The sequence below is a fragment of the Cotesia typhae genome, unplaced genomic scaffold (assembly GCF_013202065.1).
Source record: "Cotesia typhae breed Kobodo isofemale line unplaced genomic scaffold, CoteBio_Ctyphae contig_22, whole genome shotgun sequence".
NCBI lineage: Eukaryota > Metazoa > Arthropoda > Insecta > Hymenoptera > Braconidae > Cotesia > Cotesia typhae.
The window spans coordinates 4,502,952-5,374,420 of NW_027423728.1; the positions used below are offsets into that span (position 1 = coordinate 4,502,952).

The 871,469-nt window shown below is 28.9% G+C and overlaps 96 protein-coding genes, 7 long non-coding RNA genes, 2 other non-coding genes and 1 pseudogene across 185 annotated transcripts; 60 read left to right on the plus strand and 46 right to left on the minus strand.

Annotated features, from left to right (window-relative positions):
- Positions 1-4,309: 4,309 nt before the first annotated feature.
- On the minus strand, positions 4,310-5,949 carry LOC141538464 (uncharacterized). The gene is made up of 3 exons (XR_012481056.1): positions 5,868-5,949; positions 4,851-5,088; positions 4,310-4,447 (listed from the first exon to the last, which is right to left on the minus strand). It is a non-coding gene; the product is annotated as an uncharacterized LOC141538464 (long non-coding RNA).
- Positions 5,950-7,918: 1,969 nt separating this feature from the next.
- Rols (zinc-RING finger and ankyrin repeat domain-containing protein rolling pebbles) lies at positions 7,919-46,356 on the plus strand. Of its 4 annotated transcripts, none has more exons than XM_074237553.1 (10): positions 7,919-8,030; positions 38,396-38,763; positions 39,915-40,002; positions 40,308-40,436; positions 40,567-40,791; positions 41,031-42,271; positions 42,383-42,823; positions 42,899-43,105; positions 43,267-45,006; positions 45,099-46,356. In XM_074237553.1, the coding sequence occupies exons 1-10, from the start codon at positions 7,934-7,936 to the stop codon at positions 45,402-45,404; spliced, it is 4,842 nt and encodes a 1,613-aa protein (XP_074093654.1). In that variant the 5' UTR covers positions 7,919-7,933; the 3' UTR covers positions 45,405-46,356. The 4 variants fall into 4 exon arrangements, with proteins under 4 accessions (XP_074093654.1, XP_074093656.1, XP_074093655.1 ...); XM_074237554.1 differs by lacking the exon at positions 7,919-8,030 and adding an exon at positions 22,570-23,107; XM_074237555.1 differs by lacking the exon at positions 40,567-40,791.
- A 57-nt stretch (positions 46,357-46,413) lies between these two features.
- Ringer (tubulin polymerization-promoting protein ringmaker) lies at positions 46,414-50,059 on the minus strand. Of its 2 annotated transcripts, none has more exons than XM_074260203.1 (4): positions 49,102-49,272; positions 47,591-47,896; positions 46,740-46,878; positions 46,414-46,660 (listed from the first exon to the last, which is right to left on the minus strand). In XM_074260203.1, the coding sequence occupies exons 2-4, from the start codon at positions 47,890-47,892 to the stop codon at positions 46,484-46,486; spliced, it is 618 nt and encodes a 205-aa protein (XP_074116304.1). In that variant the 5' UTR covers positions 47,893-47,896; positions 49,102-49,272; the 3' UTR covers positions 46,414-46,483. The 2 variants fall into 2 exon arrangements, with proteins under 2 accessions (XP_074116304.1, XP_074116303.1); XM_074260202.1 differs by lacking the exon at positions 49,102-49,272 and adding an exon at positions 49,775-50,059 and having other exon boundaries at positions 46,415-46,660.
- Positions 50,060-52,787: 2,728 nt separating this feature from the next.
- LOC141524185 (uncharacterized) lies at positions 52,788-60,999 on the minus strand. The gene is made up of 3 exons (XM_074237885.1): positions 60,721-60,999; positions 56,675-57,029; positions 52,788-55,422 (listed from the first exon to the last, which is right to left on the minus strand). Exons 2-3 carry the CDS (start codon positions 56,819-56,821, stop codon positions 54,559-54,561), a joined length of 1,011 nt encoding a protein of 336 aa, XP_074093986.1. The 5' UTR covers positions 56,822-57,029; positions 60,721-60,999; the 3' UTR covers positions 52,788-54,558.
- A 10,185-nt stretch (positions 61,000-71,184) lies between these two features.
- LOC141524390 (SRR1-like protein) lies at positions 71,185-73,349 on the plus strand. Its single transcript, XM_074238240.1, has 3 exons — positions 71,185-71,457; positions 71,609-72,335; positions 73,211-73,349. Exons 1-2 carry the CDS (start codon positions 71,333-71,335, stop codon positions 72,315-72,317), a joined length of 834 nt encoding a protein of 277 aa, XP_074094341.1. The 5' UTR covers positions 71,185-71,332; the 3' UTR covers positions 72,318-72,335; positions 73,211-73,349.
- On the plus strand, positions 73,219-73,527 carry LOC141524086 (protein FMC1 homolog). Its single transcript, XM_074237738.1, has one exon. The coding sequence runs from the start codon at positions 73,219-73,221 to the stop codon at positions 73,525-73,527; it is 309 nt and encodes a 102-aa protein (XP_074093839.1).
- Positions 73,528-73,538: 11 nt separating this feature from the next.
- LOC141524389 (short/branched chain specific acyl-CoA dehydrogenase, mitochondrial) lies at positions 73,539-76,998 on the minus strand. Of its 2 annotated transcripts, none has more exons than XM_074238238.1 (8): positions 76,978-76,998; positions 75,991-76,105; positions 75,695-75,795; positions 75,073-75,279; positions 74,818-74,988; positions 74,333-74,641; positions 73,948-74,083; positions 73,539-73,884 (listed from the first exon to the last, which is right to left on the minus strand). In XM_074238238.1, exons 1-8 carry the CDS (start codon positions 76,981-76,983, stop codon positions 73,709-73,711), a joined length of 1,221 nt encoding a protein of 406 aa, XP_074094339.1. In that variant the 5' UTR covers positions 76,984-76,998; the 3' UTR covers positions 73,539-73,708. The 2 variants fall into 2 exon arrangements, with proteins under 2 accessions (XP_074094339.1, XP_074094338.1); XM_074238237.1 differs by lacking the exon at positions 76,978-76,998 and adding an exon at positions 76,323-76,464.
- A 1,271-nt stretch (positions 76,999-78,269) lies between these two features.
- On the plus strand, positions 78,270-108,896 carry Hts (adducin 1-like protein hts). Of its 10 annotated transcripts, none has more exons than XM_074238231.1 (17): positions 78,270-78,640; positions 95,176-95,310; positions 95,429-95,615; positions 95,857-96,686; positions 96,848-96,984; positions 97,136-97,253; positions 98,593-98,616; positions 99,357-99,473; positions 99,567-99,659; positions 99,842-100,037; positions 100,130-100,267; positions 100,349-100,420; positions 100,556-100,684; positions 100,996-101,070; positions 107,262-107,329; positions 107,872-108,015; positions 108,366-108,896. In XM_074238231.1, exons 2-16 carry the CDS (start codon positions 95,203-95,205, stop codon positions 107,998-108,000), a joined length of 2,421 nt encoding a protein of 806 aa, XP_074094332.1. In that variant the 5' UTR covers positions 78,270-78,640; positions 95,176-95,202; the 3' UTR covers positions 108,001-108,015; positions 108,366-108,896. The 10 variants fall into 10 exon arrangements, with proteins under 10 accessions (XP_074094332.1, XP_074094329.1, XP_074094328.1 ...); XM_074238228.1 differs by lacking the exon at positions 78,270-78,640 and adding an exon at positions 78,807-78,957 and having other exon boundaries at positions 107,887-108,015; XM_074238227.1 differs by lacking the exon at positions 78,270-78,640 and adding an exon at positions 78,809-78,957.
- LOC141524038 (uncharacterized) lies at positions 101,424-107,298 on the plus strand. The gene is made up of 2 exons (XM_074237683.1): positions 101,424-101,463; positions 101,540-107,298. The coding sequence occupies exons 1-2, from the start codon at positions 101,424-101,426 to the stop codon at positions 106,180-106,182; spliced, it is 4,683 nt and encodes a 1,560-aa protein (XP_074093784.1). The 3' UTR covers positions 106,183-107,298.
- Positions 108,897-111,585: 2,689 nt separating the features above from the next.
- LOC141524087 (protein tolkin-like) lies at positions 111,586-114,328 on the plus strand. The gene is made up of 6 exons (XM_074237739.1): positions 111,586-111,881; positions 111,958-112,139; positions 112,224-112,454; positions 112,632-112,856; positions 113,258-114,148; positions 114,309-114,328. The coding sequence occupies exons 1-5, from the start codon at positions 111,586-111,588 to the stop codon at positions 113,752-113,754; spliced, it is 1,431 nt and encodes a 476-aa protein (XP_074093840.1). The 3' UTR covers positions 113,755-114,148; positions 114,309-114,328.
- A 522-nt stretch (positions 114,329-114,850) lies between these two features.
- Positions 114,851-118,629, plus strand: LOC141523881 (protein tolkin-like). The gene is made up of 4 exons (XM_074237449.1): positions 114,851-115,641; positions 115,910-116,097; positions 116,166-116,618; positions 116,690-118,629. The coding sequence occupies exons 1-4, from the start codon at positions 115,292-115,294 to the stop codon at positions 117,181-117,183; spliced, it is 1,485 nt and encodes a 494-aa protein (XP_074093550.1). The 5' UTR covers positions 114,851-115,291; the 3' UTR covers positions 117,184-118,629.
- Positions 118,630-119,181: 552 nt separating this feature from the next.
- Drpr (multiple EGF like domains draper) lies at positions 119,182-136,046 on the plus strand. Its single transcript, XM_074237448.1, has 14 exons — positions 119,182-119,277; positions 128,778-129,153; positions 129,309-129,435; positions 129,539-129,707; positions 129,904-130,150; positions 130,235-130,355; positions 130,466-130,603; positions 130,798-130,977; positions 131,235-131,562; positions 131,813-131,920; positions 132,079-132,243; positions 132,711-132,917; positions 133,396-133,728; positions 134,056-136,046. The coding sequence occupies exons 2-14, from the start codon at positions 129,053-129,055 to the stop codon at positions 134,886-134,888; spliced, it is 3,057 nt and encodes a 1,018-aa protein (XP_074093549.1). The 5' UTR covers positions 119,182-119,277; positions 128,778-129,052; the 3' UTR covers positions 134,889-136,046.
- Positions 136,047-139,839: 3,793 nt separating this feature from the next.
- On the minus strand, positions 139,840-145,449 carry LOC141524088 (protein tolkin-like). Its single transcript, XM_074237740.1, has 8 exons — positions 145,067-145,449; positions 144,570-144,800; positions 143,809-144,017; positions 142,338-142,606; positions 142,089-142,267; positions 141,776-142,006; positions 140,565-140,774; positions 139,840-140,508 (listed from the first exon to the last, which is right to left on the minus strand). The coding sequence occupies exons 1-8, from the start codon at positions 145,236-145,238 to the stop codon at positions 140,030-140,032; spliced, it is 1,980 nt and encodes a 659-aa protein (XP_074093841.1). The 5' UTR covers positions 145,239-145,449; the 3' UTR covers positions 139,840-140,029.
- Positions 145,450-146,036: 587 nt separating this feature from the next.
- Positions 146,037-180,300, minus strand: Tok (tolloid-like protein 1 tolkin). Its single transcript, XM_074237602.1, has 15 exons — positions 178,964-180,300; positions 159,059-159,211; positions 158,754-158,928; positions 158,140-158,319; positions 154,292-154,822; positions 153,324-153,502; positions 151,785-152,015; positions 151,404-151,628; positions 149,142-149,609; positions 148,920-149,042; positions 148,543-148,861; positions 148,173-148,464; positions 147,462-147,675; positions 147,128-147,375; positions 146,037-147,047 (listed from the first exon to the last, which is right to left on the minus strand). The coding sequence occupies exons 1-15, from the start codon at positions 179,253-179,255 to the stop codon at positions 146,889-146,891; spliced, it is 3,789 nt and encodes a 1,262-aa protein (XP_074093703.1). The 5' UTR covers positions 179,256-180,300; the 3' UTR covers positions 146,037-146,888.
- A 2,030-nt stretch (positions 180,301-182,330) lies between these two features.
- Positions 182,331-184,595, minus strand: LOC141538569 (phospholipase A2-like). Its single transcript, XM_074260125.1, has 3 exons — positions 184,151-184,595; positions 183,434-183,593; positions 182,331-183,161 (listed from the first exon to the last, which is right to left on the minus strand). The coding sequence occupies exons 1-3, from the start codon at positions 184,335-184,337 to the stop codon at positions 182,960-182,962; spliced, it is 549 nt and encodes a 182-aa protein (XP_074116226.1). The 5' UTR covers positions 184,338-184,595; the 3' UTR covers positions 182,331-182,959.
- Positions 184,596-184,725: 130 nt separating this feature from the next.
- On the minus strand, positions 184,726-188,374 carry LOC141524089 (uncharacterized). Its single transcript, XM_074237742.1, has 7 exons — positions 188,199-188,374; positions 187,866-188,025; positions 187,534-187,754; positions 187,238-187,318; positions 186,730-186,873; positions 186,432-186,591; positions 184,726-185,124 (listed from the first exon to the last, which is right to left on the minus strand). The coding sequence occupies exons 1-7, from the start codon at positions 188,362-188,364 to the stop codon at positions 184,914-184,916; spliced, it is 1,143 nt and encodes a 380-aa protein (XP_074093843.1). The 5' UTR covers positions 188,365-188,374; the 3' UTR covers positions 184,726-184,913.
- Positions 188,375-189,123: 749 nt separating this feature from the next.
- Positions 189,124-190,791, minus strand: LOC141524123 (phospholipase A2 large subunit-like). The gene is made up of 4 exons (XM_074237786.1): positions 190,658-190,791; positions 190,052-190,191; positions 189,463-189,622; positions 189,124-189,358 (listed from the first exon to the last, which is right to left on the minus strand). Exons 2-4 carry the CDS (start codon positions 190,173-190,175, stop codon positions 189,226-189,228), a joined length of 417 nt encoding a protein of 138 aa, XP_074093887.1. The 5' UTR covers positions 190,176-190,191; positions 190,658-190,791; the 3' UTR covers positions 189,124-189,225.
- Positions 190,792-190,826: 35 nt separating this feature from the next.
- On the plus strand, positions 190,827-193,862 carry LOC141524122 (methionine aminopeptidase 1). The gene is made up of 5 exons (XM_074237785.1): positions 190,827-191,034; positions 191,214-191,265; positions 191,938-192,405; positions 192,542-192,817; positions 193,451-193,862. The coding sequence occupies exons 1-5, from the start codon at positions 190,924-190,926 to the stop codon at positions 193,687-193,689; spliced, it is 1,146 nt and encodes a 381-aa protein (XP_074093886.1). The 5' UTR covers positions 190,827-190,923; the 3' UTR covers positions 193,690-193,862.
- Positions 193,737-200,112, minus strand: LOC141524121 (uncharacterized). Its single transcript, XM_074237783.1, has 4 exons — positions 200,085-200,112; positions 196,063-196,624; positions 194,484-195,880; positions 193,737-194,366 (listed from the first exon to the last, which is right to left on the minus strand). The coding sequence occupies exons 1-4, from the start codon at positions 200,088-200,090 to the stop codon at positions 194,055-194,057; spliced, it is 2,277 nt and encodes a 758-aa protein (XP_074093884.1). The 5' UTR covers positions 200,091-200,112; the 3' UTR covers positions 193,737-194,054.
- A 6,807-nt stretch (positions 200,113-206,919) lies between these two features.
- On the minus strand, positions 206,920-220,497 carry LOC141524186 (uncharacterized). Of its 2 annotated transcripts, XM_074237888.1 has the most exons (6): positions 220,438-220,497; positions 215,772-216,236; positions 212,972-213,251; positions 212,806-212,889; positions 210,599-211,400; positions 206,920-208,004 (listed from the first exon to the last, which is right to left on the minus strand). In XM_074237888.1, the coding sequence occupies exons 1-5, from the start codon at positions 220,441-220,443 to the stop codon at positions 210,604-210,606; spliced, it is 1,632 nt and encodes a 543-aa protein (XP_074093989.1). In that variant the 5' UTR covers positions 220,444-220,497; the 3' UTR covers positions 206,920-208,004; positions 210,599-210,603. The 2 variants fall into 2 exon arrangements, with proteins under 2 accessions (XP_074093989.1, XP_074093988.1); XM_074237887.1 differs by lacking the exon at positions 206,920-208,004 and having other exon boundaries at positions 209,355-211,400.
- Positions 220,498-224,740: 4,243 nt separating this feature from the next.
- On the plus strand, positions 224,741-229,295 carry LOC141523956 (uncharacterized). The gene is made up of 6 exons (XM_074237548.1): positions 224,741-224,970; positions 227,031-227,409; positions 227,694-227,923; positions 228,027-228,098; positions 228,182-228,285; positions 228,498-229,295. Exons 1-6 carry the CDS (start codon positions 224,926-224,928, stop codon positions 228,685-228,687), a joined length of 1,020 nt encoding a protein of 339 aa, XP_074093649.1. The 5' UTR covers positions 224,741-224,925; the 3' UTR covers positions 228,688-229,295.
- Positions 229,296-230,258: 963 nt separating this feature from the next.
- Spz (Spaetzle domain-containing protein) lies at positions 230,259-233,323 on the plus strand. Its single transcript, XM_074237976.1, has 6 exons — positions 230,259-230,439; positions 231,538-231,916; positions 232,200-232,408; positions 232,482-232,550; positions 232,656-232,759; positions 233,015-233,323. Exons 1-6 carry the CDS (start codon positions 230,398-230,400, stop codon positions 233,199-233,201), a joined length of 990 nt encoding a protein of 329 aa, XP_074094077.1. The 5' UTR covers positions 230,259-230,397; the 3' UTR covers positions 233,202-233,323.
- A 6,735-nt stretch (positions 233,324-240,058) lies between these two features.
- On the plus strand, positions 240,059-273,050 carry LOC141538556 (RYamide receptor). Of its 3 annotated transcripts, none has more exons than XM_074260106.1 (7): positions 240,059-240,416; positions 248,370-248,910; positions 250,303-250,553; positions 251,086-251,245; positions 266,145-266,213; positions 269,085-269,328; positions 271,980-273,050. In XM_074260106.1, exons 2-7 carry the CDS (start codon positions 248,467-248,469, stop codon positions 272,177-272,179), a joined length of 1,368 nt encoding a protein of 455 aa, XP_074116207.1. In that variant the 5' UTR covers positions 240,059-240,416; positions 248,370-248,466; the 3' UTR covers positions 272,180-273,050. The 3 variants fall into 3 exon arrangements, with proteins under 3 accessions (XP_074116207.1, XP_074116209.1, XP_074116208.1); XM_074260108.1 differs by having other exon boundaries at positions 269,085-269,263; positions 271,980-272,136; XM_074260107.1 differs by having other exon boundaries at positions 271,941-272,120.
- On the minus strand, positions 252,249-257,689 carry LOC141538559 (pancreatic triacylglycerol lipase-like). The gene is made up of 7 exons (XM_074260112.1): positions 257,165-257,689; positions 257,046-257,100; positions 253,669-253,814; positions 253,288-253,533; positions 253,020-253,220; positions 252,475-252,625; positions 252,249-252,401 (listed from the first exon to the last, which is right to left on the minus strand). Exons 1-7 carry the CDS (start codon positions 257,283-257,285, stop codon positions 252,326-252,328), a joined length of 996 nt encoding a protein of 331 aa, XP_074116213.1. The 5' UTR covers positions 257,286-257,689; the 3' UTR covers positions 252,249-252,325.
- On the plus strand, positions 258,622-261,996 carry LOC141538560 (uncharacterized). The gene is made up of 3 exons (XR_012481070.1): positions 258,622-258,695; positions 258,776-258,802; positions 261,642-261,996. It is a non-coding gene; the product is annotated as an uncharacterized LOC141538560 (long non-coding RNA).
- On the minus strand, positions 269,669-271,782 carry LOC141538557 (uncharacterized). The gene is made up of 2 exons (XM_074260110.1): positions 271,250-271,782; positions 269,669-271,082 (listed from the first exon to the last, which is right to left on the minus strand). The coding sequence occupies exon 2, from the start codon at positions 271,068-271,070 to the stop codon at positions 269,709-269,711; it is 1,362 nt and encodes a 453-aa protein (XP_074116211.1). The 5' UTR covers positions 271,071-271,082; positions 271,250-271,782; the 3' UTR covers positions 269,669-269,708.
- A 137-nt stretch (positions 273,051-273,187) lies between the features above and the next one.
- Ipp (inositol polyphosphate 1-phosphatase) lies at positions 273,188-276,159 on the minus strand. The gene is made up of 5 exons (XM_074260111.1): positions 276,035-276,159; positions 275,499-275,737; positions 274,881-275,163; positions 274,552-274,720; positions 273,188-273,748 (listed from the first exon to the last, which is right to left on the minus strand). Exons 2-5 carry the CDS (start codon positions 275,709-275,711, stop codon positions 273,283-273,285), a joined length of 1,131 nt encoding a protein of 376 aa, XP_074116212.1. The 5' UTR covers positions 275,712-275,737; positions 276,035-276,159; the 3' UTR covers positions 273,188-273,282.
- A 938-nt stretch (positions 276,160-277,097) lies between these two features.
- Rab7 (RAS oncogene family member Rab7) lies at positions 277,098-280,497 on the plus strand. Its single transcript, XM_074237812.1, has 5 exons — positions 277,098-277,246; positions 278,811-279,010; positions 279,089-279,307; positions 279,466-279,603; positions 279,914-280,497. Exons 2-5 carry the CDS (start codon positions 278,831-278,833, stop codon positions 279,998-280,000), a joined length of 624 nt encoding a protein of 207 aa, XP_074093913.1. The 5' UTR covers positions 277,098-277,246; positions 278,811-278,830; the 3' UTR covers positions 280,001-280,497.
- Positions 280,498-286,730: 6,233 nt separating this feature from the next.
- LOC141524129 (uncharacterized) lies at positions 286,731-292,034 on the plus strand. The gene is made up of 12 exons (XM_074237796.1): positions 286,731-287,679; positions 288,133-288,259; positions 288,684-288,814; positions 288,921-289,055; positions 289,194-289,358; positions 289,625-289,713; positions 289,782-289,962; positions 290,050-290,272; positions 290,354-290,512; positions 290,697-290,848; positions 291,197-291,634; positions 291,718-292,034. The coding sequence occupies exons 1-12, from the start codon at positions 287,616-287,618 to the stop codon at positions 291,966-291,968; spliced, it is 2,115 nt and encodes a 704-aa protein (XP_074093897.1). The 5' UTR covers positions 286,731-287,615; the 3' UTR covers positions 291,969-292,034.
- Positions 292,035-293,394: 1,360 nt separating this feature from the next.
- LOC141524090 (uncharacterized) lies at positions 293,395-294,613 on the plus strand. Its single transcript, XM_074237743.1, has 2 exons — positions 293,395-293,578; positions 293,755-294,613. The coding sequence occupies exons 1-2, from the start codon at positions 293,395-293,397 to the stop codon at positions 294,225-294,227; spliced, it is 657 nt and encodes a 218-aa protein (XP_074093844.1). The 3' UTR covers positions 294,228-294,613.
- A 1,009-nt stretch (positions 294,614-295,622) lies between these two features.
- Positions 295,623-298,509, minus strand: LOC141523904 (uncharacterized). Its single transcript, XM_074237475.1, has 5 exons — positions 298,287-298,509; positions 297,732-297,781; positions 297,342-297,524; positions 297,015-297,105; positions 295,623-296,906 (listed from the first exon to the last, which is right to left on the minus strand). The coding sequence occupies exons 1-5, from the start codon at positions 298,315-298,317 to the stop codon at positions 296,854-296,856; spliced, it is 408 nt and encodes a 135-aa protein (XP_074093576.1). The 5' UTR covers positions 298,318-298,509; the 3' UTR covers positions 295,623-296,853.
- A 1,445-nt stretch (positions 298,510-299,954) lies between these two features.
- On the minus strand, positions 299,955-337,616 carry Tk (tachykinin). Of its 4 annotated transcripts, XM_074260199.1 has the most exons (9): positions 337,405-337,616; positions 319,901-319,925; positions 304,632-304,698; positions 304,224-304,461; positions 303,568-303,858; positions 302,778-303,032; positions 302,243-302,459; positions 301,507-301,633; positions 299,955-301,316 (listed from the first exon to the last, which is right to left on the minus strand). In XM_074260199.1, exons 4-9 carry the CDS (start codon positions 304,458-304,460, stop codon positions 301,313-301,315), a joined length of 1,131 nt encoding a protein of 376 aa, XP_074116300.1. In that variant the 5' UTR covers position 304,461; positions 304,632-304,698; positions 319,901-319,925; positions 337,405-337,616; the 3' UTR covers positions 299,955-301,312. The 4 variants fall into 4 exon arrangements, with proteins under 4 accessions (XP_074116300.1, XP_074116299.1, XP_074116298.1 ...); XM_074260198.1 differs by lacking the exon at positions 304,632-304,698; XM_074260197.1 differs by lacking the exons at positions 304,632-304,698; positions 337,405-337,616 and adding an exon at positions 329,269-329,354.
- Positions 312,452-314,419, plus strand: LOC141524039 (uncharacterized). The gene is made up of 4 exons (XM_074237685.1): positions 312,452-312,537; positions 313,603-313,741; positions 313,946-314,166; positions 314,227-314,419. Exons 1-4 carry the CDS (start codon positions 312,452-312,454, stop codon positions 314,345-314,347), a joined length of 567 nt encoding a protein of 188 aa, XP_074093786.1. The 3' UTR covers positions 314,348-314,419.
- Positions 337,617-341,103: 3,487 nt separating the features above from the next.
- On the plus strand, positions 341,104-346,653 carry Fanci (Fanconi anemia complementation group I). Its single transcript, XM_074238008.1, has 7 exons — positions 341,104-341,237; positions 341,688-342,039; positions 342,132-344,474; positions 344,885-345,072; positions 345,183-345,959; positions 346,113-346,211; positions 346,316-346,653. The coding sequence occupies exons 1-7, from the start codon at positions 341,154-341,156 to the stop codon at positions 346,457-346,459; spliced, it is 3,987 nt and encodes a 1,328-aa protein (XP_074094109.1). The 5' UTR covers positions 341,104-341,153; the 3' UTR covers positions 346,460-346,653.
- Ytr (U4/U6.U5 small nuclear ribonucleoprotein 27 kDa protein yantar) lies at positions 346,623-347,751 on the minus strand. The gene is made up of 3 exons (XM_074238011.1): positions 347,547-347,751; positions 347,312-347,460; positions 346,623-346,819 (listed from the first exon to the last, which is right to left on the minus strand). Exons 1-3 carry the CDS (start codon positions 347,642-347,644, stop codon positions 346,623-346,625), a joined length of 444 nt encoding a protein of 147 aa, XP_074094112.1. The 5' UTR covers positions 347,645-347,751.
- A 20-nt stretch (positions 347,752-347,771) lies between these two features.
- On the plus strand, positions 347,772-348,694 carry Amrt (TM2 domain-containing protein 2 amaretto). The gene is made up of 3 exons (XM_074238010.1): positions 347,772-348,011; positions 348,088-348,175; positions 348,275-348,694. Exons 1-3 carry the CDS (start codon positions 347,875-347,877, stop codon positions 348,602-348,604), a joined length of 555 nt encoding a protein of 184 aa, XP_074094111.1. The 5' UTR covers positions 347,772-347,874; the 3' UTR covers positions 348,605-348,694.
- Positions 348,667-351,148, minus strand: Eif2bbeta (eukaryotic translation initiation factor 2B subunit beta). Its single transcript, XM_074238009.1, has 5 exons — positions 350,909-351,148; positions 349,676-350,041; positions 349,364-349,520; positions 348,879-349,273; positions 348,667-348,814 (listed from the first exon to the last, which is right to left on the minus strand). Exons 1-5 carry the CDS (start codon positions 350,971-350,973, stop codon positions 348,742-348,744), a joined length of 1,056 nt encoding a protein of 351 aa, XP_074094110.1. The 5' UTR covers positions 350,974-351,148; the 3' UTR covers positions 348,667-348,741.
- Positions 351,149-351,207: 59 nt separating this feature from the next.
- Positions 351,208-356,122, plus strand: LOC141524263 (protein PBDC1). The gene is made up of 4 exons (XM_074238016.1): positions 351,208-351,348; positions 351,681-351,746; positions 352,155-352,214; positions 355,663-356,122. The coding sequence occupies exons 1-4, from the start codon at positions 351,328-351,330 to the stop codon at positions 356,020-356,022; spliced, it is 507 nt and encodes a 168-aa protein (XP_074094117.1). The 5' UTR covers positions 351,208-351,327; the 3' UTR covers positions 356,023-356,122.
- LOC141524262 (DGAT1/2-independent enzyme synthesizing storage lipids) lies at positions 353,055-355,085 on the minus strand. The gene has a single exon (XM_074238015.1). The coding sequence runs from the start codon at positions 354,395-354,397 to the stop codon at positions 353,468-353,470; it is 930 nt and encodes a 309-aa protein (XP_074094116.1). The 5' UTR covers positions 354,398-355,085; the 3' UTR covers positions 353,055-353,467.
- On the minus strand, positions 356,035-358,389 carry Hlc (putative ATP-dependent RNA helicase DDX56). Its single transcript, XM_074238013.1, has 2 exons — positions 358,153-358,389; positions 356,035-357,718 (listed from the first exon to the last, which is right to left on the minus strand). Exons 1-2 carry the CDS (start codon positions 358,249-358,251, stop codon positions 356,135-356,137), a joined length of 1,683 nt encoding a protein of 560 aa, XP_074094114.1. The 5' UTR covers positions 358,252-358,389; the 3' UTR covers positions 356,035-356,134.
- A 2,258-nt stretch (positions 358,390-360,647) lies between these two features.
- LOC141524261 (tubulin alpha-1 chain) lies at positions 360,648-364,571 on the plus strand. Its single transcript, XM_074238014.1, has 3 exons — positions 360,648-360,807; positions 361,113-361,335; positions 363,174-364,571. The coding sequence occupies exons 1-3, from the start codon at positions 360,805-360,807 to the stop codon at positions 364,298-364,300; spliced, it is 1,353 nt and encodes a 450-aa protein (XP_074094115.1). The 5' UTR covers positions 360,648-360,804; the 3' UTR covers positions 364,301-364,571.
- A 1,298-nt stretch (positions 364,572-365,869) lies between these two features.
- On the plus strand, positions 365,870-368,478 carry LOC141524128 (neurotrophin 1-like). 2 transcript variants are annotated; one of them, XM_074237795.1, is made up of 6 exons: positions 365,870-366,389; positions 366,763-366,874; positions 366,967-367,178; positions 367,869-367,928; positions 368,004-368,107; positions 368,182-368,478. In XM_074237795.1, exons 1-6 carry the CDS (start codon positions 366,348-366,350, stop codon positions 368,387-368,389), a joined length of 738 nt encoding a protein of 245 aa, XP_074093896.1. In that variant the 5' UTR covers positions 365,870-366,347; the 3' UTR covers positions 368,390-368,478. The 2 variants fall into 2 exon arrangements, with proteins under 2 accessions (XP_074093896.1, XP_074093895.1); XM_074237794.1 differs by having other exon boundaries at positions 365,874-366,434.
- A 7,819-nt stretch (positions 368,479-376,297) lies between these two features.
- On the minus strand, positions 376,298-466,941 carry Tsp26a (Tetraspanin 26A). 2 transcript variants are annotated; one of them, XM_074260151.1, is made up of 9 exons: positions 466,020-466,941; positions 394,222-394,342; positions 388,770-388,843; positions 388,606-388,680; positions 387,979-388,077; positions 386,353-386,481; positions 385,958-386,008; positions 382,461-382,571; positions 376,298-381,161 (listed from the first exon to the last, which is right to left on the minus strand). In XM_074260151.1, exons 1-9 carry the CDS (start codon positions 466,104-466,106, stop codon positions 381,093-381,095), a joined length of 816 nt encoding a protein of 271 aa, XP_074116252.1. In that variant the 5' UTR covers positions 466,107-466,941; the 3' UTR covers positions 376,298-381,092. The 2 variants fall into 2 exon arrangements, with proteins under 2 accessions (XP_074116252.1, XP_074116251.1); XM_074260150.1 differs by having other exon boundaries at positions 386,344-386,481.
- A 1,608-nt stretch (positions 466,942-468,549) lies between these two features.
- Positions 468,550-470,405, minus strand: LOC141524119 (astakine). 3 transcript variants are annotated; one of them, XM_074237780.1, is made up of 3 exons: positions 470,252-470,312; positions 469,950-469,964; positions 468,550-469,802 (listed from the first exon to the last, which is right to left on the minus strand). In XM_074237780.1, exon 3 carries the CDS (start codon positions 469,786-469,788, stop codon positions 469,342-469,344), a length of 447 nt encoding a protein of 148 aa, XP_074093881.1. In that variant the 5' UTR covers positions 469,789-469,802; positions 469,950-469,964; positions 470,252-470,312; the 3' UTR covers positions 468,550-469,341. The 3 variants fall into 3 exon arrangements, with proteins under 3 accessions (XP_074093881.1, XP_074093880.1, XP_074093882.1); XM_074237779.1 differs by lacking the exon at positions 469,950-469,964 and having other exon boundaries at positions 470,252-470,405; XM_074237781.1 differs by lacking the exon at positions 469,950-469,964 and having other exon boundaries at positions 468,550-469,828; positions 470,252-470,375.
- A 185-nt stretch (positions 470,406-470,590) lies between these two features.
- On the minus strand, positions 470,591-473,471 carry Orc2 (origin recognition complex subunit 2). Its single transcript, XM_074237778.1, has 4 exons — positions 473,275-473,471; positions 472,211-472,794; positions 471,883-472,097; positions 470,591-471,590 (listed from the first exon to the last, which is right to left on the minus strand). The coding sequence occupies exons 1-4, from the start codon at positions 473,360-473,362 to the stop codon at positions 470,780-470,782; spliced, it is 1,698 nt and encodes a 565-aa protein (XP_074093879.1). The 5' UTR covers positions 473,363-473,471; the 3' UTR covers positions 470,591-470,779.
- A 625-nt stretch (positions 473,472-474,096) lies between these two features.
- On the plus strand, positions 474,097-477,134 carry Vps26 (vacuolar protein sorting 26). 2 transcript variants are annotated; one of them, XM_074238470.1, is made up of 7 exons: positions 474,097-474,473; positions 474,532-475,022; positions 475,105-475,248; positions 475,313-475,707; positions 475,805-475,911; positions 476,076-476,287; positions 476,646-477,134. In XM_074238470.1, exons 2-7 carry the CDS (start codon positions 475,020-475,022, stop codon positions 476,937-476,939), a joined length of 1,155 nt encoding a protein of 384 aa, XP_074094571.1. In that variant the 5' UTR covers positions 474,097-474,473; positions 474,532-475,019; the 3' UTR covers positions 476,940-477,134. The 2 variants fall into 2 exon arrangements, with proteins under 2 accessions (XP_074094571.1, XP_074094572.1); XM_074238471.1 differs by having other exon boundaries at positions 474,097-474,289.
- A 2,100-nt stretch (positions 477,135-479,234) lies between these two features.
- On the plus strand, positions 479,235-481,718 carry Tfiifalpha (transcription factor IIFalpha). The gene is made up of 5 exons (XM_074238469.1): positions 479,235-479,477; positions 479,558-479,604; positions 479,905-480,602; positions 480,704-481,313; positions 481,423-481,718. Exons 1-5 carry the CDS (start codon positions 479,445-479,447, stop codon positions 481,631-481,633), a joined length of 1,599 nt encoding a protein of 532 aa, XP_074094570.1. The 5' UTR covers positions 479,235-479,444; the 3' UTR covers positions 481,634-481,718.
- A 110-nt stretch (positions 481,719-481,828) lies between these two features.
- Lkrsdh (lysine ketoglutarate reductase/saccharopine dehydrogenase) lies at positions 481,829-486,117 on the plus strand. The gene is made up of 5 exons (XM_074238468.1): positions 481,829-482,202; positions 482,281-482,989; positions 483,641-484,661; positions 484,951-485,464; positions 485,550-486,117. Exons 1-5 carry the CDS (start codon positions 482,134-482,136, stop codon positions 486,045-486,047), a joined length of 2,811 nt encoding a protein of 936 aa, XP_074094569.1. The 5' UTR covers positions 481,829-482,133; the 3' UTR covers positions 486,048-486,117.
- Taf8 (TBP-associated factor 8) lies at positions 486,035-487,718 on the minus strand. The gene is made up of 4 exons (XM_074238474.1): positions 487,322-487,718; positions 486,939-487,225; positions 486,706-486,856; positions 486,035-486,480 (listed from the first exon to the last, which is right to left on the minus strand). Exons 1-4 carry the CDS (start codon positions 487,452-487,454, stop codon positions 486,200-486,202), a joined length of 852 nt encoding a protein of 283 aa, XP_074094575.1. The 5' UTR covers positions 487,455-487,718; the 3' UTR covers positions 486,035-486,199.
- Positions 487,719-488,167: 449 nt separating this feature from the next.
- Cdc50 (cell cycle control protein 50A) lies at positions 488,168-490,159 on the plus strand. Its single transcript, XM_074238473.1, has 4 exons — positions 488,168-488,360; positions 488,456-489,277; positions 489,505-489,670; positions 489,764-490,159. The coding sequence occupies exons 1-4, from the start codon at positions 488,306-488,308 to the stop codon at positions 489,807-489,809; spliced, it is 1,089 nt and encodes a 362-aa protein (XP_074094574.1). The 5' UTR covers positions 488,168-488,305; the 3' UTR covers positions 489,810-490,159.
- Positions 490,160-490,305: 146 nt separating this feature from the next.
- Asf1 (histone chaperone asf1) lies at positions 490,306-492,009 on the minus strand. Its single transcript, XM_074238475.1, has 3 exons — positions 491,618-492,009; positions 491,392-491,507; positions 490,306-491,033 (listed from the first exon to the last, which is right to left on the minus strand). The coding sequence occupies exons 1-3, from the start codon at positions 491,724-491,726 to the stop codon at positions 490,590-490,592; spliced, it is 669 nt and encodes a 222-aa protein (XP_074094576.1). The 5' UTR covers positions 491,727-492,009; the 3' UTR covers positions 490,306-490,589.
- Positions 492,010-492,399: 390 nt separating this feature from the next.
- Positions 492,400-495,197, plus strand: LOC141524180 (uncharacterized). Of its 4 annotated transcripts, none has more exons than XM_074237880.1 (3): positions 492,400-492,640; positions 492,725-492,838; positions 492,928-495,197. In XM_074237880.1, the coding sequence occupies exons 2-3, from the start codon at positions 492,739-492,741 to the stop codon at positions 494,871-494,873; spliced, it is 2,046 nt and encodes a 681-aa protein (XP_074093981.1). In that variant the 5' UTR covers positions 492,400-492,640; positions 492,725-492,738; the 3' UTR covers positions 494,874-495,197. The 4 variants fall into 4 exon arrangements, with proteins under 4 accessions (XP_074093981.1, XP_074093979.1, XP_074093978.1 ...); XM_074237878.1 differs by having other exon boundaries at positions 492,401-492,616; positions 492,711-492,838; XM_074237877.1 differs by having other exon boundaries at positions 492,401-492,616; positions 492,719-492,838.
- A 466-nt stretch (positions 495,198-495,663) lies between these two features.
- Positions 495,664-503,503, plus strand: Cnot4 (CCR4-NOT transcription complex subunit 4). Of its 3 annotated transcripts, XM_074238544.1 has the most exons (12): positions 495,665-495,737; positions 497,304-497,384; positions 497,489-497,746; positions 497,854-497,995; positions 498,474-498,593; positions 498,678-498,946; positions 499,069-500,051; positions 500,352-501,193; positions 501,287-501,617; positions 501,680-501,999; positions 502,133-502,283; positions 502,366-503,503. In XM_074238544.1, exons 3-12 carry the CDS (start codon positions 497,517-497,519, stop codon positions 502,371-502,373), a joined length of 3,396 nt encoding a protein of 1,131 aa, XP_074094645.1. In that variant the 5' UTR covers positions 495,665-495,737; positions 497,304-497,384; positions 497,489-497,516; the 3' UTR covers positions 502,374-503,503. The 3 variants fall into 3 exon arrangements, with proteins under 3 accessions (XP_074094642.1, XP_074094645.1, XP_074094643.1); XM_074238541.1 differs by having other exon boundaries at positions 495,664-495,737; positions 499,069-501,193; XM_074238542.1 differs by lacking the exon at positions 495,665-495,737 and adding an exon at positions 496,272-496,400 and having other exon boundaries at positions 499,069-501,193.
- Ohgt (E3 ubiquitin ligase component cereblon) lies at positions 503,373-507,108 on the minus strand. Of its 2 annotated transcripts, XM_074238551.1 has the most exons (7): positions 506,977-507,108; positions 505,862-505,945; positions 505,727-505,782; positions 504,716-505,063; positions 504,376-504,631; positions 503,951-504,299; positions 503,373-503,871 (listed from the first exon to the last, which is right to left on the minus strand). In XM_074238551.1, the coding sequence occupies exons 2-7, from the start codon at positions 505,926-505,928 to the stop codon at positions 503,637-503,639; spliced, it is 1,311 nt and encodes a 436-aa protein (XP_074094652.1). In that variant the 5' UTR covers positions 505,929-505,945; positions 506,977-507,108; the 3' UTR covers positions 503,373-503,636. The 2 variants fall into 2 exon arrangements, with proteins under 2 accessions (XP_074094652.1, XP_074094651.1); XM_074238550.1 differs by lacking the exon at positions 506,977-507,108 and having other exon boundaries at positions 505,862-506,101.
- Med26 (mediator complex subunit 26) lies at positions 506,972-509,970 on the plus strand. 5 transcript variants are annotated; one of them, XM_074238545.1, is made up of 3 exons: positions 506,972-507,103; positions 507,995-508,069; positions 508,188-509,970. In XM_074238545.1, the coding sequence occupies exons 1-3, from the start codon at positions 507,041-507,043 to the stop codon at positions 509,847-509,849; spliced, it is 1,800 nt and encodes a 599-aa protein (XP_074094646.1). In that variant the 5' UTR covers positions 506,972-507,040; the 3' UTR covers positions 509,850-509,970. The 5 variants fall into 5 exon arrangements, with proteins under 5 accessions (XP_074094646.1, XP_074094649.1, XP_074094647.1 ...); XM_074238548.1 differs by lacking the exon at positions 506,972-507,103 and adding an exon at positions 507,471-507,607; XM_074238546.1 differs by lacking the exon at positions 506,972-507,103 and adding an exon at positions 507,647-507,939.
- A 1,275-nt stretch (positions 509,971-511,245) lies between these two features.
- Positions 511,246-513,033, plus strand: LOC141524561 (THUMP domain-containing protein 1 homolog). Its single transcript, XM_074238552.1, has 3 exons — positions 511,246-511,623; positions 511,968-512,212; positions 512,290-513,033. Exons 1-3 carry the CDS (start codon positions 511,300-511,302, stop codon positions 512,549-512,551), a joined length of 831 nt encoding a protein of 276 aa, XP_074094653.1. The 5' UTR covers positions 511,246-511,299; the 3' UTR covers positions 512,552-513,033.
- Positions 513,034-513,796: 763 nt separating this feature from the next.
- Trnaq-uug (transfer RNA glutamine (anticodon UUG)) lies at positions 513,797-513,867 on the plus strand. The gene has a single exon. It is a non-coding gene; the product is annotated as a tRNA-Gln (tRNA).
- Positions 513,868-514,269: 402 nt separating this feature from the next.
- On the plus strand, positions 514,270-517,663 carry Neos (nuclear receptor coactivator protein neosin). Of its 2 annotated transcripts, XM_074237644.1 has the most exons (6): positions 514,270-514,428; positions 514,566-515,283; positions 515,349-515,366; positions 515,439-516,134; positions 516,201-516,602; positions 517,105-517,663. In XM_074237644.1, the coding sequence occupies exons 2-6, from the start codon at positions 514,578-514,580 to the stop codon at positions 517,320-517,322; spliced, it is 2,040 nt and encodes a 679-aa protein (XP_074093745.1). In that variant the 5' UTR covers positions 514,270-514,428; positions 514,566-514,577; the 3' UTR covers positions 517,323-517,663. The 2 variants fall into 2 exon arrangements, with proteins under 2 accessions (XP_074093745.1, XP_074093744.1); XM_074237643.1 differs by having other exon boundaries at positions 515,349-516,134.
- A 40-nt stretch (positions 517,664-517,703) lies between these two features.
- On the minus strand, positions 517,704-520,432 carry LOC141524011 (SET and MYND domain-containing protein 4). Of its 2 annotated transcripts, XM_074237650.1 has the most exons (5): positions 519,941-520,432; positions 518,937-519,839; positions 518,572-518,855; positions 518,012-518,495; positions 517,704-517,834 (listed from the first exon to the last, which is right to left on the minus strand). In XM_074237650.1, exons 1-5 carry the CDS (start codon positions 520,125-520,127, stop codon positions 517,827-517,829), a joined length of 1,866 nt encoding a protein of 621 aa, XP_074093751.1. In that variant the 5' UTR covers positions 520,128-520,432; the 3' UTR covers positions 517,704-517,826. The 2 variants fall into 2 exon arrangements, with proteins under 2 accessions (XP_074093751.1, XP_074093750.1); XM_074237649.1 differs by lacking the exon at positions 517,704-517,834 and having other exon boundaries at positions 517,989-518,495.
- Positions 520,433-520,588: 156 nt separating this feature from the next.
- On the minus strand, positions 520,589-521,861 carry Pfdn4 (prefoldin subunit 4). The gene is made up of 4 exons (XM_074237657.1): positions 521,702-521,861; positions 521,505-521,609; positions 520,893-521,018; positions 520,589-520,822 (listed from the first exon to the last, which is right to left on the minus strand). The coding sequence occupies exons 1-4, from the start codon at positions 521,738-521,740 to the stop codon at positions 520,670-520,672; spliced, it is 423 nt and encodes a 140-aa protein (XP_074093758.1). The 5' UTR covers positions 521,741-521,861; the 3' UTR covers positions 520,589-520,669.
- An 84-nt stretch (positions 521,862-521,945) lies between these two features.
- Positions 521,946-525,947, plus strand: Nhe1 (Na[+]/H[+] hydrogen exchanger 1). Its single transcript, XM_074237642.1, has 4 exons — positions 521,946-522,341; positions 522,727-524,304; positions 524,521-524,894; positions 525,435-525,947. The coding sequence occupies exons 1-4, from the start codon at positions 522,081-522,083 to the stop codon at positions 525,457-525,459; spliced, it is 2,238 nt and encodes a 745-aa protein (XP_074093743.1). The 5' UTR covers positions 521,946-522,080; the 3' UTR covers positions 525,460-525,947.
- Positions 525,948-528,309: 2,362 nt separating this feature from the next.
- On the minus strand, positions 528,310-531,755 carry Srpk (SR splicing factor protein kinase). Of its 3 annotated transcripts, none has more exons than XM_074237647.1 (7): positions 531,690-531,755; positions 530,760-531,049; positions 530,468-530,681; positions 530,053-530,368; positions 529,162-529,875; positions 528,750-528,993; positions 528,310-528,656 (listed from the first exon to the last, which is right to left on the minus strand). In XM_074237647.1, the coding sequence occupies exons 2-7, from the start codon at positions 530,990-530,992 to the stop codon at positions 528,368-528,370; spliced, it is 2,010 nt and encodes a 669-aa protein (XP_074093748.1). In that variant the 5' UTR covers positions 530,993-531,049; positions 531,690-531,755; the 3' UTR covers positions 528,310-528,367. The 3 variants fall into 3 exon arrangements, with proteins under 3 accessions (XP_074093748.1, XP_074093747.1, XP_074093749.1); XM_074237646.1 differs by lacking the exon at positions 531,690-531,755 and adding an exon at positions 531,255-531,683; XM_074237648.1 differs by lacking the exon at positions 531,690-531,755 and having other exon boundaries at positions 529,162-529,386; positions 529,480-529,875; positions 530,760-531,683.
- A 281-nt stretch (positions 531,756-532,036) lies between these two features.
- Rpl38 (ribosomal protein L38) lies at positions 532,037-533,130 on the plus strand. The gene is made up of 4 exons (XM_074237658.1): positions 532,037-532,135; positions 532,575-532,635; positions 532,748-532,870; positions 532,969-533,130. The coding sequence occupies exons 1-4, from the start codon at positions 532,133-532,135 to the stop codon at positions 533,007-533,009; spliced, it is 228 nt and encodes a 75-aa protein (XP_074093759.1). The 5' UTR covers positions 532,037-532,132; the 3' UTR covers positions 533,010-533,130.
- A 144-nt stretch (positions 533,131-533,274) lies between these two features.
- LOC141524007 (ecto-NOX disulfide-thiol exchanger 2) lies at positions 533,275-540,799 on the minus strand. 4 transcript variants are annotated; one of them, XM_074237641.1, is made up of 8 exons: positions 540,632-540,799; positions 539,038-540,461; positions 538,615-538,798; positions 537,752-537,858; positions 536,763-536,966; positions 536,339-536,663; positions 536,139-536,269; positions 533,275-533,672 (listed from the first exon to the last, which is right to left on the minus strand). In XM_074237641.1, the coding sequence occupies exons 1-8, from the start codon at positions 540,678-540,680 to the stop codon at positions 533,562-533,564; spliced, it is 2,535 nt and encodes an 844-aa protein (XP_074093742.1). In that variant the 5' UTR covers positions 540,681-540,799; the 3' UTR covers positions 533,275-533,561. The 4 variants fall into 4 exon arrangements, with proteins under 4 accessions (XP_074093742.1, XP_074093739.1, XP_074093741.1 ...); XM_074237638.1 differs by having other exon boundaries at positions 536,339-536,966; XM_074237640.1 differs by having other exon boundaries at positions 533,275-534,066; positions 536,339-536,966.
- LOC141524018 (uncharacterized) lies at positions 536,242-537,149 on the plus strand. Its single transcript, XR_012478660.1, has 2 exons — positions 536,242-536,380; positions 537,027-537,149. It is a non-coding gene; the product is annotated as an uncharacterized LOC141524018 (long non-coding RNA).
- Positions 540,800-540,858: 59 nt separating the features above from the next.
- On the plus strand, positions 540,859-542,517 carry LOC141524015 (uncharacterized). Of its 2 annotated transcripts, XM_074237656.1 has the most exons (7): positions 540,859-540,950; positions 541,090-541,216; positions 541,292-541,396; positions 541,454-541,663; positions 541,758-541,849; positions 541,921-542,054; positions 542,118-542,517. In XM_074237656.1, exons 4-7 carry the CDS (start codon positions 541,661-541,663, stop codon positions 542,369-542,371), a joined length of 483 nt encoding a protein of 160 aa, XP_074093757.1. In that variant the 5' UTR covers positions 540,859-540,950; positions 541,090-541,216; positions 541,292-541,396; positions 541,454-541,660; the 3' UTR covers positions 542,372-542,517. The 2 variants fall into 2 exon arrangements, with proteins under 2 accessions (XP_074093757.1, XP_074093755.1); XM_074237654.1 differs by lacking the exon at positions 540,859-540,950 and having other exon boundaries at positions 540,977-541,216.
- Positions 542,518-543,831: 1,314 nt separating this feature from the next.
- LOC141524013 (PXMP2/4 family protein 4) lies at positions 543,832-549,036 on the plus strand. Of its 10 annotated transcripts, XR_012478653.1 has the most exons (10): positions 543,832-544,018; positions 544,079-544,255; positions 544,373-544,561; positions 545,089-545,198; positions 545,282-545,476; positions 545,545-545,639; positions 545,712-545,832; positions 545,903-546,343; positions 546,519-546,622; positions 546,815-546,846. XR_012478653.1 is itself a non-coding variant. In XM_074237652.1 (7 exons), the coding sequence occupies exons 3-7, from the start codon at positions 546,858-546,860 to the stop codon at positions 548,916-548,918; spliced, it is 630 nt and encodes a 209-aa protein (XP_074093753.1). In that variant the 5' UTR covers positions 545,910-546,343; positions 546,519-546,622; positions 546,815-546,857; the 3' UTR covers positions 548,919-549,036. The 10 variants fall into 10 exon arrangements, 2 of the variants coding, with proteins under 2 accessions (XP_074093753.1, XP_074093754.1); XR_012478654.1 differs by having other exon boundaries at positions 543,832-544,355; positions 544,420-544,561; XR_012478652.1 differs by having other exon boundaries at positions 543,832-544,255.
- LOC141524012 (arf-GAP with dual PH domain-containing protein 1) lies at positions 547,298-552,708 on the minus strand. The gene is made up of 6 exons (XM_074237651.1): positions 552,618-552,708; positions 552,042-552,267; positions 550,941-551,499; positions 550,643-550,865; positions 550,487-550,553; positions 547,298-547,438 (listed from the first exon to the last, which is right to left on the minus strand). The coding sequence occupies exons 1-6, from the start codon at positions 552,697-552,699 to the stop codon at positions 547,435-547,437; spliced, it is 1,161 nt and encodes a 386-aa protein (XP_074093752.1). The 5' UTR covers positions 552,700-552,708; the 3' UTR covers positions 547,298-547,434.
- Positions 552,709-553,034: 326 nt separating this feature from the next.
- Positions 553,035-557,986, plus strand: LOC141524162 (uncharacterized). Of its 5 annotated transcripts, none has more exons than XM_074237854.1 (8): positions 553,035-553,136; positions 553,464-553,649; positions 554,443-555,035; positions 555,142-555,462; positions 555,551-555,637; positions 555,700-556,129; positions 556,247-556,649; positions 556,724-557,986. In XM_074237854.1, the coding sequence occupies exons 2-8, from the start codon at positions 553,493-553,495 to the stop codon at positions 557,907-557,909; spliced, it is 3,177 nt and encodes a 1,058-aa protein (XP_074093955.1). In that variant the 5' UTR covers positions 553,035-553,136; positions 553,464-553,492; the 3' UTR covers positions 557,910-557,986. The 5 variants fall into 5 exon arrangements, with proteins under 5 accessions (XP_074093955.1, XP_074093951.1, XP_074093952.1 ...); XM_074237850.1 differs by having other exon boundaries at positions 553,036-553,339; XM_074237851.1 differs by having other exon boundaries at positions 553,036-553,283.
- Positions 557,987-561,038: 3,052 nt separating this feature from the next.
- Mctp (multiple C2 domain and transmembrane region protein) lies at positions 561,039-576,974 on the plus strand. Of its 2 annotated transcripts, XM_074238365.1 has the most exons (13): positions 561,039-561,341; positions 564,390-564,676; positions 564,763-565,152; positions 565,788-566,060; positions 566,247-566,389; positions 566,957-567,148; positions 570,350-570,498; positions 570,647-571,052; positions 571,216-571,358; positions 571,613-571,972; positions 572,151-572,418; positions 573,543-573,868; positions 574,363-576,974. In XM_074238365.1, exons 2-13 carry the CDS (start codon positions 564,628-564,630, stop codon positions 574,472-574,474), a joined length of 2,811 nt encoding a protein of 936 aa, XP_074094466.1. In that variant the 5' UTR covers positions 561,039-561,341; positions 564,390-564,627; the 3' UTR covers positions 574,475-576,974. The 2 variants fall into 2 exon arrangements, with proteins under 2 accessions (XP_074094466.1, XP_074094467.1); XM_074238366.1 differs by lacking the exons at positions 561,039-561,341; positions 564,390-564,676; positions 564,763-565,152; ... (1 more) ...; positions 566,247-566,389; positions 566,957-567,148 and adding an exon at positions 568,808-570,024.
- LOC141524466 (uncharacterized) lies at positions 567,167-572,219 on the minus strand. Its single transcript, XR_012478709.1, has 4 exons — positions 572,083-572,219; positions 571,154-571,333; positions 570,908-571,080; positions 567,167-568,791 (listed from the first exon to the last, which is right to left on the minus strand). It is a non-coding gene; the product is annotated as an uncharacterized LOC141524466 (long non-coding RNA).
- On the minus strand, positions 573,753-631,468 carry LOC141524467 (uncharacterized). The gene is made up of 3 exons (XR_012478710.1): positions 631,362-631,468; positions 606,609-606,704; positions 573,753-573,894 (listed from the first exon to the last, which is right to left on the minus strand). It is a non-coding gene; the product is annotated as an uncharacterized LOC141524467 (long non-coding RNA).
- LOC141524460 (uncharacterized) lies at positions 587,584-604,035 on the plus strand. Its single transcript, XM_074238360.1, has 10 exons — positions 587,584-587,733; positions 594,427-594,783; positions 595,307-595,546; positions 596,181-598,075; positions 598,154-598,415; positions 598,955-599,554; positions 600,287-600,733; positions 600,811-601,275; positions 601,363-601,809; positions 601,929-604,035. The coding sequence occupies exons 1-10, from the start codon at positions 587,731-587,733 to the stop codon at positions 603,213-603,215; spliced, it is 6,003 nt and encodes a 2,000-aa protein (XP_074094461.1). The 5' UTR covers positions 587,584-587,730; the 3' UTR covers positions 603,216-604,035.
- Wwk (anoctamin 8 white walker) lies at positions 604,831-624,226 on the plus strand. 3 transcript variants are annotated; one of them, XM_074238361.1, is made up of 16 exons: positions 604,831-605,166; positions 606,611-606,696; positions 614,235-614,395; positions 614,927-615,203; positions 615,896-616,084; positions 616,358-616,543; positions 616,697-616,849; positions 617,412-617,547; positions 617,924-617,979; positions 618,316-618,390; positions 618,460-618,804; positions 619,307-619,504; positions 619,879-620,170; positions 620,356-620,715; positions 620,937-621,204; positions 622,059-624,226. In XM_074238361.1, the coding sequence occupies exons 1-16, from the start codon at positions 604,917-604,919 to the stop codon at positions 622,609-622,611; spliced, it is 3,585 nt and encodes a 1,194-aa protein (XP_074094462.1). In that variant the 5' UTR covers positions 604,831-604,916; the 3' UTR covers positions 622,612-624,226. The 3 variants fall into 3 exon arrangements, with proteins under 3 accessions (XP_074094462.1, XP_074094463.1, XP_074094464.1); XM_074238362.1 differs by having other exon boundaries at positions 620,377-620,715; XM_074238363.1 differs by having other exon boundaries at positions 618,460-618,759.
- LOC141524040 (uncharacterized) lies at positions 624,673-627,148 on the plus strand (annotated as a pseudogene).
- LOC141524464 (uncharacterized) lies at positions 627,263-629,339 on the plus strand. The gene is made up of 3 exons (XM_074238367.1): positions 627,263-627,893; positions 628,218-628,541; positions 628,608-629,339. Exons 1-3 carry the CDS (start codon positions 627,588-627,590, stop codon positions 629,238-629,240), a joined length of 1,263 nt encoding a protein of 420 aa, XP_074094468.1. The 5' UTR covers positions 627,263-627,587; the 3' UTR covers positions 629,241-629,339.
- Positions 629,276-631,242, minus strand: LOC141524465 (uncharacterized). Its single transcript, XM_074238368.1, has 3 exons — positions 630,666-631,242; positions 630,443-630,555; positions 629,276-629,685 (listed from the first exon to the last, which is right to left on the minus strand). Exons 1-3 carry the CDS (start codon positions 631,023-631,025, stop codon positions 629,526-629,528), a joined length of 633 nt encoding a protein of 210 aa, XP_074094469.1. The 5' UTR covers positions 631,026-631,242; the 3' UTR covers positions 629,276-629,525.
- Positions 631,469-631,893: 425 nt separating the features above from the next.
- LOC141524507 (uncharacterized) lies at positions 631,894-650,949 on the plus strand. The gene is made up of 3 exons (XR_012478714.1): positions 631,894-632,404; positions 632,468-632,516; positions 650,888-650,949. It is a non-coding gene; the product is annotated as an uncharacterized LOC141524507 (long non-coding RNA).
- LOC141524333 (odorant receptor Or2-like) lies at positions 632,752-634,810 on the minus strand. Its single transcript, XM_074238146.1, has 6 exons — positions 634,517-634,810; positions 634,018-634,424; positions 633,656-633,755; positions 633,368-633,469; positions 633,153-633,311; positions 632,752-632,895 (listed from the first exon to the last, which is right to left on the minus strand). Exons 1-6 carry the CDS (start codon positions 634,808-634,810, stop codon positions 632,794-632,796), a joined length of 1,164 nt encoding a protein of 387 aa, XP_074094247.1. The 3' UTR covers positions 632,752-632,793.
- LOC141524370 (uncharacterized) lies at positions 636,156-638,025 on the minus strand. Its single transcript, XM_074238208.1, is given in 7 exon segments — positions 636,156-636,327; positions 636,398-636,556; positions 636,639-636,740; positions 637,096-637,195; positions 637,265-637,348; positions 637,350-637,669; positions 637,732-638,025. Coding segments are annotated over 7 exon segments (1,128 nt in total). The 3' UTR covers positions 636,156-636,258.
- On the minus strand, positions 639,174-641,196 carry LOC141524353 (odorant receptor 10-like). The gene is made up of 6 exons (XM_074238179.1): positions 640,903-641,196; positions 640,377-640,783; positions 640,219-640,318; positions 639,945-640,046; positions 639,351-639,509; positions 639,174-639,273 (listed from the first exon to the last, which is right to left on the minus strand). The coding sequence occupies exons 1-6, from the start codon at positions 641,194-641,196 to the stop codon at positions 639,208-639,210; spliced, it is 1,128 nt and encodes a 375-aa protein (XP_074094280.1). The 3' UTR covers positions 639,174-639,207.
- Positions 643,969-646,862, plus strand: Qm (geranylgeranyl pyrophosphate synthase quemao). The gene is made up of 7 exons (XM_074238440.1): positions 643,969-644,223; positions 645,020-645,174; positions 645,361-645,505; positions 645,651-645,771; positions 645,925-646,064; positions 646,133-646,235; positions 646,320-646,862. Exons 1-7 carry the CDS (start codon positions 644,164-644,166, stop codon positions 646,562-646,564), a joined length of 969 nt encoding a protein of 322 aa, XP_074094541.1. The 5' UTR covers positions 643,969-644,163; the 3' UTR covers positions 646,565-646,862.
- Positions 647,010-683,123, minus strand: LOC141524503 (uncharacterized). Its single transcript, XM_074238444.1, has 6 exons — positions 682,711-683,123; positions 651,999-652,059; positions 651,341-651,412; positions 650,905-651,044; positions 650,317-650,462; positions 647,010-648,680 (listed from the first exon to the last, which is right to left on the minus strand). The coding sequence occupies exons 1-6, from the start codon at positions 682,862-682,864 to the stop codon at positions 648,609-648,611; spliced, it is 645 nt and encodes a 214-aa protein (XP_074094545.1). The 5' UTR covers positions 682,865-683,123; the 3' UTR covers positions 647,010-648,608.
- Trnag-gcc (transfer RNA glycine (anticodon GCC)) lies at positions 649,686-649,756 on the plus strand. The gene has a single exon. It is a non-coding gene; the product is annotated as a tRNA-Gly (tRNA).
- LOC141524504 (uncharacterized) lies at positions 652,836-654,473 on the minus strand. 2 transcript variants are annotated; one of them, XM_074238445.1, is made up of 4 exons: positions 654,105-654,473; positions 653,305-653,508; positions 653,098-653,222; positions 652,836-653,026 (listed from the first exon to the last, which is right to left on the minus strand). In XM_074238445.1, the coding sequence occupies exons 2-4, from the start codon at positions 653,501-653,503 to the stop codon at positions 652,961-652,963; spliced, it is 390 nt and encodes a 129-aa protein (XP_074094546.1). In that variant the 5' UTR covers positions 653,504-653,508; positions 654,105-654,473; the 3' UTR covers positions 652,836-652,960. The 2 variants fall into 2 exon arrangements, with proteins under 2 accessions (XP_074094546.1, XP_074094547.1); XM_074238446.1 differs by having other exon boundaries at positions 653,305-653,564.
- On the plus strand, positions 655,440-685,431 carry LOC141524506 (uncharacterized). Its single transcript, XR_012478713.1, has 2 exons — positions 655,440-655,631; positions 685,180-685,431. It is a non-coding gene; the product is annotated as an uncharacterized LOC141524506 (long non-coding RNA).
- On the minus strand, positions 683,418-689,299 carry LOC141524497 (uncharacterized). 3 transcript variants are annotated; one of them, XM_074238434.1, is made up of 6 exons: positions 689,056-689,299; positions 687,553-687,740; positions 687,088-687,463; positions 685,572-686,160; positions 685,164-685,335; positions 683,418-684,064 (listed from the first exon to the last, which is right to left on the minus strand). In XM_074238434.1, exons 2-6 carry the CDS (start codon positions 687,570-687,572, stop codon positions 683,842-683,844), a joined length of 1,380 nt encoding a protein of 459 aa, XP_074094535.1. In that variant the 5' UTR covers positions 687,573-687,740; positions 689,056-689,299; the 3' UTR covers positions 683,418-683,841. The 3 variants fall into 3 exon arrangements, with proteins under 3 accessions (XP_074094535.1, XP_074094536.1, XP_074094537.1); XM_074238435.1 differs by lacking the exon at positions 689,056-689,299 and having other exon boundaries at positions 687,553-687,578; positions 687,655-687,990; XM_074238436.1 differs by lacking the exon at positions 689,056-689,299 and having other exon boundaries at positions 687,091-687,463; positions 687,553-687,988.
- A 28-nt stretch (positions 689,300-689,327) lies between these two features.
- Taf13 (TATA-box binding protein associated factor 13) lies at positions 689,328-691,327 on the plus strand. Of its 2 annotated transcripts, none has more exons than XM_074238448.1 (4): positions 689,328-689,505; positions 690,210-690,444; positions 690,574-690,675; positions 691,189-691,327. In XM_074238448.1, exons 1-4 carry the CDS (start codon positions 689,479-689,481, stop codon positions 691,191-691,193), a joined length of 369 nt encoding a protein of 122 aa, XP_074094549.1. In that variant the 5' UTR covers positions 689,328-689,478; the 3' UTR covers positions 691,194-691,327. The 2 variants fall into 2 exon arrangements, with proteins under 2 accessions (XP_074094549.1, XP_074094548.1); XM_074238447.1 differs by lacking the exon at positions 691,189-691,327 and adding an exon at positions 690,997-691,042.
- Ppox (protoporphyrinogen oxidase) lies at positions 690,869-694,624 on the minus strand. 4 transcript variants are annotated; one of them, XM_074238430.1, is made up of 7 exons: positions 694,397-694,622; positions 694,034-694,313; positions 693,897-693,958; positions 693,513-693,818; positions 692,008-693,127; positions 691,154-691,473; positions 690,869-691,056 (listed from the first exon to the last, which is right to left on the minus strand). In XM_074238430.1, the coding sequence occupies exons 5-7, from the start codon at positions 693,118-693,120 to the stop codon at positions 691,038-691,040; spliced, it is 1,452 nt and encodes a 483-aa protein (XP_074094531.1). In that variant the 5' UTR covers positions 693,121-693,127; positions 693,513-693,818; positions 693,897-693,958; positions 694,034-694,313; positions 694,397-694,622; the 3' UTR covers positions 690,869-691,037. The 4 variants fall into 4 exon arrangements, with proteins under 4 accessions (XP_074094531.1, XP_074094533.1, XP_074094534.1 ...); XM_074238432.1 differs by lacking the exon at positions 693,513-693,818 and having other exon boundaries at positions 694,397-694,624; XM_074238433.1 differs by lacking the exons at positions 693,513-693,818; positions 693,897-693,958; positions 694,034-694,313 and having other exon boundaries at positions 694,397-694,624.
- Positions 694,625-694,961: 337 nt separating this feature from the next.
- On the plus strand, positions 694,962-697,920 carry LOC141524495 (uncharacterized). The gene is made up of 2 exons (XM_074238429.1): positions 694,962-695,964; positions 696,647-697,920. Exons 1-2 carry the CDS (start codon positions 695,089-695,091, stop codon positions 697,565-697,567), a joined length of 1,797 nt encoding a protein of 598 aa, XP_074094530.1. The 5' UTR covers positions 694,962-695,088; the 3' UTR covers positions 697,568-697,920.
- A 131-nt stretch (positions 697,921-698,051) lies between these two features.
- Tsf1 (transferrin 1) lies at positions 698,052-702,077 on the minus strand. Its single transcript, XM_074238427.1, has 9 exons — positions 701,915-702,077; positions 701,404-701,630; positions 700,403-700,706; positions 700,002-700,342; positions 699,467-699,717; positions 699,163-699,398; positions 698,800-699,079; positions 698,663-698,724; positions 698,052-698,552 (listed from the first exon to the last, which is right to left on the minus strand). Exons 1-9 carry the CDS (start codon positions 701,991-701,993, stop codon positions 698,200-698,202), a joined length of 2,133 nt encoding a protein of 710 aa, XP_074094528.1. The 5' UTR covers positions 701,994-702,077; the 3' UTR covers positions 698,052-698,199.
- Positions 702,078-702,211: 134 nt separating this feature from the next.
- Positions 702,212-738,063, minus strand: LOC141524493 (cilia- and flagella-associated protein 43). Of its 3 annotated transcripts, XM_074238425.1 has the most exons (17): positions 737,164-738,063; positions 736,899-737,070; positions 711,267-711,532; positions 710,827-711,163; positions 710,216-710,558; positions 709,864-710,132; positions 709,549-709,809; positions 709,206-709,477; positions 708,556-708,775; positions 708,047-708,393; positions 707,736-707,943; positions 707,306-707,649; positions 706,096-706,274; positions 704,844-705,439; positions 704,329-704,745; positions 703,948-704,049; positions 702,212-703,689 (listed from the first exon to the last, which is right to left on the minus strand). In XM_074238425.1, the coding sequence occupies exons 1-17, from the start codon at positions 737,181-737,183 to the stop codon at positions 703,366-703,368; spliced, it is 4,677 nt and encodes a 1,558-aa protein (XP_074094526.1). In that variant the 5' UTR covers positions 737,184-738,063; the 3' UTR covers positions 702,212-703,365. The 3 variants fall into 3 exon arrangements, with proteins under 3 accessions (XP_074094526.1, XP_074094525.1, XP_074094527.1); XM_074238424.1 differs by having other exon boundaries at positions 736,899-738,063; XM_074238426.1 differs by lacking the exons at positions 711,267-711,532; positions 736,899-737,070; positions 737,164-738,063 and having other exon boundaries at positions 710,216-710,550; positions 710,827-710,926.
- On the plus strand, positions 711,813-718,279 carry LOC141524492 (uncharacterized). 4 transcript variants are annotated; one of them, XM_074238421.1, is made up of 5 exons: positions 711,814-711,830; positions 711,905-712,064; positions 712,148-712,251; positions 712,315-712,395; positions 712,556-718,279. In XM_074238421.1, the coding sequence occupies exon 5, from the start codon at positions 712,639-712,641 to the stop codon at positions 718,096-718,098; it is 5,460 nt and encodes a 1,819-aa protein (XP_074094522.1). In that variant the 5' UTR covers positions 711,814-711,830; positions 711,905-712,064; positions 712,148-712,251; positions 712,315-712,395; positions 712,556-712,638; the 3' UTR covers positions 718,099-718,279. The 4 variants fall into 4 exon arrangements, with proteins under 4 accessions (XP_074094524.1, XP_074094522.1, XP_074094523.1 ...); XM_074238423.1 differs by lacking the exon at positions 711,905-712,064 and having other exon boundaries at positions 711,813-711,830; XM_074238422.1 differs by lacking the exon at positions 711,814-711,830 and having other exon boundaries at positions 711,886-712,064; positions 712,134-712,251.
- LOC141524041 (uncharacterized) lies at positions 720,043-732,709 on the plus strand. The gene is given in 4 exon segments (XM_074237686.1): positions 720,043-723,111; positions 723,114-723,550; positions 723,553-724,136; positions 726,934-732,709. Coding segments are annotated over 4 exon segments (9,471 nt in total). The 5' UTR covers positions 720,043-720,095; the 3' UTR covers positions 732,368-732,709.
- Positions 724,148-725,303, plus strand: LOC141524501 (ankyrin repeat domain-containing protein 61-like). Its single transcript, XM_074238441.1, has one exon. The coding sequence runs from the start codon at positions 724,289-724,291 to the stop codon at positions 725,201-725,203; it is 915 nt and encodes a 304-aa protein (XP_074094542.1). The 5' UTR covers positions 724,148-724,288; the 3' UTR covers positions 725,204-725,303.
- LOC141524502 (A disintegrin and metalloproteinase with thrombospondin motifs like) lies at positions 734,455-737,096 on the plus strand. Its single transcript, XM_074238443.1, has 8 exons — positions 734,455-734,596; positions 734,666-734,755; positions 734,860-735,040; positions 735,109-735,332; positions 735,527-735,672; positions 735,759-735,941; positions 736,029-736,175; positions 736,362-737,096. Exons 1-6 carry the CDS (start codon positions 734,549-734,551, stop codon positions 735,868-735,870), a joined length of 801 nt encoding a protein of 266 aa, XP_074094544.1. The 5' UTR covers positions 734,455-734,548; the 3' UTR covers positions 735,871-735,941; positions 736,029-736,175; positions 736,362-737,096.
- Positions 738,064-739,184: 1,121 nt separating the features above from the next.
- LOC141524498 (uncharacterized) lies at positions 739,185-743,090 on the plus strand. 3 transcript variants are annotated; one of them, XM_074238437.1, is made up of 4 exons: positions 739,185-739,323; positions 740,050-740,910; positions 741,724-741,963; positions 742,789-743,090. In XM_074238437.1, exons 2-4 carry the CDS (start codon positions 740,055-740,057, stop codon positions 743,019-743,021), a joined length of 1,329 nt encoding a protein of 442 aa, XP_074094538.1. In that variant the 5' UTR covers positions 739,185-739,323; positions 740,050-740,054; the 3' UTR covers positions 743,022-743,090. The 3 variants fall into 3 exon arrangements, with proteins under 3 accessions (XP_074094538.1, XP_074094539.1, XP_074094540.1); XM_074238438.1 differs by having other exon boundaries at positions 740,050-740,898; XM_074238439.1 differs by having other exon boundaries at positions 740,065-740,910.
- Positions 743,091-744,487: 1,397 nt separating this feature from the next.
- On the plus strand, positions 744,488-746,274 carry LOC141524149 (uncharacterized). Its single transcript, XM_074237821.1, has 3 exons — positions 744,488-744,648; positions 745,704-745,985; positions 746,077-746,274. Exons 1-3 carry the CDS (start codon positions 744,627-744,629, stop codon positions 746,133-746,135), a joined length of 363 nt encoding a protein of 120 aa, XP_074093922.1. The 5' UTR covers positions 744,488-744,626; the 3' UTR covers positions 746,136-746,274.
- An 87-nt stretch (positions 746,275-746,361) lies between these two features.
- On the plus strand, positions 746,362-749,156 carry LOC141524148 (uncharacterized). The gene is made up of 7 exons (XM_074237820.1): positions 746,362-746,733; positions 746,845-746,995; positions 747,072-747,143; positions 747,215-747,358; positions 747,435-747,822; positions 747,903-748,162; positions 748,463-749,156. Exons 1-7 carry the CDS (start codon positions 746,502-746,504, stop codon positions 748,917-748,919), a joined length of 1,704 nt encoding a protein of 567 aa, XP_074093921.1. The 5' UTR covers positions 746,362-746,501; the 3' UTR covers positions 748,920-749,156.
- Positions 749,157-750,596: 1,440 nt separating this feature from the next.
- Positions 750,597-756,179, plus strand: LOC141524532 (cysteine sulfinic acid decarboxylase). The gene is made up of 8 exons (XM_074238491.1): positions 750,597-750,819; positions 754,001-754,185; positions 754,268-754,562; positions 754,677-754,865; positions 754,929-754,993; positions 755,086-755,275; positions 755,370-755,539; positions 755,616-756,179. The coding sequence occupies exons 1-8, from the start codon at positions 750,655-750,657 to the stop codon at positions 755,860-755,862; spliced, it is 1,506 nt and encodes a 501-aa protein (XP_074094592.1). The 5' UTR covers positions 750,597-750,654; the 3' UTR covers positions 755,863-756,179.
- Positions 751,179-753,506, minus strand: LOC141524533 (uncharacterized). Its single transcript, XM_074238492.1, has 7 exons — positions 753,002-753,506; positions 752,488-752,613; positions 752,313-752,418; positions 752,077-752,245; positions 751,789-751,966; positions 751,581-751,721; positions 751,179-751,499 (listed from the first exon to the last, which is right to left on the minus strand). The coding sequence occupies exons 1-7, from the start codon at positions 753,369-753,371 to the stop codon at positions 751,315-751,317; spliced, it is 1,275 nt and encodes a 424-aa protein (XP_074094593.1). The 5' UTR covers positions 753,372-753,506; the 3' UTR covers positions 751,179-751,314.
- Positions 755,954-830,947, minus strand: Sema5c (Semaphorin 5c). 4 transcript variants are annotated; one of them, XM_074238487.1, is made up of 9 exons: positions 830,386-830,947; positions 797,689-797,796; positions 775,619-775,718; positions 762,622-762,829; positions 761,800-762,002; positions 761,416-761,515; positions 760,306-760,505; positions 757,795-760,069; positions 755,954-757,531 (listed from the first exon to the last, which is right to left on the minus strand). In XM_074238487.1, exons 2-9 carry the CDS (start codon positions 797,777-797,779, stop codon positions 757,328-757,330), a joined length of 3,381 nt encoding a protein of 1,126 aa, XP_074094588.1. In that variant the 5' UTR covers positions 797,780-797,796; positions 830,386-830,947; the 3' UTR covers positions 755,954-757,327. The 4 variants fall into 4 exon arrangements, with proteins under 4 accessions (XP_074094588.1, XP_074094589.1, XP_074094590.1 ...); XM_074238488.1 differs by lacking the exon at positions 830,386-830,947 and adding an exon at positions 816,508-816,645; XM_074238489.1 differs by lacking the exons at positions 797,689-797,796; positions 830,386-830,947 and adding an exon at positions 775,404-775,497 and having other exon boundaries at positions 775,619-775,691.
- On the minus strand, positions 799,503-816,648 carry LOC141524534 (coiled-coil domain-containing protein 43-like). The gene is made up of 2 exons (XM_074238493.1): positions 816,508-816,648; positions 799,503-802,378 (listed from the first exon to the last, which is right to left on the minus strand). The coding sequence occupies exon 2, from the start codon at positions 801,669-801,671 to the stop codon at positions 801,048-801,050; it is 624 nt and encodes a 207-aa protein (XP_074094594.1). The 5' UTR covers positions 801,672-802,378; positions 816,508-816,648; the 3' UTR covers positions 799,503-801,047.
- Positions 824,655-826,444, plus strand: LOC141524127 (uncharacterized). Of its 3 annotated transcripts, none has more exons than XM_074237792.1 (4): positions 824,655-825,444; positions 825,537-825,738; positions 825,887-826,223; positions 826,317-826,444. In XM_074237792.1, exons 3-4 carry the CDS (start codon positions 825,900-825,902, stop codon positions 826,317-826,319), a joined length of 327 nt encoding a protein of 108 aa, XP_074093893.1. In that variant the 5' UTR covers positions 824,655-825,444; positions 825,537-825,738; positions 825,887-825,899; the 3' UTR covers positions 826,320-826,444. The 3 variants fall into 3 exon arrangements, with proteins under 3 accessions (XP_074093893.1, XP_074093892.1, XP_074093891.1); XM_074237791.1 differs by having other exon boundaries at positions 824,655-825,441; positions 825,523-825,738; XM_074237790.1 differs by having other exon boundaries at positions 824,655-825,738.
- Positions 830,948-839,028: 8,081 nt separating the features above from the next.
- Positions 839,029-841,434, plus strand: LOC141524178 (uncharacterized). Its single transcript, XM_074237871.1, has 4 exons — positions 839,029-839,213; positions 839,747-839,907; positions 840,736-841,014; positions 841,152-841,434. Exons 1-4 carry the CDS (start codon positions 839,167-839,169, stop codon positions 841,166-841,168), a joined length of 504 nt encoding a protein of 167 aa, XP_074093972.1. The 5' UTR covers positions 839,029-839,166; the 3' UTR covers positions 841,169-841,434.
- A 14,615-nt stretch (positions 841,435-856,049) lies between these two features.
- On the plus strand, positions 856,050-870,341 carry LOC141538494 (venom protease). 3 transcript variants are annotated; one of them, XM_074260004.1, is made up of 6 exons: positions 856,050-856,187; positions 864,904-865,302; positions 865,433-865,673; positions 867,681-867,925; positions 868,808-868,968; positions 869,662-870,341. In XM_074260004.1, the coding sequence occupies exons 2-6, from the start codon at positions 865,179-865,181 to the stop codon at positions 869,821-869,823; spliced, it is 933 nt and encodes a 310-aa protein (XP_074116105.1). In that variant the 5' UTR covers positions 856,050-856,187; positions 864,904-865,178; the 3' UTR covers positions 869,824-870,341. The 3 variants fall into 3 exon arrangements, with proteins under 3 accessions (XP_074116105.1, XP_074116103.1, XP_074116106.1); XM_074260002.1 differs by lacking the exon at positions 856,050-856,187 and adding an exon at positions 862,717-863,089; XM_074260005.1 differs by lacking the exon at positions 856,050-856,187 and adding an exon at positions 869,512-869,584 and having other exon boundaries at positions 864,415-865,302; positions 869,662-869,766.
- Positions 870,342-871,469: the final 1,128 nt, after the last annotated feature.

Genomic DNA, 871,469 nt, shown 5'->3' on the forward strand with positions numbered 1-871,469 from the left:
CGGCTTATTATTGTAACTGTTATTTTATTGATAATATAATTCGCTTTTAAATTTTTATTTAAATAATTTATAAATTGAAATGTTAAATAAATTTAATTGGTTTTAAAAATTTATTTTACTATCATTTTTTTTGTTGAATTAATTATTTTTATTTTTAGTTTTGCAAGGAACAATAAGACCCGCGAGAACAGTGGCTTGATTACGCAATTTATAAAATTATTTAAAATATGAATACTAATCCGGTCACTGCTCTACTAAATATCAATCGGTACTTTCGTGTATTTTTAAAATAATTATTAACTAACATGTTATATTTTTATTATCTATGTTTTTTGTTGTTTGATCATGAAAATTTTTAACTAACCGGTGGTTGAATAAATTGGTGGCGATAAAAAATATATGGAAAATTTATTTATTATAAATTTAAAGACTGAAATTATAGATTATTAGTTTCTGCTTACTTTCATATAAATATATTTTTATTATAAAATATATAAATCGATAATATTTCATTGAAAAAAAAAAAAAAGTTTATATGTAAATTTATTGTGAATAAATTATTACATAAAAACTTCGGAATATTTTTAAATAATAAGCGTGTTTCAGAGAAAGTTTACGAGTTTAAAAGCTTTATTTAATAATAAAAATTTTTATTTTGTTATAATAAGAATTAATAATTGGGTCTTAATCAAAATTTGAAAAAAAAAAAAAAAATAAAAAAAAATAATACAAAATTTGTTAACTTAATAAAAGACTTAAAATAATTTTTGTCATATAATCTTTTTGAGAAATAGAAAAAATTTTTTTTTGGATCTTTTTGCAGCTGTAAAAATTTTTTACAGATTTTATTAATTGAATAAAAATAGTTTAAAAAATTAAAAACCTGTTTTTATAGAAAACTAAATGAAATGGGTCAAAATGAAATCTAAAGGAGTCGGTTACAAACGTACAGGTGAAGCTAATAATAAAATAAAAAAAAATAGCTTCTTTTTCATAGCGGGAAGTTATAATAAAAGTTTAAGAATTATTCGTATTTATAGAAACTTTTTCAGATAAATATTTCCAAAATAAAAAAACAATTTCTATAAATTATTAAGAACTTTAAATACTTGTTAATAGTTTTGATATTAACATAAAAGTTTTATTAGTAAAACTATTACGCCCATTTATGAAAAGTTAAAGTTCCTATGTAAAATTGACTAGTAAAAAAGTATCTTATAGTAAACTAGAGTGTATTACTCCATAAACAGCTGTCAATGCTCTCGAAAATGAGCCGTAGTTGAATTTTCTTGTCGGAACCTGCACATGCTATTTCCTTTTCTAGGTAATTCTCCTCAGAGAATAGTAATGAGAAACTCAGTCATTAAAGTGACATCCATCACTTGATTTTTACCGCCTCACAGATAAAATCAAGCACGTGCGGAAAAATCACTTTACTCCTCTTTCCCTTTTATATTTTTAAATATCCGTACTTCCTACGTACCGCATTCCACTTAACATATAACACTTATATGTTACATGTGTCCTCAGTCGAGATCTCTAGTATCTTCGGCTCATTCATATTTACTTACACTATTTACTACTGAATACTATGTTTTAATTTTTCATTTCTATTCATCTTAGGTACTCTATTTATAATTCTTATTTTTTTGGATTAAAAAAATTCAGATCTTATTAATAACGCTTTAAAATTTAAAAAAAACTTCCGGACTCTGGACTCGGACGGATATCAGGTCTTAGGTTTTTATTTTTTTTTTTTTATTCATTTGCTAATTTATTACTTAAAACTTATGAGAAAGTAGAAAAAAAATTATTAAAGCAGTTTTGAAGTAAATAGTTATCGCCAAAAAATTTTGTTAATTTTTTGGGGGCAAAGTGGGGCACCCCCTGAAGAAAAAATTTGGAATTTTTTTGCACTGTATTTTTTGGTTCAGGAAATCATTGATATACTTTGAATGCTTTGCATTTATAGCAGGATATTATAAATCTTCATTCTTACATCTATTTATTGTTATTCTTACATTTATATAATTCAATAATTTTATTTCGGAAAAATTAAATTAAAAAAAAAAAATTATCATTTTTTGATTATAAATAAATTATATTCAAATCTAATGAACCGCTCATTAATTTATTTAGTAAATTTATTTTATACGAAATTTTACAAAATTTCATTTAGTTATTTTTTATAAATTTTTTTAATGATTTTTGTGAGGTTTTTAAAATAAAAATTGAAAAAAAATTTTTTTTATTTATTTATAATAAAAACTGACAATTTTTAGAATTTTTATAACAAATTATTGAAAAAAAAAAATATTTTTAAAGATTTTCTAATATTCTTTTAAATAAATAAATTTCTACACTAGGAATTAAAAAAAAATTTTTGTTCACATTGATTTAATAATTATAAAAATTCTAAAAATTGTCAGATTTATTTATTAAATGAAATAATTAAAAAAATTAATTAAATTTCAAAAATTTCTCCATTCTAATTACGAACAACTTTTATAATCTCAAAAAATTAATTAACAAACCATCATAATCCAGATGAAGCCTCAAGCCAAAATTAAAAGTAAAGTACCTCGCCTTTTCAGATTTCTTCCAAAAAAACTCGACTATAAATACTTATTACTTGACTTTTAAAATTAGTAACAAAAAAAGTGTCCTTACTGCCGAAGCAGTTCCCTATTTCTTCAGTATTCGGCAGAGAAAAAGCTAAAAATTCAGGGGAATCCCCGAGTTAAAGTCCAATAAAATATAAATAATAAAAAAATACAAGCAAAAGCAAGAGGGAGTGTAAGACGCAACACGCGCGAGCTTAATGTCTCGCACGCGCGCTTATGCGTTTCCTCTTTACTTACACTTACTATCACTGTTACTATAACTAAGCTTTGAGATCATGATAGACGAGACGGCAACCCAAGTATACATATACATATACAACTAAAGCTTTAGTTTCTCCCCACATGTAATAAGAATTGAGAATATTTCAATTTTTTAGTTTTACTTTTCTTCTCTACGCGTGTATAGAGTGCAGTCGTCAGAAAGCTCGTCGCCGAGTCGGATCGTCACCGGCTCACGAGTTTATTTATTTATTATTTATTAATTATTCATTACTAATTCCATTATTAATTATTAAAATTATTTACAATTGTTTAAGATACTTTTTTATTCCAAGCAATTATTTATTTATTTATTTATTTATTTATTTATAGCCAGTGAAGTGTAACAGAGTCGAGTGTTGAAAGAGTTTCTCAGAAATAATAATAATAATAATAATAATAATAATAATAATAATAATAATAATAATAATAGTAAAAATAAAAATTTTTTGTTGTAAAAATAATTCTAAAAAGCAGAGAGATATTTAGGGATCAAGAGATGGAATTGTCATTTGGAATGTGAAAAAAGACTTGTCATTACTATTTTAAGGATTAACTTGCTGGTAAGTTATTTTATTTTTTTATTTTATTCTGCGGACATTTTTACGAATAAAATCGAGGGTTGTATCGATGTCTGAAATAGACAAAAGCTGTTAAATAAAATTAAAAGAAGAAGAGTAATTAGAAAAATTTTAATTACCGTTCGAAGAAGTCGGAGCGATGCGGAGTTATACAGAGCTTTTTATATGCATTATGTGATATATATATATATAATATAAGGAAGAAGAAAAGGGTGAAGGGGCTGAAATGGATTTTGTCTGGAGGAAGAGTGTCTTCACATTGGTTCTTGCTCTTCGCTGGGGGTCCAAGGCGCCTTGGCCCTCGGCTTAGTGATTCTATCTTTAGTATAGGCGTCTTAGTCTGCAAATATTCCACGGAAGCGATCTCTATCGTCTGCTTCAGGCCTTTAATTATTTTTCTACGACAGACAATCGCTATTTTTGGCTTAAACCTCATTTTTATAATTTTGTTTTTCATTGTCAAATTTAAGCTTTTTTTTAAATTATTGCCTGCAATTTTCACGGAAAAAATATAATTTGTGTTTAAGATATAAAAAATTTTCGATGGAAACTGATATGAATTTTTTATATACTTCATATGTGGCAAACATTTATTTTCATGATATCTGTTTACATATGAAAAAATATTATTTATGTTTTTGTTGATATATTTAAAAATTCATATTTTAAAAAATTTACATATACATTTTTTCATGAAAGAATATTTATTATTAAATAATTATGATAATAAATATTTATTATTAGTTAATTGTCAAGGTCTGATGAAAGTCAGTGACCTGAGGAAATGCATGACACATCTTGTAAATTCGGAACAGTCGCGTAGTTTAGCTGCTTTGAATTCATTACCGGAAATAGAGCTTCCTCAGCTAAAACTCAGCTTCTTTTAATCTTTTTGGTACAGCTCGAGAGTTTTGGGTTAATCCTTTGGAATTTTTAGGGTCCAAACGATTTTTTATCATTTTTTTGAGTGAATGTGCTGTCCACCTGAATTTGAAATTAATTTTATAGAGTTCAAATTCAGGGTAGATTCCAATTGTTTAGAATGCATCAGCTTCGTTTGTTTTTCATTTAAAAAATTTTTTTAAGTAATTTTATGGACTTTTTTTGATTGAAATTTTTGAAAAATAGAGAAATTACAAAAAAAAATTTTTTTTTAAATCTTCTATGATTTTTAATTATATAAAATTAGTTAAAAATAAGTTTAATTTTTATTAATAAAAATTCTAGTTAAAGTAAAAATTTAAAAAGAATTATTTTTTATAAAAAGAAAAAAATTAAGAAATTGGTAATAAAAATTTTATTAATAACAATATTATAATTTATGAAGTATATTTTTAAATATAATAAAATGAAAATAATTATATAGAGTACGCAGAAAAATAATTACCTGTAACTTCCGGCCGTGGGGGGTAGCCTTAAAAAAATGGGGCTTTGAAGTCGGTTTCGCTTTGATATGAAGCGAGCTGAACAGAACCCACGGGAGATTTAACTTGACATTATTATTCATCTGCATGTAGGGCAGCCTAACATGAAATGGTGCCTTATTCCTGGTTTTGATATACCCAGCACGCGTGCACCGCAACACAAGAGAGATGACAGACACTTCTATTTTTTGACAGCTGAAACTGAAAAATAGAATCTTTTTAATTATAAATTCACTTTATTTTTGTTATGTAATTATTCGGGAAGTCTATCTATTAAAGAGAGAGTAGAATTTTCCTTTTCCTGTTTGAAAAAATATATGTTGAGAGAAGGACTTGACTTTTTTTTTTTTTTTAATGTCACTAAAATTCAAAATTAGAACATCCGTTTTGATAAATGTTCGATGATTCGATTGAAATTGCTATCAATTTATTTAAATTAATAGAAATACTTTATTGAAGACATATTGCCTTAAAATGTTGAAATAAATTTGAAGTTTTGAGCAGTAATCAAACTAAAATTTTGTCCTTTTTGAACTTTTGGAAATAACAATACAATATTTACATTTTTTAATGACATTTAATGTTTACAAATATGAAAATTTGTAATTATAATAAAAAATTTATTTTTATGATCGTAAAGAAACAGAAAACACTTAAAATAAATTAGTGCATGACTCGAAAAATAACAAATAGATAATCTTGTATTTTTGTAAACATTTTAGGTATTTTTAAATAGAACAATTATTTTTGTTTGTACTTTATGATCGTGCTATTTAAAATAAAAATTAATTTCATAAAACGTGGAACTCAAATTCTAGCCAAAATATCAATATACAGAAAAATAATAAGAATACTTTTTTATTATAATTTTAATTAAAAGTAAAAAGGACTTTTCAATACTTTGAACTTTAAAATTTATTAATAAAATTCTTTAAAGTAGTTTAAAAATTAAATATTCAAATTTTTAATTCTCAACTTACCTTAAAAAATCTTGTTAAAAAAAATATTTTAGAATTTTAAATGAATAGTTTGAAATTTGTAAATTTATCAATCAAAATTAAAAAATTTCTGGCACCGTCATATTTTTGTTAAATTCTTTTAATATCTATGAACTAAAATCTATTCCTTTATATTGATTTACTTGACTTGAAATATCCCGAATATGACTAACAATAAAAAAATATTTTTCTTAGTCTATTGTAGCAACCTATATTAGTCTATCGAGAAAAAAAGTATAGCAAAGATCGTGCGAACACATAAACTTCCTTTTATCCCATCGGCAAATGCGGATGTTTTATTTAATACTGACCTTAGTCCCACGTTTATATTCAATGACCTTACATTTCACACAGGAATGAAAAAATGTCTATTTGTATAGCATTGTTATGATTATTATTACTAAACAAATATGATGTGAGAATAATGATGGATGTAAAGAGGGTGTAATTCTATTGAATAAAATAAAAATTACAATAATTCAAATCAAATGTGTAACTACAGCTGTTGGCTTTCCGTCAACTTTGATTATTTTTTCTTAAAAGTTTATACGTATCTCCTGCTTCCGTTTACCAATTTTTATTCTTATATCCGTAGTTTTTGGGATTATACGCTCCAATTTACCGTCTTGCCCCTAACAGATAAGAATATACTCAAGTAATAGCGAGTGCACAGTAAAATTAAAATATTGAAGAGGTTTAAAAGGAAGAAGAAGAAATAGAATAGATAGATAGATCCATATAGAAATCAAAAAGTTGTGACGAGAAAAATAAAGGGAACGGAATACAGAAATAGATATTTTGATACATTTCCGTGATAACTTTTACCGAAAGTTAATTTATAAAAATAAAAATAAATTTTACTTGCTGATATAATGGAATGATAAAATAAATGGGAAGAAATAGATATTAGATTTAACTTTAATTTATATTTCTAGTTCTTCTTCAGAATTCCTTCTGATGATACGGCCTCGGTTTTGTTCCTCGTGGTCGTCTTGCTCTTGTCCGTCGACGGATTCGAAGAATAACGGCGTCTAGTAACGCTCAGGACAAGTCCAGACGTCGACGACAAAAATAGACTATTTCGCACCAATTTACTTGAGACACTTCTTGTAACTGAGTTTTTTTTTTTTTTGCAATGTTTATATTTATGTCAAGTACGTTATTGTGATAATTGCAATATGGATTCATTTTACTCACCTGGTTTAGGTGATTTGAGCTTAAAAATTATTTTTTCAATTAATTTTGAAGATTTTAATGTTCATAAAAATTTTATGTCGACTGCAAATTGTTAATAAAATTTTAACACACAGAAAAAAAAATCAAGTTGGGATATAAATTAACGAAAAAAAAATTAACTTGATTAATGAAAATTTTTTTAAAGAGCTTCATTTTGATTTAAGTAAAAAATTCTTGAATTGAAAAATTTTTTTTCGGTTTAATAAAGTAAATTTTATTTGATTCAAGAATTTTTCTACTTCAATCAAGACAGCCAAGCCCGTAAAAATGATTTTATTGACTCAAGATTTTTTCTCACTTATCAATTTTTTTTAATGAAGGGATTTTAATTTTTTTTTTTCATATTTTAAGGGTAAAAATAAGCAATACAAAATTAATTTCGAGAATATAAATTTTTTATGTTTATAAAAAATTTTATTTAATATTTTTCTCTATTTTTAATGAATTTACAAAAAATTCTAATTATAATTTATGTAGGTTGAAATTTTGAATGACTTTGAAGGTCTTACATGAAAAAAAACTCATCAAAATTCGTTTAAAATTTATTTATTTCATCAAAATTCTTATATGTGGCATCTTTTGTCAATAATAAATAACCGATCTATAAAATCCTATTTAAACATTGCCTGATACTTTTATCATCAACCGATCTGTATCGTTCGTTGGTAAAGTCACCACTGAAAAAATTCGCCCTATTTTCAATTTATAAAATTGATTAAAAAATATTTCTTATAAATTGCACCATCAATAATCTTTCTTCTATTTTCCAGGCTTGATAACCAGGAAGAAATAGTGCGTAATAAAAACCAAAAATGAGAGCCAGAGATTCACTAGTCTACACCCCGGTGTCTTTGGGACCGGACACTGACGACGAAGACACATTAGTTAATGAAGAAATTTACAACAATGGTAAGTGCAATAATATCCACCTTAAAAACAAAATTATTTTGTTTAAGTAATTAAGTAAAAATGAAAAAAAAAATATTTGAGTTTAATTAATCGTTCCGTATACTAGTGAGTAGTCGGGTTTAACAGACTAGTCGGGTTCAAAACTGCTAATTACTAGTATATAGTCTTCTCTCGGTGAAGTATATTGAATGAAAATATACGGCTTATATACAACTCGATTAATTACGGCGGTAAGCGGTAAGGTGAGTGTCCTCTGGGTGATTTCTTCCTGAGATCTCACGAGTCTCGACTCAAGTTAAGACTCAAGACGATGACAAGATACCAGTAGACAAGTACGACAAGTGAACAAGAAACTTTCCTCCTCGATGACTCACAACTTGTCTTTCCAAATATCACTAGTCTTCTTTATTTTTAATCGCCTTTTGTTATTGTTGTCTTCTTTTTAATTCATTAATAAATAAATTATTATTTTATTTAATCAATTAATGGATTAATAATTGCTCTACTTCAGTACATCAATTAAATCCATTGTCATAAAAAATGGGGTCAGATTAAATTATCAAAAAGTACAATTGTGAAAAAATGAATGAGAAGGAAAAATTTCAAGTTTGACATAAAATTATTTATATAAGTTTTCTCGGAGATAATTTCAGGCATTAAGTTACTGTGTAGTCAAGGTTAAATAGAAAAAAATTAAAATAATAATGTCGATATTTAATTGTGCTGTTAAATCCGAGGTGTATGTCTCTTAAACCCGTGATAACAGTTATCACGTTGGCGCCGTCTAGCTGGTTTATAGTTTATATTTCAATGTGGATAGATACTTATAATGTTATATTATATATATTTATTAATTTCTCAATCACTTCCTTGCGGACGTTGTTCCGTTTTGTTGCCGCAGTGACCGTCGATTGATTATTTTTTATCTGCTCTTTTAATAATAGTTATTCTTTCCGTGTCGTGTGTCGGTAATTATTTCTTCATGGTTGGGAAGATATCTCGGTGTTATGGCATATATACTTAATAAAAATTAGTTTTTATGCTATATAATATTTTGTACAGAAAATAAGTGATTGCTATAAAATTACCGTCGGCACAATAACGGTGGTAAATTATTTAGTGATAAATTTTTGATATTTTATTATGAGAAGATGATATTAATATAAAATATGTGAAATTATGGATTTAGGGGATAAAAAAAATATTGTAAATATTTTTTTACTGGTTATATGTTTTACAAAAGAATTACTGTCATTTTATTAATTCTATTTTTATTTATTTTTCAATAATTTTTTTATGTGGTAATTTTACTGGTCATTGTAATTTTCAATACTCTTCATAACAATTGTAATAAAAATTAATCATCAAATTTGAATAAAAAAAACTAATTATAATTTCTTCATCAAAATTGAAACTATTAAACTATATTATTGTATGATAAATTTCTTCCCAATTAATATTATCAATGATTATCAAAAATTTTTCACTTTTAATAACTCCAATTTCTATCTATGATTTTTTGTTTAAAAAAAAAAATGTTTTTTATTCATAATAATAATAATTTAAATTTCACACCTAAAAAACTTTTATTTCTTCCAATTTTACGACCCCCCAACTTCGTCTAAATTAAAAATTCAACCTGTACCATGTCATAATGTTTTCGTAATAGCTTAAGCGACTTCCTAATAGATAAAACATATTCATCATAAAAATTCTCCCCGGAAATTTTTATTGTATACATATTGTATACAACACACATACATAAATATATTTTTTAAATAATAAAAAAAAAAAAAACCTCAAGAATTTAAGGATAAAATTAGAAGCTTAAATTTTTCAGAAAGATTTAATCTGAAAATAAAAAAAATGAAAATGTCGAGATGAATAATTGAGTCGGTTTTTAAGTTTCATTATACATATAACAGAACATAGTGTTAAAGTTATCTCTTATTCGAGTTGAAGAATCGTACTCACGTTCAAAGTTAATCGTACATGCCGACGATGTAAATTAAAGGAAAGTTTATTAAATAAAAATGTATATATATATAATATAATATAATCCAACTATCATTATAATTTTTTAATGTTTGTAAAAATAATTTACTCATTATTTTATAATAATAATTTGATGGAACTAGGAAGTATAAATGGTTAAAAAAAAAAAGTAAAATAAAAATAAAAGTGTTTCCATCTCCTTGCGGCGTGTACGATTCTTATTATAAATATAAAAAACAGGTAACCTGGGAATAATATTTAATGCAAGACACGTACACACATATGATAAAAGAGCCAGCAAAACCGTTTTAGCTCGCTGCTGATGAATCGGAGACCTGGAGATCTTAAATCTCGGACACGTAATCTAAGCAGGACAAAAAGGTAACTACAGATCACAATAATAAAACTTTTTATTATTTCGAAGTTATCGTAAAAAATCTTAAGAAGATAATCGATCTGGAACTTAAAGACCGCGGACGCCTAGCTTGAGTACGGAGGTTAACCTCGCGGTTTTTATCAACAGGATGAGGAGACAGGTTACCTGTCCCACGGGCAAATTAAAACGGATCGTTGGGAATGAATTATACAAGATACAAGGGATATATACGAGATCTGGAGCCATGAAAAATAATAAAATTATATATAAATATATTGCTATACACTCTATACTTTTATTATTATGCTGTTTGTTACAACTCAGTCCTCGGGATCTGGCCGCAAGTGACTCGTTAGTTTTAAGAGCCTTTTTTTATTAGCCTAATTTTTAAATTACCTGGTTAATGTATTAATTTCACTTTTTTTCAATTACATCAATTTTTTTTTACTGATTTAGGAGAATTTAAATTAAACTGTATGAAATTTTCAGGCACTTCAGAGAACTTGAAAATTTTAAATTAAGAATTCAGATTTTTTGGAAACTTTACTTTGAGACGACAAGTGAAAAAAAGAGTCGTAAAATTTATTGCACTGGGAAAAAAAAATTACAACGAAAATCTTAAGCAAGGTCGAAGTTGATTTGGAGCAAGAGGAAATTTTCTTGAGACGAGATTTAAGAAACTTTCAATTTATCAAAGATACAATTTTTTTCTGTATATTTTTTTGAGATAGAAAAATTTATTTTAAAGCTAAGAATTTTTTTATTTTTGTTTACTTAATTCAAGAGAATTCTTCACAAGTTTACACTTGTTTAGAACTATATTTAGTTTGAATTTATCAAAAAAATGTTAAGAGCAGAACGATGAAATACTTTTAATCAATGATGTGGAATTTTTTCAAGCTAAATAAATCTCAAGACAAAAAATTCTTGAATCAAAACTTTTGATTTTCTTCAAAATAATTTTTATGTTGGATCACGAATATTTATTTTAAATAAAGTATTTTTGTATTCAGTGTACCTAAAAATTTACATAATTTTTTTTTTTATTTGAAGTTATAAAAATAAAAATCAGATTAATTAACAAATTAAAAAATTTTCTTAATAATTGAAAAACAAATATTAAATCACAGTCAGGGAATTCAGGAAACAGCGGTGAGATTAAAATTAAAATTTTTAGGTTTTCAAGTGACGGAAGTATATAAATAAATATAATATTATCAGAGTTACTAATAATAACCAATTATAGACAAATATCGAAATGCAAATGTCAGTAAAGTTTAAAAGTATAAGAGGGAAAATGTGGTAAGTCATTAAAAAGTTATAAGATCAAAGCAAAGCATTTAAATAAAAAAAAACATATAAAGACTTTTAGACGCTAATAATAATAAAACAAGCAACAAGATAATAAACGAATAATTTAATGTGTTCATTTGAATTAATGACTGGTACAGCAATTTAAGCCTTCGAGAAATTATAAACGTGACATCAGCGTTATAAATAATAGGTGGGCTATTTATCGTGTATCGAGAGTACGTACACATATGCATGCATTATAATAACAATAATAATGATGATAATAAAGTAATGGTAATGGTGATATATATATATGTATCGAGCATATTAAGTGTAAAGTGAATGAAAGAACCGATAGGATGAATGAACCAACTCTCTACTCGTATTATGTATCACGGTAAGTTGTTGAGTTTGCTGTTTGCAGGCTGTAGTACTATAGCGGTTACGGAAATAATAATAATAACAACAATAATCATAATTATAACAACAAGTAGTTTTTGTAAATATCTAGTTATATGTGTAAATTTTCTACATGTGAATTTTGAAAATTTATCAACATAAGTACGTAGAAAGAAAGAAAGTCTTGAGTTAAGCGTAAATTTTTTTAAATCAAGAAAATCTTAAAGAAGATTGAAAATTTCTTGAATGAAGTTAAAATTTCTTCGGTCTTCCTTATAATTTTCAATGGTTCAAGAAAATTTTTTTTTCTGTGTATATTATATATATTTACATTCATTTTAAAAAGAATTAAATTTTCTCGTGAGAAAAAATAATAATAATTTTTTTTCAAACGACTACCCACAAATAGTTCTTGTCAATATGTGTGAATTTCGAAAATTTATAAAAATTAATCCATCATGTCTATATTAATTAATATTAATAAAAATTAAAGTTTCTGTTGAATAAAAATAAGAAAAAAAAAATAAAATAATTATAATAATAATGGATGTATGGAACTGCAGGAGAAAGCGGGAGAGCCGAGATATTACGAGATAGTGGTAGCTAGAATGAGATAAAGTGAAGAAAAGAGCAAGATCGAGTATTGGAAAATTTTAAATAAAAGAAAGAGAGAAAATTTAAATCGCGTGGGAGCCGTGTGGGCGAACATGCTATCACCTTGTTCTGGTGCAGAACCAATACAAGTGTGTCTTGTCTCGTCTGTATATGGCATAGGTAAGGAACTACCAGACAAAACGACGGGATCTGTCTCTGTACTCTTTGCTAAACTCTATTGAATGAATTCTGTAACTTTGAATTTTGCTCGCACCGGTTAAATTATTTATTATATTCAGAAATATTATTTACTACAAGATTGCCTACTTATCGAGATTATCAATTACATCTGATTGTAAGAACAATTAAATTTTTTTATTCTTTTTAATCAATTATTATATTATTGTACGCAATTGATCAATTGATAGATGTGGAATATTCATGAGCATGATGTAGTATTATATACAAGTATTGTAGGCAATCGAGGAGGCATCTGTTACGTATTCGTATTGTAGAGATCTGTAGACATTTGACATAATTATCAAACATCATGTAGGCAAGTGATATCTTCCCACATATTACGTTTGTTACTCAAAAATTTTCAATTTAAAAGTCGTATCGAATTTCGTTACAGATTAATTTTTTAAATATTTTGCGTCATTGCGTCAAAAAATTTTTGTGTTAAATATTTAACATTTTTTTGTGTTTGAAAACTATCTAAGTATGGATTTTTTATTTTAAAATAAATTTTAATTAGTTTAAACAAGTTTCTCTAAATTTTTTACTGTGTACTTAGAATGAAAAAAATTAATTTAAATTTACTTAAATCAAGAAAAAGTTAATTTTAGAATTTTTTTATTCAAATCAAAACAATGAAGCTTTTTCAAATGATTTTCTTGATTGAAGAATTTTACGGTTAAATCGTAAATTTTTTCTTACTTTCTCTAAAAAAAAAATATCACTAATCATTTAAGTCGAAATCTCAAAAATTCAATAACCAAAAACTCAAAGCATGATGAATGATGGCAAAATATAAATATCATTAAGCTTCATCCGATAAATCATCAATAGCAACAGTATCGATGATGAAAATCTGCAAGGAACTGTCAGAAGTAATATACATTTATAAATATCCATCTTGAATGATGTCTTACTAGTCGTTTTTTTAAGTGTAACACGATCCGCGATGAAGCTTCGCGCCCATACTGAGTTAGTCATATGTAGAATGTCTACATGTACTAACAAGTACCAGTCGATACTAAAATACCAATATTATATGTATACGCCATGTATGTATATATATACTGTTGAGATGAGTGAAGGTGAATGCTTCTCATACCGGTAGGACCAGAAACTAAAACAGGACTCAGCTCCAGTTCTATAAAATAAGTTCTCTTCTTGATTTTTTATTTTTCCTGCCTTCCCTTTGTTTCAACTAGAGTTGTGTTTTTTCGGATTAGATTCGCAACATAACACTGTCGAGATTTTGGTCTCCATACCAGTTCTATCCGGTGCTTAGAGCAGGTAGATCAAGGATACCTGTTCTAAATTATCTCAGTGTAAGGTTTTGTTTTAAATTTAATACTTTTATCTGCTGGTCGGCCCTTTCATCCTCCTCTTCTTCTTCTTCTTCTTCTTCTGCTTGGCAGTAAAAAATATTTAAAAATTCAACGTTAAAATTCTTATTTTCTTAAATTTGATTTCAATTTTGTCTATGTCTTAGCAATAATTTAAAAATTAATGACCGGTCCACGGACAGGAAGTTAATCGTCCGTAGGCGTGTTAGTAATGTGCGAGTACGGGGGCTCATCGCGTCGCGAATCATTGAGATGATTTAACGCTCAACTTGTTTCTCTGCCCACACTGATAATTCCCGGTTTTAATTTGCGTTTCTGTCGTGTCCACGGGTTTTGTGGGTACACACTGATTATATTACTAGAGACACTTTCATTCATGTTTACCACGCAAAGAAATAGTAATCGTTCTTTTTTATTTCACTGAGAGGTGGATGTCCATTTGGTAGGTTAATAGAACATGTATACATACGTGTTCATTGATAATAATAACTGTTGACTGTTAACTCCCGATTTTTAATGATAATAACTTGCATGATTTATCGGTATTTGAGATGTATTTATTCAAGGTATCAAAACACTAATTGCTTTTTACGATCGAAGGATGATTATTGATGGAGGATTATATCTAGACGGGGAGTCGGAAAGTCTATTGTATTTTTTTGCAAGCTATCAACCCACGAGAGTGTTAACTCGTTTGGGTTTTAATTATTTTGTTCACACATTAATTATTTGCTTGTTAACAAAAATTTTTTAATTTTTAACTTGGAGGAGAAATTTTGAGTAAAGAATTTTTTGATATTTTACTCAAAATTTGAATTTTAAACATCAATATTTTGTTTTTTAACTTAAAGTTAAAATTCTGATTAAAAAATAGGAATTTTGACTAAAATTTTGGCTAAAATTTGAGTATAAAATTTTTAAAAATAATTTTAAAAATGAAAAAAAGTAAGAGAAATTATATCAAGACATATTTAAGTGATAAAATGAATTTTCATTGTTAAATTCTGTGTCATTGTAAGAATCAAGCCTTTAATTTTTATACCTTAACATATTTTTATATATTTTTCGGCGATAATTTATATATTATCTAAATTTATTCAGTAAAAATAAAATCTACGATCCATTGTCAAAAAAACGATCAAAAATAGCCGTAACCCTTAAAAATAGGAACGTTTTGATCGAAAGTGAGGAGCACGATGGACAACATGAAAACTATCCGCATATAGAAGCAAAATGAAAGAACCTGGCTTCCTCTTTTTGTTGAGACCGGGACGATCACGTGTCGCGTCTGTGGCCCCTATAAGGCTACATATGTGTACATATAAGTGTATGGTAGCGGTGCGTCCTTTCTTGATATTCGCATGTGCTCATGTCCATGCTAACACAACTTTGCACACCATGCACACCATGCACACCGAACACAAACATCTGATGCCCAGAAGTTTTACAACGGACCAAACTGTACTCAACTACACACACATACATATTATAAGAGAACAGGGTTCAAAAAAGATCGCCGGCTTCTCTTTTATGCACACACTTGTTCCCAGTTTCCGATACATTGCTTCTAGTTCTCTCGCAATCTTACTACGCGATCGTACAGTTAATTTGTCCTTTGCCTAGTATAAGGCATGCGAACAACTTTAATCTCCCTTTGTAAAGTCCCCTTACTTTTAAATGTTGTAAGTAGAATAAATTTATAACATATACCTTTTATATATTTATATTGTATATATTAACCAACAATATTATGTACCAATATCATGCACCACGAATCGCAAGTAACAGATACTATTTTAATCGCGAGATTTACACGCGATAACCGATTAAATTTTCACTTCATACTTAATATTTATTACAATTTTTATTTACAAGTATTTCAATTTCGCGGTTTCGTAATTTGTAATATAATAATAATAAAAGTTTAAATAATTTGAAAAAAAGTTGTTTGTGACCTCGATGAACGTTGACATAAAATTCCCGAATAAAAATAATGAAAATTAATGAAAGATAAGGTTATTTTATTTCTTCTTAAACTGCATTAAATATATTTATATATATGTATACAATTATGCTCATTTACACATATGCGTAATATATATAATTTTATTTTTTATTCTTTATTATTTATTTTTTGTCCAAGGCGACGGTGCTCGTGAAAGTTGTTCGGACGTAATGATTTACGAGCGTAACGCACTCAGTAGCATTTGTCTCAAATATTATTTCGGTGCTTATAATAATAATTATTGTTATTATCATTATCATCAATTTTATTATGTATTGTAAGGAGGGGACAACGGTACACTGCTTGGATCAAATCTTTTCAGATTATTTACGGATAAATAAACGGTGATTTTTTAGCATTTTATGAAAAGGATTCTTAATAATTTTATGATTATATCAGGTTGTAAGTAGCGCGAAGTAATTTATGATATATGTATTTATTTTTTTATCGGAAATCATGTAACTAAATATATCAATTTAAATATTTTTCATGCTGATTTTCTTTTTGAACTTCAAAACTATCAAGCGTAAAAATAAAAATGATAGATACTTTAAAAGAAAATTTAACACTCAATATTTAATTTAAAAATTAAATATTCATCTGTTTTGACAATTTTAATATTTTTAATTTTTAATTTTAAAACTTTGTTACTGACAAACGATTGAGTTATATGGAAATATAGACATATATGTTTTTCAAGAAAACTGAATGCTCTATAGAAAAAGATATCTTTACATTTTCCGATAAATTAATTTTTTTTTTTAATTTAAGAAAGATTTTTTATCAGACAAAATATTTTAAATTGTAATTTAATTTTTTGCAATTTTTTTCGGTTTTTCGCAATTTTTTCAAATTTTGACGGCTCAATGATCTAATTAAAGTTCAATGGATTGAAATACATGAAAATCATATTTGATCCGGGTCCAAAAAAATTTTATTACCGCTGTGATTGCAGTTTTTCGCATTTTTTTTTGTTTTTTTGCAATTTACTCAAGATTTTCAGGTTGTACGGCCTAAACTGACTCCAAATTCGGATTCAGCGGGTCAAATATACATCTAACTTTTTTTTTGTGTGCCGGTGTTATTTCTCTAATAAAATTTATCTTGACTTTTCTAAAAATCTTTTAAATTAATGTACTAATAATTTAAAAAAAAAAAAAAAAAAAAAAAAAAAAGACGTAAAGTAAAACTTTCTAAAATTTCTCAAATGAGCAATTAAGATCGTTAGCCCTGAAAAGATAATAATAATAATTGGATTTCGTAATAATTTAATGAGTAAAAGAAAAACTGATAACTGTAGTTGGATCTTTGAAATTTAAAAACAGAAGCCAACACATTTATTGAATGTTCTTTTATACTTTATCCTTTACATAAGCAAAGTGGCATAACTAACTCATACACATACATATAATATATAATACTAGTAATCAACATGAACGTCAATATCAGCCAGTAAACTGCAGACTGCATATGAGTCCAGACTGTCGAGTAACAGCACAGCAGTGTGAGTTTACCTGTCGCATGTGCGTGCCAACGTGAATATCTTTTCCTTCATACAAAGTTTTATTTTGTGTGTCGTATTTACGTGGTACGGACATCGCACACAGAAAACACGTCACACACGAGTAGGACAGAGAACCGCGTAGTCTACTACGGCAAACATGACCGGGAAAGATATCCAGCAGCCACGCAGTCCTTAGTGTAGCGGATGCGGGTGGGCGGACCGGGATCTTATACGAGGGCTCGCTTAGGTTCACATATAATATCGTAATATAGAGAAAGAATAAAAAAAACCAAAAAAACAATAATGATAAATAAAAGTAGTAGTGTCGACTGAGCCACTATGCAACTCCTCGTATGTACTGGAGGTAAACCTGCAGACATCTCACAAGTGCCCACATTCACATTCACATTACACATTGTACATTGAACATTGCACTCGAGTACGAGAACGAGGTAAGCCTCCGACTCAAGACAGGGGTAATTAAACGTCCGACGGGTAAGCGATTGACGGTTGAGTAAAAATTACCCTGCAAAAACTCTATTAAAAATAAATATGTTAATGTCGGGATGGTGGTTGCTCGGTCGGATACAATATGCACAAAAAACCCGAATTAAAGTCCATACTTGCTACGTTTCAGGGATGTGACGGCTAATTTGTATTTGTTCAACCTTTTTTTTCATCAAGTTTGAGTCTTGAGAAGTAAAGTACTTGACAGACTTGTGTATAGTATATGAACATTTTGAAGTTTAATGTCCGAGGGATGGAAACAATTTTGTGAAAATAAATCATATATCTTCATGTATGAGCATATTCAAATACATGTGTGTCCATGATTCGTGTCTGGAAATATATGATTCATATATGGATCAATTATGTTCATATGTTGGCCATGTGTGATAACTAATATGCATGTGGCCATATATGAAATCATCCCAGATTATACTGAGTGAAAAATTTTTTTAGATAGTAGCTAGTATAATCCAGATTGCAATGAGTATAATCTAGATTACAATGAGTATAATCTAGATTATAATTAGTATAATCTAGATATCACGCAGTATAATCTGGATTATACTAGTTACTATCTGAATTTTTTTTTTACCAGAGATATCACTGAATATAATCTGGGATGATATCCAGTGTCATCTTGTTCTTTCATACGTGATTTTTTTTTTATCACATATGGAGCATACATGACAACGTACGAAGTGCATAATATTAAAATTGCTCCTGTTTATGTAAGTGTTGCACCTCTAAAGATTAAAGTCAATAGAAAATTCAGAAAATGAGGTTAGTAATAGGATAAGCAAAAGTAATTAATTGATCTGGTCACTGAAATAATAAACGGTCAGGTATAGGTGGCTTAAAGGCCGAAAAGGGCGAAATTTTATTAGGGATTATGGGCAGTAAAAACGTCTTGAAGGCTCTTGGAACCTCACAGCGACTACAAGCTACAAGACTGAGGCTTAAGCTATAAGAGTTTTAAAAGAAGGCTGTATATGTTTATACTCGTGAGAAATAATGAGAGAGGAAGTGAGAGAAAATAATAATAAGACCTGATTCAACCGGAACGTGACGATTCGTATTATTGCCTGGAATATTTTTTTTCAAAAGTTAACTCACTTACTGTTCACTGTACCCTTTTTTTCACTATACTATACCTATACTTCAGAGTACGTAGAAATATATTTAAAGATAAAAAATAAATAAAGATGGAGGTTTAGGAGCTGGCTTTTTATTACTTGATTTATTTTGAGTTTTATATTTTTTAAATACAATTTATAAGGCTTTAGAAAATTTAACTGGCAAATAAAAAATAATTGATTATAAACTTTTTATTTTTATTATTATTTAATGATTAATAACTTTTAAGCTATCTAATTTATTCATTTACCTCAAGAAGACTTCTTTTTCAAATCCTACCTTCTACTAATACTGAAATATTCATAATAATATCTACTAATTATTTTTTAAGAGATAAAATGGGAAAAGTTAAAATTTTTTTAATATCTAGAGAAAATTTTTAATAATCAATTTACTTTATCATTTTAATAGTTTAATCATTGATAATTAACTTTTATAATCTATGTAATTAAGATAATTGATATGATAAAATAGGTATTTTTAGTTAAATTCATGTTATTGGAAATGTCTTGACTTAATTTTGTGTTTTTTCATGATATTATACTTTTTAGTATTAAAAAATGGTGAAGATCAAAATATATTTTTCTACTTCGAAAGTAAAAAAAAATATATTTTTCTGTGTTTTTCTATAGAATGAACGTGTGAGGCGTGCACTTTTGGATTTTCCAAACTTTTTTATATTTTACTGAAAATTTAAATATAAAAACATCAATATTTTGATTTTTAACTTGAAATTTTGACTAAAAAATGGGAGATACGATTAAACTGATAGGAACTTTTTTTATAGAAAATTTAATTTCTTCTAAAAAATTATTCCGATTATTTTTCCGTATCTATGATATTTTGGCTAGAATTTAAGTTTTCGGAAATGATCTACACAGAAAAAAAATTTACTTTAATCAAGTAAATAATTTTGAAAAATTTCATCTTCTTAATTTGAGGAAAAAAATTCTTAAACTAAGTAAACTTTACTTAATTCAAGAATTTTTGGTCTTGATTTAAGTTAATTTTTTATTGAGTGTATAAAATGGAACGGGAAATTTTATCGAGTCATATTATTGTTAAATTTGGTATCATTGCAAAGATCAAAGCTCTATTTTGTGTCTAAACGTGATTTTATATACTCTTTTGTTGTTATTATTTTTAAAGTTCCAAAGTATTAAGATACAAGAATGGAAAGTATTAAAATAAAAAAATGATTAAAAATAAATTAGTATTCAACTGAAAGCGATATATGCAGAAGTGTATGGACTGTACGGTTAACGGAAGTTGTTCTACTTTGGGTGTAGTGGATCGATGCACAACTAAGAGCCAGAGCCGACCAAGAGGCACCTGTGAGACCAAGAGATCCCATGCGAAGGCGTCGCGTCACGCGAGCCTACACACCGTAACACACATCCTACAACACCATCATTTTCTCATGGATCGAGATCTTGCTTTTTTGGAGCAGGATACTGCCTATTAACTTCTTCCTTTGTTTTTTATTTTTTTGCTATAAATAAAGTGAAACAATTTTAAGTAATAGTTTCTGCAAAAACTTTAACAACTTTCGTTGATATCCGCGGTTTTTTTAGAGATTTTTTATCTAAACGGCACGAGTGCGCGAGCTTAAATTACCGATTATTATTTCGATGAATACGAGCTTTCATTGATCATTTTTATTCAATAAAGTAGTCAATTATGCGAAATATTTTAAAAGTTTTAAGTATAGACAAAAATTTTCTATATTACAAGGAAATTTTATATTAAAACAGTTTTAAAGAAGTTTAGAAAGATAATAATAAATAAAATAGTAAATTTATAAATCTAAAAAATGAAGGGAATTAGAAAAAAAAATCATTTTCTTTAAAACAATGCTTGGAATTCTTGATAAAATTGTTGTAAATATTTTTTAAAAGTAAAGTTATTGCAAAAATATCTCGAAAAGCAACTCAGGTATTTTTTACATTAAAATACACTTTTTAAATCACATTATTGTTATTCTAAATTTATAAAAATCATTCAAAAGTAATTTCGTTTACTTTTTTAAACTGTAATTTACTCTCACATTTTTTAATATAATTAAAAAGAAGCGTTAGATTGTAATATTTTATGAGATTGGAATAATTAAGTTTACTTAAATTAATTAAAAGAAGCACAATATTAACATTGTATGCGTTTATTCTATTAAATTAGTATAATTAATATATAGGACAAAGTGATTAAATTATTTTATTGTAATTGTTCTCACATGTGCAAATTTTTACATTAATCACACGTTTTAAAATCAACAAAAATGACAAGATAAAAAAATCTTGAACCAAGATAATATTTTTGAAGAATTTCACTGACTTAAAAATCAGGACGCCAATTTTTCAATTAAGTGAAATTCACTTAAATCAAAACAAATGTCTTAAAAATTTTTTCAAATTTAAATAATTCTTTGCAATGGACAAAAAAGTTCGTACTTTTTTTCCAAAAATTTTTTTCAAAGCTCAAAATTAAAAAAAAAAAAAACCCATCCCATAAAAAAAGACAACAAAATAATTTTTAAAAAACTTCTTTTGTTGTTTTTTCCTTATCGTTACATCCACAAACGACAAATAAAAACGTTCTAATGTCACTCTACTGATAAGGAAACGTCGAGCGGAGCAAGTACTTGCTCGTCAGACTGACATTAACCCATGAAACATATCGTATTTTTTCCCGTGAGTACCCATGGGGGTACATCAATCCACTTATAAATAAATAAAACAACCTCATCCTCATTTAATTCTCGAACTTTTGGCCCACTTGCTCCATAACAAGACTAAAAGCAACCACCAATACACCTAAAATCTTAAAAGTATAATTTTCGAAGCATAAAACCCGTAAAATCTCCCCGAAAAGCCAATTAAGCACTAAAACAATTCCTTATCATTGTCATATCAGCGACAATAAACAACAAGCAAAATAAAGCAACATTTAGCTTAAATGTTAAGTATATTTATATATGTGAGTGTAATACTGAACACTGTAATATCGTACTCTCAGCGTGAAACGCTGAAGTATATATAATACAACCGGGCCCCATTCTACCGCCAGTTGGTTCTTCACTTACTCGACTCTGTCCGTACCCTCCTATCCCTCGTACTCGCACTCACAGCAGCAACCAGCAATCAGTTTGCCGCGGGCTTTCTTACCGTACACTTCTCATTTTTTATCTCTTCTTCTTTTCCGCTGAAACTTTGCCAAAATAAAAATTTTTTTTGCCAGCTTTAAATATTGTAAACACGCCCATGGCTCCCAAGGATTTATTTAAGTGGTTCAAGTGCGAGTGTTAAATATTAAATATTAAATATTAAATATTAATTAAAAATATAAAAATAAACAACTTGTAAAGATGAAATATATTTATATTTGTTCCTAAATCCATAAATATCTTTCGTGGGAAGTTAAAACGTGACTGGATGCCCGGAGTGATCTGGAGGTGAACGATGAGACGGGAGGAGTGCTGACAACTCTGCTACTGGATTTAAGTTGAGTCTTAGCTTCCAAGTGTTCTTCTTCTGCTCATCTCTTCTCATATAAATATATAAAGAAGAAGAAGAGAAAAGAAGAGAAGCATATATAATACTCGCTAAAAAAATAAGGAAGGTATGGCGCCTCCAGACAGGATGAGAAGGTGTTCGCCTCCGCGGCCTGGATCCGGTCTTAGTCATTCGGTTCTTGGTGAGTGTGTGATTTTCTTTCTTCTTCATCGCGGTTAGCTCCTCTCATTCCGAGGAAAAAATCCCAGATTCAATTCCAGGCGCTCTTCTCACTCTTGGCATTAAAACTACCATTCGGAGGATAAAAATAAAAATATAAATACAAGAGTACTCTCTGGTCTTATACCGGTAATGCTCGTGGGCTAGCATCAGTCCCGACAATCAGGCGCCTGAGGTTCCAATTCCAACGATACCTAGGTGTGCTTATCAGGATTATATTACCCCTAACAATACTCATTACCGTTTTATTTTATTCTATTCAATTACTCGGTGCTGGGACGCTATATTTATTACTGGCGGAAGACCAAGGAATCCCAAATGTCAATTTTAAATAAGTCGGTTGTGGTACATCAAGAATTTTATTTTTTTTTTTTGTTATTATACCTGCAAAGATAAAAATATAATTGATTTTTTTAACAACAAAATCATTCTGAGGAATTTTATTCTCTTTAATCAAGGAATATTTACTTAAAGTTAAATAGCAGAATTTTCTTAGTTCAAGAATTTTTTTCAATTTATTCAAGATGATTAAACTCTTTAAAATAATTTTTTTCGTTAATGAATTTTTGTCAAAATCAAATTTACTTTTTTTTCACTATGAGATACGTTTGAAATTTTTTAGTGTCGAAAATTGGAGCGATAATTGTTAGATTTTGATTAAAAGTTTGAGTCAATGCGAAAAAAAAAAAACTGAAATTGAAAAAATTTCAAGCCTAACTAGTGTGAAAAATATTTTATTAAATTTATTATAACAAAAATCATATGACATAAATTATTTATTAATCTCTTAAAAATTTTAAATAGAATCTAATTAGTCAAATTTCACTCTTATCTCAACGTGATAAAATCTTTTCAAATATATTGATCAATTAATTTAAAATTTCATTTTGATATCTAAATTATAAATCTACCTCACTAAAAATAAATGGCCTCTTGGTGTACTAATTTTCAACACCAACAGTGTGAAAGTAGAAATAATCCTGAAAAATGATCTTAAACTTTAAAAAGTGTTAAAAAAAATTTAGTATTATATACCTGTCTGTTAAAAAACATAAAAAATGGTTGTCAAGTTTGCAAATATTTTTCTAAAAATGTCTTATGTGTATTGTAAATTAAAACTAAAATAAAACTAAAATAAAAAAAAGATTTGCAAAAAATTATTACACAATTAAAAAAAAAAAAAAAGCAGCAAATAAAATCGCACATTTAAGTCTTTAAACTTCCAATACATAATACATATTACATCAAGGAGTAACCAGCATAAACATACACGTAGATTATTTAAAAACATGACAAAGACTCATCGGCTCGCTATTAGATATAATATTATCATACTAAGACTGACTGTGGCTGTTTTTAAATTCCAATAGACTTTTTAAAGTGACGTGTTCACCGTGATGAAATACCTGTTTTCTTAGACATTATTCACAGGTGTATTTGTAACATTGAGCGTAAAAAGTTTTACATATTCTCACATATTCAATATTTATATATCATTATGATCATAACTCATAACCAATAGAGTAATATTTATATAAATTTTTAAAACTTTTAAATAATGATTAATTGAAATCAAATTTCCGGGCCGAATGATTTAAATAAGAGAAAGTGTAAAAATTCATAGATAATTTACTCATTTATTACCCATTAATGATTCACATTCTTTAAACTTTTGACAGATAAAAATCCAATATTCGTCATACTTCATATCTTATTATTATTATTATTATTTTTTCGGTTACCGAAAAAAAGTTTTACTCAGTAAACAATAACATCTTTATATAAATCTAATTAAAATTGTGTTAAAAATCAAAATTTTTTAATTATTATATTCCTTGATTAAAAAAAAGAATTTGATAGAATTAAAAAAAATTTATATCCTCATGAATGCTGTTCAATCCTGAAAATATGATTCAAATTCTGTTAAATACTGTTAAATGCTTGTAAATCTTAAAAATAAAAATATTATTAATTAGGATTTAAGATGATTGAAAATTTTGAATACTACCGATTATTTTTAAATTCTCAAAATATGATTCATAATGATATAAAGCGACTCAAAATTTTAATTACTATTCAGTAATTTTTCATTCTGAAAATAAGATGCACGAAAATTATATTTTTGAGCTCGAAAAGTTCAAAAACGTAATAAGTACAATTTTAAGCACTTCAGTTTAAAATTAGCAGGAAGTTGCAGGGAAAGCCAAAGCCTTTAGGGTCAACCGTGTCCCTAATTTTTAATCCTGAAATAATGTCTTAATTTGATTTTTAATTAAAGTCGCAAATCATTTTGGTCACACTTAAAAAATGGCTATAACTTCTGAAATATTAATTTTATAAAAAAATTATAAGAAACCAAAAATGTAGCTTACAAAATTTCCTACTAACAATGTTTGGGTACTATAAAGCTATCTTTAATATTTAAAGAGATAAAGTAATTTAAGTAATGCTCACATTGCTCATATAGTGATAAATGAAAAATTATTATCTAGTTAGTTTAAAAAAGACCATAACTCCTGAAATATTGATTTTTGGAAAAAATCAAAAGAATCAAAACTTGTAATTTAATAAATTCACTACAAAAGAGTGTAATACTATAGGGCTATCTCCAGTTTTTTTGGAGATACACCGTCTTTAGTAGTTCTCATTATCTAGTTACTACAAAAACGACCTTAAATATTTATTTAAAAGAACAATGTTATTATTATCAATCGGTTAAAAAATTTTAATATTTCCTTTATTATTATTATTATAAGAAAAAAATATATATTTTTTTAAAAATAACATTTAAGAGTAATAACACTCCTGCGTCCTAAAGGACTTAGGCCGTCACGCTCCAGAAATTAGCGCCTCAATTGCAGCACTTAATTGCTTGCCAACAGGTGGTCTACCATTATAATTATTTAAAAACAAACATAAATATTATATTTTTTTTGTTTCTCGATTTAAAAAACGTCGGTTAAGTATTCGAGATATTTTTTATAAACTTCATAAAATAATTTAAAAGTAAAAAAAAATATTGTGGAAAATTTCAAGGTAATTATTTAAAATTTTTTCTATTAAATGGTTAATTATAAAAATTTTTAAATAACTCGTAACTTAATCATCGTAAAGAAGTTTAAAGAAATTGCAGAGATATTTAAAAATTTTCTAAGATTACTTTTTTAATAAATAATTCATGAGTAACTTAAATATTTTCGGTAAATTTAACAACGATAATATTTACCTTAACCTTTATTTATCATGTTTAGGGATGTATAATGATAATTTATAATGAGTAAAAAACTGAAAGATAACTTATATAAAATAGTTTTGTTAAAACCTAAAAACTAAAAGATAGTAAAACTCAACTAATTTAGATAATGACCCTTAACATTGTGCACGAGACGGCATTAAATCACAGCGAGTGATTAAAGACCGGTTTTGTTATTTATAAAAAATAAAAGCCCCTCAAGTATAAGATTGTACACAAGCATAATATGTATTATGTATAAATACAAATAAAAGGATAAAGGGACTCAACAAACCATTATACAACAGATATGACGTTAATTTGGTGTTATGTCACCTCGGTAACCTGGATTTAATTTTATAAAATAAAATAATTTTGAGAAAAATAAAAAATAAAATTCAAAAATAATTTGTATTTGTTGTAATGGAGATTATTATTGAGAAGTAGAGGAAATCGATATATCGGCACTGGCACGTGACGAATCGATTCGAGAGCCGTGCGAACATCTCCAATGAAATCATTCATCCAGTGAAAGCTCAAGATCGAAAGTCACGATTCGTTATATTACTCCTTACTCTGCTCTATCTTTTTATTCTTTTGATATTCACTCAGACTCTGACTAACATTTTTTTTTATCCGCTAATGTCTTAAGTAGACACTAAATTATTTTATTTTTATATATGAAACTTCATACTACTTTATATACTATATATTATATATTATATACTTCAATTCATACTTTTTTATCTCCTCGACACACTTTTTATCGCCTAAACTTTTTCTGGATTAAAGTAATTAATTTATAGCACAGATTTTATATTTTATATATTCAGTATACTTTTTCACGATTGCCATTTCGTCATTTTTTTTTTATTTACATTCATAACATTATTTTATTGCTTCCGGTACAATTATGTCGAGTTAGAAATTTATGTAAAAAATTTTTCTACTAGGATTGGTAGTTTTCCTTTCTGTTTAAATTTTAATTGCTCTTTCTTACGCTGATCGGAAAAAGAAACTTGATTTAAGAAAAAAAAAAATCCTGAAAAATTTTTTAGTTAAAGAATTTTTTTTTAACAGTGCAAAATTTATAAATTTAATCTAAACATTACTGCACAAAAGTTCATAATTAAAAAAAAAAATTTTTAATATTTCACTCCATAAAAATAATTTTGTTAAGTTAATAGAAAATAGAATTACAGAAAAATTTGTTGTAGTAACAAATTTACAACTAAATTAATTTGTTATCATTACTTAGCTAATTTTGGGAAAATAACAGAATTTATTTGTTGCCTTAAAAAAATAAATTTGTTAGCATAAAAAAATAATTTTATTACCGTTACAATTAATTATTTTGAGAAAATTTTTTAGCTAGTTCAACAAGAAAATTTGTTAAACCAACTAACTAGTTAATATAACTGCAACAAATTTAATATTAATTAAATTAGGAATTTTTAATACTAACAGAAAAAATTTTCAGTGTATAATTCTATGATTATTATTTTTTAGCAGAAAAATTTAATAAAAAATTTACTTTGTTATGGTCTTGTCTACTGGAAGTTTTTATTAATTTTGCGAAATAATATCGTTAAATTTTTTTTTTTTTTAATAAATTGAAAACAATTAATTCTACCTAAAAAGTAATAAATTTTGTTGAAACATTTTTTCTTAATATTTTACGAGCAGTTTTAAAATAACAAAAATTATTTTTATTTAATTTTAAATAAGATGAATTTTTGAATATTTTTGCGAGGAATAAATTATTATAAAAAATAAATTTAAAGCTAATTTAAAAGTTAAAGAAAAAAAACGTAAATTACCATTAATATTTTTATCTTAATAAGTAATTTAAATTTAAAAACGTGTATAATTATCTCGATTAGTTTCTGCGAAAAATGGTGATTCAAAAACAACGAAGCGTAAAAAAGTGAGATAACAAAATGCATATAATTAAAAGGATTATAATTTCACAGACACAGTCAACCTTTGAACAGAGTACTGAATAATAAGAATAAGAGTAAGAGTAATTAAATATTTATATTAAATTAACAGAGTCGAAAAATGAGTTGAAAAAATAAAAGGGTAGAGGAACTGTTAAATGAATTCAGAAATAAAAGATTCGCATCTTTAAATCAAGCTGTCTCGCTTGCTCTCTCTTTAATCGGGATCTCCATAACTGAGACATCACCGATATTTATTTTTATCCGTCTCAAGTGTAAACCCACACATCGATTATCTCCAACTGGACACGTTACAAATCGATTCGTGACTCAGAGACCAAAAAAACATATTTACTCTTTTAAAAAAGCTGACGTTTTAAATACACTTACAAATATAATACACAAATATAACACTCGGCATTGTAATATGGGCATAATACATCTGTAAAGTAATATAACGGTGAAAGCTGATCGAAAGCCTCGATTCTTCATCACAATCATCATCATCTTCATCATCTTCTTCTGCGATGAGTGACCTATACCATTCCAAATAATTCAAAATAATTGTAAAGACGTAATGTTATACTACAATACTTGAACCCAGATAGACCCTCGGCTGTGATTTCTAAAAAAATTATAAATTGCCGTTATTAGACGTGACAAATTCGGTTATTTTTTTAATTTATTCTTCTACTCATCACTGAAAATAATCAACTTTGGTGAATAGAAATCAATTTTTTCAATTATAGAAGCCATTATTTATGGAAATATATTTATTAAGTTGAAAAAAAGTTCTAAGTTTTAGAAGAAATTAATTTTTGAGGACATTTAAATTTAATGAATTTTTAATAAAAGGTAATTTTGAAATTACACAAAAATATTTTGGGTAATGATCAAAATTTCAACTTTGAAAAAAAAAACCTTTTTTTTTTCAATTAATTATTAAAATGAATTAAATTAAAGTTTTTTTTAAATGATCTAATTTCAAAAAATATAAATTAGAAAATAAAAGAAATTTTATAAAAAAATTTTTGGTTTTATATATTTAAAAAAAAAAAATTAAAAATTATTTGCAATAAACATTATGCTTAAAATAATTTAATATAATAGCTTCCTAAACCCAGACTCACAGGTCCGATTTCTAAAATCTAACTTATAAATTACCGTCATTAGTCGTGACAAATTCGTTCATAAAAAAAACTACTTTCAAACTAAAAATAATTAATTTAAAAAAAAAAAAATAATAAAAATTCCTTAACTAATGATCTGGTGATGCGTTCAAGTGTCGGCGTACAATTAGTCTTCTAGGAAGTGCTCAAGCTTTCATATACTACATTATAATAATATAATATAATTTTTTTGGTCCGCTGAGTACGAGACTGGGAAAAAATTTCTATCCATTGAAAACAGAATAATAGATTTGCATAGATTTAACTTGGATCGGAATATTATTTATTATTTACTTTAAAGCATGAGAAACGGCATAGGCAGGTCAGCATGAAATGTAAATGGCAGTGTATACCTACAGAGGTACAGGGACTCTCCAGAAGTGCTGAGATTCGTGGATACTGAACAGAGGACAAGACGCCACGACGCAGGTTCTATTCTTTATTTTTTTTTTTTTCGGTTTTTTTATTATTATTTTTGTTCCTTTTCACATCCAGTCGGGTGCATCGTCTCGAAACGTCTCTGGTCATGGAACCAAACCTGTTTAGGTTGTACTCATTTTATGAGCTTGTAGTTGTAGTTGTCGGTATTAGCTGTGTGATACAAGCAGTTGGTGTGAAACCTTGGGGATAATACGAAGGGCAAATTTGTGATGACTTGACACCTGACAGTCTTCGTGCATTAGAATTAGACACTTTCGTTTATTTAGTAGTAGCTAAATTGCTGTCGGTACTTTTTAGATTTTTTCTTTTTGGAATTTATTTATGAGACTTGTTTGTAAATTATTACAGGTTGTTTTTTTTTATTTTTTGAATTTTTCATTTTACAGCGCAGTAGTACGAGCATGAGAAATTTAATTTAAACATATCCTTTTTGCCAAGGTTCAAAACTTTTCAATTTTGAAAGTTCTTTTTTACGAAACACAAATGATTGAGTAATTTTCAGTTGAAATGGGTCAGAATTCACGGAAGTAATTTGCTTCTTAAATAAACTGGGATTTTTTAACACGCTTTTATTAGTTTGGTATATTTTTTTAGGACACGGAAACGCAAAACGCAATGTTTGTTATTACGGATTTTAAACTTCGAAAGGGATCAAGACTCAAAATTAGTGATTATAGGGATTATAGTAGACTCGAAATTTGCGGTTGAGTAATTTCAGTTCCAAAAATAACGATTTAGAGCTTGAAAGAGACTAATATAAGTTTAAATTGCGGAAAAAGTAATTTTGAGTTCCACAAATAAAATCAGAGTTTATGGTAAAATCAAAAACTGATCGTTAGTCTGAAATTGTCTCAAAATTGAACTTGAAATTCAAAATTGAGTCAATTGTAAGTTTTAAAAGACTCAAATTTTTTAAATAAGACAATTTGAAGTAAAAATACTCAAAAACTCAAAAGAAAAGTGATTTTAGGTCTAAAAATTGATTAAGAGGCTGTAAAAGAATGAAATAAAATAAAATAATTTTGATTACCAAAAATAAACTCAGAATTTATGATAACAAAATTATAAAAAAGATTGAAGATTCAAAACCTTCTCTTAAGTTTTAAATTGTCTGAAAAGTAAACTTAAAATTCAAAATAAAATTTATTGTGAATTAAAAGACTTAAATTTCTGAGGTAAGATAATTTGAGTAAAAATGAACTCAAAAACTCAAATAAAAAATTAATTAGAGTTTCAAAAATTACTTAAAAATTTATAAAAGGCCTGAGCTTAAAACTCGTGATCACACTCAAGTATTTAAGTTAAAAAATAATTTAAAAATTACTCAAGTTGAAATAAATTCACAATTTTTAATTTCCAAATAATCATCTACAAATCTTCAAGTATACTTTTCAGTATAAAAAACGTATGCTGTAGTACAGTAACTGTACTGGATATAATCCATCAAATCTGACAATTCATTATAATTATTATTAAAAAAACTAATTAACAATTACCAAGTGAACAAAATCAACAGCAATTTAACGTCTTAATTTAGAAGGTAATTACAACCTAAAAAATATTATCTTACAGGATAAGGACTTTTAGTGGACACTTAGCACACTTGTAATAATCATTCACAAAGGCGTTCAACTGCGAAAGATTTAACTGCCTCAAAATTATATACCTCCAACTGGTTAATTATCAACCGCGAAACGAGAAATCTTATTTCGTTCTCATTCCCATTTCTTTTATATAACCACTGCAGCACCAATATACAATATATATCTACTTATATTTAAATACAAGTTAATACTCGATTCATTAAATTAAAACCTCCGGTGGACCTACGATGAATCGATTTTCTTATCAAGATGTAGAACAAGTTTTTGACATAATATACAACACATTAATTTATACTGAACCAAATGCGAGCTGTACCATATACATTAGACTCTTAAAATAATGAAATGTGAGAAATTAGACGAAGAATCAAAGCAAGTAATATCAATTACACGGTTTTAATAGTTAATGTTAAGCTTAGTTAATATAGAAGGAAAAGGGAATTTAAATTAGTAGCTATGAATCTATTTAATTCAAATTAAATGCATTATAGATCCAGAGGCCCTTGTCTGAGTGCCGGTAAAAAGTACCGCGTTTACAATATTTATATACATATACATATATATATGGTGTATGGGTACACGCACTATTATATTAATCCAAGTTAATAAGCCAGATCAATTCCTCTTGTATCTTTTTACTCAAGTAAATTCCATGAGAATTATTATTAACAGTTATTAGTCACGCAATTCTATATTCTTCTTTTTCTTCCCCTTTTTACACAATATATAATAAACTACTCTTCTTCTTCTTCTTCTTGCTTTATCTCCTTTTTAAATATTTTCTTCTGCTGCATCTTCTTTTCTCCGATAAATTTATTTATTTTAAATTTGCTAAATTTATCGCTATAAAAAAATCCAATCCATAAATTTTTTATAAATTTACCATTCACAATATATATAATATATATCAATGCTCGTAAAACTCCGTATTTTGATTTTTCATTTTTTCATAAATTATCTACAGACGGGAATCGAACCCGGGACCCTCGGAATCAACCACTTGGCTTTGTACTAACCAGTTAAGTATTTCGGGCTTTGGTAAAAAAAAAATCGTAAATTATCAGCCAAGAGTTCTAAAAATTTTTTCTCGTTTTTTTTTTTGCAAAATTAAAAATTAAATTGGCAAAAAAAGATTTTTTTTATTTCTCGGTAAGAGGACTATTTATTAAGTCGATTTTTATTTGCTTATTAAGAATTTTTCGACAGAAACAAATTAATTCTCAAAATAAACTCTAAAACTTTAATCTAATTATCAGAAAAATAATAATAATTCTTATAAACTCTTTAATTTGCATTTTTTATCTAATTTTTGCCTTTTATCCGTCAAAAATAATAAATAATACGGAAGCAATTGAACTTTCTTCAATAAAAGCAATTAAAATAATAATAATAAGAAATTTCAAAAAATTCCGACACTCGATTGAAATCAATAAAACAATAAATTAAAAGTAATGATTAATAGTCTCAAAAAAAAATGTTTGCACTTGACTGGAGGCAGCTTCGGGTCCCGTATATTTGTTTTATTATTTATGACATAGGTCAGGGTCAATATTAGCCTCTAACTATGTCAATATGCCTTCCAATAAATAATAACAATAATAATAATTTGCGTTGGATCGGTGTACGTCGATTGGAGATTTATCTTCGGACATTTTCATCTACTCAGCAAATCCATTAATAACTTCGGCCTCACTTAATATATAAATACAAATACACATTAGCTATTAGCTGTTGATCTATGGAATCCTTTCAGCACTGTACATTATACAGGATGTAGGTACACAAATATTAAGTATAAATATACACGAGTATTATTTTCCAATTGATCATTACATAGCAAAAAAATAAAAAAAAAATGCGAGTTTAAACTCTGTTAATATAACTTTGAGAATAAACAATCTTTCCTGTTCCACTTGTCTTGGATATAATACAAAATAGTTAAATGTATGTTATGGTGATGGTTAACGAGGAATAAATATACACATTTATATGTTGTAATGTGTGGAAGTAATGGTACTATATGTACCGTGTAATATAACACAACACACATAAAGACAAGCAGAAGTTAAGAGTAAGAGCCCGACCTAAACCGTGAGCACACAAATAGTCACACTTATCTCGCTTTCTTATGAGCGTCAATTCCAATCGGGTATTTTACGAGCCACGATAACAAGACCTTGCTCTCAGCGTAAGCGCACATATATTATAAATTATATATGTATATTTATTGTAAATTATTTTTTGCTTCTTCTTCTTCCCCTTGCCGATCGGAGTGTAGCTTTAATGGCGTCGTAGCTTACTATCGATGCTATCCAGGAGCCATAGGACTTGGGACATAAAATTAAAATCCGATTTCTTCTTCAGGTCAAAGATTACACCGCTCAAATGTTATTTATATAGGTATATATTTATATAAGAGGATACGTCGGTATCAATTTCGATTAATCTGGGCTTCCTATCTCTTCACTGTGCAGTCTTACTCACTAGTCCCCTATACCAGTTAATACGCTACACATAACACGGATTCTCTTTGCTTAATCTCCTACTCCGGAATACCAGGGCGCCGGTTCGTTATCATTATCAGCCTTATCGAGAGACGTTTTACGTACAAACTATTCAAAGCTATTCTTCTTCACTTATATTATTTTATTCGATATTTTTTACTTGTTGGTTGTAATAAATTTTTATCCTCTTGTGGTGAATTCGAGTTTAGATACGGGTCTTGTAAATTGCGGGAGGATTTATAATAAGATACTAATGGATCGAATTAACGACTTCTATGTCGAAAATCTGAGTCTTGCTTTTAAGAATTTATTAGTAGCTTTGATGATAAAAGTGAGAATCTAAAAAAAAAAATATTTCAGAAATGCTAATGAAAAATTTTCGTGGTCATTTTTTTATTTCACAGTTATAGAAATTTTTTTTTTAATAAAATAATTCATACTGTAACTTTTTAATTCTATCTAGCACCAAATTTATAACAATTATTTAATTAGTTAATTTTACAATTTAAAAATGTTAATTGTATTAAAAACAATTTTATTCTGTTTAAATTTCTTTTAGCTGTAAACTGTAAAAATTACTACTTGACAGAAATATACAAATTAAAATATGTTGCATAATATAATTTGTTCAATAAAATTACAGTTTTAGTCGTCAATTATAAATAAGAAATTATTAGTCAGTATTTAAAATTTCACTCTGTTATATTTAACGGCTTTAAAACAGATTAAAAAATTTATTTTACAAATTTTCATGATCAATATCGTAAACTCGCCGTGAAATAAAATAATTTGCAATAAAAATCCTCCAGAATTTCAATTTTATTTAATCACTAAATCTAAAATACCAATAAAAAAAATTAAGACTTGATCATCTCTCCTTTGAATCCCTACGAAAAAAAAAAAAAAAAAAAAGATTGAAAAGGGTAATAAATAAAAAGACTTACGGGATTTTTAATTCGGTTGAATGCACGTGAATGTCCGTCAGAGAACTTTAAATAAAAGATTAATCTTTAACGATCTGCGAATAAATAGAGCGCGTTAGACAGCTGCTTTTGATCAGACGTACGTGTCCATTATCTCCGACTGTATATATACCCACCAGAAAGGAATTTTTGGGTGCGAGAAGCTGTAGCCGCCTAACGGGCTCGTTTTGAATTAAATGGCGCGAAGATTTAAATAGTGTTTATACAGTTTTGAGTTAATGGAGTGCAGAAAGTCATTTAGAATGTTATATCAACAATGTTATATCCAGTTGTTTTCTTGCGGGTTACCGTAAGACCTGGCATGGGTCAACGCACTCGTCTCGACCTCCTCCTTCTTGTTCTTGGTACTTACTACTGACGAAGTAATATCACTGTAACCAAGTTGCGTTTTGCCTTTTTCGAAATCAGCCTGTTTTAAAACATGTGCACGAATATCAACTGACAAAACGGATCATTTGAGTTAAATTCCATTACTAATAATAATATAGTCATTATATTTTCAATTAATTTATTATTTTTGTTAATTAGACAAAAATTGAGCTAAATTTCACGAAAAAAATGTCAAGATTTCGCCGGAATTGAGACGCTTACCGAAGAATTAAAGATAATATAGACTTTTCGGCAAAAAAACAGCTGATTCGAATCTTTCTGGTGCAGCGGTTTTTGTGATAACGATCGCGAAATATTGACAGTTGGCACAACAAAAAGAACTGCTCTTTGATTTCAAGCGCAACGAGTTAATAAATCGACGTGACAAAGTTTGAATAAAAAATTTGTGAACATAAAATAAAAATACAAAACACCTTACATAAAATCGAAACAAAAGGAGAGGGAATAAATAAATTTTCTCCTATCCATTTAATGAAACCGAACTAATAGCAGAACCAGTTGAATAAAAATTACGCAACCCATAAATATAACACAAGGTTACTAGAAAGGTTTGTAATTACCTCCGGCGCCTGTCAGTCTATCTAAACGATCATACAAATTCCTAAGACATTATGTTACATACACTAAAATATATTTGATACATTAAGATTTATATCTACATCTACGCATTGAATCTTTTAAAGCAAACGTGGGAATGCCTAAGCATAAGTATACAAGTATAAGCGTACATATAAATTTTTAACCCACAACCTACAACAAAAGATCGGTAAAGCCTGACATAGACAGTACGGGTTTGAAGAAGGGAATAAATACAAAAGGAGAGTTAAGTTTGAGTTTTATTTAAAAGTAGAGAGTTAAGTTTGAGTTGGAAAATAGAAACGAGCGAACAGGTGGTAGGTAACTCCAACTCAAATGTATTGCTTTGGCTTTAGGTCGAACATTCGCTTGTATATATATTTAATATATTTAATCGTGTTGTTCGAATGCTAAGTTTTGTGTATGTAGTTGCACTACAATACTTCTTAGTCTTAGTCTGTAGTTGGGCGGGTACCAGACAATATATTTTACTCTTAGTAGTCTACAACTGCAGACACATTGCAAGAGGATTTTAACGAGCTATTTTTCTTCTTTCTCTCTCTTTAATCTCCGCTCAGTACTCGTTCGACTCAAAGCTAAAGATCTGCCAGTCTAAAGGGAGAATACCATCTACCAGTCTACGGTCTGCAGGGAGAAAACATTATTCTATAATAGAGCCTGCTAAAGTTCGAGATCAAAAAACTTAACGGTGCACACTAACGATCTCCTATTTATTATTTTATTTTTTTATTTTATATTAAGAAATTCTAACAATTGTTTTCATTTAATATAAAGGTTAAATCTACCTGATGTAGTTCCTCTGTTACAAGGATATACTACTAGAATATAATACTTAAAAGTTAAGAAAATTTGTCCCTAATAAATCAATTTATGTTACATAAATCGAATTTAAATCGAATATTTTTTATTACTCACTGCTATTTCACAAATTCTCTTCTTACCTGGAACATACACAAAGGTCAATAAAAATTTAACAACATCAATATACTTTTACTCCATATAAATCTTACATCGATAAAAATACTCTGAATTTTTTCAATCTAGAGGCAAGAAATTACAAAAATTTATTGTGAAATTTATTTGATATAAAATTTTGAAATCTACCGCTGAATTTCAAAAATCAAAGTTGAATTTGAAAAATGATCCTGTCATTAATCATCAAAATTAATCTACTTGACTTTTGAGGTCAATATTTTAATTTTATATTTAATATCTTGGTTTGGATCATTCAAATAATTTACAATTGAACTATTGCTACATCAAAATGTTAAAAAATCACCCTCTGCAAAATAAGGAGTTATTTTATACAATATTGGATAAAGTTATAAAATTGTAAAAACAATTTCATGATAAAAAATTAAATAATACAGTAAAAAATTTCTAAATTTGTCACAAAATTTAAATGTTCTTGATTTATAACTCCAATTAGAATTTGAAAAATGATCCAGTAGTTAATCAGTAAAATTAAAATTAAAGTACTCCACTTTAATAGTATAACTTAAAAAATGTGTTAATTTGGTAATACTTTAGATATTATAAAAAAAAACTCTTCAATGATAAAAATACTTATTTACTGCCATAAAATATGAACAATTAGGTTGTTAAAAATTTATTATAAATAATAAGTTTGTTTTGGTGAGGTAGAACTATGAAAAAGATAACCGCGTATTTTTAGCAAAATGATGCAATATTTTCTTAGGATTAGGCGCGATAAAACGAGCGATAGCTCAGCAAATAAACTAAAAAAATAGTAAATAATCCTCGATATTATTTATTAAGGATCGAGTGGTGGTACTAGTACTGCTTGTCGAATTTGCCGATCGACATTACCAGCAAAATAACTCTAAGAACAGTTTTCTTCCGGGATTTTATGGATCACGTGTATAAATATATATATATATATATATATATATATATATATATATATATATATATATATATATATATATATATATATATATAGAATAAAAGTAAAGGGTTATAGTTATACAAGTTGGAATACAGTGTTTCTAGCTGGTCGTTTGGTATGAAAGTACTGGCTCCTCTCGATCGTAAATCATAAATTACACGAGGCTCTGATACTATCGTGAGAAGTCTTTCGAGGATTATAAACCTCTGTGTACTGTATAGTAGACTCAGACTTAGACTTAAGTAAATGACCCCGTCATTTTTTAACAGGTCACTAGTACTGTACACTGTAACATAATTCCTACCATCCACAAATAATATTTATAATTTATAATTTACAATAAACCGTCTATACCAACAATCAAGACAATTATTCAAAGCTAACAACACACTAGGTACCACAATAATGATCTTTTATCCCATTGACCAGTCTCAGCCTTAGTCTCAGTCTCCGATATAATAGATTTATTGTTTACTTACAGATCTGGCCCAGATCCGCGCCCTGGTGGAGTCAACAGGAATGCTAGCCGGCTCGACATGTCCCTCCTGCGAGATGCCATTTGATAAAGGCAAGAAACGCCGGCTGATTGATTCCTGTGGGCATGAAAGGTGCTACTCCTGTCTTTTCCGGAGCGAGGCCTGTCCCATTTGCCGGCACGATGCTCCAGATCGTCAAATCCGAGAAGATGTCACTCATTACGACACCGGGTTCAGCTCCTCCGAGCCGGTATCCATGATCGCGATCGACGACTGGAATGACAACGAGGATCTCTCCGCGGTTAATTCCCTTTGCAGCAGTCCACTCCCAAAGTCCAAATTTTCAAGATCAAACATCGTGTACCGTTCACACGTAAGTAGACTTGGTTATTTATTTTAATTATAATAATAGTTAAGCTTTCAACTTCAATATTGGCCATTTTTTTATGTTGCTTGAATGAGCAGATAATTTTTCATTAATTAATTTAAATAAAAACAAAAAAAATAATTTTAATAAATTGCACTTGTAGTTTTAAAAATTTACTACATGTGAAATTTTTATCTTAATTTTTATATAATAAATAATAATTTTTTCAATAGAAAAATTCTAAAAAATTTTTTCGCGCAAATTTTCTGCGAAAATGAAAAATGTTTAGAATTTAAATGAAAAATGAAACAATTTTTTTTTTTCTAACATCTAATTTAAAATTTCAGAGTTTATTTTCAAAATAAAAAATTTTTTCCGTTTTTTCATAAAAAAAAAACTATTCAAAAATTGGATTTTTACTTGCTAATTAAGAATTTTTCAATAAAAAAAAAAACTTGATTTTCGAAGTAAAGTCTGAAATTCTAATCTAATTTTCACTAAAAAAAAAAAAAAAAAGAAAAATTCTTCACACCTTGTAAATAAATATTGAATATTTCATCTTTAAAAATATTGCGTTGAAAATTTATGAAGAAAAAAATAATTTTCCCCAAAGAAATTTTCGCTTTTTTGGTAATCAAATAAGAGCAAAAAGCTTATCCAGACTCATTCTGACTCTGAATATCCATCTGAAGGCGTTGAATGACGCATCAACATTTAAAAAGTGAATACTTATACGCCTACACGTTCCCGTCTACCATCCAGCCGTTATTCGTATGTGTGTACATGAAAGCTTTATATAATCCAATGAGGACATTAAATCCTCAACAGCTCAACCTACGATTGTAAATCCCCTTACAAAGTTTGCAAACGAGATCGGTTGGTGTTGGCGGGTCCATTCATTCAATTCAGACGACGATGACGCCTCTTGACTTGAACTTATTGACTAGTCCAGGGACTGAGGTTTTATCCCAGCAGCATCTTCAACCTCAATCCTCACATCTGCTTACATTACCCTGCACAAAAACACTTGATGAGCAAAAAGCTGGCATGACCAAGCACTAGACATCAAACTTTAAATATAAATCCACTTATTTTTACCCCTTATGAAAAGAGAGTGCTGATAGATTTTATTAATTCAAGCTTAACATTTACAACAGGGCCAAGACGTCGGGAAAGGTCCTAAGGGCAAGCCACCAGTTCTGCCGGAGTCGGTCACGTCGAGGCACAAATCACATATGGCAGCAAGTAAATATCAATATAATAATTTATTTATTATTTATTTTAAATTACCGATGATTAGATATTGCTTTTCCTTCTCCCCCCGGTTTCAGCCGTCATGTCAATTTATCATGAGCCTCTTCTTCCTCTTGCTCTTTACTTGAGCGTAGAAAGCATCTATCATAAATCCCGTACCGTTGAGAGCGTTAATTTATCATCCAACACCTGGTACCTGATGCCTGGTGCCTGGTTTGATCATTCGGTATCTAATTTACTCAATTCAAAATTTATAGTTGTAATTTAATTTTATTTTGTTTGATTTGATCCGTCAGGCTGTCCAACGCCACCGAACCAGCGGCGGAGATTCTTTCTCAATCCTAAAGGTCTTCGCAGCCCGTTTGCGTCACAGAGAGTCAAAAAATGTAGCCCCGTTGATGTTGAAAATCCATCAGCGCTGTCAGGTAATTTTTAATCATTCATTAATTTTTATTTTAGTAATTTATTTGTCTACTTTTCATTGATTTTCACTCGGTTTGAGTCATAATCCTCAATGATAATGATGTAATAATTGATAATGAAACAATAACTTAGCTTGGATGACAAATTCATGGGAAGAAACATCAAAATGGCCGGGAGTCGTGCTCGGAAAGATAAAATCACTTTGGAGCACGAGCCAGGGGACTGCCAATGATGGATTGAACCAGCTTATTGATCCACCAACCAAAGATGACAGGCTTACAAGACTCGTGACCCCAACTAGAAATGTCACCGACATTACAGGCAGCCAGCAATTTGCATCCAATCGTGGAACAACAGGCAGGAGATTTTATTCTCGTCGTGTGGATTGATTTATTTTTTGTTTTATAAATTATAAATTCGCATGAAAATTATCCCACTTGTTTGTTTCAATTTCACAGAGTATAACATTTGCGGAGTTTTATTTGTTTTTATGCATCGTGGAGTTTGCTGAATGCCATAATTTGTAACAATAATTAATTTGAATTATAAATATTTGTCTTGATTTAAAAAATAACAGCCATTTGTTGTGATTCCAGATGATGAAGGAGGAAATGTAAAGCCACTGTCAACAAAAACCCGTAAATCCTCGCAGTCGGATCTCTACATGCGACTGGGTTTACTTCTGGGCTCGAACAATTTGCGAACAAACTCTTCTGTCGATACGACAGATTTTCCTGGAACAAATCGTCCTCCTTCAGCATCAGTATGCGTGAGACCGGCGACCCGTTTGGAGCCGCGGGGTCACGACACCTCTTATAGCAGCTTAACTAGCTTCGACCAGCAGACGATGGCGTCGACGAACACCAGCCCGGTGTCAACTCTGACCGGAACCTCCAGCGAGGCGGAAGTGGCCGCCGCGTTGAGGACTTCGAGCTCTAAAACCAAAGGAAAGTCCAAAATAAAAGGAAAACGTGACTGTGATTCAGCAGGAAGCTTAGCCTCGATATCGACCTCCATTTCAGCATCAACCTCCATGTCAATGTCGATGTCAGTTTCAGTGTCTGGACTTTCTAATGGCAGTAGTTCGAGTCCCCTGACGTCGCGCCGTCACTCAAATGTTGCCCATCAAGAGCTAGATGACAACACGGCTCTGAATAAGCGTCGTTCTTGCGCAAGACGAAGCGCCCGTAATGGAAATGTTAAACCAATTGATTCAAAATTACGATTTGTAACTCCTCACTTGACAGCTCAACTTACCCTCAAGCCTTTGTTCTTTGAAGTACCGTTGATCGAAAGGGATCCTTTGTTCACTGGAAGAAATTGGCTGCTCAAAGAATTGGAGACCGTTGTTAAAGGCTCTAGTCCCGGAGTTTTGGTGACCGGTTCGCCGGGAACCGGTAAGACGGCTTTGATTCTTCAGCTCGTTGAGTACAGCTGCTTTGGTCGACGAAGAGAGCAATCTCTAAGCCCAGAAATAGCTGAATGTGACGAAGATCTGCCGGATAAGCAGATGCCAATCGCCGGGTTTGAGCAGAGTATCAAGAATACAAACGATAAGATCCGACAATTAGCTGCCCACGTGGTTGCTTATCACTTTTGCCAGGCGGACAATAATAGTACGTGCCTTGTACCAGATCTCATTCACTCCCTAGCTGCACAATTGTGCCAAGCACCCCAATTGATTGCATACCGCGAGTATTTGCTTTCCGAGCCCCATCTTCAAGGGTCTCTTTCGCAACGAGAATGCACCGTTGATCCGGATTTAGCCTTGTCGCGTGGCATCATTGAACCAATGTTGAGTCTCCGAAAGTCTGGAAGACTGCCAGAAGTTAATATGGTGCGTTAACAAACAAAAAACCATTGAACTTATTTTATTTTAGCTTCGTTAACGATTATTGTGTCTAATGACCTCCTTTTATTAACAATTGTGTCGCTTTTGTAATTGCAGGTCATCCTGATTGACGCTATCTGTGAGGCCGAGTACCATCGCCCTGATCGGGGTGACACGATAGCTTCATTCCTGACAAGACATGCTCCAAACTTTCCCAGCTGGCTAAAAATCGTCTGCACTGTAAGGACTCAACTGCGTGAATGCGCGAAACAGTTCCCTTACACGAGGCTCACCTTGGATAAGAACGTAAATGACCCGGCCGGCAGCAATGTATCGCGAGATTTGGCGGATTACATAAACTACAGATGCATACAGAGTCCTGCGATACAGGCGAACGTCACTGCTTCCATTAATGGAAAGGAGTCCTCCTGCGGCGCCAATCAGACGCGATTCGCTTCACATTTACTGTCGTTAGCCGGCGGAAGCTTTCTCTTTGCCAAACTCACGCTTGATCTCATTGAAAGTGGCCATCTCGTCGCTAAATCCGCTAGCTACAAGGTATCCTTTCAGCTTCAATGATTCAATATATTTTCAACGTTGAGGATCCAACCCTAAGTTTATTTTTATTTTAAGGTTCTTCCAGTATCGCTGGCCCAAATCTTCCAGCTACATTTCAATCTTCGTTTTCCTACTGCTACATCCTTCGAGAAGATTCAACCACTTTTGGGCGTTTGTTTGGCTGTACTCTATCCGCTAACCTTACCAGAGATTTTCTACTCTGTTAATTCGCTGTACACTGACCAGTTTGTTTCATGGGAGGATTTTCTGCAGAGGTTCAAAGTAAGTTTCACTAAAAATCATTCAGTAGTCCAATATTTTAATCTACAATCATGATAATAAATAAATTAATGTTCTAAGTTGCTTTGGAAGCTGCTAAGTAAGTTCCGTAAGCTGTAATTTGTCTACTATCCAGTAAATTAATATTGAATCTTAATTTACAGATGCTTTCTGGATTCCTTGTAAAACGGTTGGATGACACGTACATGTTCTTCCACCCAAGTTTCAGGGAATGGTTGATCAGACGTGATGATGGCGAGTCAACAAAATTTCTCTGTGACCTCCGACTGGGTCACAGCGCAATAGCATTCCGTCTGTCTCGTCTGGAGGCTCCGTTGGACGGAGACCGGGTCCTGGAACTGGGCCATCATGTTCTTAAAGCTCATGTTTACCGAGGTGTAACATCAAGCTGGCCATCGCGTGATCTCCAAGCCTGGTGGATCACGTCTTCAACAACCTGCGTTTCATCAGCATTGTGTACTCTTCGAAATATTTATAGTCCCAACGTAAAAGTATCAAGACTGCTCCTGCTGGCAGGAGCATCACCGAATCACATAACCGAGTACTTGGGGAACGCTCCAGTGCTTTGCATGTACGCCCACGAGGGTTCCGTGGAAATGGTTTCGCTTTTGCTGGAGTTTGGCGCGGATGTTGAGCTGACAAACAGTCAAGGTTGCACGGCCTTGTCTTTGGCAGCATCAAGAGGTCACTGTGATGTTGTCAGGCGATTAGCAGCAGCTGGGGCTTCACTGGGACACGCTGATATGGCGGGACAGTGTCCGTTGGTTCACGCAGCTCGCCAAGGAAGGCTTTCAGTGGTTGGTTATCTTCTGGCTTGTGACTGGGTGGTTCATCAAGATCCTGAGGACACGTCCTCTGACACTTCTCGTGAAGAAGCTGCTCAGCAGGCGGTAGTCGCTGCAGCTTCTCAAGGCCATGAAGCGATAGTGGAATACCTTCTGGACATGGCAGAGGTTACTGTTGATCGTCCAGACACCTTGATCGGCGAGACTGCTCTGACCATAGCCGCAGCTCATGGATCCACTGCTACAGTGTCAGCTTTGCTAGCTCGTGGCGCCAGTCCCCTAGCGACCAACGCAAAAGGACTGTCTCCACTGATGCTAGCAGCTCGAGAAGGACACTGGGGAACTGCTGAAAGACTTCTCCAATCCTCAGTCTCCACTTCAACGGAGACGAATCTTGACGAGGCGGCAGCTCTGCTGGAACAGAGAGACTCAATGGGCCGCACTCCGCTGATGATGGCCGCTTGCGAAGGACACACCAACCTCATCGACATGTTCCTCGAAAAAGGCTCCATTTTGGAAGCCACAGACAAGGAAGGCTTGACTGCTCTAGGATGGGCCTGTGTTAGAGGTCGGGTTGCTGCTGCTCAAAATCTTATTGACCATGGAGCTGACATCAGTGCGAATGACAAAACTGGTAGAACTCCTTTAGATTTAGCGGCTTTTCAAGGAAATCCAAAGTTGGTCCAATTGCTCTTAGAGCGAGGAGCGGCCATTGAGCATGTTGATCTCCATGGAATGAGGCCACTGGATCGTGCAATTGGTTGCAGGAATATTCCAGTTGTTCAGTGTTTCTTGAGGAGAGGAGCCAAACTTGGTCCCGCTACCTGGGCCATGGCTCAGGGCAAACCTGATGTTCTTCTTATTCTTCTGAACAAACTTTTGGAAGACGGCAATGTCCTCTACCGTAAAGGAAGGCTTAAAGAAGCTTCCCACAGGTACGCCTATGCACTAAGGAAATTCCCTGGATCTCCAGAGCTGCTACACGAATCAGGAGCTCAAAATCAGGAGCATGGAAATGTTATACTTCATCGACAGTCTTTTAACCAACTCAAGCTCAACTTTTTGCTTAACCTAAGCAGATGCAAGCGCAAAATGAATGTGAGTTTTGCTTTTTTGATTAATTACTGATGATCTATTTTATTAGATTAATAATAATAATAATGATTAATAATTTTTTTTTTGTGATTTAGGAATGCGAAGAAGCAATCGAGCTAGCAGATGAAGCTCTAAACACTAGGCCTTCTTCCTATGAAGCGTTCTACGCTAGAGCAAAGGCTAAGGTCGATGTAGGTCAGCTAGAGAACGCTCTTACTGACGTCCAGGAAGCCCTGCAAATCGCGCCGGTCAATAACCGACAAGATCGTCGCGTTCTCTGTGCTCTCAAAGATGAAATTGTATCCCGCATAGAGGGCACTGGGATCGGGTGCAGTAAAACTGTCGCGGATATCACGAGGTCGCGATTTCGCGCGTCCGTTGACACTTTGACGGAATTATAAGTAATTATAATAATAATAATGATAATAATATTGGTATAAATATAAACAAATAAACTTGAGCTCTGACCGTGGCCAAGTTTTTAGTGATCGATAAACGCAGGATTTATAAATGCATGCGTTTTGTTATTTAAAAAAAATTTATTCGTTATTGCTTCAAATAAATTCCAAAGCCTTTTTAATTTTTATTAAATTAAATTATTTAAAAATTTTTTTTTTTTATAAGCTGTTATAGCTTGTTGCGGTGCAATTGTATCTGATTCACTAGATTTAAAAATCGAATTTTTTTATTTTTTATTTATACATAGTTTTATTTTATTTATATGTAAACAATTTTGTGTATTATATTGAATAATTATATAAAACAAATTTTTAATTATGATATAATAGTAATAATTATAAATTGTTGATTTTATACGACAAAATTTAGCAGATTGAGAAGTTTATTACAGTATTTTTAAAAATTATTTAGATCTTGCCAGATTTAATTATTGATTAATAAATTATTAATATTATATAAATTATGAATTATTATAAATAAAATAAAATAAAATATCTTTATTTAATTAATCGATTGTCAAGAAAACTTTGTTTTCTTTTTGTACTGCTGTATTTTAAATGATAATTAAAATAAGTTAAAGGAAAATGTTGTAATCGATTTTAAAAAATTGTAAAATAAATGTTTTTATTGAAATGTATTATTTTAAATATGTTATTTGTGCAATATCATATTTTTTATTTTTATTTAATAATGTATAATTAATTTATTTAATTTATATTTAAACAGTATGATTCATACCTAAAACATTAAAAATTTTTATTGTAAAAAAAGCAACTATCCATGATAGAATTTTTTAAATGAATATTAATTTTTTGTCAAAAGGACATTTGATTTTTTCAACATATATGAATATGTATATGTATAATATATATATATATATATATATATATATATATATATATATATATATATATATATATATATATATATATATATATATATATATATATATTTATTTTTATATTTTGAAATATTTCTTTGATGGGAAGTGTGAGTGATGATAAGGAAAATATTAACGGGATTACTGTTTGCTATAAGAGTCTTTATGCCCATATCCTTGGACATACCCAGAAGAATCAGGGACATCTTTTCGTCCTGAAATGCCCTTGCCCTTTCCAGACTCGTCGAAACGCTGCTTGTGAGAGCCTGTGTACTTTGAGACGTCTGTCAGTCTATCGACGGTTGACGAAGCTCTTCCCTTTTTCAAAAATTTTATTTATTTTTTTTTAATTAATATATTTTAATATGAATCAATAAATTAAGACTTATCAGCTTACGGCGCCAGATATGGAGGAAGAAACACCAGGATCACCGCAGTTAGCCATTTTATTCATTATTTCGGATAATTCGACTTTTTTTGTTTTTGCCAAGTCTTCTAAGAATGTTTTGTATTGCTCCATATTTAATTTCATTAATCTGCAAATTAATTTAAAAGTAAAATTAATTAAAACATCTGATAATTTTTTTTGATTACAAATACGGTAAAAGACCCAGTTATTCACACTGGCCTAGTTGTGTGACACTTGCAATTTTATTTTAATTAAAAAAATTAAATATTCTCAAAAAATCAATTTTCTTAAAATTTATAATTAAAAAATTATATTTATTAATTTATTAGAGTTGATTTATTTTTTTTTTTAATTAAAATAAAATTACAAGTGTTATTAATTAGGCCAGTGTCAAAAACTGGGTCTTTTACCCTATAATATAAATAAAAAAATTTGCAGTAAAATTTGTTGATTGAAATTTTTTCATTATAATTTAATTATTACAGGAATCCAAAAAATTGAGATATGTCTCATAATTTCAGTACCATTACCGGAAATGATTTTTCAAATTAAAAAAAAATTTTTTTTTTAGTAAATAAATTTTATAAAAAAAATAAAAAATATACACAAAAGAAAAGAGCAAGATGACACTGGATACCATCCGGGATTATACTCAGTGATATCTGTAGTAAAAAAAAATTTCAGATATTAGCTAGTATAATCCAGATTATATTGGATGATATCTAGATTATACTCATTGTAATCTGGATTATACTGGCTACTATCTGAAATTTTTAAAAATATTTTTTTGTAATTAGTTGTTAATTGAAAAAAAACTTCCAATTAAAAAAATCACTTACTTTTGCTTCTTAAAGTGAATCCCCGTGTCAGTGGTAGTGATTTTCTTATCAAAAATCTTCGCCTGCTTCATCCACTTATCACTCTGGCTCAAGGTAATCGTCTTGCCATCGCTTTTGGTGTCACCGAACTTGGAAAACTTTTTAAAATTCGCGCCAAACGAGGCTCCGCTCGCCGCTGGTTTTTCTGCAGGCTTTTCCGCGGGTTTTTCGCATTTTTCGCTCTTTTCCATTTTCGGAGGTTCTTCACCGTTTGCTTCGCTTGGTTGCGAAACTGGTACTTCTGGTTGCGTTTCTTCAGACATTTAACTGCAATAATATTACATATTTAACAAAATATTGTTAATTTATTTTATATCGCCTTTTTAGTAGTAAATAATAATAACTATTAAATTCCTCGCGATATCTAGGCTATCATTTACTATCGCGAGAGATAAAACACGTTTAATTAATAATCTCAACATACTTCTCCCATTTTTAATTCGACTTCCATTTTGTTGTTATTTTTTTTCTTAATTTTAATCACAATTTAATGTTTATTCTTATCAATAGATAGATTAGGGGACTTATTATTTTATAAATGACCTCACTGTAATTTTTAGAATAATAATTTTGTCGAAATTTTATTAATTTTTAATTTTTAATTTTTAATTAAAAATTATTTTTATCCTGACATGTTCACTTAATAATTTTGTTTTAATAAATGACTAGCAATTTTTAGATTTATTCTTTTATTTATTTGAAACAAAATACGTATGATTTTAAGTAAACAATCTTTTAGTTTAAATTTTCATAAATGTTCGATTAAAAAATTTATTTATTCATTTTATATTGAATATTTTTCATACAAAATTTTATTGAATTTAAGTTATCAATTTTCTAATGAATTTTTTTTGTAAATTAAAATAATTTTATTCATTAGATAAATTTGTTTCTAAATAATTTACAAAAATCATTTTTTTTTTTAATTTAATGATGTACTACTTAAAAAAAAAAAAAAAAATGAACTAACTGAAGAAAAAATATGCTGATAAATATTTTTGTGATTCTTATTCATTTTACTTAAATAATTTTTCTCGTACTAAAAAAAAAAATTAACTCATTTCAAGAGAAAAAAATCTTGAACTAAAAAAAATCATTTCCCGCTAAAAAATGTTTAAATTAATATTTTTTTCTATTCTTAACTAAATTTAAATATTTTTTTATTTTGTATCAAACTAATAAAATTTTCTAAAAAATTTTCTTCAGCAAAAAATGTTAGAATCAAAAATTTTTTTCATATTAAAATAAATTTTAAAATTTTATTTTCCCGAACCGAAACCAAAAATTTAAATAAATAATTTTTTTGGGTCCTAAATTTTTTTAAAAAATTACCGCAACATTTCCACGACTAATTCCTCCGAACAATCAAGTAGAAAAGCCCTCAACAAGTCAGCCTTAGCAAGGCCATCAAAACAAATTTAAAACTTTATCCATTAACCTAGTGCTATAGATCATACATAAATATAACATACCTACGCTGTACATCTAATCCGAGGCATTAAAAAATAGCAATTTTGTATAAGCGCTAAGTAAACGCCCCGCACGTGCTCATCCGTTATTTCATACCTATAAATAGCAGTTACGTGAATTGGATGTTAAACTTTATTAACACGATCAATATTTTTCTATTATTCTCTTCTCTTCTGCCAGAAAATTGCTTTTTTTTTCTATTCAATTACTTATGACTTCATCAAATGTCTTGCTTCCACTATTTCTGAAGAAAATCACATAATTATCCGTAATTAACTTATTAACTATGTAATTGTTTATTTCTCGGTTGTTTATTTATATAAAATAAATAATATTATATATATACCGAGTAATCATCAGCTGTACGCGTCATTCTGAGACGAGATAATACACGAAAAAAAGAAATCTGGGCTTGTGCAGAGCGCATGTGTTTTATCGATCGCATAAAAGAGTAAAATCAAGATAAAATGCCTTTTAATTATTCAATTTTTAATTATTCTTTTGTTGAATTTTTGATTGTTGCTTCAAAACTACATTTAGAATGTAATTAATTGTTTTTATTATTATCACTTGTTTAACGCGTCCTTGATGTCTAGTTTATTATTACAAAACACGTTTACGTACTCAAATAATAAGTATTAAATGTTAAATAAAATAATAAAAAAAAACAATTACCTGTTTTTTTAAATCACAAATTTTTTAACGTTCAATAATTTTTACACTGAATTTTTTTGAGATAAATTTTCGTCAGCTTCCGAAGAAATGACACTTTTATATAAGTAATCACTTATCAATCCAGTTATATGGAGGAAAATTATGTCAATACTCAGTAATAAAACAGTGAGAAAATTTGATGTTTAAAGAAGGTAAAAAATTAAGTAAATTACGGATTAATGTTATTTTTAATTGATGATTTAGATAAAATAAAGGTATTGCACGGATACTGAAAGTCGACTAAGTTATCATAGAGTGGCCCCACGATATTCTCCCCTCCTTGTTAAATATACCTTCATATATTTATATAGATTTGAATGTGTGTAGATGGACATGTATGTAGAGGTATTCCACCCGCGTAGTGTAAGTTAGACTTGATCGTTCTTTTAAATTAATTTTTTTTTTCGGTTTTTATGAGGGAAGTATAGATTTTTTTTTATTTATGATGATAATGATGAAATACGTAATTATTAATTATAATTTTGAGTTTTTATATCGAAGAATTGATGGGTTGAAAAATGTTATTAAAAGCCTTGAAACTATGAACTCTAATTACTCAATTGACCGCAAGGTTTTATGTGAATAATTAATTTAGTGTATAGAGTGTTTAGAGTTGGTGAAAATCAATGCCATGATAAATTGACGAGCTGTCGAAGGTTACCTAGACTTTGTTTGAAGTGTTACTAAGAAATTTTAGTAATTTTTAAATAAATTAATTTAATTAAAGACTAAAAATCTTGTTTTTTTTTGTTTGGTTTAAGATGAGACTCTTTGAAAAAAAATGTCCTTGGTTGAATATTTTTATCAGTGTATCGTTATGTAAGATCATCAATTTATGACACATGATTTTAAATAGAAGATACGGCCATCAGAAAATTTTAAATAATAAATTTTTTTTTTTTTATTTAGACTTTTGTTTTAAAAATATGTTCTATTTTTTTTTTTTTTTTATTAAAAAAATAGATTACAGTTTAAACTTGATAATTTTTTAAGATTAGAAAATAAAAGGATTGAATTAAAAAAAATAATTGCTGTCAATATTAATTTCATAAAAAATTTTAGTAAGAAAAAGATTTTGAAGTTTTATAAAGTTGGCTTAGAAAGTTTGAGGTGTAGTGATATTAAGTTACTCCTCAGGTGACTAACTTATTTACATATATACGACTAAGTATTATTGCGATGGATGAAATGATATTTATTTAGATAATACACAAAATCTATAATATAACTTGTTGCGCTTGTATGACATGCAACCTCTTTAGTCTTTCGTTAGGACAGGCGGATAATAATGCCTATCACCGCTATTGATTATCACTTTAAATTCAATTTATTATTTTGTTTAGTAATAATATGGGTTGAAAATTTTTCAAAGATATTATCAAGGGCAATTTGATATTTGTTAAAATTTCAAGAAGAAATAAAATTTTGTTTTAAAAATTGAAAGGTACTTTTTTATCTTTTTATTACGATCTTTGATAAGCAAAATATATTATGAAAATTCTTATGTACGATTATTAATTTGAGATTAACAGGAGTTTACTAACAGCAACAAATTCTCTTCTATAATTTAAGTACTATACAGAAAAAAACGCGGGAAAAAAAATTATCTTGAATGAAGTAAAATTGTTTGTAAAACGGGAAAAATATTTCTATTGGATTATAGTTTTTATAGGATGATAGCTAGCTGTTTAATCATCTTGGAGCTAAAATTTCCGTTGTCATGTTTATTTATTTATCGAGTTTTCAAAATTTCAAAATTGTATCTTACATGTTTCCTTTATTCATCAACATTAAATTCTCGGTAATTTGAACATTGTTAGATTGATATTAAAAATGATATTTTATATTTACTCTACCGAAAAAAAAAAAAAAATAAAAATGAAACGATTTAAAATTTTGCGATGTAATTTGCCATCTAGTAAGGATTTTTTATAACTGATAGAATCTTTCTATCGGTAAATTATCTTAAATTTATTACCAATACCGCCTGCTTAAACTATATATTATGGCCCTGATAATTACTTACGGTCAATGCACTATGATTATTAATTGGTAATTATGCAGAAACCTGCAAAGTACCCTTGGTAGTGACAGTGGTAAGTTTTCTTAGCATACCAGATGATAAAGTAGATTTTTACAGTAATGAACAATTTGAATTTTTCATTTAAATTGTATAAATTAAAATAATATAATTGAGGAGCTGATTTTCAAAAAGGTACCTTTTCATATTTTAAAATAACAGTTTTTTGATCTTTTAAATATTAAGTACTTCGAGAATTATAAAGATTTCTAATTGAAAATCGATTTGTAGCTTCATAATCGATAGCACTTTATAGCTAAATTAAAAAAGTTCAATAAAAATATTTATAATTGAAGATAACCAGTTTTTTGTCTCGATTAATTAAAAATGAAAAGATACCCTTTTGAAACTCAACTCCTCAATTTATTAAAGGAGTAATCTAATTTGTAGGCTAAAAAAATAGGCTATTTATGGAAATTTTTCGTGAGCTTGCTTCCAAAGATATGTTTATAAAAATTATTAGGGATGATAAATGAAGTTTTAAATTAAAAAAATAAAAGAATTTTTTTCAGTTTCTTTACAAAAAATTTGTGGCTTAAAACTACCCAGTTAGCACAAGCTATTTCTAAAACAAAAATAGTAAAAATTAATATTTTAACATGATGGTAGTATATTTTGTGATTATTTATGTGGTCAAAATTTTAGAAGGACGAATTTTTTGGGACTTTGTCAATTTGTGAACGTTTGCAAAATTATCATTGATACAATATTGTAATATAGATATCTAGCATTATTAATAATTGCTTGGAATCTAATGAAGTAACAAAATTCTCCTTAGAACAACTAATTAACAATAAATTTAATGCTGACGAGTTAATACCAACTCTACAAACGTTTTCTTCATATCAATACTCAGCATAAAAATATAATAAAATTCCGATAAAAAAAAACTCATAAAATATTTTTAAAATTTATTATCTACTTTTTTATAAATACGTATAAAGTATTTTTAAATTATTCACAGTCATCATACAATTAATAATTATTTACAATAATCACGCTCAAAAATGCTCACACTCAGTCTTCTCACTATTAAATAATCTTCATAAAGTAATAATAATAGTAATAACTAAAAATTAACAACAAAATCTGTACATTATTCAATGTCTAATTGTAAATAAAAAATATAATTAATAAATTAACAGTCGTTGACGATGTGCCAAGTTAATTTTATAAATTAACCCGCTAAAAATTACTATCAGCTTTTTATTAATTTATCCAAGTTTTTAATTCATTTATTCAATATAAAATAAAGTATTTAATATTTTTTAGTGTATGTGTCTCTTAGCGTCACAAATATATGTAAAGATAAATCGCATTGAATGTAATGCTCTAATTGATGTAGAGCAAGACCAAGTAAGACCAAGTGTTACATGTTGATACCGTGAGTTCACGGGTCAATTCCCGGTCAATTGGAGATAATTGCTCTCGGTGTTTTGTGCTCATAGCTTGACATCTTCACAAAGGTCAATAAAGTAACTCATTCATTGTCAGGCCGGCTGTTTTTCACAAGTATAATTACAATTTTTATTGTTATTATTATCGTCATATTTCAACCGGTCATTTGTTGTTCTGTTATTTGTTATTCTTGGATTGTTTCATCAAAATTAGGCTAACGGACGGAAATCAGAACACTTGTATTTAAACAAATTGTTAAGAATGAAAAATTTTTCTTTAATAAACTGTTTTTACTTTTTTCATTCACACAATCACATTCTTGATACAGCGCTTATGTTTTTTTTTTTGTTATTAGATATTTTGTCTATTCATTTCATTAATTTTTTTTTTATTATTGAATTAATAATCATTTTAATTTAATTATCTAGTCATTGATTGTAAATAATTTCAAAGTTTTACTTAAATATTGAGAGTTTTTTTGTAAAACTTTGATTTAAGAAAAATTTATCATTTTTTATTGAAAATTTCCATTCACTTAAAAAATTCAAAAAATTACTTAAACATTTTTTTCTAATTTGATATGACAAATTTTTAATATTTTTAAAAAATTGCAAAAGTATTCTTTTTTATTTCTACAAGAATTAATAAATTCTCTTCATAATCATTTATTTGTTTCAAGATCCTAAAAATTGCCGAATAAAAGTTAATTTAATTAACATTAAAGTAATTAATTTTATTTAATTAAAAGTAGTAATGTTAATCATTTATTATTTTTTCATTTTAACGTCAAAATTTATCAGCAAGATTTAAAAACAAAATAATCTTCATCAAAATTAGGTTTACTGTTGTCAAATTTTTTGAAAAATATAATTAAAATTTACAAACTTAGAGATAATTTTTTTTTTAAATATTTGTTAGTAATTTTACATTTGAAACTTGTTTTAGCAAATAAAAATTTTATTTTATTCTCAAAACTCCGGATATTAACTCCGTTTAAAAAAAACTCCAAATTTACTCGATTTAAACCAGCGATTTTTTTTACAGTCGAAAATTGAATTTTCCAAGTAAAAAATCCAAACCGATTTTTTTTAAGCCTGATAAAAATAAAAAATTTGAAAAACTAAATAATCTTAAAAACAGACTATTAATCAGTGTCTCAATAAATCTTGATAAAAAATGAACTTGAACCAAAATAACCGGATTTAAAAATTTCAGACAAAATCCATGCACACTTTGGTAGAACCATATGTATTCCGTTATCCAGCATTCAGACAAGCTGAACTCGTGCGGGAGTTGGGGACGGCGGTGGAGGCGGTCCAAGAATAGTATTCAAACTTAAGCTCGAGTATCTCGGCGCCTCGTCCATTAAAGTGGCTTGCTCGTAAGTGGGTGGTAGATCATCTCGGGCAGAAAGCTTCAGAAATCTCCGCTCCTGTCGCCGTTCGTCCAAAGCCCTGAGAACAATAACCGCGGGTCCAAGAACGAGCATGACAGCACCTACTGCGACCATCGCGACTGCAGCAGCAGCTCCACCGCCGCTGAGATGTGACAACCTTAATCTTCTTCTTGTCTCCCAAATACTCGGCTTCGCGGTTGAAGTTTGCACAGGCGCCAGCCAAGTTTTGTTATTTTTCTCAGTGTCTTCCGGCAAAGAAAAATTAAGAGGCCGTTGATATGTGTCTTCATAAGCTCTCTCGGATTCCAGCATCCCGGACTGTCTTTGAAGACTGGAATTCGTCTCGGGTAATATTAATTTCATGGAAGCGTCTTTGATGTCAGTCAGAGGCTTTAGCTCATCTAATTCCGCTAATTTTGTCTTCCCGGATTTCTTGCTAATAAATATATCTTTTTTATCTTCTGATAATTTTTCTTCTTTTGATGAGTCCAAACTTTCTAAAACACGTGGCCCGTCTATATTTTCGTCGAACTCGTCGGGTGAGTTCAGTTCGTTTGCTTTTTTCTGGTGTAACTTTTCCAACTTGTGAGCCCTTGATTTAACATCCCAGAGTCTCGAGTTGCCAGACCGGGAAATCGGAAGCTCTTCAGATTCGCGGGGCTTTGAATCTTCGACTATTGATATCACTGATATATCTTTTTCGATTGAGTTGTAACCGGCTGTGTTCGGCATCGTCTGAAATTATTCATTTTATCAATATTATTAAAATACGGTAAATAGAAAAATTTCATAATATTGTGTGCCAAAATGTAACTTCCGTGATGGACCTCTTAAAATTGGAATTTTTAGTTTCGCTTTTAATAGGAGTTGTGTTTTTGGGCTTTTTCTGACATATTTTCAGCGTGAGGGATTTATTTGATTCTCATAGAATTTTTTACAGGAGCTTTGTTTGGGTACTTTCGGCAAAATTTTGAAATTTCAGCGAAAATGTCCAAACAAAGCTCTTGTTGAAAAATTCTTTGAAAATTCCAATTTTAAGAGGTCCATCACAGAAGTTACATTTTGGTCCATTCTATTTCATATTAATTTAAATAGTATATTTAAAGCTATAAAAGTTAACATTAAAAGTTTGAATTTTAAAAATGTTATTTCGAATTGCAATTTTTCTAGTTTAAAATTTGAACCGACACTTATTATTTATTACTATTCATAACAGTAAAATTCACGATAGAAAAAATTACTTTTGAGAACAAAGAGCATTATTGAATCTATTTTAAGTAGAAAAACTTTAAAATTAAAAGAACGACTTGAAATTAAAAAATGATTGTTCTGAAAATTTTTAATTTTTCAAATTTTATTGTTAAAACAATAAATATTAAAAACTAATAAATTGACGAAAAATTAAAATTTTTATGATTTTATAATTTTCAATAAAAAATCTTATCAAGCAATATTTAAAAAAAAATTTTTGTTAATATAAACTAAAAATTTTTTATTCTTAGATCTGATCACTGTCAATGAGTCACTGAAAGTACAACTTTAATTTGCAAACAATTAAAACTAGCCAAGAATCAGCGTAATAATTTGCTGTTAATTCATATATTACATTATTATTTATAGTAGAATGTTAGCGCTGTACGTCATCATTTAACGGCATACTTATATATAACTTACATTATTCAAGATGAGATTTGAATTTAATTATATCTTTAAAATTTTTTTCATAAAAGTTAAAATTTTTTATGTGAAAATAAAAGGGTAAACACCTTTAAGAATTTAAGCTCTAATTAAAAAACTGCATACTTTCTTAAGATTAAAAAAATTAGTGTTTTTTATTGTTTAGTTCTTAGAATTACCCAGAGTATTAAAAATTTTTTAATTTTACCTTTTCTACTAAAAAAATTTACTTTTAAAAACTGGAATTTTAATTTATTAATTTCAGATAAAATTTGGAAAAAAATTTTTTTAAATGTAATAAAAAACTTACTTGTGTAATATTTCGTATCTCGGAGCCTTTTTGCAAAGACGATACGCCTTTTTGCAGTAGTACAATACCAACGGCGCTCCAGGCTGCCAATTGTAGGATCACCACAGCCCTCGAGGCCCATTTGTTTGTTCCTGAGGTCATGGTCATTCTCAATATAATAATACTATTTAACTCCACTCGCAATGACTATTCAATAAACCACTTAGTCATTATTACACACATCTCAAATTCACTACCATCCTCCTTTTTTTTTCTTGAGCTCCTTCACTGCTAGTTTTTATTCTTCGGTATCTATCTACGTTTATTTTACTGAACTTATTCTTCGAGCGGTTCCACTGCATTCAAATATTTCAGTCTGTAAAAAAAAATTTGCAAGTATTATCTATTGACCTCTTTCATAGCCATAACAAAAGAAATTTATTCTTTTATTATTAGTATGTTCTCGAGTTAAATTCAAAACATTATCTGTTTTATCAATATGAGAGATAATATTTTTAGAAACAAGTCCAGACATTATTTCATTTTTATGTTAGTTTATTTTATTGTATATGTTTATGTACATTTAAAAAACCAGTTATTACTTTAAATAAATCAATTCGACAGATTAAGTGACTTAATCTTTTATTTTTATTAAGGTTTATAAAGATCTAGCTACACCTATGGAGAATTCTAAATAAATTTATTTATTTTTTTTTTCTAAAAACTGCACAAATTCTAAGTAAATTTGGTAATTATTTACAAGTAGGGTCTATCCTATTTTTGGCCATATCGAAGAAAAATTAACTTTAAAAATTTTTGTTCATTCTGCTTGTTTTTATGGTGCATTTATAATAAAAAAATATCGTGAAAAAAATAAATAAAGATTTCGATAGCTTCTTTCGCCTTCAAAAATTGAAAAAAATTTAGATTTTATATTTTTTTTATAAAAAAATTTATAAATTTTGTTGTGTGGGGGTCATATCTTCCACCACTCTTTTGTGATTTAACTTAATTATTATTATTCATAATTATTAATATTAATTCATTATCATTTATGATTATTAATATTATTTAATTATTATTTATATTTAGTAACATTATTTGATTATTATTATTAACGTATAATTATTTAGTTAATAATTATTATTTATTAGAAAAAGTTAATTAATATAGTAATTATTTAAGTTGTAGATTTTCCTACAACGGTATCAAAATTTCGTTAGAAAAGTTTCAGTTGTGTCTCATCACCATAAATTATACTAGATTATAATTTACTTGGTGACGCCAAGCAACTGATAGAGTCTCGTCCGCTACAAGGACATTTTGGGAAATTTTATTTTATTGTAATTGCATTGCAAGTAATAAAATTCACATTCGCAGCTGGGGTGAGACCCTAACAAAAGTATTGTATTAGGATTAAAAATATGTATAAGTTTGGTTGTAAGAAGTTTAAGGGTTTTTCCCAAACCTTCCCATAAAAATCCCAATAACCTTTCGTTTTCTAAAAAGCAATTGAAGGATTAGAAACTTATGTCGCATGGCCAGCGACCGGGTCCTTGAGTCCACTGATTGCTTTTACATATACTTCTACCGATATTCCTCAACTATACTTCTACTTCTGTAATTTTCCATACCTTCAGAATATACATCTATACTTACACCTACTTGTATCTAGACCCATACTTTCCTACAAGTAAGTACTCCTACCCTTAATATACTTCCTCTATACTTCCATCGAGTACCCCCTACCTCTGGAAAGGTCAGAGGCCTAAATGGACACTTGGAGAAAATCAGTTAGTCCTGGAAACCCATTAGCTTCACCTCGTATCTTAAGTTACACGCGTGTATTAAGTTAGATTTATTTAAATAAAACTTATTAAATATTTCTATTCGCTCACTCGCTAGCCCGTACTTCCCAAAGTTGAAAATTTATAAAATTTGTTAAAATTGTGATAATCAACTATTTTTTTTAATTGTTTATTTTTTATGTATTTTTCAAAAAAAAATGTATCAATATTAAAAAAAAAAAATATTTCGTTTAAGAAATGAAAATTAAAATGGTGGACCTCACTTGTAAATAATCATTCTAAATTTTATCAATTATTGTGTAATAATAATAATTCATTAAATAAATTATCAATTTCATAGAATCCACATTACAATTAGCAAGTTGCGGAAGACTTCATGGTTAGACTGGTAGCGCTTCAGGAAATAACAGAGATAACAAAGCGCAAATGAGACATTATTGCTGTTCACATTTTATCAATTATTAACAATTTATTTATAAATTTTATATTTTTTACACAAATCAGCTACTCTGCTTCAAATCTACCATTTAAACTACTGGATCTCTTTTTAAGAGTATATATTGTCTATCGTACCAAAATCATTAACTTAAAAATATAATTAATGCATTTAGCATAATTTGAGCTAAAATATCAAATTAATTTCGGAATAATACTGTCAATATTGAACTTTGAAATATTTGATTATGTTAAAGTAGACGTTAATATGATAATGTTTTGATTAAGTTAAATATTTTTCAATTTATCACAAATATCCTTTACAAGAAAATTTTACGGAAGACAAAAATTATTTTAGAGCCAAAAGAAATTTTCTTGGCTCAAGAAACTTTGACCTTATTCAAGAAATTTTCAATCTTCCTTAATATTTTCTTGAGCCAATAAAATTTACCCTCCAGTCAAGAATATTTTTTTTTTTAATTTTTTTATTATAGTAAATTTTTATATAAAAAAAATTTTTTTAAATTTAAGTTACTGGATTTTTAAGTAAAGCAAACAAAATTTTTTCGATAAATTTCAACAAAAACTTAAATATGTTAAGTATTAAACGCAACTGTTAAAAGTTTTGAATTGTGAAAAAATTATTCAATGTTTAATTAAGCAACGACCCCTCAATATTTAATCAAAATTGAAAGTTTGATCTTCCATCAATAAATCAACGTATTAAAATAAATATATAAAATTGTGATTTAATATTTATGAAGTATGACTGCCCTTGAGTGTTAGTATAAGTGGTGCAGACAATTTTTGTGATAAAATGAATGATAAAACAAAAAAAAATCCTTTTAATTCTTAATTATTTCGGGCTATTTCAATGACTAATTCCATAAATAAAGTAATTATTTCCTTCTACATAAAAGAACAATAAAAATCTTGTCATGCTTTTTAATGACATTTATTAATTTACCCGATATAATAGCCTCGCGAAATGCTAACTTGAGTATATAGTCTTCCAGAGTAGCTGTTTATCTGTCCACTGTCTAGTCCAGTATTAGTTAACGTTCGCTCATTAGAAATAGTAACAATAATAACAATAATAACAACAACGGCACTGATATCAAGCAAGCATATGTACCGCAAAATGGAAACGTATGTAATCGTGTCCTCGCGTGTCTAACCGATGCGATCGGCTGGAGACAAGTTTCGCTCTATTTAGCCTCCTTATTTTTTTCTCAATCTTAAAGTTATATTTCTTCGCAACATATGTTGTCCAACGCGCGCTTCTATATTTAATAAATTTAAAAATTTTAATTATGATTATTTTACCCGATTTGTATTAATAAAAATTAAAGTCATAAATTAAATGGAAACGATTAAAAATATTGAAAATAACCAATATATATTCAAGGCCTAATAATATTAATAAATAGTATTTGTTTAAGAAAAAGAAAACACAATTTAATTGATAATAATTATATTTATATTTACATTAATAATCTTTATCAGCACCTTGCACACGTGCATCTAACCACGTTATGCGATTTATATCCAATACTTGACTTAGTGCATTTAAAATTGACCTTCAGCATTTATTAACCGTCATTGATCTTGATTAATTAACATCTTTTACAATTTTATCAATTTCCTTATTACTTAACAATATTATAACTATTATTAAAGTATTAAGCTGTCAAAATTTTATTTAAAAAAAAATAATAGTATTTATAATACTAATAGCGATTTTTAAAAAATTATTATTTTTTTTTTTTTTTTATTCAGAGACAATTAATTAATTCATTTAAATTTGAAAATAATTTTTTTTACCTCAAAATTACTCAATATTTACATATGCGGTATCACTGACAATAAAATCGCACTGAAATATTGCACTGTAAATTAACAATTAAAATGATATTCCAACGTCACTCACTAGATAACGTAATTTTATTTTTCAAATAAATTTACTCGTGACATTTTTTTACTACAAAAAATTCACAGCTCATTTATATATTTATTTATTTATTTATGTATTGATTTATACATTTATTTCACCTCTGAACATTACACGTCAATAGTACAGGGAAGTTGCGCTCATACTGAAGAATATTGCAAGCCAAGAGTGAGCAGCGCCCCATGTACTGTACATGCTCATATCCCCAATACAGATCGCGTGGTGACTCATATCATGTGTCCCCTCTTATAAAAAATTTCCTCTCTCACTCTGCCCTCATGTCTTACTGTAACTCACTTTATCACTTGCATTTTATGTGGTTTCACCCTTATTCTTCATTTCTCACTACATCCCCAAAAAAAAAAAAAAAAAAACAACAACAACAACAACCGGAAAAATCGATTCCTGACTTTTAGTTTTACTTTAATTAAAGCTAAATAAATTCTTGTTTTCATTTATTTGTTATCAGTTTTAAAGATTTTCAGTGAAGTTAAATTCAAAAAATTTTTGCCGCAAAATTCAAATATTATTTTTTAAAATTGTTATTATTATTTATTCGATTTTAGAGTTTAAAAAAAGTTGTAATTTTAATAAATAATAAAAAAAAATTTGTCTATTTTTGGAGTGGAATTTTAAGCGTAAAACAGGATTTTTGCAGATAAGTTTTAAAGATATAAATCGAAAAAAAATTAATGGGCTATAAAAAGAGTTTTAGACTTATGAATGTCTTACTGATAATTCAAAACTTATAAAAAAAATAAGTCAAGGATTTTTTTTTAATTAATGATGTAATTTTATTAATTATGTACTTAAGTGAGACAATTTATTTTTCAGTTGTAAAATTTATAAATGTTGAGTTTTTTACTAAAAGTATCCATATTTTTATCAAGCCACTGAAATACAAGAAAATAATTTACGTGATGGCTGAACGATGAAATAATCGATTTTTTATGATTAATTGTTCGGAAAATTTCGAGGGCGTTCCTTTAAAATTTTACATATAAATAAAATGAAAGGCTGAGTTTGATCAAAGAAATTTATTAAGAAACTTTATATTTGTAGGTTTAATTTCATATTATGACATTTAACAAAATGGAAAAATTTTTAGAGAAAAAATTGATTTCTCCCCTGAATCAAAATTCAATAAAGTTAATTTTTTGTAAATTATTTTGATAATAAATACTCAAAAAAATTTCAAGATAGTAATGTTAGGCTTTAAATTTAAACGAAAAATCAACTAAAAAAAGATTAATTTCCTGAAAATAAAAAATTGCGGGGTGTAATTTTACTTAAAATTTTAAAAGTTCCCCTTCGTACAATAAAAGTTCCGAAAGTTCAAACAAACATCTAACTCAAAACCTAACACGTGATTGATTACATCAAGATGCGTGGTATTGATAATAAATTATCTAAAATACCTGAAATTATAAATCGTCCTTATCAGCAGCGACGACACTAAAAAAGCCATCAAAGTAAACCGTTTCATTAGAATTCTGGTTAATTAGGGCACTTTTCAAGGTCCCTAGCATCAAACTCAGTTATAATAACAACAAAGTAACTAAATAAAATACATTTAATTGTGCACTAGTGATAAATATATATTTAGGTCATAAAAAGAGGATAATTTACAAGTTGGTTGTATTAATGACAATGAGAAATAAAGAATGAATTATTTGTGTGATCTATACCACAAAAGTACATCAACATCTCTTTGCTTGTCGTTCGAACAACCTCGTTATCAGTTAATACTTATTGTGCATATTATTATGTGTAGTATATATATATACGTACTATAAATCTATATAACATGTATCATATGAGTATTGGCGGTGATGATCAAATAATAAACACAAGGTTTTTTTTATTACCTTTTTTTTCTTTACGATTGTATGAATAATAAGAATAAGAAAAGTATAATAAGTAAGTATAATAATAAGAAAGTGATACCGATTCGATATCCAATAGTTTATTTTATGTTTATGCACACACATTTGTTGGCACATGTGTGTACGTGTGTGTAAATGTTTAAGTTTAAGTTGGAGCGGAGAAGAAAATGAGTGATACACTCACTTAAGAGGCTACGGCCTTGAGTAAACTGTTAGAATTACTATACGATCGTTATTTTTGAGGGGAATCTATGCTTGTTAAGTAATATAAGTGCATCATCGATCAACTTACGACTGACAAAACCAGTAAACCTAGTCACTGGTTACCAATACAACTGTATCATATTTTTTTTTTTTTTTTTTTTTTTAATTTTATTTATTTCAAATTACGTAATTTTAATACGCATTAGGTTTTGCGCATGAGGAAAACGAGTTTTTTTAATTTTCATTTCGAGTCTAGTTTTTTTGATCGTTTGTTAAGAAGTATAGTTGTATTGTAATTGAGGAAAAGATTTTATTGGGATTTAAAATTTTTAGATGCAATATCTACGACGTAGTTTAATGCTGAAAATAGGCTCCTTTATGTTTTTTTACGTGTTGGACAAAGATCAGTTTTTAGTTTCTTTTATTCTTATTTTTGATAAATGTTTTGAGTTAAAAATATTTAGTTACAGTGTTATAAATCGTTTACTTAAGTTCAAAGGATAATTATAAATATTTTTTAAAAATGTAAATTAAATTTTTTTAAATTATAAATTAAATTTTTAAAAAATATCAACAATTAATAATTTTTTTTTAATTACAGAATTAATTATTGAATCATTAGTACAATAGTATTCAAATTATTTAAGTTTCATGAACTAACAACAAGATTTTAATAATAAAAATAGTTTTAAAGTTTCGCATTATGAGTCGTACGAAACTCATTAACAATAAAATCTGTCATGAAATACTTGGAAAATAAAATTACTCTAGTTCAGATAAATTAAATAACTTTACGCATCTACGATTTTTTCATGGAAATAAAAATCTTTTGAATAAAAAAAGCATGAATATGTCCTTATAAAGAATTTAAGCTCTAATTAAAAAACTCCACAGACTCTATTCATTTTAAAAAATAAAGTATTTAATGTCTAGAGTTGCATAATTAGACCGACTTTTCGCAGCATAAATTAACAATAAAAAAAGGCTTTTATAAAAAATGACTTACTTTTAAAAAAAAATTAATTTTTGGATGCATTAAAAAAAAACTTGTAATCTTGTAAATTTCTAAAAAATAAAATTATAAGATCTAATTAAAACCCTAAAAAGTTAAATTAATTTTTTACACTCCAGAAGTAGCATTTCAATTTCCTTAAGAAGTCATAAAAGTTAAAAGCTACATAATAGTACTGCTGACCATTCAATCAAGAAATAGCTTCGTACAACTAAATCCAGAAGAGGAAAAATCCTCGAGTTTAATTTTGATCTTGGGAGTATTCATTTCATTCCAACTTGAAAAAGTAGTTGGAAAAAGTATCAGATAGCCTTCGGCTAAAAATCCTTTTGTAATTTCTCCAATATTAGTATGAAGAATAAAGAGAAATATAGAATATATAGTACTTTTATTATCATCATCATTATCTATTTTCCAAGTCTCCTTTATTCTCAGTACGCTGTCTGCAACCCTGAGGGTTATCGTTCAAGACTACCGAAGTTTATACTGCAGAGCAATAGAGCACGCGTTCAATTAAAGTTCCGTTAATTTTTCACTTGTTAGCTGCCCAAAAGTTCGAGGTCCCAGAATAACCATCAGCCGTTCTCAACCTTTTTATACCCATATCTGTATATAGTTTATATATAAATGTATTCCGCAAACTCTGACCCTCAACGTTGATCACACCAAGAATAGGAAGAGAGATAGAGATAGTGATAGTGTGTAAACCCCTGCCTTTTATTTCTGGTCGCGTGCCAATAAATATACGACCCCTCCCGTAAGTCACTTACCGAATGTGTTCTCATGCTTCAAATTAGCATCTATCAACCCACACTTTTTTATGCTTCTGAAAACCTTCAAAATAATTTCCCATAATAGAATTCGGTGCATATATTGTTATATACATTTGTGATATCTGAGGAAATCTCTGTAGGATAATCAAGGTAGAGCTCAAATTTACCGCCAATAAATTTACTGGCTTTTAAATAAATGGAAAATACACCCAAGGTGGGACTCGAACCCTGAACGGAGCAACCTGTTTAAAATGAGTGATACCGTTTGGCCATCAAAGTGATGTGCAAAAAATTTCTGTATTAAAATCTAGAAAAAGAAAAATTTATGTAATAAATATATGAATTTTTTTTGATACTTGGAAAAGAATTGAGTAATTTAAAACAATATTAGTTTTTAAATTTTAGTCTTGCTTTGAGATATTCAGTTCGAGTTAATTGAAAATTTAAATAAAATAAAATAAATAAGTAGAATAAAAATTTTTCATTTAAGAATTTCCCACACAAAAAATTTTGTCTCGAGAATAAATTTTTTCGGTTCAAAAAAATATAAAGAAAGACTGAAAATTTTTTTAATCAAATCAAATTTTTTTAAGCTAAAAAATTTTTTTCTTTCTCCAAAATAACTTTGATCTTCTTCAAAAATTGACCTACATTTTTTATATGGAATTAAAGTATGCTTTATTATCAAAAATAAGTCTCAAATATTTTTAACAATATGAATAAGTCAAATATTTTTTTTTTCAAGTTTTTTTGGTATTTTAAATGAAAAAAACTTTCTTTTGAAACAAAAATATTAGTTTTGAAAAATAAAAATTAACTTGACCAAAATTGAAATTAAAAAAATTTATTACTTAAATCAAGAGGATTTATTTCTTCACTTAAAAATTCGTCTCTTGAATCAAGTAATTTTTTTTCCGTATATTTATTTTAAAATCTGAAGTAAAAGAAAATTTCAAGACCAAAAAGTTTTAATAAACATAAAAATTTGTTTACTAGTTCAAAAGTTAAAGTTAAGTTACTAAGATAATTTCTTACTACAAACTGATAACGTGATAGATAAAAATGAATTTCGGATTAGAACAATGAAATAAATAAATATATGAAATATACTAGCTGCATTATAATCGATTGATAGGAGAAGTTAATAAAAAGAAAAATAATGAAAACAAACATTAAAAGTTTTCCGGTACGGTAGTTTCACTTCCGATAACAGATTAAAGATTAATTATCTAATAACTGTAAGTCGAGCTTGACAATGAATTTGTCCTTTAACGCTTCAGTAACTAAACGATTAAATGATCTGACAATCTCACAATATAATAATAAAAAATATATCGCAACATAGATTTGAGATACAGATGGATCGTTAATACATGGGTAGCTCGGTATAAACCGCTAACCTTTTTCAAGACCGCCGTAGTCGTGAAACAATGCTATCAACTCAGCGCTAATTGAATGCAAGACGAGTCTGAATAATTTAAGAACAAATAATAACACTGTAATTAAATAAGTGATTAGAAATTTAACATGTTTCATTAAATTCGACCTTTAAATCCGTCCTGTGTTTTCTTATCACTTGTAATTTTATAATTTATTCTAAGATTTAATACTTTAAATGTAATATGTATAAGTCGATACCGGGTTTAGATCCATGGATATAAATACCGAGATTAAGAGTATTTTTTCGAAATTTAAAATCCTCGATCTGATCTTATATTTAATGGTTGTGGTATCTTAACGAGAGTGCTAATAAAAATAAGTAAGTCGTGAAACTAAACTGATCTTGGGAAAGCAAAGACTGAGAAATCACGCGAGGTGTTATTTTTTTTTTTTGTTTTGTTGGATAACAAACGTTTTATCAGAAGTTTCAGAGCAGATTTTTATCGATTATTTTTAGATGAAATTGTCAATTTTTATGTAAATGGTTTCACGTATATTCAAAATTTACTAACTGAATTTAAATCGATGCAGAATTTTAAATTAAATTCAATAAATATTTAATAAATGCAAATGGAGTTTCTGGCTAGAGTTCAAAAGTAATAATTATCAAATTTTGAAAAAATTAAAACAAAAAAAAACGTTGAATGTTAATTTTTGCAATTTTGATTTTTAAGTTACTAGTTTATTTTTCTACAAAACTTTTTAAGTCATTCTAAATTTGTTACACTTAGATTTTTATACTTCCACAAATAGTTTCAATAACTCCAACGCAACTCATAAATTTATCCAGTAAAAAAATTGGTCACGTATAAAAGAGAAAGAGAAAGAGCATACAAAAAGGAAATGCGAATATTGATGTATCGTGACCACAACTGTAAAATATATAATTTGATATGTTTCTTTTGTAATACCACTAAATTCTTTCTTCCTCTAAATAATTACTGTGACATCACAGGATGTTCAACGATGCCTGAAAAAATTTACGTAAAATAATAATAATAATATTTTTGATGCAATCCTTTTGTTTCATTTTATTTCACTACACTTCCACTTAAGAATAGCTTCCTTATCATTCGTATTCTCGTCAGACGGACATAATTATCTGCCGACTTGACACGATGAATAAAAGAAATTTATTATACACTTGCATACTATTATTATTATTGTTATTTTCATTGTTATTATTGATTATTTATTCTTAATTTCTATTACTAAATCAAAATTAGTATACCTATTATTTTTCATCTTCACGAGTTGATTTTATCACATCAAAATTCATCATTATTATCATTGTTATTAATGACATTAAAGTTAGCTGTCACTTGACAATTTTTTAATTTTTTTCATAAATAAATTTCTTCCAAAAATTGCATTTGTAATTTTTAAAAATTTTTTTTGCCGTAATTTATTTTTTACAAAAATTCTTAAAATTATCAATTACCTGCTAAGTTAATTTTCATTTTTTATTATTATTATTACATAATAAATTAAACTTTTTTAGGTGGACACTTTTAATTATAAAAATTTACCTGATTTAAATATTAACGTCTCCTTAATTAAAATTTACATCATCTAAAGCTGCGTTTTTACGCGTCAAAAAAACGAGATGAAGTGATTTGTAATTATTATTGGCAAACAGCGGTTTCATTAGTTACGAATGGGCTTCAAGTATGAATGAAGAAAGAGAAAAAAAAATTGTATTTATTATATTATATTATATTATAACATCCGTTCACACCTGCATTGCACCTGGTACGAAACAATCAAGCGCGAGACCTGAATCAATTATTGTATGTCGCTGTAAACATTCGCGAATGGAAAAATGTCGAGACTGAACAGAATGGAAATTGGTGAGATGTAAGTAGGCCGGAAGTTTACTAATGATTTATTTATTATTTTTATAATAAATTTATATTTATACAGTAAAATTATTTATCACTTTATTTTCTTCAATGAGGACTTTTGTAATTAGAGCCGATTATTGAAATTATTTATTTATTAATTATTAATTAAATTATTTATTATATTTTTTAGTGAGTCATAGATTGAATTCTAATAACATTACGCTTCCTGAGTAATATAATAAGAGAGGCCTCGAATTAACGGCATCGAATATTATTAATGATTCAGAGGCTCAAACTACCGGATTAGTATTGTGGCTTAGAAGAATTATATTACTGACAGTGAGTTTATAAAATGATGATAATGAATAATGATCATAATCATATAAATGTGAAACTGAAATTTAATTATAAATACTTAATCCTAGTCGGAAAATTTGTTATTTCTTTTCAGTTGACCCCTGATGAAGAAATCTAATTTGAAATAATTCAATCCATGCAAAATATAGATCAGCTTGAATCATTTTGAATTAGATTTTTTCATCAGGAATTTAAAATATTTTATAAAATTTAATTGTGCAAAAAACTTAAAGAAAAATTCATTTTCAATCTTATAAAAAAAAAAAAAAATTGAACATGTTCAATTTATTTAATTAATTAAAATACAACAAATTAATTTTATTGGTAAAAAAAATGTTAACTGTTTTAATAAATTTATCAACTTTGAATAACATCAGAAAATTTAATCTTGATACAAACAAATAACATATCTTGACTGAAGAAAATCTTAGCTGAACTCAGAAATAAATAATCTTTGAATAATAAATAAAAGTTTCCATTTAAATATAATTTTAAACACAATTTTATTTCTTCTCAATTAAATTAAAAATGATTTCCCTGATTAAGAAATTTAATTTGAAATTATTTAAAAGCATCTGATTTGAATACTATATAGATATACAATTAACATGAAGGTAATAATTTGAAATGATCTTTTTGAATCAGGGGTTTGTTCTAGTTCTTCTCTTTAAAAGAAATTTAAATATAAAAAATTTTAAATTAGTATAGAACACTTATTTATACTGCTTATTTATGTTTACTCTATAATATTTATCAAAACTTATCAAAAACTTATTTTTACACACAAAGAGAACAATCAAACATGATTATACACGAGAAAAATATTTGCTTCACAACTCACATAATTAAATTGACAAAACAACTGATAAGACTTAATCGCTAGACAAAATTTGTATATTACAGAAGAATATGTGCGATGTATTAAATAAATATTTACTCGGAATTTTTGTTGCTCTAAATTGTTTGCTAATTAACAAATACTTGATTAATTATTTACATAAATAAATTTTATCTTACGTTAAATAAAAATTAATTATTTAAGTAAAAGAGGTGTGTTAGAATAATTAATAAGATATTAATCAAAACCTTGACAAAAAAATTTGATTAAAATTCATTACTTTGGATTTTTCAACAATTTATGAAAAAATTTAATAAACATATATCATGGAAAAAATTTGAGAGTAATTGATTTTAAATATCTCTGCTCTAAAGTAACTTATTTAAATAATTAATCTATAAATAAAATAATTAATAACATATTTTCTGTAGTCACATTATGTAATTAAGATAATTTAATATCAGTGAGTGCAGAGCTCATAAATATAAAAAAAAAAAAATTGAAGATGATTGAACATTCGAGATTTAATAATAATACATTTGATGCTTACAACTACTGATCATAACAGGTCTATTTGCCTTGAAGCAATTTGCAATCAAGATCCTCCGTCCGTCTTCTCGGTACTCCACAGAATATGACATTTATTTTTAAACTTATAATTTTCCGGTTATCAATTTATGTTGAGGATAAAATTATTTGGCAGACGAGTTTTTTTTTTTCTATACTTAGACATAAATATGCTTGAATTCAGGAAGAAAAAAATGTGCAATGAATTGATGTAAAAGACGGATATTCGCAAGCGATAAAAGTAAAAATTTATCATATGCTATGAAAGTATACAAGTCTGGTCTGATAAAATACGACAAAGATCCCCTTGGTCGAGCATGACCGATAAGATTTTTTTACATTATCAAGGCATGATAAATATAATTCAATTACAATTTAATACTTTTGTTTTTTCTCTTAATTCAGAGATTTTTGTTTGCTTAGTGATTGATAATTATAATTGTATTAAATTCATTTTTTTTTTTTTTTTTTTTTTTTTTTTTTTTCGTTATATTAGTACACAAACGGCTTGATGTTGTTTGCTGATCATTACAATGACGTCGTCACGGCACGGTGATTTTTAATTGCTGATGAATTTATTAAGAGGATGTCATTTGATGTGCACCCGTCTACCTGGAGCCGGCTTAGTCATCCAGTAATTTGCTTTTTTTTTTTTTTCAATTTTCAGTGAGAAAATTGCTAATTTTTAATCATTGTTTCAATCCAATTTTCAATCTCAAAATATGTCCTTTGATAACTTCTAAGTGAATTGGATTTGTGGCATTTGAAAGTTGATCGTTTGAATTCCATTTAAAAACTTGAAAAATAAAAATTTTTTAATAATAATCTACAATTGCATTAAAGTTAGCTGTCACTTGACAATTGTTTAATTTTTTTAACAAATAAACTGGCTAGAAAAAATTATTTTTAAAAAATTGCATTTGTAGTTCTTTTAAATTTCTAGATTTCAATTTTTTTATAATTTTTTTTTGTCATAATTTATTTGTTACAAAAATTCTTAAAATTATCAAATATCTGCTAAATTAATTTTTATATAAATTTTAGAAAACTGAGTGCAATTTTTCTTAATTCTAAAATCTTATATGTCATTAAAGTTAGCAGTCACTTATTATTTTTAATTTCATTTAACAAAAAAATTTATTTAGAAAAAAAATTTATAAAAAATTGGATTTTTAATTTTGTTTAAATTTCTACATATCAATTTTTTTTTCTATTTTTGTTTTTTTTGACATTATGTATTTGTTAAAAAAATTCTTAAAATTATTAAATTATTAAACTTGCAACCATGGTTAGGTATTATTCTGACTTACGGTTGTATTATATTATTTTGTCAACAATCAGAAAGTGGCGTTGATGTTCGTAACAATCTTTTCTATCTACTGCGCACAAAAGAACATCATTTTACCATCAGCTGTGACAACTTGATCGATTTGACGGAACATGGGAGAAAACCGAAGATTATCAAGCAGACGTCTACTCTACTGTCTCTACTCCGTGCTCCGAACCAACTGTGCTTATTATACATGTACAATATATACAATACGTAACATATGTACATAAAAATATGCCTGGACTAGACGAGTTCCAAGTTGTCAGAAGAAGAAGACCTGCACGTCGTCGTCGGGTAATTCCATTGCTCCCGGGTGAAGTCTTGGACGCTCCTGAAATAAACACGGAGCTGTTAATACGGTACGTACCCATCAATAAATTAATATTTTACGACATAAATAAAGTAGAATTAATGAAATGATACTTTACCAAGTAAAAAGCAAAATAACATGACGAGCTCACGCCTAACCTCTAAATCCGAGATTCAGCCTCTAAATTATTTTTTTTTCAGCTCGATTCTCGATGCCGTGATAGTCCTGCGTAAATCGCCTTACCGGCAAACACTCTACGATGGTTTATCGGAAACACTATCGATATTAGATCGTGACGCAATACCAGAAATAGTTTGCTACGGTTTGGGAAATTTTTCACAATGCCGTTCCTCGAAGCACCAGCTTGCGGCATTACTCACCATTAAATCCCGCTATAAGAGCCAAGTCTTCATTTATGATCCGATATTTTATCCCCAAGAATTGGAAGTGCTTAAAATACTGGGGCTATCGATTATTCCCACCAATGAGCAGGCCTTGAGACCGATCAACGACGACACACTGACTTTATTTTATATGCCGCACTTGTTTAAGGGATTGATCGCCAATTGCATCTACGCAAACTGGGGCGCTGATTTGAATAATTGTATACTGGTGACAAATAGCTTTAAAACTATGGTCGACGATTTCAACAGTGGGATCGGTTTAGACGCAATTGACGAGCCTGGATACCCTGAGGCTCTTCAACTGATTAAGAAAGCTGCTACTCTCGCTCATGAGATTGTTCTTGATGAGTCTTTTGAAGACGATCAACATTATATGGCTAACGCATTTAATAGTACTTCCATTCATCTTTTTACTAAGTCACGGCTCGATGCGGTCTCCGGAGACTTCTGGGCCGCTTTGCCCGGGTTACCTTATCGACCTGATGATGCCGGGCGTGAGCTTTGATTTGTTGGATTTTGTTTGGTAAATTTACCTTTTTTACTCTGTGAAATTTTATCATTTTCATATTTTTTTGGTTTTAATAATTTTTATTCTTTTAATTAATTAGTTTGGGATTTAAAATTTAATATTTTATCGAATTTCTGTTATTTTTAATATTGTTTTTTTATTTTTTAAAAGAAATAATTGAAACTCATGTTTCAATTTCAGAAGTTTCGATTATGAAAATTTTTAAATTGAGGTATTAAGAAGTAACTTGCATTTTGAAACGATTTTTTATTTTGAAAAATTTTAACTAAAAATTTTATTAAACTTTTTAAAAATTTTTTATTGATGAATAGGTAATGGATTTTTAAATTCTATTTCTGTTATTGACACTAGTCTAGTTGTTTGACACTTGCAATTTTCTTCCAATTAAACAAAAAAATGTTCTCAAAAAACCAATTATCTAAAAATTTATAGTCCACGAATTGTATTTATTAATTTATTGGAGTTTTTTTTTTTTTTTTTTTTTTTTTTTTTAAATAAAATTGCAAGTCTCAATAATTTTTTTTTTAAATTTAGTTTCATTTGTTTATCTAGAAATTCGAACAATTTTTTTTATTCAAAAACATCAACATAATTGTTTTTTTTTTTTTTTTTTTTTTTTTTTAATTTTCTACTGCCATATTCAGGTATAATTAAAACTAAGACTTCTTTCAATGCATCTTTTAAAAAACTTCATACTCATACTCCATAAAAGTCCAAGAAAACTTCCCATCAAACTTGAATTTTGATAAATGAAACTAAAGTAATTCATCACATCAAAAAATAGTATTAAAAAACAAAAATTTTTTGTAATTGTATCATTAAATTTTAATTAAATCACATAAATAACAAAATAAAATGATTTATTTCAGATTTAAAAATGAATTCAAATTTGCAACTAATCCGTTCGCTGTTACGTGAAATCCGTCTTACATCCAGTGAAAGTAAAATAAAGGACAACATTGTCGTGCGTTACATCATGGAGCAGGCTAGAGCACATAAGGAAACTTCCGAGACGCTTTGCAAAGCTCGTGAGGAATTGCTTCACTTGGCGACAACTTACAATTGCTATTTAAGTTCTCTGAGAACTTATAATGAAATTAACACTCAGTACGCTGGAGCTGGAGAGCGCACTGTTCGCGAGACTGCTGATCTGGTCGGCTTCAAACTTCCCCACGATCCAAAGTAAATAACAAATACTTTATTATTCATATGCAGTTTTATTATGATGTGTATAAAAAAATAGTATGTAGATTGCAATAAATTTTTACGTATTATACTATAATATGAGATACAAAATGCACTTTATATTATAAAATTATAATTAATAATTATTTAAATCATTCATTTTTTTTTTAGCATTGACCTTTTTATGAGTATGCTTTGCGGATCTGTTTAGCAATTGTTGATAATTGCATATTGCTTGTTCCTTCATAAATTGTCCCGATTTTACAGTCACGGAAGTATTTTTCTTGCGGAAAATCTGTTGTGAAACCTACACCCCCCATGAAGTCTATACACTTGGCTGTTACTTTTAATGCAGTTTCTACAAAAAATAATTAATTATTAATAATTATTACACATATTGATTAATTTAAATCAACAATACCTGAAGCAACAAGTTTAGCCATCGCAGCTTCTTTCACGAAATCTTGTTTAGCTTCAACCATTCTTGCTGCATTATAAACTAATAATCTTGCAGCTTCTAAATCTGTTACTACTTGGGCTATTTGATGTTGCATTGACTGAAATTAATAATTAATTGTTTTAATTTTTTAAATACATGTAAATATTATAAAATTAGAAAGTTTTCAAGTAATAAGTGAAAAAATTAAATATTTATACAAATAAACTCAAAAGTTTTAAAAATCTTTGAATTTTAATTTTTTGGAATATTTAATTACTTCATTTCTTCATTTGCAATTTGGAAATTTTCTAAAATTTTTAAATTTGCACTTATTTAAAAAATTGTATTAAATATTTATTGAACTTACTTGAAATGAGAAAATATCACTTCCAAACTGTTTACGTTCAAGAGTGTACGGAATAGTTGCATCAAGACATCCTTGAGCAATACCAATCATCTGAGCGCCAATACCGATACGTCCTTCGTTTAAAAAACCCGCTGCGTATTTATAACCATGCCCAAATTGTCCTAAAATATTCTTCACAGGTACTCGAACGTTTTCAAAGTGCACCATACACGTTCCTGAGGCTTTTATTCCTAATTTGTCTTCTGGTTTACCTACAGATACGCCTGGCATACTGCGATCCACGAAAAATGTCGTAATTCCACGATATCCCTGCATTAAAAAAATAATTTTTAAATGTTTAATGTTATTAAATGATAAAAATGCTAATTTTTTTATCTCTAGCTTTTAATTTTTTAATGATAAGATATCATGTTTTATATACTTTGCGCGCTAATTTATTTTATGTTTTTTTATAATAATCAGTGTGACTAATTTTTCCAACTCACATCCGATGGATTCGCGTTTGCGAAAACTAAGAATACTCCAGCAAGATCAGAGTTTGAAATCCACATCTTCGTGCCGTTAATTATGTAATGATCACCGTCTTTTTTTGCTTCTGTTTTCAGTGAAAACGCGTCTGAACCAGCTCCTGGTTCGGTCAGACAAAAACTTCCCGGCTGTAAAAAAAAAAATATAAAAAATAATCAGTGGTTAATATTTTATTTCAACAATTTAAAAAGGAATATTTTTATCAGACTTACAAATTCCTGGGCTAATTTAGGCAAGTATTTAGCTTTCTGTTCTTCATTTCCTACTTTTATTATCAGTGAATTAACTAGGGTGTTGTGGATGTCAACCAATGCAGCTACTGATCCATCAACTTTGGCCAGTTCTTCAATTGCTAGAATTGTTGTCATGAAGTTGCAACTACTACCGCCGTAATCCGATGGTATTTCTAGTCCCATTAGCTAAAAAAATTTTTTTTTAATAATTTTTAAAATTTATTTAACAAGATCAAATTTTGAAAATAGAAATTCGTTTGAAAAATTTTTATCTTAACAATTTTCTTAATTTATTATATTGTAAAAAATAATTTTTAGTAATGATATTAGAAAAAATTATCAAGCAAAACGTTAAGTTAATAAAAAATTTTTATTTTGCGTAATATATTTTACTAAAATAAAAATTTAACTTTCGCGCAACTCGAGCATAGAATCAAGTCAATATCAATACGTGGCAATATTTAAATTTATCTCAACGAAACTAATAAATCCAATTAAATTCATATTAACCAAATATTTGCTTTCATCAGCGTGGGTCCTATAAATTAATGCTGAAAATTCCAATTTAACAGTAAAAAAAAAATTGTAAAATTTTTCTTACTCCATTATCAAATAATTGCTTCAAAACTCTTTCATCAATCTTTCCTTCTTTTTCCATTTTCTTAACCAGCGGTCCTATTTGCTCCTTAGCCAATTTAGCGACTAGAAAAAAAAATGAATAAGTAATAATGGAAATGTTTATTCATGAACATAAACACAAACATCGTATTGAGTCCTTGGACTCAATCAAACATATCTATTAGAATTAACAACAAGTTACTTCAATATTTATAACACATTGCAGATAAGAATAACTTAATTTATTGAAAAATAGTAATTAATAATTTAATATCATACCAGTCTCTTTCATCATTACTTCGTCTTCAGTAAATTGGGTCAAAGGTCCTCGGGTATGGTCTAATACAGATGTGGTCATATGGAATTTTCTTTTTTTTATCCATTTTTGTGGTTGCTGATAAAAAATTTTTTTAAATAATTAAATTAACAATTTTTAACACAAATTATAGTAATTATTTTCTACAAATTTATTATTAATAACAATAAAATTAGCAAACATCTGTCTTTTTCTTCGAATGAGAATATTTTGAGATCACGCATAAATTTTTCAAATTTGAAAATTTTTTTTCAATAATTTAGTAATTTAAAAAAAATAAAATAAAAACACTTACTTTTTTTAAAAGTGTTTTAAGAGCGTTCATGATTAATAAAAAATAAAATTCAAATTAAGAAACCGCGAGATCTATGGGTGAGTACGAAACGAATCAGTTGGTGAGACTAAGTAGACTAATAAATAATATAATATTAAATATTCAGAAGCGATTTACATTGCTGGAGTGGGACTGATCGGCGAGGGCAACCAAACTGGTTGTTATATAATAAAAAAAATACAAAAGCAAGTCAACTCTTGAGATACTGGTTGGTTGGGCGAATAATGAATTCACCAAGACGATCCATCAATTATAGATTATATTATATTATATTGTATTAAATTCTAATATATTAGCTACAAAAACACAACGCGTTATCGCAACTCGCAATTGCTTATCAACCATGCTGATGTGTTTGATACCAACCATTTGAAAATTTACTCCAATGTTTATCTTAATATTTGCACTTCGGTTAACAAATTTATTAGACACTTGTTCTATTTATTAGTCTTTTAAAGATTAATTGTTTTTAGTATTCTCTAGTTACTGGACGTTATTTTAATTTGAATTCATTTATTTTAATAATGACCCAATCATAAGAGTCGGGGTTTATTGGCTTTGTTTTATTTTTCTGTTGGAATTAATTTTTCTTTTTGTTTGATTAATGATAACTTACAAGCATGAAGACGTCGTGGAATAAAACAAAGCATTTTTTTCTTTAAATATTTCCGTTGAGTAAAAAATTTATTTTTGATTGTATTGAAAAAATCTAATTGTATACAATATTGAAATCAATAATTTTCTCAAATTTTTAATGAAAGATCTGAAATGAAAAATTTTAATATTAGAAAAAATTGTAAACATTGAAAAAATATAAAAAAAAATTTACCTAACTATTAATTCTTAAATTTGATAGATAATTTTCTCCAAAAAAAAATTCACAGTCTTAAGAATTTTTAGTTCAAGCTCAAAGTAGTAATAATAAATGATGACACTGAAGTTGAAAGACATAACAATTTTTTTAGATATTTATAGCAATTAGATTATTATAAAAAAATTTCACATGTAAAAATTAATAAAAATTACAAGTGAAAATTTTTAGAAGCATTTTTTTATTGTAATTAATTTGTTAAAAAATTTTTTAAAATTGACAGCTAACCGCTAACTTCAGTATTATTAAATGATACTCCCAGATAAGCTCATTGATTAATAACCAACTTCTTCGAATAAAATTATATAAACAAAAAAAAATAACCATTTTTATCTCTAATAAAAAGAAAAAAAAAACATTTGTACATCTTCTTTGTTGAGATAACTCTTTCGGGTGGTCAGTTATCTCACTTTTCACAACAGCGATGGGGAGTATATCTTGAGTAATAATTATCAGTTAATTATATACAATCAAATCTGTAAATTTAATTTATATAAATAAAAAAAATAGACCAAATGTCTCCATCTTCAGTTCTTCTAACTAACTTCGAATAAAAATTCAAATTTCCCGCCGCGCGCCATTTTTGCGCTCCTCTAATCCGGTATGAAAAAAATCGACGAATCAGCTACCGGCTTTTGTCGGCGCGCGCACGCGCTCTTGTAACTAAGTCGGCCATCTTTATTTCTCCATACCTAATTACAAACAAACAAACGGCAGATTAGTTCACAAGACACAAGGTAATGGCTAATTATTATCAATAAAAACTAAATATTTATAGTAATTATTTTTAACTGCATGGATTTAGATAAATAACAATACTTACTTAAAAAAAAAAATAAAAAAAAATGAGGTAAAAAATTGCGCATAAATTCTGCGCAGAAAGTAAACGCACGCCGCAAGTCGATCGATTGTTTTTGTCGTCCATAAAAATAAATCACGTTGCCAATCGTAGTGATAAATTTTAGACATTTTTATTTTATTGAATGAATGAATTAATTAGTTAAATAAATAAATTCAGAGTTGATGAATCTGAAAATTAATAAATAATAATGAATAATTGAATTTTTCAGTTTTAAGTTTTAAGATTGAAGAAAGACAGTGGTAGTAAAAGCTAGTGTATGGTGGGAAGGTGTTCGCCGGAAGGAACGACAACAGCTCCACTACACCGATATTCATTTAATTTCATTCGTCGTTACATTACTCCACTTCACTTACTATATTGTACTATACGTGCGTACGGATAGTGAAATAATATTAAACGTACAGGGAGTGAAGCAAAGAGTGAACGAGTAACGAGTGGAGTGAACATCAGCAGTAAGCATACCTAACCAGTCAAACGGTGTTTCGTGTACGAGGAAGTTGCGTTAGTGAGTTTTTTTAAAACAAACTTAACCGGTGTCTCTGACAGGTGAGTGACTTTTTATTCCTCTATATTACTCAATAATTATTACCACGATAACAATAATAATTATTATTATTAATACAACGGCTAATTATCATGTAATCATAGGTTTGCTTGATTATTCTCAGTTAAGATGATTGATCAGTGTTGAAACTCGCTAATTGACAGACAAAAGAGAGAGCAGAGAGAGTGAGGGGTGTGTCACTTGATAGCGTTTTTTAGTTTTATTATTCACCATCATGTTTGCTGGAACAACTGATCATTTTTTTTTTTTTCAACTATTCCTTCAAAATTTATTCCACGTAATTATTTGCTATTTTAAGGTACGAAAAATTGATTTGTTGATTGGTTATTTTTTGGCCGCCATTTGCCGCCCTCGGATTCAGATTACGGCCCTGGACTTTTGATAAATAAGATTATTGTGGACAAAATATTATTAAACACTTTCGAAAATTTTTTTGGTGGCGAAAGTGTTTTATTTTATTGAATTTTTTTTTGCTTTTCCGAATTTTTTCTCATATTTATTTATGAAGAGTCTTGCTTCAGAGATGTCGGTTTATTTCGGTAAATAGCTGGAGATTAATGTTTTAGTTATTTATAAATGGTCTTTCACGGAAATGATTATACATTCTTGTGTTAGTCGGTCAGTGATGGTTATACCAAAATTCAAGTCATACTTTTTGGGTGCTGATGAATTCTCTTAATAGGAATCGGTCCGTGAAGTTTTAGTAAGGGAGATTATATTTATATTTATATATTATGTAGGATGAGAATCAAACGAGCAGAGGGAATTCTATTGTAAATTTTAGTTCTTCGGATATAATAAATATAATGATAATAATAATAATATAGGTATATGTCTACGGGATAGGTGAATAGAGAATGTGTGGCCTGTGGAGATCTTGGCTTTGGTGTTTGGATTAGATACAAGTGCCAAGTGCACAATAACACGTGTTTTAATGTTACAGGTTGTAGATTTATTTATTTTTCATTAACTTAAATTTGTTCATTCAAATTGACATCACAAGGACTTAAAATTTTATATTATAATTTTTTAGTTTTATTAATCCGTTGATATCGATCATGAATTTTTTCTTTTTCAATATTAATATTTGGATCCATTTTTATAAAATATTTTTAATATAGAAAAATTAATTTATCAATTATTTTAAAAAAAGTTTAATTAATTGAAGAGATATTATTTTTTTTCTGTTGGTATTTTATTTACAAAAATTGTTTTACGTTAGTTACATCCATACTTATATTATGAATCATATTTGGATTAATTGATTGAAATTATAAAATTTCAAAGAAGTAATTAAAATATTTTACGAGAGTAATAATAATAATTGAAATTTTTTCTTTTATTTTTCATTCAAAATTTTTTGTAAACTTCAAAATATACAATATGACTTTTTATACTAATTAAATTTAATTGGAGTAAAATGATAACTATTTTCATCGATTAATTTACTACAAAAAATAATATCAAAAATTTATCCATAAATAAAAAAAAAAAAAAATTTATTTTTTTATCTCCCTAATCAAAAATAATTTTTCTATGTATTTAACGCATGAAAAGTGAACTAAATTGATTGATATTTCGTGCGATATAAATATTGAACAAAAAAAATTTTATATTTTATTCACATAAATACAAGAATCATTTATTTACTGATGATAATCTCGCAATGGTATTATATATGGAATAAGTTTTCGAGGGATGACTTTAACGCTCGCTATTGGTCAATTGTCTCATTTAGTATCAGCGTACCATCAACCAATACATATATCTATATTTATATCTACATGTATACGTATATATGTATATTACAAGCGAAGAACATAGAAATAAGTGTGTATGTAGTGTACCCTGAACTTTTATTACACTACCACCAGAAATCCTTATAAAAAAAGAATACAACCAAGAGGGCTTCCCCTTCTACTGACAAACTTGAAGAGACGATCAAGAACGACAAAAGACCAGACGACTGACGGGCGTGTTCAAAGGCGTCTAAGTTTAATTTTACTAAAATACATTTTATTTATTTATATATATATATATATATATATATATATATATATATATATATATATATATATATATATATATATATTATTATTAAAATTAAAAATTACTTTAATTAAATTTTTTATTGGAAAATGTGATTAATTTTTTAAGTGCTTGTGAATTGTGATTTTTTGTTTTACAGTTTGAAAATTTTGAAATTAGTGTGTCCAGGAATTATTTTTAAATTGTTAAATGGTGAGGTTAAAAAAAATGTGATTATTTAACTATATAAAAAATTGTTTTTATTGAGGAAGAAAATATTTGACAATTTTTTGATTTTTTGATAAAAAAAAAAATATAAATTGTTAAAAATTAAAGAAGGGAATAATTTTTTTATAAAAGTTAGTAAATTGTAATTTAGAAAAATTCAGTTTTTACTTATGCACATATTTTATGTTTTTTGGACAACAATTTGTGAAAATTGAATATTCAAAATATTGTCAAATTTTATCAAAAAAGTAAAAAAAATAATGCCGATATTTTTTATTTAAAAAATATGTGATAATAACTCATGTATGCAATATATAATTAGGATGTAATAACCATAACATTAAGATTGATAACTATTATAAAATTTTTATTTTTATTTATCAAGACAATTTACTGTCGATTTTTTTATGTAATACGAGTGTATTAGAGACTGAATTATTGTTAAGTTATATATTGATATAGCATATAGCACTTATTGTGATAGTAATTATGTACAGTCGGATCAGTCTAGTGTATTTTATATTATACTTGATGTTGTATTGTGTGATGGTTGATGATGATAGTATGTAATATGAATATGTGTAAGAAAATTTAGACGACGCCTCGTTATATCGAAGTGTAGGATAATCTCTATGTTTAAACGTGACATCATCAGGACCCGAGCCAGCGGGCAACGTTGACTTAACAATTTACACATAGTGACGAATGTCATTAAAATTTTATCAATAATTGTTTTTTTTTATTTTATTTTATTTTCGAATAAATTTTTATTATTGAAAACAAGTTATCGTTTATGTAAGAATTCTAAAAATATTATTTGAAGTTTTTTTTTTTTATTTTGAACTGTCAAAAATCATTTTTAAATAACTAAAAAATAATTTTAACTAATTTTCTTAATAACAAGTATTTGGAAAATTATTCAATGAATTTTATTCCCCCTTAATTGAATTTATTTAACGATCAAAAAATTGTTATTGCAATTTTTTAAATTAAAAATTTTTTAAACTCCAAAAAATTTTCGTTTATTCAAACTAATTAATTAATTATCAATAACTGAATTTATTTTTCACTGGAAATGTTTACAATTCTGGTAACTTATCTTCAATAAAAACTTACTATCTGGTATAGTAATTAGTGACAACATTAAATTAATAACTTCAAACAATTTTTATAATTGAAATTATCTGAATCTTAATAACAAGTTTTAATTACGCTGATAATAATTTTAAAAAACATTGAGAACTAATTAAAAATTAGTTGAATATTTGAAAACATCACACGGAATTAATACTCTCTATTTACTTGTAATTACAATTTAATGAATATTTAAACTCATTTTCTTTACAATTAATTAATAACTTAATTTCTTTACATAAAGAGCTTTCATTAACATTAATTAAGCAATGAACGCGGCCTTTGTTTAAACAATTAACAATGAACTAGATAATCGTCTAACTAAAAATTATAAACTATTAAGTTGCTAAAACTGTCAATCGATTGCGTAAGAAATGAAACAGGTAGTTTCACAGAAATACTTGGGACAATTTATTGCATACATACATACATACATACATACATTCATATATATATTTATTTCTGTACATATGTATTGTGTGCGTGACCTCGTCCATGCACACACCAAGTGCATCCGTTATTATTACTCCCTTCTAATTTGTCGACAAAAATATACTTTCATAGCTCCCCTAGTATTGAAGTTAATATTATTATTATTTGTATAATTAACAAAATAGACTTTGTTTAAATTAAATTTGTTAGTTGATCATTTTTTTGATATCGTATCGGTCAAAATTATGATTATTATTATTATTATTGTTGTATTGTTAAAAAAAAATTTTTTTAATACTCACACGTAGATTTTTAAATTATTATTCATAAAAAAAAATGAATTCATATAAAAATCTTAATATGTCTAGTACTTTCATTGTCATGAATAACAACTGCCTAATTTAATTCAACCTTCAATTAAAAACAAAGCTAAAAATAAAAAAAAGCGGAAGTCTAAAGTCACAATGAAAGAATATTAAAATATGCCCATATTATAAAGGATGGGATTTTATAAAAGGAAAAAAATTTATATTTTCTGTATGCGCATAGTGGTTTCCTGATTGTGAATAATTATGTAAAAGTAGCGGTTAAATGTGTAAAAGTAATATTGAAGAAATGTATAATTTTAAATACGTAACCGAAGTTCATTGAAAATTCGTGTTACTCACAAACTTTGACGTTGATTTTTTACTGTCAAGGTGCATTCACCTTCCTACGGTACTCGATTGTATTTCCGGGTATTTTATCGTCCAACTGCCGCTGGTTGTAACAAAAACTGTTAGTGTACGGTAACTAAAATTAATTATACATCTAGCTGGTTATTTTTTTTACTAATATAATATTATATTATACTATACTAGTTGATGAAAGATTTTTTGAATAGATTACCGAGTTGTCATGCTATTTTAATATCTGTTACTTCTATTTTGTTTCCTACTTGATAATTATTGTTCTTAATATCAGGTACTTTTATTTCATTTTATTATATATTATGTCCTCTTTGTTGTTTGTTTCTTTGTCCAGGTGTCTTTGTTTTTTTCCCGGGTTTTTACCTCACTCACAAACCGATGATGCGAACGGTTTTGAAAGACACCGTTATATCCAGGTCGGAGTGAGCCAATTAGCGAATCTCGTCGGGAAGAGAGTCTTAAATGAAACTTTTGTAGTTTTTTTTTTTTTTTTTTTTTTTTCTTAATAATTAAATTAAATTAAGAACTTTGTTGTCATTATAAAGTATAAAATTTCATAAATTTGGGCACATATTATTTAAATTAATGTCTTATATTATTTTTACTTGCGAAATTTTCTCAAAATCTTTACAACTGATTAGTTTTTAATATTAATTATTCGAAAAATTAATAAATTTATATTTTTATTTTTATTTACTTTTACTACCCTGTAAATAATTAAAAATTAAAAAGTAAAATCAAAGATCTTTTTGGGTGCGTCAGCAAGAATTTATAATTAATTTAAAAATATTTTTCATGGGGGTTCACAAAAGAAATTAAAATTTAATGGATGAATGCTCATTAATTAAAAAATTAAAATATCAATAAAAGAAATATTTATAAATTTAACTTGAAAGATTAAATTATTAACTTACGTCATACACTTAAAGAAAATTGTCAGGCAAGGTTAAAAATAATTTATTACTTCATACTTTTAAATATTTTTTATCACTTACAGATATATTTAATAGCCGGTATTCAATATTCATTTTTTTTTCATCATTATCAAAAGTATTATTATTATTATTATATTTAGTTTCTGATAATTTTAAATCCCAAAAATAATCAAAAATCAACGTAAAAAAATTTTTGTAATAGTTATAAATAAATAAAATAGTAAATAGATGGATTGTATTTCAAGTGGCCTATAAATACTTTGCTCTGAACGTGACCTACTCTCTTCATATCACTATCGAGAGATATTTGTTGATCAAGAGTTTATGAGCTGTAACATTCTAAGTTAATTTTAATTTTTTCATTTCAAAATTATATTAGCAATTTTTTAATTGTTTTATTTAATCTGTTAAAATTTTTTGAAGCTTAACTTGAAGTTCGTTGTAAAAAAAAATGTATTTCTAGACGAGAAATATTTAAAAAATTTTAAAAGTCTAGCCTATTACTAAATAACATACACCATGTGGAGTTGAGTTTAAAAGTTAGATTGTGTTATAATCTCAGTAAGATAAATTACAATAAAATAAAAAATAGATATATTAAATAGACGATCAAGCGGGTGTTCAACAGACGGTTTTGAATTTACGCCAACAGATTTCATAGCCCAGATAAACTTGAAAGCGATTGCATTTGCTTTTATTATTGACTGTGGAATATGTTCTTTAATTAATGGCACATAGACCAACGTAATTGCTAATATATATTTTGAATGTTATTAGATATTTTTATTTATACTTGAAACATAATCCTGAGGTTCTTTGCTTCAATACATCTTATATTATATGTAATGGCGATGGTAAACGACAACCCGGACAATATGAAATAAAATCGCGATATCAATAGCTTTATACTTCGTACTTTTATATATAGAATCGCGAGCATCCGCAGTCTTTTAATGTATTTATTTTTCTTACCTTTTAATTTTTTTATCGGTTGTAATGTAATCATCGAGTTGCCGAGTCAAATTGCATGGTACGGTAATGTAAGACTTGAGTGATAAATCTAATAAATTTACATTATTGTATTATCTGTCATTAAGTATGTTGATTAATCGTGTAATTGAGATTATAAATGATATCATTAAAGATTTTTTACTTTTGAAGTTATTTTTATAGTTTACAAAATTTTCAGAAAAATTTTTTGGTTGTGACTTTTTTTTTTTTAAGCTTATTTAATAATTGTGTTGTGATTTTATGATTTTTAAAGATTTATACATTTTTTAAGTGAATAATTTATTAAAAAAATTTTTTTAAATTATTTTTTGCTTAAAATTCTCAGTATTGTAATAAAATAATTTCTTCTATCTGTAAATATTTTATAGTTTCGTCGTTAACAGCAATCAAAAAAATTTACTATCGAAAAACCAATTAAAATAAATACATGAGTATTATTAATGGCAAAAAATCTTCGCTTACAATAATAAATTTTTTAAATATAGTAAAACTTGAATGAATCCATTGATACATGAATTCTTATATTATATTATATTAATATGATAAGTATACCACATATAACAGAAAATAAAATAAATACATCCCCTTACTTGGTTATTATACTTCAAGATAAACTCGTTCAAAGACCCCACTTAAATAATCCTACACATAAATCAATAGCTAAATTTATTAACTTTAATTATTTATAATAAATTAATTGAATCTTGGTATTTATGTCCGGCAATAAATAATTCGCAGATCAATTATTTAAATAGAATAATAATTATAACTATGGAGTCAATGTCCGCGTTTTAATTTTATTTTACACATCAATTTTTTTATAATTATAATTATAATCATAATTATTGTTATTGTTATTTTTCAAAAAAAATGTACTATTATTATTATTGATATTACTAATTAATAACCGATTTTATAAATGGTATTCACTAATTAAAAGGGTTCTTGTTGATAAAAAAAAGGTATTTCTTTTATAAGAGAGAAAATCAATGAGAAACACGAAATAACGGATTTCTAACCGCGGCCAGTCGGAAGGTATCGATCGGAGTACATACTTTGTTATATCTTTTATATATATATATATATATATATATATATATATATATATATATATATATATATATATATATATATATATATATATATATATATATATATATATATATATATATATATATAATACCGATATAAAACTGATGGACATGGCAACTCTTTAGTCTTATAACTTATATACAGATATTTATATAGCTCTCTTTATATGTGAGTTTTTTTCATTTCTTTCAAGAGATATGGGTTCACGTTCCAATTAACTACCAAGACTTTGTCCTGTTAATAATAAAAGTAAACGATCCACTATTTATTTTTATTATATATATATCTTTTTTATTATATATATATATATATATATATATATATAGACTGATATTTCAGAGAAAAAAGTTGAAAATATTCACCAGTAAAATTTCAAATTTTTGCACAATGAAAAATTTAAATCGATTAATTAATTTTAATTACAATGTGACATTAACGCTTTTGATGTAATGATGCACGATAACAAGTGTTGTGACTTGTAAGTGCACTGAATAAGTCGATCGATTAAACTGTAGACGTATTCAATGAGTATTTATTTCTGCTGATACGTTTACAGAACTCAGTAACACAATGACAAACTTTGGGCATGGGTTTACCGTCTATCTTACACACTTCGATATTAAAAAAAATGAATTATTGTTTTAATGATAATAGAGATAACAAAAATACACACACGCAATCTCTGGAAGATTGGCATAGTTTTTTAAAAAAATTCTTCACTTGTATTCTTGTACTTGTGCTTATTCATTGCGTGAGTCATGCACGTGCTCGCGGTGAAAATTTATTCATGGTAAATGATCTCGAGATTGTTGAATATTTTTAAACATCAGTGTTTATAATACACTTTTTATTTTATTTTATAAATTATTACTTATATTTATCATTGAGGGCAAAAAATTTCTTATCAATATTTATATTTGTAATTATATTAATTCTTATGATTTTGCCTAATTATTTGTTCGAGGACAATTGAACGAAATATCAATTTTCATGTTGAACTCGTTTTCTTCATTAAAAATTTATTAAAAAAATATAAAATTATTGAAGAAAGTTTGTAACTTAAGAAGCAATATAATACCCAGTAAAACATGATTAGAAAGAATAATCTCATGCAGCTGTTGCAATCCAATCTTCCGCATCATCTTTTATTCGTTTCCGCAAGTATACAAAAGGTCAAGTTTCTTCTCATCCTAAAAAATCCACCACGTCTGTCGTCAACCACTTTTTGTTCCATTCCACTAAATTTTAACAACAAAACAATAATTTCTTCATTAGATTCAATCTCAAAAAATTCAAACATTCCATTTTCATATTTTTTAATTTTCGTTGGCTACTGTTAGCATTGCTTAATGCTATGGTCATATATAATTTAGTCGTTGAGGAAGACATGGCTCACGTCGAGAATGTCGAGCAATTTAGATTTTTGTTTTATTTTAAAGCCCACTATTTATATTTTATTTGTTTCTCTTGCATTACAATCTTCTATTTCCATCGTTCCCCAAATAAATCCCACAGGGATGAGAAAATTTAAATGCCAGAGGGCTATTTCGCTAGGTCACTGAACTTGATCTCTGTCGATATTAATTTTTTTTTAATTAGAATTAATGACCTTTAATGACAATTACAAAAAACCTTTTTTACTTCACTTCAAGTTCACTGTGAAAATTGTTACCATGAATTTCACACGATTTAATTGATGTTTATTGATGGTGTGAAATAATCTTGTGAAAAACTTCAAATTAAATGTTCAAATTTCTAAAAATGTTCTAAGTTCAAATTCGAATTAAAATTCTGGCTAAAAAATCAACGATACGTTAAAATTGACAAAGGCATTTTTGGTAAAATATTACATTTTCTACAAAAGAGGTCTTCTATAATTTTTTCGTATCTTCAATATTTAACTCACAATTAAAATTCCAAACTTTCATGGTTTATCTTTCTTGTACAAAAATTTATTCCTGTCACTTTGAAATATTTTTTTTTGTTTTTGCATTAAATTCCATTGAAATTAATTAAGAAACTCAAAAAACATCGTGCTTGTACTAAACATTGATATGAATGAATTTAAATTAAACAGGCATAAAAGTAGCTCTAATAGGTCACTCGATCAAGGCGAACATTCTGATTAACATAATAGACAATAATGTCGGAAACCCATTGAGCACTTGACGGCTCTGCAGACATAATGTGTGGTATTATACATATCTGTTAATTAAAAATAACGGATTATTTATCTCACAGACAAAAATTTTCTCCGTACAATACAATTTACCAAACTTTCTAATTGAATTCAAAATTACTCACACAATATAAATTATTAAAAAATTTCCACCAGGTTATTCCGCTCCAGATTTTAAATTCCATTAACGATGCAAATGAATTAACGTTTTGTTTCGTTTTTATTTTATCAGATGAAAGTTTTTGAAATTATTAATTTTCCCCTAGTTTTTTAGTTTTTTATCGCTGAGTAGACACGACGCGGTAACTTCTTGTCGATCAATAAGTCCATGTCCCGGCAGAACGACGCCACAATGCTCATGGATACCCCTGGGCAAATTTTGTTATGGTCTAGGTGGTTTTCAGTTCCAACTCCTGTATAGTATGGGCGCTAGATTCATTTAATCTTGTGAATAGAATGGATACCATATTCATCTCTATAATTATCATGTTGATCTAGTTAACATTCGGGTTTAATAAGTGGAAGATATCTCAGCCTCAAGATTTATTTTGCATCTTAACTGCATCTTTATTTTTTATTGCAAGTAACAATTTAAACAATTTTATCATTATTCTTGGATTATTTGTAATTTTTATTCATAAAAATGATTTATTTTCAACTATTTTGAAACATTTAATAATAATCTTCAATTTTAATTATTATTATTCTCAAAATTAGTAATTTTTTAATTTAAAAATACAAATTATTTAACAAATCAACTTCTAATAAATTTTAGTGAAAAACTATTTTTTTTTTTTTTTCTTAACAGTGTAAAATATGATGATGTGAAGCTAAATCTCGCTTTGTATACTTCAAATATATTCCTCAGTTTTATTAGACTACTTACATATAAAATATTATATTTATGAATAGATAATGCTAGTTCAAAGTCTGCAGATTCTCAACGAGACTAGCTCGATTCAGGAAGTTACAAATTCGGGTTAATTGCTTACTTCCTATATGTTACTCTCATGTTCTTCCTTCGATTTAGATTCTTTTTAATGAATAAATGATTATTTACCAATTTTTATACAATATTTATTACGATTCAAAATTTTTCTACTTTCAACTCTAACATCTCTAAAATTTTTTTCCAATTAGTGAATTTTTCTATCTTTTTAGTAAAAGTAAAACTTTCATCAGATTAAAAATTTTTTTAACAATCAAAAAATTTTTCCAGAGTTTACAAAATTTTCCAAGTAATAAAAATTTCCTAAAATATATTTTTTGTCCTGAAAACATTTCTAATCACACGTAAAAAAATTTTTTTATAGTCCATTATTAGCTAAATCATATTCAAAACACGTATAGATAAAGAAGTAGTTAAAATTTAGAAAAAAAAATTACAAAAATATGATATGCGGTGTATTATTCTTTTATGCTCTTAGCTCGTCACGTGGTGACTGCACTCATTGCGAATAGGCGCCTCGTAATTTTCTCAGCCGACTAACCCTTCAACTTTAGTACACTCTTCAGTAGTATAGAGTAATAGTACTCTATATACATAGATGCATGCATAAAGTCTTGATGCAGTCTTGTCTTGTTTGCTCGTTAAGGCACGTGGGTACTTACTTTAAAAACTCTATCGCAAATCTTAAATTTTTTTCCACTCAAACTAAAATTTTATTTATTTCCACCACATTGTCTAAAAAAAAAATCTTACTATTTATAAATTTACAAACTTTAAAAAGTACTTAAAGTTCATGTGCTTTCACCGGTCACGTAAAAGTTACACGTACGGAAAAATCGTAGGCGTAACCACTAAGGCTATGCCAGACGCTGCTGAGGGTACGGCTGACTCATCTTTGCGGGGCTGAGAAGCCACAAGAAAAACGAGTCCAAGAAAAAAAAAAATATAAGATAAATCTCACGATTATGGGATTTTTCCTCCTCTTCAATCTTTATTTTTTCTTATTTCCTTTACTTAGATTGTTTATTCTAGCAAATGTAATTCTATCCTTAGCTTTGGTCAATATTGAATAGATAAACCGTAAACGTTCCACATGTAGGTTGTAGGCAATCAGTCTTTCTAAATATAACTATTGGACAGTATAACAATTATCTTCTTCACAAATTGTTCTTAGCAAATTTGATAAATGGATTAAAATTTACAGATTTACCTGTCAAATTTTGTTTGAATTTTTATTGTACATTGAGTAGACAATTGAACAAATTCAAAATTTTATTATTAGAAAATTATTAAAAATTTATAAAAATTTTAAACTTCAAAGTTCTTCCATTGATAACTTGAAAAAAATGATTAAAGAATGAAATTATATTATTTTTAGATTAAAATTGAAGGTAATAGAAATTTTGTAGTCTTAAAAATTAATTTTTAAGCAAATTAGTGCGCTATAAATTATAGAAATAATATAAACGAAAGATTAATTCAAAATTAACAATATTAAATCCATAAACCAATTAAAGTAGTCATTTATATGTACATATCTTTTTCACGGTTACCCAAGCGCAATATCCTATTTTTTATATTTCTATTTATTCACATTAACAATAAAAGAATCTCCTTTAATTGCTCAAAGTGAAAAGTACTTAATTATTTATTTAAAAAAACAAACAATAAAAGTAAAAAGTAAAAGTTTTTAAAATAAAGAAAGTGAAAGAAAATAGAGTTGATTTAATAAAAAAAAAAATGACGCTGAGAATGCAGAAACGGAATAGAATAAAATTAATTAACAAACTGTGGCTTCAGTTGTTCCAACAAACTTGCACCCTTTTTAATCCTCGCCCTTTACTTTACCCTCTCATATTCTTCACTGCAATTCAACTCCTGTGCTGCATTTTTTTGGATTCATATACACGCCGTATATATTTTATCATCAATTCAAATATTTTTATTTATTCTTCTGTTCTCCATTAAACGTATTCAGATTTCTTCTGCTGTGAATATCATTGTAATTAATTTTTTTTTTCTATGAAAATTTATATTCAGTTAAATTTAAATCAAATTCAAGAGAAAGTATTTTCTTAATAAACATTTGGTGTTTACATTTTCTGGACACATGTTGCACGTGCATTAAGAAGTAAATTGATTCATTGTTTATGTGTAATATTAACACGTCTTAGACAAACTGACCTAGATAAATTGTATTATTACACTACGGAAAAGTAGATTGAATCTAATGGAATCCATATAAACGTTTATTGTCTCTTAATTCAATTCATTTTATAATTTATAACATTTGATTCCAAAAATACTTGCTCAGAATATTGTATGAAGAAAGATATTTTGCATAACATGCATTAGAAAAATTGACTTAATTGAATATTTTTTAATTAATAATTTAAAAAATTCAATTATCATACTCTTTAAAAATTACTAATTCAAAGAAATTTACTTGATCCATTTTTCAGAAAAATTAAGTTGAAAATGTCAATTAATTTTTTTAAAAATTCAACAATAAAAATTTAATAAAAGCTTTTAAAAATTGATAATATAAATAAAATAGTTTGCAACTCTCATCATTACATTAAAGTATTTATATTTTTATTGAAAGTTTATTTTACGTGGCTTAGAAAAAATTGTAAGAGACGATAAGCCTACGCTGTCTGGAAAGATCATCGACCCCGTGTTATTTTATTTTTATCGTCACCGTCGATATCGAAGACGAAGCAATTAACTGGTCATTATGTCACTGTGCCTTGTAATTATTTATTTAAATTACTTGTAAATGCATGTGACATGTGTCTTATTATTTAAATGACATCTGACATAACGATTATTCTTTTCAATTTCTTGATAAGTTTTTTTTTATTCTGTACAACAAAAAAATTAAATTAATTTGATGAAAGTACATTGTAATTTAGTTTTTTTGAAGATTGTTTTAAAAAAACCAGACTGGCGCCGCAAGGTCGACAAGCGAAAGTAAAAAGCTTTCGCAACGGGGAAACAGAGTCGAGTACTTGGGGTAAAAAATATTTGAGGGTAGAAGTTCTAGGAAACAAGGGTTGCTTTTCGTGGAAGCGATGCCATACACTTAGTATAAATAAAGTACATATATTTACGTCTATATCTATGGATGTATGTGATAGTACTGCAATATACTATTTTACAGTTTACACAGCCAAACCGTGTTTTGTGTTTGTTAGTAAAAAATGAATTGACAAAGCTGGTGAATTGATGTATACATTTGTAGTGACGACACGTGCTAGGATGGTCTTCTCTCTATTGATCCATTCAGTTGCCAAGCTTAATTTTTTATAAAGAGAATTCAATGTTATCCCGGATATGCCAGACCCATCGACATACTGACCTATGCAAAAAAATATAAACTACTATTTTATTTTATTTTATTTTGAAGTTTATTTGTTTGTTGATTTCATTAGACAGTTGTTTATCTGGCTTTTAAATAATAATAATAATAATAATAAATTAATTATTGTTGAAAACCATATGGAACCTTGAGAAGTAACAAATTCAGGTCAAGAGCTTTCCAATGACACTAAATTAAATTTTAAAAAACCTATTTTATCATATATATACGTTGAGACAAATTTTTTTTTAATTATATAGATAATAAAATTTTTAAGATAATTATTAGTATTATTAAAAAAATTTTTTTAAATGCACATTTAGAAATTTAAACAATTAAAGCGTGTAATTTTCTCACTGTGATTAATTTTCTGATAAGAGAGAGAGAGTAAAAAAAATAATTTGACAAAAATAATACAGAATAGGCGTGGCACGTTTGGTACATGTATATCTGTATAGATGTATGTATGTATGTATTATTAGTCTGACACCGTAATAATGAACTGCCCTATTTACGTACGAACCCGTAAGAGATTAAACGCGTAGGTACGAGAACATTGCCTTGAGTATAAAAACCATCTGATCTAAATCCACCATCATCCACTTGCCTTCGTAATTCTCTAGGGTTGTCAACACCCTGTGTAATTGATCTTCACTCAAATCGATCACTCAATTGTCCATATAATACCTAAGAGTTCATCTACTAATATTACAATTATGACCATTAATTTCCATTAATTAATCAACTTGATAACATCAGCATCGGAAATCTTGAAATACTATTTACAATTTAATAACTACTAATTATCTAATGGATTAATTGAACTCGATATCAATTTAGAGTAATAAAAAAATCTTTGTATTTTCATCTTTATTTTTATTTTATTGCATGATCGATGAGTAAAGTGACGTCATTTTTAAACGGTCAATTATGATAAAGGTCATTCACTATACTACACACTTCTCAACAGTTACTGTCTGTATAAAATATTCTTGAAAATACTAAATTTAGATTTTAGAGTGTTATAAAAAATTTTTAAATAATTTTTTTTTTTTTTTTTTTTTTTTTTTTCACTATTTAATTTAAAATAGAAAATTTTGATTAATTCACAAATATTTTAACGCGTTAAAGTAATTTTTTTGAAAAAAATTAAACAGTCCCTAAAAATAAAAAAAAATTTAATTTTGAATTATAATATCTATTTATTCATTCTAACTTGTTCAAGATAAGGTTCGGATTATCATTTACAAATGTTAAGATAGAAAAGAATTTTTTTTTATTCTCATTAAAATGACAGGTGTCAAATTAATTTATTATTGAAAAAGATTGAAAGATTTTTTTGTATTAATAATTTTATTTACTAAAAAAGAAAAATTGAAAAATAAAATTCAAAGCTGCAGGAAAAAAAATCTTGATGCATTCACGCTAGATGCGTACAAAAATTTCAACAAGTTTTTCATGATTAAAATACAATAATTGACAATTTTTTTGAATTTTAATGTAAATAATAAAGAATTTTAATCAGAGAGGTATTAACAATGAAAATAATAATTAATGCAATCTAAAATAAACAGTAAGCACAAATCCTTTATACTACTATTGAACAATGTCATATTTACTCAACTGATAAGAAGCTAGTAATTAAGATAAACATTTTTGCTATAAAAAAAATCTAGAACTTTTAATCTATTCTATTAATAAAAAAATGATCAGAAAATAAACTACATTAATTAACATTTAATTGTTAATTTTTAGTTAGTAATCATCAGCAACACGTGTTATGTATGCTATGTATCTAATAATTTAATGACCCGCCATTATGAGTATATTTAATTATAAAACGATAATCATTATTATTATTCGAGTCAAGTTGAACGTTATTGAAGCGATCGGGATCAGTATGAGTCAAGTAAGGCTACGACAAATTTAATGCGCAAACTAAAGTTGTGAGTTGTGAGTTGTAAGCTAGTATATAGCCGCGTTCTGTGATGTAACTGAAGTATTAGATGCCAGAGACCTCCTTATCGGTTAAAACTAGTGTGTTAGTCTCCTAAAGGCTCTTGTAATGTAAGAAACTCGTACTAAACTATTTTATCGCTATTTATTAGCGTAAAGTAATTAAATGTGTTAAAAAATTATGTAATTAAAACAAAATTTCAAAATTTCTCTTGCTGTTGATTTTTTTAAAAATATTATTTTATTTTTTACTTCTAAAATTTTTTATTTAATAAATTTTCGCATTTTTTCATTTGAAATTTTAATTTTAAAAATGTTGCATACAGCATTTATTATTAACAACATTAACCAAGCATTTATAAAAGCAGTTGTTAAAAAATCAAATTGCATTTTAGATTATGAGTTAAATGAGGTTAGCAAAAGTAAAATGAAATTTATAGAATAAAACATTAATATTTGTTGCATTAATTTTTTTTTTTTTTTTTTTTTAATAATAATTATTAATTTTCAATAAATTTTCAGGCGCTGCTAACTGAAAGAGCCCCGAGGATGGCGGACACAAGTCAGCATGAGCTCTCCGAGCCTCACACAAATGGAGTGATAGACGGTCTTACAGAAGAAGAAAAAAGCAAAATGAGACCAGCGGATATTGATGCCGTAAGTATTGAACTGTTACATGTGGTTGTATTAATATTGAAAGAAAACAGTTTAAAGATTATTTTATTTTTTCGTATGTTAGAAAAATTATTGTATTAAGTTCATTTTTATTTTGCAGGATATGCGAGAAATGGAGCGAAGGAAGCGTGTAGAAATAATAATGAACTCGAAGATGTTCAAAGAAGAGTTAGAGCGCATTATTGAGACACAATTGAAGGATGGATCTGGACCTTGTGGATTGTTGCAACAGATTACGGAGATGATGGGTGCACAGGGTGCTCGTTTTAATGCTAATGTGTTCAAAAGTAATTTTTTAGATTTGTTATTTTATTATTGATATGATAAATTTTTATTTTTATTTTTATTGTGTGTATGTACAAATATTATAGTTGAAAATGATTGATAAGAATTACTAAATGTTCAAGTTAAAATTCTAGCGACTGAAAAATTTTTTTGATGATTAATTATTTATATTTTTTAATTTATTTATATTTTTTAAAATAATAAAAAACTTTCATTAATAAAATAATTGAAAAAATTTCACAGATTCAAATTGTGTGGTGCCTATAAACGACATCCGTGGTGTTGAAGCGAAGGGTTATGAACGCGGAGAAAAATTACTACGTTGCAAATTAGCGGCTGTATTTAGACTACTAGATTTGTACGGATGGACCCAGGGTCTGGCTGGACAGATAACAGCTCGATTAAACGCTGACGAGGAGCATTTTTTAGTAAACCCATTCGGGCTACTCTACCACGAGATAACGGCATCGTCATTAGTTAAAGTCGACATGCAAGGGCAGGTAGTCGAACAGGGAACGACTAATTTTGGAGTGCATGTAGCTGAATTTCAATTGCACTCGACGATCCATGCTGCTCGTCCAGACATAAAATGTATTATACATATAACAACGCCAACAGTAACAGCAGTGTCTTCCTTAAAATGCGGCCTCTTACCAATCGGCCCCGAGAGCATCGTGATCGGCGATGTCTCGATTCACCAGTACATCGGCGAGACTCTTGAACCAGAAGAACGCGAGAAGATAACCCGCAATCTGGGACCTATTAATAAAGTAATGCTTTTGACCAACCGCGGTGCTTTGTGTTGCGGTGAGACTATTGAAGAAGCCTTTTACAATGTCTACAATACTGTTCTTGCTTGCGAGACCCAGTTGAAGTTGATGCCCATGGGAGTCGAAAACTTAAACTTACTGTCGGAGGAATCCAAAAAATCTATTTACGAAGCCTCGAGAAAACCACCGATCCCACATACTTCCAGTATCATTGAACCTTCGCCATTGGCTGAAAAATTGGAAAAACGCTGGAGAATCGGTAGCTCTGAGTTTGAAGCACTTATGAGGATGCTTGACAATGCCGTGAGTATTTTTTTGAACAAATATTGTTAGATTTTGATTATGTAAGTAATTAACAAAACGAAAAGAAAATTTTGTGACGAGCATATTTTTATTTTAAAAGGGATTTTTATTGTTTAATTTTTTTGAGAATTTATTTAAATTATTTTTATTTTTTGTTGTAGGGTTTTCGTACTGGTTATATTTACCGACATCCATTAATTAAAAGTGAGCCACCTAGACCACGTAACGATGTTGAAGTACCACCAGCTGTTTCTTCACTCGGTTACCTATTGGAAGAAGAAGAACTTTATAAACAAGGGTATACATTTTTCATTAATTAAAGTTTATCTTATTTACCATTCATTTATTTTACTATAATTGTTAAGTCGTTTGGAATTTTTTTTTTTAATTCATACAATCATTAATTTTATTATTATTATTTATTTTTGGTTATTTGTTTGTAATTACAGTTTATGGAAAGGAGGACGTAAAGGTGCCGATAGGTCACGTTGGTTAAATTCACCGAATGTTTATCAAAAAGTGGAAATACTCGAGACCGGAACGCCAGATCCTAAGAAAATAACAAAGGTAGAAGTCATTACTTTTGAAAATAAAACTGAGTAGTTATTTGATGATTTATTTAAAAAAAAAAAAAAAAAAAAAAACATTCCCTATTGATTAATAATCATTAAATAATACGATACAATTATAAATATTTTACACTTTACGTATTTACAAACATAAGAAAAGTGAAAAATTTATTTTCGTTTAGGTCATCTTTTTTTTTATTAGAATTTTTTCTTACCGAATCAATCAATTCTTTGTGAAAATAATAATTCATAACTATAAAAAAAAAAAAAAAAACTAGTCAACTTGAATTAAATGATTAAAAAGTACCGAGTTATCTCGTCTGTACCTCAATAATGAAATTAACAATTTTACAAGCATGGTTAAAATTCGTAGTTAAAAATAGAGTCATTAATCATCGTAAATAATATTTAATGAGATTTGTCTCAATGTTATAAAAATTAAAAATATATCATCTAAAAAGCATTTCTCTTCAGTAATAATAAATTTATATAATAAAAAAAAATAGTAATTATCTAAATTCAGATTGTTCATATAAAAAATCTAAGAAAAAAATTTTATAAAACGAATAACAAAACTTTTCAATTAAAAATATATATTGAAATATTATTCTATGTGTTACGCTTTGATATAATAATCTATTGAAATATCTACATGTTTTTACTAATGAGATTATTATAACTAAACGCAGTAATCGTATGTATTTGATGCTTGAAGAAAGCGATGCTTAATAATTATAAATATATATAAATATAATTGCACTTTTTATCAAATCATGAAAAGTAAATTTAAAAAATTAATTTTTACATTCCATTTTTTTTTTTTTTTTTTTAATGGAAATATATATTTGTATTATTATCATCTATCTACATTCCAAATTATTTTATTATATTTATATAGATAGATATTTAAAAATTATGTGCAATGCCATTTATTTAGTGCCAGAATATAAAAATCAAAAATAAATTTTATTTAATTTATTATGAATAAATAATAAAAAAAAAGCTTTTGCTTTTCATGAATTTAATATTATTTAAAAAAAAGCGATATTTATAAGATGGATTGTCATTTTTCTTTTTGTAGCTGCGATGTTTAAATAAAGTTACACAGCTTTGAAAAAAAATATTTTTTTAATAATTTTCAAAGTTAAGTCCAGTAGAATTTACTATAAATAAATAGATAAATAAAATTATTGAAATCAGGACATGCGTGTGAGTGTGAAGTATAAAAGATTAGGACGGGATTCTTTTTATTTATATTTTATAATTAGTTAATTAATTAATTAAAATCAATCGTGTTAACTAATATTACTATTTTCTTGACTTTGTTTTTTATTTAGTGGGTGGATCAAAATGCAGAGGAGGTAAATCCCAATGAAAAATATTCTCGGAATTTGGATTAAGTCGTTTCTTATTTTTATTATTTATTATTTACGTTTACTTTTCTCAAATAAATCTGCAACTTTTTTTCTATCGCTAGGGTCCACTTTCACAGTTTTAATTAATTAGTTAAAACATTTCGGAGCATGAGGATCAGCCACCAATTATTTATTCTCAATGAAATTTATTTTCAGCATTTTTATTTCATTGGGAAACATTGGGTTCATTAAAAAAGAAAAAAAAAATATTAACAATTAATTCTATCACGATTGATAATTAATTGATTTATCAATTATCAAAAATGAATCATCATAAAAACATTGTAGTATTTAAATAATTAATCATATGACAATGACTCTGAATGAATGTGTGCCTGTTGGTCATCGTAATTTGAAAAGTAATTATACAGACAGTGGCCAGGGTATACATCAGCTGATTGACAAAACCAGATTTGTCGACCCTTTGTCTTTTCTAACATTTTTTTTTTAAAACAAGAAAAAAAAATAATATTCGAGTATTTTTGTTTTTATTTTTGTGAGTGTATATATATATCAATAGCCATTGACGAGACAGGCACACATTTAATCGAGTCATTTTTTTAACCGGCTTATAAATGCTTATTTAATTTACTTTTAATTTTTAATTATTATTATTACTACTATTATTACTATTACTGGTGGTTAAAATCGACTGGGTCGTTTAACAATTCTGGTTTTGTCTTCAGTGGGTGTCTGATGGATCACCAACACACAGTAGCAGTACGCCAGTAAGGATTGATAGTGCGTTACAGTTTGTACCCAAGAATACTAATCCAAAGGAATTTAAACAACTTCAACAGCAGGTTGGTTCATCATTCATTTATTTATTTATTTATTGTATATTATTTTTCTTAATTATTTCAAATTAATAATTAATAATTGATTTTTTAAAATAGATTAAAGACTACCGTAGAGCGGATAAAATATCAGCTGGACCCCAGTCACATATTTTAGAAGGCGTTTCGTGGGAAGAAGCTAAAAAAATGCAGGTAAATATCACTTCATTTTTTTTATGTTTTAAGGAAGTCCTTTCGCTCCAGTTGAGTCACAACAACTGTAGTAGTTAATATTCGATAAATTAAAATAAAAAATCCATAAAAATTATTAAAATTATAAAATTAATAATATTTGAGGCATTTTCTAAAAACAAAAAAATTTTTTTATTCAACAGGACGCAACTATCAGTGGCACTGGTGAACAAGTAGTATTGGTAGGTGCAGCAAGTAAAGGTATTATCCAACGTAATTTCCAACACAATGCAATGGTGTACAAAACTCCGTATGCCAAAAACCCATTCGACGCCGTCACTGATCAAGAACTTGATCAGTACAAAAAAGAAGTTGAACGTAAAACTAAAGGAGATATATGTAAGTTTTTTTTTTTTTTTTTTTTTAGCGATTTTTAAGTTTATTTATGAAATACATATTTTTTTATTTTCTAAACTCATTAAATTAATTAGATGATGAATCGCAGTCGGAATCAGAAGCATTATCGTCATTTAATATTAGTAGAGCGACCCATGAATCAAGCACTGCCAAATCTCCAATTCAATCACCCATTTCTGTGACATCTGAAACTGAAGAAGAAAGTCGAGATGGTAAATTATTTGTTAATAATAAATAACTTGATTTATAAGCTAATATTAGAATTATTGATTAATTTATTTGTTTATTTTTAGAACCTCGTGTACTGCGGATAGAAACAAAACGCGTACCTAAACCAAGCCAGGCAGAAGTTGTATTAAGTGATGGTAAGTTTTCACTTTCAATTGGTTGATATTTTATTATTATTATTATCATTATTTAAGCATGAAATTTATTCTTAAATATTTTATCAATTTAAATATCATAAAAACTTAATGCATGATAACAAATGCACGAATCAGGAAAAATGCATGAGCATGAAAATGATGCGGATAAATCCACTTCTAATTCGGTGACGGTATCGAATCTTCCGACTCAAACTGTTACTACACAATCTCAAATTGTTCCTTCAAATCGGCAAAAGATTGGAGGTAAGCCACAATCTTGCCTAAAATCTACAAATAATTTATTATATGAGATGCAGAATTAAAAAAAAAGTTATTCGTAATTTTTCAATATAAAGAAAATTTAAATGTAAAAAAAAAAAAACATTTAGTTTTATAAATATTGCAAATTATTTTTCAAAAAAATCATAAATCAATTTCGAAAAATTTGACCTGCTTTAAATAATTACACTAATTTATTCATTATCGAATCAATTAAAATTTATTAACACCAAAAATCCATTTTTTAAATTTCAAAATTTATCGCACGTTCTTTTTGTTATCTTTTTTTTAAATAGTCGATCCAACGACTGAATTTTTAAACGAGATGCGACGTTCAGCTATTGAACCCATGAATAATCGCAGTAAACGAGGTGAGTTGAAAAAGCATGTACCAAAAAATAAAAGAAATAATCACTCTCACGCTCATATGAATTGCTCGCTTATGCATGTGCAAATCTCGCTTTATGTGCTCATATAAATTTATCATACAATAAAAATATTTTTTTTTTAATTTGTTCAATACTTATATTAATCATCCGCTTATTTAAAGATCCATTGCTTATCACCAAACGCTCGCACCCAGGTGCACGCTTGCTACCTTTAGATTTTTTAATGACCATAACTAAATTCCTCAACTAAATAAAATCAATTGACTAATAATCTAATGAATGTTATTGATAAATAAATGAATGAATAACGTGTTTTTAAGAAGTAATAAAAACTAATGGTGCGAGCGGTTTGTGATCATTACGACGACGGCAACAGTAAAATCGTTATAAAAATCAGTAAATGTTAAAGAATCGGTCGCTTTAGGAGTTTTTTGGACAATATAATTTACAGATTATGAAGCATCGAGCAATGATGAGGGTAGCGAGGAGATTCCAGTCGGCGAATACGGTCGGTGGCGTCTTGATGTACACGAAGAGATACACCTTGAGAGGACTAAATTAATAACATTAACACCACTAAAATCATTAAACCCACAGTCTAAGTCACTGGACAATTTAAACATTTTTGGAGTTTCATCTCCAAAGTATAAATCCACTTACCCGAATTTAAACTCCCGAATAAAATCTTATCGCCGTCGTATATTTTTTGATCAATACGACAAAGTTTACGCGCAATATAAAAATTCTAATTTAACAATTCAAGCTAGTCAAAGCACTTCTGATGTCAATCTGAATTTTAATAATACCAACCAAGGCCACCAAAGTTCAGTTAAGCAACTTATTTCAAAATATTCATCTCTAGCTTTAAATGGCCGTAATATTAATGACAATACTGAAAACAATATCAACATCAACACTGGATTGATAAAATCACGCAAGCGAGCGTACGTATCAATAGCCTCTTCAAGCTGTTCAATATGTAAACTTCCTCGCTTGTCGTTATCAGTCCTGAAACTGCAAGACCTGCAGAGCCCACGTCTCGTTGAAGAAGCGATGAACCGGCAAGTATTGAGTGAAACTTGTATGGAAACTGAGAGTCACTTGAAGGAATGCGAACTGCGACCTGTTCCTGTTGATCTGCCGGTCAGTCCGATAAGCATGTCGGCACTTTATAAGTTCGGCGAAGTGCAGTACGAAAGCACGCCTGTCAAAGATGTACAGGTCAGTAAAGATTGCTTGCCTACCGCTGGTAACTTCGAGTTTGTTAATACGGACGCTAATGTCAGTGAAGCTGATGTCAATGGGAACATCGCTAATCCGCTGAGTATAACATCTTCAGGGGAAAAATTGACCTCTGATCAAGAACCAAGTTCCGAAGATGTCGCTAGTATTCAGACAGTAGTTGAGAAGAACTTGGATTGTGCTGTAACTGAAGAGAAGAATTTGATAACTGAAACAGACTCGATTTCCCCCGAGTTGATTGACAATCTTGAATGGTTCAATGAGCCGCTGGATACTTTAGAATCTTCATTCGCAAAAGAGTTGAATGACAGTCAACCCTGGAGGTTTTCTTCACCACTTGTCAGCGGGAAGAAATATCAACGTGAAGACAGCATAACTGAAGTTATTGACAGTATTAATGTCAATTTGACTCCTTCTAAATCCATGCGATCGTTGAACTTCCATCTTCCAAGTTCAGATGCATCAATGAAATACAACCTAAATTCGTCGCATATGAGTGTCATTTACAGTTTGACTCCTACAGTTGAAATTCAAGATGGCGAAGAAAGTAACGAGCACATTTATTGCGGTAAAAAATGCCCGCAGTGCTTAATACTTGCTCCTGTAGGAAATTTGTCACCCACTGATCATGATTCTTTCTATATTTGGGACGACCCTATTGCTGAAGATGAAGAAAAAGAAGACAATGTCGTTGATTTAAATAAGACAATTGATTTGTTTGATAATTCTATTGAGTTGGAAGCTAACATTACTCATGAATCAGCTGATTTTGAACTGCCAGAAATAAAAGTTGAAGACGAAGGAGAGTTTCACAAAGATATTGAGACTACCGTTAATGAAATTATTGAGGGATTGGAGGAAAGAGCTACTTTGATTGAAGCTAATATATTAGTTGATAATGTTATAGATTCAGCTTGTATTAAAGTCAGTGCTGTTAAGAGTTTGGAGGATCTAGATCGATTTGATGGAAGTGAAAATGCTGAGCATGATGCTAAAAATGAAATAGTGGCTCCACTTGATAATGAAGAAGCTTATCTTGCTGACAACGGAGAAGGAACGCGAGTTAGTAAAGAAGAAATCGACTTTGCTGGTGAAGTAGCTTGTAAAGTAGAAGATGATCGCAATGCTGAAGATATTGAGATTAAGAAAGATATTAGTTCTGTAGAAGAAGATGGAATTGGAACAGAAAGATTAGTGACAAAAGAAGAAGCTGATTCTAAAATTGAAGATGAAGATGATTTTGCGAGCTTAGAAAAGTTTTTTGAGGAAGAAATTAAGCCTGAAGTTCATACTGAAAGTCATTCAGAAAAAGCTAAAACTGAAGAACAGATGGATCCTGAAGAGGTAAAAGAAGAAATAAGTGAAATTATTCATAAAATTTCTTTCAATGAAGACTCTGAAGAGAATATTGCTGATAAATATACCGTTATTGATGAAATAATTCATCACATTATCGATAAAGACTCCTCAAATTCTTCGGAGCAGGCGCTGGAACGTCAAGATTCCCATGAATCTCAAGAAAAATCTCCACGTGATACATCAGAGTCTTCAGAGAGTTTTAACCTAAAAAAAGTTAAAGAAAATACTAATACCGAAATAAAAGAAATGCAAATTCAACAGGATTCTAGTTTAAAAATTGTTGATGAGAATGTGGAGTGTAAAGAAAGTAAAGAGGACTTTATTAGCAAGCTGAAGGCGATCACTGAGGACGTTAATTTTCTGGATGAAGATAGAATAAAGGAAATATTCTTCTCAGGAGTTATCAATGACTTGCATTTGAATCCTGATGGGGAATTGACAGCAGCGGAGTCGACTGAAATTCTACAAAAACTCAAGTGCATCGCCGAGCAGGTTAATGTTGATGAGTCTACCAAAGCTTTGAATGGTTTAGAGACCGGTAATGGTGATTCGATTTACTCTGATGCGATGAAGCAGTTCAAAAACCAGGTGGAGAAGATTTTCAAGAACAGTCAAGCTTCTTTGGCTGAGTTAAATGATGATAATGTTAATATTGTTAACACTGCTGGTAAAGAGATTGATTCAATGGAAGTTGATGGTCATAATGAAGAAGATATTGTTGTTAACAGTTCTGAGCAGAATGAAGAGTCTGAACGCGAAGAAATGTCAGTTGATAATACCAAGTCCGATGACAGCAAGGAAAAGAGTGAAGTTACCGGCAAAACTGTTAAATTTTGTATCATCGAGTACCAAGGTGAAGTTAGTAGTTGTAAAGAAGTTCAGAACGAGGTTGATGAAGCTGAAGAAATTCAGGAAGCAGGAGCTCAGTCTTCTGATGGAAGAGAATCATCAGAGAGTGATGAGAGTGATAGCTTGGTGAAGAATCTGAGCGATGGTGAAAAAGAAGCTTTGAAGCTCTGGAAAATGGCCGAGTCTGAAATAGAGCGCAGTTACAATGGAAATATTTCAACGACTTTTGTAGAATACGATCATGTCGATGACGTACTGGATACTGTTGATGCTAATCCACTTGTTCACTATCCAACGCATCACGACCTGCGTCTCGATAGTCTTGATGAAGCTCTTAACGTTTCTATTACCCGGTGTAAAGATAAGATTTCTCTTTCCACTATTTCTGAAGACGATGAATCAGAATCTGAAGATGAGGTTAGCTTCATTAGTTCTCCGATTAAGAGTATCAACTCTCCAATGAAGATCACCAAAGTTGATAGCGTTTGCAGTCTAGAATCGATACAAGAAATAGATGAAGATGACATTGACATTGACATTGAGATTGGCAATGTTAGGCATGATGTCAATGCAAAGCCAGTAGATGTATCTGATGATGATTCTGATTCAGTTGTGATAATGAGTATTAAAAATATTTTCAGAGAAGATGATGATTTGAAAATTATCTATGAAAATTTTAATAATGATATTTATCATGATGATGATATTAATATTATTAGAGAAATAGTCATCGACAAACCTGTGATTAATTTGGATGAAAATCATTGTTCAATTGAGAATGTCAATGAGTTGAAACAAACCTCATCATCATTAACAGAATTTCATTCTTGTCAAGAAGAACTATCGAATCAGGAGAGTTTTGAAACATGTATATCTCATCAATCTGCTCAAACAATTACTCCGCGAAGTGATAACAATGAAGTTAACAGCGAAACTTACACGATAAGTGATAACGATGCTGATGATGATTGCACTTCAGAAATGGTTGGAATTCCTCGTGATACGATGTATAATGCAGATGTGTCGAGTAATTTAAGAAAATCTGATTCATTTTCAGAGAATAATTTCAACGCTTACGACACCACTGCCAACATGGCAGACCTTTCTTCTTTGTGCGACTCTGATAAGTCTGGCGATGCTAATAATGAAAAAGAACCTAATAATTATAATAATTTTGATAATTATAATGGTAACATAGATAAAAACAGTGATGTTAATGTTATTAATAACAATAACAATTATATTTATAATAATAATAATGATAATGATGGTACTGAAAAAAAATGCAGCGTGTGCTCGAAATATTTCTGCACTGATGATCTAAAAAATTTATCAATAGACGACTTTTGTGATAGTTTGATAATGAATGATAGCGCGAAAGAATTTATGTTACAAAAAAATGATACATGTCGCAATTGTTTGATGACGATGTCCATGGATACGCGCGATTTTATACGACTGGAGCGACAAGTCGTGCAAGAAGAAAATATTAACTGCAATATAACTTTGAATGTTTCACCTATTAAGGCACCGCCGATGTACGAAAACACAACTCTGTGTAAAGTTGTCAGTAAAATGAATTTAACCGATTCAAATTATTCTATTGACAGCAATATCACCCAAGATTCACTGGTTGATTCTTAACGTCTACTTACTTTTATCTTCTTATTAATTAGCGCTATTAATATTATATTTTATTGGCCCTTACGTTATTAATTTTAACGTTAATCTATCGTATTAATAATCTGGATTATTAATAACAAAATTAATTGGTATTATTGTTGTTGATTAAATATTCGCACGTGATATTTAATATTTATTATCTTATGTTATCGTACTTAATCTTTATCATTTATTAACAATTTTATTTTTTTATTAATTTAATTAAAAAAAAAATATTGCTTGTATTACATTATTATGTTAATATTTTTCTTTATGTAAAAAATATAATGGTAACTTATTATTATTATTATTATTATTATTATTATTATTATTTTTTACTTTGTTCAATTAATATTGAAAGAAAGAAGAAAACTTTCTTTGCTTAATTATTTGTCTTTTCATTTTATTTTTTTAATCAAAAAAGAAATGTTTATTACAATTAAAATTACCATTATATTTTAAGTGTAATAAATGTTAGCTTAAATGTAAATACCTAGCTTAAATATTCATAAATAAGCGGCTTTGTTTACTTTATTTAAAAAAAAAAAACAATATTATCATTAAAATAGAAAAATTAAAAAATAATTTTTATAATTTAATTTTGGTGTTTGGGAACATTATGTAAAATTTATTACTTTTTTTTTTTAAACATGGTGTCAATGGTTGCTTTAAAACAAAACATTTTATACATCTACATTTATATAAATAAACGGAAGAAAAAAAAAACAACAATAAACACATTTAAAAAATGAAAGAATTCATTTATTACAAGCTCTTTCATTTTTAAAATTTAATGCACTTTGCCTGCACTTGCATTGTTGCAACTTTTATTTAATTTTACCAAAAAACTAGCACGCACTTATGACATAATTTTAATTACTCATCAACATCAAGTTAACAAGTAACAAATATTATTTCCGAGGTAAGGGTTTGCCAATTATTTCTTCTCCCTCCAAGTAACTTTTTTTTTTTTCTTTTAACTTGTATTTTAATTGTATTTATGTTAATTAAGTTAGGTTTAATTGAGAGTAATTGGACTACATATTTGATATTTGTTATAGGTGAGAACACGGTCAATGGCGACCATTCAGATGCGCATCATAGTACATTTTCTCATAGCAGCAAAGAGGTAATTTTTTTAATAATTTAAATTATTAAATCATGTCATTCTAATTCATCTCATTTTTGTAATCATTGACATTTTTTATTAATTATTTAAAGTAATCGCAAATATTTTTTCAATCAAAATTTGAGACAGTTTTTACATGAAATTTTTTTTAATAAATTAATTTGTATTTCATGATTAATTAAATGATTAAAAAACTAGCGATTTCTTTAAATAACACCAGAAATCATTAAAAAAAAAAACTCATCAAGCTCTCATCAAATTCTAAAAGGACATCTTCAATATCTCACGTACTTCATTTCATAAATCATTTTTAAGTCCATACTTACTCACTTAAGTATCAACCTATTTAAATATTCTAGAGCTTATTTTTGAAAAATTTTTTATTAAAATTAAAATAGAACTTGCTGGCATGATAAAATTTTATTTCTTCTGAAGAAATAGTTGATACCAAGAAATAGATTTATATATAATTATAAGAAGTAGAATTACTGCATGTGCATGAGGGTTTTGTATGTTCATTGGTTGGGACCTTCCATGTTAAGGGTTCCATGTCGCAGGACGTGAGCGTTAGCGAGGAGTCGCCCAAAAAGGAGAAGAAGAAGAAGAAGGGACTCAGGACACCATCTTTCCTTAAAAAGAAGAAGGAGAAGAAGAAGTCCGTCGAGGCGTAGGTAGTTTTTATTCGGGTATGTATTTTTTAAAATTTATTTTATATATTCAAATTTTCGAAAAAAATTTTCTTATTAAGCTCCTGCAAAATTGCTTAGCTCGTGTCTAATTAATGTCGCATTCGCTGAAATTAATAGACTAGATAATTTTTTGGAAGGATTGATTAAAATTACTCTGATAATATTGTTATTAATAGAAGATCATGTGCTGATAGAAGCTATAGAATTTTATTAATAATTGAATAAAATTTTTTTAAATGTGAAAATTTTTTTATTTAAAATTGAACGAAATTTTGAATTAATTTTTTTTTTATTTATTATTAATTCTATTAATAATGTATGTATTTTTTTTTTTTTTTTGTTTACAGACACTGCCAATAAAAAAAAGCTTACCATAAGTAAATTAGATTCAAGATTTAAGTACGAACAAGCAAGACGATAAATAATAAATAATAAATAATAAATAATAATAATAATAATAATAATAATAATAAATGAAACTACTATACGGAAGATAAAATTTTGACAAAAATTGATAATAATATAATATAGAAAAGCCGAGCAACAATTATCGCATCTTTCCAAGACTCAAGACTGCCATCACATTAACGTCGACGGATAAATGGGGAATAACTAACTATATAAAGTATTGTTGAATGTTTTTACGTTTTTAATTTGTTAACTGTCTTATGATGTATTCAATTAATCGAAACAAATATTAACTCATTCTCTATTTTAATAATCAATTTTCAAACTCAATACAGTTAGTTTATTATAAATATATTTTATTAATTAATTAATTAATTTTTTTTCTTTTTGTTATAAATTACAAGGAGTGAGTTTGTTAACTTAATTAAATTTATAAATAAAAATATGATTTATTTGCTAGAATACTAAAATTTATATGAATGCATTTTAATTATATATATATATATATATATATATATATATATATATATATATATATATATATATATATATATATATATATATATATATATATATATATACAACACAAAATAATTAGATTTTTGAAATATATTCCCGATTTTTATTAATCCCAATAATATTTATTTATTTTTTTATTTGCTGGAAATCGATTAAATTGATATCGAGCATAAATGAGATTTTTTTAGATGATTTTATTTGTGCAATTTTGTAAATTTGGGAATTTAAATTCATAATTGGCAATGATTAAAATAAATAAATGTATTTTTGGTTTTAAAAAGCTCAGATAAACTGTAGCTGGTACAAATGTGAAATTAATATGTTTTTAAAATAAAAAAAGTGAGATTCGATAACAAAATTTAATTATTAATTAGAGTATATTAGATAATTATTAAATTAATCGATTATTTAACTTGACTGGCTTTTGTGAAAAACTAAAATGCTAGTTAAGATTATTTTAAATTAATTGATTAATTAATTAATTAATTAACGGAAGAAATGAAGTAATTGAACTTCATTTCCACAAAATGGCCTAGCTTTGCACTTGCGCTTTGCATCGAAAGTGAAAAAAAAATATTTAACAAGAAAAGCAAAGATTTCTTCTAAGATAAACTTATATTATTAAATAAAAAAATTATTATAAGAAAAATAAATAATAAAACATAAATGATTAAATGAAGAAAAATTTTATTATAAATATCGCCATAGTGTGTTGCTTTTTTTGAACTGTTATTTTCATTTAAGTTATTTAGCCAATGAAGATAAAAAAAAATTTTTTTCAATGCACAGAAAATTATATTATTAACAATTGTTAAATTTCTGATGCTAATAAGTTTTAAATTTTCTCGTGTAATTAAATAAAAAAAATTGAAATAAAATTACATAAACCACGTGATGTGCAGTCTCCGATATTAATATTCCTGATAACAAAAATATCAAAAACAAAACTCGGTCGATAAAATTAATGTTAAATAAAAACCGGAAAAAAAAATTATCATTGTCTTCTTAACAAAAAATAATTTTTAATTGTTTTATTTTTTAATTAATTTCCATATATTTTATTATATTTTTTTAGTTATATATAAATATTAATTAATTATAATCTGGCACCAATTATTGTGGATAATATTAATATAAATTAATATTAAAGTTATTATATTAATTAAGTAATAATAAAATGATCAATGATTATTAATATTTAAAAGCGAAAAATTTGTTTTTCTTTGTACAGAGTATAAAAAAAAACAATATTATATAAATACATAACTTCTCTTTATTATTATTTGTATTGTTAGAGTTTCATGAAACAAAATAAAGATAAAGAAGAAGAAATAATAATATTAATTAATAAATAAATAAATATGAAGAAATAAACGTGAATTGAGTCGAGGCTTTTTCTCTACTCTATTTGTTGCACGCTTGTACGCGATAATCTATTATTAAAAAACATATATTAATTAAGGTGATGATAATGATGATGATGATGAGTGGACAGAATGATAATTAATATAATTATAATTTATCTAAATGATTTTTAAACTAAATCACTCGCGATATACTCTGAATAAGGCACACAAACATGGAAACATTGAATAAAATAATTATTGAATGGTGACCATTGCTATTAATATAAATATATGTATTAATATGCAATAGTTTATTAAATATATGCTACATAAATATGATATTCATATACCGAAAATAACTTTACTGATGGCCATTATATGATTTCATCCATTTAAATAATCATCGAAATTAAACCTTTTCGTAATAAAGTTTTGTATAATTACTAGAGGCATATTAATATTATTAATATACTTATAATTACAATATTTTGTTTTTATTATCTTTAATAAATTGTATATATTATACATTAATGTATTGTTTATTAATAATTAATTTTAATTATAATAAGAACAGTCATTTTTATTCAATCCATTTTTCTACTTATTAATCATTAATTATAATATACTTCATTATTCCGAATCCATTTTTATTAAATACAATATTGAAGTTTATGTACCTATCTAGTATTATAAACTTGTACAAGAATAAAAAAATTTTATTATTACAATTTGATGTTCAAAAATAATTAGCAATTAAAATCTCCTCTAAGTACAACTAAAATATCCATAAAAAAGTTATTTCCGAGATATTGCTATAATTAGAAATATTATTTTATTATCAGTAATAAAATTTAGTTTAAATGTATAATCAATCATTTTTCTTATCTGTTTATACTATAAGTATTTTCTGACAAGTATCATTGAAAAATAATGATTTATTTTTTACAGGACACATTAAAGTTAAATTTAAAAATCAGTTATTTATTTTTGTAGTATAAATTTGGGTGTGATGCAGTGTTTCAATAATATTTCACACATAATTTTTTTTCTTCTTTAAAGTTCAATAAAATAATTTTTCTAAAAATTTTCACTTGTAATTTTTAATAATTTTCACAATTTTTTTTTTAATAATTTAATTGTTATAAAATTCTAAAAAAATTTTTAATGTCTGTTAATTTTAGTGTTATAAAATATTGACTATTTTAAATTAATATTGAGTATTGAATCTATATTGACAATTGCAATGAAATTAATATCAATATATGTTATCAAAACAATATTGTTAATGACAGAGATGATAAATTCATACGTAATACATAAGACTTCTGATAAACCAATTGCTAGTGAAGTGACAAGACAAAAAAATTTGTTTCTGAAGAAAGTCAAAAAATCGGTAACTGATAAGAAGAAAAGTAACCTTTGGGACTTAGGGATCATTCATTACGAAATAGAAGATGTTTTTACTGACTATCAACGTAGAATAATAAAACAAGGTATGCGCATGTGGGAAGAATCAAGCTGCGTTCAATTTATCCAAAGAAATCCGGATGTCCATCAAGATTATGTCGCCTTTACTAAATTGGATTGCGGGTAATTATTTTATTAAATTAATTATTAAAGATAAGTGCAATCAAAAAAATTGTGTAATTTTATTTAAAAATACCAGATGTTGTTACATCGAAAACGACCAAAGAAACAAAGGTCGCAGTGAATTGAGTTTAGCTAATGGATGTGAAGAAATATATATTGTACTTCATGAAGTGGGACACGTTTTGGGTTTTTACCATGAACACCAACATCCAGACCGCGACCAGTACGTTGAAATCCTACATATGAACATTGAACCAGGTTAGATAACATTGTTCGCGGCTACAGGGTTGTTGATTCATCCATTGCTATAAGAAGAAATGAGTTTGATAAATTTTTTTCCAGGCTATCGACAAGAATTTGAAAGGTACTCACCAGCGGAGGTTGATACTTTAGGATTGCCTTACGATTACGATTCTACGATGCATTATGCAAAGAATGCCTTTGCATACTTCAATTTTTTGAAGACAATAGTTTCGAAACAAACTGTCAATGGCAAAATACCAATTATTGGCAATAAAAAAGTTCTCAGTGGCGGAGACGTTGAAGCTGTTAATATTCTATATAACTGTCCAAGTAATTTTATTCAAATCTTAACTAATTATTTTTGTAGACTAATAATACTGAAGCATCATTTTTTTTTTTATTTTTACCATAAAAAAAATACTTTAAAAAAATTCTATTAATAATTTACTTTAAATTTCACATGTGGAATTTTTTGATTGAATTTTTTTTTTATAATAATTATTACAGTATGTGGAGGTATTGTGTACGATAAATACGGGATTATCGAAGCGCCGACTTACTCAGACACTACTTTTTCAACAGGCATAATACATTGCGAATGGAAAGTAGTTGCAGCGAAAGGAGAAAAAATACTTTTGGGGCTTTCAACATCAAATATTTTTAAATCTTTTAATTGTATTTCAGATTATGTCGAAATCCGTAAGGGTTACCATGGTAATAGTACTTTATTAGGTAAGTGTAGTCATTTTGTTGTGATGTAAACTTAATGAAAATTAATTTAGTAGATATTTTATAATTTTAAGAATTTTTTCAACCAAATGAGAAAAAAAATTGACACTTGAAGAAAATAAAACAAATAAAAAAATCTGGAAATTGGTTGACCGTAGAACTTCTCGCTAAGTTTGAATTTGAAGCGCCTTAAAATGTGTTTTTCACATTTTGAGCTCTTCGAACTCAAAATGTATTTATTGAACAGGTGTAACTTTTGAATTCGTCGTTCGGTTTTCTTTTTTAAAAAAGAAACTTAATCAAGAAAATCTCAAAAATTTATTTCTTCCCTAAAGAATTATTTATTTCTTCAGCAAGTTTGTCTGATTTTTTAATTCCATTTAATAAACTACATAAATTTTCAGGTCGGTACTGCGGAACACATGAAACTCCAATTACACACCTAGTTGACCATTACGTAGTAGTAACATACGTAAGGTTGAATAATTTAAACGAACCTAATGTAGGTTTTAATATTCATTACGCAGTAATATGTGGAACAGGTACTGTAATACCCATAAATGAATTCAAAAGCTATGTTTTGAAGTCACCAAACTTCCCAGATGCTTATGATTCATTCAGCAATTGTCTGTGGGAATTCAGAGCGCCTGATAATTACAAGATAAAAGTTAAATTCGATTTCTTTGCTATAGAAAGCAGTCCTGACTGTAAAAGCGATTTCCTTCAGATAGAAGATGCGACTAAATATGAAATGCCGGTCATCGAACGTTACTGTGGCAAACAAAATCCTGGAGAAGTTGATACTTATGTTAATAATATTTTTATTATATTTTCTACCAACAATAACAACGTCGGTGTCGGCTTTCAAGTTGAAATTTCTGCTGAACCAATTATTTTTTGAGCAAACGAAATTAATATTCATTCGCAATTATTTATTACAATCAATAGTATTGTTCAAATTTTTGTATTCACTTAATTTTATCATTTTACTTAGAAATATTTTTTTAAATCAATTCATTTTTTTACTTTTGTTTACTACACATTCATATAAATATATTTATATCGGTTATGTGTGACGCGTATGCGCTAATGAATGGGTATTATCATAAGTATTGTGTGCGGCCACTATTATTTAGTTATAAAACGTAGTACAATCGTGGCCATTAATTGAAGTATATTTTTAATATTACTGGAAAATAGCCGTTTGTAAACTAGAACGTTTATTATTTTATAAAAAAAAAATTAACTTGATTTAGGAGATAAATTCTTGAACCAAGAATATAATTTTGAAGAGGGTAATTGTCTTGAATCAAGACGAAAAATTCTTGAATTAAGTAAAATTTCCTCAAATCAAAAAAAAATTTTCTTAAATCAAAAATTTTTCTATTAAAATCAAAAATATTGAGCTCTTCAAAAATATATACTTGATTCAAGAACATTTTTTGTTCTGTGTAGCGGCCTAAAATTTAAGCTATTTTAAATAATTTTATTTCTATATCAAGGTAACGACTAATACTTAAAATTTTTTTGTACACTTATTTTATTACTTATTAATTACACAAAAATGAAAATTAAGGCAAAAAAAAATTTTTTTTTTTAAATTAGAAAAACGACAGATTTTTCTAAGAATTACGAGAGATTTAGAAACGGCTAATTTTCTTCTAAGTTACTGCAGTAAGAATTAGCTAAATTCACGTTTTTTTTTTTCGCTATTTTATAAATGACTGAATTTATATATTTAGTGAAATTTCCATTTCGCTAATTTCATTTAATATTATTTTTTATTAACGACTAATTTTACAAATTACATTATGAACTAATTTTCAAATTTATAGTTTATAAACGTTCGAATTTACAAATAGTTATTTTTCAGTATAACGATATTGTTTTGTAGAAAAAAAAATAAATACATTTTTAGAAACACATGATGTTATTATCAATAGATAACGATAAGTATATTGGTTTAAAAAGTTAATGCAATTAATAATGACAAAAAATAATATAAAAAAATATTGAGACAATAATACTCTATAATTGAAATATTACTGCGTAGAAAAAAAACCAATTAGTAAGCTGTCGACATATTTCAGTTATTGAATGTATCTTTAAATACCGAAGCTATTAATTCGATAAAAACCTAATTAAAACTTACTGAAAAAAAAATCTATATCTTTTAGACGATTCTAATATTTAGTAATTTTTATCTATGAATAAGATTAGAACATTAAGATTTAACGAAAATGAAATTTCCGAATTGTTCCATCAATAACGTTATCGAAGATATTACAGTTTAAACTAATATACTGATAGGAATTTTCGGGTAATTAAAAATATAATTACAAATCAAAGTCTTCATAGTCTTCATTAATAACTTTACTTTTGGAGTTTAAACTTGTATCAGTAATTTTGGCATATCGAATTTGTATTAATTAATTACAATGAAATTAAAATTAATACTTTTTATTCAGATAGTGTCGTTAATGACACCAATGATAAGTTCTTACGTAATACTACCACAAGAGATTTCCCTCGATCAAAAAGCTAATGAAATAACAAGCCTAGAAAATTTTTCAATTAAAGTAAAAAAGTCGGTAACTTTGAAGGAAAAAAGGGATCTTTGGAACGAAGGGATTGTTTATTACCAAATAGATGATATTTTTAATGGAACGCAACGTAGATTAATAAAACAAGGTATGCGCATGTGGGAAAAGTCAAGCTGCATTCAATTTGTCCAAAGAAATTCAAGTATCCATCCAAATTATGTCGCTATCACTAAATTGAAATGCGGGTAATTATTTTATTTATATCACTTAATATTTTTATTATTTATCAGATTGAAAAAAAGTGCAATCAATAAAATTATGACACTGAAGTTGCGAGACATCTGATAATTTTTAGAATTTTTTTAACAAGCAAATTATAGCAAGAAAATTTTATTAAAAAATTTCATCTTTAGAAGCTCTGAAAAATTTTAAATGACACTTTTATAAATAATTTTCTATGCCTAATTCATTTTTCAGCTTCATATAAAATTGTATAATTTGATTTAAAAATAGGTGTTGTTACCAGGAGAGTTACGAAGGTCGCAGAAATAAAGGACGCAGTGAATTGAGCTTAGCCGATGGATGTGAAGAAATAGAGATTATTCTTCATGAATTGGGGCACGTTTTGGGCTTTTACCATGAGCACCAACATCCAGACCGCGACCAGTGGGTTAAAATCAACGAGAATAATATTGATCAAGGTAAATTTTTATGGTGAAGATTACAATTTTATTATAAAAATAAAAAATCTTATTTATTTATTTTCCAGGATATGAATCAGAATTTTGGCAATTTTCACGAACGCATTGTGATACTTTAGGACTGCCTTACGATTTCCAATCTGTGATGCATTATCCAAGCGATGCTTATGCATATTACAATTTTTTGAGTACAATAGTCCCGAAGCAAGTTATTAACGGCACATTACCAAACATTGGCAACCAAAAAAATTTAAGCCAGGGTGACATTAAGGCTACTAATCTTCTATATAAATGTCAAACTTGCGGAGATGTTTTTTATGATGTAGTGGGATTCATAGAAACTCCTGTCCGCTTCAATTATTCTGACTCAGATTTCGAATACTGTCAGTGGCGAATTGTTGCTTCTAAAGGGGAACGAATAGTACTCCAAGTTTCGACATCGAACATTTTCGAGAGTTATAATTGTGTGAGCGATTTTTTGGAAATACGAAATGATCATTCGAATAAAAGTCCACTGTTAGGTGAATATTTGTACTTTAAAGTCTTCATACATTAATTATTATTTTTATTATACATCGGAACTTTTTTTCAGGTCGATACTGTGGAACAATTATAGGACAAACATTCACTGGTGGTAATAACATACTAGTAACTTATGTGAGAACGACAAAAAGTAAATTTGGGAATAGTAGATTCAGTGTGTTTTTTGGAAAAAAATGCGGAAGTACAAGTCCAATATTGGTGAATGTCAAAAATCCCGTCGCCTTGGAGTCACCAAATTATCCATTTAATTACAGGGCTTACGATAACTGCGAGTGGACATTCGAAGCACCTGAAAATCATACGATTAAAGTTAAATTTGAGTTTTTCAGATTGAAAGATAGCAGAAACTGTGAAAATGACTACGTTGAGGTGAAAGAAATAGATATTGATGGAAGGTCGAAAGTTATTGGTCGATTTTGTGGAAACAGAAGTCCGTGGGAGATGAACCTACGTGTTAACAAAGCTTCAATACATTTTATAAGCGATGCCCTTAATGAAGAGGCTGGATTTTCTGCTATGATTACAGCGGAACCAATAGTATAAATTTCGTGGATAATTTATGAAGAAACTTGATTAAATTTATTAAGATTAAAATAGAAGTGATGTTATTGAAATTATTTTAATAAATTTAAGAATAGATAATTAAGGAGCAATAAAATAATTGAAAATAACAAAGCCTGAATGATGATTTATGATTTAAAATAAGCTAATAGGATTAAAATTTTTAAAGAATTGAAAATATAATTATTTCATGAAGAATTTGAAGAAATATATTCTGTCACACAAAGGACTCTTTTACTTTTCGGAGTTGTACATATATTTTAGTAAAACATCTGTAATTTTACAATTCTTAAGGAGAGGCTTAGACAAAAAATTAAAAAAAAACACTAAAAAAGATTTAAATTTTACCGCCATCGCGGTAATTTTTTGAAATTAAATTTTCCCGCAAGTATTTAAACTTTAGCGCCATCTCTCGATTTCAAATCCAACCAAGTCTCTGAGTTGCGCACAACAATACAACTAGTACGAATTATATACCTGTGTATGTAAATGTATGTTATGTCACAATAACTATAATGCTTTGGGTTGCATCTGGCAGGTGGCACTACTTGTCAGATAAAACAGAATTTGAATATGTTAATTAGTTACATTTATAATTTAAATTTATATTTATATTTTATATAGATTTAGAATTTCTATTTGATTTAATTGCTGAGTTTGGTCGTTGAGTGCACACGTGTCTTCGAAAGAGAAACTTTAATCTCAAGAAAATAATACAAAGAAATATAGTATTAGGTTCTGAAATACCATAAAATCTTCGAGTAAACACAGAACATGTCCTTGCCACATTGACAACTTCAAGTCCTTAAAAGAAAAGCCATAAAAGACACGTGTGGAAAGTCAACGGTCTCTTGCTCTCTAAAAAACAAGGCACTTGAACTGAATTTAACAACAAATAAATAAATAATAACTTATTTATCCACTTTATTTTAAGTAACTAAATAACATAAATAATGAGTATTTAGACGCTACAACATGTGTATATATGTATGGATTTAATGTCACAATGGTTTTAGACAAATTTAATTACATATTAGAATAATTGAATAGTAAATGGTATTAAATTGAATTTAGAAATGATTAGCAAATATTTAAGTAAAATCCGCATCTGATATAATTTATTGAGCAGATAATACTTTAAAAGCCTTTTAAAATTATAACACGTTAATTGATTCTAATGAATATATGTTAATTAAATTATAAATAATAGATAAGGATAATCATTGTTAACAACGATCTGATATTATGTTATCATTACTGTCTGTACCTCGACCAGGTTTTCTGCGGTTTCCCTAGGTCGCTGTGCTGAATTTAAAGCCAGGTAAATACAGGTACATGAATATGTAAGCCGGCCGCAGCCGCAAATAATAAATGTTATATAAAAGTAAGTTTATATAAGTACATGTAAGATAGTATATTACGCACTATGTATAAGGGTAGTTCTAGCAATAGTATAAGTGTATACGTGTAACCATAGTGGGGAAAGTGAAGCTGAGGAGTCAGAGTTGAGACTTTGTGACTTCACTTCTCCCCGAGAGCTGTAACTCTATTCACTCCATCTCTCCGATTTCTAAATAAATATCAACATAAAGTTCAATTGAACTCTTATCATTTAAAAATCATACCTTGCCACACAATCTCAATCAGTAAATTTTTTAGTATATTTCAAATTAAATTATAAAATCAAATCCCGCGTGACAATAAACAACCCACTTGTCCACGAGGTGTCATCATCAGCGAATCTAGTAACCTCGCAGGACATAACATGTAAATACATAGATTTATTTTTATTTTGTCTGCACACTACACTTTGTTGCGCTTCTCCCACACTGTCGACACGACACATGTATAAAATATATATATGTATAATGTACACTCAAGCAAACTTCGACATTGTACATTGTGTGTATTGTATATTGTATATACACTACAAGTCATCTGTAATTCAGACGCAGAGCCAGCCAACAGTTTTAAATTTAGTACAATGTGAGACGCCGTTAAGTGTCATTGTGTTTGAATTACTCGAGATTTAAAAATACTCAGCTATCAACAGAACCATTGTTTACTTTTTAATTAGTACGTACATTTCGATTTAATTCATTCACGTTTAATTACATAAATTTTTAATTAATTGCATGTAGTAATATTTAATCATCTTCATCAAATTATTTCTATTATGCACTCAGTGAGATAGTGACTGTGGAGTATAGTATAAGTGATTGAATCTGTGCTATGTGGTTTTACTTTTATTTAGATTGGATTACCTGTAAATTCCAGATGTAAGTTACTTTAATTATTAATTAATAATATTTACATGTCATTTACGATTAAATATATGTTGGTAGAAAATTTCTTAGTAGTAAGAACAATTATTAGTAAATCGGAGCAAAAAGTCTGGATGAGATGGGATGGAAGCTTTTAACGGGTTCTTTACAACCGAGTGAACGCAATACAAGATTTAATACAGTAAAACTCAAACTATTGGTATGCTACATAGACACAACATGTGTGGTACGGATACTGACACACACAGGCGGCTATTAACTCTGACCACTTGTCAAACAGGTTTTATTCTCTCTTCACTCATTATATGCATGTACATGTTTTACGTGTATTTTGAGAACTCCTTTTTCCAACGTGCTCTTGTTTTATTTTTCACCAAAATTTTCATTTCAATATCACACATCATATACTGTACATCTGATATGAGATATGACCAATCTTTTCAAAGATTTTTTTATCTCTGATTCATATCTTGGTTCCCGATTCCAGGTTTATCTGGAGAATTTCCTTATCAAAGAAATATTTTTGAGAAAAATCTGTTGGATGTTTGCGGAGAAGATTTAAAATTGATGAGTAGTCAAGAAAAAATTTTCTTGCTCATAGATATATTTTTGAACAGTTGTTTAGTTCAAAAAGTGTAGGTTGATCGTGCGCATGAATAAGTACCAAATTTTATTTAATACTGGTGCTTATATTATGTAATAATTTTTCGTGACCTTATACGAAGTGGCTCCAAAATTCTGGGTTTTTCTTCAAGCTTTACATGATAATATATGAAATTTAAAAGTATTACTAAACAGTGTGTTGAAATTTTGTTTAAAATATTTAATTCGTGGAAACATTGATTCTTTTAATGACACGCTTGGCTGGAAAGAAATGTTTGAGCTGTAATTGAATTTTAAAAGCGACAATTATTTATTTATTTCAAAGAATATATTCATTCTTAATGGATTGGTATTGTAACTTCATTTAGGTTTTTTGATAACTAAAAAATATTTTTAATTCAATATTAATTTATTGTAATAATAATAACAACATTAATAACAATTGTTATAACATGTTCAATGTAGTAAGAGAATCAGTAGAGTATGAAAGTATGAGGGTTACAAGTGTGTCATGTGAAGACTAAAACTGTCCACTTTAGGGCTTCCTGTTGACTTAAATTAATGATACTGTTTTTAAAAATATTTTTTATTTTTAATTACTGTAAGTTAATTTTTTTTTTCGTAATAAATTTTTGAATGACATTTATAATTACATTCGCGTTTAGTAAAACTCTATTGTCTTGAATGCAATTATCTTATTGTTATTTACATAACACCAAGGTAATTCTTTTTTCAATTAATTAGTCTAGTTTTTCACAATTAGGGCAAGCTGAAAAAAGTTACTTTAATAAGTAAGAGGTCCAAAGATACTTTATATATATATGTTACGTAGCCGTTTCTTAAAAAAATATTAAAACCTATCGTTAGTTTTTTTTTTTTTTTTTTTTTTAGCTAAGGAAATTAAATTTCCGTTCATACCATTAACAGCTCTCTCCAAACACAAGATCATTAATTAAAAATCAGAAAAAATCGTTTAATATTTCATTTATTCAATGATTGAATTTGATCAGTTTTGTGAGTCTAAGAATTTAAATCAATATAATTTTATTAACGCAATATTAATTTTAATTAAAAAAATAACGCTGACAGCAATCCAGAAAGTGCAAGGACGAAAAAGACAGAGAGGGTAACATTTACAATAATAATCCATACTGCTAAGTAACTCTTAGCTTCATCTAACGTACGGTGTTACGTCATTAATACTGTTTTATGTCAATTATAATCGGTAGTAATGCTGATATGAGTTTGCGGATGTATACATATATGTATTAATGCAGTACTTGTACACGTACTCTCTTTACTTATGTTATTCTTCGGCTAACTGGTAACGCACACTCATTCTATCACTAATTTTAGTTGTTATAACCTTTGTACCACTTTGTGTACTTGTTACCAACTATGTTATTTTATTCTAATTATTTTATTTTCTTCGTAATAATTATGAGGAATTATTATTTTTCATGTAATTATAATCACATTACTTTTAATTCATGAGATTTAACAATCATTGTATAATATTTCACTTTCAATTTTGAGCTCTAAAAATTTCTTCAAGTCTATTAGACTGATTTGTTGTAGATTTTTTAAAAATATTACACTGAATTTTTTTGCTAATTTTCAATTTTTAATAAAAATTTGATAGACAAAAATATTCAAAATAAAGAAAGTAAAATGTATTTTTACTTTAAAAATTTTTTTAATTTCTATTTTTCCAATCATTGACCACAAAAAATTCCCCTGAGGTATTATTTAAATTTTTATTTTCGCATAAAATAATTTTCTCCATAAAATAGAAACCACTTGAAGCTTTAAAATAAAAATTTATTCAATGATCTAAGCGCAGAATTTTGAACCCGAGTAAAATTTTCTGTAGCTCAAAAACCAATAAAATTTTTTAGCAGTGACTCCCAGTTGGTTTTTATTATTCATTAAATAAAATAGCCAGTTGTAAAAAGTACAAAGAACAATAAAATACATATAATAAATATTCCTTATTATGTCGATAAATTAAAGAGAATATTTACCGATCAACACAAAGAATTCGCGGTTTGAAACGGTAAATGTTAATTTTCTTTCATTTCATTTTATTCTTTTATTCAATGATAAAATAAAATTACAGGTACAAGGTATAACAAGTGTATGTATATGTATATTTATATTTATCGCTAACCGTTCACAACGTGAAAATATTCATTGAGACATCGCATACGTATACGTAAACGGCCTTGTCGTATTGCATTTAAATAGCCTTTTTATTTTTATTTACTGAAAAATCTCTCATGTTAACGCACTCATATCTGGCCTCATTTTTCATCTTTCAGAAAAATAAATTATTTAAATAAAAACTTACAATTATGTGATTTAATCAGAGTTGCAAAAACTGTAAAATTTGTAACAAAAAAACGTCACCAAATGTTAATAATTTTTTCTTGGTCCACATGCACCGGAAGTGATTCACTCGTTCATTTACTCACTCACCAGTTTTTTGCTTAAGCACGCGAGTTAATTCAGCTGTTCAAAACATTCAAATTAGTCATTTTAATAAATAAATTGTTAATTACTTGAAAAGTTTTTAAACTCTACTTTTATGAGTTTTCTGAATTCAGACAAAATTATAAAGGCTGTTTAGAGTATCGTAGTATCGGAAGTACCTGTGGAAAATTTTTTCGATACCGCTAATTTTTATATCAAGGTATATATTAGAATAATAAAGAAATTCTAATAATTTTTAATTTTTATTTATTTTATAGAGAATATGTACGTCAATTATCATGTTTTATCAGACAAAAGTTAATTTAGTAGTTGATTGAATTCAAAAGAATGTCTAAAAAGCTTCTTAGGAGAGTAGAAAAAAAAATTATATAAATTTTAGAATTAAACTGTCTAATAGGAAGAAGATTTAGCGACCATGCGCCATCTATCGAAAATTTTTAGTAATTTTTGGATTTAAAAAATTATATGTAGACATATGAAGCCAAATATTTTAGATTAGATTAGATTTATTAATTTATGCCAAGGCACAACAGCCAAATGGCAAATTTTTGTCAGCTCTATGCCTTTTATTTACTATTTACCACATAATATTTTACTTATTGTTGTATTTTTAAGAGTTTGAAATTCGGATGATGACAAAATGTCAAAACTCATCAATTGACTAATTAATTTGACTAAAATACTCCAAATAGACATCCGTAATAATGTTACTTATATCAATTGAATTTATTTATAAGTGATCCGAAGCTAAAAAATTAAAGCAACAAAGAATATCTCGTTCTTTAAGATATTTTCTAATAAAATAATAACTCAGCCTTGAAGTAAAACCAGAGGATAATAAAAGTACAACAAAATCTTGGCTTTAAAATGTATATCGATCGTAAAAACTATTTCTGTGCATTCCAGTGTATGCACAAGACCTCAGTAGAGTACAAAGCAAATCTGATTTGCACTTAGCTCTTACTGCTACTGTATTTGTGTTGGAACAGAAAACACAGTATTGCATTTAACGTTTAGCATTCGTATTATTCCATGCTCTGCACTAAAATAAATACTGATATATGCTTATTCATGTGTTACTTTACACTCCCTATGTTATGCGATCCTTCATATACATAATATATATAAATACATAAATATAAATATACGTAACACAGTAGAAAACGATACGCAAAGAAATATTGCAAGTATGAAATTACGTTGGCAAAAGTATTCGAACTCAAATCGTTTGGAGCGAAAAAAAATGAGGTTACTTTAATTTAAAAAATATTATCATAATTTTCTTTTGAGTAGAATAAATTAATTTAATAATTACAAGTAAGGCATTGAGTAGTGATATCAATTATTATTTAAGCGCGTAGCAAAGTATCGACTTGGTGAAGAAAAATAAAGAACTCAATGACAAATTTAAGCTTCGTAGAATTTATCTGAGGAATCTACCGGATAACAAAAGTCGCAACATATGTAATACGTGTCATGTGACGTATGAAGTTGGATCGTGTAATATTTGTATTGTATGGTTTGTATTAGAATTGGTTAGTGATTGCCGTGGAAGTGTAATTCCTCGAGGTCGCAACAAAGTTCTTTGTTTTTGTTCCGTACAATATTAACATTAATATACAGGCTTGAGTTATTTATTGCTATTTTTCAATACTCATGTGGGATGAGTATCTATGTTAATAATATGCGGATTAAAGGGTTGACTTAGTAGGAATTTTTTTAATTTTTACCTAGAAATCTAGTCATCGTAACGTTAAACTAGTTATTAATGAAATATGAATCATACAGTTATGAATAGATTTTTAAGGTTGCTCGGACCCTAATGCACTTTTAAAGATCAGAAGCTAATTTTTTGGAATAAATTTCACATACAGAGAAAAAAAAATTTACTTGAATAAAGTAATTAATTTTGAAGAATTTAATTTTCTTGATTTGAGTAAAAAAATTCTTAAAGTAAGAAATTTTTAAAGTAAGACAATAAGACTCTTCAAAATTATTTTCTTCGTTTAAAAATTTTTCTCTTGATTCAAATTAATTTTTATTTCTATGTAGGGTTATCGTTTAATAAATTATTAAAAAATTAAAATTTATTGTGTAGCCTATAGAGACTATTGGCGAATTGCATATATATGTATCGATTTATGTGACTACCTTATAGGATGATTAAAAAATAAAAAAACTTCTATTTCAATCAATCAAATCTTGTAGAATACGTTAAAATAAAAATAAAAATTTTCTGACGAAGGCTTTTAAAGATATTTTAATGCAAAAGATAAAAAATTCACGAAAATATCAGTCTGACATACTTAAAAATAAATAAACCTTCAATTTTTTGTGAAAAAATACTTGAGTCAAATGTTGCATATTTATTGTTGTTGTTTATTAAATTATTTATTACTAAACTAATTTTTGTTTGATTAAGTACATTAATTGAAGTATACATTTATAGAAAAAATAAATAATCTGAAAACTGGTTTTAATAAGTTCTTTAAAGTTCAATTAATAACTTTTTCACTTACAATTTGTCGAAGCAGTTTATAGGAATATTAAAGAAAGATACAACCATTAAAAGTCAATATTTAGCTGAATATTAATATAATTTTCTCTCATTTTTTTCGACACTATAAAAAACAACAAAATATAATGATTATTTCTTACATTTCCCTTGTAATAAGAACGTCATCATATTATCTATCGTCGACAGTCAACTGGATAATTTTTCATTACATTTTACTCTCACAGGCATCCCAGTATTCACACTGACTACTAATACACATGTAATACATACATACGTATCATGTTTGATGTACAGTATATTATATTATAGAGATTAATAAGCATGAGACTACGCTTTAATGTTATCTGGCCTCAATCAACTCTCTCAATCGCGAACTTTAGTGTCACGTTTTAACTGGCGACATTTTTTTTATCAAAGCCTTAGCCTGTTTCAAAAGTAATTTACTTTATTAGTACATAGTAAATTTATTAACTTACTATAAATATTTATTTTTCCAAGTCGTCAGTACTTAAGTATTCAAAAAATGATTACACTTTTTAATTTAAAAATTTTATTGCAATATTGGAATTTATCAAATTTTTTATTGATATTTATTAAAAATTAAAATTTTTGATACGGAGATATTTTTATACTTCTAAAAGTCATTTGAAAAAAAAAAATTGCTTTTTTAACTTGCAAAAATTTCACTAAAAAACTGACAAATTTAATTATAAATCCAGCGAAAAGTTTTTATTTTACGTAAAAACAAAATTCCAATATTGTTATTTTTTATCAACAAAGCTATGAATATTATTTACAAAAGTAATCAGTAATCATTTTTACGACTTGTTTTTATATTTTTAAATTGGGAAAACACGAAATAAAATCTCTGATAACAAAAAAAGTAGTAATGAATGAAAAAATAATCAAGAAAAATTAAAAAAAATAAACAAGTAAAGATAATCCAAATAATCATTTTTTTATTGCGTTATCAAAGTTAATGATACTCATAAAAATTTTATATTTTTAAAACCTATTAACTTTCTCTTTTTTTTTGTTCTACTTAGTCGACGGGTTATTTTTACTACCATACTGTTAGAATAAATATTGCAAAATTTGCTCGTATCAATCATTAATTATTATATTACATCAGCGAAAACATTTAAGTTGCTTGCAAAAAGTAGCTGATAAATATTGTTGATCATGAGGGTAAAAAAAAAAATAACATCAATAATAGAAGACGAACAGAACTTCCGGTCAGTATATTATCATGAGATACGAGAGCGATAAATTTAAATCATGTGCGTTGAAAAGAGAAATATAATACGAAACTACAATAAAATATATTGATATTGATCATTTTAATGTTTATATAAATATTTTTAAGTGTACACATTCAAATCATAATCGTTGATAATAAATAATCAAATAAAATTATTTAGCGGTGAAGATAAGATTAAAAAAAGCTTATGTGGAAATTGACTCGGGTTTCAATTTAAAATATTTTTTTTTATGTTTCGGAAACTAATAACTTAATCCACGTGACAAAATATCTACATACAAAATATCACTGCGACAAAATAAATAAATTCCATTTTACAAGCACAAAGATCTTATGAGAAAAAAAAGCGTAATAAATAAGAGAATCCTAATTTTAAAATGAAACGATTTTTTTTTATTTTGTACTTCAAATTTCATTTGATTCACAAATTTTCCGCTTTGATCACAATGCAACACAATGAAACTCTTTAAAATAATTTCTTGGTTTAAGAATTTCTCTCTTGATTCAAGTTAATTTTTTTTTCTGTGTATAATACCTGATTTAAATTTTGGCCAAATGTTTTGCCTATCAGTTTCCAAAGGTTTTTTTTTTAAATTACTATGAAAATTCAAAAAAATGGAACATTTAAAATTGTATGGGTTAGTGAACGACATAAATGAATTAACACAAAAGTCTTTTGAATATAAACGAATCAAATAGATTGAATACCGTGAATTCATTTAATGACGTTTACCCTCATATTATATCGTGCGGTACCAATTGTTGAATTAAAAAAGCACGAAGGCATGTTCCATTATCGTTCCCGCATATATTTCATTATTGCTTATGGCATGAAAGCTTTCAGGGAGCTGAATCTAACCGTTAATATTCTGTGGGTAAATTTGTGATGGAGAATAAGGTAAAATAAAAGTAAAAAGAGAATTAAACCCGACGCAGACGGATCGCAGAAATAGTAACAGAGAAAGATAAAGAGGGCAGGAGCGTAAAGAGCGTCACATTATCGAGTCAATACACTGAGTCTGGTGATCATCTCCATCTGGTATATTATATCTTCAAACGTTGATCGGTTTTAGCTTCCTAACTTTTTTTTTTTTTGTTTTTTTTTTTAAGATTAACTCACATTAGGGATTGAAAATTTTATTTGAAGCTTGCAAATGTTTTTTCTTTAATTCATTAAATTTTATTGAGTTTTAATTATTGGATTTGTTCTAATGACGCAATTTTTGAAAAAACTTTTTTGTAACAACATAGTTATTTTTTTTCCACATCTATTTTTTTTCTAGATGAAAAATTTACTAATTTTCCGATTACTTGATAAAATTTTGCTATCGCATTAATTTTAATAATTTTGTAAATTTATATTAGGTCTGAAAAATCGATTCTCATTTCAGTTGCCGAATGGCCTATTTTAATATTAAATTTAGTTTTGATCGTCAAATAAATATTTGCATAAAACTATCATATGATAACACTTAAGTATGAATCACTTGACACGCATAAAAAATGAAAACACTTGATTAAACGGGCGCTGTTAATATCTAATAGTGTATCACATAGATGATTCATATTTTATGGAATTAATATACAAAAAAGCTAAACTCGATAACTTGAAATCTCAGAGAATAAAATTGCCAATTAATCTATAAATTAAATTAAACAATTGTTCATAATATGTCTTAATTTATACAAAAAAATTAAAGGTCAGAGTTTCACAATAAATGAATATATTTTATCGATAATATAAACAATTAATTTTAAGGCGTTTATTTTTAATCAGAACAATAATTATTTTTAAGAATTGGGGGATGAGTTTTTTACGCTCATTACACTCTCGTAGTCTACGAGGGTGGAAATAAAATATTTTTAAAAAGCGCTGGAAATAAGACACTGCAAATGGAAGGAAAAAATGAGAAGGTTAACAGAAAAAAATATAATAATAATAATAATTTTAAATACACAGCTATGACTGGTGGTGCATTTTTAATCCTGCTCTTTTTCACTTCACTTTTTTCTCATTTTCTTTTAATTATGGGGCTTAAAGAGGGTAGTGAACTTTTGTTTAAATTACTGTGATATTTTTTTTCTTCAATTCTAAATAAAAGTGTCAGTTCATTGTTTATAGAAAAAAAATGTTAATAAATATTTCAAAAATTTTATTATGAAGTTGAAGAGACAAAATATTTTTTTAATGAGAAAAATAATGACAATGAAGCAAAAAAATGTATTACTATTAAAATAATAGTATTGAGAAGAAATGAATTGAAAATTGCAAAAATTTTTTATTGAAATGTTTGTATTTTTTTAATATTCAATTAAAAAAATTTTTTTTGATTTTCTTAAAAATTTTTAAGTGTCGAAAAATTGATAAATTTTATTTTTTTTTAAATATTAATAAAAAAAAATGTCTTTGTTTCAGATTGCAGATTGTAAGTATCAGTATTAGTTTTTATAATCATTTACCAGTAAATCCACTTGACAATTGAATAAATGGACCAGTATAATAAAACAAATTAGAGCGATGGATGAAATACTAATGGTGGGACATGAGAGCGGAGTTCTGTATATAGAAGTGTGAGAGAAAAAACAAAAGTTCTTCAAATAGAAGGGTGTCTGCAGTCACTGTAACTAGTGTCTGGAGTTTGGGAAAAAAAAAAAATAAATAAATAACGTGAACAAATATAAAGATCAAAGATGAGCTCCAGAGTATTGTTGTTTGCATTGACTCTAGCCGCTATTGTTTTTGCTACTCTAGCGGCTCTTGAAGGTCCAAATGTCTGCGTTCGACAAGAAGTGTAAGTTAACTAGTTATTAAAAATTAATTTTAATTTCCATTTTCTATCGCATCCAAAATCATAAAATAATATGAAAAAATTACTTACGATTTTTTCATATTATTAATTTTAATATTAAGATCTATATTAATAATAATGATAAAAATTTTCAACAGGTATACAATAACAGTAAATGTATCAGAACAAAAACCATATCAAGTTCGTGAATACAAATGGTGTTTCGCCGTACCACCAAGATGTTCGGGTTACCGTATGGAATTCACAACTGTTTACAAAACAGAGGTTTGTTATTTTATTTATTTATTAATTTATTTACTCTTATGAATAGGAAGATTTATTTTTAAAATTAATATTATGATTATGTCATGTTTAATTATACGCACAGCTAATCAATAGAACACGACCAGTGGATGAGTGCTGCAAAGGTTACGGACAAACTAAGAGTGGTGATCGATGTGTTCCTATTTGCAGTCAAGAGTGCGTCCATGGTACTTGTATCATGCCTGATGTGTGTAATTGTGAAAAAGGATACGGTGGACCTTTTTGTGATATTCGTAAGTTTTTTTTTTTTTTAAGTTTGTCAAATTAAAAAAAAAAACATTGCTTAATTTACAATTTTATCCCTGTCAAGATAAAACTGTCAAATTTGTAGTTTTAGTAATCTAATTTTTATATTTAACAAGTTGTAAAAATTATTACGAAGAATTTATAGAATTGAATAAGTAAAAATTTCCTCAAATTTATTTTCAGAATGTCCAGTTGGTAAATGGGGCAAACATTGTAGCAAAGACTGTAAGTGCATGAACGGCGCAACGTGTGATCCATTTAACGGCGAATGCAAATGTACAAAAGGGTGGAGGGGTGACAAATGTAACCAAAAGTGTCCTCCAGATCATTACGGCCAGGATTGTGGTGAAGAATGTCGGTGTCGAAATGGCGGTAGTTGTCATCATATTTCTGGAGAGTGTCATTGCGCTCCTGGCTACACTGGACCACTGTAAAACAAGTTATTTAGTATACAATACAAAATTATAAGCTCTCAGCAATAATCCAGTTAACAAATTTTATTTTTCAATTACAGTTGCGATGATCTGTGCCCCGAAGGACGACATGGCGACGATTGTAAGACTGAGTGCAAGTGCCAAAATGGTGGACACTGTTCGCCGACAGACGGTAACTGTTACTGCACTTCTGGATGGATAGTAAGTATTTCTTCTCAACAAATAAAAAATTTTCAAAGCAAGAAATTTGAATTTTAATTTTACTTATAAATTATAACAGTTTATTTATTAATTTTTTTTTTTATTTCAAGGGCGAAGTTTGTGGAAATAGATGCCCAGATGGTTTTTGGGGTCAAAATTGTACTCAAGAGTGTATTTGCTACAATGGCGCGGCGTGTAGTCACGTAACGGGTGAATGTATATGTAAACCAGGTTACCGTGGACATGAGGTGATTAATCAATTTATGATACTTGTGTATAATAATAGTAATAGTAATTTAACTCCTTTTGTTTTTAATGAAAAGATTAACTGTATCATTCATTATTAATTATATATATATATATATATATATATATATATATATATATATATATATATATATATATATATATATATATATATATATATATATATTCATTACAGTGCTTTGAAGTTTGTCCTCATGACAAATGGGGCTTGGACTGTAAAAATAATTGTACTTGCCTAAATGGGGCCGCGTGTTTACCGAACAATGGCACGTGTGTCTGTAAACCGGGGTGGATTGGCGAACAATGTGAAAAGCGAGCTTGTCCTGACGGAAGATACGGACCCAATTGTCAAAAAGTAACAGTATTGAATTAATCACTAATTTAAAAAATTTAATTGCCAGAAAATATAATAATTTTTTTTATTGAAAAAATTATTATAAAAAATTGAAAAAAAAAAAAAAAAAAGTCACATTTAGAAAATTAAAAAAATGATCCATGCAATTTTTATACTTGTAATTTAAGTGTCAGCAAAAAATTACAAATTATTTAATATCGGCTAATTTTATTGTCATGAAAATTATTTATTTTTAATAACTTTAAAATTAAAAATAGGTATGCGAGTGCGATGAGTCAAACACGGAACTCTGTCATCCATGGACCGGCAGTTGCGTTTGTAAAAACGGGTGGGATGGACCTAAATGTTTGAGATCATGCCCGTTTTTGTACTACGGCAAAGGATGCGAAGAACGGTGCAATTGTAAAAATAACGCTCAGTGCTCGCCGATAGACGGAACTTGCATTTGTGCTGCTGGTTTTCATGGAACTGATTGCAGTGAAGTTTGTCCCGATAATATGTATGGGGAAGATTGCACTCAAAAGTGTGCATGTAAACATGGAGCTTCTTGCGCACAGGACACCGGTCGTTGCAATTGTACAGCAGGTAAAAATAAGTTATAAATTTTAATGCCTAAATTAAAAACAGTCAGAGGGAGAGAGTTATAAATTTAATGTAATTTTTTTCAAGTAGTTTGATTATTGGATGATAAGTTTTATAAAAATTTTTTACACATCTGATTTCTTCTATTTAGTACGATAAAATTCAACAGGCGTGAAGTTGGCGCTAGTATCGCAATTGTTTGTTTATTGATGGATTTTTCTTGTATTATATGTAAAAAATAATTTTATGTCAGGATGGGATGGTGTTCTCTGTGATCGGCCTTGTCCAGACGGTTCATTCGGTAAAGATTGTGAAGATAAATGTCAATGTTTCAATAATGCAGCATGTGATCCGCAGAATGGTAATTTTAGTAAATTTGTTTTTATTTTTATTTTTGGTGTTGGTCTGCATTTTCCACTTTATTCATGAAAAAAAAAATTTTTTTCACAAATCACATTGCTCGCATAAATACACAATCTGTTGAAAATAAATGTATGTAAATAAAAATCTGAAAAATAGGAACTTGCACATGCGGAGCTGGGTATATTGGCCACCACTGTGAGCAAAAATGTTCTCCAGGTCTTTTCGGTCAGGACTGTTTCCATCAATGTGATTGTGAGGAAGACAATACTCAAGAATGTAATCCTACCACTGGCGAATGTAGTTGTAAGCCGTTGTGGCGAGGTTAGTTTATAAAAAATTTTCGAAATTAAATATTCATACGGAAAATATATACTTCCCATGGTACTTACTGAACATGGCAAATAATTTGTTTGTTGATTATTGGTTTGTTCTATAAATAACTAATTTATTTATTAAAAATTCAAAGGAAGAACTAAATGTCAATCAACTAAATTTTTTTTCTAATTCACGCATGATTTTTTCTGTTAAGGGGCACAACTAGTGTGACTGCCTAAAAAAAAAGGCAATTTTTGGGAATTAAAGAAGAAAACTGTTGTATCTATTATTTTGAAATTTTAAGGGTATATTTATACATATTTTAAAAGTACACAGTAGAATTTTTGAAGAAAAAAATTAAATATTTTAAATAAGTTGTGCTCCTTAAAAACTTTTGGATGTTTGATATTTTCTAAATAAACTAAATTTTAAAACACACTAATAATTAAACACTAAAACTAAAATATACTTAGGAGTGAGATGTGAAACACGATGTCCAATTGGTTTTTACGGTGAAGACTGTCAAACACCGTGTAAATGTAAGAACAATGGTTCTTGCGACCCGAAAACTGGGGTCTGTGCCTGTGCTCGTGGATGGGAAGGTTCCGATTGTTCCCAGCCTTGCAAACACGGATGGTACGGCGTTCGTTGCAAAGAAAAATGTCCGGAAAAAATTCACGGTAAGGCATAAATTAACTTACTTTAACTCTAGCATAGAAACAAATTCTAACAACAATTACTAATAATAAATACAATTAACACTAATAAATTGTTCTTAATAATGCATGACTTTTTAGCATCTTCGTAATTTAAAATGTAAAAAATAATCAAACTATTGCATCATTAATCTTTAATATTAATCAATTAATTTTGAATAATGCTTTGCGTGGGTTGCTTTTAATTACTGTCTCAAGAAATTAACAAAACTTATTAATAATAAATAATTTATCTTAAAGCAATATTTATGGATTAGTGAATGGAATGAGGTAAGAGATAGTTTAATAAAAAATTTTGAAAATATATTAAATATTTGTAAGAATAAAAACTCTCTCCCTCTGCTGCTTTGCATTGAAAAGCATTTTGTTCAATTAATTATGGATATATCCAGTTATTTATAAATTTTATCGGAAAAACTAATTTTTGCCTGATTGTTAATAGGAAACATGACCTGCGACCACGTGACTGGGCAGTATGTATGCAGACCCGGTTATTTGGGATTGACCTGCGAGCATTCTTGTCCACCTGATCGGTGGGGTCTCAACTGTATGAACCACTGCGACTGCAAAAATGACGGCGAGTGCAATCACGTCACCGGAGCGTGTCAGTGTCGTCCAGGGTGGCAAGGAGAACGCTGTCAAACTCCCTGCGCTCAAGGAACTTTTGGAGTTAACTGTACTCAGCATTGCAGATGTCAAAATGGTGGCAAGTGCCGCGCAAATGATGGAGTCTGTAGATGTACTCCTGGATGGACTGGGGCTCGGTGCACTGACAGTGAGTCTTCATATTGTTTACATTTATCAAGAAAAATATTGTCCTGAGAAGGATTTTTTTTTGACTTGACAATTTATTAAAATTAATTTTTTTAATTTAATTTATTGATTTCGACATATAAAAATATCAATATCAATTTTTGCCTTCATTATAAAATGCAGACTTGAAAATAATTTTACTATAATTAACTTTCAAAAACTGACAATTGTTTAATGTATTTGTTATGAGTTTAAAAAAAAAAATAAAAAATTTTTGACCGTCAAATTAAACCTATTTAAAAATTAATTCAACATGATAAAGTCTAATTTATTTATTTTTTTTTAACAGTCTGTCCAGAAGGTTACTACGGTGACCACTGCATGGAGCCATGTGAATGCAAAAACGACAATTTCCAATGTCACCCGGCAAGTGGCTGCATTTGTCGTCATGGCTACACCGGGGCCAACTGTGAAGAAGAGCGAATCTCTCGCAACGTCCAAGAAAAGACTGAATCCAGTGTAGGAAGTGTCGTAGCAGGAATATTCGCAGCAGTGATTGTAATAGCAGCGACTTTGGCCGCTTGGATGTACCACCGACGTCGTGTGGCTAATCTCAAAATGGAAATGGTCCAGGTGCAGTACATCGCTGAACCAGTAACTCCTCCAGACCGCAATCATTTTGACAATCCTGTATACTCGTGTCAACCAAATTCCACTCGCACTGACGACGCGACAATGTTGCTGAACAACGGGGTGATACGGAACAACTTGGGCTCCAAGAGTACAAACAGCGAGAAGGCGAAAATGGGCTTAGGGCTACCTGGGAATGGTGCTTGCTATGCAGATGATGATGACAGTGACAGCTGCAGAGGCGCTTACGGACAGTATGACCATCAAGCTTCGTTGAAAAACAAAGACGCTGACTTGGGCAATCCTAATGTCAATGTCTATCACAGTATTGATGAAATGGACAACAAAAAAGGTGCTGAGCATCTTTACGACGAAATAAAACAGAACAACGCTGAGTTGGAGTACGATCACTTGGACTATACAAGGCCATTAGGTGCGTGGAAGCCTCACTACCAGCGTATGGCCAATGGATTCGGTCCCAGCAGGGATGGAAGTGGTTCCAGCAAAAGCGGCTCCACGAATCCTCAAGATCCAGAGTTTGAAGGAAAATGAATCTTTTTTTACAAAATTAACCCTTCATAGCATAGGTTATACGGCGGAATTAGCCGAAGTATGTCGGAGTCGCTCGAATGAAAGATTTTTCGGTACCAATTTTATTTGGGTGAGAAGAAATTTCTCACAGTGATATAGAAACATCTTTTTTCTTTAATCGCTAAAGAATTGAAAATTTTTATTCTCGAATATCTTGATAACTAAAAAATTATGTACAGGTAAAAAATTTTAAAGGAGTCATTTAATTTGAAAATTCAGCGAAAAAGAAATTCTTCAATGAGAGTGAGAGAATTTTTTATACAAATGTTGTTAAGGGTTAACTTGGTTGAACAGTGCTGAAATGAACAATTGCTTCTATTTGCGCAGTTGGTTGTACAATTAAGACTTGTAAATATTTTATAAGATTTATTGATGCATGATAAATAGCAATTAATATATAAATTTAATTATAATTATAAATAATATTTAATTATATATGTTTATTAATATTCGTGTATTTAATCACTGCCGAGGTTAGTTTAAGTTATGTTGGTCTGCACATATATGGTTTACTACGTGAAGAAAAAAAAATCGATTTTTTTTTCACATTTAATTCTATTGTATGATTATATATTTTAATCAATTCGACAGCACATTTTTGAATTTAGACTTTTCAGAGACAATTTTTCGAAAAGAAGAAATTCAATTTTGATCAATTTTTTAGCAGTTTTTATATTTTATTTACAAAAATTAATGATGATATATGTCAATGGTTTCTTTTTCTTTTTTTGATTAGAACTAAATAATTATGTCAAGATATTCAAAGGTTAAAAATTAATTTTTTTTTTTTTTTTTTTTAAACAAATAATCTGGTATAAAAAATGATAATTTATATTTTCACGGGTTTGATACGTTCATGAATTTAATCATATCTTTTATTGTGTAATTATAACTGTAAATTTATTGAAAGCGACTTTTTTTTTTTTTTTTATATTATTAATGAATTTTTTTTACTGATTGTGAATTATATAGATATATTATTTTTATTATGTGATAAGTCGATAAGGATCGAAGTTAGTGCGAATCATATTAGACATTTACTGACCACAAACAAAAGCAATCGATAAATTTAAAGAGAAATATATTAAAGAATAAATAAAGTTAATAATAATCAAATAATATATATTTACGTATACTTATATAAAGTTATATGATAATTTTTTAGTTTTTGAATATTTAATGAAAGTCGAAAATATAATTAATTTAAGAAGAAATAATATTGTACACTTTATTCATTGTAAATCAATAGCTCACTCCCAAAATAGATCTAAAATTTTGGTGGTGAATTATTAATATATTTATCTTTCGATAAACAATTTTAATAATTTTGGTAAAATATGAATTACGATTCAACTACTTTAATCTGGTAATGCAGTAATAGCAGCTGAAAATCCGATCGCTTCGTTACGGTTATGTTCTTTGCTTACAAACTTCAAAGAAATTTTATTTTTTGCAGAAAAAATAAAAAAATTGTTATGTTCACCACAATAAATTTCAGTATAATAATCGTTAGGAAGATTGCCATGTCGAATTTCAAGAAAATCATCAACACAATTTTTACTGTCTTTAAGAAAAAAATCATAAAATTTAATCGATACTCTATGGTTATCGGGAGCTCGTATATTCCAAAGGCACTCTTTGTTTGCTGCATATGCTTCTGGATAATTAGGAGATTCAAGATAATAAGTATCGTTACTCTCGATAAAAATATTATTCTGGCAGTCTCGTATTCTATTAAAAAACTATTCTTTAAATTACGATGAAAAACTTTGGAGTATCTCAGTGTCAAAAAATTTTCTCCAGTCAATAAGGCTCTCAAATCACTTAGATAAAAGGCTAAATAAGAAGTCATAAATAAGAACAATTAATAAAATAGTTATCAATCAAATTAGCCAATTCTGTAAGACTAATAAAATCACGAACCGAAAATAGGGTCAGTTGGCAGATAGCCATTGGTTATTTCCAAATAATTAACTATCTTTTCAGAAGATTTAGTATTATTCTGAGGTAAAGGTATGATTTCAAGATTTATTCGTTCACCTTCAGCGGCTCTAATTGTCCATTCACAATTATTGTAAGGTGTATTTGAATTTGATGGTAGACCAAAAGCACCTTTTGATTTAAAAAATCTTTTACCACATTCTGTATGAAATAATCATAGAAAATTACTAATTGTTGTCATCAGATTTTGATGATGGAAGAACTGAGTTTATTGAAATCGATGAGTAACTTTTAGCACACAGAAAAAAATAAATTATAAATCGTTAATTAAAAAATTACATGAATAAATAATTTTAAAATAATATTAATTATTTTTTATTGAATGGATAATTTAACATATTTAATTAATGAATTCTTTAAATAATTAACAATCAACCAAAATTAAAGTAATGGATTCTTAAAAGATTAATAATGAGGGTAAAATAAATTCTAAATAAAGAAAAATGTATTTTTTAAATAATAACGATTATTAATTTTGAACCAAGAAAAAAATCTAAAATTTTCAAATTGAATTACTTGCAATTCTGATGAAAAACAAAAATTTATTTTGACCATATTGTCGATAGATAACTGCACACACGAAAAAAAAAATTTACTTGAATCAAGTAAATAATTTTGAAGAATATCATCTTCTTGATTTTAGATAAAAGATTCTTAAATTAAGAATTTTTACTTGATTTAAGTACATTTTATTTGATTTGGGAATTTTTTGTCTTGATTCAAGACACTGAGCTTCTTCAAAATTATTTTCTTGGTTCAAGAATTTTACTCTTGATTCTTCATTTTTTTTTCTGTGCACTATTTTTTCACGTGTTAAAATTTAGAAATGTACTCACTGGAACAATTATATAACAAATTAGCAGCCAAAATGTCACCCTTGCTGAGTTCAATTCTTTGACCTATTTTTGGTATTTTTCCATTAATTTTTTGCAGTGGAACAATAGTCTGTTTGCCTGAAAACTTTGAACTGGAAAATGTAGAATAGTGCATAATTGAATCGTAATTATAAGGTTGATTTAAAATATCAACTCCTGCTGAATTTAATTTTTCAAATAAAGTCTTATCGCCTGTAATAATTAACATTAAAATAATAAAAATTTCGGGCGTGCAACAAATAGAAGATGATCTACCAAGTACTCGTATCTCACCGTCTTCTATGTTGTCAAAGTTGACTTTAATATAGTTATCGCGATCTGGATGCAGATGTTCATGAAAAAATCCTATTGCATGTCCCAATTCGTGGAGTATTGTTCCAAATTTACCGCATTTTTCGGATATAGAAATAATGCTTCTTCCTCTTTTCACCTTACCGATCGAAGAACAGCACCTTGTGAAAAGAGAATCAATCGCAATCAATTAATAATTATTATCTACATATATATAGGAGACTTTCTATAGATATAATCACTCATCACAATATCTCTGGAATTATAAGACCTAGAGACTTGAAATTTGGCTGGAATATTCCTTTCGCCGAGTAGAGGTCAGCTAAGAACGGATTTTACGAAATTCCACCCACAAGGGGGGTTGCGGGGGCGTTAACAATGAAAAATTCCCGTTTTTAAACTATAACTTCTATCGACTTCAAATTTGGTAGGAATCTTCTGTAAGAGATGTAGAAATAATCTATCAATGAATTTTACGATATCTCGCCCCACAGAGGGTTGCGGGGGTAGGTATTAACAATGAAAATTTTTAATTTTCAAGCTACAGCTCCTATAGACTTCAAATTTAATAGGAGTCGTCTACATGTGATAAAAAAATGATCTAAGAACGGATTTTACACCGAATCATCTCCAATAAAGATCGCGGGGGTGGGTGTTAACAATAAAAAATCTTAATTTTTAAAATATAGCTTCAAAAAGTTGCAAATTTGGTAAGGATCTTTTGTTTGTCATGTAAAGATCTTCTCAATACGGATTTCAATAAATTCTACTTCCGATTCGATGAAATGTGGAACCTGTGCAAGTCAAAATAATACTCCAATTGAATTTCAAGTCTAGATCTAAAACTACAATTCTATAACGTGCCCAGCGGAGCGGTAGTACTTACTAAAATTACAAAATTTGTGACTTATCCACAGTTTATTTTAGTGAAAAACAAATAACTATCGTGAACTTTTTTTTTTCTTTTGATAAATTTGATACAAGTATATTCTTCCCAACGTCTCATTGCTTGTAAAATTAATCTGCGCTGAGGTCCGGTGTATACATCTTTAAATTCGTAAGGAATGATTCCATTGTTCCACAAAAATTTAGGATCTTTTAGAACTACCGCTTTTTTGGATCTGTTAAATTCCTCATTCAGTTCACAATTTTCCTCTAGTTGAGTCTCATTATCAGACGGCAAAACATAAGAATTTGTCAATAATGCAGTAAATAGTATTTGAATGACACAGAAAATAATCTATGGTATCAATTTCATAATTTATTTATTTTTTTTTTTTTTATTAAAAATTGTTTGCGACTGTTTTAAACAGGTGATTTAAAACTTTATTTTAAACTATCAATGAAAAAATTTTTTTTTGTCGCTACTGTGACCACTGAAAAAGAGTAGAACTGAGAATGTCGTAAATTATTCTAATAAGATATCATTATAACTCAGAAACATAAAAATTTATCATTAAATAGCTTGACGACAGGTATTAATAACTTTTGGGAGATGAAAATAGGATATCAATGTTGTTTTTAAAATTGTTTTATTCGTTATAAAGTTTTTTTTGTAAAGTGTTTAAATTTTTTTTTACTGAAAGCTTATTTATAATTTTTATTTATGACTTTTTAAAAGCTAAATGAAGAAAATTCGTCAAAAAACTATTATCAAATAATTGATAGTTATAATTTTTTAAGCAAGAAGTTCTTGTCGTAAAAAAAAGTAATGATCAATTAAGGAAAACAAAAGTTATTTTGGAGCAAGAAGAAATTTTCTTGGCTCAAGAAACTTTGACTTAATTCAAGAAATTTTCAATCTTCTTTGATATTTTCTTGATCCAAGAAAATTTACACTTCAGTCAAGAATTTTTTTTTTCAGTGTATTTATAATTAAATTGAAGTGGTTTTATTTTTCAAGTTCTTACAAAATTGATTAATTGATAAAATAGTTTATATAGGTACTGCAGAAATAGCAGCAGAAAAGCCTCCCGCTTGTTTTGACTCATTACTAAAAAACATGAGATAAACTTTTCTCATCAGAGAAGCTATTTTAAAATTTTCTTTTCTGCCGCAATAAGTCCCAATAAGAGGCGCATTTTCGTTTCTGCCCTCTCGTGCTTCCAGAAAATCATTTTTACACATTTTGGAATCTTCGAGCTCAAAATAATCAAATTTAATCAACAAATAATGCTTGTAAGGAGCAGTAATATACCATTCGCACTGTTTATAGGGTTTATAATTATCTGGATAGTTTGGAGATTCTAAATAATAAGTTTCATTACTCTTTAATTGAATATAACCACCGCATAAGCTCTGATATTGAATTGAAAAACCCAGACTACTCTCTTTAGATTTAATTCCAGCGAATGTTACCGTTAACCAATTACTGCCAATTATACGAACAGCATCCAACCTTCCACAATGGAGACCTAAATTTATTACAAATAGTTAATACTGTTTTTAGTCGCAAAAATTTTTTTCGTACCTATAACAATCCCATTTTCCTGGTAGTCACTTTTAATTTCTAAAAATTCATTGATGCAGTCAGTGCTGTTATAAATATCTAATGACTTAATATCAAGTTTGATTTGTTCGCCTGCAGCAGCTCTGATTGTCCATCGACAGTTATTGTAAGTTGTCATTGAATTATTTTGAATTAAAATTCCGCTTGGACTTGAGAATGTTTTACTACATTCTGTAAGAAGTAACTCGATTATTATTATTCTATGTTATAAGATTTTTACGATAAAAGTACTGAGCCCCAGATAAAAAATAGAAAGTTTGGAAAATTCAAAATTATAACTCAAAATTAAAACTATAACTCTAAAGTGAAGAAAAAAAAATACTATAATAAAATGTATAAGGTACCCGCGTGATAAATTTTATCTATAAATTATTCTTAAGTCTTTATTAAAATTCTAAAGTAGGATCGAAATTTCTACAGGCGTGCTAATTTCTATTAACAAATCAATTTCAAATTTGGATTGATCTCAAAACTAATTCATATTTGTGTCAAAATATGAATTTCAATCTTAAATTCAATTTGAATTAGAATTTTTTTTGTACGGGTCAGGGTAATAAGGCCTAAGTTATAGAAATGCTATTTAAAATAACCACTTCCGCGAAAGACTTCTCTAGTAGAAGCGTCTAGCATAGAAATGTCGCTACAAGTTTATAGAGTCCCGATACAACGTTCCTTATCTTCTATATTTCATCATCTGTCATATGCTAAAGTAGCGCAGAAAAAATCCTAAAAGACGACTTAAGTAAATGGTAAACATTTTTTATAATTTTATATTTAGTAATTTAAAATCATTGTTCTAATTTTTATCAACATCTTAAAAAGTATTGTTGCTCAATTTAAGTGATGATTGATCTCTAATACCAATTTTATCAAGTATAGTATAACTATTTCCAGTATGTATAACCCGCAGGCCTTATTATCCTATCGCTGTAAAATGAGGCCTATTCGCAAGGTTTTTGAAAAAATTTAATTTTGTGTTTGTTTATGGTTAAATGCAATATTTTTGATTTTTTTCAATATCTCCCTTAGTTAGACCTTATTACCCACCGGTACCTTACTCGAAATGAACAGGAGAGAAATGATCCAAGTTTTCATCAAAATAAAAAGTTTGTCTAACACTAAAATCGATAAAAAATCTATTTTTTCTATCAAAATTTTATAAAAATGCTTACTGGAACATTTGTACAACAAATTAGCAGCCGAAATGTCGCCTTCACTGAGTTTGATTCTCTGGCCGATGTCTGGATTTGTTCCATTAATTTTTCGCAGTGGAACAATCGTCTTCTTGCCTGACCCCTTTGAACTCGAAAATGAAGAATAGTGCATAATTGAATCGTAATTATAAGGTTGATCTAAAGTGCTAACACTTTCTAAGTCTAATTTAGTAAATAAGTAGTTATCGTCTATAATGAGTAATAATAAATTCATAAATGCTTCGTTTGTACGAGAAGTAAAAAAATGATTTAAAAAGTACTCTTATCTTACCATCTTTTATATTTTCAAAGTTGATTTTAACATATAAATCGCGATCTGGATGTTCATGTTCATGAAAGAATCCTATTGCATGTCCCAATTCGTGAAGTATTGTTCCAAATTGACCGCAATCATCATCTATAGAAATAATGCCCTTCCCGTTATTTACTCTACCGATAACCGAACAGCATCTAATAATTTGAGTATCGCAATTAATTAATAATTGTTATACTTAATAAACTTACAAAGTTTGGGACTCACCTACAGTTTATTTTAGTGAAGAATAGGTAACTACGGTGTAATTTCTCATTCCTTTTGACAAATGTGATACAACTAGCCTCTTCCCAATGTCTCATTGCTTGTAAAATTAATCTGCGCTGAGGTCCGGTGTATACATCTTCAAATTCGTAAGGAATGATTCCATCGTCCCATAGAAATTCAGTATCTTTTAGAACAACAGATTTCTTGGATCTGTTGAATTTATCATTCAATTCTAAACTTTCCGTCTGGTGAGTCTCATTGTCTCTCGACTGAAACAGTGATAAAACAAACGAGTTTGTCATTAATACAGTAAATAATATTTTAATGACACAGAAAATAATCCATAGTGTCAATTTCATGTTTTGAGTTTTTATTTAGATTTTTTTTCCAAATTTTTATTAAAAATATTATCATTTGTCGCTGTTACAACTACCAAAAATGAATAAACGGAAGTTTTATTAATAAATGAGTATAAATGACTTCGCGGTTATATAGTAAAAATGTTTATAGCTGAAAAACATAAAAATTTATAGGTGAGCTCAAAAATAGACATTAATAATTTTCAATGATGGAAGCAGGATATTGAAATTATTTTTAACTTTATTTAATTTTTATAACGTATTTTTTGTAAGGTTTTCCATTTATTTTTAATTATGATTTATGATTTTTTAAAAGCTAGATGATGAAAATCCGTCAAACAGCTGTCATAGTTTCGGCGACAGAATTAGTTTCCATACAATGATATTTTGTACTACAATTTTTGTCTTCTGTGTTTTCGCTATTTCTGCAGATATTTAAAAAATGGGGAGTTACAGATGCCCGTAAATATGCCGAACGAAATATATGATTGTTTGTCTAAGCATGGATTATTTGATAATATAAAAGTGGTTTAATTTTTGAGTTTTTATAAAATTAATAAACCTCAAAAACATGAGGTAAACTCCAATAAGTTCCAATAAGAGGCGCATTTCCGTTTTTGCCCTCTCGCGCTTTCAGAAAATAAACAAATAAACAATAACTTTTTGAATTTTTTAAAATCATGTATTTTCATAGCAAGAAGTTAAAAATTGAATTTGTCCAAAATTTTTTAATCTGCTTACATAAAAGAAATTTTTTTAAATCAAGAAATTTCTAAAGAATGTTATCGTCTTCATTAGAGTAGAAAAATTCGTAAATTAAGAAATTTTTCTTTGTTCAAATAAATTTTGCTTAATTCAAAAATTTTTCTCTTGATTCAAGTTAATTTTACTTAATTCAAAAATTTTTCTCTCGATTCAAGTTAATTTTTTTTTTACGGTGTATGAACACGTTAGCAAGTAATTGATAAAATTTTTACATAACTGTATAATTTTTTATTCAACCATATGTATACATGCGAAAAAGTTTAAAAATTTTCGATGACGACTATGTCAAAAATTAATTAAATTCACTGGAGTATCGTTCGTTTATTATTTCAATTTTCTATCGATACCGTAGTAATTGTTGCTGAAAAGCCGACACTTTCATAAGCGTTGTCGCTTATGAATAAAAGAAAAAAATGATAATTGCTTGGAAAATTCGGTGACTGGAGGGTAATAGGATCGTTGCTTATAATGGTATTTGGTATTTGTGTTCTGACGTATTTCACTGTCATGTCTTCATTAATCAGTAGAAGATTAGTGTAATTTCCGCAGTAACGACCTGGAGAAGGAATCAATATTAGCGGAAAGAAATTGATGCTAATCTGTTAAAAGAAAATAAAAACTTGCCTAAAATATCGCCTCTGTCCGAGAAACCTTTTCGAATTTCAAGATAATCTGTCATGCAACCAGGGCTTTCCGGAATGTTTAACGATAGAATTTTTAAGCTACTTTGCCTCCACTCGATACCGGAATTCTCCACTCACAATTTAGGATACTTTGATTATCATTCATAACTTTCGGAAAAACTATACCAAACGAAACGGCAGAAAAATTTTTTTTTAAAGCAGTTTAAAAAAATCATTTTATTATCTTATACAGGGCTTGAGAAAAAAATTATTGAACATCTACTTGAACGTTTTTTTATAGGAATTAGGAGAAGAAAAATTTTTTTTTTATTTTCAAGAAATTAAAAAGAATTTTTAAAATTTTCTAAAATGCAAATTTTACATCACAATTGATGTAATAATTTTTACAGGTAATTTCTTTCTGTTTCTAAACATGAAAGAAAATCTTTTTACATCCCTTAAAAAAATTTTATCAATAAACTTACCAGAACATTTATAGAGTTTATTCACAGCCGATATATCACCGTCGCTAAGTCTTACTTGGTTACCGATTCTTGGTTTTGTTCCATTAATGTATTGTATTGGAACTATTGTTTTTACATATTTACTACGCGCGAATACGTCTTCCGGATAATGCATGATGGACCAGTAATCATAGGGCCTGTTTAGAGTATCTACTTCACTGTACGAAAACTTGCCAAATTCTTGCCGATATCCTGCGTTAAAAAATGACACAGAAGTTAGCAAACGTCTAAAAATTTTTGATTTTTTTTATTAATCAAATTACAACTAAAAAGATATTTTTAAAAAATTGCACTTACAGTTTTTCAAGTTTTTTACATGTGACATTTTTTTTTAAATTGTTTAATTAAAATTTTTTCAATAAAAAATTTCTAAAAATTTTGAAGTGTCGGCTAACTTCATTTTCATGTTGAAAATGAACCTAATTTTTTATAACTCCATAATTCATTTACCAACATACCTCGCTCGACGTTATACTCTTTGATGAAGACATACTGATCGCGATCTGGGTGCTCATGCTCGTGGTGAAGCCCCAAAACGTGTCCCAGTTCGTGAAGAAATATCGAAATTTCATCGCAGCCATCATTTAAGCTTATTTTGGAGCGGCCCTTGTTTCTAGGATCGTTTGCCATGTAACAGCAACTGGTATTTTATTATTAATAATTAATTAAATCGAGTATTGTCCGGATTAGAAGAAATTTTTCTATAGAGTACAGTAAGAATGATTGACTGATTACCCGCAGTCCAATTTAGTTATGGCGACATAATCATGATGAACTTGAGGATTTTTTTCGACGAATTCGATGCAAGTTGACTCTTCCCAAATTTTCATCCCAAGCTTAATTGTTTTACGCTGTGATTCATTGAAAATATTTTCAATTTTATAAGGAATAATTCCAAATTCCCAAAGTTGATTTTTGTCCTTAATGGCTACCGATTTTTTTACTTTATTCCCCACAATTTTCATTGGGTGATAAATTTCTTCTATCTCAGTATACTTTAAGCATTTTGAAAATTTGAATTTTTTTTATTAATCTTTTTATTTTTAATAAACAAAAATTATTTTTTTTTTAATTTTTAAATGGGTTCATGCACTTTTATTTAACTTCTCTACATTTAAAAATCGAAAATAATAGAGCACTACTTCGAACGTCAAAACACGGATATTGATTAATTGTTTTGAAGAATTTATTAAATGAAAAAAAAAATTAATTTCTTAAATTCAATTATATTTAATTGAGAACAATTAAATCTATTAAATATAAGATTAGAAAATAGAATTAGCTTTTAATGACACTCAAAAATAATTATTTTATTTGTTCAAAATAGAATTTATAAAGCATAAAAATTTAATTTCCATTATATCTAAAAGAAAATCTATTTTTTTTTTTTCAGAATAACAAAAAAGCCAACAATTTTCATTAAAATTATTTTTTTATTCATTAATTCAATATATATTTAATTTTACATATGATATATAATTCTTTTGAATTAAATTCAAGTAAGTATTTAATATCGTCATTAATGTACGTTTTTTTTTTATTATAAAATAGTACGGCGTGAATCGAACTACGTATTAACTCATTACTATCTATTTACAGAAAAAATCTACAATAAACATTTTTATTTGTGTACTTTATTATTATTTTAATAATAATTATTATTAAAGAATTTTAACTTTTACAATTTACTTTATACGAAAAAGTAATCATTTAAAAAAATGACCGCGAATGAGGCAGTGATTATTAACGTATTTCAATAATTTTACTTCTAATAAAAATTTCTGCCACTTGTGCTTCTTAATTTTTTCTCAAAAATCCTCTAACAAAACATTACAATTACGTAATATGGCACACTTACGGCCTATGAATGAAATGAAAAACATTGAATTTTATAACAAATAAATCTTAATGATTAGTTCGGTTTTTTTTCCGTCTGTTGCGCGGTCGATAATTGTCTCTCACCATCGAAGTAAAGCCGTTTAATTTTCCACGTCGAGATCTATTGCCATTAACTCTATACTTATTATTATTATTATTATTATTATTATTATTATTATTATTATTATTATTATTATTATTATTATTATTATTATTATTATTATTATTGTTATTATCTTGATTTGAATTTTGTAAATTCAAAAAATCTTGAAATGCACGCCGCTGATAAGTTACTGACGGCGAAATTTGATTGGTTTTAGTGCGTCGACTTGCCGCTTGTAAACGGCTAGCGCTATTGTCACGTTCTCGAGGCTCAAGGGAATTCCCGAGCCCCATTGAAGATCAGAAATTGTCTTCCTCGTCGATTCCACCGAGGTTTTCATCGCTGTCTTGGCGATCTACTGCCACGTAGGCCGCTGTAAATCCTTTGTTTGACACAGTATCGTCAGAACGGAATCTTATCAACAGAGCTTCGTTCATCGATACTATGTCCGTAATATTCTGCAAAAAATGAACAAAGAAAAATCAATTAACAACATCTCTTTGATTCAAAGAAAATAAAAAGTCTGAAAAACACTTACTGAGTCACAAAATTTTCCATAACTCGGACTGGAAGCGTCTAATCCAGAGTAAATTTCGACGAAATCATAAGCGCAATCTTCTTCATACTCTAATTGAAATGACAAAAATGATAAGTGTACATTTTTTCCAATCGGCGCTTCAATAGTCCAATCACAGTCTGTACGATGATCGTAGTTGTGAGTTCCGTATCTCACGTGAGAGTAAATATATTTAACTTCACTCGTCGCCATCAGGTGGCCTCCGCATGCTGTTTTTGAGTAAGTACAATCTCATAATTAGTAATTGTGTATGTAAATTAGGTGATTTTAGATTATAAATTATGAGAGTAAATACCTGTTGTATGAGAAGCTAAAAATCCTTTTCTTTGTACTGACATATCACTTTTGAATACCATAAACATTTGATTACTCGTTGCAATTATTGGATGAGGTATTTTAGTTCCACAAAATCTCCCAAGGGTATGGCTGTCTGGTGAGTCACCGTCGTAGATGGCGATGTAATCGTAAGCACACTCTTGATGGGATTCCATTTCGAAGACCTTGAAGATCTATTAGAGATGTTATATTTTATAATTATGGAAATAATTGTAAAAAAATATTCCAGTTACAATATGACCATTCATTTTTTATAGCGATTTTGTAAAATATTATAGTCATTACGTTTATTTATGTATGAACTTAGTAGATAAGACTTTTGACACTCGTGTGTTAGCACACACTCTCTGCTCGTTGCGTTAACACACTCCTAGTTGAAAGTACTACAGATTTTTTTTTTTTTCAATTTTTGCATATTTTTTGTCAAATGCGGCGAGCTTAAGCTTTAATACCGTATTTGAGTTTTTAATTTTAGTCAAGAATTAAAAGAGATCTAGATGTAATACAAAAAAACACCTTTGAGATTTGTTGACTATTAATAAATATTTATTAAATCACTGATACTAAAAATTTAGCTTTTGAAGTTTAGGTTGAGAAAGCTCTTTAAATATTAAAAAAAAAAAATCCTGTCAGTGAATATAGAATTATTCAAAATATCGTGACCAATTACCAATTTAATTCGATGACCAGGAGTCGTCGTGAAATGCCAAACGCAGTCTCTTCTCGAGGGATAATAATCGGGATAATTCGGGGAAGTTATTGTCCCAACAGGACTCAAGATCTCGTACTTGCACCCTCCTTCTTTGCAATCATGCCCGTTCTCCTGGAGCTTGAACCCATTGTGACAAGAGCACTCATATGAGCCAATAGTATTGTGACACTCGTGCTGACACCCGCCATTATTGTTAACACACTCGTCCATATCGGTAAAAAAGACAGCCGCAAATCCAGATTTTTGAATGCTAAAATTCAGAAAATCCACATAATTCAAAATCAAATCATTACTTTTTAAAAAAAATAACTAATCTGTAAAAACTAACTTTTTGTCAGATGTAAAGGCGATTCTCATGGCATTGCCTTCGGAAATAATCGGCGTAGGGATCTTAGAGCCACAGAAAATTCCGTGCTTCTTTAGAATATCATCCCCCAATTTGCTGGAGACTTCTACAAAATCGTAGTCGCACTCCTGCTGGTACATTCTGTTCCCCTCTAAGTCAAAGTGGGTGAAGTTTAGAGTTATTCTGTAGTGTAAGGGTGCTATTATTTCCCAAATACAATTTTTGTTGCCCGGGTAGGTCTCAGGAAATGAAGGGCTGGTTATTGTTCCATTGCTAGCGTCAAAAACTCCCCCGCAAGCGTCTGAAATTGATAATTCGATTAATAGATTATTTAAAAATTGGTTAAATAAATTCAATACCTTCACAATGTTTTCCGTCTGAGTGTAACTCGTATCCAATTTTACAGGAACATTCGTATCCACCTAAAGTATTGAGGCATTCGTGCTCGCATCCGTGATCGGTCATCGCGCATTCATCAAATTCTAAAAAATTCCCAATAAATATTGAAGATGACACGAAAAAAAAAACATTACAAATTAACAATAATAATAATATTGATAATTGTAAAATAAATGAAGCACCTTTCATGACAGTTGCAGAAAATCCAGCCTTTTGTACAGAGCCATCGCTAACGAACTTAACAAAAAGTTTGTTACCGGTGGAACGAAGATCCGGTGGGGCTTTGTATCCACAATAAAGTCCGATGAGCGGGGAATCGGAAGTGTGCCCGTCTCTAACTTCAACGTAGTCATAAACGCAATTGTCGTGATTCTCTATTTCGAATGATTGAAACTTTAGGGCAACTTGATAGTCCTGGGGTACTGTCAGTCGCCACACGCATTCCTTGCTCGATTGATATTCCTCTGGGTAGTTTGGTGACTCCAAGTGTCCAACAGTCTCCAAAGTAACGTTACCGCCGCAAACTGCTTCATAATTTGCTCCGAAACCGCGGTAACCGTTCTCGAGACTTGTTCGCACGTAAGTTACTAACATGCGGCTCCCGCTTGAAATTATCGGCTCGTGGATTTTACCGCTTCCGCAAAAACGACCTGGAAATTTTTATTTGTGATTTTTTAAGTTTTTGGTGTAGGTAGAAATGTATTTTTATAGTTTTTTTTTTTTTTTTACTATGATTTTATTGGAATCTGTTGCATAATACAATAAAAGTCTTGCATACTAATTAACCTGAGTTTTAATTATGTGAGTTTAGTTAGAAAATCCTAATTTTCTAAATTCTAAAGTTAATGTGGTCAGTTGCCATTGACGTGAGTATTGAAAGCGAAAATTTTTTCATAATTAAAACAGAATAAAGATACCTGAAAATGATTTTACTTACCCTTTTAATTTCGAATAAAACTTTACAAAAAAATAGAACTTTTAAAATTTGCTTGTTTATAAATGTTCTCAATTTTAACTTTAAATCAAACTCCGTTAAAATTACGAGCGATATAGTAAAATTTTTTATCTATATATATATAAGAGATTCCTATCTATATAGTCACTCATCACGATATCTCGGGAACCATCAAACCTAGAAACTTGAAATTTGGTAGGAATATTCCTTTCGCCGAGTAGAGATCAGCTAAGAACGGATTTTACGGAATTCCACCCACAAGGGGGGTTGCGGGGGCGTTAACAATGAAAAATTCCCGTTTTTAAACTATAGCTCCTATCGACACCAAATTTGGTAGGAATCTTCTGTAGGAGATGTAGAAATAATCTATGAATGAATTTCACGATATTCCCCCATGGGGGCTGCGGGGGTGACTTTGAACAATGAAAATTTTTAATTTCCAAGCTAAAGGTCCTATCGCCTCTAAATTTGGTAGAAATCTTCTGTAAATGATGTAAAAATAATTTATGAACGAATTTTACGATATCTCACCCCACAGGGGTTGCGGGGGTGGCTTTTAACAATGAAAATTTTTAATTTTCAAGCTATAGCTCCTATCGACTCTAAATTTGGTAGGAATCTTCTGTAAGAGATGTAGAAATAATCTATAACCGAATTTTACGATATCTCACCTCACAGAGGGTTGCGGGGGTGGATATTAACAATCAAAATTTTTAATTTTCAAGCTATAACCCCTACAGACTCCAAATTTTGTAGGAATTTTCTGTAAATGATGAAAAATAATTTATGAATGAATTTTACGATATTCTACCCCAAAGAGGATTGCGGGGGCGTTAATAATGAAAAATTCCCGTTTTTAAAACTATAGCTCCTGTCGACTCCAAATTTGGTAGGAATCTTCTGTAAGAGATGTAGAAAAAGTCGATGGGCAAATTTTATGATAGCTCACCTCACAGGGGTTTGCGAAGGCGGGTGTTAACATTTAAATTTTTTAATTTCCAAGCTATAGCTCCTATAGGCTCCAAATTCTCATTTCAAATTTTTTTCTTCGTGTCAATTATTATTCATCTTTGAAAAAAAGCCACGCAAACATTATAATGATTGCACATTGAAAGTTACAATGAATATTAGCTGGAATAATTACATGGATAAAAGGTATATGCTAATTCGATGAAATTTGGAATTTGTGAAAGTCAAAACAATACTCTAATTAAATTTCAAGTTTAAATCTAAAAATACAATTCTATAAAATGCCCAGCGAAGCGGGCGAATAACAACTAGTTAAGTATACAATTTTCTGCATAAATTTATTATATAGTTTTTCTTTTGTATTTTAAATATTCAAATCAAAATTTTGATTTCTCCATAAAAGAATTTTTTTATATAGTCTGATATGATGATAAAAGCGATTGAAAAGCTTATTAGTGAACAATAGGTGCATTAATATTATATCTAGCATAATATGAATGTATAATAAAATGTATTTTACCCAAAACAGGGCTTTTGTGCCAGTAACCATCACGTATTTCCAAATAATCAGCTTTACAGTAATCGCTCTTGTAAATATCCAGTGATGTTATATTCAGTACTATTCGTTCTCCATGTGTCGCAGTAATGCGCCATTCACAACGCTCGCCCTCCACCGAGGGCGAGCTATTAGGGTGAGTTGATGATCCAAATGTACCGCTATTATCTTGAAAAGTTCTCCCACATTCTGCAACAGACGACAATAACTTTAGCAAGAAAAATTATTTTACTGCAAGAATCTTTTTTTCAATTGTTACAAAAATAATTGTGGGAAGTTAAAAAAAAAAAAAATGTTTTTTTATTTTTTTTAATTATTTGTATATTGATATAGATCGATAAATACTTGGGCATTTGTACAGAAGATTCGTTTGTGCAATATCTCCCTCGCTAAGTCGTATCCTTTGACCAATTTCCGGTCGTTTTTTTCCGGTGTTCTCGATTGGTAATATTGTATCAAGATACGTTCCCTTTGAAAATGTATTTTTTGCGTAGTGCATTATTGAGTCATAGTCGTATGGTAAACCAAGAGAGTCCACTTCTTCGTTTGTCAATTTGTTGAAATTATACTCTTGACCTGTTCAAAATTATTTTTATTAATAAAATCTTGTAATCTATGTACTGATATCATAAAGAGGAAAGATTTGATTGTTCGTTTGTTTACATTGAATAGGCTCCGAAATTACTGAACCAATTTGAAAAATTCTTTCACTGTTGGGAAGCTACTCTATCCCCGGGTGACATAAGCTATATCATATTATAATTAATTTTGAAATTTTTGTTAAATATCCGTGCGGAGCCGGAGCGGACTACTAGCTAACTACTAGTTTTGACGTCCAAATAATGTTTGATATTTTGTGCTTGAAAAAAATTATTTACGATGGGGTTTAATATTTTATTAACTTAACAAAACTTTTACTGAGAGGAAATTCATTAAAAAATAAAAATGTTATTTATTCATCAAGCATCAAACTCTCAGTAGTCAGCTAATTAAACTTTTTAGAACTTACCCACCGCGGTTGTTTTTAAACTGAGAAAGTTATTTAAATAGTTTTCTGTGTTATTATACATTTATTCATTTAAAGTTCCAAATATTCAATGAACTAAAAATATTTTGGCTTATTTATTTATCATTTTTATAAATAATATAATTTGGATTTAAATCAATAAGTTATTTTTTTTAATTCACCCGAAACCAGAGAAAGTACATTGATATTAGAAAGATTCGTTGATTATTAATAATTTAATTTATTAAATTTTAATAAATATTTTTAAACATTTAATAAACATTTATTTGGGATGAATATAGTTAATAAATATTTTTTTTCGCTTGGCATTTAAAAAACAATCATTACTCATCTTCATAAAAAATGTTATGTTAATTGGTATTATTTATTATTAATTACTATGAGCAACAATAATAAATTTACAGTGGCAATACTCAAAAAAATTGTACGTATAAAAATATACATGAAAGTTTGATTACATAAACGCTCAAATTTGAACACAATTGCGTTGAGAATTTTATTCTATATGCAATAAAATTATATTGATATCAATATTATTATTATAATGATGACAAACGATTGATAATTAATTAACAATAACATAAATAGAATATATAGGATTGTTCGGAGCCAGAATACGGACTGCTCACTGATATTACTAATAATAGTAATTGTAATAATAATAATACTACAGATTAACTGTGGAGTATTGGCAGGTAATTGATGATTGAATGTTATTGAGAGACAATGTGCTTATATGTGCTGGATATAGAGTAGAGTATATGATTATGTTTATGAGGTACGACAGGCTCGGCAGGCGTATTGTATATGGAGAGAGAAGCAGAGGATGAAAATAGGAAATGGATTATTATACTCACCGGCCATGATGTTATCCCTAATGATCTGTACGTGACGATCGCGGTCTGGTCGCGTGTGCTCGTGCCAGAACCCAACTACATGACCTAATTCATGAACTACGATACCGAATTTATCGCAATTCTTTCCGATACTAATGGCTTGCGGTCCATTACCTCGTTTACCCACGAAGGAGCAGCATCTAAATCAATTTCACTTTTTTGTTACTTTTTCCTTTATTTTTACTCTTTGCCTTACTTTACTACTTGTCAACTATTATTAATATCATTATTGTTACAGTTCAAAAAAATGATTTTTAATAAAAATAATCTGCAGTCATTACGTGTCTGTCTGTCGAGAGTTATATTATTAATAAAAAGACTTTGGCTTGATGATTTTTTTGTATTTTTAATTAAAATATATAATTTCGGTATTTTTTAAATAATTTTGCTATCATAAGATCAATTACCAATTATTTAATAGACAAATGTCAGGGAAAAAATTTATAGAACCAATTAACTATTCAAAACTCCTCCAAAAACTTGACATTCAAAATTGATTGTTGCCGAAAAATATTTAAAAATATATAAATGTATACTTTTGGATTTTTTTTTTAATTTTATTAATTGCAAATAAATGACTCTGAGTTACCTTACCTTTTGCATTCGGTGACTTACAATTCTTTCAAAGAATTTAAAAAAAAAAAAATTTTGACATGACAGACAGGAAAATTTTTCGAACTATTTTGACATTTTTTTTCGTACTTCAATAAATTTTTGAAAAATATGAAATTAATCTCTATTAAATTATCTTGACAATGGTATGCAAAATATTTTAATTCTATGAACTAACAAGGCTATAATAATAAAAAATAGTTGCCAAAATGAGGCGAAAAAAATATTTCGATCATAAAGCATCGATCCTCTGATGCTTTGCATCATGAGTCGTGCAATAATGTATCAAAATAACCAAATTATTGAAGGGAATTTACCCGCAAGGCCGCTCAGTGAAGACAATGTAGTTAGGATGTTCCCGACTGACCCTCTCAACAAACTTAACGCATGTGAAGTTCTCCCAGTGTCTCATGGCTTGCTTGAAAAGGGCTTTGTGAGCACCAGAGAAATTCCCGTCTATTTCGTAGGGAATAACTCCATGATCCCAGACTCGTTCTTTACGGGCAGTAGCTGCCCGTCGTCTTCTGACCTGCCTAGAGCTTTTGACTTCCGCATCCCCTGACGTCTCTCGTCGCTCACGAGCTTCAAATTTCGTTTTGTGCTCGTTGTAGAACTCGATATCACGTAAACGCCTGTTGTGAACTGACACGTCCTCATCTTCGACATTTTCGTTACTATCATTATCATTATTATTATTATTGCTATTCTGATTATTACTATTATTACTATCATTATTATTATTCTTATTCTTATTATTATTATCACTATCTTCGGCTTTATCTCGGTCAGTTAAATCTCGTGGGACTAGATTTTTCACTCGTCGATAGTGGTGACGTCTTCTGCTTGGTCTGAAAATGTAAATTCAAAGAGATGTACAGTGAAATTGACAATTTTTTCTATAAAAAAAAAAAAAATTGTCAATTTCATGAGCCGAAAGAATCATAAAATTAAATAAAACTCATAAAAAAGAATACAATAAATAAATAATGATATGCCAGCTATAAAGATATTTTTATGATCCAAGGGGAAAATAAGTTACACCTGCCACAACAGTGAAATGAAAAAAAAAAAAAAAAAAAAAAAAGAAATGAAAAAATTAAATATAAATATAAAAAATCTGTTTTATGGTGATAAATAACAATAATAATATTCATAGCAAAATTTTCTACCTAAAGTAATAAAAATAATCAAATTGTATCACGGCCTCCGGAGTTTTAATAGAAATAATTTTTGTATCTTAATTTTAATTAATTAATAATATTCAATTGAAATTAATTGTCTGTTTTACAAAACAATATAATTTTTAGAATAAAAATCTTCGAAATAATTAATTTTATTAAAACAAAAAACAGGAGTTAATTACCACCGTCTGCTCGTGTGCATATTAAATTATAGCTTCGATGGGTTAGATGATTAATTAATACATCAATGAATAAATTAATTTCATGTCCAAGCATTTTAATACATTAATTAATGAATGGTAATACTGATGCTTAAATTCGAGCCGGTTTATGCTTACAGTACACCTCATTAACTTTTAATAGTTACATAGAACGTGAGGAGTTTTTAAAAATGGGTTATCATGAGATTTTTTTTTAATTATCATCATTACTTTAATTTTTTTTAATATTTTCTAATTACTGATTTTTTTAAATAAATTTACAGTCTGAAAAATCTTTAATTAAGGGCAAAATTGGTTGCGTAAATAGTAATTATTTAGAAGTTTAAAAATTTTCAATAGGGGTAATTTGAACCCAACCGGTAAAATTATCCACCCCAAAATTAAATAAGTATCCTGTATTTAAGTAATTAAGCGTTTGGAAAGAAATCGAATATTGAAGTAAAAAGTTTCATGGGGTTGAAATTGCCGAGGCAAGTAAAGGCTGAAGTTACTGAAATTACACAGGTGTAATTAATATAATACGGTAGAAGAATATAACGGTAGGTAATAAATAATACACAAAAAAGGGAGGAGCACAAGTAATTAGGTTTATTATTGTTAGTATGAATAAGTGGAAACTGAGGTATAAATTGAAATTGCTAAATTTGTATTGTCAATTCATAGCACGTATACAAACGGGAAACTGCAGCACGTGACGATGGGTTTTTCGGCTGGTACTTAACTATATATGTATATACATAAGGTCTGCTTGACATACATTTTAATTTGTATCTGTTTTTGATAACCGCTTGATAGTAATCGTAATTTTCTGCTTTAATTAAAACACTGAGGGTACTTATTTGTGTCATTTGAATAAATTTATGTCAACGTTAAAGGGTAATATACATGTGTTAGCTGCATCAAAAAGCTTGTTCGCAATGTTGCGTATTAATAACACGGGGGATAATTGGATTTTTATTAAAAAAAAAAAAAAAATTAACTTATCTGATTCAATTGACCTTTTATTTCACGAAAGACATTTATTGTTCTCAAAAATACTGAGCAAATTTTTTTGATGAAAAAATCCTGTGGATTATTAATTTTTTTAAAATAAATGAACTGATTTTAAAAATTTTGTAAATTAGTATGATCAAATATTTAAATGCACCTTTTTTTGTTGAAAGTGACCAAAAAAGTGAAAAACCTCAATCAAATTACTGGCTTCAGCAAAATCTCTCACTTATTACAATAATTCGCCTGATTAAACTGAAGTTATGTTAATGTCGACAGCGCGCTATGTAAAAATTTCTTCTCTATCATACTTATTACCCTCATCCGCCAAGGGTTGAATGCGCTCTATCCTTTAACTTCTCTTCCATATAGATGAAAGCGAAAAATATATGAGAAATGGGACATGGTGTGGATAAAAGATGCTGAATATGCAATTCAGCGCTAGTAGTTTTATGATCGATCGTGATAAATCACCTCTCTATACACAACTGGCATTTCCACAGAATCTCTCTTTGCCGACATTATTGAGATAAATCGAGAATATCGCATTAACCATACACTCATGATACTCATCTTATAATTTAACACGTTAAATTAAACCTTTCAAGTTTTCTCACTCAAAAATTTTAAAGTCCCATTTTATTTTTGTATTTTTAAACTTATTAAACTATTAGATCATTTAAGGTCGTATATCCTCATATATAATATTTTGATGAAAAATAATATTAAAAATTTTCGAGAGATGGCGTATGATCGCTAAATCTTTTCTTTACTAGAGACTTAAATTCTGAGTATTTAGATTTATAATAGAAATTTTTGTTTTCATATATCTTAAGACCTTATCTGACATTAATCCTCAGTTTAATCAACCAGTAAATTAATTTTTGTTTGTATAACGTATTAATTGACGTACCTATTTCTAGGAACAATAAAAACTTGTATAGCTTAGTTAGGCAATACATGGAAATTGGCCATATTGGAAAATTTTTTTTACGGGCAATTTTTGTTTAATAAATTAGTAATGAAAATATCGAAGTCAGTATTCATATAAAAAATGTAAATGCCAAAACTAGAACTTATCAAATAGAACGTGACTTTATATCATTGAAACTATCCCGGTGTAGCATATAGAATAGCTTGACAGGTTATTGGCAGTTGTGTATAGAGAGGTCGAGCTGAAAATGTCCCGAGCCGGGAACTAGTATATCGAAGAGCTCATTTTCTTAGGTTTACGATGACGGGCATTGTTATTGGCACCGGTTGTACCCAACCTTGCAGCCTCTTGGTCGATATAGAGTTGGAGTATGCACACTCTATTCTCGTGTTAGATATAAAACTCAGTGCGTCAACACCACTATTGGCAATCACCTTCGTCTATCAGGGTGAATTCACTCCTTAGATGTTATCGACTCTTACATAAATATTTTTAATTCCCATTTCCGGAACACACTCCGCTTAACGTTCATTATTATTGTTACTGTTATCACGGCTTTTACTCCAGTTTCTCTTAGGAAGAGAACCTTGAAACTAGGTCAAGCGACAAGCTAAAAAGTTTTAGAATCGGCAACTTTGAATAATCGGGTAATATCGTATACGTAAAAATAATTAACTTCCAGAATTAAACGTCAAAGACTGTGATATCGAAAAGTAAAAGCAGAAGGGAGCGAGTATTTGGTATCGAATGTTCTTTAATTAACGATATCGTTTGATCACAAAGTGAGCAATGGGCTAGTAATTTAGGAGTTAAACCAACTGGGTAAATTAAAAGCTTACCTGCGACGATGGTGCCGACGTAAACGTTTTCTCGATTCTACGTCACTCTCTTCGAGGGTTATCACTGAAAATGGATCTTTGGTAGTCGATTCATGGGAGCCTTGGTGCGAGTGACGTACTCGAGGGCTCTTTGATCCTAATTTTGGTGACCAGTCTTTGGATTTTTCTTCGAGATCTAGTCTACAATTTTTTTTTTTAACAAAAAAAAAATGATATAAATTTTTAAGTTGTGAAGACTGTGAAAAGATGATATGGAAGAGATAAAAATGATCGAAAGTATTTTTTTTTCCGTTTAAATTGAGCTTCTGAATGAAGTAAGAGAAAAATAGGTAGTTAAAGTCACTGAGAGAGTACTAGTGTCCCCACTTTGCGGCTCGACGGCCGCTGAGATTGGCCCGAGTGGTCCCGAGTGAGATCTAGTGGGGATACAGAGCGTGTTTGAGGAGTGGGGATCGATATAAGTAGCTTGCGTGCGACTAAAAGGGTTTATTAGTCATTTTGCTGCACAACGGAGAAGGCTAAATAGTATGAAATAATTTCCTTTTAATTAATTAATTTAGGTTGACTCCATTTATCTCGTTAAAATATATTATTGTTATTATTAATTTATATACCTAAAATCAAGATTAGAATTTTGACCCTTGTCATGTCTTTTGAATTCGAAATCAGGCGGTTCTGGATTGGTATCATATTGATTCCGGTCCGCAACAACAGGTTCTGTTTTTTCAAAAGACAAAACAGTTTCTGGTTGTTGACTTTTGTCTTTTCCGCTTTGAAACTGTAGAATTTCTGTAAGAAATGTAAGTAATTAGTATAACTAGTTTTATGGCTCTATAAACCAGGAAAAGAAGTTGAGCTGCTTAATTCAACTTAGTGAGCTTAATAAAAAGTACGTAATTAATAAATTAAAAATAATTACCAGTAAGACCTTCCTCTTCAACTTGTAATCCCTCTTTAAGTACTTCGTCCTCATACTTTTCCAATTCTTCGAGGTAACTTTTATTCAATTTCTGTTTTTCCCATTCCTCTTGATACTCCACGTTTGGCAGGGCGATATCTTTTACGAAACCGCCTGGAAAAATATTTCACAAATTACGTCTATTTCAATATATATATATATATATATATATATATATATATATATATATATATATATATATATATATATATATATATATAATACTAAATCTAGTGCACAGAAATAAATAAAATTGTAAAATCGAAAAAGATTTAAAGTAGAAACAACATTTCCTGTTATTGTTTTATTTCCCTTTGTTAGTTATTTGGGTGTTTTTGTTTTCCGCTTAACCAAAGCATAACCCGTTTCAAAGTGGGAGGGTCCATTATAAAAAACTAAAAGAAGGCAGATTGTAAAACTAAAACGAATTGTACGTCGATTTATCGGTATCCATAAATCACATGTTGGTTATCGACGTAAGAGTTTATATTCCGGTGGTTGTTATACGAGAATGAAGTAAACAGCTCCGATTCGTAATTTTTTTTCTTGTCTTTTCGTATTTACTATCGGTACTCGGAGAATTTCTCAGTGTTCGTATCCGAGCAGAAATGAAAATAAAGTGAAGACAGTTAGACTCACTTGGAAGTTTCTTCGGAAACTGTAATTGCCTTGTGGTGGTTTGCGACGAAAACAAAAAAGTTATGTTGAGGTACACATTAAATAAAGTATATATTTATATTTAAAGGTTCAGATAGTGACATCCAATGTCGTATTTTTTTATCTCCTAATGGCTTAAGTTTCTTCGGGTATAAGTTAAATTTTACTTAGGAATTCTTCTCTCTTTCACACTCGAATGTTTATCGAGTGAGTCTTACAACTTTTAACTTCAAAATGGAATTATTCAATAACAAACACAAGTTTTTGGTTATTTGAACTTTGAGTGCTTATTTACTCTTATTTTTCATGATATTCAATTTGAACTTTTGGGGTTGGAAGTACGTTTTTTGGGTTGTTCTATTTCAAACCGGTAATACTAGGAAATATAGACTTTTTATTGAATTTCATCTATATTCATTTAATAATATGTTTTTCGTAATTTGACAAGAAATAAAAAAGTTTCATTTTCACTCTTTACATAAAATTCAAAGTGAAAATAATTAGATTTTTGTAAATCAAAAATTTTTAAATTTATACAGATGCCGAAATGTAAAAAAAGTTTTTAATAATTTTGACTCGAATAATTTATTTTTTCATTTTTCTGTGAATGTTTTTTTTTTGTATTAGTTCAATGAGTCTGTCATGAATTGTCATGAATTTTTTTTTCTATTCTGTTCTGATAAAAAATTTAATTGTCCATTAAAGCCCTTCGTAAAACCCAAACAAAAAATTATAGAGCTTTATAAGGTAAAATTTTTTTAATTTTTTTTTAAATTCACTTTTTTCACATTTATTAAATTTTAGGAATTTAATTAAATCTTTTTTTTTCACTCGATCCAGTTAATTTCACCCGGAAAGCTGTACATCCATTTTTTGCAGTTATCAGCGGCAACATAAAACATGATCACTTTTTACTTCAGCAATCAATAACTCATGAATTTCCACAGTGATTTTTTAAATCTATTGCTTTGGGCTCAAAGTTATTTTTTTGTTTCGATAAAAATAGCATTCTGAATGCTGTTGATACTAAATTGAAATTAAAAATAAATAACCAAATCCATTTATTCAATCAGTGATTATTGGCCCGTACTCTCGGTTATTTCATCGGTACACTAATTGGTATTAATACTAATTAATTTAATTTTAAAATACATGCTGGACGGTAACCAGATAAAGACTGAACGGAAAACCGTTTAGTCAGACTCGTTCTATCATAATAATTAATTATCTATTTATGTATCTTTCCCAATCCTCTCTTTATATGAATTGCACGTGTATTCACCGCATTAATAATGAATCACCTCAATTATATTAATTGTCAATTAATTTAATTATTGAATGTTTCTACTCTAACTGCTCTCACAAATACTCACAACAATTTTATTTTTTATTTCAACAGTAATATTATTTTAATTGAATAATAGCTTTGGGTTTAGAAAATAAAAATAATTGCACTCATATAAAAATACATTTTTTCTTTATAGTACAAGAAATTGACAGAATGATTACACTAATTTAAAAAATTAACTGAATTAATGATTTTCTTTTTTTAAATTAGTAAAATTTTTGGGTTTACAATTAACAAAAAAATATGTAGTATGAAAAAAACCCGTACTACTTCAAACTTAAAAATTAACTCTCTTGTAAAGAGACAATTAGGCTATCATACGCCACCTTTCGGAAATTTTTAACACTAAGTTTGATCGAAAAATTATATATGGGCATATATGACAGATAAACGGTTACAATCACAAAATTTAATATGTTTATATGTGAAAATTGGCCATATCGTGTCTGATATGTGCATATCAAGTTATTTCAAGTTAAGTTTGCCTTGGTGTGGTCTTATATGTTACTATATGGCCTAATATGACCTTTCATGCCAGTAAATGGCTAATTTTCTGATATGGACTTATACTCAGGTCATATCAGAAAATTTTTCAAGGGACATTTAATATTAATTCCTAGATTTACAACGATAACTTATCAATCAAATAATCATTCAGTCAAATTGCCGGGATAATTTTCCATGAAAGGAAAAAAAAAAAATAATTAATTATACGAAAATAATCGCAAGTTTTTCAAAATGACAACCATAGACGAGAAGTGTTGAAATAAACAAGTTGAGTAATAATTTTTGGCAAAGTGCTGAGTGTTACTGAGTGAAATGTGACCGGTAAACCACAAAAGAGTACGTACTAAAGAAGTTTATTCGAACCGGAGTCGAGTAATGCAGTAATATAATGTGTAATAGGTATAGACCAAGTTGTATGAGTGTTCAGCGTCACCTATAATAAAAGTACACGTAAAAATAAAAAAAGTATATCACAATATAAAATATAACAAAGAAATAGAGTTTGAAATTAGTGTTTTAATTTATTAAAGCGCGAATTAAGAATGGCAAGATGACGGAAGTGGTTTTCGGTAGAACACTCTTTCGGAAGTCTTTTCATCCTTTGTCAACCGTACCCCCCTCCCCTTCTGCTTACCCACGGTATTTTTTTTCTACGGTTTAGTTTAGTTTTCTTTCTACTATTTTTCTCCAAGACTTTTCACAGAGTACTTTTTTTTTTTTTTTTTTTTTTTTTTTTTTACCCACAGTCTTTTTGGACCTTTTATCACTGTCCTTCCATTTGGTGCTTTACACCCTCGACCATTTGCAAGAACACTCTTGACAACTGGTAACTCGTCAATCTTCTGTTACTCACAGGTTCACTTAACTTAACTTCATTTCATTGGGTTTTTTAACGCTTTTCTCCTCTTTTTTATCTCTCACTTACACTTGATTTACATTGTTAAATCATTTTTCACTGGATTTTTTAAAATTACATTCATTTATTTTATTTTATCCTCATCTACCCGTTATTTTACTTTTTTACTCTTATCCGCTTTGTACCTTTTTTGTAAAGATAAATTTAATTATGTGATCAAGTATTATAGTTAATTTATTTAAAAGCTTTTTCTTTCACTTTTTTACCAGTGACAGTGATAAGAGGACTCTGCCCCGCTGAATATAACTTTTATTATTATTTTTATCTAACGGGATAAAGTCGAATATTTTTGGATTAAGTGAACTTGCTTTCATTTTTGTAAATTAGCCTACATTACTCCCTGGGGAGATTTTATAACATAGTTAATATAAATTTTTTTAAGTAGCGAATTGCATGTGTTTTATATTCTTTTTTTTTTTCACACTTTTAAAAATCCATTTTCAAATAGTTTTTATATGCTTATATATGAAAAAATAATTTTATATGACCAGATTAGGATATATTTAGCTCTACATATCCTGATATGGTCATATATGCCAACAGATAACTTTTTGACAAAAGTTAGTATCAGATACAGTACAAATAATTTTTTTGACTTTGTATAATCAATCATTGTTGTGAAAAATTTTTCTTTACTAAAAAAAACGATTAAAATATTTATTATTTTTTGAAACTGTCTGACCTATTTTTATTGCAAGTAAAAAAAGTTAAGAAATAATAAATAGTTTGACACTTTTTAAAATGATTATTTTTAAAGCCGCTTAAGTGAAGCGTAAATAATTACCTACATATTACATAAGTACGTGAGTAAGTACAGCAGATATTCAAATGAAACCGATTATTTTAATGGTCGTTTTACGACTCGTAATAGTTATTTACTTGAATCCGATTATCATGACTTACGAAATAATTTTCTAATATTAAAAATTCTTGCAAGTCTACACTGATAAAAAAATTGACTTGACTCAAGAGCCAAACTCTTGAACCAAGAATTCAATTTTGAAGAAAATCATTTTCTTGAGTCAAGAGAAGAAATTCTTGAAACAAGAAAATTTTCTTAGACCAAGAATAATTTCTTAGCTCAAGAATGTATTCTTTTGACTCAAGAAAATTGTTTTCTTCAAACTGGAATTCTTGATTTAAGAGTTTGGCTCTTGAGTCAAATCAATTTTTTTATCAGTGTAGATAAATATTTTTTACTAATTAATAATTTGGAAAATTTTTTAAAACGAAATCAAATTTAATTCGATAGCAATTAAAATTAACGCTTAATACTCGAAGTAGATGAACAAATCCTCTCGCAATCAATCTTTATTTTTTTTATCTACAAGCTTAATTCGTAGATCCGTAGCTGCTTTATTGAATAAATTAATTTGCATTCTAGTTTATTTTAAGGACTCAAGATTCGAGTTCTATTGTCTTAAATTATGAAAAAAATTTATCGAGCTTTATAAATTTAAAATTTTTTTTTGTGAGAAAAAATATAAATCGGAAGTTGGTGTCATAAATTTGCGGAGGTATGTGGCCAATTTTAAATTTTAATAGCCGAATCTTTTGTGTGCGTATACATGGACAAAAGCCGCACAATTGTGGCCAGCAGCCAATCAGGAAAATACACGAACCGACGGCAATCTCCGGATTGATTCATCCACACCTTTATTTTTTATTCGTCCTTTTTCACCTTCACTGGTATTATATAAAAAATTTATATATATAGTGCATAGTATAGCATTGGCTGGATCCGACTACCCGTTATACGACACTTCATTTCATTTCATTTAAAAAAGCAACTTCTTCATCCGAAAGATCCGTCAAAAAATCAAAAAAAATAATATTTGGATTTCAAGTCTCGATTAAATTTACGGTTCGATTGACGGTTTTAATATTTTTTTTTATACCCTACGATCTCTATATCTGTATTTGCACTGGCCATTAAAAGTATTGCCGCGGCTGATGAAAATGGGAAAAATAAATTAAAAAAAAAAAAAAACGGGTTTAATATAACTGACACCAGCACTCACGGTTAATAAGGTGAGACTTAACTCTGTCAACGTGCGTGTCGTGTATTGATTTAAATAGAGAGAAACAGATGAGACTAGTATAACTATATTTATTGTGAAAAGTGAATAAATTTGATGAAATGGGAAGCATTATATTTATTCTTTAAATTCTAATTCAAAATTTAATATTTACTTTAACGTATATATAAATTCATTTTAAATTTTCATTCGATATTCTCCAAGAATCATTCGTGGTAATGATAAAAGAATTATATGATTTAAATAAAAAAAAAAATTAGGAAAACGATTGACTCTGAAGACCATCCCTGCAACTTCCCGCTCATTCCATGCCTATAGGTGGATAAAATTGCACTTATGACGTTTTTGAGCTTTTTAAGCTCAACGAGATAACTTTTCTATGCTTTTGAACATAGGCTATATTATTTGATAATTTATTTTGAAATTTTTTAAATATCCGTGCAAAGCTGGGGCGGACTGCTAGTTAGAAATAAAATTATAAAATAACTTGATGACACTTGTCATTTTTTATGACGAGCATAGAGTACTTTTCCTGTTAAAAACAATGAAAAAACAAGTGAGTGACTCTTCTGAAAAATTATTTCGATCGGCTATTTTCAGCGAATTCATTTTTCACGTCCTCGAAACAAAAATCCCTCAGCCAGTGGCCTCTCGGGACTCGAAACTCCGGATATGATGGGACAGAGCGATGAGTATCCCAGTATAACTTGTTGAGAGCTTTAAAAATATACGATTAACACGATATATACCTATAGATAAAAAAATAATCGAGAATGCGGGAATTGAAAAATCTGTAGCCGCGTATTTCGTTTGGTTGACGCCTTCGCTCGAAATATTCATTGTCAATTTCATTTTGTTTTTGATTTTTTCGTCCTCACATTCTCTGTCGTAAATTCTCCTTGACACATTTCCGCTGTGAAACAATTAATTCTCCCCCGCTTTTTTTTTTTTTAATTTTATTCATCAGTATTCATTAATACAGTTTCTGTATACGTATACTTACTTATAGTTAATAGTGTATACCTATATTACACTATTAACTCAAGAATAAAGATGTTAATATATTAATAGAGTGTACATTAAAGATCCCAAGCAAAGTGAGTACACGCATCAGCAAATGATAACCTTTCACCCCTGATCCACCTCTTTCAAGTCTTTCTCACAGGTTCGGAAACCCTCTTACTGATCAATTAAACTCAATGAAATTATATGAAATAACGTTATTACTAAAATTACTAAAACCCAATACGTCGTTCTGCCTAATTGTAAGACTTGTCATAAATTTATACTTCCAGCAAAAAGCTACTATATATATAACATATAATAACTTAAAAATACAAGCCTAACCTAAAACCAAGAGCTCCAGAATCCAGAACATAGAAGTAAAAAAAATGTTTAGCATAATAAATGACACACGTGTGTTAGTTCACTTTTGTAAAAAGAGACTGCCCTAGAATAATATTATAATGTGGGTCAGATACGCCTGGAGAGGACAATGAAATCGTGAGGCGAGCAGCACACGTGAGATTCCACTGGCCATAAGGATTAACTAAGCGGACAGAACTTAAACGCTAGCGTACCCTGCCGGAAATTGACTTACTGATCGCTTCTGACATTTTCATCTCACAAAATACTTTCCCATACTCATATAAATATGTTTATATTTTAGTTATGTTCGATCACATTTATGATATTACTGTCGTATCATAAAGTGAATAAAATTTTCCTTTTAGTGGTTTTTCTTTATTTTATCGTTTTACTTTTTGATAACCTTACAATTGTTTACTATTTACATTTGTTTAATTGTATTTGTGATTGTGGTAATATGTGAAGCTACTTCAGCATAATGTAATAAAAATATAAGGAAAATTATTTTGAAAACTTTTTTTAAAATTAAATAATAGTATTATGATTTAATTTTTTTTTTACTAATTTCTGACGCTAACTTAATTTTTAAACTTAAAATTTCTTTATGCATTTTCAAAAATCTTATGATTGAATTGAAGAAAATTTTTTTTGATTAAATTTAAAAAAATTAAAAAAAAATTTACATTGAAGTAACTCGAATTTGTTCATAATAAATATTATTTTCCGCTGATCCAAAATTCACAGAAGAATAAAGCAATAATAAAAACGAAAAATTTGTTGTGCACTATGATTAATATCGTGAGAGTTCGAGCATTATATTTAGAGCGTAGACTAGGGATATAGGGAGTATCTCACCCTCTATATGTACCCTTAAAAGCTCTCGTCAACACGATTAATGACGGGTCGAGCGCACCGGACGTTGGAAAGTCGTGAATTTGATGCTGCGAATCGTAAATACATATATATCGGAAATAACTGACTGCAAATCTCCACGCATACATTTCCGTTGATATACATACGTGTGCGTTTGTGTATGAACATGTATAACAGTATGTACAACAATAATGGCAATACCCAGCTTTAACATCCGTTTTATTAATGCAGCGTACGGGGTGGACGGAGACAGAACCAAAAAGGGGTTAAATGGGAGCGAGAGGCTCTCTAAATGATAAATAAATAAAATAACCGATCGTGAATGTAGTTGAGGTATAAATGTGCGTGAGAATGTAATCAAGGACCGAAACCCTTTCAGCTCTTACTCTTTCTCCTCCCCGGGCCGTATATTTATACATGAGCCTCATGGCTTAATTAATAGCACCTGACCATGGTTAGTTGGGGTGCGTGGACACAGATACACAGGGGTATTGCTGGTACCATAAACTAACCACACTCGGACCCTTTAGCATCCCCCGGTAGCTCTAAACCACGTATACTTTAGCCCAACGTCAACTAAACCGTTTCAACCCTTGGGCGTAAACAGAATTTCATCAACACTGCGTGTGTCTGCACCTGATGCGCTCTATATATCTTAACTTTACAATTACTCTGTTTAATTGTGAGATCCGACTCATTACGCTCGGAAACTAGTTACTTATTATTTTTAGTTTTAGTTGCAAATTATGGTATTGCTTTACAAAGTTTGCATTGATTTGTAAATAAATTTTTATTTTAGGAATCTTAATTAGTTTAAAAATTTTTTTTTAATTAAGCAAGAATAAAAGATTGAATTTTAGATTACGAGTTTTTATCAAATTTTTTTGCAAACATGTGTATGTGGAGATGTATGCCAACATATATGTATAAGTGATCATATGAGTTTTTAGTTTTTATAATTGCTAATCTTTTTGTAAATATTTTTATTTTTTTTTTTAATTTTTCATCACAAACTACCATTTATTTAAATTAATAACTTTTAAGCTCACCATAATCATCATCTTAATTCAACAACTTGATTGGTCCAAATCCATTCATAATTTTACGATCAAAAGACACACAAAGATCATTAAAAGTTTCCCCAAAAAATCGAAACCCAAGAAATTCTGACTTACATTCTAAATAATAAAAACAATGAAAGTTTCTAAATTAATAATAACGATTAAACTTAACAGTGAGCAAGAGTTTCAATAGCCGCACGCGAATCATCGAAGCGATGCACACTATTTATGTCTATCTCTTCACCCGTTCATATGTCTACTTATCAGTGCTCAATACCCACTGTCTCTCTCAGCTGATTTTGATTCGCTGATACGTTCTCTCTCTTTCAATAGAAGTCTCTTTTCAGAAAGCTTAATTGGTTCGCGTCAATTAGCGAACGAGCTCGTTAGCGGTAAGCGCCAGACGACGTGAATTGCTTGTCTTTTTCTCTGCTAATACTACTGCTACTGCTGTACTCAAGAAGATACGATGGACAAATCGGCTATTATGAACTACTTTTAACCGTACCATTTCAGCTATTACCCATTAGCTACAAATTTTTATTTTTTTTTTTGCACAATTCAAAGCCGGTACTTTACTCTTATTTCACAAAATCAGTTTTGCTACGGATGCTCGTGTAAAAATGTCAAATTTTGAAAAAAATACACTTTAAGTTCTTACCGAAGATAATAAAAATAAAAAATTTTATTAGATGACAATAATTATCCCCGTTCCAAAAATTTTGTTATTGATCATTTTTAATAAGATAAATATCTTTTTTTTTTTTTCAAAAATATGATCATAAGATATAGAAAAAAATTTTGAAGATAAAAAAACAAACTGATACAAACTAATAATTTAAAAAAATAGTGATAAACATCTTCATACTTAATTCTTAACGAAAATTACAAAAGTAATTTCCTTCGTGTTAATTACTTTATGTTGGAGTAGCTTCACATATTATCACATTTACAGACACAATTTAACAAATGTAATTAGCAAACCCAGTCAGATGAGATTTTTCTAACACTGAAAGAATTATCTTTATTTTATAACTTAATTTCTGAAACTTAACTCTCTTGGAGCGAGACGATTCAGTGGTCATGCGCCACCTGTCGGAGTTTTGTAATACTACTTTTGATTAAAAGTCAATTGTAAATATATATGACCATATTAGACGAGATATGGACGTATAAAAAATTATATATGAAAATTTCCTCCCACATATAAACATATTAAGTCATATGGAAAAATTTTTCACGGGTAAATTCAAATTTTTGACTTCTTTTTACTGCATAATCTTCAAGAATTTAAAAAAAAAGATAACTGAGTTTATGATTTCGCAAACTAAATTAAATACTTGTATGTAAGAATCTCTGAGGAATTCATCATGAATTTTTTCGCAGGGCTAGTGTAGAACGATGTACTTTTACAAGCCTCGTACTCGTGTCTCGTACAAGCTTGATAAAATACCATTATAGCTCTTGAAGATTTATAAGATTCTTCATAAAATACCTTGTTTTAATAAATTTAAATATTAGACTTGAACTGCCGTAGACATATAAAACTAGAAATATAAAATTGGTGGCTTAATGGACCCAATTTCATTACCAAGAATTTTTAATTTAATTTGACTAAATTGTGTGTGGAAAAAAAGCTCATTTTTCAAGGGAGGAATAAATAAATGAATAATTAAATGAAGAGGAGACATAATAAGAAAAAAAAATTTGTGTCAAGTAAGCAAAAGATACATGTGTGAAACGATATTAGTGACGGATACATGAGAGCTGAGAAATGATGTACTTTCAACATCTCGTCATATCATATCACTCTATTATCTGCAGACACATGTACGTATATTATGTGCCCAGAATAGAGTTGAGTTACGTACGTCACGTAAGGAATTCCGTTGTTGTAATTTCTCTCCTCCCGGACCTGCCGCAATCCTGTCTGCCTTCCATTCTGTATTATGCCCACATACTCCCTGCCCTCAGTTAAATTTTTACTGAATTTCACGGCTATCTCTCTTGTCCGTCAATATAATTAAATCGTTCAATGTATATGCTTCGAATTTTTACGAGTATCGATGTTATCTTTGAGTAATGTCTGATATTTTGTATTTGACAAGAATGATTCTTGATAACAATTTATATTTTATTGGCTTAAAAGGTTTTACTGAGAGGAAATTTATAATAAAATAAAAATGTTATTTATTTATCAGGCATCAAGCTCTTAGTAGCCAGCTAATTAAACTTTTTAAAACTTGCCTACCGTGGTTGTTTTTAAACTGAGAAAGTTATTTAAATAGTTTTCTGTGTTATTATACATTTATTTATTTAAAGTTCCAAATATTCAATGAACTAAAAATTATTTAGACAAAAAAAAAAACATCTGAAAAAAGTTCAAAAATGAGAGTATTTTAATTATAAAGATTTTACGTTTAATTAAATTGTGATTGAACAAAAAATATATACATCGTGAAAATCATATATTTTGTGGGAAAAACTCTGATCTTTCAGAAAAAAAAGTGAAATTAGAAGTACCTTGCGTCGCACATCGAGAAAAATCAATTTTTCCACTTCAATTGGATTTTAAAAGGTTTTCTGATATGTTTATGATAAAATAGATATTTTCATTCAAAAGCTGAGAATTTTTCCCACAAGATACGATTTTTCGTGGATTTTAATAAAAAAGTTTTCCTCATCAGAAAAATTAATAAAAATTTTATTTCAAAATTTCAAAAATCATAACTCCAGAGCCACTGCATATTAAGGGCTGAAACTTACAGGAAATTTTTTTCTTATTATAGTGAACACTTCCACAAATTTGAAACATAATCCGCAAAATTTTAATTTTCTTTAAATGTTCCAATTCGAACTATATTATTTTTTTTTTTTTTTTATTAAAACGGTTAATTGACTACAAGACATAAAAACAGCAACATAGCCAACAATAATGATAGTTGAGATAACAATGATACCAATACTGTTAGTAGTAATAAGAAAAAGTTATATAACAAGGAGTTATACTTGTTGCGGATACCATCGGGAATACCTGGATAACAAGAATGATATAATAGAGTAAAGACCGACGTACTAGGAATCTTGAAATCCTCTGGATACCGAAGAAACGCGATGAGAGGATTCAGAGGTGTGCTCACTACAGAATACACACAACTATATTACTTATTCCCCTTATATATTTATATCCATATACATTCACATATATACCTGAGTTGCAAAAAGAGATTAAGGTTAGAGGGTCGTCGTGTCATGACCTCTTTTTGCCCTTCTGTATGTCTATACATACATTAATTCAACTCATATAATCCAAACATTGTGCACACACTTCTTCCACTGAATATTCACTCGAGTTCAGTTATAAAAAATATCTCCCTTAATTTTATTTATAGTCGCGCTTTTCGATAAAAAAATCTTTTAAATTTTAAGAAACAATTTAATCTTTATCCATAGCACTAATAATAATTATTATTATTATTACTATTACTATTATTATTGTATCCTTGCAAATGCAAGGTAAACAGAGACTTAAATCTCAGGGCAATAAAAAGGTGCTCTCAAACTGAATATATATCATACCGCAAGCGTAATTCCGGTTTTTAAGTACCCACTACTTTTTTCAACTCTTTACCATTCGCCACTACGCAATATATCTATATATATATGCCGGGTTAGTACTCACGAAAAAAAGTGAAGGAACATAATAAAAAATAAAATAAATAAAAAACAAGTAAGTAAATAAAAAAGAAATGCCATTGAGATCAAAACGAAAAAAATAAAAACAAGATTCTGAAAACGACTTAAAAAAAAAAAAAAAATGAAGAAGAGGAAAAAAAAATTAAACAAACAAATAGCACATAATATAACACCTAGGAAAGTATTATGCGAATGGGGTACGGGAGATTAAGGAAGAAATAGGATCTTTTGATTAGAAGCTTGTTGAAAAAGGACAAAGTTCAACTAGCATGAAAACAAAACAAAACAAATTAAAATAAAATATATATGTAATGGAAAGAGAAGGAATAAAACGGAGATTTGCATTTTGTGAAATTAGCATTTAAATTTGGCTGGTTCTCACTCTCTGAAATTCACCAGGATAGCTTTAGGATTCCTGCGTGCATGTAAAAGCGAATAAATTAATGGAAAGAGAAATAGATAAAGAGTGCGACGATTAAAGATAATACTTGGTGGATTTATTTTTTTATATATATATATATTTGTTTGTACGGATTGGGCGAAATTTACAATCGCGGCCTTTTAATGCAAGAGTAATGTTTAATTGTTATCGTTATCGCTTAATTCAAAGGGAATTATTAATAGTGAATATTTTGGGTATTATGGTGATATTTCAGTTGTTATAAGGCGTAAATTGGTGTATTGTTTGAGCGGGTAGATTAATTACTCGATGGTAATTGTTCTTAAGCTGGTGAATTATGACGAATTTGTAATTCAAATTGGTAGTAAAATAGGAAGCTTAATACTTTCGATTTGTTTTGTTGTAATTTGTTGTCATTGTTGATTGTAATTAAGGCTTTTACTATGGATTAATTTTCCGGTATTTTGTGCAACTGTAGAATTAGTCTTCAATGACAGGGATTTGTGTTAGTTGATAATGGCATTTTTTGAAAGAGTTATTGACATTAGTATTTTTTTTAATAATAATAAAATTACTTATTGATTTAAATTCAAATTATATTATTCATAAAAATGATAAATAATATCAAAGATAAAATTGACTGCTGATGGTGATGAAGGAAACCAAAGTTCTCGACGAATAAATATTTAAATAAGTAAGCCAAAGTATTTTTAGTTCATTGAATAGTTGGAACTTTAAATAAATAAATGTTTAATAACAAAGAAAACTATTTAAATTACTTTTTCAGTTAAAAAACAACCACGGTAGATAAGTTTTAAAAAGTTTAATTAGCTGATTACTCAGAGTTTGATGCCTGATAAATAAATAACATTTTTATTTTTAATGAATTTTCTTTCAATAAAATTTTTTTAAGTTAACAAAATAGTAAAAGCCATGAGTTACGATGCATTGTCAATCATTTTTGTCAAGTACAAAAAATGAAATATTACTCAAAGAAAATGTCGACACTCTTGATAGTCATAAAAATTCGACTTGCCAATTAAATCAGAACTAAAACAAAGTCGATCTTTTTATAATAATCAACATAACTTTTTATTGTAATCTGTTTAGTGTACCTACAGAATATCGTATCAATGATATTTTCACTATTACAAAAATTTTTAATTTAAAACGATTAAACCAACACGGGGAAAAAATATCGTTAGAATATTTTTTTTCCGTGAAGCAAATTTTTATTTATAGCCAAAATTTAAGACTCAATATTTTTTTTTATGTCGAGTTTTATATTTTACCTCCAGGTCTTTCATAGCCAAAAAATGTTTTTGACACCCTAATTTTCATATTTATGATGAATTGTTAATTTCTAGTGAACCTAAAAATATCCTACCACAGTATACAATTTTAATAAAATTATATGTTCCAAGACAATTAGGGTATCTCATTCTCGTATGGTAATATATACATACAAATGTATAATATTATATTGTGTTGTCTTGTGGTGCACAATACAAATTATACATTATCTTTCTATATAATTTAATATGACGTTCACTTTATTCATTCGACACGCGAGCCTAATCTTCTTGATCCCCATATTTAGTAGCATTATTCACACATTCGTTGATAATTCATACACACAACAAGCCAGAGATGAAATAATGATAATATATGTATGAAGACTAAAGAAATATAAAAAGTCTTTAGCTACTTAAGTTAAGCGCATCAGTGCGCGAACTCACCACAACTTTTTCTGTTCCACTTCCATTCGATTATACTTTTCCCGTTTAGCTGTTCTAGTATGTATACGGCCGTTTAGCTCTTTCTTGTGAAAATTTAAATCCCCTTCTTTGCTTTTCTGTTCAACTCCTGTAGCCGTGCCACCATAATATACTTCTGATAGGATGCATAGCCAGCCGAAAAAACCTCGATTCACTTTTCCTTACGACTTAAAGTTTTCTTTTTGTCTCACTTTATTTTTAATTTCCATTCTTCCTCATTATTTATTACTAAACCCTCAATCTTCTATGAGGACTAATTAAAAAAATTTCTTTGGTCGGTGAAAACTTTCCAACAACTTTTTTGTAATTATTTTTTTAACTTAAACCTCTTATCGAATCCTTTAATTAATTATTGATTCACTTTTGTTCATGAAGTTTTTAATAATTGGTAATTTTAAAGATCAAATGTATTTTATGAATGGATTTAGTTGGAAATTTAAAAAAATATATCTAAGTTGAAAACTTTTGTCAAGAAATAATGATTGACACAATATTGTTGAGGTATAATAAGCAATGTATTGAATTAAAAAATTACGTTTGATTATTATAAAAAAATCGACATTGAATTTAACCAAAATTAGGGACAGTCTGTCTCAAAAAAGTGATTAATCTCTCAATTATTCGACAAATTAATTAATCAATATTTTTACAAATTTTACTCATTAATATTTAACTCTAATTTAAATCTATAATTAAATATTTCGAAAATTTATCATAATAAATTAAATATTGCTGAAAAGCACAAAAAAAAATGAAAAGGAACAAATTCAGATAAAGACCTTTATTCTAATGACATTGAATTTAATTTGAAAAATTCATATTATAAAAACTTAATTATATAGATTATTGTTATTTATGATAGTTATTATGAACAATAATAATAAATTAAAAATTAAAATACTCAGAAAAGTTGTGCTTATAAATGTTTATACGAAAATTAAATTGTATGATCGCTCCAATTTAAACTCTCTGCCAGTCGCTTTGAAAATTGTATTCTGATGTGTGCAGTAAAATTATATTATCCTTCATAGCAATCAAGTAGTAAATACAAACAAATTGAAGATAATAAAAAAAAAATTGGTAATGGTAAAGAAAAGAAAATAGTTATAATGATACGAAGATCACTCTATATTTTCAACCATTAAGAATCTTAGTATATTTATAGATCCTAACTTCAAAAAACCAAATAAATAACGATAACAAAAAAGATAAAATAACAGGGATAATGGAAAAAAAAAAGCAAAGGGCTTTCACTTTTTGCTCGTTAAAGCATCGTTCAGTCTACCCGTAGGAATTTGACGTGAAAACAAGAATAAAAAATGAAAAGAAATATCTCGGTGAAGATATTTACAAGATAAACGAACCGAACAAACTTGTTTTCGGTTTCTGAGATTGCGGAGAATTGAGTGAGAATTATTATTACATTCACCTCATCTTTTATACTTCTTATCCTTATTCTTATATTTTATTTAGTACCTATAACTTCTTCGTAGATCTCCTTCACGACGATTCTTCTCTCATATCATTGACGTCCATTCCCCGTAAATTTATATTTTATTTATTGCTCGTAAATGCATCGTTGCTCCCGCTTAGTTAATTTTTTCTTTTGCGCTGCTTAATAATAATTACGATAGTAAATTTAAAACGTCTAGTTTTGTCGGAGTCGAGTGTAAAGTTTCAATTAAATAAAAATATCAAAAGAAGAAGAAGTTATAGTCGACTTAATAGTTATTAAAGTATTGTGTGAGCGAGTAATGTGAGATGAAGAAATTTTATGAATGCAGAAACAGTCGCAATGAGCTAAGAAATTGTCAAGGGAATCAGTGACGCAAAATATGCAGTCAACGTTATTCGATGGCTTTTGATCTCCATCTCCATCTAAATTACTAAAATCCTCATACATATTCTACTGAAACTAAAATCTAACTGTCTTATCTCGTATTGTTATCCACCCTTATTACATACTTCTTCGCACACTGCATACAGACTAATTTCTTATGTAATGTATCCCTTCATACTAATCATGATATCAATTAAATCTAAAATTGCTAGTTATTTAATTTAACAAATTTGTTGAAATTTCTGTTTAATTAAAATATCCAGAAAAATTATTTGATTAAAAAAATATATTTTTTTATTTTTTTTGACAAATTTTCTTTCTATTTAAGGACATATCGGAAGTATTTTTTCACAGATTAGGATAAAAAAAAAGTCTAATTGAATTTATCTCCGAAATGAAAATTAAAAAAAGTGAAATGCAAGTTGCTAGAGCTCTAGAGAAAGTTAGCTTCTATAATAACTTAAATCGTTAAGTTTTCAAAGTTTCGTAGATCAAAAGTATATACATTTTTAAAAGTTATCAAATCGAAGAAATCGCGCTGTGACTTTATTGATAAGCCGGGCTGCTATTAGTTATTCATGGACAAAATATGCAAGAAATAAATAATTCCTTTTATAGTTCATACAAGTGTAAGCGGTTTTAAATATTACACAGAAAAAATCAATTTTTCAAGAAAAAAAAATTTTTTTACTCAAGAGAATATTTATGAAGATAAAAATTATTCTTCCTTGACTTTCTTGTATTAAATAAAACTTTTTTTTGTAATCTCAACTTTTTATAAAATAATTAATAAAAGTCAATTTTTTCATTTTTATAAAAAAAGTATTTAATGTAAAAAAAATTATTTTTATCTAGAATAAAGCAAAAAAATTTTGGACCAATAAAATTTTTTTTTATTAAAAAATTTTTTTTGTATTTTTAAATTTATTCTTATTAAAGTTTATTTTTTGATACCAACTTAATTTTTTTTTCCATTTTTTTTTAACTTTTCAAGTATCAAATTACCGAATAAAATTTTTACAACCAATTTTCATGAGCTTTTTTTACTGTAGACTTCATTTTTCTCGACAAAAAAGAAAAAAAAACCCACTTATATAAAGATATATCTATATATGTATAAATTCCCCTATCAGTTCTTGAGTCAATTGACAGTGAAGAATTGCTGTAAGGTACGGAGAGAAGGGTACACCTATAAACCTACAACTATAACACCGTATAAGTACGTATGTATAAACATGAAATATATGTGGGAGCGAGTACAACGGACTAGAGTGGTATAATATAACACGTAGGTATTGTATGCACGATAGTCGACTATCGCAAGAAGAATACAGAGATGCGGATAAGAGGATGAGAAAAGTGACAAGGGTCCTTAGACACGGATGATAAATAAAGAACCTGACGATTTTTTTAGCCCCTTTGGTGTATTATGTCTCCTTGTGTTTTGTCGGAGGTAGAGGTGAAAAACCGAGAACGTGTGATATTTCAAGTGCCGGGATCCAGATAAAGGAGGAAAATGTTTTTAAAAATTACAATAAAAGTTTAAAGATATAATAAAGAAGAAAGGAACAAAGAAGAAGGGGAATCTGATCAAATGGGACCTAAGGGATCATACTCATATGTAGAGAAGACTTTGCTTGTCCTTGCCCTTTTCGCTCTTCATTTTTCTTCTTCTTCTTCTTCTTATTCTTTTTCTTCTTGTAGTTCTATTACACTGTTGAGTATAGGAGGCACTACTATATTTCTTATACTTCTACTATTCAATCTCACTTCCGGTCAGCTTCAAGAGTTTAGATAAGAGTCGACTCTTTCGTGTCCAAGGGCCATGTAATATCTGTTGTACATGACCCTTTTCATACATCTTTTTTATTTATTTCGGATTTTATGAGATATCTATTAATTTTTTTTTTTATTTTATTATCAATTTTATAAATTGTCAAGTCTTTGATTAATTTTTAAAAAACATTTGTTTATAATTTTTTATGAATGATAAAAACCTATGTACAAATCTTACTAAATAATCTAGATGTAAAATTTTAAATTTAACCGTTGAAAAAAATTTTCTTACGCAAAATTTTAAACATTTAGAATTTTAGACTTGATTTAAAATTTTTACTGAATAAAAATAGATTAAAAAATAAAAAACATGCTTTGATAGTTTACGGTTACAAATATACAAATTACAGGTGAAATATACAGGTGAAGTTAATAAAAAGCGTGTAAAAATGAAATAAGAAAATTTATAAAGCCATTGTTTGTGCAAAATATTCCATAAAAAATTTTTTGATTTCTTGTAAAAAAAAAAAAAAAAAAAAATTATTGGTATCAAAAAATCAATAGTTGAACTTTTTTAATGGACATACAATAATTAGTAATTGCGATTCCTCTCGAATTTTAATTACACGTTAATTATTTGTATTACCAATAAAAAGTAATTTATTGATAATTGGATTATAAATATTGAGTGCATTAAATGATAATAGTTTAATTAAAAAGTGAATTCGATTTAAATAATTTAAAACTATTTCCGTGGAGTAATTTAATAAAACATTAATGAAGCAATACGAGAAGAAGTGAAGACAGTAGATTGAAGCTAATATTAGCAATTGGCGCGTTATGAATGCAACAAATGTTTAAAAGAGTTCACTTTAATAAAACAATTATCGGTTAACAGTAATTTTACTTAGAGTGTTTATTAGACTGAAAGATCACTAATTGGCTTTAATGAGAAATCGATTAAAGTAACTGCATAAATATTTTAGTTCACTAAATTGTTATAGTATTTTATTAGTCGAAATAAATTTTAACGATAAATTTTAAAAGTAAGTCTAGTAAAATATTCAGTAAAAGTTTTGAAGAAAATCAAGATGATAATTTTGATGGTCCCGGCTGGGAATCAAACCCAGATCTTACGGCAATGCTTCAATAGCTTTTTCTATTGCAGACACACTGTAAAAATTTCATGTTTGTCACATTTGGTAATTAAAATTAGAGTCTGATAATATTTTTGCCCAATTAACGGGATAATTCTCAAATTATTTTTCAACAATTATAGTAAAAAGTTGACAATAGCTACATAAGTCGGAAAATCAACTGAAAAAATAAAATATTGATTTAAATAAACAACAAACTGTAAATAAGTATATGATTGAACGTAATATATAAATACAGTATTTTAAATGACAAAAAAACGTCCTTTCAAAAACAGAAAAAAACCGCGAAATTTAAAAATTTCCTCAGATTTTTCAAAACAGCTCAAATTATATATTAACATCATAGAAAATCGAATTGACCAAAAATTATAAATCATGAAAATTGTTACAAATATTGTTTGATAAATCAATTTGTTTAGGTGAAAATATAAAAAAATAAAGTAACCTTACCTGCTTTGCAAATATCCAAATCGAAATCCCCTGAGATGAGGTTCGGGAATTTGGCATTCAACAGTTCGTCAATCGTGAATCGGTGTCTTTGTCTGAAGCTTATTTGTCTCCCATCTTGATCGTCAATAAATGTTTGGTTGTAACTTTCGCTGTCCTTATCATCGTTATTATTATCATTGTTATGATTATTTTTACTACTATCTACATAAACACGGCAATAAATCTCATTCACATGAAATGCAATAATAAATACCGAGAAGACAACTGAAATCGAGTGCATTCTCATCCTCATCTCAGTTGTTTTTTACTATTACTATCGGTAATATTTTTATAATGATATTTATAACAATTAGACCCTACACTTGTTTCACACTGACAATAGATCATAACAAACTCTGCTTTCGTCACTATCACTCGTGATTTATTAATATTAATATTAATCTATGATTTATTAATAAATAAATATTTATTTCAAAGTCTATACTATTATCATCACTCTTTATTAGTGCTCCTATCTTTATATTAATTACAATAGTTCATTTCAATCGTCATTATTATTATTATTATAAAAAACAAGCTTTAAAAAATTTCACTTTTGATTCAAGTCGGAAAAAAATAAATAATTTTTATAAAAACTTTACATTGTTAATTTATATTCAAGTTTACGAGCGCATTTAAACTGAAACTTCTCAGAGTTTCATGGCTATGTTTATTGTGTGTGTTAATACAAAAAGTGATATTGTATCTCTCACGGGTCAGAGTTCGAGGCAGTGGATATTATAATTTTTTTTTTCTCGTATTTATATTTTTGATTTAAGAATTTTAATTTTAATTAGACACTGATTTGAATTTCGATTCGAATATGGTGATCTAATAATCCTGCCGGACAGAGAAGAGAGAGAAAGAGAGAGAGAGAGAGCGCGTCCGTCGGTTCGGATCGGCTCAACACAACTAGATGTTCCGCGCTCTAAAACGCGACTCGCGAGCTACTACGTGCGGAGGAGTATCGGGTACCGATAGAGTCAAGTAGTAGAGTAAGCTGAAGAGGAAGAGAGGAAGATGCTTTTGAGGAGTGGGGGCGACAACGTGGTGGTGCGGGTGCGCAGGATCTTATTTATATTATCCTTTTTGAGATGTTAATTGTGGGAATTCAGGTCGCGGATTTTAGAAAATTTTAGGCAATATTTAAGGTATATATATAAAATTAAAAAAAAAGTTTAATTGATTAGTTTCGACTTTATTTATTGAGTCTTTTTCAAATCCCGAAATTTTTTAATTTAAGTAGAAAAAACAAAATTTGGTCAGGTGAAAAAATAGTCGGGTGTTGATTGGTTAATTAATTTTTCCCATAAAAATTTTATTGTAAATTTCAATCATAATTTAATGCACTGAAAAAAAAAAAAAAAAAAAAAAAAACATTGCCTTGAATTGAGATTGAATCAAATAAAATTTACTCAAACAGAGAAAAATTTTAGTTTAAGAATTTTCCAACTTAAATCAAAACGATGAGTCTCTTCAAAATGATTTTCTTGATTTAAATTAATCATTTTTTCTGTATACAAAATTATTACAGTTTAATATATCATGAGTCATTTAATTTAAGGAACTTTTCCGAAAATTTCATACTCAATACCATAAATAACTTAGAGATTTAAGTATTAACTTTGAGAAAAATTACATTCACATTGTAGAACAATATCGGAATAGTTATTTACGTCGTTAGGCTGGAAAGGGGCAATTTTCTGACAATGTCGATGTTGCGTAATAAGCTTAAGGTTTGTGAAGTGAATTTACACTCGTTTTCCGTCATTATTGTCCAGAAAGTCCCGAGCATTTGAAAGGAATACAAATTTAACACTTTTATAGATCTAAAAATACAATTCTACAAAATGCTCAGCGAAGCGGACGGGTAACAGCTAGTAATATATAAAGTAAAAAATAAATTTTAAAAAGATGAAATGTTGGACTTATGAATATTTAAATAATCGAGATTCAAGAAAAGTTAATTGGAAATATTCAAAATATCCAGTGACATGTAGATCGAGGCAATTTACCTTTTTCCATACGATATTAATCTCGGTTTAATTTTATTTTTTAATGAAGCCACACCCAATTAAAAAAAGATAAACTTGAGCATGATCTCGGCATTTCCATGTCGATGGTAATTTTTTCTCCGCAAATGAATCTAATGAATATTCCATTTGAGGCACGTATACTTGAAAAATTTATACTAAAATATGTACACCATGCGTACAAACTATATTAATGATGATGCCATTTTGCGATATATCCATTTAAACACCTGTTTACCCTTGTTCGGTATTAGTATGCGTATTTGCGGTTTAAATATTTGAATTCGGTAATACAAGAAAGGAAATTACTGACAATTAAAACATACCCTGGATAGTAAATAAATAAATACTGACTGAGTTGTACTGATTCTCATTCTTGGTAAATTGGATATCGTATGTCATGGTGATCACCCTTATGTACAGTATTCCCTCGATTTCAACATTGAAGGGTTGATACGAATGTTTAACTACACCGGAAACTTTGTTCGTATTGTTCCATTTTGTATTAATTACACAAGGATAAGGTTAAGCTTAAACAAAAGATAAATTAAAAAAGTAAATTTATTTGTTTCAACTTTATTTAATTGGAAAAATTCATTTTTCCAAAAAAAAATCTCAAATGCGCTCTTTTTAATAAATCGTAATATTTTTAATAGTATTAATGGCTTTAATTGCACCGAGACATTTTTGATCAAAGGAAATTTCTACGAGAAATTTCTTAAATTACCCATGATTGATCTAAGAAAAATTCCATTGTTTAATTTAGTTTTTTTTTAATCATTTTTTTAAACTATAATTCATTTTTTTGAACTTTTTAAAAGGTCAAGCGACGAATCACTCGGCACAACATCGGTATTACTTTTCTTTTTACTTCTATCAACTGTAAATACAAGCTTCAAATATTTACCGAAACTTTTCATGCAAAACTCTATGATATGTAAATACATAAAATTGAATGTTGACTAACTGTCAACATTCCAGCTTACTCTATTCTAACATTCACGTCTTTCTTCAGTCAAAAAAATTGTGTGTGTGTTGTAAAGTATTTTGAACGATACTTACCACAAAATTTTATTAGAAATCGTTTTTTTACCGCATTCGAACACGAAAAAAAATTTAAAAGTATTTCTCTTTGTTCCTATAAAAAAATCACAAATACGCGTATTTTACATACGAAAAAAAAAAAAAAACAATTTCTTTTTGTGAAAAAAATCTAGTCGATAAAAAAAAATTTTATTTGTCTATACAAAACTAGATAAATCCAACATTCAGTCAGAAATTAAAACAAATAAACTTATATTTTTAATTGTATTTTTAGTTTATTAAGAATTATTTATAATGTTTTCAATATATTTAAAAATATTTATTACCGTAATCAATTACTCGCATTTTTTTTCAACTCTATCCATAAAAACGTAATAAATTAAAAATAAAAACAAAAACAATTGTCTCAGTTGCATTTAAATGCAAAAATGAATCCATTGAGAATAAACATTGCAAATGTATAATTCAGGCTTTAAATTAATTCCTTGGATTTTAAAATTTGCGTTTTATACAAACGGTTACCGATGGTGTAATTGCAGGAGGTAAAACATACAGCAATAATATATGGAGGTGGATAAAGTAAAAAAATCGAGCGGGAGCGAGAGTTAAATAAATGAAATGAATTATTAAACAAACGGGATAATAAGAGAAAAGATGAACTAAAAGAATAAAGAGGGACGGGAGATAAACTCGATAAAGAACACACGTGTTTTCTCATACTGCACTGTTTCATCGTCTGTATCGGCAAGGGTAATTAAGTCGTCACACATCGTGCTCTTGGTTCAACTAGCGCTCTCCTCGCTTTAATTGGATGTTAAGGCTTAATTTTATTTATTTACTTTTTTTTTCAGAACTAATTTGGAAGTCTATAGCCTTCTATTCAGTTCAGCAAATTTCGGATAAACAGAATGAACTTGGCTTCGGAATAAGCCTCGTTTTCCGCCCATTTGTAATCTCCGGCAATGCAGTCAAGACACTTTTTCTTCAGCAAGTCGAAGTAGATTGTCCCGATTGTTTTGCTTACGATGTTGCGGTTGTTTTTCAGGCATTTGTAGAAATCTCTGTCGCAATCGCAACTTAATCTAGAAGTTATTAATTTCATTGTTTATTTTTAATAAAATAATTTATGAGAGAAGGTTTTAATTACACGTTAAAAGGAGAAGGCATGGAATTAATTCATTTTAACTTAACTAGAATTTTTTGATATTGATTGACTGTCATTATTACCCACTAGAGCAAAAATTTTTAAGAATTTCGAATGCAAATTATTCACGTCCGAGAAAACTTTATATTATTCAAAAGAAGATTATTTAAACACTCGGTTATGATTTATGATTAATAAGTAATGAGTAACCTTGAAGAAGCATCTGGATTAGTTAATCCATGGCATGTTTCACCGACTTTTATAATCACTGGACAATTATCGTGCGCACGACAACATATGTCCGTATCATTGAACTTTCCTAAATCATCGTAATTTTCAGCCTTGTCACCTTGACCACACCATTTGGTTCCTACGCAGAAAAAAAAATTTATTTGGATTAAGGTTACATGGGTTTCCTCCGAAAAAATGGCCTATTTTCAACAAGTTTTTTTTTTTTTTTTAATGTAAAAAATGAAATATTTTATTCAAACTTTGTACTGTCATAAAGATACATGTTTAATAAGGGATTACTAAAATTAAAAACTTCAAACTAGGACTTGGACGAAGGAAAAAAAAATGAAAATTGGATTTTTGGTAGAAGTTTTTACAAAAATATGAAAAATTTGCCTAAAATTTCGCGGCATTTTTTTTTTAATAGAAATTTTTCATCTTCATTCAAAACAATGAAACTCTTAAAAATTATTTTCTCTGGGTTCAAGAATTTTTCTCTAGATTCAAGTTAATTTTTTTTCAATGTATGAATTAACTGTAGTGAAATAATTTAATAAATGATTGCTCAATTCGAAAAATTAATTATTTTTGTTTATTGTCGTTTTAACTTGACTCTAACATGGTAAAAAAAAATATTGCATGAAAAAATTGTAAAATCATTATTTTTTTTAATTTTGTTTAAAAAAAAAAAAGTACCTGGTGCAATAAATCCATAGTTCTTCGTTTGGGTCAAATTCTTAAAGTAAGGATCATTGTATAAATCTTCCGTGAACCAGGCTTCGTCCAAATCCACTTGATAATCTTCAAACTGTCCGTAAGCAAATTTGCTAATTACAAAGACTATAATTACCACAAATATTGTGAATATGACTGATTTAATCATATTTAAATCACATAAAAAACCAAATCACACTTATGTCTATTTAATGCTATGTTAAAATAAATTAAAAGGACTGAGTTTGAGTATTTAGTTGCGTGTTTACCTTTCGTCAATGACTACCTGCGTAGAACTAACTACCGTTGTTATTTCGGTTGCAATTAAGAACCAGCAGCTCACGTGAGTCTGTTAATAGGTCCGAAGGTCTAAATTACAAATTCAATTAATGGATTTAATCATTTTTATACATTGGCCGCTCGGCTGCTACTGTACGTCAGTATATAATGATAAATCATTAGTACATACAACTGCTATTGTGCGGAAGAGAATGTTAACATTTATAGTGTGGCATTAATTGAAAGCAGATAAAAAAAAATAATAAATGTTATCAAAATAATTGTTACATAAACGTTTATTTAGTATGGAGTCTATAATGATCGGGTGTAATTACAACAAATAAGGGTAGTCTAAAAATATATTTATCGTAATTAAAGTTGTTATTAACTTTGTTGAGATTAGTTGAGAATTGATAATGATAACAATGGTTAATTACATTAATTATTGGATAATGGGTGGGGATAATTAAATGATTCCTGATACGAATTTTATAAACCCGTTATCGGAAAATTTTCGGTTAGTTCGCCACTTGTAGAGCCCGTTGTCTTGCTCGGTATCGTACGCAAAACACTGGCGTTTCAGAATGTCGAAATATAAAATACCGACGGTTTGGCTGGTTATTGATTGCACTTCTTTCAGGCAGTCGTAAAACATTTCGTCACACTTACAGCTCAATCTGAAAATAAGTAACTAATTATTCAGTTGATAAATGATAAATTAAGTAAGATCTGGCAGATCAATTGTTTTTCCCGTGATCGTACATAAAACATAGCTAGGCGTTAAATTTAAATTAGGCGGAAAATAAAAGAGTATGGGTTAACTTGTGATCAATTGTTGTCCAAAATTTCGTCTAGTTTTTAGTCTAGCCAATTAGCGGTGAATTACTAACTATTTATTAATTTTTTTAAATAAATTGTTGATCGATGGTCGGGTACTACTTAAATAGCTACAAAGTAATCGGAAACTTGAGGAATTATTGAGTTTAAAAACTGTTAGAGGGTAAAATAAACCTCTAACCATTTATTAATTTGGATTTTCTGGATTTCAATAAAAATACATAAACCGGTGATAATTGTTCGGTAGCGAGATTTAAATAAAAGTTTACAAGATTCTTGGCGGGATTTTAATCTCAGTAGACTCTCGTCGAGAACAAACTCTAAGGATTATTATTCTAAATCAAACAAACAAACAAAATAAATAAATACATGAGTGTGCCCGACCGGAGCGAGTTTCATCCATCGGATAGATGATAACCGATTTAAAGAGAAAACCTTTTTGGATGTCGTTGCAACAAATTTTTCACGTTTATGTGTTTGTAAAAAGCCAGTGATTCGGGGGTGGTGATTGCGCTTGAGCCGGAGTAAACGCTAACGAGTGCAATGCCGGAATTATTATTTTAATCGGTATGATTGATCTTTGACCGTAACGATGCAAAAAAATCTTTCTAAAAAATAATCACTTTCATTGCAATGAAAATTATCTAATTTTTTTATAAATTAAATTTCATCTCAATCAAATATTTTTGTTTTTTTTGATAATCAAAATAAAGTTCAAGTACAATTTTACTACTATAAAAACTTTATAGTAGTAAAAAATTATTTAAAGAAGAAAAAAAATTACCATAAAACTCAATTTTAAAAAACAGTACTTTTTAGTTCCAGTTTTAATTTTTTTAACTAACGAAGTAATTATACCAGTATTTTGTAAAAATACCGTTTTTACCGCTACTGTATTTAGAATGCAATTAATTTTAACAAAATTAATTTGTTTAATTTTGTAGATAACTCACTTGAATCCCGTGTAATTTTATCATATTGCATAACGAGTAATGACAAAATAACATAACGGAAAAATTAATAACTATCCACATAATAAGGAAGCAAATAATGACTAATAATTAACAATAAACAAAAATACCTTGAACTAATTAATAAACAAAGCCAGAGTTAATTTATAAAAAAAGTGAATTAAAATTTTAATTACAAAGTTGTGGATCCAGAATTTTGAAGCCCATATTTATACATCCCAGCTTTAATCTTTTTCGGACAGCGGTCGTGATTTCTGCAGCACATATCAGTTCGCCGATATTTACCAAAGTCGTCTTCATGCATCGCTTTATTCCCCTGACCACACCATTTTGTTCCTAAAAAAACAAACTCAATAAATATTTCTTCTCTTAATTATTTAAAAATAAATTAACCGAGCTATTATTTTATAAACTAAAAAATTTCTTTCAATTACAATAACAACGACTACAATAATAATTAAAAAAACAACTTACCTGGAAAAATAGTTCCCCATGTTTTAGTTCCATTCTTTTGTGGAACATCATCAAGTTCAAGGTCGGAAGTTGGAAAATAAGTTTCCGATTGAACGGATGCCAGATAAATAATTAAGAAGATAAAAGGCAATTTCCTCATGGTTTCTGTTAAAAATCAACGTAAAGATTTTTCTTTTTTATTTCACTAGAAAATTATTTCCTTTCTTTCAAATTCATGATAATTGAGATTTATTTTAAAATTTAAACATCAATTACAACTAAAATATAATTTTAACAATTATTCGATGTATTGAAATAAATAAAATTGTTCGAACACTCCGAGATTTTTATCTCTATGCAGCAATTGCATACTGCAGCGAATTTATTGATTGCTGTGTGACATTACAGAGAACTTTCGTGTTTTCATGAAGAAGTTAAGCGATATAATTTTATAGAACTCGATTAGGATAAAAAAATTTAATCTTACTTATTGATAATTTTTTCCGTGACAAGTAATTTCAGTACTTACTAGATATTAATTCGGTTAAATAAATAATTATACATTCTCGAATAAAATTGAACTGTAAATAAGTAACAATAATCGCGCTCTCTTATATTGAAAAGAAAGTCTACATTTAGCTCTATCTATTGGTGTAGTTTTTAACTATAATTTATGGTAAGGTAGATCTGAAAAATTTTTTTCTTCCTCAATTAGGCTCTTAGATTTAAATTTATTTTTAATAAATTAATAAATTATATTTAAAAATTCAATTTATTTTTATTCTTAATTATCGACATTAAAAAAAATAATTTACAAGTTTTAATCTTTCTTGAAAGGGTTCCTAGTGAATTTAGAGACGAATTTGATGATCGAGCTGTCTGAAAAATCGGGGACTTTCATCCATTCGAAAGTTTCTTTTTTTGCGTCAAAGTAGAAACACTTGCGGTGCAGTAAATTAAAGTAACTGTTTCCGATAATGCGACTCACTGTTGAGTTTACTGCTTTGAGACACTTGTAAAAGGCCGAGTCACAAGAACAACTCAGCCTAATGTGACAAAAAAATAGTAATTACTAATTAATCACCAATTACCTTTAATAATTGTTCAGTTAAAAGTTCCAAGTATTGAAAATTTATCTAAGAAAAATTTTGCCTTACATAGCAATGCGTCCTTTGTTTTCTATTCCGTATCTTGTTTGTTTTGACAGGATAATAGGCTGGCACAAATCGTGATTTCGGCAGCATTTATCTGTGTCGTTGAATTGTCCCAGATCATAAGTATGCGACGCGATGTCACCTGGACCACACCATTTTGTTCCTGAGAGATATCAAAAATGAAAAACAAGTTCTTCATCATTTTTTTTTATTGGCAGTTCTTATTAATAGTTAGTACAGTAGTTCAATTTTAATTGAAAGTGAAATATTAACAGTTAGTGTCGACTTTTATACAAATTAGAAATTGAAATTTTTATTTGATTAGTTGATATTTACCTGGAAATATTTTTAGTCTTTTAAAAATTGATCGTTGAAGTCTTATTGTTGCTTTTTTTTCAATTTTATTAGAAACAAAAGAATTTTTTTTATGAAAATTGCTTTTGCTTGAAATCGAAACAAAGAATAGGCAAAAGCATACGAAGATTGGAACAAATATCTGCATTTTTTTGTTTCTGGAAGATAAATAATTCAGGTTTTATAAATTTTTAATACAAAACTAGAAAGAATAGTTGAATAGTAAAAAAAATGAAAATTTCAGATTTTAAATAAAATTTTTGTAAAAAGTAAATTTTGAAATTATAAAAATTGATACAAGAAATTTTGTTTTGTAAAAATTTTATTTAAAACTATAATTTTCAATTTTAAAATTTAATTTTTACAGACGTTCTGGAAAATTGAATTTTTAAAATATTTTATTTCAAGTTGCTCGATATTCTGCTTTGAAATTTTTTTAAGTTTTTCTTTTGGGCGTTTAACTATTAAATTTTAATCTGTAAATTATAATTATTGAGCTGTAATTTTTTCCATTAGTTAATAATATGTTTTATATATCAATTTAAATCTATATTCAATTGTTGAGTAATTAAAAATGATCACGCTAATGATTTGCGCTACTTACTTCTTTGAAATCAGCAAAATTTCACTGATGCAAAGCGAAGGATTTTAAATTTGTTCTGGATGGAAATTCACGAGGTAAAATTATTAAATAGTTGAGAAAATTGATACAGCACCATCTATTTATTTTATATTTTAACTCGTTTTAAAATAATAAATTCTGGTCTTATCTCTCTCTTTTCCGGGATTGACAAGATAGTTTTTATAACATTATGTAGTTAAAAAAAAAAAAAAAAAAAAAAAAAAGATTTTTTAATTTTTATAAAACGTAAGAATATATCTAGTAGATAAAATTACAATCATGGGATTAGTGAATACAATTTTATTTATTTCTTCCAACAAATCGACTGGACATTTTTTTGTTTACCAAAATAAAGAAAAATTTTTAAATTGGAACAAGGAATTTCCATTATTTTTTAGGATTATAATAGAAGCATTTACGACCCAACAATTTGAAGTATATATTTTCAATGATTTGACTAGTCCAAGAATTAACAGCCTTCAGACAATTAGAGAAGACCTCATCACACGTGCAACTTAATCTACACAATATAAACAATAATTTTTATTTTTATTTTTATCAATAAAGGAAAACAAGTTTTTAAATAAATTGTAAAAAATAATAATAATTAGCATTTAAAGTTACAGTGGTGTTTTTCCGTCATTTTTAATTCCATATTTCGTTTCCCCACTTCGAATTTTTGGCTCACATAAATCATGATCCCTGCAGCACATGTCCACCTTTCTATCAGACCCTAAATCATAATTGTCTTGTGCTACATTACCAGGACCGCACCATTTTGTTCCTAAAAATAAAAAAAAAATATCTATTTTAAAGAACATGAAAAACTGCATCGATTGCCGCCAACCGCGTAAAAATCGGTTGATTCATTTCAAATTTATATTATGACAGTTTGAAATTTCAAAAAATAGTGTTTTATTAAGTTTTCATCGCACTTTTGATCTAGAATAGCTCAAAATCGCATATAAATTATATTTTTGAGCTTGCATACAATCTTATTATTTTTTTGTTATTCATTATGAAATCTACTTCCATTTCGGCTGCCAAATAGCCTTTTTTTCATTGAATGAGTTAACTTAAAAAAATTTTTATTTGAATAGGAAGTTATAAAAGAAAATTCTTTATCAATACACGTGTCAGAAACTCACAAATTTTGTGATAAAAATTTCGAGTATTCTAACGCTTATTAACTAAAAATGATAAAGTTATTTACCTGGAAAAATTAACAATCCACCAGTGACGCTGTGTGTATTGTTTGTTACTCTTTTTTCGCTATCCACAGTTGAAATAATAGTAAGATAAAAAATCAGCAATGTTAGAAGATAAAATAACTGCATGATTAGTTAATTTTTTCTGGAAAAAATTATTATTTATATTAAATTATAATAATAATAACAAAATTGTATTTTTAAAAAATTGCATTTTTAATTTACTAAAATTTCTACAATTCTATTTTTTAAATAATTTTTTTTTACTCTAATTTATTTGTTAAAAAAAATTAAAACAATTGTGAAGTGACAGCTAAATTAAATGTCATTTTTGCTATAATTTATTTGTTGCAGAAAATTAAAAAAATTGTGAAATGACAGCTAAATTTAATAAAATATAAATTTCTAAAAAAATTTCTAATGTTAGTCAAAACTTCTGTGTTATTTTTAAGTTTACAATGTAAATAAATTAAAACATAATTATCAAACTAATTAATTATAATTTTCTATTTTTTTTATAAACATAAAGATATAATTTAAAAATAAATTTAATAAATTAATTCAATTAACTTCTTTAAATTGCAAAAATTATCAATAAAAAAAAAACTTACTGAGAACACTGTCAGGAAGTGCATCAAATATTAAAAAAAATCTCTTTAAGTACGGAAGAAATCAAGTTTTACGTCATCTATGAGCAGAATCTACTACTGAATGATAGGAATGATGATGTCTCGTTTAATTTTGGAATGGTAAAATAGCCATGCGCACGGAAAACACGCAGGATAAGCAGTAAGTGTGCGTTCACCATGACTATTACGAGCCCTTTATTTATAAAGTCTAGTATTTATTTATAAATAATAAATACTAACAACTAACAATGTCTTTCGCGCTGGGAATGTGTGAAACTCCAGGATGTAAGTCGGTAGCTAGTCTTCAGTGTCCAACTTGCCTCAAAATTGGCATCCAGGGATCGTACTTTTGTAGTCAGGTAAATTCGAAAAATAAATAACTCTTTTAGGTTAATTATATCACATCTATTTATAAATTTTATAAGCTGGTCTGATATTTTAACTTGCAAGAGTTTTTAATTAATAATCAAATCAATTTTAATACTACTGGATTTTAGCGATTATGAAGATAATTATTTTTTATTTTTTATTTTAACAGGATTGCTTCAAAGGAAGTTGGAAAATTCATAAAGTCATTCATGAAATTGCCAGTAAGTTCTATTTAATGAATATTCGTTGTTATAAAAAGTTATTTTTTTTTTTACAAGTTTAGAAAAATAAAAATAATAATTTGTGAATTCAGATAATTTTTATTTTATAATTGTGATTTTTTTGTGACAAATGAATAACACTGAAGTTGACAGACATTAAAAATTTTTTTAGAATTTTGTAGCAATTAAATTATTATAAAAAAATTTAATTAAAAAGTTTCACGCGTGAAAATTAATAAAAATTACTAGTGAAAATTTTTAGAAGCATTTTTTTATTGTAATTGATTTATTAAAAAAATTTTTTTAAATTAAAAGCTGACTGCTAACTTCAGTATTATACAAATTATCGTATTGACTTCTTTAGACAAAGTAATATTTATTTAAATGAATTTCATTATAATTTAATATTATCTGCGAAAGTTACACTTAAAATACGCAAGGACTATTAAAAAAAATTTATTCGTATAGAGGACACTTAAAAGTACTCGTATTCAAAAATTGAAGAATATTGTAAGAAAAATTATTTTTCACTGTACTTCCTTAAACGAAGAAAATCATTTTTAAGAGTTTCATTATTTTGAAACAAGTAAAATTTATTTAAACCAAGAAAAATTTCAAGAATTTTTTAACTTAAATTAACGCGAATAATAACGACAAAAAATAAATTTTTAGAAGGTGACACTAAAAAATCATCATCTGATGAGTACAATCCATGGCCATCATACCATTTCACGGGTAAATTGCGTCCGTACCCGACACATCCAAAGCGACAAGTGTCAGAAACTCCCAAAATAACGCGACCAGATTATGCAGACCACCCAAAGGGTATTCCGATAAGTGAGCAAGCTGTCAGGGGATCATCTCAAATAAAAATACTAGATGATGAGGAAATCGAAGGGATGCGAGTCGCTTGTAAACTGGGCCGCGAAGTCCTCGACGAAGCTGCCAAAGTCTGCGATGTCGGAATTACAACCGCGGAAATAGACCGGGTTGTCTATGAAGCTTGTATCGAGAGAGACTGCTACCCTTCACCGCTCAACTATCATCAATTTCCAGCAAGTTGTTGTACATCTGTTAACGAGGTGATTTGTCACGGAATTCCCGACACTAGGCCGCTACAAGATGGCGACATTTGTAATGGTAATCGCATATCAATTCAAGTTATTAACCTATTCTATTGTCCCGCTGATTGTTCATTCGATCAAGATTGATTGATTGATTGATCGGTTAAGTTATAATTTATGTTCTGTTATTGATATGATAATTGTTTACACAGTCGATGTTACGGTTTATCACAATGGCTTTCACGGAGATCTCAACGAGACCTTTTTAGTCGGCAATGTTAAACCTGAAATTAAAAAACTGGTTGAAGTAACTTACGAGTGCTTGGCAAAAGCTATTGAGATTGTTAAGCCGGGAGAGAAATACAAAGAAATTGGTAACATTATTCAAAAACACGCACAGGCTCATGGTTTTAGTGTCGTGCGTAGTTATTGCGGTCATGGAATACATCGATTGTTTCACACTGCTCCCAGTGTTCCTCATTATGCTAGTGAGTATGCATTTTTTAAGGGCTTATACGCACTTGGAAGTTTTCAAGAATTCATTTTTTTAGAAATTTTATTTTTTTTTTTATGGATACATAGTTCATTATAGGTATAAAAAAATTATTTATTCATAAGCATACACAGTAAAAAAAAAAAACTTGTTTCAAGAGAAAAATTTTTTAAATAAAAAAATGAACTTAAAAAAAAAAAAAATTTTTTTTAAATTTCACAGTGGCTTTCCCAAATTGATTAAATTCTTCAAAATAATATTCTTGGTTCAAGATTTGTTCGATTGAAAAAAATTAATTTTTTCTGATCAGTTTATTATTAGTAAGCTGCACGATTAAGCTAAAAATTTTTATTTTATCAGAAATATTACATTAACAAAAAAAAATTTTTTTTACATAACTTAAGCGATAACAGTGACGCGTTTGTTTTTCAATAATTTATTAAAAATGAAAAATTTATTTAAAAAAAAATATTCCAAAAAAAATTCTGGGACCTTCTAAATGCGTTTAAACTCTTCATAAAAAAAAGGCGTTGTTTCTTTGTTACTTTAACAAAATTTTTCAATGTCAAAAAAGTAACACAAATTATTTTGTTCTAATAAAAATATTGACGATTGATTATTAAAACAGAAAATAAAGCAGTGGGTGTCATGAAAGCGGGTCATTGTTTCACGATCGAGCCGATGATATCCCAGGGCACTTGGCGTGATGAAATGTGGCCGGACCATTGGACCGCCGTGACGGCCGATGGACAGTGGTCAGCACAATTTGAGCAGACTCTTCTTGTCACCGAGTCTGGCTGTGACATTTTGACGAAGCGTCGCACAAACGATGGCCGTCCGTGGTTCATGGATCAATTGAAAAAATAGGCAAGGCAGTTTCGAAGTTAATCACCCCGACCATATGTTGTTTGATTAAAAAAAAAAATATTTAAAATTGCTTTCTGCCTGGCATTTTTCATAAAAATTATAATCATTTCCCACAATAACGATTTGTGCCTTCCCAAATGATTTTTTTTACCATATTAAAGATTTTTTTCAACGTTTATAATCGATTATAAATGCAATTATAAATAAATATTAACAATTTAATTAATAAATAAATAAACTCTTTATTAATTAATTAATCATATAAATATAAAGCATATTTACAAAGCATCCCTCCAGCGAATTCATTTAATAAACATTACAATTTTTTATTAATAATAAATATGTAAATTAGCCATTTCTTCTCTTCATGATTTATTTCTAATGCGCGAGCCAAATTCACTACTTGGATTTTCAAAATTGATGTCATCTTCTGGCGCTGGAGTTGTTTTATCTGAATTTATTGGCTCATTTATTTCATATTCGTACTCATCAGTATCATCTTCATCATCATTATGGTTTTTGTTATTATTACTATCATCATTATTGTTATTATTTTCTTTCTGAGCATCGGGAATCATGATTCTTAAAGGTCTTGATTTGTTTTCTTGATTATCGTCTTCTTTTTTCTTCTGCTGTTCCAGAAGGGCTTGCCTTTCAAAATGTTTATCTGCTTCTTTCTATAAAACCAAAACAAAATTAAGATAAATAAAATATCAATATCCTATTAAGATAACTTAATTTTTCATAGTTTAAAAATAAAAAAATAAAAAAAAAAAGATTCAATTTCAACAAACCTGCTCACGTAGAATTTGTTGTTGCCGATAATGTTGCCGGTACCTTTTCTGCGCCCCAGCTCTCTGCCTTACCATCTGCCTCTGCTGTTCATCAGTTTCAAAAGGTACGTCATCTATTTGTTCGCTCACTTGGTAATTTCCTCTGTGATTGTTTGACATTGGTTGATCACTTTGTTCATCACCAAACTGCACCATAGATTTCTGACCTTCCTGTTCCTTTTGTTGCTGTTTTTGCTGTAACCGCGAAATTAACCGACTATTTACACTTCCCGCAGCTGCCAAAGCCGCCAATTTTTCCGCGGTTTCTCTATTTGGCAGCGTTGTATAGTATTGCGCGATTTCTTCGTTGGTGAAATAATGCGGGTTCATTTGATTAACAGTAGCACTTGCCGCTTCTTCAAAATCGATGTTGTTCTCTGGTTCTATTGGTTCTTGGAACCGTACGTTGTTCATTTGTTCCTGTTGCTTTTGAATTTCTTGTTCATGTTGTTGTTGTTGTTGATGTTGGTATTGAATTTTTTGTTGTTTCTGATATTGTTCTTGCTGTTGCAAATTATAATCTGCAAGACTTGATTCGTAATTCTGTTCGAACTGATGTTGTTGTTGTTGTTGTTGTAATTGTTGTTGTTGCAACTGTTGCTGTTGTTGTAATTGTTGCTGTTGTGTATCTTGTTCATTATAATTGAAAGATTGCATTTTTGGTGGTGAAAATGTTGATTGATTTATTTCTGCATAAACATTTCTTTGCGAATTTTGTTGTTGTTGTTGTTGTTGTTGTTGTTGTTGTTGTTGTTGCTGTTGTTGTTGTATAGCCAAATACTGTTGATCTTGTTGTTGTTGGGGAAAACTGTTGAACAATTCATAAAGCTTATCAGCAGAAATCGGCGGACCAGCGACTCCCGGATGCCCAATATGCAAATCAGACTGTTCCTGTTCCTGCAACTGTTGTTGTTGTTGCTGAACATCTTGTGAAACAATATCAGGATTGTTCAGATAGTACTCAGCGGGCAAAGTCGCTTGAGCGGTAGCAGGGAAGCCAACGTGCAAGGAACTGTGCAAGTTTGTTTGCATTGGAAGGTTAGTTTGCACAACGGGAATATTTGTTTGAATGGGAATGTTAGACTGGCTGTAAGACTGCGGAACATTGTTCAGCCCGGAACGTGAGATCGGGTGGTTTAAGTAGATGTCGTTTGCAGCCGGTTCTACGTTTGGTCCAGTAGGAAGTCGCGAAGATTCAAAATCCGCTGTGTAGAACTGCGTTGCAGGAGTAGCGTATTCTGGTGGATGATTTTGAATCTCGTTGGCTTCCGTAACTTCGTAAGTGTGTTGTGGACTGGCACTAGTTACCAGTTGTTGTTTTACCGTCTGGCTCCTGACGTCGTAGGATTCTTGATCACCTACAATTTTTTATCATGACTTTTAGAGTTAGACAAATAGTTGTAACTGTTGACAATTTTAGGATTTTTTCCCAAAACATATTTATTAAAAGCTAAAAATTTATTTCTAAATAAATAAATTAACTTATCAACCGTTGATAAAGTATATAAATTTTGTTATCAATGTAAAATTTGACAAATACCTGAAGGATGATGATACTCTGAGTCAGACTGGAATCGTTGATAATCTTCATGATGATCAGGTCTGTTCTCCTCAGGATTGTAAGGTTTGTCAGCGATACTCAAGTTTGGCGCAGGGATCGTGTGGATTGGTCCGCGATCATCGTCAAATCCTCCGCGATGAATCGGTGGAATAACTACCGCTTCTGGTCGATATTCCGGGCTGTATTCTGGCTTGGTAACCACAGGAAATTCCTTGACCGGCATTCGCTGTGGTATTGGAATGTTTGGTACCGCATTCAAAACTGGAACCGGATTTTTCCACACAGCTGGAGGTGCCAGGACTATGGGTCTCCTTAGCCTGAAGTTATTGGGCTTGCCGTTGAAGTGAGGTCTCTTCAAAGGTCCGTAGTTGTTGTTTTTGTTTATCTGAATAGTGTTTCCCATTGATACGCGATGACCAATCGGCCACGACTTTTTGTAGATCTGAGGCGTTGGTGGCGGTGGTAAAGGTCTGCGAACTTTGTATCGCGCTTCTGTCACACAAAATATAATCGCCAAGAGCCATGGTAGCCAATTCAAAATCTAAAACACAAAAATTAATTCAACATTAATAAGTCTCATAAGTCATAAGTATAATTAAAAATGGTCAACTTTCTATTCGAACGAAGTCAACAAAGTGGGTATACTAAATTTTCATACTTAATGTGTTTATACATTAGACAGCAGCGCAAAAAAAACCACTGGATCAAGAAAGATTGGCCTTTGATAAGATTTTTCATGAAAGACAATGATTTCATACATTTAATGAATAATTTAGAAGCAGCGGTTTGGAAATCTTTTATTACTTTTGTAAAAATTTTTTAGAAAAATCAGAAGGCCGAAAATTACAAAAATTTAGTTCAAAACATCTTAATTAGCTTTTTAATCAAAATTGACTTATCACAAAATGCACTTTTGAACTTTCGAAATGTTTGAGTACTCGCGATTAGATTGAAAAATAGGATTTGATTGATGTAAAGTTCTTTTAGATATAACAGGTGAAAAAATTTAAACACGTACAGATAATGTGATTACAAGAGTTGTACGATCGGATTAAAGTAGAACACCGTGCTACATCGACGCGATGAGAAAAGCGTACTACCGTATTACATACCTCAGTTTTACTTTATTTTCCTCTATATTTTTATCCTACACATCAACATAATCTCAGTAAATACCAAATGAGAAATTCTGTCACTCGTTTAGCACGACAAACACACAAACATTCTGATGATAAATAAAGATAGAACATAGTATAGCCATAATACAGAGATGAGCGAGAGTTTACCGGCAATTTAGCTCCGCTCGATACCGAGTAATTGAAAACAAAATAAAATACTCGGAAAATTATTTAAAGAATCGAGAAAGATATTTTTATCTCTCGATCATTTAAAGCTACTGCCGATAAATTGCTTGCAATAAAAAATTTATTTTACTTCTCGGGTAATTATTTTTAATGACAAACAAAAATTTTTTTTATTGCGGGAGAAAATAATATTCGTATTTTATTGAGCACAATTTTAGAAATCTAATTATCGTAATTTTTTTTTTATTGTGTACTAGTAATGATTTACATTACATATATTTTTAATTTGTTAGTCTAATTGCAGCTTTCTTAGTGACTTGCGTGTTTTGCTTTATTTTCAGTATTAAGTACGAGTGAGAAAGTTTTTAGGTCTTATTACAATTTTTACAGGCATTAATTTGTTATTAATCGTAAAAGAACGCTTTATAGAGTAAAAAAATATTAAACTTAAGAATATTATGGAATTATAAATAAAAACTAGAAAAATGTGTGAGAAAAAATTTAAAAAAAGCTCAAGAAGGAAATTGGAAAAATTGAGTAAAATTTTATTAACATTTAGTTTTAATAAAAATTCTTGGTTAAAAATTTATCACTTTAGAATTCAAAATAAATTACGGGATTTTTTATATTTGCTGAAGCACAAAATGTAAATATTTATAAAATAAAACAACCATATTCAACTAAACATATCAATTGAAAATTAAACGAGGCAATTTGTGGAGAAACAATTGAATCAATGAGGGGTAACAGTTATTTATTGAGGGTTCAAATCGATGAAATATAACAAGCTCGGGTAAAAACCTTTTTATAAGTTTTTATGGTAGTGATGAAAATGTAATCAAAAACCGATTTCAATCAATTTCGTATTTTTTACAGCAATAGAGAAATTAAATGTTCTAATAAAAAAGAAAAAAAATAGAAATTGTGGATGGTTGTTAAAATTAAGAAATTAATTGCATTCTAAATACAGTAGCGGTAAAAACGGTATTTTTACAAAATACTGGTATAATTACTTCGTTAGTTAAAAAAATTAAAACTGGAACTAAAAAGTACTGTTTTTTAAAATTGAGTTTTACGGTAATTTTTTTTCTTCTTTAAATAATTTTTTACAAGTTTTTATAGTAGTAAAATTGTACTTGAACTTTATTTTGATTATTAAAAAAAACAAAAATATTTGATTGAGATGAAATTTAATTTATAAAAAAATTAGATAATTTTCATTGCAATGAAAGTGATTATTTTTTAGAAAGATTTTTTTGCATCGTTACGGTCAAAGATCAATCATACCGATTAAAATAATAATTCCGGCATTGCACTCGTTAGCGTTCACTCCGGCTCAAGCGCAATCACCACCCCCGAATCACTGGCTTTTTACAAACACATAAACGTGAAAAATTTTTTGCAACGACATCCAAAAAGGTTTGCTCTTTAAATCGGTAATCATCTATCCGTTGGATGAAACACGCTCCGGTCGGGCACACTCGTGTATTTATTTATTTTGTTTGTTTGTTTGATTTAGAATAATAATCCTTAGAGTTTGTTCTCGACGAGAGTCTACTGAGATTAAAATCCCGCCAAGAATCTTATAAACTTTTATTTAAATCTCGCTACCGAACAATTATCACCGGTTCATGTATTTTTATTGAAATCCAGAAAATCCAAATTAACAAATGGCTAGAGGTTTATTTTACCCTCTAACAGTTTTTAAACTCAATAATTTCTCAAGTTTCCGATTACTTTGTAACTATTTAAGCAGTACCCGACCATCGATCAACATTTTATTTAAAAAAATTAATAAATAGTTAATAATTAACCGCTAATTGGCTGTAAATTAGACAAAATTTTAGGCAACTCTCGAGTCTGATCAATCATAAGCCAACCCATACTTTTTTATATTTCGATTTATTCCAATTTAACGCCTATATATGGTTTGTGTACGGTCACAGAATAAATCTTTTACCATATTAGACAGTCGTTGATTAAAACTTTGTTATTAATAAATTTATAAAGTTGGCTTTGGAAATTTATTTATCATTTAAGTACCTCAAATGTTCATTCAATATTTAATTATCTGTTTAAAATGTAATCCCTACTATTAAATAATAATCGATTATTCACCCTCTTCATGTTTTTGATTTTTTTTTTCAATTATTTAATGATGTAATCCGACGAACATTCCAACAATTTTTCGAATTCATCTCTTATTATGATCACCTATTATAAACGATGATGAATAATTTTCCCGATGGAATGAACATTGAAAATATCTCTCGTCAAAATCAATGGAAATATTCTATTTATATAAAATATCTCGAATCCAGTAACACAAATTGAAATTTATTGGAATTAAAAAATAACTGGAGCTCTTCGTTGCAACATTGCAATCAGTCATTAGATTACAGCGTTTCATGAATAGCAAATTAATTCAAACAATTATCCTATCATCGAATTCGCGCCTCCAAGGTAATGTTACGCTTAGCTTCTATTCGAATAAATTATTCTAAAATAATAATAATAATTATTATTATTATTTCAAAGTCCACACAATTGAGCTGAAATTGTTTCAGTGCGTACATTTAATTACTCCCTTAATTTAACAAGAACAGCTATGTTAACCAGCATAAGTATTGATTATTTTTGAAATTATTGACTTTTTAGTATCACTCAGAAAGTATATGTATATTTTATAAAACTTACCCTCATTTTATAATTAATTTAATCCTTGATAATAGAATCCTTTGAGAGGACAACGAAAGTCAAAGTATTTATTTATTTACTGTTTATTTACTATTTGATTTAAATTGCCGGTGATCGTACAGTTAGGAAGCACTGGTCGTTCTGCAGACAATTAGGTCATTGTCCTTCATTTATACGTGAGTCGAACGTGTATCTTATTGTATGTATCATTCTTTTCCCTTCCATTTTATTTTCTATATTATAAATATATATTCCCTTTAATAATAAATTATTAATAAAATTTTATCAATAAAATAATAATAGAAAACAAAAAAATTAACAATATTGATAATAAAATTTTTTGTCTAAAAAAAAATTGTTTTTTACCGAAATAATTAATTCTTTCAAAAATACTTTTTTTTATCTCTTATTTATATTCATATTTTTTATGAACTTCAGGAAAAGAAAAATATCATTTAGTTATTCAAATTATTTTTAATTTATATATATGAATAATTTGCAAAAAATTCCGAAAAAAAAATCAATCTATAAAATGTTAGGAATTATTTTGTAATTATTATTTTTATGTATTCATAAAGTTCTGTCGCAGAGATAACAGATGTATGGATAAATTTAATAATGTAGTATTGAAGTAGATTTATAGGTCATGTATATTAATTATCACACATATTTTCGCTTTCACATACGTGTATATTAATTAGAAGTTCTGGATTTATAATATTTTTTTTACTCGCTTTGGTTATTGAAGAATTTTTTGTTTACATTCCTGAAATAAATTGATATGATTCTTAAAAATAAAAAAAAAAATTCTTCAAATTAAATATTTCTCTTCTAAACCAAATAAAATTTAAGATTTTATTTTAAAAAATTTATTCGTAACATATTAGATATTACAAAAGTATTACATCAAAAAATAGAGAGTTCCCTGATAAAACGAAATGATTTGAAATGATTCAAAATGATTAATTTTTTAATCATTTTTAATCGTACCAAATCATTTAAATCATACCTGATATTTCACAGTTAATCATTATGAATCATTTTAAATACAAATCTATTGACAGGATAAAAAATGATTTGGTATGATTAAAAATTTTTAATAATATTAAATCATTTCTAATCATAAAATACTCTGTGAATTTCTGTCCCCTGGTATGATTAAAAATGATTCAAGTATGATTCAAAATTTTTAATCATACCAAATTATTTCTAATCATAAAATACTCTGTGAATTTCTGTCCCATGGTATGATTAAAAATGATTCAAGTATGATTTAAAAATTTTAATCATACCAAATCATTTCTAATCATAATATACTCTGTGAATTTCTGTCCCCTGGTATGATTAAAAATGATTCAAGTATGATTTAAAATTTTTAACCATAACAAATCATTTCTAGTCATAAAATACTCTGTGAATTTCTGTCCCCTGGTATGATTAAAAATGATTCAAGTATGATTTAAAATTTTTAACCATAACAAATCATTTCTAGTCATAAAATACTCTGTGAATTTCTGTCCCCTGGTATGATTAAAAATGATTCAAGTATGATTTAAAATTTTTAACCATAACAAATCATTTCTAGTCATAAAATACTCTGTGAATTTCTGTCCCCTGGTATGATTAATAATGATTCAAGTATGATTTAAAATTTTTAACCATAACAAATCATTTCTAATCATAAAATACTCTGTGGATTTCTGTCCCCTGGTATGATTAAAAATGATTCAAGTATGATTTAAAATTTTTAACCATAACAAATCATTTCTAATCATAAAATACTCTGTGGATTTCTGTCCCCTGGTATGATTAAAAATGATTCAAGTATGATTTGAAATTTTTAATCTTAACAAATCATTTCTAATCATAAAATACTCTGTGGATTTCTGTCCCCTGGTATGATTAAAAATGATTCAAGTATGATTTGAAATTTTTAACCATAACAAATCATTTCTTATCATAAAATACTCTGTGAATTCCTGTCCCCTGGTATGATTAATAATACACCGGCACACAAAAATAAAAGTTGTCTGTGCATTGGACGCGACACATATATTCTCATGTATTTTGACCCGCTCAATCCGAATCCGAGGTCCGTTTGACCCGTATACCTTCAAATTTTCGAGAAAACCTTAAAAAACCGTGAAAAATGACTTAAATTCGGGGTTCTAGTAGTATAAAAATTTTTTTGATCCAAATAAAGCCTGATGAAACAGAATGATTTGATATGATTAAAAATGATTAAAAAATAAATCATTTACAATCATTTTATATAATCTAAATCATTTTCTAAATTTCACCAATAATCATCATTATAATCATTCTTAATAATAGAATAAGAGCATGATATAAAATGATTAAAAATGATTAGAGATTTTTAATCTTTATAAATCATTTCAAATCATCAAAAAATACTCAAATTTTTGTCGCAAGTTATGATTAAAATTGATTCGGTTAGTATTAAAACTTTTTAATCATTTCAAATTCTTCTTAATTGTTAAATTATGTTAGAATTTTTTTACTCGTTATTATTGAAAATGATTTCATTAGTATTAAAAACTTTTAATCATTTCAAATCGTTTTTAATCGTCAAATAACGTTCGAATTTTCGTTATTTATTATGATTTGAAAGGATTCTGTTGTTATTAATAATTTGAAATCATGATAAATCATTATTAACCATAAAATATTTTCTGAATTTGTGAGACCACTTATGATTGAAAATAATTCGGTTAGTATTAAAACTTTTTAATCGTTTTAAATTATTATTAATTGTTAAATACTGTTAGAATTTTTTTAATCGTTATTATTGAAAATTTCATTATTCGTATTAAGAATTTCGATGGTAAATTGTTTGTATTGCAGAAATTCCGATTAAATTAAATAAATTGATAAAATCATCCATGGTCAATATTAAAATTATTTTAACTGCTTTAGAATTGTGTACAATACTATGAAAATTTATTTATTTTTATTTGAAATCTTAGGAAATTACTTTCCTCGGCTAGAAATATATCTGAGTGAAGACTGAATTTAAAATATTTCGACTTGTAATCGTTGTTCATAATCTACATAGAATTTTTTTCACTGTTAATTTTACTCTAAACAGAATTAATGGCCGAAAAATTATTATTTTTCTATTCCTGCCTTGTATTTTTACAATGTATCTTTGCCTTCAAGGTTTTGCCATCAGTCATTGAAAAAAAAAATTTCGCTCACGCAAGTAAAAAAAATTATATATATTTCTGTAATAATCACGAAAAAATTTTTACTGATTATAAAAAAAATGGAAAACGGTCGACCCTAGAGGCCATCCCTGCAACTGCAACTTTTCGCTCATCCTATATATATATATATATATATATATATATATATATATATATATATATATATATATATATATATATATATATTATTACGTTTTTTAGCTGTTCAAACTCAAAAAATCCGACAGCCCACGGAAAAAAATGATATGTTAAAATTACAGTAATATAGCTGCAAAATTTACATTATTAATAAAATGTTAATTTTACAAGAAAAAACTCTAAAATTTTTAAAAATAAAAGTGTAAAAATTACAAAAATTCGATTTATAACTTTAACAAGAATAAGCTGTCAAATTTACTAAATAAGTAGATTAAAATAATACTAGTTACTTACTTAATATCCACAAAATAATAAATGTTATTCTTACAATAATCAATCGATAGTAAAGATTGTTCTACACGGAAAGAAAAATATGGGAACTGTTTCCATAATTATAAGAACTGTTACCATAATTATGGGACAATTCCAATACCTATAGGAATGGTTCCCATAATGATAATGGAATGGTTCCGATAATTATAGGAATGATTCTTATACTGTCATGGGAACCATCCTATATAATTTTGGTAACTATTCGAAAGGGCTTTACTAAATTCAAATTTACTGTAAGCTTGAACCAATTCAGACCGATAGATTTTGAAAAATACTCGTTTAGAAAATTGAAAAATCTACACGAATATTTTTTTTTTTTTACTAAGAAATTCAAAATTGAGTTTTTTTATATTTCAAAGTAAAAGAAATTAACAATAAAAGATTTGTAACATTTTAAATTGTTAAAATTTTTACAAATATATAAAATATGTAAAAGATTGATGTGGATACTCGAATGAAAGGTATCGATGCCTGTAACATCGGGATGCCCTGATTAAAAAAAAGTATTTAGACGAAGGAAAAAGTATTAAAAAGAATTAGATTGATGATAAAAAACTAATTCTTTTTAATACTTTTTCCTGTGTTTGGAATACTTTTGTTTAATCAGGGTGAGCTTATATCTCCAAAAATATCAATATTCGATAAAATACAATACCATTTCTTAACTATTGACATTTTTACATTTATACACTAATAAAAGAAATTAGTTGAACTAGGAAACAAATCTTGACTTAAGATAATAAATTTGAAGAAATTGATTGCCATGAGCTAAAAAGAAAAATTCTGAAACTAAGAAAAATTTACTTAAACTGAGAAAATGTTCTTGGTTCAAGAATTTTTTCGTCGTGGCTCAAGATGATTAATTCTTTCAAAATTATTTTGTTGAGTCAGATTAATTATTTTTTCAGTGTACAGAGAAAATACTGAACTTTCAATAAGTATCATTTTTTAGGTGTAAAATTAACATCTTTTCGAAGCAAAGTTTGCTTTTTTTTCATGTAGATATTATATTTTGCCAGCTGTAATATTTGCATTTAAAAAAATGTAAAGTTAACATCTTTTCAAATGTATGTTTAACATTATTGATTTCACAGTGCAATTTAATAAAACACTATTTGATAAATTTTCAAATTGCGATAACTTTTGAATGGATGAACCGATTTTCACGTTCCTGGCGGCAATTGACGCGGTTTTTCGAGTTCTAAAAATCTTTCCATTGCATCAAAGACGATCCTATCAGAAATGTCGGAGTTACGTTAAAAAAACACTTTTTTTTATTTTCTTGGGTTCACGATATCTTCCGAACGAATCGATTGATTTTGACCAGATTGGTCCCAATCGACGTGGTCTTGTAAGCTTTAAAGTTGATTAGTTTTTGAACTTGATCAATTGAGCCGTTTAAAAATAATTACAAAAAAATCACATTTCAAAAAATTTTTTTTCTTCGTTTTTTTGAGATTTTTCAAAAACTATCGGTCCGAATCGGTTCAAATTCTCAGGAAATCTAAGTTCAGCAAAGACTTTTCGAATGCTGCCAACTATTATTGGATCGCTCAAGCCGTTCAAATGTTATAAGCGGGTTACACACATCTACACACAAACACACACACACATACACACACACACACACACGCGCGCGCACATTCATACAGACATACGGATATTATAGCTAAAATTTTTGAAGAAGCTTCCTTGGACCTCAAAACGTCAACATCCGTTGAAAACTAGATTTTCGAAAAAAAAAAAAGAGAATGGAACCAATAACTACCTGAATTTAAAAATTTTCAATTTTTTTAACGGAAAGTGAAAAATAAATAAAAATTATTTGTTAAAGTATTTGAAAGTATTATGAATATGCTTAATAATTACTGATAATTTTCATTAATACTTTTTGTGATTTGAAATAATTATATATTTTTTAACTAAATCGAACATTAAAAATTTCTAATCATTTCAAATCATATTCTTATGATTAAAAATGATCTAAAATGATTCAAAATTTTTAATCATTTCTAATCATTTCGTTTTATCAGGGTTATAAAGTAAACAAATCCACTTCATTGATATTAAGTTCCATAATTAGAAAAGAAAATTTATCTTCCGGATCAGAATTTTCTTGCTGAAAAAGAACCTTTCTTTATCTTATCAAACTTTCCAGAATTAACAAATCCGAAAATGATAGTTTTGCTTGCGAAACAATTTATCTTCTTAATACCGAATTCCCAAGTAGAGACTGAACTTGATAATGAACTTGCGATGGCCTTGATTTTACTTCTGCTTACGTTGACAAATTCATCGACCCGGATAATCCAAGGTGAATTTTATTACAACTTACCTGGGATCAACGTACGCTATTACTTCCGATTAATGTCTACATATATATCGGCGATCTTCCAACAACTAGTCTATCCTCCTTTCTCTCCTTATACATATATATTTATTTATTTAACTCGTTACCACGTGTCTTGTAAATGACTAAGATGAATCCGCTACTGTATATATTATACATATAAATATTATGTGCAATGATCCAGTGACCTAATAAGTTCACTCGAGCATCTTGCAAACTTTTCTAGTTATCGTGAGAAAAGATCGCTGATCTTCAACAAAAAAAAATTACGCAACTCTCTCGTTATTATTTTAATTATTATTGATTTTAAATATTTTATAATTAAATACTAATAACAATTTTGAATATTATTATTTTATAATACAATTCTTATCTCTGTGATTGAATCTTATAAAAATAATAATAATAATTTTTTTATTATTTTCAAATCCGATTTATTTAATTGACAAGCACACTAATGTAATAGATTAAGTTTACACTTTTCGAAATAGAACTATTCTAATTTTTTGCAAATTATTCAAATAAATGAGTTAAAAATATTTTTACTCATTGAAATTATAGATCATTAAAAAAAATTAAATGGTACCTAGTTTGAATACTTTATTATTAGACATAGAAAATTGTTGTAAAAAGTAAAAAAAAATTTTTTAATTTTATTATTATTATTATTATTATTAAAAATTTTTAATATATAGGTGCGTTAAATTTTTTTTATTTTACGGTATTTTCTTTTTACAAAAGAATAATTATAAGCCCGTTAATAACTGTACATTTATTGAAGATGGTCATGTTTTTATGAACATATATATATATATGTATATTGAACATATCTACATAATTTTTTTCCTATGAAAAATAATTCTTTCTAAAGTAATATTATGAAAGAGAGAAAAAAATTCTACTATTTTATAAGACGAATAAAATCTTAAACTAATATTAAAGAGAAAAAAAGATTATTGAGCGAGTAATAATAATAGTAATGATACAGAGGATAAAAAGTTCCTCGATGTAACACAAGAGAGCAGTACAATACAGTAACGCTATTCAAACTTCACGATATAAAAGAAGAAAAAAATCTTTCTACAACAATTCTTCAGTATTGCTCCGCTTCAAAAGATTCATTAAAAAGAGATTCGATTTTCATGATCAAGAAATTTTGATTAAAACTCAATCCTGAATTGAAAAATAAACTCACTTGAAATTGATTTTCTACTATTGTTTTGTTGTCAATGCTTTTAATTTATTAAATAAATTTAAAGTACATTTAAGATAAATATTTATCACTATTACAATCAGAAACTACGTCAATTCTAATATTGTTTACACTCAACAATTTTATTAATAAATTCCTCAATTAAACTGTTGCTTTATTTTCGGTATCATGTTTATCTTCCATAAATCATAAACTTATATTCAATATAAAAAGTACAACAACAGCAATGCGCATACAGATATACACTAATAGAACAGGATAAATATAGCATAAATAAAATGTGTATGAATACAAGATAATAATGTAACTGGCATCGGTAAATTTAAACTTTAAAAAGTTATATAAAACTAGATACTTAAATATTAAATATAAATATACATCTTTATTCTATAATGGTCTATATTCTATTCAGTTGATTTGTTTACTGTCGGGCGTATCGGTTTCTATGCGGAGTGGCGTTATATTGAAATTTGTATGTGTTTTTTGCGTCACACTTATCGTGATTCGGATCTTTTATCAGTTTTTTATTTTCTCAGCCCTTTGTTCCACTTCTACTGGCATGCTTGTTTACTTTGTAGCTTTATTCTATCCTACGTACTTGTAATACGAATACGTTCGATAGTATCGATTTCTTGGGTAATATGCGTATGAGTATACAACTGTAACAGATCAAATCAAAATATGAATCATTTCAAATAAAACAATCGTAAAAGGAATTTTTAAATATATGAATATCATTTAAAAAAAATTTTTTTTTTCTTTTCACAATTAAACATCTGTTGGTTTTAATTTTGATTTTTTTATCTTACTCATAAGTGATAAATTTTTTGTTCGAAAAAATGATTTTTTTTATGGAAAATTTTGTAGTACAAAATTTTAATTTTTTAATTCAAATTTCAGCTAATTTTTTTAATTGAATAAAACTTCTAAAATCCTTTTTCGAAAAAAATTTCAAATTTTTTAGATAAAAATTTCAATTACTTAAATTATAGTTAAAGAAATATTAAAAATTGAAAGTTTGAAAAAAAAGTGCTTTTTTCTACAGAAAGATAAATATTTCCATGTAACAGTTAATTATCGGATGAAACGTCGTGATCAAGCATAAATTTTAAATTAATATTGTTAGTACAAATTATACGTCACGATCTAGTTTCTCGGATACAAAAAATGAATTAATGAATTTCAATATAAGCTTACATTAAAAAAAAAAATCCTCAAAGAAAAAGTAATTAATGATGAATTAAAATTACAAAAAAAAAAAATATAAGAATGATAGATGATAACAAACCTTTGTAGTGAATAATCCAATTACGAACAACAATGAAAGTTTGATAAGATAATAATTATCATTTAGATTAAAAATGAAAAAAGTATAATCCCTACAAAAAAAATATGATTTGCTTCTTTAACTAGTTAATAGACTGTCCAAGACACATTTCCTTCTAGTTAACTATACCAGTTTATTACTATTAATTTTCTGTCCTATATTTTATGTTTATACATACATAAGCACGTATAATTTATTTGCAAAAAAAAATGAAGAACGGAAGTTCTTATAATTTTCAGTGGCAAACAGGACGAAATGATTATAATACTTTCGCTTGACAATACGGTCCGCTCATCACCGGTAATGTATTGTCAAGGAAAAAAATGAAAGTTTAAAAAGCATTTTATTATTTTTCTTCTTCTCTTTTTCTTTTTCTAGTCTACTCAAGAATAGAGTTGCGAGGCATCGTGTTAGCTCATGAGTAACGATCCGATACCTTTCCGCACTTTCATTGAATTCTGCCATTGCATACGATGCGGAAAAACTTTTTGTATTTTTTCCGTCATACTTTAGTTCAAGGGTATAGAATAATGTTATCTGTCACGCACAGCACAAAAGATTTATGCTTTATATCTCGAACTGCTAAGCTTTTGATGAGAATGCAAAGCCGTGATTCAAAAAAAGGAATATTTTTTAAAAGCATCTAAAGTTGATTTTGAGGTTGAATTTCCTTAGGAGTAAATGAGTACAGACTTTTTATATTTTATTAATTAAAATTAAATCGGTTAGAATATGAATATACATATATTTACAGTGCCGAGTTTGTCTCGATCTTCTTACTCTGATAATATTATTATTTATATTTATAATTATTATTATTATTTTAGGAGGATAAAACACCAATTGTTGACTAGGGTCCAATTATTAACTCATTTATTTTATTTAGTTTTAATTTAATTAATTATAATAATTATAACTCACAATATTAATACTTTTTTTTTAAATAATGAATTTTATAGCCTTTATTGAATTTCAGGAAAAATTTGACTTTGTTTTTTGTAAGTACAAAACTAATACAAATTTAAACAATTTGTAACAAAAATTAAAACTTATGGGTCTTTTTAACTTCCCACTAAGAAAATTGAAAATTTTTCACGAAAAGGAAGTTATTGATTTCGGTCCGATTTTAGAAAGTAGAGTTTTATCGGATCTTCACGTTTTGAACTCAAATTCACATTACAAATTCAAACTTAGCGGGAAGTTCTACGTTCCTCTTTTTTTTTTTTGATTTTTTTACATGCAAAAATTATAAAAATTTCTATATAATATTTACATATGTTCTGAATTTGTCACGTCATTGACTTTATTAGATGAATAGCACGTGCGCATCAAGAGTGTCGATAATTGAAACAAATGTGAGTCAAAAATTGGTGCTTTTTCTTACATAAAGTTAAAAAAGGCAAAATGGACTTCAAATATTCGTTTTTATAAATATTTAGTATGATGATTGATAATTTTAGCCAAAAACAATTTTTCATCTGAAAGTTATTCATAACTTTTTTTTCTCAATAATAACATTCCCTAAAATTTTAGAAATTCTTCATTTATTTAAAGTATTTTAGTATCTTAGATAAACTTAATATTTTATGCACGTGTGAGTAAAATTCCTCCGCCTTTTTAGAAACAATAAATAATTGTAGCGAGGAAAAAAAATGATCCCACTCGTCCTTATTTAGCTTCGGGGTTTCTTGATTACAAAAAAAACCCAGTGCATTTTACCTTTGTCTAATTCGACGATATAAAAATAAATTTTCAATTAAAAAAAAAAAAAAAAGTTCATGAATTAAATTCCACAAAAGTGCACACCCCTTAAAAAAAATTAAAATCTATTTTATTCAATAAATAATTAATTAAAAATAGAACGACGGGCGTGTAAAGATGTTTCTTCCGAATTAAAAATAATATACACAGGCTAAAAAAAACCACCTGAATCAAAACATGAAATAAATTTTCGAGCGCTTATTGCTCAGCTTGTTTATGTTTGAATATCTGTTATCATTATTCCCATAAACATGGCGACGAGTATTATACTTCTTGTGCCCTCTGGCGCTGGAACCAGGAAGCAGAAGTGATCTCGACCAATCCGCAATCTGCACACTAGGAACAATTTCGAAATTAGGGTTCGCGTACCCTGTTACGCCTACAGACATGCTCACTGCATCAATATTGATGTCATTATTATTGTTATAATTATTATTGTTATTATTCTGTCCAAAAATGGGAATCTTATAGACGTTGGAGTCCGAAGGCATCGCATAATTATAACTTAGCTCCTTGAAAGTTGCCGGTGCATTAATTGGTACGTTCAAGTACGGATTGAGTAGAGATTGAATTTGCTGCGTTGCCAGCTCTGCCGAATACCCGGGATTCCCATAAGTCTGCGATGGCCCAGAATTTTGATCATTTTGATAATTTGGTGGGTGATTTACAACATTAGTATTTACAGTTGGTTGATCTTGATCTTTATGTTCCGGTCCGTAATTATTGTTATTGTTACTATTATCATTGTGGTTATTGTTGTGATAGATTATTGGGCCAGATGTTCCAGCAACTAGTCCAATAAGTTTCGTCAGCTGGGCAGTTTTTGAAGGTTCCTCAAGTGGAAGCGGTTCCATGTTTTCGGGGTGGTAATTATTCAAGTTATTCCGAGGATCTTCTTGATGAAGTTGCGGTTGAGTGGCTGTCGTCGGTTTGATTACCAGCAATCCCGGTTCATCGGCTGGACCGTCTGTAAATCGTCAGTCAGTCAGTCAGTCTTCATTATATTTCATTTATTATATTAATTATTCACAATAATTAGTAATTAGTCTTGTTAATTGTTTTGTTATTGGTGAAATTTATCAATAAAATTCTTTTGTATGAGACGTCAATGTGCAAGTTCACAAAATCACAAAAAAGACTGATTTTTTTTTATTAAAATTATAAAATGTCTTAGGCATTAATTTTATTATGAAAATTTTAATTATATTGTGTTACTAATGCCAAAAAAGAATCTAAAAAAATTTTTTTTCAAACAACTTAAGAATGCGAGAAATGTAAAATTTTATTTAAAAAATTGAAAATGGAATTTTTTTCAAGGCACGCTCTTTTAGATTTAACATCCGATCTCTACGATTGCAGCTTTATATTTTTCTTCTAGGCAAAGAAGAATTTTGAAAAAACGCTCTGCTACGTAATAGATTTTTTAGTTATCTAGAGCGTTTTTTTTTAATTCTCATTTGTTTAAAAAAAAAAAACATACAACTGCAATAGCTTTATAATCATGAGTGCAACAAGAATAGTACCGTTCCTTGCAGTGAGTGGTACAAGGATAGTACAGTATAAGGATGGTACCGTTCCTTCTAAATTCCAAAAGGGCGTATTACAGCAACTAGATAGAATTTTAAGCTAAAAGGGCGTGGAATAAAATTTTTTTTTCCCATTAATTTTGTTCAAAGCGCAAATATCTATAGAAAAAAATTTATTGATTCCTATAACCAAAAAGGCACAGATTCTCAAGGCATATATCCTTTTGGCTTTAAGAAAAATTCGTATATAAAAAAGTTCGTGTGATTAAAAGCCCTAAAAATAAAGCTGGATCAAAATAATACTAGAGAATATTAACATCAAAGATCCACAACGGATTAAAATAAAATAAAATGGCACAAACAATTCATGCGTCCTTTTGGCTTTGTATCACAAAATTCAAAAATTTCCAAAGCCAAAAGTTCTCACACGTATGTATCTTAGATTATTAACAATAATTAATAAAATGAATGCAACCATTAATGCATTAGTAATTACTCATGTGTACATTTATCAGTAATAATTAACAATTATAAATACAAATACTCATTAATTTTTCATTAGTTCAACAAAATTTAAATTGTAATTATATAGAGCAGAAGATCGTAATAATACATTATTAATAAATTAGTAAATTGGGAATAAAAGTTATTTGATATGGTATGAGTATATTAATCAAACAATACCCGTCAAGAAAACAAAACATCATTAATTATTTGTGAGTGCGCGCTTTTGATAAATTAAAAGTCGTTAGTTATTTTAGTTATGCTATTAAATAAACAGTCCATTAGAATGTTGGACAATGTCACTTCGATCCTCAAAGTAAGAATTGAGACAATAGAACATACCATTCGCAGCATTATATTGACCATTGTTGTAACCATCAGGTTGATAAGAGTCGTGGCTCGGTGGTGGTCCGTCATACGAATAATCTACGACACAAAAACGATAAAATTAGTAAGTTTTATTAATTAAAAGCGAATTTTTCTTTGATAATTTGCAATTAACGATTACCGTGGTTTTGAGGTGGGTCGTAAGAATATCCTGCGGGAGGACTGTAGGCTGCTGGCTGAGATTGGGCGATTAATGCGCTGCTGGCTAACTGAGATCCCAAAGAAGCAGCGGCTTCTCCAGCTGAAGAAATAACTCTGCCACCGGTTTGAACAATGAACCCACCGCCTTTGATCAGATGACCTTTGAACGCAATCGCGCCACCCGCTATTGCCTTCACTGCTTGGATTACCGTGTTCAATATCGCTTTTTTGAAGTCCCAGATGGTGAAAGGTCTTTCGTACTGTAATTAGCAAATTCAAAGGATGAAGTTTTGTAAACGAATTAAAAGTTTGTTATATTCAACAGAAAAAGATAAATGGAAAATAATTAAGTATTTTACAAACTTGTTTCATGAAAAGAGACTGTGAAGTGAAACAGTTGTTTTACATGGTAAAATCTTGAGGTTGAGAGCCAACAAAGTGGTTTTCTGTTAATTAATTTTTATTGGGTGGAAAATTTCGAAAAATTGTATTTTATATGAAGATAAGTTGTTAATTTATTTGAGGAGCAATAATTTTTTCATAAAATTATTATTATTATTGTTATTATATTAATTAAAGTCATATTATTCCATAAGATTGTTTAGGGCTGTTTGACTCCAAAAAAATAAGAAAAAAAAACGAAAAAAATTTTAATCTGTCGCCATTTTTTTAAAAATCCAAATTCTCAAAATCCCCTACATGAAACGATAACCGCATGCATGCAGATCACAACGCAGTTTGGTTTTTTTGTTTTAAATAATCCGTTTTATTCCGAGATAGAGATCCCACCGTAGTGGGGAAAATTTTTCAGGTGCTCTACAAAAATGCTTATCACTTTGTAACAACATGATATTTTTCAATCAAAATTTAGGAGAATGATCTTCAATGTACACTTTATAAAACAAAAAAACCCAATCCTCAAATTCTTTTATTATCCCAATCAAAAAAATTCTTGGACATCACTTATTTTTTCGATCCTCAAAGTTGCTATTCCTCTTAATTAATTGAAAACAATTATTGAGAAAGCTCAGTAATGAATTGTACTTGCAGCACAATTATATTAAATTGAACAGCTAAGACAGATTAGATCTCTTATGGAAAATACAAAATGAAGCAATTCCTATAACGAGAAGCAAACGTCCTTCAAATAATTTGCTATTTCTGATTAATAATAAAATCATAGCCAATCTGGATTACAAAATAATAATAATAATAATAATAATAATAATAATAATAATAACTATCAGTCTGCATTCACTATGTAAATTAAGCAAAGTAAATGTAAATAAACAGCAAATTAATAAATAAATAAATACATTTATATGTATATATGTTTAAAATTAAAATGTATAATAAGTGTATTGAATTGCGAATAAAAGTAAACGAAATTTATTTAAAATACGTAGCCAAAGAGGGGTAAACATTTACTCAGTATAAGGAGTAAGAGTCTATGTCTAAGGTAAACAGGATAGATTGAAATAGTGAGATGCTGGTTGAGTATTACCTTTTATATATAATACGCCTAGCCGAGTAAAGAACTGGCTTACAAACTCATACCACCACCTTTATTTACTCGTCAATGCAGTGGGCAAAAAGAAAAAAAGAAAAGGATAAAAGTTAAGAGTTCCAGAAGAGAGAGAGAAAGAAAAAGAAATTCACTAATAAAAACTAAAAATTATTCTTGGATAAATTTCCCTCCATAATGGTAATCTAACTTTAACATTGTTTGTGTATGTATTCTGCGTTCGAGTATTGTCTATGACCCAGTTAAATTGCAACGTTGCTACAAGGAAGATATTCAATTGTTTTAGCTGTCTAGTTCGTTTAGAGAGAATTTTCATTAATTCGAAAATAATTTATATTAGTAACCCGCAGTAATTACGAGACTGTCGAGAATTACTAATTGGGAATAATGGAACTTTGGCTTGATGATTTTTCGATATTTTTAATTACAATATACTGAGCATCTACGTGGTCCTAAACTGACCGTACAACAGTCGCTAAGGCGTGGGTTCGAGCCCTGGCAGTTTTTTCAGCAATTTTCAGGGCTTGCCAGGTTTTCTGTGGTTTCCCTGTGGTCACTGTGCTCACGGGCGGGGCACAGGCAAATGCGGGTACAGGTTGTAAGTCGGCCACAGCCGCCGAAGTAGGTAACGGGAATGTAAATAGTAGGAGGGATTCAAATCCCACGTGGCTAGGCCGAAAGGCTGACGCGTAAGTTCCAGAAAAAAAAAAAAAAAGTACAATACACAGTTGGAATATTTATGTAATAAATTTTAAAAATAATATTGCTGTCACGAGATCAATTATCAATAATTTAATGGACAAATGTCATGGAAAAAACTTATAGAACTACTGAACTATTAATAACTCCTCCAAAAACGTGCGATCATAAATTGACTGTCACCAAAAAATATATAAAATCATAAAAAAGCATAAATTCATGTCATGACTTTTTTGATGATAAAAAATTTAACTACAAAAATTTTTTTCAAAATATAAATACTCCAGTTACCAAATTTTGCTTATTCTCTTAATTATTTAGATGATAAATTAATTATCGATAATAAATAAATTAATTCCTTATGTTCTTTATTATACACTTAAAAAAAAAAAAAATTAACTGGATTTGAGTAAATTTAACTTGATCCAATAATTTTTTATCTGATTTTATTTTCAATTAATAAGCAATAAGAAAAGAGAAGAAAACTTTCAATTACAAGCATTAAATTATTAATTACTTCAATAATAATTGCAATTACAATTTAACAAGTACTTACAGGCTGAACTGGTGCACCGTAGGAATCGTAAGCTTGACCACCGCCGCTAGATCCTCCCGATAATCCGGTAACTCCACTTAATACTTTCCCAGCAATTCCAGATATGAAATCGCCACTACCAGATCTCTTTATCCTCTCCCGCATGATTGTTTCGTAATTAGGATCATTGTAGAGCTTGTAGACATTAGTTGCAAGCTCGTTGATCCTCCTCATGGCGTCCTCGTTTAGCAAGATCTCCGAGGCTTGATTTCTCCGCAAGGTATCTCCTTTATTCTCCTCATTTCTGCTCCTGGTTCGCGACCTCTCGTGCTTTGGAATCGGCTCCAGAAGATCATTTGTTTCGAGCTTTACGTTCTTGTACTGAGATAAACGGTCCAATTGTGCTGCTGCTCGCTTCAAGAATTCGTCGTTGGGTACTTCCGAGGATGCCGATATTGTTGCGAAAGTCAGTAATAATACTGACAGCTAAACAATTTTATATTTTGCTTTAATAAAAATAATTAGTGCTTAAATAAATTATAAACAACATACATTATGTAAATTATTATTTTTATTTTTTGTATTCAAAAAATTTATAAAAAAATAAAATAAATTTCATAACCAGTGATAACTTTTGAGAGATTTTTTGCATGGTCGTGGTTAAAGATCAAACATACCAATTAAAATGATTATTCCAACACTAAACTCGTTAGCGCTCGTTTCGGTTTAAGCGCAATCATCACCCCCGAATCACTGGCTTTTTACAAGCAAATGAATGAGAAGAAAAAACGAAAATTTGTTGTAAAAAGATCTAAAAAGGTTTTCGATTTAAATGAGTAATTATTTATCCGCTGGATGAAACTCACTCCGGTGGGGCACACTCGTGTATTTATTTATTTTGTTTGTTTGTTTGATTTAGAATAATAATCCTTAGAGTTTGTTCTCGACGAGAGTCTACTGAGATTAAAATCCCGCCAAGAATCTTATAAACTTTTATTTAAATCTCGCTACCGAACAATTATCACCGGTTCATGTATTTTTATTGAAATCCAGAAAATCCAAATTAACAAACGGCTAGAGGTTTATTTTACCCTCTAACAGTTTTTAAACTCAATAATTTCTCAAGTTTCCGATTACTTTGTAACTATTTAAGCAGTACTCGACCATCGATCAACATTTTATTTAAAAAAATTAATAAATAGTTAATAATTAACCGCTAATTGGCTGTAAATTAGACAAAATTTTAGGCAACTCTCGAGTCTGATCAATCATAAGCCAACTCAGACTTTTTTATATTTCGATTTATTTCAATTTAACGCCTATATATGATTTGTGTACAGTCACAGAATAAATCTTTTACCATATTAGACAGTCGGTAATTAAAATTTTGTTATTAATAAATTTATAAAGTTGGCTTTGGAAATTTATTTATCATTCAAGTACCTCAAATGTCCATTCAATATTTAATTATCCAGTTAAAATGTAATCCCTACTATTAAATAATAATCAATTATTTACCCTCTCCATGTTTTTGATTTTTTACTATAAATTGTATTATAAATTTATTATTAATAATTAATTTATGAAATTTGCCTCTATAATTAGTATGCAACATCTTCAAGCATTACTTGCATTCTAATGAATGCTCGTTGAGCAAATTATTCAATTTTGAAATTCTCCTCACCTCTACCGAATTTATTTAGGATACATTCTAAAAAATTACTGAATGTGTAATCTAGGCTCATTTGGAATGTCAGTGAAGTAAATCCCTTCAACGTACCGCATATATACATACGTTTCGATGTAAATTCATAAAACCTCCATTATGATTATGAAAAAATTTACTATGAAAGTTCAAGAGTTTCTTTTAGGAATATTTTATGGTTAAATGTTAGAAAATAAAAAAAAAAAAAAACATGTTTTAAGTCTCCCGCTATTTAATTAAAATAGTAATAGTCGGGTTATTGATATTTTAATTTATATTCTCACCCAACATATTTTTCAACATTTAAATAAATTTATTGACTCTGTCACTTAAAAAAAGAAATTTAATATAATCATGAACCCAAATTAACCTTACATTTATTTATTTATTAAAAAAGAAAAAACATAAATTTTCTTGTTTCATAGTTTTTGAATCACTCGTCAATGACTAAAAAACTTTCTCTTATTAAAAATAACTCAGTTAATAAATAATTAAATTGTAAATTTAAGAAAGCATATTAACATACTAAAAATTTTTATTAAAATAAAAAAATTCACAATCTGAGATTTAATTACCAAGGAAATACGGAATTCGTAATTGCACTGTCTCCAATGGAAAAATTTCAATTATATAAATAAATGATTTCTCAGAACACGAAACATATATTTTTCAATATTTCCGGCTTTTATGTAATGAGTAATGAGAAATTCACTTGATTTGATTATTAAATCTTTTCATTAACTTTTGTTAAAGCTGGCGCGAAATTAAATTAAATTAAATAACTGGGGTATTTATTTAATATTATTATTCTCATAATGGGCACACACTCTAATTACCATGGTAGTGTATGAAATTTAAATAAAATATGGAATGTGCGAATGAATCTGAATGTTTAATTTAATTTATTTTAATTATATAGAAATTTAATAAAGGAATGAAAGACATGCTAACGTTCGCGGAAGCCATCTCGGTAGTCAGCTACTGAGTTCGATAGACATTTATGAGATTATAAGAGATATTATTTTGATAAGCATTGTTGTGAATTAAGAAGCGTTGTGACGTTATGCTGTCAGACGTGCAGCAAGTGGAGCAACAAATTTTGTTGTTTTGTTGGAGAAAGTCTGTAAGATGATAGGTTTTGTCGTATTTTATGTTTACTTGTCTTATTAGACGCCCACAATGTAAGAATTAAGTGTGTGTGTGTGTGTGTGTGACGATAGTTTATTCATTTATTTTTGTGGCTTCAATTATTTTATTAGGTTTTATTTGAGACGGAAATTTTTTAAATCAAATGAAAAAGAGAAAAACTAATCTCTGTAATTAACAAAAAAAAGAGACAAGTTTTTTTTTTTGGTTTAATAAATTTATCAACTTGAATTAGTAAATTAATAAATTAATATGGAAGTGCATTACTCGAGAAGAACAATTTAAAATTTCTTGATTTAATGTTCTTAAATTTGAAAATTTTAGAATTTTTTTTCTTTTATCTCAAAAAATTTTGTTCGTCAATTTTTGTCTGTGGAAAAATTTTCTATACATGAAAATCAAGAAATACTATAGTTTTATTTAAAAATTTTTTTCTTTGGAAATTTGTACATCAATTAACGCCTCATATCAAATAAAAATTGGTTGAATAGTTTGTCAAGTTAGGAAACAATGTCAGATGAGCTTCTAAAGAAAGTCAAAAAGATAATTATTTATACCTTACAAGTTTCATCTCTTGTAAAGAAAATATCTAGAGGTCATACGCCATCTATCGGGATTTTAAACACTAATTTGAGTTGAAAAATTATTTATGACAATATGAAAAATTTTTAAAAATGTTTTTTGATGTGAACGTCTTTTAAAAATTGAATTAAACAATCATTAAAAAAAAATGAACATTCCTTTTTTAGGTAATTTAACTTTTAAAAATATTAAAAAAAAACTTTTTAAAATTGAAATAATTAATAGCGGTACGAAAAAAATTCCTCCAATACAATCGAAACTTAATCAGACAAAACCTCCGAACCTAACTCTAAAATTCAGCCTCTAATCACGTTATCAATGAATTAACATCACCCACTGTACCGTAAACCGTAATAATTGAGTAACAAAATAAATCGAAAATTAATCTAGCCATTGAATAACAAACTATCAGAAAAAAGTAACGGTCCGGAGTAAAAGTGATCTTGAGCGTCGGCCTTGATCTTGGTGACCTCAATAGCGAAAATAATAACTTGCTGATGGTTCTGTTAAAACTCACTATGGACTATTTTATATCTCTGCCCACATCTCGACTACTTCTTCTTCTTCCGCTAATTCTCTTATTAGCTTTTGTAAATTAAAAAATGCAATCTTGATTTCTACGAGCACTGCTTTCTAATTGTTGATGCAATATCACATGTTAATGCTTTTTGCGAACTCTAGATTCGAGCCTACCACTTGGTAAAAATGAAATTTTAAACCATTTTATCGGTCAGTTATATTTTTTTTTATTCAACATATTTAAACACATACGTATGTGTTAAATACATCCATGTATATAAATGAGTATACATAGAATGTAAACTCTCTCAAAGGTTACGAGCACAAGTGAAAACTTTCACGAACAAATAATTGGTAAGATTTAAATTGATACACCGATTTTAAAAATTTTCTTTCTAGTTTCGAATTATTTTAATTTTTTTAAATATTTTTTGACTGGTATAAAATATCCACCAAACATAAAATAACAATGATAATTATATAAAAAATCACTAACTACAATTAGCGAATCCACTATTATATTCGTTATATTTATTATGCTCAGAAATTAGTTAGATAATTTAAACTAGCAATTACTCTTCAATTTAATACTTATTAATTAGCACAACACATGATTATGATGATGAGATAATTGTGAGTATAATATAACATGATGTATGTAATTGTATGAGATATAACATGCGGTGCGTAATATATAATAAATCCAGATCACAAAACATAGGCAATGGTAAGTACCTTCATGATAGACCAACTCGCAATGATACACCAGATTCAGAATAACTCACGGGCACTCTCACTTTACTCACTGAGCTGTACTATCGTCATTCCACATTACTTATATTGATCCCCACTCGTTTGTTTACCATGTGCATCCCTTTCAAAATATCCATTGGTGACACCCGAATTTTTTTTTATCTTTTTATTATTACTCATTTGTTAATTTGTTTTTGGATTACTTTCACAGATCTGCTTTATCTCTATAATAAAAGTGTGTGGAAACTTTTTGTAGAGCATTGAATCCTCTACAAGAATATGCTAAGAACTTATTTGTATGAGGTGCGAATGCCGAGCTAGAAAAATAAAAAAATTTTTTTCCAATGATATTTAAATGGGAAATGGAAAATTAGAAACAGGCACCTTTAAATCTTAAGAACTCCGCTTCGAACGAGCTTCTTCTCTTACCTTCTTGCAAGTTTTCAGCCTGTTTTATCATTCAAAAAAAATTCGAAAATTGGCCATATTAATAGTTTTTTTCCGGAAAGAAATTCTTCAAAATGATTTTCTTGGTTTAAAATTTTTTTCTCTTAAATCAAATTAATTATTTTACGAAAGTACTTATTCAAATATAATAAAAATCTTTTTTTTTTAATAAATTTTATAGTAAATCGATAAGAATTACTTTTTCCGTAATGTATTTTAAGATACTTCTGTTTTATGACTAATTCAATGAATGACACAAAATTAGCTATTATAATTTATAACCAATAAATCTTGTACTTAAAAAATGAATAGAAAGTTCATTAAATGATCGTTAAAGCTTGAAGTTCATTTGACGATTGTTACCATCCCACAAACAGTGAGTGAGTACATGAAGTACTGAAATTTGAACACATTTTATGCATAAAAAACTAGTGCATTCAACTAGTCCGTTAATTATGCCCCTTACGAGGAATAACGCTAAAATTTTCATTATTCATGGCGTAAATTTTAGTTTAATTTAATTTTCTGCGAAAGCTGAATTGTTCTGTTGCGTTATTTTTTTTTTTTTTTTTTTTATATTAAACCATTTAGAAAAGACGATGCGGCTGCTAATAAAATTTTATGCCCTGTAAGTTGCTGACAAATGGTAATTTTTAAGCGTGGAAATAAAATTTGGTCATTACATGTTTGTAATGATGAGCAGTAGTAACGGTTCTTTCAAACAATCTTTTCTCTTTCAGTCATCACACCGAATTATGATGTGTCGGCTAGCCGTTTGTCTTTTCCATTCTAAGTGGGAACTGTTCCAGCGAGAGTGAAATTCGGTTAGAATAAAAGAACTTTCTCTGTAATTAAATAATACAGTCAAATTAAATATTTATATTGTTAATAAAAGAGTATTGTATTATCTTCCGTGACTCAGCCAAAATTTTTGCTGCTATAATTTGTAACTTTGCCATATTTTTTTTATCTTTTCTTTTCATAATTTCTTAGGTTGAGTATTAAATTGTCACGAGTGACACTTTCATAGGTATAAAATTTTTTTTACCAAAAAATATAAGTAACAATAAAAATTATGTGCAAAAACGATTTCAAGCAACAAATGGCTGCCTGATATCAAAAATTTCCATTGTGAGTTTTAAGTAATAATTATCATATCTAGAAAAATTTTAATAGATCAATTGACAGAATTGATTCTGATGCGGTTTATGGGAATTGCCGCACAAAAAGATTATCTTTTACTCGCGAAGCAAGTGACACTCGATTTTCGAAAACCGGTGAACTCTTTATAGCTCACGCTAAAGGCGTGCAAATAATGATCACAAAAAAAACTCCAAAATCATAGAAACTTTGAAGACTTACAAAAAAAAATATAGGCCAAATTGACTAACGATTATAAATTTGTAATACTTTGAAAAATATTTAATGAAAAAGATCAATTGGAAGGCTAACAATCCAAACTTTCAGCTCACGACTGTTCGCACTATGATATCATGTAACGCAGACATTGATAAGACAAGCAAAGCTTCATACTTCGTAGACTGTAAAATCAGTCAAATGTGAAGTCTGATCGCGTGAAAGAACTTTTTGTTATCGATTTCCTGACAAGTTTGACAGATGTTAGCATTTTATTTTGTCTATAACAGTTCTGTTACTGCGGTAACTGTCAGTTAATTCAAAAATTTCAATTGATTTTATCGAGTTATTTATTCAGTATCAACTCCAACAAAGTTTACTTTGTCCTCTACAATTTTAAGGGTATAAGTTTTAACTCAGGCGATGAAAATATTTTCGCGGTGAATTGCATTCCTTTTTCATTCCCAGTGATTTTTTTTATTTTATGGTCGTTTGAAAAATGCGGGAACAATGTCGCGGAATTTAACCTTCTTTTTTTTTTATAGTTTGTGTTTCTAATAAAATATAACTTTAACACTTTTTTTTATCTAAAGCGCTACAATGAAAGATTTTTTAAATTCAATTTTTCAGTAATAAATTAGCTTAGTATTTTTTTGCATTTTTATAAATAAAACTAGTTAATTAATTGAATAATTAATTATTCAGTCGACAATTCTCAGAAAAAGAAGATACGACTTGAAAAAGAACAAAGTAATTAATGATGTAAGAAATAATAATAATTTATTGTGAAAGCATTGCGTCGTGGATGAACGAATGCGTCTTTGATTTTAATTTCCAATTTCTTCAAATGAAATCATGTCTACAACGATGTTCGACAAAAATACATCGATTAATAAATAGCGCATGCTAATGTCTAATAAGCATAAAAAAGTAAAACGTAACAATATGATTATATATTAATTTAAAATAAAAATAAAAATAGAATACATATAATTTGAGCATACAAAGTAGCAAATATGATTAATTTTGAAAGTAATACTTTGATATAAATTATACATTTTCATATTTTTACAACTTGAAATAACCGGTATTTAAATGAAAATTAATTGAAATTCCGGGCAAGAGAGCTAAATGAAGGAATTGAATTATCTTGGCTGTTTTGAAGTTATTGAATTATAAAGTTACCGTTTTTGTCCTTGGGACATAAATTCACGTCTAGTCACTTATATTAGATAAATAAAACGTTGGATGTTAGATCCTGAATTTATTTAATCAGATTTATTCTTCCGAGAACTTTTGTATTCGAAATATAAGAATAGTAAAGGATACATAACAATAAACAGGACGAATTGGTTCACTGAAAATGTCTTTTTATTTGTAATAAAAATAAATTTGAATAGAACTTGAATAAATTCAACGGAAATCGATATCGAATCACGCCTTGTTGAGCTCGAAATAATAATAATAATAATAAATCTTAAAATTTACTCGACGCACTTAAAATTTAATTATCTGGATATTTTTTTTTTTAATATTTTCAATAAGAAATTAAGAGTTTCAAGTGCATAAAGTTTTTTAATATCACTTTTAATGCTCCAAATAATCTAACAAAAATGCATATTTTTAATTGCAACAGTTTCAATCTATGCATTCATATCAAATCTCTTAACAAGTTTTTTCATATCGTTTCATGTGTGTAGCACTATTTATTTAAATGAAACTATCTCAAGCTTAATTTAAAAAAAAAAAAACGAAAAAGACATTATTATTTTTTAAAAATTCATCAAATATTACAAATATAAATAATAATTCAAAATATATATAAGATCAAATAATTTTCAATCTAGACGAATTATTTATGTGACTACTACAATAGTTAACATAAATAATCGTCTTCAAATCACCAAAAAAAAAAAACTTTTCACTTCCAAAAATTTAGATATTAAAAATTATATATATTTGCGTTATCGCGTAACTTGTCAATTTACATTGGTCAGTCCTTACCGTACAGTCTACATATTTTTACGACTCGTAAACAAAATTGGATATTTTTGTAATCGCGTGATTAACAAATTAAATATATATATATATTACTAATTATAATAATTGATCAACGCTAAGTACAATGTACGTATATTTGCCTCATATTTCACGTACGAAAATTGACGTACATATCTAATTATATATTTACAAATATGTACATTTAATTTACGTAAGTAATAAAACTATAAAATATACTTTCCGCCCGATATTAATAGTCTGTTTATTATTAAAGAGTAAAGTTTGCAGAGCTAATACTGCGCAAATGTAATACAGACATAATTTAAACTTTGTTATTTTATATATTTTATAAGCTTAGATAGATAATATGTATAATTTCTAGTATCATATCATATAATATAATATATAAAAAAGAGCCCGTATATAACAGACGAAATCGGTATATTATATATACGTAGATCTTATGAGCATGTGAGCAGTAACCAAGTAAGCGTGAACGCGTGCGTATCACCTGTCTCATGATTACCATTCATTATTACTTAAATTAATTAACCAATTGACGTGATTAATTTATTATTATTTGATATTTATTTAAAGTGAGATGTTCATATAAATACTCCATTTTTTATAATTATTAATTTATATATTCGATATTTGTTTATTTAAATGATGCTGTCACGGACTTTGTTATTTATTTTTTGTGTTCTTGAGGTAATTATTTTTTAATAACTAATTAGCTGGACCCACCCGCTTCACTTCGAAAAGACGAAATTAATTGCGGAGACTAGTCGTGACATGAATAAAATTGTTAATTTCGAATAGACAACAAATGTGTTCAAAATAAAAAATTTAAAATTTACCTGAAATTCTAAATTTTAGAAAATTGGAAATAAATGACAAAATTCAATTGATTTCATTGTTATCTATTTGAAATTAATTTCAATCATCTTTCACGTGCTAGTAAGGTGAAGGGTTCGGTCTTGCTGAACGCCAGGAGTTCTTATTTTTTAATAAAAATTCAAAATACACTTTTAAATTTCGATTTCAATTCTCAGTTAGTTACTAATTAAAAAAAATTTTTTTTTTGGAAAAATTTTCAAATTTAAATATATTTATAAATGCAAAAATAGCTATGTACATTTTTTTCCGAGTCAACTAAGCAGGCGGGCGTCGAAAAGTTTTTACAAATTAGTATATTACTTCACTCAGTGTGTATTACTCTATTAAATTGTTTTTACATTAATTTCGTAAAACGCTTGAGATTTTTTCTATTAACATGCAACAATGTGTAAGAAATTGAAGCCAATTCATCGATCCCTTTTCGGGATTCGTGGACGTAAAGATAAGAAAGCTAAATTTTTATATACGAAAATCTTGCTTCAATTTGAGTTGAAATAACAGTTGAAAAAAGTTTAAAGCGTGATAACATAGAAAATTGGATGCTTAGTTATTCTTAATGACTACGACACTAAAGCATGATTGAGTAGCGCTTTACTAACTTATTATAAAGGTAGCTTTCAGCTATGATAAAATTAATAGAAAGCTGCCATTCATAAAAGTATAAATAAATAAATGAATTTATACTCCAATTTGGTAGAAGAGATACTATTCGTTCGGCTTTTAAATTACTTGAAACAAAATACAGCAAACAGTATAAAATTCGAACCAATTTGAATCAAAACGCTCATCACTATATCTGCTTCTCACAAGAAGATTAATTTTAATTCATGAATAGAAAACGTATTCAGTGTAATTCTGTGATAAAATACATGAGATGTTTTTGAACAGTAAGAGGTATAAAATAGGAAACTTTTTTATAAAATTGTGTACCACCTCCAAGATTTTTTAAATTTAATATAATCTAAATTTAGATCGTGGTTCGATGCGCTGAACCCTACACGAAAGAAATGATCCAAAATTAGAGATATTTTTAATTGAAGAAAAGAAATACTACTAAGACGTCATTGAAAAAATAAATTTGATGAATTATTATTAGATTAATTGTGTTTAATTTCAATTGACAAGATCTAATTGATATCGGTAATAAATAATTAGATTTGACTGATAAGAGGCAGGTGCGTTGTATGTATTTAAATGAGTAAACATTACTGACTATTTCACACTTTTTCGGTCATTAAATATAGGTCTATTGTGCGTGTAAAAAAAGATTCCATTTCACCTAGATGCTATGAGTCGATAAACTTGGAAACAATTGCAAAATTTATTTTATCGATCTAGCCAAATATTTAAGTTGATAAAAATATAATTAATTCACGTTAATTTATAATTTCTCTTCAATATATTGATTTATCGATTGTTAGGAGTTTGAATTTATATTACGTAAGAGATACAATAGATAATATATTGCGGAAATTATTGGTCAATTTATTTGGCTCAGGAGATTTTTTAATTGAATTATTTTTTCGACGATGCGTCTCTTTAATTCGAAAGGAATTGATGAGAATGTATGCCGCTAGATTGTACCGTTATAAGGTCATAAATGTCAGTACCGATGAGAAAAAAAAATATACACGATCGGGTATTGGATTTGATAAATATTTTCAATTCTGTTGTTTTGATTTATTAAAAGCGATATGATAAGAGAAATAGCGATTTTGCAAATGATACAACTATTTTTGGGATGAAAAATAATTTGAATTATTTATAAATTAACAATAGAAGCATTCATGAAATTCCGATGGTGATAATAATAATAATAGTTGTGATAAGGGGTGCTGCTAAATGTAAATAATAATAATAAATTTTTTCAGGTAAACAGAATGATCAGGGGCTATCCAAATCAGTCGCAAACTATTGGGCGTACTATCACGTTTCAGAGTCTTGAGAAAAGTGGTCTTGTTAGAGACATAACGTCTGTCGATCAAGAGAATAAAAATTCGAGTGAGGAAGTGGGTGATCGCGTTGCTGATAAGCTCGTAGAGACAGAAAATAACCAGCCAAGTGAACAACCCATTGGGAATTCAAGGCAGATTGCACGCAATCGACTTAATCAATTTCATTACAGTGTAAACAATAACAACAACAATAATAGCAGCGATAATATTAAAAATAAATCGCATAATTATCCAAATGAGTTGATAAGTTTCTTTAATAAGGAGAATTTTAAACATTGGAATGATCGCGATAACAGTGAGTAAACCTTATTATTATTATCATTGTTATATAGTTAAGTGGCCATTCAGATTATTTTGATTATTCAATTATGATAAATTTAAATTACTTTTGAATTGGGTTATATTTATTCTATCTAGGAATTTGCAATTGTGATAAATATTTATCTTAAATGTACTTTGAATTTATAAATAAATTCTTCCACTCCACGAATTACTATTGCTTGAATAAAACTACTTTTGTAATGTTTATGTTCATTGACTAGAAAATAAATTCTGATCTTTGGTTTCTTATTTTTCTAGAACGAAAGGGTCTCGATAGTCAGAAAGTTTTCTACCCAGAAGAATTAATATTTAGTATATTTGATGAAACCAAAATAAAAAATAAAATTCATGATAAGAAATTCGTACCGGTGATGCCTCCTGAGTGTCATGGGCGGACGTTCTGTGATTATGCACCGGATTACCCAGAAGATGTTATCGAAAACTTGAAGGACGATATTTTCTTACAACAATTTGCAACTGAAGGAGAAGTAAGTGTCATTTTAATTCCATATTTTCAACATCTCATCATGAGCTGTCGTAATTTTCAAACTTCTAAAGAACATCCAATAAAAATATTTTTTTTGTCCACAGCCTACGACAGTAGCTCAACGTATGTTCGACAGTGATAATTTTGACAGAAAAACAAATCTTTGCAATTCAACGGTTTGTAATAAAATTTTTTCATAGAATTTTTCTTTCTTGAACTTGTTGATTTTTTAATTAGTATAAATATTTTTACTTATCAGGTTGAACCGAACATTCCAAAAATAGGAATGACCTGCAACGGTCAGTACAAGTATATTTTACAAATCGGACATTTGAAGCAATGGTTCGATTCCGAAGTCTGCCTGTAATTATTTTTTTTTATTATGATTTACAACAAACACAAAAATTTTTTACGATATGTTAATAGAATTTATCAAAAAAAAGAAAAACGAAATGATTATAAGTCAATAATAAATCTCTTTTGCTTCTATCGACAGTTAAAACAATCAAAATTTTTTCCAAACTTGTTTTGAGAAACAGAAAAATGAATAATGTTTTTTTTTTAATATTTTACAGGCAGGAAAATGGATCATGCAGTGACTTTCTTCCCTGGCTACCAGAAGGCTACTCTACAACTTGTGTGCAGAAATATGTCAAGCGTAAATTTGTCAATTTATCACATAAGGGTGAAGTAGAAGCAAGTTGGTTCAATGTAAAGTCAAGTTGTAGCTGTCATTACTTTCACGACTTGAATCGCACTAATTAATTTATTATTTTATAATAAATAGGTTTTTATAACGAATGATAGATACTTTTATAAAAACTGTTATTATAGTTTAAAGCTTGTGATCGTTTCAATTTTTTAATCAATCGATAAAAAGCTCTTCGGTTGTTCCAAAATTTTAACAAGTAGTTTTGAAAAATTAAACTAAAACGTCATACGTGGGTGTAAGACATGTCAGAAATTATGTGTAAACATAACAGCAAACTTTTTCAAGGTTCATTATCATTAGAAGGAGCAATCCTAGTAAAGTGAAATTCAAAAACACATGGTGTTTTTAAAGCGGATGGTAATACTATGCAGAGAAAAATCAAACAACGATGCTAAGTGATTTTTTTCTGTTATACTAAACTTTTATTACTTACTACCACGGTATGATTTTAAGCGATTAAAATAGTCGAATGATGGTAGACAAATTAGTTGATATAATAAAACGTATTTGATTGAAGGAAAGCGTTTGGTATTTTGATATTAGAAAAATTTATATAATATTGTGATATGTTAATTTGTATGAAATTGTATTTATTAATGTTGTCAAAATTTAATTTATGATTTTAAACCAATAAATGATTATTGTAAAACAAAATGAAAAACTCAATTTTTTTTTAATTTTTAGGATTGTTTCAAGAAATTAAAAATCCCACACTACCGATCATCATCTTTCAATGACAGCGGTGTCTTCAGAAGATTTTTTTCGCTTCTCTATGAAAAAAAAAAAAAAAAAAAAAAAAATCTGGAAAACGGTTGACCTTAAAGGTCATCCCTGCAACTTCCTGCTAATTCCATATCTCATCAATAATCATAGAGCTTTTCGAGCTTAAAAGTCTGATGGAAATTTAATAAAACAGTATTTTTTAGTTTTTTAAACTGCAATAATTTCTGAATGGTTGAATCGATTTTCACGCGGTTGGCAATACTCCGCAGTTATTCAAATTCTATGACATACTTTTGAACTCAAACTGATCAAACCGAAAATCTTAGAAAAATTAAAAAAATTTACTTTTTCCGAATTTTTCGACAACGATAACTCACGAACCAATCAATCGAATTTCACGTTCTTGGTGGCGATCAACGTGGTTTTTTGAGCTCTAATGATTTTTTATTTCATCAAAAACGATCCAAAAGGAAATGTCGAAGTTAAGTGAAACTGGTGGTAATCGACGTGGTTTTTTTAAACGTGAGAGCGGAATATTTTTGGAATTGATCGGTGGAGCCGTTTAGAAGTTATTCCAAAAAAAACGATTTTTTGAAAATTTTATTTTTGAGATTTCTCAAAATCTAGCGAGCCGAATCAATTTAAATTTTCACGAAATTTAATAGCAATACTCCTCTTCGGACTGCCACCTATGTTGATCCGATCGGATTAAAACTGTCAAATTATAAGCGTCATAAAAAAACCAACGTATGGATAGTATAAGATTAATGACGCGATAGTACGTAAAAAGTCAGTACACAATGTAACAGCAATACAAACAAAAAATTTATTATATATATCTTGATCTTCTGAACATGTGAGCAGTAACCGAGTAAGCTTCAACGCGTGCGTATCACCTGTTTTATGATTATCATTTATTATGTTAAACTAATTATAAAACTCAACGTAATTAATTATATCTTATATAATATTTACTGATCGTGGGAAATTGATGTGGATGAAATAATTTTACTGTTAACAATTTATTGTTTGTTAAAATTATGGTGTCACGAATTTTGTTGCTTATTCTTTGTATTCTTGAGGTAATAATTTTTTGTTAACAAATTTTTTTTTTATTTTAATTAGAACAAATAGGTGAAAAAAGTTACAATTTTTAACAATGTGTATATATATTTTCGATATTGCGAATTTGAATGTTCTATCCTTTATCAGTAATGAAAATATGGTAAGTAAGTCGAATAGTTTAAGAATGAACATTCAACAAAAATTGCGGCCGTGTTAAAAGATTCAAAAATGAATAACTGAGCGATTATATTTATCTACATAATTTTTTATAACTAAAAAAAAAAAAAGAGAAACGTGACAAAAACGTCATTAAAAAGACAAAAATGATGAATTATCATTAGATTAATTGTGTTTAATTTCAATTGACAATGTCTAATTGATATCGGTAATAAATAATTAGATTTGACTGGTTAGAGACAGGTGTGTTGTATGTATTTAGATGAGTAAACATTACTGACTATTTCACACTTTTTCGGTCATTAAATATAGGTCTATTGTGCGTGTAAAAAAAGATTCCATTTCACCTAGATGCTATGAGTCGATAAATTTGGAAACAATTGCAAAATTTATTTTATCGATCTAGCCAAATATTTAAGTTGATAAAAATATAATTAATTCACGTTAATTTATAATTTCTCTTCAATATATTGATTTATCGATTGTTAGGAGTTTGAATTTATATTACGTAAGAGATACAATAGATAATATATTGCGGAAATTATTGGTCAATTTATTTGGCTCAGGAGATTTTTTAATTGAATTATTTTTTCGACGATGCGTCTCTTTAATTCGAAAGGAATTGATGAGAATGTATGCCGCTAGATTGTACCGTTATAAGGTCATAAATGTCAGTACCGATGAGAAAAAAAAATATACACGATCGGGTATTGGATTTGATAAATATTTTCAATTCTGTTGTTTTGATTTATTAAAAGCGATATGATAAGAGAAATAGCGATTTTGCAAATGATACAACTATTTTTGGGATGAAAAAATAATTTGAATTATTTATAAATTAACAATAGAAGCATTCATGAAATTCCGATGGTGATAATAATAATAATAGTTGTGATAAGGGGGTGCTGCTAAATGTAAATAATAATAAATTTTTTCAGGTAAACAGAATGATCAGGGGCTATCCAAATCAGTCGCAAACTATTGGGCGTACTATCACGTTTCAGAGTCTTGAGAAAAGTGGTCTTGTTAGAGACATAACGTCTGTCGATCAAGAGAATAAAAATTCGAGTGAGGAAGTGGGTGATCGCGTTGCTGATAAGCTCGTAGAGACAGAAAATAACCAGCCAAGTGAACAACCCATTGGGAATTCAAGGCAGATTACACGCAATCGACTTAATCAATTTCATTACAGTGTAAACAATAGCAACAACAATAATAGCAGCGATAATATTAAAAATAAATCGCATAATTATCCAAATGAGTTGATAAGTTTCTTTAATAAGGAGAATTTTAAACATTGGAATGATCGCGATAACAGTGAGTAAACCTTATTATTATTATCATTGTTATATAGTTAAGTGGCCATTCAGATTATTTTGATTATTCAATTATGATAAATTTAAATTACTTTTGAATTGGGTTATATTTATTCTATCTAGGAATTTGCAATTGTGATAAATATTTATCTCAAATGTACTTTGAATTTATTAATAAATTCTTCCATCCCACGAATTACTATTGTTTAGATAAAACTACCTTTTTAATGTGTATGATTTTTGACTAGAAGATTATTTATGATCTTCGTTTTATTACTTTATAGGACGAGAAGATCTCGGTATCCAGAAAGTTTTCTACCCAGATGAATTAACATTTAGTTTATTCAACCAAAATAACAGATTCGTGCCCGTGATGCCTCCTGAATGTCATGGAGATACGTTATGTAATTTTGCTCCAAATTATCCAATAGACGTTGTTAGAGAAGAAATAAAGAAGAAGAGTTACTTGAAACAATTCGCAAGTGACGGAAAAGTTAGTTATTTATTTTTTCCGGCTGATATTTCGGTGATCAGATAATTAATGGAGTGTTTTTTTTTGTCCACAGCCCACGATGTTAGCTCAGCGTGTAATATCTGCAAGGCCTAAAGTACCGAAAAATCTCTGCAATTCGTCGGTTTGTATACTAAAAATTACTCTTAAAAATTATTAAAACACCGAGAAATTTCCGGGAGTAGGTATTATTAAATATTAATATTAAAAATTTATTTTCCATCAACAGAAAGCATGGTATATTCCAGAAATCGGGCAGACTATTAATGGAGAAAATAAATATATTCTGCAATCCCCAGATTTGTATCAATGGTTCGAAACTGAAGTTTGCAAGTAAATTTTTTTTCAATTACTTTTTGTTTTTTTTTTTTACAATTGTTTATGTTTGAAGTACTTGTATCGCAACATTTGGAGCAAAAAGTTTATGATTATACACAGAAGTCGAGGTGGCTATTTGACTTAGTAATGGCTGAATAGTTACATTATGTTTAAACTACCCTGGCTCGAAATTTTTGGCATTTAATTCAAAATTATATACAACTACCTTAAACAAGAATTGATTCAAACTTTTATTTTACTATTTTACAGCGAAGAAGGACTTCCGTGTAAAATACTCCCAACGGAAACAAAAAACACCAATACAATTTGCGTTCAGAAGTGGATGCGCCATCCGTTTGCGTGTTTATCACACAGAGGTGAGGGAGAAAGAGACTGGTTCAACATAAAAACAAATTGTTGCTGTTATCGTGATCAAAAAACATTCTTTAAGTATTAATGTACTTCAAAGTTCAATAAAAAAATTTTTTTTCGTAAAAAGTCCCATTTTAAAAAAAAAATGTCAATTTTTTGCCGGACTTTTACTTCGAGATTTTTTAAAAATAGTGAAAACAACTTATGTTTGAGTGTGTAAACTTTTAAAATAAATGTAAAAAATTTTTGAATTTTTATATTAATGAATCTCTTTAAAAAATTATATCAATTTTTCAAAAAATCCCTTAAACTAGCAATGGAACAATTGCTATCTAATAAAATTACTTATTTAAAGATTAAAATAATCAATAGCTTTTTTTCATCTTTCTAAATAATAATTAAAAGTTAATAGCGGAAAAAATTTTAAAATTAAGCATTAAAATATTTATCTCTATTTCGGAATAAGCAAAATGACTTTTTTTTTTTTTTTTCTAATCAATTACTAAGAACAGTAAATTTTTCAAAGAAACTCCAGGGATTTTTATAGTTCAATCTGTGTGTTTGCTGAAAATGACAATTCCACAATGTCTCTTTCTATTCCTATGAGAAAGATAATTTATTACTGTCTCGAGTAATCCTCATGCGAATTTCGAAAATGTTTATTATTAAAACGGATGGTTATGTGAAGGAAAATTGAAGCTAAAATAGATATTAATTTTTTCACTTTTTAAATATTCTCGTGAATTATTGATATACGGTTAAACCATATACTTTTACTGCTTCAGACCATGATAAGCTCTTAAATTATTCAAATAATTTGGTAATTGACAATATTGTTATCTCTATTATACATATAAACGTATAAACGTGTTTCGTAAAACCGGAAAAATATTTTCTTTTATCAATATTTTTTTTTTAATGACACGCTGAATTTCTATCGCTCTGAAAATAAATGTTTTCATCAGAATCACAATAATTTTGAAATAAATCAATGTTATGATAATCAATAAATTTTTTTATAAATATTTATAATTGGATCAAAAACAGAAATTTATTCATCCCTTTCCAGAAAACTTTAGCTTAAAAGTAGCTTAGTACCTCAAAAAAATCTGACAACATAAATCGATAGAATAGAGAATTTAGCATACGACATATATTTTCGATATATATTTTCGAATAATTTATCGAATATTTCAATAGCAGCGATCCCAGTTCATATTTTTTTCAGAGGAATAATTTTTCTATATATTATACCTGAAAATATGTAATATAATAAATATTGGTTCTATTTCACTCAAAGATGCTTCTACTCTTTATTTAGAGCCCTTCGGATCAATCTCAAAATAATCCTTACACGGAAAACAAAGTATATCTGAAAATTACAGAAATGGTTAAATAAAATTAATAAAGTCATTTTATTAGAATAAAACTGTAAATTTAAAGTATTTTTCTGTAATTTGCAGAAGCATTTAGTCCGAGTAATTATTTATTTTTATAATCTATTTTTTTATCAGTATTCATAACGATTATATTTGCTTCTATTCTCTAATGCAAATACAACAATAATTGGGCGAATAAATTCCAAACAATTTATTTTTCATTTCTTGTTGAGCGATTGGATTTTTTTCATCTGAAATATCAATATTCATCCACAATCAAATATTCGAAATTTTTTTTTTGTTGTTTACCGATAAAAATCCCTATAAATAATATTTTTTTTTGTACAGACTGACAGATAAATTCAAACTGTAAAGTCTTTCCGGTTAACATCAATTAAATATTAAATTTTTTTTCAGTCAATTTGTTTCAGCAAAGTAATACTTATCCATAAATATTTCACTGACATGATATTCGAGACAAAGTTACATTTCATCATAACTCACAGTATGTTTGAGGATTTATTTTCGATTTACTTTCTCACTTTCAGCATCAGTTTCGTTCCACGGTGTCTACTATTATTAAAATATGTCACAAGAATCCAGCTGACGCAGTGTGTATTATATCGAGAATAAAGCATCTGGAATTAATAGTTATGCATTTGAAAAAAAAAATATATATATTTATAAACAGTTTTTTTTGGTTTTTGAAATCGAGATATATAAAAAACAGCAGGTCTATTTCACTTGACAGAAACTCACTGTGATTTACGATCAAGATTCAAAAGAAAAATGACTCATATAGTTTTATTTATTTTACAATTTTTCTTCGAGTTTAATTATGAAAAATTTTTTTCTTGTCACATTTATTTACAGAGAAGCACAAATAGAGATAGAAATAGAACAAAAAAAATAAACGGATGAAAATAATGAGATACGAAACAAATGATAATTTTTTTGCTAATATTTATTGCAGGCTAGTTATATTTAAACGATATGAAAAATTACGCGATTAATCAATTAATTATATTCTTTTATTTTTTTTATTCTTTTATTTTGGAAAATTATATTAACTCCACAAACAAAAGCGGAAACATAACACTAATAACTGAAAAAGAAGTCACATAAGAAATAAAAAAGCTAAAGCTAGATAAAAGCCCAGGACTAGACGACATTATAAATGAAGCTATAAAGGCTGCTTGCCCGCTACTGACTCTTCTATTAACTCTTTAACACACTTATTTAACCTTATATTAAAAACTGCTGAAATACATGCTGATGGCCTTCAGGGTCAACCGTTTTTCTAATTTTTTTTTTTTTATAGTATAAACAAGTTTTTACGATAGCGATCCTTCGAGTAAAAACTTTCAACGGTATTTCAATTAGACGAAGAACTTATTAATTGATCAATCCAAGTAATTATTCCCAGCAGACTGTTATACACAGCTCAGTGATTGATTGGTTCCATAAAATTTACATTCTTAATGAAAAGTATATTTTAAACATTTCAAATTCTTATTAACTAGTTCTAAAATATTTAGCTTTAAGAAATTTATTTTCCGATGTAATTTCACTAACTGAAAAAAAATAATAAATTAATATATAAATTTTGTTACAATCGATAATTTTTAAAAGTAATAATTTTAGAATTTTTCAATTTGTTTTTTTTTTTTTTTTTTTTTTTTTTTTTTTTTTGAGGAAATTAATTTTTGTCAAGTCTAATAAATCAATATTTTATAATAATGTAGTAATAATTCCTAAAAAATTTATGTAAAATACTACAGTGTCATGTGTGCTGTATAATTAAATGATGACGCAAATAATAAAATTTATCACACTAAAATCCATTACTCTTTTTGTATGATAATAGCTTGAGGTTATTAATATATATTTTTTGCACTGACTTAACAGTGTTTCAAATGAAATAAATATACTATTCATCTCGTTAGTGTAATTACTCAGTCTATTCGTACAATTTTCATTCGTATAATATGCAAATGCTGAATAATGTGCACACCAACAACAAAAGGGATGCATATGTGAATGAATCTTTTGTTTATATAATTCAATGCATATAATATTCTACAGAAATAACATTATGTATAGAAGTACCATTAATCAAAACTTTTCTTAAGATGATCAATATTTATATGCATCATAAAATTTAAAACAATCTGATTATTGTACGGCAAAAATATTTTTCTTTCCCACTTGTAGTATAAGAAAAATAAAAAGATTTGGACAGTAGGGATTATTGGCCTCGAGCGTCGAGTTTTCGAATTAAATGGGCTTGTAGATGTCAGGGGTAGAAACACAAGAGACTTAGTTAGTAGGCCACTGGGTGTAGTTTAGAGAGGGAAAGGGGGACGCAGATTATGAGATATTAGACGCGGATTATGTTCTTGCTGCTTTTACAACGTTTTCAGACATTTATTAATTACAGCTGGATGTTAAAATGTTAACATCTCTAATGGGCGATGAAAATACTATATTAGATCGGGTTATTACATTATGTTTTATGCTCTCATATTCGGTGGCTCGGTAAATGCTCCATATGTGGTTTGATATTGTAGTAACCTAAGAGTTATATTTACAACTATTAATATTACTATTGCTATAAATTATATTTTATGTTTGGATAATGTATGTCAGGTGCACGTAAATGTACTTTTAAACTTTGCTTTCCGGATAAAATCCAAAGTTCATAACAACTTCGTCAAGGTTTTAGTTTCATCAAATTTACTGAGTGTTTTGGAATATTAAAATACTTGTTGAGTACATAGAGAAAATTAATAGTAATACTATTTTACAAGTATTAGATGAAATTATTATTGCTATTTTAGTTGAGAAATTTTTTGAAATTTTTTTATTATTTCAAGTTTTTTATAATCCGATTAAACTAAAAAACAATGTCAGATAAATTCCTTAGTAGAGTAAAAGAATAATTTTCATTTTATTACTTACTACTTCTAATTTAACTCGCTTTTAAGGAAACGATTCAGCTATCATGCGTCACCTGTTGGAGATTTTTAACACTGGTCGTTTAAAAAATTACATTAAGCAATATTATGGACGCATTAAATGTTCTGATATGGCCCAATCAAATTTCTTTTCACGGATTATTAATTATAGATAAATTAAAAAAAATTTTTTTTTCATGAATTTTTATTTAGAATCGGTTTTAACTGCTGTGGTCATATCGCCGACTTCAACTGTTGAGAGTTAAATAAAAAAAACTGAAAATTATTCATATAAATTCAAAAAAATTTTTTTAAGCTTAGCCAATTTTTTTGCTTATAGAAGACTTTAAAAGCTTCAATTAAAAAAAAAAAAAAAAAAAGTAAATCGATTGATTTTTTGTGGAGTTACAGCTATTTGTTTATAAGCGCTCGAGCGGAACCGCGTTTTTAATATTCAAATTTTTTCAAAAACTACCGCATTTCATAGAAATTAATTTATTAATACACAGTAAAAAATTTTGCATCATTATGTCAAAAAACAATGTGTTAAAAAATTTTTTTTTTAATATTTAACACAATTTTTTCTTGATACAACAACACAAAACTTTTTATTGTGTAAAAAAAGCTTTAAAAAAACAAAGAATGTCTGATCTTAGCATTATTTTTTATAAGCATAAAAATAATTACCTTAAAAAAAGAAAAAATACATTTCTACTCATTTTTTCCCGTCAAATTTAAAAGAGACGCTAATATGACATCTTATAAAAAAAAATATTTTTCACGCAAATTACGTATCAGTGCGCGATAATAAAACATTTGCATTATTACTATCTGACATGGCATAAAATGTCGATAATTCATATCTCTGAAAGCCCAAAACAGATAATAGATAGTTAAAAATGATAGTGCCCATCATGACACAAAAATTTAAATAATACCCCTATCCATAAAACGTTTACTTAATAACAAAATACATAACCGAAAAATATAGATAACTAAACCGATACTGATACATAATCTTTAAATGTTGGAGCTTTAAATCAAACATCATGTTTTTTTTTTTTTTTTTTTTTTTGGTAAACATAATTTTAAAACCGATGATATATAAATATTTGTACGTTCAATCAATCCAGTATTATTATGAATTAAAACAAATACAAAATTTTTATCTCTCACCTCGAAATAAAATAATTTCCATCAAACGTTTTTTACCGTATATCATCAAATTTATTTGTTTAACATAAACACGAAAAAAAAATTTTTTTTCCAATTCGCCTGTGTTTGAAAGTGTTCGACGAAATTTCATAACAAAGGATACAATTTTTTATTTATATTAGTATTTATAAATTTATGTATCATCAGAAAAAAATATTTTTATTTGATATAACTCACGTTGGATTTGCATCGATAGCGACCGGAAAATTGATATAAATTGACGTGTAATAAATGTCAAGTAAAACACAATTTTTTCTGGTTTTTTCAAAAAGTCACTTTACTTTATTCGAAAAATGTAAAACTAAAAAATATGCAAGCATAGTTGTGAATCAATTTAAATAATAACCTGATTGAAAAAATGTGGGATTCTTAAAAAAAAAAAGTCGGTCAAATACCTATGTACCTAGTTTGAAAAAAAAAAAAAATACTAGATCGAAGAAATAAATTCTTAAATGGAAATTTTTTCGATTTCCGTCCAAGAGCTATAATTGATTCATTCTATCATTATATTTTCTTTAAAACATGTAAATATTTGGAAACGAGATTGAATTTTTGAAAGAAAATATTTGCTGTAACTAAGTTATTTTTTTTCTACGGGTATATCTCAGTCAAATAAATATTAAATTACCTCAAATTAATGTTATATTTAGAATATAAAAAATTAACTTTTAATATAAATTTTTTATGCGATCTTTTATTTAAAAAAAATCCAGCTGGCAGATGTCGTCTTTTCCAAAGTGTCTTGACTGATTTGAACATATTATGATGAAGTAGGTATTCTTAGTTGTGTCATCTGACCCTCTGTATTCTAGAATTTCATGGAATTTCCAGTAAAAAATAGTCTATGTGTATAAAAATATATATATATACATTGATACACACTAACACGTCCCATTAATATTATGATAAACATTCTGAACTGCACCCAACTTTTTTTAGCCAAAGAAAAAAAGTACTGCCATTAAAAAAATTCATCTTAGAAATAAATCCCTTAAGCGTCTTGTGACACGCGAAGAAGTGGAGAAACGATGATGAATCGTAGTATTATTATTATGGTTATTGTATCAGACGTTAGTATCAGTAGGAGAATTAGTAGCTCAAGCAGCGTATCATTTATATTCAATGATACTGATATCAGTGCGTTGAATGGGAAAAATGAAGAGAAAAAACCTAAATTGACGGGCTCTATTGTATATTTATATATATAGATTTATCGAGAGGCGATGCACCTAGTGCGTCTGTGCAGAGTGGAAATACCCCTAACAGCCCTCCACTTATTCAATGAATAACAGACGATACGAGTACCAACTCCGGCGTTCCGGAGTATTTCAAAGCGCTTCCAAGAAACAGTTTGATTCGCGCTTCTTCCGGCGTAACATCTTCCACTTTACATTATTTATTTTTTTTGGATAATAATAACAGTAAAAATCACTGACATGATTTATTTCATCATTTTTGAGTTATTAATTTTATGTGAGAAATTTTTTTATTTAAATGTCAAAGTTTAAGTGAGAAGAAATTTTTTAAGTTTGAGTTTTTTTGTAAATAAAAAAAAAAAAAATTGGAGAAAGAAAAATAATTTTGAATGGATAAATTAATTATAAAATAGAAATTGTATTTACTGGAAAAGAACAATACAAATAGTGTAATAAAGCGTTGATTATTCTCAATAAATTACAAGATACAGTTGAAGTGCGGGTAAAGCTCTCCAGAATACGGTCGACTGTTCATCGGCTGTAACTACTTGATGTAAGCTGATAAATTTGATGTTCATTTTCTTTAGTGTTTGCCGATGCAATGTGTCGCTGAAATCTATTTTATATAGCAAAGGACTTTGTGATTGTTATTAAATTGGTATTTTAATTTATTTTTGGTGAAATGTTAATTTCTTGATGGTTTATTTGGTTAATAAAGTTCAGCGATTTTTAGTTGGAATTGTTTTAGTAAAAGAGACTCGTAATTATATTTTGATTTTTTGAAAAATTTCTAAATTATAATTTAAAAAAATTTTGAGTTTTTTACAAAAAAAAAAAATTTGCTAAGTTTTTTTTATTCTGACTTTAAAAAATAAAATTAAGATTTTATACAATTAAAAAATGATTTTTTTTTCGATTTTAAAATTGAGAAAATTTTTGTCTCTAAAATGGATAATTATTAAAATATTAAAATAAATTTTGATTAGCTTTATTTTATTACGAATTATTTTATGTCTGTAGTCATTAAAACTTTATTTAAAAAAAAAATAAAATAAAAAAGACGCTTTTGTTATAAAATCGGTAACAAAGTTATAACTTTAAATAAAAAATTTTTTTTGTTTCTAAAACAAGAATATAATTTATCCATCGGGGTGAATTTTTATCTACAATGAAGCATTTTTCGTTAGGGCGTATAAATTTTAAATGAACAGAAAGCACAACAAAGAATAATGTAGTACAGTCGGAAATAATAAAAATGATCTAGAAATGTTTTATTCAAAAGAATGAACGAGACTTGACTGCAAATGCAAGTAGTCATTTAAACTCTTTTGACGCTACTGCTACGCTACAGGGAAACATTTATTAACACAAATAATAATAAAAGGACAAAAAATAAAAATGAGGGTGTTTATAAGATCGTAAGGAATGATAAAACAGGAGAGGAATATAGTAAAAGGCGTTTAATTTTAAGAAAGAAATAAATAGTAGAAGAACAGAAACTTTTAGAGTTACTTTCGTGTCGGACATCACTTTAAGCGCTCACTCTTAATGAACTAAAGGAGTGACAAAGAATTCTACAAATAAAAGTTAAGAACTGATTAAAATGTTTGCTAAGAGCTTTACAACTTTTAGATTACGTCTTCTAAAAAATTTTAGTTAATTCTTACTTCTTTTCTCAAAATTTCATTATTATTATTATTATTATTATTATCTCATTTTTATAAACTTAATTTCTTGAATATCGATAAATCATTTGTACGATTTTTGGTTTGAATACAAATGTTAAAAAAAAAAAAATAAATAAATAAAAGTCATTCTGGTGAGAATTTTGTTCACTTGAAAAGGGTCACCACACACTATTAAATTCGTGTCAACTTTGACAGACATTTAGACTTTTTCATTGTGTTCAATAGTGAGGTTATCGTAAGAAAAAAAAAAAAAAAAGTAACTTTCAGGATATTGGAGGGATTTCATCGCTTTTCCTTAGTCATTTTTCAAGTTTCAAGCTTTGAAAATGAATATTTATTACTGGGATAAAAAAGTTAACTTGATTCAAGAGCAAAATTTCTTAACTATAAACACCATTTTCAAGAGTTTAAAGATCTTGATTCAAGTAAAATTGATTTGAATTGAGAACAATTTCTGAATTAAAAATTTTTTTCTACTGATGGCATGTTTGATATAAGAATTTTTCTATTAAATCAAGCTATTTTTTTTATCACTTTATTAATTTTTGTGTTTTTATGTACTTTATGCTAAAAATCATTGCACAAAAAAAATTCTTCAATTCACTCATTTTTACCCCTCATTCTTGGAACAATTGGATTATTTGATGCAATTATTGTGCTGCATTGTTAGAGAAGTCGGGCGCATTAATTAAAAGTAAATTTAGTCGCATTCACAACATATAATAGGGCTTCTAGGCATCAAGAGCAGTATCAATAGAAATTAAGGAAAATAATTGTTTTCATTGATCGAAAATATTATAAATTATAACAATTGAATAATTTGTTAAAATTATCACCCAAATTAGGTAATTTGTTCGAAAAGAGCTGGTGTGATTTTAATTAAAATTTAACGAAGTATTATACTACACATAACGTTGATATAATTATAGATAAATTATTTTTGGCCGCGTCGTGATGCGATAGTGAGTTAATAGAAAAGTTTTTCGTGGGTAAACTTTTTCACTGGACAATAGAAGAGGTCAATATGTTGTTATCACTTTTCCGATAATCTCGATTCTAATTACAGATTAGAGATTGTTGGTAGTTAGTGAATAGTATGTGTAATTTTATACTAACCAAATTATTAGCTTTTTTTATCTTCGTAAAAAAATTGGCGTTAAATATTTTAGTCATTAAAATTTTATTTAAAAAAATAAAATAAATTTCTTTCGAGAAAAATTTGTCAGTCCAATAATTTTTCTACTTAAATCAAGACGTTAAAACTCATCAAAATGATTTTTTTTTAGTTCAATAATTTTTCTCTAGAATCAAGTTAATTTTTTTTTTCTTTCAGTGCATTACTGCTACTAACCAAACCGCTTTTACTTGAAAGATATATAAACTCAATAACCAAAATTATTCCAATTATTTTTATTTTTGCGGTTTTATGCTACATGCGATGTCTATTAATATAAATATCACATGCATTTAATTCAATATTTGCTAATTCATATTAAAGCTTACTGTATCTTCAGCGCGGATAATTATTCATAAACTGGAAACGTCAATCCGGTAAATGACTAGCTCGAGTTCTTGGAAACGCAACAGCATCCACCTTGTGAGTCTTATATCTACATCATATAATCATCTCAAAGAGATATAATATGGACTCTATTTTATACCCGATTGTAATTAGTAAGTACTCATAATAAATTAACAGCAATAATTGCAACCGGTATGAGTAACTATCTAATCCTTAATAATTATTTTATTTGTTTGCTCGATTTAAAATAATAATTTTTAGAGTTTATTCTCGGCGATAGTCTACTCAGATTAAAAACCCGCCAAAAATCTTTTAACCTTTTATTCAAATTTCGCTACCGAACAATTATTACCGGTTTATTTATTTTTATTGAGGTTATTACTAATAAATAGTAAATAATTAACCGCTGGTTGGCTGCAAATTAGACGAAATTTAGGACAACTCTCTTTTATTTTTCAATTCATTTAAATTTAACACCTATACGTTTTATGTATGACCGCGAGCGAAATATTTTACCATATTACGCACTCAATGATTATAAATTTGTTATCAATAAATTTATGAAATTTGCACCTAGAATTATTGCACATTTAAAAATATTTACTTACTATTTGAATTCTGACTTTTTTTTTAAAGTCCTGGCATTTTTTATTTCAAAACTGGTATAAATAATTTCACATGCAAGTTTAATAACCTTTTAACTAATTTAAGGATGCAATGTAATCTTGAGATTATAATGATAATCTCAATAGATTTAACAGTGAAATAGCAACCTACGCAAAATTACTAATTCATTATTGTTTTTAAAAAAGCGGTGACAAGATAATTATTATTATTATTATTTTGTATGCAAAGCTTGAGGGATGATCACGAATATTAATGACGCATGAGATTGTATCAGTATGTGTTATACTGTAACAAAGTATCTAGTGACATTATATACATTATCTATACGTATATATGTCTTGTCCTTTGAATAAGGACAAGCTCAACAGCATTAAAACTTTATTTATCCGATGTGATATAAATTGAATGTCCTACAACCCTTTAATAGACAAACGGAATTGAGTTTGGTTGAAATTACATTATCTATGTTCTGTTCTTAAGTAATAGAGTCTTATCAGCCAGTGTTTCAAGGAAGATGTATGCTAACTGACATATTCTAGAGGGATTTACAATTATAACACTATAAGTATCTAAACTTATCAGCTGGCTCTTTAGTTTGTAATTAATGTTTCCGAGAGGTTAACTAATCTCGTCGGGAAAAACTATAGTAGAATGAGAGGATGGATTTTTAAATTTCTTCTTGATTGATTTATTTTTAAAGTTTTTAAAAAGTTTCTTCAGCAGGAATTTATATCATTGACATTATCGAAAATTTAACAAAATTAAGACACGTTGACATTAATATCCCATGTAGACATTCGACGAATTTTTAATACACTGATAAAAAAATTTACTTGATTCAAAAGAATAACTCTTGAGCCGAAAAAAAAGTATTGAAGAATTTTGTTGTTTTAAATTATGCAGAAAATTTATTGTACTAGAACAATTTTGTTTGAGTGAATTTTGCTTAGTTCAAAAATATTCTGCTCGATTTAATACAATAAAATTAAAAATTTTTTCCCTTTCATCTAGTTAACTTCGATAATTTATTAGTGTATAATTATGAGATTTTAATGAGAATAAATGCAAAAAATTTTGAAAAATTACAAACTTTGTTTAAACGAAGCGATATACCTTACTCATTAAATTTTATTCGAAAAAGAGTGGACTGTTATCAAAATATTACCAATAAACATTGAGTATAAGAAGGATCGGATGAGCCAAAAATTGATGATAGGTATTGAATTGACATTACTGATCAAAAGATACATATATATCAAATAAGCTTTGTTGTGTGCTACTGATAAATGTGTTTTTCCACGGAGATAATTTCCCGTAAGAATTTACAAGTTAACTGCTGACGAGAGCAGTATTAAAATTGCAGTCCTGCTCGAGGAAGCTGGAGCATACTGAGTTACCAGGAGTACTTACAGCGTCGGACTAATAGTTTCGGTCCTTCGGATAATTGATATCGAGTGTCTTGTTACGAATGTCAATTAGGCTGTTATTGATTTTACGGGGTTATTATTTTTGTTACGATGATCACAATTACGATAGTTCTGAGATGTACAAAATTATTTTATTGAGATTTCTATAACGAGCTTAGTAGAGATCAGTGTCGTGACAAGTATTTCCGTAGATTACTGTAAAATTACAATAAAAGTCTTGTGAAAATTATTTTAAAAAACCTGATGCTCTTCTTTGAGACTCGCTTATATTATACATTCTTGAACTTTGTCGATGGCAATAAAAAGTTTCCTTAATTAGGAAAATAAATTTAAATTGCTGAGTTATTGGTTGATAAATCGACTATTTTTAAAATATAAGTAAATTGATTCGTAAGGCAAAAAATTTTAATTCATTGCTTGAATCTTTTCATACAATATGAAGAGACCATTATCAGTATTAATTGACTTGAGAATTAATAGAACAGATGAAATTAATAAAACTTCTACTAGTATAGATGAAACTAAATTAGCAAGACTCTGTTCATTTTAATTAGTTTTGTTTGCATAGTTAAAATATTTTTAAATTCTTTTCAATTTTATTGGTCAACATTAAATTACAAGTTTAAATAAATAGTTGAAAAAACTATGTTTCGTAAATTTTATTTTAAACGTACGGAATAAAAAGTAAAAAAAAATTATTTGACCTCTTTGATCAAGTATTGAATGAAAAATATTTTTATATTGTTCTATCTCTCTCTTTTATTGATTATAAATTATTGTTTTAAAATTTAATCATGCATAAATAAATAGATTCTATACGTGTAATCAAAATTATATTTCAAAGCACAGCGTTGATTAAAACCTAGTCATGTTACATCGAAAAACGCATGATTGATTAATGATATTTTCAGTATGGAATATGATGAAGTGATCATCAAGTTTTATTTGCACATAAATAGAAAAAATTGATTGCAGTTTCAATTTTGAGGAAATAATTTTCTATTTAAATCTAAATAAGCGAAAAATTGTATATTTACTTCCATAATTTTTTTTATTGAAATTTAAATTTTGTATAAACTAAAGTTAATTGCGTTTTTCGGCAAATTAAATTAAAAGTTTGACGATAGAGATTGCAGAGTTATTAGAATACAGTTATGGCATTAAAAACTTTCGAAATAAAATAGATTGATCTGCATAATCAATTTATATTTGTGTAGTGGGAATTATACCACCAAACTTTAATTACTTTCGCTTATTGTGACTGAATAATTATAATCTCAATTTAAACATTTCATTATCATTATTATTTTTATTATTATTAAATAAAAATTAACAAATTTTTCTATCAACAGGTATGTTTAATCTACAATTTTAATCAAACGTCAAAGTTAACATTTTGTGGGTACAAAAGAACTTATTATTAACTGTGATCCTTAGAAAATTTAATTCAATTTCATACTTCATAAATACAGCACTACTGACATGCACAAAGTGTGTTTGTTTTTAGTGGCTTGACGTTTTACATGAGGGCGTTTGATAATGAATCTAAGTGACAAGAAAATTTCTCTGTTTTTATTTTAAACTTTCCATTAAGAAAATCGAAGATATTCAAAAATCGAGAAATTGGTTTTACTTCGTTTTGCAAAAATCGAGTTTTTATCGAAGAGCTCAAAAACATAACAAGTGCAATTTTGAGCGCTTAATTACGCAAGTAGCGGGAAGTTACAGGAATAGCTTTCAGGGTCAACCGTTTTCCTAATTTTTTTTTTTATTTACTAAACAATTTATAAGCTCTTTCTAAGTATATAAATTCTAATCTAAATTTTATGAAATTGATATTCCAAAGAGCCTTCAGTTTATCTTAATTGAAGTTTAAGCAAACAGATTTAATTATGAGGTCATTGAATTTTAGTATGCTACCTATATTGACATAAAGATTGGTGGAGTTCAAGTTTACCTAGTTCTTAGCAAATATTGTACCAAAAACTGAAGCTTACTGTATTCTCTTTGCAGAATATCTATAAGAAAATAATGCAAGGTCTACTAATCTTAGTTCAGTCCTGTTTGGTAGTTAGTTAGCTTGAATGGGGCCATTGAGTCGTGATGGAGACGCTGAACAGACGGGTTTCAAAGCAGAGATTATAGGGAAATTCATTTGAAGTTTAAATTGTAAAGGATAAAAGATTCAAACGAAAGATACGTGGTAAGAAAAAATTATAAAAGTTTTATTATCTTTATGATTAAGATAATACTTAATTAATATTAATCATTAGAGTCATTGATGTTCCTAAGAGTCTATTTTTACTATATAAATAAAATCCATTATTTTCCATATCCCTATCCCTAGCACATGAGTACATGTTGCTTCGCTAGCAAATATTTGCGCTGCCGATTTAAAAGTCAAAATATAGATTTCTAGTTGGGAAAAAAACGAAATGACCTTTTGCTTAAATAAATATTTGATGAATTACTTCGATAAAACGGAATATAACAAATAGAATAAAGTCATTTTCTGAAGGCATTGAAACTTGTAGTAAACAAATACTGTAAAAGTTGATGAGAGCTACCCTTGAGCAAACTTTTGTGGAGTTATATAAATCCTTTGTGCAACTACTCGCGATGGATCTATTGTGACTTCTCATGAGCTTTCCAATACGTAAACGTGCGATAAAGTCGAGTTTCAAGTACATCCAAGTTTCCTTTCAACGACAAAATTAGTCCATTTGCAAGAAGTTTGTGAGGAGCTTTTACAGGTATTGCGGGTTGCAACTTGTAAATAGCAACCACCAATTCACTAGTAGAGAGGATTAAGTGACCTTTAATTGTAAAGAGAAGACAGTAAAGAAAGTTTTAATTGAGTTAAGAAGAGTACAGAAAATCATTCAGAAAATTTTGTCTTTATTATTTTATTTATCGTCGTCTGAAACAAATTTAAAAAAATTTTATTCCTTGTCAATTTTATTCAGAAAATCTGTAGTCAATTCAGAGATTTTTAACACTATCTTTGATAAAAAAAATTATCTATACGCTAAAAAAAAATTGAATTGAATTAAGAGAAAAATTCTTAAACCAAAAAAATTATTTAGTGAGTTAGAATATTTACACATCGACTTTACTAAGTAAAATTACTGTAAAACTTGCTATTATATCCAACTGTAATTATTATTAACTGATGTATTCAATTTTCCAACTGATATTTCCATGCCTATAAAAATAAACAAAAAAAATTTTTTCGTTTGCAGTAAAAACATGGAGGAAATCCGATCTGCAAGCAAAACCTAGCAAGTAACATCATCATCAACAACAATATCCAAAATATAAAGAAATACGAGACTCAATATGGCCTTCGAATTCAATGCAGCCATGAGTAACTTGAGTTTTCCTTTGATCAATTACGGACTCAATGAATTCTCAGATGCTGTCTCCAACGATTCAATATTCAAAGACTTTTACCGTGAAAAAAACGGATCTGGGTACGACAGTTTCACTTGCGAGCCGTTTTTGACGTCAGGCAGCGTTCTCCAGGCAGAATGGTTCAAAAATACCGCGTACTTCCTTTACGGAATTGTATTCGTAGTCGCTTTGGTGGGAAATGCCTTGGTGTGCTACGTCGTCTGGAGCATTCCTCAAATGAGAACGGTCACCAATTACTTCATTGTCAATTTGGCGGTCAGCGATATCCTGATGACGTTGTTTTGCGTACCAACTAGCTTCTTGAGCACCCTAATTCTCCAATATTGGCCATTTGGCGCGGAACTGTGTCCAAGTGTCAATTACGCTCAGGTAAGAATCCTTTTTTTTATTTCAGTTTTTTATTATGAATTCAATCATTTTTGTGTAAATGATAAGTTAGATTCAATAAATAGAAAAACACGTTTTTTTTTTTTTTTTTTTTTTTTTTTATATTGTGAATTTATACGAACCAATGATGCGACAATTCCGTGTCAATAAAGTGTCAGATTTATAGTGACATAAATGTTTTTATGACAATGCTAGTAAACATTCAATGAAGATTTCACTTTACACGGTTGATATTCACATAAAGTTCGAGTGGGAAAAAAAGTGCAGAACCTTCAATAAAAATTTTTTTGCACACTGAATTGAAAACTGTGGTACAATTATTTACATTACGCAAACTGTTAAAAACGGGAATAAAATAAAATTTAAAAGTTTAAATCCAAGTTCAGAAGAATAGGATAAATGAACCGTTTTTGTGTACTTTGGAATTTATTTTTAATGTATGAAATATCAGAAAGAATTTTGATGTAATAAATGTACAGCCAGCAGCCTTGAGTACTTTAAAAGCATATAAAGTGCGTAGGAATAATTTTAATTTCTGTGTCACAGAAAAATTATGATAAAAATCCAATAATTGGTTGTGTATTTTTGAAAAAGTACAAGATCTAGTTGAAGGATATTTGAAATGAAATTAAACAAAATTAACTTAAATCAAGATGAAAAATTCATTAATCATTCTCTCAAAAATTATGTCCTTTTCAAGTTAATTTTTTTTTCAGTATATTTTAAACTCTAAGACCTTATTAAACTTTAAAAGTTTAATTTTGTTTTTGTTTATCGTAAAAATTACCATCATGTGTTTGTTTTTTATAGAAAATTTTTTTCTAATAATGATTAACGTAAAAATAAATCAGTATTTTTTTTTTTCATTAGAAATATCTCTGAACTAAACTTTTTTACCCGCGACTATCTCATACAAAATTAGTGTTTTTATTCTATTAAATATCCGAAGAAATTAGAGAAATCCTCAGTAAAAAGTTTTTTCTTCTACTAAAAAGTTTTTATCGCTTCTATTCAATAGAAATAATTTTAATTAAAATTTGAGATTTAAACTCGAGTCGAAATAATTAATTTAAATTAAACTTACTTGAATTTAATGAACACAAATGAAATTTGTATTTAAAAAAAAATTTTACAAACTAAAATATTATCCATGAAACTTTTCACAAAAATTTCATAAAAATATAAATTATCATCATCATATTATAACTTACAAACTATTTAATTGATTGTAAACAAACAATGTTAACAAAACTTTAGATGAGCTGATCACAGCAGAAAATTAATAACTCTGTTTACGTAAGCTTTAAATTCAAAATTGTTGAAAATTACCATAATTACAAGCCAAAAGTAATGAGAGTAAAATTTGATCACCAGGCAGCATCAGTACTGGTAAGCGCTTATACTCTTATCGCTATCAGCATAGACCGTTACATGGCGATAATGTGGCCCCTTAAGGTCCGGATGAGTAAAGGCCAGGCGAAACTATCGATTCTTGCGGTCTGGGTAGCGGCATTGACGATTTCATCACCGATCGCGATGGTATCCTGCCTGTTTCAACCCAATCCAAGGTACACCATGTGCAATCGATACGTTTGTCAGGAAATATGGCCGTCGGATCACCAGCAGTAAGTTCTTATTACAATCTTGACACCTTGACATTTCCCGTTAAAAAAATTTTATACATGTACTTTGGTCAATTCGAATTTATTAAAGTTATTTCTTAAAAAAGGCGTAAATAAAAAAAAATTATTTTTTGTTATAATTATTAGACAAAGAAAGAAAGTCTTGAGTCAAGCGTAAATTTTCTTAAATCAAGAAAATCTTAAGGAAGATTGAAAATTTTTTGAACCAAGTTAAATTTTTTTAAGCCAAGAAAATTTTTTCTTGCTCCAAAATAACTTCGGTCTTGCTTACAATTTTCTTGATTCAAGAAATTTTTTTTTTTCTGTGTACAGTTAATTTTTATTAACGTCAAAAAATTTTCTCGCAAGTTACTATTTTAATTTGTTCTACTTATTTGTTCCTCAATATAAGCAATGTAAGCAATCGGTTGCAACTTGAACTGAAATCGCAATCAAACTTGTCCTTCCAAATAAAAAGCAACTCATGCATGAAAAGCGAACGGAGACTCAATCGTAATCTGACATAATTCTACAGGTATTACTACTCAATCGCACTGCTGATTTTGCAATATCTTGTCCCGTTGGTCGTTTTGATGTTCACTTACACGAGCATCGGAATCAGAGTCTGGGGCAAAAGGCCGCCAGGTGAGGCCGAAAACGCCCGAGATCAAAGGATGGCCTGGTCCAAGCGCAAGGTCAGTTTTATGCTTTATTTGTTTATTATTCGTTTGTAGTTTATGGCTCGTTTAGAGTCAATATCATCATGAGGGTTGATTATGGGTCGAAGCGAGGAGCTTCGAGATAAATAATGACTTTTTGTGCGTGGGTTAGATGAATCATGGGGTTTATTTTTATGTAGACAGTTGGGTTGTGAATTGGGGCAGAATTTCCGTTTTTGACAAATTGAGTGTCGAAGTTGTTTATTGACGTCATTTATTTTTAATTGGTCATAGATATAATTGTTCATGTAATATATAATGTTAAGATCAGAGAAAAATTATCTTGATATTTTTCAAAATTCCTAAATAAAATATTTGAAAAATAATCAAGTTTTTTTTTTTTTTATTTTAGATACATTTTATTTAAGTAATTTTTCATTGTATGTTATGAATAGGTTCATTTCATAAAATTGATGAGGAAGTTTCAAGTTGCAAAAAGTTTTTTCCTAGAATAAATATTTAATAATTTTATTTCACCTGAGTTATTCTATAGAAAGATAAATTTACCTTTAAACTTAAATCATCTTTGAAAGAATTCATTGAAACACAATAATTAATTTTGTCTGCTGAAACTATTATTATTACTCTGTTGCAGTTGATGCATGATCTAATTTAGAGTTTAAAACGCTTGATTTTTAGTAAAATTCATACACACTATCGAGAAAAATTTGTTTCGATAAGAAAAAGAAAAATCTTTAACCAAAAAACCAAGTTTTGAAAAATATCATTATTTTAAATGAAGAAAAATTTTTGAATTAAAAAATTATTTTTCAAAATTTTCCGCTCACTTTAAGCAAATTTTCTTTTTGGTATAGAAAATAGTAACCTTACAGTATCTAAAAATTTTTAAATTCGTATGACATCTTCCAGAATGACGTAACTATTATTAGACATTTCAAATGAAAGTGACAGTTGAATGTGTCATTTTAGAAAAAACGTCACTCAATAAATTTAGAATATAAAAAAAAATATATGAAGGTATTTTTAGTTTATTTTTATTTGAATAACTTTAAAAATAAAATAAAACTCGTTAGTACATAACGTGGTTAGCATTAGTCACTGTTCTTTAGCGCCATCCATTTGTAATCCATATGGTTTCTGTGCCGAGGTTATCAAACAGTAGTTGCCACGCCTGGAATGAAAAATCCGGTTATTAATAAAATATATAAATTTAAATATATAAAAGAGTAATTTATATTATTCACGCTTCGCGTGGTGTTGCATAACCCATCGGAATGATTTGCAAGTCTGTGGATGAGGGCTTGCCATTGGATGAACACCTAACAGCGAGAAAAGCTTTCTCCGATAGAAGGGACTCTGCGTAAAAAATCCATGAGCGATGATGACTGCAGAAATCTAAAACATAGAAATATATATATATATATATATATATATATATAATAGTATATATATATATATATATATATATATATATATATATATATATATATATATATATATATATATATATATATATATATACAGATATAAATCTAGAGCAATTATTATAAAGCTTGAATCAGTAGAAATTCACAAATAAGAGAGGATAGAAAGAATAAAATTAATGAACAAAAAAAAGTGCTTAAAAAGGATCGCTTGAAAGAAGCCAGAAGCGGAATAAAAAGCTAGCTCGCGTTTCATAGCAACTTCAAAGTGCTCAATTCAAGAAATATCGGATGTTAGATCGTAATGTAAAGTTGCGGCAAAATTAATTTGCAAATAGAAAAAAAAATTTCTGGTTGCTTATTACCGTCTTCGCTATAAATTGCTGCAGATTTAGGGCATCCTGGTTGGGTTCTGATTCCGCGGTTTGGCCAAAAATCAACGTGACCAGAGCCAAGGGTTTTTCCGTAGAGACCTGCGTCTGTGTGGATTATATCAACGAATTCTGCGTCTGAACTTGATAGAGGATTTCGGAGGAGATTAAATAGAGGACCAGCTGGATCTAAACCTTTATTAAAATTTTATTATTATTATTATGATTACTATTATTTATTCGCTACAAAAAAAAAACTAACCAGTAATTCTTGGCAATAAAGGATTGATTTTTCTTCCGGCGGCGCCAGCAACATGAGAACCCATCGAATGCGCAACAATGTGAATTCTTCGAGTTATAGAATGATCCGCACAAGACATGTTACTAATTGCACGGGCAAAATATGTACCTACAGCTTCAACACTCGCAACAACTCCCAAGTAACTTTCCTTAGCAATCAGACTCCAGTCGAGTGCCATGACAATGTGATCCCCTCGGGTCATGTATGCTTTGGGCAAACAATATTTTTTTTAATTCAAGTTGAAATCAAAGTTTCAAATCGAGTAAACACATGTACAAATGAAAACAATACGACTATTATTGAAAATAAAATAAATATTTGATCGAACTTCAATCACTTTACCATCAACTATTGTTTTTACACTGGTACTGTTGATACTTTCGGTGTACCCGTGGATGTATATAGTTATATTTCTATGGTCATCGATTTGAGAAAGTAAGTTTTTCAAATTGTTCAGATTTTCATCGATGTACTCGCTTGCATCGTTTCTGAAAAATTTTTTCCTTGATTTAAATTTAACAATTAATAATAAAATTAAATATAGTCCAACAGATTAGAATAATTATTTGAATTTGAAAATAAATTGAGTGACATTTATCGTCCAGGTTTTTTTTTTATGACGAAGAAAATGATCTAAAAGCTATTAATTTTAAAGCCGAAGATTTTTTAAAACTTCAAAGACATCCTCTTTAAAAATTAATCGAGATAATCTCGTTTTTATTTTTGTTCTTTACTGCTGCCGGAAATATTATCAATGGCGAATGTAAATTTATTTTTAATTTTCTAAGCTGAAGATTAAATAAAGTTTCACAACATTTTATATTTTTAAATTCGAGCATATATTAATTGATATTTGGTTGAGTTGAAACATTAAATTTAATGCACCTACTAACCGAGTCTGTAAAGGTAATTACTATTTTACACGCTTTTTTTTATGTAATTCCGAGTAAAATAGAGTTATAATAATGAATATTTAAAAATTTCAATGTTTGAGTGAATTTTTTTTTTTTTTTTATTATTTTAATATGAAAATTAAAATTTTTTGTTAAAAAAAATGCGATGTAAGTATTTTTAATACTTTTTCAAACAAAAAAAAAAATATGTTTTTTAATAAGCGCGTATACGAAATTAGTTGAATTTTTTTGCACGAAAAATTTTAGCAATCATTTTAAAAAATTAATAAAAATAATTTAAGTGCTCAATAAAAAAGTGAATTCAATATTTTTTAGTTTTACAGTAGAAAAAAAAATTCAATAACTGAAACAATTTCTACTGAAATGAACACACAATATTTAAAAAAAATGCACCTATAGTAGGGTGGGTCAAAAAAATCGAATAATTTATTTTTGATTTTATACTCTGAAAAATAGGTTCGTAGACACCTAAAAAGAATTCTCTCCAAGTATAAGCTCTTAATTATAACGGGAAGGTCCTCCGCTTTGCGGGTTTCTATTTTTTTCGAATAATCAGATAAAAAAATTTATATCTCGCTTCCAACTGCTTGGAAAAATATTCCGTGGCATAGATTTTGTGAGAAATTGAATGCTTTACAAAAAAGGTCTCTTATGACTTTTTCAAAAACTCAACCGATTAAAAGATATTCATAGTTGAAGTTTGGCTATTTTAAGGAAAATATTCGTTTTTATTATGAATTTTATAAGTCGATGAAAAAAATTATTTCGGATTGCGGAACTCATGATTTTGTAGGAAATTTACTGCTCTACAAAAATGGTCTCTTATGATTTTTTGATTAAGTGAAGCCGTTACGAGATATTCATCGTCAAACATTAACGAATATCAATATTTCCAGTTTTTGATCAATAATTCGATAAATTTTAATTTAAACTATGAGTTTCAGGAAAATTTACATAAATTTGAGTTTCGATCGATAAAGAAATGTTATAATAAGTTAGATAAAGAATTATTGGAATTATCATTGATTTTCCTTGGAGAAATGCCTCAAGAAAAGATTTCTTTCAAACGTCCTGGTGCTGTTCATCATGCTAGATGGATGGCTAAGGCCATTTATAGTTTGAAAATGTATCTATTCAGAGATGAATTCAAACTCTCTCAGAAAGAATTGCATGGTCTTCGTCATTTCTGTATTTTTATAGTCACATTGTATTTAAAAGCTTGGTTTTCATCAACTCTTCTGCAACAACTGCTGCTTATCATGACTTGCAGTTTATGAAAAATTTATTGGAGTACAAACATATCAATCCTTTGATTTCTTCAGCTACGTGTGAAAAAATGATTTCGCACTTATGGTATTTGAGCGATGAACTTGCCATTTTATCACTGTTTGACGATGGCGTTCCATTAGAAGTAAAAAAAAGTATTGTTGAAGCTGTTAATACTCGTGAAGGTACAGATTCTAAAGCTAAAAGATTTGTAATTGCTAAAAAGATTTGAATTCATTGGCGCAGAGAACTCTGAGTGACTTTGTGTCTAAAAAGTCATTAAATCTTTTCAAAATCTTCGATCTACCGTATGACTTTCTTGATGTCGATGTTGAATTATGGCTTACTAATGAGAGTTATCTCGAAAATAAAGAATACTTTCAACAACTAAAAGTTGTCAATGATTCAGCAGAGCGAGCTGTTGCATTAGTCAGTGAATATAATCAATGCTTGACAAAAAATGAAGAACAATTCCAGTACTTATTGCAAGTTGTCAAAGAACATCAAAAAACATTCCCAAATTGTAATAAAAGAAATTATTTATAGTAATAGCGTACTGTTATGTTAAAAATATAGACAATTATATTGCAATTGATAATTCAATAAAAAATTTATCTATAAAAAAGTTAAATACTGGTTGTTTCTTACTTGATTCAATACTTTTCATATTAAATTTGACAAAGAAATATGTCATTCACTTCAAATTAAACTAATCATTGGCTATATGTCGAAAAAAATGCTCTAATTTCTTGTTTTAATGCAATCAAACAAGCTCAAGACTGAAAACAATATTAAAAAAATTGTTTATAACATTTCTTTATCGATCGAAACTCAAATTTATGTAAATTTTCCTGAAACTCATAGTTTAAATTAAAATTTATCGAATTATTGATCAAAAACTGGAAATATTGGTATTCGTTAATGTTTGACGATGAATATCTCGTAACGGTTTCACTTAATCAAAAAATCATAAGAGACCATTTTTGTAGAGCAGTAAATTTCCTACAAAATCATGAGTTCCGCAATCCGAAATAATTTTTTTTCATCGACTTATAAAATTCATAATAAAAACGAATATTTTCCTTAAAATAGCCAAACTTCAACTATGAATATCTTTTAATCGGTTGAGTTTTTGAAAAAGTCATAAGAGACCTTTTTTGTAAAGCATTCAATTTCTCACAAAATCTATGCCACGGAATATTTTTCCAAGCAGTTGGAAGCGAGATATAAATTTTTTTATCTGATTATTCGAAAAAATTAGAAACCCGCAAAGCGGAGGACCTTCCCGTTATAATTAAGAGCTTATACTTGGAGAGAATTCTTTTTAGGTGTCTACGAACCTATTTTTCAGAGTATAAAGTCAAAAATAAATTATTCGATTTTTTTGACCCACCCTAACCTATAGTCGTTATTTACAATTTCACTCGCGGAATTCTTTTAATAACATTTTCTAGACATAATTTAATTTATAAATCATGTATTTCAATTTAATTATCTCGAATAAATTCAATAAAATTGATGAAATTAATTAATGTTTACCCCGTGTATAAGCGTAAAAAAATAGAGTCCAACGTTTCCTGCGTCACAGCATCGGCTAAAAAATAAAAAAAATTCCACAAATTAAAAAAAAAATCAAACCTCACCGCTAAAAAACTTACCGCCGTTAAAAATAAAAACAAATAATACTAAAAAGTAAAAGTACGAAAAACTATGACAATTAGCCATGTTGATGCACTGTAAGTAAAATCTCAGCGTTCTAAACATAAATAGTGTCCGCATGGTACATATAATTGCTCTACTAGCTTAATGGTCAGCCACCGGTGTAAGTCTTATCAGAACATTTAAATTATTCAGATCAGCGGACAATTATTTACGGTGGTGTTATTTAACTAACCGGCTTATCTAACTGACTACCCATAAAACAATTTTATATCGCGAAAAAACAAAGTGACAATGCGCAAAAAAGAATCCTACTAGAATATAAGAATTTACTTGTTGGATATTATTTTTTATATTCTTCACGAGGTAATCACTTTTTATTTATTGCTGGTAGTTAATTATTTATAGCTTGTACAGTTTTTATCGTCTGTTATAATTTGTGTAATTAATGTGTATCTAACTCGGTCTACCGTAGCAATCATACACTTTAATTTATTTCGTTTCCTCCCTTCCCCTTGTACTTGTACTTACACTAATCCTAATTCTTATATTAGAGCTGACTGGCTCTTTATAATATTACTATGAGTATTAGTACTTGATATTCCGACGGCGTACGCACAACTTGTTAGGGTAAGTCAGCCCTATTTATTATTTATCCAGGAAGACAAAATTTACTACTTAGCTTCAGTCCCAAATTTCATTTCTCTGCTTTGTATTTTACGATATTTTTCATATACTTTAAATAATATCGCTATTTACTTCATTTTTTTTCTTGAGTTAAAGTTCTAAGAGCCCCCTTGACTTAATTTAAGGGCTCAGAGGGTTAAAAAAAAATTTTAATGGTAATATAATGTGTTGAGATTTTTATAATTCAGAGGTTAAATCTCCGAATTTAGCATAAAGATATTTTTTTTATGCCTACTAAGTATTCTCGTAATTTTTTCTTCGAGTTTTTGTGGATTAAGGTTTTATAAATCAATTTCACTTTTTTTAAATCGCAGGGTTTAGAATATTTATTGAAATAATCGTAGGGTGCAAGCGGTAAGATTTGAGGAAACGATAATTTTTTGTAAAAAAAAAAAAAAAAAAAAATGATTTATTCAATTAAATTCATTGAAATTTATAGAATAAAAGTTTGGTAAATTCAAATGTGCATGTCTGAAGCACTCGTGTCATATGTAAATTGACCAAAGTAAAGTTTGAGTATAGAACAAGTTTTCACTAGTAACTTTGATACTGTTTTAAATTTTCTAATATTTTTATTACTTTCCCGATGTGTTTAATTTTGATTTATAGTCAATCATAAATCATACTTGGTGCTCGTATTTAAGGTATGCAATTTATTAAAATATTTATTCGAATATATTGGACCGTATTTTTACAAAAGAATATTAAGAAATTTTTTGTTCTTTACCAGTTTTCAATGTACTCGTGTCGTAAAAAGCTTTTTATTTACAGAACGTGAGTTTGATACTGCCAGTAAATAATGTATAATATTTTTTTTAGATAAAAAATATTTAATCTCGGAACGTACGTTTTATTACATTATGTTACGGCTGAGAATCTAGTGCTCGACAAGGTGCAAAAGAATCATTTTTATTATTTTTCAGTGCATTAAATTCTGTAAAATTTTCAGGGTACGATTATATACTGAATTTTTTTCGATGCATAAAATAAATTTAAGTAGAATAAAAAATTTTTTAAATTGCTGAATTAATTATAAAATTTTTGTTGATTTCAGTTGGATAAAAAAAATAGAAAAATTTTAGTTGATCTTTTGAATGGTTAAATTTGTAATTTGATGAATTATTTCACTAAATTTTCGACAGGGAATTTGCCCTGAAAATTGAATCAAATTTAACTGATGTCAATAAATTAAATTTCCACTCATTTCAAATCATCAAAAATAATACCGCAGACTGTAAAGCAATGAAAACCTCTCTATTTTATTTCTGAAGCGTAAAATCATACTCATCCACTTGCAAATTTTTTAAGTACAGCGACTATTATATTAATCCATTACATGATACAAAAAAGATTATTTGGCAGCCGAAATGGAAGTAGATTTCATAATGATTAAAAAAGATTGCAATTTAGAGATTATGAAATTTACAAAATTTTAAAATTTCATAATTTCAAAACTATTTAACCGATTGAGCTCATCTTTGAACTTGACCTTTGTAGTAGTCAGTAGAATAAGTATGTTGAGTTTGATGGAGATCCGTTGCTAATTGTAGACACTATCGTCCTGACAAGTCGCGTTATATCCCATATATATTTATATATGTATTTTTTTAATCAGTTTGATGAATTGAATCGAAATATATCAAAATTTTTTAAAAGTTCCATCATGAGTTCCATCAATAGTTAGATTTTTATCAAATCTACTGAAAATGTTATCAAAATGAATATATATGAAAGCTCTAAAGGGAATGACTGTTGAAAAGAATTCCGGAATTAAAAATATTAGTATTTAATAGAGCGTGTAGCTCGACATGAGTAAATTAAATTGCGTACTCTATAGAGCTTAGGGTAAAGCCGCCGTGTAATCGTGTGGGTCTGGGTTCGATTCCCAGCCGAGTACTCGGTGCTATTCAGCGGGATTACTTACCCCAATTTATTAATGAATTATCCCTAAATAATCCATCAAGGCAAGTAAATGGAGTAAAAAAATACAAACTTACTTCTTTTGTTCTTTTTAAGTCATTTTAATAAATTAAAACATAAAATTGTGTTTACATGCATTTGCAAATTATTAAATAAAAAAACTTTCGTCCATCACTCAAAAAGTATCATAAGAAGATAAATTAGCTTCTACAAGTTTTTAATATTCTATACTTATATTGGAAAATTTTTAAGAAGATCAAATGTTACTTATAAGCAAGTATTCTTAAGATACGTGAAAAAATTTTACAAAGTTTTCTCATTAGAAACTTCTGAGTTATGACTAATTAGTAATTAGTGAGGTACCGGTACATGAATTATTTTTAATTATTTTTTAGTTATTTTCTTTTAAATTGAGGCAAGAAATTTTTTATTTTGAATATTTTTTATTCACCTTAAAAAATTATAAAAGTGGAAAAAATTTTTATTAAAATAGTTTTATAAAATTTAGCAAAATTATAATATAATTTAATGGATGTAACTTATAAATTCTATCTTAATTATTAAAAAAGCAACGGAATTTATGCAGCTATTTTCCTTCTATTGTCCTGTTGACTTTATTTTTTTGACCTTTTATTTTATTTTATTTTATATGCCGGAGAGTATCAAAAAAATTCCATAAAAGGTAACAAAAAGATTCGGATTTTTTTTTTTTTGCTATAAAAACAAATACTTTACTTGAATGGAGCGCGTCTTTTTAAGAAAAGAAAATTATCGTAGATCGTTATTCTTCATGTAAAGAATTTTCTTTCAGTATCAAAGTTTCAAAAATCTATTTTTCCGTCTAAACTAGTCTCTTAAATAAAAATTATAAAAATTCATCTTCATTTTTTACTGAAGAAATTTCTTCAGCTAAACCGGTTACGTTTCCGTATCTAGAGATGATATTTATCGCGCGATAACTTTTACTTAGGATATGAATTTATACTTATTGTTTTTTAATTTTAGCTATGACGGCAATTTTTTGTCCATTCGTTTGATATTTTGTTAAAGATATCAGAATTAATCACAGCAGCAGTAAAAGTCACTTTTAAAGTGTTGATAAATTTTTTTCATGTAACAATTATGATAATTTTTGTGAATAATCAAATTTTTTAGGCATTAAACTGATAAAGTAAATAAAATTTTATTTATTACGGGAATTTTTAGCAGCGTAAGGAGTGTCGCTTTAGGGACTATCCAAAATTCTAGCCAAAATTTAAAAATAATAAGACTATAAATTGTTATCTTAATCTTATTAATCTTGTTTACAACTTTCGATATGTTGAAGAGTTATTTAGAACTATTAATGATTTATTTTAATAATTTGTAGCTAGCAAACACTTACTTTTAATCACCAATTGTTAGTGATCAATATTCTGTTTTTATGTGGAAATTCACAATAAAATTTTTCAATTACAGTAACTACAAAGTATTTGACGGTAAATTCATTGAAAATAGATCGAAGCGGTCTGTATCTGGTGCTCTATAGCCGCAGGAAGCAATAAATCTCTTAGAGTGATCATTTTACGTCGATGATACTGATGTGGTCGTTTAATACAAAATGTTTCATGTAAAATAAAAATTTATAATCCGTAAAAAAAATTTTTATGGATTTCTATAGCAAATTAAATCTAAATTATATTTCGAAAATTGTACCCCATGACAGTTTTACCCTTCTGAAAGATGTCTCATGATTATAAAAGAGGAAAATTTTATGTACTTAATAAATCTACTGTCAGAAAAACCTTTAAAAGCCCGACGACAAATATTTGAATCGAATTTTAGCTGATACAAATAACAAATAACAAGTTAAATGTTTAAATTTCTTAGCAATAAAGTTTGAGTGGATAGCAATAAACCATCTGGAATCTAAACATCAGTCAACACAGATTTAAGCCACGTCTCGTGATTTATTTTTCCTAGCACGTTCTATTGAGAAAATAACCACGTACTCTGAAATGATAAATTTACAGATAGAAGAAACTTAAACGCAGTAGAAATACACAGTCGAAATTCATTTACGCCGAAATTGAAAAAGTAAAAACAAGTGAATAAACAAAATAAAACAGTGACTGATAAAAATAGGCATGAGAAGCTTACGAAATAGTGCTCTTCTCCAGTTATACTACTCCATATTGTACTATATTATGCAATTAAATAATGTATATGTATACAAATATTGTGAAGCAAAAGAATCAAGTGAGCGTGTCCAATAAATTTAAATAGAAAAAAAAAAAAAAATTGCCTTGACAGAAACAAAAAAAAAAACAGTGAAAACTTTTAATTCCTTCCACCAGATTAAAAAATGCATTATATTTCAATTCTGATTTCTTTTCTCGCGAAAAAAAAAAAAATAAATATTTGAACAAATTATTTCCAGTGGATATTTCCTAACAAATGGTGAATCAGAGGAATAAATGCCGATGAAAAAAACCTTGTAAATTGCCAGCGTGAGAACTAATAGAGGTAGTTGTCTGATAAAGTTCGATCGAGTTTATAATTTTGAGCACCTAGGAGTCACCCCTATAGATTAATTGATGAGAGATTGAATAGAAAGGCAATTAGTATGCGGAAATGTCCAAGTGCCGTTTTGGTGAGTCCTTTTAATTAGTGCCAATCGACGTGTAATGTTTGTCTTGAGAATAACTTTACAATCAGGTATCAAGTTCTTGACATTTAAACTTAGTCAGCGAAATTTATAGTCGATCATAGTTCAGTAGTTTGAATAATTGATATCGAGTGTCCCATTGAGAATTTCGAGTGAATTATTGGATTAACAAGAGTGTTTGGTAAAGCAAGAAATTTGAAAAAACAGACGCTTTGTTTGAACAAAGCGATATACCTTACTCATTAAATTTTATTCGAAAAAGAGTGGACTGTTGTCAAAATATCACCAATAAACATTGAGTATAAGAAGGATCGGATGAGCCAAAAATTGATGATAGGTATTGAATTGACATTACTGATCAAAAGATACATATATATCAAATAAGCTTTGTTGTGTGCTACTGATAAATGTGTTTTTCCACGGAGATAATTTCCCGTAAGAATTTACAAGTTAACTGCTGACGAGAGCAGTATTAAAATTGCAGTCCTGCTCGAGGAAGCTGGAGCATACTGAGTTACCAGGAGTACTTACTGCGCTGGACTAATAGTTTCGGTCCTTCGGGTAATTGATATCGAGTGTCTTGTTACGAATGTCAATTAGGCTGTTATTGATTTTACGGGGTTATTATTTTTGATACGATGATCACAATTACGATAGTTTTGAGATGTACAAAATTATTTTATTGAAATTTCTATAACGAGCTTAGTAGAGATCAATGTCGTGACAAGTATTTCCGTAGATTACTGTAAAATTACAATAAAAGTCTTGTGAAAATTATTTTAAAAAAACTGATGCTCTTCTTTGAGACTCGCTTATATTATACGTTCTTGAATTTTGTCGATGGCAATAAAAAGTTTTCTTAAGTAAGAAAATAAATTTAAATTGCTGAGTTATTGGTTTATAAATTGACTATTTCTAAAATATAGATAAAAAAAAACAATTAATTGATTCGCAAACCCAAGCATTTTAATTTATTTTTTCAATATTTTCGTACCATATAAAGAGACCATCAGTATTAATTGACTTGAGAATTCATAGTACAGAAATTAATTAAGCTTCTACTCGTATAAATGAAACTAATTTAGCTGCACTCAGTCCGTTTTAATTAGTTTTGTTGGTATTAAGCTCTTTTTTAAAATTTTTTTACATTATAAACTTGATAATTTTATCAAATCAAATAAATACATTTATCTGCCAATGAATTGACTTTTTTTAATTTTCTTTAATCATGTCAAAAATGATCTGACTCATTTATTAAAGTGCGCTTTTAGTATTAAAATCCTACATCCAGCTTCGTTAAATATAATTAAAGTTATAGTATAATTTTCATTTACTTATAACAAGTAATTCCTTGCCCTCTTCGCTGGGCATTTTATAAAATTTTTATTCTAAATCAAATAGAAGAGAGTGGGGCACCACGACCTCTCTCAAAAATTAGGTCAAATTTTTTTTTTCTACTCGAAAAAAAAAATTGTAACGAAAAATTATTTGTCCGAATTGTAATAAATTTAAGGAATTAATTCTTTTAGGTCTTTTCAGTCAAATTGCATTTATCTTGGGTAAAATAAATAAAGAAAAAATTTAATCGAACTGTCAATAATTTAAAAATTACATTTTATCTTGTCAGCTAATGATATTTATCAAGATATGAACTCATCTCAATATTACACTCATTGCGACCTTTTATTTGAGTACTTCCATTAATTTTTTTATGTATTCTATAGATTTTACAAATATTATATTTATATAATATTAAAAACAACGAAAAACTTTCTCAAATTAATGGCCACGATTGTATATTTATATATATATATATATATATATATATATATATATATATATATATATATATATATATATATATATATCCATAAATAATGTATTTATATATAATATTTCATTCAAATAAATGACAATATCAAATGAAATGAATTTGTGATAAAAATGTATTATTATTCAAACTAAATAAATATACTGAGTAATCAATGACGTATTATACTCTAATACCTTCACCAAAACACGCTGCATCTTACTAAAGAAGATTGATGCCAAACTGTTCAGTAGTTTTTGTGGTTAAAGCGAACAAAAAAAGCGTCTTTATTAGCGTCATTCACTAGTATAAAAAAGTAGAGCAAAAAGCGAATCTTCAAACGCCTTTGCGTGACGAGGTGTGCAAAACTTTTTAAGTTGATCTCTTTAAAAAAAAAAACTCTACTGAAAATACAACTTGCTCTTCAATCGCGAGCTTAGTAAAAGAAACAGCAAAATGTGAATAAGAGATTCACATCAAATAAAATTTACTTCTACCCGATGAATTTAATTTCAGTCACTATAAGTAATTCGAATCATCTGCAGATTACATCACTATATGGCTGTTTGCTTAAAAGTGTTTTTTATACACGGGAAATTTTTATAAAAGAGAAGTTAAATTTATATCTAGGTTTCCAGTTTATAATAGTTGAGGGTTTCAACCTTTAAATTTCGTTTTCACATTTAATATCTCACACCGTAATTTTTCGTATAAATTCTTTACATTTTGTTAACTGAGCTTGAGAATTTGAGAATTACAGGTTGAGCTTTTATAATTCACAGTATATTTATTACTCTCGATAGTCAGTAGCTCATACTTTCAATATTATTTTATTCTTACAATGAAGAATACATTTGTTCTCATAAAACTAAAAAATGCATCACCGTTTAATGGGAATTTTGAACGTTTGTTATTAACTATTAATTTCTCAATAAAAAAACGGTTGAAAATACATTCGAAATTGTAAAATTTGGTATTTCCAATTATCATTGTGTTATAAATTATATTCTTCGTAAAGTTTCAAACTTATTGATTGAGACAACTTTAGAATGCGAATTTTGAGAGGCAGAATCTGATTAGTTTAGTCTCTAGAGAGGAAGTTTGTTATAATAATTAATGTATTATTGTATTAGTTTTCGGCTTTATTCTAATCTTGTGATATTTTCAAGTCGCATTTATTTTTGGGAAAGTTAAATTGTTATATTATAACTTACTATATCATCGGTTCGATATTGTCTTGCATGAAATAGTCAAGCGATGACTATTGACTGCGTTGAACTTTACTTAGTAGAATAAGCAGCAGATCTTGAGCATAAATAAAGATTGTATTCACTCTTCAGAATATTCATGTCACTTAAATCAGGAACTTCTACACAGAGATAGAACAGAAATTAACATAATTAATTTTTTATACACGAGTGTAACAAGCTTTTAAACTTAATGCGATTGATGTCCGTTGACCTTGCACTGTAAAAACAGTTTCATTAAATCTGGAGGGAATTCAGATAAATTTTCAGAGTTACGTAAATGAGTTTGTATTAAATTAACGTCAATGTTCACCGCGTACTTGTTCTCAAAATGTTCCAAAGGTTTAATAAATGTTTTTATAAAAATCAGCGTGGGAATAATTTTAGTCTTTACGTTAAACATGTAAAACATGATAAACTATCAAGGTACACGCTTTAAATTTTAATTCGCTTACAAAAAATAAGAAATAATCTTTTTATTTTTATTTGTGAAAAAATCTGAAAAAAAAAACGGAACTTGTAATGGCCTTTATATACTTACGCACCGCAAAAAAGACAAAAAATATATTACACCAAAAAGCTTTAATTTATTAAGTGTATAAATGTGTTGCATTTAATGTAAATAAAAATTTTTAATTTTTAATTTTGTAAAATTAATTTTATTGCAGGTGATCAAAATGATGATGACAGTAGTCCTGGTCTTCACAATCTGCTGGTTACCTTTCAATGTTCTTATGGTAATGTTTAATTTTTTTAAGAATATAATTAAATTTATTGTAAGTTTATAAAAGTAATACGCTTATAGCTTGGTAATAACTTATTTTATTAATGCTACAATTAGAAGATGAAAAAAAATTTCTTTACTATTGGAAAGGCTTTACCAATACTAAATTTTTTATTGAAATGCTGAAAGGAAGTTCTGTAAATGGAAATTAAATATTGAAGTATTGTGTAAAAGTACTCTATTCTTCGGTTTTCACAAGACATTGAAAGAAAATTATTTTCTAAAAAGTTGAAAATATGATGAAGTTAATAAAAAAAAGGTAGTTCGATCGAAATATTAAAGCATACCCTAAAAAATTTTTTTGATGTAGTCTCATCTGATCAATTTTTTTATTGAGCCTTTTATGTTCATTTATGTAAGTACGGTCAACCGTCTTCCTAATTTTTTAACTTTACAATATCGTGAAAATACTTTTGAGTTATTGATTAAATATTTAATAAGTTTGACTTTATGACACGAAGGATTTTTGTTCGAATTTTACACTAGCCATTTAAATAATTAATTTTTTAATCAAAGCATAGTTTTGTGGATTTAAATTACTCACATTAATAAAATAAATTGATTTCCCTTTTTGCTAGCTTCAGCGCGTGGGTGTGCTTTATGATTACAAAATAAAGAAGGTCCTTCCATTGTATACTAATGTAAATAAGCATTTATAGAATGTGATCCAAAAAGCGTACAAATAATATTTTTAAAAAAATTAAATTGATAAACCCGGGCCTCAATGAGGTTCTCAAAATACAACCCGAGATCGACAATGACTGACGGAGAAAAATTGTATTAAGTACTTATTAGGGTGTGCAAAAATTCAATTTTCATGAAGAACCTTTTAAAATTAGAATTTTGAGTTCCGCTTTTGGCAGGAGCTGTGTTTGGGCATTTCCTAAGATATTTTGGAGTGAAACGATTTATTTGATTTTCATTGAACTTTTTAACAGGAGTTTATTTTGGGTATTTCCGCTGAAATTTCAAATTTCAAATTTCAAATCTCAAACGACGTCTGCTGTGATTGAGCTCTTAGAGGCCAACAATCAGCAAGAAATCATATTAATAATAAATTAAAAATTATAAACTACAGTAGGAGGCAATTTGTGACGGCGCACATGGGGTCTGTCGACTTCCTAACGACGCCAACTTGGTTTTAAAATTAAAACAGCAAGAGAAAAAAATATTTATGGACGTTATTGTCACGAATAACTATTGTAAATTGTTACAAAACCGCTACATTGTTCAGTGATCGATATGACCGGTAAATGTTTCGACATCGCAAAATTGATTGAACATTAAATCACAAAATTATCATTAAATACACTTTCACTTTCACCACAGCAGGTAGTCCATATTTCGCTAAAATATTGAATCACTCGATTGAAATAATAATTACAAGGCATAATTAGTCAATTTTCACATTGTCAAATTTCGTGTTTATAGAGTTGAAGTTTAAATTTACTTTGCTGGTTAAATAATTACCAATTTGTAGTGGTCAGTTTTACAAAATAATAATTAACACCGAAAATTACATTTAAAATTTATCAACATCGCTAAACAGATTTTCGCAGGAGTTTATCCGATAACTGAAAAAAATTTCGGTAACTAAAGTCAATAAATGAATGACTAATCCAATGAACCGCGAGGTATCGATATAAATTCAATCAATTCCGTTTCAATGAAACAATTCAATTAAAGAGGTCATGTGGAAATTTTTCTATGGATGATACGATTATTAGTATTATTATTTACATACGATATTGAAACACTGCAAATTGGAAATAAAATTTTCGCAATTTAATTTATCGAGATATCGCCTCTGACTGACTACATTGACAATGACATTTTTGAGGTGATTCAATTGAACTATTTTATAAACTAGAAAAATGATAAATTTTTTATAAATTGGAATGATGTGAAAATTTGAATTTCTTTCATTCTTATAAAATTGAATATAGATTTTTTTTTGTTTATTATTGAAAACGGATTTTTTGATTTAAAATTGAGTTATTTTGTACTGATTTATCCTTAAAAATATTTTTTTAGTTCAAATGATGGTAAATTCACTCGTGAAGGAATTATTCACATCATAATTCAATATCAAAACAAGCTGACTCATTATAAATTGGGTATAATTGAAAATACGTCGCATAAATTAAAGCTAGAGTACGAAGAAGCAATATCTATTTACGTTCGAGTTGATTATGAAAACAAAAACACTTGATTTGCATAACAATAACAAAATTACAAATTTTAAATAATAAGAATACAAACTGTTGCATATAATTTCAATTATATGATAAAAAAAATGATTCAATATTATTTGATCTTCTTATTTGACATATTGATCAATAAAAAAATTAATCAAAATTTAATTCTATCGAGATATTCAATTTTTTGGAGCAAGAGGCTGAATTTTCTCTAAACAAAAAGATTTTCTTGGCTTAAATACATTTTTTAAAGCAAGAGAATTAATTTTGTTGGAGTAAGTGAAATTTCACGTGTCAAAAAAATTTCTTTTTTCGCTCAAAAAAATAATTAGGAAGAAAAATATTTTCTTGGCTCAAGTGAAACTTTTTTTCTGTACAGCTATATCTCAGTAAAAGTAAAATAAAATTAACTTTAAAAAATTTTTCTGTAAGCAATTTTGGCATGATTTTTTTTTGTGTTAGTGCACAATAATTAAGTCTTTTAAAAATTTTAATTATCAATTTTTAATGTACTCTTGTAATGATTATTTTTTAGTTAAAAAAAACTCTGCGTAAAAAGCGATTCAAAATATATCACGGACAAATTTATCAAAATAAATTTAAATAAAGAAAATATTTTGTTGCAGTTATTCATGGACCCTAACTCTGAATTCGTGGCCTGGAAAGGATTACCATACGCCTGGGCGACCCTTCACTGGCTAGCAATGTCACATTCTTGTTACAACCCTGTGATATATTGTTGGATGAATGCCAGGTTTAGATCAGGCTTCATAACAGCACTTAGTAGAATACCAGGATTACGAAGGTATTTTAATGATTCACGTATTAATACCCATCATCATAGTGATATTCCTGGTATGGCAATGACAGGTAATACTTTACTATTGGGTTTTATATTTACTAGCATCTCTGAACGTTTTTTCTATAAAATATATTTAGTAGAGTGCCGTAAGGCATAAAAATGGTCAAACCTCGGAACCCAGGGCCAGTCAATGAATCTGTATATCAAGTATGAGACTGCATTATTAAAACCTCAAATAAAAAAGTTAAAAAAAAAAATTGACCGATCTCGATTTACAACAATTTACTGAAAAATGAGAGGCGGAAGGGGAAAAAAGTGTTTATAGTGAAAAATTTAATTTTATTTGTAATAAATTATATGTGCAGAGTAACTTCAATGTTAATTTATTAGATTATCGTAAAAAATAAGTTACAAAAAAAATTTATCATTAACTATACACATTGTTACATCATTGTACATTATTGTCGTCGTCGTCGATCTCGTTGATATAGATTGTAGGTGAAGGATTAGTGCAGCTGTCACCATTGCATTCTAAGCAAGCTGCAGTGCAGTTTAATCCACTTTTCCTGCACCCACAAGATGCTCTACATCCTGTTTTGCATGAGCAAAAAATAATTTTTAATAAAGATTCTGGAGCTGGTCGTTGCGTCAGTGGTGATATGAATGAACGAGGCCTTACTGCAGATATTATCGCATGAGCTATTGAGGTACATTTCGTTTCATAATGATTTATATACTCTGGTTTACCTCTTTTATCATTTAGAATAATTTCTGACAAAAAAAATGATAGAGATTTCGGTATTGTCTCATGAACGTTGTTAAACATTTGATCACTAGCTGGATAAATTTTATTATCATAAGCCTGCGTTCGGATGTGTCGTCGTAAAATTTCACCAGCAGCCTTTAAAATACGACGTTCTTCTTCTTCGTTATCTTTTGACCTCTCACTGTACCAGTTGTCGGACAATATGTCGTATTGTTGATTCTTAAAACATATAATTGTATTGGATCCAAATTTACTGGAGAATACAATATTATCCTCGTAATGGTTCATTAACCTCATTTTTATTGTTTTATCGTCAGGAATATGGTCAATTGTAACAATACTTTTTAATTCTGCGAGTGAAAATTGACAGTCATCATTTTCTTCAATATATTTGAAAATCTGCTCCATTGCTGCATCTACTTGCATTGTTACTGGATGAATTTTTTTCTCCCTCTGAGTCTGTTTTAGCGTTGTTTTTAAACGCATGTAACAATCCGCGTGATATTTAGCTCCCTGAGCTACTAAATCTAACACGCCTACAATTCTTTTATGAATATTGCGACAATATTCACTTTTGTCTTCACATATCAAACTTACAATACTTTTCTTGAAATCAGTACTAGTGACGTAGCTGATTTGTTGTCTTGACGACTTGGACTTCCTTCTTTCCTTCATTTCATCCGCTTCTTTTTCACAAAAGAAGCACCTAGTTTTCCAATCAAAATCAATTGAAGTAGCTGTTCGAAGCTTTTTTTTAGGTGGAGAGCATGCAGATGTGGTGTTATTTTTTTTTAAATAAGAATTAATGCATCCTTTATTAATATATTTTTGTCTGCATACCGAATGCACGTAGACAAAGTCGCGAGTATTTATATACTGAGAAAGTCCATCCCCTCTTTTCGCAGATGCAGCTTTTAATGATGATATGCCTCTAGTGACTTTTATAATATCTCCTAGTTCAGAGCGTAATTCAGAACTAGATCCAATTTTATCACAAATGAGGTAATCATTGCTTGTACTATCAATACTGGATGGTTCACCCATTGCGACACGTGGCTGCAACAACAAATATTAGTAATATTAATAACTAACTTTTATATCATAATTAATTATTTATATTATTAAATTCTACTATTATATTCTAACTTTTAACATCGATTTATTACAAAATATTCATAACTGTTTTCAAAAGCATGTAATATAAATGAAAAACAAATACTTACAATTTATGCCACTATTTTCAAAGTTTTTAAAACTCAGTAATGTTCAGTAATTAACTTTTATCACACTCACTGCACAATAATATAAACATTAATTTTTAATAAACAAAAATCTGAAATAATTATTTTTCGGAACGAAAACAACAGCTACGTATTAAGTCTAGCAAGTTATAACGTGTACTATCCTGTGAGGGCCCGCCATGAACAATACCGAACAGCTGCTGTTATCCCCTCTATTCTCCAACCCGACCTTCATCGGTATATCTGCAGTCCCTAAAGATCCAAGATCAAGTTTTCAAGTTTGTAATAGTTGTTCTTTTTAAAATATGACTTTTGACTAATATAAATCAATGAAAACTCCAAAAAATTAATAATTGTTTATAATAATTTTAAAAAAATTGAGAGCGCGAAAAAAATTTTTTTTAACATTTTTCTATATACTATTAAAAACATATTTTCAAGGTTTATATTAAGATTCATTGACTGGCCCTGGATTCCGAGGTATAAACCTTACGGTGCTCCACTAATTGGTAGTAATTTAAAAAAAAAATTATCACAGCTATTGGGTTTGTTGATAATAATTTTTAATTTCATGTTGTTTTTTTTTTAAATATTTTGTCATTTGTCATTTTTGCTGGTTGGCCGAAATTTTGCTTATGAAAATTAAAACTCCCATATTTTTTTAAACTTTCAGATACAACCAATTTGAAATGACAAGAAAATTATTTTTCAGGAGTCGACAGTGCAAATAATTCAGGATTGAAGCGCATAAATACATGCACGACTTACGTAAGTGTGCGAAGAAAAGGCGGATCTACTTACGGAATGCCTGCAAGAAGCGCGAGCTTTCGACATGGTGATTTAAAGCCTGTGAATAATCAATCACAACGTCATTTTATCAAGCTCGAGTGCCAACAAGAAGAGTCTATTTAATTTAATTGAATTTAAAACAGCTATTAAGTTTTATAAAAATTTTCTTCTTTAAGAAAAATTATAACTGTTAATTAATTACAAAGTTTATTTAAAGAAATTGATTGCTTTTATTCATAATAAGTAAATTAATTAATTGTTTGTTTATAATTGTGGTGTGAAATAACAAAAATTTATTAAGAAACTTTACTAATATTTTAGAAAATTTTGATGGATATTCAATTTGGATCTTGAGTGTAGAGAACAATTGCATATATAATTTTGAAGTAATTAAAATATTTTTTACATTACAGAACGTTGAATATTACACTAAAATCTCAAAATGTTGACGATGTTATGTAATGAATGCACAAAAAAGTGTCTGATCATAAGATGCGCGAAAAATTCTAGTCACTAAGCGAACTCTTTTTGTATTTATTACATTTAATTAATAGAGATTGCTCAGTGAATAATAATAAATAATATTATTTGTCAACTATATATTTTTTTACCCTGTCAGTTCAAATATTTTACAATAGTTTTTGTAATTTATTCATGATACAATATTTAAATAATATTTTCTTCCAATTACTGATACATTTGTAAAATTAAAGATTTTAATTTTTATTTGAAAGGACAAAACTGTAAATGAAAACGAATTTATCGCATAAATCATCCGTCAATTGAATAATTACAAAAATTTATACGTCTCATATATTGTTACTACATATATTACACAGAAATCGCGCATAAAAATAAAAATTTGGCTCCAAAAATTTGTAAATAATTGTTGTAAGTAAGAATAATAATTGTTACAGGAAAAAAAATCCGAAGTACATGTTGAAATTATAATAATTATTAATAATCAATGAACTATATATATTTATATGATAAGTGCTATGTATTGATGTATATATAACATATTAAATATTATTGAAAGACATTTCGTTATTATCATTTGTTATTTTAATAAAATACTCATCACTCATTTGATTTATAATTTTATGGAAAAATTAATAATAATAATAATAATAATAATAAATTATTTTTATTTTTAATATTTAAATAATATATCTATGAATTTAAATGTATCACATTTGCACTTAAAGTAATTTCATGACTTTTATTTACAATTTTGTTGATAAAACCAAGGACTTTTGCAAAAGTTGTAAAGTTTCCGAGTTTCGGTACGCAATCAACCCTCCAGCGTTTGAATGTTTAGCTTCATTACCGTCGTTGTACTTAATCGCCAACTCCGAGGGATCTTCATCGTGATTTGTTGAAAACTTTTTGAAATCGATAATATTTCCACCCAGAGAACGTAAAATAGCGTGAGGTCCACACGTGTCCCACTTATAAGTCGAGCTTTTCGAAAGAACGTACGCATCGGCTTGACTTGTCGCAACTGTCAATATTTTGTAACCAGCACCCGCAACTTCAATCAATCTAAATCCGCAATTGTTCAATTTAGATTTTATAGTTGGGTCTTCGAAGCGGCTCAATACTACTATGTTGTTTTGATTTAACGAGCTTGTCAAGGAAGATTGACTCTTGCCACCGGAATAGAGTCCCCAGTAACAGTTTCCTTGCCACCTAAAATTTAATAACGGTTATTATAGATGTAAAAGTGTATTATATGATTTAATGGATGGTTTTTAACGTCCCGCTTAGGAAATTGAAAATTTAATTTTCAAAATTAAGGAGAATGGCCGCTGTAAAATTAAAAAAAAAAAAAAATTTTTTTTCTGTAATAAACTTATCGGTAGCTTGTTAATTTCTTTACGGCTTTATTATTAAATTGACGCATATGAAATTATGGTAATTTTTTCCATCTTCAGTAATTGGATAAAAATTTCAATGTTCAGTGACGTTGATCCGTTAAAGGTAATTTAAATGATAAATTAGAAAACTGATCATGTTTGAAATATTGAATTTAAATGTAAATGAGCAGAGATTTTGTTTGTAGAAAATTGAATTGTTGCGTGGTTATCAATCTATCATCTTTTGCGTAACGATAAGTGTGCAAATGGAATTTTAATTGGACATGTCTATTCATACGCAAAAAATTCCTGATAAATCCATGCCGCGTGAATATATAAGAGCCTTAAATCCACTCTGCGTAAATTTAAAGGTATAGCTGAATAAAAAGACATTTTTTAAAAAGATTTGATGGGTATTTTTATAAAATATCATGTTGAATTTGAATTTTAATTTTTTTAAATGAAATTTCTATTTGATTTTATTGATGTATTTTTTTTTTAATACATAAAAAAGTGAACAATTAAAAAAAAATTAATTATCACAATTTTAACAAATTTTCAAAAAAATTTATAAATTTTTTAGAAACTTGTGATATTTAATTTTTTTCTTTTTTAATTTATAAATTTATTACTTACCGAGAATTATCATAAGTATAAAAAGGTTGATTGATAACACCTAAAATAGGAAGACCAGTGCTCCTGACATAGGCACCAATAAGTACAGTAACACACTTTAACCCGCTCAAATGCAGATCCGTTGCCTCATCAATAATCGTATTGGCATTAATGTAATCAGCCGTTGAATCTATTAATAAAATTATCGACCAGGTTATTCATAGACGAAGTAAATAAATTTCTCTCATATTATAATGTACACATAATTTATAAGTTAAAAATATTGTGATCCACATAAAAAATATTTGAATAAAAAATCGACCTCTAAAAAATTAATAATTGGGATTCACCGATAGGATCGATCCAAATCCCTAAATCTGTTAAATCAAAATCAACGTCGTTATTTTCAAGATAATTATAATCAACAGCGGGATTTATTTCAGACAATTCGATATCCCGATGTATTTCCATGGCAAGTACTCCAGCTGTCTCAACATCGTCATCCAATACTTGCGATAGAAGTTTTGTTGTTTCATCATACGTAGAACAGACTTTTACAATAACAGTTTTATCGAGCGTGTTACTGAATACATTTGTTTCCTCGCCTCTAACCATTTCCGTCAGCTCTGGGAACTGAAATATTAAACTATCATTTGTATTTCTTTATTATTTATTCTTTACCACTTTTAAAAATATCCATGAGAATTAATTTAGCAAATATTTATTAATTTTTAGAATTTTTTAACAAATAAATTACGGCAAAAATAATTAAGAAAAAAAATTGACAGTTAAAAATTTTTAAAAATTATAAATGCAATTTTTTAAAAATAGTTTTTTAGAAAATATTTATTTGTTAAATAAAATTAAAAAATTATCAAGTGGCTTTTAACTTTAATGTCATAAAATAACCTCCTTTTTTTTTTTTTTTTAATAAAATAAAATAAAATAAAATAAATTAAAAAATTCACCTCAATACCGATGTCATGACGAATAGTCTCCTGAATTAAAACATCGGCCAAAGTTTTAAAATCCCGAAAGAATCTCGGATTTTTTTCATCGTCATTTTTCTCTTGAATTAACAATCGAAACAATGAGTCATTTTGCCTGCAAACTCGTGCGATATTCGCGGCTTTTTCCGATGACTTCAACAGTAGGCATAATAATTTCATTCCATCTTTCATTTTGTTTTTATCAGCTTTTCTTTGAACTGGAAAAATAAATTTAATGAAGCCTCAAAAGTGACCTTGCGCAAATGTATTGATTAATTTAAGTATTTAATTTTATTGTTAAGCTTTAAATTAATAAATAAAACAAAATATTTTTTTTTACTTTATATTTCATGGAACGTTGTCAAAATATTTTGTTTTATTGTTATTGTTATTATTAATTTTTGTTCTGTTTTAAAGTGATTAATATAATTGATGTGTCAATGTCACTAGTGATAATCTTATTGATGTGAATTGAAAGTATTTATAAGATATATTGGAGTTAATTAATAACTTACCTTCTGTTTACGAAAATATCCGAGAGTCTGAGAGATCGTTAAAAGATTTTTATGGCTCCGATTGCCGCCTAATCACTAAAATCGTGACGTTTGTTTGAAGTTTGTCGCGAAGCATTGCCAATGTTAAGAAATAAGAAATGATACAAAATGGAGATTTTGTGATTCTGTTCACCGCCAGGGTGAGCTTAATTACAAGCTTCAAGTAAACAATGCAGAAATTTTGTGTTAAAAAAATTCCAGTTTTAATTTATTAATTTTGCGAAACAGTTCATAAAAATTTTTCTCCATAAAAAACTTTAAAAAATTACTTGTGAGTTTTCTAAATTTCTAATGTTTCACTTGCGATTTTTTTTATAATAATTTAATGATTAAAAATATATTTTTTATTGTTCTTTCAGAAATATAAAATCAAAATTTTTCCAAAATTTAAAATGAAAAAATAGCGTGAAATTTGAAATAGTGTTGAAAAATAATTTTACAATTTTTTATTAAAATTAACTTAGCAAATAGTTGATAATTTAAAAAATTTTTGTAACAAGTAAATTATGACAATTATAATAAAAATTTCTTAAAAAATTACACCAATAGTTTTTATAAATTTCTTAATGTAAAATTGAAAAAAAAAATTTTATTACAAAAATTGTCGGCTAATTTCACTATCATAAAAAAATTGATAAAAAAAATTGACATTTAGAAATTTAAAAAAACTACAAATGCAATGTTTTTAAAATAATTTTTTGGAAGAAAATTATTTGTTAAAAAATTGCATTTGTAGTTTTTTAAAATTTTTAAATTTCAATTTTTTTTTCTCATATATTATTGCCATAATTTAGTTATTAAAAAATTCTAAAAATTAATCAATAGCTACTAAATTAATTCACATTGTCATTTTTCTTCACAACATTTGTTCAAAATATAAATAAATTCAAATTTCGCGCGAATTCTAGTGACATTTTGCGTAAGTTTTGTCACTCTGAAATTCGATAGAAATATATCGATATCATCAGTCGATACTAGTGCTATCGAAACAATTATCTAGTCGATATACTTAGTATATATCTCACACTCGCACACACATATACAAAACAGGTGACGACTAGTGTCATTCTCTGGTAGTAATTTCATAATACGCCATTTTCTTTGTGTGCACTCAGTGATCTTTCCACGAAATAAAAAGGTGCATTACAATCGTACTATCAACAAACAATTAAGGTAACCAGTAATTACAATAATCAATAAATATAATAAGTAATTATTTTATAAAATAATAAATAATTATATTTCAATGACTCCATTAATTGTCAACGCTGTTTGAAGTTTAAGTCAACCACTTGTGTTGACAGATTTTAGAGTTTTATTGTAATATTGTTATTTTAATTTCACGAACAATGAAATATCAATATCGTGTTACTAATGTGTCACCATCCGTGTTTTTTTTTAATTAGTTTTAATTTGCTCGTTGAAATTTTAGAGTTTTTATAAATTAAATAGTTGCTTTGAATTTTTTAATAGACGGAAGTATTTTTCTCGTTTCTTTCTTTTTTTCTTTTTTTTTTTTAGTTGAGTGCTACGTCGTTTGTGAGGGGAGTACGACTGATGTACTTTATTGCTAGATGATTCATTAATAAATTTTATTTTATTTTTATTTATTATTTTATTATTAATTATTAATTATTAATTAAGAGTGCGTATTAAATAAATTAACAAAGGAAACTTTCTCTCGTGTCACTTTCTAAACAATAATCATTATTATTATTATTATTGTGATCAAATCATTGATAAGAATTTACTTTTTACAAGTGAATATATCTAAGTTTAATTAAAAATTGATAAAACTTTTTTTTTTAAAGGGAAAGTGTGACAAAGAAGACGAATTTGGCATTTAAAAATTTTTGTTTTTAAATGATTGACAAAAAAAAATAAAACTGAAAAATTATGGACGGAAATTTTTATGATTTGTCCAATAATATCAAAAATTGTGACATGTCTAATAATGACAGTGAAATTTAAGATAGCTGAAATTTTTTTAATTATTTATTTAGAGTAAAAAATCAAAATATATCCATGACACTGGAGTTGACAGATATTAAAATTTTTTTTAGAATTTTATATCAATTAAATTATTATGAAAAAATTAAATTAAAAAGTTTCACATGAGAAAATTAATAAAAATTACAAGTGAAAATTTTTAGAAGCATTTTTTTATTGTAATTGACTTAATAAAAAAATTTTTTAAATTAACAGCTGACGGCTAACTTCAATTTTAAAAAACTAAATATTTAAAAACTGTATTACTTTTTTCAATTACGGATGAGCATCAATATTTATGAACAATAAAAAAAATTAGCTATTTAAATTGAAAAATTTTTTAGATAATAATTTACAGTTTGTGTGCATTTTTTAAAATATTTTTATTATATATTTTTTCTTGTAATTTTTATTTATAAATTTACAGAAAAATTTTAAATTTTGAATTCAAAACATTATTTTCTAAATAATAATAATTTTTAATTATATCGTTGTATAAGTAATTATTGAAATTAATCTTATATTGACAATGAGTCACAATCCTATTTAGGATTATTACAAAAATAAACATGTGTTGACAAAGAATTTTATTTCAATTGAATTTCTTTGTCAACCTAGTTAATTAATTATAACTTTAGTCAGCAAAAGACATTCAATAATCAAAACTCGAGTTTGTTTAAGCAAAATACAGTTAACTGTATAATTTATAATTATTGCTTATTAATAAAAAATAAATTTTAATTTACAGAAAAACGAAAAAACCTGATAATGGCATCCCGCAAGAAAGTACTACTGAAAGTAATTATCCTCGGGGATTCCGGAGTCGGAAAAACTTCCCTGATGAATCAGTACGTCAACAAAAAATTTAGCAACCAGTACAAAGCAACTATTGGAGCTGATTTTTTGACTAAAGAAGTAATGGTCGATGATAGGATAGTTACTATGCAGGTAATGATTTAAATTTAAAACTTAGATAATAAATTAATTGATCAAAAAATTAATAAAATATATTTTGTTTCTAAAAAGATTTGGGATACAGCAGGACAAGAAAGATTCCAATCACTGGGAGTTGCATTTTATCGAGGCGCTGATTGTTGCGTACTAGTATTTGACGTCGCAGCTCCAACCTCCTTCAAATCATTAGATTCATGGCGAGACGAATTTTTAATCCAAGCTTCACCCCGAGACCCCGATAATTTTCCATTTGTCGTGCTCGGCAACAAAGTCGATCTTGAGAACAGAGCTGTAAGCTTTATTTACTGTTGTGACTTTACTACTTTATATTACCGCTTAACTCAATGAGACCATGAATCTTTTTTTTTTTTTTAAATTTTATTTTTATTTCTACTGCGATGTACCAGTTGATGTTCGAGTTGTTGGTAATTGAGCCATGATTCTTTTAGGTCTCCAGTAAGAGAGCACACCAGTGGTGTCAATCAAAAAATAATATCCCGTACTTTGAAACGAGCGCTAAAGAAGCTATTAATGTCGAACAAGCTTTCCAGACGATAGCTAAAAATGCTTTGGCCCAAGAAAGCGAGGTAATTTTTATTTATTATTTATACGGATATTTTTTTTTTCTTATAATTATGATAGGAAATTAAATATTCTTCAAGAAGATTGACAATGAAGAATTAGTATAAATACAGCTACAATTTATTTTTATAAACTTCCATAAAATTGAAAAAATTTTTAATTCTTGAATTGATGTAAAAAAATTTTATTTATTTTTTAAATGCCTTACACATTTATTTATTTATTATTTTTTTCTTTCATAATTTAAAATATTGAATTCTTTAAAATTATTACTCATTTTTAGATTAAAAAATTGATAACAACAATTTATTACAGGTGGAACTGTATAACGAATTTCCAGATCAAATAAAACTCACTAACGATCAAAGAAGTAATGGCAAGGGTGATTCATGTGCCTGCTAGAATATCAGGAGATAAGAATAACGAAAAAAAAATTATTTGGTCAATCGTAAACACAAGAAAAAAATAAAATAAACACAAAAAAAAATGAATGAATAAATAAATAAAAATTAATATAATGCAGGTCAGATTGTACGTGCATGCTCTCTGTGTGTTTAAGTGTGAGAACCATCGCAGCGAGACGTCGGTGAAATTAATAAATAGAATAATCGGTAATTGAAAAAAAAATTAAAATAAAATGAAAATCTCGGTGCTTTGTTGACTCACTTAAATTACAATGTTAAACACAAGAACAAATAAAAAATTAAAAGACCAGTTTTTTCAAATGTACGATAAAGTGAATTGAAAAATATTCGATGAATTTTTATCTAGATGCAATTGATTAATCGTTAATAATTAAAATAAATAATAATAATAACAATAATATTTAAATAAATTACACTTTAAATATATATTATTTAGTTGGTTATATAATAATAATAATTATTATTATTAATTAATACAGTTTTATTTTTATCACCAAAAAAATAAATCGATATATATTCCGAAATTACTCATTTTTTAATTAAATACGTGATATTTATTTTAAATTAATTTCGTCATTTTTTATTTTTAATATGAATATTTTTTTTAAACGAGTAGCTTATTGAAATTTAAATTGTTCACTTTGATTAGAGGTTTATAGGTACAATAAATAGATATTTCGAGATAGATCAAATCTAGCTTATGAAATTGTTTAATTTTTATTTCAAATCTGCTCAGTCTTTTATAAGTTATAATTTATAATTAATTTCTGGACTCGTAAAATTGTATTTTAAAAAATAAAAATAATAGATTTTCATTTACATAATTTTCTTTTATTTTTTTTTTTTTCATGTTAAAAATGTTTTAAAATTGTAAGTTAAGATGAAAAATAATTTTAAAAAAATTAAAACAGTGACAGTAAATTAAAAAGAAATTTTTGTATGGTCACGTAAATATTTAATTTTAAAAAAACTCGTTTTACTTTTCTCTTACAAATTCATCGCTGATTTAATTAATTTAATTGTCTTAGAAAAAAAAATTTATTTTAAAATATTCAAAAACAATAAATCAAATTTGTATTTACGGGTTACCTATTACTTTGAATTTATAACATGTTACGAGTCTTGTTAAAAAAGTAAAGATAATAATCGACATATCTGTGAAAATTTTACATTTGTTTTTTTGAACAATGAAATGGTTTATTTTAAAAAAGTAAAATATTAAAAGTGTGGAAATATAAATTTAACATATATAAATAATGGTTATTAGTGTTGATAAAAATATTGAAAGTGATGATTTATAATTCGATAAAATATTTCGTATGAAAAGTTATAAATGATAAAATTAATAATGAGAACGTGAAATATATGAACGTACACTGATCGAGAATACTTTTTTGACGGCTGAATTAAATTTAATTGTCTGGACGTTCATATTGATACTCATGTATATAATGATGATCTTTATTATTATTATTGTAATTTTAATTATTCTTATATTCTTAATTTTAATTATTTGAACACTACCTTTAATAGATATATTATAATTATTTATACGTAACTGCTATAAATTTACTCTTGCTACTCTTAGTTTTAAGTCAAAAATAAAAAAAAATATTAAAAAATCAAGTGTAATTTCATCATTATTGCACCTTTAATTTTAATTTTTTATATTTTATTAAGGAAAACTGCATCTTATCAGATACATAATAAAATTTTTTTTCAATAGATAGAAATGCATTTTCTTATTAATTTTTTAACTGAAAAAAATTTTTTGTAATTTTTCGTTAGAAGCAAAAACCATAAACTTAGCATCTGAATTTTTTTTATTTCACCGTAACATTAAAACAATATTTATAATTCAATATTAGAAGAAAATATTAAGTAATTTAATGATTGATAGTTGTTATTTAATATTTGACGGTAAATATATTTGAATGCGATAGCGATCTAATCGAATACATCCTAACAATAAAGAATGGAAGGTGTACATATCATGTATATATATGTACTGAGGCATCGACCCATGTAAAATGCTCATTTGTGACACAAATAAATATAAAGGAGAAATAGATCCATGGAAAATTTGAATTAACGATATACTTATACTGTAATATATAACATAAATAGAGAATGTGTAAATAGAATAGGCCTGACAGGAAATTACTCCTAAAACGATTCGATAAACCGTGAAAATTATACCATACATTTATTTACAACAGTACCCGAGCTGGTTTACTTTTTAAGTAATATTTTTTTAAAAAAAAAATAATTTACAAAAATTTTTTAGGCTTATAGGGCCTTGGCATAAACGTTGATAAATAAATAAATAAATAAATAAATAAATAAAATTTAGGCAATCGAGTCGCCTGGTTCTAAATTGAAAATTTTTATTGAAATAAATTTATTTTATTTTATTGCAAAGATTTGAATAGAAAACAAAAATTCTATTGTTATTTTTTACAACAGAACAAAAAAAATTATTTTTATTTTTGACTTCATCTATTATTGAATATTTGTAAGCAATAAATAAAAATGACCGTGAAGAAAACAATTATTAATAAATAGTTATAAATTTGTCATTTTTATTGTTTATTTCAGTTAATAAAAAATGACAATTTAGCTATTAGTCAGATAAGTATTTGTTTATAAGATAATAAAATACAGAAGCTTATTAAAAATTTTTTGATATCACAATACCGTCAACAGTGATGAATAAAAAATACATAAGATAGATTACGTAATGACAAGGACAATTGAGCTGGTTAGTTATTTATTTACATAGTTATTTCTTACCGTCCAATATATAAAAAATAAAGGAATAAATAAAATTGTATAGAACAAAATTATGAGATGTATCATTAATTTACATAGACAATTTAAATATCAATAAACGTATGAAAGTTTGAGATATTACTCATACGAGTGCTTGTCATCGTTTATTGTGTGATAATTTTTTTTTTATACAAGCACTTATTTTTATCACTAGAAGAATATCTCCAATTTATCACTAGAAGAATAATTTTTAAATCATTTAAAATTCACTTGAATCAAAAACAATTTTCCTTAAATTTTTTTTAAATTTATAAATTCTGTAAAAATTACATAAACTCTAAAAGTTAAATTTGAAACTGTAAGAATCAATATTTTAAATTGAATTTATAAAAAAAATATTTCAAGCTGTAATTTAAAAAAAAAAACTTTATTTTTTTTTTAAGCGCCAATAAAAAATTTTCAACATTACAAAGTGATATAATAAAAAATAAAACGTGAGTAGCTGAATAATTATCTTATTGATTTTTCATGAGATATATATGTAATATTTATTTAAAAAAAAAAAAAAAAAAAACATATTTTCCACTTTCAGAATCAAAAAATTTTTTTTTTAGTTAAAATTTAAATTTCAAGTTATTTTAATTTAAATATTTTATTTATCACTTCCAAAAAATAAATTAAAATAAAAGAAAAAAAAACTGATTTTCAAAAATCGATCAAATTTTCTAAATTGCAATATTTAAATATTTTTTTTTTTTTTAATTTTTCTGTCTCAGAAAAAAAAATACAAATTTTTTACGACAGAAAATTTTAATTATTAAATTAAAAGTATTTTAATACAACATCTTCAGCATAGCTTGAAAGAAAATTGAAAAATAAGTGAAACTAGATTTAAATAACTCCTACTGATATTGCACAATAAATCCACATATTTAAAACCCGACAACAATACCCGCACAATAATGTTTTCGTCTAGTTTCCAGTATAATAGTATAATAATATATGCTAATTATTTTAAAAGATTTCCAATCTCCTAATCCGCTGCGCAGAGCACTCTCACATACTCATCAACAAATGGTAGTAGTTGCGAAAAGTTTTATTTAAACATGAATTAGATGTAGTAAGTAACAAATGGTTATTCGTTTCCATGCTCGGCGATGCTCGAAATAAAAATTTATGCTGTAATCTGTAGCACAATAGCTTTAATTTACAACTTCATTTTTGTTTACATTTTGCATTTTCATATCCTTTATTCTTATTCTGATCTTTATACTTTATATACTTTTATTTTGAACTTTACCTCTTACATTGACTTAATTTATTTCAGTCCAGCTCTTGTGAACATTTATTTCAACTATTTAATTAAGATCAACGATTATTACAACCCATAAGATTTTTTTTTGTTAAAAATAAATTATCCTTTTTTTTCTAAATAAATTTTAATAATAATTATATTGAATTGCAATCAATGGCTTTATTTTATTTCATAAAAAAATGATGCAATCGTTTTTGGAGTTTCTACGAAGCAGAAAAAAAATGACAGGTTTTGTAAGCTTCGAAATTTTATAAAAATATTTGCTGCAAAAAAATAATAGTATATAATTCGAATAATATGTATTATTATATAGAATAAAAGTAAAAGCGAACTGCAAAATTATTCATTAAAAAATCATTAAGAGCATTAAAGTATCAAACGATTAAAATTTTTTAAGAAATCGTGTTAGAAAGTTTTTACTCTAAAAAATAATTAACAAAATTTTAGCATACTTAAAATTCAGAAAATAAATATTTATTGAAGTTATTAATTAATTAAAATGAAATTTTTATTTTTCTTATATTTAAAATTTTTTCTGATGAATATAGACAAAATTTTTTGTATTAAAAATACATAATTAATAATTAATGTAGAAATTTATGCTATTAAAAAATAATGTCAAGAAATTATTTAAAATTTTTTATTGGATACGGGTATCAATGCCCGCATAAATTTCAAGCCGAGAGAAAGTTAAAACAATAAGAAGTAATAATTAAAAAATGGTTAAATTATACTAAACAATCGGTATTTAAAACAAAGATTCAAATGAATCATCCTTGATGGATGGCATACTTTTAAAATACGCGTCGATAATCACAGTTCGGCGTATAAAGTAAGAAATGTTTAGTAGATTCACCTCGATAAGAGCGAATGTTCAAATGAATTAAGTAATTCTGAAAAAAGTTTAAAAAGTCCATGAAAAAAAATGGTAATTGGGGAGCAAACTAGTCGCATCAAGGGCTCGTGACATCCGTTTCCTTTATTTATTAATCTGCCTTGGGATTCCGGTGCATAATAATTCTATCTCGGCTAAAAATCAACTTGCCCATAAGTACGTAGTAACATTTAAAATATAACATTGTTAATGCTTTAAATACATATCTGGATGCACAGACCGTGAAGTACGATTTGCCAACAACTGCATTTAGCTATACGCATTTTAAAAACCATACAAACATTCAAATTTTTTTTTTTTTCACTTAAAATAGTCTTTGCCAAAAGATTTATTAGTTAATAATTGCTTGCAATCAGTAAAATTATTTTTTATGACGAAATTTTAGACTGAGATTGGATCTTTGGATGTGACTCATCTATTTTTAGTACGGTAATTATTTATTATTATCTATTTTTTTTAATTGTATTCTTACATAGTGGAAAATTGAAGAAAAAAAAATTCTATACTATCGGCAATTTATCTTAATTCTAAATTGTGTATTTTTTTTTATTACCATAGTGCCACTAAAAGGTAAAAAAATAAATAATCTCTTTAAAAATCTAATATTACAGAGATATACTTAAAAATTCGAAGATTTATTACTTTATTTGTATATTCTGTATTACATTAATTACGTGTAATGACGTCAGCTGTAGATTGTGAAAAAAATTAGCTTGAATAAAAAAAAAATTTTTTGAATCATTCAATTTAAAAATTTTAAAAGTTAGAAAATAATCAAATAAATTTACTCTTTTTGTAATTTATTTTTCTTAAAAAAAAAAAATTAGGAACACCTAGGCTTGAAACTACAAATTAGCAATTTCAAAAGCGAGGTTTAAAGTCTCCAACAGAGAGCGCATGCTCGCTAAATTGATTCTTCACTAGAGAGTTGAATTCCAAAATATAAATAATTTCTTTTACTATTGAACTCAATGAATAATTATCTAACATCTAATTAGGTTTTCGATAAAAATTTTTCATATTAAAAAAAAAAAAAACGAAGTTTAAAATAATTAAGAAAAATTATAATAAATCACTGTATTTAATTACTCTTCATTAAATTGAATAATTTATAAATAATATAAAAAAAACTATCATCAAGATTTTTAAAAACTGAAATCTAAAGAACTTATCTGGGATCGGTCTTAAATTTAACCAACTACTAAAACAATTATTATTCAATAAAACTCATTAATTGCCACACAAATTTCGATAAAAATTGAAAAATTATTTTTTTTTCTTATACACAGCCTAATAAATCAAATCCACTCATGAAAAAAATTTCTCTACTTGATTCAAGACAAACTCTTCAAAATAATTTTTTTCCCTAAACCAAATGAATTTTTTTTTCTCTATCGTAAAGAACTTTCAGTACAAAATTCACCAAGATAAAATATTTACCAAAAAACAGACGAAAACACTTAAAAATTATACTTAAAGTACTTAAAAAGCCATTAAATTCAAACTAGTATAATCTGTAATCATTGATGCTTGAACAGGTGGTCCTACATAACAAAAGTACGCGCTCAAATGTACTGTTCCGTATTATGTAGATACAGTAGTGTTGTATACATCATATATCATACATCGTACATTGTATAAAGTAACCATCACCCACGGTACCGGGTTAATACAATTGCGATTGCATTTTATTTAACGTTCAGTACAGAACAGTACACAGACGTTAACAATCCGCTGGCGGTGTCGCATCACTTTTCATTTGTATAATATATTTCATTGAATCCCGGGCATTACTCACAAGTGTACCCATATCTGCCTACATGTTTACTCTTCTTTTCACCCAGCGCTATGCATTGTCATGCTAAATAACTAGTGATAAATAATATTAATACAATAAAAAAAATATATTTATATTTGATGAAAGTTGCAAAAGTGTTTAGGTTTGTTTCTAGGACAACGATAAAAATTTATTTTATTTTAACATTGCTTTTATCTACGATTATTTGAATATATCGATACTCACCAATCATGCCTATGCATACACCTACATACACCTTTTTACATATGTGTATCACTATTAACGTTAACATGTGTAATAATGAAAACCGAGTGACCCAATTGTCAGACAAACAAAGCTGCTTTACGTAAACACGTTTTTAGTTTACTTATTTTTTTAGTTTTTTTTGTTATTTGTGTGTCAGTGGGTGGGTGAAGATGGAGAGGTGGAACTTTTGAGATTTTCCACTACTAAAAAGTCTCTACTTTTTTTAGTTAGACCACTTTTGATCAACACCCGCGAGACTGCCTTGGAAAAAATATAATTAATAAAATTGGTTTTAGTGGAAATATTAATTAAGTTTTACTAAACAATAGTGATTACACGTGTCATAAGTTATGTAATAGTAATATACAATAATATATGATGATGATGATATGAAAAATAGAGTTTAGTTAGTAGGAAGACGATAGGCTGAGATATGTTGTTGTTATTGCTACTGTGATTGCTGTGCGGATAGTTTTGATTGGCTTAATTGATCATTTTTTTTGGAAATTTTAATTTAGTAATTTTATTTTAAATATTTACTTCAAGTTTATTTGAGTCAAGAAGTAATGATGCGAAGGACACGGATACAAGTTGTTGTTATCATTCACCTGGTCTTCGGCGGCATTACGGGTTAGTGCTATTCATAATATTTATTGTCTACTTTTATTACGTGATGAGAATATTTTTTTCTGTATTTCATTCACTCGTTTTGTGTAATTTGTTCGGTATATATGTATTTTTTTTTTTTTTTTATTTACTTTTGGTGAAATATATTACTTTGGCTGATAAAAATATTCACAAGTTATTTTGATTTTTTGTGTAAATAATATTTGTAATTTATTTCGTTATTCATTATTGTGAATCATTTTATTTATTCTTCCAAATTTAAAGATATTTTAATAAAAAATTAGTTGCAATTTTTTTAAATTAATTATCTTTTAGTTAATGTAATATAAAATTGAAGATAATTGAAAAAAGTAAATTTCTTAGAAAAAAATTGAATTTTAAGTTTAATTAGTTATTTTAAATTAATACTAAAAAATTTTTTCCATTATTTAAATTAAAGTAATTTTCGTTTTTTAGTTGGAGAAAAATGTGGAAATTGGAGTTGGGAAAAAGTGGACGGCATGATGCCGGAAAATTATGTTGCGAGTGATATTCTTTATAGTGCAGCAGATAACGATGGAATTGTAACAACTTGTTTTGATAGGTAATTTTTTTGGCCAATAAATTTTTTATATAAAGTGTTTTTTTTTTTTTACTATTTTCTATTATGAATAAATTTTTCAATGTAAATGGAATAATTTATAATTATAAGATAATCTTATGAGCACTGAACATCGTTAATACAACATTAAATACAAATCTTTGAATAAATTAATGTAATGTTTAAAATTTAAATTATAATTGATTAAATTATCAATGTTGTGAAGGTAATAATTAGAATGATTGATTGGTTTGATAACATATATTTAAGAATTTTAAAATTAAAATTGAAATTTTAAATAATAATTTAATTAGTGGCCCTGTCAATGGCATTTGCTGTTGGGCCTTTGTTTAAATAAATAAATAAATAAATAATTGTTTGTTATGATTAATACTAGCAATAAAAATAATAATAATCATAATTTTAGATGTTTAAATGCAAATTGTACAGCATTTTTCATTGATATTGAACAAAGCACGTGTTCAAAAGTGACAACAAATAGTGAAAAATTTGAAACAGCACCAACATTTACTTATTACCACAAAATATGTTTACCAGGTATTTTTTTATAGTAATAATATATAGAATAGCTATTAATGAAAAATAATAAGTAATAATATTGTAACATTGATAATGAATGATAATTATTATAATTATAAATTAGTGCCAATAGAGTGTAGTAAAGATAGAATATGGCAAGTCCAAAGGACCTTGGGAGAAATCCTAATAGATACGACGGTTAATTGGCTACCTGAAGTCATGACGAGGAGTAAATGCTATCAGAAATGCATTGCAGCAGGTAAATTATAGTTATATTTTAAATTATTTAATTGCTTATAATTTATCTATCCATTTAAATTATACAGTACCATTCGTCTCATAATTTAGATAATAATTTTACAATGCAAACTAATCAGGTCATTTATTATTTTTCAAGGTAATAGATGTAAATCTGCACAATTTCGAGCAAGCATTGATCTTGCTATCAGTGATGTTCAAGGTATTTGCGCTCTTTTGTCTATAGAAAGAGGTATCAGGCCGCAATCTTACCGGGCAGCACCGTATCGTGATGAATATTTAGAAATTGAGTGCCATAAATTATGTAAGTTTTTTTTTTGTTAAAAATTTACACAATATTTAAAAAAAATATCAAGTTGAGAAATGAAAAAATTTTTGAATTTTTTCTTATTGGTAATTATTTAAAAATAAAAAAAAATATCATAATTTAACAATAGAAAAAAATATATTTTTTTTTTATTATAAAATAATTTTAAAAATTTCTTCTCTGTAAAATAATTTACCTGTAATTTAAATTTTTAATAAAATTTTTAGCAAAAAAAAAAATTATTACAAATTTTTTATTCACAGCAAATACTGATTATTGTTCATACGCAGAGTTTAAAAATGAGACGTTGCCATACTCAGATTTAAAATTAATCAATTATGATGCAAAACAGGTAATTTAATAGAAAACTTTATTCACATAATTAAATAAATAATTGAATAATCATATAAATAATTAAAGTGCGAAGAGAGATGCAATGAATCAAACGACGGATTTATTTGCCGTGGTTATACGATTGATTATGCATCAAAGTACTCACCAGTCTGCTTGTTGCATTCTTATGACACAATAACTGCAGGAGTTAGTTCATTAGTCAAAGCTACGAACGCAATTTACAAAGAACGTGAACCTTGTTTAAATCGTAAAAATTTTTTATTCATAATTTGGCTTTTTCAAAAATCATTTCATTATAATCGATGATTTCAATTGGCAATTAAATTTGTTTCAGTAAAAGTATCATGCGGAAACTCGAGTGTAATTATCGAACTAGATACTCCAGAACCATTCAACGGCAGATTATACGCGAGTGGTTACAGCGAAACTTGCAACGTCCAAGGGACCGGTTTGAATAAAACGATACTTGAGTTGCGGATTCCTGATAAAAAGGAAATGGGCAATGGCAATATTGACTGCGGAATTCTACCGGCGTATGCTATAGAAGACAACAACCAGTAAGTTACCAGCTGTCGCAATTTAAATATTTGGATTGTAAAATTTATTGGTGTTTTTTTTTTTTTTTTATTTTTTTTAAGAACGCGCGTTGCCGTTTGGGTAACTGTCGTAGTACAATTCAATGCAATAATTCAGAGATTGGGCGATCAGTCTGTAAGAGTGGGATGTACTTTGGATGATGAAGTTCCGGGGCCGAGAAATATAACTATTGGATCAGGATTTGATTTTTTGAATCCTAAGTAAGTTAATTCTTGGTATCAGACTGAAAAAAAAATTTATTTGATACCAGGGATAAAATTTTGAACCTAGAAAATTAGTATGAAGAGTTTAATTATCTTGAAATAAGAAAAATTCTTGAATCAAGTGAATTTTACTCAAAGCAAAAACAATTTCTAAGTCCAAAAAAATTTTTTTTATGTATAGCGCGGGACTACCACCAATTGTTGGAACAATTTTTAATACTACAGCATCGCCAATGGTGTCGATGAGGATCTTGGATGAAAATATGCGAGAAATCACATCTGCAGAATTGGGACAAAGGCTTGTGTTGGCAATTGAGATGAATCCACCTGATGGTAATTAATCCTTACAATTCTTAAAAATTTATTTTTACTTAAAAGTCAAAGTAGCAATATGTAGATAAATTTTCTGATAAGACTATCTATAAACGATGAAGTAAAATGTTATTTTCAAGATTTTTTTACTTTAAATTATAAAAAGTTTGAAATAAATTTTAATAAATCTAAAACAAAACTAGAGTGAACAAAAAAATTCATTTTATTATTTTTTTTAGTTTGACTTTCTAGTAAAGCGTCTTTAAATTTTCAGCCATCGAAAATTTTCCACGGGCTTATAAACCCATTTTACTATTTATTATCTAAATTATATTGACAAAAAAAATAACTAGAAAATTTTATTTTAAGGCCCTTATGACATGGCAGCAGGACACTTGGTAGCAAGTAGTACCTCCGGCGATGCATCGATACTCTTACTAGACGAAATGGGATGTCCTACCGACGCAAAAATATTCCCCGGGATGTTTAAAGACCCCGCTAACAATAAATCACTGATATCAACTTTCACGGCTTTCAAATTCCCGGACAGTTATCGAGTGAAATTCAACGTGATAGTGCGTTTTTGCCTGTCTGAATGTCCTTCTACGAAGTGCAAGGGCGACATTGTGTCCTACGGACGGCGTAAAAGATCAATGGTAACAGTCGCCGAATGGAATGAAGTCAATTCCGAGATAGATACTATTGAAGAATTGCCGTTGGAGTCTTCAATTATTGTCCGCGACGCGGTAATTGCTGCTGATCCATTACGCTCAGGAAAAAGCGATACAATTTTTTTAGCTGGCGAACGTGAGTGTCTTCTTTATTATAATTTGAATAAAATATTTACTTTATAGTTATTATTATTATTATTATTATTATTAATATTTTAGAATCAATGGAAGGATTACTGTGCGTTGACGCAGCACTGGCATTAGGTCTCCTTATTTTCTGGCTAATTGTACAAATTTTGTTAACAATGACTTGTATCTACGTGATTAGAAAATACCGGAGGGTTGCGCGCAAAGCCGAAGAAGACCGTGCAGACATTTTGACGAGACATTTGTACGGTATCCACGGCGGTAATTTTGAAATTTCACGGCGGGTTCGGTGGGCGGATCACAACGGCTCTACTATCAGTTAATAGTTAATTAAATTATTAGCTTTATTAATTGATAATGCCAAATAAATTATATTAATATTAATATTACATTTTTTTATACTTAGTTTTAAGAAGTGAAACAATATTTTGTAGAAATTTTCTCATTGATACTGTTTTTTTTTTAAATATATATGTATTAGGGTGATTCAAAAAAAAAGAATATTTTTTTTTTCGTTTGGTACTCTGAAAAATAGGTTCCTAGACACCTCTAAGAAAGCCTCTCCAAGCATGAGTTCTTAATTGTAACGGGAAGGTCCTCCTTCTTACAGTTTTCTATTTTTTCTTATTATCAGATAGAAAAATTTATATCTCGCTTCCAACTACTTGAAAAAATATCTTGTTCCTTAGATTTTGTAGGAAATTGAATGCTCTACAAAAAAGGTCTCTTACGATTTTTTCATAAACCCAACCGTTTAAAAGATATTAACGGTTAAAGTTTGATTATTTTTCGGAAAATTTTTTATTTCTTATGAATTTTATAACTCAATGAAAAAAAATCATTATGAATGATGAAACTCAAAGTTTTGTAGGAAATTTACTGCTCTATAAAAATGGTCTCTTATGATTTTTCGATCAAGTTGAGCGTTTACGAGATATTCATCGTCAAACATCAATGCATATCAATTTTTATAGTTTTTGATCAATAATTCGAAAAATTTCAATTTATTCTGTGAGTTTCAAGGAAATTTAGACAAATTTGAGTTTTTATTATAAAAGCAACTCCTATAGATGTTTTCTGTTCAAAAATTCATTTGAAAGTTTTTATTCTAATAATATTTTTTTAATTTTATCTTTAATAATTTAAAATCTTAATCGCGTTGTCATTTATTATTATGAAATTTGTTCAGTGCGTATTTTTAAATTGTTTTTCACAAAATATACATAAAATTTTCGTTCGAGGGGATTTTTGTTTTGAATTCCATTTCTTCTTCTGTTTGTCTTCTGAAACTAACGCCATCTATGTTTTCTACTCTCAACTATCTTCAGTATCTACCCATTTAATACCGTATTTTCAGTGTTCCTAAAACTGATCATCTTGAATACGTAATAAAATAATTCATTTTAAATAAGTCTTATAATCATCACATAAATTTATTTATCATCAATTAACCTACAATGAATAAAGAAATACGTTTTATCGGAATACCTCTACAAAGAATTTCGGAACGTAAGTTACCAAAAGTGAAAGAGGTTATGCGTGTGTTTTTCTACCAACTTAAAATTTTAAAGTATTCAATCAAACAAAGTGCTAAAAATTCAGTTGACCAAGTTATTGAACTGTGGAGAAAAAATCAGATTCCAACTAGTGGAGCTCCTAATGCAGTCAAAAATTTCTTCGCTATCACAGTCAATGGTTAAAATTACAAAAAATTTCGATAAAAAGAATTCAGCGCAAAACCAAAAGGAAATGAAATTTCAGACTGATCTTGAACAATTATTCGACATTGTGAGCGAAAAATCCTTAAAAGTGCTTGATGATAATATTAGAAAGTTGTATTTGGATCAAAAATTCGGTACCCATAAAGAGATTCTTTCTAATAATGTACCTGTATCAAACTTAACCACAACTATGATGGGAATAGATGAGAGTAGTAAGTATCTGAGATATTTAATTATTATAAAGTCAGGTAGTAGTGTAACTTTTCATAGATGACTAGATGACATTTGACTAGACAATTTTTGGAGTCCTTTCTTAATTATTTGTCATCAAAATGAATAAATTCTATACATTTTCTTCGTTTAATTTATAAAACAGATCTTATTCCAGACTTAGATCAACCGTCTACCAGTCATGCGATTGTTCCAAGTGAAAAATCAGAGTCGTTCTCTACGTATACATTAAGTGGAGTTACAAATTTTGGATCTGATTCAGAGTATGAACCTCCAATTCCGACAAAACGAGCAAAACTTGATGTCTTAACTCCTGAAGTCATTTTTGGACTCGACCGAGCTAATGTCAGCAGTAGAAATGCGATGTTTATTATTGCTCCGGTTTTACTAGCAGTAGATATTAAAATTGAAGATACAATGCTCAGTTATAGTTCAATTCAACGAGCTCGTATGCTTCAAAGAGAAGACATTGCTAAAGGACTTAATGACAACTTTAAGACACACGATAAATACGTTGTGCATTGGGACGGAAAAATGCTGAATGACCTTGTTGGATCAAAATCTGTGGAACGGCTACCAGTTATTTTAACTGCATTTGGTACCGAACAATTACTTGGGGTTCCAAAATGAATTCTGGGACGGCAGACAATCAAACATCAGCCATTTTATCGACATTGAGTGAATGGGGTATTACTAATTATGTTAAGGCGATGTGTTTTGACACGACGGCAGTTAATACAGGTAACTTATCAATGATAATTTAATCTAAAAAATATTTAATTATTAACGTTCTAGTTTAATTTTTATTGCTTACTGAATTTCACTTTTGAAATTATTGAGAATTATTTACTCATTTGGATTTTAAATATAATCTACAATTTGTTGAAAATATTAAATTTAACGATAGTTATCTATTTTCTTTATACAGGAATTCATAACGGTACATGTAAGGCAATTGAAAAGACTTTGGGAAGAGAGTTAATCTGGTTACCATGTCGTCACCACATTTTTGAGATCATATTGAGAAGTGCATTTGAAGTATATTGGCCTGTGTCATCTGGGCCAAACGTACCAATGTTCGGAAGATTTAAAAATCATGGGATGAAATAAATAAAACTAATTATAAATCTGGAATTGAAGATACTGTTGTTGCTGATATCATTTTGGATAAAAAAATGAAATATCTAGTTTAATTGCACAATCCTTACAGGTATGATTTAACTGCGATTTTAAGAAAAAAATTTTCTTGTTTCTGACAAATTTTTAATTGTTTTTGATAGTTACTACAACCCCGAGATGACTATAAAGAATTGTTGGAATTGTCGTTGATTTTCCTTGGAGAAATGCCTCAAGAAGAAATTTTTTCAAACGTCCTGGTGCAATTCATCATGCTAGGTGGATGGCGAAGGCAATTTACAGTTTAAAAATGTTTCTATTCAGAAATGAATTTAAACTTTCTAATAAAGAATTGGACAGTCTTCGGCAAATTTGTATATTTATAGTTACACTGTATTTAAAAGCTTGGTTTTCATCAACTTCTGCAACAACTGCTGCTAATCATGACTTGCAGTTTTTGAAAAATTTATTCGAGTACAAAAATATCAATTCATTGATTTCTTCAGCAACTTGTGAAAAAATGATTTTGCATTTATGGTATTTAAGTGATGAACTTGCCATTTTATCATTATTTGACGATACCGTTTCATTGGAAGTAAAAAAATATTGTTGGAGCTGTTAATACTCGTAACGGTACAGATTCTAAAGCTAAAAAATTTATAATTGATAAAAACGATTTGAATTCATTAACGCAAAAAGTCTGAGTGACTTTGTTTCTAAAAAGTCTTTAAATCTCTTTAAAATCTTTGATTTACCATATGACTTCCTTGATAAAGATATTGAATCGTGGCCTACTAATGACAGTTACATTGAAAATAAAGAATACTTTAACCAATTGAAAGTTGTTAATGATTCAGCAGAACGAGCTGTTGCATTAGTTAGTGAGTATAATCAATGCTTGACAAAAATGAAGAGCAATACCAATACTTATTGCAAATTATCAAAGAACATCGAAAAAACTACCCAAACTGCAATAGAGGAAATTATTTACAGTAAAAGTGTACCGTTATGTTGAAAATATTGAAAATTATATGACAGTTGATAATTAAATAAATAAATTCTTCGATAAAAAAGTGAAACACACTAAATTGAATTATATATTTAAAAAAATGCACTAATTTTTTGTTTTAATGTAATCAAACATGTCCAAGACTAAAAAAACTAATTAAAAAAATAATTCATAACATATTTCTATTCATAGAAACTCAAATTTGTCTAAATTTCCTTGAAACTCACAGAATAAATTGAAATTTTTCGAATTATTGATCAAAAACTATAAAAATTGATATGCATTGATGTTTGACGATGAATATCTCGTAAACGCTCAACTTGATCGAAAAATCATAAGAGACCATTTTTATAGAGCAGTAAATTTCCTACAAAACTATGAGTTTCATCATTCATAATGATTTTTTTTCATTGAGTTATAAAATTCATAAGAAATAAAAAATTTTCCGAAAAATAATCAAACTTTAACCGTTAATATCTTTTAAACGGTTGGGTTTATGAAAAAATCGTAAGAGACCTTTTTTGTAGAGCATTCAATTTCCTACAAAATCTAAGGAACAAGATATTTTTTCAAGTAGTTGGAAGCGAGATATAAATTTTTCTATCTGATAATAAGAAAAAATAGAAAACTGTAAGAAGGAGGACCTTCCCGTTACAATTAAGAACTCATGCTTGGAGAGGCTTTCTTAGAGGTGTCTAGGAACCTATTTTTCAGAGTACCAAACGAAAAAAAAAATATTCTTTTTTTTTGAATCACCCTAATATGTATGTTAGAATTATGATAAATTATAATTTTAAGTCCAAAGATTTGTGTATTGAAAGTTATTATTAATAAAAATAATTGTTTTTACATCGTATTTTCAAATTTAGATAGAATAAATTCTATGTGCCAAATTATGAACAAAACAAATAATTTATCTCAAAACTGAGTTTGTAAATATTAATTATGTTTTTACAAAAAATTTGGGTATTAACGTCCACATAAAATTTTTCAATTTAATTTTTTTTGTAAAAATTCAATTATTTTTATAAAAATACTTTTTCTAATATTTATTTACATTTAATATAAAATATTTAGAAAACAAAATAATATAAAGTAAACTTATTACATTAATGATTTAATTTTTGAAATTTAACCTCGGGCAGAACTTGTAGAACAAGTTCCGTAGTAAGAAAGTCTTACATCTGCAAAAAAAAAAAAAAGATAAATAAATTATATTCATTAAAAAAATATAAATAAGAGAAGGTTAAGGTTACTAAAATGAATGGCTTTATTAAAATTTAAATAATTACCTTTACCACATGCCCTCGCGCAGCCGAGGCGTCCAGGATTACTGTAAACAAGACCGTCAGAGCCGCAAACTGGATTAAACTCCGACGTCGCCTATTATTTAAAAATAATGAATAAATAAATGGTATTTAAACTACGGTAGATAAATAAAAATGTTGAGAACCGGTTGTTAATTGCCCGGAGACTATTTGTCATTGGAATAAAACTAAAATAAGGCATTAACAGCTGGTGAAAGATGAGAATCATTAATCATGCGTATTAAACTATATTTTTTGTGAATAAAATTTTTTTCTTTTTCTGTTTTTATTATAAAACGGCTGAATACTAACGAGACAATTCTGGAGGCAAGTAGTCGTAGCAGAAGACATTGTTGTTGTTGTTGGTGTTGATGGGCCTGTTGACGTCATTGGAGGACGCATGTTGTTTATTCCGTCGGTTACATTCGGATTGTTGCGATCTGCGGGTCCGTCGAATATGAATCCGTCTACTGGATATGAGTCCTCGTAATCAATCTGTTGATTAAATTATTTTTAGTTTATAAGATCTTTTATTGTTTAAATAATTTTTAATTATAATAAAAGATTGACTATTTTTTTAATAAAGCAAATTCAAAAAAATTCTTTTCTCATTACAAATTATTTGTTGAGAAAATATTAATAATTATCAATTTCCATTAGCTTTATTTGTTAAGATAAGTTGTGTATTTATTGAGTACTTACTTGTGGGCGGGCTTGGGTCATTAATATACCGGCGTAGATTATCGCACAAACTAGTGAAAGAATAAAAAATTATAGTTTACAAAAAATTATTTTGTTGGGATTTTTTTTGTTGAAAAAATTGAATGAAAAATTTTTTATTTAATACTTTATTGAAATGTTGTACTGAAAATTTTGAAAATCAAAAAAAATTTCAAAAGTAATTGGAAGTTAAAAGTAATTTTTTTGAAAAATCGAAAAAATAAACAAAAAAGAATTTAAAATTAAATTTTTCACTCAGAAAAAATTGATTCTTAAAGAGAAAAAAAAATTTGACTCAATAAAAATTCAACTAGGACCAAGACAATTATGATCTTGCTTAATTTTCTTAGTTCAAGTAAAATTTCTTTTTTCTGTGCCAAATTTAAATTCTCAAAAATTTATGATCTTATATTTTTACAAAATTAATTTTTTTTATAAGTTTAATGTCAAAATAAATAGAAAAAATTTCAAAACATCAAAATTTGAAAAAAAAAATTTATTTTCATCTCATTAAAAAATAAATAAAAATTCACTTACCGAAAAAACAATTTACTTTACACGACACCATTTTTCTCCAGCCAACTTAATTACGCACTCGTAGAAAATAATAAAAATTGATCTCAATACTAAATCCACGACCTACTCAAGTTGAACGATCAACCGACATTGATTCTGTATCACCTTAGCTCTATATTTATATAAATGGGATTTACCGAGGACTCGCACGAAGACATTCGAGATAAGTGAAAAAAAAATCCTGATTCTAGCTATTCGCCTCGGGCATTCCGCTAATGTATCTTGTGCTCGTGTCTGACATTATTTCGTCATCCATGTGATCAAGCGACATCATATTTTTCACATTAATTATTAATACCAACTATTTTCCGCTTGAATACGTCATACATTCTCAACACGCGATACTTAATTAATCTTCGGTACTCGAAACTCCATATTATTTTTTTTTTTATTTACTCATTCTGTTCCACGTAATGAAGAGAAATAAATAAAATAAAGTTTTGAGAAGCAAATAATGAAAATTTACTGATGAAAGTAACTTTATTAGTTTAATGTTCTGCAATAAAAGGTACTTATTGTTTTCTCTGTTTCAGATTGATAAATGTAACAAAATCCCGTAAAATTTAATGCCTAAGACAACAAATAGGTTGAAATGGATTTGGAAGTACTTATAAAACGGAAAATCCCCCTTTTACCGGAGTGATTACTGGGTAATTACTTTATATTAAAGACGGGTTTTTTAGCCGAGTAAGGAGGGAAAATTTTCAGTAGCTCGTTCAGTAAATAAAGTGAGGTGCGATTTCATATTAATGATAGTGTAATTTATTAACAGGGGAATCCTTACTTTTTGTTGTGGGAAAATACGTACAACTTTTGAATATTTCATTGCTGATATCATTAATTGTCGTTTCGTTTTGCCATTTTATATTTTTTATATTTCTATACTCATTTTCTGATGAATAATAAATTATGCAATTATAATTTTAGCTAGGAATTAGGAAGTTGAAAAATTAATTGAAGAACATAATTAGAATAAAAACCCGTGAAAATTTTTTAGAAATATCTACTTCAATGAACAAGGTTCTTTAAAAAAAAAATTAGCGTAAAAGCGGGTTAAATTAATAATCAATTTAAAGAAAGCTCTTTAAGAAATAAAAAAAATTCTTTACATTTTTGAACTCAATCATCTTAAAAAAGTAGTTTGTTCAAGATCTTAAACTGACACAAACCGAGACTATTTTAAAACTCTTTTAAGACGCCAAAAAATTTCGAGAGCAAAATTTTTGAAATTTGGTTTTTAGATTTGTTATGAAATTTAATTTTTAGACGATTTTGCAAGTTTTTTAACGCAACATTTTTGAGTACGTTCTTTTTAAATTGAATTTGTTGAAAAATTATTATCCGACAATTTTAAGACGCTCCGTTTTAATGTCGCTATAGCTCAGAACGACCGAGCTCTGGAACATTATAACGAAGCGTTTTGAAAAAATCTTAAAATAGTCTTATAAAAATTTTTAGGGACTATTTTAAGATGAGCTCACAACGACAGAGCCCCGGAACATTAAAACGGAGCGTCTTAAAAAAGTCAAGAAATTTTTTTTCGATAAGAGTTAAAAATCGAAACTTTTAAAATAATTTAAAAACATGAAAAATAAAAATTTATTAAATAAACAAATAACAATAGTAAAATTAACATAATGAATTGCTTTTATTAATTAATATATAATATGCATTATAATTTTTATTTATGAAGACAGAATATATTGCATCTATATGTTACGTTACATCAAATATAATAATCTTTTACAATTTCAATAAAATTACAATCCATAAACAAATTTTGATATAATATTCATATATTTATTTAACATTTACTTCATTCAGTTTATTTCACCGGGGTTATAACTACGTTGTTGTCATTCGTTTATTATTATTAATATTATTACAATTATTTAATATATTTATTAAATATACCTGCCATATATATATCCATTAATAACTCCAGTTTACAATATACATTTTTAGTAATACATATAGATTTCTTCATAAATAATTTTAAAATTACTGTTATTCGATATACACGAATCTGTAACTTTCAGCGCATTATACTTTCTTCTTTCGTTTTATCACATACAATCAGACGATAGTCAACTAAATCTCAATAAAGTTCATAAAGTACATCAATTTACGACAAGTAAATAATTAACTAATTTATTACAGACATAAGTTTTTTTTTTTTTTTAAGAATTTTCTCTTTAGTCAACCATACTTTAGTCAACAATTTTTTTTTTTACACGTAAACACATTAAATTGAATACATAAATTTTATTAATAATTTTGACTCTCAAAATATTATTTTTAATTCACAACTAAATTATTAAAGTAACACTTTTCATACTATAAATATGCAAATTTTTTAATTATTTCTCTTCCAGCCCAGAGAACATTATTAATTAAGAATATTTTTATATTCGTATACAAGTAATTATCAAACGATCAATGAACACAATAGTTAATAATTAATAATAATAATAAATAAAGATTTAACTAATTTCTTAATAATAAAACAAGCGGGCATAATTTAAAAAAAAAAAAAAAAAACAGCTTGTGTGACTAAAGTATGGCACTCGTCAACGAAATTTTAGTAATTAGTAATTACCAGACGTGATAAATTTAAATAAAACATCTTGGTTACAATCACGGATTCCTATCGTCCAATGACACATAGGTATTAATTCCTTTTATATACTTTATATTCAATATATATTTATAATAACTATTAATAACATTCAGAGAAAAATATAGTGCCTATTTGTTTTTGACTAAGTCCATAAAGTTTACAATTATGTTACTCTGTTTTTTTTAACAATGAAATAAGTTGCGGACATTGATGACATAAATTATAAATAGTGTTCACAATTAATACTGACATAGGTTTAAAAAAAAAAGTCTAATATATATTTATAAATTTGTAGTTTGGTTGTTAGGGAATTAAAAGTTTACTTTCCGGATTGCGGATAAATAAATTGTATTTGCCACAATACTGGTTATCTGTGGAAAATATTCAGTAGTTATTATTATTATTAATATAAATAGTTATTTTATGTCAATAAGAGATCAATCAGTTAAAAAAAGTAAATTTTTTAAACAATTGACTTACTGAATCCTTTTATTAGTATCATTAATATCAAAGCTGTTAATTAATAATTTATTAGAATTATTTAAGTTTTTTGATACCCACTTTTTACCGCGCACACCGATAAATTTACCACGCATTTCCCATCGTGGAATTTTTTTACCCCTCATACCGAAGAATCCATAGGATGATCTTTTGTCAAAGTGGATCGGGCTGATTAAGAAATTTGTATCTGCAAAAAATTTTTTCTTGGTAATGTTGATTGTTTACAGGTTGCGGTAAAATTACCTTGAAAATAATTAGGGGTGAATTTTATAGATACAATTACTGTCAGTTAATACAGAAAATATAGTACATGATTTTAAAAAAAAATTTACAACATAAAATTAGCGAAAACTTGATTTTTTATGATTATATGTAAAATTAAAAGTTTTCATTATTTAAAATTTTCATGTAGAGTTTGCGGTAAAAATCATCACGAAAATAATTGACAGCAACTGTTCTGAGCAAAATTACCGTAATATTATGTAATTAAGGCATCATGTAATTGAATAAAAAAATTTAAAGATAATTATTGTGTAAAATTACCAATAACAAAATTTTTTTTTATAGTGAAATCTCAAACTAAAATTTTTATTCACAATTTATTGCGAAAATAATCAACGGTAAATTTTATGGGTGAAATTACGGTAAATTTGTATATGAAATACATAAAATAATTTTATAAAAAAAATTTGACGATCCATAAAACATAAAATTAGCAAAAATAAGATTTTTATAGAATGAAACGTAAAAAAAAATTTCTGATTTATAATAAATAAAATAATTCTTGTATAAGTACCTAATGATTTAGGACTGTCGTGATAATCAGCCATCTCGTAAAAACCGTTGACATTTCTCTTGCCCCTCATCCCAACAAAACCCATGTTTGTGCGTTTGTATCCTTCCTTTTTGCCCCGCATCCCTTGAAATCCCATGGGAGCCCTTTTGTCAAACTCACTTGGCTCCATGAGATACTCGTAATAATTGTCCACCTCATTCTTCTTCCCTCTGACTCCCTGAAAGGTTCAAAGTCTAGTTGACAACTACAACGACAACTAAAAGAAACATTATAACTTTGAGTTTGAAATTTGTCAGACAAGGGAATTCTGATGAATAACTCGGTAAATCATGGAGCATTAGCGAATCTGTGAGTACAAAAGCTCAAGAGGAATTCATGAATGAGATATCAGATGATGAGTCAAGGAATGTTTTATACAACAGGTAGATAAAAGTAACAATTTTAAAGTTCTACATCGCGAGAACCATGAATAAACATGTTTACAAAGAAACAGTTTGTAATTCTGGAGATAAGAAGATTTTAGGGGAGAGAGTACCTGAAAGCCCATTGAGGCCCGTTTCTCGAGCTCTTGGAGTTCGTGAAGGAGAGCTTTCTTTCCGCGCATTCCTTGGAAACCCTTTGGGGCTCTTTTATCCCAGTCAACACTTTCGTAATCGCTTTTTTTGCCTCTCATCCCACCGAAACCTGTCGCAGCAGCTCTTTTCTCGTAATCGTCCAAATATTCGTAGAGTAATTGTCTGTCAACGGGAATCCCGTAGTAGTCTGCACCTTCTTCGATTTCGTTTACGACCTATTGAGTAAAAATTTGTGGGTTTTTTTATCATTATGCTTTTATATCTGTTTATCTGTATCATTAAATATTTTAACTTCAGTTTTACCAACTTTACGAACGATTGAAGAAAAAAATCTATCTAATTTTATTAACTAATTTTTTTGTTAATTTTTAATTAGTCGACAAAAATTACTAATTACTAAAAGAATTGAAAATAAATTACAAAAAATTAATTTTATCAAAATTTTTTACTACTTCTTAATTTATTTTCGTACTAAAAAATGATTTTTTTCAACATTTTTACACCGTAATTAGCTGTCTAAAATTCTGTAAGCCTGAAATATATTTAGTTTTTATTTAAAAAATAATTTATTACCACAAAAATATTTACTGAAAACTGCATTATGGATTATTTTTCAATTTTTACGGTTTTGTTAAATAATTTTTTTATTATAAGTTAACTGCTCAAAAAAAATTCCCAACAATTGTCAGATGTCTGTTAGACACAATAAAAATTTTACATTATCAATAATTAAAAAAAAAAATTCCCAACCTCCTCCAGTGATTTTTTCCCGCGCATTCCCTGGAATCCCATCATGGCTCTTTTAAAATACTCTTCTTCGAACGGCATCTCTTTTTTACCCCGCATCCCTTGAAAACCCATCGGAGCCCGCTTGTCATAATATTCCTGGTAAAAACCTCCAATGTCATCATCAGGCGAATAATTTTCGTCTTTTTTACCACGCATCCCTTGGAATCCCATAGGTGCTCGCTTTTCGTAATCATATTCCACTAGATTGTCTACGGGATCCGGACCAGTCGGATCTTTCTTTCCTCTCATTCCCTGAAAAACAAAATTTTTGAATATGTATCTATCAATTTTATTGTAACCTTGATAAAAAAAATTAATTAGAGTCAAGAGAAAAAAATCTTGAACCAAAAATATTAATTTAAAAATTTGATAATTTTGCGTAGCGCTGAAAAATTTTTGAGCCTAGAAATTTTATTAAATTTTATTTGGCTTAACAACAAACTACCATTTGATCTTAAAAATTTGGACAAGGAAAGTAAATGTTAAGAAATTTTATAGTACTTCAATATTACGACATTTAAAAAGTTTAAAATAATTTTATGCTTAACTATAAATTATGTTCAATTTACTAAATTTATAATTTAAAAAATTTAGATTAATTTAAATTTATTAATTACTTGAAAACCCATGGCTGTGCGTTTTGAAAGATCGTCAGCGTCCAAACTACTATCGTCCTTTTTTCCTCTCATCCCTTGGAACCCCATCGCACCGCCTCGCTTCGTTAAATCGTTATTATTTTCTTCATTTAGATTGTTATTGTTGTTGTTGTTGTTGTTGTTGTTATTGAATGACAGATCCTCGGCTATAATTTTGGTCACTAACAACACGCCGACGATTATTGAGCTGACGTACATTCTAAAAAAAATAACTGTTTTTAATATTTCTAGTTAAGGCACTTCTATCATTTATTAATCATTAATAATTTATTAATTATTCTATTAAAAACTTATTATCAAATAAAATTAATAATTAATTTAAATTAATAGAAAATAAAAAAATTCGAAATATAAATTATAAATACTTACAACTCATAAAATCATAAAAACTCATAATATTTTTGAAGCAAAAGTTCAATAACTTAAAAACAAATATCTGAAATCAGTAAGTGGAAGTCATTTAGATTTATTCACTAATAAAAAAAAATTTATTTAAAAAATAAAAACACTAACAAAAAAAAATATTTTGAAAAATTTCGATTTAAATAAAACAGAAAAAATTTTTCATCAAAATTTTTTTTCTAAATGTTTTGTATAAAAGCAATTTCATTTTTTTTTATTAAAAAAAACATATGATCCTTCTTCTTTCTTTTGTGACAATATTTTGTATTGTATTATTGCAATTAGTACAATACAATTACTAAAATAAATTTTTTTTATTTACGTCTCTCGAGTAATCTTCCAATTTTAGTGGTAATTTCGTCCGAAATTGGTCCCATGATATCGCGTTTTGAAATTTGCTGTATGTTTCGCTATTGTTTCGTGACTATTATATTTATACGAAGCTAGTGTAAAGACAAGAGATAACAGCGGTCGGTGACATTGGAATGGAAGAAAATTATGCGTGTGTGTTTAGTACTAAGTTCCAAAGTTTAGTAAATATTAATTTCAACAGTTTTCAAGGTGTGAATTTTCCAACGAGCTAAAAATTGAGTGAAAATTAGTCGCTTCACGTAATGTGTGGATGATTAAAGTTTTTAATTTTTTCTGGAGGTAAGACGGTTAACGAACTGAAAAGAAAATTCAATTTTCACATTGTTATCTATACTTTTTTGTTCTCAGTTGATAAACTCCTCGTCTTCTCTATGTATTTTATTAAGTTTTTATTTATCTGGACTTGAGTTGAATATTTTTTGCTAATTAATTTGAACCGTGAGTAAATTAACGCGAACTTACTCTATAATTGACGCGAAACCAAGTTGAAGGCTTGGAATATTAAATAAAGGATAAAAAGTTGGATGAATATTTTTTTGTAAAGAGTAAATAACAATGTGAAACAGTGACGATGTACAGGGCAATTTGTTTACAGCATATTTATGTACTGAAAATAAATAGAGGCATTCTTTAATTTCAAGGAACGTACCATTTGAAATATTTATGTGGGTGGTGTAATGACAAATAAATAAAATGTAAAAAAATTTACACGTAAGATAGTTTTTTTTTTTTTTTATTTTGTTTCTAAAGAAATCGGAAGTTATATTAGGGAGTTTAATTAAATTCTGTGGTTGTCGACAGTACTTTGACAGAAAATTCTGCGTTTGTAAAATGAGAATTTCATTGATCGAAGAGCTTTTTGAAGTCTTTGACAAAATATATTGAAGCTTAAGAATGTAATAAGTTTAAGAGAATTTTAAGAGCATTTGAGTGTAATTTACATTGTTACTTGTAGAGTTTTCATTATAAATTTGATTTAAAAATTTATTATTGTTATTATTATTATTTTGTACACTGATAAAAAATTTAACTTGACTCAAGAGCAAGAATCTTCAACCAAGAACACCATTTTGAAGAAAATGAATTTCTTGAAGCAAGAAAAAAAATTCTTAAACCAAGAAAATTTTCTCGACTCAAGAATTTTTCCTCTTGACTCAAGAACTTTTTTTTAGCTCAATAAATTCATTTTCTTCAAAGTGGTGTTTTTGGTTCAAGATTCTTGTTCTTGAGTCAAGTTAAATTTTTTATCCGTGTAAGAAAAAAAAACCCTTTATCATATTACTATTACTTTAGTAGAAAAATTTTGTCGACAAAATATAGGGTCGTTCCCTGGAGTGTTTTCTGTAGCTATTTGATCGTAAGATCAGTTACATCCAATAAAATATCCAAACAATCACGTTCCAATCGGAACCTTTTTTCCGCGCTCCATTCCCGTTTTACATAATCTACATGTGTCACCCAATAATATATATACATATATATAGATTCATACATAGTATATCACGTGTAAAAAGTTAACTCATGCTCCTCTATCAGGCCTCAATAAATTCCCTAACTTCCAGAGAATAATAAATAATGATTATCCCCTTTTTTTTTCTCTTTATATTTTTTATCCGTATTCATTAGACCATTTTTTAAAAATCATATGTGATATAATTTTCAGTAGTGAAAATGGTCCGTCACGCGATATTTCCGTGTCGGTCGATACGGCTGTGATAAAAGAGGGTGGGAAAAAAATCCACAGAAATAAAACCACATGTGAATCAGTGTAGAGAGAAATAATAAAAAAAGTAAATCAACATGAGTTGAATTATTGTATGCACATATGTACCTTTATATTTTACAATCTATGCGTGTATACATATTCAGGTCAAATACCTAATGCAGAATGAATGAAAAAAAAAAAAAAAAAAAAATATTACAATGAAAAAATTGTTCAATATCAGTACAATAATATTTTTTTTTTGATAATGAGTTATGAATAAATGATCAAATTTCAGGAAATTGATTAATTATAAATATTTGTGCTAAAACCAATTAAAGGGGCTAAAATTCATCGAATCTACTTTGTGATTTTAAGCCTGTTTGATATTTGAAGAATATATTTCTAGATAATTTAATAATTTAATAAGGTCAATCTTTTAAAAAAATTTTTTTTAACATTTTGCGATATTTATTTAAATGTTGATTCAATTTTTTTTTATAATTATTTCAATATAACATTTGATGACCCACGCACGAAATTTTTTCTAACAGATCAGAAAATATTTATGTAAGCTTCTAGATTTTAACGATAACTAAAATTTTACAAAAATTCAATAACAGAATCGTTTTATGTTTAGAAGCAGTACTTTTTATAATAAACCCACTCAATCTATTGTATGCAAAGTTTTTATTTAACCCAATTACTCCATGAATGGAAAAAAAAAAAAAAAAAAAAAAACCCGACTCATAATAAATAAAGAACGAAATTTAAAAGTAAATAACGCCAAATCCGTAAAGTGAATAAATCACCGTAGTTCAAATATTTACTCAGGAATGTGATGCGCGTATCAATACACGTGTTTGTAAATATCAATCCAATCAACATGTCAATTGAAACAATGCTCGCCAAATATAACTATTATCTCGGCTTACAATGACATTTAATTTATGAATACATATGTTATTTATATGTGTATCAAAAACAACTATATAACACATCATGGTTAGTCAATGTAAATTTATTACAATCTATAATACCCGACGGAAAATTCAATTACCCGCATGCAATTACGTATTAAGCTTTTTCATTAAAATTACACATTCCTTGATAATTTGCAATTTGTTATAATATTAATCAGTCGCTCATAGTTAATCAATTGCTTCATTATCATTTTAGCAAACTGAGAGTAATTAGTTTTAATTGATCGTTAAGCATTCACAAGTCTATTTACGCGTATGAAATTCATGAAATGTAACTTGAGAAATTCAAATTTTAAATTTAAATAATCCAAAAATCTAAGCCATAAAATTTTTGGTAATTGATTAAAAAAAATTAAAATCAAAAATTTTTTCGACCAAAATTTATAAGAATATTTTTATATGCAATTAATTGTAAAATATAAAGAACATGAAAGTAATTACCTAAAAATTCTTAGTTATAAAGCTTAAATGTTATGATGAAAATGAATTGATAAGGATAATTAAATTGACGAAGAAGAAAGATTTGTAGCGTTATCATGAAACTTTTGTGTGAAGTTCAATAAATTCAACGACCTGAGGGTATGGAGGTTAAAGGTGACAGGATAACTCTCACCTTAACTACCCCATCGTCAGCGTCATTAGTACCTTATACCTTAAATATAGCATATACCTTATACCTTATAGCTTCTACCCAAGCTTGATGATTCGCATAATCGTTCTTAAGCTTACGTACTTTACCTCAAGCTTCAAAGTCAACATTACCAAGTTATACTCTTATATATTACATAAATATATAGATATACGTATGAGTACTTGATGGGACTTTGTAAAATCATTATTTCTTTGTGTGGATGTTTAATTATTTTATCAATGAATAATTGATACTAAGTTAGACATCCAAGCTTATGAAAATAATTTATTCCGATAATTTCAAAATATTGAAAGTAAAAATTTGAATTTTTGTATTATTGAAAAATTAAAAATAGCAAAAAAAAATTTAAGTTTTAATTTTAGAATTAAGGGAATTTTTTTTTATTTTTTAAAAGTACATTAAAGTTTATTACTTTAAATGTTTGTTACAATAATTGATTTGTTCAGTGAAAAAATTTTTAATTATTGGCAGATGCTTGATGCTATAAATTTGGTAAATATAAATTGTATGAATATAAAATAAATAAAGAGCACTTGAACAGAAATAAAGTGAAGTGATTTTAAATTTAGTGATAGTTTTTTGAAGCACCCTTGAAAATTGTGGATAATCTTGATTATTTCGTAAACGTCGAGCGTATTTATCACTCGTGTTATGTGGGCAGTGCAAATGTATGCTATACAGATATATACATCATAAATACATGTATTTTGATGTTTGTGTGAGTATAACAATACTCCATTGAAAGAGGATACAAGTGAACACAAGAGACATCAGAGACTGTCGTACGGAAGTGTATCAATAAACGTTACTTTCAATGGTTATTATTTTAAAGATAAAACTTTGAGTATTTTTATTACACGTTTTTTTTTTATTTTCGATAGCTAAAATCACACGTTTATTTTTGTACTTTATCAGAGTAAATTATTTTATTAAATATTTAATTAATTTTTAGATTTATGGAGGGGGTTTATGTGAAATTGGAAAATTATGAGTAGAGGCATAAGTTATTGAAGGGCTGAGATCAATATGGCAAAGTGGTAAGCACGTATTTTATGATACAGATTTTTCATGAGATAGAAAATCGGAAATTAATTGTTATTTGTGATCATAAACAATTGATGCTTCAAAGGACAAGACAAGGGATGATGCGCGTCGATTTGATAAAAATTGAATCTTCTTAAATAATAAAGCCATTGATTACCAAGTAGATAGAAAATTTCTTAATTATTTTCTTCAAAAAGTTTTATGCTGTAATAAAAGCTCTTTTGATTCAATTTAATTTCTATCGAATATTTTAATATAATTATGCAAGTAGCCATTGAACTTTCTTTTAATTAGAAATTAAAAGTTCTTAGCAGCAATTTTAAAAACTCAAGAATTATTATCGTTTTTATAAGAATAAAAAAAAATTCTCTAATTAACTCGACAAAGGACGCTGAAAATGTAACTTTTTAGTTTCTGACGTTTCAAGTGAATCAACATCATTTCCATTCTTTTTATATCACTCATAAACTTTTATTCAAGTAGTTCTCTGTTAATACAAAAAATCGAGTACCAGAACGCGAGTATGACTATATGGGATACGGATACCGAGACTCTAGGCTTGAATTTTTTAAAGAGAGACTATTTTTTATAGGTGGTCAGTTTAAAACCCCATTAAAATGTCAAATGCCAGAGTAGGAAGGTAAAAAAAAGGTTATTCCAGTCACTGTCGTTTTTTTTTTTTTTTTTTATATTTCATTTATGAGAAAATTTTATTCCGTTCCCATTAAATAAATTTCGATACATGCAAAGTAACGATGCGTGCAGTAAAATCGAATCTGTTACTTTTGCTTACCGCTTAACTAATAGCAATAAAAAAATATATATGCAATGTTATTATTTGGTACAAGTTATAAAACATACATTTTTATATGACAAATTAAAAGTAAATATTTATTTAAATTTAAATTACTGAAAATTATCATAAAATTTTTTAATTTGCTTGATTATCTTTTGCTAATAAAAATACTCGTAGTCTTTTTTATTTACGATAAATTATTATGATTATTTTTTTTTTATTTTTTATTGTTATTGTTAAATTATTATAAAAATTTTAAGTACTATTATTTTAGATAATAAGTAATATCTTAAGAAGTATAAAAAAACAAATATAATTATTTTTGAAAGAAAATTCAATTTCCGCAAAATTTTATCCCGCTATAAAACAAGAAAACTAATTCTATCAATTTAAGATTTACTTATTTATAATTTTTAATAATTTATAATCTCTGTAGTGGAAAAAAATGAAAAAAGATTTTTAAAAATTTATTCAGCACTTCATAAATTTTTTTATTTCCGTCAATATATTTTATAAAATTTTTGCTTTTTTATTATTCAATATTACGTATTAAATTTTCTTTTAATAAAAAAAGTGTTTTGTTCAATTCGTAATAAAAATCAATAAATCCGATTAAACACAAACGAATTTTCCATTCAGTGTAAATAAGTTTTTTTACGAGTTTGAACTGCTATTAAACCCTCTTAAATGTCAATTTATCTTAATTAGCTCCCAAAAGATCCATTAAGTCTTAAAATAAAAATTCTCCAATAGCTTAAATTTTCTATAAGAGAAGATTACACTAAATAAAAGATAAAAAAAAATCAACGAACAACAAACAAACAAAAATAAAACGAACTGAGACAGAAAAGATTCGATCGATCGCGAGATAATTTTTTTATTCTATTTTTGTTCCAATATTATTCAAGACTTTATTTTTGTTTCCGTCATTGAAAGATGCAATTATCGCGTTATCAAAGAAAGAGTAGGGATGAAGAGTGAGAAGTAATGAATAATAAAAATAAAAAAGTAGCTGTAAGAAACGATCACGATCGAGATTGTAAAAATCGTGGATGCTTTTTTTTAAATAAAATTGTAGAATTGTAGACTATTTGTAACTCACAATCAATCTGATGAAAAACATACCTTTGGGAAAAATCTGCTGACCTAACACTCACATGAACGTGAGGGTCTTAATGCTACCTGACCTTTTTAATGCTTTCATGCACGTGATGCACATGCTCTATTATTCTTTAAATAATTTTGAATTTTCACTTCAATCTGCGTCATATTTATTATTATTATTTTTCATTGTAATATGATTAATTTTGAGTGAATATATCTGACTTAAAATTTAGGTCATTAGTTTTAATACTTCATTGTTTATTATTCTTTTGTGTAAAATAAAATTAAGATACTTAATTATTGAAAAAAAAAAAAAAAAAAATGTTTTATTTATGTAATTTTTAAATCATATACCGAAAAAAAATTAACTTGATTTTAAAAAAATTTTTGAGCCGAGAAATTAATTGTAAAGAGTTAAATAATTCAACCAATAAGAAAATTTTCTTGTTTTAAATTAAATTTTACTTGATTAACAATTTTTTTTTCTTGATTCAAAATTATATGACTCTTTAAAATATGAAAATTTCTTAGTTCAAAAATTTTTTTTTTATTCAAGCTAATCCATTATCGATTTGAATGCATGAATTATCCAAACTACACCGGAAATATAAAATTTATTATTTGTATTTTTATTTATTTAATAAAATTTCAGTGAACCCCAAATTCCCTGAGGGCTATCAATTATAATATATTTGAAACAATACAAGAAATAAAATATAACAAAATATTGAAGCACTAGAAGTAAACAATGTTATTTAATAAAGATAAAAAACTAATATGATAATCTAATAATATTGAAAATAATAAAATTTTGACTCGAAGTAACAAAGTCAATATTAAGTCGGCAAGAACTTTTATCGTATTTTATGTTCCCAAAAAAAAAAAAAAAAGAATTGAATATACATTTTTTTTCTGCTTCAATTACGGAAGTAATTATTACGAGTACTGAATGAAGCCAAACATTAAATATTTTAATCTTCATTTGTTTTAAAAAAACGAGAGAAAATAATTTTGTAAAAATAAAAGATAACCTAGATGTAAATTCACGAGTTGACGTAATAAAATTTTTTTTTCAATAAAAGTCGTTAAATTTTCCGTATACTTATATAAATTGAAGTCGGGTAAATAATGAAAATGGTTAAATTAATGAGTAGTCCATTAAAAGGTATTTTAAACGCTCGCCGTGGGCATTCCGCAGAATCTATAATTTCCGATTGGAGGTAAGCTGATTTTTATCATTAAGATAACTCTCTTCCAAAAGATCTATATATATATTTAAAGGTGACTGCGTATATATAATAGATCTTGGTGTTACTCCAAGTGAGTTTGATTAGCATTCAGATAAATCCCTAGTGTTTACACAGCCAATTTACTAAACTACGTTGTTACTTTCGTTAAGAAATTTCCCAAGTTATTTTAGAGTATACCAAGGTTACACTAAGAAGTAACTTTCATCAAAATTGATGATATTTCTTTTCGACATACTTATTATTCTATCCAGTAATTTATAATAATTATTTCTTTTTCATTGATGACTAATTTTTCCGGATTATTAATTCGTTTGATTGGTTCTATGAATACGATATTGTTCATTTTATTTTATCATAAGTAGAAAGAAAATTTGACAAAAATTACTGATTCGAAATTAAACTAGTATTCATTTTTAAAAAACTAGTTTTTTAAATAAATACTTTACTCTCATGAAAGTAATAATTTTTCTGTATTTATGGGATATTTTTTATAATGTTAGATCAATAATTACGTTTGAAATTTCTGAAACTGAGCTCATATCTTTTAAAAAAATTTTAAAAGCAATAATGAGTCTAATAAATACTTTTTAAGTAATTGAGAATAAAAAAAATCACTAAAATTTGAATCTGAGTCGAAATTCGTGTTCTTGAAAATATTATTAAATTGAAATAATTAATTTATTTACCGCAATTGCCTTTTCATACGATTTCATTAATTTAAAAATTTTAAACTACACTTTTGACTCTTACAAAATTAATTTGAATTTCTATCAATTTTTACTCTCAGTAGCATTAAAACTGGGCCTATAACCTGTTAAAAAACTTCTAAAAGTTATCAAGTAACTATTTTTAATTCATTAAAAATGAAAAAAAAAAATTAACTCAAAATTGAACAAAAGTTTTTTTTTTTAAAGAAACTTACTTTTGTTTACATCAACGATTTTTATAAACTTATAATATAAAAATTGGGCTCATATTTTGATAGAAAAATTCGAAAAATCAAAACGAATCAAGTAAATTATATTTACTCAACAGATTTAAATCCCAACTGGCACCATTAGAAATGTCAATAGTCCGTCGCGACTTGAACAAGAATACCAAACCAGAAGAAGCTATGGATATCATTCTCAAGATGAAAACCCTGAAGTTAAACTCAAGTTTCGATACTATGAAGGTAAGAATAGCATCTCCTGGAGTTGTTAGTTAGTAGACGACAGTGTAGCCCTATGATACGGTCAAGTCCTATTAGAGTGAGAGTGACTCTATCAAGCTGACGGCACGATTTAGTTGCCCATCAACACTGACAGCTTAATCGTCTCTGATATAATATCTATATATAACTATCTAACACACACCTGTTCCGGTTGAATGTACACAGATCGATCGAGGCATAAGTAAACACTGGAGCAACGTGTTGCGCTACCGCTGGCCTATAGTCTTCCATAGCATCGTCTTGATTATAATCATCGCGATTCTCGGTCTCCGGATTGGACTGAGGGACAATCAAGACCCAGGAATTCATTCCAATTACAACAAATTCTCCCTCTGGCCTCCCTTCAATTCAATCTTGCCCTCAACTTTTAAGGCTTCGGGCTACAGGTGAGTTATTTTTTATTTCTTTTTTGTTATCGATGTAAAAAATGCTGGATATTTTTGCAGCTATGGTGGTTGTAATTATGGATTTTATTGCGGTGGCATGAAAACCACGGATGGAGAACTAGTGCGGAGGAAAGCAAGTTTTTTGAAGCGGAAGAGAAACCTCAAAGAGTTGATCGACTAATTAGACTTTATTACATTACATATATTATTAAATTGTATGTTAATTTTATATATCGAGATTAAATATTCAAAAGTTTTTAATGTGTACTTAAATTAATCAATAATTGATTATTTTTTTTTATTAAAGAAAATTTTATTGAAGTGATATTAAAAATATTTATACGTTTTTTTTTTGGAAAAATTTAATAAATAATTGAGGATATTGATTTGGAAAAAAAAATGTTTTGTTGTAAATTTTTTATCAAAAAATTGAAGTTTCTAAAATTTATAGTTTGACTGAAGGAAAAAAATTCGAACTGACAAAGACAGATTGAGAGAAAAAAAATATTGAAGAAATTTACGAGACGAGTTCGGGGAAAGAATTATTTAAAAATAACTGACTGACATTGACATTTAGAAAATAAATAATTGTAGTTGTTTAATAATAATTAAAAATGTATACTTCCAATTAAACATACTTTTTCTTTAGTAAATACAAACATCTTTTTTTTTAAGCTAAGATTTTCTTTAAAACATTTTTGAAAAAAATATAACAAACAAAGTTAAAAACTCTTTTCATTTTCACAGAATTGAGTTAATGTTGTCGTTTTTACTTAGATTGAATTTCGTAACAGAGTTTACATTGAATGAACACTCTAGAAAGCAAAAAAATGAATAGTAATAAAGTTTTATATTTTTTAAACACTTGTAAATTATAAAAAGGAGAAAAAAGTGCACTAGAGCCAAGTTAATGGTTAAAAAATTTATTCAACTGTTTTTGAATTAAATGATTTTTTATAAAAAAAAAAAAAATACACCCAATAAATTTAAAAAGAAAAAAATTTTTTTTTAAATATGATCAAAGTTGAAAAATCAAGAATAAAAAAAAATTATTATTATTTCTATTTACATAATAAAAAAAATCTCAATAAGAATGATTAACTTGAAGTTGGATAAATAATAAAGTGCTTTGAAAAACAATCTAAATGAGGTTATACAAAAATACAATTTCAACAACTTTTCTTTCTGTTAAATTCTTTTCTCACTTTTTTATTCCATAAAATTCAATTGAAGAAAAAATTACAAATATCAGTGTGAAGGTTAACTGAGCAGATTAGTTTGAATAAAATGTCAAACATAAAGCGGAACACGATGAATAAATAAACAATAATACTAGTCATAAAATAATAATAATAATAATAATAATAATAATAATAATCATAATAATAATGAGGTAATGGCAGAGTTGAAACATATTCATGGAAAAACAACGACCTGGGATCAACGTCCATGGGGAAATCTTGAGGATTTGATAAAAAGTAAGTTTAGCAGTGGCGATGATACGAAAGAAAAATTAAAATGTACATGTGGTCCCGTTTTATCGAGCACGCGTCAACTTTTAATCTCACACAAGCCCTCAAAAAGTGTCAGGAAAAAAAGGCACGAACCTTTGAGATCTAAAGTACCCACAAAAAATGATAAAAGTTTTGACAAATTAACCTTAGAGAATTCTCCAGGATCTTCAGCAGCCTCAATTCACTCGACTCTCTGCAACAGGCCTCGAATCGTCGACAGAAGCTTGAAAAAAGTGACCAAAGTTAAGTATCCGAAGCTCACGAGGGTCAAAAGCGTCGAAATCACGGAACGCGTTGAGAAAAACTGCTGCTCGGGGATTAAAAGAAAAAGCGTGCTGAAGAGTAAAATTAGCAGAACTAATTTGTTGAGATCGCCCTCCAGCGCCGGTTATTGCGAATCAAACTCTTCTATCGAGGCTGAGGATAAGTTTAAAGTTAAAAGTAAATTTAAAACTAAAACGAAATTCAAAGTCGATCGCAAGAGAAAGGAAACGGAAAAGGATGATTCTGTTCAACATTTACACAGAAACAAAAATAAATTTCAAGTTAAAAAGAGTATTGAGGAAATAAGTGATTGTCAAGATGAAGACAGAGATTTCTTTATGGAAAAAAGTCGTTCCAGGAAAAGTAAATCTCGGGAAAGTTTTTGCCGAAGATTGTTAACAGGGAAAAGTGTAAATAAGAGAAAAGTTTTTAGAGATGGTGATTTTAAATTCAAAAATTGTGAAAGACAAGCTAGTGGTTGTTGTTGCTTGTATAATTGCTCTAATAAATGTGCCTTTGAATGTTGTCAGGATAAAAATCCATGTAATAATAAAAAATTTGGACATATTGATAAAAAATTTGATCATATTGATAAAAACTCGAAAAATAATAATCAAAATTTGATTAATAAAAAATTATCTAGTAGTTCCTGTGATTGTATAAGTGAAACTGATGTAAAAAAATCAAATTGGAATAAATGTGAAAAATATTTAAAAAATATTAGTGAAGAATACCGAAGTTTATCGTCGCACTTACAAGCTATGCAAGAAGAAATAGAAAAATCCTCAGACATTGAATTGTCTTACAAATTAAAAAGTGCAAAAAGGTACTTAAACACTGACTACCCTTGTGAAGACGATATTGAAGATAACAGAAGCGAAAACGAAATATCCGATGACGAAGATACAATAAAAGCTTTGACGTCTCTTTGTGAAACTTTTAAGACAATGAGCAGAGAAATAGATCCTGTGCAGAACAACGAGCAACAATCGTGTAAGACAGAGATTTGTAATTGTCACACTGAGGCTGAAGATGGTATCAAAGGGAAGTTTGGTCAAGCTACTCGTCTGAAGAAAAGAAGAAAAACAAAAGAAGTTAAACTTCACGAATTCGCTTTTCCAAAGATAGTAAAGTCGGAAAAAAGTAACGGGCGAGGAGACGTAAGGAAAATGTTTGTGTACGCGCCTGAGGGGGATGATCAAAGCAACAGTGCGCCTTTGACTCTCTACAGAACTTGTTCGTTTGTAAACTGTAACATTAAGAATAACAATGATCAAGGGTATAAATATCATCTTACTTATGTACAGAAGTACGTCAGCCCTACTTGGAAACCGAATCAATCTGGTGATCAAAATTATTTCGACTCTAGCAGTGACTACGGTTGAATTTTTTTTTTTTTAAGAGGTCAAGCAATTGGATAACATTTAAATTGGTAGAAAAGTAATCTTTTTTTTTTTTTTTAAGTATTCTAAGTATTTTTATTGCTTTACAATAAATATATTTTTATTAATTATCAAGTTTTTATTTTTTTGACTGTTGAATTGCATTTTTTCAAAAACAAATTACAGACATTTAATTATTTTACACGAATTGAATCATAATCAAATTTCTTTTTCATTCTAGTTCGATTTTTAAAAAATTTTTTAGTATGAATTTATTTTAAAAGTAAAATAAAATTATTAGTTGTCGGCGAATTAAGTACCATACATTACAAATCTTTCTTTGATAAAACGATGTTCAGATACTTGCTAAAGAAATATATATTCAACATATGTTACTCGAAAAATCCGACAAGTGCTAAGTTTGTTCACAAAGAAAAGGGTCTCTTGCTATATAACTTATGACAACTTCAATAAACCTTCAAACTTTCTTCTCACATAAAATAGTAATAATACGAAGAAGTATTTTTACATATATCTAATAAAAAGTGTAAGTAAAAGTAATTTATCAATAAAATAAAATCAATATGATTTAGTTTTAATTTGCTTTCATCAATTTTATGTCTATAAGTTTTTATAAATTCTTATGTTATGCATAGACTCGAGTTTCACAAATATTAATTAAGTACGTCCGAAGATATTTGCGTTTTGATACATAATCCACGGAAAAACATGCTTACTGTCTTATAAAGTTTCCGCAACGATATCGCACTCACGAATTTCACATGAAAAAGGCAAATCCAGGCGTATTTTATTAACGAATTTATATATCTATATAATACTGTTTTATACACGATGATATATCAAATTATATATTTAAATTTTCTTTTGTCACGGTACAAACGTATCCAAATAAATTATTCAGATTTTAATTTTATAAAAATAATTCACTAGACATATTTTTTTTTTTTTTCCATTTCTCATATATGTACCATTTCATCGATTTTCAAAGTCCAGAAAACACCCAAAAATCAATTTATTAATTTTAAACTAGCAAAAGAATTTTAATTACTAAAAATTTCATTAATTTGAATTTGGTCGGTTCAGTTATTAAAAAATTACGAGCATAAAAAAATTAACGACTAGAATTCAATTCCCAGACGGGGACAAATGAAAAAAATTTTTTTTTTTAATTATTTCAATGATAAGAAGTGTCACACATTAAAGTACAGTAATAAATTTCCACTATCGACGATAAATTTAAAAAAAAATAAAAATTCTCTTTGTAACTTGCAAGCTACTTCTCGGTTCAACGGATAATAAATTCATTGAAATATTAACCCAAACGAACAAAGCAATTAAAAAAAAATTTTAACAATTAATGATTTATATTCTGTTGATTTTAATAATTCATTAGATGAAAAAACGCGACTAATCTGGCTTAATAATAAATAACTCCGTGTTGTATGAAAGTTATGCTCAACATCAGTTTATAAAACCCTCCTGCTATGCATAAAAAACCGACAAAAATCGACAAACAAAACTAACGTAGCGTGTGTGGCAACATTGTTTCATTCGACTCTTGAGCTTTTACATTTTTAATTTTTTAATCTCGTGAAATATTTCCGCGAGTCTGTACATATAATATGCCTGACTAATTTTTTGCACATAATAATATTTTTCAGTGAATTTATGCTAAGTATTTAGCCCGAAGTAGTGTCGCTTTTTTACAATAGAGCTACTGATAAAGCGTGGAATCGATTGCGGCTGGATTGAGGTAAAGATAAAGTTAATTTTAATGGTATCGACGGTCCTGTTCTGGTTCTGGTACTTGAATGTTATTCCCAGTAGAAACCGGAGAGGCAACCGAATGGGTCTTCACTGTTTCTATTGTCTATATTTACTTAACGACTTTGAGCTTTGAACTCGAGATTTAAATTGTAGTTTCAATGCTACCCTTTGATTGTGATTGTCCATAGAAAAACTTTATTTTTATTTTATTTATTTATTTATTTTTTTATTTAATTACTTGTATTTTTAATTAGTCACGATTATTTATTGCATTGACATTGACATTATTAAAAATACAAAAAAAATACCAAAAGCTTTGAAATTAATTTCAAAGTTTAATACTAAAATTCTAAAAAATTTTTTCAAAAATTTTCCCGTTTTTATGTTTTGAAAAAAATATTTTACTTTTATTTTTCACGTCAAATCTCGCGTTTTATTGAGCGAGAAAGTTTCAGACAATAAATTACTACTAAAAAAAAAATTACCGGAATTAATTAAAGATTTTTTTCAAACCTGAAACGCATCTTTTGATCGGTTTTTTATTGATTGAACTTCATAAAAAATTTTTTCTATTGCTTAAACGTTAAACCACGCGTAAAATCAAATAAAAAATACACTATAGTGTCAATAATAAAAACAAAAAAAAAAATATGCAGGTAATTAAACGAAAATTGCAAGAGAAAAATCTCACGCAATGAAAAAAGAAATCAATAACATGTGAGTTTAAAATCTCACGCGATCAAAAATAAAATATTCAACAATAAAAAATAAAACATGGGTACTCACTCAATGCTGTTGAATAAAAAGTTCTCTGTAACAGAAAAAAACACGGATATAAAATTAAAATTTAATAGAATTAATAATTTAATAAATGAATAGTGATTAATGACCAAATAACAACCCGTATCAAATAAAATAGGTGACATTTATTGTTTACTGAGTAACATATGATAAATAGGATGAATATTTGTGTCGAAAGTTCTAGGAATATTAATGTTACATAATTATTGCATCTATAGTTTGTATAGAGCTGCATAATTATCAGAAACATGGAAATGAACTCAAGCACATGCGTAGATTACACTAATGTTGTAATCAACGCTTTTATCTTCTTTCTCTTTACATATATATGCTGTGTAATATTTGAACCCTTGTGAATTGGTTGTCAAAAGTGTCTAACTAAATTTAAAATACGTTATTTATTTCTTTATTTATTTTTTTTTTTTTTTATTTTCAAGACTGCAGTTTGAATGTTTGATTTTTTCTATTATCATTGATACGAAATTAAATAAAAAAAAAAAAAAAAATTAATAATGGAGAATTTGACTCGTCCTTGAATTTGAAGAGTAAAAGTTATCTCAATTAGATTTTTTCAGGAGATAATTTTATAAAAGACTTTCCTCTTTTGTGATAAAGATGAATGACAATAGTATTTTTTTTATTACTTGATGTTTTATGGCATATCAGAGTACTATAAAAATGAATTAAGATAAGCCCCATGTTCTTTATTTCTCGAGGGTGAATCATAGCCTTATAGAAGAATGTGAAACAATACGGAACCGCGAGATTTATAAGAGAATAACTACTTCAAACTTTGACAAGTTTTATAATAAAACATAACTTTGATAGTATTTTGTAAAATATAATTATAAGAGATGAACAATGGTGATAAATATAAGCGTGATTATAGAAAGGAATTCATTGTATCACAACAATTTTAGTCTTAAAATTAATTACAAAGTTGAGGACATAGTTCGGAATTTAATTTATAACAGTTGCGGGGGTGTCAAATATTCACATGTATTTTAACTGTAAGAGTTAAGGGATTTAAATTCAATAATAATAATAATAATAAATAAAAATATTTATACTCTTGAAAAATTTACTAGTAAAAAAAATCATCACCAACGATGTATAGATATACTTGTAAAAAAAAAAAATATACAAACAACAAAAAGGTATTTTGTCTATCTTTTATCCAGCCAAGAACAATAGACCTTGTAATTTTTTTTTCTCAACATGACCCGAGAAATTTTTAAAAACAAAACAGAAACTGATGTTAAAAAAAAACATCCAGAAAATCGACCTTTTACTTTTACATCCCACATATATTTTTCTAAGCTAAAACAGCCATTGTATCATTGTATATTATCATGAAAAGCAACGATGTATAGAGAATGACTATCCACTATCCATTACAGTAATTAAAAAAATAAACAAACAATTAATCGATGATTTTACTCGTCGAATCAGTTGATTGGATTTGTTTGTGTTTAATATCCGCGCATAAATTTAATGTGCGTGGGGTATCTATTTTATTGTCGAGTTAAAAGCTCGATAATAACTGTACTCAAGAAGATTTACGTCTTGTAAAAGATACCATTTGGCAATAAATAAATGTCAAATGAAAATTACGCAGCGATAAAGCTCGTCAATAAACGGGACAACTTTCACGCGGACATGATACGATAAAAGGATTAAACACTTAAAATAAAAACACGTGACCCGTTTGACAGTAATTATAATTATTATTATAATTAAAATCAAAATTAAAATTCAGTGAAACATTTTATTTTTCGATTAAAAAAAAAAAAAAATCATTAATTTTTTTTTTTTTATTCTTGAAGCGAGTTTTAAAAATATCGAGAGTTTAATCGATGAAACACGACCTTGGAATTGAATAACCGAGAGCTTCTATTCAATTAATCCGTTGATTTGTTGAGTTTTTTTATCACAATCAACGGTAATTATTAATTGGTATCTGATAACGCCACAAAAAATTTATAAAAATGTAGAATTTAACCATTGGCATTTGTGAAATAAATATAATCTCGGGTTTTTTAATCAAACCCGAATAAATTTGACATGGATCACTTTCATTTTGATTTGTTTTATAAAATAGTTTCGCAGGAGAATGACACCAACGTTTATTTATGAGATTAATCACAGTACGTGATTCAATAAGAGATTTAGTCTGAAGGTGATTTAAATCGATTTACGTGATTAAAGAATTCATTTATATTTTCAACCGACTGAATATAGATCTTGATAGTTTCATACGAATCACTTGGAGATAATTTATTTATTCAACTAATTAGGATATATTTTTTTAGGACTACTGAAGCTCTGTAAGGCCTAGAATAAATATTTCGATCCGTGACAGCAGTTAAATCATGCAGGTGTGGTATTTTGAATAATTAAAAGCGTAGGCGTAAATTTAAAAGACAAATAAGCTTATTTTAGGTTCGTTAGTTGGCATAATAATCATGTTTACGACCAAGGTGTGTGGATAGATAATAAAATAATGTAATATGACGTAAGCGCGATAGTTGACTTGAGATTGCGTGAATTAGTTGTTTTGAAAACGACACAGTAATTATTAATAAAATCAATATGCAAAATTAAAAAATACGCTCTTTCGAAACAAAAAGCATTACACGAGTATCTATATCATGAGTAACTTGGAAATCACTCTGGTAAAAGCTTTCGGATAAAAAATAAATATTCCATTAAAAGCTCAGTATTACGAAAAAATTATCAGTATTATTTGTTGACTTAATAATGCCTGAAAAAAATTCATAAAAGAAAATTAAGAGCAAATACATTTTTTTTATCATTCGAACTGTTTAAAATGAAAATTTTCTGTTTAATCATGTCATATTTGTCGAAAGTGCTTAAAAATGATAATGTCGCAATCAATTCTCTGTACACCGAAATAGAAAATAAATTACGCAATTACTTTTCTTTTTACAGTACGCAGACTGAAAAAAAAAAATTAAAGATTTCAGAGAAGAATTTTTCAAGCAAGAAAATCATTTTAAAGAATTTTTTGAATCAAGACAAAAAATTAATTAAGCAAGTAAAATTTATTTAAACCTCGGAAGCTAAAGAGATGAAAATTATACATATATTTTAATAAAGAAAAAAAAAAAATTGAGTATTAAAAGAATAGTACAATTTTTGTCCCACGTAATTCACAATATTTTTTTCTTTCATCGATAAACAAAACGATGTAATGGTAAATTACCGGACGAATCAATTTGTCAAGTGAATCCCGACGTTAATACCTCTCTTTATATTCAACAAATTATCATATGAAATAGGAATTAAAAATACCTCTAATATGAGCATGAATTATCTGAAATGTCCAATTGTCTGCATTTGCAAGCAACCATATAATCGTTTCAAAGAGTATTATGGTTATTATCATCATTTTAACATCATATTTAATTACGTCGATATATGCAAAGGTTCAAAATGATATCACGTTGCGTAATTGTAACAATCTACAAAGCTATGTAATTTTAATAATTATTCTGCTTATCAAGAGTTAATTACAACCTAAAGACCAATTTTATTTTGCAATTTTTTAATTAAAAATTTAATTTTTTTTTTTAATGTTTATCATCAAATATGTAAATCATGGAGCTCTCAATAAAATACGCAAGCTTTATAAAGCGAAGAAAAAATAAACAAAACTCTTTATTTCTTACTTCAACGGCTTGAAGCTTATCCGCTTGAGGTCTTTTCTTTAAAATTTCCCTAGTGTTTCCAGAAATAAAATAAACGGAAGTATAAAATGTGAATTTATGATGATGGTTTTTTTTTTTTTTTCTATTATTATTAAGAAAAATGTAATTCGAGTGCATAGAACTTGAGTAAAATGAAAAAATTTTAGCAAAAGAAATTACAAAGAAATAAAGTAAAAAATAATTAAAAAAATTTTTCAGCTGGTTAAATTTGATGAATGGAACAAGTTTGAGGGTATAAAAATAAAATAGCTCGAGAGTTGACCCTCTTCACTGTTTTCTGCTCATTCTTGCACCTCTACCCCTTATACGTCTACTTTTATTACTAATGACCCTTGTATCGCTGTGTCGTTTCTTAAAAGCCCATTTTATTTACCTTTTCATGTTTTTTGCTTCACTTTTTCCACTCTGTATTTCTCTTCACCCGTTTTTTCTTTTTTGCAGTTCCATTATTTTCTACATCTTGATTTACTAAATATCTCGCGTATCATTTGCAAACAGTTAATTTTTTTTTTTTTTTTTTTTTTTTTTTGTTAAATGAAAGCTTCATAAGTTTTATTTTTTTCGAAATTAATGTTTAAATGACAATTTATATCTACGGAACAAACTTGGCTTTTTGAATAAGATCACGCTTAAACCATTGATTATCAAGGTGCAAAAGTTGAACCATTTATCGAGGGTGGTTTTAGCTTAATAATTTTATCGATATTTAACAATAAATGAGTCAATTACCATTTCGAAAAAATTCGAAAAACTTTAATGGAGAAAAAATTTTAATTGTTTTTAGTTTAATAATTTTTCTACACATTTCTATTAAAAATGTAAAAATTTTAAATTATAATCAATTGTTTTCCCAAATTATAACATTTTTTAGTGGTATTAAAAATTTATTGAAGTTGAGTGAATTTTTTTTTTTTTATTAAAAATTAAAAATTGAAAAACAAAAATTATGGATGGAATTAAATTATTTAAAAATGACTCAAACAATCCATAGTTGATATTTTAAGCGAGAAAATATATATGCATGAATTTATACAATATAGTTCAACTAATATAACAGAAACACCCCCGGGAACATCAACTCGACAACGAGAAAATTTACTTTTCATTTCAAACTTCCATTTCAATATACAATTTAATGAAAACCTTCAAATTAAATCTATTACACTATAATCCAACAGCCCTTTACTGATGCTGAGATGTTTTCATATTTCTATCCAGGCGAGCAATTTAGTAACGAAATGGCAATATATACTAATTTAGGAATCAAAATATTTATTCTCATTTTAATTGCTTGATTTTAAATGTTTCTAAAGTAGTTTTACTATTAAGCTAAAAAATAAGAAATATAAAGTATACTTGACAAAAAAAAATTCCAATTCAGTCAATAAATAAAATCATACTATAATCGCAAAAAGACACAAATGCTTAAAAAAATAGTTAATTTAGAATTTTCTCATTTTCCTCAATATTTTTTGTTTTTAAAGCAAACTTTAGAAAATGAAATTGAGGAAAATGTCACATCACTTTTCTTTGTACTAGTATATCTGTTAAAGTTTTATTTCAATTTAAAGTTTACATTACTCGGTACAGTAAACTAAGAACAACAATGTCTACTACAACTGTATGTTATTTATGTACAAGTAAAAGATAAATAATACGGGATTTTATGTATTTAGTAGTTCAATATAATCCTATATACTCACAATGTAACACCCTCTTTGTATTACATATAACCAGATATACTTTCTCAATTATAATACAAGTCGACATTTAATATTATAATGTGCACTGAAAAAAAAAATTAAACTTGATACACGAAAATAACTTTCAAACTAAGACAGTTATTTCGAAGAATTTTGATATTTAGATAATTTACATACAAAAAAAAAAAAAATATTGAATTGCTGCAGCAGCAAACGTAATAAATTTTATCCTATTACAATAATTTAATAATGAATACTAGCTAGTAATTATTGAATAAATTACTGATAATTTGACAGTTTCATAATTGCTGGTTAAAAGTTTTTTGAAAAATGAATATTCAAATTTTTTTTCCGACTATTATTTCTACTCCCAGAAGAAAAATATCCATAATTATTCATTACTAAACATTAATTAGTCACGCGAAGATACCATACATGTTTAAGCAGAAGCGTGCGTCTCTTTACTCATCGACTTAAACTTTGGAAACTTAATAAGTCACATGTCCTGTGGGATTCTAACAAACGTGATGAAATATTTAGCCCTCTGTGTAATTTGCTTGTTCTAATTAATTTAAACTTAGTTTAAAAATCAGATAATTTTTTTAAAAGATTGAAAATTTTCTATAAAATAAAAGGTGTATAATTAATATAAAATATAATATAATATAATATTTTTTTTATAAAATATAGATCAAAATTAAAAGCATTGATGATACTGACGTCCAAATTTTGAAAATTTTGAAAACTAAAAAAATTTCCACGGAAATTAAATCGGAAATATTAAAGAGCATAAATTGCTGCCTAAGCTTCTTATATCTTTCTTCAAAGTCACAAATTAACTATGTATATTAATCTTGAAGCGACTAGCTCGTAATTTCTCGTTACCACATGAGTGTGCGTAGGAAATGTATCGATAATTATTTCCTGTCCTAATTTGATCGTTTACATATTTTAAGTAATTACCTCGTTCAATAATTAATTATTTATTTAAATTCTGAAAATAGAGCACAATTTAGTCACCAAAAAACTAAATAAAAAATCGAAATTTGAAACTATAAAAATTAACCAGAATCCGAGTGAATTTTACAGCTTACTTTTTTCCGTGCAGACTAAAATTTTCATCAATATAAACGAAGAATAAATTCTCATATTTGATGTTTTTATTAAAAGTCTCAATGTAAAGAGATTAATAAATGAAAAGCTATCAGTTGGTCATCTATTTTATTAGTACTCAGAAATATGGTAATAGTCCACGTACGTATCACGCCTCCACAGAATAAAACACGAAATAAAATTAGTGACTGAAGAAATTCAAAGTATTGCTTTTTAATTTTTATAGTCTTTTGTTTGAAAACATTAACGACATAAGTATTAAATGGATCGCTAGAACATGTAAATGTCATGCAAAAGTGCACTCAAACTTTATGGCCTTTAGGGTTGAATAATGTTTTATTTATTTATCTGACACATTGCAATTTTTTAGGTGTAGATGTTTTCATACATTTTTACGCTACCGGATTTTCAGCGAATTTTTATCCTTTTTTTTTTTTTTTTTTTTTTAATTAATAATCCTACATATTTGTAATACTCGCATCCGAAAAAATTTTTTATTCACGATTTAGAGTACTGAATAAAAGGACTTGCAAACTTCATCGGATTTTTTTTAATATTAGTGAAAAAATAACATCACATAATAAGTGAAATAAAATATTTAAAATAATTCATTAACTGTTAATAAATTAATGTATTTAAAAATAATTTATTTAATTTAATTAACTTTAAAAATTTGACAAATAATTTATAAAATGATCATAAATTGGTTTTAAATTATTTGCTGTTAAAAAAAAATTTGTTAACTGTTAATGAGCTTCATTAAATATTATCAAATTTTTTTATCAGTATAATATATAAATTGAAATAAAAATTTATAAAAAAATAGAAGAAAATTAATTTTTTGTCAGTATTGCAGCGCTTTCTTCTTAAAAATGCGAATGATTAATAAATCAAAATTATCAGTTTTTTTTTTTTTTTGATAAACTTAATTAAAACTGCTACTTAGAAATCGAACTAAAAGTTGAAAATTAATTAAATGAAACGAATAATTTATTCCAATCAAATAATATTAGCAATTTCACCTGCTATATTTAATAATACCAAATTGTGTATAATTAATTTATTTTTTTTTTCTTTTAATAATATTACACATTTCTTTACCTTCAAAAACGTAATTAGATTGATGTAAACGTGAAAGCTGATTTTAATGTGCTTATTAATATCTTGAGATCAAATAAGTGAATATTCTTTGAGTCAAAACTCACAGGATTCTTAATTAAAATTCACAGACTACCGACGTTATGTAAAAAGCAATTAAGTTTGTCAAAAAAAAAATCATTTGTTTGAAGTCCAAAATTTGAAAAAGGTAAATACTGTATTTTGAGAAGCAAATTATTTTTTTTTCATTATTTTCACATTTTGTTGTATTAAATATTAAAAATATTATTTCCCGATAACCATTGAAAATAATGATCACGTACAATAAATCTCGAATGTGCAGGAATAAATTTTTATTTGCATTTTAAATTCGTGTAATAATAAAACCAATATCAGAATTTTCATCTCTCCAATAAATATTAAACATCAATAACGAGTTCCTTTAATTAAATCGATTTATAATAGTATGATGCAATAATTAGTCATTAGGAGCATCAAGTGAATCTCTATATATTTCAATGTTGAAATAATCACTGTGATTAATTATAAAGAGAATTTATCCGCTCTAATTTTACTTAGTTTTTTTATAAAAATTCTTAAAAGAAAAAGTATTTTTTTTTGTTTAAATTTATGTTTTTATTGATAATTCGCTTAGCTCATCCGAAAAACGACGCACTCGATCCTATTGCAAATTCAAGTTTACCAAAATCCTCTACTTTACGCCATGTATCGAAAATAATTATTATAATTTATAATAATTTATAATACATAATTTTTTTTAAATTAAAATAAGAATTTTAATTAATTTAAAAACATTTTCTTCACCTGTAAATTAAAAAAAAATTCATTATTAAAATCAGAATTACCAAAACACTTAACTCTCAGTAAATATTTTTCCTAAATCGAAACGATTTTTTTTTTTTACTGAAGCTCACTGACTAGAAGAACGATTTAAAAACTAAATTATTCTCAAGCCAGAGTCTGAATAGAAATGTTGATGCAACAATCTTCAAACTTCTATTGATACAGCAGTAATGGTATTTTAATTTTATACTATATAAATATAAATAAATGAATAAATTTAAACAACTATTTTTAGAAATAACACTGCAAGCACTAAATTATGAAATTTAGAGATTACTCAAGATTGAAATTATCTTTCGTTCAAAAAGTCCAGTAATAGACGTTCAAATAACCAGAGAAAAATACGAATAAAAAATATTGTATTGCCGTAAAATAAAATTCATTGTCGTGAAAAATAGTTTAGATGTTTGAAAAAACAATAAAATTACTGTAAGTAGTTCGAGGTAAAGGCAAACAAAGTGCTTGCACTTTTATTTTAACTGTAGAACGATTGCTGGTAAGTATCTTTTGCAAAGCAACTCATGTTTATCTATGTCCTTTATCTTTTATTTTATACTCTGGTACTATTTTTCTACCAGCTTCTCCAGTCTTTATAAAAAAAAAAAAAAAAAAAAAAAAAAAAATGTAAGCAAAGATAATTGAAAAAAAAAAAAGGAAATTTAACAGAGTGTTTATTTATATTTTTATCCACTTCCCAGGACAGAGTCCCGAGGCGCTAAAAGGTTGGATTAAGTCCAGGCGTTAAATGAGTACCGTCCAATTACCATTGGATTAGCGAGCCCGTTAGTGGAAAACTTGCCTGCTTAGTAAGACTACAGGTTAAGAGCCCTGGAATTATATTTACCTTTTTTTTGCTTCATCACTTTCCATCGCAATTTCTCTCACCACTAGCTTTAACCCTACCGTAATAGTGTTAAAAAATTATTTACATATTTTTTTTAAGAAACAAGATCAAATCTTCAATATTTTTATCATCACGAAAATAGTTTTCTGTTGTCTATTTATGTTTATATTCAAGGCTACAATTTTTGTAAATTATTACTTCACTTTTTATTTCTAAGGACATAATTGTACATAAAATGATACGGCCTAAAACCATTGAATGAATTTTAAATAGGGTCGCTCCTTATAAAAAAGGTCTATCGTTCGATCCTAGCGCCAATCTAATAATATTTTTTTTGATAACATATTTTTGACTAAAAATAAAACTTTTGAAGCGATGATAAAATTTTTGAAAAATTTAATTATGAAGATTTAATTCAATGGATCCTCGGCTTATCTCCGTAACTTTAAAACTATCAGTGAAATGTTAATTATAAATTTTTATCGTTACTTTGATCCTACATCTTACCCACAATTTACATTTTTTTGCAATTATTTTCAAAGATAAATTTAAAACAATTTCTTAATTAAATTATAACTAAAAAATCATGAATTTTTATTGCCATGTAGACAAAAAAATTTATTTATTTCAAGTGTTAAAATTTTTCTTTGTTAAAATTGTAGGAATTTTTTCTCCTTATTTAATTTTTTTTAAGGAACTAATACACAGAAAAAAAAATTAACTTGAATAAAGTGAAAAACTCTTAAACCAAGAAAATAATTTTGAAGAATTTCATTGTCTTGGATCAAGATGAAAAATTCTTGAATCAAGTAAAATTTATTTAAACCAATAAAAATTTCTTAGTTTAAGAATTTTTTTACTCAAATCAAGAAAATGAAATTCTTCAAAATTATTTACTTGATTCAAGTAAATTTTTTTTTCTGTGTAGAAGTGAGTTTATTTTTATCTTTTATTTTTTGTCGATAATATTCAAAAAAATAAGAGACAAACGATCGTCAAAACAAGAGGGGGCGGAAATTGTTGTTCTATACTACGCACAATTTGTCAAGGAATTTCGAAAGACAATTCATGTAATAACTGTATTAACAATGGAATCTTGAATACCAAGAATAAATTCCACAGATATTTCGGATGCTAGATATGTTATAAATTACATATCAGAGTAAATCGAGACATTCTCCTAAACACCGGGAATAGTTTTTGATTTTCGAGAGTATTACGTCTATTGTCTCATGTCCCATGATTCAATAAACGAAAACATTTATGTTAAATGAATATTTATGGTTCTATAAATATTTATGCGAATATTCAACAGGCAGTACTTTGTTTTATTGTTGAAATATGGAATTTAAGATAAGCCGCCAATTAAATTTTCAAGTTATAAATATACCTCCAAACAATGAAGATAAATACGTCGACGAAATAATAAACAATGGGATATTTTAAAGGAGATCCTTTTCAAATTGTGACGAATAACTTTTGAGCTTTTGCTTGCGTGTGGAATTTAATATTCGATTTGAGGCGAGCTAATAAATTCGTAATTTTTTATGAAAAAATAACCATCAAATTAATTAATAAATATTATTATTGTAATAAAAAAATAAATAACAATATTCCCCAAAATATTAAAAAAAATAGATCAAATTTTTATTAATCACGTTTAAATAAAAATGTCTGATTATAATTGTCGATAGTATTCAAAAATTTTAATGTCACAATAAATTTTATTTATTGTGACATTAAAATAAATCTCGTATAATTTAAAATAAAATTTTTAATTGAAATATTTTTCATTCTCTGCACACAACTGATACGAAAATTTAATAAATAAATTTATATTCAAGTTAAATAAATATAAATGAAACATAAAATTTAAACTTGACATAAAAAAGAAAATCAACATTTATATTTTTGTAACAGGGAAAACTGAACTTCCCATGGTCATTATTGACCACTTTATTGACGCCACGATAAATGAGGGTTTTCCCTCACCGTTCGATTTTTGACAAGTAGTTCAGACTTGTCACCGGGCGTGTAAATCGAAAGTCCCCACTGCTGTCCCCAAAAACGAAGCGGGGTTGACAATAGGAAAGTTCGAGAACTCGGAGTCGAGGGTTATAAAAGAGCTGACAAAAGAAACGTCGAGACTTTTTTGAGCCAGCTCTTGGAACAAGTAACACCTTTTGAGCCAGGCTTTTAAGCCAGTGACGCTTTGAGACAGTGAGGCTTTTAGCAAAACAGTGAGTCAGTGTAGTGCTATGTAGTAAATTCTGTCATCAAGATTTAGAACCATCAAGAAGGAAGTCAATGTACGATCCGGAATTGGGAACCCTTTACTTGGAGTCAGATAGTTCATTGAAGACGAGAGAGAGACCAACCAGCCGCTGATTTTGCCAGTTTCCACCAGGACATCACTCAACGTTTGGAGAGTTGTAAAAGTTAAGTTAGGTATTATTATTATAATTATTTCAGGCCAAGCTTGAATTTGAAAATTGAAAGGCCGAGTTAACTGTAATAAAATTTGTCAATTAATGATCGCTATTGTCTCAGATGTCACTTTTAATTTAGTAGATTCTTTTATAAGTCAATTATTCATCAACGTCATTTATTAGTTATTACAAGTCCTTTAGTTATGGGAAATTATTTAAGTAAAATTATCTTGGTAAAAATTGAAATAGTAGAAGCATTTGTGTAATTTAGATAGTCAAGGTCATTTTGGAATATATTTAGTTTGAATATTTAATGAGGCTTGTTAAATTTGTAGAATTTGAAATTTGAAATTTTGTAAAATTAATTCTAGGCCGTTGGGCTAAATTTAATTAATTTAGTAAATCTAGTAAATTAGTTTATTGAGAAAATAGTTTATGAATTTAATTGAATAATTTTGATTGATAAAATTTGGTAATGAATTAAATTAGTGAATTTGGTATTTTGTATTAAAGAAATGTTAAGCGTAAAATTTCAGGAATTTAAAGAATTAGTAATTCGGATAAAGTGGATATTAAGTTAGCGTCCGGTGGACGATTTTTGTATGGAATTTAGTGAGTATTTAGAAACGTTGTATAGACGCCCGAGTCGGGGGTACAACGGATTAAGCTAGGAAACCACTGCGTAGACGCCCGAGTCGGGGGCGCAGTCGGGAATAGGTTTTAATTGGTATTCCGTCAGGTTGACGAGGTAATTAATTGGTATTTTATGGTATTCCGTCAGGTTGACGAGGAAATTTAGATAGTAAGGTATTCCGTCGGAGTGATGAGGTTAAGAAAATTAGTTATTTAGTAATAAGAATAATTGGCAAGGGCCAGCGTAGGTGATAGGTTCTCACAATTAAGTTAGTTTATAAGAAAATTGTTAAGTTTGTAATTTGATTGAATAAATCAATTTAATTTGTTATAAAATTTTCTCAGTTTTATTTACAGCCTTTCTCGGACTTCTCACGACCCTGTCTTTTCTCTCTCATGCTTCCCCGGTTTCTGGGACACCGTGTCTAAAATCCTAGTGGCGCCCTTTCTAAAGAGGAAAGGGGTGGCTAACTGGTCTTGGGCAAAACCCCCTGGTTACATTTTTTATACTTAAACGAAAAACGCATAAAAAAACTCAGTGGTTGTAAAGTCACCCTCAATCTAGCCCCGTGATTGAAATAAAGCCCTTTGCCCTCGCTGTACAAGACATTTCTGATGTCTCAGTTTACACTGTAATTTCCACAAAATTACTCGTCTGGCTCATATAAAAATGTACCACACCCACACATATATTAATCCAATGCTCAACTAATTTTTTCATCACACCTTTACGTTTTGAGAATCTAGGATTGCGTACGAAACGTTGAAAAGTTGTAGCCATTTAAAAATTTCTAAATAATCATTTTTTTGTCATAACTTTTGAATTTTTGAGCTCGAAGATCAACCGACGGGAAAATTTTCAGAGATGGCCTGTCGGTGAACCATTTTTCAGATTTTTATTTTTTAATTATTTTTTGACAAATTCATTTATTTTTAAATAACAATAGATTTATTTTTATTATTTTATTTATTCAAAGCTTATTAAAAGGGATTATACCCTTACAGCCATCAATAAAAATATTTTTAGAATTTACACTATACATAGTTAAATAAAAACAATATGTTAATTTTGTCTAATAAATATTTGAATTAATCAGAAAATATACAATTTATAACATTTTATTTATTGCAAGTGTTTCTGTGCTTTTTTTTTTTAATTAACCAGCTCATAATTTTTTTATTTATTGTTTTAATTATTATTATTATTATTTTTATTATTATTGTTATTATAGTCTAGGCAAGTCAAAATTTAAATTAAAAATTCTATCCTTAGTCGATCATGATAGTAATGTATTATTTAATTATATAATTTTTTCAATAGCCGGCAAGCTATAAGCTAAATAAATATTTCATGCGTGTATTCAGATAAGCTCAAATATAATACACTACATTACAAAAAATCCATATGGGTAAATATATGATGTGACGCTCCGAGATTTAAAGATTCGCGAATACCTTTTCATTCGAAGAAATTGCTTGAGAACTTCTTTATCTTCTATTTTATTCCACTAACCTTTTTTTTTCTTTTACTTTACTTCATTCACAGCTATATCTATACATTTTCGTTCTGTATTCTGTTGGAAGCCTACACATCCAGGATAGAGTTTGAATAACCATCTTTTTAAAAAACTAAATCCGTTTACGTGCTATTCCAAAAACAGTCTACTCAAAAAGCGAAGAAATATTTGATTCTTTGCTGAAATTTTTTCACGGAATTTTATTTACTGAGACATTTATTTTTTTTTCCTTTTTAATTAAACTAGATATCGGTTCAAGTTTTAGCAAAATATTTAAATGAAAAATTTTAATATAAAAATTATAGAAGCTTTTATAAATCGATATAAATTAATTAGCAGCAAAAAAATGAAAAGTTTTTAAAAAATTCATAACTTTCACGCATTAAGAAAATGAAATTGAAAAATTAACAGAAGAATTTAATGAAAACATTGAATAATTAGTTATTCATAAAATAACAAGTGGAAGTAAAGGACATTAATGAAAGAATGGCAAGTGTCAGCCAGTCAAAGGAGTGCCAGAAGGTAAACACACAGACAGAGGATAATATAAGATGGAAAGGATATATAGAAGATTCTTAAGAGCTTCACAAAAGTGCTCTTGAAAGTAACGACTTAACACAACGTCGTATAACGCGGGTGCGGTGATAGAGAGCGTTAAAATAAGAGGCCGACTAATGACATTTATGTTCTTTTTTATAACTTATAACATAGTAATTAATATCGATCGCAGTTGAGTTATATAAAGAAAAAAAAAAAAAAACATGTTAGAAATTAATAAATACACAAGTTGAGAAAATGATTCAATAAATTGATTGAATTTTTTAGGTAACGGTTTTATTTTACGGGAAAGTAATATACCTGCCGTCGGGATGATAAGTTGCACTATCTTTGTTATAACTTCACTGTGAGATTGGCTCGCGATTGTTGGGTTAAGCCTTGTCAAACTGAGAAAAATTCTTAGATATTTATTGGACTATCAAAAATATTGACAGGTTCATATAACAAAGATGTTTTAATCTTTAAAATTTATTTTTAAAAATTAATAATTTATAATGCTCGATAGAAAATTTTTTCAGTTTATTTTAAAAAAAATTATTTATAAGTAAAAAAATTGTAGATTTTTTTAAAATGATTTTCAATAAAAAAAAAAAAAAAAAAAAAAGTCGCCTTCTTGAGATAAAATTTTCGTAGAAAAAATGTTTTGACCCTGTTTTTGAAATTAACAATTTTTTTATAAATATCTCTGTTCATTTTTGTATATAATTGACAAAGCTTTTGTTTTAAAATCATCGCGAGCGTCGGCCGCGAGCGTAGTACCAATGAATGATCCACATCAGCAAGTATCGGAGACCAGTAGATGTATTTGTTGTATATAAATTTTATATAATAATACTAACAGAGCACCGAAGTAGTGAGGCTTGTACGAGCCATTCTATTCTCTTTGATCGCTCAAGAGTGAGCTTTTTCTCCTACACCCTTACGGCTTAAACAAAAGAACTTGTCTATATTCTATAGCAATATATATGCATATATATAAAATAATAACAACAATAATAAACCATGATAAAAAAATAAACTAGTACACTAACGTCACGTGTCAGAGGCCTAATGACGTCACACTCCTTTACATATCACTTGAACTCGGTTCAGCAAAAGTTGATTAAAATAAATTAGCATCTTCAATTTTAACCACTTTTTACCTCAAGCCTCAATAAAATTTTCCTCTTGTTAAATAAATTTATTTTAGCTTTCCTTGTAACTTTTCGTCCGGAAAAGACTGACCGAACGTTCTTTATATTTAAATCGGTCAGTTTTAAAAAAATTTACATTGAGAACGGACATTTTCCTATAAAACTCTCCAGTGCGTTTTATAGCTTACAAAGTGGCTCTGTTAAAAGAAATTAAACTTACAAAGACCTTACTGGGTGATGAATAATATAAAAAAGTTTTGCAATCAAATTGGCTTGAATTACTTGGATTACTTTTTTATTTCAAATGCTTCTACAGAGATTATTTTTTTTCTTTTGCACCTGAGTATGAATTTAAATAAATAAATTTAATATTTTATATTTTATGATTATAAATTTATTTTCATTTAATCAGCTATTAAAATTACACTTTAAAGTATAATTTTTTTTTTTTTCAATTTACATTTAATGAACAATAATTTTTTAAATTTTTAGTCAGAAAATTTTTCAATAAAAAAATTTGAGATTTAATTTTGAAAATATATTAACTTTTGATAGTCAATTTACGGTTGATTTTTTTACGTGATAAATGTTAGAATAGATTGAAGAATAATTTAAATTATTCAAGACCTTTATGAAATTTTCTGCGATTAATTTTTCACAGAATCTCCCTGCTGCCTCAAGAATAATGTCAAAATATATTGAACATTACTTAACTTTATTTGAATTATAAAACAATTTAATTTAGAATTCCGAAAATAAATAAATAAATTTGATAGTTAATTATTTTCAGTCATCGATATGAAATATTTCATAACAATCGTTGGTTCAATAAAAAAAATTTTTTTATTTCTGTGTCAACAGTTTTCTCTGTCAGTTAAATGATATCAAATAATTGGATAAAAAATCCCTCGTAGTTTTAACATTTTACTCACAATTCCGATGATTTATTGGCTTCGATGATTAATTTTAAAAACTTTTAAACGCTTAACTGCTTGTGCTGTTGCGAGAACTACCCCGCGGATTAAAAGTTACATTTTGCTCTGTCATAATGGAACAATTTTTGACAAAGTGAAAATCATGTATGAAACTATTAAAAATAATTGTTTAAAAATAAAATCTAGAACGAATTTAACATTTGGATTGATATATTAATATATATTAATGAAATAATTGTGCAGTCACTGGAAATATTCTACACTAACTTGAAATTGAAATTTTTAGCCCCAATTTCTTGTAACAAAAAAAAATCACTATCAATTTTTCGAAAGAAATTTTAAGATTTTAATTTTTCAACAAAAAATTAAAATCGCTAATTTTACCAGAATAAAAATTACCGTTTCTGACTTTTTTCCTGAAAAATTTAAAAATATTAAATAGTGAACTTACTAGTTAATTTTGAGTTTACGAAAAAATTTTTTCAGATATAAAAAATGTAAAATAAATTTTACATTTCATGAACATACGAATAAATATCGTGAAAACATATTATTATATCATCTGTCAAATGTACTATATTTTTTCGCCTGTTGCTTCCTACGAAATAGTGCAAGTGCAATAAACTTTACAGCCGCGAATCAAATAATTCCACTTTTATCTCTTATTTATTTCAATAATTGAACAAACTTCTTCATTCAACTTATACTTTTTCTCATAATGAAATCCATTAATTTTTATTACCGAATAAAATTTATATTTAAAACCAAAAATATCTCCAAATTTTCCTAAATTATTAATTTATCCCCTAAATTAATTTTCATAAAAAGAAAAATAATTTAACTTTCGTTTTACATTTCCTACCAAAAATAATTTGCACAAAATTTCAGATAAAAAATTTATAAAAATTCAAACAATAAATTAAAAAATTACCTTATAAATTTTAGCAAATCGCAGGAATAGAATAAAAGTATGAGTCTTGAGTAGCCAAAGTCGTCGTTACATCAGACACGTCTTAAAAATTTTTAAAATAAACAAAAAAAATTTTTGTTCGACTTTAAATATTTTCTTGTTCTTCGTGTTCGTGGTCTTGGTATTGGCCTTCTGTTTCTTCTAATAAACAAACTTTCTATTGAAGAACTCAGTCCGACAGGCAGGATCAGACTGAAGCTCCGCGTGCCACGATCTCCACATAGGACCGGCAACGTTACGTCATGAAAGCGCCTAACCAATAGACAGTGGCTGAGTATAACGGGGGTATAGTAAAACGGGGTAAGTATTTAGTCCTATAGTTAATCCACCCCCGGGAAACTTTACACTTAATTCATACTAAAATCAAGCACCTCGACTTTTTTTTCAATGCCACCATTTTTTTCTGCTTTCACTGATAGGTTGTTTCATTCATTTACTTTTGATACACCACGTGGACATCTCAGAAACAGAAAAATATATAAAATCATAAGTTAATTGATAAATTCAAAAATTACTTCAATTAAAATTAATTTTTTCATTAAAAATTTTTTAGACAGAATTAACATTTTTTTTTTTACTAAAATTTTAAAGTTTTTTTTCAACATCGAAATCAATTTATTTTAACGATATTTTCCTGTGTTTTTTTTATTTTTTCATTTATGAGAAAAAAAAAATGGAAACACTCAATATGTTACTTTACGCTCCTTCAATCGTTACGCCATCAACACCCTATAACGCTGTTGAGTGTGTCACAAGTGGTAAACATTCCAAAAATGACAAGCGATTTTTGTTTAAAAGAAAAATAGTTAGTGTACACTATTAAAAAACGAAAGTGTACACTAGCGAAACTAAATAAAGAAAGACGTATTGACATTTGAGTACTATGTACATATTGGTATGAAAAAAGAATTTTATTTATTGTTTTCTCTTTGTATTATATCATTTTACTTTCTAACGTATGCCTTTTTTTGAAAAAATTTATTTTATTAAAAAAATTGGAAAATAAAAACTATCTAATACTGTAAATTTTATTTTTTAAATTAATTTGCAGTTAAAAACATCAAACTCACGATAAAAAAATTTTCAATAATAAATAACAATAAACTATAAACTTTAGGAAGAAAATTTTTTTAGTTACCCGACTTTTATTTAAACAGTAACTTTTCTAAAGTAAAAAAGTTACTAGCCAAGTTAATTAATGGGTGATTCTATTCACGATCATAGAAAATAGAATAAAAAAAAAATAAATGAGAAGACTATAAAGTATAACTAAAGAAGAAAAATAAGGTTAGTTTAATAGTCAATTCGCGACGGACGCTGCTCGTTACCACAATCTAGTAGAATGTCTCCCCGTGGATTTACTTGTATCCCTTTCGGTCGTTTCTCTTCAACTGGCTACTAAATTTATATCATTTTTACAATTACAACTTTTTCAATTATTTTTTTACAATACGATCTTTAAATCTAACTAGAAAATTATCAATTACAAGATTTAACACTTTTAAATAGTTTTTTAACTAAAATCTTTTGTTAAAAAAAAAAAAATAAATAAATTAAGACAAAAATAAACAAAGTTATAAACTTACATAAATTATCAATTATTTAACTTCATAACTTTTGAGCAAAGTATTGAGGTATAATATTGATTTCAAGACTTATTTGTCTTGACATCTTTCTAAAGAAGAGTTCAAGCATCGCTTCTGTTGCTTTAATATCCGCCGGAAATGACGCCGCTGGTAAGCCTATTATATCATTTCATTGGTTCACTTAAAAAAAATAGTCTGTGTAATTAAATGTTTACTTTCATTAATTTATATTTTGAAAAAATTTATTTAAAAATCTATCTAGGAATTTTAAGAAAGTATGAAAATTTTTTTATTTTTAACACTAATTTTCTTATTATTAAATATATTAAATTAATCTTAAAAAAAAAAGACTTTTTTTTCTATACTTTTGATTTGTAAATTAAATTGTTGAAGTGAATAATAAATAGAATTATTATAACTTCTTCTTTCATCTAAGCTCTTACAATCAATAATTCATCAACTCATGACATAATAACAGTAACAATAAATAACAGAACAGAGCAAGTTAAATCACGTCTTATAATCATTGAAGCACCAGTTGGCTCCAAAGAACAAAAATACCCTTTGTCTAAACTTGAATTAAAATCACATGGAAATCAACGTGATCAACGAACAACGCTTTATATAAATTCTTCCGCTGAATAGCTTTGTATGAATATTAATATCAAATAAGTTATTATTATGAATTGTGAAAATAAACATTACTGATGAGTCTGCGGGTTTTTAATGAGTCGATAAATAAATTAATAATGTTAAGTTCGGATATATTTACCAAGTATTTGATATTTTACCTTCATTTTACCCTCAAACCTCAAAAGTTTCTGGATGTTTCAATCACGATTTAAAGCATGGATTTAATTATATCTCATACCTAACAAAAATAAAGCAAACAATTGACTAGTTATTGAAAATTATTAAAGCTTGAGAGTAACTTTAAATCACAGTAATTTTTAAATTATCAATTAATTTTTTTTTGTCGAAAAAACATTTGTGGCTTTGTTTAATAAAAATTTTTTTTCATAAAAAATTATGATTGATAATTTTTAACTTATATAATTATTAAATAAACTTGAGCATTATACTTTTAAATAAGTATATATTTATTTTTATCGCAAAAATAACTAACAATATCAAATTGACAGTTTATTTTCTTATTTTCATTTAAATTGTAATTATTCTTAAAATAGCAAACTGTAATAAATATTCCTTCAGAATTGAGAATATAAAGACAAATAATTAATTTTAAATTTACTCATGCTTCCTACCCGTCATACTTTAATCATCACGAATAAATTTTAACGAACATCTTTGTGTATTTAACACACGTCATTTAAAAATGACAGTAAAAGTAACAAACATTGAACGATTTAACGAATTTTAAATAAATACATCAATTGTCAATCAGAAGAAATTGAAAAATACATAATACTGAAATCAGCTGACTTCTGACAATTTTTGATTTTTATAATAAATTAATTATGGTAGAAAAAATATTTTTGAAAATTCACACTCATATTATACAACAGCTAGCACGTGATTTTTTTCATATATTTTATGTTTTTGAAATTGATCGGTAAAGCCGTTTAAAAGTTATTCCAAAAAAACCACATTTGGAAAAATTTTTTGTCAGAATTAATTTAGCAGATATTTAATAATTTTTTTAATATATAAATTATGGTAAAAAAAAAAGAAAAGAAGAAAATTGACATGTAGAAATTAAAAAAAAAATTAAAAATCATTTTTTGTCAAAAATTTTTCTTTCAAATAAAATTAAAAAATTATCAAGTGAAGTCTACAGTTAGGCGCGCGCTTGCGCGCGCAAATTAAATTTAAGTAGAATAAAATACCAGCAAGATCCAAGTGAGAGTACATCGTTGACGGTCGGCAATTATCTCCTCGTTTTTATCTTTCATCGAAACTTACGCGTGCGCATAAATAATAAGAAGCTATAAGGAACGCGGGAAAAGCGTAAACAAAATATATGACAGTGAACATATATATATATATACATACTAATATGAAAACAAGTTCAAACATGTTTGACAATGAAAGCTAGAGCGTTGAAGACGTAAGAATCATTATATATATAAAAAAAAAAAAAAAAAAAAAAAAAATAAAATAAAAATGTTTTCTCAGTATCGTGAAATGTTAAATAACAAAAATGTAGAAGGGCTCAAAGGATTGATTGAAAAATCAAATGCTTCTGAGGTAATTTTTTAAGGTTATTTTTTTTGTCAGAATATCTAGATTATTTATACTGAAAACAGACGTCCAAAATTTTTTTCAAATTTTTAGTTTTATTTAAAAAATGAATTAGAACTAAGAAAAGTTTTCTTTTTAATTTTATTTATAGTTTTTTTTCCAACTTCTACATATGGAATTTTTTTTAGTAATTTATTTTTATTGTGAAAAAAATGAATGTCTGTTAAATTTAGTAAAATTAATGATACTAAAGTTATTAAAAATTGCACAGACAGTTTTTGAAGTTTTTTACAAATGAAAATTTTTTTCAATTTTTTTGTAAACAATTTTTTCATAAAAAAAAATTCTAAAAATTTTTAAATGCCGGCTAATTTAATTTTTATTAAAATAAAAATTTAATTAATTTAAAATTTCGCAAAGTAATTCGACAATTATTATCCAAATGATTATTTGTAGCTAGCTGACTTGATTATACCGAGGATCAGTCACGATGAGTCGCCGAAAATATTGGACGAAATCCTGAACTACATACCACCAGCGTCAGAAGGTGGACAAACAACGCGTCGTAAATTTGTAGAATCCGTTCTCAAGACGATCAGAAAATCCCAGATAACTGGATCACACGCAAACTCGCTAGTTAATCGGATTATCCAAGACTTTCCCAAGTTCAGTAAATTGCAGCTGGTAAAATTAGTTGAATACTGTCTGAGCAGTATCCGGAATAATGATGATGATTTTTATTCCTGGAAAGATATACTGCCGATATTGCTGCAGGTTTTGGAAGAAGAAAAATATATCAATTACAAAGGTTAATTTATTAAAATTACTTAACAATTATTTAATATTCCTTAACGTTGTATAAAAATTTAAATAAACATCAAATATATTTTAAAATCACAGGTTCTGAAGTGTCAGGAACCCAGTACAAATCGCTGATAGTAAAATCAATTTGCAACCAGGACTGGGAGCCAACGATTCTCACACCGCTGACAAAAATGTTCAGCGAGATCCCGATGGAGCCAGTGGACCACACGTTAGTGATCCGCGCGATTTGTGACCAAGTTCCGCAGCTAAACCATAACGAACTTCCACCTCTGATCCACCAGCTCCTGAAGCTCAGCAGGAACCAAGATTGTAAACTAGTAATAAATACCCTGCAACAGTATTTTTCATCTCTATACTCTCAGGCCCTCGAGGACAGTCCCAACGCTTTTGACTGCGAGAGTATCGGACAAGTAAGCAAAAAAGAAGTTCAGGACACCGAAAGTACCATCCTCTACCACATCCGTCAGTCTGTCTCTCTGAACCATTCCAGTCTGAAGGACTTCCTACGTAACTTAAAGAACGTAACAAACGCACCTGAGTTCATCCTCGACCCCTTTCCCATGTCAGTCCTCCTCCTCGTCACCGACATCTACGAAGACCAGGTATTTGACGTAATAAAACTCGCCCTTACTCGCAAGCTCCAGGACGACGAGAAGCGTAAATCTGTCCACTGGCTCCGCGAAATCCTGCCTTCGGATCTCCAGCCCATGGACGTTATCAACCAAATAATCGACAACAGCACCAAAGACCGGCACTTAGTGCTTAAAGGGCTGGTAGACCTCGCCTTCGTTCTTCTAGAAACAAAATCCAAGGTCCAGGATCCCGAGGAATACTCTCTCCATGACATCGGGAACAAAATCTTACAGAAATTGTTGAAAAAACGACACGAAATCGGGACTACTGTCCTTCAAATTCTTACTAAAAAAATAATCGCCGGCGGTAATGTCATCACTCAATTCACCGAGTGCCTTTCGTACATGTGTCGCAGAACGACTTTAATTGTTCTGGAGTCCCAGGTTTGGATCACGACGCTTCTGGAGCAGCTTCTTTTAATTCCTGGAGAATCAGCGACTCAAATTCTGCTGGCGACTCTTCCTTTGATCCGAACCTCCACGAGTATTCGCGATACACTTGTTCTTATTTTACGCAAAGCACTTTATCGCAAGGGAGTTCAAACCAGGCAGATGGCGATCACCGGGTTCCTGCAGTTTCTAATCAATCTGAAAATCACGCCGTTCAGTCTCAGTCAGAGTTCATCCAGCACGGCCAATTCTAGCAGCTCTAGTTCTATTTATACGCAGGCAACTATTGAGAGACCGAGTCAACGACCGAATGTGAGACACAATGCTACGTTTTGCCACGAAATTTTGAGCATCTTGACCAGGTGTCTCTGTCATCAAGTGGAAGTCCGACAGCACTTGTACAAGGGACTCTGCACAGTTGTATCGCAGAATCCTGAGCTAGCTGAAAATGTCATCGACATGCTGATGACTCATTTTATGGAGTACTATGAGTCAGATGAAGCTGTGAACCCAGCGATTAAGTTTGATCTCTGCTGCAACGTAAACGGTCCAGAAGCGGTTTTGGTTGAACCAATTGGTGATTTGCTGTACGCGCTGCAGAAAATTTACTGTGAAGTCGCAATGAAGGAGCTGACTTCTATCGACAAGCTCAGCATGATTTTGGAGTCCTTGTGTCGCAGAATGCCAAATACTGAATTGGAACAACTGGGCTTGGATAACAACACTGATCTTTTGGACAATATTCCTAAGGCACAGCAGAAAGTGTTCTCGTTGAAGTTGGCTATTCTTGTTCTTGAATCGCTGATTGCTTTTAGGATTAATTCCTGGTCCCCTCAAGGGCAACAAGTCGCGCAAAATGTTACGAGTTTGTTTAAATCTATGATGGAGATGGTGAACTTCAGCAAGAAGGTTGCTAAGCCAAAAAAGGCTGAGGGTAAGAGTAAAAAGGACAAGAATCCTAATGACACTACTTTTAAAAAACCAAGGGGGCGACAGGCCACTATTAAATTGTTTCCTACGATAATGAACATTCAGACGATCAGGAAGATGATTTGTTTGCTCTATGATGACAATGTTGCTTGGGCGACAAGGGAGCAAGCGAGTGTGCTGAAGAAACGGATCGAGTTTCATAATTACACGCTCAGAACTTCAGTCCAGATATTTCATGCTACCAAAGCTCTACCGGTTTACGAGCTCAAGAAACATGAAGAGAAGTTTATTAAGGATTATTTTGACGTGGGGGAGATTATTTATAAGAAGATTGTTTGCAACTTTGATACTGTCAGAGAGATTAGAGAAGAAACGGCTATTTTGGGGCTAGAGTGCTTCAGAGAGCTCTGTGATTTGATGGTCACTACTTTTAACAGCGAGCTGGAGGCTTTCTTGACTAAGTTATGTAGGTATTTTTTTTTTATTTATTGATTGCTTTTTTTTTACAGCACTTCAAAAAATTACCCGAAGTTCTTGCTTCTAGACCAGAATACCCCCTTAAGGGAGTTAAGAAAATTTTATCCTTGTCTGATGAAATAAATTTATCTTTGTTAAATTTAGTATGATTTGAAAAGTCGATTTGAATTTAAATCTTTTTATCGTTTGACATTTTTTTTTGTAATAGTGTAATTGATTCTCTGATAGTAATATTATTTTTTAAATTTATTTCAAAAGTACCCAAACTATATATTGTAATTATAAATATCGAAAAACTATCAAGGCAAATTTTTTTTTATTTATAATTCGTAATTTCTGGGAATCACATAGTCACTGGAGATTATCAGTTAATTATTAAATTTGATAAATGATTTTTAGGTGATGAAGAAGGAAATCTGATTGCGAAAGTCAGTAAAATAATTTCAACGCTGCAAATTTTGATACAGACCCACTATGATGAAGAATTGGAAGAACAAGAAGCGACGAAAAAAATTCCGCTGACTTTGTTTGAGATTATTTCGGTGCTGCTTAATAAAATATCTTTTAACAACACCAAGTTGGATAAGGTAATTTTATTTATTTTTAAGATTCTGATTAATAATTTTCAAATTCAGTATCTCAATAAATTTTTTTATTTAAAAAAAAATGTTAAGTAATGATAAATTTTTGCCTACAGATATTCGATTGGTTAAAACAGATGTCCAAGTCAAATAAAATGCTAGATCCCGCAATATCTCTAATAATACTGCAATTAATGACCATGATCGAAGAGCGTGACATGGACTACGGCAAAACATTAGACGAAATGAGTCTAGAGTTGTGCAAAAAACAAGGAACCGTTGACAACACCCCGCCAACTACAGCCGAAGTTTACACAATAATAAACGAAAACACGATCAGTCAAACACACACTGTATTCAGTAACGCGATAAAAAATAAATTAAACAACGCATCTTGGGCTCTGGGAAGACTGAAAGCCGAGCAGACGATCATCAACACGAGTGCCGTCGTCGATGATTCTCACCGCGATAGAATAAAAAACAAGGAACGTTGTCTTTGTAAGCAATTGTCCTACACGATAGGAGCGCTGGAGTACATCGCGAATGTTGCAATCAGTCCAGGGCCCAACACCGATATTACCTTCAAAAATCTCCATCAGCTCTACAGTATTATAAATGCACTGACCAAGTATTTCATCAGCAAATCTACGAGTCAAAATCCTGCGTTTCAAGCTGTCAGGTTCAGCCAGATTGTCGAACTAGCGGGTAAAGGGCTGAAAACAACTTTTTATAATTTGATAACTTACATGGAAGAGAATCAGAACGCTGGTCGCAAAGCTGATGGACAAGCGCTCAGAAATAAAGTTCTAAAGGAGACTAAATTTATTCCTAAAGTTGTTTATGAAGTTGAACAGTTTCAGAAAGAAATTTTGGCACTTAGTAAAAAAACTGGGGTAAATTTTTATTATTTATTAATTTTTTTTAGTTTTTAAATAACAAAATTTTTAAATTGATGTTAAATGAATCGGTACAAAAAAATTAATTATTCTTAATCTATATATTGTTATATAACTAAAAAAATAAATTAATTTTTGTTTTAATTTTAGATACACTTGGAGTCACACATCAAACTAAGTATTACCAGAGACTTTAGAATAAAACAACCAGAACTTGTCGAAGGGCTTGAAAGATTAGACATTATTCAAGTACGTATTTAATTCTTAATTATTATTATTATTATTATTACTAATTTGTAGATGATTATAAAATATTATAAATTTACAATGGAATAATCATTTTAATTTTCTAGATGATGACGCAAAATACACAACGAGATCAGGCGTCACAGAGGCATTTATCACTCGATGACTCGTCAGACCCCACCGATAACGAGGACAGCGAAGTTACGGATTACGATCAACCAGCTAAACGACCGAGACGTGAATCTTCGTAGACACGTTTTAATAAATTATGAAAGTATTGAAAAAAATATTTAATTTAATGGTTTTTTTTAGGTGTTCATGTTCTAATTTTTCACAATATTTTTGTACTGTTACTATAGTGAATTTATTAATTAATTATGATGATGTTGAAGATTAAGATAAAAAGTTTAATTTTTAAGCAACGAAATCAAGTGGTCTGTTGAATCCTCCTTTCCGGTTCATGTATTGACGGTATTTTCTTTTTAAGATGACGTGGACTGCACCGGCATCGTTACCTTCCACTTTTTTACCTTTTGTCGAATCGAAGCCGCAGAAACCCATTATTTTCATCATATCTTGCTCTTCTGGAGTTTTTCCTTGTAAGTCAGCCTCTGTAATTAAAAAAATTTTATATAGTTCAATTTTTATAAAAAATAAAAATTTTGTGACACTGAAATTAGCGGACACTTGAAAATTTTTTAAGTTTTTATAAAAAAAGAAATTAGGTATAGAAAAATATTTTTAGAAAATCGGATTTATAATTTTATAGATTTTCTGAATATATAATTTTATTAAAAAATTATGAAAATTAACTTAGCCGACATTTCAAAATTTTTAGAAATTTTTTATTGAAAAAATTTCAATTAAATGATTAAAAAAAAATGTCACATGTAAAAAACTTGAAAAACTATAAGTGCAATTTTTTAGAAATATTTTTTTAGTTGTAATTTGATTAATAAAAAAAAATCAAAAATTTTTAGACGTCTGCTAACTTCAGTGTCATAATAAATTTTACTTGCTGTAATTTTTTTATTAAAAAAATTTATTTAATTACTAGATGTCCTTCATTTTTAGTGTCATAATAATTTCAATTAATTACTTACCAGATATATTTGGTCGTTCAGCAGCTACAGCTTTATGCTTGGGCTTAGGACGGTCACGATCACGAGACCTGGACCTACTGTAAGATCTTCTGTGTCTTTCACGTTCACGATCACGATCTCTTGATTTAACTATATCTCTTTCAACGGACCTGTTATTAATTAATTAAATTATAAAAAAAAAAAAATACTTTAATGATAATAAAGTTTCAAAGCACGAAAAAATTAAAAAAATTACCTGCGACGACGTTCTCTAGAACGTCTTCTCCGTCTGTCTCTGTCTCGTTCACGTGAACGATCTCTTCTTCTCGGGGATGGTGTCCGACTTCTACCCATTTTTTTTTTTTTTAAATTAAAATTTACTTACTTTAAAATAAATTAACAAACCTGAGACGATTCTCAGTAAACGTGAGCAAACGTAAACAATAATAAAAAATTTTAGGTTAGAAACTAAAATTTCCAGATGTCAGCACATCAGTATCAGTGAATCCAATGTTTGGTTTTGTGTCAGAGCTTTATTGTTACGAAAAAAAAAAAATTAATAAATATTTGACATGTTATAAGCAATGAAGTTGATTTTTAATAATTCAATTATCAAATTGTTTTTATTTATTTTTTTAAGTATAATAAACGTTGAAGGTAACAAAAGTTATGATCAATTAGAATACTATCCAAAAGGTCCTTTGGTTAAATGTCATTTCTTGTAAGTTATATTTTTATTTTTATTAATTATTAATTTTATGACGAACTAACATTGATTAAAATAATTTTATTTGTAGGCCTATTGAATTCATTGAATGTGAAGAGCCTTTTGATCACAAAGGAAATAAAACAGCTAAATTAGAGGCTGGTTTTGGTTGTGTCAAAGTAAGAATCAGATTTTTTTTTCTTTTAAAAAAATTATAAAAAAGCGACTATTGGTAAAAAAATCCTAGATTTAAAATTTTAACAAATAAAAAATTTCAGTTTGGAGGAACCCGTTACGAAGAAGTTGAAAAAACAAATGTCTCATGTACAGTTTTGCCTGATATTGAATGTTACGGTCCAAAAAAATTCCTGCGTGACGGAGTACCCTGTGTAAAATACAGCGGTCATTACTTCACCCTGACTCTGCTTTACAGCATCCTCTTGGGGTTCTTAGGCATGGACCGGTTTTGTCTCGGACAAACGGGCACCGCAGTGGGAAAACTGCTGACCCTCGGAGGTCTCGGTGTCTGGTGGGTCATAGATATAATTTTACTCGTCACCAATTCGTTGTTACCCGAGGACGGCAGCAACTGGAACCCTTACGTATAAATCTAAATAATTCACCAAGTATTTATAAATTAATGAAGATAAAACTATAAATTGTAAATAAAATAAAGTAATTTTTTAATTCAATAAAAATTTATTAAATTTTTTATAAATAGTTCGAATAAAATTCATTTAGTCAATTATAATTCATAGTCATCTGGGTGATAGAGTTCTGTTAATAGACGATAGACATACGATGGTGCATTGCCGCCCCTAAAAAAAATAATTTATTTAAAAAAAAAAATTTGATAATTGTGATTGTATAAAAATTACTTACGTATTCGTAATAAATAAATTAACAAGTTCTGGAGGTACATAATCGTAAACAGGATTATGTGCTTGAATTATTTCCATTAGCGGTGCGTTATTGCCGTTAATTACACCTTGAATAGGTGCGATGTGTTTATTAAAACCATCTTGCTCGTAAGAACAGAGATAACGCGGGGATAATTTATAAAGCGGTAACAATACCATTACCGGTACTGAGTAATGTTTAGCTGCTTGAGCTACTGTACGTGATCCAGTAATTGCCTTCAATCCACCATTAGCCATTACGGTGTTTGTGCCAATGATAACTTTGTTTACGCGCGACATCATCGCAAAAATTGAGACGTCAGAGATCAATGTTGTTTTTATCTTGTGCTTTGATAAATTTGCTGCCATTTCGTGGCCCTAAACAAAATTAAAATTATTAATTAATCAATCAATTTATTTATTTATTTATTTTTTTTTATTAGATAAAAATTGATAAGTGATAGTTACTCCTAAAAATGGACCGCCTTCAGCAACAATAACTTCAAATACACGCGTTTCAGCAGCCTTTTTGAAAAATTCTTCCACTATTTTGGATTTACCCAAGGTCATTATTATTTCATTTGAATGAATATGTTCCGATGCTTGTTCTGTTATATTCTCACAGCTGAAATAAAAAAACATATAATGTAAACTCTTAACTATAAATTTATGTCATTGCTCCATAAGGTGACCCTGTTATTGGCCAATAGGTTGTTGGGACTGTAATAAATAAATAAATAAATAAATAAATAAATAAATAAATAAATGATAATAAATTACCAAGTCTCTAGTTCGACTTCAAACTCATTGATATGCTCAATCAACGCGGACTTGAGCGTAGGTACCGGAGTGTTAAAATCAATATCCCGGTCTCCGGATGTCAAAATTTTATGGAGCGACTCCTGGCCGTCAGATTCCTCAGGTTTATTTTTTATTTCAGAAGTGTACTCCTCTCGGATTATTTGAAGAATTCTCCGGATCATATTTCCTATAGATGCTTCCAGCGGCACTGCGTTGATTATGTACTTGCCATTCAACACGATCAAGTCCATCAACTCCTTCGCTGTCCTCCATTCTTTATTACTTATTATTTCTTTCAGTGTTTTTATTGTTTCAACTACTATGTTGTATGTACCCGTAAGTTTTCTGTAAAAAAAAAAATTAATTATTTTTTGAATAATTTAAATATCAAAAGTAAATGACATTAAAGTTAGCTGTCACTTGACATTTTTATTTTTTTTAACAAATAAATTTGCTCCAAAAAAATTATTTTTAAAAAATTGCATTTGTAGTTTTTTAAAATTTCTAGATGTCAATTTTTTTTGTCATAATTTATTTGTTACAAAAATTCTTAAAATTATCAACTATCTGCTAAGTTTATTTTCATCAAAAGTAAATAAAAATTTTCAATTAGTTTTAAAGTTGAAAAATTTTTTCAAATTATGAAAGTTTAAATGACACTGAAGTTAGCGGTCAGCTGTCAATTTTAAAAATTTTTTTAACAAATTAATTACAATAAAAAAATGCTTCTAAAAATTTTCACTTGTAATTTTTATTAATTTTTACATGTGAAACTTTTTAATAAAATTTTTTTTTAATAATTTAATAGCTATAAAATTTTAAAAACGTTTTTAATATCTATTTCAGTTGTTTTTTCTTTAAATAATTTTAAGATAAATAAATAGAATATTTATTATTATTTAGTGTACGTATAACCTAACTTTGTCACTTTAAAAAATAAAATTCTACAAAACTTCTATTTATTTGTTTATAATTATTTCAAGCTGTTTAAACTTTAATATTTTTATTTTACATAGTTAATAAATTAATAAAAATTTCACTAGGTTCTTCTGAAATAATAAAACCATATTGCTTAAAATTGTAACCTCACTTAATTAAAAAAAAAAAAAAAAAAAAAAACAACAACTTATAATTAATAATTTTAAAAATAATTATTATCATCAAACATAGATTCGAATAATTACAAAATAATAAATTTTTTTAAATACTTACTCATATTTAATATTTTTAATTAATAATAAAGCACTTTCGTGAATATTTTCCTTTTCTTTCACCATCTTTCAAAACAAATTAAAAAAATTATTTTTCTATTTGTGTAAATTCTATATTTTTAAACGAATAATTAAACCGTATTAATTTTTTAACTTTACAAAAATATTACACAAATTTATATTACTCTTATTTGTTTTTTAATTTTTTTTATAACAAAAATTATCAATATTTCATCATTCTCTAAAGTTTTCACTGCGCCATCTTTTTTATTTGTTTGTATTTAAAAAAACTAATTTCTCTATATAAATAAATAGGTTATGTACCGTATTTACTTGCTTCGTACACAAACCATGTGCTTATATTTATAAATAATATTTTGATTGTTTATTAAAATTAATAATTGAGAGCAAATTTAAACGATGGCTCGAATTGGAAATGTGGTAAGATAATTTTATAAAAATTTTAATTTTTATTAATAAACTGTACATTTATATTTTTTACATGACATTAAAGTTAGCAGTCACTTGATAATTTTTTAATTTTATTTAACAAATAAATCTTTTCTAAAAAATTATTTTTAAAAAATTGTATTTGCAATTTTTTAAAATTTCTAAAAGTCCATTTTTTTTTCTCATTTACTTTTACCATAATTTATTTGTTAAAAATTTATAAAAATTAATCAATAACTGCTAAATTAATTCTTGTAAATGTATACTGTAATTAATAAAAAATATTTACAATTATTGGAATCTAATGAATAATTATTTTTCAGTCGGCAGATCAATTGATGGCGGGATCAGGCGTATTGTCAAGACCAGCTGAAGAATTTGAAAACGATGTAATTTATTAAATATTTAACTATTTATTATCATGAAAATTAAGTTAGCTGACATCTAAACTTTTTCAAAATTTTTTTTTGTTAATAAAATTATTACAAAAAAATTTTTTTTATTGCTAATTCAATTAATAAAAAAAAAAATAAAAATTTTTTGCTGTCGGCTAATTTTAGTTTCATTTTATTATCAATCGTTAACTTCAATGTTGACAAAAAGTCATTTATCATGAGTGATTAATTATGACATTAAAGTCAGCAGTCACTTGACTATTTTTTTATTTTTTTTAACAAATGGACTTTTTCTAAAAAATTATTTTTAAAAAATTGCATTTTTTATTTTATAAAATTTCTACATGTCAATTTTAAAAAAAATTTTTTAAATAATTCAAATATCTGTTAAATTAATTTTAGGCCACCGTTGAGGCAATGTGGGCAATGAAAGCATTCGAACACGCTGAAATTTATTTCAATGTAAGTACATAAAGTTTATTATTAAAAAAAAAAAAAAAAAAACAAATAATTACATCAATATACATTATTGGACAATATTTTACTTTTTCTAGTTTAAATTAATATTAGTAATTACTATAAAATAATTTAGTTTTTTACACTATGTGTGCGTTAATTAAACGACACTTGGATTCATATTTTTTTTAATTACTAGTAACTAGAGAGCTCGATACAAAGGGTGGAGTGATAATTAACTGCTTAAATCTAAATTTAACCAGTTGTCTTTTTTCAGCTTTTTTTTACGGAAAATTATAAAAATTATAAAAATAAATTTTCTTTTTTATTAGTGTTTACTATCCTAGTGCAAACAACTGACGTAGTAAAAATAAACTATAAGATTTTTTTTAATATTAAAATTAAGATCTAGATGTGTTTTAATACTTATTGCGCTCCAGCTTGTCTACACCAGACTTATAGTTTAGAAATTTAATTACTACACATTTTAAAAGTATTTTTAATTTAAATAAAATACTTCAAAACTAAGTATAAAAATTCTTTTATCAGATCATTCAAAATTTAGAAAGAAACATTTCATTAAACTAATTTATATATTACAGTAAAAAACTACCAAAGTTTTTAAATTAATAATGTTTTATAATGATACTTAAATTAGTTTATAACTGACAAATTTTTGGATTTTCTTCAGCTAAATTTATTTAAAAAATTTTTAAATATCTGCTGAATTTTAATCATAATGTTGAAGTAAAATTTTAATCCTTTCATCACTTTTCAATTTATTCTTATAAAAATCATATCAAAAGATAAGCCAAAAATTAACCTCTACTAGCTATTTTTTTATAAAATTCTTTGTTATTAAAAATTAAATCAAATACTCCGAAATGAAAAAAAAAAAAATTAAAATAAAAAAAAAAATTTTTTAAATTAACAAATTTTAATTGTTTCAAAAAATAATAGAGCATTTTAATTCACTAAATGTATCAATATTATTAAAAAATAAAATTTTTTTATTTGAAAAAAAAATTGATTGATTTTTTAATTTTTTTCCAATAAAAAAATTCTATTAAATTAAATCCATTATTTTTTACCACAAACAAAAAATTCTGAATGACTGCTAACGTCTAGTTATCAATTGCACTCCACCCTAATTCTTCCACCTTAACCCGATTAAATAAAACTTAACTAAATTAAATCCCTAACACCTTCCCCGTCTGAATAACAAAAATCCAACATAAATAACTACAGCCAAAAAATATCTAATCTTTTTTGTGTCTCGTGGGATTATAAACGCGCTCAAGCAGCGCTCTTGTGATACTCCCCGGAACACTCTGATGCTGGTTGATTAACTCTTCCAAAGCCTCGGCGACCTTGATCTTGATTTGATCCGGACTCAAGCCTTCTTGATAGTCAATGGGCGTTCCGATATAGGTGACAAGTTTAACCGGGAATCCGCCGTAGATCGGAGCGAAAGGAAACCTGGTGAGCGCGTAGATCCTCAGCCAGAGTCTCCTGCCCCAGCTGACAGTCCGGAAGGCCTCTCTGAGATTCCTCGTGAAGAAAGGAATGACTTTAACTTTAGACTCGACGGCAACTTTTGCGAAGCCCATCCGGTTCTTCCACATCAGCTTGTAATAAGAGTCTCCAAATTGGGCTTCATAGACGCCGCCTGGTGCGATTGCCAGCATGTTTCCCTCCTGGAGGATCTGTGAGCAGGTCTGGACTGTTCCTGATATCAGCTTCATCACGTCGCAGATTATAGCGAAGCCTGGAACTTTGAATAGAAAATTGTCAGCTACCGTGTGGATTATTTTAGACCTCAGCAGGACCATTTTTGCTATCAGGTAGTACAAGTCGATTGGAACTGCTCCGTGATAATAAACGAACAACACTGGCTCGTCTTTTGGAATATTTTCCATCCCGACTACTTCGTACCCGTAGTAGATGTACCCATGGACATCCCATATTGCTGCGACGACACTGCGGGCCGCGGATTTCCAGTCTCGCCCGTATGCCTCCTGCAGTCTTCCGCGGTGCAGCTTGTAAATGTAAAAAATAGCCGCAGTCATGTACAACAGCAGTAAAATAATTATTGGCAGTAAAAATGTTATCAGTAGCGGCATCAGCACCCATGATAGCCATAACGTGAAGTCTACGTCAATAAAGTTAACTAGAATATTTTTAATCATTTTTTAATATTATATTGATTAATTGTTTTTTATTATTATACTTAACTATTATAATTTATTTATTATTTTTTCTCAATTTTATATTGGTGTAAAAAATTATATTTATTATTTATTTTCAAGTGTTATTGTTGTGCTATGTACAGTGATTAGTGACTAGTGAATTTTTTTAGGTTAACTAATTAAACATTTCACTTCAGTTTGACGGAATTTTATGATACTAATATTTTAAATTATTTATTGAGCTGTTACGGTTTTTTGTTAATAACTTTTATTTTATTTATCGTTATTTTATTATGGTTTTTTATGACAAGTTTATTTATTTTTTTTTTACAGAAATGCGCGCGCAGATTTAATTTTTAAGCTAACTGGTTTTTTTTTATTGCTCAGAACAGTCAATTCAAAGGAGTTTTTTTCGGATTTGGAGTTGTTAATTTAGTGGAAGTTTTATGGCGAGAAAGTTGATGAGAATGAAAGTATAAAACTGAAAGTAACAGGATTCAAGAATTTTAATGATTATTAAATTAGCTAACAGCTGATGATCTAAATGCAATTTTTTTTTTAATTCTAATTAAATTAATCAACAATAAAAAATTGTTAATTTTTTGTTGATTTAAGTATTTTTTTTAATTATTTGAATATTTTTGTAAATTCATGTGACATTTAAACTTCAAATTAATCTTCAGTTTAATTATGAAGCTGAAATTAGCAGACATGTCATTTTTTTGGATTTTTATATCAAATAAATTATTATTAAAAAAATGTTAAAAAAAAATTGTATCAGTAATTTTTTTTAAACATTTACAAGTGGAATTTTCAGAATTTTTTCTTTTTTAATAATTTATTTGCTTAAGAAAATTATTTAATGTCTGCTAATTTTAATACCATTAATTATTAAATTTTCAAAAAGATAATTAGTAACATAATATAAAATTTTGCTTAAAAAATTACAAGTAGACTTAATTTGTTTTTTTATTTCGTAATTATTAGCAGAAAAAAAAATTACAAAAAATTTAGTAAGGCGATTTTAGAATTTTTGATTTATTTAAAAAATAAAACAAACATTTTAAATCAATCCATAAAATTCATCAAAATAAAAAATATTTACCTTGTCTATTTTTTACAATATAAAAAAAATATTTAGGACATATTACATTAAATAAAATTAAACTAACGATACAGAAAAATCTCAATGATAAAATCCATCTCAAAATATTAATTAATAAATTTTTATTTTCCTCAACTAACAATCAATTATTTAATTCTAGATCCTGTGCTCCGTGGACCCAAAGCACTTAAAGTTGACGCCGCACGACGACCTGATTTATAAGTCTTTCCGCGAAGTTTTCCCCAACTTATCGATCGCAAAATTAAACGAAGATGAAATGAAATCGCCTGAGGGAAAAAACAAATGGCGACCGTTCTGCGAGCAGTTCAAAGACATAATCGAGGACTACAGCATGGGGACTCTCCTCCGAGCTGATTGCACCGACGAGTACAGCGAACAGAACAGTATTCTTGCAACGCGGATCCAGTTCTACGCCATCGAACTTGCGCGCAACCGCGAGGGCCTTAACGACTTGATTCGCCAGAAGTTCAAGCCTAAAAAGCTCACCAAGAACTCATAACAAATCAAACAGTTAATTCATCAACATTTATTTTTACAGTACCACAAAAAATAATTGACTTTTACAAATTAAAAATAAAAAAAAAATCATTAAATAAAAATCTACAATTGATTTATTTTTTTTTAGGAATACTTAAACTAATCAAAGGATTTGACGCCCTAGCTTGGTACTTAGACTTAGCAGGAGTCGCAGAATCACTGGCAACATTCCTGTCAAATTTTCTCTTCCTCTTTCCACCACCGATAAGCCTCTTCAGAGACTTGGGGATGATGTACTCCGGCACGTCCTTCAAATGCGCTTGTAACTTAACTGTATGTAGTGCTTTATCCTGCCTGAGGGTCTGCAAATCCCTAGGATTGTCCTCAAAGAAGCTCTTGAGCTTATCGCAACTCAAAACCTCCTGCTTTATTTCTTTAAGTCTGGCTTCCCTGACCGCGATCCGGGTGACCGCTTTCCAGGCGTCTCTAGCCCGGTACCTGAAACCTTCAACCTCCTCAAGCTTAAACTGGTAAGTCTTGAACAAATTTTCCCTGCCGTAAGTGTCTTTCAGCTGGTTCTCGACCTCTTGCATCAGTTCTCTTTCTCTGATCGCCACGAAGCTCAGCGCAGTTCCCTGGTTTTTTCCTCGTGCAGTTCTTCCAGCGCGATGTACGTACGAGTTTACGTCCTGGGGAAAGTCAAAGTTTATCACATTGGCAACAAACTGGAAATCTATACCACGAGCGACTCCAGATTCTTTGTCTTTACGTCTTTTACTCTTCTGCTGCTTGCTGTTATTTTTACTTTTTACTACATGAGGCTCCTCAAGAGCTTTCTCATCAGAAGCGATTATAATGTCATAGGTCCCGGCGTTGAATTGCATTACTGCACGACAACGCGACGTCGCGGGTAATTCCGAGTTCAAAACACATGTCGGGATACCGAATTGTTCTAAAAATAATTTTAATTTGTAGCAGCGGTCGACTGTGTTGACAAAAATGATACTTTTACCGCGAATTAAACGTAGCTTTAATAGTGAGTACAAAATGGCTGCCTTGTCGTTTTCTTCCGCGGAAAGCGTATAGTGCGCAAGTTGCGAAGGTGGCGCTAATGGAGGCTCCTCGAGTTTGAGAATCGCTGGATTGTGAAGAACTAATTTTTTAAGAGAGACTACTTCCTCGGAAAGCGTCGCTGAAGCCAGGGCTGCTTGGTAGACAGTTGGTAAATATTTTAAGATGCTTTTTATTTCTTCCTCGTAGCCGAAGGAGAATATCAGATCGGCCTCGTCGATTATCACTGTGTCGAGGCAAGTTTTGAGATTGAGGTTCCCGGCTTTTAGGTGCTGGCAAACGCGCCCTGGAGTTCCTATTACGATGTCCGGGTTCTCGGCTAACAAGGGCTTTTGGGTGGAGAGTTCTTGTTGGGGAGAAATGTCGATGCAACGGATTTCTCGGGAACATTTTATTGTGAGGGAGATTAAAACCTGGTGGATTTGCTTACAGAGTTCTTTGGACGGTGCCAGGATTAAGCCTTTTGTTTGCTGGTGAGTTTGATGAGGCTTGCTGGTCAGGATTTTTTGTACCAAAGGTATGATGAAGGCGGCAGTTTTTCCGGAACCAGTACGTGCCCGGATCAAGACGTCCTTGCCTTCCAGCATAAGAGGAATTGTTGATTCTTGAATTGCTGTAGGTTCAAGCCAACCTAATTTTGCGATTGCCTGGAAAATCATTTGTTGGATTATTTATGGGGGATAATTTTTTTGAGAGAAGTAATAGAAAATTTGATTGAGTTGTTGGTAATAATTTAAGAAATTAAAAAAAAGAATGACATTTAAGTTAGCTGTCACTTGACAATTTTTTAATTTTTTTTTAACGAATAAATTTGCTCTAAAAAATTATTTTTAAAAAATCGCATTTGTAGTTTTTTAAAATTTCTAGATGTCAATTTTTTGTGCCATAATTCATTTGTTACAAAAATTGTTAAAATTATCAACTATCTGCTAAGTTAATTTTCATAAAAAACAAAGTTAATGAAGAAATAAAGGAATCAAGACGAAAAATTCTTAAAGTAAATTCTTTGAACTTGACCAGAAGGAAAATAAATGTTTAATTGCATAAATAATAAAGGTTAAAGTAAAAAAAAAAGTCATACCTTCAATATTCTATCATCAAGACCAAATTCATGAAAACTTTTTATCTTATCCTCGTTTGATTCTTCTGTATTAACTTCATTGTCATTATCTATATCCATTTTGCAAATTATTGATTACTTATTTTTTTTATTAAATAGAAATTGTATTGAGTGCAAATTATATCACAAACACACGTGGTAATATTTTTTTATTTATAACCTGTAAAATTTTGTGCTGTTAGATTCAGATATTTCTTTTACACTGACGGAAATAAACGAAAATTCACGAAGCATATTTAATTGAATAAACGTTCGCCAGGGGTCGTTTGTTTATGTCTGTTCTTGAGAAAAAAGTAAAAACAAGACGAATAATAATAACAAGTCATGAATCATACATTTCAAAATCGATTCGAGTAATACTTGTAAGAAACAAGTAAAATCTCTCTTTCTTGAATTAAAAATGGTATCAAGATTCTCACATAAGGACACTTTATATGACACTGAAGTTGTCAGACATTAAAAATTTTTTTGGAATTTTATAGCAATTAAATTATTAAAAAATTTCACATGTGAAAATTAATAAAAATTATTTGTGCTAATTTTTAGAAGCATTTTTTTATTATAATTAATTTGTTAAAAAAATTTTTAAAATTGACTTTATTTGAAAAATTAATAAAATTAAATTTCATAATTAAAAAATGATTTTATTGATGAATAAAAAATTACTCAATATATATAAATATATGACTTAATTACTAAGATTATTATTTTTGTAGGTATTTGAATGGATAAATCATTCAATTGATAAAAATTTACATACACAAAATTAAAATGATAATGAAAATATCAAACATTCACTTTATTTTAAATAGACAAAATAATTAATTAATTTCTTTATTCATTTATAAATAAATTTTATGAAATTTTTTAGTTAAAAAAAAAAAAAATAACTTTATCTTTTTTAAATATTAATTACTTTTAATTAATAAAACTACTTTACAATAATTAAAAAATTATAATTAATATTGGCCTGAAACTAGAAATAAATTAATCAATAAATGCAACTTGAAGGATTTGGTTAAAAAAATGATAATTTAAATAAATTCATGAAAAAAAAAATAATTGTATATATTACAGGCTGATTTATAATTTATTCTTTAATTATAATGTATAAGCAATTAAATTTCATAAATGATTAAGAAGACAACAATTTAATAACTAAAAGATTTAAAAAATTGGGAAGACAAAATTAAAATTATTAATAAAAAGGAAAAAAAATAAAAGTATTTAAAAATTTCAAAAGATCACAATTTTTAAAAAAGTTAACTCAAATTAGAAAAAAAAAATTCAAATTCAAAATTAAAAAAAGAAAAAATTAAACTAAAAAATGAAGAAGGAAATAATTTAAAAAGTAGAAAAATAAAAAATTAAGAAGACTCAAAATCAAAAAAAAAAAAATTGAAATTTAATATGAAAACAAAAAAAAATTAATTTAAAAACTGTAGACGAAAAAAATTGTAAAATATTGATTCGCCTAGCCCTACAAATGTCAATGGCACATCCTTAGTGTCATTACATTTGGGCTTATATCCCCACACAAAAATAGTTACTTCACATACATCGAAACCCACACCCTGCGCACCGATATACAAATATATAGCATATACCTACACCTATCTACACCGGTATCCAACATAGTAACCAGCAGACCAGTAACTAGTACCAGTAACCAGCTGTTCCATCTCCGCTATCAAAATGCCTAATTTCTCCACCTGTAAAGAGTAAAGCCATTAACTAATGTCATGAGTAATGAGTAATATTAACCCAGCGTTTAAATTATCTTTTCTTGACTGATATCACCTACAAAAATAAATAAATAGATAAATAAATAAATTTTACCAAAACAGCAAAAATTGGTGAATCTAAAAATACCCAGACAATATTTATTATTATTTTGTTTTGGGTATGACACATCGTAATCGATTTCGTCATAGCTTAATTTCATTGCCATCTATAGCTACAAAATAATATAATTACCTCGAATAAAATAATAAATATGCAAAACAAATACTCTTGAAGTAAACAAGTAGATCATAACAAAAAAAATTGAGTCATCAATTGCCCATAAATCAAACGAGATATTAAAGTCATTGATACAGAGAATATAAGGACCTTTTTTGGCTCTGGGAAATGGATTTTAGAATGTCTGGAGAAAACAGTGTCCCAAATAGGAAATGATTTTTTTTTTTAATTTAAATAATTATTAATAAATAATCTAAATAAATTATTAATCAGTGTTTAAAAGCGCAGTTGGTGAAATAAAAAAAACTAAATAGCTGAATTTTAAAATAAATAAAAAATAAAATATTTAAGGTTCGATCAATTTATAGACTGGACTATTTTTTCTCAGCGTAGTAATATTTAATTGAGCGGTTACAAGGTACTGCGGCTGAAATCGACCAATTGCAGATGGAGCACTGGGCGCGGTTGGCCAATCAGTAGTGAGAATCGGGTCCTCGTACCGAGGCTATAAAAGCCCCGGCTAGCAACGCCGTGGCGTAGTCGTACGACTGAACTCAACGAAAAAGGTCGCTCTGAGTCTCTCACAGTCCGACAAGCTATACAAGCTATCGTTCATATTTTTTTTCTACGATAATCAACTAATTTGACAAAATGGTAAGCTAAAGATACTTATTAATATTTAATAATATTATTATTTATTAAAAACCCACTTTTATTTATCTAAATTAATAACTTATAGATTTTATTTAATTTAAGTCAGTTAGTGATTGTGAATTAATAGTTTTATTTTACGGACAAAGGATGATCGCGTCGCTTGACGCCATTTTGTAACGGTCGCCGGTTGAGTCACGTTATTGATTTTGAACTTTTTATAATGCGTACATTTTGCGGTATTGATTTTTTTAATTATTCATTTTATCGCGAGTATTATTTTTATTAATAATTGTTTTTTTGTGCAGCGTGAGTGTATCTCAATCCACGTTGGACAAGCCGGAGTACAGATTGGTAATGCCTGCTGGGAATTGTACTGCCTTGAACATGGAATCCAACCGGACGGTCAAATGCCCTCCGATAAAACAATTGGAGGAGGTGATGACAGTTTCAACACTTTCTTCAGTGAAACTGGTGCGGGTAAACACGTACCCAGAGCTGTTTTCATCGACTTGGAGCCTACTGTAGTCGGTGAGGATTATTTTTATTTTATTTTATATATTTTACATTTTTAGGGTTTCTAAAAATTTTTTGATTTTTTTTTTTTTTTTTTTTTTTGAAAAAAATTATTACAAAAAAATAAAAAAATAATTCGCACGTGTAAAAAACTTTAAAAACTGCAAGTGCAATTTAAAAAAAATTTTTTTTTGTTTTAATTTAATTATTAAAAAAAAAATTAAAAAATGTAGATTATCTTGAATTGATGTAATAATTAGGTGATCAAATTGGGGAACTATCGAGATTCTTTTAACGCTTGGAGTTGTAACGGAAATTAATGAGTGGGGGGAAGCCATGGTTTGAGCGGTTATTTTTGGTACTAGTCTTTCTTATGGGATAATGAGAAGCTTCTAGAAAAAGTCTAACGGTTGTTTTTTTGTTGTTTCTCGCTGGTATTCTTTTGATTGATTAATGGAGATGTACGCTCGGTAAAATTAGATAAAGAGTGATAATAAGAATTTGAGTAATTAGTAGTTGATAAAAATTTTTCAGGTCATGGCTTTAAATTTTATTCGTTGATACTGAGTCAAATTTACAATATTTGTTTTTTTTTTTCTCTTTAAAAATTGATTTTTGTAAAAGAATTTATTTTTGTAAAATTTTATTAAAAAATTCAATTTTTGCTAATTTTAGTATTATTTTTAATGATAAAAAATTTTTAGTATGCTTCTTTAATGGAATAAATTTTATTGATCGTTAATTTTTCAGAAGTAGGTAATCAAAAAAATTTGATTGAAAAATAAGTTTGTATTGATAGTTTAATATTCTTAATCATTAAATTCGAATTTAGAGCTCTAGGTTTTGTAATAATTTTAAAAAAATTTTCATTGATAAAAATGAATCATTAATTATGGAGACAAGATGATTATTATAAATATTATACTATATTTTCAATAATTTATAGTACACTGGTTTGAAGAATTATAATTATATTCAGGGATTAGAAAGGTCTTTTTATATAATCATTAAAATAATTTTAATCTTCAAAATAAAGTTCTTCAATAAAACTTTAGGAAATTATTAAATAATTAGATTTAAATGTCACAAAATTTTCATTAAAAAAAAATTTTCACTTAAACTTTAAAAATATGTATAGCTTTAAGTAGCTAAAATATTTTGTTGACAAAAATTACTCGATAATTAATTCAACTAAAATTCTTTCTGTCAGTACAAACATTAATTAATGATACTTAATATAATATGATGTGATAATTATTTAGAAATTCTTTTGTGTTGATAAAATTAGATTCATTAATTCACCTTAATTTAAATGATTAAATATTTAGATTAACAAGTTTTCAATATCGATAAAAATAATTATAAATTTAATTCATAAACACTATTAATAAAATGAATAAATAATTGAAATTATAATGAAATCTGACAATCGTTTAAATTTTTCTAACACTAGTAAATTATTTTTTAATTCTACATGTTAAATTTTTTTCATAATAATTTGTTAAAAAAATTTTCTTAAGGTAAAAGACCCAGTTCTTGATACTGGCCTAGTTATTGACACTTGCAATTTTATTTTAATTAAAAAAAAAAAAAAAAAAAAAAAAATTAACTCTGATAAATTAATAAATATCATTTTTGAGTTATAAATTTTAAGATAATTGAATTTTAAAGGACATTTTATTTTTTTAATTCGAATAAAATTACAAGTGTCAAACAACTAGGCCCGTGTCAATAACTGGGTCTTTTACCTTATGTCTACAAATTTCAATGTAATTATAATTATTTGATCCTTGAAAATAATTAAATTGAAAAAATTTCATTGAAATAAAATACTAACATTAAAAATCTTCCAGATGAGGTTCGAAGCGGAACATACCGTCAATTGTTCCACCCAGAACAGTTGATCACCGGAAAAGAGGACGCAGCGAATAACTACGCCCGCGGTCACTACACGATCGGAAAAGAAATCGTAGATCTAGTCCTCGACCGAATTCGCAAGCTCGCTGACCAATGTACCGGACTTCAAGGATTCTTAATATTCCACTCGTTTGGCGGTGGTACCGGATCCGGATTCACGTCCCTCCTGATGGAGCGTCTTTCAGTCGACTACGGTAAGAAATCAAAGCTGGAGTTCGCAATCTACCCGGCCCCCCAGGTATCAACAGCCGTTGTCGAGCCTTACAACTCGATCCTGACCACCCACACGACCCTCGAGCACTCCGACTGCGCCTTCATGGTTGACAATGAAGCTATCTACGACATTTGCCGCCGCAACTTGGACATCGAGAGACCCACCTACACGAATTTGAACAGACTGATCGGACAGATCGTATCCTCGATCACGGCCTCCTTGAGATTCGACGGAGCTCTCAACGTCGATTTGACTGAGTTCCAGACAAACTTGGTACCTTACCCACGTATTCACTTCCCTCTGGTCACCTACGCCCCAGTTATTTCCGCGGAGAAGGCCTACCACGAGCAGCTCTCTGTCGCTGAAATCACGAACGCCTGTTTCGAGCCCGCCAACCAGATGGTAAAATGCGACCCGCGTCACGGAAAATACATGGCTTGCTGCATGTTGTACCGAGGTGACGTTGTCCCCAAGGACGTGAACGCTGCCATCGCTACCATCAAGACGAAACGTACCATTCAGTTCGTCGACTGGTGTCCAACTGGTTTCAAAGTTGGTATCAACTACCAGCCACCAACTGTCGTACCTGGTGGAGATCTCGCCAAAGTACAACGTGCTGTCTGCATGTTGTCCAACACGACAGCCATCGCCGAGGCCTGGGCACGTCTTGACCACAAGTTCGACCTTATGTACGCGAAACGTGCCTTCGTACACTGGTACGTTGGTGAAGGTATGGAGGAAGGTGAGTTCTCTGAGGCTCGTGAAGATTTGGCTGCTCTTGAGAAAGACTACGAAGAGGTTGGCATGGACTCTGCTGAAGGTGAAGGCGAGGGAGCTGAAGAATACTAGACGTCCTTATGGGATAAATAAAATAAAATACTGATTGATGTTCTTCAGCTGAAGTAATATATTTAAGACCATCGAGACCTTGTTTATATTTAATATCGTTTTTCATCTGTCGTATTATTATTATTATTATTATTATTATTTTTCATTTTGTATTGTTGTAATTACGCTGTGAAACATTCCTTTGCTTTATCAACAACTGATGATATATTACTTGGCATTATAAAATCTCTTTTTTAAATCCTCGATGGAAATACATGACATTTATCATTAATTTTTTGTCTAACGTTTTTCTCCTTGTCTTTCTCCTGTTGATGGTTTTAGTTTACTTTTTAAGTCGATAGAGTTGGTTGGAAATTTAATTTCTTGTAGATTAGGTCAATTTATGTTTTTTAATTTGTTTTAATTATTATTTATATTTAAGACTTTGGAAAGTTTAATAAAGATAAGAGCTGAGTTTAATCTTTGGTTTAATTTTTATTAATATAGCTAAAAAATTTTATTGATAATTTATTTTATGGAAAATTTATTTTTAAATTAGCAATTTTGAATTTTACAACTCGAATCATTTTCGAAGAAATCAAATATTTAAAAATTTATAATCAACTTTATAAATTAATAATTTAATTATTTCAAATGACTTTAAAATTATTAAAATTAAAATTTACAATTTAAAGTTGATTTGTTTTTTTTTTTTTTTTTTTTTTTTTTTTTTTTTTTTTTTTTTTTTTTTTTAATTAAAATAAAATTATAAGTATATAACAATTCATTTTCTTCAGACTACTTTTGAGTTTTAGCGCCTCCAATGCCTAAAAAAGAAACAAAAATTTTGCCGCTGGAAATTGTTATAACGCAAAATAGAATTTTAAAATTATCCTTTACTTTTTTTTAACTGTAAGAAGCACTAAAATTTGAGCCAGGTATTAATTCTATGGAAGAAAAAAATTTTGAAATAGCAATAAAGTTTAAAAATCAAATTTTTAAAAAATTCAAAATATCTACTTTTTTTTTAAACAGTAATTAATAAAAATCATTAAATCAGAAATTAAACTTAAGGATTTTATAACATTTTATTTTAGTTAATTAAAAGAATGATTGCAAATTAATAAGTTATTAAAAGTATAAATTTATTTAAAAAATTATTTTCCAATTTGTCATTTCAAGAAAATTTATTAAAAATTTTTATTACTGTTGTTACAATGGCAGCGTAAAAAATTTAATTGCATAGAAAATTTTAAATTAGTTTTAAAAATTTTTTTAAATTATCTACAAAAAATTGCCAAGTGTAGAAAAAAAAAATTTTTTTTCTTTTTACATAAGCGCGGGCATTTTGTCAGTTTAAAATTTCAAGAAGCAAAAAAATATATTTCTAACATAATTATAAATAAACTCATACTGAACTTTCATAAATTTCCAAAAAAAAAAAAAAAAACTTCAAAAACAAAAAATATTTATAAGTTTATAAGTTTTTATTATTTATAAGTTTGTACTCAATGTAAAAAGTGCATTAAAAATGTATATTACGGTTCAATGAGTGTGAGTAGAGAAAGTGACGAGGGCAGGATCTAAAATTTAAAAATCCTAAATATATGTTCAATAAACAGTAAGGTGTAATGGAAACTGTACTTGCAGCAGATAAAAATAAAGTATCGGCTTAACTTTTGTCCATTCCGGAAGCAAGGGACAAAAACACTTAAAAAGAGGAAAGAGAGAAACGGAGATAGTTTTCTTCCGTGACGCACTTAAGTAAACAGCAACTGTAATTACCTTGAAGCTTAGATACTATTGTTAATTTTAAAATAAGTATATTCTACTGAGGGATAAGGTGTACTACCTGATGCAAATATATTTAGCATCAGTTTTCGTTAATTTTTCGTCTCCATTCGGATTGTAACTCGTGTACCGTTAACGTGAATTGAAGGATGAGATATCAATGCGTCCATTAAATATTGTTTGGATATTTAATATATTCAAAAAGTCAACTTAATTTTAGTGTTATTTATATAATTTATTTTATTTTATTTATAAAAATAATTATAAATTCATAATTATGGTGCTACGGTTGTTGTTAGTTGTTTGTTGTGTACTTGAGGTAATTTTGTATGATCATTTTTCAGTTAATACTTCAAAAATTAACGTAAGTTAAAATTTCACATGCGCACGCATATTCAGTTATTTATTTTTTACTAAATTTCGATTTTTTGGATTAATTAAATGTTTTTACTGAGCAAAATAAATGATTGTCAAAAAATAATTAAATGTTATTTTATAAACTTAGTTTTTACAGAAAAGTCAATTTGAAAAAAAAAAAAAAAAAAAAAATGATAATACTAATTAAGTAAAAGTTTTCTTATTAATTTAAATAAGAAGACATTTGGTCATTTTTTTGGATCTTTCAAAAAAAAAATTACGACTGAGAAAATAATCATAAATACTTTTTTTATAAATAATTAAAAATTTTTTAGGTGACAAAATTAATAACTAGTTTTCCAACTCAATTAAAACTTGATGGAAATGTCACTTTTGTTGAAAATTTTGTTAATCAAACGGAACTTAATGAAAAAATTTCAATTCAAGGTAAACTAATAATTTTTTAACTATCATGAAATATTAAAAAATACCGTTTATTTTTGTAAGCTACTGTTATAAACTAATATTTGCATTTTAAGGATCAAAAAATAAACCAGTAGAATTGGAACTTGATAGATCGAAGAAAATATTTCACTACGCCAACGGAAAAAATAACAATTCTAGTGTGACGCTGCTACCGAAATGCGATGGACGGGAATTTTGCGAAGAAGTGCCTGATTATCCGATTGAGATTGTTGAAAAAGCGCTACGATCAAAGAAGAGTTTAGAATTATTAAATACTAAAGACAGGGTATGAAAATTTATTTTTTCTTCTTGAGTAATTTTTTTTTTTTTTTTTTTATTAAACGAATATACATAACTTTTAGTGAAATTTAGTGTCATTGCAAGGTCTTGATTTGAATTTATGGCTTTTTAAAATTTCATATAATTCTCACCGATTGTCAATTTGTATGATAAATTTGAATTTTTGAAATGCGTTAAAAATGAAGTTCGCAGTTAAAATTTTGCTCAATTTTTTTTTGTTAAATACTTTGTACTGATCTTCAAAGATCTTGAAATTTTTAGAAGGGTGTTTTTCTTTTTTTCAAAAATATGAATTTTTGAATTTCTAAAAAAATTTTTTTTTCGTTTTTTGTAACTTTTAAAATTTTACAATTTTATTATTTTAAATCATGCATAATTACAATTTTTTTTAGAGATTGCTGTGAATTGTTTTTTTCTTAAATTCAAATAAATTTTTCTATTAAATTTTCACATTTCTTCCTTTTCTGAGTTTATTTGCGCAAAAATAAAATTTTTATACGCTTTTTTAACACTGCGAAATTCATCTCTTATTTATTATGTTTTTTAACTATCAAGGATTTTACTCCTGACTCGTATTTTATCCCTTCAAACACAATCTTAGTTTTTTAACTTTTAAAATTTTTTAATTAACTTACAATATAAAATTTTTCTTAAATTTTAATTGTATATTTTTCAGCCTCTAGATCCAAAACCAAAATTTGGTAATGATAAAAGTGATGGTCTCTGCAAAGGACTTGTAAGTTTTTACCACTGATAAATCTAACTATTCTACGAGAATAGTAATAATAATATTTGTAAATTTTTTTTTTAGTCAAAATACATAATTCCACGAGCAGCACATAATAAAGATGGAGAAACAAAATATATTATCAACACCAAAGAATATGTTCAAGGCATGAATGTAGAAACATGCGAGTAAGTTAAATTTTATATTTAATAATCAACAATAATAGATAAATTATTTTATAAACCAATTATTATTTTTATAGAAATGTTGATAGTCCTTGCCGATTAATTGACGGTTTTGCTGTGGGTTATAAGACTATGTGTGTACAAAAATTTATGTACAAAAAATTAGTCTCACTTTCGGATACCGGTGAAGCCGAAACAGATTGGTTCTCAATGCCTGCAAGTTGCTGCTGTAAAATTGAATTTACGGGCATTGATCATGACTTATATCGACATAAATTAAATTAATTATCGTATAATTATTTTGTAATTAATTTTATTCAACTGTAATTATATGACTAAACTATTAGTTAATTAAAAAAATAAGTTTTTTTCAAGTTTCCGTCGAAAAAAATTTTTATTTAACTATAATTTTACTGAGACGGGCGTTTAATGTCATGACAAGTTTTGATTGTTGAATTATTTTGTTAAATTTTTTTTTTTTTAATAATGGTTTGTTATACTTATAAAAATTAAACATTAATTATAAACCTTACGACAAATTTAAATGATATAAAAAAAGATATATTGATTCATTGTTAAAAAAAATTGACTTAATTAAAGAAAAAATTGAATTTTTTTTTAATAATTGTTTGTTATACTTATAAAAATTAAACATTAATCATAAACCTTACGACAAATTTGAATGATATAGATAAAGCATTGATTCATTGTAAAAAAAAATTGTCTTGATTAAAAGATAAAAAAAATCTTGAACCAAGAAATTTATTTCGAAAAGCTTTGTTGTTTTAATTTTAGAAAAATTCTTGAACAGAGAAATTTTTTAGATGATTTTTAGTTTTGATTCTCAGTGAAATACTTCAAAAAAATTTTCGGGGTTCAAAAATTTTTCTTTTTTATCAAATAAATTTTTTTTTGTGTGTGTATAGTCATCGAGTTGATAATTACAGAGTAGTTGTTACATTTTTAAATAAGTCAATGTCAAATTATTCAGGCTGTATTATGAAATATTGTTCATAATAATTTGTGAGTATTTAAATTTTTATTATTTGATCAATATAAAAAAATACTGTTTCCCAAAAATTGAAAAATGACAATAATTTAAAAAAAAAAATTAATCAGAAAATAATTAATTTATTATTTTATTTAAAAAAATGTGTCAATATCAATTAAAAATGAAAAATGAAAAATATCAATGAAATTTAGCAATTCTAAAATAATACAGAAATATAATAATAATTTTCATAGCAAAAATCGTTCCAATTCTTCGTAATTGGAATCTAACATTGGGTCATCCAACTGATTGTTACCATCGGATTACAAAAGTTTTCCAAACAAATCACTGTCGCTGTCGCATAGTTTTGATTTGTGATCGCTGTTATTGGTCTATTCATTTGACCAATCATCACTCAAAACATCATCAAGATCAATCGGCTCAATTTTTTTCTCCAGCCAAGAACTGACAAAATTTTTAACGTCTAATGTATCTAAAACTTCATCATCAATTTCTAAATCACTTTCATGAATTTCTTGATTATTTACAGAACTGTGTGCCAAATTATCACCCAGCTGCAATTGACTATCGCTAAAACTCAAAGATCCACTTAAATGTTGACTACTGTAAGGTAGATCAAGTATTTCATCAATACTTAAATCTACTACACAGCGTAATAAATCGTCAATTTCATTGGAATTATTATCAATTAACTGCAATTGGACATTAATATTACCGCCAGTACTATTTCTAATAAAAATATTACGGTGTTCAATCATCGCGACTTTTTTAAAAATTTTTAACTGATTCCACAATTTCCTGCTTGTACAATTGCATTTTTTTAATCCAATGCAGCATGACTCTATTAGCGCTCTCAGCACATTCATTATTTTTGGAATTCGAATAGTTGTGATGCCCGCATTGTTCCGCAGTTGATTCTTTCTGTTCGTTTTGATAATTGTAACCATAATCGGATAAGCAAATAATATCATCACTATCATCTTCAATTATTTTAACTAATTAACGTTTCATGGCGAAATTTTCAACGAAAATATACTTCATTGTGTACAAATTTTTAATTTAGATTTAATTGTTTTTTCAGAACAATCACCAGTGCTCCACATTCTATCATTATTGTATTTATTAACGACTGTGTGTAAATTTTTGGGCGAATTATCCGGCTGACTAACAAGAAACTGACCATCAACTACTATTCCTTCACTATTCAACACATAAATACTCATTTCTTTAACGATAAATTTTTTTTTAGAATTACAATTGCCGTTAAAATTTACCACCAAGTGATTTATGCCACCAAAAACCATTTCAGTTGTCAGTGATCGGTTGAAAATAAATCCCGATTGTTTTTTACTAACTTTTGGTTCGGAAATATCATCATTATTTCTTCGCATAAACAGCCAATTTCCCATGCACTAAACAGTAACACTAGCGCAATAATTGTTAATCTTATCATCTTGGTATTTGCAAGCAATATTTTTTATTTCACGACTTTCGTCGAATCCCAATTTATCCAAAAATTTTATATTAGTGTAATTTTTCCTCAGAAATTGCGTCAATAGCTTGTACTGTTCTTGATTTTTCACATAAACTGTATCAAAAGCTTCAAATGTTTTTTTTATTTTACTCCGCAATAGATAAATTTTATGAGTACCAATTTCTGGATTTATTCCACAAACTCTGTAATATTTTGAAATAATAACGATTAGGAAATGAATCATTGGAGATCGGTGGTTCAGTGACAATTGTCTTACTGAGTGATACAGTATATGGAAAAAGGCGGCATTTACAGTATTCTTTAATTATAAATTGATTTTTATAATAATAACCACTGAAATCTATCACAATTTCCATTTTCTCTTAGTCTTATCTAATAGATATTAAAAAAAAAAAAAAAATGTTTCTATGTCAATTAAAAATAAAAAATATCAGTAAAATTTAGCTATTTCAAAACAATACGGAATAAGGTGGAAAAATTGGAATTAACACTTTTAAAATTTGAATTTTGAGTTCCGCTTTTGACAGGAGTTGGGTTGGTCATTTCCTGACATATTTTCAGCGTAAAAGGATTTATTTGATTTTCAGAAAATTTTTTAACAGGAGCTTTGTTTGGGCGCTTCCGCTGAAATTTCAAAATTTGGCTGGAAATATTTAAACAAAGCTCCTGTAAAAAATTCTCTGAAAATCAAATAAATCCTTTTACGCTAAAAATATGTCAGGAAATAACCAACCTAACTCCTGTCAAAAGCGGAACTTAAAATTCCAATTTTAAGAGATCCATCACGGAAGTTACATTTTAACACACTCTAATAAAGAAATATAATAATAATTATTTTCTCAATATAAAAAAAATCTGTTTTTCAAAAATTGAAAAATGGCAATAATTTGGATAAAAATTTAATTAGAAAATAATTAATTTATTATTTTATTAAAAAATGTATCTATGTCAATTAAAATTGAAAAATATCAATAAAATTTAGCAATTCCAAAACTATACAGAAATTTAATAATAATTCTCATAGCAAAAATTGTTCCAATTCTTGGTAATGTGAATCTAACATTAAGTCATCCAACTGACTGTTATCATCAGATTGCAAAAGTTTTTCAAACAAATCATTATCGTTGTCGCTTAATTCTGATTTGACCTTGCTGCTGTTACTGGTCTGTTCACTTGATGACCTATCATCACTCAAAATATCATCAAGATCAATCGGCTCGGATTCGTACTCCGACCAAGAACTGACAAAATTTTTAACGTCAAATGTATCTAAAACTTTATCATCAATTTCGAGATCACTCTCATGAATTTCTTGATTATTTATAGAACTGTGTGCCGGAGGATCAATTAAATCAAAAATTGTATTAATAAAATTATGATTGCTATCAGAAAGATCAAAATCAATGGGCACCATGTTATTGTCATTGACCGTTGAATCCGATGGTACATCAAAATTAATATTGACTAATTCTTTTAAATTTCTACTACGTTGAACACTCACTTGCTCACTTTGATTGCTCCACGATGTACTTGGTTGATCGCTCACCGAAGTGTTTTCGGAAAAACTTGCCGGCTGATAAATAATATTTGTGGGCGTAGGTTTCGGCTGGATCGCAATTTCTTTAGGAGGAATTTTTGATTGAACACTACGTGCCTTGGTAGCAGCAGGTTTATTTATACTTTTGGAGCTAAGTTGAGTTTGTGATAAATTTTTGAAATTTCTGACTGAATTCAAGACTTCGTCTTTGTACAACTTGGACGTTAGTATCCACTGCAGCATAATTTTGTTAGAATAATCAGCACAAACGTTCCTATGGGGGTGGGGATGTGAATGATATTTGCACTTAGATTTAGGCGATGCACTGAATTCCTGTGCAGGATCGTAACCGTACTCAGATAGGCAAATGATATTGTTGTAATTGAAGAATAATTTATGCAGCACATGCTGTTTCTTGTCAACTCCATTTACGAAAATGTACTTTATGTTATATTTTTTTACAAGAGATGTTAATGCAATTTGTACATCGTTTGGTATACAATTACCGGCTGTCCACTCTATTCCGTAAGTATTATAGAAGTGATAATTGTAAACATCTTTCATTGCGTTTGTTTTTACCCGATGGTAAGGCGGTTTAACGACTAGTAATTTATGATATATTTCTACTCCTTGGTCATTGAACACATAAACACTAAATTCTTTAATAATAATATTTGTACGTCTCAAATTATAATAACCATTGAAATTTATCACCGCGTGATTTCGATTTTTATCAACAGTTTTAGTAACTGGCTCGGTTTTCTCAGATTTTGATTCTTTGCTTGTCGATGGTGTTGGGTAAGATATAGTTGAATATCGCTTGCTATTACCACGAAATTTTTTCAGCAGCAAACTACTCATGTATTGAACATTAAGACGAGCGCAATAAAAGCCTTGCTTTTTAATGTGATATGAACAACATGGACCCATTATTTCTAAACTGACGTCGAAGTTGAATTGTTCCAATAATTTAACATGATCAGGCTGAATTTTTATAAAATTGAACAAATCTCGGCGTTGTTTTTTATTTCTAACGAAAACTACTTCACTGTTCGACAACACCCTGAATATTCTTTCTTTTAGTTCCTTAATTTCATGTGTACTGCGTTGTAATGGTATCCCATATTTTTTTAAGTAGATGCTATAAATATTATTAATAAAGTTTATATCCTTTAGGTGCTCGATTGGTGTCGCTGTTACTATCGCAACACCCACTTTTTTAGAATTGTCTTGAAGATAAGATTCGCAGTATTCTTTTATGATGAAATCATCTTTATAATAGTATCCGCTGAAATCAATAATGGTCGCCATTTTTTTGGATCTGACTGGTGTCTAATATATAGGAAGAAAATATTTTTTATTTTTATTATGTTTTATGATTAATTATTTTCATTTGATTATGATGCAAAATTTTTTCCTGTGTAATAACAAGAAAAAATTTTTCTATTAAATCAAGTTAATTTTTTTTGTATAAAATTTTATAATTTGAGCAAATTGTAATTATTTCGCGAAAGATGTTTATAAAAAATTTTTGAAGACAGAGACTCGATTGACTTCTTTGGAAAGTCGTAGTACGATAAGAAATTATCTTATAATAATACTAGTTCATATCACAAAAGCTTTTGTTCTTTCTAGTATAGAAGCCGTTGTGTATTTAAATAGATTGTTAATCTGATCAAAAAAAATATATATAATAAAAATAATTCATCGTAAAATATAATAATAAAAAAAATATTTTCGTTCTATATATTAGACACCAGTCAGATTCAAACAAATGGCGACCATTATTGATTTCAGTGGATACTATTACAAAGATGATTTCATCATTAAAGAATACTGCGAATCTTATCTTCAAGACAATTCTAAAAAAGTGGGTGTTGCGATAGTAACAGCGACACCAATCGAACACTTAAAGGATATAAACTTTATTAATAATATTTATACCATCTACTTAAAAAAATATGGGATACCATTAGAACGCAGTACACATGAAATTAAGGAACTAAAAGAAAGAATATTCAGGGTGTTGTTGAACAATGAAGTAGTTTTCGTTAGAAATAAAAAACAACGCCAAGATTTGTTCAATTTTATAAAAATTCAGCCTGATCATGTTAAATTATTGGAACAATTCAACTTCGACGTCAGTTTAGAAATAATGGGTCCATGTTGTTCATATCACATTAAAAAGCAAGGCTTTTATTGCGCTCGTCTTAATGTTCAATACATGAGTAGTTTGCTGCTGAAAAAACTTTATGGTGATAGCAAGCAATATCCAACTACATCTTACCCAACACCATCGACAAGCAAAGAATCAAAATCTGAGAAAACCGAGCCAGTTACTAAAACTGTTGATAAAAATCGAAATCACGCGGTGATAAATTTCAATGGTTATTATAATTTGAGACGTACAAATATTATTATTAAAGAATTTAGTGTTTATGTGTTCAATGACCAAGGAGTAGAAATATATCATAAATTACTAGTCGTTAAACCGCCTTACTATCGAGTAAAAACAAACGCAATGAAAGATTTTTACAATTATCACTTCTATAATACTTACGGAATAGAGTGGACAGCCGGTAATTGTATACCAAACGATGTACAAATTGCATTAACATCTCTTGTAAAAAAATATAACATAAAGTACATTTTCGTAAATGGAGTTGATAAGAAACAGCAGTTGCTCGATAAATTCGTCTTCAATCCCAATAACATCATTTGTCTATCTGAATACGGTTACAATCCTGCACAAAAAATCAATACGTCGCCTGAATCTAATTGCAAAGATCATTCACATCCCAACCCTTATAAGAACATTTGTGCTGATTATTCTAACAAAATTATGCTGCAGTGGATACTAGCGACCGAGTTGTACAAAGACGAAGTCTTGGATTCAGTCAGAAATTTCAAAAATTTATCACAAACTCAACTTAGCTCCAAAAGTATAAATCAACCTGCTGCTAAAAAGGCCAGGAATGATCAATCAGAGATTGCTCCTACTATAGAAATTTCGATCCTACCAAACACTGAATCTGGAAATGTTACTACTACTCCGGCAAGTTCTTCAAGAGACACTTGGGCGTACGATCAACTAAGTACATCGCGGGGCAATCAAAGTGAGCAACTGAATGTTCAACGTAGTAGAGATTCAAACCTATCAAGTTATTTGGAAATAAATGACGAGTCAACAGACAGTAGTGACGATGATAGATTGGTAATTTGCTTCTCTGATTCTGATAGCAATCTATGAATTTGATTGATTCAATCTCCGATTGTTATTGATATAAAACACCAATAAATAATAGTTTGAAAAAAAAAAATTAAAAACACGCTTTTTATAGAAAACCAAATTAAATAAATAGAAAATAAATCTGATTACGAATAGTGTAAAAAATTTTGATAAATATAAATTAATAATAATGTAAATAATAATAAAAAAAAAAAAAAAAGGATTTATTAAAAAGCACCCTACGCTTTTAAAAAAAAAATACATTTTTTTCTTATTTACACTATTATTAATTTACACGGAAAGAACAAGATGACACTGGATATCATTCTAGATTATACTGACTAAAAAAATTTCAGATAGTAGCTAGTATAATCCAGATTACAATAGGTATAATCCAGATATCACGCAGTATAATCTGGGATGATACCCAATGTCATCTTATTCTTTCCCTGTATGTTTATTAAAATTATTTACACTATTCTTAAATCAGAATTATTTTTTAATTTTTAGTTTGGTTCTCTGCAAAAAGCGTATTTTTTAGTTTTATTAGAGATTTTTAGCTAGTATTAGATAAATCGGCTAAAGATTATTGTTGGAATTTAAAATTAACATCAACTCTAGTCTTATCGATTATAGATGAAAATTATATAAATTAAAAAAAATCTTATTTTGGAAATTGAAAAATGGAATAATTTTATTTAATTTGTGTATTGTCATCAGTGCTCGATAAATCAAAATAAAAAGATAAAAATAAAATTTTATTTATAAAATAAACAATAAAAAGATTTGAAAGATATAACACATAATAAGAAATTGTTATTATATAGTTTTATTTAAGCGAAGAAATTAAATTTTAGGATTAAAAATTGAAGAAATATTTAATGAAGAGCATAAAAATTTACCATTCTAATATTGTTATTATTTATTTCAGTATAAATACACAATAATTCATTTAGTTGATAAAAACAGTACATTTGAAACTTATGAGCTAAAGTTAAAACAATTATTTTTATGTACAATTTATCCTTAAAGATTCATTCAATTTACAACAGACCAGATCAGTATGTATTTCGCTCAATTATTTTAAAGTCATCCATAGTATTTATAAATAAAATATATTTTTCGTAGATTAATTTACTAAATTGTCACTTTAAATCCTCGATTCATCGACTTATTTTATTTAAAAATAAATACACGCTCGTATATATATATTTATATATATACCACAAAATACAATGTGCGTATTAACGAATATTGATGGTAAGAGTAAAATCGTTTGTATATAAAATCAATATTTATAAACATTTAAATAAATCCAAAATTAACATAACTCATAATAATAATTAATAAATAATTATAATTGTTTCCATTTCCTCAAATTCGAAATTCTATTCCACTGTTATTGTTATTATTACCATTATCATTATCATTATCAATATTATATTTATATATAAATATATGATTGATCAATACGCGAAAGATAATTGCAGCTCAAATTTTTCAAAAGCAATATCATACAATACCCAACAATTATTTATGTTACAATTTAGTTGGTCAAGCAATACATTGTTAATTATTATCTTTACAAATAAATATACAGTATTTACAATTTTTTTAAACATTATTACTCCTTCTTACACTTTTTATAATTTTATTCAATCATCAAAAATACAAAATGCCATAATTGTTTCCTTTTTTAGTGACTATAGTTCGTAATTTCAAAGAACCATTCAAATTTACCGCCTTTTTTAATTTTAGCGCCGCTGCAATCACTAGCTGATCTAAAAAATAGGGGCTTAGATTTGATTTAAAAGTAATTTATTAATTTATAATTAAGAAAAAAATTTTTGTTATTGATTCTGGAAGTTTTTTTTTTTTAAATCAGACTAATTAATTAAATCAACATTGTTTTTCCCGCTCTTTTGTTTCAAGTTTTCTTCAGTAACATTAAAAGTACTTTCAAAATGAAGAAGAAACACAAAGGATAGAAAAAAAAGTGTTTTATGATGTACTTTTTTTTTAATAAAAATAAAAATAATTTTTCTCACAAGCACACAATGACAATTTAAATATCAAAGTTAAATTATTTATACATAAGCACCCATTTAATCACTCACACGTTATTAATTAAATCATGGCATTTACATTTCAATGTACATAATTATTAATTTTCTTTTATATATATATTTATTTATTTTTTTTTTTTATTATATATGTATATGTATATCGGTGGCAGTAATTTAGCATTATATTATTGTATACGAAGACTGATTTATATTTAAAATAATTATGAGGCAGCAAAATGGGCAAACTTTAAAAAAGTTGATTATTAATTCATTGCTTTTTTTTTTAAAGTAAACTCATTTTAATAAACATGACCCGTATATTCATTAAATAATTATAATAATACATATATTAATAAAATACATCAAGGAATATCGGATCAGGCATATTAAATATACTAAATAACTAAATAATATCAAACAAACTCAATGGCTAATTTGATGCTTTGCTTATCTAGTAATTAATGGTAATTAATTTAATTTTTTTATTTATTGTTATTTATTAATTATTATATTCAATTCAAGTTAGAAAACACAGCCTTCACAACTGATTCTCTGGAATGTAGACTTTATTAAATTTTTAATTAAAAATTTAATCAAGTTTCTTAATGTAATACAATATAAAATCACGTTTTTTAGACGGAAAATTGAAATGAAGATGAAAAATTTTTATAATTATTTTATTAACCTTCATGTGGATTTTGTTAAAAATTTATTACTGAGAATTTAAGGATAAATTTTTAAATATTATAATTTATTGAAGGTTTTTCCACACGGAAAGAAGAAAAATTAAAAAATTATAAATTTATTACAATTTTAAATATCAGCCAAGTTTCTCTTTTAATATTCCAAAGAATATGTCTATTAGGGTGTGTCAAAATTCAATTTTGATGAAGAACCTTTTAAAATTAGAATTTTGAGTTCCGTTTTTGGCAGGAGCTGTGTTTGGGCATTTCCTAAGATATTTTGGGGTGAAACGATTTATTTGATTTTCATAGAATTTTTAAACAGGAGTTTAGTTTGGGTATTTCCGTTGAAATTTCAAATTTTGGCAGGAAGTGCCCAACTAAATCTCCTGTTAAAAATTCTATGACAATCAAGTAAATCGTTTCACCCCAAAATATCTTGGGAAATGCCTAAACACAGCTCCTGCTAAAAGCGGAACTCAAAATTCCAATTTTAAAAGGTTCTTCACGGAAATTGAATTTTGACACACCCTAATGTCTATTTTCATAAAATGAAAAAATGCATCTAGAACTAATAGAAATTAGAAACTATTAATTTTTCAATAAAAAAAATAAGTAACTTCTAATTTCAAGTTTCTCGCTACTAAAAATACATTTGAAATTGTAAAATTTGGTATTTTCAATTGTCATTGTTTTATTACAATCCATAGTTTCAATTATTGCAATGTAAAATGTAATGATTGCAATTTTTTCTACAAGGAACCTATTTTTTTACACTAAAAACTAATTTTTCCCCTTTTTACCGTGCGTAATTTGAAATTTACAACAAAATAAAAAAATTTTACTTCAAAAACGTCATTTTTAAGTATAGTTTTAAGTTATAAAGTCGGCGTACTACTGCCATCTCTATAAATTATCCTAAAACAAAATCAGTAAAGTAAACTTTTAAATAAATAGAATTTAAAGATAATTTTTTAGAACAATTTTCCACGGAAAAATCAATGTAATTTCTTATCTTTACTTCACTTTTATTCGCAGTAATTAGATCACGGTAGAGTTTTCTATATCTTATGTGTATAATGACTTTGATTAAGACATTAAAGTAATGTATTATCTACAACTAGTATTGAGTTTTCACTCATTGTCAATTTAATAAATAACAAAACTACTTTAAGCATTTACCTACACACTTACTCCTCAAATTGATAATTTATTTTATCAACCCATATTAATATAATATATTTTTTATTAATGTAATTATTAATAATTCATATAGTCGATAACAATTAACGTTTTATTATTACACAATTAACTCTATACGTACGCATTTACACATTAATTAAAATAGCTTTATCTCAAAATCGCGTGCTTAAATAAATAAAGCCAGAGTTTTTATTTTGCGATGAGATAATTCGAGGGCAGCATACGTTTATTTTGATTAAACGACACAAAAATTAATAAATAATTGTTAAAGTTTGTCATAAATTCGAACCAACGATAAATTATTCAAAAAATTTAAATATATTGCCATAAATCATTGAATAAATAAAAATATTTTAAATAAGAGTTTTTTTATAAATTGATTCGAATTTATGATAAATTTTAATCATGCATAATAATAATAATTAAAATGGACCCTTTGTTATAAATATAATCGCAGTCAACAATCTCTTGGTATATTTATTTATAAAATAATGTCGACTGTAGATATTTCGATAATTAGTCTATTGTTTTTCGTTAATTTCAGAATATTTAATTTAATTTAAAAACACAGTTATTATAATTTTTAATTTTTTATAAAATCGATAATGCTACTTAGCACCGATTGAAAATCACGCTTTCAATTAAATATATTTTTAATATATAAATCGATAAATCGGTAGTCTTTTAAAGTTATTAGCGAGATGCTCTAACTTATCAAATAAATTAATATCTTATTATTTTTAATTGTTAAATTATTTCATTATTTATTTATTTATTTATCAACTAACTCATTAATTATATCGTAATTATTAATGGCCTATTCGCATAGCGAAATAATAGGACAAAAATGCAACGAGATCGGCCGGAAAAAAACTCGTTGCGCCCCCACGACATCGCGTTGATCAAAAGTTCATTGAAACATCTCTGTTTGTCGGTACACTTGTTTTTATTTTACACTTAAATTCAATTTTTTAAATCTTGAATGTGATGCAAAAAATATTTTTAAGTTCTCAAAATTTAATTAAAATTTTAATAATTTTCTTAAATTATTGAGATTAAAAAAATCTGTAAAATTATTGAATTTTTCTACTTTTTAGATTCAAAAATTCTTTTATATAAATTTTTTCTCGTTTTATCAAAAAATTCAGAAAAAAAATTTACCGGTAAAAAATTAAAAAATAAAATAAAAAATTTTGAAACTTAAAAAAAATTTTTTTTATTTAATTATTGATCAAATAATTTTTGAATTTTACATACTTAGTCCCGTAAAATTCATTCAAAAAATGACCGTGTAATTTATTAAGTAAGAAAGTAATTACTTTATTGACAATAACACCAATAATATTTTTTGTTAATTACAAATCTGAATTGTTGGACGGAAAAAGTCAGTTAATTATTTGATCAATAAAGTAAAATGAAAAAGTTTGGGAGTTTTATTTGAAGGAAAAAGAGGTTGGCTTTTAGCTGAAAGTTGATTTGGTGACAAGTGCAGTTGACAAATAAAGATGTTTACTTGTGGTAGATTTTTCAAGTAGCTATGATGTATATTGTATATATATATATATGAATGTATTTTATATATTTGAAGTAATAGCAGCAATAGTAGTAGCAATAGCGACTTTATACCACGCACCACATATATGTATATATTTATATATATTTATGTTTGTGAATATATAGTTATACATGACGAAGTTTATTCAACGCGATCGATCAACACCCAGGAGTATGAGATGCTAGACTGCCGTGGGGGCTCTTGATTGTCAGTGCCACTTTGCTTTTTGTGCAAATATGTCAGCGCGTAGATTTTGCGCAAAACATATTCCCAATATCTGGAAAAAATAATTAAAAATATTATTATTATTTTTTTCTTATTTATGTGTAATATTAAATCAATCAATTTTTGATTTTTTAGAAGGGAAATTTTCAGAAAATTTTTAAGTAAATAAATAAAAATAAAAAATTATACCCACAAAATAGGGGAGTAAAAAAAATTTATTTGATTTAAAAAAAAAATTTTGAACTAAGTAAAATTTATTTAGACCAAAAAAAATTTTTTTCAGTATCTGTAAATATTGAAAAAAATATAATTCAAGAGAAAAAAAATTATTTTGATCTTTTTAAAGGAAATTTATGTTGATTAAAATTTTTTTTTTCACTTAAGCTAATTTTTTTTTTTTTTTTTTCAGTGTAGTAATTTTAATAAACGTAATTGTTATCAGTATTAAAGTTTAATAAGTTTTTTGAATTTAATATTCGTAATTACTCACTATGAAACTTGTGTTGTTATCTCGGAAAATAATTGGCCAATTTAAATAACATTGAATAACGCAATCGATAAAGTTTGTAATGACTTTAATTCAATGTAAATTAAAAATTAATTCAATAGGAAGTTGACGAGAAATTAATCAAAAATAAAAATTTTTTTATTCATGTTTTGTTAAAAATAAAAAAAAAATAATTTTTTTTTAATTTTTTTATTTTATAAAAAAAACCAAATGAATGTATATCTATAAATTTATCCCACTAATAGGGGCGCGTGCGCATTAAATAATCATTATGAGTCGTGCACTTTTGGATTTTTTCATTCAAAAATTTCAAAATACGTATTTGGAGTTTTCAAAATTAATATAATCTTTTTTATTAGTTTGATGTAACACATAAATTTTAATATTAAAAAAAAATGTATCACTATTTTTTTTATTTTACAAGTAGCACTTTTTGATAAATTTCGTTAAAAAATTAGTTTGTTAAATTGTTCAGTTTAACAAATTTTTTAATCAAGGAATTTTTTTGATTATAATTTTTTTATTCTCAGTATATAAAAAAAATTTTAACCTAAGCCGCTGATTTAAATAAAAAACCCTTTGCATTCAATAATTCACCCTCTAAAAAATCAGAAAAACACTTTCATTTATTTCTTACGCTCCAACAATCAGTTCAACAAACTACCCTATAAATCACAACCTCCATAACTATAACATGCACCAAGTAGCATAAAGCTTCCGTAATAATGGTTACGAAGCAACAAAATCAAGCTTGCTTTTGCACAAATAAAGCCCTCTTAATCTTACCTTGAGCCGGAAAAAGTGCCCATCAATAACAGAACTAAAAAAATGAGTAAAAAATACCTGAGCAAAAGCAGTAATAATTGCGGTGGTAGCAATAACGAGTAAATTTTTCTCCATCCACTCCTCGCCGGCTTGTATGCATCCCTTTTCGTAAATAGAAACGTCAGAAGTCTGTAAAATAAACAGTGGTCTAGTCGTAGACAATAATGCTTATGCTTACCATACAACATTACTTATTTTTTATTTTTATTTTTATTTTATTAGCAATTAACCATTTATCTTTATTTTTGTTTGCTGATGACACAGTCGTGGCTCGGTGTATGACTACTGTGAATTCTAAAGCATTAACATTGAGGGTGGGATGCTAAACTGGCTGTAAGGATTTTTTATCTCGGGTTTTTAAACATTTTTTATTACATCCCCGAACATAAGAATACAAAGCCGCGCACAGAGTACAGAGTACAGAGTACAGAGTTAAAGTAAAGAGCAAAATGCTGAATAAAATAGATGAGAGGAGTGGAGTTAAAAAAAAAAAATGAAATAAAAAAAAATTATTATGTATATTATTATTCAGCAAACAATGTATTTACAAAAGTTGTATTAGCTCAGTCCTCAGTCGCGCTATTCAACGAGACGCTACCGTGCATCCTCTAGTGTACTGACTTTTAATTTATGTCGCGATTGCATAGTTATAATAATAATAATAATAATAATAATAATGCATGAAAAACAAGTGGAGGAAAAAAATATTGGATTGCATATTAAGCTGAAATAAACGCGATATTTTCTGTCGTTGCTTCTATCGTTTGCCTATTTCTGTGTTTACTAATGTATATATATGTTGTGTGTATGTATATTTATGGCATATGTTTATAGTTTTACTTACAACGAGGAGTAGCCTGGTATTTCAATCGTAACACCGGAAACATTATCGGCTTTCATGGTTTTGCTTTTATACCTAATATAAAACCGGTGGCGCGGGTGAATGCCGGGTTGGGAAACCGATAGATAGATATAATGCTACTTTCGCGACAATATTTATTGTCACTGGAGTTATTGTTGTTATATAGTTCCACGTTTCTTCAGACCACATCGGATATACTGGGATCATCGGTTATTGATTATTGATGACTCTTTTTTTTTTTTTTTTTTCAAAGGATGTTTTTATGGCTGTCACTTACGAGTGGCTGCTCCAGTGGTCATTAATTAACGATTTGTTTCATTTTACGGGGCTCTCGATTGGAAAAATTTTGTTTTTTATGGCCCGCGATTTTTCCTGTCGATAAATTTTGGGACTAAGGGGATAAGTTGTGGGCGCTTGGAGGAGGTGATGCGGGAAATTTGATTGTGATGAGTTTTGTGAGGGATGGCTTTAACGGAAAACGAGTTTTATTTATTTTTCTAATATGAGAATTTTTTTTTTTTTATAAGAGAAAAAATATTACTGTTGAGAAAAAATTGATTGATTTTTTTTATATTATTGATTAATATTAAAAATATATTTTCTGATTCGGAAGGCAGAAATTGATTCATATTTTTTGGAAAAAAAATTAAATTTAAATAGTTTATTTTGATAAATTTTTGAACCAAAAAATTCTTTTCTGGATAACAATTTTTTTTTTTTGAGTTGAAGGAAGGAAGTTTAAAAGGCGGAAGAACTAAGTACGGTGTCATTTTTTTTTTGAAAATCTGAGTTTTTTCAAAATTTGAGATTTATTTGAAAATTTGATTTTTTTTTTGAAGTGGGATTTTTATAATTATATATATATATATTTTTCATTAATATTCATTTGAAAATCCGAACTTTTTTTGACAGAAACGATTTTTTTTTCAGTTTAATACAATACGCAAAGTAGAGTTTTTTTTAATAACTATTTTTGATAAAAATTGCTGTTATTAGTTAATTTTATTACCTGGTACTTTTATTGGTAATTATTTATATTTAAAATTATAATTATAATTATTTTCCCTTTTTTTAACTTTAAAAATTTTTTAATAAAAAATTAATACTTTTACCAAATTTTCTGCGACTGTTGTGTAATTTCTTTGAGTAAAAAATTAAAATTACATTCAAATGAAAGATATCTTTTAATAAAAATTTAATAATAATAATAATTAGAACTATGATAAGAACTTTACTGCTTTCATTATAAAAATATCTACAAAATAAAAAAAAATTATAAAAACACCTACGCAACAAAGAAAGTTCATGCCAGCTTAAAAAAAAATGAATGTAATAAAAAAATTTCCACTACAAAACAATGCAACGGCAAACAAGTTACACATGAATACAATAAAAAATTTTGCGTAGTTTTAAAATAAAAGTAATTAGGTGTATAAAATACCTGAAGCACCATCGTGCTCACAATAGTGCCAGCTACAGGGACGAGATTTAATTCTAGCCATTCTTCGCCTGCCCTCAAGCATCCACGCTCAAATATACTCCTCTCTCCGGGCTGCATTTCCAACCAAGTGAAATAATCAAATATTACTTAATATTTAAGTTAAACGCTTAGCGTTTAAAGCTCATTAATTTAAATATTCATAAGATGTTAATTATTTGTTTAACAAATAAAATTTTCTCTGGCTAGTTATCCGAGTATCGCAACTTCGTCTTTTATGCGCGGTTACCTACATAAAATAAAAATAAATCTCGACGGGCTACTAACGAGCAAGTTAAGGAAGTAAAGGGCAATTTTATTATTTAATTAAGTATATTATTAATTAATCGCAATCGTTTATACTCCACGGTAGACGTTTTAATCACCCAGGTCGTAGAACTCGGCATTTAACTTGTCTTATCGCGCTTTACATCACGTACCAAACAATTATAAAACCCGAAATCTTTACAGACAAACAGCCACCATCGAGTTCTAGTTTCCGAGGACTGAGACAGGGACGGAATGAGAATTAAAATTAGAGTAAGAATTTTGTTCGTATCAAGATAAATTGCTTTTTTTTTGTACTTTTATTTTGTATGCAAGTTCATTAATTTTAATTTTTTTTTATTGGTCATTGTAATGGTTTCAATTTTATAGGAAATTTCAAATGAATATTCGCTTTAAAGACAATTAATAACTTATTTTTATGGGAAAAAAAAAACAATAAAAAAATGTCTTTTTTTCTCATTTAATTAAAAATGAAAAATTGAAATTCGCAAAAATTTTTCATTTAACTTTAAAAAAAAAAATTTGATTAAAAAAATTAATTTTATTATTATCTTAAATATTTTTTTCGGTAATTATTTACAAGTGGGGTCTTCTATTTTAATTTTCATTTTTTTGAATAAAATTTCTATTTCATTATATTTTTTTTTTGAAAAATACATAAAAAAATGAACAGTTAAAAAAAAAAATTGATTATCACAATTTTAGCAAATTTTAAAAATATTCAATTTTTTTATGACATTTTTAATTATAAATGCGCCGTAAAAACAAGCAGAATAAAAAAAAATGTTAATTTTTAACCCCACTTGTAAATAATTAACTTTCTTTCAAATTCAGTATTAAAAAAAAAGAAATCCTTATTGAATAAACTAAATAATAAAAAAAGCTTACATTTCCAGGCTTTCTGACGTTGTATCCACACTGTTTATTTTTGGTGATCTCCTGTAAAAATAAATAAATGCATAAATCAATGAGACTGATGAATAATTAAAGGCTGTCAATGGGTTTGTGTTATTGCAGTGGGTAAATTCAAATGTTGAGTATAATTATATTGTCGGATGATTTAACGTAAATTGAATGGTACTAAATCATGTAAAATCGATATGAATTGATGAATGCTTGGCAAATGAAACATGTACAACAAATATCAGAAGTTGTCATGCGTGAGTGAGAATGCCGAGTAGTGAGTATATAGTGTATATAGTGAGAATGATGATTGAAAACGAGGACATGAATGAGCATTTGACGAGTGGTATAGTAATCAAATTATGATTTACACTTCTCACGTTGGGCTCCCGCTTGCAACAACTGAAAGGCACGCCGCAGGCTTCACTCGATCCAATCTCACTCGAGGAGCAGTTGAAATAGTTGTTGCGATCCCAGTCCTTCGGTCCTTCGATACCGCAGCATTGAAGCTAAAATATTTTTTATTATTATTATTTGTTTGTTATTCTTCCCGTTCACAATTATCAAATTTCTTCATGCAGTTGTTTCTTATTTTTTATTTTATATAAATTATTTTTTTTACAATTGGATAAAAAATTGTCCATCATTATGATGATAACATATTAAATATCTTTGTAAACAATAGTCATTAAAACAAGTGATTTAACGGTGAAAAAAAAAATTAATTTGATGCAAGAGAAAAATTCTCAAGTAAAGTAAAATTTATTTAAACCAAAAAAAATTTTTCAGGTCAAGAACATTGTTCTTGAGCCAAGTTTATTTTTTTTTTCTTTAGTGAACACAGAAAGAACAAGATGACACTGGATATCATCCCAGATTATAATCAGTATAATCCAGATTATAATGAGTATAATCTAGATATTACTCAGTATAATCTAGATATCACTCAGTATAATCTGGATTATACTAGTTACTATCTAATTTTTTTTTCACCACAGATATCACTGAGTATAATCTGGGATGATATTCAGTGTCATCTTGTTCTTTCCGTGTAGAAGTGAATCATTAACAATAGTATAATTTTTTGCCAATTAAAAATTGAATAATTTTTCCTCGAATGCACAATTTTGATATAAATAAGATAAGATGTAATAGTTGGATATGAATAATTTATTAAACATACAATTTAGTGGGTACAAAGATAGATAATAACTATAGACACATATATATGTTAATGAAGGAATTTATTTCAATTAAATGTACATAATCTCTCTCGGAATAGCTGTTACGGAAGCATTCCATTAATGGGGTTCAAACGTGCTTGCATGCTACTGAGATCTAGCAAAGGGAGACAATGACCTAGAGAGAGTGCACAAGAGAACCAATAGTATACTGTCGAGAAAGATGATATACATGGTACCATACTGATAGCACAACATCAATGGCTTTCTCTTGGTTGCTATTCAAATTTCCTGGACCGAGATTCTGCGGACAGCTATTGATTGCTCGAATCGAATCCTGCGTCTACCAGCTGCGTTTATGCTTTTTACGTTTTTTCATTGTTATTTTATTCTATTCTGTTCTCTTCTTTGCATATTTTACATTTTTATTCAACTATTTGCATACTAAATTTTTTTTGTATCCACGTTTTTTTTAATTATATATTTTAATTCTTTTTTTGACTGTCCTAGAATTTGATTCTTTCGTCGGAATTCCGTTGCTTTATTCAAGTTTCAAACGAGCAAATGGTGAATTTCAAAACTTTTGATTTATTTTTTATTAGAAAAAGAAAAAATAACAAAACAAAAAGTACTTGTAAAATTTTTGTTTAAAGTTTTAAAATGATAATTTATTCATTTTAATACGACTGTTTTTAAAGCGATCAAAGATTGAATTTGAATGTCTGAACGCGCGCACAGAATTTAGGACCTTAAATTAAACATTATATTCTTGAAAAATGATGAATTTTAGATGAATATTAAAAGATAAAATGTGAATTTACATACCCAGTCTTCTTGAATCCAATCGATAAGATTCTGTTGATCAGGATCATCTCTGTAGTGAATTATAAACGCTTGAAAGCCTCCTGTTGCTTGGGATTTTATCTGAAAAATTTTAAGTTTACATTTTTTATTAAGAATCGGTTATAATAATCAATATTATTATTATTATTATTATTATTATTATTAATATTTCATTAAAAATTTTTAATACTAACAATAATAAAATAATAATGACAACAATAATAGTAATAATAATAATAATAATAATAATAATAATAATATAATATAGAATTTTGTTTTATATGCTAATCAAATAATTTTATTTTCATATTATATTTTGTCATCGTCGTACGTTGAGTGCTCTTGTATTCACAGAGTGAATACGAAAATTTTCCACCGATGAAATTTTTGCTTACGTATATGTCAACATTAAATTAAACTTGATTGTGCTTTTTATATATTTTATTTTAACCGAATCGTCCTTTAATCAACATACGTTCCATACTTTATTTTATTTATTTTTTCCTTTAAAATAACCAGTGAAGAAGATTCAATTAATTATTTTTCTAACGATGTCACTAACTCAAACAACCACCTTTTTCATTATGTTTATTAATATTTAATAATTACCCAGTCTTTGAAGATGAATCCCAGCACTCCAATCGTCATTTCTAGTAGTAATAACGTTCCCAAAAATATGGCGTACTGAAATAATTATTAAATCCAATTATCTTTTCAATTAAATATTCATATGGAAATATGATACATATATTAATGAGTGAATAAATGCTTACCGTTGCAAGAAGACATGTATTTTCCCTGAGCGCACCTACACATCCTGTAAACCCAATTACCGAAGTAACTGTACCTGAAATTCAAAATATAAATTTTAGTAAATCAATCTTCATTTATTAAATGTTATTATTATTACAATATTCGAGATCTAATTTTTATAATCAAAATATTATTAATCATCACAGATTTAGAATTTAATTTTTTCTAATTTGATATTTAGTTCACTTTTTCTTTTGGCGATTAACTTGAATGACGTTGAAGAAAAATTTTTAAATTTGTAATGACGTCTCCTTAATGTAAAATGTTAAATGGACTTATTAGATAATACTCGAAAGTATCGCTTGCAGGCATTGAATTATCTATTGTTGAGGTAAACGCTTTGATATCAAAGTTATAAATGAGTCACCTGTATGTATTTAAATACGTCATTAAACAACGTAAAATAAATAAGTGACAATTGTGACATTACTGTGAACTTTCATATATAATATATACATACATAAAGAGATTTTTGTTGTAGCTATCAGTTTACTTTTACAAAGTTTTAAAAACTGCTTCATGTTATTATTCATAACAAACAATTACACAAATTATATCATTTTAAAGTCAAAATATTTTACAACAAGTTTGAATAATTTGTGAAAAGTTTTTAGCATTTTAATACAGTACATGTTTTTTGTCAATTCTGTGGTTGATATTTGCACTATGTTATTTAATATAAATTTAATGAAATAATATTATATAAATTAGATTTTAGAATCTAATAAAAGCATTGAAAATATTCCTTGTTTTTAACAAAGAGTTGCATAGGAAAATTAATACAACAATGTTCAAGCAATCAGTATTCGGATGGTTACTTCTATTGATTTTAGGTATAATGGCAATTTCTACTTCAGTAACTTCGATGTCTGTTACGCTGTAAGTTTTCTAATAGTTTAATTACAATACAATGATTTTTTCTAACTCTAATTTTTTTCTTCCTAATTTTTTCTAGCTCTAATTTTTATTACAATAAAATTCTGTCAATTTTTTTTTTCTTTTCAGTAAACATCCAAATATTCTTCATTCAAGATTAAATAGTGATGATTTTAATAGTACACCTGCAGAAATACAAGTGGCTAGAAATAGAAACATTCATGCTGTATCAAAACGAAGGTATTTTGAATAACATATTCTTATTAATATTAATAAACGAAAATTCAAAAATTTATTGTAAAAGAATATTGTTTGTTCACATTGAAATTTTTCTTAATGTTAATTTTAAAATTCCAAACATTCATACTTTACACTGTTCCATTGATTTTTAATAAAAAAAAAAATTGTTCCTGACTTTACAGTAAAATATGGAAAAAATCATTTGTTATCTTCTGTAATATCAAAATTAATTAATGAGAAATAAATTTTGAAGTTAAAGAAAAATTTTTAAAAGTGTAAAATGAATAAATATAAATTTTTTTTTTTTTTTTTCGCACCGAAAATTCATATTGGTACGATGTTGGATTAAGTCGAGGTTCATCAGGTACGCGGTACGGTAAATATTTATTAGCAAAATGTCTATCAAACAATATTTATGGTTCAGGTTAAAAACGGTGAAAATTATTAGAGAAAAAAATATTATTGAGCTAGATATTCTCGTGAATTTTAATTTTAATTTTATAACTCGAATGTTAAATGTAGAAATTGATAACAGTAAATGGAAATATATTTTTGTAAAAATTATTTTATTATTTATTTATATAAATATCAATTACTAAATATAAACTCCTGTATGTTTTCTGGCTACAATTGTTCAAGTTAATTTTAATTATTGTAATTTTTAAAATAATGAAAAAGTTTGGAACATCGACAAGTGCACGTCTTACACGCTTATTTTACTATAAATAAAATAACAAAGAATTTGTTCAAAAAAATTATTTTAAAAAAATTGCATTTTTTTTAAATGCAATTTTTAATTTATTAAAATTTCTACAAGTCAATATTTTTAATAATTTTTTTTGCTATGATTTATTTGTTAAAAAAAATTAAAACGATTGTGAAGTGACAGCTTGATTTAATGTCATGGTGGTCACCTATCTTAAGTTAATCAGAACAGCTACTTTTAGTTTTTTCAAAAAATTTATTCTAGTTAACTGTAAAATAAAAATGCAAAAAAAAAATCCGAAATTATTTTTAAAGATAAAAGAAAAACATCAAAAAGCGTAATAATTATATAGTACAAGTACCACCAGAGAATCAATACAGTCAAATTTAAGAAGAACAATGAGACGTCCGTTAAATAGAAATTAAATGAGATTCATGTGTTTGACGTTGTAGAGTACGTCCAAGAACGAGATTTACCCTGAAACGCGGGCGTGCATTGATGCAAGCATTAAGAGGGTGTATAGTGCGGGGATAAAGCTAGTACGTTATGCTCACATCGTGTAAGTGTATGATCAATTTATTGAAAATCACGGTCCGCTAATTAACTTTAATTGCTTCCAGATGTCGATAACGATGTCCTGTAACTATAGACCCAAATAATTATCCAACTTTAAATTAAATATTTTTTTATCGCCATCACCGGAAGTTAATTATAAATAATTCGGGTCAGTGATTAAATGAAATGCCATTTAATTAACATTATTTATACAGAAGCTATCAAAACTTGTGTGATTAGATAGGAGATTACAAAGTTCTGCTGACGAGAAGCATTTACATCACCAAATTAATATCTAAGTACTTTCAGAATTCTCAAGTTTAGATAATTAATTTTACTTTAATATTCTATTTAATTAATACCTTTATTATTTTGATTTATTGATCGATCTTTTTTTTAATTAAAAATTTTTTTTAATTAACAGTGTTATGAATTTTTATTTTATTTACGCGCTAATTAGATTTTTTCATTTTTATATTATTGATTACCATGAGTTCAAAATACTATCGAATAATTAACTCGAAAAATATTCGGAATTTTTATAGAAAACTCTAGAAACATATTTATGTATAAACTTTGATTTAATAAGAAAAAAAAAATTTTTTTTTTAATTTTTCCTTAAAAAGAAAATTTAAAAAAAATCCCCTAAAATTTTTACACTAGTTTCAGTAGAATTTAATATTTCTGCTAGATAAAATTTATTTTATAATTTTTGAAAATTTTTTTGATTAAATTTATTGATTTTTTATAAATAACAATTGTAAGCTCAAGAATTGGCGTCTAAAGTAAGCGAAAGAATAAGTTGGACCGTTAATCCCTGTATTTTTTTTTAAAGAAACAATTATCAGGTCATTTAAATAATAATTATTCCAAGAGGTAATTGAATGATCAGACAATTAAAATTACTAACACATAATATTTCAAGTATAATAGAAAAATTAAAAGACAAAAAAGTTAACCCGATTATAAAGAACAATTATACAGTTAATCCTCTTTTCTTAAAGTTTCGTTGGTTTTATTTGTAAAATATACCAATATATATATATATATATATATATATATATATATATATATATATATATATATATATATATATATAGAAAGACGCAATTCTAAAGCTCGTTAGTTAATCTCTAAAGTCGTTAAGCTCGTTTTACTTTTTGATATTCGTAACTTCATTTTTGTTCAGCTACTTTAGCTTTTCTATCTGGCGACTGTCTCTCTCTTCTGCCCGAGTATCACTCGGTGCTCTCTGTCCTCTAAGTCCGCGACCCCGGCACGTAATCCGTTAACGTTGCAAACGGGTGTTAATTTATTACTATCCAGTTTTTCACAAGTTTCACCTCGAAAATTACATCTTACTCGCCCGAGCAGAATATACTACGCCATTACTGAGAGCATAAGTTCTGCAAGAGACTCGCCAGTTCAGAATAATCTTTTACTCGATCGCCAGATAATTTAATTAATTATTACCCATCAACATTTTTAATTTAGTCGATGTCCAACCGAAAAATTATCATTTTCCTAAATTGAAAATTATTTTAAGAGTTCGAATATTTTATACTTTTAACCAACCTGTTTAAATGTCAATCTGCGACGTATTGATAAAAAAATTAATTAAAGAATTTAATCATCGTGAATCAAATAGAAAAAATTTAAAATAAAGTGGGGAAAATTTTTGAACGTAATCTAAGATAATTGATTTATTTTTGCTATTAATTTACTTACATAATATACATTGGCTTTTGCTTTTTGATCCAAGAATTAATACAATTTTAAGATAGTGACATTCTGACTCTTCCTGACTGAAAATTTAACCGTGTATGTATGCATGTTTTGTGAATAAAGTTTTGTCGTCCGATATTTTTTTAGAAAAAGTCAAGCGATCTAGCTTTTGAAAGGGTTGATAAAGAATTATGTCCGATTAAAAATTTTTAATTTTTTGCATAACTATTTATGTAATTTTTATATATATCTTCTCATTGAAAAATATTAAAAGTTTTTTCAATAAAACTAGACAATCTAAAGACTTTAAAAGCGACTTTTTAAAGAGTGCCTTGTTTGAAAAATTCAGAACTAATAAAGAAAGAATGAAGTAGATCAATCGTGATTTTCAAGACCTGTTAACAAAGTTCTCAACAAGACAATTAACAGTCAATTGACAGTTTCTTGGATGAGTATTGATTTTTCTTTTCTCTATAATGACATCAACGAATCTAATTTAAAGCACTTGAGGATCTTCATTAATAAAACTTCATCTGCTCAAATCATAACAATTCTTTCCGTTCCTTTTTCACCGTGCATATAAAAAACTAGTAGAAACAAATTAACTCCGTAATGAGGACTGTAATTCACTATAAAATATGGGTGCTTCAGTAAAGAGCTCCTCGAATGTATTTTTGTCTTCTAGATTTTATTTTCAAGTTGAGAGAAAAGTGGTCAGAAAATTTGCCCTTTCTGGTATCTGGAGGCTACGAGGTTTCCCAATGAAATGGTTAATCAAAGTAAGTAAATTAAAAACTAAAGGGAAAATCGAATGGTTGATTAAATAGCCCGAGGGTGAAGGAATCAACTTCTCTTAATATATTAATGGCAAGGGTGGGACTTGTGGGTGCAGAAGAAGCCGAGAACAAGAATCTGTACTTCAGGAACTTGACAAGTTTCTCAGTTTGGCTTGGGGGTGAAAACAGTTGCCGTTTATTTTCTCGCACTTTTCCTTCGCCCTCGAGGCGTTAGTTATACACAGGATCTTTATCTATCCGTGGTGGGGCGCTTGTGGTGGCTAAGGAGGAGGAGAAGAAGGGTGGTTTATTTCTCGAGACTCGAGGGTAGTTGATGCGAGTAAGTATTGAAAGACAGTCTGGTTCCGGGGAACTCCGTCTTTCCGTTTAGTCCCTCGCGGTCCGCTATCGATCCTAGCATGTCCGACTTTTTCGAAACTCCGAGTTGCTATTATTGTATTGGGAAAAAATACCTAGGGGGTGGATTCGGTAAATCTATATAGACGTACAGTTTCAGGGTATATAAGTACTTACCGACTAGAATGAGGATAAATGCCGGGTCGAGTGCCACGTTGGTAAGTTGGGAAAGATTGCTGAATGTTTCCTTTTCCTTCCATGCCCAAACTCCAACTGCCATTATACCCAGGCCCAGCCACTGTAATAACAAAAGTTTTCGATTATTTTTATTTATTTCTTCTGTTGGTACAGAGTGATTATTTTTTTTTTATTACAACTTTGGTATTTTCTTAATTTATTAATTATTAAGAAAGTAAATTATCATTCACTGGTTGGAATCTGTGAAATTCGACTGATTCATTTTAAGAGAGTCAAAGGATTTAAATCCGGAGTTTTTTTTTTCAGCGGTGTGAATATTAATTTAAATCTTAAAAACATCAGAGTATGTTTTTATAACTGAATTTTGATGAAGATTATTTTGTTCTTGAGTTTTTTTTAATAAATCTTAACATCACTACATTGTATTAAATAAATAGATTGTTATTTTTTAGAAAATATATCAAAAAATGTTACTTGTAGAATTAAAAAAAAATATTAAGGCAATTTTTTTTAAGTATTAAAATTTATTTGTTACATAAAACTAAGAAAAAAATTAGATAAATTTTTTAATCTCTAATTAATACGCACTTTAGAATTTTTAAATAAATAACAATTTTATTGTTTTTATTAAATAAAAAAAAAATTTCTACTAAAACCGTCCGTTAAAGGATTAAGGTTGTCAGAGGTTGTAAATAAAGGAGCTACGTTTTCATAAAAATATTTATGAAATAAAACAAATACTTATGAGTTCGTGCATGTATGAAATAAATTGATCAATTTCTAAAATTTTCTTGAAATATATTTTCAATTTTTAGAAAAGCTAAAAAATTATTTTATGTGTTATTTTATTTAATATAAATCATCAGCGAAAATTTTTCAATCTTATGAAAGATAAATTTATCATCTAAGTGTCTATCAATAAATTAAATTTCCTTCGATCAGCACTCAAAGTTTTAAAGTTGAAGTTCTTAATATTTCAGTAACAAGCGATAATCTTAAAATAACTTTGTTGTTTTATTAATTGAGTAATTTCAAATTGATAATTGCACTTCAGTAAATTTATTTCTAAATTAAATTATAGACCGAAAATAAGCAATGAGGATAACTTAAAAAGTAATGATAAAAATTTCTCCAGCATCTTAATTATAATTTCCAATTTAAATGAAATTAAACTATGAGCCTTAATCAGTATAACGAACATTGAGGGAGGTAATATGAGTAATAAACAGTCGTTATCAGGTTCCCGGCAATCCACTTATACTAATGAAAATACAAAATTTATAAATTATATCTACATACCTACAGAGGCCGTAAGAGAGAGAGAGAGAGAGAGCTTTTCTCCGTGCGCCATCTAATTACGCCCTGTGACACATTTTAAATCGATGTCTCGTGAAATTTATGATTTATCACCCGAGTGTTGTACACTTTATTTTTTACCCCATAAATTTTATTGGCAAGGTGTAATGTGTAATGAGATGTGAGTATGGTTTCATGCGATAAACTTCAAGCAACTTTACTCCTGATTTATCGAAATTTATTCTTTTCTTTTCAATTATTACCTTCCAGAGTTTATATGATTTTTTGTTGCAAAGTTTAAAATTATTATTGTAATTTAAAAAATTGACTCTATCGAAGAAAAAACTTTCTGATATGGCCTGATATAAAAGTTGGCTGAATGTGGACAAATTAAGCTTTCAAACCCATGATTTACTAAACCAATTTTTATCTTTAATAAAAAATTAAAAAATCATAATAAATTATTTTTTTAATCTCATACGTACGAAAATTTTTTATTAACACAGTAAAAAAATTAGCGTCAATGCGTCAAAAATTTTTATGTTAAAAATTTAACACTTTTTTGTGTTAATTTAACACAATAAAATTATTTCAGAATACCAAAATTTAAAAACTTTTTTAAAACAAAATCACGAAAATCTATTTTTTTCGTTTTGTTAAAACTTAATTCAACTGGTAAAAAATTAAATCCTCTGAGCTCAAGAATAATGTTAATAAATCCTCAAAGCTCAAATAAAAATAAAATTATCTATGCACAATACTTCTAACTACCTTTAGCATTTAAACGCTAATAAATTGAATTGCACGCCTCAAGCTTCGTCTTGAATGTTATCAATTATCGCAAAGTGGATTAAGTATTAGGGTGGGTCAAAAAAATCGAATAATTTATTTTTGACTTTATACTCTGAAAAATAGGTTCGTAGACACCTAAAAAGAATTCTCTCCAAGTATAAGCTCTTAATTATAACGGGAAGGTCCTCCGCTTTGCGGGTTTCTAATTTTTTCGAATAATCAGATAAAAAAATTTATATCTCGCTTCCAACTGCTTGGAAAAATATTCCGTGGCATAGATTTTGTGAGAAATTGAATGCTTTACAAAAAAGGTCTCTTATGACTTTTTCAAAAACTCAACCGATTAAAAGATATTCATAGTTGAAGTTTGGCTATTTTAAGGAAAATATTCGTTTTTATTATGAATTTTATAAGTCGATGAAAAAAATTATTTCGGATTGCGGAACTCATGATTTTGTAGGAAATTTACTGCTCTACAAAAATGGTCTCTTATGATTTTTTGATTAAGTGAAACCGTTACGAGATATTCATCGTCAAACATTAACGAATACCAATATTTCCAGTTTTTGATCAATAATTCGATAAATTTTAATTTAAACTATGAGTTTCAGGAAAATTTACATAAATTTGAGTTTCGATCGATAAAGAAATGTTATAAACAATTTTTTTAATATTGTTTTCAGTCTTGAGCTTGTTTGATTGCATTAAAACAAGAAATTAGAGCATTTTTTCGACATATAGCCAATGATTAGTTTAATTTGAAGTGAATGACATATTTCTTTGTCAAATTTAATATGAAAAGTATTGAATCAAGTAAGAAACAACCAGTATTTAACTTTTTTATAGATAAATTTTTTATTGAATTATCAATTGCAATATAATTGTCTATATTTTTAACATAACAGTACGCTATTACTATAAATAATTTCTTTTATTACAATTTGGGAATGTTTTTGATGTTCTTTGACAACTTGCAATAAGTACTGGAATTGTTCTTCATTTTTGTCAAGCATTGATTATATTCACTGACTAATGCAACAGCTCGCTCTGCTGAATCATTGACAACTTTTAGTTGTTGAAAGTATTCTTTATTTTCGAGATAACTCTCATTAGTAAGCCATAATTCAACATCGACATCAAGAAAGTCATACGGTAGATCGAAGATTTTGAAAAGATTTAATGACTTTTTAGACACAAAGTCACTCAGAGTTCTCTGCGCCAATGAATTCAAATCTTTTTAGCAATTACAAATCTTTTAGCTTTAGAATCTGTACCTTCACGAGTATTAACAGCTTCAACAATACTTTTTTACTTCTAATGGAACGCCATCGTCAAACAGTGATAAAATGGCAAGTTCATCGCTCAAATACCATAAGTGCGAAATCATTTTTTCACACGTAGCTGAAGAAATCAAAGGATTGATATGTTTGTACTCCAATAAATTTTTCATAAACTGCAAGTCATGATAAGCAGCAGTTGTTGCAGAAGTTGATGAAAACCAAGCTTTTAAATACAATGTGACTATAAAAATACAGAAATGACGAAGACCATGCAATTCTTTCTGAGAGAGTTTGAATTCATCTCTGAATAGATACATTTTCAAACTATAAATGGCCTTAGCCATCCATCTAGCATGATGAACAGCACCAGGACGTTTGAAAGAAATCTTTTCTTGAGGCATTTCTCCAAGGAAAATCAATGATAATTCCAATAATTCTTTATCTAACTTATTATAACATTTCTTTATCGATCGAAACTCAAATTTATGTAAATTTTCCTGAAACTCATAGTTTAAATTAAAATTTATCGAATTATTGATCAAAAACTGGAAATATTGATATTCGTTAATGTTTGACGATGAATATCTCGTAACGGCTTCACTTAATCAAAAATCATAAGAGACCATTTTTGTAGAGCAGTAAATTTCCTACAAAATCATGAGTTCCGCAATCCGAAATAATTTTTTTCATCGACTTATAAAATTCATAATAAAAACGAATATTTTCCTTAAAATAGCCAAACTTCAACTATGAATATCTTTTAATCGGTTGAGTTTTTGAAAAAGTCATAAGAGACCTTTTTGTAAAGCATTCAATTTCTCACAAAATCTATGCCACGGAATATTTTTCCAAGCAGTTGGAAGCGAGATATAAATTTTTTTATCTGATTATTCGAAAAAAATAGAAACCCGCAAAGCGGAGGACCTTCCCGTTATAATTAAGAGCTTATACTTGGAGAGAATTCTTTTTAGGTGTCTACGAACCTATTTTTCAGAGTATAAAATCAAAAATAAATTATTCGATTTTTTTGACCCACCCTATTAAGTATACACTCATCTTAAATAATCTCCAAGAAGACTTTAATGGACAAACCTGCTGTTTCATTTTTCCGGTTTTAAACCAACTATTATTAAAAGATTCAAAGTAAGAAAAGCTTGTCGAGGAAAATTTATCAAATAAATTCATTTATATTTTATCTTTAAATTTCAGTTAATTAAAATTAAAAGCACACGCTTGAGAAATTGTATGCTTTAAATTATTAAACTGGTAAAATATTTTGAGCATCCTAAAACATCGAGGTGACAGATGTTCTGGAATAATTCATGTTGTATATATGACGGCAGTAAAGTAGTAACAGTAGTAGTAGCAGTAGCAGTAGTAAGGATCCTCTTAGACTGTTCAATAACCAACAGAAGCGAAGATAGTGCATCTACTGGTGGCGCTAGGGAACAATCGCGTGGAGTTACTATCAGCGTAAATAAAGTATCTCACCCCAAGGATGTAAAGAGTCTACTTTTCTTGGATCAGACTTTACGAGTGCAGTACCAGTGTTAGTTTCAGCATCCCTTCTATTTTCGAAAAGAGAGTAAGTAGAGAAAGAAAGCAGAAAGTTCTCCTTCACAAGAGGATGAAAAGTGTATCGGCTGGCATGTGTGGCCCACACATATTTCAAAAACACGTGCATTTATGTTCGTTGACTGAGATACAAATACAGATGTAGACAAGCTGTGTCGGAGTTAGACGTATGTGGGTGGCTGGCAGAGATATCGAAGGTGGGAAAGTGAGATTTATGGGGAGAAAACTCTTGAAATTTAAAGAAATTCTATCCACGAATGGCGATCGTCTATCGAAGAAACACCCTCACTACTGGAGCTGTCTCTGTCTGAAGAAAGAAAATATAAAAAGTTGTCGAGCGAGGTGAAAGAGAGAGAGGGAGAGAGAGAGAGCTTTCATGTTCCACTTTATTCCATTCATTTTTATTTTTTTTCAGTTCGACTCCGCGGATAGTTCTTACCCTCTTCCATACTTATACTTTTATACTCGTTTTCTTTATTCCGAGTCCAATCGCAACGCGGTTTTTTAAAAGTATATATTATATAGACGTCGAATAAGACTTAACTCGTCGGTTCATTGGTTTTATCTTTTTTGGTTACTCTCTTATTGGCTCTCTATATATTCTCACGACAATCGATTTCTTTATTTGGTAGTTCCTACGACAGAGAAAACGAACCTGAGGAAACTTTCTGACTCGGATACGATGGATTTGTATTGTGTTTTTCATTCCCCATTAAAAAAATAATCCTCGTAAAAGTTTGTTTCTAGTCGGGACTTCCCTTTTTATCGATAGATTCATCCAATATTCGGCAAATCGCTCCAGTTTTATTTGTCGACTTACATTTAGTGGACTTAGAAAATCCATTTACAAAAAAAAAAAAAAAAACTAATTTATTTTTTTTTGTCTGCTCGAAATTATTCAATTCAGCTTGGTGATTATTTAAAATTAAATTGTAATAAGCCGATTATTTTTTAATGTATTTTATTCATGGGTTGATGTAACTGAAAATTTAATTATTTAAAGGATTGAATTATGACGCGTATGTTTAATATAGTTTATTATTAGTTTTAAGCAAAAAAAATTTTTTTTTTTATTTAATTTTATTTTAATTTAATCTGAAAGTATCTGAGACTTGTTTTTGATCAGATATAAAATAAAAAGAAAACTCGAGCATTTTTGGTACTCTTAAAAAGAGTCAGTAAATATTATGGAAAAATTATTGGTTGAAATGTACACAGAAAAAAAAATTTTTTCTTAAAAAAAAAATTAATTTTCTTGACTCGAAAAATATTTTGGAAATTCTTTTGGCTAAAATGAAGTTTTATTGAGCCAAAAAAATTTCTTGGTCTAAGTAAAACTTTTCTCTGTGTTAGTTATTTACAAAATATTAAATTCCTTGAATTGATTAAATTTTGTAGAACTTTTTCCTTATCATTGATTTTTATTTTCTTGATTCGCGAGCAAATTTGTCGAATTAATTCAAACTAAATATCTCAAAAGAAGAGTGAAATTTTAAAGAAAATTTTTTTTTAAATTATGTAATTTTTTTTTCAGCGAATGATAATTTTTAACAATAACTATTCAAAATGAAATTGTTTTTTTAACTTCAGAAGAGTTCAGTGATCTATCTTTGAAATAATTATGATTAGTAACTCTCTAAAAAATAAATTAAGCTAATCGATAGTGTAAAACTTGTATTAGAAATGTATGAAAACAAAATGATTTTTTCTAACAAATTGTAAAGACCTTTAGGATCGGGAATAGTTTCTATATTGAATTGCACGGTTTCCAGTTGAATAGGTATCCCTAAATCGACTTAGCTTGGCAAGTTACCAACTACGGATACTAACTTCTGGCAACTTGGAAGGGTTACTAATTCAAATAGCCACCTGATATGGGAAAGTAATAAAAAGAAAAGTACAGTACAGTAAAGTAGAGGAAGGAGTAGGAGGAGAAGGTAGGAAAATAGTGAGCGTTAGTTGGATTGAGATTCAAGTGGCAATACCAGTATTATATCTAAGTAGCGTTATAAGTAGGCATATTTAAGCAGGGCGCTTGGGAATGAGAAAGAGGTCTGGCTGGAGCGAGGGTTGTTCTACTGGGCAACAGGGCAAGGACAATAAAGGAAATTCACTTGAGACCATTTCGTTTTTGCTGTCGGTCTGTTTCTTTTTGCTAGTTATCGATTCGCCAGACCGTTTTCCGGCTTTTTTAATCTCCACTTCATGCTCAAATGCCTTTGCTGATTAAAAGCTGTTCTGTATGCAATTTCGATAATTATTCACGAGTTATGAATCGAGCTTTACAATTAACGAGGTTTGACTGAAGAGAAAATTCTCTATCAACAGTAGTTCACTTTTTTCCTGTTTTGTTGCCGACAACTGAGCAAATGACTATGATTTCTTTTTTTGTGACTCCGATTAATGGGATTTGCTCTTATTATAGGAATATTTAAATAGATAAAAATGTTATCGAAAGAAATATACTAAAATATTTTACTCAATGAACGTGATTTTCTACATTTAAATTCATTCATTCAAACAATTAAAATTATCTAGATTTTTTTTAACTAAAATTTTTTATTACTTTAATTGAAAAATATCTTTAATAATTAAAAAATTAAAAATTACTTTTTTAAAAAAATAAAATTAATGATTTAATATGAAACGTAGAATAGAGGTAAAAAAATATCCGAAAAGATATAAAAAAAAATTACCCATACCAAAAAGATAATTTCAAACCTTATACTGATAATACAAGACATTTTTATACTGCAGCAACAATCGCAGCATTTTAAGTTGTATTAAAACTCTGGACAGCGGACTGCACTATAAAGTTTCTGTACACGCGAACTAACAGCAACTAAAAGCTCTTGTTGGGGAGAAAAGTTAGCAAGTTATCTGTCTTGTGGTATCCTGTAGATTTGTCTTTGGCCACAAATATTGGCATCCGGAACACGCTACTCAGACTCAACTGGTGATTTGTTCGAGTTGGTATGCATTTTGAACTGACGAGGGGAGGTTCTGGTCACGATTCAAGATAAGAATGTTTAAGGATAAGAATAAGAATAAGAATGGATAAAGATAAGAGTGAGGATATGTAGAGTAGAACAGTTTATACGAAGAGCGAAAAGTAAAGATAGTCTCTGTTTGAGTGAAGGCTGCCGAAGGATCAAGTGGAAAATACTAAAAATGTTTGCGTTCAGTTTCAATTTTTTTATTGTACGTTGAAAGTTGTTTGAATGAGTTGAATGAGTAAGACTAATGTTTTTCTATCGGTTTTATTTTATTTGCTTAAAGTTTATTTAACTTTTTATTTTAGTGCTTTATCGGGACGAATTGAGTCTCGACTTACGTGCTCTAGTTCCACGTTACGAGTTCACGTGGCTAATTCAGTTCGTGGGGATTTCGGCAAATGGATTAGACAATTTTTTTTTTTCTCTAGTACTTTCAAAGAGATTTCATTTAAATAATCCTGTGTTTCGGTTATTTGAGTTTGCTTTTAAATACTAATTCAATTTATATGCAGTTTTATTGTTGAATAACTTTTTGTTCGCGCTAGTTATTGCCATTTATTCTATTTAAAAATAAACTAAAACTCGGCGATTATTTTTTAACGGGAACGTGGGAAGTTGTTACTTATAGAATTTATTTGATGAAAAAATATAATACCTATCGATTATTTATGATCGTTTGGATTTATATTTTGTTTTTATTTTATATCTTTACGATTTATTATTATTAAAATTGATGTTATTGCTTCGGTAAAGTCGTTAATAAGTAATGACTTTTTAATGGAATGATTTTATATACTGCACTATTTTTATAAATCGAAGTATTATTTTTTTTTCGTTATCGGCTATAAAATGAAACTATATTTCATCATCATAAATATTGCTTTTTTTTTAATAGACCACTTAAAGCTTTCATAGTTTTACAAAAATAATTCATTATTAGTCATCAAAACATTTATGGTCACCACAGAAAAATTAAATTTTGTAACTTTTGCCCATACATAATGTTTTGATCAACGTTAGTTTTCAAAAGCTCCGACAGGTAGCACATAATTACTAAATCTTCTCGCTACAAAAGAATTAATTAGATTAACATATATTTCTCTAGATGTTTCACAATTAATAAATATTAAAATTTCAAGAAGGTTAACTTATAAAATTTTTTACCACAAAATAAATTATTAAAAAAAAATTTTTTTTTAAATAACTAAAAAAAATAATCCGTTAAAAGTTCATTTTACAAAAAAAAAAAAAAAAAAAAATTAATTATAAAATACAACAGTCGGAAATATTTAACTTCGTATAAAAGATCTAGAATTGGACTGGCAATGCGAGAAAAAATGTAAAAAAAAAAAAAAATGAACGCTTCCAGCAGTGCAGTCCTATTGCCTGGTAGAGAACAAAATGAAAAATTACAAAAATTCTCGGAGTTGAGTTGATCTCTGGTGCCTCTAGATAAGAGTAAAAATGGAATAGCAAAGTTTTATTTTATTTAATTTTTTTTGGTCTTTACTGAAGGTTCGAGCTACGAGAAGAGTATTCGTTGATTACAATGTCCACGAACCCGTAGTATCGCAAGCTCTTCAGGGATTTCAAGAGTTTTCTATCTGAAATTCCGAAGCTCGACGTAACATCACAGGCTTCACTCGCCCCGATACAACATCCTGCTATTTCTATTTACTCCATCGACACTTTAAGTTGTATATCTATAACTATATAAAATATAAATCTTCGTCCGTCGATACACAATATTAAATATTTGCTAACATTTTATTTTTCATCTTCACTCTGCAAGCTAGAGAACACACTCGAAGCTCGGAGCTTTGAACTTAACATGCCAATACTCTTCATTTTAATTTCCGATTGCCCTCTTACTCTATGGATGCTGGATTAAGTGAAACAAAAGCTTATTCTAATGCAAACAGCTATAGAAACTGCATGCGAGTTCACGCAATTGATTTTTGACTCACAGGATTATTCAATTGAGAGTACTTTACTTTTTTCATGCTCTAGACAGATTATCATCCTCTGCTTCATCACTCGGTACTCTCATTTTCTTTTCAATTGAATTTGTTCTATTTTGGATTGATATATTGAGTATCTCATCGAGAAATTTGAATAAAATCTATTTTGAATTTACGTCTACGTGAACAATTTATAGAATAATTATAATTGAACAAACATATCTTTTTTCAATTTAACAATATTTTTGATATTAATATAATTACTCTTTTTATTTGACTCTTCTGTTATACTTGAAACAACTAATGTTTTCAATTCTAATATAATAAAAAAATAAAACATCTTTGATCTAAGTATTAAAGATTTTATGTTAGAATTAAAATCAATAGCTATTAAGGATATTTAATTGCATCAAAAACTAACAGTTAAAGAATTAATCATAATATTATATATCTAAAGTATTGAATCATTGATTCTTAAAATTAAGAAAAATACTTTTTCTTCGAAGTGTAAATTAAAAATTGAATATTTAACTAAAACAGCTTTTTTATTGGTTTCAAAGTATCCATTTTTTAAGGACAATTTAAAATGAACCTGTCATGAAAAAAGTGTTAATATCTCAGCACGAAATTATAGCAGAAACTACTGCCAAAGCTCATTAATTTGTGATCAAATCCTAATCAATTTATCTTGATAACTTCTTGATAGTTTTCTAGATATTATATTAAACAATTAATTTTTTTTTTATTTTAAATGTTTTTTCATTCTTTATAAAAATTTTCTTTATTTCGCAATAGCGTAATTGAGATTTAATTAATGAGCAACCCTTAGTATGTCAAGATGAAAAAATTCGAGTTTATTTGAGCATATAACTGGCGTCCATGATACCTCATAAAAAGTCCCATAATAAAATTGAGATGAAATGTATGTGGCATCAAACTATTCGTAACGTGATTGGTTGAATATATCATGAGCATGAAAATATATGCAAACGCTATAGTAAGGCGCGCGAAAATTTGAATTCTAGTATATAAAAACAGGTAACGTTTTTTCTTGATATTCCCATTATTTAATTCCACTAAAAGCTTTCAGAGTCGTTGCATCTGAGTTCTCAGTACGTAAGCTTGCCCACCAATTTTTATCTTTACTTTTAACTTCATACAAACACATTTTCATTCATTTTCTCCGATGGGATGGTTATATTTATTTTAGTTTTCCCCGTCGATATCCCTTTATCTCCGATTCAAAGCCTCCTTGCTCTCGTTTGCTTCGCGCTCAAAAACTAAAGCCTGTTTTTACTCACTAAAATGTAAATCTAATCCTCAAGGCGTCAATCAAATCCTTAATCCACCCACGTACCCAAATTTATTTATCTTAAATTTTTTTTTTATTATAATTCACTCGCCTCCTCAATCTAAATATTTTTATACCCTACCTTCGTTCTTTCTCTTCTAACACTATTGAGTCAGACATTCGCACCCTGCCTGAAAAAAATATCACCGCTCAGTTAATTTATACGGAAAATTTTCCACGCGACAGAAGACAAAAAAATATCCAAAATAAATTAAAAAAAAAAAAAAAGAAATTTTTTATCTTCTTATAAAGAATTAGCATTTATATTCTCTCACCTGGTAGTTAAATTAATGCCCACCCTCGTATTTATGAAGGAATAAAAAATTATTATACTTTAAGGAAAGAAAAACATGGAAAGTCGGAAAGTCGGCGGATTAAAAGGTTTGAGCTCAGCAATTTTCCTGTTTTATTTATGCATTAAAAGTTGTAAGATGCTGCACTAATACTTATAAAAAATTGTGCTAGTTTATTATTATATATTACATATTATACATTATATATATTTACATTATGTGTATATATACATGAGAGTAAGTACATGAGCTTGTTTTCCAGTGCAAGCTCACTTATCTATCTTGCTGTACGTCAAGAACACATGAATTATTATTAATCGGTAAACCATGGTTGGTTGTCAGGCGTTTGCAAATTAGCGCGCCTACGATTCAGACTTATTATATATGTATGTATAAATATGTATCCATGTACTACATTATAACCTTTCATGAATATTCATTACTGTTTACATGTACATAATTCTCTACTGCCATGTAATTATCAGTCTGACATCTACATTTTTTTTTTAAATCGGATTTACATTTGTAAAAGATTTTTTTATTAGATATTTAATTTCAGGGGATTTATGAGTATTATAAAGTATATAATTGCTTTAAGTACTCAGGAATTTTTAATTAATAACGGAGAAAAATTTTTGGAGCCTACAATATTTTTTATTAACTTCCCGCTAAGAAAATCACCGATTTTTTTTTTTTTTTTTGTAAATTCAACCAATTTTTCTCTAATCTTAATAATAGTTTTTTTTTTTTTGCTGTGTACGATTTAATATCCGCAGATTCGGCCTAATGTGGTCTAATATAATAGTTTATCGACCAAAAATAGTATTAAAAATATTTTCTCACCGAGCCAAATATTATTTGAAGCAGGTATACAGAAATTATTATAAATTCTTCATAAATTAAATATTCTGGTTAATACTCGGGAGAAATGATGAACTCAATCATATATTTTAGCTTGGTTACATTAATGAACCATTGAAAACATCATTTTACCATTAAATACTCAGAAGTTATTTAAAAATCCATTCTATACCAGAAATAATTATTATTTCAAGATTTTTAACTTTAGATTCACCTCGAGTTTTAAATATTATTTCAGTAATAATTAAAATAGAGGTAATTTAAATAGCATAAAATTAATATGTTTCTTTAGATAATTGACGCTCGAAAAATTATTTTTGTTCTATTTGTGAAATGCATACCTAGAAAAGCTGTCGGATGAAAGCTCCCATCTACAGCTAAATATTCATAAGAGATTTTTCGCGGCTGCATAATTCCGTATAAAATTATCATTCGTAAACGACTCAATATTGTTATAAGAAAAAAAAAATTTTTATATTACAAAGGTAACAAACGTTTTTGAAAACAATAATAAGTTTTTATTTGAATAGCATTATTCTCAATTGCAATTATTTTTCTCCGAGTTTTTATAAGTGTAAACGCGTTCATTTAAATTATCTTTTACTTATAAAATTTTAATAATGCAAATATAATCTAAATAAATAAAGAAATTTATCGCCAACAAAGAAAAGTTAATTTGTGTAAAGCAAAATTGAACCGACAGAGTATACTAAATTAAACGAATGATATTTCCTCTGCAGTAATACAACCAGAAATCGACGTTGAAAACTTTAGTTTGTCTGAGTTTAATTGAGCTAAGAACTTTCCGTCTTCCATTTGTCCATCTCCTATTCTGTTGACTTTGTTTATTTTCTTGCGTTTTGTTTACAACTTTATAAACCAATTTTATAATTATTCACTCCACCATTTCACATCTCATCTACTTACATTAATGGAAAAAATTCAAGATGAAAAATAAATTTTAAAGTTAAGTAATAAAACCTCTCAGCAAAATAATGAAAAGCTGGAAGAAAAAATTTTAAGTTTTTATTATTACTATTATTATTATATAAATATAAAAATGGATTTGAACAGGTAGTAGTGTAAAATGGTTGTTGAAAGTGCAATATTAATCTTGTCTATTCTTTAGTTTCTTACATTGAAATTGGTGTTATTAAAGGTAATAGCTAAAGTTGCGGACTTTATTACACTAGATTCTCTTACAAGTTACGACTTATTGCAGCAATTCGTTGGCAACTAATATCCACGTGCGTCTTTTTATGGTTCATGAAACACATTTCCGAGAAAAAAAAATTTTAAATAATAATAATAATAACAATAGTCATAATAAACTTGAGCTTAATTGATCCTAGAAAGAACGTATGCAAAGAAATTAAAATAAAAATAATTTCAAAAGCTTTAAAAATGGTTACTTTTTCTTCGTACACTCAAGTTTACGATCATGCAGGTCGCGACTACACTGAAAAATCAAGTTTTAACATTATTCATCCAACCACGTCAGCGGCAGCTTTGGTTACAAACGAACTGAAAACTAACCGACAGAACTGAGCTCTTTTGGGGTTTACTTTAATAAATCATACAATGTTTTATGGTGACGGCTTGCTAATACTTTTTTGTTTTTAAGAATGAAAGTTTTTTGCTTTAAGGTACCAAAAAAAAAAAAAAAAAATTATACGAGAGAAATTTATCGAAAAATTTGTTGCTAACAAAAAGTTAACTTATGATATAATTATCGTGATTGATTCAGAATATCTTGAAATAAAAACTGATCAAATTTTTTTACTAACAGTTTTTTAAATTTGCTTTTGAATCAAATTATTTTTTTTTCATCATTGCAAGTATAAAAAAAAAGTATAAAATTTTTCAAAGAATTTACGAAAATGTTACTAAAAATTTTCCAAAAGAAATTAATAATTATTATTGTGAAAACCACACTTTTTTAAAAATTTTATTTATAATATCTCAAAAGACAATTTTTAAAAATTCCTACTCGAGTTTAACAAAAAAAAAACGTTGACTTTTTGGATGATTTTGTTCAGCAAGAAGTCAAAAAATTAATAATTGTCAATTTAAATTCAACAAAACATTACCAAAAATATTTTTGTTTATAAATTCAACTCATCCTAACCGTTTATAATCAATGATTATCCAAACAATAAAGCGTAATAATAATAATAATATGTTTGTTTTGTTAAAATCGAGAATTTTATCATATTTTAGCAGCGATAAATGAACAAGAGCATAAATCTATACTATTATAGCGCAATCGATATCAAAGGGCCACAGATAAAAATAATAATATAAAATAGGAATGTGATTGTGAAACAAAATGGCATGGGCATATAAATCAGTTGGCATGTCATGAACAACTGCCCGAGTACAGAGCATGTATGAAGTGCTGAGTAATTAATTTAAAATCAATTGACTTGATCGTTTTGTCACGATCTCGGGTTTCTGGTCTCTGCTCTCCGTAGGGGAAAAATAATATTCTGTCCGGCGTATCGACAAGTTTGAATCGAATGTAAAATGACGTACGCTCGAATTGACTTCGCCAGCCGGAAATATAAACATTATACAGAATAATACAATAGATTTTGTCATGACAAATAGAATGGATTTTATTTTATTTATCGTATCTAGTAGTGTCGCGTATTAACAATTGAAATTATTATTATTATTATTATTATTATTTTATATAGAGGTCTATAAATGGAAATAATAAGGCCAATGAGACGCCGAGGGTAGTTCTATTCTACGTCGTCACGTAGTTGTCGTAGTTGTTCAGTACACCCGAAGATAATTGAGTTACACTATCGACCACTCCTATATAGAGCTGCTGAGTTTAGTAAGCCTATAGTCATTTTTAATTAATGCAATTTGCAATGTCGTTAGTTCGGTGTAACACGTGCAGATTATCTGCTAAATCTTTCTCAATCCTATACTATCTGCAAATTAGAATACAAAAGTCAATTCTATACCTCTCTCTCTCTCTCTCTCTCTCTCTCTCTCTCTCTCTCTCTCTCTCTCTCTCTCTCTCTCTCTCTCTCTCTCTCTCTCTCTCTCTCTCTCTCTCTCTCTCTCTCTCTCTCTCTCTCTCTCTCTCTCTCTCTCTCTCTCTCTCTCTCTCTCTCTCTCTCTCTCTCTCTCTCTCTCTCTCTCTCTCTCTCTCTCTCTCTCTCTCTCTCTCTCTCTCTCTCTCTCTCTCTCTCTCTCTCTCTCTCACACACACACACACACACACACACACACACACACACACACACACACACACACACACACACACACACACACACACACACACACACACACACACACACACACACACACAGTAGTTTTCTGTCTCTGTCTTTCTCACAGTAAAGACCTGGTCATCAAGTAAGCTACCAGACAAATTGGCATCAACGTTCAGCGGCCGTTAATTTCCCCAGGGCCAAACGCAGTCCAAGTAACATAAAGTCCATACACTATTTACATTTTAGACTAGTCGTGTGTGACCACAAAATCGTGGCCGGTGGCTGGAGCTCAAGTCCTCTGTTTGCCGGATGGAAATATTTCACTTGACCAGAATCTATGGGCCGCAGCAGACATGTAGAGACTGCAGAGGTAGAGACAGAGGAAAACCAACTGCAGAACATCAGCCATTTTAAATTGACAAAAGACTAGTAAATAAAGAGACATTGACTGCGTAGAAGAAATTCATCAATGTTACAGAGAAATACAATGTGGGAAGATAGTGTGAAAAGTGGCTCCAACTAAAGTCGATTGATTGTTGTTATCCTTTTTTCCCTCTTTTATTTTTATTTTTCATTTTATCCTCCTTTTATTCAAACTCATGGAAAATTTTATCGTGTCTCTTGTGTTGTATGTGACTTGAACAACGACGTTAATTACGGTCTAGTGCTCTGTCACAATTGATTAGGCTTTTAGTGGATAAGAGTTTTTTTTACGCTCTTTAGATGACGTTCAACGACTCAAATTCAATAAAAATTAAATTCTAGTGGAAGGATAAAGATAAATTTACTTTTACGGGCTAAATTAGTGAAATAATTTTAAAAAGACAATTCACGGGCAATTAGTTTTGTTAGTGTTTCCAGTTTTCAATTGTTGTGTTTGGCATCCTTCAATATAATGCCGCTTCACTCTTATAATTTTTTGGCGATTCAAGCAGAATGTTGTTCCTTTGCTTGTGAAAAGAAAAGAATAAATTTTAATTTAACTTTTTTAAGAATTAATTTAAACAATGTTAAAAAAATTTATTGATTTTTTTTTAATGAGTTAATTTATTGAAGAATAAAAAATTTGTGATTTATAAATTAAAAAAAAATTTTAATTTGCAAGAAAAATTTTTTTTAATTAATATTTGAGCCAGATAAACTCATTTTTGATAAAGCTAAAGTATAAAAATATCTTGGAATATTAAAATTCATGATATCAATGAAAAAAAAAAAGGCACGATAGTTAATTAAATACTCAATTATGATAAAATGACTGATTCCATTTGAAATAAATGAGTTATATTAATATCTAGCAAGAATTAATATTCAGTAATTAAACAAAAACAACATTGAATTAAATTTATTATTATAATAATAATTTATAAAAAGGAAAACTCATCCATTAATTGAATTTCCGATAAAAAATACAAAATACGAATATCATAACAGTTTATTTAATGAATGATAATAACATTAGCTAAACAAAAATGAAAAATCAATAGTAAGAGGTATTACATATTAATAAAACAAATTCGAGCAAATACAATTAAATAATAATTAGTGAATATCGGAAATGAAATATAAATAGACAAAGCCCAGTGTCCAATCGAGAGAGCGCGAGCGAGAATTCGAGGAAGAGGGCAATTAAAATCGATCAATATATATTCACCGTAATAACGATTTGGGTGGTCCACCGGTGCATGAAGAAACCGAATCGAGGTCGGATTCACAGACACTGCTTGCTCATGCGGGAATTACAAATAAAGTCCTTTTCCAACTATACAAATATATTTATCAATGCATATAGACGTATAAATACAAACAAATTAAACTTCAGGTAAACAGATTATGTGATAAGTTACTCGAATCAATGTACACTTCAAACAAACTAATGAACATTATAATTACAGAATGAAAATTAATTATGGAGGAATATTTTATTAACAAAGTACTTTAATAGCGAAGAAAATTCACAGTTCAACAAGAATATTTCTAGACCAAGAAAATCACTCCGAAAAATTTTGTTATTTTGTATTGGGTGAAAAAATTCTTGGTACAAGTAAAATTTAACAATTTCTTCGTTTGAAAATTTTTCTCCTTCATTCAAGATTAAAAAATTTTTCAAAGTGATTTTTCTTAGCTTAAAAAAATTTTTTTTTATAATTAGAGTTAATTTTTTTTTTTTAGTGTACTGATTTTTTATTAAAATTCTAAGATTTTGCTTCTATTCCGGTAAATTCAGAATTTTCTAATATAACAACGAAAAATAATCTCTAAAAGTATTTTTTTTTAGAAAATTCAATTTTCTACCATTTATATCTTTTAATTTTTCTCGCTTCCATAGAATTCTCGAAAATGACCACTAGTATGCCTCTTAGCTATCGGGAATTGAATTTCCTACAATATTTGATCAAATTGATATGATTGAAACCTCATAATTAATCGGACGAAGTGGGTTCGATTAATATTGCAGTTGCACGAAAGTTTATTTATAATTGAATGAACTGGGTAATGAATGTTAATAATTGTAATTGTTGCTATATGACAATTATGAATTAAATCGAGGAAGTTACGAACAAAATTAATTAAGATTGTTGAAAACTCGTTTATACTTGTACAAGCGCTCGTATAAGTTATCACGTCAATAATAATAATTATAGGCGAAAGGGAGTGTGAGAGCTAGTCAAAAGCATTTCGTAGTTATAATATTAAACTGTCCTGTATAATTACAACTACGGATAATTGATTTTGCTAATCAAGAAACTTACGCCATCGTCAAATTTACTCTCACCCTTAACTTCCCTCTTTCGAGTTACTTTTTTTTTTTTTTAAGTTGTATTCAAGTCTGTATCTTGTTTTTACTTTTTAACGTTATTATTGCCATTTAATTTTTCTGACTTGTTTATAACTATATATTAAATTTTTTTCTCGGGCATGATAAATTTTAAAACTTTTAAGTCGATAAAAAAAAAAAATTTATTCAAAAATGAATGTTCTTTTTTCTCTAAAAAAAATCTGCCGAAACTTTATAGATCATTTACAAACATTCTCAAAAATCCTTTTAAGTCAAAGTAACTTTTTTCCTTGAACTACAACCACTATAAATTTATTGCAAAAATAAAAAAATAAATGCTTAGATTTTCAAACAGAAGTAGAGGTTTTACACTCAAACGATCCAGAAAAAACAACTTTTTAAAGCGACTGTTTAAAATAGAATCACGCGTGTTTAATATACTTTTTTCCTTAAAACGGTCTGTTTTTTGTATCGTTTCAGTGTAATGTAGCATGTAGATGTAAATTCGTCTGGTTTAGTGAAATAAAATCTTGTGATAATAGACCCCAACGGCGAGATTCGCGTTCGCGCTGTGCAATATTAGGATCCTTCCAGGCAATTTAAAAAAAAAAGGTCGTAAAAAAAATTATTTATAGAAAAAAACTATCAGAGGACGTAAAAACTATCAATAAAAAAGTTTTAATTGAAAAAGTTGAGTTTATTAAACATAAACTATAAAATTAGAAATCTTTCATGCAAAAAATAATTTAAAACGTATTTAAATGTTTATTAAAAAGTAATTTGCCCGTATAATAAACTGACCATGTGTAAAAAAGAAAATCCTTATAAAACGTAAATTGACGTTATATATATTTTTTTCTACTCTCAATTTCTCATCATTTATTCTCCACTTTATTCTCTTCTTTGTGTAATTCACTTTACGGTATAAAAAAGCCTTACATTTTTTTACATTCATATATTATAATATACCTCCATACATATCTAAATTTTTTCTATATCTATATACATAGGATAGTAATTTTGCGTAAGCCCCCGCATACTTTTAAAAGTTGTTCGCGTGTAATTATTCACCCTACGCATCCGGCTTGACGGTAAGCGACCACGACCCTCCTTTTCCCGTTTATACTGCACAGCATAGTATAAAATATTAAAAAAAAAAAAATATAAAAAGTTATTAAAGCGCTCAAGTTTTAAATCCTCTCTTCCATTCTTTAAAGCGATCAAAAAAATTTTAATAACAATAACAATAAGTAAATATTTTTATTGAACATGAGTTTGAATAAATAACCTTTTATAAATCCGTTAGTAATTCGCCACTCGACTCGATGAATAACTTATAACAATAAATTTATTTATTATTTCACTAATACGATATGAACAAGTTTTTAAGAAAAATAAAATCAGTGCTTTATTTAAATAAAAAATACTTGTTTTTATCCCCGAGAAATCGTTTTGCTTTTTAATCCCATTGTTTTCCTTTTTCCTTTTGCTTTTCACTTTCCAGTAATTTTTTTACAGCTTCAGTTTTGGTTTTTGTTTATTTTTACAAAAGCGAACTCAATACGAAGGATAACGAGAGAAAATTATTTGTATAAATACAATCTATTGCTTGCTATAGATAAACGTCTATAGACTTTGTTTTGTTTGTTTTTATAATAATTTTAAATGCGATTATTTACTTATTTTTATAAAATTTGATGGAATAGTCGAGGGGAAACGAACCATATTCTCTGTTCGTTATATTGCTTTACAAATATTTATTATTATATTGTAAATAATTGCTTGTTGCCATTAAAATGTATAAATAATATTTTTTTTTTTTTTTTTTTTTTTTATGAATGTTTGTTGTGTTTACTTTATTATCGTCATTATTTAAAATAGCGATATTTTCCTGCAGGCAATAGATTATTACGAGTTCATGATTCTAATAATGCTGCTATATTTTGCATTGTAAGCTTCGCTTATACAACATTACTTGAAAATTTTTTAATATACAACTATAATTTTTTTGTGAGCATAAAAAAACAACAAGCGTAAAACTCGCTTGACTTCTTCCTAGAATAAGCTTTATTCATTATTAAATATAATCTTTTGGAGTAAATAATTAAAAATACTTTCTCGAATCTGCAACTTGAGATGATCTAATTCACCGTTTAAAAAATTTAAGAGTAATTTTATGATGAAAAAAATTTTTAATAATCCATTTCAAGTCAAATTATGACGATTTAGATAAAAGATTTTTAATAAAATTTTTAAATGTACAAATTTTATATGTATGAATTGGTGAATTATCGATAATTTGTCGTATCGGCTGTCTATAAATTAATTTACTAAAAATTGATTAAAAAACAATTTTATCGGCGATTAAAAAATTTTATAATTTTTTTTTTGGTCACAAAATCCAATTTCTACGGCAACTTTAGAAGAATTTAATCGTGTCGCCTTGAGTTGTACCAAAAGGTCAAACATTGTTCACTAAAAGAGTTTCCCTTAAAAGACATCTTCGAAAAAGATCTTTTATCGTAACATATTAACCAAAGAAGAAAAAATTTTTCAGCTGCGCAGAGGTAAAGCTATAAACGATAAGCCATTATACTTAGAGGTGCGATAAACAAACTAAAAGCAATTTGATCAATACTTAGCAGAAATAGCCTCTAATACATTGGAAAAAACATTGTCCCAAGACTATAATCGATATCGCCTCAAGGAAATGTTATCTCATTCTATTACTAGCCCATCGGTATCATTCCACCCGGACTGTACTATAAGAAATTGGAAAATAACGGCCAAACAAAAGAAAATATCCATTGAACGACACACAACAGTGGGTAAGTTGCATCAGAGCTTTAACAGCTAACCCGGGTATAAAATTTCAAACTAAAAACTCCGACTTTTGTTGCACCAACAACTTTTAAGATTGGATGCCGTTTTACGCTCACCAGCTTTTCTTTGGGAAAATACCTCGGCAGCTTGCTTCCGTCCGAGCAAAAAACCTGAGTAAATAAATAAATGCTTAAAAAAAGGTAAACAGTCTAGCTCAAGGCTACTGCTTTCATCGGCTCCCTATCAAAATTGCATCTGTTATAAATATTGTAAAAGTAAGTTTTTCAATTCAAAGGTCTACTACCTTTCTTCACACTTATTTTTAAATTTTATTAAAAAAAAAAAAATATTGTATACTTGTAAAAAAATTCTGATAAGGGCTCATGTAGACGTATATAATTTTTGATAAGTCTTAATACGCCCAATCTTGATCTATCAAAAAAAAATTGAAAGTAAAGCAAAACATAATAGAAAATTTTTAGCAAGAATTGGTAAGCAGTAAACTCTCAAAAAAGAGCTTTCTAAACAGCTTTCAGTAAGAAATACTTCTTCAGCATCGGAGTCATCAGTATTTCATAGACATTAACTATCCCCGTGGGAAGGTTCGAAAATACTTAGACAGAAGCTCCAGAACCAAAGAAGGAGGTATTGTCTTATAGTTATAATGTAGCTTGTACCAACAAAGCCGAGTAAGAGATCGTCGAAGAGATTTCTCCCCTAGGAGAGTGTCTAAGGTATAGCTCGGCGTTTGAAGCCATCCGAAAAGACTTTCGGGGATTAGCGCGACACCGGGAGAGCTTTTAAAAGGTGCAACGCTCATAAGAACAATGGAAGACAGATTAAACTGGCTTCGCTAACGTACACCGGGTATTACGTTTCTCGATGACACCCTGCTAGTGTATCCAGAGCACAGAAACACTGTTCCGTTCCCGCTTAAAGAGATGGGGTATAAATACAGGTTTAATGTGATAGTAACTTGGCGTGTACCCGATGGTGTCTACCACTGGCTTTAACTCTGTTTGAAGGCGACGACGCAATGTCAGGTAATTAACGCTAGAACACCTACACCTCTCCTCTACCTTCTCTATCTCTACTTCTGTTTCCTACCTTCTACCTTCTACCTTTACTTGCACACTGACTATAGACTCCAGATAGTTTCCTGGGTATAGCAAACGCTCTTCTATCTATATTCCTCTATAGTTTCTCACAGTTTCAGTTAGTCGTTAGTCTTTTATACTTTGATACATTATCTTTCGCTCGAGTATATTACTGTAGTACAGTGATATATTTCAAAGTAAACAGAATGCTGGATTACTTTGATAATAACAAAATCCGCCGATCCGAGAATTATAATACTGAATTATTCACGGCCGGGAATTGTTGATAAGCTTCACAAGGGTTTTTAGTTGAAGTGCCGGCTGCATAATTAAGATGTGTTTCAAAGTTTGTTAAATTACGACTTTTTAATCATTATAAACTTGTGTGAAGAAGATTTCCGAAAGTAAGTTATGAAAAGCTTCTGACAGATTTGTACTGGAATATTTAACGAAGATTAAAATTAAGTTTGTTTTTGCTACCTGTCAAAGAATTTATGATATAGCTTCAAATTTACATATCAAAAAATTTTAAGTGTCCTCAGATAGCCTGATATGGATTGATTTGTTTCATGTACAATTTTTTATGTCCTTACGATTAAAAAAAATTTTGAAAATTTTTATTTTTTTTTGTTCTGTTAAAAAGTTGACAGAAAAAAAATGAAATTCAGAATTTTTTGTTCTGAAGTCTGTAAAAATCCAATTTTCAAAATTTTTTTTTTTTTTTTTGATAGTCCACTCGGTGTATTTGAGTATACAGATTAAAACCTCGCCGGGTTTTATTGTTTCAAACGAGCCAATCAGCTGATATCATGGAGGAAGTGACGATCAATTTTTTTCGAGGCGGGTGTCTTCAGATCACTATAACTTTAATTCTACTGAAAATTTTTAGCTAAAAATTTAACTGTATGCTCTTGAAATATGGAAAAATAAATGGTAAAAAGTTCAAAGTTCTATCTCTTCATTGGCCTTTACAAAAAAATGCACAAAAATCCGGGCGTAAAAACCAGAAAACCTTCTTAAGATTATAATTCAATTTTTTAAAATATATTTTTCAGTTTCAAAAGTTATGAAAATAAACTTGAGTTATGCGTAGGCCAGCTTCAGAAGTACAGGCTCTAAATTAAATTTGGAGTTGAAATTAATTGAAGTTAGAATTAGCGTATCCTTGGAATAGAAATAGAAAAAATTAATGAAAATGAAATCTCGAAACGTATGCTAATAAATACTTTATAGTTTTGTGGAGATAAAGCGAAGGGAGGTCGGTTGCACTGAATTCGAGTGTCTTTAATGTTGATGAGTCAGCAAACGTATAACTAAAACTTGATGTGGAAACTGTACTCCGAAATTCAAGATACATAACGGATTCAGACTGTGATACATATTTTTGTTGTTTAAACAAATATTTGACTTCTGATATTATGTGCTATCCACACATTTGATGATGAGATAATACCAAAACTTGGGGATTAAGTTCTGCTGGAGGATGGATACGTCAAAGTTTTACTGTACGTGCTTTTCATAATTTACTTGACAATAAACCAGTGAGAAAGAAAATTAACCCCTCGAGTCGTGACACGGAGATTGTGATTTTATCGAAGTATGCATGAGTAATATGTAAATAACCATTAATTTCACTAAAATTTATCGAACCGTTACGGTAACCTCAGTAACGGGGAATAAACAAATACTTTTATGATTATTCATGACACGTTACCGTCAATAAAAATTATTTTATGTGACTCATTTTCTGAGGTTCATTAATTTAAGTAAAATGGATAAGATTCAATACCAACAAGATAACGAATATTTATTATACACGGAAATTTATTCATTCAATAAAAAAATCATTTGAAAGAATATTCCTGTCTAGATAAATAATTCATTTATGTTGAATATTTATTTCTGGAATTTTAAACTATAATTAAAAAGATAAAACTTTTCATAATTAAAATAATTGTTCCGAGATAGTTCAGAAAAAATGTTAATTATGTTTATATAATGTTATTAAAACCACTTTACTGCGCAAGTCCGAAAACTGTTCCCATTATGTTTCAAGAATGAGATGGCCATTTTCGTTTTTTTTCTTTTTTTTTTTTTTCTATTTTAAAGCCATTTTCGTTTTTATTCTAGTTTACAATAAGTTATCCAAAAAAGTATTTGATCTAATGTTAATAAACTTCACTAAAATTTGCCAAGCGAATAAGCCCTCAAATTAAAATCTTGTTTCAGAATTTTAAGCTCAATATTTAAAGTCAACCTTCAATTTTCTTTATCATTGCCATGAATAACGAAGAAGTCATTAAAATTTAATCTAATTGAACTAAAAATGGTAATTAATAAGATTTACTTAAGATCTAATTATCTAAGCTTTCAAATAATGATCCTCTGTTTTCCGTAGAATAATTCAAAACATTAATTAATCACGAAATAATTATCCAGTACCAGCGAATACGTTTCCATGTTTCTGGTTAGCTCGAAGGAAATCAATTCCAATGATTGTAATTATTGATGAGACAGATGATGGTATAACTACGGAGTCCACTGGGATGTCTATCAGTTGACCCTTAGACCTTTGATGTGTGATCCAAACAAGGTATTGCTTTCATCGAACCCAATCCAACAACCTTTGATCAGGCTCAAAATAATTCATCCCCTTCAAAAGGCACGTCGTTTTTTGTTCGACTGTTTGTTCAGTCCTTACAGTTAAAACTTATTCGAATTATCGAAATGACAGTAAGTTGTTCAGGCGTCCATAATGATTAGAACTAGCAATGAATAGCTCTTTGCGGTAATAGGTTAGTTTTGCAATTCAGATCCGAGACACTTCAGCTAGGATGCGCACGCGTCAAATCTGCTTCTCGGAGTTTTGTGATAGTGCATACTCACAGATATGTTGGGGTGTATAGAGTGTATGTTGCATACACAGTTAAATAAAGTACGAGAGTAGGAGGTTAGACAAATAACCAAGAGGAAGGGAGGGAGGGAAGAGTAGCCAAGTAGTTCTGAAATTTCTCAAGGGCTCTACAGGGTGAAAGTGCAGTGGATGCAAACCTTTGAGGGGTTTCTATGTACCTCGAAAGCCTTATCGCCGAATACTTGAATATGCACTTACTCAACGATCTCTAATTTCGGGCAACTTTAACCTCTCAACATTTATGTTTTCTTAATCGTCAACGTAAACCCGAGCTTCGAATTATTTCGGTATATTTATATCGAGGGGCTGTCTAAAGTAGTTTCCGTGAGGATGTAAGTTGATATGGTTTGAAAAGATCAAATTGTTCAACTCTTGTAATAACTTTGCTGGTATTTTAAGGGCTGTATTCGAAGAAGATTAATTACTTGTGAAAAACTTTTCTGATATGACTATATATAATTTTTATACATTTTGAGACGTTCATGGATGACCTTATATGAAAATTGGCAATATTAGCCCATAAATATGTCTGTAAATGGTCGGATCTGAAAATTTTCCCTAGATAATTTTTTGAACATAAGTAGTGTTGAATATTTCCGACAGACGGCGTATGATCACTGAATAGTCTCCTTACAAGAGAGTTGATTCTGAGGTATATAGTTCTAAAATAAAAATCTTTTTCTTAAGTCTTTTAAAAATCTCATCTGATATTGGTTTTTACTTTAATTATTATTAAACCAAATTTTTGGTAAATACGACATGTTAATTAACATACATGTAAAAAAAATTAATAAATAATTATTTAATTCACATGTACTGCTGAATAAAGCCATATGTGGCCATTTCAAAAATTATTCACGGTTATCTTGGGTAACACAAAATGTTTTTTTTTTTTTTTTTTTTTTTTTTTTAAATAAACGAAATGAAATATGTTTTATTCCATCAGATGTGTTTATTTTTCACGTTTTTTTGATATCAATATTAACATATTAAAATACTTAAACTATTTTGCAAGGGTAAAATGAATAATAGAAGCGATTGTCAACCTCAACCGGTCCTTTGTAACTATTTTTGTTGTGTTTATATATGATGAAGAGTTGCCTGAAATGGTTTTCATGGAGCAGATAAGAGATAAAATGGTCGAACTCGGGTGGTAGCTTGGCTGGTGTTTTAAAGGTTACATTTAAGTCCAGGTGGTTTTAGCACTTGGATCATTCTCAGAGCGTCTATAGATCCGGGATGAGGGTTAAAACCTACACCAGAAAAGTAACCTCGTCGGAAACCGCATCCACTTTCGTTGAAGCGTGTTTTATCTTCAACAACTCAGTTTCTGTCTCCCGAGTTAACTTGTTTCTCAGTTATTTTCCGAGTATATTTATATACAGCTGTTGTAATGAAGAAGAAAGAGAGCCAGCCAGTAAGCTACAGTACGACGGCTAAAAAGTAATACCTGTTTCTTTATGGTTGCTTCCAAGACTTAATTTAGCTCCATTTTCTACCTTCCCCATCTATAACTAAAGCCTTTATCATTATAAATTCTGGAAAGTCCGAGCGCCATTAACAATTCATAAGAGTTTAATGTACGTTTTTGAGGATTACACCCCATCGGCATACTATTTATTATTATTTTATTTTCATACTTTATTCAGTTTTTTTTTTTTTTTTTTTTAAATTTAAGTACGTCTTTGTATTCAGAGTTTTTGGTCTCAAGAAACTCCCAAAAGCCCTGAGCAGTCTCCTTAGTGGGCACGTACACTTGATTTAAGAAAATGTCGCTAAAAAGTAATGCTGAAAGAAAAACACCTAGACGCTACCAACAAAACGGCCATGCCAGTCCCTCAAGACAAGTGCATTTTTCAGAGCTAGAAGGTTCTTCTCTCACCAGTTTTGTCACTCGACTATTTTATTACTTAAATCCACTAAATTTTTAATACGTGTGATAAAACTTTCAACTTAACTGTTTTAAGTTATAAACTATTCACTTTATTTATCAATTTATGCATTTCTAAGAAGAAAAACTAGGTTAAATTTTTATTTTTTTCATAGTTTGGCTGAAAATTAAAAATTTTTCAGATTTTTACATTTTTAAAACATCAAACTAAAATTACAATGAATTGACTCAAAAATTTACTGAAAAATGCTCTAACAAAACTTAAAAAAATAAGCAGAACAAAACGTCAACAGTTCAACAAAATGGCGGCATGTAGCAATGCGTGTAAATTTAAATTAAGCCCTTACGATTTTTTTTTTTTTTTTGGTTTAAAAACCACCAGAAAAAATTTGTAAATAATAAATAAATTAAAAAATTTTTACATATTGCTCTATTTTAAGCGAAACGTTTTTGAATAAATTACTCTCTGTGACTTTTTTAACATTGCCAATTATTTGCAATGATAATTGTCAATAGAAATGAACCATCGGCTGGTAATTAATGAGTTGAATATTTTTGTCATTATTAATGTAACGATAATCGTGTTTCGAGCAATGTAATTTCAATATAAATGGGAGATATGTGTTGGATTTTTCAGCCCTCAATATTAATAATTACCAATTATTCGTAATAATAAACTCGGAACGACGTAATTCACGAAAATGGATTTAATAAATCTGTTAATGAAATAATAATATTAATAATATTATATGCAAGTATGGGATGTGTATTGAGATATAATCCAAATTATTGGGAGTAATTTTAATTTTAATTCGGTTGAACAGTTGCCGACGTTTGGATTTCATATAATAATGGTATAAATCCAGCAAGCGGATATATATTTATTTTATATATATAGATAGATATATGTCTATATTTACACGTCAGATAGGTAGTGCAGAATACAGAGTATACGGAGTGACGGAAGTAGTAGCAGCGTACAGCACATTGAACGTTTTAATTCAATATACCAGTGCCCGGACATAGCAGTACGTGATTTCGTTGCTTTTCATATATCTACCTACGGTCTACAGCCCCCCCCCTCCCTCTACCTTCCAGTCCAAGCTCACCAGCTTAATGTGAAAATCGAGTAAAAAGGGCTGAATAAAATCAAATATAAAAAAATCGAAAAATAACAAAAATAGTCGGTAGTTTCTCCAGCTCGAGTTTTTGTCTGCTATAACACGGCGACCATCATTTTTATTTAATTTCCTGCCGGTGCAGTTCCTGTACTGTTAAACCAGCACATATTCTTCTCTTCCAGCATAAAACAGTCCCACGTTCGGAGTAATCCATTAAGCGTCGGACAAACTGGGATCCGTTTAAAAATTTATTGACTGTTTAATATTTTTTTAAATCCTATGAAATTTATTTACATTCCAAGATACTTAAATGTCGATATAGTAAAAATTAATTTGGTTAAATTGACACGAAAATTTGGAGTATTTTTTTTTTTTTTGACAGAATTATAATTTAAGTCTTCTTTTATCGTAAAACACGTAAACTAGAAATTTCATATATTTCTGCTTTGTTTTGTTCAATTGGTTTTTTCTTTTAATTTCACTCACTGCTGATTACGATCTAACGTACATTGACATGACATTGATGTGCCAATTGCACAAAAGAAAAAGAAGTGGCTTCTACGGATTAGATTCTAAACATGGAATCACAGCACGTTGACAGTTCCATGTTATTTTAATGAAAAATGTCCCGTTTTTTTGTTAATACATTGAAAAAAAAAAATGATTAAAGCATTTGATTGTATTGTCTAAAAAATTTAACAACTCAATCATTCAATTCAGAAATTAAAAAACCTGATTTTCTTCAAAATAATTTTTTTGAATCCAAATTTTATCTTCTTAACTTAAGTTAATTTTTTTTTTCCACTTAAAGAGTTTTAATATTACGATTGAAGAGTTTTTTAAAATTTAATATTCTTCAAGATAAAAAATTTCATAAACCAGCATTAACTTTTTCACAAAACTACACCACCTATTTCGTATATTTTAAATTTCCAATATACAAAATCACTTTTACCCAATACCATGATTGTATAGGGCGTGGACTCTAGGATTTTCCAATTCTTCGTGTTTACTTGTATCAGCAATCTCTTTAAAGCGTTTTTTCATCCGTCTAGAACGAAAAAAAGCTCCGGTGTTATTTCTATGATAACTTTTATTTTTATTCCGCGATTCAAGTGATGTTGAAGTGGTTGCATTTGGAATAGTTCCAGAGAGAAATAGAATAATAGAAAGAGAGAGACGAGAAACGACGACGGTGTTCCGTTTGCATCATCATCTCACGGCACTTGGAAACGACCTCGTGGACTGTTAATGAGATGAGGTTGGGACCCGGCAATCTCTTCTACGTCTACATTCCCAGCCACCGAATTTACTCCTTCCTCGGGCTTCCGCCCCCAGCTCTACAATAGCTATCCTTCGTCTGCATCTAAACCAACCTCTTAACCCAAATCCTCCGAGTGAACTGTAACATTCACACCTGGACGGGCACAAATCCCTCTACAGTTGTAATCTCTTTGAGGTGTGATGTGTACACTATTTCTACAGCTTCCTCTGCATTGGAGGTCGTTACGGCTCTAGCCCCGACACCAGTCACCCTTCGACTTAAATCCTATCGGCCATTAGCACAGTAATTCCTGCTTTGGAAACACTGTAACCTAATTACCTACTAAATAAATCACTTTACCGAAAGTCCTTTTGCAGTAAAACCGATTTCCAATTAAACTTTAACGGGTCTAAGCTTCACTTCTTTTCTTCTATTTCTACCTCTTTACTTGGGAACAATTTTTTTTTTTTTTTTTTTGTAAGACTTCTACTAACAGCAATGTCCTTTAAAATATTTGTTCGAGAAGCCTCCTAAGTCCATAAGGCAGCTTACTTTTTGGAGAAGACAAAAAAAAACCTTTTTTGCCATTAAAAATATTTATCAAGCAATTTTTTCCACAGAATTAGATCGAAACCTTCACTTTTTGATTTTCCAAACTTTTCCGCCTGTTATTTGAACATGGTGTACGCTTTAGACGTAAAACTGACACCCGAAACATATTTAACAGACATAAAGCTGATGGGCTGATAATCTTCGTAAATTTAGCTTGTAAAAGCTGAATCATCAACTTTAAAACATAAAAGCCATTGGGGAGTCCTATTTCGGAGTTTATCCAGATGATGATAGTTGGATGTGTTGATGCAAAATTATCCGAGCAAATGGCTAAACTCTGGTAGCAGGTACACAACCTAATTCGGTGATACATCAGAGAGTTAATCCCAGAAGATCCGCACCAGCACACAAATTCATCTCCGTATGTTGGTACTCGTCGGTGTCAGAGTTATGTTAGTCCGTCGATGAAGCATCAAATATAACTAGCATCCTGTATGTATGACAGAGGTACCTCTGTACACATGAGTACACAGTTTCTGATGACAAATAGCTAGTCCTGGTTCCTGTACTCATACTCTCACCTTCAGCTTGCTCCCTTCTTCCTGTGTCGTTCCCTGAATAGACATGTCCGCTGAATGATATTGCCGCATAATCGAGTCAACTAATTAATGGACGTTAAGTGACTGTCTGGTGTTCTGCTACCAGAATGGTTCAATTAAAATCACAGATTAATCAAACTCTATGTTCGCTCGTAACATATCCATTTTCAGGTCTTCCATGCAAAATCAATCAATGCTCGTTTAATTAAATTTATAGTTCACTATTTACCGGCGAATCTGGTGAGAACTAGTCTCTAGTTTTAGTTAATTGCAAATTTCAGCGACCTTGTAAGCAAAGTTTTAATCCAAATAGTCTAGTAATTTTTTTTATCATCGAATTATTGATCAATCATATCAAAAGCATTTTTTCATTGAAAAAATCGTAAATCATTGATGATCAGCTTCAAACTTTCAAAAGTAAAGCCTATTTTGTTCAACTGAATCATCAAAAAATGAAACTCTTCCAAAAATGCATCCCTCTAATAATCATCAAGTTAAAATCCACTTTAGCGTGTTTTAATACCGAAGAGCTTTATGACATAAATATAATTTAATACTCGTGTTGTCCATTTTACGACCCGAGCTCCCAAACATGGTCCAGGTGTGCAATTAGTTTAACGATCACTCGGCTATTTCCACAACCTACAATCATGCAATCCTCACTGTCTCTGATAATAATCATCAATACGTCATCCAAAAAGTATTCGCACGCGAATATCGTGGGTGGATTTTCATCCATACATCCAAGAGAGTTCCAGGTGTGGCTGTTTATTCACGCAAATCTAATTTCATTAATGTCTCCTGTCCCAACTCTATACTATGCACAATGGCTTTAACGCAAGAGATCAGACTGATAAGAGCCGTCATGTGCATGAAAGATTGGATGGCTCATTAAAAATTTTTGCAACCTTAGTTTTACCAGTTATATTCAGAACAAACACCTTCTTTGTTCATCAGCTTTTTGTTCTATGTAGAACATAGTGCATGATATAACATATAGCTCATGAGCAAGAGGTTATTAGTATACGGCGTATATTTATGCACAAATAAACCTCGGTTGATAGTTTTACCCGGGTGGGCATGAGCATATGTGGGCAGTAACTTGAATAGCCCCGCAAAAGCGGTGTACTTTCCACATAATATGTATACACAGAGAACATCACTTATACATGTGTAAACGTATGCGTACGCGCATTAGCATGTATATACACTTGAAAGAGTACCAACAGGATAGAACAGCACTGAAGAAAATAAATACCCCGTTCAACTAGTGGTTTTATTGTAGCTGTTAAAATATTTGATGCCAAAGTGGCAAAGCGGCTCGGCAATACAAGGGAAGTGGGCTTTAATGGAAAATATTTTCGCGTATCCTCGGTATAACTGATGTCTGAACAGTTTACAGTCCACATTATGAATATAGCGCATTTCCCTGCCTACATATCCCCATTGTGGACGGAAAATCGCTAAATACGTGCTATGCGGTGGATCGACGTAACATAAAAGCGTCTAGCAACCCAGAGATGTCCTTTAGATCCACGGGTATATTAATACATATGTAGATGATATGATGCACAAATTTCAATGTATGCAGATGTATGAATAAAGTAAAGTACTAAAGCGGTAAGCTGAGCATGTTTCATCGCGTTGAGGATTTTAATAACGTCTGTACTTTACTGGAGACTCAGTATTGCTTCCTCGTATCCTGAAAACCTCATTTTTCGCTTTATAAAAAGGGTCCTTTTTTTTTGTAAAGCTAATGCTGATGCTATTTATTTTTAAGTTTTAGTTTTTTTTATATCTCACGCGTTCTTTTCGCTCGGCTCAAGCTCTATGAATTTTTTTTTGTTTTTTTTTTTTTTTTTTTTTTTTGTTGTTAATTATGCAGAGCTTTGTGGTTCTTTGAAACTTTTTCTATGGTTGTTTGTTAATTACACGAAAGCCTTTGTTATAACGAGCGCGAGATGTATAGAGAGCGATTAGAGCGACGGCTTGATTCAGATTTGGGGTGCTGCCAACTGTCCGAGTTTTTCATATTTTGATTGAAGTTTGATAAAAATGTTGGATTTGATAGATCACTGATTGTTAAGAACTGAGCTTTTTTTTTTTGCTCACCGACACTTAGTCATATTTATAAAAAATTCGAGTGATAGTTCAATTAGCTTGTAAATAAATTAAAAAGAAGATTAAATGTTTGAGAGTCAGCGTTTATCAAAATGACGTCAAGTGTCATGAAATGGCGAAATACCCGCGCATACAGTTGAGGTATGTATCAATATTTAATATTGTTAACTGCAACAGACTTTTTAATTAATTTTTGTAATGAAATAACATTCCAAAAGTATAAAATAAAGTTTACACATGCTATAATTTGAATTATTTCGCACATAGTTTGTATGAACATCCTAAAATACTTGAAAGTCTCCCGTCCAGTATCGTTGAATATTTCCGTTTGAAATGTTGGATTTTTTTTTTTTTTTTTTTTTTTGTCGAAAAGTTAAAAGTTCTGGCCAGTTTTTAAAATAACTCAAAGGTAATGTATGTGAGAAGTTCATGTTGTGAACTGTTAGAAATTTGGGATGCAAGTCACGACGCCGATCGCAGTTCAGTGAGCATTAGGAAACTTGGCTGAATCCTTTATTTTCGTTTTTCTGTTATTCCTTAACTCTTTTTCTATTGATTTATTATTTTGTGAAAATACAACGATGTGAGTTAATAAGATTATACTCGAAGTGTATTGTAAGAGATGCGACGGGTTTACATAATAAACTATTGAAATGGTATTGGGTGCATTAACAATGGGAATGTACGGCTTGAGGGCGCGGAATATGTTGCATGTGGTTGAAGTATTGACCGAGCAAAATCAGGTTACTGTATACTTAAATACATATACATGTATATATTGTACATATACATAGATATATGTTATATCGTACAATACCGCAACAGCTGCATGGATCCTCTTTTTCCAATAAGCCATAATACATTTGTCATGAATGCTTTATTGCAAAAAAATATATCCCATTAAATATATTTCCAATCCCGGGTGCTGTACTCGGTCATAGCGTTCATTACTTAATCCAAGTGTTTCGCTTCTCTAATACTACAAAGGCAAATAAATATTGTAGAGATTCTTTTAGTAGTCGAATAAAAAGCATTATCGTTATTTTCGAATTCGCTGTTCATTATTTTGAGAATAAAAGATAATAATAGAAAAAATAATAAAAATCTGTAGCAGAAAATAATGAATTATCAAAAACTCTAAGCTGTTTACATTTATCGAGATAAAAATATTTTTTTTAATTATCTGATATTAAAGGTTTAAATGCAAATATACATATTGAATAGGTTGGGAAAGTATTAACTCATTATCTACTGTAACGATGATAATTAATATTTGAAGTAAAATATTGGTTAAATTTTAAAATTACACACAATACGTATTTTCATCACCGCGACGTATCTTGCGGATGGACAGAAACAAATAATCTCGAAAAAATCGATTTTACGGCCAAAACTACTGAACAAAATTGCTTTGTGACAGAAATCGAAATAATGCACGGAGAGAAAAGAATGTAATTTATTCGTATGTATTTTTTTATTTTCTCGATGAAAATTTCGATTTGTTATTGATCGCCGATGCTAACATACGACAGCAATTGTTTAACAGAATGATTTCTTAATGGATTTTATATTTTTTATACATCAAGTCAGATGATTAATAAATTAACCGGGTACTTTATTGGTTTATAAATTGTAAAATATTGATTGTTTAGATAAATTCAACCTTAAGAAAGTGAATTATTAATTTACTTGGAATAAAAAATAAAAATAATGATAGTTTAAAACTCTAAAGCTCATGAAAGTGACGTTAAAGTGTAATATTTCCGTTATATTTATACACATTGTAAAATACCCCGTCCCGTAATGTCCTAATGGTCCCATTTCATTTAATTTGATTTCTTTCCGTAAAAGTTTGTTCATTTGAAATGAATATGAACAGAAAACGTCACATTTCATTCGGACGTTAAAAGACAAAATGTCTTTTACGTTAAAAGCATCACCTTTTCAAGCACTGACCCGAGCTTTCATGTGAGCGGGAGCGAGAGGTTCTTCTTCGGGAACAAAGGATATTTCAACGGATGACATCACGAGCCAACGGAACTGTAACAATCAACAAAGAAAAAAAAAAAAGGTGTTCTAAACGTATCGCCGGCACTCAACGTCATTACTTCCACCCTTTATTACTCTCCCTTTCATATTATATACCTATTTATAAAATAATTCCATCCATAAAACACTGGCATTAAAATAAGTAACCACCCTCTAGAATTCTTGAAATTAAGACTTAAATGCTAAGAGTTTAAGTCTTTTATAAGATTTTACAAAGCTAAAACCCAATTAACCGGTATTAAATCATTTCTGTTTCAAAATTCAATTCGCAGAGTTTTTTCTTTAACTTTGAGGATTGTTTCACTGAACCCGGAGTTTTTATATCAGAAGTGCTCTCGAGTAAGATCGGTCAACTGTATCGAGTTCTTTCGTGAAATGCGCACTCTGGTACTTTAGTGTGGGTTTGCTATCGCGAGTACTTTTCATCTGCTTCTTTTTGCTAGCCACTAGCTTCACAACTTAGCTAATTATAGTAACTTTCAGATGCTGGTCAGCCTTTGAGCTAGTTCGCTTCTCAATCACTCGACTTCTCGTTTAATTTCACTGACAGCCTGCTTCTGTAAACTAATTTCAGCCCTTCTTTTTCCAAATATCAAACTATTACTTTCTATAAATCGTACTTTTAATGATTAACTGTTGTAGGTTATAGGTGATACATGATGTGTAAATTAACTTTAAGCTCAAAATTTGGAAACCTCTTATATAATTAATAATATCGGCCATTGCTAACTTGACAGACATAAAAAAATAATGTTTTGTGAAAAAGATTTTAACAATCATAAATATGATTATAATCAGTGATCCTGATCATAGCATAGAATTTTTTTGTTACAGACATATATACCCTCGATGTCGATCAGTATCACGTGCGATACTGTTAAATGGGATGTTAAAACTAGTTAATTAACCACGTGGGTCAATTAATCTGACGTTGATCATAATGGAGCAGGCATCGTACCCCGATAATGTCTCAAGCAAACCGTATTGGACATAGCTACCAATACGTATTACGTGCTCATGACTCGCAATGAAAGTGCCAGGAGGAGCATGTTCAGCGACGATAGCGATCGAACCGTGGGTTGGAATGGCCGTAGAAACGGCATCCAGCCACCATACCAACCAGCAATCCAGCTATCCAGCCACCCAGCGCTCTATATATTCTCTCGACTTCGTCTGGTTGCTCTGGTGTGGAGTCCTATCTGTCTATCTACACCAACTCGGAAGCAGTCGCGATGCCAGAGCAAGAGGAGGACTACTATCCCCATCACTAGTAGCACTACCTGTACCAGTACCAGGAACACGCTGGAGTAGAAGTAGGAGGTATGAAATAATTTCCGGAACGTCGGTATGCCCAGACGAGAATTCCAATTGATAATGAGAGTGCATTGATCGCAGTTTCAGCCAATTGCGTTGACGTAAAACGTCATAGTGTCAATGTTTGTCATTCTTTTAAATTGTATTCCGGGAGCTAGCTAGCTTTCAGTGACTTTTGTCTTTAGTTGTGATCCAAGTTTGCTGCTAAAATAAGAGATTTGAGAAAACAAAGTCTGAAACGGGAAGAAAGATTCTTTTAAAGAAGCTATCATAGTGAAAGAACTTCCTCGGGGCAAAAAGTTTTCGTCCGGCGGGACATTGTTCTTCGCGAGCCGGCTGTTGCGAAATTAATCAGAGGTTGTCCTCTTCCCGGATCTACGTGGGAGGCAATCAAGGTATTCGCAAGCTCACACTAAAAAAAAATAAGAATAAGAACGAGGGTACGCGGAAGAAGAGAATCTAAAACTTGAAGAAACCAACCGAGACTTTTCTTTTCACCAAAGCAGTTTTAAAACGCGTTCGGTGTTATTTATTATCGCGCAAGGTTAAATTCCGGTGATATATTAGCGGTACGGTAGGATTTTACGAGAACATTACGCCAAATTAAAGTTCTTTGGTTTTTTAAAAATAAAAATAATAATAATAATGAAAAAAGGAAATTTTAACAAAGAGAGATACCCTAACAAAAGTAACCGGTGGAAGAATGCATCGAGTAAGAGAAAGTTATCTCCGGTTTCTGGTAGCAATGCCGTGAGCTTGGAAGCTTTAAATAATAGAGCAGCGTACCAGAGGTTAACCCTCCAATAGAATGAGATTCTGGGTCAAAGATGCCTACGTGCATTCCCTAACTAAGCTGCTGCATAAGTTTTTGAATTCTCAAGGGAAAATAAGAAGGGAACGTGCTGAAAAAGCAGGATTTTTCTGAGCTAGCAAGTAACAATATAAGCGGTATCTGTCGGAGTTTAGTTCTTTAAAATACTTGGCTGGTGAACAACTTATTTATTAACAAGTTTAATCGGTTGGAATTCGCGAAAACAAACTAGCAATAAACAAAGTTACTGTGAAATAGGGAGGAAATTCAGCGAACAGTAACCCCCTGACACCCTCCGGGTGCATCCAAGTCGTTACCGCGAATTCAAAAGTTCACGGGGGTAATCTGTTGTAAACTATTCCTTGGCAGTCGAGTGGGTATGTAAAAGAACCCTCGTGGTTTGTGAACCGAGAACATACTGTGTTTTTCTAAAGTTACGCGAATAAGACTCCAGAGCTGTTCTGCGCTCTATGTGGTAACATACAGTCATTTTATATGCTTCGTATAAACTCGGTACGTGAGTTGAACTTGGATGTCATTGGAATCCTATTTCTATCTTTGGCTGATCCCGTCGAATAGACCGACTCACGTCGCTGTTTTGTGGAAACGCACTCTAACCTCTTCTGACGGTTCGAATCGATCAATGTTCCGTTTTATGGTATTAAATTCTACTGGTGCTTTAAATAAATCGTTTATTTGGAAAACTCTTCAAAGCTTGGTTGCTATTCTGTTTTTTAAGTCTTCATCTAGTTACCTGTGATAAAATTTTTTAATCTAGTTGTATGAAAGTGTTAGTATTCAGTAAGCGATCGATTACTATAATTGCTATAATCAAAAAGATTAAGACAACTCGAAAAAGAATGAGTAGACTAACTGACCCTTGGATTGATTTAATTTCCCTTGGGTACAAGTTTTGATGCTTCAGAAAGTTAAATTCTTAAGCTTTTTACAGTAAACTCGTATAACTTGATAGTATAGATGAAAATTTAAACGGCCCAATAAAAAACGATATAAATAAAAATAAATGTCTATTTGATAACTTTTTCATGACCCTAGTAGAAATAATCTAGTGTTGTCTCGATTTAAAACATTGCACTGGCTAGCAATATCGAGGCAAAACTATCATTACTTACATCGATCACCCTGACGTTTTATGTACATAAATGTATGTATGAATTTTTTTTTATGCGATAAATAATCTTGGATATCAGAAATTTCAACAAATAATATAAAAAAACATTTAAAGAATCCACAAAATGTGGTAAGTCAAGCCTGATAAGCTGCAATTAAATACCCATCAGAAAATCAATATCTCAAAAAATTTTGTGAATGCCAGTCAGCGTCTAAAGAGAGCAACAGCTGCCAATAGCCTAATTGTTATTCTACTTGAGAGAAGATAAATTACATCGGAAGATGTTTTTGGTATGAAGAAAGGTTTATGATCAGTGGTGAATAAAAATGATGACACTGTCGAGTGTTTAGCTGTTTTTATTGGCAGAGTTACGATTCATTGGATAGAGAGTTGGAAGTTGGAAAGAAGAGTCGGAGAAGCAGGACCCATAACTCCTTTCATCCGGTAGCTAGTCACAGTACACGTGCTTCAAAATTACGTGACACGATTTTAATGATTCAGCTCTTGGACGATTTGCATCGTTGCATTTTCGACGTGACGCCTCGCACATACTGTTCAGTAGCAGGGACCACCTATATAAATGCTAATAGTTGAGCCCGAGGATGCTACTCGACCCAGTTGCATGTTATTTGGACAATACCCCCCACATTGAACCACTGGATAATGCGATTCTCATTTTGACCCTACTTATTTGTCAAATGTATATGCATACACTTTAAAGACGCATTACTAATTTATTTCGGAAAGTTCTCAGCTCCTCCTTCTCTTAGTTTCGGTTCTCTTCCTGTTTCTTGTTTCCCTTCACTTGTTCTCTTTCGGTCCCGAGCTTCTGCATTCCTAATTTTGGTTCTGATCACGTAAGATTGAATCCCTGAATTTTTTAAGCGGTTATGGCTTTAGTACGAAAGAAAGTTTATGACTCCACTAAATCTATTCAATATAACAGACGTGTGTCATAAAAATTTATCAGACTAGAAGCTGTTTACGCGGAAGACAAATTGGAGATTTGGTTGAAAGTTGTGTGTGGAGCAGGTGATATATATAATATGAAGGACTGAGAAGAGAATACTGAGGTAAAGTTCAAGCTGGGATTCTTTATGTGTAAGAGATTACACTCGTTCTGGTGCAGGATGACTGAGTGAGGGCGAGCAGAATGAAAAATACTCGAGGTTATTCATGCCCCAGAACTAGAGACCAGACTGGAGAAAAAAACACACATACTGGAGAGCAATAAAGGCCGGTACAGAGATTATTTTATCAAGGTATTCCGAACCGGCGGCCATGTGCCGAACGCTAGAAAATTAAAATTTACTGTACGATACTATGCAAACAGCCTGAGTGTGCACAAATTGAACAACCCACCGACGGATATTTGAAATCGGTATTTTGTTTGTTTATTGGAATTTAAATTTATTATTTCGTAAATATTGAAAGTTTACTGGATTATATGAAACCTCATGCATCAAACCATTTCAACAGACCAAGGCTCCAATCATTGATGTTCAATATTAACTCAACTGGCTTTTTCATTTACTGAAGTTTCTAAAGTTGGAAAATACACGCCTCGCATCCACTGTTGAGATAAAAAGTTCGATAAATCCGACCATGTAAACTGCAATCAATTAGTAAGTAGTTACAATATTATATTTCATAGAATTTGTTAATTGTTGAAAAAATGATTGATTCGAAAACTATTTAATTTTTTGTCAAGTATTAACTTTTAATAAATTTAATAAACATTTATTAACAGCTAATGAATTTTTTTGTATATAATTTGCCTTTTCTATGGTGCGATATGATTTTTCATTAATAAATAATACCATGACCTTTTGTTATAAACATACTCTGAAAGAAAAATTAACTTTTTATTCAAAAATCTAAACAAAAGATTAACTACAAATAAATAATTATTAATAAATATTAACAAATACTTTCATTAGTGAATAAAAAACTTGATGAAATTCTTTTTTAGTGTTAACTAAAAACTTTCAATGACAAAAGTTCCAACATTTAAATGCCTTTCTAGTATTGAAGACGTAATTTAGTATCACTCCATTTTCTACCAAATAAAACAACGATACCACTTAAAAGTTATTCATGCCGATTCAGCAAAAATGGCTCTTCCTCTCTCTAGAGTCGACTCAATGTCATCCGGGTTGACAATGGCCCTCTATAAAATGACAAGTACCGCCGAGTTCATATAAATTATCATCCATCCAGCGAACTAATTTCAATTTACACAGTTATATACCCCGACAAAATAATATCCCAAGCAACGGAAATTGAGCTTTTGTGCATTTGGAATACTAAATACTTCATTTTACGATTCCTATCACTTATTCACTCAGACTGATTGTGAATAAAATAGATATCACGAAATTTGAAATGATTTAAATGGAATTCGAATTCCCGACACGGCTATCATTATATTGAATGCCTCTGGAAAATATTGGAGGTAAAATAATCCATCAATTTTCAGTTGCAATAAATCATAATTTTGTTGAGAAATCGATAACTGCACTTCAATTTCATCTCGTGGTCTGAAAGCCTTGATCGAGCTTATCCGGACTAGCTTGATAGACCGAAGAAGAGCCAAGGAAGCGCACTGAGACTGTAAGTCATGGGTTAATGCCCCTGGGAAATTACCAGACGCATTGATGGCCATCTCTAATGCACGCAGTCGAGTCGACAAGTAATTAAGTGAGTGAGTAACTGAGGGCAAGACGTTACAGGCCTTAAAGGGGTTACAATCTAGATTAAGGATGCCATCCGGACTAGACAAGACAGCCCTGGGCTGGTAGACACTCACCGAACTGAACTGGAGGACCAAGCCTTACAGCTTGGACTGTCTCGCTGGAAGTTTGTTGCCGTAAATCAAATGTATGTCACAACAAAGTTAAACGCAAACAGAGGTAATAACTTTGTTTTAATGGTAATGCTGGATAATTTATAAGACGAGGTAATAACTCATAAATTCCGTATAAATTATTTATATATTTAAGTTTACTTTAATCGAGATATTGAGAAATTTCAACGGACCTCGTAAATCTAGCTGTAAATTATGTAAAATTTATCGAAGGTCATGTACTGGTGGGGAATATATATGTATATATACTTTGCAAGTAGCTAGATACTCATGGGTACTGTAGACTAGTTTCGCTGGAAGATATACTAAAGTGAGGAAACGTATAAAATCGATTTTCAGTAACAGTGCAGAAATTCTGTGTGACGGAAGACAAAACGAGCCCATTGGGAATCGGATAGAACCTCTAGGGAAACTGTATAATGTATCTGGTGTCCAATTCAAGAGTTCCGGTATTTCGAAAAAGGTATAGGTTCTTTATAAAGTTGTAAGATGATGTACTAAATTACATTACACAAGCACGAGTCGAACCCGATTGGATTAACTTGGAAGCTATAACTGTCACCTTTATTCATTTATTTGGTAAAAGACACTTTCGCGATAGACATGCCAATAAAAATTTATCGAAAATGGCGAAATTCTTGATCATGAAGAATGTATTAACCTGGAGTGCAATTCACGAGTGCGGATTTGAAAGGAAATAGAATCAGTCATAACAAATTCCCGTCAAAGGTTAATAATCCGTAATAAGTAAAAGCGAAAAGCAATAAGAAGATGAGAAGTGATGCAAAAGTTTTGAAAACCGCCCGACTACGGATTGGTGATAAAAGGAGACCTGATAAAGGGAATAAAAATTTCTAAAAGAAATAATCACTGGGAGGAAGAGAGAAATAAGATCGATTTAAATTGTGAAAAAGAGAGACGGAAGAATAATAGCACAACGCTCGATTATCTCGGTGGAATTGTACGACTGTGGATCCCTTTGTGGAGTCTCCTACGGGGTTTATACGACTGCCTTAGAATCTTGGTAGCTAAGAATTTTCGCTCTTCGCTCTTTGCTCTGGCTTTAGGATATATATATATATATATATATATATATATATATATATATATATTCTGAACGGACGTTTATACTGACGTAAAACTTTTATAACAAGACGAAAATAGGGAATCCATTATGTCTAGTGCCGGGAAATCAAAATATTCATACATCCAGTATAAAGCGTCTTTTGTGAATGTAAATGTGTGTGCGGAGACCCGGGTAGGAATGAGGGTAATGTCGTTCATACTCTACCTCAGTTGACTTCCTTTCCGGTGAGGGATGAGAGGGCCTCTTCAGTCTGCATAGTAATCTCTCATCCTCATCCTCCTTCTCGTTCTCCCCGTTCTCATCTTCAACCTCAACTCGTCCTCTATAAAGTTCGACATAATTACGCCTGGAGAACGATTCCAGAAACGTTCTATTATCATAAAGACATCCACAAGGAGCCACCGGATTGGAAAAGCGATTATGAAGGCTTCCATAGAACCAGAGCACCGTGGTTTGCTCATCAAGCTTTCATAATGTACATATTTAACTGTGATGTATATCATTAATGGATCCAGCAGTTATGTACATTCGTTGTACAGATATTTAAAGGAGTAAAATAAGGAGATGCATTTATTAACATTTTCCACGTCTAGGAGATCCAGTTAGCTAGAAAAGAGCACTGATGACGTTGATATCTGATTTAGTTAGCTGCATGTTGTTATTATTATTATTATTATTATTATTATTATTATTATTATCACTACTCTAAAGATATATAAGCGACAGAGTAGAATAAGCAGTACAAGGAGCTAGCAGCCACCAGCCAGTTGATCCAAGCTAATTGACTAGATTCACGAAATCGAGAAATCTCTGCGGAAATTGCTTGGGTAGTTGCAGATGTGTCTTGAAATTACATTGAGCTGGTTCTCTCACTTCCCCGTTACTCTCACTCCCGTTCTCTCAGTCTAAACTGGAGCTGGCTGCTATAGAAGCTGGTAGAATTCACCCCTAAGACACCACATGGCGTGAACCGAAACTTGGGTACAACGTGCTGAGGATCGTTGTAAATTGCATCAAGCTCGTCTAGTTGTCTCTTGAGGAACCTGACACGACGACACCCAGGGAATAATTTTTCATTGTCGGCTGGTTTGTTTATTTTTTAGTTCCAAAGGCATGGAGAGAAATCCGGGCGTTGGAGGCCGAGCTTTTGCAACTGACAATGAATTTATCTCTCTCGCGAATCCACTTGCCTGTTAAATGCTTCTTTTCTGTCACAGTGATCGAGTAATCTTGATGACTCGGCTGTCAGAGTTTGTTAGCTCTTTGCCAGTCTTTCATTTCATTCGCTCTACAATTATCGGGATATTGGCGTTAAGCTTTGACGTTAGAAAGAGATACTTAGAGATGAGAATGAAGAGCAGAGATGGTAACAAAAATAAAATAGGGAGGAAGATGAAACGGGGATGGGACTATTACTTTGTGGATGGGTATAAAAAGTAGGAACTTTAAAAGACAAAGAGCAATTGCTCTGTCATGCTCGTCTGGAAAAGAACGAGCACAAAGCTTCCAGGCAATTGATTATTATGAGAATATAGGCAATCTATCTATATATATATATATATATGAAGAGTAAGATTGAGATAGATAGATAGATAGATAGATAGATAGATAGAGAGACGGGGAGTGTCTATAGAGTAAACTCTTACGTGCTTGTGTAACTTTACTCGCTGAAATATCCCATGCGAGTTGGCCTTTATCTTTTGCTCATTCGCTTGTTTGCTTCTCCTCAATTATTCTCGCTGATAGAGCTAACGCATGAGCTAAAGCCTGAATTAGCCAAATGGATCATTCACCCAATTACGCTCCCTATCTCTAAGCGAAACGATCCCCTTATTTGAATCTAGTTTTATGAATTTAGCGAGTATGATGTCTTTGAATAGCTTTTGACTCAACGGCTTGGGAAAACTATTGATATTTATCGGGTGAAAAATGAATACCGTTAGTTATAAAATTTTCTGGCAACGAGGCTTAAGTTATTAACTACACTATATTACAAAGCATATGCTTCGAGTAGTTGAGTGAATATCAGCATCAGGTTCTACAATTGTTAGCGTTTATCAAGATCATTCATTCGAATAAAAAAGGAAATAAGTTAAATAAAAAAATAAACAAAAGTATCGTGCGATTAGTTCACGTCATTGAGCGGCAGAGTGAGTCGAAGAATGAGGTTATGTCAAGGGAGTAGAACAGATAATTCTTACTAGTTGTTGAGTAACAGTCTTGTGCTGCAAGAGCGAGAGTACTTTCTCCATCGAGATCACGACAGCATCGCTAATGTTATCGGTTGAACGCCGTTAAATTTTTTGCTACACAGCACAAAACCACTACATGGTAAGATTCTTTTAAACTCACCAACCAGAGTTTGTTTGTGTTGAGTGAGTCTTTTATTTGATAGGCTAGATGCACTCTTCATTTTCCGTAAATTAAAAATAATAAATAACATGGAACATCACTTGAGTTTTCATCATATTCAAACAAAGATTCTTTTGTTTACGCTCAAGGCATTGTTGTATGAGCACAAAAATTGTATAGCGATGATTCATCAGGTGAGAATGACAGTGCTGATGTTTAAAACGTTGAAAAATATCAATGCCCATTTTTATTTTCGGACCATTCACCGACGAGGTCATTTACCAACAAACTACAACATAAATACAGCAGCAATAGGGACAAAGTTGGTTCAGTGTGTTGTATTTGTGTGGATTAAAACTCGCGGAACCAGGTTCCTGTGTATATGAGTGTACACAAAGCAGGCCTATAAATATAACTTTTGTTGTGTTTTAATCTTAGGATTCCGATTAAACAGTCGAAGATGCAATGAAACTTGATCTGGATGAGAATCAATCGGATCAGTATCGACAGACAGCTAAATGTTAAGTACTTAATGCTCGAAGCCAGCTTTTAGATCTAGATCCTCGTGGATTTGAATAGATTTTTATGTAAAGAGATTACAATCAACTGCCGGATTGAGATTGAGTGATTTCTATAAATAGAAACAGGATTGGGACAATAGATCGTTACTGAGGATTAAATCCAATGATAATGAGAAAGTGATCAACGACTCTGTTACCTTTCGAGAGGAAGGCTAAGAGAAAGAGAGGAAGAGCGGGAACCTCTTAGTATAGTTCGATCGAGTTGTAATTTGTGCATTCACCATCACTTGTAAGCCCAGCTCGCATATTTGTTACCACATTTACGGGGAATCTCGTTGGTGGTTGGTATTTACGTCAGCTGCACCTGCGTACTGAGCGTTAGTCTCCCTTCTCATATCGTCTTTGTGACGCTCGAACGCATTTGGGTTAAGGGTAGAGGGTCCTCAACCTTTATCGATCTAGCAGCTTGCTTTTGCGCTAGACATATTATTCAAAAAGATAACTCTTAACTCATTTTCATTCCAGAATGCACTCCTTCGGTTCATTTCGGTTCCGTTTCGTTCTGTTCTGTTCTGTTCCCTCAGTCATGTCTATACATACACTATACTCTGCTCACTGTTCATCCTGTTCCAGTTGTTTCCTTTGTTGACAAATTACATCATCCGTAAACACAATTTGTATCCTTTCCGGCACACGCGGGGTTAGTTTTGTCTATTTGACTCATTTACTTCTATCTACACTGAGCTCAACTCAACTCGAGGACTCACTGTCTGAAAACACTTGGGATAGCGCAAGATCCTGAGTACACAATGCTTGCAATCAAAGCCTCTGTTAATTTAAATTAAATCTATAAAAATAACAGTTCTTAGTTCTTACGTTCAGTTTTACGTGTGAAAAAATTTTATGTCAACATATGACTTCACATTGCCTAATATGGTCATATATGCTCATTTGTAATTTTTTTATCGAAAATAAAAATTTACAAAAGAGTAAAGTTTTAAGTGTTAAGCTAGTTAGCGAGTTTTATCACGATAATCGAAACAAAAAATGTATGCCAAAGTATGTAGTGTAGGCAATCAGTACTCGTAATACTCCAAACTTTTTAGCTGTGTCCGTACTTTGTACACGCATGCTTTATAAGTTTCATCACTCTTCTCGAAAGCTCATCTAACAACATTAGTTTTTAGTTCAATCAATTACTCAACCAATTTTTGTTCAACAAAATATCTTAATTGACGAACAGATTTTTTTAAAAAATAATAAATTATTTTTTTTATGACCATATATAGCCAATATATAGATCAGAATCCTTCTAATCTAAAAGTTGTTTCACCCGTTAAAAGTTAACAGCTGTAGAAGTAGCTGGATTCAAGTGTTTTTCCAGCCGAGCAAGTAAGCACTGGGCTTCTGTTAGGTTTCCAGACTAGAAACCCAGATCGCTGTCTCTACATTTATTATATCTGGAAGCTTTTGGCTTATTCTTAGCACAATCTGTTAAAAAATGCCAAGATTTAAAAGTAACTCACACGATTATTTATTTTAGTGTATCTTTCTCGCCAAAGCTCTATCTGTCTATCGGCAGACGTATCCTAATCCATTTGGAAAAATCCCGGAACATGGCCATGAGCCAACTCCAAAGTGGATAAACCTCAGCCTCCAGAAACATAATAAATTTTGTAGATCCTAATTTCCGACATAACGAGTGTACCCAGGGACTAATTCACCAGATCTAGACGAAGGGATGGCGGTTGGATTTCCCATTAGCCTCTATTCGATCAATCATACCGAGAACTACTACCTTGATAAATGTTACCCTGGCATGCACGGTATTACTTAGTTTCATTTGTCAGTTATAAAACCCTTCTTGGTTTCGACGTTTTGATAGAGTGCAAGTGCTCGAGTACCTGGCATAAGACTCCGAGATATTTTGTGCATTGGCTCATAGGGAATGTGTCACCGTGCACCAAAAATAAAACAAGTCCAAGTAAATGGAGTCGGGCTGTAGCAGTGATGGAAAAAGAGCATTCCATTGAAGGAGTATAAGCACATATGTGGAGTTTTGGTACCCGAGTAGATCGAATGTCGGGGAATGATGGTTGAACCAAATCCGGAATACAATAACACCGTTTCTAGCAATACCGATTACCTCGAGCATTTCACCGAGCTCTAGCTCGGAAATTGAACGCTTTTCCAGTTTCGCGAGTCGTAATGCTGCCACCGTAGGAAAACACACGCTTCAAAGCCATTTTCAGTGATGTCTCTGGCCAACAGGAGATCAAAGCTTTTACAAGTAACTCACAACACAAAAACTGTGTTCCTACATATTCTCTATTCTTCACTTAGCTTTCTTGTTCTTCTTTCCTTTTAACATTTCACAGTTTCGTTTTCCTTTTTCCTTTTTCTTATTCTACATCCTTCCTTCCTTTCTTCCTTTCTTTCTTTCTTTATTGCTTTCTTCTGGAGACTTTTTGTTCCTACACGGACCTGAAAGAGTCTTGGCACCGAGCTGGAAACTGAAATGACGTCTTAACACTTGCAGCACTTGTCGGACAAGCAAACTCTCGATCTTTTCCAACCAGCATTGGCCCTTTCCTACACCTCGATTTTCCAGCCTGCAGTGTATAACCTCTCGTGGAATCTCTTCTGGCTGATTCTATACTCTCAGCTGGCTTTTAATATCCACGATAAAGGACACCGGCCCGACAAGAACAGCATATATAAGTGCACTTACCACTCTTACATAAGTCCAAGCACATCATCCAGGCTTTCTGATCCCATAACTCTTTGACCCACTTTTTTGTGTTTTAATACTTGTTCCACGGTTACAATGGCTTTTTATTACCATAATGCACTTATATACTACCACTTGTTTCGCTTTGTTGTCACACTTTTTATACATAACATAACCCACAACCTCACATTTACAAACGCTAACTTTTAACCGAGCTTTATCTATTACTGAAACCGACGCTCTAGCTCTTTACTCTTTTTATCTACATCAAGTGGCTTTTGCTTTTGCTTTCGCTTTATTTGTCAATAATGTAAAGTTATTATTCCGAAAAAGGCCTAGATTAAGATTCTTAAATGCATTAAGTCCGATCAGGTACAATGCCCTTCTGTTCTTGTTTCTTAGAGCTTTATGTTTAAGCTTGATAATTAAACAATGAAATGATTTCTATAAAATAATGAGCCGCGTATAATGAGAGCAGTAATAGACCTTCAACAATTGAATGATATACATAGTAATGGAATATAACATTACATTACTGTCCTATATATAATATTAAGGCTGGAGGTCATTCTCTACTCGGCGAACAGAGACAACTTCCTGAAGCGCTTTGTTCACTTGGGCAAATCGTCGGTCGGGTTTTTCAAAGACGTGAAATTAAACTCTACGAGTAGAGTGGAGTGAACAAAGCTAAATTCTTCCTTCATAATAACTTTATAAATCCGTTATTCGTTCGAGTGATACTCATGTACTATAACCTGGCATTTGCTCTCGTTTCTTCTTTTATTAAATTTCTTTATCTTTTATTACTCCTATTATTATTATAGCTTTCTATCTTCTTTGCGATCCAATTAACTTCGATAAAGGTGATCTCTCAGTAATACTTACTGCAAACATAATCCAATAAATCTTATATTTAGCTTTGGCTCCTGATAGAAAATCGTCGTTGTAATAATAATAATTTTTGTTCTTAGTTCCATCGCAACAGAAGCCAAATTTAATAAAAAAAAAAATTATGGATTTTATAGCCTACGTTTTACTACAATTACTCAGGCGTTGAATTTTTTTTTTTTTTTTTTTTTTTTTTTTTTTATAATGTTGGAAGACAATCAATCAACCCAAAAAGTAATTTGTTTTGTGACTTGAGGTTTTATGAAAAAATTATCATATGTAGCCATTTATGTCTGTTAGAAAATTTTTGTTGAAAAAAATTGTACACTGAGAAAAAAAAATTCTTTTGAAAAAAATGGGCATTGTTGGGATAAAAATTTGTTCAACAGCCAATATATTTTATTTCCACGAACATTTTTTCCATAAACAATTACTTGGTAACTTTTTCTCAATTTATTTGATAAAAAATAACAATTTTTTATAATAATACCTCAACATAAGCTGTATATTCAGACACGTGCTTTATATTTTATGCCACAAGTACAAGTACGGTAATTTATATAAAAGTTTCTCAAAGAGATAAATACAGATGATGTTAGCTCGTAAAGAAGAAGTAGATACTTAATAAATATGAGGATAAATAAAATTTAAATGCTGATAGATACATATCGATTTAATCTTACGAATTGACGTCTGATCAAGAATTCACGAGGTTTATCTTCTCCTGTCGCGTCCTATTCGGCTCGGATGTATCTCTCTACATATGTAGTGCTAGACGGGCACACATATGTCTACAACATTTTAAATAATTCATGTCAGGTGTCATTCATTTACCATGAGCGACAAATTGAAAACGTGTTATCCGCGTTTCCACTTAAACATTTTATTTAATCTCACGTTATTTCTTTTTAACTCTATTAGTTGTCGGTATTTTATTTTTAATCAAGCTTAGTCGGAGCAGAACAGACCAGAGCAGAACTGAAAAAAAATCATTAATTTAAAATAAAATAAAATCGGTTTATTCCACAGTGGGATTGAACGAGAGAATCATTTAAAGCTCCGGACGAAGCTTTTAATCCTGTCTACTGGCCTATAGAGATTTCAGTGCGTGTGTCTGTTAATGCGAGTGTGAGTGAGATTGCTGGTGGAAATGTATATTTAATAATTGCAAGTTCAGAGTAGTGAGTTTGCACGTACAGCGTACATGCTGAAACATAGTACATCACTAAATAGAGGAACATTACACTGGGGAAGGGAAGCATCGAATAACATGGTTCATGACACTTTCCGCTGGACACTGAACGCTGGACAGAAGATAGGGTACCACACGTGCATACTTAATCGGTTATGTGACTCATAGATGTTCTACACAAAAGGGTCGACGAACCGGTCTACTCTTGTATATGAAGCCCTTTTTAATTCACTTAAATACCTATTGTAACTCTTACGGAAATTCTTAGTTTTCGGCCCAAAAAAATGGGTTAAAAAATTTTTAATTTTTAATTATGTATTTTTAACAAAATGATAAATTATGAAAGTGATTGGTCAAAAATCTAGAATTAATACAAAATAATTTTTTATTTTTCTATAACTTCAATGTTGGCAACCTAAAATATGACGCACATAGATGACGCATTTGTAATCGCGCATGATTTAAATTATTGAAATAAATTTACTGTTGAACTTTTGTTAATAATTGATACTTTTACCAAACAATTTCCAAGAAAAAATTTCCATCTCAAAATAATAATGAAAGAATTTTGATTAATATTAATACACTTATGTATTGAATAATTTATAGGGAAAACAATCGATTTGGTTAAAAATAAAAGATTGTTAATTCTATGCATAGTTGTGAAGAAAAATAATGCAAGTTTATTGAGTTTGAGTTTGAATAAGAAAGATTAAAGATTTAAAATGGATATTGAAACGAATGAAGATTGAACTGAGAAGTAAAGATGGATTTCAAAACCGAGAAGCCATAAAATACATGAGTGGATGCATTGAATGAGCATCATATCGACATGTTATTAATATTATCTGTTTCAAATAAGAGTATCAAGTTTTTTGGCAAACGTCAGTATATAAGAATGAGCAACGAACTTGCTTTATTTCGTTTAAATTTATTCACCATATTTTAGTGGTTTTTTTTTTTTTTTTTTTTTTTTTAAAGAAAAATAGAAAAAAGCTTCAAATAATCAACTAATTACTGTTGGCGCTAAATTCTCTCCAGCACGCTAATCCGCAAAAGTTGATTTGTTACTATACTAGTTTCAAGCTCTAGAGAAATTTCTTTTCATCGATATTCGAGGATACCTTTACGTAGTCTATCGCGGCGCCAGACCGTTAGATTCGTCTCCCGGGAGCACCCGAAATTCAGCTGATTTAACGCTGGCAGCTTCGTTTCTCGGGGGAATACAATCTGCGATAAACAGTTCTAGACTTTCCCTAAACTCGGACAAAAAAACACTTACCCAGAGCTGGCGGTAAAAAATAGTCTGCCCGTTAAAAAAAACGGAGCTTGGCTAAAAAAATTATTAATGGCCTGAATCAATCTGAGGGCCTAAAAGTCCCTATCTTAATACTTTGGGATTTATCAAGCCTCTTGCTGGAACTTTGAGATATTGCTTGAAAGTTCAAGGTACAATATAACGTATAATATAGCAGTAGCAGCTTTTATTTGGCTTTAAACTTTTCGCCTGTTGCATTATCGGACATGCATTAGGTATATAAATGCACAAAGCTTTTTTCGTCAACACAAAGACTATAAGCTTACTGTCAAACTCGTAATGCGAACAATATTGCAGTGCCGCTAGGAAAGTTCGTTTGTACCACAAATCATCCTCGCTTCACAAGTGAAAAGCGACATTTACAAAGCTAACTCTACAAAACTCAACTTTGTGTAATATTACATAGTATATTTGTATTGATATGATGGTCAAAAAAACATTTTTCTTCCTGTTGTATGATGAAAATTATGGTACTGTAGTTTACAAAAATTGATCATTTTTTTTTTGCTTTTCTGATTTTGATATTTTTGAATAAATATTTATAAATTTGGATTTGTTGCTGCTAATTTCACATGTTAAAAATTTTCTAATATGACTTTATCTGCTCATTATAATTTTTCATTTTTTCTATAAATTAAACTAGAATTCAATGTCAAATAAGCTCTTCAGGCAGTAAAAAAAAAAAGATTTTTTTTTTACAAAACCTTTCAAGTCTAACTTTCTGGTAAGGAGAGGATTTAACGATCATACGCCACCTGTCGGAGATTTTGAACACTAAATTTATTTGATGAATTATACATGGACATATCAATTCATATCGGAACAATTAAAGCCTGGCCAATTTTTGTATTAGAATCTATATAGACATATTAGAAAACGTTTTCGGATTTTTTATTCAAAAATCCATTAGTTCCCTTACTTATATGAGAAAATCGATAAATTCGATTAAAAAATAAATTCTATTGAAAAAACAATCACCAAATAAATTCCATTTGGAAACAATTGCATCGAATTTTTCTTTTTAACTTTTGAATGTATATGAGAAGTGGTAAAAAATAATAATTGACTCTCGGTCGTAAGGCAGGAAAAGTTAGTGACTGACAGGGAGGATTGTTGCCGACTGAAACATTGAAAAAGTTTCACTTGAAATAAAAATATTACAAGTTTACTGTTTATAGAGGCGATGGAAAGAAGTAGTCGGAAAATGGCATTTTAACGATAAAAAAAATAATAAGATTTCTACAAAAAAAAATAACCAAAATTACTTTTTTATTTTTTCAACACTGTTGAATATAATAAATAAGTATTATCATTTTTAATTGAAATATGTAAAGAAATTTTTAATGTTATTAAATTTTCAGAGTCACCTCATGAATGTTATTATTGAGCTTGCATAATAAAATATAATATAATTTATATAATTTATATACATAATATAAATTTGTTTGTAAAGCTTTTTGAATTATATGCATTACACACATAGTGTAGTTATAAATTAGTTACAAAGCGATTGCGTAGAACATACGACACTAAACAATATAAGCTTAAATGTAACTTAAACATGCATGGATAACAATACAAAACAAAACCCCAGTAAAGATAACTCGGTCTAGGACTTAGTCTTTGTCTAGACTCGACTCGATCTTTAACTCTAAATCTACTGAGTCTGGATCTACTCCCTCTGGCTTTTCAAATGAAATTAGAGTTATATTATTACCAGTTCTACTGGCAAACGCAATGAAGATAATTAAGTTAATTTGCGGCGGTCTCTCAGCTAAAATATTGCGCGGCAAGGGGTAGAAAGAAAATAGAACACAACGATATACTTTGACAACTTATACGTGCACCTGTACCTCCACTTACAGATTATCTTTTTGCAGAAAGGGAAATTATGTTTTACTTAAGTTTTAACTAAAATGCTAAAGATACAATAAACTTTCAGTAATTGATTTTTAGTATTTAGCTAAAATTTCAAACTATATGATTTATATTTTATTATTTCATTTCATTTCTGATGGTTACTTGTAGTTTAATAACTTTGCTAACTATTTTGTTTTTATTTTTTATGATTTACTTATTAATAGAGATATTATTGGATAATAGAAAATTTATCATTGCTTTTAAAATATTTATTTAATATAAGAGTTGAATTATTCACGTTTAAAATACCACCAAACCCATTTTCATATATATTAAATTATGATCTCTACTTTTTTATTCGTTATATTACAATCTAGTTTTTCTTTTCTTATCTTTTATTGTTATTATTATCATTATTATCTATATTATTAAGCGAATAAGCAAAATTAGAGTAGATAAGTATTTGATGATAAGTATTTAGGCTGCATTCCAAAATACTCTATCTCTAGATACATCATTAAGAAATGACCTTGTATCTCGTGAACTATTGACATTTTTAAAGATATAAGTTCACTCCGACATTATACTCATCGCGACCTTTTATTTGAATACCCACATCAATTTTTCATATATTTTATATATTTATATATATTACATATATGTATATATGAAAAATATATCAAAAACGCATGTGGATACTCAAATAAAAGCTCTTGATGAGTGTAACATCGGGATGAGCTTACATCTTTAAAAACGTCAATAGCTGAAAAAGTACAGTGTAATTTAACAAAAGTCATTATTTAATAAAGCAAAATTTTATTTATTTATAGTTCACAAGTGACGGCAGTCACAAAGTGACTGCAGGGTTGCAAGTTATTATTATTATTTTTTATTATTATTATTTATTTTTTTCATTTTAATTAACTTATTTTATTGAAGACTGAGACGAAAATATAGTTTCTAAATTAGATTTTAAATTGCGAAATAGGCAGAATTTTTTTTTTTTTAGCAATATAGTTTTTTTATTGGGTGTTATTGGAGGCGGATAACAGTGTTAGAATGGAAGTAGGGTAGAGACGAATAGAAGGCAGAAAGAGCTTTTCATCAAACTCATGAATCAGAGATGTCCTGTCCAGATATAACCGTATACAAAAAAAATAATAAATACAACCTCCATACAAATGATTAATAGTCTTTCAAATTTATTTTAGTAACTTTAATAAAATCCTCTATTGTTCTTCTATCCACTCTTACTCTGTTATTAATTATTAAACTTTTTATTAATTATTCTATTGCATCTTTTGCAATGAACATTCCCCTGCTCTTTTTTTTGTCTCACTTCTCATTGCCCGTTTTTAAAAATGAAAAAGTAATAAATTTACTGTCGATTACACTAAATGAAAATTTACAACTTATAAAACTCGACAGTTTGCATTACGGTAACGTCAATTTTTTCCAACTCATCAATTTTTCCAAATTAATTCCACCAATTATTTATAAAAAATAAATACCTCAGCTGCGATATTTTTTTATTTCATTTATTCGCAATCTAAAAGTAATTTGATAGCAAGAGAACATTTCGAATATCAATTAATGGATGGTTAAAATTTATAAATAATCGCGAAAAACATGACGAAGGATTACGAAGACAAACAAGGACAGTATGTCAGTATTTAAAATAGCAAAAATGTTGTTATTAATTGGACCTAATTAACCTGAATTGATTAGAAGTATCTTCGGCTTGGAGTTCGGTGAGTTTTCTGCGCCAATCGAGTCTGCGGCAAAACCGCGCCTGGAATCGACCCGAGCTCGCTTCACCGTTAGATATAGTACAGATATACATCCATATTATAAATATATAACCAGTGTTGTATGGGAGGGAAAATGCAAGGCCCAACAATAGAGATAGAAATATAGGGTATGCACACGTATTGTTACACATACAGAGTTACTGATGCGGTATAGTTTATGATTCCATTATACATCCCTCACTGGATAAACCCGTGCCGCCGATGCAAATGCTGAAATTTCACAACCGTCCACTGCTATAACTAGTGCATTAGTCCATCCGGTAACTACAATTATTCGTGAGCTTCGAGCTTCCACAGCCTCCTTCACTTATCTATACCTGCATATCTCTGCTCTCTATTGTTATGACTGACAATTAAATTTACTCTGATAAATATATATGTATACACACTCAAATTTAAATGTGGCTTTGTTTACTTTTAATTGCTTATATATTTATATATATGTATGATTTTTTCGAACACTAAAATATTTTTTTCCATCCATGAAAATTTTTAAGAGTTTTTATGATAAGAAAATTTTTTTACTTTAAATTCATTAGTTGCGGTGAAAAATAAAAGTTTTAGAAACAAGAAATGCTGGCTAACGAACTTAACTTGTTTTGGTTTGTTTTGCCATTGGTTTTTTTGGTGTAAGCTTTTTTTTTGTGAGCATGCAATTAATTAATTAAGAATTGTGGTAAAAAATAATTGAGAGAGAAAAATAAAAAGATAAAGTTATAAAATTTTCTTAATTTTTATAAGAAAATCACGTTCTTTATTGCCCTTATAAAAAGTTTTTAAAATAATGAAAATCCCTTTTATAAAAATACCTCCAAATGGAAAAACTTTTTCTCTTTTTTATGAAGATATTACTTCTAAACTAATGAATTGAACTTAAATTTCTTTCATTTACTTTTCATTTAATTATAAACTTAGGTTGTTTTAATTCTCAAGTTATTTGATTCTCAGAATATGGCTTATATATCATCAAAAAAAGATTTACGGATTGAAACTAAACTTGAGCCATTAGTTTTTCAGACAATTGCCTTCATTGAGTTCCAAAACTGTCGATAAATTATTTAAGTAGTTAACAAATTATTATCACTATGACCGACAAATTTTTTAAGATAACTTTTGGGCCATTTTTTCCGAAAATAACTCGCCTTCAGTCAAACAATCAATCTGCGTCGAGATAAAAGTTTCGGAAAAAACAACGCAGCTCCTGTCACAATCAATTCTTTAGTACGGAACATTTTTTAAATGAAAAAGGATCGCATTTGTAATTCACGATGTATTGGAGCAGTACTTTTACCCAATTGCTTTTCGAATTACCTTTTGATGGAGTGAAAATAATTGCCTTGGAATTAATCATTTAAAATTTTTAAATAACTTGCTTCACTAAACATTAATTTTTATCTTTAATTTAAAATGCTAAATTCGGAGTAAAAAATCTCAATTTAATCAATATTCATTCTACAAACGAAGACAATTAAATTTTCGCGGTATTTTTTTTTTTAAATAATAAAAATTTTGAACTTGCCAAAATTTTCGCCAAAAAAGGGTAAGTCGTAAAGACTTCTTAACAATAAATTTTTCAGAACTGACTAAATGTTAATTTGAAAAAACTACAAAGTTTATTTAAATAATTATTGAGTGATAAGTAATGAAAGCGAAAAATAATTGATTTTGAAATTAATTACATCAATTTCACTTTGTCACAATCGCGAAAAAGTGAACACGAATAACACGAATATTTGATTGATTAATTATCGTTATTATTAGATTCTGTACGACAAACTCTATTTAAATTTTCCTGTCAAACTTTCGAAGTGTCTGAAATAGATGTATTATGATTGCAACTGGCGACAAACTTTTCAATATTTATCTTGGTTATGAATTATGATTAATTATTCACCAAGAATAAACCATTTGTTTTCAACAACAAAAAAATTATATTTCATAAAAAAATAGCATTGTGAGACATGAAAAAACCTTTAGGGGAAATAAATAATATGTCAAGATATGAAATAAAAATGATAAAATTAGCATGAGATTTAAAATTTAACCAACATGTTACTGGGAAACTTTTTTCCGGCTAATCGCAGGACAACTTTAATTGAATATTTTTATGAAAAACGTAGACATAAAAGAGTCTGTAATCAAGGACGTGGAGCTTTGTCAGTTTAAAAATATCAAAAGAAAAATTTACCATGTGTATGAATTTTTGTTATAATTACTATTTAATCAACGATGACCGACTACATGAATTAAATCTTCTAATTAGATTATTTTCTAAACTTTATTTAATTTTTTCACAATGACACTAAAATCAGCAGACATCTGAAAATTTTTTTAAATATTTTTTTACATGTGGAATTTTTTTTAAAATCATTTAATTGTTAGAAAAATCTAATAAAAACTTGTCTGTTGATTTCATTATCATTTTTTGACATATCAAATAATTAAACCAGTCCACCCCGAGTTGTCCTTAATTTCCGTCACCTGTCAAGCTTCGAAAGAATTCATCAATTACAACATTGTATCACTAGCTTTGATTTCCGTCCTGTCAACCGGAGAATGATATACATTGAAATTGATACTGTTGGGTGTAATAGAAGCTACAGTTGCAGTCTCAGAAAATGATATGGTACGTCAAAGACTGTCTACTCTAGATCTGATGCAGACTAAACTGAACGATACCCACATATATACATGTATATATAGATGCAATGCAGTAGAGCGTTTGATAGAGTAGTCCTGCTAGCGGAATATTGCATGAAAGTGTACTGATGCATACATAATACTACCATTACATCAGTTAATGCAAGATGCCAGAATGTTTAGCTGCACTTGCATTTACTTGAATGTGAAGAAGCGTCAGGAATTTTACAATATTATCATTTTTTCTTATTTCGTTTTTCATTTTAACTGAATGATCCGAATACTTTGATAAAGTTTCTCACACTGGTTCCTTACCAGTCAAAAATGTTACTTCACGAAATCTCGAATATTAAATCTAAAATAAATTAACGCCGAAAGTATTTAGACCTTCTGTGTTAAAGTTTTTGTTGAAGATAGTGTACGGAGTATTATTTAATTTAATGTTCTCTTGAAAGATGAAGAGATGGAGTTTGATGGGGAACGGAAGACAGAACACAAGAAGAAAGTGTCAGGGGTAGAATATTGTTTGAAAGGATGAAGACGATGATGAAAGTGGAAATCTGAAGAGACGAGATAAAGCGAAAATGAACTTTTGGTGTTGCCTTCGATATTTATATACATAGTCTACTATCATTTAACTTTTCTCTTTCTCTTTGGCGCTGATCACAACACCAAGATTTAATGGATAGATGTATTTATCTGTCTATCTATATATTTATAGATCGAATGGATGAACGGTATGGTATGGACGGATAAATGTGTAAGAGGATAGATACAGAAATGTGTATGGATGTTGCTGGTATGGCACAATGAGAAAATATTTATGACTTGCGAATCGTAAATTTAATCCGACTGGTACGAAGATTTACGACGGGGAAATTGAAATCCTCCGAGATCAGACGACAAAATGTTACTTCTTTTTGTTTACGTCCCATTTTTTATGCTTAAGATGGACAGTGAATATTTTAGCTTACATTTCAGTTATTAATATTACTTCTGGCATCCCTGTTCAATGTTCATAACCCTATTCGGGCTTTTCCGGAAATATTTTAGTCAAGATTATATTGCTTTTATTTTTAGTTTCAATGCTCGCTTGCCAGTTGCTCCATAAATTAATTGGATTTCTCTGTGATCAAGTCACGAACAATAGAAGAATATTTTGAGATCAAAATATAAGATTAAATTGATAATACATTCAATGTTAATAACAAATTCATACACCAAAAAAAAAAAAAATTTACTTGAATCAGGAGAAAAACTCTTGAATCAAAAAAATCATTTTAAAAAGTTTCATTGTTTTAAATCAAAGCGAAAAATTCTTGAATCAAGTATAATTTGCTTAAATAGAGAATAATTATTTGGCTCAAGAATTTTTCTACTTAGATCAAACTCTTCAAAATGATTTCCTTGACTTAAAAATTGACTACAGCTTTAAACTTAACTACTCAAGCTTTGCGAATCCCGATGAATCTATGTAATATCGACAAAAGAAAAAAAAAATTTTGAATAGTCGTTTTTTTCTCCGAGATAACAAGAAGTAGAACTGAATAATCGAAACGTTCTAGCAGCTAAAATTCAACAAGATAAAATGCAGTTGCTTTTTTATTTCTAGTAATTTAAAATATTTTTTCTCTAATACAATTGTTATTTCGTTTTATTTTTTTAATTAAAGCACGAAACAATTACGTTCTGAAATAGTTCATTCGTGAATACGTCTATCGAATTTATTATTGGATGTATTTCTTTGTTTATCGTTTTTCTATACATTTATTTATTATTATTTTTCAGGGATTGGCTACGAAACGTCGAATTTTTTGTGTTTAAAACGGTATGAGAAAAACCTTGAGGTCTATGGCTATGGAGTTTACTGGTAGAATAATACACCAATGAGGACTACGCCAGACGGAATACCCGCATGTCACGTTTCACGATCATTTTTTCTTTCTTTTTATTTTATTATTTTTATTATTTTCTTTAAGAGTAGAAAAACAATTGAGACACGTTTAGTGGAGCTTTTTTTATTCGGTAATCTGATAAATTTGACACGAGTCGAGAGGAGGATTGTTGTGAGAGACGTGACGTTTTAGATATATTTTATAGAGCATAAAGTTATTGTATCATCGATAACTAGTGCTGATGATGGCAAAAATAGTTTCATACTTTTATTTTCATTCAAATAGTAAAAAAAACCTTGTTTTTTTTCTGTTTATATTATTTATAAGGATGAAAGTTAAAGGAATGTTTTTTTATTGATCTAAAGATTTTTAGTTTTTAAATTATAAATAAAAAAAGATTCATAAACTCATAAAGTTGCGAAATTTTATCTAAAACATATTTGTTATTAATTTTTAAATTGTTAAAAACAAAAAAATATCAATAGAAGTTTCAATTACTACATTTTAGGATTTAATTTAAAAAAAATTGATTAAAAAACTAAACTGTAAACTTTTTATTACTAAAACAATGAATATATGCCAAAATTTTTATCCTTACATTTTATTTTTTACTTCAAAAATTATTTTGTGAATGAAATAAAATTAAAAAATTTGTGCTTTCTTATAATTATCTTTTATTGTTCAAGCTCAAGACTTAATTACTGAATAAAATTTTATTTTTACAATCCTTATCGATTTGATATAAAAATAAAAAGTACGAATTGATAAGAAAGAAAAAAAAGAATTTTACTGTTCTAAAAAAAAAAAAAGGCAATTTCTTATCTAGAAAATTTGATATTCTCCCGGTAAAAACATCTCGATTATTCAGTTTCCATTTGGTGTTATCTTAAGAATCGGATGGAATATATTTTATTCCATTTTATTTTTTTGTGTCTGGTCCCTCAATCCGTCCGGGAATTACCGGAATACATTGGACGTACAGGTGAGGTAAAAAATATTTTCTTCAAGGCTACAACGGTTTAATACAAATAATAACAATAATAATAATAATAATAATAATAATAATAATAATAATAATAATAATAATAATAATAATAATAATAATAATAATAATAATAAGGACTTACTTCAAGTGGACGGAGGAACTGAGAGTCAATCTCTTGGTGTGCTACCAACGTAGCGAGCCGGGGGTGAGCGGCTATATGGCCCGGATGCACACTCTTTGGAGTGATATGCATCCGGAGCTAGCGCATTTTATGTCCAAACACCTGCGTAATTATGCCGCTCATCTTCGGCGAAATAGAAGATCGCTTGTGCCGGACAGAAGGCAGTCTAATAGACTTTCCTTTCCGGCGCAACTACACCAAGAGCGACGCCGTTCCTCCTCGGACAACAACAATCCCTTTGTAGGACGGCAAGTAAGTATATCTAAAAAGATAACTTACTCCCAACAACAGCTTGACGCGGTAAACGAAGATCTCCGTGCAACCATCCTGGAGGACTCCACCCTGCTCACTGTGAGCCAGGTTGTGTATGGTGCAGCAGTTTCGGCTTTTCCGAGAGAGAGACATTGTCTCTCGATCGAGGCAAGGTTGAGACAGCGCATCTTACAACTTGGCTCCAAAATTGACAGATCCCGGAAACATGTCTCCCGCATTCAGTGTGTGATTGAGTTCGAAACAACTCAAAAAGCATACACGCCCCGAATTCGACACATTGTTGCTGAACTTCGGTGGCGTCATCACACACTGAACAAGAGTACTCTTCTTGTCATCAAAGAAGAGTCTCTTAATAAATTGCGGGCTCTAGTGACTGCCAAAAAGTCACTAGAGAAAAGGCTGAAGCGGTTGGTCGACAACTCGTTGTTTCGATCCAGCCCTTCACGGTTTCTGACACCAAAGACCGATGTTACTGGGACTTATCCAACACCTGAGCGGGTGGAAGCTTTTTGGACTGAGTTGTATGGAGATCAACTAAACGTGAACGCCAATACTCCAGCTCTGCACGACTTCAAAGCATTCTGTCGGGAACACCGTCGGCAGAATGCTGATGAAGAGAGCCCTGCAGTCAGTGTGGATGAAGTTCGTTCAGCTCTAAATGGCAGCAAAAATTGGGCTGCCCCGGGACCAGATGGCATTAATGTCTTCTGGTGAAAGAAGTTTACTTCTACCCACCTCCATCTGGCCTGCATATTTACATCGTACATTAGAGCTGACGATCCGATTCCGAACTGGCTTGTAGAAGGGCGAACCGTATTGATACCTAAAAAAGGTGACTTGTCTGACCCTAAGAATTTCAGACCTATCACCTGCTTGAATGCGGTTTATAAAATTTTTACAAAAATTTTAAATAACCGTATCTTGCAGCAGATAGAGCCTGTATGGCAACAGATATATGAACAACGTGGCAGTAAAAGAGGCCTGTCAGGTTGCAAGGAGAACCTGATAGTGGATCGATGCGTCTTACAAGATGCGATCTACTATCAACGCAACCTGTCAATGGCTTGGATTGACTATCGCAAGGCATTTGACTCAACTCCACATGAGTTGATTTTATATCTACTCAAATGCCTGGGAGTCAATCCGGAAATAGTGGAGTGCATTCGGCGTACAATGCAGCTCTGGCGAACGCGTTTTCACATTGGAAGTGGAAATGCATTGCACGTAACCGGAGTTGTAGAGTATAAACGGAGGGTCTTCCAAGGTGATTCCTTGAGCCCTCTGCTGTTTTGCGTTTCACTGCTGCCTATATCTGTTGCTCTCCGTAAAACTCGTGGGTACTCTGTGGGGCCTCCGGGTGATCGAAACTATTCGATTATCCATCTGCTTTACATGGATGATCTGAAGCTGTATAGCGCTGATAAAGATCATCTACAAGCGGCCCTCAACATCGTAGCAGAGTACACACGAGATGTCGGAATGTCTTTTGGGTTGGACAAGTGTGCGGTCGTACATCTGGCGAGGAGTAAGTGCTCTGATACTGGTGATGATGTCGAGTTAGTGGATGGGAGCGTCTTAAGACAATTAGACGCCGGGGAGTTGTATAGATATCTAGGAATGGAAGAGCACCGCATGCATGCGGTCTCTGAAGTCCGAGTAACTCTCCAGAGCGAGTATGTTAGGAGACTCCGGAAAATTTGGTCCTCCGAACTTTCCGGCAAAAACAAAGTCTCAGCTACTAATATGCTCGCTGTCCCAGTCTTACTATACACTTTCGGTGTCCTGAAATGGGCCCGAAAAGATTTACGAGATCTCGACATCAAAACCCGTAAGATCATCAATATGAATCGGAGCATGCACCCCAATTCATCAGTCGCCAGATTATACCTCCCCCGATCCATCGATGGGAGAGGTTTGCAGAGTTTGGAGCGGCTTCACGACCGTTTGGTCTTGGGTTTAACACACGAAGTTGTCAATTTCACTGCAGACGAGGATGACTTTCTTATGCAAATTGTACATAAACATGAAAATGAACATAAGGGGTCATTCTTGTATAAGGCAGCAATATATGCGGCAAGAACCCTTGGTCTTGGAGAAATAAACGCTCTTATGGAACTCCGAAAGGAGGAATTTAAGAGCGTCATCAGGAACACCGAGGAAAAACTACTCCTTGGCGAACTGATGGACAAGTCCATGCACAGCGTGTTCTTTAAACACGTGCGTGATCATGGCTTGTCCACCCAGCTGACGTTTTCCTTCTTAAAGTCAGCTGGCCTGATGTCCGAGACTGAAGGGTTCATATTTGCCTGCCAAGATGGTGTCATTAACACTCTTGAGTACCGTAGCAAGGTGCTCCAGGTGCAGCTACCGAACACTTCCTGTAGAAGGTGTAGACAACATCCGGAGACGCTTATGCATCTTTTGTCGGCATGTCCAGTGCTGGCGAGAGGTGCATATATCCAGCGTCACAATGCTGCCCTGAGAGTACTGTACTACTATCTTCGTCATTGCTACGGTATTGACGTGACACCAGTGCTGCCTTATCTGCCAGGAGATATTCCCCAAGTTGTTGAGAATGACAGTTGCAAAATTTATTGGAACATGCCATTTGCAACAACCCGGCGGATAGATCACAACAAACCTGATATTGTGCTCTTCGACAAGGCCACTCGTGACATTTATGTCATTGAGTTCTCGGCCCCGGCTGAATATAACATCTCAGCCAAAGAAGAGCACAAAAGACAAATATATCAGGACCTTCTGTATGAAATTGGCAAACTTTACCCAGGTTACCGCATCAAGCTTGTCGTCCTGATTGTTGGCGTCCTAGGAGGGATGAAACAATCTTTTGTATCCTCACTTGCCAAAGTTCCAGCTTGTTCATCAAAAGCTGAGTTCTTGGCAGTTAGGATGCAGAAGGCTGTTTTACTTGGTTCTCTCCGTCTCTTAAGGGAAATGACTTTGGCCTGCTGTGATCACTAACCGCCTTGTTGTGCGGAGTGGTCCAGCAGTAACGGATGGAGCTCAGGCTGGGCCCTCGGAGAATCGGACTCCGGGGATAACCCCCCTGAGCATTTAATAACAAAATAATAATAATAATAATAATAATAATAATAATAATAATAATAATAATAATAATAATAATAATAATAATAATAATCGGCATGTCCTGTGCTGGCAAGAGGTGCCTACATACAGCGTCACAATGCTGCCCTGCGAGTACTCTATTATCATCTCAGATATAGCTACGGTATCGATGAGACACCAGTGTTGCCTTATCTGCCAGGAGATATTCCGCAGGTTGTTGAGAATGACAGTTCCAAAATTTATTGGAACATACCATTCGCAACAACCCGGCGGATTGACCACAACAAACCTGATATTGTGCTCTTCGACAAGGCTACTCGTGACATTTATGTCATTGAGTTTTCGGCCCCAGCCGAATACAATATCTCGGCCAAAGAAGAGCACAAACCCCAGATATATCAGGATCTCCTGTTTGAAATTGGCAAACTCTACCCAGGTTACCGTGTCAAGCTCGTCGTTTTGGTTGTCGGCGTCCTTGGAGGGATGAAACAGTCTTTTGTGTCTTCACTTGCGAAGATACCGGCTTGCAGTTCAGCAGCCGTGTCTCTAGCAGTGCGGATGCAAAAGGCTGTCATTTTGGGATCCCTGCGTCTACTTAGGCAAATGAATTTGGCCTGCTGCACTCACTAACCGCCTTGTTGTGCGGAGTGGTGCAGCAGTAATAGATGGCGCTCAGGCTGGGCCCTCGGAGAGTCGGACTCCGGGGAAAACCCCCCTGAGCAATTAATAACAAATAATAATAATAATAATAATAATAATAATAATAATAATAATAATAATATGATTGTTGGCGTCCTAGGAGGGATGAAACAGTCTTTTGTATCCTCACTTGCCAAAGTTCCAGCTTGCTCATCAAAATCTGAGTTCTTGGCAGTTAGGATGCAGAGGGCTGTTTTACTTGGTTCTCTCCGTCTCTTAAGGAAAATGACTTTGGCCTGCTGTGATCACTAACCGCCTTGATGTGCAGAGTGGTCCAGCAGTAACGGATGGAGCTCAGGCTGGGCCCTCGGAGAATCGGACTCCGGGGATAACCCCCCTGAGCATTTAATAGCAAAATAATAATAATAATAATAATAATAATAATAATAATAATAATAATAATAATAATAATAATAAAAGTAAAAAGAAAAATAAAATACGAAGGCGGAATAATGAGGACAATTTCTTCGTCACCGTATACGGAAAGGTATTAAAGTCGCGTGGGTGAGAAAAAAGAGAGTGGGAGAAACAGACCAAAGGGGAAAGAGCCAGAGATAAAATGGGCAGAAGTATAAGTAGAATAAAAGAAAAAGTATAAGAAGAAGAAGAAGAAGAAGAAGAAGTCAGAGAAGAAGCTGAAAACAAAAAGAACAAGACGAGTTGACTTGAGTTGACTTGAAGGAGTCTTCAAGGTCTTCAACTATTGATACCGGAAGATACCACGCGTGTTTTTCTTTCTCTTTTACCATACAACGATGTGCACCGAGTTAAGAGTCAAGTTTAAGACAAATCGCTTGATTCTCGCGCCTCTTATTTTTCTTTATCTCTCTTTACACTTAGCTATTTATTTATTTACTCTGCATACACTAACTGTTGATTACATTTACTTTTTATTTCCGTGATATGATATCTATCTACTCCCTGTATTTACTTATGTATTTATATTATTTATCGAGGTTAAATTAAATTGTACCGGAAACTCCGCCTATCTCTTTGTGAATTAGCGGGTCTTTTTTTGATTAACTCGATTCTGATTAATCCTGCGTATGATAATTGAAATTAAAATTTTGATTTGGGTATGTTTAAAAGCGTTTAACACTTCATCAGTAATTAAAGACTTAATTTAAATTTTTGACCGTTGTCATTACTTTTAAATCAAAATAGAAATTTCATCTGATTAATATTAATTACAATTTTATATTTATTAATTTTTGGATATAAATTTTAACTATTTTAAAATTTCTGTAACTGATGCAAAAGTTCAGATAAAACAAAAATTCAACTTTGAATTATTATAATAAAATAAATTTTATTCGTTTTTTGATAATTATTATTTGAGATAAAGTTTTTAAAATTAATGAATCCAAATTTAATCGATATCAATACAATTTAACAACAGAGATATTTTAATTGACAAGTTTTTAAATATGTACAACCATTACATAAATTGAGATGAAAAATTCAAATAGCTCAGCGATTTTCAAATAATTTTCTACTAATAGCCCGACTTAAAATCAAATAATTAATTTATTTATTTATTCACTTTCAATCACCCATCAAGTCATTAATTCAAGCATTTACAATTTAACATTTTGAATTATTAAAGGAAAATATTTTTAATTATTCATTTTATCTGGATTTAACCTATTTTGAATGATCCGTTAATAGTAAAATCATCGATTTAATAGTTTAATCTAAATTATCTGCAGTAAAATAATTAAATCTTACTGTCAAATCATCCTAAATTAAAAAAGAAGAATCTATTATTTAATAAACCCAGATATGTGTTATTTAGTAGTCACATCAGTTTTACAGAGAAATTATTTGACAATAAATCAATATGTCAAAAAATTTATTTAAAAAAAAAAATTGACTTTCTTTTATTGTCCCAAAATATCTAAGACTGAAATCCCAAAATAAAAAAATAAATAATTGTACAATATTACTAAAAAAATTTTTTTTCATACTTCTGTATAACTTAAAAATTTATCAATGTTAATTTTAACATCTAAGCACAAAATTTTTCGTCTGCATCTATTTTTTAAATTAAATACTTTTGAATTTTAATATCTTTTCTATCCAATTTGTGTTTGTAAATTTAACGATAATATTTTTCAATGTTTTGATAAATAAAGAAAAACAATATTTAGAATATTGATGTACAGTAAAGTATGACTACTTGGGTTCAGTGCAACCAACACAGCCGATAGAAGTGAAGTGGTCGGATGCAAACCGGTTCAAGCAACTTTTATAATGAGATTCCTCAAACGTTTCGACCGTCCAGAGTTTCCGAGTAGAGTCCCAAGAAGTATATAGTTACTATATGTATACATATATACATATATATATGCATGGATATCTCTTTCTATACATGAAGAGGCAGGATAAAAGCAACATTAGCAAAGAAAGAGACAGGATAACGCTAGAGAACGTCAGACGTTTCCATGAAGAACAGTATTCTTGCGTGAACTTCTTAACACTTGCACGCAATTGTTACATGTAACCCGTACAGTAACCAGTACCAGTAATATAACTAGTAACCGGTAACTAGTAACATTATATCTATATAATATAATATAAGATGTAATATATATTATTTTAGATACGAGCCGAGATACCTGAAGTCCACTCGTATTACGAGTAGAGTACAGGTAAGGCTAAATATTTAAATTGAAAAAAGTCATGCACGCGAATAAAATTCAGGCAGTGCTCAATCGGGTGAAAAATTCGTCAAACGGAAAAAGAGCGACAGTTTGAGGACAAATCATACGTCTGAATGACTCCAAGAAAGTCCTTTGATCATGTAAACATAAAAGTTTATGTTATAGTCGCTCGCTCTCAACTCGGTCCCAGCACTTGAGACTGCTAAGTCAATAATTTTCTCACAAAAGTCTATCTTTACCATAATTATTACCTTTCAAAGCTAACTAAGGTTGATTAGTTAGCTTTGTAAGTTAGGTGGCCTTATTAGGTAAGTTAAGTGGCCTTATTTTAACACGCCACTTATTTAAGAAAAAATTATTATTCGATTGACTTAGAGTAGACGCTAGATTTAGTTCTATTGAGTAATAATGTATTCATGCGAGGAGAGTGAATGGTCTGAAAAGTGCTTTGCACAGGAAATTAATTGCTTTTTTAGTAATAGCGAGTTTTACTTTAATCTCGGGAGCTTTTAAGATCTGATTTCGGGCTTAGATGATGTATTTGATTTTCATTTTGGTGTTTATCGATTTTTTATCATTAGAATCTGAATAACTTTATTTATTATTTTTTTTTTTTTTTTTTTTTTTTTACATGAATGGTTTATATAGAAGTAACGTTCGAGATTTTAACTAGAATTAATTTTATAAATTAATTCGTGTTTCGTGATTAAAATATTAAAAATAAAGCAGTTAAAGTGAATGTTTTATTCAAGATTTTGATTATTATATTTTTGGAATTGAATCATTGAGCTAGGGGAAGAAAAAAAATATTTTTGGACTCTGTGAGACTTTTTTTTGACTTACAGTATTTTTTTTTAAATAAGATCTAGCTATTAATCATTAGATAAGGATATTTTTTATAAAATATAACAAAAAATGGGATTTTTTTACTATAAATAGAGCCAAATTAAACGTATTTGGTACAGTAAGATAATATCATGTTTCTATATACATCGAAATTATCTAAATGTATTAAAATAAGCCCCAATTGTAACTTATTTTTTAAGAATGTTTGACTTTATTTTTGTTTATGATAAAAATTACTATTTTTTGCTCATATTTAAACAAAAAAGAACTTGAATGATTAATATTCAAAACTTGTTTACCGAGTTTGATATATTTGATGATATCATAAATATCTCTTTGGTTTTATACCGATAATTTATGATAAAATAGAATTTTTCAATTGTAAAAAATATTAATTTTAAGAAAAATTTTGTATTAATTTTGATTACAACTCTGAAACTTTGAAATTTTTTTAAATTTACAGTTTACAGTAAAAATACCGAAGATAATTAAAGTAAAAATTAAAATTGTTTAACTACAATTTAACCACCTCATTAATCAATCTTCTTATCCATTACCCCAGTTATTAAATATAAAAGCCAAAAGAGTTCTTGTCTTACATTTTTTGTTGATTAAAAACGGAATTGGAACTAATTGAGACGAAAAAAACCGGTTGAACATATTCTCAAGCTCATAATATATTTCTGGGCGATAAAATTCCTAAACTACAAAGACGATAAAAAGTCCATGAAATTAAAAAAATATGAGTTATGAATTATTTTATGTAGCGTCAAGTTTTTGTTCCAGTCGTGACAACGACAAACTCTATTTATGTATAAAAATATGTGATATGTATACAGATAGAATTCACAACCTACGGCAACAACCAGACCGAGACGTACACAATAAATATACATATATATATACACGAAACAGTAAGTAGTGTAGTACTAGGGTACCACATGCAGCGCAATTGGACTACGGAACGTTTCATAAGGGATATGATCATCCTTGTGTACTTGCTGCACTTTCATAGATACTCATACAAGTACATAGTCTATGGACTAAACATGTATTATACGGACATATATGTATATGTGAGTGCACTGTGCACTCTGTACTCTGTACTCTCAGTGTATGCCACTATTACCCCTTTAGTCAGTTATAAACTTTTTTACTGTCCCACAACGTCTACCGGTAAAGCAATCTCTTTTTATTTTTCCCAGTACTCGTTATACGAGTCTACGAAAAAATATTAAAAAATAGAATTTGACAAAGTAAAAATAAAAAAATATCCTATTTAATAAATTGCTTCATTTTTTTCGAGTGTATAGAGTTTTTAATGATTTTTATTTCTTGAAATAAATATTAATTTTGATTATTTTTATTATTCAAATATTTGAATTGTCGGAAAAAATTAAATTTTGTTTGAAAAATTGCGACATATTATTTTCTCTAAAAACTAAAAAATTTTTACGTCAAAATTGAAATTTATTTTTTTTTTTAATATTATTAAAATCATTTTTCCATTTTTCAAAAATTATTGATCCTCATAATTATTAAATCTACGATAGAATGTACATAGAAATGAATAAATATAAAAATTAGTCATTATTTTAATAAACAGTATTTATGAATATTGAAAAACCATTTTAATAATAAATCTTTTAGAATCAATTGAAATAAAATTTTAAAATAACTAATTTGTGCATTACGATGTGATGGTTCTTGAGAACCACTTTGACGCTTTTTGATGTGATATTTATATAAAAATATATGAATTGGAATGCATAGTTTATTTTGCAGAAAAATTCAATAAAATATGAGAATATTTGAGATAAAAGGTTTTTTTTACAGCCGAAATTCCGATTAAATGAAAACACTAAAACTTATTTAACAGTCTGTTTGATGTACGCTATAGACTATGAAGAGTTTCATCATAAATATTTCAATGGAATTTAATATTTTTTTTTTAATTGTAAAAAAAATATTTTGAATTGTAAATATTTGATAGGAAAATATTTTAATAACTTTATACGCATCGAGAAATTTAATTATTTGGGGAAATACTAATGGAGGTTGGGAAAATATTTTATTTATACATATTGTTAAAATTTATCGCTTGGAAAATATTGAACTTGTTTTAAACCTTTTTGGGTGACAATTTTTATTTTTACGTAAATTAACGGATGAATTTTAATCTTAAAAGCTGTGAATTGATTTTTGGTACTACAAATAGTTGTTAAAAAATTTTATAAAAAATTAGAAAAAATATTAACTTTTTTTTATGATATTTTTGGAATTAACGTTAAATATCAATAACTTTCGAATTCGTTTAAATAAAAATTCAAACTTCAACTCATTCTAAATATCAGACCTCTGGCAACATTTTAACCTACCTACTAAACAATTACCTTTAATTAGAACACGAGATGTAAATTATCAAATGCAAATAGGTTTCGTAGAATTGTTTCAATTAATAAATTTCTTTGGATGGTTAAAAATTCATAACTTTTGAATTTGATTATATCATCGTACCAGTTTTGACATCTTTTTGATGAATATTTGATAAAAACCAAAATATCTTATTCCCAACACGATCGTCTCATCTAGCCGAGATCAAATCTTGTTTTTTTATTTAAGAATTTACTGGCTCTAAAATTAATCGGTGATTAAATAATCCAGCACTATTCTTAAATCTTAGACTTTCTGGTAAGATGTTAAGTGCTTTTATAGATCAATAGTTTCCTTGAGATAAAAACTTAAAAATATCTTTCTGTTACTAACGATCATTTTATATAATAATAAGGGTCTATTTAGTAAAAATATAAGATTAAGAAATAAAGGAATGTAAAATTGGAGTTTACGCGTAGAAATTAAAGCGTTTAAATTTCATAACGAATCCCTTCTAATAAGTCAACATGAAAACAAAAATGTTGAAACCTTATCCTTCAAATTATTTTAAATATATATTAAAATTTTATAATCGCCTTAAAATATTTTATTGTATCACATAGAATTATAATAAAATTTTAAATTTTCATTTTTTCAAGATTAAATAAAATTGTTATAACTCAAATTTTAAATTTTTTGTTGTAACAACAAGCTCAAAATTTTGACTCAATATTAAGACTCAAAAAACATGAAAATAAAGTTAACAGATATCTGATAATTTGAAAAATTTTTAACATTAAAAAAAATTCCTCATGTAGAAAATTAAAAAAAAATTAGGCGCAATGTTTAAAAAATATTCTTTTAATTTGAATTTTATAAAAGAAAAATATAAATAAAACAATTGTTAAAGGTCATGAAAATTAATTTAGCAGATAATTGATAATTTTAAGAATTTTTTAACAAATAAATTATGGCAAAAAAAATTGACATTTAGAAATTTAAAAAAAATATAAATGCAATTTTTCAAAAATAATTTTTTGGAGCAAATTGATTTATTAAAAAAAATTTTTAAATTGTCAAGTGACAGCTAATTTTAATGAAAATTAATTTAGCAGATATTCATTAATTTTTAAAATTTTTTGACAAATAAATTATGGCAAAAAAAATTATTAAAAAAATGGACTTGCAAAAATTTTAATAAATTAAAAATAAAATTTTTTAAAACAAATTTTTTTGTTAAAGAAAATCAAAAATTGTCAAATGACAGCTAACTTTAATGTCATTTAAACGTCTGGTAATTTCAATATCATAAATTAACTCAAATAATTTTTATCACCGTTCAATTGAAGAATCATAACAAAACCACAGTTTAATAAATAAAATTAACATGATTAAAAAAAAACTCACCCAAAACAAGACGTTAAATCCAAAGATCACATACTTGAGGCAACAGCTCACTTCACTAGTATCCCTTCGGTATTTTCTAGCCGGCATGATTACAACACACTTATCTCCCTTGCGTTACCAGATGCGTTTTTCGCGCCCTCGGACACACACGCGCACATGTGCACCCCGAGCACTCACATCAGCTAAATGTGAAAAATCACAGCACCTTCTGAAAATCACAACAAATACCTGTCTTGTAATCACTTGTATTTTCTATACAACTATAACTATAACTACAACGTATAACAGAAAAACAGATCAGCTGATCACATAACAATGTCCCGCATACTCGCGGTCACTGGCATTGTCACGTTACAGCTGCTCCAGCTGCACAACAGCTACTGGCGAGCCAAAGACCTAAGACCAGTACAGTACCAGTACCAGACACTAGTCACCAGTTACCAGTCACCAGCCTGATCATCACCCGCGACATTCCCTCCAAGGCTCAATAACTTTTTTATCAACTTACTTCATTTAATTTATATTTAAATGAATATCCTCTCTAAAATATTTTATTTTACTTTTAATTGCTCCGAAATGAGTTTTATTTTCGACTAACAGCTTCCTAAATTTAGTCCCGTTTTAATTTTTTTTTCAGTTTCAACTTTACCATTTTATTTATTTACTGTCTTGTTTTTTTTTTTTGTTTTAAATAGAAAAATTTTTTACAAATTAACTAATCATCTTTGTTTTTGTTTTTAATATCCAAACCCGACTGCCGGAGCGATCTTCAACAGGACTCAACGATAACTGGTTGGAGAGAACTCGTGCAACTACCTGCTGTTTGTTGATCGCGCATGCGTCAAATAAACCCGCCGTTTAATTCATCCCCTCGGCGTTTCAACCCCACGGGATTGGAGTCACCCCCTCGCAACTAAGCGTAGTCTGCTGATTGTGACTATCCCAGTTCTCTAAGTATCGCTCCTCTTTATTTTTATTATTATTTTTCTTATCTACTTCACCCGATTTATAAGCTATACAATTATGCTTTGTAAAAAAAAAAGAGGGTGAATAAAAATATAAATCGTTTTCCAAAATTTTACATCATACTGAAGTTAACCATCAACTGTCAATTTAAAAAATTTTTTTAACAAATCAATTACAATAAAAAAATACTTCTAAAAATTTTTACTTGTAATTTTTTTTTTAATTTTCACATGTAGAAGTTTTTAATTTAATTTTTTTTATAATAATTGCATTATTATAAAATTTTTAAATAATTTTTAATGTCTGCCAACTTCAGTATTATACAAAAAAGTCTTATGCGAATTTTTGCAACTGGAAATTTTTATTTTTCTAATTACATAATAAAAAATTTTGCGTTAAATATTTAACAAAAAATTTTTTGACGCACACTGATAGAAGCATTTATTTATATTTAATAAGCTTTATTAACTATTAATAAATTATTTTTTAACATCATAGGATTTTTAATAAATTATTTATTAAATAATTAGTTATATCATTTATTAACTGTTAATAAATATTTATTAATGGTTAGTAAATAATTATTAACAATTAACGTATATTTATTTAAAATAAAAATCAAAAATAGCAATTTTCTTTTGATTCTTTTTATAGCTCTATAGCTGAAATACATGATAATAATTCAATTCACTAAATAAAATAACCTTTTTAATATTTAAAAATATAAAAAATTTAAATTATAAGCTGTGATAAAATTTGTTATTTAACAGTAAACTTTATTGAAATGTAATATAATTAATGCAAATAATTTATAAAGATGATTTTTGTTTTTAAGCAATCTTCATATCATATGACATTGCAAGCGAAATAAATTCACTCAACAAAATATTTATTAACTATTAAAAAATATTTATTAAAATTAAATAAATTAAACAATTGTCTTCAAATAAATGAAATTATTAATAGTTAATAAATCCTTCTATCAGTGCAGAGACGAAAAATCTTTTACTGTGTGACAAATGAAAATTTTTATAAATAATTTTTAATTTTTAATAATAAATAATAAATAATTTATGCTGCGCTTAGTGCAAGAAATTCAAGTTTTACTTGAATAATATTTAATTTTCATTAATACCAGACTAGACTGCTGAAAACAAGTAGTTTTATAATTAAATGTAATATTTATGTTATGGATGTAATCGATAAACTTTTAGTTTTATTTGTTTTGATGAGTCACTAATCGTAGGAATATTTGAGTTGTATCCATTTAATATATAGTGTATAGTGTACAGACGATAAAAGGAGAATAATTATTGAATTCGATCCGGAATCGGTAAATAAGTTTCGTCAGCTCTCGCACAGTAGCCTGCAATCATGAACCGCGAAGGTTGGAGTAATTAGATTCCAAGTGGGTCAAAGTTATATATGTGTGTACTTTAGACCGGGATTGAGAATTATTGAGACGGATCTGAAGATTTTATGATGTGCGTTTTGAGATTGTTCGAGGAAATGCAATAGGAAATTATACATTGAAGGGACGTTGCTTAATTTACGATTTCAAATCTTGCGATTTAAATATTGTTTCATATATTTATTGTTTGTTTATGATATATTGTGGACTTGTTTATATTTCATTGTAACATCCTAGCGTAGTGAAAGTCGTGGAAATTTTTTTTGTTCTTAATATAAATAATTAGTATTTCAGCTATGAGTTTTGATAATTAATTCACAGATTTTAAGTTTTAAACATAATAAATTACTCAAGAAAAGATTTTAAGAGTTATGAGTGATAAATTTTAGAGTACGCTTTATTTTCATTAATAAAATATAACGCTATTCCGCCTCTATTTCTTTATAAATTTATGCTTATGTTTTAGTCATACAGAAAATTATTCATTATTTCTAAAGTAAAAATTTTTTGTTACAAAAATATTAACTTATATTTTTGTGATAATTTGTTACTTAAAAAGTAATTAAATTAACAGTAATTATTTTTTATTTTTAGAATTAGACTTAATTCTTTTAATAGCTGTTTTAAGTGTCCACTCTTTTATCATTTTTTTATAAAAAATATCTAACTATTGTGAGTTTTTAAATGGATTAAATTTAATAACAAAAGTCTATAAAATCAGACACTTATAGAAAAAATGAAATTTAAAATCATTAATTTTTTTAATTAAATTATTTGATTAAAACTTTTCGTGAATTGGGAAAATTTTTAAAGTTAATTTTTCACTTTAATAAATTTATAGATAACAATTCCTCAGTTATAAATTATTTAATAATTAAAAATTTTTTAAATAATAACAAGCTAAAATTTAAGTTTAACGATATAAAATCTAGATATCAACTAAGATCAATTTTCATCATTAACATTATTAGTTTTAATAAACTTCTCAATCTTCTCCTGCTCATCATCGTGAATTTGATGACAAGAGCCGGTTTTTCTACCACAAACAAGCCCTTTCTTACAAGGACACACCACATAATGGGCTTCTTTGACATAAAACTTGCTGCCGTCAGGATACGTCAGAGTAGTGTTCATTATTTTGTTGACTTCAGGTCGGCAAATTTCATCTAATTTACGTCGCTCCTGGCACGTGGGGATGGTGAATCTGAAACCGCTCATTACACAGCAATCTCCAGGATAACAATTATAATCGCTTGAACATTGTCCTGGTGCAAGTTGACCAGATTTTGTCAGTATTGCTTGAGTTTGCTCCTCTCCCTTTTGTCCAGAGTGTCCGAGAACAAAGCAGATACTCATCAGCACAAGTGCCAGTACGATACTTCGTGTAGTCATTCTTGACCTCGGATCTAAAAAAGTATATTTTTTTATTACTCTGCAATAAAGAAATATCAAAAACCAATTAATTAGTAATTAATCACGCTCGTTAATTTTATATAACAAAAATAAATAAATAATGATAATAATAAATAATAAATATGAGAACTTATTATTACCTTGGTCGGTGGAATCTTTCGATTGATTTAAAAATAATAAACTCTTGATAAATAGATTTTTTATTATTTATTATGACTTATGAGTTATTTATAGCGTCTATGTAATGCTGTTATAAATATATGACTTATTTAAATACATTACAAAGGAAATATGAATTTTTAATTCCAACCTTGACCTATGGCTATTTTTTATAACTGACGCCATAATTTAAAGCACTTCATATTTTTTAATATCAATTTAGCGAAATTAATAGAAATAGAACACGACAAGTAACAAGTATAAATTACATTTTATTACTTACCGGAAAATTAAATCAATGATCAATTAAAACTAATTATTTTGTTTGCTTAATCATAGATTGCGTGTAAACTAAGTGATTTTTAATTCAATCACTGTTTAAATACCTTTTTATAACGCGTTATTATTTCAGTTTCAAATACGCATGCGTTGCGTTTTTTGATTTAATTTCTTTGAAATATATATTTTTCGTTTTTATTACCTGCTGATGGTTTTCATAAATTAATGAAAACTGCGTTGGTGATTGAAAAGTAATTACCGAGTGTTGGTACAGAACCAAAAAAATTTGTTTCTAAATATTTAATTTAAAAATTCATTTTTAAATTAACAATTAAATAGATGAAAATAAAGTTTCCATTTTTTTAAAATAATTTAAAGAGTCATCTTATTTATTGTTGTATAAAAACTTTAAATTTACAACAATTCACTATTTATCCAACTGTAAAAGTAGAAAAATACCAATAACGTAATTAAATAAGTATAGATAATATCAAGGTCAATTAACTTTCTATGCAAAAAAAACTACAATTTATCAAGAAGCATCCTGGTCTTCAATAAACTTTTGAAGCAGAGATTTATCTAGCGGAATGTCCAAATACTCAGCACCATCAACACTGCGCTTAGTCTTGACAAGTTTGTGATCAAGAAACTCCGTCAGCTGAGCACGCAGAGCAATATCCGAGCTGACGAGGAACCTCTCTCGAGCACTGCGATACAAGTCCTTAAAAGCCATGCCATGATAGAAAGTATTTTTAGCATTTTCAATTTGATATTTGACAAGAATTGTATAAATCGCTTTTGCATTGGTCGTCAACGACGCGAATACATTTCTTAGAGAAGACAGAGCAAGAGCTCCACTGCGCTGCACCAGGAGTGAGCTCTCATAAGAAGTTTCTGCTTCGTAAGGCAACAGAGTCGTAGTGTCCCACCAGTAGAAGTTGTACCTGGCTCGTTTGACGTTGTCCCAGAGCATTGGAGCGTTTATATGATCAACAGATGCTACCATCCTTACATTCGCGATGCTTGCGAGTTGCGAAAGCATGTCCTGCGATTTGTTCGACCTCAACATCGCACCATCAATGTTGTGGACCAGCAAAAACAAACGATCATCAGGATTCTTCTTCATCGTGCTCTCGATTATCGTGAAGCAATCGTTTATGTTTGAAGGGCACTCTAACTCTAGAAGCTCAGTTATTATTCCTTCGAGAATATCTTTTATCGTCAGACTAGGAAAGAAACCGTTTATTACTAACGTTGGGTGCTCGGATAGTATTTCCTGGTGAAAATCGTTTATCAGATTCCTTTTAGAGCCCAATCCGTGTAGTAGTAAACTGTAACCTTCTCTATAACATTTAAAGTAAATAAAATTTATTATTCAGAATTTATTTTTTAATATTATGAGTTTTTAAATAAGTTTATCGAATCGAGAGAAAATTTTTACAGAAGAAAATATCACTCTATTCTATCATAAAAATTAAAGTAATCAAATATTTACAGTTTAGCTATGAATATTTCCTGAGTAATTTGCTTCAAGCTTTCTTCATATATTTAATAATCAAAGAATAAAATTTATGCATTTATGTTAACATTAAAAAATGTTCAAGTAAATTTTATTTAAAACATAAAAGTACTTACTCAAGTATGCGATACCACATGGGAAAGAAACTTCTGTAACTATCCAAAAGTCCTTGAATTCCTTCTAAATGTTTTTTCGATATATAATTTTTATCTTTTAGCAACTCCTGGAGCTTTTCCTCATTCATTTTTGGATTTTTTAGTTTTCCCAACGTGTGATCTGAAGTGAGAGCCTTCTCTGATTGAGTTTCAAAATACTCGTCTGTCTTGAGATGCTGAAATTCAGAAAATCATAAAAAATTTATTTTTTTGAATAAAAAAAATGACAATTATTGTACGGAATAATTAAATAAAAAATCATAAAATGTAAAAATTAAAATTAACTTACGTAATCACGATAAACAATATTATTCTTAGATTTTCCGCGCCTGCAAGGAGTGATTGGAGTCTGAATTTTTTTTGCCGCTTTCTGGTTTTTTTTCGGTGTAACATTTCCGGCATTATTCTCCACATCTGACTGATTGCTGGCATCAGAATCAATAGTGTCATCATTACACTCTTCTTCACCGTCACTGTCAGAAGGCTCGTACTCACTTCCTTCAGTCACTGATTCGCTCTCACTGTCAAAATGAACCTGACGTTTTTTTACAGCAGATCTGACTTTAGTTGGAGACAGCTCATCTATTTTTTCAGCCAACACACGGACTGACATAAGATTTTTCGGTACCGATGCTGGCGTTCTAGGAATCTGGGATTGCTTCGCCTTCTCAGTCATCGCATTTTTCTTCACCGGAGTCTGGAATCCGTAGATACAATTCCCACTGACATCTTTGTCGTCAAACAGTATCGTGGATCTTTGTACCTCTTCATCTATATCCGCGAGTTCTTTTTCTAGTTCCTCTGGCAGTAAATTTTTCTTTTCTTCTCTATCAACTACATCATGTGTCTCTGTTTGGCTATTTTTGCGTTTATCTGAAAAAAAATTTTTTTTAATTACAAAATGTTGAAAATAAATTAACTGAAATCTGATTTTTTTTTTTTTTAAAATAAATTTATAAAAGAAAATTTTCTAAAAAATTTTTCTATGCAAATAATTATAACACTGAACTTGGCAAACATTAAAAATTATTTAAAAATTTTATAATAATGCGATTATTATAAAAAAAAATTCCACATGTGAAAATTAGTAAAAATTACAAGTGAAAAGCATTTTTTTATTGTAATTGATTTGTTATTAAAATTTTTAAAATTAACAGCTGACGACTAACTTCAGTATTGTAAATAATTTACTAAAAAAATATTATAAATTTTTCTAAATAATAAATATGAGTACAAATTTTTATGAGAATACTATTTTTAATAAATTATTTGTTTTAAAAATTTCAAGAATGGAAAATTGTCTGCTACTCTAAACAATTCAATGCAACAGGTTACTTGAAAAAATTTACGTACTTTTAACCGGTGACGGATCGACATATTCACTCAAATAATTAACCGACTGCCGAGGACGACGAGACCGGCGTAAATTGTTTTCACTCATTATTTTTATTTAATATATTGCTATTCTAAATAATTTATTTCTAACTATATAATAATCTGCGATCGTAATGTATTGTTTGCAAACAGTTGCGGTGAACGTTACAAGCCGGCTGAATTTGTTAGCGTTCATTTTCGGAGATCCCCACCAGGTAGCGACGCGCCTTGTTCTTAAAAATTCAACCTTGAATTTTGAACTACAAATTTTGGATTTTTTTTATCAATTAAATTTCAATTAAAAAGATATTTATAAAAAATTGCACTTATAGCTTTTCAAGTTTTTTACATATGAAAAATTTTTTGTAATTGTTTAAGTGAAATTAAAAAAAAAATATTATTAAAAATTTTGAAAAGTCGGCTAACTTCATTTTCATTTAAAAATATGACACTGAAGTTGTCAGACATTAAAAATTTTTTTGGAATTTTATAGCAATTAAATTATTAAAAAAAAGTTTAATTAAAAAATTTCACATGTGAAGATTAATAAAAATTACAAGTGAAAATTTTTAGAAGCATTTTTTTATTGTAATTAATTTATTAAAAAAAATTTTTTAAATTGACAGCTGACCGCCAAATTCAATATTATTTAAAATTCGATTTAAAAAATTATCAGGCGCCGGTTAATTTTTAAATTATTAAAAAATCAGTCAGATGTCGTTACTCGTATATTCTTCTTCTCATATCTTAATTCTGACACATACATAATACACCATTCATACATAGGCTTAGGCTCAGAAATAATTACAAGTGTTTGTAAAATAAAAATATGTAATATAACGGGCGTTTAAAAAACAGTCGAGTGGACACCGTGCCGTGAATTTACGGGATTGACAACACTCATCGGAGAACTCGAACAATATCAATTATCAATGTACCAAGAATAGTGGACATCCACCTACCCGCACATACATACCCACATACACTTGAGATTGTGATTTCCAATTACTGATTACTCTCATTTTACCTTAATCATCAATAATTTTTAGTAAAAAAAAAAAAAAAAAAAATCCAGCAATGCGCGTTAATTAAAAATTAAAAATTTGCTGATTGTTGCTTTTGTACAAATGCTCAAACAAAAATACCAGTAATAGTACAAGTAACAATTGTAATAAGTGGTAATGATGATCAATAAATATAATAATACTATCATTAACGAATAAGAATTTTTTGCAGATGTACATACATTTAAATGTATATAATTTGACAGTGGTTAGATGAATAGTGGCATCAAGAGGGGGATAGATTGTTCCGCCATATTTAGCAACTTGTGACTTATACATACATATATACTCATTATACTTATAGGCATATATACACGTTAATATATATGTATATACGGAGAATATAATAGTGTGCACAGTGGATTAACCCTGACTCTTTCAGTATCGTGCAATAACCAAATTTATTTGTAACTTTTTATTTAACCTCATCAAATCAATCATATATTTATATATATAAATAAATATATAGATATATTCATTGTATTATTAAATAAACGATGATTACCATGCCTTGGTTTACATCGTATACAAATTAGTGTGTACAAGAAGGAGATAATAATTTTTTATAACCAGTCTGTCATCGAACTTCTCTTTTACTTCTACCTCCTACTTGTTCTTAATAAATTGCATCACAGTTGTGATTTAACAGCGATTTTAAAAATGGTACTTTGATTTATTTAGAATTTTTTTTTTTTTATTAAAATTATTTATTTTCAATTTACTTATTATTTATTATTTTTTTTAGAGTTTTTTTGGATTCGGACAATCTGCTGGCTTGGAGATTATTTTAAATGGTGCAGATACTCGTAAAACAGCAGAAATAAAATCTGAAGATGGCAAAAAAGAACGACATTTTCTTTATTATGATGGAGAAACTGTTTCTGGAAAGGTAATTTAATTAATTATTTGTTTTATTGAATTTATTTTATTTTTAATTAATTACTGGTGTTTAGGTTATTGTGAGTTTGAGAAAAGCCGGAAAGTTGGAGCATCAAGGTGTTAAAGTTGAGTTTATCGGACAAATAGAATTATATTATGACAGAGGGAATCATCATGAGTTCACGAGTTTAGTGAAAGAACTCGCAAGACCTGGAGAGCTGACACACAACACGGAATACACCTTTGAGTTTGCTAATGTCGAAAAACCCTTTGAGAGTTATACGGGGTCAAATGTACGTTTGCGGTATTTTTTACGAGTTACTATTGTTAGGAGATTGAGTGATTTGGTCAAGGAATTGGAATTAGTTGTTCATACACTTAGTTCTTATCCTGATATGAACAATCCTATTAAAATGGAAGTTGGTATCGAGGATTGTTTACATATTGAGTTTGAATATAACAAAAGCAAGTGAGTAATTTTTAATCTAATTATAATTTTTATATACTTTTAAAACCAGATCATTTGTAAGTTATAATTCGTCTTAAAAATATTATTTATATTTTAGATATCATTTAAAAGACGTTATTGTTGGGAAGATATACTTTTTACTAGTCAGAATAAAAATAAAACACATGGAGATAGCAATAATTAAGAGAGAAACTACTGGTTCGGGTAAGATTTTATTTTAAAGACTAAATTATTCATTTATTGATTAGAAAAATATTTTTTTTGTCTATAATCAATATTTTATGTTTTACATTTACTTATTATTTTTTACAGTTATAAAAATTAAGCCATGACTACAAAACAGATTAACACAGATTATATTTTTTCAGGGCCTCACACATTTACGGAAAATGAAACAATAGCTAAATATGAAATAATGGACGGTGCACCTGTTAAAGGGGAATCAATACCAATAAGAGTATTTCTAGCTGGATACGATCTAACGCCAACGATGCGTGATATCAATAAGAAATTTAGCGTAAGGTACTATTTAAATCTCGTACTAATGGATGAAGAAGATCGCCGTTACTTCAAACAACAGGTTTGTTATTAAAATCAACTAGCAATGTAAATTTTTGTACTTGGACATTATTATTATTATTATTATTATTTCTCCAATTTTTTACTTAATATTATTAATTTGTATTTCCCTCCAGACATAAACAATTTAGCCACAATTCATATCTAATGTCCTGGTCTGGGCTGTCCGAATTATTTTTTTTTCAGTCAAATTTATCTTTAATGACAAATTTAGATATGAATTATGGATAAATTTTTTATGCCTGAAGGGAAACACAGGTTAACAACATTAAGAAAAAATTGTTGCGTTGAACTGGATAACCAATTAACTGAAAAAATCTAAAAAGATTATTTTTATTAGTATTATTATTTAATTACAGGAAATAACCTTGTGGAGAAAAGGTGACAAAAGTAGAAAATCTCAAACGGCATCACCACATTTGCCATCTCATCTCGTGTCAGCAGAAACAGGATTTCCTCAAGGTGTAGCAATGAATGGCCCAGCACTGGCATCACCACCTTCTAATTCCGATGAAGCAGCAGACAATCAGGACGACGATGATGATGAAGAGGACGATTCAACGTACGATCCACCAGCTGCGCCGATCGAAGGAATGACCCGCGAAGAAGGCGACGGGGAAGGGGAAAAAGAAATAAATTCTGAGAATCAATGAACTTCATTGGTCAATTATCAGTAATTCATTATATAACAATTTTATCATTTTTGTCAAACAAAAAGTAACTAAAAATTTTTATTATAATCCTGGAGACGATTAGAACAGTTAACGGACGTATTGATTGATATACAAGTATGAATATTATTATTGATATTATAATTATTTAATTATAAATATATAACATGCTCGGTCTATGGATTTATCAGCAAATTATTAATATCAATAATAGCTGTTATCCACAAGAATATATATATTTAAATAAGTCTAATGAAACAGACTCTTATATACTTATTATGTACATATGTGTATATATACTGAAATTACCCGGATTCCAAGTGTCCTTGGTAAATAACTTGTGTCTTATAATACTCCGAGAATAACAGATTAAAAAAAAAAACACACATTAACTAACAGGAAAATAATAACAAGTCGTCGAGGAGTCTCTTTGTAATTCGGATAAATACACGGTGTACACGGTGTCTGTATTTTCTACCATCAGTCCATCAGTTATATTATAAAATAATAAATTATTGTGCCCAGTATCATCCACAAGGCTGAAATAAGTCCCCATTATTATGACAACATCTACCATCGTCATACATTTAAACTTATGTATTTAAATATGTGACTTCGCAAATAATATTAACTAAGTATGATCCGATTGATTGATCGTTAATATGTGATGAGACTGCGAGATAAAATTTAAAGATATTAATATAAATATTATTCATTTATATCTGAATGCTTTCGATATTCCTCTGTAGTGGACCAAAAATTTATTTAAACCATTTTTTTAATTTATTTTTATCGGGCGTTAAATCATGAGTAATACAAGTGATTTTTATTATTGGTAAAAATTATTTTGTAGCTTCAATTTTTTTATTATCAATTTACTGGACTTCTTTTTTTTTTTTTTTTTTTTTTTTTTTTTTTTTTTTTTTTTTTTGGCAATTGATAATGCAATAATTAGTAAGCAATTTTTGAAATAAGAAAATTTATTTATAGTATTTTATAAAATTAAAATTTTTACTATTGGTCAATATTATAAGAGATAAATTACTTTTAAAATTTTTTTCTTATCGATCGTGTTTGAAAAAATTTATTTAAAAATATACATTATTTTTAATTATTAATAAAAAATAAAGCTACTGAATAATTACAATAATAATAGCATTGTGTTATTTATCAAAAAAAAAATAAAATAAAATATGAACAAATACATACAGGGGTAATATTAAGTAATTAGCATTCAGTAATAAATCATGTATTAATAATAATAATTAGATATTTTTTATTACATTAAATAATTTTATTATTCATTTCTATTCTTATAAAAAATTTTTATCACAATGCAAATGAAGTGAAGAAAAATATATAAAAAAAGCAGTAGTGTACGATACTTGACTATTTTTTGTTTCTCTCTATTATATTTTTATTGTTTTATTTTATTATGTATTATTAATTATTATTATTATAAATATAAACATTTTTTTGTTTAGAAACTAGGTAATCAGACAGTAGAGTGTATTTGTCATAAAACAATTATTTTTTTTTAGCACCAGCGAATTTAAGTAGCAAATAAATGAATGGACGTTATCATGAGGGCGAATCCCTAATTAAGTTTATTAATTAATTAATTATAATAAAATATATATCTTATACATGTCAAATATTGTATATATGCAATTTGTTGTATATTATAGTGTCTTAAAAATTGAATTATAAAAAAATTATAAAAATTTATTTTTGTCATTCATTTTTCAATTTCTTCTTTATAAAATAGTTGATACTTATTTATTTTTTAGTTAACAAAAACAAATTATATTAATAGTTAGTCAGCTTTATTTATTAATAAGGTAAAAGACCCAGTTATTGACACTTGCAATTTTATTTTAATTATAAAAAAAAAAAATCAACTCTAATAAATTAATAAATATAATTTTTGAATTATAAATTTTAATAATACTGAAGTTAGCAGTCAGCGGTTAATTTAAAAATTTTTTTAATTAATCAATTACTTAAAAAAAATGCTTCTAAAAATTTTCACTTGTAATTTTTATTAATTTTTACATGTGAAACTTTTTAATTAATTTTTTTTTTAATAATTTAATTGCTATAAAATTATAAAAAAATTTTGTCTGTCAAATTCAGTGTCATAAATTTTAAGAAAATTTATTTCAAAAATTACCGCTAAAAGTGTTCGATAGATAAAAAGTCGATTGATTTTACTACTAACCTAAAAATTTGTCGGTGCAATTTTAATGAAAGTCATCAAGGTCAGGACATACATTAACGTAAAAGTAATATGGAGGTTACAGTCTTCATCCTCAGTTGGCTGCATACACTTGCGTAGATTGACAGTAAATAAAACGTATATAAATAGAACTAATGACAGTTGTCATGTAATAAAATAAATTGTATTGATTAATAATACAATAATTTTAATATTTATTACAAATATTATTTAAATTGAAAATTTAATTATTTATAATAATTTCTAAGATGAATAGTGCACCAGCACCTACAGGATCTAGGGTTACTATTCTGTTTTTTTTTTTATTTATTTTTTTTTTTTTTCTTAAACCGGACAATTGATTAATAATTTATTTTTACAGCCTACCGTCGCACCATCTATTCAAGAATTCAGCATTCGTGTTCCTAAGTAAGATAAATTTCATAAATTCTTAATATTAAAAAATATTAGAGGAAATTTGTTAATGATAATACAGCAGCACTTTTACAAATTCGAGATTATGGGAGCAGCAAGTGCATAAAAAGAAATCAAGGAATAAAAAAAGAAATTTTAAAATTTAAAAACTTGAATTTATATGAGTTCTACTGTATTTTATCAATCAAATTTTAAAAGAGAATTTAATAATTACTAATCCAAAGACACTGAAAATTTATTAGCATTAGTAATTATTTAATGTATTATTTAGTCATCGTTATTATTTTTTCATAGGAATAGTCGAAAGCGGCACAATGTAATGCGTTTTAATGCGAATTTAAATGTCGATATTGCAAAATGGACACAAGTAAAAATGGAGAGAGAAAACAATGCCCGTGAGTACAAGGGTTACGATGAAGAAATGCCAAAGTTTGGAGCTGGATCCGAATTTGGTCGCGATGCTCGTGAAGAAGCGAGGCGTAAGAGATTTGGTATCACTGCTCGAAAATACAAGCCAGAAAATCAGCCCTGGATCCTTAAAACCGACGGTAAAACCGGGAAAAAATTCAAGGGAATACGTGAAGGAGGTATTGGAGAAAATGCTGCGTACTACGTATTTACACACGCACCTGACGGTGCAATTGAAGCTTTTTCGCTTCATGAGTGGTATAATTTTCAACCAATTCAACGGTACAAAACTCTAAGCTTTGAAGAAGTAGAAGATGAAATGAAAAGACGTGTTAAAAGAATGAACTATTGGTCACTGATGGACAGAAAGAAAAAGAAAGATAATGAAAATGATGATGATCCAGAAAATGTTGAAACAAATGTAAAAGATCAACTTGCTCTGCAGATTACTGAGAATGAAGAGTGGATGAAAAGCGATGACGACGAAAGCGAATCGGATGAAGAGGGTGGCAAGAAAAAAAAGAAGGATTCTGATGATGATGATTATAAAGATGACGACAAAAAAAGCAAAAATAAAAAGAAACGTAAATTATTTTTTAATCATTTGTGAAATAAATTATATCTAAATGTGACTGTTTAAAAATTGATTATATTTTTTTTTTTTTTTTTCTTTCAATTATTCTAGCAATTAAGAAGAAGAAAAAGAAGAAGCGTGACTCTGATGATGAAGCATTTGAAGAGAGTGACGACGGTGATGAGGAAGGAAGAGAGTGCGAATATTTAACAGATTCGACCGACTCAGAAGATGAAGTAGAATCCAAAGAAGTTAAATCTGTCGCTGAAGAAGATGGTCTTCGAAAAGCATTGGTTTCAGATGAGGATGACGAGGAAGAAAATGATGAGGAGAAAAAAGATGATGATGAGTTTGAGGAAGATGAAGCTAAAGATGAAAAAGACAAAGCTAAAGAGACGGAAAAGAAGAAAGATAAGAAAAAGAAGAAAAAACCTAAAAAGAAAGACGTGAAAAAAAATTCTAAAGATTCGTCTCTTAGTGAGGATTCCAGCGATTCAAACTCTGATTCAGATTCTCCCAAAGAATCTAAAGAAATTAATGGTAAAAAATTAGCCAGTGCTCATAACTCAAGATCTTCTACTCCCACTGTCGTTGCCGGTTGTTCTACTGATAACTTGAAGCGTAAAGCAGCTGCTTCACCTGATTTATCTCAAGTTAAAAAAATTAAAACCGAAACTCCGACTCCTGCTCAGGTTCCAACCACACCGATATCTGGATCAAAGTAATTATTATTTTTTTTTTTTTTTTTAATATTAACTTCTAGAATTTATTTTTTATTTAAATTAAAGTTTAAATTTAACTGATTACTGACTAAATTATTTAATTTACAGCGAAGGGATTACTGAAGAAGCAGTTCGCCGTTACTTGATGCGCAAGCCGATGACAACAACAGAATTGCTACAGAAGTTCAAGTCAAAGAAAACAGGAATAACCTCCGACAAATTAGTGGTCATGATGACCCAAATCCTAAAGAAAATAAATCCCACTCGACAGACTATTAAAACCAAAATGTATTTATCTTTAAAAGCCCAACCTCATTGATAGTATCATTTTTCAACAATTTATTTCTCATGCTAAATCATTATCAATTTATTTGCAAATAAAATTTTTTGATAATTAAATCAAAGAGAGGTAGTATTTTTTTAAAATATTTATTAATTTCCAATTTAATAATTTCCAATAAATAATCTTATTTATTATCTATTTAGCGATAACTGGTGACACAAAAAGGCTACTAGATTAATAATAAAAAAAAAAAAAAAAAAAAGTAATTGATAGCCTGATTGGCCTTCGTTAATTGGTGGCTATACCTTAAGAATTGCAGTTTATAGAGATTAGAATAAAATAATTTCCAGCATAACATTAATATAACTCTTGCAACGATACGATAGTGAAGAGAGGTCAACACCAAGAATTGGATTGCTGGCGAATTGCTTTGTTCATACGTTATTTTATCTTTCACGTGTTAAGACATACTTTATATCTTTGGATTCATTTAATATAATTATTAATAACTACTTTAATTACTAATATTTTTAATTATGTTCCGACGAGTAAACTATCGTCAACGACGTCATAAATTTATTAATTCATCTGTTCGTTATACCAGTGTGAGTTTTATTTTTAATTTTTAATTTCAATTAAAGTATAAATTATTAAACTTACAAATTATTGATTAATAATTTCAGAGTTTAAAAGGAAAAATAATAGCAATAAGGCGTGAAGATCAATCAGTATGGGAAAGAAGAGCTCCATTGGCACCACCGAACGTTCGACGTCTAATAAGATCTGGCGTAAAAGTAATCGTGCAGCCGAGCAATCGTCGTGCTTATCCAGCGCAATCGTATTTAGCTGCTGGAGCTCATCTTCAAGAAGATATAAGCGAAGCTTCAGTGATCTTCGGAGTAAAGCAAGTTCCTATTGACGCTTTAATACCTAACAAGACTTACTGCTTTTTCTCGCATACAATAAAAGCTCAGGAGAGCAACATGCCACTCTTGGATGCGATCCTCGAAAAAAATATCCGACTGCTAGACTATGAGAAGCTTACTGATAAAAATGGGCAACGACTCGTCGCGTTTGGCAAGTACGCCGGTGTAGCTGGCATGATAAATATTCTCCATGGGTTGGGACTCAGGCTCCTGGCTTTAGGACATCACACACCTTTTATGCACATCGGACCAGCTCATAATTATCGTGACTCGGCGGTTGCTCGGCAAGCGATCCGCGACGTCGGGTATGAAATTGCACTTGGAGCAATGCCCAAGTCAATCGGGCCGCTGACGTTTGTCTTCACAGGCAGCGGAAATGTCAGCCAAGGTGGTCAAGAAGTCTTTCAAGAACTACCACATGAGTACGTTGATCAGCAGAGTTTGAGAAAAGTTGCTGAGCATGGTGGTAAATATTTTTATTTTTTTTAATAATATTTAACTGTTAACTAATTTTTAACAAAAAAAAAAATTTATTTTCATACTATTTAAAATAATTAAAAATTTATGATATTGAAATTAAGAGACATGTGACAATTTTTAGAATATTTTTAACAGCAATAATTACAGCAAGAAAAATTTATTTAAAAAATTAAAAAAATTATAATTGCAATTTTTTTTTTAATAATTTTCTAGACCTAGTTTATTTAAAAAAATTTTAAGTCTGCTAATTTCAATGTTGTAAAAATTTTAATAATTAAAAATTGAAATTGAGAGACATGTAATAATTTTTTAACACATTTAACTACAGCAAGAAAAATTTATTTAAAAAATCTAAAAAATTATAATTGCAATTTTTTTTTAATAATTTTCTAGACCTAATTTATTTTTTAAGAAAAATTTAAGTATTTTAATTAATAATAAATAATTAAAAATTTTAACACTTCCGTCAAACTTAACTCTTCCATAAATACAAGTTCTAATCTTATTTCCTTATATTTATTGCTATCTTTATATAAGCGTGAGCGTAACGTATTTATCTAACAATATAACAAAATGATAGCCTCTTGAATGACCTATCGTTCTGTATTTATAATAAAAACGAAACTCTTTTATTCAGATACAAATAAAATATACGGATGCGAGATACGTCGTAGGCATCATTTGGAGCGCAAAGAAGACGGCGGTTACGACGCTGAAGAATACGATAAGCATCCCGAGCGGTACATCTCAACATTCAGCAAGAAGATAGCTCCGTACGCATCAGTGATAATAAACGGTATCTACTGGGCAGTAGATTCTCCAAAGCTGCTGACGATTCCTGATGCAAAGTACCTTCTGCGACCAGCTTACACCCCTTGGCTGCCAATAAGCGTTGGCGCGCCAGCGTTGCCTCACCGTATGCTGGCAATCTGCGATATATCCGCTGATCCAGGAGGTAGTATTGAATTTATGAATGAATGTACGACTATTGACACGCCATTTTGTCTTTACGACGCTGACAGAAACAAAGACACTAAATCATTCAAAGGTCCTGGTGTTTTAGTCTGTTCTATTGATAACATGCCAACGCAGTTGCCCAAAGAGTCCACTGATTTCTTTGGTGACTTGCTGTTTCCGTACGCTCGGGAGATTATTGAGAAATCTGACGCCAAAAAGCCTATGGAGGAGCAAGATTTCAGTCCCGCAGTTCACGGTGCTATAATCGCCTCCAACGGACAATTGACTCCCAACTTTGAGTACATAAAAGAGCTGAGAACAATGAATCAGAGAAGCAAACACAAAGCTGCCAGTGATAATGAAGCCCAGACTAAGACAATTGTGGTACTGGGTGCTGGATATGTTTCAGCTCCGCTGGTTGAATATTTGCATCGAGATGGTAACACTAAAATCGTTGTCTGCTCGCATTTAAAAGACGAGGCTGATGCACTTGCTAATAAATATTCTGGGGTTGAGTCTATTTTCTTGAATGTTACCGAACGCCCTGATACTTTAAAAGAAATAATTAGCTCGGCAAATGTTGTGGTTTCTTTGCTGCCTTATGGGCTTCATCATGTCATTGCTAAAACTTGTATTGAGACCAAGACTCATTTGGTTACTGCCAGTTACTTGAATGATAACATAAAAAGTCTTCATCAGGAGTAAGTATTATTTTACTTAAATAATAAAACTTTGGCTTAATGATTTTTTTATTTTTATAATCACATTATACGTAGTTAAGGTACGTACTTAAGGTACGTAGTTAAGGTACTTTTTCAATAAATTTTAAAAATAATTTAATGGACAAATGTGACGGAACAAATTTATAGAACCAACAAACTATTTAAAATTCCTCCAAGAATTTAACAAAAAAAATTTACCATTTGCTGATTAATCAACCATGAAGATATTAAGTTTTTTTTTTTTTTTTTTTTTTTTTTTTTTTTTTAGGGCAGAAAATGCTGGAATAACAATTTTAAATGAAATGGGTCTAGATCCAGGTATTGATCATTTGCTAGCTCTTGAGTGTTTTGAGGATGTAAAACAAGCAGGCGGTAAAATTGAGTCATTTATTTCCTGGTGTGGAGGTCTGCCAGCGCCAGAGTGTTCTGCTAATCCTCTTAGATACAAATTCAGCTGGTCACCACGCGGTGCTTTGATAAATACTCTATCACCGGCAAAATACTACCACAATGGACAAGTTGTTGAGATCGCTGGAGGTGGTGATCTCATGTCAGCAGTCCAGAGTCTTGATTTTCTCCCAGGATTTGCTCTGGAGGGCTTTCCTAATCGCGACAGCACGATGTATCGAGAATTATACGGAATTCAGAATGCTAGTACTATTTTACGAGGGACGCTAAGATTTAAAGGTTTCACCGATACGGTTCAATCTTTGCAATACTTGGGTCTGATTGATCCTAATCCTCATCCTATTTTACATCCGAATGGACCAGATATCACCTGGGTAATTTATTGCATCATTTATTATTCTTAAATTACATATTTAGGATTTTAAATTGATTGATCAGTAATTATCTTTTTTGTTACAGCGTACACTTATTTGCAATCTTTTGGGGCTGATAAACGATGATATATTCTACGAAAATCTCAAACGAAAGCTTGTAGAGCGTATAAATTCTGAGGAACGTGTCCAAGCCCTTGAAGACCTTGGTTTACTTGCTGAAGACTCTGTGTTGAAACTAAACACTCCATTAGACACGCTGACGCATTATTTGTCTAAAAAACTCAACTTTGAGAAATCAGAACGCGACTTGGTAATCCTGCGCCACAACATTGGAATTCATTGGCCGGACCACAGAATTGAGGACAGAGGAATAAATTTAGTTATTTACGGTAACGCTGACGGGCACTCGGCGATGTCTCGTACCGTTGGATATCCAGCAGCTATTGCTGCCAAAATGATTCTAGACGGTGAAATTCAACAACGTGGTGTTATTTTACCCTTCACACCCGACATTTATCGCCCTGTTCTTAATAGACTGAGGTCTAAGGGAATTGAATCCTTTGAAACATCTAGATGGCGTTAATTATATTATTAATAAATCTCATCTACATCTGTACATATTAAATAACATTCAATCTTTGTTTGTAAAATAATTATATTGCAGGGGATTTATTTACAAAGCTTCGTTAAAAAAAAATTATAAATACAAATTATACTTTACAAGTAATATTAGTTTTAACTCACAGCGACTTTATTATGTGGAATTTTACCAGGCCTTAAATAAGGATTATCAATTTCTTGCTGGGTAGACACTTCTTCACCCGTTTCTGTAGGCTCTGATTTCACGGCAATGTCTTCTTTCACATCGTCATCGTCATCATCATTGGTCTTCGTCTCTTTACGTTTTTTAACGGGAGCAGTTCTTTCAAAGTCGAACTCTGTTTCTGGTTCAAACACTTGATCCTGCGGCATCAAGGCAGAGAGATAAGGTGGAAATTGCGGCTTACAAGCAATTACTGTAATAAAGACCAGTTATTAATTACATGATTATTCAGTTTTATTCGTAGGTGAAAGCCTATTTTAAAATTCCCTGGCTCTAAATTAAATTTCAGGACTTACTAAAAAAATAAAAATCAAATAGACATTGAATTTTTCCATTAGGTATTTCAGAAAATAAAGTTTTCATCATAATTGCACCAATTCCAAACCATACGGAAATAAGTAAACTGTTTGCAACTTACATAAAAATGCGCTGTTGTCATCAGATGAGAACAGACTGTGAGTCTCACTGGTTTTAGCGACAAATCTTGTCAATGCTCGTTCAGTATCTCTTTTTTGAGAAGCTGCTTTCTCTCTAATGGCTTCGTACTCCGTTACAGGTTGCTTATGAGTCTGCGAATAATAATTTTATTAGAAAAAATTTTTAAAAGAAAGAAAAAAATACTATGGCTACAAATTTGAATGTCTGACTTACAGGAGTCCGAATATATGCATGAGGATCAGGAAACTGTGGGAGATAGCTTGGTACGTGTGGCGGATGAGGTTGTTTTTCACCAGCAGGAAGCATGTTCATCTGCTTAGACTGAATCTGTGGCTGCAGCGGTGGCAATGTTGTACGATTTTGCCTCATTGCGTACTTACTAAGACCGTCCAATTTAAAACCCATGTTTATGAGCGCTAAAATTATATCTGCTATCAAGGGTTCTGTCCTGCCAGCTAGCTCACAAAAACTTCTGGAAGATTCTCCAATTTGAACTAAAACTAAAAAATAACAAGTAAATATTAAACTTCATTTTTTTTATTTTTTTTTAAAGAATAAGCAAACTTAAAGTTGATAAAAATGTGACCAATACTTACATGACTGTAACATCTCAGTTAATGTTTCCATTACTTGTTTTTCACAAGTAATGAATTCACTTTCGGTTAAAATTCCACTTATCACGTAGTTTAATATTTTTCTACGCGAATTAGCTACTTGTTGAGTTTCCATTTTTTTGTTTAAATAATTACCAGATATAATTTATAATATAAATGTAATAAAATATAATTTTTTATTTACAATCATTGAAATGTAAAATTATAAATACGAAATGTTTTGTTGTCACATTTGAGGTTTACGACTGCTATATACTATATAATACTACACAGACTATATATACAGTGTGAAACACATGATACTAAAGTTAGCCGACGTTCAACAATTAAATTGAAAGTAAAAAAATTGCACGTATAATTTTTCAAATTTTCTATCTGCGAAATTTTTTCAATGAAAATAATTATAAAAATTTTCAGATATCGGGTAATTTAATTTTCATGGGAAACACTGAAGTTTATTGACATTATAAATTTTTTTAACAATGAAATTGTTATGAAAAAAATTTAATAAAAAAATTCTACATGTGAAAATTAAAAAAAATTCATTTTTAATTTTTTTAAATTTCTCTGTCAATTTAAAAAAAAAAAATTTTTTTTGTCATAATTTATTTGTTACAAAAATTCTTAAAATTATCAACTATCTGCTAAATTAATCTTCACAAAAAATTGACAGCTGTCAGCTAACTTCAGTATCAACAGACACACAGTGTAGGTAACATAGCAAGTAAAAGAAAAAACCCTAGAAGTAACTAGTGTATAGTTAGAAATGAAATTGATAACAAAGTGTATGTGTCATGTATATGTGTGTGTATCTATGATATGATTGTCATTTATTCATGGAAATGAGTTCCACAAGTTAGAAGGCCATGTTATTATCAAAATAAGGTAAACATTAAAGTAAAAAAAACTAAATCAGGAATAAAATAAATATTCAGGCAGAGAAAAAATAAATAAATTATAGTTATTATGACAAATCCAGCGGATAACACTCCAGTGTCAGCTAAAATAAAAAAACCTTCAGGTAACTTTTATTATCTATTAACAATTAACCTTGATATGGATAACTTAACTTAATCAATACCTACTAATAACGAAGTTGTTACTTTATAAAAATAGATAGTGCCTTCAAGCAGCAACGTCTTCCAGCCTGGCAACCTATATTGACTGCTGGAACAGTACTCCCGACATTTTTTGTAATAGGAATTGCTTTTATTCCCGTTGGAATAGGTCTTTTGCATTTCTCAAATGAAGTACAGGAAAAAGTTGTCGATTACACAGACTGCGTGTCAATAGACTCTAATAATGTAACTAAATGTTCTGACGTAATAGCTAGTTATCCAAGAAAACCTTGTTTCTGTCATGTAAACTTTACCCTGGAATCTGACTTCCCCAGCAAAGTTTACATGTACTACGGCCTGACCAATTTCTATCAAAATCATCGACGCTACGTCAAGTCGCGGGATGATTTTCAGCTTTTGGGAACTCTCAGCGAAGAAGTAAATAGTGACTGCGGGCCTTTTGCATATATTGAGGAGAACGGCAAAAAAACACCAATTGCGCCATGTGGAGCCATCGCTAATTCGCTGTTCAGCGACGAGCTCAGTATCATCGCTCTGGACATTAACAATATGCCAGTTCCGTTGATAAGAACAGGTATCGCTTGGCCTTCTGATAAAAATATTAAATTTAAAAATCCTCCAGGCGATTTAGAGCAAGCTTTCGCTGGATTTGAAAAGCCTCGTAATTGGAGTAAGAAAGTATGGCAACTTGATCCTGATGATCCAACAAATAATGGCTTTCAAAATGAAGACCTCATTGTTTGGATGAGAACTGCAGCGTTGCCTAATTTTAGAAAATTATATCGAAGAATTAACCACACTGATTTGCATTTTAAAAGCGGTTTACGCCAGGGAAATTATCAATTACAAGTTAATTATAGTAAGTATATTTTTTTATATTTAAATAAAAATAATTTGCTGTTAAGTATTTCAAACAATTTTAAAAAGTCAAACAATTGTTAAAAGAATAAGAATTATTTTATACTTATAATACGTTATCAACTTCCGTTATAAAAAAAAAAAACTTGAGACTTCCGTTTGAACTAAATTTGCAGACTTGAAAACAATGACTCAATCAATAAATAATATTTTTTTTTTTTTTTTTAGGTTACTATGTATCATCATTCCATGGCAAGAAAAAAATGATTTTAAGTACCACATCACTCTTGGGCGGTAAAAATCCATTTTTAGGTATTGCTTATATTGTCGTAGGCTGTGTATGTTTAGTTTTGGGTATTGCGTTATTAATTATACATATTAAATGTTCCAAAAGGTATGTAAAAATAATAAAAATATTCTAAATCAATCTTAAGATAGACAATTAACTAAATTAATTAATACCCTGTTTTTTTTTTTTTTTTTGTAGCACAAATGAAATAATAAACGTAAATCAACATACGCCGTATCAATGAAGCCTTATTGATTAAATCGACTTGCATTGATTTGTTATTTTTGTCAAAGACAAACACTTAAGCACTTTGAATTAAAAATATTAATTTACAAAGTGCACGGATTTTATTTTAGTCCTGTTTATGTACAATTTAAATGACTAAATGCCTCAAGGCTTTTAGTAACCACTAATCAGTATATTTTTTATTATAATTTTTATAATTTTAAGTTAATATTAACAATGAATTTTAATTAAATTAAATAATTAATTCGACTTTATTGTAGAAAATTTAATATATTTTTCTTCTTTCAAACTTGGATGTATTTACATGTTGTACAGATAAACCAACGATTTGCACGTAATTACAAATTACTACGATTTTAAATATTATTTACCTACTTATTAATCTTATATCTATTCCTATTATTGTAATTATTATTATTATAGTAAAAATAACTGAATAGTATTTAATATGTAAGTTTAAATCAGCATAAAATAATTATTTAATTTAAATATAAACCAAAAGAATAAATTTTTTAATACTTATTATATATTGGTTATGAGTGTACAGAAAATAAATATTAATTGTTTTAAACATTTGAAACTTGAATTAGACTGTTATCTATCTCAATCGTTAAAAATAGAAAAAAAAAATCACGACAACGCGTACGAAATTTACACACAAAAAATATTAAATCAAATTAATAATGATAAAATCAGTATTAAAATCCTGATAGCATCATTTTTACTTTCATTCAAACTTAACGATAATTATTATTAGTAATATTTTACAAAGATACTTTCACATTACTTCCATACTATTTTGAGAGGTTTCCTTGAAGCCTAAAGACGTTGGAGGTTCCTCCTGTGAACTGTCCTCCATGCCATGACTTGCATCCATTGGATCCATAGAGCCATTAAGTCTGTTTTCATTATCTCCAATACCTTCATTGTCTCCATTATCTTCGTCTCCGTTATCTTCATTAGCTGGTCCTGTTAGTGTACCATCATCCCAGTTTATTTTAAATCTCGTGACTCTTGGCTTGTCACCCAGGATATTACGTTGTACTTTTTCAAACTGTGGCTGCGCTGGTGGATTTTCACGAAGCTCGGGATCTGTATACTCATTATTTATAAAATAACCAACACGGACAAACTCATGACCTCTGTATGAGCAGGTAAGAAGAACAACAGTCACTCCCAAGGCATCATTTACAGGAATTCTGCTTACGTCTGGCGGGTCAGCCTGCAATTAATACGTTCATTGATTTATTTTTTTTTTTATTGTACGCCTCATAAGCGAAGCGTTGAGATTGTGCTCTACTCTCGACATTTTGAAAATTTTAAGAATTTTTTTAACAAATAAATTATGGCAAAAGAAATTATAAAAAAAAAAATGTAATTTTTTAAAAATAATTTTTTGGAATAAATTTTTTTGTTAAATAAAATTTAAAAATTTTCAAATGGCTACTAACTTTAATGTCATTTAATGGTGTTATTATAAGCACCACCCCAAGCAATTATCCCATAATTTATGATATTTTATGATACTTAATAATATTTAACATCAATACAATTATTAAAATTTACTCAGATAAACTTACTTGAAAAACAAACATGTGTCTGCCCTCAGGAATGGGTCCAACATAAATAGTATCAAGAACTTGATCAAATTCTTCAGACTCAGCACTACCAACGTAAATCATCTTCCATTCAAGATCTAAAAAAAAAATTTATTAACATTAACCAAAAAAAATTCAATCATCATAATTATCTCAATGATTATCGGCATGGATTGTTAGTAATATAATAAATAAAACTAAAATTTACCTTCTTGCAGTTCTTCAATGCACTCAAATGTGACTTCAAATTGAAAGGGATTAAGAAACGGTGATGGATTATCAAGCACAGCAACGTTTGCCAATTGTACTTTAGCCATTTCACGTTCTTCAGCAATAAACTAATATAAAAACCAAACCTCCTTAATTTTTATTTATTAAAAAAATATATTCGTATCACAATCAACGAGCACTTGGGTTTTGGTCACAAAACGAATCGTCAATGACAATTATATTAATTATATGTCGTATAAAACCGCTTGATTATTAGGAAGCACAGTGACTACAAGAGTGGTTAAGAACACGCTGATGGTATAACCGCTTTTAAGCTGTTGACGACGATGTTTGGCGGGTTCAACGGCTTATCTACCTTCCCGATGGCGGCAAAACCTTCCTCCATACAATTATACCTTCGAGATTACTTTTCTTGTGCCTAAAATTTATCCTCCAACAATAGTACATCACACCACCTGTCATCTGACTTTTACATCAATTTATTGGGCAAATAAATAAAAAATTAACATTTTCAATGAATTAATCATTTGAAATAATTGCTACTTACTTAAATACCAATAATTAACAACTTTTTCCAAAAATATTCATTTTAAAACATTTATTTTAACAATTTCAAGCAAGTGACATATTTGTAAATAATTCGGCAACTAAAAAAATTTATAAAATTGCCGGTAGATGTCGCGTCATTAACAGAGACGCTTGTGAAAATGCTCTGGATATCCATCTTAAATTGCATATTTGTTGACATAAAAAAAAACGGCTGTTTCCCGCCAGGCGTGATCACGCACTAACATTTACCGCGCTTGGACATATCGTTTATGTTTGTTAAATAAACAATTGATTTATTTAAACGCTATCTATTATATTATTAAGAAAGTTTAAAGTTTAGTGAGTAATCATAAAGGTGATGAAAACAAAAGCCGGCTTAAATATTAATTTATTTATTTGGGAGTCTGATATATTTCTACTGACGCAGGTAATCACACGTCAACATCTACAAGTATTTTATCAAAAATATATATTAAATATATTATCGTTTTGAAATTTAATTAATGATAACTATACTAAAGGTATTCAGTTACAGATTAAAGTATTAAAATGTTGAGTGTCGCTTCAAATACACCGACTGTTCACCACCATTATAAGACTATCAGTCCACCGGCAACAAATGCCAATTCACGATCTCCACGTCGTCTATGTAAGTATAATTTTAAATTAATAATTAGCTTGTTCAAACGGTTAATAATTAATAATTAATAATTATTATTTTATTTATTTTTATAATAGTGAAAAAGGTAACCAAGACATGGAGAAATGTTAATGTTTTTACAAAAAACAAAGTCAAGGCAGTTGGAAATCTCATCAGAAAAAATAGTGCTCAATTTATTGATTGTCAAAGTACGAGTGAAAATAACGAAAATAAAGAATTTAATTCAGAATCTAATGTTAGAAAGGATTCGTCACTAGAGGACGAAGAATCAGCGGTTATTGACGACAAAAGTACTGATAAATTGATACTTTCGGACTGTGAAGAGGTTTCCAAAATTTACAATAAAAGCTTAGGAGAAAATCTAGCTGAAGTTGAGTCTACAGAAACTCAGGTTGATCTTAGTGATTCTAAGAAACGTAAACGTTCTGTTTTTGGCGGCAAATTAGCCAACGCCACTAAATTATTGAAGGATAACAACAGCTCGGCAATGGCGATAAAACAATTGCCTGAAGAAAATAAAGGCGTGACTGTTAATTATGATCAAGCTGCTGCTGCAGTTGCCAATGTCGTAGATCCTTATCCGCATCAAAATCGAGATCAAGATCAGCATTTTTGGTCCCACTATAATCAGAACCGGGACCAAGAAGAAAAAAAAGATGAACGTGTTATCAATAATTGGGGAGAAAATGAGTGGTCGGACTTTTACACCGAGTTTGAACCAATTCAGGAGAGGCCACATTATATGTCAGGATTTCCGAATCCACCTGGTGAGAATCGTTGTTGGCTCAACGCGACTCTTCATGCGCTTTTTGTTCTTCCACTTATTGAGAATCTAAATGTCAACGACAGTGTGGTAGGCAGGTTGTCTAAATTGACAAAACTTTTGGTCGCCATGAAGGTGTTCTGGCGCGACGGGTACAAAAAAATGGAGGTGATGCACCAGACGGTTAAAAAATTCAAAGAAGAACTAGCAATATTAGATGAAACGTACCCAGAGGAAAAACAACAAGACGTATCTGAATTTTTGATGATTTTACTGAACTACGTAAAGACCGAGTGTGAACAGCTGTCTGTCGAAACTTGCAAGACCGAAGAGGTGGAAAATGTCCCGGAGAATCATCAAGATTTGTCTAAAGATACGCGAGCGCCATTGACGCCATCCAAGAGATCGCCTTTGGCGATTTTGTCTCCACTGAAGACTTCCAATGCTATCACTAAAGCTATTGCGGAGAACGCTGGAGACTCAGTTGCTAAGACTCAAGTTCCAAAGACACTGCACAATCCTATTGATGACTGCTTCTTGCTTCCAATGAGAGAGCATTATATTTGTGAGGGTTGCAATGAACATCGGCAACGCGACATTGATAATATGATGCTCTACGTTCCCTTGCCTGACAATGAATCTAATAATAATGATGAAGTGACCGTTATTCCTGCTGACGCTCCAGCAACACCACCGCCTATCAATCTTTCGGTAGCAATTAACAAGAGCATGGAGCCTGAGGAACGCTGTTTAACTTGCACCAAATGCAAGTCCACAAAGCACCACCGCTCGACGTCATTCCGCGGCTGTCCCAATGTCCTGACTGTCCAGATTAATCGATACGGCGTGAACAATGATGGATATTGTTCAAAAATCAATACCCCGGTAGAGATTCCAGCGGAGCTATCTGTTGAAATAACCAACAATGATGGAACTAGCACAGGTGAAAATGAAGGAGACGGTACTCCTACAATTACTGTACATAAATTTCAACCGGTTTGCATTATTGCACACGTTGGCTCGGCTATGGACTGTGGACACTATACCAGTTATGCTAAACATGACAATCGGTGGTTCCATTACAACGACATGGATGTTACACCGATGAGCGAGTCAGATGCTCTTGGTGCCGTTCAGAGAACAGCTTACCTTGTTTTTTTTGTTAATGTTAACTCATCAGAACCATTGACAAACTCATCGTCTGATTTAAAACAGTTTAATAGTCTGTCTGTTAAATTAGATGATACCCCGTTGCAGTAGACAGTTTTGTCACTACACTTTTTTTGTACCTTTTATAAAAAAAAAAAAAATAAATAAAAAAATAATAATAATGAATAATAAATAATAAAAAAATAAAAGTAGCAATAGGTTTCTATTGAAGTTAAAGTTAATCGTTGTAGCACATAGTTTAAATAAATGCTTGATAAATATTTTATTTTTAAACAAAATAACGTGAAATATAATGATCATATTTTTATATATATGAGATAATTTGCGTATATCTGGTGTGCAAAATAAATATTACTTTAAAAAATAATATTGTAATTTTGAAGAATAATAAAAAATTAAATTGTTTAATTTATATATCACGATAATTATTATCTTGCTGATAATACTTCCTATCTGATTATTTTTTAGTTTTCATAAATGAAATATTTACATGATAAAAATTTTCATATAATTTTTTTTTTTTTTTTTTATAATAAAGTTTTTTTTTTATTTATTTATTTATAAAATTATTTTAAATTTTCCTCTTCGGAAGTAGCGTGGAATTTAAAAACGCGGGAAATTTGAATGATTTAAAAAAAATGAAAATTTCCCAAAAATTAAAGCGAATTTTTACATTTTTTAACGAATGAATGAACGGAAAAAAATAAATTATTTTTGATAAATAAGTAGAATAAATAAATAATTATTTATTGAGTGAAAAAAAAAGAAAATCCTAGATAATACTAGAGTGCGCTGTTATCCTTAAAAAAAAAATCTGTACTCGACATCCGGTAGAGCGCTTGAGATGCGCACGCACATTTGTGAACAATCTCTATCTCTCATATCGGACATAAAATTTCCCAGTCAACTATCTAAGAAAAGTATATTATAGTGTGGTGTTTAATAAGTTGAGACGTAAGTAAACAACGAGTTTTTTAATTTATTAAGCAATTCATCTTTATTTTAGTTGTCAAAAATCCCGAGTTTCTGAAACAAACCAAAGTAAACAAACAAGAAAATATATTTTTAAATAAATAATTCGAGATACAGTACTGTGTGTTTAAAAATTACCAGTGAAAGGCACTGTATTGTTTTGAGTAAACCAAGATCAAGAAAAAAAAAATAAGGTTAAAATACTGTGATGGAGCTGCTTACTTTTTTTTATAACTCTACTTTACTCTTAATATCAACGAATCAAGTGATATACCACCAGCACCACCATCAACATACGTCGTCCTTTAAAAGTTCTATATAACCAATAAATAATCGTGGTGTTGTGAAAAAATTGAGCTTACAAAAAAAAAATTAAACAAAAAAAAAAATAATAACTAGGCAACTTATAAACGTGTCCGTGGATTTTTCATAGTAGTTGCAGCCAAGAATCCTTGAAAAGAGAGAGAAGAAATCCTTTTCTCTTCCCTTCTTTTCTCTTTGTGCTCGGGAGTCCATTTAAATGTGTACGTACGTGTAGACATAAATATATACACCTATATACAGAGGCAGTGTCCCTTGTATGTGTGAAAAGGAGGTAAACGACAACAAAGACAACGTACAAACGTAACAAGAGAGTTAGATAAAGTAAGAAATAGAATAGAGAGAGAGCAAGCGCAAATTGTTCATCGAAAAAAACGGCAACTTTTTTTAATACATTTGTTCAGCATATATAAATATATATGCAAATACTTGTAACAAGGATAAAAATTAATATATATTTATATATTTTATTAATTATTAATTAAATTAATAACTTTTGATAAATTTATTGACCAATGAATTTCTAATTTGTAGTTTGACTGGTGATCTAGCTTTAACTAGACTGTAGGGTGACGCTTCGTAGGAACATAAGGCCCCGTTGTCCCGTACAAATTTTTTTTTTATTTTAATCTAATATATTTATGTATTTATATTTATATTTACTTATTTATATATACAGTTATATTTGTACAGAAACGTACGTGGATGTCAATAAAGTTTGTTATAAAACTCGTGACGGGTAAGAATTGTGACCGATCGTGTAGTTGAGAGTATTTTAGCTCATGCTCTGACGTTTCTCGTTCGGGAGTTGACCGTCATATATATACATGTATATTTAATATATATATATATATATATATATATATATATATATATATATATATATATATATATATATATATATATATATATATATATATATATATATATAAGAAACGAAACAACAGCTGTTTCATTAGTTATTGGGTACGTTGTGATTTTATCTAAATAATTATTAATTTGGAGCTATGTGCTCTCTATGTTGTTAAATATTCCCTGTGACAGAAGCTGTCAAACGACAGGTTAATTTTTACACGGATAACGGTTTTGTTGGGCATCATGTTAATCTAGTCATTATTCAGTACCATTAGTCATTAGTCATTTATTTAGTTATTTAATATTTTATGCACAAACTATTATTTTTTTATCACTATGACCTGTAATGTTATTTTATTTGTTTTTTTACAGAAATTGTTAACAACTGTTTTGGATATTTAACGATTCGTTAAGAGTTTATGGGATTATAAAAAAAAATTTATTTAAACTTGAGTGAGTATTTTAAATATTTATTTTCACTGATACTGATGATAATAGTTTTAAATTTAAGTTTAATTGATTTATTATCTAAATAATAAAATATTTATTATTCGCAGGATTTATTAGCACAAATAAAAGTTTAAAATGTCGGTATTGAATTTGAGTGGTGACGATGCTGTCGAGTGTCCATTGTGTATGGAGCCACTGGAAGTCGACGACTTGAATTTCTTTCCATGCACGTGCGGATATCAGATTTGCCGGTTCTGTTGGCATAGGATTCGGACTGATGAAAATGGGCTGTGTCCAGCTTGCAGGAAGGCCTATTCGGAAAACCCCGCTGACTTTAAGCCCTTAACAAAAGAAGAAATTTCAAGGTATATTGTAGTTTATTATTTTTAATTAATTTTATTTATTTATTGATTTTTTTTTCTTCTTTCATTAATAAAAATTTATAACTAATTAAATGGATGAATTAATCCAGGTTGAAGGCTGAGAAGCGTTTAAAAGATCAACAACGAAAACAACGAGTTACGGAAAATCGCAAACATCTAGCGAATGTCCGAGTAGTCCAAAAAAATCTGGTATTTGTCGTCGGTTTGCCGATGCGACTGGCAGAAGCGGATGTAAGTATTGTTAAAATTCAAGAGAACTGCTACATACGCGACAATTATTCATAGTAAACTAATACACATCCTGTGAAGAAAGTGTTTTTAAAAATTTTTAAATTCTTACGGAAGTCTATGGCTATTTTAGTTATCGAAAAAAATACACTGAAAACAACGCGATCATTTCTATTAATTTTAAACTCAAACTCACTATCGTATTTAAATAATTTGTTAATACAATAAAGTTTATGTTCTATTGATTCTATGAATAATTAATTATTTTATTATACTAGCCATAAAAGAAAGTACTTTGAAAGGTTATTTTAACATATTGAAAGTTTGACTAGTAGCAGTTTTCTTGGATTATTATTTAGATAATTATTATATTAATATGTATAATAATTATTAATTAAAGTAAAGATACTACTATTCCTTAACCTTTTTCCTTTTGCCTGACACCCTTGAATCATAATAGTACTGACCATGAGTATTATAGGTATTGAAAAGGCATGAATACTTTGGGAAATTTGGGAAGATTCATAAAGTCGTTATAAATCAAAGTACTTCGTATGCGGGTTCTCAAGGACCTAGTGCATCTGCTTACGTCACTTATCAGGTAAATTAAAATTAATAACAACTAAAAAGTAATTTAATTATTTAATTGAATAAAATTAACAATAAAATGAATTTATAACAAAAGCGTCAAGAGGACGCGTTACGTGCCATCGAAGCCGTCAATAATATCGTCGTAGACGGTCGAACAATCAAGACATCGCTGGGTACGACAAAGTATTGTTCGCATTTTATGCGTAATCAAGCCTGTCCCAAATCTGATTGTATGTATTTACACGATTTGGGTGATCAGGAAGCGTCATTTACTAAGGAAGAAATGCATCAGGGTAAACATCAAGACTACGAAAGAAAATTAGTCCAAGCGCTTCATGCTCAAACAACAACGCCATTAAATCGGTTCGTATTTTATTTTTTATCTAAACAATAAAGATTATCTGCAGTTAATGCTGTTTTAGTCGTAATATTGCAATAAAAATAATTACAGTATTAATTTTATTATATATTATTTTTTATGTTAGGAAACCCACAATTTCACCACCAGTTGGTAATTCAATTCGTGAAAATGGTAGTACGTCTGTTATTCCAACTCAAATAAAAGAAGCATGGCCATCGTTACAACCTGGTCAACCACAGCAAAGTGTAACTCTGACAAAAGATACGTCAGCGCAAGTCTTGGATCAACAACAACAGCAACAGCAGCAGCAGCAGTCGCAACAGCAACAACAGTCGCAATCAAATGATATGAGTATTAACAGAAATAGTAAATCAGTACCGTCAAATAGCAATGGTACGTCGCAACAAAATAATAATAATAAAGGTGAATCGGGTATTATTACGACGGAAAAAGGTTCTAATTCACGACGTGGTAAGAGTAATAGTGAAAGTAAGGCGCAAGCTGCTAGAAATAAACATAAAAATAATCAGAATAAAGAAAAACATGGTGCTGGAAATGCCACGCGTACGACATCACGGTCTGAGTCTAGTAATTCGTCGAATAGTAATTCAAATGGCGCTAACACAACACAATCACACACGATCGAACATTCGCAGCAGATGAATGGACAAAAATTTTTGAAAAATTACAACAGTGATTTGATAAATGGTCAGCAACAGCAAACATCTAGGTGTAAAAAGAATAACGGAGAACAGCAAATTAATTACAAAGACAAAGATATTGACAATGACAATGACAATGAATCAGAAAATGATCAACGAGAGATCAACAACGTCAGTGAAACAACGAAGGAATTGGAACAGTCGATGTGTGAAATAAAACTTAATGGTATTGAAAATGGTATTGGTGGTAATAGTCGTGGAAATTCAGAGAGTGAGAGTGAATTACTACGTGAAGGTAGTACATCAGCGAGTACTGCTTCAAGTAGCAGTACTTCTGATGACTTGGCATTATTAAATACCAGCACTGATAGACTTATTGTTGATGCTAATGTCTCTGATGATAATGATGAGTCTGATTTAATACGTGATCCATCGCCAATTAACGGTACGAATTTAAATTTAAGCACCACTACCAGTCAAGTTGTACCACCCGGTTTCTATAATAATAATAATAATAATAATAATAATAGTAATAACTATATTAATAGTAATATTAATGTTAATAATAATAATAATAATAATAATAATAATAATAATAATAATAATAATAATAATAATAATAATAATAATAATAATAATAATAATAATAGTAATACTGTTAGTAATAATATTATTAATAGCAGTAGTAACACGACAATTAATGGTACACAAGCACAAGTCAATCATAGATCAATTTTCCAGACAGACAACAATAGTTTCTTCAGTTCAAATACATTTCAAAAATTACCACCTAGTGTCATGTCACTGACATCTAATTCACAAACAACACCTTCAAATACCATTGACTGGACAACGACATCAACAACGTCTAATTGTTTGGCAACTATTCCTGACTCATTGCCGTCTGTTCACTCTAGCGAAGACTGGCAAGCGGCCTTTGGTTTTACTGTCGATAAAAGTCGAACCAATAATTTAAATCACCACCAACATAATAACCACCAGCATCAACGTCATCGTACACTGAGTCCTACATCGTCTTTATCGTCACCGAGTGTCGTACCGTTCAATACCGACAGCTTGTTGGATGAAGACGATTTTCTTGAAACACAGTACTCTAAGACACAGACTTTGTCGAAATTACATAATAATTATATCAGAGATCACAGTAGTGCACTTATTAATACGACACCGGCATCGAAATTCATGGCTGATTTTCAGCAGAACTCGTGTCAACAAAGACTGTTGATGCAGGCCCAGCAGAATCAAGAAAATTGCCAGTATATCAAGCAGAATGGCCACGCTATGGATAGTATAATTTTGATTAAAAAGGATCCAATAGATATTAAGTCTGACGATGATTTAGGATTCGATCCCTTCCATGAGACTCAGAAGGCGCTTGCTGAGCTTATGGAGAACGAAATTCAGGTGCAGCAGCAAAGACAATTTCAGCAACAGCAACAGAAACAGCAGCAGCAACAACAACAACAACACCAGCACCAGCATTTACAACAAAGAAGAGATGAGCATTCTAGGAACTTGCATCAAAGCTATCCTACGCAAAGTTTAGCTCCTTCACATTTCTCCCAGGTTTTTATTTATTTATTAATTTTATTAATTACCATTAAATGTTTTTGGAGAATTTTTATTCATCAAAGAATTTTTTTTTTAAATACTTAACAGGTAGCACATTTAGCACATCTTCAACAGCAAGCACATCATCTACAAAATCTTCAAGTACTGCAACAATCGCACACAATATTATCACGTCTTCCACAGACTATGCTCCAACAACAGCCGACAAATAGTGTTCAAACAACAGCACAGCCAACGATGTCTGTTGGTGGTGGTAACAGCAATTTAGGTGGTCAGCGTAGTCGTTTACCACCACCAGGATTTCCTAGCTCAACGCCTAATCATATGAATTCATTTGGTCTTGGAATACCACGAGTTGCACCTACAAGCAATTCACTCGGTACCCAACCACCACAACAGACATCTTATCTTCCTAATGGTAATTACAAATAACTAGTTTATTTGTCAAGTTTATTTATTAATTTATTTTATATTTAATAGGTGTAAATAAATGTGTAAACGATGCAGTATATGGTCTAAAAGATTGGTGTGACATAAATCAACAGCAATCAGCACATACACAAACACATCAACCGTTTCATCATCATCAACAACAACAACAACAGCAGCAGCAACAGCAACAACAGCAACAACAACAGCTTCATCAAAAAAGTAGCTGGAATAATTTAGGACCAATTACAGACTGGAATACTATTGATCCTGCTATTGTAAGCTCGCGCCCTTTACAATTTCAAGCGACAAGCACGTGGCAATTTCCGAGATTTCATCCTATTCACAATGGACCACACAGTGCGCAACAGGTTAATTATATTTAATTTTATAACTTGTTACACAATTTTATGGTTTTTATTTATAACATACACAAGTATTTATTTTTTTTCAATCAGCAATTGAATTTAAATAATTGATTAAGATAATATATAAATTGATTAGGAGACAGACGCACCCGTCCAACACTGGGCAATGCAACCACCGCCAGGATTCGGTGGTCCAGCATCAGGTGCACATTTAAACGGGCCGCCACAATCAAGCACAGCTGCACAACCGCACAGTAAACTAATTTCTGCAGGGTCAGAAATAGAAAGTAAGTTTATGAGCAAATACTTTAATAATTAAACTGTATAAAAAATAAATGTTATTAATAAATTATTTAATTATAAATACAGATTGCTAAATTTATTTGCCAACAACGAGACTGTTGTGTGTGATACGTCATTAGTTAAATATTGGAATAAATCTTGAATTTTCACTATTTAAATGGGACTGCGATATTAAATCAAGGCACCAGCTAATTTAATCTAATCGCAACATCCCAGGCTGACTTGTCATTCAATCAACATATTTTTAATTATCTCTCTCTTTCTCTCTCTCTTTATAATTAAAATAAAAAATGTACTATTATATATACTTGGCAAAAAAAAAATGAGTTATAATTCAATATTCACACGATTTTAAACTAATTTGTGATCTTTTTATTATTTAAGAAAGGCTTTGAGCCGACTTTAATTTTTATAATCAAAATTCGTTTCTGTCACGTGATTATTTATACATTAAAAGCAAAAAATATTATTTCAACAGATTAGCTTGTATATCTTTTCACTTGATGAAATGAAAATGATTAACAGTAGTTAAATATTAAATTTAATTAATATAGTAAATTAAAATTAATAAATAAATAATTAATAATAATTATTCACGTGATGGAATTGCAATAAATAAGGGAATTAGCAGCGAGTACGCGTGCCTATAATTTTTTTTTTCTTTTTAAAAAGAATAGAGAAAATATATATATAATATGACTTGTAGATTAATTTTTTATTTAATAGACAGGAAGTTGGAAAAAAAAAGTTATTAATTAGTCAAATTAACGATTCAGTCATTTTATTTTTGTTTAGAAAGGCGTAATTTGTCTCACACAACAAGACTTTGTATAGTATAAACACAAAAGATTAATGGAGGAGATAAAAAAAAGAAAATAAACTTGTTTACAAGTATTTGCGATAAGGTGCAATAAAAGCACTAAACTAATAATTAATAATTGCAAACTAACGATACAACGTATAATTTTTGCGAGTTATCTCGACGCGTTTTAAACGAGATAAACTTGGCATTAAAAGAAGAAACAGATTTTAAAAATGAAAGAAAAAAAAATGAATAATAAATCACTGCGATATACTGGTGAAAAATATAAATATATATATAAATAAGTTTAATTATTAATATTATTATAATTATTATTATATAAATATATTAAATAAATTATCCATAAGGTGGTCGATAAATATACGATATATGAACGTAAAAGTTTCAATTAATTTTTTTTATCCTTTTCTTCTATTAATTTATTAAATTAATAGCAAGCTCATTTTTCACTCATATTATCCAAAAGAGTTTATTGAAAAGATTATTAATATTTAATTCATTTTTATGAACATGATTAATAAACATTTGAATACGGAGGTAAGAACTCAGTATCGGATTGATCAGTAGTCTCGTCATTTTCATCATCTGAATCCCATTCATCGCAATAATGGCTCTCTCTTTCACCCCAGATTAGAGATGTACGTGTTAAGCCCCAAAAGGACTGTGGTTTTAAATCACGTTGTGCTGCTGTAAATCTCCAGCCCATATGAGATCGACATCCACCACAATGAGCTATTGTCCATTGATACCTATATTACCACCATAAAAATTTATAAATTTTTCTGGATAGTTTAATTTGTTGGATTAATTGTAAAAAAAAAAAATTACCCAGGAAACCAGCTGTACTCGGAAGAAGGTGGTGCGTTATCAAGTACCAACGACTGAGCTTTATAAAGAGTTATTGTTTCATGTATTGCTCCAGCAGGATTACAATAAGCACTTTGAACTCCTTCCTCGTTCATTTGGAAGACGTCAGTTTGCTTGGCAACTTTGGCACCACATCTCTTACAAACAAAGACATTATTAGCCAATTTACGGAGTAATTTTTCTTCTCTTTGCAGTCTAAGTATCACACAATCTATTTCCAAAAGAGAGAGAGCAGTCTTGGGTGTTATTACTAGATTCTGCGCTACCCAAAATGATAAGTCTGTTGGATCACTTGGAATGTTTCCTCCCTCTGATAAAAATAAAAATTCAATAGTCGTAATAATTTTTAAAAATTTAATAAAAATAAATTTTAAACATCGACTTACTGGACTCTAAAAATTTTAGGTAATTATGAATTCTCGATGATAATTTTTTAGGATCATAAAGATTATAAACCCAAGAAGGCCATGGAGTTATAGCAGAATCAATCCTCGAAACTTTATTGAGCCTTTTAATATTAAATCGATCAGCAACTCCTCCGCGTAAACGATCTAAAGACGCAATTCTACATTGATAATTAGGTGGTCCCAGTTCTATTTCCGGAAGGATTTTGACGTCAGCAACAGGAATTCTTCCCGTAATCTTGGAATCAAAATTACAAAATCATACAAGGATCTAAAAAAAAATTTCATCAAGTTGATTGTTTATTCTTGCTGTAAAACTTACATTTTTCATACGTATTATTTTAAAACGCTGTCTGCCTTTAGCTTTAACACGTACTTCTTCCAGTCCATGCATACGAGACTCTACAGTATACTCGTAAATCTCAGCAGTTGTTCCAATACTATTTACATTTCTTATGCAGGCGACGCCAAAAGTACGGTCCTTGGCAATACATTGACGTAACATATCAATAGGTCGCGGATTACGTTCAACGATAGGTAAAGTACGACCGGGAAAAAGTACCAGCCATTTTAGCCACGTCGATTCTGGAGGCCAAAGAGGTAAATTTACATAGATCCCGTTGTCTAGCAGTGTTCTACCACGTAATACTTGTAAGTTGTCACCTAAGTACTGTCAATTTTAATTATTTTATCCTCATATTTCAGTTTATAATAAAATAAAATAAATACACCTAAATTAGGTGACACTTGACAATTTTTTTATTTTTCTTGAAAAATAAACTAGGTCAAGAAAGTTATTTTAAAAAAATTGTATTTGTGATTTTTTGAAGCTTCTATGAAATTGAAGTTAGCTTTAATTTTTTCAACAAACAAATCTTTTCCGAAAAATTATTTTTAAAAAATTGTATTTTTTGAGTTTTTTTTAATTTCTACATGTAAATTTTTTTTTCATAATTTATCTGTTGCAAAAATTATTAAAGTTTAATAAATATCTACTAAATTAATTTTCATAAAGCTTTTAAAAAGGGAATTTTTTTTAACACTGAAGTTGACAGATATTAAAAATTTTTTAGCAATTAAATTATTAAAAAAAATTTTAATTAAAAAGTTTCACATGTGAAAATTAATAAAAATTACAAGTGAAAATTTTTGGAAGTATTTTTTTATTGTAATTAATTTGTTAAAAAATTTTTTTAATTGACAGCTGACCGCTAACTTCAGTATCATAATTTTTAAAATAAATTTTTGTCATAATTTATTAATTAAGAAAATTCTAAAAATTATCCGATGTCTCTCAATTTAAATAAAATAAAATAAAAAGATATAAACTTACTGAGTGAGATGTAGCTAATGTCATATCAAATGTATTATCTAACGGCATCTGGGAGTCTAAAATTCATCAAGAAAAAAATAATAAATAACCAATGACAAAATTAATAAATTATCATAAAAATAAATAAAAATTTACCATCATCTTCATTTAAAATTTCATCATCCTGCTCGTCCTGGTCCTCAATAACCTCCTCTAACTCCATTCTCACCAGAACAAACTCTCAATAAATCAATCAACGACAAATATAAATTTGTATACAAATAAAATTTTATTTATTATTTATATCATCAATATAATACATAATACACAAGATGGTCGTTAATACAATTACAATTATAAATGCGCGTTTACAAAGTACAAAAGTATAATAAAATATGGAAACACTAAATGACACTGAAGTTAGCAGAGGCCTGAAAATTTTTTATTTTTTTATTAATTAAATTACAACTAAAAAAATATTTATAAAAAAAATTACATTTATAGTTTTTCAATTTTTTTTTTAAATTATTTGATTGAAATTTTTTCAATAAAAAATTTCTAAAAATTTTGATATGTCGGCTAACTTCATTTTCATACACACTAATTAAAAATAGAAAAATTTATAACACTGAAAATTCTTTTTTAGAATTTTATAACAATTAAATTATTAAAAAAAAAATTTAACTAAAAAGTTTCACATGTTAAAATTAATAAAAATTACAAGTGAAAATTTTTAGAAGCACTTTTTTATTGTAATTGATAGTAATTGATTTGTTAAAAAAAAATTTTTAAACTGACAGCTGACCGCTAACTTCAGTATTATAAAAATTAATAAAAAAAAATGTCGACAATGTGTTGAGATGAAAATGCAGCTTAAAGTCGAGGACTCACGAAGTAGGACGAAATTAATAAAAGTTGGACGAATGGCATGGTTCGGATTGTAGGAGAGGGGCTACGGGTTTGGTGATAGAGCCGAAGCAGAAAGCCGAGTATGAGGCTCTGAGCACATCGGCTGCACTTGAGAGGCAGGGAGGGCTTGACGAACGAACCAAGTCATTCAGCAGTTCGGTGTCGTCGCCATTGCCAGTGCGTTCTCGCCCTCGCTGGCCCTCGCATCTAAGTGAGACTCGTGTGCGGCGTGGAGACGACTCAGGACTACATATATATTTATTTATATATATACATCATATATGTACATATATATACGATATTTTATTGCTATAATTATTATAAATATTATATATAACTGATATAATTATACTAAAACATACTTTCACATATAATTCTGAACACCCACAATTCCTTCCTGTCGAGGGCCTTCTGTGTGCCCTACCGATGCAGAGAAATTGCACCGAACTCACCGAAAGATTGTTGAAATCCCTTGACAAGGAGTACAATGTAAGTAACGCGCGGGTTTTTAAGCCGCCGATTGATAAATTGTTAACCGTCGCGCTATTTTAAATTAAATAATAATTAAATTTATAATCGTTTTTATTTAAATTAATAATCTTAATTGTAAAAATAATATTTATTGTAGATGAAAACTCAGTACACTTGACCTAACCCTAGATTCCGATAACGAGTTTTACCTACGTCCTGATTGTTGGAGATCGTTGGATCTGCTGTTTAGTTACAGTGCTCGTAACTCGGCTGTTGCTGGTATCAGCACACTACGTTCTACAGTTTAAGTTCTAACTACGTCGCCGTCCGTTCAGGCAAACGGCTATCGGGCCACTCTCGCAACTCTGTGCGCCGTGTGCCTGTACCCGTGGCGTGCGCTACACTCTAATACAATCAAGGATAAATATGTGTTACATGTCATCATTTGTGTCTGCCGTTTTGTGTTACGCCTGTGTACTGTGCCACTGACACACAACACTCACACTTATTAATACTCCAAGAGTGTGTGCAATAATCTACAACATTTACCAAATGACCATGAACAAATATTATTTTTACAATTAATCTACTTTTTTTTTTTTTTTATTTTTTTTATTTTTAGATATTCGGGTCTATTTTTCTGAAAATCTTTACTTTGGACTTGATTTTTTAGTTTAGCTTATTTCATTGGCTTTATGTAGAGTTGGACATTTTTTTTTCTCTCTTACTAATCGTATTGAATTTCCAATTTTATTTTTCAACTACAGTCTGTTGATCATTATTTTTTAGATATCACTGTGATAAAAATTTATTAATTCTAGGTTCTGGAGTCCAAGCTGTACTTTAATTAACATGTACTTTTAACAAAAATAATATTTAGTTTAGTAATTGATAAATAATATTTTACAGGTCGTCGACATGGAAGCCGTCGTGGATGTCATTACGGCCCTGGAGAAGACGACTATTACTAAAGAAGTGCTTGAGGTGAGTATTAAAAAAAAAAAAAAAAAAAAAAAAAGTAATTTATGTCGGATACTTTAAATAGTTTATCAATGAATAAATAAATAAATATATATACAATGAATTTTATTAATTAATATAGATCACACGGCTGGGTAAATACATCAATGAACTTAGACGAAAAACGACAAATGATGCTTTGGCGAAACGTGCTAAAGATCTGGTTCGACGATGGCGTGACATGGTACTCCCGTCATCAAATCAACAACAGCATGGATCATCAAATACAGCAATAGCACCGCCAAATGCCATTATTGATAACACCTCGTCACACCAAACATTAAATGGAACCAAACCAGTAAGTCCATTGATAACAGCAGCACGTACAATAAAACCTCGTAGTCCAGTACCGGGATCAGCGGCTTCGCGTATTAAACCGCAAAGTCCATTAATGCGTGATGCAATAACATCTAAAATAATAAGCCCAGCGTTGTCACTAAATAGTGATTCATGTTCACCAAATTCAACACCTATTAAACTGCCAATAGTTACGACAAATTATAAATTAAATACAGCTGGTTCGCCAAAGTTAAGTGGTACCAGTAATCAGAATCATTCAATTGAAGCAGTACCAAGAACTCACAGTTCAAACAAACGTTTACGAAAAGAGGATCATTTTCAACAGCAGCATGTTAATTCACCTCAGCAGTACGATGTAAACTCGACTTCCAGAGACGAGCTTACCAGTATTTCTATTCAGGCTGCTAAAAAACAACGTATTAATGGCGATCTAAACGTAAATATTAACTCGCAAGTGCCTAATAGCCCTTCTTCGTCGTCTAATACACGAAATGAGCTTAATGTTAATTCTGTTTTGGACCCGAGTTTGTCTAGTAACACTAATTCACCGGCTGGTAAAGTTGAACCGGTACCAGTACCAGTAGGACCAAAAAAACGTGGACGAAAAAAAGGCAGCAAATCAATAAAAAGCCAATCACTGTCTGAGGATCGTGTAAAGGAAAAACTCGCAAGTATATCGCGGAATCCAAAATTGAAAACAACTCACGAAATTCTTGCAGATATACAGGTCCGCAATGTCACTGGCGCGCTGGGTGCTACAACACCGGGCCAGTTGAAGCGTGAACCACCGACAACAGAAGAAGTTTTACGAAGTTCAGAGATAAACAATCGTAACCTTGCCTCAAATAACAATACACGTACAAAAAGTTTATCTGTAAATCGTTTTGAATCTCGTTCATCTGCTGGGAATAATACTGTATCTGGTGTTGCTGGGTCTGCTACTGATCACGCAGTGGTTGATGCTGCTGATGGAATTAAAACTGAACGAGCTAGTGAACCAGCAGCAGAAGCCCCGTCGATAGAAACAACGGTCAAAGAAATCCTTGCTAAATTACCGCCGCTGGATCGTGACGCTATCAGGTGGAGTGATGATGAGTACACCACTCATGATTCTGATCACGATGAAGACCATAACAGTAGCAACGCGGGAACTGGTCAACACAAGTTAAGACAAATAAACGATAGCGCTGTCGACCGTCTTCATAATGAATGTATTGAAAGTTTGAATGGTAATTTTCAAGTTAAACTATCGACAAATTCTGTAGAAAAGGATGTAATTGATGAAGTTGATGAGTTTGTTAATAAGAAAATGATTGGTGTGTACAAACGTCGTGTTGTTGATGACGATACGGGACGTGAGTTTCGAGAGTGGCATGAAATGCTAGCTAGACCCAGCTACGATGGCCAAATTCTCCACATATTGCCTTACGTTATCATCGATTAATTATTATTATTAGTTATTAATTATTATTATTAATATTATTATCATTATTTGATTATTATCTAAGTGCATAAGCAATTTTTTTTACATTAATCGTATCGTAATAAATCGCGAGTGAATTCAATTTTTCGTTTTTATTTGTTTTTTATCCATAAATAATTATCCGTTTTATTTCAAGTATTTAGTCTTCCTGGTAGTAAAATATATCGCGAATTTAAAATACGATTGAAATGTAAAGAAAAATGGAAAAAAAATAAAAAAAAAAAAAAAAGAATATTTTTGAATGTCAACTACTGCGTTAAGGTGTACATTTCATACAATAATAATTTAATTTGTCATTAATGATGGACGTGAGTTTTTTTTTTTTGCAGCCGACGATTGTTTTATTTTCTTTTTTCTTAAGGTTAAATTAATTATTTGTTTTGATTTTATTGATTTTATTAATATAAATAAAAAAAAATATCTTTAACTTCTTTATATATTGAATATATATAAGTATATATAAATGTGTAATAAGTACATTGTAAATAGTAGTTTGTAAAAGATATTGTTGTTCGAAGGGGCAATAATTCTCAAACACTCGAGTCCTACGACGCAAATTTTATATTTAAATAAATAATTAAATAAAACACAAAATTAAATATTTAAATGTATATCTCTATCGAATAATGTCTATCAGACGAAGACTGAAAGAGAAATAATAAATTTAATAAATGGCGTGTAGGACAAAATAAACAATTTTTAAGATGGCAAAATATAAAAAAAAAAAAAAACTGATGAAAATTTAATTAATTAAAATTTTTAAATAAATATATATGTTTGCAATGACATGTTCAATTTATCTATTACATTTATGTATGTATCAGTAATTGAATATCAATCACATGCGGACATAAAGCAAATTTCTTTTTTATTTTTAATAAATATTTTATAAAATCTTTATTTTCAATTTTAAGGTGCCCTTTTTTGACATGTTAATTTATATGATTAATGAAAAGTTTAGTTTCAATTTTGAATAACAAGTAATATATAATAATGAAAATAAATTAATCAATAAAAAGCTTATGTCCGTTTATGTTTTAAAATAAAAAATCAAACACTTGAATTTAATTTAAACGTGGGACGTAAAAAAAAAATAATTGTCTGCGTTCTTTAAATGAACGAACAACAAAAAAACAATAATATATAATAAAAAAAAATATAATATTTGTATTTCTCATTCAATATAGTTTTTTGATCAATCATATGTCATTATTTATTTCATTTAACACACAAAAAATAAATTACCTGTAAGTTGTAAATTAAGTAAATTATAACTAAATTTAAATATTCGCGGGCTTTTTTCAAAGCGCGCCATTTAAAATTTTCTAACCTCTCTTCATCCATGTGAGCTGTAGAAACTCATATTTATTTATTAATTACTGGCCGATTGAGCTTGAGTAATTTCATTAAAATGGAAAATAAAAACAACAAACGAAAATGGTACAAACCAGCGGCTCATCATTCAAAAAAATCAAAATATTCAATCGAAGTTGAATTGAGTGGATTTCTTTGTACTTGTAATTTTCGAGAGAAAGAAAGTATTAGAGATGCATACAGATTATTAGAAGAGTACTATGGAGATTCAAAAAAAGTTGATGATCCGAAGCAAGACGTTAAAAACAACGATGTTGCTGACAAAAGAGATCAGGAAGATGATGACATTTCAGTGTCATTAAGCAAAGAAATTAAAGAGCTTAATGGTCAGAAAAAACCTGACTCAGTTAAAACTTTTCAGGTAATTATTTATTTAATGAGAATTAATTTAGCAGCTATTTATTAATTATTAGAATTTTTTAACAAATTAAGTATGGCAAAAATAAATGAGAAAAAAAATTGACATTTAGAACTTTAAAAAAATTACAAATTCAATTTTTTAAAAATAGTTTTTCTAAACTAGGTCTAAAAAATGATTGAAAAAAATTTCGTTTATTATTTTTTAAAGCTTTGAAAGATGAAATTTTTTAAATAAATTTTTCTTGCTATAATTTATTAGTGAAAAAATTTCTAAAAATAATAAGATGTCTCCCAATTTTTCAATATTATTAATATATTAACTTGCTTAATTTTATTTTTTTTTAGTATCTTGAAACAGGAGTTAAAAATGTTATTTTTATAAGCACCAAAGTACCAGATTCATTGGAATTAGGCTTGAAGATTATAAAAGATTTAGCTGAGACCAAGAAACAAAAGAGTAGATTTTTGTTACGCTTCATACCTATTCAAGTCGTTTCAAAAGCTAACATTAATGAAATAACAACCAAAGCTACGGTCTTGTTTGAAAAATACTTTGCTCAAGAGCCGAAAACTTTTTCTATTGTTTTTAAGTAAGTCTTTTTTTTATTATTTTTTTTAAAAATTACAGTAAAATTTAATTTGAGAATAATTATGTAAATATTTATAGCCGGCACTGCAACAATACAATCCAAAGGAACGAAATAATTGAAGTGCTGGCAGGAATCGTATTAAAAAAAAATCCAGGAAACAAAGCTGATTTAAAAAACCCCGAAATTGCCGTTATTGTTGAAATAATCAAGAGCTGGTGTTTCTTGGCAGTCGCGCCTGACTATTTCAAATATAAAAAGTACAATTTATTTGAGCTTTGTAATGACAATAAGGATAAAGCTGAAATGGGATCAGATGCTGCCAAAGAGGATCAGGATTAAGACAAAGAAGCTGATGAAGTTATCAGTAATCAGAAGCCTAAAGATGAAACATTTAGTTATGAAAATAACGAAAAAGTAGAAGATCAGGGTCAAGCTAAAGAAGCTGATGAAGAAATTGTTGAAGAGGATCCTCAGGATTAAAAACAATAGTAATTTTTATTACTTTCATATTCTATTTATTAATAAGTATTTAAATACTTACTTTATCCCTGATTAAAAATACTGATTGAAAAGAATTCAAAAGTATGAAATTTGAATTCTTTTCAATTATTTCAATTCTTTTATTTGTATATATAGATATACAGTTTGCATAGAGTAACCGCTTCTCAATTCTTTTCAATCAGTATTTTTAATCAGGGTATATTTAAACTTTACTCTACTTTAAATACTTCATTTTTAATAATTAATATTAAGTATTCATGATTATTTATAAACTGATTACTATAATTCAATAGCAGTTATTGAGTAGCTGCACAATAAATAAAAATACTTTCAATTATTGGATTTATTACTTACTTTTTTTTTTTAAATCGTTAAAGTAGTTTATTTTTAATGAATTAATCTCTCTTCAAAATTCGCCAAGTGAATTTTATTTATTTTTAAATATTAATTCCAAGATTAATATTGACTAATAAGTAAATGAATCTCTATATAATAATGTATTGCTAAGGAAAAAAAACTTTGCAATAGTCAACACATTAATTTTTTTTTTAAACTTTGATCTTTTCTTCTTTATTTTGTACTTCTTTACGTAAACTTGGCATAAATTTTAACAAATAATATACCTCAAATATGTAATCAATAACTCAAAGTATAAAATAGATATTATATTTAACAAATCAGATCATAAAGTTAAACTGTAATAAATATATTACACATGAAATCAGTCAGTGATTTTTTGCAAATAACGATCATAAAATAAAATATAACTTTCAACAGGTCAGCTCTTCTGACGTCTTTGTGATAATTTTTTAATATATTTTTTGTTTTAAAAAATCAAAACTATTTATTCAGCTGTTATAAATATTTGAAAATAAAAAAATTATCTGTTTATCTTTAGGTCACACAGCAATTAGCTTCAACCATCAACATTGCTGATTTATTATCATTACAATATTGTTTATTCATACATTAACAACAATGATAATTAAAATTTTTTGATAGTTGATTATTTATTAACAGATCGAATGCCGTTTGGACATGCTTACTTTTATCTCTAGTAAAATGAGAATTTAAAATATGTCCGGTCCCGTAGTGTAGCGGCATCACATTGGACTTTGAATCCAATAACCCGAGTTCAAATCTCGGCGGGACCTAAATTTTAATTTTTGTTTTTTTTTTTCTCAAAACAATTATTAAATGATTGTTGCATTTTTTCTTTGAAAATTAATGTCGGCTGATTTAAATAAGAAGTTTTCTGAAAAATTATATGCCATTAGACTCATTTTGGTAGGACTGGTCTCCTTTCTTTCTCTGAATTTTTATTTTAATTCTAAAAATTTTGACTTGTAATTTTTATTAATTTTGACATGTGAAACTTTTTAATTAATTTTTTTTATAATAATTTAATTGCTATAAAATTATAAAAAAATTTTTAATATCTGTCAACTTCAGTGTCACAAAAATTCAGGATCATAAAATTTTAAATTTACCGCTACAAACTCCGTCGCAAGTGACATCTAGTTAAATTGCCCTCACTAATTCAAGACCTCTAGGCACTGATTTAGTGATCACTGCATTGAATAACAAAAAAATGGATGAGCTTTGTAACTGCGATGTATAAATTATAAAAACTAAAAAGTATTGATAACAGAATAGTTTGTGTTTCTAACGTGTTAGTGAATTGTAAGGAGTTATTTAAATATTACAGATAATTTGTAAGTACTCGCATAATTTTTTTACCAACAATAACCTATTAATTTTCTCCAGCTTAATTTTAAATAATCGCCAGCTTATTAAATTTAAAGCTTCATCAAAAATTATAATTAAATTAGACTGTATTTAATTTTTATAGAATATCGTGAAAATGACAGCTCGATTATTAAAAGATCCAGCGACGGCAAACTGTCGTGTGTTTGTCGGTCATCTGCAGTCCGAAGACACCAATAAAATGGAGTTTGAACAGCACTTTTCAAAGTACGGTATGGTTATTGGATCATTAATAAATCGTGGCTTTGGATTTATACAGTATGAAAATGAAAGTTCTGCACAAGCCGCTATACAGAACGAGAACGGGCAAATGTTTAAGGGAAGAAGGATTGATGTTAAGCCCGCTAAGAAAGACAGTAGTGGGGGAGGAGGTGGAGGCGGAGGTGGTGATCAGAAGAATAATTTCTCATCACCCCGCGGTGGCGGTAATCAAAGCTTCAATCAGAAAAATACAAGCTTTAATAATTCAAATTGCGACACTTCGTTTGACGATAACGATAACAAAAACTCGGGTAATTCGGGTCACGACGGGTTTAATTCCAATGATAACAATAATCCTGATGATGACAATGGCAATGAATACCAGCAATTTAATTCGAATCAAAATGATTCGTTCAATAACAGCAATAGTGGAGCTAGTGGAGGTGCTAGTAACAATAATCAAGGAAAAGATAATATAGAACAGTTTAATTCAAATAATCAGAACAAAAATAATAACAATAACAATAATAACAATAATGCAAATCGTATGGACGAGGATAATAGCAATACCTCATCTGGGTCACAAAATAATCGCAGTGGAGGTAATTTATTTATTTTAAATATATTTTTAATGCACATTTCTTTTAATAAATTTAATTTTATTTAGGCAACCAAAATCGATCTGGTAATACTAATAATAATAATAATAATAATAATAATAATAATAATAATAACAATAATAATAATCGTAATCAAGGACAAGCTAATCCTCGACAACGTGGAACCCGCGGTGGAAAAAATAGAAACAAAAACCGTGCTGGAGGCGGGGACAATTCAGGAAATTTCCGAGATCGCAGTCCACTGAATCGCGGGCCTATGAACCGTGGTCCTGGAGGTCCAGGAAACGACGATAAAAATAACCGGGGTGATTGGGGTGACCACAATATGATGCGTAATAATTTCAACCGAGACAATTTCAACGACAACAACCGTTTTGATGATCGATTCAAAGACCCAATGGGTATGGGAGGAGGTCCAGGTCTTGGTATGGGTCTGGGAGGTCCTGGTATGGGACTCGGTAATCCCGGTTTAGGTGGGCTTGGTGGTCCTGGTCCGGGGCTTGGCGGTCCAGGACCTGGTGGGCCTGGTAATTTCGGTAGAATGGGTGGGCCAGGTGATTTTTCCATGCCTCAAGCTGCTCCAAATATGGAGAAAAATGACTGCGAAATTATTGTCGTTCATAAAAATTTGACTGAGTACGCTGAAGCTATTGAAGCGCGTCTTAAAAAGATGGGACTTACTGTCGATCTTTTATTTCCGAATGAAGAAGTGCCACTGAGTCGTGTGTTGGGTAACATCGCCAATCGTGGGTGTCTTTATGCTGTCGTTATCATGCCAATTAATATGGAACATCATTCATTGACTCTGAATATTCTTCATGGATTACCTCAAGGTATTTTATCTTTTGAAAGACTATCAACTTTTTGATTATTTATTTAAAAATTTTTAATTATTTCAGAGCACAGAAACATGCCAACAGAAGACGCATTGGCATTAATTAATCGTGATTTTAGTAATTACAAATCAGGCGGTCGCGGAGTGCCATTTAATACGCCATTTGCAAGTGACAGACACCCAGACGCGATTCAAGTTCTCCTGAATATGTTGGCAGACAATCACCAGCTGACTGTATTACAGTACGAGCGTGTAATAAAATACCTTGAAGTAAAGCGCGAAGAACAAGTACAAGTTGAGTTGGGAGACGCTAAAGATTTGGCTGGAAATTCTTTGGCTGCTAACGACCCAAAGCAAGCTGAATTGCAGTCCAGAATTTTAAATATATTAAACAGTAATAAAACAAATGCTCCGGTACCAAGTCCTGTACCTGCACCGGCGCCAGTACCAGCGCCACTTTTGCCAGGTAATTTAACAAATAACTTTTTTTTATGTTTTATTTAAATTCATGTCTTTGAATCACAAACTTACTTTTCCAAACATACATCCAAGTTGATCTCACGCGTGAGGTTTTTTTTTTTTTTTTCTAATTTTCATGGAGCGCAATGCGCCCATTCGGGTTTTTGTTTTGGCGTTCGGAAAATTCGGATCAGGTCAAATAATTCGAAAAATTTTCATCTAGACCTGGAATTTTATTTTTACTGAAAAATTATCCGACGTCGGTGATTGCTCGAAGCCTTGTGAATTTTTTTTTTATTTTAAATCACAAGGTAGCATACTTTTAACGCGGGTGAAATTTAACGGGTGTGATTTATCGCAGTGGTAACAACATTTAAACGTAATTTATAAACTATATAATATTAATTTATTTCTTTATTGTTTATTTTTTTATACTTGAACTATTTATATATATGATTCAGGTTTAATTAAGATATTTAAAAAAATGTGTTAATAAATCGTGTTGTCAGCATCAACAACAGTGACGCCATCCGCAATTTCAACTACTGGAGCAGCAGCAGTAACTCCATCGCCGTTGCTGAATGATCCTACAGTACAAAAAGCACTTGACAGTCTTCTTCAAGGAAACTTATTGAAAAGTATCGGGGATTCGCAGCCTGCTTCCAGTGTCAATTCATCTGCTCCTCAACCACTCTTCGCAGCATTCTCAAATATAAATCGTTTCTAATCATCTGATTATTATTATTATTATCGACTACTACTTAAGTTCAAATAATTATTGTAACATTTTTTTAAATTTGCCTTCAGAAATTTTTACTTTTAAATTTCTCTGCTTATTATAATTGTATACTTATAGACACATTTCTTGTGATTACATTTAAAGCATGTGTATACATTCCTACACATAATCAAATTTTTCATTAAACAATGCCACATAGTATTGCGATGTGTGAATTTAATATAATCTTCTAAATTTTTAGTTAAGAGGATACTTTTATTAAATTAAAAAAAAAATGTATTAAAAAATTTTTCACAATTTAATACGAATAAATGCTTAAATTTCTTCAATTTATGAAATCTTTATTTAAAAAAAAAAAAACAAATTTTTTAAAGATCTTCTTAATTAATTAAAACACTTAAAAATGGATTTGTCACAATAATAATTAATGAATAAATAAAAATTGTATTACTTAGTAAAAAAAAAATTATTTGTATTATAATTCCACGTTGACTAAGGATCTAAAAACAAGAAAAACAAATTAAATTATAAATATAACTGAAATGAATATTTATTTGTTTGCGCTAGCGAATGAAAGCAGAGTAAAAGCAAAAGCACAATAAATATAAACGGCGTAAGCATTAAAAAAAGCAAGTAAGCAAATCAACCGATAATCTATTTACTCTTGTGTAATTTACCTAAATAATAACACCTAAGATATTGTACCGCGTGAAGAATTTCTTCACATGGTTTCGCTACCGTCGGTTCGCTGTAAAGAATTTCAAGTACTTGTTTAACAGCTTCAATATCGTACTTGTTGTTTAATAATCTTTGTTTGTATGGTTTCAGCCTTTCGACCAATTGCTTATTTTTCCGGATGGAACCCACGTGCTTTTCAAGAATGGTAGCATACGTTGGCCAGTCATTTAAACAAGCCGGACACTGGCAATCAAAGTAGTACTCTTCCATCAATTTTTCTTTACGTTTGGCTAAAGGCATGTACGAGTAATCAGCGCCATACCCTGTAAATACTTGCTCGCCTGGATTTAATGGCTGCATTGCACGTGTTATCATCGTCAGGCCTTCAAAGTGTCGGAAGGTATTTGGAGCACATGAGTGGTTGTATAAACTATGGGCTACATACAGACCTGATCCAACTTTTATGCCTGGTTCTGGTTGTATCTAAATTTAAATTATTAATCAATTTTTTTTTTTATTTTATTTTTTTTTTTTAAAACTTGAAGAAAAAAAAACTTACTGAAAAACAATTAGATGAAGTAATAACACAAGCTCTTAGCATAATACTTCCACAAAATTTAATATCCGGTACTTTATCAACATCTTTAAGCTCAGCTAGCTGGTACTTTTTACCAAAGAATTTAGTTTGCGTGGCTAATAACATAGCAGTGAGTGCCGAAATACAAGCAAATGCACTAATGCCAATTAGCGGGCGAGTTGTCATATTTGTAGCAAGACTTAACGCAGATCTTGCGCTTGTACTCTCTAAACAACCGGCATCAGTGAACCCCGCTGTTCTGTTGTCTAAAAATAAAATAAATTTTACTATCCATTATCTAATTATCTAAAAATAACAAACACTTAAAATTTATATAAATAAAATACCCGGATTAGCTTCAGCAATCGCCATATCTTTACGCAAATCATCTATATTTTTCCCCCCAGATGTTACAGTAATCATCAACCGGATTATTTTCATAACCATGCGAATTTTATCTTCCTCGACATTCAGGAGGTTCAACAGAACATTGACAACCGGACACTCGAGATGGTGAGCGAGTTTCCAGCTTGCTGAGCGGCATTTTTCCGAGCAGTACTGGGCTATTGGGCACTGAGAGCATGGTATCAAGCAGCTGCTTCTCTCCAGACAGTGATGACAGTGTGTGTAAAACTTGTCACGATAGATAACCCAGCAATAAGGCTTCTCAACGGTAAGAATTTCTCCCGGTTTAAAGTGTTGATTGGCTACTAGATGACGTCCATATTCTTCAGAATATTTAATACTCAAACCTTTACTGTTTGCAGGAGCTTCTTCGCTCGGGCCATAGGGAACAGACATTACTTCAGGATTCAATAGATACCTCGGCTTGATAAATTTATCCTGATCATCTTCCTGCTTTATTTCTACGTCACTTATGTCTTTTTTGTCCCCATTTTCAATCGAGTCAGTTATTATTAAAGACTCGATACCATTCGTTCCATTTTGATGATCTTCATCTGATTTACTGTCTTCACTGTCTTCTCTGTCTTTGTCTTTGTCTTGATTTAATTTAGTCATTGCCTTCAAACCTCTTTCTTGTAATTTTTTACGCTTGTCTTCAGGATAGCCGAGTTCCAGAGCCGCTTGAATATCAATTATACACTCTTTGTACATTTGTTTTCGGTATAAAGCTGCTGAACGATTCGCACGTGCGTTTGCCATCAATTGATGCGTGTTTGCGTAAGCCAAAGATCGGGTGTAGCTTATTATTGCTTCTTGATCATCTCCAGCTACAAAATGCTGATTCCCTTTTTTTTTTTTTTTTTTATAATACAATCAACAATTATGCAATTTATATTAGTAAATATTTAATTTTAATAAATAATTAAAAGTAATAAAAGATATTTACCTTCATCGCGATAACGCAAACAATCTTTTTCATTTTTTTTATCAATTTTAAAAGACGGCATCGGTGATTTGGCCATATTTTGGAGAATATGACCTACTAATGCTTCACTTTCAGTTTGCAAACCATACCCTACGTGCGATTTATTTTTTTGCCGCATTCTTAACACTAATTCTTTTGCGAAATCCATTTTTTTAACAACTAATTTGTTAAATTATTAAAGAAAAAAAAATTAATTTTTTTTTTATGTAACTTTAGTATTAAATTTAGGAAAATACTTTTGCAGAAAGAGTTCTAAAGTCGTAAATAATTTTAAACTAGTAAAACTAGAGTTGATTAACTCGCGTTAAATGACTATGGTTGTAAATGCTGAGACTAAAATTACTTGCTCAAGGCAAAGTTTAAATGAAGAATAGAATAAAGAGAAAGAAGAGGAAGCAGCAAAGAGATTAAAAGTAAATCAACGATATATACTCTAATTTTTTTTTTTTTTATCAACATGCTCAAACTTACTATAAATAATTTTTATTCTAGTCTAGAAAATTAATTTTGATTGATAGATTGGATTGTGTTATTTGTACTCGTGTTTTAAAATATCAAAGGGCAAATAATCAAACTTATAAATAAAATTCAAATATATAAATAAATCGATTGTTAAGTTCAAGTAATGCATTTATTAATATTAAAAAAAATTTATTGAGAATAAAATTGATTGTAGCTTAATTGATTGATTTAGTCTTCTTCAGCTTCTAAATTGATGTGGCTACCAAATTTAGCGTACAATTGAGCTTTCAAATCGGTCATAACACTTTTAAGATCAGCGCACTTTGTTTCAAGTAATTTTATTTCTGCCAATTTTTTTTCTTTCGCTTCTTCTAAGCAAGCCTGTAAATAATTCGATATTACATTGATAAGTTCATGTATAATTAGACAGCTGAGAAAATAAAAAACGTACCTGAGTCTTTTCAACATCCTGGGATACAAATAAATCACCAATACGATAAGGAATTTTAGCATCATCATCCATTAATGCTAATTCATCTAATTCATCACTAGCGTCTTGCAAATTTTTTAAATCGTTCTATTAAAAAAAATCAACAATAAAAAAATCAAGTGTTTCCTTTTTTTTACAATACTGAAGTTAGCAGTCAGCTGTTAATTTTAGAAATTTTTTTAATAAATCAATTACAATAAAAAAATTCTAAAAATTTTCACTTGGAATTTTTATTAATTTTCACATGTGAAACTTTTCAATTTATTTTTTTTTTTATAATAATTTAATTGCTATAAATATCTAAAACAAATTTTTATATCTGTCAACTTCAGTGTCATTTTTTTTTTAGTAATAATTTATGAGGCTGAAATTAACAGACACGTGATCATTTTTTGATTTTTCTTGAAAAATAAACTAGGCATGGAAAATTATTTATAAAAATATCATTTATAATTTTTCAGAGCTTCTAAAGATAAAATTTTTAAATAAAATTTTCTTGCTATAATTTGTTTGTTAAAAAAATTCTAAAAGTTATCAGATGTCTCTCAACTTCAGTATCATAATAATATTTACCTGCTTCAGCTTCAATTCTTCTTTTAAATCATCCATTTGAGCATTTTGTTTAGCAAATTTATTTATTTTCTGCTGATCTTCATACGAAATATGAACATCCGAGTCCTGAAAAATAAAATTACAAATGTTAAAAACTATAAAAAAATTATTTGGTTATTAAACATGTTTCAACAATAAATTTATAAAAAAAAAATTACCGGTTGAAATGCTCCTTGTGAATTTTTACCACCAGCCATTTTTTATATTTATTTATTTATTTATTAATAAAAATTAATTAAAAATTTTTGTGAGTGACAAAATATTATTTTATGTATACTAATATATATTAATTACAAAATGTATATATTTGGTAATTGAGCGTGTGCATACGAATGAATAAAATCGCGTCGGTATTGTCATTTTTAAATCAATCTTCTTCTTTGTCTTCAAGATGGCGCAGCATTGAAATTATTAATAAAAAAATTCAGAATGATGACAGATGACATAAAATTACGTGTGTTGTGAAATCGTGATTAAAAAACAGTGATTGAAAAATAAATAAAATTGAAACAAACATTAAATACAAAAAATGTTTATATGGCTGACGTAAAAATGTCAAATTCACGTAATTCAACGACTTACAAATGGATTATACCACTAATATTACTATTAATAACTTCAGCAGCTGGAGATGACATAAAATCAGCAGAACGAAATGCTACATCTACAGCAGAACCACCCTCGACATCAGCAACTGACCTGGTGCCACTAAAAAAAATTCTCAGCAGCAATATCACCACAGCTGTCAACATAAATCCAGCTCCCAGTAGAAATGTCACAATCTCTCACGATGTCCAGGTACAATGACAATAAAGTTAGCTGTCACTTGACAATTTTTTAATTTTCTTTAACAAAAAAATTTGCACTAAAAAATTATTTAAAAAAAATTGCATTTTTAATTTATTAAAATTTCTACAAGTCCATTTTTTTAATAATTTTTTTTTGCTATAATTTATTTGTTAAAAAAAAATTAAAACAATTGTGAAGTGACAGCTAAATTATAATTGTTTTATTTTTTTTATTAAATAAATTTGCTTCGAAAAATTAATTCTGAAAAATAGCATTTTTAACTTTTTTAATTTTCTAGATGTCAATTTTTTGTTCTTATTTTTTTTTGCCATAATTTATTTGTTAAAAAAGTTTTAAAAATTAATTATTATCTTCTAAATTGATTCTCATCCAGGTACAAACAACTGTCAGTACTACAAAAGCGACAACTACCACCCGATCCGAGCAATCTGCTAAATCCGAGCAAACTTCGTCAATAAACGTGACGACTGTCTCACCAAATGCAGCAATCAACAACACTAATGAAACAACGACACCCAAGATAGACATAGTACCTGTTAATATAACAAACATAACATCGACAACTCCAGCGACCATAGAACCAGTGCTCCCGGCGAAAGAATCTGCTGAAGATGAACACAACAGCTCAATGTCTATATTTTTCGTCTTGTGTGTCCTAGCGCTGGGTATTCTTCTCATTCACTTAATGTTGCAGACCAACTTCCAGTACCTGCCCGAGTCAGTGGTGATAGTCTTCCTGGGAGCAGCCATTGGGATGTTCATAAACTTCATGTCCCACAAAGACATTGCCAATTGGAAAAAAGAAGAAGCTTTCTCACCAACTGCATTTTTCCTCGTTCTATTACCGCCGATTATTTTCGAGTCTGGCTACAACTTGCACAAAGGTAACTTTTTCCAAAACATCGGCAGCATCTTGGTGTTTGCAATATTTGGTACAGCAATCAGTGCATTTGTGATCGGTGCTGGAATTTACTTGCTCGGATTAGCACAAGTTGCGTACAAATTAAGTTTCGTCGAGAGTTTCGCTTTTGGATCCTTGATATCAGCGGTAGATCCAGTGGCAACTGTCGCTATTTTCCATGCGCTAGACGTGGATCCAGTTTTGAACATGTTGGTGTTTGGAGAATCTATTTTAAACGACGCCATTGCTATTGTCCTGACGACCTCAGTTTTGGAATCAAACAACGGATCCACTACAGGAGATGCCATTATTCTAGGACTAAACAGGTTCTGCCTGATGTTCTTCGCGTCTGCTGGAATCGGCGTGGTATTTGCGCTTATAAGCGCGCTACTATTGAAACACGTCGATCTACGTAAGAATCCATCACTGGAGTTTGGGATTATGTTGGTGTTCACCTACGCACCGTATGTTTTGGCAGAAGGGATTCAGCTGTCTGGTATAATGGCAATTTTGTTCAACGGCATCGTCATGTCGCACTACACTCATTTCAACCTGTCGACAGTCACGCAAATTACAATGCAGCAGACTATGAGGACACTGGCGTTTATTGCAGAAACTTGCGTTTTTGCTTACTTGGGATTGGCGTTATTCAGCTTTCGACACCGAGTCGAGCCAGCCTTGGTCACCTGGTCGCTCATTTTGTGCTTGATTGGACGCGCGGCAAATATATTTCCGCTGGCATTGCTGGTTAATCGGTTCCGAGAGCACCAAATTACCAAGAAGATGATGTTCATTATGTGGTTCAGTGGACTACGTGGAGCTATTTCTTACGCACTGTCTCTTCATCTTAATTTCAGCGACGAAACACGACATGTTATCATCACAACGACTCTTATTATCGTTTTGTTTACCACGCTATTTTTTGGAGGGTCCACTATGCCGCTTTTGAAGTTTCTCAGAGCTGAGAAGAAACCAAGTACAGGAATTATTGGTGGTGGAAGAAGAAAGAAACGCGATAAGGAAATTTCATTGAGTAAAACTAGAGAATGGGTAATTATTTTTTTCAAATTAATAATCATAATTTTTTTTTTTATCACCAATCGAATGGGAGACATGTTCTTCACCTAAAAATGAAGCATTTTTCTAATTATGCGTTCTTTTTGCTTTAAGAATTAAAAAATTTTATTATTTAAAATTACAATTAAAAATATTTTTTTCAAAATTACAAAATATGCGTGATTATATTAATTTACTTTTTTATTTTAGGGACAAACAATTGACTCGGAGCATTTGTCAGAGCTGACGGAAGAGGAAATGGATGTATCTTTCAGACAATCTAGAATTGGTGGATTTGCTCGCTGGGACTTGAAATTCTTCATTCCCTTTTTCACTCGTCGATTCACGCAGCAGGAACTAAAGGACTGTAAATCGCAAATGACGGACCTAACGAACCAGTGGTATCAAGCGATAAGGATAAGTCCTGTCGAATCGGACGAGGACGACGAGACAACAGCTTCCACGGCACAGTTACACAATTTGGGATCGGTTAATAAATCCGAGGGGAATGCACACGCAAATACCAGGAGCGAGAGCCATTGTGTCACTGCCGGAGGAAAAAAAGGACGTCCAAATCGCCACGGGTCTATATTGAGTATTTAAATAGATATATGAAGGGGTGTGCCAAGTGTTTCAAAGTTATTGTTGTGATGCTTACTGTATGTAAACGCCATACATTTTACGATTATTGTTATTATATATCATTCAAATAACAGTACAGGGTTTTTATTGAAACATCAGCTACTAAATTTTAAATACAAACTCTGCTTCAGTGTGTAACTAAAAAGAATTGCAGTCAACTAGTCAGACTGGCAACATTCCGAATTAATAAATTACTAGAACTTGGAAAGTTAATATAAAATAATTAATTTTATAAATTTTAAAATTTTAGAATTTTGATAATTCGAAATTTCGTCAATTTGACTGGTTGACCGCAACCCACTAAAAATTAAAAATTAAATTTGCTTTTGAATTTAAAATGCTTCGGATTTTACTTTCAGTGTGAATTTTTTTTTGCTTCAAAGGACAAGTCCGTGGCTATTTTTTTATTTATTTATTTATTAATAAATAATTTAATTTTCAGTATTGATAATTTATAAATTAACTTAGAGTATAATTTTCAGATGTTACGAGGATTTATCAGAATAATTGACAAGATGATAAATAAACGAAAAATGAATCCGAAAATTTAATTTTTTTAAATTCTATAAAATATTTTTGCTAATTATTATTGTAAATATAAATGAATTTAATTTAAAGTTTTAAATTGTACGGCAGGTCATCTTCACATAAATATTTATCTTTCTGCACGCACGTCCATAATTGTGATCAATTTTAGTTATATTATTTATAAATAATCTTTAGTATTAAAATTCCATCACACTTGAAATGTAAATTTTATTTAATGCACAATTAAGTTATTTTTTAAAATGTGTAGATAGAGTTGACTGAACGGCCTCAGGTTTTAATTATAAACAATTTTTATTTATATTTTATTAGATGTTATCTTTATTGACGTACAAAAAAAATATTAAATAAATAATTTTAATTATTCACATTTAAAATAATCTAAACAAATTGTATATCGACAATAAAGAAATTTATATTAAATAAAGTGTACTTACTTAACTTAAAAACTAACGAGTCATTACTCAAGATTAATTATAACAACATACTAATAATCTTTTGTTTCAATGATCATTTATTTCGTTAATAATTTAATCTTCGGGATTGCTGGTTGCACGGAAGAATTCTACGTAATAAAGGATCTATTTATTGTAATAATTGTTGTTTGTTTTTTTTAATTATTATTATTATTGTTTGTTTTTTTTTTTAAATGGATTAATAATTAAATGTCCATATTATTTAATTGGGCACATGTGGGGAATAGGCAGCATCTACAAAACGGATCAACCTTTATCGTAACCACTCACATCATTTATTCCACTATATAATTACTATTAATTAATAATTTATCAATTTATATTTAATAATTTTTTATTTGATTAATATCCTCCTAACTGGAGCAATTATTTAAAATGATAACTATTCAAGTATTGACATAAAAAAAATTTTTCAAATCAGTACAATCAAAACATAAATAAAAAATTATTCAATTGTAAATAAATTGCTCCAGATGTATTTTTTATTTCTTTTTAACGGCAAGTATTAATTGCTGATTCTAATTACGTGATCAGGGAAATCTATTCACAACATAAATTTATTATTCTTTGCTTTTAAATCTTAGTTAATTAATTAATTATTAATAATAATTTTTTTTATACATAGATGAATGTTATTCTGCTGTTCTTCACTGCACTCAACACTGTCATTAAACGCAAATTTTTCCAAGTATTTTTATTCATAACGAATTTTTCAAATTATTTCTTGTTTTTATTGTACATCAGTCAAAGAAGCAGCATTTGATGCAATTAGCATCACGAATAATTGTTTTTGTTAATTATAATATTAAATCAAATTTGAATAATTTTATCGTTAATTATAAATAATACAGCACTGAGATTTATAAAACCTGATAGTGAAAATCTTAATTTTAAATACGTTTAAAAAAATTTAATAATAAATTAAATATTTCAAAAAAAATTAGTGGACGAATTCAGAGCAATAATTCGCCTCCTCGTTAAGTCAATCGGATCTATTTACAAAAGATATTGCTTTTATTTATTTATTTTATACGAATTAATAAAAAACGGCACTTGTGATTAATATAAAGACATTTACGATTAAAAATAAAATATCAAATTTAATTATAAAAAATTATTTTTAAAAATTATTTTTAAAAATTTACGCCAGTTTAGAAAAATTTTGACTCCGATTGACTCAACATTTATTATTATTATTGTTATTAGTACTAATATTATTAATTATTGTTGTTTTTTATTTCCACCTGATTAATACAAGACGCGATAAAATTACACTACTTATATGATACTGTACAGCAATGATTCAGTGATGATATATTTATAATTTATATATAATCAAATAAATATTAATAATTAACTAATAATAATAATTTTTAAATAATAAACAAGAAGACAGTAATTGACAAGTCTTGATTTATTCGGCAAGACTATGAATTTATCGAAGACATAAAAAGTAACGAAAATTGTCAATAAAAAAAAAACAAAAAAAAATTTAAAGGTACAATTTAAAAATTATTATTATTAATTAATAATTATTATTAATTACTATTACATTACAAATCTCGTTCAAAGTAAATCACATTTAGTTTAGTGCGTTTATGATTCTCAATAACTTATTTTAATTAAAGTCATTGTTACTAAAAAATTATTATTCATAAGATCAAAAGTATGAATTTAAATTTAATACATAATTATTATAATTATAATAAATTTTTCTGCTGAGAATTTTTAATCAATTTCTTTTCGTTTACTCTATAAACAGTGGGAGAAATTTTAATTGCGAGTATCACAGACCGGAATGTCAAGGCTTACCTCGCGGATAATTTAAAAGCTCGATACTATTTATCATTATTATTACAATTATTAATATTAATTAATATATTTATTTATTTATTAATAAATGATTCATATCGCTATTGGTATTATAATACAGTTTCATTGGTGTACTTATAATTCTCAGCAGGTTAAATTGTAAACGTGATAAACTACAAAAGAATTTATTTTTGTGTATGTTTTTTTTGTACATCATTAATCTCATATTAATAATGATTATTATTATTATTATTATTATTATTATTATTATTATTGAGAATCATTATAGCGCACAGTTTAAAACTGTAATGCATTGGTGTTTCAGGAGGAACAAGACATTTAAATATTCAATGTATTGAGAAAAACAAATCCATTACGACTGAGATTTTCCTTTGTAGACTAAAAATTTTTTTTAAAAGCTTAAAAAACTTTTTGGCTGTCGCAGCAGCTTGAGAGCTTGTATCATGGGGGAAAAAAAAAAAAAGAAAAAAAAACTTAAATTATCTTCAACTTTTACGCAACGTTTACGTTTAATTTTATGATTATTTATTTTCCTTGCAAGTTCAATTGTTGTTTTTATTTCATTTTATCTGCAGCCACGGGTGCTTGAGGCATTCAGCGGCAGTATTACGATTATCCGGATCAAAGTCGAGCATAGGAATCAGAAAATCTGCAAATTCACGTGCTTCGCTGGGTGACCAGTCGTACTTTTCAGTCAATACCTCGTACAATCCCCATGGCTTAAGACCAGTTATGTGTTTCAATTCCCCTTTTTTATTAAAAAATGCTTTTGAATATTTTCCAGACAGTGCAATACGACGGGGTATTTCACCAAGTAATTCAATAATATGCGCCAAATGATCTTCGTCCCTATAAGAATAAATAATAATTATTTAAAATAATTCAACATATTTTAAAAACTGATAAATTTAAAGAATATATTAAAATTAAAAATAAAAATACCTTGAATAATCAGCACCACTGTGAGGTTCAAACAAATAATCACCAGTAGCTAATTCAAATGCCATACAAGCAGTAGACCAAATGTCTGCAGAAGTACTGTACCCAGCACCCAATAAAACTTCCAGGGACCTGTACTGCCTTGTTTGAATGTCTTCTGTGAATTTTTTATGAACCCAACACGCGTTACCAAGATCAGCAATCTTAACTTCTACCTCACAGTCAACAAGAGCCGGATCTAATGGAGCTACGGACATACGTTTGGGATGTTTATTATCCGCGGAATTGACAGTGCGTGTTGAATTATCACGACTGTTGTTCGAACCACCACCATTACCACCATTACCATTACCACCACCACCACCACCACCATCACCACCACTACTACTACCATTGTTACCCCCAGTACTAGTACCAGTATTGACATCAGCAGCCGCATCAGTTGTTGTTGTTATTGTTGTTGCTGCTGTAATCAACGAAGAAAAACCATCGCCACAGCTTTTGTCACTAGGAGGAATCTGAGCGCCGCCAGCAGTCGCCTCTTGATTAATTAATCCTAATGATGACTTATTATCTGACGATGATGCTGATGATGACAATGTATTATCCATATTATCTGAGCTTCCACCAGTCGCTAAATCTGTAACAATACCATTAACACCACGATGAGGTGAGGTGATTACCGGGTCAGATATATCCGGTGACTCTTTACTCTCAGTATTATCATCAATACTTTCGGTATTTTGATCTTGGTCTGTTGTTGGGCTGTTTGTTTCGCTAATACCTCCTCCACTGTTATTATCACCCTGTCCACCAGCACTCCCACCGTTCTGTGTGTTATTAATGTTCTTTGATCTTTTTTCAAGCTCTTCAATTTGCTCCATCTGTTTTTTCAACAACTCATTTTGACGTTTAGCCTTTTTCTTCAATCGTTTTTTTTTATTTTTTGACATTTTTGAATTAACAGTCGGCTCTTGAAATTTTTTCGGAGCTGTTGATATCAACGATACTGGCAATTTTAGACCCAGAGAATGTAATTCCGTTGCTACCACTGCCAATTTTCTTATATAAGTTTCATCAACACATATCAATACATTCTCTGGTTTAATATCAGTGTGGATAATTTTACCTGTAATATATTACACAATTTATTTATATTTTAAGTATAATGAAAAACAAATGTTATAATTAAAAACAATTAATAAAATTATCAAACTTTATAAAATTTGTGTTGCAACGATTTTTAGGGAAAAAATAAAATTTTTAATTATTATTTTATTATTTAAATAAAAATGACAATACTCACATTTATTGTGTAAATAATCAAGACCCTCAAGAACCTGCCTGATGATACGTTTAACATTATTACGCGGTATCCCACGGTAATTTGATTTAATAATTAACTTAAGAAGATTGTGTCCCAGTACTTCAAACACCATACAGACATGTAACCCATTAATACCACTGATTTTAAAATCCGTAAGCAGTTGTACTGTTTTGTTACGTTTGGGATCATTAGGATCCGTATCGCGAACATCTTTCAATAATTTTATTTCGTCTAATGCTGTTTCGGTAAAGTGAGACGCAGACTTGACAACTTTCAACGCGACAAATCTCTTATCCTATAAAATAAAATTAAAAAAAAAAATGTCATCAATATTAATCATAAAAAATTAAAATAATATTAATAATGTCAATTAACAAATTAAATATTGTCTCACTTGTAAATCCCAACAAAGCCAAACTGTTGAAAAATGTCCCCAGCCAAGTTTCCTCGTAACATGATAACGATTTAAAAAAAGATCGCCTATTTTAACTGGATGATAACCACCGTGACAATAATCGCTACTATCTTCTTGTTCTTCCTCTTCGCTGCTATAAACGTCATCGTCATCTTCGATTGTTTCGTTGCTTGAGCTGTGACTTGGTTCTAACCTATATCGATTGATTAATGAATAAAAATAGTAAAAAAAATAATGATAATAAAAATGTAATTATATTTATGATAGTTACCTATTCCCATTATCAGCAGTAAAAGGTCTCGGGCCATTGCCATCCTGATCAGATTGACGGGCTGCCGTTGCTGATGATGTTTTTGAGCAATGTGCTCCCGATAAATTATCAGTATTGTCTTGCTGTGAATTACTACCAGTAGACTTAGCACCCTTGCGCTTAGTTGGCTTGTAACGTTTTTTTTTAGCCTGGATCGCCAGGACCCGTCTATTAACAGACGCCTTGGTGCTCATACTTATTATCCCAGTTTATTTGACAAGTTCGCCTTGTAGGTGGTTAAAAATTTTTCGCTGGAATAAAACAATAATCTTTTGATATTACTGAGAATAGAAAAATTTATATCATCACCAGAGTTCCAATGGCAACCACGACAACTTGCGCAATCGTTCACCACACTTATCACAATACAAAAACACCAACAACTGTTTATCGTGTTATTTCTTAAGCGCATCTATGTCTCCAGCCACAACAATTATAAATAATTATAAAACGTACTGGTGCGTAAAGTTGTCGTCATTAAAATCACAGCGTATTTAATATTTATAATTTATAATATAAAATGAAATGAAATAAAATAAAAATTAATATATATCTGAATGATCCTGGCTCGATCGACGATACCCCTCTCGTACTCGTACTCGTATTCGTCTACCGTGTACTTGCAAAATAGTTATTATCATTCAATGTTATATCATTATAATATTTGTTACAGTTATTATAATAATCGGTGTATTAAAATGTAGTTTAGTATGTACGCAATGTCTAGTCTCAGCTCAGTCCGTTTTATAAGTGCCGCTAGCTCTTTACTCGCTCGCAAAACCAGACTCAGAGACAGAGATTCTTTGGTCGTTGATCGTCGTCGTTCGGCGATTGTTTGAGTATGGCCGACTTACAATACACTTCATACCCTTAAAACATGTAGCTACTGACCCGTCAGCCACCAGCAACCCACCAAACTGTCCTCCGTTATCCACTCCTACTCGCAGTTCTCGCGGTTTCTAGACTACTTTTTTTAATTTTTTTCACGTCAACCTAGGTAGTAAGCTTCCGGTAACTTCTCTGTTTATTCCACTCTCATTGGCTGACTAATAATTTGTTTTTGATAATCCCGCTAGATGACAGCTCAATTTCAAGTAAATAACAAAATGGAGTCTCTCTTTCTCTTTCTTTTTTCTTATAGTCTAGGTGAGTGCCCACGCGACATTTTTATTATAAATTATTAATTTATTTAATTCTTCGAAAATTAAAACTATTCAACAAGCTCATTATAAAAATCAAATTTTTTATTTTTGCGCTTAATAAAATCACTAATTAAATTTTAATTATTTTATTTTATTTTTACAGATTACCTGGACATAACCTAAAACTTCAACATGGTAATTATTTATGAAAATTATTTTTCAATATTTAAATATTTATAAACTTCGAAAAATAGCACATTTATTTATTTTTTTTTTATAAATAATTATTAGGTACTTTTAATGTCTTCAATTTAAGTAAATTAGAAAAAAAATTGATGAAAAACAAAAACAAAAAAAAAACCACATGTATTGTGAAAAATTTTACTTGTTTTACTAACTTTGTATAAATTTAAACTTACATCTAATGAATAATTTTTATATTTAAATATTATGAAAAAAATTAAATTTAGAAAATCAATTTTATTAGAATTTATTTGATACAAACCCAAGATAAATATGCTTGCTGGTGCTGCCGAATAATTTTTATAGTCGTATCGCAAAATAAAACGCAAATTATTAATTTATTTATTTATAGATTGCTGACCATTGAAAATTGATTATTTAATTTTTTCAGCCTCGAGAAATCAATGAAATCAAGGACTTCCTCCTTAAAGCCAGAAGAAAGGACGCCAAGTGTAATTATATATATATATATATATATATATATATATATATATATTATATTTTTATTTAAAAACTTTTTATTGGTAATTAATGTGATTGCTTATCAAATTTTAATTTTTACAGCTGTTAAAATAAAGAAGAATGCTGAAAATGTCAAATTCAAGGTGCGTTGTTCAAGATTTTTGTACACGTTAGTTATCACCGACAAAGAAAAGGCAGAGAAGTTGAAGCAATCTCTTCCTCCAGGTAATTTATACTGCCATTTTAGCGCCTAATTAATTCTAATCCGTAATATTTAATTAAATCAGTTATTTTATTAAATATGGAACTTTGTATGATTGCAGGTCTTCAGGTCAAAGAAGTAACCAAGAGTAAACGCACTTAAATTAGTGTCTGAAAGAAAATAAAAAAAGAAAATTTACGGATCCTTGATCATTCATAAGAAATGTTTACTTACCTTATAATCTTCTTATTTAATTTTTAAATAAAAAGACAATGAATCTGTACTCAGTGTTTAAATTCAATTAATTTATTATTAACCAATTAAAATGAATTATTTTTTTTGGAACCCTAATAAATTGATATGTTAAAAATAAAGTAATTAATATACAATACAATAGTATGAAGAATTTATAAAAGCCAAAAAATCACTCATCAAAATTCAATGTTACTTAAAAATCTAATATGGCAAGTTGCAATTCATCTAATCAGCATCATTAGCATTAAAAAATTTTCCTACAATCACAATTTTAGTTATTAGTTTGTCTTTAATTTTATAATTACTTATGACTTTGAATTTAACTTATTAAGGGGTTATATCCACTTGTGATTTTCAAAAAATCGATTTTTTTTTCATTTTTTGAATGTACATATATTCAAGAATATTCTCTGAAAATTTCAAGTCGATCCGACAATTAGTTTCGGAGATATAAGCGTATTAGTAAGAACGTCTCCGAACGTTAGAAAGTAGGCGGAGCACGAGCCGGAGTAGCAGCTGTTTCTGGAAGCTTCTACCCTTTTGTTCTCGACTTATATTGTGTTTGGGACCCTAATATAATAATACAAAAGATCTAGTTTATACCTGAAACCTATGTTGAGGAATTTTAGGTTAAAAATATGTGAACTCATCAGTTAGAAGTGATCTTTCACGTGGACAAGTTGTGTTTGTGCTCAGTTTATGTATTTCTCAGTGTGTATAGTTTAATAAAGGGGTTATATCCACTTGCGAGGCAGAAAAAACGCGTTTTTTTGTGAATTTTTTCCAAAGAGGCATTTTATTTTATACATTAATGGAAAAAATGTACTTAAACAGAATTTAATGTACTTTAACAATCAGCGGTTTATTTAAAAAAATATTGGATCCCCTAGCTCCTGTAGATGATCTGCGGAGATCTCCAAAAAAAGTGCTTGGCGGTGAACAAGATATCTCTGGTCCAAATTATCTGAAAATCAAAAACCAAAAATATTTAGTTTTATAATAAATAAGTACAGGTAATGATGGAAGGTCTAGTAAAAATTTTGATTTTTGACAAAATGGCGGCCGTTCAAAAAAAAAAATTCAGTTTTTCATGAAAATTTTTCACTTCAAAGTTGCTTAAAAAATCGAAATTATTGTCCAAAACCTTATTCCTTCGATCACTACCTGAAAAATATATCTGAGTAAGTCGTTTGAAAATTTCAAACCGATCGGTTTAGCGGTTTCGGAGAAATTTTGTTCACCGACTCTGAAAACACGGTTTTGAGATAAACGCGTTTAAAGTTTCGGGAACGATTTACACTAAATTAAAAATTTTTTTTTCAACTTATATCGTGTCATCTATTCCAGCACCATAAGAGGAACCCTCTGCTTCGTCGTTTGCCTCCAAAATGTTTAGTTGTTGTTGTCTACGAGCCATTCTCCCCTCGCGCGTCGATCCTGGCACTCTTGCATCCGAAATTGAGATGCGCTCTGCGTCCTCTTTACTCACGTAGGAATGAGCATTGGGTCCAAGTGATAGTCCCATAGCACTTATATAATAAAGAAGAGATGTTTTACCTTCATTAAAGACCCCGGCTACAATGTTTGCAGCTATTTCTACAATTTTAGAGCCAGCTGGAATAATTTTTGGAGTTATTTTCCATATCAGCTGATTATAACTTTCATTATTGTTCTGGGTAAAACCACCAACGCATCGTTCCAAAAATTTTTTGTTACTTAGATCTTCGTAAATTGGAAAAATAACTGTTGCAACATCAGGTGGTAAAGCCTCATAATCATGTTTATAGCTGGGCAAAGTTCCCAAGGCTCGCGCTTTTTGCCACGAACACCACGAGTTTTCTCCTGTAGGACAATTATCATGCTGGTTTCTCTGCTAATTTTACGAGGCATTTTTGACTTTTTGGTTTGACTTTTTGCGTTGGTGGTTTTACCCAGAACAATAATGAAAGTTATAATCAGCTGATATGGAAAATAACTCCAAAAATTATTCCAGCTGGCTCTAAAATTGTAGAAATAGCTGCAAACATTGTAGCCGGGGTCTTTAATGAAGGTAAAACATCTCTTCTTTATTATATAAGTGCTATGGGACTATCACTTGGACCCAATGCTCATTCCTACGTGAGTAAAGAGGACGCAGAGCGCATCTCAATTTCGGATGCAAGAGTGCCAGGATCGACGCGCGAGGGGAGAATGGCTCGTAGACAACAACAACTAAACATTTTGGAGGCAAACGACGAAGCAGAGGGTTCCTCTTATGGTGCTGGAATAGATGACACGATATAAGTTGAAAAAAAAAATTTTTAATTTAGTGTAAATCGTTCCCGAAACTTTAAACGCGTTTATCTCAAAACCGTGTTTTCAGAGTCGGTGAACAAAATTTCTCTGAAACCGCTAAACCGATCGGTTTGAAATTTTCAAACGACTTACTCAGATATATTTTTCAGGTAATGATTGAAGGAATAAGGTTTTGGACAATAATTTCGATTTTTTAAGGAACTTTGAAGTGAAAAATTTTCATGAAAAACTGAATTTTTTTTTTTGAACGGCCGCCATTTTGTCAAAAATCAAAATTTTTACTAGACCTTCGATCATTACCTGTACTTATTTATTACAAAACTAAATATTTTTGGTTTTTGATTTTCAGATAATTTGGACCAGAGATATCTTGTTCACCGCCAAGCACTTTTTTTTTGGAGGTCTCTCCGCAGATCATCTACAGGAGCTAGGGGATCCAATATTTTTTTAAATAAACCGCTGATTGTTAAAGTACATTAAATTCTGTTTAAGTACATTTTTTCCATTAATGTATAAAATAAAATGCCTCTTTGGAAAAAATTCACAAAAAAACGCGTTTTTTCTGCCTCGCAAGTGGATATAACCCCTTAAATCCATTAGATTATCACCGATATTATTAATTCTGTCAACATCGATTTGTCGTCAATGAATCGCTGATCTCGAAGGCTGAACATTGAAACCAGAAAATTGCCAACGACGCTCCATGTTAGCACCTATTCCCGACAGTTCTTGCTTAAATACCTGAGGAAATCGTTGCATCAGAGCTTCGACTTCACTGGGCCTGATTTCTGGCTCTATTTTTTGTAAATAAGACCAAACGTAGTCAACGCTGGCCCCAAATGGATGAATATGAAGAAACGTCGCCATTAGTCCTGAATTAAAACAAAATTATTTTAGTTCTAGTTTAATTGCCAAAAATTAGCCATAAATTGCAGATTTACCAATTAATTTAGCGTCTTTTTGAGTTATTTGAACACAGCCAGGTATAGTAGCAATAAGAGGTCTAGGAGTTCGCGGCTCCTCGCTGACAACAACCGAGTCATCATCTTTATCTAAAGTTATCACTTCATTTTCAGTCGAACAACTATTATCGCCTATTGAATTTAATTTAACAGTTAAATCTTTTATTTTTTGGTCATCTTGCACCTGTTGCTTCTGAGATTGAAGCAATTGCTCCTGCATACCCTTCAATGTTTGTTGCAACATTTTTATTTGTTTATCTTTGGCATCAACTTCTATTTTGGTCTCTGATTTTAATAAATCAACCTGCAACGCGATGAAACAATAAAAACAATAGTCCCACGACAAAATATTAATGTAAAAAAAATTTAATCGTAACAGTTTTTTACGAATAAAAATCAATACTTCATTTTTGTAAGCCTCAAGCTGACATCTCAGACTCTTAGACTCTTCTTTCAGAATCGCTTGAACTCTTTCATCTTCTTCAGCTTCGCTTCCCTGTATCCTTGCTTTTTTTCTTTGGGGCTCATCCTCCGAGTCAGACACTTCCATTTCCCCTTCGCCGACTCCTGTCACAATGGCTTCTTTCAGCTGAACGGCTTTGATCTCCTGTTTATATAAATGTAACAATAAAATATTTTTTTCTCAATCATAAAAAATATCAAACAGTATTCAGAATGAAATTTATTGTGAATAAGGAAAAAATGAAATAAATGATGACATAAAAATATTAATGTGCATGCATGTCATACTCTGAGTGTATTTCTTAGTGCTAATCGCGAATTATCAATAGTAAGTTAAATATTTTTCTACGTGACCCGTCACATTTTATTATTAATTAAATTAACAAATAATAATAATAATAATAATAATAATAATTTATAACTAAAAGTCAAGCATTTACATTTAGAATAAATGTTAAGTATAAGTATAAATACAGAAGAGTAATCAGTAATCAGCAACATTTAACCGGAACTTGAAGAATTTGAAGAATCAGCTGGAGTTTTTATTTACTGCTGTAGTCCGTGTTCTGTAGCCATAGCAATTAAATAAGCCATTGATAAATTAAATTAAAAAAAAAAAAAAAAAGAAACAAAAAACAAAAATGATTTTTTTTATACCTAATTCCTCTTGATAAGTCGCGGGTGTAGTATAGGTGTATAAATATTATAATTATTTATTAACTGATGGATTAATCGATTGATGAGTAAATCCTGGGGCCTTTTTAACTTACCTTTTATCCATTAAAAAATTTACTTAAATTACTTACATCATTGGATGGATCTGTGTCTTGGGGATAAAAGGGAAGGCGCTACCCTTCCGATTTTATTTACTGAGATATTTTTAAAAAACGGTCCGCTTTAAAAACATCGGAAGGTGCGATTAATACATACCGATGACTGTTTCTTCCACATCTTAATATTCTTGCGTTGGGCCTTGGTGAAGTGATCCCATACTTTCTTATGACTTGCTGCGGTGAACACACGTTCTATCTGACTGACTGTTGTCGATCGACGCGGATGTTGCATGTCGCATAAAAAAAAAAAAACACAAAAAATCCTCTGTTGTACCCAGCGTTAAATTCAGCTCACAATTTTTTAAAAATAATTCTTCTCCAACTTTCTCTCTCTTTTCTTTGTGTATTATTTATAATTCCTAAGTACCTGTACTGTGTGCCTTTACAACTACAATAAATTTATTTTCCATTGATGATAATCGCAGCGAAAATCCTAGATTTATTTATAAATTATTCAGCTATTTATAAGAAATTTTTAAAGTTAAGTAGTTTTATTTGTACAAAAATTATCTTGACAAAAAAAAATATATAAATTACTATACCCAATACCTTCCAATCCTCAGCATCCGCAACATGCAATTATTTAGTGACTAGATATACATTAATACATCAATACCCCTCTAGAATATTAAAAAAAAAGAGAGAGATAGAGAGATAAGTACAAAAGTACAATTGATGTGTCCACGAATAACAATAAATAGCAGACACGTCAATGAAGGAGAGACACTTGACGAGGAGCAATGCGTAATTATATTTAATATCAATACTTAAATAAAATAAAATATAAAGAGCCGATTTTTATATTATTATAATTACGGCAAAAACTTACCCGTGGAGAATAAAACGCGGTAACATTTGTACGTAATTAGTACACTTTACTATGCTATGAGTATTGTAGTTAGCGGTGAAACAGCAAGATAGACAGAGATACATTTAAATAAGTTATCAATAAATACGTACATTGTATAAGTAATCCTTGCATTCTTCCTTTCATCAGTTTTTTAGCTCGTTGTAACTCTTCTTCGTATGAGGCTTTTTCGGATAACAGCCTTCTCACGTGTGAATTTGTTGACTGGATCATTGAATAAAAAGTAGTTGAATTTCTTTTCGTACAGTCTCCACGTTCCAGCCATGTCACCACGGTCTAAATAAATTAATTTCACAATTATTTGTTCATCAATTTAATAAGTTATTTGTTTATATTGTAAATGCTGAGATCTACTTTGAGTAGCATGGCATTATTTAGCTATAATAATTATCGCGTTTTTTTAAGTAATTTTTAAACTTGTTTGACTATGTATCTTTGTGTGTGATCAATAAAAATTATTTAAAAAAAAAAAAAAAAAATATTGACAGTAATAAATTAATTAACAATCAATTTACTTGAACAGCTTTCATAAAAGTATCATTCTGCTTAATCTTCTCACAAATATTAGAAGCTTCATAGTCAGTATAATGAACAACCGGTGGTGAACTAGAAGGTTGCCGTTGTCTTTCCTTTTCGACTCTCTCGCGATGTCTTTGCTTCCTCTGCAGCTGCCTTTGCTTGCACTCCCACTCGTACTGATCATCCCGCGCATAAATATGAGCAAAATCAACATATAGCCTTCCTGTATTAGCCGAATCAACATTAGAGCCAATTATAATCCTATAGCCTGATAGATAGATAGCCCCATCGACGCTATTTTCATTGGCGAACCTGACGTGACAGAAGTTTTTCTTGGACAACCTCAGAGTAGTAATTTCCCCGCACCGCTCGAATATCTCCTGGATAATCCCATAAGTGATATTCTCCGGCAGACCTCCCACGAAAATGGTACGGCAGCCTGGAGGTTTTTCCTTGGTAGTTCGCTCCGGAGTGTTTGGGTTTGGCGGAAAGAGTGTGCAGCTCTTGCAGTGGATTATTTCTTTTGTAACCGGATTGTTGGAGGGATTACCAGAGCTGTTGGAGGGATTACCAGAGCTGTCGGAAGGATTACCAGAGCTGTTGGAGGGATTACCAGAGCTGTTGGAGGGATTCTGATAACTAGAAGCTAGCGTAGAAGCTTGTAAACTAGCAGCAGCCGCAGCAGCAGCGACATTCATCATCTGCTGAGCAGTGTCGTTCATGATTTGCTCGGTCCCCAACATCTGAGCACTGAACATCGCGCCCTCGTGTGGATGAGGCATCAGCCCGAAACCCATAGGACCGTAGCCGTGATGATGGTGCGTGTGACTCATATGTGGGCCCAAATTCATTTCACTTAGCATTGCACTCATTGGGGGTCCTATGGGAGCCATTCCCATCATCTGATAGCCGACTCCCATGCTCCATACATCTGGACTAGTAGCTACAGTTTCCATCTGGGTGGGGATGCTGGAACTGGTTGTCGCCGGGGTATTGGTCGATTGTACTTGATTGTTTCCCGCGGAACTAGATCTTTCTTCGATTCTTCTTTCATCTCTCCTGTCCTTGTCGTTCCTCTCGTCACGCCTGTCTCTTTCTCTGTCACGATCCTGACGATCGTTCCTGTCATTTCTGGACCTCCTGTCGTCGCGAGTGTCTCTATTGTCTCTGTCACTTTCACTTCCGTTAATTCCACGTCTGTTGGCGTCGTTCTTGTTGGCCTCAGCTCTCCTGTCAGCGGATTCCTCGGGGCTCTCGCGGATAGGAGATGGCTGGTTCTTCTCGGTGGCAAACTCCAGAGGAGAGTCATTCATACTTGGCAAAGGCGGCAATGGTGGCGGCAAAGGCGGAAATCCTTGGCTCGCCAATTCCATGAATCCTTGAGGTCCTGCTGTAAGTCCCAGACCCATCGGACCCATTCCTAGAACGTTTAACCACATTATTGAGGGAAGATTGTGATGAACTTTTTAAATAGATATTCTACGAGGGTTTCTACTTGAGTTCAAACTTAGAATAGCTATTGTATCATTGTATCACGAAATAGAATATAAATAGATTTAGAAGGCCAGATCCCGGTCACAGACAACTCACCCATTGGAGAAATAGCTGCTGATGGTATCCCAGGAAAATTGTACGCCATTTTTATTCTTAAATATATTAACTATTTGTTGTTTGGATTAATATATTTCCTTTCATTGATTTAAGGTGCAATTTCATGCTGACGCTCGACGCTGGCTTAGATCGTCAAATGAGGTCACGTGGTATAATTTCGACTGGAACGCCATCTGAAATTTCGACTGGAACGCCATCTAAACATTGTTTAGCTTTTTAAATCGGGTATTGTAGCAAACAATTTTAACTGACATTATCAGCTGTTACTAGTGTTTTGAATAGTGCAATGGACTACGAGGTAAATATTCAGTAGTATTTAATCAGTAACTTTAACGATATAAAATATATGCATCGATAAGGATAATTCGCCCATTTAAATTAAGAACTTAATTAAGCAATCATTGAATGAATTATCGTGATTAATTTTTTATTTTTAGGAAATACAAATTGTTTATACGTGCAGTCTCTGTGAGACCATTTGTCCGTAAGTCCAAGGACATTCTTGTTTCAATGGCTACAAAAAAGTTTATGTGGATGACAATTATTATTTTTATCTACTTTTAGGTAATTTATTTGTAATTAACATATAATAAACAAATATTTAATAAATATGAGTAATTGTATTCATGTATTTTATAGATGATGGAAAGACAATAGTTCGTCGGTCTGCTCTTCCAGACGGTAGCGAGAACGTCGTTAACGATTCTACCTTAGTTAACAACGAGAACACAAATCCAAGTTCTCGTGAGTAATATGACAATTATCAATTAGCTTAATAATTAATTAAATTTATCTTTATAGCGGAAAAGCGAGGGCATACATTGAAACGAAAGAAAGGCCAATCAAAACAACCATTACCAAAGCAAAGAAAATTGGATGAAGATGAAATAGAAATGCTCATAATGGAAGTGGAGCAAAGAATTCCACTATGGAATTTCAATATTCCAATTGAAGAGCGCAGTAGGGAGACTGTGGCTGCTTTGTGGGAAGAAGTGTCGGAGGCATTGAATGGTAAAATATTTTTAAAATACTAAATGATATCTACTTAACATAAATTTTTGAGAACAATTAACAAAATGAATATATTTAACTTAATTATCCATAGGGATTAAGTGGTTCTGCTAGAATCGACACTAAGCATCAATGGAGATTTTATAAATGTTGTGAATTTCTACGCGATTCGTGTCTGTTGAAATAGTAAGTAAAAGGTCTTTTGAATAACATAAAAATAAATTAACTCCAACTATATTTATGTTGAATAATGTTAGTACAAGCAGTAATGTGGCTCAACAAACTGATGGCCAAGATTCAGATGATAATGAACCACAAAACAACCTTGAATCTATTGAAGAGAATGATCCTATGGATGACAGTATGATTGAAGCTAGCAGCCAAATTTCAGGTATACAAAATAAATAAAATAACTATCTTAACTGTACTAAAACTAACTTTAATGAATGGATAGGTTCTACACGCAATAAATCAAATCGTAATCGGGCCAAAAACTCTCAGGAAAGTAACTCAATGCAAGCTCTAAATCGAATCGCCGACATTATGTCTAAAGAAACTCAGTCTTTAGTATTACCTGAAAAGCCAACCATGGATGCCATTGACAATTTCTTAACTGGAGCTGGGCATGAAATACGTAAATTGCCAGAATCTAAACAATTTGATACCTGCGTAGAGGTACTCAACCTCATCCATCGCATAAGACATTAATATTCAGCTGATAATGTAAATTAGAATACTTAATTAAGAAAATTATTTTTTATATGTGCCAATAATACTCATAAGTACAATTTTAATTAAGAAAAGTTTATTTTTATATATGCCAATAATAATTAATAAAATATTAATTTAACATATTTATTGTATTGTTTTCAAAAGCTACAACATTTACAATTTTTCAGTTATTGCAAAGGATGTTTATTTACATTAATTAATTGTATATTGATATGAAATCATTATGTATAAATTGATTATAAAACATAAATTGATTATATGTTTATATAAAAATTGAAATTCTGGTAATTAACTTTAGGATTTTTATAATATTTATATACAATTGTATTATAGGCAACGCGCTTTCAAACTCCGTCGTACTGCCAGTGAACAGCTCCTTCTGCGTTAAAATAATCAAAAAATTCGTCCCTTATTTTTGTTGCAACACGGCTGCTGTAGTTATTACCGTAAGCTTTATTATTTTTTAAAACTGAATTTTCTTCTCTCCAAAGTCCAGGTTTGAATCCATCGGCTCCATAATTATCAACCATATTAGGTGGAATGTAAGTATTGTTTTCATCATTGATCCTGAGCCAATTATGAAGAACTACAAGTTATTGAACAGTTTTGATTGTATTTTCAACAGTAGATTCAGTTGGTTTGTTTAAAATTCTCCACTGACAAACTAATATACCAAACGAATTTTCAATAGTTCTTCTAGCACGACTAAGACAATAGTTGAAAATATTTCGATTCTGGTTGAGACCACCTCTTCCAGGATACGGTCGCATTAAGTAGTTGGTTGACTGAAATGCCTCATCACCTACTAACACATAAGTTAAAGGCATCCCATCAGCAGTGAGCAACTCTGGTTTTGGGATATTCATTTCATGTTGTTCAAACTTTTTACCCATTTCTGAGTCTCGAAAGATACCTCGATCGCTTCGTTGACCGTATGCACCGATGTCTACAAAAGTAAATGAATAATTAGCATCGCAGATTGCTAATAATACGATGCTATGATGATTCTTATAGTTATAATATGATGATCCACTATTATCAGGACACTGAAATAAATATTTATAGTTATTGTTGTAGTATTTTTACGTTAAATCATAACTAACGATGAAAAAAAAATTTCATACCTGTATTTTGATATGTTTACCGTCAATCGCGCCAATACCATGTGGAAATTGCCATTGTTCATCAAATTCATTCGCAATTCTAAGCCAGTCAGTTGTTTTTAATGGATACGGTAATACTTTTTCTTTGAGAATCTACCAAAGAATGTGACAAGTTTCGGCAATTATGTTAACTGATGTCGAAAAACCAACAAGATATTGATATGAGCTTGACGTCATACAATCTCCAGTTGCTAAATATCTAATAAAAGTATAATAATTGTAATCAGTATAATTATTTTTTAAATATGAAAAATACTAGAAAAATCTTACCTCAGTGTCAATGCAAGTTGTGTTGGCGTTGAAATTGTCTCTCTTACAACATTCTTTTTACATATATGCGGACCAATTAAACACAACAACTCCTCAAATTGCGTTGCCGACATTCGAAAATAATTTTCAAATTTATCGGAATATGAAGAGAGAGTCGGAAATACGGCTTCAAAAAAACCATGCTTATCCCGTAATTTAAAAATAGGATGTACCCAGAAACATTTTTTACTATAATTTCTTTTCCTTGCAGTCTGTAATGATATTTCATTACATAAAAGAGTAGCTAAAATTCTTTTTTGCCGGATTTTTGTGATTTCATTTTGTCGAATTACTTTTTGACACTCATATACCCACATTTGATATTTATAAGTTCCAGCCATTTCTTATTTGCACTGACCTTAGGATATTAATTTTTTAACTTAGAAAGGTAAGACGTCTCATTAATATTTAATAACTGACAATTTGTATATTTTTATTATTTATAACGCACACTTTATGTTTATGGGGTTAACGGCTATTGACAGGGGGTATATTTTTTTTCCAGCGTTTTGAAGCTTGACGCTCCGATATTTGACGCTGCATTAATTTCAGATACGAAAATTATTCCAAGATAATTTTTATTGATTTTTTCGGTTTTATGGATTGGAAATATTAAGATGAAAATAAATGAAAACACTAGAATTGTTGGCTCCAAAGTGCTTCTTGTTCCCTATAAGAAAAAATATGTTGAAAGGTATGTGTATTCGTAAAATTTATTTGTTATTTTAATTATTATTTTATGATAATTTGTTAAGTTAATTTTTTTGACATTTTTTTTTAAAGAATTAGATTGATTAAAGTTTATAACCTTAAAGCGCAAAGCAGTTGCGTGGGAAAATTCAAACAATAACATTTATTCAAATTTAATTTTGTATTGAAAACAGCTGATGTGTATAAAATAATTATTTTTTTTTTTATGGAAAAAAATTGTGAGATCATTTGAAATTTTTTTAAAAAATTTTTTTTTTAAATTGCACTTTTAGTTTATCAAATTTTTTACAAGTGAATTTAAAAAAAAATTTTTTTTTAGTTTTATATTTTATATTTTTAAAAAAGAAATCATTTTTTCAATTAAAAAAAAGAATGAAAATTTTTAGATGTCGGCCAACTTTATTTTCATCAGTTAAATGTGCTGTTAAGTTTGAAAAACATAATTTAATTTTTTTTAATTCAATTGAATAAAGTTAAAAATTTTATTTAAAATATAATTATTTTTTGCAGATACCACGAATGGATGAAATCGGAAGAGCTTCAATATTTAACAGGCTCTGAACCTCTGACAATTGAAGAAGAATATCAGATGCAAGAATCTTGGCATAACGATGATAACAGTAAATTAATTATTTTAATTTTTTATTTTTATTATTTGCACGTTTCTTGAAGATTCAGTATATATAAATAAATTTATTTACAGAGTGTACATTTATAATCCTGGACCGAAATCGTTTTGATAAAGCAAATCCCGTGGATTCAATGATTGGAGATACCAATTTGTACCTAAATGACATTGAGGAGCCTTTTACAGCTGAGTGTGAAATAATGATTGCTGAAAAATATGCCAGGGGTCAAAAAATGGGATGGGAAGCGCTAATTCTTATGCTGCGATACGGTAATTTTTAAATAATTATATTTATCTCTTAATCATTAATCAAAATAATGCGAGATTAACTTATCTAGGAATTGAAGCGCTGAAAATAAACAAATACAGAGCTAAGATTAAAATTGACAATGAGAAAAGCATTAAAATGTTCAACAAACTCCGATTTAACGAGGTGATACTTTTATAAATAAAAATAATATGAAAATCACATTTTATTTTTGTTTCTAATTGTTTTGATTTTTAGATAAGTAGGAGCGTAGTTTTCGAAGAAGTAACACTGGAGTGTGATGCAAGTCCTCAGTGGAAAGAGTTTTTGTTAAATGAAACAGCAAAATCTTTTGACGAACCAGACGATTGATAAATTGGTAAATTGCTAATTATTTTAAATAAATATTTGAGCTTAAAAAAAATAAAATAGTTAATTGAAACTTTTAGTACAGGGTTTAGGGCACAGAGCTGGAGATGAACGATGCGCAAGAAGCTGTGAATACTCTCAGGACCAGGTACTACTTGCGCATCATATCATATAATGTACAGTTGATGTTCGTATGCGTGGCGATTAAGTTTAACTGATCATCATCAACGATTCAGTCGCGTCACGCGTTCGATCCCGTTAGGACGACCTATTGCTTAATCCATGGCAATAAAAATCAAAAATAACACATTTGTAACTTACAACACTAAAATTATCAATTAAAAATAAATAAATTTTCAATAAAAAACTCACTAGTATAAATTTCAAATATATTTTTTTATAAATTTGTATTTTTAAAAAATATATATCCTTGTAATAATTTTATACTTGGGTATTGTGACCCGCGTGTTTAACTTCTAAGTTGATGAATCGTGATTGCTCGTAAATGGAGTGTAATAAAAGTAATAAATTACAATCTTTTTTTATTATTCAATGATTACCTTTAGTCTGGGTGTACTTAATTTAAATATGCGCTCAAGTATATCAACGAATAAATAAATAAATAAATAAATAAATTAATGTTACATAAGAGTTATGATTTTTAATTTATAAATTAATCTTATTATCATGTTTTAGGTTGACGCAATGCGGTAGAAATGATGCGGAAACACTCTTTTATTTTGTACTAATTCCACGTGTTGCGACCGTCAAATATACACTTGTTTTTGACAACGTTACAGGTATTTACTAATATTAATTTCTGGTAGCTGAAATTTATTAATTTAAAAATTATCTAATAAATATTTAATAATATCGAAATCCTAATTTTATTTTTTATAATAATTTAATTATTATAAAAATCTAAAAATTTGTAAAACGTCTGTTGATTTTAGTATCATAATATTTAATATATATTTTTTTTTTTATTTCAGAAAAGTTTAATTAATAAAATAAATTATTAAGATAATTGAAAAAATGTCATTTTCAAAACTTAAATCAGCGGCGATTAAATTTCGTCCTTTATTTTTTAATTCTGTCGCTTATGGATCATTTTATACCGGAGCTGAATTTTTACAACAGACATATAATATTAATCAAAAAGAAAAAGCTGTAAGTATGAGTAAATATTTGAGTATTTTTATTATCAAATATGTTCTACTAGAAATAATGAATGTTAAAAATAAATGTTAAAATGAATTAATCCAGATAAAAAAAATTAATACAAATGAATATTAAATTTCATATTTTCAAATTAAAATATTAAAAGTATTTTTCTAATCAGCTATTACTGATTAATTTAATATATTTAAAACTAGGTTGCAGTATTGAATAAAACCCCGGTCAATTCAAACAAACTCTTTCCCGATAAATTCAAACTAGAAGATTATAATGTACCCGTTCTAAGAAGATATCTCGCATACGGATATTTCCTGGCTGGACCAATCCTCCATGGATGGTAAGTATAAAAAAAAAGTTAGAATGCCGCACGTACTCCATTTATGTTAGCCAATTAATATTCAGCACTAATGGCTTCAGCTTCATATTATCTGATTTACCTGAAACAAAATTTATTATTTAAAAGAAAAATTCAGTACTTCTCATTCTAGATCATCGGATTTTAAATAAAATGATAATGTAACAAGAGGACACGTGTAATCTACAGTATGCCGATCTACCTTCTTTTCTGTTTTAATTTTGGAGACGGTAATTGGGTCCACTTTTTCTATTAATATCTAATTTATTTACTTTTCACATTTACACGCTGGCTTATCTGTGCACTTTTTTACCTGCAAACTTTTACATCGTACTGATCCAATTACAGTAGTTATTATTTATTTATTAATGTTATTTTAATCACTTGGTACACGGAAAGAACAAAATTACACTGCATATCCTCCCATATTATACTCAGTGTAATCTCCAATTTCACCAAGTAATTTTTCTGGTTATAATTTGAATTATACTCAGTAGAATCTTGGATTATGTAATTTTTTCAAAAATTGTGATATTCAACTTATAATTTATTAATTTATAAATTTATAAAATTTGTGAAAATTGTGGTAATCAATTTTTTTTTTATTTGTACATTTTTTTTCAATATATCAATAAATCAAATAGAAATTTCGTTCAAAAAAATAAAAATATAAATATTTGAAAATATTTACCAAAAATTTTTCAACCCCAAATTATCAGAAAAATATTTTCTATCCATGCATTTTTTAAAAATATACATAAAAAAAAAATGAACAATTTAAAAAAAATTAATTATCACAAATTTAACAAATTTTCAAAAAAATAAAAAATTTGAATATTACAATTTTAAAAAAAATTATATAATCCAAGCTTATACTGAGTATAATTTAAATTATACGGGATATTTTTTTCGGATTATATCCAGTGTAATCTGGGGCGGTATAACCAGAAAAATTACTTGGTCAAATCGGAGATTATTCTGAGTATAATATGGGAGGATATGCAGTGTAATTTTGTTTTTTCTGTATAATTAATAGTTAACATATATAATATATACCCTTAGGTATTCATGGTTGGACAAAATGTTTAAAGGAACAGCACCTAAAATAGTTGTTACTAAATTATTATGTGATCAATTTATACTTACGCCTCCATTGGTCGTATTATTTTTTACAAGTGAGTAATTTTATTTATTTATTCATTCGTATCTTGATAAATTCAAACTAATATTCCAATTACAGGTATGAGTTTTATGGAAGGAAAAAAGACAGAAAACCTTTTGGATGAATGTAAAGCCAAATTTGTAAAAACATTTGCGGTAAGAGATATTTAAAAGCTTTTTTTTTAAATAAAATACTACGTCACTGTATTTCAAATAAATATTTTTTGTAATTTCAGACCTCATGTATATTTTGGCTACCAGTGCAATTTGTAAATTTTTTACTTATACCACCATCGTTTCGCGTTTTGTATGTCAGCGTAGCTTCTTTTTGCTGGGTAAATATTCTTTGCCATTTGAAACGTACGCCCATAGTACCTGCTATTGAATTAAAAACTGAATAATAATATGTAAAATTTAAAAGTTTATTATTATTGTTAAAAAAAAATTTTTTAAAATAACGTTTTAATAATTAAAATTTTTTAATGCACAAAATAAAATGCTCTTGAATACTCTTAACAATTGGCTTTGTTTATTATTAATTATTTAATTACACAATATTTTTTACAGTAACAATTTAATCATGTTCACAACGTAGTCGTTACATTTAAAGTCTCTTCTTTCGTTCTCTCGTTTATCAATTTAAAATTTATTTCATCATTTTCATTCGTTTAAAATTATTTTAATAAGACCATAGGAAATAACTTAATATATTTGTATTGTAAAACCTTAAATAGTTAGTAATAATAATAATAATAATAATTAATAGTCAATAATTAAAAAGAAATAATAATAATAAACTGGATGAATTATAAACTTAGCTCGCATCAGCAATAATCTGCTTTCATATGACAAACTCATAAGCTCAATAACGGTGGACGGAAATAATTGTGTACAATACACGCGGAGATTTAATAAATATTAATCGATATATTTATTTTAAGATACCTTCAAAACTATGAGTTAATTTCCTCTTCAATGTCACTGCAACTGTTTACAATAGAATCGGTATACATGATTTTAATCAATGTGATGTACTGAGTCGCGTCATGACAAGTGATTGAACAGACATTTATAAACTTATGTTTCAACTGTTTAGTATTTTCTTACTAAAAATTTTAATTATAAAAAATAATTAAGTGAAATAGTCGGCACGGAAATGCAGTTCTTTGGATTACTTTTGAGTTAATTTAAAATTATAATATCAGTCGCGCGATAAATGGTTTTAAAATTTTAATTTACATTCAATCGCTTTAACATATTTATTTATATAACTATTTTTTTTATTTTTTTTAATATTATAGTTTTCAAAGTGTAAAACTACCACAAAATGCTATTAAAACAGGCCTTTGTAAAATATTTACAAATATTTCACGTCGCGATTTTATTATAATATTAATAAAAAATTTAGACGCTGTTTATATCCATTTGAACAATTTACTTAATTCAATCTTGTATGTCATGATTAATGATTATAAAAATCGCATTCATTTAAATATAACGCAGTATCACATTATTGCTAGAAATAAGTCACGTGTTCATATACAAGTTTCACTACTAAATTTCACCGCTGATAATTATTCCATAAACATAATATCACGGATAATTTTGTAGACAATTATGTAGCGTTTAAAGTAACGCTGGTGCATCATAATGCGAGTAAGCATATATTGATTTTTCCCTGTCAGTCTTTGTGTTTATATTTATATTTGTATTATTTTAATGTTTAAAATTAGATTAAAAGCTAAACACTTGTGTACTGTGTATGGTAAAAGTGTTACATATGTCGTGTGCGTCAAAAAAGTGGTTTTGTTCATTTTGTTTATAATTTTAAATTTGTTCTTTTCGTAGCTTTGGACTTGGCTCTTGTAAACTGTCTTTAAACATAATACCTTTTTACTTGAAAGAAATTTTCTTCATTTTCTGGATTTAAATTTATTATAATAAATGTCTAAAGAAAATCCAGCCCTACCTTGTTGACGAAAATAATATATTCATTGTTCCGCTAGCAGTACGTTTTCTTACTAGTCTTGCTGCCACTAAAATAAAAAAAAATATATTTTTTATTAAATTTTCAAAAAATCGATATTTTTTTTACATTTTCTGTAACCCTTTAAAAAGCACTAACCTGTAGCATCTTGAGGTGTTAACGGTTTATCAATAACTTTTTGGATAACATTTATCCATTGAGCACGATCATCATCAGTCTGAGCAGATAACAAAAAACTTCTGTCAGGTGTTTCTAGAGTAAACGAAAAACCTTGATCTTTAGCACCAGGTGGTACGCCTGTTTTAATAGCAAATCCTTCTGAACTGTGACCAATAAAAATTTCTCCCTTTGGATGAGCATCCTGAACATAAACGAACCGTAATAAGTCATTAAAATAAATTACTCATTGAATTCATTGATATTAAAAAAATATTACCATAGGATCATCATGGTACATTAATTTTCGACCGTCTAATGTAAACCATCTCTTTTTGTAAGCGTCTGAATGTCTTGGCCCAGTTTTCCACAGAAAACCTTCTTTTGGAAAATCCCTCGTTAATTGTGATAGCAATTCATTTTCCGAAGCACCAGGATACGCGACCTGTAACCTATGCAGCTTGGCACATCGTATCGCTAGATACCAATTCGTTATAACTTCAGCATCTTCGTGGTAGACGTAGATGTGGCGCGTTGATCCGTCTTTCATGAATGATATTTGTAAACTATTTTGGTTTCCGGTCTTGGTTGGAGCAAACGCGACGTTCAACTCAGATATTCTTAATACTGCTTTAGGATCTTTATGCTCTTTTACATGATACTTTAACGTATCGTCTGCTTCGGACAGCACAAATTTACGAGGATAGTACCGGGAATCTTCTTTACCTCTTTTCATTAAAAATCCTTCCATAAAACCTGATACGTACTGATTTTGGCGCTCTGGATGACAAAATTCTTCACGTTCATATTTAGCACGGATCCATTGTTCTACTAAAACTCTGAATAAATAAATCAATAAATAAATTAATCAAGTTTATGATGCATTAAAAATTTATAAATCCAAAAATATAACAACAAATAATAAATATATCAATGAGTACAAAATTCAAGTATAAAACGTAAGAGTTTATCGTTTTATCCACAATGTCATGAAATTTAAAATAAATTAATCTTTTTTTTAGACATTACTTTTTTTTTTCTTATCAACAATGATACAATTAATCATCAATAAAAATGATACTGGAGTTATCTATAAATACGGAAATATTCATTTTTTTTTTGCAAATTACAAAAAAAAAAAAAATTATATCTGTTGCATTTAATTTTACAAAGATATTTGATTTTTTAAAATAAATCAGAGAAAAAAAATTTCTTAAAAAGTATAAAACAATGACAAACTTTATACTTTGTTTATTTTATAACTCTATAAGTAAAAATAAATTTTTTTTTTCTATTATCAATATGTATAAAGCCGATTGCCGTTTAAATTAATAAATAAATAAATAAATAAACAATGAAAAAAAAAAAAAAAAAAACTTACTGAGGAGCATTTTCAGTAGGTCTTCTATAACAAGAAGGTACCCGTTCCTCATAATAATATCTCGCAGTATTATTACCAACTTCCCTAACTCTGGTAACTTGCGAATCCTCCCATCTATCTAGCTTTAAATGTTTAACTTTCGAGATGTGAGCACCCATTGATCTATGTACACCTGCACATCTCGTACATAAGAAAATCCCGATGTTGTAAGAAGCCCATTCGGGATCTGAAAAAGTAAAACCATCTAATCAACCAAAGGCCAGCGAAGAAGTATGCGGGCGGGGGGTCTAAGATTTGTCGCAGCCTCCACCTCATCGTCATCAATGATAACGATTGTTAAATGATATGTACATGTACATATACGTGTAAAATAAAATACTGATCTAATAAATCTAAAATCAAGGCTACAGAGCAACTACAAGATAAATAATGAGTTTAATACTCATAGACATGCGTATGTTGTTATTACATCAAACGCAATTATACTGTTCTTACTCATACGCAATACCCATGAATAAATAATAATTAATAATTATTTTTAAGTATAAATATTTTATAAATAATTAAGATACTTACTTTTAGCTCCACAATCAGCACACTCATTGTTGCCTGGTTTTTTTAATAATTCTGCGAGCAACTTTTCATTCGCATCCGCCATTTTAAAACACTATGTGAAAACGTATTAAAATTTTTATTTATATATATGTCTATGAAAATGTCTTTCAATAAAAAAAAATAACCATCTTACCAACGGTTGGTCAGGAAGAAATTTTTTCTTACCAACAAAACCGCCAGAGCATCAACCAACGGTTGTGAAATAAAAATTTTATTATTATTTATTATTGAAGATAGATTAATTAATTGAAAAAACTATTTAAAAATTTATAAAAATTATTTAACTACTTACAAGTAATAAAATTAAATAATAAAAGGTAATAATAATTAATAATTGTCGCTATGATCGCCATTGCGCGGTCATGTTTTGATCAGCAAAAAAAAAATGGCCGTCGCACCTCCACTGCGTGATTGAAAAATTGCTGAAATAAAATAAACCGCGATTATTAACAGTAAATATAACAACAATTGTATACAAAAGTAAGTTTATTATATGAAAGTGAAGTTTTTTTGTCAACAGCAGCACCAGGATCTGCATCAACAACAATCAGTATCTAAGTTTTGAACAAGTAAATACCAGGGAATATATTGCCGTGTAAAAAATATCACTCACATGTCTTGGTATTGGTATACATATCGTTTGTTATCAATCTTGGAGCCAGTGATAGTTTGTTTTAAGTAAAGTAATAATCAGTGTTTGTGATAATGATCTTATTTTACTTTTTTAATGGCTCGTGTTTCGCGACAAGACTATTTATTGATTAAGTATTAAATTATTTAATAAATATTTGATTTTAATTATTTGAGGATCCGTGGGGTATCAGTTTTTATGGATTATGGCGTCAATGGATTTTGATGCTGAGTATTTTGAAAAGAGGTTGACGAATCTAAAAGATTCCCAAGATTCGATTCAGAGTTTATCAGCATGGTGTCTTGAACGTCGTCCTCATCATAAAAAAATAGTCGCTTCATGGCTGCAGGTCTTGAAAAAAGGTTGGTATTTTTATTTTATATATTTGTATGATTAAATCTTGTTTTGCTAGTAATTTATTAATTATTTTATATTCTTAGATATGGAGATATAAAGACAAGTGCAATAGTTCCCTACTATTTTTTTTTTCTTTTTTTTCTTTTCCAAGACACGAAAAGAACAAAATTACACTGCATATCTTCCCATATTATACTCAGTGTTATCAGCGTTCAAAAAAAAAAATTTCAGATAATGTTAAATATAATCCAGATTATACAAAATTATTTTTATATTATACTCAGTAGAATCTTGGACTATATAATTTTTTCGAAAATTGTGCTATTCAACTTTTTTCTTTTTTGAAATATTTTTTTTTTAAAAATACATAAAAAAAAAATTAATTGTCACAAATTTTACAATTTAAAAAAAAAATTGTATAATCCAAAATCCAAAATTCTACTGAGTATAATTCAAATTATACGGGATATTTTTTTGGATTATATCCAGTGTAATCTTATGCGGTATATCCAGAAAAATTACTTGATCAAATCGGAGATTACACTGCCTTTTAAAGAAATGTCGACCATTGACCAATTTATTATCAAGACTAGTATGTCATTCATTTTTTAATTAATAAATCTAAAAAAATTAGTGCAATTGTAAATTTTAATGCTAATCAATTTTTTAGATATTACAATATTTGAAAAATGCTAAATATCTGAGATATTTATTGAAAAAATTAATGAACTATTACTTGTCTGATTTTTCCAGACAATAAATTAAATTAAATATTAACTTAAAACTTTATTTTTGCAGTCAAAGTCGAACATCGGCTGACTTTATTTTACTTGGCGAACGATGTGATCCAATACTCAAAGCGCAAGAATTTTGAGTTCGTCGAGTCCTGGGGCACGACGCTCCAGCGAGCTACTACAATGGTCCGCGACGAGAAAGTGAAACACCGCATTTTGCGTATCTTCAAGATCTGGGACCAGAGACAGGTGTACGATGAAGAGTTTCTGGCAGATTTGTCGGGACTCATTTCTGCAGCACCCAAAAAGAAGGCTGAACCACAGCCAATCGTAGTCCCTGAAGAGTTTCAGGCTGCGCTGCTCATTTCGACTATGAGGTCTTGTGCAACGCTTGAACAAGCCACTGATGCAAGATTAAAGGACTTGCGTGATAGTAACGTTGACATTGATAACGCTGAAGAGCTCTGTGCTTCTCTCAAGGATCGGAGGCATGTAGAAGATGCAGAGAAGGAAGTTGAGGTCGCGGTGAGCAGTGTTGAGAACTATGTTCGTGCTCTGGAGGCGGAGATAAGAGAGCGAACCCAGGTTTTGGAGTTACTTGAGCAGGCTGATCAGTTTTATGAGACTCAGAGGGGAGAAGTTAAAATTGTTGCTAATGTAAGTCGAGATATATATATATATATATATATATATATATATATATATATATTTTTTTTTTTTTCAATAATTAATCGGAGGTTAATTAATTGATGATATTTTTCAGGCCTACAGAAATTTTGGTAGTCGAGTTAAAAACTTGAAAAAGAAACTCGATGAGTTGCTGCCGACTCTTACATCACCTATTCCTTCACCAGATGTCAATGCACCTTCCCCGAGCCCTGACAGTGACATTGAATTACCTGGTGATGAATTGAATGCTAGTAGTAACATTATTGATGTCACTCCAGCTCCGATGTATGGGTCTTATGTTCAGGATTACGATGTTGGAGCAATTCCTCCACCAGATTTAACTCAAGGAAACAGTTCTACTGACTTTACAAGCAATTTCTCGTCATTTATGGGTGGAAATGTTGATTTTGATATGGTAAATATTTATGTTTCAATTCAATCAATTAACCATTTTATCTCATTAAATTAATGTACATTGTGATTAAAAATTTTTTTAATTTCAGAGAAATATATTCAATGATAGATCATTAACACCAACTGGCAGTAATCACTCCTACAATATACCAACAGAGGTAATCAATTATTTAACAGTGAGTTGAAATGAATAAACTGTCAAGTGATTGATTGCTAAATAATTAATTTTTATGAATAGGCAATGCCGATTGAAGTGATAAACATGCGTCCGAAAGATGGGAATGAGTTTACTCCAAGTTTCTTAAAATCAGTTCTACCGAGCTCAGAAGCACCCTCTGGAATTCCCGGTCTAGGTCTAGACATACCCGAGCCACCACCAGAGTCACCTCAGCGCTCAGAGTACCCACACTTACCTGGCCAGCTAAATAACGCAGCACGATTGAGTCTGGGAAATCAGTTGCGAGGATTGGGCAATGATTCACACACTCCTTCACCGTACTCGAGCCAAGGAAGCCAGAGCAACGTTGCAATGGTTTTTGAAAATCAGAATCCTGTGCCAATAAATCCATTACCACCACCTCCATTGCCTCCACCTATTTTTCTGGAAGAAGAAAATTGCTACAACAAATTGCCGCCAAAGTTTCCTACATGGACATCTACTAATGAAGGTACTTTATTATTAAGAGTTTAAAATTTATCGGGTGAAATTTTGGTAAGAAATTGATGTAAATTTTTTTTTTTTTTTTATACTATAAACTAATAAACTCCAATTTTATTTCAAACAGCTAAAAATATTAATACATGGACAGAAGAGAAAACAAAATCCTGGGAAGGAAGTAATAACCGCTGGAATGAGCCCGAGGCTCGATGGTCCAACGGTATGCAGTCAAAGCCTCTAGCTTCCGAGACCTCTGACTCTCCACCGAGTTACGAAAAGTCAAACTTCCACGAATCCATAGAATATCCGGATTCTCAGGCTTCAGAACCTTTGGTCAATAGTGTCACTGACGTAGATCATCGAGTTGTTCCTGTTTCAAGGCCAAACGATGTTCATCTTCCACGATTAATGAAATCCGGAGACGTTGATCATAGAAATTTGATCAGTTTGACCGGCAGTCCTGCCAGCGTAATTAATTCCGAATCAGCTACTTCAAATAATCGAATCTGGGACTCTGATCAAGACTACAGGTATATTAATTACATATTTTTATAATATATTTATCAGTTAAAAATTATTAATAATTGTATCTATAATTTTTTAGAAGACAAGTGCAGTCGGGTGATATAGTAGAAAGCGTAGACATGGAAATGTCTGATGATGAAGCTGATGGTCCAAGTGCTAAACAAAAAAACCGAGTTCTCGTAGATTTGAGGGCTCAAGACCGTGACATGAGAATAACTCAGCCGCCTCCGCCACCAAGACATGACATGGATATGCGAATGATTCCGCTGCCAAACAACCCGATGATCCGCGGTCCTATGCCAGACATGAGGAATGTTCACATCAGACCACCTCCATCTGCGCAGTTTCATTCTCAAGAGTTTGTTCCTGGTCAGCCGAATAATTTTCCTCACCCTGAAGATTTTTCCGGTGGTAATTGTCCTCCAGGTATGCCTGGATTTATGCCTCCTGGAGAGTTTCCTCCTCACCCGGATTATGCGCGTCAGGATATTTACGAGAGCTACCAAGGTCCTCCACCAGGAGATCACCAGTCCCAGATGTTCCGTGGACGTGGCAGAGGTTTCAGGAATCGGTTCTCGGACCACAATGATCGGAACCGTCGCAGACACGACGATAATTTAGCTGATAGACAGCAGAACTTGCAGCCTCCTGATACAGTCGTTATTTTGGACGACAATGGCATGCCCATAATGCCGGATCTTAGCGACAGAAGACCTTCTCTGGATCCTGAAGAGCACGAGGACTTACGACCCCCTGGACACAGTCCTGATATTTCTGAAATACCCGATAAACTTGACGATGATGTTAATGCCGAAGAACGCGCTCAGACAGCCGATGAAGCGCCCCGTAATTTATCAGAACATCTAGAGGCGTTGATGAATTCTAACATGACCAATGATATGGAGCGGCAGAATGGGCTTCTTGAGCAAGATATGTCGACAGCAAAAAGGCCTATCAATGGACCTCCCACATCGGGAATAAGTGACATACATCCAGGAGCTTTCGACTACGAGTCGCCAAACGCGAATTTCCGGCCGCGAATGCCGACAAACAGTCCATTTGCTGGGCCCTGGAGAGGCAATCATACTCCTCGCAGCAGGGGCGGGTTTCGCGGATCTCCCAGGGCGCCTTGGAGCGATCGAGGACCTCGGAATCCTGGTAATAATGGCGGACCGTCTGGTAACTTTCATCCCAGGGCGATGAAACGCGGAAGCCCGTTTCGCGGCGGAAACTTCCGAGGCCGCGGACGCGGCAATAACTGGTGACCTAAAAAGTTTTACTAGTTTATTATATTATTTGCTGTAAATAATATAATATAATATATTATTTGTATTTGATCGTCTGTATCTGATTTACATTATTAATTTGTTTATTTAAATTTTTAAGGTGCTGACGATTGTTTAATAATATGCGTGCAAATATTTATGTTTGTAAGCAAGATTTATCGAGGGGGTTTGATAGTTATTAATTAGAAATATTTATCTATATAAATATAAATATAAGTATCAATAAGAGTTAAAAGTTAGATCTAATGTACAAATATTTCTTTTTTGTTTAATATTTAGTGGGTAAATTTTATGTAATGAATTTCCCGTTTGATTAGTTTAATTTTTTTTTTTTTTTTTTTTTAATCAAGAGCACAGATGTCAATAAAATATGACAATGTATTTAGTAATAAAATACATTATACTAATTGTCCCTTTTTTGCATTCAAATTTTTAATTATTTTATATTATAATCACTTGATATTTTTTTTTGCATTAATTTGCTCATTTAAAAAAATTTGTGATAATTTAGATTGAATTAAACTTAAAATTAAAAAAATACGAAAGTTGTAAATATTAATAAATATAGTTATTTAATTTTACATGAGTCAGAAATTCAATAAATATTTTAGTTGGTTCATTTAAATTCAACGGTGAGCAAATTAATGTATTATAATTTTTATTGATTATAATATTCAGAATATATATATATATATATATATATATATATATATATATATATATATATATATATATATATATATATATTTTTTTTTTTCAAATGAGTTATGTAGGTGATCTTGACGATGTAATAATTTATAATGATAAAGTTTACTATAATTATAATTATTGTTGTTAATTAAGTTGTATTGTATATTATTGTACAAAGCGATAATTTCCTGGCAATATCATTTACTATTTAATAATACAATTATTAAAATTATGAATAAAACTGTGCTTCCCCCTCATAATAAGCGTTGTAATATATAAGATAAATATATTTAAATTAATGTAATAATTTTTTAAGGGTCATAGAATCTTTGAGCTGTGATAAATTTTTTAGTTAAATGAAACCGGTTCCTAATTTTTTGTTCACTTTAATTTTAAAATTTTGAATGCGAGTTTAGCCGTTTGATGGGATTCCTATTGTAAGTTTTGAATGTCTGCTAACAAGAGACTGGTGTGGAATACTAATTACTCGCTTCTTATTTAAATATGTATTATCATTATTTATAATAATAATAATAATTATTATTATTATTATTATTATCGCCCGAGATATTTAGCTTTCCATAAAATTGAATAAATCTAGTCAGACAGTTTTAAATTGATAAAAAATTAAAGTCTAGTCAAATTGTGAGCAAAATAAAAGCCGCGGCAAAAGGGCGCGCAAACTGGCCTCGCGCAAGCGCGTTATTTTTAATTTTCGCATGTACAAATATGTCAATTGATTTTAAATTTATATATTTTTTTGTTTACTCTAGTAATAAGCCACATTAGATAAATTCCGACAATTAAATGATTGCTTTATTACATACTGTGTATGTAATTATCTAATGAAATAAGTTTTATAAGTAAAATCAAAAATAAATTTAATAGAAATGTCCGATAAATCCAACTGTATATATAGTAATTAATTAATTAATGTATTCTGTAGATAAGCTCGTTACATACTATGTATGTTTAATTATATTAATGTTTTTTGTACATTGTATAATAAAAAAATTTTTAATCTACTATTTTTTTTATTAGTAATTATTATAATTAGAATTTAATTTATATCTTTAATTTTGATAATTAATTCAAATAGAATAAAAATTTGCAAATTATAAATTTCTAGGTCATCATTTTCTGAAGAATATATTTTTCATTGAAGTGAATAATTAATAATAATAAATGTCGATTGAAATTATCGTTAAAAAAAAAAAAAAAAAAAAAAAAAAAAAAAAAAAAAAAAGGGTATACATTAAAAGCATAAAAAAAAAGCGTTAACGTGCCTTAGGTAAATTTTTTCCATCATGCTGGTCGTTAACTATGGGTTAATTGTAAGATATTTAAACCCAGGCGTTGCCGTGGATACCAGGTCATATAGTGTCACGTAACATATATTTATTTATACATATTTTTATTCCAGATGACCGCCGATAAAACAAATTAGTTGTACGCATAAATTAATTTCCCGCCTTCCGATCATTTGCATTGAAACTTGTTTCCGTCCCTCAGTACCCCCGACCCTTCTGTTCATTCTGTTCGGATCCTTTCACGCTTATCAGCAATTAAATCTCTATTTTCCATAGTAATTCCTAGTCTGATATAATGCCACACTGATATAATAATGTCATTTATTAATGCAACCAAAAGCTTGTTAAGATAATTAAATGGAACATCTATTAACAATTTAATTAATTAATCTCAATAATAATAATAACAATAATAAATAATAATAATAATAATAATTATGATAATATTGATATTAATAATTGTGTTTTATAGTAAATTAAAACAATTTTACTGAATAATAAGACAAAAATTTAATTCTTAAAAATATTTTTTAGAAGAAAATGTAAAATTGACTATATAAGTTTTTATAATTGAATTTTTTTTTTTAATCTGAACAGATAATTTTATAAAAAATTTTGCTAATGATAAAAAAAATAATAATAATAAAAATTGACGGAAAAAATTTATTACAATAAAAAAAAATTATTTCTTCATTTTTCTTCTTTCATATTTTATGTAAACTCAAATAATTGTGACAAATTGGTAAAAAATTTCCACAAAATATAAAAGAAGAAATATAATTAAAACTAAAAAAAAAAAATTGGTAAAAAATTTCTACAAAATATAAAAGAAGAAATATAATTAAAAGTAAAAAAATATCACTAAATAGAATAATAAATTTTATAACCAAAAAACCGGAAGAAATAACAAAAAATGAGTAGCCACCATGGCACATAATAGAGCATGAAATGTGCAACAAAACCCATAGACTCCTGCGCGTGTTTATTGATTTTTTAAAAAAGGTCTATTGTTAATAATATATTTTTTATCGTTTATTAGATATAATAATAATAACAATAATTATTTTCACGATTATTAAATATTTACACAGAATAAATAAAAGTATAAGAGTTTAAGGTATAAATGGATGTAAATATATAGATGGAAGCTTATGGGTCGATAGAGCCTCCTCCACCCACTAATTTTCCATCTTCGTTAGTTAGGTGCTTAGCGTGTTACAATTTTCCTGGTAGTTCTCTCTCGTAGACGAGTACGACTCTCGTGTGAGCATGACATGTAGGATTCTAGTCTACTCGGTACACTCTACACTAGGTGGTAGCTAGTTCTGAATTATCAGTTGCCCCGCGTACCGCGTTAACGAGTGTCGATTCGCGACCGAGATGGTCACGGTTCAACTTTACACGCTTTATGGTAATTTATATATATTTTTTTATTGTTTATCATCTTCACTTCATTAAATATATCATCATCATAATAGTAATATTATCATTATATAATATTCTATCACATCTCCTATATTCTTCCCTCGAGTGTTTCAATTTGATAATACAATATAACAATCCTTGAATTTATAATCGATTATTGTTGTTGTTTATTATGTAAATTAGACACGCGCCTTTTCATAATTATTTAATTGTATCTTACGTTATTTCATGCACAAACCCGGGGTGAATAAACTGTTTATTAAAAGTGGGTGTTTTGTAGTATGTTTTTATAATATATTTTAATTTATACAGGTGTTTTCCAAAGTTGTAAATATAAATGTGGATTGAGAGTATTTTTTTTACATTATTGATTTGACCTTTGGATTTGCCCTAGAATATTGTTCTATTGATTGATAATTCGGTTTTTCTTTTATGTATTTGATCTATTTTTGAATAATGGACTAAATAGTAAGTTTTGTGATTGTCATATCAAGAGACTTTTTTCTTCTTTTTTCAGAGTTATAGTGGGTTAGATATAAAAAAATAAGTTTATTTCAATTTTACTGGGATTTATTAGATATAAGTTTACTTTATTTTATTTCTTCTTCTTTTTTTTATGTTAGTCTTATATCAAAAAACTTGTGTCAAATATTAGAGTGATTCAATTTTTATAATAACTTTTTTAATAATAATAATAATAATAATAATAATAATAATTTTTTAACAAATAATTTTTAAAAAATATTCTTCTGAATAAATATATTTATTTTTTAATTTTTTCATTTAAGTAAAATTAAAGAAATTTAAGTTTTAACTTTTATAAATATCACTTCTAAAAGTAACAGATGTTTCACAAAAAAAATTTTTCAATACTAAAATTTTGTTGTTAGTAATAACTGTAAATATTATTTATTTTACTTTAATTATTAAAAAAAATAAATTATAGTAACTAAAGTAACTTAATTTATATATATAAAAAGAAGAAGAAGAAGAAAAACAAGTAACTCTATTAAAATAGCTTCATTAGTATAGTAAGTAATTTCTTATAATTATAGATAAAATATTCAAATTAAAGGTGGTATAAAGTACTTAAATTTCTACTAAATAGAGATTTTAAATTTAAAAATAGGATGCAATTACTTTTGTGAATTGTTAAAAATGTCAAAGTGTCTCAAGTGTGCTATACTTCTAGGCTTTGTTATTATACAAAGGAGTAATTTTTTTAATAAATTAAAGGTTTATGGGTATAAGGACTAGATATTAACTGATTACTCAATCAAGCAACGTCTTGTTGATTTAACCTTCTTCAAATTATAAGATATAAGTTAATTATAAGTACTCAAATGTCACAATTGAAGAATATATTTGTCTTTACACTCAGCAAATGATATCCTTAGCAAAACAACAATTTTTGATTTCACATTCAATATTTTTTTTTTTTTTTTTATTATTATTTCTAAATCCAACCTTTAAAAACTAATTATACAATTAATTAATTGTTTATTTATTTCTTCAGGCCTTGAGACTACGTTTTTTTAACATTTGAAATTTCGAAAAAATTATTTATTTATTAAAAAACATTCTAGCTGTAATCTTGCCAAAATAAGATACCGGCAAGTACATTAAAATACAAATCCCAAGATAATGATAATTTAATTTCAGTGAGATTCGATCACTGCTCTGTAGGGTCATAAATTTCTCACACTGATGTCGCATTTACACATTTAAGTAATCAATATCCTTTTTTTTACAGAAAATTTCAATTTTTAAATGTTACTAAACTTAGGATTATCATTTTACTTATCCTTTGAATTTATTCAAAAAGATCAAAGTTGATTTAACTTATAATTAAATATTGAAATTTTTACATAAAATCTTGTCTTTACGGTAACTTTGTCATTAATAAAATTATAAGTATAATCATAGAGTATGAAAATAAAAGCACGGTTGTATTAAAATTATAATAGCCTACTAAAAAATTGTGATAATCAATTTTTCGCTACTATAATTTTAACATCATAGGCTCATTATTTTATTATTTTTCTTTAGTACTCATGAAAAAATTTTTCATCATTGTGTGAATTTAAAATTATTAAGAAGTATATAAGTTGTTTTGATTTAAAAATTATAATAATTAATTTCTCTTTAATTTGATGTGATCTAAAAATAATACATAGAAATAATAATCCTAATAGTAATTAAATAGAAATAATTGAGTAATCAATCTTCAAATTACTTTATATAAAATAAATAGGGGATGTAATCTGACACTTTTGTCAGTGTGCTTTTTAATTATGTTGTGACTTATGACATGTGTAAGACCATGTAAGAGGGTTGGACAACCTTTGATTCTATAATCCACCTCATATATACCCTGGATGGGTACTCTGTTTCAAATTAAAATTTAATTACTAATATTTAGTGATTATTATGACATTGATAAAAAAATTAAATTTTGGAGAAAATGATTTTCTTGAGTCAAGAGAATAAAGTTTTAAAATAAGAAAATTTTCTTGATCAAGAATAATTTTTTAATTCAAGAATTTAAACTAAGTGAAAAAAAAATTCAGATAGTAGCTAGTATAATCCAGATTACAATGAGTATAATCCAGATAACAATGAGTATAATCTAGATTATAATGAGTATAATCCAGAAATCACGCAGTATAATCTGGATTTTTCTAGCTAGTGTCTGAAATTTTTTTTCACTACAGATATCACTGAGTATAATCTGGGATGATATCCAGTGTTATCTTGTTCTTTTCGTGTACTGTTAATTTACCTATATTTATTTTAGTACGCAATTTTTTTTTTTTTTTTTTTTTTTTTTTTAATGTGAGAATTATCAGCTATAGAGTTTTGAAATGAGACTATCAATTGTTTAATTTAATTTCTATACAACATTGTTTATATAATTCAATGATACTCGGATGCCACTTTTCATTGAAAAGTAATAATATTGAACATCAGTTTTAAATTGATAACAATAAGAAAATAAAAAAATTAAATAATGATATAATTTTTATATTTTTAGATTAAACCGGAGAATAAATGGAGAGAAATAAATGTATATAAATTTAAATCGGTCGATGGTGGTGAGTATTAAAGTTGAATATTCATTGAAACCATGCACCTCGCAGCAAATCGTATTGTTTATATCAAAAAACGTTTAAAAAAATTAAAATTACTATCAACAAATTATAAAATAAGCCGGCTAATAAATAAAAATTTAGAAAATAAAAAAAATACAACGATTAATACGCGTGTAAATAATGAGCAAGAGTGTGGAATTACTTTCTGGTTCCGAGAACGGTGAACAAGGTAAATACTTAAACAATTATATCACTACTACTAATAGGAATAATTAATCGATCAAATAAAATAAAATTGTAATTAACCAACTACAGGGCAAGAAGAAGACAGATCTCGTTTAAATTTAAACGGTAATAGGCAGTTGTCACGAAGTGCCACAGAATTACGAGTTAATAATGAAGAGTTGTCGACGGGCAGGGCGTCTTCGGCCCAACCCTCTCAGCACAGACACTCGCATGTCCAGCAACACCATCACCACCATCGGCACGTAGCGTCGGTGGCCCAGAGGACCCAGACCTTTTTTGCGACCCTCAAAAACCGGTGGGCAAGAGCTCGCAGCAAGGAGCGCAAAAAAGCCAAGGATGCTCACGATTCCACTCACAGTGTTGGTGTCGAGTCTGATTATGCTGCCGATTATTCTTCCGAGCACAGCAAAAGCTCTTCCACGACTCACAGTCCGGCTAAAATTGCACTCAATCATCCAGGTACTTTCTGAAATAATAAATTATAAATTATTAATTTTATTATGAATTATTACATACTTATTTGCATTTTAAATTATAAATTATTGATTTGGGTACTTAAACTCACACTCACTTGGTATTATGGAAATTAATTGGTACTTGAAGAATAAAAGAGATTTATGATTATTAGTGCGCCGCATTGCTGAGATACTTGCTTCCGATTTTAGTAGCATTTTAAGATGCAACATTTAAATTTTATTACATTTATGTCCTTGATGACTCATGAATTTTTATTAAATTTTTTATTTTCAGTTTACATTTAAAGTTAAAATTTATTGTTTACCTGAAAATAAAAAAAAAAAATTAAATATTGTACACTGAAAAAAAAATTAACTTGAATCAAGAAAAAAATTCTTGAAACAAGAAAATTTTCTTGGTCAAGAATAATTTCTTAATTCAAGAATTTATACTGAGTGAAAAAAAAAAAATTCAGATAGTAGCTAGTATAATCCAGATTACAATGAGTATAATCTAGATTATACTCATTATAATCTAGATTATACTCAAATTAAGAAGATGAAATTTTTCAAAATTATTTACTTGATTAAAGTAAAATTTTTTTTCTGTGTATTAATTAATTTAATTAAAAATTTCAGAATCTCCTCTAGCTCGTGGAAAATCATCCCTCGAAGACAGCCCGGGAAGATGCAGCGACAACTCATCGAAACTGTCAGCCCGAGCATCCCGGGATGCTCAAGACCCCCAAGACCCCATGTCAGGATCTTCATCAGCAGTTCCTTCGACGTATGAGAGCTCTCAGTCAAATGAATTAGCACGGCGACGCGAATTGGCATTGAGACAGCATGCATTTTTCCAGCTGCGTATGCACATTCGCCGAGGTGCCAATCTCGTGGCTATGGATCGATGCGGTACAATTTTCTAATCTTCATCTTCATCTTCTTTGATATAGAAGTGCTTTACACCCACTTTACCTAGATTACTCTTAACTTTGTTCCTTATAAATATTTAGTGTAAAAATTAAATGTCAGTTAATAGACGGTAATGTCATTTATCGATTCTATGTGTATGTATGGATGTTTTAAACTTTATTACAGGGGCAAGTGATCCTTATGTTAAGATAAAATGCTGCGGTAGATTGTTACATAAATCTCGGACAGTTCATCGTGAATTAAATCCAGTGTGGGATGAAAGTGTCACACTGCCTATTGAAGATCCATTTCAACCTCTTAATATTAAGGTATATTATTGTTATTTTTGATTGGCTCTCATGTTTTTGGATAAAATTTATATTTTATATTTTTTTTTGAAAGATACATAAAAAAATAAACAATTTAAAGAAAAAAAATTTTAATATCACAATTTTCTAAAAAATTTATAAATTTTTTTTTAAATTTGTAAAATTTGTTAAAATTGTGATAATTAATTTTTTTTTTAATTGTTTATTTTTTTATGAATTAAAAAAAACATATCAATAAAATCAAATAGAAATTTCGTTTAAAAAATAAAAAATTAAAATGGTTGACCCGACTTGTAAATATTTACCGAAATAAATTTAAGAAATTAAATTTTGATCATAGAATAAATTACCAATAATTTAATGAAAATATTTCACGGAAAAAAATTATAGAATGATTTAAAAAATAATTGATGAAAAAAACAAGCACTTGAGACGTGTACTTTTTAACTTTTTAAACTTACATTACAATTATTATTATTAAATAAAATAATCAATACGACTACTGTCTCATTATTGATTCATCAGAAGTTTGGTGACAAAAGTTGTAATTGAGTTTTCAAATTAAAGGTATTTGATTACGACTGGGGTCTACAAGATGATTTCATGGGCGCGGCGTCGCTGGATCTCACGCAATTCGATTTAGGACAACCTCATGATATTACTTTGAAGCTTAAAGACCCAGCAAGACCGCAAGTTCATCTTGGAGAGATATTCTTAACTGTAACTCTATGGCCGAGGAATCAGCAAGAAAAAGAGCAGGTAGTTTTATTTTTTAAATTCATGGACTGATGTTCGCGGTAAAGAGTTTACGAGATAGGACTCACGGCTGTTTCCTTTATGTGCATCCGGTTTTGTTTAGGTTATCGTGGATTTGTTTCCTGGTACTAATGCATTTTTACACTGATAAAAGTTAGTATCAAAGATATTTCATATTTATTTATGGAAGAAATTTCAAGTGCTATGTAATTTAAGAAATATGTGATGGAAGATGAGAAAAATGAACTTTTGATGAAAATGACAAGTGACCCGAATTTTTAACAAAAAATTCTTACAGTAGAATTTTTCTATTGAAAATTAGATTTTTAAATGAGGATATAATTTTATCTTTACATATTTATAAGTAAAATTATCGGTTGAATGATAATATTAATTTATTTAAAATTTAAATGTATTCCAATGTCGAATGTTTTTCATTATTCTCCTTTATAATTTTCTTTATTATTAGTTTAGTCAATAAAAAAATTTTATTATCGAACTATTAAATATTAGACTCGGTAGAGGATTATACGCAGTTAGAATTAAAAAAAAATTTTTAGACTTGAATGAAAACTTAAACGCTTTTTTCTCAAAACAAGATTTATTAAAAACTACTGATAAGATCAGTCTCTGATTTTTACACAATTTTTTTTATAATTGACCTAAGAATTAATATTTTACATTTTTATAAACAATTTAAGGCTAAAATTTTCATAAAAAGTCGACAATTTTTTTTTTTTTTTTTTTTTTTTTTTGTTAAAAATAGATATTTTTATAATTCCTTTGATTAATCACGAGACAATATTCTATATTAATGGAATTTTTTTTAATTTTAAAATTTTGATGATTCAAACTGAAGATTTCTTTTTTTTTAAGGTCTCCTAGAAATTATCTCCAGTAATTGTAAAAATTATTATTTGTAAAAAAACAGAACTTATAATTAAAGTTCAAATCACTACTGTCAGTACATAAATTTTTATATTAATCAATTAAAAAACCTCTTCAGAAAAAATTGCTTTTTTTCGGCCTTCCAAGTGCGTATAACTGATTATTAAAAAGAAGAAAACAAAAAAAAAATTTATTAAAAAATTCAAAAGCGCAAACTTTAAAATTAAAGTTGTGAACTGTAATTATTAATTAATTTCAAAGAATTCGTATAATCTCACAAATATTTGAAAACTAACAACTTTAATTACAAGTCTTTAATAGGCTAAAAATACCGATCAAAGCCACTAACTCAATGCCTGACATAAAATAATAATAAAAAGGCCGAAGCGAAGCTAAAAAAAATTTATTCTATCAAACTTTTCAATTTAATAAAAAAAAAAACCTTAATACAGATGAGCTCTTATAACATTTAAACTCTATAAGAACTCCATGATCCGCTTCTATTCACCATCAATACCTTCCTTTTCATTAGCTTCGTGTCTGATGATGTCGGATGACTAATGACGAATCCCGGAAATAGACTAACTTGTTGCGATAGCCAATTGAGTACCGTACGTATATTATCACCGTGTGTATGTTTCTTTTATTTTATTCGGAGTGGGAGGACTTTGCCCGTATTCGTAACTGTAAGCCGTAGATCCACATCTTTATCCACATTCGTTTCAGACCAACATTAAGTTAACGTGCACGCCACAATCCTAATATAAAATATATAATATACAATAATAATAAAAGTGACAAGTGATAATGATAACTAAAGGCCATCAATAAAGTTAATTACTTCAACTTATTTTTTTGGAGTAAAGTAATTTTTATCTTTTGGTCTTTACATCGAATTCTATTGAATATATAAACAATATTTATCATATTTATGTGTGTGTATTGAGTCCTACATATCCCCTCTTTAATTTAAATGTACGACTCAGTTAATTTAACATGTAACATGTAAAATATATATAACGTAACGTGTCGGAGTATATATCGTGTATCATATAATGATGATGTGTATGTTCATGTACAATTGAGTTTATTATTGAATACAAGGCGGCTTTATTTAATTCGTAGTAAGGCCTCGTAATAATAATTTTTATCTCTTCATTTTATTGGTCGGATTTTTTTTTTTTTAAGTGCATAATTGTCAGTTTTTATTACATTAAAAAAAATAATGACAAGTACTTTTAAAAATCCATTGCATGTTTGAAATTAATATGGAGAACGAACTGGGAAATAATAATGATAAAAAAGAGTGTGATGACAAAGTTAGTCATGAACATTTCTTCACGAGTGACGCAATGAGCGATGAAATAGGAAGAGAAAAAAAAAAAGAAGAAGTTAGTTTAAGAAATGTTGACGACAAAAGTAAACTTGAAGAAAAAGAAGAAGAAGAAGAAGAAGAAGAAGAAGAGGAGAAAAATGGAAACGCAAAAGAGGACAAAAAGTTGACGAGAAGAAAAAATGTCGGGAAGAGAAGATATGGTCTGAAAATGGACGAGGTGCAAAGACATAAAAAGTCGGTCCAGGCTTTCAAACAGTCGCTGGAAAAAAGGGTGGAAAGTATGGAGAGAATAATAGAGGATAGGGTCGAGAGGATTCTAGAGGAGAAGGCAGATAAACATCCCTGGTTGCAGCCGATAGAAACCTGGATTGTGGATAAATGCAAGAAGGATGTAAGGAAAGACAGGCTGCCCTTGATTTCCAAGGACTTCGAGGGTGAGGAGAATTCCAAGGGCGAAAAGGCAGAGCTAGATGGCGGCAATTTTGAGGTCGAGTTTAAAAATAATGGCGAGCATGAGGAGTTCATTAAAATAATATCCACGCCGGTTCCTGTTATTGAGATTCATGATAAACATAATGGAGAAAATAAACACACGCCTGATTTTATTGATAGACTCAAAGAAGGATGGAAAGAAAAAGTTGAAGATGTTACGAGGGTATTTTTTTTTTTTTTTAGAGTTGAAAATATTAGAAAAATTTGTGATACTGAAATTAGCAGACATTTAACAATTTTTGGAATTTTTTCTTAAATTAAATTAAAAACAAAAAAAGTATTTTTAGAAAAATTTTTCTCTGAATTTTTTTTAAATAATTTTTTCAATAAAAAATTGTCAGATATCTGCTAATTTAAATTTCACAACAAATTTCTTGATTTTTTTTTTAAATTAACTGGATAAAAAAAAATTTGTTAGATATTATTTAAAATGTTTATATAAGAGTAAAAATAATTGATAAAAAAATAATCAAAAAATTTGTTTACAGTACTTCCAGAGAACAAACAGATTAGCAGACGTTAACCGGCGACTAAAATCACAAATATGGAGTTCTGTTGTCACAATTGTTCTCGTCGAAGCCAAAAATTTATTACCTATGGACATCGACGGCCTTTCGGATCCTTACGTTAAATTTAGGTATTTATCATATAAAATAAACAATTAAATTTATAAATAACTGCTTATCAATATTCTGCTCCTTGCACCACTTGAAGACAATAAATTAAAAATATTTGATAAAAAAATTTATTATGAATAAGAATAAAAACAAAAACTTTTTCCTCAGACTGGGAACTGAAAAATATAAATCAAAGGTCGTAAACAAAACGATAAACCCCGTGTGGCTCGAGCAGTTTGACCTCCATCTGTACGAAGACCCTTATCTGGGTCAAGAACTGGAGGTTACGGTATGGGACCGAGACAAGGGTCACCAAGATGACTTGATGGGCAGAACTACCATTGACTTAGCGGGATTGGAGCGCGAAACGACCCATAGGATTTGGAAAGAACTGGAAGATGGGGCTGGAAGTATTTTTCTTTTACTTACTATCAGTGGTACGACTGCCAGCGAAACTATTAGTGATCTTGCTGCCCATGAAGAAACTCCTCAGGAACGCGGTCGGTTCGAAGTTAGATATTCCCTCTGGAATTCGTTGCAAAGACCCCGGGATGTTGGGCATCTTACTGTTAAAGTTAGTACTTTTGCTATTTATTATTTATCTGTAATTTAAAATTGAAAAATTAACTTTCAATTTGATTTTTATATGTCTCAATAATTAAAAAATATACTTACCCTGTTTTAAAATTTATTTCAAATAAATATCCACGTTCTTAATCAAGAATTTTCTCTTCTAGGTCTATAGAGCACAAGGGCTTGCTGCTGCTGACTTGGGAGGAAAAAGTGATCCTTTTTGTGTCCTGGAATTAGTCAATTCACGGTTACAAACCCAGACTGAGTACAAAACTCTGGCACCTAATTGGCAAAAAATTTTTACTTTGTAAGTTCATTAGTATATTTTAAGAGTTTACGCATTTAGAAGGTAGCAATTTTTTTCTGAAGAGAATTTTTAATTGATTAACATGAAAATTTATATACTATAAGTACATTGCGAAAATGAATTAAAAAAATGGAATTTTTGATTGTTGGATTAAAATTTTAGATAAAAAAATTTGAAATTTTAATTTTTTGATGACTGTTGAAAATTTTATATTTTAATAAATTAATTAATAATTTATTATTAAAATGTTTCAGTAACGTCAAAGACATAAATTCGGTATTAGAGGTGACAGTGTACGATGAGGACCGTGATCATAAAGTTGAATTTTTGGGCAAAATAGCAATTCCATTACTGAAAATCCGGAACGGTGAAAAAAGATGGTACGCATTGAAGGATAAAAAATTACGCGGACGTGCAAAGGGAAATTTTCCACAAATTTTACTGGAGCTACGCGTGGTCTGGAATGTCGTGAGAGCATGCATTCGCACTCTGAACCCAAAAGAAAAGAAGTACATGGAGCCTGAGATAAAGTTCAAGCGACAAGTTTTTTTGCGCAATGTACTGAGACTCAAGGCTATTATTATGTATTTCATTGATCTAGGAAAATACATCCAGTAAGTTTATTTGATTACAAAAGGCAAATACGAATATATAGAGTTGGTATTCAAATAATAACTGTGCCAGTTAACTCTGGTTACGTTGTTAGTTGACTATAATTACTCACCAAGCTGCTATTTACTGTTTTAACTTCACTATTATTATTACATTATTTATTCGTTATTTTTTTCACAGAAGCTGCTGGGAATGGGAGAGTAAAACGCGGAGTATTGTTGCTCTTGTACTGTTCGTCCTCGGGTGCTATTACTTTGAACCTTATATGATTCCTGTCGCAGCGCTCTTGATTATGCTTAAATATTGCTGCGTTTCATTGTTAACCAGCACTTCTAGTTCTTCATCTTCATTTCAAGTTCATTCTATTGCTCATGATTCGGATTTTAATTCTGATGATGGTCCGCCTACTCCAGGAGATGATGATGATGATGAAGATGATAAAGATAAGGTATTACATCCCAAAGTGTTTTTTCTTAAATGTCTGTTCAAAGCAGTGTTGGGTAAAAAAATTTTTTTTGGTTATTATTATTTAATTTTTCAGAAGAATTAATAATTAGAAAAAAAATATTACTGTTTTTAAAAAGTTAGCAATGAAAAAAAAATATTTATATAATTTTTCTGAGAAATTTATTAGAGAGAAATTATTACTAAATTTTCTGAAAAATAAGCAACTAAAGCTAATTATCGAAAATGCTAATATTGCTTAACACTATTTCAAAGTCGGTGAGCAAGATTTATCGGAAACGAATGATAAGATCAATCTCAAATTTTCAAACAATTTTCTCAACTGTATTTTTTGATAATTGATCCAATGATTAATATTTTACATTTTTATAAACAATTTAAGGATGGAATTTCCATCGAAAACTGATATTACAGTCACAAAGTTGCTAGTAATAATTAAAATTCAAAGTTACTACTATCAGTATATTCATTTTCATATTAATCAATCAAAAATTCTCTTCAGAAAAAAATTATGAAAAGTGTAAAAGTATAAATGTAGCAAATATGATTCATACAATTTTTTTCTTATAATTGAAATTATATGTTGCTTCAATATATATTATAATTTTGATTTCATCATTGTACTAATAGGAATATTATCGCTTCGTAATCGTAAGAATGTAGCATTAAAATGAATGTATTTATTTTTGTGATTTCAATAACGTTTTAAGAATAGTAAACAATAGCAAACAATTCGACAGAATAAATTCAGAATTTAAAATAGTATTTTACAGAAAGTTTTACGCATTTGCATTAATGTCAAATCTTTATCGCATTTTTACGGCATTGTCAAAATTGCGAGAAAGCGAAAAATGTTTGATGTAATAGCTTCTTACATAAAATTGCAGACAGACGTTTAACTTTTATTTTTATTTCGTAATAATGCTATCTTTACAAGCTTGTTAAATCTGTGATTTAATGTTATTATACCTTGAAGTACGGTATCAATCTTCAGCTGGCTGATTTACCGAGCAATAATTCACATTTTTTGTTAACTAATGACGTTAATTATAATTTTAAGATTGATGAGTGTATAATTATTTATGAATTTTTGTATTAATCTTACAGGAAGAGAAGAAAAGTCTAAAAGAGCGATTGCAAGCAATTCAAGAAGTGACGCAGACAGTTCAAAACTCAATTGGCTACATCGCGAGTCTCTGCGAGCGAGTTAAAAATCTCTTCAACTTCACCGTACCTTACCTGAGTTACCTGGCGATGATCCTAACTGTTCTTGGTAGCATTGTGTTGTACTTGGTGCCCATACGTTACTTAATTTTGGCCTGGGGAGTCAATAAATTCTTCAGGAAACTTCTGAGGCCCCACTCAATTCCGAACAATGAAGTTCTGGATCTTATTTCTCGATTGCCTGATGATGAAGATCTTCTTAGTTACAGGTAAATTTTTCATCAATCATCAGAATCTGGAATCAATACAAAAAATACAAAAATTAATAATATTAAATTATATTCCAACAAATAATTATTCCAACAAAATGATTGTTGTTACACAGAAAGAAAAAAAGTCTTGAGTCAAGCGTAAATTTTTTTAAATCAAAAAAATTTTAAGGAAGACTATAATTTTTTTAATGAAGTTAAAATTTTTTGAACGAAATTAAATTTTTTTAAACCAAGAAAATTTCTTCTTGCTCCAAAATAATTTCAGTCTTCTTTATAATTTTCTTGGTTCAAGAAATTTTTTTTTTTCTTTGTATGATAACAGATTGATTTAGTAGTATTAAAAGCTAATCAATTTATTACCATAAAAAAATTCAATAGTTGCTACTACATATTTTCCTCCAACTTTTACTTTCATTAGTTTAAAAAAAGTAATTTTTGTGAATTAAGATAAATTAATCTATTTCCGAGTTAATTTTAAAACTAAATTTCAGAGAGTTAAAACCAATGCCAACAGCAGATTGTGAAAAAGCGTCAACATCAAGTCCCAGTAGTAATGCAACGTCAAGAAGAGAACAAAGAAAAAGACATAACAAAGCCGCGTAACGAAATGCCCCGCGGCCATCGGATGTCGCGGGAACGCGGACTACAAACATCCTTAGATCAGTTCTAACACGTGGTAATAAATTATTGTCTTATCAGTATCGTCGTAAAAACTCAACAGATTCAAAAGATAAAGACTGATAATTATTATCATGAATATTTATGAATTAAGGATAAGACACGTAATTTATTGATTGCTGTTGACGGAAATTTTTTTTTCTAGTCAATGTTTCAAATAATTATTAGTAAATAAGAGTGAAATAAAATGCAGAAAGTCGTTAAATCTGTGATTGACAAGGGACAAGAGGGAGGTATTGATTGTGCTGTTAGTTAGTTAGTTAGTTAGTTAGTCAGTCAGTCAGTTAGTTAGTTAGTTATTAGTTATAATATTTTAGAGATACTTATTAAATAGCTAATTTAATTCTCGATCGACGAAAAGAAATTCTTGGTCGCTTTTATACGGCTAGTTTAATTATTATTTATTAAAATTTTTTTTTTCTGTAGGGTTTATAGGATTGATCTATTTAGTAATTGATAAATTGTTAATGTGGATTATTAAAATTATTATTATTGTTAATATGATTATTATTATTATTATTATTATTATTATTATTATTATTATTATTATTATTATTATTATTATTATTATTATTATTATTATTATTATTATTATTATTATTATTATTATTATTATTATTATTATTATTATTACAATGACAGTCGGTTGAGTAACAAATTATTGTACGATATGAAAAGGGTTATAAGTAAATGAATAGTTAATAATTAAGACTGTCAATAATTGCGTCCATCGATGTCATTTAGGATATGCAATTTTTAAACACGCGTTGTTTATACCTATGTGATTTTTAATCAATTAATATTGTTAATAATTCTTAAGTCGTATAAAATATGTATTTTATTTGTTTGATGAATTTTTTAGAATTAATATTTTTACAATGATTCTGATTTATAACTGTAACACTTTTTTAAATTTTATAAAAAAAATTTATTTTAATTTAAAAAAGCAAAAAGATTGATTTAAAAAAGTAAAGGTTTATTTTTCAGTTTAAGAATTTATTGTAGTTTTGAAAGATACGATTTGAGAATTATTGATAATTATATTATAAATAAATAAATTAAAATAATTGAATAAAAAATATATCGATACCCAGCACCGGGACTGGCTAAGACGCAAAACAAACTGAAATAAATAAATAAAAGTAAAAAATTTTATATGGAAAAATAAAAATATTTATCTCGACGAAATTAGTCGATCTTCTTCAAACTTCTCTTTATCAAACAATCTAATTAATTATAAATATTGAAATCAATAAATAAAATAACGAACTATCATAAATTTTTTTATCAACGAACCTATTTAAGTGCTTCATTCATAATTCAGTATTTTTTAATAAAAACTACTCACACACTTGACACTTACACGCATTTATTTTCATTTGAGATAGTTGATTGAGTAATTAGACTTTTTTTTTTTTTTTTTATGAATTAAAACAGAAATTGTATTAACGAGTGTTATACATTGATATTATAGTCAGATTATAGTCTTTTTTCTATGTATTTTTCTACTCTCTGTTTTGTATTTGTCTACCAGTTAGTATTAATTAATTACTTAATTAATTTTAAAAACTACCTAATAAAGTAATTATTGAATATTTTAGTGTATACAATTTTTTCTATCTCTTTTAAACTCTCTTCTGACAAATTTTAAAGTCTTCAATAAGTTCTTTCTTCATTGGATCATTACAATTACATTACACAATTTATACATATAAATATATTTAAAATATATCGATGAATAATTACTATATTGACAAAATTAAAGTACACATTAACACATAATCATGCGCGCAAAAAATGATTAAAGAAATGAATCAACTAAGAAAAGTAATTAAATATATTTTTTATTGTGAAATATTAAAGAGTTTTTTTAAATTTAAATTTTGTGGAGGCAGAAGAATAAATTAGACAGAAATAAATAAAATAAATGGTGAATGATAAATTATAATATAAGCGATTAAGTCGGTCCGATTAAAAATCTCGCACTAAAAGCTTTCAAAACTCTTTTATTAAATTAATGAATAATTAAAAAAAAAATAGCTGAAAATTTTGAAGCAATCTGTGGTTCAAATAGTGACTCTATTTCATTTGTATTTAATCTGTAAATAATAAATTTAAATAAAACGAAGCGCACTTGTTGAAAATAAAAAAGGTGCACGAATCTTCGTTTGATTATTTCGACTGATAGAAAAAAAAACAATTTATAATTATATATGTTATTATATAAGTTGGTTACAAGAGAATCGAATTATTGAATTTTAAAATATTGTGGATATTTATAATACTAACGATGTTCTGTTAAAAGTTGCGCTTTATTGTTAAATAAATTTGCGTACTTATTGAAAATAAAAATAAAAATAATAAATTTAATAAATTCAAGAGTCATTGTTATATTCGTGATAAATAAAGATTGATTAAAATCTCATCCTATTGTTTTACTAAATACTTATTTAATACTTCAAACTACCAATGCTTTGAATTCCAAATATTTCTTCCCAAACATTTTCCAATGACACCAATTTTTTTATACTTTAATTCATCCATATTGCGGTCACATAGTTTCCTCCTTCTTTTACCAGCTAAAACTTTTCACAGCTAAAACTTAAAAAGTTAAAAGAAATGTTTCTTCCCAAAGAAACATGCAGAATAAATTTACAGGTTTTTTACAAAAATAAATTAAAAAAAAAAAATACTTTATAAATAAACATTTACAGTTAATTCATTTTACCACTGTCTCATAACTCAAAAGGATAATTAATTTCCTCGGAAGTCTAAATAAAAAAAAAAAATAATATACAATTACTAAAATCATTAGCATAAACATATAAATGCCACCGAATCACATTTCCTTAAATTTTTATAACGGCAAACGGAGAAAGTGAAGAGATACTTTTTTATTATTTTTTGCATGAGATAATTGTTGTAAATGTATAAATTTCTCATACATTTTTTTTTTTTTATTATTTTGTCATGTTACGTACGTCAACGTGAGAACTTGTTTTCATTCTCATTTTTATTCTTAATATAACTTAATTATTATTATTATCAAAATTAAAAATTATCATCTAAATAAAAGAATGAAAAAAATTTTTCGATAATTTATTTTATAGTGAAAATATTTTTCAAAATTGATTAAAAAAAAAATTCAAATTATTTATACTGTTAATTAAAAATATAAAAAAAATTTTGTGTTAAAAATTTTTATGTTAAATATTTAACACTTTTTTGTATTAATTTAACACAATAAATGTTAAATTTACACATAAAAGTGATAAATATTTAACACAAAATTTTTTGACGCAATGACACAAAATTTTTTACTGTGCATTATTATTGATACTAAATTTTCTATAATAAAATTACTGTCATCTATAATTCTAAAAAAACAAAAAAGCTATAAACAATAAAAATCTATAACAGACGGGCCTTCAAAAAAAATTATATATATATACAAAAAGGTATAAACGGCCTAGACCTTGTTCGACGGTGAAAGTAAAGGCCGTGTCAATCTTTAACTTGTTACTTGTATTATCATCATTACATTATATATTTTTTATTTACTTTTAAAGTAAAGACTCTTCTATTATTATATTATATTATGTCTAGTCGGACATGAACGTCGCATCGTATCTGACATTGACAATATTTCCCGATTGGCCATGACTTAGAACGTCATTTAATAAATATGTACCCATATATACCGAGTAATAATAATCGTTGAATTGGATTACTCGCCGGTAATTGACAGATTTATTTGTTCGTGTTTTTTATTCATAAATAATAAATGAAAAATGTTTCATGTTTATCGTCGAAAGTTTTGTTAAAAGATCCGGTTGATCCAGTTTTCATTTTATTTTCCTTGATAGCCGCTCAATGTCAAGGTACTTTGCATCTTTAATGCAGAGTAGAGATGAAAGATGAAAGCACGCTCATGTTTGTATAATATCAACAAAATTAATGTATATATAGATATTAATATTGAGGTAAAGTATTTAAGTATTATATGAGAGTTGGATAAAAATGGTGATGTATTAAAATTTCTAAAGCGATTGTAAAAACGTAAGTTGCGTGTGACCTGTTCCGCGTTCGTGCTGAGAATTTATTCGGTGGGTGGTAATCAGATTCGGTTAAATTAATATAAGTTGCCTAGCTTCGGCTACAACGATAACTACAAGTGACTAAAATGCACAATTAAATGTAATGGATAAAACACTTATGGTCAGTGAAAAGATCTGTAAGCGAAGTTATAAGTTGGTTTGCTGAACTAAACGCAAGAACTAATGTAAGAATGAGAAGTAAGAAGTAAGGTGTAGTTACAACTTACAATATAAATACATATAATAATGATAATAAAAATAAATAGTAGGTCAACCACACCGTCCGAGGAATGTGGGTCAAGTTTGCGGCTTCGGACATCCGTTGTCAGACCGGTCTTCTTTCTCTTCCTCTTAGTTTTTGAGTTATAGCAATAAGTATCGAGAAATTAATTCCCGCGCTTTATTTTTTGTTACGCGAGTTGTCTTAAAAAAAAAAAAATTCATTTAATGGCTTATTTTGGTGAGGAATAATTTATTTGTTTAGGAAATTAAGAATATGAGTTGTGGAGAAAAGTCAAAATTTTAAAAAAATTTTTGTGAACTTGATAGATTTTTTATTTTAAATATTCAATTAATTGAGATTGATTTTTTTTAATAATTTTGAATAAATCAAAATTATTATAGGGTAAAATTAATCATAAATTTTAATTTTTTATCAACAAAAATCATTTTTTTTTAATTTTATAAAACATTACTGTTACCAAGTCAACAAAGGAAATTTCATTTTTTTTTTTGCAAAAAAACTTGACAAGTTTTCTTGATAGCTATTTTTTAGCTCATTTGCGCTCAACTCACCATCGTTCAAAAATACATCAATCGAAAAATTTTGAAAAAAAAGTGATAAAAATAAAAAAAATTAAGCTCGAAAAAAATCGAAGCTCTTGAAAATCTAATCAATCATTTTATCACTTAAATTCTAACATTCATCGAATAAGTTCGATTAAAAATTTTAAATTGCATCAATATTTTTTTTTATTTTCTAAAACCAGAATTTTTTGACAAATTCTCTCTATAGTAATTTATTTGCTAAGAAATCCTAAAAATTACCATGTAAAAGTTAATTTCAGTAACATTAAAGTAATTAATTTTATTTAATTAAATATAGTAATGTTAAAATGATTTATTATTTTTTAAAATTTATTATTTATCAACAAGATTTAAAAACAAAATAGTATTTATCAAAATTTGGTTTAATTTTGCGAAGTCAAAAATTTTGGAAAAATATGATCAATATTTCAGATGAATTTTTTGATAATAATTTGGCATATGAAAATTTTTTTTTAACAATGAATAAATTTAAAAAATCAAGCAAAATTTCTAACAGTTTTCTAACAAATAATATCAATAAAATAATTTATCTTTAACCAGAAAAAATGAATATTTAATTTAACATCGACATAAATATGAATGTCTCAAGATCTATATACATACATACATACATCTGACATGAATATAAATTTTTTTTTTGTCTGGGTCCACATACCCAAGAAGTGAAAGTAAGATCATACTCTTACCTCTCACCAATAACAACTTAAACTCACTGCGCCTATAAATAAAATTAAACATTATTATATATTACAATATATATATAGACATTTAAAATTCTCCGAGAACACTTTTCAATTACGATCTCAATCTATCATCCATTAAAAACTAAATAAAGCACTCTACTCGGTTAAGTATCGCTATAAGTTAAAAGTTAACAGTTGGAATGTTTAATTTAAATTTAAATACCGCCCGATTATTATTATCATTTTAGATGATTTTTCATTGGTGAGATCCAGACCAAGACTCATTATCTTTAATGTCGATCACAAAAGTCAACAAAATAAACTATTTATAGGGTAATAAGGCAATGAAATGATAAATAATGAATAATAAGTTAAGTAGCGATGAATTAAATGCTAATGAAAACTCGAATCCATAAATATATTATGGTATGGTTAATAAAATAATTTATAATAAAAAATAATAACAGAGAAAATAGTTTCGCATGGTGAGCCACGTTCGCGATATAATATATAATATATATAATATATAATAATAATAATTATTGCGGAATTTAAAATATAAATAGCAATAGTGAAGAATCGTGACCTACTTCCGGTCAAGTTCATTGCTCATCTGTTCGTTGCGGGTTTAACAAGCTTCAAGCTCGTCTTCATATTATTATATTATATTATATTAATAACTAGTCATTTAACCTTTGGTTACTTTGGTGGTATAGGTGGATAAGTAACGCGACTTACTGAGTTAAATCCGCGAAACCTCTGGCAGATTACCATTCTGCGGTGTAAAATCACGTTTAAATATTTCTCTTATCTTAAGATCTGATGAATGCTATAGTTAACTTTTATTTTATTTATATTTAGATTTAATATGACTACTTGTACTTTTGTTTAACTACAGACTGCACCGCTAATGGAAGAATTAAGTATTAAGTATCAAGTAGACGCTTGTAGTTGGTAATTTAGCATTTTGAGTTATTTGTTGAGCGCTACATAGATCTAGAGAAATTTGGTGAATAGTCCGTAGAAAATTTATGTAATTATAGTATAACTATTGTCATTGTTATGGGTGTTGATACTTTCTGTTTTAGGAATTTCTATTAGAAACTATTAGGTGATTTTTTTATTTTATAAAAAAATTTTATATGAAAAAATAAAAATATTTATCTCGACGAAATTAGTCGATCTTCTTCAAACTTCTCTTTATCAAACAATCTAATTAATTATAAATATTGAAATCAATAAATAAAATAACGAACTATCATAAATTTTTTTATCAACGAACCTATTTAAGTGCTTCATTCATAATTCAGTATTTTTTAATAAAAACTACTCACACACTTGACACTTACACGCATTTATTTTCATTTGAGATAGTTGATTGAGTAATTAGACTTTTTTTTTTTTTTTTTTATGAATTAAAACAGAAATTGTATTAACGAGTGTTATACATTGATATTATAGTCAGATTATAGTCTTTTTTCTATGTATTTTTCTACTCTCTGTTTTGTATTTGTCTACCAGTTAGTATTAATTAATTACTTAATTAATTTTAAAAACTACCTAATAAAGTAATTATTGAATATTTTAGTGTATACAATTTTTTCTATCTCTTTTAAACTCTCTTCTGACAAATTTTAAAGTCTTCAATAAGTTCTTTCTTCATTGGATCATTACAATTACATTACACAATTTATACATATAAATATATTTAAAATATATCGATGAATAATTACTATATTGACAAAATTAAAGTACACATTAACACATAATCATGCGCGCAAAAAATGATTAAAGAAATGAATCAATTAAGAAAAGTAATTAAATATATTTTTTATTTTGAAATATTAAAGAGTTTTTTTAAATTTAAATTTTGTGGAGGCAGAAGAATAAATTAGACAGAAATAAATAAAATAAATGGTGAATGATAAATTATAATATAAGCGATTAAGTTGGTCCGATTAAAAATCTCGCACTAAAAGCTTTCAAAACTCTTTTATTAAATTAATGAATAATAAAAAAATAACTGTCCATAAGTAATTGAAATATTATAAGGCCTCTTCTGATTCATAATTTTCTCACAGAGTACTAATTATTCAGAGTAATAATCATTAGATAATCGTTACAGAATGACAAAAATATGAGTCATAGGTCGCCGTGAGAAACATACTCTCTATTGAATGGTGATCATACAAGCGAATTAATATTGCCATTCACTTTTACTCCTTCGGACAATTCGATTCTGTGTAACTAATAAATATTTTCTCAGCATTCAATAGAATTTAAAAAAAATGAAAAAAATTTATAAAATCAAACAAATTGAAAGAGAACAAAACAACAAATTAAAAAAAATGCAAAGGCCAAAAAAACAGGATTACATGATAAACCCACATTAAATCCTGTATCAAACTGTACTCTATTGTGTATCAGTGTACAGTCTAGGGAAAAGATATTTATCGTTCGACTTAGAAAAATTCGAAATCCGTGTCACGATTTCTTGCGTCGTGCCGGTTGACTCGTGCCGGTCGATTCACTTTGTAATCAATTCCGTCTTTAGTTTATATATTAAAGAATAACAACAACAATAGTAACAACAGTAACCGAGTAAGCTTGAAAAAACGCTTAATCATAATATGATAAATTTCCGTATGATTAGAAAATTAATAATAAAAATAAATTACACTAAATTAATAATAAAACTCAAACAAGCTTAACATAATGAAGTCATTGTACTTTTTTTCATGTCAGGCTTCTATTATATTTTTTTTACTTAGAGAAAGCGACCCGCCTTCAAAGTAAAATGCATTCCATCATACGAGAAGAAGAATGCACACTTCTGTTTATTGTTCTATTTATTTTTTAATTTTAGTCAATTTGAGATTAAATAATTTTCCGAAAATTTCCGAATTGATTACTTCAACTATACAGATCCTCACGTTGCCTGTTTTGACGAAACTACATATATTTACAAGAGTTATTTTCTGTATGCTTAATAATTACGTCGAACAAATGATTCCTTAAATCAGAAATCCGGATCGTCATCATTTTAAGGAAACGTCATTTGAGGATACGTTGGATAGTAATTTTAAAAATATTTTTTTTCCGTATTGGAAAATCCAAAAGACGATTCACAATTTATAAAAATTAAAATTATATTGCTAATTAATAGAGTAAAGGGCAAAAAGATGAAAATTTATAAATAAATATTGATATAATTTAAATTACAAATATTTCGCGGTATTGTTCTTATTTAACTTAGCTCTAGCGGATAATATAATTCGTATGTGCAAAAAGAACAAAAATTTTCGTGTATATTTTATGAACAATAAATAATTATAATTTATTAAAATCGAGTTAGATAGTCTTATAACATACCGAAACTTGAAAGGAACAAAACGAGTATATTTAAAAAAAAAAAAAAAAAAAAAAAAAAAAACTACTTAAATATTTCATTGCTCTATTTCCAAGCTTGCAAATTTTTCTATTGCTTGTCAGGAACAAGTTTTGAGTTTATTTTAATGATTTAGTTTATTTTGCATCATGAGTCGTGCAATAATGCATAAGAAAAAATATTTTTATTTGTATTTAATCTAAAATTTAATTGAGTTCACAGTTAACATTAAAATTGCGTCAAAAATTGTTCTAAAAAATGGAGACATGCACACAGAAAAAAAAATTTACTTGAATCAAGTAAATAATTATAAAGAATTTCATCTTCTTGATTTGAGTAGGAAAATTTTTAAACTAAGAAATTTTTCTTGGTTTAAGTAAATTTTACTTAATTCAAAAATTTTTCATCTTGATTGAAGACAATTAAACACTTCAAAATTATTTTCTTGGTTCAAGAATTTTTCTCTTGATTCAAGTTAGTTTTTTTTTCAGTGCACGTGCAGGTAAATCGAAATTCAAGCAAAAATAAATAACTTTAAATTTCAGAAACTACCGCAAAAATTTTAATGAAAATAAATAAAATTAAATATTTTTTTGTACACGTTAAACTGTCTTAGCAGTTTAAATTTGACCTCTAAAAGCAGAAAATTTACAAATTTATATATAGTAGAAAAATAGTCTCTAAAAGATATATCAAGTTAATATATTAAGAAGAAAGGTCACTGAAACATTAAATAAGTAATCTGAGTGTAAATTGACACGTAAAAGTAAAAACTGTTACCATAAAAGGATGTATAAAACAATGCCGGTTTGTATGAAAGAAAATTATAAGGATAAAGAAACGGAAGTTCTACTTGGTGTTGAAGGAGATGAAAATCTTTTATTTAATCATTATCATGGAATTCTCGAGTTTCTCTTCATCTCTAACGCCCTCTTCATTCATCATTCGAGGCATTTATTCTCTAGCTAACCCCTCGTCAGGTTGTAGTTATCTCGCGGTACATAATACAATATAATGCATGTGTTATGTATGCATCCTAGTCATTATTGTACGAGGAACAATGTGCTAAAATGTTATGTATAAGACTGAGATCGATCCGCGAATAGAATGACCGGATACACGGGCCTTGAGGATTGCAAGTATCTCCCTTGCTTCGTTTACTTTTATTCATTTTCAAATCAGAAAATCGTTAAATAAAAACCTACTTATATCCTCCATACACTTGCATGGTACTTACATAATATACTGCTGTTATTACTGAATTATTTTGTGAAAGGCAAGTGGGGGTCTGTCTAGGATATCATGTTTATTTTGTTATTAAATATATGTATAATGTGTTATTAATGCATGACGTTTTGCAATGTATATTTAATATCAGTTCAAATGGTCAATGTACCTATTTGCTTGTTCTTTTTTCCTTTTTCTTTTTTATTATTTATTTTGTAAGGAACTGTCATTTTTTGCTCACTTTCGCTTCTGATTTCGTGTTAGTTGCGGAATATCCACAATATTTTTTAAACACGCAGAAAAAAATGTTTTTAAGATTATCTAAGATATGTTGTGGTAACAAATTAATTTGTTAAAATAACAAAATTTAAGTTATTACAAATTATTGATATGTTATAACAACAAAACAGTTTTGTTACTGTAGCAAAATCTTTTAGTTGGTATTTGTTTAAATATCAAAACTATTCTATTGAAATAGCAAAAAGAATTTTTTGGAGAAACAAAGACAATTTGTTGAAGTAATAAAAAAAAATTTGTAAAAATAACAATGAGAATTTATTGAAATAACCCATTGAATTTTATTATACACAATCTTTTTCGTGATAAACTTTTAAAGATTTGGAAAATATTTTGGCAACTAATTAGTTTTAATTTTATAATAAAAATAATAATAATTTTATACGAAAAATTACACTAAAATTATTCCTTTGCTACCATAATAATTAGTAACTGTAACTTATCTTATATTGTCCTAAAAAAAAATTTCTTTCAGAATGGAATTCAAAATTGAACTTTATAAAAATTTAGAATTTTTTAAAATTTCTTGTCTAATTAAATTAAAAATTCTGCAGTTAACTGAGTAATATTTCTTAAAATAAGAAAATTTCTATTAAAATCATGAGAACGGAGATTAAAAATCTCATATCCGTAATATAATTTAAAAATGCAGAGTAAGAATAAAAATAAAAATAAAAATAACAAAAATCATTAAAGTTAATGCTAAACTTAACTTATCCAACATCTGTAATCTAAAATTCTGACCCACAAAGATACTTAGCAATAATGTAAGCAATTAAAAAATTAATTATCCGAATTAAAAAAATGATCGGTTACTCATGCCGGGAAACTGCAAGTCATATCAAGAAAGGTAGCGTAGACAAACCTAATGTAAGTTTATTTATCCATTAGAATTTATAATCTAGAATTGAGAATCCACTTTACTATTTACTGTAAGTGTTGCTAATTTTTCTGCCGCTCGGAACTAAGTATAAGTGAAAGGGAAGTACTAAAGTTCTCCACCTAGTGTCCAGCTCCAAGAGACCTAGATATCCACACTCTCCTTCAAGATCTTTCATTATTATTTTTATTTTTATCCCATATATTTATTTATACATTTATAGTCTTCGTGAGCGGATGAAATTACCAAGTCTTGCGGGCAGCGTTAGTCTTTCTCATGGCATTAGATTGTCTATGTATTTAGTTACTTCTTTTTGCTACTTGTCATTGGCCATTATCTATTATCAATTACCTATTACTCATTGTTTTCAACAAACCGATTCCTTATTTGCAGAATTTTTTACCTACTTTTATTTCTCATTATTTTATTCCATTTCTTCTCGTTTTTAAGAGAGCCATACATAATTTTTATGTAATTTTGTCAACTCTTGTTAAGAAAAGCAATTTAAAAAGATTTAACTGATGTGCAAAGTGTTTTTAATTTTTTTTTCTTAATAAGAAAATAGAATTTACTTTTAAAAATTTTTTTACGGATGAAAAAATAAATTTTATCTTAGTTTTAATTATTTAATTTAAAAAATATGGGGATTAGACCAAGCCGGGATTTCAACCCGGATCTTCCGAATGCATGTCAGGTGCTCTGATTTTTCTTAAATCAAATTAATTTTGTCATCAGCATGATCATCAACCATGAAATTTAAATTAATAAAAAATTAATTTGATTGAAGAAAAATATTAAATGAGAATTTTTTATAAAAAAATTTTTTTTCTTGAATTAAGTAAAAAAGTTTTCGAAAACAAATTTTTTAAACTGATTCTCTGAGTTCAAGATTTTTTTTCTTCATGTTAATTTTTTTTTTATCAGAATAACAGTAAAATTTGATTTCAATATTTTTAATTTTAAACATTTATAATTCTTATAATTTACAACATTTAACAATTTTTAGAGTGCGATAGTAATGTAAATTTTACCAAATTTTCTGTAATTTTTTAATAATATTTACCGTAAAAAATAAAACAGAAATAATAATTTTTTGAAGCAATACGGTACTTTTAAGAATAATTTTCAAATTGTTAATTTAAAATAATAATTAAAGTATTTTACTAATTTACTTAACTACATTCATACTTAAAACTGTAAATTTAATCAGAAAGTGTTCTTAGTGCAAAAGTTTAGTGCTGACGTCAATGCTACAAGGTGGTGTACACTTATACCATAAATCATAATAAACCAGAAAAAGGAATTCTTTAACTTAGACAAAATATTAAATTTTAAATTTTCAAGATTAATGTGATGAATTTAAAAAAAAAAAAAAAAAAAAAAACAACTATTAAATTTTCAAAATTTTTCCTACAAAAACTCAATGATATTGTCTGCTTTCTCTTAGAAGTTAGTATCCATGAACGGGCCATACATCGGATCAAAGAGACCAAGACACCAAGACACCATACCGATATACCTTTACTTCTATTAAAGAATAATCTTATTGGAGGGGATTGTTATATAGGTCTTACGCTTACTGAGAACTTGTTTCAGACAATTCACGACTCAGTACTCGAGTACATTTAGGATTTTATTTTTCACGTGCGTTTAAAGTGTCAATAAATTAATTGTTATCCCTTGTTAATAATTTATCAAACTAATAGCTCCGGAGAGGATGAGTGGTGTTGTGTTGTGTAGTTAATATTTTAAATTAAGGAAAAGTAGTGTAAATTTAAAAAATGGTAAGTACACTCGCTGATTTTATTAGTTTTTACTAGTCAAGTGGATCAAATTTAGCTATCTATTTATTTATTATATATTTTATTGTATCGAGAGTTTTTGAATTGAGGTCACTTCTGATTTTTCTATTCCTCGTTCTCAGAAATTTCAATATAAATAGATTTACCATTTTATAGACGACTGACCTGCAGTCATAATTTACAATCAGAGATTGCGGCAATTTAAACGTTTAAGTGATTGATTTAGAATTTAGAGATTTAACTTGTCGGTAAAATTTCTTCCGCGGTCGAATTGTTTTTTTAACGGGCAATGAACTTGTGGGTTTAGAAAATTTTCAGCCTTCTATAGAGTTAATTAGCGGAATGCGGAAGTTTTGGTGATGAGAAGCGGCCGGTTTTTTAGCTCTTTTTTTCAAGATTATCCGCGCAAGCTTTTCATACGGAACTAATGGAACTTGCTGTTCAGGAAGTCCGGATTTGTTGAGGAAGACATTTGAGATGGATATAAAGTTTCGATTAAAATTTAATTTAATTTAAATTCTAATTTTTTTTTGTTTAAGTGATCTTTTAAAGAGTGTTCTCTCTTAAAATGAATCAGTGGAATTTCACTGTTTCACAGTTATAAGTATACTAAGTGGTATACTTATAGCTGTGAAATAGTGAATATACCACTAATTTCCAGTGATTTTCACTGTTTCAGATTTAGAGAGTTAATTAATAACTTTTTTTTCAATTAAATTTTTTTATATAAATATAGACTTCTTTTTAAAATTTTTTTTTAAATATTTTAATTGAAAGAAATTGAAAATTTTATTAATTAAAAAAAATTTATTTTTAATGATAACAAAATTAAAAATACCTCAGAAATTTTTTTTCAATTAATGAGATTTTTAAAGTGAAACTTAAAAAAAATTTTTTAATTATAAAATTGAATTTTTTTTTGTCATAAAAATTAATTTTAAATAGAAAATTTTTGAAATTTTTTTTCAATAAAAAAATTTAATAAATCAATTTTTGTTATTTTTTTTTTTACCAAAAAAACTAATTTACAAATTTAAAAAATTCTTTAACTTAATACCGTTTTAATATAAAAAATTCAAAACTCTAATATTGATTTTTGTTTAACCAGAAAATTAATGTACTTCTTAATTAAAAAAAGTTTTAAAACTTAATTATTACTCTTTCAATAAATATCAAGGGTCGTTATTTTTTAATAATTAATAATACATATTTGTAAGTCTAAAAAACTAAAAAAATTTTTAAATTATTAGCCCATAGAAATTAATAATAATAATAATTGTTTGCATTATAAATATTTTCCGGTAATAAAAATTATAATAATTTAATTCAAGTTTCTATTAACAAAAAATTCTTCGTTTATAAAATAGAAAAATTTGAACCATCTGCCAATTAAAAATAATAACTAACATTAAGCTGTCATTATTAAGTATATTAGTTAAGTTTAAAAAGTCGGACAATCGAAAGCAACAGAAAATGTTTTGGTGTCGAGCGGCGCTAGCGGGCCCACGAAAATGAGAGCTCGAGAGAGCGAAGGTGACTAAAGAAAGTTCTCCGTATGTACTATAACTACACTATCAACACACTTATTTATTCTCCTTTAATTCAATTTCTTTCCGTCCGGTGACTTTAAATAATATAATGGGAGATTCTAAGTCATGATTTTACACTGATAATTTTCAGTAGAGTAGATCAAGTGCCAACAGTTTCAACACATCACTAATTTTTTAAACAAATGTGGCATAATAAATTATTTCATTTTTAATTCAAATAAAAAATTCATTAGACAACTTGTAAGTTAATAACAACTCTGAATATTTTATAAAAAATAACTTTGAAAAATCCGGACTTTCCTGATTACCCACGAGAGCTTTTGACATGTAATCAGGGAGGTCCGGGTTCAATTCCCGACTTGGTCAATGTCTCATACTAGTTCAGTTATTCTTGGCTTCCAATGAATTTACAATGTAACTATTATTCATTCGATCATGATCATAAATTTCGCTGTTTGTTGGTGCAGATAATTGCAATTCGTTTCAGTTGTTTTATTTAATTTGTAACCTGGTGATGATAATTTAAAAAAAATTTTTTGTGGTTGAATATAATTATAGTTTGACAGTTTGTAAAGAAATTTTTTTGACCCGATTTCAAACTTAGAATTCAATGATTGAATTGAAACGAATAAGTCATAACTTATGTGAGGAATACAAGTAAAATTTTATACACTTTTTTAACCCTAGAACCTTTAAAAAAGTAAACTTTTATGTTTTTTTCAAGGTTGCAACGTACCTTTTTTTTTTATTTATTTATTTATTTGAATAATTTTTATTTAAAAATTTTTTCTGTTAGATTCAATTGGCTTTTGGCTTTTAGGGCAAATAACTTAATTTATAAAAGTTAATAAAAATTTTCCATTAACAATAATAATAATTTTGATATTTATTTTTTTCTAAAGACTGGTTTTTATAATACTTAATATTTTTAGTTTTTATTAGCTGTTCAGTCAAATACAACAATTTTTTTTTCTAATTTTTCGTAATATTGTTGGCATAAACAAATTATCGTCAATTCATATCTAAATTTGTCATTAAAGATAAATTTGATTGAAAAAATAACCTTTACGAAAAATTAGAGAAAAAAATTGTTGAATTAGACTGGACAGTCAATAAAAGCTACAAATTAAAAATATAAAATAATAATAATAATTTATTCAATTTTTGTCTATTTAAAAAATTTTTTTTTGTCAGATTATGTCAATCAATAATTTTAAATTTAAATTTATCCATTTGCTCCACTGCCCACATCTTGAATTCCTTTACAAAAATGAAAACGAAACTGGAACCTTACTTAATCCGTAATTAAAAAAGGAACCCAAATGAGCTCTCGAGATAAAAAAGCCCACGGTCGGCGATAAGAACGAGATTACGATGAAAAAAAAAAAAAAAAAAGAAATGGAAAAAGAAAAAGATAATCGACCTGGTTTGCATGCATGCTTCGTTATGTTTATTCGATCGATAATTATATTCACTTAGCGATACAAATAATCGTGGATCTATCACAATGAAGAGAAAGTTATTTAAGTTAGATATGTATGAATGTAAAACTGTAGATTGAGCGGGTACTCTTTTTTCGTTTCATTAAGTCGGTACAAGTACTAATATAAATAGTAAGTAAAGCCTTTCGGGTCCATATCAAACACTAAGTAAAAGGGGCAGAAGTATACAGAATAAGAATGGAATGCGATCAACACACGTGTCGTGCATAATTATCCAACTATCATTGCTGTTAATATTAATGTTATTAAAATTATCTTTGTAATTTAACGTGTGTATTTTTAAGATGATGATTATTGTTGTTATTATTATAATATGGTGAGGATGAAAGCTAAAAAATAAAATTAAAGCAAACACGCGAGGCTTCCGCGATTTAAATCCCGCACGTATGTTGTTTAGTTGTAATCATGTCAGTAGTACAGCTGACTATTGCAATGTAAAACGTAAACGTAAACGTGCTAAATGCAATCCTCAAGTGGATGTTTATGCACGAAAGTATTGTTCAATTGAATAATGAAACGCCTTATTACTGCATTAAATTGTTATTAAATTTCTTTTGTGGCTTTTTTTTAAATTCCTTTATCTTTCTCTCAATTACAGGGTAACCAAAGCTAAATTATTCTTTTTTATTTTATTAATTATTACGTTTTTGATGTCAAAAGGATTTTTTTAATTTAAAAAAAAATATATACGTTGGAATTTTAATTATTTTTGTTGGGAATTATGTAATTATAAAAGAGCGCGTATTTATGATAATTTGAAAATTAACATTTATCTTATACAAAATTTAATAGAAGTAATTTTTTTTACCGGAAGGAAATTTAAAATAAATTTTTTTTTCTAAAGAGATTTATTTTGCAGAAGATATTTCTCTATTGTATAAATTATTTAGAGTTCTAATTAAAATTTAACTTGGAGTTTTGAAGATGCGAAAATATTTTTAGAAGATCGTGTAAAGTATTTTAAAAAAAATTAATAACTGCTTGCATGCGATAATTTTATGAAAAAAAAAAGCATGACTAGCTCTTGAAAAAAATTAAAAAAATCCTTTACTAAGATATCAACAAATTTTGATGTTATTCATTATCTAAGTAAATTTTCATGTAAAGATTAATAAGATTAGTCATTTTTATACAGAAAAAAAATTCAGTAAAAACAAAAAAAAATTGAAAGGAAAATTATAAAGTTATAGTGAAGGAAGAAGAAATTTTCTAGAGATAAGAGCTTCTTTTATTAGCTCATGAAAATTTTAAAGCCAAGAATTTTTTTTTATGTGATATAAACAAAAATTAACTAAAAATTTTAGGTATAGTGGATAAATAAGGCCGATGGGTTAACATACTCACTTGAGTAATTAAATTAAATTTAATAAATTTTTTGTATTCAAGATGAATCATCAAGTTAATTATCGAAATGATTATTTTACTATTGATCTTAAATACTAAAGATGTCTAGACTATTTAATTATACTAAAATAAGTCGAAATTATCCGACTACAGAAGAATAAGAGCTAATTGTTACAATTTTTTTAAATATTTAATTTTATTTTTATTCATGGTAGAAATTACTATTTTTTTTTGTGTTTTATAGATAATGTCCTTGGATAATGATTAACAGAAATGTTCCTCGTAGTTGCATTGAAGAAAAAAAAAATTTGATTAAAAAAGAAAAATTTTCAACCAAGAAATTGTCTTTAAAAAAATTGATCGCTTCGAATAAGAAAACAAATTTTTTAAATAAAAAACAATTTTTTTATTCGAATGAATATCTAAAAAATATTTATCGTAATTCAAGACTTTTTTTTAGAGCAGGCCAGTACTCTAAATTTGAAAAATGACTAATTTAGAAAATAATAAATGTAAATAATCTGATAATAAATGTAAAATGACTTAATTACAATCTCTTCTAGAAATTTTGGTGTGTAAAATGACCTAATTAACAATAATATTTCCAAAATCTAATAACAATAATTAAAAGTTTCTCTCAGTTAATTAAAATGAAGAAATTTTTCGGCTTACAAATGACTCATCTTTATAATAAACCAACAAATACCAAAGATCTAACAATCAAATAATTAGCGGTCAAATTATAAAGTGAATCCATAGATCATAGACAATAATTACCACTCTTTCTTCTCATTCTCAACTAATAATTTTCTTATTTAGAAATCCTCCGTATATTTACAATTATTTACAGTTCGTTAGCTCTGTTTCACTCCAAATCCTGCAGTATATTACTATGGTGATATAAATGTATGCCTACATATGTGTTATTACGACACGCGAGTTAAACATGTACCTCGGTGACGTTGATAATAATAAAATAGTAGTAATAATAATTTCAATACCTTAACTAACGATAGTGTCGATGTTGGCTCCGATAAATTATCCAACATCCACTTAACTCACATTTTTAAAGCAAAGCAAGCTAAAAACATTTTTTTACCCAATTAAAAACAATAATTATAATTAATTCCACTTTGCTGTATAACGAAACATTTGTATTCTTTTTAAAAATAATTTGCACTCGAGGTCGACAACATTCACTTTAAAAATTCATTTTTTTTCTGTAAATATCATTTAGATAAAATTTGCTCTAGAAAAATTGTTGAATTATTTATAAGTTAAATTTTTAATAAAAAATTAATATCGAAAAAATTTGTAACAAAAAAATTGAAAAATTAACATCTTAAAAAATTTTCTATAAAGTTATTTTTGTTGAAATGAACTTTTTAATAAATCTTGAAGCTTTTAATGTTAACAAAAATTTCATATCGATCGAACATTGTTTATAAATTTTGAGAAAAAAAAAATTTGTAAGTGCTCAAAAAAAAATTATTGTGAAACTAATATTTTCAATAAAAATCGATTTAATCATTATCAATTTGTCAATAAAAAATTTTTCGATATTTTTTAGTCTATTTTGCGAGTTTTTAATCACAACATTTTTAAGTGCGCTCTTTTCAAATTGAATTTGAAATTGTTGAAAAATTATTATCCGACAATTTTAAGAATTTTTTATGGAAGCTCCGTTTTAATATTCCACAGGGCTCTGTCGTTGTGAGTTCATCTTAAAATAATCTTTCAAAATTTTTTTCAGGCTATTTTAAGATGAGCTCACAGCGATAGTTTTGAAAATTTTTTTTGCGCTGAATCTTAAAAAAAAAAAAAAAATGTTACTTAAAAAAATTTCAAACATCATTTTTATCAATTAAAGTATTTGGACGCGTGAAACTAAACACCTACCAAAATTTCTTATTAATAAATCATTAACCTTATTAATTTATTATAATTTATTACAAATTTCTAATTTAAAAATTCAATTTAATGCACGACTGGCTAAAGTGTATAAAGTGTATCGCTAAAGTAAAATCAAATAAAATAATCGGAAAAAAAAAAAAAAAAAAAAAATGACAAATTACTTTCGTTCTAGTTGTCTATTAAGCTTTTTTTTCCTTTTATATCGTTACTTATAATATCGCGTAATTGAGTTGGCATTATAATTATTGTTGCGATTGTAATTACAACTGGCAAGAGCAATTATAAAATAGGAAAAGAATTGCCCAACAGTCAGAGATCCTGAATAGTGATTTGACCGGTTAAAAAATTTTTTTTGTTAATCGTAGATCGTCAGGAAGACAATGATGATTCTTTTAATAACCTGGCTGAGTCTGTCAACTCTTGTCTCCGTGGAGAGCAGCGACAGATGGTCACGTCAGACGTCAAACAGCGAGTGGATTCCTTTGGCACGTCCAAGATCAGCACTTCCGCATCAGACGCCAGTGGTCAGTAGTCACAGTCAGTCACCCTCTGGCTCCGCTTTATTACATAATCCCAATAATAATATTCAATCGCTGAACCTACCTCCGGCATTGCAGCAAGAGTACCAGCAGCAGTTAATGCAACTTCAAAAAACTCAGGAGAGCATCCAGAAACTTTTGTTATTGCAGCAACAGCTCAGGTCGCAACAGCAATTGCTTCAGGTACTTTTTTTTTTTTTTTTTAATTGGTAAAGTAGTACCTCCACCCCCATGAAAATAAAATTATTAAAAATATGTAAAAAATAAATTTTTTTTAATAGCTGACTTTTGGACGATTTTCTTTTATATTTTTATATAATTTAATTGTAACAATTTTAATACATAAAAATATAACTCAGAATATATGTATGAAAATATGAAAAAAAAAAAAAAAAAATATATATATATATATATATATATATATATATATATATTAATCAATATTAAAAAAAATTCAGTAAAAAAATGAAAATATATTAAAAGTATCATCATGTAGTTTAAAATAGAGTTATATAAATGTTTTAAAATTTTTTTAATACACATATTTTAATTATTGATAAAATATTTAAAATATAACTATTTATAAAATGTTATCTACTATTTAATTCTTTACATATTTTTGCTGTAAATTTTTTTCATTGACCTACTACTTTTTTATCAGAATTTTTATTATCAGTGCAATAGTTTAATTAAATTTTTATCGTAGAATCAAGCGTATCTGCCGAATGCTGTCGAAGAAAACAAACAGCCATTCAGACAAAACGCGATTCCAAATCGGCAAGTTGATTATAATTCAGAAATGGCACCTCCGCAACTGTCTTCAGATGCTTTGCCGCCTGTTTATTCTTCACAGCAATTCAAGCAGTCTCAAGAGGCGGCAATTGAAGGCGGAGTTCCACCTTCTGGACCAGCCAGCGATGGAAAAGGAGAAAATACCGATGAAGAGGTCGGTTTTATCGTTTAATTGTTTAATAAATAAGTCAACGAGTTGTATTTAGACTTGATTAATTCACAAGTAAATTATGCATTGACATAAAAATTAACTTGGTAAAAAAAAAAAAAATTTCGAAACCAAGAAAATCATTTTGCAGAGTTTTTTAACAAAACTATCTTTAATTAGTATAATTTACTTAAACATTTCTTTAATTCAAGAATTTTCCTGCTTGATTCAAGAAAAGAAAATTTCTCAAAATAATTTTCTCTTAAATTAGCTTCCTTGTCAGATTTAATTTATCATACCCACTTAAAAAATTTGTTGTTCTTATTATTTTATATAACTTAATTAACAAGGAATTAAAAAATTCAGTTTTTTTTCAATAATAAATATATCCTATTTATTAATTAAATTATAAAAATTCTCAATTTAACTTTGATAGCTAAAAATAATTAGAATAATATAAATTCCGATTAAAAATCAAAACCCAGTTTAAATAATGAATTCTCTATCGAAAGTTCCGCGCTCCGAATAATCACAACCAAACAAATTTCTCGCGTGACTGAGTGAGTGAGATAACAAATAAACATTGACGTAGTAAAAAGAAAGCGGGAAGCAATAAAGTCAGTTGATAATTTCATTACAGATTCAGGTGGTATACGTCCCAGCGGAAACACTTGCGCAACGAGGCCAATCCAAGGAGGAAAGAAACCGCGACCACAACCAATTTTCCTTCCCGCGACACGATAATCGTTACTCCCATCCTCAACAAATCGACTCCTCGCCCCCCGTCACCACAGAGGAGCCCTACAGTCAAGAATACGTAGAGTTTCCCCGCGGACAGCAAGCGATCGAGCAGTTCTACAAAGAGGCCCGGCAAAAAGAACTTGACCGGCTGAACGAAGAGCGAAAAGAAATAGCCCGTCAAGCTAAAATCGCTGCTGCCGCTCGCCAGCGGGAGCAAGAACGAGCTCACCAGCGCGACATGGATAAGAAGCTCAAAGAGCTCGCTAAAATAGAAGAACTCGCGAAACAACGTGAACTAGAGCGCATACGTGAAGACCGACTTCGCGAGCGCCAAAGACTCGAAGAACAGGAAAAAGTTAGAATGAAAGAAGAAAAAGCCCGTCAGGCAGAAATTGAACGACTGGCAGCTCTCGAGAGGCAGAAAAATGCCGAAATCGAGCGGTCCATCCTCAGGCAAAAGGAGCTCGAAAAAGCTGCCCTCCAGCAAGAAGAAGAAAGAGCCGAAGAATTGAAGAGTTCTGAAGAACTTCACCATCAACACCACACCGAAAATATCAAGCACAAAGGACCCAGGCATCGCAGCAAGCCGAGAAGACCACTCAAGGACGAAGTCCAAGAAGCCTCGACAATCCCTCCTCCCAACCAGCCACCTCTCGCCGTGTTTATGGGCCCAGACCTCGAAGCTCAAGAAACCCAGCCCCAGTTCCAAGTAATTGACGCCCTGCGATTCTTGCGTGATGCAAAAACAATCCCGGTTCTCGATCATGTTTCATCAACCAACCCCCGAGTCTTCGTAGGACCCGCGAATTTGGAGCCCCCTCAAGGGTACTCTAAGTTCGAGCTGCCCTATCTTTCTTCTCTGGACATGAATCGCGTTGAAAGACGTGTAGATAAACTTCCTTTCTTCGTTGCGCCTTTGAGCTTCAGTCCACCAGCCGGGTACTACAAGATTCCTTTCCCTCATCCGCACATTGGATCGGTGATCGTCAACAGCCTAGATGACAATATCGGTCCCTCTGCCAGTCAGGAAAGTTCTAAGACAGTGCCAAATGTCATTGATCACAATTTGCCGGTTTCTGGCCCTGGTCCATACCAGGCGAGCTATGAACTAGCGAGTCGAGCTCCTTATCCTACCGGGTATTCATCAGCCACTCCGCAGTATCCTTATCCATCGAGCTCCGGGAACGACGGGTATTTACGAGGATATGAGCAACAATCTGTGACGCCTTATCCTCAATCTGAAGAGTACGCGACTACTATTGATTACAGAAAGCCGAATATTGTATCTTCGTATTCGTATGACACTGCTCCTACGACCCCTGCGTATCAGGATGGATATGCCCACACTAGGGTCCAGCCGAACAAGGACCAGGAGATAACCTCCCAATTAGCTCAAGTCAACCAGCATGATTACTCTCAACACAGACACGCTGAGAATCCTTATCAGCATCCTAGTCAACAGGCTTCTCATTCCTTGAATCCCCACCATGGAATTTATCACCTGAATCCTAATATACAGAACTCGTATGAGGAGATTGATGCAAGGCCGGTTGGGCCCAATGGAAATGGTAATAGCAATGCCAATGTGGTTCCTATGACGGGGTACAGTTTGCCGCCGGAACTCCCGCCGATTCATCCCCAACTTCCTGGATTAGTTAATTCACTGCTTGATTCCAAGGAAAGTGAAGCTGATAAGTATATTACGACAACTATTTCTACTACTAGCGAGCCTACTACTGTTCCGACTACTACCGAGGCAATTACTACCACTCACAGACCACGGGTTAGACAGAGGTAAGTTTGGGGAGATTGGGGGACTGTTGGATCAGTTTTTTTGAATATGTAAGTTAATTTTTGGACTGTGATTTTCAGAGGAAGAGTTACAGCGCGAACAACAACCCCCTCGCCGACGAGCATCACCCCCACGGGGTCCACGCAGAGAAATTATGAACGGACACGAAGACCATTTAATAGATCTAGATCACGATTTACGACTACTACGACCACCGAAGAGTATAAGGACACTTACGAGCCAAGTAGGTCTAAAGTTCCCGAGACTACCATTAGGTACACTACTCAGGAATATCGTCGGCCGGCGAACAAGATACAAAAGTTCAAGAACCGCAATCATGAGGTAGGTTAATTTTATTTATTTATTTGAAAATTACTAGCAATTTAACAATAATTTGAGTATCTTTGGCTTCTATAAATGTTCATATCAAAGCATTTTTATCTACAAATTTGTCTTGACCTTTTAAATTATACCAAATTTTAAAAATATTTCTTTTTTATGAGAAATTAAATTTTCTAAAGAAAAAGTTCTATTCAATTTTATTTTATCTTCTGTTTTTAAGCCAAAAATTTGAGAACAAGTCAAAAACGAAATCATAAAAATTTTCCTTATTCTCTTGATTTCATAAATTATTTCCAAAAATTTTAAATCCAAATTCTAATAAAAATATCGAAGAAACGATAAATTTACACAAGTATTTTTTTGTAGGAAATTAAACTTTCTATATTTTATCATATCTCCCATTTTTAAGCCAGAAATTTAAATCAAAGTTAAAAATCAAATCATAAAAATATAAAAATTTTTTTTTAATCTTTCAAATTTTTTCAATGATACTAAATTTAACTACAAAATCAAATTAAATGTAAATAAAAATATTTCAGGCGCTAAATCAAATCCCAAACATTCAAGCCCACGAGACGTTATCTGATGACGGAAGCATCCCTGAAGACCCACGTCAGTATCAAAACTACAATGTGCCACTCACCACCGTGAGCTCCTTGACGTATAGCGACGAAAGTTTGACAACAGAACGCGATTACTCTAAGAATCCTAATTACCCTCATCTATCTCACGACAGATTCCGCGGGTCCGATAGTGGCTACCAGGGGAACTTACAGGCCCAGGGGTATGATTATGATGCACCAGAAGGAGCTAACATTAATAGTAATAACAATAATGCTCCGTCGACACCGATATCGGTGACACCCGAGTATTATTATGCCGATAAAACTGAAAGTGCTGAAGGCGTAACGGATATACCTTATTCTCAAGTGGAATATCGTCCTAGTATTAATTACAACAATGATAATAACAATAATAATAATAATAATAATAATAATAATAATAATAATAATAATTATGATAATAATAATGATGATGACAGAAGTAGTACAAGTGGTGAAAATAGTCCGGTGTTAAATAATAATCAATACTCTGCGGAAATGCAGCCGCGACCTTATGAATCTTTTTCTGAGCCCGAAGTAAGTCAACAGTTATTTTTATTTCATTAGTTTGTTTAATTCATTTGTGTTACTAATTTTTAAAAAATTTTTTTAAATCAAAATTAAAAGTCGCAATAGTCATTTTTTTACTAGTGTATTTTTTTTTTAATTCAACTAATTTTAATGGTTCTAAATTGATTTTTGAATTTTCTACTGATAAAAAATAATTAAAATTTTGTTTTTAAAAAATCAATTTTGAAAATCAAAATTTAAAGATCAGAAATTAATTTTATATTTAAAATATTAATTTTATTTTAAATATCATAAATTACGCGTCTATAGAATTTTTCAAAGTTAAAATATTTTTTTAATCTCAAAATTTAATTTTTTTTATGAGTACATTTTTTTAAATCCATGAATTTGAAGTTGTACAATCTAATTGATAAAAATTGATTGGAAAAAATCAATTCCCTATTGAATAAAATCATTAACGATTCTTAAAAAGTTTTTATATTATTCAAAATTTTATGTAAATAAATTTTTCTTAAAGAAAAAAATTTTTTTACAGCCTTAACTTGAAAATTATACAATAAGATTGATGAAAATAATTTGTAAAAAATAGATTTCTACTTAAAAATTGAAAATCAAGAAACTATTTTCATTAAATAATTAATTTTTCAAATAATTTATGTAATTAGTAACACAAATTGTGATCAAACCGGATTATAATTTAATTGATAAATTTTTCATGATTTATTTTGTTAAAACTAGACAACGACAGAAGCACCAACGACAATGGAACCGGCGCCAGTCATAATTCGCCAGCGAGTAAGGGCGCGATTAGGGGGTCGCCCTAGACAGGACTCCCCGATCCAGACGGCGCCGAGGGGCTCGCAGGACGAGTTCGTACACTTCAGCGCAGTGAATCAACCGCGACAACAATCAACAACCACGAGGACACGCCCGAGAGCGAAGAAGCCCAACTATCTCACCGCGGCTCAGGTCCAAAGCGAAGGAAATGATTACGTGAGAATACAATCTGCTAATCGTCCGCATCCTAAAACAATTGTGCAAGCAGCTGCTCCAAAAACCACTACAACCACCCTCGCCCCCGCTAGTGAGGAGTCTAGTGAGGAAGAGTATGGATTCATACGGAAGCCCAACTTTAATCAGCCCCACAATCTTATCAGCAGCAAATTCCGCGCTCCGGAATCACCAGTTAGTTTTTTTACTTTGTTAATTAATTTTTAATTATTTTTCATACTAATAAAATTTTTTATTTTTTTTATCAATAGATCCAACTCCAAAACGTAGGACCGACTGACGGAACAGCAGCAGATTCAAGTCCTACCCACACACAAGTATCAACTAAAAATCGACAAAAATATCAATCGCCAAACCGACCACGTCCTGTCATAAAATCATCTACTGCGCCTGTAACAACGACACCTAGTGCTTTGGACACTCAGTCCTACACGATAAAGCCTCGCGTGAGAGCTGAAGAGCCCAAAAATCGCATACGGACCCGGGTCAGGAGACCTGGTCGTAGACGTACAACCACTACAAGCACCACCACTGAGGATCCACTCGATGAAAACAATAATTTGCCTCTAGAAGAAAATTACCCGAGGCTACTGATCCATCCAAAAGCGTCGAGAGACAGCGCCGAGAGACAGTCGGTCTACGACGGTAATTATGAAACTTTGCCAGCTAATTCCGGAGCTAATGGACCCAGTCGCTCGGATTATGTTTATGAAAATGTAAGGTTTATTTTTGTTGCTAACTTTTGATTATTTAGTTAATTCATCGATCTGAATTAATTAAGTGATTGTTTATTATTATTTCAGTATCCCAACCAAGACCGCGAGTTCATGCTGAATTTCGGAGCCTCGGATATCGTGGAAGAGCAACAAGATCAAAGTAGCCTCAAGCTAAACAAGAACCATCATGATGAGTCAAGGCTGAGACCTTATTCTAGGCAGCAGCCCTCGGATATTTACGGATCCGAGAGCCAGTGGTCGACCAAGTTGACCCAATCCTCTTTCCAGCCAGTGAACCAGCTTCCGGAGGAGGATAAACTCTCGAGAGAGCAGAAAGAAATTAGCGCCGATAAAGAGGAAGCCCCGGAAATAATAACTGCGAGGCCTGATGACGGGTTTGTGACTGTTCTAGTCTCTTCTGACAATCAAACCAGCACCCCCGGGCTAGACATGACGGGAGAAACTACTATGCCGACTGATTTCGGAATGAAAATGTCTGCAGAAGAATCTAATGAAAATTTGCCGCGAAGAAGAGTAAGATTTTAGAATTATTAAATAATGATTAACATAAAAATTTATCAATAATTTTCTTTTTATTAAAAATATCTCTGAACTAAATAACTCTTATCAACTCAACTTACTAAACTCCACAGATACCCGGCAAAAGAAGAAGAGTAAGAATTCGCGTACGTCCATCACCACCGGATGACTTCGTAACCGCTGAGTCCCAACACTTTAACTCCGCAGTAAACAACCTCGTGCAAGAGCAAGCTAAGCCAAACGAAATGTCTTCACAATACAACAGTAATCCAAACTACGAACCACCGAGTTCACAAGTTTCAACCGAATCAATAACCACCACCCCAACAACCACCAGCGTAACTCCAGATTCAACAACTATCACCACCGAAATTAAAGAGCAGAAACATGAAACACCAGAATCTGCCTCAATTCCACCAATTAATGAAACAACCGAACTAGTAAAAAGCGACAGTGATGATTACAATCTAGGAGTCACCGAAACTACCGAAAGTGCGCAAACAATCAGTTACGAGACCACCACTTTTGTTGAATCTTCCACGGAATCGACTACAGTTTCAATTCCTCCTGAAATCCCTCGTAAATCCTGGGACTCGACAAAAGCTTACACCGACTGGCTGATGCGGAAAATGGAGAAGACCCTCAAGTCTGAGCAATTCCTCAAGAAGACTTCAGCTAAAGAAGATAAAGAAGCTCATGAAGGAGAAGAAGAACATCCGAAAAATCATCGAAGCGAGTGGAGCGAAGTTCGGTATCCCGATCGCAGTATTTTCGGGTTTGGACGATCTGAAAAACAGGAAGAAACCACCACCAGCAGCACCACTCAGATACCGGGGGTTGTTTCCAAGACTGAAGGTAAATCAAGTGTCGGAGCGATTTCAGATTATGTGCAAGCTATTTTTGATAGCATGAAAACCGCGGATGAGGAACACGCGATCCTTGATAACGCTCCGGATTTGTGGGACGATGAAAGTAAGCCTACCACTCAAAGTCACTCTACTTCTGTTTCTATTTCTGTTTCTGGTTCGACTACTTCAGAATCTACAACGCCCACAGCAACGGCAGCTCCGGAAACTACTACTGCTACCGATGAGCCGATGATCGATAATCAACATGGAGAGGACAAGGATAAGCTTGACAAGGAGACAAAGACAATGCTCGATGAGCGTAAAGAGTCCACGAGCACTATTAATCCCAGTAATGAGGGTACTGGGAGGGTACCCAGTATTCTAGACATGCTGGTTACTACAACAACCGAGCCCCCGACTTCCAAGAATTCCTCCGCATTGTTAGGCGCGATCCTCAGGACCTCGACCTCCACCAAAGTCTCCCATATGACGGAAATTTGCTATCGAGGTCGTTGTGTTATGACCAAGCCTAACAAGGACTCCCGTAGATGATTTTGATGAAATTTTTTACTTTGTTTTTATTTTTTAGTTATTTATTATTGAATTTTTGGTACATTTTTTGTCTACGGCTTATTTATGATTATTTATTTAACTAACAGAAATTTTTTTAATTTTTAGGGATAGAGAGAGTTTTAATTTGAAATTGCACGCCTCAAAATGAATATTATCCTTTTACAGTAGAAATTTATTTGTGGATTAAAAACTGAATTTTCAGGCGTGCAAAAATGAAACTCTGACAAAAATTAATTAACTTTTAATGAAAAATTTTAACCAAAGTTTATTTAAAACTAAAAAAAAATGTACCGGAAGTTTGCGAATCAATAAATTTAACTCCTAGGCGTTAATGGATGAATAAATATTGAAATATAAATAAAAAAGCTTGAATCTAAAAAGTTCTGCTTGGCAAATACTATTTACCAGCCATCAGACTAATTTATTTACGCTCGTTATAATGTCAGCAACGTTCCAAACGCGACGTATATGTGACACATGACAGATATCATCGTAACATTATATTTTCTTATCACACCAAATTGCTCGCTTAATCGATCCACTTTGTGCAAACACCCCGAGTGTTTAACATAAATTATTCATGTCTTCTTATTTTTATCACTAGCATTTTTAAAAATCATAATCATAATCATAATTATTATTATAATTTATCTTTACCTACAATTTATCTGTAATATATGATAATAATATTAATTGCTAATATTAAATAAATAAATTTATGTAAATCGTACAATGTACATTTCTATTATTAAAAGTAATATATAATTTATAATAGTTACTGGCTTGAAACTCAGTATTAAATGTACAAGCCAATGTACTTAAATAAAATAAATAAAAATAATTTTGTCTGTTTGTTTTACTATTTTGATTAACATTATTAATATTTCTGAATTTTTTTTTTGGTAATTTGGTAATTTAATGGTAATTTTTTTCAAGTAAGTAATTATAAAATCAAAAATTAAAAAATTTGAAAAAATGCATAGAAAAGTAATTGCATAAAAAATTGAAAAATGAATTTTTAAAAAAACTATTTTACAATTTCTTTAAACATGTTTTATTATTCGGCAAATGAAAAATAAAAACTGGTTTGATTTTTAAAAAATTCAATTTAATTAAAATTTTGGATTTAAAAAATTTTTTAATAAAAACCAAAAATTTAATCAAACTCAAAAATAAATCTTAAGAAAGAAAAATAATTGTACTGTGTTTAAAAACTGGGTCTCTTGCCTTAAATTCTTTAAAAAGTGATTCATCGAGGCTAAGTAGAAGGATAAGGGTAGTTTTTTACTGTCTTTAGATAAAGATTGAGATAAACTGGGAATGAAAATATAAATAGCATCAAGTATGAGTATATAGATCCAACAAACATCTATCTAAATAAAAATGTATATACAGATATAAAGATAAGTATTTTTAATTAAGGGTTGTTCATCGATTGAGGGCGCACGCTCAGTGTATTCCGTCGTAGATGGCGCGTACAACTACAAAAATAGTATAATTCTGCGCACCTAGTCGTAGACGAGGGGTAGGAAGCAGACAGAGAGGAAAGGTAAGTTTTAAGGGTGAGGGTTGTAGGGTTGGTTTTGCGACAACGACGCCATGCGGGAATCAGTATAAGCGGTCGGGTTGTAGGTGGAAGGACCTCAATAACGAGTTCCAGCCCAATCCGGGTTGCTAATTATGCCAGGCGGCGAGGGGTCTGACACCCCCTTTAATTTACACCCTTGTGTTAATGCTAATGCTAATGTTAATGTTAATCAAAATGACAACGCTACCGATCACAATGAAAGACGTTTACATACGGACAGTGACTCTGTCAGGAATGACAGCTTGTGCGCGGATGATAATTATGGTGATAACTCGATGACAATTGGTGATGGGGTAAGGAGAAGAAAGGTCATACGGGCTGCCAAAGAAACGCTTGATAAGGGTAAGACTTTTTGTTTATTTTCAATTTAAACTCCGGTTTTTTTGCTGTTCGATTTTTTTTTCTAAGACAAATATGGTTGGTTGACATTTACGGGGTGGAATTTTATGGGTCAAGTTGTAAATCGACACGTGGATTGAGATGGTGCAGTTTTTAGGTTTTTTTTCAAGGATAAAGTGATAATGATAACTATCCTGTACCGTATTTTATTAGGTAATATTGATGTATGTTTGGGGAGTTTTTTGGCAGAAGCTAAAGTCCCCTCGAATTGGTCGGCCCACTTACGGTGACCGAGTTCGTTCGATAAAAGAGAATGAGGAAAGAAAAAGACACTAGGTCTTAGTTCTTAGTTTGTTTTTTTTTTTCCTGTGCTTAGATTAAAAAAGAGTGAAAAACTGCTGATACAAGATTTCTTATGTTCAATATTTAAGTGTGATGGTTTATGAAAATTTGATGAATTTTTATGGATATAAGATTGGGATATTTTTTTAAGTATGACGATTTCAGGATTTTTTTATGGAACTTTTTCGGAAGAAAATTTAGAAAATTCTACATGTGCATTGATAGAAAAAATAACTTGATCCAAAGGAAAAAATTTTTGATCATACGGGGATTATTTTAAAGACTTTTTGTGTCTTAAATGAAAAAGATTTGAATTAAATGATATTTATTTAAGCAAAGGAGAATAAATTTATTCAAGAATTTCTTTTGCTCGATTCAAGGTAAAAAATTAATTAAAATTATTTTTTTGGTCTAAGATTTTTCCGTTTGGATAACAATAATTTTCTTATTGAAGTAAAAAACTAAAAAAAGCTATGAGTAACTTTTTTAACTTCAGTATTATTTTTTTATCTAGAAATTTGTAAATAATAAAAATTGGTTGCTCATATTTTAAGGGAAATTCATTGAAATTAGTAGTTCTAATTTTTAACATAAAAATTTCATATAAAAAAAGTTTTCTCTTGTGCTTTTAAATTTTTTTCATCCGGAATTATGTTCACACTGTAAAAAATCGCGAGTGAATTGAAGGGGATTTGGAGTTTTTTTTTTGCACCAAAATAAATTTTTATTGAACTAAAACACGTTTTATCGGCTAAAGTGCAAACAAATACTTTAAAAAATTTACCTCGAATTTAATTAAACAAAATTGCTTTATTTATTATATAAAAAACTATAGAAAAAGGCAATATTAATTTTTGAAATTTTTAATTACGCATTTTGTAATTTTCAAACAAACAACAATAATTTTTTTATTTTAATCAATAAAAATAATTAAAGAATTCATTTCGTGAAATTATTTGTTATTAATCCTATAAACAAAATCATTTTCTGAGTAAGTTTCACTCCGCAGAGATTTAACCAATTAAAAATCATCTATCTCGCCAATTTTTTACGGTGCAAAATAAATAAAATTAGTAAAAATTGTAAAGACTTATTTTACTTACAGCTTCGCGGCTGCTGAGGCGAAAGATACCCTGCACTGGTCATCTGATGACTCCCCGCCGCCTATGGATTCAAAAGGTTCCAACTCAAGTGAGTAACTAGAAAAAATAAAATTATAAAATTATTTTTACAAGTTATTATTTAAGTATGACAGTATATTATTACTTTCTCGGGTTAGAGCTTCAGCTTTCAAACGCTGAGTCAATAGTGCAGAGTTATGAGCGTTTGTTTTAATACTACAGCTTGTAGTGGTAGTTAGCAAACTTTACTTAGGTTTCTACTATTTATAAAAAAAAAACGGTGTCAGAAAAACGTTAACTTGCTTTTTTTTTATTGTTCAACGCCATAACTAGAAATTATTTCATCCCGAAAAATTCAACTTCAATTTTTTTCACCCGAATTAATCCGAAGCAAGAAAAGATGATGTTTTTTTTTTTTTTCACCTCTTTACAAGGAATTGTGCAAAAAATTCATTTCCTACAATAGTCAAAAAAAGTAAATTCAAGGAAGAATAAAACCTCCGAGGGTTGAGGTTTTATTTTTTACTTGTAGTCATTTTATTAGCAATGGTTTTTCTAGCAATTGACATCTAGCTTTTTTCTCTTGTCTGTTCAATCTAGACCTTTTTTTATTTTTATTGTTACAATAGTTTTTTTCTTATCCATATAATGTAGAAAATTTTCATTCATATTTATAAGGGTGTATCTAAAAAATTATAAATAATTTTTTTTAAATGTTTTATTAGAAAATGCAAAAATCAAGATCCTGGTAAAATTTAAACCTTTCATATTAATATTTTAAAATTAAAAATCAAAAATTTCTCTTTTTCTATTCAAATAATACAGGAAATATTTTTTATACTTTGGAATTTTATATCTTGTCGTATAAGCAACGTAGCAAAAATCATATTGAATTAATTTTTCTAGAAAATTAAACGATCTAAAAAAAAGGATTCTTATGATTTTTTTCTAAATTGACTTTTCTTAAAGTTATTCAAGTTTAAGGTTGGACAAATCCTAAATTTTTTAATTTTATTTCATTTTCGACGTTATTATAATTTAGATTAAAATTTCTCAGCAATTTTGAGGAATATTGTGATCAGAAATTGAAAACAAGTAAGGTCAAAAATAAATATTTATATTTATTTATTTGAATAAATATCAAATAACAATGTTGTGAACTGAAAACGTGAATATAATGGGCAGATATTATTGAGACAGAAATGTTACGAGCATGTAGAATCGATTAAACATCGTATCGGCAATCATGTAATGCATATAATGGATAGGTATAACGCTCATGTCAATTATCTGGGATATTACATTAAAGTTCTTGTTTAATATGTGTATATGATGCATAAGTGAATGTCTCTGCTCATAAATTTTTACGTAGATGTACTTTTACTCTAAATTTTATATGTATGTGCATACACATGAATATGAAGAGCCATTAATGCAAGGATTTTAGGACACGAATATGTACTCAACGTAAGTTCTTATCTAACTGGTCACATGCAAAAGCTGTCGCCCGAAATGGATTGTTTTCGCCGGTCTTTTTATTTCATATATTTTCTGCTTACCCAGTAAAACCACACTGTTCAACTATTTTCATCCGCGACTTTATCCGAGTGAATTTAACCATTTTTACACCCGACTGTTGAATTCATCATTAATCAAGTAACATATTGCAGTTTTTTTGACACATCAGTCAAACATAGCAGAAATTTTTTCTTGAATTTATCAAGTCGCTATTTCAAGCTTAATTTCATAATAATTATCTTCTATCACAATGTAGTTAAGAATTACTAGCAACTTTGCAGTCACTATGTGACTGCCGTGACTTGTGAACTATAAATAAATAAAATTTTTTTTTATTAAATAATGACTTTTGTTAAATTGCTCTGTACTTTTTTAAATATTGACATTTTTAAAGATATAAGCTCATCCTGATGTTATACTCATCAGGAGCTTTCATTTGAGTACTCACATGCATTTTGATATATTTTTCATATATACATATACATAATATATATAAATATATGAAAAATTGATGTGGGTACTCAAATGAAAGGTCTTGATGAGTGTAACATCGGGATGAGCTTATATCTTTAAAAATGTCAATAGTTCTCTAGATACAAGATCATTTCTTAATTATGTATCCAGAGATAGAGTATTTTCGAATGCAGCCTAAATACTTGTCATCATAATAAATTGACTATCGATGAGAATGATATAAAACCTTGAAAAGGCACAAATTCAAGTCTAGACTTTTGCAATGATACTAAATTTCACTAAAAACACCTATTTTATCATATGACTATCCTAGACACAAAATTTTTTTTATTCTCTTAATAATATAAATTACATAAATTTTTTTTTCAAATTAAAAATTTTATTTTGAATTCATTTAAATTCAATTTTTCTCAAAGTGTAATTGTTTGAATAAATTATTTTTATAAAAAAAAAATAAAAATTGAATTAGAAAATTGAGCTCACATTTTTAGAAATAAGAAGGGAGGAAAACATTTTCCAACTATTCTTAATTACGCTTTCCATCTGTTGAGTCAACTAGAATAATTTAACATGAATATGCAGTAGTTAATTAGAAATGCGGTTTATATTATGTTTTCAAGTATAATAAATAAATAAAATGAATAAAGAAAATTTTTTTTGTAAGTTTTTACTTTTAATAAATAAAATAAAAGGACGCATTTATGTATTATTGACCAAAACTGTAAATCATTTTTAATCGACTCCAGAATTCAAAATTTTGTGTGTTATATGGAAGGGGTCGTTTGATAATAACTTTTTGTGTGAATCATTTAATACATGCAAGTGTATAAATCAATATTTACTAGTTGTGCCGTATGTATTCAAGAATTAGTCGAAAGTATTTATTTTCGTTATTTATATCCCACACAATAATAGTAAATCTTTTTGATATATCTCTTTGGTTCAACTGTAAATTTATTAAATATATTATTAATGTAATGACACTAATAAAATTTGTTCAGAATAATTAACGCTAAAATATAAATTTAATAGCGAGGAAAAATCACAATTTAAATTATTGTTTGAATTCAAATTAAACCCTGACTTTAACCAAGAAAATCAATTTGAAAAATTTCACTGTCTTAATTTGATTAAAAAATTTTTGAAGTGCAAATTTTCCTTCACTCAATAGTAGCATTTTTATCAATTTAGTACCAAAAACTTAATAAATCAATTGGGAATGTGACTTTTCTTAATAACCAACAAAATTAACTCACAATCTGAACAGTCCAATAAAAATCTCAAACTAAAAGCAAATTTTAATAACATGTTCTATTGAGGATAATTGAAATAACTAGTCTCAGTGGATCCGCGAGCATTTAGTCACACACGAGTTACCTCAATTGTTGTTATATAGAGCTAAACACTAACTTTGTCGTTAGTGTACCGACAAACACGCATACTTTTACCCACAAAGTACAATGTATTCATTATACAGAAGCATGCTATAAAATCGATTTGTGTCACTGAACCCGCATTTTATATTTAAAACACTAATCCGAAATTTGCATAATTCCCTGACGTAAAAACTATCAATCACACGCTTTTATCTCTATCGTTATCAGAACTTCCATCTATTTTTCGCTTTTATTATTATTATTATTATTATTATTATTATTATTATGTTATTAAATGCTCAGGGGGGTTATCCCCGGAGTCCGATTCTCCGAGGGCCCAGCCTGAGCTCCATCCGTTACTGCTGGACCACTCCGCACAACAAGGCGGTTAGTGATCACAGCAGGCCAAAGTCATTTCCCTTAAGAGACGGAGAGAACCAAGTAAAACAGCCTTCTGCATCCTAACTGCCAAGAACTCAGCTTTTGATGAGCAAGCTGGAACTTTGGCAAGTGAGGATACAAAAGACTGTTTCATCCCTCCTAGGACGCCAACAATCAGGACGACAAGCTTGACACGGTAACCTGGGTAAAGTTTGCCAATTTCAAACAGGAGATCCTGATATATTTGTCTTTTGTGCTCTTCTTTGGCTGAGATGTTGTATTCAGCCGGGGCCGAGAACTCAATGACATAACTGTCACGAGTGGCCTTGTCGAAGAGCACAATATCAGGTTTGTTGTGATCTATCCGCCGGGTTGTTGCAAATGGCATGTTCCAATAAATTTTGCAACTGTCATTCTCAACAACCTGGGGAATATCTCCTGGCAAATAAGGCAGCACTGGTGTCACGTCAATACCGTAGCAATGACGAAGATAGTAGTACAGTACTCTCAGGGCAGCATTGTGACGCTGGATATATGCACCTCTCGCCAGCACTGGACATGCCGACAAAAGGTGCATAAGCGTCTCCGGATGTTGTCTACACCTCCTACAGGACGTGTCCGGAAGCTGCACCTGGAGCACCTTGCTACGGTACTCAAGAGTGTTAATGACACCATCTTGGCAGGCAAATATGAACCCTTCAGTCTCGGACATCAGGCCCGCTGACTTTAAGCAGGAAAATGTCAGCTGGATGGACAAGCCATGATCACGCACGTGTTTAAAGAACACGCTGTGCATGGACTTGTCCATCAGTTCGCCAAGGAGTAGTTTTTCCTCGGCGTTCCTGATGACGTTCTTAAATTCCTCCTTTCGGAGTTCCATAAGAGCGTTTATTTCTCCAAGACCAAGGGTTCTTGCCGCATATATTGCTGCCTTATACAAGAATGACCCCTTATGCGCATTTTCATGTTTATGTACAATTTGCATAAGAAAGTCATCCTCGTCTGCAGTGAAATTGACAACTTCGTGAGTTAAACCCAGGACCAAACGGTCGTGAAGCCGCTCCAAACTCTGCAAACCTCTCCCACCGATGGACCGGGAGAGGTATAATCTGGCGACTGATGAATTGGGGTGCATGCTCCGATTCATATTAATGATCTTACGGGTTTTGATGTCGAGATCTCGTAAATCCTTTCGGGTCCATTTCAGGACACCGAAAGAGTATAGTAAGACTGGGACAGCGAGCATGTTAGTAGCTGAGACTTTGTTTTTGCCGGAAAGTTCGGAGGACCAAATTTTCCGGAGTCTCCTAACATACTCGCTCTGGAGAGTTGTTCGGACTTCAGAGACCGCATGCATGCGGTGCTCTTCCATTCCTAGATATCTATACAACTCCCCGGCGTCTAATTGGCTTAAGACGCTCCCATCCACTAATTCGACATCATCACCAGTATCAGAGCACTTACCCCTCGCCAGATGTACGACCGCACACTTGTCCAACCCAAAAGACATTCCGACATCTCGTGTGTACTCTGCTACGATGTTGAGGGCCGCTTGTAGATGATCTTTATCAGCGCTATACAACTTCAGATCATCCATGTAAAGCAGATGGGTAATCGAATAGTTTCGATCACCCGGAGGCCCCACAGAGTACCTTATTATAATAATAATAATATTATTATAATAATAATATATTATTATTATTATTATTATTATTATTATTATTATTATTATTATTATTATTATTATTATTATTATTATTATTATTATAAAAATTGTTATCATCTGTTTAGAATATTGAAAAGAAACCGTGGCACCGAAAAGATCAAATAAAAATGTGGGTTCAAGAAATAACAGGCTCAATTTTGTTACTATAGTGTGTGTACTGCTTTGGCACGAATTACGTAGCTTTTATTAGGCAGATATCCAACTTACACAATGGAATGTACTCTCACCCTTACCGACAAATCTCTCAATCTTTATACTAACATTCATACACATCACGTACTTGCGAACGACCTAGTCACTTACTTTTACTACTGGAAAAATATTTTTTCGCTTTGTCTCTGTTTGGCTCGAAGCTATCATTTCGGATCTTTTTATCTTCAAATCGCGGACATTTATTTGTAAACATAATATAATGCAATATAATACATATGTAAGAGAACGATGTGTTTCAACATCCGAAAGCAATTTAGGCAAAATTGAATTTTTTAGGGCTCAATTCACTGGAAAAAGAAAAAAAAAAAAAAGTGTGCAGTTCCGCATTTTTTTTTTATAAGATCTATATTTTTATCTCGTTAATTAATATGCGGATATTGGCTTGAATTTCTGGACCAAAAAAATCTATATCAATTTTGTTCTATTGAATTAATTGCGGAAAAGTGAAAAAGTTTTGTCGCGATTAATAGGCGATAGAAAGCTAAATATTTATTGAAATCCCGTTGTTTGTTGACGCAGAAAATTGAAGTTCACTTCTGCTGTTTTATTTAATTTGTAATGGGATGATAATTAAAATCAAATTTTTTGTAGTTGAATATAAATATATATAGTTTGAAGAGAAATTTTTTTTGGGCTGATTTCAAACTTAGAACTCAATGGTTAAATTGAAACGAATAAGTTATGTAAAGAATAAAAGTAAAATTTTATACGTTTTTTTCACCCTCGAACATTTGAGAGAATAAACTTTTATGATATTCTTTTCACGGCCGCGACATAATTTTTTTTTTTTTTTTTTTTTTTTTTTTTTTTTTTTTTAAGGAGAAAATCAATGCTGGTGTACAGAAAAAAAATTTTTGTTGTTGTATTGAATTGACTTTTTGTTGGTAGGAAAAATTTGAATTTATATAAAAGGTTGATAAAAATTATTCATGTTTAATAATAATAATCATAATCTTTCGTAAAATCAAAAGGTAATGTTGTCTCCAGTGTATTTACATGATGATCATTAGAAAGGTCTTGACCTATATTTGTGCCCTTTAAAGGTTTAATATAGTTTCTGACGATAATTAGTTTATTTGATAAATTTTCAGTGATTAGAATTTCAAGCTAGTTAAAATCTGTTGACTTATTTATTTTGTTTAGGAAATGTGAATGTGGTTATTTGAAAAATACTAATTTATCTAATTAAGAAAATAAGAAAAACTTTGTTAGTAGATTTTTATCATTGAAGAGATTTTTCTAGTTAATTTTAATATGGTATCATCAAAACAGTCTTGACCGGAATTCATACCTTTCTATGATTTTATATGTTTTTTAATTTTGTTTTTACAGTAGTTATAAATAGTTTGTTGGCTTTATAAATTTATTCCGTGACATTTTCCATTAAATTTTCGATAATTGGTCACGTAATAACAATATTGTTACCAAACTTTATTTCAAAAGTAATCAAATTATGTATATTTTAATTAAAACTTCGTAATTCTTCGTAAACAAGTAATTAAGTAAAAATTTCTAAAAATTATCTATATTATTAAGAGTGAACCTTTTTTTCTATGTATGTATTATATATATGTATATATGAAAAATATCAAAATGCTTGTGGGTACTCAAATGAAAGTTCTTGATGAGGGTAGCATCGGGATGAGCTTAAATCTTTAAAAACGTCAACAGTTTAAAAAGTACAGTGGAATTTAACAAAAATCATTATTTAATAAAGCAAAATTTAATTTATTTTTATTTCACAAGTCACAAAGTGACTGCAAGATTGCTTGTTCATAATTATTGTTAAAAACTTTTTTTTAATTGAAATAATAATAATATTGTCCTAAGAATATTGATAATTATTGTTTAGAATTTTTAGAAAATTTTCATGAAAAAAAAAAAAAAAAATAAAATAACTATAATATTTTAAAATTACAGGAATGCGATGTAGTAATTTTATTTCCAAATGGCGCTAATGATGAAATACTAATGTGGTTGTTAGGAAGATTACGTGCTGGAACACCTGGACTAGTAGTACATGTTCGTCATCACACATCATCAGATAGTTACGGATTTTATTTAACAGCACCCTTTCCTGTGTACGTATGCTCCTATTTGTTTTCTACTTATACTTAATTTAATTAAAAACAGTACAGTGAAGTATTAAATTAAACATTTTTCTCTACTTATTCTCACTCCATTTACTTATTCCATTAAAACTTTCAACTATATTAAAAAAATCACTCTCGAATTATGAAACTTGAATGTTCAACTTCCGTTAGCTTTATTACCCAGAATATTTATAATTGAAATTATATAATAGTATCTTTATTGAATTCCTACTTAAACTCTTTCCCTGACTTCAAGTACTATCTATTCGATTGAAAACTTTTCAAATTAAAGAGAAAAATTGTATATAGTTCTTTCCTGGGTTGGGTTATTTACTGCGACAGTTACGGGCTTAATGTATTGCAAGGTTGTTAAGAAAATAAACAACATTTTATAACTTAATAATATTGTAAATCACTTTAACTACCTCGATTCTAAATGATTAATTTATTTTAAAACCATTTTCACTTTTAATTGAGAAAATATTAATTAAATAATTAATTTTTTATAAAAAAAAAAAGATTATTAAAAGCTGCTGAAGAAGTTCATTTGCCGAAAGCTCTAAGACAAGAATACGGCGGAGGTCTAAAAGAATTCGTACACACCGAAATAAATTGTTTCGAAGGTAGCGATGATCAATCGCTATTTTTTACTACCCAAGAGAGACAATCTCTAGTGTTACATCTTCTCCACACGTTACGAGCGACCCATCAAGATCTATCTAGTCTTCCGGGCGTTAAATTAGTCGAAGGTCAAGCTATTATCCCTAAATGTATTTCTTCAGGTATTATTTCTCAGGTAAATTTAAATTATTTCTTCACTTTTTCTGTTATATCCTTGTAATTACACTAAAGAAATTTTTTGTTAGAACAACTTAAGATGAGTTGTGAGAACAAATTATTATGTTAGCATAGAGATAACAAACGATATGTTATGATAACAAAACATAAGTTGTGATAACTCATTTAATTTATATGTTACATCAACAAAAGAGTTTTGTTATTGTAGCAGAACCCTTTAGTTAGTTCAGCAAAACAGTTTAGCTGAATTAACAAATCGGTTTATTGAACCAACTAAATTCTTTCAAAAAAATAACAAATATTTTTTTTGTTGAACTAGCTAAATAATTTTGTTCAAATAACTAACAGTAACAAAAACAAATTTATTTTGTTACGCCAATAAATTTATTTTTTTAGAGCAAAAAAAAATTCTGTTATTTTTTAAAAACATAGATCTTTCTTCAGATTTTTTTTACAACATAAAAAAAATTTTTTTTTTTGGTCTTGACATTATTTTAATTGCTTGTAGATAAATTTATATTTTCTTAAAAAAGTTGATACATTTTTTGTTCTTTTTTTGTGATAATCTTCCTACACAAAGTTTGTATAGGTTTTTTTTCCAAAAAAATAAAAAATGTGTTGATTTTCTCCAACATTTTTTACTATGTAGATTTTTCATAATAAATATAATAAAAAAATAAAATTAAACAGGTCTTTCCATTACACGAGCTTCCGGCTCTAGAAAAATTGCAAAAGAGCTGGGTAAGAGCATTTTTAAGTCCACAGCCGCTAGATGAAATTTGTAATTATTTTGGCGTTAAAATAACCATGTACTTTGCCTGGTTGGGCCACTACACTACTGCACTTGTGGTTCCTGCTGCAGTGGGTGTCATATACTGGGTAAATTTAATTATCTATGCTTTTTATAGTGCTAATCGATTTTAATAAGTCTCTAGCATTTTTTAATAGATTTTTAATGCATTGGAATTTTTTATCGTGGGTATAAAAATCATTTGTTTGCTTGAAGGCTCGACTATCGGTAAACGATTAAATGTTTCAATTGTAATAATTTACTTTAGTAATTTTTTTATAAAAAATTTTAGCAAATAAATTTTTTATTATTTTTTAGAGCATACTTTTTTCTATTTAAAAAAAATATATTTATTGGCAAAGGTCGGCATCATTGGCAGGAATCAAGCGGTAGAGGACGTAGCTTATGTTCTTTTCTCGATTTTCAACGTAATTTGGGCGACTGCGTACTTAGAAACTTGGAAGCGGAAAGGAGCAGAGCTCGCGTACAAATGGGGTACATTAGATCAACGAGATGATTTACTTGTAGAACCGAGGCCATTGTTCGTCGTAAGTACTGATGTTTTTTTTTTCGTTTTCATACATTACTGCGAACATTTGGTCTCAAAATAAACACTTGGATGGCACAAAAATCACAATTATAATCATAACTGGAAAATTTTAGTTTTATAAATTTTTATAAAAATTGTAAATTTTTTCAAGGGAACTTTACAAGTGTCACCTGTAACTGGAAGACTAGAACCTACATACCCTAATTGGAAAAGAAACGCTATTCGATACTGTATCACGGTTCCTGTTATCGCGGTTTCATTATTCTTCGTTTTCATTGTCATGATATTAAATTTCCAAATCCAGGTAATTTATTACTTCATATTTTTGATATTTTACTGAATAATTACACCGAGGAAAAAATTTAATTGATATAAGGAATAAAATTTTTAATCAAAAAAATTTCAACATCAACAAAAACTTTTTTTTAGCCAACGTGGCAAATAGAACAGTTTAAAGTAAAATTTATCTAAGCTGAAAACTTGAATTTATATAAACTTTGTTAAAAGTACAATTAAAAACTGTAACAATCAATACTTTAGATATTTTATAAAAATATTTCAATAAATTTTACTAAGTAAAACTTTTTTAAGGCGGTATTCTGGTCTAGATACCCACGATTTCTCAAGTCCTACTGAACCGAATCACTTGAAATTTGGTGTGAGTTTTTTTTACAGACTTTTCTATCGCCTGAACTAGCCTCATTCCCGAATTTCAATATTTACTATTTTTAAAAAATTCTGAAAATTCGGTAAAAAAAGATTGTTTTTTTTTTTTTTTATGGTTTAAAATTTTGTTCTTTTGAATCAAGTTAATTTTTTTGATCAGTGTATAGAATAAAGTAATAATAATCATTTTTCATCATCAGGATTGGTGGGACGCAAAACTAGAAGCTGCTGGATACGGTTTTTGGCTGAGCTACGTACCAAAAGTACTGTTGGCAGTAGTTATAGCGCTGATGGACGAAGCGTACTTCAAAATAGCCGTCTTGCTGAACGATTTGGGTACGTATAATATTTTTCATAGCTATATTTATTCACTGTTGAATAAATAAGAAAAAGACTGGAAGAGTTGAAATCTACACCGTTTAGATAACACCAATATTAACATTGATCTTCATATTTATATTTATATTTATTCTTATAATTTTGAGAGAAAATGGAACAAGATTTTTAATTCAAGCCTTTCAGTCTCGGTTATTTCCTTCTTTCTTATTCACGCTGCAATATAGAAATAGACTAGATCGATCGTGATTTTTGATTGTAAACGTCGGAGTACTTTTAATTTGCTCTCTCTTTTTTTTTTTGTTTATATTCATTAACAATCGATAGATATGTACGTAGATAGTGTCTTATTTTATTTTGTATGTATTGGATGCAGAAAACTATCGACTTGACACGGAGTACGAGAATCATCTGATCTACAAAGTGGCGCTGGTAAATTATTTTTTAATATACTTTTTCTTCAGTAGTTATTTTGCAAAATGTATTTGCTATCACAAAAATACTGCAGAGTTCTGATAAAAAATGTTTTACTTCCAATTTTTTCGGCTCTAAAATTTTTTTTCTAAAAGCCAAAAGGACATATCGAAAAAAAATTTTTTTTTTGCCTATTAAACCTATTTTTAGTAGATTTTATAAATTGTATTATCAAAGAAGATTAATAAAACTATTTCTACATGTTTGTATTAGTGCCAAAAGCTCATAAAAAAGCATGTATAGTTTAAAAAAAAAAAAAATTTAATTACTGAACTATAAAAATATAAATTTTAGTTTCAGTTCGTCAATTCATTTCTGTCGCTGTTTTACATCGCGTTTTATCTTCAAGATCAAGAACGATTAAAAGAGGTAACTAATTATATTGCGGTTTTATCATATTTTTACAGTTATAAAATTTTTTTATTCTAATTATTCCAGCAATTGGCAGCACTCCTGATAGCACGACAAGTGATAAGTAACTTAAAAGAATCAGCAGTACCTTATCTGATAGAGCAATTGCGATTAGCGAGACTGAGTTTCGAGATGTTCGGGGCTTTGAGTCCTAGCGAAGCGCGATCTCCACCTGAGGATGCGGCTAAAAACACCGAGGATGCACCAGATACAGATAAGGTCAAAGACAAAGACAAAGACAAGGAAGACAAAGATAAAAAAGAAGACAAGGCTAAACAGCAAACGCGGAGCATCAGCCAAGCTGAATTGGAGAGTTCACTGTACCGAGTAGGACACTCATCTAATTCTCTACTTAGTGACTTTACTCTTAAGGTTTGGTTCTAGACCTCACCTAGATCGCTTAATTTTAACCGTATTGTCCATCGAGCACCTCATTAACCATTGCACGAAAACTTATCAGTCAATTGGCCAAATTATGTTTTTATTTATATTATTATAATTATAAATTAGTAAATTGATTAATTATTAATTATTGAGCATTATTATGATTTCATTTTGTCCTTTGTTATTTGTGTTATTTATATTTTAATTATTTATTATCAAAATTATAAAATAATTTTTTTATAAATTCTTCATATCGGTCTTCATCATCGACACGCAGATTCAGGCGATCAAAAAGGTATAGTTTGCTTCACCGTTTTATTTATTATTATCATTGTTTTAATTTTGAATTAATCACTGATTGATTATTGATTACTGATTTGTTTATCCTGTCACTTTTGCATAAACACGAGTGGAGCGTGAGCTCACTTTTAGTCGATAAATTAAATTTTTCGAGTAAATGAATAGTAAATAATTAATTAATTAATTTTAGTATGACGGGGCGTTTTCCGAACACTTGGAGATGCTTTCGCAATTGGGTTACGTCTGTTTATTCTCATCGGCGTTCCCTTTGGCGGCTATGGCTGCGTTGCTGGGAAATTTATTGGAATTACGCGGCGACGCTTTTAAACTTTGTTTCGTGTTACAACGCCCGTTTGGTCGACGGGTGTCCAGTATTGGCACTTGGCAAGTAAGTTACTATTTTTATTTTATTAAATTTTATTATGGTGTTTTTAATAATTTGTGAAAGCTTTTGGGCTTCAATTTTTTATTATTGATCAAAAGAAAAAGGGAAAAAATACATTAGATAATGTCATTTTTACAGATTTTGTAATAATTACATTCTAAAATGTAAATTTTACATTTAAAGTTGTAAAAATGAACATTCAAAGTTTGAATTTTAAAAATGTTATTTCGAATGGCAATTTTCTAGTTTTAAATTTGAAGCGACACTTATTACTATTTGTAATGTCGTGAAAGCATTAAATCAGACAAATACTTTTTCTAATAAATTAAAAATTCCAATAAAATGAATAATTATTAATACTGAATAAATTAATATAGAACGCGATGGAAGCAATGGGTTTAGTAGCAATTTTGGTGAATTGTGCCCTAATTGGTCTGAGTGGTCAAGTACAGCGAATGTTTCCCGAGATGTCAGCTACGCAAACAATTCTCTTGATTGTCGCCCTCGAGCACATTATGTTAGCAATTAGATTTATAATAACATGCGCAATACCGGACATTCCAAGCTGGGTGGCCACGGAAATGGCTAAGGTTGAGTTTCTGCGTCGTGAAGCTGTCCGAAGGCTTTCCTCAACACCCTCACCAGATCAGCAAATGCAAACGGTTATAGGTAAATAGATTATAAACACGCATTTGAATTTGACTTTTCAAAATTTATATTAATTGTTTTTTTTTTCACTTTTTTTTTTAATAAAATAAAATTTTTTGGACTTTAACTGTAAAAGTAGAGCGTGTTTATATAAAAATATTAGTAAGATGTGGCGCTTGGCGCCGATTAACTGGCTTCGAACTCAGGGAGGTTCGTGGTGAGTCCAGCAGACGGTGAGAACGACGCCGAAGCGACCCTCATGAGCCAAGCCGGGTCCATGAGCCAAACCGGGTCTATGAGCCACTCAGAGAAAAACGGCCCCAGTCACGAGGGAACTCCTTCCGGGGACACGGGGACTTCTTCGGCGATTCACACCCCGAGCAATCCGCCCACGCCAGGAGTTTCTGCGATGCCAAAAATTGCGGCAACACCTCCGGCTCTGGAGACACCCGGAAGTGTTGGGAGTGCCAGCGATTCTGGGAGCCTTTTTTCAACGAGTTACAACGCCAACACCACGCGCGAGTCTCATAATACTCCTAGATGTTCTATTCCAGGTGGCGAACGCGGTAATTTTTTTTTGTTTTATTATTTTGTCTAAAGAGTAACAGATACAATAAAATGTATCAGTACGTTTTTGTAGAAAATTTAATTTCCTACAAAAAAGTATTCTTATGACTTTTCCGTATTTTTCAATATTCTATTCAAAATTTAGAATTTTAAGTCTTGTAGAAAAAGTTCAAAGCATAGGCAATAGTTTTCCTAAATAACACTTTGAATATTTTATCAGGACGTCGTTCTCGGGACTGGTTAACAAGCGATCGGGGATCATCTTCACCCGGGACAGATCAGTACAGTCATCACCTGACAATTGGTCCCCATGGTGGAATCGACTGGGTAAGAAAACTCGGACTTGACGGGACTGGAGTTCGTAAATCCAGTGATTCTGAGATCAGCGGAATTCCGGAAAGTAATGTCGAGGATTTAACCCTCCATCGATCCACGGATTGTATCGTCTCCAAGGAATTAGCCTCTTCATCAGATAGTGACCTCCTGAGGTATCACTTTTTTCTTTTTATACGACTATAAAAGTTGTACGCACTTAAAAGACCGAAATTTTTATCTAATCACTTTTTTTGTCATTAATCTGTAAAAAAAATTAGAAATATATTTTATTTAAATCACTAATTTTTAAAAAACATTACGTTATTTTTTTCGAATTACTAATTCTTCGGAAAAAACTGATATAAGAAAAAAAATTTTTTTTGTTCATCTCTTCAGTGACTCGTGAACTATAAATAAATAAAATTTTGCTTTATTAAATAATGAATTTTGTTAAATTCCACTGTACTTTCTTAACTATTGACGTTTTTAAAGATATAAGCTCATCCCGATGTTACACTCATCAAGAGCTTTCATTTGAGTACTTACATGCATTTTCATATATTTTTCATATATACATATATATATATAAAATATATAAATATATGAAAAATTAATGTGGGTACTCAAATGAAAGGTCTCGATGAGTGTAATGTCGAGGTGTGCTTATATTTTTAAAAATGTTAATAGTTCTCAAGATACAAGATAATTTCTTAATTATGTATCTAGAGATAGAGTACTTTCGAATGCAGCCTAAATACTTGTCATCATAATAAATTGACTATCGGTGAGAATAATATAAAACCTTAAAAAAATACAAATTCAAGTCAATACGTTTGCAATGACACTAAATTTCACTAAAAAAAACCGATTTTATCAAATGACTATCCTGGAAATAAAATTCTTCTTATTCTCTTAACAATATAAATGAAATAAAAAAAATTGATTCTTTGCAAATTTCAAGTACATACACGCCTTTAAATTTTTTATCAAAACAATAGAAATTTACATACTTTAAACATTTTTCTAGATCAGCGCCGCCGTGGATGCAAACCCATCGCAACCAGAAATTCCGGTTCTCTCCAGAGAAAGAAAAAGCCCGTGAACGTGATCGACATCACTCGGGGTCACAAGTGCAATCAACACATCATTTACAGCTACGTGAGACGGATTCCAGTGATCGTAGGTCTTCAGGTCACGAATCTAGCAGCGGGATTTCCAGTAGCGGGGGCGGAAATGAACGAGCTCACGGCGGAATCGGGGGCTTTGGGCTGTCTGATTCAAGTCGTACGATTGCCAGCCAAGAAGAGGACAAAGCCGCGTCGAAAGAAGAACGTGAAGCTAAGAAGACACGTGTCAAACAAAGTTTGATGAAACGCGCACGTTCGGTTGCTATTTTTTCCTTAAAACTGAAAGAGCGACGCGCTAAAGAGGCCGAGGTTAAAGCCAAGGAGGCCGAAAGGGAGGCTAGGTGGCAGCAACCCCAGTCTTGCGTCGGGGGCGAGTTGTCTTGTATACCTATTGAGAAACTCATATCCGTTGATGACATTGCCGCGATGGAGGGTCGTAGATTAAATCACTAGTTTAATTTTTTATTTTCTGTTATTCATTTTTATCGGACTTTTAAAAGTATTAGTCTAGATTGAATATGTCAATAAATATTTTTTTAATTTTTTCTTGTTAAAAATTTTTTTGATTGTTGTTTGGATGTGGAGATCTGACGTTTTTTACCTTAAAAATCTCAAAATTAACCCATTTAAATTTTATTTTTGTTTGAAGCAAATTTATAAGCATAAATTGGAAAATAATTTAAAAAAATAAAAATTTTTAGTTACATTTTTTTGATTTGAAAGACAAAAAAATTAAGATTTATTTTTTATTTTTGTTTCAATTTTTAGAGCATTATAATATTTTTTTTTTCTTAAAGACTGAAAAATTGGACAAAAAATTATATCCTGTGTCAAAAATAGGACAAATTAAAAAATGAATAAAAAAAAAATTGTTGACAACTCAATTTTTGATTTTTTATGGCCAAAAAATATCGGAACTCACACTTAAATATTTACCATTTTGTTATTATTATTGGAAGGAATTTTTGAAGAAAATTTAAGGATTGAGATTGTTTTACCAGATTTTAACAATTTCTTTTTATAAAAATTTTTCTAATTTATAAAAAATTAAAACATGAAAATTTTATAAAATTGTCAACGAATTAAAAAATGATGAATTCTTCTATAAAAAAATTTCTTATCGTCTGTCTATCAAGATCGGTATGAGTTAAATTAAATTAAATTAATTTGCTGAGTAGATGACAAAATAAAAACTAAGTAAAAATAGTGTATAGAAAACTGATTGGACGGAACGACGCACAATGAATCAAGACATCGAGTACGGTTACTTAATAAATAAAAAAAGATGCCTTCGCAATTCGAACACATAACGTAAAAATCATCTCTCCTGCCCTCAACTCAAAAATCATTGTAAATCGTCAATTTAAATCATCGGTTGTAATAAAGGAAAAAAAAAAAACGCTCGGTATGCGGGAATGTATCTAATGATGATGAAAACTAGTAATAGATGCTAGACAATAGTTTCGGCCACTGTAGATTACATAAAAAAATAACGTCCAGGTGAAATTTTTGTAAAGTATTGAAATTACAATAACAATAGAAGCTTCGTGATAAATGAGCAATGATAAATAAATAATTAATTGGTTGAAAATAAATAATAAATAAAATAAATGAGTGATGAAGTTAATTCATCGTGATTAATTGTTGTTAAATATAATTGTTGACGCTGACGTATAAGTTGTTACATGCTGTTAAATAGATTAAATTATTAATAATAATAATAATAAATGTTGATAACGCACTTTATTTTTTTAAGTTTTCTTTAACTTTAATAAATAAATAATAATTATGTAAATAATTTATCGGGAATTTTTTTTCAATTATTGTTTTGTAAAAGTGTTATTAGCGTGTGTACCGTATACTTTAGCCGCTTTGGTATTACTTGGTAATGTAATGAGTAATAATGGTTAATTACTTCCGATAAGAAATGTCAATTATTTAATTTTGTTTTTTTCGTAATTTATAATGTAGTTAATGCACACATTAATGTTAATGATGCGTGTTTGTTTAGATGTTTTGTATAAAAGAGATATGAGCTATTGTAATAGATTAAAAATCTCTGTGAATATTTGTTGGTCTTTAATTCATTATTCATTCTTTGCTTTATTGATTGAAAAAAAATTATTTTAGTTTTAACTATTAATTTATAAATTAAGAAAAAAATCATCAATTAAAAATTTTTTTTTTTTTAAATAATATAATAAATTTATCGTAAATTTCGGATAAGAAAATTCAATTTTGAAAAAAAAAAAAATTGCATATCCGTAAAGTTTTATCTGAAGATAAAAACCCAGCCATAGGTGATAAATTAATAAATATTTATCACCAACCACTGCTGAGTAGAATATAAATATATTCTACTTTGTTATTATTTTTATTGAGCAATATTTAATTACTGACAAGCTAAATATCGTTGAAGTTAAAGAGGGGAATATGACAGACCATGAATGTATTGACTATTTCATGCATTGTACAGTATGTTAGTAGAGACTTGTCACAAGTAAAGTGAAGTCATAAAACTTTAAGCCGTTTGATCCCACTTAACTTGTGATTTATTGGACACATCCGAGATCTAAATTAACAAATAAAGTTTTTGTCTGACAGTTTATTAGAAAACAATTCATTTTAGTTGTCAGATCTCGAGTCCGTCAACATTTTTCGCTAAAACATGGATTTGTCTAAAATTATCAGCAGTAAATTTGGTGAAGAAAATTTAAAAAATATCCTGAGCAAAGCGACTGGTCATGAAACTTTAAAAATTTCTGATACCGGGTGCGAATTTGAAGCTAATTCTACAAAAGGTGACAATTATCTCTCAGTAGTGCATCGTGTACGGATCCACGGTCTCGTTGATTGTAAACCAATAGAGACTAGAGTAATTATTAAAACATTTCCACAAAATATCGCGACTCGAAAGACTTTTCGGGGTGCAGAATTTTTTGAAAATGAATTAAACTTTTACAACAAGGTAATTTATTATTTGTATTCTTACTATTTATATTTTTGTTTTTTAATCTATTTCATATATTTCCTGCTGGATTTTTTTAGGTTATTCCTTTGATGGAGAAATTCCTGGAGGCTAAAAGCAAAAAAAATGTTCTACCAACTCCAAAGTGCTGAGACTCTTACTCTGATGGAGAGAATGATTTTATTGTTCTGGAAGATATCAGAACTCGTGGGTATGGACATATTGCAAGACAAGATCCTTGGAAACTTGAAAATATCAAAGTTATACTGAAAACTTTAGCGCAATTCCACGCTATATCATTCGCGTTTAAGGATCAGTGTCCTGAGGTGTTTTCTCAGATACCAAAAATTCTTAAAGAAAGTTATTACGGTTCTGAACACTGGGTGTGGTATGGAGAGTATTATGTATGATTATTTATTTTTTTTATACTTTAATAACAAATATTAAGATAGTAAATTATTGCAAATTTTTCGAAAAAATAATCAAAGCTTAGTATTGATGAAAAAAAAATTTTCAATGCATCTTATTGTAAATAATTATCTATCATCTCACGTGTATAAAGTATAACTGAATTAATTCATATTCAAATGAATCAGATGATTTGGAGAGTATCAAATTTTTTCTAATAAATTTTAGTAAATAATATTTTTTACAATTATATAATTCCTCTAAATTTTTAGGATTAAAATTTGAAATCATTTTTGAATTATGGCTCATATGAAATTTTTTTTATCATTAATTTTTGAATTCACATTGTCATACGACAAAATTTTTATTGCACGGCCGGATTTCAAGTTATTAATACATTAGTTAATTTTATAAAAAAAAAAAAATGATAAATAAGTTTGACTACCAAATTTTCAATTATACCACAAAAAGTCAAAATTTCAGAATTTTTCTAAACTACCAACTAATCCAATCTGATGCTACCTTGATCATGATCATTAAATTCAAATAATTCAAATTAAACCGAGACATTAAACGTCGCCAAAGACGCAGTTTCAAAGGAATACCCAGGATCACCAGAAGAGAAAAAGTTTCTATCCATTCCCGCCCGTTTCTTTTTCGAAAAATCAATGGAGATTTGTAGACATCCCGAAGCTCCAACGTCTGTGGTAACTCAGGGTGACTCTTGGGCAGCCAATTTTATGCTTCATCTATCAGAAAAAAGTTCATCTAGCGATCAAAAACCAGCGGCTATTTTATTGGACTTCCAATTAGCCAGATGCTCCAGCCCAGTCACTGACATCGCCTTATTTTTGTACACAAGTACCGATACAGAAACTCGTGATAATCACTTTCAAGATCTTCTCAACTACTATCACCGCAATCTTACCGAAACTGTTGTTTCTCTTGGCTCTAAACCAGACTTGTATCCACTGGATACATTTTTACAAGAGGTATTTCTGACTACATTACTATCAATTATTACCAGGTTCCGATAATTGATTAATTAATGATACTGAATTCTACAGACATCGGAAAATTTTTTACATTTTGCATATTAATTCAATTATGATAAAAAAAATATTTTCAAAAATTCGCCCTTACAATTTTTTTTTTATTCCTACAAGTAAAATTTCTTTATTAAATTTTTTTCATGATATTTTAATTGTTATAAAAATTCTCAAATGTCTACTAATCTTCATAATTAATTATCATGAAAATTAAAGTAGCAGGTATTTAATAGTTTTTAGAATTTTTTTAAGAAATAAATTACTGCAAAAAAAATTGACATGTAGAAATTAAAAAAAAGAAAAATTCAATTTTTTTTTTTTAATAATTTTTTAGAACAAAATTGTTTGTTAAATAAAATTAAGAAATTGTCAAGTGACTGCTAACTTTAATGTCATTCAATTATTTTCTAGGTGAAGGAAAAATTCGTTTGATATTGAAGATATTCAGGGAACTGAAGCCGTTAATATTGCTAAAGTATGGAAAGTTAAACCGATAACGTGTAAGAAAAATCGCAAGCGAGTTGCTGATGCGATGGTTCACGGTATTCATCAAGGATTTATTTAGTTGGAATTAAATTGATATCTAACAAAATTATAAAATAATTTAATAATCTTTTTTTTTATCACGGTATTTAATGATAAGATTATAGTTTATGTTATGTATAAATACCAGATAATGTTTATTGTATCATCTAGTTGCTTCATTATTTATTTGTAAGAAGTTATTTCTAATCCAGTGTCCACAAAATATTAGTATAGTAAAATTTTTAAATATTCTTATTGAAATATTTGATAAATTTAGCCGATTTTCAATTTTGAATTTAGCCGCGAGTGCTGAAAGCGCTACACTAGCGTTTGGTGCATATGAATTAGTGACGTGTACCGTGCGTATAAATATTAAATTGTAAAGAGTGAATAGATAGAAACTTTGTATTAAAAGTTTGAACTGTAAAATCGTGTAAATTAAAAGATATTAATTTTTTTTTTGTGATAAATTTATCACAATGGCGAAAAATAAAGATATTTTAACTGGACTAAGTAAGTTATTGACGGAAAAAACACTGGAAAATATTGTAAAACAGGCAACTGGAGGAAAAAACATCGAAATAGTTGATTGGAAAAGTGAGGAAGCTTCTAAGAAAGGTGACAGCTACTTATCTACTGTTACGAGATTGACGATAGAAGCTATTGTTGATAACAAGAAGAATAATTTGAAAATTGTCATCAAGTCACTGCCGGATAATTTGGGCCGTAGGAAAACTTTTCGCAGCGCTGAATTTTTTCGAAATGAAATAACGTTTTATACCAAGGTTTTGAGATTTTATATTTTTTACTATGATACTGAAATTGAAATGACTATAAAGTTAATTAATTTATTTTTGGAGTAAAATCTAAAAATAGCTAATTGTCTGCTGACTTCAGTATTAATTATTAGAAAATTTTTAGTAATAAAATTTTGATGTTATGGGAAATTATCGTTCGAATTTTTGAATTGAAAGATTGAATTTCAAAAAAATATTTAGGATGTCGAAAATTTTTAAAAATTTATTTCAAGTTAATGAATAATTTTTAAATAAAAACATTTATAACAAAATAACAAGACTATAAGATTCCTAAAAATTATTTTTTTATAGGTAATGCCGTTATTTAGATCATTCCTAACATCAAAAAACCAGAATCATTTACTGCTAGTGCCAGACTGTTACGCTCATATTTTGGATGGCGAAAACGACTTCATTGTCTTTGAAGACGTGACAGTCCGAGGATTCGGTCCAGCTTCGAGGCAAAGTACTTTAAGTATCGAAGAATTCGAGCTTATCCTGAAAGCTATGGCGAGATTCCACGGAGTTTCTTTTGCTTGCAAAGCCAATGACTCTAAAAAATTTTCAGACGTCTCGAATCAGTTGATAGAAACTTATTTCAGTGATAACCATTGGGATTGGTACAAGACTTTTCACGTAAGATTTTCAATTAAATTACCAATTTAAAATGTTATCAAGATTTTCATGGGTTAAATTTTTCAGGGAGTCGCGATTAAAATTGCAAAGGACGCAATGGAAAAAGAATATCCCGAAACAGAAGAGCAGAAAAAATTTTCAAGCATCCAGGGCAATGATTTGTGGCGCAAAAGTGTCCAAGTTTGCTCTCAAACTATGACACCATCATCAGTAATAAATCAAGGAGACGCTTGGGCTCCGAATTTCCTGATGCGCAGCACTGAATCTGGAGAAAAAGAAGCTTTGCTTCTAGATTTCCAGCTAGCGAGATGCGCTAGTCCAGTTGCTGATCTTTCATTCTTCATTTATTCTTGCTCGGACGCAGGATTGCGCGAAACTCATTTCGATAAGCTGCTGGAGTTTTACTACCAGCATCTCGCGGAGACTATCAAGGTTCTCGGGGGCCATCCGGATAATATTTATAGCCGAGAAACATTTTTTGGCGAAATACAGAAAGAATTTGGGCATGGATTGAACTTTTGCTTGGAATCAGTCCCTCTGAGTATTTTAGAAAAAGATGAACTGTTTGAGTTAGACGAAATTCAAGGAAACACGGTGGATCTCGCTGATGTTTGGAAACTAAAGCCAATTGAAAATAAAGAAAAGAGAAAGCGGCTTGCTGAAATTATCATGCACGCGATACAACATGATTTTATATAAAAATAAAACGTTTGTTTTAGAGATTGAATCAAAAGTTGTATTAATTTATAATTTATGATATTTAGTTTCTGAATAAATATATAAATGATTTGTACACAAGCTTAAATGTTATATATATTTATAGTGACAACGAAGTATTTTAAAAATAGAATATGCGTGACCACAGTGTGGTATTGTAATAAGTAATAATTTATCTATAAAGATTTATCGAGTTTACTTAAGGCATTGTGGATAACAGCCACTTTGCTAATTTAATGGTTCAAGATTGAGAGTATAAGCTTTTGTTTAAGCATCTAGATGTAGCTCTTTAGCAAGTCCACTGGCATCAAATACGATATTATCGTCGTCGTCTTCTTCGTCAAGAGGCAGTGGTCGCATTTCGATGTCTTGCTTGTTTGCCAGTATTCCATATTTTCTGACCATTTGTGCTGGACCGTTGCGTAATCTATAAACAGTGTTATTGATAATTTATCTTGGATATTATCGTTAGTTTTATAATTATTCTAAATATATTTTATGAGAAACATCTTTCTTGATTATAATACTCGTTTACTACAATTACTGTGTTTTAAAATTGGGCAGACGTATTGAAAGTTTCAATTTTGAGACTTATGAAATTATACAAAGTAAATAGACAAGTGCTGATGAAATAGACTACTATTATCTAATTAAAATAGAAAAGTTTAGTGAACACTTGAGAAAATACACGTTTTTTGTTTTATAAGAAAAAAATTACAAAATATCATTTTTAAAATGAATTTAATTTTAGTACTAATTCAATTATATTAATTATTTTTTGTGAAACTTTTTAAATTAAAGAGTCAAGTAATTATTTTAGTAGCATATTATTAAAACTAATTATTAAAACTTTAGAACTAATTACTTAATATTTGCCCTGAAAAAAATAAGTTAAAACTAAATTATCTTTATCAATAACGAAATATTTTTAATTACTACCTCAGGCGATCAATCAAAATTATCAAAGAAGCAAACAATTATTTTTAAAAAATTTTTATGGCACAAAAAAAATAAATTTTTTAAAATTTGAATTAATACTTGACTCTTCAATTAAAATATTTACTAAGTTTTTTTTTTTATCTAGAAATTTATAATACTGAAAATTTCTATTTAATATTTTTTTCTATAAACATAAAAAAAAATTTCATGAATAAGTTACTTTCAGTATCATAAAAAATAATTACCTTGTAGAACGAAATATTAAATAGGCGACACCAATAACACTGAGACCAAGGAAAACATAAAAAGCTCTCATCATAGCCCCAGAATCTAGAGATGGTCCATGACCGCTAGGAAGCTGAAGTAAACAAATTATTAATAACAATAACAAAATTTAAACAATTAAAAATACATAAATCAATTAATTATCTCTGCTGACAAAAAAAAATAAATAAATAAAATACTTACCACAGTCTCAGCAGTTTGATTAGCATTCTGCACAGCAGTGCTTTTATTTTTCAAAGTGCTCGAGTTTATTAATTTATCAATATGTTTATTATCACTTACTGATGAAGATGAACTATGACTATTTAATGAATTGTTTAGATTTAAATTACTGATAATGGTAGCATTGTTATGATTATCAAGCTTCGTTTGATTGTTAGCCGGCAATTTTGTATAATTGCCGGCGCTAACACTCGGAACGTCACATCGCGACAGGTTAATCAGGATAAATCCATAAATAATGACCGCTGATGTCGACAACGATCCTGATAAAGTCCATGATAGTAACGATTTAAATTTAATAAAAGAACTAGACGACTTCATTGCCCTGGATGCTTCCCCTTCATACGTGACAGTCTTTTAATCGACAGTAAATTACACAAATAAACAGGCGACAGCTTGTACAAGTAATTGGATTTTTTAAGTAACATTACCACCTCCACGATTGTTATTTATTGACAACTCAATGTACTTAATTTTTTATTTATGTACCACCACATTACTAGTGCGTAAAATGATTTACGATTTTCCCTAACTCTGTGCTGGAGTTTATGTGTGTGTTGCTCATTTGGATTATAATTTTAGACGTGATCAGTTTTCATAGCTTGTTATTTTCATTTTTTTTAATGAGACAAATATACGTGCGCAATGAGAACATACCTTTATTTATGTATTTGTAGTGGAACTGCAAACAACAGCATCATCAATGTTGAAGAACTTCACTTTTTACTTGTCCGGCTGCTAGCAAGTGAGGTGACGCTTCTGAGCTTCTGATTTTCTGCTTCTGGAATTTTCTGCGCAACTACGCAGCTAAATTTTAAATACTCGCGCATGCGCAGTAGTCATGATATTTAAGTTAACTGTCACTTGACCATTTTTAAATTTTATTTAACAAAAAAATTTGTTTTAAAAAATTATTTTAAAAAAATTGCATTTTTAATTTATTAAAATTTCTAAATATTCATTTTTTTATGCAGCGATTTATTTATTAGAAAAATTATTAAATATCGGCTAAATTAATTTTCATGCAGTAGTCACAGTAGTCATGTCTGCGCAGAGGTCGCTAGTTTGTAGTTTTGAGACAAGTGTCGGTTGCGGTAAGGCAGTGAAGACGGTTGCTGCTATCGTGACTCTTAAGAACAATAGAAAGAGTAGACAATAGATACAGACATAAACAATAGATACTTTCGATAATGACAACAAGTGTGTCCTGTAAGCGATATATTTTTACGTGTATTATAAAAGTCGGCAGGAATTAAATTGAAAAAATAAACGTCGAGTTTTGATAATAATTTTGGTTAGGAGATGATACATTTATTTATTTACTAGCAAATAAATAAGCGAGAATTGTCATTTTTTTATGATCAATTTATACGTTTTACACAAAAAAGATATAATCAATCTTTATATGTGCGTGCTGATTTAAGTCAATCACTATCGCGGTTTATTTTTATTTTTATGTATAGAAATTTAGTTTGTTTAGAAATAAAAAATTTTCGGTAGTTTTGTACAGTGACGGGCAGTGAAATAAATTAGATGTCGAGTTTATAATTAAAATTCGATAATTAGTGTGGTGTTAACAGACATAGTTTTTATGACATATGGAAGTGTTTATGCAACAATGTAATTTTCTGAAAAAAAATACAGTTGGACATATTTTACTTCAAAAATATACTTTCTTCATTTCTTGAAGATTATTAATGGTTAGTATACTTAGATAGTTTTAATAATTTCTAGTCAATAATTATTATTTTTATATTTTTTAGGTTCATACGTCGACTTGAGGAGAGTGCTAACGAAGGAGAGTGCAGTTTGGTGAGTCATTTTTGAAAGTACTTGGTTTTTTTATGTCAAATTAATTTAGCTAGAAAGTTTAGGTCGGCATATTTTCGATTTAAGGTAAATTCAACCTATAGTTCTCCATTGAGCAAATATCTTGATCAATTCCAATGATTAGCTGAGTCAAGCAAAAATTATATTGACACAAATAAGGAAATTGAATGTAACTCACAGTTATTATAATTATTTTTTTTTAACTGGTTAAAAAATGACTACAGGTATATGTTTGATAGTGTTGAAAAAATCAGATATTTTAGCCAGGAATTTGTTCCTCTTCGGGAATGTCCATGTTTATATCTATTTTGTCCAGCATCACACGCAACGTTGTAAAGTATGAAAAAGTTCTCGACAAAAACTGCAATTTAATTTAAATTATTACAATTATTCACTAAATGAAAAATATAATTAGATAAAGGTGTTATATTGCATTTTCTTCAATATCATGTTTTGAATTATTTATACACGCAAGAAAAAGGATTGACTGATCAAACTTTTCTTTATAATTTTGGTCAATTAGTTCTAAAGTTAATCAAAAATGTTTTTTTAAACTGCATAACACCTCTATCTATCTATATCTTCAATCAATGAATTGTCATGACTCATGAGCATTACCATCATAAAGTATCGTAGAGAAAGTACTGGTAATATTCCTGGGACTTCAATAGTTACCGGTGTTTGTGATCTCTGCATTACAAATATTATACCACTGTTCAGTTCTTTTGAGTTTTGGACCCAAGAGGATTCATACAGTGACATCCCAATTTTTTCGCACTAAAAATTATCAATTTTATTATGAGCAAAACAGTTAGGGATTATAAAAATACTACCATCTGTAGAACATTTTCTGCTGGCCATGAAGTAATGTAGAGTGTCGAGGATACAATCACCCAGGATATCATGAATGGGACTTTGAAAGGTACTGGTTCATTCTATCGTCGGTTTTATAGATCAATTAAAAATTTACTTGTATTATTTTATTGATTGATGTTCAATTAAGGTAGTTGGAGCGTGATAGGTATATCAAGAAAATTATAAAATCTTTCGATAGAAAAAATTCCATAATTTTCTTATGATATGCCTATCATGCTCTAACTACCTTAAAGATTTATTCTTACTGAAACAATATGGACTCCGCTGGAAATCGCTGTTAGTACACAAGTACAGCCAGTTGCTGCAAGAATACCACGGCTGCTGATAGCTATTTCTTGAATGTACCTAATTGAATTAAAAAATTATTTTTAGAATCTCATCTTATATCTCAATGACACTTGAGTGTCAAATTTTAAATGATTTAAGAAATGAGTCTTATGAAACTTAATTAAAATTCTATCAATCCGCTCTTCACCAAATTGAAAAATTTCTCAAAATAATTTCTTAAATATTTTTCTTCTATTTTCTTTAATTATTAAGCATTAAATGACCAGGGTTAGAAAGAATTATCAATGATCAATTTCCCAGAAAATTTTATAAAAATTACCATAATAAATACTGGTGCTTCTTGACACATTCAGCAAACTGTTTATCATCTGTAACATTTTTAAATTCATCACTCAAAAGTTCAAGTCTCGCACCAGCGTACCACAGTAACAGCGCGATTTGGCAGTCAAACGCCGGAATAGAGAGACAATGAATGGTTGCACAACTTTGATGCAAATAAAGCAATTCATATGTAGGATGTCCATCAATCGGAAACGGATAATCCGCGATATTTGGAAATGGTTGAGGTAATGCGAGCGGTGCTAGAATGATTATATGAATAATCAGCAATCCGCTTCCCATGACAGTCAAGTGCAATTTTCCACAACGTTTTATGTATTTTACAAATAATTCTCTTTCATGAAGCTCTGCTTTCTCTACGTACTTCTCCATGTCGTGCAACAAATACTGAAATCAGAAAAAAAAAATCGTTAAGTCAAAAGTATAATAGTTACAAATTATGAAGCTTGAAAAAACTTCAATTAAATTTTATACAATACCCGCATTTTTTTGTAATGAACTTTACAAAAAAACATTTTTACAAACGTTTGACTAGTGTTAGAAATGTCAAACAGCGATTTTGTCAAGTTCAAAATATTCTGATACTGGTTGTGTGCCGCGTAACACATCGTCATGCAAGCCGTAATTGCAAGAAAAAATGTCGCCCACCACCTTATCTGGAAAATTACGAGCTTCCACTTTGGTGTACCTTCGTAATTTGGCCATGATGTACCTAGTAATGCTATAAGTTTAGTGAACTTTATCGCAAACTCCGGAGTTGCTTGAAATACCATTTTAGACAGAAGGCTTCTGAAGGAATGAGTCAGTGTTTGAATGAAGATTTAGAACGCTTGCTGCAATTTTATGCTATAATTTTTGTAATTGCTGTTGCATATTTGATGACCTGCTAAGTTTGGGTGTACAGAAAGTGAATTACAGTTCACTGGTACCGATAATCAAAAGTTCTCAAAAATTTTGAATTTATAGAACGGTAATTATGAGTTTAATCAAACACAAGTCAGCTGAGTGCGAGTAATTGATATATTTCAATGGATAATTATCTACTCGCATATTTAAAGGAGGGTATAGAAAGTTTGATGATTGATAGCTTTGTTATGATGACGTGTCGGGTTACCACCAGACGAACCGGAGTCGTTAATTACATGATGTAAGATAATTAGTCGCTTATTTATGTAATTTTTGTATGTAGGGAGACGTGTAGTTTTGAGGGAGTAGATAATCGCTAGTGAGTTTTGGTGGGGATTAGAATTCAACTTTAGTAGAGCATACTTCAGTAAGAGTGTGATATGCATTGTGAAAAGTAAGCTTTAAGAAGTACCGTGTGGCTCCAGTTATTATTCAAAAGATATTTATTAGCTGAAGAGAAAAATTTGTTTTGGATTACTTATAACTATGTTTTGATTGTTGAAACATTTTTGGTGATTCAAAAGTTGTTTCAATGTTGGATTAGTTAAACTATCTGAAAGTAAATATTACAATTATAAGTTAGTAATTTGTTTGGCTTCATTTTTTTCTTGAAAAAAATTTATATCAAAAATATACGTTGAAGTATAAAAAATGATTAAATGATATAAAAAAAGACGTGGAATATGTAGAAAAGATATATTTTCATCAGTTTAATTAAAAAATAAAGATTTCGATAGCTTTTTTGCCTTCAAAAACTGGAAAAAAATTTGGCTTTAATTGTTTATTTTTTTATGTATTTTTCATAAAAAATCAAATCGAAATTTTGTTCAAAAAAATGAAAATTAAAATGATTGATCCCACTTGTAAATATTTACCATAATTTTTTTCTATGACTCCAAAACAGAATGATCTAATGAGAATTAAATTTTTAAAATTTGGAGACAAATAAATATTATCCCAAATTTTGAAAATTATTGATGCTTACCGTGGAAAATTAAAAATTCTTCATTATTAACGTATGCAATATTGTTTTAGAGTTTTTTTCATTAATGAATTCTCTTAATTTATTTTACGTAAAAAATAAGATAAATTCAAAAACATCAAAACTTCTTTTTCATATTATTTTACTTATGTTTTATTATCTCTCTTCAAAAATACTAATTACTTTTAACTTACACGACTACTGATACAATATTTTCTATTATCTGTGAACAAATTTGTGAAACTTTATTATATTATAACTTTAATCCTGTATTAATGTCTGATGTAATCATCTACATAAGTCATCAACAAAACTACGTTAGAATCGATACGATTAATCAATTTCCATTTTCGATAGCAGGACACGCAGGGTAGTAAAATATGAAAATATTTTAGATAGAAACTGAAACAAAAAAAATAGTTATTTATAATATTCATATTCATTCATTTTTATTTAAAGACTTTTTACACACTGTTGCATAATACGGCAATGAGAGCGAGGGTAATATTCCAGCGACATCAATGCTTGCGACTTTCTGTGATCGTTGTATTACAATTAGTACACTTGTGTTCATTTTCTTGTAGTTTAGAAACCAAGGTGAGTTGTATAATGCTATTCCTACGATTTCGCACTAAAAAATTTTGTAAAACTTTTGAGATTATTCCAATTTTACTATTTTATTACTAAAAATGAATTTATGAATTCCTAAATACCATATGAGCAAGATGTTCACACGGCCAAGCAGTCACATAAAGCATTACGTACATGATCATTGAAGCAACGACGAAAGGAACTTTGGCAGCTACCGGTTCACTCTAACAGAATTTTAAATACTTTTAATTACTTATTCGTGTAACAAGTTACTGCATTACAACTTTTTTTTTTTTTTTTTTTTTTTTTTTTTCAAATTTTGCAACTCGAATTATTCAATAGCAAAATTTCTTCAATTGAAACATTAAAATTTTTCCTAATTTTGAAACATTGATATCGTCTATTTTTTTGATGTATCAAAAAGGGATAGAAAGAAACTTTTAGCAATAAAAACAAATTGATAAATTAACTTATCGACAAAAACATATTAGATTTCTATAAAATTAAATTTAATAAATATTTTTGGATTTGAAAAGTCCTCAAAATAAAATTTCAAATCCTGAAATGCAGTGTTGTTACCCCAACAATATGAATCCCACTTGTAATGGCAGCCAACACACAATTTACGACAGTAGTCGCAAAAATATGACGGCTACTGATAGCAATATCTTGAATGTACCTAAAAAATTTCAAAAATTTTTACGTGGAAATCAGATCAAAAACTCCTTGAAGTTTTTAAGAAAACTACCCCAATAAGTATTGATGTTTCTTGACGCACTCATTGAAGGCTTGATAATCAGCGGCATCAAAAAATTCTTGGCTCAAAAGCTCGTCGTGCCCCAGCATACCACAGAAGCAATGCAATTTGGCAGTCGAAAGTCAAAATAGAAAGACAATGGATGGTAGCGCAACTTTGGTGCAAATATATCAACTCAAAAACAGGATGTCCTTCAGTAGAAAATAGATAATCCACAATATTGGGAAATGGCTGGGGCACTCCAATAGGTGCTATTATTGTGATGATAATTGTTATAAATCCGCTTATCATTGTAGTTGCGTGCAATCTTCCACAACGTTTTATGTAACGTATGAACAGTTCTCGCTCATGAGGTTTGGCATTGAGAACATACTTTTCCATTTCCCACAACAAATACTGCAATAATAAAATAAAATAGATTGATAATCTCTAAAATTCGCTAGTCAAAAATAACAAACCTGCATCTTTTTGTAATGTATCTTACAAAAAATTATTTTGACGAAAGTTTGAATAGTGTTGACAGCATCAAAAAGAGATTTTGTGAAACTTAATATATTTCGCCAGTGGTTGTAAGCCGCATAGCACATTGGCATAAAGGCCGATATTGACAGAAAAAATGTTGCCCTCCATCTTATTTGAAAGACAACGAATTTCCACTTAGGAGAGCCTGGATAGTTTGGCCACGAAGTACTTAGCAATGACGTGAACTTAGTGAACGCTATCGCGAACTCAGGAGTTGTTTTGAAAATCATTTTCTGGTGGTTCGGTTACGAATGAGTCAGTCCAATCAAAATAAGACTTGCGTATTAACTTTTGTTCGAATCATATACTCTATAATTTGCTAAACGTCGATTTATTATTCCATAATATATTCGTGAGTCTAAAACGGTCTTAATATGCAACCTGCAATTATACCTTCGCACCCTACTTGTCGTTTCAAAAAAAATTTCTTTTAAAAAATTTCAAATCTTCCGTTTAAAAATTTTTTCTGTGAACTACTATTAGTTACTTGTAATAAGAAAAAAATTTTGATATTTATTTTTCATGGTAACAATTTTTTTGGACATTAAATTATAGTTAGGCGAAATTTCAAAATATTTTACTTTTGAAATGCCCTGTAGGAAAAAATGAAAGGGTTGTAGACTAAGCGGTGTCGATAATAGTTCGTTTAGGTTTATAATCACGGTTATAAATATTAATAAATCCACCTCTATGGAAAATAGAAGAACAACGAATCTATTTCTGTTAAAATTTTTCGCGAAATAATTACCGGGTAGAAGCTTTTATACGAAAGGGTTATTAATATAATTTTAGATTTAATAACAATAATAGGAATCAGGTGCATTCACTTCGTCATTTGTGGGGAAATTAAAATTAAAAAACTTTATGTTGCTTAGTTGCAAAACCAAAATAAAGGGACGTATTTCCGCGCATGGTTATTATGGCTTGGATAATAGATTTAGCCTATCACTATAGCTTTAAGTAAAGAGGTGCTTTGCTAGATAATAGCTATGTTTAGTCTGACATGATCGAGTCTTATAACTATCATTATCCACTTATTCACTTAACTAAAACCGACATCATTAATTTTCAATCACATTTTCTAGTTTTCATGGATAGAATTGTTCTATTTCATCAAGTGTGATTATTCATAGTAAGTCATAAAATTTTTATTATTATATTTTAACGTAATTTACTTTGAACTTATGCATAATTATGCTATTTATTGAAGTGCAGTGTTTTTGGATGATGTTTTTACAAAGATAATTTCTAGTTTATTTAACAACGATTATATACAAGTGCATAGACTTATTGTCTAGAATAATAAAAATTAATTTTTGTAAATTTTAGTCAATCTAATTAACATTTCTGCTTCTTTTATAGTTTACTGTATTAAACAGTATTTTATAAATTAATTAAAATCGAGTGATTAATTATCCTTCCATTTTGTCCAACATTACTCGTAGCGTTGTAAAGTATGAAAATGTTTTTGATAAAAACTGAAACAAAATTGAAACACATTTTATTATTGTTGTTGATTATGATTGATGATTATGATTAGTTAATTATTAAATACTGTTGCGTAGTAAGGCAGCGAAAGTACAGGCAGGACTCCGCTTACTTCAATGGTCGCTGGTTTTTGAGATCTCTGTATTACGATTAAAATACTTTTATTCAGTTCTTTTGAATTTTTTACCCAAGGAGAATTGTATAATGCAATCCCTATATTTTCGCACTGAAAAAAATTTATCTATTATTGACTTTTGATTTTCAAAAGTGCCTTCGATTATTATTAGGCGCTTGAAGGGCACTCACTACCTTTATAGAAAAGTTAACTAGTTTTAAGATAAGAAAATCTTTAGCCAAAAAAATCAATTTGAAGAATTTATTTTTCTTACATTAAGTAGAAAGGTATTCGAACTTGAAAATTTTCATCCTTCTAGTCAATTTTACTTAGTTCAAATACTTTTCCGGATTTTTTTTTTTTTTATTATCTATCTGCTCAAAAATTCTTAATCCTATTATCTAAACAAAAATTTTTTTCTGTGTACTCGTATGCATTGAATAAAAAAGTACAATCACAAGCTTGAAGCTTCTCTATGAAATTTCTAACTCAATTTATTGATAGTATATTTCATTGATACAATAACAGCGTCGTATAAACTCTTACCATTTGCGAAAGATGCTCAGATGGCCATGCACAAAGATACAACACCGCCGATAACCCCATCGACAATACAACAAAAGGTACTTTATCAGCTACCGGTTCATTCTGTTAAAAACTCAAAATATTTTAAAAAAATTCATATAAAATTACAAATTTCTCACTGACATAATTTAAATTAAAAAATGAATAAATTGTTTTCAAAGGATTGAATTTATTAACAGTCAATAAATTCTTGTATCAATGCATAAATGAAAGATTATATCTAATAAAATTTTACCCCAACAATATGAACTCCACTGGTGATGACAGCAATCGTGCACATAACAACCGTCGTTGCTAAAATATGACGACTACTTGTTATAATTTCTTCGATGAGCCTAGACAGCACATTAAATATAAGTCAAAAACTTCTATAGCGCTAAAAATATTAATTACCACAATAAATACTGATGTTTTCTGACACATTCTATGAACTGAAAGTTGCTGGTGACATTCTGAAACTCTTCGCCCAACAATTCTAGCCTTGCACTAGCGTACCACAGCAACATGGCAATTTGGCAGTCAAAAACCGGTATTGACATGCAATGAATAGTCGCTATGCTTTGTTGCAAGTAGATAATCTCAAAAGTTGGATGTCCATCCACAGGGAATGGATATTCAGCAATATTTGGAAACGGCTGTGGGACACTTAGTGGCGAAATAATGATCACAAATGCTGCAAAAACAGCAGACATCATTATCGTTACGTGTAATCTTCCACATCTTTTGATGTAATTTATGAATAATTCTCTTTCATTATTTTCTGCTTGAGCAACATGTCCTTCCATTTCACAGAAAAGAAACTGAAAAATAAATTTATAAAAATTAACAAATAACAAACAATCAATATAAAAAATTTGCACAAAGTTGTTAATAATAATTATCAAATGATTCAATTATAAATGAATTCACAATAGGAAACCTGAAGTTTTCGAAAATGTATTTTGCATAAAAACATTTTAATGAAAGCTTGGCTACAATTAGCAGCATCACACAATGACTTTGTAAAACTCAATATATTATTGGTATTGTTGTATGCGGCGTAGCACATCGGCAGAAATGCTATTATTGACATGATCCAAAAAAACCACCATTTTATAGTGAAAACAATGAGCTGGAACTTGCTCGCTCCTTGGTAGTGAGGCCAAGAGCTGCCAAGTATCGAAGTGAATTTGGTGAAGGCGATGGTAAACTCTGGGGTTGCTTTGAATATCATTTTCTTCTGGTGGTTCGAAAACGAATGAGCTGATTGTTTGGGTGTGAAGGGTGTGAACCCTCGGTGATACCAAAGATAGCTTCAATGCGTCGATTGGTAATTACTGGTCTGCTACATAGTTGATTAGCTTCAGCCGAAGTTTGTAGTAATGAATTGATAATCAGTAGCTCAAAATACACTTTTAGCGGTGAAAGGGGTTGAAGTGATAATTCCGTAGGCTACCCAGACAATCTGGAGCCGCTGATGATAGTGTCAATGGTGCAATTAAGTACTCAAATATTCACATTCGCGGAATTGTGAGTCTAAGCTACAATTATGAAGAATGTAGGTGCTGCGGAAATTCAACGTATGAAATTAATTATTTGAGCGCAATGTTTAGATAGTCTTAGTCTCTAGTAATAATTCATAGTCTTTGGGGTAGTGTAAAATTACACTAATTATATGTTGGCTTTTCTATGAAGTGGAGTTCGTTCACCTGGATGATTTTTTTGCAAAAATATCGCTCAGTGTAAGTCTATGGAGGGTAGTGAACTTCGTACATTGTAACATCTGTTGTAGCAAAATTGAATAAAGGTGAATAGTGTAGGAGTCAACGAAATTCATTTCTAGTGTTGTTGGGATTACAGTATGATAGTTTGTTTTGAAATTAAATATCCCATTAAGTTAGATTTGGGGTTTAAATTTTTATTCTATTTTTTTACCATTTTTATAGACTATTTATAATTATTTTTTTAACTTCCCGCTAAAAAAATTGAAAATTTTCAAAAATCGGGAAGTTATTAGTTTCACTCCGTTTTTTGAAAATCGAGTTTTGCATATAACACTGAAGTTAGCAGTCAGCTGTTAATTTTAAGAATTTTTTTAATAAATTAATTACAATAAAAAAATTCTTCTAAAAATTTTCACTTTTAATTTTTATTAATTTTTACATGTGGAACTTTTTAATTAATTTTTTTTCATATCAATTTAATTGCTATAAAATTCTAAAAAAATTTTTAATCGCTGTCAACTTCAGTGTCATGTTTTGCATTATATTTTTATAAATTATTAATCTGACAATTTTTAATTTATAACAAATCAATTGTGGTAAAAAAAAATATTTTTTTTAAATTTGTATTTATCAATTTTTCTTAATTCTTAGACGTAGAATTTTTTAAAAAATTTTTTTTCAAGATTTTAGTTGTTATATAAATCCAAAAAATTAACAGATGTCTGCTTGCAACGCTTACAATTGTCAATTTTTAGTAATAATTCTTTTTTTTTTTTGCCACACAGTAAAAAATTTTGTGTAAAATTAACACAATTTTTATGTTAAAAACGGTCCACACAATATTTGTGTTGAATTTCAACATAAAAAAAATATGTTAAATCTTTAACAGAAATTTTTTGTCAGAATTTTACTCTAGAGAAAAACAAATAATCTAACACAATTTAAGTGTTAACAGTAACACAAAATAAATGTTAACTTATGAATGTTAATTAATCAACGCTAATTTCTATAAACAGTCCAATATCATCATAAAAATGAAAGTTTTTTTGATAACAATTGATATTAATGTCGGTTTTAATTGAAAACGAAGATTAGGTGAATAATTTAAAATACAGAAATTCACAATATTTACTGCAAAATTAGATTTATTGGTAGAGTTAATATAAGAACTTAATTATTATTATCACATATTGTTTAATTATAAAAATAGTTTGTAATTATAACTAAAGTATTTGCATATTGATATAGTTCCCAGCTTTTAGTATACGGTAAATCCATCACATTGACAATAAACGTTTCACATGATGGTTCAATAGAGTAACCAAAACAAAACGGTAGAATATTTTTAGTTTTCCAAGATTCACATATTATAAAATATTCGGAGTCGTTATTAAAGAACGCTAAAGTTTTACTAAAAACTGGTAAATCATCTGCGAAAGACGTGCAAATAAATTTATTAATTATTAATTTAGTTCCTTTGAACTCGATACTATTTCCAACAGTAAAAAACTTATTTGTAATATCAATACCATAAAAAAGATTTTTAATAATAGTTTTAAACTGGAAATTTTCAATCTCTTGTTTCTTAGCATTTAAAAGAGTAGGTTTTTTTTCAAAGGATGTCAACTGATCATTCCAGTATGACAATGTATTTGTATATTAAAAATTTTTTTCTTCAGTAATTATCTTCACTAAATTTCTTTTCTTCACACTAGTCACAAATTTATTTTAAATAATTATACCAATAAATTAGATGGCGACTTTAACGAACGAAAATAAAGTAACAATTGTAATGGAAACGCTAACTAACCGTTTGCCGCGTAACCTCAAGAAAAGACGCGTCCTAATAACACAAGCTTTGTGTTATCGTTTGCTGGACAACACAAAATTTGTGTTGATTTTTAAGTAACACACAAAAAGTGTTATAAAAGATGTATTAACACATTTTTTATGTTAAAAAATATGTAACACAAATAAAAGTGTCAAGTTAACATAAATACTAAAAATTTTTCACTGTGCAAAAAATATCAATATTAAAAATCTTGATCGAAAAAATAAAAAACGAATTTTTCTGTCAATTAAGAATATCTAATATTTAATTAATAATCATTTGCAAAATCGCAATCATTAAAAACAAAGTCAGTTCTTCTCTATCAACAGCTGCAAAATGACTTTGTTTGTTTTTTACCATCCGCCAGATGCCTCCATCTGGATATTTCACTTGCACACTGCATATATTTTTCTTTAAATCTTATATTTACTTGCGCCACATATATCTCGCATGGACACTTGTCCCTTGTATGTACGTACATTTATTATAACACAGTAGTGTCTGTCGTGTCATTTTCAATTGTCACTTCAAACTGCCAAGTTCAATTTGCCGGATTATTAAAAATAAAACGATACATACATCGTTGATTAAAAATCACTTAAATATTTATTGTTCTAAAGTAGAAAAATTATTCAGAAATCTAAAAATGAGCTCTGAAATAAATTCAATACCCTACTCCAAAAGTGGAGACAAAGACCAAGATGAGGTTAGTAATTAATGAGATTTTTTTAAAATCAATTTAATAAAAATTCATTTTATCTTGTATTCATCGTTCTTTCGTTATCGAATTTTATCTCCTATGTACGTTATAAATATATGTCATCATTATATTGTTTCACATTTCACATGAGGTCATATAATTCATTATTGATTTCTTGGAGTTTTTATTTATTATTAATTTTCAGCTTTTAAAATAAGATAATTCTTCTTTAATTTTGTAATTATCAAAACTATGACTAATTTTTTGTTTTTTTAATGTGTAAAAATATTTTTTTATAAAAAAAAAATGTATGTTATCAATAATAAAAAATTTTCATATTTTTCATGTTTATTAGAAATTAAATATTAAATAGAATTTGAAGAATTTTTTGTAATTATTTACAAGTGGGGTCCACCATTTTCATTTTCATTTTTTTGAACGAAATTTCTATTTGATTTTATTTTACAAATTAAAAAATATTAATTTTTCACATAGATATGGCCAAAAATAGGGTGGACCTCTCTTGTAAATAATTACCGAATTTTTTTTTTTTAATTCAGAAAATATCTAGCAATTGTGTAAATTAGAAGAACATTTTTTGGTTTTTTTTCAAACTCTTAAGATTATGTTTTTTTTTAAATTGTTTGAATCATTAAATTTTAGATTCATATTTTATTATTATCAAATTTTTTTTTTTTTTCTACTCAAACTTTCAATAAAATTTCTTCAATTCTTTAATATTTAATAAAAACATTTTTTATAAATTTTTAAAATAACTAAAAAAAAATTTAATAAAATACAGAAACTATTACAACCATTCACTTACATCCTCCAAGTTCCTGGGAAACAAATCCGAGCAAAATTAGCACATGCCATGAATTGCTGGTTAAAAATTCCAGCGGAAAAACTGCAAGCCGTGGGAGATATTGTACAAATTCTCCACAACTCAAGTCTTCTGTAAGTAAAATTCAATTAACTTCCTGAATAAAAATTAACATTACTCATTAATACAATTAAAAAAAACAAATTGCACTGGCACTAATTAACCCTACATTTATTTTTTAAATTCTCTGGGTCCGTAAGTAATAGACTAAGCACAATAATTTAACTAATTAAGACAATAATAATAGCTTTAAATTGCAGCTTAGATGACATACAAGACAACTCGATTTTACGCCGCGGAATCCCAGTAGCCCACTCAATTTTCGGTGTCCCAAGTACAATTAACGCCGCTAATTATGCAATCTTCATAGCCCTTGAGCGCGTGCTTGCTCTGGACCATCCGGAGGTACGTGATGAATACATGACTGATGAATAATATCTTCGTGGATAACGGATATATATCTCCGTAAATTACGAAAAATATAAAAAAAAAAAAAAGATGTTTCCAACGTTTAGTATAGTTGTGTGTATACAATAATAATTACCCTCAGGCAACAAAAGTTTACACGGAACAACTATTAGAGCTTCATCGGGGACAAGGAATTGAAATTTACTGGCGGGATAATTATATTTGTCCAACAGAGGCTGAGTATCGCCACATGACTATGAGAAGTAAGTTTTTAAAAAATTTTAACGTTTTTCATTTTCACTGAAAAAAAAAATTTTTTTTCTTGACATCAACATATATTCTTGATAATGATAAAAAATGAATTTTTTCATGTGAAAAATTGGTCAGATTGATTAAAATAATTTTTTAATCGACAGAAACTGGAGGATTATTTAACCTAGCTATACGCCTAATGCAATTATTTTCCGAATGCAAGGAAGATTTTTCAATGCTGACAGGAATCCTAGGTCTCTATTTTCAAATAAGAGATGATTACTGCAATCTATCGATGCGAGAAGTAACTTTATTGATTAAAGATAGTTTGATTTAATGAATTAATGAACTAATCAATGAAATTTATTTTAGTACTCAGATAACAAAAGTTTTTGTGAAGATTTGTCAGAAGGCAAATTTAGTTTTCCAATTATCCATGCTATCCAAACATATCCAGAAGACCGACAAGTACTAAGTATCCTTTTTGAAGCAACATGATTGATTATTTAGTGATTCGTTGGTGAAAAATAATTATGTATTCCTTAATGACAAATCAAAGATATACTAAGAAAAAGAACAACGGACATTGAAGTAAAGAAGTACTGCGTGACTTTGCTGGAAAAGTTCGGCTCATTCGCCTATACGAGAACAGTTCTCGAGGACCTGGACAAAAAAGCGAGAGACGAGGTTGAGAGATTGGGTGGTAATCCGTTGTTCATTGAGTTTCTAGATAAATTGAGCTGCTGGCCCAAAAATCCGATGTCTCTTGATGTCGAAATGAATGATCTCAGTGCTTCCGATTAAGCTTTGGCAATCGCCAATTCATTAATCAATCCACGTTCTGATGATGAAAAATTATAGATACTTATAATATAATAATATCACTAAAAGTGAAATGTGAGACAATATTAAACGATGGCTTTAATACGCTTTTAACTCTTAACTGAAGTCGAATTTTTTAGTTAGGGTTTAAACGTTCAAGGGAGATGCTGCGTTATTTATTTACCTAGATAGTTATTTTTGAAATTGTGATTTGTTGAATAAGTTCAGTTGTTATTAAATATTAAAAAACTTTTTTTTTTTTTTTTTTTTTTTTAGAATATCACAAGACAAGTTGTGTTAATAAACATAGGTTGTAATAACTAATTTAATTTATATGTTATATCAACAAAATAGTTTTGTTATTCTAGCAGAACTCTTAAGTTAAATCAACAATACAGTTTAGCTGAATCAACGAATCGATTTGTTGAATTAACTATATTATTTCAAGGAGATAAAAAATATTTCTTTTGGTTTAACAAAAAATATTTTATTGCAGTACCATTATCTACTTAGGCCTAAAAAATTTTGTGGTTAAACTAGCTAAATAATTTTGTTAAAATAACTAATTGTAACAAAAACAAATTTATTTTTTTAAGGCAATAAGTAAATTCATTTATTTTAACAAAATCAGCTAACTAATGATAACGAAATTTCAATGAAATTATTTTTATGAGTAATTTAAAAAATTTTTTAAATTCAGTTTTTTTAACAACAAATATCAATTTTTTTTAATTGTGCCAAAAACAAGCTAATGTCGATTTTTTCTTTAAAAATTTATTAAGTATATCAAAATAACTATCATATCATTAATTCTATTAAATATCAAAAATATATCACCCCAAATTCTTAAGATCGAAATTTATAAATTTTTTAAATAAAAAAAAATAAAATCTGTAGCTCTCCTGTTTTCCGAATTATCGTAATTAAAACTCTCTACTCTTATAATTATAGTAAAAACTAAAAATGAACTACTTGAAAATGCTCAACTAATAATTATTATATATATCTAGACTTCAATACCATAGAAACTAAATAACAAATAATTAAACAAACTGGCAATAGCGACTTTAAGTACATACAGAAATAAAACACTCGGACGTAAATGGTTAAGTATATGTTTATTGTTACTCGCTAATACTTGATAATTACTTAATTAAGTTATTTTAGTCTTATAGGCTAACCATCAATATAAAATAGGTCCAATTAAACATTAAAACCTTAAGTAGTTTTAATCTAATTACCAAATCTGTTCTTAAACTCGAGTCATATCTTAAGATACTTTCTTTATTAACTACTTTTACATTTATTAATTACAATTAAATTCACTTTAAATAATTTAATATATAAAATATATAATAATATTAATAATAAATACAATTATTATAATAATAATTAAAATTTGATAGCGACATTACATGAATATTTAAGTATGCATACAAAAATTGTTACAATAAACAATTTTATAGCTTCACTAAAAAGAAATCTCATTACTTACTCCTCTTTTATTTATTATAAAAATTTATATCATATACATATATATTGTTTTTTGTTTTCAAATGAACTTAGTTCATTAAAATTGCAATTGACAATTTTACACCACTTCACTCTCATTCGTATTCTTTTTCGACAATTATGTCTCGGTATTTAATATAAACATGAGAGTTGATTGAAAAACCAAAAATTTTATCTTTACCATTTCCAAAATATTATCCAATTGAATTCTTGTGTCATAATTTAAAATTTAATTATTAAAGAAAATTATGAAAATATTCAACACTTTAAAAAATTGAAAGTGTTTTTAATTAACAAATAGTAAAAAATTTTTTTCTTTTATAAGAAGGTTGTACCTTGAGTTGATAAAAAAATCTTCCAATCCACTCTAATGAACATATCTCATTTATATATACATTTAAATTTTTAATTAATGTGTTGAATGTAACTAGGACAATGTGGCAATTTGACAAGTCTTTTGTTCAGGCTCACTGTCCTCGTCAGTTTCACTGGCCCAAGAGGGCTGTCTTTCGTGTCATATTTCTCCATCGCTGTCACCTAATCTTCCAGTTGGTCCTCCGACTCCATCGTCCAATACTTCTGTTACCTATTATTACATAAAAATCAATAATTATTGTCATTTGATATTTTTATTTGACCAATAACAATTGGACGTTAAAAGCATGATACTGAAAATAGTCGACCTATTGTCCGACAATTTTTCTATTTGAATTTTTGAGCAAATAAATTAGAGAAAATTTCAAAAATTCAATTATTTTTTGTAATAATATCCTTAGAAAAACAAACGCCAGTTGGCTACTTTCAGAATCATGTCTAGTATTATCCACAAATATTTAAAACAATTATCTATAAATTTACAAAATGAGTTAGTTAATATTTAACAGCAAGATCGCGGTTGAGTGTCTTGAAATTTCATAGATAATTTTCATTGAATTATTAAACTCGTTAGTTTCTCGTACAGCGTTCTAATTACCTGAAAAGTTTAAAATGACTGCTAAAGTTTGAAATATTCAAAATTGCTTTTTTAATCTTCATGAACTTGTATTATTAACTTGTGATAATTATAATTGACATTATTTTTAGCGATCCTTGAATAGTTTTCATGAATAAAAAATTTTGTTTTATTCGCCAATTTATTTTCAGCGATCGTCGTAATTTATTCTTTAGATAAAGGACTTTAAATGAATTAAGTAATCTAATTTTAGAAGATTACTTTTTTCGAGTATCTTAAAAGAGAAATAAACGTAAAATTTTCTAATGTTTTGCACGCCTCATAGCGCGAAGCACGTAAGGTAGTACTTTACTTCCAACTCGTCAAAGTCAAGAATTTTTGTGATATTTAAATCCCTTCATTACAGCTATATTTTATTTATTAAAGTATTAGACTTTTTAAACATCTTTTTCTGTTGTTACTTCAAAAAAAATTCGGAAAATGGTTGACCCTAAAGGCCCTAAAGGAGAATAAAAAATGCCCCAGTGAGTTACTCAACAATGGAGGTTTTTCTATATAGTTATAGGCATTGTAAGTATTGATTACAGTAAACGACGATCGGGCATTTAACAGAAGCAAAGCTGGTGTCAAACTTCACCAGCACTGGTGGTTCAATGGTAGAATGCTCGCCTGCCACGCGGGCGATCCGGGTTCGATTCCCGGCTAGTGCAAGTTTTCATTTTGCAAAATTGGAAAATTTTATATTTTTTTTTGACTGACTGAAAATAACATATTTGTCAAATTACTTTTTTCAAACATGAATTTATCACAAAAAAACTGAGAGGACGTTTGTATGCACAATTATGATGCTTCACACTAATTTATGGAGAGAATTTTAAGTCTTATTTCAGTATTACGTCAATATTTTGTGCAGCGAAAAAAACTCATTTGATTTAATGAAGTTATACCTTTTTCAAACATTAATTTATCACAAAAATTGAATCTTGAATCAATGAACTCTAACTTTTTAATGAACACAATAATTCTATCGAATTTTACTCCAATTAAGGGTAACCAATTCGATTGTATCGACTAAAAACTCAATTTTGAATTTATTTGCATTTGTTATCAACCGGAGGTACAAAAGTCTTAATCCAAGAATTTAAAAACCAAGAAAATAAATTATTGAAGCAATAAAACAACCCTTTTTTTCGATTTCAATAAAGTTGATTTTTTTTATCAGTGTATAAAAAATTTTAAAGGTAAAAATGGCAATAAATAATAAACTTACTAAGACTTCTTCAAATCGATCATAAATTTCAGGCCGTGCGTTCAAAAGTCTCTCTCCCATTGAATCATTATTAGGCCGATTAAGGGTTCGCTGGCTCATTAAGCTCGATATGATGTGCAGTAACGACAGAGCAGCTAAGAGCCCAGCTGAAAATTAATAATTTTAAAAACAACGACGATAACAATAAATAAAATTTTTAATATAACCTCCAGTGAGTTATTTAAGGTATGCTTAAATATGAAAGCCGGAAATTAAAAATGTTAATAATATTTATATTTTCTCACAAGTTAGTTAGGTTAATGTAGTTAATTTTAATTTAAATAGAAATTATATTTTATTATTAAACGTCTATCTCAGCACTAAATCTCATAAACTGGGAAATGAATGTGTGGGTGAAGATTAAGAACTACCGGGTGTAGAGCTGAAAGCCAGGGATATAGTAGTAGAGGAAACCCTCTAGAAGTATGTATGTATGTGAAGTAGCTACCTGTAGTGGTTGCTAAAGGATGAAGGAGAAGATGAAATAAAATAGGATACGAATAAACAATGACTGAGCTTTTTTCATTTTCAGTCTTTGGTTACTCTTACCGGCTACAAAAGAGAGCCACAAGTTGTGCGGTTTCCATGCCAAAATACTCGACAGCGGAAGGTAAAACAATGCTCGTCTCCAGCCTTTCGTTATTGTCAAAACGTACGACCAGCAATGTGAGCAGTAAGCCTCATTATTTCTGAAAAATTAATTATTATAATTGTTATTTGTTTTGTTATCATTACATTTTCTTATTTCCATCACTACTTAGGTACAAGATTTCTTAGATAATATATTTTTTATTAAAAATTAAATGAGCATTATGAGTCGTGCACTTTTGAACTTTCCAAATTTTTTTTTTTAAATACTAATGAAATTTTCAAACTATAAATTTTTTGGAGATATAAATATTCATGAAAAGAAGTATACTTCATCTTCTCAAGGGTTATAAAATTTTTGAGCATTCTTAGATAACGTGACATGCAATGCACGTACCTAAAACATATCTGTACGAAGAGCGTGATAGCCCAGGTAATCTCGAGGAAGAAAATCATAGCAGACGCCACTCTGAAAATAAATAACCCACGATATGTAAGACAAATCTAGTAAGGCGATTACAGTGCACGATAAAAAATCTGGTAATCTTATTACGTTCTTATGTAAGCATGATATATATCTACAAGTTTAAACTTTGTATAATACAATAATAATAATATCGGTAACAGATAATAGTTTTTAATAATCTAAAATATAATTGTTGTTGGAAATTCGATCCAGTTATATTTATTACCGTTAATAATTAAATTATTGATTAAATGTTTTCAAGAAAAATTCTGAATTATTTAAAATCTGTCTTAAAACAGAACAATTTATAAAGAAAATGTTTCACAATGTCAGTTTTCCGATTTTTTATACGAGAAAGAATCAGATGTTAAAATTGAACAATTATCAATTCAAAAACAAAATATTACTTTTATTCAATGAGAATTAGCATAAATTTATTTAAAAAAAAAGTAATTTGTTTCTTCTTAAAACTATTAATTTTACTGAAAAGTCATGTATTATTTTATTTATTTTCCGGTTAATGTATTTGACAAACTGGAAGTGGATAGTGCATGAATCGATTTACAAGTGCATGTTGAATTATCCTCACGTAACGTAATAACCCATGATGTGTCGATGATAAGCCACATCTGCGCCAACTCCGCATACAACTGCAAAACAAACAAGCATACAATCAAATTGTATTATTTGCTCATCATATTTCAATTCATTATTATTAATATACATACATATATATAACATTACACATTCAATCAGTATGATAATTTATCGCTTAGTAATAAGTAATAAGTAATCAAATATTCACACAATAATTATGAAAATAATTCAACTTCAACTTAAAAAAAATATTTTTTTTTTTCCGCAAAAAATAATTAAATTTTTTTCAGTCTCCGAGAATTTGTTATTAGTTAAAAAAAAATGTATCTTATCAACTGAAGACAACATACTCTTATTAGACTGAGTCGTAGTAGTTATCTACCGTAGATACAAAGAACTTACTCCAAGAATTCAAAAATCAAGAGAGTAAATTATTGAAATAAAGCCAACGCTATCTTGTTCACATTCCTGATAGAAAAATTATTATTATCTTTTTTAAATAAAATTTTCTTTCTTCGCAGTAAATAATAAATAATAAATAAAACAAAAAAAATTGTAAAAAAATAAAACAAGTATCAAACCAATAAACGCAAAACATGCTTATCATTGAGATTATTGAAAAATTCTTGGAAAGAATTCTGTGAATAATGCATTAGGTATTTTTATTTCTGTTAACATATATATTCATCTTAGCATTAAATCCGAATTGGGTTACTATTCCCCGGGGAAAGATACGTACGTAACAACCTATTTCAAATAAAACAAACCTCGAGATTCTGAGATAAAGTTTATTTTCAATTTATAAGTAAAAATTCGTTTTATTTTTCTTATGAATTTTTATTGAAAAATTACAATTTTTATTAACATCTAAATTAGCTGATCAACTTTTCGATGATTGTTATCCAAATTGACAAATTGGTAGTGTTGAAAAAGGTCGACGTGCATTTACGTCCCTCAATTAAAAGTCCTTTTAGGTAGTGACCGTTCTTTCGGTGACAGCAATGGGCTGGCCAGACTGTCCTGTAATTAATTTTATAAATTATTCAGTGGAAATTAATTGAACTTTTAAATATTTTAAAATTGCTTGTTACTCTGCAGACGAACTGAATGTCTCTTGCAGCGCAGAACATATTTTTCCCGGATAAATTAAAATGTGAGTCGTGACAAAATTTATCTGAAACTATTCCGGTACAAAATTGGTTGAAGCTTCGGCTACCTAAAAGTTTTTTTTGTTATTGTCAATTTTATAAAAAATTAATTCACAGATTCTTAATAAATTTTGAGGATAATAAACTTACCCTTTTTGAAATCGCCTTTAAAGTAAAAAGTAACAAAATCATCTTGATATATTTCGTTTGAATTCGGCAACTCGATCGGATCTAAATCAAGCGGGGTTTTAAGAATGACAGCCGCGAAATTAAGTCTTCTTTTGTGCTCAGTAAGCGGATGATTTATTACTTGAAAAACATCCCGTTTTTCCAGAGAAGTAAACTCCATAATATCTAGATATTTATTCCAATCATAAGCCTGTACTTTGATTAAGCTCGCGGGGTTTATCCTCAAATTCGAAATTCAATTGACGAATTTACAAAGCGAAAAAAAAAAAATAACAATGCATTGATAAAAAAATTTATTTGATTCAAGAGAGAAATTCTAGAACTAAGATTATCTTCAAAGAATTTGATCATCTTGAATCAAGTGAGAAAATTCTTGAATTAAATTAAATTTATTTAAACTAAGAAAAATTTTTCGGTCAAAGAACTTTTCTACTTCAATAAAATTTTAATAAAAATTAATTTTTCATTTAGATACATTTTTATAATAAATGATATTTACCACCCAATATAAACGTTTCAAATAGCGGTCATAAAATTCCAATAAATTTATTCGAAAATAATAAAACTTCATTATTATTGATAACTCAATTATAGACAAAATGGTCATTAATATAATAATAATAATAATAATAATAATAATAATAATAATAATAATAATAATAATAATAATAATAATAATAATAATAATAATAATAATAATAATAATAATAATAATAATAATAATAATAATAATAATATGCCATTAAAAGCAAATTTATTACAGAAGGTTGGCGATATTTTGGTATCGCCTAAAGAGCTTCGGTACGATGAATTAAAATTTTAATGATCCATGAAGTAGATTGAAGTTAACTGAGTCAAAATATGCAAAAACACTTGAGTTATTTTCGGCTTTTAGATTAACTTGTCGGGTTAATTTGCAGAATAAAGTTATACATGATTAGAACTCGTTCATATATACGTATATATTTACACGTTTCCTATCACTAGAAGTTCGGTTCTTCTCCGCAAGTTGTTCTTTATAGTTAAACAAATAAAATCGAGGAAGTTAGTCTTTAACAAACTTTTCGTACACGTAATTTTATCTAAACAATGTTATAGCACTTTTTTTTTTTTTTTTCAACTCGTGTTTACGTTGCGTCAAAAGTAATACCGTAGAAAATTCAATCTTAGGTTTTTACTTCACATCTGAAAACTTTGAAAATTCAATTTCTTCAGACTGCTCAAATGTTTTATGTGACACCCCTCACATAAGAGAATAATTTTTCTTTATCATGATTTAAAAAAATTTTTCTTCGATCGAAACACAGGCAAAGTTCATCACCATTCAATGCTATATCTAAAAATAATAAAACATGTGAAAAATTTTTTTACCTCGGGGTTTGTTTTTATAAAAATTAGCGTTTGATACCATGGGGAAATCATGTGAAAAATTAACGGGACATTCATATTTGCTTGTCTTTCGTTACCTATATCGAAACTGTTAGTCTGTAAAATTTTCAGTTCCATTTATTATATTCGCGATAAATTCGACAACAGGCAAACTCAAAACTGGTGTACCTTTAAATTCATTCCTTTATCTTCAATTAGAGTATCTTCAGTTAATCCGAGTAACTTTCAATTAAAAAATAAATTTCTATATGAGTTTCTCGGGCTTTTATGTCAGAGTAAAATTTTCCAATGCGATTTAATCTTTGAAGATAATACCGGTTTCATTGAAGCCCTTGCTAAAAAAAAGAGCACGAGCACTCGCCGAGTCAATAAAGCCTTTTTTTATTTACAAGTATCCTTATACATCGCAATATATTTTTTTCCCATGAAAAAAAAAATTATCTTCGTCGGTATTTCTTCCTTCGGAAATAAAGTTGATTTTTTTTATTAATAAATAATATCAAATTTCCGCTGTTAAATTTACTCAAGAGACATTAATAATTTATAACCTTAATATTTATTCGTCGTAAATATTTCTAAACGATAAAAAATTTTATCTAAGCACAAAGATAAAATAGACAACTGTAATTCGAGTTTACAAACAAAAACAAATATTTAATGGTAGAAATGTAAGAATAAAAGACTAAATTAAACAGTTATATTTTTGCAGTAAGTCGATTTATTGTTTTAAATATAAACTTTTAAATTAAATTAACTCCTGGGGAATAAACTCAACGAGCCGAGAAATATCTCTGGAGACGGGAATGTTTTATGTCGGTCTCTGATCGACTATCAATAAAACGACTGTCTTACTTTTAAAATGGAGAATAGAAAAGGAAATATTATTTGCTTCTTTTTAGGTAAATTTTGAATATTATGAATAGTGTAAATAATCTAATATATCTTAATGGTTAATTAATTTTTATTTTGAAAGACAATAGTGCGTGAAAAATTTTCCAGCTTAGTGTACAAATATTGCATTTTTCTAATCAGGTCACACTAGAAAATAATGTAAGTAGAGATGTACTGTAATAAATCTCGGTTTTTTTCCAAAGTTTGTACAACACTGAGATCATGGTAATAAATAATAATTAGCCGCTGTAGTGGGTCGATAAAGAAAAAGATAAATCAAAGTTTATGAGTATGAAGCTTTGTGTTTTTTTCCCGTTTCTTGGTTAAATAAATATTAGTTAGACTATTATTATCATTGTTCTTGTAATTTGATTCAACAGTGAGAAATATTTTAAGCTTTAGTTAAGCTCCGGGAACAGCGGATAATAAGCTCGGGATTACTTATTTAAGGGGCATTATCTATATTTGTGTATTCATTCTACGCGCTAGTTAAATTGTTTGAGTTGGTCAATTTGACAATTATTTTCAATTGTAATCAAAGTATTTTTTTATTTGTAAAAATAATTAAAAGTTTTAAAATTTTAATAAGAATAATTTTAAGTTAGGACCACAGGGGGAAAATCAAAAATTTTGATTTCAAAGATTTTTTTGAGCCGGGTTAAAACAAAAAAAAAAAAACAGTAAGAATAACTTACGATTTTATTACAATTCGATCTAAACATTCTTATTTCTACTTCAAAAATTTTATTTTTTACTCCGTAAAATTTTTTACAAACTTCGAGACTCACTAAGTAGTAATTAAGACAGAAGTAAAAGTCAAAGTAAAATTTTCAATTAACCGTCCAAAGTGGCAAACTTACGAAAACTTGAATAAAGATCTTGTTTCGTGTAAACATCTTGGATTCTTGGGCTTATATTGGAATCTCTAAGACAATACAATAAACTAGTACTAGAATGAGATCTAACTTTACTAAGAATCTCTTAGAAGTCTTAAGGTTAAGTTTCAGAAGATTCAAAATGTTAGAACTTGCTTTTATGAGAAAAGGGTTTGCCTTTTTTTTATTAGAAATTATTAAAAATTTGTATACTGACCAACTTTTTTGATATAATTTTTTCAACTATTTGCAAAACAAAAAGTTTATTGTTTCCGAAAAAATGAAAACAATTTTCTTAAAACAAATATTTAAAATATGAGATAACACTTTTAATTGGATCTCCCCTCAGCGACATAAATTTTACTTTCGCCGGGAATTGAACTCCTGCGTATGATGTCACTCAAGGGACTCCCACGTAATATAAAATTACAGCAAAAATGGTTACTAATATCATTATTGATTTTATCAGTGAAACATCCGATGAAAAAAATGTAATCGATTTACAGCGTAATGCAAAAAAATTACAAAATCTATTATTTAATGAATTATAAAGGAAAAAGTTTAAAGATAAAATAAAAAAAATGGTAATTCAATGGTCTTATTCCAGACATAAAGGCATTGAAACTGAGGAGTTTAAAATGCATTAAAAATAGATTGTCAGGTGTAGCGGAGAAGTTGTTTGTAATTTAACGTGAGAATGAGAGTTTGGGAAATGAAATCTTAATTATTCTGAATGTTAAAATAAAAGAGACGAAGTAGAGGACAATACGGATGGAAGAGAATAGATAAAATAAAAGTTTCATGAATTACTTTCAGGGCAGGGTGTACTTGTGTGCAAATCCTGTTAAAAAGTCGCGTTTGGAGATCCTCCAATTGGAACATGTGAAAGTATCTTTTTCGAAATAGAATAGGACCGAAATAGACTAGACAGCCAGACACCGTATTGAGAACTCAGATAAAAACAAACAAATAATTGTTAAGAAAAATTACGCTGGAAATATCCTAGACAAATTGTCTTTGGTAATAAATATAAGTCTGCACAATTGCTACTGAATTGTGGATTGTATATTTTGGACGGAAATTCTCTGGAGTTTATAAATAGAATAGAAATCGCGCAATGAAAAAAAAAATGGTTTGATGATTGAAGAAAAATGAACTTTTGAAAATTTGTATTTTTTTTTTATAAACACTAAATAGTTTAAAAATCTTAAGTATTTAAAATCAATAATTAAAATGTTTTATCGAAATTAATATGGTTAACACAACTCTTGTAGTTTTGGATTTTCCTTCACAGAGATGAATTCTAACAATATAAATAAAAAATTTATGTTTGTGAATCATTGATTTTTTTAAGCTTTCTACTCTCTGTCATTTCCGTCTAGTGAAATCAACTTTAATATCCAGTAAAAGAAGTAAGTTTTACTCTTGTTTTATTCGTTATCGACAGTATTACCAGAAAAAAGGAAAAAATAAATTTTAAATTCGCGAAGATGAAATAAAAGAACAGAGAGCGAAAGGAAGAAAAAATGATTTACTTTTTTCAACCGGAAGGAGGAAAGGAAGTGGATTTACGTGCTGATGAAGCCGAGTAAATCTAGTTTTCATTCGAACCAGTGATTTGTTAAGTCCATCTGCGGCCGCGGAAAATAAAACTGCGGAAGCAAAGAAAAAAGGGTCAAATTAATGGATAGCTGGCACTCCTTTGCATTCAGGGGTCTCATATATTCAGCTTTCGTCTAACATTTTAAGAAGTCCATTTTTTAAGTGACAGATGCTCTATGTTAGAACATAAAGTATATTTTCCGCGTACCGGTACAAACTCGCAGAGGAAGTGCCTTCATACTTTCCGTTTTCCTCTCACACAAGCACAAGAGGATCGAAAAATGAGCGAAGAAAAGATGCACTTGGGTTCATTCGAATAGAAGACATAAAAGGCAAAAACTCTGTCAGCATTCACGAAAGCAAGAAAATTTATTCAACTTTTTTTCAGCTTGTCCTTTTTCAGGAACAACAAACAGCATGATACTCGGAGGCATTCACACTATTGAACACGTTTTCTGATAAACAGAGACCAAACATGAAAAAAATAATAAAAAGAGTGTATTCAGTTTTATTTTTACTGGAAAAAAATAGAAATGACTATTTAAATTAAATTCATTTTATTACTTTCTTTTTTTTCATTTTAATATTCTTGGAAGTTGTGTAGGTATTAATACGATATTCAAGTTGCTTGCTGAACAAAATAACGAGATTTACAACTGAGAAAGACGTTCAATAATAAAAAAAAAAAAAAAAAAAAAAAAAAAACTCCTATTCCAATTAAAACTAACTGCTTATTAATTCAACTAACTTAAGAAAATATAAATATAATTAATATTTTTAATTTCCGGCTCTTATATTTAAGCACATCTTAAACAACTTACTGGGGTGATATTAAAAATTTTATTTATTGTTATCGTCGTTGTTTTTAAAATTATTTATTTTCAGCAGGGCTCAACTGCTCTGTCGTTACTACACATCATCTTGAGCTTACTGTGCCAGCGAACCCTTAATCGGCCTAATAATGATTCAATGGGAGAAAGACTTTTGAATACATGACCTGAAATTTTCGATCGATTTGAAGGAATCTTAGTAAATTTATTGTTTATTACCATTTTAACCTTTAAAATTTTTCATACACTGACAAAAAAAATCAACTTTATTGAAATCGAAAAAAGAGTTGTCTTGCTTCAATAATTTATTCTCTTGGTTTCTAAATTCTTGGAGTAAGACTTTTGTACATCCGGTTGATAACAAATGCAAATAAATTCAAAATTGAGTTTTTAGTCGATACAATCGAATTGGTTGCCCTTAATTGGAGTAAAATTCGATAGAATTATTGTGTTCATTAAAAAGTTAGAGTTCATTGATTCAAGATTCAATTTCTGTGATAAATTAAAGCTTAGATAAAGTAATTTCATAAGTATGTTGTCCTTAATCAGTTGAAAGAATTCAAAATTTTCAAATTTTGCAAAATGACAATTTGAATTAGCTGGAAACCAAACCAGTATCTCCTAGCAAAAATGAGCTCAGCAAAATGGGGAGTCAATTATAAAGAAATAGCCATACTAATGGTATATTCGGAGCCTTAATTGAATTAAACGAGAATAACTCACTTGGATAAAAAAGTGTATTAAGATCGAAGAGATAATTTAAATTGAAAGAGGAGTAAACTGAGGCAAGTCTTAAAAATATTGAATGAACCCTACCTAGAATAAGAGGAAGCGACAACTTTAAATTTATACGACACAAAAACAAAATAAAACCAAGTTATTTATTTATTTGTTTATTGGATCGGCAGATACCGTTCGGCGGCTGAGTTATAATGCCCTGACGAAGTAAAAGCACAGCTTTATTCTTGTCTTTGTGTACCTCAGTACAGGATTAGTTTAACGAAAAAGACAAAATAAGTAAGAGAACGATGGGAGTGAATGTGGAGAAAAATTACTTCAATTTTTTACACTGAAATTGGTAACAACAAACAGATACTGTTATTCCAACAAAATGATTGTTGTTAAGACAACAGATTGATGTAGCGGTATCACAAACTGGTTTGTTATTGTAACTGGGCTCATTTTTTTAAAATAATATCGATTTAATGACAATAAGTAAACTTATTTGTTACAAAATATTGTTCTGTAATTTCGTCTTTTGTTATTGGAAGAAATCATTTTATGAGTGCAGTATGAGTTTAACAGAAAAGACAAAATAAGTAAGAAAAAACGGAACTGGATAAAAATGTCACAACTATCTCAACCGAAACTGAGCAGGGATAAGTTTAGTACCATAAGGGCAGAAGCTTTTACTTACTACCAATAGCAGCTATAGATAGTAGAATCAGGTATAACCCGAATATATACCCACTTTAGACCATAAACCGCAACTGCGACACGATATGGGGATGGTTGGATGCCTCGTTGGACTGGCATTAATGTGTATTCATGAGCATTGGTCAGGTTCCAGTTCCGTGACCACAAAATCCATGAGCGCGAGCTGGCTAAACAAGTAGCCCTGATTGTTCCACTAAGTGCCGGGCAACGCGACCCGCACTGCCAACTTACGAGTGCCCATAAACAATAAACTTGAGGCATGATCCCACATTATGGTCTTCACTTTTTCCATCTGCGTTATGTTGCCAGTTTGCGAACGCTTATGTCACTCCTTCCCATTTACTAGTACGGCTCCAGTGAGCTTCTAGCTTCTGTACTAGGAGCAAGCTCTTCTCTATTCCCTGTTTCTTGCTTCCTGCGAGTTACAAACTACCCACATGAATAATGGTTGCTTTCTACATGCCATTTATCACGCTCCGATTACACTTTATCATCATAATTTTATATGATAATTACTGGCATTACCAAGGCAAAAATCGAACTTCGAGGTAATGTAGACTGAATGAAAAAAAATACTTGGTTTAAGAAAAATATTTTCCTTGAAACTCTGTACCATTGCTTTAAGGTATTCTTTAATGAAGGAATAAACGTCAAAGATAAGGCAAAAAATGTTCACAGTTTAAAAAAAATTTTTTTTGGTATTCTAATTGAAGAAGCTTGTTCTTAAACCAAAAGTATAAATTTCTTAGACAAAGATGAAATTGCGATTAGTTTTTGAGAATTGTGTTTTTAAAGGCAAATTTGATTGTATCTCACGAAGATGATATACTCTTGATTCAAGATTCACTTTTCTTTGAAATAGTTTTCTCTTTAGAATTTGCCGTCGCTCATTTGAAACTAAACCTTTCAGTCTAAATTTGAAAATATTATTGTACGTGAATGGATTAAGTATCCTTGGGTTTTTTGTTTTATTATCTTACTGTTGCATCCTACGACAAATATTTTTCCCAATCTTTATCAACTATCTATCAATCAACAATTAGTTAAGAACAATATTATCTAATGTTACAATATTAGAGAAATGTTGTGTATTATCAAAGTATTTTTATTTCCTAATTAAAATTTACTGAAGTAAATTCCTGTCTTTTTTTTAAAGAAAAAACTTGATACTCCTCAGTCTCTCATTCGTCAAAATGAGTGATCACATACATGTTCGTGTGGGTGGATAGATACTCGATCGCGTTAATTGAACCAACACTCTCTTATTAAAAGTATATTGAGAGAAAAAGGAATATTTCCTGATTCGATCGAGTTCATAGTTCATTCTGCTGATTATTTCCGTTTTTTATAACAACAGAAAACAAGTGCTTTCTCTCTGTAGTCGATCGAGCTGAATTGAAATAAACGTGCTATTGACAGTTTTTACTTTGCTCGTTGTTATTTAAAGAATAAGTTGAGCTTTGCTTTCCATCAACGGCCATTATTCTCGTCGATTTCAAGTCGTATTAATGATGATGGATTATTAAAATGATCGAATTTCAATCTTTTTAACCTTATGCTTTAAAAAATTATAAATTAGAAAAAAAATTGAAAAGTTATTGACTAACTTGAGTCCTATTGAGAAAATTGAGTTTTAATTACATTTCGACGTTTCATGGCTCCAAAAAATTATTGTGACTTTTTTTGGAAAAAATTTCGTATGTCTGTAATTTTTTCTTCTCGTGTGATATCTTAAGAATTAATCAACCGATAAAGACATGCAATACAAATAACGAAAAACTATGACAAAATTTAGAGTCAATTTCAACATATCAAATATATGTAATCGATTTTTTTTAAAGTTGACACAAACAATATAAAAGATCGTTGGAATTTGCATTTCATGTAAACATTTATTTGCACGATTCTATTGCACATTGGAGCGAAGACCAAACGATATTCAGTTGACAGCTGAATAATATTCAAAAGTAACAAAAAGTTTTCGCCCATGAAAAAATATATTTATTAAAATCATGTCGAAAAAAAAAAAAAAAATGACGATATGTGTTTATAACTTTTTCCCTCTGGCGCTACTAAAAAATTGCTTTATAATACAAATAATGGAGACGGGTAATGTGTAAAATCTGAAAAACAAAAGGAGAATAAATAAAATTTAGCGTTGCGAATAAAAACTTGGACGAAAAACTATATAAATATAGACGGAACGCATAGCTAAAGTGCAGCTAGTTTCAATTAAATACATTGTTACACGCCGAATGTACCCTTTGAATTCGAACTATTCTTTTCTATTTCCGTGCTGGCCTTCAACTTTTACAGTTCACTTTTGTATTAAACCAAACTAACCGTTAAATCCGTACGGCGATTCCGATTCGACCCACTTAATGCCTATCGATCTATCGAAGAGCCGCTTTGGATTAATATAAATTTAGCACTTTGCAGGGTCTCATTACTTATCAATTAAGAGCTGGGAAGGTTTATAGAGAAGCGCAGCGCGTACTTGCTGTAAATATTTATTACCGCACTCTCGTTGAATTCTATCGAGAAGTTTGAATTTATATTCATAAGTGTTCGATTGATTTGGCGAGAAAAAAATTACAAACTATAATTTTAAATTTTTAATGATACTTTTTAAAGTTTTGATCTACTTTTGAGATAAAATAAATAGCTTCAATATTATTTGAGTTCTTTATTATTCACAAAATCTAAACTTTAAAACAGTTGAAAATTTGAACTTTTCAGTTAGATGAATTTGAATGATTAATAGTTTTTTTATTTTCACTTGAAAAAATATCCGACCAAATTGCAAACAAACGGATCCTCTAAAAAAGCATAAAAAGGTTTCAAGCTCATTGGTTTGTCAATAACTCCATTGCAAGCACTCAAATCGAAAACGTAAATTGTAGAGAGTTTAATTTTCTAAAGTTATAATTTATAAGTTTTATTTTCCACGCTTCCATTTATAAAAATTTCATTTTTTTTTTTAATATCATAAAAGTTTATTTTTTAGGGCTACTATTATTAGCTCGAAAAAGTTCAGTGTGTCAAATGTTAAAGTTTACTTATCAAATTCATTATTCATAGTAATTGACGTAAAATGTAATATAGGACTAATTGCATTACAAAAATCAATGTTCTCAATTCGTCAGTTACAATTTTAAGTTTAATTAAGCCATCGACAGTAAAAAAAAATCAAAAGTTATTTAAAAATAAAATTTCAGTCAATTTTCTCAAAAATTTGAATTTTTTCAAATTTTGTCAACTGAAAAAATTTTCGACAATTTTTTTTTTTTAATCAAAAATAGTTTTTAGGTGGTCTTGAATCGATTGGTCGAAAAATCACAAAGTTATTTAAAAAAAAAAATTTGAACAGACCAAAAAATATATAAAAAGCACAGCAATGATAAAAAAATGAACGAATAAAAGAAGTATAAAAATAAAACCCCTATCGTGAGAGTTAAGTAGTAAAGTATAGTAAGAATAAGTATAAATTGAAAGACTCGAATATTGCTGAATGAGCTTTCAATAGTCTTAAGATTCATTCCACGATAAATATTTCCTTGTTCCGTGCAATAGGTACATATCATAAATTATAACTATAACCCCGACGCTGAAGTCACGTGACGCAGTCCCCGAGGCAAAAAAAGCTATATATTAATAAAGCATCATTGAAAAGCGTCAAAGGGCTTTTTGCTTTATCCGAGTGCACTTTAATGCACCACATGCTACTTACTCCCGCGCACAAATACTCACCTCCTCTTCCATATAGATATATCAAGAAAATGGATGCTAAAAACCAGTCATCAGATCGATGTTGAAAAGCAAGGTGCATATAGAGAGCACAAAAGTTTTAGCTAACTGAGAGTTTTAGCGTCAAGTGCACGTTGTGTCGAGTATCACCAATTGGTGAACCCGGACAAGTTCTGTCGCTCATTAGCATTTAAATGAGCCGAGTTTCACGGTTACTACCGTCGATTGGACTCCTATTTTCGTTCATGTACATATATTTATATTTATAAGTATGTTATAACTTTTAGATTATTTCACACGGATAGTTTTATTATTAGTGTTAGAATTATTACAAACTTTTGACGCATTAATATTATTCATTAATATTGTTTTATTAATGTTGAATTTAAATTCAACTGTAACTATTTCTTTATTTCACAAGTTTTGCTTTTTGTTTGTCGTCTCTGGAATTTTATTATTTTATCATTAATATCAATGGTATCATTCACTTTTACCTGTGACATTACTTTTCTGAGTTTTTCATTAAAAACAAAAGACCCATGTCAATATTTTGTACAATATTGTGATTAAAGAACGAATGATCATATTACAACGTGACGTGGGAATAAAACGAATGGTTAATTATGCTAAAAAAAAAAAATATTTTTCATTATTGAATATTTTCGTTGTTTTATTTTATCATTCTCTACCTAATTGTTTTCTTTTTATCATAATATTGTGTTACGTTAATTAATTATATTACTTAATATATGAACCCAGTAAATGAGGCTTTCGCGCTCGTGTGTGACGCACACGCTTCGCTCGTTATGCCAACCTTTTCATAGGGAAAAGTTTAAATAATGTACTACTAGCAACCTTGCAGTCACTATGTGACTGCCGTGACTTGTGAACTATTAATAAACAAAATTTTACTTTATTAGACTATTGTCTCTGCATGTGGGTCTCAAAAGAGCTTTCTTTTGAGTACCCACATGCATTTTTGATATATTTTTCATATATAAAATATATAAATATATGAAAAATTGATGTAGATACTCAAATGAAAGATCTCGATGAGTGTAATGTCGGGGTGAGCTTATATCTTCAAAAATGTCAATAGTTCACAAGATACAAGGTCATTTCTTAATTATGTATCTAAAGATAGAGAATTTTTGAATGTAGCCTAAATACTTATCATAATAATTTGACCATCGGTGAAAAAGATATAAAGTCTTGAACACAAAATTTTTCTTATTCTCTTAATAATATAGATTACATTGGATTGTAAATAAAAATTGACATAACATTTTTTTTTATTGATTTCCGAGCTTATACTTTCAGATCATAAATTCAGATTACCTTCCTAGTTTCAGATATATAAATAGATAGTATCAGATTAAACTGTAGAAACCCATTTTATAATATGACCGTCACTTAATTTTCCTTATTCTCTTAATTGTATGAATTAATATTTGACATGTACAAAATAAAGTAACTAAATTTTATCTAGCACGAAATCGAATCTATTTACAACTAAAACAAAAATTTTTAATAAAAAATGATCAATCTTTGAAAAACATATGAAACTTTTAAAAAGCATAAATTCAGGTCAAGACCTTTCCAATTATACTAAATAAAACTAAATTAAAAGAACCCATTTTATCATATAAACACACCCGAGATATAATTTTCTTTATTCTCTTAATTTTATAGATGATAATTTCACTTAAAAAGGAACATTAACAGCGATTCTCAATTAGAGAAAAACAAAACCACATTATCAACACTATGTACTTAAGTTTTATAAGTAAAAAGTTTGAGTTCATAATAATAATAATAATAAAAATATTTAGCTGGCGACATTATCAATATAAGTTTCATTGGTTAGCATTTAAAGTGACGTCGACAGTGAAGCCGAGACTGAAAAGGGAAGTAAGTCGGTGGGAATTGGAAGTAACATTTATAGGAGCATAGAAAATAAAAAGTATTTCCTCGTCTTTTCTTCAGCGTTTTTTTTCGTCTCCTGCTCTTGCTCCTTCTCATCTTCAGTCTCATTCGTCTAAAGCATGAGCTTTCTCTGACCAGAGCTATAGAGTCTTCTCCCCCGAGTCCAATGCATTTAGGGGGTGCGATTTCGTGTAAAGCCACGCGAACAATGAGTTCGTTATTTCTCGTGCTCTCAGATCAAGACGGAAAACGGGCCAACCCGAATAGAACTCCTTGAAGCTCGGAGCTTCTTTCCTTCATACCTATAATACACTGCCCTCATCTCGACTGCACCCACTCGATCTCCGACTTGCAGCTTGTTTTTATCTTTCATTTTGCTCTTTACTACCAGCAGCTTACACTTTTTAACCTCACTCCTAACTTTCCTCTTATTTTCCCTAGTTTCTTATTTCCTTAAGAGTTTTTACCAACTATTTTACTCGGAAAATTATCCGGTTATATCATTACAGACAGCTAATTACCTAATTACTCCAGATCAAGTAACTTACAGGAAATGGGTGCTTACAAAATCGATATTCCATTTCAATCATATTCAATTTAGCTTTTATTATGATTAATCAGTTATTAGTACTGTTGATTAAATTTGCACTCGTGCTACAATCTTACCAATTATCTGTACTCCTTTAATTTGATAATTATTTCATCTTGAATTTCTTATGACACTTTAAGCTCTGGAATAATTTTTTCTTATTTTTAGTTTCCTATATTTACAATTATTGTTGATTTTTTTCTGTTTTAAACATTACACGGAAAAAAATCACTTGATTCAAAGTAAATATTTTTGATCCAAAAACAAAATTATTTTGAAAAGAATAAACTTCAAACACGTTTTTTATAGTGAAATTTGAAATTTAAAATTCAAAATAATCTTATCTTCGTGAGATTAATTTTCAAACATGTTTTTATTTTTGACTAAGAATACAAATTTTTGAATTTAGTGATATTCTCCTGAAAAAAAATTTCTTAATTTAAAAACTTATCTCCTTCTGAATCAAACCAACTTTTTTATTAGTAAGAAAAACACTATTCTTGAAAACTAATAAGAACTTTCGGTTATGTTTGAAGAATTTATGTGGTTAGTTCAATAGCAAGTTATAAAAACGTTGACATCTGATAAAAATTCAATTTCCGACGTTAAAAAAGTATTTTAAATCAAGTGTCGATCTTTACTAAAAATTTATTAAAATTTGGGCCGTTAATACAAAAAAAAAAAAAATTAAAAATTTACTATCAAATTAATTTGAATTTTATTTATTCACCGTGCATAAAAATTTTAGTCAAGTGACTACAAATGGCACACCCGGATGAACATCATTTTTACGGCAAACCAATAAGGTCGTTCGTGACGAGAAAATAAATCCAGTTATTATTGGGAATAAAAATGATAAAAAAATACGCACCACAATATAACATAACATAACAAGATTTTGGAATAACGGGACATAAAAAAAAGAAACTATTCTATCAGCGTCAGTTTTGTAAAGTAAATATTGACAATCGTAAATAAATAAATCATCACATCAGTGATTTATATGTTTGCTATTATACGTCTGTATTATATATCATATCTCGTATCTTATATCTTAAATCCAACATCCAACTACAGGGTGATGTTTGTAAGAGAATTTACCATTAACGGCTCAAAATTATTGTTATCAAACTAAGTCAACCGTAGACTGCGCTGTTAACGGTTAGTGCAGATGTAATACGAGATAAGATATTTGACGACACTTCTCTGCATAGCAGGAGGTCGTCCAACTTGTACCTATATCTATATTGTAGATATAGTACTGCACCACTGAATTTCTGTGACAGCATCACAGCCACTATGACAGCATCACAGACGTAATTGACTTCAGGTGCAGTCTACCTCCATGTTCAACTTAATATCTAATATATAAATAAATCTATCTACTTAACGATTTGAGTTTCTCATAAAAAATTCTCTTTCAATGGCTTTAAAAAAAGTTTTACAAATTTTTTTATTAAAATTTTTATCATTGTATAAAAGTGGGACTTTATTTTCAGTAACAAAAAGTGAAAAATTCACTTATCGTTTAATGATAGAAATAAATTTTATTTCTAAAAAATTCAATCTTTAATTTGATGCTCTATAAATTTTTTTTTGAAAAATAATGAAAAACGAGACAAGTTTTTTTTGGAAATTAAAAAAAAAAATTAAAAGACCAAATTTTATAAATTAAAAAAAAATGATTCTCAAATCCGCTATGAAAAGTAAAAATACGTGATAACCCACTTCTGTATAATAACCGTTTTACCGTCACTTTTTATAAAAAAAAAACTCTAATTTTTTATCTAAAGTTAAAGTATAATAATTATTATTTCTAAAAACTTAAATTAAAGTTTTGATCAAATAAATGAAAATGAGTAACTATTATACTTTTGATACATTCATCAATATTTTTCAAACTGGCAGTAAAGGATCTGTTAGCGCAAGTAATAAATAAATTGGCTGGATCGAAGTAACTACATCGCTCAACTCAGCTCTCGGTCTATAAATCAACCCATTATACAGCAGAGTAATATCAAAGTTACAACGCAAAATATCGAAGTTTCTTGATATCTTTATCCCATCTAAAAAGCTCCGAGCTTTAAGTCACTTTTAACCGGAAAGCAGCTATTTCGCCAAACCCTCTGAGCCGGAGGATTCGCTCCTACTTATTCTCGCCATCACTTTAAAGAGTTAATTTCTTCCGGGAATTCCTGCCATGTTGAATAATTACTGATTGAGTTCATTTTTAGTGTCCTAGTTAACGTTCTCTTTCCCTCTAGAGTTTCGAGTTTTGTTTTACGATTTATAAGCTTCCATTTCTGATGTCAATGCTAATGATAATGATTAACGATAATAAGTTGTTTCACTTCAAATGACTCGAGGATTTCCAGTTGAGTGGGTTCTTCTTTATTCGTTGTTATTGTGTGTATGCCGATTCAGGGCGTATTCGTGGGATATATTGCTAGGAGTAAAAAAAAACGGAGATGTATTTCGAAGACTAACAGGCTTTGTAAAAGCTTTTAATGACTCGTAAAGAGATAAAAAGAAATCTTTTAAGAAGTGACATTTTTGGTCGAAGTTGAAAGAATTCGTTGTTAATTTTTCAGAGAAATTTTTTTTAAAATATATTTTTGTTGTGAGTAATTTTTGCTAAGAAATCATGGCATAAGATTATAGATAAATAAAAACATCAAAATATTTTTCAGATATTTTTTGACCCCCTTGACATAAAATTTAAATATTTGTTGTTAATATATAATTACAAGAAGTGGAAAGAAAAAGAAAAAGGATCAAATGATTGCTTTCCGATTATACAAATCAGTTATCAGAAGCAAATCCTTGAGTTCAGATAGACTTAACGTAGTTTGATTTATTTGAACTCCTAAATCCTGAGCCATGGAGATCGAGTCTGACTGAATTTCCATAGGATTGCTGAATTTCCCTTTACCGGGCTAGGTATAAATGGGAGGAGGCAGAGCGATGAGTAAGCAGGAGCGAACCGAAAAAGAACCGTGAAATTCGGTGGTACAGTTTGTAATAAACCACGCGCAAGCATGCTATGTTCGCCGGCAATTTATCGTCACCATTTACACAAGACTCAGGCAAGCTATTTGTACCTTAACCCTCAGTGTTCTTTTGGCTTCTGAGGTTCAAACCCGGTGGGCTTCAGACCACCCGATAGAACTACTCTGCAACTACTGCAACGTTGCTACTATTCCAACTTAACTTACTTTTTGCAAACTTTTATTGCATTCAACAACCCACAACTAGACCACCGGTAAGTTTCCGAACCTTTGATGCAAATTGAATATATTTATTTATTTTTGTAGTGGATGTGTTAGTAGTATCAATTTTGTATTTAAATAGAAATTCAGAAGAATTTCAAAGTGCTTTAATGGAAAAATTTTTTCCCTTATCTCATAAAATATTTTTATTGTTCGAATTAATTCAGAAAGTTCAGAAATTAAATCAAGAAATTAGAACAAAGCGGATGAAAACAAAAAGTTCTTCATTAAAGAATTTTAATTATTCAACGAAATACTTTACTATTTTCATAAAAGATACAACATGTTTCATCCTGGAAAAAATCTTTTGTTAGAATAATGTAAGACAACTTGTGGGTAACAAATTATTATGTTAGCAGAGGGATAACAAAGCATAGGTTATAAAAACTAATTTAAATTGTATGTTATATCAACAAAAGAGTTTTGTTATTGTAGTAGAACCCTTCAGTTATTTCAACAAAACGGTTTAGCTAAATTAACAAATCGGTTTGTTGAGCCAAGTAAATTCTTTCAATGGGATAACAAATATTTTTTTTGTTAAAAATTATATATTTGTTCAAAAAAAAAAAAAAAAAAAAACATTCTCACTATCAATGCTAATAAATCAATGATAATCTCTGAATCCCAAAATCTAAAAACAAAGCAAGTACTTTGGTTAAGTGGGTTGGTAATTATAGTGATGGTCACGCGATAATATATTCGCATGGTAGTACGGTAGCAAGGGCCACATTTGCCATTCGTATCAGAGAATTCACCCACGGCTAATTTGGCCATGCATCTAATGCGATTACGTCGCAATACACTGCACACAACGTACAGTCTAACAGTCCCGCGAATGTGAATGTCATTGTATTGTTTCATACAACATACAAAATAGAGCATACAACGAATCAATCCCAATCGAAATAGCACGTGGCCGTCCGAATAATCGAAGTTGTATTCTCTTCTATTGGGCAATAATGCCGCAACAACGTTGGTACGCTCGACATTTCTCTAAATCTCTGCTCTATCTCTTACTCCACTCGCCACTATCTATTGTGTATTATGTTATAGAATGTTGACTAACGAATAATCATTTACAGCATTACTCGAGCCATCATATTCTACTGCTGAGGTAAAACCTCAATCATTTTCATTCGTATCAAATTACTGTCAGAGCTTTCATTGATTCAATTGATCAATTATTGATTATATTTCAACAATTCCTTCAATTATTCATTCTGTTCACCATCTCATTGATTAACTGTTCACATAAATAGATTAATTTATTTAAGCATTGTACAAAAATAAGAACTACTTTTTACTATTTTTTCATTACACTACTCCAGATTGATAAAATTAGAGACTTAAGTGTTTACATTGGTAATAAGCTTATTTTTTATGAATATTTGATTAATAAGTCGCAAAAGCTAATAAAGGTCTTAGCAGTCTTCTGAGGACAAGCAATTACTTCCAAAATAAATAAATTAAATCCGGTACATAGAAAATTCATCAATCATTGCAGTCAGGAGAGAGTATCTATTAAGAATTTTATGTAAGAGTTGAAACGTTGCTGAATTAATAACGAGTATGTTTAATTAATACCTCATATTCACTTTCCCGATAAAGATCAATTCATTATGAATTGATATTAATTTAAACAACTTCCAAGTAAGAATTATTCACCCAAAATTTAATATAAAATTCCAGACATTGATAAATTATTAAAAATTTTATCTTAATTGAAGTTGGTTACTTTTATACCGAATTAGTTATTATTTAATATTCATATTCATATTTTTTGAGTAAAAAATGTTGATTTAACAGAATAAATGTTAAATTTACACTTAAAGGTGTTAAATATTTAACACTAAGTTTGTTAACGCAATGACAAAATTTTTCACTTCCAAAACAACATTCTCTTAAAAACAATTTTCCAAAAATATATTTAATATACTAGTTTTTTCATTTCACAGTTAATCAAAAACAAAATTTTGAAAAATCAAAAATTGAGAAAAGAACAATTTTTTTTTTTTAACTAAAAAAAATTATACAATCTAAAACTATATGAATATTTCAATGCGGCCGGAAAAATGGTCTGTACTATCTAACAACACTTTTAAAGTCCGAACTTAATCTACTAAATTAATATAATCCTCAAAATTCATCAAAAAATTCCAGAGTCCTTTTAGCCGTCACTTTGACACAAGAATTAAAGCCTCGAACTTGACCATTAGCACACTAACGACCGGTCAAAGTGAAATTTTTCCATGTCCTCACACCCTAAAAAGTTTTTAATTTTCACGATCCATAACTCGCTAAAAATTCCATCCAGCAGGAGAATCGAAAAGCGCGGAATTAAAGAAAGTACAAAACAAACAAAATATAAACTAGAAACAATATAAAAAAATAAATAACATAGCAGATAAGAGCAGACGTTAAAAATAGGGGAACAAAATATAAACAAAAATATTTGGCTCGGTATTTCATAAGAGATAAAAGCTTAGCCAGCGATTGCCAGAAATACAATGAAACAAAACTTACCGAGTATTCCCCGTTGTTCTTGTCCTTGTTTTTACTTTTATTTAATATTTGTCTGCAGAATATTCCAATAAATAATAGGAGCGTCTGGTGTCGCTCAAGATTCAACTCCTGAGAAAAAATTATACTCTGCAGAATCGCTTTGTTTAATTAAAGTACGAACATAGCAGAATCCTTTTTTTTTTTAATTTTTCTTTCTTTACTATCAGAGTAACGGGATAATAAAAGCGAAAGGGTGGGACGAGATATGCGAACGGATACATGTCCACTGGCGCAATTTATGCCAAATAAAAGAACTCTGGCAATTAAATCCGGAGTCTAATTAGAATTAGTTCTCGAGCCAATTCACGTTCGCGAAAAATATTATTATTTAAAGTTACGGACTTAGCAACCTATGCGCCTCATCACAGGCTACCGGAGCTCTTGATTTAAAGGAAAACTGATCAGAGGATTCACCGTCTTTTTTCGCTCATTCATACTCACAGTATGCTATCTGAGTAAAGCGACGTTGCGAATTTGTAAAATCAACTGAGACGAGACTCGAGTTTGCAAGCACAAGAGAATGTATCGTATGTACAAAAACAGTTTTTTTTTTTTTATTTTTACTTTGTTTTGTTTGCTTTTTCGGTTGATTAAATTCTAGTAATCATTCGTTCGTGCTCGATAAAATGGGAATTTATAGTTCAATTATTTCATTAATAATTTTAGTGTTAATTATTAATTATAAATGTTATTTGTGGCGGCGTTTCCTGTGCAGAAGTAAACTAACGAATTATTTAATTGCTGTTAAAGTCAATTATTTTATTACGCTTGGTGTAAATTTAGTTTTGCAGCGAAGTTCACTGAGCGCCAAATACACGAAATGATCCTTTCGTACTCTGCATGTTCTTACACGGCGAAATTGAATATTGACAACAGCGAAGTGTATACATTTTATACTTTATTCAGTTGAAACAAGATTCACATTCAAATTACCAACAAATACTTCAAAAAATTTATCTCAAGTTTGTTTGTAAAAATTGAATGTTTTTAAAAAAAATTTCATTTTAGAAGATTGAACCAAATTTTTATAAATATTATTTTGTTTTTAAGTTTTGTTGATAAATTATTTTAATGTTATTAACATTAACTTCTATAGGGAAATTTTTATAATTTCTTAAAAAATAAATTATTATAGAGAGAATTTATTAAAAGAGCTACGAACTTCAAAAGCTACTAGCTTTCTAAATTTTAAAGCAATTTTTTTGAATTACTAAAATTACTAAAATTATTAATAAGCAACTATTATTTTTTTATTTTTGTTGAAAAAAAAAAAAAAATTTTTTTGCGGAATTTTTTCATTAACAATATAAATGAAATTATTTACATTGTACTATTTTATAATATATGAGTACACAGTGCAGAAAATATTTAAATTCTTAAATTCCAAATGTATGTGTATTACATTTCCAGAATTTACCTTCTATGAAATTAGCGTTGATTAATTCTGTATAAATTCCATGAATAGTTTATCGTATTATACATTCAATTGACAATAATATATTCTGATAAATGAATTATTATTATTATTAACATTATTTTATTTAATTTTTTTTTCTATTGATATTACATTGATAAAACTTTATCAATAATTTTTTATTGAACGTATATTCCATAATAGAAAAAAAAATTCTGTATTCATGTCATTTATCCCAGGGAGGATCAGAAGTATTATCCAACAATTCGATTTTTCATCATCTTGTCTTAGTATTTGAGTTTCATCTTTTTGTAGTGTTGACGGGTGTGTTAAAGCATATAAAAACCTTATATAACAGATAAGTATGTATAACATATATCATAGAATATAGAATAAAGAATATAATATTATTATATCCTGAATTCTATGTAATGAGGATATTCCCGTATTTGATATCACGTATCCCAGTTCTTAAAAATAGCCCACGATTCTACACTCTCGAAAACATTATTTATTCGCCCCTAACTGCTACCAACTGCCAGAAGAATAATTTACTCTCGTTTATTCCTACTTTATTATTAATAATAATAATAAAAGTGTTTATTGCTTGAATTTCACCAGAAAAACTTGAATTCATTTAAAAAATCCGGTCAGTAAGTACATTCATTGAAACGAAGCCAATTCTCGATAACTATGAGCATCTACAAGTTTTTCGCCGCTTGCTAGCCACTTGATGCCTTTTTCCCAGCTTTACATCCATGAATTACTGAATTTTACGAGCTCTTATTCGATAATAATTATTATCGTAATAACAAAACTTACTTCGGAACAAAATTAATGTCTAGGTGCAAAACCAAAGAGAGAAAGAATTTATCGGTAATAACTTCATGAAACATCGCTAAATTTACACCATTTTATCACAGAATTTATTTTTCAAATTTTTTTTCTATCTATAGCAAATATTAAAAAAATAAAAACAATATTGATTTCAGTAATTTTTCAATTTCATGAATTGTTTTTTTAAATTCATCAAAATTAAATAATTAAAAAAAAAGAAATTTTTTTTTTATTAAATCAAAAAGACAAAAGGGATAAAAAAATGTTTATACTTACTTTAAATATAAGTAATTAAATTTTTTATGAAAATATAAAGTTCAAGCTTTTGTGTGTGTCATATATTAAATATTAAAAAAATTTAATAAAAATATGCGAAGCTCTAAAAGTTCAATGGGAAAATTTTGAGCTAACTTTTAACGGTTTGAAAAAAAAAACAGACTTAATAACAACTTTTATTAATTTATACTCCAAACTATATTATATATTTGTATATTTATTCATTGTGAATGCATATGTATGTTTTATGTTATGTATATTGAAGTTTTATCGTGCTTAACCATTAAACTTTGTTTGCATTCAGTTTTTACGCAAGCTCTGTTACGTTGGCGACTACTCTGACCTATACCACTAGTAACACTAAAAGTTTCAGGTCGCAATATTGCATAACAAAATTGCCTCGACAAATGCTAGTTTGATAACTCAGTTTTCATTTTTAACCGAAGTTCAAGTGATAAAACTATAAGTAGTCGGTGAAACTGGATTTGTAAATTAAAATTTTATAAACTATACCTGCGAATGAAAACTTTTTCAAATCCAGTGTTAAAAATAATAATTGTTGAAAATTTAAAAGAACATTTTAAAAATTTAACAAAAAAAAAAAATTCTTATGACAGTAATAAATTCATAAGTTTTTAAGCAGCCGATACTTTTATGTCATAGCTATCGTGATAAAAAATTTAAGACCCATAGCAATTACCCGCAAGTAAATTCGACGTCTGTCAAATAAAAAAATTTAAAACCAACCCATTAAGATAATTTCCATTCATCTAATTACCTTATGTAAAAAAAACTTGGACATCTTACAAGTTCTTGGACTTCATCAGACTCGAGTGTTTTTACTTTGAAAAATTTAGAGAAGCAGTTTAATATTCTAAGTACTTTAGACTTATTAACCTAGAAAAAATTTTTTTAAGTAGAAAAGTTTCAATTTTTTTATTATTCGATTATTATTATTATTATTATTATTATTATTATTATTATTATTATAATTAAATTTTTATAAATATTGTAATAACTCAATATTTTTTTTAGTTATGGAAATTGAAATTTAAAAAACGAATGTTTTTTCGTGACATAAAACCGATACAATTTTCCCGGCCCAAATATCTGGTACTATATCTACTAGCCTATAAATAGATACACATCAAATACATATATTCGTACATAGTTTTCCTTCCGGCAAATAAATATCACCCTCGATACCGTAAAACGCTGTCGATATTATTTTTTCCGCTATATTATTTACTCTTTTACTTATACTTATACATGGAAGTGAGAAAAAAAGAAGGAATTCAAAAAAAAAAAAAAATATATATATATATATATATATATATGTTTGTCTATTGGATGTTTTGGGGACAGTAGATAGAAACCTGTTTAAATAGTGGAAAACATCAATATAGATTAAATTACATTAATATTTCTGTGAACTATAATTTTTTTTTTAACTTTTCACACAATTTTTTATCGACTGTATGATATGAGACCAGTTATGTAATAGATGTTTCGAGGACCTATAACTTTGTTCAAGTATCGACTACTATGGGGACAGCTATACTGAACATATCAATATAGTCTATATTTTAAGGACATTTGTCTGGTGACTGTTTTGAAAATGCTAATGCTCTGATTTTTTCAATTTTCTGTACATATTTAGAGTAATTATTGCTCATATAATTTATAAAATTGGTAGTTTTAAACACAAGTTACTATTTTTTTTCTTTTTTATAAAATGAGAGATAATCTAAGATATCTAAGAACAATGTATGTCTGGTTATCTAATACTTCAAAGCACTCATAAATGTTTCAAGGGAAATAAATTATGCTTTAAACGTCAATCGAATTATATTACATACAAAAGAATATTTAATTGATTCAAACGAAAAATAATTGAATTACATCAAATCATTGAATTAAGATAATAATCTTGAAGAATTTATTAATTTAAATGAAAACAGAAAATTTTGGATTCAACTAAAATTTACTTGAGTCACAAAACATTTCCAAATTCAAAAATTTGTCTACTTCAATCAAGACAATGAAATTCTTCAAAATAATTTTTTTTAATTAAAGGAATGTATATTTTATATATTGTATATTTTTCCGAAAATGGGTAAAGAAAAACAAATGTCTGGCAGAGACCTCATACCAAACGTTGTAAGTACAAACCAATGTCTTCATAATGACTGTTCCATAGAATGAAAATGTCTCCATAGTTTTCTAATGTCCTCATAGTATACAAACAGTAAAATTTACAGATTACCGTATATTTCACCGCTTGTATACCAATGTCCTCATAACGACTGTTCCATAGAATGAAAATGTCTCCATAGTTGTCGGATGTCCTCATAGTATACAAACAGTAAAATTTACAAATTACCGTATATTTCACCGGTTATATACTATGAGGACATCAGACAACTGTGGAGACATTTTCATTTTATGGAACAGTCATTATGAGGACATTAGTTTAATTTACTGAACGTATTAATATAGTCTATACTTTGAGGACATTTGTATGGTCACTACTTTGAAAATGCTTGTATTCTGATTTTTTCAATTTCTACGTACATATTTATAGCAATTACTTCTCATATAATTCATAAAATCGATGGTTTTAAACATAAGTTACTATTTTTTTGTCTTTTTATAAAAATGAGAGATAATCTAAGAAAGTTAAGAAAAATGTATGCATACCTAATACTTCACATCAATCATGAATGCATGTATCAGGGAAAATAAATTATTCCTTAAGCGACAAAAATCATATTACATACAAAAGAATGTTTAATTGCCTCAAGCGAAAAATTATTGAATTCAGATAACAATTCTAAAGAGTTTATTGATTTGAATGAAGACAAAAATTCTTAATTCAACTAAAATTGACTTGAGTTACAAAACATTTCCAAGTTAAAAAATTTATCTACTTCAATCAAGACAATGAAATTCTTCAAAATGATTTTTTTAATTAACGAAATTTTTTTTTTTTTTTCAACCAAGTTCATATTTTTTTTTTTTTAAAATTCAATTTAATTTTAAACAAGTGATAAAGTACTATTCGCGGGTTTTATGTTATTTTCCTCATTTTTGTATATTTTTCCGAAAATGGGTAAAGAAAAAACAAATGTCTGGCAGAAACCCCATACCAAACGTTGCAAGTATAAACCAATGTCCTCATAATGACTGTTCCATAGAATGAAAATGTCTCCATAGTTTTCTAATGTCCTCATAGTATACAAACAGTAAAATTTACAGATTACAGTATATTTCACCGCTTGTATACCAATGTCCTCATAATGACTGTTCCATAGAATGAAAATGTCTCCATAGTTGTCTGATGTTCTCATAGTATACAAACGATAAAATGTACAGATTACCGTATGTTTCATCGCTTGTGTACAATGAGGAGATCAGACAACTATGGAGATATTTTTTTTTCTATGGTACAGTCATTATGAGGATATTGGTTTGTACTTGTAACGGTTTGTATGAAAACTTTGAAAGAAATTTTTGTTTTTACTTCATGTCTAATAAAATACACTCTCCAAGTATAGATGAGGGAAATTTTGTGTAACTTATGTAGATAAGAAAATATCTCTCAAAGTTCTCATACGATCTGTTAGAAGAACAAACCGATATAAATATTTGTAATTTTTCCTTTCAGCTTAATAGTTTTTTAATAATTATTTGTCATCGATTTTGTGGAAATTACTACACACATTTTAAAATGATTAATTTCTAATAATAATAGCATTTATTTTTATATCAATTTATGAAATTAATAAACACGATCGTTTTTAAATTAATCAAATGAACAAAAAATTTTTTTGAATCGTTGATATTTAATCTTCGTAATCGATTCAAAACGTGGCCAATAAATTTTATTTGTTTGTTGTCAATTCTAATATTGACCGTGTTTACAATTTGCTGTAATCAGTCGACAAAACTTAAAAAAATGTCATGAACAATCATTATAACCAAACATACTTTATAAATGACGAACAAAATAAATTAATCGTAACAACTTTTAAGAATCATTACGTGTTTTTACCTTGTATTTAATACCTTCGACTAATCAACGTCTGTCCTTAAATCATACTTTTGGTGATTAAATATTATGGGGACACTGTCCCGGTTTACACCTATCAGTAATGCTGTCCTTAATTAAACCTTTATATTGACGGTGTATACTTTGAAGACAGTCCTCGAAGTATACAAAATATGAAAAGAATTATGAGGACTGTCTTCAAAATAGCCATATGTCCTCAAATAATACTTTATATAAGATAAAATGGTCTTATAATAACCAATAGACAAAATATATATATATATATATATATATATATATATATATATATATATATATATTATTTTATAGACATTTTAAAAAAATTTTATTGCGCTGAATTTCAGATAAATTTTTATTAGCTTTATAAATTCCCTCGGATCTTTAACGGAATAACAAAGGTCTCCATAAGCGCGAAGATAAATGTATATATATATATATATATATATATATATATATATATATATATATATATATATATATATATATATATATATAAAGAAGAAATGATTCAATTTAAAAAGAAAAATCGGAACGTAGCATTGTTTCGAGCTAGGAATTTATTTTTATAATATTCGCTTTTTTTCTCGTTCTCGAGTGAGACCAAAACGATGAAATAGAATGAGAAAAAATCCTTTCGCCAGATTTATATTTATATTCTGTTAAGAATTCTTGTAATAATTTAATATGACAGTCGAGTAAATCTAAATCATGACTTTTCCTTGATGAATAACTCTATTTTTTAAGAAATAAATCCGCTGTTGGCAGCGTTCCGCTTTTTCTTGAAACTTTTTATTAAAACATTTAACTATTCAATTTTAAAATAAAAAAAAAAAAAAAAAACAACTTATCTAATAGAATAAAGAATGAAGATGTACTCTGGTACGTACATTTTATTTTGATACAATTCATAAGACCGAGATGACAAAATTTGTGTCATATAATTATGAGAAGAGATATTTTTTCAAACCGATTTCAAGAAACTAGGAGAAATTGAGCTTTGAGATTAACTTGATGAAAAAATAAAAAAAATTGAGAAACTTCAATTTGATAATAATAACTAGAAAGTAGATATAATCTAAATTAAAAAAGTGACTTAATGTTTTTTTTTACTGTGTAGATAAAATTTAAAACCTCACGATGGAGAAACTTTTTCAAGAATTCTCGGGGCAATCAGGAGGTATGATACCATTTGATTGGATTACTTTGCTTGTATTGTTTGGAAAATAGATGAAATACTTATTTGTCTACCATTAAATGCTAATATCTTTTTGAGAATGTATTTTTCTTGGTTCAAGATTTTTCTCTGGAAGTTAATTTTTTTTTTTTTTTTTCAGTACATTAATGTTTCGATATAACACTTTTTATTATCGACCATAAATAATAAAAATTTTTAAATTATTTAATTCTGTTAAATCGAAATTAATCGACTACAATAAAATAAGCCTTAATTGTTATAATTGTTTGAAACGTTTAATATAATTGTTGTTGATAGCAATAATTAAAATTTTTTAGTAATATTCTAAAGAATCTGTACTTCAATGAAGATTGACAAAAAAAATTTGTCAATTAAATTTAACATCTTTAATTTCATTTTAAAGATTCCTAAGTGAAATTTTTTCTCGAGTTTTTTGAGCCAAAATTTTGCCTTTTCTTTAATTTTTTTTTGCAACTTGCCGAGAGTACCTTATTTAAAAATATTAATAAAATGCGAACAATATAAATCTTAAAGTATGAATTTGATTTGAAACAAAACTTTGGTAGTTTCTTAGCAATAAATAATTCCGCGTACAGTTCGCAGTATGATATACAATATTATAATATATAATTCACAGATAATATTTATGAGAACAATAAATAATGAGACTCTAAACTAAACTCGGGCGGTGTGTAATTAAAGCCCCGATAAAAGTTATAATGAAACAAAATGGCAACTAGCAAATAGCATGCAATAACAAATAGTGAATCTGCAGTTAACTCTTGAGAAGAAAAAAAAATAATGTAAAAAAAAAATAAGAGCCCTTTTATTTAATTGATTACTTTTTGGAACCATCAAAAGGTTAGTGTGAAGCAGTTGATGCGGTTTATGGTTGCGTTCAAACTGTGACTAAGGGATGAATGGCTCTGTGACAGTAGTGGGATTGAGTTATGGACAGAAATAGAATAGTAAAGCAAGTAAACTCGTGAATTTGTCTCTCAACTCGTATATTTAATAAAAGCTTTGTCGTAAAATACGATAACAAGTCTCTGGGTGTGTATACTAAAGTATCCTCTGTGTATACACCGTGTTGTTGTTATCATTGTTGTTATTGCGGTACCGGGGTAATAAAACAGAGCTCTAGTATTCGTATCCGTACATCTCGGATCCTGGCTCGTTTCTCTTATATTCGCTTTAATTATAATTGACGGAAAACGCAATTGTCGCAGCCAATCAACCCCCTGTGAATAAGATCCGCAATTACATTCACACTGAGTGCTCTATTTATGATGTATACTTTTCATTCGAATTCAAGTGTCCTTCTATTTTTTTATTTCATCATCCACTTGATTTCTACTCGATACTTTTCTATTTATTTAAGGTTGAAACTTTCTTTTCATTTTATTTTTTTTATTGTAAAAAATACTGATGGAAATTTAATACGTTTTGTGCATGATTCAATAATAGTCGTAATTTTAAAAGCTTTGAAAAATAATAATAAATTTACTATTAAGGATGATGAGATTTGATCTTTGGTAAATAAATAAAATGTTGCTTTATTAAATAATGATTTTTGTTAAATTGCACTGTACTTTTTTAACTATTGACATTTATAAAGATATAAGCTCATCCTGACGTTACACTCATTAAGAGCTTTCATTTGAATACCCACATTCATTTTTATATATTTATTTATAAATATATAAATTATTTATTTTATATGTACATATATATAAAATATATAAATATATGAAAAATTGATGTGGGTACTCAAATGAAAGGTCTTGATGAGTGTAACATCGGGATGAGCTTATATCTTTAAAAATGTCAATAGTTCACAAGACACAAGATATCTTCATAAAATTTTGTTGAATAAAAAAAAAAAGTAAATTTAAAAAAAAAATAATGAAACATTGGATTTATAAATAGGGAATATTCAATTACATTTTTGAAAAAAATTTTTGGTTTTTAGGACAATATATAATTGTTTCAAAAAAATGAAAAACAAAATCGTTCTTTGAAAAAAACAAAAATTTTAGTTTAAAAGTTAAAAAAGAAATGAGGAGATTTTGTTTGGATTTTTTTTGTAAAATTTTATTTCAAGTTGCACCAAAAAATAATTGTTAAGTATTTAATTGTTTTGAATCAAAAAGAAAAATTTTTAGAACTGAGTAAAACTTTTTTTATAAAGAACAATTACCTGCTTGATTTAAAAACATGAAACTCTTCAAAATGATTTTATTGGTTCCAAATTTTTTTTTTAAATCAAATTTTTGTTTTTTTCAGTGAATAAGAAGTTGTAAATTATTAAAACTTAACGTAGCGTTTTTAAAATTTTCAAAAATTTCTAACTGACACATTTGAGAAATTTAAAAGCTGAAAATTTACAGGTAAGCTTGTTTTACCAAGAAGAATTTATCATATTTAAACAGAGCATCAATTTAAATAAAACTTACCGATCGCTGTAGAAACTCCTAAAATCCGTATGAAAATTTCGAGATTAGAATCAAACGTTTTGGGAAAGTCATTATTCACATTTTGGTCAGAATTTACTTCAAAATCTTTACCGTAACTGAGCATGATAAGCTGAGTACGTGTCAATTTGAGCATTTAGCCCAGAAAAAGTTTTTATATAAATTTACTATGCCCGGTAAAATTTAAACAAAGTAATTTGTAAGCTGCGCAGAATTTATCGACACTAAAAAGTTCGGGAGTTGTTAACTCGTGATTGCGGTTCTGATTATATTATTATGGAGGAAGCACGTGTCCGCGTTGCAAGATCGCGCTCTACTGAGCTACTCACTAAGGGTGCTACAAGATTCGCAGCATCCCCGCGGCTAAATCTCGATTCTGCGCTCATAACTCTCACAATATTTTTGAAATTTCTCGATTCTATTTATTTAATATTAAATAATGTTTGTTTAAAAATTTTTTTTGATTTTATTGAAAATTAATTTAAAAAAAAATACGAAATAATTTTTATTAAAATCATTCACTGTTGATATTTTAAAAACTTTCAATCAGTTGACATAAAATAAAAAATTTTAATAATAAAAACAATATTTAGTTTAAAAAAACAAGAAAACAAAATTAATATTAATTAATAAAAATCAATTAAATAGAGTTAAAATAATCAAGTAAATTAGGTCGAATAAAATAGTGAAAAATTTATTTATTAACGACTTGAAAAATACACAATTACATTTATTTATTCCTTCATTAAATTAATAAATTAATAAATTAATTAATTAATTGATTAATATCAATTGTTTAAGAAAATTTGAGGTAGACTCTCCGTATCGAACGTTTTTTATTTTTACATAATTATTATAATTATAAACTTGAATAATTTAACACGTGTAATTACTATTTCAAAGTTACTTAATAACACTGATTAAATATTTAAATTTTAATTAACACGTACATGCAAATCTCCAACAAATGAGTCCTTATTATTATTCACCATCTGCAATCTCATTATGTTGTTTGATATTTATATACTATCTTCACTCAATTTATTAATTTCGGCATCTAATCTTCACCATACCATCATATCACGCACACGAATTAAGAAATAAACACGCTAGCTACCTTTCTATTCTACAAATATTTTTAGCTGATTTCTTATAACTTCTCAGGCTCGGGCTATCTCTATTTAGTCTTGTCAACTTGGCAGATTGAGTTATTTGTTTACCAGTAACTTCTAAAAAATCATCTCCAGTCAAATGACACGAACTCGGCTTCACTGGACGTAGAATGGGACTCAAAGAGCGACGACCTCGCTGTTTTATTGTTGGTGACTCAATCGATCTGTTTCAAAAAATATATATACTTTTTTTTATTCTAAATTGAGAAGGTAGAGATACCCCGTAGTTGAACAGTTTTCACCCTGTAGTAAAACGTATTCAACCCCACTTTAAATAAATAAAAAAATATATGTATAAGTTAACATAAGTGTTTCCAATGAAAATATCAACAATTATGAATCTATGCGCAAAAAAATCACGATACAAAACCTTTAATTATTTTTAACTACGCTGATCTTTTGATATAAAATTTATTCAAGTTGCCGTAAGTAGTACTAATCACAATGCTGATTATTAGTGCCATTAGCTAGTTAAAATTAAAGTATTCCCAAAATTTTACTTTTACAAAATAAATAATTTTTTACTTTGAATTATTTTAAATTGTCGCATTAATCACCAACCAAATTGTGACATAATTGTATTAACATAGTTTATATCTATGAAACGTAATTAAACCACATTGTTTACAATTGCACCATTACTCTGTAGACTATTAAACTACTGCTGTGATTAGAAAATACATAAGGACCAAAACTTGAACATGCGACGCCAACTTGTTTAAGTTCTGGGAACAACTTTGAAAATTGAGAGATGTTAAATGTTTTAAGGTAGTTATCATTGTACAATTTGTCAAAAAATTAGAGATACATTAGAGAAACACATACAGTATTTCTGCCCGACTCCGTAGACTTACGCTTTTTCAAAAATTGTCGAATTTTAATCCGTTATTTATAAATAATTAGACGGTCAAAATTTTTTTTTAAAAGTCACAACAAATACATTAAAAGACTGTCAGTTTTTTTTAAGTTTTTTTTATAACTAAGAAACTGATACAGAGCTGCAGAGAGCGTATGCAATCAATGTTAAATATCCAATTTTTAATTGAATTCATTTCGGGTTATAAATGGCCAATCGGCTTCAAATTTTTAGAGTAATTGTATCATCATATCCTTAATAAGTAATACAAAAAAATTTAGAATTTTCTGACGTGAATTATTATTGGTAATAAATATTTAAATAAATTTTTTACAGTGTTCTATCATTCGAAACGAATTGTACTACTATAAATTATTCATCTAATCAATATAAATAATGATAATTACCTATTTTTACTACTAGGCAAACGTGAGGGATCAATAGGAGCAAGTCGTAAATTTTTGGGCCACGCCGGACTTACTGACGACTGCCAAGCCGAATGTCTTTGAGGCAATCTTGTCGGTGATTTACGATACGAATAATTTAATTTCGACGCTGAGTTCATGTTTCTATTAAAACCTAAAAAAAAAAAAAAAAAAAAAAAAAAAAATAAGAACAAATAAATAATAATTAATCTAAAGCTTACAAATAAACACATATTCAAATTTAACTAAATTTCGCAATCTAATTTTAAACTTAAATTATTTACAATACCATTACTTAAAAAAATTATAATATTTACAATATCAAAACGACTATTGTTTTAAATAAAATTATTTACTATAATTAACAAAAAAAAAAAAAAAACCAATCACCTTGTGGCGTCGAAAGCTCTAAAAGATGTCCAGCATACTTAATAGGAGTAGTTTTTAACGTGCAAAAACTTTCGCGCGTAGTAACAGCGAAAGGCACTGGACTAACGACTATTTTGTTGTTAAAAACCGTACCGAGTTTATTTCTACCATGCTTGGCATCCGTTCTGTCGGGATCCTCATCGTCATCATCCTCTTCCTCATCCTCATCGTCGACATCATAGTCATAATCAACAATACTGTAATCAGCGTCTTTGGCATTTCTAAGTGCTCTTAAAGCCGTGTCAGTACGTTCAGTCAATTCGAACGATTCAAATAAATTGGCACTACTTTTTCTACTATTACTTTTACTACTTTTAGATACATTTAACCGTCTACCACTGTACGTTGGCGCTGGTGTTATTCTCAATACTTGATCTAAATTCTCCAGTGGCTTTTTATCAACTGATTTACTGTCATCGTTGTTATTTTCGTTGGCGATATTATCCTCATCTATTTCTTTTTCTAGCTCTATCATAATATACTCTAGTAGTCTATCTAATATTTGTTCGCTTTTTATTTGGATCAAATGTTCTTCCTCTGGACTCAATTCCTGAAAATATCATACTTTATTAACATGATTATAAATTTTGAACAATATGATAAACTAATAAAATTTAGCGATTGTAACCATTTTATATTTTTGTTTCTTTTTTAAAAATTGTCTATTTTTTTCGGTACTATTCAAAGTTTGATAATATATTATTTGAGATTTTTAACTTTCTCGTATTTTTTTAATTTTTTGGATTTAAGGGGCACAAATAGTGTGACAGCCTAAAAAAAGGCAATTTTTGGGAATTAAAAAAAAAAAAAAACTACTGAATCAATTATTTAAAAATTTTAATGGTATATTTATACATATTTTGAGAATACACAGTAAAATTTTTGAAGAAAAATATTAAATATTTAAAAAAGCTGCTAAAAAAAAGGTCCTCCACTGCTGGAGTGATTCCGGCCTTCTCCGTAGATAAAATATAAAAAAAAAAATTCTCGTTAAACTAGAAGATATTGCCTGTAAAATGACCCACGGTCGAAAAAAAATATCAAAAACTGACAACATGGCGGCGTTTTTAAAAAAAAAGTTGAATTTTAACCGAAATTTTGGTCGTTTTTGGCCTACCAAAATTCGATTTTTGATCAGACCAAAAAAATGGAGGCTCATTGTATGTAGAACTATATACAGAATATGGTGAAAAAAATTTGATAGTGATCGGATCATTTGCCTCCGAGTTAAAAAAAAAATTTATACTCTAAAATAGTAGACAAAAAATTTTTAAGAAAAAAACGTTAAATTGCTTTTTTAAAGAAAAAAAACTGTTTTTTTATCTTCTAATTTTTCAAAATAAATTTCTAAATATGAATATTATCTTTCAATTAAAAGTTAATAATTTTAATTATTTTAATTTTAAAATAAAAAAATAAAAAATTACAAAATTTTAAATAACAAAAACTAGAAGAAAGATTCCCAATAAAAAACAACTACCTCAACTTTTTCAGCAACCTCCAAACTCTCAACTTCTTCTTCCTCTTCATCTTCATCCTTACGCTCAATATTCTTCCCCACGACCCTGTAATGCGGAATCTGGGACCGCCACTGCACACACTCATCCATAACAGTCCCCAGCTTCACCTCATCGTCTTCTTTGTACAAAGTCCTCTCCACAGTGGCCCAAAGCTTTAAAACTTTCTTCGTAGCAGCCTCTTCAATATCTTCCGGCCAAGAAGACGAGGTCGCTCTGCTGTTTACGTCCCAAGGGGACCCTGATTCTGGCCATTTTTTGCTTTTGGCGGTCTCCAGGTAGCTTATAACTTCATTTCTGCTACTCACTGTCATCTTCGAAGGTTTATCCTTCAATCTAAAATACCAAACTTCGATCATTTTTAACCCCTTCATAAAACTAACTTTTATTGATATATTTAAATACAACAAAAATACAATACTCACATTGATTTTTTCCTTGACATTTCATTCTGCGGTTCCCATGAGTTTAAACAATAAATGCATAAATAAATAAATTCATTAGTTTATTGAGGTTAAACTATTTACGTTTATATTGACGTTGTCCAGAGTCTAGAGACTGTTTTATTGATTAATTCAACTTGTTTATGTCCATGCTCTTAAAAACTATTTACCTGAAATTTTTTAACATAAAAACACCGTTAATTTAATAAGTACGTAAGTCAGTCAGTATGTAAGTAAGTAAATAAACAATCAAAATAATTGAGGGAAAAAAAATGAATAAAAAAAAAATTGTTAGAGGTTGAAGCTCTGATGTTTTTGTTCCGATTGTTTCGAGCCGACTGAATTCTGTCGGCTGACATGGACACCCGGTGAAATAAATGTGCTTTTATCCGTTCTATTGAGCCTGCGCTTTTTCGACATTTTATATCAATATATATAAATCTACATATTATTTTATATTTGTTATAATAATTTGTAAATTTTAATTTAACCAATTTTTGATAATTTTTTAGAATTTATGTAACAAATAAATTATGGCAAAAAAAATAACATTAAAGTTAGCTGTCATTTCACAATTTTGTAATTTTTTTTTAACAAATAAATTTGCTCCAAAAAATTATTTTTTAAAAATTGCATTTGTAGTTTTTGAAAATTTTTAGATGTCAATTTTTTTTATAAATTTTTTTTTGTCATAATTTATTTGTTACAAAAATTTTTAAAATTATCAATTATCTGCTCAGTTAATAACATTAAAATTATCTGTCATTTCACAATTGTTTTAATTATTTTTAACAAATAAATTTGCTCCAAAAAATTATTTTAAAAAAATTGCATTTGTAGTTTTTTTTAAATTTCTAAATTTTTATAATAAATAAATTATGGCAAAAAAAAATTATTTGTTATAAAAATTCTTAAAATTATCAACTATCTGCTCAGTAAATTTTCAATTAAAATAAATTTAGCAGATATTTAATAATTTACTAATTTTTAGAATTTTTTTTTACAAATAAATTATGGCAAAAAACAGTAGGAAAAAAATGAAATTTAGAAATTTAAAAAAATTAAAAATCCAATTTTTTTAAAATCATTTTTTGGAACTACTTTTTTTATTAAATAAAATTTAAAAATTCTCTAATGACTGCAAACTTTAGTCATTAATTTTCATCAAAAAAAAAAAAGTTAGAAAAAAAAATTAACATGTAGAAATGTAAAAAAATGAAAAATGCAATTTTTTTTAAATAATTTTTTGAAGTAAATTTTTTTGGTAAAAAAAATTAAAAAATTATCAAGTAACTGCTAACTTTAATGTCATATACATTTACTTTTACACTGCGAATCCACTTGTAATAAATAAAGTTAAAAAAAAGAGAATAAATAAAGAAAGAGTGAAGACTTAAATTTTATGTGGGTGTATCTGTGAATTAACCAAGGGCATCTTATTTAAAACTTTTAACTTTAGTTTGTTTATCTGATAATTGCACTTACGTATAATACAAGCATTATGTTATTTAAATTATAGAGATCAGTTAACGGTGTTGCATGTGTGATACCTGATAAAAATTCAACATTGCTTGACCTTGATATTTGTTTGTAGTTTTTTAGTGTTTTTATAAGATTTTGCGATCCGAGCTTTTAATTACCCTCCACAACCCTACAATTCCTATTAAAACATATAGTATGTTATATACGTTTAAATTTATTTACTGTATCTAGGCTCCATCTTGAAGAGTGTTTGGAACTTACAATTTACAATCAGATGGTGTGCTTGTTGATGTTTTGATAGTATCTCGCTATATATTACGTTTAATTGTTTTGTCAATAAAATTTTTTAGTTTTATATTTAATAATATTCTTTTTTAAAGTTTAATTTTTATTGAGTGAATAACAATAATTGTTATTATTATTATTATGGCCAACGAAGAAGGATATGAACAGGTAAATTTATTTCTAACCTCAAATTTCCATGTTTTTATATCAAATGAAAATTAATTTAGCATATATTTAATAATTTTAAACATTTTATAACAAATTAATTATGGCAAAAAAAATTAGAAAAAAAATTTGAAATTTAGAAATTTTTAAAAATAAAAAAATGCAATTTAGAATTTTTTTTTGACAAATAAATTATAACAAGAAAAATTTATTTAAAAAATTCCATCTTTAGAAGATTTAAAAAAATATAAATGTAATTTTTTAAAAATATTTTTTTTTTTTTTTTTTGATAAAAATCAAAAAATTGTCAAATGTCTGCTAAATTTAGTGTCATTTATTTTTTAACAAGTATGTTATTATAAGAAAAATTTCACTAGTGGAAATTAAAAATACTGTGAAATCATTTTTTTTTTTTTTTTTTTTTTTTTTTTTAATATTTTCTCATCATCAATTTATTTGTTAAATAATATTAAAAAATTGTAAGGTGTCTGCTGATTTTACTATCATCACCTGGTGATGAAAATCTAAATGAAAATTAATTTAATAATTTTCAAAATTTTTTTAACCAATAAATTATGACAAAAAATGAGAAAAAAAATTGACATATAGAAATTTAAAAAAAATAAAAAATGATCAAGTGTCTACTAACTTTTAAATCATAAAATCTTAACTTAAAATTCAATAATTAATAATAAAATTACTTACAGTTCGAAGATGAAGAGGCTGACGTCCCAATCGGGACTTTACCAAGCGGTCGCAAGCGCTTGTTCTCAAAAGAATTACGCTGTATGATGTACGGATTTGGCGATGATCAAAATCCTTACACTGAGAGTGTAGACTTGTTGGAAGACCTGGTTATTGAATACGTAACCGAAACAACACAGCGGGCGATGGAAATTGGACGTACCGGACGTGTCCAAGTTGAAGACATTGTCTTTTTAGGTATCAACAAATTATTCAACTATTTTTAGTTGTAGTAATTTACAATTATTTGAATTCTGAGATTTGATTTTTTATACTGGATAAATAGTGAAAATGAATAACAATAATAATAAATAAATAAAATTTCAGTTAGAAAAGATCAAAGGAAGTACGCCCGTGTGAAAGATCTGCTGACAATGAACGAAGAATTAAAGAAAGCTCGAAAAGCGTTTGATGAAGTTAAATACGCAGGTACTGTTAATCAATAAATAATAAGTTATTGTCCACTTATTCTTATTTAACGCTGCCAAGTACATTTCATCGCATGTACACGACTTATTACACCTTTTGTTTCATTTTATGTATTTAATTATAATGTAATGATTTATTTTTAAGCAAAATTGTATTTTTATTGGAATGTGCAATATAAAAAATATTCAATGCATTTCCATTGCAGCAATGCAGAAAAAAAATTTTTTTTTTTTTAATTACTTTTATTATTTTTAATAATAAAATAATTATTTTTATTTAATTATTAAAAAAAATATTTACATATCGCATGTTTATTCTCAGCAACTACAATCTGTACATGAATGCATGATTGGCATGTTACTTCATGCATTTATTTCACGTCTGAAAAGTAATTATATTATTATTTTTATTTTATTAGTATTGAATATTACTTTGATTCTTATAAATTTAAATATAAATATTATATTCAGTTACTTACAATAATATATCATCAATCGCGTTTTTCGATGACAGAATAACGTCGTTTACTCCAATACCCTGATAAGAAGAACCGCAAATCGCTAAAGACATTCCATGGGCAATTATGTAATCATGAATGCGTTTCATACGTGCGTCGTGTCCGACTATTTGCTGGGGGATACAATCTTTCAAAATTGATACATCAACATGCACTGGATCTTGTTTTAATTTTAATATATCACGCAATTGTTCTATTGCTGTGGATAGTAAGTATTCTTCTGTTGGATTCTTTCCGAAATATTGGTCAAACCACGCACCGCCCATCATTGCTGTTAATACCTGTAATTATATTATAATATAATTTAATTATAAATAAAAAATAACACTAGTTTAAAAGTAATTAAATTTATAAGCAAATTTACTCTGAAACTTTTTTAATTCACAAATTTTTGCCATTAATTTAACCAAAAATTTTTTTGTTTAAGGTAAAAGCCCCAATTATTGACAGGGGTCTAAATATTGACACCCTAAATTATTTTTAAATATATTTAATTATCTGTAATAAGAATAACTATTATATAAATTTTTATTAAATTCTAATTAATTAAAAAATTGAAAAAAATTACTCTCAGTTCAAAAAAATTAAATATTAATTATTAAAAAAAAAATAAAGTTTACAACTTTAAAAAAAAAAAAAGTTTTAAAATTTTTAAAAACATTACTTGAGATATTACCACAAAAAAAATTCAACGATATTGATTTTTAATTGCTTAAAAAAAATAAAATCATAACTTCATTTCTTATATGTCAATAATTGGAGCTTTTATCTTAATACAAAAACAATTTAATAAAAAATAATAATAAAATAAATACCGTTGATTTCTCCGAACGAACACAAGAATCAAAAATAACACCTAGCAGCGGTAAGTTCTGGTTAGGTGGGACCAAGAATCCAAAAGCTTCAATCGGCGCAACTTTATCATTAAACTCAAAATTAATGACAGCGACCGTAACAGAAGGTATCGCTTCCAACTCCTGGGCCAGCTCTGGATGCTGTTTCTTCACGAGCTCAGCAAGATTTCGAGCTGGAAGACTAGAAACAACTTTATCGAACTTATGAAGCTTACCATCAACCTCGACATCAACATTTTTATCCCCGAAGGTCAAATTAGTGCACTTCTTCAGCTGGATATCGACCTTGTCAGCCAAATGATCAACCAGAGCACCAGGTAAAGTTTCCATGCCATCAGCGAGGGTCCACACTGCCCACTTTTCTTTCTCTGCTAGCAACGCTAATCTGGAAGGGCCCTTGTTGGTCCTACCTAGCAGCATATCATTTTGTTCTTCCTGCTTTCGCTTGTCAATGGCCTCCTGTAGCTTGTTAGTCTTCAACATCCCCCTAAAAACTCCACCATACTTCTGCTCAGCCTCGAACAGCGAACGCATCAGGAATTTCACGCTTATTTTTTTAGCGTCTCCTGCGGCTATTCCGCAGACCATTGGACTGATCATGTAGTCCGCTACATCCTGGCTGATCCTCCTTTTGACGAAACTGTACATATCCTCGTCCTCTTTTTCGACTTTTGGAGCTTTGAACTCGTGCCACAGTGACATGATCAGCGGGCGTTTAAATGGTGGCTTGGTGGAAAATAAATCCAGGAACGAACTTGGAAGCACGTGGAGCTTTTTGTCGGCATAAATCAGTCGGTTTTTCGATGTAGGGTGTGTCTGAGGTATTTTTATCAGCTGATCTCCTAAATTTAGCTCTTCGACCATACGGAGAGTGTTCTTACCGCCTGCTCCAAAGGGTCGCACTGTGCGAGGACCTTTTTCGAAGGTCGCTCCTGTAGGCGATCGATTGGTTCGTATCCATCCGCCGAGCCGCTCACTTGCTTCGAAAAGGGTCAAAACACCTAATCTTGGGTTTTCTAAGGCGTAAAACGCTGCTGATAAGCCGCCTATCCCACCGCCTAGAATTGCTGTCATTTTTTAGCTAAAAAAAAAAAAAAAAAAAAAATAATTGTTAAGAAAATTAAAAATTACATCTTACTAGCAACCTTGCAGTCACTATGTGATTGCTGTGACTCGTGAAATATAAGTAAATAAAATTTTGCTTTATTAAATAATGACTCTTGTTAAATTGCACTGTACTTTCTTAATTAATGACGTTTTTAACATTTTTTTATACATGTATGGTTATAACTTTAAAAAGTTGATTTATTAATAAAGTATAAAATTATATCAAACGTCAAATTTGGAATAAACATTTTTAATAAAATATATAATAATTTATTTAATAAAGTTTTTTCTATGTAATTAGTAAAAAAATTCAGATCTACAATCTAAGTACATAATTAAAGAGTAAAAATATAAAATACCTGTCAAAATATATGCACAATAAAAAATATCAATCCGAGTAATTATTTATGAACTATAATTGTTTAAATAATAATGAATACACATGCTCACTTTATGTTGTTATTCGGCAAATATTTTGTTAAAAATGCTTTTAGTTGCAGATGGTAACAATTTCCTTAGAAATCGCTAGGTGGAGTTAAATTAACGTTCTAAAATTCCATATTAATGTTTAAATTTCAAAATTTTTACTTGAAATTACATAAATTAGCCAAAAACTAAAATAAGGCAGCAAAAATCAATAAGGTTAAGTATCCAGTACTTAAACACTGCAAAAAATGGGATCAACATTTGAGAAAATTAGTGATTAATAATCATATTTAGTATAATTTAAAATAAATGCTCACTTATTTTTTCTAATACTGTATAAGGAACGAAGGCAACTTCTCCATGGCCGCTTGTCAAGCATCTACAAGTTTAAACATTGACATTTAATTGTTTGTTAATTAGAGTGTGACTGATAAGGCACGGGAAAAAGACATACGAAAGAGCTCCTTTACTGCCACTAAAATCTTCCGCTTGGGTAGGCTGACATCTAGTCGCTTCTTTGGTCTGATCGTCTTGGGACTCCATGTCTCCAACGCACTGCTGACAAAGAGGTGACGTCTTAGAAGCACCTGGTGCACAAGATCCGCTAAAGAACTCCCCGAGTCCTTCCTCTGAGATTATTAGACCGGCTTTTTTCAATACTTGGACGGGTGCCAACCACCCGGCGAAATCGTTCTTATAAAATGTGTGACATGATTTTTTGTCTTTCAGATCAGCTTTAGTTGAAGAAAATTATTATTAAATAAAGAATAAATATAATTAACTAAATTTATTTAAAAAATAGATTAATTATAATTACCTAATTTGTTAATTGAACTATCTTTCTTAACAGCGGCAACCGCTGGACGTTCACTGAATTTAGTTGAACCATTTCCATAATTTTCCAAGCTCTCTTGATATTGAATTTTAGACACATTTGATAATTTTTGTACCTTTTATAACAACTTAATTATAGCAAGAGAAATTTGTTTAAAAAAATCAAAATTTAGAAGCTCAAAAAATTTTTGATTACAATTTGTAAAGAAAAATCAAAAAATTTTTCAAGTACTTGCTAATTTTAGTGTCATTAATTATTTTAGCTCTTGTAAAATTAATACAATTTATCAAACTATTAAATTTTATTTTATTTTTAAAATTATTTTCTTCAAAAAAAAAAAAAAAAAATCTCCGTTTACCCCTGTATAGATTCTTTTCAGTAAATCATTTAATTTATTTGAAGGTTCAATAATTTTGAGAATTGCTTAATCCTATTTGTACACAATACTCATAAGTATTTCTTCTTGTCATTGTTTAAAAATTCCAAAGTGATTATACTATAGTACGTTCAAAAAGACCATAGCTATTGTTAGTACTTGCTAGTCAGTTGTATCTAGTCCTTTCTTCAAGAGAGTCCCTCAAATTATTAATTGCTGTTATACTTAAAAAATAAAATTGCAGAATCATTTTTAGTTTATAAAATCAGATGAAATAATAAATTACCAATTGTTGAAGATGCTTCGCGATAGAAAATTAGTAAACGCGCCTCAAAAGAGGACTTGGTCAGTACCAAAATCGGTTGACAAGGAAAATTCCGAACCAGCTGCTCTTCAGGAAAAAAAATCACTTGGAGCAATTCCCAAGCAGTTTAATCAAACATCTGTTAAAAAAGCGCGTCCGCGATTGGTCAGCATTGAAAATGTCACTGAAAAAATTGTTACAAAAAATTTTTTAGTCACTCAGGATGTTGTAAATTTATCTCCAACGTTAAAAGCAGCCGGAATATTCCAAGATTCGCGTTTTGCCATATATAATACGGAAAAAGGAACTACGGTGATAACAAGCAAGAAAGAGAAGAAATGTAAACCAACTAGCGAGAAAAATTACTTGAAAGTTGATTCCGGTGACTTAAAACTTGAAGAAAAAACTTGTGATTTGGTTGAAGCTCGGAGCGAGAGGAAAAATCCCAAGGTTTCATTGCCGAAGAAAGTTCAAATCAAAGAAGAACCAAATTCTATTTTCCCGGAGGTTTTCGGTGACGGAGATTTGGCTGCGGGTTACAGCTATGAGAAAACTCCGGCAAAATTCCCGCTGAAGGTCGATGAGTTGTCGCAAAAAAGTAAGTTCAGGGTTGTTAAACACTTTTTCTCGGATGTAGAGCAGAACGAAAGTTCAGAAAAAGTCAAGAAAGTTTTAAAACGGCGTATTTCTGAAAAAATGTTGAAAAATCTGGCGCATTTTGAAGTTGATGGTGAAAAAGGAGTAAAGAATACGGTTAAAAGTACTGTTGTTATTTTGCCCGTCAAACGAATCCAAGAATTGAAGGATCAGGATAAAAAATTAAAAGAAACTCCAGATGATACTAGGGGATTTTTACCACCTCTAGAGAATGTAAGATTTTTTTTTAATTTACTACAAATTTACTTAAATCGGGAGACTTCTAACTTTTTTTTTGGACATTTTTAACTTTCCAAGTGAAAATTTATAAAAAATAGCAACCTTGCAGTCACTGTGTGACTGCTGTGACTTGTGAACTATGAATAATTAAAATTTTGCTTTATTAAATAATGACTGTTGTTAAATTGCACTGTACTTACTTAACTATTGATGTTTTTAAAGATCTAAGTTCATCCCGATGTTACACTCATCAAGAGCTTTCGTTTGAGTTCCCACATGCATTTTTGATATATTTTTCATATATACATATATATAATATATAAAATATATGAAAAATTGATGTGGGTACTCAAAAGAAAGGTCTCGATGAGTATAATGTCAGGGTGAGCTTATATCTTTAAAAATATTATTAGTTGACAAGATATAATGTAATTTCTTAATTATTGACATTTTTTAAAATATAAACTCATTTAGATGTTACACTCATCAAGAGCTTTCGTTTGAGTGAAAAAAATATTTTTTTATAATAACTTTCAATACAAAAATTCTAAAAATTTGTAGATGTCGGCTAACTTAATTTCCGTTGAAAACTTTAACTTCAATTGTTGATTTTAAATTAATTTTTCAATTAAATATTGCTATTAATTATCGTCTTACTGTTTTGTTATTGTTGCAGGTAAAAAAATTGAGACGTGAAGTTTCGAAAGATATATCCTTAAATCATAAAAAAAAAGTAGTCAATCCTTCTTTTTACAGTAGCGTTTCCATAGAATACGCCAAAGAACATCTTAAATTTTTCGAGGAAAAAGAATATAACCGTCAATCAGTTTTGTCCACTACCCGACGATTAAACATCTCATCGACTCAACGCCAGGTACTCGTAAGAAATTTGATAAATATAAACAGACATTTTAATTATCCAGGATTCCTCACTTACAACGCAGTTCGCTTATTGGATGACGTATTATCACTTTCGCTAAATGTTCCAGTGGAAAAGTTACAATTATTTCAGCTCACCTCACTGTGGATCGTGTTGAAAAAAGATCACGTTTTTCATCGTGTTCCTCTGAGTGACAAAATAGCTCAGTTGTCAAATGGAGCCTTTAGTAAAAAAGAGATCGTTCAATGTGAGCGTGAAATCTTAAATCTCCTAAATTTTGAAATATCGTACACGGATGTAGCGTCAACAGTGAATCTTTGCATTTTGTCGGATCCCAAGCTCTTCAATATCAATCCCGATGATATTTATGTAATGTACTATTTCTCGGGTTATATGATTGATGTCTCATTGTTTAATGAGGAACTAATGAAGGTGTCTGCAATGTTACTGGCATCGACAATCGCCGATTTATCAGTAGTGATGAATATGTCTACGATTTCGTCAATCGCTGATATTTCAATTGATAATTGGACACCTAGTTATGGAAAATGCTTCCCTGAGAAGGATAGAGTACGGGTTCGCTCCATGATCATATGTCAAATATTGAAGTCCTTCGAGTCAGGCACCATGGAATCGGTTGTTTACTCGAAGTACAAGCGGTCTCGTTACGGGGCAGTATCAAAATTTCTAGTCTTGAAATTAGAGAAATTAATATGATTAAAATTTTTTACAATATTATTAGTACAAATATTGTTTGCAAAAGTCATCAGTTTTTTTAATTTCATCATCAAGTATTAGATTAACAAATTAGTTCAATTTTTTAATATGTATTGATAATAACTGTTGGCTGATAACATTTGTTATATTTATCAATTTTCCATATCGAAAATAATTTTAATATTTATAACCAAAATTATTACTAAGTTTTATAAATTAAAAAAAAAAAAAATTTATTAATAGTAAGTAAGGCATTCTGATAAGAGAAATAGTTTATAAATTTTTCTTATCATAGAGAGAAGGTAGAAAAAATTTTTTTTATTTATTTATTTGAAATTTTTTGCATGTTTTTGAATAAGTGCGAAAATAAAAAAATTTATTTATTAAATTGAGAAAATTCTCATGTTGAAAATATTTTTATAGAATTATTTAATAATTTTTTTTACTGAGGAATCAGTTTATTATTAGAAAAAAATGATTCGAGTATTATATAATTACTTTTATTGTAAAAACTAAAAATTATACAACAATTTTGTAAAATTCGTATTGAAAAACATTAAAAAGAAAATATGTTTATCTAGTAAATAATTGAGTTTTTTTAATTAAAAATTACTTATAGAAATACACTTAAATTAAATGGCTCCAAAAGTTTGTTCCGTAGAAGCCCATTGGTCCCAGTGATCCCAGGAACTGTCAACAGAGACGAGCCCAATGGCGTCATCTTTGAAGAGGACATTTTTGTGGCCACCCCAAGCACCAAAAAGTTGAAGAAGATCTGGTCGCTTTGAATACAAACTGGTAGCAGTAAGAACACCATGAGTCAGTTCCTCCAGGACGTTGTCAGGTTTGCCCGCGTGACTGACAATAACACGCGGTGGTTCGTATCCTAAATTACAATCTTGGTATTGGTCGATTGAAGATACTCCTCCGTTTGGACAAAGTAGCATCAAGTCAGAGATTTTGATATCTGAAGTATTATCATGCTCTAAAAATAATTCAATCAAATTAAAAAATTTCATATAATAACAATTACGAGTATTTATATAAATTAGTGATTAATAATCATATTTAGTATAATTTAAAATAAATGCTCACTTATTTTTTCTAATACTGTATAAGGAACGAAGGCAACGTCTCCATGGCCGCTTATCAAGCATCTACAAGTTTAAACATTGACATTTAATTGTTTGTTAATTAGAGTGTGACTGATAAGGCACGGGAAAAAGACATACGAAAGAGCTCCTTTACTGCCACTAAAATCTTCCGCTTGGGTAGGCTGACATCTAGTCGCTTCTTTGGTCTGATCGTCTTGGGACTCCATGTCTCCAACGCACTGCTGACAAAGAGGTGACGTCTTAGAAGCACCTGGTGCACAAGATCCGCTAAAGAACTCCCCGAGTCCTTCCTCTGAGGTTATTAGACCGGCTTTTTTCAATACTTGGACGGGTGCCAACCACCCAGCGAAATCGTTCTTATAAAATGTGTGACATGATTTTTTGTCTTTCAGATCAGCTTTAGTTGAAGAAAATTATTATTAAATAAAGAATAAATATAATTAACTAAATTTATTTAAAAAATAGATTAATTATAAATACCTAATTTGTTAATTGAACTATCTTTTTTAACAACGGCAACCGCTGGACGTTCACTGAATTTAGTTGAACCATTTCCATAATTTTCTGCAATTATTGGCTTGACATTAAATTCTTCAATGGCTTTTTTCACAGCACCACCAGTCAAGATAACTAATTCAGCCCCTTCATCCCTCAGAGTTGTCAAACATGCTTCTTGATCTTTTTCAAGTTTACAATCTAATCTCGGTCTTGCATCTCTGTAAAATTAAACAATTAAAAATTTCCCATGTTATTATTATTATTATAGATTCAAAATTATACTAACCGAGAATGAGCAGCCTTAGCAAGTGCGTGACATTTAGCCAAACTTTCATCACTCCATACACACCAACGCGCGTCTCTTTCAGGGGCTCCAGAATTTCTCTCAATAACATCCAAGTACTTAGAGTTTTCTAAATGTTGTTCCGGGCTTATTTTATCCGAAATAATGGGAACTGTTTTTTCGTCGAGCAGCAACAAGTCTTTCCACCAATCAGCTTTTTCTTCTTCACCCAAAGTTCCTAGTTTTTCTATTTCCTAAAAAGTGTAAAGTAGAAAAATTGTAACTAAAAAAAATGTTAATTTTTTTTCTCATACAACTACTTCTACAATAAAATTAATTTTAAACTTTAAATTAGAAAAAATTATAGAATTGGAATCAATAGGCCACAAAATTTTGCTTATTCTCTTAATAATATAGATTGCAAGTGCGAATTTTTGAATTTCTTTTTTTAATCATTATTTGATAGAAAAATTCAACAATTTGTCAGATTTTTATTAATTTTAGGATTATAAAAAATGTAATAAAATAATAAAAATACCTTTTGCACTGAAGTAATGTCACTGACTTGTCCATTAGTCATGTATCCTTGCCAAGGTCTGGCAGCCCAAGTGCACGGTTTGGTGTGAGCATCAATAGGCACCTTAGTACCGTCAGGACAGAAGTATGCGAAATCGCTTGGATTTTCATTTGTTGGAACTGCTGGAGACTTACCAACTGGCAGACCGAAGAATCGTTTTACATAAATAACTTTGGTGAACGCCACCTGACCGCCATTGTGGGCCAAACAACGTAACGCGCCTTCGTATCCAGAAAATTTATCCGGATAGTCGCATTTTACTGGATCTTCACACAGCTCGCACATATTGCTGTATTTTTCCTCTAATTAAAATGTGAATAAATTAATTTAATGGATAACAATTGAAAAAATCAGAAACTTACTCAATTTTTTGTTAATTGCCGGGTCCGGTGACCATTTCCCGACGAGACAGCCTCTGCTGAACAGAGTTGAAAGAGCACGAATTTCATTTTCACGCGCCGAGTACTCTGGATCATTAATGTTAGCAAGTACGCCCATTGCTGTTAATTTAGTTATCGGAATTTTGTAGCCCACGTTTCGCCCGACCCCAGTGTGACAGGAGTTTAATCCTCGGAAGCTTTGAGGGTCAAATATTTCAAGATCCTTATGGATAACTGCTACTGCTTCGTATCTGTATGGTTCATCTGGTTCTTCTTTCGTACGGATCTAAAACCATTTAGATGAAATTAAAAAAAAAAATAAATTATTTCCTTGGAAAGTTGTTTAAAGATTTTTGTGGTTAATGCCCGAAAAAAAAAATTTTTATACATCCATATGGCTCCCGGGACCCATCTCGGATGCCATAAGAATCGTGTAGAAATGCAAAAAAAAAATTTTTTCTTCAAACTAAAAATTTTTTTGGACTCAGAAAAATAATAGAATTTTTATTATTTAACATTTCTCCACATTTCGGACAAAACTACGTTGATTCCCGAAAAAAAATTTTTTTTACAACCTTATGGCTTTTTACCGGGACTTTTTGCCAGTATACGCCCTTATGGCATCTGGAACGCGACATAATATATATAAATATATAAAAAATTGATGTGGGTACTCAAATGAAAGGTCTTGACAAGTGTAACATCGGGATAAGCTTATATCTTTAAAAATGTTAATAGTTCACGAGATACAAGGTCATTTCTTAATTATATATGTAGAGATAGAGCATTTTCGAATGCAGCCTAAATACTTATCATCATAAATTGACTTTGGGTGAGAATGATATGAAACCATGAAAAGGCACTATTCTAGGTCAAGACTTTTATATAAATACACTGGCCACAAAATTTTGGTTATTTTCTGAATAATATAGATGATGATTATTATTATTATTGTTATTGTTTAGAATTTGAATAAAAATTACCTGTTCAATAACATTATATCCAGGATCAGATGCAAAGTTATTTTTAGCTGCAAGATACATGTCTTCAGGATCGACCGCAACTACGTCAGCTTCTTTTTTACCAACTTTTTCCACACATTCGTATCTATCACGTCCAGTAATACAAGAAACGGGGATTCCCTTGGCTGCTGAGTCCTTCATCATGTTTACACAGTCTTTCCAATAAATTTCCGGTACGCACATTGTAACTGTGTTTTTTTTTTTTTTTTTTTCCAAAAATAAAAATAAATTAGTATAAAATATACAACAATATTTTGGTTTATAAATAAAATCACAAATTACATTTAAAAAAAAAAAAAAAAAAAAAAAAAAAAAAAGTTTTGTGAAATTGTCTTCACTTGAAGAAATATCAAATTGTACGTCATTAAATTATTTATAAAAAACTTTACGGACATATTAATTAATTATTGAATGATATTAAATCAAAAAATTATAATATAGTTTAAAAAAAAATTAATTTTTTACAACTTACAGACAGGAGCTGTGGTATCACCGGGTACGCTCGCGAAAAATCCCAAAAGGGCAACAAAAGTGATGCCCATTCTCCCCATTTTTAGCACGAAGTAAAAGTTATTTTGAAGTTTATTAATGCGACTCCTTTGCAGGATCTTCTCAAATGTGCATCTGCGGTCCTTTTATATCTGCTGCAGCCACGAAACTGAGTAGTGGGAGACAAAACAAAGATTAACATTTCTGTTGTCAACATCCCCACGCTTGTTTTCATATTTATAATCTGTAATCGTGTATTTTATTACATGTCAACTGATCCAAGTCGGGAATTCCCGGTGTTATTTTTACTTTAATTATCAGAGTACTTTTTTAGCTTAATTAATTAAGTTCAATTATGGTATTTATTTTTTTATTGTCAAAATTCAATTTTCATCCAAATTATCTATTTAAACGTGTCAAAATTTCAATAAAAACTTACAAGTTTGGAAAAAATAAAATTAGTTAAAAAAATTTTATATACAAACTAATACTTTATTCATTAAATATTTTTAATATTTTTAAATTTTGAGTGCTACAAATTTTATTCGAAAATAAAATTTTTTAAATTAAAATCTAAGTTTTTTTTTTTTTGTAAGTTATATAATAATACTACTACAAAAAAGAATGTATTCAGAAACGTGAGTTAGTAATTTACAAATCAAAATAAATTCAATAAAAAGCGTATGAATTATTCTTTATACAATATGATAATTGTAGTTGTTGTCGCGAATTATTACAGGGCAAATAAACTGTGCAAGATTGCTGAAGGAAATTAGATTTAGAATACCTACAAATAGACCTTATTCTCCATTCTACTTGCCGGGAGTTAAAACCAATTTGCAATGTCCGCACCAGTGTATAGACTGATGCATGCTGGAAATTTATTTTATGAGTATGATAATGAAATAGACTTGTTGATGTTATTGCAAATTCTATATATTAATTTGATAATTATTAAAAGTTAATTTTCTATATTGGCCGCCAACAATTTAATTTATTATCGTAAATAAATATTGTAGTATAATATGTACTAAATTCTATGTCATTTGTGCAATTATTGTAAAGGAACTCTGTAATTGGCTTAAAGCTGTTGAGTTAATTATTCTTTAAATAAATAAATAAATTAAAATTATCAGTCAGTAAAAAAAAAAATCAGATATTAATCCCTTTAATTTTCGTGTCTTCTTCGTGTCTTCATTAATTTTTACCAGAAGCTGTTCTTAAAATTTTACTGATAGAGTAATAAAACAATAATACGACAAAGAGGAAAAATGAAGAAAAATAAAATAAAAATGTAAAACGATAACCTAGAGACCGACATTACTACTTAAAAGAATTAAATTTCTTTACGATAACATTACACTCAAAGTTACATAATAGTGCAGCATTTTCCTTATAGATTATGAAACTTAACATTACAATAAATAATCGTAATCATTTTTTCCTCAATCTTAGAGTGGGATAGGTTTTCAATCTAAGAATCTCGAGCTGTGATCTCAGCGTCAATAAATCGTCATAATTATTCTGCACTCTAGTAATCAGTCGATTTTTCTTCATGATAGCCTTCAATTTGACCCTCTGGTGCTTAAAATCTTTAACTCTAGCGTCTTCGTTGCAGCGGATCGTTAATTTGCAGGTAGCTAGCTTTATCTCCTGGATCTTAGTGTTTACGGAGGTGTTGAGCTTCTGCCAGTTATCGAGCTGGCTCTTAATATCGATCAGCTTTGTTTTTTTCCCCTCTAGTATTCTGGTGAAATGCTGAAACGAGTTTCGCAGATATAACAACTCAAATTGTCCTTGAGACATTGAGACTCGCGCTTGACTTGCTTTTAAATAAAATAAAATACAAATAAAAATAAAAAAAAAAGTTTATAATACGAGAATAAAATAGATTGTCAATGTATATCTCCTCTATAAAGGAAAAGGAAACAAAAGTATCAACAAGAGATGAAGGTATAAATATAAATATAAATATCCATGTAAATTGCTGATAAATGTTGTTTTTTTCTAGTTTACCTTCTTGGTAGACATGACGCTTCTCTCCCAGATATCAACGTCCTTCTCTGACCCAGGAGTATGCAAATGACGCATCAGATACTTTTGTATTTCTTTCGTGACCTGAAAATTTTATTTATTCTATTGTTACTTTTATTATCATTTTTTTTTTTAAGTTTTAAAAATTATTAATTTAGGTTTTGAAAAAAAAAAAAAAAAAAAAAAAAAAACGAGTGGAAATTTTTTGTGATTGAAATTAAAAATAAGAAAATTAATGACTTGAAAAAAATTTGATGATAAATAAAAGTGTAAACTTTCTCTGGTGTACTCAATAATTTCCACCCGCAATAAAATAAAATAAGACTCTTATTTTTAACCACTTTGAGTTAAAAAAATATAAACCTTAACATCTTGAAGAACTCTTAACTCTTCTTTCATATCTTGTAGCGTAATTTTGAGGCAGCTATGACACCACTCCTTCCAATTAATAGTTTTGCGAAAAACAATAGTCTGGTTCATGGCTTCAAGTTTGTTACGCCCGGCCTCAACAATTGCCGTATTAACTTTAAGCACCTCGTCAAAAGAAACGAGCACCGAGTTTTTAAATTCTCTTGGGTGCCCACACAAATTGGTTTCTATCTGGCCCATTTGCAGGACCAATTGCACCTCCATGTCCCTCATAACATCCTCGTTTTTTTTCTTTCCACTTTCCATCATGTCTCTCAACTGTGCCACCCGATTTTGCGAGCCCGTTGTTGCTTTCTGATAAGCATTCAACGTTTGTTCGGCTTCTGCCAGCTCTACTGCACAACTTTTTAGCTTGTAGATTAAAAATAAAAATTAGCTATAAATGTTTAATAAAAAAAAAAAGATAAAAATGACAAACCGGTTTACTGACAACAGCAACAAAAACTCACCCTAATTTCGATCTCAACTTTATTCCTCCTCAATTTGCATAGCAGAAACCAATGATTGCTGTCTATTTGACTGGGCAAACTGGTCGGCATGATGTCAAGACTGTTGACGCCTTTCAAGAAATCTAAACAGTTGCGCGGCAAAATATCCGATTTGTCTCCAGTCAAAATGCACCTCGACAATTCCGACAAATACATAATCGAAGTACAGAGGAATTGTCCATTTCTTGGCCGCTTTTTGTAGTGCCTCAACAAATGCTCAACCATAGGCTGTTTCAAGTCCGGAAACTCCCCTCGGAATTTTGACTCCAGCAATTTTTCACGCTTGCTCAAATTTTCGTAGCGCAGCTTTGTTTCATTCAAGACCAACTCCAGCTGCAAAAACTCCTCGGTCTGACTCTTCAATTCTTTGGACGCTGCTAGAAACTCGTTTTCTAAATCATTTAACTCCTTAATGCCCTGTAAACGCAATTGGTGCCTCCTTAACTCCCGCTGTTTCATAAGATTTTCTTGAAGCACCGCTGATTCAATTTTTATGCGCTCGAGGAACAAATTTTCTAGCTTTTCGTCAAAAGATTTCACTCCTTTTTTCAGTAAATCTATCCAAAATTTCAAAGACAATTTAGTATTTAATATTAATTTAATTCTTTTGTAAATTATAATTTATATTGTTCAGAGAATAAGCAAAATTTTGTAGCCAGTGTATTTATATGATAAAATGGGTCTTTATGGTTAAATTTGATATCGCTGGAAAAATCTTGACCTAGAGTAGAATTATTTATTTTATTTTGTACATTTGAATGTGGTTGTATATCAAAAATTAATTTACATAGTTAAGAGACTAAAAAAAATTTAGTAACGGGTATATCTTTATCATAAATTCGGTTTGATACTTTTTAGCGACAGTTATTTATGATTTAAATAATTTTTATAGTTTAATTTGGTATTATCAGAAAGGTTGAGACAAGAATTAGTACTTTTTCACGGTTTTATATATTTTTCCGTGAATCAATTTTTTGTGTTGAGTTTTTAATAGTTTTTTGGTTCTATAAATTTGCTCGGTCATTGATGTCCTTTAAATTATCTGTAATGAGTCCTGTGACAGCATTATTATTTGTAAAATTTATTTAAAAAGTATCCACACTAGGTACAGTGTGATTATAAATACAAAAAATCATCAAGCCAAAGTTTTCTTGTTCATAATTTGTAAATCTTTGCTCTTGCATAGTTTTAATTATATAATTAAATATTTTACCTTGAAGAGAAACAATTTCGTCTTGTAAAATTTTTTTGTACTTCAATCTTTCGTTGTTTAAAATTTTAACATCTTCTTCGTATTTTTTTATTATGAGTAAATCTTCCTCTGAATAATTAATTGAATTTTTTGATAAACATTTTGGTTTGACAATGTCTTTTTTTATTTCATCTTCCCATCTGAAATAAAATTTATTATTGTTTTAATTAAAATTGAAAATCATTGAAGAAAAAACATAAAAAAAAAAAAAATTATTGCTTAGAACAAATCAACCGGAAAGTTTTTTTTTTTTTACTTTAAAAGTATATAGTGTAATATAAGAATTTTCTGACACATGGTGTCCAGATTTCCCGTCAATTCTCTCTCACTCTACCTTGACCTGCTCAAGCCCAGAATTTTACTACTTTATCCCGATCTTTATTTTTTAGTGAGAAATAAAATTCACTTGAGAAAATAACTTTTTTTTCTCAGTCTGGCTTGATCCCTTCAAGTAACTCATGTGATTTTTCTTCCTTAAATATTTTCAAGTAAGTATAAAAAAATTATCAATTTAAAAAAAAAATCTTTTCATTTTTTCTAAATGTTTTTTTTTATCCGAGTATTTGAAAATCTAATTTATTTTTTTTAAACAGGTAAAAATAAAATGTCATATCAATTGTATAGAAATACAACGATAGGAAATGCTTTACAAGATGCTCTCGACATATTGGTATTATCCGAACAACTTACGAATGAACAAGCGTCAAAAATTTTGCTTCAGTTCGACAAAAGTATCAATCGCGTATTAGCAACCACAAACAGGTCGTACGTTTCATTTAAAGCTGGAAAATTGGGTTATTACAGATTCTGTGACAATGTCTGGACATTTAAGCTCAAAGATGTTGAGTTCAGAGGAACTGATGAAGAAGCCACTTTTTATTGCGTTAAAGTAGTCGCCTGCGATGGTAAAAAGCCGGAAAATATTTATACAAATAATGAAAATTTATAAAAAATGTATTTGTAATTTTATGATACTTAATAATATATATATATTAATGATTATTACATACTTTGAGTTGTAATTTATGGAAAAAATATTGAAAATAAAATAATATGTTCTACAAATTCTTATTATTTTTTTAGCAATAAATTTATGATAATATTTTACTCGTGTTTAAATTTTAAAAGCCATGTTTAAAAAAACTACTAAACAATTAACAAACAAACATACCTAACTTCAAGAACTCCCCCCATCATTTCCATCAAAGCTTTTTCCCGAAACAAAGAGACCTGATCTTCAGCCAACCGTAAATTATTCTCATTTTCATGCGGTATGTTTGTTGAATAAGTTATTAACTTATAAATTTCCTTATCGTCAACCTTGACAATAGTATGAGGTTTCTCGGAGTCGCTTAATTCAAGGTGTAACCACGTGTAATCAGTTGAGAACTCTACGTTGAACATCGTTTTCAACTCAGATGAGCAATGCTTCATTCTAGCAATGCGATCCTTTGTTATTTTTATTTCTTGGGACTTAAGCTGTTGCATTCTGGTAAATAAATCGTTGAAAAAGAGCTGCGAAGAAATATTTAATAATTGAATTAATTATATAAAAGTTATAAAGAAATATTTTCATAAATAAAAAAAAAGTATGATAAAACCTTCAATTTCTCTTCGCGAATTTTAATAGAAATTCTCAGTCTAGTTCCTTCAGTATAACTTCCGTTGCGATAAATTTGATTAACTCCAGGAAACGAATTTATCCATCGATGAAACGTGGTTCCACTCATGGAAAATAATTCTTCTTTGTTGTTAGCAATTCTTTCTTCATTCTTTACAGCAGTTGGTTGATTTAATTCTACGTCAATACTGAAAATTTTTTCGAAAATTTAATTTCAAACATAAAAAAATTCGATCATTTGATATTTCAATATTATAATAAAAATAAGTAACTAAAGAAAAAAAAAAAAACCTTGTCATACGAGTTACCAAGTCGATGGAAAATTTGTCCCAACTTCTCTGTTGTAACTCGTCAGAAGAAACCGCAGGAAGCGCGTAATTATCTACTCGAATTTTTCCATCTAAAGAAATTAAAGAGCAAGCTGGAACGAGCATTGAATCCCAGCACATTTTACGTAAATATTCCATCATTTTAATTTGCCCAGAAATTTTCTCTCCAATAGTTTTCTCTAATTCCTCTTGATCTAATTCATTCCGCGTAATTTGTTCGAAGCGCGCTTGAGTATTTAAGTCGAAAGTTTCAGTGGCTAATTTTTTATCTTCAGTTTCTTTTTCATTTTTATCCAGGATGTTTTTCAGCTGAAATATTTTTATAATTATTCAAATAAAAAAAAATTTTAATTACTTATTTGTTGGAACAATTAATAAATTTTTTTTATTAATTAATTTGTAAGTTTTGGAAAATTAAATAAAAGTATATAGAAAACATTTTTTTGTTCAACACTGTATAATATAAATTACTTTTATTTTAAGGCTATTAACATCGGATAATAATTCAGTGCGTTTGACAATCGAGGAATCTTTCTCAGTATTTAATTTTTGTATTTGTATCCATTCGAACCAAGGTAACTCCGATTCAATGTCAAGATCGCTTGATGTTTTTTCAGAGAGAATTTTAAAGGTGTCTACGAAGTTTATATCACGTTCATTCAACTCCAGTTGACTTATTGTTGATAATTGGCTGAAAGATTGAATCGATGTCAATTAGAAAAATTTCCATGACTTATAGCTTTAATTTAGTAATAAATTTTAATAAAAAATAAATTTAATAAAATAAAATTGTTGAAAGAAAAATGAGAAAGTAATAGTTTTAATAGTTAAAGTATAATTTTTAATAGTTAATTCGCAAAATTCATAATTATGGAAAATTTTTTTATCAAAAGATAAATGCATCAATAGCTCACCACAAAAATTTCAGATCAATTCACCCCACCGTTTGTGAGTAATTAATTTTTGAAATAGGTTCTTTTACACATAAACGTATGGAGATTCGATAAAGTTAGTTTGAAATCATTCGTACCGCACGAGTGATGAAACTAGATTTCCATAATTTTCCATAATTATGAATTTTGCAAACCAACTATACTATAAAAGCATAGATAATAAATTACCCTATTTTAGTAGCAATAATATTCCCATTTGTTCCCAAACAAATAACAATGTTACTCGCCGTACAGACAATTGCAAATTTTACGCCTCCGTCATGTCGATGGTGCGAAGAAAACATGCCTGTCAATTGATAAATATTCGCTCTATTACGCATTACCAAAATCCCATCAGCTCCGTACGTCAAAGTAATTGATGAATCCGAGTTGATATTAACGTCTCTCAACTGATGTGACGAGTTAACACACTCCGTCAGCCGTATTGATTTCAAATTATCCTATCAAAAGAAAATCAATCAAGCCTTAGCCCATAAACTTTAAATGTAATAAACTAAAAAATAATGTATACCTCTAGCTTCATATTAACCACGTGTTTGCTCAAATATGGACTCGCGATAATTTCGTTAATATTCGATCCGTAATTTAAATTTTTGAATGCAAAAGGCAGTTCTATTATTCTTTCAACAATTCCCAAAGTTTCAAACATTGATTTCATCTCCATCACGTAGATAATGACACTTTTGCCGATATTAATTTCAGCATGGCCTTTTGTTAATATCAGCAATTTCAGGCGATTGTCATCATTTTCGTGGATCAAAAAATCGGCAATCTAAACGGGAGACATTTATTAGTAATTTTTCAATGAAATTTGCATTTCTAGTACCTCGTATTGAATTTTCAATGACGTCCAAACATTTATTTTAAATGTGTCGAAATTATTAATAAAAAATAACTGCCCATTACTTTTATGAGCGACGGCAAGTACTTGAGCGTCGAATGATAATTTGATTTTATCTAAAGGTTCTTTTGTTAAAAACAATGGTTTTATGGTAATTGGCGCCAGTACATCGATAATGCTGGTGATATTACAGAAGCCATTGTCTGTTGTTGTGATGATTAGTGGTACAAATGGATGAGCGATTGCATTGAGAACTAAAAAAGATGACAAAAATCAAAATTGATTTTTAGATTTTCGAAGAAAAATTTAAAAGAACACTTATTAAAAGTGTTGATACCTTTTCCATAAGATTCCAGAGAAATTGAGGACGTTAAATTTCCAGAATCACTTTCAATAATAACGAGACGATTAAAATCGTCGAGAACAGCACAATGCCTTCCGTTAGGATTGATGGGCATTAAAAATGCATAGGTGGAGCCTTGATGGCAGACCATTTGCATTCGTGGGACATCATCATCCCCGACACTTACTTCCACTATTTCCCCCGCTTCAGTGTGGAATAAAAGACTATCACGATGTGGATTACGAGTCATGAATAGTGGTTGTGATTGCGTTTCTAGCTCCCATACTGGCTTCCATAGGGTGAAATGCTTGCTATGTTCTGATGATTTTCTGTAAAACTGATGGTTTGTCAATCATTTGCTTATACAACCAAAATACATACTATAAATTATCTACGTTTGTAATTCAAAAAATTTTTTGATAAAATTTGTATTGAAACAGAAAATATGTATTGTGTGATTAGAAATATCAAAAAATCGTTAAGCCAAAGTTTTCTTCTTCATAATCCGTAAATCTCAGCAGTCGCTTAGTGACTGCAGGTTGCTAGTATCTAATAATGATAATATATTGTATGCTGATACTGCTATAATAAATAAACAATGTTACCTTTATTTTCGACCGTGAATTAACTACCGCAACTCCACAACGAAAATCAACAATTAACGGTTTAGAAAGCATCGGTACCTCCAATAATGATTCAACAACTTTATATCGTCGTTTTCCGTCGCTTAAAATCAAAAACACGTTGCCTAAATCATCAGCAATCAGCAAATTTCCATCAAACGTCCAAGAAGACGCAACAATTTTCTCAAAAGCATTAAAATTTATATTAATCGCTGATGATGTCAGTAATATTATCTTCGAGCATACACTTACTTCATACACTTTTATTCTTCCGCTATCTCCTCGTTGAGTCAAAAACATCGGCAACGTCATCGAACATCTATTTGTATTCATTACAGATGACATAAGACATAATATATATTGATCTATGATTTGTATTTTATCACAAAGTTATAAATTCAACGATTAATTGATGAACTTACGAAATTTGTTGATTAATATCGCTAATATCTGTGTCAATAATTCTTAAATTCTCTCCAGTCCTCCAAAGCCAAATGATTAATTGAAATGAAGGATAGGAATTTAAAGTCACTAAGTAATCACTGCCTACAAATATACAAGAAAGACAAAAGCTCCTCTGGCCATGTTTTTTATGAACACACGTTGATATTTTTTCAATTTCTGGGTAAGTAAAGATAGATATTTTTGGATTTGAGCATCTTTCAGCGATTGCGAATATTGGTACTATCTATTTAACAGAAAACATTGAAAAAAATTTATGAAAAAAAAAAAAATTGTCATGTAAAGTGCAATTTTTAAAAAAATGTTTTTTAATGATTCAAAAAATCAAAAATTTTCAAATTTCTGCTAATTTTAGTATAATTATTAATTAGTTGAAATTAAATGGGCGGTTGTAGTGGCGCACTAGGTTACTTTTGAAGTAGATGGAGCTACTGAACTAGATAGATTTTTTTTGTTCTTTTGAAGTTAAATATAACTGTAAAAGTCTTAAAAATATGCGTGTGTATAAATTCATCAAATTTCAGGTAACATTTTTTTTTGAATGTCTTTTTTATAATTGTTCACTTTAAAAAAAAAAAAAAACAATAATTTATTTTAGCTCACTTCAGTTCCGTACACGAATTATCGAACAGTACAGAAGAAGAGTGATTAATGTAAATGATAATCGGAATAGAACGTCTGTGTCTTAGCTTGTGTGTCAATAAATTCCTCACTGTGAAAATCATAAAAATAATCTGCATCCATTTGTATTGTGTTCAGTTAGTAACTTGTTTTGAATTTATTTTTAATAATTTAATGTTATCATTACCTAAAACAATTTTATTTAGATATTATTTATTAGTTGTAGATTTCGATTGACATAAAACCAGTCTTTACGTACAGAAAATAATTGAAAATAGAGCTAAATAATTGGAACGTGCCACGTGTGCATTTTTCGGAAAAAAGGTACATAAAAAATATTTTTGACTATAATCTTCTATTATTAATTACGAACAATTATGATTTCAGAAATTGATAATCATCATCCTTTTTTTCATCATCAACGATTTGATAATTAAGTTTAGAATAAGATGTCCTTGAATATTTTCAGTAAGTACTTGACCTCTTGAGCTGCTAAGATATTAAAATAAAAATAAAACCGATATGATTTAAGTTCAAAATATTTAAGAAATGATTCAACCTCATTATTAAGCATTACATAAAAAATCCAAAAATTATGGAGCATTTATTTAATAATATATTTTTTCAGCATAAAAGCGTGATCTAAGAGACAAATTCCATAAAACAATTGGACTATATTCTGCAAGTTAATTAATTAGTGAAAATATCAACATGCCGCCCTTCCAAAACCAAGATAACTCCACGGATAAATCAGCATCGATAAACGTTGATATCACAGAAGAATCGGTTCTTGAAGAATATAGTAAAAATGACAAAAATGACAAAACTGCAATGTTATCTGAAATTATATCTGTCGCTACTAAGAATATCATTAGTAATAGTAAGACAGATGATTTCAAAAAATATCTTCAGTTTGTTATTGTTATTCTTAATTATGAAAAAGAAGAAAACTCAAAAGAGTTCAAAGAAACCATCCAGGATGCAACAAAAAATGGTAACTTTATTATTTTGGCCTGTAAGTACAATAGAAGTGATATTTTAACATATATTATGGATAAGAAGAATCAAACTTACTCTAGCTGTTGTCAACCTCGTGATCAAGATAACGAAAATCATAACGCTTTTTACTATGCTATTCGCGAAGAGAAGATAGATTTTATTAAAGTGCTACTTGAAAAATGGCCAGGGTATGCTAATTCTGCAGAGTTGTATCAAGCTTTTGCAGACGCTTATGCCGAATCGAAGGTAAGAGGATTAGAATTATCAGACAAATTAGTTTTGTATATCGCAGAACGGTTATTAGATCATTATTTTTATTCAAATGATGAGGAAGATAAAAAGATTACAATTTCGCTGTCGGATATAAAAGAACGTGCTAAATTGCTTATTGAAAATATTCGTTTATTCATAGCTGAATATTCAAATACTGATGACCTAAATAGTATATTATATCTGCGCTCAAAATTTATCGCTTTCAATATCAATGTTTTAAAACAACAAATGAAGGCAACGTACTCGAAAATTTTGTGGGAAGAAATCGAATTCTATTTGCTTATGTTTATTACTTCAAAAGAACAACGTAAACTTCATTATATGAATCTATACAAGTTTTTGATATCGAAAAGTAAATTACTTAATTATCTCGATCTTTTTGCGAATATTCTTGAGAATGAAATGAAGATCATTTCCGACGAAAACCTTGATATTTTGAAGAACTATCCCCGTGAAAGTCGAGTCAAAATGATACCTAAAATTCTGGAATGTAATCCTAAAATTAGAGAATTCTATGAGGATTATCAACGTGTAAAGGACGTTTATGCTTTGCACATCATAACCAACTCAGTAAATAGATCATTAGAGCCTTATTCGAATTTAAACGATAAGCATGTTTCTTTAGATTCAAAATGTGGACAGATCGTAATAAAAAGGACCCTGCAAGTAATCGCTGACATGATGAAAAATAATTGGGAATCACCAAATATGACGAGGTCTCTGAGCTTACTGCTTCTGACGTCATTGCCTTTACGTACACGACAGATTATCGTTAATTTTCACAACTCATTATTTATTCACACTCAAACAAGCAAACTGGATAAGGGACACTCTAATGACCCTAATAAAAAAACTATTTTCAATGATATTAAAGCTGATTTGAAGATAATCAAATGGATGACCCAGAGTATTCTTCATGTTACTCTAATACATTACATTACAGTTATGTTAGAAACAATTACGGAAATTAAAACTCCCGAAGATCTTACAAATTATATAAATTCTCTTGACATAGATTTCGATACGGAGTGGTTTGGAGAATATGAAGTTGATGAAGAGTGTAATTATGAAAAATTAATTTCAGAGATCAATAATCTGGCAAATATGTCAATCGGTTTAGAAATATCAACGGTTGAGCCATTAGTTAATAAAAATTCATTAAATGGTATAAATGCGAGAAATAGATTTTTGCATACTTCAAACTTGAAAAATTTTAAAAATTTATGCAAATCGATCAAACAGGGGAATAGTAGTAACAATATATTCCATAAATTAAAAACCTACGCAATAATTGCCTTAAAAAATAAGTTTGATGAAGATGAGTTAAATTTTGTTTCACCGAGTTCAGTTTCTTCGATCTTTCTTGTCACCATAGAATGTTTTATTCCTCATCTTATTTGGAGTAAGTGTGAGCATATGATGCTGTTATTTAATCAACTGTTTCTAGTGATTGGGCATGGACTCCAGAGCTATGAATGGCTTGAAATTTTGAGTACACAAGTGTGGACAAAACGATATTCCATTGCGTTAAATCTGGACGATAACATGAATTTTGTGCGAGAAAAAAGAGAACTGTCGACACAGGTACTCAATGATTATAACTCAAAAGTCAAAATTTTAAAGAAAATCTTTACGAATCATCAATATGGTGAAAATTGGGAAATACATCTAAATTTAACGACACAACTAGCGGTAGTGATGTTAACATTAGAATTAATGTCTATTTTGGATGCCTCAAAGAACTTACTCGATAACTACACATTACTTGATAACTCGGCACCTATATTAACGGGAAAAGTTTTATATAATTATATAGTTCACTCTGGTTTAATTTTTCAAACTTTTGATGCAAATGTGGCTATAGTTTTAAATGCTAAAAAACTGTGTTTAAGAAGTGATAAAATTAAAGAGAAAAAAATTGGCAAAATCTTTCAAAATAATATAAAAGAATTAAAATTAAAACACAGTCAACATTTATCATGCATTATTACTCAAAATGAAATGTTTCAAGCTATTGAACACGGTGACATGAAAAAGTTAGAAGATGCAATTAATAAAGGTGCAGATATCAACGGGTCAGATTATCATGGGTGGAGTTCTTTACATTACGCGGCTAAAGGGGGTCATTTTGCTATTTTTGAGCATTTAATTTATCTAAAGGTAAAAAATAATTTCAAAAATGTAAATGGAGAAACTCCGCTACATATTGCTGTAAGATATGGACGAATTGAAATTGCCAAATGGCTCATTAGATATCTACAAAACCCTGAAATCAAGGATTATTCAGAGACAACTCCGTTATACCTTGCAATTCGTTATGGCTACAACGATATTGTCAAATTATTATTGCCATTTAACTATCAATATTTTTACAACGAATTACTTCGTTTGGCAATGTTTAATAATCGTAAAGATATTGTTGAGTTTTTACTTAAAAATACCAATGAACATGTAGATTATTACCGAACTTATAATGAGGAAACCCTACTGTTTACAGCGGCGGGATGTGGGTACTCAGAACTGACACAATATCTAATTAGTATTCAAGCTGATGTAAATAGCCGAACGACTCAAAGAACAACACCTTTGTTTGAAGCTGCCGTCTACGGTTTTGTGAATACGGTAACAATTTTACTTCGAAATAAAGCGGATGTTAATGCTTCTAATACAACCGAAACTACAGCGCTGCACGCAGCTGTTGCAAATGGACATGAAGAAGTAGTCAAAGTTTTGCTTGAAAATGGAGCAGATGTCCATAAGACCGATCTAGGTGGATATACACCTCTTCATCTTGCAGCAAAAAAAGGATATCTCAATATTGTTAAGCTACTGGTAAAATACAAGGCTGATGTTAACGCTTCAACTATAGAACGTGACACACCACTTCATTTAGCAGCTGGCGGTGGTCATTTTAAAGTAGCAAAATTCTTGCTGTCAAATAATGCTGTAGAGACGGCACTTAACGATTCAATGAATGCTCCTATACACTGTGCTGCTATAAGCGGTGATACTGAATTAATGAGATTGTTACTTCGACGCAAAGGACAAATTTCCAGAAAAAATCTGAATGATCATGATCCACTATATTTAGCGGCATCTCGTGGTAATCTCGAAATTGTGAAACTTTTAGTTGAGCGCGGTGCGAATTATACCGAGTTAACAAAAAATAGTGGGTATAATCCACTGCATATAAGTGTACGTATGAATCAATTAGAAGTTGTAAAATTTTTTATCAGAAAAAAAGTAGATATTAATGTAAGAACTGCAATGTGCTCAACTCCTTTAAGTATTGCTGCTCATAATGGATTGTATGAAATGGTAAAATTATTAGTTGAATCTGGTTGTATTATAAACATTGGAGATAATTATCATACGACACCTCTGCATCTAGCTATAACAACAAATCATCAAAAGATAGTAGAATATCTAATCAATAAAAATGTCGATATCATGATACAATTAAAAGACAAGAGACTTCCGATTCATTTAGCAGCAGAATGTAAGCAATTTAACGTAGTCGCCACTCTATTAAACAAAAACAAACATTCGATTCACTATCAGGATTATCGGAACAAAACGCCTCTGTATTTCGCGTGTCAATGGAACCATCCTGAATTGGTAAAACTTTTAATAAACAACGGTGCAAAAATAGTTTACAATACTATACATTGTATGGATCCAGCTATTATGTCAGGAAGCAAAGATGTTGTAGAGGTATTGCTAAACGCCGGGGTCGATGTTCACGGTTTTCTACCTCATGGAATACCATTTCTTCATCGAGCTGTCCAATACGAACAATTTGAGATTGTTAAAATGTTAATTGCTAAAAAAGTAGATGTCAATGCTGTTTCGGGTGCTAAACAAACAGCACTTATGATCGCTGCATATTGTAACTTTACGGGCATAGCAGATTTTTTACTGAAAAACAAAGCCAATCCAGACATAAAAGATAAAAATAATCACACTGCTCTAGATATTGCAATTATGGCGAACAGTTACGAAACATTCTGCTTATTATTTGAATCATTGAAAGTGGAAGTTACCGATCAAACAAGTAATAAATTAAACATCTTACATATTGCAGCTATTCATGATAGACATAAAATGGTCAGATACTTAATTGAAAAGGGAATTGATATTAACGGTCGTTATTTAGATGAATATACAGCTTTACATACGGCTGCCAGTTGTAACAATCGGTCAACAGTTAAAACATCATTGGAGCATGGTGCATATTATGATTCCGAATGCTTAGTTGATAAAAAACCGATAAATTTGGCAGTCGATGAATTGATAGTCTTTTCACTTGAAATAATAGATAGTTTGTTTAGTTATATTAAAGAAGGTGATTACATTGGGTGTTTAGATTGTTTGAAACGGAATGCTTTTGTAAATGCCAAAAGTTCTTCTTCTTTAACACCATTGCATTACGCATGCCAGAATGGTTTTTCTGATATTGTCAAACTTTTACTAGAATTCAATGCTGACATAAACATGACAGCTCACTTAGGTACACCTCTTGTATATGCTGTTTTATACAAGCATTATGACGTTGTTAAAATTTTGCTAAAATATGGTGCAGTTTATAATGTGATAACTAAATTTGGCGGTAACTCTTTAGTGAAATTGCCAGTAGATCTGGATATCAGTTATCTTTTAGAACTTATTGACATAGCATTTGATGCAATTATAAAATGTGACATTACCATAGTTGATGAGATAAAAAAAATTAAAGATCTTGATATTTTGCAGTGTATACTAAATGCTCGCAATACCGACAATAAACAATTATATCTTGAAGCACAAAATAGTAAATTTCCAGAGGATAAATTTGCTGAAATGTATGCTCATGAAGCTTATTTATGTGTCAAAAAATACACATTGAATAAATTATTATAATACGAAGAATTTTAATGAAAATTACAATATTGTCGCGAATTTTTAAAATTGTATAAATGAATGATGGAATTTTTTTTTGGATTTCAAAATGACTTGTTAATTTTTTACGACAATGTATTGTTTCCTGACAAAAAATTTTAATAACTATAAGAAGATGATTAAATTTTTGAACAAAATACTATTCTTACATGGTAAATTCTTTTATTCGAATCTAATTCTCGTTTATTTATTTATTTCATAAATCTTAACAAATACACAGTTTATTTTTTCAATTATGTTTTGAAAGTGAATCAGTAAATTATTTATAAAAATATAAAATATTAAATCAATTATCATAAAAATATAATTGTCTTATTCTTACTCCAAAATCCTTCACTCAGTAGCTTTTGCTTCTAAGAAGTAAACAGCATATAAAAAAAAACTGACATTCATTTGGAAACGTAATCAGTATTTGAATAATTATTTACAAGTGGGGTCAAACCCATTTTGGGCCATAACTAGGTGAAAAAATAACGGTTTAAGTTTTTTTTTATTCTGCTTGTTTTATGGCGGATTTATGATAAAAAAGGTAATGAATGAAAATTAATTTAGCAGATATTTGATAATTTTCAGAATTTTTTTAACAAATAAATCATGGCAAATAATAGTAGAAAAAAAAATTGACATGGAGAAATTTTAGAAAATAAAAAATGTAATTTTTTTAAAAATAATTTTTTGGAAAAAATCTATTTGTTAAAAAAATTAAAAAATTATTAAGTTACTGCTAACTCTAATGACATTGGTAATGATAATGACATTTTAATCCTGGATTGAAAAACTGGCTCTAAAAACATACGCGTGTATAAATTCATTAAATTTAAAGCCAAATTTTTCGGAATGTCTCTTTTTCTATTTTTCACGTTGAAAAAAAATTTCCAAAAATAATTAGAAGTCAGCTTACTTCAGTATTGGTCACTAGTTATCGAACAGTACTGTAGGAGAATGGTTAATGTAAGTTCTAAATGAAATAGAAGGTTTTTGTCTTAGCTAGAGTGTAGATAAATTTTATGTTGTGGAAATCAGACAAAATTAATTTTTATTTATTAATTTTTCTGTTAGTAACCTATTTCAAATTTATTTTTAATAATTTAACGTTATATTAAACCATAATAATTTTATCGAAATATTATTTATCGATCGCAGATTTTGACTGCAATAAAACCAGTCTTTATTTGCGAAAAATAATTGAATTGAGGGTTATTAGAATTTGGAAAATCTGGTGTTGTCAATTAATAGGTACATAAAATGCATTTTTCATTATTATATTTTATTGTCGATTATCAATAGTTGTAATGTATAGGAATTGAAGGTTATTGTGATTTTTCCGTGATCATCCATTGAATAATTGAGTATGGAATAAGACGTCCTTGAACATTTGTAGTAAGTACTTGGTCTTTTAAGCTGCTAAGATATTAGAATAAAAATAAAACTGATGTAATTGAAGCTTAAAATATTTAAGAAATGATTCAACCTCATTATTAAGCATTACATAAAAATCCACAAATTATGGAGCATTTATTTAATAATATATTTTTCAGCATAAAAACGTGGTCTGAGAGACAAATTTCATAAAACAATTGGACTATATTCTGCAAGGTAATTAATTAGTGAAAATATCAACATGTGGCACTCCCAAAACCAAAATAACTCGGTGGATAAATCAGCATGGATAAACGTTGATATCACAGAAGAATCGGTTCTTGAAGAATATAGTAAAAATGACAAAAATGACAAAACTGCAATGTTATCTGAAATTATATCTGTCGCTACTAAGAATATCATTAGTAATAGTAAGACAGATGATTTCAAAAATATCTTCAGTTTGTTATTGTTATTCTTAATTATGAAAAGAAGAAAACTCAAAAGAGTTCAAAGAAACCATCCAGGATGCAACAAAAAATGGTAACTTTATTATTTTGGCCTGTAAGTACAATAGAAGTGATATTTTAACATATATTATGGATAAGAAGAATCAAACTTACTCTAGCTGTTGTCAACCTCGTGATCAAGATAACGAAAATCATAACGCTTTTTACTATGCTATTCGCGAAGAGAAGATAGATTTTATTAAAGTGCTACTTGAAAAATGGCCAGGGTATGCTAATTCTGCAGAGTTGTATCAAGCTTTTGCAGACGCTTATGCCGAATCGAAGGTAAGAGGATTAGAATTATCAGACAAATTAGTTTTGTTTATTGCAGATCGGTTGTTAGATCATTACTTTTATTCAGATGATGAGAAAGATAAAAAGATTACAATTTCGCTGTCGGATATAAAAGAACGTGCTAAATTGCTTATTGAAAATATTCGTATATTCATAGCTGAATATTCAAAGTCTGATGACCTGAATAGTATATTATTTCTGCGCTCAAAATTCATCGTTTTTAACATCAATATTTTAAAACAACAAATGAAGGCAACGTACTCGAAAATTTTGTGGGAAGAAATCGAATTCTATTTGTTCATGTTTATTTCTTCAAGAGAACGTAGTAAAGGTCAAAATATGAATCTATACAAGTTTTTAATGCCGAAAAGTAAATTACTTAATTATCTTGATCTTTTTGCAAATATTCTTGAGAATGAAATGAAGAACATTTCCGACGATAACCTTGATATTTTGAAGAACTATCCCCGTGAAAGTCGAGTCAAAATGATACCTAAAATTCTTAAATCTAATCCTAAAATTAGAGAATTCTCTGAGGATTATCAACGTGTAAAAGACGTTTATGCTTTGTACCTCATAAACTGTTCAGTGAATATATCATTAAAGTCTTTTCCGGATTCAAACGATAATCATGTTTCTTTAGATTCAAAATGTGGACAGATGGCAATAAAAAGGACCGTGCAAATAATCTCCGAAATGATGAAAAATAATTGGGAATCACCGAACATGACGAGATCCCTGCGCTTACTGCTTTTGACGTCATTGCCTTTACGTACACGACAGATTATCGTTAATTTTCACAACTCATCATTTATTCATGTTCAAACACGCAAGCTGGATAAGAGACACTCTAATGACCCTAATAAAAAAACTATTTTCAATGATATTAAAGCTGATTTGAAGATAATCAAATGGATGACCCAGAGTATTCTTCATGTTACTCTAATACATTACATTACAGTAATGTTAGAAACAATTGAGGAAATGGAAACTCCCGAAGATCTTAAAAATTATATAAATTCTCTTGATTTAGATTTCGATAAAAATTGGTTTGCAGAATATAAAGTCGATCAACCATGGAATTATGATAAGCTAATTTCAGAGTTCAATATTCTTGCAGATGTGCAAACCGACCTTGAATCGACAATACTCAAATCATTAGTTGATAAGAATGAATTAAGCGGTATAAATGCAAAAGATAGATTTTTGCATGTTTCAAACTTGCAACCTTTTAAAAACGTGTGCAGATTAATGAATTGGAACAGTTTCAGTGATAATTATATTTTCCAAAAACTAAAATCAGAAGCAAAATTTGCATTGGAAAAAAAGTTGGATAAAGATGAATTAAAATTTGCATCGACTTCCGTTTCTACCTCTTTTCTTATCGCTATGATATATTGTAGTCCTCATCTTATTTGGAGTAAGTATGAGCGTATGATGCTGTTATTTAATCAACTGTTTCTAGTGATTGGGCATGGACTCCAGAGCTATGAATGGCTTGAAATTTTGAATTCACAAGTGTGGACAAAACGATATTCCAGCGCCTTAATTCTGGACAATAACATGAATTTTGTGCAAGAAAAAAGAGAACTATCGACAAAGGTACTCAATGATTATAACTCAAAAATCGAAATTTTAAAGAACATCTTGACGAATCATGAATGTGGTGATAATTTGGAAACATATGAAAATTTAACAACACAATTAGCGGTAGAAATGTTAACATTGGAATTAATGTCTATTATGAATGCCTCAAAGAACTTGGTCGATAACTACACAATACTTGATAACTCGGCACCTATATTAGCGGGAAAATTTTTATATAATTATTTAGTCCACTCTATTTTAACTTTTCAAATTTTTGATGCAAGTGTGGCTATATTTTCAAATGCTAAAAAACTGTGTTTAAGAAGTGATGAAATTAAAGAGAAAAAAATTGGCAAAATCTTTCAAAATAATATAAAAGAATTAAAATTAAAACACAGTCGACATTTATCATGCATTATTACTCAAAATGAAATGTTTCAAGCTATTGAACAAGGTGACATGAAAAAGTTAGAAGATGCAATTAATAAAGGTGCAGATATCAACGGAACAGATTATCATGGGTGGAGTTCTTTACACTACGCTGCTAAAGGGGGTAATTTAGCTATTTTTAAGCATTTAATTTATCTAAAGGTAAAAAATAATTTCAGAAATGTAAATGGAGAAACTCTGCTACATATTGCTGTAAGATATGGACGAATTGAAATTGTTGAATGGCTTATTAGAGGTATAAATAATCCTGAAATCGAGGATTATTCAAAGACAACTCCGATATACCTTGCAATTCGTTGCGGCCACCACGACATTGTCAAATTGTTATTGCCACATAACTATCGATATACCCATAATTTTTTGCTTCACCTGGCAGTGTTAAATAATCGTAAAGATATTGTTGAGTTTTTACTGAAAGAAACAAATGAACATGTAGATTATTACGAAAATCAACTTAATCAAACCCTATTGTATGTAGCAGCGAAACATGGGTATGAAGAACTGACACAGTATCTAATTAGTTTTCAATCTAATGTAAATTACCGTTCAGATGGAGATTTAACACCTTTGTTCGAAGCTGCCCTCTATGGTCATGTGAAAACGGTAAAAATCTTACTATCAAGTAAAGCGAATATCAATTTTTGCAATATAAATGGAAGTACAGCGCTGCACATCGCTGCTGAAAATGGACATGATGAAGTAGTTAAAGTTTTGCTTGAAAATGGTGCAGATGTCCATAAGACCGATCTAGATCGATATACACCTCTTCATCTTGCAGCAAAAAAGGATCTCTCAATATTGTTAAGCTATTGGTAAAATACAAGGCTGATGTTAACGCTTCAACTATAGAACGTGACACACCACTTCATTTAGCAGCTGGCGGTGGTCATTTTATAGTAGCAAAATTCTTGCTGTCAAATAATGCTGTAGAGACGGCACTTAACGATTCAATGGATGCCCCTATACACTGTGCTGCTATAAGCGGTAATATTGAATTAATGAGATTGTTACTTCGACGTAAAGGACAAATTTTTAGAAGAAATATAAATGATGATGATCCACTATGTTTGGCGGCATATTATGGTAAACTCGGAGTTGTGAAACTTTTAGTTGAGCGCGGTGCGAATTGTACAAAATATAATCGGTATACACCACTGCATGCGAGTGTAGATAAAAATCATTTAGAAATAGTAAAATTTTTATCAGAAAAAAAGTAGATATTAATGTAAGAACTGCAATGTGCTCAACTCCTTTAAGTATTGCTGCTCATAATGGCTTGTATGAAATGGTTAAATTATTGGTTGAATCTGGTTGTAATTTGAACATTAAAGATGAACAGGGTGTGACACCTCTGAATCTAGCTATAGTAGCAAATCATCAAAAGATAGTAGAATATCTATTAACTAAAAATGTCGATGTCATGGTACAATTAAAAAACAAGAAACTTTCGATTCATTTAGCATCAGAAACTAATCAGTTTAACGTAGTCGCCACTCTATTAAACAAAAACAAACATTCGATTAACTATCAGGATGATTGGAACAAAACGCCTCTGTATCTCGCGTGTCAATGGAACCATCCTGAATTGGTACAACTTTTAATAAAGAACGGTGCAGAAATAGTTTACAATACTATGCATTGTATGGATCCAGCTATTATGTCAGGAAGCAAAGATGTTGTAGAGGTATTGCTAAAAGCCGGGATCGATGTTCACGGTTTTCTACCTCATAGAATACCATTTCTTCATCGAGCTGTCCAATACGAACAATTTGAGATTGTTAAAATGTTAATTGCTAAAAAGTAGATGTCAATGCTGTTTCGGGTGCTAAACAAACAGCACTTATGATCGCTGCATATTGTAACTTTACGGGCATAGCAGATTTTTACTGAAAAACAAAGCCAATCCAGATATAAAAGATAAAAATAATCACACTGCTCTAGAAATTGCAATTATGGCAAACAGTGTCGAAACATTCTGCTTATTATTTGAATCATTGAAAGTGGAAGTTACCGATCAAACAAGTAATAAATTAAAACTCTTACACATTGCAGCGATTCAAGATAGACATAAAATAGTCAGATTCTTAATTGAAAAGGGAATTGATATTAACGGTCGTTATTTAGATGAATATACAGCATTACATACGGCTGCCAGTTGTTACAATCGGTCAACAGTTAAAACATCATTGGAGCATGGTGCATATTATGATTCCGAATGTTTAGTTGATAAAAAACCAATAAATTTGGCAGAAGAAGAATTGACAGTCTTTTCACTTGAAATAATAGATAGTTTGTTTAGTTATATTAAAGAAGGTGATTACATTGGTTGTTTAGATTGTTTGAAACGGAATGCTTTTGTAAATGCCAAAAGTTCTTCTTCTTTAACATCATTGCATTACGCATGCCAGAATGGTTTTTTTGATATTGTCAAACTTTTACTAGACTTTAATGCTGACATAAACATGACAGCTGGCTATGGTACACCTCTTGTATATGCTGTTCTATTCGACCATTATGAGGTTGTCAAAATTTTACTAAAGTATGGTGCAGTTTATAATGTGACAACTAAATTTGGCGGCAACTCTTTAGCGCGATTGTCACAAAATTTGGACATTATTCATCTTTTAGAACTTATTGACAAAGTATTTGATGCAATTATAAAATGTGACATTACCATAGTTGATGAGATAAAAAAAATTAAAGATCTTGATATTTTGCAGTGTATACTGAGTGCTCACAATAACGACAATAAACAATTATATCTTGAAGCACAAAATAGTAAATTTCCAGAGGATAAATTTTTTGAAATTTATGCACATGAAGCTTATTTATGTGTCAAAAAATATACATTGAATAAATTATTATAATGCGAAGAATTTTAATAAAAATTACAATATTGTTGCGAATTTTTAAAATTGTATAAAATGAATGATGGAATTTTTTTTGGATTTTAAAATGACTTGTTAATTTTTTAGGATTATTTATATGAAAATTTTATATTTAAAAAAAAAAACTATTTATGTAAATTCTAGATTCTTAAGTGATTTAAATCCTACTCTTGGTGTCATAGAATGGGTTAAAGTATTTCCATCAAAAATTTTTGAATAAAATAATACTTTCATATAATAAATTCTTTTTACTACGTATCTCATTTAATTATACACAAATCATAACATCATTAAATATTTAGACTAAATTTTAGTATGCTTTTAACATTTGTGACATCATTTTTTTTTTTATTATTTATTTCACAAAGCTACGTTTGATTTATTAGCCAAGTGTAGTCAATGACAACTTATTATATCATTTCATATCAATATTTTCTATTAATGATCAAACGCAGTTTAATTTTCAATTGATTGGCACACTATCCAAACAAACAACCAGGAAATACATCAACAAATATACTGCATGAGTTCATCAAAGACTATTACTTTTATCATTATAATAATAATTCATTGGAAAGAAATTAGTTATCATTAAAATATAATTAAAAAAATTTTTTGATAATTTTTAAGACTTGTTAAAATTGTTACAATCGACTTTTTTTAATTGTTTTTTTATGTTTTTTCAACAAAAAAAAAAAAAAAAAAAAATCTATCAATAAAATCAAATAGAAATTTCGTTCAAAAAATGAAAATAATAATAGTTAATCCGACATGAAAATATTTACCAATATTTGATTAAGACTATTCAAAATAGAAAAAAATTTCAGTAAGTTAGTATTCAGTGAATAACTTAGTAATTTTTGAAAAATGACTCACTGGTTCTTGAATGTCAGTCAACACAATCATATGGCTTGTGTTCATGTGATTTTCTATTTTTCATGTTGAAAAAAATTTTCAAAAATAATTAGATGTCAGCTTACTTCAGTATCGTTCACTAGTTATCGAATAGTACCGTAGGAGAATGGTTCATGTAAGAAATAAATGAAATAGAAGGTCTTTGTCTTAGCTCGAGTGTAGATAAATTTTATGTTGTGGAAATCAGACGAAATTAATTTTTATTTATTAATTTTTCTGTTAGTAACTTATTTAAAATTTATTTTTAATAATTTAACGTTGCATTAAACCATAATAATTTAATTAAAATATTATTTATCAATTGCAGACTTCGATTGCAATTAAACCAGTCTTTATTTGCAAAAAATAATTGAATTTCGAACTGAGTGATTGGAACCTGCCACGTGTGCATTTTTCGGAAATCTGTTGTTGTTAATTAATAGGTACATAAAATTAATTTTTATTATTATATTTTGTTATTAATTATTAATAGTCGTAATTTATAGGGATTGACGGTTATTGTGATTTTTTCCATCATTATCCATTCAGTAATTGAGTATAGAATGAGACGTCCTTGAAAATTTGTAGTAAGTACTTGATCTTTTAAGCTGCTAAGATATAAGAATAAAAATAAAACTGATGTGATTGAAGCTTAAAATATTTAAGAAATGATTCAACCTCATTATTAAGCATTACATAAAAATCCACAAATTATGGAGCATTTATTTAATAATATATTTTTCAGCATAAAAACGTGGTCTGAGAGACAAATTTCATGAAACAATTGGACTATATTCTGCAAGTTAATAAATTAGTGAAAATATCAACATGCCGCACTCCCAAAACCAAGATAATTCGGCGGACAAATCAGCATCGCGAAATTTTGATGGCACAAAAGAATTGGTTCTTGATGAATATCAAAAACATGACAAAAATTATAAAACTGCTATGTTATCTGAAGTTATATCTGTCGCTACTAAGAACATTATTAGAAATGGTGAGATATATGATTTCAAAAATATCTTCAGTTTATTATTGGTATTCTTAGTTATGAAAACAAGAAAACCCAAAAAATTAAAAGAAATCATCCAGAACGCAACAAAAATTGGTAACTTTATTATTTTGGCCTGTGAGTACAATAGAAGTGATATTTTATCATATCTTATGGATAAGAATAACCAATCTTACGCTCGCTGTTGTCAACCTGGTGATGAAGATAACGCAAACCATAATGCTTTTTACTATGCTATTCGTGATGAAAATATAGATTTTCTTGAGGTGCTACTTTATAAATGGCCAGGGTATGTTAATTCTGAAGAGATGTATCAAGCTCTTGCAGTCGCTTATACTGAAACGAATCTAAAAAGGATGATTTTCTCAAACAAATTAATTTTGTTTATTACTGAACGGTTGATAGATTATAACTTTTATACGGATGATAAGGAAGATACAAAGATAACATTTTCGCTGTCGGATATAAAAGAACGTGCTGAATTGCTTATTGAAACTATTCGTTTATTCATAGCTGAATATTCAAATACTGATGAGCTAAATAGTATATTATTTCTGCGCTCAAAATTTATCACTTATAATATCAATATTCTAAAACAACAAATGAAGGCAACATACTCGAAAATTTTGTGGGAAGAAATCGAATTCTGTGTGCTTATGTTTATTTCTGCAAAAGAACATAGTAAAGTTAAAAATATGAATCTATACAAGTTTTTGATGCCGAAAAGTAAATTACTTAATTATCTTGATCTTTTTGCAAATATTCTTGAGAATGAAATGAAAAACATTTCCGACGAAAACCTTGATAGTTTGAAGAACTATCCTCGTGAAACTAGAGTTAAAATGATACCTAAAATTCTTAAATCTAATCCTAAAATTAGAGAATTCTTTGAGGATTATCAACGTTTAAAAGACGTTTATGCTTTGTACCTCATAAACCATTCAATTCAAATATTAATAAAGTCTTATTCGGATTTAACATATAGACAGGCGGTAATAAAAAGGGCCCTGCACGTAATCTCCGAAATGATGAAAAATAATTGGGAATCTCCGAACATGACGAGATCCCTGAGCTTACTGCTTTTGACGTCATTGCCTTCACGTACACGACAGATTATCGTTAATTTTCACAACTCATTATTTATTCACACTCAAACACGCAAGTTAAGTAAGGGAAACCCTAATGACCCTCATGAAGAAGTTATTTTTAGGGTTATTAAAGATGACTTGATGATGATTAAATGGATGGCCCAGACTATTCTTCATGTTACTCTAATACATTACATTACAGTAATGTTAGAAACAATTCTGGAAATGAAAACTCCCGAAGATCTTACAAATTATATAAATTCTCTTGATTTAAATTTCAATCAAAAGTGGTTTGAAGAGTATAAAGTCGAACAAACGTGGAATTTTGATACACTAACTTCAGAGTTTAATAATCTAATAGAACCCGATAGTGATTTAGAAACATCGGTATGTGACTATTTAGAAGGTAGAACTGAAGTCACAGGAATAAATGCAACAGAACGATTTGGGCATGTTGATAACTTGATATATTTTCAAAACATGTGCATTCATATAAATAAAGCGACTATCAATTCTCACATGTTTCAAAAAATAAAAATAGAAGGAAAGTTTGCATTGACAAACAAATTGGATGAAACTGAATTATATGTTGGTCCGACTTCAATTTGTTCCTATATACTTAGCGCCGTGTATAGTGTTAGTTCTCGTCTTATTTGGAGTAAATATGAGCGTATGATGTCATTAGTGGTTCGAATTTTTGTCGTGATTGGGAATGGACTCCAGAGCTATGAATGGCTTGAAATTTTGAATTCACAAGTGTGGTCAAAACGATATTCTGTCGCGTTAAATCTGGACGATAACATGAATTCTACGCAAGAAAAAAAAGAACTATCGACTCAGGTACTCAATGATTATAACTCAAAAGTTGAAATTTTAAAAAACATTTTCGGGGATCATAAAAGTGGTGAAAGTATAGACAAATTTAAAAGTTTATCGACACAATTATCGGTAGAAATGTTAACATTGGAATTAATGTCTATTTTGGATGCTGCAAAGAACTTAGTCGATAACTACACATTGCTTGATAACCCGGCACCCATTACAGTGGGAAAATTTTTATATCGTTATTTGGCTCACTCTCTTTTAGTTTTTCAAATTTTTGATCCAGCTACGGTTATATTTTTAAATGCTAAAAAACTGTGTGTAAGAGGTGATGAAATTAAAGATAAAAAAATTGGCAGAATTTTTCACAATAATATAAAAGAATTGAAATTAAGACACAGTCGACATTTATCGTGCATTATTAATCAAAATGAAATGTTTTATGCTATTGAACAAGGTGACATAAAAAAATTAGAATATACAATTAATAAAGGCGCAGATATCAACGGGTTAGATTATCGTGGGTATAGTTCTTTACACTACGCTGCTAAAGGAGGTAATTTAATTGTTTTTAGGCTTGTAATTAATCTAAAGATAAAAAATAATGTCAGAAATGTAAATGGAGAATCTCCGCTACATATTGCTGTAAGATATAGACAAATTGAAATTGTCAAATGGCTTATAAATGATCTAGGAAACCCTGAAGTTGAAGATTTTTCTAAGACATCTCCATTATACCTTGCAGTTCTTTGTAATTACAAAGAAATCGTCAAAGTACTATTGCCACATAACTATAAAACTCCACATATAGATTTAATCCAAACTGCAGTGTTACATAATTGTAAAGATGTTCTTGAAATTTTACTGGAACATAGTAATGAAGAAATACATTTTTTTGAAACTAAGGATAGGCAAACTCCACTTCTTATAGCAGCGAAAAATGGATATGAAGAAATGACACAATATCTAATTAAGGTTAAAAAAGCCGATGTAAATTACTGTTCGGATGGAGTAACAACACCTCTGTTTGAAGCTGCTCTCTATGGACATTTGGGAACAGTAAAAATTTTACTTTCACAAAAAGCAGATATCCATTTCAGTAATAAAAATCAAATTACAGCGCTGCACGCGGCTGCTCAATATGGACATGATAAAGTCGTTCAATTTTTGCTTGAAAATGGTGCAAATGTCCATAAGTTCGATATATCTAACTGGATACCTCTTCATCTTGCAGCAGATAACGGACATCTTGAAGTCGTTAAGTTATTGATAAAATACAAGTCTGAAATTAACGCTGCAACTTCAATGTTGGATACTCCTCTGATTCTTGCAGCTCAAAAAGGTCATTGTGAGGTAGCTCAATATTTACTTGAAAATAAAGCTGTAGACTTGGATCAATGTAGTACTCTGAATTCAGTTGTGCACTTTGCTGCTATACACGGTAATCTTGAATTAATTAGTTATTCACTTCGACGCAAAGGACAAGTGCTAAAAAGAAATGGAAAATATCATTCTCCACTATATTTGGCGGCAATGAATGGTAGACTCGAAGTTGTTAAATTTCTGTATGAGCGCGGTGCTAATTGTGTCAATTCAGCAACTGATACCGGCTATAATCCATTGCATGCGGCTGTACATGAAAATCATCCGGAAATTGTTGAATTTTTCATCAGTCGAAATGTAGATCTCGATACAAAGACGAAAGAATCTTCATGTCCGATAAGTATTGCTTGTCATCAGGGTTTTTATGAAATTGTAAAATTGTTGGGTGAGGGTGGTTGTGATTTGAATATTAAAAATGCTCTCGGTTTGACACCTCTGCATCTAGCTTTATTGAAAAATCATCTGAAGGTAGTAGAATATCTATTATCTAAATATGTCGATATTATGGTATTAACAAAGCACAAAAAACTTCCAATTCATACAGCAATAGAAAATAGTCAATTTAACGTAATCGCCACTTTTATAAACAGAAATAAAGATTTGGTTAACGCAGTGGACGATTTTAACGCAACGCCTTTGTATATAGCGTGTCGTTGGAATTGTACCGAATTGATTCAACTTTTAATAAACAACGGAGCGAATATAATTTATGATGATATGCATTGTATGGATCCAGCTGTTCGCTCTGGATGCAAAGACGTTATAGATGTATTATTTAAGTCCGGGGTCAATGTTCACGGTGTACTACCTTATGGAGTACCATTTCTTCATCGAGCTGTCGAATTTGAACAATTAGACATTGTTAAAATGTTAGTTGCTAAAAAAGTAGATATCAATGCTTTTTCAACTGCTAGAGAAACAGCACTCATGTGTGCTGCATATTTTAACTTTACCGACATAGTAGACTATTTATTGAAAAACAAAGCTGATCCACACTTAAGGAATGAAGATAATCTCTCCGCTCTAGACATTGCAATTATAAGAAATAGTTTTGATGCATTCTACTTATTAGTTGAATTATTTCAAGTGAAAGTTATCAATGAAATAAGTACTAAATTAAAACCTTTACATGATGCAGCTTATTACGGTAGAGAAACAATGGTCAGATTCTTAATTAAAAAGGGATTTGATGTTAACGGTCGTTATCTGAATGGATTTACATCTTTACATGCCGCTGCCAGAGGTAACCGTAGAGTAATAGTTAAAATTTTGTTGGAGAATGGTGCACATTATGATTCTGAAAACGCTGAGAATAAAAAACCAATACATTTGACAGAAGATGAATTGACTGTCTCTTTACTTGAAATAATAGATAGTTTGTTTACTTATATTAAAAAAGGTGATTACAATGGATGTTTGGATTGTTTGAGACGAAAGGTTTTGGTAAATGCCAAAAGTTCTACTTCTTTAACACCATTGCATTACGCATGCCAGAATGGTTTTTCTGATATTGTCAAACTTTTACTAGACTTCAATGCTGACATAAACATGAAAGCTGACTATGGTACACCTCTTGTATATGCTGTTCTATTCGACCGTTATGAGATTGTTAAAATTTTACTAAAGCATGGTGCAGTTTATAATGTGACAACTAATTTTGGCGGTAAATCTTTAGTGAATTTGTCACAAAATTTGGACATTATTCATCTTTTAGAACTTATTGACAAAGTATTTGATGCAATTATAAAATGTGACATTACCATAGTTGATGAGATAAAAAGAATTAAAGATCTTGATATTTTGCAGTGTATACTGAGTGCTCACAATAACGATAATAAACAATTATATCTTGAAGCAGAAAATAGTAAATTTCCAGATGATAAATTTTTTGAAATTTATGCACATGAAGCTTATCTATTTGTTGAAAAAGTGCACATTGAATAGATTATTATAATGCCAAGAATTTTAATGAAAATTACAATGATGTTGCGAATTTTTAAAATTGTATAAAATGAATGATGGAATTTTTTTTTTTTTGATTTGACAATGACTTGTTTATTTTGTACAATTATTTACACGAAAATGTATTATTGAAAAAAAAATTCCACAGTGATGATTAGAAGATAATTAAATATGTGAAATATGTGAATAATCATTTTATAAGTTTATAGAAAACTAATTCTATAAATAAATTTGAAAGATACAAAATTTCAAACAAACAAGCAGTGTTATTTTCCGATCATCTAATTTCAATGAATAAATAAATTTTATTATTAAAGAAAAAAATGTTTTTTTGTAATTTAAAATTTTTTTCGGCCGCATTCTGTTTTAAACAATCTTTCTTGCATAAATTGAAAACTCTGGTTTCAGGATTTGTTGTCCGATAAATTTAGCAATATTTTAATAGTTTTCTACGCCTCTTTATTGATACTTGCCATGATCTTAATTTTCATTCAAGAGTTAAACGTTAAAAAAATACTTGCGAGCATCAGTGATGAGTCAAATATCTATTGATAAAATTAAAAATGATAAAATATAATTTGTGATTAGTTTTTAATATTATTTTTATTTTTATCTTTTATTCCCCAAAGCTACGTTTGATTTATTAGTCAAGTGTTGTCATATCATATCATATCAATATCAGTTGAATATACTTTTGTTAATGATCAAACGCAGTTGAATTATCAATTGATTGGCACACTATTCAAATAAACAACCAGAGAATTACTAACAAATATAGTGCATGAGTTATTAAAAACTATTACTATTACTATTATTATTTTTATTATAATTCAATAGATAGAAACTATTTTTTGTGTTCAACAAAGGCACTCGCACTCAGCCTTTCAAAGTACAGAACTCCGACAATTTGATTAATGTTGTTTACGATGAATAGTCATCGTAAACACTATCATCGTAAAAATATGTTTTAATAGTATCGAATTGTGCATACAAGTGTTCAAACAGTCAATTCTAAGCTCCATAATCGGGTTTATAATCGACTAAAGTCTTATAAAAACCATCAGATTATCCGAGCGCTTTAAACCGTACTCTAAAAACATTAATTGGCGAAACTAGAGCATCAATATGGCTGGTAAGCATCATTTTACTTCTTCAGACCTCAAGAATAATTAAGATTAAATTATAACAATAAAAAAAATCTTTTCTAGGATTGTCAATCCAAATAATTGCCGGGTTTCTTCTTGTTGGCACAGTTTTTGGAGCGCCGTTCCAAGAGGTAATTCTTTGATGATACTGAAATGAGCAGATATCTACAAAATTTTTTAATTTTTGGGACAAATCAATGATTTTACAATTCTTTTTTTTTTTTTTTTCAAAAAAATTTTTTTTTTTTTCAATTTTTACATGTGGAATTTTTCGGTAATAATTTACAAGTGGGGTCTATCATTTTAATTTTCATTTTTTGAACGAAATTTTTTTTTTTATTTCAATGGATTTTTTTTTTTTGAAAAATACATAGAAATAAAAATTTTAAAATAAAGTTGATTATCACAATTTTAAAAAATTTTCAAAATAATTTATAAAATTTTGATATTCCACTTTTTCTTTTTTTTAAATTGTTCATTTTTTTTGTGCTTTTCAAAAAAAAAAATATATCAAAAAAATCAAAAAAAGAAAAAATAGAAATTTTATTCAAAAATATGAGAGCCAAAATTTTTTTCAACTTTTGAAGGCAAAAAAGCTATCGAAATAAGTATTAATTTTTTGATACTTTCGAAATCACCATCATAAATCCGCCGTAAAAACGAGCAGAATAAAAAAAATGTTATTGCTATTTTTTAACAGATCCATCATGAGATGTCACCTGAAGAAAGACTTGGTGTATTTGGTACAGCAGGAACGGAAGGTGAGTAAATAGACAAGTAAAAATCCAAAATTTTAAATTTGACTGACATTCATTGATTTGATTAATTGCTATTATCAAAATGAAATTGCAGTGCCACTTTATGAAGTAGTCGCCAGATCCAGTCGCCAAAACTTCAAAAGCGGTCTGTTGAAGCGGGTCATCACATCAAAATTTGAGCTTTTGGTGATGAAATTGAACACTACTTGACTCCTTTGAATGACGTATTCGTGACAGACAACACTCCGATCAAAGAAGCTATGTATGATTCGAAAAAAAGAAAATTAGCAGTCAGAAGGTCTTCTGTGGTAAATTTTTCTTTTAGTTGATCATGAAATTATTAAAGCAACCGGCCATAATAATAAATATATTTTCAGAGTATGTCAATGGTTTCTCAATATATTCATCAAGAAAAATCTTACGGGATTACTTTGTCCGTCAAAATTCATAGAGGGCGCAGAGAAATGGTAAGTTTTTTATAATACTTTGATAAAACTTAATTAAGATCAAAAGTAAATTTTGTGAAGCATTAATAAATTTTGAGAATGTTTATACTTAATTTTGAATTCAGAGCGGAATTATTGGATACAAAAATTGGCATGTAAGTCCGATGCCTGAACGTCTCAGAAGGTCTCTCAACCAAAGTCGGTCCAACAGATCTATTGATGATGAAATCGATTCTGACGATGAAGACAAATCATACCATATTATTTCTCAACTACCAAACACTGACGGTCAAAACTTAATGGCTCGTAAGTGATGAACCATTTTTCATTATTGATGAGATATTCATCAAGTTTTTTTTTTTTTTTTTTTGCAGCATTGTTGAGCGTGCAAAGATCAGGACGTTCTGCAGAACAACGTAAAGTTGCGTATATTGAAATTCTTGTCATAGTAGATTTTAATTTCTTCAAATTAATGAATTTTGATATGAACAAAACTATTATATATGTTCTTGCGAATTGGAATAGTGTAGACACCTTGTATAGGGATTTTGAACATCCCAAGATCAAGATAAGCATTGCTGGAATAATTGTAGCTCAGGTACTGTTTTGATTTTATTTATTTATTTTTTTTTTTTTTTTATCAAAAATAACTATAACAGTAGAGTGATTCTACTTTTGAGTGACTATTTTTTTACTTCCACAGCTAAATAGTATTTTTTTTTTCATTTTCATTTTATATTTAATTTAATTTTATTTCATTTTAAATAGTATTTTTTTTTAATTTCATTTCAGAATGAAAAAGCTCTTAGTTACATTCAATCAGATAGCCAAGACAGAATTGATGTATCAGTAACATTGGATGGAATGTCAGCATGGTTATACGAACATAGAAATATACTGCAGATTTCAAACTATGACGCAGCTTTCAGGATGATAACGTAAGCTAGTATTATTACTATTTACAGTGATCTTAATTCAAAAATAAAATCAATAAATGTAAGTGATTTCGTTTTTCTTATTACAGACACTACCATCTTAACTTTGTAAACGATGATGGAGTATGGGAACCCGGCACCGCTGGCTTTTCGCATGGTTCAGCCATATGCAAGTTTCGTGAAGACATAAAAAGTGAATAGAAAACTTCGATTGTCGAAGAAAAAGGACACTTTGAGACTATTCGCACAACAGCTCATGAATTGGCACACTTGTAAGTGATAACAACACATTTTATTAAATAAATTAATTATTCGAATTGACTAAATGTTTATAATTGATCTTCTATCGATTTTTTCAGACTTGGTTCTTTTCATGATGGTGAATACAACGATTGTTCTTTTGAAGACGGTGCAATTATGACTAATTACAGTACTTATAATTTATTCTCTCAATATTCACATTCGTTTTCACGATGCTCTATAGAAAACATCGAGTATTTATTAACGTACGTAATAAAATTAAATTAAATTAAAAGGTTGTAATGTAAAGCATTCAGTAGTTGAACTTTCAATTTATAAAGATGTAATTATTAGTTTAAATTAGTAATTTTCATGAAAATATAAATAATTCTGAATTAATTGTTGATATAGGTTGCTTCTATTTTTTTAAAATTTTAAAATTTATTTTTTAGTTTGCCGAATGCTTCTTGTGTATGGAATGAGCCTCCTCGAGGAAAACCATTGTCAAGATTACTACTAGGAAAATTAATAAGCTTGGAATCGCAGTGTCAGGAAAGGGACGAAAATTTTAGAATTCCAGTTAAAGAAGAACGTATGTGCAAAACACTTAGATGCAAAAATAAGGAAGGTATGGAAGCTGATTACGATGGTCGACCAGCAGCTGATGGGACTTCTTGCGCAGAAAATAAAATCTGTTTACATGGAGAGTGTGTTGATGAAAGAAGAGTCTTAGCAAATCTTTAGTTTTATGAAATTCAAGTTTATTGATTAGACGTCTTATTGGTGTCACGATCAACAGCTAATATTCTTTATCATCGCTTTTTTTTTAAGTAATAACATTTATTTAAAATGAAACATTTTATCTAAGTTTAATTTCAATCTATTATCCTTTTTTAAATAATATGATTTACAATATAATAAAAAATGAGGTTTATGTTTGTTAATATTAATTAAAAAAACCAAAATCATAAATATTGTTTGCAAATTACCGGATGTCCAGAGAAAGAAGAAATTCCATCGCCTCGATCCTTGTTATCAAACTTTTCAATTTTTTCATACTTGGTATTCAGATTAACAAACAATATATGGTAACCGGAAGACAAAGCTATTATATCTTTGCCCAAAAACACAATATTATTTATGTCACCGAACTTGACCCACCTAAAAAAAAAAAAAAAAAACAATAAGTCAATGAAAAATTCATTTTGATTGTTGTTTATCATCAGATATACAGTTATTTATTTATTTATTTACTTAGTATCGTTAGCCGGCATTCTAGCAGAGAAACTTCATTTAAAAATAAACTCAATTGAATAGTAGACTTGGGTAAATAGTCACGTTGGTTCTTGTCGCCGGGAAACGCAAACAATTCTTTATTGATTAACAGAGGAGTTCAGGTGCCGAGCAAAGGAAGTTACTACTGTTTTCATATGATAATTCCTTTTATATATATAAACAAACTAGAAACAATGTTTATTGTAATTTTTCTTGAGTTTACGTGTAAAAACGAATAGAATACGTGCTTTTGCTTAAAGAAATTTTTTTTCAGTGTAATAAATTATTAACAGCTAAATTTATTTAACACGCTGCATTTTTGTATGAAAAATTTTATCCTTTTTTTTAATTTATTGTTTTTTCGACATTTGAATAAATTTTTAAAATTAAGACTAGAATTTTAATCCTAGTTTTTTTTTTTTCTGATAAAAAGCTGTTTTTTTTTTTAAATAACATTCCAAATATAAAAAAACACTCCAACTTGCTCGTTATTTCAAATTTTTTAAATTTACCCCGTTCATAAAATTATTATGGATAAGAATCTTCATCATGAAGCGAAAAATGTTTTACGATAGTATCAACACAAAATTTCCTTGAATAAAATAAAAAAAAAAAATGAGTTAATTTAGCCCAAAAAAAAAAATTGATGTTTCTCTATTCATATGACCCAAAAAATCAGCCAAAATTACGTCAAGCTCAATTATAAATTAAAGAGTATACATTTACTGCACACTTTATCGCTCTCGAACAAATAACAAACCAGAGCACATGATGTACTTTCATTTAATGATCGGTATTAGTTTTAATAATAAATAATTGTTTAATATTCCTCCATTTAGAATTCATTTTTCCGTTCTCAGGCAACAGAGACTGGGGATATTGTTCTCACTAGTAATACCCGTCGAGCACTAAATACTAAGTACCCTGCTAAAATCTATTCAATTCTCCGTTCGCGCTTAATGCGCTATACGTTTCCCTGGCTATTCATTAATATAAATAAAATAGCTTCCTCCGTCTTAGTATTCACCATCCCAATTAATTAGACATCTATAACAATAATAATAATAATAATAATAATAATAATAATAATAATAATAATAATAATAATAATAATAATAATAATAATAATAATAATAATAATAATAATAATAATAATAATAATAATAATAATAATAATAATAATAATAATAATCATTGTTAAGTATATTTATATTTGTATAAGTATGTCACTGGATCAAATAAATGAATTATCGGGTAGTATTGTCTTTAACCGTTATCACAGACACTGGCAATACATAATAATGTGACTGCGCCTTTAAAAGAGTTCGATGTACGTCTTGTATTGGACACTTTCGCATTCTGAATACCTTATTCACTTACTACGTACTTACTTACTTAAATGCTCCTTACAATTGTATTTATGCATGCTTGTAAATTGATACTAAATTAATTTTTTTTTTTTTTTTTTTTTTTTTTAAAGGAAATCATGGTATTAATGAACAAAAAAAATTTTTTTTTAATTGTACTTGTATTTCATTAAATTTTCTACACTTGCGTTTTTTTTTTTTTTTTTCAATAATTAATTAAAAAAAAAATTAGTATCACTAATTTTTGCTAAAATAAGAAAAAATTTTTTACAAGTAGGCTAAAATTATTCAAGTTTCTAATAAAACTAAATAATATTTATTTACAATAATAATTCAAATTTTTTTTCTATTATCCGTAATTAATTTGTCAGTAAATTTTTTACGACGATGACTTACAACAATTGTAAATAAAATTTACTGCCGAGAAATTTAATTATTTTTTCTTAAAATAAGGATAAAGAAGTTAAATAAGTAAGTGTTATGGTTGTAATTAGGAATGTATGCTCAAATTGTTGCCTGGTGGAGTAAAAAAATAACCCATGCCCCACTATATACCGAAGGCGTATATATACCTGCCGTTGCTTTAGAAATTTTTTTATTTGCTTCGTGTTAATCAGAGAGTGTTGTGTTTATAAATAGTTTTATAGTTGTCAGTTATATAGTACTGTAATTGTTGGCTTTTGGATGAGAAATTTGTGAATTTTTTTTACTTATTATGTGATAGTTGGTGAATTTCTTTAACTATTGGATTTTTTTTTTATTAATTGAAAAGGTATTTTGATAATTAATTTTTGTTTATTATCTTAAGGAAAAAATCATATATTGATTTCACAAACACTAAACATTTTTTTGTAAAAAATGAACACATTTTTTTACACTTGTATTAATTTTACCAAAAATTTTTACGTATATATAAAATCCGTTAAGTAAATTGAAATGCACTTACAAACTGTAATTATATATTCAACAGCTGAAGCCATAGAAAAATCTGTTAGTAGACACATATTCTAAAATATTTCCATTTCTATGGAAGAAATTTACAAATAAATTACACATTGTAGCATTAAGAAAAAAGAAATTCAAACAATTTTAAAATCTTGAAAATTAAATTTTAAGAAATACGAAAAATTTTCGGTAATTATTTACAAGTGGGGTCAATCAAGCCATGCTGGGTTATGTTAATTTGTTTTTTTATTTATTATTTTTTTGATTAAATTGATCATTTTTTTTTTTTAAATTGTTCGTTTTTTATATACTTCTAAAAAAATAAAAAAATAATAAAATCCAATTTTTATCTGCAAAGAAGCTATCGAAATCTTTATTTTTTTTTTCACGTCATTTTTTATCATAAATGTGTGTAAATTCATGAAAATTTGGGTTATACTTTTATTTCAAATTTAAGCTAATTTTTTTGAACTTATTTAATATTTTCTTGAAGAAATAAATTTTCAAATTCGAAAATTCAAATTAAAAATAATAATTAACAATGACATAAAAGCGCTTATGATTCTAGGGCACGTGATACCACGGTATCAGAACAAAACGACAATGAGCGGACTAATGAGAAAATTGACAGTGTCAAGCGTTCTGTTAATTTTGTCAATTCTAACGGGTATTGTTAACTCGATCGACGTTGCTCCAGTTAAACCTACGACTAAAGATCCTGTTCCAACAAGTTCATCAACCCTAAAACTCGAAGCAAGATCTGACCCGCTCAATAATGAGTACGACAGTGCAACAGCGACAGTGACACTGAATTCAACCTCTACCTCTTCCAATATTTTTCCAGTTTACCCGAGATCCAACGATAAGTCGAGCCTATCTGATCAAACTGTGAGTCTGAATACCAAAGATACTTATTTGGAGGCGCTGGAGCACTCCCACTCAAGTAAAGATCCACGTGAAGGCGTTATCAATGTTGACTCAAGGCCCAAGAATACTAAATTTGTCCGTAGGACTTACGAAGGCCCTGTTTACCGGCCCGAGTATGGCCCACCGTCAGATAATACCAATCCGCGAATCGTTCATGGAACCAGCCAAGAGTATCCGTCCCAGTCGTCAAATGAGTTGTATTCATTGCCGGCTCAGCAGACTCAATATGGCGCACCAGCAGCTCCACAGACTAATTATGGTGCTCCTAGTAGCAGTTATGGAACTCCTAGTAGCAGCTATGGTGTTCCTAGTAGCAATTATGGAACTCCTAGTAACAGTTATGGTGTTCCTAGTAGTAGTTATGGTGCTCCTAGTAGCAGTTATGGTCCTCCCAGTACTAGTTATGGATCTGTTCAAACTCAAAATTCTTATGGACCGTCAAACAGTTATTTACCCGCTAATAGACCTACGCAAGGTGAGGCTCGAGGTAGTGTATGGATTAACAAATTTTTTTGAATCAAGATTGCAATTATTGAAAGAAATTGTCAGGAAAAATAGTCTATAGATATCTTATCATAAATGATCATATGTGATCAGTGATCACATATATTTAGTCAAATGTCGTAAATATCTGATCATATACAAATATATCTGATCAAATATGAACAAACATATGATCACATATATCTGATCATATGTGGGAACATATCTGATCATATAATTATATATAATCTCATATATTTCATTTTATATTTGAATTAAAAAAACGCGATCTTTCAAGCTCTACTGATCATAATGGTCATATATATTTGATCATATGTGATTCTATGAATTTGATATGCTTGATCAATAATCTTATATATATCTAATCATACATAATTATTTACAACTAATCATATATGATCATATGTAATCACAAATATCTGATCATATATGATCTTATATTTTTTCATACACTTTCGTGTATGGAATTAAATAAATTATACATAAACACAATAACGTTTTTTTTTTATAAGTTCATATATGATCATATATAAAAACTTTTGTCTAATTATATACAAAAAAGCCGTATATAATCATACATGTTGATAAATGATTTCTTCATCGATAAAATGAGGTTGAATTTTGTTCATATAAAATCTCCTAACAATTTAAAAACTGATTTCAAATTAATGAAAATTAAGATTGAATTAAATTTATCATCGATTAGATTGAATCAACTAAAACTGTTCACCGGAATGGTAAACATCGTTTCAAATTTATATATAGTTTGTCTAATCATAATTAACATATTGTTCAGAATATGGAAGTGTATGGAATGGGTATGCACTACCGCAACTGATGCCAGCGATCGATTTCTCCTGGCCATTTGCATTGAAATTAAACGCCTTCACTATTGCTAAAATACTTTTGAAATTAGTAATATTCAAAATTATCGTCAAATTTATAGCCGTTATATGCCTATTACTATTTATCCCCAAGCTGGAGATGAAAAATAACGACGATGACAGCGATGATGATGAAAGCCGTGTGTTCAAATGTAAGTTTAATTTTAGATTCTACCTCTCTTTGTAATAATATTTTTCTCGTACATGCGCACTTAAATTCAATAATAAAATAATTACAGTACGTGACAATTTTCGCACTTAAATTTAACGTTAAACACATTGATATATAGCTTCCGCCGCCAACGTTAATGTAGTTTAGCTATAATAATAAAATAATATAATGTAATAAAAAAACATATCTATGCATCTATACTTTGACATTGTATGCATAATTATTTAATGACTCGATGAATCACCTAATCATATTGTTGATCTACGTATCGGGTTTTGTTTGCTTTTAACTGATTTTATTTAACTTTTTACATCAAGGCTATTGCGGTACTGCATGCATGTTTTGCTTTTCATGAAAAATTAAAAAATTAAGCTTGTCTTTTTTGAGATGCACTTAAATTGAAATATAAAAATTAATTAATTATTTTTCGGTAAAGAATGTTTCTCGTAACTTTTATTTGCTATTTTTTTTTTTTTTTATTTTAAATGCATTTCAAAAATAACAAAATTGCATTTTCGATTTTGATGAAAAAATTTTATCTTGATTTATTAATTATTTTTCAGTAAAATGTAATTAAAATAAAACTTTTTCATATGAATTTTTTTTTTTTTTGATCATTTTTATGTTCAATTTTTGAAACTCATAAAATTATAAGATAACTTTCAAAAAATAGTATTAAGCTGAAAATTTTATATTTTAAAAATATAAAAAAACGAATTACAAATTTTTTATGAAAAATTTCTATTATAAATATTTTTTTTTTTTTATCTGAAAATTTTGACTATTAAAAAATATTTTTTTGCAGCTACTTCTGCTCTTGAGCGTCTTAATTCACTTACGGCAACTGTCTTAGATTCAATTGACGAATACAAGGTCAATAATAATAACGAAAAAAGCATCCAAAGTCAAAACTGCAATGATTTAAGCTGCCGTTTGAAGAAAATTTTATTAGCAAATGAATCATGGAGTAGTTACATAAATTTATTCAAAAATTACGTCGCTGAAGAAAAATACATGAGTACTGATAGTAAAACATAATTAATTTATTGTTATTAGCTTTTATTTATTATTTATAATTATGATTACTAAAACTGCCATGTACTTAATTTATTTAATTTATGTAAAATAAAAAAATTTTTATTAAAAGTATTTGGTTTTATTTTGTGAGTTAGTTGAATAGTTTTGTAAAATTATTTAAATTGAAGGTGAAAGAATGAAGTCGTCCTAATTTGACTCACGTACTTTATGAATGAGTTTAATTAAATTTTTGTACTGTAGATTAATTCATTCGGTGTGTGTATTATGTAGTTCGTAGTTTCGCAGAATGAAAGCGCTTTCGATTTGAAAGAGCTGGAACAGTGTGACCTGGAGGACGATAAGAAGATCAAGGATATTTAGCAATTCAAATGAACGTTTGTGAGGGATAAGAGACGTGAAAGCACTCGGGTAAAGCTGCAGTATTATGATAAAATTAAGTCTAATGATTCTATAGATATTTTATTATGCAAAATCATTATTATGCTCTAAAACTACCAAATTAAAACTTGTTCTTACATACAGAAATTAATTCTTAAAAATGTGGTTTTATAATTAACCAGAAACTCCAAAAAAAAAAAATAAGCAGAAATCGTTAACTGGAAGTAATTACCCAATGAAAATGATCGACAAATAGACCTTTAAAGTAGTGCGCGTGAAATAGTTTTGATTTATTCAAACATTATCGTCCAATGAACGGGAAGTTTCCACCCCACTTCCGTTAGCGAAAAAAATTTGGATCATCATTCATCCAGTGGGTAAGCATGAACTTTGATATAAATCGCAATCGCTGATTCTTTGTTGAATTTTTCCTTTTTGCTCAGGTCATTTGTCGTTTGCTCGATAATTCGTTTAAAAAGATCTAATTCGTCTAATCACCTGCTCAGATGATTCAATAATTTTAAAAACTAATAAAAAAAATTAAATTTGATGACCCATAAAAATTCTGACCTCGAAAAATTATGTCACCTAAGACGATAATTGTGGTCTGTAGTGTGGAATTAATTACTGCTAGCAAAACCATCACTGGCAATAAATAATTCAAGGATATTACATATATGTATTTACATTCAATAAATTTTTATTGGCGAGTAACTGTGGAATAAAAAAAACCGTAAACCTCCATTACATTAACTTTACAATTTGTACGTGATACAATCTAACTCGTCGTCATTTAAGCAGTTGGGAGTGGGAATAACGGAGAAGCTGTGGGTAAATTGGCAAACTGATACACCAGGTCATTGTAATCGGTGTAAGCTAGTAATGTCGCGGTAAATAGTATCATCTAATTATTAAAATGGGAATGAGGAGGAAGAGGAGGAAATAAAAGGACGTAGAAAGCAAAAGTGACCAGTATTCACCGGTCACTTAAATAACTTAATGTGGAACCAACCGGTCCATCATTTATTTGATGATGATGATAATAACGCTGCTCAGGTTACCAGGTGGGGGAGTTTACGACAATTGGTTATAAACGCGGATGCTGGACGTATCTTGTATCCAGTCACTATTGTATTATTCTACTGAGCGTTCATTAATTGTACCGGTATTCTTTTTTATCTGTTTTATTAATTATTGCTTTGTGGTTGGTAGCTTTTTTGTTCCAAGATGAGAACCTTTATTGTTATTGGTAAGAACTTTTTATTTTGTTATTTTTATTGATAGAAATTTTATCCAAATAGTGAATTATATTATTTTAAATTGAATTAATTTGTTAAAAAATTTAAGGACTTTTTTTTATTGATATGAAAAGTGAATGATTTGTTGATTATTGATTAAATTATTTAAGAACATTTTTTAAAGGGAATATTTTTATTTTAATAACAATAATTTTGTTTTGTTAAATTTATAAATGTATAAATTTATTTTAAAAGCTATTAAATTTTGCATATTGTGATTAAATGTAGTGAAAAATTATGAAGCCATTTTTTTAAATTGTAATTTTTAATTATTGGCGGTTAGATATTACAGTGACTGCAAAATGGTAATATTTTTGATAGATATTTTCATTTCTAGTTTCGATATTGAAATAAAATTTTTTAGTTGGTTAATTGGTTGTAAAAAAATTAATAAATATTTAGGATAATGGACTTGGAAAAAAAGATTAGGAAGAAATACATAAAGATTGGAAAAAATGACTGTTAGAAAAAAAAGTATTGAGAAGAAATCAAGAAAAATTAGAAAAAATTCGGATGTATGTAATAAAATACATTGGGACGAAAAGAAGAAATATAAAAAAAATTATTGAGAAGAAATTCAAAAATATTATTAAAAAATTAATTTTTATTAAAAAAAATTTTTTGGGAAGCTTGCATAAAACAATTTATCAAATTGGAAAGAAATAAAAAATTTTCCTACAAAAATTACTGTCACAATTGAACAATAAGAGTAGAGTTTATATTATTTTTGAATTGTTTCATTAATGAGTATTTATGTTTTTATTGAGATTAATAAATTTTTTATTGACTTTGAAAATAAATTATGATTCAAAAAATAAACGATTACGAAGTAATTATTATTTATTCATTCAAGTAAACGTTTCTTAATGGAAATAATGTTATTGACATCGCTGAATAATATTATACATAAATAGTTAAAATAAATCTTCATCAAAGCTTAAAATTTTACCTTTTACTTTTGCTATTAAACTTAAAAATTTTCAATTCATTAAAATTTCCTTTTCAGCACTGCTCGCAGTGTGCATCGTAGCACTCTGCAATGAAGCCTCCGCTTCGCCAGCAGACGACAAAACGAAAGAAATGAAGCCAGGATCGACGACGCCGAAGAGCGTAAAAGACGCCCGGAAAAAAGATGAAAAACCGAAAACAGTTAGGAAAGAGTGTGTGAAAAACTGTCCGTCGACTGTTGAGCCCGTGTGCGCCCACGACCCCGCTAACCCCAACTTCAAGCCTCGTACTTTCGCCAATCAATGTAGTATGGAAACTGTCGCCTGTGAAATGGGACTTAGTAAGTAATCGTTTTTACATTCTAAAAAATTGTACGGAAAAATATAGTCAGAATTTGTTTAAAAAAATTAATGAACAATTTTTTTTTGTAGAACTCGCGGTCAAAAACAAGGGCGATTGTCCTGGATCAGGTGGCATCCGATTATCTTAAACAAAACTCCTATCAAACTCCGATGTACTCAATATAAATTACACGCACCTATTAACGGATTAACATTTAAATTGTAGATATTGTAAGTAATTAGATTACTCAATAAAGTGAAATAAAAAAAAAATAAATTAAAATTGAATGTAAGGGTTCAATTTATTTAATTTAATTAAATAATTTATAAATAAATAAATAAATGAATTAATTACTAGTTCATTCCCCTCGTAATATGAGCTCTTAATAATTGCCGAACAATAAGATCCATAATAAATATTTACTGGTCGAATTAATGAGGATGCTTACTTGGTACTGTAGCATAGGGAGTCATAGTCAGTAACTCGCGAGATTTTACGGGAATATGTTTTCGCAATGTCCAGTCCCAGATGTTTCAATTTTTATCTAAAATCCCAATTAAAATTGTTTATTATTTTTTGTATTATTTTTGTGGGTGTTGTAAATAGTAACAGTTTGTGCAAGGACAAGAAAAATTGCGATGAATATGAGAGCGAGGATAAGGACGAAGAGAGAAAACTAAACATCGAAGATGTCGAGAGCAGAGTTTCTAGGCTTGAGCGACGCTTACGGGCAATGGAACAACCAGGTATAAGTTTAATAATGATAATAATTATAATGAATTCATGCATAATTTAATGAATCAGACGATGCGGGTCGGTGTCTTTGTTAACTAACTCCCTTTTACACTTGAGTTTAGTTTGGCAAATTCGGGGCTGGCCGGAGGACTGGGAAGTTTGTGTAGAAGGTCCTTGTAAGTGCAGACCGGAAACAAAGTCTATTTCTTGCTGGCGTTACGGTCTATTTGACGTTCCGGCTGGGCAACTTGTTCCACAGGATATCATTAAACTGTAATTTACATTTTTTCTTTTGGGAGTTTGAGTTATTGGAAGAAGAAAGGTAATTTATTAAGGGTATTGTTTTCAGAGACCTCGGGAGCAATCAATTGACGGCTTTGCATAGGGATACGTTTAGAAATTTGACTGAACTAAAGGATTTGTGAGTTTTTTTTTATTTTTTTCATAAAGTTATTTCAAAGTCAATAGGAGAAAATAAATCATTTTTTTCAGAGACTTGAGTAATAATATGATCGAACATTTGCCATTAAATTCATTCTACTCCCTCTACAGTATCACTCACTTACGATTCAGTAAGAATTTACTCCGTGATCTTCATCAGAATTTATTTTTACGCATGCGTTATCTCGAGATTGTGTAAGTAAATTTATTTAAAAAAAAAAATAAAATAAAATAAAAGAAATAAGCAATAATGAATTATTAATAATTTTAGAGATTTATCTTCAAATAAATTGCAAACATTACCGGAGGGTTTGTTCGTCGCGAGCACAGCCCTCCTTCTACTAGACATCTCTTCCAACAAAATATCAGAACTACCCACGGACATTTTTTTCAATCTCAAAGAGCTCGAAGATCTCTTGCTTTCAAAGAACCAATTATCTCACCTCGATAAGAATATTTTCAAGGACTTAATAAACTTAAAGTGCCTCAAATTGGAGGAAAACCACCTCCGCGAGCTCCAAATTGGGCTCTTTGACTCTCTGGGAAATTTGATTGAACTGATCCTTAGAGACAATCAAATAAAAGTTATCCCTGAGGATTTATTCATAAATTTGGAGGCCGTAACTACTTTGGATCTATCTAATAATTTGATAAGTCAAGTAATAATCTCTTTTTATTTATTTATTTTTTTTTTAATTAATTAGTATTGAGAAATTTAAGTTTGATCTTGAATTTTTAGTTAAACAAAGAAGCTTTTACTGGACTGAAAGCGTTGAAAGAATTGAAGCTAGGTAAAAATCACATAAAAGTCCTTCCAAAAGGTATATTTCTTCAGATACCTGCATTACAGCAATTGGTACTTTACGGCAATGCTTTAGAAAAATTATCCGACGGAGACTTTCAAGGACTGGGAAATTTGACGTCTTTATTTCTTCATTCAAACCGAATTCGTCGTCTGCAGTCAGATGTTTTAAAAGATACTCCTTTTTTGAAAAAATTGTAAGTATTTGTTTGTTAAAATTTTATTTCATTTTTTATCTACTTTACTTTCTCTTTATTTTTAACTCGAAACTTTTTTTTTATTTTACTTCATAACATTAATTGAGAGTTTTTATTTATAATTTATTTAATTAATTTTTTATCTTTAAACCTTATGCCTAAATTAAATTAATTTTTTATAATTTTCTTAAAACATGAATTTTTTTTTTTAATCAGTGACCAAAAGTCAAAATAAATTGATAATCTTTAATTCCATACAATTAGTAAGTTAAAATAATAATAAATTTAATTATTTTATAGACAGTTAGAAAGTAATCAGCTGTCTTACGTGCCTGGCCGTTTTTTAGATAGTGTACCAATGATTCAGCAGTTACGGCTTTCCCGTAATCCTTGGCATTGTGATTGCGAAGTTGCTTATCTCGCGATGTGGCTCAGAAAGATGTACTTTGCTCGGAATAATCACAATATTAATTCTAATAATCACAATACTAATGATAACAATAGTAACAGTAATAGTAATAATAATAATAATCACAACAACACTAATAGTATTGCTGACAAAAATGTGAACCGCAGTAATTTTTGGCAATCTGGGGCCGGCGCAATTTGCCTCGGTCCAGGAACTCTGGGCGGAAAATTGGTTATCGAATTGACGTTTCATCAGCTCTGCGACGGGCAATGGGCTTCAATGAGAGGATTAGCGCCAAGATTACCCGTCGAACTTCTCACCCCTTCGCCGCCCAAGTCTGCACAATAGTTAACAATTTGTCACTGAAAATAACTCTAATAATTATAAATTATTCAAATTAATGTCAAACATAGATAAATTTTGTCGGAAATATTAATTATTATTATTATTAATATTTTTATTGTATATTGATAAAAATTTTTTGACAGAATAACATAAAACAAGTTGTGGTAAAAAATGATTGTTAGCATATGGATAATAAATTTATTATTATTGTTGTTTAAAAAATAAATTGTACACGGAAAAAAATTAAAATTGTCTTATCATTAATCCAAAATTATTTAAAAAAATTTGAATTTGTTCCTTGAACATTTTAGAATATACTAATAATTTTTTCAAATATCTTCGAAAACGTTAAATTGTTAAAAAAAAGTTTCTTAAAAAAATTTGTGGCAATTCGCGGGGCTTTCCTTATTGCTTGACCAGAGTCGTAAGTAGTTTTTTGTTCGCGGCGTTGCCGAAAACACATTTAGTCTTTGCCTGTCAAACTAAAAAAATTTTTTTTTGCTCTGAAACAACTTCGTCCTTTTTTTACAATTTTTTTCGTTTAAAAATTGTTTTTTTTTTCTGCGCGTGAATTTCTCTTTACACAGAAAAAAAAATTTACTTGAATCAAGTAAATAATTTTGAAGAATTTCATCTTCTTGGTTTGAGAAGAAAAATTTTTAAACTAAGAAATTTTTCTTGGTTTAAGTAAATTTTACTTAATTCAAGAATTTTTTTCTTGATTCAAGTTAACTTTTTTTTTTCAGTGTATGCTTTAATTTTGACATAAATTTCTAATATCTTGTTCTGGCAAAAAAAAAAATAGATATCAAATTGAAGGATAAAAGCTGTGATGATGCAAAAATAAGGATTTTAGTCCATAAATTTGTGCATTATTCTGTCAAGACAACTCATTTGCATTTCCACGATCAATTATTCTCCGGAGTTGACAGTTAGGCTCTGGCAGGTGCTGTGGTAACAGAATTGTAACACATTTCCGTGAGTATCAATTGTTATGATAGAACTGTAATAAATTGATAAATCACGATGAGACATCTACTTATCAATCCATGGATTTGATTCTCGAACAAATTGTACTAATAGCTCATAAATTATGACCCCTAAGTTGTTTTATTTTCGTTAATCTATTTTAAACTAACTTATAATTAGTACCTAACGTTGTACAATCATCAATATATATATATATATTTTCAAATATAACGATTATACTAGCGACTTAACTTCAAATCGTAGTAGTTATTATCTTCAGACAGAGCGTGTTAATAAGATGAAAACTGTCTGAAGGTCCCATCCTATCAGTTTGATATTATTAAAAATTTATGTCTTTTTATAACATTATCATTATCACATATGGATTATTCCTTTTATTAATAAAGTTGTAGTCGGATCACGCTCAAGGAGAACGTTTGATAAATTATAATTTAATGAGATTAGATTTACTTGATGTTATATCTTGAATCTTGCTTGACCTTTAGCCTCTGTAGTATTTAAAATTAATGAAAAATTTAATAACGTTCAATGACATAGTAAGTTCATTTAATGCAACAACAATTATAATCATTTACTGGGTAATATACCAGAGGAGAGCTGAAAGTATCCACTGTACAGTATGTTTAGCCACAAACCTGACTTACATGATATCGCTCATATCCAAGTAAAGAAATAGTGGAGGGGACTACTAGTAGTTGACGGTATTTTCCCTTCGGTTCAGTGTGCGTACTATCTACTTGTTTGCACGATGTCTGAAGTTTCTTCTGCTACTGTGTCCGCTTTTACGCATGAAAATAATATTGACACTAAAAAATTACTTGAAGAAGTACTAGGTATTTTAAATGAAGAAAATGTTTTTGATACTACTGGACAATTTCCTGTTGTTAAATTTTTATATCCTCATGAACTTCAGGTAAATAAATTTATTAATTATAAAATAATAACAATTTAACATTTACAAAATTTTTTTCTAAATCCGATAGTATACTTAAATATTTATTTCATCCTAAAGACTGGTTTATAATACTTTTAGATTTTTCAGTTGATTGGCTATCCAGTCTGATACAAGATCCAGGTTCGAGTCCTGGTCTGGGCCGTCCGAATTATTTTTTCAGTCAAATTCATCTTTAATGACAAATTTAGATGTAAATTGTTTATGCCTGAAGAGAAATACAGACTAACAATTGTAAGAAAAATTAAAAAAATTTTTTTATTAGACTGTATAGCCAATTAACTGAAAAATTTAAAAATAATAATAACAGTAATACAAAATAAATTAGAGTAATTATTTATTACTTTGCACTTGACCATTTCTTAAAGTTTAAAAATATTTCATCATTCTGACATTGGCATTGTATTGCGATAAAATATAATCACGATTAAAATAATTAAATTGATGTATAAACACTCATAGAGTGATTGAGTATAATTGTTTATGTGTGGATGCAAGTATATAAGGAATTTTTCTTATTTCTGTTAGTTTTATAGCAGTAACAGGGCTGTCAGATATTTTTATTTTTCTTAATTTCTTCAATATTTTATGCTTGTTTAATAATTGACGAATATGACGGATTGAATACACATGAATGTAACCTATAGTAAAAATTTTTATTAAAAAAAAAAAAGTTTTTAACAAATAAAAGTACTGACAAGAGATTGTAATTGTAGTCCTACCTGAACTTAAACCGATAAATAACATATTAGCATGCATAGCGATACTTGTCGGATGGATACCATCTTTCAAAGACATTTCATGGGATTCCCATTTGTCATCACCTTCTAATAACAAGTCTATCCCAACCGTCAAAGATTGATCTAAAAATAATTTGAATTTAAGTTTATTACTTTGGATAATTAATGTTTTGAAATTGTTATTAATTACTGTGAACGATAATGGCAGTATTCGAGTTTGGCATGATCATCAATTGATTTTTCGGTTTTCTCAAATTAATGTCGTTGGGATTGTAGAGTTGAGTTTCAATAACAGTAGAAAAAATTTCTAATGGTAATTCATAAGATAGTATTTTTAATTTTTGGTTCATAGAGATCATTACTTGGAACTGTAATGAGTAAAAACAAATTGATTGTAATTTTTTTTATTATGTATTATTGCCATTCTATACGAAAAAAATATGTATGTTTCCAAACTCTTTTTTGAAAATACACATACCCATTTATCTTCACTGGACATTTGATAAATCTCAACATTTCCATCGAATTCTAAAGAAAAATCAATCGTTGTTGAACCTTCCTTCACCAAAAGATTGTCTCTTGAGTTCAATGAGTACTCTTTAATTGAAGAAAATGTTTTTAGGAAAAATCTATTATTTAAACCGACGCTGAAATGTAAATTTGAATTGCAATTAATAACATTAAGAATTTTCAATAAAATACTTTTAACTCTACCAAAAATTTAGTCCACTCAATTCAATTGTCATTGCCTTTCGACGGCTTACACTCCAAAATGATAAGCGGTTAGATTCATCCATTGCTATTAAGATCAAATTGCCATCTAAAACAAAAAATATTGTAAATAATATTTTTAAAAATTGCAACTTTGTAAAAAATTGAACAAACTTACCTGCGTACCAAAATTCCATTTGAGTCACAGCTATAAAATTATTTACGTCAAATGCAGGTTGATCTAAATTAGGGAGTTCGTAAAAATATATTGATGCTTCGCTGGTTGCGATTGCTAAAGTATTTGCTAAAATTAAAAAAAAAAAAATGTTTTTTCAAATTAGTAAAATATTAAAAATTTTTTTAGTTTTATTTCATTTTTATATTTTGTTGTAATTAAAACTTTTTTGCATGGATAATTAAGAAATTGATGAATAATTCACATTACAGTTTACTTTGATAATCAATTGATTATCAATTTGACGGATGATAAAATTCATATCTACATATTATAGACAATATTAACCCTAATCATTTATTGATGCAATGTCGATAATCCGATGTGACATTTTTGCAATTATCAAACTAGAAATTAAACTTCTATATTATTCATCAAGTATTTCATGGAAATTTTGTCAACTAGTGATTATTAATTAATAATGATTGACGATTAATAATTAAACATTGTGCATTACCCAACACGGCGATGCAAACAATATTTTCATTGTACCCCAAAAATTTCGTTAATTGACATGTTCTAATTGACACATCGTTGTTGCGATTTGTGAACAGTCTCCATTTTTTGTACGACAGAACCATCTTCCGCCAAGATTTCTGGAGCGTAAGTTTCCATGTTGCGTCTTCAGTTTTCGGCAAAATCATCGAAAGAATTCTGTATTTCCACGGTAACATTTTATCAGAGAATAAATTTTCCCACACTCTTCTACCGAGCACTAGAGGTTCTATTAGCGAATAAAAAGTATAATTTACGCGGCGTAATTTTATTAAATCTTTGCCGTCGGTAATTTTGGTGAGAATCATTTTCCATATTTCGTTCGGAAACATTTTTTGATAATTTTAAGAATAAACAAAATGTATTTTGTTGAATTAAAACTGACAATTTTTATTAAAGTATTCAACATATATTTCTATCGCTAATCGTAATAAATATAGACATTAATGATTTTGTCAGCACATTAATTACAATGTCAACTAATTAAGTAACTAATTAAGTAATTACAATGTCATATAAAATAATCACATCATTTTTAAGTTTTAACATTATTTTATTTGAGCTTTGAAAAGTGCAAGAACAATTCTTTTTTTACAAAATGACGGATTAGTGAAATTTTTTTCGGACTATTCTAGGGCAGGGTCCAAAACTGTTACACTTGTCGCTCCTTTTCTATTGATGTGAAATATAAAATGCTTTCTATTTCTGACATACGCATGGAAAGGATGAAACTTTAAAATAATAAAAAAGTATAAAATTAAAAATAAAATAAGCTCTTTTTTACCCTATATAACTCGAATACATACACTTGGCAAAAACTCCCTAAATATTTAATATTTTGACTTTTCTTCTTGTCAGCATTCTTTTAATTGTATTTACTAAATATTAAAAAAAACTTAATTTATTGAAGTTTATGCAGAAATTTTTTTCTCTAAAATAAAATTGCTCTTGATCTTTACAGAAAAAAATCGATATAAAATTAAAAAATGAAGGATCGAGCGAAGAAGAAATCAAAGATGCGGTTCGTAACATCGCCCATTATTCAGTAAAAACGTCGAACCCACATTTCCACAATCAATTATACGGTGGAGTTGACAGTTACGGTTTGGCAGGTGCTTTATTAACGGAATGCTGCAATACAAGCCAGTAAGAATAAATTGTTAATTTTGTATACAAAAAAATAGTTAATTAATTTCTATAAAACTGATTATTATATTTTTTATCGAAGATACACGTATGAAGTGGCACCTGTGTTTCAAATATTAGAGCGACAAGTGTTGGACCAGGGTTTAAAATTAGTAAACTACCCTTCCTATCCCGAAGCAGATGGAATTTTGTGCCCTGGTGGAAGCTTGTCGAACATGTATGGGATGGTATTAGCACGATACTCACGTATTCCTGAGATAAAGACTAAAGGTCTCAGCGGCTTGCTACCATTATCAATGTTTACCAGTGAGTTGGGACATTACTCCATTTCAAAAGCAGCGCATTGGCTGGGTTTTGGCACCGACAACGTTTATACGGTGATTAATTCTGAAACAATAGAATCTGGGTGACGATTCACGTTTATTGTAGCGATAAATGGAATTGTTAAAGTATCAAGAGTTTTAAGATTTTTTTTTTGTCATTGAATTTAGATAAAAACCGACGAGCTCGGTCGCATGGACCCAGAGGATTTGAGGAAAAATATAAAAGACGCCAGAGCGCGAGGAACGATTCCATTCTTTGTAAACGCTACTGCTGGGACGACTGTGGTTGGTTCTATTGATCCGCTTGAAGATATTGCTGCTATTTGCAAGCAAGAGAATCTCTGGTTTCATATCGACGTACGTTTTATTTATTGGGTGAATTTATTGCAAAAGATGCTTTATTTTATAAAATTTTTCCAGGCTTGCTTAGGCGGGACTTTGCTGCTCTCAACAAAGTATCGCGATCGATTGAAAGGCGTGGAATTGTACGTATTTATTCACTTTATTATATTTTTTAGCCGCGAAAATTCATTTAAATGGATTAATATTATTACGGTTTGCTATTTTAATTATTTAGATCGGATTCAGTGTCATGGAATCCACATAAAATGCTTGGCGCACCTCTGCAGTGTTCATTTTTTTTAGTCAGACGTAGAAATTTGTTGCACGAAGCTAATTGCTCCGGAGCGACGTATTTATTTCAGCAGGATAAATTTTATGACGTCTCCTGGGACACTGGGGACAAAAGTGTTCAATGCGGCAGAAAGGTTACTATTATTTGAATAATACAAACAAATAAATCGACGAGGAATGAATGATTATTAATTGGTAATACTAATTTGTTTGAATAAATAAATCCAGGTGGATGCTGTTAAATTATGGCTGATGTGGAAGGCAAGAGGCACCAACGGACTCGGGTTATCCGTTGACATCGCCATGGACTGCGCTGATTATTTTTTCAACAAAATAAAAGATCGCAACGGCTACAGACTGGTCTTCCCAAAATATCAGGGCAACACCATCAGCTTCTGGTAAGTTTTTCACCGTCCACAATGATCACTGGCTTTACAAATCTTTTTATCAATTAATTTATTGATTTTCTTGAAGGTATATACCTCCGAGCATGAGAAGCCAACCGGAAACTCAAGAATGGTGGGACAAATTGTACGCATTAACCGCTAAAATAAAAGAGCTTTTAGTGTTGGATGGCCGATTATTAATCGGTTACAGTCCGTTGACGGGTAAAAAAATCGGTAATTTTTTCCGAATGGTCGTTTCCTGCCAACCAACACCTTCTCATCATTCCATGGACTTTGCTCTTCAACAAATTGAATTTATAGCTCACAAATTATAACTTGTGACTACCGTAACAATTATAATTATAATTAATATTCCATACAGTAATTCATTGTAAAGTTAGAGAATCATAAATATTTTGTACCAAATTTTTATGCAAATATTTTATTATTTTATTAGTCAAAGTCATAATCTATGTTTACAAAATATTAGTTTTTCTTATGTCAACTTCATTACAATAAAATCAGTGCGATCTGATTTATCAATTACACAGTAATATTAATAATAACAATCAAAATATTTTGGTATTAATCTATGTATATATTTTATAAAAAATTTATATCAATAAATCTTCACATAAAATTATAAAATTTATTTATGACATTTTAACTTATTTATCTTATCATTATATTTACGTATTTAATATTTTCAATTTTATCGAGCTCAATATGAGTCAAACTTACAACGCCGGCAGACGTTATTAATACATCATTAAATCATTACAATTAATTATAATAAAGTAAAAAAAGATATAATTTTATTATTTACACTTCATGGCACTACATTCATAAAAAATATTTCTATATTTAATCTTAACATATAACAATTGTTAATCATTCTCTTTACTTTCGTAGACTCGAATCGCTTATTTATTTATTAGTACACTAAAATACTAGTAATTAATCATCTTCATCTATTTACACGTTTGGCGTGGCCTCTTTACAATGAGCGTTAATATGAGCTTTCAGCCGCCTAATTTTTTTTAATAATATAAAATGTTAATTTACAATATTAATTAAATCTCAGTATGACACATTTATTTTAACAAGAATTAATTTTTTTTTCTTCAAAAAAATGCATGATCATCTTTTGCAAATTCTCAACAGCTGTTGGTTGCAATCAATTATTCACATAATTTTCCCATAAAAATCATTTTTTATTTACATCAACAAATAAATAAACTTTGAACTGTTCAAAAATATTAATTACTTCAATTATTTCTCAACTATCGGTTAAAAAATATAATTTTTATTAAATAATAGTCCTTAATCACTAATTAAGTATCATCAGTCAATCTTATCAATCTTGTTATAAAATATATATTTATGCGAAACCTCAAATTATGTCAAATTTAAATTTCTTCTTTCTTAATTTAATATAAAATGATTGAAACTGATTGAATTTTTTATCAAAACAATTTTAGCCAAATCTTATTTTACAGAGCAGCCGAACAAAGCCGAAATTCAGATTAATATCATCTTCGTTAAAATTTTTTAATTTAAGCGTCCATAAATTGAAAAAAATAAATTAATCTAATTTATTTATTTGAAAAATAATCATTTTTTCTTTTTTCCAATAGACGAAAACAAAAACGCATTTGTTTCATTTAAAATACTAACGAACACGGCCTGATTTCATTAGATTTTAAGGTTACGCACTTTGTTCATTAATTTTTGATGTATAATACCCTGATTTTTTTTTTTCTATACTTTATAATTCTGAGTTTTGACACTTTTAAATACTTAATAATATTTTTCCTGGTCTAAATCAGCTCGTATGTGCTGCTGACCATGACTATTCCTCTTCAAAGTAGTAGACTCATAATCCAGAGCTTTAGGATACAATTTGGGACTTCCCAGGCCGTTGACATTCGGGTTAGTTTTGTTCCTCAGCGTTCCGTTTCCATTACTTGTGCCCGAGAAACTTGGTTGTCTCTTAGTGTTAACCTAAATAAACAAACAAACCATTAATTACGTGTAAAAAAAAACCCCCATATTTGCTTTATTATACACTGATAGAAGCATTTAGTACGGAGTACTAAACTGATGATTTAGTAACAAAATTTTTAGTCATTCATAAAATATTTTTTACCCATCAATATTATTTGTTACAGTTTAATAAATGATTTTTTTATTCTAATTACTAAATCTTATTAAATAGAACTAAATCCTTCTGTCAGTGTATAAATAAGTAATCATCAATACCATACCTCTTTAAGCGGAACAGCAACATAAGGATTCTGCTTGCTGATATAATGAGGGCTTCCAGGAACCCCCGGTTTTCTCCTCCTCAAATACAAGAAGCACATCATGGCAGTGAGCGCCAACCCCAACAAGAATCCCGCAATACACCCTCCCACTACAGCGCCCACAGAAATTCCGGCGACATGTACACTCCTGGGCAGAGCATTAGTATCAACGTCATTTCTCCCCCAATCACTAGCTCCAAAGCTCCCGTCATCGCCATCTTCAATGTTCCAGCACTTGCGAACCTCGCGACTAGAACCCTCACAAATTCCATCACCGAGTTTCATCAAACACTGTCTCTTTCGGAACTGGGTCTGTCCGTCACAAGCAGACCAAGCGCTCCAGTTGTCCCATCCGTATAAAGACGCACAGCTGGGCATTTCGCAAGTCTCGCGCATGACACTGATGCCCTCGCAGCCTGACAGCGCCACCACTCCTGACGCCGCGGAACTAGCATCCGCTAGACAATCCCGCGTGCGCGTTCTGAAGCCCACGCCACACGAGACCGAACATTCTGACCACTCTGTCCAACATGACCACTCTCCTCTTCCATTTCTTTGAACGAACTCATCGTCATCCCCATTCACAGTCTCTGACTCTCCCTTGCAAGGGTTCATATTACAGATCCTCGTCTGGATATTGACACCCTCACAAGGTGGTGACTCACAGGAACGCATTCGGTGCTGAGATCCACCATTACACGCCCGACTGCACGCGTACCAAGGCGACCACTCTGACCAGCCGTCGGTATTGTCAAAATTGTTGTTGTTAGGACTGAAAACCGTGTTCTTGGAACAGGTACCATCGTTCTTGCAATGCCGCTCTTCTTCTTTGGCCAAGGCAACTTTAACTGAAGCAGGGTCGTCAGTTTGGGCCCGACAACTGAACTTGTACCTTTTTTCCGTGACTCCCATAGCAGTCTGGCTACCGTTTACGAGCAGCCAAGGCGTCCAGGAATAGCGTCGAGTTTCTGAACAGGAATGAGTGTTACAATCCTCGATCTGGAAGCTACACCCAGAACACTCTGGAGTTGACGAAGCTGTAGACGATGGCAGCTTGTCGCAAGTTCTTTTACGAATTCTGATACCACCATTGCAAGCGCGCGAGCAGGTGTTCCAGGAGCCCCAGGGTGACCAAACGCCGATCGATTGAGTAGGGGGTGGGGGTGGAGCTTTGGCTGGAACGGGACAAGGTGGGAGGTCTATACAGACTATTTCGTCGTGATCATGCCCAACGCAAACGCGCCCTCCGTAAGCAGGAGCAGGATTCGTACAAGTTCGTCTGCGAGTTTTGATAGCGAAGCCGCAAGTTTGTGAGCAGGCTGACCAGGCGGACCACGCTGTCCAGCCACCATGAACCGTGCAGTTGGCAACCTTGATGCGCGTGCCCGTACATTGGGAGCCGCCATTTTGTGGAGGCGGGTTGTTGCATTCGCGAGTTTGACACTGACATGTGTCCGGGCTTTCTGTATCAATGTGAGGGCGCAAGTGTGACCTGATGTTGTGGCCCGTAGCCATTTCAGCTGTTCCGTGTTGGCAAGACGACCAAGTGCTCCAGGCGCTCCAACCGCCATCTACTGGGTCGGTTAGAACTGGACAGGTTGTTACTTCTTGGCGCCAATGATTCGCTAAATAGTTCTGCGTCGGTGCTTGGTCGCATTTCATCAAATGCGCGTTCCAGCCACAGTAGGGATCTTGGGCGTTCAGACAAGCCTGTTCTTTCTTGTGTCTGTGACACTGGGCAGCGGGAATTCTGAGTAAGCCAGTCTCCATTCCTACGTAGAGACTCTGAGAGTCTTTTAAGAACTGGAGCGTCATTGCTGGTGAAGGAAATGGGCCCCAAACTTCGACAATGCAAGTTTCTTGTGTTCTAGGAAGGACTGATATCTTCTTGATCAGTCCTTCGGTGGTAGCTACGTAGAGAACCGTCACCCCGCGGTGGATTTTTGTCGGTGTTACGTCTACTGCGATGTGAGTGAAGCGTTCCAGAGTGGTTGCGTGCAAGGGTGATGAAGTGGTTCCTTGGACAGCTTCGTCCATCAGTTGGTAACGTTGGTTGTCGAATATTTGGTGAGCTGGGGGCTGCTCGAGGCGCCCACAATGTTGTCGGTACTGATTCGGCACTCGCTTCTTCTCCCATGCTGCTCCTGAATGCTCTTGGTGCTTGAAGGGGCCGTTGAATGCTTGATTTATCGCGGTCATGTTGAATGAACATATCGCAGAGCCGGCAATTGCGTTGCTGTCGAAAAATTAAATTATTTAGTTTTTATATTAATAAACAGTGAATTATTTATTACTGTATTTCCGGGTTGCAGATTGATTAATGGAATGATGAACTTTGATATTTTCGTTAAAGTTAATTAATCAATTAATCATACAAGTTAAAAATCAATTAATCATTGATTAAATTTGATTGGATATTAATTTAGGCGAGATTTGTGATTTGTGGAACTAGAATTTAGTTGGTGAAGTTACCTAGGAGTTGTGAAGGTTGCATAGACTATTCCTTCCTCTGAGTGGTAAGCTGCGCCTTGGATTTCATCGTAGTAGAACGGAAATTCACCAGGAAGGGAACAGTTTAGTCGGGCTTTGCTAAAAGTTGTCCATATTCCCCGTTGGACTGTTGGGCTTCCTGGGTCTTTTTTGCACACTCGGGATATTCGAGAGTATATTTTCTGGAATTTATATAAAGAGAATAAATATTGTGGGTACTAATTTATTTCTGAATAAATTTTTTAAACCTAATAAAAAAAAAAGTATAGAAAAATTAATTAAATTGTTGTTCGAATAATTTTTTTTTTAATTAAGCAATAAAATAACAGAAAAAATGGAAAATATATGAATAGTACAGAAAATAGGCTGGGAACAATATTGACGCATGCGCGTTACATGTTCCGTATGATGTAACTATAGAAATACACCTACCATATTGTTCTTAAGTTAAAATGTTGTAATTTTTACGATAATTAATGGATAAATTAAACATGTTTTGAAATTTTAGTCATATAAAATGTTTTTCTTTTATTGTCACTTAATTATTACCTTCAGTTTTCATTAAAGAAAGATTTTAATGCACATACATATTATTAAGTGTTCAACTCAACATTTTACGGTCTGACACATATTCATGCAATTATTACGTATAATTCTATACTAATTATACAATTATCTTCATCGTAAGTATATGATTATTTTTATATTTAGAATTCTTTTGTTACAGTTTTAATTCTTTAAAAGAATAACCTTCAAATAAATAACAAAAATTCAATGAAATAATTTTTATTTTTTATTTTTATTAAAAAAAAAATTATTATGATACTAAAATCAGCAGATAATTAATTATTTTTTTGATTTTATTTAAAAAATAAATTTTTTTATAAATTCTGCCTGTTCAAATTTTAAAATATATTTTTCTAGAGTATTTAAATTTTATTTTTACATTTAATAAGATAATTATATTCATGTTTTCAAAAATAAATTAATTTGATGTAAAAAAAATTTTATTTCAAGTTCCAGAGATTTTTTTTAGCATGAAATAAAATGTATTTTATTAAATTTATGAATTATAAGTAATTAATAAATTACCTTTCCGCAGTTGATGTATTCAACAGCTATTTCACGAAATAAAAAGTAAACATGGTCTTCAGTTTCGAAGCTTCCAACGAACTGTGGATCATTGAGCCACCTAAAAAGTAAAAAAAAAAAAAAAATTACTAAAAGTAATGAATATATCTTAATTTAATTTCCTGAGTACACGATCAACGGTCATAATTACATATTAACAAAAAATGTTATTTTATTTATGCGACAGGAAGGCAAATAAATTAGTTTACGTGAGTCAATTAAATTGATTAATTACACTGATGAGAGAAAAATAAATATAAAAAATAAAATTTCATTAAAATTGCGCATCACTTGGATCGGTGCGTTATTTATAATTAAGTAGAAATTTTTTACATTAACACAAACCTCGAGTCGTACTGCTGCGTGCGAAGACTTGGTGACGCTAATGTCCGGTAAATAGTTCCATCGGTACCGGAAAAATCTGTCGGCGCGCCGGCAAATAGACCGGCATTTTCTTTTGCCAGCAATGCCGTTACATTCGCCTGGGGTGAGTATGGACACATTGCGACACCAGAAACTGAACTTGTTATGCTGTTGATATTTTCAATCTGTAAATGATTTATTAATTTATTTATTAACAAAATTTGAACCTTATCAGAATCCTCAGAAGGAGTATTAGTAAAAAAAAAAACCTTTGAGATCAATTAATGAGCTTTTTACTCTATTAAAGAGTCGGAATAATTTGTACAAAGATTAAAAAATGAAAATACATTATTTTAAAATAAAAATTAAATTTTTGATCGTAATAAAAGTTTTTCCAAGTAAGAGCGGTACTGGGCCCATAACCTATGGAATAATCAACATGACAAGTTACTAAACAGTTAATTTGTCGGTAAACATTTTGATTTATCGATTTTAAAATGAATAAAATCTGTTTATTGTTCTCTTCAAATGTTTGTCATAATTACAGATAAGATCTAACGTGACTTAAACTTTATTTTTAGAGCTATAATTTTCCAATTTTAGTTCCTGTGTTGAGTGTTAAGTACAAGACACTTATTGCCGAACAAAAAAGTTGTATTGAACAGTCTATAATAAACAGCCAATAAATAAGAGGGTCAATTATGTAAATGAGAATGTTAATTACACGAACCGGATGAAAATAAAGAAATTGAAGAGAGACGGTGAAATTAACCGTCAATTAAGGGGATTAATAATAATTATTACCTCACGCCATGTGCACTGTGGGCTGAAGGCATTGGTACCGCAGGTAAAGAGACTCTTGCCATTAGTAAGCAGGACCTTGATGTAATTGTGACAGTCGAGAGCGGTTTGACCTTTGTCTTGGCACACGGTCGCTTTTTCCGGTGGCGCTGGCCACGACGCGTGTTCCAGAGGCGTCAGAGAATTCAGCGTTAGTCGGTACAGGTTATCTCTGCAATAAGAAATAATCATAAAAATAGTAATTAATATATCATAAAAATTATTTAGTTGTAATTACAAATCAGTTTGAAATGTCGCTAAACTAATCTGTTGGTAATTTTAAAAGTAGATCAAATAAAAGTTGAAATTATGGTGCCTGATATCATTCAGGAGAAACAAAAAAAAAAAAAAAACATTTTATTCGTCCTACCACTAAAAAAATTAGTCGCGTGTCATAAGGTGGTATGTAATGTAACACAATATATTTGCTGTCTATCTCGTGCTCCCTTGTATTTCGTTTTGAGAACAGCTGGACCTGGGCTTGTACCCGATAAGCGCTTATCCACAACTTTATAACTTATAACACATAACATTTGAATAAAAAGTAATGCCGTGTTTCTTGCAATATCTATTGATAACATAAAAAAATTGAAATAAATAAATAAAACCAGATCAGACAAAACGAAACTCTTTATACCACCAATAACTTTTAATCCAGTCTTTACTTATATTATATCAGTCCTTGAGCCCGCGGTGCGGTGATTATTTTTTACCTGTAAATTTATAAATATAACTACAAACATATTTGAATATTCAGCGCCAACGCAAGTTTATTTATAAATTTATTTATAATTTATCACCAGTCAAGTTTTAAAGTTAAATCTCCAGTCTACAAGTTGAGTTTAAGTTCTCGTATCAGTTTTTGCGCCTACTCGACTACTACAAGTCGATCGTCAATCGATCTATTTACTCGATATAATAATAATAACAATAGCAATATAAACAAAAATAATAGTAATAAAAATTAAAGGTACGTAGATTGTCGCCTACAAACATTTTAATAAAATTCAAGTAGGTTGTTTTGGAATGCTGCTCAATAGTTACGTTGGCACTTTGTTTCTCCGATCAAGTCACTTGACTTTGTCAAATGCTATTTCAACAGCCGTCGACCTGTTGTGTAGCCTTGAGTTCGCCCTTAAAGTTATTGTTCAAGATACGTCTGTTTGCTAACTGTTTTTATTATTGTACTTTAAATTTTATGACCAATTCGTTGTATATGTGTATATATAATCACATAAGATTCATGTATGATCAGATATCGACTTTTGTACAGAGGACCTAAGATATAAATAATAATTTCACTGTAATTATTGATCGGAGTGTGTTCAATAACGGACAGTTTGGCGTAGGAGAATGTCAAACTGAGATCAGTGATTACGTCTCAGTCAACCGAGTTATAACCTGTTGGCACTCTTGTATCTTTGATCATAGGACCGGAGATTGTCGAGCTTAATCCTTCATCCTAAAAGACTTAACAGCTGTCATTGGTTATTGATGTTTAGTCAAAATTAATACCACTAAATAAAATTTTGGAGATATTTTAAATTAATATTTATATGGTCAAATTAAACAATAAATTGCCATATCAAGCCATATAATGTCATGGATTGTTCATATAATGCTATATATGGCCATATCAGGATTTTTTTTCACATAACTATAAAAATAAAAAAAATTTTTTGACCGTCTAATTATTTATAAATAATGGAGTAAAGTTCAATTATTTATGAAAAAGTACACAGAAAAAAAATTTACTTGAATCAAGTAAATAATTTTGAAGAACTTGATCTTCTTGATTTAAGTAGAAAAATTCTTAAATTAAGAAATTTTTCTTAGTTTAAGTAATTTTTATTCAATTCAAGAATTTTTCGTCTTGATTCAATAAATAACCAAAAGAAGAAAGAGATATAGTAACAAAGATAGTCTTTTAGCAAAAATTAAATAAGGGGAAGAGTATTCGTGCGCTGAGCAGGAAGTAATCTGTTTCAATGTGGCCACTTTCTGATAAGTAGTGCAATAACGAGCAATTCAAGTAGTCACTTGTATCTAACTAATATACTTATACTTGTGTTACATATGTATTTTTATTTTTTCTTAATACAACTTCTTCCTATCCTCATCATTATTTCTCTCTCCATCATCCTTCATCCGTTATTCATCTCTATTATATTCGTCAGTTAGATACAGTCGCTCCCGTACTAGGTGGATTAACACCGTTACACATTTTTATCATTTTAATTTTATCATTTCATCATATTATCCATAATATTATATCCTATTCGATTAAACGAACTAATTCAATTTAATTCCATTGAATTCCTCCTGTAAGTCATTGGTGAATTATTATGAGCAAAATTCATTTTTATTGAGCCCATTAGACATAAATATTGGAGTCATTTTTATCGTGACACCGGCTGATTACACAGCAACTAAAAGTTATTATTACTTACACCCGGTTGCGAGTTAGTAGATTATGTATATAATATAATATAATATGTATAGACTTGAGGTACAACAGACTAGCGATTTTAAACGGCCTCGAGCCGTCCTCCTGTTTCACTTTTGTGATTGCAGCCACACTTTGACAAGAAATAAACCGGCAGCCAAGCATAAATGGCGCCTACGTGGGCGCTTAATTATTTATTCCTTTTTTTTTGTTAATAAATATTTTTATCGATATTCTTACACTCGATATTAAGTAACGGCCAAATTAATTATTAATTAATCTATTAAATAATCGGTGGTGAATAAATTTCAACGCCGGTTATTTTATAGTTATTTATCATCAAACTATATTTTTATTTCATGATAGAGAAAATTTGACAATTAAATTGAAAAAGAGAAAAATTTAATTATTTTTCAATAGGACAATCTGCGTAAACATAAATATTAACTAATTTATTGAAGAAATGTTTGAAAGCTTTTGTTTATGCCAATGCATTTATAAAAAAATTATTTGAATGCATTTGATAGAAAAATTATTTTTTCTTCAACAAATTTTATTTTAATGATTCATTAAAAATATAGCAAAGAAACTTGAATAAAGAAAAAAACAAATATTTTACTATAATCCATTCTAAAAATTTTTATCGCCGTTTTTCATATCAAGCCATAAATAGTAACATTAAGCAACATAAAGACAGATCAAATTTTTTGATAAAAAATTTTTGAATGTTCACCTTTTTCTCTCAATTATCTTTGTTCAATTTTCTTGATTCTGTTCAAAAATTTCTTGAAGTAATTAAATCAGAATATCTCGTTCAAAGAATTAAATTTCAGATACTATATTCTTCTTTAATCAACTTTTTTTTCCAGTCCAATAAAAAAATCCACTTCCATTATCTGAACACCCGAATTTTAAGGTGTGTAATTATTATATTAAAACAAAAGCTAAAAAAGCCAACAAGATGTTGATTTCGCAGTAAAAATATATAAATGTCTGACTCGCACTGTAAATCCAAGTGTTTTAATAAAACACACATAAAGTGTTTCGTTCATATCTTGAAGCATTGTAGTCACTTTTAAAACACTTCCACGTGTTTTAATTTCCTATGTTAAATGCCCATTTGTAGTCACTTTTAAAACACTTGGATTTACAGTGCGATTAATCTTGAGATCGTTGTGAGGCTGATATGGGTATTAAGGTCGCGTGAGAACGATAAATTAATCGTTCGGGATCGTTTTACCGGTAGGTGTCGATAGCAAATAAAAATAAACCATTATATTTATAATTATAACATTATAATGCAAAATTGAGTAGAAAATCAAATAGAAAACCTGATTCAAAAATTTGGTTTTAATTTTTTAGATCAATATTGATATAATGATATGATATGAGAAGAGTTGGACAGCTATTTTATTTCCATTCCTATCGTGGGAAGTTTTTGAAATATTCATTCATGTATTTTTTGAGAATAATCTGACTTTTTTTCAGTTATTATTAAAGATATTTTTATTCTCAACAGTATTTGCTGAGTGACGTGTTTGTATAATGCATTCGTATCTATGTAGAGGAATTATTTTATACAAATAAAATCTACAAATGAAAGATACACACAGTAACAGCACAGGTATCAACGGCCTACGCGCACGTTCTTAATATAAAGCATTGTATGTCGAAATCGCGAATTATGCGTACACACGCGTGCATGAGCGACAACCTGGGGACGGGGCACTATTAATATACGCAGGTAGATATAGACGGCAATCCTGCACATTATAACATTTTGTATCCCGCGTGGGTTTTTAGATATTTTTAAATTCTTTTGCTTTAGTTTAGTTTTTTATTCATTATTATTATTATTATTATTATTATTATAAATGCAGATATATTTATTTATATATGGAGCGTTATATCAATGAGACAGCTGCGGTGAGAGCGGTGTTACATTAAATATCGCTCAAATTGAGAGAAAGTGTGTGTTTAATTTGAAAAATAAAAAAAAAATTTGAGAAATTGAGAATTGAGTTGTTGAAAAATAGTTTTCATAAATTTTTACTTGAAAAAAAAAAATTAATTTAATAATTCAAGCGTGAGTTATGAAGAAAGTAGTTCTGGTAAAAAATTTCTCTAAGTATTATAATTAACATATTAGTACTAATATTGATAAATATTTATTAAAGTAAATATTTATTTAATGAGAAGATTAAATCTCGGATTGGAATGGTCAGTAATTTAATAATTTTTATAAGATACTTTTATAGTTAATATTTAATATTTAATATTTATGGAGTTAGAGTGTGTACTTGTGTTTTATGTGAATGAGGATTACCTAATCCGTAATCCTCGATTATGTGGTACACAGGTATGTATGAGGTAGAAGCTTGTAATCGTATTCTCGTATCTGTCGTTAATTAATTAACACGCGCGTGCCTTTTAAATTAATTGCGCTGGTGTTTGTGTGTATCATACATGTGTAAATCATTAAGTTGTTTAGATTCTACGTTTACGTAACGCTGCCCCTAATCTACTTGACTGATGGTTTACATTGTTCTATTATTATGATAATTTCAGGATAATTCATAGCTAACAGAGGACTTAGTAAATGTGAGCTTCGAAATTTGATTTTTTATAATTAAATTTTTGAAATTTATTATTATTATCTATATAATTATGATAATAAGGAAAATTTTATAAAATTTATAAAATGAGTTTTTTAAATTACATTTAGTACCATTAGAAAGGGTTTGACCTAAAATTTTTACTTTTAAATCTTTCATATGATTTTTAGCAATAGTTAATTTATTATGATCATTTTTTGAAGTAGTTATAAATAGATCCTTATCGTAAATTGGGTTTGATATTTTTTCAGTGATAGTCAATTTTTTTGTTAAGTTTTTGGAGAAGTTTTGAATAGTTTGTTGGATCGGTAAATTTGTTTCATCGCAGTTTCCATTAAATTATTCGTAATTGATTTTTTTATAGCTTTATTATTTTTAAAATTTTCTCAAACTATGTATAAAAAAATATAGCAGTATAAAAAAATTATTAAGCCAAAGTTTTTTTATTTATAATTCAGAAAGCTCGACATTTACATAGTGACTGTAGGTTGCCAATTATTATTGTTATTCATTAAAAATTTTAGGAAAAAATTCGATCTTTGTTTATTTAACGAGTACTAAGTACATGCATTAACGATTAATGTTTAATAATGTACCCGTTAATTTGTTGTCAGTCTAATTTTTCGTAAGAGAAAGTATGCACTTAGTAATTATTACGGCGCCATGATTTACATTCTCTTTGATGTTAATTTACTATCATACATGTGTCGTTATGTGTGAGATATTATTCAATATTCAAATATCCTGTTATTATTTTTAATTTTGTAACACCTCGATACTGCTATGAACATTTGTAACGAAAAAATTTGAATAAATCGATCAGGAAAATTTCTTTCACTGAATGTTAAATGTCAATTTGCTATTGATGGTCTGGAATTTAAAATTCTCTTTTTATGTCTATAGTAATTTTTCAACTTTGTATCAAATTTTTTGCTTCTATCGCCTCTTTATAACTGATATTAAATGTTATTAAATGTCGGGAATATGATACCGCGGACTATTGAGGATCAAATTGAATTTACTTTCCCTTTAATTACAATTTAATTACACATTGAAGGCTATGCACAAAATTTCAAGTTAAAACCCACAAAGTCAGTACTTAGCCCAGAAAATTTTATTAATTTATATTTCCGTCATTAAAATTAATACCCCAATAAAACTAATTGATCGAAAAATCTAGTGAGCCGTAGGCAGAACCTGACAACCCACACGCGTTTTAAATGCCGTAAGGGTTCATGATACTCTTGATACTCGTATTTATTTCACTATTACTATTACCATTACTATTATGATGCTTATAATACCCCGTACCAGACATATTTATATATTATTCATTATATATTATATATAACTTTACTTGTAGCTTTACCGGTAGTTCTATACCGCCGACTACCTAATATAACTAACATATAACGTAATATAATATTATTATGTACATAATACCTCTCCTTTAAAATAAATATACCCAATCGACGTGTTCAAGATCACTTCCAACTAAAACCCTCCGTATTACATATAATACCCTATTATTAGATTATGTCATAATATTCTTTTTTATTATTTTTTTAATAAAAATAACTGACAGCTTTGTCTTGGGTATTAAAAGTCAAGTTCTACTACTTATCCTTTCTCTCAGCATACAAGTCAGGATAGTCCTGTTATTTCTGCGGTAAAAACTTCGGTCAAGAAAATAATAGTGTAATGAAAAAAATCAATGACTTATAAGAAAATTTTTTAATTCAATTTATGTAAATATATATATTTATTATTTTTTTTTTTTTTTACAAAAAAGAAATTAACTTAATTAAAAAAAATTTCTTGAATTAAGAAAACTCGTAGCAAGAAAGCCGATTTTATTGCTTCCAGAATTTTTTTTTAGTTTTTAAATTCTTACTTCGAAATCTGTTTATGCTTGGTTCAAAATTAAGTTTTCAATTAATTTTTATTAGAGAAAAATCCAATATAATTAATAACTACTGGATATAGAGATTTATCCAACGAACGTATTTAATTGAAGATTTTTCTTTACTAGATAGCCTCTAAATGTCTGTCATTGATAATTCAGTCATTAAATATCAAGGATATTAAACAATAACCAGTTTCTTATAATTAGAAAATTGTTTATCAAATAAAATGATCCTGACATCATCACAAAAAAATTACTTTTACTTGAAAAAAATAAACTACAGTGTATAATTGTAATCACATGTAATTTCTAATTTAATTTTATAATCAGGATTTGATTTGAGTATTGCAGAGATAAAGTGCTTAATAATTGAAATAAAATATATAAATATAGTTTTGAAGCAAATAAAATAGGAACCTTGAATGATAAAGTTCTTGAATAGAGTTTTTTTTTCGATCTCCATCCAAGAGTTATAATTTTCTTTAATTAAGTGATGTTAATATTTCGAAACAAGACTTAAATTTTGAAGGAAAATATTTACTTGAAATAATTTTTTTTGTGCGCATCGTAATTATTATTATTTGTTAGAGATACCTGGTATTACATGAGTAAAGTATAACTTACAGATCAATAAGCCGCCGATTAATACATAAATCTAAAACTAGACGCGTGAGTATTGCGTATCGACTGGCGCCAACTTCGACATTCTCTTATTATAGGATCGTTAAAAAAAAAATCAAAATTTTAAATATATTTAGTGGAGCGTGATTTATTTTATTACTTTTTTTAATTTCAACTTGAGTCATTATAATTTATTTTATGTGATAAGCATTTTAATAAAATAAATTTTTTATGGTAATCTATTCCGGTGTAAGATTTTTAATTGGTTTTAGCTGTGATGAATTTACAAACTATTTTTATTATGATTGATTTTGATGTGAGTGATTTTTTTTCTTTAATAGAAATTTCTTCTGCGACATTTTCGATCGTAAAAAAAATTAAATAAAATTTTTTATTGAATTTTTATTAAAAAAAAAATTTCAATTTTCTTCGACAAGCAACGAGTTTCTCACGACATAAAAATATATGCTAAACAAACGCGAAAAGACTAAAAAAATAAAATTTATGAAAAAAAAAAGCAATTTGTAAATTCCTCTAAAATTTCGACCAAACTCTCCTCTAACGCACGAAAAGTAAACCACTTAAAGATAAAAGTAACACAGAGAAGTCGAATAAAGAAAATAAATGTTTCGCGTGTTTGCGGTGCTTGCGTTCCGCTAAAAAATTAATATCAATAATAATAATAATAATGAAAAATAAAAAATATATTCTGTTATTTTTATCTCTCAATATGTTTATGTTCAAATTTATTTTTAGATGCGATAAAATGAAGAGAAATCAATAAGTTGACAGAATGATAGAAAATTGCAGAATTAAATGCAAATCCGTCTTAACGGTCTGGTGTCCGATTCCTCAGTGGGTGGGTCAAAGCCATCATTCTCAATAAGATATAATACTCTTCTTGTGATATTGTTAGATAACTATTCTATATATAGAGCTTTGACATATTATAAATTATTTATTATAATAATAATTTTTTTTTAATAAATTAAATTACTTCGTTAAAATTTTGGATCGCTAATAGATCGAAAATTTTTACAGCTTGATTATTTTCAAGACGAAAAAATAAAATCTATTTAGAGTCAGGTTTGACACACTTAATTATCAATGTGACATTAATAAACTCTCATAAACTCAAATCAAAAGTTATCCGTTTTAATTTAAGCTTAAATATATTAAACGAGAGTTAACGTTTAATTTATTTTTAATTTGCTTTTTTTAGGAACTCACCAGCGTGGGGTTAATGAGGACTGTGTGGGCGATTTTATTATTCTACTTTGTTTCCTTCTGCCTTATCGTTGTTTATACTCAATCAAAATCATATACAATATAACTAAGAAATACCGCCGGTTTCTAAATAAATTCGACTTTGAGATTAATTCATACACTTTTTAACGAAAACAATAATATCAATAAAATAACTTCATTTGTGGATATTAATGAGCAACAATGTTTTGACCACAATTTTTGATTTTTTTTTTTTTTTTTTTTTTTTTTAATAAAAAAAATCTCAAGTTTAGAAAAATTTACTTAAAACAAGATAGAGAAAAATCATTTACTTGATTCAAGATGATGAACTTCTTCAAAATGATTTTCTTGACATAAGATTTTTTCTACTAAATCAAGAAATTTTTTCAGCTGGGCATGATTGTTATTTTACACTGCTTTTGATCAACGAGCTCGAACGTTAAATTATAGTGAAAAATGCAAAGATTTCAGTAATAAACTCAACAATATTCAATAGAAAAATGGACTAAGTACTAAAAAATAATTACCAACAGATAATTTAGCGGTCGTAACTTAAAACTTTTTACAAATAAAAGGAGTACTAAAATCAACTCTCATCTCTTGTAGGAGTTAGGAGTGTATAAAAAGGCATGCCATAAATAAACATTAAAATAATGATAATAACAATAATAATAATAATTATCACACAGTGTTTTAGTCATATATAATAAACAACGTCTAGGTGTACTTAAAACTGTCACAGCGCTATCTTTTATGTACAATCTATAAAGATAATTGTTTTCAGCACAAATGCACGATTTACATTATTCCGACTAAGCCATGACTATAATTACTAATAAATAACGAATTTTTAGATAAAGTACCGGAAGATAAGGTATTAAATAAAATATGATTGACAAGAATGAATTGAGTATATAAATTTATACATTTATGTAAGTAATGGTCAATTATTCTGAGAGATTATAAAAGGATTAAAGGTCACGGGGAAAATTACGTCGACGGATAATGGGTACAAGAAAATAAAGACAAAAGGTGTTGTGTAGTCTGCAGTGAGAAAGGAGAGGATTTACGTCAGGTAATGAGGAGCTAATCCAATATGGGTACTGCGTAGGCGTTCTATTGCTGTGACTTGATGTATATGGAGTGATCTTCAGGAAGTTACAACCACCAACCACCAACCAGATTATTTTCTTTTCTTTCGCTTTTTATTTTTATAAAGTTATCTTGAGATTTATTTAGAAAAAACTAGTTAATAATCTCTCACTTCGCAGGGCTTGAATTAAAATTCGTTTGCTTTTTAGTACGAAAATTTTTTAACTTTAAATCAGCATTAAATTTTAATTTTTGAGATTAATTAAATGTTAAATTAAATGTTTAAATTTTAGTATAGATATAGATTATTTAAGATATTTTTTAAATTTATTTTAGTGACAGCTTATTTAAAAATTTAAACACTGTTATGAAAACTCTTGAAAATGGTTGCTTATTTGTAGCTTGATATTTTAAGTAAATTTTCAAAATTATTAATTATTTAAAAAGTAATTTACCATACACTAAATGCTAAACGCTTTTTCGAAACACGCTACATTTTTTGCTATAAGTTTTATGTATATTAGTTTTGAATTATTCATACTTGGACATTTTAAATAAAGTGTTTTCATTTTTCATCACAAATTTTTTCTTATAAATTTATTTTTATTTTTATCTTTCGAGTTATAAGTAGTGGGAGAAAAATTTTTCTTTTCCATTATGATTTTTTGTTTTTATTCGAGCTTCATGAAAACGCGGAAATAAAAGACTTTCGACAATGGGTAGCAAGATACTTCTCCGATATCCGATTAGTTGTTTCTGGCAACAAGTCAAGATCTTCTTTTAGTTATCCGCGTTGGAGATCCTTTTAACAAGCCTGTCTCAATCTTTTATTCCTTTCCCGCGACTCCACTAGAATAGAATCTTCTGTAATTGGCAATTGCTTTAAAGCAACTTCTAGTTTCATGTTATACCATCGTAATCGAGCGCATACACTGAAACGGGACAGGAAACTGAGAAAAACCGGCAAACGGAAAAATAAACTGTTTTCTTCTTAGTTTCTTTTCTTTCTTTTTTTATTTTTTTCATTATTCTTTCAACTCTTGCCAGACAAAATACTCAATTCTTGTTTGTTTTTATTCTTTAGTTTGTTCACTGGGTTTAAGCCAAATTGGCTAACGCCGACACTTGATTTCTTAAAGTGTTATTCTCGAAGAAAAAATTTTGTAAGTTAAATTTTATAAATTTGTTTACTCAATAATTGAGTTTGTAACTTTGATAAATCGAAAAAAGTTATTTTCTTTATCATTTGATTTATTTTTACGTTTTTTTTTTCTTTTTCTTCAAAACTTGATTAAAGTTAAAAGTAAAATAAATAAAAATGTATATTTTATGAATAATTTTATTTTTTTAAATAATTTAAAAAAAAGACGATTTTTTGCCTAACTTGATGGTCTTATAAATTGTATGGTACGGATTACTAGAATTTTCTTTAAGAAGATTCATATGACTACTGGAGACAATGGCACCCGGCCGCGATACATATGATTGCGTGGGCTGATGCTTGTCGGAGCCAAGAAAAAAGATGGAGGAGCAAGAAAGGGAGGAAAAGAGCTAGAGGAGCGTTAAATTTAATTTACTGCGGCACAATGCCACATTGTGGTTACACTGTATCAAGAGTTATATATCGCAGGACGAATAATTCGCGATCAAGGTATTTATGAACATTGAAATTTTTTCCCCGTGAAAAAATTGTTATATATGGCCAAATATGCACTGATATGATCATATATGGTCTGATCATGGCATATATGATCTAATATGTAATATATAATTTAATTAATTTGATTCAAGAAAAAAAAACCAACGAAATAATTTCAAAGATTTTTTTTTATTGTATTAATTTATATAAGAAAAAATTTTTTGTTAATTATAAACTTTTTTGAATAATTTTCTTCTGGTTCAAAATTTTTGATTTTTGAACGAATATAATTTTTCTTATCAGTGCAGAGCAACAGTTTTTTTTTTAAGAATTAATTGATTATTGGCTATTGATTAACAGTTGAAATAATCCAGTGTGAGTTTTTGATCAAGATTGGATTATTTTGCTGAAGTTAAGATAAGGTTTTATCGCGATAGTGGCGACTGCGTGTCTCTACATTCGTTGAATAGATGATAATGCAGAATCTAGAATGTAGAAGATGCAATGTAGATTTATGGCTTCCATAAAATCTTTACGATTTATCCGAGTTTTAAATACACGAATACAAAAGTAGATATCCATCGCGGAACTTGAAGTTATTTTATCATTTTTGTAATAAAAATTTACAGCCAAAAAATTTGACGTATTAGTTGATATTATCCTTATGGTCATATTTATTATTTTTATTATTAAAAGTGAATTTTTGATATTGATATTACTTGAAACGAAAGAAAAAGAGTTATTCATTAAATGAATTATTAATGTGAATAAAGCATAAATGAAGCTAGTTTTTAGTTTTCAGGCTTAATTAAATTATAAATTGGAAAATATTTATAGCTGTCAATTTTTCAAGATAAATACACATAAATTTAAGTAAAAATATTGACCTGGGGGTAATAAGGTTTAAAAAAATTGATGCCAACAGGTTAACAACAGGAACAGTAGACCATAAATCTAATAATTATCTGAATCCAGCCGCAGCAACAGCATTAAGTAATTCAATAAACTATTGCTATACTCTTAATGTAACTAGTAAGTAGAATGATAGAGTGAACAGTGAGCTAAATACCTACACAAAAATTTTTTCTCAACTCATTCATCTAAACTATGTATATTTAGTGCAGTAATCGAATAGTATTAATAAATTTAAGTACGAGAATGTAAATTTATATTTATTACCGCAATATAATCAAGTCTGTAAGGCTGAATCGTCAAATTAATCGTGACTATTTAATAGATAAGTAGAATGGCCTCGATGATAATGGATACTGATCTGATTAAAAACAAGTTTTGTTATTATTATTATTATTATTATTAATTTATTTTTTTAATTGTTTAAAGTTCATCAATATCTGAATGTAAAATAACTTATTGTATATATTTATGATAATTACCTAGCGCCTACAACGACCTGCTGTCTGGCAACATCGAATAATAATTGTGAATATGTAGTAACACCTTCTTCTTGGAATAAACTACTTCTTTCCGCTAAATCTGTAAACAGATAATAAATATATATCATTAAATATATTTAAATATAATAAATACTTTAGATAATATTTATTTATACTTTGATTTTATAAAAAAAATTTTTTTATTAAAATAAATTTACAAATAGCACCTTAACATACTTAAACACGTCAGGAAATGAGTATTTTTTTAATTAATTGAACTTCATAATTAAACTTCTTCAATGAAAATCAAAAAAATTTTTACAACAAATTAAAAACCAAAAAATGAATATATTTATTAATTAATAAAACAAAAACTGAAATAATAGCAAAGGAAGCGGCAGTGTATCGAGTACCTGGAAAAATAGGAGCAAGTAAAAAAGTAACTCGTCAGTCATTAGTTAGTGAATTGAAACGTGGTACGCATCTATAGCTAACTTCTACTCTTCACTACTGGTTGTTACTTTTTTAACGCAATCTCGAATGTACGACGATATTGCATCCTATCTATGTGCTTCTTATCCCTCATCCTCGGCTTCCATTCGCGGAACCCACGATACCCGGAGAAAAAAAAATAAAATCGAAGGTTACTTTACGAGTTAGGTACTACTTCTTTCATGATACCTCGTTATGTTCTCCTCGTTGTATTATACATATATCTCGCTTTTTGTTAGTCATTTTTACGAACATTTGAACGACCATGTCTTATGTGCGCTCTGTACAGTATATTGTATACTGGCTTTTTCATCACATCGCCAACTTCTCGGTTTACTGCTTACTGTATACAGATTACAGGCACATCCAATTGGATATTCTGTTGTATGTACGTATTATTATATTTCCTCGGTATTTATTTTATTATATTAAATAAGAGGAATTCTTGTTGAGCTCGAGCTTTATTCACTTCATTTTGTTTATTATTTATTACTTTTCTGTTTATTAAACGCAGCTGATTGATATTGTGCGAAGTAGCAATTTTAGGTGGTAGTAATTTTAAGAAACGGGGAATATATAGTGGCCCAATGGGTTTGTTTATTACGCGGACGCGACCAAAGGCCAAAGCAGCGATAAACTCGGCCTTTTTTTCCCTCGTAAATACACGTGACATTTTAGTCGTTAAATATATCATAAATCATGAAACTTTAAAAATTTTATTTATTTTTCGGCTTTAAATTGTAAATTGTAGAGATGATTGTTTTTGTGGCGAAAATTTACTAGGCAAATAATTTTTAGACAGTTAATACTGAAAAAAAGAAAAAATTTTTTAATTACGCTGATAGAAGGATTTATTTTTTGAATGTTAAGGGATCATTTTGGTTTGTAATTTAAAAAAAAAATTTTTTTTTTACATTTTTTGAAAGAACAAATATCTTCAAGTATTGTTTAAAATTTTTCAAGTGATAAATTTTATACCTTAGTATAATATTTATTTATTATTTTTAAACAAATGGTAAAAATTTCATCACAAAAAAATTAAAATAACTCGACCTTTTTCATACTCTCAACAAACTTATAATTAATTTCATTTAACAAAGTTCGTGTATTAGAAACTGATAACAACAATTAATTTTAGCATTAAGATATCATTCAATAAATACCACAATTTTCTCCCCACAGACACGGCAATTAATAAGTCTTGTATTTTGCAAGAAAATAATGAGAGATCATTATTATTAATTGCAATCGTTGAGAAAAATTATCTAGATTTTTTATATTACAAAAATTACGAGTAATAGCAAAAAAATGTATGAATGAATGTATGAATTTAAAAAATTTAGATTAATTGATTTGATTTGATATGATATACATTATTTGACATAATCGATATCACAGATAACGCTATTAACCTATGAGTAATTCAGCAATTCAGCCACCGATATACACGATATATATTGAGCGGAGTAAAAAATTAACTAGAATCTTTAGCACGCAATCGAGATAAGTCCCACGTGTAGTAATAAAATCTCAAGATTTTCTTGCGAGTTTTGCTAGCTATGTATATATGGTTCGTGTAACGAAACATTTGAAGTGTATTATATATTACATGAGAAACGTTATGATGAAATCCTTGACGCTAATTAGTCCCGAAAGGACTCAATACTGATGTCAAAGTACATAAAGTAATGAACGAATATTATTTTTTAAAACTTTCAGAATTATAATCAAACCCTCCTCATTTTTCTTATCTTGTAAACATTTTTTTTTGTTTATCATTATCGATGAAGCTTGAAAATTCGGCGACTTACATGATCAAAGATATACTTTTTTATCTTCCTGCCTGTCAATATACGAAACAAGTTATGTCATGTAACCACTGAATATAAATTTGATATTTTTTTATATCAAAAATCTTAATTGACAGTGATGTCTTTCAAACAATAATAGTTAATTGAAAAAACTTCGATTTTTTTTATATGCAAGTCAATGATTTGAAGTAAAAATTTTTCCAATTGTTATTTATTTATTTATTTGACATTACATAAACTCAACAGCTCAAGGGGCCAATAACAGGGTTACTTATTTTTTACAATATTAAAAATTTTGACAGAGTGAAAAAATTAAAAAAAAATTTTTTTTCAATATAGGAGAAAAAAAAATTACCAAGTTCTTTTTTAAAAATTTTTTTTTACGTTATTCGAGTCAATGATTTAAATAAAAAATTTTCTAAACTACGAACCATATAAACGTTTCAAAACACTTAATTAAAAACTCTTGAAGTCGCATTAAATAACAGATAATTAAATCCACAAAGCTATTATCCGAGCTGTGAGTTTTGTCACGACAAAGGGCTTAATGCAACAGCTTGGACATAGCCACCCATACTTTAAAATATGTATGCGTATAGAATGAACGGAGACCACCAGGGTAGGTCTTAATACGGATAATTGCATTATACAAACTTGATCTTTATATTCCGAGCCCTTTTCGTGTTAATCCAGGCCAGGCCATGTGCCCACGTAGACACCCGGCATTGTAGTTACCAGCAAAGTTGACACTAAATTTAAGGCCGAATTTTAAATGTAACAGTATCATGGAAAAAAAACTCTGAGAGGGAATCAACAGGTTGCATCACACGTTTTTTAGTTCGCTTTCACGTTACACGGATCTCATTATCATTTAATGTTAATACAAAATGCGGACATGTGGGTGTACTCCTACAATTTGGGTAATTAATTGCTGATTTTTAAGTTGGCTTGTTTTCGTGTCCTTATATAGTATCAACATGCTAATATAAACATTTGAATTTATGTTTAAATTTTTTCTCGTTGCAATTAAAATTTTCAGATTTATTAAGAAAGTATCATTTGTACGTTGTAGTAATAAAAAAAAATTTTTTATTATAATTCAATTCTATGAAAAATCTTTCGAAGCTTTACGGCAGTTATAAAATAAAAATATTATATAAAATGAAATCATCAGTAGCCTAGTTTACGTAGTTTTTTTAGAAATTAATTTTTATTGAAATTTACTAAGACACACACGTACAAAAACAAAATAACTATTCTTATTTTTCTCACGTGAAAACTATGGCGCTACTTAATCAAACTAAATCTTTTTAAACTGCGTGCGCATATGACAAGAAAAATGGGCGCAAATGATGAACAAAAAGTTATAAAATACTGTGTGAAAAATTAGTTAATTATTTTTTTTTCTAAATCAATTGCAAAATTTATGTTTTTCTTAAACAATAGCTAAGTGTTAGGAGGCGTGCACTTTTAGATTTTCCTAACTAAACGTTTTGTTAGTTTAACGAAATGACTTTTATCAGTGATTAAGATTGTAGTTCTTGAATCAAGAAAATTTTCTTCTCTCAGTGAACATTTTTGAATAATATTTTTTAAAATTCACTCTACGAAACTATTAATAGTTAAAAAATGCGGAAAATGTTTATGCTTATAAACAGTAACCATAGATTGAAGCCAGAAGCTCCGAAGTAATGCATGAATGCATGAGCGTATATACGTATGTATATTTAATCTGTTAGTACCGTATTACGTTTCATTTCTATCTATTCTGTCTGACTGAGTGGAGTGCAGACATAGACAGATATAGGTATAGCTTCACAAATACAGTTGATTGTAGTTCGCGTACACAGCACGAGATTAGATGGAACCTCTCAGTTTTCAGCAAGCTGACGAGGCATATCAAGCTTCTTGGAAGCTCTCTGGATTAGATTGGATACCACTGTTGGTTACAATGCTGGATACATTCAAGTCCATGGAAATATACTCTACTGGGCTGTATTCGTCTACTGTGTGGTTGCGCATGTGTAGGATGGATATGGATAGGGATATGGACACAGATATCGCGGTGTTTATGTTTATGCACTCAGAAGGGAAATACATCAGAGCATGTAATATAGATTGCAACCGGTAAATATCAGCGTATGCAGAACATACAATACTATCTAGTAACGAACCGTTGCTCGTCGGCTTGGAATAGTTACACTTTCAACAAACAATCTGGTAAGTCTTATCGGATCCCATGTTTCGTTTCAACTCAAAATATCTTTACTTGTCTCTCATTCATATATCTCCTCCTATGAGATAACTAAACGCTACACCATGTTTTGTTACGTATGGAACATAAGTGTCTTCTAAAATTTTATTCATTTTTTTTTAGTTCTTTTTCGTGAGAATTTATTTTTTCACATACACTCGGAAAAATGACCCCGTCACAAAGTGACAAAAAAAATCCTAAAGTGCACGACTTATAATCTTATTTTCCATAATAAAATATATTAAAATAAAATACAAAAAAATTGTATAATTATTTAATAATTCAAAACCGATTTGTTAATTCAGCTTAATTATTTTTATTGTTGATATTTGTGAAAAAAAGTAATAAAATAAATGGTTCATTTGAATAAATTTTTAAGCCAAGAAATTCTTGTTCGAAAAATATTTTTTTTCTCTTAATGTATGCCTGATTCTTGAAATTTAATAAAAAATTAACCAATTTTCTTGTTTACAGAAGTTTTAATAGTTTTGTTAAAAAAAAAATTCGGATAAAAAAGGATGAAAAGTAAAATGAATGAATGAATAAGAGGTAAATATTCACGTAATGACGTTTACACACGTAAGCTGGATAACAACAGTCGGATGAGTGAGTAACAAAATATGGCGCTAGCATCAGGTTACAAACACGCGAAAAATTTTCACATACAAATTTAAAAATAAATAAAAGCCGTTTGTCAGGATTATTGATTACTTGCTTTACACACTGGGTTAAACTATCAGATTTAAAGATGTTAAGCCGATTTTGATAAAATGACATATATACAAAAAAAAAAAAAAAGAGTATGAAGTATAATAAATGTTGATTAACTCAAAAATAGTTTTGAATCATCTATTGTACATTTATTTTCAATCTCTCGCCTTTCTGTCGGACATGAATGTTATAAAAGAATTCAATTATTACATATAAATACATATGTGAATGAATACAGTTGCAAGTTGGATAGAACGTCCTTTCAATCGTCCTTGCATAATATTTCAAGGATATATTCCTTACATTTTATATTTATCATGATTTATCATCTTGCTATTTTTTTCAATTAAAAAACTTGATAGTTATGATTGAATTTCTATGATAATGAATAATCAGATGGCCTTTTCGATAGATATTTATCAATAATATAAAATGTAATTATTGAAGGACTGAAAAAAAAAATGAATAAATAAAATAAATTATTAATTCAAAGAAAAAAATTTTTTTTTTAATTTACATTATTTTTGAGATATTTGAGTTCAAATTAATTGAAAAAATTCTTAATATGTCCAAATATGACTAGGTAAGCTCATTTAATGCTTAATGTGATCATATACGTCCGTATGTCATTTTTTGACTCAAGTTGGTGCTGAAAATTTCCAATAGATGGCGCATGATCGCTGAATTGTCTCCTTGCAAGAGAGTTAAGTTTCAGAATCTATATTATGAAATAAAAATAATTTTTTTTTCTTTTAAATCGCATATCTTACAATTTTTTATTTATTGAACATTATTATTGACATATACATTTATAGAAAAAATTGAAAAATAAAGTTAAATAAAACAAATTCTCAAACGCCTAATTCTTTAATCAAGATAACCAGTTTCCTTCAAAATAATTCCCTTCGTTGCAGAATATTTCATTTAAATCAACTAATTTCCTTTCATTATATCAAAAAAATTTCTTCTGCAAGTCTCAAAATATTTTTCCTTTCTTCTGAAGAAAAAAAAAATTTTTTTAACTGCGAAGAAAATAATAAAAAGTAAAGAATTAAAATAAAAATAAAAAAAGCAGGTAATTTGTATCAAGTTGAGTAAGGCAAAAGCTAATTGGTGTAAGAGTCGTCGTCCTGACGTTAAATTCAAGGGGCCAGATAGGAGCATATGTAGCATGCAGTGTGTTATAACCCAACACAAGAGAAGATATAGGATATAGGAGTAAGAGCGATTAACCATGACCAGAGATCTTATACACATTATATTAACGTCCCGAGGCAGATACTGAGAGCGGACGATGAATCGGGCGAGCAATCAAGCTCTCCTCTCTGATCTGGCTCTCCTATCTCCAGAAAGTCTCCAAGAGACTCATACTCGCCGCTGCCGCTGAGAAACTTCGATTTATGCCTTATTCGCAAGGACGTCTGTTTATCCTATGCTACTTCTGGCTTACTTTCCGTAAGTCCTCACTTTACATCATGGACACTCACTCACACGCATAAATATAAGTAGTATAGTGTATGCCCAAGTCCATCCTCCATACAACGATCTGGGCTTCTCATCTGCTTCTTCCCCGGGCGTTTTCACATCTCTTCCTTTTATATCTTAACCTTCTTCTGATCTTCCTCCATCCACTCTCCACTCTCCAGTCGTGGACTTATTCTTCAGGTTGTATGCACGCAACCGACTCCCTTATATGCTCGAGATACTCGACCTTTTTTAGCAGTCTTTTATTTTTGTTTTTTTCTGGTGCCGCTGCTGCTGCTGTCTTTCTTGGTCTTGCCTTTGGTGAAGAAACGAATGAACGATTCCACAAAGGTAGTCGGTGCATATAAGTATGCGTCGGATACGGCTCCAGTTAGCATAACCTGATCTTCACCAGACCCTCTGGCCACCACATTTTGCTTTTTTATTTGTCGTTAGTTTGCTTTTTTGATACTCATGCTTGCACTTCTGTCTATACCTCGATATCGTAGACCGGAGATTGACGAGTTGCTGTGTTGGATATTTATACATAGTAGTCTTCATAGCTCATACATTTACGCCCTGTTCCGGTTTTTACTTTTATCTGACCATGACAAAATTTTTCTTGCTCAATTGATTTGATAGATTATTTCTGCAAACTTTAAATTCAAATTATCGGTAAAATATTAAAAATACGAAAAAATTATAAGAATAATTTTTTGTGGAAAATTAAATTTTCTACAAAAAAAAACTTATCAATTTTATCGTATCTCACGTCCCTTAGCCAGACTGTCGATTCAAAGTTAAAAAACAAAACATTGATGTTCAAAATGAAAGAAAATTTATCCTTTAAAGTTAAATCCTTTCATAAAAAATATTTTGAAAGTGTTGAGAGAGAGAAAAATAAAAAAGTGTAAGTATGAGTATAAAATGTATGGTTATGATTTTTTTATGATGGCAATATGTCTAAGAAGTTATAACAGATGATAGGAAGAGGAAGAGAGGAGTATAAGTAGTATATAGAAGAAGACTCTGATCTAAGAGTTGTGCCCGAGGTCAAAGAGGATTATCCCTTTGAATCACCGTGACAGGTTTAGAGATCGTTAAGATTACTTATTTTATACTTTTTCGCTCATAAGCTTGTATTTCAACCGCGGGATTATTCTGCATTAAAAGATGAATAATTATGTCGGTTTTTGTGAGGCCTAATTTTAAATTAAGGCTTTTTATGTTATTGAAATTTAATTATTATTTTTTTTTGTTTTCAAGGCAATAAGCTTGAAAAATTGATGCTTTAGGTGATAAATTTGTTCTAGGATTCAATGAAAAATTCCTGACATTCCGAGTTGAGTTGATGTCGTCTGGGATAAAAGTGTCAAAAAATTTATTTTACACCTTCAGTTAATTTATGACGCTGAAAATTTTATTAAATTTCTTATAAGAAAAATTTGTACACACAAATAAGAAGACTTTTTTTTTAAACGACCAAGTGAGAAAACTATTAAAAAATTATAAACGCTTACAAAAGTCTTGAAGAACAACATTAAGAGTAAATACTGTTGTAAAGTTAAAAAATTTTTTTACTAAAAAATTTTCAACTCAAGTCCTGCGATTGACAGCTAGTGAAAAGTAAATTAAAAGAAAATATATATAATATAAATCAAATAAATTTATTGCGCAATTTATCATCCGAATCGACAAAAAGGTAATTCGATTTCTGGGAATCGAATCAAACGTGACTGTATTGAGTAAATCTAAAAAGCGCCACCATAGAAGCTGAGGTAGACAGAAAACTAAAGAATGGTGTAAGCAATGGAATAAGAGAATAAAAAAGATCGGAAGCTGAGGTTCGTTTTTTAAAAAACTTCTAAATAAAATTCACTGCGTCTGGACACTGGGAACTCTAAGAAGACCGAGAACTGCTAAGTGAAGAAGTTACTGATGTTCTATAGAATAGCAGTAGTGCATGGCTAGTTTAAATGAAATGAATAAGCGGAACGGAGACAGAAACAGAGATGGAGAAGAAGACAAAGTAAAGATCTACACGTATAGCCTAAGAAATCGGTACGTGAAGTAACGCAGTCCCATTGATCACGACGCCATTCTATCCCCGATCGGCGAGTGGAGCAAAGCCGTTTATCTTTAACACGCGAACTGCACACTAAACATTTGATTTAGTTCTCTACAGTTCTATTTTATTTTTTATTGTATTGTTGCAGGCTGCGAATTGCAGAAACGAAGAACAGAACTAAGGACTAAGAACAGGGGATAAGATGATTTTCGGAGCTTAAGATAGCTTTGTAACTAATCTCTGATCATTGTCGTGAGGGTCTTAATGGAGGGACAATTGTCATAGTTCTTGGTTGTTGGAGTGGTATAATGGCAATGGTAATTTTGGGTTCAACCTGGGGTTTGAATTAAAGACGCTGCCGAGATACTATCAAGGAAATTTAGTCTATTGGTACTTTGCTTTAGTTATTGGACTTTGGATTAACTTTTGAACCTTAGGTGGTAAATATTGTAATAAAATTTGTGTTTTGATTGTGCATATTTTACTTTAGTCCATGAATTAGGCATCAAAGTTTTGTGACTTTGATTATTTTTTATGAATAATTTCAGTTTATTTTCGAAAGTGGCAAATTACAATATTTTCGATAAATTTTCAAAAATTATAGAATTTATATTATTTTTCTGAAATTTTAAGTGACTTTTTTAATTATCCTAAATTTCGTGAAAAAAAATTTCTAATACGCCCATATATAATTTTTTGACGAAGTAAAACTACAAATTACCAACAGATGGCGCATTATAACTGAATCTTCTCATCATTACAGAGTTTATTTGGAGTTTTGAGAAAACATTTAGTATAAGCTATATTATTAATGAATAATATTAATTAAATCCAACCCTTTCAAACAAAAATATTAATTTCCAAAAAACAAAAGTTCCAACAGGTACTTAACATCCTCATTTAATTAAAAAAAATTTATTAACCTCCCGAAACTAATTACCTAAAAACGTCAGCTTAACACTAAATTTTCGTCTCATTAATTACCTCAGAAAAAAAAAATTAAAAAAAAATTTACCTGAGAAATCGCGTGATGCCTAAGTCATTAGTTCAGCAACCTCTCAAGCGGTGAATTTCTCCCACCGAAACCCAAATAATTTATTTTAACATTGAACCATTTTATTCAGTCATATGAATTTATTTTATTTTAGACACAAGCTCTTTCTTTATTTATATTTATTATTATTGTTAATACTACAGCCAGCTTACCCATCACTGCACAACAGTGAGTTGTGGATAGCGCAGTGCGTGACGCTAATGATCGTCTTCAAGATCACGCGCCTCTTTGCATTCACCAGGATTCTTAATTTTATTTTCATCATTCTCATTATTATTATCGTCATCATCACTACCATCAGCTTCATCTCATCATTATCATTATATTATTTTTCGCCTCACTATCTTACCTCGCTAGAACACTAAACACGAGCTCTTCCTCCTGAGATTAAAGTCACAAGCTTCCTTCATCCCGTTTAGAGTCTACAGGTGTCAATAGACACTCTTACTCATGCTCAAGATATTTTTTTTTTCGTAATACGGCCTTCAGGTTCGATCACCTCGACAGGAAATTATTTTTTTTAATTTTAGAAAATTTTTCTTTACCTTTTTTTATGTATTTCGCAATATATCATCTCACATATTATCTCAAAAGATGTATGTAGTTATCCTTGATCTTTCTGTCTTTCTTCCTCTCTCTTTTTTCTCTTTCTTTTCTTTTTCGTATCAACATCGTGACCGTCTTAAGGCGCGACAAATCTGCTGGCGAGCATTCGTCTCGGTACTTGGCGAGCAAAAAAAAAATGCATCTCAATCACAGTGTCTTTTATTAACATTTATGTTTACTAGTTACTCATTGCGCATTGGCTTAAAATTTTTAAATCAATGATTAAAAAAATTTTTTTTAGGAAATTATTATTTAAAAATTGAACTCTATATACAAAAAATTTTTTCCAATGCCAAAAAAAATGTATAATTTTGATTTCAAATAAATAAAAATTGAAAACTTGAAAATTAAAAAAAAAAAATTAAGAATTTTTGGTAATAAAATCAAAAAATGTTATCAAATTATTTTTTTCCATCAAAAATTGTCATAATTATCTTTAAAGGATTTTTCAAATGTTTTCATACACGCGAAGAAATTTTATTAAGAATTACTAATTTAAATTTAAAGTAAATTTCTTTTTGCGTATCGTTTTTCTTTGTACTAGATTTGTAAAAAAATTTTTCCAACTATACAACACGACAATACTTAAAAAAAATTTCCCTTTTTCGGGTAACCCATCTCATAAATACGCACACACATACCCACGTTCTTAAGCAAAGAACAAAAAACAATTATAGTTTTTCGATGTTTGCTTTTACTTAGGACTTGCAGGTCTTCGACCTGTCCAACATACGGTCACCCACTTCTTGCGATACTTATATATATATATATATATATATATATATATATATATATATATATATATATATATATATATATATATATATACTTATATATACTTATTATACATATATGTATTATTTAGTACCTGGATGTTGGTCGGTTCGCTCCAGTACCACAACATATATAACAGCTAGCATGCTCGAAATAAAATAATGCCTCATACTCACGTACTCGATCGCGATCGTTTCGTTTCGTTTTGTACTGACATGCAATGTCCCCCATTCTTTACACTCATGAAACACAATTTCATGATTGAGATTATTTTTTTTCTTAAGCTAAAAAATTATCTAAAATTTTCGTTACTTTTCCATGAAAAAAAAAAAAAAATGGCATTCTGAGGCGTGCAAAAATAAAAGTTTAATTTTGATCCAAACAATAATTTAATAATCGGGAGTTAAATTGATTTATCGTCGCGTAATTTATCAAAAGTCACTGACAAATTAGTGAAAGCTTGCAATGAGTTCGCATTTTATTGTACGAGCGCGTGTTAATTTGCTGAGTGAATACTCTTCTGCCATACATGGATAGTCAGTCGGTAAGGGGAGGAAAGAAGAAGAAAAGAGGAACAAATAAAGGTTATAACTCCGTAACCCCTCGGGATTATTTTTATTTTTATTCTTATAAAAGCTGACATGATAATTGGATCCGTTAATTACTGAGATTCGGAAGATCTTCTCGGTATTCTGGGCCAAGGAAGGATCAGGAGCTCAAGAAAGGGAGGAGGAGCTGGGTATAACTCGAAAAACTATTTACGATAACTGAACTGGTCCCAAAAAAAAAAAAAAAAAAAAAAAAAAAATAGCAACTTGACATATCTGTTTAATTTCGCACGACGCGATAATTATTATAATAAAAAAGGGTTAAAAAACTTTAATTATTAGATTTTCTGAATCTTTGGAATAATGTGTTGTCTCTAAAGAATAAAGGTTAAATAGATATTTTTGTTCTTTGTATTTACTCATAAAAAAAAAAATAAAATTCAATTACAAAAATTTTTATGAATAAAAAAATGCATTAAATTTTATAATCAGGATTTGATTTGATTGTTGTAAAAATTCAATGGTTAAAAATTAAAAAAATGATTAATTTTTCTGCGTAAGAATATGTTGAATGTTATTTTATTATAAAAAAATAAAACTATAAACAAGAAATAAGTGTAATAAAGAGAAAATGAAACTTAACTTGGCAATGGTGCGCTTTCTTCTCAGTCTTAAAAAAATTAAGCCCATTATTTAAACGCACGGGAATTGTTTCTTCGTTTACTGTCTGGCGCCTTAAGGATTCTCAGAGACGTACATAAGACCGGATTCAGATAATTGGATCAGATAATTATTATGTCGTTGTTTTATCAACAAATAGCTACCATTTAACTTATTTTTATTGCCAGTAATTTACTTTAACATAAATATAATAATAAATATTTATGGCATTTTAATAACTTTTTTTTTTAATTTTTATATTGAGAGCAGTGATTACTTTGGTAATTATTGTTTTTAGTGCTACTGGGCAGAATTTTAATTAAAATTGTGAAAACTGCGCTTCGGCTTAATTGAAAAGTATCGATAGTAATTTTTATGAATAGTAGAAAGTGTGTCGATTTTAAAATTTTGACATTTTGAATTAAGACGTGATCATATATGATTTATTGTGTAAAATTTTAAATTATTCATCAGATTGTCAGCCTACGCTAATACAATATTTTTAATAGTATTTAAAAATGTTTGTAATATTTATTGATATTTTGATTTTAATTTAAATACGTCACTTTGGAATTGAATGCTTGTCAACAGTAGAAACGCAATTAGTCAATAAGTTATTTCGAAGTGAAATAACTCTAGCTGCATCATATAATATAATATAATAATATTACTAATACGTATGGTATTACGAAATTGGTGATCATCGGGCTTGTAAGCTCGTATGTCAATGGAATAAGCCCTATATAATTCGATATTAATTGACCCAATTCCTTTGGCAGCGGCTTAAGATCAGTCGATAGTAAGACCCTAGTCAAGTTATAATTGGAGTCATTATTATTCATTAGTGATAAGCAACTAATTGGTTAAACTGGTTGATTTTTTAGTTAACGAAAGATTAATCTGAGATGAAATATCAAAAATTGATTTATTTGTTCAGGTGAAAAAATTGATTCAAGAAAAAAAATTTTGAATCAGAAATATTATTTTGGAAAGTTAAATTTTTAAATTGAGCAGAAAAATTTTTGAACTAAAAAATTTGTCTTGGAAAAATCATGTGATTAATGATTATAATCACATAATTAATCATATGATTATTTTATTAGCTAATAATCATATGATTATTTTATTAGCTATAAAAACACAAAAATTAATATTATTATTTCAAAATTATATCTTCTCAATCAAATGAATTTTTCAATGTGTAAAATAAATTTTTTTCGAGATTAAAAAAGTAGCAATAAAAACCTTACATTTTTTATGGTTTGTTATTTTTATTCCCTCCGTAATAAAGTGATCAAATAACTTGTTATTGTTACTGCTCGTGCTACCATTAAACTGTTCTTTATTAACGCTCAAAAAAAACAACAAAAATTATACGAGGGTGCCTCAAAGAAGTGCTTCTATTTTTTTTAAACTGAGTAAAGTGAACGTTGAAAACAAAAATGTAGTATAAGAAACATCTCAATAACTCTTGTTCGTTAATCCTAGTTTAGTTATAAATGAGTACATTTTTAACGAAATAAACTTTAAGTTATGTTGTGTTATAAGTTATAATAAAAAATTTTTTTAACGCTGTAAGAGACTTAAACTTATAATCACAAGTCTCCAATAGAAGTGATATTACAAACACATGTATATATAATATACTAATATATGTGTGGATGACGTAGTCTGAGAAAACAAGACACGAGTGTCCGTTTCTGAATGGAGAACATTAAGGGTTGATTTGATGGCGATTTTATAGCGCAGACTTGCCGGTTTAATATTATACGGCAGTCGTGAGACGAGAGTCAAATAAGTCCCATGAATATTTTATTTTTATTATTATACTATTTTATTTTATTTATTTTTTTTTTTTTTGACAAAAGTAGACAGACTATAAAAATAAATCCTTGAAGTCACTTTGCCCATACTAAATTTCATTACCTTTTGATTTACACTTAAAAATAAATAAAAAGAACAATGCTCTAAAAAAAAAAAAAAAAAAAAAAAAATTTTTTAAATTATTCTCACTAACAACTCTGTTAGTTGCGTACAAAACACACAACAGACCGTCCATTAATCTTATATTGCGATTACGGTATTATATAGCATGATTTTCTGAGAAAAGCATCTTTACTTCCGGCACGCGAAAACTTGTGTGCGTATAGATGATTTTTTTGTTGGCAAATTGTTAAGTTCTTTTGATGAGAAACGCATTAATGGGTTATTTAAATTATTTTATATATTCTATTCACATTTAAGAGTGAGGTGCTTTTTGCAGATTGTTGGCGAGAACCAGAAAAATATAATTTTAATGGAATATAAGTTGATGATATTCTTGATCTGTCTTTAATGTGTGCATTTATACGCACGCGAATATTCACTCATAGGTTGTTATTAATTTTTTTTACGACATTGATGTCCCTCGCCGGAGGGACAAGCGTTGTCTTGACATCATTACAATTATTTTTATCGTAAATTGCGTACAATTATTCGTTATAAGAAACGATGATTAAGCGCCGGTCAGTTATTGAGTGATTGATGATTGCGTTTATCAGAGAAATAATGAATTATTTTTTTAATCATAAGTTATGATAACACAACATAAATATTTTTTTTTTTGGTTCAACAAAAAACATTTTGTTGCAGAAACAAAAAAAATTCATTTTATTATGCCAACAATTTTATTTTTTTAAGGCCACAGATTCCGTTATTTTAAGAAAAACTAAGAAATATTCTGAGAAATTCTTCACATTTAAAACAATTTACTTACACTATTGGAGAACTAATAATTATTTCCCCTTGCAATTGATAATTAATATTTTTTTATATCATTTATTTTTACTTAAAAAATTTTCCTAGACTTATCACATGAGTCATCGTGACTTGTGTGTCATAAGTCATAGGTAATAAAAAATTGAATATTTTTTGACATAAAAATAAAATAATTCAAAAACTTGACACATTATTTTGTCGAAGCCATTAATTTCAGATTTACAGCGTTTTGTCGCAACATATATTTATATATATTTGTATACATCAATGTATAAGAGAGTATAGCTCACAGATTATATTGGATTGTACTGGATGAAAAAATAAGAATGAACCTCGCGTGGGCAAATTGACGGCACGCGCCTCTCACGTTCTGATTGGGTGGCTCAAAGTTCTTCTGACGATTCCACCACGTAATATAACGTTCACTTCTCACATTTATTGTACATATATATATGTACAATATACACACTTGTACTACAAATTTATTTGTAGATGTATGTGTATAAATATGGAATATAAATTTCTTTATTCGCTTTTCTTAAGTATGTATAAGTATAAGTGCTTATATTATATTATATTATATTATGTTGCTATTTCTTGCGTGGTACAATACAACTTGTTCGTTTTATTTAACTACTACTTGATTTTGTTTTATTATTTCTAACTTTATTAACAGTTTTATGGATTTATTTATTCAGTTGTACTTATTTTTATCTCACAGAGAGATTGCCTATAAAATTTAACTAAAAACAAACTATGTTAGTCTTAATTAGAGCTGGAGGCTAGTTGTTTTTATCCAAATCAATTTTATTAGCGTAATAATGTATTAATTATATTTTATGCCTAGAAATTAACATTTTAATTATTTCCATCTTTTAGAGATAAAATATTCAGAAAAAAAAATTTCATAATAAAAAATAGAAGAAATTTAAATAAATGGATATGTTAAAATTAATTATTTGATTTTAGATTTTAATTTATTGTTTCTTCACCTGATAATTGTCAGAGTTGCCGGTTGTTAGTCGGTCACGCGGACACTTTATAGAACAGTTAGTTAAAATTTATTGAAAAATTAAGAGATTTTTGATTTCTAGTTTTTGAACCAACTTTGAATACATGTAATTTCTAAAATAATAAAAATTTTTAAACCGGCTGACTTTTGTTCGAAAGAACAGACTTGAACCTATTACTTTTCTTTCTAAATTCAATAATCATAGAATAATAATTAAAAAAAATTTATAATGAATAATGAAGTTCAATTCTAAATTTATAAGCTTAATTTAAAATACTATAACTTCTAAAATAATCGATATTTTAATACCAACCAAATTTTATTCTACATACGAGACTTCTATCTACAATTTTTGTCCGAAACTTTTTTTTCTAATCCCCATAATTACCGCTGTAAAAATAAAAGCTTAACTACATACAAGCTTATCAAAATTAACTAAGTTCAAATACTTGCATGTCATTAATAACTGATATTACTCGAGCATTTATATCCGTCTTACGACAAAAATGTTTCTTAAGCATCAAGCCAAGACAGAACACTGGCTTCATATTTACAATAACTAACATAACATACCTTAACGGAAGAATTAATAATATAGAAGCGGAATCGAGGTCTCTAGATATCTAGATACCACTAAAGTTACCTTTAGTGTTTAACATAACAAAAAAATGTATAATATATTTATTATTTATTATTTATACAGTATTATAATATAATAAATAATAAACATACGGGAAAAAAGACTTATGGGTTTAACCTTCTGGTTAGTAAGCGTTAAGAATTGCGACTGCGTGGGCTACATGTGGAAGTGTTTAAGTACGCCTAGATGAGGCCTCACAGCATGCCTCCAAATGAATTCAATTCAATAATACATACATATATACATTTCTATATATGATGGTCTACTATAAACTACACGAAATACCTGGCTGCAGTATAGGTGTATGTACGAACGTTTAGACGGACATGTGTTATGTATTTAAGAGCAACATATGTACTCTAGGAAAAAATGAGAAATGCATGTGTGGATTTTATTTGCTAAGATCTTTCTGGACATTGCATGCAATCCTCAGACTCATTCTCTTGCAGTCTATCTATATGTACATTACACATGCATATGTATATGCAGCTGAAGAGAGCTTCTTTAACAAGAAGCAGACGAAGAGGCTGATGCCGAATAGAATAAGATAAAGAAGATGGCATGTAGTGGATGGAATAAGAAAGAGTATGGTAGCAGATTAGATACAGCATTCAACATTCAGCATTCAGCATATAACACTGAAAAAAGGTAGACGGAAAAGGAGTACACTGTACTATAGAGAGTAAGAGTGGAGTCGAGTGGTAAAAGAAGACTCTCCAGAAAATATCTTGGTGATTTACAGCTGTACACTGAGATTTACTACTCTGTCAGCAGTAACTCTGTCTAAAAGTCTAAGTAGAGGTGCGTATGTTCGTACATACGTTTTACGTACAGTACCTTCATCAGTTAACTATTTTAGCCACTCCCTTTTTATTTATTTTATAGACACAAGAATTCTATAGACATCAGGGTGGCTTATTCACAAGTCTGGTGATCAATTGATTTTTTAGATTCGGAAGCAGTAAAGCTTGTGAATATGTTTGCAAGGGATGATAAGAATTTTTGTGATTACACTATAAAATTTGAAATATCAGACTTATAAAAATTTTTTTAATAAATAAATTATTTAAAAAAAAGTTTGACATTTAGAACATTGAAAAAACTAAAAGTGCTTTTTTTTCAAAAATATATTTTTGATTTGTATTATCAAATATACAATTGTTTATTGTGATTAAAAATGTCGAAAAGTCATTAAGTTAAAGTTTTATTATTCATAATTTGTAATTCTCAGCTGTCACATAGCGACAGTAAATTTCTATTCATAATTAGTATTATTTTTTTTAACTTTTTTGGTGATGAAATTCAGGAATTAAAAATTACTTTTTGTATATTTTATCATAAAACATCTTTATAAGTTTTATTATTTATTACTTCAATGAGTATCGATAAATGTTAATTCTCTAATGTGAACTATTATATCTATGTATGACAAGGATAAATTTATGAGAAAATTATTGAAAATAATTAAGTTCAATTTGTAAAATATTCAAGCTAGTATTTACTATAAAAAAATGTAAAAAGGATTTAAAAAAAAAAAAGAATAATTTTTCAGAGAAATTAAAAAAAAAAGACGAATTAAAATGCAAATAGTTGATCAGAGAAAGTAGGCATAAAATGATAATAACTAAAATCTGAAAAACTTTCTACAAAATAATAGGATTTATTTGTATTGTGAACTTGCATACTAATATCTCGATAGCGATTACTTCTTAACGATGGGTGCCTTTTAAAGGATATCTGCTGTGAGTCATTCCTATCTGCATACTGCATATTTATACTTGTATTTATAGGAGAACATACAGCATATGGATATTTCTCAATCTGTACTTATGTATATCTATATAGTTATAAAGATTTTTCATCCTCATAATATTTATCAGCGAATAACAAACGGATACTCTCTCTCTGTTAGCTGCCGCGTGACGTTGTTACAGTCGATACCGATCATCGATGACCAGAGTACACTTGAGGTCACGTCTATTGTACCAGAATACCGTTCTAAATCGATGTTATTAAAAGCTGTCGAGCTATATACACATACACACACTAATCCGATCGTTTGATATAATACCGTCTATTATCATCATCGTCATCATCATTTATATATTATTATAATTATTATTTCTTACTAAATAGTTTGATTATTTTTAAAATTAATAAGAATTTTGAGCTTAATTTCACAAATTTTAAAATTGTGGGTACTCATTTCAAGGAGAATATTATTGTTGTTATTTTCTCAATTAAATTTCTATCTATAATTTGTAGTACAATATCTAATGCAACGCTTAGTTCTGTCATGTTTATATAATTCGTTTTAGTTGTTTCTTTGTAATTATGTCTGAACTATAAACACTTTACTAGTTTCTTTCTTTTTTTTTTTTTCTTATGTTATTCTTGACGTACGTTCACTCGAGCTAATTTTAGGGTGTTGTATATAATTACTTGTTTGTACATTCGCACAAATTGACTGAAAGTCTAAAATTTACGATGTAAGTAATGTAAGAAAATTTACTAGAGAGTTTACGATACATAAACTTTTTTTTCTATTTCTTTTACACGTAGTAAATAAGCCGCTGAAATTTCGATCCATTGTGGACCGTAAGTCGTAAAAGTGATGATTGGTATTTTGAATTAATGTTTATAGTGTTGATTCTAGACAGAAATTTCACAGATTTTTTTTCCTAGTCACTAAGCTAATATATTAATTGTTTTAAGAATTAACAATTTTTATTGTACTTTAATCAGTGACAATTTTAATGAAAATTTATTTTTTTTTAAATGAAAAATTTTGAACTAAGAAAAAATTTTGGAAAATTTCTCTGACTTGAATAGTGATAAAAATTTTTTTTTTGGTTCAAATAAATTTTACTTTATTCAAAATAAAAAAATTCTTTATAATACTTTCTCTCATAAATTATTTTCGTCTTGATTAAAGTCAATATTTCTATCAGTGTATGAATTTCATCGGGAAATAGTGAGTGCAGAATAAATGTTAACTTATTTAGATAAACTAAACTAAAGTAGGACAAAAGACATCTGTCGAACGCCTCCTTAAACGATAACATGTGTAAAGATATGAGATTCAGTAGCGAATGCTGATGCTGAGTTCGTTGATGTTGATGCAGACTGCACGCATTGTGCATATGTAATCAACAACATACATGAAGGCCTACTATTTTATATTGTCTTGTACAGTAATCGCTGTTTTAGAACGAAAATAATGGATGGAATATTCATAAATTGATAATAATTATTATGAAACTAAGGTTCCAGTTTTTAAAAAATATTTTGTGTTTTGTTAAAGATAATAAATTAATTTTTTTCAAAGTTTAAATCGAACTCCATACATATTCTCTCTGCTGAAAAAAAATACAGATTTACTCCGTACGCAGTATTTTATTTTTTTACTCTGTTACTCCCAATTTTTCACGGAAAATCTATGAATTTTTTGAGTGTTCTACTGTGAAACTAAAATGAATAATTTTCTTACTATTTAGACCGACCTAATTTTGTATTATCTCGAGTATTAGTAGGGTCAAATTCGCTGGTCAGTATTTCCATAATGTTTCTTAATACATTAAGCTATCAGCGCAATTAATTACACAACATAATTCCAATAAATCATAATCATGAGAGATAGAAAGAATGTAGGGTAAAAAATCTAAACAAAATATTCATATAATCTCAAGCTTTCTCCGGATCGCTGAATACTTTGAATCTATGTGAATTTATAAATTACAAAACGTACAAAATCATAAATTGCAGATGAGCGAAATGATTGATACAAAAATAAGTAAAGTAGGAGAAAAACAAACCAGTAACAGAAGAGCGAATCAAGTAAGTAGAGACATTACCCACCCCGCGGTCTTCAGTCAAGATCACCAGGGGGCTTCTTCCATAATCCGTGTAGTATAATAATAAATACAGCAATAATGGATCCTATAATGGATAATGGAATACAGTTTAATGCGCGAATAAATAAATGAGAGTGGAATCAGGTCACCTGTAAAACGGTAAATATACGAGTTCATTAACGCACCATGGCTTTTCCAAGTCCAAGGTATGCCTTTAAACGTCATCCGGCTCCCGGCTCGCTCCATTTATATTAAACACTAAACATTGCACATTAAATGCACCTATCATGCAATATAGTTTCTTACACACGTTAATATAAATAATTCCCCAATAAATACATAATAATACACGTTAAATGTGTATGATTCGTTTTTTTTTTTTAGGCGGACGATTAGATCGTAAATCGCGGATAAACTGCCGAATGATGAGAAAATTCTAGTGCAATCAAGAATTTTCATGATTCCCTACCCTACATGGGAGTGGTCATGTATTTATATAGTGGCCTTTCTATATAAATATATAATAGAGTTTCTTCAGTACTTCTATACTAAGTATTGCTTGCTTCGAGAAGTAGAACGCTCAAAGAACTAATGTAATATAAGGAGGAAGAGGAAAATGATTATTGAGGTGAAGGTGATACTTTTCAGTAAGATTGAGAAGAAGAAGGACACTTTGTATCATATATAATAGTACGCTACTACAGATGAAATTTTTTTCAGTGAATTTAATGTAAATTACTTGTCTTACTGGGTTCAGTCTAATTTTTTTGAAAAGTTTTAATAAGAGTGATTAGAAATTAATTAAAATTTTGAAAAATAAATCATTTTAATCTGAGGCAATGTAACGAGGTTAATTATTCCTATAAAAGTTGAATTAGATGACTTGAGAAAAATTAAATATACTTATGATATATCTAAAAAATTTTTCAATAGATTTTCTAAAAAAATTAACGATTGTACCGATAAAATTATAATTGTGATTAGATTCAATTTAAATACCAATGCACTAATAATTTATCTATAAAAAAGTGCGCTTATTGAATCACTTATGTACCTTTAATACATTAAAAACAACAAGTATAATGACGACAAACATAAATTTTTATAAATATTAAAATCGATCAAATTTCTAAACCAAAGTTGTGTATCGATGACAATCTGTCTATTCACGCGTAAATACCGATGGCTTCCTTCACTTTTTCTCCTTTTTTATTTTAATTCTCAATATTGAATTCCAAGAACCTTCGTTCTCAGCTTGAACCACGTCCAAATATGATTGATGGAACAGAAAACAGTTCTGATCCAATTATAAAACCTACTTTGAATATTGAATAACTTTTAAACAACTTCTTAGAGTTAGTTTACCTTCGTAGGAAATGTGTCGAAAGTCCCCGGTGGCTGTTGTTAGGATCGAGGTGTGGAGAACCAAGAGGAGCTGATGCCAGATCAAAGCCATTTTGTCACGCTCTTTAGCTGGAATAAAACAAAAGAAATAAAACAGATAAATATTTTATACTATATTTTGTATTGAATTGAGAAAATTAATTTTCAGTTCCAAGTTATACATCCTAACTTATGACCTTTTTGACAGTAATGTGGTAATTGATGTAGTAATTTATATTAAAATAAAAATTACATATGTTCAACAAACATAAATTATATACAATATTTAGATAACCATACATTTGATGGCATTAGAAGGCCGAGGTTATTCAATTACTAACTAAACCGGAGATAAAATCTTCATGTCAAATGTGTATTATACACAAACAAACCTTTTTTGAGTGACGGTAAGTTTTCGTTATTAATTAACGATAATGATATTTTAAATGTGTGTACAGTTAGTGATAGTATGTATACACGCCTCTAATCTTCTGTACAGTTTCTGGCTTGAGTTTAGAAAATTTATTTAGATTTTTTTTTTTTTTTTTTTGAAGAGTTGTCATTATAACGGTGAATTTTGGTTCAATGAATCTGTGTTTAGATAAACAATAGATGCATCTTCAAAAATAATTCTTTAATTTTTTTTTGTAAATTAAAAATTCTGTTTTAAATTGAACAGAAATATTATTGAGCAAAGAAATTTATCATGGTTCAAGGGAACAATCTCGTTATAAGTTTGAAAATATTAAATTTTTTTTTTTTTTTTTTTTTATACTTTGAAAATATAATTGAAATAATATTGGCAAGAAGAAAAATCAAAATATAAAAATATTTAGGAAGTTATTGTATAAACTTGAAGCTGTAACTATTTATCGTACTAAAACTTCAAGCTTAACTTTATCGAAAGTGTACTTTAAGAAACTTTTCAAGCTGTAACTTTAAAAGCAATTGATCGATTTCGTTAATCCTTCCTTTGCATACTTCGGAAATAAAAAGTCTTTTTTCATATCAATAAAAAAAGCGTGAGAAATACGGCACTTTTGGAGCTTGCACCAGAATAGTCCAAATAAAATTCCACTAATCCTTAATTTGGAAAAAAAAAATTGTTTTTATTCTTTTTAAGTTCATATAAAATTTTATGATTATTTTATTACCTTTTAAAACACAAAAAATTACTCATTTCGAGCCGTCTGCAGAAATTTTCCTCTTTAAAATAAATTCTTATCGGATTATTTTTTATTAGCAAAAAATTAATCATCCGATTAATAATAAATCCATTACATATAATCAACAACGAGAAAAGCATCCTCTTAAAAAGTGACATAATGTATAAAAATAATAAATATATGTTAATAAATTAACACGTTAGAGCACTTGACGCAATTTCCTTGACATTTACGGGAATTAGCGGGTTTGCGAGTATGATGTAAAAGAGTACACACGATACTTCTCCTGGCGCTCATCGATGCAGAACTCACAAACGATAAGAGCTCCGTCAATATGTGATTATGATTAATCACCTTACAAATATACACATCGTTACTAGTTTATAAATTCACCGAATTCGTTAATTAAAATCGGCATCATTACGGGCTAAGTGTCGTTATTAAAATTTATTTTAATTTATTATTTCAAAGCATTGTTATTATATTTTATTAATAATCGTGAATTACATGCTGGCTTATGAGTTTTAAGTTACAAGTTACAAGTATGATTTTTATTTCATTATTTTTTGCTTCATCTTCCAAGGCCGCTTGAGTTGACCGTAACATGTCCAAAATATAGTTCGGTATTGTATTTAATGATAAAAAAAAAAAAAAAAAAAAAAAAAAAAAAAAAAAAACCTTCGGTGTACTGCTTGAGAATAAATACAGAGTTCTTGTTTAAACTCTCTCAAGTTTCGCCACCTTTTTTGGGAGCCCTTGCGAAACCGCATGTACATATTTTATATATCGTTACAGAATTACTTGATGGGGAATTTTTCGTCAGTTACCGTTCTCGGCACATATTGTGGTCATCATGTGTTTAACTTTTGAAATTTTAATGCGAAATAATTTTTTATAATAAATTTTTTTTCTGAAAATTCAAAAAATTATTGTTAATTTTTTAAAATAAGGACATAATTTTCATAAAAATTTTTTTTTGTTTTTTATTATTTAAAATAATTGTTTTAATTCAACATTACAATAGATTACAAAATAGTAGTTAGTATGAGTCAACAAAGTAAGTATAATTACTAATTAATTAGGTGCTATTTTATAATGTCCATCTGTTGGTATGAAATTCTTAATCTCAATCAACTGTACCGGCGTTGAATTTCTTCGCCATATTTTAATGAAATTATTTTGGGTTTTTATTGACTAATTGTTACATTTTTTACAAATGTAAATAACAGTTTAATTTAAATAATTTTAAAATAAATAGTTTTTTTTTTACATTAAAAGTAAGCTATTTTTTTTTTATTAAATCTAGAAGTTTTCTTATTTTAAGTACGAGATTTTTTCTTAAAACTTTAGACATTATTTATTTATTTTTTTAGTACATTGTACATTTCTACAAAGGTATATTGATTTATTATAATTTTAATTCTTAAGTGTCTAAAAATTAAAGAATATTGAACCAATCAAAATTTTGGGAGAAATTATGAAAATTTCATTTTGACCTAATTTGTGGGGGATAAATAATATTAGTATTGTTAACTGACGGATTTTAATTTCAATGACTAAAATTATTATTTTTTCTTATTTTTTGAGTGTAAATAATAGCAGATTTTTCAGAAAAAAAAAATTATAAAATATAATTAATTTATTTATAAATATTTTTATATATTTTGAAAAATATTTACCCAAAGAGTCAAAAACTGATGATTATGTAGGAAAAAAAATACTTTCGGTCTCGTTATAAAATTTGCTTAAAGCTAGAACAAATATCCTTGATAATTATCGAAAATATATTTTCTTCTTTGAAAAACTGAACTTATAAAAATATTTTTAACTTAACCCAATTATCTACTTATCATAATACTTTTTCAAAAGATTAATAAATTAAATGCTTGATTTAAAAAAATTCTCGAGCCAAGAAATCCTTGTGTGAACAATAATTTTTCTTTCTCTCAGTGCAACGTAGACGTCAGAAAATAATTTCTTCTGCAGCTCTTTCTTCTTAAAAAAAAAATTTCTTGCCAAAAAATTCCGCCAAGCCCTTTCAACAAGACCAACTTAAAAAACTAAAGTAAAAAAAATCTATAAAGTAAACGGAAAAAAGTTTTATTTAACAAAAAAAAAAAAAAAACTACAAGCGTTAAAACAAATAAAAATCCAGACAATACAAAAGTAAGCAATTTATCTACGGCGTTCAACTTTCTGTGTCTTGCGTTTTTCCTTTTTCTCTTCCCTGAGTTTTATCTGTTTTTCCCGGTCCTCCTTGTCCTTTTCCTTCTTCTTTTGGCTCTCGAGTTTTGCCCTCTCTCGCTTTTCCTTTTCCTGCTGTGCGATAGTAGCGGCGTTCATATTCTTCTCCAATTCGGTCTCGCTTCCGCTCTCTTCATCCCCGTCCTCATCTTCGTCGCTCTTTCCCTCCGCGACCTCACCGTATTTTTTAATAATCGCGTCTCTTAATTTGCGGTCCTCCTCAGAGTAGCTTTTTTTGGCAACGGTTGGTAAGTTCTTGGATTCCATCATCCTTGCAAGCCGAACCTCGACGTCCTCTACAGGATCGTCCTCAGTATCGGAGGTCACTTTCGAGAAAAACTCATTCCATGAGACCAGAATCTCCGACACGTGACTATCGATATCGTCTTCGGTGACACTCGATATTAATTCCTCTAGCGCCTCACGTTTTTCCGCCAAGCTCTCATCGCTTTCTAATATTCCTCTGATGTAACCCCCAAATACGTCGACGTCGGTGTTCAATGACTCAAGTTTTTTTTTTAACCATTCGTCGAAATTTTCAACTGCAGCTGCCATTTTTTAAATATTTTTTACAATTATTTTTTTCTTATTTAAAATTTTTCCTCTTTTATTTCAATAACAAACCACAAAATTTAGCTGTCAACAAAATTACCAGTGCAATAACAACAGACACTTAACAAAATTTACAACAATCACTGAATTTACAATTAAAACAATAAATCCAAGTGTTTAAAATCTGTTTTTAAAATAAAAATAATTAATAACTGTCCTCAGATATATTATTATATTATTTAATAAAAATTCGCTTAAAAAAACGTGCTCGGATCAATACAATAACAACAGTTATCTGAGGTTAAGGCTAGCATCAACAAGCAGTCGCGGATCCATAGTTCGAAATAACAGCCAGCATAAATTATAGCCCAGCTAGAATAATACAGCGTGCGACACCTTGCACCTTTTTTTCTAACTACTTCATATTTTTCACTCCTCGCTTTTGGCTGTATCGACTCTTCGCTTCACGGTTTAGCTGTATATATCGTGTAGTAGTCTACTGTATATTTATATGTAGGTGCCGAACACTCTGAAGGTTTTTTTTAATCTGGTTCTGCTGCCTCAATATAACTGGTCGATTATTTTAATACGATTTTATTTAATATTAAGTGCTCTCTTCTTAACGTTTTAAATAATCGTTTTTTAATAAAGCCGCTATTTACTGGTGAATGGTTATCGGTTAGTTTTTAGTGACGTATTATCAGCACCTTCTGTAACACAAGTGTACGGATCTAGTAAATTCAACAGTTGGATTCTATTTAATTCATGTATTATTAATTATTTATTTTATCTTTTATCTATTATATTTTCGATCAGGCAAAGATCAAGGTCTGGAGGATTGTTAATATTGTTTTTTATTTTTTAATTACTGATAAGAAATTTATGAAGGCGAATTTTTTATATTTTTAATCTTTATCAATTTTTAAAGAAATTTTTTGTCTTTAAAATTATTCAAAAGAAAATTTTTTAATTTTTTAATCAAAAGTGTAAACTTTTTTTTTATATATCTAAAGAAAATTGAAAAGATCTGAGAAATAGTAGCTGAATTATAAAAAAAAAAAAAATGGGTTCAATTTTTTTAATTAAAATAAAATTGTTTAAAAATAATAGACTTTTTCTTATCTAAATAAACACTGAAAAAAAATTTAATTAGTAAAATTTAGTATAAAATACTATTATTCATAAAAAGGGAAAAAAATTGATAATTTATGAAGAGATACTTTTATAAACTCCACTTTCTCAATTTAAAAGTTTGAGTAATACGTATAAGTACTGATTAATAAACCCGAGATCTCGATTAATTCATGATCGATATCCCATCATCAGTATGCCGGGGATGGTAATGCAATAAAAATAAAAAGTAAAAAGAAAACTCTTAGCACGCTATAATAAGACATACTAATTTGGATCGACTACGAGGAGTGGAGTCAAACAAGAAAAACGGGGAAGTTGAAGTAGACATAGATGAGCAGCTAAGACTGGACGAGTTGAGTTGTATTATATTATATGTACGTTGTGCGGAAGACCGATAAGAATATAAAGAAAAGAATGAAATGGTACGAACGTGAGTATCCTGAAAGATATTGCAGTTACCGGGAAATCCTCGCAGAACGTCAATTCCTTTTTGGTCGTTTTAGTAGTTTATGTTTGATTTTAAATAATTCTTACTATAATTTCAAACCAGCGTGATTTTAATATATCAGGTAATGAAGATTAGTAAAGAGATATTTTTAATAAAAAAAAAATTGTTGATGCAAAATATTTTTCTTGTATATCTCTCTTTTTATTAGTTTAACAAAATTATTTTTATGTTTAATGATTATTTTTCACATAAATAACAAAATCAATCACATGCATTTATCGATTATTAAATTAGTGTTTTATTCCCAAGTACAATGAATTTTAATAAGTTCTCAAGATTCGTTTTTCCCTTGTCCCCATATATATACAAATAAAGCGAGTCGAGCCTAAAAAAGCCTCAACTAGTCGCATCTCTTGTCTTCTTTTCATCCCGCGCCATGATTCTGGACCGACCGCGGATCATGTATGTGTGATGAACCGCGACGGAGAATGATCGTCACAGGATCACGGCGAGGACAACGAGCCAATGGTACGACCATACTAGTTAAGTCTCATGGAGAAGAAATAGCTGACGTTATCCGCGGACAGACAAGTTGGGTTCAACGACCTTTTATTTTATTTGAAATAGCATGAGATAGATGAAGAGTACGTTCATCTACAAGAGAGTAGGCTTGATCTGAGCTTAAGTCTCTGTTTTAGTCTCAGTCTTCGTCTTGGTCTTGGTCAAGGTTTATAAGTATGAGACTTTTCCATGTATTACTGATGATGGCTCAGCTTGTTTGCTACTCTCAGTACTCGTCTCAGGTAAACTCCCTTACTAGGATCCCGGTGTACTTGGACATGAGAACTTCACCGCATAAAAGGCGAGACGAGCACCGCGGTGACAGGTTCGTGTTATTTTATATAACCATGTCCATCGTAGTCATAATAATTTACCTTTACGTTTTAAACATATATAATTGTCTAATATAAGGTACCGAGGAGTAATAAGGATATTTTTGATAGAATAAAAAATGTATTATTTAATCAACAAGTTTTCATGTTGATTATTATTCAAGGACACTTTCTGCAAAATATAAATCATAAATACTTAATTTTACAATAAAAAAAAAAAAAAAAAAAAAAAAATTAAATTTTTTTAATCTATATTATTAAGAGAATAAAACGTCAATATTTAAGAAAGTACAGTGAAATTTAACAAAAGACATTATTTAATTCATTTGATCAAATTTTTTATTTATGCAAAAAATAATTACTAATTTTTTTTCTTATTTTTTGAGAAAAGTACGAATGGAAAAACGATTAAAGTTTACTTTAATGACCTCGAGTGATTATCGGCGATTCTTATCATCGCTATTATCACTAATTACAAATCAATAATAATATTTAACGATAAGTGGTCGTAATTACCTAATTAGTTATTGAATACGCTATCTTAAGCCGAGTAGAGTTAAACGTAAAAAATATAAGTAATAAATGAAAATAAAAATAAAAATAAAACAACAAAAGTCTCAACTCGACTTAACTAAGAGTAAACTAAAAGTGCGATAATGAAGGATGTCAAGATACGCGCGGATAAGAAACAACGGTTATCGTATTTTTATCATTACTGTGCTGATGGTTAATATTTAATAAAATATTTATTTATAATTTATATACTTTAGTAGGTGTGGCATGGGTTCATATTATATCAAAATCGTATATTAGTATTCATATTTTACTTGGATCTTGGATCTTTTCTTGGATCTTGGCTATCAACTTCCGCCCGTATATCTGGTCTCTATTTATGCAGGGCCATGCGGCTAACTTATACTGACGTTATTTCAGTGTATAATAAACTTATACTTATGACGTAAAAGAAAAATAAATTTCGATATTTTAAGACTTGATCTATTTACTTCCTGTTTTACATTAATCTGCTTTAATTTATAAAATTATTATTACACCGTAAAAAATTTCCGGAAAGGATGGTTTTCAATTAATTTAATCCCTTCAGAGTGAAATTTATTTCTAAAAGGATTTCATCTATATTATTAACTAAAAAAACTCCACGGAGTAAATATTTTATTTTTTTTTTTACAGAATAAAAATAAAAAAATAATTATATAAAAGTTAATTAAACGTAGCAATATTAAGATTTTATTATTTTTTAATTTTTACGTAAGGATTAATCAACAAGACTTGAAAAAAAATTAACATTCATCAAATTTTGGTTCTATACTCCAAGTTAAAATTTTTTGGGAAAATATAATTTATATTTACATACTTATACTTTAGATAAATTGTTTGAAGTATTTTTTAGTAATTTGGCATATGAAAGATTTGTTTCAAACTGAAATAATAATTTATTTTAGTGTAAGAACTCCGTACTCAGACTGTTGTAATTATTATTATTATTATTACTATTATTTTTATTATTGTTATGATTTTCATTATTACTATTATTAATAGCAATTTAATATTCAATTAATAAAATTTAATATTATGGTTATTTTATTGTTATTGCAATAGTTGTATAATATAACAACATTGAAGAGTGATGAATCGTCACTCAACCCACCTAAAAAGACCTAACAAACTCACATTACATAAAATGTACAATAATAAATCCAGACAATAGACGACTCATCGAGTTAGTCAATCGTAGAATACAATAACCAACAATCGGAGGTACCTCCTAGACATCAATAAAACATTAGACATTACACATTAGACATTAGACAATCACCAAGATATATCTGCTAGACGAAATCTGTCCCAGTTGGTTAATAAAAATTAACGAGATAAGCCTACTTACATCTTACATACATCTATGCATCCATACTAACATACAAACTCACATATATACACATCCATATCCCGCGTTCGCAATAGACTTGCTCAACTGTCAATTAAAAAATTTCATGACTCAATTAGCGAGGCGTATATAATTACCTCATACTTTTTTTTACTATTATAAATATAAATATTATTATCATTATATTTAGTGTGAAACACCTGGTTCGAGGCGTGAACCATCTCAATCATGTGGAATATTACAAAAAAGTAACTATCAAAAATAAAAAAAAAAAAAAACATTTTTATATTAATGTAATTATAAGATGAAAATACAAATATGAAATAATGCATAAAATTTCTGACTTAGACCCACGGGTAATGAAAACTATTTTGAATAGCGATGCGTGAGATCAAAAAGTCTAGCGTGAAAAAGGAAAAAATATTCTTGTACCTTTAAAGTGCTCTCAATATATTAATATCTCAAAGAACCTCCTCAAATATTAAATATACTTTATATCCAGCATCGCGTAGGCCAAAGCTCTTTTGAGTCCTCAGTTTCTATATTTACCTAATATAAATTAGGCTTTTTTTTTTTTTTCAAAATTCAAACTTTGTCGAGTATTTATCTATCATTTTTATTACGAAAAAAAATTAGATGGGTAAATTTTACTTCATAGAAAATTTTTTACAATTAATAATTATTAAAGTTAAAACCCGACTAGAAATTACTTTGGGAATGCTCAAGGTATACATTGAGGCCCCATTGGGTTTCAACGGGGCATGCCCAAGAGGGAAAACCCAACGAGGACCCAATGAGAACCCGATTCGGAAAACCCAACGTAAAAATAATAAATTATTGCCAGTTTTTCCCAATTGGGATCTCTGTGGGACCTCATTGGGAAAACCTAACGTAGAAATAATAAATAATTGCCATGGCATAAAGTTTATTTTATCTGAGATCTATTGAAAAACTGGATTGCGAAATTCATAAATAATCTGTAAATTTAACCAATCGTTAATTTAGATAAAAACAATCATCCAAATATGTGTGTGCTTATATTAGTTGTATATATTTGTCATAAGTAAAATAGAAATAAAAATAAAAATTAATCGTTAAGAAAGGTAAAGCACCCAGTAGATAATAATAAAAATTCTGAAAACTGTTCAAATTCGCGTAAAATGCCACTTAGAGGAAAAATCAAAATTTTCGAAAAATTCAAATTTTTGAAAAAAATTGTTTACCAAAATAATTTTCAACAGAAAACCTCTACAAAATTGTATTTTCAAGTCAGTTAATTAAATAAATAAAAATACATTCTTGAAGCTTGAGCATAACATAAAGTATATTACAGTCAACCGATCGAGTTGATGTGCACCAAATGAGTATTGTATTCTTCAGTATTCCTGCTTGGACCAGAAGTAACGTGAAGGACTGACGAAACTAAGGACCCCAGTTCGAGCCCAACCCACGTCAAGGATTTTTTCAATCGATAAGTCTGTATCAATGCAAATAAAGATCGTAAATAAGTTCAAATATGATATGAGTATCGGATCCTAAATTATTCTTAATTTTTTCAAAAATTGTACTATTTTATTTCCAAAATTTAAATTGAGCTTTGATGGGGATTTTCCCATTGGGCCCGAGGGATTGCCCAATGAGGACCCCATTGGTCTTTGCGTTACATCCCAATGTGGGGCCCCAACAGGGGATCCCAATGGGGACCCTATTGGTTTTACTTTTAAATTTCTGGTCGGGAACATGATAACTTCTTTATAAATTTATTATTATAATAATGATAGTCATAGTCGTGTATAATGAAATACGGAAAAGAAAAGGATGTAGGTAATGTATATAGTAAACAGATGATTCAGTGACAATAGCATGTGGGAGTAGCACTGAATTGAGGACAATACTTTGTTACGGTAATGAAAAGTCATCTTGTAAATAGTTGTTTTTTTATATTTAGTATTTGTTGATAGTTTTAATTGGGACGATAGCGGTGAATAGGAGACTTGAGTTTCGAAACTAATGATAGGTATTTTTTATGAATGAAAAAAAAAAAAATAAATAAATAAAAGTCTAAAAAATATATTTTTTTTTAATATTGATCGAGATTCGAACCCTGAACTTTTGAGTTCAATGTCACTACTTGTAATTCACCGTCTTAATCCTCTTAAATTTTTTAGAAATAATTTTTGGTCTTAAAAGTGAAATTATGAAACTTAGTCTTTAGGGAAAAAAAAAAATCGCATACACTTACGCCGAAACGAGCGAGGTAAGATTTTCGCGTGGTTATGTTTACTCGCGAGCCTAAGTCCGTGGATCAGCCCACGCGAATTCGATGTATATACGTAAAGTTTTTCTTCTCCTTATTTATCTTCTTCCTCTTTCTATTTCTTTATTCTTATCGCCTCTCCGACTACTTAACCATCCTCTATACTCGTTTTTAACAATCCTGGCCAACGCGTAGGCGGACGCGCGTGTCTCACAGTGTAAACTCACAAGACAAGAAGGACCTCAACGATCTTTTTGGCCACAAAAACCAACTGCATTTATATTTTTATCGTTTTATTTACAAATCTTCCAAGATCTTAACAATATATTTTCATTTGAATTTCTGTTTGTATATTTTTATTAGCATGTTTATATATTTATTTAAGTAGCCTCAATTTAAATTCCGCATTAACCACCATCAATTTTGTAAAATTACATTTTGACAAGTAATAACAGTAATTATTATTATTCGGGAGACATCCCAATGAATTTTAGTCATTAAAAACATTTCAATAAAACCACAAGAGCCATTTTTAATGTGGATTTTAATGCCAAGAAATTTAATAATGTGGAATTTTTTTTGTGCAGTTAACTAATTTTCACTTTGAGTTAAATAAATTAAAAAATTTTATAGTTATAAAAATTAATAAATAAATACAGTTATATATTGTCAGACATGACATTACGCATCAACATACTTATTCGAGTTGATATTCGTATATTTGATCATATGTGAGCATTTGTACATGTTTGACATCTTGTATGATCATTAATCATATGTGAGTAAATTATATATTTATTCGTGAGATCATGTGTGATCATATATCATCACAAGTTACATTACATATGATCGTATGTAATGATATATGATCATGTATGACATCATATATGATCACATGTGACGTAAATAAGCATATATAACTATATTTGACATGATCTATGATCATATGTGAATATATATACTGAAAAAAAAATTAACTTGAGTCAAGAGAAAAATTCTTGAACCAAAAAAATAATTTAGAAGAGTTTCATTCTCATCTTAAATTTAAAAGATAAAATCCTTCAAAATTATTTACTTAATTTAAAAAAATTAAAAATAAAAAAAAAATAAAAAATTCATGTCTTCTGTAATACATAAAAAATGACGTTCCTACGAGATAGTACTACCCTACCCCCACCAGATCTCAGCCCCGATTATTTAATCAACTTCAAAATAGTATTCCATTTCATTTGAAATTAAGTTATAAAAAATAATTGATATTCAATATCAACAAGAATCGTAGCAACCGTAACAAAATATTCAATTCCACTGAATCATATACATCCATTATATCAGCCATTCAATACTTATTAAATTTCTGTCATGAAAAAAAAATCATCGTAATAAAACTTTCAATATAACATAATATCAATATTATACAATAACTTTTTCTATTTAACAACATATTAGATTATCTGTCCTCTAAAAAATGATTAATTTTCTCACAAAAAATAATTCACAACTTATTATTCATTTACAAAAATAATAATCGACCACGACGGCCCGGCAATTTAGATTTATTAGTGAATTAAGCGTGTTTCGAACGTTAACCCTCAACAAAATCCAAACACGTGCGTGCATATTATGTAGTACTATTTGCATGCAAAATTCTATTGTAAAACCCGGTTTTTATTTTATTTTATTTTATTACAACATTAAACTTTTCATCCTTCGGTGTTCGTCCTCTTCGCTATTGTATTTTTAGTCGACACACGTTTTAGCCTACACGCCCAAGTTAGTAAGTCCCCTGGGACGTTTTACTGCCAGGCTAAATTTCAATCCAAACACTCACACACATGCAAAATATATACATATTTTTATCTTTTGCATATATGTATAATATCCAAATATTATTTCTCACGTCCCGACGAAAAAACTCGATAAAGATGTTTATTTTTCCGTAAAAAAAAAGTCCGATTAAAAAATTTCATAAATAATTATAAATTATTAAAAATTGTACGCAGTAAATTATATATGATGTAAATCATGCATGTAAAGATGCGTGGAATGTGTGAAGAAAAAAGTCATGTTAAAAAACCAATTGACAGCCGACAATTTATTTTCGCCCTCGATTTCTCTCTCAATTTTTATTTTTTTTATTTTTACTCTTTTTTAATCTCTTGTGTACTTGTCTTAAGTCATTTTGACTGCTAATTTCTCAAGGTCATTTATCTCGATTCTTGTCAGTTTTTTCGTGTAAATAATTAATTAATATTTATTTGAAATTAAACAAATTTCATCAAATAACTGCTCGAACTTCATCAATAGAAATTTTCAATAAATATTTCTCCTGCCAAGAATAGTGAGTAAAAACTGTCATTACGCGGACATGTGAATCGAGTGTGATCAAGCTACGGGATCGATCAATTCTCGCGGGTCAAGGCGCGGGTTAGTGTGCGCTTCACCTTGCCCTTCGGTATACAATCGATTAATCCTCTTGTATACAACATAGCAGAAAAACTTTGATAGACGTCATGGAGAAAACGAATAAGAATTAATCACCGACTTTTTTGGCTTTAATCAATTTCATTGTGAATTATTTATTTTGCAGGAGAACGAAATTTATTTCTTGTTTTATTCAGTAATTCAATAATTCATTTAATTAAAAAATTTTTTGTTTCTTCTTATGTTATTTCAGTCGATTAGTTCACGTTTGGCCGCTAGGTGGCATTTTGGCTGGTAAGTTTCTCCGATTTAGAACGGAACGGCTGTAGTATAATAGGATAATGATGAAATTTCAGTTATTTGAATTCCAAAACAGTAAAATTTAGTTCTAAATAAAAATTATTTGTTTACTTAACTAATTATTTTCTCAATAAAATAAAATTCTCAAGATATGCATATTTAGATTTGTAATTTTTTTTATTCATCAATGCATCTTTGTGTACACATTCCAATGAATAATGAGATAAGAGTGTTAATGGCTTTCAAGTGGCACAACGAATGCAAATAAAATCTATCTGTTATTATTTAAAAATCAGTGAATAATTTTTACAATTAACACAGAAATGTCTTATGCATACATACGTATTATGTCGGCAGTGTAAAGATCACAGATTTATTAAAAATAATTATTAAAATTAATAATCTCTGAATGGAAAAAAAAAAAAAAAAAAAAAAGAAGATCAATCAGTATCAATAATGACTTAGGCCAATTTAAAAAAATTATTAACAGATAAGTAATATCTCAATAATCTATTTTTTTATCATCAAGTTAATAAATCCTTTTACAGGTTAATGACTCGGGGATTTAGGCATAATAAAAACTAAATAAACTTTTATCTTTAAGAAACTTGGCAATACGTGTCAATGCTTTGAGTAAATATTAAATTTTGTCTCGGGTCTCGGCAGTAAACGACTTTCTAGTCCTGGGTGGAATAAACCTCTTTTTAATATTTTAGTTATTTATTAGTATTCATCTTGAGTAGGGACTTAAGGCCTGAATTATATAACATAATAGACAATAATTGACGGACCTTAAATGATTCAACAACGGGATCACCTTATTAACATTTATACCCGTTTGATATTTTTTCTGCTCACGTGTTCTATCGCCTTCCGGTGATGGGCTTTCATGACACTTCCTGCTGACTGGATGTATCCGTGTTTCTTTTTTCTTTATTATTTTTCCATGCGGAAAATAGTAATGACCTTATTATTGTTTTCCTTTATCCATTTTGTATTGATCGAATATTGTAAAAAAATTTTATTTATAAAAAAACATCATTCGAATATGTTCAAATTTTTTTTAAATATAATTCATTCATTAAAGAAAATGTATTTCCTCTATTTCCAAAAAAAAAAAAAAACATTATCAATTAACAAATTTGATGCATTTTAAAGTCGATAAATCAACATTTTTATGGACAAAATAATTGTTTAGTTGTTTAACTAAATTTTTCAGTCTTCACAAAAAAATACTTGACACATTTAAAAACAATTTAACCGTCATAAATCGCATACAACTTACATTCACAGACACGAAGTATCGATAGACAACCACTTGCAACGTAAAAAAAATAATTTCTTAAAAAACGAGTGTCCATTAAACACTCAAGTATCTTACGATGAGCAAACAAATTACACTTCTTGTCTTCACGCATAGCAGCCCGATCACAAAGTCTGAACTCAACCGCTTACACTTTAAAATAATTTAATTTTTTTCGTCATTTCTCCTCAACCTTTTTTCGCAGAGCACCAGCAAAAAAATTATAAAGAACTCTCAGAGCTTAGAGAGTTGTCAAGTACTTATCCGTGTGGAAATCTCTCATCTTTCATCTAAGACGTAAGACATGTCGCAAAAAAAAATGTTGAATTGTAGTGTCTCAATTCATCATTCACTTGTTTTAAAATAATTTTATATAAATAAATACATCATTTATATGGTATATATAAATATAAAAACAAAAAGATATAAACATTTATTTATTATTAAATTAGTTTTTATATTGAAAGTCTTGAGTAAACTTTCAAGCTAACCATGTAAGGTAAGTCTTGTTCTCATAAAATTTCTCTGTACGTGAACGGTGGACAAACAAGAGTATATATTTTTATGTATATACATATATGAAGAGATGGTGAAAGAGAGAAAGAAAAGAAGAGCTAACTTCCTACGCTTGTTAGAGATAAATTGCGTGGAAGTTAACGCGAAGAGACGTGAAACTACATGACCACACCCTATGCACACCCTTGGTGCATTAAATATTACATTCAAAAATATATCCTTGTATTATATTATACTATACATGTGTAGATCATCACAATAAAATCGCAGAATAGCAATGTAAGAATCGATAGTGTTAGTATGTGTATGGGTGTGCATTTTTTTTAGTATTATTTATTAACTTTACATGTAGCACTTTGTTTGCAACTTGGGAGTTTATATAAATTAAAAAAAAACTTTTTCGAGGGCGCGAGGATTACTTATGATTTTGCGCTGGTACATCATATCAGGTTACGTTATAGTTAATATGGTGTGCATATATTTATACCTTGTTGTTGAAAGTTGTATGTTGTATGTTGCTCGTTATAACGTTAAATAAATTTGTCTGATAAATCGGTGTGGATGGAGATTTTTATGGTTTATGTCTCGCTGGGGAGTTATTTAGCGTTTTTATGTTTTTGGTGATAAACAAATTTCGTGATAAACGCAATCAAGAGAGAGATGATTTGTCGGATAAAAACTTAATATTTGCGAAAGTTTTCGATTCCTATAATATTTTAATTTCAGTTAAATTATTGATTCAAAAAAATTTTTTAAGACAATTGATTCAAATTTTTAAAACTTGTAACCCATAAAATCATTTAAACAAAGATTCGAGGTCTTTTTAGTACTCCAATTAAAAAAAAAAATTTTTGACATTTTTTGAGTGGTTACAGAATGTTAATTTTTTTTTTATAAATCAAAAATCATAAATTTGGTCATTTTTAATTACGTAAAAATTGGAATAAACTTTTATCTAAGTTCAAAATTTGATAAATTAATTCAAAATTGAATTTTCTTAACAGCAAAAAAAATTTTGAATGTTATTTCCTTTCATGATTGTGTTAAAATATATTATTTGATAAAAATTTACATTTTGCCAAAAATACACTTGTTAATAAAAATTATCAAGTTATTTTGTTAATAAATATTTCAAGTTATTTTATAAATACAAAGCAAAACTGATAAGATGTGAATTGAATTTAAAAACAATTATCTTCTTAGGGTACGTGTGTGTGTGTGTGTGTTTACGTAATTTATACTCTGAAATCACGTTTAGCTGCAAAAAAAGTATAAAAATAGCATCGAGTTAACAAGTATGACTACTGCAGACTGCGGTAGATAAACATTGAGAAAACGACATCACAAGACGAGTGAATATTCCGTACTACATCATATGCTTATCGAGTATATTAGCACGCAGACTCTCAAAGTTAGTTTTTATTATTTTTCTCTTCTTACCCTGTTTTATCCTTATCCTTACTCTCATTCCCATTCCCATTCGCATTCGCTGTATTTATATTTCATTTGAGAATACTTGTTTGAGTAAAATTTACTTTACTTAGCTTTCCTCTCGCGTATGTGCATGAATAAATAAAAACAGTTAATTTTCTTGTCCCTCGAACTACGTACTACGTTCGAGAAAATGGAGGTGCTGTGAATAAGATGGAGGAGGGAAGGCATGTGGTAAGTCACGAGTCCAAATTGCTGATTCGTATCGACGCTCTTGCGCTTCGTTGTCTAATATATAATTTTGCACTTATACTTATTTATTAATATTATTATTATTATTATTATTATTATTATTATTATTATTATTATGAATGTCGTCATTGTTTATTATTTACATTTTACTTTTACTAACCGTGACTTTTATTGTTGTTGAGTTTGAGGTTAAGAAATATTTATAATTTCAATTTAACTTAAAAGTCCCTCCAGGTTATTGCGCTTACCTTTTTATTATTTACAAGCACGCATAACGCATGAGATATCCAATGATTTTATATAATTATAAGACATTAAATGTTTAAATTTGCTTAATACAAAATATCTCATTTTTTCCGATGCCTGACATCAATGCTCCCCTCTTTTATTTTTTAGCCCCGCCCCTGACAACCGTTGTTTAGCAACGCTCCTAATAATCGTAGTAATAGCCCTAGCAACTATAGCAACGCTCCTAACAACGAAATTGTTCTTAAAGACCTTCAAGTATCCGGCTCTATTTAGTTTTTATAATATTTGAAATTCGTCAATAATAATTTATAATTTTTTGAGCATGTTTAGGCATTAATTGTAAAATATCATTAAGGGTAATTATAAATTCTACCTACTATCGAGACTTCTACAAATAAACGTTCTCTGTTGTTTCAAAAAAATGTGGAAACATGTAAAGAAAATTAATAAAAATTAAAATTATAAATTTTTGATAAATTTTTTCTAACAAGTTTAATGAATATAAATGTTCTTTAATTTTTACCTTTTCTCTATTTAATTCTCTGAGCCGGTAAAAAATAAAAAAAGACTTGCAATGATAACTGATACCATTGGATAATGTAATTAAATAATGTAAAATATGGTACTCTGTTAATATAACTACACATATATTTTCATATTTATGTGTAATGTATATGAGTAAAGACGTGTTGTGTGTGAGCGTATGGGAGATAAAACCAAGTGTGTCAAGATAAATCCTATGGAAACGAACCTGTATTCTTTTATTTATATTTAATACGTACGTATGTGTGTGTGTATGTGGGTGTATTGTTTAATGCGAGGTACATAGTTTCGGTGGTTCATATATAACACATATTGTAGACATCGTGTATGTTATATATTATCTGTTTGAATTTCAAAGCCGATAAACTGTTCAATTATTTTTGTTATTGATTCTTCGATAATATTACCGATAAATTATCATTAACTAGCACATATATACAGATAATTATTGTGGTTTTGCAGATAAATATCTTTTTAATTAACATTTTTGTGGAGTTTGTTTAGTCACGTGGTGTGTGTTATGTTTTATGATTAATTGTAATTGATTTCGAGTAATTGTTTGTTTAAGTTTTAATTTCTGGGAAGCATGTGCTTGAGGATCGATGTAATTAGATAGTGTTGTTGGTTATTGGATCCAGATTGTAATTTCGTTTAGTTGATAAGGTAGATATCTTAGATTAATTTATTATTGCACGCATCAAAACGCGCTATTTGGACACACGCGGTGTGTATCAGAAAAATCAAAGTTATATAATAAACTTATTGTGTTTTTTTGAAGTTCATGTCTCAAGACTTGAATTATCTACTAGAAAATTATAAATTATGTATAGAAAAAAATTTGGTTCAATGATTTTTGATATTTTTAATCACAATATATATTTGGGTATTTTTAGATAAGTTTTAAAAGTAATATTGTTATGACAGGATTAATTACTATGAATACTTTTTTGTCAAAAAATGATACAGAGGCATAAATGGTCTGATATGAAATTTAGCCATATCAATAAATTTTTTATAGAGGGTCAATATTTGAATACTTGAATTAATAGGAAGTGTATGGAGCATTGAACATAAAAAATCATAATAATAATAAACGAATTATGAATGGTGACCATTGTATTTAATTTAATTAAAAAAAAAAAAAAAAACACGTATGTGTACATAAAAAAAATAATAATACACTTACTCTCGACTTGTCTTAGCCACCATGACCCATTTTGTATTTTTCTTTTCAGATAAATAAAATATAAGAACTCTTTCTACATTCAACGCTGCGTACAACACTCGGTGGACAATGCTGCATGATATAAAACTAATATAATGTAACCTGTACTTTCTGTGTAATATATAATGTCCAATTCTTCCAGTATTATATTCTTTTATATTATTTGATATATTCGTATGTTTATTTGTGCTTTTTGTTGTTTTGAGGACACATAAAAGGTTACATCTTCAGAAAAACAAAAAAATACCCTGAACTTAAGTTCCGAGTTATCGCGTGCACCCCTCAAGCTATGACAAAAACTCGGTTATTATTTAAAGTTACTTTGCTTTATTTTGCAGGTTCTCCTTCTGCTGGTCCCTCTGGGAGGAATTAATGCAGGACGGATTCCATGTAACTGGTCATTTTACGCCCCGTTAAATATCACGACTTAATTTGAGGACCTACCAAAGTTAATTTACGTTTCAATGAATTTTAAAATTTTATTATGTAAAGTTTATAATACATAAATTCATATTCTCATTGAGCGGAAAAAATTATTTGATAAAAATTATCAATACTAAAATTTTGAATTTTTTCAAAAAATTGCAAAATAATAATTCAGTCTCCGTTTATTTCTACATTTTGCCAAGAAATTTTCCTTGTAGCCGTATTTGGTGTCTACTACATTGTAAAAAGATGTTACAATTTTTTTTCGAACTATCGCGTCGATGTTCAGTCAATATATATTTAATAGAGATCAGCAGCGAGTATATTTGAAAGTAAATAAATATCCGTCTATAAATAATGTTACTAACAGAATAATAAAAACATTTCTGTCTAATATGTGTTTGTTAGTAAACAGACAATGCTTCATATTTTTTTTCGCTTGGAAATTTTATATGATAAATATATCAATGGAGAGGCCAAAAAAGTTGTAACTATTGAATTTCATAATGAACATTATTCATCGACTGTAAGAAAAAAATTTGTCAAAAAATAGGTGCACAATCGCTTAAGGAGTTTACTGAGAATTTTTACTATCATCTATAAAAAAAAAATTGATCAATTTTCTCTAGTTTTTTTATCAAAATTCATGGAACTTATTATTATTATTATTATTATTATTATTATTATTATCATCAAGTGTACGTTAAACAACCGTAATATTGATAATCTGATTCTTGAATTTTTATTTCTTCATTGAATTAAACAGAAAGAAGGAAAATATTAAATAAATGTATCACTTATCTCTGGGATTATCAACTTCAGCGCAATAATGAAAAATTTTTTTCGGAATTTAAACCTGTTGTTTAATTCTCGATTTAATATTTACAATAGATGTATGAAAAATGTTAATTAAAAATTATGCATTTATAATCGTAATGTTAGAAAAAAATCTTCAATAAAATATTTTGCACGTGATGGAAAAAATTAAAAATTAACAAAATAATATAATTTTTAAATGTTTCATAAATCATTTTCGGTCTAAAAAATTTATTACTTAATACCACGTCTGTTTGTATTTACTCAGATCTATACACAATGTTAGAGCGAAGTTGCCGTATATTAACTAGTTTTTTATTATTAAATTTATTATACTTTTAAATTACGCGACTAGAACAATTAACTACTGTTTTAAAATAGTTGTTTGCTTAAACCGAATAACATAACTGGTTCAAATAGTACATACAGCGTGCCTACACAATTTTTTAGCTTATCGCGACTCTTGTCTATAAACGATAAACTAAAGCATTCAATGATTCACCGCAATTCGTAATCGGTGATAAAACTTAGTTTAGTATAATATGGCGACAAGCAGTCTCTCATTGTGCTGATTAAAACACCATTTTTTTAAATAAACGCTTAACTCAGAGTCATACTCTAAAAAAACATTGATACCCTGGAATAAAATAAAAATACCATGAGTTTTTTAGCGATTAATTACCGAGTGCAATAAATATCGCAGGTAATAAATCTCGTATCAATGTTGTTTGTTGTTATTGTAGTAGGTGCATCTTTTATCTCGACGTGGCTTGAATTCAACCGAGTCATCCCGGATCTTCAGATCGCTAAAGATAATGGAAAATGTACTTTATACATTGTACTATTACTATTACCCGTCGAAAAAGTCTCTGATGGGGGCAATTTTTTTTTAAGCACGGAGAGAAATTTTGTTTGAAAATTACAATGAAAATGGCAGTAATTGTGGGACCTTCTGATATTATTGACCTAATTGCAATAATTATTGTTTTTATTTATTGTTAAAAAATTTTACCTAAATTTTTCAACTCATTCAATACTCAAAGTGCAAAAAAGTTCGGATAAAAGCAATTTAAGCCGAAATAATTGCTTGACCTTGAGAGAGTGAGAGTAAAGCACTACTCACGCTTCGCGTTAAGATGTGCAAAACTTACAAATCTATATATTAGCTTAAAAATGAATCATCTGCTCGAGTTAAGGTAAATTTCTCGCCAATTACAAACATGACAAATCATAATAATTATAATACAATAAACAATAATAAAGGTTTTCAAAGAGACACTGTAACTGATAGCCCGTTAGACCTCCCATGAGGAGTAAAATTCAGTCTGTCGATACTTTTTTTGCGTCGTCGGGCGGACTTATAATAATATACATGTATCGTAAGAAGTAAAGATACACCGTAGTGTGTGTATATTAATTTCGGGTCTTTACGGCAGACTTCAATACCCACGTACTTAAATATTCATCAATATCCAACGTAGCATACAATACAAAAATAGAGTCTGTTATTTATTAATTTTTTTTTTTAAAGTGATTTTGTAATAATAATTTATACGAATTTGAATGATGGGAAGGTATTTTTCTTTCCACAACCTATCGCATTTGGGAATTAAGTACGAGTGACAAACTGGTTTATCAAGTTAGCTCTTTTGCCGGAAATGAGTTTCAATTTTTTTTAGATAATGATAAAAAAATTATTACATCTGTTTACTATTTTTCAGAGCCGTTTCAATTGCTGTAATAGAGCACTTTGCTGGTAATGGAACACTTATCAAAATTTTTAATCAACTTTTTATGAAAATATTTGAAATAAAAATTACACAAATGATAGACAGTAAAAAAATTTTTTTTCCGTTTTTCCTCGGGAAATTAAATTAGCGTTAAGTGAATGATGAAAAATAATTTTTTTTTTTTTTTATTTAGTATCAACACTGAGATATGGATGATAAAAAATAAAAAGAAGATCAGAGGTGTAGGATTGCAAGCGTTATAGGCTGTAAGTCCGATAAAAATTTATCACGCTTTTCTATTTTATTTGAAATTGAATGTCACGGGAAAACTGGAGAGGACAATTCAATTAACCTGGGATATATATGTTATATATAAGAGTGTTGAGTGTAGAGTGTGCTGTACTTGGATAGAAGCAAGTAAAGATAAAGTGTGAGTATGATCACATATATACGGAGACAGAGAAAGGGAGAAGAGGGGGAAGAGGGACGTCACGATAGTAAAGTCATATACCGGTTATCCACAGTTATGGGAATACGTCGATTGGCCTCTAGGGTCAGCGCCGTGAAATCTCGCCGTAATCGAGACTTTTGGTCAAGATTCTACTTAACTTTAGATACTCGACATTAAAATACAATGTGTTAATATCCCGTGGTATTAAATGGTTAGAGGCCGAGGGTTGAGGTCAATTGGAACTAAAAAGTCTATAATTAATTGTAATATCTTTTTCAATTTATTGTGATTTTCCTTCATAATATTATTATATTAAATTGTTAAAACCGCAATATATTCTAAACTATTTTTGCGTTACATTTACATATTTTTATTTCAGTACCACAATTTATTATTTTTTTTTTCTCTTATCAAATATCAGTTCTTCCTCATACTTTTATCGCGTTTTATAACTCCACACTTCTTCTCATCCAAAAGGATTACATCGGTACGTTGGCATTTGGCCGCAAGGATCCCGTATAAGGAGATGGCCTACTACATCGCGTCCGCGTCTTTTTCACGCATACTATAAACTGCGATGCCCAGTTACTATACGAAGAGCGAGATCACCGCGAGAATAACGATTCAACACATATATAAGAGCCGATAAAACCAAGCGAACTTTTGCGGCGGTACACCCTAGTTAAATACACATATGAATTCATATAATATTTTAAGAATAAGTTTATGCTGAATTTATTCAAATTTTTTATAAATATTCAAGCTGTCACATATAATCATATGGTCAAAAATGATCACAGACTAACAAAAATTACACTATATGGTTACATATGATCATACATAATCTATAAATAAAAATTAGTAATACAATTTCTTTATTTAAATTCAACTGATATATAAAAACACGATAACCTAAAACCTAATTGATCGCCCAAAACAAAATATTACCATATCAATTACAAATCCATTATATTTAAAAAAATATGTATCACTTATAAATATTAATGTATTCAAATTTAATTCCTTCAATTGATAACTTTAACTTTAGCGTAAAATCCCGAGTAAAAGTAACATACATACATATTAATATTACTATATAAATGAAATAAATAAAAAATATCTCTAATGCTCAAAAATAATCTATAAAGCTCTAATGCGTTAAACGCACAGACCAGCAAGCAGGTACGTCTAAATACACAGTACACAACGTAATAATAATATAAGATATATTATAATAATAAAATATGATATTCAGTGGTTGCCTTGCCGTAGGCCAAACGAGAAAGTACAAGCCCCCACTTACTCGTTATTTTAGTGCCACAGGCGTTGAATACTCTGTGAAACTACTTTTCGAGAGCGTAAAAAGACTAAAAATGTTGGGAAAAAATAAAAATAAAAAGAAGCATTTACTTTACCCAATGGAGTGAGTTAAGTGTTGATGTTGAGCATCCGAGCGAGTACAACTGATAGCCAAGTCCAAGTCAATGGACAAGACTAACAAAAAATGATAACGTTACTGGTCAGAGCCACAAGTCAAGTTATGGATCGTAAACTACATTTTTTATTTTATAAATAAAAATAGATTTTAAAATAAAATATCAAGACTATAATACAAATTTTTAAAGAAAAATGATATCTGAATTTTTTTTAGTTCAAATTGAAGAGGGTCTAGGTTCGAATCCCGCTCGAGGCGATTAGGAACAAGTTATTTTTTTACCGTGAAAAATTATTAATTTGTATACACCTCTTTTATGTTAATTCAAAACATAACAATTTTGCTTATTTATCGGCATTTATATTTCATAAAAAAAATAATTGCTCTTGCATAGCGCTAAGCAGGTCAATTATAAATAATAATTTAAAGACATTAAATTTGATATAGGCATACCCAAAAATTGAACTAAAAAAATTTTTAATATTCATCCGTATTTCTCTTAAATTATTGTTAATTAATTTTAAAAATTTACTGCGAAGAAAATAGTCTGTCAAACGCGTGCTCAACTCCAGATGCCGACCACGTGTTACGGGTTTTATTATTTTATTATCCTCGCTATTTTATTTTACTTTTACTTAGTATTATTATTTTTTATTTATATTTTTTTGGGGTCTGTTTTCGGCCATGGCAAACGACCTTCGAAAATTTAAAACTAAAACGGACAGAAGAGCTGCCGGGCGTGGGTGAACATTCAAAAACAGGTTTCGTCTTTTCAAGAAGGATCGTAAAAAAAATATTGAGCCATTAAAAAAAGACAGAAATTAAAATAAAAAAGACACGTTGGTGTGTATAATATGCATGAATTTATAAAAGAGATCATATTATAAAATATATATATATAAGATTCATTTGGTGTTACTTTAATCTCGTTGATAACCAGCAATCATAATAATAAAAAATTAAAAAAATTAAAGAAGAAAAAGGGATTAAAAAATAATAAAAATGCACACGACTTTTATTTCGAGTCTTAAAAAATTACTTGATCGAAAGTTTACGAGCGTGAACGAAACGTCACCTGAGATGTTTAATAATAATAATAAATTAACATTTCTTCGGTCAAACGTTAAATTAATCGTACTTGTAGGCATACGTGAATTTTATACATTTGTATATGCATTCAAATTCCTTGATGATAAATAATAATGTAATGTTTAAATGTGTAAGTGCTGTCGTAAAACCTTGATGTGTTTAATACTAAAATAAATCGACGGTGGCCACCCCATATAAAAGTATATTTACTGAAACGTTTTATCAAAAGTGTTTTTTCGAATTATCTAATTAAATGACGATAAAATTTTTATTTAAATATAAATAACTTCATACTTACATCGCGCTCAGGGGAAATACAACGTTTACTTGTCATAACACTTCAATTAACAAGACAGGGTGGCCATATTCTCCGTTTTATACAACCGAAAAATTTACTTGGAATTTTAATTGAGATAAAGTTTCATTCTACGAGGAGAAATTTGGTGTTAGTCTTTCCAATAAGTGTTTTTAAGAACAGCTCAAAAAAAGTTTAGAGTTGCTTAATTGTTAATTAACTTTTGAATAATTATTTCAAACAGAATAAGTTGATTTTTTTTCTTGGAAGAAACTTTGTAATATGATATTGATAACTTTCAAAATATTTTATCGATTGACCTGATTTTTTTCAATTATCTTTGTGATATTGATGTCAAGTACCCTATAAAAAATTATTATCCAACTCCCTTCGGTTTAATAATAATAATAAAAACATAAAGCTTAAAATGAATGTCAAACATATCTTAATACATGTTTAACATTTTTTGTTTATTTTACTCACACATATTTAATTTATTAATTGATCCATATAGCAGTGGAAAAATTTTCTGATATTTTCATATATCGCTTCATGTAAAAATTTGCCATATCAGGTTTTATATGACTATATATTATCAAATATGATCAAGTTACAATATTAAAATGATATTTATGGCTATATATGATCATACTTGGCCAAATATGACCAAAAGTGGCCATATATGATCATATCAGGCCACATATGACCAAATGTAGCCATATATGATAAGTTATGAGTGTTATGACTATCTATGATGACTTGATCAGAATAGCCAAGAAGTTCATCTTTACAATGTTTAAAAAATATCTATGGCCATATCTGATTAGATATGACCACATCATAAATTTTTTTCACGAGTATGGTTATCCATGACTTATATACACATCTTCATACATGAACAATATATAATTTTTCACTAAAAATGAAGCGATTTCAGATTATTTAAAATTTCCCTTCTATAAATATTTCGAGTAGAATATACCTATATTATTGTATGTATATCTATTTATGTTCTTTTTCTTTCGATCACTCTATTCAGGACTTCCTAGCGTGCCATTGTTCACTTTTCCACCCGAAAAATTCAGTATTTGTATGCGGACCACGTACCTACCCACACATATGATGATTTTGCAGAAGAATCGATTTCAATGTAAACACTCATTTCTACGTTTAGAATAAATCGTATAGTTTCACATAATTTTACGCTACACATGTGAAGACACACACATACACACGCTCAATTTTTTTGCCATAACAAAGAAAAGAGTCTCGTGCCTATGATTTGCAGCTGTTCTTTATCCTATTGAGCGTCATGCTCAAACTATATACCTATTTATGCTTCTTAACTTTAAATGTTCTACCGATAATTTGCGTTACTGAGTAAAAACTCAGTAAAAACTCGATGAAATCCATTATATTTATTTGTAATCGTTAAAATTTAAATTACAATGACGATCTTCTGAGAAAATAATCTGTGATTTAAGAAAGAATAGGTCGAACATATTAAGCACTTTATGTTCTGTCACGTTTATGAAAGTACATGCTGTTCAAATTACACGTAAAACTAGCTTACATTTCTTGAAAATACCGTACATATTTTTTATTTTATTTCGCTTCTTAGAATCTAACGTAACATAGTTTAAAATAATATTTATTGGATTTTTGATTAAATTAAAAAATTCTGTATCGTAATCTGCCGAAGAATTTTCTTCCGGTCGATTTTGATGGTTGATTTGTATCTTTATATCTATATATATATATATATATATATATTTAAAAGGTTTATAGTTCTGTTCATCTATTATAAATCGTCTTCTATGGAAAATGAATACGTGGAAAGTTCTGAACATTAATAAATGTGTAATTTTAGACATTACATTTGAATAATCTTTCACTCCCTGTGGTGACAACAGTAATTATTAATACATAGATTTTTATGAATTTATGGATCCTATTTATCATACCTCTAAATCACCGAGATATCGTCCGCTTAACTCTTTACTTAACATGTAAATTACTTAATTAGTATTTTCAGGTTATAGCTGCCCAAGTGATTGATTATGATTAGAACTCAAAAATTTTTTAAGAGAAATTATAATTGTGCCTATTGAAAGCGGTACTTATAGTAGAAATTAATTTTTACGCGCTCGGTGATTCTTGATTAGGAAAAATTGTGAAATATTTTTTTCAGGTGAAGAATTTTCATTAATCAATAATTATATATGATCTAAGACAGATTAAATTTTTTTTTTCAATAATTTAATTATGTTGCACATTTAACAATGGTTTCGTTGAACTATCAAACGACAAAATTACAGAAACATATATTGTGGTTACAACTAAGTTTTATAATATTTCACAAAAATAATTTATTATAACATATGTTTATTTATAAATTGGATTCGACGATCTACGAATCACAATTGATAGATCTTCCAGCCTAGAATCAAAAAACTTTCGATAATATAACTGAACTTTTTGTATTGAGCTTCGAGCAGTCTAACTTTTTGAATTACAAAGTCACATATGCCAATTTACTCACATATAGTCTTTTAATTACACAAAACTGTCGTCAAAAACTTCCATTGAGGAGAATGCTTTGGTACGACGCGAATTTGACCGATGTGACCCTTTCCAAGATTTTCAACCTCAGGTGGTAGGAGGAAAAAAGTTGTTATTGATCTGAATCATTAGACTGTTCAACAGCTCCAACAATGGAACAATTACCTTTCAGGTGATTGTCTAAAGTTTTATTCAGTTGCAACAACATCAGTGTTTGTTGTCTCTCAACGTGTAATAACAAAAGATGTCGACGACCTAATCGGAAACAAAGTATCGCGGTTTTTCCTAGCGTTCGCGGAACTATATATACTCGAGAAATGGATCAACTCATCACGAAGTTCCAAGTTTGGAAAACATAAAGACCTGTTCAATTTTGAATACTAACAACGTGAGTATTAATAATTAATAGTAGCTCCATATATGACAAAATAAAAAAATTTGATCTGTTCATATCAAGCCATGTCTGGCTTTGATATAGTTTGATACGTCTTCATATTATAACGATAGACCTAAAACGTTTCTTTGATTGATCACAGGTACAATACCAAGATGCATTTCGCAACTGTTTTATTCATGGCCGCCATGGTTGCTTGTGCTGCAGCATCATGCGGCTCCAAGCCTGCTCCAAGCTGCGGGTCTTCTGGAGGTTGTAGACCATCTGGAGGGAGCAGACCTTTTGGAGGGAGCAGACCTTCTGGAGGAAGCAGACCTTCTGGAGGTTGCGGGCCTTCTGGAGGCTGTGGACCTTCTAAAGTAGATATTGTTGGTGTCAATATTAACAACAAGGTAGGAAACATCGGAGGAATCAACAAAGGCAACAACGAAGTTATCAATGCTGTCAACACCCTTGTAAGCCCAGGTTGCAGCACTTGCGTAAGTGTTTTGACTTTTTATAATAACCACTGATATGTTTTATCGTATTTTAGTTTTCAGAGATACTTAATAGTATTTTTTTCCTTTTTGTAGTAATCCAAGCAATTTCAAGTTTGAGGGATGATCTAATTACTTCCCCAGGAGATAATTTTTTTTAAGAAAAAATTACAATTTAAAGCAAAAAACAAGTTTTCAAATTATCAAATTGGTCAATTTTTATTGTATAAAAAATGAATTCGTTTAATAAAAGAACTTTTGGTTAATTTTTAGTTTTTAATAATGACCTGTGTTATCTCTACGCTAACAAAAAATTTTTTTGGGTGCAAAACTTTTAAAATTTTATATATTAATATCTTTTTTTAATATTTAAAACTTAGGCGTACATTTCTTCAGGCCCACTATTATATAAACTGAAATTTTTTTAGATTAGATTAACACCAAGGTCGCTAATTCAGTTTGTTTAGCTTTGATTTACCTTTTCACGGTCTCTGAGCGATATTGTGTGATATACCAGCCTTTGAATGAAAAACTACGCTTGTTAAATCTTAAAAATTTCATAATTTAATGATCGCGCAATAAATCGTCTTAAAAAAAAATTCATTGTCATTCTTCATAAAACAAAAATTTTTTTTTTTAATATTTTGCTTAATTTAGACAAATAATTATATGGATAAATGTAAACATACATGTGGTTCATAAATTTCAATGTGAAGGTAAAAATCATTGACGTAGAACTAAAAAACAACTACATTCTGACATTATGATATAAAACATTACGATTGTAATTTTAATGAGGCATTAAACGGTTTAATTGACCAACTTCTTATATACCTGACGTATGAAACACGTGTGAAATATAAATCCACTTATTAATGTGATGTTACATCTGTAACATACATTATTTTTTATCACGAAATTCGTAACTTTGCTGAATCAGGTGTGGTTATCATGATAAGCAGCTTAAAGTAATAAATCACCAAATTCAGTTGTTTTCCTAAGTAGGAAGAATGAAACGATAAACGATGAATATAATTAAGTATATTCAAGGTATAATTTTAGGTAATAATCAACAGAAACTATAAAACGGTAACTCGTATAAATAGTTAAGCGATGGCGGAACTTGAAGTTAAAATTTACGCCATTGTACCGAAACTTGAGTCAACATAGTGTAAATACTCTCGTAACTCGTAATATAACTGATTAAACAAAACATAAAACATGTCGTCCAACAGTCTACGTAAAATTTTCATAATAATAATTATACTCTGTTATAACTTGTCAATCTGTACTAATAATTAACACCTGATTACTAACTCTACTATCCATCTGTCAAAATAGTGCCGTCTTTTTTTTGCTAGCGGGAAATTTGATTTAAAAGAAAAATAATGGTAATAATAATTTACTGTATTTTTAGTATCCAAATAATATCGCGTTAAAATTCAAGTCAATTGTATCTTCATACATTTAATAAAGTTTTTACATCGCATTCATACTCAAAATCAATGCTTAATCATTTTTAGTCAATATTTCTGGATCTACCTGTACAATTTTTATGAAATTTTAATATTTTAATATCTTTATAAAATTAACATTCATCAAAAATAATACTTACAATAATAATGATTGAAGGCGCGCAGTAGCCTATCGGATCCGGCCTTTGCTTACCAAAGCATTGGCCCGGGTTCGAGCCCGGCGTACACCAATAGAAATTTTCAATATTCAAGTGTATTATTCTGCTCAGCCCAAAAAATAAAACGAGTCTTATAAGGTCATATACTACTATAGTAGTTTATGCGACTTAAAAAAAAAAAAATAATAACAATAATAATTGAGAAATTTTTTGTTGCAGTTCTTAAAAATAATAATAAATACGTCAACACAAAAATCACCAAAAAAGTATGAATCAAACGAGTTGACGGAAGACAAAACTCTTTGAAAGCAGATTGGATATCATAAAATCGTGATCTAAGCCGTAGCTCAACTCTTTATTTCTTTTTTCGTTGTCTACTCTCCTATCTTACCCATGCAAACACATACACATATATTTAAACGTATATGTAAGCACTATATCTAGTACGACGACTAACACAAGTAAACTACTGAAGGGAGATCTTCGGACACGCCTTAATAAATAATTCATGTCTTTTGGTGGTGACCGAGCCAAACAAAATATAACTAAACTAAACCATACAAATGAAGACCGAGGATAGAATTAAAGACAGACAAAGACAAAGAGACAAGCCATTTAAATAACAAAATTTAAAAAAACAAATCCGGACGAGTATTTTTCATCGCCAGTGCCGTTTTTCGACGAATTCTCATTACAAACTAACCGCTAAAACTCTCGCCTTTTTTATTATTCATATGGTTATAAATAAAAATTTATAAATATAAAAAGAGATGGATAAAAATTTTATTCGAATCTATGAATGACACGCTTGACTAAATGCAGGCTTTCAGTTTCCTTCGTCAAGAAAGTAAGAATGCCTATAAAATATAAATATATAGTTGTATGTGAGTGTGTATGAGTGGCTTGTTAATTATTATGGATTGGGTATAATGCTAATGTAAACGTATCCAAGAAATGTTTAATAACAAGTATATGATGGTGTTATAAACATCCGTTCTCATTGACCAGTATCGTGTTTTTAAATAAAACTAGATTTTATAACATTACATCAATATCCTATAGTGTGGTATAGTAGTTTTACTCTTGTTTTGTTTATTTCTGGTGGATGTAAACGACCTTCGCACTTCCGTGCGTTGAATTATTATATGATGCTACCGTTAACTGTTACAATATGCACTATTATATGTATTTTGAACTAATTTTATTATGAATTCTATTTAGTAACAGGTTGCAGACTTGAATTTAACTGCGAAAAAAATTTTTCATTTGTCCGCAATATTTATATTTAATGTCTATTTTATTTTAAAAAAAACGCTAGTAATAGAATTAATCAATTTTATTATTTATTAAATTACAGTCTAAAAAAACAATTACAATTAGCATTTATTCAAATTTAAAATTCATAAAAAATTGTATTTTTAATGAGTCAATTTTTATTCTTACAATACAATTTTTATTTTCAAAACAAATTTCTTTTGATTTAAAATTTTGATCCAATTTTTTTACCAGAAAACTTTCTCAAGTTTCAAAAATTTTCAAGTCTGTAAATTTTATAAAAAAAAATTATATTAATATGATATGAGTTTGAACTCCAAGCATGTTTTTGGACCAAATTAACATAAAAAAGAAAGAACAAAATTACACACTAAAATATATACATATATATGTTCAAACAAAATATAATTTTATAAAAATATCTCTGAACATAATGTGAGAAAATCAAATAAATCGTGGAAGGTATCAAATTAATGACAGTGTTCCATAATAATTTACCGAAGCTTCCGAAGTCAAATATAGCAGTACTATGCAGTGATCAACAGGTTCCAAGACTTGTTAATACAACCATGGAGTTAAAATTCGTATAAATAACCGTTTTCATCATATCAAGTATGTGAGCAAGTTTGCGCTGACGATATTACTTTTAAATTGAAGTACATACTTTATATTTACAATTTTACACCAGGAAGCACTCGCATATCATACATCACACACACACAAAAAATATTGTTGTCATACTGTATATGATCCATAAAAAAAATTCATTTGAACCAAAAAAATCATTTGGAGAATTTGTTTTTGGCTTAAAAAAATTTTTTTTATTTCAAAAAATTTTCCGCTTCATTCAAAAATTACACAAATAATTTTCTTGGTTCATCAATTTTTCACTTAAATCAAATTAATTTTTTTTTTTTGAAAATTCTTCTTTTTGAATAAAATTAATTTTTAAATTTATTGATAAAAAAAAAAAAGAATAAGCTTATTATTTTGATTCAGATTGAAGGACTTAAATGCTCCAAATTGGCGGCTTTAAAGACTCTAAATAGAAAGAGTATAAGTAAACAAATATCTCAAACGGCATACATTAACATTACTGTTAATAAGGACCAATAAAACAACATCTAATAACAAAAAAATAAAAAATCTAATAAAAAGTATGCATTAATCATCTTCAATTTAAAGCAATTGGTATTGAAAAAAGCCCGCACTGGAATGAAATTTAAAATTACAAAATTCTTATCAATTAAAACTTACATTATCGTTATTTATAATTCAGCAGTCATCGAAATATCAGTCATAATACACATGATAATTATAATTATTGAATTAAATAACAACTCAGTAAACAAATGTTGATATTGGGTCGACGATCGATTATCACTCCAAAATAAGTTCCATGTTTATCGAAGTTTTGTTACACTTAACTATTATTTTACTGTTTTATTGATCGGAGTAAATCCACTAAAAGTCGCACAAAATTTAACTATTTAACTGTTCACGGATTTGTTTTGAAAAATTTTAATTTTTGGAGGATGTTTTGACTAAAGCTTGCGATTAAAGTTTTGAACTTGGTGGTAAAAATTCAATTTGAGTCGGTAAATTGTTTGTTTATATTTTCCCGCGCTGTTTTGAATGACGCACGAGAGCAATAAACGCACGAGATTTATATATATATTTAATGGATGGTACGTATATACCGTGTAGTAGTGTTATGTACCGTAGTTAGGTACTGACTGAACGTAAAATCGTGATCGTACGAAAGACAACTCGTGGTGTAGCGTGGTACAACACGCTCAACTCAAACTTACTACTCCACAAGTTTACTTCTGTTGAGTTCAGCTTTGACGTTGCTTTGTAAGAGTGGGTAACCCTGTTGTAAGAGTATCCCGCAATGCACGAGAATACGATCTACAGTTTGGTATGTGTATAGGATCAGAAGAAAGAGAAAGAAGGAGTTAGATAGAGAGCTGGAGAGAGATAGTGAGTATGTATCGCGTGTGTGTTAGTTTGTCACAAATTTACTAGCGGTTTTTGCGAATTTTGACTCCAATTTAAAATCAATCATTTTATGATCAATGGGAATTTGAGTAGGTAAAATTTGAACTTAGTTAATTAAAGGATGAATAAAAAATATAGACAATTATGGGGTTGAAGCCTTGTTGACAGGAATAGAGGTCATTTTTTGAGGTAAATTTTTTTGAAATTTACAAATTTTTTATCGTGAAAATTTTATCGACAAAATAGAATTTTAGGTAATTATTTACAAGTGGATTCAACCCGTACTAAGCCATATTAATTTTTTTTTTTTTGATCAAACTGATCAATTTTTTTAAATTGTTCGTTTTTTTATGTAATTTTCAGAAAAAAACATATTAAAAATATCCAAAAAAGATAAAATAGAAAATTTATCCTAAAACATGAAAGCTAATTTTTTTTCCAATTTTTAAAGTTAAAAAAACCTATCGAAATCTTTGTTTTTCCTTTCGCGATATTTTTTATCATAAATGTCCCGTAAAAACAAACAAAATAAAAACAAGTATTAATTTTTCACCTAGTTATGGTCTAAAATGGGATTGACCCCACCTATAAATAATTATAGAATTTTAATTAACTGAAAAAAAATATTAAAGTTATTTAAAATAGTTTTTTGAACAATAATAATAATTTTGTAATTCACTAACATCAACGTATTATTATTACGTGTGTAAAAATATAAATGTCTACGAATGTGTGAGTGCATATAATATAAATGAATTGGTATGTATAATATACATAAAAAAAAAAAAGATTATTATGTTATGTGTTTCCAACTATGACCGCCAGAATGGCGCCAGTCTGCAGCCTACTAGTTTTAATCTTTCGTCTTTACACAATTTTTTGACAAGTAAACTAGTACTCTATTAATATGTGTGCATGCATACATGCAAGTGTGCATGTTAATACATGTACGAGCGCGTATGTGTTGAACTGTGCTGGAGGGATGTAATGTATAGGTACAGGTACTGACCATGGTAAATAGAGTAGAAAATTAGTGACATGATAAATAGCTAAAAAAAGTTTGATTTATTTATTATTCAAATTTTTAAATTTACTTATCGCTTTTTTACAACTGATGTATTTATTCGAATATATTAATTGCCAGTTTATTAATAGAATACCGAACATTAATCATTTAGTTTAATTAATAGTGTAGAAATGAATTAAAAATTTTTACAAGAAAGATTAATCCGTTATTCAAATTTGTAAGAAAAAAAAATAACAGTAGAATGATCTGTCCTTAGAGATTGGCCCATTGACCTGGAACGCAATTCTCAAACCCTTCGTATTTTTAATAGATTTTTCAAAAGTAGCTTTGTTATTTAGTACCTGCTTTTACACAATACATTAAACAAAGATAAGATACTAATTTTAAGCACTTAACAACATTTTAAAATTACTTCCGTCCCTTCTAATTCTAACTAACTACATTTTCACCCTTCGGTGATTACGTCACGATTTTTTTCACTTGCTAAATTATTTTAGGAGAAACTTAAGACGTTACTTTTCCAACTAATAGTAAAAATTCATGGCCGGAAAAATTCAATTTAAGTTCCCGAGTTTTAATCGGTTTATTAGTTTCAAAGTTTTTCGGCAAATAGAAATTTGACTATTTATATTTAATACGAAAAGTTGATACATTCTATACTGTAACTGTTGAAATGAAGTTTAAAAATACTCGAGATTTAGTGAGAAAGTTTAAAACAATTGAATAAAAAAATCTTTTAAATTAAATTCAACAAAAAACTAATTATTAAAAATCATTCGAACCAATTTTCAACTTTTTAAATTTCTTTTAGTATTAGACTATTTTTTTTTTTTTTTTAATCTAATTTATCTACCCTGAGAAAAATTTTTGGAATGGACGAAAACGGAAACAAATGTATCCCAGTAGCCTCCCGTAGTGCTTCATCCATAATGTCACAATGTGTTGCCATTGAGTGTCCTCTTAAATCCTTTAGAGGTCTGCATGTAAACACTTAGTCCTCCTTCAACTATCCTGCCACGAAAAATTATATGAAGTGTTGACAAAAAGAGACTAAGAAAAACAAAACGAGATGCGTCTTTTGACAAAGGACTGAGTCAACAAAAAAAATGTTTTTGCTGAGCTTAAAAATTTTTTTTTTCCGAAAAGGTGAAACACTTTACCTTACTTAGCTTAATGATTTTCATTCGAAGGTAGATAGGTACAGAGATAGGTACAGATCACTTATCGTTATCGCTTCGACATTTTTCAGAGTTATCTCATAATGGGTCTATATAGCGTCCATAGGTTTCTGTGTCTTCTTAAGATATCTGTTTGGTGATGTTTAGATAAATTTGTTTGCTGCTGCTGGTGAGTGCTTAGTCATACTTAAAACTATTTTTATTTATGTGTACAATGTATATTGTTTATTAATAGTATAAATTCTGATTTACAAGTTCACTACAAAAAATTATTTTATTAGAGAAAATTTTTCTTAATTAAGAAACATTTTCATTTTTATAAATTTAAAGTAATTTATATTTTTGGATTTTTAATTTGACTGAAATTAAATTAATTTCAATTTTTCTGAGATTTTCATTATTTATTTAGTTATAAATTATTATTTTTTCATTTTTTAATCCTTGAAAATTAATTTTCTTTTGACAATCTTGATTATAAAAGTTGTCGATTCAATAATAAATCTTTATGTGAATTAATACTTGAACTAAAAAATCTTCTTTAGCTGAAATAAATTTTACTTCAAAATGATATTCTTCATTTTTTTTCTCTCTCATCAAATTAATTTATTATCAAATCACATCGGCTTCGCCTCGGTTAACAATTGCATGTGATCTGAGACATTTCTTACTTTACTTCCCTCGGTGTGTAATATACTATTCTCACATCAAGTAACTTTTTTCTCCCGTGTAACAGCTCATATATCATTTCATCGGGAAGCAATTACAATTTTCATCGTCATGATAATAATATAATCGATGGTGGATCAGATCGACGACGCCAAAGTATCAAGCATATCATTTAACTCGCCGTCATCTGAAATATCCAATGAGGTGTTTCGATATCGTTAAATCTTCTTGACACACCAAGTTATATGCTGTATTATGTAGGCGAGGCACTTTTACAACTGATATCATACGCATACGCATACGATGAAGTGTATTGACATGATTAACGAGATACCGGACAAACTTTCTTTTTTTAGCTCTTTCAAATTTCAATTGTGTTTATCTCAATATTTATTCAATTTATCAACAATTAATTTACCTGAAAAAAAAATAATTTAGCTTTAAATTTTTACTGCTAAATTTATTTATTTTTTTTTTAATATTATTTTAATAAAATCTTTCTATACAAAAATTTTTGATTGAATAATTTTTCTAATTCTTGAAATTAGTTGTAGAAAGATTTCGATCTTTTATAACTCGAGTTTTTGGTAATTAAAATTTTGAGAATTTGAGAAATAGTTTTTATTTTTTATTCTACATTTATTGTAGAAAAATAATTGATCATTTGCGAACATCTTGAAGTATATATTTGTAAAAAGAAATAAATAATGATTGACAGTTACAACGAAGTATTTTGTTGAATTAATGCTTTCCTTTCATTTACAAGTACAAGCAACGCCACATGTAGTTCTTGCAGAGAAATATAATTTTCTTGTGATGATAAAGTAGGTTTTTTTAAAAATTGTTTATAACTATGATTTATTTATCTGTTAGAATTTTTACTATATTTTTATAGTCTTCCTGATTCGTTATCAATTAATTTGATGGAAATAAAATTCTATAGAGTTTTATAGAATTCTTACCACAAAAAAAATGTATATGTTTAATTAACATATAAAAAAATCTTATCTATATTTTTGCCGAAAACGTGTATGAAAACTTATATAAATTCATCATGTATATTTGTATAAATTATCATGTATATTGTATAAATTATATTTATTTGTTCATTTTTATTAAAATTAGCAGATACCTCACCAATTTTTCGGTTCATTTAGAAAATAAACTGGCGCAAAAAATACACAGTAAAAAATTTTTTTCTTTAATTTTAATTTTTTTTGTACTTCATAAAAAAAAGAACGATTAAAAAAATAAAATTGTTTTATTAAAGATGACTTTAATTTTATATGATTTCATAAAATTTCAGTGTCAAAATTTGTTGACACTTCATAAAATTTAATAGAACGATTTTCTCTGAAATTTCTTCCTTTTTTCTAAGTTTTTCATTTCTTCAATTTTTTTCGACCAACAACCTCTACCTGATCTCTACAAACTAAAGATGAAGACATCTCCGAACATCCACGAAACTCAAAACTAGAAAAATATTTAAAAACCCAATAATCCAGGATGACTTATATATTACGTATCTCGCCTCATTATCTCCACTTAGCTCGCAAAGTAGGGTCACAATTACAGCTTTATACCGAGGTAAACAGCTACCTGCCCTTTGTTATTATATATATATTATAATAACAAAAAGTATACTTGTATTTCCTCTCTACACCACTCCTCATATTATATTAATTCCATTCCGTGTGTATAAATATAAAGACCGAACATAGAGTTAACTTATTTATTTGAGACGATGCTTCAGACAGACATAAATATAAAAGACTTGGGCATCCATCAAGGACAGATCCCCTTGCTTCTTATTATTCCATTTTATCTAAAGTTTTGAAAACAGTTTTGCCTAGTTTTGGCTCCCCTCCTTTCTTCTATCTTTCCTCACGCATCCTTCCCCGTATCCTATGTCCTAAATCCACTCGAGTACACACAAAGGAATAAAAAAGGTTGTAAAAACAATAAAAATAAAGTATCAGTACCGGGAGGGCATCTCAAGCCCCCAAAAACCTGTTTCAAACCTTTATTTTACTACTCTAGGGTCAGCAGCATCATTCGATATAACTAGACCCCTCGGATTCAACTTCGCCCGAGTTGAATGTTAATTTATCCGCCGTAATTTTATTTGTTGCGCATCGAAATGAAAAAAGGCTAAGCTAACATTTATAGATTGTAATCCGATGAAAAAAAAATTTTAAATGATCATATGTGATTTGATTTATAGTCACATATGTGGCCATATTTAAACTATCGATAAAATAAATAAATAGTTTAAAAAATCTAAAAGTGCACAACTCATAATTTCACTTTCGATAATAAAATTGATTAAAATCTCATCCGCTTCGCTTATGAGGCGTGCAAAAATTATAATAATTTTTTACTTTTTATAAAAATGTATATGTCATTTAATTTTCTTGTTTACTTATTTTTCTAGACTGGAAATTATTTTGTGTTTGTACAATTTTGCAAGTTTTTTGATAGCTCTGAGAAATCTGCTCCAATTTCAACTGCCAAACGATCTTTCTTATTGGCTTTACAATCAATGATATGTTCTACATACTACAGTCTGGTATGAAGTGTGTGGTGAAGCTCAAATCCTTCCGGGCATAAAGGATCAAATGAGGGGAAAGATCACCTACGGCATCCAATCCTGTTGGGAGAGCTACCCGCACTTTGATGCTGCATCCAGCCTGATCACACCTGATAAATTTGATATTTTTTTTTCGTCTTTTAAGAGGGACCCACTGCCGTAAATTTCTACTCGGCTTTAGCTTTACTGAAACTGTTTTATTTATATCTTTTTTATGTGCTAGAACAATGGGAATCTATACAACGAAAGATCGTGTATGGAAATTTTACTTGAGTATTTTTTGAATATAAACAGAACAATATCTAAATATTAAAATTTTTCATACAATTGAACCACTTTCACATAATTTTTCAAAATGTATTTACTTCAATACATACAAGTTTAAACTTCCTTGAATTTTTTACTTCAAAAATTTTTTCAGTTACTATTTTGAAGAAAGTTTCAACTTCGCGATCTTCAAACTTTATCATAAATTTCTCTTCACTCAAAATTAAAACCAAGACATTGATCGAGTAATTAATCATTATTAATTATTAATTTAAGCGAATTTTTTATTTATCGGACTCATTATTCGTGAAATCACAAATTACTATTAATTTATTTTAATTTTTAACAAATGGTTATCATTATTATTTTAAATAACATTATTATCCTACATGCTTTGTCTATTTATTTATTCCTTAAAGCACCAGATTGTTACTTAAAACACCATCTATCAATCCTTAAACGTCACGATACACAAAAGTCAAAATTAAGCTATGAAATCACTTAAGATACTTAAAGTCTTCACTTTGACTTTGACGGGACTAGAGAAGAATTGAGTAATTTTATTTTTATTTACATTCGGTTCGGAACTTCTAGATTTATCGTTTGAACACACTAGTGATTTAGTGGGTTCTTAGTGCAAAAAAAAAAAAAAATAGAAAGAAAAACACTAATGGAGAGTTCTAGGTCAACCGAGATAATTTGAATGTAGACAACTGAACGCCGATGTTAGAATATTCAACGTCTTTAATATTTAACTTGCTTACAAGCAGTGTGCGTTTATTTTTGTAAATTATCATGATAAGTTGATGCATGATTTGGGTTAATTAGAAATTGTAAAGTATAGAGGATATTTTTAATGAAATAAAAATTAAAAATTTTTAATTTAATTACCAAATTTTTTATGTTGATTATTTTAATACTGCACTCAGATTAAGTGAAAATGTTTTAGTAAAATTACCATATTTTTAAACAACCTTTTTATTGGTGATAAAAAAATGCAAAGCGTAAAATATCTGAAACAGTACCATAATCAGAAACAGAGAAATAAAAATAAAAATAAAAGGATCTCATGAATTTTGTGGTAGAGGCATAGACTGTAAAAAGAAATAAACGAGAGACTCGACTTTAAAATATAAAAGTAGAGGAGAAGGCTTTTTTTCGTCTGTTTCATACGTTATACACATTGTCTCTCTTCTCTCTTTACTATTTAAATTTTATCTTGGCAGTAAATTATAAATTAATCGCTCGGTTAAACGCTGACATAAACTTTAAAAAATTTTATTCGCTTTTTAAGCGATGGGCTTAAAAATAATTAGTGGTGAGTAATTGTGGCAGTAACACTGAATAAAATCTAAGACGTACTCATTGCTCTTAACTTGTCAATGTCGATATTCTTTTAACAATTTGAAATAAAATTACTCCTATAAAATTTATATACTGAAATATAACAAATATAATGAAAACGAAGGGATATTTGTAAAAATTTATTGTACAAATACATTGTAAGAAATTTCTGAAGGGGTTAATTTTTTTTCGATTGATTTAATCCCTGCGAAGAAAATTAACTTCGAAAAAAATTTTATTTATATTATTAATAATAAAAAACTTCGTAGAATGAATTCTTCATTCTTCGTATTGAATAAAAAGAAAAAAAGTTGTTATTAGTTTAAAAATTACAAAATCCGTATTCAGAGATTTGAAAAATCAATATAACTTTTCTACAAGAAGGATTTTTTGATAAATTTTCTCTGTAATAATTTATTTGTTAAAGAAATTCTAAAAATTTCTATATAAAAGTTAATCCAATATTTTACGAATCCATACTAAGTATGAAAGTATCCGACTGATCTTGACTTCGTCTCTTTTATTTATATGTATATTTTTTCAAATAAACAGCTAATTTTAGAATAATTCGAAATTTATTTATGAAATATTGAAAATATCAAAAATAATTTAAATTTGCTTATAAATATCTAATGAAAATTCAATTATTTGACACGTTTATTTAGATGTGGATGATTGAGTGTATGAAGAAAATAAACGCAATAAATAGAATGTTAATCCATACATATATGCATAAGTATTGTTAGAAGGCGATTGCAGACCAAACCGATAATATAATACATGTTGTCGACTGTGTGAATGATCATACTGAATCAGTCACTCAGAATCGCTGTTGTTAAATCGCTACAATATACAACACCAAGTTGCAGTACCTTCACTTTATTGATTTTTTATCTTTCTATATTGTTTATCGATCTACTCGAAGTTTAGTTTCATTTTAATAATCGATTCTTGTGCGTCAATATATGCGCTGTGTCATGAAGATTTTAATTGTCGTCTGTTTGTTAATTGCGTAAGTACGCAATTTTTAATAATTTATTATTGTACAAAGTATCATATCTCTCCAAGTAAATTTTAAAAGTTGGTAACGTATAAATTTAAACAACAGGTGATAAAACATTTTTTTATTGGTCGAATCTTATCGAGTTCAATCGAGCACGCTAATTGATATTTAAATTTTTCATTTTATAAATGTCTTGGGCTTCTAATTGATCGAATATGTTTTTAAGTTTTAAAAAATATTTTATCGATGAAAAATACATTTTTTATTTAATTGAAAATTTTAATTGATTTATCAAAAGAATTTAATAATTATTTTATTTATATATAATTATAATTTTTTATCTTCTTTCTTCATAAATTTCATAATTACTTCATAAATTCACGCTTTTTTTCTCTATCGATGCATTACATTTATCATTTTTCAAGAAATAATTTTAGCCACAATTGTAAGCTATCAAATTTCATAAATTAAATTTTGGATTAAAAAAAAAATTAAATGGTGGATCAAAATTATGATTAATGTTACAATATATTAATTTTTAGAGTAACACAATGCCAAATAATAAATACAAATTTTCTGAACGACATATTTTCAAACATAAACCACCAGCTGCAAACAGATATCCAAAACCATGTCCGTGATGTCCAGCAAAAAATAAATGACAATGTCCGGAATGAACTGTCCAAAGTCGATCAATTATTAAGTGAGTAACATTGATAGTATCAAAAAAAATTTTTTTATCATATTCTTCTTCATAGTGGATTTACAAATTATTCATTAAAAGCTTCAAAAGCTATCGTTATATTTATGATAAAAATTTTTTGTGACTTTTCCATGTTCTAAATCAAAAAAAAAAAAATTGTTAAGCTCTAAATTTTTTAAGATTTGTAAAATTAAAAAAATTGAATCGAAGTTTTGAAAGTTCACAAAAATGACCTGATTTATTTATCAATACGTAAAGTATAAATAAAAAGCGGCAAAAAATTAGCTATTGAAAAAGAAAAATTGTATGCAAAATTCATTCATTTATTTTTAACAAATCAATAGGAATTGTTTCATTGGAATAGGTTTTAATTTCTGTGGATTTTCTTGCTTTAACCAATATGTTCTAATAACAATGAAGCTCATTGTTTATCCCAACGAAGAATAAATTCACGGGTATTTATTATTTTCTAACAAAACAACGAGTTCTAATAAAAGTAACAAGAAGAGCAACTGTGCATAAAATAACAGATAAGAAATAATTATTAAACACTTGTATTTTATTACTTATTATTAAATTACATTAATCACTTTGCTCTCCTTTCACCTTAACTACACACATAACAATTATAATGATAGTGTAATTCTCTTAACTTCTATTTAATTTTAATTTGTTTCTCAATCCGTACTGTATTGCATATAACCTTCAACTGCATAAACAGTTATTACTTCTTCTGACATGACTCACTCTTAAATTAATTATTTATTACTTAAATACTCTTCAGAGGATTTAATTTAAGATGTGCTTAAAATTTATTTGAACTTTCAGCCGAAATTCGACAACGCCCGATCCCATTGCCCAGCAGCGGACAAACAATAATCGTTAATGGCGGTAGTAGGTCTTCACACACGGTTCTTTCAGGCACGACCCCCGATGGCGAACCATATTTTCGAGATATCGAGGATCGAGTTGATGGAAACATTTTGCATCGCACCGAGACTATTTACAACCCGAAGCTCAGAAGTATGGAAAAATATCATTATACCCTTGACTTGACCAAGCCTAATGCCAAGCCAGTTCTGGTCTCGGACACAATCGAGCCAAATGGTAATTATTAATTAATTTAATTACAAATTCAAATTAAGAAATTGAGGATTTTATTTTAAATTGTGGATCATGGTACTGAAGGAAAAAATAGGCTGTATATGTTGCTAAGTAATTAATTAATTTGTTTTTTGTTTTAGTTGCAGAGAAAGCCTGAAATTTTAACTTACTGTTGGGTTAAATATAAAAATATTATTGGAATCAATAAATATCAGTATGCAGAATAAAAAAAATTGAAGAATATATTTTGGTTTTTTTAGTGATTTTTAGAAGTTATATTATTGGCAATTAAAAATATTTAGCATGATCAAATTTTTTGTGAAAAAAATTTATAGGAAAATATGTATCTATTTTTACTAAATATTCATATCAAAAATGTATTATTAAAAATGTATTATGTTTGTCTAAATGTTAGATATTTTTATTCATACAAATAAAAAAAATTACTTCGATAATTAAATAATTTTTTCATTAAATTTTTCTATGGAGATCGCATAAAATTTTACAAACGTTTGTCAAATTTTATGATTACAGAAAAGTTCATAAAATTGTCGAAAATTATTGTCAAAAGCTAAAGGGATTGTTGATACGAAATTTTATATGCGTTATTCCATGTCAAATCGAAAAATAGTTGAAATTGACCCTTTTCGATTTGTTCACAAAATTTTATGAAATTACTTAGAATTTTATGGAATTTCATGTATTTTTATGAAAAAATTTCCTACCTACCATCAGCAGATACATTCAATACACAAAGAAAAATATATAAAAACATATTGTAATGCTGAGAATTCCCTTTTTAATTTTGAGCAAAAAAAATAAAAAAAAAAAGAGTGAAATTTTGGCGATTACATTTTTCTTGGATCGAGTATAGTTTTCTTTTTTTTTAAAATTTGATGGAGTAATTAATCAATATTTTTAGTAATCCAAAAATATTGAAATTATAACTTACTTTTGTTTAAAATATTTAAAATATTCTAAAGGTCAAATATAAATATAAATATCAGAAAAAAATTTTTTAAATCGATTAATTACAATAAAAATTATTTAACATTAATTTCCAATAATGTAAGTAATTAATTAAGCTTTTGTCCAATAACTAATGCTGTAATTTAAATCAAAAAGGGAAATTATTTTCTAATTTTTATTTCGATATTAAAATAAAAACTAATAGCGATATTATATGGACATATTAGGGACTGATCGTGAAGACATAAATATTCGGTCGAATATCGTCGGGGTAATTAGCCGCGTTATCGAGACACTTCGGCGACAGAGATACTGGAATCAAGACGTCGCGACAACAGACTTGTGCCACATAACAGCAGTCACCATACCACTGTGCTTTTTTTTTTAAATAAACACGTAGCAAGTTGAACAAAACAAAATGAAAATGAAGCCTAAAAAAAGTATCATGCAGTAACAAGTTATATTATCGTTTGAGAAACATAGTAAGAGAAGAAGAAGGAACGATTCAAGTAAAGGTAGTCCGAAAAAAAGGCATCGATCGAGAGGATCGATAATGCACTCTTCGAGACCAATAGGCTTCTTCGTCATTTAGATGCTTCTTTTTCCTGTTGCTCTTGGGCTCGGTCATTTGTGTTTTTTATCCTGAGATGCTCCTTGTTCTGCAGTAGCTTCACTTGTGCAACTGGTTGAAATCATTTGCTTGTATAATATTCTGGTATGATGCTCATGTTATTTGAATTCCTGGGTCTTTATACGCGAGCTTCATCAGAGCTCTTTGATCGTTATCACTCTGGATTTTCTGGAATTTTAAATTATTCTTTTTTTTTTACAAATTACTTTAATAAATTTATCGTCCATTAGCTAAGTAATCACAAAAAAAAAAAATTGATTTACAATGTTTCAAGAAATTTTTGGATTTCAAAAAATTAAAATTTTTGGATGTTTTTGAGGGATTTGTAGAAATAAAAAATATTTCATGAAAGAATAAGTTAGGTAACTTGAAGGTATGGTATATTACGCGTAAAATAAACCACCACGCCACTCGATCGGTCGCAGGTTGATTTTCGATTAATTGATTAATAAAATATTAACGTGATTTTATTAATGAAAAAATATTAATCAATATGGAGTGTAGGTATTCATTCTTCTGGAAACTTTTTGATCTAGATCACAATGTGAGAGTATTAAAGGAACAATAAACTTTTTAACTTCTCGTTAATAAAATTGAAAATTTTTTAAAATCGGGAAATTATTGACAAAAATCGAATTCTCATCAGATCTCGACGTTCTGAGGTCCTAGGAAGCTTTCTTGTCGAAACTTAGATTTTCATTACAATTTGGACCGATTCAGACCAGTAGATTTTGAGAAATCTCAGAAAAACTAAGAAAATAAATTTTTTCAAACGTAGTTTTTTTTAGAATAACTTTTAAACAACTTTACCGCTCGAGCTTATTTTAAGTATTTTCGTTTTATGCTTATTACACTGTATGAAGAATAGATTATTAATAATCTTAGGTTGTTAATTTAAGCTTTATAATTTTTATTTTGTTACCTATTGGGCTAAAACATTTTTATAATTATTCAAAACAATAAATTATATAAGATTTAAAAAATAATAAATTTTGCCTACTTTATTGGAAAATAAATTATCCAATTGTATATTAAATTTTGACTCGGTTAAAAAAAAAATATAAGTTATTCAAAACCAAGGCTAGATCTTGACAAGACACTGCAAGCTGATATTGCAAATTACTTATTTTTCCAGATCAATACAAGTCTTAAATTTCAAAGTCAAAATCAAGACACGATTAAAAATTTCGAGATGAAGACAAGACTTTCCAAATCTTGTCTTGTCTCGGCTCGAGTGAAGCCCTATTTCGAATGCCGAATGGTTTTTTTTGTATACGATCCTAGAAGTTTTTTTTTTATTCATTATGGAATCTACTTCCATTTCGGCTACCAAATGCTCTATTTTGATTTCTAAAGGCTTAATGTCTCTTAATTCAGAAAATCAAACATTAATGTGATGTAATTGTTTCAACAGTTGATAAGACGAATTTTTTTCCTCCAACTGTTAGGCATTCAGAAAGAGACATGAAGCGTAATTGAAAACATTACTTCATTAAATATTGTTTATCTTGGAAGATTAAGAAACAAGGTGTATTTTTATTAGTGTTAAATTGAATTATATACACTTGAAATCGCAAAAACCAACTGCGTAATAAGATTTTTAATTTATGCTGTCGAAATATTCATGGGGTCAAAATTTAACTCAACATAACCATAATTATGTGCTTTCAATTATTAAAAATATTTGAAATGTTCAATTTATAATTGAAAACTATCGATTGATTTTCTGGATCGTTTAAAACGTTCTATTATGAATAAAAAAATGATCACTCATGGTTATTTCCAAAAACAGAATTCTTTGGGTTAAAAATATTCAATGAAAAAATTTTTACAATCGAAACAAAAATCTGATTCAAAAAGAATTTAAATCTAAATTTTAGATTGAAATTAATGTTTTGACTCAAATATTAATTAGTCTTGATCTCAAATTTTAAGTAAATGATGATTGTTTGATACTTGAAATTGGCCACCATTAATTTATCATAAATGCCAATTGATTCGAAAAAAATTTAATATGATTTACCTAGAAATAATGAATTATTTAACAGCTAATCAAATCTGATACGGCTTGAATCTAATCTACAGTTAAAATTAAATTTTTCACTATACGATAATTATTTAGTTGGATTATTTTTTCAAAAAACTGGGTAAAACATATAATTCAAATAACTATTAATTGTGTTAGCTAAATTATCAAGAAAACATTTTTCCAAGACAGATCAAATATTAATGTTATGGAATTGTTTTATCAGTTGATGTAACGAATTTTTTTTCCTGTTTTGCAATGTACTCAGATAAGAGGCTGCTGTTTCGAGTGAAAATATTGCTTCATTGAATATTATTCATACTTAGTATTTATAATTAAAAAAATTAAAAGTATTTTTAACATTCAGACTGATAATGCTACGCATTCTAGTGTGAAATCGAATTATTTATACCTGAAATCCCGAAAACCGAATGCTCGATAAGATTTTTAATTTATGTTGTCGAAATATTCATGAAATTAAAATTTAATTCACCATAACCATAATTATGAGCTTTCAATTCTCAAAAATGTTTGGAATGTTTAATTCATAATTGAAAACTGTCAATTATAACTGTTTAATTCATAATTGAAAAAATCGCGCCAAGCCTACATTCACAAAACGATTGAAAAAAAGAAATTAGGAAAACGGTCGACCCTGAAGGCCATCCCTTTAACGTCCCGTTAATTCCATACCTAGGCGCTTAAAATTATACTTATGATGTGGTTGAGCTCGTCGACCTCAAAAATTGCAATTTATGTGTTATTTCAAGCTCTCCGAGCTCAAAGAGATAGCTTTTCTAATACAAAAAAAAACCTTTTTCGGTTTTCTTCTGTCGACAATATCTCTAACCAATCAACCGATTTTAACGTTCTTGGTAACGATCGACATAGTTTTTTGAATCCTAATAATTATTTCATACAATCAAAAACGATCCGAAAAGAAATGTCCAAATTATAGAGAAAAACACTTTTTCCGGTTTTCTTTCGTTCACGAAAGTTTTTTTTTATGTTAAAAGCTGATTCATTTTTGGAATAGATCTGTAAAGCCGTTTAAAAGTTATTCCAAAAAAATCCCATTGAAAAAAATTTTTTTTCTCAGTTGTTTTTGAGATTTCTCAACATCTACGGATCTAAATCGATCCAAATAGTAATCAAAATCTAATTTTGGCCAAGCCCTTTCGAATGGTGTCAACCTCGATGAAATCGGTCAAACCTTTCAGGAGTTATAATTTTTGAAAATTTTCAATTTTCTTAGCGGGAAGTTGAAAATCAAAATAAACCTGAAAAAAAAATTAGTGGAACTTGGTGCCAGACTGTACCAAGTTTGTTGATCAACCGGCCATGCATTTGATGTCACACAAATATTTGGCTTGTCAAATGAAGAATATGCAATTATTTAAAATATAAAACACTTGTATTTTTTGGAGATAAGGATACGTATAAATACGGTCTAATTTCACTTACCGATCAGACAAGTTACGAAGCTCGATAGATTCTTCTCATCGCACTCAAACTCAAAGTAAGTTAAAATTTACTTACAACATTCTTCTACGTTACTAATTTTTTATTTTTTTTTCTTTTCTAAAAAACTTTCTTTGCTTTGAGTTCAATTACTTATCAGATCAATTTTTGTTCAATATATCATCATAATTGCCGTACGGATTTTCTAGAAAATATATTTGAATTAAAAATAATATATCAATTTATTTTTTACTCTGATATGTTGCCTGACATGGCTATAGATGATCAGATTAATCCACATCAAAACACATTCACATCCTATTATATTTCTTATTGCAAATACTAATATTTTTATTTTATTTTTTTCTTTCCGATCATTTTCAATAGAAAAGCAGAGCAAAATGCGTTTTGTAATTATTTTCTTGTTGGTCACAATGGTTGCCAGTGCCTTTGCTTCAACATTCTATAACTCACCAATGTTACCGAGTCAGACGGCATCTTCTTCATCTTATCAGAACGGTATACGTAATTCAGCAACCAGCAATATTAAACAGCAACAACAAAATTACCAAGGATAATAATAACAATAGACGTGAAAAAGTAAGAGTTTTTCGCTTAGTATTGATCATTTATTAAATTTTACTGTTGTTTATAGCTGATGATAATTGAATTTTTTATTTTAGTCATCCAAAAAAGAAGCTATGTTGAAGCTCAATAATTTTGATAGAAACCTTCCGAATTCAATTTCAATATTATTTACTGCGTAAATTAGCTTTAACTTATGCATGTAATACTGAAAAATTTTTATTTTAATAAAAGATTCTTGGATGCTTTATATATTTTTCGTTCATTATTTTCAACTTAAAAAGTATACCAGCCAAATGTGGTTAGAATAATAGATTTCCTAATTTTTACAATCCTCAATTTCCTTAGAAGAAATAAAATGAAAGCTTACAAAGTTTGTAATGATCTATTACATGTTATGATTTCATTCATAACCACTAATGAACCTGAACCTAATGGATCGATTCACAATATATCATTTACTAACTATATTTGTCGTTTTATGATAAACATCAAATAAATTATTCTTTAAATTTACTTATCCTGTAACTTTTACTTTCTAGTTTTTAAAGCTTCTCTATTGATATAAAATAAATGTATAATTAAAATGATTCGACTTGCGGAAATTGCGATATGATTACATGTTGTCAGCAGCCTAGTTAGCACGAGTTAACAATCAACTAGTTGATGTTCAATGGTTTACGTGAAGTTTACGAAAACTTCGCGTCAACTTTTGCATTTGCAAAAGTTTCACAAAACTTGACTTTAACTTACGCATCAAGTTAGCGTAAACCTACTACCAGAATTGACCGAAAGGATCGCTCAAAGTTGACGTTAACTTGACGTAAACTTGTTATAAGTAATGTATACGTTCAATATACACGGAAAAAAATTTTCTTTAAAATATCGTTAAATTCACTGTAATCGTGGGATATTATGCAGCCCTTTTCTATACTACCATTTTTTAAATGAAAATTACGGAAAAATTCATTTATTTTGTGGTAGACTTCATAAAATTTGCCGATAACTGAATAAAATTTACAGTAGGCTACAGCCTACCGTATAGGTAAAGTTTGTTGAAAATTGAAAAGAACTTAAAAATTATCTCACTTACCAACAAATGATTAAATCGTGCCATTCGTCCCACAATTACTGTGAATTTAACGGTAATTTAAAAAAAAAAAAATTTATTTCAGTAAACATATTATAGACGTGAATGATACGTCATTTGAAAAATGTATGACAACGATTCATCATACTTCGATAAAATATATTTTTTCGGTGTTAATAGATATAAACGTTTTATATAAATCCAAGATAAAAAAAAAATTGGAAAATTCAAAAGTGCACGCCTCATAATCTCATTTTTCACAATAAAATTTATTAAAACAAAAGAAAAAACAGAAAATTTGGACTCGGGCAGCTTAAGCCGTTTTTGAACCACCAGAAATGTTACCTTATTGCTGTTTTTTTTTTTTTTTTTTTTTTTCTATAAACGATTGAAACAAATTATTGAGCAGTTGTTTTCATCAGTGACATAGAAAAATATTTTGAATAAATTTTTATTTACTATAAGTCTGTATACTGCCAAAAAGATCTATCGAGTTTCCAGATCGAAAATTGAGTTATCAGTAGGTTTAATCTTCGGTTATTTATATTTAATCTTATCTTAAAAAAATACAGCTATTTTCTTCACAAGGCTACATGTCCTTTATTCAAAAAATTACATGCTTATGTGACCGCAATCGTTTGAACAGTTAGGCAATACGTAAGAAGCTTCAATATTGATTAAAAAAATTGCTTTATGAAATATCATTTATATTTAGAGATTGAGAAACAAGCGGTATTTTTATCGTTTTGATTGTTATATTAGCGCATTTTCGCGTGAAATTGAGTTATATACACCCGAAATCGCCTTATGGAATTTTGAATTAAAGCCGTTTAAATATTCATAGTTAAATCTCGACCCACCATGACTATAACTGTTAATGTATTCATTAATGAAAATTTTTGAAATATGTTGAACCAAATTCGTACTTCCATTCGAACTATCGTCGTTGTTCGACAGCATCTGCATAATTGCCTAATCTTTAGCATCAATTTCATTTCTGGCACCAGAATATGGTATTACGAGTGTTTGAATTTTTAGTAGCATCATTAGTTATTTACATCAGTAATATAAAGAATATTTAATACATTTCTATTCACTGTGACGCTGTGTGAAAAGGTCTATCGAGCTTCGAGATAAGAACTGTAATAATCAGTGAGAAAATGCTTAAGTATTTATATTTTTTCTTATCTTTAAAAAACATACTTATTTTTAATTGTGAAAAATCGTGTCTTTAATTCTGAAAGTCAATATTTCTGCAATCGCCATTATTTTAACAGTTGATATGATGAATTTTTTTCCTCCTACTGTTTAACAATGTACTCATGTACGAAGCTCGTGTTTTGAATAAATACATTGCTTCACGAAACATTGTTTACATTTAGCGATTGAGAGAATTAGATGTATTTTTATCTTATTGACAGAGTTAATCAGTGCATGCGAGTGTGAAATCGAATTATTCACACCCGAAATCGTGGCAGCCGACTACTGTTAGTTTTTAACCATATCTCTCACATGAACCAGCTTCTAGACATTGATGGATGACACATTCTTTCGTCGATTGCTCTCAATAAAAGTCATGAGTTCAGGATATGTAAGAATTTTAAACATCCGCAATATTTGACTTTTTCAGAAGAACGTCCATATATGTAGGTAAAATCGATAACTTCTGAACGGCTTCATCGATTTAGATGACATCGGCGTCATTCGACGGAATTTTACTAAACTTAGATTTCTCGGAAATCTGAACCAATTCAGACTGGTAGACTTTGAGGAATCTTAAAACTAAAACTTTTGAAAAAAAATTTTTTTGGAAAAGTTTTACACTGCTAGACTGATTGTTCTCATAATCTAATCGGCTCTTGACCTGGATAAATAAGGCTAAATGCCTTAGATTGATTCTTTCATGCAATATCGTAATACAAAATTTTCAAAAAAGTCCTGTATCAATGTAAAGACTAGCTTTTAATGCTAAAAAATGTATAAGGGTTGTATTTTCAATAAGTAAACTTTCAATCAATAGATGCAATAATGAAACATAATTAAATTAACTGAAAACTCTTTTATTCAACGAATTAATTTTTCATACAATAAAAATCAACTAATTTGATAACTTGAAAACTTGTTTTTGTTGTAAATTGTAACTTTTTTCGATATTATCTCCTGGGGAAGTAATTAACTGATCCCTCAAACTTAAAATTGCTTGGATTACTACAAAAAGGAAAAAAATACCATTAAGTATCTCTGAAAACTAAAACACGACAAAACATATTAGTGATTATTATAAAAAGTCAAAACACTTACGCAAGTGCTGCAACCTGAAGGGCTTACAGGGGTGTTTCCTGACACGTCCTTGATGTTGGTGCCGGCAACATTGACCACTTCGTTGTTGCCTTTGTTGATTCCCCCAACGTTTCCTACCTTGTTATTAATGTTAGTGCCCACGGCATTAACAACGTTGCCGTTGCCACAGTTGTTCGACTTGCAACCTCCTGTTTTGCTGGCAATATCAGTGTTGACAACATTGGTCACAACGTTGTCACCGCTGTTTATTCCGCCGATGTTTCCAACCTTGTTGTTAATGTTGACACCAACAACGTCTACTACCTTGGGACCAGAAGGTCCACAGCCTCCAGAAGGTCCGCAACCTCCAGAAGGTCTGCTACCTCCAGAAGGTCTGCTACCTCCAGAAGGGCTGCTGCCTCCAGAAGGTCCGCAACCTCCAGAAGGGCTGCTGCCTCCAGAAGGTCTGCAACCTCCAGAAGGGCCGCTGCCTCCAGAAGGTCCGCAACCTCCAGAAGGTCTACTGTCTCCACAAGGTCTACTATCTCCAGAAGGTTCACAACTTTCAGCGGGCTTAGTGAAGCAGGCTGCTGAAGCACAAACAACCATGGCGGCCATGAAACAAACAGTTGCGAAATGCATCTTGGTGTTGTACCTGTGATCAATCAAAGAAACGTTTTAGGTCTATCAAGTCACAATATAAAGACTTATCAAACCATATCAAGCCAGAAATAGCTTGATTTGAAAATTAGACGGATCGGACCATATCAGACCAGATACGGACAGATCAAATTTTTTTAATTCGTCATATATGGAGATATCAGGTGGATACAAAAAATTTTATTACAGTTTTTTATATTGAGCTACTATCAATTATTAATACTCACGTTGTTAGTATTCAAAATTGAACAGGTCTTTATGTTTTCCAAACTTGGAACTTTGTGATGAGTTGATCCATTTCTCGAGTATATATAGTTCCGCGAACACTAGGAAAAACCGCGATACTTTGTTTCCGATTAGGTCGTTGATATCTTTTATTATTACACGGTGAGAGGCAATAAACACAGATGTTATTGCAACTGAATGAAACTTTAGACAATCACCTGAAAGGTAATTGTTCCATTGTTGGAGCTGTTGAACAGTCTAATGATTCAGATCAATAACAACTTTTTTCCTCCAGCCACCTAAGGTTTTTATCCTCAAATAGCCATAACTTTTTTTTATATTGACCTTTGGGTACCTTTTTTTCTTTAAATTTTTGTTTTTAAGTGGACTTTTTGAAAAAATACACAAAAAAAAATTAAATACGATAAATTCGACAAAACATCCAGGTTTTTCGAATGAAATCGTGATTTTTTCGAAATATATCATTTTTTTTTTTTTTTTTTTTTATTTTTATTATCGGAATGGGCCGATTTTTTTTTTTAGTTCTTTAAGTTACTAGATTCTAAACCTATTAACTTAATCTACGATTATACTGCCTAAGATTCAAATTTTAATACATCAATTCGATCGATAATCTAGAATATGAAAATTATAGACTTACTTAGAGCCAGTTTAGCAGATGCTATACGGTAGTATGATTTCATTTAATAATGATAGAAACTAAGATAGTGCTAGAAAAATTCATCTGTTCACAGGTTGGAAAAATTAACCAATCTCCATTTATAGAATCAATTTCTTATAGTCAACTTGAATATAAGTATATACTTTATTTAATATAACATTGGATACATGATGTTTTCTTCTGTAGTCATTAAAAATTTATTTCAATGTAAACGATTTTTTCAATTGTGCAGGGCCTCTCAGCCTTTATTAATCCTGCTAAATATTTATCATGCAAAAATTTCTCAGCTAAAATTTCTCATGACAAACGTTCTAAAATTTTCTCATTGCTTGAATTTCTCATGTCAATAATTTTCTAAACACTCCTTGAAAAAACTCCAACACAAACGCGTGTAATCACGTTGCGCCCATTTAACAAGATGTGAATATGTTTACAAATTATTTTTTTTAAATGTGGGGCCTCGCCCTCAAACCCCCATCGGGGCTTTGCCCCGGACTCCGAGTTAATTCTTCATTATAAATAAATAAAAAGATTATTAAATAAAAAAAAAAAAAAAAAAAAACAAAGTAGCTGCGATCTTCATTATTCTGAAACTAAAAATGACTTACTACCCATTTATAATTAGAATATAGCGATGAGTCATTAAATTTGAAATTAAAAAAAAATTATGAGAAGTTTTCTACCTGAGAAATATTACTAGATGACTTATGTCATCAGAAATTATCGCTTGAGGAAAAAGAGGTGGACGCCTGAATAACCTATCTATGATGATGGTGTTTATGTTTTGCGCAAGTTGAGCACTTTGAATGGCCAGCGTCTCCGCTCGAATCTTGATCCAGCTCTTCATGTGGTACTGCTTGTTTGTGATTACATGGTTTCTTCAATAAATTTCCTAGCAATCCGGCCTTGCCAAGTGAACCTAGATCCGACGTCTCAGATGGTATTCCAAGCTTTTTTTTGCATGGCTTCTTCAATACTTGTCCGAGCATTCCGTTTAATTCTTGTGAACCTTGATCCGAATTTTCATGTGATTTATCGTTCTTATCGTCCCGTGAACTTTCCGTTGTATTTTCGTTTTTGCCGTCCGAACTTTCATCGGGAACTCCCTGCTTCTTTTTGCATGGTTTCCTCCTTTTATGTCCTGGCATTGTACCTGATCCTTGTGAACCTGTATTTGAGTTCTCATGTGAGTTATCGTTCTTATCTTTTGGCAAAGTTTCTGTTGAATCCCCGTTGTCAGCGTCTGAACCTTGATCGGTAGCTTTCTTACAACTTTTGCATGGTCTCTTCATTAAATTTCCTAGCACTCCGCCCAAGTTTAGTAAACCTCCATCTGGAGTCCCGTCTGAATTGTCTACTGCATGTCCGTTATTTCCGTCTGAAGTCTGATCTGAATTCTTACTTGGTATACCATGCTTGTTACAAAGTTTTTTCATTACTTGACCTAGTAAGCCGCCTGGTCCTTGTGAATCTTTACTCGAATTTTCATGTGATTTATCGTTCTTATCGTCCCGTGAACTTTCCGTTGTATTTTCGTTTTTGCCGTCCGAACTTTCATCGGGAACTCCCTGCTTCTTTTTGCATGGTTTCCTCCTTTTATGTCCTGGCATTGTACCTGATCCTTGTGAACCTGTATTTGAGTTCTCATGTGAGTTATCGTTCTTATCTTTTGGCAAAGTTTCTGTTGAATCCCCGTTGTCAGCGTCTGAACCTTGATCGGTAGCTTTCTTACAACTTTTGCATGGTCTCTTCATTAAATTTCCTAGCACTCCGCCCAAGTTTAGTAAACCTCCATCTGGAGTCCCGTCTGAATTGTCTACTGCATGTCCGTTATTTCCGTCTGAAGTCTGATCTGAATTCTTACTTGGTATACCATGCTTGTTACAAGGTTTTTTCATTACTTGACCTAGTAAGCCGCCTGGTCCTTGTGAATCTTTACTCGAATTTTCATGTGATTTATCGTTCTTATCGTCCCGTGAACTTTCCGTTGTATTTTCGTTTTTGCCGTCCGAACTTTCATCGGGAACTCCCTGCTTCTTTTTGCATGGTTTCCTCCTTTTATGTCCTGGCATTGTACCTGATCCTTGTGAACCTGTATTTGAGTTCTCATGTGAGTTATCGTTCTTATCTTTTGGCAAAGTTTCTGTTGAATCCCCGTTGTCAGCGTCTGAACCTTGATCGGTAGCTTTCTTATAACTTTTGCATGGTCTCTTCATTAAATTTCCTAGCACTCCGCCCAAGTTTAGTAAACCTCCATCTGGAGTCCCGTCTGAATTGTCTACTGCATGTCCGTTATTTCCGTCTGAAGTCTGATCTGAATTCTTACTTGGTATGCCATGCTTGTTACAAGGTTTTTTCATTACTTGACCTAGTAAGCCGCCTGGTCCTTGTGAATCTTGATCTGATTTTTCATTTGAATTCTTTTGCTGACCTTCGTTTGAGTCACTCGAGCCCTCACTCCCTTTGCCATCAATATAATTTACCTGGTTATCGGTGACAGTATTGTTGATCCGATTATCATAGATTTCTTTACCATCAACTTCTACGGTACGAATTGACACATCACTCGTAATTGCGTCATTACTATAACCTTTTTTTGAACTGCCGCTATCACTTCCACTGATTATCGTAGTGTCAGCAGTGCTTTTATGTGTCCCATCCGCATCTTTTTTGCTAGTGCTGGCAGTATTATGGATGGTATTTTCGACTTTCCTAACACCATCAACGATGCTGCCTTTACTTGTTGCAGAACTTGAAGCTGAGTTTCTCTCGAAATTGTTTCCGTGGCTTCTTACACCAACAGCGAGCACACCGACCACCATTGTGCCCGTCAATAACACTGTCGTAAGCCGCATCTCGATTTTCTATTACCATTAATGATTAAAAATAATTATTCCACAAAACTACTGTATTAAAATTTTCAGAATGTTCTCTGGTAACGATTACTTACCCCGACGAGCGACTGCACCAAAATTATGAAAGCCCAGGACTGTTGTTCAATATTTTGAGCACTGTCTGACATTTATACCGCAAGTTATATTCGTAACAAAACATTTACTGTTTATTATTTTAGTTATCGAAAATATTTCTTATAACGCTGTCAGTGAAGGTCATTTTATGTATTTTTGCAACTGTTGTTAAAGTATATAATAAATGTAGGGGTCACCTTATCAGCACTCGAATAGCTGTTGTTCTTCTGTTTCGTGGGTCCTAACGCAATCATTGATTTTTATGTTATAATTATATAGCCATAATAATTCATTGCTAAATTTGTCATGTTAAAGACAAATTTGGGAACTGGGGGAATAAAGGATAAAGGGAGAGGGAGGATGTTACTCAGTAGGAATTTTTCGGTAACCGAAAAAATAATTATAGATTTTTCCATCTAAAATGGAAAATCTTGGTTTGCTGATGATGAATGACAGGGTCAATTTTTTATTTATTTATACTTTTCAATTCATTACTCATCAGGGGCACTTTCTTGGAGTAAGGTAATGCGCATTATGTAAATAAATATATATATATCATTCACGGGTGAGTAAACAATTTCAATATCCAATGATTTTGTAACAGTCTTTATCAATATCTTGTGGTTGATAAGCAATAATTTTATGTCGATTAATTATTATCACTAATTACACATGGTCATATATCTTCATTAGAGTGTATAACTGATCAGGAATATTTTTCAACTTCCCGCTAAAAAAAACAATTAAAAATTTTTAAAAATTTGGGATGTTATTGATATTCCCCTGATTTGCGAAAGTCGAGTTTTCATTAGGTCTCGACGTTTTGAGATTCTAGAAATCTTCTAAATGAATTAAAAGAATTATTTATGAATAAAAGGAGTTTATTTACTCAGAAAAGTTCCATCTGCTGTCTTACAAAAATATCAGGAAAAAATTCCATCAAAAGTCATTATTTCTATTTAAAAAATCTTTATTGTATTGTCCAAATTTTAAATAAACATTTACAAAGAATCGAAGTAAGCGTTACAGAATAAACGACAATATCGGTGGGCGATACATCATGTAGGAAACGATATTTTCCACGTCCACTAATTTGGCTTGAATATTGGTAACTGGTGATAAATTGATGAGACCACCTCTGAAAGATAAAGAAACATTAACATTGATTACATTATTATCAATCAATCGGCATAATGGAACCACTTACGTATCAGCAGATGTGGGTCCGTGGTTACTAATGGTGTCCAAAATCGCATTTTGTACAAGCAATGTCGCAGTCGCCGTGCTAGGTTTGACAATATTCACGTTAGTAGTAGGAGTATTGACAGTACTTACCGCTGGATTGCCATTGCCAGTTCCGATTATAATTGCGTCAATAGTTTTACTTCCAGTGGGATCAGTGCTATCAACAGTAACCAGCACCGCCTCATTTTTTAAGTCAATTGCTTTTGATATTGTGCTATTAGTGTCGGCTACCGTCATATTTTTCTGACTGTTATCTGTTGCAATTTCAGTAGTGTTTTTTGAATTAAGTTTGACAGTAGTTGAATTCGTTGAATTGCTACTACTGTCGAGGCTAGTGCCATTAATACTGATAGGTTTTACTGTAGAGTTATTACTTATAGTTACTATTGAAGTATCGATTCCAACACTTGTATTCCCATTATCAACAGTACTTTTTGATAAACTAGAAACATCAGTTACATTTTTATTAATATTGGAAGGGACGGTTTTGATCACTAAGCTACTGTTGTCGTTTTCTACCGTATTATTACTGCAACGAACAGTACTGTTCAACAAATTAAATCCAGAGAGCTCATCTTTAATTTCAGCAGAACCAGATCTGTTTACTGTAGTGTTCGCAGTGTCAGTAAGATTGCTAAGAACAGTATTGGATTTATCTGTGTTTCCATCTTCATTCTTATCCGTAACAGTTTTATTTACTAAATTACTGTTCGTGATATTATTGTTACTAAGAAAGTCATTGTTTAATAGTTTAGATTCAGCATTTCTATCTTTACTATTATCAGGAACAGTTATGTTTACTGGATAAGTTTTAGCATTCCTATTTTTACTATTATAAGAAACAGTTTTAACCACTGGATTAGTTTTAGCTTTTCCATCTTTACTATCTTCAGGAACAGTTATTTTTTCTGCAGTATTTTTAGCACTGTTATTAGAATCTCTAGAAACAGTATTATTTACCGCGTTATCATCACTTTTAACTATATTATTATTATGATTAAGAACTTTATTATTTATTAAATTAGAACTAAATTGATGATTCCCATCACTACTTTCAACGTTGTTATTAATATTGTTCAACACAGTATTTTCTACTAAAGTTCCATTCTGCGTAGGATTAGCATTAACGACAGTACTATTTATCAAATTAGAAGCATAGTTATTTTTACCATGACTACCGGCAATGCTAGAAACAGTACTTTTTACCAAATTATAAGCATGAGGATCACCACCAGCACTGTGAACTTTACTGCTCACTGAATTTGAACTGTAATTAATGCCATTAGAATTACCGACGTTACTATTAATCTTATTTACCACAGTATTAGTTATTTTACCAGAACCACGATTGTTTTCATTATTATTGACCACAGTATTGTCTACAGCATTAACACCATGATTTTTTCCCCAGTTACCACTACCACGATGATTCTCTCTCCCGCAACGATTCCTTCTTCTCGTTTGAAAATGGTTCTTGTATAAATGTTCACTCTTCAATTTGGGATTTTTGATAACTTTGTGGTCCATCACAGCCGTATTTCCCAGAAAATTTCCACTATCACCAAAACCACGGTCACTATTTTTGATTCCGCCATTGCCACCAGTATCAGACAAGTCACTACTGACTTGACCTGGCAACTCTTGCTGGGCTGAAGCCCATACTGTTATTGTCGCCGTAAAAAATATAATTGTCAACCGCATCTCGTAACTCCAGTCCAAAGTGGGTTACTCCGGCATATATTTATCGGTTAACAATAATATTTACTCGTTATTACTACACTTACAATAACAACTCCCAGAGACAAAATTTGAAAGATTGTGTAAATTTATAATTTTTCATTGTTATTTATATATACCTACATTTTATCTGTTTGAGTAAACATATCATGTTTATTGAGTCTCTTTCCGATTATGTATTTATCGTTCATTACTCTAATAAACGAACAATATTTATGTTATCGCAACTGCATCGAAATATATCCGTCACATTGGAGAATAATAAAAGTTCCGATCGATTTTGATTGACATTTTAGTTCGCCACAGACTGAATTCAACTTTTCGAATAAAATTTATTCGCTTATCACCAGACTGGCTTAACTTAAAATAACAATTTAACGCAATCAAGAATTACACTTGTATCTTCAATTTAAATATGGCCTTTAAATTCTGTCATTTGAACCCACCTTCAAGCAAGACAATTGATCTTGAAGCCAATTTCATTTAATCACACGCTTTTTATTAGCTTTACCTGTATGTATGTTTGTAATCAACTCCTTTAGGCGTGATTTTGACCCACTTCAAACGATCAGATTTCTTTGTCGATTTATCAAAGACGACGACAATACACTAATTTGATAAAATTATTCCATTTTTCAATTTACAAAATAAGATTTTTGTCAAAAAAGAACGCGCTCAAAAAACCGAATTGTTATTCGTCACTTGAAAAAGCGGGTGAGGGAACCTATAGACAGTGGATTCAGAACTCGTAACTTGCAAGGTTCTTTAGTGTTCAGATTGTTCTTTAGTGACAACACCGAAAACGTGAAGTCAAAAAAAATCTACACAAAAATAGTATTATTTACAAAGTCATCATTTATTTACATATTCGTTTTTATCTTTAGTTAACATTGTTCATTCTATGCGCATGAATTATACAATATTGATAAATAATAAACAATATTATCACAAATGCATCACAATCGTCTGTAGACGGACGTCATTTTTTGCCCTATAAAGACCTGTTATTCAAAGTGTCAAAGAAAGATTAAGTTTTTTTTAATAGTTACAAATATAAGTTAACTTTACGCCAAGTTTAAAAAAAAATATCGAATAAATAAACACGAAATACAAAAAAAAAAAAGATTTTCTACGAATGAAGGAAAATATAAATGAACAGAAATAGAAGAATGTTGAGTTTTGTAGCAAGAAGTTGTTTTGCCACTGGTAATGCAGCTAGTACAAGAAATTGTTTCGATTGCCAATAAATGTATAGCTACAAGTACACATAGCCTTGGCTTGTGTATGATTATATTTATATTAATATTCAAATTTATGCTTATATCTATAAATATATATTAACTGAAGAGTTGTCAAGGAATGTAGTAGCATTTGAAGTCTCACTGTACTGGAAAAATGCTTATGATTTGTGGGGTTTGAGCTTCACGTTACATTTGAGTTGAAAAAAAAATCTGAGAAAAGAGAGAGGATCGCTAATTTATTGATGCGAAGTGAGCATCGTCAATGTATGCGAAGTCATTTATATTTAATAAATGGTACGAATATTTAAATTCGAAGGTTTATTTTTACAGTTTAAATTAATTGAATCATTTTATCATATACAATATATATATGTTCTGAAGGATGTATTAATATATAGCTAGGACTAATTGTAAATGATGATATTTATAATTATAGGATAAATATTCATTGGTATTGCTGATGAAATTGTTGTAAAGATTTTTTTAAAAAGAAATTACATCCCCCGGAGCTGTGAGACTAGTTATTCTATTAAAAATGTCAGTGAAGTTTATCGTAATTAAATTTAATTGAAAAAAAAATGTCGTTTTTTGTAATCTTATAAAATATTTACGTAATTCGTTGTGTAATTGGGAGCAATATATTTCGATAGAAAAAAATTTCATAATTTTCTTGAAACATGCCTTCTACGACCGTACTACCTTAACCAAGTAATTTTTTTTTGTATCTTTTTCTTAAATCGAAAAGTTCTATCTTCAATAAAGATAAGATAATAGTATGCATTAAGAAGTCTCTCCGTACTAAAAATCAATCGGAAATTCTGCTCCAATCCCCGCATGGCATCGCGAATAAGATTAAAACTAAAGAATATTTCTAATCCCACGAATTCAATTTCCGTTTTCAAAAATCTTATTGACAAAGTGATTTTCAGATTAACACTGCGTCGAATAAAAGCATGATCGTGTAATCTAGTTCTGTTGGTCCTATAGATTAAGGATAGAACTAAGTAGAGTAGAACATAATATAATATAATAAAATGAAGAAAGACCAAACTCTTGTATGACACACTTATCGGTTATCGGGTAACCGGGAGCTGATCTCCGGCGTGTTTTCTTACAATGAGGCCATCAGATTTTGCGTGCATGCGTGCTGCAATTTTCAATCATCCGTAATGTTCTATATATTTACATAAGTGTAAATTTGTGAAACACGGTCAAAAGTGTCTGCTCGATAAAACCATCAACTTTGATTTCTTAATTAATCTGCATTGAAGTAATTAATTAATTTATTTATTTACTAAGTTTCGGACGAGTTAATTTAATGTGATACTGGACTATTATTTGCCCGTAGGTGTTAACGTTTTATTCCTGCAAACTACGACGCCGTATAAACTATTATTATATACTGCAGACTGTACACGATATAAAGACATATAACGGTTAATGGTAATTATCAAAGACAAACAACCAACCCAGATGGCTCGTGTTACTGATTATTAATTTTAAAATATCTTATCATAAATCTCCAAGTAAGTTTAAAATTTTTTTTTTTTTAAGTTGTAATTACTTGCCACAAATTTATTTATTAATTTACTTGTAAGTGATGTCAATATCTTTTTTTCTATTTTTTTTTGTGAAAAAGCTAACAAGCTAATGTTCACCAAACATGTGGACAAGATCAAGCTCCAAGCGCTAAAAATCCTAGACCTTGTCACAAGAACTTGTAGAGACTTCAATAATCCATAGACTACGGTCAATCTTTACTCTGCTCTATTCTGCCGAAGACAAGCTATGTAAATACCTCTCAAATACATGCTGCATCAGAATTCTGTTTTTACTCGGGTGGTCGCGAGCAAATGCTTATATTCTTGATGATCTTCGCAAACACTTCAAATTAAATAATCTGACTAATCGTCGCCAGGTCGCCGATATGGCTTTTTTCTACCAGGTAGTTAATGAAATCATTGATGCCCTGGACATCTGCAGCAGCTTTGAATTTGCACCTACCAACCTAATGTTGAGGCGTAAAAAGCTGCCGACTTTTTTTTTTTCGTTTTCTTTTTTTTTCATTAATTAAATAAATAAACAAAAATTTTGTTTTGATGCATTAGAAAGTGATGAATTGTCAAAAAATTTTTTATTAAAAAAAAAAGTGTTTGAGTTATCAACTGTTAGGGTTTTCGGTGCAAAACATGCTTGAAATTATTTTGAATAACTATTGAATGAAATATTGACAGGTTTATGGTGAATAAAAAATATTAAAATAAAATATTTAAAATGATGGATTTATGTGAATGTTCGTGTCATATACATACAGGTACTGACAGTACTACATCACTTACGTCAAGACTCCGTTACCTTCTTCAGCTTCTTCTTATTCGTGGTCTTGTGAAAATTCCAGTATAAAACGTGCCATGCATGTGGGTGTTCTCGGAGGTGTGAACTGGACCCCGAGGTCTTCTCGTTTCATGCTCACACTCTTTACATTGCTATTTTATGCATATCGTAGAAATATGTAAGCTCATAATTAGAATTTTCTATTCTTAATATTGTCAATAAAATCAGTACTGAAAAATTTTCATCGATTGTTAAAAAAAACTACAAAATTCATCAATCTAGACTTTCAACATCTATCGTTTTTGTCTTATCTTTTTCTGTGCACACTATTTCGCTCCGAAACATCGTCCGCGGTAGTATAATAATTCTCTTTATTATTGTAATTATACATAGTCTACTTGAGACCTCTATATTTTACAAAGTTTGTTTGTTTGTGGTAATTGTATGTGTTTGGGATTATAGAGGGGATTTAAAATTCTTTAGTTATATTTTCATGTATATATAATAGTAAGATTCTATGAAGGGGTCTTGGGGGGAAGGGGGGTATTTTCCTCGATGGCTCGGCTGGTTGGCATCCCCGGCATCCACGCTGGTGATGGGTTTCCCTGGATCCATCATCCCTGGTGTTCTGTCTTCAGTCTTTGCAGCAGGATTTGGGCGCTGGACTTTGCCACGGACAAGGCGATGTTCGAGAGCATGATTTCAATTTTTCTCTCTGTCATTCCCAGCTTTTTTAGAATCTTTACGCTGTTTTTGTGCTCTTCTGTGTCCAGTACCTCACCCAACGCCCCAAATATCAAGACACCCAACTTCACTGGGCATCTGTGTTTTCTTTGGAGTGCATCCACAAGGTTTTCACCCCGCGTGACCTCCTCTAGGTTGTTCTCGAAGATCTCGATTGTCGAATTGATGTTGTATCGAGTCCGCTTGATGCGCTCCTGAAGTCGTATGTTCTGCAGGTGAGATACTGCCACTTCCAGCACGAAGATCTCAGCTGGGCTTGAAATCATGATCACTATATCCGGGCAGTTGTGATGCAGGTTGGTGTCTACAGTGACCCTTGGTCCCGCGCAGATCTCAATTTTGCGCTTCTCCCATAGGTACTCGGTGACGAATGAGGCTCGTGATTTGAAAGCTCTGAGTTTTATAGTGGTCAGTATCCCCGCCTGTCACGCGGGAGACCGGGGTTTGATTCCCCAAGAGGGTCAAAACCGAGAACTTCTCGATTACTACGTTCAACCCGGACACAAAAGCACCAGTCACTATCCCAACAAAGGATAGTGTCAAGTACCTGGGCATTGAAATCGACTACCTGGCCCGATGTTCCAAACACATCACCCAGCAGATCACAAAAGTCAAAAACTCGAGCAGAACCCTATACAGGCATTTCCACAGCAGATACTTAAGCGCGCGAGATAAAGTTATCTGCTACCTCCTGTTGATAAGACCTATCTTAACATACGGTGCCCCAGTTCTCTGGAATCTCGGTGCAGCCCAAATGGAAAAGTTGAGAAAACTGGAAAGAGCCTGCTTAAGGGTCGCTCTAAAAAGATATAAGTCCACCGAGTCCCAGTACACTCGAAATGTCAACAACTTGGACTTATACAACGAAGCAAAGATACCTAGGATTGATAACTTCTGGTTAAAAATCACTAGGGACTACTTCGCCAAGATGAAGTCCATCGACAATGACATAATCAAACAGCTCAGGACAAAAGGATTCTTTGGGCAGAGAATCAAAATAGCTACGGACTGAAATACTCCAAAACAATTCCAGACGCCGATAAAAATAACTTCTATCGGCTGGACAAAAAGTTTTGGTGGCTAGACCCGAACTCCCCCCAAATGAAGAGGCTCAGAAATAGACAACGTGACCTCAACAACCAGTGAGTCAATGGAGCTCCTAACCAGGGTGTCTCGCATCTGTAAATAATGTACAGCCTGTAAATAATTCCTTAATTATATTTAGTATTTAGTTAGTTTGTAAGTTTCTTCTTTTTTTTTTTTTTTTTTAACACCAGATTGAGGATATGTTTTTTTTTTTTTTCAAATTTTTCCATAAATCGGCAAATAAATTTTTTTTTTTTTTCGAGAGTGTGGAACTTCAGCTTCGGCTCCACCAAAAACAAAAAGAGATCCAGATTGAATAAAAACAAAACAAAAGTGATTCAAAAAGTGCGCGTACCGCAACCTGCGGTCTTTTTCTTTATTTATAGATATCAATAATGTATGGCCTTTTTTTTATGTTGTTTGGCCAATTATAAGCTTGTATTTTTTCAGTGTACGATTGTCGTGAGTTTTAATAAACAAACATTTAAACAAAAAAAAGGTTCGATTCCCCGCCGCGGAGAATTAATTTTTTCTTTTTTTTTTTGCCGAAAAATACGCCAAGGATACGTCAAAACATTCATTTTATTAATTTAACAATTTAATTAATAAATCCATCACTACCATCAATTAATATCATCCACAGCCTATACATTATATCGATATACACATCCTATAGTCTTTCATGATTCTCAAAGTAATTCCAGCTTGCAATGGTGTAGTAAAAGCTTATCCTATGGCCAAAAATTATACCTGGATAAGTAGGCCTTGGATATGTGAGAAACCTCTGTTATTGATAACTAGAATTTAATTTGCGTGCACAAGCGCGCGCCTGACTATAGATTTTGCATATATTTTCATGCTTATGATATATTTGACCAGTCACATTACGAACAAATTGGCTTCACATTAGGGTGTGCCAAAATTCAATTTACATGAAGAACCTTTTATTTTGGGGTAAGACGATTTATTTGATTTTCATAGAATTTCTTAACAGGAGTTTAGTTTGGGTATTTCCGCTGAAAATTCAAATTTTGGCCGGAAGTGCTCAACTAAATCTCCTGTTAAAAATTCTATGAAAATCAAATAAATCGTCTCACCCAAAAATATCTTGGGAAATGCCCAAACACAGCTCCTGCCAAAAGCGGAACTTAAAATTCTAATTTTTAAAGGTTTTTCATGAAAATTGAATTTTGGCACACCTTTCTTCACATATATTTCATCTCAATTTTATGTTGGAACTAGAATTTAAATTATCTTCCATAAATCCTCCAAACTCGTAGTATAAACCCTTCACTTTTGGTTACCCTAAAAAAAACTCCCAAAATCATAGAGTTACAAGGAAAATAATAATTTTAATTGCATACGACTAGCATCAATAACTGAATATTATAAAAAACTTTAGATCAATAAACAGTATTATTATTATTATAATTTGATATTTTAGCATAAATACACACTTATCAAATAAAACACCTTGTTATACAACTAATTGTAAGACGGATGATTTCACGCTGACGCTAAGTATCACTTGTCACACTTATACAATACAATACAATAAAAAATAAAAAATGATATACAATACAATACAACAGATAACCAAAGTTGACTCAGCCCAAGTGTGAATACTTAAAATACAAGTAAAATAATAATAACAATCCTCAGCATTTAATATTTATGATAGGTCCAGTTAGTCGAGGTCTTGTCTGTGTGAGATTCACTTCAAGACCCTCTCTATCTTCGTGTTTCAATATTTTCAGTTTTACACGGTTCAATCTACGAGCAACACTTGTATCATTGTATTTTCCAAGTACTATAAAGCACATAGATTGTTCTTTTTTTCTCGTAGAATTAATACAATTAACATCACCAACGTTTTCTAGTAGTGATTGTGATTGGGATAGGATTATAATCCGCGATTCCTTTCCAGAAATCCGAGAATCTACATAGTACGTCCGAGTGGTTCAACAGCTTACGACATCTCTTGGCTGGAATTTGAATTTTTTTTTGTCTCTAATCCCGCGAAAGTTTGCATATGCAAGCTGATATTTATGTCATTAGTGTTTTTTTTATTCTATACTGTTAAATTGAAAAGTGGTATGGACAGTGAAGAAAGAGTATGCACAAGCATAAAAATCTCCCGATAAATGGTGGATCCGTGAGCTTTGAAAGAGTGAACTGAAAAGTGTACAACAAAATAAAAAAATGCAACAACACACTCGAGAGAGAGTTTTGCCAGCACTTTTGTTTCATTTGTTGGCTGTGTCGTTGCTTGGATGTGGACATGCTGATCATGGACATACTGACCCAATTCTATTCAATACTATTGGTAATTTTTTGCTAAAAACAGCATCCGGGTGGATGTTTTGTGCCGAGTTTATTCATTGTTCTTTTTCTATAGTTGACAGAAATTCAGAATTTTCGATTCAAAATGTTAGCTAATGATTTTTTTGTTTTAGGACATGGTGGGATTTTTGAAGAAAAGAGCAATTTTACCAAGCACACGTGGAGAACTGGTCGAGGCCCAAGAGGTTGTGGTGTCAGCTCCAAAGGATGGACCAGAGTTGTCGGCGGGCAACCAGCTAATCCTAAAGAATGGCCGTGGATGGTCGCGCTCATTCGGAAAGATTCTGATCAGTATTGCGGAGGAGTGTTGATCACTGATAGACACGTCCTTACTGCTGCTCACTGTTTGTACGGGTTGGTAATTTTTAAATTATATTAAATATACTGGAGGTAATAGGGTAACAAGTCTTTCTGTCAAAAATGTCAGATACTTGGATGGCCAAATAATTTGTTATTGAAAAAAAAAATCCTTCGTCCCAGACCTTGTAAATTATATCTCGAAGAACTGTCTAAAATCTTATCAAGATCGGTTGAGCAGTTCTCGAGAAATCTTGACAACCGTCTTTGAAAATATAGTTTTGAGGAAAACGCGTTTAAAGTTTTGAGTGACAATGAAATAGTGCCTTGAGCGCCCAACTTTTTAAAACTGTATCTCCGAAACCATCATTCGGGTCGATTTGAAACTTTAGGACAATATTCTAGAGATGTTGTAGAATTTAATAAGACAATAAAAAAAAATCGATTTTTGGAAACAGTGAAACCCATGTAACCCCTTAAATCAAGTTAAAATTTTTTCAAGTGCAGTTTAATTGAAACTTACCGTCAATCTACGACCGAAATCTGAAGCAAACTTGACATAAAGAATTGGAAAAGCGAGAGTTTTAGTTAAGTTAACAGCAAGTTGCGCTGCAACCTTACTTAAAAATCGGCGCTAGTTATTTTCTTAAAGTTGTAGTAAAATTAATGGAAAGTTAACGACATGCAATGTTCCATTAAGTTCCATTCAAATTTCTTTTATTAAAAAATAAAAAAGAAGCCCGGTCCAAATACAATTTTTCTTAAAACAAGATACTTTTGCCCGCTGAAAATAATTAATGGTCTTGTAATGTTCTGAATTTTCCAGTACAAGATTTTGATATTTTTAAATTCCAGGTTGGCCTCGTTAGTGTGTCGACAGACTCTAAATTTAATTAAATATTACAAATTCAACGGGACTATTGTGTAAAATTAATTTATAATATTATTAGACCCTTCACAGCTCAAATTTTGTCTTCCTTGCTCTATTCCAATAAATGAAGCAATCTAAAAAAAAAAACAACCTAGAAACTATACACCGAACACCAGTTGAAAGTTTCTTGTACAACAGTCGATTATCTATAATTTTAAGTGAAATCTCGGCAAACTCTCTCGACAAATGTCATTGTGAAAATGACAATGACTTAGATAAGTAGCCCGCAGTTTTACACGTTCCCATATTATATTACTCTTGCACTTGCGCCTTATATAGTAACAAGTATATAATATAATACACACTCCACCATCTGCAGGATAAAGAGAATAATACATAACAAGTGTAAGTGTAAGTATAAGTGTTTTTAAGTAGTTAGTGAGTTTTACTGTAGGATAATATAAACGGTATAGTCTTAGTTAGCCATTCCTATCACGTATAACCGTTTCCCATTTCTTCTCATACTTGGCATTAGCTTCTCGTTCTATTCAGTCTATTCTTGCTATATTCTACATATATACATACACATACATGTATAATACCACTCTCGCAACGAAACTGGCAATATATACAAGTACAAGTTCGGTCTGAGGTCTTAGACTAACGGCCTTGAATACATCGTAGATTTGTGGAAGCTAGATAAAATACAACCACATGGTTATCTGCCGATACTCGTGGCTATTATCCACAGATATTTGTAGTTATGTATAGTAGCGTATAGCGTACGTTGCTTCGGTACACAGGTCATCAACAGCAACACAAACAAAACTAATCCTTCGAAGAAGCTGATAGAGAGTTAGTTATATTACAGCTTTCTCTTAAAATTATAAATTTATTTCATCCTTTTCTCTAATATTGTTTAAAACCAATGTGGGTTCTTTTTCATGGAAATTTTGGTAGAAATTTTAAATTATGATGATCATAATGACTTGTACTGTGTGACTGTCAAGAGTTACGAATTATAAATAAAAGCTTTGGCTTGATGACTTGTCGATATTTTAAATCACAATATACATTTAGGTATTTTTGAAATAAATTTTTAAAATAATAATACTATTTAAAACTAAAAAAATATATAAAATTGCACCGAAATAACAATAATAATAATAAATTTAAATTAAAATTTTTCACAGAGTTAAAATAAGAAACATAATAGTCAGACTGGGTGAATACGATTTTTCTCGACCCGATGAAACACGATTTCTCGACTTCAGAGTAGTGGATATCAAGATTCATGAAAATTTTAATCCGTCCAATTACGAGAATGACATTGCAATACTAAAAATTAACCGACCAACTATCTTTAACAACTACATCTGGCCAATTTGTCTACCGCCTGAGGGGACTTCTTTTGAAAATAAAAATGCTATCGTAATTGGTATGTATGCTCAACATTTACCTATTAATTATCATCACAAGTATCAGACAAAAATAGTTAATAATTTTTAATTTTTAATCCACAATTTTACTAACTATCTATTTAAACTTTTAATTTAATTTTTCATTGGAATTGAAAACTTTAAATTTTTTTTTTCATTAGCCCGCTTATCTAGTAACTCAGCAAATATTTGCGAGTTGACAATGAAAGTTGCTTAAAAAATAAACAAAACTTCTGTACGAAAAAGTTAATATTTATTTTTAATTTAAAAACTCATACATCAAATTTTTTTTTCATTATTACTTTTTTGCTTAATTAAAGTTTACCTCAAACTTTCAACAGCAATTTATAAAATAAATAACAAGTATTGAAGCGCATTCTATTTCCCCGCTAAATAAAATGGGTCATTTAGCATTCTTTTAATTTTCCACAAGCGTTATCCAGCAGAATTTGAAGCTACAACAATCCACAATGAACAACAAAAAAAAATTAAAATCACTGAATATTTCGCTTGCATTCCAGTTAACTGAATCCAGTGAATTATACTCACCGTAAATATTTGCGGATGATTTTTCTTCAATAGAGACAAATTTAGCAGCTGATTGTAGCATTGTTATCCCTAACTAATTTAATTAAATTACATACCTTTGCCTTCTACGTAACAACTCAACAAAATAATCTGAATTCTCATAGAATTTTCTCCCTAACAATTTCAATTTGTCGTTAAATTAAACCCACGAATGAATTAAATGAGTAACCAGTGACTTTATTGGCCACGCTAATTAATATCGATCGCCGATAGAAGGAAGCGAGTGGCTTTTTTACTATTTTGTTCCATTGTTTATTTCCCATGTTTCATTTCCGTTTTGTAAATTTCGGCAGGTTGGGGCAGCCAGTACTACGCCGGTCCGCAGAGTTCGATCTTGATGGAAGTCCCGGTGTCAGTGTGGCCGAAGCACAGGTGTGCCCATGCTTTGGCCCAGAGACTCTCGGATACTGTAATTTGTGCGGGAGGTTACGAGGGTGGACGAGATTCCTGTCAGGTAATTTTTATTGGGATAATGAGAGTAGATATTTATAGGTAATTTTGTTGATTTAATTGCTCAAAGGAAGAAGAGCTTAATTTTTGGGAGCGAGCTGATTGACAATTTTATTTCACATTTAAAATTTTTTTTTCTTCTTCACTAAAGATGAAAATTAGATGATTCAAAAAAAAATAATGTTCGTCCAAAGAAATTATTTTGAACGGGAAACGTTATATCGATTAAAAAATTTTTTATTTTGAAAATCTTTTTCTTGGCTTAGAAAATAACAAAGAAGGATTCTTGGTACACTGTTAAAAATGTATGCAGTGGATAATTTTAATTGATTTAGTAGGCTGAAGTAGCCCAAAAGTAGCCCAATCACGAAGGGAAATAAATAAACCAAATTTTTAAATTAATTTAGTTCAATATTCTAAAAGTCAAATTAAAAAAAAAATACAATTATTACTTATTAAGAAATTTTAACTTAAGACAAATTATTTAAAGTATTTGTCAGTAATTTGGCGTACAAAATTTGTCTTAGCTAAATAAAATTTATTTCAGTCTAAAAACTCCTTACTCAGATGTTTTTCGGGTTAAAACCCACATTTAAGTTATTACTCCGGCTAATAGCTAGGTAATCTTCAAATACATGATATATATACCTCTTACATAAGTTATGTATCTAGAACATAACTCTCATATCTTATTTAGGGTGACTCAGGTGGACCTCTCCTCCATCAATTAGGCAACGGGCGTTGGGTCAACATCGGAATAGTATCATGGGGCATCCGGTGTGGTGATCCAGGACATCCCGGGATTTATACAGACGTCAGCTCTTTCCTCGACTGGATATTCGGCAACGCCATCTTCTAGAAATCTCCTAAATTTCCGTCCTAAAATACAAACTACAAAAAAACATAGAGCACAAAATTTCGAAAACAATTAAACTTTATTTCGGCAATATTAATTCGTTACATTGTGAAAGAATTCATCATATTTTTTCGAGATAAATACACACAGATTTACATAATTCCATTCACCACATTCAGATAATTCTCTACAGATTTTTTTATTGATTATTCATTATTAATTATTTACCAATTAAATACTAATTTATTTCTTTTTCAACTCAATATTTCCATTCCAGGTCGCCCAATCGCGCTTTTTTTCTTATTATACTTTTCATTAGCTTTGTTCTTATTATTTAATTTATTTTTGTTATACTTATCAATTATTGTTTGTAATTGTAATTTATAGTAATACATTTCATTAACGTTAATAAACTCAACATTCATTCCATGATCAATATAATTAAATTGAAAAAAAAGTTGAGGCCCAGCCTTTATATAACAATTTATAATTTTTATCATACGTTTATCTTAAATCATATGTATTTATATTTATCATTGATTTATATATATATATATATATATATATATATATATATATATATATATATATATATATATATATATATATATATATATATATATTTACTACGTCTTTCTCTCTCTTAGATTTTTTATTAATAGTAATTATGTGTATACATAATTGTGTATATACAATTAAAATTAATGAATTATCATTATCATTATTATTATTATTTTATTATTGATAAACTATTAAAATTTATTTCAAAATGATGTCTTAGGTCCTGCGAAAATTTGTAATATTTAAACATTTGTTCGTATTAATTAATAATTAAAAAATGAGTTAATGATAAGTAAATGAGTATTAATACTGTCATTATTTTATCTATTAATATTAATTAATAATTATACAAAAATGGTTCATGCTAATTAAGTTTATAAATCGAATTATTAAATCACGTTTGTAGAGATAATAAACATTTAAATGGTACAATAAATAGACTCTTGCAAATAGAGTTATAAATCAAGAGATTTAAAAAATTTTAAAGTCGATTAATCAAGAAATTTGTGGACATAATAACCACTTCGTGACTTATCACGATAATTTCTTCATAGGTTATGAGCCCCCAGTTCGCTGCAGCTTTTAAAAAAATACAACAAATCAGCTCGATTTTAAAAATTCTCTTGTAGGATTATTTTTGAAAATAAACATTATCATTCCGAGTTAATACAGTCCAGATTATTTTTAATTGATTTGATTTCGACTGTCATTCGAAATCACCAGAAGGTGGCGCCTCATTCTCTGTCTACTAAAATCCAAGTGAAAATATGAATAAAATACTATTTACTGTACTTTTAGGCGCTGAAAAACTTATATTAACTTAAAAAATTCAACTTTTGTTTTTTAAATAACGTACATTCTTTTTTCGATATTCGTATAAATTATTTTGACGCTTCAATAGTGAGTAAAATGCTCATTAACTCAACTCAAAGGATTTTTACGTAACAGCTTAATAGATCGAACTTTATATACCAAGTTGGCATGAACCATATTTATATTTTACATAATATGCTTATCATTACGTTTGTGAAGCTTATCATATTAACTAATAATGTTTGTCAGAGGAGCGACATCTTTGATTCGCTGGA

Bases quoted from the DNA above. Each gene is read 5' to 3' on its own strand.
- LOC141524185 (XM_074237885.1), bottom strand. From the start codon at position 56,821: ATGACCATGACCTCAGGAACAAACAAATGGGCCTCGAGGGCTGTGGTG. The intron at 55,423-56,674 runs GTAAGTTTTTTA...GAATAATTTCAG, and splicing joins AGATACGAAATATTACACAA to ACGATGCCGAACACAGCCGG.
- LOC141524162 (XM_074237854.1), top strand. From the start codon at position 553,493: ATGGCGTCAATGGATTTTGATGCTGAGTATTTTGAAAAGAGGTTGACG. The intron at 555,463-555,550 runs GTAAATATTTAT...TTTTAATTTCAG, and splicing joins GAAATGTTGATTTTGATATG to AGAAATATATTCAATGATAG. The intron at 556,130-556,246 runs GTACTTTATTAT...TATTTCAAACAG, and splicing joins ATGGACATCTACTAATGAAG to CTAAAAATATTAATACATGG.
- LOC141524087 (XM_074237739.1), top strand. From the start codon at position 111,586: ATGATAAATTCATACGTAATACATAAGACTTCTGATAAACCAATTGCT. The intron at 111,882-111,957 runs GTAATTATTTTA...TAAAAATACCAG, and splicing joins TTTACTAAATTGGATTGCGG to ATGTTGTTACATCGAAAACG. The intron at 112,857-113,257 runs GTAAGTGTAGTC...ATAAATTTTCAG, and splicing joins TGGTAATAGTACTTTATTAG to GTCGGTACTGCGGAACACAT.
- Ringer (XM_074260203.1), bottom strand. From the start codon at position 47,892: ATGTCTGAAGAAACGCAACCAGAAGTACCAGTTTCGCAACCAAGCGAA. The intron at 46,879-47,590 runs GTAAGTGATTTT...ATTAATTTGCAG, and splicing joins ATTCACTTTAAGAAGCAAAA to ATTAATGAAATTAAATATGG. The intron at 46,661-46,739 runs GTAAGCTGATAA...TTTTTGAAAAAG, and splicing joins CTTCCTCCATATCTGGCGCC to GGAAGAGCTTCGTCAACCGT.
- Qm (XM_074238440.1), top strand. From the start codon at position 644,164: ATGAGCTCTGAAATAAATTCAATACCCTACTCCAAAAGTGGAGACAAA. The intron at 644,224-645,019 runs GTTAGTAATTAA...AATAAAATACAG, and splicing joins GAGACAAAGACCAAGATGAG to AAACTATTACAACCATTCAC. The intron at 645,175-645,360 runs GTAAGTAAAATT...TTTAAATTGCAG, and splicing joins CTCCACAACTCAAGTCTTCT to CTTAGATGACATACAAGACA.
- Tsf1 (XM_074238427.1), bottom strand. From the start codon at position 701,993: ATGGGGAGAATGGGCATCACTTTTGTTGCCCTTTTGGGATTTTTCGCG. The intron at 699,399-699,466 runs GTTAGTATAATT...TTAATTTTACAG, and splicing joins GCTAAGGCTGCTCATTCTCG to AGATGCAAGACCGAGATTAG. The intron at 698,725-698,799 runs GTATGTCTTTTT...TTAAACTTGTAG, and splicing joins GGCAGTAAAGGAGCTCTTTC to ATGCTTGATAAGCGGCCATG.
- Med26 (XM_074238545.1), top strand. From the start codon at position 507,041: ATGCAGAGAAATTGCACCGAACTCACCGAAAGATTGTTGAAATCCCTT. The intron at 507,104-507,994 runs GTAAGTAACGCG...AATATTTTACAG, and splicing joins CCCTTGACAAGGAGTACAAT to GTCGTCGACATGGAAGCCGT. The intron at 508,070-508,187 runs GTGAGTATTAAA...TAATTAATATAG, and splicing joins TTACTAAAGAAGTGCTTGAG to ATCACACGGCTGGGTAAATA.
- Mctp (XM_074238365.1), top strand. From the start codon at position 564,628: ATGAGCAAGAGTGTGGAATTACTTTCTGGTTCCGAGAACGGTGAACAA. The intron at 566,390-566,956 runs GTATATTATTGT...TTCAAATTAAAG, and splicing joins TTCAACCTCTTAATATTAAG to GTATTTGATTACGACTGGGG. The intron at 571,973-572,150 runs GTAAGTTTATTT...TTTTTTTCACAG, and splicing joins GATCTAGGAAAATACATCCA to AAGCTGCTGGGAATGGGAGA.
- Ytr (XM_074238011.1), bottom strand. From the start codon at position 347,644: ATGGGTAGAAGTCGGACACCATCCCCGAGAAGAAGAGATCGTTCACGT. The intron at 347,461-347,546 runs GTAATTTTTTTA...AATTAATAACAG, and splicing joins TCTAGAGAACGTCGTCGCAG to GTCCGTTGAAAGAGATATAG. The intron at 346,820-347,311 runs GTAAGTAATTAA...TTTTAATTACAG, and splicing joins TGAACGACCAAATATATCTG to AGGCTGACTTACAAGGAAAA.
- Srpk (XM_074237647.1), bottom strand. From the start codon at position 530,992: ATGAGCACCAAGGCGTCTGTTAATAGACGGGTCCTGGCGATCCAGGCT. The intron at 530,369-530,467 runs GTGAGACAATAT...TTTATTTTATAG, and splicing joins GGCTTTGTTGGGATTTACAA to GATAAGAGATTTGTCGCGTT. The intron at 528,657-528,749 runs GTATTTTTATTT...TTATTCTTATAG, and splicing joins AGTGGTGCTGATTATTCAAG to GGACGAAGATCATTTGGCGC.
- Tfiifalpha (XM_074238469.1), top strand. From the start codon at position 479,445: ATGAATAGTGCACCAGCACCTACAGGATCTAGG. The intron at 479,605-479,904 runs GTAAGATAAATT...ATTTTTTCATAG, and splicing joins TTCAGCATTCGTGTTCCTAA to GAATAGTCGAAAGCGGCACA. The intron at 481,314-481,422 runs GTAATTATTATT...TTTAATTTACAG, and splicing joins ACACCGATATCTGGATCAAA to CGAAGGGATTACTGAAGAAG.
- Vps26 (XM_074238470.1), top strand. The intron at 475,708-475,804 runs GTGAGTAATTTT...TTTATATTTTAG, and splicing joins TTTGAATATAACAAAAGCAA to ATATCATTTAAAAGACGTTA. The intron at 475,912-476,075 runs GTAAGATTTTAT...ATATTTTTTCAG, and splicing joins GAGAGAAACTACTGGTTCGG to GGCCTCACACATTTACGGAA.
- Hlc (XM_074238013.1), bottom strand. From the start codon at position 358,251: ATGGATATAGATAATGACAATGAAGTTAATACAGAAGAATCAAACGAG. The intron at 357,719-358,152 runs GTATGACTTTTT...ATGATTTTCCAG, and splicing joins TTGATGATAGAATATTGAAG to GCAATCGCAAAATTAGGTTG.
- LOC141524534 (XM_074238493.1), bottom strand. From the start codon at position 801,671: ATGGCAGCTGCAGTTGAAAATTTCGACGAATGGTTAAAAAAAAAACTT.
- LOC141524390 (XM_074238240.1), top strand. From the start codon at position 71,333: ATGCCTGGACTAGACGAGTTCCAAGTTGTCAGAAGAAGAAGACCTGCA. The intron at 71,458-71,608 runs GTACGTACCCAT...TTTTTTTTTCAG, and splicing joins AACACGGAGCTGTTAATACG to CTCGATTCTCGATGCCGTGA.
- LOC141524178 (XM_074237871.1), top strand. From the start codon at position 839,167: ATGCGCTGTGTCATGAAGATTTTAATTGTCGTCTGTTTGTTAATTGC. The intron at 839,214-839,746 runs GTAAGTACGCAA...ATTAATTTTTAG, and splicing joins GTCGTCTGTTTGTTAATTGC to AGTAACACAATGCCAAATAA. The intron at 839,908-840,735 runs GTGAGTAACATT...TTGAACTTTCAG, and splicing joins CAAAGTCGATCAATTATTAA to CCGAAATTCGACAACGCCCG.
- LOC141524122 (XM_074237785.1), top strand. From the start codon at position 190,924: ATGTCTTTCGCGCTGGGAATGTGTGAAACTCCAGGATGTAAGTCGGTA. The intron at 191,035-191,213 runs GTAAATTCGAAA...TTATTTTAACAG, and splicing joins GATCGTACTTTTGTAGTCAG to GATTGCTTCAAAGGAAGTTG. The intron at 192,406-192,541 runs GTAATCGCATAT...TTGTTTACACAG, and splicing joins AGATGGCGACATTTGTAATG to TCGATGTTACGGTTTATCAC.
- LOC141524263 (XM_074238016.1), top strand. From the start codon at position 351,328: ATGGCTCGAATTGGAAATGTG. The intron at 351,349-351,680 runs GTAAGATAATTT...ATTATTTTTCAG, and splicing joins TGGCTCGAATTGGAAATGTG to TCGGCAGATCAATTGATGGC. The intron at 351,747-352,154 runs GTAATTTATTAA...AATTAATTTTAG, and splicing joins CTGAAGAATTTGAAAACGAT to GCCACCGTTGAGGCAATGTG.
- LOC141524532 (XM_074238491.1), top strand. From the start codon at position 750,655: ATGTCTGAAGTTTCTTCTGCTACTGTGTCCGCTTTTACGCATGAAAAT. The intron at 754,563-754,676 runs GTGATTAATTCT...CATTGAATTTAG, and splicing joins GCACCGACAACGTTTATACG to ATAAAAACCGACGAGCTCGG. The intron at 754,866-754,928 runs GTACGTTTTATT...AAATTTTTCCAG, and splicing joins ATCTCTGGTTTCATATCGAC to GCTTGCTTAGGCGGGACTTT.
- Neos (XM_074237643.1), top strand. From the start codon at position 514,578: ATGACAGCTCGATTATTAAAAGATCCAGCGACGGCAAACTGTCGTGTG. The intron at 515,284-515,348 runs GTAATTTATTTA...AATTTTATTTAG, and splicing joins ACAAAATAATCGCAGTGGAG to GCAACCAAAATCGATCTGGT. The intron at 516,603-517,104 runs GTAATTTAACAA...TCGTGTTGTCAG, and splicing joins ACCAGCGCCACTTTTGCCAG to CATCAACAACAGTGACGCCA.
- LOC141524502 (XM_074238443.1), top strand. From the start codon at position 734,549: ATGTATGATTCGAAAAAAAGAAAATTAGCAGTCAGAAGGTCTTCTGTG. The intron at 734,756-734,859 runs GTAAGTTTTTTA...TTTTGAATTCAG, and splicing joins ATAGAGGGCGCAGAGAAATG to AGCGGAATTATTGGATACAA. The intron at 735,333-735,526 runs GTACTGTTTTGA...ATTTCATTTCAG, and splicing joins CTGGAATAATTGTAGCTCAG to AATGAAAAAGCTCTTAGTTA.
- LOC141524088 (XM_074237740.1), bottom strand. From the start codon at position 145,238: ATGGCAAACGATCCTAGAAACAAGGGCCGCTCCAAAATAAGCTTAAAT. The intron at 142,007-142,088 runs GTAAGATAAGAG...TACTCATTATAG, and splicing joins CTTTGAAAATATAAAAGATG to ACGATAACTACTTATTTACT. The intron at 140,509-140,564 runs GTACGAAAAAAA...TAATAAATTTAG, and splicing joins GGAAAATGGGATTGTTATAG to GTCTCCATTGTGGAAGGTTG.
- LOC141538556 (XM_074260106.1), top strand. From the start codon at position 248,467: ATGGCCTTCGAATTCAATGCAGCCATGAGTAACTTGAGTTTTCCTTTG. The intron at 250,554-251,085 runs GTAAGTTCTTAT...ATAATTCTACAG, and splicing joins TGGCCGTCGGATCACCAGCA to GTATTACTACTCAATCGCAC. The intron at 266,214-269,084 runs GTAATGTTTAAT...ATTTTGTTGCAG, and splicing joins TACCTTTCAATGTTCTTATG to TTATTCATGGACCCTAACTC.
- Tk (XM_074260197.1), bottom strand. The intron at 304,462-319,900 runs GTGAGTACCCAT...TATTTTTTTTAG, and splicing joins TTTTTATTCAACAGCATTGA to AATGTACGTCAGCTCAATAA. The intron at 303,033-303,567 runs GTTGGGAATTTT...TTTACTCAATAG, and splicing joins GGAAAAAATCACTGGAGGAG to GTCGTAAACGAAATCGAAGA.
- Rab7 (XM_074237812.1), top strand. From the start codon at position 278,831: ATGGCATCCCGCAAGAAAGTACTACTGAAAGTAATTATCCTCGGGGAT. The intron at 279,308-279,465 runs GTAAGCTTTATT...TGATTCTTTTAG, and splicing joins TCGATCTTGAGAACAGAGCT to GTCTCCAGTAAGAGAGCACA. The intron at 279,604-279,913 runs GTAATTTTTATT...AATTTATTACAG, and splicing joins CTTTGGCCCAAGAAAGCGAG to GTGGAACTGTATAACGAATT.
- Spz (XM_074237976.1), top strand. From the start codon at position 230,398: ATGGTGTCACGAATTTTGTTGCTTATTCTTTGTATTCTTGAG. The intron at 232,409-232,481 runs GTTAGTTATTTA...TTTTGTCCACAG, and splicing joins AATTCGCAAGTGACGGAAAA to CCCACGATGTTAGCTCAGCG. The intron at 232,551-232,655 runs GTTTGTATACTA...TTCCATCAACAG, and splicing joins AAAATCTCTGCAATTCGTCG to AAAGCATGGTATATTCCAGA.
- LOC141523956 (XM_074237548.1), top strand. From the start codon at position 224,926: ATGATGCTGTCACGGACTTTGTTATTTATTTTTTGTGTTCTTGAG. The intron at 224,971-227,030 runs GTAATTATTTTT...AAATTTTTTCAG, and splicing joins TTATTTTTTGTGTTCTTGAG to GTAAACAGAATGATCAGGGG. The intron at 227,924-228,026 runs GTAAGTGTCATT...TTTTGTCCACAG, and splicing joins AATTTGCAACTGAAGGAGAA to CCTACGACAGTAGCTCAACG.
- Cdc50 (XM_074238473.1), top strand. From the start codon at position 488,306: ATGACAAATCCAGCGGATAACACTCCAGTGTCAGCTAAAATAAAAAAA. The intron at 489,278-489,504 runs GTAAGTATATTT...TTTTTTTTTTAG, and splicing joins TCAATTACAAGTTAATTATA to GTTACTATGTATCATCATTC. The intron at 489,671-489,763 runs GTATGTAAAAAT...TTTTTTTTGTAG, and splicing joins CATATTAAATGTTCCAAAAG to CACAAATGAAATAATAAACG.
- Asf1 (XM_074238475.1), bottom strand. From the start codon at position 491,726: ATGGCTAAAGTACAATTGGCAAACGTTGCTGTGCTTGATAATCCATCA. The intron at 491,508-491,617 runs GTAAATTTTAGT...TTTTTTTTTTAG, and splicing joins CATTGAAGAACTGCAAGAAG to ATCTTGAATGGAAGATGATT. The intron at 491,034-491,391 runs GTAAGTTTATCT...TATTAATTGCAG, and splicing joins GACACATGTTTGTTTTTCAA to GCTGACCCGCCAGACGTAAG.
- LOC141524129 (XM_074237796.1), top strand. From the start codon at position 287,616: ATGATGCGAAGGACACGGATACAAGTTGTTGTTATCATTCACCTGGTC. The intron at 288,260-288,683 runs GTAATTTTTTTG...TCATAATTTTAG, and splicing joins GTAACAACTTGTTTTGATAG to ATGTTTAAATGCAAATTGTA. The intron at 288,815-288,920 runs GTATTTTTTTAT...ATTATAAATTAG, and splicing joins CCACAAAATATGTTTACCAG to TGCCAATAGAGTGTAGTAAA.
- Sema5c (XM_074238487.1), bottom strand. From the start codon at position 797,779: ATGGCTTTGATCTGGCATCAGCTCCTCTTGGTTCTCCACACCTCGATC. The intron at 775,719-797,688 runs GTAAACTAACTC...ATCTGTTTACAG, and splicing joins TCGACACATTTCCTACGAAG to ATTTAGCGGAAAGAAGTAGT. The intron at 761,516-761,799 runs GTTTGTGTTAAT...TTTACTTTTTAG, and splicing joins ACGCAGCAGTACGACTCGAG to GTGGCTCAATGATCCACAGT.
- LOC141524495 (XM_074238429.1), top strand. From the start codon at position 695,089: ATGCTTCGCGATAGAAAATTAGTAAACGCGCCTCAAAAGAGGACTTGG. The intron at 695,965-696,646 runs GTAAGATTTTTT...TTATTGTTGCAG, and splicing joins TTTTACCACCTCTAGAGAAT to GTAAAAAAATTGAGACGTGA.
- LOC141524127 (XM_074237790.1), top strand. From the start codon at position 825,900: ATGCATTTCGCAACTGTTTTATTCATGGCCGCCATGGTTGCTTGTGCT.
- LOC141524089 (XM_074237742.1), bottom strand. From the start codon at position 188,364: ATGCAGATATTTGTTCCAATCTTCGTATGCTTTTGCCTATTCTTTGTT. The intron at 186,592-186,729 runs GTAAGTTGTTTT...TTGTTTTTTTAG, and splicing joins ATGGGGAACTATTTTTCCAG to GAACAAAATGGTGTGGTCAG. The intron at 185,125-186,431 runs GTAATTAAAATT...ACTTATTTTCAG, and splicing joins AATTCTGGATCCACAACTTT to ATTGAGCTGTAAGTGTGACG.
- LOC141524007 (XM_074237638.1), bottom strand. From the start codon at position 540,680: ATGGCGTACAATTTTCCTGGGATACCATCAGCAGCTATTTCTCCAATG. The intron at 538,799-539,037 runs GTAAATTGATTG...TAATTTATTTAG, and splicing joins CTTTTATGAAAGCTGTTCAA to ACCGTGGTGACATGGCTGGA. The intron at 533,673-536,138 runs GTATTTAAGCAA...TTATTATATTAG, and splicing joins TGATGCAACGATTTCCTCAG to GGTCCCAAACACAATATAAG.
- LOC141524015 (XM_074237656.1), top strand. The intron at 541,850-541,920 runs GTAAGTAAAAGG...GAATAATGTTAG, and splicing joins GATTCGTGTCTGTTGAAATA to TACAAGCAGTAATGTGGCTC. The intron at 542,055-542,117 runs GTATACAAAATA...ATGAATGGATAG, and splicing joins AGCTAGCAGCCAAATTTCAG to GTTCTACACGCAATAAATCA.
- LOC141524561 (XM_074238552.1), top strand. From the start codon at position 511,300: ATGGAAAATAAAAACAACAAACGAAAATGGTACAAACCAGCGGCTCAT. The intron at 511,624-511,967 runs GTAATTATTTAT...ATTTTTTTTTAG, and splicing joins ACTCAGTTAAAACTTTTCAG to TATCTTGAAACAGGAGTTAA. The intron at 512,213-512,289 runs GTAAGTCTTTTT...AAATATTTATAG, and splicing joins ACTTTTTCTATTGTTTTTAA to CCGGCACTGCAACAATACAA.
- LOC141524261 (XM_074238014.1), top strand. The intron at 361,336-363,173 runs GTGAGGATTATT...AAAATCTTCCAG, and splicing joins CTTGGAGCCTACTGTAGTCG to ATGAGGTTCGAAGCGGAACA.
- Ppox (XM_074238433.1), bottom strand. From the start codon at position 693,120: ATGACAGCAATTCTAGGCGGTGGGATAGGCGGCTTATCAGCAGCGTTT. The intron at 691,474-692,007 runs GTATTTATTTTA...ATATAATTACAG, and splicing joins TTCGTTCGGAGAAATCAACG to GTATTAACAGCAATGATGGG.
- Amrt (XM_074238010.1), top strand. From the start codon at position 347,875: ATGAAGTTGATTTTTAATAATTCAATTATCAAATTGTTTTTATTTATT. The intron at 348,012-348,087 runs GTAAGTTATATT...TTTTATTTGTAG, and splicing joins TTGGTTAAATGTCATTTCTT to GCCTATTGAATTCATTGAAT. The intron at 348,176-348,274 runs GTAAGAATCAGA...AAAAAATTTCAG, and splicing joins CTGGTTTTGGTTGTGTCAAA to TTTGGAGGAACCCGTTACGA.
- LOC141524013 (XM_074237652.1), top strand. From the start codon at position 546,858: ATGTCATTTTCAAAACTTAAATCAGCGGCGATTAAATTTCGTCCTTTA. The intron at 547,339-548,418 runs GTAAGTATAAAA...ATATACCCTTAG, and splicing joins GGACCAATCCTCCATGGATG to GTATTCATGGTTGGACAAAA. The intron at 548,674-548,753 runs GTAAGAGATATT...TTGTAATTTCAG, and splicing joins AATTTGTAAAAACATTTGCG to ACCTCATGTATATTTTGGCT.
- LOC141524465 (XM_074238368.1), bottom strand. From the start codon at position 631,025: ATGAAGTCGTCTAGTTCTTTTATTAAATTTAAATCGTTACTATCATGG. The intron at 630,556-630,665 runs GTAAGTATTTTA...TGTTTACTTCAG, and splicing joins ATCAAACTGCTGAGACTGTG to CTTCCTAGCGGTCATGGACC. The intron at 629,686-630,442 runs GTAATTATTTTT...CACTGTTTATAG, and splicing joins TTAATATTTCGTTCTACAAG to ATTACGCAACGGTCCAGCAC.
- LOC141524498 (XM_074238437.1), top strand. From the start codon at position 740,055: ATGATTCTAGGGCACGTGATACCACGGTATCAGAACAAAACGACAATG. The intron at 740,911-741,723 runs GTAGTGTATGGA...CATATTGTTCAG, and splicing joins TACGCAAGGTGAGGCTCGAG to AATATGGAAGTGTATGGAAT. The intron at 741,964-742,788 runs GTAAGTTTAATT...ATTTTTTTGCAG, and splicing joins TGAAAGCCGTGTGTTCAAAT to CTACTTCTGCTCTTGAGCGT.
- Rpl38 (XM_074237658.1), top strand. The intron at 532,636-532,747 runs GTAATTATATAT...TAATTTTTACAG, and splicing joins CAGAAGAAAGGACGCCAAGT to CTGTTAAAATAAAGAAGAAT. The intron at 532,871-532,968 runs GTAATTTATACT...GTATGATTGCAG, and splicing joins GAAGCAATCTCTTCCTCCAG to GTCTTCAGGTCAAAGAAGTA.
- LOC141524148 (XM_074237820.1), top strand. From the start codon at position 746,502: ATGTCCAGTCCCAGATGTTTCAATTTTTATCTAAAATCCCAATTAAAA. The intron at 746,996-747,071 runs GTAATTTACATT...TATTGTTTTCAG, and splicing joins CCACAGGATATCATTAAACT to AGACCTCGGGAGCAATCAAT. The intron at 747,144-747,214 runs GTGAGTTTTTTT...CATTTTTTTCAG, and splicing joins TTGACTGAACTAAAGGATTT to AGACTTGAGTAATAATATGA.
- LOC141524123 (XM_074237786.1), bottom strand. From the start codon at position 190,175: ATGCAGTTATTTTATCTTCTAACATTGCTGATTTTTTATCTTACTATT. The intron at 189,623-190,051 runs GTAAATAACTTT...TTTTATTTTTAG, and splicing joins TGGATTGTTAATTTTTCCAG to GAACAAAATGGTGCGGTCCT. The intron at 189,359-189,462 runs GTAACTTTAAAT...TATATTGTGTAG, and splicing joins AATGACGGAAAAACACCACT to ATTAAGTTGCACGTGTGATG.
- Pfdn4 (XM_074237657.1), bottom strand. From the start codon at position 521,740: ATGGCTGGTGGTAAAAATTCACAAGGAGCATTTCAACCG. The intron at 521,019-521,504 runs GTAAATATTATT...TTTTTTTAATAG, and splicing joins AAGAATTGAAGCTGAAGCAG to AACGATTTAAAAAATTTGCA. The intron at 520,823-520,892 runs GTACGTTTTTTA...AATTATTTACAG, and splicing joins AGGATGTTGAAAAGACTCAG to GCTTGCTTAGAAGAAGCGAA.
- Ohgt (XM_074238551.1), bottom strand. From the start codon at position 505,928: ATGGAGTTAGAGGAGGTTATTGAGGACCAGGACGAGCAGGATGATGAA. The intron at 505,783-505,861 runs GTAAATTTTTAT...GATGAATTTTAG, and splicing joins AATTTTAAATGAAGATGATG to ACTCCCAGATGCCGTTAGAT. The intron at 504,300-504,375 runs GTAAGTCGATGT...TATTTTTATCAG, and splicing joins CCTAAAATTTTTAGAGTCCA to AGGGAGGAAACATTCCAAGT.
- LOC141524501 (XM_074238441.1), top strand. From the start codon at position 724,289: ATGGCAAACAGTGTCGAAACATTCTGCTTATTATTTGAATCATTGAAA.
- LOC141523881 (XM_074237449.1), top strand. From the start codon at position 115,292: ATGAAATTAAAATTAATACTTTTTATTCAGATAGTGTCGTTAATGACA. The intron at 115,642-115,909 runs GTAATTATTTTA...ATTTAAAAATAG, and splicing joins ATCACTAAATTGAAATGCGG to GTGTTGTTACCAGGAGAGTT. The intron at 116,098-116,165 runs GTAAATTTTTAT...TTTATTTTCCAG, and splicing joins CGAGAATAATATTGATCAAG to GATATGAATCAGAATTTTGG.
- LOC141524533 (XM_074238492.1), bottom strand. From the start codon at position 753,371: ATGTTTCCGAACGAAATATGGAAAATGATTCTCACCAAAATTACCGAC. The intron at 752,246-752,312 runs GTAGAGTTAAAA...TTTACATTTCAG, and splicing joins TTGAGTGGACTAAATTTTTG to CGTCGGTTTAAATAATAGAT. The intron at 751,500-751,580 runs GTAGGACTACAA...TTTTTACTATAG, and splicing joins ATTTATCGGTTTAAGTTCAG to GTTACATTCATGTGTATTCA.
- LOC141524180 (XM_074237880.1), top strand. From the start codon at position 492,739: ATGTTGAGTGTCGCTTCAAATACACCGACTGTTCACCACCATTATAAG. The intron at 492,839-492,927 runs GTAAGTATAATT...TTTTTATAATAG, and splicing joins ACGATCTCCACGTCGTCTAT to TGAAAAAGGTAACCAAGACA.
- LOC141538494 (XM_074260004.1), top strand. From the start codon at position 865,179: ATGCAACAACACACTCGAGAGAGAGTTTTGCCAGCACTTTTGTTTCAT. The intron at 865,303-865,432 runs GTAATTTTTTGC...TTTTTGTTTTAG, and splicing joins AATTCTATTCAATACTATTG to GACATGGTGGGATTTTTGAA. The intron at 868,969-869,661 runs GTAATTTTTATT...TATCTTATTTAG, and splicing joins GTGGACGAGATTCCTGTCAG to GGTGACTCAGGTGGACCTCT.
- LOC141524012 (XM_074237651.1), bottom strand. From the start codon at position 552,699: ATGGCGGATGCGAATGAAAAGTTGCTCGCAGAATTATTAAAAAAACCA. The intron at 551,500-552,041 runs GTAAGTTTTTTT...TTATTTATTCAG, and splicing joins CCTACTGAAAATGCTCCTCA to AGTTTTAGTAGAACAATGGA. The intron at 550,866-550,940 runs GTAATATTTTTT...GTTTATGTTCAG, and splicing joins TGTACCATGATGATCCTATG to GATGCTCATCCAAAGGGAGA.
- LOC141524503 (XM_074238444.1), bottom strand. From the start codon at position 682,864: ATGCTCAAATTGACACGTACTCAGCTTATCATGCTCAGTTACGGTAAA. The intron at 652,060-682,710 runs GTAAGTTTTATT...TTTGTTTTGCAG, and splicing joins AGGAGTTTCTACAGCGATCG to TTGTATGCGGAGTTGGCGCA. The intron at 648,681-650,316 runs GTAAGTTTATTA...ATGTAATAATAG, and splicing joins ATCGATTTGAAGAAGTCTTA to GTAACAGAAGTATTGGACGA.
- Tok (XM_074237602.1), bottom strand. From the start codon at position 179,255: ATGAGGATGAGAATGCACTCGATTTCAGTTGTCTTCTCGGTATTTATT. The intron at 153,503-154,291 runs GTAAATTCCCTT...AAATTGATTTAG, and splicing joins TTCACTGAGCGGCCTTGCGG to ATGCTGCTCCTTCGTGGGTA. The intron at 147,048-147,127 runs GTAAGTGTTTTT...CATTTTTTGCAG, and splicing joins ATGGAAAATTTTGTGACTCA to AATATTACGGACATAGTATC.
- LOC141524464 (XM_074238367.1), top strand. From the start codon at position 627,588: ATGGCGAAAAATAAAGATATTTTAACTGGACTAAGTAAGTTATTGACG. The intron at 627,894-628,217 runs GTTTTGAGATTT...ATTTTTTTATAG, and splicing joins AAATAACGTTTTATACCAAG to GTAATGCCGTTATTTAGATC. The intron at 628,542-628,607 runs GTAAGATTTTCA...TAAATTTTTCAG, and splicing joins ATTGGTACAAGACTTTTCAC to GGAGTCGCGATTAAAATTGC.
- LOC141524389 (XM_074238237.1), bottom strand. From the start codon at position 76,352: ATGAACGCTCTTAAAACACTTTTAAAAAAA. The intron at 75,280-75,694 runs GTAAGAAAAATT...AAATTTTTTTAG, and splicing joins AGCAATTATTTGATAATGGA to CTAATGGGACTAGAAATACC. The intron at 74,642-74,817 runs GTGAGTTGGAAA...TTTTTAATGCAG, and splicing joins CAAACGCGAATCCATCGGAT to GGATATCGTGGAATTACGAC.
- Drpr (XM_074237448.1), top strand. From the start codon at position 129,053: ATGAGCTCCAGAGTATTGTTGTTTGCATTGACTCTAGCCGCTATTGTT. The intron at 129,708-129,903 runs GTAAGTTTTTTT...ATTTATTTTCAG, and splicing joins TGGACCTTTTTGTGATATTC to AATGTCCAGTTGGTAAATGG. The intron at 132,244-132,710 runs GTTAGTTTATAA...AAATATACTTAG, and splicing joins TTGTAAGCCGTTGTGGCGAG to GAGTGAGATGTGAAACACGA.
- LOC141524493 (XM_074238424.1), bottom strand. From the start codon at position 737,132: ATGATAAACAACAATCAAAATGAATTTTTCATTGACTTATTGTTTTTT. The intron at 710,133-710,215 runs GTATCAACACTT...CATCTTTTTTAG, and splicing joins TCTGGAATCTTATGGAAAAG to TTCTCAATGCAATCGCTCAT. The intron at 709,810-709,863 runs GTACTAGAAATG...TCTCCCGTTTAG, and splicing joins CATTGAAAATTCAATACGAG to ATTGCCGATTTTTTGATCCA.
- LOC141524038 (XM_074237683.1), top strand. From the start codon at position 101,424: ATGGTGCGAGCGGTTTGTGATCATTACGACGACGGCAACA. The intron at 101,464-101,539 runs GTAAAATCGTTA...TATAATTTACAG, and splicing joins TCATTACGACGACGGCAACA to ATTATGAAGCATCGAGCAAT.
- LOC141538557 (XM_074260110.1), bottom strand. From the start codon at position 271,070: ATGGGTGAACCATCCAGTATTGATAGTACAAGCAATGATTACCTCATT.
- LOC141524262 (XM_074238015.1), bottom strand. From the start codon at position 354,397: ATGATTAAAAATATTCTAGTTAACTTTATTGACGTAGACTTCACGTTA.
- LOC141524090 (XM_074237743.1), top strand. From the start codon at position 293,395: ATGAAATTTCAGACTGATCTTGAACAATTATTCGACATTGTGAGCGAA. The intron at 293,579-293,754 runs GTAAGTATCTGA...ATCTTATTCCAG, and splicing joins GATGGGAATAGATGAGAGTA to ACTTAGATCAACCGTCTACC.
- Fanci (XM_074238008.1), top strand. From the start codon at position 341,154: ATGTTTTCTCAGTATCGTGAAATGTTAAATAACAAAAATGTAGAAGGG. The intron at 344,475-344,884 runs GTAGGTATTTTT...AATGATTTTTAG, and splicing joins GGCTTTCTTGACTAAGTTAT to GTGATGAAGAAGGAAATCTG. The intron at 345,073-345,182 runs GTAATTTTATTT...TTTTGCCTACAG, and splicing joins ACAACACCAAGTTGGATAAG to ATATTCGATTGGTTAAAACA.
- LOC141524504 (XM_074238445.1), bottom strand. From the start codon at position 653,503: ATGGAGTTTACTTCTCTGGAAAAACGGGATGTTTTTCAAGTAATAAAT. The intron at 653,223-653,304 runs GTAAGTTTATTA...AAAAACTTTTAG, and splicing joins TAAAGGCGATTTCAAAAAGG to GTAGCCGAAGCTTCAACCAA. The intron at 653,027-653,097 runs GTAACAAGCAAT...AATTAATTACAG, and splicing joins ACATTCAGTTCGTCTGCAGA to GACAGTCTGGCCAGCCCATT.
- LOC141524149 (XM_074237821.1), top strand. From the start codon at position 744,627: ATGAGAACCTTTATTGTTATTG. The intron at 744,649-745,703 runs GTAAGAACTTTT...TTTCCTTTTCAG, and splicing joins GAGAACCTTTATTGTTATTG to CACTGCTCGCAGTGTGCATC. The intron at 745,986-746,076 runs GTAAGTAATCGT...TTTTTTTTGTAG, and splicing joins CGCCTGTGAAATGGGACTTA to AACTCGCGGTCAAAAACAAG.
- Ipp (XM_074260111.1), bottom strand. From the start codon at position 275,711: ATGAAAGATGGAATGAAATTATTATGCCTACTGTTGAAGTCATCGGAA. The intron at 275,164-275,498 runs GTGAATTTTTTA...TTAATATTTCAG, and splicing joins GTCATGACATCGGTATTGAG to TTCCCAGAGCTGACGGAAAT. The intron at 274,721-274,880 runs GTGAATCCCAAT...TTTTATTAATAG, and splicing joins GATTTGGATCGATCCTATCG to ATTCAACGGCTGATTACATT.
- LOC141538569 (XM_074260125.1), bottom strand. From the start codon at position 184,337: ATGATTAAATCAGTCATATTCACAATATTTGTGGTAATTATAGTCTTT. The intron at 183,594-184,150 runs GTACTTTTTTTT...TTTTCTGCGTAG, and splicing joins CTATGGATTTATTGCACCAG to GAACCAAATGGTGTGGTCAA. The intron at 183,162-183,433 runs GTTACTCATTAC...AATAACTTCTAG, and splicing joins AATCCAGATGCTTCTTCAAG to ATTAAGTTGCGATTGCGACA.
- Taf13 (XM_074238447.1), top strand. From the start codon at position 689,479: ATGGCCAACGAAGAAGGATATGAACAG. The intron at 690,445-690,573 runs GTATCAACAAAT...ATAAAATTTCAG, and splicing joins TGAAGACATTGTCTTTTTAG to TTAGAAAAGATCAAAGGAAG. The intron at 690,676-690,996 runs GTACTGTTAATC...GTTTATTCTCAG, and splicing joins TGATGAAGTTAAATACGCAG to CAACTACAATCTGTACATGA.
- LOC141524128 (XM_074237794.1), top strand. From the start codon at position 366,348: ATGGTGCTACGGTTGTTGTTAGTTGTTTGTTGTGTACTTGAGGTAATT. The intron at 366,435-366,762 runs GTAAGTTAAAAT...AAAATTTTTTAG, and splicing joins TTAATACTTCAAAAATTAAC to GTGACAAAATTAATAACTAG. The intron at 368,108-368,181 runs GTAAGTTAAATT...TTATTTTTATAG, and splicing joins ATGAATGTAGAAACATGCGA to AAATGTTGATAGTCCTTGCC.
- LOC141538559 (XM_074260112.1), bottom strand. From the start codon at position 257,285: ATGCGGACACTATTTATGTTTAGAACGCTGAGATTTTACTTACAGTGC. The intron at 253,815-257,045 runs GTAAACATTAAT...AAAATTTTTCAG, and splicing joins TTTTTACGCTTATACACGGG to AAACGATGCAAGCGAGTACA. The intron at 252,402-252,474 runs GTGAATAATATA...TTTTCATTCCAG, and splicing joins TATGCAACACCACGCGAAGC to GCGTGGCAACTACTGTTTGA.
- LOC141524460 (XM_074238360.1), top strand. The intron at 594,784-595,306 runs GTACTTTTTTTT...TTTTTATCGTAG, and splicing joins CGCAACAGCAATTGCTTCAG to AATCAAGCGTATCTGCCGAA. The intron at 595,547-596,180 runs GTCGGTTTTATC...ATTTCATTACAG, and splicing joins GAGAAAATACCGATGAAGAG to ATTCAGGTGGTATACGTCCC.
- LOC141524011 (XM_074237649.1), bottom strand. From the start codon at position 520,127: ATGGATTTCGCAAAAGAATTAGTGTTAAGAATGCGGCAAAAAAATAAA. The intron at 518,856-518,936 runs GTATTTTATTTA...TTTTATTTTTAG, and splicing joins GATTGCTGAAGCTAATCCGG to ACAACAGAACAGCGGGGTTC. The intron at 518,496-518,571 runs GTAAGTTTTTTT...ATTTAAATTTAG, and splicing joins CTTCATCTAATTGTTTTTCA to ATACAACCAGAACCAGGCAT.
- LOC141524333 (XM_074238146.1), bottom strand. From the start codon at position 634,810: ATGGTATTTCAAGCAACTCCGGAGTTTGCGATAAAGTTCACTAAACTT. The intron at 634,425-634,516 runs GTATTGTATAAA...TTCTGATTTCAG, and splicing joins TTCATTACAAAAAAATGCGG to TATTTGTTGCACGACATGGA. The intron at 633,312-633,367 runs GTAGTATTTTTA...GATAATTTTTAG, and splicing joins CAGAAAATGTTCTACAGATG to TGCGAAAAAATTGGGATGTC.
- LOC141524492 (XM_074238423.1), top strand. From the start codon at position 712,639: ATGCCGCCCTTCCAAAACCAAGATAACTCCACGGATAAATCAGCATCG.
- LOC141524353 (XM_074238179.1), bottom strand. From the start codon at position 641,196: ATGATATTCAAAGCAACCCCAGAGTTTACCATCGCCTTCACCAAATTC. The intron at 640,784-640,902 runs GTTTCCTATTGT...TTTATTTTTCAG, and splicing joins TACATTTTCGAAAACTTCAG to TTTCTTTTCTGTGAAATGGA. The intron at 639,274-639,350 runs GTATTTAATAAT...ATTTTGTTTCAG, and splicing joins CGCTGCCTTACTACGCAACA to TTTTTATCAAAAACATTTTC.
- Cnot4 (XM_074238541.1), top strand. From the start codon at position 497,517: ATGTCGGTATTGAATTTGAGTGGTGACGATGCTGTCGAGTGTCCATTG. The intron at 497,996-498,473 runs GTAAGTATTGTT...TGAGTATTATAG, and splicing joins TGCGACTGGCAGAAGCGGAT to GTATTGAAAAGGCATGAATA. The intron at 501,194-501,286 runs GTTTTTATTTAT...AATACTTAACAG, and splicing joins CTCCTTCACATTTCTCCCAG to GTAGCACATTTAGCACATCT.
- Tsp26a (XM_074260150.1), bottom strand. From the start codon at position 466,106: ATGCCGGCTAGAAAATACCGAAGGGATACTAGTGAAGTGAGCTGTTGC. The intron at 388,078-388,605 runs GTAATTATTAAA...AAAATTTTTCAG, and splicing joins GATTCATCTTCAAAGACTGG to ATAAAATCCCAAGCAACAGG. The intron at 382,572-385,957 runs GTAAGCTTTTTT...TTTATTTTACAG, and splicing joins ACGTCAGAAAGCCTGGAAAT to ACTTCTGACGTTTCTATTTA.
- Taf8 (XM_074238474.1), bottom strand. From the start codon at position 487,454: ATGGAAACTCAACAAGTAGCTAATTCGCGTAGAAAAATATTAAACTAC. The intron at 487,226-487,321 runs GTAAGTATTGGT...GTTATTTTTTAG, and splicing joins AACTGAGATGTTACAGTCAT to TTTTAGTTCAAATTGGAGAA. The intron at 486,857-486,938 runs GTAAGTCAGACA...TATTATTCGCAG, and splicing joins ATGCATATATTCGGACTCCT to ACTCATAAGCAACCTGTAAC.
- LOC141524497 (XM_074238434.1), bottom strand. From the start codon at position 687,572: ATGTCAAGGAAAAAATCAAT. The intron at 687,464-687,552 runs GTGAGTATTGTA...TTGGTATTTTAG, and splicing joins ATGTCAAGGAAAAAATCAAT to ATTGAAGGATAAACCTTCGA. The intron at 684,065-685,163 runs GTAATTATCATT...TTTTTGAAACAG, and splicing joins TTGCCTAGTAGTAAAAATAG to ATCGATTGAGTCACCAACAA.
- LOC141524119 (XM_074237779.1), bottom strand. From the start codon at position 469,788: ATGACTACACGAAGTATCGTACTGGCACTTGTGCTGATGAGTATCTGC.
- Rols (XM_074237553.1), top strand. From the start codon at position 7,934: ATGAGAGCCAGAGATTCACTAGTCTACACCCCGGTGTCTTTGGGACCG. The intron at 42,824-42,898 runs GTATCCTTTCAG...TTTTATTTTAAG, and splicing joins CTAAATCCGCTAGCTACAAG to GTTCTTCCAGTATCGCTGGC. The intron at 43,106-43,266 runs GTAAGTTTCACT...CTTAATTTACAG, and splicing joins ATTTTCTGCAGAGGTTCAAA to ATGCTTTCTGGATTCCTTGT.
- LOC141524121 (XM_074237783.1), bottom strand. The intron at 195,881-196,062 runs GTATTTGTCAAA...AAAAAATTGTAG, and splicing joins AGAGTATCATCATCCTTCAG to GTGATCAAGAATCCTACGAC. The intron at 194,367-194,483 runs GTTTGTTGAAAT...TTGGTTTTATAG, and splicing joins AACAAATTCTACGTGAGCAG to AAAGAAGCAGATAAACATTT.
- Nhe1 (XM_074237642.1), top strand. From the start codon at position 522,081: ATGGCTGACGTAAAAATGTCAAATTCACGTAATTCAACGACTTACAAA. The intron at 522,342-522,726 runs GTACAATGACAA...ATTCTCATCCAG, and splicing joins CAATCTCTCACGATGTCCAG to GTACAAACAACTGTCAGTAC. The intron at 524,305-524,520 runs GTAATTATTTTT...TTTTTATTTTAG, and splicing joins TGAGTAAAACTAGAGAATGG to GGACAAACAATTGACTCGGA.
- Lkrsdh (XM_074238468.1), top strand. From the start codon at position 482,134: ATGTTCCGACGAGTAAACTATCGTCAACGACGTCATAAATTTATTAAT. The intron at 484,662-484,950 runs GTAAGTATTATT...TTTTTTTTTTAG, and splicing joins ATAAAAAGTCTTCATCAGGA to GGCAGAAAATGCTGGAATAA. The intron at 485,465-485,549 runs GTAATTTATTGC...TTTTTGTTACAG, and splicing joins ATGGACCAGATATCACCTGG to CGTACACTTATTTGCAATCT.
- Orc2 (XM_074237778.1), bottom strand. From the start codon at position 473,362: ATGAGTGAAAACAATTTACGCCGGTCTCGTCGTCCTCGGCAGTCGGTT. The intron at 472,795-473,274 runs GTACGTAAATTT...ATTTTTTTTCAG, and splicing joins CGATCCGTCACCGGTTAAAA to ATAAACGCAAAAATAGCCAA. The intron at 472,098-472,210 runs GTAAGTTAATTT...TCTGAATTTCAG, and splicing joins ATATTGTTTATCGTGATTAC to CATCTCAAGACAGACGAGTA.
- LOC141524086 (XM_074237738.1), top strand. From the start codon at position 73,219: ATGAATTCAAATTTGCAACTAATCCGTTCGCTGTTACGTGAAATCCGT.
- LOC141523904 (XM_074237475.1), bottom strand. From the start codon at position 298,317: ATGGTGTCGTGTAAAGTAAATTGTTTTTTCG. The intron at 297,106-297,341 runs GTTAGTATTCAG...TTTAAATAATAG, and splicing joins CTTGCCTCCAGAATTGTCTC to GCGACGTCGGAGTTTAATCC. The intron at 296,907-297,014 runs GTAATTATTTAA...TTTTTTTTGCAG, and splicing joins CGCGAGGGCATGTGGTAAAG to ATGTAAGACTTTCTTACTAC.
- Hts (XM_074238227.1), top strand. From the start codon at position 78,874: ATGTTTGCTGGAACAACTGATCATTTTTTTTTTTTTCAACTATTCCTT. The intron at 98,617-99,356 runs GTAAATCCCAAT...TTTTGTCTTCAG, and splicing joins TGGATCAAAATGCAGAGGAG to TGGGTGTCTGATGGATCACC. The intron at 101,071-107,261 runs GTGAGTTGAAAA...TATTTGTTATAG, and splicing joins GAATAATCGCAGTAAACGAG to GTGAGAACACGGTCAATGGC.
- LOC141524039 (XM_074237685.1), top strand. From the start codon at position 312,452: ATGGTTAAATTAATGAGTAGTCCATTAAAAGGTATTTTAAACGCTCGC. The intron at 313,742-313,945 runs GTAAGAATAGCA...GAATGTACACAG, and splicing joins CAAGTTTCGATACTATGAAG to ATCGATCGAGGCATAAGTAA. The intron at 314,167-314,226 runs GTGAGTTATTTT...ATATTTTTGCAG, and splicing joins TTTAAGGCTTCGGGCTACAG to CTATGGTGGTTGTAATTATG.
- Wwk (XM_074238361.1), top strand. From the start codon at position 604,917: ATGCCAGGCGGCGAGGGGTCTGACACCCCCTTTAATTTACACCCTTGT. The intron at 617,980-618,315 runs GTAAATTATTTT...TATAAATTTTAG, and splicing joins TGATCTACAAAGTGGCGCTG to TTTCAGTTCGTCAATTCATT. The intron at 618,805-619,306 runs GTTTGGTTCTAG...AATTAATTTTAG, and splicing joins TTAGTGACTTTACTCTTAAG to TATGACGGGGCGTTTTCCGA.
- Eif2bbeta (XM_074238009.1), bottom strand. From the start codon at position 350,973: ATGGTGAAAGAAAAGGAAAATATTCACGAAAGTGCTTTATTATTAATT. The intron at 350,042-350,908 runs GTAAGTATTTAA...TTTTTTTTACAG, and splicing joins ATTAAAAATATTAAATATGA to AAAACTTACGGGTACATACA. The intron at 348,815-348,878 runs GTAAGTAATTTT...TATTTTTTTTAG, and splicing joins AATTTATTTATTACGAATAC to GGGCGGCAATGCACCATCGT.
- LOC141524186 (XM_074237888.1), bottom strand. The intron at 213,252-215,771 runs GTAAGTACTTGT...TGCTAATTACAG, and splicing joins ACGGTGCACCAGTTCAGCCT to TACGAAAGACCTTTCACCAT. The intron at 212,890-212,971 runs GTAATCGTTAAT...TTTGTGTCGTAG, and splicing joins CGACCCACCTCAAAACCACG to ATTATTCGTATGACGGACCA.